We start from the raw sequence: 1153433 nt of genomic DNA on the forward strand, positions 1-1153433 counted from the left end.
CTCCAATTCCTTTGTTTGTATTTTGGGTATTTTTAGCATTTAAGCTCTTTGGGACAGGGATCTCCTTTTTTATATCTATCATACTGCCACTATCATACTTTGGGATGCTTTACAGAAATCGCTAGACACACAAGGTGTCCCCTTAGGGCACACATGCTTCTAAAGGAGTGGCTATTTATGTGAGGAATTGTGGAACTAATACATCTGAATTTTTCATGTATCTTTAACTCCCCTCAACTGCACTCTGCCTACTAATCCATTTCTTCATGGACTGCTTCTAACATTTCAAAACCAGAGCAGCTTCAACAGTCAGGTAATTCATTAAAAATACCACAAGTTAAACACATTCTCGGCTGACTCCAGTCAGATCAAGACTCACCTCTTTGCCAAAGCCTTCCCTTCACAATAGAGAGCATTGCCAGCATAATATGGGGGATATCAAAAGATGAGAGGAAGTAGAAAGAAGCAAAAAGCGAAAAAGAAAAAAGTGGATAAAAACTGGAAAAGGGGAGATATAGTGGGGAGAGATACTAAATATTAAGTACAGATATTTACAGTCCTAAGAGGAAAAAAAACAACTTTTCATTCTTTCATGCCAAACATATACAGTCGCATGGCTCATGACAGGCAATATTCAGTCCTGAACCAACAACAGGTATTACGTCTGGTAACAGGTGAGTTATTAGGGTTAGAAATATCAGAATACCAGAAAGATAAGGTTCCTCTCTTTCCAAGACAGCAAGACTTTTTGTTTAGCTCCAAGAACCCATGATATATGGGATTTTAAGAGCCGTAGATTAGTATGTACTGTTTAGAAAAGCTATGTCTGGTCATTTTGAATTGTTTCAATACTTCATTAGTTAGAATATTCCTCTTCCTCTGCATCATGAGCATTTGGCCTCATGATACTGAAGAAGCCTGGCTTTACAGGTAGAGAAATATGAAAAATGATTCCAATAAAAATTATAAAACACTCCATAAATACATTTAAAGTAGTCTACCTGTAAAATATGTGGCACATACCAAATACCTGACCATGGGATGTGGTATAATGGTCTTCATGGGATTCAGTTAGGATCATTTAAATAATTCACTTGTAGCTTCACTACTTGTGGGTAAGTTGGCCACGCCAAACTCATACTATTATGATAAAAACTATTTGTACTGCACCACACCATGTATTCTCTCCCTATAAGTAAAACATGTGACAAATCCCCAATTAAAAATCATCTTTTATATTAAGCAAGTCAAATTTGCACCTGTACTGAAATCAGTTGGATTCTCCAGTTGATAATAAAACGGATAATAAACACTTGAGTGGGCTGATCCTGACTCTCAGTCCTGATACTAGTACCATTCTTCCAGCAAATCCACAGCCCCAGAAGCAAATCACACATCAAAAACTATTCCTTCCCACTACTCACCTCTGTTCACACATGGGTCCTTCCACCCATACCTATTACTTCTCTCTCCGTCCCCTCCCTCCACCACATCCCCAGAACCTATTCACCCACTGCCTCCCCCAGCTCAGCCCTCTGTTCACCTCCATCCATGAGCCAAAGACTCTAAAGATAATCAATATCTGGATTTGAATCCATCAGTAATACTCACTATTTATCTACAGAATCCCAAAATTATGGGTTTGTCATATCCCTAGTACGTGGCATAATGATCACACTTTAAAAGTTTCTTCAATTTTGAAATATACTACTGGTTTGGGAGATAGTCTCTTTACTTAAAACAGAGAGTAGCAGTGGAACTAGCAATCTCTCAAATCGTAAAAATATTTTCACTACACTTTCACTGTGTACCTACACCAAGGAATTAAAATAATTCATATTAGTAATATATTACATGTAGTCAGATTTTATTTAAATGGCTGCTGTAATGTACAGTATGGCCTTTTAGCAGTTGTCTGATTTTGAGGGTTGAAAAGTCATGGAGACTGATTGCTTTCATTTACTTTCCTGTCATTCATGTACTGTCTGCAAGTGATGATAGGATTATATTAATTACACTGGAATCAACCTCATATATTAATAAGTTGCAAGACATAACATTTGAGTATGCATATGTATGTGCCTAATTCCATATGAAATACTCCCATTTTGGTCCTGTAAAATATTTCTTTTTAAAATTTGGGAAATGGAAGGGTTGATATGAAAAGGATCAGGAATTAATGCAAGTAATGGCAACAGTGGGGTTTCCAGTGTACTCTGGGTAACTTTAAACACAAAGCTTACAATTTAACTACACTGTGCCATGCTCCTTTGGAGTGATGGTACCCCGTTTTCCATTCTCAGCATTCACTAGAAGCTCAGCTGAGATTATTGTATTCTCCACCTTTTATCTGGCATCTGTTTGTAATTACAATGAGCTTTGTTTACTGTGGATAAGGACAGTCTCTAAGGAGGACCTCAAAGGTCAGTGACTAATCCAGTGAACCACGCTGCCTCTTCATGACTGCCAATTGTTCTCCTAAGTAGCTGCGTTCTCTACAGTGCAGGCGACTATTCATGAGACCTATTCTTGCCTCTTAAATGAGTGACTTGCTTTCATTTTCCCTTCATAATTTGTTCATAAAATGCACCTGCATTTCAGTGGTTACATAGTGATGGAATCAGTATCATGCTCAGAAACAGAAATCCAGTAAAAATTGCAATTTTCCCATGTTGCCTGGTGAATTTGGAGAGATCATAAAGGGGAAAGGCCTGGCACCAAAAAGCTAAATAACCAATGCCCATCATTTTAATAAAAATCACAGCCTGCCTTCACTATTCAAGTAACTAGCTTAAGAATTCCTCTCACTATAAAAATCTAAAGTACGAATTCAATCTCTTGTTACTGAACTCTGCATTTGATTGACCACAAGTATCTGTATAGGCCCGGTAAGCTATCACATTAAAATAATATTTCTGCAACCTCCAGTCTTCTCTAATCCATAACTTTCTGAAAATTTCCCTCTTTAGGTTGAAACTGTCCATGCTTGAACGCCACGATAAACTGGCTACATTTATTGAAGCCATTGAGTTTAAACGAGGGGAGATGTGCAACATTTGGTTGCACAACACTATTACGCTACAGTTTTACGAGTTAAGCTGCTCTTGCACTCTTGAGATCTTGACTCCATGAAGTCAATTGCAAAACTCCCATTGAATTTACTGAGGACAGGATTTCACCCTCCCTCTTGGTCATGACATCTCTTAATCACCAGTCTATCACCAGAACAATTTCTGTGGGACTGCTCCTTTCTGACAGGCCAACAATTCAATAGTTCATGTTCTTTTTCTCCATAACATCACCCAGAACTGAAGACAGATAAATCACACACTTTCATGAATGGCAACAATATGTATTTCCTCAAATAAAATTGACATATTCAATCCAAATGAGATAAGATAAAAAATGTATTAAAAAAAGGAGAAAACCACACATAAAACTCAAGAAATTGTCTAAATTATTCCTAAAAATGTCTGATATTAACCGAACTCATAGAACATTGGTTACAAAAGAAGAGTCTAAAAGGCTACCATATTACAGTCTCTATTTGACATATTACAGTCTCTGTGTCTCCTAAAGCTGCACTGTGAAGTTATACAACTCTCCCTCTCTATAGACAAGAACATTGGGCTGGCCGAGGCCAGACAAAAAACCTCAAACTACTTTCATTCAATAACTATATGTATGTTCTTAATATTTCCATGTCATGGAAGTGATTGTTTCTAAAATAGACCAATTAACCATGCATACTTAAAATGGAGAACTAGCAATCTGAGGTTAAGGCATTATAATTCTATTAATACAGATCAATCAAGTATGTAAAACACATAACTATGAGTTTTTCCCCCATTTTATCCTTTTTCCCCAACAAATGCACAAAATAAAATTAATGCAAGAAATTATATTAATGAAACATTTAAGTTGCAAATGAAAAGAAGCCAAGAAGAAGTCAGGAAATGAAAAGGTTACGGGTTTCAGAAAATGCTAACTTGTTCATGTTGCACATACTATATGCAGTATTTTAAAGTATTGGGTCAATTGTTAAGCACGTAACTGATCTGTATGGATCAGTTCACTATAGTAAAAAGTGAAGGTTGTATAGTATTTTCTGATTTGGGTATTTAATTTTACAACCTTAACATATTGCTTTTAATAAAGCATTGCTTATAACATTCTACCATATTTATTAACCTTTACATAGGAACAAAGATGTCAAAACATGCTAAAGTCCTATGGATATTATTTTACCCTTGGAAAAAGATCACAGTGGTTTCTTCTTCATCTCTCACAAAATGTTTCATTAAAACCTTTGTAATACTACAGTCTTCTACCAAGTGTAAGGGCTACTTTAGGCCTCAAAAACATGTTGATACAAGACCAAAAAATCATGTTTTTTTTCATGAAATAAATTAAAAACTCAAAGTTGTGGTTTCTGATGAAGCAATTGGTATGGAAGGCAGCAGAAAACTATTTGGTACTGAGGAGCTTAAGTGTATTAGTAGGAGAAGTTAATGAAATAATGATAATAATGTTATTAAGATTAGAGGGGGATTAAAATACTCTGGAAAACAAATAGTAAAAATGTATATGTTCTCAGCATGGAAAATGCCTTCTGAGACCCATGAGAAGACTATTCAGAATATCTAGACCTACAAGGGTCTCATGGGAAGTATTTAGAGCTAGATTCACAAAGAAAATTAGTTGCCTAGATAATAACTGGGATTCAGAAAGCCTGAGTTTGGCACCTAGGCTCCTTATACAATGAATTGGGAGAGACCAGAGCTTTAGAATGGAAATCACAAAAGCCAGCACATGCTAGGTGGCTCCTCATCTAAACTAGCCAGTGGGGGATGCCTAGCCAAAGCCCCACCCTTCTCTCAGAAATAGGTGCCTCCCTCTGCTTGAGAGCCTCAGCTGAAAACCCTCTCTTGGTGTTAGGCACCTGTGCCGTTTCTGCAAGAAGCCATGGAGTGAGGAGGAACTTATAATTTTTAGCTGAGTAGTCAGAGCACTCACATAGGATGTGAGAGACCCGCAGTTCAGTTCCCACCCCTCTGCTGAGCGAGGGGGGGCGGGATTTAAACAAGGGGTTTCCCATTTCTCAGCTGAATGCTCTAGCCACTGGGCTATTCAAATGTGGGGCTCCTTCAATCTCTCCTGCTGACACTGTTCCACTTTGAATGAATTATGAAAGAATCATTGGAGCAGGGGTGACCGGACCCTATGTCTCCCACCTGCTAGATGAGTGTTCTAATCACCAGGCTACAGCATCATTGTGATGGTTGTGCACAAGAGCTCTCTTCCCTAACCCCCCTCACCCTCAGTGGAGTCTCTCATTATTTAATCACAGTGCAACAGCTTCAGCATAGGACCAGAGATTTTAGGGACCTACAGGGTTTGGGGCAGCTAAGCAGCAGTTTTGTGAAAGTGGCGGTTAGGTGCCTACATCCTTTTAAGAATCCAGCTCTTACTTCTTAGACCTTAGGAATCTAGACAGCAGAACATTTCTCCAAGTCTTTATCAAAATCTGGGATCTCAACCACTAAGCCAGGCTGTAATTTGAATTTGTTTTACAGCCCTTTAGTCTTTCACGATTTCCGTAACTAGCCAGTAACTATGACCTTCCTTCAAAGCTTTACAAATATGTTAACTCCAGGGCTATTTAGAACGTTCTGCCTTTATTTGATCAGATAGGGAGCTAGCTATCTGAATGTCAAACTAATTAAGGTGGGATAAAGATCTTTGAGCTTGGAGGATGGAGGAAATTGTCATGTACGGAACAAAACATTATGGGTCAAATTATATTTGGCCCTGTGTGGGCAAACTGAGGGGTGAGTACCACAGCCCAGCACAATCCTGAAGGAGGCCAGCATCAGTTGGATGACTATACTAGAGAGCACATGGGTGGGTGAGAGCTAATGGTCCAAAGCAGATGTGCCTGAGAATGATAAGGGAAGGCCATGGTACCCTGAGCACCAGACAGCACTGGAGGGAAACTTGTTACACATTTTAACCTGCTCACCCACATCCCTCTGTGCTTCTGAAGGAAGCACTGCTCAGGCAACATGCTTCCTTCCCTTACTCACTGAACATCTCTGCCTTTTACAGACATAATTTAGCCCAAGCCTAATAAAAAGGAATAATGGATAAAAGATAGCCCCAAATTAAGATTAAATTAAAAATAAAATTCAAGTATCTATACACAAAAATAAAGAGCATGGGCAATAAATCCGAGGAATGTGGTCACGTATGTGAGAAAGTAGACAGAATGATGCCTGACACACATAAAACATGATAGGATAAATTGACAGAAATGGAATTTCATTATTTATGGATAAAATCTATGGGCCAATTCAGTGTTGGGGTGAATTTATATTTAAATTATCGGTACATTTAGTGACATAGAATTGCCTTTCAGGAGGAAAAGGCAACAGTAAATCTTTATGGATTAATGTAATGCAGGAAAAGCAAAGTGGATGGGTAACAATAGACTGCTACAAATCTGACTCAAAATATATAGGGGAGGGGATGAAGAGATCGTTCTAGAACACATAAATATAATGAATATATTTGCATAAAAATTGGATCTCTGTGGACTTCTTGAAATATTTGGAGAATAATTTCTTGTTCCAAAAAGAGAAAAACATACCAGGGACACTGCAGTTTTAGATTCAGCCTTGATACAACAAACAGTCAGTGGAAAAACTAATGCCATATGGAAAATATATACATTTAAATATTATACTTGAGAGTGGAGAGGTAACAATTCTTACATTCACATCACTGAAAAGGCCTCATTGAGGATAGCACGAAGCGCTTTGGGCATCTCAGTACAAACAGAAGTGATAAAGAGAGAAAGCAAAGAAGGGCAGTAACAGTAAGAAAGTTGGAAGGTACCACAGGAGGAACAAGGTGAAAAGGAGACATTGTTTAAACATACCAGAGAGTACATATGAACTGTTTTTCTGTTTTAAGGGAAACCAGGTGAAAGAGGGGGAAGACTTATTCAAAGTTGACCAAGGATACATTAAAAGAAGTAATGGTCTTCACCTAAAGAAGAACAAGTTAAGATTAGATACCAGGAAAAACTTCCTAATAAGAGCTATTAATCAATGGAACAGCCTGCCAAGAGAAGCCACAGAGACATCGTCAGAGGAAATACTTAGAGAGAGATTAGATAATACACTCAGACGAATAGCATAGCAGATAAACCTGCACTACAAGCACGGGGCTGGACTTGATAACCTCTTCCAGCCCTAACTTCTGAGTCTTTGCTTTATGCTACATATTAATATATGTAGCATAAATATTTCCATCACAATATTAATTAAAGGCCAGATACTGAAACATTCACCCATTCCAGGAATCCTTAGTCACATGAATATTCTCATTGAAATCAGTTTATCCCAAGTTGTTTCACATGATAGAAAAATCTCAGAAATGTTCAGAAAATTCTCTCAGAAAATGTCACAGTTAGAAAATCCTTCTGCCACTATCTGCCAGGTCCTAGTTTGAGACCAAAGTATGGGAGACATTTCAAATTAAGGTTTTAGATTCATCTATTCAACAGAGATGGGGGAAATTGCCTTCCCAGCTTTCCTTCTGCCTACACAAAAGTCATCCACTTCCCAAGGCTTGTTAGTGGATGGAAATTGTCGGGGGAGATTGGAGGACCCTGACAAACCTCCTAAGGCTTGGGATGATGAGCCTTCTAACACTTGTGGCATGTGTGAAGAGGGTCCCCCAACAAACCCCTTCAGGCTCATAGGGACATGATGTATCCATGTGGAGCCCTATTCTTGTGCACTTCCTAGCATCTGCAGAAATGGGTCCCTCCTATAGAGGAGATCCACAGGAAGAGAAGGAGAGTCCTCCCCACAATGACCTTGATCTCTCTATTCCCAGCTCTCACAGAGCTCCAGCAAGGAACCAGTGGATCCAGACAGATACACAAGAGTAGGGCTCTTTTTAGGAAGTCAGCAGGCAGCGGGACAATAGCCCTTCCAAGCTCCCTGCTCTCTCCTCAAGGGTTACTTAATATTTAGCTAATGTAATGAATGACCTTGCTGGTCTCTTGTAATGAAATATATCATTAAGCCACTCAAACTGTATTAGCTCTGCCTTGTAGCAACACCCTGAGCAAATTAGATATTCAGACTACCTCATCCTTCCATAATAAGCATCATTTTAGCAATCACCACAAAAATCAAGGTATTAAGCTTAACTATGCCGTGGTTGCACCAACTATGGGTTACTTTATGTTCATACGCCACCCAGAGAAAAGAAAATGCTTACTTTACAAATTCCCAATTGAACAAATAGCACACATCAGGCAATCATTCCCCAGTCCTCATTCAGGCCCTAATACTGGGAGCTGCAAAGGTACTTAGAACTTTGCTGCTGGGCCCTACAATTACATATTAGCCACTTATGCAAGTGTCATTAGGCACAGTAAGCTTGCCTGCATATATCAGCATCCTGGTCCAGATCATGAAATCAAAGCCCTTGCAATAAAAATACGGGTGTTAAATGGTGACAGAGCAACTCACTTAGTATTGGAGACTTACATATGAAACCAAATATAACCAAACATTCTATGTTGCCAGAACTCCTGCAGCAAAAAGAAGTGAGAGGCTGATATCTCTGCCGTGCCAGAATTAAGATAGCTTGGCTACCTTACTTGTGCATTCCATCCTTTTAAATATTTGGGTTTCTTTTTTAAATTTAGCCTTAGATTCTCTGAATTTGTGTATAGGCATGTGTGTTGTGTGAGCAGAGAGAAAATAGACCATAAGCTTGCTTAGGAAACTTGAGAACGATCTCTTACTCAGCGGTCCTTCACTTTATCAAGACGCTCATGCAACACATCCTGGTCCTCTCTAAGAATCTGAAGACCAATAACTCTATGATTTCAACTTAACTCCACAGATTTGATTATTTCTAGTAGTCAATTGGCCTACCCATGATGGACAAATTGTCACATGAGGAGTTTAAAGAATTGGGCACTGATGTGATATTTTGCCATAGGATATACTATTCACAGAAGCAGATATAAATGGCAAAGTATTGACAAACATGGAAGTTTAATTAACTCCAGTGTCTAAGAAAACTTTTCTGCTTTTAAACCGCTATCTAGGTACTGGAATGTATGCATTGTCCTGGGGGCTCCATTACTCAAGCTCCAATATTTGCTAACTTAAATGTTTATTTTCCTATATTGCTTGAACACCTCTCATTATTCTCTCTTTTCCAATAACGTTGGGAGTGTAACTGAAGGGAGAATTCGACAATTGCTCAGCCTCTTATGGTAATTGCTGTGACACTTATTTTCATGAATTTGGACAAACTACCAGCTGTCTTCAAAAGCAGAACATGATTGCCCTTTACTTTTAAGCAGGAATGTTTAGTTTAAAAACAGTCTTAGAATTACGCTGCTTGAAGAGGAAAATAAAAGTTTGTTTTTGGGGGGGAGAGTTATAAGGGATGGCTGCTTTTTTACTGCCTGATAGTACCAGGTTAATTTAAAAACATTAGCAGTCATGTAAAGAAAATCCAGGAAGTAAAAGGAACTTTTATTCTCTCAGAAACAGTCCCATTCCTCTCACCTTTCTATCGTAGCATATAAGCTTTCTGTATCAAGGAACTGATGGGCAGGATCCCCTGGGAGAATAACACGAGGGAGAAAGGAGTCCAGGAGAGCTGGCTGTATTTTAAAGAATCCTTATTGAGGTTACAGGGACAAACCATCCCGATGTGTAGAAAGAATAGTAAATACGGCAGGCGACCAGCTTGGCTTAACAGTGAAATCCTTGCTGATCTTAAACACAAAAAAGAAGCTTACAAGAAGTGGAAGATTGGACAAATGACCAGGGAAGAGTATAAAAATATTGCTCAGGCATGCAGGAGTGAAATCAGGAAGGCCAAATTACACCTGGAGTTGCAGCTAGCAAGAGATGTAAAGAGTAACAAGAAGGGTTTCTTCAGGTATGTTAGCAACAAGAAGAAAGTCAAGGAAAGTCTGGGCCCCTTACTGAACGAGGGAGGCAACCTAGTGACAGAGAATGTGGAAAAAGCTAATGTACTCCATGCTTTTTTTGCCTCTGTCTTCACGAACAAGGTCAGCTCCCAGACTGCTGCACTGGGCAGCACAGCATGGGGAGGAGGTGACCAGCCCTCTGTGGAGAAAGAAGTGGTTCGGGACTATTTAGAAAAGCTGGACGAGCACAAGTCCATGGGGCCGGACGCGCTGCATCCGAGAGTGCTAAAGGAGTTGGCGGATGTGATTGCAGAGCCATTGGCCATTATCTTTGAAAACTCATGGCGATCGGGGGAGGTTCTGAACGACTGGAAAAAGGCTAATGTAGTGCCCATCTTTAAAAAAGGGAAGGAGGAGGATCCCTGTGAACTACAGGCCAGTCAGTTTCACCTCAGTCCCTGGAAAAATCATGGAGCAGGTCCTCAAGGAATCAATTCTGAAGCACTTAGAGGAGAGGAAAGTGATCAGGAACAGTCAGCATGGATTCACCAAGGGCAAGTCATGCCTGACTAATCTAATCGCCTTCTATGACGAGATAATGGCTCTGTGGATGAGGGGAAAGCAGTGGACGTGTTGTTCCTTGACTTTAGCAAAATTTTTGACACGGTCTCCCACAGTATTCTTGCCAGTAAGTTAATGAAGTATGGGCTGGATGAATGGACTATAAGGTGGCTAGAAAGCTGGCTAGATTGTCGGGCTCAACGGGTAGGGGCATTGCCAGCAGCTAGAGGGACGTGATCGTTCCCCTCTATTCGACATTGGTGAGGCCTCATCTGGAATACTGTGTCCAATTTGGGGCCCCACACTACAAGAAGGATGTGGAAAAATTGGAAAACGTCTAGCAGAGGGCAACAAAAATTATTAGGGGACTGGAACACATGACTTATGAGGAGAGGCTGAGGGAACTGGGATTGTTTATTCTGCGGAAGAGAAGAATGAGGGGGGATTTGATAGCTGCTTTCAACTACCTGAAAGGGGGTTCCAAAGAGGATGGATCTAGACTGTTCTCAGTGGTAGCAGATGACAGAACGAGGAGTAATGGTCTCAAGTTGCAGCGGGGGAGGTTTAGGTTGGATATTAAGAAAAACTTTTTCACTAGGAGGGTGGTGAAACAATGGAATGCGTTACATAGGGAGGTGGTGGAATCTCCTTCCTTAGAAGTTTGTAAGGTCAGGTTTGACAAAGCCCTGGCTGGGATGATTTAGTTGGGGATTGGTCCTGCTTTGAGCAGAGGGTTGGACTAGATGACCTCCTGAGGTCCCTTCCAACCCTGATATTCTATGATTCTATGATTTTTTGGCACCAAAAAAGTACTTTTTTTCCTTCAAAGCACAGGAAATTTTCTCTCCTGGAATATACACTAAAAAATGAAGCATGAAAATTGACTTAAATCTTTAAACAGTTAATTTTATTTTACATAAACAACTGTTACTACTGTCAGAGGAAGCTTAATATACTGCAGGTGCCATAACAAAAAATGAAAATGAGTCAAATATGCCCTTGCTAAATACAAAGTGAGATGCATGTAAATGAAACCATGTCTCTTAAAGGCCTGCCTCCTCCCATATGGAAGGCAGGTGTTTAAAGGTGACTTGCACTATTTAAAAATAAATTAGCTCTAAATTATGTGCTGAATACCTGGGAAAGCAAGGGTAGAAGCACCTTATGCTGAGACTCCATCATCTGTCACAAGCTAAGCAGGCGTAAGATTAACGGGGTCTGTTCTATTGATCCTGACCAAACACCCAAGGGCTTCAGGACATAAATTTGAAGAAAGTACTCTTCTCCCTGAGTGCACAGAAAACCAATGGCCCAGCATGGTTCTGGACTAGAAGACCTTTCCAGCCATACATTTCTATGATGTTTCAGGGCATTGTAACACTGGAGAGAGAGTGTTTTAGATGAGACATGAAACCAAGGTCCTGTTTGCGGTTATTGATCCCATGACAATTTTCAGAAAGGTAGGCATATTATCCCTTGTCTCCTAGCTAAATTCAAATTCAGATCATTACATTCTGCTTTGGTATATTTCCCTTGCAATTTCAATCGTATGTGTTATTATTCACTTCTTTACTTGCATTCTGTGTAGCACAGCTAGATGAAGTTTAACACCTGCTGTGTTGCCTTACTGAGGGGCAGGTCTTTGCAAAAGAGACAACATTTTCAGAAGTGAAATTCAATGGGAGTTAAGACACTTAAGTCACTTACGTTCAGTCAAAGGTATTTAGCCACCTAGCTCCCATTTCAATGGGAGTTAGGTGCCTAAATACCTTTGAGGAGCTGGGCCTTAGGCACTTTAGAAAATTTTACCCTGCATCACCGCATCACCGTAACAAAATGCAAACCAGAGCCTGCTGTTCATTTCAACCTGCAGCTCACCCTCTGCAATTCAGAGCCACTTCTTCCATGACGGAGGATGAACTTTGGTCTCTGCGGCAATGTCTAATATTTTTCCACAACAATTATCGCTACTCAAACACACCTACCATGTTATACCCCACAGGCAGTTATGTTCCTTTGGTGGGTGAAGTGATTTCAGTATAAAAAAAGAAAAGGAGTACTTGTGGCACCTTAGAGGCTAACAAATTTATTTGAGCATAAGCTGTAGCTCACTTCACGAAAGCTTATGCTCAAATAAATTTGTTAGCCTCTAAGGTGCCACAAGTACTCCTTTTCTTTTTACGGATACAGACTAACATGGCTGCTACTCTGAAACCAGTATAAAAATGTACTTAAAAATTCTATAAAATGTTTTGATTCTTGCAAAAAGCTATACATAGCTTTATAAAATCCCTACATAATTCTAAATTTACTTTTTTCATTCTAGGACTTATGCAGTCATGGCTGGTCAGCTCACAATGCACTTTGACAAACCAACATGTACACATCAGTGTCAGCAAGGAAGACTGCTAGATCATGAAGCTGCTGATGTTCTGCCACTTTTTGGTTTCCCAGCCAGGATATTGGAGCTGAAGGAATGTTGTTTGTTTGTTTCTGTGGTATGGACTATGTATCCTTCCTGAGACACATGTCAACTTGAGGTTTTTTATTATTTCCAACAAATGAGAAGATAATTGAAACCCCTTCTGCACTACAACCATGTTTCCTGTCACAAGAGAGATTGACAGATCTAGTAACACAGAGGAAGCTGAAAATAAGGAATAGGGCCTACCTCATAACTATTCATATTGTTGCTGCAAAGACTATTCTACCTACCCATCATTTTGACATGGAGCACTTCTTTTTGAACCCCTCCATTGACTCCCTCTTCTGTACTGCATAAAACAAACTGCTTGTATTGACTTTCCCGACTCTTTACAGTCAATTTCTGCCCCCCACACCTACCCACCTATCTCTCTCATTTAGTGTCAAGCAGTCGATGCTTCCTCTGATCAGCCCCTCATGTCAGCCTTCACTACACTGCCCACAACAGCCTGTCATGGCAGCCATTATTGTCTCAGTGTTTCTTTGTATTCCACTCTCCCCTATTTATATCCATCCACTGTTTCTTGACTTATAGTTAGTGTAAGCTTGTCGAGCAAGGACTGTCTTATTGTTCTGTGTTTGTACAGCACCTAGCACAATGGGGTCCTGGGCCATGACTGGGGCTCCTAGGCACTACAGTAATATAAATAATAAATAAGAGCTCAAAATAATTAATAACAATGATAACACAGTGGTCTGCCAATGGTAGTGACAAGGTCTGTTTGTTCTGCAGACTTCTGTCTAGTGAAAACGAAACTGAGATCATCACCTTGGGAACTGGTTAGATTTCTGGCAGCTTTATGGCTGTCTAAAAAGATGGGGGGTTCTCTATGGGGCCCATCAGCTTTGGAATTCAGTCCCCAGCTTGGGCTTGAGGTAGCCTTACTATGTTGACCATCTGGATACACTGTGAAGTCCATCTGTAAGAGCTGGTTTTGAGGGAGGGCTGAGATAGGGGCGGGCTGCATATTTGTTTTGCATAATGGGACTGTCAGAGGGGCTTCTGATTTGTAGTATGTGTGCTGATGGTGATCATTATTAGAGCTGGTCAGGTATTTTTCATTTTTGGTCAGAAAACGTTCATTTGTCCAAACTGAAGTATGTCACGGAAACATATTGGTTTAGACAAACCTTGTGTCAGGAAATGTTTCTTAGGTCCAGGATAGAATTTCTGGTAAAAAAACACACACACACGCACAGAAACACACCCTAGAGTAGTTGATAGCCCGGTGGTTAGGGCACTGAGAGGGGATGCCCAACTTCAAGTCTCTTCCCTACCTGATTTAGAACCTGGGTCTAACTAAAAGCCCTACTAATCAGGCTATTAACTATTCTAGCATTTTCCTCTTCCTCCTCTCCCCGGCCCTCACAATCCTGGGCCTGAGAAACCTCCTGAGTGAAATTTTCATCAAAATCAGTATGTTTCCTTGAAACATCTGTTTTGATGAAATGGCATTTTTCAACAAAGTTTTCTAGAAAATTTTTCAACACACTATCTAGGACCAAATACAAACCACAACCTAAATGTAGCAATGACCATAGGACCTGCATTTCCTATCTCCAATTTTTTTATTCCATTATTAGATACATAGCCAAACTGGTAAAGATCTAAACTGACAACTCGTATCAAGCAAAATTGCAAACATTTATGAAAAACATAGAAGGATAGATTTTCAAAAACAGAAATGGCACTTGGGCACCTAATTCCCATTGGCTCTCAATGGCTAACGAAAGCCATTTGTGCTCTTGAAAATCAATCCCAAAAATCTATTTTGCAATCAAATGGAGAGAGAGGAGAAAAACTTTTTTTCTTTTCCTTTCCAATAATAACAAAGCACTTGGAGCAGTAGTCTGACATCAGTGAAGATAGCTTTCTGGGAAAAAAAAAAAAAAAAAGGTAAAGCAACACTGACTGTTTCTGAATGAACCTTTGGCCCTCAGCAAGCCCGGGGATGTTTGCAAGGCCATTTCCAGGCAGGACACAATAAATTAGAGAAACACTTTAAGGATCACTCAACAACAAGATATGTGTTCCCTAAGCATGCATAACAGAATCTGTCAACAGCAGAAGAGAGGCAGAAGATTTTCAGTGATGCTCCAGAATTGCGATTTCTATATCCTGTAATTACGCAAATAATATATAGTCTATCATCAAATGCTTTTGCCGAGATAGCTTTTTTTTGGTCTTTTCGAAAACAACAAATTGACTGATGTCAGAAACCACAGCAGGGTGAGGTTACTGAAGCTGAGCTGATGGTTGGCATTAACTACCAGAAACTCATGGGTCAGATTTCATTCATTTCAATACCATGGGTTGAAATTTGAAAGTAGTCTAAATCTTTGACCTCGAGTTTCCTCCCATTCCATGGCCCTTGCCAGAGTGAGTCAACCGCTCAGTTCCCGAAGTCAGTGCAGCATTGCAAAGCCTACAGAAGTGCAGGGTCCCAAGAACTAACTAAGAAGCCTCTTGCATTGCTTGTGCCTAAAGGCAACACAGAGTTTTAAATGATTTTTTTTGTTTCTCAAGCCATCTAGACTTTTAAAATGTCACCTCTTTATTTAGGTGCCCCAACTCCTAGCCTCTCAGGTCACAGCTCTGAAAGGGCATTAAACACAGAATGCATAGCCCAATCTGTTCTTTGCAAAGGATAGCCACCTTCCTACACAACACAAGAGCAGAACCACAGTCTCCTGTCAGCACAACAGCCATGTGCCACGATATGCTGGTTAATTTGCTTTACATATGGAAGATTTTATAAAGTTTAAAGTGTACTGAACACATTTCTGAGCTGCAGCTGAATTTTATGGCAAGATTTACCCAAAACATATGGCAAAATGATAAAACAATAGTGCTGTTCTCGAGGTATTCACAATGGACTTAAGGTTTGATAATTTTCTTTGCATAAATAAGAACAGAAATAAGCTTACATAGCGGCAGATGGCTGTGGGAATCAAATACAACCAACAGCAAAAATACCCATCTCGAGACTTTTGATGTGGTTTGCAAGCCCTGTTTTAAATGGTTACATATGCAATACTACAAACTAATGCTAAGTATTAAAGATACTTCTGTATACTAGAAGAACGAGGAGTACTTGTGGCACCTTAGAGACTAACAAATTTATTTGAGCATAAGTTTTTGAGGGCTAAAACTCACTTCATCGGATGCATGCAGTGGAAAATACAGTAGGAAGATAGATAGATAGATAGATATATACCCACATAGAGAACATGAAACAATGGGTGTTGCCATCCACACTATAAAGAGAGTGATTAATTAAGGTGAGCCATATCAGCAGGAGAAAAAAACCTTTTGTAATGATAATCAGGATGGCCCATTTCCAACAGCTGACAAGAAGGTGAGAGTAACAGTAGGGGGGGAAATAAGCATGGGGAAAATAGTTTTACTTTGTGTAATGACCCATCCACTCCCAGACTTTATTCAAGCCTAATTTAATGGAAAGAATCTCTGCAAGGTACTGGAAAAGTCTATCAATAAACACAATACTGCAACCCATATTATTGTCCACCGTCACTATCAGCCCCAGCTCCAACAAATGTGCTAAATAAATTTCCTAGAACAGAATGTGCACAATTTCCAGAAACAAATAAAAAGCATGTAGAGTGACATACTATCCTAAATCTATATGCAGAGCTTCCACTGATATTAATGGGAGTTGCATGTATAGAATGAATCCCTCCAGAAACAAACAGCCACAACTCTTACACATTAATAAAAAAAAACGACATTAAGGTGCTGAGTGCAACTTGAACGTATAGCTATCCTAGACTCTATCTCATTAAGCAAAAGTCAGGCAGTCCTATTCTCTAGTGTCTCTGCAGCAGAAGAATAGTTTTCATAATTCAAGCCTCTGGGTGAGAGAATTCTTTAGTGCATTGAGAACCGTAAAATCATTTGTAACCAGTTTTTGCAAAAAAAAAAAAAAGTTTCTCTTTGCTACCCGAGTTGCCCATCAGCCAGCGTTACTTAGAGCACTTTATAATTGCTAGTGGTATGGTGTCTTAACAAGCCAGTGGTGAGCACTTTAAGTTCTTCAAAAAGAAATTACTTCACAGATTCCACATCTGCTCTTGTAATTTATACCACAGTGAAAAAAGACTGTCTGGGAAGGTAGAGAGAAGGATTAGTGAACCAGTGTATTACACACCAGCAACTTCATTCTCCCCACTTTCATCAACCCACTCTCTTCCCTCTTTAAGTCCCTCAGTGTCCTTCTTCTTCTCAATCCCTCTTTTCCTTATTTTCATTCCCTCTCCCACCCCACCCCCACCCCCAGCTCACCTCTTTGTATCAAAGACATAAATTGTAATGGGACAGGAGGTAACCAGCTCACTAGATTCAAGTTTGCCCCACCCATTTCAAAGTTTAAAGAAGCTAAAGAACAGATCTTTCTCTTACTGCTCAGCTGTGTTTATTTTCCACTGCCTGCAGCACTACTATTGTCCTTCAGATCTGTTTATTTTCCATCTGCTGCTTTCCCAGCAGCAGCACAAACACAGCCGAGAAAGCTTTGCCCCTGTCCATCACAGCAGGAGCCATCCTCAGCGTCTATTGGGCTATGTCAACAGAGTTACAGGTGGGCAGGAAGCAGAAAAACTCCTATAAAAGGTTTAGGATTAAAACATACAAAGCAGACTCAGGCACAGAGAGGACTGGAGATGGCAGTCAGTTTAATTTGGTGGAAGAGGTTGGGAATATGGAAAGTACTAGAGAAGGGGGGAGAGTTGCAGAATTTGGGATGGGTTAACCATAATCTCTTATAGTTGCTTTTTCATTGTTGTTTTCACAGCTATTGTCATTCCTCTTTTTGATTCTTATGTATTCAATAATTACTGGAGAGTGGCTTTGGACTCTATGAGTCATTCTCATACAGTAAGATAGATTCATTGCCTGATATTTCTACTGAGATGTCTCTCAAAAAACTCTCCTTGGTGAGACTCCTGTCCCGAACTTTTTATGGATTCCAAACTTTTAGATCCAGATTGGAGAATCCCTGTTCACACGAGAAATGCCCATTTTCTGGATGACCAGGCTCTCCTCCCCATTTGGAGATAACAAGATTACGAGCTGCATTCTTCCTTTGAGCATATGGTTTCCATTGATGTCAACAGAAGACCCATTCATATTTCCACCAGTAGAATTTGTCCTTTAAAGGCTAAACATCAATTTGTTTTCAAAACTCTTAAAACTTTCCTCATTAGCAATGTAAAGCATTATTACAAACAACTACTTAGCTCACTGCTCCTGTAATAATACTTTCTTTGATATGCAGCACCAAAAGTTGGGAAAGGTGATGCTGGACTGGTCCTTTAATTTAAATCAATTCCAAATCTTGCTATACAGGCAAAATAGATCATCTTTACTGCCAAACATATTTTCATCTGGAAGTTTTAAAAAAAAATGTATATTTTAATTAAGTTGGCATTTTCACATCACACGTTTTTGGAAATTTCCATGTGATGTTTTCATATCGTGGGTCACTTGGACTGCATTTTCTGTGAGAAACCAAGCCATCAGTTTTCCAGTCACAACCCTCAAGATTTAATGATTGGCCAGATGTGACAAAGGGCACCAAAAGTATACAGCTAGCCTAAAAACACACCCAACGTCCCCCTGCTCCCAAAAAATAGAAATTAAAAGACAGATGTTGCACTTCTTTTCTTCTTTTAATTTACCAACACCTTTAACTGGACCACTTCTAATGAGGCAGATAACAGACAAAGAAACTAGTGGATGATTAGATACAAATGTAGTGTGTATACTCACTAACAATGTACAATTTGAGGAAGGTCTAAAAACCTTAAGCTATGTTCTCAGAATTGACAGTTCACAGCCTGTGTGTTCACCTGGACTCCTCACTGCTTCTGGAGATCCAAACAGGCATAGCCACATAAAAAACTGCTGCACCATTCCCTTCACTGATTCCTGATGGAATATGGGTTAAATTCAAAGTTCTGAACCCCATCTTCAAAGCCTTCTGTGGGACTGGCCAAATTTACCTGGGGGACCACCTCAGCCTGTGTGATCAAGGCCTCCCATGACAGCTACATTCCACTGAAACTGTGGAACTATCAACCTCAAAAGGTTAAGATGCACACACAAGAGACAGAGCATTTTGGTGTGTGGCCCACAGAATTGAAACTCCCACCTGGAATTGATCAGAATGACCGTGACCTTCAAAGCAATATGCAAAATCCACTTCTTACAGCTATTAAATAGATATTATATCTCATTCTGTGAAAACTCTGAGAATCTTTCTGTTCCATGTAAAATCTGATATCAGCTGTTTTAGAGAGAAAGAATATGTGAACATGTGCACACGTACTACACAAACCACATTAAAGTTGCAAAAGCTGAAAAGCCAGGAAATTTTAACTTAATCAACACTCCATCCATAGCTCACACCATTCCTATTAAAGAAAAGAAAAAATAAAAAGGCTTAACAGCTCTGGAGAATGAAATATTAGCCTTAAGCTTGAAGTCCCTGGATTGTGTCTGCTTGCGTCACCGCCTTAATTTCTATGGATTTAGTTTCACATACTGAATTTCACATTATTATATGCATGTTTGTGTTCTGAACGCCTTGCTTTTCTTTAAAATAAATGGTGGGGAGAATGAAAAGTAAACTACTCTTCAATTAATAACATTAGAGAGCTGAGTCCAGAACAATTACTCTGGTATTAGAAGGAAGCCTATGAGGAGAGAAAGAAGATTTACAAATACAGGCCAGAGAAGTGGTCAGATTTCTGCTATTGTTTTCAGGGTGGGTTTCATTCCATAAAATATAAAGTAGATTGCTTAATTAGGAAAAACCACACATAGTTGGGTGTGAGTACAACTCTGCCACCTCCCTTCCCATTAATTTCAGCCAGATAAACACTCCAGGTCAGATCCTCAGGTCGTTCAAGCTGGTGTAGTTTCACTGACTTAGCTAGAACTATGCTGATTTCTAACAGCTGAAAATTTGGCTCTCTAGATATAAATTCAATAGTTAAAGTCTTTTAACGACAACTTTTAACAGAGAATTATAAAGTGTACAGTTCACCACCTATCTGATGTGGTGTGACCCTCCACATAAAACATAGTGTCTGATTGCTTACAGGCACAGCTGTGCTTTCATAAAAATTGAGACACGATTACCTCTAAATTCAAGTTTTACATTCCAATAGGAGTGTCTCATTTCTGTGCTATCACTGAACTTGCATCCACTGATGATCAGCCATTTTGGCTATTCAGTCCAAGCTCCACCTACGAATCCTAGACAAAAATAATGTAACACTCTAGAGAGAGACTACTGACAAAATTCAAACAAACTTGAATGCCGCATAAATGCTTCCTTTGCCACACACTTAACAAATGTCCACCATATAGATGACAACACAACTTCCTGAAGGCCATCCACTAACAAATCCAACCTAAACAATACCCGTTATTATGTGGTGGACCAGAGAAGGCAAATAACATGTTACCTAGTGGAAGTTATATAGAAAGTGATACAGAGCAACTTTGCACCTGAACCAAGCAATATCCTTTCTTGAGCCAGACAAATATCCCCAAAATATTGGGTTTCATGCTCTCATAAAACCTGTCTGGTGAATGGAAAGGCCAGTAGGGCAATGAAGGAAGAGGAAGAAAAAGAGATGAGAATGAATGGCCAATGCATTCTAGGGGCAATCCAGAGAAAATGGGAAGTGGGGTGATAGCAAATATTGTTCTCTGAAATCCCCTTGTTTTACATTGTTCACATTTTGGAAAACAGCGGTTTTTGAATACTTTGAAAGAACTTGCACTCTGCTCTAGAATGAGTGAGCTTTACAGTTTTCACATTAGACGCTCCAATCAGGAGCAGGGCCCACTGTGCTACATAGTGTGTAAACATAGAATTAGAAATGTAAGATTGGAAGGGACCTCAAGAAGTCTACAAGTCCAGACCCCTGCACTGAGGCAAGACCAAGTAAACCAAGACCATCCCTAGACATACATAAAAAGACACTGAAGAGCTTACAATCTAAGATGGGCATCAATTAAGTGAATGGATCTAAAAATGTATTTTATTTATTCCTGACTGGTCGGGTCAAAGCTGACTGTCTCTGTGATGACAGAGCACAAGGGAACAGCCAAGGATTATACTGGACCCATTGGTTACATGAAGGTGGTCATCAATTGTAATATAGGTTTAGAGTAGCAGCTATGTTAGTCTGTATCCGCAAAAAGAACAGGAGGACTTGTGGCACCTTAGAGACTAACAAATTTATTAGAGCATAAGCTTTCGTGGGCTACAGCCCATTTCATTGGATGCACGGAATGGAACATATAGTAAGAAGATATATATATATATACATATATATAATGCCTCTTACAGTTTGTATGGCAACTTCCACCTTCTCTTTATGTATATATATTTCTTCTTACTATATGTTCCATTCTGTGCATCCGATGAAGTGGGCTGTAGCCCACGGAAGCTTATGCTCTAATAAATTTGTTAGTCGCTAAGGTGCCACAAGTCCTCCTGTTCTAATTGTAATATAGGTTCACAAGTATTAACTTTCCCCTTTAATTTTTAATTTGAAGGAGGGGGCGTGGAAAACCAAGCACCCTATTCCAAAGACCACCCTACCCTTCATTTTTAATTAGGGGAGGAGCAAGGTGATCCTGATCCCCTAATACCTGTTTGTGACTCCTACGTTGAAAATTCGTGTCACAAACCCTTCCCTGGAGAGAAGAGTTCAGAGAAAATGGATGCTGCTCAATGCAATATTCTGCAAGGGCAGAGCCACATTCAACAAGAAAAATCCCAGCCACTTCTATGAGCTCAAACATTTGATTTAAAACTGTGTCATACAAAAGGCCAACAAACCTTAGTGAGGAGAAGGAGCTGATGCTGAATGGCCCTTTCAGCATATAAAAAGATTGAAGAGGCATGCACTGGGCTTATCTTTATTAAGAGTTCACAATTTACAGCCTTGTCAAGAACCTTTTTCAGTTCCACTAGCATCCTCACCACAACAACATTTTCCCGTTCAACAGAAAATGATGTCCAAATGTCTCAGGGTGAAATACAGTCTAGTTGCAAGGCCACAGTGTCAACATCAATGAAATAGCAATACAGCCATACTAATCAACTCACGCTGCAAGAACTGGATTCTTAGAAAATTTCAAAAAAAATTCCTCTGTAGCATTAGATTAATAGATTTCAAGCCCAGAAGAGACCATTAAATCATCTAGTCTGTACTCCTGTATATAACACTGGCCAAAGAATTTCATCCAGTTATCTCTGTATTGAACCCAATAACTTGTGTTTGACTAAAGCATAACTTGTGTTTGGCTTCCAGAAAGGCATCCAGTCTTCATTTGAAGACATCAAGAGATGGATACTCTGTCAGTTCCCTTGGTAGTTTATTCCAATGGTTAATAACCCTCACTGTTAAAAATGTGTGTCTTATTTGTGAAGGAAATTTGTCTGGCTTCAGTTTACAGACACTGGTTCTTGTTATGTCTTTCTCTGCTAGATTAAAGAGCCCTTTAATACATGCTATTTTCTCTCTATGAAGGTACTTATCTATGCTAATCAATCACCCCTTGGTCTTCTTTTTGATAAGATAAACAGATTAAACTCTAAGTCTTCCACTGTAAGGCATTTTCTCTAACCCTAGTAACATTTGTGTGACTCTTTTCCGCACCTTCTCTAATTTTTCAACATTCATTTTAAATTGCAACACCAGAACTGTACACAGTATTCCAGTATCTGCCTGACCAATTAATTCCACATGTTGAAGTAAAATTCACCTCCCTACTCTTGATCACTACTCACCTTTCTATTTCGACATTTAAGAATCACATACACCCTTTTCGCCAGAGCAGTGGGTACTCATGTTGAGTTGCTTGTTCCTTCTGACCCCTAAATCCTTTACAGAATCATTGCTTTCCCACATACAGTCCTCCATTCTGTAGATATGGCCTGTCTTCTTTTTTCCTAGATATATAATCTTGCATCTGACTGTATTTAAACAAATTTTCTTTGAATAGATCCAGTTTACCATGAAATTCAGATTCCCCAGTCTGGCTCATCATCATTTACCGCTCCACCAACCTCTCTCTCATCTGAAAGTGCAGATTTTTTATTTACTTCTAGATACAAGATGAAAATGTTGAATAGTCTTAGGCCAAGCGCTGATCCCTGTGGATCCCCAGTAGAAACATATAGTGTTAATGTTAGCACATGGCATTTTGATTAAAAGTCAAATGCCTTTCAAAAGCCTAAGTCTATTGCAGTTACCCAGCTATATTTGTCAACCAAACTTGTAATCATACCAAAAAATGAAATCAGGCTTGTTTGGCCAGACATATTTTCATAAAACCACATTGACTGGCATTAATTATATTCCCACACTTCAATTCTTATAGATTGAATCCCATATCAGCGTTTCCATTATTTTACCTGGGATTGATGACAGGCTGATAGGTTGACAGGCCTATAATTCCCCAGGTCATCTCACTTGCCCTTGTTCAACACTGGCATGACTTCAACATTCTTTCAGTTTTATGGAATCTACTTACTGTCAGTGGACAGCCAGTCCTCCTGTCTGGGTCCTTCCCACCCATACTAGACAAATGTTATAAATTGGGCATTTGATATCTATCGTTTCATCCAGTTGTACTGAATAATGCTGGCTCTTCTGAACTCTTCTAGGCTGCGGCTAGAATCATAGAATATCAGGGTTGGAAGGGACCCCAGAAGGTCATCTAGTCCAACCCCCTGCTCAAAGCAGGACCGATCCCCAATTAAATCATCCCAGCCAGGGCTTTGTCAAGCCTGACCTTAAAAACTTCTAAGGAAGGAGATTCCACCACCTCCCTAGGTAACGCATTCCAGTGTTTCACCACCCTCCTAGTGAAAAAGATTTTTCCTAATATCCAACCTAAACCTCCCCCACTGCAACTTGAGACCATTACTCCTTGTCCTGTCATCTGCTACCACTAAGAATAGTCTAGATCCATCCTCTTTGGAACCCCCTTTCAGGTAGCTGAAAGCAGCTATCAAATCTCCCCTCATTCTTCTCTTCTGTAGACTAAACAATCCCAGTTCCCTCAGCCTCTCCTCGTAAGTCATGTGTTCCAGTCCCCTAATCATTTTTGTTGCCCTCCGCTGGACTCTCTCCAATTTTTCCACATCCTTCTTGTGGTGTGGGGCCCAAAACTGGACACAGTACTCCAGATGAGGCCTCACCAATGTCGAATAGAGGGGAACGATCACGTCCCTCGATCTGTGGCAATGCCCCTACTTATACATCCCAAAATGCCATTGGCCTTCTTGGCTACAAGGGCACACTGTTGACTCATATCCAGCTTCTCGTCCACTGTAACCCCTAGGTCCTTTTCTGCAGAACTGCTGCCTAGCCATTCGGTCCCTAGTCTGTAGCGGTGCATTGGATTCTTCCATCCTAAGTGCAGGACTCTGCACTTGTCCTTGTTGAACCTCATCAGATTTCTTTTGGCCCAATCCTCCAATTTGTCTAGGTCCCTCTGTATCCTATCCCTACCCTCCAGCGTATCTACCACTCCTCCCAGTTTAGTGTCGTCTGCAAACGTGCTGAGGGTGCAATCCACACCATCCTCCAGATCATTAATGAAGATATTGAACAAAACCGGCCCCAGAACCGACCCTTGGGGCACTCCACTTGATACCGGCTGCCAACTAGACATGGAGCCATTGATCACTACCCGTTCAGCCCGACAACCTAGCCAATTTTCTACCCACCTTATTTTGCATTCATCCAGCCCATACTTCTTTATCTTGCTGACAAGAATACTGTGGGAGACCGTGTCAAAAGCTTTGCTAAAGCTTTGTTCTGTTCCTGAACTTCTCCTGCCATAACATGAATTCATCAGCTGACTACATCATTAGAGAAGGGCATTGCTTTGACTTGACTGGCAGCAGCAGATCCTGACATAGCAATAATGACATTCATTCAAAACCTAGGCAAACTCAATGTTTCCTCAATTATAATGGGAATTGGCATCTTTCACTATTCACAGTTTCATGAAGTATGATGCATGGAGGGCTCCCCAGTCTACTGCATCATTACCATGAGTAAAACAGTCTTCTTATTTTGTAATCCCATATACTTTTGTTTGAAGACTTCAGTGGTTTTCTTTCATAAAGATGGATGGTTGTTCTCCAAATAACTCAGTGCTCCTTCATTTCAATGGCTGTATGCATGCCCCAGAATCCTTTCCTAGCTACTGCAACAACTCTTTTGAAGTATCATGGTACCAGACAAGCATTTTGGTTTGTGTTTGGTCTGAGTTCAGCAAAAAGGAAGAGGTGGATCTGCAGAAGGAAGAAAGAAAAGGAAGGTGGTTGATACCACTCTGTTACCTAGCTCCATAGAACACAACAAGGAGCAATCACTGAAATCAATTAATTTCCCTTTAAGGAGAAGGAGGAGCAGCTACAGGCAGGTCCTAGAAGAACAAGGAGACAAAAACATACTTGGTTGCTTGGCTATAGGAAATTGGCCATTTCCATGACATATATGTTCCATTTCTAAATGCTTTGTCTGACACTTTAGACTGGAAAGAGGAATAAAAAAAATAATCTTGGCAGGCATGTGTAAGCCTGGAAAGAAAATGTTCTGAAATTTATAAGAAACTTTTGTCAATAGATTTGACTAGAGCAGTAATGCAATGGTTAAATTTAGCTGACATAAATTTTAGTCACACATATAATCTGGCTTTAGCATTCTGAATTAACTGCAACCTATTCAAAATCTGGTATTTTCAATTAACTGAAGCTTATTCACATCTGGCAAGCTAGCAAACAGAGAGAGAGAGAGAGCTTAGCGGAAGCCTGCCATGAATACACATTTGGACAGCCTGGGAGAGCATCAGTGTCACTCTGGGAATGTTCCTGGCATAGTAAGAAGAAAACATCAAAGACATTGCAGATTTAAAACTGCCTCCAAGAGTGAATCTGTAGTGACAGGAAATGGAAAAATCATCCTCCAAAGAGACTGTGAAGGAAGAGGCTCTTCCAAGACGATACTGGGTTCTGCACATAAAGCTTGTATCGTGTCAGAATTCCACAAAAGCAAAATGTTGTACAGCTTTGGCCCTGGCTCAGAAGCATATCTTAATGACAGCCCAGAAACCATAGGAACTAAATCAACTTTGGAAGGCATAGTTCAGTAAGGATGCCTGGTCACCTGCATGGCACATCTAATATTTTAAAGGATAGGGTAATCAGGATACTAGCGTGCGACAACAAGGGGCTAATAAGGGTCTGAGATGGAATCCTGAAGAGCTATGAGAAAACAAAATCAACTTGAATAACTATCAGAGAGTCCTCTGAAACCATACCAAGCGTGCCAAAATAATACTCAGAGTAACCCAGCAGTGTCCCTTCAAAGTTTATGTTGCATAAGCATGATTGATGGAATCAAAAGCTGCCAATAAACACAAGAAAAGCAAGAGGATAGAACTTTGATCCCAACGTAGATAGAAAACCTTTATAGTCCATGCACGTACTGTGTGTGAAATGCTCATGCATAATGCACAAGTGAAATTTCTCACAGAGTGCGTGTTATTGAAGATTCATAGGAGGTATTAATTGACATAAGCTTTAGATATGACAAATTCTGTGCATAGGATGGATTTTTGTAAAGTAGGGAAATGGCTTCATAAGCAGATGCCTATTCAAAGCCTAGCTGCCTGGCTATTAGGAACATACCAAAATCAATCTATATTAAAATACTCAAAATTAAAAGATGCAGAGAGTACCAAAGCGAGAAAATTGCTAAGTAAATCTGTGACAGCAACCCTGCCTCACACACGTGGTCTATACATTTTGATACTGCAAAGAGGGCTCTAGTGAAATATAAATCCTAGATTATTATTATTAAACAATTGTATATTGCACCAGCAAAGTGTACTGAGAATGAGGACATGAGCTTTGATCCTTGTTTACATCTGAGCTGAACTTGGTGCAGCTCTGTTAAGGAGGCCAAAATTGCCAACTTTATGGCTCCCTTATGCTAAGGCCAGCCAAGGATTGATTTAGTCCCTGATGTAAATTAGAGCACACGCTGAGCTGCTCTAATTTACACACAGCTGTCTATGGCCCCAAGGGCCTGTTCCAGCTACAAGGGATCAGCATTAAACAGACACAAAGCAGCCATAGCAAGGCTGAGAATATGGCCCATTGTCACTGACCTCAGGATCTTACAACCTATTCCTATATAATATTTATATATAATATTTCCTAGGGCTTTCAAACAATTTTTAAAAATAATTACAATTAATCGCAAGATTTAAAAAAATCGTGATTAATCACATTTTTAATCACACAGTTGAACAATAATAAAATACCAATTTACATTTATCATCAATATTTTGGATTTTTTTGACATTTTGCAAATATATTCATTCCAATTACAATACAGAATACAAAGTATACAGTGCTTTCTTTGTATTGTTATTTTTATTACAAATATTTGCATTGTAAAAAGACAAACAAAAGAAACAGTATTTTTCAGTTCACCTCATACAAGTACTATAGTGCAAGCTCTGTTGTGTCAGTGTTCTAATATGGTCTGCACTGACTTGCACTGAAATAGTTGGTCTTAATCTGAGTGATTTGGTGCATTATCTTGGACAGCCTAGTAGTTTAGCAATGTAAAGCTTGTCTCTTTGGCCATTCACTAACCCCTACCATTACCATCATGTGGTCTCCACCAGAAAGGGACCTAAACCATATATCTAGATGTGAACATCCCCAATATTTGAGAAGTCTGGATGTGGTTCTATCTTTGCTGCTTCGTGCCATCTCTTCACCTTCAGAGACATTTACAGAGTTTTTCTGCTGTAACTTGCAATCTTTTTGAAAATGTTCTCCATAGACTTAAATGATAATGTGTTTATCTTGTGCATTTCAATATCATCATAGTGACCTTACTGACATTTTTATAACAATGCTAATTACTATTTAAATGAACATGTAAATGAATGACATTAATAAATTCTTAAAGTTACTGTAGCATCTGTAGTTCTTTTCGCACTGATGTTTTAGCCAGACAAAAACATTTTATAATAGTAAGTTATTAAATATAAATTGTTTTCTAAACACGTGAAGAAAAAAAGTTAGCAATATTAGAATATTACACAGCCAGAGGGACTCAGGCAAGGGATTGCAGGTGACCTTATGATATCAAATTTATGTTTTTCTTCATATTTCTGTCATTGTAGTTTGAAAAGAGGTCCGCTGCTACAGAATTTAAAGGGAACTAGTTCACATTAAATGGGATGACTTTATTATGTAATGTAACTCACTGTTAATTAGGGAGAACTTTTTTGAGGTGGCAAGGGACAAAGATACCCATTGGAACAAATTCAGAGGTAATATGTAAAGTTGTCTAAAACAATCTCCTCAGAGTCCCTTAGATATTGGTAATAGATTTAAGGTAATCTTAATTGATATGACTCATGTGCAGGAGTGCTCTAACAAGGAGTTAGGAGATATACACTGAAGTAGCATCCATGAGCATCTCTCTCCTGCCTCCTCAGCATGTAAGTGTCACCATCTCAGATTCCCTTATGCATTAAATCTAGGAGAGTTTGAAACAAATTTAAATGTGAATAGGAAAGTCTAGAGAGTGTGGTGCAACGTACAGTCTAAGGGCACAAGAAGAACCCATATCCTATACCAATTTAGACTCTCTCTAGACTTAGACTCTTTTACACTCAGATTTAATTTATTTAGACTCCTCTAGACACGCCAGGTCAATTTTCGAGGTAATGTGTAAATTAGACCCCACAAATACTAACTAGACTTCTTAAGGGCTGCTTTCATTCACTCTGTTTTAATGTACTCCTCCTTCTGGACCCTTCATGGGTAGGCTACACTAACTTAGACTCTCTAACACATCAGTAGAGTGGATGTAAGTAGGTCTAAGGGATTCTGAATGAAATGGAACTTAAGTTTTTGCAGAGGTGTAGAGATTACAAAGACCCAACATACTGTGCTTGGGATGAATGTCAGACAGTCTGTTTCCTGTTTATACAGACTTATTTCCTTGCTCTTTGCCCTCTGGTGGCCACTCTAAACATTCACAGCTAGCACCACATCCCTCCTTCTGGAAAGGAAAGGCTGATAAAACCTTTATCCAAACTTTACTTTAAACAACAACATACAACAGGAACAATATATCAAAACACAAACCAAGAATAAAAAGGTCTCTGACAGACAGGGTAGACTGCCTGACCTTTCAGCTTTACGTCAGGGATTTAGTCTGCCACTATAAGACATTCGGCCATTCGTCCTCTAAGCGCATGCTCTGGCAGGTCTCAGCAAGCCGAGCAGGTGTCAAGCTAGCATCCAAGGTAGTAGGGAGGCCAACTGTACCTCTATTATTCTAGGGCAACCTGGCCAAAGTGGAGCGGGCACCACAGTTACAGGGCACAAGGGCCAGCACCCCAAATCCACTGCTGCAAAATTCTTCTGCCAAACAAGCCACCCAAAGCAGAATAAACTGGGAAACTGAGCACAGACTCATGCGTCGGCCTGACCAATGCTAACAACCCGAGGTAGCATGATATTTTAAAAAGAACATCAGCAGCAGTGGACATGGAAAAGCCCGGATGGAGTCACATAATGATATTCATAATGGAATCATAATGATAATGGTATTGATGGATACCAGAAGAATCTTCAATGATGTAGCAATAATAGGAGAATGAATCATTTGCAGAGGCTCAGACCATCATATGTTGTGCTCAAAACTATGCACTGACAATATCTACAAAGACTGAGTCAAGAGAAGCCAGAAACTGAAGTGAAAATGGCACTTCAACAAAGAGGCATTTGCACAGGAAGTGAGTGAAATGGACCTTGAGTGTAAGGTCAACAAGAACATCGATGAGGACTATGAAGAGTTCATCTCACAGATAATCTCAGCAGCTAAAAAGGCAAAGGCATTGAAAACCCTTGGATGCAAGCAGAGGATTAGCAAGAAAACTGTGAATCTGATGGCAAGGAGGGCGTGCATGAAATTAGAAGGAAAAATGGGTGAAGAATACAGAACACTGTGCAAAGAAATTCACATGAAGATCAAAGAAGACTGTGAAGATTTTAGAAAGAAAAAATTGAGAGAGGCTGCTGAAAAGAAGGAGAGTCTGAAGAAGGTACAAAGAGACGTTAGGCTGAAACAGGTTATTCCGGCAGCACTGAAAGATGAAAATGGTGAAAGGACATTGGAAAGAAGCAAGATGAACAAAATATCTACAAAATTCTACAATGATCTCCACTCCATGCATTTCAATGCCCAGCATACACCATCAAGGCAGCAGTCTACAGAAGTTCCCAATGTTATGTGGGAAGAAATCAAATATGCAGTTCGTAACAAAAAAGAGCTTGGGAGTGGACGATATTTGGCCGGAGTATCTCAAAGCAGAAGAAGATTCTCTCTTCAAAGCATTGGCACAATAGTTCACCATCTACATCAATAGCAAGTGTGTTCCAGATGCATGGAAGAAATCAAAAACAATACTATTGATAAAGAAAGGTGATCTAGAAGAATTGAGCAACTAGCATCCAATCACACTCCTCTCACTAGTGTATAAAGTCTTCACCTGTGTCATACTCAATCGAATTAAGAAGGATCTTGGAATGTATGAGAGCAGAAAACAAACCTATTTCTGCTCAGAGTATTCGACAATTGATCACATCCATTCAGTTCGGCAGCTCATCAAAAAATGCAATATATACAAAGTACCATTGCGTATTGCATTTGTGGACTACAAAAAGGTCCATCTAGCCCAGTATCCTATCTTCCGACAGTGGCCAATGCCAGGTGCCCCAGAGGAATGAACAGAAGAGGTAATCATCAATTGATCCATCCGCTGTTGCTAATTCCCAACTTCTGGCAAACAGAGGCTAGGGACACCATCCCTGACCATGCTGGCTAATAGCCATTGATGGAACTATCCTCCAGGAATTTACCTAGTTCTTTTTTGAACCCTGTTATGGTCTTGGCCTTCACAACATTCTCTGGCAAAGAGTTCCACAGGTTGACTGTGCGTTGTGTGAAGAAATACTTCCTTGTGTGTGTTTTAAACCTGCTGCCTATTAATTTCATTTGGTGACCCCTAGTTCTTGTGTTACAAGAAGGAGTAAACAACACTTCCTTATCTACTTTCTCTACACCAGTCATGATTTTATAGACCTCTATCATACCCCCACTTAGTTGTCTCTTTTCCAAGCAGAACAGTCCCAGTTTTATTAATTTCTCCTCGTGCGGAAGCCGTTCCATACCCTAATAATTTTTGTTGCCCTTTCCTGAACCTTTTCCAATTCCAATCTACCTTTTCTGAGATGGGGTGACCATATCTGCACACAGTATTCAAGATGTGGGCATACCATGGATTCATATAGAGACAATATGATATTTTCTGTCTTCTTATCTATGCCTTTCTTAAGGATTCCCAGCATTCTGTTTGCTTTTTTGACTGCTGCTGCACATTGAGTGGATGTTTTCAGAGACCTATCCACAAAGACTCCAAGATCTCTTTCTTGAGTGGTAACAGCTAATTTAGACCCCATCATTTCATATGTATAGTTGGGATTATGTTTTCCAATGTGCATTACTTTGCATTTATCAACAGTGAATTTCATCTGCCATTTTGTTGCCCAGTCACCCAGTTTTGAGAGATCCTTTTGTAGCTCTTCACAGTCTGCCTGGGACTTAACTATCTTGAGTAGTTTTGTATCATCTGCAAATTTTGCCACCTCACTGTTTACCACTTTTTTCATATCATTTATGAATATGTTGAACAGCACTGGTCCCAGTACAGACCACCTGGGGGACACCACTATCTACCTCTCTCCATTCCGAAAACTGACCATTTATACCTACCCTTTGTTTCCTATCTTTTAACCAGTTACCAATCCATGAGAGGATCTTCCCTCTTATCTCATGATAGCTTACTTTGCTTAAGAGCCTTTGGTGAGGGACCTTGTCAAAGACATTCTGAAAATGTAAGCACACTATATCCACTGGATCCCCCTTGTCCACATGCTTGTTGACCCCAATGGGAGCTGCGGGGGCAGCGCCTGCAGGTTGAGGCAGCATGCAGAGCTGCCTGGCCGCACCTCCACCTAGGAGCAGCAGGGACATGTCGCTGCGTGCGGGGAGCCACCCAAGGTAAGCGCCGCCCAGATGCGGCACCCCAAAACTCCTCCAGCGCCCCAACCCTCTGCCCCTAGCTCCCTCCCACATGCAAACTCCCTCCCTCCATTGGTAAGTATAACTCTTAGTTAATCAGATCCTTTGTTCATATGCTTATGCCAATAATTTAATATTGCTTCATGATTTTACTGATATTAATAAACTCGATGATTAGGTAAAAAGTGCCATTATGCTTAAAGATATTATTGCCATGTCAATGGCAAGGCCCTCCCCTTTCTATCTCAATTAAGGAATTGTTATTGCATAGGAATGAAGTAGCCTCTTTAGATGCATTAATGCTTGGGAACATGTCAGTCATTTGGGAAGACTTCCTAGAAATAAGATAGGGCCTCATGTTTGACAAGGGTACAGCACAGTCATCCATTGTTTTCTTACTTCCACTTTTTTCTGTTTAATTTCCTAATACAAGCTCTTTTGTGCCATCTCTTCTTGTATCCAGTTGTTTTCATAAGGCTGAAGGAAAATGGAAAATAAGTATTTCTATTTCATATAGTATGTAAGCTATTCCTAAAATCTTACTGGAAAAGGCAGGGCTTTAAGGCGTTCTTTGGACTTTTCACTGAATCTGCTATATGTTGCTTTTACTTTGCTGCTTGGTGTTTTCTATATGCTGTACATTGTATATGTACAGAAATATTTCAGTATAAACTTGTACAGCCTTATTAGGCAAACTTTTTTAAAGAGACCACCTCAAAGTATCCTCAAGTGTATAGAGGATTTCAGGTCTGCTGTACCTTTATTAGAAGACCAGCTCCATTAAGCAATCAATTTTTGGTCAGTCCCTTGAGTATCGTTTAAGACATGTTTCAATATAGTTTGCAAAGTCTTCCAGCAAAAAGGTGCTACATTAATATAAGATTATTAACATCATTCCCTTTCTGCTACTCATGTAGCAAGCATTTGCACAGTTCCATCTTTGCAGGTGTCTAAAATAGCCTATCTAAAGTTTTAAACTGAATTAGTTTTAAACTATTTTCCTTCCAACTCTGCTTCGCATGAAAGGGATAGATATATAATATATAAAACTTAAGGCATCATCATCAGAACAATATCCAGATTCGTTTTCCATTTAGCTTTTATACTCTCAGAGGTGAAGGGGGATAGAGATCTTACATTTAAATCTATTATTTGATTATATTAATTGAAGTGGAAGTTAAATGAAGCAGAGACGTGATAAAATGGAGAACAGCTTGCACATCCACTATGATTATTATACACACCTGAGCAAAGTTTTTGAAGTTTTCAATGTTGATTTAGGTGCAGTGTGTATTTTTCTCAGAATTGTTGGAAAGAAAATATGAAATCCCATAGGTACCAACGTAAATTTCAGAAACTGACATCACATTATGTTATCCATTTGGAGAATATCCTTATGCCATCTGATCGGAGATAACATTTTGTAATTCTCCTCTCATGGGTTAGATATACAATAGAAACCAAAAAGCTTCAAGTTGAAAAAGGGTAATCCCAGTTTCATGCTGCCAAATGTCCAGGGCATACCAATTTATGAAGCCACAGATCTTCAAATCAAGTGCAATGAATGACAACTGTGGTAACTGGCTGACCTAGCCTTACACATTTTGTATTCATGCTTGCACCGGACTCTATTCAATAAGTAATAAGTTAATTATCTCAGAATGTATGCACATACGCCTATTGTGTTCCCATTGGTTACACAAGCCACAGGTCAAACAGAAGTGAAGGTGGTTTATTCTGCAGTTTGCCTGCATCTGTGTTTGCTGACAGACTATATAAAACAACATTTTAAGAGCTAATGCAGAAGTTTACCAAAATGTTCAGAGTGAACAACTGATCTCTAAAACTACTTGGATTTTTTTCCTTTTTAAAGTTTAAAAGAAAGTTTAAAATTTGTTAACAAAATCCAAGTGGAGTTGTTGGGACTCTCGAGTACCCAACCAACCTACTGTCTGTCTTAAGAATGAACAATACCTAATGATTTTAACTATACTTGATATTTTAGTGACCATACTGATAACACATATGTGAGAGATACCTCTCAAGGGGCTGCAAGTCGCTGAACTGAGGGAGAGAATGCTTCTAATCAAAAGGTACAACAAAGGATGTACTTCCACTTGGTTTCTCTGTACACTCTCTGAAGAGCTAGAAGCAGTTTATCTTTGAAGCATATGTAGAACTCCAACAGCTAGTCTCCTCACTGGCTTTATCCGAGTCCATGAAGTTGGGTGGTTTTCCCTATTTCCCCTAGAGCAATAGGTACTCCACTCTCACCATGTTTCTAGCCAATAAACATGGATTTACCAAGAAGCCCTGACAAATGCATCTGTAACCCCCAAAACACTAAACACATACTATGAATCCAATTGGCAAAGCACACTGGGCCAACATTGATACAACACCACTGACTGCTATTTTCCTTTGATTCAGTGGAGTTACATGGGAGATTATTTGGCTCATTATAACAACTGTGAATCTGTTCCACAATATCCCTAATCTTTGTTAGCAGATGTCTGCCTTTGGACCACATGCTGGGTATAATACTTCCATTGCTATTTCAAGTGCATGGTGAACAATTTAGCAACTGTCTCCTCCTGTCTGACATCTGGCATAGGCAAAACAAGGCAAACTGATCTTTTCTAACAAAGAATTGGGTATTTTTAATGAATTATGGATATCAAAGTATTTGCATTTAGAACATGATATCTCCTTTATCAATATTTGCATATTTGTTTCAAGATGTTTAGCTGCCTATATGCTTTATAGGAATTTTATAATATAAAGTAGATGTAACTGAATTTATATTGACATTAGAGAAAGAGCAGTTTCATAGTGTCAAGGTCTTTCTCAAAAAACCTCAATTTAGAGTGCAAGACTGCCTCATCCTCATCAACTAGATCAGTCACCCTGAAGCTCTCATCCTACAGTGATGTAGATTTTGTACTATCTCTGTGTCACCATGTATAGTTTGGAATAATATATCAGACTAAACCGGTCTCAGACCAATGCTACAATTACATTCCAGTCACTAGTCACACAAATACCTGAAAAGGAGAACAGTGGAAATGTGTACAGAAATTTAAAAAACAAGACTGAATTAATGACAAAGTTAATGTTATTAAAAACTTAAAAATGTACATATTGGAAGATTTGTATATTTTAAGTGAAGCTGATTAAACATATTCTTCTTTTGCAGTTCCTCCAATGATTTCCCACAGATTTTGGAACTGAATTTCTTTCAGCTTTTTCTTATGTGTGAAAATAAACTTAATTCAGCTTTACTCACATTACTTATTTGTTCTTCATTTTCCCCCTGTTGGATATTATTGAAGCTAAAATATTAAAGGGCCTGATCCTATGGTCATTTCTGTGGCAATAATAAATAATAACAGTCTTTTTAAAACTCAGATTAGAAGTTAAACTTGCCTAACCTGGGTCAAATTCTGATCTCTCTGGTACAATGATGTAACTCCAGAGTAATTCAAAGTTCCAGTGAAAAGCCAAAGATACTCCAAATTCCACAAACTTCAGTGGAATCACTTCACATTAAACACTGATATAAATCAGAACAGAATCTGGCCCTGTGCTTCAGATCCTTCCCTAAAGGATTAAATTTGAGAAATGCACAAACTATGGGCCAGATTCTACACAGCATGAGTATGTGTGTCATATCTTGGCCCAATGTGTTTAACAAAACTCAGTTGCCTGTACTTTAATCAATTGATGGTTCCAATTTAATTAACAAAATTAAAAATTCTAGATTGCCATTAATTTGTTCGTTTCTAATTAGTGTGCTGAGAGTAGGGGGAAAACAACCCATGGGGAAAGGAAGGTGACTGAGAAAGTGTCTCATGACCTTATTTCCTTAGCAATTTACACAGCAAAGTAAGGTAATCTGAAACTTACAATATTTACTTTATTGGACTTTAGTTTCTTTTTACTTGTTTCATATTAGGAAACTCAACACTAAAAAACTATAGTTTCTTTGCCTCTTTCAAATCCCTCTCTCTCTACACTCTTTGGCATATATTAGATTTTAAGTTTGCTCCTGATATTGTCCCACAGTTGGCATTTTACTGATCTAAGAAAACTACAATAAAAATACTATATATGACTTAATACTGAAACCCAATTATTGATTTTTAGGGCTTAATTTCCAAGCAAAAAGTGGCAGTATGTTTGAAATTCCTGCAACCAGAGCTCTCTCTGGCAGAGTACCAGCTAGTCAGAGGGACATACTGTTAAAACATCACATTTTCCCTTACCACTAATAGAGCCAGGAAATTATGTGTGTTTATATATACCTATATATATATATAAATATAAAATAGATGTCACTCAATCATCCCCCACCTCTCTAATTATTTTTATTGAGCTATTGCTTTTTCAAGACCAGAGAAGCCAAGGTTGAAAGCAGGACAATGGCTTCACCACGTTGACATCTGTTATGGTTTCAACCCTGACAGGCAGACCATTTTTCAACACCATGATTTGGTTTCTGGACCAAAGTGACATTTCTCTGGATTCCAGAACAACTTGGGATTTGAGGGTGAAATCAGTGAAGTAGCCCAAATTTACACAGGCGTAATGGATATCAGAATCTCTCTGGCCCTCTCTGTGCTATGATAGCGCCTGCACCATTTGTTGCTTCCATATATTAGATGGTTTGACAGCAATCCTGACATTCTGGATTCTTGGGTTCATCAGGGAGTTCATAATGTAGTCACGGTATTCTTAAAATAAAAAAAATAGGGGCTCGTCTATACTTTTCCATCAACATAATTAAACTTTGGATCAACCCCATAACATATAATTGTAGTATCGTTTATTAATGGGTTTTTTTGTAATATGTTATTTATTGAATATTTTTCTGTACATATACAATGTAAAGCATACAGAAAACACCAAACAGGAAAGTAAAAGCAACATATAGCAAATCCAGAGAAAAGTCCAAAGAATGCCTTAGAGCCCCATCTTTTCCAGTAAGATTTTAGGAATAGCTTATATTCTATATGAAATAGAAATACTTATTTTCCATTTTCCTTCAGCCTTATGAAAACAACTGGATATAAGAAGAGAGGCACAAAAGAGTTTGTATTAGGAAATTAAACAGAAAAAAGTGGAAGTAAGAAAACAATGGATGACTGTGCTGTATCCTTGTCAAACATGAGGCCCTATCTTATTTCTAGGAAGTCTTCCCAAATGACTGACACTTTCCCAAGCATTAATGCATCTAAAGAGGCTACTTCATTCCTATGCAATAATAATGCGGATGGAAGGGGGAGGGCTTTGCCATTGACATGGCAATAATATCTTTAAGCATAATGGCATTTTTACCTAATCATCGAGTTTATTAATATCAGTAAAATCATGCAACAATATTAAATTATTGGCATAAGCATATGAACAAAGGATCTTGAGGCAATATTTGAGATATTCAAAGCAAATTCAAAGCAAATTATTTAAAACTTTTCACAGATTTGTGTGAAGTACTGTTTTGTGTTACAGAAAGAAGATGGAGTAGATGTAAAATATTTTGCATGTAACCCCTAAGAAACCATTATCATATAATTATCTTGTAATTAGGTTATGTAGAATAGGCAACAAAAAAAACTATGCATGCTGCATTTGCATTTAACTATGCTGTTGGATCAATAATTGTGTGGAGGGCAGGGATGTCACATTGTGTCTTGCTACATGGGAAGACTCACCAAAATAAAGTTCCGAGGAAATATTATGTCTTGAAATAAGTATGCCAACTGTAGATACTCAAGAACAATAGAAAGCAACAAAGTATGACAGCTATTACCTATTATAGAATGGTACGTAAAACGTTGTTTGATCTTAACTCAGTTGCTATTTTCTATGTTTTATAAATTCAAGAGTGGCCTGCAAGTCTTTGGAAGAGATTTCCTTTGTGAACTTATACCACGTTGTGTGATCTTAAATACTTACCTTTTCTGCATTCTGAAGACTGTTTTCAGTTGACTGATTAATTTCCATCACTTGGAGAAAAAGTTTAAAGAAAATGGAATTATAATATCTCAAAAATCTGGTTCTCCCCCATTCAGGAAACAAACTACAAATCTTAACAATGAATTCCAAATATGAAAACTGCCATATAATTATTCTTATTAGGACAGATTCAGAAGGGTTGAAAAGAGACATTTAAGGGGGTGGGAATATTATAGAGGTCTATAAAGTCATGAATGGTGTGGAACAAATGTTATTTACCCTTTCCCACAAGACAAAATCAGGGTTCACACAATGAAATTAATTAGCAGCAGGTTGAAGAGGAAATACTTTTTTACACAACATACAGGTAACGTGTGGAACTAATTGCTATGGGATGTTGTGATAGCCAAAAGTATAAGTGGGTTCAAAAAAAGAACTAGATAAATTCATGAGGATAGGTCTATCCATGGCTATTAGCCATCATGGTCAGGGATGCAAATCCATGACCGGAAAACGCAAAACCTCTGACTTCCAGAAGCTGAGAGGGCAGGATGGGTGGATCTCTCCAAAGTTGCCCTGTTCTGTACTGGCTGCTGTCAGAGACAGAATACTGGGCTAGAGGACCATCGGTCTGACCCAGTATGGCCGTTCTTATGTTCTTATGAAATGGATTCTAACTGAAGGCTCTATTTATTGCTCAGCAGTATTCAAAGGGTTCTTCTGAATTTGAAAAAGAACATCTATAACCTGCTCACGATGGAAAAAGAGAGACCAGCAGGCTCTCTACTACATGCAACAATAATCCTAACCCATAAATTGTGAAGGTATCCAAAACAGCAAGAGCGATTTACCAGTATTTTGACTTTAGAAAGTGCCTCTTGAATTCAAGTAAGAAGACTGTGAATGCACTGTATAGTGCCATGCTAAGTAAGCAGTATAGATAACAAATATACAGTATCTCAGTTCTGATGATGAACCCCAACTGCACAGAGATAACACCATGTAGTCTCTCATAAAACTAAGAAAATTACAGATTGCAGCATGCAAGATTACACTTTGCTAAGCAGTGTCAAACTCCATTGGCAATTTTCACCTGTCAAATGTGTAATTACACAAGGATTATCGCTAGAAAAAGCACAAGTTCTGGATAATGTGATCTTACTACCAACTCAGTCAGCCATTCATCTGAAAACATGTAGCAGATGAATGTGCATTGGATTAAAATAAATTATATTTAGTACATTTTCCATTTTTCTCTTTTTGTGAGGTAGCATCACTACTGTCCTTGTTCACAGAGATTAATAAAGCCTCTGAGATACTCTTCCGATATGAAAGCTTAATCTAGCAACTGGTATGGATGAGAGAACACGCACAGCGAAGCTAAGTAGTTCTGGCACACTGTACCAACACCTGCCTGATAGCAAGACATAAAACAGCTCCCACTTCAAATTTCCTTGTAATGCTGTTTTTTAAATATGTTGTTTATATGTATTAATCTGATTACCTGAGTCTAGAAGAAGGAATGAATTATCTCATCAGTATTCAGAAATATTATCACAGCATGAAAAGGAAAACAAATACTCAGATGACTGGATTGAATGATTTATGGGATTGATAACAGGGCACAAAGCCTTTTCTACCTAGCCAATGGCTCAAATCTGGCAAAGGCCAGTAATATCAGAAACTCATTGCTCTCTGAAGGTCTGTAAAGCAACATGCGTATTTATGGTGCTGTATAAATAATTATGACTTTTCAGAGGCCTATGTGGTGATGGTCTCAGTCCAGTTTCTAAAAGTTAGTTGTCCATACCCAATTGCTGTTCCTTTCTTTGTCAAATTTATAAAAAAAAAAATATTATGGTAGCAAATCCAAATCATTTGTAATAAGTAACTGAAATTATATACATTGTTTGGTCAGTGACTGATGTCAATATTTGGTTGTAAAGAAACTAATAAAAATATCATGTCAATGAAAGCTATTACCAACCACAGAACCTGCATCCTTGCTGATATTCTTAAAAGAGAGACAAATAAAGTATCAGTAACAACTACTGAAGTGAATGACTACTCACCCTTATTTTGAGACAGGGGTAACAACTAGAACCACTCAAGAAATTTCAAGTTTTTTTTTTTTTTCAAAGTTTTGAATTTCAGTGAATAAAACAGATCAATCTTTTAGCAAAAATGTCAACCCATTTTTCAACTTGCTCTACATAGCATTAACCTGCGTTAATCCTTTTTTAATCCAAATGCCAAGAAGCAGAAAACAAAAGTTCACTCGGGTCCCAACACTCGTGTTTCACACCATTAAATCAAACTCAAGTCACATCATGTACAAGCCACATATAACACAATAAGAAGGTGAAGCATAAAAGAACAATGAAAATGAAAAGGTTTATCTGTGCTGTGGAGTTTTTCCTCTCTCAGTCCTCCTTAAATTAAAGAATGCACACATGGCATATCCCCTAGTACCTGTATACAGTATCTATATATAATCGCCTGATTGGGAGATTTCAAATGGTATTTGCTAGCTAACATGAAGCAAGACCAGACAGATGGGATCACCCACTTGTTTCAGAAAAAGGTTTTATTACTTTAGCCATTATTCTACCCTGCTGACATAGATGGTGTCATCTGTAGCCAGCTACTTTAGATCCTGCAGGATTATAATAGAAAAGCTGTTGGTCTTCATGTTTGTAAGTGTGACTTAGTCAGTAAAGTGATAATGTAATATAGCACCTTCTGCCTCCTTTTAATATGTGTCAGACCCATCACTGCTTACAGTGCTGAAAAAATAAAATTTAGTTGATGGTGCATAAAGCAGATTACAAAGCTTGTAAATAGATTTGAGTCTGATTTATGCATCATCATTAGTTTCATATTGCAGAATTATGTGTACTGTGATGATGCAAGAGGCAACATTTCTTAATACGGCTGGATTCAGAGATTCTACATTGAGTCTGCAGGGCAGATCTGAGGGGGAATCTTAACTTGTAAACTGAGAACATTTGCTATGGAATCATAAGAAATAAAAAGGTTACTTTCTCCAAGTCCAAAATAAGTTCTTGTTTGTCTGCTTGTTCAGACAATCTGACCTCCAGCAGATTATATTTCGGTAATATAAATACCCTCCATCCCTGATGGAGGAGGATAATACTATTTGTTAAACATAACCAAATCATTATGCTCTTTTAGCCCTGATCCAAAGCAAACTGAAGTCAATGGGAGTCTATCCTTTATGGCAGGGGGCCATAGATTGAGCCCATATATCACGTTTCAGTGTAGAAACTTAGAACATCTCAAGCTGCTAAACTCAATGCACATCATTAGTGGAAGTGAAAGGAACTTCCAAGGAGCTGTTGAGGCCTATGCTGGGTTATGTGTGCATTCTTCGTGTCCATAGCAAAGTCTTAATTCTGTTAAACTGACTATGGGCTTGTTTATACAGTAAATGGAAACAAAGTAACAATTTATTGTAATTCACACTTTTAGTTATTTCAGTTCAAGTCTGTGGGCTGATCTTCACTCCAGGGAGATTGATGCAGCAGGGATCAATTTAGCGGGTCTAGTGAAGACCCGCTAAATCAACGGCAGAGCACTCTCCGGTTGACCCCGGTACTCCAGCTCTCTGAAAAGAGTAAGGCAAGTCAACCGGAGAGCATCTCCCATTGACGCAGTGCAGCAGGGCCAGGTTATGACTGAGGCCCTAAGCTATGTCAAATGTAAGAGGCTCCATACCATAAAAAATGAATTTATTATTTTCACAGAAAGGACACTGAATATATAAACACGAAAGCTCTATATTGGCATCTATACAAAGGTGAAGTTGTAAAAATAGAATAATAATCTTCATTTTCAGCAGACCTCTCTGTAACTACAACATCATGACAGGAATATATTTTATACAAATTCTTTCAACTAATTGCATATGTAAGTAAATTAGAAGTAAACGGTACAAATATAAAAACTACAAAATAAAAAAATACAGTAAATAATACAATTTACTAGAAGAGTTCTCAGGAACTTTTTCTTCTCTGTTGGGGCATTTAAATTGTGGAATTCCTTGTCTGAATACGCAATGAGACTTTTAGAGGATATAAGATGGCAATAGAGGATATAGGATGTAGATAACCCACAAGCTTAAAGCTCATCTATAAGTTATATTGATATGAATTACACCCAGGTAATAAGCAAACCATTAGAAAATAGTATGCAGGTTGTATTTTTCCAGTACATTGATTTGTTTTGTTTTTATAGAAGGTTATGCTGCATTACCTAAAGTTGGTACTAAAATTATTAGCAGAAAGTTTTTATTTAAACAAGTAAAAAAATTTTATATAAATCTCAATATTTATAACACATCTATTCAACAATAAATCATATACATATACACCCACCAAAAATCTGTGTTATTTTACCAGGTTATTTCTGTGAACGTTAGTGCTATTTTGTCTATATTCTCATGGGAAAACAAGAGCAGATATATAATTTTTTTCACACCATGAATAAGGAAAATTATCCTTCTTTTCATATGAATAAATGAAAAATGTTTGATTAATTTTGTTAGGGAAAGACAAAGTTTATCCAGACTATATAAAAATACATTTACAAATGGTTTATTCAGATTTAATTTTCGCTATGAAAAAATGAATTGTTAGGATTTTTCTTTTGCCATACTATAAAAATAAAATGTGTTATGCATATGATATGTGATTTATAAGTCTATATAAGAATTTTTACATGGCATACTACCTATAATAAAATATTTTCTTGTGCTGTCCAAACCCGGCGAGCAGAAAATTCCAGTCTTTTCAGGCAGACATCTCTCTTCATATTCACTTCTCTATCCTCTGTCTCCCCAGGACCACCAATTAATCTCAAGTAAACACCTTGGACGCACAGAGTGACAACAAACTATATGCGCAAAAGAGAAAGAATTTAACAGAAAAAAGACTGCTAATCGCTAGACAGGCATTGAGAAAGTGAAAAAAACTAGCCTATATTCAAGCAAATATAATGAATATTATAGGCTTTAATAGCCTATAAATAATATATGCACATAGTGTGAAATAACTTGCTCACCAAGTACTCAGAATATTTTGATATATATGTATATCCTCCTTCACTTCTCTCAAAACCCTCTATTTATCCTTTTGTCAGCACTTTCCGATATTTACTGTGAAGGTTCCAGAGGTGAAAGTAAGCTGGTACGGTCCGGTACGGCATACAGGCAAGAGCCAGTATGCCGTGCCGGACCGGACCAGCTTCCCCAGCTGGCGCATTAAAGGGCCCAGGGCTCCCCCGAGTGGCCGGAGCCCCGGGCCCTTTAAAGCGCTCCCTGAGCCCTGCTGCCGGAGCCCCTGGGGTAGCAGCGGCAGGGCTCCGGCCGCGCTTTAAAAGGCCCAGGGCTCCGGCTGCTGTGGGGAGACGTGGGCCCTGTAAAGCACCAACTGAGCCCTGCTGCCAGAGCCACTGGGGTAGCAGCGGCAGGGCTCCGGTGGTGATTTAAAGGGCCAGGGGCTCCAGCCGCTGTGGGGAGCCCTGGGCCCTTTAAAGTGCCCCCCGAGCCCAGGGGCTCACCACAGCGGCTGGAGCCCTGGGGCTCCCTGCAGCGGCTGGAGCCCCAGGCCCTTTAAAGCACCTCCCAAGCCCCGCTGCTGGAGCCCCTGGGGTAGCAGCAGCAGGGCTCCGGCAGTGATTTAAAGGGCCCAGAGCTCTGCTGCGGTAGCAGCGGCAGGAGCCCCGGGGCCCTTTAAATTTTGATTTAAAGGGCCTGGGTATTTAAAGGCCCCTCCTCTTCTGGTCAAGGCCACTCCCTCCCCGCTCAAGACTCCAGAGTGCCGATAAGTCCTTTAAGTTACTTTCACCCCTGGAAGGTTCCCAAAACTGACGGAGGGAAGCCAACACACCTTTATCCTCCTCAGGATCCACTCAACCCAAGTCCATAAAATGATCACCTGCAAACTCAATCATGTGAAGCATGAATAGTGCATGAAGCAGAAAGCGGTGTGCACACTAAAATACACAATTGTATGTATGTACAGATCAAAAGAAGAAAGAACACTAACATGCGAGTGTGAGTTTGGCAGGATTGCTTCATGACACTGCTGTCTCCGACCTCACATCTGATTTTTTCGGCAGTGAGCTTATTTATTCATCTAAATAAGTTACGAACGCACAGTCAGAATTTTACCAGTAGCAGCTGGCCAACAAAACGCTGCCTTAGGAGACTGATAGCACACTTACTCGTAGAAATACTAATTTTACAAATGCAATTATAATTTTTTTCTCAGTCCTGGCCTCCTGCCTGTCAATAACGAACAATTAGTGAAGGGTAAGAGTAGAGTAAGGGTATTTGTGTAGCCAGATGTATATATTTTTGTTATATTTGAACGAAAATGTCTATATTTAGAGAGAATCTTCTTTTTCCCATATCTCCTTTATTTATCAACTGATTTTGATAAAATTTGAAATGGAGTCTGTTTTTTCTTTTTTAGAGGCCCTAAGTTGTATCTTAGTTAGCTTATGCCTTAATTAGGCCCTACAGCACAGGGAAGACACCGAGGTAAGTCGACCTAAGCTATGTCGACTCCAGCTACGTTATTCATGTAGCTGGAGTAGCGTAACTCAAGTCGACTTACCCCTGTAGCGAAGACAAGCCCTGTGTGTGAACAGTTATCCTGGAGTAAGAGTGCCCTGTTTCAATATAACTTGATTTGATTTTTATTACTGACTTAATGCTTAACATTTCTCTGTTCCATTTGCCATTTACACAGAGTCAGAGGTGCCCATGGTTTTTCACCATTCTTTCTGGTCTATGGCACAAGTTCATAGGTTTTGGAGCTCATCCTTTTCTCTGGATAGAGTCTTTTAATCATGTCCTCTGTCATCCACATCCTTTCCTGCTGTCCTCTTCCTCTCATGCTTTCTTTGCTGATCATTCTTCTCCCATTCTTTTCACATGTCCAGCCCACCTATCTATCACTGAGAGTCCCAAGTTCATCTTCCCCCTAATTTCTTCCAGGCATGTTCTGTCTACTCTCTGCTTGTCTGCCATTCTCTTCAGTATATTATTTTCTACTACCTGTAGCTTCTTGTCTTCCATCTCCATAAGACCCACTCTTCCCAAATCACAGAGCAGGCATGGGCATACACATGTAGGATATGCTTTTCCTTTCATCTTGTTACTTAATTGCCAATTCCATAGTACTCCTGACACCTTTTTCACAGTTGCCATGCACACTGGGTTCTTCTTTTGAGTTCTCCAGATCTCTCTCCTTTATACTTCCCAAATACACAAATACTTCTGATTCAGCTTCTCTTCTGAAACTTCCATCACACCTCTTCTGCCTTCCCTACTTGCATAACTTTAGTTTTCTTTATGTTTACCTTCAAACCATGGTCTTCAAACATGGATGTACACTCTGATACCATATTTACAAATTTCTCTTTGCTGTCAGCCAAAAGGGCCAGATTTCAGCATACATTAGTTTTTTCTGTGTCTCCTGCTAATTAACTCCATAACTAGGATGAAGAGAAGTGAACTCAGCACACTGCCTTGTCTCAATCCCATCGTCACATCAAAACTCTCCAAAATTCCACTTATTGGTATCACCTTAGCTCTTGATCCTTGAAACAGCTCCTCTAATATCTCCATGTCTTGAAGTCCCCCTCACATCTATCTCAATACTCCAAACAGCAGCTCCTAAGGAACCAAGTCAGATGCTTTCTCAATATCAATAAATGCTGCATAGCAGTTATGCCCTCCATTTATCATTCTTTCAAACTTGTGTCTCATTGCAAATATAGCATCTATATCACTCCTTCCCTTCATAAAGCCATGAGTTTTCACTGACTTAAGTTACATGGAAATGGAACACTCTTAGGGCTTGTCCACATACAAAAGTTATACCAGTTAAACTATACTTAAGGGGTACAACCCTCCAAGTGTGGATGGAATTATATTGATATAAAGGTGCTTTATACTGGCATACTAATTCCCATACGAGGAGGGGAATAAACTATGCCGGTATAAGTCACCTTTATATCAATATAACTGTGTACGCCCTAGGAGTTACTGTTTACACACTGGAATAACTATTTTTAATAAAATTTTATTAAAAATTTAAAGCAAACCATGCCCCTAGACAAAGTAATTATACCATTGCAAAACTGTGTAAACCAGAGTGTCTATGTCCACACCTGGAGAGAAATAATGAAAAGGTGTTAATTGCAACCAATTCAGTTTCATTTACTGCACAGTCTGATGCTCACAGTCCTGTGATTTACCTCACATTTGGTGCTGTGACTCAAATCCATGGCTGTTATCATAGAATCATAGAATATCAGGGTTGGAAGGGACCCCAGAAGGTCATCTAGTCCAACCCCCTGCTCGAAGCAGGACCAAGTCCCAGTTAAATCATCCCAGCCAGGGCTTTGTCAAGCCTGACCTTAAAAACCTCTAAGGAAGGAGATTCTACCACCTCCCTAGGTAACGCATTCCAGTGTTTCACCACCCTCTTAGTGAAAAAGTTTTTCCTAATATCCAATCTAAACCTCCCCCATTGCAACTTGAGACCATTACTCCTCGTTCTGTCATCTGCTACCATTGAGAACAGTCTAGAGCCATCCTCTTTGGAACCCCCTTTCAGGTAGTTGAAAGCAGCTATCAAATCCCCCCTCATTCTTCTCTTCTGCAGACTAAACAATCCCAGCTCCCTCAGCCTCTCCTCATAAGTCATGTGCTCTAGACCCCTAATCATTTTTGTTGCCCTTCGCTGGACTCTCTCCAATTTCTCCACATCCTTCTTGTAGTGTGGGGCCCAAAACTGGACACAGTACTCCAGATGAGGCCTCACCAGTGTCGAATAGAGGGGAACGATCACGTCCCTCGATCTGCTCGCTATGCCCCTACTTATACATCCCAAAATGCCATTGGCCTTCTTGGCAACAAGGGCACACTGCTGACTCATATCCAGCTTCTCGTCCACTGTCACCCCTAGGTCCTTTTCCGCAGAACTGCTGCCTAGCCATTCGGTCCCTAGTCTGTAGCGGTGCATTGGATTCTTCCATCCTAAGTGCAGGACCCTGCACTTATCCTTATTGAACCTCATCAGATTTCTTTTGGCCCAAACCTCCAATTTGTCTAGGTCCTTCTGTATCCTATCCCTCCCCTCCAGCGTATCTACCACTCCTCCCAGTTTAGTATCATCCGCAAATTTGCTGAGAGTGCAATCCACACCATCCTCCAGATCATTTATGAAGATATTGAACAAAACCGACCCCAGGACCGACCCCTGGGGCACTCCACTTGACACCGGCTGCCAACTAGACATGGAGCCATTGATCACTACCCGTTGAGCCCGACAATCTAGTCACCAGCAGCAGCACAGAAGTGAGGATGGCATGGTATGGTATTGCCACCCTTACTTCTGCACTGCTGCCTGCAGAGCTGGGCCATCAGTCAGCAGCCACCACTCTTCGGCCGCCCAGCTCTGAAGGCAGCGCAGAAGTAAGATGGCAATATCATGACCCCCCTAAAACAACCTTGCAACCCCCCTGCAATTCCCTTTTGGGTGAAGACCCCCACATTGAGACATGTTGGTCTCCCCCACAGTGAAATCTGCATCGTAGAGGGCAGTGGTTCCCAAACTTGTTCCACCGCCAGGCCAAGGGGCGTACTGGCCGCCGCTTCCAGCAGCTCCCATTGGCCTGGAGCAGCGAACGGCGGCCACTGGGAGCCACGATCGGCCAAACCTGTGGACGTAAACAGGTAAACAAACCAGCCCGGCCCGCCAGGGGCTTTCCCTGCACAAGTGGGGGAACAAGTTTGGGAACCACTGGTATAGGGTAAAAGCACACAAAAGACCAGATTTCACGGGGGGAGACCAGATTGCATGGTCCATTTTTCATGGCCATGAATTTGGCAGGGCCCTAGTTATAAATCTTTCATGTAAACTAATGCCATCACCAGATAAACTCACAAAAATGTCACACACCCCCGCAAAGAAACTTGTTTTTGATGTGTGAACTTTTCACAATTTTAATCAAAGGGAAGGATTTTGATAAGGGAAGTTTGTTTACATTTCTTTGGAGTGGGGGTTAAGCTACATAAAATGCTGGAATTGATAACAGTATGTCCTAGATTCAGCATTAAGAGTATTATGCGTCTATAAATTTTTACAAATAAAACTGGTGATGCAAAAAAACTGGTAATTTTGCCAACTTGAACAAAAGATTTTCCACCTTCACAGTTTTCAAGAATGGTAAGAGATATGGGCTGGCTCAGTTTGTGTGGAGAACAAGACTTACAATGATTATCTATTAACAGGTCTGACAGTCCAACTGGTCCACTGGAATTATTTGCTATTGAAGGGCTTCATCCTGCAATTACTCCATGCATCTAACTCTCACAGGGATTTGCACATCTGGAGTTGCTACAGGATAGGGCCTATATTTCCTGGGCCACTTTGGTTCACTTTGATTTTGAATCTTAGTTCCTCTCACAAAAACTCTTGCAGAAGCTGCTGTAGTTTCACAGGAACATATTGAAGTCCCTATTTCAAGAACTTTAGTTTCATATTTTTGCTTTTTGAAATCTACAAAACATTTAAAACAATTCTACTGTGTGTGGGGGGGAACAACTGGGGGAGTTTTAGCTGGGGTTCCCCCCCCCCCAACAATATTTAGCATTTTTCCTCCTGCTAGTAGCAATTAGATCTGAGTGAACTGAAAAATTTGAAAACAATTTTTTCGGCGGGGAGGGGTGAGGGGAAGACATGGGTCAATTTGGGTTATTTCCAGCTGTTTACACTTTAAAAAAAAAAAAAAAAAAAAAAAAAAAAAGTTAAATTGCTAAACAAAATGTCATTTCAAAACAAAGTCAAAAGGATTTGTTGCAAAACGGCCAAAATAAACCATTTTGACTTTCAGCTGAATCCACCCCAAGTTCATAAATGTTTAGGTGACACAATAAATGCTTATTTTAGTGAATATATATTTGCAATAAAAATGTTGCCCATCTCTAGTAGCAATCCCAGTGCAGTTTTGATTACTCCGACCACACTGATGTTACAAATAATACCCAAATTCAGCTAAGTTTGGTTTTGTTTTTAATAAATCATATCCTGGTAAAGCTACTGCTGTAATATAGCCTGTGTTTCTCTTTTAGAAAAGGAACTATTCCTAAATGCTGAAATCCACGGGATTTTTCAACTGTTGTGCTGAGATTCAGTGACAGAATTCTTCTCTAACAAATTTAAAAAAAAAAAAAAAGGTTTCTTCAAGCAGTTTCAGATAAACAGTAATTAGATGAGGTCGTTAGTGCTTTGGCAAATAACCTGTTGGGGCCTGACAGCAGCTCTTCTTAAGAGAGAATAAAACATTCTGATGGAGTGAAATAAGAAGGAGAAAAAAGAAAGACCATGTTTAATATTTACAACTTGTCTGCATGCCAGAAGAAAGATTGCAGGAGTTCTGGAAACGGGCTCTTTCTCTAAATGCCTTGCTGAGCCTTCAGATAGACTCTGTCAGCTGATTTCAACAGTTTTCTTTATGGAGTCTGTCTGGGCCTGGGGGGAGAAGTATTCGAGTTGTTCTATCCTGCATTGTATGAACAGCCTTTAAAAAAAAAAAAAAAGCACAGCATGCTATTACGTGCAATCATTTAGACAGCACTGCAAGTTTACACACCACATTCAGAGTAAGATGCTTTTCCTGTGCCAAAGACTTTACACACACAATTAAAAAAAAAGCCAAGCTAAAAAGCATGTCTATGGCACTTTGAAAAACGGAAGCAGCAACTGATGCCCCCACAACAGCAGTGACGGATAGTGGCTGGTGTCCCAAACACTGCTGCAGAGAGCCCATAGATGCTGAAACTAGAGGTGTGGGGGTGCTACAGCACCCCCTAGCTTGAAGTGGTTTCCATTATATCCAGGGTTTATAGTTTGGTTCAATGGCTCTCAACACCCGCACTTTAAAAACTGTTCCAGCGCCCCTGATAGAGTCTCTTTCAGCTGTGGCCCACCACTTGATTCATGTAGTTCAACTCTTTAATTCTATAAACTCTTTCAGGTACAAACTTTGAATCCCCTTATATTTCATTATTTAATTCCCAGCTTCAGTTTTCCCATGTCTCCAGCTTCCTGCAGTATCCGCAAGCTTCTCCTCTGCAATCTCTAGCTCCCGTCTTCCTTCCTAGCTACAAGTTTCCAAGTTCCTATCTTCTTTTCACACTCTCCCTGCACTCTGCTAGCATCTTTTCTAATGACTCCTAACACTCTTCTTCTAGCTGTTGTTACTATAATACCCCCCAAAAGTCAACAACCCTCCCAACTTCCAGCTTCTTCTGAAATCATATGTCCTATGACATTTGACCTAGGCCATAGATTAGTGAAGCTTGACTTATCTAGCAAGAAACTACAGTTGCTGACAAGGATTGGTTTCCATTCCCTCTTCAGAGAAAAGAGCTGACAGATGAGAAATCAGATTCATTTACTGGATGCTGTGAGACTTGGGGTTGAGCACAAAAGTCAGATCAAAACCTTTTGGTATTTGAAAAAAGCACAAACAGCAGTGAAACAAGAACAAAACACTGGAGGCAATTTACAGCACTGATTTTTTGAAAACAGAGGAAGTGGAAGATTTAGTAATTTGTTACACCTCTCTCAGAAGACAGTTCTTAGTCTCTTTTTCAGAATAATTAGATCTTTGTAGTCTAGCAAAATAATTCCTGTGAATTAGGGGTGGAGAAAAGGGTCTGGCCCACAGGAATGGGCGAATGAGTCTGGTATACCATAGTAAAATAACTGTAGTTTACCTGGGGACAGTCATAGGGGCAGACACAAGCAAAGCAACTACTTGTGCATTCCTGTGCTCCAAAGGCCTGTCTTCACTAGGAAATCTTATGTTTAGCTACTGTCACATTTCATGATGTCAGCTAATCATAGTTAAACAATTCTCAACTTGACTGATCCTTGTCTACCCTGGCCAGTCAGTCATAGGCAGCACTTTGTCACCTAAGTCTTCCCCTAACAATTATGCTTACACACAGGGTGTCCACTGCAACCTTCATGTTGGAGTCTTTGTGCAGCTAGCTGTGGGGGGAAAAGTTATTGCCCCTTTAGGGACTTCCTTACAATGGGTAGGGAAAAGGGAGAACATTTAAAGAGATAGACAGGAAAGGCAGGATGCAGCTGGGACCAGGTCAGGAGAAGGTTGCTGTCTTTGTGCTTAACGGAATTGGGGTGGCGGGGTGTAATTTATACCCCATGAAGCCCTAGAGAGGCCCTCTTTTACCTGGATCGGATGAGATATCCAATGTAGGCACTCAATATGGAAGGGATATGGTTAACAGATCAAATGGATTGGAAAAGGATGTAAAGGAAAGCAATCCTTAAGGGAGGTGAGGAAGAGCAGCTCCGGGCTCTTACATCTGGAACAGCTGTGAGTTGACACCTCTCTTCTCATAGACCCCTTTCACCTCATACAAGGTGAGGACAGCGGGGTCCCAGCAGCAAGAGGGCTGGGACCTGACTGGTGATTCTGTGGATTAAGGAATGATGACCTGCACTGTACAACTGTGTTGCTGGGTACTCCCAGATATTTTAAGTGAATAAAGTTGCAGGCTAATTAAACCACATCCGTTGCTTCTTGTCTTCTTCCAGTGTGGCCGATAATAATATTTCCTAGCAAAGACAAGCTCCAACAATTTGCAGCCCCATAAATTAAGGCTACTTCTGTGCTAATCTAATTATTTTGTTATTTTCTCTTCCCTGCTGCATTTCATAACAAATGAAAATAAATGTTCCCTCCACTCCTATATAGAGCTGTGTGATCTTCCCCCTCCCCCCCAACAAATAGCAAATTTACCAAAAATTGCAATTTGGGCGGGAACCTAAACTATTTGTGAATCTGAGTTAAATTTATGGAATAATTTCAACCCAAAAAATGGGGTTTTTTTGTGATTGAGGTGTCCGTGAATAAAATAGCCAGGAAAGGAGGAAGTAGTAGTAGGGCCTACTTCAGACGCTTTAGCTCAGTGGTTAGGGCACACACCTAAGGCAATTTCCCCCTCTTGCTGATGTGAAAAAGGGATCTCACACATTGCAGACTCACACTCTAACCCCTGAGCTATGGGATATTCTGATGTAGGAGTTTCTCCTCTTAAAGTTGTTCCACTGCTTATAAGTAATTAAACAGTTACTGGAGCTGGATCTCCCAACTCCCGGGTGAGTGCCTAATACGAATAGCGTCTCTCTCTCTGTCTCTGTCTCTCAATGACTAATTATTTATTCAAAGTGGAACAGCTTGAACAGGACAGACTGAGAAAAACCCACCCCAGACTACCCTATGACCTGGAGGATTAGGCCACTATCCTACTACAATTCACATCCCTTCTCTGCATCAGGCAAAGTGGGGAATTGAACCCAGATCCCAGCAGAGTGCCCTAAATCCTGGACGAAAACTTATCAAGGAGACACCATCACCTCCTCCCTGTGAATCTAGCCCTTTAAAAATTCCCAGAAACAAAATGTTTCCGGTACAACAAAACGTTCCCTCAACCCAAAGTGGACTTTGATTCAGCAAGCGTTTTTGGAATTTTCAAATTTGGTTCAACCTGAACTGAATTATTTTTTGAAAGTGCGACACTGAAAATGCATCATTCGCCCAGCTCTACTGCCATACGTCCCCCTTCTCTATAAAAAATACTTTCTGGTTGAAGCCACTGGAAAAATTCTTATTAACATAACTGGGAGCAAAACTCTGCCAACACCTTTCTAAAGTAAGCGTCCATGTTGATTTAAATGGAAAGCTTTCAACTGATTTATGAAGTACGTCACACAATGTCATTGAGCTTATCTTGTCCCATAATATTCTGCAGAAGTCCTTGTTTCGGTGATAGGCATTTCACATCAGTTACGGCAATTAGCAAAAGTGAAAAGGGACAACCTGGAGTTTCTGGCAATCTTAGAAAGCAGGTATCACACATCCACAGCACTGGTAGAGCTTCCTGTAGCTAGACATTAACCAGGGTGTTGTGTTTGGGGCCCACTTTCCTGTGCCCTATGTACTTTAAGCCTCCTGAGTCTAAACAGAGTCCATGCACCGCTCCTGGCAGAGGTTTCTAGGCACACACTCAGTGGGCAGATCCTTTGTCTAGCAGCCCCTTTCTGAGAGCTGAGACCCCCGTGATTTAACTGCCTAGCCCTAGTTATAGCTACAGCAGAACTCCCGGTAACTTAAGCAGACCCTCTCCCAGAACTCAAGCCGTACTCTGGGTTCACAGTTTAACTCTTCAGGGTCACTGTCATAAATATAAAGGGAAGGCTAACCACCTTTAAAATCCCTCCTGGCCAGAGGAAAAACCCTTTCACCTGTAAAGGATTAAGAAGCTAAGATACCCTCGCTGGCACCTGACCAAAATGACCAATGAGGAGACAAGATACTTTCAAAGCTGGGGGGGGTGGGGGGGGGGGGGACAAAGGTCCTGTCTGTGTGTGTGATGCTTTTGCCGGGACAAGAGCAGGAATGCAGGTCAGAACTCCTGTAAAGAGTTAATAAGCAATCTAGTTAGATATGCGTTAGATTCTGTTTTGTTTAAATGGCTGATAAAATAAGTTGTGCTGAATGGGATGTATATTCCTGTTTTTGTGTCTTTTTGTAACTTAAGGTTTTGCCTAGAGGGATTCTCTATGTTTTGAATCTGATTACCCTGTAAGGTATTTACCATCCTGATTTTACAGAGGTGATTCTTTTACTTTTTCTTTAATTAAAATTCTCTTTTAAAAACCTGCTTGCTTTTTCATTGTTCTTAAGATCCAAGGGTTTGGGTCTGTATTCACCTATGCAAATTGGTGAGGATTTTTATCAAGCCTTCCCCAGGAAAGGGGGTGTAGGGCTTGGGGGGAAGACGTCTCCAAAATGGGCTCTTTCCCTGTTCTTTGTTTAAAACGCTTGGTGGTGGCAGCATAAGGTCCAAGGACAAAGGTAAAAGTTTGTACACTGGGGAAGTTTTAACCTAAGCTGGTAAGAATAAGCTTAGGGGGTCTTTCATGCAGGTCCCCACATCTGTACCCTAGAGTTCAGAGTGGAGAAGGAACCTTGACAGTCACATGACAGGTAAAAACAAACATACACACAGGCAGACTTTGCACAGAATTCTGTTGCTCTCTACTTAGATAGAATGAGAAACACACACATCCAGACAAAAAAAATACATCTACCTGCATTTCACTGTCACAGTTTCCTCACCACTCTGAAACAGTCTTTGAGTCCAGAATCCTCTGAGAAGTCCAGGATCCTTCCTTTCCTCCATGCCCTCAGCTTGTCATCCAGAACATGGAGTCCTCTGGTCTGGTCTAGCTCTCTTTCACCCCTCCCCCCAACTTCTTCTGCTTCTGGTCTCTCTCCCAACACCTGGGGAGCAAGAAATCCTCTCTTTTATAATCTTCCATCCCCTTTCTCCGGTGATCTCTATTTAACATCATCAGGTGATCAAAGTGCTAAATTTCAGCTCATCTGGGCAGATTGGCTGCCACCCAGAAGAACCAATACTTTGTCCAAGGGTGCTTCTATCTGAATAGAGGGTCATCAAGATTTAACAACCCTCTCTTGTTAGCCCTGGGCCACCATCTCTTGGAATTTCAGTCCAACATGGAGATTAAAAGACAACAGAGAAGGCATCAAGCCCCGTATTCAAAATGAAGTCCGTGGTCTTACTTGTGTACACATAAAGAGCTCCCAGTATGAAACAGAACTAATAAACTATGTATAGACAGATTTCCCAAACCATCACAGCAGGAATAGGAAGTTGCTATGTATTTGTTTCTTTAAAAATACACAGAGAAAATGTAAATTTTACAGATAACCCTTTTTTGGTAAATATTTTTCTTCAGCTTTTCAGTCTTATAGAAAGATCAGAGTCTCTTATTAGTGTTAGTTTATTGAACAGAGGCATCCACTGGAGAGAAGATTTTAGCTGTATACTTCATGGCCATTGTTAACCCCAACTACTCCCAGTGCAGTAAATCTGATTCCACATTCCATTTTACGGAATTTTATTTGCTTTACCTCCTACCTAACAGAGGGTGAGGCAACAAGCCCTCCCATAAAAAAACCTAGTATTTTACTCTTGCATTCAACATTTTAATGGTTAAGCCCAGTGCAAATAGAAGGGCACTTCTGTTAGAAAAGCTGTTCCCCTTTCATGATTCCTACATTTATATTAGCAGACTAGAGACAAGTACATTGTTTAAATTTGCTGTTTTTCCTAAACCGTTCTTAATTAATTAGGTATCTAAAAGTCATAAAAACCTAACGCTATATATCACAATACAGACCCCTTGTAATTAACATTGCACTTTTAGTAAAAGTGAAAAGAGAGTGATGAGGTGCTAGTGTTTGGCTCATTTCAAATACAGTAAGTAAGGTTCAAGAGGAAAAAAAGAGTCTGTGTATCCTCAAAAATATAGTTAAACAATTACTAGGCTGTGCTCTTCCAACCAATTATATAATTCAGAATGTTAATGATCTCTCAAAGTAACTGTTGTTTTTTTAACTCAGTAATGTGTAATAAACACATACAAACAGCTTTGTCCAGTGCTGTGCCAGCTGATAAAAGGAACCATCATATGCATAACTGACCATAATACAACTGGCTGTTTGCTCCAACTCCTTCTGCCCCCTACTTCATGTTCTCCAACCTCTTTTCACCTCCTCTCTTCCTTAGTCTTTCAAACTAGCTAATCCTCTCCTAATATAGCCCCAAACCAGGATTTAAACAACAAAGCAAAAACAAAAATGTACATGACATTTGCTGATCATCACTCTGTTCAGTCTGCTTGTGTGTTATATCTCTTTCCCTTTGTCTGCCTTGTCTATTTAGATTGTAAGCACCTCTGGGCAGGAACTCTGTCTTATTCTGTGTTTATACAGTGCCTAGCACAATTGGGTTCAGTTCTCTCCTAGGTACTACCATAATAAACATTTAAAAAAAAAAAATAAAGAAACTACAGACAGTAGGTGTGTCTATCTTTGATAAATGTAGAGTTGGTAATTAGATATGGTGTAAACACCTATGATGCTAGCCATCTTGTATTGGTGAAAAATGTAATTCCACCTTAATTCTAGGCTGAATTTGTATTGTTTCAGCTTCTAAGGATCTTGTAATGCCTTTGTCTGGTAGATTAGAAAGCCTTCTCACAGACAAAAGTAAAACAAGATCTGATGGCTGGAGGCTAAAGCTAGACAAATTTAGACTAGAGATAAACTACATTGTTTTACTTGAGATGGTAATGCATAGATTCAGAGAGTTTAAGTTCACAAAGGTACATTAGGTCATCTAGTCTAACCTCCTGTGTATCACAGGCCATTACATTTCACCCAGTTACCCCTGTCTTAAACACGTCTTCCAGAAAGGCATCCAGTCTTGACTTAAAATAATTCACCACTTCTACTGATAGTTGATTCCAATGGTTAATCAACTTCACTGTTAAAAAATGTGCCTTATTTCTAATTTGAATTTGCCTGGCTTCAGCTTTCCACCATTGGTTCTTGATAGTCCTTACTCCACTGAGTTAAAAATCCCTTTAGTTACTGGTATTTTTTCGCCATGAAAGTACTTATACACCATAATCAAGTCACCTCTGAGTCTTTTTGATAACATAACAGACTGAGCTATTATGTCTGTTCTCCTTTGTCATTAATATTAATTGTGTGGGCTATCTGGTCACCATTAACCTTTTTATTGAAGACTGAAGCAAAGTAGGCTCTTGAAGCCATCAGTTATTAGCTCTCTCTCCCTGCTAAGTAGAGGATCTACACTTTCCTTCATCTTTCTCTTGCTCCTAATGTACTTATAGAACCTCTTCTCATTACCTTTTATGTCTCTTGCTAGCCTTAACATTTCTGACTTTGTCTCTACATGCTTGTGCTTTCCTTTGTATTCCTCCTCAGCAATTTGTCCATGTTTCCACTTTTTGTAGGATTCCCTTTTGATTTTCAGGTCATTAAATGGCTCCTGACAGAGCCACATTGGCCTCTTACTATTCTTCCTTTCTTTTCTTCATGTCAGAATAGCTGGCAGTTGTGTGATTAATATGGTCTCTTGAGAAACTGCCAGCTCTCCTCACCTCCTTTATCCCTTAGAATTTCTTTCCATGGGATCTTACCTACCAGTTCTCTCAGTTTGTTAAAGGCTGCTGTTTTGAAGTCTATTGTCCTTATTCTGTTGCTCGCACTCCTTCCTTTCTTTAGAACAGGGGTCTCCAAACTACGGCCCGCGAGCCGGATCTGGCCCGGGGCTTCCATTTGTCTGGCCCTCCAACCAACAGGGGAGAAGTGAACAGCGGAGTAGGCAGGCCGAACAGGCAGGGGGAGGGGCTGCCAGCAGCAGCTCACGCGGAGCAGCAGCACAGCAGAGCTGTGCAGAGGGGTGAGTGCCTCTGGGAGCCAGTGTCCCCCCAGAAGGGGAGCCAACTTAGGGGAGAGTCGTTGCTGCAGCTGAGCAGGTACAGGGAGAAGCAAACAGGCAGGCTGCAGAGGAGTAGGCAGGCCGAGCAGGCAGGGGGAGGGGCCGCCGGCAGCAGCTCACGCGGGTGGGGGTAGCTCAGCTGAGCTCTGTGGAGGGGTGAGTGCCCCCGGGAGCCAGTGTCCCCCCCAAAAGGGGAGGCAACTTAGGGGAGAGTCGCTGCTGCAGCTGAGCAGGCACGGACCCCTGCCTTAGAGTAAAAGTACAAGCCAAATGCTTAATTACATCTCCAATAAATGGAGTAAAGAAGATGGAAATTAACAATTTCATAATGGTTAAATTTTAACCACAGCACTAATAGAACCAAACAGTCCCAACCAGCAATGGGAACCTGGAGCTTCTCTTACTAAAGTACAGCCAAACTTTTAATCCTTTGTCATTTTCTTCAGCAGAGCAGGCATGCCTAGCAGGCACAGCGAGAAGGGAGCAGGCACCGGGCAGAGCAGACCCAAAAAGGGGAGCCAGATTTAGAATTTAATGCAATACTGACACAGTAGTGTTGTTTTTTAAACGATTTTGCATATATTTGCATATATTTAATTTATTTCACAGTCGCTTTGGCCCGCGAAGCCCCTTCAAAAATCTAATATGGCCCTTGTCTCATAAAGTTTGGAGAACCCTGCCTTAGAATAACGGAATCTGTCATTTCATGATCACTTTCACCCAAATTGCCTTCCACCTTCACCTGTTGGTCAGAATCAAGTCTAAAATGGCTGCCCCTCTGTTTAGTTCCTGCACTTTCTGAAACAAAAGGACCAGTTAAGTTCAGAATTGTTTAACCATGATTAGCTGACATCATGAAATGTGACAGTGGCTGAAACATAAGATTTCCTAGTGAAGACAAACCTTTGGAGCACAGGAACATGGGACGCCAAGTATATTCCTATGATTGTCTCCAAGTCAGGGCTGGCCCACAACATTTTGGCACCTGAGGCGGGGAGTTCAAATGACGCCCCCATGCCCCCTCGCTTGGGCCAAAACTTTGAAAGGTCTCAGTTCTGCCTTCTTCCTGTTCTACTCCTCTCATGGTACTGCTCTGCTACCTACCCCAATAAAGGAGAACTAACAACTTAAAATGCCTCGTTCAAAAATTTTAAGTAACACTTCACTTTCAAAAGCCTGAACAGCAAATGTAACTTTTCTTGTCTGCATAGTAAACACGGGCATTTTTATCTGTGTGGGTCTTCAGGTATAGTGAGGAGTTTTGGAATATCATACAACATCCCAAATATACTGCTGTGTTCCTTGAGCTGAAACGTTCTTCAACTGACTGTATTGCACAATGTAGCATGGGGTGGGCAAACTTTTTGGTCCGAGGGCCACTTCGGGGTTGCGAAACGGTAAAGAGCCAGATAGGGAAGGCTGTGCCTCCACAAACAGCCTGGCCCCTGCCCCCTATCCACCCCCTCCCACTTCCTGCCCCTACTGCCCCCCTGCTCCATATCCCCTGACTGCCCCGTCCCGGAACCCCATCCCCTATCCAACCCCCCCTGCTCCTTGTCCACTGACTGCCACGACCCCTATCCACACCCCCACCCCCCGACCCACCCAACCCCCCCCCCCACACTTCTTGTCCCTTGACCGCCACCTCCCGGGACCCCCATCCCTAACTGGCCCCCCAGGGCTCCACCCCCTGTCCAACCCCCCCGTTTCCTGTCGCCCCCCCTGTCCTGGGACCCCCCAGAACCCCACCCCCTATCCAACCCCCCATGCTCCCTGTCTCCTGACTGCCCCCCCGAACCTCTGCCCCATCCAACCGCCCCTTGACTACCCTCCGGGACCTCCTGTCCCTTATCCAACCTCCCCTCCCCCCACCTCCTTACCATGCCGCTCAGAGCAGCAGGACAGACTTATTGGAAAGCCTGGGAGGTGAGCAGGCGCAAGCTGTGCTGCCTGCATGGCTGCGGGGGAGGGGGGTCAGCAGGGGAGGAGCCAGGAGTTCAAGGGCCGGGCAGAATGGTCCCGCGGGCCGGATGTGGTCAGTGTGCTGTAGTTTGCCCACCTCTGATCTAGCACCTGGTTAAAGAATTCAACTTTGAATTGTTATTTGGGGTCTCTTATGGGATGATCCCGTGCCTCATAATCAAAATGTCTTCTTCAGTGACTCTTGAATTCTTGAATGGGTGAGAAAATTGCTTCAGTGTGAAGTTCCTCTGCCAACTTCTGTGCACTCTTCAGAATGTTTTGAAATCCCTCATCTGACTGGTAAGACTGTAGGTATGACTTTGCTTTGTCCAGTTGTTCCATTGCTCCAGATATATCAAGGTCAACACTTTGGAGACTCTTGCTTACAACATTTATTTCAAGCAGTATGTCATGCCACAACACTAAGCCACACAGAAATTTGAAGTTATGTATGTTTCTGGTGATTCCATTTCCCTCTGCCACTGTTCCCTCACGAACAGTTCCTGTCATAGCATTATCCTCCATAATGGCATCATCTAACTTCCCAGTTTGGTGTCTGATAGGCTTTATTGCCTCTACTTGACTTTCCCATTGTGTGGCACTCAGTGGTTTCAGTGTCAGAGAGGATGTTCCCAGATGTTCCTTCAAAATTTTCCATTGATGAGATGATACAGAGAAAAATACATAGATGCTTTGAATTACATTAAAAAATTCAGCAGCCTCACTAGAAGCAGATGCATTACTGACCACCAACTTCAATGAATGAGAACTGCATGGGACAAAAAAAGCTTGAGGGTCAGATCTGTGTCTTCACTTCTCTGTTCTTTCCTCTCATGTTGGCACCATTATGGTAGCCCTGGCCTCTCATGTCAGCTATCGCAATTCCCGTATCTTCCAGCTTTTTAAGAAGAATATTTGTCATACCAGCTCCTGTAGTATCATCAATGTCAATAAATTCCAGAAAATGCTGTCTGACAGTCACCATTGCAGGCACATTTTCACTAGGTTCTGTTGTTACAAAACACACCATTAAAGTCATTTGTTCATATGGCTGATATCAGGTGTGCAGTCCAGAATAACAGAGTAATATCTTGCTGACTTCAGATCTGCCACAATCTTCTGTTTGACTTTTGTTGCCAGTAACTGTATGATCTCATTTTGAATTGTTTTTTCAAGGCAGTGGTGTGTGTACATTTCTTGGGTGGTGACTCTTCTTAGATGCTCCTGGAGTACAGCATCAAACTAAGACATCAGCTCCACAATTTTAAGGAAGTTTCCATTGTTTGGCACATACAGCTGATCTGAAGTGCCATGCAGTGCTAGGTTTTGGGTAGCAAGCATTCTCACAATGGCAATCAGACTTTTCAGAACATTTGGCCAGTAAAGAGACTCTGATACAATCTTCTCTTGATGCTGATCATCTATGGTGGCCTTTAACCTTAGTCTCATCTCAAGCTCTTTCCACCTATGGAATGCTCTCTGGTGATTTGCTGCCTTCTCATGGCATGTCAGATTTCTAGCCAGATTTTTCCAGTCCTTTGTTCCTGTAGAACCCAATGTGGCTGAAACATTAGACTGGAAGAGTTTGCAACAAAAACAGTATGCAGCATTCTGGGTTTTTGAGTACATAAGCCATGGCCTCTCCACTTTGTCACCATTGGGGATTTCACCCCAGTGTTGGATGGAAACTTCTATTTTCATTGTCTTTGGGGAACAGGACATTTTTCACTTGCTGTGGCCCACGCAGTACAAGGAAGTCTCTCAGGCTACTGCTCAAATGGGTCCACAGTTCTGGATCATCTAGACTTAAGGAACTAAACTCAGCAGCAGCTGTTTCTTGCGCCTGCACCATACTCTTCTCTGATCTACGCTTTTCTGCAGGAATGTGCATGGTTACATCCATTTGAGATGGAGATATGGATGTTGCAGTAGGTGCCAGCTACTTTTGCACTCTGACTAACTGGAAGATCAGGCATCTCCTCACCACTCACATCCTCACTGGGGCTGGAAGGCTCACCATGAACATTTGTGTCTATGTATCTCAAGAGAGCTCCTTCCCGCTTAGATAGAAAAAGAAAGCAAAGGAAGCTTTTCTGAATGCTGCCCCAGAGGGGCGTTTTCTTCTTTCACTCATGACTGTTGTCCTGCGCCAGCTCTATTGGCTCTCAACACTCAGTTGAAGGGGACAAATAAAGAGGCTGGTAGCAGGGCCTGAGTGAGGGAAGATATCAGCATCTTAAGGGCCTAACTGGCTCCTACTACTTCAGTTGACTGCCTGTTCTCCTCAAGTGGGTTCAGGGAAGCAGCAGGAAACAGGAAGCTCCCTGAGAAGCTGGTGTTAATCAGTCCAGGCTCCTCGGGGTGCTAGAGGGGTACATAAGAGGCTCATCCTCCTCTCTCCCTGCAGCTCCTGCTGCTTTCTGTTATTCCCTCTCACCTTTTCTCCTGCCTGCCTGTTTTGTCTCTTGTGCTCCCCTTCCTCCAGCACAGCACTCCACCATCTCTGTGCATCTAGGGCAGAGAGAATACATGTGCGCCAGCGGCAGACACAATTTTCTACACTCTGGATCCTAGTGGCGCCCCCCCTGCCCCCCCCCCCCCCCCGTCTGGCACCTGAGGCAGCTGCCTCATGGTAAGGCCAGCCCTGCTCCAAGTAAACTGCAGTGCATTTTTCTATGGTATACTAGACTCATTTCCCCATTCCTATGGGCCAGACCCTTTTCTCCACCCCTAATTCACAAGAATTATTTTGCTAGACTATAAAGATCTAATTATTCTGAAAAAAAAAAAAAAGGCTAAGAACTGCCTGTGTGTGAGAGAGGTGTAACAAATTACTTAAATCTTCCACTTCCTCTGCTTTCAAAAATTAAGTGTCCTAAATTGCCTCCAGTGTTTTGTCCTTGTTTCACTGGTGTTTGTTCTTTCTTCAAATACCAAAAGTTTTAGATCTGACTATTGTGCTCAACCCAAAGTTACAGCATCCAGTAAACGAACTGGTTTCTTCTCTGTAGTTCCCTCCTCTGAAGAGGGAATGGAAACCAATGTCAGCAACTGTAGTTTCTTGCTAGATAAGTCAAGTTTTCATTAATGTATGGCCTAGGTCAAATGTTTCTTTCTGAAAATCTTTAAGATGTCTCATGTGGCCACCCTGAATTTTAGGCTATGAAATCACTACTAGCATTTGAAAATTTAGGCTGAATAAAAGTCAATCATAATTGTAAATCACATTTTCAAATTGTGTGTCACTGTGCTCATGCGGAAAATTGCTTCCCTTTGAACTTTCATACCGCTCAGCTTAGTACAGTAGGATAGCTTGCTATTAAAACGAGTGCTAGCTTGTTTTACAGATAACAGGGAAAACACACTTAGTACTATTCCAGACCTATGCTTGGAGGGCTGGCCCCCAGATTGGCAACTTCACCAGACAACAGGATTGTACTATCTGTGTAAAACAAGAGCAGGTCTGCCTCTATTAACCAAGGAGCGATTGCTGATATGCTGAGACTACTCTCACTGAGTGTTGGATGCTTCTTTTCTTCTCTTGCAGCCCTATTTGAGCTAGTTTTTGTTCCCATAATTGGCTACAATTATTCAGTGGCCAGTCTGAATGTAAATATCTGTCTTTACTGGAATATTTTCCAAATAAACAAATCTGCTTTTAGAATACTAATGTAAACAGCCATATTTCCCTCCTTTCTTATTCCAAGTACAGTGCAAGAAATTTGAAATTACATCTTTAAGAAACCAACACTTTTGACAAATGATATATTATTTTTTCATTAACATAAGTACTCATGCATATGGTAAATCTATAACAGAGTTAGCAGTTGTTTATGAATGGATATTTGCTTGTGGATATAGCGTTTATGTTTAAACATGAGAGCTGCTGAATTGATTATTTGTATATCTTCTCCTGGGTTTTTCATTTCATTTAGCAATGCAGAGATTATAGTCATGATTCTCCTCTTGCTTACACCGCTGTAGACTGGGAGCAACTCTTTTAAAGCCTATGCATTTACACCAATGTAAGATGGTATGACTGAGTGGAGAATAAAGGCCCGTTTTTCTAGTAACTGTACATATGTTCACAATGCATTACAGATGCTTAATATACTTAGTTCATTTTGTGAGTATATATATTTAGAGTCTTGTCATACAAAATGATATAAATGAATAATTCAACAAATCTCTTAACTATAATTTAGCTGAAAGCTGAAAGAATACATCATCAGCAGAGCTAAATTAACCAGGCTCTTATGACTTTTGAGATTAAATTACTGACATAAACAAGATCTGAAATTCCTCCACATAGCATCCCACATAAACATCAGCAGAGCAAGAGGTTGAATATTTTCTTATACGGATTGTATGTGAGTGTAGAGAAGATTTCTCAGCTATGGTCATGTCTCATTTTCATTCACAAGGATAATAAGATAATAATAAGGATAATAATACTGGTGTATAAAAATGGCCAATTAATTAAATTGCTGATCTTGAGATACTGGTGTGAATTGATATTAACAAGTTAGCTAAGTGTCTCACATAAAAAGGAAAACAGAAAAAGCAGTTTACTGAAGTTCTGCTAATGCCAGTTTCCAGCAAGAAGTCTGCAGCTCACAAAAGTTGTACTTTTATTGAACTTTACCTGTCTTGCTTTTAATTGGTCCTTGAGGAACAAGTTACCAAGCAATGGATCCAGTCACCCCACAGGTCCTGTAACCAGGAGTGCACGGTTCAGCCTTAATTCTATGCTTCATAATTAAGCAACCAAGATGAATACACATACACAGAGTGAAACACAAGATCCCTTTGCACTTTCACATATTTCCAAAGTATATTTTGTTGCTCAGTGATGTAGAGAGGGCCTTTTCTTTCCCTTCTATCACATGAAATAACAGACAGATATGGACATTTTGAAAGCCAATGTTCTGTTGTATGTGTACAACATGGAAAGTAAGTTAAATACCAAGTTTTTTAGAAGAGTCCTGTCGCACCTTATAGACCTACAGACGTATTGGAGCATAAGCTTTCGTGGGTGAATACCCACTTCCTCAGATGCATGTATTGGAAATTTCCAGAGGCAGGTATAAATATGCAAGCAAGAATCAGGCTAGGGATAACGAGGTTAGTTCAATCAGGGAGGATGAGGCCCTCTTCTAGTCTATAAGGTGCCACAGGACTCTGCTGCTTTTACAGATCCAGACTAACACGGCTACCCCTCTGAAGCTTTTTAGAGTTTACTACAGTATTTTTTAAAAAACAGGCTAAATCCTCGGTCAGTCACCTCAATGTGACAATCTGGAATAAACCCACTGCCATTTCTGGAGTCATTCCAGATTTTCACTAGTGTAACTGAGTAGAATGTGGTTTTACTGTGTGTCTTCCACTTCAGCGGTTTTCATTTTCATTGTGTTTTTACAGCATGCCCCTATTTATTTCCATAATTGTTTTCATTGTTCTAGCTCAATCCATAAATGTCAGGGCTAGATCTAGCCCGCAAACCCCATACAGTTGAGGCTGTTGGGATCTGGATCTGAGCTAGGCCAAATACATATAAAGAAATTGACCAACCACAAAATTGGATCTAGGTTCAAGTTCTGATTCCATAATGCTTCTCTTTGAAGTTTGTATTATTCAGGCCTGGAGTTCTAATTCACATCCATCTCTAGTTTAACTCCTTTAAAATATTTTTTTAGGTCCTTTTATTTTTCTTTTATGGTTTGTTCAGGAAGTTTATTTTTGTTAAATAGTGAGTTATAAATAAGAATTCCAAACTGATTATGGACTCAAAGATAATAAAAAATATCCAGGATGTATACCATCTATGTCTTGGTGATAACATGACAAACCCACTAGCTAAAAGTATAGGTGGGGAGCACATTTATGTACCTCTCATACAAATCGCAAGAGTAGCAATAGCACTAGCAGAAACAGAACACATTTAGTCTTCCAGTTCCCAACATAAATTTCACTTTTCAAAGGTTTCAGAATTAAAGGCAGGAAGAAAAGTTTACTCATCAAAAAATGTCCCATATTGTGTGTGTGTGTATAACATATATAGTATATGTTACACACATATATAAAATGTGTGTATATGACGGCACATAGCTACATATACACATGCACAGACACACACAATTTTAACCTTTAAACTGTAATTGTAAAAAAAGTCCTCTGGGAACAAAGAGGCTGGTCCTGTGAAACATGAATGGCAAACTTGTTTTCTCTTAAGCAATCTTTAACTTGCAATTCTGTAGTCTTTTCTTAAGAAAATAATGCCTAGCTCCAAACTATGTCTCTAATTTTACAACGATATAATAAAAAAGATTTAAAAAAATGAAATCAATAGCAATGGAACAGACATTAAGAAAGAGACAGAGACAAAGAATGTTTGCCTTACCTAATTAAAATTTTTGAAGGCTAAGCATGCATTTTGTGTAAACTTTAGCCATACTATTCTTACCATTTTGGTTTGGGTATGTTCCAGAGTTTTGCTAAAGGAGTTTATTGTTCTTACATTTGAAAGAGAAAAAATGGTCTTTAAAGCACAGATTTAAAATGAGAGGTCTGAGGCCAACATTCCTTTTTATTACATGCCCAAAAGACTGCCTCTTTGTTGCAAAGATGACAACACAAAAGTAGATTAGCAAGAGAGGCTAACTATGCACTGTGGAATAAACGATCTGTAAATCATTATTATTATTATTTGTATTACCATAGTACCTAGGATCAGTTGCTTCCTCATTTTCAGGGAATATTTTATGTTAAACTCTTCTAACTTAGATTATTTATATTCTTTTGTCCTTTAGGAAAACAGCAAACTTTGCTGACCATTGCTTTCAACCAATTTCATGTCTAAATGAAAAGCAACAATTAGAGAAACATGGTAATATCTTTTATTGAACCAACTTCTGTTTGTGAAAGAGACACACCTTCAAGATACACAGAGCTTCTTCTCCATGTCTCGGAAAGGTACTAGGCTATGTCAACACTGCAGCTTATGTCGATAGAATTTATGTTGCTCAGAGGTGTGAATTAACTACCCCCCGAGCGACATCAGTTACACCAACATAAGCGTTGATGTGGACAGTGCTAAGTTAGCAGGTGAGCTCTCTCCTGCCAGCATAGATTCTGCTGCTCATGGAGATGGTTTTATTATGCTGACAGGAGAGCTCTCTCCCATCACCATAGAACGTCTTCACCAGATGTGCTGCAGTGGCACACCACTGCAGCGCTGTGCATGTAGACATGCCCTCAGCCTGTCACAGCTAAATATAAGGTACAGCCAATTGTTTAGCATAAGTAGTTAACACATATTCTAAGGGAACATTCAAGGTGAAGTGGCCCTAACTTTGTAGGGGTTGACCAGGACCGAGGGCACGTTCTACACTACAAACTTTTGTCAATGCATAAAATCAGCATAAAGCTACTGTAGTTAGCCTATTGCTTGTGCATAGTTGGTTTCTTGCTCACCAGGCATGCTTGTTTCAATGCACACTGCGGTGCACCATGGGTAGGTATCTCAGCGTGCAACGCGCCACCACCCAGCACACTCTTTTTTGGAGAACTTTCGTCAATGCACGGTGGGGCGGAAATGAGTTGCACAAAAGTGACTGGGACTGCAGGGTCAAGTTCCCATCATGCAACTTTCTCTATCCCATAATTTTTGCGCCTATTTTGAAAATTCCACAAACCTGCATGAGACTTGCCACTGTCTGCCATTTCTGACAGAAGCATGGGAGCTGCACAGTTCAGTACTATTGTCATGAGTGTTGCAAGCACAGGATGCACGATCCTCCAGTATTTGCAGAGCTGCAAGAAGAGCTGGGGAAACATGATGGTTTCCTGGAGAGCAGATTAGTGTGGGACATAGAGAGGACCAAATCAAGATTGTTGGTGATGTTCATGGAGCAGCTGCAAATGGTAGAGTGCTGCTTCTTGGCCCAAGAAAAGAGCCCTGACCGGTAGGATTGCGTCGTAATGCAGGCTACAGATGACAAGCAACATCCTACTGCACTGTATTAAATAAGGCTGCCCTCCCTAGAAGCCTTCAGCTACTAGCCGTCACCTTCAGCCCCCAACTAAAACCTCTCCAGCGCATCATCAAGGATCTACAACCTATCTTGAAGGATGATCCCTCACTCTCACAGACCTTGGGAGACAGGCCAGTCCTTGCCTACAGACAGCCCCCCAACCTGAAGCAAATACTCACCAGCAACTACACACCACACAACAGAAACACTAACCCAGGAACCTATCCTTGCAACAAACCCCAGTGCCAACTCTGTCCATATATCTATTCAAGGGACACCATCATAGGACCTAACCACATCAGCCACACCATCAGGGGCTCGTTCACCTGCACATCTACAAATGTGATGTATGCCATCATGCCATTCACATCCATCCAGCAATGCCCCTCTGCGATGTACATTGGCCAAACTGGACAGTCTCTACGCAAAAGAATAAATGGACACAAATCAGACATCAAGAATTATAGCATTCAAAAACCAGTTGGAGAACACTTCAACCTCCCTGGACGCTCAATAACAGACTTAAAAGTGGCAATTCTTCAACAAAAAAACTTCAAAAACAGACTCCAATGAGAAATTGCAGAACTGGAATTAATTTGCAGACTGGACACCATCAAATTAGGCCTGAATAAAGACTGGGAGTGGATGGGTCACTCCAAGAACTAAAAACTAATTTCCCCATGCTAATTTTCCCCCTACTGTTACTCACACCTTCTTGTCAACTGTTTGACATGGGCCACCCTGATTACTACTACAAAAGTGATTTTTCTTCCTATTGATAATAGCCCACTTTAATTTAATGTCTCATTAGAATTGGTAAGGCAACTCCCATCTTTTCATGTACTATGTATATATATCTTCCTACTGTATTTTCCACTCCATGCATCTGATCAAGTGGGTTTTAGCCCACAAAAGCTTATGCCCAAATAAATTTGTTAGTCTCTAAGATGCCACAAATACTCCTCACTGTTTTTGCTGATACAGACTAACATGGCTACAGCTCTGAAACCTGTCACCTTGATGAAATAGTCTCTCTCCCTACTCACACTGTTGAACAAGACCTCCGATAAACCTCCACAGTGGCAAAGCTATTAGTTAAAGGAAATGTGAATTTCCACATCAGAAGATAGGCTGGAAAGGTAATCATGAAACATAATTTATACAAAGATCAATTGTTACCGTAAGACAGGTAAAGCGAAAATCAATCAAGAGATATCTATTGGACATTATTAGATTTTTATTTATGGGTGTTTCTTTGAAAGAATGATATCAAGCAAACTTTAAAAGATTAAGCTTCCCTAGAAAAAAAGTCATCCTAAGCCATGTGTCCTTAAAAGTTTAATTTACATTTCTTGGATATTAGTGCTAACAACCTTTAGTAGTGGAATCATATTTCTGTTTCACTAGATACTAGAATTTCAGAAACAAGATTGTCTTACTTACCTATGGCAACTGCAAGCACTTTATTAAAGAACAAAACTTTTATGTTTAACTCATTAATCTAAATCATTTCTAACTTTTTAAAAAAAGAGTCGTCTTCTTTGCATTCTTTATCTGGATTAGTGAAAGCAAACATGAATAATAGCAGAACACAATTACTACAGGTTTCCAACAGAGCTGCAAGCAGCCAAAAGCAATACAAAAGGAACAAGTACAGATCAAATTTCTGAAAAAAAATTCTAACCACAGTTGAAAAGCTAACGGTCTTTACCTGGATCAGATTTTACCACCATAACAGAAAAATTAGTAAAACAAATTAAGTTTGTACACCTGTACTTTAATATAGTAACAGCTGAAACCAAGAGTTATTTCTTTTTAAATTAAAAATATTTACAATTAAGTGTTACCTGCCATTCTGTAATGAAACTCTAATGAGACCTTGATAAACCTGGTTTTTAAGGTGGTAAATCAGTTATCTAACTTCACAGGGAGAAATTACTAACCTTTTTGGCCAATTGGTAAATCCATTTTGTCTCCTCATGTTTTAAACAGCATAGGCTAAATTCATGCCTAATAAAACTCCATTATGTCATAATGGTGTGTATATATTGTAAAAGTTACTTAATTCAGAAGAACCAATGCATTTCACAAGATTTGTTATTCGTTTAGGGAAAGATATCACCATCGATGAAACCCTAACTTGATTGAGATCAATGTCAAACTTCTCACTGATGTCTTTGGGGCCAAGGTTTCACCTCATGAGGTGTGATTCCAACTGACAGAATACGGCCTTTGATTTGGTGGATGTGTCTCCCTAATCCCACTGTTGGCTATTTTTTCTTAAGAGAAAAGCTTGCAACGACTAGTCAAATAGTTATACTGACTCTTTCATTAAAAGATAATTGGAATAGAGAAAGTCTAACACATATTTGGCACTGCAATTAATCTTTCTACTGGTGCACTTATTTTTCCATTGGTATTGCCAGGAAGGCATGAAAATGGTGAATGAAATTCTGTGTTGTATTGTGCAAGAGATTTAAGGCTGAAAGGCAACAAAGCTGTGGGTGTTTGTCATATTCTCAAACATATCGTAAACTCTTAATTGCAATACTGCTGAGGCTACTATACTCTACATTGGCACAGAGTTCCACTCTCATGGAAGAGTTAGTAAGATTGGGGCATATGACTGTAGTTTAATTTTTTAAAAGGCTCTAACTGGAGAAAAGTAATAATTCCTAATAATAATTACATGCAATATACAATGTATTAATATGCACTAGCCAAATATATGCACATTGCCAAGGTAAGGCACCCAAAATCCATATTTAGATAACATAACATTAGAATGGCCCTACTGGATCGGACCAAAGGTCCATTTAGCCCAGTATCATCTCTTCTAACAGTGGCCAGTGCCAGATGACCCAGAGGGAATGAACTGAACAAGTAACCGTTAAGTGATCCATCCCCTGTGGCTCATTCCCAGCTTCTGGCAAACAGAGGCTAGGGACAACATTTCTGCCCATCCTGGCTAATAGCCATTGATGGAACTATCCTCCAGGAATTTATCTAGCTCTTTTTTTAACCCTGTTATGGTCTTGGCCTTCACAACATCCTCTGGCAAGGAGTTCCACAGGTTGACTGTGCATTGTGTGAAGAAATACTTCCTTGTGTGTGTTTTAAACTTGCTGATTATTAATTTCATTTGGTGACCCCCTAGTTCTTGTGTTATGAGAAGGAGTAAATAACACTTCCTTGTTTACTTTCTCTACACCAGTCATGATTTTATAGACCTCTATCATATTTCCACTTAGTCGTCTCTTTTCCAAGCAGAACAGTCCCAGTCTTATTAATCTTTCCTCGTATGAAAGCCATTCCATACCCCTAATCATTTTTTTTTGCCCTTTTCTGAACCTTTTCCAATTCCAATATATCTTTTTTGAGATAGGGCAACCATATCTGCACACAGTATTCAAGATGTGGGCGTACCATGGATTTATATAGAGGCAACACGATATTTTCTGTTCTGTTATATATCCTTTTCTTAATTATTCCCAGGATTCTGTTCGCTTTTTTGACTGCCACTGTACACTGAGTGGATGTTTTCAGAGAACTATCCACGATGAATCCAAGATCTCTTTCTTGAGTGGTAACATCTAATTTAGAACCCATCATTTTATATGTATAGTTGGGATTATGCTTACCAATTGTAGGGGTAGGATTTTGGAATTGCACTGTAAGAATTAATGTATAATTTGATTTCATCCTGCTAGCCACCCATTTGAATAGCAGAAAGGAATGACCCTCTGGAACTATGAGATTCTGTTTTCCCATATGCATTACTAATTGGGCCCTCTTTAGTTCTTTGTTTTAAGGTTTAGTTAGTAAAAGACAGGATTCTGTATTGTGTCTATGTTAAGTAGATTAGAGGAACATTGAAGGCCTGGGTCTCAATGTAAATTGTCTTGGTTATTGATTGTAAAACTTAGCAAGGTTTAATTTGCAATGCCTTTTTGCTCGATATAAAATACTACTGTTTGTATTCTCAAAGTCCCTGTAAAAGACTGTTTGGTCTCTGTAAGAGACTGCTTGTGTGAATGAGGAGTGCATGCATCAGGAAAGATAAGGTGTGAAGGCCATTGTTCACCAGATGGTCAAGAAAGGAGGAGCAAAGACACTTATCAAGATTTGTTGATGCCAAAGAACCATCAACGCGTATCTATGATTGAAGAAGGGTAAATTGACAACCCTGAGGTGAAGGCTGGCACCCCTAAAGACAATTGATTAAATCAAAACCAAAACAGGATGACCTTCTCAGAGGCGTTTTGGAATGTTAATACCAATCAAGGAGTAACTGGTCAGAAACTAACACAGCAAAATCTATAGACTTCAACAGAGAAAGAGGACTATAAGAACAGGGTGCTTTGCTGTGGGACTCTGGGTTCGTCTTGCCACACTCCAGGAGCATCAGATCGCAACCGACAGAGCCCTGCTCCCCTCTGCGACCAATCTGGCTGGCCACTAGATTGATCCAGACTCTGGACTGGTAACTATAAACATCAACTGGCAAGACTGTGTGTGTGTGTGTGTGTGTGAGATTGAAAAGCATATGCTAACTGTATTCTCAATAAATGCAGCATGCTGCCTTCTTCCCTATAAAGATCCCGTGTGCTTCTTAAAAGTATAACACAAAGTGCATTACTTTGCATTTGTCAACGTTAAATTTCATCTGCTGTTTTGCTGCTCAGTCAAAAGAGATCCTTTTGTAGCTCTTCGCAGTCTCCCTGGGTCTTAACTATTTTTAGTAATTTTGTATCATCTGCAAATTTTGCCACCTCACTGTTTACCCCTTTTTCCAGATCATTTATGAATATGTTGAATACGACTCGTCCCAGAACAGACCCCTCTGGGACACCACTATTTACCTCTCTCCATTCTCAAAACTGACCATTTATACCTACCCTTTGTTTCCTATCTTTTAACCAGTTACCAATCCATGAGAGCACCTTCCCTCTTATCCTGTGGCAGCTTTTTGCATAAGAGCCTTTGGTGAGGGACCTTGTCAAAGGCTCTGAAAATCTAAGTACACTATATCCACTGGATCCCCTTGGTCCACATGCTTGTTGACCCCCTCAAAGAATTCTAGTAGATTGGTAAGGCATGATTTACTTTTACTAAAACCATGTTGACTCTTCCTCAACAAATTATGTTCATCTATGCGTCTGACAATATTGTTCTTTATTATAGTTTCAACCAGTTTGCCCGGTACTGAAGTCAGGCTTACAGGCCTGTAATTGCCAGGATCACCTCTGGAGCCCTTTTTAAAAATTGGTGTCACATTAGCTATCCTCCGGTCATCTGGTACAGAAGCTGATTTAAATGATAGGTTACAGACTACAGTTAGTAGTTCTGCAATTTCACATTTGAGTTCCTTCAGAACTCTTGGATGAATACCATCTGGTCCTGGTGACTTATTGCTGTTTAATTTATCAATTTGTTCCAAAACCTCCTCTAATGATACCTCAGTCTGGGACAGTTCCTCAGATCTGTCACCTAAAAAGAATTGCTCAGGTTTGGGAATCTCCCTCACATCCTCAACAGTGAAGACCAATGCAAAGAATTCATTTAGTTTCTCTGCAATGGCCTTATCGTCCTTGAGTGCTCCTTTAGCATCTCGATCATCCAGTGGCCCCACTGGTTGTTTAGCAGGCTTCCTGCTTCTGATGTACTTAAAAAAAAAATTGCTATTACTTTTTGAGTCTTTGGCTAACTGTTCCTCAAATTCTTTTTTGGCCTTCCCAATTGTATTTTTGTATTTCATTTGCCAGTGTTTATGCTTCTTTCTATTTTCCTCACTAAGATTTAATGTCCACTTTTTAAACTCTCACTTCTTCTTTTACTTTGTTGTTTAGCCGCCATGGCTCTTTTTTGGTTCTCTTACTATGTTTTTTAATTTGGGGTATACATTTAAATTGAGCCTCTATTATGGTGTCTTTATAAAGTTTCCACGCAACTTGCAGAGATTTCACTTTTGGCATTGTACCCTTTAATTTCTGTTTTAACTAACCTCATTTTTGTGTAGTTCCCCTTTCTGAAATTAAATGCTACAGTGCTGGGCCCCTGTGGTGTTTTTCCTGCCACAGGGATATTAAATTTAATTATATTATGGTCACTATTACCAAGCGGTCTAGCTATTATTCACCTCTTGGACCAGATCCTGTGCTCCACTTAGGACTAGATCAAGAATTGCCTGGTGGGTTCCAGGACCAGCTGCTCCAAGAAGCAGTCATTTAAGGTGTCAAGAAACTTTCTCTCTGCACCCGTCTTGAGGTGACATGTACCCAGTCAATATGGGGATAATTGAAATCCCCCATTATCATTACTGAGGTTTTTTTTTTAATAGCCTCTCTAATCTCCCTGAGCATTTCACAGTCACTATCATCATCCTGGTCAGGTGGTCAGTAATATATCCCTACCACTATATTCTTATTATTAGAGCATGGAATTACTATCCATAGAGATTCTATGGTAAGTTTGATTAATTTACGATTTTTACTTCATTTGATTCTACACTTTCTTTCACACATAATGCCACTCCCCCACCAGCATGACCTGTTCTGTCCTTCTGATATATTTTGTACCCTGGTATTACTGTATCCCATTGATTATCCTCATTCCACCAAGTTTCTGTGATGCCTATTATATCAATATCCTCATTTAATACAAGGCACTCTAGTTCACCCATCTTATTATTTGGACTTGCAGCCTTGGTATATAAGCACTTTAAAAACTTGTCTCCTTTTAGCTGTCTGCCATCACACAGTGTAATTGAATGGGACTCTTTCATTTGACTGTTTCTGATCAGACCTGCCTGTATTTTATCATTTTCCATCCTGACGTCCTCACTAGGACATAGAGATTCTCTATTAATAGATCCTCCCTAAGGGATGTGTCTCTCCAAACCATGTGCTCCTCTGCACCTGTCGGCTTTCCCCCAGCCCTTAGTTTAAAAACTGCTCTACAACCTTTTTAATGTTAAGTGCCAGCAATCTGGTTCCATTTTGGTTTAGGTGGAGCCCATCCTTCCTGTATAGGCTCCCCCTTTCCCAAAAGGTTTCCCCAGTTCCTAATAAATGTAAACCCCTCCTCCCTACACCATCATCTCATCCATGCATTGAGACTCTGCAATTCTGCCTGTCTAACTGGCCCTGCGCTTGGAACTGGGAGCATCTCAGAGAATGCTGCCATGGAGGTCCTGGACTTCAATCTCTGACCTAGCAGCCTAAATTTGGCTTGCAGGACCTCTCGCCTATCCTTCCCTAGCTAATAGGTGGCTTGAATTTCAGTTGGAATTGTAGGTGGCTCAGCACCTCTGAAGTTCTAGTGACCTCTCTAGTCGCTTATAGATGAGATTGGGTGCCTAAAGTTAGGCAGCCATTTTTGAAAATGTTAGCCAATGTTATTTCAAGATTTTTGAGCAATGCATAAACAGAGGGGTTCAAACAGTAGATACAATTACCGATCAGCTCAATGATATTTTTCAGTGTCAGAGTGATTTATTTATATGGGTTCTTATTCCATGAGACAGATTCTTCTTAAAAGAGAACAGTGGGAGGCTTAATGATTGTGGATAACTTTGCTACTGGTTAATGGGTCTCTCTAAATTATCCAATTCTTATCATGGAAATCAGTGTTTTGGAGAACGAAGCTGCACTGAAGGAAAACCCACACAGTATGAACATTTATTCTATCAAACATACTTCACTAGTCTACAAAATTCTCATTGCAAGTCTTCTCCAGTTTTTCATTTTTATTTATTTTTAGTTTTTACTCTCATCATGATATGTACTTCTCTAAATGCAACACAAGTTGTGTTGATTTAATTATTTTATCCTCTTTCTAATGTATTGTAGCTAGAGGCTGAACCTCTTAATCAGTGAAATTTAATATTAAAGAAAAATAGAGCTTCTCATAATTACCAAGTATAGTTATACAGGACTATACCACAATTTTGAATCCCCAGGATTTCCGGATTCCAAACCACAACAGTTTCAGCTTTCAAATCATAATATTGTTTCATTATGTTGGAATATTTTGGATGTTGGTCCACTTCATTATTACAGAGCTTTAATAAGAACAGGAGGGTGAAGGGGGAAGAGAAAAGGGCTTTGTCAGTCAGCACCATACTTCTAGATGATAAACAGTGACATCTGTGCTTAAAACCAGCCAATTACAACATGTATTAAGTGCTCAAATGTGACAGAGTGACACACCCACATATTTAAAATACCCTTTTTTGTCGTTTCACTTTTACTCTCTCTGCTTGCATACCACCTCGGATTGACATCAGTTAGATCAACTTGGAAATTACTAGTACTGTTCAGGAATTTTTTGATTAAACGGCTTTCATTGGAAAATGCTGATTCATCAAAAAAGTTCTCTGGTCCAGAATGGAATTTCTGGTCAAAATGAGAGAGTGACTGACCCCACCCAAAACATTTTAGTTTGCTTCTGTCTGCTGTAAGATCTGCCAGAGATGGCAGGGTTTGCCAGGTCCCCATCCAATACCTGGGAAAGGGAAGTACAGGGCCAGGGATTTGCAGCCAGATTACAGTCCCTTTATGCCGCTTTAGCGGCGCAAGGGGCTGGATCTCAGAAGATAATCTGTCTTTATGAATGGCACAATCTGTAAAACCGTCCATTAAAGAAGGCTTATCTCTGTTAACATATGGTAAAATAACTGACTTGTATTTACAGGTTGTTAAATCAAGATTTCCATCAGGTAATCGTTCAAAGGATGAAACACAAAAACCTAAAACTATCACAGATATGACTATCAAAGGATAAACTAAAGGCCATCATACTACCTGTGCTTTTTAGACTCATGAATGGTACTATGAAAGTCAAGCGGGATTAGCAAGGAGATATCCTGGATCGGCATTCCTCTTAGAGCAAACCACTAAGAACTCAGCTTTTCTTCAGTTCACCTGAGATAGGGAATTAAGACATCAACTCAGAACCTAGCCATTATAGCAATTTGGGTAAAGGGCTAAAATGATCTTGGCAGTCCTTTTCAATATTTGCCAAGAATAAGATCAAAAGGAATATGAATGATGTGGCTGCGTGATACCAAGGTGACTAGATAACACAACACAGTGGGAGATGAAAGTTGTATATATTTTCAACAGAAATATAGAGTTTCTCTCTCCTTATTTGTAGCAACCTACTATTTACAGTATCAAAGCGAGAACTCTAGGAGCAAAATAACAAGACTTTTCAGTTTCTGTATCTACTATTCTGTGCAATGCAATTACCCTGGCACTGCAGCTGATACACTTGGCTGATGTGCTTCTCACCACATTGCAACCAGTCTACAGTATCCTGCACGACATACAGGGGAAAACTAAGAATTGAAAGCTGCTTGCTTTTTCCTATCAGATTTGGTTAAGTAATCTAAAATAATAAACCCTGAGAGTGTCCATAGCCTTCTTTTAAGGTTTTCCCCATACATATCCAAAGCTCCCAACATTTTCCTTTCTTTTGTCTTTTAAACCTTATGCAAGTTGTAAAGAGTAACTCAAAATTCATGAAATGATGTGCTGCTTATAATCAATAACATTCGGACAACTCATCACAGTCACAGTAGTAACTTCTTGTAGTTGGCAGTATAGAAGTTCCCATTCCTCAATATAGAGGTTCCCATTCCTCCTCAGGAAGCTCCCACCACTTGCCTACTATTCTACCCTTCCAACCCTTTATTTATTTTTCTTTTTTTTAAATAATGATTCCTGCTGATTCCAGCCCCAGCAGTACTAAGGGGATGCCACTAGCGAGGAGGCACTAAGAACAACCACACTTCGTCCATGTCCCTAGGACTGCCTCTACACAGGGGCTTTATTAATGTCACATCAGCACTTACCACTGCTGTGCAGTACTTTAGTGTGCTCCAGACTACGGTCATTTCTAGTCCATTCCCCAAACCCTTTATGGCCAACCTTTGAATTTGTGAAAACAAACGAGTACCTGTCTTGCAGCTGGGGATTCTCAAATACCACAATTCATTTACTGCTCTTAAACATGGAACAGCGTTGGTGAAGCCACAGAACATGGTATGGGTCATGAGCATTAGGAAGGCGTGTACCTGCAGGAATCTGGAGCTTTGTGAAATTTATGAAACTATTTCCTGTAAATAAGGGTCCGCATCCCACCACTCCTGGGTGGAGTTTTTTTTCTCTAAAATGGTTTTCCGAGCCAAAGCAAAGCCTGTGCAATTTGTTACAGTTAGAAGGCCAAGCACTAAAAACAAGGCTACTATGTGCCCCATATAAAACAATATGCAGCATACACATTCCCTTTTCACCAAGAAGGGGACCCAGAGAGCTTCAATTCCCAGCAAACCACCTAGCCATTAGGTTTACACTATATTATCCATTTTTGCCATTAGCATCTCTAGTGTCCTTTTTATTTTACATTATAGCAGTCATTCTGCTATATTCTGCTCCATTTATATTCTGGTTTTCATTGGATGATTTTCTTTTCTGCCTTTACACTCCTGAGTTGAATGCAAACCCGATAACTTTCACCTTCCAATATAACTTTCAAAGCCAACATATTAATACAAGATGAATTTTCCTATTCCAAATAAACCTTTTCTGATTACAACCTTGCCCCCTGCTTGAAGTGTTTACAGCACTTATCTTCAAAGAATTCTACAAAAATAATCAATCCTTACAATACGCAGTTGACACGAGTATTATCCCTGTTTTTAAAAATCAAGAAGAAGAAACAACTTGCCTGAGGTCTCGGACGGGAATCCTTGTTAGAGCCCTTAAGGATTCTATTTCATAGATCTGAAGGCCAGAAGGGACCTCTGTGACTATCTAACCCGATCTCCTGTGTAACACAGGCAATAGGGCTTCCTTCAATTAAGTCTTGTTTGAACTAGAGCATATCTTTTAGAAAAACATCCAATCTTGATTTTAAAATGTCTAGTGATGAAGAATCTCTCACAGCTCTTGGTAAATTGTTCCAATGGTTAATTACCCTCTCTGTTAAAAAATTGCACCTTATTTCTTGAATTAATTTTTCCAGCTTCAGCTTCCAGCCATTGGATCTTATAGATTGAATTGTCCTCCATTATCAGATTTCTGTTCCCCATGTAGGCAGTGTTAGACTGTGGTCAAATCACTCCTTGACCTTCTCTTTTTTAAGCTTAGTAGACAAGATTCAAGGAACTCATTACTAGAAATCATATTTTCCAATCCTTTAATCGTTATTGTGGCTCTCTCCCTTCCTATCCAATCCAAGGGCTTGTCTACACTTACCGGTAGATCAGCACTGCTGCAATCGATGCAGCGAGTGTAGATTTAGCGGGTCAGGTGAAAACACACTAAATCGATGGGAGAGTACTCTCCTATCATTTGTGTACTTCACCTCCCTGAGAAGCGTAACAGAAGTCGACGGCAGACACTCTCCCGTCGACACAGCGCAGTGTAGCCACTGTGGTAAGTGGCTCTAAGTATGTGGACTTCAGTTATGTTATTCACATAACTGAAATTACGTAAGTTAGACTGATTAACCACGGTAGTGTAGATCAGCCCCAAGTATCAGAGGATTCTTGACTTCCAGTCCTCAGCAAATAGAACTAGGGAGCCCTTTTAGTCTATTTAATAAATACTGATATTATTACTGTATTTGTGGTGTACAGTATGCAATGGTAAGGCTTCTCTCTATAGACTGCATCTTTAGGAGTAGAATGGGCCCTCTGGTCAGTCTGTAGAGAAGTCACTTTGAGCTAATTCAGGATGGCTGTTGATAAAGAGGAGGCACACGCTCTCTGCTCTCTTATGGAGACTTCATTTTTCTTCAAATCTAAAATATCAACCAGCAGGGTTGTTGCTAGGGCACTAGACTGGGATTTTGAAAATCTGAGTTTAGTCACAAATGTGTTAAGTGACCTTGGGCAAGTCACTTCACCCCTGTGTCTGTTTCTTCTTCTTCCCTTTCTTTTTGTCTGTCATATAGACTAAGTTCTTTGGGACAGGGACTGTTCATGTCTTACTATGTGTTTGTATAGTGCCTAGCATAACTAAAGTTCTATACTGGGGTCTCTACGTGCTACTGTAATACAAATAAGGCAACTGAAAATATATATTTCCTCTGTGGAAATGTCTATGGAAAAACAATTATAATGTATATTGCACCCAGAAGAAAACCACACCACTTTATTACCATATGAAAAGATTGTCTGTGCAGCACAATTCATTTAGAAAAGAAAGTGAACATTACTGATAAAGCCATCCACTCCTCCTACAAATAATCACGCTACTTCCAGTTTGACAAGACCAGTCCATGACACTTAATACATCAAGGTTGATAAAGCCATTAGGTCCTTCTGGTTATGGCTACTGCTTCCAAGATGTACAGAGGCCAGGGTTTAGATATCTATTTTTTGCTGCCCTATTTCTCTCTTATTTTAAAATTCTTTATTGACTTTATCTCACCGTAGGCTCAAAAGATATAATACGAGATTACTTTCTAGGTGGTTTCCCTGAGCTCTACTAATTAGTTGAATTCTTTCTTTGAAGCACATGCAAGCCATCAGTTAAGCCATCAGCTGAATGAAAAACACCAGGCTAATTTATGTCAGTCTTATGATGCTGTTTATTACTTTCCATATTATCTCATTTAGAGATGAGGATTACCATGCATTTACAGGTAATCTATTTGGATCCTCGTTAAAGCAAATCAAGGTACATCAAGGTTGAAGGATGTTAATTAACCATTTTGGTTCTGATGTACGGGAATGCATGTGTTTAGGGAAATTACAGCACACAACAAAACTAACATGTCTTTATTCAACAAGTTCACTTGCAGGGGTTTATTTGCACCTCAGACACTTTAATACAGGAATGAAAGTTAGGATCTAGTCCTTGAGTGGGAATCAAAGGCATACTCAAGACTGCATTTCTCAAGAGGCATTCAGAGTAATGCAGAATCAGGGCCATAGTGTGCAGCTATCACGGGCTATTCAATTCAGGGGGATAAATATTCTTCTCTGATGAGAAAAAATCATTTTGTATGCACAATACCATTTGCCCATATCAGGCACCGTTTATTTTTGAATTCCTCTTTTTCGAATCTGATGCAAGGAAAGGATGGTAGAAGAAGTCTCATTAAGGCCTGAGCAGCTTTGGTTTCTTCAGTAGCCTAAGCTGACATTGCAGGCTTTCAAGCAGTACCACAACTAGTGGGTCCAGATGTTGACACATACGTTGACGCAACTTTTGCTAGCTCCCACGCACATTTTTATGCCCATAGATCATACATGACCTCCCATGTTGCTCACTCGGCAGTATTATTGCTTCACAGACATTATGGGATGTATGAGTCAAGCACCAGACACATCTGCTTAGTTCATACCCCAGATCACAGAAGAGTCAGATGCTGGGAAAGATAGCCTTACAGCTACTTCTGTGAGAAGAGCGGGTTCCACGCAAATCCCTAGAAAGCTAAAGTTTGATTTTGCAGAGAAGCAAGTAAACAAAAATCCAGCATATATGCATATATATATATATATATATATAATATATTATATATATATATACACACACACACACATACATATACACACAGTATAACGTTCTGAAAAATAATGAGCCACTTAAAAGGAAAAAAGAAAAAAATACTTTAGGTAATAAAACCCCTTCTCTCCTCCTTCCGGCATGGAAGAAATGCAACAGCCATTGGGTTATTTCCTACCTACAGTATTTCTTTCAGAAAAAAGTCATCGTTTTTCCTTTGATTCTTAGGATGGCTAAAGTATTCATGGAGTTCGTCAGAAAGCCCTCCCAGCACTAATTCAGCTTGCAGTCAAACGCGTTGTGACTGTTCAAAACTGCTGAACAGTTTTTACTGTGGACACTAAAAAAAGTGAGCCAACCCACCCACCCCCCCACAGTCCCCTTCAATCATCTCATAAAAAGGGTCAGAGAACAACTGCCTTGAAAAATCCAAACCGAGTCTAACACACATTCCTCACATTTGCAGCATTCCAGACACAATTAGAAGGAGACCAGAGAAGAGACCTGACCATGTGCAGTATAAACATCCATTACAAAACAACAGCCAAGTTTATATCCCATGAATACACATTTCCTTAAGTGACACGGTAATGATAAATAAGGCTGTGCCAGCTAAGCAAATCCATGTGAGGCAAACAAGTTCTTTCATGAGCTATGTTATCTCTATTAGAATGTTAAGAGGAGCAAGAGATTCCCTGAGCCTTAGGTCATCTGCAAGCTAAGGGAAGATAGTCATCATGGGAATAACACCTTTTTATCATCAGTTTCCAGCCAGAGAGTTTTATTCAGAATATCCATTAAAGAAAAACAAAAATCAAGACCCCCATTAATCAAGGAAGGGGAAAAAAATATTCTACAAGAATATAGATAAATGTCACGCTTAGTCCGAAAGCAGATCAAAGAATGACAACAATCCTGTTTACACTCAAAAAGAATTTCCAAGATCCTATGAAGGGAATGTTTCGAAATATGTTGAGAAGATCCTTTCAAGTATTTGATGTCTGTGTAAAATTACTTTTGCAATGGGCTAAAGTTGCTACCAGGCATTGTAAAAAGAGTGCTAGCTACATGTTTGCTGACAAAAGTCCCTTCCCTTCACATCAGGAGCTGGAAACTCCACTTGAAACTCTTTGGGTTTAGTCAGAGTATTCATAGCAAACATGTGCCAAAGAACTCCTTATGATTTCCTCCAATGTATTCATGAACATATTTCATTGACTAATTATTGGCCTGTAATTAATGAGCTATTTGTTGCAAGTATTCAGGGTCCAAAACTCTAACTCTCTGGATTGCTTGGTAACCTGGGCCAATTCAAACAAAATGTGCTTTAATACAGCCAAATATAATATTATGCATCCAGGAACAAGAAATGCAGACCATACCTCCAGAATGGGGGACTATAATCTGAAAAAGCAGCAACTCTGAAGAGGACCAAGGGGTCAGAATCAGGAGCAAGCACTGGAACCTCAGCAGAAAGGTGGGGAGGGGCATGAGCTCCCTCCCTTGCCCCATGGACCTACCCCTGCTTCTGCTCTCCCCACTGAGGCCCTGCCCTCCCCCCCCCGGCAGGCTGGAAGCTGGAGCTGGGCAGTGGTAATTGCCAACCATGGAGCCTGAGTCACCATGGGGTGCCCCGGACCCTCCACCTGCCCTGGGCAGGGGGGCTGGGTGCCCAAGAGCAGCCCCCAGCCCATGTGCCCACTCCCCGGGACACACCGCCCAGGATAGGTGAAGGGTCTGGGGCTCCTCACAGTGTCTCGGCGTCCCTTGGCAGCTCTTACCACAGCCCAGCTCCAACTTCTGGCCTGTCCAGGGGGTGGGGCCTTGAGGGGAAGAGGAGGAGCAGGGGCAAAGCCACAGAGAGGGGTGGGGCCTCTTGGTCGGTGGACTAATGCAATCTTTGGGTATATAAATAGAAGAGTAGACAGTTGATTTTACCTCTATGCAGTATGAGTGAGACTTGTACTGGAATACTGCATATAGTTCTGGTGTCCACATTTTGAAAAAGGATATTGAAAAACTGGAAAAGGTACACAAAAGAGCAAAAAAATGATTCAAGGGCTAGCAACGATGCCTTAGACTAGAGAGAATTAAAGAGCTCAGTCTGTTTAGTTTATCACAAAGAAGGTAGAAGTGATTTGGTTGTACTGTATGAGCATCTTCAAAGGAACTAAAAGGGATCTTTTTTCTGGTTGCAAAAACTAAAAACATAAATGAACCAATGGCTAGAAGGAGAAGCCAGGCAAATTCAGAATTAGAATTAAAGCACATGTTTTTAACAGTGGGGACAATTCATCATTGGAACAAACTACAAAGGGAACTGGTAGATTCTCTATCTCTTGCCCAGACCAGAGAGAACTAGCTAGCTCACTGCAAATCTAACTCAACAAGCTTAGCAAAAAATAAAGACATAAATCAACTGTGAACCCTGTGGCTCAGAACCTAAATTTTCAAGACACTCGTAAGATGGTAACATGAAAATCAATTTCCTCAGGAATGTACTTCTCAGTAAGGACTATTTCAATGCCAAATTTCAGCGTTCCAACTTCACTGGTTTTGGCAGTGGTGCTGTTAAAACAAAAAAAGTAGCAAAAAAAATTTTAAGAATGGGGAAAAAATATTTCCCTGATTCACCAAAGGGATCAAAAGTTTTTACTCACATTTTTAAAAATAACCATCTTTAAGAAACAAAGCCTACAACGTTATAAACTAAAAGGTGAATGTTTCAGAAAGTTGAGTTACTAAAAACAGAGATTAAGAGTATTAACGTAATAAAGTCTGGAACTACTCAAAAGAAGATCTATATGTTACAATTACACTTTTAAGTGTGATTCTAAAAAAGATCCTTCAGTTGGGTGAGGCCCCAGAAGCAATACAAGGGTTGAGAGTCTCACCCCCACTTTGACACCTTTGTGCTGGGCTAAAGGGCCAAAGCAGAGTACAAAGACTCAATCTGGCTCTGGAAGATAGCCTGCATCCGTCCTCCAAGGACCCCATCACAAGCCTTGGGGCATGGGGGGGTTGCCATGGGTGGGGACGCAATACACAGCACTGCAGAAATTCCTGGCACAGCTATGGCCAATTGGGCGGCAGAGTGATGCTGCCAACAGGCCATGCATAGCTGTCTAAATTATATCAGGGACAACTCCAGGATCAGGAGAGTTCAAGGATGGTTTAATGCTAGCTTAGATCCTCTCCCGTTGGGCCGCAAGTTCTGTGCCTCTGACGGTACATCTCCCTGGCTCACGTCTTTGGGCAGCGTCTAGCGTACATACCCACATAGGTCCCCTAGCACCAGTATAAATAGCAGCGTAGCCAGTGAGACACAGCTTAGGCAAGTAGAGTAAAGATAGGCCTGAAGGGTGCAGGTGTGTATGCAAGTACAGACCATACACGCTCTCTACTCACCCAAGCCCTGTCTCCCCATCTACACTGCTATTTTTAGCACCATAGTGTCCCACTGCAACCCAGCTGTTGGAGCCTTTCCCCTCTGCAGGAAAAGACTCTCCAAGCGGGGAAAGGCCCTGCTATGGATGCTTCCCCTACCAAAGGGAAAGGCTCTGGCAGCGGAGGTGTGGTGGGCAGGAGGGAAAGGTTCAGGCAGCTCCCTGCTGCTAGATTCTCCCCACTCACTGCCTCCCCATGCCAAACCCTTTCCTCACTGCAGTGAACGGCTCCAGCACAGTGGAGTTGCTGAAGCCTTTCCCTGTTGCCTCCCCTCTGCCAGAGCCCTTGACTGACGTGTTGCTATGCATGCCAGCGTGGACGCAGCCTGCTTGTCACTGCAGCATGCAGCTACATGCACATTAGACACCACCACCAGGAGTGTGTAGGGTAGACTTAGCCTTAGAGTCTGCAGCTAGTTGCCTGGGTACAAACCCACCCAGACCTCTTAGGTGCATACTCAGGCAGCCAACCTGAATGGCCACCCACATTACCCCATCAACCCTGCTATTTTAAGCAAGCAGAGCTAGTGCATATTCCTGGCTATGTGTTCCCAGCTGCTAATGCAGACATACCCAAAGAGGTGTGGTACTGATTCTCACCACCCCTGGTGAGAAACATCTTCTTTGCTTGTTTGGAGAGCAGGACAACAAAAGCAGCAAGGAAGGAAGTAAAAGAAAGCAAGTAAGAGGGAAAGCAAAGGGCAGACAGGTAGATTTCACAAAAATCCCATGATTTTTTACTGTTCCTTAGCCTAAAATTTTTCAACCCTGGAGATAAACTCAAAAAATTGACAGGACAGTTACAATTTATCACTCATATTTGGAAATGCCAGGCTGCCATTTCTAAGATTTACATAAAAACAAAGCTTTCCCCTGGTTTTAATTTCTGTTAGTTGCAAGTCATATTTCATTAGTAATCTATTTCTTTAAAAACAAACAGAAAAGTCGACTCTCAGAGGCCATATCCATTGCCTGAGGCAAATTTGGTTCATCCCATTCCAAATTATTCTAACAAACAAATCCATAAATCTATTTTGAGAGCGTCATCAGATTAAACAGTGGCCTTATGCATTTTTAGATCAAGAGCTGTCCTTAGAGGAACCATGGGAGTTTAAGTTAAAAAAAGGGGAAGAGGGAAAGAAGAGTTGAAATGTTTGAGAAAGCCACTGACATTGCTCCCCTAAAAGCAGCAGAGTTTAATCTGAGATGGTTACCACCTAGAGCAAGTTCTTCCTCATTTCGTATGGAAATATAAATTTCTTCCCAACTACATAACTCTAATGGGTTTTAGTGTACCTGCCCCTTCAGAGAAAGCCCTGCTGGCAGGGAGCTTCTCGTTTTCTCATACATACATGTATATGGGGGCAATCCCACAAATTACAGTTTCATCTCTGGGATCTGGTTAGAAGGGAACCTGGACCTCACACCATGGGGGTTTCCCATAATGACAGCTATAATTCACAGTGCACAGTGATGCTGCATTGAATATTCTGTGCACATGAGTACTACGTGGGCTGCAAAAACGACAATGATGTTTTATTATTTTGAGGGGAGCTGCCTAACACTTTCCATTCTAAAAGATTTGTGCAACTTTTGTTCCTGAGAGATTCCAGCACCTCCATTGTTTGCAGCAGCCCTTTGTGATGCAGCAGGGGAAAGTCCTTGGGCTAGAGAAGAGCTTTTTCTTTGTGCCATGAAATTCCGGTCAGATTTATGTGAGGTATGAACTTTTGACAATCTGTATTCCCTTTCTCTCGTTTGCTTTCCTTGGGAAACTTGTGGCAGCATGACAAAACACACTAACTAGAAACATTTTAAAGTGCTGTGCCCACACCACCACCAAAAAGGAGGAGATACTGCTGAACAATGCTAGGCACAACTGGACCACCCTCAGACCCTGCATATAGCCACAGGAGCTCCTTGAACTCCTGGAGAGAGAACGTGAGCAAGCACAGGCTGAGCTCCCCTCACTACTCCTTAGGGCCCCAGCTGTCCATCTTGCCCCCCCCCCCCCCCACTGCCACCCCCCAACCTTCTTTGCCCTCTACTGTAGTTATTCCTTTTACTCAGGTGGTAGAAGCTTCAGGTGGATGCTAAAGGTTCAGGGTTCCAATTCCACTAACAATACATGAAGGGGGAATTGTTACAGCTGTATAATAAAATTTGATTTTACCCTTTTCCTTTCAATAAAAAAAACCCTAGTTTTTGTACACAATTTCCTATGTTAAAAGAACATTATTTCACTTGTAGAGTGAATCGCTTGAGAGTTGCAGGATTTAAGGTTGCTGTGCAAATAATATTCTGTATTACAAACATAGACACTAAAACTTCTTTCTTAATCAGTCTCTCCTTCCCTCTTAGTTTTTTACTGCCAGATAAAGTTACTTCCCGCTGTATCTGTGGGAAGCAAATGGTGTTATGCAGTGGCTAGCTAAAAAGTACACAACCTGCCATAAACTTAAGAATATCTCAGAGGGGTGTATTGTATTCTGTTCCCAATTTACCATGAAAAGATACAATGAAAAAATGAATTGTGTGTCAACTACCAGATGTTTTCAAGCATCTCTAATTACATAAAAAAATTAAACAACTGCTATATTGTTTTTAATATATATTGTGCAGATGTGTAATTCACAAAAACATACAGAATCTGATTCCCATTTACTTTAGGGCCCCTTTACATTGCTTTGGCAGTATAAACGGGAACAAGTTACGTTTACACTCATTCCAAAGGGTCTTTTACACTGCCAGAACAGTCTAAAGCAGCCTTAGTGTAAGTGAGAATCATGCCCATAGTATTTTGAGGGAGACTCCTGTAAGGTATTGAGAACAATTTATTTGCTCTTGTTCAATAGAAGGAAAGGAAAAAGTCTTAATTTCCTTAAAGCAACATTTGCACTCTGCATAGAATAAGTCTGCAGATAACAGATTAGGTTCAGTTCATACAAACTATGCACCTTTAAGAATGTCATTGCATAGTTAAATTGTGAGTATGGTTCATTTGCTCATCTGGAATGCAAAGTATTCAGTGATGTGTTCCTTATCCAACTCCCCACCCCCCTGTCCCCACACACACACACTCTCTAACCCCCAACAGTGAAAGTTTGAGAAAAACAGAGAGTGTTTTCTCTACTCATAGCAGCTGTAGTGTCTCATCCTCTGTGATCAGAGAAAAATATAATGAAAATAAGCATTCATCTGTAAGAAGGTGGTACTCCAGTGAAGATAATTGGAAATGAAAATAGACAAAGGGCCTGATCCCGGTCCCAATAAAGTCAAGGGCCCCCAGGGCTTGATTCTCAGATCCACTTGCAGAAGCAAGCAGAGGGAAGCTGGCTTAGATGAATCTAGGAATCCTGCTTGCCTAAGGGGAATCTCTTGGTGGAAAAGGGATAAAACTGCCATAATGTGTTACTCCCCTCTTGGCCCCTGGTGGAGAGGGTGTTCTCAAGAAAAAGAATCAGGAGGCCTCAGCAACCCCATACCCAGTGGTCAACAGAACTGTGAGCATTCTGCATGGTACTTATGAAGAGCAGCAGAAAATGTATTTAAGATCTCTGTATGCCCTACCCAAGCAAACTCCTTGCTACTATAGATCTGCAGTGAAGCAACACCTGCCATGAATGCACAGTTCTAAGCCCAGTGAAATAGCATTTTCTAAAAGAAAGAATGTCAATTTTACAAAGGGTAATAACATGACATCAGTCCTGAAATCTGCCCACAAGCAAGACTGACCCAGACTTCTAGAGGATTAGGTCCAAATACATGTTTAAAATAAGCTATTCCTTTTACAGGGCCAGGACTGTCTTTTTACTGTGTGTTTGTACAGTGCCCACACAATGGGGCCTCAATCCTGATTAGAGCTTCCAAGTGCTACTTTATGACAAATAATATAGATGTACCCTGTGTTTAAAAAAGCTTGTACAAAAGATGGCGACAAATAGAATGAAGATTAGGTTTATGTCTAAAGATTTATAATTTCCATTTTCTCAAACACAGATCCATTTAAGTACTAATTACCATTCACTATTTTCCCCCAAAGTTTCAAAACTATTTTCTTTTCACCATCTGTACTAATTTTAGACTCTACTTGGAGAGGAGCAAGTCTACTGGGTTCTTGGGATAATCACTAATTTTAGTAAAGTTTGTTTATTAGCATAAATATTATCTGTTTGTTTATTAGCATAAATATTATACTGTAACAGTTGGTGGGGTTTGCCTGCCCCCCCCCATGTAAGCAAGTGATAAGCCATCTGGAAACAGTGGAGGGAGAAAAAGCAAACAATAATACTACAGTCTTCAGCAAATCAGTGGCAGAGTCAGGATTAGGATTCCGAAGGAGTTCCAATTCCCAAACTTGTATTTATTAATTAAGTGTAATATCTCATCATAACTAAACTAGGCTAAGCTAGGGGCTGTAGTGGCATTAATTCAAATATTCCTTGCTATGGTCGATTTGTTTCGTGCATAATGTCATGCAAAATAAGTTATATTTGTTTTACTTACAGCAGCTGAACTTGTATAGACATCCATTTTGCCATTATCTTGCCATCATAAAAGAGGTCTCCAGAGATCTGCACTGACAGCTTCATGGGCTGACTGCGATGATGCTCCGTGTCCTATGCAAGGGACTAGAGAAATGGTGAATTAACATTTTACAAGAAAGCTTATGAGGGGAAAAAAAGTGTCTTCCAGTTACTTTTGCAACTTAAATATCTCCACTGTTTGAAAATATTTTTCAGTTTGCCAGACGCACTAGTAAAACCAAGTGCCTAACATTAAATCTTTAGTGGGTTAGCTATTTCAGCTTTTTTCATCGTTTCTCTCATCCTTCTCCCACTTTGTTTTTAATTGTGGGAATTATTTTTAATAGACCGTGCGCAAGTTATATGTGGCATGAAAAGAATGTTGGTTAAAGACCTGTTTTTCTTTGCGCATGTTGGCTTGCATTATACTGAACTTTAATTTGCTGTATTTTTTTTTTTCAAAAAGAGAGAAGGCATCAGAAAAAAAGCCACTTTTTGGGTACACAATGATTTTACTAGAAAATGGCTTAATCATTACATTCAGTCCAGTGAATTATAGTTTAAACTAAGCTCTTACAAAGAAAAAAACAAATAAGGTATCCCTAGTAAATTCACAGACACAAAAAATTGTTAACTGAAATTAAAATGGCGAGACTACCATAGTTATAAAAAAAACATGCATAATAAACCCTGAGTTAAGACTAACATTTAAACAACTACTCTATGAAATAAAAATACACAATGAGGACACGCAAATAGCCTTAATTCTGACCTGCAACAATTCCAGATTATAGTTTTTCCTATGTCTTTCATACCAAGGTGTAGTGGGGCAGTTACCCTTCTCCTGGGGAAAAGGCCTAGGCTGATTGGGGAAGCGGCCACAGCTGTGGCCACACCCAGTCAGGCCACAGCTGGCCCTGATATAAGGGCTAAGGGGGGAGCTAAATCAGTCTCACTCCAGCTTGGAGTGGGAAGGACTTAACTGCCTGGGAGGATAGGGTACCTGAAGCAGAGCAGAGCAGTGCTGGGGAAGGGCAAGAGGAGCTGGGGAGCTCCAGCCTGGCAACTCCCCAGGTTGAGGCTTGTTAAAGGCCTACGGGGGCACTGGGGCTGCAGAGGTGCAGCCCAGGGATAGGCAGAGGCAGCTGGTCCAACCCCCTTGCCAATGATGAGTGGCCATTACAGACTGCAGTCTGCCCCAGGGAGAGGGATCTAGATGATGACTGGTAGTAGCCATTGAGGCAAGGTGGGTATAGAAGTTGGGGGTTCCCTGGGAGGGGAGACCCAGAGTGAGGGGTGCACTGCTGCAGGGCAGCACCCCAAGGAAAGGGGCACTGGGGTCTGGGAGGGATATGGGGCCTGGGGCAGGAGGGACACTGGCCAGCAGGAGGTGCTCTGAGACTGGAAAGAGCTAATTTCTGAGGTAACCAGCAGAAGGCGCTGCGCCTGTGAGTGCTCAACCTGCTACACAAGGGTTATATCTTGAAAACTCTTCTTCATGCAATTCACGGTTTGCATTCATGGTCCCTATATTGTTGGATGTGTTATTTGTGGCACAATGGATTTTTCTAGAAGTCTAGATCCATGAGTATAAACATTCTTGCCAAAAAAGTGTAAGACTCCGGGAAGGAATTTAAAACATAATATTTAAGAAGCAAGTAAACATCCTTATGTCCTGCACTTCCCAAATTATCAGGAAATTCTCCTCTACATTATTTGAAACTTCCCAATGTACAAACAGTTCGGTAATTCCACTCAGAAGTTTGGAGAAAGCAGTTGAAAATAGGGCTTAGAATGGAAATCCATACTCAACATGAGTTATGGAATCACAGCTGAATCTTCCATGGGATATTTTTCTACACCATGAATTCATTTATATTAGAATACAGTTGCTAGCTCTGGTGTATTAATGTTTAACTCTTATATTTTGAAGTAGGACACCTTCATTCTGAAATATGAGTGGTCACATAAAGATCTGCACCAAAACAACAAAAAAGGTGAATGAATTAATTCAATTTAGTTTTTTGATGCAAGCTCATGTGTAGACTAGCCCTTGCTTAATCTTTTAAAAGAGATTGTTAAGCAAGGTGCAGCATTTGATGACATCAGGTCAGTTTACTTTTGTTATACAGGATATAATTAACCTTTTTACAAAAATTGTGAGGTGTCCTGGCACTGAAAAAACAAAACGATTATTAAAAAAATAATCATGGTGGTATCCTATTGCGTGTCTACTGAATGCAGTAATGTGCACTATCAATAGTGTATACACAGACACACACCAAGTTTCCCCACGCTTACCTCTACAGGTAGGGCAACCTGAAAGTGATAGGTTAAGGGAGGTATGTGATGGGTTAGTTATAATTTTACCTTACCTTGCACATTTAAATGTTTAACCCTTTTCTATGAGATATTACCTCTTTGTTTAAGCTTGACATTATCTAATTATATATTACATTTTCTATTTAGAGTGCTCAATAACTGGACATAAGGAAGGCTCTTTGTATTGTCCGAGTGTTCTACGTGGGAACTAAGAGCAGCTGAAGGAGAGGGAAAGCCAAGAAAGCAAGAGGGGTGGCAGGCATTGGAGCCTGTGAGTTACAATAATATTGCCTGATTGCCTCTTAGAACAGCTTGTTCTGGAGCATCCACAAACAGAAACTAAAACCTGATGGTCCTGAATACCGGATAGGTTTTGGTCTACTCAAGAACAGTGACCACAACATAAATACGATTGACCCACTTTTCAGCAGTGTTCCCATGTACTTAAGTACCAATACACCAAAGTACACTCAAGTATTTCAAAGCCCTCTACACATCTGTACCTAAGCACTTTAAATATTCTGTACTTTGTATTTGAATTTAAGTACATTTTAAAAGGTACATAAAGTAAAATACCTTCAAGTAAAATAATTTCTTGAAACTATCACATCCCTCCCAACTCTCCCAGAACCCACTGTCCTGACTTGTCAGGGCTTCAGGCCCTAACTTCTGGCTTTGAGGGCTTTTTCTATTAGCCCTGCTGTTGCAGGACCTAGGCCATCTCCCCTTCACTGCTGATTGGTCACTGCAACCGTCAGCCAGGAGACTAACTCCAGTCTGGCCCAGCCAGGGGTGAGAGAGAGAGTGTTTATCTCTCTGACACACACACACACACAAAATGAAATTTATTTACAAGAGATTTGTTCATTGTTACTCCATGCCTATTTGTGTATATGAATAAAATGTCATTGTTGCTCTTTTTCTCTCTCTTCAAACATGGGCTTATATATTTACATAGTTGTCCGTATATTGACCAGACAATTGCATTGAATACTGGAGTTGAAAATACTTGTGCTTTTACTTATATATTTATAAGTACTATTTCCACATCATGTGTTTAAGTACTTCTGTCATAGTGTACTTGTCATTTATACTTCAGTCCTTTTTATCAGTATTTACGGGAACACAGCTTTTCAGGGAGTAATCATAGCAAGGATTAGTATTGTGAATATTTCATTAGAGTCAGAGGAGGGGCAAACCCCAGAAAAAACAAGGAAATAAAAAGGCAAGAAACTAGTGCAAGACAATTGGTGTGCTTAAGTAGTAAGGTATTAGTCCTCTTTGCTCCTTTGTGTGCTTACTACTGTAAAGTTAATTGTTGTTGATACTGGAAATATCAATCAAGATTTTGTGTACATTCATTATAAGAATCTAGCCATTCAACACATCAGTGGGTGGGGGAGGGCAATACAGACATTTTTATTAAACAAGTCTCAAAACTTCATAAACAAAAAAGTACATAGTCTAGCCACAGGGCTACAAACATTAACATAGACAGGAACCAGGGGTCAGGTGGAGAGCTGCAAACAGAGTGTTTGGCTTCTACAGCAAAAACATGAAGGAAAAAAATTTAATGGTACATTTCTCCTCATCTCATGAACCACTTAAAATGATAGCTGTGGTATTTAGTGAGAATAGGTCTGCACAAAAACACCAAAGGAATAACATTCAAAAGTCCTAGTTTCTCCTGTCAAGTTTTGTCTTGGGTAGATAAATTAAAGTCACTCACCCACCTCTCTAAACAAAGCAAGTTCAGAGTTGCAGTATTTTTTCTGAGTGACCAAAAAAACCACAATTTTCTCATTTAATTTTGAAGGGAGAGAAGGTCTAATGGTCCAAAGTAGTAGGAAATCAGGTTGAGGGGGTAGAACAGCATGAGAGGAAGGAGGAGGGGGTGGTTTTGAAGCCATTCATGTTATAAATAAAAATAAGCAAGTATATCATTCAAGACATTTCCTGGGGTTCTGGAGGGAATAGGAAACCACAGGTTGCACTCAAGTGGTTTGCCATCAGAACTCCTTAGCAGATGTCTGACTCTATAACGTATGGTTTATAGTAATAGAGTGCACTGTATAGAGACTTCAAATTGGATGTTCCCATGCAAATACTGAAACCCACAAAGACAACTCTGAATTGAAGGGTGGACACTATGAATTACAGAACTAGCTGGAACCAATTGATGATACCACCACTTCAGCAGACAGCACCAATTGTTTGCCAGTTTACTAAAGGGATTATGCCAGATACTCCAATCCAGCTGAACACTGGCAGGGGTGGAGGAAAGGTGTCTTTGTTACTCTCCAATCCTCAACCAGCATATGCCATTTAGGGCAGCAAGAAATTATTCCAGCAGGCAGGGTTGCTGTAGTTCTATGCCTGCTTTTCCTCACACATCCTGATTACTGGGACCAGGAGGGGTTGCGGTGTATAAGTTTTGCCAAGGGGACCTATCCAGGAAAAATACCTATTTAACAGGTGAATGCTGCTCCAGCTGCAGTGAAGAGAAGCATGGCAGGGTAGCAGCCAGTAGGTTACAGTAGTTGTTGAAATGCAGGAGGGGACAGAAATGAGCCAAACTTTTGGGAGACTAAGATTCAGTATGAACATCTACATGCAAATTCAGGACAGCAATCAATGTACGCGGCAACATGGACACACACAAAAACCCTGGCACATACTGAAATACAGGGTTATTCCAATATTATATGAACTCAAGTTTCATTCTTGTGATTTATAAGGCCTGAGCACTCTGTGGGAAACCAGACCTACCGTGGCAGCCCACTGGAAAATTCTGCAGTACTGTTCACGTTAGCTGGATTATGCCACTAAAATGATTACCAGTGAAACAATACTAGACATTTTATATTTAACATTTAATATGTCACCTAAGTTTCAGGCATCCGCAACACATTGAAATGAATGGAAAAGTTCACATCATCCCAAATGATTGTTTCAGGCTGTATAACGAAACTGAGGCTGATGTCACTTCATCAGTTAACCTTGAAATCAAACTGAATGCATCTTCACAACCTAAGGGCAAGGAGCCATTATTTTTCAAATGAAAGTGGAGATTCTGGAACACAATACCATGACAAATTCTGCAGCTGAGAAAACAAGAGATTCCTGTTTATAAAAAAGTAACTGAACTCAGATGAAGTACCACCATCATAATATTCACTGTTGTTTGTTTATTCTGTATGTTAAATAGGCTGCTTGCCTATTAAATATGTATTTTACTTTCCTCCTAAGAAAATATTTTAGCAATAGATTATTCTAGAAGGTATCACCCTTATGTTAAAGGGTTACAGGTATACTTTTTGCAGCCAAGAAGCCCCAATATTGATAGATTGTACAATTGGGGAAGACGGACTGTGGTTAGTGCACGAGCCTTGGCCTTGGGAGACCTGAGTGAAGGTCCCTGCTCCACCACAGACTTCCTGGGTGACCTTGAGCAAGTCACTTAGCTTCTCTGTGCCTCAGTTCCACATCCATAAAATGGGGATTAATGATACTTTCCTACCTCACGGGGGTATTGTGAGGATAAATACATTGAAGATTGTGAGGCACTCGGGTATTATGGTGATGGATGTCACCAGAGAGAGAGAGAGAACGGTAATAATCATGAATGTGGGGAGGTAAACATCATGAAATACTTTTCAAGTTCAGAATTTACAAAACTAGTTTAAGCTCATAGAAACCCTTCTCCGCCCCTTCATTCCCCTCCTCCCCAAAGGGGTTTCAACTTAAAAAGAAAATCTTTTTTCTAGTTGGACAGAAGACTGAGCTGTACATTAGACAGAGATTAATCATGTATATCATAGTTTGGGCCAGCCACTAGTGCCATGCTAGTTTTGGGGGGATTATATTCTATTTTTTCATTTTAACTTTTTCTCTCTCTCTCTCTCTGCCTGCTCAGTTTTTCAATTTTCCTTAAATAGAAATGAAAACACACTGCTAGAATTTTACTCAAACTTTTGGTGTTCAAGTGGATTCAAAATTAAGCAAATCAAGTTCATCCTCCTTTTTAACCCCAGCTTCCCCGCTGAGAAACTCAGTCAGACTCAGTCTGTTTGCCCCTCATCTAACTTGATTATTTGCCTCTGGCCAGGCTCCTTCTGGGCTGTCCATCCTTGCAATGTGCCTTCCATTTAACTCAGGCTGCCTGCCCTAGCAGCACACTTGATTGCAGCTCCACAGCTCCAGGAACACAGTTTCTACGTAATTCAGGCTCCCCAGCTAGGGAACACAGTGTCTGCCTAACTCCAGTGCTCAGTCTAGACCTTTTATTAAGGTTCCATAGACCTTTTATTAAGCCCAGGTGCTTCCTTGTTTAATTGACTAACAACCTGCTTCCTCCCTACCTGCTCCCAGGTGTAGTTTACAGAGTCATCATGGGCCAAGTGGACCCTTATTCTCCCTAAAGGACTACTAACCCCTTGAGAACCCCAAATATAGGATCTGATCAATACTCTTTGAGTACAGTGGGATTCTTTCCTTCAGTACTGGTCTTCTTGGTATCATCTGGTACTACTAACTTTTGTCTGCCAGAGGTGCTCTGACTTCATAGAATCTCACTTAGGATTGTTCCTGCTGAATGCGTATTGCCATCTAAAATGTGGAAGGAAGTAAAAGATCCATGCAAGAATAATTCAGCACCATTGAACCATAACATGCAGAAACTCCTGAACCTCTGGTATATACAAAAGACAGTCACAGAGTCTGAATCTTGTTGGGAAACTTCCAGCTAGGGAATACTTCCTTAGACCCAACTACTGTTTCCTGAAAGAAGAAACTCCATTAATCAACTCTAATAACTGACATCTTGTCAGCGAGGGAAACAAGAGGAAGGCACATGCTAAAGCAGAAATCTGTCCCTATATCTATATGAGCTATTTTCCTTTGCATGCCTAAAGGTTTACCACTAATACTGTAGTATTCGCAAGGGGCACATTAAATGTTATAAAATTAAAGTTGGAATTCTTGAAAACTAGATCTGAACAAAAGTCAGAATTTCCATCCTGTCGGAAATTCTGATATTCTGACATTTGTTTTAGTCCCAAATCAAGATGAAAAATATAAAACAATTTTATTTCATGGAATGAAAAGATTGACTCAATCTGACATTAAATTGCATCTGCCTAAGGTTCCATGGTGCCTCATGGGAGTAGTAGTTAGGGTACCTTTTGCACTCATTCTTCCCAATGAGTTGGGCTCTCTGGATAAACAATTCCCATGACTGATCTACATCTTGGATAATCTTTTTCTGGCTACCTAACTTACCCCTGCAATTTTAGGAATATCTTTCTCTGTCTTTTTTCTCTCCTAAACTATTGTGTTGCTATGTGCTGTTGAACAGGTACATCACACTGGAGTGTTAGGAAAGTAAAAAATTGATTGAATGACCCAGTAAGATCTAACTTCTATGACATAATTTGTCTGTCAGTCTGTTGAATGGGTAAAGAACTTTGGGATTCTCAGGATTAAAGGCACTATTACAGATGAAAGCTATACACTATTGAGTAACTGCTGTCAAGTCTGGCACCAGAATCTAAGAATCCAACACTGTAATTCACTCCCAGGTGAGGAGGGGCTATGATCTCTTTTCAATAACTTGGTAAGCCCCTGAGACAGCACGCCTCACATTTTTCTGTTGTTATCCCTCTGGCCATTGGAAGGCGGGCATGCAGTGAAAGGCCACAGAAAGTCACTGATCTAGCCCTCCTCAGTAGAAAGTTATCACATGTGGTATATGGACTTTGTGGATGGAAGGAAGGAAGTGAGAAAGTGGGAAGTAAGGTGGAAACTCTCTGAAAAGTAAATGGGGTAAAAAAAAAAGGAAAAAAAATCCAATGGAGAGGGAAAATCTATCTTAGTACAATTTCAACCATAATGGTTCAATATGAGGCCGTGGAGAAAGCAACGGAATCGAAAATCCACTCTTAAGATTCATTTTCAGATTTGAATAGAGAATTTTTCTATTTATTGCTCATTGATCTTCTGCATTTAGTTTAGTGGGCTTTCTTTTTTTCCATGACATCTGAGGTTTCAAGCCTTATTTAATAAAAAGTAAGAACCAAGTTTTCAGATGTCTAAAATAAATATCTTCTAGACAGACACTTTTTAAAAAAAAATCCCTGTTCATATTTTTTGCTGTTCTCATGCGAATGCTAAAGGTTACTGATTTAGTTTAAACATAACATTTTCATGGTTCATAAGAAAATCTGTATTATTTTACATTTTTGGCAACTTTCATTATTCCCCAGTGCTTCCTAGAAGTACTTATACTTTCCTGCTGGTGAGAGAGACTTTCCATAAAATAACATAGTATAAACATAGTAATTATTAATTGTGTTTTGTTTTGCTAATGTAGAGATAATATCCTAAAGGGAGTAAATCTATTCAACATGCAGCCCTGTGGCTATATTTTTCAATGTGAAATTGTTAAGTTACAAAGTGGAAATTTAAATAGGTATTAAAGGTCTGGCTTTATAAGAAAGAGTACTACTAGTTAACTGTAATGGCTCTTCATCTCTCACATCTGACAGAGAAGTCTGATTCAGCTACTTGGGAACTCCAAGGGAGGTTGTTCATTAGAGTGTGGTTATGCTTTGAAAAATAACTCAAAATGGAACTGTGAACTTGAAGGGCCAAGGCTATGCTTTAGAGTACCGTAAATATCAGTATTTACATGAAGTATGTAGAGAGTGACAGTCACTATATATCTAGGTTCTATACCTAAAGAGTTACAATGTTTAGTCTCTTTCATCCCAAAGTCTTTACAAAGCATAGACCCTAGTTTGCTAACTCCCACCCATGTGTGCAGTGCACTGTTTCAGGACTGGACCCTAAACACAGAGAGGGAGAAAACCACTCAAATGCAGCGTATCAGCTGTGCAGAACAACATCTCATTGACACAGAACATGTTGCACAACAGTGGAGTGAAGGGCAAACGATTACTCTGACAAGTACCACCAATGTTTTCAACTCATGGGAGAAGCTGTCATGACCTCCTTTTATGGTCTTGATTGAATGGATCACTACACTATAAAGGAATTATAGATATTTATTACTTCTCTATCTCAGAAGACTTGAATTGACCTCCTGAGATTTGAAGTGTGTAATGCAGGAAATCTAGAATTTAAAATGAATACTTTAGGCTTAATCTACTTAGCCATCTCCTATCACAAGTGCCAAAGAGGTCACACAATTTCTTGATCTCATATTTAAAATAAAGCCTAAATTCCATGGCCCTTCATTGAACAGGACTCCCATTGCCGCCAGTGTACGTTTTACTCAATTAAAGGGACCACAGAATTTGGCCCAAAGAAGCATTTAATATTTGCTCTAACAGTGGAGTAAAAGGTCTGCTCTATTCAGTAACTGGACTTTTGCAACAGTGCTTCCTCTGAAAATAGGAAGTTGCTCTTTTGACCAACAGCTCACCAAAACAGTCAGTTTTTAGAAAGATGCTGTCAGGTTAAGAAACATATTAAAACAAAAAACTAATTTCCTTGTTTATTTCATTCATTATTTGCCAGGAGACCTACTGAAGTCAATAGAGTCTGCCTGTGCCAATAATACTGCAAGATTGGGGCGTAACATTGTGCACCGTCTGTTTGTGTAAGGACGTGCATCAGAGTAATTTTGTGTGCCAGAATTTTGGGTGTTGGTGAGAAAGAGAATTGCATGTACAGCCAGATCTTTAGACAGGCCTCATCTCAACCACCATTTTTATCTGCACAAAAAATTACACCCACAGTTTATCACTAGCACACAATAGTACTTAGATGTAAAATTACCGTCTTTGCAGATATAAAATTAAATACCTGTTTATGACAACTAACATTTTTCTCTAATATTTATTGCTAGGGAAAAAATTGGGCGGGGGGGCACACTCCCTAGAAGGGGGGCCCATTTGAAAATAAGGGCTTTGAGTCTCAAAGCAAGGAAATGTATTTACATTTTAATTCTTGGTGTGTCTAAGGAAGTCTAGCTCAGTCACAGTGGTTACTCTAGGAAATGCTCTGGATGCTAGACATTTATATCCTGAAGTACAACATTCACACAATTTAGTAGTCTACTTTTAACTTATTTCACAACATTCTGAAAGCCAGGTAATTGAACTAGGACATACTAATGGGATTGTTTACAAGACAGGAGGGACACAAAAAAAATGGTATAGGGTATTAATATATAGAGATGGCCACTGGTGTGGCAGTGTGGCAATTCTTACGTTCCTTTTGCAAGCAGTGAAATCCACTGTCTTTGGGAAGGTATACAGAGTTCCACTTGCAACTAAGGGAGTGAAAGTCCATATAGAATAGGCCTCAGAACGTTTCACAGTGTGATTAGAAGTATAGAGAATAATCTGAAAGGAAGTTAACATTAGAAAAAGTTAGAAAAGCGTTAGCCATTTTTATGGCCAAGTTAAACAAGTCAGCTTGCTTTCCCACCCCAGAGTTCCCGGGGCTTATGAGTCCTGGAATCTGGGTGAGAGAAGTCAGCTCTGATTATATCTTATTTGTGTTGGCCATTTAAAATGACTATCACTTTTCAGATTGTTATAAAGCATAGCATTCACATCTTTACATAGTTGACCTTTTTTCTTCTTTGACATTTTTGTACATATTTTAAATATTTTATGGTTAGATATCACTTATTTCCCTGCCTCTTTCATGTCTACCCATATCACATGGAGAGAAACATTTTATTAATAAAAATATCTTAATGGAAACATGGGCAGTCTATATACAAATCAACTTTTTTTATTCATCCTCCTACATAGTGCTTAATCTAAAACAAGAGTAGTCAATTGTTGCAAGGGAACTCACGTGAAATTGTCATGAAACAAAGATGTAGAAGAAACAATTATGTCTAATTGATAAAAAAATTAAAAATTTCATATTTCCTGGGTTTTAGAAGTTTGAGTTTTTGCAGAGCCTGACATTCTGGAAGGGCATGAGCTATAACCGGGCAACCTTAACTCTGTATTAACAAAGTTTTTTTGCCATTCAATTTCTTAGGTTTTTTTTTAAACAGAAAGAAATGTTTATTGGTAGGAGTTAGTGGTCATTTAGATAGTTGTAATTCTCACCTAGGTTTGCAGCTGATATGCTAGTATGGCTAGGTAATAAACAAGAGACCTAGCTTTTATATAGTGCTTTTTAGAACTAGCTCTGCTATAATACAAGAACCTTATCACTGTACTCTCTTCTGAAATGGAGGCCTCAGTCACTTTTTAAAGTAGGTCTCAGTCCTTACAGTTATGAGCAGAACAATGCCTAAATACTTTTTAAAATCTGGGCCAAATGATTTACCCAAGTCCAAGATGGAAGTCATTCCATACATCTCCACTGGAATAAAAGACCCATGGCAGAGCCAGGTCAACTGACTCAGACTCATAGGGCTCGGAATGTAGGGCTAAAAATAGCCATATAGATGTTTGGGCCCAGGCTAGAGCCTGGGAGCCTGCAAGCCCACACTTCCACACAGCTATTTTTAGACCTACATCCTGAGCCCCATGAGTCTAAGTCAACTGACCCAGGCCAGCCACAAGTGTTTAACTGCTATGTAGATGCATGCACAGTTTAAGGCCTGAAAGGAACAACAGATTATCCAGTCTGACCTTGTGTATGTCAGAGGCCACTAAACATCAGCCAGCTACCCCTATGCCAACCCCAACAACCAGAAACAAACCAAATATTACAACTCTCAGGATACTAAATGATCATGTTCCACAGGGAAAGAACAAAAGGAAAGGAACTGAATCCAGGTTCCCCAGCTACCATTTGAGTGACCTACTCAAAATATTGTAAATATTGTAAATATTGTCCAAGGCTTTCTTCGGACAACTAACAGAAGTTTCCAGATCACAGGCCCTGGTTCTCATGGGGGACTTCTGCTGGGAGAGCAATACAGCAGTGCACAGACAATCTAGGAAGTTTTTGGAATGTGTTGGGGACAACTTCCTGGTGCAAGTGCTGGAGGAACCAACTAGGGGCTGTGCGCCTCTTGACCTGCTGCTCACAAACAGGAAGAATTGGTAGGGGAAGTAGAAGTGGGTTGTAACCTGGGAAGCAGTGACCATGAGATGGTTGAGTTCAGGATCCTGAAAAAAGGAAGAAAGGTGAGCAGCAGAATACGGACCCTGGGCTTCAGAAAAGCAGAGTTTGACTCCCTCAGGGAACTGATGGGCAGGATCCACTGGGAGGCTAGTATGAGGGGGAAAGAAGTCCAGGAGAGCTGGCTGTATTTTAAAGAAGCCTTATTGAGGGCACAGGAACAAACCATCCCAATGTGGAGAAAGAATAGTAAATATGGCAGGCAACCAGGTTGGCTTAACAGAGAAATCTTCAGTGAGCTTAAACACAAAAAGAAAGCTTACAAGAAGTGGAGACTTGGACAGATGACAAGGGAGGAGTATAAAAATATTGCTCAAGCATGCAGGGGTGTAATCAGGAAGGCCAAAGCTCAACTGGAGTTGCAGCTAGCAAGAGATGTGAAGGAAAAGTTTCTACAGGTATGTTAGCAACAAGAAGAAGGTCAGGGAAAGTGTAGGACCCTTACTGAATGGGGGAGGCAAGCTAGTGACAGATGATGTGGAAAAAGCAAAAGTACTTAATGTTTTTTTTGCTTTGGTCTTCACAGACAAGATCAACTCCCAGAATGCTGCGCTGGGCAGCACATTATGGGAAGAGGGTGAGCAGCCCTTAATGGTGAAAAAACAGGTTAAGGACTATTTAGAAAAGCTGGACATGCACAAGTCCATGGTCTGGATGCAATGCATCTGAGGGTGCTGAGGAGTTGGCTGATGTGAATTCAGAGCCATTGGCCATTACCTTTGAATATTCGTTGAGATTGGGGGAGGTCCCGGATGATTGGAAAAAGGCAAATATTGTGCCCATCTTTAAAAAGGGAAGAAGGAGAATCTGGAGAACTACAGACTGATCAGCCTCACCTCAGTCCCTGGAAAAATCATGGAGCAGGTCCTCAGGGAATTCATTTTGAAGCACTTGGAGGAGAGGAAAGTGATCAGGAACTGTCAACATGGATTCACCAAGGGCAAGTCATGCCTGACCAACCTGATTGCCTTCTATGATGAGATAACTGGCTCTGTGGATATGGGAAAAGCGGTGGACATGATATACCTTGACTTTAGCAAAGCTTTTGATACAGTCTCCCACAGTATTCTTGCCAGCAAGTTAAAAAAGTATGGATTGGATGAATGGACTAAAAGGTAGAGAGAAAGCTGGTTAGATCATCGGGTTCAACGGGTAGTGATCAACAGCTCGATGTCTAGTTGGCAGCCGGTATCAAGTAGAGTGCTCCAGGGGTCTGTCCTGGGGCCGGTTTTGTTCACCATCTTCATTAATGATCTGGATGATGGGATGGATTGCACCCTCAGCAAGTTCGTGGATAACACTAAGCTGGAGGGAGAGCTAGATACCCTGGAGGGTAGGGATAGGGTCCAGAGTGACTTAGACAAATTGGAGGATTGGACCAAAAGAAATCTGATGAGGTTCAACAAGGACAAGTGCAGAGTCCTGCACTTAGGACGGAAGAATCCCATGCACTGCTACCAGCTGGGGACTGACTGGCTAAACAGAAGTTCTGCAGAAAACGATCTTGGGATTACAGTGGATGAGAATCTGGATATGAGTCAACAGTGTGCCCTTGTTGCCAAGAAAGCTAACGGCATATTGGACTGCATTAGTAGGAGCATTGCCAGCAGATCAAGGGAAGTGATTATTCCCCTCTATTCGGCTCTGGTGAGGCCACACCTGGAGTACTGTGTCCAGTTTTGGGCCCCCGACTACAGAGGGGTTTTGGACAAATTGGCGAGAGTCCAGTGGAGGGCAACAAAAATGATTAAGGGGCTGGAGCACATGACTTATGAGGAGAGGCTGAGGGAACTGGGATTATTTAGTCTGCAGAAGAGGCGAGTGAGGGGGGATTTCATAGAAGCCTTCAACTACCTGAAGGGGGGTTCCAAAGAGGATGGAGCTCAGCTGTTCTCAGTGGTGGCAGATGACAGAACAAGGAGCAATGGTCTCAAGTTGCAATTGGGGAGGTCTAGGTTGGATAGTAGGAAATACTATTTCACTAGGAAGGTGGTGAAGCACTGGAATGGGTTATCTAGGGAAGTGGTGGAATCTCCATTCTTATTGGTTTTTAAAGCCCGGCTTGACAAAGCCCTGACTGGGATGATTTAGTTGGGGTTGGTCCTGCTTTGAGCAGGGGGTTGGACTAGATGACCTCCTGAGGTCTCTTCCAACGCTAATCTTCAATTATTCCATTATTCTAAATTGAAATAGAGAGCCTTCCTTCCTTCCTAAACTACAGTATGTCACATTGTTTAAATGTGCTTTAATGTTTTATGTTGACATGTTGAAGCAATGTTTCCTACTCATTAATACAAATAGGAGTTTTGACATTGACCTGTATTGGAACAAGAGCAGGCTTGAAGTATTTTTCATCTGGAATAATAAAAAGAATTAATGCAGACCCATTTCTCTGGTCAAAAAAGATGAAAGAAAAACTTATGGATCTATTGAGATGTTCCAGTACACTGTCTGTATTCCAGATTTCTGTTTGCTAGTTAAAATGTTTCCACTGCTCTTAATTTTCTATCGTTCCTTCTTTGGGGACCACTTTGTCAGGACATGTTGAACAAGTTATGCTTATTTATTGACTTTATTATTCATCCTATTAGGCAAATTCTGAATGTGCCAAAAAATTTCAAACAGATATTGTTAGATATTGTTCCTGCTTCAACATTTTTCAGTGGATTAAAATCTCTCACACATTGTGCTTTAATTTTTGAAACCTATTTGATTTAATATAGAATCTAAACTGAAAGTTCCACACCTCCCTCCAAAAATTATTTAATCTAATGATTGATCTTAATGTCAAATAGCTGGAGTGGAAAATCACTGTTGCACATATTTTATATCATATTACAATCAACTCCTTTGTCACTAGGGAGAAATAAGGAAAAATCTTGGAAATAAAACAATTCAGAAACCTTACATGTTACATTCATAGTGACTGCCGTAGCCTAGGTCATAGCACTGGTGAAAAGATAACCCTGTGTATTTAGCTTGAAATATGGTAAAAATGCAAAAGAACTATGAATCTGTTAAAAATCAATTAAGCAGAAAGTAGTAAACATGGAGGCCCCAAACATGCATGTTACACTGCACAAGTGGACACCCGCTGTAACCTTTTGTAACTTCTAGGTTGAAATGTTCCCAATTAATATTAAATTGTTAAAGATAAGTGTGCAATAAAACCCAATTTCGTTTTCAGGTTCAAGCCTCTAGGTCAAAAATTTCATTAGTAGAGGACCACTAGGCAACACTTTGAATGATGCGACCAAACTTTATTTTAAAAGAAAATGATTAGTTAAGCAAACCGGAATGCAACTTACCACTTATACTATCAGTCCACTGACAACAGACTGAAGTATAGTCCTATAATCATGAACCTAAACGTACCCTTCAGATGTTAATTGGAGGTCTCCCCCAATTTAGCAAGGCTACTTCTTTTACAGTCCATTTGTAATATTAGTTAATATTAAACTGTTCTATGGCATAATTATATTTTCACAACCTCCTTAGTGGTTCTTTACATTACACATTATTTAAATTAACATGTGCCCCAATGTCCTTCCCTACTGTCAATAAAGATAGAATTTTAATAAAACATTCACAATTCCTTAAAAACACTCAAAAACCACGCTCAAAACAGGTAAAACCAAAACGTAATAGTAGCTTATTCATTTTTTTCCTGACGGTCTGCTCATACTTCTGAGAAAGCTTTCTCTTTTTAATGCTATGAACATTGTTAGGAATGAAAGAAGATAATGGCATACATCAGCCTCAGCCCCCCTGAAGAATTCATCTTTGCTACACCTTTGTGTAGTGTTCCAGCTAAGGTCAGGTGAACTCCAGACATTGGAACCACCATGTTCATGCAATCTAAATGGAAATCAGACATGGAGAAATTGAACTGTGGTCCACTAGCACAAATTCTGCCCGTAAAGAGAAGCATTGCAAGGATTGAGAGGAGCCTCCATCTGAATACACCCATGTTACAATTCTTCCTTATCCTCCCCACTAAAAGGCACCTCAGCCTCTCCCAGAAGCTGATTCCTCTCACATATCCCTAGTAAGAAATAATCCAGTTTGAACCCTGCACCTGGAAATTCTTCCTCCCATTGGCCAGCTGCCACATAGTGTTGGTTTATTCACCCTTAAATAAGGTTTATTTACCCCACCCCTCTGGATTTCCCCCCGCCTCTGTAGGGAGAGACTAAAAGAATAAGTGCTTCAATAAGGAACTTATTACTGAAATTCTGGACTCTGAACCTGCATCTCTTAGGCTGCAGTTTCTGGTAAGATCATTCAAGCAACTGAATACTGTCCTTAACAGTCCAAGTCCCTGGAAGCTATAGCACAAATGCTAATGTTCAGCTAACAGACCATCTTAAGCTCCTGTAAACCTGTTAAGTTATAAATCTTTTCTCTGTATGCTGTTATAAAAAGTGGTAATATATAATTAGCATTACAGTTATAGAATTATTATGCTCCATAAATTTTAGAGCAGGCCCTCCGACACACATCGCTACAGGGTTCCAGGGCAGCCAGCAGTTCCTCATTTCTAAAGAAGCAGATGTCTCAGGGGAGATTAGAAAGTTTTGCCAAACACAAGATCTTGGGGGGTTTATTGTGTGCAGCCAAACTTGTTTTATCTTCTGAGACATCATCCACTGTAGAACGCACAAGTGGCGATAAGATTAAGGGGGTGAGTAAACGCAGCAAAGTTTAAGTGATGGGTGCAAAGTTCAGTGAGCCTGGACCTGGCTTGCATCTTGACGGGAGGATGTTTGTATTGACACAAGACCACAGAGCTTATCCCTAGAGTAAGAGCTTATCCCTAGAGTATGAGTATTAGAAAAAATGAGTGGCTGTGCAGGTTTCTGGGGTGGCTGCAGGCCAGACCCCGGCTTTTCTTCATGATCCAATAATAGAACCCCCAGAGAGCAGACTCTTCTTGCTCATCTACTTCTGCTTGATCAGCCCTGTGAGGCAGAGACAGAAGTGATGGGACTTGCCCATGGTCATTGCCACAGCTAAGAAGAGAGCCTCTTGTCCCCTGAACTGTACATATGTCATATCCTATCTACTGGACCACTCTGATTCTTCTAAGGCAAAGTGGTTACGTGATGTGCCCAAAGGGAATCAGCATCAAAGCCAGAATTAGAACTCTGTTTCCCCATCCCATAGGTAGGCAGGCCTCTTCTAGTAAAGTTTACTTATACCTTATAAATTCATTAAGTACCTGACAACAGTACATAATGAGCAACCACTTCTGATCTACACAGAGACACTGACACACACAGACAAAGTTTTAGAAACTAAATTTCCAGCAAAGCCAAACATGAGGGCATGGGTATACCTTATAGGGACTCTTCTGCAAAAATTGACTGAGAAAGGGATGAGTCATTAGAAAGGAATGGGGTTCACCTGAATAAATCCACAAACCTAATATAAAATCTGCCACTCAGCTATGAGCCCCTAAGTGCAACTTTAATGTAGCAGTATTTCAGAAACAGATCGCCTCTTACCCCCTTCCTCTCATCATGGTATCTGGGGGAAAAATAGAAATCCAATATTCCTTTTTATTTTTTGCCTTTACATTGTTAGGCAGCTGCTGAAATTCATTCTCTAATAATAGACAGTCACCACCGTGTTCTGTATTTTCCCACAGAAGCAACATAAAGGCAGACAACAGCTGCCACATCCCCAGCACATTCATAATTCTCCCTTTCCTGCCACAAAAGGTAACTTCTCCACACGTTAGTGTCACTATCAAGAAAAAAGGAGGCTGAACAAAATATATAATAATTTCTTACTAGAGTTCAGAAGAAATCAGGTTAAAATATAGAAGGAATGTTGCAGTGGATTATGGATTTACTTCTATCAGAAGACTCTGTCTCACAGCCTGGAATCAGTTTACCATATAACTTTATACTATAATTACTCAGAGCTATGCACTTATTTTAACAAGTAGCGAAACAACTGTTAGAGTTGCTTAACGCTCAGGTAAAATGTCAGCCCATAAATTATAGTGATAGTAGCTTGACTGTGCACTTATAGGTCTTAAAGAGCTTTCTTCACAATTTGTTAATTATTATAATTACATTATTTTGATAATTTTATATTACCCTTTTTACAAGAGTACAAATAATTTTTAACTGAAGGGTTTTACTAGAGTTTAGGCAAAAAAACCATTCAGCACTCGCACAGTAGCTTCCAGGGAGCATTACTATTAAGGACAGTAGTCAGTTGTTCGTTTGCTTGACTGGTCAGACCAGAAGCTGCAGTCTTGCAGAAAGATACATAGTCTTCCACACAAAACAAATGAAGATAAAAAAATAAATGAATAGAAATTCTGCAACAGCCCCTTTTTTAAAAGAATGTATTTCTCCTTGCCATTCTTTGGTATTCTACTGGAAAAGGTGGCTGCCTCAGGTGAACCATCCTAATCTTCCATCAATGTAGTGCTATTTCTCCCCTCACAGTAAATGCCAGTTATGGTGTAAGGGGTGAATGCTTCCCCATCAAATTATGAGTCTGACCATTGCCCACCCTGACACTGAAGTTTCCACTCTTTCCTCTGTTCTCCTAGGTAGATCCCAACCTCAGAGAGAGTTATATATGTAGTCCCAGGTAGGAAGGTAGACGGATTTCAGGGTCAACGATCTGCCATATAGCAATGATTACGGTGAGTTCAGCACAACTTCCCCTCTGAGGAGATTTCTTTAAACAAACCCTATCAGCATCCGTGTGCATGGCCTAGACACTTGTACTGAGACTTTCTATTTAGCCCTTATCAGCATTACCAGGGTCCCAAATAGAATACAGTGGGCATTACTAGTGCTAGCACTTTAGCACTTTGTGGTGTTGAGCAGCTACCCCCATTAGTAGTGACTGATCAAAGCAGCAACCCAAACTTTCCCCAGTGAACAAATCTAGATAAATTGCATACACACTTCTGACACCCTAAGGCAGACACTTGTTCTTGTTCTTTGCCTTTAAGGCACTCACAAGTTTGCCAAATTAATTTAAGATCGGTAGGATCCAGAGGTGAAAGTAAGCCACTACTCCCCAGTACGGCGTACCGGCAAGAGCTGGTGCACCGAACGGGGGCAGCCCGGCTTCCCCAAGGGGCAATTTAAAGGGCCTGCGGCTCCCAGCAGTGGCCGGAGCCCCAGCCCCTTTAAATTGCCTCCAGAGCCCTGCTGCTGGAGCCCGGGGGTAGGGGCTGCAGGGCTCTGGCAGCTATTTAAATGGCCTGGGACTCCCGTGCTTCTACCGCCCGGGCCCTTTAAATAGCCACTGGAGCCCCACTGCTGCTACTCCAGGGCTCCGGGGGCTATTTCAAGGACCGGGGCGGTAGAAGCAGGGGAGCCGCGGGCCCTTCAAATAGCACCCGGAGCCCTGGTGTTGCGGGGGCTCCAGGGGTTATTTAAAGAGCCAGGGCTCCAGCTGCCTCTGCCGCCCCGGTCCTTTAAATAGCCGCTGGAGCCCCACCGCTTCCCCAGGGCTCCGGCAGCTATTTAAAGGGCCAGGGCGGTAGAAGAGTGGAGCCCTGGGCCCTTTAAATAGCCCCCGGAGCCCCGGGCTGCTCCTGCTACCCCGGTGGGGGGGGCACTTACCTTACAGGGGCTGGCTCTGACCCCCTCAACCCCGCCCCTTCCGTCCTAGGCCCCACCTCTTCCGGGGGCCAGAGCTGGCCCCAGAGTACCGGTAAGTCACTCAACTTACTTTCACCCCTGGTAGGATCCAAGTATAACATTTAGCATCTAGAACAAAAATAAACCACATTGTTGTATGTGTACAGGGCAAACAATAACATAATTAGCTAATGCCTTCCTAATGAAACCACACCCAAAAGAAATTGTCGAACTAACCTGACATTTGCCCCACCACATTGTTCACTGCTCATATGTTTTATCACTTTCCTGTACCTTTGGATGTCTTATCTATTTAGCTCTTTGGGGCATGGACTGTCTACTACCCCCTAGCACAACAGGGTCCCAATCTTGGCTGGTGTCGAGTCATTACCATAAAAAAATATAAATAATAGTACTAACTGCTCAGTTCAGGCAACAAACACTTCTGTGCCAGGGATCTTTCCGGTACAACTGAATTTACATAGAGCCGTTCATTCACTGTATTCTCTGAAAGGTAATTAAGCCTCACAAGACCCATTGTGGAAGCAGATACCTATTATTATAACCCTTTTACAAAGTGGGTAAACACAGAGGGCTTATATAGGCCATACCCACAGAAAGGGTGGGTACAGAGGGACACTAACAGCAAAAGTTCCTGGAATCATTCCACCTTTGCTGAGGTGAGGCAGGAGGAATGTTTCCAGGATCCTTGGAGGAAACATGCTCAGGAACTCCTCCTTCTTTTTGGAGCTGCAGTGTCTGCAAAACAGAATAGGGTTCAGGACTCTATCTTGCTGGGGGTGTCTAGAGTTGTAGGATGCACTACAATTTCCCTAATAAGTGTGAGACTCTAGGTATGCAAGGTGGTGGCAAAGCAAAAAGGCTCACTCTGCCCTATGTCTCCTCTTGTGCAACCACAGTCTGGTGCAGAGGGGTTGAAAGACTTACCTGTGTCATATACTGGGTTAATTTCAGAGATCTCAGGAGTCCCGATTCCCCCTCCCGTAAAGTATAGTGATAACAGTACTAGGCACTGCATGTTGAATGCTTCCAATGAATATTTTTTTCTCTATTGGACTGCATGGATCAGAAGAAATTGTTCAAGGATCATGCAAGATGTTTCTTCTCCCACCCAATTCCCATCTACCATTTCCCTGTCAACCAAGTCTATTATTTTCCACTATGACAATGTGACTCCCAACTTAAGGGCTATTACTTCTGTTGTTCCCACTCATTAGAGAAAGAAAAACAAAGAAGAAAATTAATGAAGTCTGATTTTTCAAATCAGTTCTAAAGGACCTAAGCCTACATTTCTCACTCAGATGTATAGTCCCATTGATGCATCACATCAGAAGGGCTTGTAGAAGAGTGACTCACCAGCTGGCACACCCTCTGGTAGCTGGATGCAGCATTGAGACACCTTCCCATCTGGGAACTATTCAGGCCCTGTGATGGTCTGGTGCTTCTAATGACTCCACCGTCAGGATATGTCACATTCAGTCCCACCATTTTTTGAGTAACCCAATCCTCCAAAACAGTAATTCAGTAACCTTACACCAGGTCTTTGGCCTAACTTTGTGCTCAGTAGTCTTTACACCCCTTGTCTCAAGGTCTCTTTTATGCCGCCCTCCTCAGTGGCAGGTAGGGAAACCCAGGCCTTGCCTCTAGTCTCCGTTCCAATCCAGGGATCCTGTAGCATGCACCTAAGATCTGCTTCTTCAGACTCCTTCTTGCCTCGCTGGACTTACTTCTTATCTTGGGCTGTCTCTAGGCCCTTTTCCCGCCCGAGGCTCAGTCCTTCACAGGTGCTTTACTCCTCCCCAGGCTTTTCACAGTCTTTTCCTGATCTTATACTGAACAATAGAGGGCTTTCCCTTCACCTTCCCACCTCCCTGGTTCCTGTCACACAGACAGCAAGCAGCAAAAAACCATAAGTCCGAAATGCAGACAATGCGATGTTTATTGGGGTTAATTTCCAGCAAGCATGATTCCAATTTCCGACCCACTTCCTGTTTGAATAGTAATATATATAGTTTATATAGTAATATTCTCAGCTGTACCTTAACCAATCATTTTACTGAAATTGTACTAATCAGTCCTAACATATTGCAACATTATTCTCCAACCAATTATATTGCACTACCTTAATTAACTTACACCTAGCAAAATTAATTATACAGCAAACAGAAACAATTAGAGAACCAGACAGATTAACAAAAAAGTGGGGACCATAAAGTTAACACAATACAGAAATAAGGGTTTCACAGCCACAACCATTGATAAATGATTTCTTGCCAGACAGGATGGTATCTAACTAAGTTTTCTTTACCCATCTGAAGATCTGTTTGTTTATCTGGTGGTGACGGGCACTATCAGGACAGGATCGTTTTGCTAACAGCCCAATAGCACCTTATTTCAGTGTGACTGGTTTGGAATGTGAGGATGTGACCGTTCACTTCCCAGTTTATGGCTGCCCCTGCTGCATAGCCAAAGGCCTTAGCGTAAGAACAAGGCCTCAGACTATCCTATAAAGAGAAGGCCCATACACAGGTGGATTTGTGATTTTGATTCTTTGTTTTATACCTCTATAACTAGTTAAGTGATAAAAATACACCTAAGTTTTTAAAATATAGGCTGGCCTGAATATCTATATTCTAACAACACATTCCAGGACTTTCTCCCCAGGGCCCAGCTTCTGTCTGCAACTCCCAAGGCTCCATGTCTGTCCATGTCTCTTTCCTCCAGAAACCAAACCTCCAGGAACCCTCCCTGAGATCCTGTCCTCTGTCAAGTCTCACGTCACTCCTGTATTTCCCAGTCTCTCTCCTGGCTCTTTGCCAGAGTTCCCTTCTTGGGACAGAATCCTAAGGCCTGCTCTGCCCCAGGCCTCCTGCCTCCCTTCTACTGCCATAAAGTCCTTCTTTTATTAGCCCTAATAGCTGGGACTCATCCTTAATTCAGCCACACAGCTCCTTCCCAGCTGGGCCCAATCCTAAACGTCGCTGACCCAAAACCAGGTGCAATGATAATGTCCTGACTCTAGTTTTCTCTGCCAGTGTGGGGTTACTTATGAGTACAAGTTGCAAAATTGGACCCGCTATATGGGCAAATAATGCTTAAAGGGTTGTTGGTTTTTTTGGTGAGTGTATTTATTTGTCATGATTTTAAGAGCAAACTAAGCATCCATATCACCCCCTACAAACAGGGAAGAGATGACAAAAGTAATTAAAGGTGTGATATTTGGGAGGAGGAGATTTGATATGATATTAATGGACTCCACCCTCACAGGTACCACTGAACATTTCGGTAACAAAGCACATGAACACAATAGGACAAAAATCTAACACCTTCTCTTTGCTAAGGCAAAACTCAAATTTAGATCAAGAATTGCAAACTGAGCTACCTACACCTGGCCTCCCCTCAGACACACAGCCTACCCCACACAAACCAGCCCAAGTTTTCCAAATATTACCACTCCTTCATCCTTGCCCTGAGGGTTCTTTCACGTACACCTCACTAAGCCCCAAGAGAACATTGCCATATATGCCACCAGACTGCTGGCAATCCCCAGGGCCAGAAAACACCTTCCTGCACCTTTACTGACACAACCTACAAAGTACAGCACTGAAGTGAGGCATACTTGGATCCTTCAAATCATATATGCACCTTGTGAAGGGTGTCCCATCCCCCGGGGTGCCACCTGGAACTGGAGTACCACTGAGCCTTTGATCCACCACCCTGGGCTCCCTCTCTCACTGCACTGCTGTGACAAGTTGCAGACCTGCTCCCAATCCTCTTCCACCAGCATTCACACAGGTAGGGAGACACCCAGCTGCAGTTACATGCAGGCTGTCTGACTAGCCACTGCGTGAACTAACAGTAGAAAGGCTAAAGCCAAGGTAACTCCCCGCTCTCCTCTGGAGCATAAACCCAAAATTATACCATCTTGCTCTGCACAAGGAACTGTATAGTGTAAGCTCATAGAGTTTGTCTTTCCCTACCTCCACCCCCCACCCCCAATGTGGAGAGGAATATGCAACAGCCTTTGCCCTTTGAGCTACGATTTCCCATGCACGTCACTCCAACTCACTGGTTTAGATAAAGCAAAAACAAGTTTATTAACTACAAAAGATAGATTTTGAGTGATTATAACTGATAGCAAACAGATCAAAGCAGATTACCTAGCAAATAAACAAAAAACGCAAACTAAGTCTAAGATACGAGAAAGATAGGATCTGAATTAGCATATTCTCACCCTGGTTGATGATACAAGCAGGCTGCATATTCTTAAGGGGCAAACTGCACTTGCTTGACAGCTTGGAATCCCCAGATCTTTCATATACAGGCTAGAAATTCCTTTAGCCTGGGTCCAGCTCTTCCACCAGTTCAGTCTTTGTTCCTCAGGTGTTTCCAGGAGTTTCTTGTGTGGGGACTGAAGAACAACAGATGATGTCACTCCCTGCCTTATATAGCTTTAGCATATGGCAGGAACCCTTTGGTTTAAAACTTGGTTCCCAGTCCAGTCTGTGGAAAAATACTGACATCCCAAGATGGAGTCCAGAATCATGTGGCCTGGTCACATGTCCTTGTAGAGTCATAGCAGCCATTACTTACAGACTGTCTGGAGCGTTCTCAGAACGGCTCCCCAGGTGGGAAATAAGTAGGGGTGGCCAACCTGTGCCTCCGGAGCCACTTGCGGCTCTTCAGAAGTTAATATGCGGCTCCTTCTATAGGCACCGACTCCGGGGCTGGAGCTACAGGTGCCAACTTTCCAATGTGCTGGGGGGTGCTAACAGCTAAATCCCTGGCTCTGCCACAGGCCTTGCCCCCACTCCACCCCTTTTCATCCCCTCCCCTGAGCCTGCCATGCCCTTGCACTTCCCTCCTCCCCCTCAGAGCCTCCTGCATGCCACAAAACAGCTGATCGGGAGGTGCGGGGAGGGAGGGAGAGGCGCTGATTGGCAGGGCTGCTGGTGGGTGGGAGGCACTGGGAGCGGGGGGAGGGCTGCTGGGGGGCTGCTGACATATTACTGTGGCTCTTTGGCAATGTACATTGGTAAATTCTGGCTCCTTCTCAGGCTCAGGTTGGCCATCCCTGTCCTAAGGCCTATTGTTTTCCCTAATGGCTCATTTCCCTGAATAGGCCCTTCCCAACCAGCTATCTAGCCTAAAAGCATCTGGTCTAGTGGGCATTACCCAGGTGTAACTACATTTGAAATACAGATACATACTCAGTATTTATGACTTCAGATACAAAAATGATACATGCATAGAAATAGGATAATCATATTCAGCAAATCATAACTTTTTCAATTACACCTCAGATGACTTGTACAAAATGCATCATAATTATGCCATAATCATATCATAATAATAACACTATGAAGAATATGGGATGCAGTGTCACACAAGTCTTGTCATATCACGATGACAATTCTCCCAACTATACATGATGAGCAGACTGACAATTCTCCCAACTATACGTGATGAGCAGACTGGTGTCACCTCTGTTCATAATAAAGGGTAGTCTACGGCAATGGGGTAACAAAACTTCCTGCCACTCTCTGTAGCTGCAGCCTGTGACTTCCCTGTCCTGGGCTCTTTTGTTTTTGGCCCCAGCAGGAAGCATGTCCCAGGAAACTAAGGACTACATCTAGAGTGTAGAGGAAGTGTGACATCCTTACTCTATAGCAACCAACCTGCTCTAGTTAATTTTTTCACCATTTAATACAACTACCCCTAACACACTGAGTTTAGCTGGAGTGCATGCAGATAAATGCTGGATTTCAGAACTGTGGAACACACTACAAACAATGGCACATCCTTCTAGCCCTTCCTCAGACTTGCTTATTGTGGCACCACCTTTACTGAACCATTTCCCACTGGCTATTGCCAGGCTCCAGGGGGAAGAGTTAAGATTGCATTGCAGGAGTGGTGCACACTTTAACTTTGTACTTATTGGTTTTCAGAAATTTAGCAATTCTCCGCATCCTGGAAAGGTACAAGGCAGCACTGGGCAAGTTTAATTCTGCATTAACAAAGTTTTAGAGTAATTACTTTTAGTTTTCATTATAAAATAAAAATTGAGATACTTAATTTTCATTCTTTATTTAAGCAAACAATGGGGGAAAATGGATTTGTGTTTGGGGAAAACATGGCTAAGTAAAATAAACACAATAGGCTGTGCCAGAATTTCATTTAACAAAAAAGCCAAAAGACAGCAAGCTTTGTTTGAAGACACAATCATGCAATAATAAAATAATTGACCTGCAACATGAGATTTAAAAATCCAGTTCTCTTTGTTGTTCATTAATACCAAGTATAAACAAGAAAGAGACACTGAACACTCTTGTATTTACATTTTGTCAAAAGCATTTTGGAGTTAAAAGTTGATTTGGTTAGTGCTAAAGATGGGAGAACACGTTTGTACAAGAAACTCTTGAGCCCAAGATTTCACCGAAAACTTGAAACATATGTGAACAGAATTTTTATGAGGTTCAGAAGAGTTGGGTTTAAGTCTACATTTGTATATTACTAGTGCACCTTTTCACTAGGGATGGCTCTGAGTCAATATCCTAGATCCGAACTCCCCAACTTTCAGAAAGTGCAAATCCTGATCCAGACAAAGCTGCTGGCCCCTAGCTCTTTACTAAAGTAAAACCCTAGATGCAAACACCCTGAACTTCTGGAAGTTTTAGATCTGGATCTGAACTTGCAGTTTGGACCCATCTCAATATCACTGTCACCTCAAGGCAGAAGCAAGACGTATCAAAACAGCACACAAAAGACTGTTTTAATGAGATTTCCAGCCAAATTATCCACCTCAAAGACATTTGTTTAATTCCTATGAAGTCAGTGAGAGTAGGAATAACTGGCCACCACAAAAATCACTAATAACATTTGCTTAATTAAAACCTTTTTTAAAAAAATACAGCCAGAAAAAGAGTTAAAGGAGCTCATAGTATTCCAAAGGATGAAGGAATATATCTGAGCTAGTTTAGAACTAGAGGGAAACAGACAAAAGCCAACTGCACTGATGTGATTTTTTTTTTTAAGACTAGTAACCTGTGAAGAATTTGACAATTCCTCTCCAAATTTTGCATCGTCTTTCTCCTTTATCTTATAGTACCTCTGGCAATTTTCAGGCCAATTCAGTTTTCCAACTCAAATTTATAAGAGCACAAAAGCAGTCATACTGGGTCAGACCCATGGTCCATCTAGCCCAGCATCCTGTCTTCCGAAAGTGGCCAATACCAGGTACTTCAGAGGGAATGAACAGAACAGGTAATCACCTTGTTGCCCATTCCCAGCTTCTGACAAACAGAGGCTAGGGACGCTTCAGAGCATGGTTTTGCATCCTTGTCCAACCTGGCTAATAGTCATTGATAGACCTATCTTCCATGAACTTATCTAGTGCTTTTTTGAACCCTGTCATAATCTTGGCCTTCACAACATCCTCTGGCAAAGAGTTCCACAGGTTGACGAAATATTTCCTTTTGTTTGTTTTAAACCTGCTGCTTATTAATTTTATTTTTGGAGCCCTAGTTCTTATGTTATGAGGAGTAAATAACACTTTCATATTTACTTTCTCCACACCAGTCATGATTTTAGAGACCTCTAGCATATCCTTCCTTAGTCATCTGTTTTCTAAGATGAACAGTCCCAGTCTTTTTAATTTCTCCTCATATGGACTCTGTTCCATACCCCTAATTATTTTTGTTGCCCTTTTCTGAACCTTTTCCAATTCCAATATATCTTTTTTGAGATGGGGCGACCACATCTGTACACAGTAGTCAAGATGTGGGACTATCATGGATTTATATAGCGGCAATATGATATTTTCTGTCTTATTATCTATCTTTTTCCTAATGATTCACAATGTTGGACCCAATATATAGTTGACCATTGAAATCTGTAATATTAATGTTATGCAAGCCATGTGTTTTGATAAGAATGTGAGGCTCTGATGCTACAAAACATAGTGAATTTGGTTTGTTTGCTCTAAAATGACTCTCCATCTACTGTTAAACAGCATTTTGAGTGTGGCCAAATTTATGTACTTCAATTACATTAAAACATGCAAGCATAGATTTAGCACTAGCTGCTCCAATGCAATACATTCTTTTAAAATTGCAAATATATTCAACCTATTTTTCTAAGAGTAGCCTAAACAGAGATTTATTTTTGCAGCGCTGTTTTGTAAATACAAATAAATTGCAGTGAGAAAATAAACTAGTGCTTCCAGTCCTTAAAACAGAAAATGTAACAGTCACATCTGCTTTGATGTTGATGGGAAATTACTGTACTCTTTGAAAAATGGGGACCTAATAGACTGTGATTTGATTGGAATACTTATCATACTCTAAATGAGAAGGGAAAGCTTTGTATGATGAAAAGGGACGTGAAGAACAGCATACATGTGTCATATTCCTTGGGGTGCTGGCAGGCACCTCCCACTGCCCTGGTGCTGCAAAGTCCGTGGGGTACCTCAGTGTGCACAAACTGGGGTCCTCACAGTACTTGTCATAAATATAAAGGGAAGGGTAACCACCTTTCTGTATACAGTGCTATAAAATCCCTCCTGGCCAGAGGCAAAACCCTTTCATCTGTAAAGGGTTAAGAAGCTAAGGTAACCTTGCTGGCACCTGACCCAAAATGACCAGTGAGGGGACAAGATACTTTCAAATCTGGAGGTGGGGGGACAAAGGGTTTTGTCTGTCTGTGTGATACCTTTGCTGGAAACAGATCAAGGATGCAAGTTCTCCAACTCCTGTAAAGTTAGTAAGTAATCTAGCTAGAAAATGCGTTAGGTTTTCTTTGTTTAACGGCTTGTAAAAAATTCGCTGTGCTGGAGGGAATGTGTATTCCTGTTTTTGTGTCTTTTTGTAACTTAAGATTTTGCCTAGAGGGATTCTCTATGTTTTGAATCTGATTACCCTGTAAAGTATTTACCATCCTGATTTTACAGAGGTGATTCTTTTACCTTTTCTTTAATTAAAATTCTTCTTTTAAGACCCTGTTTGATTTTTCATTGTTCTTAAGATCCAAGGGTTTGGGTCTGTGTTCACCTGTACCAATCGGTGAGGATATTATTATCAAGCCTTCCCCAGGAAAGGAGGTGTAGGGCTTGGGGGAATATTTTGGGGGAATAGGACTCCAAGTGGTCCTTTCCTTATTCTTTGTCTAAAACACTTGGTGGTGGCAGCGTTTTACCTAATCCAAGGGCAAAGACTTTGTGCCTTAGGGAAGTTTTAACCTCAGCTGGTAGAAATAAGCTTAGGGGATCTTTCATGCAGATCCCCACATCTGTACCCTAGAGTTCAGAGTGGGGAAGGAACCTTGACAGTACTAAATTAGGGCTAACAGTCTGGCACCATTTGAGGGGGGTGGGGCTCCTGGCTCCCATTCCCCAAGTCCTTCTAGTATGGTCCCAGATTCACTACTTGGGAGGGGAGGAGGGTAACTTGCAGTACCAAATGCTTGGCAGCTCACCATGGAGCTTGCCTGCCCAGGCAGTATGCTGGAGTCTGCTGCCTCCTTACAGGGATATGAGATCAGTGAGTGTCCTTATGGAGAACATATTTCCTGAAGTTCTCCAGGGGTTCCTCATGCACTCTGTAGAGCTATTGTCTGCTCTCTCCCAGAGCTGCCTACCAGTTTCTGCTTTTAACCCCCTGACCTGCCCCTCACATAACTGACAGAGCCAGAAGAGATGAGTCAGACTTGCCAACAGCAGCTTTTTAACCCCTTTGTCACTGGTATGGGCTTTATACCCCCCATCACAAAAACATGCTAAACAGAGAACACACTAATATGTGAAAAGAAAATGGACAGCTAAGATTAAAACTATTTACTCATTGGATTTCATGTTATGTTCTATAAGGTACTTCGTAACGTTTATTTAAGGTTAATTTTTAAAAAAAAAAACCTCTGCTCTTTTAAAAGGACAGATCAAAAATGTGAGAGTGAAGTGGCACATTAAGACATGAAATTTTTGAAAAATGTTGCATAGTAAAGAGTCTTCTGTACTATCAAACATTTGAGAAAGATGCCCAATTAACTTAGGGCCAATTCTGTCATTGAATATTACCCATATGAAATAGTAACTTACTTCACAAGCACCCCCTTTCCAGTCAGCTGGACTATTTGCGGAGTAAGCTGCTATCAGAATCTGCCCCTTCATTACTGAAGCTATGTGGAAGCATAGCAATATCAGCTTGGGTAATCTGAGCCCTGTGGTAAATCAAGACAAACGGCAAATAGTTACCATGAAAAATGATTACAATCTACGCACAGGGAGCTCAGGGTTATTAATAACCTATCAACTAAATCTATCAGCAGCCTTCCACATGGTCAACCATGAAGTACTGCTGGCTAATCTAGGAGGCCTACCAAGACTGAAAGGGTTACAATAAAGGTTTACTCCCCACTAAACGCAATATGACTACCAACATGATCAAAGTTAAGCACATGCTTAAGCGCCTTGCTGGATCAGTGCTCAGCACTTGGCAGAATAGAACCTTAATTTATTTTTGCTCATTTCTCTTGATATATCTTAGGCACTTACATAGCCCCCATCACCCATATTATCTGTGTGCTTTATGATCTTTAATGTATTTATCCTCACAACGCCCTTTGATGTAGGGCAGTGCTATTATCCCCATTTTACAGATGGGGAATGAAGGCAGAGAGGCAAAATGACTTACCTAAGGTCAGGCAGGAAGTCTGTGGTAGAGCAAGGACTTGATAACAGGTGTCTCAATCTGGCTAATGCCCTAACCACTGGGCTATGCTTCCTTTCTTTAATAGGTCCTGAAGGATCGTGATGGGAAGCTCCCTCTTCACCCCAACAATCTGTTACTTGTTGCGTCCCCTCAAGGCCCACTCCTATTCAATGTAAACGAGAAAACTAGGAAAGACAGTGGGATACTACATGCCTCATTGCTACCAATACACCTATACCTTGTTCTTTCAGATGTCCCCAGTGTCTGAGAGAGGTAAGTACCTGGAAGAGACTCATATGGCTTCAGTCTAGATAAGTTCAGTCTAGATAATACTTCCTTGATAAGGAAGCATCAGCATCACTTGTGTATTTCAAGGATCTGAGATGAATTTGGAATTAGTAACCTACAGAATGACTGTCATCTGATGTTCTAAAGTAGTGTGCACTCTAGGGCTTTTTCTGAATACATAGATGATACTAAACAGGCAAATTGCAGTAGTGCCCAGAAGTGCCTTATTCACCTTTAGCTTGCTAGGAGACTGTGTCCTTTCCTATCAGATAAAAGCTCAGCCATGGCCATTCATGCCTTCATCACTTCTAAGCTAAAGCACATTGCATTGTTTAGCTAAGGACTGGCTGTGAAAGCCAGGCGGAAGCTTGTCCAGCATGTAGGACATGACTATTTGATTATACAGACCAATGAAAGTGCATCACCCAGTGCTTGACAATCTACATAACCTCCTCTCTAGTTCCAGAGCTGTTTCATGGTGCTGGCACTAATCTTTAAAGCCTGAAATAAGATAGCAGCCTTTGAGCAACCAGGACCTATATAACCCACCTCAATGGCTCCACTCAGCGCAGATGTTGCAGGGAAGAGGCTAACAGGGAAGAGGCTGGAACCCTCAGGAACCTAAGGCTGAGCAGGCCTTGGCATCTGACTTGATAATGCACAATTTCTCCCACCAGACATAAGGATGGGACAGAGCGCTACCACTGTCAGAGAGAAATGCAAGACAAACCTTTCCACAACCACCCTGACTACAGCACAGTCAACAAATAAGAAGCACCCTGCTTAGTAAGCAGACACATTATTGGAGGGAATAGAGCATATGAGTGTTTCTGAGGAAACTGTATTTATATGGAATCCATTGCTGAGCATCCTTCACACTCTTTGTCTTCAATAAAATTTGTGGGTACACAGCACCTCAACAGATGAGGCCTGTGATGCCACAGTGTTATCATAAATAGTGCATTAAATATATAGATATAATTATGACCCACTTTTCTGATAATGCATGCATACTGCAACATAAAAGGACACTTTCCAGTTCAAGCAATAGTTTTGTCTGACTCATTTCTAAGATATTTGAGTGACATTATACATCCTGGTTACATCATTTCTTAGATCACAAGCTTTCAAGGGTGTAAACAACATGTATTGTTCAGGTTTGTAAAGCATCATGAGAAGTGTATTAATGGTACGTTATACACTCACACGCGCGCGCGCCGATTTTTATTGCAACTGCCATCTTAAAAGGTCACTCAGTAGAGGGGTTTGAAGTTCACCATTCCACTTAGGTATTTAAAGTTCTAATCCATGCAATAGTGCCCAATCTCTGAACCAAACACACAGCCCAAAAAGCTGATCTGGGTGCTGAGTAGCTCCAAGGCAGGGAAGTGGGGTGGGGGAAGGAATCCAATAGCTGTGGACTATCACATCCTTGTGGAGAACTTTCATGGTCTGACCATAGCCACTATGATCCTAACACACCCTTTCCATGGGGAGGTGAGAATAGAAAGTATTAAGTCTCCCACTAAATCTTCCCTCCTCCCAGTGCAGCAGAACTACAAAGCTGCTCCTACCAGAGGACCCGAATGATTATGTAGGATCGGACAGGATTCACTGTGTATTAAATAACTAGAGGGATCCCAACAACTTAACTCTCTGTTTAAGACAAAAAAGGGCATTATATTTGGGCCCAATCCTGTAGAAAATCAAAATTTCTATTTATGTAAATGGGCACTATAATAATTCCGGGCAAATCACAGTATAATGCGTTCCCGTTTTCAAAGTAGAAAAAGCATTTCCAATCCATATCAACCCAGATTTTAAAAAAGTAAGTTGAGATGCATTAAGTTTACATTGAGACCAGTTTATTTACATGTATGGGAATAAGCATCAGCATTACAACATTAAAAACACTGTATATTGCTACAACTGCCATCGGAGAAAATTTGGGGGTTAGATAACATTTGGCCCTTATTATTCTAAATGCAAACTGAAAGAAGGTCAAGACAATGGTTAAAAAATGGGTTATTTTAATTTTTCTTTGGTATATCTCCCTCTGGAGAGTGAAGTGACGTATTTTATTTGTAGGTTTATCTTTGTACATTTACTTCAAGGATTATGTATATAGTTTGCTTTTGTTAAATTGTTCATAAATATAATTTATGAAGTGAAGACAATTTAAACAGGTATTTTTATGTATTGGAATTACAGAAATCCTGGTTAATATAAACAAGACCTTTGCCTTAAAGCAGGGCTGGTGGGGTGACAATTAAGCAATGTAAAATAAAATGTAGAGGTCCATTTAATATGCAGAACAGCATAATACGACATCTTCAGAGTCTAATCCTGAAAGGTGAAATGTACTCGTAATTTACTACTGTCAATGCTTCTCACCTCACAGAATCAAGACCCTCTGAGATTAGTATTTATCTCCTCACAACAATATGCTTTATAATGGTTTACTGTTTGAGTACCATTTTGATCAGCTAGAAATTGATTTTATTTTTTTTAAACCAGAAGAAGAGCTTTCTTTGGATTTACTGAGAAACTCTATTAACTGTCTTGGATTGACTTTTCATATGAGTGAGGTTATAGAAGCAATTTGAAAAAACTCTGTGCTGTCATCCCAAAAGCGTAGTAGTAGTTCATTAGATATACCATTGAGTACAGCTGCCTTTCCACATTTCAGGGTTTTCATGGCTATTGTCAGTTCCTCAATATTAAGTTGCTTGTTGTGGACTAGCTGTTTTAGGAGTGACCACAGATCCTTCTTGGTGTTGTTCTGTTTTCTAGGTTGTTTTCTAGGTTGTTTTAAGAGGAGGAGTTGGTATGTGACGTTGGGAGACAGTGTGTCTGGCCGCAGGAGTCTTGAAGCTGGGTCTGTGGGGTCCTGGGAATCATCATACTACAATCCTTCATCTGGCAGCTCTCAGACAGTAGCTGGGACTGGGATTCATGAAGCCCAAATGGGGCACAATCCTCACCCATACACGTTGATTGGGAACGCTCCAAGACTTCTGATTGGGCTGCCGCCCCTATTTGAGCCAGAGGAGGAAACAATGAAGTTGTCCATACACTTGGGCTTCACTCTGCCAGAGATCACTGGTCTGGTGTTTACCTGTTTCTGCCCTCTTATCCTGACCTTCTGACTCATCCCAACCCTTGGTAACTGACTCTTCATCCCTGCTCTCTGGTTTCTCTCTTGACTGAGGTTCTGGCATTCCAATCCAGCCTGATTCCTGGTAATTGGCACCTGGACCAGAGGCCAACCACTAGGCAGGTCACCTTTGCCTCAGCCCCGACAGACTGGAGCAATGCACTTTGGTTGTTGTCCATCAGGGTTCAGCTTACAAATGGTGCCCCATGCTTTTTTGCTGTTACGGCACAGGTTTGTTGTTTTAATCTGCTCTCTCCAGCAGTTGTGCTGCTCCCTTCCAATCTCTCTCACAAGCATTTTCCCCAAACCTAGTGGTTTCTTCACCAAAAGGGTCCAGGTCAAACAGTTGTAAATCTCTCTCATTGTTAGCTGTCTGTTCTGAAAGCCAGGGAAGTGCTTTTGGGCAGTCTTCCACACCAGGGATACAAATTCCCCCACAGGGCTCATGTGTTGGAGTGATAATACAGATGGATTCATCCAATTCAAAAGGTTAAATCTTCCCAGTCAGCCTTTCTAAAGTTGAATCTCTGCAGGTTCTTTGTTTTCCTGGCTTGTACTTCACTCTCTATTGGTACTTGCACTGGTCTATGCTGCGATCTTTGGGATCTCTGCCTTGACCTTCCTTCTCAAGTTGCCTGTATTTTCACAGCTGGCAAAGTGCTACCCCTTGACCCATTGTGCACTTTGGAAGGTACATTTGTCCGTGAAGTCATAAGGTCAAGTTGTTTATTGTTACCCATTCCTCAACTACTTCCTTATTGTTGCCTTTATTGAGACACCCCAGATGGTAGTATGACTGGTAAAGTCACACATGACTGGACATGGTTTTTCTGGCAGAGGAAAGTCAGTTGGTCAAACAAACTGTCGACACTACACTATATTATACATGACACTATAGCAGAAACTACTGCTATTTTGATCCAGTTCAAAGTTAGTAAGTTCCATTGTAGCATGTTTTACAGAAGTGTTTTTCACCAGCCTTATGTCATGCACAAGTATCACGCTGCCATAGATGTTGCTTTCAGTGTCTGCAGCAATATACATGACAGGGATGTTTGTGAGAGAGAGACACAACAGAACCAAACACATCTGCTTTCATGCCAGATATGTCAGCCTTCTGTGCAGAAAATCCCTCCATACTGAAACCGATGATTGAATGCCGTCTTTGTCTGAAGCCCTGAAAGGAGCTGTTTTCTGTCAACATCTATGTCTGTCTTCTATTGTAGTCTCAATGCATATGGTCAGATTTGGTCTCTCCCAAGGTTAGTTGCAATGGAAGACTAAGAGGAATGGCATTCTGCATGTATCTGACATGACCCATGAAAGTAACTTCCTATGAAAGAGCCTAGGCATTTGTTAGAAAGACTTCATCACCAAAGAGCAGCGTGTTTCCACCACAATCAGAAGGAAGCACTGGATATATCTGGTGCATGAATTCCAAATGCAAACACACAGACTTCCACGTGAAGCTATCAAATGGAAACCAACTCATGTGAGAAAATGGGGGCACCTAAGAGAAAGCTTAACCCTCTGAAGGCGGGGCAGAACAGTGAATCTCAACACCATAGAGCAAATAGAAGCAACATAGAGAGGAATGGAAGAATCTAGTTTTGTCCTTGTGCACCAACATGGGCGCAAGAAGGATGTAATGTCACTTCTCTATTGCTGAATTCTTGGATTGTCCTCATGGATTTTCTTTGAATCCGCTGCAATATAAAAAGGTTTGTTCAAGAAGATGGGAGAAAGTTAGCGTGTACCCATTGTTGAAGAGGACATGTTAGTTCCTAATGTGTCATGGTTAGTTCATCTTAACAAAAATATGAGCCCTGGCTAGTTGTGATGCAATGGCAGAGCCATTACCCATGGAACAAATGTGAAGTGTTTGTAGTCAACTGCATACCAATTGTTGAAAGAGGTGTATTCACGGGTAATTTTTTTAATATAAGTTATAAAAATGTAAGCTTGGATGTGGTGACAAATTAAGTCCATTAATAGTAAAGATGAACTTCATTTATTGTAACTAGCAGAGCCCATCTTACTAAAATGTCTTTATAACCAGTATATATTACCTGGAGAATGGAACAAATCACAGGGAAACAGTTGTGAATATAGGAATAATTTACAGTTTATTAACAAAGAACAAACCTATTTTCTGTCTCTTCAATGAATCATTCATTGTAAGTTATAGATTGCAATGCAAAATAAGTAGGAGCACCCCGACTAAATCTGCGAGCAATGGAATAACTACTATACACATAACAGATGGCCACTGTGACAAGGGGCACATTAGTTCCATGTTTATATTAAGAAAGAGGAGGAACTCAACTGTTTTATATGAGGGAGTTGTGGGAAAGATCTCAAGAAAGGGCTATGGAAAGGTGGGGGAATTGTAAATATTTGCAAGTGTTTATTCAGGTGCCAAGTACAGTACATTGGTAAAATGTGGTAGAAATGGAAAAGGAAGGGAGGGGAGGGAGAAACACCTGATGTAAGCATTACTGGGTTCATTTCACTAGTACAAGTATTGATTCAGTTCATCTGACTTGACCGATAACAGCACCAACCCAAAACTTGCACGTTCATTAGCATCAGTTGTACAGATGAGATTTCCTGATAAGAGGTCAGAGGAGGAAGATTACATATGCAATTCCATTCAAATTGTAAACAAAGGCGGCAGTTCATCCTCATAACAAGGATGACGAATTTCATGAATAATTGGGACTAGGGGAGAGGCTGTCAGCAATGTACTGTTACCTTTTACAATACATTTATATTTTTAAAATTCTGGCTATGTTTATACTGCAGAGTTAACCCAGGTGACTGGCACTCAGGTCTGACCACCTAGCTTACAGCTGAGCGTGGGTGAGCATCCCTACTGGAATGCCCCACCCAACTTAGTGTTGTTACTGTTTCTGCACTCACCCCTGTGGGCAAGGGAACTGGCACTGAAGATCGCTTACCTGCTGGGTAGACAGTAGATACCCCAGCCTGGCACGTCAAAGAAAAAGAAACTTCAAATAAGTCAAGGGTGAATGCTTAGTGCAGCCAGTAGACTCCCTCCTTTACATAAAATAAAAGGGGGAGAAACACTTCCCGTCTTTCATTTCTTTATTCAGCTTGTGACAAGTGGCCATCATATCTTTTTCAGGCATTAGCAGTCACTAAAATCTAAAATAAAATGTAAGTAATTACAACATGGTTTATCTTTATTTTTATCTTAACTATTGCTGAATATGACCCAGGCCAAGTTGCAGGGTATCAGATCAGGCCTGGCATATGAAATGAGTTTGACATCCCGTCCTACGACAAAAGGGAGGGAGACATTGGTATGGCATTTGCCCTGACTCGAATTAACTGCTGCAGGGATTTTATACAAGTTCTCGTCACAACTGCCCGGATCCTACCTGCATCCCAATGGATATGTGCAATTATTTCTGGTCCTACAGACATCTAAGTGGACAGCCAGAGGACACAAATTACAGGATTTTCACTCTAATGAGAGAGCCCCTATGTGAGACAAGATCACTGATTGGCAGGGATCCTAGAAATCTGTTTGCCAAGGGGGAAAAATGCATAATTTATGTTTTTACAGAGAATCTTTCATTTTTACATTTTGTGAAAAAAACAATATATTAACTACATTTTATTGAAAGTACCAGTATCATTTATTCAGTGTGCACAACCTCTCCCTCGTGTGGTTGATTTTTTAATGCCCTTTACTGGAGTATGTTTAGCTATGTCAATTTAAACTGCTTCTGGCATACAGAGATTGCTCAATGGCGTATAGGGGTGCATGTTTTAAGGCATCTCAAATTTCACTTCAGCCTCCAGAGGGAAGTAAATAAAGTTATGAAAATATGCTGAAAACTTTAAAAATCACCCCTCAAGACCATGTCACTAACTTTGGTGAGGACAAATTTCACGTTAATGGTAATGTGCTGTTCTGTATGCAGCAAGGCTGTAGAGTATGTTTGAAGACAGACAATTGAAGAACACATGGAAAGCGCTAAACACTGGTAGGCTTGGAACTTACTTAAAACTGTAAATATGTCAATATATATTGTGGCTAGAGAAACTAAATTTTAGTATTTCATTTTAATCACGGAAAAACAGATGTTTATGTTTTACTGGATAATTTGGGGGGGGGGTTAATCACAAAACTTGGATCCCTGCTGATCACATGCACCAATGTTATTGTCTGTTCAAATCAGACTCTCCTTTTTATTCCAAGTATATGCATCTGTTGACATCCAGGTGGACTGAAATTCTGGGGTTCCTCTCAAATGCATTCTTTAGCAACATCACATTAGAGCCGTGGTGTCTATTCTTTACAGGCTGAGGGCTGACCATATTTTAAAAAGTCAAGGAGTCACAGTCAATGCTTTGGGACAGTTCCTCTGCCCTATTTTGCTTTACACTGAGCTGCTCAGGTGGTAGAAAAAGGAGTGGAAATCATGAGTAGTTCCCTGCTGAGGATTTCCCTACTGTGAGGGTGTACACTGGCTGTATGCCCAGTGGGTAACAGTCCCTTGGGGGCCCACTACCAAATGGTGCAAATTAGAGCAGCCTGGGGATTGCTCTAACTTGCACCAGCACACAAAAAAACAAGTCAGAGAGCCATAATTGGTAGCCAGTTCTTAACTTGTCTCCCCCTGCCACCACCCCCTACCCCACCAGCATCACTCCTTCTATCTCCTGGATTGCTGGATGAAAAATGGGAGCCTTCCATTACTAGATGTCCCCCAAGGCTCATACAAAAAAAGTCAAGTTGTGATCCTACCTTTCCTGGTGCTCCTAGAGTAGACAGAACAATTTTCTCCTCTCTGTGTATTGCAGCAGACAGTGGGGGAGGGCTACAATTTACCGCCTCAAGGCTGACAAGTAGCCCCTAACCATATGTTGGTACCCACACACACTCTAATAGCACTGTCCATTACCTGTTTACTGGCTACAGATAGTTGATTAACTCTACTTTTCTTACCATAGGCAGTGGCACCTTCCAATTTCATTTTAAAACCACACATGGCTTACAGAAGAATTCACCAAGGAACTCTAAAATGTCACTGTCAGATGAATGAGACAGTAACATCCCAGCAGGGGGGAGAATTTTTGCTAAGAGTGTGTTGTCTGAGTGGCTCCAAATTAGGACAGCATAAATGTAAGTATAGCACAAATCTGAGTACAGAAAAAGATTTGTATGTGAAAAAACTCATTGACTCTGACAGGAACACGTTCAGGCTCTTTATATTTGACAGGCTAATTTCTAGCCCAAGTTACACCATTATAAACCAAGAGTAACTGCAGTCATTTCAAGGGTGTTACTGATATAAATCTGAAGAACAGTATTCAGCTCACTCTATATAAATGAAAACTGGACTAGACAATGTACACTTTGGACTTCCAGTAGTCACTGTTTGTCACTTCTCTCTTCCCTCTAAATATCCATGTCAACCAAAATCTGGAAGCTTTATGTACATGTAAGCAGTCTTAGATTATATGTGGTGGTGAAAGTGTATCAGAGTCAGAACAGAATGTATTAGTTTATTCCAAAACAGCAAAACAGCAGTTAAAGAATTCTAAAACAACATTTTCCCCTATAAAATCTGTGAAAGATAAATTTAAAATCTGAAGCTAATCACACCTCGGCTTTGGTCCTCCAATGTCACAAGAGCAAAAATTAAAACACATAATAATAATGATAATCATCAAAGGGAGAAGGAGGAGACATATGCAAGCAGGAAGCCATCTTGCTCCATGTCCAGACTCTACACTCACCTCTTCATTTGAAGTTAAAATAATTTAAATGGGGCTCAAAAATCCCATCATAAATGCTAACTAACCTAAGGACGGGCCTCTTTGCTTTGCACAAGAATCCAAGCCAGCTGACTCAACTAAGTCAGAGGCTGAAGCAGCTGCAGTTCTGCAGAACACATCACAACACTGAAAGAATTCCTGAGACTTGAGTGACCGGGGGATTGGATACAATTTCAATACAGATCAGTGGCCTTTCTCGGCATCTACCATGTTAAATTTCATTTAACAATTACAAAACTAATTACTAAACAAAACTCTCTTGAATCTAAGGAGTGAGGTTACCGCTCTGAAGAACAGAACGGACAAACGCAAAGAGACAATCTGTTGAAAAACTCGTATTGAGCTCAGACATACTGCTTCCACCATTACAGAAATTGGTCCAATAAAAAGATATTACTTCACCTACCTTGACCCTCAGATCCTGGGACCAACAAAGCTAAAGCAAACATTGCAAATACAAAGAGCAGCAAGATAATCTTGAAAACAGATTTAGGAGAAATGACTTTGGTACAAGAAACATCATGAAAATTCTTGTTGGGAAAAATACGACTACTTTTCTTCAGAAGTTCCCTTCTGACATACTACACCCTTAGCTCCCTTTACTTGATCTAGAAAGCTCAGATGGTGCTGGGCTGAAAAGGGTTGGAAAGGGACAAACCCAGATGCACTGGGCCTAGTTCTCCATCACACTGAATCTTACACAGCCATTTACACCCATGCACATAGAGGCTGGAACTAGGGGCACAGAGGGTGCTGCAGCACGCCCTGACTTGAAGTTGTTTCCATTATATACAAAATTTACAGTTTGGTTCAATGGCTTTCAGCCCCCCCCCCCCCCCCCCCCCCAAAATACAAATTGTTCCAGCTCCCCTGCCCATGCAAAGTGGGTGCAAAATGCTGTGAAACCAGAGCGGTTATGTTTTACATCTATTCTTCAGAGGTATAAATAACTACACAAGCCACAAACCAATGCAGATTAAGGTCTGTTAAATTTCAGCTGCTAAAATTAATGATAGAATTAAAAACAGTGCCAGGAAAGTAGGAGAAATTGCCATTAAATCTTGTATCTTCATTTTTCCTGTTTTTAATCTGAACTGTCTCCCCCATCCCAGAATGGAGGGAGGTGGGGAAAGGGATGTATTAAGGAGATAAAAGGAGATTCTCAGAGACACCAAAACTGGACACTGCCTCAAGTATCCAGCTATCATAGTTATGAACCAGGCAGGTTCTGCAAGGTATCAGGAGAAGTTGGGTGTTACTTGAAACCACAAAAACCAATTACACCATAAACAGTACATTTTTAAGTGACATTTAATATTCATCCACAATGCTCAATATCTAGAAAATACCAGTGTCCTCATTAAAACCAGAGGCCAAGATTTAAAAGAAAGCTTAAAATTTACCTCCCTATATATGTTTATTTAGCTAGCTGTAGGATTTTTGGAAGTGCGGAGCATGCATAAGGACACATTCACTTCAATGGGAGCTGCCGAACACTCAGAGATTTTAACAGGCATTTTGGTGCCCAACATCAAGGTCCTACAAATCTTAATCCTAGGTCACTAGAGCTGTGGCAGATTGAGGCATAACAGAAAGGCCATGCACTAAAAGCCACACACGTGTTGTACTCCACCATAAAAAATTGACAGTAGAGAAAGTCTGCTGCCTCTGGAACTGCTCCAACTCTAACCACCGCTAATGAGACAAGCCCCTCCCGCCTTCTCAAACAGGAAGGCATCTTGCCCAGATTGACCACCATTCATGACCATATTTTGGGGTTCATTAATGGTCAAAGATGGAAAGCGTACTGTCTTCCAGCACATCAAAAGTCAGTTGCATCCGAATCACCCCATCACACTTGCAGAAAATGGTAGCGCCCCATTTACTCCACTGTATTCAGAGAATAATGGCAGATTCTTAGTAAAAGTGAATTCACAGGACCAATATCCGCACCCTGCCTAAAGCAGGGATCCTGCAAATCATTTGCTTTAGTGTAGCTTTCAGGAGTTTGATTGGTCTGTGCTTCAAGATGTATTCTCAGTTTAATATTTGGGTATTTGTACAACCCCCATTATAATAAAATGGAGAGTGAGAATATTGCAACAGCAGACTAGACAAACTGCTAAAAGCAGTACCGAATCACAATTCCTAAGCAATAGAAAAGCTTACAAAAACTTTCCGAAATATATATTGCCAGACAATGGTTGACTATAGCCCAAGTGGTCCACACCCAGTTGTGAAATAAACATTAAGAAGTTTTAGCAGCCACTAGGACTTGGAAGCAAATAATGATTCCCCGCCTGGCCTCCCCCCCTGGGGGCAGTTTATTGAAAATACCCTTAATAGCAAAGGCTGGAGAACATAATGAGCTCAAGACTGGAGCTCACTTGCAGCTATAAAAAAAGTTGAAGCTGTAGTCAATGTGTTTTCTTCAAATTCTACTCCTAACTTCCTAGCTGAATTCTCTCTCTGTACCCACAGGCTTTATTCTGCAACCATACTTTTGTCACATCCAGAGAACCAGCTCAACACTTCAGAAAATATTTGCTACCCCATCCCATTTGTCTCAATACAATAATATTTTTGGCAAGAGCACAGACATGATTGTTTTCACTAGTCCTCCTTAAGAAGGTCTGTCCAACGGAGGAAAATGACTACAAGAACAAATCTTCACTTAACTGACAACATCTGTGCATTCTAATTTTGTGGTTACTTGTTCTAGCATGTTTCATAGCGCAGCTGAAAATGAAGGAGCTCAAGCTTATTGCAGCAGGACAACTTTTATATTTGCTATGCCTTAGAGTGGCAGCAATTCTTTGCATTCAAGTGCACAACGGGTGGTTTTTTGCATGGTTAATATTTTTATATTTAAACTTTAGGAGCACTTGACTTTTCACACACTGAGAATAGTATGTCATTTAACTAGAGTTCAGAATGCTAAAAGTAAAGGGTTTTTGCTGCAGCTGGTGATGACAATTTCAGGTAGTTAGACTGACAAGTATGAAGAACACCAATTAAATCTAAACCACCTAAGGGCACAGTCCTCTAGAGACTTTATCATGTCTTTTACAGTTTATGCAGGTGTGTCATTCTTTTCCCTGGGAGTCTTCTACACTGTAACATGAAGAATCAAATGTATTTTCTCTGTGGCATGCTGACAGTGAATGTCAAAAGTAGGGAAGGAACATACTCATGAGTGAACCTCAAAAGGTTCAGAAGTATTTTTGGTCTGGATAATCGTCCAAAAGTTTGGGGTCTTTATTCCCATATTGAGTCTATCTATGTGGCCTAAAAAGCTGCCAGATCAGACATGGAAGAGATGTCTGGCACTTTTAATTTCAGAGATGCATGAAAGTGCAGTTGAGGAGAGGAAAACATTTTATTTTTCAACCCTCAACATTTTTTGTGTAAGTTTTACCTGTTAATAAAGATATGGGATTTATTTTATCTAAACCCACTAACCTTTGCCTTCCATAGGTACTTGAGCATTTCAGATTTTTTTATTCCCATTCAGCCATAGCACAGTGGTCACTCCAGTGTGCAGAATGGATACCCTATCTAATGATAGAAAATACCTGTGTTTCAAGAAGTTCCTATAACCGTCTCCCACAGAAGCCAAATTCTGTCCTCAGTTATACAAGTACGACTCTATTCAGCAGTGTAAACAAGCGCAAGGTTTGTTTCATCATAAAGATATAGGAACTTGTTCTGTTACATAAAGAACCCTCTTCCTCCCCACAATCCTTATCCTCAATACTGAATCTGTCCCAAATTTCTTTGAGGTTCTGAAATGTTTGGATAAGTTAGTCACCCCAGATGTGTGCTTTTTGCTGAACATGCTCACCTCACCATTCTTTGTATTGGTAGGAGATATACACCACTGCAGTGTGCATCTCTTTTTTAAAAAAATTAATAAATAATGCACAAGCACTTAATAGGCCTGATCATGTTCCCATTGGCTTCAACAGCAAGATCTGGCCCAAAGATTTGATTTAAACACTGAGGGTGTAACAAACTGGCCTTCTCTTCAGCTTCCAAAGGACCCCCTGCCACACCTAGAGTCTCTCTGCAGACAATGTATTTCCCACAAGGGGGGTGGGGGGAACCACTGTCCCCTAACCCGTGGACTTGCAGTGTTTTTCCACCCTCTCGCTCAAAGCAATTGCCTCCTGCTCCATACAGCTCTCTGGCTCAGTTGCCCTCTTTAAAACCTAATTGGGATCAGCTGACCAGGCACAGCTGCTCTGGCCCTGTGCCCTTTTAAAGGGCCAGTGCCATCCTGTGATAGAAGGATACACCTCTACTTTACTTGGTGTGAAGAGAGAATAGGAGACTTAAATTGGCTTCAGTACACTGCAGGGATCAAATGGAAGCAACAGTGTAATTTACACCCCAACCAGTTAGAAGAGGTGGGCTGTAACAGGGAAAAAAATCAACCTGAACAAAGGGCAGTTTAATTATACATCATTGTACAGCCTCTTGGTAGTTATTTTTCCTACCAGCTTCACCCTTCTGACCCCACAGCATGTAAGTTAAACTTTTAGGTGATATAAAAGTATCTTAATTGGGTGAGAAACTATTTTCTGGGGGTAGTGGGGAGAGTTCGGAGAGATACTTCATATTCACCTCTTACAAGTGATCCAGAGAGAGGGAGAAAGAAAATGGAAGTTTGGTATTTTTCCCCCCCACTAAATTTGAGTCTAAGCTCTATTGCAGATGGACGCCAACATGAAGTTTGACTTCCTCATTCCCTGTATGTGTACAAAGGAGTACAAAACTATGTGGGACTTCAAAGCAGAAGTCATGCTACGTTTGTTTAACAAATTAAATATAGATACTTAAATGAAATGAAACGATCAGCTCTTTGTTATTGCAGTAAATCCAAACCGGTGTAAGAATCCATAGAATAAATAATCTATATAATCCTCTGGATAAAGTAATTCAGCAGAACAACTTGCATCAACTCCAAGAATTTGCCTATGCTTCTGTGCATAACTAAGTCCTCATCTTTAACTTGAATGGCAAATACACAGGACATGCTGCCTTCTTCCATAGAGCTATGCAATGTCTGGTCAGGATTGTAGACCCAGAGGTCCATGGCTTCTAAAGGGGTTGTTGCTGTCCCACAGTTCTGTTTACAGTTTCAGTTCCCATTTTCATAATTGATTTCTTTGCATTAATACATTTAGGCATTACTTAACCTTTATTCAGAACAGAATGTTTTCCTTGGTATTGTGGGTGCAATAAGTCCTATAAAGTCACATAGCAAATACGATTATTTGCTCCCCAGACATTTGTTAGTACTGGAGTTCAGCCCATTTAAAGCAATCCTGAGCCCCCCTCTTTTAAAAAGAAAGCTAACAACATTCCCCATTCACAGTTGTGTAGTTTGAGTTATGGACACTCAAATTAGTTGGAAAGTAACCTTTAAATACACAATTCTGAGAGATGCCAAACACCAGCAACTCCCACTAAGGTCAAAGCGAGATGCTGAGCAGGAATGGGCTGGATCATATTCCTCCTGAAATCAATTGATGTTTTACTATCTGCTTCAGGGAGAACAAAAGCATGGTCATAGAAAGTTCAGAAACAAAAATTGTTTTGCTTTCATCTCTATTGTGACCAAACTAGTTCCACCTCTCAACAGCCACCTCAACTGCTTGCGAAGAAAGGCAATAGGAACATGCCATTCCATGGATTAGCCATATATCTGAGCCAAGTAGTCTGACACCTAATTAAAAAAAACAACTACTGAACACTATGGGTCAGATTCCAGATCCTTTTCCATTTATACCACATGCAAGTGTCCTGCCTTCATTGGATATGCAGAGTGTAAACCAGCATAGAATTTAGCCTCATAAGTGCATGTTGACAGAGATGTACTAATTCTCTCCAGTTAGCTTGTGGCTATCCTTGCTCTTTTTTTTGTTACATGCAGATACCAGGAAATGCAGTACGTTTTAAGAAAAGTTGGCCTTGACTCTGGGGATTTTTTGTTTTGTTTTGTTTTTGAGGAGTGAGTCCATACAAGGTGCTAATTTCATTTTTTGAGTTGGTTTACCAAGCTAGTATTCTGTGCTTCCTTCGTATTTCTCCCCAGCTCAGTGTTTTCAAGTCAGTTACCGGCCTTTAATGCATAAACTTACCAGACAGCAGTTTTGCTTTAGCATTGACTTACCATTTGTGAGCTTTGACAGTCTCCTGGTGGACATATTGGGGCACTGACAGTTCTTAGTACTGTATGTACTACATACATAGTACAGTATGAAAGACAGAACACTTTAAATAAGGGACCCTTGTATATTCTCCCCTCAGCTTTGAAGCATTTTACACACACACACACACACACAGCATTCTGTGTACATGACAGCTCATTAACAAAGTCTGGGAAAGAGTAATTATGTATTTCCCTGATCATGTATTTCCCTCAGTTTGCTCCATTTGCTGTGTGGTAACTCTAAAACCCATCTTTAGAGTGTTTGTCCCAGCTAAACGGGCGGTTGTACCTGGCCCTGCAGAGTAGGAGAGGTTGATAGAGGGTACAAGGAACATTTCCTTTCCTTGTGTCTGTACAGGGGCCAGGCACAGTCCCAATCCTTGCCCACTCTGCCCCTCACCGAATTGAGGGGCAGAGGTGTGAGCATCCTCAAGTCTCACTGAATTGTAGTTCTGGGTGCTGATCTTTTAAGATGCTCAGGCAGCTTGAGCACAATCACCAAGGGTCTCTACCCACATTGCTAGAAACTCCAAGTTGTGTTGAGTGGTATAAGAAAAGGGGGACATGGCACAGCCACAGGAGCTAGCCCAAAGCAGATGGAGCTGACACCGCATTCTACAAAGTGTTATTAATGGGGTAACTAGTGCCTGCATTCCCTTGGGCACATACCACTTTTCTCAGCACTCCCCCAGCTCTGTGCTGTAAGCCACAATTTAGCCGTAAGCAGGTATAGCAACCATAGCAGAGCTTTCGTCTAACACTCAGGGCTTGTCTACATTACTGGCTGGATCGATGGGCAGCGATCGATCCAGCGGGGGTCGATTTATCGTGTCTAGTCTAGACGCGATAGATCAACCGCCGAGCGGTCTCCCATTGACTCCAGTACTCCACCAGGGCAAGAGGTGCAGGTGGAGTCAACGGGAGAGCGTCAGCCATCGACTTACCACAGTGAAGACACCGCGGTAAGTAGATCTAAGTACGTCGACTAAGTTGCGTAACTTAGATCGATCTCTCCCCCCTCCCAGTGTAGACCAGGCCTCAGTCTGCACAGCAGTTAAACACCCATGGTTGTCTCATGTCAGCTGACTCAGGCTTTTGGGGGGCAGGCTAAGGGGCTGTAATGTTGTGATGGGGGAGGGTCCCAAAACCCAGGCACCAGACTGACCCTGAATGTCTGCATCACTATTTAACAGCCCCACAGCATGAGCCCGGTGAGCTTGAGTCAGCTGATACGCATCAGCCACAGGTGTCTAATTGCTGGGTAGACATACCCTAAGTCAGTGGTTCTCAACCAGGTGTACGCATACCCCTGGGAGTACACAGAGGTTTTCCAGCGGGTACATCAACTCATCTAGATATTTGTCTAGTTTTACAACAGGCTATGGAAAAAGCACTAGTGAAGACAGCACAAACTAAAATTTCATACAAACAATGACTTGTTTATGCTATTTTATAACCTATATACTGAAATGTAAGTTCAATATTTATATTCCAGTTGATTCATTTTATAATTATATGGTAAAAATGAGAAAGTTAGCAAGTTTTCAGTAATAATGTGCTGTGACATTTTGTATTTTTATGTCTGATTTTGTAAGCAAGTAGTTTTTAAGTGAGGGGAAATTTGGGGGTATGCAAGACAAATCAGACTCCTGAAAGGGATACAGTAGTCTGGAAAGGTTGAGGGCCACTGCCCTAAGTGACTTCTATGTCATGGCCCCCTGTTCCAAAATCCTGACTACAGTAGAGAAAGGAAAAAATTCAAAGTTTTTACTAGCTTTAAAGTTTTTAAGAAGTTCAAAACTCTTCTCTAGTTTATGGAGCAAGTCCCGATTTGCTAGCGCATTTCCAGACATTTTGATAGAAGACCCAGACAATCAACTAGTGAGACGGAAAACTGAATTCTCTCTCTGTTTTACAGTAACTTGAATACAAACTCTTGCTTAAAGCTGTTCAGCCTATTTCCTACAATGTGTCCTTCACTTTAGAAGAGTTTTAAATCCACACAACAATAAGGAAAACTAAGGTGGGTGAGGTAATATCTTTTATTGGGCCAACTGTTGGTGAGAGAGATGAGCTTTCAAGTTCCACAGAACTGCAGAAGAGCTCTGTGTAAGCTCAAAGGCTTGTCCCTCTCACCAACAGAAGTTGGTCCAATACAAGATACTACCTCACCCACCTTAGTCTCTTTAATATCCTGGGGCCAACATCACTGCATATAAGGACACAAAAGGCAGACAAAGCTAAGTGCTTTCCTCGAAGTTCTAAAAATAAAGGGAGTACTTTAGAGAAATTGTGTAGTAAATAAACTAGAGAATTTCCTTTCTTTAGATTTATTCTATTAATTATGCATTGGTCTTATTTATTCACTAGAGTGAGCAAGTGAATTGTATTTAATAAAATTACTGTATAAAGAATATAGTATCCATTATATATGATCTATCTGCTTCACAGGCCAAATCCAGAGCCCCAGTCCACTCCAATTAGCCAAACCAGGAGGATGTGTGGTGGACACAGAGAAGGATTCCTCTTCCCCAGGACACACAGCAGCTGTGGAAGCTGCTATGACAACACTGCTTCAGCCCAGTGTCTGAAGTTTATGTAACAGGCTCAGTTCCTCACTGCCTTACCATTTTATGTAGTCACACCAATGCAGTGGGAATTCTGCATTAGTGGCATTCTCTGCTTCTTTACATTAGTGCAAGAAATTTACACTCCCTTTACAAAGGTATACTTGACTATACAAGTAGTAAGATACAAGGGCAAAGCTCCCAGTCTTACGAAAGGTGCCCATTCTGTTCAGCTAAGGGTTAGTTTTTAAAGGTGCCTAAGGATGCAGATAGGTGCTTTTGAAAAATCCTGCTGGGTGCCTATATGCATCATTAAGTACCTAAATACCTTTAAAATCTGGCACCAAGTGTTTCAGATGTCATCTGAAAGAGCCACAGAGCAAAACATAGCTACCTCAGAACAAAGAGCTGATTTGACACTGTAGGATTTGAACCTCTAGTTCCACTATAGCTATATATTTCAAACATCATCCTTAAGCTCTCTACATGATATTTTAGTCTATCATACTTGGAAGCTCCATTCTACAAATAGTAGCACTAACTACATATGACGGGATGCTCAACTCACTGCTAGGACAGTGCTTCCTTCTCACCATTCTGGGGATTAGCTTCATAAGGTCGACACATCTTCCCACAGTGTCTCACTGCTTCTCTTTTGATCTACAGCCTCTCTCTCACTCCACAAGCTGCTGCTGCCTCTTCATGACCATAGGTGCTAGAACTAAGGATGCTGGGGGGGACTGTCGAACCTCCTGGCTTGAAGTTGTTTCCATCATACACAGGGTTTACAGCTTGGCTCAATGGCTCTCAGCACCCATACTATACAGATTGTTCCAGCACCCCTGTTCATGAGTTGGCCCTCCAGCCAGGTTACTATGGGCATTTTCCCCTTCTGGGTACAAAAGTCTTAATTCAGCAATCCTAGGGACCCTTCCCATTTGCTGCACCATAGTGCCACTCCCTCAGTCACTGGCAGGAGAACCAGGAGCACCCTCTACTCTGGATTCTGCTCAAGGACACTCTAGTCAGCAGCCAAGGTCTGGTCCCTCCTAAAACTTGCAGTCTTTCCCTGAGCCTCTTCCCTACCTTCTGGCTCTAGAGTTGCCAACTGCCTAACTGCACAAAGCCAAACACCCTTCCCCTCACCCCCTCCTCCTTCCCTGAGGCCACACCCTTGCCCTGCCCCTCCTCTGCAGTCCCGCCCCCACTCACTCCATCCCCCTTCCCTCTGTTGCTAGCTCTCCCCCACCCTCCCTTACTATCACCAAGCTGGGTCAGGGGGGTTGGGTGCGGGCTCTGGGCTGGGGCTGAGAGGTCAGGGTGCAGGAAGAGGCTTTCAACTGAGCCTGGGGAAGAGGGTTGGGGTACAGAAGGGGGCCTGGATGCAGGCTCTAGGAGGGAGTTTGGGTGTGGAAAGGGTCAGATGGGAAGCAGGCAGCGCTGCAAGGCACCACAGGACAAACCAAGGGCCCTTGCGAAGGTCTCTGATATCCGGAGGCCAGTCTGCTACTTTTGGAAAACACAAGGCCGGCAAAAGGCAAGGCTCATAGTTGACTGGATTCTAACCTCCGTGGATTTCTACTCCCTTGCCTTCACCTCTCAGCCATGACTACACAAGGACAGCCGTTCTAGAGACCACATGCCAAAACCTGTGAGTACTGATCCCCTAACTAAGAAGCGCAGCTCTCCCTCCCTCTCTTGCAGCCTCATGGCTCAGTGTCTTTCCACATCCCTACAGTGGACGAGCACGCCTTGAGATGGCAGGAGAAGTCATCCCAAGACAAAGGACAGAGACTTAGAGCCCAGAAGAGCTAGTCATCGCCATGCCAGAAGTATGCCAAAGCTTGTAGAAAATGACCTGGCTCAGCTAGTCAATGAAAGAGCTTGTCTGCATGCGGAGCGGAGGGCCATACATGGGCTGACAGTGGCAGCATCCCGCAGTTGTTTTTGACCAAGGCCACAAAGGCTCTCTTCTTCTCTCTCATACTAAGGCAACTCTCTGTGGTAATATGTTAGCCCACGTCTCATCTGATCTCTTCCATAAAAGAGGAGTGTGGTATGGCTTTCACCCCAGTGGCCTAATGGCTAAGGCACTGGCATTCTAAGCAAAGGATTGTGGGTTCAAGTCCCACCTGGGGTGCTCTTTTCTTAGACACTTGCTTGTGCTTACAGCCCTTGGTTTGACAAGACAACAAAGTTGGCAACTCCTTTGGCTGCCATGGTTTGGTGGCTAATTGTCAGCCTATAGGAAAGTGGGTGGCTTCTTGAGACCCTGGCAGGCAAAGCAGGGCTCTCTTCACAGACATCGCTCTTTTCTCGCTCTCCTGCCTCCACAGACTGCAGACAAGTTGGACTTTCTGGCTCTCTTGAGTCTCAGGGAAAGATGGCCCCCAAGCACAGCATGACCAGCAGAAAGACGAAAGAGCGACTATCACCGTCTTCTACTGCAGGATGCCCTGCTAGGGAGGGCCAGATGGAACCGGGTAGGAGCACCAAAGGGCCCTTGCAAAGGTCTCTGATATCCGGAGGCCCGTCCGCTACTTTTGGAAAACACAAGGCCAGCAAAAGTCAAACCCACATAGGGGAAAGAATATAGTCAGCAAGATTCAAACCTGCACATGCAACAGCCAATGATTTCTACTCCATCGCCTTCACCTCATGGCCATGACTACACAAGTGCACTTGCACTACATCTTACCCAGGAGAATCTGGAAGGTCTGCCCCTTTGACCATGTTCTCTCTTGGGTATCTTCTCTGAGCTTCTCATTTGTTTTATGGCTCTTCCCTCAAGAAGACAAAGCAGCTTTCAAGCCCCAACTGCTGGCAACCTTTGACAGGCGCATGCTACCCCACTGGAAAGTTGTAACCTGTCTGTGTCCCTCACATACCCTTCCTCCCTGGACTCCACAGCCGAGCTGCAGAGAATTCCTTGTTGAGCACCCATTTGGAACGGTGATGGACTCCATGCTCAGGAGGAAGTGTTTAGACAAGAAATATGAAGAAGTCCTGGGCTGCTTGTGATTTACAGTGATTTACAGTGAGAGGGAGCTACAGTAGAAACAAAGATAGTAAACACTGTACAAGTAAAACATGCCTTTTTAGTCAACACTCAGCAGAAGTAAAACACACCCTGCTCCCTCCTTGAGCTGTGGTTTCCTGTTACTGTGATCTACCCTTACTTGTTGCTGCCCCAGCCTGATTCAATGGTTATTACAGAGAACAGAATAGGGAGCCTTCCTCTGATCCACTGCAATAATGCTCCATTCCCTGGCCAGCAAGGTGCACTCACACATCAGGGAACTGATACCTTTGGGGCAGATTGGCCCCAGATGCTGAACACACCGTGGCTTTTCTTTTAAAAGGCTTCTTATTCTGGGGTAGGTACAATTTTCAGTTGTGCCCAGACAGATAAAAATACAGGCCATTTACTGAACAGACGAAGAGACCAATAGGGAAATCTGCACTGGATGCAGATCTGGATTTGGGCTGCTGGTGAGATTTGCACTGGCGAGGAAATATGTTCCCTGTGACTTGTGCTTGTAGCATTCTGGGCTGTGACCCTGTTCCTGACACCCTTCTCTACGGTGAGATGTCCATCTAGCCACTGTAACCATGACATTGGCATTGTCTCACACTGAAGCACAGCATAATCTGATTTCACAATCACCACAGCCATATACTTTCTTCTGTCTCCACACTTAGGTGTGTGGGGCCTTGCCTGGCAAGAAGTCAAAGGTCATAGAACCATAGGGCTAGAAGGGACCACAAGGGTCATCTAGTCTAACCCCCTGCCAAGATGCAGGATGTGTCATGCCTCTTATCAGCTGTCATAACACAGCTTCCCCAACTGAATGATACTTCCCACATGGGTTTTTTTACAAACAAGCCATGCTGCTATAATCCTTCACCTTTAAAGGGGCATAATCACAATTTACTTGGCAGGATTCAGCAGGAGAAATGATCGGGTATAAGCCAACCATAATATTGTATCAGGAAGCAAACAATAATCAATACTTTTCTTAGAAAAATAAAAATCACAATGTAAAAGATAAAAAACAGAAATCTTACAATCCATCCACCCCACTCCACCCCCCCTCCCCACCCCAAAAATGGCTGTCTCCCTCATAGAAAGGCCAGAGAAAGAGTGATTTCTGCTTATACAGAGTCAAATGCTATTGGTAGTTCAACTGCTAGATAATCCACCTCCATGGTAAATTCATTCTTTGTTTATACTTGAGTCCTTTTATTCTACAACGTGTCAGTGAGAAAGGCAGCTGTTTATTCTAACCACAGTCTCACTGTGGAGTGATGGAAAAGCACCAGTATCACTTTATAAAAAAAACAGTAATCCAGTTTTATGTCTTTCTGAATATGTTTCATGCTATTAGGTCATTGCCATATCCATATTTATGTTACAATTATTTTCAGTCCATTTTTGTTAAGGACCTATCAATGAGTTTACTTAAAGGTTATATAGGAGGATACTATAGGGATGTTAAAGGATTGTGTGAAAATTAATATGGCACCTACAAGAATCATACAATAGCTTCTATTGTCTATGCAATACCTATAGGCAAAAATAAATGCATTATCATTACTCTGTAATATCATAACTCAAAGCAGCTAAAAAAAAGGGTAGGGGGTGGAAGTATGCTTGCTCACCCAGGGCGCTAAAATGCTCTGGTCAGAATGTGAAGACAACCAGTTCTTTAGAAGGGAACTGCCCTGTGCATCTCTGTGGTCTACTAACAAGCTCCACTGTTCTAGGGAGCCCCCATCACACCACCCCAGCACATGATAGTTAGAAAGCAGAGACAAATGCAGTGACCCTGCCCGACTCACCCACCCAAGATACACCCAGTATGTTGGTACTACTAAGATAAAGAGTTGGAGGGGAACCCCTGTATTGCCCCTGATGAAGAGAATCCGCTGCTGGCACTTGATGGAAAAAGGGGATCCCCATGCCACTGCCTTGCCTCTTTGGGACTGGGTGGGCTTCCTTGCCACTGCCACTCCAAGTTGGGAGAATGGCCCTTGTGTGGGGGCAAGGCCACAGGGCCCCCCATCCCCCCATTTCATAAAGTGCATAGGGCTTTGCTTGGTCTTGATCTGGCCCAGAGTGCAAAAACTATAACAAATGTAGTGCAGTCCGTGGCTGTGTTATTATTAATTATTATTCTTATTATTGCCTTCCCATGGAGCAGCCAGATTCCCTCAACACTGCACAGCACTCTCTGGTGAGTGGATCCAGAGGGAGGGAGGAAACTGTGCTGGGGAAGCAGCCAACTTTCCCCTCTATGTAGGTCCCCAAAATGTTGAGGGTTGTCCGTCCCCCCCACATTCCCCTCGTCCATACCCCTTTGCACACACACCCCCAGAGCCAGGGGCAGGAGCCGGGCCGCAGCTCCTGTGCGGGGGTGGACAGGGGAAAGGGGACTGAGGCTGGTGTCGCAGCTGGGGGTGGGACTGGGGCTGGGGACAGAGCCGTGGCCAGGCCACAATGTGGGCAGCTGCCGGGCCCAGGGTTGGCAACCAGGGCCCCAGCTGGGTGTGGAGCCATGCTGAGGCTGGGGACAGGGTCAGGCACAGGGCCCGGGACCACAGCTGGGGGCAGGGATGGAGCAGAGCTAGGGGCGGAGTGGGCTTAGGTGGTACCGTAGGGGGGCGTGCCCTACAGTTTAGAGACCTCTGGTGTAGGTCATGAAAGACCCACACTGTGTTCTTTCAATGCTAGTTTTAAAAACATAGTTGTTAGCATCTGAATAGTACAGGAAACCCTCTAAAAGTGTTAGGGACAAAATACATACATTTTCACTACTAACAGTTTCTCTTGCATGCTTATGAGTTTCTGTTGTAGGTGCTTTAAGTTATATCTAGGCACAATACAACCAAAGTCACCAGTGGCCAGTGGATAAATCTTGATCACCCTGTTTTATGGAAGGACATGTTGCCTAATGCCCCCAGAAAGTGATGTTTAAAATGAAGCAGCCCTACTGTAATTGAAACCATATGCTCTAAGGTATGAATAGGAGGATTCTCGTGCCCTAATCAGGAAGGTGAAGGTAGTTAGCCATTGTATAAACACGGACATGTATTTATTGCCTGAGGAATGAGCAGGCCATTGTGCACCACTGCTTGCAATATATACACTTGCTTTATCTGTTCCCTTCTGCAACCAGCAAGATTAAAAGTGATCAATATTCTGGCATTTGCTCAAGTGGCACTGTTAGAGGGCTTTCCCTCAACCCTCCCACTTCCCTGGTTCTTGTCACGCAGACAGCATGCAGCAAAAGACCAGAAGTCCGAAGCACAGACAATGAGATGTTTATTGGGGTTAGTTTCCAAGCAAGCATATTCCGAAGCCCTTCACACCAGTCAGGAACGATAGAGTCTGTTCCCCAGTGTTCCGTTTCCAGCTCTGACGCCGCAGAGCCTTTACCCCATGTCCCGGTTCCCCATTTCCTATTCCCTGTTCCCCGTTCCCTATTCCCTGTTCCCATTCTCCCCCTTAGCAAACATGATTCCACTTTCCCTTCCACTTCCTGTTTGACCGCAGTTTGTATAGTAATATTCTCAGCTATACCTTAACCAATCATTTTACTGAAATTTAACTAACCAATCCTAACATATTGTAACATAATTCTCTAACCAATTATATCCCACTACCCTACTTAACTTACACCTAGCAAAATTAATTATACAGCAGACAGAAACAATTAGAGAACCAGACAGATTAACAATAGAAAAGTGCGGGCCATAAAGATAAAACATACAGAAATAAGGGTTTCACAATCATTGACAAGTGATTTCTTGCCAGACAGGATGCTATCAAACTAAGTTTTCTTTAACCATCTTTAACTGGTGGTGATGGGCATTATCAGGACAGGATTGTATTCCTAACAGCCCAATAGCACCTTATTTCAATGTGACTGGTTTGGAATGTGAGGATGTGACCATTCGCTTCCCAGTTTATGGCTGCCCCTGCTGCTTAGCCAAAGGCCTTAGCTTAAGAACAAGGCCTCAACTATCCTAGTGAGAGAAGGCCCATACACAGGCAGACTTGTGATTTTGATTCTTTGTTTTATATCTCTATAACTAGCTAAGTGATAAAAATACACCTAAGTTTTTAAAGGATAGGCCTTTGCAGGCAGGCCTGAATATCTATTCCAACAGGCACGCTCTCTCACACTTAATAAAATGAAACAGTCAACTTTAAGTGGGTTTGATCCAGCTACCAGTGACTTTTTAACTGCACTGTTATGATGTGAATAGGAAGCACTGCACAAAATGGAGAGCCTTTGGTCACACAATTCTTCAGTTTTCACTTCAGAGCATAGGCACCGACTGTTTGGGTGCTCCGGGGCTAAAGCACCCACCCGGAAAAATTAGCGGGTGCTCAGCACCCACCGGCAGCCAAGCTCTCCCTGCCGCCGTCTCACCTCCTCCTCCCTCCCAAGTGCATGGCATCCCTGCTCTTCCCCCTCCCTCCCTCCTGGCGCTTCCCAATCCCCTGCTGCCTAACAGCTGTTTGGCAGTGCTTAGGACTTTCCCGGAGGGAGCGGGAGGAGCGGGGATGCAGCACATTCAGGGGAGGAGGCGGAGAAGGGGGTGAACAAAGAAAAGTTATTTATTTGTTCCCATAATATAAGAACTAGAGGCCACCAAATGAACTTAATGGGTAGCAGGTTTAAAACAAATAAAAGTAAGTTCTTCTTCACTCAGTGCACAGTCAACCTGTGGAACTCCTTGCCTGAGGAGGTTGTGATAGCTAGAACTATAACAGGGTTTAAAAGAGAACTGGATAAATTCAAAGAGTTTAAGTCCATTAATGGCTATTAGCCAGGATGGGTAAGGAATGGTGTCCCTAGCCTCTGTTTGTCAGAGGGTGGAGATGGATGGCAGGAGAGAGACCACTAGATCGTTACCTGTTAGGTTCACTCCCTCTGGCGTACCTGGCATTGGCCACTGTCGGTAGACAGGATACTGGGCTGGATGAACAGTATGGCCGTTCTTATGTAAGGAGGTGGAATGGGGGAGGGAACGGGGGAATAGGGGTAGGGCGAGGGCGGTGCAGGGGTGGGAAGAGGCGGGCCAGGGGCGGGGCCGGTGGGGGGGAGGGTCGAGCACCCACTGGGCAAAGGGGAAGTCAGTGCCTATGCTTCAGAGCAGTACATATTTTAAACATGTAAACATGATGTCAACAGGTAGGACAATATTATTTAAAGTACTGAACCACAGCCTTTAATGCCTCTTAAATAAATATATGTGTCGTCCCCCACCCCACAAAAGTCTAGTTTCACTCTTCTGTCTCTTCAAGAGCATTTTGTTCAAAGAACAAGAATGAAAGCTAAGCAACTAGATTCCCATGGACCTCTGGTCTATGAAACTTTTCATCTAGCAATCTCTTTGTTGGAGAATTCCCATACTTAAAAAAAAAAAAAGAGAGAGAGAGAGAAAGACTTCACAAGTACTGACATGCAGCAAATACTTGGATTTTAGATGACCTAGTTATGCAACCCGTGTCCTGTTTTACTGAAAGTAACAATATGCTCCCAATTTCAAAGTTGAAATTCTCAATAAAAAGTCCATCTGGATATATTTAAGAAACCCACATAAAACAGATGGGTGGGAAAGTTGGCAGTATTTTGATTTTAACCATATTTAAAGAGCCATGGCAATTTTTGTTTGTTTGTTCAATGTAATAATCAAGGCATTCAGCATAGTTCTCGATGATCCAATTGGAATGGATTTACATTAACTTAATTGTGCTGTAAGAAGAAAAGGAGTACTAGTGGCACCTTAGAGACTAACCAATTTATTTGAGCATAAGCTTTTGTGAGCTACAGCTCACTTCCATGCTAATCTTTGCTAGATAGGTAACTTTATACCGTATAATCGTATTTCTGTTCTAAATTAACTTCTGCAAGTACCAGACTGTGCCTCCAGATCTAAACCCTCCCATGTAGAAGTGGGTGGGAAGGGAGAAAGGTCAGCTGCCTCTGCAGCATTGTCCTTCTCTGCTTTCCAGGCCGCCACACGGGGTTGGGAAGTGTCTAGAGCTGAATTACCTTTCCACAGATCCCCCACTGCAGCAGGGAGCCTCCTTTTTGAGAGAAGTAACAGGGGTATCTGTGGCTCGGGGGGGGGTGTGCTTGGCGTTGCCATGGCATCAAGGGGAGGAGGAAAGCATGCTGAGGGGCCAGAGCTAGGTCTAAAGCATGGTGCCCCTGTGTGAAAGGCCTTCCCTCCCTATTGATCCCCTAGTCCGCTGTGGTGAACAAATATACTCCTTTCAGAGTAACAGCCGTGTTAGTCTGTATTCGCAAAAAGAAAAGGAGTACTTGTGGCACCTTAGAGACTAACCAATTTATTTGAGCATGAGCTTTCGTGAGCTACAGCTCACTTCATCGGATGCAACTCCTAATATACTCCAAATTCCTTATAAGATTTCTGAGGCACGAGACACAAATCAGAGGCCTACTGTGGGTTTGGTTTCAGACCTGAGCTCCAAACCCTAATCTAATTCTAACCTGGATCCAGGGCCGGCTCCAGCTTTTTGCCGCCCCAAGTGGTGAACAAAAAAAACCCGATTGAGCTGCTGCCGAATTGCTGCCAAAGAGGAAGAGAGGGAATGAAGGATTTGCCGCCGAAGACCTGGACATGCCGCCCCAATAACGCACAGAGTGCTGCCCCTTTCTATTGGCCGCCCCAGGCACCTGCTTCCTCAGCTGGTGCCTGGAGTCAGCCCTGCCTGGATCTGAAGAGGACCCCGTGGCCCATTTTTTAGTATAAATCACTGGAGGGACAAGCACCAGTTGCCATCGATTTAGTAGACTATCATACAAATGAAAGGTTTCAGAGTAACAGCCGTGTTAGTCTGTATTCGCAAAAAGAAAAGGAGTACTTGTGGCACCTTAGAGACTAACCAATTTATTTGAGCATGAGCTTTCGTGAGCTACAGCTCAGCTCACAAAAGCTCATGCTCAAATAAATTGGTTAGTCTCTAAGGTGCCACAAGTACTCCTTTTCTTTTTATCATACAAATGGTTATTTTTAAACTATGGACTTTTTCAGGCTACATATCTATCTGCAATGGTGTGACTCCCATCACCATAGTATCCCAGCACCTCACACTCTAATCTATTTATCCTATCAACCATGAAATAGGGAAGCATTATTATCCCCATTTTACAGATGGGAAACTGAGGCGAAGGGAGTTGCCCAAAGTCACACAGGACTTCTGGGGCAGAGCAGGGACTTGAATTTCCATCTCTCAAACCTTAAGTTGGTGTCCTGACCACTGGACCAAGGGGGTCCTTTGAGGCACCACATTTATACTCACTTTAGACCTCTGTCATTTCCCCTTTTATCAGGTACTAATCTGATTTGCTGGTGGTACCATCCCCATACTGGGGGGCAGGTGGATGCAGAGGATTTTTGGCTCTTACCATGAAACAAAGCTGGGGAATGTATTCAGTTTGTCTCCTCCTGCTCTCCCTTTTCCTTATGCATGCTGTCCCGCTGCCATCTCCATCCCCTAACATTCATTGGGCCTGAATTTAAAGTGATAATCCCCTCCCTCATAGTCTGACAGAAGTGACAATTACATCTCCTCCCTATGTACAGCCTAGGAGGAAAGGCAGGTAATTGTCTGAGGGGATTAAGATTTCTTCTGAACAGGAGGGCTGCCTGACTTCCTCAGCCTCCTCACATGGGCCCGTTAGACTCCTGCCACCTCTTCCTTGTGTGGCGCTGCTCTGAGCTGGAAGAGATACTGTATCAGTGTCAAGGCTGAGGACAAAATAAAGAAAGGTTTTGTTTTTAAAAAAGTCAAAAGGGCATCAAAGGCAAATCTGGCTGGAAAGTGCACATCAGTTAAAGCTGGAGTGACACTAGATGAAATTCTGCACTCATTCATACTAGTGTGAATCTGGCATAACTACTAGTGTCATATTAACCACAATGAGGTTATTCAGATTTGTACCAGTGTAACAGAGAGCAGAGCTTTGGGAAGGTCTAAGTACAGAGCTAGTGCAAAAGTCCAGAGGTGGGAGGCACTCATAAAAGCTGAAAACATGTGGGACGTTTAATGTTCAATTATCCTTTTAAAATACAGACCCTTAACAACGGGACGGGACTTCTGTTCATTGACACAGATACAGCCCCTTTGAGTGCAGTGGAAACTGCACGCCTCTACCCAGGTGAAGCATTTGATTCTGTGCCAGGATTTAAAAAAACAAAACAAAAAACACATTTTAAAGGCCCATCCCATCATTTTTATCTTCATGTATCTTATAAGACAGGAATGTTATTGATGTACCAGTATTTATACAAAAACTTCTACTAACATAGGAAGGGATTAAATTCTAGGTGTTATACTGGTACCTTGCTAGTGAGAATTATTCCAAGGAATAGCCTGCTGCCTTCAGCTCAGCTAGTGGTGAACTACTACTCTGTCCTTGCTTCAGTCTAACACAGGCAGCTATTCCCTGCCCAGTTGAAGTACTTGTCTACCCTTCCCTGTCAGTTATTCACAAAGTAATAGGCCAGGTTTGAACTTTGCTGCCCATTTCGCTGTGACCCGCTGTCTGGAGAGACACAAAGTTTACTTTATTTAAACAAGAGTTGTCTAGAACTAATAGGGCTGCACTGACGTTTCACGTGTCAAATGTGTGCACCTGACTCATTCGTTATTCAGGCTGTCTGGGGAGAGTTCTCCTTTTGTCCATGAAAGTGAATTTAGTGCTGGTGGAAGGTGCCAGATTGACAGCCTTACAGGCTGAAGACTCCAGTTCATGCACAGAACATACACTGCATGGGTGGCATCACTGCACGCTTTCCCACACTGCCATGTGCTTCAAGAGATTTATGTTCAAATGTCATGGTGACAAAGGCCATGTAAACCACTTGGCTGGGGAGTGACAACATCTGGGTGTGTGAAGCTAACTTACAGCAATCAGACCTATGATTCTCAAGTTACTCACCTCAAAGTATTCCAGCTGTTACTTTCATTACACAAAAGCCAAGATCATAGACTTCCAGTTGTCACATCAGGTGTCTGAGCAAGTTTTGCATCATGCCCACTGCTTTATCTAGCCAAATTCAATTCAAACCAGGGTAGAAATTATTCAAGACAATGAATAATTACTCTGGAAATCATTATTGTTTCCTTATTAGTGCGCGCGGTCACGGGGAGTCATTTAGCACTCAACAAAGATGTGTGGTCAACATCTCTGAAAATCAGGCACAAGGGCCAGGTTTTAAAGATATTTAGATGACTAGAGATGCTGCTAAGGTGCCTTGCGGGAAATGCTTTTGAAAGTCTCACTAGGTGCCTATCTGCATCTTTAGCCACTTAAATACCGTTTAAAAAATTTGACCTTAGGTAGCCCAAGTTGGGCACCCAGAAGTGAAAGCACCCCTAATTAGTGAACACTTTTGGAAAATGTAGCACCTCAACATCACTGGGCCCAAGTTGGCCCTTAGTAAAATGGAGGTCACATTCCTTCTACCTCACAAGGCCATTGTGAGGCTTTATGCATTAGTGTTTGTAAAGTACTTTGGCCCAGATCCCCAAAGGTAGGGGCCTAATTACCTTTGGGGATCTGGGCTGTTGGACAAAGAATGAGACGCGTAAATCATCTATTATCTTCCTGTCCTGACATAGCTTCCTTCTAGCTACCATATCCTAAATCCTCCTCTACAGTCCTTGTTTTGACACCATATTATGAACGTGAACTACATCTACCCCAACGTTTCATCTGGTGCATTTATAACCACATTGCAGCTGCTGTCTGCATTTGTACTTGTGCTTTCACTCTAGTGTGACCATAGCCTATTGTATTTATAGAATTCCACTACTATTTAAGTTAGATTTTTTATATTAAGGTGATGGGCATGGTGTAAGAACCTGGGTGAGACAGAGGACAAAAGAAGGTGGGTGGGGTTTTTTTGGTGCATTTGTTTTGTTTTGGTAATTTCATAATAGCTTAAATGTTTTGTCAAAGGTTGAAGTGAAATCTGTTGCTTTTGCACATGATCCTGTGAACTACCAGACAGGACTAACCTGCTACTACTTTCCACTTTGTAGTGATAACAACAGTAGGCTCTTATAAAGTGTTATTTATCAATAGAAAGTCCTAGCAGGATCAGGCCCAGTATTTCATAGCTCTGTTCTGTTTTTAACCTTACTTCGCTCTTTACGGCCTGCTAAGTTGCTGGTAGCGTTGGAGCCAGGACCATTAGGATATGGTGGAGGGTCCCAGAGTCAGGTTGCAGCCCAAGCCAGAACATCTACACTGCAATTAAACAGCACCTTAGCCCCAGCCCCGTGAGCACAAGCCATCTGGCATGGGCTAATGGCAGGTGTCTAATTGCAGTGTAGACATAGCCGTAGTCTTTACAAAGATTACAAGAACGTCTACTTACAGCTTTCCTCTGAGGTCCTGAACAGGCCCAGTTTTCCCTACTGTCAGGAAACTGAGCCAACAGCTACATTACGGAGGTATACTTTTGCCAGCTGTGGAACCTGGCTGCCTGAATAATGCCTTGCCTGGGTATTTATTACTGGCTATGAAGTAGCCTTTGGGTGTAAGGCAGACTTGTCCTGCAGTGAGCAGAGTGTTTTTGCATCAGTAACCCCACTTGGCAGACCATTGCACACATTTATTTTCTGCATGAAAAAGTGCTTTCCAATCCAAAATTATTTTCCCTTTACCTCTTTTGATGGAGTCTCCACTGCTCATCTCTGCTAAGTTTAAACTGGTAACTTGGGCTGAGATGGTCTTTCCCTTTGATGAACTAAGGACTTTTTAAGTTTAAATTAAAGCTTCTTTCAGGCATCTTTTTTTAGCAGCAGGAGGAATTTAGAATGTTATTAGCAAGACTTCCTACTTGCTGCTTTAAGTACTACAATAAGCTATGAAGGCTGGTACTCAGATAATTTGATAATAAATAAGTTAGGCAGGAAGCAATTTGCTGTTAGCAACTGGGAATCAAGACTTCTGGGTTCAGTTGCCAGCTCCATCAATAACTCACTGCACAGCCTCACCAAAGACACTTAGCTTGACTGTGTCTCAGTTTCCCCCTCTGTAAAGTGAGCATATTGCCTACCTAACTGGTAGGGTGTGGACAGATTTGGCAATTTCCTGTATAATCTTGGGAGACCTTATTGAATTAAGATTGGGATCCGTTATCTTAAATGCAAAGATGATGTATTATTACATTATTTGCATGTAACCTCTCTAGTGGGGAGATGTGATGTGAGGCCTGGGCGTTCAAAGGATGACACTGAAAATGTGCCAGACAAGAATGGACTTCTGGGACACCAGAAGTGTGAAGTGGATTTCCTGGAAAATACCTAGGGAGAGCTTAATGCAAATTCCCCCCCTCTGGTTATGCAAAACCCCAGCCTTTTTAAGCTACATTTTGGGAAGTATGTCATTGTCTCAGATTCAGACCCAGGGCATTTCAGTTGTTTCTTAATACAGCTCGGGCCTGTGATCTCATCTTCAGGAACAGGTAATCAGCAAACAAAGAATTTTTAACCATGAGGAGAACCCAACTGAGGATTTAGAAGGACTGACACCTACCACGAGCATTAAAATTGGGGTGACTGCTGGTAAGATTTTTAGCATGCCTGTATGTTCTTTTACTTTTAATATGTTTTCACTGTAAGAATGTTTCACCGTAAGAATAAATGTACTTGCTTAAGCCTTGTCTACACTACAGAGTTTTGTCAACAAAAGTTATGCCATTTTAATTAAACCACTGTTGCATGTCCACACTAGTACCCTGTGTTGGCAGAGTGCATCGAAACCAGCAACTCTTGCATCAACACAGAGAGCAGTGCACTGTGGGTAGCTATCACACTATAAAATGGCTTCAGGATGTTTTGGGAAGGGTTTGCAATGCCTCATGGGGCAGGCACAGTGTCACATGATGCAGGTTGCTCAATCCCATCATTCCATGGGCATCCTACTAGATGGCCACTTTTCAACTGAAGTGTGTGTGTGAGAGGGGAGGAAGTGTGTGACAGGGTGTGTGTGGGCGGGGGAGAGACAGAAACAGGGTGTGTGTTGGGGAAGTGTGTGTGTTGGGGGACAGTGTCTGTATGCTGTCTCTTTAAATTCAGCAACTAATCCTGAGGGAGGGGGAAAACCCCACACCCATCAGTCCCTGGTTCTGCACAGCACAGCAGTCCCTCTCCCCCACTCCTCCCCGCAGCAGCAGCCTGCTTAACCTGCCTGCCAATTCCACATTAATGGTTCTGTGATTCCCTCTGAGTTCTCCCACAGCCTCCACAGCTGCCCGGAGCAGCATCCTCAACAGCTCTGTGAGCTCTCTAGGCTGAGGAATGTCAACACTTCCCAGAGCTTTGAAAGGGGAGAGATGCATGCCTGCAGGGCAGCCAAGTTCAAAACCGTGAGCAGAGCGGTCACAGTGGACATTGTGGGATACTGGGGGAGGCCAGTTATGGCAACATAATGAATGGCAGCATCTACACTGATGCTTTGTTGCTTTAACTTTGCCGCAAAAAAGCTTTATGCCTCTTGTCGAGTTGGTTTTAGTTTGTCAGCAAAACAGCAGAGTTTTGCCACCAATAGTGGCATTGTAGTGTGTATACCTCCCCTGTTTTGTCAGCAAAAGCTGCCTTTTGCTGACAAAACCATATATTGTAGCCAAGGCCTTAGAAAGAGCTGGGTGGTAACTTATAACTGTGGACTACACACTGAACACAGGACCTTGGGATTATAGTGGACGAGAAGCTGGATATGAGTCAACAGTGAGCCCTTGTTGCCAAGAAGGCTAACGGCATATTGGGCTGCATTAGTAGGAGCACTGCCAGCAGATCGAGGGAAGTGATTATTCCCCTCTATTCAGCACTGGTGAGGCCACATCTGGAGTATTGCGTCCAGTTTTGGGCGCCCCACTACAGAAAGGATGTGGACAAATTGGAGAGAGTCCACTGGAGGGCAACGAAAATGATTAGGGGGCTGGGGCACATGACTTATGAGGAGAGGCTGAGGGAACTGGGCTTATTTAGTCTGCAGAAGAGAAGGGTGAGGGGGGATTTGATAGCAGCCTTCAACTATCTGAAGTGGGGTGAAAGAGGATGGAGCTTGCCTGTTCTCAGTGGTGGCAGATGACAGAACAAGGGGCGATGGTCTCAAGTAGCAGTAGGCTTAGGTTGGATATTCAGAAAAACTATTTCACTAGGAGGGTGGTGAAGCACTGGAATGGGTTACCTAGGGAAGTGGTGGAATCTCCATCCTTAGAGGTTTTTAAGGCCCGGCTTGACAAAGCCCTGGCTGGGATGATTTAGTTGGGGTTGGTCCTGCTTTGAGCAGGGGGTTGGACTAGATGACCTCCTGAGGTCCCTTCCAACCCTAATCTTCTATGATTCTTTGATTCTCCTTGGGGGTTTTGAGAGTGATAATCTGTCTGTGTTTACAAAGTGCTGTGGATAGAAGGTGCTAAACACAATTAACTTGTTAATGGCAGGCTTGAGGCCCCGTGCAATGTGGGAGGTCAGTGATACCATGATCCAGTGTTAAAACACCCTGTAGCAACACACACATTTTCCTTTCCTTTTCTTAATCACCACATATGCCAGGAAACATTCTTGTCAGCACAGCATGGCCTTCGTCAAATGGGAGAGGTGGAAGGGTGGTTCTCAGGCTGGCTGCACTCTGCCCTATTCTTTCATTCTGGAGTGCAAACCTGGCTTAGCTCAGTGTGACAGGGCTAGACTTTCTTGAGCGGTAACAGCTTATTTGGACTCCATCATTTTGTAGGTACAGTTGGGATTGTGTTTTCCAATGTGCATTACTTTGCATTTAGCATCACTGAATTTCGTCTGCCATTTTGTCACCCAGTTTTGTGAGATCCCTTTGTAAACCTTTGTAGTCAGCTTTGGACTTAAGTAGCCAGATCAGACCCACCTCTGGGAATCTCCCCCAGCTGCAGGAAGATCTGCACTCCCACCCCACTTCCTGCTCACATCACTACCCAGCCGCAAGGGGAAGGGTCACTGCACAGGGAGCAGCTGCGGAGTTTCTTGCAGCAGGGGGAGTTTTCCAGGGTGGGTCTGACCCGGCGCCGGGAGCAGTCCCTGCAGGAGAAGAGGAAGTCCTGTCTCTCCCCAGCCCAACCGAGACTAGTAGCTGGAGCTCAGCACACAGCAGGACCCCTCATCTGGGGCATCCCCACCAACTGCACTGGAACCGGGCAGGCCAGAGGGCCATACTCCCCGCCTTTTTAACATAGGCATAGTTATCAGCTCCCCCACTGCAAAGCACAGCCCCGGCTGGCACCATTCCGCACTTGCCCGAGGCTTGCAGTCTGGGGATTGGGGGGCAACACCTCCACAAAGTGCAGCCCTGCCAGCACCACTCCATGCCTGCCCGAGGATTGCAGTTTGGATGGGCAACGCCACCCCTTCATCCCCCCAACTATGCCCATGTTAAAAACTGGGGGGGCATGACTCCCAGCTCTCCCCTGTTCCCGTGCTGGTGGCCCCTCACTTTTATATAGGTTCTGGCGCCCTTGTCCCCAGCCCTGCCCCTCCCCAGCTCCAGGCCCAGCGCTTGGGGGTTAAAGGGGCCTTGGGTGGGCGGGCTGGCTGCGTGGGGAGGCGCGACCACAGTGCCCCCTGGCCGTGGGGCCCTGGCATCAGACTGACCCTGCCCTCACAAAATGATAATCCCCCCCATACCATCCAACCCTGCACTGCTGCTCTCTGACTGCCCAGCTCTGAAGGTAGCACCTCCGTCAGCAGCAGTGAAGTAAGGGTGGCAATACTGCAACCCCCCCCCCAATAGCCTTGCAACCCCCCCACTACCCTCTTTTGGGTTGGGACCCTCATGGTTATAACACCATGATATTTCAGATATCTGAAACCATGAACTTGACAATTTAAAAAATCCCATGACCATGAAATTGACCAAAATGAACCATGAATTTAGTAGAGCCCTATTTATGAATATGTTGAACAGCACAAGTCCAAGTACAGATCCTTGCCTGACCCTGCTATTTATCTCGCTCCATTGTGAAAACTGACCATTTATTCCTATTCTTTTTTTCTATCTTTTGACAATTACTGATCCATGAGAGGACTGTCCCTCTTAATCCATGACTACTTAGCTTGCTTACGAATAGTCAAAGGCTTTCTGAATGCCCAAGTACGCTATGTCAAGTGGATCACACTTGCCCACATGCTTGTGGACAGCCTCAAAGAATTCTAATAATAGAATCATAGGACTGGAAGGGACCTCAAGAAGGTCATCTAGTCCAGTCCCCTGCACTCAAGGCAAGACTAAGTATTATCTAAACCATTCCTGACAGGTGTTTGTCTAACCTGCTCTCCAATGATGGAGATTCCACAACCTCCCTAGGCAAGTTATTCCAGTGCTTAACCACCCTGACAGTTAGGAAGTTTTTCCTAATGTTCAACTGTAATGATTCTGCCTCTGGCAGGACAAAACTGAGAGTATCAATTCAGGATAAATTGCTTAGAGCAGGGCAGTTACAGCCCAAGGCTGGGGTTTCTCCACTTCTAAGGCACACCAAACCAGACAGACAGAGAGGACTTTGGTTTTACCCCACTGGCTAACCATAAGTCATATAAGCAATTCGCTTAGACACTCCAGTTTCTCAGTATCACCACCAGTGCCACTCATTATGGGGACAAATGGTTATGAAAACCAATGCCCCAGTAAAAGAATAAAGGTTCTCCCGATCCCAAAGGACCAAGCCCCAGACCCAGGTCAATATACAAGTCACATCTTACCCACAAATCACGCTGCTGCCAATCCTTTAGAATCTAAAATTTAAAGGTTTATTCATAAAAGGAAAAGGATATAGATGAGAACTAAAATTGGTTAAATGGAATCAATTACATACAGTAATGGCAAAGTTCTTGGTTCAGGCTTGCAGCAGTGATGGAATAAACTGCAGGTTCAAATCAAGTCTCCGGAGTACATCCACAGCCGGGATGGGTCATTCAGTCCTTTGTTCAGAGCTTTAGTATGTAGCAAGGTTCCTCCAGAAGTAAGAAGCAGGATTGAACACAAAATGTTTCCAGGGCCTTTTATATCCTCTTCCATGTACCATGTGGCTTGTGCTTCCTTTGTCTCAAATACAAGCTGCCCAGCCATGGCTTGAAAGCCTTAGAGTTCTGTCCATAGGCATGTCCCTGCATGCGTTCCTGAGTCACAAGGTCTATCCGCCTTCTCTCAATGGGTGAATTGTATAGCTGATGGTCTTTAATGGGCCATCAAGCAGGCTAGGCAGTATAGAGCCAATATTTATAACTTTAAATACAAAAATGATACATGCATACACATAGCATAATCATAACCAGCAAATCATAACCTCCTCATAGACACCTTACTTGTCTTCCTTTGTACAAGATTTGGTGCCACTACAGGATCTTGGTTGCAACAGTGGTCTATACGGTCACAGTTCATGTCAATAACGTCACACCAACCTAAACTGTTCTTGCCCAATTTAAGCCCATTGCTTCTTGTCCTATCCTCAGAGGTTAGGGAAAACAATTTTTCTCCCTCCCCCTTGTAACAACCTTTTATTTATTTGAAAACTGTTATCATGTCCCCTCTCAGTCTTCTCTTCTCCAGACTAAACAAACCCAGTTTTTTCAATCTTCCATCAGAGATCATGTTTTCTAGACCTTTAATCATTTTTGTTGCTCTTCTCTGGACTTTCTCCAATTTGTCCACATCTTTCCTGAAATATGGCACCCAGAACTGGACACAATACTCCAATTGAGGCCTAATTAGCACGGAGTAGAGCGGAAGAATTACTTCTCGTGTCCTGCTTACAATATGCCCGCTAATACAGCCCAGAATAATGTTTGCTTTTTTTGCAACAGTGTTACACTGTTGACTCATATTTTGCTTGTGATCCACTATGACCCCCAGGTCCCTTTCTGCAGTACTCCTTCCTAGGCAGACATTTCCCATTTTCTGTGTGTGCAACTGATTATTCCTTCCTAAATGGAGTACTTTTCATTTGTCCTTATTGAATTTCATCCTATTTACTTCAGACCATTTCTCCAGTTTGTCCAGATCATTTTGAATTTTAATCCTATCCTTCAAAGCACTTGCAACCCCTCCCTGCTTGATATCATCCACAAACTCTGTAAGTGTACTATCTGTGCCATTATCTAAATCACTGATGAAGATATTTAACAGAACCGGACCCAGAACTGATCCCTGCAGGACCCCACTCTATACGCCCTTCCAGCTTCACTGATTACTACTCTCTGGGAACAGCTCTCAGAACAGTTATGCACCCACCTTATAGAAGCTCCATCCAGATTGTATTTCCCTAGTTTGTTTATGAGAAGGTCATGCAAGACAGTATCAAAAACTTTACTAAAGTCAAGATATACCATATCTACTGCTTCCCCCCATCCACAAGGATTGTTACGCGGTCAAAAAACGCTATCTGGTTGGCTTGACATGATTTGTTCTTGACAAATCCATGATGTTACTTATCACCTTATTATCTTCTAGGTGTTCACAACTTGATTGCTTAATTATTTGCTCCATTATCTTTCCAGGTACTGATGTTAAGCTGACTGGTCTGTAATTCCCTGAGTTATCTTTATTTCCCTTTTTATATACTGGCACTATATTTGCCCTTTTTCATTGCTCTGGAATCTCCCCCGATTTTCATGACTTTTCAAAGATAATTACTAAGGTTGTGAGTTTGTTATGGCGGTCATGAAAGTCATGGATTCTGTGACTTTCTGGGACCGCCGTGACTTCTGCAGCAGCTGGTGCAGCTGGCCCACGGGCCGCCTGAGGAGCTTGGGCAGGCCCTGGGCCAACCACATCGGCCACTGCTGGGGCAGTCTCGGGCCACTGCCCCTGTCCCAGCAGCAGCAGGAGTTTTGGTGTGGGAGGGGGCTCAAGGCTGGGGATTGAGGCATGGAGTGGGTGAGAGCTCTGGGTGGTGCTTACCCTAAGGGGCTCCCGGAAGCGGCAATGTGTCCCTCCCTCTCAGCTATTAGCTCCACTTTCCCTCCTCCCACAGGCACCACCCCCGCAGCTCCCATTGGCCGTGGTTCCTGGCCAGTGGGAGCTGCGGAGCTGGCACTTGGGGTGGGGGAAGTATGTGGAGCCAGGAGCCAAGGGAGGAACATATCGCCGCTTCCGGGGATCTGCGAGGAGCCGGGTAGGGAGCCTGCCAGCCCCACCAACCCTGCCTTAGCACCAGCGGGGTCCTGGGCCATGTACCACCCCCCAGCCCTCTCCCAGCATGGGTCCGGGACTGCTCCCCTCTGAGCATCTGTGGTGCCCTTGGGCCACCACCCCCCATGAGCACCCACAGCACCCCCGGGCTGCCTCTTCCCCTACCTCCTCCCCCCCCCCCACCCCGCCAAGATTTAGTCTTGGACAGGTCACAGGCCTGGACAGGTCACAAGCCATGAATTTTTGTTTACTGCCCGTGACCTGTCCATGACTTTTACTAAAAATACCCATGACGAAAACATAGCGTTAATAATCGCTAACGGTTCAGCTATCTCTGCAGTCAGCTCCTTGAGTATTCTAGGATATATTTCATCAGGCCCTGGTGACTTGAAGACATCTAACTTGTCTAAGTAATTTTAACTTGTTCTTTCCCTATTTTAGCCTCTGATCCTACCTCATTTTCATTGGTATTCACTGTGTTAGACATCCAATCGCTACTAATCTTTTTGGTGGGAAACTGAAACAAAAAAGTCATTTAGCACCTCTGCCATGTCCACATTTTCTGTTATTGTTTTACCCCCTCATTGAGTAACAGGCCTACCCTGTCCTTGGTCTTTCTCATGTATTTGTAGAATGTTTTCTTGTCTCGGAAGTTAATATAATCTCTTTTTGTGCCTTGGTCTTTCTAATTTTGTCCCTACATTCTTGTGTTATTTGTTTATATTCACCCCCTATAATTTGACCTAGTTTCCACTTTTTGTAGGACTCTTTTTTTGCATTTCAGATCATTGAAGACCTCCTGGTTAAGCCAGGATGGTCTCTTGCAATACTTCCTGCTCAGTGGGTTTGTTTGCCCTTGTGCCCTTAATAATGTCTCTCTGAAAAACTGCCAACTCTCTTAAACTCGTTTTCCCCTTAGACTTGCTTCCCATGGGATCTTAACTACCAGCTCCCTGAATTTGCCTTCCCAAGCCTGCCTTCTTGAAATCCATAGATTGGTGAGGCATGATTTCCCTTTACAAAAGCCATGTTGACTCTTCCCCAACAAATCGCGTTCATCTATGTGTCTGACAATTCTGTTTTTTACTATAGTTTTCAATCAATTTGCCTGGCACTGAAGTTAGGCTTTCTGGCCTGCAATTGCCTGTATCGCCTCTGGAGCCTTTAAAAAAAAAATCAGTGTTACCCTCTAATCATCTGATACAGAGGCTAATTTAAGTGATATGTTATGTTCCACAGTTAATAGTTAATCAATATCATATGTGAGTTTCTTCAGAACTCCTGGGTGAATCTCATCTGGCCCTAGTGACGTCTTCCTGTTTAATTTATCAATTTATTCCAAAATCTCCTCTCCTGAAACCTCAATCTGGGACAGTTCCTCATATTTGTCATCTAGAAAGAATGACTTGGGTGTAGGGCTCTGACCCACATCCTCTGCAGGCAAGACTGATGCAAAGAATTCATTTAGTTTCTCTGCAACAGACTTGTCTTCCTTGAATGCTTCTTTAGCACCTCAATTATCCAGAGACTCCACTGGTTTTTTGGCAGATTTTCTGCTTCTGATGTACGTAAAAAAACCATGCTGCTAGTTTTTGTGTCTTTAGCTAATTTCTCTTCAAATTCTTTCTTTGCCTGCCTTATTTTACACTTGATATGCCAAAGTTTATGCTCCTTTCTATTTTCCTTGCTAGGATCTGACTTCCAATTTTTCAAGGATGCCTTTTTGCCTCTAACTGCCTCCTTTACTCTGCTGTTTAGCCATGAGGACATTTTTGATCCTCTTACTGGCTTTTTTTTGTTTTTGTTTTGGGAAACACATTTCGTTTGAGCCTCTATTTTGGTCTTTGTAAATAGTTTCCATGCAGTTTCCAGGCATTTCACCCTTGTGACTGTTCCTTTTAATTTGCATTTAACTCATCTCCTCATTTTTGTTTAGTTCTCCTTTTTAAGGTTAAATGCTACTGTGGCAGGTTTCTTTGGCATTTCCCCTGCCACAAGATCAGGCCAGCTTCTGTGCTCCACTTAGGACTCAATCAAGGAGTGCCTCTGCAGCTGTGGGTTCCAGGACTAGCTGCTCCAAGAAGCCGTCACTGACGGTGTCTAGAAATTTCATCTCTGTGTCACTTCATGAGGTTACATATTCCCAGTCGAGATGGGGTTAGTTGAAATCCTGTTATTGTTGTTTCCTGCCTTGTAGGCTCTCAAATCTCCCTGAGCATTTTACAATCACCATCATCATCCTGGTCAGGTGGTTGGTAGTATCTTCCTACCACTATATTCTGATAATTCAAGCAAGAAATTTCTAGCCCTGGAGGTACTCTGGTACAATTTGATTCATTTTAGATTTTTACTTTATTTGACTCTATGCTTTCCTTCACATATAGTGCCACTCCCCCACCAGTGTGACCTATTCTGGCATGCCGATGTATTTTATACCTTGTTTTTCCATGTCCCATTGATTATCTTCATTCCACCAAGTTATATCAATATCCTGTTTTAATGCCAGGCACCCATGTTCACCCATCTTAGCATTTAGACGTCTATGATTTGTGTATAAGGGCACGTTCATTTTGTCACTATTCCATTGCATGTATTATATTTAAATGGGACTCTTATGTTTGACTATTCCTCATTAGTTCTCACCTATAGTTTACCAATGTCTTTTCTATTCTTTTTCCTAAGATATAGAGTTTGCTCGTTAATAAATTCAGCCCTAAGGGATGTCTCCACTCAAACGGTGTGCTGCTCTGCACCTGTCAGTTCTTCCCCAGTGCTTAGTTTAAAAACTCCTCTACAACTGTCTCAATTTTACATGCCAGCAATTTGGTTCCATTTTTGGTTTAAGTGATGTCCAGATTTCCTGCATTGGCTCCTCCTTTCCCATAAGATTCCCCGTTTCTAATAAACCTGAAACTCTTCTCCCTATCCCATCATCTCACCCATGCATTGAGACCCTGCAGTTCTGCCTGTCTAAAGGGCCCTGTACGAGTAACTGGAAGCATATCAGATAAGGCTACCATGAAGGTTCTGGACTTTAATCTCTCACCTAGCAGCCTAAATTTGGCCTCCAGGACTCCTCTCCTATCTTTCCCTATGTCATTGGTACATACATGTACCATAACCATAGGCTCCTCCTCAGCATTGCACATAAATTGGTCTAGATGTCTCATGAGATCCTCAGCCTTCACACTGGCAGGCAATTTACCATGAGGTTCTCCAGGTCATCACCAACACATCGATCTATAGTCCTAATAATTGAGTCCCCCATTACTATTACCTTGCTCTAGGGTGACCAGACAGCAAATGTGAAAAATCGGGACAGGGGGTGGGGGATAATAGGAGCCTATATAAGAAAAAGACTGAAAAATGGGAACTGTCCCTATAAAATTGGGACATCTGGTCACCCTACCTTGCTCTTCCTTGTAACTGGGATTCCCTCCCCTGGAGAGGTGTCCTCAGTGTGATTCAGAGGATACCATGACATCATCTGGAAGGAGGGTCCCAACTATGGGATTGTTTCCCTCCACACCAGCTTAATGTTCTCCTTCCCTGAGATTTTCACCCTCCTCAACAGCACAGAGGCTGTCAGATGGAGGTTGGGACTGTTCTACTGAGTTCCTGAAAGGCTTGTCTGTGTATCTCTCTGTCTCCCTTAGCTCTTCCTGTTCAGTCACTCTGGTCTCAGGAGCCCCTACATGGTCTCAGAGGGCCATAAGCTGCTTACACCACACGTACACATAAGCTACCTTGCCCACAAGGCAGATTATCATACATGCTGTATTCCGTGCAATAAACTGGGTAGCTCCCACTCTCCTGCTGGCTTTCTGCCTGCATTAGTTTTACTCTTGCAGGCTTTTTTTTTTTTTTTGGTGCAGGAGTGCGGAGGGGGATGGAGAAGGAAGTGGATATTGGCCTAAGTTTAGAGTATGTTTGTTATCTGCCTCTCACACTCCCTCACTAAATTCCCCTGTTTGCTACTGCCTCTGGTCGCTGATGAGCTGGCTTTTTAAATTCCCCATTCTCCCTGAGTTAGCTCCCCCTTAGCTAAAAGGATCACTTCGGCCCAGATCTGCTTCTTAATCCCTTCCATCCCAGGGTGGGGATAATATACCCCATCACACTCAGACATACAGCCAGTTTGGTGGCCATAGTCCATCAGAAAAACAAAATACAACAGAATTCAGAATTGGGCTAGGAAAGCCCTTCTCCGTGCAAACTACAGGGACCCAGACAGCTCAGAACTGAGGTGTTCTAGCAGAGCTATAAGGGGAGATGTGCACTAGATCTGCCCTTTCTACAGTACTTTTGATTTTTGTCCTTCACTTTCCCCATGTCTTGAATTCAGTCATTACCAAGAAGAACAAGGTGTTAAGCTGGCTCCCAGTTGCAGCAGCCATGTAATGAACTGCTCTTCTACCAGCCCAGACAGCAGGAGTCCAACAGTCATTCAGAACCTGGGGCTACCACGTGATGGCTTACGCTACAATCACGACATCAGGCTGACTTTTCCTTTTCCAGTGAAATTCGTTGAAGGGTATGAGAGAGGGCGCCTTGCCTTCACTAGGAGCCTCTGCCTCTACTTCCCTTTCTCTTTTACTTGTCTCAGCTTGTAGTTACTTGTTGAAATGTTACAGTTACTTGTTGAAATGTTACAATGTAAACTTGGTTAGGCCAAGTTTCCCTATGGTCATCAACTACCGTTTTCCCATCTTCTATTTTACCAATGAATTAGTAGCCATACACTGGAGATGCCAATACTTTTGTAATGGATCCCTCTCTTTCAGGTGCCAATGCAGAGTGGAAGGTAGCCAACAGAGAAACAGATTCACTGTAGCATGGTCTGGATAAGAAACTATTTCCCTTCAAAGAATTTTGGCACACCAGGAATTTAATACTTCTCCACAGTGCCTGTAAAAGGGCTGTTTGATGCCAAGCTACAAAACAGTTACCCAACTTTTGTAACTGTTGTGCTTCGAGATGTGTTGCTCGTGTCCATCCCATTCTAGGTGTGTGCGCCCCCTTGAGTGCCGCACCCATGTGCTAGTATATCTGGTGCCGTCAGCCCTATGCCCTCTCAGTTCCTTCTTGCTGCCAACTCCGACAGAGGGGCAGGATGGCCGCTAAAGGGATGGACAGGAGCAACACATCTCAAAGAACAACAGTTACAAAAGGCGGGTAACCATTTTTTCTTCTTTGAGTGCTTGCACATTTTGATTCCATTCTAGGTGACTCACACGCAGAATCCTCAGAGGTGGGCTTGGAGTTGACCATCTTGCAGTTTGAAGAACTGCTCTGCCAAAGCCAGCATTGTCTCGAGCTTGCTGGGTCAGCGCATAATGCGATGTGAACATGTGGACAGACAACCAGGTTGCAGATTTCCTGGATCGGCACCTGCCCCAGAAAGGCTGCCGATGGCGCCTGTGCCCTAGTCGAGTGAGCTGTCACTGTGGCTGGTGGAGGCACTTTAGCCAGCTCATAGAAGTCGCAAATGCAGACTGTGATCCAGGATGAAATTCTCGGAGCAGAAACTGGGCGACCTTTCATATCTCCATCGGCCATGCACGTGGGGGTGCGCACACCTAGAATGGAATAGACAGCAGAAAGCACTCGAAGAAGAATATTTAATGTGATGGAATCATTCGCTGTGCTTCTATATTGCACAGCAGGATGAGAGTTAAGGCATTACATGGAAACAAAGTTAGTCTTTAGTTCAGTTATTCTTTAGCTCCCGTTACAAGAATGGCTTCTTGCAGCTTTATTGTAATCTCCTACATAGGCCTAGTTTTCTCTACTGGCAGGAAAGTGGGCCAATGGCTACATCATGGAGACAAAGGAGCACGGTGGGAGAGAGACTAGAATCACAAATACTGGTACATTTTCCAGAGGACAACAACAAACTACCAATCACACAATAAGCAGTTCTGGAGAGAAGAAAATCAGAAATTTTGGCTTGTCTTCACAAACTCAAGTGCCTAAAATTAGATGCCCACTGTTAGCCTTAGGCACCTAAATAAATATCATGATGCACCTGCAGCCTCTACTGATCTCAATCGAAGCTGGGTTTCTAACATTAAGCACCCAGGGTGACAAATTTGGCTTCCCTCAACTATTGTCAAAGGCAGGGAGCTGTGGCTCCATGACAGGCTCCCCTTTGCTCACAAGAATGTCCAAACTCCACATCCATGGGTTCAGTCTACAGATTAGATGAGACTATATCTGGATGGGAAGAATCAGGAAGCGGCTGTATTCTACATGCCCCCTCCAGGACCTGCATATATATGGAAACCCACAAAAGAATTAATGCTTCTCCAAGCAGTATTAGCCTGCAGAGAATCCCTTCCCTGTTTTATACTGCACAGCTATAAGCAAGATCTAAACAGAACCATGCAGCAGTGTGGGAAAAAGCTGTAGGGGATTGTGAAGAGCAGGTTGACCTTCAGAGGTCCTGGGAGCAGAGTTCTCCTCACATGCCTTTGGGGTCAAGTTCCATGCCCCTTCTGCAGCCTTCTGCTACTTCCAAGAGGAACATTCAGAGGAAATGCTTTGAGGTGACCCTCTGTCCCCATCCTGCAGACTTTGCCACAGGAGGGTATAGTAGCTTTAAGAAAGCTCAGAGCCTAGAAAGAAAACATGAAAGAAATCTAAAATATTAACAAAAAGATTTGGCAGATATTGATACGGTAGTTTTATCAAAGGATCTAAGGCAGAGCCAACACAGCTATGACTTTGACTTCCTATTGGGAAAGATACAAGAGACTAAAAGATAGAGATTGAGTCAGTATGGGAAAAATGAGATTTTTTTACTTATTTCAGGCTAAAATGGCAGCAACCATATCTGCTTCTCCATTGGGCTTTGCTAGTGCTGGACCCAAGAAACCTCTATGCCCCACACTCATTCACCTCTTCATATTGCTCCCTCCCACCATCTTTGATATGCATTATACATTTTAGGTATTAATGTTGAAATATAACAATTGGTTAGATAGTTAAAATTATTCTAGATTTTGCTACAATCCACAAAAGCTCTGAACAATAGACTCCCATGGGGTAGAATCTGCACTTTGAGTTAAATCAGGTGGATAACAATTGAGTCACTCTAGTTTATTTTTTTTCTAACATTGGAACAAGGCAACATGTTAAAGAAAACCAGTGTTTTAATGTTAGTTTTACTAGCTCCTGTAGGCACTTATGCTTTATAGTCCTATCGCCACACAGTCTGACCACTTGTTTTCAAGTTGTTGAGATGATTTAGTAGTACCTTATCTGTCCATCACGTGAAGGTAGCTCTGCCTCAGATTTTCCTTTTGGTTTGGTAGCTTAGTCCTGCAGCTGAAAATCTCCACCCCTTTCAGGGGTAATTACAGTCCATACTCTTTACCCAGTCTCTTTCCCTGGTTCTCACCCCGCTCCAAACACTTTGGCTAGAGAAACCTAGTCACTTTTACCCCTTTCCTAGTTCCCTTCCAAAGACTCAAAGCAGATCTTTCCCCTTCCCTGATCCCTCTTGGACTGAGAGGAAAGGAATTCTTTCTAGCCCTACCCTTTTCCCAGCAAGCATGTCTGTGAAGCCTACAGCTCCTAACCATCCCTGGGAACTAAAACACCCAGAACACATAGTGTGGGAACAGGATACTGTTGGATCTAGGTCTGCTTTTAAAGGGACCAGCACAACCTTTTACAGCTCTAAACTGGTCTCTGTTCATTTTATTCTGCTCCATCCAGCTGCAATTAATACACAGAAATGAGGTGATCTTGGGCAAGAGTGTTACTTTAAGTCAACAAAATTTGTTCTATATTTATTTTCTGCCAAACAACTGAGGACTGAACTATATGACACCAAGGATGTCTTCCAGATTTGGTTTGTGTTGCCATCAATTTACATCAATTCCAAACACACACATGCAGTCTGTGTGTGTGTGTGTGTAAATAAATATATATTTATACACACACACACACACAAAAGATGCAAAAGAAAAAATATTTTCATGTGCTTGAATAACCACTGAACATCTTTCTCTGAAAAATTGTGTAAATGTATCCGCTTCTGTATCTGGAAAGGGATTCAAAATGGAGGACTGGATTTCTATAACACAAGTCCCTCTCACAGGATAGATGATGCTATTATTGGACCTGAGCTGAGGTTTCATCTGTAGAATACAGCTGACAGCAGTAAAGTGTGGGGTGGCTTTGGGCTATCTAGAATTCTTGAATTGGCTGGTTGAAGCCATTTTCCTATTGTGTCTCTGCACCATATGTAGTCTCTTTTCATATTTCATTCTCTTTCCTATTATTTTTGGTTCACTTCTGCTCACAGTTCACATTTAACAACAAGCACGTTCCCTATAGCTGCACCCAGTCTATCAGCAGGAATCTGTCTCTATGACCACCCGCTCACAGTTGCAATGCAGTTCAACAGATTGATGTTGTTTCAGAAAGTCTAGTTACTGGAAACTCAGATTTTTTATTTAAATGTAGTGTTCGTGAGAGGAGACAGCCCGCCTGACAGCATCAGGGATTGCAGTCTTTTAGGTATCTCCATTGGATCAAATCTTGCTCACCTTTACTCTGGTAGGTATTCCTATTAATTTCATTGGGAATATGCACGTGAGTAAAGGCGGGCACTTTGAAAACTACTAATAAAAAGTGCTATACAAGAGCTGGGTATTATTAGGATCAACAGTACAGAGATAGCCCCACACTACCTACATGTCTTAACCCTGACCAGAACGGTTGCCCCTTTACAAGAGAGAAGACAGTTCATTGCTAAAGGTGAAGGTGGCTTCTCTGGGTCTGTTCACAAACTATCAACCCTTTTCCCAAAGAGCACCAACCCACCCATCAGATGATAACTTTGAGTTGCTAATGACCTGGGCTGGAGTCAAACTACTGACTCAGAAGTGAATATTACAGACACACTGGCGGCCTTGCTCCCTCACACATTCATAGTTTTGTGCCACGTGTACACTAGTTGAGCACCTGCTGAAATACAAGATTCTAGAACCAAAAAAAAAAAAAAGATCATGGTTATCTTTTGCAATTTCAGCATCACAGGGTGTGCTTTGATTGGTCACTTAGTTTTACGTACATGTGTAAGAAAAAGCCCAAAGTCAAGACCCAGTGAAGACAATGGATGTTTTCCCATTGACTTGACTTAGACTGGGAGTGAACCTCCCTTTATATTAATGGCTCAAAGCTTTCAAACTTGGGTGCCTAAAGTTAGTACCTTAAAACCATAGTTAGATCTGATCAACATTAGAAAAGTTGCACTGCTTTAATTCAATCTTTTTAAATTGATCTTGTTATAATTATATAAACCTCATATACGGATGTACTTGAACCAGCTTAAACCTTGCATAAATCCATTTAGTTACACTGAGTTAAGCCAGAGTTATGTGTCGGATTTAGGAGTCTCAAGGTATGTCTACATAGCAAAGAAAAACCCATGGCTGGCCCATGCTGGCCGACTCAGGCTCGCAGAGCTTGGGCTGTGGGGCTGTTTCACAGCTGTATAGACTTCTGGACTTGGGCTGGAGCCCGAGCTCTAGGATGTTCTCACTTCACAGGATCCTAGAGCTCAAGCTCCAGCCTAAGCCCAGGAGTCTTAGCAATGAAACAGTCCCACAGCCCGGGCACTGCGAGCCTGAGTCGGGCAGCATGGGCCAGCCACAGTGTCTAGTGGCTGTGCAGGCATCCAGGAACCAAGTCCTATTGATTTTCAATGAGACTAAGTCACTTTTGAAAATGCTTCTAAGTAACGTAGGTGCTTTTGAAATTTTTACCCAATAATGATAATAAAAATCACTGACATTTGTGGGGTTTTATTATAACCATTATTACAACAAAAGAGCAAAAAATACTGCAATGCTTTTGTTTAGCTTTTTATTCCATCGTTATGGCACAAGATAGAACTTCAAGACAACATCATTGAATAAGTCTTCAGCTTCATTAAAATTAAGACTAACATGTTTTATAAAAATCTTTTTATATGATACATTTTCCCTTATGTGAAAAAAAAATCCTCTTAAAATACTGAAGTACATTGCCACCTGCTGGTCATAAACATTTTTGCAGTTTAATAACACCAGAACATGTGTAACAGCGACATTTACCAATGTAACATATAGTTAGTTATTGAAGAAAAAAAAACATTTCCCCAAATTTTGGCACAATATTTATACACAAAGCTGTGAACTTCTCCAAATGTCATACTCATTTCTAAAACACTGCATGTGATTCCTTTATGAAAATACATTTAAATGCTTATTTTGATTGCTTTGTTTTTTTGTTGTTTAAAAGGAAAAGCCATATTTCTTTCTATTACATGCCTTATTTTGTTTTTTTTTTTTAATTTTGGATTCCAGTTCATTGTTTTAAAATATATAAAATCATACACTTATAAATATATATTATATATTATATACTGTATATATAAGATTGTAGTTGATCTAGAATGGGAGGGTGAATTTTTGCACTAAGTCTGTTAGTTTGGTTTAGGCACAACCTTACTCTTGATTGATTAGCTGAACTGCTTCCGAACAGAATCTAAAAAAATATTCTTTTATAACATTGTATCAAATTTTAATTTTGTTCACAAACTTACATTTATAAGAAAAAAATATTTGGTAAATAATGTCCCCCCTAGCTTACTACTCCCCTTATAAAATATATGGCTTTTCATGTTTCATTCTATTTTAGTGTTTTTTATAGGCAGTGAACAGAAGGACAATTCCCCCCATTAACAAGTTGTTTAAAAGCACAGAAACCAGCTTGTGCACTTTCTATAGAATTCCAATGCATATTATGGTAACATAAGTAAGTGCAGTGATTTGTTTTAAAAAAAGTCAGTCCTGATTGATTGTCATCTGTTTACGAAAACATACTATATGATTATCATACATAACCCAGACTATACAATCATCAAAACTGCAGACATATAAATACACCTTAGCAACACCAAAGCAATAGTTTTATCTTACACACGGTTTATGCATGCAGAGTTGTTAGACTGAAATGTTCATCTCATTTTTCTCTCTCAAAAGCTTGCTATGAAACAGGAACATACTGTATTTGTAAATGGACTGCTTGACAGTGCTATTAAAGATTTAAAGTGAACAAAGTTTTCTAAAAAATTAAATGAAATGTACTTGGTATAAAACAAAAAGTTTTCTAACGTCACTAGTCTTTCCCTATTCAAGAGACGCGTAGGCTTGGGTGGCAGTTCTCTGTAAGAGTCTGATCATACAAGGGTTTCAGGGAGAGCATCTGGGTTATCAGCTGATAAAAGCTCCCAAATTTGCCACCGCTCTCTTTGCCAATCGTGCCAGTCTGGCTCCGATACATTTTTATTGTTCTGATTATTGGCTGGAGTGGAATAGGTTTTACCCATTTTGTTCGGTGAGGGCTGCCACTGCTGACTGGAGGTGGATTGGTCAGTTGATTCAGCTGCTGGTCCTCCTGCTGCTACGGTCCCCAAACTTTTTTCTGGTCTTTGAAGTCTCCACAATGAATGCACTGTTGAAGAGACAGCTGGCCGCTGGGACAATGCAGAACTTTGGTTTTTTGGGCCAGGATAAGGGGGTGGTGGCCTCTCTTTTCTGTTTATATCTTCTTGTCTCAGGTACGAAGGTTTAGCTGTTCTTGGCAAACAACCCACATTTGAGTCACGCTCTGTAAGGTCCTCTGCGCTACTGAAAGTCAAATGCCGCTCAGACCTTGAATTGGACTGGTCTGAACTCCTCCTGCCACCTTCAATTTGTGGCGTACTGCAAACACGAGAAACTGGGGGATGAGGCCTACATTCAGGAATGGCAGCAGTAGTCTGACTCCTTCTGATTATTTGCTTTCCGTTGTCCAATTCTGTGGCACTACCCTGCCACCGAGGCCAATTCAATGATAGGTTCCCTTGGGAAAGAGAGCACCGTCCTGGTCGCAATGAGCTGCTTTCATAAATGTTTCCATATGAACCTGAGGACCAGAATAAGACAGAGAACATCAATATGACACACTGACATTTTACAAGTTACCACTGACTTGTTGCACTATATTGGCAAGGTCGATGTTAGACCTGTATTATCTGAACTGCACCTGTTATATAAAGCTGGTGACTTTAATACTTAGCACTGACATAATGCCATATAACTTCAAAGTGCTTTAAAAGCATGAATTATACAACATTCCTGTGAGGTAAGTAGGTGCAGATTGAAGAAAAACTGAGGACCGGGAGTTAAGTGATTTGCCCATGGTATACAGGGAGTTAGTGGAGTCAGGAGTAGAATTCAGGTCCTCTGCCTCCAAGGGCTGTGCTTAAGCCCCTAGCACGCACTGCCTTTCAATTCTATTGTTCTGCTTTAAAGGAGATGAATTTCTATTACCTTATCTTGTGGCTCACTTTTAAATGCTGCCATATTGTATAATTGTTGTGCCTCTCTTTACCTGATATATTTGTAAAATAATGAAGTAAAAAAACAAAATGGGAAGCGGAGGAATTGTTAAAAAAACCCTGAAGATGTGTCTAGAATGAAGATTCACCATTTAAAAATAAACAAATGAAAACTGTTGATCTTATAAACATGCATGCACATGTTTAATTTTATGTACCATGAATAGTCCTATTGCCTTCAGTTCATAGTGCATATGAAAGTGCTTAAGCCTTTGTCAGACTGGGGCCTAAAAAGTATCAAAGAAAGGTCACACCTGTCATTCCTGGATCTTTGGAGCCACATTTCAGTGTTGAATGCCAGGTGCCCCAGATATTGAAATGATCCTCTGGAACATCTACAGAAGAAGTAAAAGAACATGAAATGATCCCTTGTAAGCACTGAATGGAAACACATGAATGGAACAATAAATAAATTAAAGGTAAAACTTTATCCAGCAGCACAAGATGAGAGAGCAAACATAGTGATAAGGTGGATTTCCTGTACACCAGAGACAAAGAGCCAAATCTTGTTCTTAATCATTTAGGCTCAAATCTTTCAATGAGCTCCCTATGGAGAAGACCCATGAGCTTGCACTCTCGGACTGGGGCCTTGCTTAAGTGTGTAACAAAGCCCTCTCAGCAGCCAGGAGTTGGGGAGGCCTAAAGATGCAGACAGATGCCTAGTGGAATTTTTAAAAAGTACCTAAATGAATTAGGGGCATCAAACTCCCATTGATTTCAATGGGAGCTAGGCACCTAACCTGTTTAGGTGCATTTTGAAAATTCATCCGGCCACCTGTCTGCATTTTTAGGCGTCTAAAGACCTTTGAAAGTCATGCCCCAGATCGCTATATTTCCTCAATTTACCCATTAAGTACTCTGCAATTTTGATGTGAAGAGTCTTCTGGAGTGCTGGCAGCATACCACTACTGTAGCATGAACTGTAGACCTTCACAGAAATAATCAAGCAAATGGAATTTATAACTTGAAAGTATTTAATCGTTACAGCTGAGGGCACCATTTGGTTACAGAAACAAGCAGTGGGGCAAGGCCTGCACTGTAACAAAGTGTGGGGAACACCCCTGGGAAGATGGGAAGGACAGCGGCCGTGCAAGGTTCCCCCACGTTGTTCTGCTACCATGGCAGGATTGAAGAGTGATGTGTGATGTGTTTTACTTTCCTAAATGGTGGCTTTAGCTTTCAAGAGTTTGGGAAATGCGATACTCTAATGAGCACAAATGCAGCATAATGGTAGGGGCCGGCCAGCAGAGCTGACAACATGGGTTGAGGAGCAGAGTCTTATGGCCCAACCTGGAAGGGAAGATGCCAGCTGTTCATTATAAGAGCACTCTATTGCTCCATTATATTAATCTTGACGCATAGCACTCTTTACCATTCTAGCCGCACAAGTGCCATGCTCTCACATATCTAAAAGGCCAACCAACAGTGAATCCTCCATTATGTGGAGGGGAGGGATCCACAGGATCCTATATGGACCTATTTTTTATCACAGCTCAAGTACAGTGTGGAAAATCACACTGCTGGATAAGTAGGTCTGAAGAGGAGGAAGCGATTCTGCCACAAGGGGGAGAAACAATAAACAACACGTCCTTATAAACAGCATGTGAAACAGAATTCAGTGAGAAAAATAAACATGTGCAGGTCCTACTTTACCTTTCCCAGCCCATGATCCAGGCAAATGCTCTCTTGATTTAGATTGCAAATGGCCAACCAACATGTACTGTTCAGGCACCTTGTATAGCTTATCTGAACTGAGGGAAACATCTTCTTGCATTGCCATCAGCGACCGTTCAGACAATACCGGTGAGTTGTTGTCATAAGGGGAGACATCTCCGCTTGAGGCTTTGTTGGAGTCCGTGGAAGAATGTCTCCCTTCCATAGAGTAGGAACCTTCTGATCGCAGCATCTCAGGGCTTCTGACAGAATTTGATAAACAAACATTTGTTAATGTGCAGGGCTCTGAGTCCATTAGATAAAGTTGCATTTTGACAACATCAAGAAATGACGTGATCACAGCTGCTGAAATGAAAACACTTTACAAGCAATATGGAGGAGACTTTTCCACAAATTTAGGGGATTAAAACTTGCCACAAAATGGCCAGCAGAGGTCAATAAACTTCAATGGATGTTGCAATTTAAAATAAAAACAAAAAACTGTACAGCTCACCACTGGAAAAGAAACACACTGAATAGATTCCTTATGTTACCTTGACCGCTTTGCCTGTAGTGACAGTGAATTTTGAGGGTGACTGATCTGTTCGATATTAGGCAATATGTCACAATCCCCCGACCCCTACCACTCTTAAGAGAAACAAAGAGCTATGTCTTGGGTGATCTCTCTCATGGCATGAGAAGGATTCCATTCTAAACAAATTAAGAGAAAAATAACCTATGCAGAAACACACATGACAACTAGCTCTTCTGATAATTTTTAAAGTTTCTTTCACCATTTTATCTTAATATCATATTGATACATCTTGTAATTTAATTTTGAGAAAAAGGTAAAAAAGCACAGCTCAGACTCTCAGATAAACACCAATTTTACAAACATTTTGGGGACACTGGAACCCCAATTTTATGAAGGTTTTCAGTGTTATGATTTTTATTTGTGCTGTGGTAGCACCTGTGGGTCCCAATCAATATCAGTTACCCAACGGGTTAGGTACCACGCAAATATTTACCAAGTGGCAATCCTTTCCTCAAAATGAATTTTGAATATGAGATTTTGAGAGTAATTTAGAAAATCAGGATTTAGATGGACAGAAGGGTGACCAGATAGCAAGTGTGAAAAATCGGGACAGGGTAAGGGGTAACAGGTGCCTACATAAGACAAAGTCCCAAATATCGGCACTGTCCCCATAAAATTGGGACATCTGGTCACCCTAATGTACACAGGGGAGAGCCCCTGAAGCCTCAGAGAAAACTCCAAGATGACCTTGTATACATTTTTGCCTACATACCCTATTTTTTGTAGTTCCCTTTCCTAATTTTTATTACCAGTTACATTTACTTGAAAACTAGATCTTTATTCTTTAAAAGCTCATCTCTTGCTGTCTAGGGTTCTCTGTGTTACCCAAAATTGGGCCAGCTAGTAAGCTTAGGGAGGGCTAAGCTTACTAGAGTCTGCCACCAGAGTCTGGCAGAAAGCAGCACGTTTATTATACTGATAGCTAAGCTCAAAAGAAGGTGGTGGGGGCGGGGGAGGGTGTCACACACACACTCGCATACTCACGCTCCCAGGACAGGCACAGCACTGGAGATGTCAGGATCCTTCAAGGTAAGTGTCCCACAGCGCAGCGATGGATGGTGCGATGAAGGTAAGGCTTCCCGAGGCATGATGGAATGCAACGCAGTGAGCCACTGGCCAGGCAATCCGGGCGAAGGGCCTTCATGGGAGGTACAAGCTTGTGAGTGCACTCCTGAGCACATGGCCCCTTCCCCTTTTAAGGACCTGCTCCTCATGGCCTGCGACTAGAGATGACTTGGCCGCATCTGGTTGGTCACACTCCACCTCGGACAATGTCCATGCATTGGGTGTGTGAGCGCTGCCTAATCAGAGTGTCAGACACCTTGTCTACCTGGGAGCTCTTCTGATCTTCCAGCTGTTCAACCAGCCCATTCATCCCACAAGCATTCCAGGAGGGAGGGGGAGGGGGAAAGCCACTTCACAGGTATTCAAAGAGGGAGAGGAGAGGAGTGTAACAGACCTTTTGAGCATACAGGTTATACATAGCATAGTCATACAAAGCATACAGGTCACTGCTGCTCCTACAACACTCTGCCCCTTGAACTATGATCATTACAGTAGTAGTTGTTGTTGTAGGGCACAGGTGATCTGTTGCAAACAAACCAAACAATCATAACTGGGTGAATATAACTAAAACCATCACAATTGACTAAACACCAGACATAACAAACACAAATGCAAACAATCACAATCATAATAATTGGGAATACAATAAAAACGTGACCATTACAATAATTGGGTACATTGACAAACAAAATGAGGCCCAAGTTTGATGCTGCAATAGCCATCAAACAATAAAAGTTAACCCTAACCCTTAAATACACACAACAAATAAGATTTGTAGGATTATCACAGTTGTCATGCAAGGTTAAACTGATTTGGAAGATACATAATAACAGAGAACTTGGTGAAATTGCTGATACTTAAACTAACATTTAGTTGCAATACAAGAAAATGTAACTAACAATACAAATGTATCAATAACAAAAATCAACAACAAAATGATTATTAGAGAACCTAACAAAAAATAAACCTGATGCATTGGGACCAAAGTCTTTTGGACAGGGGTGGATGTGATTGATAATTTGGTTGGAGATGGGGGAAGTAGAGAAAGGAAAAGGCATTTACTCTGTCTAGTGTAGTATCCCCTCTCTCTGGACCCAGTGGTAGCACAGGACACCCACCAGAGACAGACACAGAACACGCAACACAGACTTTATCGCGACACTATAACCATGGTATTTCTATAACTCTTTAGCTGGTACCAGCTCTCCTGATGTTCCGGTTCGGAGGCTGAAAGATAGAAGCTTAGAAACAAATTAGCTGAGCGCTCCCACCACAGCAGACCATACTTGTTCGAGTTGTCTGCGGTATCTGGGGTCCGGCCATCTGGAGTCCAGATCCGGGGATCCGGATCGTACCAGATATCCCCGTCCCAATCACCAAATTGTCCTGCACTCCCCTGGGCTTTCACCCCAATGGCAGCAACCCGGGCTGAATAAGCCCCCTGGACCCTGTTCTCCTGGGCAGACCCCTTCAAGACCAGATCCTTCAGGCAGGTAACTGCCTGGCTCAGAGCAGCATTCTCTACTTCCACAGTCAGAACCTGCGCCTTCCACATATCCTGTTCCTTCTCCAACTCATGAATTGTACTCCCAGGTGGAACCGCCCCTGGCATCCAGGGGTCTACCCCTTTCTTCTGGAGCCATTCTAACAACACCCTGGCACCGCTCCCCGAGGTGGGGGTGTCTTCTTACTCGGGCTGCTTCGCCTTTTTCTTCCCCTTGCCCCACAGTGGCATACTTTGCAGTGGCATCCTTTTCTCCCTGCAGTGGGTTGCTAGCCTACCACTTTTTCATGGAGGCTCAAGCTGGACCCACTCAAGAGACTACTGGAGGACACCAGGGGAGCCCTACAAGCAGCCTGAGTGAGAACACCTCCCCCGCCTTGGGGAGAGGCACCACTCCCCGGGATGTTGTTAGAATGGCTCCAGAAGAAAGGGGCAGACCCCTGGATGCCAGGGGTGGTTCCACCTGGGAGTACAATTCACGAGTTGGAAAAGGAACGGGATATGTGGAAGGCGCAGGCTCGGACTGCTAGCGCCCAGGCGTCTTCCCTCTCTGTAGCCGCAGTAGAGGTGGCGGCAGCAGAGGAGGAGCGGGAGAATGCTGCTCTGAGCCAGGCAGTTACCCGCCTGAAGGATATGGTCCTGGAGGGGTCCACCCAGGAGAACAGGGTCCGGAGGGCTTATTCAGCCCAGGTCTCTGCCGTTGGGGTGAAAGCCCAGGGGGATGCGGGACCATATGATGATTGGGATGGGGATATCTGGTGTGATCCGGATCCCCTGGATCTGGACCCCAGATGGCTGGACCTCAGACACTGTGTTTCAGTAGTCTGGAGGATGGTCCGAAACTATGGGCCTGCGCCCGCAGGGGGCTGGTACCAGCTAAAGAGTTATAGAAATACTATGGTCATAGTTTCGAGATAAAGTCTGTGTTCAGTGTTCTGTGTTGCGTGTTCTGTGTCTGTCTCTGGTGGGTGTCCTGTGCTAGCATTGGGTCCAGAGAGAGAGGGGATACTACACTAGACAGGGTAAATGCCTTTTCCTCTCTCTAATTCCCCCATTTCCAACCAAATTATCAATCACATCCACCCCTGTCCAAAAGACTTTGGTCCCCAATGCATCAGGTTTATTTTTTGTTAGGTTCTCTAATAATCATTTTGTTGTTGATTTTTGTTATTGGTACATTTGTATTGTTAGCTACATTTTCTTGTATTGTTAACTCCACACTTTCCTCTATGTACCCTGGTTCTACTTCCTCAATCCCTGAAGGGTAGTTCATGGGCCCCCATAACCTGTAAGACCTTGGCCCATGATTGTAGGGCCCTGTCTTTCAGGTCTTGGATTTGTTCCCTCCCGCCCAGAGACCTCGAGAACAACTGTTAGTAATTGGGGATTCTGCAACATTTTAGCAACTAAATGTTAGTTTAAGTATCAGCAATTTCACCAAGTTCTCTGTTATTATGTATCTTCCAAATCAGTTTAACCTTGCATGACAACTGAGGTAATCCTACAAATCTTATTTGTTGTGTGTATTTAAGGATTAGGGTTAACTTTTATTGTTTGATGGCTATTGCAGCATCAAACTTGGGCCTCATTTTGTTTGTCAATGTACCCAATTATTGTAATGGTCACGTTTTTATTGTATTCCCAATTATTATGATTGTGATTGTTTGCATTTGTGTTTGTTATATCTGGTGTTTAGTCAATTGTAATGGTTTTAGTTATATTCACCCGGTTATGATTGTTTGGTTTGTTTGCAACAGATCACCTGTGCCCTATAACAACAACTACTACTGTAATGATCATAGTTCAAGGGACGGAGTGTTGTAGGAGCAGCAGTGACCTGTATGCTTTGTATGACTATGCTATGTATAACCTGTATGCTCAAAAGGTCTGTTACACTCCTCTCCTCTCCCTCTTTGAATACCTGTGAAGTGGCTTTCCCCCTCCCCCTCCCTCCTGGAATGCTTGTGGGATGAATGGGCTGGTTGAACAGCTGGAAGATCAGAAGAGCTCCCAGGTAGACAAGGTGTCTGACACTCTGATTAGGCAGCGCTCACACACCCAATGCATGGACATTGTCCGAGGTGGAGTGTGACCAACCAGATGCGGCCAAGTCATCTCTAGTCGCAGGCCATGAGGAGCAGGTCCTTAAAAGGGGAAGGGGCCATGTGCTCAGGAGTGCACTCACAAGCTTGTACCTCCCATGAAGGCCCTTTGCCCGGATTGCCTGGCCAGTGGCTCACTGCGTTGCATTCCATCGTGCCTCGGGAAGCCTTAACTTCATCGCACCATCCATTGCTGCGCTGTGGGACACTTACCTTGAAGGATCCTGACATCTCCAGTGCTGTGCCTGTCCTGGGAGCATGAGTATGCGAGTGTGAGTGTGACACCCTCCCCTGCCCCCACCACCTTCTTTTGAGCTTAGCTATCAGTATAATAAACGTTCTACCCAGACTCTGGTGGGTCATTAGTCCTCCCTAAGCTTACTAGCTGGCCCAATTTCGCGTAACACTCTGCTTGCTGCTTCTGTCTGGATCCCTTGTTTTGGCCATATGACCTTCACTCCCATCCCTGCTTTCTTATTTTTTGTCCTTCAAACTCAGTTGTGGCTTGGGGTTTGTGGTTCCTCCCCCCTTTGGTTGATGGCGAAGCCTTTAGTTTTGGGCAGGCTAGCCAGTATCTACAAAAGGTAGAAGCTCATCTGTCCCTGTTACTTTTTTTCCACCTGAGGTCAAACACTTTGTGACATCATATTCATCTCCCCTATAATTAAACATGACGTGACATCAGCTCAATCTTGTGAGGTGCCGAGTTCATTGAAAACGTTGAGCACCTCATAGGGTCATATCCAAAGAGAGGACCTTGGCTTCAACTGTATAGTAAGCATCAGGAGCACATTGTTTCCAATGAAACAACGATCCTCTTTCCAGACAAGTGACAAATGACAAACTGAAGAAGGAAAACAAAGAAAATACACAACACGCTTTTAGAGTGGAAAGACTGCCAGACCATTTGAGACTCTGGATTAACACACAACTGAACCTCTCCTATGTTCTGGGTTTATTTCAGGCGACCTGATCTACCAAAGTGATACAGACTTAGTAAAATTTCAGGCTGGATTCTTTTCATGCAGCTTTACAAGCACTAAACTCCAAAACACAAAATAGATACACTAAACAGAATAGCTCTTATGTTTTATTCTATGTCTTTCTCACTATGGAAGCATCCAGAGAATGCTGAGCTTAAATAAATTCAGCTGAATCTAGAAATACTTCCCTGAGCTGATTCTGAACTCTAACTGGGAATTAACTCACACCCAGCCAATAGGGCTGCCATTGGGCTTGGTAGAGTTATCTTAGCACTACTTAGGCAGGGTTCACCAAAAGATCTGTAAACCTTGCCACCGATAGTTTCTAGGAAAACACTTGTTGCAGATGTACTAAGGAATTATGGGATCTGGAGTACAACATCAGTGGATGCCAAATATTTTCCTTTTTCCTCTCTTTAAACTTTTCTTCCTTCCTTCCTCATGTCTACTTCTTTCTTTTTCAATTCTGAGAAACCTTTGGGGGTGGAGGTGGGAAACAGAATTAGAGAAGTAGCAGAGGATTAAGCAATGTCTAAATTTCAGAAGAGGAATCAAAAAAGCCTGAGGGAAATGGGGAACAGCTTGGCTATATTTCCTATCATTGACAGTCTTTTTCTTCCTGCTTCCAGATAGATGGAAGTATAAAATGTATTGTAAGCGATCTAAGGCCCTGATTCTGAAACACTTATGCTTATGCTTAACATGAAGCCTGTGAGTATTATCACTGAAGCCAGTGGGACTGTGCACATGTGTAAATGTTTGCTGGATCAGGGTCTGATTAAAGTAAGATATGGGAAAAGAGGGGTTATACATCAAGCTAGCTATGGCAAGGTAACACAAGAAACAGCGAGGGAAAAAGAAAGCAAAATGCTGTGAGAACATAACTTTAGTTATATGTAAGAGTCATATAATGTCTTACCTTGAATGATCTTTGTTATATTCTACCTCTTCTTGATAGTGTCCCTGATAAAGACTTACTTAAATGGAAACTGTCACATTTGGAAAGGTCCATATTTTCACTTCTTAAAAAAATCCTTTCTATAGTATCTGTTATTTACATTATGTAACTATTTACATGTGCTATTACTTTCCAAATTAGTTCTTAAAGGATTAGTTTTCAAAATTAAAAGAAAATGATTGTAGGCCAGAACAACCCTATACCAAACCAAAGGTATGGACCAATAGAGAATGTGGAACACTTTGGGGGTGGAAATTTAATTTTCAGCTTCCAATGATTTATAAAAACAGTTTAAAAATATGATTTGTAAAATACCTTAAACCATGTTCTACATACTATGCTATAAACAAATAGCAAACTACTGCATATTCTTAAAAACAAAACTTCCAGATCTGTTTCACCTAAAATGATTCCATTAGTAAGCTGATGTTTACTGCACTCCAGTATTTACTTTCACTTAGGTAGTTGTGGCATTCTCTATACTTAGATTGGGAAATTAGGTTATCTACCTGTAACTGGATGTTCTTTGAGATGTGTGGTCCCTATGTGTATTCTACTGAGGGTTTACACATGTACACCATGCATCTGGAACTGGAGATTTTCACAGTAGTAGTGTCTGTTGGTCCATGCATGCATCCTTTTCTTGCCTCCTGGTTTTGTCTGAGGTGATAAAGGGCGGGGCGAACCGACCCCATGTCTCCAGTTCCTTCTCCACCACGAATCAAAGAGTTCCGCAGCAGAGGGGATGGGGGGCAGGAAGTGGAATACAGATAGGGACCACACATCATGGTGGGTGGCCATGGTCAAAGGCTGGGCTCTCATGGAATGGGCCCTCACCTGGCGGGGGAAGCACTCCCGACAACTGATCGAGTGTAATACACCCTGAAATTCACTTGGAGATTCTCTGTGTAGAGACTGCTTGCCACTTAATACTCTCAGCTATTGCAATAGACAATTTAGAAAATTTCCTGATTGGTCTTGTTCTCTGCAGGTGGAAGGCCAAGGCCCGACAGATGTCGTGGGAGTGAAGTCGCCGTTACTCTTCCGAACTGTGAGGCTTCAGAAAGAAAGCAGGTAAGTGGATGGGTTGATTCAGATGAAACTGGGATACGACCTTTGACAGAAACTTGGGATGCAGGCACAGGGAGACTTTATCCTTATGGAAAGTAGTAAAAGGAGGGTCCACCATCTGGGCCTCAAGTTCACCTACCCTTCTCGCTGAAGTGATAGTCACATGGAAGGCGAATTTCATGGAAAGGAGGGACATAGAGCACAAAGCCAGTGGCTCAAAGGGAAGTTTCATTAGTATCAACAGAACTAGGTTAAGATCCCACTTCGGGGGGTGATAGGTTGTATGGGTGGGAAGGTTCTGATGAGGCCTTTCCAAAACCAAGCAGTCAATAGGTGTGTAAATACAGAGTGTCCTCCCACAGTGGGGTGGAAGGTGCTAATAGCTGCTGCTAGGTGGACCTTGAGAGACTTGAGGGTGAGACCTGATGCCTTCAAGGACAGGAGGTAATCCAAAAGAAGGGGAATCTCCACTTCTTCTGGGGAAAGCACTTTCTGTTGGGCCCAGAAGGTGAAGCAGTTCCACTTGGCATGGTAGGAACTAGGAACCTAATGGACTCTTTCCTGCTACTCGAGAGGATGACTTGCAATTTTGATGAAGTCTAGGGACCATGTGGGGTCCAAAGTTGATTTTTCAACGTTGATGCTGGAGCAGGGGTGAGTTCAAATGGCTGGACCCTGTTCTGAAAGTGCTGAGGGACTACCGTGAACTTCAGGAACTGTCTGTGGGCCAGATGGATGTCTATGTGAAAATAAGTGTCCTGCATATCGAAAGCTGTATACCACATGCTTTCTTCTAATGACAGGATGATGGCTACTAAGGTGACTATATGAAACTTGGGTTTGCGGATGAAGCAACTGAGATAATGGAGATCCTGGGTTGGTCTCCACCCACCCTTCTTTTTTTGGGTATCAGGAAGTAAGTTGAATAGAGCCCCCTTGATAGTCCGGAGGAACCCATGCTATTGCCCCTCTTTGTAATACGGAGTCCACCTCCAGGGTGAGGATGCTGTTGTGAGAGTGGTGCTTGAGGAGGGATTGGGGAAGGGGTTGTGGCAGCATAATGAACTTGATTGTATAGCCACAATGGATGACATTTAGCACCCACTTGTCCATTGTTATTGCTCTCAAAGCTGGTAAAAAGAGTGCTAGCCCATCCCTGAAGGAAGTGGTGTGGTGGTATGGCAGCAGGCAAGGTTGTTGATGGGTCTCTAGGGTTCCTCAGAAATATCTCTTCTGTGGGAGTTGCATCTGGGAGGAGGAAGACTGTGAGGGTGATCCTGGAGGATGAGACCTTTGAGTCTTTTGACTCTTCCTTGGTGGTTTGTAAGGCCATTGATGGAAAAACTGGGAAGTTCTGTAACGCTGTGCGGGCTGTGAGCAGTGGAACTTATGTTTTCGTGCTGGTGCGTAAATACCCAAGGAATGGAATGTAGCTCTCAAATTCTTGAGGCTGTGGAGGGAATTGTCCATTTTCTGGTTGAAAAGATGGGATTCATCAAAAGGGAAGTCTTCAGTGGTATTTTGTGAGTCCACTCCCTCCTCATGACAATGCCCATGGCCACTGAGCATGATGAGGTATCTGCCACATGTACTGCTGATTGGACCAACGTCCCCACTACCAGCTTCTCCTCTTCAATTACTGCCTAGAAACAGGCTTGGTTCTTTTGTGGGAGTTTCTCAGCAAAGTCCTCCAATTTGCTGTTGTTCAGGAAATTATATTTGACAAGTAATGCCAGATAATTCGAAATCCTGAATTGAAGGTTGGCTAAAGAGAAGACTTTGTGGCCTAAAAGGTCCAGTTGCTTGCCCTTCCGATCAGATGGGATGGAGCGTGGATGCTGATGCCTAGCCCATTCTATCACTGGCTGGACCACAAATGAATTGGCGGGGAGTGCGAGAACAGAAACTCAGACCCCTGGCCTGGTACACAGTATCTTTTTTTTTGCCCCCTTTGGGATAGGTGTACATATCGCCAGCGTATGCTAAATCATGCAAGCTGGCTCTAGGATGGCATCACTGATTGGTAGAGTGACTCTGCCTGGCACCGATGAGTGAAGTATACCCAGCAGCTTATGCTGAGTAACTTGGAGCTCCTCCAAGTCAGTGTGAATCTCTCCAGCCATTCTACGCAGGAGATCCTGGAATTGGCGGCAGTCAGTAGGAGATGGCGGGGACTTGAAGCCACTACCACATCAGGTCAGGACCACAGGAATCTTTCCTGTTCTTGTGCTCCTATTGGAGCCAGACTGGATGACTCATCTTCCATTACAGGACCCGAACGTCTACTTGAAGGCACCCCAGATGGTGAAACAGGCAAAGCCTTCCCTATGGAACAGGTGGGTTCCAAGGGAGAGTATTAGGGCCAGGATCCCCCATAGGGCCAGATTACGGATTACGGATCTGGAGGGTGCTGAGGAGGGTCCCATGGTGTAGGAAACCAGTGGCTCCATGGTGGCTGGAGTGAAGGATACTATCATGATGTAGAATGCCTCCATTGGTACTTGTAGTGGTGGGAAGGGATGGATAATCCCTGACTCTCGTCCGAGTCCACTGAAGACGTAACTTGGAGACCAGATCCATCGGCAGTACCACTGAAGCCAGCGGAAGCATGTACGCTGCCAAATCAGGGGGGTAAAGAGTGCCTCAGATGTAGCATGTCTTGTCCTGGAGATAACGTCTCCCTGAAAGTAGAGGCTCCGGAAGGCATGGGGATCTTGGCTCTCCCAGGGCAAATGCTTCCTGGGCTCTGGTGCTTTCCCCAACTTTCCGGAGTCAAGGGCACTTTTTCAGTCCCCGGAACCAGAATGGACGCAATGGTCTTCCCAGGAGCGGATGACTCTCTAGTTCTGAGGGATGCCAATGTTGACTGTGTGTGCAGGTCTACACTCAGTACCAGTGGATCCATCAATTTATGTGGCTTCTTTTTGTGTTTGTGAGCTTTAGGGTGCGCTCCGTCCCCATGACTGGAACTCATTGAAGGACTCTCTCCTTTCTTAGGCCATGTCTATACTACCCGCCGGATCGGCGGGTAGTGATCGATCTATCGGGGATTGATTTACCGTGTCTAGTGTAGACACGATAAATCGATCCCCAATCGCTCTGCTGTTGACTCTGGAACTCCACCAGGGTGAGAGGCGGAAGCGGAGTCAATGGGGGAGCAGAGGCCGTTGATCCCGTGCCGTGAGGACGCCAAGTAAGTGATTCTAAGTCGATCTAAGATACGTCAATTTCAGCTACGCTATTCTTGTACCTGAAGTTGCGTATCTTAGATCGATCCCCCCCGCAGCGTAGACCAGGCCTTAGGCTTAGAGGAAGACTTACTACAATGCTATATGCACGCTTCCTGACATCCTGACTAGGCCCCAGAATTGGGTCCATAGTGGTGGTACTGCTGGTGCTGACCTTGGATTCCGTAATTTAAGGGGGGTTCATAGGGAACAAAACTCCTCAAAAAGGAACTTCCATCCTAATCCTAAAATAGCAAACTATTACAACCTACAATAAAAACAGTAAAAACTTTAAAACAAACTGTACAATTGTATATTTTTAAAGTGTGTCACATGCAGAAGGACACTAATAGTTCCAGCCTAGACCATGCAGTGGTGAGAAGGAACTGGAGATGCAGTCGGTCTGCTCTGACCTTTATCATCTTGGATGAAACCATGAGGCAAGCCAAGAGCGCACTACTTTAAAAATCTCCGGCTCCAGACGCATGGTGCGCATGCGTAAACCCTCAGTGGAATACAATAGGGACCATCAGTTGAAGAAGAAACCATAAAATATTTTGATGAATTTAACTACTGCTAGTGGTAATTAGCAAAATTTTAATGGTCCCTGCTGTATTAGCTTCTCTCCAACATTACAATCCTGGATATATTACAGTTCCTAAAGTTAAATTAACAGGAAAAACACATTGTCACACACGATAAGTAATTAGACGATTATATGCTTTCATGCCTGATGTTTCAAAAATATTTTTTCTTTTCTTTGTTTCATTCTGAGGAAGGCTTTTAAAGAAAAACATGCAAAATAAGTACGACATAGGTACACTATATGAAAGAAAGGCAGCTTATGGGGTATTAAAGAGATAGTAAGAAGAATCTGTATCATTAAAGGAGGATGGGGTAATGGGAATCCCTGTAATAATATCCTCTACAGGTTATGAACTAGGTGAAGGAACGATTAAGAAAAATGAATCATAACAAACCTTGCCATAAAGCACAATGTAGAAAATGTGCTAAAACAATGACACTACAGGCATCAGATCCCAAGCTTTGAAAATCCACTAAGCTTATCTATTACAGACTAGTTCAAAAATACCATTTCAGGTTCCAGAGCAAACATGAAATGCCATTAAGGAGCCTTGTTCATTGCCTTGAGGGAACTGATGTCCTTCTACATTTATGTAATGCCACCCAGATACTGCTAGGATGGCTGCATTATAAATACTACTACTAATAATAATAAACCATTCTACTGAGAATCCATTCCTATCTTCCCACTGGAATCAAGGGCCATAAAAACATAAAAATCTAGACACCTTGCTGGTCTGAGCAAGGAGTCTTTCTCTCTCTCAATATTTTAAGGCTTCCAAAAAAGGATAATCATCATTCTTTCTTGCAAGAGGCAACTCTTATATAGTGCAATGGTGTAGCAGCATCTGAGACTGAAATGAAGTCCCCCAAGAACTAAGAATCATCACAAACCTCACCATCTTCTGTTGCAAATGCAAGGCTCAGTTCTTTGACCTTGTCTTTTCTAACATAAACACATAGCAACAGATATAAAGATAGATACACACTATGAAAACAAGACACTCCACTGCACATGCATCTTTCTTTGGGGAGAGGATGGCAGAAGAAACATCAGGCGACAGATGTGTAGTCACACGGCTTAGTATTGATTAAAAATTATGGCTGTCAAGCGATTAAAAAAATGAATCGCGATTAATCGTACTGTTAAGCAATAATAGAATACCATTTAAGTATTTTTGGATGTTTTCTACATTTTCAAATATATTGATTTCAATTATAATACAGAATACAAAATGTACAGTGCTCACTTTATATTTATTATTATTACAAATATTTGCACTGTAAAAAACAAAAGAAATAATATTTTTCAATTCACCTAATACAAGTACTGTAGTGCAATTTCTTTATCATGAAAGTCGAACTTACAAATGTAGAATTATGTACAAAAAAATAACTGCATTCAAAAATAAAACAAGGTAAAACTTTAGCGCCTGCAAGTCCACTCAGTCCTACTTCTTGTTCAGCCAATCACTCAGACAAACAAGTGTGTTTACATTTGCAGGAGATAATGCTGCCCGCTTCTTGTTCACAATGTCACCTGAAAGTGAGAACAGGCGTTCTCATGGCACTGTTGTAGCCGGCGTTGCAAGACATTTACATGTCAGATGCGCTAAAGAGTCATAAGTCACTTCATGCTTCAACCACCATTCCAGAGGACGTGTCCCCATGCTGACGGGTTCTGCTCGATAACAATCCAAAGCAGTGCGGACCGCCGCCTGTTCATTTTCATCATCTGAGTCAGATGCCACCAGCAGAAGGTTGATTTTCTTTTTTGGTGGTTCAGGTTCTGTAGTTTCCGCATTGGAGTGTTGCTCTTTTAAGACTTCTGAAAGCATGCTCCACACCTCGTCCCTCTCAGATTTTGGAAGGCACTTCAGATTCTTAAAGCTTGGGTCGAGTGCTGTAGCTATCTTTATAAATCTCACATTGGTACCTTCTCTGCGTTTTGTCAAATCTGCAGCGAAAGTGTTCTTAAAATGAACATGTGCTGTGTCATCATCCGAGACTACTGTAACATGAAATATATGGCAGAATGCAGGTAAAACAGAGCAGGAGACATACAATTCTCCCCCAAGGAGTTCAGTCACAAATTAAATTAATGCATTATTTTTTTAACGAGCATCATCAGCATGGAAGCATGTCCTCTGGAATGGTGGCTGAAGCATGAAGGGGCATACGAATTTTAGCATATCCGGCACGTAAATACCTTGCAATGCCAGCTACAAAAGTGCCATGCGAATGCCTATTCTCACTTTCTGGTGATATTGTAAAAAGAAGTGGGTAGCATTATCTTCCGTAAATGTAAACAAACTTGCTTGTCTTAGCAATTGGCTGAACTAGAAGTAGGACTGAGTGGACTTGTAGTCTCTAAAGTTGTGCATTGTTTTGTTTTTGAGTGCAGTTATGTAACAAAAAAAATCTACATTTGTAAGTTGCATTTTCATGATAAAGAGATTGCACATAGTATTTGTATGAGGTGAATTGAAAAATACTGTTTCTTTTGTTTAGAATTTTTCCTCTGCAAATATCTGTAATAAAAATAGTAATATAGAGTGAGCAGTGTACACTTTGTATTCTGTGTTGTAACTGACATCAATATACTTGAAAATGTAGAAAAACATCCAAAAATATTTAATAAATTTCAGTTGGTATTCTATTATTTAACAATGCGATTCAAACTGCGATTAATCACGATTAATTTTTTCAATCACGATTAATTTTTTTGAATTAATCGCATGAGTTAGCTGTGATTAATCAATAGCCCTATTAAAAACCATTATCTAAAGAGAACTTCAAACAAAAAATCTATCATTTTCAAATATTTTTACTCTATGATGATTACTTAAACATGATAAACCATAAATGGTCTTAAGGAACTATTTTTATTTAGAGGTAATTTAGATTTGTTTCACTTTGCAGCTGGAGACCCCAAAGTTTCATCATCTTTAATGCAAAGTACAAAAATGTCAGGAAAATTATCCACAACATCCAATGTAGTAAGTAGTGCAATGTTAATAGCAATTAGCAGTTCTCAGTGCCCAACCCTATTACCTTTCCCTGATGTTTCATACAAGATACTCAACTCTTAAGAGAAGTGGAAAATGAGGCAAACTCTGTTTTGTCTGCCTTTGAGGAGGAAAACAAAGAGATTGTTTTAGCCATAACATAGCAGAGTCAAGAAATTTTTCAGTGGCATTAAAAGCATAGATGTGGAAGGCTGGTCCAGTGCATGCACCAGTTGTAGTAGCCTCAGGATAATTTGCATGAGAATAAAATGTTGAAGTTGTTCTCACATACTATGCTATGAAACCAACTAATTTATTTGCAGATGAAGCTTGTCTATTTAATTATTGAGGGATGTGTAAAGTTTTCCATCCCACAGGTCCAAACTGAAATCCATACTCAAGTACATGGTCAGCAAAATCCATTAAGGAATGTGGTTATATTTTGGAGGCTCGTTTTGATTAAGTCTATATAGACATTTCCCTTGTTCTCTACTGCCTCCTCCTTCTCACAGGAAAAATAACCAAGATATATGTGGCCAAAAAAATGCCCCCACGTCTTTAAATGGAAATTATTTTCTGCAACATACCCATCTCTTAAGAACAGCATATCCCTTGCATTAACACTGGGCCAATATTCCTTCTAATCTCTTAGCTAAATTCTTACCCAAAAGTTTCCAATCACAGCTGAAAACATACGTGCATCAACATATATAGCAAAGAAAAGTGAGTCTTTCATAAATCAGTTGGTAGCCAGGTAAAAGAAAAATGACATCACATATTTCTATTCTCAGGGACATTTTAATATTCTATTTTTTAAAGTACAATAAACAGGTAGAACAGCACCTATTGGCTCCTAATGTCACTGAAAACCTTTCCTTGGGGGGTGGGTGGAGGAACTTGTCATTTGCACAAGATATCCACTGTTCCCTGCATGTGTGCATGTTGGCTGAAAAATAAGGAAGCTCAAGGAAAGATTAATAAGCTTTGAGAGTATTCGGAGAAGGATTTAAGAATAAACCTTCACGTGCACAACTTTTTGTGACTTTAAGTCTATGATAAATCATAACATGTATCCATATGTGAAACACAATCATACATCTCTATATACCATAGATGGTGAGGTCTAACATAAAGGTTTTTATTGGAATACATTTGAAATGATGTGACCGTACGATACCACGTCCTCATATAGCTTGTATATATCATGATTTTTAACAATTTTGGAAATGATTTTAGAGAGAGTTTTTTAAGAAGTGTTAATGATACTGTTTCCTTGCATACCTCTGTTTGTAAAGTCATGGATTCTTAGTACCATAAGTCCTGATGTAAAGGCCTTGGAGGGACAGGAGAATCATTCCCGCTGGATTTTAGAAAAAGATGGTTACTCACCTTTGTAACTGTTGTTCTTCGAGATGTGTTGCTCATATACATTCCAATTAGGTGTGTGCGCACCACGTGCACAATCGTCAGAAGATTTTTACCCCAGCAACACTTGGTGGGTCGGCTGAGGTGCACCCTGGAGTGGCGCCTTCATGGCGCCAGACATATGCCCCAGCCAACCCAGCGCCCCCTCAGTTCCTTCTTGCCGGCTACTCCGACAGAAGGCAAGGAGGGCAGGTTTGGAGTGGATATGAGCAACACATCTCGAAGAGCAACAGTTACAAAGGTGAGTAACCGTCTTTTCTTCTTCGAGTGCTTGCTCATATCGATTCCAATTAGGTGACTCCCAAGCGTCGTTGTAGAGAGCAGAACACTTGGCATTTCCGATTCTCGTGAGAAGCGAATAGATCTATCAGGGGAAAGCCCCACTTCAGGAAGACAGAGTGGATGACGTCCGGGTGAACCGACCACTCGTGAGTCTGAAATGATCTGCTGAGGTGGTCCGCTAAGGTGTTCTGGACTCCTGGGAGAAACGACGCCACCAGATGGATCGAGTGGGCTATACAGAATTCCCACAGACGAGTGGCTTCCTGACAGAGGGGGGACGACTGGGCTCCCCCTTGCTTATTGATGTAAAACATGGCCGTTGTGATGTCTGTGAGGACTGCAACACAACGGCCTTGAATGCGCTCTCGGAAAGCCTGACATGCCAGGCGCACAGCTCTGAGTTCCCCTGCGTTGATGTGCAGGGATAACTCTCCTGCCGACCATAGCCCCTGTGTACGGAGGACCCCGAGGTGGGCTCCCCATCCCAGGGATGACGCATCCGTGACTAGGGACACGGAGGGCTGCGGGGCGTGAAATGGCACCCCTTCGCACACTGATTTGGGGTCCAGCCACCAGTCTAGAGAGGCTAATATTCCTGGCAGGACTGTAACTACTGTGCTCAAGCTGTCCCGACCTGGGCGGTATACTGTTGATAGCCAGACTTGGAGTGGACGTAGCTGCAGCCTGGCGTGCATGGTCACGTATGTGCAAGAGGTGTGACAAAGTTCCTCCTCTACCTTGGTGGGTCTTGCGCTTATTGGCGGATTTGCTCGCCTTGGAGCTTCACGGTAGCCCTCAGTTTGGCCGTTTTCATGGACCCATAGTCCAGGTCAACTCCTCCTGTGTCTGACCAGGAGTTGGGAGGTTTGGGGAGGAACCCGGGCCCGCCTTCTACTCCGGGTTCCAGCCCAGGACCCTGTGGAATGCAGCTGTCTAGAGTGCCTCCTGGAACAGCTGTGCGACAGCTACAACTCCCTGGGCTACTTCCCCTTGGCCTCCTCCCAACACCTTCATAGAATCATAGAATATCAGGGTTGGAAGGGACCTCAGGAGGTCAACTAGTCCAACCCCCTGCTCAAAGCAGGACCAATTCCCAATTAAATCATCCCAGCCAGGGCTTTGTCAAGCCTGACCTTAAAAACTTCTAAGGAAGGAGATTCTACCACCTCCCTAGGTAACGCATTCCAGTGTTTCACCACCCTCCTAGTGAAAAAGTTTTTTGTAATATCCAACCTAAACATCCCCCACTGCAACTTGAGACCATTACTCCTTGTCCTGTCATCTTCTACCACTGAGAATAGTCTAGAACCATCCTCTTTGGAACCACCTCTCAGGTAGTTGAAAGCAGCTATCAAATCCCCCCTCACTCTTCTCTTCTGCAGACTAAACAATCCCAGTTCCCTCAGCCTCTCCTCATAAGTCATGTGTTCCAGACCCCTAATCAGACCCCTTCTTTATCCTCACCATAGGACCTTCCTCCTGGTGTCTGATAATGCTTGTACTCCTCAGTCCTCCAACAGTATGCGTTCTCACTCTCAGCTCCTAGTGCCTCTTGCTCCCAGCTCCTTACACGTGCACCACAAACTGAAGTGAGCTCCTTTTTTAAACCCAGGTGCCCTGATTACCCTGCCTTAATTTATTCTAGCAGCTTCTTGATTGGCTGCAGGTGTTCTAATCAGCCTGTCTGTCTTAATTTTCTCCAGAAGGTTCCTGATTGTTCTGGAACCTTCCCTGTTACCTTACCCAGGGAAAAGGGACCTACTTAACCTGGGGCTAATATATCTGCCTTCTATTACTCTCCTGTAGCCATCTGGGCCGACTCTGTCACAGGGGCCATATGTCCCAGGAGGCATAGGCATGTTTTCACGGTCGAGGTTGGGAAGTTTTGCTGGCTGTGGACAATGTTCACCAGGGATTGGAAGCGTGCTTCCGGCACAAGTGCTCGGGCTAGGCCTGAATCTAAGACTGCTCCTATGAATTCTATCCTCTGAGTTGGTACCAGAGTAGATTTCACGACACTGAGCAGGAGGCCCAGTCGATTGAACATGTTCATGGTGAACTGGACATGAGACTGCACCTGATCCCTGGAGCGGCCCCGAATAAGCCAGTCATTGAGGTATGGAAACACTTGGATCTGTTGTCAATGAAGGGAGGCAGCCACAACAGCCATGCACTTGGTAAACACCCTGGGGGCCGTAGATAGGCCAAAAGGAAGGACGGTGAATTGAAAGTACTGTTGATTGACCACAAAGCGAAGGAAGCGTCTGTGCGTTGGGTAGATTGCAATGTGGAAGCACACATCCTTCATGTCGAGGGTAGCGTACCAGTCTCCAGGATCTAAGGAAGGTATAATGGTCCCTAGAGAGACCATGCGGAACTTCAACTTTACCATCAATTTGTTGAGTCCGCATAGGTCCAGGTGGGCCGAAGCCCGCCCTTGGCCTTGGGGATTAGGAAGTAGCGGGAGTAAAAACCCCTGCCCCATGACTCTCTTGGAACCTCCTCTATCGCCCCCACAGCTAGGAGCGATTGAAGGGAGTAACCCCTTTCCACCATGCGAAGGACCCAACGGTCTGATGTTATGTGAGACCACGCACGGAGGAAATGGGAGAGACGATCTTGGAAAGGCGGGGAAGGATCCTGAATGGGGACTGATGCTCCATCCTCGGGTGCACCTTCAAAAGTTCTGCTTAGGCCCAGCCGATGGCTTGGGAGGGCTCTGGCCTTGGCTGGCTTGGTGGCCAGTTTGCCTTCTTCTACCACCTCGGCCACGTCTTCTAAAGAAGTCCTGTCTTGTCTGAGGGGGAGGGTAGGACCTCTGAGGCTGCGGTCTGAAGGGCCTTCTCTGCATTACGGGGGTATGCACTCCCAGAGCGCTCAGAATAGTTCTCGAGTCCTTCAGACTCTGCAGCTTTGAGTCTGTTTTGTCTGAGAATAGGTCCTGGCCATCAAAGGGTAGGTCCTGGAGGGTCTACTGCAACTCTGGTGGTAAGCCAGAGACCTGCAGCCACGAGATGTGGCGCATGGCTATGCCTGAGGCCAGGGTCCTAGCCGCCAAGTCCGCCGTGTCCAGAGAGGCTTGCAGGGAGCTTCTGGCCACCTTCTTAACCTCCTCCACTAGGGCCCCAAATTTCTCTCTGGACTCCTGTGGAACCAACTCTTTGAATTTCTCCATAGAGTGCCATGAATTATAATCGTATTTGCTCAGGAGTGCCTGCTGGTTGGCCACCCTGAGCTGCAAGCCTCCGGCTGAGTACACCTTGTGCCCAAACAAGTCTAGGCATCTAGCGTCCTTTGATTTGGGTGCCGGGGCCTGCTGACCGTGCCGTTCCTTCTCGTTGACCGAAGCCACGACAAGGGAACATGGTTGGGGGTGTGTGTAGAGGTACTCATACTCCTTTGAGGGGACAAAGTACTTCCTTTCCACCCCCTTGGCCGTGGGTGGAATAGAGGCAGGCGATTGCCAGATTGTCTTGGCATTGGCCTGAATAATCCGTATGACTGGGAAGGCCACCCTGGACGGTGCCTCCGCAGACCGAATGTCGACCACTGGGTCCTCTATCTCCACCACCTCCTCTATCTGGAGGTTCATATTGCGCGCCATCCTGCGGAGCAGCTCCTGGTGGGCGTGGAGGTCCATAGGAGGAGGGCCTGAAACCATAGTCCCTGCCATGCCTCATCAGGCGAGGATGAGGAAGATACCCCCGGGACTAAGGGATCCTGTGTGGGGTCCTCATGTGGAGGAACTTGTTGCCCAAGGTCTACAACGCTAGAGGCGTGGTCCTGTGTTGGCATTGGAGCAGCCCCCTCAAAACCCCCGGCGCGGGGGGGGGGGGAAAGGAGGGGAGACACAGTGGCCTCCGGTACTTGGGGCTCCGAAGGAACCCCTTGGGCCTGATGGTATGCCCAGGGGGTCCAAAAAGACCACTGTGGAGGTCCTTGGCCCGGGTCCTAGCCTTCGTCCAGCCACTGTTCTGCACCATCCTTGCCCTGGTCCTGGGAGTTGTGGTCATCTTGTGAGCATGAACAGGTGGAGGCGGAGCGAGATGGCCAAGGTGGTGCCGAACGTGTCAGCCCAGAGTCCCCCGGTGCTGTACGGTGCCGTGGACCGGTGGCGAGATGTAGAAAGGTACTGAGATGTCGATTGGTGCCTGTGGTCATATCGGTCCCAGGAGCCTGATCTGGATCTCGACGGTGACCTTCAATGAGACCGGCGCCAGGATTGACTCCACGTCGAGCGCCGCTCTGACCAGTACTGGGAGCAGTGCCGAGAGTCCGATCGCTACCGGCCATACCGCGATTCGGATCTTCACGAGCCGGAGCGGCGTTGCGAGCGTTACTGACGCCAAGAAGGGGATCGGTCCAGGACTGCGAGCGATGCCGTGAAAGCTGCCGGGACCAAGATCGGGACCGGGACCAGTGCTGCCCTGCTTCACTCGGCGACGGCAGTCATATCAGGGACAGTTTTCCCTTTGACGGCACCGCCCGCACTGGAGGTGCTGCTGGCTGTAGGGGAGTCGGCTCTGTGAGCGCGATCAAGTCCCGCGCTGTAGAGAAGGTCTCCGGCATGAAAGGCAGCCTTAACTTTACTGCGGTATGCACCGGGGAGCTAACATGCACCGGACTTGACGGCCCTTGTGGCGCTGGAGTCGATGGTGTAGGAGCCGTTACTTGTCCTGTGTGCTCCAGCAATGGACGTGGCTCCAGCTGAGGTGTGGGAAGTGTCATTGGCTGTCGAACCGACAAAGAAGAAGCAGTCGGCACCTGCTTGGGCTGCTTCTTCTTCTGGCCTGGAGACAGGGACCGGCGCCGCGGTGGTGGAGGTGCCGGGGGGGCATGACGCTGCGAGTCTTTAGCAGAGTCCAAACGCGGTGCCGGACCAGTAGGTGCTGCAGGGGCACTCCGCACCGAAGACGACGCCGAGTACCGGTGCGTGGAGGAAGGGACCGGGCTAAGTGCTGCCTCCGTAAGGAGCTGCTCGAGTCTGAAGTCCCGCTCCTTTTTGGTCCTTGGCTTGAAGACTTTGCAAATGCGGCACTTGTCCGCTTGGTGGGATTCCCCCAGACACCTCAGGCAAGAGTTGTGGGGGTCTCCCGTTGGCATCGGCTTCAGGCAAGCCGACCAGGGTTTGAAGTCCAGAGACCCCGGCATGGGCCCCGATACCGGGACAGGGGAGAGGGGAGAAGACCCCGCTCCACCCTACTAAGTACACTAATCTAACTACACTAACTATTAACAACTACTAACAACTATAAACAACTATTAACAGGTACTAAGAGAGGAAGCTAGGGAGAGTGGCGATCAGCTACGCTGTGCTCCACAGTTCCAACGACTGTCACGGGCGGTAAGAAGGAACTGACGGGGCGCTGGGTCATCTGGGGCATATATCTGGCACCATGAAGGCGCCACTCCAGGGGGCGCCTCAGCCGACCCACTGAGTGTTGCTGGGGTAAAAATCTTCCGATGATCATGCATGTGGCACACACGCACTTAACTGGAATCGACATGAGCAAGCACTCAAAGAACTTACTATTTATTCTGGAAGCAACCACAACGTGCTAGGCACTTTCCACACACACAGGAAGATACAGTCCAGCCTGTTCCAAATAATTTTCAATCTAGGAAACTCTTAAAAAATTATCTTAAATAGCTTTACCATAAATAACAATGGTATGATTTTAAGGTCTGATATCCTGGGACCTACGAGGGCTAGAAGGAATCCTATTAGAGAACAGGCAGTCTCACTATTCCAAATGTATAAAGTTATAGCATCAAGGCACATGGGTGTAGGTAGGCATAGATCATGTATTTAACAGAGAAGAATATGAATATTTTGCATACCACATTTGCTCTGCTGACTAGCAGGGTGTTTGTTTTTTTTCTTCCTCTTCATGCCTTTCATTAAACACACTGCTAGATCTGTCATCCGTTGTCAATATACTTTCCATTATAACAATCAGAGTGTTAGCAATGTCGTGTCTACTTTGGAAGCTTATGAATGTGTATGACAGGAAGAGGGCAACAGACTGGCCAAACTGCTAGCCATGATTAAGGCACTGCAGGTATGTATCAATGATAGTGTAATATATGTGTTGTATTACCAAAAGCACAAGACCACAACAAACACAAGGCATGTACCAGTGGATTACTAGGTTACAGTGCACTGAATATATTTATGTAAACCTAATGGTATGTTCTCTGCAGCAGTACACAAACCTTTCTCAGAAACAGTAAAAAAGTTTTGTCTTTAGAACAGAGATGGATTTACAGTGAAACACAGGGTGCCCTGGCACGGGGCCCCACAACGACGGGGGCCCCAGGTCTGGGCAGCTGCGGGGGCAGAAGCTTGGTCCTGCCGGCTCCTGGGGCTCCTGCGGCAGGCTCTGCATGAGCTGGCAGCCAAGCTCCCCCCCACCCCCGCCTCCTCCCCCGAGCGTGCCGCATTCCCGTCCCTCCCCCTCCCAGCGCTTCCCCTGCTGCCAAACAGCTGTTTACCGGCGCATCTGGAAGGAGGGGGAGGAGCGGGGCCGCAATGCACTTGGGGGAGGAGGCGGGGGCGGGGCCTTGGGGAAGGGGGTGGAATCAGGGCAGGGCTGAGCAAAGGCGGGGCCTCCGCAGTTCCCCTACACATACCACCCCCCGCCCCCAGCCCTCTGCTGTGAGCCGCTCAGGGCAGGGGGCTGGGAGCACCCCCATGACCCCAGCCCACACCCCCAGCCCTGACTTCTGCACCTCTCTCAAATCCCCCCACGACCCCAGCCCTGACTCCTGCACCCCCACAGATCCCCACCCCCACCCTGAGCCCCAAACGGGAGCTCCTGCCCCCCCCAACATTCCCACCTGCACCCCTCACACCAAACGGGAACTGCCCCAAGCGCTCCACACCCCAACCTCCTGCCCCAAGCCTGAGCCCGCTCCCTCACCCTAACTCCTGGCCAGACCCTGCACCCCAATCCCCAGCCGGCTCCCTCACCCTAACTCCCTCCCAGACCCTGCACCCCCAGCCCTGAGCCCCCTCCCGCACCCTACGTCCTGACCAGACCCCACACCCCAATGTTTTTTTACATTTTTTTTTATAAAGCGCTCTTATCCCAAGCGCTTTGCAATCATTAGCTAACGGTACAAACAATATTTGGAAAGATCATTAAGTGGTCCGCCGAGACCCCCAGTGATTTTCATGTGGTCTGTGGAAAAATAAGTTAGACTACAAAAACAATCAAGGTACCTCACTTTATTTTCATTTACTTGCTATTACTTATAGGAGGAGGATGAAGAAAAGAAAGCATGAAAAGTGGGGGTGGGAGGGAGATAAGAGAGAATGTTCTTTTTCTTGGCTGGGTCCCAAGGAGGGGCCCCAAAAATGAAGCTGAGCACAGGGCCCCACTAACTCTAAATCCGCCACCGCTTTAGAAAACAATGTTGAAGAGGCGTAATTTCTTTGGCAGAGTCAATGTCATAGGGAGCACTCTCTGACTCCTTCAGAGAATACACACAAGAACCTTTTGAACACTTCCAATGGAAAATGAAAATTCCCAGCAGGAACAGAGATGATGAAAAAACAGATTACTCACGATGACTGGGAAGCTTTCCTTCTCAGCAAATAGTCCACAACGTCTGGGTCAGTCTCTAACAAACTAATTAGCACTTCATTCTGAAGGTCAGGGGGAACCTACAATGAAAACAACATTAAGAAGTTAGTTGCAGAAGAATATCCTACAGTGTATTTTAATTTTTTATTATGCCCATTTTAAAACACTAGACTTGAGCATGAAAATAAAATTGTGCACAATTATGTAAAATACTGTGTATATATAAGTTGATATAATAACTATGCATACACACACTCATACATACCAGAAACATATGTACAACACAGATGTATATAGGACTAAAAACCACGTTGTATGTCAGTGTTAAGTGACCACTATCAAGTATCCCACTGGTTTCCAGTACAGGTCTGGACAACACCTAGGGATTTCAAAGGAACTACTTGTGGTAGTACAACTCCAAAGCTCTGATTTAAAGAACTCACATTTCCACTGAAAAAGCCAGTGGAGCTTATAAAATCCCAAACTAAATAACTGGATTTCTTTTCTTTTAGAACCTGGAAAACTAAATGTGAAATTCTACACTGAAAGGACAGAGTATTCTAGGGTGTTTTTCTTATACAGTTCCCAGTCCCCTTTTGTCTAGAAATTAGAATGTGGTTGTTGTATCTCCACACTTGTCCAGGCTCGCTCTCGCTTTCTTTCTCTCGCATGCATGCGTGCATGGCATCTACAGAGCAACATTCTCTAGCTGCAGTTCTAGGTCCATAAGTCATTTCAAGGCCTTCTCTGTGACATTGTGTATATGATCCAATTCACCTTAACGGGTAGAGCTTAACTACCCGTCCAGTTAGAAAGATTTTCCTAATATCTAATTTAAATCTCCCTTTCTGAAGCCCATTACTTCTTGTCCTACCTTCAGTGGACATGGGGAACAACTGATCACGGTCACCTTTATAACAGCTCTTAACATATCTGTTATCAGATCCGCGCCTCCCCGCTCCCCCCAGTCTTCTTTCCTCGAAACCAAGCATGCCCGGTATTTTTAACCGCTCCTCATAGGTCAGGGTTTCTAAATCTTTTATTACTTTTGTTGGTCTCCTCTGGACTCCCTCCACTTTATCCACATCTTTCCTAAAGGCTTTTTACCCTTTAAGGCTAGTTAAGAGGCTGTGCCATCTTCTTTTGGGCTTGGCCCTTGCCAGAGAGATCTATGACCTCCCCTCCCACCTGAATTACTGCAATGCACTCTACATGGAGCTAAACCTTAAAACCACTTGGCAACTTCAACTGCTGCAGAATAGGGCAACTTGTCTTGAGGAGGTAGCAAGGGGTCGCTCATTGGGAGCATATTGCACTAGTACTCAAGGATCTGCACTGGCTGCCAGTGTGTTTTCTAGGTGCAGTTTAACATACTGAAGTTTTATCTACCAAACCTTAAATGGGTTGGGTCCAAATTACATCAGAGAAGTCATCTCTCCCCAATGCTGTAACAGAGAAATCATCTGAGGAACCTGAACTAACCACGTCTGGTTTGTTTGTGATGGGTGGATCAGGAAGCAGAACGGTCTCGGGGGACGTCTACATTGCAATGAAAGACCGGTAGCTGGCCTGTGCTAGTGGACTTGGGCTCGCAGAGCTTGGGCTAAAAGGCTGTGAATTGTGGTGTAGACATTCAGGCTCAGGCTGGAGCCTTGGCTCTAGGACCCGGAGGGGGTTTGGGGTGTCCCAGAGTTCAGGTTGCACCCCATGCCTGAACATCTACCCCCCTATTAAACAGCCCCTTAGCCCGAGCCCTGCAAGCCCAAGTCAGCTGGCATGGGCCAGCTGTGGGTGTCTAATTGCAATGTAAACATATCCTCAGTAAATGATGCAATCTGTTTCTGGCCTCAGTTTGTCAGAGTTAAAAATCAAATGATGTTCAGGTCAAGCTGCACAGTTCATTTGTTCTCCCAGGCATTTACTGGGAAATACGAATAGGATTCCTAATAGATTCCTTGGGGATGAGGGGCTGTTTGGGGAAGTATTTGGAGAGACATAATTTGTATTTCTTTGGACTATGTAGTAATTGTCATAAAACTTTAATATTTACAAATGCACCCAAGGCACAAAATGGGCACAAGCTTGAATAACAAAGGAAATCATTGAAAATAAATAAATGCTCATTAATTAAAATAGATACAAAATCTTTATGATAATTGTGCATGTCCAATGCACAGTTTTCTCTTTTGCTTACATTTTGGGTATTTGTTTATCAGTCCTTAAATAATCAACCTTCTTTCTACAGGACTGCCTTTTTGGAATCCTACTACTATAACTAGCCTTGTGACCTCTCAATTTATGTGGCCTTTGTGAACAATGGATTTGGTTCTAAAGAAAATCTGAAGGGAAAGCAGAGTTTGCTTCCTCCTGCATACTACACTGAGTAAGTAACATCAAGTTGCTAATCATAAAAGTATTCAGTAAACAGGACTTTGGCCAAAATAAAAAAAAGTTTAAAGTGTCAACGTTTTCCCTTACAAATATAAAACTAAACAACTCCCTGAAAACTCTAATAGATTTAGGGGGGGGAAAAAATCAATAAAATGAAAACAGCCGGCTACATAATGTGTGCAGAATTTTTAATAGGGTGAATAAAGCAAATTAAGCCTTGATCCTGCAACTGGATTTAGGCTGGTGGACTTCTCATAACAGCCAAGTTTTGTTTTGCTTCTTGTATAACATTTTAGGTAAATGTAACTAATTTGCAAACAAGTGAATGATTTGCATACAACCTGCTGAGGGTAGGTCATGGAGCCGCACAAAACTTGGCAGTGGTAGGGTGGATGCACAGAGACGGAAGCTGTGGGGTTGCTGGGCCTGTGGAAAATGCTGGTGGCTGCTGGGAGGTAGGTGGGTGCTACAGTTCCAGGAGGGCAGGGGACTGTCAGAATAGAAGACACACGGTAGTAGGGGCCCTTCAGGTAACTAGGGATGGTGTAGCTGAGGACGCCTAGAGCTGTTATGAGGTCTCATCTTGTGCTGTCTCCTAGCTGCTGATTCCTGACTTACATCTAGCAGGAGGACCATGGAACAGTGTTTTTCAAACCATGGGAACTGGCCAGTGGGAACACGGCAGGGGGAAGGGGTGTGCGCCTGTAGGCGAGAGTCGTGCAAAGCCACTTGGGGGCCTCCACTTAGGAGCTGGACCTGCTGCTGGCCGCTTCAGGGGTGCAGCGTGGTCCATGGTGCCAGGACAGGTGGGAAGCCTGCCTCTGCATCCTGGCTGTGCCCCTGACCAGGAGCCGCCGGAGGTAAGTCCATGCCCCAACCCCGCATCCCAATCCCCTACCCCAGGCCTGAGTCCCCCCCCAACCTGGAACCCCTTTCTGCACCCCAAACCCCTCATCCCCGGCCCCACCCCAGAACCTGCATCCCCAGCCCAGAGCTCTGACCCCCTCCTGCATCCCAACCCCCTGCCCCAGGCCAGAGCCCCCTCCCACACCCTGAACCTCTCAGTCCCAGCCCCACTCTGCAGCCCTCACCCCCACTCCCAACCCTCTGCCCCAGCCCTGAGCCCCTCCCACACCCCAAACCCCTCCTCCCCAGCTCAGTTGAGTGATGGGCATCAACAATTTTCTTCAACTGGGTCCCCAGAAAAAAAGTTTGAAAACCACTGCCATGGAGAAATGGTGCCTGGCTGCTTGCTCAGTAAGTGCCGTAGTGGCCTCTAGCAATGGAAATGGGGAACTCCAGGCAAATGCCTGCTGCCTCACCGCAGCTGAGCTAGATGTGTGAGAATTCACCTGAGACGCAGGAATGTGTAAAAGCATAACACTTGGTAGCTTGGACTCCTGCACCCATGCGGAACTCCAATGGAGTCAATGGGGCATGATGTGGGTGTATGAGTCCACCTACTGGGATCCATTAACATGATGGGGGCCTTAGTTAGGGGTCTAGAGACCAGCAGTCTTTTATAGGACCCTATCCTATATAATTGCACCTCTAAATTCCATTGTAATCAAAGGGAATTTGGGAACCAAAATAAATGCACAGTTGAGCCCGAAATGGTGGTAAGAATATCTCTACTATAGTAAATTCACTTTAGATTGCTGGTATTAATCTGAATTGCTCGAATCTATTTTAGAAATCTACGCAGTTCATAATTATCTGGGTTCCTTCTGACAAACAGAATCTTTTTGACCTAGAAATAACTCAAAACCATTCTGAAGTCTGTGGTCTGGGCCAAATATCACATTGTTTCTATTAGATTTTATTTCACAAACCTTGCTCTACTCTCAACGCTGAAGCCAGTCATAGTGTTAAAAAAAACAAACCAAACCAAAAAAAATCACCCTGGCAGTAATGTACTGTATGTTAATACTGTGGCTGCATGCTCTAGTCCAGCTGTTTCTCAATTTGAAAGTAGTACAAATGTCAAACAATAACTATAAACAGCAGTCCTGGCGTTCCCCCACTCCCTGGGGTTTGGCTAACAATTTGCTGCTGCCTGATTGGGAATCATCAGAGTTCTGCTACAAATAAATGTTCAGCTCGGTTCCCAGCAACCCATCAACTTTGCAAAGGATGCAGTGTGCTAATTTCACAGAGAACAAAAAAACATTTAATTGAACCCCAATAGTGACATTAACAAGATGAATATAGACCCATGGTGCTCCTATGAAACAATAAATACAAGAAGTTTGACACTACTGTATTTAAAAACAACTACTGACATGAAACATAGTTTCATTCCTGAAAACAGGCAGAAGAAAACAACAACCCACTCTGTATGTTAAACCCTGGGAAGAGCAAAATCTCCAGAGATGCTTGTGTGCTGTACATTTCTGAATGTTTCAAACCAATATACTTTAGTCATAAAAAGAGCATTTGGGTAGATATAGTTTTCCCTTGCATCCAGCTATCCATTTAGTCTGGCATTCAGACGCACAGACTTTAATCTCACTCCAAAAACTGAAAAGCTACTCCAGAAAACAAAAGAAAATTATTTCTGTTTTCCCTGCACTGAGTTTAACCTTCAGATAAAAATGCTAGCACTGAAGAGATAAAGGAATAAAACTGTCACAATTAAAAGAGTCCATATGTAGGTTAGTCAATCCCTAAACCCCACCCTTTCCACATTAAAAATCTGAATGTGTGCCTAGAGTGTAATGTGCTGAGATGTGGCTGTTCCATAAAATGCTCATACAGTGAAACAAAAATAATAATACTTCAACATTTGTTTTATGTAAACCTGCTGTAACAAAATCATTATTGCCAGCAGTGCTCCAAGCAAGCAGCAGCTCTCACAGGAGCACAGTTCCATCATTTTTTTCCCTAGAAGGAAAAATATACCAGAAATGTTCCTGAACTGTAAAAGCAAAAGAAAAACAAATTGCTTAATGTTTCACTGGAACAAGAATAAAAAATAATGCCCAGGATGTAATGGAAGGAAATACAGTATGAAAGAAAGACAGAGCAGCTCATCTGATGCTGTTATTGGACCTGGCAGGCCACGTTCACTCTTCCTTTCTCATGTCCTCTCCCCAGCTATGTCCTGCACTGCAGTATGTTCCACATTGTGTTATGTTCCTCAAACCTATGTTACCACATTACAGATTTTCCTGTCTTCTCCCCAGCTCCCAACTATGCTCTATCATTGCAGTTCCCTTTCTTTTGTCTTCCTGTTTTGAGAACTGATCACCAATAATACAATGCATGCTGCTACTTAGTTACAATGGAAAACAAAACTGAACAGAACACACAACTATTCTTACCTTCCTAAGACTTAAACTTTTCTTTTTCTTCGAGACATTTGTGTGAATTAGTCTCCGTAAAACAAAGGAAAGATACCACTGACAATTCAGACCTGCACTATCCTGTTATTCCAGCCCAGAGGCTCTCTTAAGCCAAAATCATAAATCATACTAAACTGAGTGATAGTTTTGTAGACAATAGGAAGAAAGACAAGACACCAGGAATGTGATTTAACTAGGCCACAACTTCATTAAGTAACACATCTGGGAACTATGCAGCAATAACTTGTCCGGTGCAGGTTGTTCTTTCTTTGTAAACCAAGCTTTTCTTTACAGACCAGAATGGTGCCGTTGGGCAGAGAAAAGGGCTTATAACTAAGGCTACATTTTAGTCGTGGGTATTTTTAGTAAAAGTCACAGACAGATCTCGGGCAGTAAACGAAAACTCATGGCCCATGACCTGTCCATGACTTTTACTATATACTCCTGACTAAAACGGGGGGGGGGGGGGGGGGGGGGGGGGGGGGGGGGCGGGCTGTGCCCTGGGAGAGAGCAGCCCAAGTGCTGGGGGTGCTGGGGGCATGGCGGTGCACGGCCCGGGAACCCCATTGGTGCTGGGGGGAGGGGGGTTGGTGGGGCTGGCAGACTCCCTACCTGGCTCTGCGCCTCTCCCCCACACCCCCACAGCAGAGTTTGGGTGTGGGAGGGGGTAGGGGCATAGGATAGGGTGAGGCGGGCTCTGGGCAGTGCTTACCTGGGGGGCTCCCCGGAAGCTGCGACATCCCCCTCGCTCAGCTGCTAGGCGGAGGCGTGGCCAGGCAGCTCTGCATGCTGCCTCTGCCCAGAGTGCTGGCTTCGCAGCTCCCATTGCCTGGGAACCGCAGCCAATGGGAGCTGTGGGGGGTGTGGGGGGGTGCCTGCAGCCAGATGCGGCCAAGTCTCCACCTAGCAGCAGAGCAAGGGGGATGTCATCGCTTCTGGGGAGGCCCCCAGTTAAGCACTGCCCAGAGCCCACCTCGCCCTGTCTCATACCCCAACCCTGCTCCCTCCCATAGCCAAACTCTGCTGATGCTGGAGAGGCGGGGTGGGGTGGCCCGAGACTGCCTGAGCTGCCCCTGAGCCAGGCTCACCGGCTGCTGCAGAAGTCACGGAGGTCATGGAATCCGTGACTTCCATGACAAACCCGCAGCCTTCCTTATAACTTCTCTCTTTGGATGCCTAAGAACCAATAGGCTTATGCTGCATCCCTTCTGCCCAAACAGTCAGCCTACCAAGAGCACCTCCCACACCTGTCTCTCCTCAAGTCAACGTGGGGTGAGGGGCTGGTACCAATCCTTGAAGGGACTAAAGATTTCTCTTTTCCCTCCTGGTTCAGACAAAGTGGGGGATTTTCATTAATTGGATTAGAACAGGGGTCTTCTCTAACCATTGAGTTGCACTGTTTAACTCACAACTTAATAAATAATTCAATCACACAGAAGCAGAAAAAATCATCTAGGAAATAACTTAGCATCTTCCTCTAGATATATAAATATTTTTGTGCAGCTTAAACAAGGTTCCTTCCTAAATCTTTGAGAGGACATGATCAGTCAGGATATATTTGCCCTTATGTACAAGAAGTTTTTAATCTACCCATTTTTAATGCTTAACCCTCATTACAAAGCTCTTTTCCTAAAGTAAGAATATGTAGCCTGCTTACCAATTGCATTCAATCAATGCTAATCATTCCTTCGTATAACAATGTTTGCATAATTTATTTGAACATAGTTCAATTCAACTTCTTGGTAACACCATCTAGGATATCCTGACTTGAAGAGTCAAATGCAAAATCAGTTGGTGTAATATTAAGAAACATTCACCTACCATGAAAAGGGTTTCATAGTTTTCAATCATCTTTTGTACAACAGCAATGATTGCAGTACTCTCCTCAGCTCGAGCTGAACTCTGAACTGTGAATTCTTTGTCTGTAGACTTCTGCTTGTGCAACAGGTTAGGCCCAAATATGGTGGCCAGGTTCAGAGATGTCATTTTGTTCCCAATAACCTAGAAGAAAAAGAATATAAATTAGGGACACATTTTCTCTGGCTATCGATCATTAATTGGTACTCTCTCTCTCACCTTAAAGAAGTTCATTGCTTTCGCGACATTCTCCTCCCACAAAGCCCGGAAGTAGAAGAATAGGACCTAACATCTCCCCTCATAACCCCAGCAAAGTACTGCCACTTTAGGCCAATGAATTGGTCCCCAGTGCTGCTCCTTTCAACAGGCGATGGTGCTTCCAGGTGGATAGACTAAATACAAACCCTTATATCCCTCTGTACACAAGATCCTCAAGATACCTAAACAGCTGAGGATCATGCTAATTACTTTTATTAATCTTTCCCTTGTTTGGTTCTTGAACACGAAAATTCTTTTCACTTCTACCCCTGAAGTCACCTGATCTTGGCTAAACTAGTAGATACAAAATAATAACAAGAATAGACTAAAAATTCTCTGAAAAAATGTGGCATATGGATTACTAAGGACAATTTTCCAATGTCAAATTTGCAAGGAGCAGAGGTCATTCAGTTGATCTTCCTCTATGTGCCTCCACCTGGCTGCTATTTTGGGAATGCTGCAAAAGCTGTCAGGACTTCACTAAACAAGACTGCATGTAAATTCCAGATGTTGACCAACTGGGGTGGGGGAGGGGGAGATTTTGAGGTGTAAGAGGAGAAATGCACATATTCATTATTTTTTTCCCACATCTGAACTATATTCAACTAATTCATTAAAACAAGGGGGAAAGGTAAAAAATAGTCTGTAAAACTATTCCAGAAGGCTTCCAGAATATAATTATTCTTTCCAATACTATTTTGAGTTTGTCCAGTAGGTCACTTACTTTACGTACATGCTAAAGTTCTATCTTGTTGAGTAGAATTCTATTGCATGAACACCTTGGTTAAAAATAAGCATTTTCTTTTATAAATAAGGTATTTATGCTCCAATCTTGCAAAGACTTATGCACACAATTAACATTACGCATACAAGCAATCCTTTGGGACGAGTTGGTTGTATAAAATTAATCACCTGTATAAGTCTTTGCAGGACTCGGGCTTTAATTAACTTAAATAATTGTTAGCAGAATAATATATTATCTATAACAAATGCCCAATTACATACATTGTCCCTGACTCTTATAATACTGACAGGATGGTTTACATGAATTTGCTTTGTCAGAGTACCTGCAGCTGAGCAAATGCATTACTAAGGAGAATTCAGACCTTTACCACAGCTACTCTACCAACTCTCTTAAGCAGCTTTGGGCTCTAACCCTGCGATTAGTTTCACAAGGGCGGATTCCTCCACCAACACAGAACTCAGTGCAGGATCAGGGTCTCAGTGGTATAGCTCTACACCATTCTTAGCACAATAAATATTATTACAGGCCAATTCTTTTTTAAAAACCCTCCATTATTAGGGGTCTACTTAAATCACAGAAAAATTACACAATTTTAGTGGGCTGGTCACGGCATAAATAGCAAATTTTGTGGCTGTGTTACAAAACGTGTTACACACATCCACAAAATTTGCTACTTATGCCGTGACCAACCCATGAAAAATGTGTGATTTCTCTGCAGCGTTTCTCAAGCTAGGGTCCGGCACCCAAAAGGGCACCGCAATCCCATTGGGGGGTGGGGGGTGGCGCTGCTGGCGGTGGCGCTGCCTTCAGAGCTGGGTGCCCAGGCAGCAGCAGCCGCTCTCCACTCTACCTTCAGGGCCGGGCAGCTGGAGACCAGATTTCACAGGTAAGACCAGCTTTCGCAGTCTGTGACTCGATTTTCACAGCCGTGAATTTGGTAGATACCTAATTATTGTGTCTGTACTTTTCCACCAACTGCTAGCTGAGTGTGCAAATAGCAGTATTTTGGATGGGATTTTCAAAAATGCTTAAGTGCTGTAGTACTATTGACTTTCAATAGGATTTGTCCTCCTGAGTCATTTAAATGTTTTTGAAAATTTCACCCGCAGACATCCAAATATCTGACTGTATCAAAAATTGTTTAGGGTTCTTCAAGAGGTTATGGCTAGAAGCCATAAATAACTAACAATAAATAATTACTGTGTTTTTCACCCAAACACCTCAAAGTGCTTTACAAAAGTAAGTGTGTCACGGGGTGGGATCCGCGAAGGTACTTGGCACCTAACTACCAGACCTAGGTGCCTAAGTCCTGCTTTTTGCTCTACTTCGACGATCCACAAAATTCTCACCAAATGCTGTAGGCTCCTAAACTCACTCAGTACCAAAGTTTACAAAGTACAAGTTCTCTAGGCACCTACATTTCTGCCTCTGGACTTGTGCACAGCTGACTCCTTTTAGGTGTCTGGATCCCTATATCCCACATAAGTCCCAGAGCAATTCACGAACCAGGGAAAGACAGGCATTCGGTCATATAAGTTGCATGCTGGACCTGATTCAATAGGTGGCCTCTGAGCACACCTACTGGATTGGGTCTCATTCAAAATCTAGCTGGAGGAGGCACCCACTTTATAACATTTATCCTAGTGGTTAGAGCACTCTCCTGGGACGTGGGATACCTGGATTTAAATTTCCTCCTCTGACAGAGGGAGAGGAAGGATTAGAACAGGGCTCTCCTCTAACCATTGAGCTAAAAAAATCAGTGGAGGCCCTTACTCCTCGGGCCATTTAATGTGGCAAGCCTAACTCCAGGAGTGTGGTTCACATTCATCCATCACTAGCAGAGATAGACACCTAAGTTCAGACTGCAGGGAAGTGCTCATCTCTGAGAGAGAGGAGAGGCTTAGCATACACCCCTCTCCTCAGCATCTCCCATTGACTAGTTTAGGCAGCTCCCTGCATAGCATGCTGGCTTTTCTGGGTTGCATTCTTAGGCACCTATGTCTCCCCATTCATTGTATAAGGAGCCTGGGTGCTTAGCTCAGGCTTTTGGGATTGCAATGTTGCTCTGTGACTTTTCTAGGTACCGTGACACTCAGCATTCAACATTTAAATCCCTTCATGGATCCCACTCATTATCCCTATTTTACATATGACAAACATGAGGCAGAGAGAGGTGAACTGACTTGCCCAATGTCTCACTGCGAGTCAGTGGCAGAGTCAGGAATAAAAAGCAGGTCCTTTGACTCACAACCTTTTGTTCCATATTATATAATGGGATGAAACTAAACTAGGAAAAAAATAGGCTAGATTGAATTAGCTATTTCTTAACAGTGAAGTCTATTAGGCTCTGAATCTCCCACAGGAAGTGGTGGATGCCTCATTGATTGAGTCATTTAAAAAACTACAATACAAAACAGTCTCAGGAATATATGATTGTAAACAACTGGATGGCAAGAGGGATGGCAATATTAAGTCTATTTCATCTTTAATGCTTATGATTGTAGGCTCTCTGTTTCTCATCTTTATAAATATGTCCTTAGAGCAGGGAATAACGGAAGTGAAGGAACATGAATGATCTGAACATACCTCCTGGCCATCTTTGTCTGTGCTGTCTTCTGCATGGCTAGCCACCGTAAAGAGGAACTGCAGGAGTCTGTGTAGGGTGTCGCAGTTACAGGGAGGTAGAAGATAAATAAGAAGCTGTAAGGTGCTTAGTTGTTCATCTGGCTCTAATACTAAGAGGGAAAAAGAAAAATCTAAGAAAAACATTGAAACTAACCTAAAGCAATGCACATACACTCGGTAGTGCTCCAGCTAAAAGAATAATATAAGAAAAGAATTGTTTTCTTTTCTTTCTGATCACGTCTCCCATACATTTTCCAAGGTAGGTCGATACAACTTTAAATACATATCAGTTGCATAAAATATTTTTGTTTTATTCTGTGATCTTGTCTCAGCCAATAGTGTAGTTGTAGGATTAATAGTGTCTGCTAGCTCAGATTTAAACTCTGCTTACATTATTGGAAACAAACAAAAGTAAGGTTTGGCCTAATATGCCTTACCGTCACTTTATATATATATACACTGGATATTGGTGGCTGCATGTTCTGGAATCCAGGAGAATTTTAGTTTTAAAGTATTCTATTTGTATTTATGCTTTAACCATTTTTAATTAGTTTTCTTACAACTTTCTTTCCTAGAGCGTGACTAGGAAACCTAAAAAGCAGCAAGAAAGAGCACATAAACTCTGCACTGTCTGTAGCCAGTTCATACTTCTAAATGCAATGTTAGTCAACAGTAGAGATGAGCCTGAGACAGGATCTCAAATCTGAAACCCACAAATGGATCTGAGTACACATGAGTTTGCGGCTTGAACATCTTTCTTATATGGGCTAAATCTAAACACTCAGAAATCTGGCAGAGCTTTAATTCAGATTTTCAGCTTGACACCTCGACAGGCAGGAGTATTTTGAACCATGGTTCTGAGGCCCCATGAATTGCCATGAAGTTTGAATCTGGGTGTAAGATTTGGATCTTGGGTTTCGGCCTGTGTGATGGGGTGGTGTCCAGCGGTCAGCCCATCCAATCACGTGGCTTGGCTCTTTTAAGGTTTGAAAGCTCCTTATATAATAGGGGTTATTGATAGAGAGGAAGCATTCATGGGAATAAGTGGTGCTTGGGAGAAAATCTTAAGGAGCCTTGTGGAGGGGGAAAGGCAAGACTCCCCTCTCACTCAACCAACTGGGAATGAGCTAGGAGAAGGGGAGCATTAATGCAACCTCCTCCCTCACAGCAGGAGAAGGATGCCAAACTCTCTGACTCTGAGCATTAGGTGGGGCCAACTGTGGGAGAAACTGGCTAAGCTCGTACAGCAAGTTTAACTACCGCCTGCTCCAGGAGGACAGATGAGGATTCCTGGTTTAAGGAGAGAGTTGAAAACTGCCTGAATTACCCAGCTCCAGGAGGAGAGAGGAACAGGGCTGGCCTTACCATGAGGTGAACTGAGGCAGCCGCCTAAGGTGCCAGACTGGGCGGGAGGGGGCCACTGGGACCCAGAATGTAGAAAATTGTGTCTGCTGCTGGTGCATATGTATTCTCTCTTCTCTAGATGCACAGAGATGGTGGAGTGCTGTGCTGGAGGAAGGAGGGCACAAGAGACATAACAGGCAGGCAGAAGAAAAGGTGAGAGGGAATAACAGAAAGCAGCAGGAGCTGCAGGGAGAGAGAGGAGGAGGAGGAGCCTCTTATCTACCTCTCTAGCACCCCCACGAGCCTGGACTGATTAACACCAGCTTCTCAGGGTGCTTCCTGTTTCCTGCTGCTTCCCTGAACCTACTGAGAAGAACAGGAGCCAGTTAGGCCCTTAAGACGATGATATCTTCCCTCACTCAGGCCCTGCTACCAGCCTCCTTATTTGTCCCCTTCAATTCAGTGTTGAGATCCACTATAGCTGGCACAGAACAGCAGTCATGAGTGAAAGAAGAAAATGCCCTTCTGGGGCAACATTCAGAAAAAGAAAGAAAGCAAAGGAAGCTTTTCCATCTAAGCAGGAAGAAGCTCTCCTGAGATACATAAACACAAATGTTCACGGTGAGCCTTCCGGCCCCAGTGAGGATGTGAGTGGTGAGGAGATGCCTGATCTTCCAGTTAGTCAAAGTGCAGGTGACCTGGCAGCTACTGCAGCACCCATATCTCCACCTGAAATGTATGAAACCATGCGCATTCCTGAAGAAAAGTGTAGATCAGAAAAGAGTGTGGTGGAGGCGCAAGAAACAGCTGCTGCTGAGTTTAGTTCCTTAAGTCAAGATGATCCAGGACTGTGGACCCATTTGAGCAGTAGCCTGAGGGACTTCCTTGTACTGCATGGGCCACAGCAAGTGAAAAATGTCCTGTTCCCCAAAGACAATGAAAATAGAAGTTTCCATCCAACACATTACTGGCGTGAAATCCCCAATGGTGACGAAGTGGAGAGGTCATGGCTTATGTACTCAAAAACCCAGAATGCTGCATACTGTTTTTGTTGCAAACTCTTCCAGTCTAATGTTCCAGCCACATTGTGTTCTACAGGAACAAAGGACTGGAAAAATCTGGCTAGAAATCTGGCATGCCATGAGAAGGCAGCAAATCACCAGAGAGCATTCCATAGGTGGAAAGAGCTTGAGATAAGACTAAGGTTAAAGGCCACCATAGATGATCAGCAGCAAGAGATGATTGCATCAGAGTCTCTTTACTGGCAAAATGTTCTGAAAAGGCTCATTGCCATTGTGAGAATGCTTGCTACCCAAAATCTAGCACTGTGTGGCACTTCAGATCAGCTATATGTGCCACACAATGGAAACTTCCTTAAAATTGTGGCGCTGATGACTGAGTTTGATGCTGAACTCCAGGAGCATCCAAGAAGAGTCACCACCCAAGAAATGTACACACACCACTGCCTTGGTAAAACTATTCAAAATGAGATCATACAGTTACTGGCAACAAAAGTCAAACAGAAGATTGTGGCAGATCTGAAGTCAGCAAGATATTACTCTGTTATTCTGCACTGCACACCTGACATCAGCCATACGGAACAAATGACTTTAATGGTGCATTTTACAACAACAACAACAGAACCTAGTGAAAATGTCCCTGCAATGGTGACTGTCAGAGAGCATTTTCTAGAATTTATTGACATTGATGATACTACAGGAGCTGGTATGACAAATGTGCTTCTTAAAAAGCTGGAAGATACGGGAATTGCGATAGCTGACATGAATTTGCAACATATGAGAAAATTCACAAATACTTGTAATGAACTGGAAGTAGAGGGAGCGTTAAGGCTCTTAAATAAAATGTTATTAGTGGCCTTGTGGAGCATGTAGAACTGAGCTTGTGGAAAAACACTAAAAGAAGAGGTTGTAAAGCTCACAGAGTGTGTTGATGAAGGCAGTGTAAAGTTCTTTGGTGAGAAGTGGATCTGGCATATCTCGTAGAAATTCCTTTAATAAAGCAGCAACGTCATGGATGCTGTGTTCTTCTTCTAGCACAACATCTACACCACGGTCAAACTCTTCCCGTAACTGGAAAAAATCAGGACAAAAGAATAGTCACACCACAGCATACTCATTAGTATACTACATTACCTAAGAGAACATATTTTTAGATATGGATTTACCCACATTAACATTTCAAGTTTGCTGTTCCTGGGAAGGGCAGGCATACAACTCACATTTAGTTGCTGACTATTTCCATTATATACAGAATCCCTGGTATGTGCCAGATTCTTTTTTTTTTTAAAAAAAAGGGAGGGAGATATTTTTGTTTTTCAATTAATTTATGGTATTCTTTTATCAAAAATAGAGCACCAATGAATTTAATCGTCGTGAAAATAAGAGAATAATATACTTGCTGGAATCAGTTATAATAAGAGTATGTAGTAGACACGTTTCCCCATACAGCCTTGCTCCATTATTCCTACTATTCAGCTCCTGAGCCCTTCAGGAGCAAAGAGAGACTAAAAGTCATGCTGCATAGTGTAGCAATTTTCATAATAGGAATAAATAAATAAGAAGAGGCCAAAAGTCAAATTTCTCTCGTGACCGGAGATTGCATTGGAATCCAGGTTTCTAGAAGCAAGAAGCCAAGTTTGCGAACACATTGTGGCACCTTGCCCTGATATTTCCTGCTCCTCCTAACCATTTATTTATTTTCACAAAGTGATCACCATTAAAAAGTGAACAAACAGCCAAGTGACTTCATCACAGAATCTGAGTTCTACTGTTGTTTCTAGCCACAACTGCAGTCAAGAGCACAAGGAATGAGCAAGTCTAGGACTGTTAGCAGCAACAGACTTGCCAAAGGGGACATGGAGAGTCTAAGTCACTAGCCCTGCCTCCTACTTATACATTGCCAATTTTGCTTGGGGAATGCACACTGAACTGTGTAAAAGGTTGTCACAGTCCCCTTTACAGTATGTGTGCTACCCCAGCACCCATGGAAGTATTCTGCACATGCCTTCTTCAAACTGTTAGTCTTGTATTCAAAGTTGAAATAATAATTTATGAAATTATGTTTTCTAGGAGTACAGTACTTCAAACCTTTGCTAGTATGCAGGGGAATTTCAAATATTTAAATCACCCCAATGACTAATTATAGCTAAATGTGGCTCGGAATCAAAAATGAGCCCCGCCCCCCCACAACTTACTTGTAGTGGGACTGAGGTGTTTATAGGCAAATCACAGACACAAGAGCAGGCAAATCACCAGGAAAGTATATGCCTACATTGATCTTAGTCTTGAGCAATGGGAAATCATGTAAATGTAGATGAGTGTGGAAAATGCCACATTTTCTAATGCAAACTTGGTCCGAAGGGTTGACACTTTGGGAGTGTTTAAGGGCCTGGTGTAAAAACTGGGGTCCCCTTTTCACTGTGAGCCTTGCTATTAAGTGTGGGATTCCCACACTTGAGCATGAAGCCTAGATCAGCCAATTTGTTCTTACTCCATTATTACACTTCCCTGCCCATGAGACCCTGCTTTGTGGGTATTATTTTTCCAGCTGAGGACTTCCAGGGATTCCATTCACAACCCAGTGCCAATCCTCAGATTGGGTAGCAGAGTTACTGTGGAACATCATGAATAGAGCTGAGCGAATAACTGATTTTTTTGGTTTAATGGCCAAACCAAAAAAAAAAAAAAAAATTCAGCCTTGTTCTGGTTTATTTGAACTGACATTTTCAAAACAAAATATTGAATTGAAATGATATTTTCTAAATAAAATGGACCCCACATGGTGGGGCAAAGCATTACCACTACTTCTAATAACACCTAGCTCTTATATAATGCTTATGGATCTACAGATCACAAAAGGTCACCAGGATGGCCTCCAAAGGGATGTTGTAATTAATAGAATATCAGACATACTTTGTCCATGGAATTATTTCAGTTTGAGATATAATACAAGCAGTACAAAAAGGCAATATCTTTCCATTTCTCATTAAGAGATCTCTCAGACACACTGCTTTTAATTACAGTCTTTTCATCAGACTTTAGGAAGCATACCTGGTAAGCATTAAACAATGGCTTCCAATTGAGGTTTAGGAGTTTACAAGTAAAATGGTGTATATATTTGCAATTGCTCTAATGCTTCCTTCCCCGCTCAACAACCCAAACAAATCCACTGGCACACACATTTCTTTGTTCTTTGCAAAGAAATTCACCTGAAATAGAAAACTCTCACTTCAGAAAACCCTTGTCCATCTTGCATGCAGGAAAGCCTGTGAACAGCTGTAGAAGCACAACTAAAAAAGTGTTTTGCAAAGCCTTCTATGGTACAGAAAATGGACAGATTTTTAATTGAAATCAGACCTTACATATCCCGCACTCTATGTTCATGATGACAGCATTTATTATTGTTACTGCAAAAGGTCCAGACATTTCCATGTGGTTTAATACAATACATGAGTTAATTTAATTAAATACATTAGTTTAATTTAATACAAAAATACCAAACTGTTTTGCCTTGCTACGTTTTTGGAAGCTCGGTAAAAGGAAAAACAGGTAGTAAACGACTTTCAAAGTGGAGGTTAGCTCATTGCCTAGTTCATGACTGCCCAGCCTCTGGTTCTTTCCATGGGAATGATATGATTGTAGGTTTGCACTTGCCTTTGCTTAAACAACAGATATTTTGTAGTTAAAGCCCGTAGCTCAAATGGTAACTTATTTTTCCTTGATTTTCCCAATTTAGTGGGTGATCTGTAAGCTACCTTGGTAGAATAAAAATGTCTAACTTCTTGATACATAGCCCACGCAGTTGTCAGAACTGGCATACAGTAATCTACAACTCTAAGGGATATTGAATCCTGCCTTCCAGAATGCAGAGAGCAGAGCTAGATTACCCATCAGAGCTCACTTCCAAGAGGACCAGCCCTGTGTCATGCAGGACCTCTGGCTCATCCCGCTCCTTCTTTTTGCTCTTTTGTACCATATTGTTTACTCTGATACCTCCTTGTAACTACTGTACCTCCAAACTTAGTATAACTAGCAGATGTTACAAGGCTATCCTCTGTCACCCATCTTTTAGTGTGTGTGGCTGCTGGGAGGGAGTGTGAGCGTTAACTCCCAGCTCTGTCTTTATCATTGGATCCCCATGGTGCAGAATCTTTGCTTTCTCAATGTTCGGCTGAGACTGGGACTTGGATGGGAGAAAACTATTTGAAATTAATAGAGGTAAGAGAGGTGACGCTTAGGAGAAGGAATTCGGGGGTTGAAGAGGTTGATTTCTCCCTATATAATTTAACATCCCGCAACTTCTGTGTAAGAGATTTGTAATTTGGGTTTAATTTGTGATCATCAACTCTTTCTGGAATGTTAGATAGAATTGGCAGCCAAGAGTACACCTCCTCCATTCAGTCCAGGTATTTGTCAACTTTTCTTTCAAACCTAAACCTTGTCACTGAAGTCTACTCAAATCTCATGCTCTACACTGCTTCTTCAGTTGTGAGATGATCCAGACTATACTGAGATTGCTAACCTGCTGAGACCCTGATACGGATTTCACCAAAGGTGAAGGTGGGCAGTTAAAACTGGGCAGAGGGAGCACTTCTTATTTGACCATTTTTGAACTTGGAAAAATCAGCTTTAGTTCAAGATTTAGGTTAGAATTCTTGTTTTCTTTGAACTGTTTTGCTCCCTCCTGAGCGGAAGGGGACTGGAAACAGCCTACTCAGAGCTACCATAGATAATACCCAAATACCATAAAGTCACTTCCACAAAAAGCTCTACTTTCATCTACTGTGAGGTGGGGGAAATAATCACATTACTAGAAATTCTATAGGTGAACAGCCAAAAACAGTCAAGTTCATGTAACTAAATGTCTGCTCACCTGTCTGACTCTCTTTTTTGAGCTTCCAACTCTGAATATTCCAACTGTCTGGAGACCTGAAAGCACAGCATATTAGCAGACTGTTTCACTGTTTAAAACTCGGTCAGAAACTGCATTGAAACAAAAGCAATCTGAGCTATGTGCATTAGTACCACAGTGGAGAATAAAAGCATTTCTCTAAACACGTGTTTACCCAGCTCAGGAGACTTAAGGTGCCTTGGGACAAGGAGTTTCTCAATTTAATAAAACTTTTGGATTACTTGACCTGCCGAACTGCAGTTCAGTGCCACTTTTTGTGCCATCTTTTCAACGCTACATCAACAGGCAGGCAGACAGGTGGATGTTGTGGTGGCAATTTTGCTTTAAGGGGCAGCACATCTAGGAGTGATGTCACAGGAAGGAGAGAGGCAGGAGAAGTGTCCATAATTAACAGAGCTGGGACACTGGGTGGGGGCACAGGGGGTAGGCCTTTGGACACTTCTGGCAGTCTGGGGTTTTAGGATTCCCCCCCGGTTTTGTGTGTGTCTCTGAAAACAAGGCTGAGTGTTTTCCTGCCGTGGCAGGAGAAAGACGACATTTAGGTTGAGCAAGAGCTGTGAAGAACTTGAGCTGACAGGTAGACACAGCAGAGACTGGCTGCGGGGGAGGTTTTTATCAAAGGGGAAAATTAAAAGAAGTTGTATTTGTACTTTTGGCAGGTTGCTTGTTAGTTGTTAGTCAGTCTGGTCACTTAGACTGTAAGCACAATGGGTTGGGGGCCTTTATGTGCTACCAGAATACAAATAATTAATAATATTTCGCTGGTGTATGAATATTCATGAGATATTCACTTGCAAGCTAGCAAACATTAGTAATCAAAGAACTTGTCAACAGGTCTCACTTTACAAGCAGGTTGTTGTGGAGTGATAAGAAATTGAGGTCATAATAATAGTTGGTCAAATGCCTAGGTAAATAATGTTATTACCATGAAGTGGTTTAAAATATACTATAAATGGGTTAAAATGTATATCACACTAAACATGATAAGAACATGTATATATGTATGCTTCTCTGAGTATATAATGTTTAGTTCTACGTACATGAACCTTCATAAAAATGTATCTTTCTACCTAAAGCAAAACGAAATACACTTACCATGTTTTTCTAAATGCTGGCAGCAGCTATCTACAAGCCGGGGAACCTGTCTATAAATAGGGTTCAGACTTAGTTTCTTATCCCTTGCCTTTTCTTTCTTGCTTTGAGCTTCAGCTGGCAAAGAGAGTTGTAGAGCTTCTAGCAGTCGGGATTGATTGTCATCAAGATCTGTAATAGAGTCCACAGACATTGCGCCCTGTAAAGTACACATACACGCACAATCAGTAAGGATGGAATCAACTAAGCAGCTCCCTTCCCTTCAGAGCGTATCTAATGAGGTCTTTTGACCACTGATCTTATATATTAAACAACATACATACAAAGTGCCCCTGATTCTCCCCTTCTTGACACTGTTCTACTCCAATGGAGTTATACCAGTATAAAATCAGTGTTCCTGGAGTGGAGAATCAGGCCCACTATATAAAAGAAGCCCAATTCACTGTTATTCTGCCCTTTGTGTAATCACCTATACTAGTGCAAAGAGGGTATAAAACAGTACCAAATGTTTTACACCTACTTTGTGCTTATTTTTACAAGTGTAATTGCATAAAGTACAGGAAAGTTGTAAATCGGGCCGTGTGTGTGTGTGTGTGTACATTATCTATATAAACATACATATGCGTGTATGGGTATATTCACACTTTTTTATTGGGCCCACATCTTGTGTAATAACCCCAGTGAAAAGGAATGCAAAGTATATTATACACACACACACACACTTTATATACATAGACATATCTACAGTACCTCAGATAACTCTGCATAATCCTGCAATGTATTTTTACTTTTGAGTTGTGAAGGACCAGGGATAGGCTCTACATGGAGCTCTTTTTTGACAATCTGCCTTTTTTGTTCTAAATATTTTTAAAACATTCAACATTGTAATAAAATCTTTAAATACATTTTTGAACTAAAGGAAGGCACAACCTCCCATGCACTGAAAAAGGCATAAGAGGTAAAACACTTCCAAAATTTGACACCTAAAAATGAAGGCCAGCTATTCCCAAACACAAAAAAGATGAATATCCCTACACAGTGTTGCTGTAGCCACGTTGGTCCCGGGACATTAGAGAGAAAAGGTGGGTGAGGTAATATCTTTTAACTCAATGTTGGTTCAACAAAAGATATTACCTCACCCACCTTGCCTCACTAGTATTCCTATAACATTATTACATTCCATCGACTCATCCTGTTTAAATTCCTAGGCAAAAATCTTTTGTGGATACAGTTAAGCTTGTAGAACACAATTATATTAAAAAGATTTTTTTTAGTAAGTGTTTTAATTCCATTGACATTTATTGGCAAGCTAAACTGTTTCTTAATGAAGGTTGGCATAGTAATTTCCTTTTTTATTTACAGATTATTTAAAAAACCTTGATATAAAAACATCTACTGTAAATTGTTATATTTTCTTCTATTACAGAGAAAATATTTATTATAACTAAAGATGTGGTGTGAAAGAATTCAATACATGTTGTTCAAGGGAACATAAGCCACTGTAGAATTCAAATCCAATACTCTGCTGGAAACCTTGGTAACCTCTTTAAATGCAAGATGTTCTGCTGACAGAGTATACAAATTCCACAACCTGTGTTGGTGGAATATGTAAGCACATAGAACCTGAGCAGTTCAGATGACAGAAGTTACTAATTTTGCTGGTACAATTCTCTGTCAGCCCATGACTGAACTTTATAAATATTTCTAGCCCTTGGACAAACTTACAAAGTCCACTAGGAACTGACTGAAAATTAAAATCTTTCATTAATAACATCTAAAATAACCATATGACCTTATCAAAAATAGTCTTGTTTCCTGGATCTCATGGAAGACTTATGAATAAAACAACCTCAAAGTTGCTAGACCCATTCTTTTTCGAGATTCAGTTTTACAAAAATAATTACAAGACCTTTCACAAAGTCAGCTTCACCTCAATTTCAGTTTCATTCTCTCAAAAATGCTTTGTCTGACTCCCCTCAATTCCTCCCAAAGCAAAAAAAAAAAAAAAAGATACATTGGCTACATACCACATATGTAAAACTTCACGTGGAAATTACGTTTTTTTTGAGGATTTTGGACACAGGGGGTTTCAAAACTGGGCTTACAGTGGAGAGCTTCTTTTAAAACACCAGTGATGTAGGATGAGATTTTCAAAACATTCAGATTTGGCTTAACTCTGATCCTATTGAAGGGCATAATGGAATTCCCCTGGACTGCAATGGGAGCAGATTTCAGTTAATGCTGAGAGCTATTGAAAAACCCCACCCACAGTCACTACTGTAGTTCCAGAAATACTGCCATCTCAGGAGAAAGTTTATTCCCCTTACAAAACTTGGTTAATAAAAGAGATGGGACTGTGCTCACATTATTTCAGTGCATTTTGGCACAGATAATGTATTAACATAGGGCCAGAACCATCCCTGGCATAAGCAGGTGAAAATCTATTGAAGGCAATGGAGTTGCACCATCTAATGACAATAGCCCTTTTGGTCCACAGACATCTGTAGGATTCCATCACAAAGTCCACGACCCATCGCCACCACAACAGTCACTAATTGGTGCCCTTGTTAGGAGCCTGAGCTGAGAGACCAAGGATTGACTACATAAAATTAATCACCCTCTCATTCCTTGCGATAGTCCCTCCAGGTCAGGGTTGAAGCACAATAGCAGGTGGTGTTGACAGGTTTGCACTGCTGCTTTTACCTTCAATACACATTTGACCATTTTCTTTGATATATTTAATAGGAAAAGAAACTTTGGGACTCCCAGTATACACTGCCCAGGAGGTAAAATGTAAGAGGCAGAGTACCCAGAGTTGGTATTATGGAATGGGACAGTTTCCAATGCTTTCTCTTTTCATCTGTGATGCTGCTAAAATATCTTTTAGGAGAAAGAGTATGGGAGTAATAGGACAAGAACACCTCAAGTGCAAGTTTCCTTTTGCATCGGATCATGTATTTCAAAATCTGAAGTTGGGGGTGCAGTATGAAAACTACCATACTTATCTGAAGGCCCAAGGAATCTCCAGCCAGAAGTAATACACAATATGTGTCTCTTGGGATGACCAGAGAAAGGGAGCGGTAAGCTACTGCCAAATCTCAAGAAAGCAAAAGCACTTAACAAAATTTAAAATATGTCTGCAACGTAAATAGATATTTGGAAACTTATTCAGGACTTGGCTAAAATCCAATATATAAATCAATCTATCCCATTTTAAAGGAGATTGAATAAAGAAGAGACAACATAAGGCAGTGTCTTTAGAACACAATCTGAAATATGGTAAACAAGAATACAATCTCAGGAACTTCACAAAAAAAACCTCCCCAAATACTTCATAGGTTTCTTGATAGTATCTTTTTCATTTTAACTAAGCAGTGACTGAGAGAGGACACAATAGCCAACTGCAGATATCTGTAGACTGTTAACACCAAAGAGGGAAAGGAATTATTTATAATGAGATAAAACAGAGAGGGGAAATCTAGACTGAATATTAGGAAAAACTATCCGATAGCGGAAGGCCAGAATGTGGAATAGTCTCCCACAGGAAGAGATGGTAGCCCCATCGGTTGCAACATTTAAAAGTAGGTTAGAAAATGCGCTGGAGAATATCCTGTAAGGAACACTCCAAGAATGGCTGGGGAATGGACTAGACTGACCTAATAAAGTGTAGAAGTTAAAGACAGAAGAGAAATGTGAGGTTGTTATAGTTAATAATTCAAACACATTCTAAATAGAAAATTATGTCTTCTTCTACCTCAACTGCTTGCCTTCGGCTACACTTTTATTTATCTCTGAGGTGAACCATATGATATTATATCACCATGACTGTGTACTGAAACTTCAGCCACAATACCCTGCAAGTGGAAGTACTGACTTCCATCTCTCTTGTTCATACCAACAAGGTGTCAAAAACACAGACTGCTAGGAACTTAGCACTGGGGGGATTGGGGCACATCTTTAAATGAAAGATTAAACCTAGATTTCTTCTGCTCATCCCTGATGGCTGTCCAAATGGAAATTAAATATCTCACAGCACTTTTTGAAAAAGAATAGGGGATGGCTCCCATCTCCTGGTCAATAATTCTCTCTCTCACTAAAACAGATTCCTATACCTATGGCTACATATAACATACTACTGAATTACTGTACCATTTACTGTAATTGTTTTGTGCTACTGGAATCTAACTTATTGCTTGTGGTACTTTGGGATACACTGTATCAAATACTGCATAAAATCAATTTTTATTTTGTTAACGCTATACTTTACAGAGTCCCCCACAGTACTTCCCCATAAAAGCTTTGATGCAGGGGAGGTGGAGAAGAGTGAATGTCGCTGAGGATTCCTCGGGAACATTTCTTTTTTCCTTAGCTCCCCTGGTATCCCCAACACTTAGATTAGTTATCAAGGTTTAATTTTTCTCTCCATTTTTCCACATAAAAAGGCAACGTGAGTAGCATTCACGACAGCTTGTTCCAGTACCATCTGATTTTTTTTGTAAAGAGCTCAAACTGTGACATTACCTACTTTACTGCAGTGTTGCATCAGTTCAGAGCACGGCATCAAGTTATAAAACCCAAGGGATGAAACCAGGCAAACAAGAGGCTTATCAGATATCCGTATCATATGCAGGAGCAACATTCTATTTCAATTTAGGCACTAACAACTAGATCTGAGTCCCACTGACATCAGCACTAGTTGGGTCAGGTCCCAGTGCTCAAATTCTCTGACTAGCAGATGGCCTGAGGAGCTGGGCTGGGCATTACAGATGTGAGCAGTGGAGAGAGGAATCTTCCTTTGCAGATATCATCTTCTGCACAGCATGGTGATTGCAGACACCTGTGCTGCCTGTAGACTCCTGCCCCCACCTCATGCCACAGAGCCACACTTGTTCTGCTGCCAAGGGAGCCTCCACAAGCTGAGAGGCAGGGGCATGATTTGCCACCAAGGGCGTGATCTGGATCTCACACATGGTATATCCTACTGTTATTTTCACTAACTTTTATAGTGAATTTGATTTACTCTGAGGTATGTGACATCTAAATCAGGCCATAATGATTTTTACTAGTGGATGCTAATAATTAAATTAATTTCTGTTTTTTTTGGACTCTAAATTAGAATATGAAAACCTATGAACATCAGTCACATATGTGTAGTCCATCTACCATCACCAGTTGAAAAAAATACACATGGTCAGGGCCTGCAGAACTGGACAGGCCAATCTGAACCAAAGTGGAGGAAAACCGAAAGTCTCATATCCCTTATGGTGTTGTAATAATCATGCAGTGTCCATCTTGTTCTCTCCTATCTTGTTCCCAGTTGGGAAAGCAGGCTGACTATTAAGATTACAACTTCCACCATTAACAAGGGCTGGCTCGAACCACAGCCAGCTTTATTTAAATGTGGTCAGAAACCATCATGCACAAGTTTAATTTTTGGTGCTGACCAGAGCCTGAGGCCCCAGCAGGTTCCCCAGTGTGCATTAAGCTGTTACAGGTAAACTTACCCTTCTCCTGGCACGTGGTGCTGGCTCTGGTGTGTTAGGGGAAGTGGATTCATTTGGTGTTTCCGAGGTCGAGCTAAGAGATGAGTTACTGCTTGAGAGTTCTTTGTTCTGTCTTTTAGTTCCAAATGGTAAGAGAGAGGCTACAAAGTCTGACACATCTTTCTGCTCTTCTCTCTGAGAATCCTGCTTAAGTTTGTAGGCCCGGTCATTAGCAATCACTTGGGACAAGGGCATTCCAAAAGCCTGGGGCACGAATTCTGCAACAAGAACAGAATTATTTATTTATTAAATTTGTTTCACTTTATACCAAACTTGTAAAAATAGCGATCATCCCAAGACTCTTGATGTCTTTGACAACTTTCAACTATATAACAATCTCATTAAGGTAACTGCTCCCTCTCAGTAATAACTCCCAGATAACTATGTACTAGCTGCACAGTGTAGAGGAAGCACAGTCTGTGGTTAAGGCACTATAATAGGCTTGCTGGGAAACTGGATTCTGTTCCCAGCTCTGTCATGTACTCCCTAGGTGACCTTGGAAAAATCATTTCTGCCTAGTCTATACGCTTAACTATGCCGGTATAGATAAAGCAGTCTGACTGTCATGATGTGGACGCAGTTATACTAGTGTAATGGTACTTTATGTTGCTATCGCCATTTCTATATGGAAAGAGGAATAAGCGATACTAGTATAAGGCATCTTTATACTAACATAACTGCCTCTGCACTGTGGGCTTTAACAGTGTGTGAGGGGAAAATATCATCCCCCTAACAAACATAGTCATACTGGTAGAAAAATGGCATAGACCAGGCCTTAGCATGAAATTTTCAAAAGCACCTAAGATGTTTTGGCTAAAATGATCAGCAGTGAATTGGTTAATAACATTGTCTTTTAAAGTGTCATTATTAAGCTTTAGAGCTATGAGCCATTTGAGATTAATGGAGTCAGTTCATTTGTCTATTAGAGCTATTGGTTCAGTCTGGCTTCTTAAGTTATGTAAAACTGTGCATCTAAACAGAAAGCAAAATGTTTATTAAGTCTTTGAGACCAATTCATCCCTGGTGAAAGTGGATGCAACTCTAAACACTAAAGTCATTGGCTTTGAACCCATATATATCGGAGCTGAATTTGGCACACAGACAACACAAACAGGGATGCAGAGGAAGCAATTCCAGCTTCAGAAACAAAGGACAAGCAGAAATTCCTATAAATGCATTTTCTGTCACACTTTTTAGAAATACCCTTCCTCTACCAGACTTCCTGTTGGGATCGAATGCCCAGCTGTATTATGTAGAACACCTTTGTAAGTCTTAGCATTTTCACTGAGATTATAACAAGGCATTGGAAAAAAAAAAGTGTACTCCCTGAATCTTGAATTGAAGCATTATTGTATTATCAGACCTAAGGAGACAAGAGACTCTGTTTTGCTCCAGTTAGAGTCATCATCACTACACTTTAGAAGTAAAGCATGCTAGGACACAAACCAATTTAGTGGCCAGACTAAACCAAAATTGGGAAGCTGATTCACTCACATCAAGTGAGTTTGGAGGAGACCAGTACACTGAATGACATCTCAAAACAACTTGCTTTTAATTTAGAACAAGTAAAAATATCACAACAGAATATTTAAGTGTTAATCAAGCAGTAAGTAATGTTACTAATTCTAAGAGATCAAAGAACCATGAGTCAGTTCATCCTTCACCCCTAAATGAATAATAATAAGATTTTAAAAATAAACACACGGTATTGTTTTGGGTTGTCTTCTGATTTTTTCTCATTTAGGGACCCCAATTTGGAGGCAATTATTTCAGGTTGAAAGTTCAACTTTAAAATGCACACACACTAACATGGACCTCCCTTCTGCTGTTTAATGGAGGACTTCATTTAGCCAATCATAACACCTATGGTCGTGGAGCTGTCATTCATTCTTTTCCCGATTTCTATCTCTATCTCTCTCCTGTCTCCTCTTCATTTCCCCAACCCCTTTCCTGCCCCATCAGACTCCTGTCCCCCACATTCTCCTTCCTCTCAGTACTCTGTCCTCCTGACTTTGCCTCCATGCTGCCCGGGTTCCCTGCCTCCAAATTGTTCTCTCTGCTCCCACAGTGACCCTCACTCTGTGTCATTCTACTGTATCTACAGTGTCCTCCTCCACCTTCCAACTGCCTCCTATATTCAGCTGTCCCTTCACTTTTCTGGGGAAGATCATGGAGAAATTGGTGTTAGACCAACTCCAGCAGCAAATGACACCTTCCGATTTTGGGCTCCCAGTCAGTCACGCTTGGGATTTAGATGCGATATGGAAACAGCATTGATCTCTTGCCCAATGATCTCCTGGCTACGGAGGTCGATGATACTACTAGCTGTACCTCGACACTGTTGATCATGGAGTGCTACTAATATGAATTTGGGACCTTGGCTGGGCTGGAAAGAATTACCTTAAAATGGCTCCACTCTTTCCTGGTCACAAAAGACAAAAGGTACTCTGGGGCAACACTCTTCCTCCTCCAGGACTGTTGGTCGTTGAGTTTGATCGTGTCACCCCACCTGTTCAACATGTATGTGCAGCTACTAGGGGAGATTCTCAAGAGCTATGGCTATTGTGCCATCAATAAACTGATAGTAGTCTACTGTATGCCTTCCTCTCAGAAGATCTTAACCATTTATCTGATTTCTCAATGTGCGGCAGAGGTGGGGACCTGGATGAAAACCAGCTGGCTTGGGTTCAGGCTAGATAAGAGAAAAGTGATGCTGGCTGGCAACAGGAATCACTTTAAAGAACCGGCAAAACCAATAAGTTCACCCTCTTTTGAAGAAATTAATCTGCCTATTATCAAACTGGCTCACAAGCTCAAGGTCTTATTAGAGCAGCAGTAATCGGAATATATTTTTCTTTGCTAACCAAGAGATGGTGCCTATTACTCTCAGATGCAGACCCTGCAGTCATCCATGCCTGTGTTACATCAAGGCTAGACTAGTCTAGACTAGCCAGTCCTCACTTACAGACAGCCCCCCAACCTGAAGCAAAGACTCACCAGCAACCACACAACAAAAACACTAACCCAGGAACCTGTCCTTGCAACAAAGCTCGATGCCAACTCTGTCCACATATTTATTCAAGTGACACCATCATAGGACCTAATCACATTAGCCACACTACCAGAGGCTCATTCACCTGCACATCTACCAATGTGATATATGCCATCATGTGCCAGCAATGCCCCTCTACCATGTACATTGGCCAAACTGGACAGTCTCTATGCAAAAGAATAAATGGACACAAATCTGACATCAGGAATCATAACATTCCAAAACCGATAGGAGAACACTTCAACCTCTCTGGCCACTCAGTAAAAGATTTAAGGGTGGCAATTTCGCAACAGAAAAGCTTCAAAAACAGACTCCAAGGAGAAACTACTGAGCTTGAATTAATATGCAAACTAGATGCAATTAACTTGAGTTTGAATAGAGACTGGGAGTAGCTGGGTCATTACACATATTGAATCTATTTCCCTATGTTAAGTATCCTCACCTTTTTATCAACTGTCTAAATGGGCCATCTTGATTATCACTACAAAAGTTTTTTTCTCCTGCTCAAAATAGCTCATCTTAATTAATTAGTCTCCTACAGTTTGTCTGGCAACTTCTACCTTCTCTGTATGTGTATATATATATCTCTTCTTACTATATGTTCCATTCCATGCATCCGATGAAGTGGGCTGTAGCCCATGGAAGCTTATGCTCTGATAAATTTGTTAGTCTCTAAGGTGCCACAAATACTCCAGTTCCAAAAGTGCTGGTTTTGATCTAAGCAGCCCTATGGTTAAGATCTATTGAGATGCTTGAGCTATCAGATTTAAATACCAGGAATACAGGGCTCATAACAACATATGCTTAAAGATGAGCCTTCAGCTCAGTACTCACCACTCCAGCCAGTCAGCAATTGATATTAGCTAACGTACTGAGATTTGTGATTTGTGTACTGAGACATACTGTGGTTTGAGTTGCGATTTGGTGTATTGAGATTTCATGTACTCTGGATTGAATCAGCAGTACATTAATGCAAACTAGGGAACTTTTAGTGCACACTTGCAGGGTCCACCCAGACGCTTATTGCATGGCAGGCTGGAGCGCTGTAGATTCACTCCCTGGCTTTTTGCACAATATAGACGTGTCCTAAACTGCTTGAACTAAAACATGGCTATCTACTTTTCCGTAACTATTGTTCTTTGATATGTATTGCACATGTTCATATCACTAGAGGTATGTGTGCGCCTCGTGCACAGTTGGAAATTTTCCCATAAGTAGTACCCATCAGGGAAGCATGAGCGCCCGATAGTGCATTATGTCACTGCATGCAGGTATAAATGGCTATGCTGACCCTGACCCCCCTCAGTTCCTTCCTACTGGAAAAGACTCTAATATAGAGGGGAAGGAAGGCAGATCATGGAATGGACATGTGCAACACATCTTGAAGAACAACAGTTACGGAAAGGTAGATAACTATTTTTCTTCTCTGATGGCACATGTCCATTCCGCTATAGACGACTCACAAGCAGTTCAAACTGCAGGTGGGTTCAAATTTACTTGAACAGGAATTGTAGGACCACCTGCCGAAATCGGGCATCATCTCTAGATTGATGAGAGATGGCACAGTGAGAGTCAAATGACCAGTTTGCTGTCCTAGAAGTGTTTTCTAGGAGTAGATGAGCCAGAATGGCCACAGAAGTTGCCTGAGATCTGTGCAATATCAGCCAATCAGTAGCATAAATGAATACAGCAAGAAATCCAGGAAGAGATTCACTGTGTAGGTGGCCCTTTATTCTGTCTGAAACTGCAACAAAGAGCTAAGACAAAGACCTGAAAGGCCTAGTCCAATCCAGATAAAATGCCAAAGTTCTTCTAACATTTAGAGTATGGAGATTTTCTTCCCCTTTACTTGAATGAGGCTTTGGGAAGAAGTTGGTACTGCTTGATTAATATGCAAATTGGAAATCACTCTAGCAGGTATTTTGGATGAGGTCAAAGGAAAACCTTGTCCCTACAGAAAAGTATATAAGAATGCTCTGATACTGAAGTCTGCAGCTCCCCTACTTTCCTGGCTAAGGTTATAGCAACAAAGAAAGCCACCTTCATAGACATGCCTAACAGAGAACAAGTTGCTAGCAGCTCAAAGGGGAGACCCATCAACTTGGCTAGAACTAAATTTAAACACTGTGGTACCAGGCTGTGAACCTGGGGGTACGATCTGAGCAAGCCCTTTAGAAGTCTGATGGACACAGGATTTGAAAAAACTGACTGATTATCCATGGGAGGGTGGAAAGCTGAGATAGTTCCCTCAGAATCCATTTGGCAGCTAAGAGCTAACCCTTGTTGTTTCAGAAACAAAGATAGTGCAAGATATGGTAAATCAGAGCCATAGCTGGGAGGACGCCTCTTTGTATGGGCCAAATGGAGAAGCTCTTCCATTTAGCAAGGTAAGTAGACCTAGTTGAAGGCTTCCTACTATTTAGCCAAACTTCCTGCACTCCCTGAGACTCTAGAGCAAACTCATTCCGAAGTTGTCAGACTTGAAGCATCCACACTGTCAGATGGAGGGCCTAACAGTCAGGATGAAGGAAGCAGCCATGGTCCTGGGAGATCACATCCACATCTCTGAGGAGCAACAGCAGAGGTCTGACTAATAGTGCTGGCAGAGTTGAAAACCAACCTTGATAGATTCATGCAGGGGCTATCAGAATAAGATAAGCAGAATCTTGCTTGATCTTGGACAAGACTTTGAGCAGGAGCAGAACCTGCAGGAAAGCATACAGCAGACCTTTTGATCAGGATAGCAGGAAGGTATCTGTCAGTGAAACTGCACTATGACCGACTCAGGAATAAAAAATATTACTTTTTTTTTTGTTGCTTTTGTTGCAAATAGGTCTACCTGGGGAGTTCCCCACAGCTTTAAAATGGACCTGATCACATCTGGTTGAAGAGACCACTCGGGGTGACCTGCAACAACCTGCTCAGGAGATTTCCCAGTGTGTGTTCAAGGTACTGTGTATATAATGTCTTCTGCAGTTTCCACAGTATGCATCCGATGAAGTGAGCTGTAGCTCACGAAAGCTCATGCTCAAATAAATTGGTTAGTCTCTAAGGTGCCACAAGTACTCCTTTTCTTCCTGGAAGGTAAGCAACTCTCAGGTTGATAGACCTGGCAATGTAGGCATTCCAAAGGAGGATTGCCACTTGGCATAACTTTAACTAAAGCCCCACCTCCAGCCTCTTGTTTGTTTACACAGAACATGGCTGCTGTGCTGTCTGTGAGTAACAACAAATTCCATCCCTTGATATGTAGAAGGAACACCACACAAGCTGAACAAATGGCCTGAAGCTCCCTGCTATTTATTTAGAGACTTAGATCCTGAGAAGACCAAAGGCCCTGAGTGTGAAGCGGACCTAAGCGAGCTCCCCAACCTAGATCCAATACATCTGTGACTAGAGTGGGTGACTGTTGTGGTGGGGCAAAAACAACTCCCTCACAAACATTTGCAGGTTCTTTGAAGACACCAGTCCAGGGAGGACAAGACCTGAGCAGATGCCTGAACCACCATCTCCATGTGACGATGGGCCTGTGAGCACCCCGAGCTGAGCAACCTGTAGTTCTCTGAGGTGTAGCCTGGCATGCTGCACCACGTAAGTGCATGCTTCCATGTGCCCTAGACGTTTGAGGCAATTCCAAACCATAGTGACAGGGCGTGCCTTTACATCTTGAGCAATGACCCACATTGTTTGGAACCTCTGCTCCGGCAGGAAAGCCCTGGTCTGTGTAGAGTCCATGACTGCCCAAATGAATTCTATTCTTTGAACAGGTGTCAGAATAGATTCCTCTGTACTGATTAGGAGCCCCAGCATGTTGAAAGTGGACTGAATAGTGGCTATATTGGAGAGTTCCCGAGACCTGGACTAGTCTCTCACTAGCCAGTCATTCAGATAAGGGAACACATGGATTCCTGACCTTTGCAAGAAAGCTGCTACTACAGCCAGACATTTTGTGAATATGATAGGTCTGCTGACAGGTTGAAAGGCAGTACCGTGATCTGATAGTGGGATCCATTGACCATGAATCTGAGAAACTTTCAGTGGCTCTGGTGAATTGTCAAGTGAAAATAAACATCCTTTAAAGTTGAGAGTAGCATAGCAGTCCCTGGGACCTAGGGAAGGGATAATGCTAGAGTAACAATCTGGAATTTTGTTTTCTTTAGGAACTTGTTTAGCTGCCTTAGAAATAAAATGGGCCTGCGATCCCTCTCTGCCTTCAGGATTAGGAAGTAACATGAATAAAATCCTTTCCCTCTGAATGACATGGGAACTTCCTATATGGCCCCCATGAGAAGAGACTGGATCTCCAGAAGTAGCAGACTCTTGTGAGAGTGGTCCCTGAAGAGGGGGGATAGAAATAAATTGAAGGGTGTATCCCAGTTTCACCATGCTTTAAGACCCACTGATCTGTGGTGATACAGGTCCACACACTTAGGAAGTGGTATAGGTGATTGGCAAAAATTGAGGTGGAGAAAGATGGTTGTCTGGTAAGTGGTTGACTACTGTCAACCAACAGGTCAAAATGATTGTTTAGAGGACCCAGTTTGCCTGAACTGGCAGTTGCAGAAGAGGATGCCTCTTGTAACTTCTGCTCCTCCTTTTGGACAGATCTTGGGTATGCAGTGAGAAGGACTTAAATCATTGGGACTGCTTTTTTTATGTTGCCAGTGTATAAATACCCAGAGACACAAGGGTCATGCTTGAATCCTTAAGGTTATGAAGTCTCTTATTTGTCTTATCAGTAAAGAGTAGGGGGCCTTCAAATGGGATGTCTTGAATGATTTGTTACACCTCCTGGGGAATACCTGTCCACTGCAGCCAAGATGAACATCACATAGTGATGGCGGAAGCTATACCTTGAGCCACACAGTCCACCACCAGGCTCACTAGCAATGTTGGTTTGGCAACTCAGTTGCCCGCCTCCACCATTGCAATGAACTCCTGATTTGTCTCACCAAGAAGCTTGTCTTTGAACTTCAAGTTTTATCCCAAAGGCTGAAATCATATTGACCCAGCAGAGCCTCTTGGTTCGCAAACCTAAACTGTAAACCTCCTGTGAAATAAAGCTTCCTGACAAACAGGTCCAGCCTTTGTGCTTCTTTCCCTTTCAAGGTAGAGGCCTGATGTCCCTGTCTCTTTTTTTCATTGGCAGCAGCATCTACCAGGGAGTCTGGAGGAGGATGGTTATAGAAATGCTCAAAACCCTCTGAAGGGACATAGTATCTTCTCTCCACACTTTTAGCACTGGGAGGTAGGAAAGATGGAGTTTGCCATAAAAACTTGACAGGTTCCAGGATAGCCTCATTAATAGGGAGAGCTACCCTAGAATGTCCTGAACAAGCTAAAATGTCCATGAGCCTGTGTGATCTTTCCTGTACCTCTTCTGGTTGAACATCTCCAGCTACAGCCACCCTCATCAGCAATGCTTGATGAGCTCTGGAATGATCAGGAGCAGGACTAGTAGACTCAGTCACCATCCTCTCATCAGGCAATGAAGAAGAAGCTAAGCGTTGTTGAGGAGGTCCCTTCTCCAATTCCTCCACAGGAGAGTCCCTGAGCACACTGTTCCACCTGCACGGTGCCAGTATGGGGAAAGGGAACACAGTGACCTTGCTGCAGATGCTCCTGGCACCTAGACGATATAGAAGAGCGGGAAAGGAGTGGAGAGACTTTAGAATGTGGAAAGAAGAACCAGAGGGCCACTGATATGGAGGCAGGACCCGGCTATGTGCAGGCCATGGTCCTGGACACCACAGTGCAAATAAGCAATGGTCATATAAACACCATCCTATACCGGAAACCTACTGACCACTATACTTACCTACATGCCCCCAGCTTTCATCCAGACCACATCACACGATCCATTGTCTACAGCCAAGCCCTCAGATACAACCACATTTGCTCCAATCCCTCAGACAGAGACAAACACCTACAGGATCTCTATCAAGCGTTCTTAAAATTACAATACCCACCTGGGGAAGTGAAGAAACAGATTGACAGAGCCAGAAGAGTACCCAGAAGTCACCTGCTACAGGACAGGCCCAACAAAGAAAGTAACAGAACACCATGAGCCGTCACCTTCAGCCCTCAACTAAAACCTCTCCAGCGCATCATCAAGGATCTACAACCCATCCTGAAGGACGATTCCCCACTCTCACAGACCTTGGGAGACATGCCAGTCCTCGTTTACAGACAGCCCCACAACCTGAAGCAAATACTCACCAGCAACTACACACCATACAACAAAAACACTGACCCAGGAACCTATCCTTGAAACAAAACCCGTTGTCAACTCTGTCCACACATCTATTCAAGGGACACCATTATAGGACATAATCACATCAGCCACACCATCAGGGGCGCGTTCACCTACACATCTACCAATGTGAGATATCCCATCATGTGCCAGTAGTGCCCCTCTGCCATGTACATTGGCCAAACCGGACAGTCTCTACGTAAAAAAATAAATGGACACAAATCAGACGTCAAGAATTATAACATTCAAAAACCAGTCGGAGAACACTTCAACCTCCCTGGACACTCAATTACAGACTTAAAAGTGGCAATTCTTCAATAAAAAAAGTTCAAAAACAGACTCCAATGAGAAACTGTAGAACTGGAATTAATTTGCAAACTGGACACCATCAAATTAGGCCTGAATAAAGACTGGGAATGGATGGGTCATTACACAAACTAAAAACTATTTCCCTATGATAATTTTCCCCCTACTGTTACTCACACCTTCTTGTCAACTGTTTGAAATGGGCCACCCTGATTACCACTACAAAAGTGATTTTTCCCCTGCTGATAATAGCCCACTCTAATTGAATTGTCTTGTTAGAATTGGTAAAGCAACCCCCATCTTTTCATGTACTCTGTATATCTATCTTCACTGTATTTTCCACTCCATGCATCTGATGAAGTGGGTTTTAGACCATGAAAGCTTATGCTCAAATAAATTTGTTAGTCTCTAAGGTGCCACAAGTACTCCTCATTGTTTAAACAGCAGGGGAAGCCAGCACCATCAGGTTAAGCAACAATCTAGCTGCCTTGAAAGGCTTTGGTGTAGAGGACACCAGAAAGGGCTCTGGGGTCTGCGGTACCAAAAAATGCACTTCAGGGACTGGGCTCCACAGACCTTTCCTGGGCTCCAGAGTCAGTAATCCCTCTGGGTTACAGACTGTATCTGGGGATGTCTCCTCTTTGAACACACCTCCAAGTCCTTGCCTCCGCTTGTTGCCTTCACTGTAGACTTCAAAAGCCCTGGTACCAAGTCTTTGGGAGACTTATGCTGTCTCTTCTTAGGTACCGGTGATGAGGATCTGCCTCTAGGCTCAATTAGAAGAGGGAAAGCACTCTTAGCCAAATGATACTTACTCGGTTCCCATTCTGAGTGGGAAGGTTCCAACAGCGGGCAAAGCGCAGACTCCTTAAGGTGGTACTTTAGTCTGGCAGCACTGTTCTTTTTCAATTGGGCTTTGAACCCTCTACAAATGTCACTCACATGCACCTCTGCCAGACACGTAAGGAAGCTGGGGTGTGGGCAGCTTACTGGCATAGACTTATTACATGAGTGACAGTCTTTGAAGCCAGGAGAATGAGGTATTAGTCCAGAACCAACCCCGGTATCCAACTAGGAAACCACTCTAGAAAATTAATATCCTAAACTTATTCGTATATCTAAATATGTACAAACACACTACACGAGATCAAAAACTGATTCTACAGGTAATATATACATTATAAGAGGGAAGACTTGGAGGTACAAAGATCAGAGCTCCAACAACCGTCACTGGTGGTAGGAAGGAACTGAGGGAGATTGGGGTCAGCGCAGCCCTTTATACATGTGTGTTGTGGCGCCAGGGACCAGACGGCATTTATGCTGCCCGATGGATACTGCTCAGGGAAAAATCTCTGACAACTGTGCATGAGGTGCGCACACACCTACAGTGGAATGGGCATGTATCGATCACTCGAAGAAGAATTAAATTCAAGTGTCTGAGGACTGGAGGCAGGGTGAAACTCTGGCTTCACTGAAGTCAATGGCAAAACTCCTACTGACTTCAATGGAGTGAAGTGAAGATTTCACCCAAGGTTTTCACCCAAGTGAGGGATCTGCAACTGGAACTTTTCTTGCCGGTCTGAGATCATAAGGCCTTGATTTGATTTAGTCAGCCTTTTTCTGTGGGAAGGATTTTGATTTTTTTAAATGAAGAGTCCCTGAAGTTCTTAGTTGACATAAGTCCAAACATGACATAATGCGGTTTTTAAAATTGCTCAGATGCTTAGAGATCACAAGAGGCACGTTTTAGAAATGTAATAAAACAAAACGCAGTAGGGCACAGACAAGGCCTGAAACAAAAATACTATAATGAAAAAGAAACTTTTTGTATTTATTATGGAACTCTTCTCTCCTAAGAATATGCCAAGGCATACTGACAACATTAGAGTGAATTATTACTGAAGCAGCTTAAGTGTAAACAGTAAGAAAATACTTTTAAATTCACAGAAAATGGGTGGAAAACAAGCATGGAAGAAGGTTTCCAGAATTTCTGGCTGCAAAGACAAATCAAATATTTATTCACAGAAGTGCTTTTTCTCTAGAAATAACCAGCAATCCACCACAAACAGCCTCTTTGGGGTTCAGGAGGCTGAACTGCGCCCTAAATGTTTACATTCCACACAGAAACAAAGGCAAATTGGATAATTCTCAGTTGCTGAACAAACCAAGTTTAAAAGTTTCATGGTCCACCTCTAGAGTTTTCTGAAAGCATAAAATATTTAAAATAAAACAAAATGATCATACCATATTCCAAAGACTTAAACTCCCGCAATGATGTCACCATGCACGTACCTTCTGAATTTTATTATGTGGTTCTAGTTAGTGTTCAAGGAAAATACTTCACTATTTGTTTTTAAGAGGAGGCTGTGGGAGAGGGAGCGAGGAATCAGCTCACTGATAAAATCTTGCAGGAGAAATCCTTTCGAAGAGGCATCTATCTCTGGAATGCAAGGGTGTACAGTCAAAGAAGGGATGCTTAAACTAACACCCATATCACTGTCTAAAGACAGATGAACGGCTGTTTCTCCTGTCATCAAAATTAGAAGTGAATTTGTAAGGGAACAGGATCTCAGCTGTCAGCATGCCAGGCATCCCATTCAGACCAACACTGACATTTTATTACTCCCCCAGACTGAGCACTCTCACTGTCAGCAGCAAAACAGAATGCCTGGAAAATGCTTAGATGGCCAGAGTGACTATAAATACAAGAAGATGGAGAAGAGAAAGACGATGACACTGGTAGAAGCTGAAAACACTGACTACAATATTTGGGTGGGGTGCTTAGTTTTTCACATCCAGCAAGATTTGTTGTACCCTGCTGTGATGAGTCACTCAAACAGTAAAAACAAAGAAAAAAGGTACTTAAGTTTTTGAGCCTTTTCTCTTTTAATTAAATGATGACAGATGTAGCTATCAAAAATGACAAAACACTGATATAAATCTGACTAAAGAGCATTCTTTTGCTGCCTGTGATGACTTTAGAAAACACTGGGATTTATCTGGCTACTGATACTTTCACTCATGCAGAAGTGATAGATAGGTAGATAGATAGATAGATAGATAAATAGATAGATATAATCTGCTGTTAAGTGAGTAGAACAAGATCTGATCCTGAAATATCAGTGATTAAATCACACAATACCCCTGTACAATATGTATTATTATGCCCCTTTGATAGATGAAGCTAGACTGTACCTCTAGGGTATAGCAATTTGTTGAGGATAGTGCAGGGATGCACCATCTGGGAGAAATCAAGGAGAGGATGCACCTCTTGGAAAAACAATCCTTCCCTAGCCTGCTTCCCACAGTGTGCCTGCCCTGCCCTAATGGCTAGCTCAGAGGGAGAAGTACCTGAGGGCAGGGAGCAAGGCCCCACCTTCTCCCTTCCATTCGCTACTCCTTTTCAGGTACTGTTCATCCCTGGTCAAACACAGAGGCAACTGTCCTTGGGCACCTCAAAGCGCAGGGTCTGCAGCTGAGGCAGGATCTGCACAGGGGATGATCCAGGGAAGGGAAGGCTCTTTGCACTGACATAAAGGCCAGCCATAATCTAGCCCATAACGGGTATTCTGGAAACCTTGACACATTGCTCTACCTTTGTTATTTCCTTACTTGCCCTAACTTTGACCCCTTCTCAGCCCTGAAGAACCAATCTACTAGCCCAATCTCTTAGGCAAGCCAGCTGGGTCACTAGTCGCAGGAGAACTTGGGACAAGTAACCGTGAATGAGTGAGTGGTCGTGACCCGTTTGTGTGAGTATGCCCACATCCACAGAGCTGAGTGGATTTTTGTTTTGAATCAGTTGCCCGGTACTGGAAGACATTCTCTTTATAAAATAAATGGTAGAAAAGCCTGTTAAAAAAACATCATGCAAGAGATGGGGATGGCTATTGTTCTTGTAGGCTGGGGGGAGCTGCAGAGCAGTGCAGAGCAGAACACTTCTGTTCAGGTGAACACACTCCAGAGGTGGGTCCAGGATCCTTATGGTCTCCTGGCCCTTTGCTCCCTTTGTCTACATTATTGCCTACCTATCTGCCACCTCCATCAATCCAGCAGCCTCTGAAGGAAGAAGGGAAAATAGGAACTCTGTGGCTCATGTAGAACAGGATATTTTTCCCACACGTTTGTTCCCCTGTATGTTATTTTTTGCAGGAGTGGAACATATAGGCTTTTGATATTAAACTTCAAGATAAGAGTGTTTGGAAGGATAAAGGGGTGTTAGGAGAGACAAGTTTGAAACGTACGTGCATAAGAATGGTTATACTGGGTCAGACCAAAGGTCCATCCAGCCCAGTATCCTGTCTACCGACAGTGGCCAATGCCAGGTGCCCCATAGGGAGTGAACTTAACAGGTAATGAGCGAGTGATCTCTCTCCTGCCATCCATCTCCAACCTCTGACAAATAGAGGCTAGGGACACCATTCCTTACCCATCCTGGCTAATAGCCATTAATGGACTTAACCTCCATTAATTTATCCAGTTCTCTTTTAAACTCTGTTATAGTCCTAGCCTTCAGCCCAAAGGGAAAAAATAAGAAATTAAAATCCACAGAATCAGCACAGAAACAGGTAAAAATGTGTAGTTAAAGTTATTATAAGTATTACAGAATACCAGGAAGTAAGTAAAAACAAGAAGGAATAAGAGAAACAGTATGTTGCCCTTTGCTTATGGTAATGATTCAGCCCTACATAGCAAGATGCATTCAAAAAAACACGTCCAATAAAAAACAAAAATCCAGCCTAAGAGATGCTAACAGAATGGAAATTGTTGGCAGGTAACATGCTACAGCTAAAATAAAAATCTTAAGAACAAATACCTTATATATAGATAGATAGATAGATAGATAGATAGATAGATAGACAGAAAAAATATTCATAAGTATCTAAGCAGTACTGTAAGAGCCTGCCAGAGTCAGTGATTGGATGAAATAAACTTTTACACAATAAAGAAACATTTTAAAAGGCTAGAGTGATGCAAAGAAACAAAATGATATTGTTTAAATAATCTTTTTCATGGTGAAATATGGGGGAAAGAGTTATCCTAGGGTAAGCATTTACATGTAACAAAAGTGAGAAGCTATCTTTTCATAATAAACAGAAAGAAAGAAAGAAAGAAAGAAAGAAAGAAAGAAAGAAAGAAAGAAAGAAAGAAAGAAAGGAAGGAAGAAAGAAAGAAAGAAAGAAAGAAAGAAAGGAGGCACTGAAATAGTTCTGGAAGTAGAATTCTGGAAAACAAAAGTTTTTGATGGTACTATAGAAGTAATTGAACCATTATCAAAATAGATAATTCATATTTACGATCAGTTATTAAACTAGAGAATAGTACACCGACTAAAGGAGAACAAGTAGGTGCAATTTATTTAGGGCTTGTCTACATGGTGTGTTAATGTGCACTAATGTGTCACACTGCTGGTCTACACTAAAAGTTCCCTACTGCACATTGACATAGTACTGTGACCTATATCAACATACACTAGGGAACTTTTAGTGTGCACAGGCAGGGTCCACACAGAAGTGTGCAGTGGAATTTGCATCCCAGCTGGTGCACACTAATGTACTATACAGACGTAGACAAGTCCTTAGACTCTCAAAGAAGCTTGTAAATAAAGATTTTCTCAAGAGACTATTAAAGACGCTCAAAACCCTAGGATGGAAGATAAAATCCTACCACACATTCAAAACTGGTTAAGAGACAGAAGACAGAGTTTAGGAACAAGTGGTCAGTTCCTTGTGCATAAGGAGTTTATGGTAAAGCATGTCACAAATCAGTTCTAGAATCAGTGTTATTTACTATCTGCTTATTAACTATCTTGAAAATGGGATGAATAGCAAACAGAATTTTCTCAAAAAACTAAATTAGTTTACTCAAGACTAAAGAAGACTAGGGGAAAAAATTAGCAAGCTGAGCAACATGATGGATAATTAAATTTACTACAGTCAAGTGCAAGGTAGCACACACTGAAAGAAATAATTAAAAATATGGTTATTCTTTGTTCAAAAAGGAGTAAAGTATCAGCGTAAAATAAAATATAGGAGTAAAATATCAGAGTTATGAACACCTCAGGAATGGAGGTGTTCGTAACTCTGAAATGTTCGTAACTCTGAACAAAACATTATGGTTGTTCTTTAAAAAGCTTAAACTGAACATTGACTTAATACAGTTTTGAAACTTTACTACACAGAAGAAAAGTTCTGCTTTCCCTTTAATTTTTAGTAGTTTACATTTAACACAGTTCTCTACTGTATTTGATCCCGTCCCCCCGCCGCCTCTGTGTGTTCAATGTTACATCTGTTCCCTTAGTGACAAACGTAAGGTTTTACTAATCTTTCTTCTCTTATCACTCCAGAGCAACACAGCTGCAGGAGAGTAAGCTGGATTCTATTCTGCCAGATGAATCGTCAACAGAATTTTTTTTTAAACCGAGTTCCAATTACAAGTAGTTAACTCTCAAGAGCCTAAGGATGTTTGCAGGTAAGTAACCTAGTCTTAGGTTCATGCTGTTGAATGCAATAGTTTATAAAGCGTCAACTATCCATGATTCAGTGGAGTATGAGACCCCTCATTTTCCATGTACCACCTTGTTGGATGATAGTCTTTTGGCGCAACTGCCTCTACCTGGGTGCTGTATTTAGTGTGTGTGCAGACTGCTTCTATATGGTGCTGAATAGTTCAATGAATAGAAGAACTCCAAGTCTGTGAGGAAGTCATAAGAAAAATAAAACTGAAATAAATTAATACTTCACTCTATTGTAGCATGTAATAGTCTGCATTGCACTATAGTCTGTTCAATTGTATTTTAAAGCTGAATTTTGGTTTTAAGAAATTCCTGGAAAAGTATTGCAATTAAATATATGGGTAAATAAATAAGGCCAAAAGCTGGAAATTTGATGTGCGGTGAGGAAAATTAAGTGTATTTGTATTAACTTATTCAGCAAATAATGGTCATAATTTAGTTAGGCTATTGAATCACCTAAATCAACTGGAAAAACTATTACAAAAATCTTTAAAAATAAACATGACCACAGGCATTTCATTTTTTCCTGATCTGTATCAGCAATCTTAATGTGATAAAGCTTAATTATAACATTTATTCACACACGTTTCAGATCAACATGGAGCTTTATTGATGAATCATTAAAAAACGAACAAAACAAACTGAAACAAACGTGCCCTTTCTAGAAATGCACAAACAGTCAAAAAATTACACTGGCTCAGTAGCTATATTAGTTACAAAATGTCATTTCAAAACTCCATTCTTGCAGTTAATTAGTATATCAACATTGGTGTCAGAATGCTAAATGCCATTAATGCTCGTTCATAACTATAGTTTTTGATTCCAGGCCAACTTTTCTGCAGCCTCTTCTAAAACAGTGACTGCAATGTTAGACACACAATTATCTAAAAGCACAAAACTGTGGGTGCAACTTTAGAGTCTGGTTTGAGGTGTCCTCAAAAATTTGGCCATACATGTGTCACCCTGAACTTATTTGAAACTGACTGTATAGTAGCGATGATAGTTTGCCATGTTTTAAACAATAACAATAATTTCCATTTGCTAGGTAAAAAGGTTGCTTGCGTAAAAAAAGTTAATATTGCACAGTGCAGCTAGATTATGGCAGCGACAAAAAAAATACAATATAAAATATAGTATTTTTTCCATTGGAGAATAAATGACTAGGTAATGTATCAGTTTAGGTAACACAGTCCTATTGCAGAAGATACACATTTCAGAATACAAATCTCATAAAAAATGTACAGCTATTAGATAAATATGTACGTCTTTAATCTTCACTGTACCTTTATCTCTGTTTTTCTCCTTCCCTAATGAGTCCAGTTTCTTTCTTAAGGATTTTTTCCTCTTTTGTCCATCTATAAGAGAAAGAAAAAGAAATATGTGAGGAGAAAGAATAGTTAAAGTAGCATTATCCATAAACTAGAATATATAGGGTTAAATTGTCAATCGGACATGATTGGGCATACTGAGAAAGGAAAGGGTATAAGGAGGTGTGTGTGTGTGTGTGTGTGTGTGAGACAAATGCCAGGGACCGTCACAATCCTTGAGTTCAGGGGAGCACTGAGACTCTTTCCGTTCTGTGCTCCTAAGAGGGTCTATGGAGGAGGTGGGATCATAGTATGCACATCCACCGACACACCAGTTTGCACAATGGAAAGATCTCAAATGATACATAAGTATTAGGTTTCAGTGGGGTAGCCATGTTAGTCTGTATCAGTAAAAACAAAAAGGAATCCTTGTGGCACCTTAGAGGCTAACACATTTATTTGGGCATAAGCTTTCGTGGGATATAATCCACTTCATCAGATGCATGGAGTGAAAAAAAGTAGGCAGGTATAAATATACAGCACATGAAAAGATGGGAGTTGCCTCACCAAATTGGGGGAGGGGGGAGGTGTCAGTGCTAACAAGGCCAATTCAATGGATGTGGCCCATTCCCAATAGTTCCCTCACCCAAGAAGGGGTGAATATCAACAAAGGGAAAATTACTTTGTGTAGCGCTAAAAAGGCCAATTCAATCATAGTGGGTGTGGCCCACTCCCAGCAGTTGACAGGAAGGTGTGAGTATCAACCGAGGAAAAATTATTTTTTGCAGTGACCCAGCCACTTCCAGTCTTTATTCAGGCCTAATTTGATGGTGTCAAGTTTGCAAATTAATTCCAGCTCTGCAGTTTCTCGCTGAAGTTTGTTTTTGAAGTTTTTTTGTTGAAGAATGGCCACTTTTAAATCTGTTATTGAGTGTCCAGGGAGACTGAAGTGCTCTCCAATTGGTTTTTGAATGTTACAATTCTTGATATCTGATTTGTGTCCATTTATTCTTTTGCGTGGAGCAGGGATCTCAAACTCAAATCACCACGAGGGCCACATGAAGACTAGTATATTGGACCGAGGGCCACATCATTGACACCTTTTCAAACAAAGATACAAAAGCCCCCCCATCTGCCTCCAGCCCTGCCTCCACTCCACCCCTTCCATGAGGTCCCGCCCCTGCCCCACCTCTTCCCATCCCTTCCCGCCCCCATTCCAACCCCTTTCCCAAAGTCCCCACCCCAACTCCGCCCCTCCCTGTCCCTATTCCAACCCCTTCCCCAAATCTCCACCCCTGCCCCGCCTCTTCTCCGCCTCCTCCCCTGAGCACGCCGCATCCCCACTCCTCCCCCTTCCGTCCTGGAAAGTCCTAAGCACTACCAAACAGCTGTTTGGCTGCAGGAAGCGCTGAGAGGTAGGCGGAGGAGCAGGGACGTGGCACGCTTGGGGGGGGGGGGGGGGGGCAGGAGATGAGGGGAGCTACGGTGGGCCGCAGGAAATAATTCTGCGAGCTGCATGTCTGAGACCCCTGGTGTAGAGACTGTTCGGTTTGGCCAATGTACATGGCAGAGGGGCACTGCTGGCATATGACTGCATATATCACATTGGTAGATGTGCAGGTGAACAAGCCCCTGATGGCGTGGCTAATGTGATTAGGTCCTATGATGGTGTGATTTGAATAAATACGTGGACAGAGTTGGCATCGGGCTTTGTTGCAAGGATAGATTCCTGGGTTAGTGTTTTTGTTGTGTGATGTGTGGTTGCTGGTGAGTCTTTGCGTCAGGTTGGGGGGCTGTCTGTAAGCGAGGACTGGTCTGTCTCCCAAGATCTGGATGAAAGCTGGAGGTATGTAAGTAAGTATAGTGGTCAGTAGGTTTCCGGTATAAGGTGGTGTTTATGTGACCATCGCTTATTTGTACTGAGTGTCCAGGAAGTGGATCTCTTGTGTGGACTGGTCCAGGTTGAGGTTGATGGTGGGGTGGAAATTGTTGAAATCATGGTGGAATTCCTCAAGGGCCTCCTTCCCATGGGTCCAGATAATGAAGATGTCATCAATGTAGCGCAAGTAGAGTAGGGGCATTAGGGGACGAGAGCTGAAAACATAAACATGTTGGCATACTGTGGGGCCATGTGGGTACCCATAGCAGTGCCGCTGACTTGAAGGTATAAATCATCCCCAAATCTGAAATAGTTGTGGATGAGGACAAAGCCACAAAGCTCAGCCACCAGGTTTGCCGTGATATTATCAGGGATACTGTTTCTGACGGCTTGTAGTCCATCTTTGTGTGGAATGTTGGTGTAGTGAGCTTCTAGATCCATACTAGCTCGGATGGTGTTTTCTGGAAGATCACTAATGGATTGTAGTTTCCTCAGGAAGTCAGTGGTGTCTCGAAGATAGCTGGGTGTGCTGGTAGCGTAGGGCCTGAGGAGAAAGTTCACATAACCAGACAATCCTGCTATCAGGGTGCCAATGCCTGAGGTGACGGGGCGTCCAGGATTCCCAGGTTTATGGATCTTGGGTAGCAGATAGAATACCCCTGGTCAGGGCTCTAGGGGGTGTGTCTGTGTAGATTTGTTCCTGTGCTTTTCCAGGGAGTTTCTTGAGCAGATGGTGCAGTTTCTTTTGGTACCCCTCAGTGGGATCAGAGGTTAATGGCCTGTAGAATGTGGTGTCAGAGAGCTGCCTAGCAGAGAGTTGCCTAAGTATTAGGTGTTACTGTTAGACAAGTTGAAAGCAGATTCCACAATTCTACTACTTATGCTTCACCTGTAGTCATGGGGCTATATTTCAGTTACACTGATACACAGCTAATATCTTGGGGACAGGTGGGGAGAAAAACAAGACTCAAGTAAGAATTCTGATAGTCATGTCAGGTGGTTGCTAATTGACCAACTTAAAAAACCAGATTCCTCAGACAACAAGCTTTCCATCTGTGTATGGCATGTCCAGATCAGTTCAGATGGATAAGAATTTTAGAAGAACAATTGTTTCAACATAGTACATTAAAAAAAAAATTCTATGGGGTATTAGGCACTGAAGAGTTCACGTAGCAGGGTAGGCAGGTTTCTTCTTGACTCAACTATTTCAAACGGTTGGCTGCCATTATTTTCTTAAGAATATAATGAAAAGTCAACAAAAATGACATTATAACAGGTATAAACTCAATACTCTAGGTTAAGTTATGTGCCTACTTTAACATGTCACTTTTTGTTTTCTAATATCAAAGAAATATAATAGACCTATATTGAATGTACGCACTACTCTGCTTAGTGATTAATGCATGTTTACTCTTAACATGCTGTTTTTGTAATACACAAAAGAAAACTTATACTATATTTGTTTCATTGTAGCAAGAGCAACAAATATCGCCTCAGCATGTTTTCTTACACAAAGCAATTTCACAAACAGGCTTTATGATTAGGGTTATTCAGCAGTCATGTTACCATATAACAGTATTATTCATACTACCATTAGTTAGACAGAGCTATTTTTATACACTTGCCTGAATACTGTCCCTGTTAAGAACAAAAAAGTATAACATATTTTAGAATAAAATGTCAAATTCTACTCTCAATTACACTAGTATAAATCAGAAATAATTCAACTCAGGTTCAGAATTTGGCCCAGATTTGGAGATATCCCCCATGTGCATTTCTTTTTTCTTTTATAAATGTCCACAGTTTTTAGTATCTCTACATTTTAGACATTCTATAATAGCAGTGCAGACAACCAAAAGAGACACTCCCTGCCCAAATAACATTATGAAAAGGACCATGTTTAGAGCAATGCTGTTTTACTCCCAGTACACTCAACTGAAAGCAGTGTCAAGCATTGGCATAAGAAATATGGGCAAGATTCTAAAAAAATGCACGAGTAACACCTGCTGCACACAAAAAATCAGGATTGAACACATGCAAATGTATGTATGAATGCAAAGCCCCAATTTACACATGAGTGAGCCTTAGCATCTACATCTTTGTGCATGTCCCTTTGCAAGCTGGGACATAGTGCACAAGTTGTCAGGACCAGAGGAGGGGTTTGCAGCACAATAAAGGACCAGTATGGCGGGGGAAAGAGAATACAGAGCAGAGTCCTTAGAAGAGTGCATCCTTGGAGAACAGAAAGAAGCTTTAGAATACCAGGGGAAAGATACTCATCTGGTAGTGTTGGTCATAGGTCCATTCCTTTCCTTTGAACCTCAGCTTTGAATTGATGATGGACATAAAGGAAAACCCATGAAATGAAGAACAAGTGGTGGGAGATCAAAGTGAAGGAGATTCAACAACTTGCTCACATCCATGACATATGCGGATTCTTCAGTGCTACCAAAGCCCTCTACAGATGTCGCACCCACGAGCTCTCTCTCCAGGGATAGAGCCAACATTTTCAAGGACAACAAAATCGATCAATGGACGATGAAAGGAACACTTTGAAGACTTCCTGAATTGTAACTTCAATGTTGATGAAAACATCTTCGATTTAATCCCTCAACATCCCAGCAAGGAGAACCTTAGAACTCCATCAGCGCTGAACAAGATAAAGAAAGCCATCAAACAGATGAAAGGCATCTGGAGCTGACAGAATCCCTGCCGAAATCTTCAAAGGAGAAGAACTGGCTCGTCAGCTTCATGCCCTAATCCTCTAGATCTGGAATTTAGAAGCAATCCCAGCCAACTTTAGGGATGCCATGATTGTGACCATCTTCAAGAAAGCAGACAAATCAGAATGTGGAAACTACAGAGAAATCATCCTGTTGTCCACGTCCGGAAAGATCCTTGCCAAAATTCTCCTCAACTGACAGTTCCCCATTGCTGAGGAAATCAGCTTCCAGAACCACAATGTTGATTCAGACCATCTTGGAGTACCAGCAACATGATCTTCACTGCCCGCCAGCTTCAGGAAAAGTGCTGCAAACAACACTGTCCTCTATCCAGGGCCTTCATCAATCTCATGAAAGCATTTGATTCCACCAATCATGAGGTTCTGTGGAGAAGGCTCCTGAAATTTCGATGCCCGCCAAAATTTGTTGCCATCCCCCGACTCCTCCATGACAACATATCTGCAATGGTCATCAGCAATGGATCCAAAATGGACCCCTTCTTAGTCAAGACAGGAGTCAAGCAAGTCTGTGTCATCGCTCCAACCCTCCTTCTCATCACTGACTAGCTCCCCTGCAGACTTGACATCCAGTATAGAATGGATGGCAAGCTCTTCAACCTCAGTTGCCTCCAATCCTAGACAAAGATTTTCACTAAATCAGTCACTGAACTCCAATATGCAGATGACTGTGCTCTGTGCACCCACTCAGAAGATCTTCAAAAAAACAGTCAACATTCTCTCTGAGGCCTATAACCAATGAGGCCTCACACTCAATAAAACTAAAACAACAAGGAGTCCGGTGGCACATTAAAGACTAACAGATTTATTTGGCCATAAGCTTTCGTGGGTAAAAAACCCATTCTCACCGGACTCCTCGTTATTTGTGTGGATACAGACTAACACGGTTACCCCTCTGATACTTAACAAAACTAAAGTGCTCCACCAACAAGCTCCAAATCACCATCAATCCCTCCACTATATCTTCTGAATTAAGAGGGATGACGGATGCACCAACTGCAGCATTTTGTCCCAAGCTAAAATCTCCAACATTGAAGCTATGATCATTCGCCACCAACTCTGTTGGGCTGGTCATGTTCTTTGAATGCCAAACAATTGACTCTTGAAGCAGGTCATGTTCTCAAAACTGAGTCAAGGCCAATGGATGAGGAGAGGGCAAAAAAAGCACTTCAAAGACACCCTCAAAGCCAACATGAAGAAATGCAACATTGACATAAACTCATAGGAAACCCAAGCCTTCATCCGACAAAAATGAAGAAGGATCTTGAGGGAAGGACCCCAACATTTTGAGACCCAACAAAGAGAACAGGAAATGGAGAAATGGGAAAGGAAGAAAGAACACGCTGTAGCCCAATCTAGATCTTCAACAATCTAGATCTTCACCATCCACCAGGAAATGTCTGTTCCAACTTCGATAAGCTCTGTGGATCCAAGAATGGCTTCATTAGTTACCTGCAGTTCCACCAATCATAACTGGCTATCATTTTATGGAAGACAATCATCCTCAAATTTCGAGGGATCACTGACCATAGATCCATCATCGGACGTATGAACATGTACAATAGCTGAGGATCTGCCTCAAAGACAAGAAAATAAAGTGTGAAGGTTCAAGTGAGACAGATGGAAAAGACACTTGAGAATCTTATTGAAGAATCTGATGCTAGTCGCTCTGTGCAGCCAAGAGGACGGAGAATCAATTTTTTTCCCACCAGAACACATGATTAAATCAAATCTATTTAATATGTAAATATTTTTGGTAGCGATTTCTGCTGCATGCATTTTGGTTATGTCAGGCATAAGGCATTCTGGAAATATTTGTAACTACTTAAGGACTCAGCACATTTAGGCAGCTTTGGAAATCTTAACCTTAAAATTTTCCAATCCAAAAACAATAAATAATAATGTTTTGCATTTATATAGTACTTTGCTTATTTTATGTATAGTGCTTTGCGAATAGAATTAATCCTCAAAGCATTCCCGAGAAATAGGCAAGTATTATTATCCACAAGCAAAATTTACTCATTCTTCTCACTGTAGTGCTTTGAAGATTAATTAGCTAATATTTGCAAGTGTAGTGCTATCTACAATGAAATATCATTTAGTATTCTAACCTGTGGTTAGAAGGTGCTTAAACCACAAAGCTAACCCCACCCTCACCCAGCCTTCAGCATATTTTATTTATATGCTCCCTTTGTCAATGATATATTAATTTAAATTAATTTAAAAAGCTAAATTAAAAGAATACTAGAGTTGCAAGGTGAAGTACTTAAAAAAGTCAGGAAATGACAAAATAAAGGATGCCTGCTTAATTTTATTCCCATGTGCTCTTGCATTATGAGAGTCATTAATTATACCACCACTTTTTTGCAGAATTCCTACCTCAGTGAATGTGCAGGTCAGAAGGTGCACACAAATGAATCAATTGTTCAATATTTGTTATTTTTCATCTTTCTGCTTCATTCACTACCCAATTCTATGTTGTTCACTGTCCAACATACATGCTAAGGCCACCATTTTGAAAAATAAGAGACTAAGCCAGGCTGACTAGTCCATATTGAGACATCTAAATAAGTGACCTCTTTATCAAAAGTGCTTTATCAAAAGCAGCTGCAATTATAGCCAATGGTTGCTGTTGGGTTCTTGGCATTTTTGAAAATCAGGTCACCTATGGTTCTGAACCAAAGCCACTGCAGTGAACTGGAGTCTTTCCATTGAAGTCAATGGAATTTGGACTAGGCTGTAAATAAGGTTTTAGGAACCTAACTTCAGACTCCTATTTTTGGAAACATGGGAAATTTATGCCTAAAAAGTGAATGTTAGACAAAATTATAAGCATCTGAAAAAAATCTGTAGACTACAAAGTTGCTTAAACAACTTTATCTCTTGGTATCTGTGACAGAGTGTATCAGCCCCACACTGGCGAGGCAAGGGTTAAGGAGCTGCTCTGGACACAGGAAGCCACATCTCCTCAGCTCTGTTGGCAATGCTCCCACTAGAGGGAGCATTCAAAAGGGAGTGGCTCAGCTCAATCTGGGCTGATCAAGGAGGAGAAAGTTGTGTACAGCAGCCTCCTGTCGAGAAGCTGCCAGGACTCCAAACAGCCAGGACTGGGCCTCACAGCCAAGCCACTGAGAGCCGAGAGTGATGACTCGCTATTGTCAGGAGAAGGGGTTCCAGAGACAGACCAGAGAGGAACCCAGGAGGGATCCCAAGACCTATTTGTGGTGATGACAGAGACTGGAAAAAGGGTAGGAAGTGACCCAGGGAACAAGCATGAAAGTACCAGACCCTAGGCCATGCATAGATCTACTGTTTTGAATGGCCCTAGGTTGGAACCCAGTGAAATAGGGTGGGCCCGGGTTCCAGGATGTTTGGGCTGACACTGGCCAGCCATAGGTGTTTTATTACAATGTAGACATACCCTAACATTCAGATTCTGCTACTCTTACTCAAATTGAGTAGTACTTTACTCTTGTTAGGGAAATCAATAGGCCTTTTTGAGAAGAAAGATATTGTGGTTAGATGTGGATAGGTGTTTGGCTGTGTGCGTGTGTTCACTCTGTGTGCCGCCCCAGCCCTGCGCAGACAGCTGGCACGGCAGACCTTGAGCGAACCGCCCAATGACCACAAGATCTGTTAAGGGATAAAGGCACCCAGCCAGGTTTATTGTCAACAAAGCATGGTACTAGTATCCACAGACTCTGCTGGACCACTAAGACATGTATGCCCATAACAAGGGACCAACTCAGTGAACGGCGGGACTTTCCGTTCCTCCCTAAGGCCAGACAAAGTTACTCCCTCTGAGATACATCTTTATACCCCAACACAAACAAGTTAGTACTGCCCCTTTGACATAGTTACTGCTCCCTGACATCACTAGTTATCACCCATCATCTTGGACATGCTGGTTCAACCAAAACATCTCTATTATGTACTGTCATCCTGATCTTATCTTTTACGAAGGGTCAGTGCATTCCTGTTATCCTTGGGGAATGTTTTAGTACCATCCTTGATATCAGGATGTTCTGGTACCACTTGATATTGGGATGTGTTTGTGTGAGTACTCTGTCTCTAGCACTTCTTAGGAATGTGTATTTCTGCAATATCAGCCTTGTTCTTGCCAAATTTTGTGAGCAGGTCCTGTCTCATACCAGGCCTCTAATACAAGGGCTTATGTCTCAGGCTCTCTTCCTATTACAGATATTACTCAGTGTGAGGAAGGCTATCACAACCAAGCCTGAAGGGACTTGCCCAAGATCATACAGCAAGTCAGTAGCATAGCTGGGGTTAAAATCCAGGAGGGCTTGGCTATCTGGAGTTTAGGTCATTATACTATACAGCCTTAGCACAGCCCTCCATTATATGAAATTAATTTTTAATTAAAATAATATACAGTAAAATGATAACCGCATTAGTGCCTGCCATGTCATGTTACTGAGAAAACAAACTCACTACTATCGTATGATATTTCATATAATGGAATTATTCCCATCATAATAAGCTTCAAGAAATTCTAAAACAAGAATATGATCCTACAACTCCTATTATTTTTATGCAAGGTCTGTATGAATAAGCCATATGACAAGTCTTTCTCAGTAGGTCACATGCAAAGAAACCTACAGAAAAGGAAGAAGTGCATTTTTCTTTTATGCGCACAGAGTGCGACAGAGCCTTTCAATTATTTTAATTCTTAGCTGTTTTCAACAAAGGAAATATTCTCTGTTCCTTATGGGGTTACTGAGTGAAGAAATAAACTCATTTATTTGGCATCTTTCTTTTTCTGTAAGACGTGTGTTTCTTGTCCATTTATGGAAGAAAACAAGGTCTGTTCTACAACAAAGAGTTATTTTCATACAGTGCAGAGGGGACTTATCTGGGAGATAAATATCATACCCATGGCTTATTCAAAACAGAAGAAGATGATAAATCTGTAATTGAAGGATATGTGATTTTAAAAATATGGAAACTCAATTTAGTATTTCTCTATAGGAGCTGTAAGCATCATAATTTTCATTTAATGGAATATTACTAAACAAGTAAATTTATTTGTAAAAAAAAATAGGGTGGATTTACTTAAAGTGCAGTTCTACTCTGAAAAATGACTACAAATGGTTTCATGAAGCAAGTTTGTTCTCTTATGGATTTCCATACCAAATTTGCTCACTAAAAATCATTCTGTTTCCCTATGCCAGCCCTGAATACCCAGCCAGGGACCAAAAGTCTTGTGGTTTGTGCATCATCACCTAGAATAAAGATTCTGAAATCGAAAGTTAATTAACAATTCTGTTGACAATGCATGAAAGAGAACAGAGACTGCCACACTTTTCCATAGCTGTAGTGTTTTTGGAGTGAGAAACTTTTCTGTTGGTCACAAAAAAAAAAAGCAGATTTGCTTCTGGCTACACACATGGATCTAATCTGATGAGTAAAATGGTGCAATTTTTACATTGTCATTTTTCTGACCTTAACAGCACTTTAATAAATCCTCCTTGCAATGTTTATTTAGATTAATATTGCTGAAATGCAAAGTCCCCATGTAGTAGTTTTCAAACCTCTGCCAGCTGTAACACAGATGGAAGGTGAATAATTTCATCTAGAGGGCCCTGGGCTAAAGTTTTGGGGATGTGGGGCATAAAGTCAAGAAGAAAAATCGAAGCTCTGAGCCACAGATGTCCCCAGGCTGTTCCTCCTTCTTCCCTCCACCAACACAGCCTCAGAACCCGAACTCATTGCGTGGCCAACATAAATCTGCACACCCTTTTGGCCTACATTGTTCTATGTTTACTTTGTGTTGAGTCTAGTCCCCCTCCTCTGTGCCGATTAACCTGGGGCAAAGGGAAACTGGTCCTTGCAAACTTTCTTTTTACAGTGTAGAACAGCTGTTAAGCAGATAACTGTATTTAATGCCTTTTGCTATGCTCTTTCACAGGTTCTGTTGAAATATTTAAAAAATCCTATGAAATCAAGCACAGTGTTGAATACTGAAGGGCTGCATTAGGACCATGGGAGAGTCACAAGTGGATTTTCAGGGGAAGGGACAGCTCAGTGGTTTGAGCATTGGCTTGCTAAACCCAGGGTTGTGAGTTCAATCCTTGAGGAGCCATTTAGGGATCTGGGGCAAAAATTGGGGATTGGTCCTGCTTTGAGCAGTGGGTTGGACTAGATGACCTCCTGAGGTCCCTTCCAACCCTGATATTCTATGATTTTTAATGCTTTGTGCCAGTCACTAAAGTCTGAGTTTGCACTCTTTAAGCAAGCAAAACTCCCAAAGTCTTCACATGGAATTTGGCTCATTAAGTATTGTAGGACTGAATCCTAAATGATTAAAAAGTTCTACTAAATACTAATACTACTGGCAGAGTGACTAAATGCCAGATTTTTATACCTTTACTCATGCTTGTAGCACCTTATTCCACAAGTAGCCCTGATGTAGTACTGCATGGTGGGCAGTAAAGGTATGGACAGAGGACCAAGTGGCTGCTCAGCAAATGTCCTGCCACGGGATGTCTGCAAGGAAAGCCAACATGGAGCATGAACTTGCATGGAGTGTGCTGTGACCGGGGCAGAAGGGAGGGAGACCATATCTGTTCACAATACAAGAGATCCAGTGGGCTAGACGTTGCTAGGAGAGAGCGCGGCCTCGACAGCGGTCAGCGATAGCGAGGAAGAGACGAAGGGAAGCACAGAAGTCACAGGTACGCTGGAGGCAAAAGGCCAGTGCTCAGCAGACATTGAGGGAGTGCAGTGTGCACTCTCTGGAGGAGGTGTATCGTTTAGGGTAGAAGACGGGTAAGTGTATGCCCTAGTTGAGGTAGAACAAGGAGACCACTTTGGGAAAAAATTTGGGGTGAAGGCATAGGGAGACCTTGTCACGGTGGAAGACAGTGAAAGGCGGTTCCACCATCATGGCCACTAGTTCGCTGACCAACTGTGCACAGGTGATGGCCACCAAGAAGATCATCTTCATGGAGAGGTGGGTGAGAGAGCAGGTTGCCAGGGGTTCAAGGGGCAGCTTAGTGAGGGCAGAGAGGACAAGGTTGAGGTCCCAGGGGTGTGTAGGTTACCGCACAGAGGGGAAGGCATTGGGAAGACAGTGAAGGAAGCGGGCAGTAGTTGGGTGAATGCAGACGGAGAAACCATCCACAGACGAAGGTGGTCTGGGAACCAATACTGGCGAGGCCAACCAGGGGCCACGACAAGAATCATCACCCGATCCTTCCGGATTTTGTGCAGGACCTGGAGAAGCAGGGGAATGGACAAGAAGACATAACGGAGCTCACAGGTCCAGGCAATGAGAAAGACGGAATGGAGCATGAGATCATGGAGTTCCCACTCATGGCTGGTACGGAAGGAGAGACTGAGCTGATCCATGAGAGAATTGCTTGCCCCCGGGAGGTGTACAGTGTGGAGGATGATGCCATGCCAGAGGTACCAATTCCAAAGGAAGATGACCTCCGCACAGAAGTGGGGGGGGGACCAGGCCCTGCCCTGCTTGTTGACATAGACGACCACTGCCATGTTATCAGAGAGCACCTAGATGTGGCGGGAGCGGAAAAGAGACAGGAAGGCCAAGCAGTCAAGGCGAATGGCACATAGTTCCAAAATGTTGATGTGCATCCTTGCCTCCTGGGGTGACCAGAGGCCCTGGGCCATGCGGCTGTCCAAATGGTCTCCCCAGCCTGCAAGTCAGGCATCAGTGGTGAGAGTAGTGTGAGGCGCGAACAGGACACCTGTGAGGATCATGGAAAAGTTGTGCCACCAGGCCAGCGAGGTCAGGACGGATGGGGGAATGAGGACAGGCTTGGTGAGAGTGTCCCTTTGTGAGTTGTAGGCCGAGTGGAGCCACAGTTGGAGGTAATGCATATGCAAGCGAGCAAACAGTGTGACCACGGTGCAGGTATTCATATGGCCAGGAGGGAGTGGCACTGATAGACGTGCATGCATGGCTGGTGGCAAAGCTGCACGATAAGAGCACTGAGGGCAGCAAAGTGGTGCAAGGGAAGAAAGACACAGGCCACTACAGAATCCAGGCGTGTCCCAATGAAGGTGAGGGACGAGCATGTGGGGACAATCACCAATTTCTCCTCGTTGATACAGATACCTAGGTAGCCAAGGGGCATGCAGGGTCCGGATACTGGTGAGAAGGTAGGCACAGGGGTATGCAACAAGGAGAAGAGGGAACGCCCCAGCCAATGCATGCAAGCTGCCACAACCACAAAAACCTTCATGAAGACACAGCGAGGGGCAGTGGTGATCAAAAAGGGAGGACACGGAACTGGTAATGGGAGGTGCCCACCATGAACCGTAGGAATTTGTGATGAGCAGGGCGGATGTCTATGAAAGTAGGCATCTTTCATATCGAGAGCTGTGAACCAGGTGCCATGGGGAAGGCATGGAAGGATATGGAGAAGCATGACCATGCAAAAATGGAATTTGCAAATAAATTTGTTCAGGGACCGGAGGTCCAGAATGGGGCAGAAGCCACTCCCCTTCTTCGGCATGGAGAAATGTGGGCGGGAGGGTAGAAGCCATGGCCATGGTAGCACCGTGGGTTGTGTTCTATGGCACCCTTGTGGAGGAGGGCATCTGCTTCCTGTTGGAGAATATGATACTGGAAGGGCTCCCCAGAGCGGCCTGGGCAAGAGTGGTAAGGAGGGAAAGAGGAATTCGATAAAGTAGCCATGGTGCATGATGTCCAGTACCCAATGATCAGTGGTAATTTTGCCCCAGTGTGGGCGAACAGGGCAAGATGACCCCCAAAGGTGATGGGTAGCATAATGGGGAGAGTGGAGGAGGATTTGTAGTTCTCATGGAAGGAGTCAAAAGTTCTGCCTGGAGGTGCATTAACGGAAGGTAGAGGCAGATGAGGTGGAGACAATAGAATGCCACAGAGGTTGAGAACAAGGATGGCAGCGAGACAGCTCAGGTTGGCGTTGTGAGTAGGGCTGGTAGGTTGTGCAGGGACGGGGTCGGAAAGATGAGCGATGCTACCTGCGGGTTGGGACGGGGGTATAGAGGCCCAGCAACTGGAGGATAGTAAGAGAATCCTTAAGAGAATGGAGGGACTCATCAGCTTTGTCACTGAAGAGTTTCTGGTTATTGAAGGGGAGGTCCTCAAGCATGGTTTGGACTTCCTTTGGGAGCCCACTGGACTGCACCCAGGAGTCACGGTGGAGCACCAGCCTGGGAACCAGGGAGCCTGAGGTGGTGTCAGCAGCATCGTCCGCAACTTGAAGGGCCATCTTGACGAATAATTTGCCCTTGTCCATGAAGTGTTGAAAGTCCTGCTGCTTAATCAGAGGTCAGGACTGCCTAGAAATCAGTGAGCTCGGTGTAGGAGAGTCATATTTTGTGAGGATAATATGATAACTTGCCCCATGCATCACCACTGCTGTGGAAATGGAACTGGGTGTGGTATCGGCAGCATCCAGAGCTGCCTGAAGAGATGTCCTGGGCAGTAAAACTGCCACTCAGCGATGCTAGCCTGAAATTGCTCCCTTTGGTCTGGAGGAAGGTGTTTAATAAAAGAACCAAATTTTGCATGATTTGTAAAATTATATTTAGCAATCAGTGCCTGATAATTCACAATGTGGAATTGCAGGGTTGCCGATGAGTAAGATTTTCTCCATAGAAGATCTAGGCACTTCTGGTGTCTGTCATTCGGAGTGGACTTATATCATTATTGTTTGCCCTGTTCATTCACTGCATCAACTACCAGAGAGTTGGGTATATGGTGAGAAAATAGGAAGTCAGAGTCCCTGGTGGGAGCACAATACTTTTTACTGGCTCTCTTACATTTAGAAGTTACTGTGGCCAGGGCTTGGCAAATGGTTTTCACAGGTTTCATCAGAGCCTCATTGATTGGAAGGGTAACTTTGGATGGTGTCACAAAGTAAAGACGATCCAACAGTTTGTTGAGATTCTTTTACATCCTCAAGAGATATCTCTAGGGAGTTTGCCATCTGTTTAATGAGGTTTTCCAACTGCCAAAAATCCATTGCCCATAGATGGAAGAGGAGGCCTCATGCAGTGATGAGGATGACATGGTAGTCTGAGGGGTAGCTTTTGTCTGCCCTCATCTCCTGATCCTCAAATGTTTCCTCGTCTTGCTGGGGAGGAAAAGCTTGAGTCTCCCTAACATCTTGATGGAAGAGGATTGGGGCCCTGGAGAACTCTAGGTGAGGTTGTGGTACCAATGGACCGATAAATTTGTCCCTGCATGACAGTACTGAGGGTTTTGAGCATTTCACAGCCAGCGCTGATGTAGATGAAGGCTTACTCTTGCACAGTACTGAACAGCTAGACAGGGGTACTGCGAAAGGAGTTAAATACGATGGTACTGGTTTTCTCTGTTTGCTATGACCATTTCTGCAGGATGGTACTAGGGCCTTCTCACCTCACCACTACCGAAGGAGCTCTTCATCTCTATAGTACCGAGCCTCGTGGTCAAAGTCACTAGAGGCTGTTGACCTGCTCGGAGTGTATTTTTGAAGTGGATTCCTTATGAGGCGAGTAAAAAGTACCTCTTCTTGGACTCTTTAAAGGAGATCTCTGAGGCTTTCCTCTTTCTAGGAGAGTATTGCACCGAGGTGCTACAGAGTCTCAGACTGGTGTACAGGGAATTTGCCTGACCTGGTCCAAAATGGCCCAAAGGAAGTAATTCATTAACAGTCAGAGCTTGATTCTCCAGCTTTTCCATGCCCTGGATTTGAGGGCTAAACTCACTTCTGTGGGAATGCAACTCCCCTAAGCAGCAAATGCACTTAGTGTGTCCGTCGCTGAGCGGGATTGCCTGTCTATATGTGAAGCAAGTTTAAATCCCGGTGAATCGTGTATGGCCCTCCCAGGGGGGATTTCCCTGGAGGAAATAAAACTTCCAAATAGCCAGTAACTAACTACTACTAACTAAACACAAATAAACTAAGCTAGACTGAAGTCAGCATGCAGCCGAAGCACACACAACGTGGACCTGCTAAGTTCTGTCTCAGGCCGATGTGGTTGAGAAGGAACTGCAGGCAGTTTGTCTGTGCAGCCTGATATAGCCTCATTGTGGGGCATGAGGAAATCAGCCGCGCATGTGCAGGTCAAATGGACACCGCTAACGAAAATCTCCCTTCAAAAGAGTGTGAGGTGCACATGCACCTGAAGTGGAGCAGTCTAGGGACACTATTCAAAGAAGAACAGGCTTTTACAGATATTGAAATCAATGGGGGGATGTAATAAATGAAAGGGAGGGGGGGAGCTCCCTTTTATGGACCCAGCCAGCCAGTTAGCTATAAAATTTCTCTTAGTAACTGTTCTTTAATTGCTCTACCTGTAAAGGTTTAAAAGAAGTGAGTGGGCACCTGGCCAAAAGAGCCAATGGGAAGGCTAGAACTTTTTAAAATTGAAACAAGACTCCTCATTTGTCTGTCTGTGGTTGTTCTCGGAGAGCGGCAGACAGGGCTGCAGTTATGCTGTAGGAAACTTGGGGCCAGGTATGAAAAAATTATCTGTATCATACCTAGAAACTACTCATTTGAAATCCCAGATACGTAAGTAGATCAGGAAATGTCTAGGAAGATGCGATTAGGTCTATCTCTTTTTATTTCTTTATGGCTTGTGGACTCCCCTGTGCTAACCCCAAATGCTTTTGTTTTGCTTGTAACCTTTAAGCTGGACCTCAAGAACATTATTCTTGATGCTTAATTCTTGAAGGTGGTTTTTTTAAATCTAGCAATAGCCCTTTGATTCCAGATGTATTTTCTTTTTTTGTTTGTTTTTAATAAAATTTACCTTTTTTAAGAACAGGATTGGATTTTTGTGTCCTAAGAGGTTTGTGCACATGTTGTTTAATTAGCTGGTGGCAACAGCTGTTTTTCTTCTCAGCTCTTCCCGGGATGGGAGAGTTTGAGGGGGGGCTTGAGGGTACCCCAAAGGGAGGAATTCCCAAGTGTGCCTTCCTGGGTCCTCAAAGGAGTTTTGCATTTGGGTGGTGGCAGCATCTACCCATCCAAGGTCAGAGAAAAACTGTAACCTGGGAGTTTAATACAAGCCTGGAGTGGCCAGTATTAATTTTTAGAATCCTTGTGGGCCCCACCTTCTGCACTCAAAGTGCCAGAGTGGGGAATCACCCTTAACAGGGGCGAATTTTTTTAACTGAGGACAATAGTGGGACTAATGTTGTGAATTGTCACAGTGTACAGTAGTTGACAAAACAAGAGTAAGACTATAGTCACAGAATTATTATTTTTAGATTGCAGGAGTGTCCAAAGTGTGCTAGGAATTTTCCAGACTCAAAGGTGGACAAAGTTCCTGTCCCAAAGAGTCCATAACACATTAGGGACTTCCATATTGCCATTGATTTTAAGTGGAAGGCATTCAAATACTATGGTGATCAGTGGCAGTATAAAACACAGGGACAGATCGAATACCATCTTGTGCTCGCAGTGCTCTTGTAACCAGTAATATGAAATGTCAAAGCTGTGTACAGTACTGCATTAAGACAAATTGCTGTACAAGAAAATATTTCAGTTGTGTTCACAATAAGGAGGAGCCTTGCTGCTCCAGATGGATTTAACAGGAATACAAATTACAACTCTAAAACAGCTCTCAGCTCATTATAAACAAAAACTAAAACTCGTAATTGTCTGCTGGTCGCCAGTGACTGAATAATAATAAAAAAAAAGTTTCACAAATCCTATCGTGACTAGAAATTATATTATATTAAAATACAAATGAAAGCAGTGTTTAAAGTGACTCCCAGTTTGATCATAAGAAGGTACTTAGAATATACTGAACTGATGCAAACACTTATTATGTCTCCAAATTTCTTTCAGTTTTGTGGCTTCTAGAATGAGGCTGATCTGAATACAGTTTGCCCTCTCCCTTGGAAAATCCCACAGCAGAGGTTCAGGTGGAGAGGAAAACTCCATGAGGTTTTCCTTGCAGATTTTCCTCAAATACTTCTCTTCATGAACAGGGTTTCCTGTCAGAGTGTCTCCAAACTCTCTGGATCTTGGGGGATCTGCCTGAGGTTAAAGATTGTCTGCGTCCAAGAGCAGTTCCAATCCTCCCTTTTCCCCCTGCCTGTGGCTGCAGAGTTTCATTGGCAGAGACTCCTCATCTGCTGTTGCTTTTGGAATCTCCCCTTAAAGAAAGAACTCTATAGAAAAGATAATGCAGCCTCAGGCTTGTTCCCTGCTGATCTGATGTACATCCCACAAAACCCACCCTATTCGTTCACTAGGTACAGATTCCTTCAGAGCTCCCTTGGGCATGGGGCCCAGTGAGATGGTAGCACTTGCTGCAGGCAAGGCGGAGTCATGTACAGAAGGCCCCTTCTGTACACAGGTCTGGGGACACATTACAAACCCTGGCAATTTAGGTATTATTTTTAAGGATGCTTGTTGGCATTTATTCTTTTTATCAGCATTTAATTTCAGTCCACCGTAGCATCCATCATAATAAATAATGTGCCTGGAAGGGACCTCGAAAGATCATCTAGTCCAGTCCCCTGCACTCAAGTATTACCTAGACCATCCCTGACAGGTGTTTGTCCAACCTACTCTTAAAAATCCCCAATGGTAGAGATTCCACAACCTCCCTAGGCAATTTATTCCAGTGCTTAACCGCCCTGACAGGAAGTTTTTCCTAATGTCCATCCTAAACTGCCCCTGCTGCAATTTAAGCCAATTGTTTCTTGTCCTATCCTCAGAGGGTAAGAAGAACAATTTTTCTCCCTCCTCCTTGTAACAACCTTTTAAATACTTGAACACTGTTATGTCCCCTCTCAATCTTCTCTTCTCCAGACTAAACAAAGCCAATTTTTTCAGTCTTCCCTCATTGGTCATGTTTTCTAGACCTTTAATCATTTTTGTTGCTCTTCTCTGGACTTTCTCCAATTTGTCCACATCTTTCCTGAAATTGGACACAATACTCCAGTTGAGGCCTAATCAGCGCGGAGTAGAGAGGAAGACTTACTTCTCATGTCTTGCTTACAATACTCTTATTAGCTCTTATAATTCTCTCTTATGGGGCTTTTTTTGATACACAGAAATCTGTATATGGATCACACACACCTCATGAGAGCTTCCAAATCCTGATGCATTTGCTATTGGAATTGCTGTGGACCATTTTTATTCTGAGCCTTTCAACTGTACTTTCACTTTATAGTACTAAAATGATTGTTGCAAAAATGATGGCACAGAGGCAATGCTAATTTCTGATTAGTTTGATAATACTGAAAAGGTTAATTCACAGAGAATGTCACTGACATACATAATTCAAAAATATAAAGGAAAAAAGGTCTCTCTTCTACCAGATCTTTTCAATAAATAAATCCATCTGCAGTCATCTTATCTTCACTAATCAGCATTTACAGACTAAATTCAGACTTATGGCACCAACTAAATTAAAGCTCCTCCGCTAAAACTGTCCAATGAAGAAACTTCAAAAATTACTCATATACAAGGGATGCAAGAGAAATCCTCTCCAGGAATATTTAATGTATTTACTTTAAGACAGATGTTTAGAAGTCACATATAAAGATAACAGAAATAAAATTGGTATTTCAACTAAATTACACAGCATAATACGCACTTCAAAGCGGGAGACCTTGGCCATCAGTAAAGTAGAACATGTAGAAGAGTAGTCAAAACGCTTCTATAGATGGAGATACCAATGTTAATACAACTTCACAGTTAATACAACTTCACAGGTCTCCCATGTGTAGTATATTTATTTTTGTTTTATTCTTTGGCTTTGAAGATAAAGAAGAGAACTATAACAAACAATAGTAATTGAATAAGGAGGTCACTACAAAAATCACCACACGTATATGGATCACTCTGCAAGGACTGAGTCCACAGAGACTAACGTGTCTATGATTCTCAATCTTTTCTCAGATTGTTAACTTTATGTATGAGTAGTATCATTGACTACTGACAGACAGCATGTAAATATAAGCATGTGTGCAAATCTTTGCAGGATCAGGCCTACATCAAAAACAAAAGACATTTCCTCCGACTGCCTAAGTCTTGGAAGACAGGGAATGAAGAAACACAGATCTCTCATTTGCTGTACGGCCAACACCAAGGCTTTAAAAAATCACAAATCATGACTTAAAAAATAAATAAAAATCCCCAAACCATCCTTTGGAACCCTTGTAATTTGCCTTCTGCCTTTCGAATGCATTCAATTAATGTTTTCAAGCTTTTCTCCACAACCAAAGAAACTTTTTTTTAAAATGAAAGTTGAGATTCTCATGTAAAATTCTAATAATGAAATACTACATTTATTTTTGTTACCTTGTATAAAATGTAGATGTATAAAATCTACCTTAAGTGCATTATTAAGGAATGATGCTGGAGAGGATTTCCCGTGTTTACTACAAGAGAACATTTCTAAAGTCAGTGGGCTCCATGCAGTTATAAAAGCTTGGTGTCCAGGGATCACTTCGCAGGATTAGGATGTACATGTGCACTACTCCACAAAATCCAACCTCTAAATGAACAATAGGAAGATCCAAAATTCCCCTTGCCTCATGGTCATGATATAATCTCATGCAATTAGGTTTTACAAGATGGCAAAACTTGGATCATCATACATCTACATGTATATTTGGAGCATCAGTAAGATCTCTTCCTGCAGTAGCATGTCCACTGTGGGGTAGAAATATTTCATAAAAGTCATTTTTGAAAGCTGCCAGTCCCACTCTCACAGCATATCCTGTATTTTATCATCTACATGAATGTTCTCATGACCCTGTCAAAGAGGCCCTCTGATATCTCTATCCATTCTGTATTTGTACAGTGCCTAGTGCAATACGGTCCTGATCAATGACTGGTCCTCCTAGGCAATACCACAACACAAATAATAGATAATAATTAGAAAGACAAAGGTTCCCCTTCAGGTAATGAGGCAGAAGACATTTGTCATTTTGAATAGATAAACAGAAAGAGCTTTGGATCTAAAATGCTGAGTCTGTCTGTAAGGCCTGAAGGCTTGACCCTGTATAGTGCTGGGAATAGGGTTGCTTGCGTAAACACAAGGTTAAAAATAATTAGGGGGACGGGGAGAGCTGGGGAAGCCAATCTGATGAGCACGGCAGACAGTGCTCTGTCCAGCCTTCAAGTTAGACCTGCCTAGTAGTGGGAGTAAGACTTTAGCATGTAGCATTAGCATGATGAAGATAATGATGCCCATATCTCCTCAAACAAGCCCATGCTGCCCATCCCACCTTTAAAACACTGCACATTAGCAAGTAGAGCAGGCTGGAAAATGGAAATCTAAGTTTTCAAGGAAAGTAATTTCCAGGAAAATTCCAATTTAGCAGAACCAAAACTGAATTTTTAGCATTTCAGCCTGTCTGAAGGGCTCTTGTTCATTTCACCATTAGCAGAAAGTGAAATTCACAGCCTTACAGACAGGCTGCCAGAAGCTGAAAGCCCAAGCTCTCTGTGTCTCCCCAGACCAACTGCCAGAGAGACAGCCGGACATGTGGACAGCTAAGGCGCTCACCCTCCCTGCCTCCCCTCAAGCTCAGCTGCAGCTCCCCAACTGCCCACCTGTCAATTTTTCTCCCTCCTTAAAGGCAAAAAGGGAAGCTGACCCTTCCAGGTGGGCAGCAGTTTCCTGACAGAAAAAAAATCAAAATTTTTCATTGGAATTTAAATTTCCCCCCCAGAGAATTTAATTTTCTATCAAAAATAATTCTGACAGAAAATTCCCAACCAGCTCTGTTCACAAGTCTGACAAGTGAGGAGCAGATGTGAGCTAAATCTGGATGACTATGCTTAGTTCTTAGCCTTTTGTCTCCATGCATTGCTTCCATTAACACTTGCACTAGAGTGTAACAAGCTTACGTTCTGCACAAGGATTTACAGGACCATGGTGCAGATATTTTTATAGGATACAAATAGGGGCAGATGGTAGCATTGATGAAAAGGTGGTCATAAGCATCTGCATTTACAGTGCATTGGTTAAAGCGGTTTAAAGCTTTTCTTTAAAGCTGTTGTCAAATTTCAGAGTACAGTTTACTTAGATGCTTCCATTGTTTTAATATTTTAAAAATACATAATTCCGCAGTCAATGATTAGAACACAATGACCAAGTTGGAGCACTTACAAAAATGCAAGCAGAGATAAAAATCATGGTCACTCTCATGTTAAGGAAAATGTGTAATGAAATACAATGAACAGCAATGTAAACAAAAAACTGGTTCAAAAATTTACTCCCTGCCAAAATAAACAAAAAGCAGAGAACACATAATTCTGGATTCTCATTTTTATTCATAGCTGAACAGAAACATGCTGGACACAAAATGAAGCACAGCACAATAAAAGTTCTGAAAGCTAATCTACCTTTGCTCCCTTTTAATGACAGGGTCTTGCTTCAAAATTTATGTTTTATTCTTATAGTGCCTTTGATTCAAAGCAACCTAAAATACTCAGTCACTTCATAGCTGCCTAATTCCACCCTAATTAAAAATTCTATAAGACTCCATAGTACTGATTTTCTGTGAGCAGAGATGCAGCACCTCATAGCTTCTGAAATCAGTTAGCAAACATGCATGCAAAATTAGGGTTGTTTAATTTATAAGCTACTCAGCCATGTGCACCTGCACATACAAGAGCAGGATACGCTACCGTCTCCTTCTCAGAAACGCAGAGGGTTTTTTCCTTAGATCTCCAAGGCAACTTTAGATGCTTTCATTATGTCAAGATTAATTTTAATGATGATTAATTTGGTGATCTGCAGACTATATTTTTGTAGGCATTACTCAAAACATCAAACATGGTGAATTTTCATTAGCAACCAGGCTTGCTTCCCAATCTCCTTGCCCATGGTATACTACTACGGTATAATGAGAAATTTGCTCAAAAACCTGTCATTATTTGCTGTAATTACTGAAGCTATTATATGCTGCACTAATTTTTGATCAAGTACATAATTAATGATGTTGATAAATATGCTTATCCTATGCAGTGGTGATACTGCAAAAATATATTGGTTGAGACAGTTTGTATTTTTTGTCTTCTTGATGATATTGACAGATAGTTCGCAGTCAATTTTGGAAGCATAAGAAAATTCTACAGCTCACATTGGTACTATTCTTGCATTTTTGCCCAACACATTTAAGATACACTGAAATGAATCCACAAGTACAAAGTAAGCACATGGTACTATAAGTATAATGTAAATATACTTCGGAAAGCAGTGCATGTTAAAACACAAACATAACATGAAGGTTCTGACACAAGCCAACAGAAGCAAGAATATTCATTGCTGAGACTGACATTCTGGTCTTAACCCAACCTGTTGCATCCAGGTACAGAAAAATCCAAATATCCCAATACAAGGCTCAAAATTAAAAATTGGGTGTATCAATCTCATATTTGAGTGATCAGATTGGTCCTTACGTGTGCAACAGGTGGAATTAAACACCTAAATACTTGATTTGTTTGAAGAGTGGGCCCAAACATTTGCTGTAATGCTTCCCTTGTAAAAAGGAAATCTCCACATAATTATATAATAATAATAATTTTTGTTGGCTTGTAATCTTAGAATGATATTGGGTTGTTAATAATAATAAATAATAATGCATTTGAAATAATAACCTTCTGAAGGTCTTTTATTTTTATAACCTCTAAACTGAGTGAATCTAGTCCTTTAAAATACTACATAGTGCACAAAAACAAAATTGTTCTCAGGTAGATATCCTGTGTTCCAGGTGTTTTGTGCCAGAATGCATTTTATAAATGCCTCTGCATTTAAAAGAAGGGGTTTAATGAAAACACTGACACAAGATTAATGAAAACTGTGCCACCCAAAAAATACATTTCTGTAGCTGATCCAAATTTTGGACCGTTCAAGGTAAATGTATGTTTCCAAACAATCGGAAAAAATCAGGGGTCAGTAGCTGGGTTATGCATCACTTCCCTCAAACTCCTATTGGGGACTCTTTCCCCCTACCCTAGACCCCAGGATCCTCCTTACCCACTAGCCCTGGAAACCTTCATTACCTTAAAAATCTTCTAGGGGTTTTGCTTAGACGGCTGCAAATTGATTCCATACAGGTGACCATATTTCCCTATGCTGAATACAGGACGACCTGGTAAAATTACTCATATTCAAGTGAGTTCAACAGCAATCAATCAGAACTATGCAGTACAAACGTTCAAATTAACATCAAGTTGACTGAGCCCGTTAAAAAGAAATAATGCATAGTTGGATTATTTTTATTTACCTTCTTATCTTTAAGGCTTTAGGGTTCACACAGGGAGGGGTGACACACACACCCCTATCCTCCCACACACACACGGGGAAAGGTCACACACACACTCCTGTACACCTCTCTCACACGAGGGGGGAGGTGACTGATCGAGCCAACCTTCACTGCCCAGCGCTCTCCGCCCTCCATGCCTGGCTGGGCCCCTGGACAGATCCGCCTCTCCTGGTACCTGGCACCACGTATTCCCAAGGCAACATGTGGGAGCGGGGACCCATGCAGGGTCAGATGCCCCTCCTCCCCAGATTTCTGCCAGGGTTCACACCAGAATGTGGCCAGCAGCAGCCTTTTGGCACTGTGTGGGAGGGAAGGGATGGGACCTGCTTCCCGCAGCGGGGGGAGAAGGGGGAAGGGATGACCTGGCCTGTGTCTTTGCAGAGTTCATCTCTTCTTCTCTACTCCCCTCCCCTCCCAACCCCCTCGTGGCTGGAAGCAGCTTGTCCTTTCCTGCCCGCACAGTGTCAAAGGCAGCTAACACGTCCAGGCTACTGCTGGCCACCAACATAACCCAGCCACCTTCCATCCCACTGCTACAGCGTGGGCAGGAAGGGGTTAAGCCCTAAGGATGCATTGTGCACCAGGACACCTGACTGTGGGAGTTTCAGCAGCCTCAGAGCCTGGCCAGAGAGGTGGCTCAACAGGTGAGGATGCCCAGGGGCCAGAGCAGCCCCATGCTCCCTGGGGGCAGGACCCAGGGCAGGAGGGGGGGCAGGTGAAGAGGGTGCTAAGCCCCTGCCCTGGGGGCTACTGTGGAGCCTGCAGGCTCAGGGCTTGAACAGGTTGGGAATCACTTTGGCCCTGCCATTCCAGAGTTTAGCTGAGGGGTGGAGAGGCTTCCCCATGCCAGTGCTGTGCGGGACTTTGGCACATGCAGGGCTCAGCTCCTCCTGGTCAGCAGCCCCTGGCCGGAGGGTCTTGGGCTTTCCTGGGGCGCTAGCCCAGCCAGAGGCAGTGAGGGAAGGAAGGAGCCTGCCAGCCAGGCTGTTGGTGAGCTGATTGCTCAGACCAGGGGCTGGTTCTCCACACAGCTGTGGGAGTGGGATGCCCCCCGTGGGGGGTATATGGAGGAGTGACGCGTAACCAGCTCGCAGCCAGCGCCAGCCAGAAACGGAATGGGGGGCAGGGCCCTGCTGACCAGTCTTGCACACCCACCCCTACTGTTGACAAAGGACCCCTCCACTCCCCACTGATGGGCGGGCGGCTGGCGAGCAGGGATCAGGCCAGCAGCAGGACCCGCCGATACTGACGTGGCTGAGGCAGAATATACGGGACAATTTGTCTGTTTTTAAGAAAAAGTTGGGACACCTGCAGGAGGGCTTAAATATAGGACTGTTCCTTTAAAAATGGGACATCTGGTCACCCTCGTTCTATATGTTTTGGGGCCTTCTCTTCTCTGACCTCCAAGGTTCATCAGCTGGGTATGGATGACTTTTGTCCTGGGTGGCAGATACAATAGGCTGAGGGAGGCTGTGCCTCCCCAAGCAGCCTGGCACGGCCCCACTCATGCTCCACCCCCAGGCTCCCTCCTGCAGTTCCCAGTGCTCTGTCCTGGCCCAGGCTGGCTGGGGATGGCTGGCCTGCTGCGGGGACTCGGGGAGGCTGACACTGGGGCCACACTGCCCACCCAGCCCTCGGACCGCGCCCCGGACTCCCATAAAATCCATAAAACCACCACCCACCTTAAACTCTCCCTTCCTGTGACGCTTACAAAAACCTTGACAAAAGCCACTGGCTATTGTGCTAGTTGGTATTGTTTTCTTGTACTCTCCCCTCTGTGTGGCTGTGTCTATCTGTTGTCTCTTATATTTAGGTTGTAAAGTGCTTGGTGTTGGGACCATCTTTTTCGTAATTTATTTGTACAGTGCATAGCACAATGGGGCCTTCATCCATCATTGGGTCTCCAATGTGCTACTACAATATAAATAATAATAATCAGAAGAAAAAATTGCCTATAACAATATAAAGCTTTAAATTCATTTAGAGCACAGAAGAATAATGAGCCTATCTGCTTATATTTTACTATCAACCTACAGATTTCTAGGACAAAGGCATTGTCCTAGACTTTCAGCAAGGTCATTTCAGCTGTGCTGCTATGAAAGCACATCGTATTACCTGCACCTTCAGCTGCAGATTTAAAGCAACAACCACTCTCTAGGCATATATTAAAAGAGAACTTATTTTTCAGTCTCAATGCAATAATCAGAGGCTGCCTCAAACTGTCAAAACTAATCATAAATGAAACCAATATACAAAAAGCCATTAGCTTTTATGTTCATTGTTGTTTTATTCTCAAGTGAGTTTTCAGCTTATGAAATGTGCCAAACAGAACTGTAAAGCATGGACAAAAGCAGTATAAATGTCTCCACACTGGCCTGCTCATACAGCTAAGTCCCCACACAGAAGGGCCACCCTTACAAGTGACAAAGCCATGTGCTCTTCATGCTCATTCAAATCTCAGCCTTTCTGCTCTGATTGTCACAAAGCCAACGGTCTGCCCTGCCAGGGAGGGGTTGAAATACTAGTGTGATGCTTATTGATCATGTTCCAGTGCTGTGTGGCGTGGAGGAGTGCAAGCCGTTTCATGCTGCTGAAGAGATCTATGCTGATAGTCGCTTAAGCTGTCCCCGGGGAGATCTGGATATGTCATCCCTCTTTGCAGCACTCCCTTGAGCAGCTGCAAATTCCTCTCTGCTCTTCAAATGGAAAGTTCCCTTTGCTATTACCCTAACTTCCTCTGCACTCAATTGTGGACACAACCTCTATTTCCTCCCTCTGGCACTCCATCCAACCCCTCATGGGCAGGAACCTCTAGATCCATCTAGTTTGCACAGTAATTTGAAGACAAGGATTGGAAGAAGTCAGTCCTGGCTGCCATCAAGACTCCTAGATTCACAGAATTTAAATAAGACAAGACCATTAAATTGTCTAGTCTGACCACCTGGTTAACACAGGACATTAAATTTCACCAAGACACTCATGTACTGAGATCAATTAGCTGTGTTTGACTAAAGAATATCTTCCAGAAAGGCAACCAGTTGACATCAAAAGATGCAGAATCTACCACTTCCCTTGATAGTTTGATGATGATTAATCACCATGATTAATGGATGATTAATGGATGGTGGTTACCATTAATCATCATGATGATTAATCACCATACTGTTACTGTTAAAAATGTATGCCTTATTTCTAATTTTGAATTTATCTGGCTTCTGCTTCCTGCCATTGGTTCTTGTTTTCCCTGCTAGATTTCAAGAGTGCTTTATAGTACCTGGTATTATCTCCCCTCAATGGTGTCACCTCTCAGTCTTCCTTTATATAAGCTAAACAGACTGAGCTCTCTAAGTCTTTCACAGGAAGACATTTTCTCCAGCCCCTGAATAACTGTCGTGGCTCTCTCTTACACCTTCATTTTTTCAATATCGTTTTTAAAGGACAATAGAACAGTATGCAGTATTGGGGTCACCAATGCTGTATAGAGAGGTAAAATCACCTCCCGACTCCTACTCACTACTCCCCTGTTTATACATCCAAGGATTGCATTAGCTTTTTTTGCTACAGCATCGCACTGGGAGCTCAGGTTGAATTGCCTTTTCAGAGTTGCAACTTTCCAGGATATGGTCCCCCATTCTGTAGGTATGGCTGTGTTCCTTGTTCCAAGATGCATAACATTGCAACTGGCTATATTCAAACGTATTTTATTTGAAAAGACGCAGATTATCAAGAGATCCAGATCACTCTATATCTCCTTCAATCTTTATGTCATTCACAAAGCAACAGTGATTTTATATTTACTTCCAGATAGATACTGATTTACTTGATAAAAATACTGACTATTGATCCCTGCAGAACCCCACTAGAAACACTCACTAGAATCAACTATGATTCGCCCCGATAACAACTTTTTGAGATCTGTCAGTTAGCAAGTTCTTAATTCATTTACCGTGAGCTCTGTAGATATCGTATAGTGCTAATATTTTAAATCAGAAAGTGAAACACCTTACAAAAGCAGTCTCAGGACTTTTGGTGGTGCTGTAGCAGTAGGTACCATAGATGATACTTCCTTTGTGCAAAAGGAAAAGTGGTGTTGAAAGAGACTAGAGGAGCAAAAAGAGATGCGTCCTGTCCATATTCCTTTAAATAATGGTAAAGGAAGATGGTAACAGGACTGTCCAGAACTACTTGAACTGGCTCTAGTGATCACTGCTTTATTTCTACCGTGAAGCCCCTTGCTCTACGCTCTGCCTGGCAGAATCGTGGAATTCAAGGCCCTATTTGTATGCCACTGTTGATTTTTCAAACCACAAGCCAATAGTTGTATTAGTTCATCTCCAGAATACTGGAGGCAACGCTGTATGTGATGGAAAGTATGATACATGGTTTTTATTTTGGAGCACATACACACAGAGAGAGGGTGGTTTTTGTCTCCCAGGATGCCTCTTTCATTTTGTAACATGAAATTTCAAAACTGACTACAATCAGGTGGATTGTCATCATGGTAATAACACTATTTGCCTAACTGCAGTAAGCTGTTTACTGTGCTGTTATGTTGTCTACGTGATTATGGCATGCAGCCACATTACCAATAAGAAATATAATTGAGCAATTTTGGGGCAGGAAAGGGACTTTTCATCTGACTCTGCACACAATTCTGTGAAAACATCAACTATTTTTCATACCACAGTATTGTTTGGAGACTATAAACAAAACACTTCCTATTTGTGATGTCATAGATTTAGTTTAGGGGAGAATCAATGGCATAGAGGAAAAAAGTGTAAGATAAAATATTTTTGATACTATGCCATTCGCACATGACCATTTCTCCAAAAAAAGCCAGATCCAATGCCATTGAAGTCAATGGAAAGACTCTCACTCACTGCAATGGGCACTGGATCAGACCCAAAGATGACAAGTTTATGCCTGGCCCTGAGTGGTGCATATAAAAATAAAAATAAAAAACCCTAAGGCCTGAACCTACTAGTCTCCAATTCGACCCTTCCCCCAACTCAATATATTGCCATATAGCATAAGCCTTCATTTACAGGCCTTCAGCTGGCATTCAATCCATGTGACAATGCACACATCCAAGCCAAATGGAATTCTTTATGTGATTTTTATGTGACTGTCAAATGTTTGACTAAAATTCAGCTAAATCACATTCTCTTCAGTTTTGAACATTGTGACATGTCATTTTTTTCCATTCCTCTGGTAGGAATCTCCCCAATTCTCCATGACTTTTCACAAAAAAATTCAGAGTGTTTCAATACATTAAACAAACAATTTCCATAATGCCTCAGAATGCACATCATTCAGATTTGCTAGTGTGCACACAGTATTCCATTTTTCCAGGATTCTCTCAGCTAAGGATTTTCCAGCAGCTGTATTTATGCAAGCTTCATTGGTTCCTAATTGTCTATATATTTCCTCCTTACTTATCTTGTTAAAGACCAATTACAAAAAGTATTTCAATAGCTTAGCCATTTGTGCTCAGACTGCACACTGATGGGTGCTTTATAAATACATAGATAGTTTTTAGAATTAGCATCAATTTCATCTTCTTAATGTATTAATTGTCTTGCTTTCTCTCCATTAATTATTACATTGTATCCCTATTGCTTTAGCTCCCAGATTCCCCTTTAAGTTTGGAGCCCCTTTGTGCAAGGACTACACAGTCACTGCCACCAAAGAATTTACCATCTACCATAACATACTCCAGTGTTTCCATTCCCACTAATATTTATAAATGTCCTTTTTATTCTCCTTAATCCACTTGACTATCATTTAATCATGTTGCTGTCTTGATGTACTCTTTAGACTGCGAGCCTGAACCGTCTTTGTATATTCTTGGTTAGCTCCCTCTCTCTTCTCTATTTGTAGGTCAGGTTTGTTTGGTTTTTTTAACTCCACATTTGGCCAATGTCACATGAAGCCACATTAGCTGCTTCTTGTTTTTGCATTTTCCTTTTCACATCAATTGTTGATTACTGTGCTCCAATGATGGTTACTTTAAGACCATTCAAGATACCTTTCACACTCATGCACTTTAAAGTGATTTATGCTTGTCTTTCTTCCCCTCCCCCCTAAGCCCCCCATTGCATCCCTTCTCCCTCAGCATACAGGACATGGAGGGTCATTGCTCCCCACTGTGGCAATCAGACCATGGAGGTCCTTCACTGCCCCTCACATCTCAGGTATCTGTAAGGCCCCAGTTTAGGAAAACAGTTAATCACATGTTCAAGCCCATCCCTATTCACCAAAGCACTTATGGACAGGTTTAACTTTTACCACGTGTTAAGTGCATTGCTGAATAGAGATGATCTACTGCAGGCATAGTCAATTATTTTTTGTCAAAGTCCAAATTTCTTAGACAAGGTACAGTCAAGGTCCAGACTCCAGAGAAACATTTTTCAACCTGCAAGCGCCCCTGTTCAACAAACACATACAATGCTGTGTAATGTACCCAGGGCCTATTGCTTATATTTTTAGTGCATTAAACGAAAAATATAATCAAACCACTGTATAACCTAAAAATAACCTCCAAGAAAGATGTAATAAATTACATCTGAGACTTTGAGAAAGAACATATATAAACCATCAAATAGATAGAAATATTAATATTAAAACACTTTCCTACAACTGTTTAAGCTTTGCATTTGTTCTGAGTTTCCAAAAAGTATTAATTTTGATTTTGTCAAATAAAATTATTATAGGCACATTACCCCCCCATGCAACTAAGGGTTACTATGTTTCAAGTTCCCCAATAAAGGACACTGTCGGCCGGGGGGAGAGTTGGGGAGGAGGGGAAGAGCTGAAGGGGAGAGTACAGTTGGGGGAGGGGGGTGCTGGAGGGGATATTTGGGTGGTGCTGGAGGGGTGTGCATGTACTGGGAAGGGTATTTGGCGGATGCAGGAGAGGTGTGTGTGTACTGGGAGGGGGCATTTGGTGGGCGTTGGAAGGGTGTGTGTGTGTACTGGGAGGTGGCACTTGAGGGGTGCTGGTGGGAGTACATGCGGCCTCACTCTTGAGGTAGGGGGAAGTGTTGCTCCCTGTCATGGTGGCAAAGCGGTTGGTGCAGCCTGCCAGTCTGCACCTCCCAGCAGGCCTCTCCCCCTCCCCAGGGCAGGGAGCCAAAGCCTGGCTCTGTCACCCCTCCCAGCCAGGCTCTGAGGCCCTGCGGCAGGGCAGGCAGACTGGCCAAGAGGCATTTGGCAGCACTGCTTCCCTGATAGGCCAGGTGGCCCAGCTCCCCCAAAACCACCGATCGCCCACCAGCTTCCCGCCACCTCACCAGCACCTGCGTGTTTGCCCACATGGCCCACTTGCTCCATCCCTGTGCTGCAGCCTGCAGGCCAGCGGATGATGGAGCTGATGGGGATTACCCCTGAGGGCATTCTGCACCAAAAAATTAAAAAGTCTGTGCCAAAAAATTTAAAATTCTGCACAAAATTTTAAAATTCGGCAAATTTTATCTGTCAAATAAATGTGGAGACTCCAGCATGGCACTTGGGAGCACAGGCCACTGGATGCACAGAGGTGGGAGATCACTCTGCAGCTCCCTGAGGGTCACAGATTCAGCGGTGGGGCTGCACCCAACCCTGACATAGTGCAAGGATCGGGCCTGCCCCAGAAACACCCAAGGGCCCTGCCCCTCTGTGCCAGGTGCACCAGTGTGGGCAGGCAGGCTCAGCCCGGCAGGATCCAAGTGCGGAGGGGCTTAGTGTGGGAGGATCCAGGTATGGGTTGAGAGGGTTCTGTGTGGGGCACTCTGGGTGTGGGCAGCTCAGTGGGAGGATCTGGATGGACAGGGGTTTTTTTCGGGGAGGGGGTTCTGGGTGCAATGGTAATGGGACTTTGCAGGGGGCTCCGGGTGAAGGTGGTTGGAGGTCATGGGGAGAGGAGGTCTGTGGGGGGGGGGACAGAGCTCGGCAGGGTGGGTCTGGGTGTGGGGGGTTTACTGGGGGAGTCTAATTGCTGTGGGAGTGGGGCTCAGTGAGGTGGGGATCCAGATGCAGCTGGTTGGGGCTTGGTGAAGGGGTAGTAGGGCTCGGTGGGTTTTTTGTGGATACAGACTAACACGGCTACCCCTCTGATACTTGATAAACAAACTAGGAAAATAAAACCTAGATGGAGCTGGTGGGTGCATAACTGGTTGGAACACTGTTCCCAGAGAGTAGTTATCAGTGGTTCACAGTCATGCTGGAAGGGCATAATGAGTGGGGTCTCGCAGGGATCAGTTCTGGGTCTGGTTCTGTTCAATATCTTCATCAATGATTTAGATAATGGAATAGAGAGTACACTTATAAAGTTTGCGGATGATACCAAGCTTGGAGGGGTTGCAAGTGCTTTGGAGGAGAGGATTATAATGATCTGGACAAACTGGAGAAATGGTCTGAAGTAAACAGGATGAAATTCAATAAGGACAAATGCAAAGTACTCCACTAAGAAAGGAACAATCAGCTGCACACATACAATATGGGAAATGACTGCCTAGGAAGGAGTACTGCAGAAAGGGATCTGGGGGTAATAGCGGACCACAAGCTAAATATGAGTCAACAGTGTAACACGGTTGCAAAAAAGAAAACATAATTCTGGGATGTCTTAGCAGGAGTATTGTAAGCGAGACACGAGAAGTAATTCTTCCACTCTACTCTGTGCTGATTAGGCCTCAACTGGAGTATTGTGTCCAGTTCTGGGTGCCATATTTCAGGAAAGACGTGGAAAAATTGGAGAAAGTCCAGAGAAGTCCAACAAAAATGATTAAAGATCTAGAAAACATGATCTATAAGGGAAGATTAAAAAAATGGGTTTGTTTAGTCAGGAAAAGAGAAGACTGAGAGGGGACATAACAGTTTTCAAGTATATAAAAGCTTGTTACAAGAAGGAGGGATAAAAATTGTTCTTCTTAACCTCTGAGAATAGGACAAGAAGCAATGGGCGTGAAATGCAGCAAGGGAGGTTTAGGTTGGACATTAGGAAAAATTTCCTGTCAGGGCAGTAAAGCACTGGAATAAATTGCCTAAGGAGATTGTGGAATCTCCATCGTTGGAGATTTTTAAGAGCAGGTTACACAAACACTTGTCAGGGATGGTCAGACTCTAGATGGTCTAGTCCTGCCATGAGTGCACGGGACTGGACTCGATGACCCCTCAAGGTCCCTTCCAGTCCTATAATTCTGAAAACCAGGATCTTTTAAGGTCTCTCAGTTGGATATCCATAAACTGAGGCACTCAAAATCACTAGTTACTTTGAAAATCTTGATAATTTACAACAATTTTATGATGATCAAGGAAAAACATAATATATGATCATGCCAAGCAGTGATCAACAGACTGTATTTTTCTTCCCATGTTACTGTGACATGTAGTTTGTGGTTTACCAAACAGACGTTTAAACTTTCACCATTCTAAATAGAAATGATTGATGGAGCCTTACCTTTGGGAATAGTAATCTGACAACCTAGGTCACAGTCCTGCTGCAACTGATAAAAGGCCACTTCCTGTAGTCGGGCACGCTCCAACTCTGAAAGGCTTTGAACGGGAACTGACTTCAGCCGAACACTGCGCCCTGACATGCTGTTCCACGTGAAGTCACCCTACAGGAAATCAAGTGGAAAAACATGAAGCATCATATGCACAGTTTAAACAAACATACCCTTCTCTTTCATTGGTAAGCAAAACAACACAGGTCCCTTTCCTTAAAAATTCACTTCTTGGACAGTCCTGATCTTTGAAATGTCATCTTTGTTTTCACAGAATCAATCAATCTATGCAAAAAACTAGGGCTGTAAAGCAATTAAAAAAATTAATCTGTTAATAACAGAATACCATTTATTTAAATATTTTTGGATGTTTTCTATGTTTTCAAATATATTGATTTAAATTACAATACAGAATACAAAGTGTACAGTGGTCACTTTACAGTTATTTTTATTACAAGTATTTGCACTGTAAAAAACCAAAATAAATAGTATTTTTCAATTCACCTAATACAAGTACTGTAGTGCAATCTCTTTAACATGAAAGTTGAACTTATAAATGTAGAATTATGCACCAAAAAATCTGCATTCAAAAATAAAACCATGTAAAATTTAGAGCCTGCAAGTCCACTCACTCCTACTTCTTGTTCAGCCAGTCGCTCAGACAAACAAGGCTGTTTACATTTGCAGGAGATCATACTGCCCACTTGTTGTTGACAATGTCCCCTGAAAGTGAGAACAGGCGTTCTCATGGCACTGTTGTAGCGGCGTGGCAAGGTATTTATGTGCCAGATGCACTAAAGATTCATATGTCCCTTCATGCTTCAACCATCTTCCAGGGAACATGCTTCTCACTTTCTGGTGACATTGTAAATTAGAAGAGGGCAGCATTATCTCCAGTAAATTGAAACAAACTTGTTTGTCTTAGCGATTGGCTGAACAAGAAGTAGGACTGGATGGACTTGTAGGCTCTGAAGTTTTACATGTTTTGTTTTTGAGTGCAGCTATGTAACAAAAAAAAAATTTACATTTGTAAGTTACACTTTCACGATAAAGAGATTGCACTACAGTACTTGCATGAGGTGAATTGAAAAATACTGGTTTTTTTAATCATTTTTACAGTGCAAATAGTTGTAATAAAAAATAATATACACTTTGATTTCAATTACAACACAGAATACAATATATATGAAAATTTAGAAAATCATCCAAAATATTTAATAAATTTAAATTGGTATTTTAACAGTGTGATTAAAACTGCGATTAATCGTGATTAATTTTTTAAGTTAATTGTGTGAGTTAACTGCAATTAATCAACAGCCCTATAAAAAATCCAAAACAAAACAAAAACCCACCGCATCATTTCTACCCTGAAAACATTTACCTATTATTGTTGCAAAAACATTAGGATTTCTAAAGAACCAGGGGTGTTGGAGGGGGAAGGCTGATCTTCCCAAGTTTTGTTTCTTTGTGCATTTGACAGCATTTTTTGTATACTCAGTTTCACACCATTTTTCCTGTATAATCAATTTAACATACAGAGATTTTACTGGACTCTTTACAGTACACAGTTTATTTTCCATAAGTGCTGATCCCTTTATGTGGGTCTGAAGAGGTTGTACCAACAAAACCCCACCTCTTCCCTACGTATCCCCTCTCCTCCTCATGTATGTCATGCCTAGATTTATCCTAATTGAATGACAAGTTGCTAAACATTTGTCTAAACAGTCCTAATCAACATGTGTTAAAATAAATATAATACACAACATGAGATGCTATATATTCAATAAATACCCACTGAGTTAGGAAATCTAATCAACAGATCTAGCTATTCAGTCTCCCAGCTTTGGAGAGGAATATAAAATCTTACTCCGTAGGTCAATATTTCATTCTGATGAGTAAGTAATTTTTTCTGTCAATCAGTAACAGTGAAATATACATATTTGCTTCAGGGTTAGCCATGAAATTCAAACTAAGATTTCACAATGGAAAGTCTAAGTGGACATTTTTGTGGCATTGGGGCAGAAAGAATTCCTTTGGTTCTTGAACAAATTCTGACCAAATTAAAAATAATGGTCCAGTTGCTTGAGCTGAGACTAGATAATCACAATGGTAATTTCTGGTTTTATAGTCTCTAAATCTTAGCAGGCGTAATTTGAAGTACATCAAATTGGAGACAAAGGAGCTACACCAGCTGACATGTAAAACAAAAGATACTACGCAACCATATCTTGTCACAACACGCTGAAAATAGATCTGTCATTACACAATTTTATTCTCATCATAAGATATTTTGCCCATTTTTAACATGAACGTAAGCATCACCATCCTTTCTTCTCCTTCATTTGTTAATGAGTCACCTAGGATTCATCCACTTGGCTGTCCTTAAAAGTGAGATTCACAGACCAATAGTGAGATTCAAGGCCAAAGAGTAAGACTTTCCAGGTCGTGTGTTAGGTCATTGCTTAAGAGAGCGACTCTCATCTTTGGTCCTTGGCGACACCCAATAGTCCATGACTCATGCCTGAGGTCCCGGATGTATTGTTGTCTCTAGCAGTGCCTGAGTAAAAATAGTTTAAATCTTTATATATTTACTCAAAGTGAGTGAGATAAGCTTAGGAATGTGTATGAGAGTGAGATAGCATGCTAATGAGTGAGACTTGACATGTAAAAGACCTAAAGGATGCTCCGTGAATTCAGTAGACATTGGATCAAGTCCCTTATGTAAAATATACAGTAAAGTATACAGTATACTTTCTGCACTGTGTTAGTGAGATACACATATATATTACATACAGAAAACTACATGAAAAGAACATTACGGTTGCAGAGTCAAGCACCCAGAAGTTAGGAAATGCCAGAATTAAAGTAGCCCGTGCAAACATATTTCATCCCCCTTGTCTGTATGCATTATGAGACTTTTTTTTCATCACAAACTCTCATTTCCTTAGGACCCCTGACTCATTCAGTGCACAAGATAGACAGTGCTCACTGAATGCGCAGCTGTTCATTATTTGATTTTCTCCCCCTTGTTCAATGTGAGGTCCAATGCCTTATTTACTGCACACTGCAAACTCTGTTTTGAAGACAGAATCATTTATTTCCTCACCAGCTTTTCTAGAATGCTCAAAACTATAGCTTTTGAGTTGTTCACAACATTAATTAATGTATCTCCATAACATCCCTGTGAGGTGATGGAATACTATTACTCGCATTTTACAGATGGGCATCTTAGACAGAGATTAAAGTGAAGTTATAAGCAACTAAAAATAGGGTCTTATAACAGGAAGTGTTGAGCAACCTCAACAACAAACGGTGCTACCAAACACCACCTATTACACACATACACACAGCATGCTGGTACTTATAAAGTTTATCTGCTTTGCATTAAATGTGCATTCATGGTGCATAAAAATTACATAATATGTCAGAGCTTATCAAAAAGCACTTCTTTACAATAATCTTTTATAATGGAAAGTGTTAGGCAACCTGGATACAGGGGAAACCACAAGCTCAACCATATGCTAAATACACACCTTGTAATATATTCACATAAATTACACTGCACGTATACAGATTATATACCATAGAATTATGGAAATGTAGAGCTGGAAGGGACCTTAACAAGTCATCAAGTCTGACCCCCTGCGCTGAGGCAGAACCAAGTACACCTAGACCACAGCTGTCAGGATGGAGATTCCACAATCTCCCTTGGAAGCTTATTCCAAATGTAAATACCCTTAAGATTTTACTAATATCTAACCTAAATCTCCCTTCTGCAGATTATGTCTATTGCTTCTTGTCCTTAACTTCAGTGAACATGGAGAACAACTGATCACTGTCCTCTTTATAACAGCTCTTAATATATAAGACGACTTATGAGGTCCCCCTCGTTCTTCGTTTCTCAAGTCTAAACAGTTTTTTATGCTTTCCTCTTAGGTCAGGTCTTCTAAACCTTTTATCATTTTTGTTTCTTTCCACTGGACCTCTCCAATCTGTGAGTGTAGTGTGGTGCCCAGATTTGGACACAGTACTCCAGCTGAGGTGTCACCAGTGCCAACCAAGAGCGGGACAATTACCTCCATATCTTATATACATCACTCTTGCTAATACAGCCCAAAATGAGATTAAACTTTTTTGCAACTGCATCGTATTGACTCACATTCAATTTGTGATTCAGCAGTATTAGCACCTAGCCAGTTAATCCCCATTTTGTAGTTGTGCCTTTGATTTCTCCTTCTTAAGTGAAGTACTTTCCACCTGTTTTTACTGAATTTCATCTTATTGAATTCAGACCAATTCTCCAATTTGTCAAGGTTGTTTTGAATTCTAATCCTGGTCTCCAAAGTGCTTGCAACCCCTCCCAGATAGGTGTCATCCACAAATTTTATAACCATACTCTCCACTCCATTATCCAAGTCATTAATGAAAGTATTGACCAGTACCAGGCCCAGGACTGACCCTTGCACGACAGCACTAGATACGTCTTCTCAGTTTGACAGCGAGCCATTAATAACTGCTCTGATTATGATTTTTCTACCAGTTATGCACCCACCTTATACTAATTTCATTTAGATTACATTTCCCTATTTTGCTTAGAGAATGTCACGTGGGATTGTGTCAAAATCCTTACTAAATCAAGATAGATAATTTTTTACTTCTTCTTGCACTAATATGTGCCAGAGGTTCGCACATTCCTGAACAGGAGACGCAGATTGCTGCATGAAAGGGACTCCTGTCCGGTACTATGTGAGCTGCTTGAACACACTAGTGCGACCAGGGACAGCTGCCGGTGAGCTTGGTGCCCACCCCAGTTGGTAGGGCTGGGTGTGGTACAGACACGCCAGAGGAGCTGCCTGAGCTGGGCGCTGGCTCCTGTGAGCAGCGGCCTGACATGCCATTGCTTTCGCCAATGCAGTTCCTGGTAGATCCCTGCAACTCCACAGATATCCGCTTTATATCCATGGATATCCGCATCCACAGGTACACATTTTGTATCCATGTATTGATCACTGTCTTCTCAGACTTCCTACAAGTCTATCAAATGTAATGATCTCCTAGGACCAACTTCTGCCTCTGCAGAGACAGATCTTGGCAGGGGAACAAGAGCAGGTCTGCTGTGCAAGGAGGGGAATAAGATTCTTGGGATTCACACTGTGCAAGGCACAGCTCTGGAAGTACCTCCTGTGCTGCAGACAAGGGCCATGGAGGGGAGAGGCAATGGACAGACCAGACTGCACATATCGACCTATTTTACTCCCATCCATATGGGGAGGGCACACTTGAAGTGATCCAAGGTCTACTCTACCAATTGGGTGAAGTGCCTCCTTGGAGAGGCACCACAGCCAGCTACGGTGGACGATACCTCTCCCCTTACCCTGAGCATCTTCCAAGCACTTAGCTCAGTTACTCGCTGTTGAATATGTATACCTTACACACATATATGCATGCACACTTTACTTAATTTGTTATAAAGTGTTTGTCTACATGGAGATGTTACTGCACAGTAAGTTACGGTGTGAATTTAAAGCACACTAGCTACTCCATACTAATGCCCCAAGTGAACACTCTTCTGAACACTGACAGTGCCCTCAGATGGTTTCGCTTAGCACATTTCCAAGGTGCATTAAGCTGATACATACAATGGGCACTCTTAGGGTATGTCTACAGAGTTGCAGAATTTTTGCGCTGTAAGTTTCACCGGTGGTAGGGAACCGGTGAAAGTAAAGAGTTGGTTTTGTACTCATTTAACTCCTCAGGCGTCAGAGAGCGTTTACATTAGCAGCACTTACATCGCGGATGAAAGCAGCGCTCTAGGGCACCTATCCCACATGCAGCTCTCTCCATTTTGACGATGGGTCTTGTGGGAATGGGCGGGGGGTGATCGCGGGGCACCCTGGGTCCCTGCACAGCCTCCTCTCCCCAAACGCTGATCAGCTCCAGTAGCTCAGCAATGCTCCAAGCAGGGGATCGTTTGCTCCACGAAGCAGCCACTCTCACCTGGTCAGATAAGTGAGCACTTGCCAAGAAAACAGGAAGGGGAGTTTCAAAGTTCCCGGGGCTTTACAGCGGGAGGGGTGGATGTCTGTTTACCTGGCATCAGAGCAGCAGAGCGGCTGGCCAGAGTGGTCACCTAGGCATTGTGGGATATCCTCAGGAGGCTAAAAGCTCTATAAACAGGAAGAATATGTCTTTACTTGCACATCACCACAAAAGCATCACCAGTAAGAGCTGTACGCCTCTCGTAGAGGTGGTTTTCTTTTTGTGGTGAAACTTCTCAGTTTCACTGCAAAACGTCATTGGCAAGTGTAGACACTCCCATGATTTCTGTGCAAAAAAGGGACTTTTTCCGCTTTAAATGGCAAGTGTAGACATGCCCTTAGGAGTTATGTGAAGTAGCTAGTGCACACTAGGTACTGAGGACTTTTTCCTTGCATAGACAAGCCCAATTGTAGTATTGCCCGAAGTGTACTAGACATTTTCTAAATACAGAAGAGGACAAGCTTAAAAGGCAAAGGATACAACATAGAAGGAAAGTGATCAGGGTGATGATAGGACATATCTTGTTAGTTGTAAAGTTTTTCTGTTGATTTTTTTAAATCTTAAGCACACTGAAACCCCATCTCGAAATCCTCCATCTCCATTAATCCATTAATCACCTCCATCTCCCACATCTCCTACCAGTCCCCAGCTTCAATTATATTTTCCATTTTGGCCCTTCAACCAACATTCAACCCATTTTCTCCTCATAAATGAGCAATTTGTCAGATAAATCAATAAAAAAACCAGAGTAGATGACTTACTTAGCATAAGGAAGACGTGCCTAACTCCACTTTCTGCTTTTGAAAATCTGCCATCCTTCCCAAGTTCATTGTAAATATTATCCCAACCTCGAGCATAGCCTTTTAACAGGAAACCAGTTTCCATTTTGCAAAGATGTTTTGAACAAATTTCTATTATGGGTAAAATTTCTGAAAGCACTTAACTGAAAAATCAATGGGACTTAGGAGACTTGAGTGTCTACATTACTACTGAAAATTTTATCCTACATCTTTTAACCTCTCCTTCACAACCCCGGCCCTGTCCCCACAAGTCAATGTAGGCAATCAATAACCTAAGTCCCGATCCTTAGAGCCCTATGTGGATGAAAAATTTGTATCTGCAGCAGATCTGCAAACATGGTCCGTGGATGTGAAGTGAATATCCACAGATTTGCAAGGCTCTAGATATAAAATTTAGATCCACATCTATCCACGATCCGCAAACCTGGTCTGCGGATAGCTGCATCCACAGATGCGGATCTCTGCAGATATAAAGTGGATAGCTGCAGATTTGCAGGACTCTAGTGATCCTGTTCACTCTCACTGACAAATTCTTCAAGGGATCCAGGATCAGGATTTAGGTTACTAATTACCTACAGCGACGGATTGAGAGTTTAAAACATGTAGCAGGTGCAACCACCAGGAATTTGAGGTGTGCACAGAGTGCAGGATATGGCCCCTAGTCATATTAGAAACTGTAAATAATAATTTTGATATAAGATTGGAATGATGATTTTATACTACAGCATTATTTGTAATAGGGAATGGCTTTACTCCCTGCTATGTTTATGTTACAGGGTATACAACAAAGACTGTTACTATTAGCTGTACTTTTAATTAGTCATTTGTTCAAGTCCACTTGAGATACTTAAGATCAAAAGCCGTTATGCTGGTTTGGTTTTTCTCCTGAACTAGCAATGCTTAGCCAAACGTAGTAGTGTTTAGAAGTGTATTCACTGTAAAAGAATTAAATATTTTTTCACATTATAAAAATTATACTGTGGAAAACATGGCACATGCTAGTAGACATAGTGTTACATAGTTTTAACTTTCTTTGCTTAATTACTTCTATAAGCTTGGGAAACTAAGTATACAACTTTGTAAACCTTTCACTTACATTGGTAATTTATTTCAAATCCTTCTAAAATTGTTTCCAGGCCTCTCTCAACCATAGGAACTTTAGATTTTGACAGTTTATATCACTCCAACTCAGCTTTCACGCCTGAACATCTAATCCCTCTTTTCCTCACTTTCCAGTTGTTGCCATTTTTATGGACCAATAAAAATACGTTAAAAAAAAGCTATTAATTCCAGTACAACTTTAGTCCTACCACATAAAATCAATATAGAGAATACTAGATGTCAAATAGGAAGTGAATGAAGAATTAAGAAAAGGGAGGAGTAAATATCACTAAATATCCATTATAGGACGAAATGAACATTAAGGACCAAATCCTCTGTCCCACTAGGTACTCAAAGCTATCGTAATTTTTCCTTTTGGGATTCTCCAAGTGTGCAGGAATGACTGGGTGGTGTAAAGGTGGTGTTCTTTTTTTATATCACTCTCTCTTAGCTTCCCCCTGCATAGGGGTCAAGGAGGAATGCTCAGAACTCTTGGTATCCCCTGGGAGCTGTTACAAGCTGGTGCACCTTAGAGCACTGAGGCTGCTCTCAATTGCGCAGGGTACCAAACTGGCCCCAGCATAGCGGGAGATCAAGGAATGATGGAAACCCTTCTGAATGCTGAGACTGCACTATAATAATAAAATGTGGGAAACTAAGGGCTACTACATAGCCCAGAAACAGACCTGGTAAAAAGTCTGAAAACCAGTACACTAAGCACTGGGACGCTTAATTATTATTCAATATAAAAGTCTGACTTTACTAATGACTTCAACACACAGGGTGAAATCCTGACCCCGTTGAAGTCAATAGCAAAAATCCTATAGATTTGAATGGAGACAGTGTTTCACCCACAAAATTTAACATTGTGTTATAAACATCCTAGTACAGAGTCTCCCATTATGATCAGAGTCTTTGCAATCAATACCATTCTTAAGACATTATTACATTTTGAAGTTCTGTGTTGATATTGATTTATCTCACCCTATAGAGCTACATAAATACTTTACCTAAACACAATACACAGACTAATATTCTGTACATTCAGCTAGGGAAATCTATTAGATTTGGCAAAAGATCACACTTTACAAACTATTATTTTAGTTGTCAATAGTTTTCAAACAGTAATTAGTTTGAATGTGACAATTTTAAAATACACACACACACAGTTATCTTCCTCTCTTGCTAAATGCTCTGAACTGCCAACTGGAATCAGATGAACACAGGATACACGTTGCTAAGTTCTGCATAGCAAGACAACATGTGTAGAATACTGGAATGCTGACATCACCCACAGAGGAGAATGAATTCACACCCACACCAGAAATACATCACTAAGTAAGACGATATGACCCAGCCCCAGGGAAGATAAATATCATAGTTGTTGGCTTTCAGTCATCAGGAAAAAAGTGTCCTACTAACATTAGTATAAGGATAAAGAAGGGATTTGGGAGCATACTCCTAGAGGTTAGTATTAGTAGCCCAGTGGGGAAAGTGATTTGCCACCACCTTTGTCAATGATTTCCCGAAGTCATCAGACTGCCCCGAATTGTTTCTTCAAGTTTATAAGTAAGAGCATTTTTATCACAGAGGGCTAAATTATGGGCTAAATGCATAATGGAGAAGTCTTCTGATATGGTCCTTCCATTTCCAGACAAAACTGTTTATCATGTAAAATAGATTCAGCCTGTATCTACTACTTAGCATAAAGATCATTCAAGGCTTCTGAAGACCCCATCTGAACTGTCCAAATATTTGTGACCCTCTTGTTAGAGCTAATATTTGTTTGTAATAATAAATTTCAAAACAATGAGTCAAATTCAACGAAGCTGGCTCAGCCAAGAAAGCCCATTGCAGTAGATGGAAGAATTCATCTGTCCGTAGGACAGCCCCCTGTTATGAATGGTTATTTATCATTATTATCTGAGTCGCTCTTGTAACAACGGAATTGATGTTTTTCAATACATCAAAGCTGATACATTATCTGATGTCAATTTCTTATGCTTGAATCTTGTCCTATACAACTAAAGCACATGCTTTACTTTCAGAACAAGAGAGAGTGGTCACCATTATGAAAGTCAGTATTTACCTATCATCTCCAAACAGGGGTATCTGAGATACCATTGTTATGTCTTTATCTTTAAAACAGGAAAACAGCTGTAGTGTCTTAGGGAGAGTCTACATTACCACGGCACTCAGGGGTATGAAAAAACACCCCCCCAAGTGACATAAGTTACATTGACAGAAGCGCCAGTGTAGACAGCACTATATCAGCAGGAGAGTTTCTCCCGCTGACATAGCTACTGCTGTTCATGGAGGTGGTTGAGTTCTCTCCCATTGGCACAGAGCAGCTACATAAGCAATCTTACAGCAATACAGCTGCGCGCTGTACGCTCACTAGTTTAGACATGGCCTTAGATCCCCTCTGTTTAGAAGGTGTTGGGAAATGTTGAATTTTTAATGGCACTCTTTTGTCTATATATAATTGGGTAATAGTTCTTTATTAAATGTAAAAGTGGTGATGTTTCCATTTTAAAATGTTAGTAATGTGAACTCTTCAACCTCTGTGGGTCCTGGCTCACCATAAGAACAGCCCTACTGGGTCCATCTAGCTCAGTATCCTGTCTTCCAACAGTGGCCAGTGCCAGGTGCCCCAAATTACTTGTTCTGTTCATTCCATTCATCATCCAAAGGGAATGAACAGAACAAGTAATCATCAAGTGATCCATCCCGTCGCTCATTCCCAGGTTCTGGCAAACAGAGGCTAGGGACACCATTCCAGGTCGTCCTGGCTAATAGCCATTGATGGACCTATCCTCCATGAATTTATCCAGTACTTTTTTGAACCCTGTTATGGTCTTGGCCTTCACAACATCCTCTGGCAATGAGTTCCACAGGTTGACTGTGCATTGTGTGAAGAAATACTTCCTTTTATTTGTTTTAAACCTGCTGCCTATTAATTTCATTTGGTGACCCCTAGTTCTTGTGTTATGAGAAGTAGTAAACAACACTTCCTTATCTACTTTCTCTACACCAGTCATGATTTTATAGACCTCAATCATATCTCCCCTTAGCCATCTCTTTTCCAAGTGAAAAGCCCCAGTCTTATTAATCTCTCCTCATACTGAAGCTGTTCCATACCCCTAATAATTTTTGTTGCCCTTTTCTGAATCTTTTCCAATTCCAATATATCTTTTTCAAGATGGGGCGACCATATCTGCACATAGTATTCAAGAAGTGGGAGTACCATGGATTTATACAGAGGCAATATATTGATATTTTCTGTCCTATTATCTATCCCTTTCTTAATTATTCCAAGCATTCTGTTCACTTTTTTGACTGCCACTGCACATTGAGTGGATGTTTTCAGAGAACTATCCACAATGACTCCAAGATCTTTTTCTTGGAGCAAGAAGGTTAAGTATGATCTCCAATACTATTATATTCAGTGGGAAAGAATTGGCAACCCATACAAACAGGACCTAGCTAACCTGCTTTTATCATGTGTGTGCACAATATTGCCAAAATCAAGTTTTAAAAGTAATGAGATTTTAAAATTAGTACATTTCGAGTTCTTTATTTACTTTTAGGCTTTTGAGCCTAAGGGTTCTTGTTTTCAAGCTTTTATCTGCAATCACCTGGATTAGAAACTTAATTTAAAAAAAAAATGAAAGCTGAGATTCTCATGTAATCTCATGACTCCAACTGTTTGGCCTTTATAAGAAAAACATCAAATATCACAAGACTCACAATAAGATTGGATGAGTTAGCAATGTGTGTGTACTTATATACAGGGATATCTGTGCACTGTTCATGCATCTCTATTTAGCAGAATAAATTTATAAATGAAAACAATCCACATTTGCCAGTTTAATCCCTGCTATAACTCAGTTGCATTAAAAATAATTATATCTACACTATTCACATCCACTTTTTCTCTTACCTGATCCATTACAATAAAATGTTGGATCACTCAACTTTTTAGCAGCCTTTGAAGTCTGTAATTCAATGTAAACCACTCTTTGTAGTGTATCAGTGACAGCTCCCCTGATTCAAAACAATACTTTATGTAAAATCTGCCATTGCCTAAAGAAAAGACCTTTGGACTTAAAATAAAAATTAATTTGTTGGTCAAATGAAAAAGCTATAGTGCTAATCTATATGTTATGGCTGGCTGGAAAACAACAATTCTGTTTCATGGGGCGTGGGAAAAAACGAATTCCAAAATTTGTTTTTCTTCTAAGGCACAACAAAAATGAGACCTTCTGAAATTTTTCGCAAAAAAGCACAAGTGCAAGAGACCCACCCCAAGAGCTCGGTAGTTCAGGCACTTGCCTGGGATGTGGGGAACCCAGGTTCCTGCTATGATTCAGGAAGAATAGAGACTTGAACCTCCCACCTCTCAGGTGAGTGCCCTAGCAACCAGGCTATTCTGGTGTCTCTTGCATTCTCATCTGCAACCTGAGACGCCTTCCTGACGGCATGTTTGGCTGAAACCCGCATGTTTCACAAAACACATTGGTTTCAACAAAAGAGCATTTTTGGATGGGAAAAAGTTTCATCAATTTACTATACCCCAACATTACAGGTTATCCATTCCATTGAGGCTGGATTTCTGCAATGCCCTGTAAACCTGGCCAATTTTCAGGATAACTGGAAACTTCAGCTTGCACAGTACATGGCTACTCACTTACACTACTTCTCACAAGGAGCATATTATATCAGTTGCTCCACAGTTGACTAATTTCCAGTTTTGTTTCCAGCTGCAACTGAACTCCGCAATTCCTCTCTGAAAGATTTTAAGTTTTGCTGACCTTCAGTTCTGTTGCAAGGTCTATCTATTGCATCAGGCTTTTCTCTGAATTGTGGGAGTGGGGGTGCTGAATTTTGTGGGAGGTTTTTATGGTAAGGGGAGTTTTCTTTGAGTCATTTGAGTTTGTGTTGTTATTCACTCATGTTGCCATTATTTTACAACAGATGTACAGCACAGACACCTAGAACTGGTAACAGGCATCTTCTGTATTCCAATTCCCAACCACAACAAGCAGCTGCTTTAATGATTCCGCTGCTCAAAAAAACCCTGCACAGTTCACTCCAGAGCAGAACTTAAATTGAAAATCATAACAGTGGCCATTAGCTCAAATGTATGCAAGATAGAGTGAAGGCTGATGGGCACTCACAAGTGCTCCCATTTTATCAGTTTGCCCTTGTTTATGCATTGAATTAGCGCTGGCTCCTTTTGGGCTGATTTCTCCTGCATTTGGGGATCATGCAGCACATATGAAAGGTCACCACTTCCATGCTACTTGGTGAAAACATGTTTACAAAATTGTACCTGCTTATTTGCAGTTATGGACATATGATGCTAAAACTAGATTGATGGCTCACTATACAAATATTTGCTCTGACACCAAAGCCGATATAGTGTTCCTTGATTTTCTTTTCAGTAAATAGGTTATAGTTCCATAAAACAATATGGAAAAATTAAAAAAAAATAACATTTAAAACATTATACATCAGCAGGAAGTATCAAGAGAGGAATCTTTTATAAATTACCCTCTAATCTCAGGTACCCCAAACTGAGACTGTGTGCCTGCTAACTCGGCTGCAATTTCATTCTTTGCTTTAAGCCGCTCATTTATTTTGGACAGGAAGAGGGAAAACTAGCCCATAAGTTCCCAATGTTATGAAAAACAGAAACAATTGCTAGAGTTACAAGCTCCTCCAGGACTGATCCAACAGATGAACAGCTCTTATTCTACACTACAAATCATTGCAACTAACTGGAATTTAGAGAGACGTGAAGGCAGTTTAGCTAGTCTATAAAACACAAGGCTTACAGGATATAATGTTTTGCACAACTGAATCTATGCATTAATAATTGTATATTTTGGGGTTACACAGCCTTCACGCACACTAGAAAAACAATGAACTTACACAGATTTCAAAGCAACTCAACATCTGATTAAGCCATTTAAACAAAATCAACCGAAACGTACGCCACTGATCATTACATGGATTTTGTTCCTCTCAGGCTAGCTATGAAAACATGCAAGATCATGAAACTATCATGAAAAATAAAAGGTCTTTGAGAGCCTTTAGTTTGTTGAGGGAATACACTTCAGAGCCTGCTAAGTGGTAGGCACAAACTAAGTGCCAATTTTTTTCTTACTAAGCAAGAAGTGTTCGTTTTCTTAAAATTTAGCTACAGCAAATAAAAATTAAAATGCAGTTAAGTTAGAGTCATTGCACACACTCCATTACAGTTATCTCTAGCACACTACATATATACAGATTTTGTTTGCTTACCCATTAACTAAATTCTGCTGCCTCTCTGGTGTCTCTTCTAATTTGATCAAACCACACTTGGAACAAGAACTCGATTTAGAATTTTTGTAAAAAATAATGCAGTTTTCTTGAAACTATGTATCAAGTGTCTGAGAAATAGTCCAGCTGGAGCAACTATGACTCCCACAATACCTTTTGTTCCAGAGACTTCTACTATCATTAATCTTAAGAAACCAAAAATAAATTAAAATAAAATAAAATAAAACAATCTTTTCATTTGACTGCTTCAAAGTAAGCTCAGTAAGTTCAGGGAGTTATGTCATGAAGTGAGCGTGTGTGTGAGAGTGAGTGACATAGGGAGAGAAGCAGACAAATTGCAACTGGATTCCCTGCTTCTTATTTCAATGGGATTGTTTTGAAGAAGTACAAGCAGTGGTTAAGAAGGGGCGTCTCCCTCCTCTCCCTCCCCCATTAAAAAAAAATAAACCTTCTTCCACATGGCTGTACAAACTCATAACTGGACTGTAACTGTGCAAGCTTTCCTTATTAGGAATAGACCAAAGAATGTTGGACGCATCTGGTAAAATCACTTTGAGCATGTTAAGATGCATTTGATGTTTTCTCTGTCCTTCCAAAAAATGTTTTCTAAACCTCCTCTGCCCTAACAAGCAAAACCTCCACTCCAAACATCTTTTAAACAAAAGCAACACTGAGGCTAAGTATTTTATGGTTTGCTAGGGGAAAAATTCCTTGATAAAGATTTTGCTTCCTAAATAAAGTCTGTTGTATTCACAGTCTATGAGTACTATACTGCCATTTATAAAATGCAGGTGGGAGGAGGAGGAAGCCTAATTAAAAACAAACTCTGAATCACCAGTTATGTTAATTGCAGTTCTATTCCATGTGGTAACTTACCAAATCACCACGATAAATGACATCTTTGTTTCTCAGCTGATATGACTTTACCTCATAAAACTGCTCTCCCAACAAAAGGAAGACAAAGATTCCAGTTCACAGGGATTGACTGTATATCATCATCAAGTTCATTGGTATTGAAATAAAACGTTATTTGTATGGCTCCTAATCAAATTCAGAGCCCACCCTAGGCAAAGCCACACCGTTAAGACTGTTAATGCACATCAGCAATTTCAGGGAAAAGAGATTAAAATAACACTGAAGGATAAAATGACATTTTAAAATTGGAAACCCAGGATACTTTAAAGCTAAAGTAAAATATTTTAAAAATCAACAACATTGGAAAAGATGGAAATATACCCAAATGTGGTTAACCCTTTCCTCCAACACTGCCTTGAGAACACTAGAAATCACCTTATCCATACAGAAAAAATAGCTTCATATCATCAGTGAACTTGTAAAAATACATCCTTCTTTTTGCTGTAAAAGAACTATGCCCTCTCATGAAGGCAATTTGACAATCCAGATATTGAAAAGGCAGCGCAGCAGAGGCAATAATGCCTCACTGTTTGCTTAGGGTAAAATTCATCCCTGTGCAGCACCAGGCCTATGCACCACTCAGGTCTCACTTCAGTCCTGTGTCGTGAGGCCAAGGCACCAACATCCCACTCGAGCCCTTTGGGTATTATGCAACCAATGTTAAGCTGTCATTATGCATGCAGTCATAATTCATATAAAACCTCAGACTGAGAGTATAAATCATTACATTAGAGCTGGCTCAAAATCTTCCAACAGAATGTTTTTCTGTCAGAAAATATCAATTTATTGAAACTGAAATGCTCCAAAAATACCTAGCTGTAGTGCTAGCATCCTTTACACCTTAGTTCTTAACTGGTTGTGCATCTTACATATTGCTTTTGTTTAAAGGATATCAACATAAAGTTTGACTTAGGATAGGAGAGGAGGCTGCTTGAAAAATAATTAAGGAACTGACTACCTTAGAAGGATGCCTGACCTCTCTGCTCTACTATTAATGCCAGCTTCAATCACCTCATTCTCCACTTCTGCCCCAAGCATCTTCATGCATCCTTCCACGTTCCTCTGTATGTGTGGAACATTTCCCCCCAAACTTATCAATAAAGACCTGTCCTCCTTCAGAAGGCCCAAGCTAGGTCAACATTTTCAAATCTGCCATGTGCTTTCCACTATGAACTGCTTTCCAGTAAATTACCTTTCAACTTCACTAAGTATTCTATTGTAACAGCCTACAGAGTCAGTTAGGAGTGCATGGTTTTCACTATGCTGCATACTATGGTAACTAATTCATGCTCAGAAACATTAAAGAGAGAAACAGATCCTTCCCTCCAAGAGCATGATCCAAAGCTCGTTGAAGTTCTTTGACTTCAAGGGCTTTCAGGCAAGCCCCAAAAGGATATGGTCCTACAACTTGGTTTAAAGGAGACTCTACTATATCTATAGTTAAATGAAAGCCTTTGAAACACAGCTGAGCAGTTCTAAGACCATTCAGTAAAGGAGAATAGTATATGTGTACACAAACTAGCCAAGCAACGACTTAATTCCACTACAATTAAGGTTGAACACCGACCTTTTTGAAATATGCCCTAAAAGACTGTTTAAACCTCAAACTCAGCCAAAATCATGGAAGTTTCAACTAAACAATTTATCTCACTCCTTCAGATTATTGTAGTCAATGATCACAACCCCTGCTTGTAATCATTTAGCTAAGCTATATGTATTTAGTGTTTTAAATCTTTCCGAAAAAGCCTTCTCCATCTGATTCATCTTTTCTTGTTAGTCTTTGAATTTTCTCCAATTTCTATAATTCTGTTATTCAAATATCCAGAACTGGGCACAATATTCCAGCTAAGGTCATATATACTGGAACTATCATCTCTATGGTGCGTATCGTGGTGCCTCTGCATACAGAGCCCAATAATCACACAAGACTTTTATGCAATCAACTTTTCTACGTTGACTGCAGAAAGATAAAACAGACTTGCAGTGAAGCATTCAATTTAGCAACCCTTACTGAAGTGATTAACTACGAAAGCTATCATCTTCACCTTGAACCTGTAATCCACTTACTGGTAGCTTGAAATACATCTTAACAGCAAAAAACCAAACAAACAAAAAAAACCCTCCTTCCTAATCACTCACGGGTTCCAATGTATTAATATCTTTTGGCTTAAATAAGGATCCCATCACACTCAATCGCTAACAGTCTACATGTCGAGGCATTTTTTGGAGAATGTCACTATATCTAGATGAGTTTATCATTACATTCCTTGTTTTAGACATCATATAAGGTTCTTCCATTCAAACTGATTTTTTTTTTTTTTTTTTACAAGTGGCTCCTAGCTTTCTGAAAAAATTTTTCTTTGGGGTGAAATTTTACCAGCACAGTCTAGCCCTAAAGTTTGAGCAAAATCCAACCAGCCATTTATGAGTTCTGTGAACAAGAAAGAAAATGCACTTTCCCCACTATTTCGATTTGGTTCTTTTGCGCTCAGACTCAAAATTATTTACCCTTAAGACTGTAAACTGAATATGTGGTTAGACTTCAGTAAGTACGTAATATCACTTTAAAATTATTAAACCAGTCTCATTAAAGTTCTAAAAGTTGAAAACTTCATTTTTGTGAATGTGCTCTATATAATTTTTCACTAATTTTGAATTGTGCAAAATTCCAAGAACCAGTCCAGACCCCCACTGTGGTTGCCAACCCTCCAGGATTGGCCTGGAGTCTCCTAGAATCAGCATTGATCTCCTGGTGAGTATTGAAAGAAATCTGGGAGATTTTAATAGGATATTTTAAGAAAATGACATTATGTCACGTTGGGAGGGAAAAATCTCCCAGAATAGTTTCAGTCAGAGTTGGCACCCTAACCCCCTCAGCAGAGAAGTGAAGGGGGTTATGCAAAGGGCCAACGCACTCTCCAGTGGCCCTAGGGGAATAAAAGAACAGCTTTAGAGTAGTGCTGGTCTAAACATTTCCATCAAAGTTGTTTTACAATGGGAAACTGGGTTTGCAACTTAAAAAAAAGGGTGTGAAAAGTGCCTGATTTTCATGAAAAAAATTGGTATTTTGTTGAAGAAACAGACAGTTTTGGGTTGAAAACCAAATGTATTTTGATTCAAAATGGCTCTGCCATGCCTCATGGGACTTGAAGTTCAAACACCTGATGCTAGCATACTCCCGAATGAGCCTGGCTCTCTGACCAGACTACTATTCCCATGATGAACCACAGCCAGGGATTCCTAGGACGTATCCCCATCCTTGACCAACAGGTGAAAGAATGGTGCATCACTGAAGATGCAGCCTGGCCAGAAAGCCTGGCCCATAGGAAAGACCGGGAGCATAATGTACCCAAACTACAACTCCCATGAGGTATGACAGCACCATTTTGAATAAAAATATTTCTAATTGTGATTTAAAAAGCCACCATTTTCTGACCAGCTCTATTTTAGAGCCACCTTAGTGCTTAGTGAGTAGTGGTGCAGCTGAGGATCTGGCCTAAGGGTGCACAGGAAAACCATGATCACACTAAGTTATACACATTTAGTTCTGATGGAGCCCACAATTATTACATTCAGTCACTCATTCAAAAAAAAAAAAAAAAAGCATTATTTATGGGTGAAAATACAAGAGTGAAAGCAACCTGTGCATACAGCAGAAGCAATTTCAAATCCAGTTAATATAGCTAATCAGTTGAAATGTTTATTACTTGCTTTCGTAATATATACTGACAAATTTATGAAAACTGTTAAGTAGTATATTTACATATCTTTGTCAAAAAGAGAGCTTTTCTTTGAGTGTACCTCAATACACCTCAGTCAATTGATACAAAAAAGATGAATAATGTGTACAATGTTTGATTTAAACAAGTGCTGCAATGTCATCTTGGCATCAGTGAATATGCATATGGTAGGCTGGCTCACTCTACAAGATAAAAGAATAATTTACTGAGTCATATAACTGCATACATTGCATAATAAAGCACTCACTTGTTTGTTTCAAAATCAGCAGTTACTGGAAAATACCTACGACCCTAGATTAAATACGGAAAATTGTTTTCAGATTCTAGGACTAAGCTCAAAGTCAGTGGTTCGTCATTTACTTACTAAGATGCTTTAGCCTGGAATTTGCCTTCACTGTCTGCAAGAAGCACCATTATTTTTAACAGATGCCATTTTACCCCAACCTATTGTACACCCATTTTCACATTGTGGAGATGCATCACTGTATTTTTCATCTGTCCCAGGACACCTCTCAGTAGGAAATACTGTGATTCAGTTGATAATGTTTGGTAAAATATTTTAAATTAATAAGTGAATTTGAGAGAAGTCTTTATCTCTTAAGTAAACCTCTGCTACACTTCAGGTTGCTACCTTTCTAATTGCACAAAACTGAACACCCTTGCCCCAAGTTCCCACCCCTTCTCTGAGGCTCCGCCCCCCACTCACTCCATCGCTCACTCTCCCCCACCCTCACTCACTTTCACTGGGCTGGGGCAGGGGTATGGGAGGGGGTGCAGGCTCCGGTAAAAAAGTCACAAAAATTAGCAATTGCTTATGTAAGACTCACAGAAAGGCAAAGTTTTGTGCTCTTGTACTCCTTTTGTCACTTCAGCAGTAACTGAGTAACATGTGCTAAAGTGCCTAAAAAATACTTATACACAGTGTTGCCAGCTCTCATGATACCTGATTTGTTCCTTAAAGTTTTAGCTTCTGGAGTCATGTGATTATGTGAGACTCACAGCTTTGAATAAAGGCTATAACCTTCACGGTTGCTGAGAAAAATCTTGAAAACCTGACCCTGAAAGGCTCAAAAGAAAAGAAAAAAGAAAAAAGGGGGAAAAAGGCAAATTAACCACACAGCCCAACAAAAAAGCTAATAATTTCTAAAACGAAGATTGATTTTTTAACTTTTGTAGTTGGGAATAGTGAAGACATGAATGACAGTGATACAGGTGCAATATAGCACACTGAAAAGTAATTTAATTTCAAAATCTAATGGAGACAAAGTTTATGGGGTTGGGGGGGCGAAGGAGAGAAATCTGCCCTTGCTAATTAGGGAGAAACATTAATGTATGCATGGGTAACAGTGCTGCAGAAACCGGGGGGGGGAAATAGAATGGGATAACTGGAGAGTTAAAATTGAATAATCAGTTCTGTAATCAGTGAGCGTCTGGAGGAGGGGAGGTTCCAAAGAGGATGGAGCTAGGCTAGGGGTTCCCAAACTTGGTTCGCAGCTTGTTCAGGGTAAGCCCCTGGAGGGCTGCGAGACACTTTGTTTACCTGAGCGTCCGCATGTACGGCCGCTCGCAGCTCCTGGTGGCCGTGATTTGCCATTCCCGACTTATGGGAGCTGCGGGAAGCGGCAGGGAGAAGGGGTGGTTGCATGGGGGAGGTGTTCCAGGGGGGCAGTCAGGAATGAGGGGAGAGGTTGGATGGGGCAGCAAGGGGCAGTCAGGGGTGGGGGGTCAGGAGACAGAGAGCGAGGGGGGCGGGGTGGATGGGGCAGGGGTCCCGGGGGGCCGTTGGGGGCAAGAAGCAGGAGAGGTCAGATAAGGGGCGGGGGCTGTGCCACGCCTGGCTGTTTGAGGAGGCACAGACTCCCCTAACTGGCCTGCCATACAATTTCGGAAACCCGATGCGGCCCTCAGGCCAAAAAGTTTGCCCATCCCTGCCTTAAAGTCAACACTGCTGAATGAAAGGGTAAACAAATAGGATGGCCATATTCACAAAGCATTTGAAGCAGAAAAATTATAGTCTTTTATATGCTCCGAGCATTGACACCAACATAAACTCGGGGCAGACTGAAAATCTGTTTTTGCGTAAAACAACATGAAAGCTTTCTGATGTTCTCCTCTCTCCCTTCTACAATTTGCTGTTGCTGGTGTGCCCACTAAGTGCCCTCTGTTCCTATTTAAACTCTCTAATAGCGAACTAACAGCTTTCTTTAATCCAATTATTTTAATCTGTGTGAGGCAGACGCAGCAGCTGCTTTGCTCCTCTTGCCAATTTTATTAATACTCTAATTAAAACATGCATTCATCAGCTGAAAGACCCATTGAAACCTCTTTAAGTCTTATTTCCATTATGGCTTTATTAAGGAAAGAGCTTAGTAAAAAAGAAAAAAATCAACATCCGAGATTTTAAGAATTTGAGAGTGTCTTGGGGCTCAAAATAGGCATGCAAAGACAGGAAGCTGAAGAGGTTTGTTGCCATAGCCTTGTAACAATTAATTTTCTGGAAGAAGAATACAATTTGTCTCCATGTCCTGCTGTGAGGACAGTAGAACTGAACCCACGGCACAACAACACAGCAAAGTGTGAAAACTTCTGTTAACGCATAATTGCATCAAAAAATGTAACAGTTCAGTACAGCCCAATACTTCTCTTAAAATACAAGACTACAAAACGCTATCATTTTGGAGATTATAATAGCTATATATTTCTCATTTACTAAGGAGATTAATTTATACACTTAGTTGATGTAATATATTTTATTTAAGATAAACCAAGTTAGTAAAGTATTTAAAGTAGTATAATCATACTACTAGTATAATGCTGTCTATAGTTAAGTAAAGTCACCACTGCTACACGCCTATAGTGCACCAGGAATGGTTATGCTGGCGTAGACCCCATCTTGCAGCTATTCTGCATACACAGGACCACCATGGATTTCTGTGGGAGTTCCATGCGTTGGAAGGCTTGCATCATTTGGCCTTCTGTCTGTGTAAAGTATACTCATATTCCTTAGTGTGATTAGTATGCTAACATATGCAAAAAAGATCATTTAATTTCTGTCCAGAAATGTAGTTTCTGCAAAAACATATTGTTGGGCCAAATTCTCTGTTGGTGTAAATTGGCTTAGCTCCATTAGCTTTAATTGGCATAGCTCCATAGTTCCATTAGCTCCTCCTGGGGAGAGCGTGGTGGCCCCAGGCTGGGCAGGGGGGATAGATTGGTGGGCAGGGACACAAGACCACCCCCCCACCAATTGATGGGGGGGTCATGTGACATCCCCTTTAGATCATGCCTCCCCCCGCCCCCCCCCCCCAGTATGGGGAGGCACCAGTCATCTACGGCGAGGCGTGCTTGGGGAAGGGGGCAGAATGGGACAGGAAGAGGTAGAGTAGGGGGGGAAGGGGCGGGGTGGGACCTTGGGGAAGGGGTGGAGTGAGGGCAGGGCCTGAGATGGAGCAGTATGGAACACCCCCGGGAAATCGGAAAGTCGGTGCCTGTGGCCCTAAGTTTTATTTACTCACATTGTCCAAATCCTGCACTGAATAAAGAATGTTTGTTAAAAAAAAATTCTGTATCTCTTCTCACTGTAACATATGACAGGTTTCAGAGTAGCAGCCGTGTTAGACTGTATTCGCAAAAAGAAAAGGAGTACTTGTGGCACCTTAGAGACTAACCAATTTATTTGAGCATAAGCTTTCGTGAGCTACAGCTCACTTCATCGGATGCATAAAGTGGAAAATACAGTGAGGAGATTTATATACACACAGACCATGAAAAAATGGGTGTTTATCATACACATTGTAAGGAGAGTGATCACTTAAGATGAGCTATTACCAGCAGGAGAGTGGGGTGGGGGGAGAGAAAACCTTTTGAAGTGATAATCAAGGTGGGCCATTGCCAGCACATTTCCAGGAGTTAACAAGAACGTCTGAGGAACAGTGATTTCATGATCTGTGTGTATATAAATCTCCTCACTGTATTTTCCACTTTATGCATCCAACGAAGTGAGCTGTAGCTCATGAAAGCTTATGCTGCTATAATATATGAGTGCTTCAAAAAAGTTAATGAATTTTCCTCACAAAATCTCCATGAGGCTAGAAAGTTTTATTTCTTCCATTTAACAGAACCATGGCAGGGAGTAAGTAAGGTAAAGATTTGCAAGTGTCCAATAATTCTGAGCTTCTCAATTACTGGCTGACCAAATTGAGACATGGAGGGCTTGATTTTTTTAGAGCAGCTGAGCACCTATATTTCCCTATGGAACTCTGAACTTCTGAGGTGTCTCAAGCTGGGCACCAACAACGTGAGAAAAATGCAATTAGCGGCCACCTCCAAACATTTCAGTTTAAATTCATTGCACGACATTAAACAGGAACTCTGTGACAGAGCCAGAAACATAACCCATTTCTCCTGGATTCCAACCCAGCTCTTTAAACACATCCTCATTCTTTTTTGTTATTGTTGTTTGGTTGTTTTAAACAGACTCACACCTTTGTGCCTCATTCACACTTTTCAATTTGTGAAGCAAAGGCAGCAGAGATCCAACCAGTGCATTCAATGCCACAACTCTGTCTCATTCAGAGTCCATCCAGGAGACAGAGAAATAGCCCTGAACTTCCCCCCCCCCCCCCCCCCACAGGAATTTACTTAATTTTATTTCTGTTGCTGAAAATGTCAGCTGGAGAAGAATCTATCCTTGCTTCGTGCATCGCCTGGTGTAATTCCCTTAAATCTAACTGTCATCCATAGAAGTCAGCCTGGGTGGAGTCATGGACTCTATCCCTGAGAAGAAGGAAATTACAGACTGCATTCTTCAACTACTGCAGGATTATTCTCCCGTGACCACTGTGTGAAGACTCTACAGCTTCACATCCTAACAGACTCATAATTTCCAGAAGTGAGCAACTTTACAGGCTCATTTGGGCTGGATAAGCTTCTTAAATGATAAAGCAATATGCTAGGCTGTGTGTGTTTATCTCAATTTTTAATTATGCTAATACTTCTTCTCAACCTTGGTCTATTTTGGTGCCAACCTCTGTGAAAGTAGTTCACAGCACCATTGCAATTTAACCTTAAAACTGCTTCCTGGTGATCTCTGGTACTAGAAGCATACACTCGCTCCCACTGAAGTGAGTGGTATATTTGTCATTTATTTCAAGGTAGGAGGATCAACAACAAGAGCCTTTGAAGTAATAAGATGCAGCAAAAAATACTTTAACAAACATTAATAAGCTTCAGGCAGGGAACATGTGTTAATCTATTATTGTGAAGCACTGTGTTGTTAAACAAATGACATTATTTTCTTAAACTACTCTCTTGTCCTTTTCTGCCTTCCACTGTCCTCCCACCCAAAAATTATTCCTGAAGCAGAGCTTCTGTAACCCCAAATCGGAGAAGAGCCAGAGGCTTCTTTAAGTCCTCTAGGGAGTATGCTATTGCCAATATATATTTTGTGGAAGGGGCTTTGATACTATGGTGATGGGCAGCATACAATACAAAACAGAAACAGATACCCCCGACAGAATGCAAAAAATATGGTCAATATTGCCCCATCCCCAAACAGAACATAAAACAATAATAAGAATAGCATCCATTATTTCATACTTTCAGGAGCAAAATTAATGAATTTAAAAGAAATGCTTCTCAGGTCTTACTTACCATAATAAGTTCCATTTTTTTCTACTAGAAAACAGATTCTGCAGAATTTTCTCAGTTCATTGGCGATGAGAAAGAGAAACTCAGTTCTAGCCTTATTTTCTTGTAATAGAAAAGTGAAATAACACTTTTTCCAGATTGCCACAGAGAAGTAAAGTTTAGTGGAAAAGTGCCCAGTATCCAGAAACATTCTCTCTTTGGAAATCAGTTTTACTCTTTCCCTCCCAAATAGGGTCTTCTGTAAATGTGCAGAAAAGAATTGTTTGCTTTTAACAGTAGGGTGCACTCTTTTAAAATATTTATTAAAACATTCATTCCGAGGGTTTGAAATGTATATGTTTCAGGACAAAGTGTATTAATAATCCATTATACAATATACCAAGCTTGCATGAAAATCTCAATCAAATGAGAAAGTGTTTGGTTTTTGACTCTCATGAAAATTAGAATCAACAAGGTGCAGTCCTGCTTGGTCACATACTGGAAAAATAGAATGGATGAGTTCAGTATCATATTTTTATTATGTATTATTTGTATTGTCCTATATACAGATTGACTGTAAAGGTATCAGCTATGTGTAAACTTGCGTGTTCTAAGTATGAACGTTTGTCCCAAATTCCTGATTCTATTAAACTCTTCCAGCAATTACACAAGTACACCTAAGCTCTGTACATCATGTTTCATGCATACTTTCCCTCCAGGATCTCTCTGAAAATGTGCATACTTTTGTCATTCTACCATAAGTGTGAGGGTAAGAAGCAATTCAGTCTGCAAAACAAACGCTTTTTAAAAAAAACTTCAGATTGGCCTGTTCATAAAACATTCTTGCTATATTAAAAAAACACAAAAGCTACATAAAAGGAACTGATCCAGTTAATTTACCCTACCAGGAAAAAAAGAAAATTGAGTGGGTTACAGATTAGCGGGTCTAATGTTTAATACACAAATTGCATTGTTTTCTGCTCATTTGATCCAACAATCTGAACTAATTTAAGAGAAATGTTATTTAATTTAGCAGTGATCTCACCATCCTGTAAAACAAAATTCTAACATACTGTCAGTGTACCTTTAAGAAAGTGCCATTCCATAGATACAGGCCACTCTGACTGAAGTGAAGAGGTGAAAAAGGTCGCATTTCAGGCCAGAATGCTTAGTTCAGGGAAGGCCTTTTTCTTAAAGGAACAGCAGTTTCCCACGTACCATGTCCTGGCTCATGAAATTATCAGCCAAACTCTTTCTGCAACCCATGCAGATTCACAGCCATATGTAGAGGGCTCTCTACTTAAAAAACTCTCATATGAGAGATGAGCTGTAAATCATCGCTTCACGGGCTTGCTCTTAGCAGTACTGTGATTGTATGACCTCACTTCAACTGCTTGAGTTTGTTAAGTTAGCCTTCCCAAGAACATGGAGTGTGTTTAGATAATTTCCCCCTATCTTCCTGACCAAAATAGTTAATTTACTCATTCCCCATTTGCTAGTTACATTTTATATTCACTAGAGGCCTGCAATAATTCTGCTGAAATAAACATATGTGGGTGTACATAACTTCTGGGAGAAGAGGGTTATTTTTGTTTGCTTTTGAATACACTCCATGTGTTCTCCATTTTCTCCTCAACCTTTTATCCTAGGAACTCAGAAATAAAATAAGGGGAATGTATTGAAAAGTTATTATCAACCTGAAATTTCATCACCTTGCAGGTACCAACCTGCCCTGAGTACTCAATTTTTGAGATTTTAACATTTTCCTATTGTTTTAAAATATTTTTCTTTATTCCTGTTGCTGTGTGCAAAACCCAACACAAACAGAAAGGGAAACTGACTGAGCATCCACAGCAAACAGTAAAACTGATTATTTTCAAAGACCTGCCAAACACACAGAAAAAAACAAAAGGGAAAAATAGAAAAAAAGATTTTTTCTTTAAATATCGCAGTTACTTGAGATGTTTCTTGTAACAATAGTTGGTAAAGGATTTGAGAGAGCATTATGATTTTTAAAATGACAGGGTCCCTAGAAACAGTGCATGTTCTTTTTTGACTCTGCAAACTTAAATCATGCTGTCATCTCTTTGTAAGGTGATGGAGCATATTCTAGAGAATAAAACAGAAGTATTAATTTCCAAACCCCACAAACTAGGAATATTTCATTCTTTTTCATTACAAACAAAAGATGCTCAGATAGCCTTGATTGTCTGTTAATCACTTTAGGGCATACCTACAGCTGCTTCTGTTTACATTACCTTGGTATAAAATACACTCAGTTATTCTTGAAGTAAATATTGACTGAACAGCAAAGAGTTTTAAAAACAAAAAGCTTGAAAGGTCAGCTGATACATTACAGTTAAAGAGATCACGTTATTAATGAAGATGGTACTGAGCATTGCATTTGAGCATTTCATTCCGTATTTTAGATATATATTTCAAATTTACTATAAAAAATATACAGCTTTCATTTTCCATAATTCTTACCCCAGATTTGATCTCAGTTATACTGGTTTGAATCCAGTGTAATTCTATTTTAATAAATGGAACTATTCTGGATTTGTGCCTGTGTGGCTGAGGTCAGAATTTAGTCCATCTTCTGAGATACTGCAGAATATCTCAGAGCTGCCAGAATTGGTATAAACTCCACCAGGTAGACACCTACCTGGCCAAGAGCATTTATCTCAGGTTAGGCCCAGTTCAAAGAATTTACATACCCTGTTGACAAATACTACAGATTTTTAAGCTTCTAAAGCCAAACAACTTCTGCCTATATGTATATGTAAAACATCAGATACATTCCCGCCCTCCACAGATCACCATTGTGTCTGAGCTTTGGAATTCTATTTTGTAATTCTTGAGATTTTGTTTCCCCAATAAATTAGCCTTCTGGTTCCTGAGACTTTTGGATACATGCTTTCTGGCTTTTCTCCACAACCATGAGAGCTAAAGATTTTTTTTTTTAATGGAAGTTAGGATTCTCACTTAATGACTTCTCTACAGGAACTGGGGATTTAAGGGAAAAACCACCAAATACCAAGCTGGCAACCCTGTGTTAGTATAATGTAAAGTTTGAAATATCAAATAGTCCAAAAAATAAGGTTGTTCCTGCAAAATTAACTTGGCCACTGTGAAAGTCTGTATCATTTTCTATTTTTACATTCCTACTTAAATACAAACCTTGTTTATATTATTAATGTGTGTGATGGAAGTGGAGCTGCTCTGTAATTATTTATCAATATTATACACTGATGTGGTTATTGAGCAGTTTACTTTATGACTATATTGGTTTAGTTTAATAGTGGTCTGTAAGGAAAAATAAGCAGGACAGGAAGAACGGCTCAAAACAATCTTCCCCTTTGTAAACATTCAAGGGTTGTTATGGGACAATGGAAGACCCACGGACTCCAAAGACTCTGGTCTGGCTGCTGCTGATCCACCAAACTGGTTTTGACAAGCAGGACCAAAGCCCAGGAACTGACAATAACAAAGAAACTCTGTTTGGATTAAAAGGGTTTCACTCTCTCTCAAACAGTTGTTGGGGACCCGTTCAGGGAAGTCAGACTGATACACAGGCAGTTCATTGGCCAACTTGGAACAATTACTCTTCCACATATGCTTTATTTGCTCATACTGTGTAGTCAGGCCAATTAGCACCAAAGAGTGTTTCTCTTCTTGGCCTATTCCCTGCTACATCCTGGCTAAGTGTCTCTAAAAATCTGGGACCTCTGCACTCTTTCAACATCCTGTAAATTTTGGCTGGCCTGTCCATCTTTGTTCTCATAAGGGCAGACCCATCTTATGTGCCCTCACGTCCATAAATCCTGCATCCAATCAACTGGATCATAGATCTCCACCTGTTTTGATGCCCAGGCCTGTCCCATTGTTGCTGTGGCTGCCAAACATCATACCAAAACTCCTGAGTCATTGGTGCAACACCACGGACCAGCTTAGAAGGTCAGACGTATCATGATGGAGGCTCTGGTAGGCATCGCTCTGAATTGTCATCCCTCCATGATGGCAGAGGACATCTTAATTCCCACTTCTAGTACCGCATATTAATGCTTGCCTTCGGTCTGTGGCACTGCCCTGAAGTGAAACCAGGCAATGCAGTAAGCCTGCCTCTGAAGGATCACTCACAATCCAGCCCACCTGTTGGTCCTTTGTCACAACCATAGCCCTCTGGCTAGCTGTTGGACATCCTTTCCCCTTTCAGAGTGCTAAAAAGTCCATCCCCAGCTCAGGGTGTACAGTCACTGGCAGAACTTTGAGTTTAGTTCACTTGCTTAAGGCCTTAATGGACCCTCCTGTTGGGTTTGGTAGACCCAAGCCCACCCACTTCCTGGGTCCCAGTGGTTGGCGCCAATCTCTCAAGTCCCAGCCTGTTTCCTATTATGCTCCTCTTGCAGAGCATTTGTCAGGTTCACCCTGTGGTCCTCCAGAGGGTTTGGTTTCCTGGGCAACTTCTCACTGGTCTGTTTCTGAGCCCCTGCTTCCAGTAGCTCCTCAGCCTCTGTAGTTGTGGATCTGGTGGTTAAGTGTCCCCAGCTCTCCTCCGTGAAGCTGGGGTTGTGGTTTAAGCCAACCATATCTTGGCCTTCAGCTGGGCCCTTCCCTCCCCACCCCCAATTAGTCATCTAGCTTGGACAGTTCATCAGGCCAGCCTTCTGCTGATATCTGCCCAGTTGAATATCTCTTGAGGAACAGAAGCCGCTGCTAGAGACCCCTCTCTACCACCTGACGGGCAAAAAAGGATCAACCCGTCAAAACGATAAAATCTGAAAGTTCTGTATAAGTGATGCAGAATAGGCAGCTTGTGACATGTAAGGATTTTCTGAACTGTTTAGGAATGCTGGCCATTATTGCTGGTGATTTTGTCAGTTAATGCAGATGAGCATTTTTCACTCCATGCTTTTACCATAGCTAATTACCATCTAACCAAATGACCATCCATCTACATCTAGTCTCACTTGCTTACTGGAGAAAACTATCCTCAACATCTAATTAGTGAATTCTTACAAAACTTTGAAATTACAAGCTACACAAAACCTCTGGTTTCATTTACATTACTATTGCATTTTCCAATGGTAACATGCATCAACATCTAGGCTTCAGGAATCTTTATATGGTCTCTCTGAATGAAACTGCTCATATTGCACTTTCATATGGTGCACAATACTGTGTCAAACAGATACCTTTTTCTTCTGGTTTCCATATTTCCCTTCCCACCCGTAAAATTTGGCTCTGGCTCTGTGGGTGCCTGGTAGTGTTGCCAAGCACAGAACTCAACTGTGTCAGATGCTTGAAAATGGAAAGCTGTTTGACCATGGACTGATATGTTGGGCCATCTGCTCTGACCCTTCTGAACAGATTCCTTGGAACAATCTCCACTTGCGTAGCATACATACAGCTCAGCATATCCTCTTGTGCCATTTACAAGCAGAGTGGGTAAAATGGCTGACTGACAACTAGGACTGTTCCATTAATCAGTGGTGACTCACTGTGATTATACTTGGGAAAGTAACAATCTTAAACTGAAAGAAAAGGAGTACTTGTGGCACCTTAGGGACTAACCAATTTATTTGAGCATAAGCTTTTGTGAGCTACAGCTCACTTCATCGGATGTGAACTTATGCTCAAATAAATTGGTTAGTCTCTAAGAAGCCACAAGTACTCCTTTTCTTTTTGCTGCTACTCTGCTCACGGCTGCTACTCTGAAACCAATCTTAAACTGGAACACTTTTAGTCAACTTATTTGTTCAACAGAAATCCAATCCAGCTACCATTGAAGTCTATGGCAAAACTCATATGGACTTCAGCTGGAGTAGGATTGTCATGAAAACCCATCATGTTGGAGTCATATCTGCTCTCTTTTCGTAATCAAAGTCCACATACCATGATCACAATATTCAGTTTAATGATGTATTCTGACAGCTGAAATTTGATGACAGAAGAGATTTTTTTCTGAGCGCTGACTGGCTGCTTTAGTTGTGAAAATGGTTTAAATTGTGCAGACGTAGGAAGAGTTCTAAAGTATGAAGATCAGCGGAACCTGTACTGTACACAGAACGTATTCAGAGTATTCTAAAGGTAAGTTTGATCCATTCATATAATGTTATTTTATAGCAAATTTAAAACTTAAACCTTCTCATAGACCAATTTAAATCAGTTATCTCTTGTTCTGTATTTTTTCTGTGGACATACTGTTAAAACAGAGCAATAATAACAAAAGGAAAAATATTAGTGTGTTAGTTCAGTGACATTTTGGGAACAATACCAACCCTGGATTCTGGTGTCTGACAAATGTACCTTTTAGAAAGCACATGTCAATGTCTTTGATTAGTAAGAAGGCCTGTGGGACGTACCTAAAATACTTTACAATTGAAGATTATTATCCTTATATTTCAAAACAAATTTTTAACCTAAGATTGTACAGTTTAGTTTGGCAAAATGAATTATAATAATTATTCTCTTATGCATTTTTTATTTGCCCAACGCTGTAGTACATAACCTTTACATAACCTAAATTGGGTTATTTAATTATTTCAAATAAGAAGAGCGGAACACTGCTCCTCTGCAGCTATTAACTGTAAAGGCAAGAATGAAGAAAGACCTAACCATTTAGCTAAGTGTCCAAGATTTCACAGTGTAGCTCACAGTGAATGTACTCTGAGAAAGTAGATGCATCTTGCCATTCTTTTTAAATGCGGCCAAAATCATGCTTTAATGTATTTCATTCAGAACTGACTTTCATTGGTGTGAAATATCTTAACTGGGGAAGAAATATTTTAATTGAAATCCCTATTCTTAATGTATAAATAATGTATAAAACACATTCTAACATTGAAAACTTCTATCCTGGAAAAAAACAAAACTTTTCAGCATCTTAATTCTGCACAAGGAAATACTTTCAGCTCCTGGAATTCTGAACGGTTTGTGGTAGAGATGGCACAGAATCTAGTACAGGGGTCCCCAATGCGGTGCCCGCAGGCGCCATGACACCCGCTGCAGGACACCCCACCGCCGAAATGCTGCAGAGAAGCGTCGCCGTTTCTCAGCAGCAACGCTTCTTGTGAGAAGCAGCATTTCGGCGGCAGGGTGTCAGGTGCCCGCCACAGTGTTCTAGGAATAGCAATATGCTATTCCCACAAGAAAGGTTGGGGACCACTGATGTAGTACTAACAGTAGAAATTGGTTTTAGGATAAATGCACATCAACAAATTCTAAAGCAATGATTTGGCCAAAAGTTCTCTATTCTAGGATAAAAAATAAATGCCTCCTAGGTGCAACATTTGCTGTACTAGTGAGTATTAGATCAGCCTGTAATTCAGTGATCAATTCCAATAACGTTAACAGCAAGCAATATCTTGAACTTGCAAACAATAAGTACAACATTAACACAAGTATAATTACATACGTACAGGCTTTATACCGACAAACTTCACAGAACTAAGGATTATTTAGTTAATTTTTGTAAAACACTTTGAAAAAAGTCTAAAGCACATAAGTCATACATATTATTATTACTACTACCACTACTGCTACTACTACTTCTGGAAGAAAATCCTGCTTTCCAGGGAATTACTCTATCAGTCCTGATTGAACTGCTAGAAAGAGACTGACACTGTAATTAAAAGTCCATCCTCAGAACGCCTGAAATACAGCACGGCAGTATGGAGTGTCATGGAGGTATGCTGAGGGAATTGGCAGCCACTCCAGGCCAAAGATTTGGATTCCTTCCGCTTAAGCTCTCAAACCCCACTTCATGTGGTCTTTCCATGTGAACGAAGGAGAGGTGGCAGCACTGAATTAAACCCTAATAGCAGGAGGGCTTGATGTAAAAATAAGCCATCTGAACATGGTTGCAGATAGAAGGCAACTTTATAATTCAGCAAATCACTTACACACATGCTTAATGTGACTTGTTCCACTGATTTCCATGGGACAAGAAAGAAAGAAAGAAAGAAAGAAAGAAAGAAAGAAAGAAAGAAAGAAAGAAAGAAAGAAAGAAAGAAAGAAAGAAAGAAAGAAAGAAAGAAAGAAAGACTGTCCTAGTAGTACAGAGTCCTATTTTGCATGTCTGTGTATAGCAACATGTAAAAAATTACTGAATACTTGAAAAGGAAGATCTATTCAAGAGAAAATTTGATCATGGTATTAGGAAAAGAGAATCACAACTTTGCAGTTTCCTATCTCTTCTTTTTCTTAAAAGTATACAAACATTTGCAATTCCTCTGAGACTCACTGGCTTTAAGTTTTAACCACAGATTGCAGCATAAAAATAGGAAGGCTGGGGATGCAGACTTAAATGGTCTTCAGTATGCACAGTGTATTTAAATCTCTATCTGCAAGATGACCTCATCCTAAGTAATGGAACTAAACAGTGACACTACAGCATATTTAAGCGGAATTCTCAATGTTACTGTCTCTTGTTAGGTTTCAGAGCGGTAGCCGTGTTAATCTTTATCAGCAAAAACAACGAGGAGTCCTTGTGGCACCTTAGAGACTAACTCATTTATTTGGGCATAAGCTTTTGTGGGATATAACCCACTTCATCAGATGCATGCAGTGAAAAAAAGTAGGCAGGTATAAATATACAGCATGTGAAAAGATGGGAGTTGCCTTACCAAGTGGGGGGGCGGGTCAGTGCTTATACAAGTATAATTACATACTTTTGAATAATGGGCAGTAAATATAGCAAAAGACACAAACATAACACAGGGCTGGATTAATGTTTTGTGGGCCCTGGTGCCCGAACCATGGCTCTGCCCCCGATCAGCCTCCATGCTTCTCCTGCGAGGCCCAATTAGATTAGGGCGGATGTGGCCCATTCCCAACAGTTGACAAGAAGGGGTGAGTATCAACAGAGGGGAAATTATTTTTTCTAGTGACCCAGCCACTCCCAGTCTTTATTCAGGCCTAATTTGATGGTGTCAAGTTTGCAAATTAATTCCAGTTCTGCAGTTTCTCACTGAAGTCTGTTTTTCAAGTTTTTTTTGTTGAAGAATGGCAACTTTTAAGTCTGTTATTGAGTGTCCAGGGAGATTGAAGTGCTTTCCTACTGGCTTTTGTATGTTACCATTCCTGATGTCTGATTTGTGTCCACTTATACTTTACACAGAGACTGTCCAGTTTGGCCAATGTACATAGCAGAGGGGCATTGCTGGCACATGATGGCATATATCACATTGGTAGATGTGCAGGTGAACGAGCCCCTGATGGTGTGGCTGATGTGGTTAGGTCCTATGATGGTGCCACAAGAGATCCACTTCCTGGACACTACAGTGCAAATAAGCGATGGTCACATAAACACCACCCTATACCGGAAACCTACTGACTGCTATACTTACTACATGCCTCCAGCTTTCATCCAGACCACATCACATGATCCATTGTCTATTGTCTACAGCCAAGCCCTAAGATACATCTGCATTTGCTCCAATCCCTCAAACAGAGACCAACACCTACAGGATCTCTATCAAGCGTTCTTAAAACTACAATACCAACCTGGGGAAGTGAAGAAACAGATTGACAGACCCAGAAGGGTATCCAGAAGTCACCTCCTACAGGAAAGGCCCAACAAAGAAAGTAACAGAACGCCACTAGCCATCACCTAGAGCCCCCAACTAAAGCCTCTCCAGCGCATCATCAAGGATCTACAACCTATCCTGAAGGACAATCCCTCACTCTCACAGACCTTGGGAGACAGGCCAGTCCTCGCTTACAGACAGCCTCCCAACCTGAACCAAAGACTCACCAGCAACCACACACCACACAACAGAAACACTAACCCAGGAACCAATCCCTGCAACAAACCCTGTTGCCAGCTCTGTCCACATATCTATTCAAGGGTCACCATCATAGGACCTAACCACATCAGCCACACCATCAGGGGTTCGTTCACCTGCACATCAACCAATGTGATATATGCCATCGTGTGCCAGCAATGCCCCTTTGCCAAATTCAGAATGAGGTCGAGCCTGTGGAACATCATCTGCACCAGGCTCATGTGGTTCTCCACTTGGGCCTGGGAGTGGCCCTTGATTAGCCAGTCGTCTAGGTACGGGATACTTGTGGTTGCCGCTTCCGCAGGAAGGCTGCCATAACTGATATGCACTTGGTGAACACCTGAGGGGCCACCTAGAGGCCGAAGGGGAGGACCGTACACTGATAGTGGCTGTTGTTGACCATAAAGCAGAGGAACAGTCTGTGGGACGAGATTATGGACACGTGAAAGGATGAATCCTTCAAGTCGAGGGTGGCGTACCAGTCCCCCAGATTCAGGGAGGGAATAATGGAAGCCAGGGAGACCATGCTGAACTTCAACTTCCTCATTAATATGTTTAGCTTACGCAAGTCTAAAATAGGCCTCACCCAACCTTGGCCTCTGGGATTAGGAGATACCGGGAATAGAACCCCTTTCCCCTGAACTCCGGAGGAACCTCCTCTAACACCCTGAGTTGTAGGAGCGATTGAACTGCTGCATTAGAAGTTGCTTGTGAGAAGGTTCCCTGAAGAGGGACAGGGAAGGTGGGAGGGAACAGAACTGGAGAGATTATCCCAATTCTCCCATGCTCAAGACCCATTTGATAGATAAGTTCATGAAGGATAGGTCCATCAGTGGCTATTGATCAGGATGGGCAGGGATGGTTTCCCTGGCCTCTGTTTGCCAGAAGCTAGGAATGGGCAACAGGGGATGGATGACTGACGATTACCTGTTCTGTTCATTCCCTCTGCAGGAGTCCCAACACTTGAAGTCATGAACTCCTTCTCATGGCTACAGCTGCAGCCATAGTATGGGTTGCTAGTCCGCGGAGTCCTGGGAGGCCTGCAAGGAGGTCCTCGTGATGACCTTGTCTTCCTCAAGGACAGCAGCAAACTCCAAGTGGGAGTCCACCAGAAGCAGTTCCTGAAACTTGGACAGCATGTTCCAAGAATTAAAACTGTATCTGTTAAGGACTGCCTACTGGTTGGAAGGTGAAGCTGGAGCCCCCTGGTAGAATACACATTCCTACTGAAGAGATCCAGCTTCTTCGCCTCCTAGACTTCGGAGTTGGCCCTGGTTGGCCCTGCCTTTCTTTTTGGTTCGCAGCCTCCACCACCAGAGTGCCCAACTCAGGATGAGTAAACAGGAACTCATACCCCTTGGAGGGCTCAAAATTCTTCCTCTCCAACCCATTTGCCGTGGGTGGGGAGGAGGGAAGTGGGTGTTTGCCACAACACCTTAGTGGTGTTATGGATAGTCTTAATGAGGGGCAAAGCCACCCGCAAGGGACCTTCAGGGTCCAGAATGTCAACCATAGGGTGAGTCTCCTCCAACACTTCCTCTGCCTGCATACTCAAATTTTGAGCTACCTTCGTGAGCACCTCTTGGTGTGCTCTGTTGTCCATGGCAGACAGTGTGGTGGAGGTGCCTGCCACCGCTTCATCCGGGGAGCATGAAGAGGATACCGGGGGGATGGGGGATGGGGAGGGGGAGAATCCCGAGCTACCGATGTGGATGATGGAGGGTCCTGTGCCTCCAAAGCCACAGACAAGGATCTGGACCCCAGCCCTTGGGCTTGGTGGTAGGCCCATGGAGTCCAGAAAGGCCACTGAGCCGGCATCTGCCACTGAGGAGGCCAGGACATCATAGGTAGCGTCTGCCCTTCCTCTTCTCTAGATCGGTGCCAAGAGTGGTGCCAGCTTTGCCTACAGGCGTAAAACGCCGCCTCTGAGCCCGACGAGGACTCCGACCTCAGTGACCAAAGTGGTTTGGAGTGAGATGGTGCCAGGGAGTGGTGCGGAGGTGAGGGCAAATGGTGCATCATCATCGTCAGCTTGCCCCTACAGGGCACGGTGCGTCTTCACAGCGCTGGTGCGGGGGACTGCTCCTTCATCGCTATGAGGTCGCTAGCTGCCTCAAAGGTGTCCAGTGTAGGGGGAAGGTCTAGGTCCTCCTCCTGACACTCCCGCATCGGGGAGTCCATTAGAACCGGACTTGATGAACCTCCCTGTGAGGCCGGAGTCAATGGTGCCAGCTGAGTCGGAGCCGGGTGACCTGGCACAGGACATACCCCACTGGTGCCTCCTCACTCCACTGGCTTAGTGGGAGAGAGACCTCTGTCTGTCTGTCTTTCTTTTGTGTGGCACCGGCGAATGGGAGTAGTGCCAGGCAGTCGCACCAGAGGAGGTCTTCAGTGCCGGGGAATGGCAATGCAGAGGGTCCCTGGAGCCAGAATCCTTTCTCAGCGCCAATCTCTTACCAAGGCCGGCGCACTCCAGACCGAAGTGCTGGGCTTGGGGTCAGACACCTGTGCCGGCTGAAGACGAAGGACTGACTCCACGAGGAGTAGTTTCAACCTAAGTCCCTCTCCTTCTTGGTCCTTGGGCAGAAGCCTCTGTAGATTTTACACTTATCCATTTGATGGGCTTCCCCAAAGATCTTCAAACAGGAGTCATGTAGGTCTCCCATTGGCATAGGAGACCTCCCCTGCACGGTTTGAAACCCTGAGACCAAGGCATGCCCCGGTCCCCAGAAGGGGAAACGTGGCAGAGGGGTGGGGAGAACCCCCAACTGAAACTTATCTAAAACTGACTAAAATTACTTGAACTAAGTAACACTAAGTTTTTCAACTATTTACAGGTAACAATGAGAAAAGTCCACTAGGACTTGCTGTGAGATGAGCTGCTCCAATGACGGTCTCTGGCGGTAAGAAGGAACTGAAGAGGCAGCAGGTCGGCAGGGACCAATATACACCACCATGAAGGCGCAACTCGAGGGAGCTCCACAGCCAAAACCCGACTGGTACCGCTACGGGGAAAATATTCCGATGACTGTGCACACGGCGCACACACACCTAATGGAATTGATATGAGCAATCACTCAAAGAAGAAAAAAGGGTTATAATGGAAATAGCAATGTAACCCTAAATTATAGCAGACATTACTAGCTAAAATATTACATATTCTACTAAAGGTTAGTCATTACATCCTGACTGATCCTGTGAAGACATTTAATATTTTCATCTCCCCCTGATGCAAGTGGAAATTTTCCTTTAATTCCTGTTGTAACGGGTTCCTCCCCCCATCCCCTCCCCCGGGTACCACTTGGAACTGGGATACCACTGAGCCTGCCTGTCCCACCAGCCTGGATTCCCATTACTCTGCTGTTGGGACAGGTTCTCAAGCTCCTTTTCAGCACTCACACAGGTAGAGACATACCCAGCTGCAGCTACATTCACACAGATGCTGAGATCAGCTCTGCATGGGAAAGCTCAGCTAAAGAATTGCCCAGCACTCAAGTACACTCCCCCTCCGGAGAGTAAACCCAAAATTGTATTGTCTTGGGCGTAAGCTAATTGAAATTCACGCTCTCCCTCAATGTGGAGAGAGACATGTACAGCTGGCCCCCCCACCCCTGTTATGAACTACACAAATTAAATTAAAACAAAAACAAGTTTATTAAATACAAGAGGTAGATTTTAAGTGATTATAAGGGATAGCCAACAGATCAAAGCAGATTACTTTAGTAAACAAACAAAAACCGCAAACTGAGCTTAACACACTAGATAGGTAGGATATAAATTCTCAAATTCTCACCCTGAGTGAGAAACAGGCTGGCATATTCTTAAGACACAAGTTGCCACGGCTTTCCCAAGTTTTCATACACAGGCTAAAGATCCTTCTAGTCTGGGACCATCACTTCCCACAGTTCAGTCTTTGTTCCAAAGGTGTTTCCAGGTGTGTTGTTGCAAGGAGCGTGAGGTCCCTCCATAATGTCATTTTCCCCCCTTTTAATATCTTCTCCCCACTTGCTGGAAAGCCTTTTTGCTGTGACCTGGATCAAACAGTTCCCATTGTATAGTGCTATCTCTGAGAAGTTTCCATTGTACGCAGTTCCTGGGGTAGTAATTCTTGTGCTTGTGTGCATTTCCTCAATAAGTCATTAACATTATTTGGTCTTTTTACTGTCATACTTGAAAGGCTGCTTGTGGGTATTTTCAACCTCGGGACATGTTTCAGCAACACAAACATAGCCAAACTTCACATACGACGATAGCACATACAATCCAACAAGATATTATTGTCTAGCAGATCAATGCTTTTAGAATGACACCTCACAAGGCATACGTTGTATAAGACATATCCCAATTACATGACAGTGGCGAATATCGTGGTGTCAGGGTGTTATGCCTATTAAAGGAATTGTGAAGGGAAATCCCTTGTTAATGGACAGAAGAACTGACCCACCAGAATTCAAAAACTGTATGAGCTGAATGTCTGTATGGCCTGCAGTGAACCACAATAGACTCTAATGTAGAACACCGGCCTTATGTCTGAACAGAAGCTGCACTGGTTTAAAGAACTTTAATTAGTTATTTAAGCCAATAGAAACCTCTATGTGGTCACATATATCAGTTTACAACTTGTTTACATTTGTTTACCTTATATCAAGCTAGATCAGTGTCAGTTTCCAAATAAATTTTAAATTAAATGAAGGCAGTTTGTATGAAAGACCAGATCATAGTGCCATAAGACACGCCATACCAGATAAGGCCATTCATCTAGCCTGCCAATGGCTGGTGACATTAATTGGTATTTCAGAGGAAGACAATGAAATCCCATCGTACATCTACAAATTGTGCAATGCTGTACAAGGGGAAGAATATATTTTCCAGGACCTTGTATCTTGGATGAAAATGTAAACAAACTGACAACTCAACCTTTGTAACAGATACAGTTAATAACATGCTGTCCTAATATGTTTTAAAAGAAAAAAAATCATCAAATACAGTATACTGCTTCAGAAGGACAAAAGAAGAGAGCAGCCACAACTGAGTTGTTTACAAATCTATCTATAGATGATTGACATTCTAATTGTATAGCAGCGTTTTGCAATTTATACTTAGTTTAAAGTTGTATTAATTACTTTATTCCAAATGTGAGAGTTCCACTCTTGTCATGCCTTCGAACCATTTCTAATCACTAGCATTAAAAAAACCCCTAAAAATAAAACAAACAAAAAACACGCACACACATAACCTACGACTACTGTGTTTATGTATGAAGCTGGTTTTAATTTAGTTATTTTCCCTTTTCTTTCAGGATTAAAGAGACCAGGAAATAAGAAAAAAGCAAAAGTATTCTAGGCATTTTCACTTGCTTTCAAGAATCCATCATTCCACTGCAGTCAATGATGCGTGCTTCCATTAACTCTACTTCTTAGTGAAAGCTATAGCCCCCCAAAAAACAAAGAAAAAAGTACAACTAGCAAACAACAAAATGTTTAAAAAAATATTGAAGTGCTTCTGTGTCTTTTTGTTGAAGCTGGAGCTTAAAAAGATGAGGCTCTTGACACACACTTATATCAAGAATAATGTAATTATGGGATGTCACTTTCTACAATTTATATAAAAAAGAATGGAGTGCAGCATAAATATTAACACCTAGAAAAAAATCTACCTTTGTTTTGAAAAAATAAGATACAGCGCTCCAAGTTACATAGAATGATCTTGTAAAGGGTAACTTATAACTTCAAATAAGATGCAGTTAAAACAGGGGTGTGTATCATATACACAGTAAATGTCCTTTATATGAATTTGAATTGCACAGAGTAATTTTATACAGAGAGAATTCAACACACACTGCTATGAGGCAAACTGCTTAGAATGCAATTACGATAAATGCAGCATGAGGGTTGAATCTTTGGAGACTGTTTTCAAAGTTTTGTTTTTGCAAATGATTTTAACAACCAAGGCCAGATCACATGCATTCCCTTGAGAATAATATGCATTTCTGAATGCCTGTTCTCTGGAACAATCAAAACTGGAGGGACGTAAAATCAGTGGGTTAAAACCACTAGTTTCACTCACTCTTTTTCACAAGAGACTGTGATTCCCACTGTGGTGATCTAAAGCTTTACGTATAAGTTGAATATTAATGTAAAAGATGCAGTCACAAAATGGTTTAATGATTCTCCAAAAAGCCAATTAAGGTTCCTGCAGTATTGCCAACTCTTGTGATTTTATTGCGAGACTCATGATATTTGGTGAGTTTCTTTAAGCCACAGCTCATGTGGTTGCAGAGAAAAGCTTGAAAATGTGATTCCATCATACCCTTAAGGCTCAGAAATTAGAAGACAAATTAAAGGAATCCCAAATCAGTTATTTTGTTTTTAAATCTCTTGATTTTTAAACCAATCTTGTGATTTTTGGGACCTGACTTACTATTTTCAAAGGCTTGTGTTTGGCAATACTGTTTATTACCCTTTAGATATACATAATCACAGGTAGTTTTAAATGCTGGTGTTGTAAGTGCCTTTCACTAATCATACAAGGGTAGATTGTGGTCCTGTTTGCTAGCACAAGGGAGTAAGGAGACATAGCCCTTACCCCTTACCCCCCTAAATCAGCTACCATTACTGCTGTGCTCAATGCAGAAAGGGAAGAGCTGCTACATTCCCCCACAGAGGTGAATGGGGAAGTTCAGGGGATAGGAGGAGCCTTGGCTCTACCCCAACATGCCAAGCAGCATAACTGCTCAGCTGCTTTGATGCACTGGGCAACATATGCTAAGCCATGTATAGACCCATTAGAATTTACTCCCTCCCAACAGCAGCAGGAAAGCCAGGAGGAAGATTGCAACTCTGAAATTTAAAATCACCCATCCAGGCAACTCCTGAGCAGTGCAACATCACTTGTCTTTTTACTCTACGCTAGTAGCAAAATTATGACTGAGCTCTAAAGAGAGTGGACAACTAATGGGCAGCATCTGCCCTGACCAAGAGCTCTTTAGTTCTAATCCCAGCCCTGGCTTGGGCAGTCTTAACCTCACTATGCCTCAGATTCTCCTTTTGTCAAATGGGGATTAAAACATTTACCCACAATATGGGGGAGTTTATGAAGATTAGTTACTCAGTAACAAATATTTAAAAGTACTCTCCCAATGTTATTTAATACGATGAATGCATTACTTAAGTGCTATCTTTTCTCCATCTTGGGGTGGAGGGAGCCAGCATCCATCAAAGTGAATGGAAAGGCCCCTGTTGACTTCAGTAGGGATCAGGCCAACCCAACTTTCCATTCCTATTTGCTAAAGGTTAGAAATATTTGCCTTTCATGTCCAAACTAACCCTTAGTACTTGCTTTTTTACCTGAAAAATGCCATGACAATTTCAAAATAATAGTAATCACCCTGAAAAAGAGTTAACTGCACTTGCCTCAAAACAAGTCCTATTTTTCCTTATCTGACGAAGTGGACATGTGATCTTTTTGTATGTTTTGAGAAAAAACAAAACAAGCCCCCCCACCCATTATTTCTGGTACTCATGATGATTTTTCCCCTATACATTGAAAATGTCTATCTGCACTGCAAAAAAAAAAAAAAAAAAAAAAAAGAGCAAGAAAACGATGTTCAACTTTTTTTTAAAACAACTGCACCTATAATTACTCCTACTCATCAAGCTCAAAATTTACTAACAGAAGACAGCATACAGAGTCAAAGGTATTCTTTCAAAGCACAGCCGTACAAACAAAACAGAGTCAGCTCTGTAAAATGCCAACATGATGTAGGAGCCTACGGCCCTTTGGAAAAAGTGATTTTGGCCCAGATTTTTATACGTATTGCTCTACTTAGCATTGCAGCACCTAACTCTCATTTTCAAAAGTGACTTATGCACTTGAGAGTCTAAGCCTCACTGAAGGTCAGTGGGCCACAGGCTCTAACGTGCCATGTCACTTTTGAAAATGAGCAACGTTGCAATGCTGAGGAAACCAAAACCTAAATACCTTTAAAAATCTGGTCCTTAGGCTCTTAAGTCACTTCAGGACTTTTGGAAAATGTTACTTCGTATCTTTTAGGAGCCTATGCCCTCCCATAAAGTAATTAATATACATATTCAAGTCCTCAACATGCAATTCATACACAGTTATACAACCTAAGGTATGCAAGGTGCATATAGCACCATATTTGCCAACTGTGCCCTAATTTGGCCAGGTATGTCCTTGGTTTGGACATAACGAGGGAGCCAGAAAACAAAACAGCCAATTGTGGCCACCATCCGAAGTTTACTTTTTTTTAAAAAACTGTCCTGCTATCAGTAGGGAAGGTAAGTAAGAATCCAGAACTCTGCTTACTACCTCTACTGCTCTACACTCCTGCTGAAGTCTAAATACTGCACAAGGTGGATACTGGCAAAGACTGTGGGGAAAGAGGGTGGAATCAATCAGCCATTGCCCTGCCCTCTCAGTACAGTGCATGAAAAGTTAAAAAGCCTGAAATTTTCCTTTTGGTTGTCTCCAGGACACACTCTCCCCGCCCCCTTCCCCGCACTTTTAGAATGGGAAACAGAGGAAGACACAGAGGAACATAGGGTAGGGGTAGGGTGGGACAAAAAAGCCATGTCTTTCCCAGTTGGAGAAAAAGAGGGGGAAATCCCAGAGACTATCACTAAGAGAGGGAGGAAGTGCCTCCTGAAGGGAGCTGGAGAGGCACCTGACAGGAAATCTATCCTCTGTTGAAAGCCATCAGAGGGCAGAACAGGCCAGCTCAGTTGTCCTAGAGATGTGAGTGGGGTAACAAGCAGATCTGATGTCTTCTCTTACAGACACAATGAGGAACGGAGCCTGCAGTTGTCCATTGAACTATAGGGGTAGCAGGGTTGGCGCCTCTTTATAAAAGCAAACACAATAATGGGTGCTTTGGAAATGGGGGGTTGTGTGGCATTTCACGACTGTTGGGCTTTGTGATGAACACCCAAGCTTGAATGCTTTTCATCATATTGTATGAACTATACATCCTGGATGCTTCTCTGAGTCACAGTGTTTTTCGGACTCTTATTAAGGGATTCTTATTTATTAACAAAAAGCACTACTTACATGTCAATTGCAGAGACAACCTCCAGCAGCCAGGGACCTGTCCCCTCCTTCTCAACACAGCTTACTTGCAAAATTGTCCCTGAAACTTTTTTAAAATGTTGGCAACTATGCCTGACATTTTGTTTTGCTCAGGATGCCCCTGCTTCCTTTCATTCCCTGCTGTCCTCTTCCCTGCTGCTCTACTCTGTTCTGAGCCGCCTAGCAGGATGGTAAAAAACATCTAGAATCCTGATCCTGATTTGATCCTGTTTGGTGCCAGCATTCCAAGCTCATTTCTTTGGTTGAATTCATTCTGCTGCTGCTAGTCTACGCTGGGTCTGAGATAAAGCCAACTGAAGATGTGGGAGGAGGCTTCCATTGACTCTAAGGGAGAGAGCAAAACGTAAGAAAGTAAAAGGGAGGAGAATATATGTGGCATGTAGCACATTGTGCATAGAAGATACTTTGAATTTTCATAAGGACAGCTGCCAACTCCCAAGCAGAAAAAGTAGGGGCAGGTTTGTAGACTTCAAGTGCAAAATATTAAACTTAGTTTGTTTTCATAGTTTGACAAAGATATGCTCCAGTTCAAGACATGCCCTAGTAAGTTCAAAGAGCTGAAAATGACACATTCTGGGCTGGGCTGAATTCAGTTTACAATTTATTTAAATAACTCACTCAAAATCAATAAATCCTGGAAGATCTTTGAATCAAAAATAAATATCGGAGAGGTATGAGAATCATTATATCGATGGTCAGGAATTGATAACACAAATTGCAAACATGAAAGGAATTAGCTTTCTTGGAATTCAGGCTGGGTTAAATTGTGTAATGCAGAAAATTCAAATGATCAAGGTCTGGTTTAAAGGGACCGCTTCAGCTTAACTATTGTCTCTCTCCTCTTCCCTTCCTACTCCCTTGGTTTATCTGGGAGCCCCTGGAGCACACAGCCTTCATTCCCCTGGGTTGGTCACTGTGGAGTGGGGTGGAAGGAAGACCACAACTCTTTCATGTCCTGTTGGCAGAGGCTAGCACCACCATGTGGAACAAACCTGCAGAATCCTTGGACTCTCTGAGCACACAGAACCCCACTGTGCTGGCCCTCACTATAGGTCCCAAGGGAAAGGAGGTTACTTGCCTACAGAGCTATCCAACCCTTTCTTTTACTCACTACGCTAGTCTAATAACCAACACACTGAAATTTTCATGCCAGCCTTTTACTTTAAGCAGAATGACAAGTTGAATTTCACCTAGCACGAAATATACTGAATCATCTCCGTAGATGTTTTTGTCATCTAAAAATCACAGCAAGGCAAGGTCTGAGTACTCTCAACTCCAAACTCTTCTCTTACCTTTGGTCAACATCACCCAGATCAGTGAAATATGGCCAAAAAGCAGTGTGGATTATTTCTATATTTGTTTCAGAGCTTTCATTCTATAGTCAAAAAAATGTAAAACTGTATTCTTTAGTACTGGGAAAACAACTGACTTGAATATTTCTGTTAGCTCCAGATAGATTCCCAGTACTTCACATCTGGTTATGAAATACAACCACTGTGGGGTCCCTTCTTCGTTACAAAACAGGAATGTTATGATACTGATTGGCTACAGCTAAAGCAACATGATTCTTAAACTGCAAGAAGGGATCAGATTAATAGGGATGTAATCTACTGAACAGAATACCAAAACACATGGAACAGTTTAGCTACATCTAGACTTTATTAAAAGCTGCATTAAAGGAGAGTGAACATCTTCCATGGTGCTGTTAATAGAGTCTCCTGAAGCCAAAGAGCAGTTCCTACTTTACAATTAATCCTGCATTCCTTCCTCCTGAACTCTTACTAATCAAGGCCTCAACCCTGTGGGTTGGGCCCTATGCCTGCCTAGAACACCATGGAGGTCAGTGGCACTCCATGTAAGCTAAAAGGTCTCCCTGGGCAGAAATCAGGATCAGTGCCATGAAGACTTTTAGATTCAGAAGGCCAGCAAGATCAGCACTGTGTGCGTGTGTAAGATCATGCTTACATAATGTTCATTATTAAGGACCCTATCCTGCTCCCCCGTAGTCAATGAAAATTTATATAACCGAAGCAAAACCATGCCTGTTATTATCAAAACCACACTCTTTCTCCTAAGGGGATGGAGTCATCCATCTGCCAACAAGACCAGAAAACTCGAGAAGAGTGCTGCTTGTCCAGAGCTAGAATTCAGGATGTGACGGAAAGTCTGTCGAGACAGATCAAGCGCTCGGACCGCTACCCCTTCCTACTTCTCCATCTGGGCACCAATGAAACTACCAAGAATGACCTTGAATGGGTCACTGCAGACTATGTGGCTCTGAGAAGAAGGATAAAGGAGTTCGAGGTGCAAGTCGTCTTTTCATCCATCCTCCCTGTTGAAGGAAAAGGCCCAGGTAGGGACCACCGAACTGTGGAGGCTAAATGCGTGGTTACGCAGGTGGTGTCGACAAGAGGGCTTTGGAATAACAGAGACTTGGTGGGGTAACTCACAGGACTGGAGCACTGTCATGGATGGGTATAAACTGCTCAGGAAGGACAGGCAGGGGAGAAAAGGTGGAAAAGTTGCACTGTATGTAAGGGAGCAGTATGATTGCTCAGAGCTCCAGTATGAAACTGGAGAAAAGCCTGTTGAGAGTCTTTGGGTTAAGTTCAGAGGCGAGAGCAACAACGGTGATGTCATGGTGGGCATCTGCTATAGACCACCAGACCAGGACGATGAGGTAGACGAGGCTTTCTTCGGACAACCAACAGAAGTTTCCAGACCACAAGCCCTGATTCTTACGGTGGACTTTAATTACCCTGACATCTGCTGGGAGAGCAATACAGCAGTGCACAGACAATCCAGGAAGTTTTTGGAGAGTGTTGGGGACAACTTCCTGCTGGAGGAACCAATTAGGGGCCGTGCTCCTCTTGACCTGCTACTCACAAACAAGGAAGAATTGGTAAGGGAAGTGTAAGTGAGCGGCAACCTGGGCACCAGTGACCATGAAATGGTCGAGTTCAGGATCCTGACAAAAGGAAGAAAGGAGAGCAGCAAAATACGGACCCTAGACTTCAGAAAAGCAGGCTTGACTCCCTCAGGGAATATGAGGGGGAAAGGAGTTCAGGAAAGCTGGCTGTATTTTAGAGAAGCCTTATTGAAGGCGCAGGAACAAACCATCCCAATGTTCAGAAAGAATAGCAAATATGGGAGATGACCAGCTTGGCTTAACAGAGAAATCTTCGGTGAGCTTAAACACAAAAAGGAAGCTTACAAGAAGTGCAAACTTGGACAGATGACTAAGGAGGAGTATAAAAATATTGCTCGAGCATGCAGGGGTGTAATCAGGAAAGCCAAAACACAACTGGAGTTGCATCTATCAAGAGATGTGAAGGGTAACGAGAAGGGTTTCTACAGGTATGTCAGTAACAAGAAAAAGGCCAGGGAAAGTGCGGGACCCTTACTGAATGGGGGAGGCAACCTAGTGACAGACGATGTGGAAAAAGCTGAAGTACTCAATGCTTTTTTTGCCTCGGTCTTCACAGACAAGGTCAGCTCCCAGACTGCTGCACTGGGCAGCACAGTTTGGGGAGGAGGTGAGCAGACCTCAGTAGTGAAAGAACAGGTTAAGGACTATTTAAAAAAGCTGGATATGCACAAGTCTATGAGGCCAGATCTAATGCATCTGAGGGTGCTGAGAGAGTTGGCTGATGTGATTGCAGAGCCACTGGCCGTTATCTTTGAAAACTCGTGGCAATTGGGGGAAGTCCCAGATGATTGAAAAAAGGCCCATCTTTAAAAAAGGGAAGAAGGAGAATCCAGGGAACTACAGACTGGTCAGCCTAACTTCAATCCCTAGAAAAATCATGGAGCAGGTCCTCAAGGAATCCATTTTGAAGCACTTGGAGGAGAGGAAGGTGATCAGGAACAGTCGCCAAGGGGAAGTCATGCCTGATCAAACTGATTGCGTTCTATGATGAGATAACTGGCTCTGTGGATATGGGGAAAGTGGTGGACATGATATATCTTGACTTTAGCAAAGCTTTTGATACGGTCTCCCACAGTATTCTTGCCAGCAAGTTAAAAAAGTATGGATTGGATGAATGGACAATAAGTTGGATAGAAAGCCGGCTAGATTATCAGGCTCAACGGGTAGCAATCAACAGCTCGGTGTCTAGTTGGCAGCCGGTATCAAGTGGAGTACCCCAGGGGTCTGTCCTGGGGCCGGTTTAGTTCAACATCTTCATTAATGAAGTGGATGATGGGATGGAATTTAGTTAGCAAGCTCGCAGATGACACTAAGCTGGGGGGAGGGGAAGATATGCTGGAGGGTAGAGATAGGGTCCAGAATGACCTAGACAAATTGGAGGATTGGGCCAAAAGAAATCTGATGAGATTCAACAAGGACAAGTGCAGAATTCTGCACTTAGGATGGAAGAATCCCATGCACTGCTACAGGCTGGGGACCGACTGGCTAAGTGGCAGTTCTGCAGAAAAGGATCTCGGGATTACAGTGGAAGAGAAGCTGGATATGAGTCAACAGTGTGCCCTTGTTGCCAAGAAGGCTAATGGCATATTGGGCTGCATTATTAGGAGCACTGCCAGCAGATAGAGGGAAGTGATTATTCCCCTCTCTTTGGCATTGGTGAGGCCACATCTGAAGTATTGTGTCCAGTTTTGGGGCCCCCCCACTACAGAAAGGATGTGGACAAATTGGAGAGAGTCCAGCGGAGGGGAGGCAGGGGCACATGACTTATGAAGAGAGGCTGAGAAAACTGGGGTTATTCAGTCTGCAGAAGAGAGGAGTGTGGGGTGGGGGATTTGATAGCAGCCTTCAACTTTGGGATTCCAAAGAGGATGAAGCTAGGCTGTTCAAAGTAGTGGCAGATGACAGAACAAGGAGCAATGGTCTCAAGTTGCAGTGGGGGAGGTCTAGTTTGGATATTCGGAAAAACTATTTCACTAGGAGGGCGGTGAAGCACTGGAATGGGTTACCTAGGGAGGTGGTGGAATCTCCATCCTTAGAGGTTTTTAAGGTCCGGCTTGACAAAGCCCTGGCTGGGATGATTTAGTTGGGGTTGGTCCTGCTTTGAGCAGGGGATTGGACTAGATGACCTCCTGAGGTCTTTTCCAACCCTAATCTTCTATGATTCTATGGTTCACCAGAACTGGAGACAGAGATTTTAGGAAAAAGGTGGGGGGGAGAGGAAAGTCACCTCATACTAGAACTCACTGCCCAAGGGAGCAGGGTGAGTAAATATCTTAATTCTTCCAGAACATCGTGCAAAACTCATCTGTTAACACTCACAACTGACTGTCAACTTTTCCAAGCTTCATTGTTCTTGTGATAAATGTATATCTCTATTAGCAGAATACGTACAGATTGACCGTGAAATGTTTCCAGCAGTATATATTATATCAGTTAATCAAAAGAATTTACACAGCTTTGTCATCTTCAAAGCACTGTACAAGCATTAGCTAATCAACGGACAAAGAAAGAAGGAATGCTAATATAGGATTAATGTTTTCAGAATTATACAGGAAGTCAAAATGTGCATGGTAAGAGTTTAATCTATATGTTTGATTTTACCACTCAATAAAATGTTATCCCTAACTCATGTCATCTCTCTGGTTGAAGGTGATGTCGGGGGAGAATCAGGAAGCAGCCACTGACCCAGAGCCAGAATCTGCCTGACAGTGGAAAAAGCTGCTTCAAAAGTGCTTAGGGTATGCAGGCTGTTCCCAGAACTTCTTCTAGCTATAAACCCCATCAACAGGCAGACAATTCTCTGGAATCTATTCTGGGTAAAGCATGACACTGCTGTATTTCAGAGAGAAGTTGTTGCGTGCTTAACAGGCAAAGTAAGTCCAGGAACTGGGCATACAGCAGAATTAAATATAAAGCTTAAAAAAATGTGGACTCTGACCAAGTCTGTGTTATTTTAAAGCAACTCTGAAGTTCAGTCTGCCGCACCAGCCCCAAAGAATCCTTATACAGTAGAACCTCAGAGCTGGGAACACCTCGGGAACACCTCTGAAATGTTTGTAACTCTTAACAGAACATAATGGTTGTTCTTTCAAAAGTTTATAACTGAGCATTGACTAAATACAGCTTTGAAACTTTACTACGCAGAATGCTCTTTCTTTAATCTCTGCTGCTGCCTGTTGTGTACTTCCAGTTCCGAATGAGGTGTGTGGTTGACTGGTCAGTTTGTAACTCTGGTGTTCGTAACTCTGAGGTTCTACTGTATCAGGCAAGAGCGATATGACAGCACTTCAACCATCCCTCTCCAAAGTACACTAACTATCGTGTGGGATGGGAGGAGTAGAGCCACCTCTGGGTCAACCATGGAATCCCCTTACACTAGAGTACTTCTCAAAGCCAGTCAGTTATAGCCCCTTTATGCTGCCACAGTCATGTACATGAGCCATAATGGACTTGTAAACCAGGGACATAGACGTTGAGGGTTCACAGATCCAGGCTATGATAAGTATATGGCCCATATTATTGTCGTATCTGAGCACATAACAATCTTTATTTATTTTTACAACACTCCTGTGAGGCAGGTATTATCCCCCAAACTAAGTCCCCCAAGTCACACAGGAGCTCTGTGGCAGAGCAGGGAATTTAATCCAGGACGCCTGAGTCCCAAGCTGGTGTCCAAATCACTGGATCATACCTCCTTCCATTTATTATGAGGAAGCTCCAAATCAAGCAGCTCCACTTAAGCAATACTGCATGAGGAAAGAAGTGGTCTCTCAGATAACCAGGTCCCAAACCAGTAAGTGCTCTTTATATGCTAGCTCTTAAATTAACCTAACCTCTAAAATTTCACTTACAAGCTGATAGCCACATGAGATCACAGAGCACTGCTGTAATGAGCTCTGAATACAAAACTCCAATTAATAAGTGGACAACTGCCTTCTGCACTATTTACAGCTTCCCAATGGTCTTAAGCGTAGCTCTATGTAGAGCACATGGCATTAGTCTAGTTTCAAAAGTGACAACAGCAAAGATACCTGTAGACAGGCAAGCAAAAGAAAAGGACACCATTTTCTTAACAAATGCATATGGCAAAAAAGTGCCCTTGGCCACTGCAGCTACCTGATTATCCATAAGCACTCGTGTGTCTAAGAACATCATGTTCAGACAGCCAACCTGCATAGCAAGTGATGAGTACATTCCTTCAGTTGGGTTATCATCAAAGAATATCATCATCTTTTCTAGCTACTTTCCTCAACCCACCAATACTATGTCTTATCTGACTGAGCTGCAATTCACTCACCCACCTCTGAGGCCCCATCTCAATACAAAGGCTCTGTCTTCACTGATACAAAGGTGGCTTTTTACAGGAAGATCACTAACATGGGATAGTTATCTCACTGTAAAATCCTAGTGGAAATAAGACACCTGTAGTTTTTACCACAAGGTAAATAATACACTCCCCATGCATGTATGATCATGCCTGGTTTTTACGGATAACATAAAATAATCATTAAAATGGTACAAAATGAACTCAGTCAGCAAATCAAAGCAACAGAGAAGCTTCTTTCTACCACTCACTGCCTCTAGGAATATACCCTTAACCTTTCATATAAACCCTGTCAAATAAAGGGCATTTGCAATATCTCTTGCATTTCTTGGATTGTAAGCTTCTCAGGGCAGAGAAGGTTTGTAAGACACCATGTTAACTTTTTGTGCTATGCTTTATAAATAATCAGCCTTCATATTAAATTATTAACAGTAATAGCCCAGATACTTCTAAACTCTCCAAATGATTGTGAGGGCAGAGAGAGTCCTCTCCAAAAGCTTTAAGGAAGGGAAAGGTTCAGACAGGATGGCTGGTATAAAGAAAGTGCTACTTTCCATGTCATAGAAATCCAAAAGGAGTGGCAGAGACTCCCATCAGCAACTTAAACCATCATTTTAATTATTTTTCTGTTTACATCAGAGTAAGCCAAGGATGAGTTATTATTTATTTAACACAAACAGTGCTCTGTGCCACACAAAACTGTAAATATCTGAGGAAGGCAAAATTAAAAACAGAGACCACAGCTGGGGAGTTTTTAAAACAGGAAAACACCTTCTCCACCCTGTGATCCTTGTTTCAATTCACTGAACAAGGCAGTTCTTCATATCTACAATCCTTTTTTGGTTTTAGAAATTGATTCAGAACCTCCATAGAGGTTCTCTCCTCAAAACAGTTTTAAAGAAACCCAAAACTGTGTGTCCATACATAGATTTCATAAAATAACAGCAAGACCAGGTCCCTCCTCATCTGGGGAAAGGAGAACAGGATTTATATCTTCTCTTGTTTCTATACCCTCGCTGCTGGGAAAACTACATGTTCCAACAACTGTGCTCCCCTGGCTCCCAGAGAAGAGACAACCAGGAATGACTTTGAGCTAGCCTTGTCCCATACCAATGAGAGAAGGGGAGTTGCAATCAACATTGCTCATGGAACCCCAGCCCTGGGGGCCTAAAAGTAGAGTCAGCAGCAATGGTTTTCCGCCAACACCTTCCTGCCCCCGGGTATGTTTTAAGAAGCAAAATCTGAAATAGTGTAGTACTGGCCCACAGATGTTCCCTCACACACTTCAAAGAGCTGATATACTCCATTAAAATAGGTTTGATCCTTGCCTTGAAGAGCTTTCAACCTACTTCAGACATATTTAGTACAGTGGTATCAGTATAAGTTCATGGTGTGCAATAAAGTAGCAATGAACAGTTTTGAAAAGCTTCACAAAAGAGTATTTGGAAGTGAAGATTGATTGAACGCAGCTTTGTTAACACAGAAAGAGAGAGCAAGGAAACACAGGCTCCGTGGTATCTGAGAATGGCTGAGCTTATTATGGCTACATACTATTTCTCCCTACATGATTAACATTTTCACATGTGGGTAGCAGGACTTGGATTTGTTTATCAAGAGGTTTTCAAAGCGTAACTGTAGATTATCTTTTCCTGCCAATTCTGGTCATCTGGTTTTGCAGATGGAATTTCCAGTGAGTGTCAACCTCTCTGTAGCAAAGCTCTTTTTAAAAATAGGCATTGTGCTTTTTAAATAGTGAGAACTAAGAAAATTCTTTCATTCTGACTTTATGTGTGTTTAATCTGGAGAGCTGTCATACTATCTATGCTGTTCTTGGTGAGAGAGAAAACCTGCTGCCTAGCCCCTACCCACATTGAAAACAGAAGACAGTGAAGATAGAACTTAAATGATTTCCAGACCAATAAATGTAGTCTAGCAATGCATTTTAAAGACATAATAGACCACATAAAGCTCCTCTTACGAGATTCACGATTAAAAGTCTATCTTATTTTCAACGTTGTCTGTAACTTTGTCAGAATTCCCACCTATGATGTGGACTGAGTTGAAAAAGACTACGCCCCATTTAAAAATATTGCATATAGATATTAATTTAAAATCTTGAGCTGCAAGATTGGGCCTCTATATCTTATTCAGGCACTCAGACATTCATAGGTCTGAATTCTGCACATGCTGAGCATATTAACTTTAATCAGAATCAATGGAATTTGCGCGAACGGTAATTCTCAGGAGACATAGCATAGAATCATAGCAGATTAGGGTTGAAAGAGACCTCAGGAGGTCATCTACTCTGAACCCCTGCTCAAAGCAGGACCAACCCCAACTAAATCATCCCAGCCAGGGCTTTGTGAAGCTGGACCTTAAAAATCTCTAAGGATGGAGATTCCACAACTTCCCTAGGTAACCCATTCCAGTGCTTCACCACCCTCCTAGTGAAATAGTTTTTCTGAATATCCAACCTAGACCTCCCGCACTGCAACTTGAGATCTTTGCTCCTTGTTCTGTCATCTGCTACCACTGAGAACAGTCTAGCTCCATCCTCTTTGGAACCCCCTTTCAGGTAGTTAAAGGCTGCTATCAAATCCCCCCTCACTCTTCTCTTCTGCAGACTAAATAAACCTAGTTACCTCAGCCTCTCCTCATAAGTCATGTGCCCCAGCCCTCTAATAATTTCCGTTGCCCTCTGCTGCATTCTCTTCAATTTGTCCACATCCCTTCTGTAGTGGGGGGCCCAAAACTGAACACAATATTCCAGATGTGGCCTCACCAATGCCGAATAGAGAGGAATAATCACTTCCCTCGATCTGCTGGCAATGCTCCTACTAATGCAGTCCAATATGCTGTTAGCCTTCTTGGCAACAAGGGCACACTGTTGACTCATATCCAGCTTCTCATCCACCGTAGTCCCCAGGTCCTTTTCTGCAGAACTGCTGCTTAGCCAGTCGGTCTGCAGCCTGTAGCAGTGCATGGGATTCCTCCATCCTAAGTGCAGGGCTCTACACTTGTCCCTCATCAGATTTCTTTTGGCCCAATCCTCCAATTTGTCTAGGTCACTCTGGACCCTATCCCTCCCCTCCAGCATATCTACCTCTCTCCCCAGTTTAGTGTAATCTGCGAATTTGCTGAGCATGCAATCCATCTCATTATCCAGATCATTAATGAACATGTTGAACAAAACTGGCCCCAGCACCGACCCCTGGGACACGCCACTTGATACCAGCTGCCAACTAGACATCGAGCCATTGATCACTACCCGTTGAGCCTGATGATCTAGACAGCTTTCTATCCACTGTGACAGGGTCGGGCCAAATGGCTAAAGGAGAGTGACAGAAGGCAGATATATTAGCCCCAAGTTGAGTAGGTCCCTTTTCTCTGGGTAAGGCAACAGAGAAGGTTCCAGAACAATCAGGAACTTTCTGGAAAGAATTAAGACAGACAGGCTGATTAGAACACCTGCAGCCAATCAAGAAGCTGCTAGAATCAATTAAGGCAGGCTAATCAGGGCACCTGAGTTTAAAAAGGACCTCACTTCAGTTTGTGGCGTGCGTGTGAGGAGCTGGGAGCAAGAGGCACTAGGAGCTGAGAATGAGAACGTGTACTGTTGGAGGACTGAGGATTACAAGCTTTATCAGACACCAGGAGGAAGGTCCTATGGTGAGGATAAAGAAGGTGTTGGAAGGAGGCCATGGGGAAGTAGCCCAGGGAGTTGTAGCTGTCGCACAGCTGTTCCAGGAGGCACTCTAGACAGCTGCATTCCACAGGGCCCTGGGCTGGAACCCGGAGTAGAGGGTGGGCCTGGGATCCCCGCAAACCTCCCAACTCCTTGTCAGACACAGGAGGAGTTGACCTGGACTGTGGGTTCACGAAAATGGCCAAACTGAGGGCTTCCATGAATCTCCGAGGTGAGCAAATCCGCCAATAAGCGCAAGACCCACCAAGGTAGAGGAGGGACCACACCACCTTATCCAATCCATACTTTTTAAACTTGCTGGAAAGAACACTGTGGGAGACCATATAAAAAGCTTTGCTAAAGTCAAGATATATCACGTCCACCACTTTCCTCATATCCACAAAGCCAGTTATCGCATCATAGAAGGCAATCAGGTTGGTGGGGCATGACTTGCCCTCGGTGAATTCATGTTGACTGTTCCTGATCACCTTCTTCTCCTTCAAGGGCTTCAAAATGGATTCATTGAGGACCTGTTCTATGATTTTTTCAGGGACTGAGGTGAGGCTGACCAATCTATAGTTCCCCAGATTCTCCTTCTTCCCTTTTTTAAAGATAGGCACTATATTTGCCTTTTTCCAATCATCCGGGACCTCCCCCAATCCCCACGAGTTTTCAAAGATAATGGCCAATGATTCTGCAATCACATCAGCCAACTCCATCAGCACCCTTGGGTGCATTGCATCTGGCCCCATGGACTTGTGCATATCCAGCTTTCCTAAATAGTCCTTAACCTGTTCTTTCACCTCTGAGGGCTGCTCACCTCCTCCCCATACTGTGCTGCCCAGTGCAGCAGTCTAGCAGCTGACCTTATCTGTGAAGACCGAGGCAAAAAAAAAAAAAGAATTGAGTACTGCAGGTTTTTCCACATCATCTGTCACCAGGGTCCTTCCCCCATTCAGTAAGGGTCCCACACTTTCCCTTACCTTCTTGCTGCTAACGTACCTATAGAAACTCTTCTTGTTACCCTTCACACCTCTTACTAGCTGCAACTCCAATTGTGCTTTGGCCTTCCTGATTACACGCCTGCATACTTTTTTATTTTCCTCCCAAGTCATGCCCAGAGCAATATTTTTATTCTCCTCCCCAGTCATCTGTCCAAGTTTCCACTTCTTGTAAGCTTCCTTTTTGTGCTTAAGCTCACCAGAGATCTCTCTGTTAAGCCAAGCTGGTCACCTGCCATATTTGCTATTCTTTCTGCACATCGGGATGGTTTGTTCATGCGCCCTCAATAAGGCTGCTTTAAAATACAGCCAGCTCGCTTGGAATCCTTTCCCCCTCATATTGGCTTCCCAGGGGATCCCGCCCATCACATCCGTGACAGAGTCAAAGTCTGCTTTTCTGAAGTACAGGGTCCATATTCTGCTCTCCTTTCTTCCTTTTGTCAGGATCCTGAAATTGACCATTTCATGGTCACTGCTGCCCAGGTTGCCACCCACTTCTACTTCCCCTACCAATTCTTCCCTGTTTGTGAGCAGCAAGTCAAGAGGAGCACGGCCCCTAGTTGGTTTCTCCAGCACTTGCACCAGGAAGTTGTCCCCAATACTCTCCAAAGCTTCCTGGATTGTCTGTGCACTGCTGTATTGCTCTCCCAGCAGATGTCACTTGGTATCTGTAACAGGGTGCTGGCCAGGAGGTCCTGAGCCAGCCCTCTGTTAGCCCAGGTCCAATTAAGAAGCATTAATTGGGGCTGACTGAGTATGCCATGCCTAATTGCCAGAAGAGAAGCACCTGCGGGCCTCATTAGCCAGGGGGCTATATGAGGCTGGCAGGAAGGAAGTAAGGAAAGGAAAGAGCCAAGGGCTCTACCTCCCTGCTGTCTGGAGAAGCTCGCTGTCCCCTAGCTTGCTAGTTTGCAGCGGCCTGTAAATAGAAGGTGGTGGGAGCTGACACTGTAAATAAAAGGTACTGGTGATTGCACTCAGGAGAGGTCTCTGGCTGATTTGTTGCGAGGACAAGTGAACGCCTTGCTATGTTATCTTGCAGGTTATCAAATTCATAGGGCCTGATTCCCCACTGCCTTGTATCATATTCATCTGTGCAAAGCACATTTAAAATTCCACCACTCACCCACTTTGTATGTGAGTAAATGAGTACTGTACACCTACTGCAGGATACAGGAAAATAGGGCCCATTTTATCACAATTAGCAAGTGCACCTGAGTCCAGCTTCCCTTCGTATAGGCACAATGTTATACCTGCTAAAAATGGTGCTTGCAGAAATTGTGCCTACTGACCCTGCCATTAAGACAACTAAGCACACGGTTACACATGTAAATCAAATACTTGGCCATCTAGTGGTAGAATTTTGATTTGCAGAACACAGACGGGGGAGGCAACTTCTGAAAATGTGGGCCATAATCTGCTTTCATAAATAACATTTTCTCTGCCCTTAAAAATGCTGAAAAATAGAATGCTGCTTATTTATATCAAACATTAACATCAGCCTAGTAAATAAAGATTATTTACATTTTAAAATATGTAATTCAATCAGTATTAGAATAGTCAAACCCCTGTTTAGTACTATTTTGAAAATAGTCCTGCTGACTACATTAAGCCATTCAAGATGCATCAGTTTTTAAACACAACTGTACATTTCTGCAATAATTTTGATCTGGAAAAAGGAGAAGAGCACCTCTCTTTTATATTCCCTGTGACAACATGTGTATATAGTATTGATTATCTTAAATACTGTCAAGAGCTAGCCCTGGGTCACAAAGTGACTTGGGCAAGTCCAATCACTATATCCTGTGAGTGATGAGATTCCCCCATCTCCTGTAGAGAATGCAACGAAACCCAATTAAATTCCATGCTAATGGGGTGATTGACTGGCTGCCTCCCAGCCAGAGAAGGCAGAGCTGTGTGATGATCCATTAGACACCTGGGTCTTATAAGCAGGCTCAGGAGCTCAGGGAGGGGAGAGACAGCAGAGAAGGGAGGACACTTTTGCTAGGAATCACAGGAAGCAAGACAGGCTCTTGTGAGGAATGTCCTGAGGAAGGACCGAGAGCAAGCCAGACGTGTGAGGGAAGAATTGAGAGGGAAGTTGGTGATCTGGATATAGCCCTGCGAAGGGGCAGAGGACCTCCTTGTTTATAGTCACTCGAACTTATAAACATATTAGACTTTTGACACCCCGAAAGGGGATGGGGCTGGAAAAATAACCTAGCTGGAGGGTGAGGCCACAAAATGCAAATACAGCAGACAAGCTGGTGCACTGTATAGAAAGCAGCCAAAAGGGGGAGCCAGAGGTGCAGACCAGTGCAATGCCATATCCTGATTGAAGGAGGAGCTACACCTGAGCAGAAACAATGATAATCATCCTTTTTTAATCTCAGATTTCCACAATTATCACCAACATCAGTATTTCCATCTGCTTCATTTGACCAGCTGCAAGTAACTTCCCTTTTTTTTAAGATGTTGCAAGACTTCTTGACATGGACCTTCAAGCTAGAAGCCTCAGTGCATCCTGGGAGCAAAATAAAGTTGGACATGGATGGCTTAATTGGATACTGCAATATTAATAAGTTAAATAGTCTGCATTTTATTTATCTCAATGTTTGGCTATCCAGAATGTTTACAAACACATACCATATGCCTGTAACTTCCTTAAATGTTGCTGCCAGCACACTATCATATGTCCAGCTGGCTCAATATACGCTTTGTTCAACTGATTCAATCAATCCTTTGTAATTCCATACAGTAGGGGTCCCTGGACTTTTCATTATAATGAACATGTTGATATGATTGAAGCCCAAGAATCAAACCAAAGATTGGCATGGCTCATCAAACCCACCTTTGAAAGGGACCAAATATATCCCAAATTATCTAAAAGTTCTCCCCGATACGAGTATGCCCTACTTCAAAAACAGTATTAAAGATGTAGAAGGCTTTGTCTAAAAGACATGTCAGAGCAGTTGAGGAAAGTTTACATGCCTTCAAGGAAAAAAGTGCCCCTACTGTATTTGTAATCTTTATCTGATCATATTCCTTGCACAAATATTAGGGTAGCTCAAACTACCTATTCAAACAAGCTTTTAAATTATAATTAAAAGGAGGTTGGTTTCATAAACACCTTTTACATTCTAGGTACCCTAAATTGCTTTCCAGGCAACAAAATATTTACCCTTCACCTTTAACCCAAGGACTAAGACTATTAGTCAAGGAGAAAAAAATATATTTAATGCAACTTGCTATTAGGGCAGGTTGAACAACAGAAGAAATATTCATTGAATATATTCAGCAAATCCTACTGGTATTCCATCTAATAATACACTTGCCAAATAGTATTTGACTAATTATATGGCTGGTCAAATACTGCAAAGTAGTATTTGTCAGATGACTTACCTGATGACCTGTGAAGTTAATCAAAATGCTACATTCAATGACTGCTATTTGACAACTTCTATTTACACCCTTCCTGGTTTTATTACATACTTTCCCATTCTGGTTTGACTCCAGTTTTTCTTTTTCTTTCAGTTCGTGAAAACAGAATGATCTTCAGTGTTGTTTAATATCCTCTTTCCCTTCCCCTCTCTCTTGTAACACCCTTCCCCCTTTCTTTTTCTACCTATTCTCTTTCTCCCTTGTATTCTCTCCCTTTTCCTATTCTCCCACACAAAATGTATCTGTTCATATTTCCCTTTTCTAATATCACATCATCTCTTCCCTTTTCTCTTGCCTAAACACACACATCCACAGACCCACTCACACCTAGTGCTATGAAATTTTAACAGACACATAATAGTCAAATGAATAAATACACCAGCCACAGATGGATACGTAGGATTGGGGACTCTACTGTTTTCTCTCATTATGCAGTATGGATCCAATCCTGCTTCCCACTGAAGTCATAGCTTGACTTTAATGAGAGCAGGATAGGAAACATCATGGATAAAACTAAAAGGTTCTAATCTCGCCGGGGCCTGGGTAGAGGTCTCTGCCTAAGACTCTCCTTGCTGATGGCTCTTCACTCCTCCCTCAGTGACTCATCCCCCCTCTTCTTCTTACTATATGTTTCATTCTATGCATCTGATGAAGTGGGCAGTAGCCCACGAAAGCTTATGCTCAAATAAATTTGTTAGTCTCTAAGGTGCCACAAGTACTCCTGTTTGCAGATACAGACTAACATGGCTGCTACTCTGAAACCTCTCCTTTAATAGTTAATTAATGTATAAAAATCCATTAATCACTTCTAATTGCTTAATTTTTTCCCACTCACACATTATAAAAGACTTTTACTCACATGGGAAATTTGGAATTTTAAAGCACATTGGGCACCTTCATCATTTCTCCGTTTTATATATTTCTTCCTCTCTCCCTGCCCCAACAGGTCACCTAAATCTATAACAATGGAATTTTTCCTTTATATTTTACAAAACATCTCACTTTGTGGCTGAGCCCAAGCATAAATACTTTGAGCCCTAAAGGAGAATTCAAGAGAAGTCTCTCATAGAAGTTATCCTGCAGCTTTAACATACTCCCTTTTGCAGAATTTTGGGCAATAAAAGAACAAACACAGCCTGCTAAGTGAGGTCTCTGCTGCCTTAATCAATCTTTGGCAGATTAAATTATTTTACCAACACTTTTTAAAAAAATTTGCATTCAGATTTTAGGAAAAGTTACTATTATGGCCACAAAACACAAAGAATAAAATAGAGAATGGGGACTCAATTGAAAAGTAATCCCTCTCGACCAGACATATCTGGGACCCAAGCAAGGTTTTCAGTACCTCCCTTCAGAAGTTACGTTTATCTATAGAATAGTTCCACCTTACTGAATGTTGATGAAGTAAGTAGCTAGTCATCAGGAGTGAGGGAGCCTTAAAAATGCTTAAAATTGTAAATGAATGTTCCTGATTTTCTCATTCGTGAAAAAAAATTGTATGCTTCATGAACTGTTTCACAGAAACCTGAGTTGGGGGGACTTATTCTGGTCAAATACCAGTGTCCCTTACTTGAAAAGCTGGTCATATTTCAGCGATAATTGAAAGTTGGTCACTTTGGAATTGTTTATATATAAACCCCCAAAAGCATGCTAGCTGCTTTACACACATGTAAGGATGTAGGACCTGTCATGAAGAGCTTAGGCTGGGATTTTCAGAAGCACTCAGGGTTGGCCTAACTCTGCCCCACTGAAATCAATGGCAAAACTTCCACTGAAATCATTGGGAGCAGAGATAGCCCAATGCTGAACATGACTGAAGTCCCACCACTAAATTCTAAATACCCCACTATATGTCAGATATAGACAGACCTGGTATTCATGTGTTTATACTTAAAAAAATATAGTGGATTTACGTATATGGGACCTGATTCTGCAATTCCTACACTAGCAAAACTGCTGTGCCTGAATCATTGTAACAGTTTTCACTGAGCAAGGTCAGATGTCAATTCAAAACATAAGGCTTTCAGAATTTCTGTGCCTGTCCATCCATTCAAGCCAGTGCTGACATACAACTTTTGTGAGCACACGGAACTTGGAAGGGCTTGCAATGCTCTAGTCCCAACCCAACTCTCTTCAAGTGGGGTTTCATTACTCCTCATTTGCCACATGATGAACAACAAATGACACACAAAATGTTGTTTCACAGTAATAGAGAAGAGTTTCTAAAACTTGTGTAGAACACACACAAAGGGGAAAGGGAAAACAGGAAAAGGGAATCACATTTAAAAAAAACAAAAAACAAAAACAACCTTGGCCCACTTTCATTCAATTCTAACATAATTTACTCAGGCAGAGCAAGGAATGCATTTTTTCTTTGTAAAGTATGCTTTTTAGAGATGCCTGAATCCTAGCCTTTCGGTGTGTAAATAGATCCCTCTTTGCTATATCCATAAAGATCGCACAACCTCACTGATATGGCTGAGTTGAACAAAAGAAGAGCCATTTCTAGGTTGATCTCAAATTATTTATTGTATTTACAAAAATTGGAAAAGTGGCAAAAGGGGAAGGTGAACAACTTACATAGGCTTCTTACCATTATTTATCCTAGCATTCCATAAAAAGTGTAGTTGCCTTAGCAACTATTACATCATATTCTACATTCCCTATCTCTAAGACACAGAACTTTCTCCTAAACATACACACGCAGATGCAGCAATCAGCCATTTGAATCACATGAAATTTGGTTCTTTTACAATGTTTAAAAGGAAAGACGTGTTAGAATAAACTGACAAATCCTCCTCGGTGCTGTTGCTCAGTTTATATCTTCAGAGAGATATATTTATTAAACTGTACATTTCAAACAGAAACAAGTATCTGAAACCCTGGCAACATGCAATGTCAGAGTGACAGTACCTGGAAAACTGCACACACTTGCATTTTTATCAAACTAATTAAATTATATTTTACCGGTGCTTTTGAATACTCAAAAAGCACTCAGTTTCTTCTTGCCCTGGCTTTAAATTTCTTTCTCCATTACTCTTTTACTATCTTAGACTTTGTAGCAAGTTCTAGTCTATATAAGTTCTTCCACTGCATTCATAACTGTAGAATCTGAGCACCTTCCAGGAGTTCATTAAGTGCTATGCCTAACATCTGTCATGTGTTTGTTCCCTCATCCTTTTCCCATGAGAGAAGTGTGTGCAGTGGAGTATTTTGTTTTGAAATTTTATATCTATATACACACACATACATATATACTTATGGCCAGGTCAAAGAAATGTGCACTGCCCTTAGAGTAGAAGGCAGTGAAGTTTACAATGGTACCTAGCTCCTCTGGGTGTTCATTCCATAGTTTTAGGCTGGCTGCTGAGAAAGCTGAAAAAAAGCTATAGGGCAGATCCCATTCTCATGAAGCAAGTCTCATGAGAGGATTAAAAGATATTCTTCTCCACTGTGTGACCCTCCAATACCACAGATAACCTGAGATCCATTGGGAACTGTTACATATGCCAGGACAGCACTAAAGGCTGCAGCATCTATGTTAAAATTCTGATCCTGCTCAGTACTCTAAGTAACCACGATCTCACCCAAAATATTTTAGCATGTTCCCCACCCCACCCACCATGGAGCTGATCAGTAGTATTACATCTTACTTCGAAAAAAACAGAAGAGAAAAGCTGATAAGCTTCCTGTCTACGGAAATGGGTGAGACCATTTGGCCTGAAGGAAGGAGAAAAATTAAACTGTCTGAAGCTGGCAGATGGGCTATTTCTGGATACATATCAGGGCATAGCAAGTTCCTCCTCAGAAAGACAAAAAAAGAAAAATGTTATGTGTCATTTGCTCAGGCATAAGCTTACAGGCTATTCTCACTGGGTATTCTTTTAAATTGTTCCTGCAATAAGTGTGACAGCATTAAAAAAAGGGTTAATGACTTAGATCTGAAGCAAGGAAATGTAAGAAAACCTCCCAAAGAAAGTTTCCCCTTCATGGCCACCTGAGCATAATTCCATTTAAAAAGCAATGAAAGCCAACTGCTTTCTTTTTGTTCTGCTTCTTAAAATTTCAATTCCTCCAGTTTCATCAGAAGCAGCTGCTCCTCAAAGCTCATACACTGGAATTACACAAGTTCCTGATTCTCTGATAAGGTTCAGCTCTGAAGGAGACAAAAATATTGAAGGCACAACAGCAAACTATCCTGTTGCAAAGGAAAGATAGAAAGAATAGTAAGAGGCCAATATGGCTCCATCAGGAGCACTTGACTGACCCAAAAATCAAGAAGAAATCCTACAAATAGTGGAAACATGGATAAATTGCTACGGATGAGTATAAAAGAATAGCACAAGCATGTAGGGACAAAAATCAGAAAGGCTAAGGCACCAAATGAGTTAGACCTAGCAAGGGACATACAAGGCAATAAGAAGAGAGTCTATAAATACATTAAGAGCATGAGAAAGATGAAGGAAAATGTAGGTCTTCTACTTAGTGGCAAAGGACAGTTAATGGATGACATCAGGAAGGCTGAGGTGTTTAATGCCTATTTTGCTACAGTCATTACTGAAAAGCTTAATTGTTTCCAGATACTAAACACAATATTTACAACAAGGGGTAAGGAACACAATCAGAATAAGGAAAGAACAGTTAAAGAATATACGATTGCTCCAAGAATAAGTCTAAGATTGCTTTCATCAAGCCCTGCCGACTTGAATACATCTAACATGTTACAGCCAATATGGATTTGTTGAGAACAAACCATTCCTAACCAACACAATTTCTTTTTTGACAGGGTTACTGGCCAAGTGGATAGGGGAAACACAGCAGAAGTGACATCTTGATTTTAGTGAGGCTTTTGGCACAGTCCCACATGACATTCTCATAAGCGAACTAGGGAAATGTGATCTAGATCAATTACTATAAGCTCGGTGCACAACTGGTTGAAAGACTTACTCAAAGATTAATCATCAGTGGTTTCCTGTCAAACTGGGACGATGTTTCCAATGGGGTCCAGCAGGGCTCTACCAGGGTCCAGTACTATTCAATATATTCATTAATACTTGGATAGTGGAACGGAGAGTATGCTTTATAAATATGCAGATAACCTCAAGTTGGAAGGGGCTGCAAACCTTTTGGAGGACAGAATTAGAATTCAAACTAACCTTCACAAATTGGAGAATTGGTCTGAAATCAACAATTCAATACAGACATTAGAAAATGGGGAATAACTGGCTAGGCAGTAGTACTACAGAAGAGGATCTGAGGATTATAGCAGATCACAAACTGAATGAGTCAACAATGTCATGCAGTTGCAAAAAAAAAAAGGGGGGGGAGGCAAACATAATTCTGGAAGGTATTAACAGCAATGCCATATGTAAGACATGAGTGGTAATTGTCCTGCTATACTTGGCACTGGTGAGGCCTCAACTAGAATATTGTGTCCAGTTCTGGGTGCCACACTTCAGGAAACATATGTACAAATTGGAGAGAGTCCAGAGGAGAGAGACAAAAATGATAGGTTTAGCAACCCTAACCAATGAGGAAAAATTAAAAACTGGGTATATTTTGTCTTGAGAAAAGGCAACTGAGGGGGGACCTGATAATAGTCTTCATATATGTTAAGTATTGTTATACAGAGGAGGATCAATTGTTCTCCACTGAAGGTAGGACAAGGAATGATGGGCTTAATCTCCCTTGCTGAAGATTTAGGTTACATATTAAGAAAAAAAATTATATGGATAGTTAAGCATTGCAACAGGCTCCCAAGTAAGTCTGTGGAATCTGCATCATTGAAGGTTTTCAAGAACATATTGGACAAATCTGTCAGGGATGGTCTAGTTATACTTAGTCATTCTTCAGTGCATGGTAGCCGGATTAGATCACATCTCAAGGTCCCTTCCAGCCCTACATTTCTTGTAAAACTGCCTTCCCCAGATTGTAATGAAAAAGTTTACATTCAAACCAAAAAATTCTAATAATAAATACAATTTAGATTCAAAAGAGAGCACTTTTATAACTGAAAGCAAAGTAGAACATATTTTAAATTCTACAGATTTCCAGCTACAGGCATACATTGTCTACCAGAATATCTACAGAGTGTTCTAGGAGCCTTCAAAATAAAGAATTAACTCAAAGTAATATTATATAACTTGTATTTTTGTAATCAAAGAACATTATACTCATATTAATGGGAAAATGCACTAAAACCATTATGTGGTAAATTTTTGTATAGTTATTGTAGCAGTTAATACAAAAGAATATAAGCTTTCTTTGATCAAACTTTCTCTTCAAAAAATAAAAGGGGGTGTGGGGAAAATCTATTCTACTATCTATGAACAGAATAGAACCATAGCTTCACTTAGAATTAATAGTGAATTTCCCAAGAAACTCTACTATATGTTGATAGGAAAGCTGATGACTGTTGAGCACAGTGCATCATGGGATGCCAATGCAATGTTCCCATTCTCCCCTATGACAATGTTTTGGTCCCATGAGGCATTGCACAAACGTCCCAAAACACACCGCGGCAAGTTGTTTATAGGGATATCTACCCACGATGCACTGCTTTCTGCATCAATGCAGGCACTGCTAGTGAGGACGCACTCCATCGAGACAATGAGCATGCACAATTGACTAAATTAATTCAGAGGCTCAAGGTTGAATTAGATAAAGTCGACTTAATTTTGTAGTGTAGAAAAACCCTAAGTCTGGGCTGGAAGGAAGCACCTGTCTGTGTTTGGGATCCACAGCGGGAACCCTCTCCTGCAGTCAGGCACCTAAGCTGTTTATTGCAAGAATGGTGGCAGTGCATATCTAACTCTACTCGAAACAAGGGGGTGGGGGAAGAAAGGAAGCCAAAGTGTTTTCTTATTGCCACTAGCCTAGTAGCTAGGACAGTCACCTAAGAGAGGGGAAATCCCAGTTCAATTAACCTTCTGCCTGATGAGAAGAAATGGATTTTAACATAGATTTCCCACCTCTCAAGTGAGGGCCCTAACTACTGGACCATAGGAGTATATCACGCTCCCTGGCCCAACACATAATTAATTATTTATACATAATGGAACAGCTTCAACAGGAGTGGCTGAGAGCCCACACCCCCACCTCCATCAGAACATCCCTTACTCTAGTGGCTAGTGCACTAAGCAGAGATATAGTTGATCAAATCTCTTCTCCTCAGGCAGATGGGGAAACTGAACTGGGGTCTTCAATCTCCCAAGTGAGCTCCCTATAACCACTACACTAAAGGTTATAAGGGAGGCCAACTGCCCCCCAAGGTGGGACTATTTTTTCAACAGCAGGGAGGCAGAAGTAGGTATCCCCACGTGCTGTTCTTGTGGTCAGTGTGGTTCACAGCATGCAGCAGAAACATGGTGGAGCCACAGTTTAGGCAGCAGGGGAAAGACTCAGCAGCCAGTACACACTTCCACCTCCCCACTCAGGCTGTGGCTGTGTGGGTTCCAAGTGGCGGTAATACTATCTAACACTGAACCAGCCACCAAGTCCACAGCAGCTGAGTCAGAGTGGGAGGCAGGCAGGCATCTAGTGGGAGAAAGGAAGAGAAGGAAGAAAACATCTGCAGGCACTGGAGTAAACTGCAGCAGTTGGGGCGGGGGGAGGACCCTGGAAGCTGATTTTATGCAAGGCAGCATGACCACTGCTTGGACCTGCTGCTCCACATGACGCTGCCACACAGTACAAGCCACACTGAGCACGAGGCTGGGGCATGTGGACACCTCCCCACTGTTGGGGGACGGAGAAAAAAAATGTAGCAACGGAAAGGACCTTGAGAAATCATTTTGCTCTCCTCTAGACTCTCCCCAATTTGTCCATCTCTTTCCTAAAATGCAGCACCCAGAACTGAACACATTATTTCAGCTGAAGCCTCATCAGTGCGAAGTACAGTGGGACATTTTCCTCCAATGCCTTACATACAAGCACTCCTGTGAACACAACCCAGAATAATGATAGCCTTTTTTACAATTGCATCACATTGTTGACTCATATTCAATTTGTGTTCCACCATAATACCCCAATCCCTTCAGCCATACTACTGCCTAGCCAGTGATTCCCCATTTTGTAGTTTTGCATTTGACTATTTCTTTTATCATTTTTACAGTGCAAATATTTGTAATACAAAATATACACTGATTTCAATTACAACACAGAATACAATATATATATGAAAATGTAGAAAAACGTTGAAAATATTTAATTCATTTCAATTGATATTCTATTGTTTAACAGTGTGATTAAAACTGTGATTGTGATTAATTTTTTAATCAAGATTAATTTTTTTTTAGTCAATTGCATGGGTTAACTGCAATAAATCGACAGCCCTACTTCAACCAATTGTGCACCTCCTTACTGTAATTTCATCTAGACCACATTTCCGCAGTTTGCTTATGAGAATGTCATGTGGGACTGTGTCAAAAGTCTTATTAAAACCAAGGTCTATCATGTCTGCTCCTTCCCCCCATCCATCAAGCCAGTAACCCTGCCTAAGAAGGAAATTAGGTTGGTTTGGCATGATTTGTTCTTGACAAACCTATGCTGGCTATTCCTTATAACCCGATTATCCTCTAGGTGCTTACCAATTAATTGTTTAGTAATTTATTTCAGTATCTTCTCAGGTATCAAAGTTAAGTCGACTGGTCTATAATTTCCTGGGTCCTCTTTGTTCCCTTTTCTAAAAGATAGTATAGTCCCACTGAAGTTAATTGGACAACTCATATTGGGTAAAATTAGGCACATGCATATGTCTTTGCAGGATTGGGGGCCTATGTTTGCATAGTGTTTGAATGGGCTCTTATCTGGTTGGCCTCTAGGTACTACTGTAATCCATGTCTACTTTGTGTGACACTCTGTCCCCCTCTAGCAGCACCTTCACCACCTAGAGATTGATGAGTCTGCTGCAACCTTGCGTAAGAGCCAAGTATGACGAGTTGCTCCTCTCCCCACGGCGTACCACCCGATATACTGATGTCCCACTGAGCCCGCCCGGTCCACCCGCCTGGGCTTCCTCACCCTGTCCTGCCGTGCCAGGCCCTCAAGCCTCCTCTAGCACATACACAAGTAGAGACACACCCAGCTGCAAAGGCACACAGACACTGAGATCAGCTCTGTGCGGGAAGACTCAGCTCGGGGATTGCCCAGCATTCAAGTGCACTCCTCCTTTGGGATGCAAACCCCAAATTGTATGGTCTTGTGCTGCACAGAAAACTGTCTAGCATAAGCTCATGAAATTCGCTCCCTCCCTCAATGTGAAGGAAGATATGTGCAGCTTCTCCCCATCCCCCACCCTGTTATGAATTACATACACTGGTTTTAGAATGAACAAAAAACAAGGTTTATTAACTAAAAAAGGTAGATTTTAAGTGATTATAACAGATAGCAAACAGATCAAAGCAGATTAAATAAGCATGCAAATAAAACAAACATGCAAACTAAGATTAATACACTAAAGAAACTGGCTACAAATAATAATTTCTCACCCTAAATGTTGTTTTAAGAAGGTTGCAGAATTTCTTTGGGGACAGACAGCTCTTGCTTTCAGCTTAAAACTCCAGGTATATCCTTCATGGGCCAGACACCATTCCAAGCTCAGGTTCAGTACTTCCCTCTATTCCCTTTTGTCTTTGTTTCTTAGATGTCTCCAGCAGTCATCCTGGGTGAGGATTCAGTGAAGCTAATCCCTGGTTAACTCACTCCCTGGCCTTAAATAGGATTTACATATGGGGAAATCCTTTTTTTCCCCAGTTTGACCCAAATCCCCTTCCAGTGGAAAAATACCAGCAGTCTAAGGTGGTATCCAGAACCAGGTGACATTATCACATGACCCTGCAGTGCCAAAGCAGCATCCCAGGAAGCTTCTCATGAAAGTGGGAAATTTGTATCTTCAAAGTCCTATTGCCCTTCCTAATGGCCCCTCCATGCTGATTGCCTACTGTCTGGTGGGCGTTCCCCAGGTGCAAACACTTTTGTAATTGATACATAGTCCATATTCCTAACTTCAGTTACAGAAATGATACATCCATATAAATAGGATAATCACATTCAGTAAATCATAACCTTTCCAATGATATCTTACATGACCCATCTTACATAAAACTTATCTTAGTTATGCCATATTCACATCACAACAATAACACTATGAAGAGTATGGGGGTGTAGTGCCACACCAGGTCACTTTGAGCTCATGCAGTAGAGGCTCATACATTTAGCTCCAGAGGTCCCAGGTTCGATCCCACTCACCAGTGATAGGGGTCCGTCAGCATTACACTACCACAATACAAATGTTCAATGATAGTTTACACCTATTTATCTGAGAGCAAAATTTGGCTCATAGAATTAATTACTACTGAAGTTACTTGAGAAATTCAAATACCAATAGGATTTATTAAACATAAAAGAGGGAAAGAAAGGGAAAGGTACTACAGCTTGCTATAATATATTTAATATCAAGTTATGGTGTTGCTATAGCATCTCACTTGTGAGTGCATAGCAACATAACATTCTGCGATCTGGCTTGATAAGTTTTCTTTCACGGTTCAGAAAGGAAATGATCTCATCATAAGCCTTCCATAAATATTACTCAGACCGCCATAAATTCATTGTGAAACTGTGTGTGACAAATATTAATTCTTGTATATAAAAATCCACCTTCAGTGGGGAATATGCTGTAAATGAATTTCAAAGAAAACAGTCGATTAACAAGATATATGCATGTATGTATACTGCTGTGTAATTCCAACAACACACACAAGAATGTGTGCTTCTCCGTCCATTGGCACACACCAGAGGAATGAATGTTGGTAAAAAATAAATGAACTCATCTGTAGAGTTCTATAACTTTTTAACAAAAAGATTAAACAAAAATTGTATTTTAATAGCTTGCTTGTAATGAAGCGACTCCAGGTTTACACCAATGTAGCTCATAGCTGAATATCACCCTTTTTAAAAAGTCCTTTTTTAAACCATAGTAGTTTTCTACATGTTGTATGTTAGACAATAAGCCTGTGCATATTTAAAAAATATTGTGCTTCCCTGTTCTCCACTAGAGCCTCAAATACTGCTGATGCTACTGCTCCTTCCTCCTTTTTGGGGAGGAAAAGAAGTGTGTTTGAGTAGTCAGAAGCCCAACGCTGCTTCCATCTTCTGCTTTGACTACTGCAAATTGACACTTACAGTGCTCCCATTCTGGCTGGGCCTTCATTGCTAACTTATTTCAACCAGGTCGTTGAATAGCCAGAGATTTCAACTGGCAAGCTATTAGTGGCAAGGCTAAATGTCCCATTAGCAGCAGATCAGTGAGTCATTCAGTCCCCATTCAGTGGTTGTGTTGTAACATTAGCTTGCATTGTTTCCGTAGAATGTAACCTGTACCTCTAAAAACATCTTAAATTCTTTTCAAGAGTGAAGGGGAAGAGAAGTAAAACCAACTGTTGAAGGAGAACTGTGTGTGGAGTAAGCTGAAGCAGTATAACAACAGGAGCAGTGAGGGGAGGACAGAGAAGCAGTAGTAAGAAAAGCTGTGATAGCAGGAAAAGCCCTAAACCTAGTGTTAACAGCTGCATCTGTGCCAACAGAGGAGAGTTGTGGGTAGCTGCAAGTACTGTAGCTGCATCCTTTTGGCAGAGCTTCAGACACAAAGGCATGCTTTGAATCTTTAAATTCTTTGATCTACCAAGCAGCTCCCAATGTACCACTAAAGTGGAGAGGTTTCAGAGTAGCAGCCGTGTTAGTCTGTATTCGCAAAAAGAAAAGGAGTACTTGTGGCACCTTAGAGACTAACAAATTTATTTAAGATTGTGCTCAAATAAATTTCTTAGTCTCTAAGGTGCCACAAGTACTCCTTTTCTTAAAGTGGAGAGGCTGACCTAAAAGGCCTGGAAAATAAAAGAGCAAATGGACTGGAACATATTATTAATTGGAGCTTATTAGAAACTAAAAATTTCAAAGAGTTCAGCTATAATTGTTTTTATTTATCGGTGCCCATTTATAACAGTTCAACATTTTAGAAAACAGTTTTAGATTTCACTTAACTCAGACTTATAAAAAATGCAACATAAAAACCCATTTCCGGGTTGGCCTTCAAGTGTTAATTATGCCAAATTCAAATCATTTTGAAAATACATGGTCTGGATGGGATATATGCTTTTAGCAATATTATTTTTAAAAAGCTATTAGGGATCAGCATAAGAACGGATTCACAATGAATTTGATTACTCTGTTTATTCACTGTGACCAGTGCCCAGAAAAAAAGAAGAGACACATTTAGGAGGACTGTCTAGACAGTCAAAAAATAGCTCCAGTAAGTGACAGGTGCAGAGAAAACTGCAGAAATAGGAACAATTTTGTCATCATACTTAGTCAAAACAAAAGCCTCCTTTTACTATCTTCCTTACCCTGGAAAAGAAAACCTCAGCATAAGTACTCATTCCTAAACAGCCCCCAGATAGCCACAGTTCACACCAACTTTGTAGATCTCTACAATAATCTGGTTCCTATAACACATGAAGTTGCCTGATTGTTTTCATAAAGTTTGAAATCCTACAGATAAAGAGTATTCTCAATAAAAAGTGGTGAGATGTGTAAGAGCTAAGAAGAGGTCATCAGGGCTTAAAGTCCCTCTTCCCCCACATCCCAAATCAGCAAATAAACCTCTTAAAAAAAAAACACACACACCCTACATTTATCTTTTTGTTCAATGCTTGAGTTGAAAAAACCCAACCCTAGGTCTCTTTGCATGTTATGTAATGGGATACGTGCTCAGTCCCTTATTCCTCCAGTTCTCAGAGAATATGGTAAGGAAGGAATGCTTATTCTTTCAAGTCAAGCTGTGTGTGTGGCTATGCACTCAAAATGACATTCCCATGGCGGAGACGTGCACAATTTGACAATATTCAATTATGTTAAATAATCTTAAAATAGACAGAATGAGAAAAACATGCAGTGCTGTTTTTAGACTTGTTAGATAGTGCTTTTCCATAGTATGGCATTTTTGTTTTTTGTTTTTTCAGTGTGGGATGCATTAGTTCATGTTTTAATGGATCTGTGGTCATTTTTGGTTCCATAGCCAAGTTTACAAAAGAGTTGCAAACTCTATTCCCTGCCCCAGGGGTGGTCAGCTTCCCTTTAGCATCTGGGGCCGGCTGGGAGGCAGTGGTGACTGATGTGGTAGAAGATGTTTATAACCTCCACTCTGCTAGGGAGCCTTCACAACCCATAAAATGAGTGCCACTAGCTGGGTAGCCAAAAGAGGTACTACGAATCCCTCAACAACCTGCACTGCAATCTTAATAGAGCTGCTAAAAAAAATGTTTTCACACACAAAAGAAGGTCTGCAAGTTTCAAAAATGAACTTTTTTTTTTTTTTTTTTTTTAAACAAATGAAGAATAAATTCAGGTTTTGGTTTTTCCTGCCTTCACCCTTCTCTCTCCCCCGATACTTTCACTATTCTGCTTTCTCCTTGGGGGAAGCAAGAATGCAAAACCAAAATAAATAAAAAAATACTTAACATCGAAAAAAAATGTAATAAAAAATTAATTAAAAAAAAAAGAAATTAAATTTTCAGTGAAAAAAATCTGACACCCTTCTGCTCCAGTTAGTGTGAATCAGTCCCAATGACTATAAGTAGGCCATCAGAAAGTGAGTACCATACATTTTCAACAGCTAAACTGCCATTTATTTTTATAACAATGTGCTGAGTTATGGAACTCCAGATAGGAACATATACAAGCATATGTATATCAAGACTTCCTCACAGTATGTAAGCTGGTGAAAATGGATCCTTCTCAACCTTGCTCTACATGGATCATTCCCACATGCTACCCAGCACTCCCATCATCTTCCGCCTCATTCAGCTTCCACTCTCCCCCACCCCATCCACCCTTAAATATCTTGTGTATTTGGCAAACAGCATACAATAAAAAAATAAACATGGTGTGGAACAATATAGAGGATTAAAAGTATGTTTGAAACTGGTGATGTAATTGATCCAAGAGAAATTAAGAGGATTAAACTGGGTTGTTGACTTTCCTATTATAGTTCCCTATTTCAATATTTTTTTTTCTAATAAAGGAGGAGAAATTTAAGCACAATAGATGTAACTACCATTTCACTTACACAAGGGGGCCACGGATCCTTAGGGCTGCCAGGAACAAGTTTCGATCCTTGCATTTAGGATTGCATACTTCTGCTCATCACCTTAATATCGGAGCATCTGACTTCTACCACTGTATAAATACCCCCTCTTGGGCCTGTCCACCATCCTGAGATTGTTGAAACACAAAGAACTATGCCCATGCCATCTCTTGCCACCCACATGCTCCCTACGTTGGCTCTACATCAACTGTGCGTTCCAAAGGTTAGGATCTGGCTAAGTCCAAATAGTGCAAATCAGGCCTGTTTCAGATTACTGGAGGTGGAGACATAATGGCAGATGGATAGGGTTTTCAGACGGAAAGTCCGGTCAAAAAGGGGACCTGGCAGCGTCTGGTCAGCAATGCTGATAAACACTAAAAGTCTGATTACCGGACTAATCACAATCAGGAAGAGCAGCAGCTGCTGCTGGAGCCTGGAGGAGCTGCTTGCTCTGTTCAGCTGCTGAGGGAGAGAAGTGACGGACAGGCTCCTAGACCCAGCTCCAGCCTCTTCAGCAGAAAGGTAGGTACCAGCGCTGCCACCACCTGGAAGGGGAGATCCTGTCCGTCCCACCCTGCTGTGCCCCCACCTCAGCCCCTCATTCTGGGGATCAACCCCCATGACCCCACTGTGCCCCCGCCCCCTCGCTCTGGGGACCGACACCTCCCCCCCGCCTGCCTTGCTGTGCCCCCGTCTCAACCCCTCCAGGGACCAACTCCCTCCTCCACCCTGTGCCCCAATTTGGAAGGCAGGCAGGCAGGCTCTATCTCAGCTTCACCCAGCCCAGCTCTGCAGGTGAGTCCTGGGACAGGGAGGCGGTGAGTGATGGGGGTAGGGGGGAGTGATGGAGGGAGCTGGGGAGAGGAACAAGCAGGGGCAGGGCCTGGGAAAAGGGGCAGGGGCGTCCAGTGGTCAGCAATTAGAATGTTGGCAACCCTACAGATGGAGTGATGATAGTACCATAAAACGTCACTTCAATGCTCACCAAATTTCTTCATCTTTTAATGAAAAACAGTGATAAACAGGAACTACCTATGCTATTCAAGAGACTGGAAGGACTAACATATAATGCTAGAACATCGAGCGGATCCTCAGCTGGTGTAAATTGCCACACAATTTACATCAGCTGAAGATCTGCCTGCAACTGCTTTACTTTATATAATAATTTTGAGGCAACACGTGAAGTAGAAAAGGTTAATTAAATGCTATTGCCAAAGTGATTTGTTCTTTTCATGATTTGCTCAGTCATGAAGTCTTACATTTCTGCTGCTAAAATGTGATGCATTTAGCAAACAGCTGAAGAGGCTGCCCAAAAGGGAAGGAAACAGAATGATCAATTTAATCCATCTTCCTCTTTTCACCAAACCCCTCATAGGGTGGGGTGTAAATAGAGTGTCACGGCTATAAATATACCTGTTTTATAAAATGAAAACACTCTTTTACTGCTTATGATGAAATTCCAACAAGAAAAGAGTTAGAGAGAGAAACAAAGCAGCAACGGAAAATTATTTTAGTAACAAAATATGTTCTGGTTCCTTAAAACAATATAAGAAACTATGATCTTTTATTAAATTACAATTGTAGTTGTATAAAGGTAAATCCTGAGTTTTGATCTAATTAATGTAGTATTTTTATTCTCTCAATGTAAGGTTTTTATCAATTATATTTGCAAAAGGAAAGCAATATAATGAGTTTTCAGCTCAAGCTGACTTATCATCATAGCCGTCAGCTTGGCCAGATAAGTGGAAATAACTAACTTGCCAATTAATTTTTTCAAGTTGGCAACAAGCTATACAGCTAACTTTATTTTTAAATTACAAATCCTAGTATTGATAGAAGGTTTGTTCTTGAGATAAGGCGCTATGTCATGGAAACAGTTTGATCTGTTTAGCTCATAGAATGAAACCTGAGGCAACAGCATTTCCAGAAACAGAAACTTAGAGAACTTTAAAATAATGCGGCGAATTCTTTCCATAGCTAAAGTGAGGTAATAAAGTAAAGTAGTGTAATGTTGAAAGGACTGAAAGTTTTAACTAAAAGAACCCTTTTCAAGTCAGTAAAACCTTCCACTAGACCAGGGGTCCCCAATGTGGTGCCCGTGGGACACCCCACTGCTGAAATGCCGCCGAGAAGCGTTGCCATTTCTTGGCCGCATTTCGGCAGCGGTGCTTCCTCCCGCTGCTGCTTTTCGGCGGCGGCATTTCAGCGACGGGGTGTCCAGCGCCCGCCACAGTCTTCTGGGAATAGCAATATGCTATTCCCGCAAGAAAGGTTGGGGACCACTGCACTAGACTAACAATCTATTCCAGAAGCATTAAACTTTCTTGAAAGGCTGACATTCATCATCTAGAGCTCACTTAGGCCAGAGAGAAACATACACTGTAAAATGTAAATGCTCTGATGCCATTCCAGGAGAGAAAACAGTTTGTGTTTCTGAGACAAGAGAAATATATTGAAACAGTGATTTCCCCATGATCCAGTTTAGTTATTAATTTTGCAAGGCATGAAATACAAGGATCCTAACTATTGCTACTGTATTTCCACTGGTAATTATTAGAGAGAGGTTGGTTTTGGCACTCTGTATGGAGGACCACAACTGACATTCCTTTTTGCTTCACAGAATGAAAATGCCATTATGCAGGCTCTCGCTGCTTAAAGACAATACAGGCTCATTTGCAACCATAAACTGTTTTCCCTTCAGATATTATGCTGCAATACTAATTTGTAAGAATCACCAATGACAGAGGGCCTGATTTTACAACCCTTACTCACATAAATAATGCTTATGCAAGTAGTCAAGTTGACATTAGCAGGGCCACTCACACAAGCCAGAATTAGAACTGGGCCCTAAAAATCTAACTAGGAGATCTGACAATTTGATAGATCTTACTTCAGTGCAATACACAGAGTTAGAAGTCTTTGGCAATCCAACTGGTTCACTTTCAGTCAAGGTTAGCAGGCCACACTTGGGGGCGGGGGACGTGGAAAGGCACAAAAAAGCTCTATTCAATGCACAAATCAGTTTCTATGGAAGCAGCTGAAAAAGACCAGGAGTCATAAAAGTAAAACACATATGGGGGGGATGCTAGGAACAGAGAGAGCGTGCTCCTTTTTGGGGGGGAGGAAGGGATGGATTATTAAGCACTCAGATATCACTGTGATTACACTGTGGTGTAAAAATGTTGGAGGGCAGACAGAAGAAAAGGGACTATTCTGAAGGGACAGAATTCCTTTGCATCTCTATTACTCTGTTTCCTCTTTTCCTTTCTTGTTTCTTACTATCCGCATTGTGCTCATCTTTCCTCTGCTTTTTACAGAGCATTGTCTCTTGTTTCTGCCAGTCCTGATGTGTTATCATGAAGAAATGAAATACTTCAGTTGGAAACAGTGCCCCCTTGTACTGGAGGATGCACTGCATCCAAATGACTACATAACACAGAGAAAGTTATGAAAATTGCCTTTGTCATCATGCTTCACTTTTCTAAGAATGATCTGCTCATTAGAAGCTCTAGCAAGGCCGTTGGAAAAGAGGTTATTTCTGGATGTGGTCCTGTGGATCTTCTCCATCTTCCAGAAAAAGAAAATCCAACATATTGCAAGCATTATGCCTGAGGTTTTTTTCCTCCTTTAAAATACTTTAGCAAGAAGTTCTTGAGATTTCAAGACGCCCCAAGCTCCTGGCTCCCCCCACCAGCCCTTTAGATTTATTGCTGTTCTTCAGGTTTAGTTTTCTGCTCTCAAGGGCACATTTGCTGCAGGATACCAGGCTTTGGTAAGATATAAACTTTCCAGTATATGGACAGGTAGTTGATATTTTGTTTGATGTGCACTGCACGTTCTCAGGAACCATGTTGCACACACCTGACAGTGTATATAGCACACCCAAAATGTTTGATAATGCTGCCTAGCTGAATGTACTTAAACATTTGTGTTACACTGGTTCTACCTCCTTCCCTGTGTTTTTTTCAACCTCTTTTCTCTCTTCTTTTTCTTCTTATGTTTGTATATCTTCCTCCAGTCCTCTCCAATTCATAAATGACGTGAAGGTAAAACAAACACTACAAAATCTGACAGCACAGGGGGCCAGATTATGGCCCTTCCTGTGCAATGATACAAAAGAGTAAAAGAGGAGGCATCCCGTTATTCCACTGAGGGAATGTACTATACCACCACTTCTTCACAGAACTGCCATGTCCCCCACCATACAGGGAAGGGGCAGGAGATTGGAAGTGCGGGACATGACCCTGTCCCCATGAAGCTGGTGGCATAATTACACCAGTGCACTGGAAAGGGTATGCTGCAGCAGGTCTATACCAAATGTGGTTATTCTCTCCTCAGAGCAGCAGGAAGACTGGGAGGCTACTCTAGGACAGCATAACAACATACTACTTCTTACTCTAGGCTGCATCACAAACTAAAAACCTAGCCCTGAATTCTTAAACTGTGTGGCCAATTTTAGGATCTCAGCACTTAGTTTTTCTCTTATTGACACAGCGGCTTTGTCACCATATCCACTTAAGACTACAGTACAGTGAATATGTAAAGGAGCACTCATCTCTTGAGTTTCTCTCAGTGGCAGCATGTGATACCACTCTCCTTTTCTTGCCCTGGTGCCCCCTGCAGGCTGCTGGCCAACCTCGGTTGGTCTTCAGTGGCTTGGCCCTCCAGCCAACTCACAAAGTCCGAACAAACCCCTTCCAGGTATTAGAGTCCTATAACTAACAATCTATTTGCCTTTGCTGAGATCTTCTGTCCTGGCTCTGGACCCTTTAAACACAGCTCTTTGTTCAGGCTCCCAAATAAGTTCTGACTCCTTCTTGGGGGTTACACCACTTTGTCTATGGCTGGTGGGGGAACCCAGGCCCACACGCTACCTTGAGTTCCAACCAGGGTATCCTAGACACAGCACCCATGCACTGCTGACCCACTACCTGTTGCTGCTGGTTCCCTGGGCCCCTTCCTACTGGGCCCTTTTACCTCCAGCCCTATCTCAGGGTCAGCATCATCAGGTCTCCTCTCTCTGCAATCCCAGTGTAAGTTCAGACAGCCCATAAACTCAGGCTAATTTACAGGCTCCTCTGGCCAGAAAGGAGACTACCTCCTCCACACCCAGCCAGAAACTGTCCTGCTAGGCCCCTGCAACTCCTTTTATCTGAGGCTACTGAGCTCTGATTGGTTGTTACTAGGTCCTATAGTTGTTGGAGAACCAGATCTTTGTGGTTTTAAGATGGCTGCTCCAGCGAGTCCTCTCTAAGCAAGCTTGGCAGACCCATGTTTGTCGCTCTTTTCCCTTCAGCTCAGTGCTTCTTTGAGTGGGGTGTACTAGGATCACAGGTCCCCCACCAGGGAGCTGCAAAGGCTGAATACCCCTGTCGCAGCATTAAAATCTCTGTGATAGAAGAGGCCCAGACATTCCACTAACAATATTATGTAGCCAATTTTTTTACAATTGTTAATTACAAGAATTTTTTGAAGATTATCCCAGTGAAGCTTCCTGATGCTCAGTAGCTTTACAATGGGTGCCAGCCTAACATCAGCTTACTTGCATTTCATAAAGTTATAACACAGACATGGCACTACAACAATGCATTATATGATGGATCCGTGTGCTCTTGTTAATAGTTCACACGTTATTGGAAAGTACACATTTTGGCTGTAATACCTTTAATTATAGATTATGTACTATCCAAACATCACAATATATTCCATGTGTATGGAAACAGCTATGCCATGTTTGTCTTACTTTCATATCACATTTACCCCAATCACTAATTTTTTTTTTTTTTAAATAGAAACAGGTGTGTGTGTACAGGAATGTATCCTAGACCATAATCTTCCATCAGCTGTATGGTGTACAGGGTTGCCAACTCAATTTTATATTTTGTGTTTTCCTTCAAGACTCATCTCCTCGAATCCTGTGACTATATGTGAATCTCAGTTTCCATTTAAGGGGAAAAAAGGTTTCTAGCCCTCATAATTGTGGAGAAAAGCTGTGACCTGAGTGCACCCTACAGGCGCAGAAACCAAAGGACAAATAAAAATAACCCCAGAATGTTTTTAATCTCATGATCTTTATGTCAATCTCATGATTTTTTGAGGTCTGACTTGATTTTTGAACACTTGAGGTTGGCGTTCCTGGATATAGAGGTGAAAAGTTTATAGTAAATTACAACCAATAGATACTGCAGACCACCAGCATAGTTTAAGTGTACCTGAGTGCACACCTTCTGTTATTGCACTATGGATGCATTATGTTCCCTTTGGTTTGAAAGGCTGCTGGCCAGGGTCTTCTCCCTAAGGAATTGTTAGTGGTGAAATTCATTCCCTAGCTTGGTTTTCCATGTGTTCATCTTCTATGGATGCTACAAAGTCCATCTTTGCTACCAAACATTGAGCGAGAAAGAAATTGAGGTTGAAGGGCTTTTGTTATTATGATGCCTAATATGGAGTTCTACCATATTATGTCTGCAAGTGGATATTTATGTATAAAATTAATTAGATACATTTTTCTATGGATGTTACACAATGTAAAAGCAATCCAAACAATATGGGTTGGGTGCTTAGGTATTTTTTATAAACAGAAATACACATGTATGTATGTATGTATGTAAGTAATCGTCTTATTTGAACAAAAAACCATGCGCCTTTATCTACACATTTCTGAATGCTTATTAGGACTTGTTTACTCTAGAGACAGGATCTACAGTATACCTGTTTGAAGTAAGATACTAAGGTCCTGATCCTGAAAACATTTACATATATACATATATAAATAAATAACTTCACTCATATGAGTACTCATGTTGATTTCAATGGGACTACTCTTGCATGTTCCCAAGTTTCTCCAGGATGGGGGCCTACATTCCCCGTTATAGATTTCAGAATATTTGTATTACAGGCACAAGGGTGTAATATAAGCCATTTTTACTTCAGAGCATTGTATACCAAGGCAAAAAGTAGTAAAGAACTAAGAACATATTAATAAATTTTAAAATTCTGCATCTTCAGTTCTACACCACTTATATTTTGTAAACATTATAAGCTTTGCCACTTATATTTTGTAAACATTATTAACGGTGGGGAGCTAGGGGCAGTTCAGAATGCTTTAATACTTGCTCAAGTAGTTATTCATGAGTTCTGCTATGAATTACAATTATGTACCATGGCTGCATTTGAGGAAAATATTGTTAGGTTCATAATGTCTTTAACTCTTGCAGTCAGAAATACACAAACCTAGTATTATATACATATATAAAATAACAGCTAATTCTCTCAAATAACTGCACAAGAAGCTTTCCACTTCTTTTACTGACATGGGTTTCAGGATACCTGGAGGACCCTGATCCTCCTACACTTTCTCCCTAGGTGTGCACTCAAGGGTAACAGATGCTCTTTTAGATTTCCAGATGCTCAGATAATATGATAGTGTACCTGGCAGAAATGAATAGATGGGATAGATGCACTTAGGATGGGATTCAGGCAATGCTGGATTCCACCGCTGGTTTATATTATAGAAACTTCAAGCTTCAGGTCCCAAACAGAATTCTAGCTCAGGGTTCTCAAACTGTGGGTCATAACCCCAAAATGGGTTGCGACCCCGTTTTAATGGGGTCACCAGTGCAGGTGTTAGACTTGGTGGGGTCCTGGGGTCAAAGCCGAAGCGGGCCTCAGGCTTCGCTTCAGCCCTGGGCAGCAGGGCTCAGGTTAAAGGCCTCAGGCTTCAGTCAGCTATTTCATAGTAGCTAAAGCAAAATCTCCACATGTACTCTAAAAATTACATTAGCTAATGAGAATCAAACTTATTATATTTTTCTGACAAAGGTCTCTGTGGCATACAACCGCTTTAAGCATTTTAGTAAATGCATACAATTTCCATTTCTAGTTATCAAAACTATTCATGCATCTCATAAAACATTAAATGATATTTTATGACAGCAGATGGCATCATTTAGTTATTTTTAACTGTGATGTTTGGTCCGTTTACAGTTCAGCATAATTCGTTTTTGGAAGGTTGGCAGATGTGATGTCGGCAAACAGTATTCTGGCCCAATGAAAAAAATATGCATCAAAAAAAGAAGAAAACAGTGATTAAATCATCTCATTGGCTTGCCTTTGGTTTAACTTCACAAAATCCTTACAATCAATATTATTTATCTCAATCAACCTGACATTCCTTCATGCATCCTAATTTTCTGATCCTGTAAGTAAGCCCCCTAGAAGCCACCAGCTGATTACATTCATATCTTGACATGATCAGTTTGAGTAATGTCTGTTTTACCGACACATAGCAGACAAGACCACATCTCAGTGGTAATTTATGGTCTCCTTTTCCCAACTGTTCCCACTGGAATCATTAACTATTCGAACCACATCAATCTAAATTGCTTTATAATACTACATTTAAACTGCCAGTTTCTAGGTAATTCTCTTTAGAAATATTCACAACATTTGGTTTGGTTATACACGAAGCAGAGCAAATAATGTGCTATTAAGACATGTTTAAGAAATTTGTACGCCCCAGCTGGAATAAAAACTTTAATTTTTGGAAAAAAAACAAACAAAAAAAAAAAACCTTGTGAAACTTCGGGATTTAAAAATGACACTGATTCAGATTTAAAACAACAACTGCAATTCACATAATGGTAAGAAACTGTCTTTATTCTTTGTACTCATTCATCGTTAAGATGGAAAAACAACTTATGAAAATAGGGAACTGGAGATCACGGCAGCCTCACAAGTGGCTGAAAAACAAGATCTGTTATTCAACTTATCTTTTTGTAACTTCTCTCTTGGTATCTGACCACAGTGATGAGAAAAAAGGCAAAAAAGATAAACACATTTTTGTCTTTTCGAGGCTAAAAAACTTTAAAAGGGGGAGCAATAAAAACAGAGAAATCTCTGCACAGTCTCAGACCGTTTTGGAAGAAACAGGGATTGAGAGAAGGGAATGAACTGAGCTATTTTCCTTTTCAGAAGAATACTAAAAACATTATGATCCATCACATGGTGTCTCTAATGTGCCCATCACTGTGGTTTCCAGGATCTCTCTCTCTATACATAACATAAATAGTTATATTTTTCCAAAGGGTTCTGTTACCTTTTTCTGCATAGTTATACAACAAAATGAATAGAGTGGTTAGTGGGTGCTTTCAGCATAGCATTGTTTTCAGGTAGCCCTGCAAGATTTGTAAGAGTTCTGAGTTTGTAAGAGTCCTGAGACAACAGCCTTCGTAGGTGTTGCAGTGTAAGATTCCTCCCAGAAATTTCTGAATGTCTGGCTATGTAGTTTGGTGTTGGTGACTCTTAGGTCAGGTCTACACTACAGATCTATATCGGTATAACTATATCACATGGGGGTGTGAAGAATCCACACCCGTGAGTGACATAGTTATACCAACCTAACCCCCTGTGTAGACAGAGCTGTGTTGACGGGAGGGGCGGTGGACTAACTATGCCAACGGGAGAAGCTCTCTCTTCGACATAGTAGCATCTTCACTAAAGTGCAATAGTGGTCCAGCTGCATCACAGTACATGAAAAGACCTTAACCCTTGCTCACCAGGGATAGTTGGGATGTTACTGAAAATTTCTGCCTTCTTCAGCCTGCATGCTAACAACTTGTCTGGCTTTCTTTCCTAGCTCTACATAATTCTGCTTTCAACTCAAGAGCAAATTCTCTCTCAACTATCAATCCTACAAACAGATATGCCAGTACACACTCTGTGACCCACATGGAGTCCCAGTGAAATTAATAACGCTGCCTGATGAGTGACAATTCACACCAGTATAGCTGTATGTAGCAGAGGAGCCTTCATAAACTCAAATTTATGTAGGCCATGTCTACACTACGAAAGTACTCCAATTTACAGAAGTTGATTTTTGGGAACAGATTGTATAAAGTCGAGTGCATGCATCCACACTAAGCACATTAATTTGGCGGTGTGGGTCCACAGTACCGTGGCAAGTGTCAACATTCCGAGCGGTGCACTGTGGGTAGCTATCCCACAATTCCCACAGTCCCCGCTGCCCATTGGAATTCTGGGCTGAGCTCCCAATGCCTGATGGGGCCAAAAATTTGTCAGGTGGTTACGGGTAAATGTCATCAGCCAACCCTCTCTCCCTCCGTAAAAGCAACAGCAGACAATCATTTCGCGCCCTTTTCCCTGGATTGCCCAAGCAGATGCCATAGCACAGCAAGCATGGAGCCCGTTCAGCTCACCACAGCAGTTATGACCATTGTAAACACCATGCGCATTATCGTGCAGTTTATGTAGAACCAGCACCTGAAAAACCAGGCGAGGAGGCGACGGCAGCGCAGTGATGAGGACATGAACACAGATTTCTCTAAAACCGCGGTCCCCAGCAATTTGGAGATCATGGTGTTACTGGGGCAGGCTCATGCCGTGGAATGCCGATTCTGAGCCCCGGAAACAAGCACAGAGTGGTGGGACTGCATAGCGTTGCAGGTTTGGGATGATTCCCTGTGGCTCCAAAACTTTCACATGCGTAAGGGCACTTTCATGGAACTCTGACTGCCCTGAAGCGCAAAACCACCAAGATGAGAGCAGCCCTCACAGTTCACAAGCGAGTGGCAATAGCCCTGTGGAAGCTTGCAACGCCAGACAGCTACCGGTCGGTCGGTAATCAATTTGGAGTGGGCAAATCTACTGTAGGGGTTGCTGTGATGCAAGTACCCAACGCAATCATTGAGCTGCTGCTACTATCAAAGGTAGTGACTATGGGAAATGTGCAGGTCATAGCTTTGCTGCAATGGGATTCTCTAACTGTGGTGGGGCTATAGACGGAACGCATATCCCTATCTTGGGACCAGACCACCAGGGCAGCCAATACATAAACCGCAAGGGGTACTTTTCAATGGTGCTGCAAGCACTGGTGGATCACAAGGGATGTTTCACCAACATCAACGTGGGATGGCCGGGAAAGGTTCATGACACTCACGTCTTTAGGAACTCTGGTCTGTTTAAACGGCTGCAGGAAGGGATTTACTTCCCAGACTAGAAAATAACTGTTGGGGATGTGAAATGCCTATAGTTATCCTTGGGGACCCAGCCTACCCCTTAATGCCCTGGCTCATTAAGCCATACACAGGCACCCTGGACAGTAGTGAGGGGCTGTTCAACTATAGGCTGAGCAAGTGCAGAATGGTGGTAGAGTGTGCATTTGGACGTTTAAAGGGTCGCTGGCGCAGTTTACTGACTCACTCAGACCTCAGCGAAACCAATGTTCCCATTGTTATTGCTGCTTGCTGTGTGCTCCACAATTTCTGTGAGAGTAAGAGGGAGATGTTTATGGTGGGGTGGGAGGTTGATGCAAACCGCCTGGCCGCTGAGTACGCGCAGCCAGACACCAAGGCGGTTAGAAGAGCACAGCCGGAAGCACTGCACATCAGAGAAGCTTTGAAAACCAGTTTCATGACTGGGCCAGGGTACTGTGTAACACTTCTGTTTGTTTCTCCTTGATGAAAACCCAGCCCCTTGGTTGACTCTAAATTCCCTGTAAGCCACCCGCCCTCCCCCCTTCGATGACAGCTTGCTTGCAAAGGAAATAAAAAGTCACTATCATTTAAAAAACATGTATTCTTTATTATTTGATTATAAAAATAGGGAGATAACTCACACGGTAGCCCGGGTGGGATGTGGGAGGAGGATAGGAGGGAAGGAAAAGGCCACTTTAAAACTTCTTGAATGACAGCCTTCTGTTGCTTGGGTTGTCCACTGGGGTGGAGTGGTTGGCTGCCCGGAGCCTCCACCCCCCGCATTCTTGGGCGTCTGGGTGAGGAGACTATGGAACTTGGGGAGGAGGGAGGGCGGTTAAACAGGGGCTGCAGCAGCAGTCTGTGATCCTGCTGCTGTTCATGAATCTCCACCAGACGCCGGAGCGTGTCCGTTTGATCCCGCAGTAGCCCCAGCGTTGCCTCATGCCTCCTCTGATCTTCCTCCCACCACCTCTCCTCACATTCATCGGCCACTTTCCTGTCTCTGCTATTGTGTCCCTCCACACATTCTTCTGAGCTCTGTCAGTGCCGGACAACTGCATGAGCTCAGAGAACATGTTATTGCGCACGCATTTTTTCACCGCCTTATCTGAGATAGCCTTTGGGACGGAGGAGGGAGGCTTGAAATATTTGAAGCTGCTGGAGGAAAAAAAAGGGAGTGAAGTATTTTAAAAGATACGTTTTACAGAACAATGGCTATACTCTTTCACGGTGAACAACACTATTCACATTACATAGCACATGTGATTTTGGTACAAGGTTGCATTTTGCATCTTATATTGAGTGCCTGTGGCTTTGGTGTTAGAGATCACACACGTAGTGCCAGGCAACAGAATTCAGCTTGCAGGTGGCCATGGTAAGCCATAGTCTTTTGGCTTCTGCAACCTTCATAACAGCAGCGCCCTCCTCTCCCATACCAAGAAAAGCACGTTGAGTTGGCCATTTAGTGCTGTGGTTTTCCTGTTAACATGCGGCAGCAGAAACCAAACTAACCCCTCCCCCCCATCCAAGTCTCTGGGATGATTGCTTTACCCCTCACCCCACCAAACGGCTGGTAGCAGGGAAGATCCCTGCTAGCCAAATGCAAACAGCTCAGGGCCAATGCCCCCCATCTCCCACCACATGGCTAACTGAGGGGAGGATTTCTTTTCAGCCACAGGCAAACAGCCCAGTAGGAACGGCCACCTCTGAATGTCTCCTTAGTTAAATTGCCCTATTTCAACCAGGTTACCATGAAGGATATCACTCTCCTGAGGATAACACAGAGAAATAAAGAACGGATGTTGCTTGAATGCCAGCAAACACCGGGACCATACGCTGCCAGGCTTTGTCATGCGATGATACCAGATTACTTGCTACTAGCATGGCGTGGAAAAGTGTCCTACCACGGAGGCCGGAATAAGGCTGCTTTCCCCAGAAACCTTCTGCAAAGGCTTTTAGAGTACCTCCAGGAGAGCTTCATGGAGATGTCCCTGGAGGACTTCTGCTCCATCCCCAGACATGTTAACTGACTTTTCCAGTAGCTGTACTGGCCACGAATGCATCCCAAGTCCTCATGGCTACTTAATCATAGAATCATAGAATATCAGGGTTGGAAGGGACCTCAGGAGGTCATCTAGTCCAACGCCCTGCTCAAAGCAGGACCAATCCCCAATTAAATCATCCCAGCCAGGGCTTTGTCAAGCCTGACCTTAAAAAACTTCTAAGGAAGGAGATTCTACCACCTCCCTAGGTACTTGCTTTTATAACATATATTATATTTTAAAAGGTACACTCACCAGAGGTCCCTTCTCTGGCTTCGTTGGGTTGTGAGGGTATTTCAGTCAGGGTTATAAAAAGATCCTGACTGTTGGGGAGAATGATGTGCTGAGTGTTCTCCTCAAGCTCGTCCTCCTCCTCCTCATCATCTTCCCCATTCGCAAAATCCTCAGGCATGGTGGAGAGTACCCCATCATCGGAGTCCACGGACAAGGGTGGGGTAGTGGTGGCGGCCCCCCCTAGAATTGCATGCAGCTCAGCGTAGAAGTAGCATGTCTTGGGCTCTGTCCCGGAGCGTCCGTCTGATTCTTTGGTTTTCTGGTGTGCTTGTCTGAGCTCCTTAAGTTTCACGCAGCACTGTGTTGCGTACCTGCTGTAGCCTCTGTCCCTCATGGCCTCCGAGATTTTTTTAAATGTTTTGGCATTTCGTCTTTTGGAATGTAGTTCTGATAGCACGGATTCCTCTCCCCATACAGGAATCAGATCCAGTACCTCCAGTTCGGTCCATGCTGGAGCTCTTTTTCAATACTGGGACTGCATGGTCACCTGTGCTGATGAGCTTGCCTGGCCAAACAGGAAATGAGATTCAAAAGTTCCCGGGGCTTTTCCTGTACACCTGGCCAGTGCATCAGAGTTCAGAGTGTTGTCCAGAGCGGTCACAATGGTGCACCGTGGGATAGCTCCCGGAGGCCAATACCTTCGAATTGCGTCCACACTAACCCTAATTTGAAATGGCGATGTCGATTTCAGCGCTAATCCCCTCATTGGGAAGGAATACAGAAATCAGTTTTAAGAACCCTTTATGTCGAAAAAAATGGCTTCATTGTGTGGACAGATGCAGGGTTAATTCGATTTAACGCTGCTAAATCCGACACAAACTCATAGTGTAGATCAGGCCTTAGTTTCTGCTCTGTAGACTTATAATTTGTCTTTTCAAATGTGTTGCCCCTCAGAGCTTTAATCTCTTATTCCCATAATTGAACGCTTTAGATTTGTTTCTCTCCCTCTCCCACCCCCCAAAATGAAGAGAGGCTAATAATTTTTCCCCAATGTAGCTCCCATATCATGGCCCAAGAACAGTCAGATTATAACCTGTATTTGGTATTCTGATACCATCTGTATATACACAAGTGAAGACACTAGTTAAATGGTATGTACTTAATAGCAGCTGTATTCATTGGCTTACATATCTTCTGCCTGTTATCTGAGATCTTTAATAAAGATTTAATTATTAAAACTAACAAAGTAAAATAGCTTAGTTGCACAAGTCATGGATTTCAACAGGAGAGTGAAAATGACTGAAGAGAGTGTCAAATACAAATACCTGAATTAAGAAAAAAAATTTAAAACAAAATCAAAAATTGTCTTAATTTTTTTTTTTAAATCACAATGATAGCTTGAAGCTCACAACCAAAGCATTCATCCTTTATCTTCTCAGAGCTGGACAGGAAATGTGCTTTTTCAGCCATTCTCAGAGCATACTGTTTTACTTCTGAAAGACAAGCTAGGAAGTTTGAAAAAGAAAAAAAAAAAAAATCAATCTCTGGCATGTTTTATAGCCACATTAAATTACAGAACTCCCTTCTTTTTTTTTTCCTGTTCGGATTCATCATTTTAAAAGGAGTATCAGCACTTTCTGTTCCTAATATTTCTTATTTGCTGGTCTGGTGACATATTCAGATTTTTTCCCCAAACTGGCAGAAATGGGAAGTGAACTCCCCTATTTATCCACAGCTGAATGAATGGTACTTCCCCCCCCACCCCCGACCGTTATACCAACATGCCTGAACCCAAAATTGGAGGGACCATTTCTAAGGTACAAGGTAGTGTTCTTTACCCATTTAAACCATGTATTTTCTGCTGAGTCAACTTGAATGTGGCTACTGCTCCAAAAAATAATGGATAAAGATTATAAACTTAACTCACACAGCCAGTCCTCAGAGATCATCCACATTGGGTATCACTACAATCATAACTGTAACCAAGCTAGACAGTTGGCATAGACAACTGTATCACTTTTCAGCAGTTCTCAAACTGTGAGTTGGGACCCCAAAGTGGGTCACAACCCCATTTTAATGGGGTCACCAGGGCCAGTATTAGACTTGCTGGGTCCTGGGGCTGAAGCTGAAGCACGAGCTCTACTCAGACTCTGGCCCTCTCTCCCCCAACTTGTTGTCAGAATGGGGTCGCAGTGCAATGAAGTTTGAGAACCACTGACGTAGGTGCTTTGGAAATTTTTACTTTTTGTCTCTAAGTTCCATAGAGTTTCATTGAGATATATGCTTATCTCACACTCTTGCAGAGTCTTACTTCAACCTCTTATAGCTCGTTTATGGGGTGTCACTTGCAGCAACTCCAGAAAAACTAATTTTCTGCTCACCTCTTCTAGCACTTTGCCACAGTGACATTTTCTCCCTTCTCCCTGCCTTTATACCTGGTGTGAGGAAAGGTGGAATGTCTCAGTATCCAGCTGTATCCGTACAAGCCAGAATCCAAACCAAAACCAGACTCACTGACATTAACCATACAAATCAAACTAAAGGGCCCGAGAACCTTTTGGCTGGAGCCAACCGCCAATTAAGCAAATCAGAATAGAAAAGATGCTCAGTACAATCATATGTTTTTAGCTACTATACCTGTTCAACTTTCTAGTCTAAGGTCCCGATTTCCAGGACTAAACTTGTCTAGAGAAGTGCTTTGGAACTTTTGGTAAAAACAAACGGCTGAAACGACAGTTTTAATGCAACTAGTCTCATTTTAAATCCCTGCAAATGCACCTTAAGGATATTTGTATGAAAAACATACAGCTGTACTTACCACTTGATCTGTTTATGAGAGTTAGAGATTAATAAAATTCTTATTGCTTATAAAACAAACGGCATTTAAAATTCTTAGTAAACATATTACAGTACATTGCTATTTATAATAAGTGGGGTTGCTGTTTGCTTTTTACCACTGTACTTTTTACTAAATGGTACTAGTTCCAAGGACCAAAACCTAAAGGATATTATTACATTAAGACTAATCATGAAACCTCAACCTAAAAGAAAAAAATTTAAAAAAAATTTTGTACCTAAATCTGATCTTGTTAATGGTAATCTGGGAATTAGAAGAGATTTTTATTGGGAGTAGATGGCAGACTAAATTACAAAAAAAGTCATGTTTGAAAACAAAATCAGTGTTTTTCTAAGAGAATTTTCTCAGCCAGTTTACATATTCTATACTGTTCAATATTTGTCATATAAATATACACAGCTTTCTTGCTTTCCAATTTTCCTCATGATCTTCTTAACCTTATTTGACATTAATTTTACTGAATATTATAAACATATAGAGCAGAATATTTAATGTGGGGTTTTCCCTATTAGCAGTAAAAAAAACAACAACCCCACTTGAAAAATGTAATTGACCACCCTTTGGCGTCTTGGACAGCATCCTAATGTCCAAAGGCCAGATTGTGATTACAGTGCTGTAAATCCAATTTAAATTGATTTAATCTGGATTTAAATAGGTGTAACAGAAATCAGAATCAGGCCGCAAAGCTAAGTGTTGAGCATATAATGGTTTCTGGTCCATCTGTCTATATTTTATTTCCAGAAGCTGATCAATGTTTGTAAAACCAGTTGGGATACCTTGAGAAAAAAAAGCTGTTATACAGTGCACACATTTTATTCATATTGCAATTTAACTGACAGAAAACCTCTAAATGTGATACTGACTGACAAGGAAGCTTTGACTTTGGTTTTTAATTTAGCTAGTCATTTACCTACCAGAAAATACCCAACCCAGCAATCACTACTGTTGCTATAAACTGTGAAAATATAAACAAGTAAATCTTTTAGTATGTTTTGAAGTTAAAAGTGGAATAGTCCAACCATATCTTGGGTAGATATTTAAATACCAAAGCCATGGACGGTAGGTATCCATTAGCTATGCTTTCTCCATTCTCACCTTACATAATGAAAATGTTTATACAACTCCAAACTGTAGTCTGTTCTATTGCCTCTTCTCAAACATCAAAAGGCATGCTAGATTGTGTGTTGTATCTGACATTTTCCCGTTAAAGTTTTAATAATGACAACTCCAGTGTTCAAAAAAAAAAAAGTGATTAAAATGGCTCACTGTGATTAATGAGCCTAGCACATGGCTCCTGTACACATAACTCTTCTTCAGATATATAGTAGTCTATGTATAGAATTAGCTTTAAACTATTTGCACAATGAAGTTTATTTGAAATATATTATTCTGAGTTATTTAGAAATTACTGAGCATCCACACTCTAAAAATCAGGCCCCTTTAAAGTGAAGTGAAGTTGGGCACTCAAAAATGGAGGTGCCTGAAACCCCTAGACACTTCAAAAATTTAGCCTTAATGCATACCACCCTGGCATAGCTCCAGAGAGTAGAGAAACAGCCTGGCTATGGTACCACACTTTAAGGGTCCACCATCAGGTTTCCTGTGTGCCTGTAAAATTCTATGGCTGGTGTGGAGGGGTTGGGCAGGTTAGCCTCAATGCAGCCCTTGTGCTACCCAGCCATGAGATCCAGCTTCCACACACAGTGACATCTTATATTTTTTCTCCCCACTGTGAGAATTCTCCCCTTAGAGAATTCTGTGTATGCTACTTTCACTTAAAGGAAATGATGTTATCAGTGGCAGGACCAGCAGTACAACTCATTTGTTCTAGTTCCATGCTTTATTCACCACCAAGACTCATGGCCTTCTTAATTGGCTGGAGGGCTTGATGATGAGTGATGGGAAGAACTCCCTGCCAGAGCTAAACAGGCTTTCTTCAGGTTCACTGCTTTTCTTATATAGTCTGTGAAGGTATTTATATTGGATAATCAACCAGCACTTCATAATGCCTCAAAAGAGCAACACATTTCCAGATTGCCTGTGGTCAGCTTCCTGGGTCTTGGTGCATTTACTAGGGCTGTCAAGCAATTAAAAAAATTAATTGTACAGTTAAACAATAAGAGAAGACCATTTACTTAAATATATTTCCATGTTTTCTACATTTTCAAATATATTGATTTCAATTACAACACAGTGCTCACTTTATATTTATTTTTCTTACAAATATTTGCACTGTACAAAAACAAAAGAAATAGTCATACAAGTACTGCAGTTCAATCTCTTTATCATAAAAGTTGAACTTCAAATGTAGAATTACACCTCTACCCCAATATAACGCAGTCCTCAGGAGACAAAAAAAAAATCTCACCGCGTTATAGGCAAGACCGCATTATATCGAACTTGCTTTGGCCCCCCCTGTTCCTTGTTCCCTGACTGCCCCCTCCAGAAACCCCCTTCTCTAATCACCCCCAGGACCCCACCCCCTACCCAACCCCCCTGTTCCCTATCCCCTGACTGCTCCGACCCCTATCCACACACCCCGCCCCCTGACAGGCACTCACCGGCAGCAGCGGGAAGTGGAGCAACGCAGCCCCAGCCCGCTCCACTCCCCCACCTCCCAGCCGCGGCGCTCTGCTTCCCGCCCCTGGTGAGCACAGGGAGGTTGGGGAAAGGACGCCCCCCGTACTCACGTGAGACGGGAAGCGGAGCACCGTGGCTAGGAGCTGGAAGAGTGGAGCAGGCGGGGGCTGGGCTGCTCCGCTTCCTGCCGCCGGTGAGCGCGGGGAGGTTGGGGAAAGGAGGCCCTCTGCACTCACCAGTGGCGGGAAGCGGAGCAACGTGGCCCCAGCCCACTCCGTTTTCCTTACCCCGGCCCCAGCCATGTCGCTGGGGACGAGGGGGGTTGGGGAAAGGTCCCGCACTCACCTGTGGCAGGAAGCGGAGCACTGCGGCCGGGAGCTGGTGGAGTGGAGCGGGTTGGGGCCGGGCTGCTCCGCTTCCGCTGCTGCCAGTGAGTGCAGGGGGGAAGGGATCCCTTTCCCCAAGCCACCTCCTCCGAGTGACACGGCTGGGGCTGGGGCAAGGGAAGCGGACTGGCCCCCCGCTAATCCCCTGGGCCACTCTGGGACTGCGGGGCCCCCAAAAGTGCCCTCCCCCCACAGCTCCTGCCTCCCAGACCCTGGGTGGGGAGCCCCCGACTGCCCCCGAGACCCTCTGCCCCTTATCCAACCCCTCGGCCCAGCCCAGCATGCTCAACACGCTGCTCAGAGCTGTGTGTCAGAGCTTTCCCGCGTTGTATGCGAACCCACGTTATATCAGGTCACGTTATATTGGGGTAGAGATGTATGCACAAAAAAATAACAATGTTCAAAAATAAAACAATGTAAACTTTAAAGCCTACAGGTCCACGCAGTCCCTCTTCTTGTGGAGCCAATCGCATAGACAAACAAGTTTGCTTACAATTTGCAGGAGATAATGCTGCCCGTTTCTTGTTTACAGTGTCACCTGACAATGAGAACAGGTTTTTGCATGGCACTGTTCTACCAGCGTCACAAGATATTTACGTGCCACATTCATTAAAGATTCATGCTTCAACCACCATTCTAGAGGACATGTGTCCATGCTGATGATGGGTTCTGCTCGATAACAATGCAAAGCAGAGTGGACCGACGCATATTCATTTTCATCATCTCAGTCAGATGCCACCAGCAGAAGGTTGATTTTGTTTTTTGGTGGTTCAAGTTCTGTAGTTTCCACATTGCAGTCTTCTCTTTTAAGACATCTGAAAGCATGCTCCACACCTCATCCCTCTCAGATTTGGGACAGCACTTCAGATTCTTAAAGCTTGGGTCGAGTCCTGTAGCTACTTTTAGAAATCTCACATTGGTACCTTCTTTGCATTTTGTCATATCTACTGTGAAAGTATTCTTAAAACTAACATGTACTCGGTCATCATCCAAGACTGCTATAACATGAAATATATGGCAGAATGTGGGTCAAACAAAACAGGAGACATACAATTCTACCCCAAGAAGTTCAGTCACAAATTTAATTAACGCATTATTTTTTTAACGAGCAACATCAGCATGGAAGCATGTCCTCTGGAATTGTGGCCTAAGTATGAAGGGGCATACAAATATTTAGCATATCTAGCATGTAAATATCTTGCAATGTCAGCTACAAAAGTGCCATGCGTATGCCTCTTCTCACTTTCAGGTGACATTGTAAATAAGAATCAGGTAGCAGTATCTCCTGTAAATGTAAACAAACTTGTTTATCTCCGTGATTGGCTGAACAAGAAGTAGGTCTGAGTGGACTTGTAGGCTCTAAAGTTTTACATTGTTTTGTTTTTGAGCACAGTTATATAACAAAAAAAAAATCTACACTTGTAAGTTACACTTTCATGATAAAAAGATTGCGCTACAGTACTTGTATGAGGTGAATTGAAAAATACTATTTCTTTTATCATTTTTACAGTGAAAATATTTGTAATCAAAAATAATAATACAAAGCGAGCACTGTACACTTTGTGTTCTGTGTTGCAACAGAAATCAATATATTTGAAAATATAGAAAACAACATCCAAAAATATTTAATAAATTTCAATTGGTATTCTATTGTTTAACAGTGCAATTAATCGTGATTAATTCTTTTTATCGCGATTACTTTTTTTGAGTTAATCGCATGAGCCCTAGCATTTATCCTACAAAAGTGACTAGACTCTAAAAAATCCAGAACATTCAAAAAGGAGCACCAATCACAGGTGAGGGGGGATTATGAGCAATTCCAAGCAGGTATGGCCTCTTTTGGATAAAACCTTGAATTCTTATGATAAAGATAGTAATTACCATTGGCACACCGTAAGTACTAAATAACACGCACTATTCATGGGCCCAATGCCATTAAACTGTAGATGAGTCCACTGAAGAATGCAAGACCTTGAAAAGTCATATTAACAGTACAGAAAATAAGCTTAGACCAGGGGTGGGCAACCTACAGCCCGCGGGCCAGATTCAGCCCATCAGGGCTTTGGATCCAGTCCACGGGAGAAGCAGCCAGCACCACGTCCCTGCGGCGCCGGAGGGGTGGGGTGGGGTGGGGTGGGGGGTGTTTCAGAGGGCTTCACACACTGCCCTCGCCTGCAGGCACCGCCCCCCACAGCTCCCACTGGCTGGGATCAGGGAACCACAGCCGATGGGAGCTTCGGGGGAGGTACCCGCAGGCGAGGGCAGTGCATGGAGCACTCTGCCACCCGCCCCCACCTCCGCGGGGCCGGGGGACATGGTACCGGCCGCTTCTGGGAGTGGAGCGGGGTTACGGCAGGCAGGGAGCCTGCCTGAGCCCCGCTGTGCACCACTGCCACCCCAGAGCCACTCAAGGTAAACAGTGCCGGGCCAGAGCCTGCACTCCGAATCCCTGCCCTGAGCCCCACACCCCAACCCCCTGCCTTGAGTCCCTGCTGCACCTGTACCCCTTCTGCACCCCAACCCCCTGAGCCCCCTGCTGCACCCCACACCCCTCCTGCAACCCAACCCCCTGCCCTGAGCCACCTCCTGCACCCCACACCCCTCCTGCACCCCACACCGCTTGCTCTGAGCCCCTTCCTGCATACCACACCCCCTCCCACATCCCACACTCCCTCCCGCACCCCAACCCCATGCCCCAACCCTACATTCATGGCCCTAAATGCAATTTTCCTATGCAGATGTGGCCCTCGGGCCAAAAAGTTTGCCCACCCCTGGCTTAGACTAAGAAATGTCAATTTGGTTAGGAGAAGCTAAAACAATCTTTTCTGAATAGATTTTGAGGGTCTGGAGAATACATAGGTTTGATTTTCCTTTAACAATGCATTTCTGCTGCTATTTGTGTAGGCATTAGAACCTCTCAGCTTTTGTGACATGAAAACATGTCTTCCACGTCTACTTTGAAGGCCAAGTTAGTAGTATATTTAGCATTTTTTATCTTCAAAGTGCTAATAAGGTGTCACCTAATACACCAACCTGCCTACACACACCTGTGATGTAGCTTATTATTACCGTCAATTTACAGGTGAGAAAACTGAGGCAGAGAGGTTATGTAACTTGTTCAGTGTTCTAAAGAGGGTCAGTGTCAGAGCCAGGGCTAGAGGGCAGGAATCACTGACTACCAGTCCTATGCTCAGACAACACCTGCTTCTCGCTGCAGAAATGGGAATGTGGTTTTCAGAGTTCAAGACTACATTCCTATTCTGCTCCAAATGCTTTTAAGCAACTTTTCAGACTTGTTGGGGTGGACTACAATATGCTAGGATTTTGTATAGGTTTTTTATGTTAAGTTCAGGGTTCATTTAAGCGACCACATGATTATGATTCTTTCCCCCTTGGCTGCTTAGAGATGGACTGATGTTAGTAATGGCTACAATAAACAGAACAAAAAATTTGTTTGAAGGCTCAAATGCTCAGGAAGCCTTTTGCTGTTTGTGGTTCAATCTGTTTCCTCTTGAGATGCAGTCTAATATGCAGACTTCCTTGTTGTGAACTTGGGTGCACATGGAGTTTGATATTTTCAGTTAGCCCTACAAAGGTTTGGGGGGAAGGAGGAGAGGGAGAATATTTCCTTTCATGAAACGTGGAGTTTAATCAGTGGGCAAGTCATGAGCTGCTTAATGCATACGCACAATGCAAGAAAACAGGAGACGATGTAAATAGGAACGGCCAGAAATAATAAGGTTTTGATACTTTATTCTGTTTCGCCTATAAAAGAAGTCACTAGAAAACTAGGGTGGAACTTCATGCACAACTGAAGTCAATACAAGTTTTGCCATTGACTTTACTGGGACCATGATGGTATCCCTGTTATTTCTTAATAATTTCTGGCATGGTTTGCACATCACTGAAATGTATATACCTTTGCCTTCCTTCTGAATTAAACAAGGACCTTGGGGAATTACTCTGGTGAAAAAAAGTTGATTCCAATACAGCAGCATTTCTCAAATGGGTCCGCAGACCCCTGGGGGTCCCCGAGGGGACTCGATGGGGTCCGTAGGCCCCGCTGAAAAACTCCTACCCCTCCTTCCCAGGTGCACCTCCAACATGCTGGGGAACAGGCTTGTGTGTCCTGGCTCCCCGGTGCTCCCAGAAGCAACGGGCATGTAGCCTGGGGCCAGGGGATCTCCACACGCTGCCCCCGCCCCAAGCACTGACTCCACAGCTCCCAGTGGCCAGGAACTGCAACCAATGGGGGCTATAGGGGCGGTGCCTGGAGCAGGCACCCAGACTCCCTCCCAGAGCCCACACCCCACAACCTTTCTGCATCCCGACTTCCTCCCAGAGCCTGCACCCCACAACTCTCCTGCACCCGAACTCCCTCCCAGAGCCTGCTCCCCCTCCCACTCCCAAACTCACTCCCAGAGCCCGCTCCCCCTCCTGCCCCCAACCCCCTGCCCCAGCCTGGTGAAAGTGAGAGCGAGTGAGCAGTGGCAGGGCCTTGGAGAAGGAGCAGGGCACGGACATAGCCCCGGGTAAGGGGCAGGGAAGGGGGCAGGGCAAAGGCTGAGCAGGGAGGTTTGGGGGTTCCCGAAAAATTTTAAATCAAAATTGGGGTCCTCATATTGCTAGAGTTTGAGAACCATTGCAATATAAATTTGAAAGAACTAAAAGAAAAACCTTGGAGAAATGTAAAGTATGTGTGTGTTGGATGTATGCAGGAGGCCACAGAAATAACATAAGCAGACAGAAAATTAAAGAGGGAATATATAAAAGATAGGGAATGGAGGAACAGCAGAGAATGGACATGAGGTGTTAGCAGTGGAGAGAGAGGAAAAAACAGGAGTTGAACATTATAAAATAAGGAAGTGCTTCCACATAAGTGAATGACAACATAATATACAAACATCAATCCAAACTAGCCAAAATTTTATATATATGCTTTTTTTTTTGGTTTGCTGATTGGAATTAAAAATCTTTGGCAATCCCTAACTCTGTAACAGCCTTTAGATCATACCATATCATAATTTACCATAATTAGAGAAGCCCTGAAGCTGATAAAACTTCCACTGGGAGTTGAATTGGCCTTTGGCTGACTCCAGGGCAGGAGAAGTGCAAGGGTGGTATACCTTGACTTCTCTACCTACATCCATTTAAGTTATGCACAGAGTACTACCTCTCATAGAATCACAGTATATCAGGGTTGGAAGGGACCTCAGGAGGTCATCTAGTCCAACCCCCACTCAAAGCAGGACCAATCCCCAACTAAATCATCCCAGCCAGGGCTTTGTCAAGCCTGACCTTAAAAATATCTAAGGAAGGAGGTTCCACCAACTCCCTAGGTAACGCATTCCAGTGTTTCACCACCCTCCTAGTGAAAAAGTTTTTCCTAATATCCAACCTAAACCTCCCTCACTGCAGCTTGAGACCATTACTCCTTGTTCTGTCATCTGCTACCACTGAGAACAGTCTAGAGCCATCCTCTTTGGAACCCCCTTTCAGGTAGTTGAAAGCAACTATCAAATCCCCCCTCATTCTTCTCTTCCACAGACTAAGCAATCCCAGTTCCCTCAGCCTCTCCTCATAAGTCATGTATTCCTGTCCCCTAATCATTTTTGTTGCCCTCCGCTGGACTCTCTCCAATTTCTCCACATCCTTCTTGTAGTGTGGGGCCCAAAACTGGACACAGTATTCCAGATGAGGCCTCACCAATGTCGAATAGAGGGGAACGATCACGTCCCTCGATCTGCTGGCAATGCTCCTACTTATACATCCCAAAATGCCATTGGCCTTCTTGGCAACAAGGGCACACTGTTGACTCATATCCAGCTTCTCGTCCACTGTAACCCCCAGGTCCTTTTCTGCAGAACTGCTGCCTAGCCACTCGGTCCCTAGTCTGTAGTGGTGCATGGGATTCTTCCGTCCTAAGTTCAGGACTCTGCACTTGTCCTTGTTGAACCTCATCAGACTTCTTTTGGCCCAGTCCTCCAATTTGTCGAGGGCCCTCTGTATCCTATCCCTACCCTCCAGCGTATCTACCACTCCTCCCAGTTTAGTGTCATCTGCAAACTTGCTGAGGGTGCAATCCACACCATCCTCCAGATCATTTATGAAGATATTGAACAAAACCGGCCCGAGGACCGACCCTTGGGGCATTCCACTTGATACGAGCTGTCAACTAGACATGGAGCCATTGATCACTACCCGACAATTGAGCCCGACAATCTAGCCAACTTGGGGCATTCCACTTGACACGAGCTGTCAACTAGACATGGAGCCATTGATCACTACCCGACATTGAGCCCAACAATCTAGCCAACTTTCTATCCACCTTATAGTCCATCCATCCAGCCCATACTTCTTTAACTTGCTGGCAAGAATACTGTGGGAGACCGTGTCAAAAGCTTTGCTAAAGTCAAGGAACAACACGTCCACCGCTTTCCCCTCATCCACAGAGCCAGTTATCTCGTCATAGAAGGCAATTAGATTAGTCAGGCATGACTTGCCCTTGGTGAATCCATGCTGACTGTTCCTGATCACTTTCCTCTCCTCTAAGTGCTTCAGAATTGATTCCTTGAGGACCTGCTCCATGATTTTTCCAGGGACTGAGGTGAGGCTGACTGGCCTGTAGTTCCCAGGATCCTCCTTCTTCCCTTTTTTAAAAATGGGCACTACATTAGCCTCTGCGCTATGCAGAAGAAATCTTTCACCTCTGTGTTGTTTGTTATGGCTTTGAACTACACTCTGTGTGTTGGATTTCAAAGAGAAATAAAAAAACATACTTTTACCTATGAAAACATGAACTCATATTTCTATGAAACATCGCCCTCACTGAAATTACACTCACAGGCTGCTGATAATATTGGGTGAGATTCTAAAACCTTTATCCTCAAAATCAACAAGCATATTTGTGAAGTAAGGTACTATTCAATGTGAGCCATGGTGTCAGAATCTGGCCCACTGTAAATTCATGAATATCAAAGGGTCACAGAATGAGATTACAAATGCCTATTCTGGAGTAATTCTGGGAAGCATCTTCTCCATGCCCTATCCCCAACCTGATTGCTTGTTTTTACTCTTGTATGTACAAGCAAGTTCTCAGTGTAAAAAGAGTTCCTTTGAATGGTCTCAAAGCTTAATTAGGGAGGAAGGCAGTTTATCCAATTCCTTTACTGAACCCATCACTAAAAACAGAGGTCATTTCAGTACGGACATTGAATACTCTACAGCAGGGGTTCTCAACCTTTTCTTTCTGAGGCCCCCCCAACATGTTATAAAAATTCCATGGCCCAGCTGTGCCAGGCCCAGTGTTAGGAGGTAGCAAAGAGAGCAGTTGCCTGGGGCCCCATGCACCATGAAGCTGCACTACTCAGGCTTTGGCTTCAGCCCTGGGTGGTGGGCTCGAGGCCCCGGACTGCAGTCCCGCACGCTGGGGCTTCAGCTTTCTGCCCTGGGCCCCAGTGAGTCTAATGCCAGCCATGCTTGGCAGATCCCATGAAACCTGCTTATGGCCCTGCTGCAGGAGGCCCTGGACCCCTGGTTGAGAACCACTGCTCTTCAGGTAATTAACATTTGGTTGCAGATGGACCAAATTCTATGTCAATTACATTGATACGTTATCAAGATAATGTCACTGAAGTTAAATGAAGTTATTCCAGATTTACACCATTGTAACTGAGAACACTATTAATTGCTATTTATATTGCAGTAGTAGTACCCTTTGTGTGTGTACACTGCGATTTAAAAAAAAAAAAAAGGAGGCACCAAGTCTCAGAGACCAGGTCAGTTGAATAAGAGCTCACAGGGCTCTGGCTGCAGGGCTATAAAAATTGCAGTGTAGACTTTCAGGGTCCAGCCAGAGCCCAGGTTCTGAGACCCTGCGAGAGGAGAGGATCTCAGAGCCCAGGCCCCAGCTCAAATGACCCAAGCCAGCCACGGCTGTACCACAAAAGGCTTTTATTGCAACATAGATATATCCAAAATATTCTTGGAAACAAACACAGAAAAAGGCTCAGTCTCTTGCTCTGCAAAGCAGAGCCTAAAAAAAATGTTGATCGAGTGCTAACCACTAATAGGAGATTCTGGAGGAAAAATAAATAAATAAAAATCAGAATTTGCATCTATCTAATTTCCAATGAATACTAATAATAGTTCTGGAGCACCTGAACTTTTATTTGAAATAAGAGGAAGGTTCAAAGGAAGAACAATTTCCATTTCTGCAACAGTACAGAACACAGTGACAGAATTCATCTGGTGCATTAATCTTAACATTCCTTACAAGTGACTCAGGACTCCAGGAGAAAACATTCCCACTATCTGATCAGAGATACGTCATGTTTTTTAAACAGAATGGCCGACAAATGCGCTAGTTGCACAGTTTTACCCTTCTCACTCTCTTGATACCTCTGTTTGCAGACCTCCAGCTGTTCAGAATCTCAAACAGCCAAGGAAAATAACGTTCCATATACCAGGAAAATTAAACTAGCCTACAGACAATTATTATAAGCCAGAGAACTCAAACAATTATTTAATGATTTATAATCATAATCCTGAGTAAAAGCTTTTTAGAGCCACGAACAGCAGCAAAGTAACATAGAAAATATTTTTTCCATAGCAATATTGGTTTAGACACTGAAAATCCACAAACATATGTTATGTTGGGGCAGAGCTTGAAAGAGCCACTCAATAGAGAATAGGAAATTTCCCTGGTGTTTGGGGGAACACAGAAGGACAAGAAGCCATCAATTTCTGCAGCAATTGAGCTTTCACAATTACTTGCATAAATGCTAAGTATTTTTAATTAATGCTCAATTTTATAGAAGTGCTGAATATATGCAATTGTCATTAACTTTAATGGAAGCTGAAGGTGGGTATCAACTGTTAAAATAAGTTTCTAGCCCCTCTAAATACAAATGTAAGTTTGAAATATGAACAATGCAATACTACTTTTCCATGTGGCACTAAGACGAAACTGACAAAACTGGATCTGGTTTCACTGCAGCTAGTCACAACTCTAGGGGCAGCTCTGAAATTGACAGGAATCATATCAATTTCATGCTGAAGCTTGCAGAACCAATTAGCAGTAGTAAAGGGAAGGACTGGAGCTACATATGGTTCCTAAGAGCTCAAAAATTAGAGGCTGCGAGCAGGTTAAATATTCAGAGATCTTTCCCCAAGGCATTGCAGCAAAGAGAGGAGCTGCAACAGTCAAAAGGCTGTGGAATGGCAGGTAGAATGAGCCCTGTGGCTACGGCACTGAGTAGGTCTCAATCCTGACTTTGCCACTAGCTTCCTGCTGCCCATTCTGTAATATGGGGAGGAGATTTCCCTACTTCACAGGAGTGTTGTGAGAGTAAATCCACTGATGTCTGTACACAGGTTAAGAGAAGAGTGTCTATACATCTGGGTATAGTGCTTATATTATCCACAAATACCAAGTTTGTTTTAAAAGTCATAAGATACATATAGCACATAATCAGCAGTAAACCAAATCACAGGATGCAGATTACAAATGCCTATTCTGTAGTAATTCTGGGAAGCATCGTCTCCATGCCCTATCCCCAACCTGATTGCTTGTTTTTACTCTTGTATGTATAAGCAGGTTCTCAGTGTAAAAAGAGTTCCTTTGAATGGTCTCAAAGCTTAATTAGGGAGGAAGGCAGTTTATCCAATTCCTTTACTGAACCCATCACTAAAACAAAGGTCATTTCAGTATGGACACTGTAATACTCCACAGCAGGGGTTCTCGACCTTTTTCTTTCTGAGGCCCCCCCCCCAACATGTTATAAAAATTCCATGGCCCAGCTGTGCCAGGCCCAGCGTTAGGGCGTAGCAAAGAGGGCAATTGCCTGGGGACCCATGCCACAGGAGGCACCACAAAGCTGCATTACTCACGATTTTGCCTGGGGCCCCATGCCTATGAAGCTGCATTACTCAGGCTTTGGCTTCAGCCCTGGGTGGTGGGCTCGAGGCCCCAAGCTGCAGTCCCGCACACTGGGGCTTCAGCTTTCTGCCCTGGGCCTCACTGAGTCTAGTGCCAGCCATGCTTGGTGGATCCCCTGAAACCAGCAGTAACCCAAATTTATGTGCATAAATTTAACAATACAGTTTAGATATTGGCATCCAAGTATTCAGGTACATTTACTACAGTCAAAAGGCATCTAAGCAAGTAGTAATGGAACAGACAGTTTACAAAGCATGTTCCCTTTAATAACGAGTGTAATTTACCCTAGAAAAACCTGCAGAAGGATCACATATGATAGGTGCACTCACCTAGGAGTGATTAGGAGAACTTCCTGTGAGTGCTTGAGGGAAATGTGGGCATTACAATAGTTGGACTAAGATCCAAAAGGTCTCCATTCCTTTTCCTATGGGCCAGCTCTCCTCTTACCATCTGGCTCTCCCTGGTACTTGCAGTTTTTATGATTACTATTATGTATTATTTGTATTACAGTTGAACTAGGGGTCCCTAGTTTTGACAGGGGCCCCATTGTGAAGGGCACTGTACAAAAGCTCAGGCTGAAATTCTAGCCCTCATAAAGTCAATGATAAAACTTCCCTTCACTTCAGCTGGGCCAGGATTTCACTTTTAAACAGTGTCTCCTCCTCCTCATCCCCCGAGGTTTACAGTCTCACGGCAGAACACGTAGGTGTAGTACACAACAGAAAGGAGTACTTGTGGCACCTTAGAGACTAACCAATGAAGTGAGCTGTAGCTCACGAAAGCTTATGCTCAAATAAATTGGTTAGTCTCTAAGGTGCCACAAGTACTCCTTTTCTTTTTATAAAAACTAAAAATCTTAAGGATCATAAAGCCAGTTCCTTCTACTATCAACATTATTCTTCTCTTTTGTATATGTCTAAGCATTTTGCCACTTAAAACTGCAACAGAACAGAAATGTTTACAAGCACACAGTGTTCTTTAATTGTTTCCCTTGCCCCACACATCACACCAACAACTTCACTGCTCAAAATTTCTGCTAAAAATTTACACTCAGAAATCAAGACATACCAAATTGAAAACACAACTCCAAGATGTGACACATTTTGCTATTCCAAGGAAACTCACACAGCTCTCTTGTGCCTGTTTCTCACACTACAGCTAATGACCTAAGACAAAAGGATGAAATTTGAGCAACTAACAATGTTTTTCATTTATCTTCAATCTGTCATTTTGGTTCACTATGCCTTTAATCTTTTTTTTTTTTTTGGTTGTTGCTGTTGAGTTTGGCACAAGAAAAGATGAAGTATCCCCAAGCCATGGCTTATTATAAGCTTTCAAAGAAAACAAGAAAGCTGCCTTTAAAAAAAAAAAAAAAAAAAAGATATCTGAAGCAGACATTTAAATGAGAAAAGAAAATGTAGGTACCCAGCTGGTATTCATGTTAATAATCTCCCTGTCAACAGGTAAAAATGAGAGACAACATTATAAAGTACATCTGCATTAATTAGACTATGTAGTTGCCAAGGTGATTTTCAAAAAGGCTAATTAATGCCTGTTTTACACACAAATTATATCGATAAAAAAGCTAGTGAGTAGGTATGTGTTAATGAATTAGTTATGATGAAGTTATTCCCAGGTAGAATGAAACAAATCAAGTGTTGTCTAATGTTGTTCTAACAAAATTAAGGAAGATGAGGAGCAGAAACCTGAAGGCCTCACACACTTGCTCCTCTTCATGTTGTCTGTGTCCCCAACAATTTCACTGGAAAGAGAGGAGGAAGAGAGACTATCCTGCTCACTTTATTCATTCTACTGACCCTTTTCCTTCTCAGATCCACAAACAAACAAAAACACGACACTGATTCACTAGTATCCGGAATAAGGTAAGCCCTTATATAGAGGAAAAAAGTTCACAATTTCAGCACAAGGGAAATTTGACTGTCACATCACATCAATTTCAAGGAAAAGAAAGTATCTAACAAAATAAAGTGGTATTTATCCCTGATACAACTATTTTGTACTTTTAATTGCCTATCCTGAACACTGCTCATTAATCCATCCTACCCAGAGCTACTATTCATCTTTCAAACCTCTGAACAACTTTCATATATAGGATAGTAATGGTCAGACTTGGAGACCAATTAGATAGAAACTCCCACAAATAAGATTTACTTCTTTCACCAAGGGTATGGCTACACTAGAGAGCTTACAGTGGCACTGCTGTAAGCTCTCTAGTTTCGCCGCTCTAAGCTGAAGGGAGAGAGCTCTCCCATCAACTTAATTAATCCAACCCCAACAAGCAGTTCTGCCGCCAACACTGCAGTCTCAACACCGGTACCTAGGTTGACGTAACTTATGTCACTCAGAGGGGTCGCTTATTTGCACCCCTAAGCAACATAAGTTATACCAACATAAATGATAGTACAGACATAGCCCAAAACATCACACTGTTCAGTTATTCAGAAAAGACAATATTCAATCCTGGACAAGTAATCATTTTAAAGTCAGATTGTACATAACCCATCACGGTAGAAACACAAACTGTACATCAATATAATGTTTGGAGTTCCCACTTTTCTAATTGTCTAAAGAATCTGTACTGTATTCTGGTGGTTGGCAAAGATACCTGAACTTCAAGTCCTCCTAATGTATCATATAGAACAGTGGTCACCATCCCACTGATCGCGATCGACTGGTCAATCCTGGAGCCTCTGCCATTCAATTGCTATCTCCAGGCTGCTAAAAGTCCAGCGGTGCAGCAAGGCTGAAGCAGGCTGCCTAGCTGCCTACCTACCTGCCGTGGCTCCACACCGCTCTTGGAAGCGGCTAGCTGTTAGCACGTCTGTGCAGCCCGGGGGGGCGGGGAGGAGACGGCTCCAAGCACTGCCTGCGCCCCCAGCACCATCCCCGCAGCTCCCATTGGCCAGGAACCAATCGCTCCTGGAACCGGCCAATGGGAGCTGTGGGAGTGGTGCTTGTGGACGCAGGCAGCATACGGAGACCTGCTGGCCCCACCCCAGGGGCCATGAGATGCCAACAGCCAGCCGCTTCCAGGAGCGGCATGGGGCCACAGCAGGCACGCAGCCTGCCTGAGCCCTGCTGACCAGGGGCTGCCTGTGGTAAGCGCCTCCCAGCAGGAGCCTACACTTTGCACCCCCGCCCGCACCCCAACTCCCTACCCCTGCCCCCTCCTGCACCAAACTCCATCCCAGAGCCCACACCCCTCACCCTCTCCTGCACCCAGGGGTGAAAGTAACTCTAGGGACTTACTGGTACGGGGCTGGGCTGGGGCCGGCTCTGGCCCCCGGAAGGGACGGGGTCTCAGGAGGAAGGGGCGGGGCTGGGGATCAGAGCCAGCCCCAGCCCACCCTGTACCGGTGAGTGCCTCCCCCCGCCAGGGTAACAGCAGCAGCTGCGGGCTCTGGCAGCAGTTTAAAGGGCCACCGCTGCTTCTCCAGGGCTCCGGCAGCAGGGCTTCGGCTGCAGCGACCGCCCCGGGGCCCTTTAAAATCGACGCCCCAGCCCCGCCACCGCTACCCCAGGGCTCTGGCAGCAATTTAAAGGGCCGGGGGCTCCAGCCGCTGCTGGGAGCCACAGGCCCTTTAAATTGTGCCTGGGGAAGCCGACCCACCCCGGCATGGCGCACCAGCTCTTGCCGGTACGCTGTACCATGGCGTACCGGCTTACTTTCACCTCTGCCTGTACCCCAATCGCCTGCCCCAGCCCAGCGCCCCCTCCTGCACCCAAACCCCCTCCCAGAGCCCACACCCCTCACTCCTGCACCTCAACCCTGTGTCCCAGGCTCAATCCATGCACACCCCCATAGGGGAGAATGTTACACTGATTTGTGACAACCCCTGAAGGATTTTGGATCTATAAACCACAACTGACACTAATAAAAAGTAAAATTAATGAAATGTCCAGTGGATTCTATGAGGTTAGGTGCAGTGTGACGACATGACCTCTGAACCCAAAGTCCCTCCCAGAGCTTGCACCTCTCACTCTTGCACCCCAACCCCCTACCCCAGGCTCAGCCCAGAGCCCCCTCCCACACTCCGAACCCCTCAGCCCCAGGCAAGAGCCTGCATCCCCTCCCGCACCCCAAACTCCCACCCCAGCCTGGTGAAAGTGAGTCAAGGTGCGGGAGAGCGAGCGACGGAGGGGGGATGGAGTGAGCGGGGGCAGGGCCTCGATGAAGGGGAGGGGTAGATCCTGGGTTGATCTTAAATTCAAAAAGTGATCTTGTGCATAAAAAGGTTGCAGACCACTGATATAGAAGAATTGCTATAGATAATTTATCAAGATTTTTTTTAAATGTACTTTTTCCTGTCCCTCCAAGTCTTTTTCATAGAAAATACAGAAACATAGCTTTCATTGGCTGAAGAAAATGAAAAAAATATTCTCGTCCTTAATTTAAAAAATAGGGGAAATTTGCAGCACCGAAAATTAGATGTGCCCACAGAAAGTCTGGGACATTGCCAGAAAGAGAACTCTGGTCTCCTTACACCTCACCCTGGCTTCTCCACAAGACCCTCAGCCTTGAGCTGAAAGTAGTAAAACTTTGTATAGCTGCTACAGTTTTTTTCACTCTGAATTTAATTTTAAATTAACAGCTGTCAAGCTACTGTTACTTATACTGGAAAAGCTGCTTTTTCAATAAACAATTTATTGACTGAATTGGAGCCCTGAGAACTTTAAATCTAACTAACTGGCAGTAATACAGGTCTAGTCCTTCAAACATGACCTATTTTACATTCTCTCTCAAATCACAGCTCATCCAACATATATGCATTGTGCATGTTCCTATAATGGTAAAGAAGCTCAAACTGAGGGTGAAATCTTGGCCACACTGAAATGAATGGGACATTTGCTATTAACTTCAATGGGCCAGGATTTCACTCTTAAGATTCCCATTATACTCCAGATCACTTCTAGTTTGGGTTGTCCAGCATGATTACTTTCATGCAAAATAAATGGTATTGTCCTTTATCGCCTTCATTGGCTTCCTCATCTCTTTGACTCCATTCCAGACTGCCTTCCTGCTTTTCAAACTCCTCCAGTGACTCAGAGACCCCTGACCCTAAACCTACTTGCTCCACTGTTTGCTCACTGTGCTACCCTGGGCTTCTTCTCTGTCATCTCCCAGTGATACACTTGGACTGACCCATTGGTCTAGAATGCTCTTTCTTTCTTCCTCAACCCTTCTTCATTCAAACCAAGCTATCTGCCTGAATGCCTCTTTTGTGTCCTTTTCCCACACTAACTTCTGTATCTATCCTTTCCCTGGAACTCCCTTCCTAACCCTGTCCATGTCTGTCATACCATCTCCCATATGTCATATAGGCCCTTATTAAAACCCACTGGAGGGTTCTTAAAAACTATACCTTCTAATATATAGACAAAAACATGGTTAGTTTCAAGATGCCTGCATTGCCTCCCAATTGCCCTCACTGTTATATTGCCCGTGTCCTTCCCCTCTCCTAACCCAACATGTGTTTGTCATGTCCTCCGTTCTCATCTTAACCCAGAATGTAAACTCTTCTAGGCCTCGTTCTCATTTACGCTACGGACCCTTTTACACCACTCATGCAGTGAAAATTTTGTTCCTGTGGGAATTCTGTGACACTGCACATGTTCAGAATTTAGGACTCCTGCAGATTCCTCTGCTTCTCTGCAGAAAAACGATTTTCAGATGGGGAAGCAAAGGGAAGGCACAAGAGCAGTCATGCATCCCTCCCCAGCCAACAGAGATGTAACTCACTGTGGGACAGGGGGTAGGACTGTGGCAGATGCCGATGGTGGCTTCTACCCTGCGCCGGGCTCAGCTGCTAGTTCCGACTGGTCTGGTGAGGACAGGACTTCCTCTTCCCCTGCACAGCATCCGTGGCCATGTCAGACCCACTCCCAGATTTCTCCCCCAGCTGTAGGAAGCTCTGAAAATCCCCTGTGTGCCCATCACTCCTCAGCTGCAGAGGGAGGGAACCCTGTACAGGGAGCTGCTCCCCCATCCGCCCAACCCCATAGATCCAGACCCCATTGTACAGAGACCTTCCTGCCAAGCCTCACCCCCCCACACACCCAGATCTCCCCAACAAGCCCCACTCCCCCTGCACCTGAACCACCCCAATGAGCCACCTGCACCCTGATCCCCACTTTCCTGAGCCTCAACCAGCTGCACCTGGATCCCTACCCCACTGAGCCCCACTCGCCAGCATCTGGATCCCGCACACACACACAGACCCCCCCCTTCTGAGCTCTATCCCCCCGTCACCCAGACCCCCCCCATTGAGCCCCAACCACCTTCACCTGGATCCCCCTACAGAGTCCCAGATCCCTCCAACAAGCCCCTGTGCATCCAGATCCCTCCCACACCCAGATTCCCCCACTGAGTCACCTGCACTCTCTCACCCCACACCTGGATTCCCCCTGGATCTCCCTCCACATCTGGATCCTGCCTTGCTGAGCCTGCCTGCCCACACCTGGTGCACCTGGCATGGACGAGCAGGGCCCTGGGGTGTTTCTGGGGCAGGCCTGGTCCTTGTGCTGTGTCAGGGTTGGGTGCAGCCTTATCACAAAGTCCATGTTCCAGGATGGGGGAGCTGCATAGTGATCTCCCACCGCTTTGTAGCCAGTGGCCTGTGCTCCCCAATGCCATGTTGGCGCCTCCACATTTATATGACAAATGAAATGTACAGAATTTTCCATTTTAAATATTGTGCACAGAATTTTTTTTTTTTTTTGATGCAAAATTTTTAATTTTTTGGAGCAGAATGCCCTCAAGAGTAAAATTTACATTCACTTTAAGGTCACTTCACACTGCCAGAGCAGTGTACGTTGCGAAAGTAATGTAAAGGAACCTTAGTGTAAATGAGAATCAGGCCTTTTATATGTATTCTAAAATGCCACTCACTTATGTCACCACATAAGAAAATACATAAACAAACATCAATACTACTAATCTCCCCTCCCCCCGAGACAGATTACTTTCCTCCCTTTCCATCTCACATGAACACTTTTTTCCATTTAGCTTACAGCACCATTCTCGCTCTTTGTGAAGTATTCATTTTTGCTTTGTAGGAAGGAGGCTACAGAATACTCTTTGTCCTGTAATAAATGACAATGCACTCTGACATTTATATTTACTTTACTAAGAGTGTCAGAGCTGTTTCTCTCTTTCTAAAATTCTCCTTTAAATTAGGCTTTTAAAAGCGAGACAATGCTACAAGAACAATAAATCAGTTTGAAGGCAAACACACTGAACAATGAGGGGTAGAAAGCAGTTTCTGTGCTCCCAGTAATTGCATTGGGAGCTACATAGCCCTAAAGAACTTTTAATAGAAAAACATTACTACTATTGTTTATTATAAAGCAGACATTTCCACATGCAAATCCAGCCTCTGTCTGTCTTTGTAAAGAAGATAATAGCCTTCTTAGCAAGGAGATGCGAACAGAGCAAAAATGAGATTTCCCAAGGAACAAAGGCTCAGTCTTGCAAGGTGCTGAGTGCCCGAAGGCTCCGAGTGCTGTGGTTGCTGAGCACCCAGCAAAAATTCTCAGTACCTCCCAGGACCACGCCCCAAAATAACTTTCTTTAGTGCCAGCATTTTTAGCATAATACTGTCTACTTGATTATGTGTTTTCTGGGAAGTGAGTGTGGTGTTCTGTCTTCGAATAAATCTTGTACCTTTCCAGTTCAAATAAACCTTTTAAGTCATAAACCTGAAGATTGCTTTTCATGAATAAAATGTGACTTTACAGTAAAAGCTAACTTTTGAATATCAAAAATAATTGACTAGAGTTAAATAAACTCCTCAAAATGTAAAGCCCAGAATTATATGGAATCTCTCAGGGATTGCTCCATCTCACATTGGGACTGCGTCATTCTCAGAGCCCACCACAGCTGGTAATCCCTATCATTTTAAGAAACAAATGAGAAAATTCCAAGCAAATGACTAAAATATATTTTGAACATTATGTCCATATGGATGAATATAACAAAGATTTACACAATGATTGAGTGTATTAACATTGTAAAAATGTGTATGAGTCACCAAAATGAACATTTTGGGCTAGATTCACAAGGGGGACACTGGGACAGAGAAAAAAAGCACGTGTTAATTTCTCCATAGCCTGGTGGTTACAGCACTCATCTGGCAGATAGGAAACCCAAGTTCAAGTCCCTGAGTCAGTGACTTTTATACAAAGTGGAACAGTTTCAATAGGAGCAATTCAGAGCCACCCACCCTCGAATACCCCATAGCCTAAAGCAGAGGTGGGCAAAATACACCCCGCAGGCCAGATCCAGTACATATAACATTTCTGTCCGGCCTCCTCTGCTCCCTCATGATCTCCGAGCCCAAGCTGCTAAAGGTCCCACAGCACAGCAGGACACTCCTGCCGTGGCCCCATGCTGCTCGTGGAAGCGCCAGCTTCTGGCACATGTCTGCATGCCCCCCGGGGCGGGGGGGGGGCCTCCACAGAGAGGTAACAGGTAAATCTATGGAAACAGGCCAATGGGAGCTGCGGGGGGGGTGCTGGGGGCAGAGACCCGCTGCCTCCTCCCCACAAGGGACGCGCAGAGACGTGCCAGCAGCAGCCGGCCCCACAGCCGCTTCCAGGAGCGGCGTGGGGCTATGGCAGGCAGGCAGCCACCTGTGGTAAGCGCCTCCTAGCCAGAGCCTCCACCTCACAACCCCTCCCGCACCACAACCTCCTAACCCAGATCAGAACCCTCTCCTGCACCCAAACTCCCTCCCAGACCTTGCACCCCAATCCCCTGCCCAGAGCCTCCGCAGAGAGGTAACAGGTAAATTTCCACAGAGAGGTAACAGGTACCTCCTGTACCAAACTCCCTCCGAGAGCCCACACCCCTCACCCTCTCCTGTACCCAAACACTCTGTACCAGCTGGGAGCTCCCTCCTGCACCCAAACTCCCTCCCAGACCCCCTCCATTAATATAGCAGAAATGTGGGGCCTGTGACGACTTACCAAAATTCATGGAGTAGCCCCCCTGCAAAAATTATTGCCCACCCGTGGCCTAAGGAATAGGGCACTCACCTTGAAAGTGGAAAACCTGGGTTCCAGTCCCTGGTCCAAATCAGGCAGAGAAGGGTAATGTGAACCTGGATATCCCACATCCAGGTGAGTGCTCTAACCACAGGGCTACTAGGTATAAAAGGACCAAACACCATTGTTTTTTTATGGGTTATGGCATACTCTGAGCATACCTACCAGATACGCTGACGTAGGTGGGGAAATGCCTAGTTTGTGAATCCTGCTGGCATGAGTTAGGCACTGCTTGGCCCTGTCAGGCGGCTTGTGCATGCCCACCAGCAGAAATGGAGGTACCTAGGGACTGTAGAAGTCTACAGGGTTAGGCAGCAGCTGAAGCACGGGTTTTGTGAATGCCAGTGGCACTTAAATGTTGGACTTACGCTCCGTTACTGGTATATAGCCTAATTTCCACAAGAGCTCTTATTTTGAGGTGCACACAAAAATGGAAGTACGGGCAGTTCCTCAATACATCTGAAAACTTTGGCTAAATTAACTGACAGTTGTACCTCAGCTTTCCTCACGAACTGTATCAAAAGATGAAAATGTTTCTCTTGAGCAAGTGGAGCATCTTCAAACACCACCTCTCTCTCAATTCCTGCTTCCCATTTGTGTTCACTTTCCATATCGATGAGCTTTCCTTTTCCTCCTGCACCTCACGTGTGTGTAAATATGCCTTTCACACCATTTCCATCACATCTCATCTCTACCTATGCTGAAACCCTCATCCCCTCTCTCCTTTTGAAGTTAACTGCAGAGCCACCACAAGTCTAAGTTTTCTAGCCTCCAGCATGTACACAATAGTGCTTAGTAGCAGGAGAACTCATCTGCAGGATGGAAGGAGATCAAGGGTTTATAAGGAACAGTATCATCAGGGGACATTTGCAAGAGAAGATTCGGCAATGATCTCTCTCAGTATGCTGGGAAACCAGCATATCTCATCTGTGTAAGTATTTACCAAGTCCAGGGCAGATAGTAAAGAACCCCCATGGGGCAGAATTTCTCTTGGGCTGGAAGGACTGTCAGCAGAGGATTTAAATGCTGCACTTCCCTTTGGTGCTGGGAGTCTGCCAACACATAGGGCAGTCAGGATGTGACCTCACTATCTGAGCCTTAGGATTAGTTGAGCTTCTTAACTTTTTGTACAAATGTAATTGTTTTCATTGTGGTTTATCGTGGTGCTGGCCTTTAATAAAACTTAACTCCCCTCCCACCCCCGACCCCAAATCCATAGCATCATCATTCCAGTGTGTCTTGAGGCTGTGTCTACACTTTCCATGTTTGCTCTTGCTCTGCTGTGGCAGTTAACTAGCAAACAGACTTATTTTCTACCATGGAGAAACAACTAATATAGTGTTAGTGCACAGACAAGTTCCCTGAAGCATATACTTTCTTGCTGATACCATCCATGATGATGCATAGACAGAAACAATCAAAAAGACAGATATATTCTTATCCCACAAGAAAGTTCAGTACAATAAAAACTCAATCCCCTAGCCACACTAGGTTACATTTCAAAAGCACATAAGGGACTTAAGCTCCTAAGTCTTGTTTTCAAACACTCTTAAGGTTCCTAAAGTGACTTAGGGGCTTTTGAAACTGTTACCCAATATGCATAGAACTCTTCAATGAAGCCAATGACAGCTTCATGTGTGGAGTGAGCCAAGGGCTAGGCTCTAGCACTTTTGCCAAAGAGAAGACAAAGTAAACAAGTGAATGGTAGGGTGGGGAAAGCTACTTTCTAGTTTCAAAGGAGATTTTACACAGCAGATAGCAAAAACAGAATCGGAACCTGTAATGCAAAATCTTATGTGTTCCATCAGTTAGCATCTAAAGTAGTAATAGTTATCATAGCCAACCACTAACTCATTGTGTCCCTTTCACAGTTAACTGAAGTGTCTGGTCTGGGCCCACTGGGGGAAGTTCTCCCAAAGTTGCTGGCTGCAGGCCACACAAGCACTCCACTCCAGGTTATCACAAGCCCCACTCTTTGTCACTGCAGGTTAGCAGTTTACACATACCACCATCCAGTTACAATGAGTGCCCAGGCCCTTGTCCTCAAGACATCTGCAACGTACACCAATCTCCTGCCTCGGTGGAAGCAGTGCACCCATTTGCTGACTTCACCAGAGTTCAATATTCTCCTTAGCACAGGGCACTTAGATGTGTCAACAGTAAAACCAAATTGAAGTTTATTTAGCAAAGCTTGAGTTAAAGATTCAAATAAAAGGATCTGGCAACAAGTTTCCAGGTAAAAGAACCATAAAATGCAATCTATACCTACACTTAAGTTATTTTTCTGTCTAATAAGGTAATTCTCACCCAACTGTCAGTCTGAGTAGCGCTTGTCCAATCCAGAGAGCTCGGATTCACATTTCATGAGATACACTGGCAGAGTGTCCCCTCAATAATGGATAACGTCTTGTGCCCTTTTCCCTTCTTTTATATAGTCCCAGGACTAGCCCATCCTTCATCTGTTGAGTTGGGCATAATCCATGTTAAAGCAATTTGTGGCCAGAAAGCACCAGTTTGTTCACTAATCTGTAATGTTAATATTATTTAAATAGTGAGCTGTATTCTAATAAGACTTAGTATTTCAAAGCCTTTGGGTTTTTTGGAAATAAACCTCATTCTCAAGAAAATGTAGCTGCATATTTATAAGCACTAACAGATCACTTGGGAACTTCTCTATTTTATTCCTCATCTATTTAATACAATGAAGGACTCCCAATTGCTGTAGATGGAGAAGATGGACTAAATTTGATTCTCAGCTCCACTGAGAAATCTGGAATAAAACCTGTGTTTACACTCTGACTTTTCATCAAACATAACAGAGCCAAGTTTGGACCCACAAGTTCCCACCCAGTTCTTCAAAATTACACCATCACCCAGAGTCTAAAAGTGGCTAAACTTTTTAAATCCAGTACATCCTAATACAGAGGGCAAACTACAGCCCACGGGCCACATCCGGCCCACAGAACCATCCTGCCCGGCCCCTGAGCTCCTGGCCCAGGAGGCAAGCCTCCGGTCCCTCCCCTGCTGTTCCCCCTCCCTCTTACCATGCCACCACGCGGGCACCGCTCTGGGTGGTGGGGCTGCCCGCTCATGCAGTGTGGTGCAGCAGCATGCGTGGCTCCAGCCGGGCGGCGCGGTGGTCAGACATGCTGCTCTGAGCGGCATGGTAAGGGGATCGGGGGTTGGATAAGGGGCAGAGGATACCTGAGGAGCAGTCAGGGGACAGGGGGCGGTTGGATGGGGCGGAGGTTCTGGGGCGGGTGCCAAGGGATGGGGAACAGGGGGCAGTTAGACAGGGCAGAGGTTGGGGGGGCAGTCAGGGGATGGGGAGTGGGGGGGAGGGTCCCAGGAGGCAGTTAGGGGAAAAAGAGCGGGGGGGGGTTGGATGGATTGGGGGTTCTCAGAGGGGCAGTCAGGAGGCGGGAAGTGGGAAGGGGTGGATGGGGGCAGGGGCCAGGCTGTTTGGGGAGGCACAGCCTTCCCTACAGTTTTGCACCCCAATGTGGCCCTCAGGCCAAAAAGTTTGCCCACCCCTGTCCTGATAAGATACAAATATCTGCTGGCATCAAGTCAGGGAATAAAGTTTCATACTGGACTTTTTAATACAAGACTTCTAATTTATTTGGATCCTATACTGTTGTGCTATTAACCATTTTCATTATGACATGGGTATACATAAGGAAAATGGTATCAAATTTGGCTGTTCTCTTGGCATCTTCTGTCACTTCAAGCTTGGATTCAAGGTTTCAGTTTAGAAGTACTTTCATATTACAGTAATTAATTCTTTCATGTACTATCACTATATAAAAAACAAAAACAATTATTTCCTCATCAAAAGGATGAAATCCAAAATATTCAGTGCATTTTCTGGACAGCCATGATGTGATTGCGATAAATCTCTCCCCCGCCCATCTTTAGAAAAGATAGAACCACATCGTTCCATTTGACAAAAAGGGAATATTTAATGCTCTTCTAAAAGGATTTTGGTGTAAAGTTGAAAAGGAAATGTCACAGAGAGCCTTTGATTTATTTGGTTTTGTTGCAGAACATCATTCCAGTTTGATAAAGATTTCACAGACAGTCATCTTTTGCATCTGCATGTGGGATTTGGTAACCATGAAGCACGCTCAGCAAATATTTCAACTTTCTTTATTTCATAAACATGAAGTTCTTAAAGAAAATTGTTCTAAAACAACTTCTGTCCCCAAAGTGCAGTGTCTCGTAATACCATTTTAAAACAGGAGTTCTCAAACTGGGGTTGGGACCCCTCAGGAGGTTGCAAGTTTATTACATGGGGAGTCACGAACTGTCAGTCTCCACTCCAAACCCCACTTGGCATCCAGCATTTAGAATGGTGTTAAATACATTAAAAAGTGTTTTTAATTTATAAGGCTTGCTAGGTGAAAGGGATAACCAGTACAAAAGTTTGAGAACAACTGTGTCAAACTGAAATCGAAACTACTTCAAAAAATGAGTAAAAAATGCTCCTGAATGTTGTTAGTTTTCACGCTTTTACAGCCAAATTTTCGAGTTTTAAAATATATCTTCTCCCCTATTGTGTGACTGAGAGGCCCACACAAACAAGAAAAAAAAGACTTGGAGGTGACCTAGAGAGTGAAACGGACTATACACAAACTTCTGTCAAATGCAGATAGGAAAAAAAAAAAAAAAAAAAAGGATCCTCCAATCTCTTTCAATTATAAGTCATCTTAGATACTATATGTAAGAGTGGTAGGTATATTTTAATGCAAAATTGTGATTTTGAAGTTGTGCCCCTTATTGATGAGCTGTCCATTGCTTAATAGTAGAATATTATGCAAGTTATTACTTTTATTCTTCGCTCCTCTCGCCTGAAGGAAAATAAAATGCTTCATACCTTTTCCCCCCCAAATCAGGCAAAGAGAAGATTTCATCGATCACAGTTCACTAACAAGCACAGAAAATACAAGTAGCAACTTTTCTTCTCAAGAAATACATTAGTTTTTTATGCTACTTTTCCCAACTCTTCACCATTGTTGCTAGATTTTTAAAAGGGTATCAACATACAGAACAATGTATTTTTAAAATGAATGGTAAAACAATCATATCTTTATGATAAATAAGTGCCCTGAGGGACTATTAAGGAAACAACTTTGAGATGTTCCAAATGATAGCATCTTCTTTTTCATTAAGTGTTCCTGCACCACAACAAAATGCGCTGATCATTTTCAGCTATTATACCTCATTTGAGGTGTGGCCAATAAAAGATGCTGCCAAAAGCAAAAAGTTTCTTTCGGAGGGGTGAACAAAATATGAAATAAGACACTACATAATAAAAATGTTGGTCTGGGCTCTGAAATCAGCTAAATATACTATATAAATCATTAAGTCTTAAGAAACTGCTCCTTCATATATAGAATATTTTCTTCTAAAGTTGGGTCCAGCTCACAAAACTGGGACTCAGATCTGGATATGAAGTTCCCTTAAATGTGTGGATAGGAGAGGATCCAAAGCTTTAGTTCACTTGGGTAACTTATTTCAGAAGGAGGCCCAACACAAAGACTTTCAGCTATGGAATCTGGAATTCTGGTTCAGGACCAAACCTAAATTTATTTAAAAAAAAAAAAAAAAAAAGGAAGTGATTTTGGAAATACCAAAAGATCTTATACAATCATGAAATAAAAGTGAGCTAGACCCTGTCATTAATAGATTACCTCTGCATAGGTACAAAGAAATTACAGAAGATGGGGTTTGCTGTATTTCCTTGGAAACCTTCCACAGGGAGGCTGGGTTTGCCTTCTAGTCTCTCAGTATAACTTGTAGGAGGCTTCACGCCCTATTCCTGGGAGAATTCTGTGCCACTGTGTGCATGCAGAATTCTTTGCTTCCTTGCAGAAAAATGACTGACAGGGAAGTAAAGGAAAGTCACAAGAGAAGTCACGTGCCCTTCCCAGCAGCGTGAGCATGTCCTTTTGGGTGCCCGGAGTAGCCAGCAAAGAGGTAAATCACTGCAGGGGCAGAGGGCCTGGGGACGCCCCAGCCGGTGCCAGGTCACACCCATCCCCACATCTGCCCACTTCCTGTGCATCCAGACCCCCCGACAAACCTCCTTCCGCCACATCCAGAAACCCCTACCACCAATTTCCCTGAACCCCCACCCTGCCGAGCCTCACCCCCTACATCTTGAGCTGACCCCCCACCCCAGACTCCCCCACTGAGGTTCTCCCCCCCACACACACACACGGCCCTCCCCAGCCCCACTCTGGCACGTGGGTCCTACCCTGCGCCAGGCTTGGCTGCTAGTCCCGACTGGGCTAGGTTGGGCGGGGGGGAGGGGGGGAGGAGTGCACTTCCCCTGCACATAGCAGCCGGGAGGGGGAGGAGGAGGAGGGGGGGGGGGTCAGGTCAGACCCACTACCAGAAACCTCCCCGGCTCCACACCTTCCCACCCCACTTCCTGCCCCCATTGCTCCTAAGCAACAGGGGGAAGGGTCATTGCTCCTAAGCAACAGGGGGAAGGGTCACTGCTCCCCCATCCACCCAACCCCAAGACATATGGACCCCTCATATCCAGATTCCCCCCTCCGACCAAGCCTCACCCCTGTCGAGCCCCACCCCCTGCTTCCCGTGAGCCCTCCACAACTAGACCCCCTCCCAACTGAGCCCCAACCAGCTGCACCCAAGCCCCACCCGCCAAGTCCCACTCTCCCAGCACCTGGACCTCCCCGCCACCCGCACTGAGCCACCCAGCCCCAGCTCCCAGTTAAATGTAAAGGTTCCAGCATGGCAATTGGGAGCACAGGCCACTGGCTGCACGGAGGAGGTAGGAGATCACCCTGCAGCAGCCCATCCCATGGACCTCTGGGGAAGGCCTGGCCCTTAGATGCAGCCTCATCGCCAAGTCCTTGTCTCGGGCAGGGGCTGCAGGGTGATCTCCCACCTCCATGCAGCCAGTCACTTATGCTCTCCACTGCCATTGCTGGAGCCTCCACATTTATTGACAAAATGTGCAGAATTTAAAAATATTGTGCACAGAACTTTTATTTTTTGGGGCACAGCATTCCCTCAGGAGTAACCCCTAGAACTGCGGGTTTAAGGAATCTGTTCAGGCACAGGCAATCCATACAAAGGCCATATGCCTCTGCCCAAGTCAAGTCTCTTTTGGTTTCTTATCAATATGCTCCTATACAAGCTCTGCTACAAGGCGACTTTGGACTACCCTTTCCCCTAACTGGGGGTTCCAAGTTGCAGAAGGAAGAGTGGCTAAGCAAGAACTTACCTACAAATGATGCATAGATTTCAGTTATGATGCTACTACACAGAATGGTCAGAGATGAGCTTCTGCAGGGCTAGAGAAAGAAAAGCACCTGCCACAGTGGCTACTTTCCCACCTCCATTATCCCCAGGGCAGGATCTGTTGAATCCCAGTCTCCTTTGACCCATTGCCCTTTAAAGTTTAGCAAATATTTAATTATGATATGGTTAAGCCCCTATAGCCCGTAGGTATAGGTATTTACTAAGTGAGGCAAAGGTGCAAGTTAAAGCAATAATTCAATGAGCCTATAACCCTCAAGGCCTGTAAGACAATTAGTTTACCGATAATTAAGGCATATGACCCAAAAAGCCTTTGCATAAGTAGCTAACCAAGAGTAACCCTAGATCATAACACATCGTAAGATAGAATGCTGTAATGACTACACTGCTGATAAGTAATCACAAAAGATGATAGTTTCTACCAGCTTGGGATATGTTTAGCTATGGACATCAGCAAATGTCTGACCACAAGGATGCCAAGATAACCAATTGACATATATGCTAATAAACTTCAGGTAAAAGGATTAGTATATGGGAGAAGGGCACCCCAGCATTAGTAGGTGAGGAACTACAAATAAGGAAAAGGGGCTGAAACCCCTACTGAATACGCATTAGGCATAGTGGCATCAGCATAACAAATTATAAAAGCTGTATCCCAGCCTACATGATTTGGGAGGGAGAGATGTAGCTCTTAGGACATGCCTGGATGACGACCACTGGTGATGGTGAAGGAAAAGAGGAAGACGACAAGACTAGATTGGCTAGATTGTCAGGCTCAAATGGGTAGTGATCAATGGCTCTATGTCTAGTTGGCAGCCGGTATCTAGCGGAGTGCCCCAAGGGTCAGTCCCGGGGCCGGTTTTGTTCAATATCTTCATTAATGATCTGGAGGATGGTGTGTATTGCACCCTCAGCAAGTTTGCGGATGACACTAAACTGGGAGGAGTGGTAGATACGCTGGAGGGTAGGGATAGGATACAGAGGGACCTAGACAAATTGGAGGATTGGGCCAAAAGAAATCTGATGAGGTTCAACAAGGACAAGTGCAGAGTCCAATGCACCGCTACAGACTAGGGACCGAGTGGCTAGGCAGCAGTTCTGCAGAGAAGGATCTAGGGGTGACAGTGGATGAGAAGCTGGATATGAGTCAGCAGTGTGCCCTTGTTGCCAAGAAGGCCAATGGCATTTTGGGGTGTATAAGTAGGGGCATTGCCAGCAGATCGAGGGACGTGATCGTTCCCCTCTATTCGACATTGGTGAGGCCTCATCTGGAGTACTATGTCCAGTTTTGGGCCCCACACTACAAGAAGGATGTGGAGAAATTGGAGAGAGTCCAGCGAAGGGCAACAAAAATGATTAGGGGACTGGAACACATGACTTATGAGGAGAGGCTGAGGGAACTGGGATTGTTTAGTCTACGGAAGAGAAGAATGAGAGGGGATTTGATAGCTGCTTTTAACTACCTGAAAGGTGGATCCAGACTATTCTCAGTGATAGCAGATGACAGAACAAGGAGTAATGGTCTCAAGTTGCAGTGGGGGAGGTTTAGGTTGGATATTAGGAAAAACTTTTTCACTAGGAGGGTGGTGAAACACTGGAATGCGTTACCTAGGGAGGTCGTGGAATCCCCTTCCTTAGAAGTTTTTAAGGTCAGGCTTGATAAAGCCCTGGCTGGGATGATTTAGCTGGGATTGGTCCTGCTCTGGGCAGGGGGTTGGACTAGATGGCCTCCAGAGGTCCCTTCCAACTCTGTTATTCTAAGATTCTATGAACTAACATATCAGGGTTGTTTTGCAAGGCATGCTATAAGAATGTGGATGCTCAGCTCATTCTATATTATTTCTATCTACTTGCTGGGTGAGAGCTAATCAAATTATAGGTTTCAGAGTAGCAGCCGTGTTAGTCTGTATCTGCAAAAAGAAAAGGAGGACTTGTGGTCACAAAAGCCTATGCTCAGATAAATTTGTTAGTCTCTAAGGTGCCACAAGTCCTCCTTCTCTTTTTAATAAAATTATAGTTAGTTAATAAAACCATTATAAATACAGTATGATTTCAGAAGTGTGGTGTTATAACCGTGCATGTTGGTGCTCCCAATTTAACAGTGATTTTGATAATATTCTGCCTAATCTTGGGACAAGAACCTATCAATTTCAGCGTGCTAAACAGTAATGTAATAATAGACTATCAATAAATCAGGCAACCCCAAATCAAAAACTGTAGTGCAATGGGGCACATTCATGCTTGCCAGTAACTAAATAAAAGCATAGGGCCTTGTAAAATAAAGTTATTCTGCTCCCTGATCGTTTTCTGCAACTACAAACAAAGATAACGGAAATGGTTGCATAGTCACAGCTTTGGTCTTAGAAGATTAGCAATGAAGCCATCTTCAGCTGCAGAAACAGACAGTAACTAGACAATGTTTAAACTATGATGGATTTCCTGATATACTGTGAACCAGCAACATGAGTAAAGGAGGACTTCATATTTGATCCAGTTGCCATTGAAATCAGCAGTAAAAAACTTACTTCAGTGGGATAAGAACACAAGAACAGCCTTGCTGGATCAGATGAGTGGTTCATCTAGCTCAGTATCCTGTTTCTGACAGTGGCAAGCACCAGGTGCCTCAGAGTGAATGAACAGAACAGGTCAATTTAGAGTAATCCATCCCCTGTCATCCAGTGCCAGCTTTTAGCTTTCACCAGTTAGTCCTGGGGTTGCATACCTGAGCACCTTAGCTAACAGCCATTGATGGACCTATATTCCATGAATTTATACAATTCTTTTTTGAATCCAGTTATACTTTTGGCCTTTACAACATCCCACAGCGAAGAGTTCCACAGGCTGACTCTGTGCTGTGTGAAGAAATACTTCCTTTTTTCTGTTTTAAAGCTGCTGCCTATTAATTTCATTAGGTGACCTCTTGTTCTTGTGTTACATGAAAGGATAAAATCCTTTGTCCCTATTCACTTTCTCCACACCATTCATGATTTTATAGACCACGGTCATACCCCCCCAGACGGTCATACCCCCTCTTTTCTAAGCTGAAAAGTCACCGTCTTTTTTACTTTGTCATACGAAGCTGTTCCATACCCCTAATAATTTTTATTATCCTTCCTTGCACTTTTTCCAATTCTAATATATCTATTTTGAGATGAGGCGACCAGAACCACATGCAGTAATCAAGGTGTTCATGTACCACAGATTTATATAGTGACCTTATGCTATTTTCTGTCTTATTATCTATCTCTTTCCTAATGGTTCCTATTAGCAGCAATCAGAAAAGCTACATGCTGAGCAGATGTTTTCAGAGAACCATTAAGTCCAATATCTTTTTCCTGAGTGGTAACAGCTGATTTAGACCCCATCATTTTGTATATATAGTTGCCATGTGCATTACTTTGCATTTATAAACACTGAATTTCATCTGCAATTTTGTTGCCCAGGCACCCAGTTTTTTGAGATCCTTTTTTAACTTTTCGCAGTCAGCTTTGAATTTAACTATCTTGAGTAATTTTGTATTGTCTGAAAATTATGCCACTTCACTGTTTACCCCTTTTTCCAGATCACTGATGAATATGTTGAATAGAACTGGTCCCTGTAGAGATCCCTGTAGGGACCCTAGTATTCACCTCCTCCATTCTGAAAACTGACCATTTATTCCTACCCTTTGTTTCTTGCCTTTTAACCAGTTATGATCCATGAGAGGACCTTCCCTCTTATCCTACGACTGCCAATTTTGTGTAGGAGTCTTTGGTGAGGGACCCAGTCAAAGGCTTTCTGAAAGCCCAAGTACACTATATCACTGGATCACCCTTGTATACATGCTTACTGATTCCCTTAAAGAATTCTGATAGATTGGTGAGCCACGATTTTCCATTACAAAAATCATGTTGATTCTTCTCATATCATGTTCATCTATGTGTCTAATATTTTTGTTCTTTACTATAGTTTCAATCAATTTCCCTGGTACTGAAGTCAGGCTTACCGACTTCTAACTGCCAGGATGGTCTCTGGGGCCTTTTTTAAAAATAGGCGTTACATTAACTACCTTCCAGTTATCTGGTATAGAAGCTGATTTAAACAATAGATTATATACAACAGTTAGTAGTATTGCAATTTCATATTTGAGTTCCTTCAAAACTCTTGGGTGAATACCATTTAGTCCTGGTGGCTTAATACTGTTTCATTTATCAGTTTCAAAACTTCCTCTCTATTTACAACTTTGTCCACATATTTATTCAAGGGACACCATCATAGAACATAATCACATCAGCCACGCCATCAGGGGCTCATTCACCTGCCTGTCTACTAATGTTATATATGCCATCATGTGCCAGCAATGCCCCTCTGCCATGTACATTAGCCAAACCAGACAGTCTCTACACAAAAGAGTAAATGAAAACAAATCTGACATCAGGAATCATAACATTCCAAAACCGGTAGGAGAACACTTCAACCTCTCTGGCCACTCAGTAAAAGACTGAAGGGTGGCAATTTTGCAACAGAAAAGCTTCAAAATCAGACTCAAACGAGAAACTGCTGAACTGGAATTAATATGCAAAGTAGATACCATTAACTTGGGTTTGAATAGAGACTGGGAGTGGCTAGGTCATTACACAAATTGAATCTATTTCCTTAAGTTAAGTATCCTCACACCTTCTTGTGAACTGTCTAAATGGGCCCTCTTGATGATCACTACGAAAGTTTTTTTCTCCTGCTGATAACAGCTCATTTTAATTAATTAGCCTCTCACAGTTTGTATGGTAACTGCCAACTTATCTGTATGTATGTATTATCTATCTATATCTTCTTACTATATGTTCCATTCTATGCATCCGATGAAGTGGGCTGTAGCCCACAAAAGCCTATGCTCTAATAAATTTGTTAGTCTCTAAGGTGCCACAAGTACTCCTGTTTTTATGGTAGTTTGATTCATTTTTACTATATTTGACTATGCTTTCTTTCACATATAATGCCACTCCCCACCAGCACAACCTACTGTGTCATTCGTACATATTTTGTTTAAGACCAGGACGTTATATGTATGTAGGGAACACTGGTATCACTACATCAATGAAATGTGTTTTAAAGAATCCACATATAATAAGGGCAATGCTTGAAAATTTGTTTGAATAGATTATACCTGTATTATATGGCCAGATTTCAACTCACAGATTATCACTACTGGTGAAATCCAGCATAGGCCAAATAATTTGCCATTCCAGAATGGGTGGGCTGAGGAGAAAGAGAAGGCACCATGCATGTATCCGATGAAGTGAGCTGTAGCTCACGAAAGAGAGGCTAAAAAATTTGAGCATAAGCTTTCATGAGCTACAGCTCACTTCATCGGATGCATGTATCCGATGAAGTGAGCTGTAGCTCACGAAAGATTATGCTCAAATTTGTTAGCCTCTAAGGTGCCACAAGTACTCCTTTTTCTTTTTGCGGATACAGACTAACACGGCTGCTACTCTGAAATCAGCGAAAGGGAAGACTGCCTGGGACAAGTGGGTCCTGTGAGACTTTGACAAACGCACCCCCACATAAGAGGGAAATTACAGTGAACTGGCCAGAGGTTCGAGCCACAAAGTGGGAGCAGCTGAGTTCTAAAAGAGTGAAACAGAGAGACGGAGTGAGCAACCGCAGGAGGGGACATCAGAGTGGCAGAGCTAATCCCAGATGCAACCAGAAGGAGGCATTCCAGGAGTCAGTAGAGCACCCCATGACAATCATGCTTTTCAAAATCCACAGAAAACGTCGAAAAGAATAAAATCCTTAATATCATATGTAGATTGGAAAAAAAAAAACCCACCATTATTTTTATAACATGGTCTGCTGTTCCAAGGCTTGATCCTGCAAGGTACCCTGTGCTACAGCCCCAGTCTGGCAAAGTAAAACACATGCTTGCTGCTCTGTAACAAAGCCAAATGAACAGGAACGGTGCTAAACCCAGGCGATTCATTCTAGTTTTCCAATTCTTAAACCGATAGCTTGCACTTAGTTTTCCTTCTGTTCTGTTGCCTACCGTACGGTCAAATGTCACAACTAGTGATGCAAATAATTGGCCGCTGGAAGGAGAGCTAAATGCAGGAGGGATAGGAAAGACAGGCTTGTAAAGCACAGAGAAAAAAATTCAGCACATGCAAAAGCAACAGCCAAACTTTTCAGTTTGTTCACTAGCCCAGACAATTTCACTGCTACAAAATAGCTGGGAGCTAAGAGAGCATTCTGTGTAATGACAGGCAAATGAGCATTATACTATGCTACACAATTATCAGTTATCAAATCATACAAACAAATCTAAATAGCGTTAATGATTACTTTCCAGTTAATAATTCATGGTAGCCCACTACTGCCTATAAAACACATTCAGGTCTTTCTCTAAGTGACCTCCCCAGCCTTGCACAAATGGGAATATATTCCACTGCTACTAGAACCCATTTTGAGGCAAAGAAACTATAATATGCCTCAATTTTTCTGGCTGCTTTCCATGGCGCTGTGCTTCTCTGCTCCCTTTCTGTTCTCCATTCCCCTCCAGTCCCTCTTGCATTATTCCATTTATGTATTTAATTATTTAAATAGTACCTATAGCCTTAGCAATTAGTTATACTGCTTATATCGCCTTAAAAGGACGTGTTTACATTTGTGTTTTTTTCCCCGTGCTCACTATGTCAAGGTTGTAAGAAGCCAGCATTTCTTTCCCACCTGTTTTTTAAATATGAATGATTTAAAAAAAAAAAAACAATCCAAATGCAGTTTCTTATTTAATTCAGATTTTATTATATTTGAAGTTGTGACACAGAATACGAATTTTGGTAAGACACAGCATGTGAACTATTCTATAATCTTCACTTAAAAGGATTTGGGGGAGGGGAGGGGAGGATTCGCTGGCTCCTTACAAACTTGACATATTCAGCACACACACATACAAAAATTTAAACAAGTCCTTTTAAGGCTACATAGCTTCTGTCTTTAAAAAAAAAAAAAAAACTTGACATATTTGCTAAACTGGGTTGCTAGCTCTCTCCAGCGCTCCTCATCAAGAGTCAGGCTGTACTCAACACTCCCATCCATGGGGACAGAAATGCTCCACTCATTCTTCAGCCAGGGTGCCAGGGATGGCTCTCTGCTCGACTGACAATCCCTCTGCTCAGCAGGAGCCCTAAAACAAAATAAGTATGCTTTCAAACCACCATTTAAAAAACAGAAGAGGAAAGAGCGTGAACTGGATTAATTACAACAATGAAGGAAGACTATTTTCAGCCCATTTTCTTTTTAGTGCCAGTGACTCTCAAACTAAATTGTCTGGTGACCATCTCTCTTTTCTTTACACACATTGACTACCATCTAGTGGCAATCTAACCCCTGGATTGCCAGCATATATAGTACTCACTAAAACCCAGGACCCTGACTATAACATGCCTTGGTATTCTGTAAAGGAAACCACCCTTAATGTGAACAAGCATGTAACAATTGCTGGAGGTGAAATACACTTCCCCATTTTCCCTTCCTTGCCACGTTTTTGTCTCCAAGGGACACAGAAGGTTTTACTTTCATGGCGTTCCCACTGATTCAAAGTGTACACAGAACTCAGGGTACTTACACAGCACAACACAAAGCCTCCGCAAAGTCTATAAATATACCATACTTCTTGAACTACTTAAACGCAAGACCAATTCTTTAGCATTTGTGTTTTTTCACAGCTTGTAAGCACTCATCACTTTTCAGTGTATGGTTGCTTTTATAAAGGAAGTTTTCAAAAATAATCTCTTTCCAGTATCTATCCCCAACCTATATATGGTCTCACTGCATAATGGGTAGCTATTGAAATGCAAATCCTTTCTAAGAATGAAGTCCAGTTTATCCTTTCTAAATTACCATGGACTCAAAAATAAATAAAATAAAACATATTGTATTATATTCTAGCACAACTGCCAGAATGGCACTATTCTTGTATAATTACACTGACTACATTAGGCTACCATTACAGTACAAGACCAAAAAAAAAAAGCATCTAATGCTCTGAAAATGAGCAACAGTCTTGCAATTTGACAGAGTATTGCAAATCTAGTAAGTGCTGTAGAGATCAAATATGCAGCTAATTCGCTCTTCCTTTTGGCAGGTGAAGTCTGGCACCCTGCTAGAAGGTATGGAAAAAATGAAAAACAAAAGAAAAAAAATACACAAATTGCATGTTCCCTACAAAGGGAGTGCTGCCGTTTGCTTTGTATGTTTCACTCAAAGAGGTGATGATGCCATCCTGCAACAAAGAATATTATGACTTCACGAGAGAAACAAACAGGAGCAGATGAATTCAAACAAAATGCTCCCCTCTCCTCACCATACTCCCCTTTCCTCTTGCAAATATTTTTAGTACGAGAAGTTTTTAATCAAAGTTTTCCATGAGATTTCAGACATTTAAGTATCTACAAAATGTTACAATGTCTCTCTGAAGTTCAAGGATGAAATTCTGGTCCTGTTGAAGTTTTGCCATTGGCTTCCACTGAATTCAGTGGAGCTACAATTTCACCTCAAATCCTCACCAATCCCAGTAAGCATTAGCCACATTTTAGAGACATGGAAATTGAGATAGATATATGTACCAGAATGGTCCCTTGTGACAGCTCTGGACAACACTCAACTCCGATGCACTAGCCAGGTAGGCAGTAAAAGCCCCAGGCACTTTTGAATTTCATTTCCTGTTTGGTCACCATCAGCACAGTCCACCATCGCAAGTGACCACGCAGTCCCAGATTACCAGATTACCTACAACATGGTCCAAACGGGAGGTACTGGATCTCATCGCACGTTGGGGAGATGAACCCAGCAACCATACAACAAAAACATTAACCCAGGAACCTGTCCTTGAAACAAAACCCAATGCCAACTCTGTCCATATATATATTCAAGTGACACCATCATAGGACCTAATCACATCAGCCACATCATCAGGGGCTCATTCACCTGCACATCTACCAATGTGATATATGCCATTATGTGCCAGCAATGCCCCTCTGCCATGTACATTGGCCAAACCAGACAGTCACTACGCAAAAGAATAAATGAACACAAATCTGACGTCAGGAATCATAACATTCAAAAACTGGTAGGAGAACATTTCAACCTCTCTGGTCACTCAGTAAAAGATTTAAGGGTGGCAATTTTGCAACAGAAAAGCTTCAAAACCCGACTCCAACAAGAAACTGCTAAACTGGAATTAATTTGCAAACTAGATACCATTAACATGGGCTTGAATAGAGACTGGGAGTGGCTGGGTCATTACACAAATTGAATCTATTTCCCCATGTTAAGTATCCTCATACCTTCTTGTCAACTGTCTGAAATGGGCCATCTTGATTATCACTAAAGTTTTTTTTTCTCCTGTGATAATAGCTCATCTTAATTAATTAGCCTCTTAGAGTTGGCAACTTCCATCTTTTCATGTTCTGTGTGTGTGCGTGCATGTGTGTGTAATACATATACATATCTTCTTACTATATGTTCCACTTTATGCATCTGATGAAGTGGGCTGTAGCCCACAAAAGCTTATGCTCTAATAAATTTGTTAGTCTCTAAGGTGCCACAAGTACTCCTGTTTTTTGCAGATACAGACTAAGAGGGCTGCTACTCAAAAACACAAGTAGTAATTCTTCCACTCTCCTCAGCACTGAAGGCCTTAGTTGGAGTATCACATCCAGTTCTGGGTGCCACATTTCAGGAAAGATGTGGACAAACTGGAGAAAGTCCAGAGAAGAGCAACAAAAATGATTAAAGGTCTAGAAAACATGACTTGTGAGGAAAGATTGGAAAAAATTGCGTTTTCTTAGTCTGGAGAAGAAAAGACGAAGAGGGGGACATAAGTCTTCAAGTACGTAAAAGGTTATTATAAGGAGGAGGGTGATAAATTGTTCTCCTTAACCACTGAAGACAAAAGAAGCAATGGGCTTAAATTTCAGCAAGGGAGATTTAGGTTGAACATTAGGCAAAACTTCCTGGCTCTAAGGGTAGTTAAGCACTGGTACAAAATAACCTGGGGTTGGGATGGAATCTCCATCACTGGAGGTTTAAGAGCAGGTTAGACAAATACTTGTCAGAGAAGGTCATAATAGTTAGTCCTGCCTCAGTACAGGGGACTCAACTAAATGACCTGTTGAGGTCCCTTCCAGTTCTTCATTTCTGTGATTTCTATGATTTAAAGAGAGCTCTATCAGAAAATGGATTAATTTTAAAAAGTCATTAAAATATAAATTAATAGTGTCCTTTTAACATATACATCTGATATTAAGACATACAAATTATCACCATTACACTGTACAGTAATAGTGCTATGTACACACAAGAGGGATAAGTTTCAGTTGCTGTGGGAACCATAACCTGCACATGTAAAATATCAAGTATGATATTGTTTAATATAATCTTATGCTTTTAATGAATCCAAACTGGAAAACCAGGAACAGACCTATGCCTTATTGTTTAGAGTATTAGTATATCTCTCTGCTATACTCTCTTCCCTTGGGCATTGGTTTTAGTACCGCTTAGCATTTATTTCCTTTGCACATTTTGCTAATATGATTTCTGGATACAACATTGTAAGTATAGCATGAGCTATTTTGAAACAGTGACTCTTGCAAAGTGTTAAACTTGTACGAAAATTGCTTGAAACTACTTTAGTTGAATTACAAAAGTGAAGGAAATTTCTTAAACGCTGGTTCCATTCAAATCAAGATTAAGTGGGTCTGTAAACAACTTATTCATTTGTAAAAATCTCTCTTAAATAGCAATATACCTTCTATTAGGCCAGATTACCTGGTTGTGTGTCAGTTTTCTGATGGCACAAACTACAAAAGACTCAGAGTTTAACGATGAGTGCCAAGAGACCTGAGTGCAATTCCTTGCTCTGTCAGATTTCCTGCATGATATCAGGCAACCCGCTCAGGCCTAATGTACAAAAATTTCCCACTATTTTTGGAAAAAAGAAAAGGAGTACTTGTGGCACCTTAGAGACTAACAAATTTATCTGAGCATCCGATGAAGTGAGCTGTAGCTCACGAAAGCTTATGCTCAAATAAATTGGTTAGTCTCTAAGGTGCCACAAGTACTCCTTTTCTTTTTGCGAATACAGACTAACACGGCTGCTACTCTGAAACCTGTCACTATTTTTGGGTGCCTCTATTCATTAAGATGCCTTGAGCCTGATTTTGAGAGGTGCTGAACAGTCACAGTTCCCATTAACTTCATTTATAATTGAGGGCACTCAACACCTCTCACATCAGGCCCAATGTGCCTGAAGTCGGGTGACCAAAGCTAGAGGCACCCAGAATTCTTTCCCGCCTCGTTTGGTAATGGGCCTATCCTGTCCCTTGTCTTCCTTTTGCTTCTCATGTATCTGTAAAATGCTCTCATTACCTTTTATATCTCTAGCTAATTTAACCTCATTTTGTGCCTTGGCCTTTCTAATTTTGTCCCTATATGCTTGTGTTGTTTTTTTTAAATTATATATATTTTCATCCTTTGTAATTTGACCTAGTTTCCACTATTTGTATTACTCTTTTTTGACAGGTTTCAGGAGTAACAGCCGTGTTAGTCTGTATTCGCAAAAAGAAAAGGAATACTTGTGGCACCTTAGAGACTAACCGTAGCTAACTTTCGTAGCTCACGAAAGCTTATGCTCAAATAAATTGGTTAGTCTCTAAGGTGCCACAAGTACTCTTTTTTGGAGTTTCAGATCACTGAAGATCTCCTGGTAAAGCCAGGGTGGCCTCTTAACATACTTCCAACCTTTTCTATGCTTTGATATAGTTTGCTCTTGGGCCCTTAATGTCTCTTTTAAAAACTGCCAACTCTCCTGTACTCTTTTTTTCCCTTAGACTTGCTTCCCATTGCATTTTGTATACCAATGCTGACTTGCTAAAGTTTGCCTTCTTTAAGTCCTTTTTTTTTTTTTTAATCAGGGTGGCTAAAAATCAATCATTTAAAAAAAAAATCAGATTTTTTTGATAAAATGCTTTGAGGAAAAATCCTATCTAAAGATTGTACAAAAATGTATCTTAATTAAAACAAAGATATCTCATCATGGAATAGAGATTATAAATTCTAAAGTATGAGACAATATATTCATGTAATGTTTAAAAAATGTAAATGAGTTCCAACAGTTCATGGATTAGGGACTCAATCTTATGGGGTTCCAGAGACTTGTGTACAGATTTAGGTTATTTAATCTTTCTACCTACCCAATGGGACTCAGTGCTCAGTCTAGAAGATACCATCAGAGATGCTTAGTTTTGCAGTTCTCAAACTGTGAATTTGTGTCTCCAGAGATAACATGCTTATTAACAGCAAAAATGTTTTTAAATAAATTAGCTAGATCGATAGATAGATGTATGTGAGAAACAGACCTCAACCGTATTTTCCCTCTGCAAATTTGTGTATACAGAGCCAATCCCTTACCTCTCTTTAAGAGTGAAAAGTTTCAAAGAGTTCTATGAATAAAAGATTGTTGGGGAGAGGGGCAAAACAGATCTGGACAAGGAGAAGTCTGGAGATAAATATGAGAAGGGAGGGACAGGCAGTAGAAACAAAAGTAAAACTGTTTGAGCAGCATATTCCAGAAGTCTTGTAGTCTTTCTGCATGTAGCCTTCATTGATTTGAGATCTACCATACCATTCTCTCACTAGAAGGGAAAACCTCTGACAACAGGCTGTAAAAGAGATCCAGTTTGGGAATAAGAACCATTCAAGAAATATATGTTTGCTGATGATATTTTAAAGAAAGTAAAGTTACACCAGTGTACTGGTGCAAGTCACCTAAGCACATGGATTCAGAGACTGTTAAAGTGATAATCTCACTTAACAGCAGTAGCTTCTTCTGCCAGTGTAGAAAGAATATTTTCTTCCTTTGGACTATTCATTCCAAACTGAGAAATTGTTTTGGGACCTGAAAAAGCAGGAAAGCCAGATTATGAACAAACAGGAAAAGGAAGGTGAAGACGACTGAGTTAGCTGCAAAAGCCAATATTTTAAGTTTTTCATGCTGATCTGGTTGACATAGTCTATTTAATTTCATTTAACTATTTTAGTAAAAACAATTTTAACAAAAACAAACCTGATTTAAAAAAACTTGAATGTCTAAATTCAAAAATTCATATGCTTCTTTTGTTATAATATTATATGTTTGCTGTTGAAGAAAAAAATCCAGAACATAATGTTGTTGTTTTAGTTAAATAAAACAATTTAAGTGTCTGTTTGGTGATGTTCTCCTCCTCACACAGCATGGCAAGAAAATCCTCCAAATATTAATGATTAACCTGTTGAATTGGAGATGGTTCACCTCCCAATGACTTCATAAATATCTGCTTTGATACCTTTGGTAAATGAAATAACCAAACAATCATTCATTTTCTGATATAGCTGTAAAACTGATCTGAAAAGTTTTCAAAATGAAACCTATATCTATTTCTGAGTTGTGAAGAATATGTATTAAGGTTATAACAATCAAAAAAATGCACTTTTATGTAGAAATCCATGATTAAATTGAGTCTTCCTGACAAATTGATTTAAATCATTATTTAAATCACTAGATTTAAATCAGATCCACCCTGGTTTTTATTCTGTTGTTTCCCCTTCTGCAATTCCTTAGAATGATGAACTCGAATAATTTCATGATCACTTTCACCCATGTTGTCTTCCACCCTCAGATTCTCAACTAGTTCCTCTCAGTTTGTCAGAATCAAATACAAAATAGCCTCTCACCTAGCTCCTTTCTCCACCTTCTGTAATAAAAACCTCTCTCTAATACATTCCCAAAAACTTGGATAATCTGTGCCCTGCTATATTATTTTCCCAACAGATGTCTGGGTAGTTGAAGTCTCCCACCACCAAGTCCTGTGTTTTGGATGATTTCATTAGTAGTTTTAAAAAAGTCTCATCTACCCCCTTCTTCCTAGTTAGGTGGTCTACAGTGCACCCCTACCATGATATCACCCTTGTTTTTTACCCCTTTTTTTCTTTACTCAGGCTTTCAAAAGGTCTGCCCTCCCACTTCTATCTCAATCTCAGTGCAAGTGTATACATCTTTAATATACAAGGCAACCCTCCTCCCTCTTCCCCTGCCTGTTCTTCCTGGACAAGCTGTACCCTTCTATACCAATATTCCAGTAGTGTGACAAGTCCGTATTCGTATGTTTACCTCCAGGATGGGTGTGTCTGCCTGGACCAGAAGATTCAATGAGCTCACTACCTGCACACAACTCCTTTATCCTTACTCACAAAGCCCTGTAATCATTTTTGATCTGCTCAGGGTCATACCTTGCAGCATCATGAGTGCCCACACGGATGAGCATTGTCAGCAGATCGAGGGAAGTGATTATTCCCCTCTATTTGGCACTGGTGAGGCCACACATGGAGTATTGAGTCCAGTTTTGGTCCCCCCACTACAGAAAGGATGTGGACAAATTGAAAAGAATCCAGAAGAGGGCAATGAAAATGGTTAGGGGGCTGGGGCACATGACTTACGAGGAGAGGCTGAGGGAACTGGGGTTATTTCATCTGCAGAAGAGAAGAGTGGGGGGAGGGGGGAGGAATTTGATAGCAGCCTTCAACTACCTGAAAGGAGTCCCAAAGAGGATGGAGCTAGGCTGTTCTCAGTGGTGGCAGATGACAGAACAAGAAGCAATGGTCTCAAGTTGCAGTGGGGTAGGTCTACCTTGGATATTAGGTAACACTATTTCACAAGGAGGGTGGTGAAGCACTGGAATGGGTTACGTAGGGAAGTGGTGAAATCTCCATCCTTAGAGGTTTTTAAGGCCTGGCTTGACAAAGCCCTGGTTGGGATGATTTAGTTGGTGTTGGTCCTGCTTTGAGTAGGGGATTGGACTAGATAACCTCCTGAGTTCTCTTCCATCCCTAATATTCTATGAGCAGCATGGAATAGCAGTCACGAGCACCAGCTGATCCTCTGCAATTCTTCTGTAATATCTCAGATATGAGTCCCTGACAGGCAATACACCTCTCAGGATGCCAGGTCAGGCCTGCAGATGCATGCCTCCATCCCCCTTAGGTGGGAGCCACTGACTTCCAAGAAGAAATGAAGGTTGGTGGGAGTGCTGGATGCGATTCTCCCAGCCTTAGGGGGTACATGGCTGCTTCTCGTCCTCCACCTTTTGGGGGAGATTCCTCATCCCTCATTGCCTGGGCAGCACACCAGATTTTTCTCTCTATGGATGGTGGTGCAAAGGTAGAGCACTGCCTGCTGCCAGAGGAAACCAGCAGCCAGGTTCCTCCCAGTGAAGGAGCAGTTTCCTTCTTTCCTGGTGGTGCTACCACAATCCTCTCCAGCTGGATTTCTTCCTTAAACGTGGAGGTCTGCATATGCATATTTTCAATTAATCCCTCATATGCATGCTCTTCAGCCTAGCCACCTCCTCCTTTAGCTCTTCCACCTGCCTCCTGAGAGATTCTACCAGTACGCACTTCTCACACTGCATGATCTCCCCCAACCCAGCTTCCTATGACAGGGAAATGCAGGCCACAGTTTCTGCAAATCCATATCAGGACCTGGGTAGAGAACCCACGGGTGGGTTTTCTGTCTGGACATAGGAGAAGGAGCCAGGAGCAAATTGACATTGGTGATGCAGCCTTTCTGAACCATTCTGATTTTATTCTGTCTCCCTCCTTCAAACTGTTAGGTAGTATGTCCTGATTTAAAAATAAATAAATAAATAAATAAATAAATGCTAATTTTTTCTGCTCCACTGCCTATGTTTATAAGGGATGGTAAAGGGGAAACCTTGAAACTGACAAAACAAACAAATGGCAGTGAAAGAGCAGTGAAGTTTATGTAATTTCTTCCAGTTACAGTCTTCTTAGGTGGTACTTGTAAGTATGATGGGTACAAAACATCAGCCAGAAGAGTGATTTTTATGTTGAACATGTTCCTTCTACAGTTGCTGAGGAAATTTAAAAATTCCTGACTTTCATACATACAACGTGCAGGACTTTACTTCAATTTTTGTTTGCTACAGGGCAAAGAAGATGGGGGGAAAAATCTCTCCCACATGAGTGGAAGATTCCAAAATGTTAGAGTGTTGTTTTAAATTATTAAACAACATTTTTATTTCATAGCTCCCAGAGGCTCCTTCCAGAATTGCTGTATGAAGCACATGGAAACTAGGGGTGAGATCCCTGGCCAATGGGAATTTTATCCCCATCTCCAGGCTCTGATCTCTCATAAATATTGGTCACCTGGAATTTTGCTAACCTTTTCAAGGGAATAAACAACTGACTTCCATCCTTAGACCCAGTATGAAAAATTCCAGCTCAATGTTTTTTCCTCAAAAAAAGGCAGAAAAACTTTGAGACATAACAGAAGCGCCTTCCGAAATCACTGGGAGCAGGACAGGCCCACTAATCTGCAAAACACATGAGTAATAATTGCACTAGTTTGTTTCCAGAGTATTATATTACTGTGTGCTACGGCCATTCTTCCCAAAGAGGAAAGAGATTCCCAGGAGAAATAATAAATACATCCAGTCAAGAGGTCACTTCCCCTGGTCTAAAGAGCCCTGCTAATAGCTGTAAACCTCCAAGAAATAGAGTAAGCTGCTAAGTATGCTCCTGCACAGAGGTGCTTAAACTTTATTAACAAAATTCAGATAGGATGTGTAAAAAGGTGTAATTTCAATCTACATACACCTACTTACATCGACTCACCAACATGCAAGCAAGACAGCAGTTTAAACTAGTATCAGTAAGAGTGGGATGAAGATGTATATTAAAGTAAGGGGTGACCTACAGGAGAGTAATATGTTAATTGATTTTCTTGCTGTGCTTCACTCTGTGTCTGAGTTACACCAATTTAGACTCTAAGGGTACGTCTACACTTTGAGCTGGAGCTGTAAATTCCGACTCGAAGGAGACATCCACCTTAACTCTGACAGAGCTAGCATGCTACAAATAGCATCCACCTGCGGCACAGTGAGCAGCAGAAAGGGGCTAGCCACCCCAAGTACATAGCCAGTGTCTTGAAGAGGATCATACTCAGGTGTCTAGTGCTTCCTGCTGCTTGCGCCTATGTGGATACACTCTAGTCTTAGCATGCTGGCTCAACGAAAGCTAGTGCAGATACATCTCCTTGAGCTGGGAATTACAACCCAAGCCAAAATGGAGACATCCCTTAGAATCAATGGGCCAGATTCAAGGTGGTTTGGGAAAGACTGTAAATTCCATACTGGCAAGTGGGTATAAACCTGTGTAAGCGTAGGGGAGCCAATGAACCATACAATGTTTGATATCCAAACATGCAGGTCCCTATGAAAGAGAGAAACAAAGAGAAAGGGAGAAACTAGGAATTAACAGGGATGAAATCCATGGGGTTGCAAATTACTGTAAAACCTACATTTAGTACACAGATTGATGTTTTTGTAGAGTTTTGAGCCATCCTTCAGAATTCTATTGCAAAGATGTGATTATCTATTAAATTACATATACTAATTGATGGGGGGGCATACAGAAAGATTATTGCTTGCTATTACATTTTATAGGAATTTTCCTTACGGGCTAGCAAACATTGTACAACCAATTCTGTCCTCACTAACATTTTTGTAGAACTGATTGTAATGAAGTTGAATAATGCTGAGAACCCAACGTATAGTGAGTATTATGATTATTATTATTTACGATTTGTATTACTGTAGCACCTAGGATCCCTAGTCATGGACCTGTCCCGCATTGTGTTAAGTGCTGTACATGCAATGGAGCTGACGGTTGATTTGATGCTTTGGGACCTAAAATAAGGCAATGTGCATCCATTCACCAGTGGAACAGTTGACACAAGTATACTTAATTATAATATAACAACTACTGTACCCCTACCAGTACATCTTAGGTATAAGTGTTTTCTCCTGGGTGATTTACTTTGTCTACTGAAAATAGACAACTATGTGTCCTTTTTAGCTTAACTACTTCTGCAGCAAGCACCATTTTTTAATGGGTTAAATACACTATAAATGAGGTACTTGTTCTTAAAGGAAGAAGGATTTTAGGGGAAAGAATTTCTCAAAACCCAGAGCTGAGTTAAAGTATTACATGTACTGAGTGTAGCATAACACTTAGAAATTACATCAGGCATCATACTGACAAATCTAGTTTTGTCTGAGCACATCACAAGCTTCTATATTGTCAAAAAGATAATATAAGTAACTTAAGATAAACAGTAATTTCTCCCTCCATTGTCCTTTACAAGTTGTGATACAGGAGGGCCAGGGAGCAGTGTTAGAGGGGAAATATATAAGCCGACGGCTAATTAAGTTGTGGTTCCCTGTAGACTAGAGAGGGTGGCTACAGGTTAATTGGAGCACCTGCAGTCAATTAAGACCCTGTCAGGAATCTAATAAAACCCCCCTGCTTCAGGCAGACAAGGAGAAGGAGGCTGGAGATGTGCTGTGAGACTGGAAAGATCAGAAAACTGAAGTAAGGGAGACCCTACCCCAACATCTAAGGACTGAAGGTACCCCACTCAAGGGGGAATAGGGTAAGACCCCACAGGGGTTGAGAGGGGCTGAGGCTTAGAGTAAGGAGCAAACCCAGACCCCTCCCCTGCTTCCCACCTTTACCACCTTCCCGGGGCACTAGCGGGGCCCTCGATGCCCGCAAAAGCAGGGGCAAGGGGTAGCATCTTAGCCCTTGCCAAGAAAAGCGCAGGATCCCCCATACTAACATCAGCCATTTTGTCACAAAGTAGAATGCTACAAAATTACACAATTTGCTCTCAAGAGAATTTAAATACCTTCTAACCGGAAAGAGCTTTTGAACTGTTATACAGCCAAGGAACCATTCAGCCCCATCTCTCTCTCTCTCTCTCTCTCTCTCAGATGTGGTGGTAGCTATGCAACTGCCATTTCTTACAGACCAATCCTAATGTGGTCACTGGGTAATCTTGTGGATAACCTCAAGAGAAATATTTCCAACAAACAAGAAATAAAGGCACAGCACATAAACATGCATCAAAATGAATACAAATATGTATTACAGTGCATTACATATGTACATAAGCTGTAAAAAAAAAAAAAAAAAAAAACACACAATTGTAAGTTTCTCTTTTCCTAAATCAACTTCTTAGCATGGATCCTAACTAGCAAGAAATTTGTAATCACATAGAAGACAACAGGGATATAAGAAATAGCCAGCATGCATTCGTCACAAACTACTCATACCAAACCAATCTAATCTCCTTCTTTGACAGTGTTATTGTAGATGTGATAGATCTTGATTCCAGGAAGGCTTTTGACATAGTCCCATATGACATTCTCATAAGGAAAACTAGGGAAGTGTCTAAATGAAACTACTATAGGTGGGTGCACGATCTGTTTAAAGATCATACACAAAGAAATTTATCAATGATTCACTGTCATACTGGGTAGATGCACCTAGTGGGGTCTTAGTGGTCTGTATGGGGTCCAGTGCTACTCAATATTTTCATTATTGAAGTACAGAGTATACTTATGAAATTTGTGGATGACATCAAGCTGGAAGGGGTTTCAATCGTTTTGGAGGATAGGATTAGAATTCAAAATGACATTGACAAATTGGAGAATTGGTCTGAAATCAACAAAGTTAAATTCAGTAAAGACAAATGCAAATTACTACACTGAGAAAGGAAAAAAAATGAAACTAACTACAAAATGGGGAATAACTGTCCCTCAGACGTTCTTGTCAACAGCTGGAAATGGCCCACCTTGATTATCACTACAAAAGGTTCCCCCCCCCCCGCACCCCGCTCTCCTGCTGGTAATAGCTCACCTTAAGTGATCACTCTTGTTACAGCATGTGTGGTAATATCCATTGTTTCATGTTCTCTATGTGTATAAATCTCCCCACAGTATTTTCCACTGAATGCATCCGATGAAGTGAGCTGTAGCTCACGAAAGCTTATGCTCAAATAAATTTGTTCGTCTCTAAGGTGCCACAAGTACTTCTTTTCTTTTTGTGAATACAGACTAACACCGCTGCTACTCTGAAACCTAATCAGTCTAATCAGTAGTATTGTTGAAAAGGATCTGGGAATTTTGGTGGATCACAAATTGAATACAAGACAACAATGTGATACAGTTGTGAAAAAGGCTAATGTTATTCTGTGGCATATTAACAGCAGTGTCATAAGTAAGACATAGGAGGTAATTGTCCTACTCTACTTGGCACTGTGGGGCCTCAGCTGAAAATGATAGAAGGTTCAGAAAACATGACCTATGAGGAAAGGTGGGGGAGGGGGGAGAACTGGGCTTGTTTAATCTTTAGAAAAGACGACTGAGAAGGGACCTGATAATAGTCTTCAAATAGGTTAAGGGTTGTTATAAAAAGAACGGTGATAAACTGTTCTCTATATCCACTGAAGGTAGGACAAGTAGTAATGGGCTTACTCCACAATAAGGGACATTAGATATTAGGAAAAAACTTTCTAACTATAAGGATAGCTGAGTTCTGGAATAGGCTTCCAAGAAAGGCTATGGAGTCCCTATTATTGGAGTTTAAGAACAGGTTGGCCAAACACCTGTCAGAGATGGTCTAGGTTTACTTGGTCCTGCCTCAGCTCAGGGAACGGGATTTAATGACCTCTCAAGGTCCCTTTCAGCCCTACATTTCTATGATACCATGATGCTACGAAGGTAGGCCTACGTTCTGGCCTGGCATCCCTTCAGGGCAGATTGTAACTTCCATGAGGCTTTTCTTTATGAGTCATGCAATATAGGCCAATACAAATCAACATATGGGATCTGGATTTTAAGAACTGCCCAAAGTGTGTGTGTGTGTGTGTGTGGCCAATGCAAAGTACAAGTGTTGCATGGCCCTAAATTCTGTACTAACAGAAGCTTCCAGGTGGTTTTTGTGGGTAGGCCCGAGAAGGCAGCACTGCAGCAATTTAGCCTTGAGATTACAAGGGCATAGATCGATGTAGAAAGGAATGGTTGCTGCTTCTAAGCCAAAAAGTGGAAAGATGGACTGCATGACTCAGCTCTGATAAGAATCTAGGAGCAGGAATTAATCCAAAATTATCCTGATACTGCAAACTAGGTTGACAAATATGCCTTCATTGAAGTGGTATACCTGGTAGCCACATACTTCTGTGTTCTCCGTATCTGAGCAGGTCAAAACCCTTGTTCAGTCTTTTAGAATAGCTTCCTTCTTATTTGGCTTGAACCTAAGCCTATTTTTTGCTAGGCACGGGGAAGGGCACAAGAACTGTGATATTCATAAATTGTAACTCTGACATATATACATACTGGTGACAGTGCAGGCCAAATCACATCAGTCTCCCCTAGCATCTATTTGTATTCACTTAACAGGGGTGATGACAAGCTGGAATCCTATGGAAGCCTGATACAAAAGCCCTCAATGAGAAAAAATACACAATACCACACTTTGGCATGTCAGAGAAGAAGGAACATAACTAGTGAAGGGGCTTCCCCAACCACTCACACCAAACTCTGCTGGCAAACATACAAAACTTCATTAATTATGTGGCCACTTCCCCAGTACTTACACTTTTTAATCTAAAATAAAATCATTCATTCGTTATTTAAACCTAGTTTTTGCAGAAAAGCTTCCAAAGCTCAAAATGAAGTATCCATTAAAGGGAAATTTAATTGTACAAATACTAATGCCAGTGTGACATGATATAGGAGGTGAACCATTTACCACAGAGAAAACAAGAAAACATCTACGGTCATGGTATAAATGAAAGGCAAGAAGTCAGGTTGTTTCACCCAGAGGGTCACTGGACATGAGATAATTTGCCAAAAGGAAGAGGGAGCGGCTAGCATTACAGAATTTAAAAGTTGGCCTGAATATCCATTTGAAGACCTACAACATATCTTGGCAAGACAAGGGATGGACTCAATGGGGCTATAGTTCAAGGTCCCAATGGGTTGTTTTTCCATGTACATGCATGAACATATCCCCAGTGCTTTAATCAGCTTAATATTTATCTCTCAACTTTTCATCTTCAGATTCTGTTTTCAGTTTAAAATGTGTTTAAATATGAAATTACTATGCACAATTTACAAAATGGACTGGAAACAAAAACAAAAAAGAGGACTGATCTGTTCAGGTAAAAAAGGGTCCGGCCTGCATTGACATGGAGATGTACAATACAGACTTTATACTCTCATCCCTGAGTACGTGATCAGGGATTTGTATACACTGACAGGGGAAAGAAGAAATCTTAGACTCTATTCAGTTTTATTCAGGCTTAACAATGTATCCTGACAACTCTTCACAATGTGCTTTTTAAATAGAAACTTGAATAATATTACATTTCCATGTATTGCAAAATAATACATGTCAGGGTTTGTGGTGTTCTGCAAGAATACTGCATGCTTCCAGAAATGTAGACATTCAAGCCAAAATTTTCAAACTTGGGTGCCAGAAGTTTGATGCCTCAATCCATATTTAGACGACATTTATTAAAGTGCTTAATTTCAGACGTTCTAATCAACTGCCACTGATGTCAATATTGATGATAGTTTGTATTACAAGTTGATCAGTAAAATTATACTCGATTGAGATGTTATGCCTATGTAAAAATCAGTCCTGCAGTATATCATCAACTATGACATTTACAGAATTCAGGCACCTGAAGTTATGTGCCGGAATCCATATTTAGGCACCAACTGAACCAGCCTGCTTTTCAGAGATACTGAAGTCAGAGCTAATCTGGTTTTACACCAAAGTAACTGACATCATAATCAGGCTCAGACTCTACAAAGTTAGCACATTCCAAAACAAACAAAGCAATACACAAAATCTTTGACAAACAAATCAAGGTGGTCATGAAGTGGCAGATACCATAGGCTCCTGGTATCACTTCTAAGTAGGACTCAGACATGTATTACAAAAATGCAGAGACCACACTTTCGGAGGTTTCAGAGTAACAGCCTGTATGCATCCGATGAAGTGAGCTGTAGCTCACGAAAGCTTATGCTCAAATAAATTGGTTAGTCTCTAAGGTGCCACAAGTACTCCTTTTCTTTTTACACTTTTGGAGCAACACCAAACTCCACTTTGTATAGTTATGACACTCACACTTCTCATACAACTGCAATAAACTTAATTCACATTGCAGTACTGTAGAATTGTTACAGGCAATCTATAAAAAAAAACTACTTCTTTAGTATCCATTTTCACATCAGCACTTTCTAACACCCTCTTTTTTGATTTAGTACAAAATATATGCAGGAAATCCTTTACTTTGTAGAGTCGATAAAGTTTTACATAGCAATCATTACTAAGGAAAACAGTTCTTATTTTTCTTTTTTAAACCAGTTAATCCTGATAAGGCACAAGCTATTCCCCAAGGAAGCTTTTGGAGGAGACACTCCCATACAGCTAGTGAACACGAACATGGATGTGTCAGCCTGACTTCACTTTATAAAGGATTTTTTATTCCTTATGTGTTGAGTACATTGCATGTGCACCTTCTGTATTCCCTGGATAGATTAAGCACTTTTATTTCCATTCTTGTGTCCTTAAATACCTTTAGAAAATGATGAACATGACGAAACATGAACTCTAAATGTACCTCATCGACCCATTAAAAGTTCAGCTGGGCCATCACTATGGAAACAGGTATTGCATTTAAACACAAGAAGAGAACTGTATTTCCACAGAGGACACTAAGCAATGAACAACCAGAGGTGTATACTCGTAGTCAAAACTGAGGAAACAAACTATGAAATTAAAGTCTTCAAGAGACTTAGCTAAGCATATCAAATAGAATTGGTTTGTTTCTTAAGGGGATAGTATCAGGTCAATTTTGAGTCAAAATTAAGATTTTGTATCAATAAGCTTTTTCAAAAGCTGCAATAAAAGAAATACATCCTGACTTTACATATGTTTCTGTTGGAATTTATAAAAATATTCCCCTGCAGTCTATGCATTGCAGTATTGTGTTAATAAAGCATGAGACTAGGAGCTTGTCTACATTTAGGTTGTGCTTACACCGGCACTTTCATCACTAAAACTTTTGTCGCTCAGGGGTGTGGGGGAAAAAAAAAAAAAAACACACACCCCTGAACGACAAAAGTTTTAGTGGCGAAAAGCACCAGTGTGGACAGTGTCTTGTCGGTGGGAGCCATGCTCCCAGGGAAGAAGCTACCGCCCCTCACTGGAGGTGGTTTTATTTTGTCACCAGGAGAGCTCTCTCCTTGCAATAAAGCGTGGCTACACACAGCGCACTTTACAATGGCGCAGCTGCAGGGGCACAGCCGTGCTGTTGTAAGGTGCACAGTGCAGATGTAGCCTTACAAAGCTGCAACAGCATAGCTGCACTGCAGTGCTTAGTGAAGATGCTACCTATGCCGACAACAGGAGAGCTTCTCCCATTGCCGTAAAGTGTAGGTTCTCTACCTCCCCGAGAGGTGGTAGACATGTCTACATGGGGGATTAGGTCAGTATATCTACGTCGCTCAGGTGTGTGGAGTTTCCACACTCCTAAGAGACCTAATTATACCAACATTAAAGCGTAGAGTAGACCAGGGATCAGAAACTGAAAATAACCAGCAACTAAAAGAAAAATTGCACTGACTATCTAAATACTTCTATGGCACTGATAATCGTAAGAGTGAATAACTTCATTCTCCAGGCTGAAAGAAATGTAAAAACTAAACAAAAAAGTCGCAGCTCACGCTGACCCAGATGCAGATTTAGAAAGTTGTTGAGTTCCAGCGGGAAAAAACCTGAAACACAGGACCATCAAATCATTAGATAAAAAACACCAACCCCACAGATTCTATTTTTATTTCTGTTACATCACCTTAGTATCTGAGCACCTCCCAAGCATTAATGAGTTAATCCACAAAAACAATTCCCTGAGACAGGGAAGTATGTTCACGGGAAAACTGAGGCACAGAAAGGTGAAGTGACTTGTCCAGAGTTACATGCGGAATGTGTGGCAGAGCCTGGAATAGAACCCAGATTTCTCAGCTACCAAGCCTGTGCATTATCTACAAGGCAAACTTTCCTTCCAGGACTAAGCCTGCTACTGACCAACTGCGTGAGAATCTGCTACTTGCACAGACTTCCACAATACTGTGCTATAAAGTTCATTCACAGAGCAGCTGTGTTAATGCAGGTTGGTCAAATCTCCTATTAGAGATGAACTATACTGAGTTTCCTTATCACACTGTCTGGAGTGGCCCATGACTGAGCTAGAGTGACCAGAAAGCAAGTATGAAAAATCAGGACAGAGAATGGGGGTGTAATAAGCACCTGTATAAGAAAAAGCCCTGGATATCAGGACTGTCCCTACAAAAATAGGACACCTGGTCACCCTACTGTAAGTGCCCACCTCAGGGCAGACTGCCAGAAAACAGAGCAGATATCCCAAACAGGTGGTGTGTTCCATAATCAGATTTCACTAACTAACTCACAGATCACTGTACCAGTCCCACCACGGAGGCACAAACAATCACCCTCGACTCTCCAGTCCATCCTATCACCCAGACAAACTGGACCTCACAATAAAAGGTCATTCAAACCAAACATCACACCACACCAGGCTGCTCCCAGTCCCAAGAAACCAGTCACTCACCCCAGATTAACTGGCACTCTAGATCCCACACCAAAGACAACGCTGGTGGCCAACTGCACAGTAAACCAACCAAAAGTTCGCTAGCCAAGAAAAGGATACAAGAGTCACTGAGAGGTTAAAGCAGGCAAAACACATGCACAGATGAGTCACAGTTTACAATTCCGAATGGTGGCAGCGATGCAACAAACAGCCAGTTTCCCAAAAGTCCCCTCTGAGTACCCAGATTGTCTCTGGGGAACTTCACCTTGCATCTGGTACACTTCCTTATAAGAGTCCAAACAGTCCAGAGATGCCAAATCTTTCCTTGAATCCATACTTATAGCTTCTCACAGAGAACAAGTCGACAACACCACTACCCACCTGGGCATTTCCTTTGATGACAGAGAGTGAGGAATGCATTTTGAGTCTTTGACCTCCAATCATCACACACAATGACCACTTGTTTTGAAATTAGCACTTTCTGTTAAAGTTCTTCATTTGCATTACACAAGGCTTCTTTCTCACTTGATGGGTTATTTAGTTACAGGGGTTTACACAGTGTAAATGTTTGCTATTACTTTATAACAGGATACAGATAAGTGAAAACAAAGCAAACATCCCATTCGTTTTCATGAAATTTAAACACCAAATATACTCTTAAACATTTTTTAAAAAATTACTTTGACCTATACAGTCAAACCTCAGAGTTACAAACTCCAGATTTATGAACTGACTGGTCAACCACACACCATTTAGAACCAGAAGTATGCAATCAGGCAGCAGAGACAAAAACATACAGTACAGCACCGTGTTTAAGCATAAACTACTAAAAAAATAAACAAAGGTTAAAGATTTGACAAGGGAAGGAACACTTTCTGTGCTCGTTTCATTTAAATTAAGATGGTTAAAAGCAGCATTTTTCTTCAGCATAGTAAAGTTCCAAAGCTGTATTAAGTCAATGTTTAGTTGTAAACTTTTGAAAGAACAACCATAACGTTTTTGTAGTTATGAACAACCTCCATTCCTGAGCAGTTTGTAACTCAGGTTCTACTGTGCTAATACACAAGTGAATTGACTTGGGGCTTCAGTATTTTACTAGAGTCCTAGATGGTTGCATTAAACTCCTGTGCCTATTTGAATTAATAACCTCAAGCTCAGCTCAGAAACAGATTTATTAAGCAGTACCTCAGTAAGGACAATTCTTCAATCACAAAGATTATAAATCCCACTGCAATGATAAATTATCCAATATAAGGGCAAGAAAAATCAGTGAGTTGTGTCTCATAATATCTACACCACCAAGAGGTACAAAATTCATATACATAGGCATGTGCAGAGCCAAGACTACTTAATATTTGTACCATGCGGTGAAAATGCTAACTAATTAATTTGAACTGAATTGTACTTTCACTCTGCAACTTTCTAAGAGCTTGTGACATAGTAGAATAAAATCTTGTATCTTTACAATAGAGGAGACCTCTTCTTCTTTCAACCTGGGTTCTCAATGGTCAGAGTCACTGAAACTTTCCATGGTTGATGAAACATGAATAGACTCCAGTGTCCATAAATATCATTCTAAGCTTGACAGAGGGTTCATTGCCGAGTGGGACAAAGTGCTCATTTCCTCACTTTAAAAAAAAAAAAAAAAAAAACACACACACACACACACACCCCATAAAGTTTAGCAGAAAAGCCACTTCCCATTGACAGCAGCGATGCACAAAATAAAATCATAAGAATTTGGGAATTCTGCCCCCAAGTAAAGAATGCAAGAGTGGGCTCAATCTCAAATCATGATCTATCATTTTTCTCCAGAAAAAACAACCCACACTTTTGCAGACAATAAGATGTTAATCTGTAAAAACTAGAAACTCAGGCCCAGAAAAACTGTTGCTAATTGGGCTAGCTAATTTGCTCATGCAATGTAGCTGAAAATATTCCTTGTATCCTGAAATTCTATTAATTTGAAACAGCAACATGAAAACAGTTGAATAGGCCTTTGATTATTTGAGTAATTGAAAAAACTGTTATTATCTTTTTTAAAAAAAAGGTTATCATTCCACTAAAATAAATTACACTTGAGACCTACCATAACCTTTGAAATAAAAGGGAGATGTTTGTAGCACACAGTTCTATTGTTTCAATCTGTGAAGGGCTTCAGACACACGACATCAGATAGCATACCTTCAAACCAGAAGTACAAGCAACTCTGTTTAAAAAATAAGTCTAGGATTCTGCAAAAAAATTCTTAAGTACTTCGATTTACCTCAACCATGGATTTTTACTGTCCTAGCTCTTAGTTTTAAAGGACCCCTCTAACTTAAATATCACACTTTTTTTTGGAAAGCACTATGTGCATAGTCATTCTCCCCTGTGCACAGCAACAGGAGAGAGAAATATTTAAAAAGCACAAAAGTTAGAGAGTCTGTGAAGGTGCCACAGCAGTTGAGTGTCAATTGACCAAAGACTGAGCCAGAAAGAAGGACATGTCCCTGACTATTGCTGGGGGAATCACCTTCTTTTCCTCAAAAAAATGCAATGAAATAACTAGACCTTCTCTTTTCCTCAGGTTGAGAGAGTATGCTCGCTCGCTCTCTCCCTCCTAGCTAGTTGAACAGTGAGAGTTTTGCTGATCAGGGCAGCCACCTCCAAGGCCTGCCTTCCCCTTTTATCTCTTGTCCCTCCTGATAACTCCAGCCTCTCCCTCCAGGCTGGCCACTTCTGGCATATGTCTCAGGGCAGGGCTGATTTAAGTCACTATCTTCAGGCTAGACCCTGACCCATTGGAGGGATTTATGCCCCCCCCCACCACCACCACCACAGGAACTTAAAATCAGGTGTATTGCCTAAGACTACTTTTAAATCTTTAATTGACTCGATTTCAAGTTAGCAATGACCTTTTAAAAATAATGTAAATATTATAATACTGCTTAATAAGTATTTAAGATAAAAAACATGAAGCTGTAGCATTTTTTTAAATTGCTATTAAAGATTTCAAAAGTGAATATAAATTTAAAGAATGAATAGGCAGAGGCTTCCCATCGCAGATCAGGGAGGTGACAATCCCCCTTTATTCAGCTCTTGTGAAACAGCACCTGGAACACTGTATTCAGCTCTAGAACCCCTCAATACCAGAAAGAAATGACTAAATAAAAGGCATCCGCAGAGAATAAAGAAGATAATTAACAGGCTAATGGGACTGGCTTGGGAGGAAAGATTAAAGCATCCTACTTGGCTAGATAGCAACTGGCAAAGCGAAATAAGCATCTTCAAGTATTTACAATACTGCAATGATGTAAACACCAACTAGGGAGAGGAATTATTTGGGGTGGTCCAAATCATATAGTTAGGAGTAATAATGGAATTAAGTTAAAACAAGAAAACAGGCTGAAAGAACAATTGTGAAGAAAAACCATTTTAATTGAATCACCAAAATTTCCCATTAGCTGACTTTTAAAAAATAGATTTCAAAATGGAAAGATGTTCCAACTAGTTGACAGGAATAAACTGTTCACCAGTTGAAGTGTTTTTTCAGTGATAAGGCTCCACCAAAGCATAGCTGTGAAATAAGAAAATAGTTGGCAATCTTGCTCCCACTGAAATCAATAGCAAAATTCCCACCAACGTCAAAAGGAGAAGGATCAAACCCAATGACAGTCATGTGATCCCAGAAGGCAATCCCACTTTCCATATTATAATATTAGTTTCAACTAAATACAGTAGTTACACCTGATTCTTTATGGACAACAGCACTTAGCACTTTTTATACCTAGCACATCTTTAGAAATATATCATGAACTTTGTGAGTTACAATGATATTCTATATGTTATTTCATTCCCTTTTATTTTTTAAAGAATGGCACATAAGTAAACAGTCCTAATAAAAAACAGAAATATTATTATATAGTCCCAATACAAATATTCGTGGCTAAATACTGTAAGAGCACAATTTTTATTTCGGATCATCATTAAGACAGTCCAAGAACTTTTTTTTTTATTTAGTCCACACAACTATTTAAAATTAAAAGGAATATCAGTAAGTGACATTCAAATAGTAGTGTCTGAGGCCTCAATCCAACAAAATACTTAAGCTTGTGCTTAAATGTTAAACTCCCGAAGTCAACTACTATTCACAGGCTTAAAGTTAAGCACATGCATATGTGCTTTGCTGGATCAGGATCTAAATCTTGCTATCAAACGGTTATCCCGCCTTTGCATTTTTCATATAAACAATATAGCTCAATTAGGTCAATACAGCTCAATTAGGTCTTTTAAAGTGAAATCAGATTTATTGATAACTTTATTTTTATAATGACATTTTCTCCTCTACCATGATGCAGAATAATTCAAACAAAACACCACAATTACAACAGTTGTCGTTCTTGCCACTTTTCTGATGTAGCTGATCCTGGAGCCTGATTCTTTGCAGGACAGCAGACCTGAACTTCATGGCAGCAGTCCGCTGACATAAAAATGAACTAGTGGCAAACCAAGAGAAACAACAACATGGTTGTAGCTGGTAGCTTCACGGTGGGCTTACAAACACGATCACAGGAAGCAATAGAAGTTCTAGTATGTGACAAATTTTATGCATACAGTGTTGTTGTAGCTGTGTTAGTTCCAGGATATCAGAGAGACAAGGTGGGCTGAGCTAATCTCTTATTTTATACAGAAGTTGGCCCAATACAAAATATTAGCTCACCCACCTAGTCTCTATAAATTGTGTCGGTTTGAGAAACTTCTCAATATTAGTGGGGCTATTGTCCTACCAAACCAATAGGATTCTGTATGTATCATGGTAAACAGATACTGTATATACAGTTATCTCAACCAAAGATGGAAAAGCAAAAAAGAGAGTGGAATATCAGATTTTCAAAGGGACTCCTCATTTACTGACAGTAACGAATAGTTCAGCAGATTTATTACCACTACAGAGAGCCAGGATAGATTTAAAGTATCCCTATAGAAGCAACCAGCTTTTAGAATCTTCTTCATTAGCTGAGTCTACTAAGTACTATCTGTGGCGGAGCAATACTGTGGTTGAGTGGGTATGAAAATATTTTCAGAACCCCACACTCCGTATAAAAGTACGTACTGGAGAAAGCTGCAAACACTACTTCACTCCTGAATGTTCACTTAAACAACTGTGCAACATAAAAGTTGTATAACGACAACCGCTGAAATAACGTGGGGGTTGAGCCCTAGTAGTTCAAGTTGCCACATTCTGTCTCACGATTGGACATCAGACTACATGGAAGAGGGTGTCCTTAGTTTTCCTAGCAGCTGAATTCCAATACTGAAAAAAAAGTTACAGGCCCAATGCTGCTGTCACTCATACATGATTTACATCTATGTGACACTACTGACTGCAACAGAATTATTCCTGATTTACACCAGTGTAAATGTGAGCAGGTTCTTAATTCTAACTTTTACATATGGCTTCAGGCAATAAACAGTGGAGACAGTAGCTTTTTTCACCCAAACAGAGAAAGTGCTCCTAATAAGGCTAGTAAAAAAGGAAGTGGTTTCTCAAGAGCTCAGCTCTTGTGAAGTAAATGATACAATATGGTCTTATCCCATAAAATGCCGGAGAAGCAGCAAACGAATCAGTAACTGAAAATGACTTCAAGTACTGGCAATTCATTCTTCCATTCAACTTGTTAGGAAAAAAGGACAAAATGCCAGTGTAACTGTGATGAAGAGTCGCATCACTTCTTTAAAGTACATTATATAAGAACAGCCCAGTTCTAAAAGTTGCCTTACAAAAAGAAATGAACTGGTTATGGCTTGTATTATACTAACAGATTGTACTAACACAGCTAGCTTTTAAAAATTTCCTTGTGTTAATTTTAAAAATAACCACATCTCACCCTCTCCTCAAAAAAGGCAGCGTTATCCCTCCTACAAAGAAAAATCTCCAGTATTTTAACCTATTTACAAAAGGAGGACTTGTGCCACCTTAGAGACTAACCAATTTATTTGAGCATAAGCTTTCGTGAGCTACAGCTCACTTCATCGGATGCATGTAGCTCACGAAAGCTTATGCTCAAATAAATTGGTTAGTCTCTAAGGTTCCATAAGTCCTCCTTTTCTTTTTGCGAAATACAGACTAACACGGCTGCTACTCTGAAACTTAACCTATTTAAGTTCTTATACTGTACCCCATCATCATGCTATCTGAGTGCATGTTATGGTACAGCATACTTACATAATTCTCACAACCAAATCCCTTAGTAAGTAATGCTTTCTGCTGGTTTCCTTTCTATGAGCCACAATAGTTTTAAGAAAGAAAAGGAGTACTTGTGGCACCTTAGAGACTAACCAATTTATTTGAGCATAAGCTTTCAAATAAATTGGTTAGTCTCTAAGGTGCCACAAGTACTCCTTTTCTTTTTGCGAATACAGACTAACACGGCTGCTACTCTGAAATAGTTCTAAGGAGATGCATCCTCCTTCCCCTGCACTTTATTCTTGGCAGACAGGAGAGCTGACAAACTCCAGTCCTGTTACACACAGTGCCGGCCTCTCACCGGGGAGGAAAGAAAGAGGAAACCTTGAGGGATCCCATGGAATCCCACACCCAGATGCAACCACCACAACCCCCTTTTTAAGTGCATTCATATGAAAAGAAATGCCTTAAAAAAAAAAAAAACACAGACACACACACTCCCTGACTACCCACTGTCCAAGCAAACACTGGCCCCACTTCCTGAGCCCTCGCAGATCATTAGAAACTGGAGAGTTTTGTTCCTGTTCTTCCAGCCTGCCTGCCCCCAGGGAGCCAGCGGACTGCGGAGGAAAAGGGACCGGTCCCCCACGCGCAGCCCCTGGGCACTCAGCCGAGGAGCCTCATCCCCACTCTCGCTCCAGCCGCCGCAGCCCCGTCCCTGCCCGCCTGCAGCCGCGTGGGCAAGTTCGCGGCGCTGCTCGGGCCACGGGGGGCCCCTGCAGAGAGAGCCCCACGGGGGGGCACCGGCGGGCCGGCTCGGCGGGGCCGGGACCGAGCAGGGTGCCTGGCTGCTCCGTGACCGCTGTCACCGGCGGGGGAGTCGGTGCCTTCCTCTTCCCCCGCCCGCAGCTGCGCCGGCGTGAGGGGCAGGTCCCCCAGCCAGGCGCTCTGCAGCCCAGGCAGCGCCCGGCGCGAAGCGGGCCACGTCCCTGCCAGAGGGGGGCCGGCGCCCTAAGTGCGGGAGCCCCTCCGCGCACCCCCGGAACAGGCCCTGCCAGCCCCTGTGCCCCCGCCCGGCTGCAGCCCCGGGCACGCACTCACCGCGCAGCAAAGCGCCGGCTTCTCGCTGAACACCGAGTCTCCCATGGCCGGGGGCAGTCACCCCCGCGGCGGCGGCGGCAGGGGAGCGCGGCTGTGGCCCTCGCCGCCCCTTCACAGCGCCCCGGCGGCAGCAGCAGCAGCAGCGCCCGCGGGCTCCAACCCCGCAGCCTCTGGCACCATCCTACGCCCAGAGCCGCCCGCAACTTCTCGCCCCGCCCCCGCCCCGCCCCGCTCGATGCCAGCGCCGCCGGAGCGGGGCGGGGGTTGGCTCCTTCCGCGCGCAGCGCGAGCCGGGCTCGGCCCGAAAGCGGCTCGCCCGGCCGGAGCCGGCCGCCGGGCCTGCCCCCGGTGCTCGGCGGGAGCGGGCGGGGCTGCGCCCGCCTACACCTGAGAAGGGGGGCAAGAGAAAGGGTTTGGCGATGCAGGATTCAGCAGACCCAAGAAAAGGCACGCTAGAAGGGGGGGAAACCAGCCAGGTGAGACCCAACTCAGACAGTCCCCAGCCAGACACCAAAAGCATCTGCTCTCAGTTCCACTTACATTTGCATGAGGCCACATCTGCCCTGAACTCCATCCAGCGAGCAGTGTTTAAAGGGGAGTGACAATCAGACTTTCTGCTAGAAATCCGCACTCTGGAAATCCCAACTGGGGGCCTACTCTCAAACTCTGGGAGTATTAGTTTTAAGAGCAACTCACCCACAATTTTCAGAGCATTAGCTGTGTTAATCTGTACCAGTAAAAACAAGGAGGAGTCCTTGTGGCACCTTAGAGACTAACAAATTTATTTGGGCATAAGCTTTTGTGGGCTATAACCCTCATCAGGTTGCATCTGATGAAGTGGGTTATAGCCCACAAAAGCTTATGCCCAAATACCCTAACAAATGTATGTCTACACTGCCCATGTTACAGTGTAGCCGCAGCTGTGCTGTGACGTGGGCAGTGTAGTCACACTTTATCGCTGGGAGAGAGCTCTCAATTTAAAAAACCCACCCCAAACCAGCGGTGGTAGTTTTATCGCTGAGAGCGATAAAGGACTCCTCATTGTTTTTGCTGATGCAGACTAACAGTGCTACCGCTCTGAAAGCTTAGAAAGAGCTCTTCTTCAGGTCTGGGAAAGGTAGATACCCAGTGTCATTGTTCAATATAAGAGGGAAAGGATTGTTTAACATAAGTAATTCACATATTTCAATAGACAATTCAAGGTGAAATAGCCAGTTAACAGTCTTGCAGTCATAGGGAGGAAAGGATGAGGGTGCAGCTACTGAGAGATTGTTAGTGGGTTACAAGTTGTTGTAATAAGCCATAATGTCTCTTCAGACCATGATTTTTAGCATCCAGCAAAATTTCAAATTTAAGCTCACAGGCTTGTCTTTTGAAAGTGTTGTGCAGATTTTGACACACAAGGCCAGCTTGCTCCAGGACACAATCTACTTTCTCCACAAACATTCTTGCCATGTCACCTCCCTCTACAGCAATCCTCACAATGACAGCTTAGCTGCCTGCCTCAAATATTTGCAATACAATGGACAACCATCAGATATCCACCCCAAACACATTGCCAAACTCAGCCATTTCATCCTCACCCATAACAATTTTACATTCAACAACACACACTTTGTCCAAACCATGGGTACTAGGATGGCTCCTCAATATGCCAACCTCTTCATGGACCACTTGCAGGAGAATTTCTGGACAAATGCACCATGGAAACCAGTGAGATACCTGAGATACATAGAGTATATTTTAATCCTCTGGACAGACTACTTAAAACTCCTTCAGACTGCCACCACAACTTCAACCACCACCACCCATCCATTAAACTCCCTATAAAACACTCCCACACCAGCATCAACTTTCTGGACACCACAATCAGCTTCAACAATGGAGCCCTACAGGCAACTATATACAGGAAACCTATGGATCACCATACATACCTTCACAGATCCAGTAACCACCCCAAACACACCAAGAAATCTTATCTACAGCCAGGCACTCAGATACCACAGAATATGCTCTGAGGAGAAAGTCTGGGATATATACCTTAACACACACAAAACCACTATCACTTTACCAGAGAAGTAGATCATATCCAGGAATGGGCCACCCAAATACCCTGAGAGACCCTGTTTCAATACAGAAACCACCTACCCCTCCTTGTCATAGAATCATAGAAGGGACCTCAGGAAGGTTGGAAGGGACCTCAGGAGGTCATCTAGTCCAACCCCCTGCTCAAAGCAGGACCAATCCCCAATTTTTGCCCCACATCCCTAAATGGCCCCCTCAAGGATTGAACTCACAACTCTAGGTTTAGCAGGCCAATGCTCACACCACTGAGCTATCCCTCCCCCCCTACATCCCATATTGGAAACCATATGGGGTATCAAACAACTAAAACCTATACTCAATTAGGGTTGCCACCCATCCGAGTTTTACCCAGTCAGTCTGTGTCCAGGTGCCATTTAGGGTTGCCAGATTCCCATTTTTTTGACACCAAGAGTCCGTTACTGTGGGGCAGGGGGAGGCATGGGATCATTAACCTTTGCCAGCCCCTGCTCAGCTGGGGCTTCCTCCTACCTGCTCCTACTTGGCTACAGCAGCTCCTGTCCCAGCCCCAGAGCAGAGGGAGCCCAGCTGGAAGAGGAGGGGGAAACTATCCAGCAAGTGGCAGGGAGGGAGAGGAGCGAGTGATGGGGGTGGGGCCTTGGGAAGAAGAGGCTAAGCAAGAGCAGGGCCTCATGGGAAGAGGTGGAGAAGGGGTGGGGCCTTGGGGGAAGCAGGGTACAGGGCAGGGCCTCAGGGGTTCAGCTAATAGCAATTAGAAAGGTGGCAACCCAATATTCAATGGGGACCCTATCCTAAAAGAAATATTTCCTGAACCTCCTCTTCTGGCCTTACATCAACCCTCACCTGTCCAAGCTCCTCATCAGAAGCAAGCTCCCCACAGACCAGGACACACCAACTCAAAGCAGCACCAGACCCTTCCAGAACAACAGATACAAAACCTGCAGACATCTCCACTGCTATAATGAGCAACAACCTCCACAACACACCTTTCAAGATCCGTGGGTCCTACACATGCCTATCCAACACATGGTGTACCTCATCCAGTGCACTAAATACCACAATAGCCACTATGTGGGTGAAACCAGACAATCACTATGCTCTCTAATGAACTCAGACAGAAAAATGATAAAAGACAAAAACACCCCGTCACCTGTGGGGGAACACTTTTCACAAAGTGATCACTCTACATCTGACTTCTCAGCCCTCATCCTCAAAGGAAACCTGCACGCCACCTTCAAAAGATGAGTTTGGGAGCTTAAATTCATAACTTTGCTAGACACTAAAAATCATGGACTGAATAGAGACACTGGATTTATGGCTTATTACAACAATCTGTAACCCATTAACAACTCCTCACAGCTGCTCCTCCCTCCCTGCTTCCTTCCCATGACTGCAGAGGTGTTAATGGGCCACTTCACCTTGAATGGTCCCTTGAAATGTGTTAACTACTTATCCTAAACAATCTGTTCCACCTTGTATTTAGCTGTGACACCTGAGTACATCTCCCAGACCTGAAGAAGAGCTCTTTGTAAACTCACAAGTTTGTCTCTCTCATCAACAGAAGCTGGTCCAATAAAAGATATTACTTCATCCACCTTGTCTCTCTAATATCCTGGGACCAACACAGCTACAACAAGACTGCAAACTTCTGGCACTTCTTGAGGCTCTTCACTCTTAATTATAAAAAACTACTCATAACTATCACTGACTGCATCAGACATTTTCACATTACAGGCTAGGGCAGGGGTGGGCAAACTTTTTGGCCCGAAGACCACATCTGGGTGGGTAACTTGCATGCACGGCCATGAATGTAGGGCTAGGGCAGGGGACTGGGGTGTAGGAGGGGGTGCAGTGTGCAGGAAGGGGCTCAGGGCAAGGGTTTGGGGCACAGGAGGGGTGCAGGGTGTACAAGGGGGCTCAGGGCAGGGGTTGGGTGTGGCAGGGGGCTCAAGGCAGGAGGTTAGGGGGCTTGGGGTAGGGAATTGGGGGGCCGAAGGGGGTGGGGAGTGCGGGAGGGGGCTCAGAGCAGGGGGTCGAGGTGCAGGAGGGGTAGGGAGGGTGGGAGGGGGCTCAGGGCAGGGGGTTGAGGTGCAGGAGGGGTGCAGAGTGCAGGAGGGGGCTCAGGGCAGGGGGTTGGGGTGCAGGAGGGGTGTGGCAGGGGGCTCAGGGCAGGGAGTTGGGGTGTGGGTTACTGCACAGGGCTGGGGTGCAGGAGGGGTTCGGAGTGCAGCTCTGGGGTGGCAGTGGTGCGCAGCAGAGCTAAGACAGGCTCCCTGCCTGCCCTGGCCCTGCACCGCTCCCAGAAGCGGCCAGCACTACATCCCTGCAGCCCCAAGGGCTTGAGGGCAGAGGGCTCCGCACGCTGCCCTCGCCCGTGGGTACCTCCCCCGAAGCTCCCATTGGCCGTGGTTCCCCGTTCCTGGCCAATGGGAGCTGCGGGAGGCGATGCCTGCAGGTGAGGGCAGTGCGCCGAGCCCTCTGCCCTCCCTCCCCCACGGGCCACAGGGACTTGGTGCTGGCCACTTCCAGCAGCGGCTCGGGGTCCGTAGTGCCATGGGGGTGGCAATCCTGCAGGCTGGATCCAAGGCCCTGACGGGCCAGATCCAGCCTGTGGGCTGTAGTTTGTCCACCCCTGGGCTAGGGTTTAAAATAATGGTTTTCTAGATTTCCAGCGCAAAGTCATTATTGTGGGATACCCCTGCAGTTGTTTCCTTGGACCACGCTGTTAAGCAGCTCCACTGTTTGCTTGGTGACTGAAAACATATGAGCACATCAGTAGAACTTTCACCTCTCCTCTCCCACCCACTACTATACTGTTGACAACAGCAGTGAAGGCTGAACAGAATTTAACTGAGTCTTGTTTGCTTCAAGATAGCACTTTTGAAGTTATTAGGTAATTCAAACCACTAATTGAGTTTTTACAGTGCCGAGCATTAGTGATACTGGGTTGTTTAATATTTAACTGTCACCCTAATTCTATCTCACAACACTACATAACACTACCCCTCGTGGAGGTGGATTACCAGGAGAGCTCTCTACTCGCACTTTGCTCCCGCAACAGCTCTTTGAACTTTCCAGTGTAGCCATGCCCTGGCAGTGAGCAACAGTTGTGAAATTGTGGAGGTGTGACTGAGCCACTTAGACATAATCAACTCTCCGTCCTTCATTGTCCTTCTGACTAAGGTGCATACCTCCTCTAGGCAGTGAGAGGCTCCGGGCTTAAGAGGCCATACTAAATGAGGTCAGAGGGTAGTTCTCAGACCAACTCTATCTTTCTATTGTGGAGGTGATGTGGTTTAGGTGATGTGGTCCTCAGAGCAGTAAATAGGGCTCAGAACTTCTTGCTTTTTCTCCCAGCTCTCACTGTGTGACTTTGAGCAAATCTGTTAGGCTTACTCAATGACTTTTTTTGCTCCATCTGTAAAATATGGGCTGTAACACTCAGTAGTGGGATCCTCAGGTGAAAGGCACCCAGGAAGCGTAAAGCATTGTATGTAATTTTCTCCTTGTACAATCCCTTCGCTTCGCTAGCTATATACCTCTCCTGTGTCATCAAAAAACTAACTCCATATCTTGGAGGGTGAGCAGAAGCTTCCTTTTTGCCTGCTGGACAGTGCTCAAGAGCGATATTGTCTGCCTATTCCTTCCTCAGGGCATTGGCACATTTCTCTTCTAACCAAACTTTCATACTGTGAAAGCGGAATGAATTATATTGAAATTATAATTCATTAAAGAAATGCTACTTGAAGGGTTTGTTGAAATATAGTTGTCAGGAAGAGAAACATTAAGGCGTGTGAGACAATGGGTCCTCAAACTAATTAACTTAGAGCTCCTACTGAGCTAGGAGATTGGTAAACGTTAATATGCAAATAAGATATGTATGTTTCTGCTTCCTTTTGTCTCTTATGTTAAATTGGCTTTGGCTTAGCTGTATAAATAAGTTATCTTTAGCCTCAGAGAGGGGCTCACATCTGGTTTCATTGGCAAAGCGCTTTGCTAATAAACAGAGTGGTCTGACAAATTATGAGGAGGAGTACTTGTGGCACCTTAGAGACTAACCAATTTATTTGAGCATGAGCTTTCGTGAGCTACAGCTCACTTCAAGTGAGCTGTAGCTCACGAAAGCTCATGCTCAAATAAATTGGTTAGTCGCTAAGGTGCCACAAGTACTCCGTTTCTTTTTGCGAATACAGACTAACACAGCTGTTACTCTGAAACCTGACAAATTATGTGAGTCCTGAATCTGACTTTGACAATTTGGAGGTTCCACCGAGATGGCAACCGTCTTCACTGGGGCCGTGTGACTCCTGACTGTTCTTAGGACGGCCGTGGCAAGCTAGCACCTGGGCATTTGGCCCGAGCGGTCCTCCGCCAGAACGGAAGGGTGCATGACCACAGTGAAGTCTACGCCATCAAACCTGTTGGTTCCCACTCTGTTCTGGTAGGGATCCCGGGATCTGACATCAGGAATCTGGTCAGGTAATTATTTCTGTGTTTTGTCCGGACTGAGGACTGTCTTGTCTCTGTGTCTATCCGTCCTCCCTGTGGTGTGTTTGAGTCTGGGCGCCGTCTCCGTCCGGGGATCGGCTGACCAAAGGGTTCCTCTTCCCATGGTCTGAGTGAGTGAAATCTGCACAATCGCAGCCGCAACGTGCCTTGGGTAAAACCCTTAGTGTGAAAGCAAGGGCGATTGGGGCAGTAGCCTGTGGGCTCCTTTTGTGTGTTGCACCGAGCATCGCTCTGACGAACCCGACTTTCCTTCTTGTGTGATTGGTGTGTAAAGTCCTCCTGTATGGGTAACCAGACGTCTAAGTCAGGACAGTTCCCTAAAGGAACGCCGGCTCAGTTTATGTATTTTAGGAAGAGTCCGGACTCCTGTAAATTTCTGGAAAAATGGTCTAGGCGAAGGGGGTCAGGTAGAGTGACTACTACCAGCACTATGCTTCTGTCCCCAGAAGCCTTTACAGCTATTCTGAGGGAAAATGGGCCCTTTTCCCACAGAAATGGTCTACAAGGGACTGCTGCAGGCAGCAGGCAGAGAGAGAATCTGATCAAAATTATTTGACTATTGGGTAATGTAATCAAAATCACTAAAGGATGTAAGGGGTTTCTATTGGAACTTAACTTGGCTGCTCCTGGTTGTGTCTAGTACAAGATGGAAGTGTAATCGGGGTACAGTTGTGTAAAAGAGTAATCACAGCGCAAGGGATGTTAGGCAAAAGAGAATTTTGGGTGTATGAATAGTGCTAAAATCTGAAGCTGTGTCTCCGCTATTACCTGAGAATAAACTTATAGCTTGGTACAGCAGAGAAACTATTGCAAACATGGTCTGTTGCACAAGAGGGGAAACTGAGGTACACCACCTCATGAATTTCATAAATGACCAGTGAGTGGGGTAATTCACTAGCCTGACTATAGAACAGCCTGACTATAGAACAAAATAAGGACAGCCTGGAGGCAATTCTTCTGGTTTTCCTGCAATTAGCAAGGAAATTTGTAAAAAAAAGTGGTATAATTATAAAGCAACAATCTGTCCCCACCAGAGGGGTGGAAATTGTTTCTTTTGTTTTCAGACTCTACAAGCAAGCTGGCGCCAGCGGAAGAATAACTCAGAATACCATGGATCTATGTTTTGTGTTGTTTGTCTTGTTGCTAGCATTGCTGTGTTTTAATGAACAGAAAACCTCATGACATGGGTGGGGGATGGCTTCAAAAGGCTGACCTTGGCCGGGGAGGGGGATGTGTATGGGAATGCAAAGGCTAACTCAGGAGAATCCCAAAATTCAGTGGTCACTGTTAGGATCTTAGGACAAAGACCAAGTAGACGTCTTAAAAGACAAACTCGGCCAACCTACAACTAAACTGGCAAAAGGAGAGGTTGATTGTTTCATGCAGTGGTGGGAAGAGGCAAATCATAGGTGGACAGAATCAAAACTTGCCTCTCTCAAAGATTCTGGCTTCTATCCCACCAATGCAACTCATTTTACTGTTGTTGATTTGTGCTTTGCTTTTTTTTCTCTCCCGGTTCACCCTGACTCCCAGTTCCTGTTTGCCTTTTCTTACAAGGGGCAACAGTACACATGGACCACACTGCCCCAGGGGTATACTGAAAGCCCATCATATTTTTCCCAAGCATTAGCCCGAGACCTTGCTGACCTTGTTTTCCCGTCCAGGTCCACACGAGTCCAATATGTAGATGATCTACTCCTCTGCTCCCCTTCATTGTCTGCCTCTGATACTGATTCTTTAGTGTTCCTTACTGCCCTAGCAAATAAGAGTCACAAAGCTTCTTGCTCTAAACTACAACTCTGTCAAGCTTCTGTCACATACCTCGGCTTTCTCCTCTCCCAGGGTTCCCGTGCACTTTCTCCCACCCTTGTCCAAGCTATCCTTAGCTTTCCACGACCCCGCTCCCCAAGCCAGGTCCAGAAGTTTTTAGGCATGGCTGGATTTTGCAGACAATGGATTCCCCAGTATGCCTCCCTTACAAAACCTCTCCAGGAACTCACTCGATTCTCTGTGCCTGACCCCATGCCGTGGCCCCCTGAGGCCAATTCTGCCTTTGTTTCCCTCAAACAGGATTTGGCTTCTGCCCCTACCTTAGGGCTGCCTGACTATTCTAAGCCTTTTACCCTTTTCTGCCACGAACAATCTGGGTGTGCGCTTGGAGTTCTCACTCAGATGCACGGAGAAAAGAACCACCCAGTGGCTTATTTCTCTGCCACTTTAGACCCTGTTGCCCAAGGCTTACCCCCCTGCCTGCGTGCTGTGGCTGCTGCAGTGCGCCTAGTCGAAATGTCTGATTCCCTTGTTCTCCGCTCTCCTCTTACCCTCCTGGTCCCTCACTGACCTCACCCTGCTCAAAGACTCTGCCCCAGAAACCGAGAAAGAATCCTGGGTTGCCCAAGGTTGCTCTCTACATCCCAATTCCTTTTGGCACTCACCTACTGGCGCCTTTGTAGCCCCCTTTTCACTCTACCCGTCTCTGGCCGCCCTGCTACACGATGTTTCGCATGTCGGAAAGGAGGGGATGGTCTCTGCTGTAACTAAGACAGGATGGTGGGCCCCCCCATTTTAGCTCTTTTGCAGCCCGCCACTGTGCAGCCTGTACCACAAAGCCATAATATTGGTAAACCTGTAAAAGTGGCCCAGGGGTTCCAGGGCCTGCCTCAAGCACCGTTCTTGCACAAATGCCTAAGTGTCAACAATATGAATTTGTATTGGTTATGGTATGTTTATTCTCTGGTTGGATTGAAGCCTTTCCTTGTCGCAAGGCTGACCCACTGTCTGTTGCCAAATATTTGTTAAATCATATTATGCCTGCCAAGGGAATTCCTGCTACTCTGTCCAGTGATCGGGGTACACATTTTATTGGACAACTTCTTCAACACCTGGACCGTATATTGCATATCAAACACCTGTTGCACTGTCCCTACCACCCACAGAGTGCAGGTGCAGTTGAAAGATGAAATGGTGTACTTAAGCCTATGCGAGCTATGACTCCCGTTCCAGATTTGAACTTGACTCACAGTGCACTCCTTCAGTATTGCAAGGGACTAATGCAAGCTGTAAGTCACTTCCATTCACAGGTTCGAGCTGCCTGGCCCACGGAACCCACCTCCAACGCTTGCCACAACCTTGAGCCAGGTGATTGGGTCTACGTACGGCGCCATCATCGAAAGCACGCCTTGGAGCCCCGGTGGAAGGGTCCTCATCAGGTACTGCTTACTACACAGACGGCTGTTAGACTATCTGGCATTGCAGCGTGGATACATGCTTCACAGTGTAAAAAGGCACCATCCCCAGAGAACCAATCACCATCTCAGGACAACGCAGAGTCAATTTTGACTCCAGAAGAAGACGTAGAGGAACAGTCTGCAATACCTTACAATCTACGCTCTCGTAAGGGTTGCCAGAAGCAGACGCTGTTCCTCGACTGCTGGTATCTTACGGTCTGGGGAGACCACGATGACAATTCTTTTATCCAGCAGCAGGTGTGGATAGCTCAGACCCTTAATATTTCTAATTGCTGGGTCTGCAGCCACATCCCAGCCCACTCTCAAACTGGTGTTCCTGTCCTGGCTATCCCACTCAAGTCCCCAGACCTCACTGGAGGGCCCCGTCCGTTTAACAAAATATGGATCAGCAATGACACTTGGGAAGCGGTGGGAATAAATGCAACTAAATGGATAAGTGTGGTGGAGGGAAAAGGTCATTGGTGTTGGGTGTGTAATGGGACAGGGCTGGATCTGGGGAATAAGCTGTTGCCTTCAGCATATTGTGGCCAATGGTGTATGGGATTATTCAAACAAAACTAAAAAGTGGCAGTCCGGGTATGGAGATATGAATTTTTTCTCAACCTGGGATCAAACAGAGAAATCAATCTCATGTTCCCCCTACAGTAACCTTAGTGAAAACAATACAATCTTTCAATGTCATGCAAATAACACCACTCCTCGTAAGGAGAATTACCCTGTACCCTTTGGGGGATACTACTCCTCCTTTGCAAACACCTATATGACAAATGGGTGCAACCGACCCTTCTTGGCCTTAATAGGCCATCACTGGGTGTGTGGGACCAGAGCTTATACCGAACTAACAGCTAATTGGTCAGGAATCTGTTATCCTGCCCGACTCTTCCCACAATTCCAAGTGCTAGGAACCTTCCCTTGAGAACGCCTCCGCAATTTCAGGTGAAAAAGAAGGGACTTAACAGATGCCCAACGGCACGTAAATAACATAAGCCCCTTAACCTGGGAAGAGGCCATTGGCAGTTCCTTAATACCATTAGGGGGAGTAATACACCATACAAAAAGGCTCCTAAGGTTACAAGCAGTAGTTGAAATAATGGCAAATGAAACCGGAGAACGTTTAAGAGCCCTGGCCAAAGAAACAAGGGCAATCCAACAGATGGCCCTCCAAAACCGTCAGGCATTGGACATAGTGCTGGCGGCAAAAGGAGCAACTTGTGCTCTCATTGGAAAAGACTGCTGAGCTAGGAGATTGGTAAACGTTAGTATGCAAATAAGATATGTATGTATATTTGTCAGTTTCTACTTCCTTTTGTCTCTTATGTTAAATTGGCTTTGGCTTAGCTGTATAAATAAGTTATCTTTAGCCTCAGAGAGGGGCTCACATCTGGGTGCATTGGCAAAGCGCTTTGCTAATAAACAGAGTGGTCTGACAAATTATGTGAGTCCTGAATCTGACTTTGACAATTCTCTTAGTTACAGTGTATGTACATTCCACAAAAGGAAGAGAGCTCAAAGATAATGGTTATGTAACTCAAAAACAAAGAGTTAAAATGCAATTTTAGCAAGTTAGAGATCAATATTTATGGGTAATGCTGCAGAAATCCTTTGTTTTTAACAATCTTTCTTTTTGAAAAATTACAGTTTATGTGCTGGCCGTTGTGAAATGCATTGGTGGTCTCCATCTCGTTCTTAATAAACATATACCTACATCACCGAATCCACCAATACTATGCAGACGTCAAGGACTCAACAATTATGGAGAGTAAAGCATCATCTCATCCCCGGAGGTGCTCTCTCAATCACAGCGTTGAGGAACATTTTATTAGTGAAATAAAACTCCCCCATGAAAAGCAAGTTCCTGCCCCTGGTAGTTCCCCTACAAAAGTATAGAAGTCCTTGCTACTTGATCTGGTGCACAGGGAGAGAATAGCATTGCCACACATAGGCATCGCATGAGTCTTTCAAGATCACTAGAAGTGGGGTGGCCCACCAGTATCCAAACTGTGGCCCCCCATCACAAGGCCCCACCCCCGCTTGGCTTCTTTCCCCAAGACCCCGCCCTTGCTCCACCTCTTCCCAGCCCTGCTCCACCTCTTCCCCCGAAGCTCTGCCCACCACTCACTCCTCTCTGCCCCCTCCCCTCACCTTAAGGCAGGAAAAAAGTGGGAGGGTATAGTGTGTGTGTAGGTGGGTTGTGCATCAGGGTATAGTATGTGTGTGTGTGTGTGTAGTTGTGCAGGGGGTATAGTGTGCGTGTGTGTAGGTAGGTTGGTGGGTTGTGTAGGGGGGCATAGTGTGGGGGAGTGAGTGCTAGTTAGACAGTCACTTAACCTGATACCCTCTTCAACCCGCCTCCATTTATGTCCCTGCAGAGTCTGGCTTGGGGAAGTGCAGCCCGACCCCCAGCTGACTGGAAATTCAGCCCCCCACAGCCTGGCAGGTGCCCATCCAAGCGTGCTGCACTGGGGCACAGAACAAAGGCTGCCATTCTCCCCACCCCCCACGGCACTGCACGGGGGGAACACTCCACTGGCTTGTTGGGTTCACGTTGCCTAGGGGCTGTGGCTTATGCATCCCAAACATGCCCAGTGCCCCTGTTCTGTGCAGCGCCCAAACATGCCCAGCCTCCCCATTCTGTGCAGCCTGCCCAAACCTGGGCCTTGGGGAAAGAGGCGGAGTGAGGGCAGGGCCTCAGGGCTAACCGAGGGCAGAGCGCAGGCAGGGGTAAAGTCTGGGCACCGGTGGTCCCCACCACGTCGAGGGAGTTTCCAGTGCTCCTACACAGGTGCAAAGGTGGCAGGCTGGTACACCTCCAAAGGAAGCTGCCCCAGGCCTCATCCAGCATTTGCCCCCTGCATGGCCAGTCTCCCCAAGCCTCTTATACATGCTGCCCATGTTGCCGCACCATCTGAGGGAGTACAGTTTATTTCAGCAGTGCACAGGTTCTGGAGCAGTGCACAGAAGGGCAGCACCGAGCTTCCCCAGGTAAACAGAATTGGAATTAATTTGCAAACTGGATACAATTAACTTAGGCTTGAATAAAGACTGGGAATGGATGTGTCATTACACAAAGTAAAACTATTTCCCCATGTTTATTTCCCCCCCTACTGTTCCTCACACGTTCTTGTCAACTGCTGGAAATGGCCCACCTTGATTATCACTACAAAAGGTCCTCTCCCCCCCCCGCCCCCCCGCTCTCCTGCTGGTAATAGCTCACCATACTTGATCACTCTTGTTACAGTGTGTATGGTAACACCCATTGTTTCATGTTCTCTGTGTATATAACATCTCCCTACTGTATTTTCCACTGCATGCATCTGATGAAGTGAGCTGTAGCTCACAAAAGCTTATGCTCAAAATAAATTTGTTAGTCTCTAAGGTGCCACAAGTACTCCTTTTCTTTTTGAGAAATGGAGCAAGCTCTATGCATCCTCAAATACAGACACAGATATTGTAACTCGGTCATTACTTGGTCCATGTACAAAGTGCAGGAGGAAAGGCACTTCGCACCCTTTGCACACCCGTATAAGGTACACATATAAAGGCCAAGCACTCTGGTCATATGTGAGCAAAGTGTGCAAGATAAGACCCCAAATTGCGAATTTAAGTCTACAACCATTCAGCATAAAGAACAGTCAACATATGAGAACACCACAGGTAAAATCCTAGCCCTAATATAGTGAATGGGAGTGTTCCCATTGAGTTCAATAGCATTAAAATTTCACCCCCATATATGTACATTCAGTAACTACATCCCTATTTTTCCATCTTACAAATACAAGAGTTTTATGGTCTGTTAGTCAGTGTATGTTGCCCTCTGTGTGATGATAAAAATTGTCATCAGTAGGTTTGGCAAAGAAATTTAATTTTGCAGACTTGTATTCCAAAATAAAGTTAAATTACTTCACATTCCTATTTGTTTGCATAATGTTCCCTGTCTCCCGAATCTGTTAAATGTCACTATAAAAATCTTTAAACTCAAACTTCTAAATATCTGAGTCAAGAAATCACACTACCACATATTTTGTGCATTGCATTCTAATTTAAATTTAGCTTTTATCTTGTAAGTCACTATAAATTTTTCATTTTTGAAAACTGAAAAGAAACACAGATTAACATGAAAATTAAGCAGGGTTGATGTACACGCATGTGTGTACTTCAATTCCTTTTTGTTTCTGGAATAATCAAGGAATTGATTTTCAGTAATTTACAGTCTACTTGCAAAGATCCAGGGTTTGGTGAGCGTTTTTTGTCTTGTTTTGTGTTTTGCCTTCTAGTGGCTTTTTTTTTTTTTTTTTTTAGTTTTTAACTCTTTGAATAATAACTTCTCAATGAAAATTTGTGAAATATTTCAGATTCATTTTGACAATATGACAAAGGTTGCCAGTCAAAATTCTCTCTCTCATATTTTCAATTACAGTTCCAAACCATCCTTGATTATACCAAGGATAGATGTTATGAGTAGAGCTAAAGGCATTTTCTTAGAGTGCTAATTACATTAGCCAAGTTTCATTTGATAAGAAAAAAAAAATCTTGAATACAGCAATGCAAATATTAAGCCTGAATTTGCCATCTTTGCATTGAGGCATACTTTACTCCACAAAAGGTCCCATTGAAATTAATGAGACTACTCATGGAGGAAAGTACTGCTCCATATGAGTATGAATGTCAGAATCAGGCCCTCAGCTTTTTCCTTTTAGGTTTTCCTTTTGGATTCTTTACTTCAGGTTGCATTCAGTTTGGTCACTGAGGGAATCAATCTAAAATGCAACATTTATGTCAGGAAGAAGCTGAGAACAACGAACAAATAAATAATAAACTAACAATGCATGAAGTATATGGAAGCAAAATAGCAGCTGAGGCCAAGAAGTAACTTCCAGACTGAGACTTTCAAAGCTGCCTAGGGGATATGGACACACATTCAAATATCCTAGATAGCTTTGAAAATCTCAGCCCTACTTCATTTGCAGAAGTGAGATTTAATTGTGAAAAAGCAACTCTTCCAAGGGTTTACTCTAGAGCCCTAAGGGGTCAGAGCTCTGTCATGTATTTCCTTTCCTGATTTCCACCTTTGCTATTACCTTATTCTAATGCAATGCCTAAGTACCTTATTCTGCCAACACTGGTACATGTGCAGGCTGTAAATAAATACTGTCTGATCTTTTTTGTGTTAAATCTCCAAATTGTCCCCACTTTGGAAACCATTCAATGACTTTCCTAACAGAAAGGGGAAACCCTGTTATAAATTCAAGGGATGTGTAGGAGCCTTCCATGTGTAAACAAATATAACAATAATACTGTTTCCAGGTGAAGAGTGTACAAACAGATTTCCCAAGGAGAAAATATTGAGATAAATATCACCTGTAGTTAGGAGCGCTGTGAATAGAATGCCAAATAAGGTCTTTCCAATTCAGAGAAACAAATCACACTTTCTGATGTGAAGATTACAGCAAATTTAGGCCCCACCCTGAAAAGAACAATGGGCGGGTGGGACTACTGCACTCACAAAGTGCCCCTTCAACAGCAACCTGGCTCCATGCAGCCAAAGAACTCCACCCAAGTGCTGTTAACTGTAGGATGAGAGCCTTATTACCAATTACTTTATTACTTAAAATAAGGTTTGGGGAGGTGAGGAGAGAACGACAATTTTGTTTCACTCAACTGATACTGAAAGAAATAACAGATGCATAACAAGCAATACAACCCTAAAATGAAACCTTCAATTGGCTACAGAAATGTGATTTGTAATCCTTTCTGAATAGGAGAATGCCTACCTAAATAGAAGGTCTGCATGATCAACAGCTAATTGATGTCTTGAACTATTGACAATATTTGGACCAGCATCTTAACCTACTATGTGGATGTTTAACAAGAACTTGTTTTTGGTTTTTTATTTATTTAATGTTAATCAAGATTAACACTACTGTAACAATACTATGTCGTTCAGAAAATAAACTGTTGTATCATCAGAGAACAAGATAAGTAATGAATGTTTTCATGCAATGTTGCAATTCATATTCCATTTTGTATAAAGTAATTAAGTAATGAACAGGGTAAAGTATGTGGTGACCAATAGTAGTCTTATTCCTATGTAAATAACTCACAAATGATGTCATTTTTAATCAGTTATGGCTTGTGTAGGCAGTAGCTGTAAATGTATAGTTCTCATAAGATTTGGGATAATGTAAAACAACTGAAACATTGTCCTTGTATTCTAGAAGTTAGGTTCAGAATGTTACTCTTGCTATTCATGGCAATTAAAACTTCCACCCTTATTTTATTTTAAAAAACAGATTCACGTGTCAACAATTGCATATATTCCTCATGAGCTGTCTTACATTTCTCAGTCTTTGCCACTTGTCCATTCCAAGAGCTATATATTGGCCTTCCTGCCACTGGAAGTTGTGTGCACGGATCTAGGGCAATGTCCAATTACTGAGCATTTGCCTGTTTTACTTCCTTGTCGTGTTACACTAGTGAAACAGTAGATTCTTGGCCATGTTTTGCCCTCGGACTACAACGCCAATTGCTAACAGTTAGACTTGCACAAGTAGACTGAGGGAATGATATGACTCTCTTTTTGTAATTTGGAAACTAAAGGGACATTGTATGTAATTATATACTTTTTGGTATTTTACAGTATATGTGCACTGTTAAGTACTAAGATTCACGTGACTGGGTCCGACACAAATGCCTGAGATGTCTGGCTTTATTCACTCAGGTAGTCCCACTGAACTTAGTGGGACTACTTTTGTGAGGAAGGAAAATTTCCATGAGCGAGGGTTGCAGGACTGGCTACTATATTTACTATATTATTAGTAAATTATTAAAGGACAAAATTTCCTCCCATGGCAATTGTGAGTGGGGTTACATTATTATAAGTGATGGCATACACTATGTCACTTACAATAAGTATACACTATGTCACTTACAATAATTTTCTTTCTGCAAGTCATGTTATACTATTTACCCAGCAAAGCAGGATGTCAAAGAAGTGAATCATATGGAAAGAAATGCTATTTTTTTTAACCTACTGGATTATCCTGTAGGGCCCCTAAAACAGGAGGATAGTGGGTTTGAGTCTCTATTCTCCTCACACAGACATAATACTTAGTTACTGATGTGAACAGGAACCAAGCCATCAGGAATCAAGCCCTAATATTCCTTGGAGGGATTTCACATTATATCAGTTAGGGATTCAAGTTATATATGGATTAATTTATAACACTGTGTCTATTGTAACCTTTAAGCACATGAGCAATAAAACCCTGTAAAACTACATTTACGTCAAAAAGGCAAAGGAGTTCAATTCCTACAAATACAAGGAGCAATTCTTTTTCTTATGTGCTCCAACAGCAGAACCTGAAAATCTGCCAAATCATATGTCCAGCAGCTTCTTTAGATTAATATATTAATTCACAAAACTTGTGTATGACCCAATACTGCTTTTATTAAAACATTGGTAAACATAATGAAAAGAAAATACATTTGCACAACTCTTGTTGTCTCCTACAAAAGTCATGGTAACAGTCCCTGAAAACTGCATCAGCCCTGACTAATGCTCAATACCGACGGCTGTGACAGATATGGCAATTTCCTGCAATATCCTGGGGAGACCTTATTGAATTAAATGTAATTATCTTTGGAGTTCATTGTATTAAATGCAAAGTTTCTGTATTATTGTGGGCTGGGATTGCATATTATCTTTTAAGGGGCGAGATGTGGTGGTTTGAAGGAATATATTGAATAATGTGACAGTCAGGAATGGACTTTTGGAACAAAGAATGTGACATGGTTTTCCTGTGGAATATCTAGGAGGAGGTGAACACAAATGCCCCACCTCAAGTTATGCAAAAATACAGCCTTTTGAAACTACACCAAGAGGAATGATGAGCTATTGTCCGCTGATCACCTGTTACAGGCGTCCCAAACTGTATAAAGGAAAGACTCAACTATTTGTGGTTGTTCTGGTTCTGAATCTGAGTCAGTTATGAACTTGTAACCATGGGGGAAACCCAGTGATAAGTTTTGAAGGACTGACACCCACAAGAGCCCAAGGTTGGAGTTGAGGTGGCCTGTGGTAAGCTTTTTATTATGTATATAGGTTCCTTTATTGGTTTTGATAGGTTTTATCTGTAATGCTTTCATCTTAAGAATAAATGTACTTGCTTACAAAGAGCTGTGTGGTAAATTTACTGCTGGCAATTACAATGTTCATAATCTCTGGAGAGAAAGTAAAGTGCTGATCTTTTAAATGGTCTGGTTTGCTGAGGATATCACAGTGTGGGCAGGGAACAGTGCAGCCTGGAAAGCCCCTGGTCCAGAGGGAGAGAGATGTGAGTCTCTGCCCAAGCATAAAAGTTGGTGCCCTGGGTGAACTAGGGAGAGGGAATGCAGGTGCAGTTGCCCTGAACTGTGACAATGGCCACTTCACTCCCACAGATTTTGGCCAGTGCCAATGGGGGATGAGGGATTTGGGGTGCAGGAGGGTGCTCCAGACTGGAATCGAGGGGTTCAGAGGCTGGAAGGGGGAATCAGGGCTGGGGCAGGGGGTTGGGGTGTGGGGAGAGGCTCAGGGGTACAGGCTCTGGGTGGTGCTTACCTCAAGCGCCTCCCAGAAGCAGCAGCATGTCCCTTCTCTGGCTTGTACAGAGAGGCGTAGCCAGGCGGCTCTGCATGCTGCCCCGTCTGCAGGCATCACCCCTGCAGCTCCCATTGGAGCACTAGAGGGGATAATTGGAGCAGGGCTATTGGAGCGTGTAGGAGCTGAAGGGGGGCCATGCCGCTGCTTCCGGGAGCTTCAGGGAACAGCCCCCGACCCTGCTCCCTGGCTGGAGTGCCGGAGGGGGGCCATGCCATGGTTTCTGGGAGCCACATGGAGTGGCCCCTGACCCTGCACCCCTGCTGGAGCTCCAGAGTGGGGCAAGCCCCAGACCCTGCTCTCCAGCAGAGCTCAGGGGCTGGCTTAAAATAGCTGGCAGGCCAGATCTCACCCGCAGGCCATAGTTTGCCCACCCCTGCTCTAAATTTACATATAAACTTAAAACATGGCTTTAACTGGTGTTTGTATATTTTTTTCTTTATATATATGCACTAGATACAGTGCCCCTGTCAGCTAATTTCTAAGTTATCTGCAAAAAACCTAGAGGTTTCAGGTGCCTAAGAATCATGGTTAGAGCCTCCCCTCCCCCACCACCACCCATAAATCTGAAATGGCACCTCTGGTGTAATTCCATTGATTTCAGTGAATTTATACAAGCATAAAGCTGGTAGAATGCAGTGGTGAATTAGGCCTCTTCTGTCTTTTTTCTTTTTCATCCTTCTCCCTGGTGTGACAAAGCTCTGTCCTTCTCTCCATGGGTCCCACATTTCCTGGCAGATTTCACTAGCCTCAGAAGCTCACTGTGACCCTCCACGTAACCCTTCTTTCTCTACAGACAAGGGTCACAGTCTACTGAGCCATTTTCATCATAAGCTAGCGAGGAAAGTGAGGAGAGGCTATCCTCCCTTGCACAGTCTCTCTTGTCTCCCAGTCTCAGAGATTAACTGGGGGGGGGGGCAAAAGGGGGAGCCAGGCCCACCCTCTACTCCAGGCTCCAGCCCAGGAACCCTAATAGTATCAGCTATGGTAGCTGACCTTTTAGAAACATGACATGTTCAATTCCCTGGGCTACTTCCCCCACAGCAGCCCTCACTTCCTCAAGCTCCACTTCACCCTTACCTCAGAGCCTCCTTCCTTGTGCCTGATACACTGTGTACTGCTTAGTCTCTCCAACAGCACAACTTCCTCCCACAGCTCCTGACATCTACACCCACCTGACTAACTGGGAGGCTTTTAACTAGTTTCAGCAAGCCCCTGATTGGCTTCAGGTGTCCCAATCAACCTAGCCTTCTCCCTGCCTTCTGGAAAGTTCTTAATTGGCCCCAGGTGTCTTAATTGACGTGGAGCAGCTGCCATTTCACTTATCCTGGTACCAGGGATTTGTTTAGCCTGGAGCTAATATATCTATCTCCCACTATTTTTCTATAGCCGTCTGGCCTTGCCCCGTCACACTGGATTGAAAAGTTAAGGGGACAAGTCTTGGAAATGGCTCTGTGTATAATTTGTGTCCACAAGCAAAGTCAGAATGCAGACAGCAGAGTGCCAGAATCTTGATAGTTGTACTGTTTATACTGAAGCCTGTATTCTCTGGCTGCAGCATTTCGGGACTGCTGTTCCACACAACAGCTGTAAAGTATCAAGGCTCTTGCCAGCTATTCACCTATTCATCTCCAGTTAGACCAACTAGCTACAAATGCTGAAACACCACAAGGCGTTCAGGGAAGACTTTCTTCATGTTAGTGCAAAGAATGCAAGCTGTTTACAAGTTTCTGGTCTTAGGCTGCTACTGCCTAGCAGTACTGCTCCCATCCTTGGTATCTTGGTGATAGAGTTAATGAAAAATCCAAGAAGCATTCCAAAGATAGCCATCCAGAAGGAGAGTAACCTTAGCATTGTTTTCTTAAAATCTCAACTTGCCAATGAGGCAAAATGAAGTAATGCACTCTGTCAACATGTAGCAAGCAGCATAAATGGGATCACTTGTCCATCTGTTAGTGAAATGTGTAAAAAGCAGCTATTTGATCAGTGTTAGATAAAATACAATTCAGGCACAATCAGCTTGACTTTTTTTTAATATAGTTCTTTACAGTTATTTCAACCAAGAAACTATTTTGAGATTACTGATGAAAAAAATCCAAGTGAGTAAAAATTGCAATTTAATGTAACTCATTTACATATCACCATCTCTTTACATAGTCCGTCTTGGATTAATGTCACTCTTGATGGAATTAAAATACTGGTGAGCTAACGTTTTGAATGGTGAAAAAAAATCATTTCCATATGCTACTTCTTGTTTCAGTCAATAATATATTCTTTTTCTTTTATAGTCAGAGGTGTCTGGATTAGCTAACCTGGTACAGATCAGACAGGTGGTCACAAATTTACTGACAGCTTCCAAATTGAATTTTGTTGATCCGGACTTCTTAGACAAAGTTTATGGAGCCAGACTGGTTATATGAGTTACTGCTACAAGCCAGACTGGTTATATGAGTTACTTCGACAGGTAAATATTCACAGGATTCACTTTGTTTGACAAAGTGCTTTTCCTTTTCTAAACAATTTTAAATTAATCTTGAACAAAAACAAACGTTCTTTCAGCACATTTCACGTTTGTTGTTTCTGATCCCTTTTGGGAAGCATTTTCCTTCCACTGGTCTGCACTGCCCCTCCCTCTTCTCAACCATCTCATCTCCTTTTTTCCACGCTCTTCTTCAAGCCTTCTATATATACTGTCTCCTGTACCCGTAACAGTCCCTCTTTTCTTGTCCTCTAGGGACCATCTCCCTTTCAAATCTCTCCTTAAAACCCAACTCTTCGAGCATTTTGCCTCCCTTCCTCCCATCAGTATTAATCCTCACACCTTTCCTCTGTTATCCTATATTTGGTGTTGTGACTATCTAATTTAGGCCTGGTTTACACTTAAAATTTGTACCAAAATAATAACTACATCAATTAAGGATGTGTGGGGTTTTTTGTTTTGTTTTACTGAAATAATTTTATAATGGATGCAGTTGTACTTATTTCTCCTTCCTGTATGGGAACAGCCATAGCTGTATAAGGCACCTTTATAACACTATAACTGCATCAACAGTAGGATCTTTGTACTGCGTTAACTATTAAAAACCTATAACTTTCTAGTGTAAACTGTAAATTCCTCAGGACAAGGAATCTCTCTTATTTAAGGGCTTGTCTACACTACCGGCTGGATCGACAGGCAGCGATCGGTCCAGCGGGAGTCGATTTATTGTGTCTAGTATAGATGTGATAAATTCACCGCCAATCGCTCTAGCATTGACTCCAGTACTGCACCTCCTCAAAGAAAAGTGCAAGGAGAATTGATGGGAGAGCGTCTCCTGTCGACACACCACAGTGAAGACACTGCGATAAGTGGATCTAAATAAGTCAACTTCAGCTATGTTATTCAAGTAGCTGAAGCTGCGTAACTTAGATCGATCCCCTCCCCTTCTCCCTGTAATGTAGACCAGCCCATAGGCTTAACCATACCCCAGTCTTCAGCACAGTGAACATAGAGGTCTGCCTGTGCAAATCAGGTTGCAGGATTGACACCTATGTTTGTAAAGCACTATAAACATTTCCAGATTATCACAGGTGTCAGAGTAGCAGCCGTGTTAGTCTGTATCCGCAAAAAGAAAAGGAGTACCTGTGGCACCTTAGAGACTCATATTTACATGTAAATGTTTGTTACTAATGGCACTATACAGTACAAAAACATCTTTATTTTGCATAGCATCTTTCAAACAAGAATAACAAAGCTTTACACAGTTAAACAGCAACAAAATAAAAACAATAGCAGGGAGAGAAGTTAAAATATATTCAAGGAAATAGTAAGATGTTTTCAGATGAGAGTTGAAAACTGATGGCGATTGGAAAGGGAGAAAGATGCAGCTGAGCTGATCCAAATGCCAGGAGAAACAGGAAAGACAGCTGTTGTTGCAGTGGTGGTCAGAATGTTTGAACAGACAGATAAAAAGCCAGTGTGGATAAATAAAGGGGAGTGGGGCGCAAAGAGTAATATAAGGTCTAGGAGACTGACTGTAACAAGTTCGTAGAAAGCTTGTGTGCCCCTGATTTAAGAGAAGGATCAAGCCCTGAATGTACCAGTTGTCTTGTAATATCATAGTGTCCATTTACTAAATGTTAAAACAAGCATTGTTTGTTCTTTGTTTGCCTCCAATCTCTCACCTATAAAGCTAGACAAAATTACTAAAAATAGCCATTGGGTATCTGTCATAGACTCTTGGAAAAGCAATTCAAGTTTACTAGTCTAAGGTCTTGTCCACACGCAGTTGTACCAATAAAACTGAATGTACAATTTTATACTGACTTAGTTAAACTGACAATTGGGGACAGGGGGGAGAGGGAAGGCAGAGTAGACATGGCCAAAGTGTGTGTTACTGGATTTTTTCCCAGTCTGGTCCTTTGTGGAATACTAGGGCACAGTGGTTAGTCTCGCACTGAGAAGTGAAAATGGTGATACTAGGACTCCTTCTGCTCTCGTATCTCCCCAGAGCCTTGCGCTGAGAAAGCTCTACATCTCTCTGTTCCTCAGAGCTATACCTGCATGCTTTAAATAGTGTTTTGCCAGATAGTCCCAGCTGCAGTTGTGGGTCCTGGAAGAAGAGGCAGCCGCTGAGATGGTGTAGGCACATCCCATATTCTTTGTATTGTAAATCTTTCTCTTTATCTCTGTGTAATGTCCCTTTTATCAGTTACTCCCAGTTCAGTCCCTATTATTTCAGCACTGAAGTACCATCCAAGGGCAAAGTGCTTTGCTCCTTCTCCATGCACTGCATAATTACACTGCATTTGTGCAACATCAGATGTTACAGCGAGTGACAACAGTAGCATGAAGCAAGATAACCACTTAATACAGGGGTCAGCAACGTTTCAGAAGTGGTGTGTCGAGTCTTCATTTATTCACTCTAGTTTAAGGTTTCACGTGCCAGTAATACATTTTAACATTTTTAGAAGGTCTCTTTCTATAAGTCTATAATATATAACTAAACTATTGTTGTATGTAAAGTAAATAAGGTTTTTAAAATGTTTAAGAAGCTTCATTTAAAATTAAATTAAAATGAAGAGCCCCCCGGCCCGGTGGCCAGGACCTGGGCAGTGTGAGTGCCACTGAAAATCAGCTCGCATGCCCCCTTTGGCATGCGTGCCATAGGTTGCTGTCATAAATATAAAGGGAAGGGTAAACCCCTGTAAAATCCCTCCTGGCCAGAGGAAATCTCCTCTCACCTGTAAAGAAGAAGCTAAAGGTAACCTCGCTGGCACCTGACCAAAATGACCAATGAGGAGACAAGATAATTTCAAAAGCTGGGAGGAGGGAGAGAAACAAAGGGTATGTGTGTCTGTCTATATTTTGTCTTTGCCGGGGATAGACCAGGAATGAAGCCTTAGAACTTTTAGTAAGTAATCTAGCTAGGTACGTGTTAGATTATGATTTCTTTAAATGGCTGAGAAAAGAATTGTGCTGAATAGAATAACTATTTCTGTCTGTGTATCTTTTTTGTAACTTAAGGTTTTGCCTAGAGGGGTTCTCTATGTTTTGAATCTAATTGCCCTGTAAGGTATCTACCATCCTGATTTTACAGGGGGATTTCTTATTTCTAATTACTTCTATTTCTATTAAAAGTCTTCTTGTAAGAAAACTGAATGCTTTTTCATTGTTCTCAGATCCAAGGGTTTGGGTCTGTGGTCACCTATGCAAATTGGTGAAGTTTTTTATCCAACATTTCCCTGGAAAGGGGGGGGTGCAAGTGTTGGGAGGATTGTTCATTGTTTTTAAGATCCAAGGGTCTGGGTCTGTAGTCACCTAGGCAAATTGGTGAGGCTTTTTTACCAAACCTTGTCCAGGAAGTGGGGTGCAAGGTTTTGGGAAGTATTTTGGGGGGAAAGACGTGTCCAAACAGCTCTTCCCCAGTAACCAGTATTTGTTTGGTGGTGGTAGCGGCCAATCCAAGGACAAAGGGTGGAATATTTTGTACCTTGGGGAAGTTTTGACCTAAGCTGATAAAGATAAGCTTAGGAGGTTTTTCATGCAGGTCCCCACATCTGTACCCTAGAGTTCAGAGTGGGGGAGGAACCTTGACAGTTGCCTACCTCTGACTTAATATAATCTAACAGTAACTTGGCAGCTGTGCTCCTGAAGGGTGTTAGTGACACACAGACCTACACTCCTGCATGTTTGATAGGAAACTAACCAAAACAAAGGAGGGATTCTAGGATGAAGGGAGGAGAGTGATCTCTGCACAATGTAAACAAACAACTGGAGCCATCAGTGTCCTCTTACAGCTTAGATTGTAGCTAGACCATAACATTCCACAGGAGTATATGCATTACTCAGACCATTTTCTGTTTATTTTCTTAACAAAGGTTAGAAGGTTTTTAAGAACTTTTATAATGTTCTGGTAGGGAAGTGGAGGCAGGTCAGATCTCTAGTTATTAATCTTTCTAGTTTTAAAATGCTACAATATGATGTTGTAAACAGAATAATTAAAAATCTCTATTCAGAACATGTCCATTTCTTTATGTATTGAGTTTTTAATTATTTAAAACACTATTCAGAAGCTTTAACTTTTCTTAACCTTTTGGCGCTGGTAACATTTTAGTTAAATATTATCATAGAATCATAGAAGGTTAGAGTTGGAAGAGACCTTAGGAGAGGAGTTCTCAAACTGGGGGTCGGGACCCCTCAGGGGGTCGTGAGGTTATTATGTGGGGGGGTCACAAGCTGTCAGCTTCCACCCCAAACCGCGCTTTGCCTCGAGCATTTATAATGGTGTTAAATATATAAAAAAGTGTTTTTAATTCATGGGGGGGGGCGGGAACTCAGAGGCTTGCTATGTGAAAGGGGTCACTACCAGTACAAAAGTTTGAGAATCACTGCCTTTGGAGGTCATCTAGTTCAACCCACTGCTCAAAGCAGGACCGACCCAACTAAATCACCCTAGCCAGGGCTTTTTCAAGTTGGGTCTTAGAAACCTCTAAGGATGGAGATTCCACCACTTCCCTAGGTAACCCATTCCAGTGCTTCACCACCCTCCTAGTGAAATAGTGTTTCCTAAAATCCAACGTAGACCTCCCCCACTGCAACTTGAGACCATTGCTCATTGCTCTTTCATCTGCCTAGCTCCATCCTCTTTGGAAACCCCCTTCAGGTAGTTGAAGGCTGCTATCAAATCCCCCCACACTCTTCTCTTCTGCAGACTAAATAAGCCCATTTCCCTCAGCCTCTCCTCGTAAATCATGTGCCCCAGACCGCTAAGCATTTTCAATCAATTCATATAAATTAATTCAATCAATTAATTCAATTGATTTAATTAAGTAATATCAATTAATTTTCAATCAATTATATCAATTCATTACATATTATCAAATGTGAAAAATATGCCACAAAGGAAATATTCTGAAGCATGTGCTGTTTTGCTTTACATTCGGAGGCTAATTCTTGTTTCTGAATCAAGTTGACAGTAGCTGCCACCTCATTTGTAAGTAAAATCTTATTTCTTTTTCAATACTGAAACATGGTTTGTTAGTCTCTCAGGTGCCACAAGTACTCCTTTTCTTATAACAATGCTGGTATCACACACGTAAGGGCTCTGCACTGTACATCAGAGCAAAACATCAGTACATCTGTGCCTTTCCTACTGGTGTAATGGAAAATCTAGATCAAGGAGACGAGCAGAGGTAGGAAAGGGGGGGAAAAGTGCAGCTACTGCTTATGACGCGCTCTCTCTCGCTCGCTCTTCTTTCCACTGAGGTCAGGACCAGGCATTGAACAAACAAATGTCTACTCACGAAGATCCATTCTACTATCCACGGGCAGGGAGATTTATGCCCATAACTCTCATGAGTGTTACTAGTGCCCCTAAAATTAGACTAATCAAACATGCCACTTAGTATTTTAATCCCATACTTTAAACCCACGTCTCCAGGGATGAAAGGTGAGTTGCTGCACAGTTTTTAACCCATATAGCTGCCTCATTTCTAAAAGCCATGAAGCTGAACTAAAAATCTTGCCCTTTTTCTTTAATGCTAGGTTTGTTCTGCCGAAGGACTAAGATACAAAGATGACTTACCATTGCATTACTACAGCTTTTTGCCTTATTGTCCTCTTACCCCGCTCCCAACTTCCCAAAAACCCAGAGCAGGAGAGTGAGAGTTTGCACAGATTTCCTGCAAGCAGGCCTTCTGGTAAGAGGGACGTAGGAGACCATGTATTCTGGAGATTGCTCCCTAACTGTGTGAATACCTGAAGAATAAAGCTCCCTTTCATGTGGGGAGAAGGGATAACTGCTGTTCTGCTGGCTTTATTCCCTCCCGGCGCCATGACTGGTCAGGCATCAGCAACACTGTCTGTGGCTAAGTGCCCCTGCAGTGAAAGCCACAGATGAAACCCAGAGGGAGATAATCAGCTCCAGAGAGTACTACCTCCCAGCTGAAATCAGAGGGTTCTGCAGAGCACTGTGCCCCAAAGACAGGCACCTCCCCACTCCAGTCTACCCATCTCCAAATTCCATGGAGCTCTATCCAGGTCAAGCGCCAGAGAACCATTATCCATGTTGCACAGTGCAGGGGAGATGGCACCGTAGCACCGTCCCCAGCTGTGTCAGCAGGTGGGGAACCATGCACAGAAACCATACTTGAAATGATCATTGGGGGACAAATTCAGGCAACAGATTTTTAGGACTAGAGGGCATTGGGTCTGATACTCAGTTACTCTACTCTTACACCTGGGGCAGATATTGGTGGTGGCAGTGTGATTCAAAAGTGGCTTTAAGCCACCTTGGCCCTCCCTGAATTCTAGAGCGCTTCGTGGCCCTGCCAGCTCTTGGTGTAAGTTAAAGCAACCTCAGGTCTGCTCTAATTTCTGCTTTGTTTCCCATGGACCCCTACTAGCTATAGAGTAGTGTATTCTGGCTATGCCCCTGAGCTGCCCTATATATTGGGGAATAACCCTTAATACACCCTTAATGCCAGCTCTATACCATCCAAGGAGACCCTTTGCGAAAGAATTATTCTCAAGGGGACATTTCTATCCATTTCAAGGATCTTCTGCTGCCAGAGTAGCATAAAGGGTCTTAGCATAACTGACAACTGGGCCAATCAATTTTTTTTCTTGCTTGTGTAAGTAAGTAGAACTGGTTGGAAAATGGGTTTTTGATTTTTTGTTTTGTTTTGTTTTCAGGAGGTTTTGGCCTAAAACAGAAAAAAAATTGCCCAGAAAACAGCAACAAAAAAATTTTAATTAAAAAAAATGTTTAGTATTCACGATTTTAGTTTTCTGACCAAAAAACAACAACAAACCACTAAATTTTCGAGGAAAGCAGGCATTTTGAGAACTTTATTTGTTTCCACCAAAAACCAGTTGCCAGGGTTCCCTCCCCACTCTGAACTCTCGGGTTCAGATGTGGGAACCTGCATGAAAGACCCCCTAAGCTTATTTCTACCAGCTTAGGTTAAAAACTTCCCCAAGGCACAAATCCTTCCTGCTCCTTGGATGGGTACTGCCACCACCACCAAGTGAGTTAGACAAAGATTCAGGAAAAGGACCACTTGGAGTTCCTGTTCCCTAAAATATCCCCCCAAGTCCCTTCACTCCCTTTTCTGGGGAGGCTTGAGAATAATATACCAACCAATTAGGTAAACCAGATTCTTAAAAAACAGAACTTTATTATAAAGAAAAAAAAGTAAAAGAAGCACCTCTGTAAAATCAGGATGGAAGGTAACTTTACAGGGTAATCAGATTCAAAACACAGAGGATTCCCCTCTAGGCAAAACTTTAAAGTTACAAAAAACAGGGATAAACCTCCCTCTTAGCACAGGGAAAATTCACAAGCTAAAAAAAAAAGATAATCTAATGCGCCTTGCCTTATTTACTTACTCTTTTTGCAATAGTGACTCATTTTAGGATGATTTTAGGAGAAGGAGTTTTCTGATTTGATGCTTCTCTGCTTCCCCAGAGAACACACAAACAAAGAGCACAAACAAAGCCTTCCCCTCCCTCCACAGATTTGAAAGTATCTTCTTTCCCCATTGATCCTTTTGGTCAGGTGCCAACCAGGTTATTTGAGCTTCTTAACCCCTTACAGGTAAGGAGGAATTCTAGGCTACCCTTAGCTGTATGGTTATGACACCCCCCACCCCCGCAAATCACAGATGGTACTGGACAGCCTGTACCACACTGGCTGTGATTTCTTCCTGGAGCTCTAGGAGAAAACAGAGTTAATAAGACACATGCACCTCTAGATATACTACTGATTATATAAAAACTAACAATAATTTCAAGGATGATTTTGACCAGTTGATTCTGGGAAACTTTCACGGGAGAGTGCATCAGCCACTTTGTTAGAAATGTGTTGTATTTCAAAATCAAAATCTTGGAGAGCTAAACTCCACCGAATAAGTTTTTTGTTATTGTCCTTGACGGTATGAAGCCACTTCAGTGCAGCATGGTCGGTTTGCAGGTGGAAACGCCATCCCCAAATGTATGGGCGTAGCTTTTCCAGAGCGTAGACAATGGCGTAACATTCCTTTTCGCTGATTGACCAGTGGTTTCCCTCTCAGGCAGTTTTTTTGCTGAGAAACATGACAGGATGGAATTCTTGATCCAGTCCTTCCTGCATTAAAACTACTCCCACACCACGCTCGGACGCATCTGTGGTTACTAGGAAAGGTTTGTCAAAGTCTGAGGCCCCTAGCACAGGGTCAGACATGAGTGTCGCTTTAAGCTAGTTAAAGGTCTTCTGACACTTTTCGGTCCACTGAACGGCATTTGGCTGTTTCTTTTTGGTTAGGTCTGTCAGTGGGGCGGCGATTTGGCTGTATTGCAGTACAAATCGCCTGTAATATCCGGCCAAGCCTAAGAAGGATTGGACCTGTTTCTTTGACTTTGGGACAGGCCACTTTTGGATAGCATTCAGTTTGGCCTGTAGGGGGTTGACAGTTCCTTGACCCACCTGGTGTCCAAGGTAAGTCACTCTGTTTAGGCCTATTTGACACTTTTTAGCCTTAACAGTTAGTCCTGCCTCCCTTATGCGCTTGAAGACTTTTTGCAGATGCTCCAGGTGTTCTGCCCATGAATCAAAAAAGCTGGCCACATCGTCAAGGTAGGCATCTGCAGAGTCTCCCAATCCCACTAGGAGACTGTCTACAAGTTTCTAGAAGGTGGCGGGTGCATTTTGCAGCCCGAAAGGGAGCACATTAAATTCATACAGCCCTACATGGGTGATGAAGGCTGACCTTTCCTTGGAGGATTCATCCAGTGGTACTTGCCAGTACCCCTTGGTTAAGTCCAAGGTAGAGATGAACTGGGCACGTCCCAGTTTCTCCAATAGCTCATCTGTGCGAGACATTGGATAGTTATCTGGGAGAATTACAGCATTTAACTTATGGTAGTCCACACAAAAGCGTATTTCCCTATCTGGTTTGGGAACTAGAACCACTGGAGATGCCCATGCGCTGTTAGAGGGGCAGATTACACCCATCTGTAGCATGTCCTGGATCTCCCATTCTATAGCAGTTTTGGCTTGAGAAGACACCCAGTAAGATTCGGCTCTAATTGGGCGAGCATTACCTGTGTCAATGGAATTATATGCCCGTTCAGTCCATCCTAGGGTGGCTGAGAACATCGGTGTGAAGCTAGTGCACAGCTCCTTGATCTGCTGTCGCTGCATACTTCCAAGGGTCATTGAGAGGTTCACCTCTTCCACGCCACCGTCACTTTTTGCTTCGTAGCAGACACCTTCAGGCCACTCAGCGTCATCTCCTCCCTGGGCTGTAAACTGACAAACCTTTAATTCTCTGGAATAAAAGGGCTTTAGAGCATTAATATGGTACATCTTAGGCTTTAGGTTTGAGGTGGGGGATGCTATGAAATAGTTAACAGTTCCCAGGCGCTCTTGGACCGTGAATGGCCCTTCCCACGATGCTTCCATCTTATGGGCCTGGAGCGCCTTCAAGACCATGACCTGGTCCCCTACTTTGAAGGAATGCTCTCTGGCATGTTTATCATACCAGGCTTTTTGCTCTTCCTGAGCATCTTTTAGGTTTTCTTTAGCAAGAGCTAAAGAGGTTCGGAGGGTGTTTTGTAGGTTGTTGACAAAGTCCAGAATGTTAGTTCCTGGAGAAGGCGTAAAACACTCCCATTGGTGTTTCACCAACGGCAATGGCCCTTTAACCTCGCGAACATACACAAGTTCAAATGGTGAAAACCCTAAACTGGGATGTGGTACAGCTCTGTAGGCAAAGAGCAACTGCTGCAACACTAGGTCCCAATCATTGGAGTGCTCATTTACGAATTTATGTATCATGGCCCCCAAAGTTCCATTAAACTTCTCCTCCAGGCCATTTGTTTGATGGTGGTAAGGGGTGGCAACCAAGTGGTTCACCCCATGAGCTTCCCACAGGCTTTTCACGGTCCCTGTCAGGAAATTAGTTTCCGAATCTGTAAGGATGTCGGAGGGCCAACCTACCCTGGCAAAAATGTCTGTTAATGCCTGGCACACACTTTTAGCCCTGGTGTTGCTTAGAGCTACTGCTTCCAGCCATCGGGTGGCAAAATCCACGAAAGTCAGTATGTACTGATTTCCTCTGGGTGTCTTTTTCAGAAAAGGACCCAGAATATCCACAGCTACTCACTGAAAGGGAACCTCAATGATGGGGAGTGGCTGGAGAGGGGCTTTAACCTGGTCTTGGGGTATTCCCGCTCGTTGGCATACCTCACAAGACCGGACATAAGTAAAAACGTCCTTGCCCATTCCCTCCCAGTGGTATGACTTCCCCAAACGGTCTTTGGTCCTGTTTACCCCAGCATGGCCACTAGGATGATCATGGGCTAAGCTCAAGAGCTTTACCCAGTACTTAATTGGAACTACCCACTGTCTTTGAGGATGCCAGTCCTCCTGGTGCCCACCAGAAAGAGTTTCCTTGTATAAAAGTCCTCTTTCTGCGACAAACCGGGATCGATTAGAAGAGCTGAGAGGTGGTGCATTGCTTCGTGCCACCGTCCAAGCTCCCTGGAGGCTTTCATCTGCTTCCTGCTCGGTCTGGGACTGTTCCCTTGATGCTGGAGATATCAGTTCCTCATTAGATTGTGGACTTGGGCTTGGTCCCTCTGGAAGCGATGAAGGTGATGGGATTGTTTCCATTGACTGTGAACTGCTCTTTGCTGGTGCACTATGGGGTACTTCAGGCTCTGGCTGAGCCTCTTGTGTAAGGTCATCTGCTGCTGCTGCCAGTGCAGACTCGGTGGTGCCCTCTGGTGTTGGGGTTGCAGATGGGGTTGAGCGTTGGACTCAGTGCTGGCAATGGTTCTGGTGTTGGTTGCTCTGCCAGTTCCAGTTCTGGGCCTGGCTCTGGCTGGGTCTCTGCGACTGGATCCACTACTGCTGTTGCAGACGTTGGGATGGGGTCCAGTTCCACCACCTCAGTCTGGGTCTCTGGTAACACAGACGGGGCCCTTGTAGAAGACTCATGGACAGAGCTAGGTGTGAAGGCTTGCTTAGCCTGGCTGCGGGTGACCGTTCCCACCCTCTTGGCTAGCTTCACATGGTTGGCCAAGTCTTTCCCCAGCAGCATGGGAATGGGATAATCATCATAGATTGCAAAAGTCCACATTCCTGACCAGCCCTTGTACTGGACAGGCAACTTGGCTGTAGGCAAGTCAAAAGAGTTTGACTTGAAGGGTTGAATTGTCACTTGGACCTCTGGGCTGATTAAGTTGGGGTCCACTAAGGATTGATGGATAGCCGACACTTGTGCTCCAGTGTCCCTCCATGCAATAACCTTCTTCCTGCCCACACTCACACTTTCCCTTTGCTCTGAGGGTATCTGTGAGGCATCTGGGCCTGAGGACCTTTGGTGTGACCCCGGTGCAATGAATTGTAATCTATTGGGGTTTTGGGGGCAGCTGGCCTTTACATGCCCCAGCTCATTACATTTAAAACATCAACATTTTAGGATGATTTTAGGAGAAGGAGTTTTCTGACCTGAAGCTTCTCTGCTTCCCCAGAGAACACACAAACAAAGAGCACAAACAAAGCCTTATCCCCCACCCCTCCCAGATTTGAAAGTATCTTCTTTCCCCATTGGTCCTTTTGGTCAGGTGCCAACCAGGTTATTTGGGCTTCTTAACCCCTTACAGGTAAGGAGGAATTCTAGGCTACCCTTAGCTGTATGGTTATGACACGAGTTTTCTGTTGGGGGGGGAAAAACGTTGACGGAAACATTTTGACCAGCCCTAGTGCTAAATCCAGTTTTCTCTGCCCATATCTTGAGGAGGGGCTCAACAACTTCCCTAGGTACTGTAGATTATTGCATTTCCTGACTGGTCCCATATAATTTTCCTAATATGCAGCTAGACTTTCTCTGTTTCTCTTGACTAGTTTTCATTGACTACCCTTAGCAAGTCCCTCCCTTTCGTTTTTGTTACTATCTTAAAAAATATGATACAATGATAATATTTTTAAAGTGTATTTGTGGCCCTTCTCCAAACCTGTAAATACCCCTTCTACCTGTCTTTCCTATTAGAACATGATTGCTTTAGGCTCTTTGAGTTATCTTCATCCTTTCAGAACTATGGAGCACAAAACAGAATGCAGTATTCATGGTCTTATTAATGCTGTGTAAATAGGAATTATCACCTTCCTGGTTTTACAAGGGGTATAAACCTATCAATATACCTCAGAATCATACGTGCCTCCCTCTGAATGTGAATCCATGAAACAGGAAAACTAATAGCGCACACAACTTAAAACAACATGTGATTACTTTAACCCACATTATTTATAACATGCTTCTGCATTCCTAATGTAAATAATAGACAATAATATTAGAGTAGGTCCCTCTGGAACAGAATTTGAGGTAATCCTGGATCAAAAATGAGGAAAAGTTGGGGACCAGGCCCAGAATGGCATTTTCTATTTTTGCAGATGCATCACTCTGAGTTGCTGATATTTATCTATTACTGTCCAGATCCTGCTCCACACTGCTGCTATCTAACCATTCTTCTCTGGGTTTTGATTGATGTTAGTTTGGCTTGGGATTTATTTTCCTCTCGATTTTATTACCTTATATTTAATGACATTGAATTTCCTCTTGGACATCGCACAACTTGCTAGAACTCTTCATGTCCTTTGGCAGTTTTGCTGCACCATAGTCACAATCTTCCGTAATTTGGAATCATCGTCTAGTTTAAAATTCCAAATCATCCATGAAAAGAGATAAAATATAGGATTGTCCTTCATACATATATTTGCATAAACATTGCTTGATACCTCAGCACTGAACCAATTTGATCTTGATGGGAATCAACTCTGAACTTCACTCCATTTTTTGTTTGTTTTTTGTTTTGACAAAAAATGTGTCAATGTATCAACAGAAAAGATTTGCCTGGCATGGTCGATTTTCTAACAACCCACACCTCTCACAGAACATCAACCAGATATCATCTGAATGTTTACAAAACAATTTCTTTATTTGCCATTGAATTGTACAAGATTTTGAAGTTAGGCAAACAGGTCAGCAGCTCCTTGAGTTATCTATTTTATCATTTATGAAGAATGGAGCTCCATTCACTTTTCTCCAGCCCTCTGAAATTTCTTTTTATCATAGCAGTTTAATGGCTCCCCATCTCTTTACAGAACCCCTGAGTGCAAATCAGTTATTAGGTGTAGCTGATTTAAATGTTTTGCTTATTCAAACATTCTGTAGCTTACTTCTTTATTAATAATAATAACTACATGAAATATAGTGCTTTACCTCTTGAAAACACTGTACAAACACTAGCTTGATTTGAACTTTGGGGAATGGAAGCAGAGCGTGTTTCCAGTTGGGTGTCGATCAGGGAACTGATTTCCCTATTGTCCAGCCAAAGCCTAATTTTATTGACTTCAGGGCTCACTGCAAGGCCCCCGTATGCACATCAACCCCTCCTGAGTAAGTGGTGAGAGAAAAACAATTCTTTAGTGAGTTGGATGTGTGTGTGTTCTATTTTCAGTTGACTTTTGTCCATTTTTTCATTTTTATTGTATGGTTTGAATACTGTCAAACATGCCCAGAAATTACTGAGCACATTGTTTACAAATAACATACAGTAAAATCTGTGTTAAGTAGCTACTCAAGGACAGACATAATTGTTTAATGTAGGTGGCCTTTTAATAAAGGTGGAACAGAATTGAATATGTTTGGGGACATAATCTGGGGCAGTCTCGCAAAACAGAAAGTTATCTAACAGTGATGTTCTCTTCTACAGGCTTCATTATAAATACATCATTTTATTTAGTGTTAGATCAGCTTTATGCCTCATCTATGCCACTCAGTTCTCTGTGCTCGCTCATTAGAGACTGAGGAAACATATTTGTTAAATAATTCAGCCACCATAAACTTCTTTTTAAGTAATAAAAATACTAATAATTTGCATTTATGCAGTACCTATTCTACTAGGTTCTCAAAGCACTTTACAAACATTACTTAAGCTTCACGACATCCCTGGGATGTAGGTAATCCTAGTTAGATATTAGAAGTGGTATTATTGAGTCCGGTATGTCTTCACAGCAAAGTTAACTCAAGTTAGCGACATTCAATTTACTCTAACCAGTTTAGCCTAGTTCAAGTGAGTGGCCACACTACAAAATAACACTGGAGCTTCTGTGTCCACACTGGTGCTGCATTCATTCATGTATGGTGCTAAGGCTTATAAGGGACATACCCCACGATTTATTCATTGTGCTGCAGTAAGATGAGCCCGCTCTATGACTTCTTTCCCAGTGAATTGTGGAGAACTTGTCTCTCCTTTCTGAGCACGCTGGGGGAATTTTGGAAAGGCATTGGAGGACTAGCACCACACCTAGATCCACAATGCAGAGTGGTCACATCAGGAGCTGACAAGTTGTGCTAACTTGAGGTTTAGCCGATAGTCCCTGACGGGCAAGCCAACCCAACATAAAAGCACTACCACACTTGAGGCAAGGAGTTTTGCATGTGGATAGGACTCAAGTTAGGGACAACAGAGTTAATCCACATTACCATTTGCAATGAGAACAAACCCACAGTATTGGGAATACAACTTCTGACTCCCTGTTCTAACCATTATACCATATTTTCTCAGGGGCCCTTTCTACTTCTGGGATGGCCTGACCTTCCATCCTAGTTTTCTTCTTGAAATGTTCTTTCACAGGCAAGACAATTTAGTGCAGCTATTGAAAAATGCCCAACACTTCAACCCAGTTCTTAAGACTCTCAGGAGAGTCAATTGTTAAACTGGAACAGGATTAACAAATGAGCGTTCTTTGTCAATAAAGCAGATTATTTTTGTGTGTACACAGTAAGGGAACAAAGCAAACAGTCATCATGCAAATTTCCCCTCTCCCTTGACAGTGAGATTGAATGTAGGGTCAATAATTCTTTGCCATTTCCAAGGGGCAAAAAAATGATTGCATTTGGAAGCTACTCTGACTTCCTTAAAACACGAACAATAGAACGGAGTTTCTTTTAACACTTTTCATATTCAAGCTATCCCAAAGCACTTTACAAAGCACAGTAGGCTAGATACTAGTTGGGCAGTGATTGCATGGGCAAATGCAACAGCCATTGTACACTAAGCATATGCTCGGCCACAGCCTTGGAGATTAGTTTTAAGGGGACTTTAGCCAAGACCACTGAGCAACACTGAGGGCTCTGGGCAGGGCATTAGAGCCCTGCACCTTTGTAAGTCTCTGCCTGTCCGTTGTCTGTAATAGCTCATTTGTTAATGTCCCGGATGCCTCCTCCCACTGTACACCCCAGCCCTTTCTTGCATTAACCCTGCTGTCCTCCCCAAGGGAATGTGGGACAGTGAGTCACATATAGGCCGAATTAGTGACCTTTGTTGCTTCTGCCTGGCACCCATAGAAAATAAAACTGAACTATTAAAGTAAGAAAACACACTTCAGGATACCTAAGCCCCAGACCATCGTGTTCCTTGGACCTACACATTAAGGTCCTTTTCATCAGGGGATATCTGGCCTTCCTCCACAAACCAGAAAAAACAGTCCCAACAGCTTCATCATAATTCGGTCCGAGGGTGGAAGCAGCCCCAAATGCAAGAAGAGAAGAAGCAGGTACTGATGTAAAACTTCTACATTTTGGAAGATGGTGGGAACTCACCACCCATTCTATTTTTCTACAGCCTACTCTCCTATCTCCAGGGCCTTTTGCCAGTTCCAACTCCCTGTCACGTCCCCCTTTACAGAAGTCCAACCCTAATATTTTAAGCTTCCTCTCTTCCACCGCCTTCTGCAGTCTTTGTAAACAGGGAAAGGCTGGTCCACCCTACCCAGCCTGCCACATTACCTTGCTCTTCTGAAAGTTGAATTGGACCCCCCTGCCCTTGAGGCTCTCTCAATAAGTGTGTAAGCAGAAGCAAAGTCTCTCATTGTCTTCTGCAATTTGATGATCCCTGAAATAAGAAAAGAAGGACTTGTGGTACCTTAGAGACTAACAAATTTATTTGAGCATAAGCTTTCATGAGCTCCAGCTCACTTCATTGGATGCATTCAGTGGAAAATACAGTGGGGAGATCCCTGAAATGTCATCCACAAAAGCCATTACACAGGGGAAGAGTTCACTGTTACTGATGGCCAGAAGATGGGGCTCTTCAGTCTGAAAGGACTCCCCATTGTCACCTGAGCCCAAGTTAGCATTCTAGCAAACAGGTTTGGAAAGGACTGGTACAGCTCACTTGTTGGACCACATATCCTTGGAGAAACTCCTTTCTTCAAAGATAAATTGCCTCCACTACTTCTGCGCATGTGATTGGGGCCCTCAGACTGTTCTCCTGATCTGGAGTGACCCTTGACAGTAGTAGAGACTCTAAAATAAAGTTAGTCTCTCCTCATCTGTTTTGCCTACTTTCTCGCCCTTAGAACCCCTTTGACCCTCCTCCCCACCCCCACGTTCCCTTGAGGGCCTCCTTCGAGTTCTGAAAAAGATCTGAGTAATACTAGAAAATGACTTTGAACATCCCTTCAGGGTCTGTCCTTAAGTGCCCCTTTTAATCTCTCAAACCCAGCATATCTCGGGCTACCAGACTTTCCTTAGTGTAGACAAAAAGGTCATGCCTAGCAACCCTCCACCACTTTTCCCTGTTCAGCCACTGATGTTCCATATTTGCCAGCCCGCCTCCCATAACGCAGACTCTGTCCCTTTGTCACTGGACTTTCTCACATATTTTCTTATCTGTTTTCTCAGCAGCCTTTGGATCATCTGTTGAATGCTTCCATTCTTTTCAGCTGACACCAATTTTAGTTAATTTTCCAAAGAATAAAGTAGTAGACATTTGACTACAAATAACATTTCAACTGTTAGCTCCTCCATTGTCTGTTTTCATAAGGAATTCTGTTCTCTAATTCAGATTAGTGATACTTTATTAAATCTAGGTGGCAAAAGAAAATAAGGAGTTTTAAATTCAGCTAAAGATGTTTCTTGGAAGCATGATTAGAAACATGGTTTATTCTTTGCCGCACTGTTCAAGTTGATATTTCTTTTCTTCCACACAAATTATAATACCAATCTGTGGAGGAGAGGGGGAAATAAAAAAAGTTCATAAAATAGAGAACATGTTTTGTTGAAAATAGGGGGGGAATGTTTGTCTTTGTAAGACTGGACAAACATTGATGACTTACACAGCCCATACCATCTGTATATTAGGATGCGGAACTTCAACAACTAAATTAACCTTTTGATTCCAATACAAAACAGACTTTATAGGGGAATAGGTGAGGAAACAACGGTCACTGAGGTGGCTCCATTCCAGCTGACCCCAGATTTGCTTTAGCTAACAATATATCCCTTACACAGAGATTGGAGGCCTTGCCATTATCAGAGTTTAAAGACTGAAAGATGACAGTTCTGATTTGAGACATGTCATTAAAAGATTACCACTGCTGTACAGGAGCAACATGTTCTTAAGAGTCTTTAGTCTCTTGCTTTTCTTAGATGTCCTACCTATATATGTGACCCCAATCATAGCAGTATGTGAAGACCTCCTAAGTATTTACAGATAGACATAACAGCAGCACTTCTATATATGCAGGGAAAGAAATGGGGTGGGGAAAAGAAATAGCTTAATTAGATAATAAGGGTTTTTTTATTTGGTTGTTTGGTGGTTTTTGTTGTGTTTGTGTGTAAGAGAGAAAGTGCATGAGTATGTCAATTTATGAGGCTATGCTAAATCAAATAAATAAACTTTGCATTAGTTCTGAAACTGGTGAGGACTGTGGTCATTCTTCTCTCTTTTGGAAGTGAGTTTAATGGTCTAGGTCCAACTCCCCTGAAGTAGTGTTTTTATACTCATCAGGCTCCCCTTACTGAAAACATCAAATAAAGTTTTATGTCATTATGGAGTTGTTCCTCCTTTTTCTTTCTGGGTTAAGCACACCAAGTGGATAGCATTTTCTGTTCCTTTTCTGCAAAGGCCCCTGAGACATCCTGGAATAGTTGCAACTTCCATCCTTCAATTCAGAATTGGCCAAAAGCAATTTGTAATCAACCTTAATTTTTGCCTAAGGTTGAAATTGCAGGACTTTAGCAATCCCTGATTGCAAAAATAAAGAATGATGTTCTCTCTATTCTTTACAGCTCCATTCACAGCATCAAACCCAAGAACCCACTTTTGAAAGAAACAGATCAAAACTTGCTTTTCCTTCCCTCAGTATGGCATAGATATTCTTCCAGGGCTTTCTATTTGTCAACTAGCTGAAACCAATCCGTTTGAACATTGAGTTCAGTCACAACCATGCTCACCCCACACATGCTCTGTATTTAAAGAACCTATCTTCTATTATTGGCAAATAGATAACATAATCATGGGGCCTATTAGTAAATGTTTGTTTTATTAAATTTCACCTCCATATATAAAGCGATTAGCGATACTTACATTATTTTGGCAGTATTGACGTCAACTTCATTTTCTTTACTGAGAAGTTTGCTTCACGTGCCCTTTTTCTGTCTCCTCTGGGCTTAATGAAGTTGACCAGTCTGACTTCAATGGCACTACTCTGCACTTACACTGATGCCACAGAAAGAGAAAAATGGCACCTTGTCTCACTATTTTTGTTATTTGTATTGCAGTAGTGCTTAGTGGCTCCAACTGAGATTCCTTTGTGTCACGGTGCTGTACAAAACACATAAGAGAGCTTACAGTCTAACCAGACCAGACAAAGGAAAAGAGAGGCACTCAGATGAGAAGTAATTGTCCACGGTGACCATGACACAGTAGGTCAGTGGCAGAGGGAGAAACAGAACCCAAATCTCTTGACTCCCAGTCCAGTGCCCTATCTGCTACCCCAGTGGTTTTCAAACTTTTTTTCTCGCGACCCAGTGGAAGAAACACTTATCCCCACAACCCAAAACAATAATCTCTTCTGACTAGAGAGTTTTCATAAAATCACAATAAAGGGCAATACATGCTAGCTTTAACCACTGCAAGTCATAACTAAAATAAGACATCGACATGTCTTGTAAAACATTTTTAAATACAGTATAAATACAGTAAAAAAGACTATCGGGTTGAGCTTCACTTATTTAATGTGATGGGTGGGTCTGCCTGTTGTTCATGATTTCATTCCAATCTAGATCACAAGATGAAAGCACTACCTGCATATCAGGTGTGCTGTTGAGTCGGTTTCTTTCTTTTGTTTTTAACCTTGTCGAAGTTGAAAATCCCAGTTCACACATGTAAGTTGTTGTGAACCGTAGCAACAAGGGAGCACTAATCTTACTTAACAGTGGATATTCTTTGAAAACGCTTATCCAAAATGATGACAAATTTAATTACTTATGCCATGTTTTGAGTGTGCAACAGGTGAGTTGGAGCTGCTCTTTTTCTTGCTCAGGCATCAAGTTTAGCTCCATTATTGATTCCGGATTTTCAAAAGCAAAAGAATCTTTTACCCAACACTTTTCCTTCAAATTTTCAAACCCCCCTGCAGGGAAGCAGTGACTAAAATTGTCAGAGAGAGTAGTGAGATGTAACTGTAGGATACTTTTCATTTCATTCACTTTTTCTTCACTGATGCTGTTCTCCTCAGTGTGTAGTAATAGAGTTGGGAACACATAGTAGCACGGACGATTACTTTTTAGTCACGCTTGTCACAGTGCTAATGACTTTTGCTATGCTTGTATCTGTTCACAGTGTTGAAACAAATCATTGCCTCTTCCTTGTAATTTCAAATTCAGTTAGTTTAAAATTGGGAAAGTGTCAGCTAGAGATGACAACTTTACTAACCAACTGTCATCGTCAAACAAATTTGCCAAGTTAGACTGTTTCTCTACCAGAAAAATTTGAATCTCATTCCTGAGTTCGTACACCACTGTAAGCACCCTGCCCCATGACAGCTACCAGACTTCAGTGTGAAACAGTAAATGAGTGTGCTCCGCTCCCTTCAGAAAGCCTGCTGTTCAGTGAGCTTCCTTTAATGAAATTAACCATTTTCACTATCTCCTTCAGTACTGCTGTAAGATCAGGGGAAATACCCTTGGAGTCCAGAGCTTCACAGTGAATGAAACAGTGATTCCAAACAACATCATTACCAGCTTCCTCAGATATTTTTTTCACAATTCTTCTATTTCTACCTGTCATAATTGCTGCACCATCATTTGTAATTTCTTTGCAATTAGCCCAGTCCAATTTGTATTTTCCAACTACGCAGTCACACAGTGCTTCTGTTGTATTTGTTGACAAAGTCAGATAACACAGCAAATCTCCCACAAAGTCATCTTGCCATACATACCTCACGTAAACTACCATTATTGCACAATTTGAAATATCAGTAGTCTTGTCAAGTTGGATAGCAAATCCCTGGCTGACTGTAACCGAGTAATAAGCTGGGCTTCCAAATGCTCTGCAATATCATATATTCACCAAGACACTGTGTTATCGCTGAGAGGAATATGTCTCAATTTTTCAGCAGACTTCTCATCAAAAATTGCACATACTCATGTCCAGAGATGCTGGAAGAATAATTTTTTCAGCAACTGTATGGGCCATTTTCTCTTTTGCCACATGGTATGGAACCAAATATGATGCTACTTGTGCCTTATCATTCAAAGTCGTTGACTGACTAAAAACTTGCACTGATAACTAATTCCCATTGCTTCCTTTGAAAATATTCAATAGTCTTATCAATGAGTTCCTCGTGTTTTGTTTCTAAATGTCTTTTTAACTATGACATTTTTAAACTCTTGTTTTGCAAGCACTTCACTGCAAACACCACACTGGGGCTTTGGATCTTGGTTTGTGTTAGCACAATTGATGAAACCATATTTCAAAAAAGCACCATTACACTGTCTTGTCCATAATTTGGTTTTCTTTTTAGTAGGTGGTTCAAGCAAGGTGGACATGGCAAAAGTCTGTCTGTTATTACTAGAACTTTCTGTTGCAGATGCCGTACCTATATTTGTATTTTCATTTTCAGATGTAGATGGATTTGATGACTCTTTCTGAACTTCTTATTTTTATTACAAAACTGTCCATTTTTCAGGATGAAGGTTTGTTGATTAAGCCTCGCAACTCAAGTCTCCTCAGCATTAACAAAACGGACTATGTGGAAAGCAGTCTAGTTAGGTTATTATATTCAAAATAAACTATCTTATGTACATGTCTAGTGCATAAGAAACTCTCTGCAAACGAATACGTCTTACTGAAAATAAGTAAAATGTCCAAATTTAAATGATTGTACTGTTATTTTAAAACTGTAATGACAGACATTTTCAGAGATCATGACACTTTAAATTTGCAAGCAACCCAATGCCTAATATTCCACAACCTAGTACTGGGTCGTGGCCTGTACTTTGAAAACCATTGCACTAGACCAGGGGTCTCAAACTCAGTTTACCTTCAGGCCAGTGCCAGTTCTCAAATCCTCCCAGCCGGCCAATAATGTCACTGAAGCAGGTGTTCAGAAAAGAAAACGTTTATATTATATTTTTTATTTTGAATTTCTTAGAAATAATAAAACTGTCATACAACTGTATACAATTCTTCGCCTGCCAGAGAGTTTTTAGTGTTTGCCAGACACCTGGCAATGCTTCAGTTCTGTCAGTTTGTTGATGTTTGACCTCAGTGTCTGAGCAGTTGAAACCTTCAGGATTGCAGCACGGTGCGCATCAGATAGTTGTGTTCGGTATTTTGACTTGTTTATATTCATTGTGGAAAAAAGTGACGCTGATGCTACGGTTGACTCTGTCCAGCAACTAATGACGTTGCCTCCATGGCTGACTCTGCCCGGCGACTAGTGATGATATCTCTGCCCCTCTCCCCCAGCCAATAGGAGCTCTGGGGGGTGGCGCCTGCAGCAGATATTGCCGGCTGCGTGGCTGCTTGCGTCTCTCCTCCGCGGGCTGCAGTGAGGAGGTTCTTGGGTCGCAGATGGCCCGTGGGCCGGGACTTTGAGACCCCTGCACTAGAGCATGTTGCAGACATTTTACTAAAGGAAGTAGAAGACATGGATATAATGAGATGCACATTTCCATAAATCTTCATTTTAGGAAAAGACTTATTTAGTGGGGGGGAAATCTGCTTGGATCACAGAATGGCAACATGTTAACAGAATATAGCACTGCATCACCTACATCCCAGTTACTTTTTAAAAGAAGATTAGTCTTCTCTTTACGGTTAAATTAAAACATCATAATAATACTTGCATTTCTGTAGCATCCTTCATCCTAGGATCTCAAAGTCCTTCACAGACATTAAGACCCAACACACCTCTGAAAGAGGTAAATGCATATCAGGTTGGTGGGAGGGCTGGAAACAGAACCCTAAATTTGTGGCTTCCATTCCTCTGTTTTGCTCTGATCACTAGCCCACAGACCCTGTCTATATAGCTGTTACATCACAGCACCTAAACTATCCCATTCAGTGCCCTGCATAACACAGGGAATATCTTATGCACCCATTGCTCTGTGTATATAAATTACACTGGTGGTCTCAAACTGACTACAGACGGGGTTCACAGAAGACATAAAGAAGCTTCCGAAGAAGCCCATTAACATGGTTACACAGCTGCAATTATTCACTGATACTACACTGAATTGTCCAGAAAACTGCATTAACCATACCACCACTGTGGTTACCCCCAACAGACAAATAAAATGCAACGTCTGTTAAACCTCTAATAAATAGGATTTTATTCTAAATTGGGCTGCTGTCTAACAAACATTGTTCCAAAGGGACATAACGTATAGCATGACCAGGGACACAGTGATATTCAGAGTGGCTCCTGAGCAAAAATCCAAGGAGTTGAGGGGGTGATACAACACTGAACCCTAACCTTCCACTATCCCTTTTGAAACCAATGCAAGATATTTATATCCCCACCTACCCCAGTCTCTGGTGAGTCTGTCCCTCTCCTTGGTTCCCCTTGCCAGTCCACTCCTTAGTGGCTCTGAGTCTTTCCTCTCTTTCCTCTTCTCATCTCAGTCATTGGTGGCTCTGCCTGAATCCTCACTTCTTCCCACTCACAAGTTCTACCTATCTTCCCAGAGGGCCAGCAGGGATCATCCAACTAGTCTCCCTACTGCACAGGTTCTCTGCTCTCCCTCCTGCTTCTCCCCGGAGAAGTAGAAAAGGGAGGTAGGGCACCTCCTGAAGCCTGACTCCTACCCCTGAGACAGCAGTAGCTCCTGCAGGACTTAGCCCTGGTCTACACTAGGACTTTAGGTCGAATTTAGCAGCGTTAAATCGATGTAAACCTGCACCCGTCCACACGATGAAGCCCTTTTTTTCGACTTAAAGGACTCTTAAAATCGATTTCCTTACTCCACCCCTGACAAGTGGATTAGCGCTTAAATCGGCCTTGCCGGGTCGAATTTGGGGTACTGTGGACACAATTCAACGGTACTGGCCTCCGGGAGCTATCCCAGAGTGCTCCATTGTGACCGCTCTGGACAGCACTCTCAACTCAGATGCACTGGCCAGGTAGACAGGAAAAGAACCGCGAACTTTTGAATCTCATTTCCTGTTTGGCCAGCGTGGCAAGCTGCAGGTGACCATGCAGAGCTCATCAGCAGAGGTGACTATGCAGAGCTCATCGGCAGAGGTGACCATGATGGAGTCCCAGAATTGCAAAAGAGCTCCACCATGGACCAAACGGGAGGTACGGGATCTGATCGCTGTATGGGGAGAGGAATCCGTGCTATCAGAACTCTGTTCCAGTTTTCGAAATGCCAAAACCTTTGCCAAAATCTCCCAGGGCATGAAGGACAGAGGCCATAACAGGGACCCGAAGCAGTGCCGCGTGAAACTTAAGGAGCTGAGGCAAGCCTACCAGAAAACCAGAGAGGCGAACGGCCGCTCCGGGTCAGAGCCCCAAACATGCCACTTCTATGATGAGCTGCATGCCATTTTAGGGGGTTCAGCCACCACTACCCCAGCCGTGTTGTTTGACTCTTTCAATGGAGATGGAGGCAACATGGAAGCAGGTTCTGGGGATGAAGAAGATGATGATGATGATGAGGTTGTAGATAGCTCACAGCAAGCAAGAGGAGAAACCGGTTTTCCCGACAGCCAGGACCTGTTTCTCACCCTGGACCTGGAGCCAGTACTCCCCGAACCCACCCAAGGCTGCCTCCTGGACCCGGCAGGTGGAGAAGGGACCTCCGATGAGTGTACCTTTTAAAATACTATACATGGTTTAAAAGCAAGCATGTGAAAGGATTAATTTGCCCTGGCATTCGCGGCTCTCCTGGATGTACTCCCAAAGCCTTTGCAAAAGGTTTCTGGGGAGGGCAGCTTTATTGCGTCCTCCATGGTAGGAAACTTTACCACTCCAGGCCAGTAGCACGTACTCGGGAATCATTGTACAACAAAGCATTGCAGTGTATGTTTGCTGGCGTTCAAACAACATCCGTTCTTTATCTCTCTGTGTTATCCTCAGGAGAGTAAGATATCATTCATGGTCACCTGGTTGAAATAGGGTGCTTTTCTTCAGGGGACACTCAGAGGAGCCCGTTCCTGCTGGGCTGTTTGCCCGTGGCTGAACAGAAACGTTCCCCACTGTTAGCCACGGGGAAGGGGGAGGGTTGAGGGGGTAGCCACGCGGTGGGGGGAGGCAAAATGCGACCTTGTAACGAAAGCACATGTGCTATGTATGTAATGTTAACAGCAAGGTTTACCCTGAAAGAGTGTAGCCATTGTTTTATAAAATGTGTCTTTTTAAATACCGCTGTCCCTTTTTTTTTCTCCACCAGCTGCATGTGTTTCAATGATCACAGGATCTTCTCCTTCTCAGAGGCTAGTGAAGATTAGAAAGAAAAAAAAACGCACTCGTGATGAAATGTTCTCTGAGCTCATGCTGTCCTCACACACTGACAGAGTACAGATGAATGCGTGGAGGCAAATAATGTCAGAGTGCAGGAAAGCACAAAATGACCAGGAGGAGAGGTTGCGGGCTGAAGAGAGTAAGTGGCGGGCTGAAGAGAGTAAGTGGCGGGCTGAAGACAGGGCTGAAGCTCAAATGTGGCGGCAGCATGATGAGAGGAGGCAGGATTCAATGCTGAGGCTGCTGGAGGATCAAACCAATGTGCTCCAGTGTATGGTTGAGCTGCAGCAAAGGCAGCTGGAGCACAGGCTGCCACTACAGCCCCTGTGTAACCAACCACCCTCCTCCCCAAGTTCCATAGCCTCCTCACCCAGACGCCCAAGAATGCGGTGAGGGGGCCTCCGGCCAACCAGCCACTCCACCACAGAGGATTGCCCAAAAACCAGAAGGCTGGCATTCAATAAATTTTAAAGTTGTAAACTTTTAAAGTGCTGTGTGACATTTTCCTTCCCTCCTCCACCACCCCTCCTGGGCTACCTTGCTAGTCATCCCCCTATTTGTGTGATGAATGAATAAAGAATGCATGAATGTGAAGCAACAATGACTTTATTGCCACTGCAAGCGGTGACCGAAGGGAGGAGGGGAGGGTGGTTAGCTTACAGGGAAGTAGAGTGAACCAAGGGGCAGGGGGTTTCATCAAGGAGAAACAAACAGAACTTTCACACCGTAGCCTGTTCAGTCATGAAACTGGTTTTCAAAGCTTCTCTGATGCGTACCACGCCCTCCTGTGCTCTTCTAACCGCCCTGGTGTCTGGCTGCTCATAACCAGCAGCCAGGCAATTTGCCTCAACCTCCCACCCCGCCATAAACGTCTCCCCCTTACTCTCACAGATATTGTGGAGCGCACAGTAAGCAGTAATAACAGTGGGAATATTGGTTTCGCTGAGGTCTAAGCGAGTCAGTAAACTGCGCCAGCGCGCCTTTAAACATCCAAATGCACATACTACCACCATTCTGTACTTGCTCAGCCTGTAGTTGAACAGCTCCTGACTACTGTCCAGGTTGCCTCTGTACGGCTTCATGAGCCAGGACATTAAGGGGTAGGCTGGGTCCCCAAGGATAACTATAGGCATTTCAACATCCCCAACAGTTATTTTCTGGTCTGGGAATAAAGTCCCTTCCTGCAGCTTTTGAAACAGACAAGAGTTCCTGAAGATGCGAGCGTCATGTACCTCTCCCGGCCATCCCACGTTGATGTTGGTGAAACGTCCCTTGTGATCCACCAGAGCTTGCAGCACTACCGAAAAGTACCCCTTGTGGTTTATGTACTCGCCGGCTTGGTGCTCCGGTGCCAAGATAGGGATATGAGTTCCGTCCATGGCCCCACCACAGTTAGGGAATCCCATTGCAGCAAAGCCATCCACTATGACCTGCACATTTCCCAGGGTAACTACCCTTGATATCAGCAGATCTTTGATTGCGTGGGCTACTTGCATCACAGCAGCCCCCACAGTAGATTTGCCCACTCCAAATTGATTCCCAACTGACCGGTAGCTGTCTGGCGTTGCAAGCTTCCACAGGGCTATCGCCACTCGCTTCTCAACTGTGAGGGCTGCTCTCATCTCAGTATTCATGCGCTTCAGGGCAGGGGAAAGCAAGTCAGAAAGTTCCATGGAAGTGCCCTTACGCATGCGAAAGTTTCGCAGCCACTGGGAATCGTCCCAGACCTGCAACACTATGCGGTCCCACCAGTCTGTGCTTGTTTCCCGAGCCCAGAATCAGCGTTCCACCGCATGAACCTGCCCCATTAGCACCATGATGCATGCATTGCCAGGGCCCATGCTTTCAGAGAAATCTGTGTCCATGTCCTGATCACTCACGTGACTGCGCTGACGTCGCCTTCTCGCCCGGTATCACTCTGCCAGGTTCTGGTGCTGCATATACTGCTGGATAATGCGTGTGGTGTTTAATGTGCTCCTAATTGCCAAAGTGAGCTGAACGGCCTCCATGTTTGCCTTGGTATGGCGTCCGCACAGAAAAAAGGAGCGGAACGATTGTCTGCCGTTGCTCTGACGGAGGGAGGGGTGACTGACGACATGGCTTACAGGGTTGGCTTACAGGGAATTAATATCAACAAAGGGGGTGGCTTTACATCAAGGAGTATTTCAGGCAGGACTTCACGGAGGGTTCCAATAAGAAATGGTGCACCTAAGTAATAGTTCTTATTGGAACAAGCAGGTTGGTCTGGCCTCTGATTGATACATGGCTAGATTTACCTCGCTGCACCTTCTCTGTGAGTGACTGCAGTGTGACCCAGAGGAATGAGTCCCCTTTGGGGCGGGGGGAAAGCAAATGAGTACAAAACAAATCTGGTCTATTTCTTGTTTTGATCCACTCCATCTATCTTTTACATCTTTGGCTGGCAGCAGATGGTGCAGAAGGACTGCAAGCCATCCACATCTCATGGCTGCTTGGCAGAAGATGGTACAATAGGACTGCTAGCAATCCGTATCGCCTGCCTGTTCACCATAAGATGGTTCAATAGGACTGACTGCAGGACTAAAGAGAATGACCTGATCAAGTCACTCCAAATTTAGTCCCTGCGCACGTCTGGCCAGGAGCACCTCGGACATGACGATGACGGCTACCAGTCGTACTGTACCGTCTGCTGCCACAAGGCAAGGGGTTGCTGCTGCTGTGTAGCAATGCAGTACCACGTCTGCCAGCACCCAGGAGACATACGGTGACGGTTACCTGAGCGGGCTCCATGCTTGCCGTGGTATGGCGTCTGCGCAGGTAACTCAAGAAAAAAGGCGCGAAACGATTGTCTGCTGCTGCTTTCACGGAGGGAGGGAGGGAACGGGGGCCTGACGATATGTACCCAGAACCACCTGCGACAATGTTTTAGCCCCGTCAGGCATTGGGATCTCAACCCAGAATTCCAATGGGCAGCGGAGACTGCGGGAACTATGGGATAGCTACCCACAGTGCAACACTCCGGAAGTCGACGCTTGCCTCGGTACTGTGGAAGCACTCCGCCGAGTTAATGCACTTAATGCACTTAGAGCATTTTCTGTGGGGACACACACACTCGAATATATAAAACCGATTTCTAAAAAACTGACTTCTATAAATTCGACCTAATTTCGTAGTGTAGACATACCCTTACTGTAAGCCTCATGGGTCCCTGGCACTGCTGAGATAGCATCTAAAGTAATCCCATGAATATTACCAAGGAGCTGAGTTTTATTCCCTTGCAGTTATTGCCATCTCTTGAAACAGCCACAGATTCAAAACACTAATCATGCTTTGTTTTCTACTCATTTTATAAACTTTTTAAGTAATGACAAACTCAGCTTGAATGAGCACAACTCGGTCTATTCAGCTTACTGAAGGGGATGGATTCTCCATGTAGACTAAGTGTGTGCGTTTATACACAGACACACACACAATTGAAAGAGAGAGTGCATGCACGTGTGGGATTTTTTACGTTAGTTTCTTCCTAGCTTGCTACTTTGTTCTAATGTCACAGCAGTGAGCTTCCATGGAATCCAGCCCCTTTTGAAGACCGTAGACAAAATTATTACTAAAATATAACAAAACAGCCTTTAGCAAGCACAAAGGGATTTGCTTTATCAAAGCTGATATAAACTAAACACCTAGGTTACAGGACAGGTCAGCGTGTGGCAAAATAAGGGGTAAGCATTCTGTGTTCTCAATGTGTTGTTGACAGAGCCAACTGATGTCATTTAAGTTTAGGCTTCCTGCTAGCAGTGAAATTTCAAAGCTGGAGGCTCCTTCAGACTGGAGCCAGGGGCTTCTGGAAAAGAGAAACAAAACCTCCTCAGCCTCAGCAACTAGTCAGCCAACAAAGGCTTATGAAGCCACGACCTTGATGACTGACAGCAAAAAATGAAGAAAAAGTCTAGCGCATTAGACAATAGGGCCCTGGGAATTACCAAGACAAGGATAAATATTTTCTTTTATAGGGTTGCCAAGTTTTGTTGAAGCAAATTACAGGAAAACAGCTCTGGGATTTTAATATTAGACATCAATATTTTCCATGTTTTATAGTTTCTCACTCTGATATAGAACATAAAATTGAGATGGATATAAACGATCTCAGTAAAACACATATTAGCAGTGTTTTAAAAATAAAAATATCAGAATTTCTTTGCTTTTTTTATTGTTAATTTAAAAGCCACCAGGGCAGGCCTCATCTATATTATAAGTTGCACCAGTTTAACTAGAGGTATGTTTTTAAATTGATGTAGTTAAAACAGTGCAAATCCTTTTGTGAAAGCTCTTTAAATGATTTCAACTAACTCCTTACCAATTTAAGCTAAAACGATATAAACCAGGTTTAAATCAGTTTGAGTGTCCATGAAATGTGTTGCACTGGTCTAACTAAATCCATTTAAAACCGATTTTAGTTTAAGCAGTGCAAAGCATAAAATATCTTTTAAATCATCCCTTCTGGAAAGGTCTCTCTCAGATACATAGTTCTGGCTTGCAGATGGTTCAGTTGGACCACACCACTCCTAATGCTCACCTCAGAGCTATTAATGTAGCACAAGCTTAAAGTGCAGTTCTTCTATGAGAAGCTTACTAACAGTGGCATCTTGGGATCCCATGTTTATTGACTCTCAGTGCCTGCCATATCAAAGGTGTTTACTTTACGAAGCAAAATATGGTTTTACTAATTGCCAGCCCCAGAATTCAATCTGGGATCTGACACTCAAGCTGGGTTCACGCATCATCATGTCCTGTAAAAGGTTCTGCTAGTCAGATTATGTTGCTATGTCTTTTGCAACCCTATTATCTTCAAATTATGCTCTGATATCTGTGCTACCTCACTGCTTCCAATGTCCTTTCACAGCTATGAGTGACTGGAATTTAGTAATCAATTCTGTTTATGATGTCCAAGAAGGAACAGACTCTTGTTCAGATTATCCTAGCTTTGCTGGATCAGCATGGCCAACAGAAATAAAAAGCATTAAAAACTTATTTTTTTGTCATTAAGACAAGCAGTGACTAGAAGCAAGTAGCAACCACTAAAAAGTAATTCTGAACACAAGATACAAGAATTAGATCTGTTGAGAAGGTGACATCTTTACACAGTGACTTTTCAAAGAACAGTACTGTGAAATGCTATGGAAAAACTGCTCCCGTTTTCTTTAGTGCAATGGAGCACCACGTTGTTTTGTTTCTTGTTCCACCAACTCTCCTACAATGGTTTCCAAATTTATTTCAGCACTGATCTGATGGAATAATGGGTACATTTCAATAGCCAACATGACAGGATTTCTGCCATTGTATTGACTGTGCACCCTGCTTACATGTTCTATTTTTCATATCACCTCAGAGACTAGCATGGATCCCATAAACTTGACTCTTTTCATAAGGATTATCAGTGGTGTTGGCAGGGAGGGGCTGTGAAGGGAACCAGCCTGGGTGGCAGTGCTCTATCCTAGAGCCAAAGAGAGTCTCAAAGATAGCCCAGGAAGAGGCTGAGAACAGGGTCCAAAGGATGGGCTGAAGAAAAGCCCACAGAGGACAGCAGAATCTTTTTGTTTGGGACTTTTAGTTGGACACTACGCTATCCCAAAAGGGGTAGTGTTTGTTTGTGACATAGATGGAGGGCTAAACCACATCTCCAGAACACAACAGTGTCTGGAAAACCAAGGACTTCCAACCCAGGGAGGGAAACTGAGGCAGATAATGCCTCAAGAGCTGCACTCCACCAGTAAAGAGCACTATGTAGTGGTCGCCCGAGGGTTGCCAACTGTTTAATCGCAAAAACCTAAACACCCTTGCCCCACCCTGTCCCACCCCTTCCCAAGCCATGCCCCTGCACCGCCCCTTCTCTGAGGCCCTGCCCCCTGCTCACCCCCTCCCCCTCCCTCCATCTCTCACTCTCCCCTACCCTCACTCACTTTCACCAGGCTGGGGCAGGGAGTTGGAGTGTGGGAGGGGATGCGGGTTCTGGGCTAGGGGTGGGGCAGAGGGGTTCAGAGTGTGGGACGGGGCCCTGGGCTGAACCTGGGGCAGGAGGTTGGGGTGCCTGAGGGGATGGGGGATGTGGGGTGTGGACTCTGGGAAGGAGTTTGGATGCGGAAGGGAGCTTAGGGCTGGGGCAGAGGGGTTGGGGTGTGGGAGGGGGTGAGGGGTGCAATCTCTGGGCAGTGCTTATCTCGGGTGGCTTCCGGAAGTGGCCGGCATGTCCCTCTGGCTCCTAGGCTCAGGGGCAGCCAGGTGGCACCGCGCACTGCTCCTGCCTACAGGCACCATCCCCACAGCTCCCATTGGCCCCAATTCCCAGCCAATGGGAGATGCGGAGTCGGTGCTCGGGGGCATGGGGGCAGCATGCGGAGACACCCTGGCCACCCCTGCGCCTAGGAGCCAGACATGCCAGGCACTTCCAGGAACTGCGCAAAGCCAAGGCAGTCTGGGAGCCTGCCTTAGCCCTGCTGCGCTGCCATCCGGACTTTTGGCCTATTAAAATCTCCCAAATTGCTTTTAATAGTCACTGAGCTATTGAGGCCGATTCCGGTAGACTCCCAGCCAATCCATGAGGGTTGGCAACCATATGTCACCCCCATGACAGCTTTCTAAATGACTCTTACTACATCGCTCTGACTTTTCCTGTACAAGATAGTAGTGACTAGCTCAAAATTACCATAGACAGGGCTTCTGAATAAGGCAGGAATCTTGTGAAAAAGTAGCATGTGATCATGTAATTTAAGACTGTATCAGAATGCATATGCACAGAAGAGCACCAAATTAAAATTGGAAATATATTTTCCAAGGGCCGCTCTGCACACAGTTTTTGTATCAATTTAACTATATCAGTAAATCTATGGACATGAGCTATACTGACATAAGCACCTTTATAGCAGTGTAACTGCATCCCACAGAGGGGTGGCACCATTTTAACTGTTTTTAAACTGATATATAGCTAAACCAGTGCAGACACTGTATTGATAAACCCTCACTTTTGATGCTGCAACCTTTGCATTATTTTAGAATAGATATTTAATGTCAGTTCATATTATAAAACCATATGATTTCTTTTTAAAACGTAAAAAAACCCACAACACTCTATAAACAAAGAACAAACATGATGGGTGGTACAGAGGGTACCAATGGGAAAAGAGGGGGTGGGAGGGCACCATTGTGTTAGATTCTCAGCAGCTCTTGGGCTGATCTAATTTTTAGCAGTTTGCCCACTGCTGACAATGGCTGGAGGACTTTGACCACTCCACCCCCACCCTTAACAGATGCCCATAATTTCAGGGGCTGCAGGGCCATGTACACTGCCCTCACACCATGTCTGCACTAGGGGAATTCTTTGTGGACCAGCTGCACCCTCTTACATCACCAAAGTAGCATTAAAGAGACACAGTGGGTGACAGAATCTGCCCTTGTGACTTTCACTGAGCCTTATTGCTTCAAGACTTGGTACAAGCTTTATAGGATAAATATTGGTGTTATTGTCTGTCCAATTATAAAAGAAGAAATAAAATTACTGGGCAGGCAGTTTGACACTCAGAATTAGGTCAGATTGCTTCCCAAAACACAGTGCGCTGGACAGCGTGAGTTACACAATGGGATACCTACCCATGGTGTATCGCACTCTGCTTTAGTACAAGGGCTCCTAGTAGGTATGCATTTCACAAATACAAAGACCCAAGTATGCATGAACACAAATGATGTACTAACTGCGGCGGATGTATGCCAATGTAACTTGAGTCGACAGAAATTTGTTGTGTAGACGTGGTCTGGGATTAAGCTGCTTGGGAAGATAGACTAATTATGAAATACCATTTAGAGCTCCTCCACTGTAATTGTTTTATAAGGTCACCAGAGAACAGTTTCATTGCAGAAGAACAACTTTGCATCAAGTTTCAGAACTTCCCCTATCTTTTTCATGGATTCATAGATTCCAAGTTCAAAAGGGACCATTCTGATCACCTACTCTGACTTCCTAAATAACACAGGCTATAGAACTTCCCCAGAATAATTCCCGGAGTATATCTTTTAGAAATAACATCCAATCCTGATTTTAAAATAATCATTGATGGAGAATCACTTCCAAGTACAAGTACCACCTACTATTAAAAATTAACCTGCCATTTCACCGGAGATTACTTTAAGAATGTCAGCATAAAATGGGGGAAATTATAATTAATATGGATTCTATTAAAATATCATAAAATTATATCTTTGACAGTTTCTAAATGCATTTTTGTGGATCTGATTTGTTTACATACTAGGCTTTTAAAAGAAATATTTAAAATATACATTTTAAAAAATCAAATTTTTAATAATATTTGCTTATATGTTTTTAAGCTATGCAGTGGCTCCTCTTCCCTCTCACTCTGTTAAGATAAGGGCTTGATCCTGCATGCCTTACTCATTAAGTTACTGAACTACTGACATGAGTAAAACATGCAGGGTTTGTCCCAAAGATTTTATTAATTAGGGACCCACTCCTATAATCTTATCCGTAAGAGTAATTTATGAGTAGCCCCAATGATGTCTGATGTTACTGCCTGAGCAAGGAGTACTCACGTTGGTTAGTTTTTAGATTGAGGTATGAGGTAGGAGAATCTAGTATATGACAGAAGCTTCTGAATTCTGACACTGGCTTTGAATACTGAGGCCTGGTTTACATGCAAAACTTAGGTCAACCAAGCTACATCACTGAGGACTGTGAAAAATTTCACGACCTGCAGACACAGCTAGCTCTCACCTCTCCAGGCTGTGGATTTACCCCTTCCATCCCTGTAATAAGTGTCTACACTACAGAGGCACAGCTGTAACGCCTGTAGCGTACAGATATCCTGCCTTTCTTGGCCGTCTTGTTGGTAGTGACTTATTTTCATTTTATAGAAAGAGATAGAGGTTAATATTTGTCTACATCACAGGAGAACAAGTTTAATGCTCTGAAGGCACCTTTACCAGTATTGCTAAGTCTTATAAACAATTATCTGTATTTCATTTTAAAACAAAACAAAGGTTACTGAATTTTTACAGTTTAAATGGTTGATATCATGGTTTTAAGTAACTGTCTTTGACCACGGTCCCATCTAGGAGATTCTTCATTCTTTAATCCACAGGGATTATTTTACATTTGTGCAGAACCCAGACCAAGCCTGAATGACCACACTGCAAATTTACAGTCCAGCAGTCCAAGCCCCATGAGCCTTAGTCAGCCCACACAGGCCAGCCATGGTTGTTTTTACTGCAGTGTAGACATACTCTTAGAGACCAAGATAAGACCTAGAGTGACCAGGTGTCTGGTTTTCTATTGGAATGCCTGGTCGAAAAGGGATCCTGGCATCTCTGGTCAGCACCGCTGATTGGGCCATTGACTGTCCGGTTGGTGGCACCGCACACAGCTCCCAGGAAACAGCAGGCATATCTCTCCTCCAGCACCTGCGGATGGGGCAGCATGCGGAGCCACCTGGTTGCGCCTCCGTATAGGAGCTGGAGACTGGATATGCCACTGCTTCCGGGAGCTGCTTGAGGTAAACGCCACCCAGAGCCTGCATCCCTGACACCCTCCTGGGCCTGAACCCCCTGCCCCAGCCCTGATCCCCCTCCCATTCTCTGAACCCCTTGGTCCCAGGCCACAGCACCCTTCCACAACACAAACCCATCATCCCCAGCCCCACCCCAGAGCCCACACCCCCAGCCGGATCCCTCGCCCCCTCTTGCATCTCAACCCATTGCCTCAGCCTGGAGCCCTCTCCCACACTCTGAACTCCTCATTTCTGGCCCCACCCCCAAAGCTGCACCCCCAGCCGGAGACCTCACCGCCTCCCACACCCCAGCTCCCTGAGCCAGCCTGGTGAAAATAATCCAGTGCATGAAGGTGGGGAGAGCACCCGGCAGGTGTGTGTGTGTGTGTGGGGGGGGGGATGGAATGAGTTGGGGCAGGGCCTGGGAGAAGGGGCGGGGTAGGAGCGGGACATGGGTGTTTGATTTTGTGTGAGTATACAGTTGGCAACCCTACTAAGACCTAGTGTGTGGGGTGTGGGAGGAGGCACAGATTACCCACATCTGCAGGGTTCTTACACATTCATTTGAAGCATCTAGTGATGGCGAGTGTAAGAGACACAATACTGGACTAGACGGACCTTGGATCTGATCCAGTTTGGCAATTCCTGTGTGCACTCCTCGAAGTAAGCCAATTTCTGAGGCCCCAAAACCTTGACTGTCGCTCTGAATCTCACCCACAATAGAAAGTTTATGTTTATCCTGGACATACAGCAGATAAAACAGGAATTAAAACCACAAATCCACTGACAGTTCAATAAACTATTAGCAAGTAGAACAGGGTGGGCAAACTTTTTGGCCCGAGGACCACATCTGGGTGGGGAAATTGTATGCAGGGCCATAAATTTAGGGCTGGGGCAGGGGGTTGGAGTGCAGGAGGGGGTGCGGAGTATGGGAGGCAAGGGGTTGGGGTGCAGGAGGGGGCTCAGGGCAGGGGGTTGGGATGCAGAGTGAAGGAGGGGTACGGGGTGTGGCGGGGGCTCAGGGCAGAGGGTTCGGGGCTCAGGGCAGGGGGTTGGGGTACGGGAGGGGGTGCGGAGTATGGGAGGCCAGGGGTTGGGGTGCAGGAGGGGGCTCAGGGCAGGGGGTTGGGGTGCGGGGTGAAGGAGAGGTGTGGGGTGTGGCAGGGGGCTCAGAGCAGGGGGTTTGGGGCTCAGGGCAGGGGGTTGGGGTGCAGGAGGGGTGCAGCAGGGGGCTCAAGGCAGGGGGTTAGGGTGCGGGGTGCAGGAGGGGTTCAGGGTGCGGGCTCTGGCCCGGCGCCGCTTACCTCGAGTGGCTCCAAGGTGGCAGTGGCACGCAGAGGGGCTAAGGCAGGCTGCCTGCCTGCCCTGGCCCCGCGCCACTCCTGGAAGTGGCCAGCATGTCCAGCAGTGGCTCCTGGGGTTGGGGTGGGTCAGGTGGCTCCGCCGCACACTGCCCTCACCTGTGGGTACCACCCCTGAAGCTCCCATTGGCCGCGGTTCCCTGTTCCCGGCCAATGGGAGCAGTGGGAGGCAGTGCCTGCAAATGGGGGCTGTGCACAGAGCCCTCTGCTCCTCCTCTCCCCCAGGGGCTGCAGGGACATGGTGCCAGCCGCTTCTGGGAGCAGCGCAGGGCCAGGGCAGGCAGGGAGCATTGGGGGTGGCAATCCTGCGGGCCAGACTGAAAGCCCTGATGGGCTGGATCCAGCCCGCAGGCCGTAGTTTGCCCTCCCCTGAAGTAAAATAAGCCTCACTCTTTTTATTACTTCAGAAAGATAAATATGTTGCTATAGTATTAGTATTTTTGTCCCTCCTGCATCAATTAATGAGGCCAGATATTTATTTTGCACAAACAGCCCCACTTCTGTCTTCTGAGAGCAGTGTCACAAACAGTTTATTTTGAAGAGTTTAAAAGTTGCAGAAAAAAATAATAAAAGAAAGCCAAAGCAATTTAATAAGCTTGTAACTATAGCAACTGTGAAGGGGACACAAGAAAAGCCTAAGGCTGTCCCAACTAAGCCCTTTCTTCACTGAAAATGAAGAGCTCAAGGGAGGTCACTTCCTTTGAACAAAGTGTTTCTTCTGTGATAAGGTCACTGATCAATAAAAACACCACTAAAACACAAACAATGTCTGTTAAACTAATGGACCCATCCTGGCCCCATAAAGTCTGAATAGTGGCTATTATACCCAACGGGGTCACACTTTGTCTCCTCTGAGATTTACTTCACATCTTGGAAGGATGATGGAAGAACGTGATTCCTCAATAGCCCAGAGGAAAAGACCATAATAAAACAGATCATGCAGGCAGGAAGGGGTGCAAAAATTTCTTGAATGATTACTGCAATAACTGACTGGATATACCAGTTGGTTTTACCTGTAAAATGAAGATAGTTGCTGACAGACAATGTAAAGTAGTAGAATGTTGCAGAAAATTTCAGAATTTCCAGAAACATTCCATTAGGGACGAGGTCCTGCTGGTTTTATTCCATTGAGTAGCCTACTCCATAAATGGACCCACTGATACAAATGGGATGATTGTAGAGAAAGATATTGCTCAGCATAAGTAAGGGTACCAGTATTGGGACCTATATATGGCTGCATGGAGCCAAAAACAGCATGGAATGAAGCTGGATCAAATAAAACCAGTTGGCTACAGCAGACTGGGGCGGGTAGGGTGGGAGGAAGAAGTTTCAGACTAATCCAAAAATATACATTTTAAATAAAAAAAAGAAACTTTTAAAAAACCCCTATATTTTTCACTGTTCTATGACCTTTTCATTCTGACCACAATTTTATTTCAGACCACATCATCTTCATATACTTTTTTTCATGTTAATCCCAAAATTAGAGAAGAAAAAAATCTGTACATTTACCTAAACCATATTATATTTGCATGGGATTTTGATACATTAACTGTTTTTCATAAAATGCATTAGTATTACACATCAGATACACATAAAATGCATTAATAAATATTACACAATAACCCAGCTGAGTCTAGAAACTGAGCTGGTTAGGTACATGTTAGACGGGTTTTGATTTCCTGGGCTCAGCAAAATCTTACCCAATACAGTACTTTCCTCTTCAATATATATATTTTCAAAAGATCACAAGAAAAATGTTCTTCATCCAGTTAAGAGCCGTGTGGTCATCAGAATTTCTATCCTGCAGAAAGTTTCACGTTTCTGATTGTTTTTTCCCATTCCAGAATGGAACAAAATGTTAAAAATGAAAATTTTTCTGTGGAATGGAAATTTTGGAAAAATTCTGGGCTAGATAGCAGGAACCAGCCTGATTTGCATCTGAAGTTCTGACAGTATTGACATATTTGTGTGTAACATCAATGTGTCAATTTGAATCTGTCAATTCCATGGAATCTGTATTTTCCAACAGAAAACTGTTCCATCAGAAATTTTTTATGAGTTTTAACCTATGTTTCTTTCACACATGCCACTATTTAACCAAACAGAGGTTTTGAGGGGCTTTTTTGGCAGGTGGAGAGTAGGAGAGGAAGCATTTCTACATGTTGCAGATGAGAGGAGCAGACCATATAAATGTGAAGCTTTTTCCAAGGGGGACGTGTTTAAGATAGGAATCTCTTCAGAAGGAGACTTTTACTGAAGACACTGAGGCTATGTCTATATTGCACTTTTGTCGGTAAAACTTTTGTTGGTCAGGGGTGTGAAAAAAACACCGACAAAAGTTTTACTGATGAAAAGCACCAGTGTGGACAGAGCTTTGTTGGCAAAGGGGATGCATATGTGAAGGCATCTGCAAAAGGAAATTGTGGTTGATTCGTGATATACAGAAGATTCTGGAAAGCCCTAGGGATCCTGCTAAGCCAAAGATCTAGGACTCACGAAGCCTTACATGGGAAACTATGACTGCAGCAAGGAGTGCGTCAACAGGCTCAGCAGGAGCAGAATGGCCATTGAATGTGCCTTTGGCAGATTAAAGGGTCGCTGGTGCTGCCCTTTTGGCAGGTTGGACCTCAAGGAGGAAAATATTCCCATGGTCATAGTAGTGTGCTCTGCTGTGCATAACATTTGTGAAGCTAAGGGGGGAAAGTTTCTGCAGGGGTGAAGCATTGAGGTGGATCGGCTGGTCGCTGCTTTTGAGCAGCCAGATAAGAGGGCAGTTAGAAGGTCTCAAAAGGGGGCTATTCCAATCAGGAAGGCTTTAAAGGAGCATTTTGACAGTGAGCCCCAGTAATATGTCTTCCTGTAATGCACCGAGACAGGCATTGTTTTCCAGCACGTTGAATGACCCTTGTAATGACTGTTGTGTGAGTGTTAGTTTTACTTTGCAGGTGTACTGATTACCATTGTGTATGAATTTCAGTAGCACCGTGAGTAGGAGAGCATAACAATTTACTTATAGAAATAAAATGAATCTTTATTTAACAGCTATACAATCATTACTATTTCCTACAAGGGACATACCAATGAAGAACACTTTTCAAAATGAGGCTCTGACAGCTGGTTGTATCTCCAGCTGTCATTGTGAAACATGTCCCTAAGGGTGGAATGCATGGGGTACTGCGACGGCCCGGGAACATGTGAGGAATCTGTGGGGGGAGTTTGGGGAGGCCATGGCAGGCATTTCTCTATGGGCTGCAGAGGGAGGCAAGCACAGATGTGTTCCTTCTGCAGCGTAATCAGGGACCTCAGCATGTCAGTTTGGTCCTTGAGAAGCTGTATCATCTGCTCCTGCCCTGTTTCCTCTCCTGGCTCTCCATTCTCAGTTTTTCATTGATTGTCTCTCTGCTCACAATCAGCTGCATCAGATGATTGCTGCACCTCCCTAAACATATCTTCCTTATTCTTCCTGGTTCGTCTCCTTATCAGACTGAGCTGCTCAGCCGACGTGCAGGAGACCCTCAAGGGCACAGCTGCAGAAGCTAAAGAAACAATAGACATAGGCAGCATCGTGAGTGCACTCACAGCCTTGATTCATACAAGTTAGGCACACCACTTTCTCACTTTCCTTTGGCAGGCACACCACATGGTGAGAGCCCTAAGCATGGTGATTTTAGCCAGGGGGGAATGGGCAAGATGGGACAAATAGTGGGGTGGTTTCCTAGGGGGATTGCTACAAGTGCCTATGGACACTATTCTGAATACTGGCACAATTTTTGGCAAGCGGAGGTGATAGAAATGGATATCTTGTTCCTGAGGGTAACCAAGAATGCAAGGGTGCAGCTCCTGTATGCATTCAGTTTCACACTGGGTCTGTATGCTGGTTGACTGCAGAAGTAATTGCAGACTGGGGGAAGAAACAAGGCAGCCCTCCCAAGGAACCTTTGGCGGAGGATTGCAGAGTACAGGAAACTTTCCTAGAGATATCTATGGAAGATTCCCGGGATATTCCAATGTGCATTAACAAACTTTTCCACAAGGGCCCCTCTGCCTAGCTGCACAGAGGAATGAGATGCAGATGCAAACAGTGCTAGTCTTGGTCATTTCTATCCCTTATCCCTCTTCTACCCTGTTTTAAAAAAAAAAAACGGCCTCATATCTCCTTGCAGTATAGAACCACAAGTACTTACTGGAGCTCCCCTCTCCTTCATCAATTTGACCTCCTCATCCACCACTTCATCCTTAGGGTTCACTCTGCTGGCTGCTGCCTCCAGCCCCCCTGAAGTATCCACCATAGGGCACTTGGTGGTGAAGGTTGGGTTGCCACTTAGGATGATGTGCAGCTCCTTGTAGAAGCGGCATGTCTTTGGTGATGAAACAGACCAATGATTGGTCTTCCTTGCCTTCTGGTATGCCTGCCTCAGCTCCTCGATTTTAGCATGGCTGTGCTTCGTGTCCCTTTTGTGCCCCTTCTCCTCCATGCCACAAGCAATCTGCTCGTAGATATCTAAGTTCCTATGGCTGGAGTGGAGCTGCGATTACACAGCCTCCTCTCCCCACAGAAACAGCTCTGGTGTACTCCATGCAGGACTGTGTTTGCTGCAGGGAACCAGCATAGCCAGCTGGATAGATGCTATGTGAGCTGTCCACATGGAGCGAACAGGAAGAGGAATTTCAAATGTTTCAGAGTAGCAGCCGTGTTAGTCTGTATTCGGATGCAAGATGAAGTGAGCTGTAGCTCACGAAAGCTTATGCTCAAATAAATTGGTTAGTCTCTAAGGTGCCACAAGTACTCTTTTCTTTTTAGGAATTTCAAAAGTTTCCAGGGCTTTAAATGGGGAGAGGTGCATGACTGTGTACCTGGCTGCAGGGCAGCAGGAGTTCAAACTGGCGACCAGAGCAGTCGTGAAGGGCATTGTGGAACACCTCCTGGAGGCCACTTAGGGTACAGTGACTACACTGACACTGAATCGCTTTAACTTTGTTGCAAAAAGCTCTATGCCTCTCGTCAAGGTGGTTTTATTATGTCAGCGTAGCAGGAGAATTAAATCAGTGGGAGGAGCATAGCAGTGTGTAAACCTCCTCTGTTTGGTCAATGAATGCTGCCTTTTGTTGACAAAACTGTGTAGCTTAGACATGGCCTACTTCAGAAACTAAAGTTAACATTAACCACCCAATTCAGAAACACTGGTGAAGTTCTTTGGCTGAGACAGCTTAAACAAATTTCCAGCTATTTTTTCCCCATCTATCAGTTTGATCATTAATTTCCTCACCACTGCAGTAGTTTAGTATGATTTCATTTGTGTTTTGAGGATGACATTATTCCTTTATAAAGTGTTAAAAAAATTAGGGTCAGATTCTGACACTCAGTCGTTTATTTCCCTAGTAGTCCCATTTGCAATCAGTGGGACCACTCACAGGGTAAGGTTCTAATCAACAGGCATCAGGTTGGCAGAAACTGGTCCTAAATAAGCAAAAGGCAAATGTTATCCTCTCCAGCAGCCACTGTGTACTAAGGCAAGCACATTACCAGCATGCAAATTTGTGATCGTTCTGTTGGAAGCACCTCAGAACAAACATGCTGTTTTGTTTGAGTTTCAGCAAAGAAATTAAGACTGAGCTAATCCAAATGTTATTTTAGCTCTAGCTATTCTCCTATTTCACTATAATTGATAGCACCCTGTTCAGTTTGAATAGCTTTGGACTTAATTTCACAAATCTCTATGAGTTAACAACTACAGTCGGAAAATTTCAGCCGTGATCTTGTCAACTCTGACAAGCTAAGCACTTGGGGTCAAATTGGACGAGTCACATTACTTCTGGCACTTCGTTCCTGGAGGCTGCTATCTTGAGGGCAAACTTCTAATTTTTTTTTTTTTTTTTTTTTTTGGAGGAGAGGGAGGGAGAGGTGACATGCTGTTGTTTTTTTTATTTTTTAATATAAGTGTCTAGCCTTCATGGCTGCACAGAAAATCTTAACAATGTGATCTCCTGTAAACTGCTGGTGCAGTGATGTTCTGAACACAACCTGAAACAATACCTCAGAGAGGTGTGACCTTCCTTTGGTCTTAACAAAGAGTTATTAACTTGTAAGTCAGATGATGTTAATTTGAAAACACTGGTAGCTCTAGCTGGGTCCGTGGATACTGTTGCATCCACAGAAATCAGATCCAGGTCCAGAAATCAGGTCCACGTATCTCACTTGGCTGAGAGTGCAGCTGGCACCTAAGACCACTCCGCCTGCCAGAACCCACAGCAGCCTCTCTGAGCACCAGGGAGAGACAACAAGCTTTTGTGCTAGCTGGGAGGAGTAAGGAATTAGATGGGGGGTGGGGGTATGGGAAGGGGGATGTAAGATTGGCAGGGAGCTGTGACACAGTGGGAGGGATGCAGGAGGATTGCCTGGACCTCCTCTTCTTGAATGGGGTTGCCTGATCTGTGAACTCCTGCTCACTCCAGACTGCAGTGACAACATCATCCTGAGGAATCCTGCAGAGGGAAGGCATCCAGCAAGGCTGGATGTGGGGCCCAGAGTGAGAGGAAAGGAACAGTGCTGGACACGGGGCAGAGAGAGAGAGCAGAGGGGAGTAGTGTTGGACATGGGGCAGAGAGGGGAAGACCCTAGAATTCCTACTCCACAAAAGCCTTGGACTAGTAGGGAGGAGTAAGGAGAGATGGGGGGAGGCAGGGGCTGCTGGGAGGGGAACATAGTGGAGCTCGGGGGGTGGGGGGTGGGCAGACACTCCCACTTTCCTGGGTTTCACCATCATAATAATCGTAAGTCTTCTGACACTGCACTAACTTGCTGCTGTGCTGCTACAACTGAAGAATGGCATAATCAGTCTTTTGTACAGTATATGGTTATAGCAGAGACTTAGTTTAGTCAGTGTAAGAAGAACTTAAGTATGATTGTTATTAAAGTCTCTACCTGACTACTAAGGTGGCCACTGGCACATCCCCAGAACGTTGGCCAGGGGCCACCTGCGTCATCACGCCACATGGAGGCGCTTCCCTCACCTGTGCCCCTGCTGGTATCCTTCTGCATCCAGAGTCTTGCTCATTTTCACTGGACAAAGCCATATCCGGGTCCTACTGATCCACAAAAGGAGAACTGTCTGGCCTTGAACTGGATGAATGCCCCCACTACTGACTTCACAGTAAAAATGTCATAGCTGCTTTAAGTGCTCTTAACTAATGCGAATTTATGGTGATTACCTGCTGGAAATACCCTGGGGGTACCAGCCTGGGCCCTCTCTGACCCCCATCCCTTCTGGGAAGGCAGTGACCCCACTGACTGAAACTTTCTCTCCCTTCTCCCCATCTCTCTCAATTGTTCATTAAGAAGATAGACCTACATTACAGAATCTGCATGTCATTATCCAGTGGTATGTAACTTTGAAGTGCCATATCTTAAATAACAGGAGATGAAGAACTCTTTGCTCATGAAGGCAGAGTCCTCTTCCTTACTAAATAAAGTTGGGACATACAATGGACTTTGAAGCCAACTTACCCTCCCCATCATATCCTCTATGCTGGATTAGCAGTCATCAAGTAATAGCGTTCATACCTAGACTTTACAGGAAGTGAGTGTATACATGATGGACCCTTGGAGGAGGGATTGGAATAGAGTCTCACTCACAGTTATGACCTCAGGCATTAGGATCTTGGTATAAAGGCAGAGCTCATGATAGCTGAGGGGAGAGAGAAAGAGAAAGAGAGACACTGTAATCACCAATTTACCAGAACTATAAATATTAGATTTAACCTACCTAGATCGGCTGTTGTGCACCCCATATACTAGATATGATGTTATTTCATTTACCTTGGATTTAGTTGATCTAGTAATACATTTTGTTTTAAGATTTTTTTCTTTTATTCTGTACAGTGTCCAAGTATGCTGGGATAGTCACTGTGGACCATTCTTGAAAGCAAACTTCTGACCTCTAGCAAGACACAAGAGGAGGTTAACAGGAACCTGGCCTGCAGCATTCACTACAAGACAAAGGGCAAAAGACCACTCCATCCCCAAGAAGTTGTGTAAACAGACTGACTGCAGTCAGTAAGGAATATGGGGAAAGACTAGTGACAAAGTAGAGCAGGGAAATGCAATTATATTAGTATACATAAAAAGAAAAGGAGGACTTGTGGCACCTTAGAGACTAACAAATTTATTTGAGCATAAGCTTTCGTGAGCTACAGCTCACTTCATCGGATGCATTCCTATTAACCAAGATTTTCCCCTCAAAGCATTTGGGTTGTTTCCCTGGCAGAGTGAATTGATCACCATGGCTTCCAAATGGTCAGGAAGATTTGGACTCCTAAGAGTTAACTATTTACTATAAAGTTACACATCAGTACTAGACTATACCTCAAAATCATGTCCAAGATTACATCTAATTTCTCTGGGAAGTGAAAAGTTCCTGAGGATGATCTACCACCTACTACTCAGCTTGAGAAGCGTTTAAGAGAATGTGAAGAACCACAAGGAAACATTCCAGGGACATCTACTGCTGCAATTCTGTCAATTGTTTCACAAATCTCAACTCTTATTGAGTGGATCTATCTGCTGGTAAGGATGAGAAAAAATGTCAACCAATACTTCAAAATGATCCACAGAAAATGATCAGAAAAGCGAACCATCATTTTAATCTGGTGATGGACAAACAATTCCCTTTCATTTTATATTCGGTCCAGGCTAGTGCTGTCTTCTGTTTCTGTTGTTGACACTTCACTCCATCCACAATAAATAAGGGCTCTGGTAGGAATGGCACTGAGTTATTCACTACAACTGGATTTGATAGATAGGAAAAGGCACATGAATATATACAAAGGCATGCTCTTTCTCCTGCTCAAAGTTAGTTTTTCAACAATGGGCTGCCTATCTCTCACACAAAATCAGTAACAACGTCATTGACCGTATCGACTCAGGGAGCAAAAAACACAAGTGAAACAGAATTGATTGTTCTTCCAGCATATTGTTGACTGCACCCTGACTCTTGATTGTGAAGAAATGGCATTATGGGGGTATAACAAGAGAGTGAAAAGTCAATCAAAAGAGGAAACACTCTTGCAACCCTTGATTTACTTCAACAATAGGATGGAACATTCCACAAATTGGCGTGGAATAAAGATAGAAACAAATATACTTCAAAAACATTCCAAAATTAAATACTAGAGATGGCTGCATCTTGTGTCAGTAATGTCATTGTCACGCTGTCCTGAGTGGTCCACAACTGTGAGTTGCAACCTCAGGACAGACTGTCAAGAAGCAGGGAAGAGACCCCATACTGGTTGTATGTTCTATAATTAAATTTCACCAACCCAGTAACAAGTGTGAATTCTCAAAGCACTGTAAGTCTTACCATGTAGTCACAGATCATTCCAGTCTATCTTGCCATCCAGGCAAACTGGACTTAGTGACAGTTCGTTGCTATACACCAAAGATCACAAAAGATTCAGGTTGTTTCCAGTCCCAAGAGACCAATCACTTACCCCAGGTCAATTTGTACCTTAGATCTCTCACCAAAAACAATACTTGTAGCCAATCCCATAATAAACTAACTAAAGATTTATCAACTAGAAAAAGAAATGAGCTATTACAAGGTTAAAGCAGGCAAGCATATATGCACAAATGAGTTGCAGTCTAAGGTTTTAAAAGGTGACAGAGTTGTAGTAATCTGTCAGCTCTGAATGTCTTTTAGGGCTAATCCACGTTGACCCTGGAGAACTCTGCTTTTGTTTCCTAGCTCCAGCCCTGTCAGAGTACAAACAGCACAAGAGAGATGAAAAATTTTCATGTCAACTATTTTTATTTCTTTCTTTCAGAATTCAAACTGACGGGATGAGCTCTTTGTATTGTGATGTCCCACAATGGTCCATTTAGTTTTGATAAGCCTTCTTGATGAGCGGGAGATGATTCCTCCTGTCAGGTGATAACTGCAAAATGTTTGCTGTGAAAGCAAAAACTTACATATTACCTTACAGCATGTGATAAACAAATTATAAGTGAGATTAATGCATTCAGCAATTTACAAGCATTTTATAAAGTCATTGTTATAAATTTGATATCCATCTTAACACATACGTGAAACAGACTGATTTCCAGCAATGAATTTGTGAGTGCTCAGCTGAGGCCTAAAGCCTTGGCAAGAGCTGGCACTTGTTTTGCCAGCATCACAATCATAAAAGAAGAAGTCTTGTGGGCAGGCAAGTTTGTTCTAATGGCCAATGAATCTGAGGACCTCTCACACAGATAGAACGCTGCTCAATGTAGATTTCATATAGATAAAGTAAAAGAAAGGTTTTGCTGGGCTTTCTATAGCAAAAGAAATGTTGGATGAAATTAATAAGGGCTCTCGATCAAAAATTGCATAGCACAATGTTACTTTGATGCCAACGTGATGTCTGCCAAAATGAATGATATCCAAACTTATGAGAAGGCAGCCAGAATCTATGCCCTTACATTCACTACATGACACATACTTGTTGAATCTGGTTGCTGTTTACCTAGCATGAGGGATCTGTCAGATCAACAAAGTGTTTAGATTTATAGAGCCAGTACATTCCTTTTTCAGCATCTCTTCAAAGAGAGTAACAATGTATTCATGAGGGTCCAGGAACTTCATGGAGTACGCAAACAGGAGATTGCTCTCATGGGTGATATTCGTTGGATATGTCTTTTTGGATACATTTGTGAACTGATTTATTGCATCCCAAAGACACTGGAGATACTGGGTGAGTGATTGACATGCTGGCTGATTCAAGTACTGGGAAAGACACAGATGGGTTGCTAGCAGGGATTTCATCCTTAACACCATTGCACTTGATTATGATTATGTTAAGCATCTTGCAAGAAAGACAACCAATCTCCGAAAGCCTACAGAAGAACAGAATGCTTGATAGGGCACTGTCACACAGGGAAAGTATTCTAGTGAATCTGGTGGAATTGCGATCACCTGGATGGTTTGCTAAGATTTGGATGGTTGTTACTGGTATAGCATGTAAGGCTCATGTACAGGAAGAAACACCAAGGCGATGGAAGAAGGCATCCACAGTATCAGGCCAACTAAATTCCAGCTATATAATGTCTGAAGCAGCAAGAAGGCAAGCAGATGTGCATCAATGATGATGTTCAGTTATATTATCACAGAATCGTATTTGCGGAGATTGTCTTATCAATCAACTCAATGAGAGATTTACAGACAATCGTGGCTATCTCTGCACCGGATCCCTTTTGTGAGATGTTCCTCAATATGCACACAGAGTTACTTCCCTAGCTGATGTTTCTGGAATTTGTACTGATTTTTTACAGCACCTCCGTATACACACTGAATGCTTACTTGCAAGATCATCTCTGACAATGTCACAAGTGATCTAAGAACTGAGTGACAGAGGAGTTCCACAAGTGTGAGATTTACTTAAGATGGCAATAACCTTCCCTGTGAATTTGTCTAATTTTGATCTCATTCCACACAATGAACAGAATCAAGAACTATACACTCAACAATGTCACAGGAAAGACTGAATCACCTGGCCGTGATTGCAATAGAGCTGGATCAGTCTTACAAAATAGATTTGAATAGACTGACAGATGTATGCACTCAAATGCACCCAAGATGACTAATGTTATAACAGGCTGTTAAAAAGATGGAAAATGACATCTGAAAAAAAGCTGTGAATACAGAGCATTTATTGTATTATGCAATGTTATGCATCATAACTTTGTTATTACTAGTTGAGTATCATAACTAATAAGATTAAACTTGTTGAAATAATAAATTTTAACAATAAATGTTGATAAATGACACATGCTCTTTGTATTTTTTGTTGGTTAAGCTCATTCCTAAAATATCTGATACTTTCTGTTTTCGACAACGACAAAAACACTTTCAGAAAAGCCTTGCTACCAATATTCTGCTACTTCAGCTTCCAGCCAGCATCATAAAACTGAAACCACAGGGGTAAAAGATATTAGCTAATCAAACATTACTCCAAAAAAAGTTTTGAGTTTGCATTTTCATCTTGATTCTTACTGATTTTGAATGGTCTTACCCACCACACTCAGTTTTCTGAACATTTAAAAGATATAGTGTGTCAATGGTAGTAATTCATTACCTATGACAAAAATGCTCAGTACAGAGAGAACTTTTGCAGCATGTGACCTTGTATTTCTTCTCTGAGACATGTGCTCCAAAAAACCCAACAGGATTCTGAACATCTTGGAGACTCAAACCTTTGAACCTTCAAGACGAAAAAATTCTAAATTAGGAATCAAAACATTTTCTGTTTCCTAGCAGAACTTTAAAAGCACACAAAACACTCCACGCAATCAGTGAGCTAGCTGAAAACTGGATTTTATCATCCAAGATGTCATAAAATGCCATTCCAAATGAGATATATTAACATTTTAAATTTATGGAGCGTTGTCCTAAAGATACTTTTAAGAGCAAAATGTGAACACTGTTGCCATAATAAGGCTGACTTGTGGCATGTTTTGGGGGGATTTTTATATGTCTTTGGATGAGTGAATTTAACCACCCAAGAAGCATAATAATCCCCCAGTATGCATTCATTGTGCAGCATTTTATTGATACAATGAAATAGAAGTTACGTAAAAAAAAGACTACATGAGGAAGGTCAGACCTGTGCATTTAGCGTGTATTCTTGATACCATTATGAGATAACAGACAGGCAATCAGGAAGTTCCACTTACAATACATTCAAAGACATTTTCAACAAACTTGATACAGTAAATCCCGATTGACTGCAATCTCTCTCCTCTTCTGCAATGAATCACACTCCTATGATATGTACTAGAGACCCAACAAAATTGTCCCCCTCAGCTCTTGCAAATCATTTAACGCTGAATAGTCTGGAACTGTACACAACAAATGGAAATTAGGAGATGTTAATCACAACACAGATTTATCTTAATACAAACTGTTAGAAACAACTGTCATATTTAGCATACCTAGTGCATGAACCATTTAGCAGCTCTTCATCTTACTGCAGCTAATACAAACCAGATTTATTTCCCTCATTCGGTTTGCAAGTTCACCAGATGGGTACCGCACTAGGTCTGTTTATATATTTTTGGCTTTATATCAAACAGGGATTTGGAAGGGGAATGTTTGGTGTTGGTAACATGTATTTCATGGGCCTTCTGTTTACACAGCCAGCAGGGCAGTGAACATTCAGGAAGGTTCTTAACATAGGAAGTCAGATTACAAAACACTCTAAATGTTTCTCTTTAGCCAGCCAGTACTGTTGATATGGAAATGGAGGGTGACCAGACAGCAAGTGTGAAAAATCGGGACGGGGTGGCGGTGGAGGTGGGGATGGGGGTAATAGGTGCCTATATAAGACAAAGCCCCAAATATTGGGACTGTCCCTATAAAATCGGGACGTCTGGTCACCCTATGGAAATGCTGAATACACAAAATGCCAATGGCTCCAGAATAGAAATGGGGAGGAGGGGACAAATATAGAGTTGCAAGACAGCAACAGGACCACGGCAGTAGCCACTGAATGACAATATCTGAAAATAATAAGAAACAGAACTTTACATTTATACAGATAACAAGTTACACTTGTAATGAACCTCCACGGTGGGCTTGTCTGCACTTACAGCCATGGGTGGCGTGTATATGAGGCTGGGGGAGGGTAAGCCTCCACAAAAAAGGCTGACCATGCATATGGTTGCCAACTTTCTACTCGCACAAAACCAAACACCCTTGCCCCGCCCCTCCTCCGAGGCCACTCCCCTTCTCCGAGGCCCTACCCCCGCTCACTCCATCCCCCTCTCCCTCTGTTGCTCGCTCTCCCAACACTCACTCACTCACTCATTTTCACCGGACTAGCTCAGGGGGTTGGAGTGTGGGAGGGGGTGAGGGCTCCGCCTGGGGGTGCAGGCTATGGAGTGGGGCCAGAGATGAGAGGTTTGGAGTGTAGGAGGGGGCTCTGGGCTGGAGGGGTGGAGCCAAGGGGTTCAGAGTATGGGAGGAGGCTCTGGGCTGAGACAGGAGTGTAGGAAAGGGTTTGGAGGGCAGGAAGGGGATCAGGGCTGTGGCAGGGGGCGTGAGGGCTCCAGCTGGGGATGCAGGCTCTGGGGTGGGCTCGAGGATGAGGGGTTTGGGGTGCAGGAGGGGGCTCCAGGTTTGGGGGAGGCTCAGGGCTGGGGCAGAGGATTGGGGCTCAGGTTTGAGGTGCGGACTTACCTCAGGCGGCTCCTGGTTAGCGGCGCAACAGGGCTAAGGCAGGCTCCCTGCCTGTCCTGGCTCCGCACTGCGCCCCGGCCAGCAAGTCCAGCTCTTAGGTGCGGGGGGGGTGGTGCCAGGAGGCTCTGCGTGCTGCTCTCCCCCGCAGGTACCCTCCCCAGCTCCCATTGGCCACGGTTCCCGGCCAATGGGAGTGCGGAGCCGGTGATCGGCGCAGGGGCAGCACGTGGAGCCCCATGGGCCCCCCCGTCAAGGAGCTGGATCTGCTGGCCGCTTCCAGGGCGCAGCATGTGCCAGGATAGGTAGGGACTAGCCTGCCTTAGGCCCACAGCACCGCTAACTGGGAGCCACCTTCGGTAAGCATCATATGCCCTATTCATGAACAATGTTGCCTCCAGGTTTTTTGGTGTGGGGTGGGGTTTTTTTTTGAGATAATCAGTCACGCTTACACATTGCAGTAGTGTCCTACTTTAGAATTTTCTTTACATTTCTAAATGGAATAATGCAGCTTTCCTTTAAGCCATTACAATACATCTGCCATACCCATTATTTTACAGTGCTCGAGAACACTAGATGCCTTACAATAAGGGTAAATTTAACGAGGTCCCTTCCTTAAAACATTTACAATCTAGAGGGGTAACAAACTGGGAGTTCACAGGTTTCTCCTCCTCCTTTTGCACCTGATCCAAAGCCTATTGGTCCTCAGTGGGCTTTTGGTACTCAGACTGGTGAACACTGGCATGTTTTGATAGATGAGAGAAGCAAAATTAGCTAAGGGTCATAAGCCATGTGGTGTTAGAAACCTTTCCAGTAGCAGAGGTTTATGTGAAATTATTTTTTGGGAAGAAATTTAAAGGATTATTGTTGTATGTTTGATCCTTGTGGTATGTGGATTGGGGGTCCTGCATTTTTGTTAGAAACAGATTGAAGCATGTGGAAACTTCGTGATGAGTGGAGATGTTATTTTTGTATTGAGAAATTTACCCAGTAGAAGAAGGGTAATATGAATTTTGTGCATGGTTGATTTACTCTAATGTATACAATCTATTCGTTCATTTTGTGCTGTTAATGAAACTCTGGATTTTCACACTAACTACAGTGTTGGGTCAAAGGGAGGGGGAGAAAACAAGCCAATGGAACATGCTTTTTACACAGCGGAGGGGAGGGGAGGATTTTGAGTGTTTTCCACTCCTGGGGCACTCCAGTAACTCTTTGAATAATTGTGTTGCCAACTAAAATGCTTCTGACATTCCTGTGTGAGGTCACTTAATGAAAACTGTATGTTAGGAATTTATTGCTAAAAGAGCAGTCATCAGCTCCCTATCACAGAGCACTCACTCCTCTCTCACCTGCCCCTCCCACTACCTCTCCAAAACTCCTGGACTGCATACTTGGAGGTAGTAATCCTCAAGTACCTTCTCTTCTAGATAAACATGAGTCCACAAACTGTGATCTCAAACAATACTTCACATAGGTAGCCCATATAACCATGTGTGCTTAGTTTGCAGAAAGAATGTAATGATAAATAACTGTATCCATGGGTTTGCACATCTCTCATTGATGCTAGGGCCCCAACTACGCCATGCAGTTACAACCAAGTCAGGGGCCCAGGGTACACCATGCTCACCACCTGACCCAGTTACAATACAGTTAAAAGCTTTTATTGTAGACAGGATCCTCATAACTGAGTTTAAAGCCCACGCACACTAAGGTTCTAATCCATCTGCAGGGATAATGTTACACTTCAAATTTCACCTGTATTGTGAATAGGTCACAAAATGTCCTGACTCTGTTATAGTTGCGGTATAAACTGAGCCTACTTCCTGATTTTAGAATTAAATTCATGGTATCTGTGTCACATTATGTTGACATGGTTTCATTACCTCAGAACACATCGAGTCAGATATTTATAAGATTTAAGAGCTCATTCCTTTTTACTTAGATGGTCACAACAGCAAACATCCTATTGCAAATAGAAAAGTCACTTATGCATGCAAAGCAAAGGAATTTGAACTTAACTTGCAGATGTTTGTGCATCCCTGATCATTCACACATCATTGTGTTTTTATTTGGGATTTGAAATGGCTTCCTCTACCATTGCTACAGTTTTCACACAACTGTATTATTCTATATATTTAGAAGTAGCCAACCTCGCAGAAAACCATCTTCTTGTTAACTGCTGTCCAAAAGGGCACAATGTAGACATAATTATTAACATCTAGCTTCAGTTATCACATTCACCCATAACAATTTTGACCGATGCTTGTGTGCTTCTGTCTAGTTTAGCCAGGACTGAGAGATATGACCACGATAATAAAATTATAAACTTCATGGGACTTAAAGCACAAGGAAAACAACCATAAAAAGCACTCATGGAGAATCACTATATGTATGTTGACAGGTTTTAGAGTAACAGCCGTGTTAGTCTGTATTCGCAAAAAGAAAAGGAGTACTTGTGGCACCTTAGAAACTAACCAATTTATTTGAGCATGAGCTTTCATGAGCTGTAGCTGACAAAAGCTCATGCTCAAATAAATTGGTTAGTCTCTAAGGTGCCACAAGTACTCCTTTTCTTTATATGTATGTTGTGCTGTATAAGAGATCACACTACAGCCAAAGGAAGTTAGTGAGTGTTGTGTGTCATATCTTTTTGTCAGAGGAAAAAAAGGTAAAAAACAGGTGATGGCCACTTAACACTGCTTAAATAGAATCAATGAGGTGACAATCAAAAGGAAATTCTGTTGCCAAAGGCTTTATTCTTACTTCAATTTGTAGAAAATGGGAGGGTGGGGAGTGGAGTAGCAAATTGGTTGTCTTTGACCTGGAAATGATTTTGGCTCTTCACCAACAAAGGGCCTGATCCAGCCAGGTGATGAGTGCTCCCTGGAAGAAGCTGAGTGGAGGATTTAATTCCATTGACTTAACTTTGTGTTCAGGTACTCAACACCTGCTAAAAAGCCCTTGGCACCTCAGAGGCTCATAGCTGCTCCCCAACAGAAACTGGTGTGCAGTAGTGTCTCCTCAGAAGACCAGGGATAAAAACTAAGCTAAAATCACGAGCCAAATTCAATCTGGTGCCCATTTGTGTACATCATAAAACTACCACGCACCTTGCAATTTATACTCCATAATCTTTGAGGATATAACTGCACACCAGCATAAACACATACTGGCAAAATACTTTGGGCAAGTTTTGCCTTGAGCCTGCTTACATTAGGCCAGTTTACACTATTAGTTCCTAGTTTCTTGAACTCTAAGGCCATGTCTACACTACCCACCGGATCGGCGGGTAGTGATCGATCTATCAGGGATCGATTTATCGCTTCTAGTGTAGACGTGATAAATCGATCCCCGATTGCTCTCCGGAACTCCACCATGGCAAGAGGCGGAAGGGGAGTCAACGGGGGAGCAGCGGCTGTTGATCCCGTGCCGCGAAGACGCAAAGTAAATGATTCTAAGTCGATCTAAGATACGTTGACTTCAGCTACGCTATTCTCATAGCTGAAGTTGCGTATCTTAGATCAATCCCCCCCATAGTGTAGACCAGGCCTTAGTTTACTCCCACAAATTTTAATAAAAAAGAACTGTGGTTTACCTTTAAGCAGTGAGTATTTATTACAAAGACATTTTTAAAAAATCTGGATGCAGTTTTTAATTAAGTGAATTACAATCATTTTACACACACACTACCCAATTTACTTGAAAAATATTGCACTCAGAACAATAATGATATTAACTGGTAGCCAGTTAATGTACACCTAGAATTAGCCTATCTTCAGTGTTTGCCTTCTACAGTTCATGCAGTCAGTGGCCTCTGTTTTAAAAGCATAATATTCTTATATCTCTTGTAAGTACCAATTAACAATGGCTAAAATACTTTCATAGATGCATTTTTATTAGTGTAATAACCTGTTTACAAAATTGTTTTAAATTTAAAAGTTCCTTTATTTTGTCTTTCTGTTGTTCATAGATTTTAAGGGCAGAGGGGATCATTATGATCATCTCATCTGACTTCTTGCATAAACTGGTCATTGGGAAGTTTAGACTTGAAATTAGACGAAGGTTTCTAACCATCAGAGGAGTGAAGTTATGGAATAGCCTTCCAAGGGAAGCAGTGGGGGCAAAAGATCTATCTGGCTTTAAGATTAAACTCGATAAGTTTATGGAGGAGATGGTATGATGGGATAACATGATTTTGGTAATTAATTGATCTTTAAATATTCATGGTAAATAGGCCTAATGGCCTGTGATGGGATGTTAGATGGGGTGGGATCTGAGTTACCCAGGAAAGAATTTTCTGTAGTATCTGGCTGGTGAAGCTTGCCCATATGCTCAGGGTTTAGCTGATCGCCATATTTGGGGTCAGGAAGGAATTTTCCTCCAGGGCAGATTGGCAGAGGCCCTGGAGGTTTTTCGCCTTCCTCTGTAGCATGGGGCACGGGTCACTTGCTGGAGGATTCTCTGCTCCTTGAAGTCTTTAAACCACGATTTGAGGACTTCAATAGCTCAGACATAGGTGAGAGGTTTTTCGCAGGAGGGGTGGGTGAGATTCTGTGGCCTGCGTTGTTCAGGAGGTCGGACTAGATGATCATAATGGTCCCTTCTGACCTTAGTGTCTATGAATCCATGAAAACTTTGGTGATATTTTTTTCATCCAGTTATTCAACTATGTGTTGTTGGATTTGGTGCAGGAAGTACAAGATGTCTCAGGCCTGGTCTACAAAGAAAACGTAAGTCAACCTAGATATGTTGCTCAGGGGTATGAAAAATTCTTCTGTCCACCTAGTTACTGCCTCAAGAGGGTGGATTTACTACAGAAAAACGATTCCATCACTGTAACAGGTGTCTACAGTTCAAGGCTACAGCACCATAGCCGCAGCGCTACAGCTGTAGTACTTGTAATGTAGACTAGTGTCTATCTTTTCTTGGTACCTTGTTTTCTATGTTCTACCGGTCTAATTTTTATTGTCTGCTCCTCAAGGCCTGGACTGTCTTCTTACATTTTTGTAAAATCCCATGCATGCAAGTGAAACTACGTGAATAAGAAATAGGAATAAAATAACCGCTACAGACTAGGGACCGAATGGCTAGGCAGCAGTTCTGCAGAAAAGGACCTAGGGGTGACAGTGGACGAGAAGCTGGACGTGAGTCAACAGTGTGCCCTTGTTGCCAAGAAGGCCAATGGCATTTTGGGATGTATAAGTAGGGGCATAGCGAGCAGATCGAGGGACGTGATCGTTCCCCTCTGTTCGACATTGGTGAGGCCTCATCTGGAGTACTGTGTCCAGTTTTGGGCCCCACACTACAAGAAGGATGTGGAAAAATTGGAGAGAGCCCAGCGAAGGGCAACAAAAATGATTAGGGGTCTGTAACACATGACTTATGAGGAGAGGCTGAGGGAACTGGGATTGTTTAGTCTGCAGAAGAGAAGAATGAGGGGGGATTTGATAGCTGCTTTCAGCTACCTGAGAGGTGGTTCCAGAGAGGATGGTTCTAGACTATTCTCAGTGGTAGAAGAGAACAGGACAAGGAGTAATGGTCTCAAGTTGCAGTGGGGGAGGTTTAGGTTGGATATTAGGAAAAACTTTTTCACTAGGAGGGTGGTGAAACACTGGAATGAGTTACATAGGGAGGTGGTGGAATCTCCTTCCCTAGAAGTTTTTAAGGTCAAGCTTGACAAAGCCCTGGCTGGGATGATTTAATTGGGGATTGGTCCTGCTTTGAGCAGGGGGTTGGACTAGATGACCTCCTGAGGTCCCTTCCAACCCTGATATTCTATGATTCTATGATTCTATGAATTTGGCCAAATTTAGCCTGTTCTAATGCCAGCAGTTACAGGGAGACAAAAGATGTGAACTCCAGTAACATAGCTTGCTCCTTACTTTTCCATGGTTTAGCCTTGATGACTTTTAATCTACATTCTCACAAAAAAAAAAAAAAAAAAAAAAAGATCAACAGTGTTAACTTAAGTAAAAAGGCAGAAAAAACTTGTTTGGCCACTAAAATCAGAAGAAATGATTCTGAGTACACCCTGGGAGCAGATTTATTGAGTTAAGATGCCACTTTTATACTCACTTTTCAAATTAAAACTGCACTTTGGCCTCAAATTAATTCATGTCTGTCCGACTTCAGTGCACAAAAAGGTTTGCCCTAGACAGGCAGTCAATCATAATTTTTCTTTAGCTTCTAGTTATTAAAAACAGACAAGGTCAAGTGCAATAGAGGTCAAGTTATTTTAATAGATGTCAATCTTTCTCCATCTCCTCTCTAAAGAAGGAAAACTGATAATAGAATATTATTGGCAAATTGTTTTTGTTCTTCTTTCTGAAAATATGTATAAGAGCCCTGTGCTGAATTAGAAAGAGGTTTTAATTAGGGTTGTCAATAAATTTTAAAAATTAATTGCGATTAATCGCGTGATTAAAAAAATTAGTTGCAGTTAATCGCACTGTTAAATAATAACAGAGTTCCATTTATTTAAATATTTTTGGATGTTTTCTACATTTTTACATATATTGATTTCAATTACAACACAGAATACAAAGTGTACAGTGCTCGCTGTATATTATTTTTATTACAAATATTCTACTGTAAAAATGATAAAATAGTATTTTTCAGTGAGAACAGACATTTGTGTGGCACTTTTGTATCTGGCATTGCTGTAGCTATCTTTAGAAATCTCACGTTGGTACCTTCTTTGCATTTTGTCAAATATGCAGTGAAAGTGTTCTTAAAACAAACAACATGTGCTGGGTCATCATCCGAGACTGCTATAACATGAAATATTTGGTAGAAGGTGGGTAAAACACAGAGCAAGAGACACACAATTCTTCCCCAAAAAGTTCAGTCACAAATTTAATTAACACATTATTATTTTAACGAGCATCATCAGCATGGAAGCATGTCCTCTGGAATGTTGGCAGAAGCATGAAGGAGTATACAAATGTTTAGCATATCTAGCACATAAATACTTTGCAATGCCGGCTACAAAAGAGTGAACACCGGTTCTCACTTTCAGGCGACATTGTAAATAATAAGCAGGCAGCATTGTGTCCCATAAATATAAACAAACTTGTTTGTCTTCACAACTGGCTGAACAAGAAGTAGGACTGAGTGGATTTGTAGGCTCTAAAATTTTACATTGTTTGTTTTTGACTGCAGTTATGTAACAAAAAAAAATCTACATTTGTAAGTTGCACTTTCACCATAAAGAGACTGCACTGCAGTACTTGTGTGAGGTAAATTGAAAAATACTTTTTCTTTTGTATATCATTTTAGAATGCAAATATTAGTAATCAATAATAATAATATAAAGTGAGCACTGTACCCTTTGTATTCTGTGTTGTAACTGAAATAAATATATTTGAAAAAGTAGAAAAACATCCCAAAATATTTAATAAATTTCATTTGGTATTCTATTGCTTAACAGTGCAATTAAAACTGTGTTTGTGATTAATATTTTTTAAGCACAATTAATTTTTTTGAGTTAATCACGTGAGTTAACTGTGATTAATTGACAGCCCTAGTTTTGATTTTATCATCCTGAAGGCTCCATATACATGTATCTGCACACATACATAAAAAGCCTTGCATTTTTTAAGATGCAGCTCTTCCTGAGCCTCATTTATTCAGTATGGCCAACCTTGAAAAGCAATTTAAATTCTGTATCTCAGCAAATGCATTACTGTCAAACTGAGAAGCAGAAGTGATACATTTCATTTTCTTCTATTATATTAATCTTTGGCAAGAAACTGGAATAAAACTACTTCCAGAAAAATCTGCTACCATTCAGATACAACATAAAACAATTCATAGTAGGTGCCAAGAAGGCCATTTATGTTGTGATGGGTTTGAAAGAGCTTTTTCCAGTAAGTTAAAGAAGCTATTGGTGCATGATGAACTCCAATATGCATTTTCTCCTTGGTCTTTGCTGCATTCACCTCACTTCATTTTTAAAATGATTGTCAAGCTAGCAATTTATTTACATTGTCATGTAGAGAAATCAACTGTAACAATGGAATAGCTAGTTTACTATCTGATTAACAAATACTAAACTTTCCAGTGACCTGGATAATGCACCTTCTTAACTTTATGTATCTAAGTAGTTCGATTGATTTCGCTAGGAATACTCGTGTATAAAGTTAAGCTGGTGCATAAATGTTTATAGGACTGAGGCATAAAGCGGTAAATTGAATCTCTTTAAAACATACTTTGGACTGAAGTCTGAAAGGTTAAAGAAAATAATTTGTTCTGAACTACTTATTTCAACAACAAACCTTAAGAGGAAAGAATGAGACCAAAGACAGAAAAGCTATATTAAACAGTTTTCAGCTAATGACGTGGGTTCAATCTAAAACAGGAGAGTTTATTAATTTTACAGGCCTCCTTTCTAGTAATACACCCACTCACCTTCCTAAGTACTTAACCAAAGTCAGTCTAGAGTACCTCTTTTGTTACATAGAACCATATAGTTCCAAACAGGGTGTCATTCACAGACAACTACTGGACTGGACTGTTTTCTTAGGAAACATCGAATTGGTGCCAACATTTTCAGTTCCATCTTTGTTACACATCCATTAGAAAATGGAGAATATCCAGGGTTTGAGTAATACAAGATACCAACACTGGGCTAACCTGGTGCCTAATGACAAAGTTCTCTACTTCCTTAGGGAAACCTTGGTTAGATACCTAGTCCCCATCTCTCATTCTTCAGGTTGGAAGGGGGTAAGGGTGCTGTCTTATACTGTTCAATAGTAACTCCTCTAACCACCTAAGAAGTAGCACTGATAAACTTCTAAAGGAAAGTCTGCTTCAGCTAACAAAAATAGTAGCTATGATGTGGGATTTTGAGAGTGGAAGATGTAAAACAGGTGAGGTGTCCCCAGTAGTTTTGAAAAGAACATGGAGGTTTCCCAGGGAAATCAAACTGAGGTTGGCAATTGCGTCTGGATTTTGTCAATAAAAAATGCTAACTAATGCCTTCATAGGAAAGTAGGTAGATTTTAAGTTTTAAATTATCACTGATTTAGGATCCCAGTATTTTTCAGCCGCCACTTTGCAGTTGTGATGATTTTAAAAACTCTGCTCTCAGCGCTCACACTATTTGTGCAAGTCTCATGATTTTGAGCTTGACTATAGGCCTCTCACGGGACATTTGCAATAGGTCAGGATTTCTGCCTGAGCTCTACTTGAGCTGCACTCCCCGGCTCCAGAACTGCAGGTGTTGTGCTGTGTGATGGTGCAGAACGGCCCCGCACTGGGACTGAGAGTCCTTCCTTCCTAGCAGAGAAAGCCACGCCCCTGAGGCTCTGCTGGGCATGCTCCAACTGGAAGTCAGATATAAAAGCCTGTGGAGCTGCTCAGTCAGGGCTGGTGGCTGATGAGGAAGGATGCTCAGCAGAGGCTCCAGCCCAGGAGCAGTTACAAACCTTACCGGGGACAGCTGAGGAGCCAGGAACCGGGACAAGAACCAGAGACTCGCAGCTATTGGAACCCCAGGGAGTGTCGTGTGCTGAGGAACCTGGAGACCCGGATGCCACAGGGACTATGGCAACTGGAAGACTGGTGGAAAGTGACCCAGGGAAGGTAAGGGAGTGCTACCTCCCACCACTGTGAGGTCAGTGTGTTTTGGTAGGATTCCCTGCTGACCCAGTGGCAGATCCACCCCCGCCACTGATAGGGCCCTGGGTCGGAGCCTGGTGAAGGCGGGTGGGCCTGGGCTCCCCGACCAGGGGTCATTAACTGCCCCCCCCCTTTTGCAATGACATAGTCACTTGACCCCTCTCTTACCCCAGAGGAGATGGTATATGGACTCCAGCCACTAGGCTGCGCTATCCCACTCAGGGAAGAGGATTTAGAGGGACTCTGGCCATTAGGCCACAGGATACTGACTACCGGAGGGGTAGCAGAACTGACATAGATGCAGATACCCCTGGCCCCTCCAACCAAAGGGGTTGAAGAGGTACAAAACCTGCCACAGGCAGCCACCAGCAGAAGTCACCGCTCTGTTTACTGTGGCGTCTCTGCTTGTACAGCTAATCCAGGGCACGAAGACCTCTGCTATTTCTCACCCCTACTTCTGTTATACTGGACTCAGGTAAAAGAGCCAAGGTGAGCAATGTGCGCCAGAGGAGCTGGGAAGGAGAAAGAGTCCCAGAAGTGTATGCTTCATCTTCTCCAGCCTACAGGGAACCAGCTCCAGGATGGTTGCACTTTGCCCATCATGCCCCACTGCTGCTGAGCTGTAGAGAGGGGAACTGGGCACAGATACAGTCAGGCAACAACTGAAGGAGTAGGGCAGGGTCATGTAGGAAGAGTAGAGGCCGTTGAATAGAAGAACTGCAGGGGGCAGGGCACATAGGCTAGAGATGAGGACAGTGCTTGGTTACGGTAAAGCTGAACAAGTGGAATTTTATTAAACCATATGCATGGCTGTGTCCATGTGGCTGAGTTGCTTCCACCCTAACTCTTCACAGTCCCTATTCTACTGGTGTTCCCGAAATACAGTAAGTCTCTGAGATCTCTGACTCCAGTTTCACGGATTATACATCTTCCCTATTTTAATACAAACAACATAGAACACAAATAATTGACACCCAGACCCTGCATTTGTACAAGTCTGACAATCTTTCTGAGAACTTCCTCTGCTCTTCCACACACCTCTCAAATGTGGATCAGCTTGCTACATTCCTTGCAAAATGCTATCCTAGAGCGGGGCACTTCTCCTTTACCCACTTACACTCACTATGGGTATGGAACCCTGGTCACCTGCTCTCCTTTGCTGTCGTCTCACTGCACATACTACTGGGGGTGTTGTGCCTCCTAGGGCTTCCATCCCTTCTCTTGAGTCTTCAGCAGCACGCCCCAGTCTAAGCATCTGTCTGTGAGATTGCCTTCCCAGAGCAGCTGCAGGTTGTGATCCCAAGTGCCACAGACTATCATGTTGCAAATCAGGAAATCTGTCATGTCCCCAAAACTGCATGTAGCAGCCAGTGTATGTAAGGCAGTTACACAGGAGTCTATCTTCCCCGCAACCCTTTGGATTGGTCTCTAGTAAAAAACCTGTGTCACTCCACAGTTTCTTCTGCTTTGGGGAGCAATAGTTCTCCAGGGCTCCTAGGACTGCTGTTAGGCATGGGGTGGTGGAAAGCTTCAGAGTGCTCCAGACTCCTCTGCCTTGTTCCCCAATAAGGTACAGTAACCATAGGCGCCGACTCCCTGGGTGCTCCGGGGTTCAAGCACCCACCAAAAAAAGCCACAGCTGTTTGGCAGGGCTGCCGATCAGCTGTTTGACAGCTGGTGGGAGGCACTGTGGGAGGGCGGAGAGCAGCAAGTGGGAGGTGGGCAGGGTGCCTTGAGGGAGGGAAGGAGCAGGGGCGGGAAGAGGTGGAGCGAGGGCATGGTCTCAGGGGAAGGGGCAGAGTGGGGGCAGGGTCTCAGGGCAGAGCAGGGATGGAGCACCCACCAGGAAAAATAAGTCAGAGCTTGTGAAAGTAACAGTTTTACTTTCCTGCTGTTGTCCTCCTACTGCATGGCCAGGTGTGTATACAGCTCAAACTCCTCTTTCCACCAGGTCCATCGCTGGGCTAGGTTTGTGTCTGCAATATCCAGGGCTCTAGGGGGCTTTAGACTGAGTTCCATGGGTCACACTGCCAGAGAACTCGGAGATCAGATGCTGTTTCATTTGAAAAGAGTGATGCTCAACGCAGGTTAAGTTGAACTAGTGGAACATGTCCATGTGGCTGAGCTAACTCCCAGTATTCCCTTTTCTACAGTTCTACATTGTACTATTTTACATCTGTAACAGTCCCTCAGGGAACATGGGCCTTCTGACACCAGTTCCACTGACCATAATACAAGATGGGGTCCACGGAAGGTGCTGAAGTGGGGTGGGTGGTGGGCGTTTATTGCTTTCTCGCATTTCCTGTGGAGTTTCCTGAAATAGTGCACAAAAAGGGGTGATTTTCCCTAGGAGTTCAAAAAGCAGAAGACAGACCAAAGAGAAGAGTGAGTTTAAAAATAAAAATAAATCCAAGATTTTTACGCCACTCATGATTTTCAAACTCATGGGGCTGGCAGTAACGTAAAACATCTATTTTCTTTTATGGAGTAAGAAATTGATTATATTGTCTGTGCTTGATTCTATATCACATGCTTGAGTATGGTGGTAGAAATACACTACATCTAGCATCAGCCATAACTTCCTGCTTTGAAATTTGGTCTCCTAGATTCTTTCAGCTTTGAACTCTCAGTGACCTACATATTGTATTGTATCCTCATTTACCTTGCAAAATATGTGCTTCCCAAACATGAAACCACAAAGAGCTGTAAGTAGCATTCAGTAAAACTTCCTTCTGTGGATTAAATCTTCAAGCCAAGTCTGTTGAAGATGCTGTGAAAAAGCACTCACACAAAGTGGTTCTAGACTTCCCTTGCCTCCCATCTGCCTCCTTGTCCCATATGTTATTATATTTGTACTGGAGACTGCAAGAAGGAAACACACATGGAGTTACAACATTCAAAGGAGTCATGGTTTAATCCTATGAAAAGTGAATTTCTGCTTCTGAAATTACACCACATACACCCAAGTGCATCCAGTTCTATGGCAGCTAACATTAAGGCGTTTGCATTTTTAAAACATCTTCTCATCTAAGGGCCCCAGGCCTAGATTTTCCAAAGGTGACTAATAATTTTAGGTGAATAACTTGAGATCTCTTAAAGAGGCCAGATTTTCAGATGGTGTTGAGTACCCACTCTTTGAAATTCAAGCCTCTTTAAAGGGGTTTCAAGTCAGATACCCAAAGCTTGAGGCGCCCAAAATCACTAGTTACTTTTACAAAATGTAGACCTTGAAGCACTTATCTAACTCACAAAGAGTTTGTATTTCTATATGTATTAGCCCCATTTTACAGATGGGGAAACTGAGGCACAAAGTAATTAACTGTACCCAGGTTTTTCTAACAACAAAAAAGAATTTCTCACAAGCGGTAGCAATCTTGAGACTTAATGTGGACAAGGTGCTGGTGGCCACCAGAGTTTTAACTGCTAAGTCATCTAGATGTGCTCCTACCTTCTGCTCTGTCTACACAGATTTGAAGATCTTCAGTTAGACACCCCAGTACAGTTTATTTACAGTTTCAGTTTCTCTTCAGTTCTCTGCTGAGGAGAGGAGAGGGAAGAGATCTCTCTACAAGGACACCCTTCCTGGTTCTGGCTCTGCTAGCTTGTCTCTGCACTTCTTTCTTGTGCTTCTTATACCTCCTGAATTAATGGGCCAATTTGCTCACTCGTCCTCCCCCAGCTCATTCAAATCCATTAATCAGGCCTCATCAGGTCAACCCTGGAAGGGAATTAATTGGTGTTTAAGTGACCAGAGTACTGGCCCAGCTGTTGGTTCACAGCACTTTGTCACAATACTCCAGAATTATATTAGCCTTTTTTGTGACTGCATCACATTGCTGACTCATTCAATTTGGGATCCACTATAACCCCCAGATAATTTTCAGCAGGGTTACTGCTTCTCCTCTAGCAGGGTCCCAGAGTTCAGGCTACAGCCTGAGCCTGAACGTCTACACGGCGATTTTATAGCCCTCAGTCTGAGCCTCGCAAGCCAGAGTCCGCTCACGTGGGCCAGATGCCGGTGTTTTACTGCATCATAGACATACCCTTGGAGAAACTGACAACTCTCCTGAACGTTTTTCCTCAGATTTTCTTCCCAAGGATTATTACCTACTAGTTCTGAGTTTGTTAAAGTCTGCTTTTTTGAAGTCCTTCATCCTTATTCTGTTTTTCACACTCCTTCCATTCCTTATAATCATGTAATCTATCAGTGGCAGATTAGCCACTGGGCCAACAGGGCCCATGCCCAGTGACCCCAGCCAAGTGGGGGTCCTGGAAAAATGGGTGCCCCCACACCTCAACCCTGCTCCCCAGCTGGAGCACCAGGCTGGCAGAGTGGGACGAGCCCCTTTGCCCCGACCCCACTCCCTGGCAGGAACGCCAAGAGGGCAGAGGGGGAGAGACTGCAGGCAGAAGGGCTGAGGAGGGGCCCCCCTCTTGTCCTGGTCCAGGGCCCTACAAAACCATAATCCACCTCTGTAATCTATCACTTCCTGATCACTTTCACCCAAATTGCCTTCAACATTCAGATTCACAACTAATTTTCTCTGTTAGTCAGAATCAAGTCTAAAATGACTTTCCTTGGCTACTTCCTCCACCTTCTGAAACAAAACTGTCCCGAGTGCATTCCAAGAACTTACTGGACTTTCTGTGTTGTGCCATATTACTATTCCAACAGTTGTCTGGATAGTTAAAGTCCCTCAGTACTACCAAGTCTTGTGTTTTGGATATTTCTGTAATTTGATCCAGAAATGCCTCTTCCACCTCCTCTTCCTGATTTGTTCGTTTATAGTAGACCCATAGCATGACAGTACCCCTGTTTTTCTCCCCCTTTATCTTCACCCAAAGATTTTCAACTGGTCTGCCTCACCTCCTTCTGGACGTTGGAACCTTTTTTTCCCCTGCCATTTCACACCTACAAATAAAATTATAAATATTGAACTTCTTTAAAAATAAGAAGGGCCAACCTGTCAAACATGATTTGAGCAGCATTTTTATCAAAGTGAGGAAATCTACAGAAAAGTTGTTTTCATGTCATTTGTATTAATGTGACTGAACTGATGCAAGTTTCATGGATGCAGAGCATCCATACTAGTTACCAAGTTTCAGATGTACACAACCCCCCCTTACAAGCATTGCAGGGCCTGTGGATAAGTGTGCCTGTCCCACAATTCCTGGTACATCTCCTTGGTGCCAATACACAATGTCTACAGAATAGGGTGTCTATCTGCTAGGCCCTCAGACTATTCATGCTGATGGCTTGTGGGAAAGTGACCAGTCTCTCCTTGAGCTGTTGCCAGATCCACTCTGGGCCTACCAGCTCAGTGTTTATAGTGATGAGCGCCCTTATCTTAGGTGTCAGTGAACGAGCAGATAGGGAACTTTATTATATTCTTTTCTTTATATGTCCGGTAAGTATGTTTAATTGCATTTGTTCATTTTCTCTTTTCTTGTTTTGTATCTGAATTAAGGGCTTCCCTCACATTTGGGTTTTTACCTTGGATAGCAAAACACAAGTTGTCTGGGCCCTGAGGATGCAGTGGTGGTAGGATTAACTCAAAGCAAGTGCAGTGACAGTGTTGTTGGGAACACCTTTGCACTATGACAAGAAGTTCTGTGTGGAGCTGGGAGATGTTTTATGGTTCGCTAAGGGGTTGCCATGGTGGTTGCATCATTAAAATGCTCTTGCATAAGCAAGACTAGACAGAGGGAAAGGACGGGTTAAACGAGGCCAAGTTAAACTGAGCTGCCGAATCAATAGGGTTTTTTGCTTTAAGCATGGATACCAAAATATACTCAGGTTTCATGGTGACAGGCATGGTATAAGAACCTCATTAGATAAAACAGACTGTGCTTCCTTGGATTGTATTTAAACTGCTATTTATTTATACCTTTTGTTTTGTTTGGTGTTCTCTAATCATCTTAAAAACAATAGTTTATATGGGTCCTTAATGCTACTCTGCCTTCTCATAAAAAGACAACTAGCTAACTTTCTATCTAAAAGATTTTCATGACAGAGGAAAGAAGCGAGGAAGAAGATGTAGAACGAGAAAATTGCTCCAGTATATTTAAAAACCTTTCAGTGTTTTATTTACACATAGAGAAAAGAAAAGAAAAGAGAAGAAAAGAAGACATATAGAAAGTCAGCAGCAGCATCATTAATTGAACATGTGCCATATTTACAGCTGTTGTTAGTAACCACTTGGGCCTCTCTACCCCGGCTGACGTTAACCTGGCTCAATGTCTTTTCTTACAAAAGCACTTCATTCTGCAGCTTCTCAAAGAAAGGTGTGGAACACTTGTTCATTTTGAAGGGATTTAGCACTAAATCTTAGCAACCCTTCCTTCCTTGGAAGTTCTGAAGATTTCTCCCTCTGCTACCCCAACCACACACTCACTCCCCACTTCCTGACCCCATGTAACCGCCAGTCTTATGAACATGACATCCTATGAGCCACAATCCTTTAACGATCTGCAAAAGTCATTACTGAACATGTTATAATGAATCTTCAGACTAGAAAGATGAGGTCCCTTTAAGGAAGCCAGAAATTTTAAACTCTACCCCATTTACTTAGTATGTAGATTTAGGGTGACTGCTGTTGGTGGGTAGAATTCTCTGGATGTATGTGCATGTTAGAACTAGGCTCTGCATCTCTTAACCTAAAGACACCGTGTGATAAGGGACAAGGCAAGTTGGAAAAAAAGCTAGAGCCATTGTACTATATTGTTAACAATAAAATAATACTTTGCATACACCTATCAACTTTCATCCAAAATCTTGATGCATTTTACCCACACTACTAAAGTCTTATAATATCACTGTGAAATAGGTAGTAAGCCCATTTTACAAATGGGGGAAGAAAGGAACACAGAGCTTAAGTTACTTGCCCAAGGTCACGTAACAAGTCAGTGGCAGAGGTAAGACTAGGATCTAAGAGTCCTGCCTTCCAGGCCTGTACTTAGTCCACTAGATGACATTTCTTTACTTTATCCTAGTGCTGCAGTGAATAAAGTGGAATAAAATCTGCTAATCTATCTCAGTAGTGTTAGTCCCTGGGAGCCTGCTACTACAGTATATACTTCATGCTTGCTTTCCAGGGGCACGTCTCCCAGCAGAATCACATCCACTATTAATATACAATGACCCAAAATGTACGCATCTGATTTCTTCCACCACTCTTTTAAGCATTCAACTTTGCTAATAATTCTGCAAGGGTGTGGAATGAAAATTCTCATGGACACAGAAGTAGGAAGTAAAGGGACTATTATTATAGAAGGGCATTAGTCCTTCTCTAGTGAGGTCTGAAACTATCTTGCATTATAGACCCAATATCCAGCCTTGCCAACTTTCTCCATTAACAAACCAAACCCTCTGAAATTTCAGACACCACATCTCATCCCATGTTAAAATTTTTCCAAGAACTTTGGAATACATATGTTCATATAAATACACCTCTCTAAATACACCTCTTTTACAACATGTAAAACAAAACAAGAAGTCTAAAGATTCCTCTATGGTGTGAATGTTTTTAATCCTCTTCAAAATACATGCAAGCCATTATTACAATCAGGTTAGGTTTTGTTAATTGAGTTTTAATTATGATGCTAAAAATAAATTTTGTATGTGTGCTCCTAAGGGATGGATGGATCTTTTAGAGTTTTATTAAGGGGTTTTACACAGAGCCCATTGAATAGCTTTTGTGGAAGTTACATTGAGCCAAAGCTTTACTATTATTTTTGCCATGTAACCACCTTATCTAGTGAGTTCACACATTCAGTACTGATTTCTGTGTGTTATAATTCAATGAGTAGAGAAAGCATCAGCAGCTTTAGACTATCTTATATTTATAACACATACCAGCATTTTGTTTTGTTGAACCATAGACTTCACTGTAGAGATGGGTGAATCCAAATAAAGTATGAAGCATGAAGAAATGTAGCCAGAAATGAAAAAAGAGAACCTGAAACTTCCTTGAGATTTAAAAAAAGACAAATCAAAAGACAAATCACTGTTTTACTTCTCCCACTATTCTCCACATACTTTGTGGTTTTGATTCCCATCAGAAGCAGAAAACACCAAAATATCTCACTTGTGTGGCATCTCCATGCTAGCCAGGACCACAAAGTGCAGGGAATTTTATGAGAAAGCTGATTATAGTGGGTCTGAATTTTAAGTTAGAGGTTCAGGTAAATTCAGATATAGTTGGGATAAGAATACGAACCTATCCCAAATGACCAACCAAACCACTGAGGGTTACCAAAAGAAACTACATCATCTGCTCAAGAAACTCCCTGAAAAAGCACAAGAGCAAATCCGCACAGACACACCCCTAGAACTCTGAGCAGGGGTATTCTATCTGCTACCCAAGATCCATAAACCTGGAACTCCTGGATGCCCCATCATCTCAGGCATTGGCACCCTGACAGCAGGATTGTCTGGCTATGTAGACTCCCTCCTCAGACCCAATGCTACCAGCACTCCCAGCTATCTTAGAGACACCACTGACTTCCTGAGGAAACTACAATCCGTTGGTGATCTTCCTGAAAACACCATCCTGGCCACTATGGATGCAGAAGCCCTCTACACCAATTCCACACAAAGATGGACTACAAGCCGTCCAGAACAGTATCCCTGATAATGTCACAGCAAACCTGGTGGCTGAACTTTGACTTTGTCCTCACCCATAACTATTTCACATTTGGGGACAATGAATACCTTCAAATCAGCGGCACTGCTATGGATACCCGCATGGCCCCACAGTATGCCAACATTTTTATGGCTGACTTAGAACAACGCTTCCTCAGCTCTCTTCCCTTAATACCCCTACTCTACTTGCGCTACATTGATGGTCATCATCTGGACCCATGGAAAAGAAGCCCTTGAGGAATTCCACCATGATTTCAACAATTTCCATCCCACCATCAACCTCAGCCTGGACCAGTCCACACAAGAGATCCACTTCCTGGACACTACGATGCTAATAAGTGATGGTCACATAAACATCACCCTAAACCGGAAACCTACTGACCGCTATACTTATCTATATGTCTCCAGCTTTCATCCAGACCACACCACATGATCCATTGTCTACAGCCAAGCTCTACGATACAACTGCATTTGCTCCAACCCCTCAGACAGAGACAAACACCTACAAGATCTCTATCAAGCATTCTTACAACTACAATACCCACCTGCTGAAGTGAAGAAACAGATTGACAGAGCCAGAAGAGTACCCAGAAGTCACCTACTACAGGACAGGCCCAACAAAGAAAGTAACAGAACGCCACTAGCGATCACCTTCAGTCCCCAACTAAAACATCTCCAGCGCATCATCAAGGATCTACAACCTATCCTGAAGGATGATTCCCCACTCTCACAGACCTTGGGAGACAGGCCAGTCCTCGCTTACAGACAGCCCCCCAACCTGAAGCAAAGACTCACCAGCAACCACACAACAAAAACACTGAGCCAGGAACCTATCCTTGAAACAAAGCCCGTTGCCAACTGTGCCCACATATCTATTCAGGGGACACCATCATAGGGCCTAATAACATCAGCCACACTATCAGAGGCTCGTTCACCTGCACATCTACCAATGTGATGTATGCCATCATGTGCCAGCAATGCCCCTCTGCCATGTACATTGGCCAAACCGGACAGTCTCTACATAAAAGAATAAATGGACACAAATCAGACATCAAGAATTATAACATTCAAAAAGCAGTCGGAGAACACTTCAATCTCCCTGGTCACTCAATTACAGACCTAAAAGTCGCAATATTACAACAAAAAAGCTTCAAAAACAGACTCCAACGAGAGACTGCTGAATTGGAATTAATTTGCAAACTGGACACCATTAAATTAGTCTTGAATAAAGATTGGGAGTGGATGTGTCATTACACAAAGTAAAACTATTTCCCCATGTTCCCCCCCCCCCCACCCCTATTGTTCCTCACACATTCTTGTCAACTGCTGGAAATGGCCTTTCTTGATTATCACTACAAAAGGTTTTTTTTTTTCTCTCCTGCTGGTAGTAGGTCACCTTAACTGATCGCTCTTGATATAGTGTGTATGATAACACCCATTGTTTCATGTTCTCTCTGTGTCTGTGTGTGTGTGTGTATATATATTTTCCTGTATTTTCCACTGCATGCATCCGATGAAGTGGGTTTTAGCCCATGAAAGTTTATGCTCAAATTTGTTAGTCTCTAAGGTGCCACAAGTACTCCATTTCTTTTTGCGGATACAGAATAACACGGCTGCTACTCTGAAATCAGTTTCTTGAGACGCTATTTGATACTGGACAAATAGCAAACTGATAAGAAAAATTGTTTTGTTTTTAAGGGTGGAAATGAAAACCCAAAATGTTCTATGTTAGCAAGTAATCTGCTTGCAGCTAGATAATGGAACAAGACTCCCTCAAGTGGTCCTTGAGATATAGCTCTCATCTACTCAATAGTTAGATCAGACCCCCTGCCACTAAACCAGAAACTAGGTACAAATCTATTTTTCATCCAACTAAAAACATCAAACAATGGAAATGGGGAACCACTGAATATTAACACATAACAGATTCTCATGGTTCTCTCATGAGAAACAGGTACTAAAAGAGATACCATTTCTCTGTGACTAATGCCCAATTTGCCTTTCTCTATATAAAGCAGAGAGGCACAAAGTGAGCTACAATGCAGTTCCAAGACAGCTTTCTGTTAGTCTCCATCAGTTTCTGCAGAAGCTGTTCATTGTAGGTTTATAAATACCCTGCATTTCACTAAATACTGCTTTTTAGCTCTTGTATTGTGTGTTTCATTTTTGCTTAAAAATGAAAGTTTTCTCCTCCACCCTCCCCCAGTGCAGTTAATCTCTTGAAATCCATAAATATAGCAAATTGGATTCATTCAGTCGGTTGAGAGGCAGAATATAAAATGAATTGTTTGACATTGGCAAGTTGGGTGGACAATTGGAATAGTGACTATATGGAGTCCTATGTATACGTGTGTGTGTGTGTGTGTTTTGGGGAGTATAATAATTTGTAATCAGTGACAAACAGAAAATGGAACTAGTGTAATTGTTTTTTATTAGATTAGTTGAAGGCTTGTTTTTGTTTTTATTAGGAAGGGAGGTTTAGTGAGTGACAATTGTTCTCCCCCAACTGCCACATCAGAAATCTGCTTTTACACATGTCGGTACTTAAAGAGAAGCAAATTGTTGTGTTACATCAAATAATCTGCTTCCGGTTATTATTGAAAGTGATTTGAAATGTGTTACCATCAAAACATCATGGTACAATTTGTTTTACAAACATGAAATGTACATTTGTCTTGTCCAAGGTACAGAATGAATGAAGAGGAAGTTTGGGTATTTTAGGAATGATTAGTCCTGTAGTGTTTGTTTGAGTATTGTTTAACAAATGGAAAGAGGGCTGTATAAATAATTCCATTGTAGTACAGTATACTTTGAGAAGAGCTTTATCAAAACATTTTCCGTTTCTCACATAGAAAAATCTTACTTTACATCCTTAGATATTTTAGGTTTTTTGTTTTTATATATAACAAAAAAGTTTAAGAGGATTTGATTATACCCTTTTTGTCAAGTAATATTTATACGGGCTGCTTTGAGATGGCTAGTTCTATTTAAAATAATTTGAAACTGAAAGACAAACACTTTTTAATAGGGAGAGAAGTGCTTCAGAAGGATCTTAAAATTAGAAAAATGACTTCGTATGGAGGGGGAAAAACTCAATACCTCTCTGCAGTGTTGTTCAGGAGGATGAATTCTATATATATATACAAAAAAAAAAGGGGGGGGAAACTATTTTCTAACACAAAGTTTGGAACCCTAGCCTAGAGTGAGGCTGCAGTACACATATGTAGAGGCAGAAACAAAGATACCTAGAGAACTTATACTGCAAAAATTTAGGTGCAGAGAGTGTTTAGGCACCCACAGGTTTTGTGGCAGCTGAGCAGGGATTCTGTGAATCCCAATGGGGCCTGATTTAGGAGTTAGTCACTTAATGTCCTTTTGATTCTAGCCTGAGTCTTTAGCTAAGGTGTTATAATTGCAAAGAAAACCTTCAAAATATGACTTGAGTAAAACTGATGCAGAGATACCTGATGCAATAGCTCTGAAATTTTATGTGCTCCATTCATTTCAATGGGTGTTAACTCAGGTGCCAATGATGTTCCTTTAAATATCAACATTGTTATTTAATAAGTCACTGTCAATTAATCGGTTACTAGGAAAAAGTAAGCTGACCAGAGCCCCACAAAAAAACTTTTATAACAAGACTTTACAGTGAACAGAGATGGAGTTACGGGATTGGGTGGAAACCATGCAAAAGTGGGTGGTTTCACATGGCTTGCACCCAAAACCAAGTAAAATCTGAAAATTCTGAATTAGTTTCACTTTGAGCTTTGGGTGCAGCCAAACCTGAAAGTCAAAGCAAACCTCAGCAGGTATGAATCCATTTGAACAGAAATGGAGAAAAGGTTCCAATGAACAGGGCTGGATTAACTTTTTGTGGGTCCAGCCCCAAACATATTTGTGGGCCCCCCCGGGGAATGAAGGGGCCAGGGGCAAGAGCACAGCGGGCAGGGTGGATTTGACTTAAATCATAATTTAAATCACTAGTCAGGAAGACTCGATTTAATCATGATTTTCTACATAAAAGTGCATTCTTGTCGGTTGTTATAACTTTAATACATATTCTTCACAACTCAGAGATAGATGTACGTTTCATTTTTAGAAGGTACACACTACATTTCTAAATAGTAATTTATTTTGAAAACTTTTCCGATTAGTTTTACAGCTATATCAGAAAATGAATGATTGCTTGGTTTGGAGGACTTTCTTGCCAGGCTGTATTAGGAGGAGAACATCAGCAGATAGACATTTAAATTGTTTTATTTAACTAAAACAACAATGTTAAGTACTCTGGATTTTTTTCTGCAACAGCAAACATAATACTTTAACAAAAAAAACATATTCCCTTGATTCTCATATTTATCTCCAGACTTCTTCTCCTTGTCCAGATCTATTCTGCCCCCAACAATCTTCTATTCATTGAACTTTTTGAAACTTTTCACTCTTAAAGAGAGGTAAGGGATTGACTCTGTGTACACAAATTTTCAGAGAGACAATAGGGTTGAGGTCTTATTTCTCACCTCTATATATTTATTTATTTTAAACATTTTTGCTGTTAACAAGCATGTTACCTCTGGAGACACAAATCCACAGTTTGAGAGCTGCAAAACTAAGCATCTCTGATGGTATCTTCTAGACTGAGCACTGAATCCCATTGGGTAGATAGAAAGATTAACCTAAATAATCTATACAGAAGCCTGTGGAACCCCATGAAATTGGGTCCCTAATCCATGAACTATTAGAACTCATTTATAAAACTCTTTTTAAATGTTACATGAATATATTGTCTCACACTATTGGATTAGAATTTATAATCCTTATTCCATGATGAGAGAGTTTTAATTAAGATACATTATATCTTTAGATAGGTTTTTTCCTCAAAAATCTGATTTAAATAAAAAACAATTTTTTAAAATTTTTTTTAGGAAGTCATTGATTTTTATCCACCTGACAGCGGGGCATGGTCAGGGGGAAGGATTGGTCCCCAGCTGGAGTGAGGCAGGGGCCAGGGGCAAGATGAGCACAGTGGGGCATGGTCGGGGGGAAGGATTGGTCTCTAGCTGGAGCGAGGCAGGGGCCAGGGGCAAGAGCACAGTGGTGCATGGGGGGAGGATTAGTCCCTGCTGACTGGAGCAAGGCAGGGGCCAGGGGCAAAAGCACAGCGGGGCAGGAGCTAGGGTTCCTCCCTGGAGCAAGGGAGGGGCTGGGGGTAAACTGCAAGCGCAGCAGGGCTGGGGAGGGGGTAAGGGTACCTACCTTCAGGTTCTAGTCCATTCTCTTCGTCTCTCTGTGCACTGAGATGAGGGTGGGGGTGCACTGAGCACAGAGTTGGGGGTGCAGGGTCTGGGAGGAATTTAGGGTGCAGGAGCAGGCTGGGGGCTGGTGCAGGGTCTGGCCAGGAGCTAGGGTGAGGGAGAGGGCTCAGGGTTGGGGCAGGAGGTTGGGGTGCAGAGCTCCTATCTGGGGCAGCTCCCATTTGGTGCGAGGGGTGCAGGTGGGAATGTGGGGTGTGTGTGCAGGAGCTCCCGTTTGGTGCTCAGGGTGGAAGTGAGGATGTGGGGGGGTGCAGGAGTCAGGGCAGAGGGCTGGGGTCATGGGGGTGCCCCCAGCCCCCTTCCCTGAGTGGCTTATGGCAGGGGGCTGGAGGGGGTATGCCCTGATTCCACCACCTTCCCCAAGGCCCCGCCCCGCCTCCTCCCCCAGGCGGCGAGCACGCTGCGGCTCCGCTCCTCCCCCTCCCTTGTGCCGGCAAATAGCTGTTCTGCGGTGGGGCAAGCACTGGGAGGGAGAGGGGCAGGAACGCAGCACACTCGCGGGACGGGGGAACTTGGCTGCTGGTGGAGCCTGCCCTGCAGCAGGAGCCGACACAACCAAGCTTCTGCCCACTGCCCCCGCAGGAGAGAGTGGTGGGTGGGAGGCAGAGAAGAGCGGTCCAGGCGGGGGCCCCTTTGAAGCATGGGCCCGGTGCCATGGTAAATCCAGTACTGCCAATGAATGTGTAAATTGAAGCCACTAATTTCAGCACAGCCCTCTCTGTCAGTTACTAAGGGCTTGTCTACACTACAGGTTATTCTGGTGTAATTTACGTTGCTCAGCGGTGTGAATAAGTCACTCCCCGAGTGACATAAATTACACCGACCTAAGCACTGGTGTGGACAGTGCTAAGTCAGTGGGGGGGCTTCCTCCCGCCGACTTAGCTACCGCCTCTCAGGGAGGTGGTTTTAATCTTCCCCAGACATGCCACAAGGGTACAGTGTAGACCAGCCATAAGCTTCTGTTTCAAGAGCCCTCACTGTAACAAGTGACAGTTTCATTTTGCTATCTAACAGACACCCTACAGTAATAACTTACATCTTCATGGACTGTGTACCGCTCCCAGGAACATTTTAAATCCTGCGTCATCAGTGCTGCTGGTGGAATTTTACCGTGATCTGGGCTGATGAGCTTTTTCAAAATGTATTTTTATCATTAGAGTGTGGTTATGAAATTTCAGAAACAACAATATTTTTACATAAATACTACTGAGCAAAAATAGCTCATTTTGTTATAATTACAGGGCAATAATTGTTCTGCTGATTTTAAATCATATGCCCTCCTCACTGAAATTACCTTAAAAACTATTAGCTAGATCTGGCTTGAAAAATTTCAATCTGAGAATTTTTCATCAGAAAATACTGTTGTTTTTTTTTCTTTCAAAAATGAAACTTTCTGTGAGCACTGTTGACTTTGATACAATTATGTTTAGGAACAAAAATCAAAATGAAATGTTTTAACAACATCAAAATGGCATTTGGAACAGGACATTTTGATTTTTTTTATTTTGAAATGAATTTGTTTCTAAATGTTATAGTTATAATAAAAAATTAACAAGTCAAAAATTAAACAGTTTGATTTTATCAAAAACAAAACACTTTGACTCCACATTAATTCATTTTTCAAAAATTTTGTTGTGGGAAATTTTGAAAGTCTGTTTTTTTCCAAAAACAAATTGTGGAATTCCCTGTGAAACAGAAATTCCAGTTCTTGCACAGCCCTACTGATGGTATATTATCACTCTGACTATTTGTCTATGTTGTATTATAGACAAAATCATAAGATTGAGGAAAAAACAAAAAAATAAATTTAAGTTCAGATTCTCTTTTGGAATAGTAAGTCCAGTACGTGAGAGGACTACTGAATATTTTCCTTACTAGCAAAAAGTTTCTACATCCACTTGTCTTTTCTTTTTCTCTTTTTATTTATTTTTCAGGTGCAGTCTGAGGCTCTGCCATACTCCTCATCTCCACATGGTGGCATTTCAGACCTGCTGGCTATTTAACTACAGTAGCTGGTGTGAAAAAATAAAGTTCTCATTCCACATATTATTTTTGAATTACAGAACTATATCAAATCAAATTTCCTGAAAGATTCACCTAAACAATGCAAGCTTTATTCTGGCTGTTGTCATATAATACTGCCACTTTTGTTATCTAGATCATTTTTATCTAACATACGTTTTCAGGATGAATACCTTTACCCTGAAATACTCTTACCTTTCAACGCATGTTAATGTTGTGTTAATATTAATGAACATCATACACACAGACTCAGAAACAGGCTTCGCAGAATTAATTTTTTTTTAATTTCAGTGTATAATATCAATGCTTATTTTAAAGCACTTTTAAAATTTGTAGCTATTTAAATTTTCCCAGTTGTGCAAAATTATGGGTTTTAAGCATTTTTTCCTGATTTTTATCTATTTAAATTCTCACAGTTACAGGAAATTACAGGGGAGGTTCAGATGATAATTATTTAATGACAGTAGATATTGAGATTCAAAAAGTTAAAGCTTTATAACCACTTAAACACAAACTGTCAACATTACTCTTCAGAATATACAGAGTAAATATCCTTAAACTCTAGTAAGTTCTCAAGCAGCATTTTTCTTATTTTGCCTGTCTGTACATTTCAGTTATTATTGATGGAAATATTTTTCATTGGTTTATGTATTTACGGTGAAATCTACGTTTACTGATAACAATCTAATCCTTCCAAGCCTACTCATAAAGTGGAAAGATTAAAAGAACTAAAGCGTGAAACAGGGGGATCCCAAACAAAATTCAGTATGAAAACTCACTCAAACTTTCAGATCTGACTCTGAACCAGATAAAGCGAGGTACTTTAGCACATGAGTAGTCCCACTAAAGTTAGGCACACACTTAATACCTTCTTGAATCAGTATCTGTGACTTGAGGTTACCTCTAGCATGAAACACAAGAGGATATTTACATTTTTTTCCTTTTAAAAAAGAGACGAGGTTCAAAAATAGAAATAGGATTTTTCTTTTTATAAAGAGGTAAAGACCAAAATCATTAAAAATATATATAAACAGGCAGAGAGTTAAAATATCAAAATGATTTTACTATATGCTTAAACTTTCACTTCCAACTGGCATTGGTTAGGCAAGTGGTGAGCTGAGACATTTTCCTGCTAAGGCCTTTTTGTTCTCATCCTCATGCTCACCTGTGGCATCCTGTCTGAGACCTTCACTGGAAGCTCTCGGGGTTGACACTGTCTTTGTTATTTTTCTGCACAGTGCCAAACACAAGTGGGCATTGATCCTTGAGGGGAGTCCTTAGGCACTACTGCAGTACAATGAGTAACTTTCAAGTTGTTCCACAGCTAAACTATTTAATTGTATAATTTTATTCTCCTCCCCTCTCCATTATGCTCACATGTTGCCTCCTGTTTTCAAGTAGATCGTAAGAGCTTCAGGGTTCCTGATTCTGACTGTACCCTCTAGAATACTAGAATAAAAATAATTTCATATTTCCAAGAAATGTTGTAAGACTAAACTTCTCAGGTCATAGGCTCTGTCTGCCTTGTACAGTATAGAGGACGATGTCACCTGTCAATTAATAAGATTGGTCCAATCTCGCCTAAGGTTATGGCCTCTGATTTTAATGTACTTATTGCTTTCTACTTCGACTTCTGCTCCAGCCTTAAGCAAAATCAGTTCGAAAGAGTTTTTTATAGATTTAAAGACAGGCCCAGTCAGGAGCAGCCCGAGCCATTTTCCTGGCCCAGGCAGAAGAAAACGTTTTTACCCCACTTCCCTTCCTACGTGGCTGAGCCCAAAAAACTCCATATACACCATCTAGAAAAAGCTGAGCACCACAGCAGTTCAGTACCCCCTAGAACTTGGCACCCAGGGCCATCGCCCTGCTCGTCCAGCCCTAGTACCAGCCCTGGACCCAATCTTAATTAAGCTCCTGACTTGCACATGCAAAATGCCCAGCGTGTGCACCAGTCCTAGCTTGGGTGTGAGCATGAGTGGCAGGACTGCACATGGTACGTCTCTGAGCACGTACTGCTGAAGATTTAGGTCACAAGTTACAGTTCTCTAAATTTCCTAACTATGTAAACATTTATAAAGAGCAAATTCTCTCTCCAATGTTAGTCAGCAACGCTAACCCTCTCTTCCTGCTACTTGCTTTGCTCTGGTATTATCTGCATTAGCACATTCATTTCAAGAAAGAACTTTATTTAAAAACCCTCTATGTCTCACTTGACTGACTTGTGCTTAAAACCCACTTATATGGACAGAATCATTCCTTCTCCTTTTCTACCTTTCAGCTGCTGCATTTTTAATTACAACAGGTTTCAGCATGATAGTTTTTGTCCCTTACTCAGTCAGAATTCTCCACTCTTCCCGTGAGCTGAGCTCTACGTACGGGCTCTTCTTTGTCCTCTGAGGTGCTGGAATGGGGTGGAATTAGAGCATTCCATCCACAAGCGCTGTCCATTTAGCGCTCAGCAAGCAAAACATTTTGCTGATGCCATTGAAGTGAAGTCCTGGCCTCTTTCATGGTGTGAGTGACTGGGCTTTCAGTGATGGCCAGTAAATCACTAAGGTCCTGATCCAAAGCCAATTTAAGCAACTTTCTGTGTATTTAAATGAGCTTTCATTCCGGCCCCGGGGCAAACACTTCCATTGTGTCTACCCTACAAACTAGGGGTGCGATTCCCAGTTTGCACAGACATACTCGCACAGGCTCTCATCTGAGCTAACATGCTAAAAATAGTAGTGTAACCATAGGGAGTGGCCATGGCACCGTGGGCTAGCTGCCCTGAGTACAAACTCACTTGTACCCCATGGATGTACACGCAGGGTGGCTAGCCTGTGCCACCGCTGCCCAGGCTACCACAACTACACTACTATTATTAGCATTCTAGTTCAGATGAGAGCTAGCACAGGTATGTCTATGCAAGCCCCAGCTCATAACGTAGGCAAATCTGTACGGGTAAGATTTAATTTACACACACAAGTAGTCATATTGCAGTCCATAGGGCTACTCACGTGAGGAAAGTTAAACATGTCCATAAATGTTTGCTGGATTGGGACCTATAATGTTTTTATCTTTATTTTTACCTCTCAGAGGGCATCAGCAACCCACAACAATAGTGGCATAATAAAATAAAGAGTAGCATCTGGAACTCCAGCATCTGTTATCGCAACTCAGAGGTGGTTAATTCAGGATCCAGGGATTCTTTCCATGGTAGCAATCAATGGTATGTTTAAGTGCATTTTGCTTTTCAGTTATGTCACTTGTCCAGTTGTCTTGGGCTGTGCGTGGTGTACACACATATAAAACATATAGAAAATACCAGACATGTTTATGAGGTTGTAGGTTTGTATTTTGTTTGTTCCTGTAAATCAGATTATACTATTTTGGCAGTGGAAGCAAGAAGCAGTTGGTTCAATGCTACCCAGTCTGCTTAGCTTTGTCATTTTGGGTTTCATTTTTGCTGATCAGTATTGTCTCATTGTTTCCTTGTACTGTCCTGTCTGTCTATATCTATCTGTTTGTCTCATCTTATGCTTATATTGTCACCTCTCTTGGGCAAGGACTTTTTGCTCTGTATTTATAGAGCACCTAGCACAACAGGGACCTAGTTCATGACTGAGGCTCCTAGGTACAACCGTAATAATTTAATAATAATTTAAAAATATCAAGTACAATGATGGCGTCTCTACTGCAGGGCTCAGGGAAAGTGCTTCTTTCACAGCCAAACTGTACCAAATATAAGGAATTTTAAAACAGTCTAAAATATAAATAAATGACAGGTTTCAGAGTAACAGCCATGTTAGTCTGTATTCGCAAAAAGAAAAGGAGTACTTGTGGCACCTTAGAGACTAATTAATAAATTGGTTAGTCTCTTAAGGTGCCACAAGTACTCCTTTTCTTTTTATAAATAAATGCACACTGCCAGCTATTTGGGCCACAGTGACTTCAGTGAGGCTACTCCTGCGCTTAAAATTAAACACATGTTTAAGCACCTTGCTGAATTAGGCTCTGTATGCTCTCACTTTTCTCTGTGACTTCCCATTCTTCTTCCAAGGGAAGGGCAGCAGTTTGTAGACCTCATGTTGGAGTATTTCACAAGGCATTCAGGGCCACCCGCCAAGAAAACTCAACTGTTAACCCCTCCTTATCTTCAGTACATCTCTACAGTTGACAGAGGGGTAGTTTTCTCTCTTCCCAGACCCTCACCCGAATCAGTTTGGGCTAGGATGCTTTCACCAGAGATGAATTGTGTGAACCCAAAGGGTTAGCACACTCGCCAACAATGATATATTTGCAGAAGACAGTATTTCTGGCCACATGAATGCTAAGATTCTCTCCCATGCCTGGTAAGATGTCATTAATCATTTTAATAAGAACACAGAGTAAGCTATTTAGAATTCCCTGTCTCACAGTGTATACAAATTAGCAAATGCAAAAAAAAAAAAAAATTCCTAATATGTCCTCCAATGCCTTCTCATAATTCCGCCCCAAGAGCCCAGGACAGAAATTCTCCCACAATTCACTGGGAAAGAATCAGAGCAGTTTTGCTTACTGCAGCACAGAGCACCATGGGGCCTGCCCCCAGAAAGCCGAGTGACACATAGGGGAGTGCAGCACCCTACTAGTGAGGACACAGTAACTCTGAGGCAGCTTTGCAGTGTGGTTGCTCCTAATGGGGCTAGTCTAACCTGGGTGCTGACACCAGATGCAATACACCCAGGCTAACTCTTCAGCAAAGACATTACCTTAGAGGTAGATCCTGCATTCCTTGCATGTCAATGGGAACTTTTGGTGCACATGCAGTGTCGTACCAGGCCCAACAAAACTTAAGGGAAAATACTATCCAGTAATGAAGTTGACAAGATTTTTTTTCTTTTGTGGTTTCATGTGAGAGTCTGCCAGATTCTGTTCAGCCACATTTGAGTATAAATGCAACACAATTCCATTAGTTGAGGGTGAGTGCTTGATATTCATCAGTGTTTTTCCTTAAAAAAATGTGTGAACACAGTTATGGTAAAATCTGAGGGCAAAGACAACTGTTTGAAAATACATTTCTTAAGGGCAAGATTTGATCAACCTTTTATTTCATAGTGGTCCCTCTGATTTCATTGGGGCTACCTATGTGGACCAAAGTACTACTAGCTTAGAAAGGGTAGCAGATTTGGGCCCCAACATTCCTACTGAAATATCAATTGTCATGTTATGTCTGAACAATCAAGTCAATGTTGCACTGCTGTAAGTGAGAAGAACTGGGCCCTACTGACCAAATTGGAACCAGTGCATCAGTTACACTAGCACAGGGGTCGTCAACCTTTGGCACGCGGCCTATCAGGGTCATCCACTGGCGGGCCGCGAGACATTTTGGCCAGCAGATTACCCTGATGGGGAGCATGTCCAGCAGTGGCTCCTGGGTGTGGGGTGGGGCAGGTGGCTCTGCTGCGCGCTGCCCTCGCCTGCAGGTACCACTCCTGAAGCTCCAGTTGGCCACGGTTCCCTGTTCCCAGCCAATGGGAGCTGCGGAGGGCGGTGCCAGCAGGCGAGGATACCTCACGGAGCCCTCTGCCCCACCCCTCCCACAGGGGCTCCAGGGCCTTGGTGCTGGCTGCTTCCGGGAGCAGGACCAGGGCAGGCAGGGCGCATGACTTAGCCCCACTGTGCCAGGGGCTGGCAATCCCGCGGGCCAGACTGAATGCCCCAATGGGCCAGATCCGGCTCTTGGGCCGTAGTTTGCCCTCACCGGCTCTAGCCCTTAGTGGGTTTCCATAAACACTCACATACATTACTAGAGCTGCCAGAAACTAAAAGATACAATTACCCTAGGCACAAAGATTAAGTTACAACCACAATTAAGATCAAAACAATGGTTCCAAACCCAGCCCTACTGGACAACCCACTATTGGGGCAGGAAGACGAAAGAATGTCATTGGAGTTTTCATTGTCTTCATTGTCATCTAGCTACGCACTTGCAGTTGCTCCCATGACTCCTGCTTGCCACCTACTACACTCTACCATCCTGCTGTGTCTACTGCTGGCACTGGCCAGCACCAGACTACTTTCCTACCCTACTCTCAGCTTTTCAGTCCCAACTCAGAGGCTACCAGCCAGCTGGCCGCCCCTTCACAGCCAGGAAGCAGGCTGCTGCCTCCAGCCCTGCTCATATGCAACTACTATTTTCCCTGGAGCCTGGGCCCTTCTGAATCTGACCTCAGAACTAAAAATGGTCAAAAGCTGGAATTTCCATTGCACAAGAAATTCCAAAATTCTGGGGAAAATTTTTCTTCCATTTCAGAAGCAGAATTTTCTAAATTTCTCACAGAAGGGAAAATTTAAAAAAATCATTTTGAAATAATCACAACATTTTGCTTCAAAAACTGCAAAACCAAAATTCAGTCTGGGAGCTGAAGTGCCAAGGCTCCTGGTTCAGCTTTGATATTTCCAGGGCGTCTCGGTGCCCAGCCCCAAGTCAGTTGAACTGATGGAGAGCCAGGAGCCTAGAAGATCTTGGATCCGGAGTTCCTAGGCTCCCAGCTCTGTGGCAAGGAGCCTGTAAGTCCTGAGAGCCTTGGCTTAAGCCAGGATTCTCAGGGCTTCCAAGCCTCCTGCTGCAGAACCAGAAGCCAAGCCCTGGCTAGAACCAGGGCTCCCAGGCTCCAAGTTCCACAGCAGGGGGCCTGGGAGCCCTGAGATCATCCAGGGCTTTCAGACTTCTGGCTCTGTAGCAAGGAGACCTGGAAACACAGGGGTCCGTGCTCCTGGGGTGGTTTATATGTCAGGGCTGCCTGGGAACCAGGCAGGTTTCCAATGAAAACCTGTTTGTGGTTCGTTGAAAGTTCATCAAACCTGATAAGTTTCCATGAAGGTTCAACAAATAGGCATTTTCCTGACCAGCTCTGCTCAGGATGTTACTTGATTTCCTTTCCTTTATGATGTGGATTATTCTCTTCTTGCTAAGAGTGCCTTCCAGTGGCTAGATCCTTCCTCTCCAGCTCAGTTAGGGTACAGAGAAGGTACCCCGTAATGAGGCAGCAGGTTCACAGCTATACTTTATTAGCATGGCACAACTGTGTTTTGAATAAAGTGAGTCTTAATTCACTCACTCCTCAAATGGTCGTGAGCAAGAAAGAATGGAATATTAGAATAAAATATTTTACCATAAATTGCACATTTGCTACGAGCTTCACTTCTTATTAATTAATCTCAGTGCCTATAAGCCAGCATTAGGCACTGAGATTAATTTCAAGAAGATATCTGGCTCCTCCGAGTAATGCTGTTCTCGTCTCCCATGTGAGAATGCCTCATGTACGGGATGTGAAAGTTAGGGAATTTTAACTGACAAGGTTTCCATGGCATTCTCCTGTCATTGGCAAGGTCCCAGAAATTTCAGCACCCAAAAAACCACAGCTCAGGAAATGTATTCCCACCAACCTACTACAGCCTATGGACCGCAGCCGCTGCATAAGAGGAGAGGCAGCATGGTCCTGTAGACAAGAACAATGACTGGGACTCAAGAAACTTGGGTTTATTCTAGCTCGTCCACAGAGCTGCTGTGTAACCCTGGACAAGTCAAGTCACCACTTTTTTTCCTGTTTCCCTTCCACCCTTTATATTCTCTATTCAAATTGCAAACTTTCCAAGGCAGGGATGGTCTCCTACTCTGTCTAATGTACAGTCCCTAGCACAATGGCACTCCAATCTCAGTGGGGGCCTTTAGGCACTACTGTAGTATAAATGATAAACAGCATGAGCCATAAAGTACCTCAGGATCCCTGCCAGCCCTTGAAATAGTCCAGTCCTCACGATAGGCATAAAGCTGTATTAGACACACTGACTTTACTCATTTGTGGGTGTATGGCAGGGACTGGGGAGGTAATCCAGCAGAGGCCTTGGGGCTTCACCAAATTTGCAAAACTCTAAACCTGTGAGGTTGGAGGAACCGTAAGAGCCATGCTGTGGAGGCAGCACTCGCCCTCCCTTCGTCATCGGCAGGGTCCTTTGTTGATAGCTTTTAAGTAGTAATAACAAAAAAATTACGTTAAGTATTGAAATTTTTCTAAAATTACAAGTATTAAGAAGCCTTGGATACATTTTGAAACATAGAACTTAAAATCGGTAAGTGATTTTAAGAGTTCACCCTTCTCTTCTAAGGCTTCTTCTGAAGCTATGTAAGAATTCCGGAGTTTGCAATTCTATTTTTGGAAATTACCCACTTGGGATCATTTTCAAGATATAAAGGAATCTCCTGTAAGCGCTGAGTCTCACCCTTCACACAACCTCCTCATTCTGTCAAAGTCCCTTTCTCAAAGCAGATAAGGAAACACCGCAAAGGAATCCCCCAAGAGCCTTTGTGACTCTTCAGTCTGAAATGCCTTCTCTGTGAGACAGTTCTACTGCAAAATATCTCCATTTCAAGGAAATGTGCAACCTGAAAAACAGATTCTTCTCTTTGTCCTCAATATTTGCCTTTTTGGCTCTCCCTGGAAGTACGATTTGTCTCTTTGCCATTGCTATAAATTATTGAGCTATTGAGGATGTTATCTTTAAAGTATATATTCCAGGATGCTGGAAAACATACTCCCTTACCCTGTCCACTTACCCAAGACATTAAGGTTTTTTTTTAAATGCCCCTAGTACTGTGGCATCTATACACTGATAATACAAACACATGTGCTCTAAATGGCAGTATCTTTACTCCCCATTGCTCACGGTATGCTTCCCCCGTCTCTGCCCTGCTTTTCTCTTCTTTCCAGTATTCTATTTTCTCTCCCACAATCTCTAGAACTATGGTCTGGTATTGAGACTGTGACGGGTTGGACCCCCCTGTGGGAATGCACTGGATGTGCTGGGGTCCCACTGATCCCCCCAGTCCTACCAGCCTGGGTTTCCCTTGCAGTGGGTTGCTGGGCCAGGCTCTCAAGCCCCTTTCCAGCACACATCCAGGCAAGGCCACACCCAGCTGCACGCACAGACTGAAATCATCTCTGTGTAGGAGGATTCAGCGAGGGGAATGGCCAGCACTCCGGTGCACACACCATCTGAGTGTAAACCTCAAAATAATATTGTCTTGCACTGTATAGAGAGATCTGTACAATGCAAGCTCATAAAAATCGACTCCTCCCTCAATATGGAGGGAGATATGCACAGCTTTTTGCCCCTCCCCAGGTATGAACTGCACCAACTGGGTTTTGAAATAAACAAGAAATAAGTTTATTAACTACAAAAGGTAAATTTTAAGTGATTATAAGGGATAGCAAACAGAACAAAGCAGATTACTGAGCAAATAAAACAAAACAGGCAACCTAAGCTTAATTCACTAAAGAAACAGGTCACAAAATGTACTTTTTCACCCTAAATGTTGTTTTTGGCAGGTTGCAGAGTTCCTGCAGCTTAGAGTTCCACTTATGTCTCTTTACAGACTCCAGGCTGAGAGAGTGGTCTACTCAGCCCTTGTCTTTCCCCGGCTTAGTTCCTTTGTCTCCTCAAGTGCTTTCAGCAGTCTTCCTTCTTCAGCAGGGAGGCAACAGAGAAGAGCTCTGATTGACTTACTTCTCAGCCTTAAGTAGGATTTACATGAGGAGGGAATCCTTTGTTTCCAGTGGAAAAATACCAGTAGTGTCCAATGTGGTACTCCGTACCAGGTGACATCATCAGATGGCCCTGCAGTGTCAAAACAACATCTCAGGAAGCTCCTTAGGAAGGTGGGAGATTAATATCTTTGAAGTCTTATTATTCCTCCTAAGAGCCCATTGATGCTGATTGCCTACTGTCTGGTAGGTGTTCCCCCAAGTACACACACAGTTGTAATTGTTACATAGTCAATATTCCTAACTTTAGATACAGAAATGATACATGCATACAAATTGGATAAACACATTCAGTAGATCATAACCTTTTCAATGATATCTCACATGATGCATCTTGTGTAAAACATATCTTAGTTATGCTATATTCATATCATAACAATATTTATATGATGAATATGGGATGTAATGCCACAGAGAATACTCCATTTCTAAGAGGTGGGGTTTGTATTTGACCATTGTCAGGGCTGGATAAGGTGCTCCACAGCTTGAATCTGATGTACCAGAAAATCTTATTCTCAACCAGTCTAGCTGAAACAGCACTGTGGAGCATAGCTGCCTTTGAAGATTATGAATGGAGATAGTTCAGAGTGAGTCAATTTATACACCTTGTTGATCAGGACCAGGACTTTAAAGTTAGTCTAAGAAAGACTGGGCAGCCAGTGGAGCTCATGGATTATTGGTGTCATGTGTCTATACCCTGTTTGGCTCATAGGCATTCCTGGAGGAATAACACTCTTTGTAGGAGCTTCAGTTTCCTGGTGGCAACTACCTTCCCCCCTCCAGACAGCGTGAGACACAGCATTCTAAACTGGAGGTGACAAATACTTTGTCAACATGGCAAAGATCCTCATGAGAGAGGAAAAACTTTAGTCTTATGGTCAACAGGAGATGTGTTCCTTGCCACCAATTAATTCAATATGTCCCAGAATGGTGAAGATTCAAACAAGACCCCAAGAGCTTCCCATTACCGTGACAATCAGAAGTCACAGGCCTTCCATTGCGGGTAGTTGCACTCTATCCAACTGGGAAGAATACAGTAATTGCATTTTTTAAAACGTGAATTACATTGTTTTATTCAGGGGAATTGAGAAAATGTATAAACAGATTTTGATGTAGAGATCATGCGTTTACAAGACTTTCTACTCGTATTATTTATTTAGATTAATGCCCAAACTAGGATAGGTGCTTGGACAAGATCCAATGATGGCCAACTTGTAGCTAGTCTACAAGGAAAGGGAAACAATACAAGACTCCCTATGCCTCTCTACAGAGGAGCCAGCCAACTCTGCAAGGACTGAGAGAAAGTACTAGGTAAGTGCCCTGTTCCTTCTCACACAATACAGAGGAGTACTTGAACTCCTGAAGGTGTGTGTAAGGCGGTCAGAACTGTCCCTCCATCCATCTGGGAGGGAGGCCACACCCCCTCGCTACAAGTCCTCTGGAAGAGCACAGTTCACGGGGCAAATTAGCATCAGGGTCTCCACCACTCGACCGGGTAACCCACTACTGAGTCTAGGAACCCCAGTCCCCCGACCGGACAGGGCACTAAACAGTTAGGGGGCTCTACCCTACAGTCAGTGTAGAGTAGCAGTGTCCATAAGTCCCAGCCCTCTGGCAGGGGGAGGCAGCAAGCAGTTAGGCGGCTCGGGCCTGTATTCAGGACAGAGCAATAAGGAGTCTCTCAGGTCAGGCCCTCAAACAGGGCAGGGCAGCAAACAGTCAGGGGTTCTGGCTCCATCAGACCACCAACAAACGCAGGCCTCTTGGCCTATGGATGGGAGGCTGCCACCTCAGGGGTGAGGTGGCAGGGGTAGGGGAACGCAGGCCCACTCGACTCCACTGCATCCCAGCCCAGTGCCCTAACAGGGGCAGAGTGGTCTGCCACTGGGTCAGTGCGGAAATCCGTCCGCAACATGCTGGCCAGTCAGTCAGCAACACAGCCAAATGATATTTGGCTCCCCTGAGCTACTTCCTACGCTCCAGGTCGAGGGGGTTCCTGGGTCCCGAGGCCGTCATCAGTCTCACTGGGGTAAACAGCTAATGGCAGCCCCAGCAACTCCTTGATGTCTCCGGCAATCGGCAGCTCTGGCAGTCCCTCCAGATCTCAGGTGCTGCAGTGGTTGCTGTCAGGGTCCGAGCTCCAGCAGCAGGTGAGAGACATCCTTCTCCTCCTGGCTCCTTTCCAACAGAGCTGAGGACGGAGGCGCTGCACGCCGGCCTCTAATACTTCCGGTTCCTGTCCTGACCCTAGGCTTTCAGCAGGACAGGCCTGGGTGTCCCAGTTTTGCTCACGGAGGGGCGGGGGGGGGGGGGGTCCATCTCTGAGGGAGGCCACACACTCCTGAAACAGTATGGTAGATGCCACATGTGGACCAGTTCCTTAAGGCACAATTGAGTCCTATGGAAAACATCTGGGCATGCACATTGGAGTGAAGTACTTATCACCAGTGCTGAAGATGTTTTGCTACCTTCTCTCCTATTCAAATGTGACTTATGGGAGGTAATAAACTTTTAAGCAACTCATCCTTTGATGTGTGGCTCACAGTTTCCCAGAGGAATCATACATACTATGGAAACTAAGACAGATAATCTGTTTTTAAAAAGTGCATCTGTTTCTTACACAAAGTTTCTGGCACAAAACCTAGCTTGCAGTTAACAGATGGATCCTTCTCGTATGGGATCATTTTGTAGATAACTTCCCTCCCAGAAGGCCTCAAATGCTTTTTAATTTTCCATGAGAAAACCACTATTTACATTCATGCTTGCCCACGTTAATGTGATTCTTATTAGGAGCCAAAAAGTGCAAAATTTAGATGTTTGATAAGTAATGTGTGGAAATGCAGTTTTCCAAGGGGTCAGTGACACCACCATCTGCAGTCAAATGAATGCCAATTCACCTGGGAGTGTGACAGAAAAATTAAGATCTGCTACTCAGCAGGGAGAGTACCATTTTGGGCAATGCTTATTTTTAAATGTGGTATCCTGGGGTATAGCTCCGATCATGCTAACCTGGCCTTTTAACAGTAACATAAGAAGGAGGAAGTTGACCAGACTGTCATTACAGCTGAGTTTGAATCAATGTCAGATCCTCTCTGTCTTTTTCAGGCACTCACTTGAGCAAAGTATTGCTTGCCAGATGCCTTGAAATCCTATTTACATGGACTACGTGGGAAGCTCATCCTCCCAAGTCTTGTCCATTTCAATGAAAGAAACACATCTAAACCTGGAAATCTTCCAAATAGGTCTCTCTGATATCCTTTCAATTCCTTCCTTTGATATACACAAAAATGATCTATTTCCAATCCAATGAATGAAATAAATTAATAGCATCCTGCACTAGCCTGGCTCAGTAGATCAATGAGAATTAATCACTTCTGGCACAAAGTTAATGTGAGGTCAGTGTTTTCAGTTGGCATCCTGCCATCATTACGGTAATGACATACGTTATTCTCCTGGTAAGTAGTTGAACTTATAAAATACACAATGACAAAAGAACAGAACTTGCTCTTAAGCTTTCAACATTTTCAATTCCTAAAAATATAGGGACTGTATCAGGTGTTTGTCTTTTAAAAGAACCAGTTTTCCTATAAATACTTGGTTCCCGCTATGGTGACTGGGAGGGAAGAGGTGATCCTCTATTTGGTAGAGTGTTTTATATTGTCAGCTACTTTGGGGCAGTTCAGCCTCATGGTCATCTAAAACACTATTAATAACAAATTTTCCAAGCTGAAAAACTTGAGCCATGTGAGAAAAGATCCATTTCTGATCATAATGGCAATGGCATGATTGTTATATGATCAACTGGACTAAGCAGAGTCATACAACCCCATCTGGAAAAAGGCCAGTGCAGAAGTTGTAATGTGCTATTCCATGATTGTCAAAGGGGAGGGAAGGATTTCAAAATGTATCTCTGGAAATTCTGTAGGATTGTTTGGTTTTTAAATCAACTAGTCTTAAGACAATAAAAGCAAGTGTGCCCGCTTAGCAAGGAATAAAGGATCAGGCAGTAGTTTTAAATGTTAGTTCTATGAATCAATTCAATGGTACAATGACATCAAAAGATGAAAATGGCTTATTTATTGGTCCAATCGTTTCAACATCTCAAACAACCAGCTACACTGCGTTTTTTGACTTTACTATCAAAAAGTCAACACTTAGTGTTTACTTTAGAAACACAAAATAAGGAATCTAAAAACAGTTTCAGATTTGTGGGATTCTATTTTTTTTTAAAAAGCTTCATTTTGATTAAGAAGTTCAGGCTACCACACTGTCTAAAAAGTTATCAGAGCAGGATTATTATTATTAAAAAAAAAAGTCAGGGCACACTAACTTGGTGCTCTAATATCTAAATGATTGCCCAGAAGTCCTGTGATGAAATACAAAGGAGGAGAAAATTACAAGCAACAGATGGCCAACTCTAAATTAATGCACTGTAATGCTGTATGATTATGAAGAGAAATCAAATACACAGGGTTTAGAAAATGCCTCTTGTACAAATAGCAGCTCAAAAGATGGAATTTACACAGGGTCTAAGGGTTTACTTAGTTTCATTTTGCATTTTTGCTGCTGAGGGGGTTGCATGCACCTGATCTGGACTTTCTTTAAGTCCTTCCACAGACCATATGCCAATGGGGATCTCCCTCCTCCAAGCCCCAGGAAATACTAAGCCCATTTAAAGGGGATGTGAGAGAAGAAAGCAGTAAGGCTTTCAAACCACCTTCCATCAGGACTATCTTAACAACCCCGTCTGAGCACACAAGCACTATTTCATCCTGTTTCTCCATTACTCAAGCCCTTGAAACCTTGACCAAGGGTTTGTAACCCATTTCTATCTCCAACACCCCAAAATGAACAGTAGTTCCTTGGGCAATTTTGCAGTTTTTGCTGTCCTTTCTTTCTAGAAACACCCTTGCCACATATCCAGCGTAACAAGGAAGGCATTACAATTCTTCTCTGAGAGAAGGCATAAAAACTTGCCTTGCTACCAAGCCTGGCAGGATAGCCCTCACAATGAGAGCTTGCATACATATATTGCTTTAGTGCACACCAGCAGGGATGTAAGTTCTGATGCATACTAGCATGTTGTACACTAACTGGCCTGTGTGGACTCTGCTGGCAGGCGCTAAAAGTTCCCCAGTGCACATTAGTACTGTTTGAAATGGGGCCATGTTAACACGCACTAGGAAACTTTTAAATGAGCACGAGCAGGGTCAACACAGGCCAGTTGGTACACAACACATCAGTGTGCACTAAAATTTACACCCTGGCTGATAATCAAGGCACAATGTAGGCAAGCCAAGAGAGTAAGAAAACGTGGCTTTAAGATAGCTATCTTCTGGAGAAAGACAAGGATCTCTTTACTGACCTAGAGATGGCTCAGTGTGTCGGGCCTGAATCCAAGGGTCAGATCACAACCTGTACCTATCGCAGGTGAAATAGTTTATTTATTCATCCTAGCCTGACTATGGACCAACTTTGTTGATCTTCTCCCAGAGAAGAGGGACAGCTCTGTATATATTCCAAAATAAAGGGACAAGCTTTATTTATTTTTGCCACTCTACAGGAAGAGTTTATTTTATTAGCCCAAAGCTTGGGGACTAAGCTAAAGTTTCTGTACCAGAGACAGGACAAAGGTTTGTTCAACAATCTAAGGATAGAGAAAAAACGGTCTATGGTGACCTTTTCCCAATCTGTTAACCTAAAGTTACCATACGTCCGTATTTTCCCAGACGTGTCTGGCTTTTTGGTTCTCAAATCACCGTCCAAGAGGAATTTTTAAATAACTAAAAATGTCCGGGATTTTGCCATTATTATTTTTCCCCAAAGAAGAGTTGATCATTCAAGAAAGAAAGTGAATGTTGATCACTCGAGAGAGTGCCCGCTTTTTTCCCCTAGCTCCCAGTGCTTGCGCCACAAAACAGCTGTTTCGCGTGGCTGGGAGGGAGGGGGGAAGAGAGGGAATGCGGCGCGCTCAGGAGAGGAGGCAGGGCTGGGGCGGGGATTTGGGGAAGGGGTCCAATGAGGCAGGGAGGGGGCAGAGTTGGGGCGGGGACTTTGGGGAAGGGGTTGGAATGGGGTCGTGGAAGGGGCGGGGCTGGGGGGGCACGAGCAAATCTCTCCCCTCCCCCCCCCCCCCCCCCCGCATGGAGTGTCCTCTTTTTTGAATGTTCAAATATGGTAATCCTAGTTAACCCTGTTTACTCTCTGGTATTCAGCTGTTTCTTGGGACACAAAGCCAGCCAGAATCAGATAGCACCAGTTGACACATCCACACCCTACTTCGTTTCATAATAATAGTCTAGAATAAAACCAGAGAGAATGAGCAATTCACTTTTTATTTTAAATCAAAACCTAGCTTTATAACAATCTAAATTCCAAATCTTTGATGTAATTAGTGGAAACAGAAACAGGTGTGTATCTTATGTCCCGCTTATATGTCAAACATTTTTTCTGGCCATATCCATCAGTTATTTCATAGGATTTCAAATAAATAAAATAGTTATCTCCATGCTTAATAAGGAAAGCATGTCCTAAATTCCTCATGATCTATGTGCCCCCCGCTCAAAATTTTTTTAAAATGTGGGAATAAGTCTCCATTCAAAAGTGCATTGGAGCCAAAACTTTTACCACTCTTTAGGCAACACTGGCAATGTTAATAGAAATATATCTTTTGAATATATTGTCCAGTGGGGAAATGTTTTACTTTGTAGTATTGTAGTGTATAGTCCAGTGTTGCCTACCTCAGCAGATCTCAGATGTGGCTGAAAAGTATTAAAAGTGATTAATGGAACTTTACTAACACCATAAAAATGTGTTTGTGACCTACCATTGTGGAAAAAATGCTTGTTTAACTTTTGCTTCTGAAAGATAAGATTATAATAAAGTTACTATTGAACATTAGGCTCCTGTTCTAGACAAATTTTACCTTTTTCTGCATTTGTAATATGTTTCCTGTAAAATAAAATTTATATAATTGAGAGACACCGTCTCTCACTGATGCTTCTAAATGTTCTACAGTCTTGTATCATATATAGTGTATCCTGACAACTTTAATGTGGATCATTGATGCATTACAAAGATATCGGAGACAAAGAAAGGACTGAGATATCCAACGTAGAGGAGAGGGGAAGAGAAATAACCAACAAGGGGGGAGTGGGGAACCTCTAGCATTAACAAAAACAAAAAAACAAACAAAGAGACACAACCCAAGTCTTCCAACTCCCTTAGACTCATGTCTGAAACCTTTCCTATACATAGTTCATCCATACATCTTCTTTGCCTCCTTGTTCTGGATCCCTTTCACATAGGTCTGCAATTTCCCCAGTACTCTTAACTTTTCCCCATATAGGAGAGAGATAAGTTGCTCCATTTGTCCAGCCACACTGCTGAGGCTAAATAGGAGATACCATTTCTATAGCCTTTCTTTCTGACAAGCACAGCAAGGTACATAATTAGGTCTTCAGCTTTCAGGCAAAGATGATTGAATGTAACAGGGATCCTTCAGGCCTTGTCTATATATACACAATATAGGCAGGGCCTCAGACATGGGGTCTGGCACACTAAGAACTACACTGTATTCTAGCAGTGGAAATACTAGGGCATGACAGTCAGAAAGGCAACTTAAGATCCTTGGGTGGAAAACAAACAAAAAAAACCCCCATTGAATTCATGATGGGATAGCTTTATGCCTTGCCTGTCTGAAAAGGGCCCGAAAAGGAGAAATCATTAAAAATGAAAGCACTGTCTTAAACGAATTCAGAGTTCAAATACTTCCTCAGAAGCCTTTTCCTACTGCAAATCATGGAAAAGGGATAGGCTTTCTGAAAAGATCTGAACTACATTTCCACTAATGAATGTATTAATTCTGTCTCCTTTTGGAACTACTGCATAGCAGTATACTAAGGACAATCAACTGTGAAAACAGTATATATTATTGCATAAATGGAACGATTACTTGGACACATACAGGTGCAAACAAACATGAAAAAAAATCAGCAATTGACCCCAACAGAACTTGTAGTGGTGTGAGCACTGCCACCTAGTGTCTACTGTGTAGAAGACAAAGAAGTTAGTAGACTGGGATAAAGGAAGTGCGTGGATGTGATCAGCTCCTGAATGAAGAACAGCTGGCTGAACCTGAACCCAAGCAAGACACAGTGTTGCTGGTGGGTAGAGAAAAATATTCTGAAGAGGCTTCAACCATGGTGCAGTCTTGTTTGGTTGAAGATACACACCCACAATCGGTCAATTCATTCCACAGCACTTACGGAACTCCAACGAGTACAGAATAGTGCAGTGAGTCTCCTCAACAACACAGACTACTGCAAGCACATCAGACTTGTCCTCCACTCTCTATGCAGATTACCATAGAATTTCAAATCCAGTTCAAGGTCTCAGTCCTTCTCTTCAAGGCACTCCATGGCTTAGGCTGAGGTGATACAAAAGGTCATCTAAAATTCCAGGATGAAGACTGTGGTCCCCAACTTTGCTCCTCTGGCACAGTGGAACTCTCAACAATGAGAGTAAAGCTTGTCTGTGCAGGAGATAGACCTTACTTAAGAGGTGATCAGTGACTGTGGAATGAACTCTCCTCAGGAGCTAAGGCCCATCATAAACTTCACCTCTTTTCACTCCAAATGTGACCTTGCCTTTTCTAACAGACACATAGCAACAGGTGTATTTATATTTAAAACAAAACAAACAAACAACCAAAAAACCCATGCATTACCAAACCAAGACACTCCATTGCACACGCTTCTCCCTCTAGGGGAGAATGAGAGAACAAACACCAGACAACAGATGGGTAGTCACACAGCTTAATGCACTACTGCAAGGTACTTAGATACTACAACAGTAAGTGCTGTATAAGATCCTATATAGAACAGAAGTGCTTGGGGGTTGGAGATGGGAATTGAAGGATAGAAGCAGCACACACCACAGTGTTAACAGTTGGGAAAAGCTACTTGCACAGAGAGAGACCTGAGTGATTATTCCTGGGTGGAGCCATCAAAGTTTGATGTGTCAAATGTAAGGAGCCACACTGCTTTCCCTGTATGCAGCCAATGAGAGAACAGTAGTACTGGTTTGGCTGCAAAACCCTAAATTTAGCTATTTGCTCCAAAAAAAGAGCATCAGTTTTGACTGTCTGCTCGGACACCATGGAACAATTCACTCTTTTCTATGGAAACAAAGATTTTATTCCCAAGAACTGCTGACCCTCTTGGTGGGTTGGTCACGAAAAGTCTCTCAACTGTGCTGTCTTCACCAAGGGAAAGCTTGATATGGGATTCCACCAGAAGCTTTGATTTTTAACGAGAGTGGGAGCCAAACTCCCTGGAGATTTCCCACCTCCAACCCTCCTTTCCTCTCCTCAGATTAAGAACTGGATTCAATCAACTGGATATTTTCACAGGCATTTAATCATAATGAAAAGTAAACAAAGATTTGGCAATGGGATACAAGCTCTGCATTCAGACTTCACAGTTAACCTACAACTCGTTACCAGCCCATTTAACTGGACTGTGAGGATGTGGACTTCTACCCTACTACAATACAGAAAATTGCTAGTTACTCCCAGATGACAATGGAAAAGTCACAAACCAGAGAATACTATACAATTAAAAAAATGAAGTCGTCCAATATTACTATAGCTCTTTGAATTGCGTATTACTTTAGGGCCTAATTCTGAATGTGTATTTTTATTAAAAATTATTGAAAGGCCATTACTTGGACACAAAACATTTTGTTCTAGTAAATGAGTCTTGATCAAGTCTAGGTCACGAGTCAATATCTTTGCACTGTTGTCTGCTAGTCTCTTTGAAGGTGGACAGAATGCCAAGCCAAGGACAAACCACACTGGTCATGAAGGGGGAGGAGGGGAGGGAGAGGAAGTAGAAGCATCAGAGACATAGTGGCAAAGCAGCATTGTACCATAGCATACCGAGGAGCAGATTCAAGATCAGGACTGTGTGGTTTCTGTACTGGGAGTTTTTTGAAAATCTCTAAACTCAATCTTCAAATTTGACTAATTTATAATAAAATAAATAATAATAAATAGCTTTAATCACAAAACGAGCCATCTGGTTTTACCAGTTGGTTAATGGTAATATTCAGATAAATAATAATCTATGTGTTCTCCCCCTGCACCCCAATAATCCCAAAAATAATTTGGCATTATCTGAAATTTCTAATGTAGCTTTAAATTCAGTTGAAGTTTGAAAGCATTGGAAGGGATTGGAAGAGAGGAGGAGAAACTTTAAAATGTGTTTTCACTGAAAGAAAATTAACTGAATCTGTGTGAAGCAAACAGATTTAAACCATAGCACAAGAGATACAAAAGACAGAATAAGTATTTTATTGCTTATTGTATTAAACTACAAATAAAACATACAAGTATCTGACAAAATGAGAACAGAAAGTTCACCCAGTCAGAGATAAGGCCCACTGAGCCTTGGACAGTAAAAAACCACCCACTCCTTGCTGATCTCTGCAAGGCATATAAAGGGTACGTCTCGATTGCAATCACAGGGTGATACTGAAGCTTGATCTGATGTACCTGAGCCATCTTTAATCTAACTAGCTTGGGTCCTGGAGCAGTGAAACCACAACAGTGAGAGCTTCAGCATGGGCTGTACAAACCTGCCTAAAGCCCTGGGTAATTACCTGCAGAGCTCGCCTGCACTGAAGCCCACGCTGCCACGGCTTCACTATTCCAGGACCCAAGAGAGTTAGATTAAAGCTAGCTGGGGTATGGTAGCTCAGTCACACCCCGCAATTACAGCGTGGACACACATTAAGAAGTGAAGTAATTGGAGTGGGAAGTTGCCCATTGGGAAGCTGGTGTAAGCCAAAGTAAGCTCGAATCTTATCTCACCCCCACGATACAAGGCAGTGAAAACTGCACCCTCCTGCCTCAGGAAGAAGTGCTGTGCCTTTGAGAGGGCCGCTAGAGTTTGCATTACTGCCCTCCCTCAGGAGTTCTGCTTGGGGAGGCTGCTTAATGCTGAGACTCAAGCTCAGTTAGAGCTTCTAGTGGACACCGATGTACTCAGTGAACACTGCCTCCCTGGCCAGCGCCACACAGAGTGGGGACTACTTTGCCTGTCTGCAGGCCACAGGCAGAGAAGAAACTGCAGGCACCTTGTGTCACTCTGTAACCCACTTCTGAGCAAACTTCCTGCAGCTGGGTGCTCTCTGCCCTTCATTGTACCAGCAAAGGCAGGCATACAACAAAGGCTGACTCTAAAATTGTCTTATCAACATGTCACTTATACCAAGTATGTTACTTCTGACTTTAGCCCGGCATCTCTACTTTGACTCTCAATCTCATTGGTTTGGTAGGTCATTTAAATCATAACTATTAGAAAATGTTTGTGTTGTAATATTTTTTTATTTAGATATAGAAAGACCGAGCAACATCATGGGTTAATACAGTCTCCTCTGGATGCAGAGTGCAACTTCAAACCTCACTTGGGTCACAAAAATTAGTTTGATGGTTTCACTCAACCCTCCTGAAACTTCAGATCATAAAAGCCAACACCAGCCTGTACTACTCTATGCAGTGATAATGGTTTCTGTTTCTTGTGCATCAAAATCCTGTGTAGAACTGAGTGGAAATTTTTTAGTTTTTTTTTTTCTTCGCAGCAAAGGACAAACTTTTCATGAAAATTTTCACTCACAAAAAGTCCTGCTTCCCAATCAGCTCTAAGCATATCTGTGCCAATAGGGATGAAGTTAAGCACATGCTTAACTGCCTTGAGGAATCAGGGCCACAGGGAGGAACTTTTGAATAAATGAGCAGTCAGAGTCTGATCCTTTACAATGTTGAGTGCCCTCAGTTTCCACTGATATTAATGGGATCAAAGGAATGCAGAATCTTAGGAGACCAAGCCCCCAATTTGTGTCAGTGAGAATATTTTTGTTTTGCTACTGGACGTTTGTTGCTTAGAGCACCCATCTTTGTTAACATGTATTTAACATCATTTCGGCCCCAGCTGTAACCAAAGTCATGTAAACAAAGACTGGATTAAAACTGTACTGAAAAGAGGCTCCAAAGAACTTATAACTCAACTTACGGGGCTCAATATAGAAGTGGCTGAGTGCAATTTAATGGCCTGTGCTATAAAGGAAGTCAGACTAGATGAGATAATGGTCCATTCTGGCCTTAAACTAGATGAAACTATAATGTCCTTTTAGTGCAAGAGCTCTGCTTCCCCTCATTTTCTAGTTCCTTTTGCCTGAAATCTGTCCTCTCAAGTGAATGAATTTCTGGCTGGAAGCTGATCAAAATATCTGAAATTAAACATTCAGGACTTTTATGGGAGTCTAAGAATAGCATACAGAACTAAAGCCAGCCTGTCCTCAATGAAAAGTGAGAACGTATGGTGCGACAGAAATGAAAGACCTGTCCAGGATCACAGCCTCAAAGGACTGTAAAGCACAAGCACTGAAACCACTAAGTTCTTTTAACTGTTTCTTCCTGACAACAAGGGCGTTATTAAAAAATTTAAAAAGCTAACAGCAGCCAAAACTGGGAGGAAGGACAGTCTAGGAATAGGGTATTGGGCTAAAAGCCAAGATTCTTGAGTCTGATTTCTGCCAGAAGTAGTGTGAGGATAAAATACATTAATAACTCTGAGGCACTCAGGTTATATAGTGGCCATATAGGTACCTGGATTGATAAATCTGCAACGACACAAGCAAAGTGTGTGTGTGTGAGGTGGGGGAGGGTTAATTCTAAAAAGCAAATGGAGATGACAATGGAGATGATTTGTATTGTGGTAACACTTAGGAGCCACAGTCATGAACCAGAATCCCATTGTGCTAGGTGCTGTACAAATACAGAACAAAAAGTTGGTCCAGTTTCCTTGTCTGGGAAGCATGGTACTGTGGCTACTGCTCCAAATTAGGATTTATGAGACTTGTATTCTATTACTCACTCCTCCAATGCCTTGTTGGCTGACCCTTACCTTCTGTGCCTCAGTTTCCCAACTGTGTAAAATGGAGCTTTATGTAAGAAAAGCACTATGCATTATTAACCTTGAAATTCTACCTTCTCCAGACAAGCCCTTCTCTGTTCAGTTGCCTTCTTGAAGGGACAGAGAAATACCTTTCAGAAGGCCTCTCTATGGTTCGGTGTCAATCCCTGGCCTAGCATGCTACATTACTAAAGTTTACTTTTCTATGGAACTTTCTACCTAGGAATGCTTTGACTGTTTTTATTCATTTCTTTACCTAGAAAAGGTCAGATAGATGCTGCATCTGTTCTTCTTTCATTGACCTCTGCTTGTGCTTGATGCTACTGCTGAATAGGACAAATTAAAGCACTTAACCAGTATTGGAACATTTTAATTATTTGACAGAATGGCACCCTGTCTTTCAAATAAAAACCCTTTAGAACGTACAATGGAAGTCTGATTTGTGTTTTCCTTCTCAAGGATTATTCGCTATCTTTTGAAAATAAAATCCTGAAGCATGCTTCTGCTACGGCCCTGAAAAGTTCACTATCTTTTAGAAAAATATTGCTGATATGTTTTTAACTAACAACATTCAGCAGTTAAGGAAAAAGGTTTACTACAACTATAAGTGGTTGAGTAGTAAAAATGTTAGCACACTTCATTATTGCTTAATTTAAACAAAATATATGTTCCTTTATCCTTTTTTTAAAAACGTACATGCCTAGGGCATGAACAATGAAAGAACACTCACATATCCCAGAATATTCATTTACACGTCTTCAGTCTTGCCCCATTTTGTACTTAGTTAATCTGATGATCAAAATCACTTAAAGGTAAATAATTCAAGAAGATACCCACACATGCAGTAAGTTGCAAAGCTTTCCCATCAACAAGATGTCAGCATTCAGATCAACTGTCCATATGTTTCCCAGCATAAGCTTAGCCATGCATACAAATTCATATTTTATTCCCAGTGCTCATGACCAGAGAGAAAAAACTATTAAAATAAAGAGAAAATCTGAATGTCTCACACAGTTACTTGCCTCAGATACTTGTGGTTTGTGGAGAAGGATTAAGGCAGAGGTGGGCAAACTACGGCCCGCAGGCCACATCTGGCCCACGGGACTGTCCTGTCTGGCCCTTAAGCTCCCGGACGGGGAGGAGAGGCAGGATAGCCAGTGAAGTGAGCCACACGGATGGAAGGTGGGGTGGGATGAGACAGAGCCATGTGCCCCAATGGAGTGGGGGGCAACATGCCTCCAGCAATGAAACCCTTACTACAGGATCAACGGTGGAGCTAGCTTGATTTTGGTTCCCCTTTACTCCTTCCCCTGGCTTGGCCTGGGGTTAGTTGCCCAGCTGTTTTCAGAGATGAAACCCCGGAAGCAGGTGGGGAGAGAGCAGAAGGGGTCTGGCTAGCAGATTTTTGTTTTTAAATCTACTGGGCCCCCTGCAGCGCCAAGCTCAGGTCAAGTGAATGCCCTCTTCCCCCTGTTGCTGGGCTCTCCTTTTCACGAACCTGTCGGCTCAAATCCAGGCTGGCAAGAAAGGGAGGCTCAGCTGAAATTAACCAACCCCAGCCAACCTGGGCTGCAGCGTACAGCGTGCCCTTCCCAATGAGCAGAGGGCAGTGTTGACATTCTCCAAGTATAAGGAACAGAGCTGCTGAGTCCAGGGGGCCTGTTAGGTGCACATCCAGTGCTGAGGAGGATTAGTTTTATTTAACATTGTAATATTTATATACTACTGTGCTAAAAATCGTAAGTATCATCATTAATAAAATGATACTGACAGCCCACTAAAAACTTGGCTGTTAGAGGTCTCCAAGCCCTTGCACCACTGCGCTGTTCCTCCTGGTGTCTGACAGTCTGACATGAGCCTGTTTTTCACACACACGGAGCACCCAGAGTGCCAAGCAGAGCCAATGGGAGATGCGGGCGTCAGCACCTCTGAAAACTCCGGCTGCTACTATTCATGAAGTAGCACCTATTTTCTACTCAAGACAGATATCAAACTACTCACAAAAGGGACGTTTTAGTAAATAACCATGCTGAGGAGCAGGTTGGGGGTGTCCAGCCTCTCACTGGAGAACTGTTAGGTCTCAAATTTATTTAAATGTATGATTTTGCTGCTTGATGTCTATTTCAGTTTATTCTAGTTAGACTAACATTTATTCTTCCCTAGTTAGCAACACGTTTGGCTGTGAGAGCTGAATCTGACAAGGGGCATTGTGTCAAACTTGCAGGTCCAGAAGCATTGACCACCATGACAATTCTCCCACATTTACAGATGTTACCTCAAGAATCCAGCACAATTTTAGTTTTTATGATGAAACAGCATGAAAGTTTCTTAATTTTGTAATCTCAGGAAAGAATAAATAAAAATTATTATGTTCTTGTCCCTCTTTTATTTTATTTTAAAGTTACAGGCACTTCAATTTACAAATTAAGGTTCAGATCCTGCAAGCAAGTAGACAAGTGTGTAACTTTACTCCCATGAGTAATTCCATTGACTTCAATGGAGTTGTACATGAATAAAGTAAAGCACAAATGTAACTTTTTGCAGGATCGGGGCCTTAATACATACTCCAGGATTGAAATAATAGGGTTGCTGCAGGTCATGATTTGGGTTAATTGGCAGAGCAGCAGTCTGGGGAAGGAGACTGTAAATTACATAACCTGCCTGCACTACAGACAGCTATACCAGTGCTATTTAGTCCCTCACCTCCATGAGCACCAAGATACACTACTAGAGAATGAAGCAACTAAAGACTGTCTTGTCAAAATGCAGCTCCTACTTGCACACGAACACACTGACACACACACGCTACTACAGCAGCAGTAACAAATTCCACACTAGAGTGGTTGACGTTGTTGAACATTTTTCCCTCCAAATTTGGTGCTAACATTTTCATCCTATCATTTTTCATGGGTTTTGAGTCCTCCCGCAATTTGGCTTTCTGAGAAATTTTGAGGCCTCCCACATTTTTCCTCAGACGTATTTACATGCCCTGTTTTATACCTTCACAAGTAGCATAGGGATCTGTTCCACATTTTGCATCCTCATTACACTGAGCTGACCAGGCAGAGAAGTAATGTGACCAAGGCAACAACAGCCCCACAGAGGGAAGTTAAGGGGAGGTGGGGGTGACATTACAGCCAGACCATTTTTAGAGAGGGAGCAGGGCAGTGGTGAAAATTCTCTTTCCCATTGCTTTGGGGCTGTTCTTACTTAACAAGACAGGGACCTGAAAAGTCAGGATTCAGCCTTGGATGACAGACAGAAAGTACTGAAATCTCTACAATGGACACTGAACCACCCCACCACCATACAGCCAGCGACATATATTTCAGAGTTGGTGCAGACAGCCAGAGTGCCTATGAAGGTGCAGGCTGTCAATGCAGGCACTTTCTCAACTGAAGCAAAAAATCAGACCTCTCCTCAGCATGATGTACTGAAAACTGTAAAAATTACAGGCAGTCACTCTAAATCCTGTCATGCTTACAGGATAGGGGGCTCTAGAGGGAAACCTGTGATTCCGGCCTAGCAGAGTCATTTTGCAGTCAGCCAGGTAGACCAAGGCAGGGGCAGGATGGTGGTGTGTGTGAGTTGTTCATCTGTTTTAGGGAGCAGCCTGTTTTGTTTCTCTGTTTTGGGGTTCTTGTGTGTTTCTGAATTTTAAGAAATAAAGAGATGTTAGGTTGCAACCTCCCTGCCAAAAATTTACACACCTTATGTCCAGTTTGAATTTGTCTAGCTTTAACTTCTAGCCCTTGGATTGTGTTATACTTTTGTCTACTAGATTGAAAATCCCATTTGTTCTCCAGTAGGTAGACTGTGATCAAGACACCGATTAAACTCTCTCTCTGCTAAGCTAAATAGATTGAGCTCCTTGAATCTATCAAGGCGGCTAGTTTTCTAAACTTTTAATCATTCTCAAGGCTCTTCTCTGAACTCTCTCCAATTTATCAACATCTTTCTTGCAGTGTGGACACCAGAACTGGACACAGTATTCCAGCAGCAGTTGCACCAGTGCAGAATACAGAGGTAATATAACCTCTCCAGTCCTACTCAAGATTTCCATTTATGCATCCAAGGATCACTTTGGGAGCTCATGTTTAGCTGATTATCCACCAGGACCCTTTTTTTTTTTTTTTTTTAAAGACACTGCTTCCTAGGACAAAGTCCCTCAGCTTGTAATTATGACTTACAGTCTTTATTCCTAGATGTATACATTTACATTTAGCCGTAGTAAAACACATACTGTTTGCTTGCGCCCATTTTACCAAGCAATCATGATTGCTCTGCATCAGGTACCTGTCCTCTTCATTATTTACCAGTCCGCCAATGTTTGGGTCATCTGCAAACTTTATCAATGGATTATTTTATTATTAGTTTATTAGATTATTATTAGATTATTAGTTTTCTTCCAGGTCCACAAAGGGGGGGCCAGTTGAGGAAGCATTTGACTTTAAACCAGAATTTTGGGTAGCAGGAACCAGGTGAGTGAGCTAAGACTGAGGCACAGTGGTTACTGTTGTTATGGTCTGCCCAGGACCGCCCAGAAGGGGGGGGCAAGTGGGGCAATTTGCCCTAGGCCCCAGGCCCCACAGGGGCCCCCACGAGAGTTTTCAGGGGCCCCCACGAGAGTTTTCAGGGGCACTTCGGCGGCGGGGGGTCCTTCTGCTTCATGTCTTCGGTGAAGAGCCCCAAAGACCCGGAGCGGAAGGACTCCCACCACCAAAGATCCCAGGCCCCCTGAATCCTCTGGCAGCCCTGGGTCTGCCAGCAGATAATCCACCCCTCTCCTACCAGGACCCCACAGAATACCAAAAGCATTACTGAATCTGGTCAACTGCACACTGACAACCCCAGCAAGAACGCAGCAACTATGTATCAACACATGTTATAAGCCAGTCTGACTGTGGCCACTTGCACGTAAAACATGCTATATGCCAGCCTCAACATAGCCAATAGCATAATGGCAGAACCTAAAAAATTTCAGAGTTCAGATGCTCATGTGATTATCTGGAGGACCCATATGATGGGGGCCTCTACTCACTACTGGGCAGTGGTGTCTCCTGGAGGTTCTGGGGATTAGCTCTCCCCACTCCTCTGGTTTGCCAGCCCCAAACTCCCTCCTCTCAGGGAGTAGCTACAGGCTACCTACCTCTGTTACCCCAACCACACCTCCCTTCTCCCAGGAGTGACTGCAGACGACTTCCATGCAGCTTCCTTCTGTTTCGAGCTTCCTAGCTTTATAAACCCAGCCCAGCTCCTCCCACAGAGGGCTTCATCAGCCAATTAGGCCTGAGTACTCCCTGGCTTTCCTCCAGGGGCAGCCTATAGGTTAAATTGACTAATTTACGCCTTAAGGCCTCATGTGAGGTGGTCAGCCCACCACAGACCCTTAGCCCTGACACAATTCCCCACCAACCCAACAGGATGTTTTTTTTCTCCAGGCAGGGAGGCAGGAACAAGCAGGCAACTTGCTACTCTCTGCAGTATCTTTGGTGGGTAGATGTCTCTCCTTGTTGATGTTTTCACATGGCTGCCAGGGAAATCCTTTGACCTCCTAACGAGGTCTTTTTGTGAGGGCCAATAAGCCCCGTTGCCGTTACCACCTGTTTCTGGCTGGAATAAAAATAGAGCCAAAAATTATGTCCCCTGCCCCCCTTTGAGAAAATGTGTCAATGAGTTCTGACCATGTAGAGTTGTCTTTGCCATCCATGGAACCAATACCACGTGTCTTTTGGGATAAGTCACAACAAACCTAACATGAAATTCAAAAAAGTTATGCCAAAAGTTCCACACAAACACTGCATCAGTCTTTCCATTTTTAATACAATTGCTGCTATTCTGCAGACATTTTGCAAAATAATAATGAGCAATTTCAATTTCTGATGCAAAAATATTACAAGTAACTCATCCAGCTCTATTCTGTACTGCTATAAAAAGACATTCTGACTGACTTCATATTTGTTATTAAGATGTCAGCGTGCAGGCAGAGAAAAAATTGGACAAATAAATGATCATAATCATTGAGGAAATGATATTTTATTTTCAGGCTTCTTTGGGATTATCACAAACAATGGAGAGTAACCAGAAACTCTATGAAGAGCAGTTCACTCTGAAAGCAGTTCTTCCAAAAAAGAACCTAACTAGCTTGGAAAGCAAGGAGGACAGGGAATAACCTTGTAATTCTGGTCTTTTTATGTATTTATTTTTACTGTTTTCACAGCTCAGCAAAATAATTTAATTGATACCAGTCCTGGCCTTTCAGTCAGTCATCTCCCAGTGAGGGAAGTCCAGGCTGATAGTGCTGCTCTGCTGTAATGGGATTCCTCTTCAAAGGATTCACTTTGACCAGGCCAGAGGCTCATATTGAACTGACCTTCTCCATCACTCTTCACTGGCAGCATTAGGAGCTGTGTCAACATCTGGAGCAGCAGCAGAAGCAGTATCTTGAAAATGAAAAGTTCTCATTGTTTGCTTTCTTTAAGATGTGAGTTCTACATTCAACATGCTGAGATTTATTTCTTCTTCAGTATCACTTCCAGCTGATGCATTTTGACTAACCAGCCAGAGGACAATGTACATCTGCAATGATGTCTGTGAAGTGTTCAGTGCATGCTTTTCCAGAGCCCAGTGTATATACAGAGATTCTCCGATCACTGCTAGTGGTTTACTTCCCTCTCATCTTTCATAAAGGTTTCTGCCACAGAAAAAGCTGGCATGTTTTTATCATTTGTGCAAAATTACCCTACTTATTTAAAATCTCAAAGGGACATGTACAAGAATCAAAAGATAAAAGATGCAATTTCTTTGTTCTACAAATAATTAACAAAGTAAAAAGGACTTTCCCAAAAAATCAAACCAAATGCCAGTCACTTGCCTAATCTCTTCAGGTAAAAGCTGAGAGAGGAGCTGGGTCCTGCATCATATTCTAAGATTCAATCAACTCACTTAGGCTCCAGAGAAAAAAGCAATTTTTCTCCATTTATTATGAATATACAAAAATAGTACCTAGTGTATCAACTACGGTGGGTCTACATATAACATATCCAATAAAAAAACATAAAACAAGGAAATGAAAAGTTTATCAAACATTACAACCTTTCTCCTCTACACAGAAACACACACCTCACCATTGGATCAATCACCATATGTTATAGACAATTCACTACAATTTTAAGTCTGTCCCAGTAAGAACGCTCACCTTCCAGCCTCCTCTGTTTCCAAGTGGACCAGACTTCCTCTCTACTGTCCTTTCTACACAGTTCTGGGGGGAAAATTGTACTGGTTCTAGTTTAGGAAAATGTGCTGGAAGGCCACCATCCATACTGGGGCAGAGTTATGATCTCTAATATAGTAAACTACTTGCACAAAACCCCAAACCTTTATAAAAGTGCACACCCAGCTCAGCAATGCTACTGTCATGATTTCACAAAGATCCTGTTTTTTGTGAAAGGAGCACATTGTTTTGTTGAAGATCTTTCTTTATGAAGAAACACAAATGCTACTGGGACTGGAAAAACCCATTCCCCTTCAACATGTGAGCCCCTAATTTCAAACAGACAGACATGGAGCACATTCCTGAGGGCACATGACAATAGCCAACGTTGCACTTCTCTCCTGAAGTGTTAAAAAATAAAGCTGGTTCAAGAGAATTTTATGTTTTTTTAAACAAACTAACTTTTTTTCAAAAGTGAAATTTTTAAAGAAAATATTTTGATTTTTCCCACCAAGTATTTTAGTTTTTGACCAAAAAAAATCATTCTCCAATTTTTTTTTGTTTTCCAGGTTTTGTTTTTTTCCTACTGAAATTCTGAAGCTACATGGTGAGGATTTCAAAATCAAAAGTTGTTTTTGAAAGTTCCTAGTTTTGATTCAAAAGTCTTCCAGATGCTGTATTGCAGAATGAAAGCATTATCCATCAGCTACTCGTTATGCATAAATTTTCATGCTGTATTTTTTCATTAGTTAATAAAAAGCATAATTTTCAATGAAGCAACAACTGCTAGTATCTTTGTGAGACGTCCTTTGGTCACCCTGATTAATGTGAGATATAATGAAATACATAGGTATGTGTCTCCAACGGAAAAGCAGTTCCTCTACCCTCTTTCCTCCTAAGGGCCTAAATCCAGCAAAGCACTTAAGCACATGCTTAACTTTAAATACAGATTTAAGTCCTACATGCTTAAGTGCTTTGCTGAATCAGAGCCCAGGAATCTAGCCTTTCCCCAGCTGGTCAGAGATACAGATATGAAATGTAAAAGGTCATATTACACTGTGGAAAGAAAAGGAGTACTTGTGGCACCTTAGAGACTAACAAATTTATTTGAGCATAAGCTTTCATGAGCTACAGCTCACTTCATTGGATGCATGTAATGGAAAATACAGTGGGGAGATTTTATATACACAGAGAACATGAAACAATGGGTGTTACCATACTCACTGTAACAAGAAAAGGAGTACTTGTGGCACCTTAGAGACTAACAAATTTATTTGAGCATAAGCTTTCGTGAGCTACAGCTCACTTCATCGGATGCATTCACTGTAACGAGAGTGACTGTTCCTCACATGTTCTTGTCAACTGCCAGAAATGGCCCACCTTGATTACCACTACAAAAGGTTTTTTTTTCTTTCCTGCTGGTAATAGCTCACCTCACCTGATCACTCTCCTTACAGTGTGTATGGTAACACCCATTGTTTCATGTTCTCTGTGTATATAAAATCTCCCCACTGTATTTTCCATTGCATGCATCCGATGAAGTGAGCTGTAGCTCACAAAAGCTTATGCTCAAATAAATGTGTTAGTCTCTAAGGTGCCACAAGTCCTCCTTTTCTTTTTGCGGATACAGACTAACACGGTTGCTACTCTGAAACCCATTACACTGTGGGTTTCACCACTGATTTCAGTGGGATGTCCTGCTTTTCAAAAATAAATAAATATGGTTCATTAATCCTAAGAAGATAAAACATTCAAAATGCAATTATCTTCTCTTCTCAGTGTCTTTCATGTTTCTTATGAAAAAGGATATAATATTCACTCTATAAACTGAAGTCACCATCTGTATGTACTTTTCTACTATTCTCGCAATCTTTCACTGCACAGTTATAATCCTGGATTGAACACCATTTTTAAAAGTAGGGTGACCAGACAGCAAATGTGAAAAATCGGGACGGAGGTGGGAAGTAATAGGTACCTTATAAGAAAAAGTCACAAATATTGGGACTGTCCCTATAAAATCGGGACATCTGGTCACCCTATTCAAAAGGAACCTGTTGTTCTCCCTGTAAAATGTCAGGCATACTTGTGTTACATACAAATGTTAAGCAATGAAAACTATCCCTTATCCCTCCCCCATGATGGGTACTTTGAAAAGTTAGTGCTATGAAAGAAAGGCAATTTAGCACATACTGAAAAAGCATTTTCCCATTCATAGATTTTAAAGCCAGGTGGGACCAGGAGTTAGGGGGTGCAGGTGGTATTCTCGCCCATCTTTCCAGTGGAGGGTAAGGGCACGTGCATCCTGGAGATGAATGTATGGTTGTGCAGCTGGTGTCGATGGGAGGGCTTTGGTTTCCCCAACCATGGGATGCTGTTCTGGGAAGGAGGACTGCTGGGAAAGAGATGGGGTCCACCTAACGAAGAAGTTACTGATACATACTCTCAACCTTAATTCCAGTTTAACTCAATTTATTTTATGGCTATTCGATAATATTTAATGTCTATACCAAAACAAACTGCAATATCACCAAGGACATTTTCAATGCTAGGGAACTGTCTGACTGTAAATAAGGAAATCTCATTATAAAGAGCTGTTGCAAACGCATACCAGCCAGACAATGACACGAAAGTCATGGCTTTCATGCTAATTTGATTCGTATTCTATTTGTAGAGTGTATTAGCCCCATAAAATACTCCAGTTACCATGATTTTATTCTTGTATATGCTGTACTCTAGAAAAAGGCTTAGGAAGGCTTTAAACTTGCTTCTAAGCAACAAATGATGCAGAATGGGAAAGAAGGGAATGACATATGTTGAGATTATTAAAGCAAAACTACCCTTAAGTGCCAGAGGTAACTGCCAAAAAACAACAATGTAGTTTGAAAGCTGGTTTTAAAGGCTACATTCACCACCCCATTATGAAACTGAATATTTTCCTTTCTGATGGATAAAGGGATAGCTGTAAGAAAGTTATGTTACTTGTACATTAGAGCATGTCAGTCAAGCATGAAGTGTTGGTACCCCTACAAGCCTGGACAAAGCACACATGCCAAAGTTATTTAAACAACAACTTGCTTGCCCATCAGCAAATACACACATACGTTACATCTGCACAATTCTGTTGTCTCCTTGAAGACTATAACTGCATAAGAGGCAAAACTATAGGGAAAAGCAGTCCACTCCAACAGACACAGCAGATTTCTGTTGCATATTTTGCATTTAATTCATACTATGCACAGAATTTCCATTGACAGAAATGGAAGTTCAGCACATGAATATTCACTAGAAATCGTCACTGTCAGATTTGTTGCCAACACTCATTTTTATACCAAGTCTCACAATATTTGGTGTTATTCTTAGCCCTCCCACTCCAGCCACCCCTACCCCATCATTCCTGGAGTGATGTGAATGCTTGAGAATCTTAGCGTTTCATTAAAAAAAAAAAAAAAAGGTTTTAGCCCTTATTATTCGATTGTAAAGTTTGAAGAAAAATGCACCCTAAAGGCTCAAAAATCAGAAGGCAAAGAAAAAACACAAAATGTATTATTTAAAAAAAACTTGATTTTTTTAAGCCTGATTCATGATGTTTAAATAATTGAGGTTGGCAATGTGTTGAGAAGCTATAATGCCTCCATGCTTTGGAGCAGGGACTTGCAATTTGACAGGGTGGGTAGTGGTGCTAGGAATGTGCCTTTTACTGGTCCCATGAAAATTCACCCAAATTTGGCCAATTTCTGAGCCGCTGAAAATCTCAAGTTCACACGTGCTCAACAAAGACTTCTTAGAGTTTGCCAGCTACAGTCTCTGAACAGCCTGTCTGCATGCTGACAAGATTGTACATGTGCCCCCCACAGAGCAACTGAGTATGCTCCATCCTGGGGGTGCAAAGGCTGAGCAGGACCCTTCCTGCAATTGCTCCTCGTGTCTGTCAGGAGGCCACTGTAGCATTGGGTGCCTGAACTGAGAGCTCAGAGACTCTCCTATACTCTCAGTGTGCTCACTGCTAGTACACATGCAGAGTGGTGGAAGAGTAAACAAGCAGCTTAATTTGAATGCAAAAGGTTGAGGAAGTAGGTGCCAATTGGGCGGGGTCACATGTGGAGAGGGTGAAATGGTGCCAGGACCACAGGTGGAAGGGGTGGGGAGGGTCCCCTACTTCCTCTGGCCCAGGGCCCAAGGAAACCTTAAATCTGTCTCTGACAGTAATACACAGAACTTGTGTGACTCTTCCAGTGGCTACACAGGAGATCCAATCAGCAAGAAAATCTGTAATGTAACAGCATTGTTGTGGTTCAGGATATGTTAACACTTCTTAGGAGCTAAATATAAGAGCCCATGTCTGTGAGTCTATAAAACACATTTTATATGTAAGATTAAAAATGCCATTTTTAGACTGGTTTCAGAATAGCAGCCGTGTTAGTCTGTATTCGCAAAAAGAAAAGGAGTACTTGTGGCAACTTAGAGACTAACCAATTTATTTGAGCATAAGCTTTCGTGAGCTACAGCTCACTTCATCAGATGCATTCCACTGAATGCATCTGATGAAGTGAGCTGTAGCTCACGAAAGCTTATGCTCAAATAAATTGGTTAGTCTCTAAGGTGACACAAGTGCTCCTTTTCTTTTTGCATTTTTAGACTGCACACCTATTAGCAAATGCATTATATTCATAAAAAGTTATGAAAAAAAAATCTCATGAAGTAACCAAAACATGTCCTTACTCTAATAATAGAAGATAAAACTACAGCTGGCAAATTTAGAGACAATTAAGTCAGTTTTACAGAACTCCAAATCACTGCCAAAATAAATATTCAGACAAAAGAACCCAGCTTCTACTCCTTGCTTCCTTAATTGTGTTTTCTTTATTTGCTTATTACAAATAATTTTGAAAAACAGATTACAAAAAAAAATCTACAAATGTTTCTGTTGTATATTTGCACTTGATCACTCTTTTAGAGGTGGCTACAAATTGCCAATGAAAAGACTCCAGCATTCTTCTTCCACAAGCAGTGTGTTAAAAATAAAGGCCACTGTATGCACAGGTCACATGAGGAAAAGGTGGTGAATTCCACGATATATGAGACTACCAGGCTCACAAGCTGCCTTCCAAATGCCTGATATTTACAAAGTTCTATCGACTGATTAACAAGATGTATGGCAATTCACCACAGTTATCAGTGTCCTTTTATTTTCACTTGTTGCTTACACACCTATGCCATATGAAGACATTACTTTGTGGCTGAAGAGTAAATCATCTTCCCACGTGTACAGGGATATAAGCCACACTGGGCCACATTAGATCCTGACTCTGTCCAGATGCATGAGAGTGGGTAAGGGAAATGAGAGAGAAGAGGCACAAGCAGCCTCTCCCACCCAGGCTCCATGGAAGCCAGGTCTAGTTGCAGTCCTGGTGCTCTCTTGGGGTATATATACACTGCTGCTGGGAGCATGCCTCCTGCCTAGGGTTGCCAACCCTCTAGGATTGCCCTGGAATCTCCAGGAATTAAAAATTAATCTTTCATTAAAGATTATGTCATGTGATGAAACCTCCAGGAATAAGGATAGCTCAGTGGCTTGAGCATTGGCCTGCTAAACCCAGGGTTGTGAGTTCAGCCCTTGAGAGGGCCATTTAGGGATCTGGAGCAAAAAATTGGAGATGGGTCCTGCTTTGAGCAGGGGGTTGGACTAGATGACCTCCAGAGGTCCCTTCCAACCCTGATATTCTATGATTCTAATATGTCCACCCAAAATTGGCAACCCTATGAGTCTCGCCTGGGTAGACAAACTCACGCTATCGCTGCTCGAGCTAGCACACTAACAACAGCAGCGTGGACATAGCGGCACGTGTGCAGCTCAGGTAGGCCACCCAAGCGTAGACCCAGGAGTCAGACAGGCTTAGACTTGGACAGCTAGCCCAAGCCATGACCTATGCTGCAACATCCACACAGCTATTTCCAGTGAGCTAGCTCATGCAGCGATAGCATGAGTCTGTCTACCCAGGCTGGGAGGCATGGTCCCACCTGCAGTGTAGACATACCCTTGACCACAAGGGATGTGACTCTAGAGCCCACACTGGTACTAGCCTTCCAGAAGGTGGCTGGAGGGGCCATGAGAGCTGGGGGCCTCTGCAAAGCTTGTGAACACAGCACCCTCTGACAAGCTAGTTCAGGAACTATACTCCCCAGAGCACTCGTAGGCACTGTGCCTCCTGAGCTTTTAGCACAGCATCTCTAATTATCTAGGTTTTATAGGATTCCCACCGCTGAGCATCTGTATTCCAGAGGATTCAATATACAATAACTTTGCAGAGACCCCGCCAGACTATATTACATATATATATATAAACACTTGCTAACACCCCTGTCTTCCCCTTCTCAGGCTACAGAAGTCAATTGGTTTATTACTTTATAGCAGGGTGGATTAATTTAAATCAAAGCTTTTTAAATCACCAATTTTAATAATGATTTAAATCAGCAAGCAGGAAACCTTGATTTAAATAATCAGTTTTAACTGTGTTTGCATTTTTAGTTATTCTCCTAAAGACAGGCTGACTCTTATCAGTCAGTAAACAGCAAAACATGCTGATTTGCAACTAAATATAGTTTAAAGGCTAAATTTGGTGCTCTTTTTGCTAATGAGGAGGATACACTATATCTATACACTTATTTAAGCAATTATATAGCTTAACTTACATTTATTCAGATTCTTAATTTTTACATTTTTATTATGGTAGAAAATGGTGAATGATGCATTTCTTATTTACTAAATGATTTTTTTCCTTGTAATTATTGTGTCAAGCTCTATTTAGACAGAAATTCAAATTCAATTAAAATGCATAAAAACAGCATTTAATTATTTCCCCATGTTTATTTTCCCCCTGTACTGTTCCTCACACGTTCTTGTCAACTGCTGGAAATGGCCCACCTTGATTATCACTACAAAAGGTTTTTTTTTTCTCTCGTGCTGGCAATAGCTCACCTTACCTGATCACTTTCGTTACAGTGTGCATGGTAACATCCATTGTTTCATGTTCTCTGTGTATATAAAATCTCCCCACTGTATTTTCCACTGCATGCATCGGATGAAGTGAGTTGTAGCTCACGAAAGCTTATGCTCAAATAAATTTGTTAGTCTCTAAAGTGACACAAGTATTCCTTTTCTTTTTGCGGAGACAGACTAACATGGCTGCTACTCTGAAACCTAGAGTTTTTAAAGTTATTATTAAATAAAATTATCTTAGATGTGCTGTATATATAAGAAAAAAAGTTTATCAAAACATGTTTTGCATTTAAAACTAACTGATTTATTAAATAAAGGAAGTATATCTGTACTTAGTGAGTTGAACAACTGATTGTTTTTGATCACCACGCTCTTCAAGATTTTAGAACTAGTATATCTCACCCTCTCACACCTAGTTTTTCTTCATAGATTGGAAGAGGAAAAATCCCAATTGTCTTTTTAACTTTGAATAAACTGGCTGAATAAACAGAAATGTAGAAAATATACTCTCTGCTCCTACAGAAAAGGCTACTGCCGTCAAAAGCTGGTTTAGCCCTTCAAACAGTTAGATGTTTAGCCAGTGACTTCCCCCAGTTCAGTGGTTTTGCTTTCTTTAAAACTTGGCAGCAAAAATGTCCAGCTTAATATTGTTTTTTGTACTTAATTTAAATGATTTTAATAGATTATAAGAAGTTTATGCCTAAACACAGGTTGTCGGTTTCAAATTTAATTTTAAATAGATTTTTTTAAAATAAACCCATAGTTGAATTTAAATAAAAAAACCTTGATTTTTGTTTTTAAATCATTGATTTTTATCCACCCTGCTTTAATTTGTGTATGAAAAAAGAGTTTGGCATTTAATCCAGAATACAGTGAAGTCTGTGGCCAGTCTTACCTTTTACAGGAGTGAGATCCATAGTCTAGACTGAGCTCCCATGAAAGTTCTGTCTCCTATGCTCCCAAGGCTCTCTGTTTTGGTCCACAGTTTCTTTGTCCTGGTCACATGGAAAATACCTGTCATGACAGGTCATGCTCACAGAGGGAGAGGGGATCTCTCAGGAAGCTAGGCCCACTCCTGTGGGGGCCTGTGAATATCAGCACAGAGACCTTGCACTGGGCTCTGTATTCAAAGAGTAGCCATTGCAGAAAATAAAGTGTTGGGGTGATGTGACCACGACAACATGTGTTGCTAAGCAGATGGGCTGCTGTATTCTATATTGGACAAAGCTTTTTCAGAGTGCATGTCTTTAGTCCTAAATATCAGTTGAAATATTCAAGCCTGAAGGTAATAAATGCATATGTTGCAGTGACCAAGTCTGAGCTCAGTAGGAAAGGGTGCAGTGTCCCGGCTAGCTGCAGATAGGAGCATGAATTCTTTCTATTGGGGCATTCAATTTGTAGCATGGAGGTTCTTTTGGAATATTTAATGCTACTGAACAACATGAGGGCTAAACCATATGCCTTTGGGGAATGTTATAGAGAAGGTAATTTCTTCAGAGTGCTTCCTTCTTCTGCCATACTCACTTTCATTCCAGTTGGACCCAGCTCCAGCCAGTTGCCCTTCTCTTGGCTAGGCACTGAGAAAACTGGGAAATAGTGCCATTGATGTTTGATGTAAAGGACTGCAGAGCTGGATGTCATCCACATAGTGACAGGTTATCTCAGCAGCTCCCCTAATAGAGGGAATGGCCTTAACTACCTGGGAGATCCCCTCTCCCTCTGCGAGCATGAACTCTCATGACAGCTACTTATGATGTTAAATAAGATGGGGGAAGAGGATGAAGTCTTGTGGGACTCCACAGGTGATGACTCTGAAAAGGTATAAACCGTTGCCCTTCCAGATTTGGTCTGAGGGGAAGGATTCAAGTCATTACAGGGCAGATCTGTCCACTCAAGGCCCGTTTGAGTCCATTAACACCAACATCAACTTCCAGTTAACAATTAAACTTAAAGCTAAGTTTTATGCTAACTTAGTTTAAAAAGAATTTCTCAACTGACCTGCACATTACGTGTCATTTCACCAAACACAATTCATTATTGCATATCCTGTGTGCCATTTATGGGTCTTCAGTGGTTATTTATATTAATCTATTTAACTATATGTTATGTGTTAATGTCAATACTGTGCAGTGTTTAATGGCTCCTTTCTTATATGTCAAATCAACATTAAAAATGAATGGATAGTAATGTGAAAGATGCATGTGGAGTAATTTACACAAAGCAAACAGATTGGTGGAATTTTACAAGAAATGTTATCTGATTCTGTGATATCTGATACTAAATAAGAGGGGAAATAACTGAAGCCAACAGGAAACAGCACTAACAACAATTCTCAAACATAAAATCTCATTTACTTAGCACTGGCCTGTGTTGGACTATTTTCTCAACATAAAGATCAAAATGACCTTTTCCACAGTAATTAATAGAGTAAAGGAAGCAATCAGAGGAGCAGAAAATAATAAGCGAAGTGGATAGATGTGTGTGAAACTGAACAGTTATTCCACATTGACATTTTTGGAATATAAGAAAAAAATGTCATCCTGTTGCTAGCTTTATCTGTTATTGTGTCTTCCTGAGGAAGAAGGGTGGGGGGCATACAGTGTCTCCAGGGAAAAGGGAAACATTTTTTTCCAGTGAGAATCACAACATTCTTTATTTCAGTTTCTAGGCAATTCCTGCAATTTCCATCATTTCTTTTTGACCTAAATATTAATTTATTTTCAGCACCTCCATTCTACATAGTAGATGAAGCTAGTTCAATGAGACTCTTGGGAGCACAAATTGCTTCTTGTTGACAACCCCTTAAAACAGGGATGGGCAAACTACGGTCTGACCCTTCAGACATTTTAATCTGGCCCTCAAGCTCCAGTCGGGGAGCGGGGTGTGGGGCTTGCCCCGCTCCGCGCTTGTCAGGGCTCCATGCAGATCCCGGAAGCAGCAGCATGTCCCCTCTGTGCCTCCTCCACATAGGGGCAGCCAGGGGGCTCCGCACATTGCCCTTTCAGTTCCCACTGGCCAGCAAGCATGAGTCAGGCTCCCGAATCAGGACATTTTAAGAACTAAACAAACTTTGGATTCTTTTGTCTTGTAGTTTCTGAGCCTTTAGGGTGCACTTGAGTCATGTTTTCGAGCATTTATTTGCAATCATGAGGACTAGAAACTTACTTTTTATACATGGATGACAGCTGCTATTCCCACATGACTCCGAGAGCTGGAGCTTTAAGACAAACAACAAGTACTGCAAGACTCATGATAAAATCATGACTGGTGGCAACACCGGTGGAAAGGAGAAGGAGGAGAACACCACTTTTGGATGCCCTATGTCAGTTGCAAAAGTTTGGGGTGGGGAATATGTGCGTGTCTACTGTAGCATTAAATGTATAGCAGAGGAGGCAATAGAAAATGCTACCCTGTGCAAGACAGCTCATCTGTTTTGGTCTACTGGTAGATTTGGAGTAAAAGTGGGAGGTACTTTCACACCCAAAACCTCCCACAGATCAACATTCTGAACTGTAACAAAACCACCAGACGGAGCCCAGGTTGACTTTGCCAGTTTAAGTGACATTTGTATGATGTGACATTGTTTCTGAATACTCAGGAATGGGCACAAGTATGCAAACCACTCAAAATAATAAACACAGAGGGAAACCTAAATATATTTTACAGCAAGTGTCAGCCAAAAGTAGAAAAAGCAAATTTGTAAAGGGCTTAATGACAAAGAGGCATAGGCCAAGGGGAGATGGATAGCAGTATTTTCTAAGTCAAGCTGAGCGTAGTGAAAAATGAATTACTACCCCTTATAGCAAATTGAATGGATCTGCACTCAGAGCCAGATCCTCCTCACGTACATCAGTGAGAATCAGGAGTAACTCTACTAAAGTCAATAGAGTTCCAGTACTCTGAGGAGAATCAGTTCCCCAGTCTGAGATGGTCCAGCACAAAGTTCTGTAATTGTTTATCTAATGCTCATAAATTATCTGGAATTTGTTTCTCCAATGGGCCAGAGACAGGCCAACCTAAAAATAAATTCTGTGAACAAAGCTACATAATTATATAGAGATCTCAGGAACTTGACAGCTTTTAGGTTGTGTTCCAAAGAGATCTTTTTCTCCTACATAAAAAAGTAATAAAATATTTTCCAAGGCTGTTTAGTAGAACTATGTGCATATTCCTACATGTATATGTCTTGCTGTCCTACATTACCAAGACTTCACCACTTTCTTATTTCCTGAAAATGCTCACACGAGTGTCTGCACAGCGGTGGAAGCAGAGGAGAAAGTAAAGGCTGCACCAAGCCAGTGAGAACTGAAAACTAAACAGTGATAATTTAACATTAGGTTTTAAGCCATGTTTGGAATAACAACAGAATGCATCATTTTCAAAACAAATCCTAAATGAAGTGGCAAAACATCATTACTCATAGTCCAAGATTTCTTCTCCTCACTCCGCCCCTTAACTTAAGCAAATATATTTAGTTTTACCTTCCTACAGAGTGCGATAAAAATCAAAAAGCAGTAGAAAAAAGTCTATTTTCTGTCAATGCAGAAGTCAACCTAAACCATATATTTTTAATGCATATTGTTTTCTTAACACTTTCTAAAACAGAATGTAGCCATCCTATACAATAATTTTTATGTAGCACTGGGAATCTGGTACTGTGGCTCAGAATGCTTGCTGTTACGCCCTTTAAGTTATAGTAGAGAAACTATTTTTTGTTTGCTGGAATTGCTATTCTGAATCTTTAAATCATAAGCGACCAGAAAAATTTCTAAACTTTAATGCCACTGGTTATAAGATTACTCAATGAACAACTTACCCTTTAAGAACCCAACTCCATCTGCCATTCCCACCCCCCAGCCCTGTTATTATTATTACATCCCAAAGGGTGCTAGGCACAACACAAATACATAAGACTTGTCTTAGCCCCACAGAGTTTACAGCCTTAAACTAGACAAGATACAAAGATTTGGGAGAAGAGAGAATTTGTGCTGAATCCCAAGTTTTTCCTCTTTTTTATTTTTATTATTATTACCAATGACTTAGCCTTATCTTCTTAATCTTTGCCTCTAAAATTCAGTTTACTGTAAATGTTTAGCTTATTAAAACACCACATGGCCATTAAAAAAAAAAGCATATGTAAACGTACCCTTATACATGATGTAATCCTGGCTCCACTCAAATCAATGGGAATTTTACCATTGACTTTATGGGGACAGGATTTTGCCATTTGTGTGTCACACGTACACCCAGAGATTACATATGTAGTTTGGACCCAGTAAGTGGAAAATAGCTGTATACCCCTTCCATTTGACAACTGCCTCCCTTCATGACCTCTAAACCCCGCTACAAACATCTTCCTCTTACTCCACACTGACACAAACTCCAGTTTGACTCCCAATCTGAGTTACGAACACCCTCTCCCATGTCACCCTGAATGAGGGCACCGTATTTTAGTTTATAAAACACCATATTTGAAAGGGTTATTTTTAGGGCTGTCGATTAATCGCAGTTAACTCATGTGATTAATTTATTTGAGTTAATCGCGATTAAAAAATTAATTGCAATTAATCACACTGTTAAACAATAGAATACCAGTTGAAATGTATTAAATATTTTTGGATGTTTTTCTACATTTTCAAATATGTTGATTTCTATTACAACACAGAATACAAAGGGTACAGTGCTCACTTTCTATTATTACTTTTGATTACAAATATTTGCACTGTAAATATGATAAATAAAAGAAATAGTATTATTCAATTCACCTCATACAAGTTCTGTAGTGCAATCTCTTTATCGTGAAAGTGTAACTTACAAATGTAGATTTTTTTTGTTACATAACTGCACTCAAAACTAAACAATGTCAAACTTTAGAGCCTACAAGTCCACTCAGTCCTACTTTTTGTTCAGCCAACCGCTAAGACAAACAAGTTTGTTCACATTGACGGGAGATACTGCTGCCTGCTTCTTATTTACAATGTCACCTGAAAGTGAGAACAGGTGTTCACATGGCACTATTTAGCCTGCATTGCAAGATATGTTAAACATTTGTATACCCCTTCATGCTTCAGCCACCATTCCAGAGATCATGCTTCCATGCTGATTATGCATGTTAATTAAATTTGTGACTGAGCTCCTTGGGGGAGAATTGTATGTCTCCTGTTCTGTTTTACCCACATTCTCCCATATATTTCATGTTATAGTAGTCTCAGATGATGACCCAGAACATGTTCATTTTAAGAACACTTTTACAGCAGATTTGACAAAACGCAAAGAACGTACCAATGTGAGATTTCTAAAGATAGCTACAGCACTCGCCCCAAGGTTTAAGAATCTGAAGTGCCTTCCAAAATCTGAGAGGAACGAGGTGTGGAACATGCTTTCAGAAGTCTTAAAAGAGCAACACTCAGATACAGAAACTACAAAACCTGAACTACCAAAAAAGAAAATCAACCTTCTGCTGGTGTCATCTGACTCAGATGATGAAAATGAACCTGTGTCGGTCCGCACTGCTTTGGATCGTTATCGAGCAGAACCAGTCATCCGCACGGACACATGTCCTCTGGAATGGTGGTTGAAGCATGAAGGGACATATGAATCTTTAGTGCATCTGGCATGTAAATATCGTGAATCGCCGGCTACAACAGTGCCATGTGAACGCCTGTTGTCACTTTCAGGTGACATTGTAAACAAGAAGCAGGCAGCATTATCTCCTACAAATTGTAACCAAACTTGTTTGTGGGAGCAATTGGCTGAAGTAGGACTGAGTGCACTGGTAGGCTCTAAAGTTTTACATTGTTTTATTTTTGAATGCAGTTAGTTTTTGTATAAAATTCTACATTTGTCAGTTCGACTTTCATGATAAAGAGATTGCACTCCAGTACTTGTATTAGGTGAAGTGAAATATACTATTTCTTTTGTTTTTTACAGTGCAAATATTTGTAATAAAAATAAATATAAAGTGAGCATTGTACACTTAGTATTCTGTGTTATACTGATTTCAATTACATTTGAAAATGTAGAAAACATCCAAAAATATTTAAATAAATGGTCCTCTATTATTGTTTAACAGTGCGATTAACTGCAACTAATTTTTTTAATCGCTTGACAGCTCTGAGTTATTTTGGACTAAGGTAACTTCTGAAACCTGCTGGAACAATCAAATGCCTGAGCACAATTAGCCAAAGAACATTTGTTCTAAAGAAGAGCCCTTGCTTATTTGGCATTTCACTGACTGTGAGTGTTCTCTCACTCAGTATTGTGCTCAAGAGTTCGAGGGCGGACTTCTGTAAAAGCTTAGAAGATTCCCTCCATCCCATGCAGACCAGTTAACTTTTTTTAAAATCAAACAATGTCTTTTTGACTTGCCTCTGGACTCTGTTATTGCTCCAAACAACAAAAAAAACTATTGCTCTTAAAATTACCCTTCCTGATTACTGCAGGGGAGCAGAAGTGCCTACTTTTGTATGTAAATGAAGCCTTTAGAAAGAGAGTAACCTCTTCTTTCAGACAGCACACAAGTAAACCATGCTCTTGTAGGAGCAAAATGTTTCATCAAAGGAATTTTACAGATGTAAAATAAACAGAATTAATGAACAAAGAGGCTAAATACCTCAATGTTTATGAATAAATTAAAGTGCTAAAGCCTTCTGTCACACAGAGATAAGAGGAGAATCCCCATGTTACATGCCAAGGTACGTGAAGCAACTATGATTTTAGCCAAATTGAAAATGAACAAGAACCTCTCAGATGTATCCAAAGAAACAAACCAAACCAAAAGATCAGTATTTATGACATTTCAAGGTAATTTATGGAGCTATATTACTATAAGGTACTAACACTAATGTGCATTTGTAGCTAATAGGATAATTTAATGGAGTAATTAAGTTATTAATTCAGCTCATTTACTGAAAGAATGAGAGCTCTATGTCAGACATATCTGTAAACCATATCCGTGCTTTTTGTTTTGCGGTTGTGGCATTTTTGTACTTCTTTAATTTAATATTGTACAATAGTATCATCGTAGTAGTACACCCATAAATATTGAAGCATCATTTTCATTCTAAAATCTCTTGTTGCTGAAAATTCTCACATCTGCTCTCAGTCCAAAATTGATTATTTTTAAAGTAAATAAAAAAATATATTGTTGGAGTTACCTGAATGTGAAAATAAAAAGTGCTTATGTGACTGGGGTCTCAGTGGGGGCTAGCTGTGGTCACTCAATTAGGGTGAACTGCAAAGAATCGGGCAATCCCCCAAAAGTGGGTGGATATTCCAATGCTTAGATTTACCAAACCAGCATAAAACAGCTTCTTTATTACCCTCCTGGTTACTCAGAAGTCCAAACAACACAGTTCCCTTAAAGTGATCCAGTCTCAGGCCCCCATCCAGGTACCCAAGTCAAATATGAGGATTTTTTTCAGAGTAGCAGCCGTGTTAGTCTGTATTCGCAAAAAGAAAAGGAGTACTTGTGGCACCTTAGAGACTAACCAATTTATTTGAGCATAAGCTTTCGTGATGCATCGATGAAGTGAGCTGTAGCTCACGAAAGCTTATGCTCAAATAAATTGGTTAGTCTCTAAGGTGCCACAAGTACTCCTTTTCTTTTTATGATGATTTTTGAAAATCTTATTTCACCATATAAAAGAGACGGTTCTACCAATCCCAAAGGATCGGACACATTACCTTCCAGGTTATTGAATATTTCAGATCTTACCCAAATACACACTACAGCCAATTCTTTTTAATTAAACTAAAATTTATTAAAAAAAATAAAAGAGAGAGAGTATGGTTAGAAGATCAATATACATATAGACATGAGTTCAATCCATTGAGGTTCAGATTCATAGCAGAGATGGTGAGCTTTGTAGTTGCAAAGAGTTCCTTTAGAATTTAGTTCAGAGGTTATGGTCTAATGTCCAATACCATTTCAGGGCGTTCCAGCTTAGGACTGGGATCTCAGTCCTTATGGCTTTAACTCCCCACGATGAAGCTTAAGCAGATCTGAGATGATAGAATCAGGACCTGAGGGTCTTTTTTACAGTGTTCTAGCAACCACTTGACCTGGGTAAACAATATGCTTTTGATGTAACCTTCTGTTTTCTAAACACCACCAGTAATTAGTTACACAAATTTAAACAGGGCAATTTATCCATTAGGCAGTCTATCACAAACTTTAAAGAGACATACAGACAATGATATTACTTCACCCAAGATTCATCTAAATGTTAATTTCAGAGTAACAGCCGTGTTAGTCTGTATTCGCAAAAAGAAAAGGAGTACTTGTGGCACCTTAGAGACTAACCAATTTATTTGAGCATAAGCTTTCGTGAGCTACAGTTCACTTCATCGGATGCATACTGTGGAAACTGCAGAAGACATTATATACACAGAGACCATGAAACAATACCTCCTCCCATCCCACTCTCCTGCTGGTAATAGCTTATCTAAAGTGATCACTCTCCTTACAATGTGTATGATAATCAAGTTGGGCCATTTCCAGCACAAATCCAGGTTTCCCCCCCCACCTCCCCCAAAAACACACACACACAAACTCACTCTCCTGCTGTTATTACCCGCAGGAGAGTGAGTTTGTGTGTGTGTGTTTTTGGGGGGGTAGGGCGGGAAACCTGGATTTGTGCTGGAAATGGCCCACCTTGATTTTCATACACATTGTAAGGAGAGTGGTCACTTTGGATAAGCTATTACCAGCAGTAGAGTGAGTTTGTGTGTGTGATTTTTGGAAAAAGGAGGGGGTGGGGGTGAGAAAACCTGGATTTGTGCTGGAAATGGCCCACCTTGATTATCATACACATTGTAAAGAGAGTGGTCACTTTGGATGGGCTATTACCAGCAGGAGAGTGAGTTTGTGGGGGGGGGGGGGGGCGGAGGGTGAGAAAACCTGGATTTGTGCTGGAAATGGCCCAACTTGATTATCATACACATTGTAAGGAGAGTGATCACTTTAGATAAGCTATTACCAGCTGGAGAGTGGGATGGGAGGAGGTATTGTTTCATGGTCTCTGTGTATATAATGTCTTCTGCAGTTTCCACAGTATGCATCCGATGAAGTGAGCTGTAGCTCACGAAAGCTTATGCTCAAATAAATTGGTTAGTCTCTAAGGTGCCACAAGTACTCCTTTTCTTTTTGCTAAATGTTAATATTCCCTTTTGATCTCTGAATTAATAGCTATAGTAACAGACAGGAACTGTCTGTTTACATGCTAGCATCCAAGATACACACAATTAGTATCATTTCTAACAATACAGGTTTGCATTTCAAAGTTCTAGCCTCTCTAGCCATAGAATGGCCCCTAATTACCATTTCTAACATGTCTTTAAAGGTCGGCTTTGGGTCATCCAGCCTGCAAGCTGTTTAACCCTTTCTGGCCATGAGTTATATTTTGTATAAGATTTGCTGCAATTATATAGCTGTGGTAGCAATAATGATTTGCATGGTTATATTTTAATTAGACAACATCACAGCTTAGTTTAGTTGCCTTTGTGTGCTTAGACTAATGAAAACAAGCTATGATATGTATAGTATGTATGTTAGAGGAGACGGGGTACTGTGTGAGAAATTTTTTGGAGAAATTTGGTTTTGAAATAAACTTTTGGGGGCTTAAAAATAGCTCACTGAATATAAACGGTTTCAGAGTAACAGCCATGTTAGTCTGTATTCGTAAAAAGAAAAGGAGTACTTGTGGCACCTTAGAGACTAACCAGTTTATTTGAGCATGAGCTTTCGTGAGCTACAGCTCACTTCATCGGATGCATAGCATATCGTGGAAACAGCAGAAGACATTATATACACACAGAGACCATGAAACAAAACTTCCTCACACCCCACTCTCCTGCTGGTAACAGCTTATCTAAAGTGATCATCAAGTAGGGCCATTTCCAGCACAAATCCAGGTTTTCTCACCCTTCCCCCCCCCCCCCCCCCACACACACATACAAACTCACTCTCCTGCTGGTAATAGCCCATCCCTCTTTGAAACCTCTCTTTATAATGCGCATGATAATCAAGGTGGGTCATTTCCAGCACTAATCCAGGTTTTCTCACCCCCCCCCACACCCCCCTCCAAAAACCACACACACAAACTCACTCTCCTGCTGGCAATAGCTCATCTTACAATGTGCACAGCAATAATCCAAGTTTAACCAGAACGTCTTGGGGGGGGGTTTGTAGGAAAAAAACAAGGGGAGATAGGCTACCTTGCATAATGACTTAGCCACTCCCAGTCTCTATTCAAGCCCAAATTAATAGTATCCAATTTGCAAATGAATTCCAATTCAGCAGTTTCTCGCTGGAGTCTGGATTTGAAGTTTTTTTGCTTTAAGATAGCGACCCTCATGTCTGTGATTGCGTGACCAGAGAGATTGAAGTGTTCTCCGACTGGTTTATGAATGTTATAATTCTTGACATCTGATTTGTGTCCATTTATTCTTTTACGTAGAGACTGTCCAGTTTGACCAATGTACATGGCAGAGGGGCATTGCTGGCACATGATGGCATATATCACATTGGTGGATGTGCAGGTGAACGAGCCTCTGATAGTGTGGCTGATGTTGTTAGGCCCTGTGATGGTGTCCCCTGAATAGATATGTGGGCACAGTTGGCAACGGGCTTTGTTGCAAGGATAGGTTCCTGGGTTAGTGGTTCTGTTGTGTGGTATGTGGTTGTTGGTGAGTATTCGCTTCAGGTTGGGGGGCTGTCTGTAGGCAAGGACTGGCCTTTCTCCCAAGATTTGTGAGAGTGTTGGGTCATCCTTCAGGATAGGTTGTAGATCCTTAATAATGCGTTGGAGGGGTTTTAGTTGGGGGCTGAAGGTGACGGCTAGTGGCGTTCTGTTATTTTCTTTGTTAGGCCTGTCCTGTAGTAGGTGACTTCTGGGAACTCTTCTGGCTCTATCAATCTGTTTCTTCACTTCCGCAGGTGGGTATTGTAGTTGTAAGAATGCTTGATAGAGATCTTGTAGGTGTTTGTCTCTGTCTGAGGGGTTGAAGCAAATGCGGTTGTATCGCAGAGCTTGGCTGTAGACGATGGATCGTGTGGTGTGGTCAGGGTGAAAGTTGGAGGCATGTAGGTAGGAATAGCGGTCAGTAGGTTTCCAGTATAGGGTGGTGTTGATGTGACCATCGTTTATTAGCACTGTAGTGTCCAGGAAGTGGATCTCTTGTGTGGACTGGACCAGGCTGAGGTTGATGGTGGGATGGAAATTGTTGAAATCATGGTGGAATTCCTCAAGGGCTTTTTTTCCATGGGTCCAGATGATGAAGATGTCATCAATATAGCGCAAGTAAAGTAGGGGCGTTAGGGGACGAGAGCTGAGGAAGCGTTGTTCTAAATCAGCCATAAAAATGTTGGCATACTGTGGGGCCATGCGGGTACCCATAGCAGTGCCGCTGATCTGAAGGTATACATTGTCCCCAAATGTAAAATAGTTATGGGTAAGGACAAAGTCACAAAGTTCAGCCACCAGGTTAGCCGTGACATTATCGGGGATAGTGTTCTTGATGGCTTGTAGTCCATCTTTGTGTGGAATGTTGGTGTAGAGGGCTTCTACATCCATAGTGGCCAGGATGGTGTTATCAGGAAGATCACCAATGGATTGTAGTTTCCTCAGGAAGTCAGTGGTGTCTTGAAGGTAGCAGGGAGTGCTGGTAGCGTAGGGCTTGAGGAGTGAGTCTACATAGCCGGACAATCCTGCTGTCAGGGTGCCAATGCCTGAGATGATGGGGCGCCCAGGATTTCCAGGTTTATGGATCTTGGGTAGTAGATAGAATATCCCAGGTCGGGGTTCCAGGGGTGTGTCTGTGCAGATTTGATCTTGTGCTTTTTCAGGAAGTTTCTTGAGCAAATGCTGTAGATGCTTTTGGTAACTCTCAGTGGGATCAGAGGGTAATGGCTTGTAGAAAGTGGTGTTGGAGAGCTGCCGAGCAGCCTCTTGTTCATATTCCGACCTATTCATGATGACAACAGCACCTCCTTTGTCAGCCTTTTTGATTATGATGTCAGAGTTGTTTCTGAGGCTGTGGATGGCATTGTGTTCTGCACGGCTGAGGTTATGGGGCAAGTGATGCTGCTTTTCCACAATTTCAGCCCGTGCACGTCGGCGGAAGCACTCTATGTAGAAGTCCAGTCTGCTGTTTCGACCTTCAGGAGGAGTCCACCTAGAATCCTTCTTTTTGTAATGTTGGTAGGCAGGCCTCTGTGGATCATTATGTTGTTCAGAGGTATTTTGGAAATATTCCTTGAGTCGGAGACGTCGAAAATAGGATTCTGGGTCACCACAGAACTGTATCATGTTCGAGGGGGTGGAGGGGCAGAAGGAGAGACCCCGAGATAGGACAGCTGCTTCTGCTGGGCTGAGAGTATAGTTGGATAGGTTAACAATATTGCTGGGTGGGTTGAGGGAACCATTGCTGTGGCCCCTTGTAGCCTGTAGTAGTTTAGAAAGTTTAGTGTCCTTTTTCTTTTGTAGAGAAGTAAAGTGTGCGTTGTAAATGGCTTGTCTAGTTTTAGTAAAATCCAGCCACGAGGAAGTTTGTGTGGAAGGTTGGTTTTTTATGAGAGTATCCATTTTTGAGAGCTCATTCTTAATCTTTCCCTGTTTGCTGTAGAGGATGTTGATCAGGTGATTCCGCAGTTTCTTTGAGAGCGTGTGGCACAAGCTCTCAGCATAGTCTGTGTGGTATGTAGATTGTAATGGATTTTTTACCTTCAGTCCTTTTGGTACGATGTCCATCTGTTTGCATTTGGAAAGGAAGATGATGTCTGTCTGTATCTGTACAAATTTTTTCATGCAGTTGATAGATTTCCACTCCATGCGGCTAAATGCAGTGCCTTGCATAATGACAGGTTTCAGAGTAACAGCCGTGTTAGTCTGTATTCGTAAAAAGAAAAGGAGTACTTGTGGCACCTTAGAGACTAACCAGTTTATTTGAGCATGAGCTTTCGTGAGCTACAGCTCACTTCATCGGATGCATAGCATATCGTGGAAACTGCAGAAGACATTATATACACACAGAGACCATGAAACAAAACTTCCTCCCACCCCACTCTCCTGCTGGTAACAGCTTATCTAAAGTGATCATCAAGTAGGGCCATTTCCAGCACTAATCCAGGTTTTCTCACCCCCCCCCACACCCCCCTCCAAAAACCACACACACAAACTCACTCTCCTGCTGGCAATAGCTCATCTTACAATGTGCACAGCAATAATCCAAGTTTAACCAGAACGTCTTGAGGGGGGGTTTGTAGGAAAAAAACAAGGGGAGATAGGCTACCTTGCATAATGACTTAGCCACTCCCAGTCTCTATTCAAGCCCAAATTAATAGTATCCAATTTGCAAATGAATTCCAATTCAGCAGTTTCTCGCTGGAGTCTGGATTTGAAGTTTTTTTGCTTTAAGATAGCGACCCTCATGTCTGTGATTGCGTGACCAGAGAGATTGAAGTGTTCTCCGACTGGTTTATGAATGTTATAATTCTTAACATCTGATTTGTGTCCATTTATTCTTTTACGTAGTATAAACGGTATGTCACAATAACCTCAAATGGTATGCTGAGATTTGCATGGATGGCTATTTGAATTTGCGATCATTCAAATGCAGGAAAAGGTGAAAGTAGTGGGGAGGGAGACCAAGGCCAATGAAATTACATAAACTCTACTGAGTTTGGATTGTCTGCTCTTCTCCCTTTTCCTACAAGCATTAGCCATATTTTTCCCCCCAATTTATCTCCTACACACTGGTTTATAAAATGTTAACATGAAATTTAAAGTAGGAAAAAAACCAACGAAACCTCAGATAGTGACAAAGCAATTGAGCAACCGCATCGTGAAATAAACTTCAGTCATAATAATTTGCAACTGTGTGTGGGGGGGGGGTATGCAGTTCATGTGCTCTTTGGTGCATAAATATGTCTAATTATTCTACTCCATCACTATGGTATCCGAGGACTATAAAGTCTATGAACCAGATTCTCAAGTGTGGTGCAGCCACTTTGCATAAACCACAAATGTAATCTAACCCTAAACACAATTTAACTGATGCACAAAGTAAGGGAAAACATATGGTGGTGTAGAGCTAATGTAGCAGCACTTACACCACACTCTTTTCCTAGTGCAGGAGGGGAAAGGGATCCCACTGTCCTTAGCTGCATTTTCACTTTGTGGTGGTACTTCTGTGTGTTGTATCTGCAGCTGCTACCATTGTGGCCTTCAGGGTATCCCCCTCCACGCCCACAGAACACCTGAGCCAGAGGAGAAGAAAGAAGAGGATTTGGGATGACACGCTCCAGGAGATCCTACAAGCCTGTGCTGCATTAGAGAATGAGACCAGGGCCTGAGGATCACCCCTGCACAAAGGAGAAGGAAAGAGTCGAGAGGAGAAAGGCCCAGGAGTCCCAGCAGGAAAAGGAGAGGGAGATGCAACAGCACATAATGGGGCTTCTCAGGCAGGAAACAAAGATGCTGCAAACTCTGGTAGACCTGCAGGTTCAACAATCCCATGCTCACCTTCCTCTGCAGCCCATCGAGAACTTAATACAGGGTCTTCCCTACACCACCCCTCAACATTCCACGTGGCATCAGGGGTCACTGCACTGCCCCTGCCACTCCACCCCAGGAGACATTAAAGACAGTCACAGCTGCACGTATACTGACCTGTGAAAACCGCGGTTGGCGTATATGTACATGAAAAGGAAATGTGTGTTCTTTTCCCTTTATAAGTTCTGTTCCATTAATTTATTAAGTTTTAAATGTTTTTTTTTTAATTTCCCCGTTTATGTTACCCAATAAAATTCTATTTTTTTGGATCAAAATTCATTTTTATTAGTTCACAACACATGCTGTCTAGTGCTGAGCAGCACTGACACAGCAATTTCCTGCAACTTCATTTTGTCACAGAACCCATAACATCATTCATAGACAATATTAATTGGTGCATTGACAATTCTTACGTTCACAGCAAATCACTACAAGAATCATATCGAGCTGCACAGGAGCAAAGCTGGTAATGCACACTACAGCAACACACACTATTGAAATGTTCTTTCACAGCCTCCCTGAGCCATATAGCTCTGCGCTGAGCTCTTCTGATAGCCCTTGTATCTGGCTATTCAAATTCAGCAAAGAGCTGTTCCATCAGTGTCCTCCACCCTGGTAGAAATTTTTCCCTCTTTCCTTCACAGATATTATGCAGGGTACAGTAGGCAGCTATAACCATTGGGATATTTTTTTTTCACTGAGATCCAAGATATTTCACTGAGATCTCGTAAGTAAATGCCAGCATCCCTTCGAAGGGCCAAAGGCACATTTAACTGTCATTCTCCACCTTCTGATCCTGTAATTGAAGTGCTCTTTGGTGCTGTTGAGGCAGCTGGTGTACGGCTTCATAAGCCCGGGGAGCTAGCGGCAGCTTGGTCTCCCAGGATCACTACTGGCATTGCAACATTCCCAATGGCAATCTGCTGGGCAAGAAAGAAAGTTCCTGCTTGTAGCTTTCTGAACAGTCCTGTGTTCTTAAACATGCACGTGTCACGCACCTTCCCTGACCAGCCCACACTGATTTCGGTAAAGCGTCCTCCGTGATCCACCATCGCTTGCATTACGATAGAAAAGTAGCCCATTCTGTTGATGTTCTCTGTGACAAGGTGGTCTGGTGCTAAAATAGGGATATGTGTGCCATCGATTGCCCCACCGCAGTTCGAGTACCCCATTGCTGCAAAACTATCCACGTCTTGAACATTGCCCAGAGTCACAGTCTTGCATAGGAGGAAGCAATTTAGGGTGACCAGATGTCCCGATTTTATAGGGACAGTCTTGATTTTTGGGTCTTTTTCTTATATAGGCTCCTATTACCCCCCCACCCCGTCATGATTTTTCATACTTGTTGTCTGGTCACCCTAAGGCAATTAGTGGCTCTGCACACTTGCTACACAATGGCCCCTGCAGTGGATTTTCTGACTCCAAATTGATATATGACTGACCAGTAACAATCTGGTGTTGCAAGTTTCTACAGTGCAATCACCACTCGCTTCTGAACTGTCAGTAGGGCTCTGATTTTTGCGTCCCTGTACCGGAGGACTGGGGCCAGTTCGGCACACAGATCCAGCCATGTGGCCTTGCTCCTTCAAAAGTTCTGCAGCCACGGCTCATCATCCCAAACCAGCATGACAATGCGATCTCTCTAGTCAGTGCTTGCTTCCTGAGCCCAGCATCCGCCCTCCACCATCTCCAGCTGCTCTGTGAATGCCACCAACAACTTGAATTGTTTCTTTCTATGTCCCACAGCAATTTAGTCTCCAAGGAATCACCATGTTCCCCACCTTGCAGCTCTACTAACACTGCAGGGTCATGCACCCTGTGCCTGCAACATTCATGACAATAGTGCAGAGCTGTGCAGACTCTATGTTTCCGTCAGACAGCGGACAGCGAGGAGGAATGTGCGAGTTGGTGGGGATTTTTGAAAAGTAGGCATGAAATATTATGGGATGCAGGTGAAATTATGGGATGGAGAACACTGTATTATGGGAAATTGACCCCATGCTTCCAGTCCCCACTGTGCAACTCGTTCCAGTCCCAGGAGGCATTGCAAAAACTTCCCAAAACACCCTGTCCTGGATGGTGGTGAGTTGCACAGTGGAATACCTATCTACGGTGCACTGCTTTCTGCATCCATAGAAGCGCTCCTGGTGAGGGTGCACACCACCAACACAAGGAGCGTAGCGTGCACAAGCACAAGTGATGTAATAACTGTGGTGGCTCTATGCAGGCATAACTTAGGTTGACATAATTTTGTAGTGTAGACATGGCCTATCATAGGCACTGACTTCTAATGGCACCAGTGGGTGCTCAACCCCCCTCTGCCCCCGCCCTGACTCCACCCCTGCCCCACCCCCATTCCAACCCCTTCCCCAAAGTCCCCGCCCCAACTCCAACCCCTCCCTGCCCCTATTCGACTCCTTCCCCAAATCCCCGCCCTGGCCCCGCCTCTTCCCTGCCTCCTCCCCTGAGCATGCCGCGTTCCCGCTCCTCCCCCCTCTCTCCCAGAGCTTGCTACAGCTGTTTGGCAGTGGCAAGCGCTGGGAGGGAGGGTGGAGGAACGGGGATGTGGCATGCTCGCGGAGGAGGAGGTGAGGTGGGGCAGGGGAGCAGGGTGGGGGGGGCGGAGAGCTTGGCTGCTGGTGGGTGCAGAGCACCCACTAATTTTTCCCCTTGGGTGCTCTAGCCCCGGAGCACCCACAGAGTCGGCGCCTAAGTGGCCTATGTTCAACAGGCTATTTTGTTCAAGGAACAGCAAGAAAGCTCACCTCATAGAATGATGGTTTACAAATTGTTATGGCTTGTTAAGTCAGCTCTAGCTCTAATAAATTGTCTGTAAGAGGACAAGCTATAATTTATGCAAAGGATGACTCTGTGGGTTTAAATATTTTACTGTAAAAGGTGCTAGTTACACATTTTCAACTGTTTCCTCTAAACTAGGTCATGATGAATAAAATGTTACATTGGGAGGGAAACAAAGCTGACAAATCCAAATGACCTCGTACTAACCATGTCTGAAGGCCAGAAGGCGACATACCGTAGGTTATGTTTTGCATTCTAATGTGGAGCCAACTAAGCATATTAACATCTGCAAGTCACACCACTGATGCCTGTACCCATACATTAACTACTGTTAAAACTTGTTAGAGTCATAAACAGCTGCTTATCAGAAATAAACCGATTTGTCAAGAATGGTTGAAATGCATGTCTGAGCAGCTGAGTTAGACAGAATGGTTTCTGGTGGGGAGAGTTACTTTGCAACGGAAAAATCCTTTTGTGAAACCAACTCCCTACCTACCACCTCCTATTTCTCCCTCTCTTCTGAAGCTGTTCCTATAAAAGTGATAAATAAAGCATTTGGCACTCATTTCTGCATCTAATCTGCTGCTGCTTTCCCCCCCTCTTTTTTAAAATGGGCCTAGTCAAGTTAATTTTTTAAACCCAGAGATGGTGATGGTAGAACTGGATATTTTGGAAACAAACACAAGACAAAAAGGAAGTTGCTTTTGTAAAGAGACAGAGAATGTGATAGTGCTTGCAGTAGTAAACACAGCATGATATTAATTGGCAGAAGCCTTTCACGAAACAAAAATAATGTGTTCTCCAAGAAATACTTAATTTGCTGTGTAGAGTGCCAGATACGTGAGAATCTCAAAGCTTTTAGTTATTCACCCGTAGGGTGACCAGATGTCCCAATAAAATCGGGACTGTCCTGATATTTTGTTGTTTGTCCCGCATCCTGACCCATGTCCAGTTGGGACACCATTTGTCCCGATATTTTGCTTTGGCAGCACTCCGCCTTTTTTTTCTTTTTTTTTGCTTGGGGCAGCAAAAAACCTAGAGCCGGCCCTGGTTGGGGGGTGAGCCTGTGGCTGCCCCCGATGTGTCCCAATATTTTGTTCTTGTCATCTGGTCACCCTATTCATCCATGAAGTCTCCTCTATTGCATTTCCTGCTTGCCCAGTTATGGAAACCTCCCTTAGAACACATGTATTCGAATGTCCCAGATTTTGAATCAAACATATTTCAGGATTAGGAGCCAACTTTAAAAAAAGAATTTTTTAAAAAAAGAACTCTAATCCTTTTTTAAAAAAATAATCAATTTCTAAACTGAGAAATTTGGACATGGCTGCCACCGAACAAAGAACAAAATATGAAATGCCAATATTCTTCTTTCCCAGCAAATTGCCTCCTAAGAAACAGTGGGTTCCAGTTGTGTTTCTTTTTAAGTAGCATCTTATATCTATGAAGGAAGAAGTAGCAAGGAGATTTGTTCCTCTCTTTGGGGGAATCTTAATAGCTTTTTAAAAAAATTTTACTGTCACCCAGATACTATGATGACCACCTTTTTATGTATATGAAAATAATTTCACAAAGTCATGTTTTAAAAAGCCACAATCCAAACGAAACAATAACTAGCCTGCCATCTAGATTTATATTCTGTTCTGTTCCTTTACTAGGAATGTGGCTGAACTTTATGCAAACATTGCCAAAGCAAGGTTTACATTCCTGTTCTACATAGCTGGATGCCCATGTGGCTGCTGCCAGGATTGAGAAAGGGGAAAACCAACAAAAGCTTGGGTTGCCGTCCGTGCAGCGGTCAGCATAACTCAATGGCATCAGTTCATGAGAGGAATGCTAATGAGCATAACTGGCAGCATAAACCTGTTCCTAGGAAGCAAACTAACAACAGGCAAGGAGAAGGACTGAATGCTCACCCTTGAAGTCTTTATTGAGTGTGAACAGCAATGGCTAGGGTTGATTTTTAATACCCAAATATAGTTAAATTCAAAGTGGAATAACATGAGCACTTTAAGGAATCTTAATATTACAGACAAACAAAAATGCCATCACCCTTACTGTATGGCCTTGCTTTGCTCGGCCAAACAAAACAGCGAGAAATGGTGGGATTGTCTATGCTACAGATGCTTCAGTGGTATAGCTACGGTGCTGCAGCTGTGCCACTGTAACACCATAGTGTAGACACTTGCTAAAGGGGTTTTTCCCGTCACTGTAGTTAATCCACCCATTGAGAGGGCATAGATCAGCTTAACTTTGTCTCTCAGGGATGCAAATTTTTCCACACCCCTGAGTAACGTAGCTAGATTGACCTAAGTTTTAGGTGTAAACAAGGCCTGTGTGAATGAATGAGTGAGTCGGCAAGGTGATCTTGCAATCAGACCCACGTGTCCACAGTGAAGCTCACCAGAGTTCAAGTACAGGGACAAGTGCCTACACAGATCTGAATGCAGAATTCCAGTTCTATGTAAGTTCTCTTGGCAGAACAGAGCTAGGAAACTCCCCAAGGTACTGTGCTAAGATCTGAGCAGCAAGGTGGCAAAGCCCAGCACTGCTGGGACAATCATCCCAGACAGGAAAGACCTGCAACCAGGAGATGAATTTACTTCCCAGCTGTGACTCAGATTTACTGTGTCGCTTTGGTCAAGTCACTTAGGGCCAGATATTTAAAAAGGTATTTAAGGCACCTAAAGATAAGGATAAGAACTTTTGCAATCCTAGCAGGTGCCTAGGTGTCTAACCCTCAATGATTGTTAGGCACTTTTGAAAAATCTAGTTTCCCATCTGTAAAGTTGAGATAATAGTTCTTTTGACTATCTTATCTATTTGACTACAAATTATTCAGGGCAGGAACTGTCTTTTGTCATGCGTTCAGAAGACACCTAGTACAGTCTCAATTGGGTCCTAATAAGTGCTACCATAATACAAATAGATAATAATGGGACACTAGCCCTGAATGGATAGTAGGGTTGGCAGGTTGGCAGGTTCTAGCAGAAACTGTAAACAGTCATGGCAATGGTGGGTTCTCTCTTAATATGTAATCTTTCAACCAATCTAGAATAAATATGGTATGATTCTGATGACACTACATTACGTATGCACTTAACTTTACACAATATGAGAAGTGTCATGGAAGTTGCTGGGGCTAATGTTAGTTAAGTTATGCATGTACATAAGTCCATATTAGATTGTATCCTAACTTTCTAAAGAAAAAAATGACACACATTCCGTTATGGAGCGGAATATAAAAATGAAACCTAGATATTAAACATATGAAATAATTTCTCTTTATACTTAAGGAATAACAATTATTTTTACAATACATATGAAGTTCTACACTTGTGTACCTAAGATAGTATAAAATGGTATGATTCTAATATTATATTGTGTTATTTAAGAACCAGTATATGATCATGTGAAAACACTGGTTGCTAATGCACGTGCAAAAGAGGGCCCAGTTAAGGTTGTACAATCTACCTTGACTTGTCATTTCCACATTTTTGATTCTTTGCTTTGAAACCTTCGTGTTCTTTTACACAGTTTGTGCAAAAGAATAAATAAAGACACCGTTTAACTCATGACAAGTGCAGAACTATGTCCAGAATTACTACCTTATATGCAGGCATCATCCCCCATCAAGTTGAGGGCTGTGAAAGGGAAAATAAATGAAGATTATGTTTAAAAATAATAATAAAAGGGAGCAACAAATAAGGTGTCTGATACTGGAAAAGAGCAAAAACCACCTAGAGACTGTAAAGTTATGGAAATAGTCAAATGAAACTAGACTTGAGTTATATGTTTGCTGTACAAGCTATTCTAGTTATGGCAAGCACTTCCCTTCCCCACCTATGGACCCGGTCTGCAGCCAGACATGTGCAGGAGCTGTTCCCTTTCAGCCTCTATTACTCTCAGAAGAGAGAGATCAGCTAAAATCACCAGCGCCTGTGGAAAATGGTTCCAGTATTCAGTTCAGTTGCCCTATCTGCATACAATCATGCCTGTGAGCTACTCCCCACAAACTTATTATCCCAACTTAGCCCATCTCCCCGCCTCTCCCTTCCCCGAGCCATACTCATGTCTGGGACTGCTACCCTGCTCCATAAATCCCCAGGAGAAGTGAGAATGTAGTGCTTGCAACTTGTGTGGCTCAAGGGGAGTGAGTTCAGTATACCAAGTTTCCATTTATCTTGTGAAAACACTCACAAGAGTACCACTGTGCATTGTATCTTTTGCAACTGGAAATGTGGCCTTGAGGGTCTCTCCATCCACACCAGTGGAGCGGCTCAGCAAGATAAGGAGGAGAAGAAAGAGGACACAGGATGACATGTTTCAAGAGATCCTGCAAGCCTCTGGTGCTTCGGATACCGAGCACAGGGCTTGGAGGATTACCCTCGCGACAGAATGGACAGGGATAGAATGAAGAGGCGAAAGGCACAGGAGAGAGAGATGTGCAGCAGGAGATGCTAGCACTTCTCAAGCAGCAAAAAAACATGCTGGAGACTCTTGTTGACCTTCAGGTTCAACAGACCCGTGATCGCCTCCCTCTGCAGTCCATAGAGAACTGCATTCCAGGACCTCCCCTATTCACCCTGCCAACTAACTTTCCACGTGGAGGCCGGGGCCACTGCACTAACCTAAGCACTGCACTCCAGAGGACTGTACGGGCAATCACAGATGCACACCTGTGGGAGGCACAGTTGGTGTATGTGTTTGTGAAATTAAAATGACTGTTCTGTCCCCGTAAAAGGTGCTTTTCCCTTTATTTATAAAGATTCATTCAGTTATAAATATGTCTATTTGCATGGGTTTGAAATAAAAGTTTATTTATTGAAACTTAATTCATCTTTATTAGTTCACATCATATGCTGGCTGAGTCTGATATCATTCACAGATAATAACAATAGGTAAGACTACCTTTTAGTCATGGGTATTTTTAGTAAAAGTCATGGACAGGTCATAGGCAGTAAACAAAAATTCACGGCCCATGGCCTGTCCATGACTAGTACTATATACTCCTAACTAAAACTTGGGCCAGGGGGCCACGGGTGCTCTGTGGGGTCGGCTCAGGGGCACGCCGTGGGTGCTGGGGGAAGGGGGCCAGGGGGAGAAGGGGGCGCTGCGGGTCCTGGAGGAGGGCGCGGGCCGGTGCGCAGCTTAGAACTCCCGTAGGTGCTGGGTGGGGAGGTTTGGCGGGGCTGGCCCACCTAGCTCTGCGCAGCTCCCCAGAAACAGCCAGCATGTCCCTGCAGCTCCTATGGGGAGGGAAGGCCAGGGAGGCTCTGCACACTGCCCCTGCCACAAGCACCAGCTCTGCAGCTCCCATTGGCTGTGGTTCCTGGTCTGCAGGCAGGGGCAGCACACAAAGCCCCCCTGCCCCTTCTGCATAGGAGCTGCAGGGACATGCCAGCCCCTTCCCCGAGGTAAGCGCCGCCCCGCACCCCAACCCCCAGCTCTGAGCCCCCTCCCACACCTAAACTACTCCTGCTGCTGGAGGGGGAGCGCATGGTGGCCCGAGTCTGCCCCAGCAGCGGCTGATGCGGCTGGCCCGGGGCTGCCCAAGCTGCTCAGGCAGCACCAGAGCCAGCCACACCGGCTGCTGCAGAAGTCATGGAGGTCACGGAAAGCCACGGAATCCATGACCTCCGTGACAAGCACACAGCCTTAACAATAGGTGTATTTGCAATGTTATATTACTACACATATGGCACTCATTGCAAGGTTCATACTGGAATGCAAAACAACTATGGCAGACAGACCACACTATAGCAACACACTTTACTGGGGCTCACTATTAAAAAGTTCTTTCCAAGCCTCCCTGAGCCGTATAGCTCCCCATTAAGTTCTTCTTATAGTCCTGGTATCTGGCTGCTCAAAATCAGCAGACAGCCATTCCGTCTCCACTCCGGTGGAAACTTTCCCCCCTGTGCTTCACAGATATTATGAAGCACACAGCAGGCAGCTATAGCCATTGGGATATTTTTTTCACTGAGGTCTAATCATGTGAGTAGACAGTGCCAGCGGCCTTTCAAACGGCCAAAGGTACATTCAACTGCCATTCAGCACTCGCTGAGCCTGTAACTGAATCTCTCCTTGCTGGTGTCAAAGTAGCAGGTGTATAGCTTCATGAGCCAGGGGAATAAGGCTGGGTCTCCCAGGATGACTACTGGCATTTCAATATCACCAATGGTAATCCTCTGATCTGGAAAGAAAGTCCCTGCTTGCAGGGACTTGAACTGGCCTGTGTCTTAAAGATGGGTGCATCATGCACCTTTCCTGGCCATCCTACACTGATGTCAGTAACAGCTGTTCCATTAATGTACTCTGTGGCAAGATGGTATGATGCTAAAATAGGGATATGTATGCGTGCCATCTATCACCACACCGTAGTCCAGGAACCCCATTGCTGCAACACCATCCACTATGTCTTGCACATTGCCCAAGTCACAGTCCTTTGCAGCAGGATGCTATTAATGGCTCTGCACACTTGCATGATAGCAACCCCAACAATGGATTCTCCATTTCCAAATTGATTCCCGGTTGATCGGAAGCAATCTTCCATTTCAAGTTTTCACACAGTGGTTGCCACTTGCTTCTCCACTCTCAGTGCAGCTCTCATTTTGGTGTTGCTGCGCTGGACGGTTGAGGCAAGCTCCACACACACTTCCAGGAATGTGGTGTTACACAGCCAAAAGTTCTGCAGCCACTGCTCATCATCCCAAACCGACATAAGGATGTGATCCCACCCATCAGTGCTTGTTTCTTGGGCCCAGAACCGGCGCTCCACCATCTGCAGCTCCTCCAAGAATGCCAACAACTACGTTGAATTGTTTCTTTCTACGTCGCCCAGCAAGCCAGCTTCCAAGGAATCATCTTGTTCCCCGCAGCTCTGCAAATACTACAAGATCAGGCGCATTGTGCTTGCAACTCTCATCACAATTGTGCAGAGCTGGGCAGGATCCATTCTTCTCACAGAGATGGTGGACACACAGGTTTGTGAGGTTTTTGAAAAGAGATGCAAAGCATTATGGCATACAGATAAAATTATGGGATGGAGAAAATTGCATCATGGGATGTTGAAACTATGTTCCCAGTCACTCCTGTGCAACTCATTTGTCCCCAGGAGGCATTGCAAACCCTTCCCAAAACACTAGCTACCCACATAGCTACCCAATGCACTGCCCTCTGCATTGATGCAAGCGCTGCTAGTGAGGATGCACACCGCCAACACAAGGAGCATAATGTGGACATGCAAAAGCGATTTAATTACTGTGGTGGCTGTATGTCAATGTAATTTAGGTCAACTTAATTTTGTAGTAAGAAAAAGAGTACTTGTGGCACCTTAGAGACTAACAAATTTATTTGAGCATAAGCTTTCGTGAGCTACAGCTCACTTCATCAGATGTTGTAGCTCACGAAAGCTTATGCTCAAATAAATTGGTTAGTCTCTAAGGTGCCACAAGTACTCCTTTTCTTTTTGCGAATACAGACTAACACAGCTGCTACTCTGAAACCTTAATTTTGTAGTGTAGACTTGCCCCAAGACTCTAAACTAGAACCTAATTAAATAATTAGCATAATTGTTTGGGAAAAAACAGCATCTCTATTTGCATTGATAAAAGAGAAATTCATATCTCTTCTTCACAACAAATGCCAAGACCTCACAAGTAGGAAAAACAATATCTCAAGTTGAGTCCCCCTGAGAGTATGTGCAAGGTCAAAGCCTTAATGTTCTTCAGCTCTTGAATCCAGTTCTTCACTTTTACATAAGAAAAGTTAGACCCTTCACTCTAGTCCTTCTGTTGTAACTACATCTCAGTTTGATACTTGTTAGTCTTTTCTGAGACATATAAATAATGAATTCTGCAAGCTTCCTGTACTTATCCATGAGAGGCTTTTTCTTTTACCTCTATTTCTCCTTTTTCGTTTACTGTTGGGGTTTTTTTGTTTTTCATTTGGTCAGTTTTCTGAAGATCAAGTGGGAGAGGCAGTGCTTCATTACAGTTGTACTGTCTTCCTTTTAAACTTTATTTAAAAAAAAATTAGAAATGAGAGACATTTACATTCCCAATTATCCACTTGCATTAGATATTCCACTCTCTCTGTATCCGTAAGTCCTTATGATCCTGGAGTGTTACAGGTCTTAAAACTATGTTTTTATAGTAAGTGTAATTATAATGGGGATTTGTGTAGTTGGGAGTTAGGTCACAATAGCCTTCCACCAGAAATAAAGCAGGAAGCGAAAGAGCAAGTAGGAATTTTTGGAAACCAATTATTTTAGGCCTACTCAAGAAGATGTACTATTACTAAAAGAGCATATTAAGAACTATTCACAGTAATTCACTATGTAAGGCTTTTTTCTCCCCCATGGCATTTCTGAAAGCCATTTTGACCTTGGAATTTGAGCTTTGTCTTGGCTTTGCATGGCTATGCTACAGAAATGCTATTATGAAAAGTACTGAATTTGAATTCACAAGTGATCTCAAAGAACTTCTACAGTTACTCCGAATAGGAAATTCAAAATATGGGATGATATTAATACCTAGTACTACTATAACTATCAGATTAATGAACTTCAAACCTCCACAGGAGTCAGAATCAGTATTAATGTAGTATCTCAGAACAAAGTTGTAGTTTTCCCCTCTACTGCTAGCCTTTAGCTACCAGTCTGACCTGTCACACACAGGCCAATTGCCTTTTTCCTCATGCCATAATAAGAGCTGTCAGCTAGTGCTGGCACATTCCCATTTCATTCTTCCACATAAAGATGGTTTCAGAGTAACAGCCATGTTAGTCTGTATTCGCAAAAAGAAAAGGAGTACTTGTGGCACCTTAAGAGACTAACCAATTTATTTGAGTATGAGCTTTCGTGAGCTACAGCTCACTTCATCGGATGCATACTGTGGAAACTGTCTGCATCCGATGAAGAGAGCTGTAGCTCATGAAAGCTCATGCTCAAATAAATTGGTTAGTCTCTAAGGTGCCACAAGTACTCCTTTTCTTTTCACATAAAGATGGTATATTATTTGTAAGAACAACTGCTTGCCTAGAACTGTAACAGGGCTGGAGTAAAACTTCTAAAGAGAAAATTCACTCACATTAAAGACACATTTGAACTCTCTCTGTATTGGGTTTTATTGCAGTGGTTCTGGTTTAATCCATATTGACACTCATATGTCAAGAGTCTCTGGCTGCACTTCCTTCCAGACAATTCTACTAGGAGTAATCTCAAATACACTAGAACAAAAAAAGTGCAAGTCATACAAGTAGCTCCTCTAATTCCCCAGAGCATCCCTTCCTTGGCTTCTGGTCAACACATTCCCTTCTCTCTCCTTTTAGGTGAGGATCCTAAATAGGCTCCATGGCACTTAATTACTGACAAGCTAGTAATCCTCCCTTAGCTACCTCTCATTCCTGGCTGGGAATCAATGCTCACAAGCCTCAGGCCCTGGTCTGGCTTGGTGGGACATTTCCCTAGGGATGCCATTGGGACAGGACTTCAGAGTGTGTAGAGATTATGGGGGTTACCCTGTCACAGAATGCTTAAACATGATGTGAACATGTTGATCCCAGATGTTCTCTCTGTCGAGGATGACAGGAATATTGAACTATTTCGCCACAGCATAATATACTGGAAAATCAGTTTTGTGATGCAAGATAAGAGAAGTGTGAAGCAGCAGCCACATGTTTGCTACATTCCAATTCTGATGAACTCAACATCTGGATTAAACCATGCAGTAGTTTGCCCCTGGGGATGGTGGCTCACTTTCACATCTGAAACCATAAGGGTCTGTCTTTGCAACGGGCTGCCCTATTCTGAATAATAGCAATTTCAGATCAATCTTTCCTTTTCAGAGGTACAATATTTGGAAAATAAAATGAGCTATAGTAGCACATATTTTTCAGTTTCTGGACTCTTAGTTAGCTTTGATGCCCAACAACGTCAAATAAAAAACCTTTTGCAAAATTATAAATCAATAATTTTAAAAATGCATTTTCCCCCGAGTGTTAATGTGACCTACAAGTCTAAAGAATTTTCCTTCTTTAAGATTTACTGACAAATTACTATATGTTGATACCAAATGTTTAAGCCTGACCAGGGAAAAGCAGTTGAAGGGTTTGTACCTCACTGTAAATGACACATGTTTTAGTCCATGTTATGAGCTGCAAAGAGAACACTGCAGTGTTCTCAGTTGAGGTCTATGGGGTAACGATTAATACAAGAGTTCAAACAAATAATGACTCACAGGGTTAGACAGCGGTCCTGGGAACAATCTCCATGAAGTGAAGAATGACGGTAGTATTTTCTTGCTACTTCCTGAAGTACGCATACAAAGAAAGTTAAAATGTAAAATGAATGGATGTGTTCTGTTCAAAATGAGCAGCCAGGTTATTTATGAGTTTCACCATGTACTACAATTCTTACAGTTTAAATTACGATTATTATATATTGGGAAGCACTATCATGAGGAAGTGCTTAAAGAAGTCAGTTGTTCTGCTTTTCCAATTTTTTTTAAGATAACAACTCTTATTGCATTATTGTGTACACATTCAGTGAACTCTAAAGGGTTCCTAACTTTCTCTGGCTGCATGCACAGTACCACTCTTGTCAAATTCACATTCAACTATGCCAAATTCAGCCACCTACTAATGCAAGAATCAGCCTACCCCCGGGAAAATGAGGTGCTGTCAAGATGGATTAAACCAGGGCTTCTCGAACTGGGGGTCACGAGGTTATTACATGGGGGGGTTGCAAACTGTCAGCCTCCACCCCAAACCCTGCTTTTCATCCAGCATTTATAATGTTATAATGTTAAATATATAAAAAAAAGTGTTTTTAATTTATAAGGGGGGGGGTCGCACTCAGAGGCTTGCTATGTGAAAGGGGTCACCAGTACAAAAATTTAAGAACTAATGGATTAAACAGTAGCAGATTCAAGCTAGTTATCCTAGAACGCTCTGTTAACACCTTTCACTGTGAAAACCTGGGCTGCTCACTAACGCTGTTCATGGCAGGGCAGGTATCGGCTAATATAATTGTTTTTAAAAACAAAAGAAAACACATTTTGAAATAAAATGTTACTGAATTTTCAGGGTGAAATCCTGGTCCCATTAAAGTTATTGGGAAAACTCTCACTGATTTCAAAGGAGCCAAGATTTCACCCACACAATTTTAGCAAAACAAAACTCCCAGTGTGATGAATTTACAGGCAGTACGGGGCTCACAATGGTAGGGGCTGTCAACTTGGCCACACAACACTTAACAGCCCCCATCTCCTCCACTAACCATGTAAATGGTGCAGGGAGGTTTTCACGGTAGTGTAGCACAGGGTAAATGCAGATAAAGCTTACTCACTTCTCATTTCCAGAATATGGAGTTTAGGTTAGGTTACTTTACCCCTCCCTTAAAAAAAACCACCACAACCGTCTTCAGACCTTCAGACCAGAAAGTCACCTGCTTTTCTCAGGGGTCCTGTGGAGGAGATTTGTTTAAAATTGGTGTTACTTCCTAGGAGGAGTGGGGAGGAGAGATTTCTGCTTTTGCTGAGGGAAAGCAGCTTTCAAGCCTCCTTAAAATCCTAGCAAGTGAAACATATAAAAAGGGTCATCTGTCTTTAGATAAAGATAGGGCCAGAAAAACTGCTCTCAGGAGACTCTTCGGGTATGCATACACTGAAAAAAAAAAAATTAAAAAACCCCCCGCAGCAGCAAGTCTCAGAACTTGGATCAGCTATGGGGCTTAAAATAGCAATGCAGACATTTGCACTCCACTCTGGCTGGAGTTCAGGCTCTGAGATCCATCCATCTCAATGGGTTTCAGAGCCCAGGCTTCAGTCCGAATGGGAATGTCTACACTGCTATTTTGATCCCCATAGCGTGAGCCCCACAAGCCTGAATCAGTTGACCCGGGCTTTGAGACTCATTGCTGTGGGGGTTGCAGTATTGATGTACCCTTCCTGAACAGAAGTCTAAACAGGAAGCTTGTGAGAGAAGAGAGTGGTTATATTTGTTTTACTTTTGAGTCAAAATGTTGTTAAACCATATGACAGGGAATAAAGCCTGTGATTCAGCCACCTTGATCTTTAGTTTTCTATAGCACTGTGAAAGCTGTAAGCAAACCTGAAACCCCAGATTAGGTATTTCTTCACTTGGATTTTTGGTTAGTGTTTGTTGAACTGTCCCTGAGCTGCAACATTATAGAATACCTATATGAACACTGTTAAACTGGAGCTAAGGTTAAGTATATGGCAGTCACTTAAGGGTAGGAACATTACAGTGGCATTGTAATTATCCCAAAAACAAGCACTACAAACACAGGAAATTCAGAGTTAAACTTACACTTAAAAGAAACCCAAACATATTAAAGTACAGAACTCCATAATTAAGGAACCCAATCTTTATGGCATCCGGTAATGACACCATGCAATAACCATACTTTAGTGCCCCATAGTTTTTGTGGTGACAGACTACACCGAGACTGCTGTTTAAAGCCACAATACACTTTCTCTTTTCTTCTTTTTCCCTCGTGGGCCCTATTTTGATGAGAAGAAAGTATGTGTTTTTCAATCATGTTAATTTAATGTGACAAAAAGACTGGTTAAAATGCAGACTATAATGTGTTAGCAGACAGCATTGCAGTCTAGAGGAAAGACTAGACTAGAACATAGCCAACTAACATGGCTTCAAACCTCAGATACATCCATGTCCACACTGGGCTTTATGAAATCCATAGGTGGATCCCGGGACAGCACCCTGGAAAGAATCTCAGCATCTTCCCCAATCCCAGCAGCAGGGCAGGAACTACGCTTTTCATCAGAGTTTCTAGGAACCTCACTAGTGAGTGTTTGCACACTTTTTTCACCATTGGGTAGTAGACCTTGAGTAGAATGTATAAAGTGCAATTAAAAAGAAGACAATGCCTATAGGAAGATTATGATGATGGACAGAAAAAGGGATCACACTAGCACAACAATATCATGGAGGTGGTAACAGTCATACACCAAGTAAGGTTATAGATTCTATTACAAGCCCAATTCCTGCCTCACCTCCCCCCACCATTAAAATCTCGCAAAAAGATAAAAAGCGAATGTTGGTTAAAAAATTGGTAGGTAAAGGTCTGTGGCAGCAAATATCTTTTCCACTGATTCAGAGATTAATCAGACAAGCTCTTTTTAAAATGACACATTTAAAAAATGACATTTTAAAAGAAGTTAACTTCATAAAACTTGAAAAATTATCTTTTTTTTATTGCTATCACATAGGTGAAATCCAGGTAGATGTAACTTTATTTGCCTGCCCGTTCCTGTTTTCAAGCTATTATAGTTGTGTTGCAGTCTACTGTACCACATTTCTGAAATTTAGTCAAAATTATAAGTCACCAAAGGATGAATTAGGAACATCATGATGACATGACAACTTTTACAAGGTGGTTCAGACCCATGTATAAATTTACCATGGTACGGATGTGCTTTAACAAGATTGGCAAAACAGTCTCACCTGCGGATTGTACCGCAACTAATATTATAGGCAATACATCTGAACTTCAGGAATTAACTTATTCAGCATGCAAAGGATTCCTTAGTAGTTACAGATTCATACCAGTCACCTAGATACCCAAGTCACATTCCTCTATTGACGAATGGGGGTAACTCCATGCTGAATATAGCTATGCTGGGAGGAGCTATCATTGCACTAGCCAGCAAATGGCATGTATGACTAAGTTGCAACCCTAGTTAGTTCTATTCTGTATGCTAAATAGATTTTAGTTGGAGTTCCTTCATGAATCCTAAAAAAGGTAGCCAATTTAACTAGATGAAGTGGTTAGATTAGCAGGTAGTTGGATCTTAAGAAATTATTTGCTTTATTATTATTATATTTGGTACTTTAGAAGGCAATGAAGAAGAGTGTTTACTGCAAACTCTACTTTAGTGACTTTTTAGTTCTACCTTGTGATTATCTACTACACCATTGCACTTTTTCTAACACACAATCAGTATAGAAGTTGTTCTACTGAATCAAGTGAAAGTTACAAGGGAAGTGTCTAATAAACGTCAGTGAAACTTGCCCTCACATCAGAAGTGACCTTTCCCTATATCAAGATTGGCAGCAAGAGCCCATATTACTTATATAGTACTATTAAAAGACACAAGACCAACAGTAGAACAAGCTGCCAACAGGATTTGTGGAATTACCAATTCAAGAGTAGCTGGACAATTCACTATTATGGATGCTTCAAAGAAACAACAAATATTGCAGGCTAGTTGACATCCAAATACACTTTCCATGGATAGAATGACTATGGATAGAAGCTCTCAAGTATCAGTTTTCAATTTTGTTATTTTGGGAGCAAGAAGAGTTCCATTAAACATTTACTCCAGTGAAATTTTGTCTGATAAAATCTTTAAATTTTCTTCACAGAAGAGGCATTCTATAAAGCCACTAATATGTACATTATAATAAGCTATATACAGCCTGACTTGGATTTAGTCAGAAGTTTTATGAAAGAATGTTATTAAAATCTGCTTGCAAAACAATTCCACTACAAGAAGTCCAGTAGCGCACACCCTTTGAAAAGCCTGTTGGTCGGAGAGGCAAGTTACAAGGCAAGTGACCCATCTTCTCACATGTGTGTGAAACGCCATGCACTCTTATGATCCAATAAAAATATTAAAGCTTGTTTGCTTGAAAAGGCGAATATTCAAAATGGACTCCATTTCAATGAAATGGAGAAGAGAGTAATAGCACTATAGCAACACAGCTTTTCAATAGAGCCTTATCATGCAAGTACTCAGGATGAGGATAACAGGAATCTGCCTCTAGTGTGGAGATGATATACAATCAGATCTCAGGGCACTCTCCTCCAGAACTTTTAAAAATACATATAGTATGTCGACTAGCAAGAATCTGTACTGGCACCTGAGAAACCCTGATCCTGCAACTTCATTCATATTAATTCTTGGTTCCATTCGTATCAACGGGACTATGCATGTTAGTAAAGTTAAACACATGCATGAAAGTTTGTAGGAAGAAAGTGGGGGTAAATTGACCCCTTCCTGCAAAGGGATCTGCAAGTCATTAGAACTCTTTGCAGAGTAAGGGTCTGTGCTCGCAGATTCCTTTGCAAAATCAGGCCCAATGTGTGTAAGCTCTGGTCCTTGTTAAGACGGGGCGGAAGGCACGCGGGCAGGCGCTGGGGGAGGAAGAGGAAATGGATAGTGATCAGGTAGGTAATATGATCTTTCCGGACAAAAGATTTTGCTTTCTAGGTTGTTTGCTGCTTCATTTATATGTTTGCTGCTGCTACCTTTCTTTCTTTTTTTTTTTAAACACCTAAAAGTGTGCTACCACTGCTCTTTACAAAGCTGTGCGTTTCAGATAAAGGTTCAAAGTCTTGGTTATTTTGCTTAACCTGTGAATATCATTTGAGAAGGTTCCATGACGGGAATTATTCAGATTTTATTTTATTTTGTAAAGGACGAAGAGTAAAAGCAGTGAAAATGAGAAAAGGTGTTAAACAAGAGGGTGTATTTATTCATTCTGTTCTTATAACCACGTCTGCTGTTCTGAAGTTGCTTAAGAATAGAGCTCAGAATGTCACAGGGAAATGCTGCATCAATAGGAAGAAACAAAATAATTATTTAATATTTATATTATTGTAGTACCCAGAAGTCCCATTGTGCTTTCTGCTATTCAAACTCATACACTAGATTCAAGACCAGTCTGCTCACAGTTATTCCAGATTTACTGGTGTGACTCAAGCTAAAAGGGATCAGAATTTGGCACCTTGGCCTTAAAGAGACTAAGCAGGTGGGACAGTTATGTGATTAGGAAGAGTGAAAGTCACAGTTCCAAAATCTTTTTTTCTGGGTTACTGTAAGCTAACACCCTGTCCTAGAGTACTATGTTTCAGTATGTGATAAAAATAACTAAAAATGTTTTAGTCCACCAATGGCATTTTGGAATGATAGGACATGGGCAGCTTCTATTTCCATATGCAATGGAATGTCTTCATAAGATCTGAAATTGTGAGTCATAAAGGTAAAAATGTCAGTTTCTTTTTAATTAATTTGCAGAAGACAGAGAGAAGCACACAAGCAAAAGAAATTAAGTAATCCAGAAATGCTCTCCATTGCAAAAACTCAATTCCGTTAAGAATTTAAGGAACAAATCATTTTTAGCTGCTTGGCAGATTCTTCTAAGTATCTGTTCAGAAGCAAAGTTTCTCCAGATACCACTGAAGGTTAACTGGAGTCTAGTGAGAGCTAGTTTTCTATAGCTCTTTGTGAAATATAAAGGTGAATTATATTTTCAACAATGATTTTGTATGTGTTGCATTTTACTACTGTCTTTCTGAGGTCTAGAGGGCAGAGTAACAAAAACCCACAATACCCAACCGCACCCATGAATATATTCCAGTTTCACAAAAGGAGCAGCATTCATTTCTACCACAAACAGCTCTTCAAAGGCCATTTAGACCCCGCTATGGAAAATTACTGTTGCAGGCCCAGGAAACTCTGCTAGATCCAGCAGCAGAGTTTTCTCCTGATTGTCCCATGGGAATTGGTAGGAAGGACTTTTCCTTCCCCTTATAATTGCAAGGGCAGCAATGCCCTCTTCACCCGCAGATGGATCAGATCTGTGGTGAAATCCTGTGGATCTCACGATACCAGCAGAGTGCAATGCAGAGCCATGCCTCAACTTCCACCACAGCACAATGCCTCCTAGCCAATTACTCTGTGTAGCTCATAAGTTTCTCTCTTTCACCAACAGAAGTTGGTCGAATAAAATATATTATCTCACTCGTCTTGTCTGTCTTTTACCACCCAAGATAGTTCAAATGTGTGGAGGGGGAAGAAATTTAATATAATGTTGACAAGATCTCTATAGCTCTGAGAGCAGATAGTGCTGCAAACAGCAGCCTAGTCCTGGCATATACCCCAAACTGCTTATCCTTGACCCCTGCAATGCAACTGAACAGGGGTTACCCTGTGATTGTGACTGGTGAGGATGCCCCTATTCCCTCTATTTGCATGCTTTATGCAACAGGCAAGTTACTAATCAGCAGTTAACCAGCATTTTAAGCACAATCAAAAGGACACAAAATAGATATTACTGACTTTTCCATCTGATGTTCTGCTTTTAATCTGAACCTAATTTTAAAAATTCATCCTTCATTCCCATTTGTCACATCAATACATGTATTCCAATATTACAAATATTCAATTCTTTTGCCCTTCCCAGGATGAACCCAGCCTCTGTGGTAAAGCTAAGAGAAGGCTGATTTTTTTTGTTTTTGTTTCAGAATACTGGCATCCTTAAGTAATGGCATCCTATTTGCTACTTTTCTAACTGCCACCGCAATTTGTAATGTAATGGTTCAGGATTATTTTGCCAGGGATTGTGTATCATATGCTGTATAACCCCCAATAAGAAGCTATTATTAAACACATATAAAAAGTAAAATGAAACAGTCAAAGCATTTAAAATTTTGTTTTAAAAAAAATCAACTAAATCTTTTAACTAATTTCCTTTATTCCGGTCTCTGTCTGTTACGAGAGGATCTTTTGAGAGATAAAACCCCCTGCACTGAAATTCTTAAAATGAGTCAGTTTAAGTGTTAGCTCAGCTCCCAGATTCTCTTACAAACGCACTAAGGGGTGAAGAAAATAACAGCATAACCTAGGAAAATACATCTTCTGTCTCTGCTGCTTGCAGCTTAGTTACTGGAGGTGAAATCCTGATCCCACTATGTGGATGGCAAAACTCCCATTGACTTCAGTGAAGCCAGGATTTCACCCTGGAAGTCCTCAGACATGGCACACAATCCAATTAACCACTCCTGGACCCCCGTTTCACCCTTCCGGCACATACTCGGGAATTGTTTTTGTTTTTCAAGCTGATCAGCCAGGAAAAATATAACCTTGCATCATCTGGCTGTGGCCAGACTTTTAAACAGAAGAGAAAAACCAAGATAGACAAGAAGTAGAAACTGATACACTGGGAGGGGGAAAAGAGAGAAGGGAAAGAGTATAACAGAAACATTATGTTCACAATTCAAGAGTTGATCATGGACACTCAGGGTGAGGAGTCATCTGCCTCCCTCTTATCTTCTGGTTGGGTTAGATCATATTCCAGAAAAAGAAGGCCCAACTACGTGTTAGTAAATCCCTGGATTTCAGCATATGGTGTTGGTGCCCATGACAGCAACACTGATCAGGATGGTGAATATGCTGCTTCCGGAACACCCTTCCACACTGAGTAAATTCTCAAGTGTCCAACACACTGACAACCTTGTCCCATCAAAACAATTATCCAGCTATCTATATGGATAGTTCCTCTCATTGTGAGAAGAGTCTGTTCTGTTGCTATTAATAACCGCACCAAAAGTCTTGAAGACCCCTTGTCAATATTTCGTGCAGTCCAGACAAACTCAGTAGCCACGATTTCTTTGACTTCCTTCCATACGGCCTTTTAACAACTTTACATAATACACATATTATAATAGCTTTTCCTGATATCTTTCATGCACTTTGGACAATATGTATGTCAGTTAAGGGAAGAGGATTAGCACAAGATTGCCTGCTACAAAATGTGAATTAATGTAGCGTTTCTCAGGAGTGTGAAATACAGTCTCAGGGTTACTAATTTACCAGGTAACATCAGGAAAGCCTTAACAACAGTAAACTCCTACTAGTATATTAACATATTGTACTGGAATGCAGTACAGGCTCAAAGAAACAATTTGAAATCAATAAATGCACCTGCTTTCCATCCCAAATGAGTCTATTTCTTCTTTTATGGGAACATCTGCTGAGGGAAGGAGGATTTGGCCTTTCATAGTGGTTCTTTTAGTCAGTGCAAACACTTCTTACTTGGCACACGCTGGAATAATATTAACTGTTGACTGCCTTACAAATAGAAATGGAAAGGAAATGAAAAATGAAATAACTCATGATTATGAAGCAATTTATTTAATCACAGTAATGAAAAATTAGCTATTTGTGATATTTCAATTCCAACACTGAAAAGGTATAGAGAGAGAAAAAAGTTGGGCAGATTTTCACCCCATGTAAGTGCTACATTTACACTGAGCTATTGAAAGCTGAAATATTATTATTTTACAGATAAAGTTGTTCAGGTGTGATTTTCCAACACTTGTATTTAGTTTGGAAATAATAGACACTTTCACAAAAAGTGATAAAGAAAGAAATATTTAAGATTGCGCTGTTTTCATTTTAATTTATTTTCAAATCAACAACATATAAATTTAAACCGTAAATCGGTAAGCTGGAAGTATTCCTGAATTACTGATCAAGAAGCAGTAATAGCTTACAATTTCATTCTTTTCATCCATAATAAAGTGATACGAAACACTAAAGTCAATTATATATTTATTTCCTTTTTGACGCGTTTTATTTATGCTAATGGAAGTTACACACCAAGCACATGTCAAGAAGATAATACACCCCAATTAACCACCCTTGCTCGTACCTCTTCATTTTTAAAGCAATCCAGATGGCATGCATCTGTTTTTTAAAAGTTCCTAGCCCTGGCAGATGGGAAGATTATACTCTGGTTACATTTTGAAGACAATTGATGCAGTGATGTCTGCCTGAGTCTGCAGACAGCCTGAAACAATAAATATTGTTCAGAGAGGGGTGAACTGCCCCTACTCATTTCAGTAGGTTAATTGTGAAGTCTATTAAGGGACAAATTAAATTTCAACTTTGAAATTTCACTCGGATGAAAGCATACAAAGAGAGAAAATTTATGAAGAGGCCAATCTTGCTTTGGCATCTTAAATGGATGGGACTTGTGAAAATAACATTTTTTTTTCAGTTTGACTTCTAGGTCTGCAAGATTAAATCATATGACTGTCCCCTGGATGTGACCTGACCAGCTACATGCTGTGTGCAGTGCAAAGCAGATAGCGCAGACTTCTTTAATTAGAAAGGTGTGAAGAGTGTTCCTGAACTCTTTTGCAAGAAATCAAATTTTGCAACTACTCACTTAAGAAGAGGAAAAAGCCAATTAGTTGGGAAGTAATCTTGTCTAGGCAAAACTATTAAAGAGGTTTACAGAAGGTGTGCGCAAAATCTGTATTTCTTACAATCAGCGATCAGTGTACTTGACAAATACTCCATGAGATAGGAACGATTTAGTTAGAAAACACGTACATTTTTTATTTCAGAAATATTGCTACTGTGAAGCAACTTATAAAGATGAAATTTGGAGTTGGAAGAGGAGGAAGAAGAGGGAGGACTTATCACAATCATCCAAGTTCCTATCATGCTTGTTCTCAATCCTCTCAGGCAAAACACTCATCTCCATTTAGAAAAAAATGTTTTTTCTGTAAAACAAATTGAGATTTTTGCCTAATTAGGGCAAGTCTACACTTATAATGCTGCAGCCACTACTTCTCCCATCAGCGTAGTTATTCCACCTCCACAAGAGGTGGTAGTTGTCGATGGAAGAAGCCCTCCTGTCGACATAGCGCTATTTACATTGGGGGTTTCACTCGGGGTGGATTTCACACCCCTGAGCAACGTAGTTACACCGATGTATGTTTATAGTGTAGACCTGGCCTAAGAGTATGGAAGAAGATCTTGTGAAGTACTTCTAACATCTCAAAAAGGCAATGGTATAAGGATATAGTAATCCATAGAATGAGGGTAAGTTTAAAGACACAGCTATTGGACTGTTGCCTATGTCCAGTCATACTTATCTTCGGTTTAAAGTCTATGTCCCTGCTAAAAGGGCTAAAAATAGTGCTATAACTAGGGACAAAGATGCTGTAAAGGTAAACAATTTATAAATTGGTGTTATTTCGTAACAGCTATGCATCTTCAGCATAGGGACTTATACACAATGGAATGTTAGTGCCATGCAGAAGCTCCATGTGAACTGTAGGACATAGTTCCATAGACTCCTTCCTTAGTTTGCTTAATTACTCCAGAAAGAGGGGAGATATTGTTTCTGTTATTCCTTTCTGTGTCTAAAGTACCATCAGATTGCTTTCTGGATAATTTCCAGGAATTTAAACTCCCCTTTATGAGCAAATATATATTTTCTTAGGGTGGAACTAGAGTAAGGACAATGCGGAGTGCTTCTAAATATCCTAACTTTAAACGATAAACAATGAACTACAAGTAAGGGTATGTCTACACTGCAATTAAAAACCTATGGCTGGCCCATGCCAGCTGACTCAGGCTCCTGGGGCTCAGGCTAAGGGCCTGTTTAAATGCAGTGTAGACATTCAGGTTTGGGCTAGAGCCCAGACTCTAGCCCCCTACAAGGCATCTACACCACAATTAAACAGCCCCTAAGCCTGAGCCTGAATCAGCTGTCATAAGCCAGCCGCAGGTGTCTAACTGCAGTGTAGACATACTTTAAGAGACCCGTCACGGTTTCTTCCCAGAAGTGTATAACAGCGATGCTTGGAGTAGCAGCGAAGATAAGTAGAACTGACTGACAGACTGGTTTTTGTGACATAGTCTAACCCACAAGAAAGGAGATTCAAGTTTCAAATTCACAGAATGCCTAACAACCTCAACTTTTTGGTCAGTCTTCCAGCTTGTCATAACTAGATTAGGGACATATAAACATCATTTATAAAGAGTGGTCAACTAGTCTCTGCAAGCAGTAAAGCAAAAGAAATGTATGGTTTGTGGTTTTTGTCTATGTCACATCTGAGACATTTTAAATCCACAACTAAAACCCAATTTGGTTAGATCAAATTACCAATGTAAAACCAGTCAGAGAAATGATAGCTTGTGTGCATGCATGAAAAGTCCTGCAAACTTTCCCTCCACCCCACCCACATCCACACACAATATAAAATCCAACACTACATTGTGGGCAAATGTCTGTCTTATTATGGATAGGTGTGTTGTTTTCTCATCCAAGTGTTGCTCTTTTGAAAGTTTTGAATTAATCAGACTGAGCTTTCAATTGGGCCCATCACCATTCTGATTCTAACCCATTTCTAGGTAACAGGTTAAATGGCATGATACAGTGACCCTATGACTGTCAGGGGACAAATATTAATCCTAGTGAATAAGAGGGATATTTTCAAAAGCACATGGGGCAGTTTGGCATGCAACTCCCACTAAAAACTGATGGGAATTGGGAACCTAACTCCCATTTATGCTTCTTAAAATCTCTTAATTCACCGTGACATTCTGTTTAGCCATGAGATAAAATGTGTGGAATAACTGTTCTCAAAGATCATACTACATTCTGGAGCCAAAGGTAAATGCGGGGAATTAAAAGTAGGATTATATCAATGTGTCTACTTCCAGGAAAATTATATTTATTAGTGTATATTACAGAGGAGAAATTATTAAAGATGGATTGACGCAGAGGCTCACATATGAAAGCAAAGGCTGTTTTTATTTATTCTTAAACTTGAATTATTTGAATATCATATCAATTATCCTGTTAATCTTTTAGATTTTTACTTTTTTTAAAAAACAGCAAAATTAGGCCCAATTCTGCCCTCATTGACATTGGTGCAACTCACATATATATGTCCTTGTATCTGAAGGTATGATTTGGACCTTGCTTTTTGTGAAACATTATATTGGCAGCTGCAAGAGACTAAGCATATTATTTTGTGCAATGATTGGGTCAGATGCCACCAGTTTACTAGGCTCAGACCTGGTCAGTATCTGTATGGGAGACCTCTAAAAAACCCTCAGGTGCTACCGGAGGGAGTGTTAGTGGTTCAGTAGGTAGCTCTTCTTTTTAAGTAAATACAAACAATACTCCAGTGTAATGTTTAAAGGGCACTGTGCTGCTTGAGTGCAGCCTTTCAGATAAAATGTAAAACGACTTGGTGACTAATGACTCCACGCTAGTGATATACTTTTAACAATATGAAAGTGTGTGTGTGTGTGTGTGTGTGTGTGTGTGTGTGTAAAAAAAATGCTGCTATTCTATTATATTCTGCTTACTTAAGTCCGATCGCATTACAACTGGTTATGGTTTTTAATTTAATTTTGTCAAGGTCCAAATTTCTTGGTCAAGGTATAGTCAAGGTTCAGACTCCAGAGAAAATAATACAAAATAATACCTATTATGGTAATAAATAAAAAAAAGATATTGGGGTTTGTTCAAAAGCATCTGGCAGTTCGGATTTGGCCTGTGGTGTGCCTATTGACTACCCCGAACCTTTATGTTGCTGTGGGCTGTTCCACAGTTGCTATTTTTACCAAGCAGTGACAAAGGCATTCTGTTTAGCCACAGCACATACATAGAGGCAACGCATGCTTCACTGTCAGTGCACCTCATTCCTGACCTGAAGGACTCACATTTACGAGTGTGAGGATAATTTTACTGTGAGCGTTCTTCAATGTGGACACACATACCCATTATGAATTGGACTGAGACCACCAATTGGTTTCTCATAGGCTCATTTTTAAATTATTTTGACATAATTACTTTCAACCTGTCTTGTCAAACCTTACTAATTCCCTTCTGGGTGCTGATGTTCCCTGACAGCACAGAACAGCTGCAGTTCCATTCTACAGGTTGGAGGAGGATAGTGGGAGCAGATTTCAGGAGACTGCATGTTGTGCAATCTAGTTCTCTAGGGTTTTATACACTGCTGGGTACAGAGGTTTTTATGGGAGTGGAACAGAGCTAGTGGATCCCCTGCTATATGACTGGATTCAGGACCAGGGGTCGTAATGCTGCGGAGCCTACAGTGCTAAGGCTGAAGTAGTAGCGACTGACTTAATCAATCGCTGCTTGTGGCCTGGGAAACACAGAAGATGGCTTCCGTCCCCACTCCCATTCCAGAAGATTTCCCTGTGCATTTCCTCTGGCTGGGTGGTGGAACCAAAATTTGTCCCATAACATAGCACTGGCTTAAACACAACCAGATAGCTGTATAGCATTACTGCTTACAAGAGAATGTCCAACTTCAGTTCCTCAACCACAAAGAAAATTAGGTAAAAGTGGGAGCAAAGGAAAGAACCACATTTCCAAAGGTTACAGAAAGGAATGATTTCTAAACTTCTAGCGATATCATATGGCATCATCAGTCAACTACCTTCCAAGTGTCACTCATTTTGAGTGACAGTCACTCTTTCTCCTGCTGTCACTCTCTCACACCAGCTGAAGTGTCACTCACAAGAAAGGCTGCAGGCAGTGAGCAAGCTTTCCCCTTCAGTTCCTTCTCCCTGCTACTAGAACCTACCAAGCAGACATCCAAGGCTTCATCCTTTACCACTTCCACTTCTCCTTACTGTTTCTGGTGGCTCCCTCATACCCACTCTGCTCGTCAGTGCAACACACTGACGCAGCAAGTAGGGAGCAACAGACTGGCAGCACTGCTGCTTTCTGGCCTGGACCAGAAGCATTTTCCACCTGCAGGAGACAGTCATGGTGTGAGACAGGGCCACAATGTCATAGACAAATTCAGAGAGCAAAGGACTGCAGCAAAGGATGAAGAAACAGGGCCAATAGAGGAAAAAGACCAGTGGCATGGCAGGGAAGGGACATGGCCAGGTGTGGACAAAGAGAGAACCAATCTCAAAAACAGAAGGGAGATTGGAACGGAGAGACGGAAAGGGAGGAAATGAGACACTGAAGGGATAAATTAGGGAATGATGGTCTTGTGGCTCATGCACAGGACTGAGAGTTCATTCCCAGCACCTTGATCGTATCACCTCTTACAGCTTTAGTTGACTCCTCTGTAAAGTGAAGATAATACTGATGAAGCCCAGAGTTAGGTAAGAGCACATTAAGTAAGAGAGCTAATTCAAACACTTCAGTACAAAACATTCTGAGTTCTGTTCAGGGAACACATTTTCATTTCATAATCAAACACCTTTCCCCCCTGCCCCACCCTCCCGAATACAATTGCTCTCAGAGGTCAAAAGTGGCCTGCAGGCCATAGCCTGGTCATCACTGAGATCGGGGAAGATGTGGCCAATAAAAAAAAGTTACTCAAGAAGCTACTTATGGCTTGGCAGCTGTGCAGAGAAAATCTGAAAGAGATGTCCTTTCTTTTTTTTTTACATTTTTTTTTTTTTTTTTACATTTTCTTTCCTGACTTATCTAGCAACTAAGTCTCCTAATTTGGTAGCAAACTTCTCATTGTGTTTGTTTCTTTGATTACAATCCAAACAAACTGCTGTCATGCAAGGAACTGTGTCAGCACAGTAGAGCCACCATCTGCATATTTCTGAGACGATGCAACCTGCATCCCAGATGTCTTCGATGTGTGCACTGTAACAGAAGATTACACAAGCAGAAAAAGGCAAAGGATTAGGGGCTGGCCAGCAAACAAGAATTCTGTTTCATGAAAATATTTGAGGTTTTGAAATTTGTTTTTGTTCTGCATTGAAACAAAAACAAGGCCTTTTGACAATTTTCATGAAAAAAACATGAGAGGGAGAAAAAACCCAGATTCAGAGCAGGGACTTGATCCTGGGTCCTCCACACTGCACATGAGTGTCCTAACTACAGTATCAAGCTATTATTTATTTTTGCTTTCTCTGCTTTTGAACAGAAATTCCATCCTAGACCTAAGAACCTTTCCCAACTGAAGTTTCATTGACACAGACATATTTCCACAAAATTGTTTTAGTTTCAATGAATTGGCATTTTCTGATGGAAAAACCTTCAATCAAAAAATTCTTGACCAGCTCTACAAAGGATAGTCACTTTGGATTCACAGTCACAATGCACACACAGTAAGTGCAGCTGGCATCAATATCAGGATGTGGGTTGATTTCAGGCCAGGGCACTGACTACTACAGGGAACACACACACACACACACACACTCTCTTTCCTTCTTTTAGCTGTGAAGATCCTCTACACAGATATTGAGAAGTGACTGAAGAGAATCTTATGACCCCAGGAGATAGAAATATAGAAATTTCAAAGAACCCAAGACGAACCAAAGGAAAATCGCATCCAAAGAGATGAAAAGTTCCAGCTGCCTGCTGACCACATGAGAAATCCAGAACAGCTCCAAAGGTGCCAAAACAACTGTTCAAAGGAGTGTGCCAAGCATCCAGATGCTGCTGCTGGCAGAGCAAACATATCTTCCACAGTCCGATAGCATATGGGCCTGGGGGCAGATATCCAAGAGCTTAAGTGTAAGGGAATAACTGGCTGCTCATCACCCAATTTGTATCCTTTCCTATAAATAGGCATTTAGAAATGATTTTTAAAAGCTTTAAATTATTTTGGAAATGGCACTTTTTAAACATTAAAATAAAAAGATGTTTGAACTCATGATTTCATTGCAATTGATAAAGGTCTCCATGGCAGAGACTAATCGTGCCAGTGCCTGCAAAACCTCACTCGTGTCAGCAAGCCCACTGCAGGGAGATGATCCTTTAAAAAATAATTATTTTGATGTGCTGGTGACACAGGAATGAGTTTTCCCCTTGTCCTCTCTGACTGGTGGAGCCTTCAGTGCCTTGAGACAGGAACTCAAAAACAGGATCCCATCCCAGTGTTAGTTATGAGCTCTGCACCCATCTGCCTTCACTCTAAACAGTTTTCTATGCTCTGCCTGTTCCCAATACCCTCCCTTCCATAAGTCACAGCAGGCCCTGCTCTAGAAGGGAGCTGGTACAATTTAAGCAGAGTAATGCCACGAAGTATCAAGAGAGAGAAGGAACTCATAATGCAATTATATATTAATTAACTAAAGATTGTTAAGAACTTTAGAGACATTTAATATGACAAGTCTCCATCCCAAAGGGGTCAGATTTTCTCCTCTGGGGCAAGGCGTTATGAGGGTGCAATGGAATCATACTAACAGACGGTTTCGCTCAGCTATGTATACCTATAATTTATAATCGGTAATATAATTGATTGAGTTGAGCTGGAGCATCATTCAGAGGCAGGAACTAAGATCTGAGAGAGTTTCTGGAGGGAAAACCCTAGGAATAGCCAAGCAAGGGGAGAAAGTTCAGGCTAAGGTTTATATTTTTCTTTCTCTTATTTGAATTGCAGTACCAGTAAACAGGGCACCGGCGGGGGATGGGGGTGGAGGGTGGGAGTGGGGCAATTTGCCCCAGGCCCCATAGGGGCCCCCATGAGAGTTTTCAGGGGCCCCCACGATAGTTTTCGGCGGCCCTTCAGCGGCGGGCGGGTCCTTCAGTGCCGCCGAACACACCCGGAGTGAAGGACCCGCCGACGCTTCTTCCGCTCCGGGTCTTTGGCGGCAATTCGGCGGCAGGGGGGGGTCCTTCCGCTCCACGTCTTCAGCAAAGTGCCACGAAGATCCGGAGCGGAAGGACCCCTGCCGCCTGAATTGCCCCCAGGCCCCCTGAATCCTCCGGGCGGCCCTCCCAGTAAAGCCAAATCTCAGGACAGAGATATTGTAGCAGGAAGGTCCAGTGACCAGCTGGCCTAGTGGTCAAGTCATGGCCTTACAGTGTCTGCCAACCTAGTCACTCCAGAGGGGGCCTCTGTTGTGGCCTCAATCATCCCCATGTGTTCCGACTGTTTTTCCAGAGGTTTGTCATTACAAGGGAGAAGCAGGCAACACAAGTTAAGAAGAACCTGGCCCAGCCACTCCACTAGGTCCCAATCCAAGGCCTAGTAGTTTGTCAAAGCATCCAGCCCAGTTACTGAGCTACCCCAAATTATGTTTTCCCCTGAATCACTTCCTATCTGTCTGGATCTCCTCAATTTGGGGCATGGTCACTGACTTAGCAGACTCTCCTTGGTCGCATAGTGTCCTGCTCAATCAATCTCTTCTAGGGCTTTCAGCTCATAAAGCGTGGAAAGGAGGAATCCAAGTCCCTGCTACTTGAGCAGCCTTCACAAAGCTGTTGCCACTCCTGACATCTCTTAGCATCACCCTTGCTTCCTAGCGCTACATGCAGCTCATTCCTCCCTTTTCCTGGGCTGTCAATGTTTTTAAACTGTTCCTTACTGACAACATGCCTTGCACCTGTTGAGGGGCAGGGCCTCCCTTGCCCAGTACTGCTCTACTCCCAGCCACGGTTTAGTGTGAGGCCTGTAGACCCCATCACAGATATATTTGGACTATATGTAAGGGGACTGTTGCCCCCTTACTAACATTCAGTGGGGGTGTTTTAGTTGCTAGCTCCCAGTACTAAAAAGGGGGAAGGGTCGATAGGGAATCAGGACCCTGAGACTGACAGCCCCCAGGAACAATGGGGAGAGGCCAATGCTCCAGGTCAGCTTGAATGACAGGGTGGGCAGGCTAATCAGGGAGTCAGGAGGCCAGGGAGGTCCCGTCCTCCCTGTGAGCTGGAATTGCCTGGGTCAGACAGAGTGGGGCCGAGCTAAGGAGAAAGCAGGGCCCCAAGCTGAGCTGGGGACCAGAGCTGGGCCAGATCCAGAGGGACCAGAAAAGCAGCCCAGAGAGAGCAGACCCTGTCCTGCGAGCAGAGCTGCAGCCCCAAAACCAGAGGCACAGCCCAGAGAGAGCAGACTTGCCCTGGGAGCAGAGCTGCAGCAACCAGAGCCAGAGGGGCCAGAAAAGCAGCCCAGGAAGCGGGTCAGTGTTGGGAGCAGAGTCACAGAAGCAGCCTGCAGAGCAGACCTATCCTGGGAGCAGAGCTGCAGCAACCAGAGGGGCCAAGCAGAGCAGCAGCAGCAGCAGCGCAGAGACCGAGTGGTGGTGCTGGGGCTGGAGCAGTCCGGAGCTGGGTGCGGTGAGCAGCTGGGGAAACCGAGGGGGACCCTGGGCAGCAGGCCCAGCACAGGGAGACGCCTCAGCCAAGGGGCTCTGCAGGCCAGGCTTGGATCATAACCCCGGCAGGGTGGGGGCGACCCTGGGAAGAAGGGTCCTACCACTTAGAGCCTGAGAGCGTGTGGCCACCACCAGAGCAAGTGTCTGACCCCCAGCATCCCTGCAGCACAGCCAGGGCCTGAGAAGAAGGCCTGGGACTTACAAGGAACAGACTGTGAACTGCCCTGACATTCCAGAGACACTGTTTGTGATGTTCCCTGCCACAGAGCAGGTTGATGTGTTTCCTTTAACCTTTCCCATTTTTCCTTATTCTTTTTAAAATTAATTGTTGATTAAATAAACTTGCATTTGCTTTAAATTGTATGTAATGGTCAGTGGGTCAGACAAGTGCCCAGTGCAGAGACAGTACCCTGGAGTGGGGACACCCTAGTCCCTGTCCTAGGTGACCACAGCAGGGTTGGGGGTTGAGCCCCCCAGGAATCCTGGGCCCAGCCTTGTTGGGGTTACAAGGACTCTGCCAGACAGGAGAGTGGAAGGGGACTCCTCAAGGGCAGGGAGGCCACTGGGTAAAGGAAGTGGGAGCGAGGACTCAGATCCTTTCGCTAGCCCACTTCACCGGGGTAGTACAGAAGCCAGGAAAGTTCCCCACAATAGCGGGACTATTCCCCTGCTTACATATACACAAGAATGTCTAACTGTATTAGGAGCAGGATGGGCACGCCTTCTGCTTACGCCACACAGAAAGGGATACAATCAGTGTATTTTTCTTTATAAACTCCTCATCTGCCCACTAATCCCTCTCACTGGGATTTATTCGTAAAACATTCCAGATCCCCAGGCAGCTTCCAATAGCCACTTTTAAAATCAACCCATGTCAGAGAAAGATTTCTTCCTCTGTCCCTTCACAAAAGAAAAAAAATATATACCTGGTGAAGGCGCAGGATAGATTAGATTCAGCCCTAGGGCAGTAACAGCTTTGCTATAAATAAATGTCACAAAATTAAAAGTATGACATCTGGCAGCTTTGCCAGATTAGAAGTTAGAAGCAGGAGCTTTTTATCCCACAGGAAAAAAAGATTTCCAACTTCAAAATGAGGCTGAACAATCCAGCCTTGGAAGGGCTTAAGATATTGGTCCTTCAAAATAATGGCTTCAGATGTTTTCATGGCTGTCACTGAGCCCTTAGTGAATTCATGGGATCAAAGCTACCTGGCTCTACCTGGAAGGATATGAAAAATAGTCCCAGTAGAATATTAAAATTCTCTAAGATATTCCTAAAAATAGTTTGTGACCTATGGGACGCATACATTACAGGGAAACATTTTATAATAATTCTTACTCTCATTTACAATGTCTTGCATAAGTCATTCATGTCCTTTACCCATAAGCAATGCAGCTATCTCAAGGTAATGCTGCTAAAATCTTTCACCATGCCATCTTGTGTTTCATTTTTTTCCTCTCACACTCAAGAGACACAGACAAAGAAGTTTTTAAAAAAGGCTAAATGAAGGAACTAAGATTAAGTTTAGAAGTGTGAGCAACAAGGGTGATGTCATGCTGGGAGTCTGCTAGAGACCACTGGACCAGGGGGATGAGGTGGAAGAGGCTTTCTTCCGGCAACTCACGGAAGTTATTAGATCGCAGGCCCTGGTTCTCATGGGAGACTTCAATCACCCTGATATCTGCTGGGAGAGCAATACAGGAGTGCACAGACAATCCAGGAAGTTTTTGGAGAGTGTAGGGGACAATTTCCTGGTGCAAGTGCTGGAGGAACCAACTAGGGGCAGAGCTCTTCTTGACCTGCTGCTTACAAACCGGGAAGAATTAGTAGGGGAAGCTAAAGTGGATGGGAACCTGGGAGGCAGTGACCATGAGATGGTTGAGTTCAGGATCCTGACACAGGGAAGAAAGGAAAGCAGCAGAATACGGACCCTGGACTTCAGAAAAGCAGACTTTGACTCCCTCTGGGAACTGATGGGCAGGATCCCCTGGGAGAATAACATGAGGGGGAAAGGAGTCCAGGAGAGCTGGCTGTATTTTAAAGAATCCTTATTGAGGTTACAGGGACAAACCATCCCGATGTGTAGAAAGAATAGTAAATATGGCAGGTGACCAGCTTGGCTTAACTGTGAAATCCTTGCTGATCTTGAACACAAAAAAGAAGCTTACAAGAAGTGGAAGATTGGACAAATGACCAGGGAAGAGTATAAAAATATTGCTCGGGGATGCAGGAGTGAAATCAGGAAGGCCAAATCACACCTGGAGTTGCAGCTAGCAAGAGATGTTAAGAGTAACAAGAAGGGTTTCTTCAGGTATGTTAGCAACAAGAAGAAAGTCAAGGAAAGTGTGGGCCCCTTACTGAATGAGGGAGGCAACTTAGTGACAGAGGATGTGGAAAAAGCTAATGTACTCAATGCTTTTTTTGCCTCTGTCTTCACAAACAAGGTTATCTCCCAGACTACTGCACTGGCAGCACAGCATGGGGAGGAGGTGACCAGCCCTCTGTGGAGAAAGAAGTGGTTCGGGACTATTTAGAAAAGCTGGACGAGCACAAGTCCATGGGGCCGGATGCGCTGCATCCGAGAGTGCGAAAGGAGTTGGCGGAGGTGATTGCAGAGCCATTGGCCATTATCTTTGAAAACTCATGGCAATTGGGGGAAGTCCCGGACGACTGGAAAAAGGCTAATGTAGTGCCCATCTTTAAAAAAGGGAAGGACGAGGATCCTGGGAACTACAGGCCAGTCAGCCTCACCTCAGTCCCTGGAAAAATCATGGAGCAGGTCCTCAAGGAATCAATTCTGAAGCACTTAGAGGAGAGGAAAGTGATCAGGAACAGTCAGCATTGATTCACCAAGGGAAAGTCATGCCTGACTAATCTAATTGCCTTCTGTGACGAGATAACTGGCTCTGTGGATGAGGGGAAAGCAGTGGATGTGTTGTTCCTTGACTTTAGCAAAGCTTTTGACATGGTCTCCCACAGTATTCTTGCCAGCAAGTTAAAGAACCATGGGCTGGATGAATGGACCATAAGGTGGATAGAAAGTTTGCTAGATTGTCGGGCTCAATGGGTAGTGATCAATGGCTCCATGTCTAGCTGGTATCAAGTGCAGTGCCCCAGGGGTCGGTCCTTGGGCCGGTTTTGTTCAATATCTTCATAAATGATCTGGAGGATGGTGTGGATTGCACCCTCAGCAAGTTTTCAGATGATACTAAACTGGGAGGAGAGGTAGGTACCCTGGAGGGTAGGGATAGGATCCAAAGGGACCTAGACAAATTAGAGGATTGGGCCAAAAGAAATCTGATGAGGTTCAACAAGGACAAGTGCAGAGTCCTGAACTTAGGACGGAAGAACACCATGCACCGCTACAGACTAGGAACCGAATGGCTCGGCAGCAGTTCTGCAGAAAAGGACCTAGGTGTTACAGTGGATGAGAAGCTGGATATGAGTCAACAGTGTGCCCTTGTTGCCAAGAAGGCCAATGGCATTTTGGGATGTATAAGTAGAGGCATTGCCAGCAGATCGAAGGACGTGATCGTTCCCCTCTATTCGACATTGGTGAGGCCTCATCTGGAGTACTGTGTCCAGTTTTGGGCCCCACACTACAAGAAGGATGTGGAAAAATTGGAAAGAGTCCAGCGGAGGGCAACAAAAATGGTTAGGGGGCTGGAGCACATGACTTATGAGGAGAGGCTGAGGGAACTGGGATTATTTAGTCTGCGGAAGAGAAGAATGAGGGGGGATTTGATAGCTGCTTTCAACTACCTGAAAGGGGGTTCCAAAGAGGATGGCTCTAGACTGTTCTCAGTGGTAGCAGATGACAGAACAAGGATTAATGGTCTCAAGTTGCAGTGGGGGAGGTTTAGGTTGGATATTAGGAAAAACTTTTTCACTAGGAGGGTGGTGAAGCACTGGAATGCGTTACGTAGGGAGGTGGTGGAATCTCCTTCTTTTGAGGTTTTTAAGGCCAGGCTTGACAAAGCCCTGGCTGGGATGATTTAGTTGGGGATTGGTCCTGCTTTGAGCAGGGGGTTGGACTAGATCCTGAGGTCCCTTCCATTTCTGATATTCTGTGATTCTATGATTCTATGAAACAGGAAATGGGTTTTCTGCAACTTTTAATAATAGAAACAAATATGCTGTCATAAATATAAAGGGAAGGGTAACAACCTTCCTGTATACAGTACTATAAAATCCCTCCTGGCCAGAGGCACAAAATCCTTTTACCTGTAAAGGGTTAAGAAGCTCAGGTAATCTGGCTGGCACCTGACCAATAAAGGGACAAGATACTTTAAAATCTGAGGGGTGGGGGAAAAGGTTTTGGTCTGTCTGTTCTGTGTGCTTGCCGGACACAGATCAAGGAAGCAAGCAATCCAACTCCATTAGAATTAGTAAGTACTAGCAAGGGAATGCATTAGCTTATTTTTGTTTTGGCTTGTGATTTTCTCTGTGCTGAGAGGAAGGTGTATTCCTGGTTTTCTTTTTGTAACTTTAAAGTTTGGCCCAGAGGGAAATTCTCTGTTTTTTAATCTGATTGCCCTGTAAGATTATCTTCCATTCTAATTTTACAGAGGTGCTTCTTTTACGTTTTTTGTTTACAATAAAGTTCTGTTTCTTTCAGAATCTGAATGGGTTTTTTTTTAGTGTCCTAAAAAACCCCAAGGTTGGTCTGTGCTCATCTTGTTTATGCGCAAGCCTCCCCAGGAAAGAGGGTGTGGGGGCTTGGGGGGATATTAGGGGGGAGTAGGAACTCCAAGTGGTCCTTTCCCTGAGTTTGTCTAAATCACTTGGTGGTGCCAGCATTACGTAATCCAAGGTACAAGGGAGAATTTGTGCCTTGGGGAGTTTTTAACCTAAGCTGGTAGAAATAAGCTTAGGGGGTCTCTCATTCAGGTCCCCACGTTTGTACCCTAGAGTTCAGAGTGGGGAGGGAACCCTGACATATGCTAACATCTAAGCAGGGTCCAGAGCAAAAAAAAAAGAGGGTCAGAGAAGCCTTATATATATGTGTGTGTAAATTCAACTGTACATAAGAAGTTCAGATTCCATCTAGGGGTCAAGACTTAAATGAGGTGTCAGAGGAGGGCCCATGAAACTTCTAAAGCCCAATGAGGGTGAAGGGTGGCTATTAATGCAAATTAAAAGCACATAGTGTAATCTCTGGAGTATAAAGAGTATACCAAAGATTTCTGAATGAACCCTACTTTCAGCAGGAAATATCTACAGAAACAGACCAGAGACAATTAGAAGTTTTGATGAACTGGTATATATCTGTATATGTTTATATCAATCATCATTAGTCCATTCCATTTTGTGAACACCATTTTGATAGTAAATTGCCATGTGCTCTTCAGTTTTGCACTGTAACCTTCATCTTGGGTTAAGACACCTAGGAGATGTTAGGATAAATCCTTATATCGAGCAGAGGATCTAACAATGGGAAAGCCATCAAGAGTCCTCAGTCCTGAGGATCCTTCATTCAAAAGGGTCCACCCTAGAACCATAGTCCAGGGGAAATATTTTTCCCAGTTTAGACCCCTGGATAGGAGGCTGGAGTTAAGTAATGATTACCTGACAAGGGATTTTGAATCTACTTGAAGGGTCACCTAACTGAAGGGCCAGAACTCTATTTAAGGGATGGATCTTGTGAGCAAAAGTGCTCTCTCACCAGTCAGTCGTTGGTGGCCAACAGGAAGACTGAGCAGGAGGACTCTGAAAGGACATAAACCAAAACCCAAAAAAGCATTGGAGTGGTGAGGACATTAGAGGGAGGGGTTTTGCATGCACATTTGTTATTTTTCCCTATAGTTATAACTCTTGTGCTCTGACTATGAGTAAAGTGTGTCTGGTTTAGAAGTTCCTTTTGCATAATCTCTGTGTTCCCTTGTTTAACTGTCACACGGTCCCCAAAGGATTAAACAGTAAACCAGAGTACCTACAAGCATGGAGATGTCAGGAGGATGTGCTTAAACTATTGGAGGCTTAGGTCAGCCGGACCAGGGGATCCCGTATCCCAGGAAAGGATGTGTTGTCCAAGAGTATGTCAAAGAGGCAGACTAAGACAGTATCTGGATGGTGTTCAGACCCAGTAGACTTAAAGGCACATGGGATCCAACGGTTGAGAACATTGCAGCAGCCTAGTGTCCAACCATAAGGGGAGCTCAACCAGGGCTGTAACAGAAATAAAAATTATTTTGAAATGTCTTAATATTCCAGATACAATCACAATTATTCATGAGTGTATGCTCTTTGGTTAGAGTCCTGATTGTCATATATGACATGAGGAAGATAATTTCAGTGAGCACAAGTTCATCATATCTTAAACCCTTCTGCAAACATAGGCTCAATAATTATACATATGTTCCTAACCAGATGATAGGAAAATGTGTATAAAAAGTAAATCACTAAAACACACAGATGTCCTGAGCCTCTTTCAATAAAGAAGCAGTCTGATGATGTTTCCCAGATTTTGACTCTACTCTTTTTTTAGTCCTATGTTCTGTTACAAGTAGCCATTTGCTACATGTTAAATGATGTCACCTCATGTTCCATAAGTAATTTTTGTTCACATTGGTACATCTCCTTTCACTTCAGAGGCTGAAAGTCCAGGCAGACAAAAATGGAGCCAATCCTAGGACAAGCAGGTGATTTTTCTCAATTCACACTACTTCACAATGGTAGCATTCCCTACCCGTATAACCTTTGATACCATTCAAAGTTTGAACAAAAGAAAACAGAATGAAGATATTACCTGATACTATTTATTTTTACAATTAAGGCAGTACTTGTTTAATTTCAAGGGCCAAATGGGTTTGAACAGGATAGGCAATCAGGAGTATGGGATTTATTAATCAGTTTGTCATTAATACTGGCTTAAAAGTCATGGGAGTGTTACTATTTAAATATTTAAGCCAACTGTGTTATTTTTAACAGTGAGCCTTCTGATTACATTTTGATATGTTTCACTGCCAAATTTTCAAAATTTGTTTTCTATATTGCACCTGTTAAGTACTCAGAGGAGCAAATCAGTAATTCTGTATGGAAATTGTGCACATGAAGTGTAATTTGCATTTGCAATTAAATATTTGCATATGTACACTTATACTTTAGGGAGCAACACAGAGGTATAGTTTTGAAAAAGATTAAGATTTCAAACTAAACTATGTAATTTTCACCAGTTGAGGATCTGGCTCCATGTGTTCAAAGGAAGACAGAGTAAACTGATGTGTTAACTTTACATTTGCTATTAATACATTTTATTTTTGTGCTTGAAAACAAGACTCGCAAATTGCTCTAAATTAACCACAAGTGGTTGGGCTAGACCTGGGAATCACTTGGTGAAATTATATGTCTCTGCTATGCAGGAGGTCAGACGAGATGGCCATAAAGGTCCCTTCTGATCTCAAATTCTATTATTTTGTCATAGAACACAGATGAACTAGAAAAACACATAGGGAAGGTTTCATTGTGATCTATGTTGGAAAATGATAAATGGTCTAAAAATCTGAAATACTTGCTACCGGAACAATAAAATGCTTGTTTTAAATGTTCACTTTAGTTTTCAGTAGTCTCATAACAGCAGATCCGAGCCAGGACGGGTACTGGCATAAATCTGTGAATTTATTTAGTGGTTAAGGACTTGATGTCTCCATTGTGCTTTTAGTATGTACTGTTGACATGCATTGTAAAAATAGTTTTATTTTCTTTGGCTATAAACTCTATGTATGATGAAGACCAAGCTACAGATAATGTCACAGCTAAATTTCCTCCCATTACTACCTCAATGTTAAATTCCCAAAAGGATGTGGTGAAACACAAATTAAAACTATCAGATATTTTAAATGAATGAACAAAATTGGAAGGAGAGGGGAGGCAAGGGAGAGGGGATTCCAGCATAGGCACTGTTTTCACCACACATTCTGGCAAAAACTTTCACCTGTTTCCATATTCCAGTCGTCCCTGTAGGAACTGCCCCCATTACTTTCAAACAGCCACAAACAAATACTGCCTGCCCCTTACGTTTGTTGTTCTCATTACAAGCCCAGCTATTCAGAAAGCCTGCCTACTGCGGTCCAAAATACAGCTTTAATAAAATCCACTCTCTTAGGAAAAAATGTTGCTTTCTAGGGGATACATAGCAACAGAGCATACAAAGGTTTAACACATCAGCAGAGAAACTATCAGAGCTGTTGAATTCCAGCAGGTCAGTTGTTCATTAAAAATGGCTCTTGCTGGTGATAGTCTTAGAGATAGTGGAACGGAAAATAGAGTACTCCCCTCATCTCCCCCACAGAACAACTCTTGACTGAAGTAAGAATGCCATCACCTGTTATCGGATTATCAATGGTCTGAGATGAGAGTGGTCCATTTCATTGGAGAGAGGCAGCCCAAGTGCTACTGGAGTGTTGAAGGGACAGAAACTACACATCAGAAAGATCAAAAGATCAAAAGCTTCAAAAAATTCAGATTCAAGATAGGAATGATCTGCAAACCAGAAAATAATCCAGTTTGCTATCTCATAGCTGTTAGCTCTGCAGTGCCAGCACAGAAGTAAAAGCCAGCAGAGATTTGTTTTCATATCTAATGTCAGCAGATATCCCTGTGAATACAGACATAGGGACCAGATTTGCTGAGTAAGAAGATGTTATCTACATAGTGCTTTTTGGAACCACCCTCTAAAAACCCATTGTTCTCACTACAGTCTTGCTTTTTCCTCCTGCCCTTCTCAATTCCAGCATTATTGTAGAGCCCAGTATTCTCAGCAACATCTAGAGTTAAATATTAATACATTACCCCATGTGACGTTATCTCATTAAAATGTGACCATGCAAACCATCTGTTATATAATTGCAACGGATCTTATACAAAGTATGACACATGGCCAAAAAGGGTTAAGCAGCTTGCAGGCTAAATAACCCAAAGCCAACCTTTAGAGACATGTTAGAAGAGTATGCAAATTGTAATTAGGGCCATTCCATGCTAGATAGGCTAGAACTTTGAAATGCAAACCTATGTTGTTAGAAATTAAAGGTGATACTAATTGTAGGTGTTTACTTATATCTTGTATGTTAGCCATGTAAACAGACAGTTCCTGTCTATCACTATAGCTATTGATTCAGAGATCAAAAGGGAATATTAACATTTAGATAAATCTGGCGTGAAATAATATCATTGTCTATATGTCACTTTAAAGTTTGTGATAGGCTGCCTAATGGGTACATTGCCTTATGTAAATCCGTGTAGCTAATTACCGGTGATGCTTAGGAAATAGGTCCACTTCAAAGTATCCGTGATTGCCTATCGTTCGCCTAAGGACTCTGAACTGTAAAAAGATGCATTGGGTCCCAATCCTTTTTACCTCAGATCTGCTTGATGCTTCACGCAGGGGAAGCTTAAGACACAAAGATGAGATCCAAGCCCTGACTGGAGCAGCCTGAATATAAACATTACACTATAACCTATGAACTAATTCTGAAAGAACTCTTTGCAACTACAAAGCTCACTACCTCTGCTATGTTTCAGAGTGCTAGCCGTGTTAGTCTGTATCAGCAAAAAGAAGGAGGAGTACTTGTGGCACCTTAAAGACTTAGGGCATAAGCTTTCGTGGGCTAAAACCCACTTCATCGGATGCATGCAGTGGAAAATACAGTAGGAAGATATATATACACACAGAGAACATGAAAAAATGGGGGTTGCCATACCAACTCAAACGAGAGTAATCGATTAAGGTGGGCTATTATCAGCAGGAGAAAAAAAATTTTGTAGTGATAATCATGATGGCCCATTTCAAACAGTTGACAAGAAGGTGTGAGTAACAGTAGGGGAAAAATTAGCATGGGGAAATAGTTTTTAGTTTGTGTAATGACTCATCCATTCCCAGTCTTTATTCAAGCCTAATTTAATGGTGCCCAGTTTGCAAATTAATTCCAGTTCTGCAGTTTCTTGTTGGAGTCTGTTTTTGACGTTTTTTTTGTTGAAGGATTGAGACTTTTAGGTCTGTAATTGAGTGTCCAGGGAGGTTGAAGTGTTCTCCGACTGGTTTTTGATTGTTATAAATTCTTGACGTCCGATTTGTGTCCATTTATTCTTTTGTGTAGAGACTGTCCAGTTTGGCCAATGTACATGGCAGAGGGGCACTGCTGGCACATGATGGCATATATCACATTGGTAGATGTGCAGGTGAACGAGCTCCTGATGATGTGGCTGATGTGATTAGGTCCTATAATTGTGTCCCTTGAATAGATATGTGGACAGAGTTGGCAATGGGCTTTGTTGCAAGGATAGGTTCCTGGGTTAGTGTTTTGGTTGTGTGGTGTGTGGTTGCTGGTGAGTATTTGCTTCAGGTTGGGGGGCTGTCTGTAAGCAAGGACTGGCCTATCTCCCAAGATCTGTGAGAGTGAGGGATTATACTTCAGGATAGGTTGTAGATCCTTGATGATGCGTTGGAGAGGTTTTAGTTGAGGGCTCAAGGTGATGGCTAGTGGCATTCTGTTACTTTCTTTGTTGGGCCTGTCCTGTAGTAGTGTCTTCTGGGTAGTCTTCTGGCTCTGTCAATCAGTTTCTTCACTTCAGTAGGTGGGTATTGTAGTTGTAAGAATGATATGTGCCATCATGTGCCACCAATGCCCCTCTGCCATGTACATTGGCCAAACCGGACAGTCTCTACGTAAAAGAATAAATGGACACAAATCAGACGGCAAGAATTATAACATTCAAAAACCAGTTGGAGAACACTTCAACATCCCTGGACACTCAATTACAGACTGGAATTAATTTGCAAACTGGACACCATTAAATTAGGCTTGAATAAAGACTGGGAGTGGATGAGTCATTACACAAACTAAAAACTATTTCCCCATGCTAATTTTTCTCCTATTGTTACTCACACCTTCTTGTCAACTGTTTGAAATGGGCCACCCTGATTATCACTACAAAAGTTTTTTTTCTCCGGCTGATAATAGCCCACCTTAATTGATGAGTCTCGTTAGATTTGGTATGGCAACACCCATTTTCTCATGTTCTCGGTGTATATATATATATATATCTTCCTACTGTATTTTCCACTGCATGCATCCGATGAAGTGGGTTTTAGCCCACAAAAACTTATGACCTAATAAAGTTGTTAGTCTTTAAGATGCCACAACTCCTCGTTCATCTCTGCTATGAATCTGAATCTCAGGAATTGTACTCATGTTTGTATGTATACTGATCTTTTAACCAATACTCACTCTCTCTTTTCTTTTTTAATAAATTTTAGTTGAGTTAAATAAGAATTGGCTGTAGCGCGTATTTAGGTAAGATCTGGGATATTCATTAACCTGGGAGGTAATGTGTCCGATCCTTTGGGATTGGTAAAGCTTTCCTATATGACGAATAAGATTTTCAGTAATCCTCTTCATATTTTACTTGAGTGTCTGGGTGGAGGCCTGAGGCTGGGTTACTTTAAGGGAACTATGTTGTTGGCTTCTGGATAACCAGTGAGGTATTATAGAAGCTGTTTTGTGCTGGCTTGGTAAATCTAAGTATTGGAATATCCACCAGCTTTGGGTATTGTCTGCCCCATTCTTTGCAGTTCACCCTAATTGAGTGACCTCAGTTGGCTCCCCTGGGACTCCGGTCACACCCAATTTAAAAGTGGAGGTTCCAAGCTTTCAGTTAGCATACAGCATTTTAGTTCTAGCTCTAGCAACCCTAAAATAGTCTCAGAATTGAAGCTGAACTGACCCATACTTACACAGTGTAGTACTATGTCCACCTCAAGTGGCTGGGCCACATAAAGGATTATCACTCTGCACAGTCATTCTGCTAACAAACCCAGGCCTCTAAGTTCAGGTGATAGATGCTCATTCTCTTGATCCAGAGGTTTGATCCTCATCATCAATGACCCATCCAAGGGCCCGATGTAACAAAAATATTGCGTTAATCAGATCACAAGATGCTGGCCATTGAAATGGTTACTCATCCTTCAGATCAGCTATGCTAGGTTGGCACTTTCCATCGCTCAAAATACCAGGTAGGTCCTCATAACCCTAGTTTGCAGCTTCAGTGTTATTTGACTCCTTCTTCCACTTACCACCACACAACCAGGCAGTCACCATGTCCTGCTGCCTTGTTCTCTGTCTCTTTTTACCACCTCAAAACTCCATCCCTTCCTTTCTGATCTCATGGCTAAAACGTCTGTCCTGAGTATCTTTCACCTGTATCACTGCAACCTCTCCCACCTCCTCAATTCCTATTTTGTTCCCTTCTAGCCCGCTTAAACATCAGCTAAACTTCTCCCTCCCCATTTGGGCAATGTTTCTTCATTCACTGGTGCCCTCTACTCCCTCACTTATAAAGGTCAAGCTTAATTACTCATCCTTGTCGGTAAGTCTCTGCATAACTCTAATGCCTACATCTATGCTCCCATTTCAGAGCACTTCCAACTCTCCCCTGATCCTAATTAATTCCACCTCACTTCTCCCTTTGCTTCTGTTACTTGAAGTTCTCTCCCTCATACTGCAAGCACGCTTCTTTGAGATCCCTCATCAAAACACGTCTTTCACAGAGCCCACATATACTAAACCATCTCAGTGAAAGATGCTCTCATCTTTTCATAGCTGAAAAACCAAAACCACACATTACCCTATGAATCCTACTTCTCTAGCAATAGTTTTCTAGTTGATTTGTCAGTACTGCAAGGATTTTAGAATCAAGGCTAAAGAGGAAAATTAACCTGCAATTACCACAAATTCCTTCCAGAAGAAGGGAAATTGACCTCCATTATTCCTTTTTATAGATTTTTGATTCAGTTTAACAGAGATTTCTGGAAATTGGACTGTTTATTATTGATTATTTGTGTTGCAGTAGCAACTAGGAGCCTCAGCCGTGGACCAGCACCTTCCTGTGCTAGGCGCTCTACAACTGGAACAAAAACAGTCTCCGCCCCTAAAGAACTTACAGCATCTCTTGAAATAAGCCATGTAATTTTTTTTTCATAAAACTATTGGAATTATTCCGGTCCTAGTGCCTGGTTGGACTTCAGTCAGTGTGTTGCATCAAGAATTTCCTGATACATTTGGAAGACTGTCTTTTTGGGAAGTTTTTCAAGGGGTCAGTAGTATCTACAGAAGGTCTTTGCTAAGTATCCTTTACAATAGTGAATTTTAGGACTTCTTATTCTTCACAATTTGTAATATTCTTAAGTTTTAAAATATTATTTGTGTTTCTAATTATTTTGAATTGTGTGTATATGTGTATGTTTGGGAAGCTATTGATTTCCATCCCGTTATCAAAGCATGACTATAAAGCATGTCAACAAGTCTACAAATTGACACTGTGCTCCAGGGGTGAAAGTAACTTAAAGGATGTACCGGTACTCCGGAGTCCTGAGCAGGGGGGGCATGGCCTCAACTGGAAGAGGTAGGGCCAGGCCCTTTAAATCAAGATTTAAAAGCCCCAGGGCTCCGGCTGCGGCTGGGAGCCCCAGGGCCTTTAAATCACCCCCAGAGCTACCAGCTGCAGTGGCGGCTGGGAGCCCTGGGGCTCAGGGGTGATTTAAAGGGCCCCGGGCTTCGGCTGCTGCTACTGCAGCGGAGCTCCGATCCCTTTAAATCACTGCCGGAGCCCTGCCGCCGCTACCCCGGGCTTCGGGGGGCACTTTAAAGCGCCAGCCTGGGGAAGCCGGTCCGATCCTGGCACGGCATACTGGCTCTTGCTGGTACGCCGGATCGGACCGGCTTACTTTCACCTCTGCTGTGATACCTTCTAGTGGCTGACTCGTACTTGGAGCTGTAAGGATGCTGCCTCTGGGGGGACTCAACTGAGAGCATCAATTCAGGAAAAATTGCTTGGAGCAGGGTAGTTGCAGCCCAAGGCTGGGTTTCCTTTACTATTAAGGCACACCAAACCAGCTAAACAGAGAGGACTTTGGTCTCACCCCACTAGCTAATCATAAGTCATACAAGCAATTCCCTTAGTTTCCCAGTATCACCACCAGTGCCGCTCATTATGGGGACAAATGGTTATGAAAACCAATACCTCAGTAAAAGAAAAAAGGTTCTCCTGATCCCAAAAGACCAAGTCCCAGACCCAAGTCAATATACAAGTCAGATCTTACCCACAAATCACGCTGTTGCCAATCCTTTAGAATCTAAAATCTAAAGGTTTATTCATAAAAAGAAAGAAATATAGATGAGAGTTAAAATTGGTTAAATGGAATCAATTACATACAGTAATGGCAAAGTTCTTGGTTCAGGCTTGTATCCGTGATGGAATAAACTGCAGGTTCAAATCAAGTCTCTGGAGTACATCCACAGTTTGGATGGGTCATTCAGTCCTTTGTTCAGAGCTTCTGTGAAGCAAAGTCCCTCCAGAGGTAAGAAGCAGTATTGAAGACAAAATAGAGTGGTTTCCAGGGCCTTTTATATTCTTTCTTTTGTGGGCGGAAACTCCTTTGTTCTCCTGTGCAAAATCACAGCAACAAGATGGAGTTTGTAGCCACCTGGGCAAGTCACACGTTCATGCATGACTCAGTTTGCAGGCGGCAGCCATTGCTCACATGCTACCTTGAACGTCCCAGGAAGACTTTTTATGTGGATTGGAGTCTCCCAAGGTTAAGTGTTTCTTGATTGGGCACTTACTCTGCAAATTCCTTTCTCAAGAAGCTGACCAAATGTTTCAGTAATGCTACTTAGAATCAAACACATTGAGATACGAGTACATAGCCAATACTCATAACTTCAACTACAAAAATGATACACAAATACAGATAGCATAATCATAACCAGCAAATAATAACCTTTTCATAGACACCTCACATGACAACTTTTGTACAATATTTGCTGCAAATATATAACAGTGGTTGCAACAATGATCTATACGGTCACAGTTTATGTCAATAACGTCACAGGAGCAACAGAAGAAAAAATATTGTAGGGTCATTTAAAACAAACAAACGGTCTTTTAATATCAGCAGCAAAGCATGGGGTTTATTTAATATTCAGAAAATGGAAAAATCCCTGCTACATAACAAAATTACAGTTTAAAGGCAGGTTAAATGTCAGGTTTTCAGTGCACTGTTCGGCAGTGTCCTTTTAATTCTGTCCATTTATGATCCTGTAATAATACTGCATTTTTCTGCTTGTCTATTTAGACTGTAAGCTCTTTGGGGCAGTGACTGCTGTAGCCTAAAGTTACCTGATCTGGGAGTATATCCAGGACAATTAAAAGCTGGGGTGTGAGCTCCTCTTGAAGGTCTAGCAACTTTTCCTGTGACAGGGTCTCAGTTAATAAAAGCTGATTCCTGTAGCATATGAGTCTTGAGAAAGCTAAATATACCAGATAGTGTGTGGTATACACAACAACCTTCTGAGATGAGATAAAAGTATTTACAGCTTTCATATCTAATTTCCTTTTATTAAATTGGGTATTTTACTTAGAAACCAAAAACATTACTAAGTACAGTATTTGTAAAGTAGTAAAAAATACTGCTGTGTTTGGAAAGCACTCTAACCACAGAGTGGTTTAAAGATTAATTACCATTGTACAGAGAACATTTTTCACCTCTCCTATTGTTCAACCAAAAATATCCTCTTCAATTAAAACCTTTTAAAGTAACGTTTAACATCCTTTTTTAAATTAGTTGTTTATTTATGAGAGACATTTGTGTATATGAAGTCATTACATTTGTTATCCCTTCTTGGAATTACTTTGCTTTGATCCTATCTCTCATAGCATTATTACCATCCAAGTTAGTGTATGCTCATTGAGAGAGGGAATGAGACTTGACTTTAGGTTTTTCTAGATCACCACCAGGAACTACGCTTAATAAATTGTAATATTGCAAATTAGATACATTTAAGGGATTAATCACCTCTACATGCATTATTTTCAATGATGTGACAAAAACAGAAGAATGCATAGTATAACCAAAGGATCATGTAAGACCTTTTTTCAAGAGATTTCAAAGGCAGAGATTTCAAAGGCAACTAGGAAAGTTTATGTAGATTTCCTCCATTTATGGCATCTTACTATATTGTAAGGATAAAAGAAAAGGGAAAAGTTTTGGAAGGAAAATAAACCCTCAAGCTAAGTTTAGGTAACCTCTAACTTAACTTTTCCTTTGGGCAGGTTATTCAGTTAATCACCGTCTGCAAAGTTTCTTTCTTCATCCTCTGAAACATGGTGTTGACCACTGTTAGAGACAGTATTCTGGACTAGATGGAACACAGGTCTGATCTAGCCATTGTGACACTGAGCCAGAAAGGGTTAAGCAACCAGCAGGCTAAAGTGACCCCATTGCAACCTTTAAGAACATATTAGAGAAGTACTGAAATGATAAGCAGGACCATTTCTTGTAGATCGTTATCAGAGCCATGTTAAATGGTTGAGGGTCCTGTACTCTTAGAGAATTATAAGTAAATACTAATTGTGTTTGCCTGTGTTTACCTATATCTTGTTAGATGTTAACAATGTGATCTAATCAGCTTGTGAATGCTAAATTTCTTTTCCTGTCTGTTACTATGTTCTATTTATTCAAAAGGGGATATTAGCCATTAGGTGAAACGTGTGGTGTAATAACATCATTGTCTTTATTTCTCTCTGAAGTTTGTAGTAAATTACCTGTGAACCTTTGAATGGTGAATTCCCTTATGCTAATCAATGCAACTAATTACCTGGGTATACATAGGAAACAGGAAGTGAATTCTTTGCTTCAGTCTTCATGGCTGAAGATGTTAGGGAGATTCCCAAACCTGAGCCATCTTTTGTAGGTGACAAATCTGAGGAATTGTCACAGATTGAAGTGTCGCTAAAGGAGGTTTTGGAATTAATTGAAAAACTTAACAGTAATAAGTCACCGGGACCAGATGGCATTCACCCAAGAGTTCTGAAAGAACTCAAACGTGAAATTGCGGAACTATTAACTATGGTTTGTAACCTGTCCTTTAAATCAGCTACTGTACCCAATGACTGGAAGATAGCTAATGTAACGCCAATATTTAAGAAGGGCTCTAGAGGTGATCCTGGCAATTACAGACTGATAAGTCTAACGTCCGTACCGGGCAAATTATTTGAAACAATAGTAAAGAATAAAATTGTCAGGCAGACAGAAGAACATAAATTGTTGCGCAAAAGTCAACATGGTTTCTGTAACGGGAGATCATGTCTTACTAATCTATTAGAGTTCTTTGAGGGGGTCAACAAACATGTGGACAAGGGGGATCCAGTGGACATAGTGTACTTAGATTTCCAGAAAGCCTTTGACAAGGTCCCTCACCAAAGGCTCTTACGTAAATTAAGTTGTCATGGATAGGAGGGGAGAGCCTTTCATGGATTGAGAACTGGTTAAAAGACAGGGAACAAAGGGTAGAATAAATGGTAAATTTTCAGAATGGAAAGGGGTAACCAGTGGTAAGCTGGAGCCGGTTCGCACTGGTTCGCGCGAACTGGTTGTTAAATTCTGAAGCAGTTTTAGAACCGGTTGTTAACCCGCTTCCCTGCAGGGGGCGCTGAGGCTTTGATGGGCTCCGGCCAAGAAGTGATGAAATTCCTCCTCCAACCGCTGGGGGCGCTGCGCTGTGGGAGCCATGTGGGCTGCCGCCCGGTCCTGGCCACGAGCCCTGTTGCTGCTGCTGCTCCCCTGGCCCTGGGGCTCCCGCTGCTGCCTGGTGGGTCCCCAGCTGCTCTGCTGGGCCTGGGCTGCGTCCTGCTGCTTGGGCTGCTCCTAGCCACTCTCCCCGTGAGCACCTACCACCCTGTCTCCAGCCAGCCCCTGCCGCCAGCCACCCCCGCACCTCCTGCCCTGCCTGCAACCAGCCCTGCCCTGCCTGCACCAGCCCCTGCCGCACCCCCTGCCCTGCCCACAGCCAGCCCCTGCTGCACCCCCTGCCCTGCCTGCAGCCAGCCCATCTCCAGCCAATCCTGCACCCCCTGCCTGCAGCCAGCCCCTGCTGCACCCCCTGCCCTGCCCGCAGCCAGCCCATCTCCAGCCAATCCTGCACCCCCTGCCTGCAGCCAGCTCCTGCTGCACCCCCTGCCCTGTCCGCACCAGCCGGTCTCCAGCCACCCTCGCACCCCGTGCCTGCAGCCAGCCCCTGTCTCCAGCCACCCCCGCACCTCCTGTCCTGCCCGCACCAGCCCCTGCCGCACCCCCTGCCCTGCCTGCAGCCAGCCCCTGCCGCACCCCCTGCCCTGCCCGCAGCCAGCCCATCTCCAGCCAATCCTGCACCCCCTGCCTGCAGCCAGCCCCTGCTGCACCCCCTGCCCTGCCCACAGCCAGCCCATCTCCAGCCAATCCTGCACCCCCTGCCTGCAGCCAGCCCCTGCTGCACCCCCTGCCCTGTCCGCACCAGCCGGTCTCCAGCCACCCTCGCACCCCGTGCCTGCAGCCAGCCCCTGTCTCCAGCCACCCCCGCACCTCCTGTCCTGCCCGCACCAGCCCCTGCCGCACCCCCTGCCCTGCCCGCAGCCAGCCCTACACCCCCTGCGCTGCCCGCAGCCAGCCCATCTCCAGCCAATCCTGCACCCCCTGCCTGCAGCCAGCCCCTGCTGCACCCCCTGCCCTGTCCGCACCAGCCCGTCTCCAGCCACCCTCGCACCCCGTGCCTGCAGCCAGCCCGTCTCCAGCCACCCCCGCACCTCCTGTCCTGCCCGCACCAGCCCCTGCCGCACCCCCTGCCCTGCCCACAGCCAGCCCCTGCTGCACCCCCTGCCCTGCCCGCAGCCAGCCCATCTCCAGCCAATCCTGCACCCCCTGCCTGCAGCCAGCCCCTGCTGCACCCCCTGCCCTGCCCACAGCCAGCCCAACTCCAGCCAATCCTGCACCCCCTGCCTGCAGCCAGCCCCTGCTGCACCCCCTGCCCTGCCCGCAGCCAGCCCATCTCCAGCCAATCCTGCACCCCCTGCCTGCAGCCAGCCCCTGTTGCACCCCCTGCCCTGTCCGCACCAGCCCGTCTACAGCCACTCTCGCACCCCGTGCCTGCAGCCAGCCCCTGTCTCCAGCCACCCCCGCACCCCCTGCCCTGCCCGCAGCCAGCCCCTGCCGCACCCCCTGCCCTGCCCGCAGCCAGCCCCTGCCGCACCCCCTGCCCTGCCCGCAGCCAGCCCCTGCCGCACCCCCTGCCCTGCCCGCAGCCAGCCTGTCTCCAGCATCCCCGCACCCCCTGCCCTGCCCACACCAGCCCCGCACCCCCTGCCCTGTATCCAGCCAACCCCTGCCGCACGCACCCCCTGCCCTGTCTCCAGCCAGCTCCACACCCTCTGCCCTGCCCGCATCCAGCCCCGCACCCCCTGCCTCCAGCTAGCCCTGCCCCACGCCCCTGTCTGCAGCTGGCCCCACGTCCACTGTTGCCCTGCAGTTCCCAGGGCAGTAACCCTGCACACCTGCTTCAATGAGGGGGCAGGGAGCAGCTGGGACCCACACATGTGCACACCCTAGGGTGACCAGACAGCAAGTGTGAAAAATCAGGACAGCTGGTGGGGGGTAATAGGAGCCTATATAAGAAAAAGACCCCAAAATTGGGACTGTCCTTATAAAATCGGGACATCTGGTCAACCTAGCACACCCCCAAGGAGTGGCAGGGACCTACACATGTGAAACGGAGCTCATTTCTAGTTCAGACCCATCTTTGTAAAAAATAACTTTAGGTAGGGTTAACATACAGCCGTATTTTCCCAGACATGTCAGGCTTTTTGGTTCTTAAATCACCATCTGGGAGGAATTTTTGAATTTTAAAAATTCCTCCCGGGAAAATACGGACATATGGTAACCCTGTTGGTACAAAAAATATATACTGTGGCACATCCCTTAAATCAGAACTTTTTATAGGGAACCGGTTGTTAAGATTTTGGCAGCTCATCACTGGGGGTAGCTAGTGGTGTTCCCCAAGAGTCAGTCCTAGGACCAGTCCTATTCAACTTATTCATAAATGATCCGGAGAAAGGGGTAAACAGTGAGGTGGCAAAGTTTGCAGACAATACTAAACTGCTCGAGATAGTTAAGACCAAAGCAGACTGTGAAGAGCTTCAAAAAGATCTCACAAAACTAAGTCATTGGGCAACAAAATGACAAATGAAATTTAATGTGGATAAATGTAAAGTAAAGCACATTGGAAAAAATAACCCCAACTATACATACAATATGATGGGGGCTAATTTAGCTACAACTAATCAAGAGAAAGATCTTGGAGTCATCGTGGATAGTTCTCTGAAGACGCCCACGCAGTGTGCAGCGGCAGTCAAAAAAGCAAACGGGATGTTAGGAATCATTAAAAAAGGGATAGAGAATAAGACGGAGAGTATCTTATTGCCCTTATATAAATCCGTGGTATGCCCACATCTTGAATACTGCGTACAGATGTGGTCCCCTAATCTCAAAAAAGATATACTGGCATTAGAAAAGGTTCAGAAAAGGGCAACTAAAATGATTAGGGGTTTGGAACGGGGCCCAGATGAGGAGACATTAAAGAGGCTACAACTTTTTCAGCTTGGAAAAGAGGAGACTAAGGGGGGATATGATAGAGGTCTATAAAATCATGAATGGTGTGGAGAAAGTGAATAAGGAAAAGTTATTTACTTGTTCCCATAATATAAGAACTAGGGGCCACCAAATGAAATTAATGAGTAGCAGGTTTAAAACAAATAAAAGGAAGTTCTTCTTCACTCAGCGCACAGTCAACCTGTGGAACTCCTTGCCTGAGGAGGTTGTGAAGGCTAGGACTATAACAGGATTTAAAGAGAACTGGATAAATTCATGGAGGTTAAGTCCATTAATGGCTATTAGCCAGGATGGGTAAGGAATGGTATCCCTAGCCTCTGTTTGTCAGAGGGTGGAGATGGAAGGCAGGAGAGAGATCACTTGATCATTACCTGTTAGGTTCACTCCCTCTGGCGCACCTGGCATTGGCCACTGTCGGTAGACAGGATACTGGGCTGGATGGACCTTTGGTCTGACCCAGTATGGCCATTCTTATGTTCTTATGAAGTGGCTTCAAAGCAACAATGTATATTACCTGTTCTTCATCGAAGGAATGCCCACTGTGTTATCTGTGTCAAGAGCCTACTGTAGCCTGCCAGAGATCTATAAAAGAACTCTAGGGCCTGATCCTGTCATCTCAAGTCTGCTTGAACCTTGTCAGGGGAGGTTTGAATCGCAAGACTGTGGTCTCCAGCTCTAGTCTGGATTACCCTGCTACTTTTAATGGAACAATTTAAATACTTTGCACATGGACTGTCTATTTGGACTATAACTTAATGAACTGATTCTGGAAGGATTTTTTTACAACTCAGCAGCACACCATCTCCGCTATGAAACTGACCTAAGCACTTTATGCATATCTGTATGTAGATCATTTTACCACAGTACTCTCTTTCTTCTCTTTTTTAATAAATCTTAGATTAGTTAATAAGAACTGGCTGTAAGCATGTATTTGGATAAAATCTGAAATATTCATTGACCTGATGGGCAATGTGTCTGATCTCTTAGGATTGGAAGAACTTTATATATAGTGAATAAGATTTTAAGTAATCCTTACCATATTTGACTTGGCTGTCTAGTTGGGAGCCCAGGGCTGGATTGCTTTTGAGGGAGCTGTATTTTTGGCTTCTGGATAACCAGTAAGGTACAGTATTGTAGAAGCTGTTTTGTTGCTGCCTTGGTGAATCTAATTATTAGAATAAACCACCTGTTTCGGGGATTGTCTACCCCATTCTTTGCAGTTTGCTCTGATTGCGCAATCTCACTGTGGCCCCTCCAGTAACCGCAGTCATGGCCATAATTTAGATTATGCAGTTATACATTTTGAATCACTAGAAGTAATTTTCCCATTGGAAATCTGGGAATGTTTTGGTTTCCAGTGTTATAACACTTCCTTTCATAGCCTTATTAATTCACGGGGCCTTAAACCTGTCATTCTTCTAGGCCTGTATTTTGCCTATTCTGCACCTCAAGCCAACATAATTTTTCAGTCCTGGGTGTGTAATTCCCCATTTGGAAGAAAAAGGAACATTTTTCCTGAACAAAGGGTAAAAAGGATTTTTTTCAGTAATTAAACAGAGTCTTTGTTAAAAAAAAAGAGTGTCATTTGACAGATAAGAAATATCCACTGGTTTCTTTCACAGTAAGTGTATCCTGTAGCATTTGCTGTAAATATTTATGCACACTTGACCATAAAAATAAGGGAGAAGGAAAAAAATGTACGAGATAGTTATTTAACATATTGTTACTTCTTTTAGCCCAAGTGGCTAGCCAAAAATTCAGAGTCTTACTGGTTGTTCCAGTTAGAAGAAATGTGGTCAGATACCTTTGATACAAATATGTTTATTTACAAGGAATGTATAAAGTCCTGTTTCCCTGAACACAAAAAGAATCAAACAACAGAAGCCAGTTTCCTAGCTTGCAGCCCCAAACCTCTTTTAGCCAGAACCTCTCAAAAGCCTATGTCTGTCACTTCCCTTACACACACTCTCACAAAGCTCTCTGTCCACATAGTTCTAATTCCTGGGCAGACTTGCATATGCTTTTTATTTTAGGTGGGAGTTGTTATAATGTATCTGAGATGTTTCTTACAACTATCTTAAATGAAGGGTGGCAGTTACACCCAACAGCTTCAATGACATTTTGACCAACCCACATCAATATTTTGTGAATCCTTGGTGGTCCTCAAATTTTTATGAAATGTCTGATTTTTGAAAGGAGCAATTATTTTGTTTTATATTTATTATTTCTTTGTTAATTTGTGTAATATGCCTCTTTTACTGCCCCATTTGTCTTTTTTTTTTTTTTAATGTACGGATTTTATGTTTAATATACCATGGTAAAAGAAAGGTAAGTAAAATAGGCATAATATCCAAAGTGAAGTTTGCTAGATTTTTAGTGTGATCTGCATTCTGTCTATGGAAATGCTTTGGAAAACTTCAAATAACTGAAGAGTAACTCATTAAAGAATCAGCTTCTTCCCTCTCTTCAGTCCCAGGATAAAGTTTACTTAGTATGACCATTTCAAAATTCAGCAACTCCTGTCTCCTCTACATTCATGTGGGAGAAAAGTCAAGACTCAAAGGCACTTTAGAAAGGAATAGGAAACATACAGAACATTTTTTTAAAAACATGGAAAATGAGGGGAACTGTTGTTCCTTTCAATGTCCTAGAGTTCCAAACATATGTTCTTGTGAAATTATGTTTCCTTAAATCATTTATAACCTAAAGTAGTACTATTATCTCTTCCAAACAGAGGAATGGTTGCTATGATCAACCCCCCCAGAACCCTTGGCATAATGGAGAATCAAGACCTAAAAGTGTAATCATAGGATCCATTCCTCTGTTTGGAAGAGATTGGGCCCTCAAAAAGCAGAGATTGAAGAGGCCAAGGCTGAGATAGAGCAGATCCACATCTTGAGTTTGGAGTTGTCTTACAATCCATGCCAAATATAACAATGTTTTAACTCCAAACAAAAGCTAATAATAGTTTCTGATCTTAATTTACAAATCAGTGTTTTTAAACACATTTTTGAAACCTTACCAGGTTTGAAAGATTTATCTACAGAACCTAATCATTGACCACAAGTCTGTACAAATAAATTCTTCTGCTACTTACACCAAAATGGATTTAGCAGGTACTGTCCCAAGAAAAGAATCACCCTGCAGTCCTGTAAAGAGTAACAACAATGTTCAAGCAGCAAAGAGTCCTGTGGCACCTTATAGACTAACAGACGTATTGGAGCATAAGCTCTCGCATCCAACAAAGTGGGTATTCACCCACGAAAGCTTATGCTCCAATATGTCTGTTAGTTTATAAGGTGGCACAGGACTCTTTGCTGCTTTTACAGATCCAGACTAACAAGGCTACCCCTCTGATACTTAACAATGTTCAAGAGGTCCTAACTATTAACTACCAGCTGCCAGCAGCCTTGTTTGTATATATAGGAAGAAATCAATAAACGGCCTCTGAAAAGGGCAAGTTAGCCCCCCCCCCACACACACACACCGCTATTTTCTATGGTTTAAAACACACACACGCACACACACACACACACACACACACACACACACAAAGAATTTTGCTGAACTTGTATATAGGATTTTTGAAAGCACTCAGCATTGAAATCAATGGTAAAACTCCCTTTGACTTTAATGGGAGCACTGAATGTTTTTAAAAACCCCACCTGGGCATCAGAGCTTATGGTTCACTTTGATAATGGGTGGCTACAACTTGACTCTAAGGGTATGTCTATACTACCCGTCGAATCGGGGGGCAGCGATCAATCCAGCGGGGATTGATTTATCACGTCTAGTCTAGACACGATAAATCAACCCCCGAGCGCTCTCCTGTCGACTTCTGTACTCCACCAGCGTGCACGGCGCAGGCGGAGTCGACGGGGGAGCAGCAGCAGTTGACTCACCACAGTGAAGACACTGGTGAGTAGATCTAAGTACGTCGACTTCAGCTATGTTATTCATGTAGATGAAGTTGCGTAACTTAGATCGATACCCCCCACATACACACAGTGTAGACCAGGCCTAAGGGTGACAAAAAGAATTCCTGAGTAAAATGCCTCCACCCAAGAGCCTGATTCTGATCTCACTAGTGGAACTCCAATGTCAATGGTCTTCCAGTTTACACCTGTATAGGTGATCAGAATCAGACTCCAAATTGTTTTTAGCATATGAACAGAGAATTCTTTTAAAAAATAATTTAGCACCAAGTTAACCCAGCAATTGATGGACAAATATACCAGCAGTATGCCATTGTTAGGTCCTCCTTATATAAATAGCTACAACATGAGATCCTGATGGATCAACCTATTAGAATCCAGTAAACATTCCTCAGTAGATTGCCATTAACTTTTAAATAGGTTAAATTTGAGGGCTAAACTTAGTGTCATGTACTTAAAGGGACACTATCAGTGCAGTAGAGTTTTGTTATTTCAGGGATAAATGCATATTTATATGCACTCCCACATTACATCATGAAAGCTATTTAAATTTCAGTATCATTTCACTATTTTAGGCTGTCTGCAGATATTGAATATCATTCAGTTTAACGATTCCCATTTCAAGATAATTATTTGTGGACTGGGTGAAACATCATTGAAGCTGGTGTGTGTAACTGCCACCCTTCATTTTAAATAGCTATAAAACAGTTAAGGTTCCTTTATAGTAGTCCCCCCCCTCACACAAAAGGCATGTGCAGGTCCACACAAGAATTAAAACTGTGTGGGCAAAGGGCTTTGCTGGGTATTATTTTGGGTAAGGGTGTGGGTGAGGTGGGGAGAACACAAAGGAAAAAGCCAGGCGCAGCCTGGAGAAGCACCTTGTGGGTCTGGCTAAAAGAGGGTTGAGGCTGTAAGCAAAGAAACAGTCTCCTGCATTTTCAATTCCTCCTGTGGCCAAGGATGCAGGACTTTCTGTATTCTTTGCAAATAAACAACAGTGCCTCAGGAGTACATGGTTATTGTTAATTAAATGGTGGGATGGAGTACATATTAAAAACGACTTGAACTTGTTTTCAGAATTAGAAATGCTTTTTACTAGAATCAGTCCATTTCTTTACTTTCTCTCCTAAGCTCTCTAGGGCTATGTCTACACTGGCAACTGAACAAAACTTTTGTCTTTCAGCGGTGTTAAAGAAACACATCCCCAAAAGACAAAAGTTTTGCCAACAACAAGCACCGGTGTGAATAGTGCATTGTCGGCAGGAGCTAACACCGCTTGTTTGGGGTGGAAGTTTTTTGTCGGCAAGAGAGCCGACAAACAGTGGCTACACTGCATGCCTTTTGCAGCATGGCTGTGGTGACACAGTTGTAGCGTAGACGTAGCCTAGAACCCGACAGTTACATACATCAAATGTGTGCAGGGTAAAACTGTATTTGCACAGAAAAATTTTTTGAAAGAAATCAAATACGATTCTGTTAGCTTTGTGTGGGCATCCAAAAGAGTGGAGTGCAAGGCTTCCAAAACTTTCTAGATCGATAAAATAAACCAGCATATTCTTCAGGTCTACAAATTGTTTAGTAAAGAAACCCATACACTCGTTCACTCCCCTAAGCAATTAGGTCTTGCTCAACCAGGCACAGGGCGACTTCATAGTCAGAGCAGAACAGAACATTTTAGGATGAAATTTGCCATATAGCAACTTGGTCTTTAGTAGAGCTGGCTGGAAATTTTCTGACTGAATGTTTCTGATCCATGAAAAATGCAGTGTTTGGAAATTTAAACATTTTGTGGAAGTGTGTGGATTTCAACAAAATTTCATTTAGAAAAATTAACTGATATGGAGCATGGTTTCACTGGAACACAGCTGTGGATATGTCAGTCACAGACAGAGAGATGATCTTGGAAATGGCCCAGAACACTTCCATGGAGGGCTTTGAATATTAAAATGGAGACCACAGTTGGACTGCATTTGAATGAAAGACCATTCAAAGAGCAGAGCATTAGAATGATATGTTCACAGCTACATGCGGTACTGAGAAGGCAGCTGCAGCGCTCTGTACCTCTTGGAGCTGTTTCAGGATGTGAGACCTTAATTCCTAGATAAGAGCTGGACACTGAAACAGTAATCCAAGAATTCAGGATTCCAATAACTAGACCAGTTTCTGATAGGATGAAGCACAGTCTAGTGGAAGTGGGTATTTTTCACAGCTGCAGATATTTGGGCATCCAAATATACTGAGAAGTGTAATTTAAGGCAGAAATTATACAGTTAGGCTAAAGAAACACAACCAGAAGAGCTGAGGCTATTTCAAAATCCTAGAGTGAAGATATCAGAGGGGTAGCCGTGTATCCACAAAAACGATTAGCAGTCCGATGGCACCTTAAAGACTAACAGATTTATTTGGGCATAAGCTTTCGTGTGTTTTTGTAGAGTGAAGATGTTCACTTGTTTGGCAGCTCTGCAACCTTTGGCCTTGTTGAATCCCTGGATGTTTCCAGATGTTCAGGTACCACCAAGTGGCCAGGTGAGCTCCCGTCCTTGTAACCTGTACTTGGCAAGGGGGTTATCAATTTTTCTTCCAGAAGCAGACTTCTCTACAGTTATTGCCACTTCCAAATCAGATTACTATGATGTAGACTGTATGAAGCTATATCTGAAGACAATTTGGAAACTGGCCAGTGCAAAAAAGTTCATCAGTTCACTTGCCTAATAGTGCTTCACGCAAGAAGCATATTACATCTGGTTTAACACAGCCCAACTCTGTTCTTCTTGACAGCGCACTGCAAACCATACCCATTCTCCCAGCCCTTCAGAAAGAAGAGATGGGTTAAGGAGGATATAAGTGCCTTTCAAGGAGGTGGACTTTATTAGCTCTGAGGGAGTAGGTGGACAAAGAAGAGTTTGTTATTGGTATTGGTTTGTTTTGTATGTGTATTTTATAAGTGTATAAAATTTGTAATTTCAAGATTAATCCAATGTCTCTGTTTTTTCACCAACACCTTAGCCTGTACTGAGAAACAGACATATAGATAGCATGAGGCATTGGTGTTCCGTTTTAACAACTAATCCCTCTGCAAAAAGGGAACAATTGCATTCTGCATTAGGAGAAGCTTATAGATGCATTCTGAGGGTTGTCCCAAGAATAATGATCTGCAGTAGTTTAGTTTTGGAAGTTAAAAATAAAAGCTAAGATTTTCACCATTTATGGTGTGTGGATGTCTGTCTATACTGCACTCTACTTTTGCAGAAATTAGTCTAATCGGTTTCAATGTTCCCGTTGTTGTACACTAGCGCAGGTTTCCAGTCCTACAAGGAAGTTTTGTATCTAAAACAAAACAGTTCTAACTGAAATTAGGAAAGAGAATTTAAGTTCACAGTAGGGTCTAGACCCTGTTTTAAATAAAAGAACATACATCTAAATTTGCACCTTAAACTACATGATACCATCCCTTTAAGTAAGTTTTGCTTGACAAATGCTATAGCAAATGTAAACAAAAGCACACATTGTCTCTATTAGCTACATTTTGACAGTTTTAATGGTAAAAATGTAAAACCTTATGCTGTTCAACAGCAAATGATTAACTTTTCACACTTTCAAAACATCTATTCTTTGTTGTACTCCTTGCTAATGTACTTCAGGAAAGTTAGGTGGTGTGATACCTGCAAACTGAACTGTCATTTGATTTTGATTTTAAATATTTGTGTTGTGGCTTAGCCCTCCAAACAAAACAAAACAATTCTTTTGCCCTTCAGGGGCTTCTCTTCAGCCCAGCCTCTGTGTCCTGTTTTCAGCACCTTTCTGTGCTCATAATATCTATGAATCTATGAATCTAAGGTCAGAAGGGACCATTATGATCATCTAGTCCGACCTCCTGTACAATGCAGAATCTCACCCATCCATTCCTGCGATAAACCTCTCACCTATGTCTGAGCTATTGAAGTCCTCTATTGAAGAATGGTTTAAAGACTTCAAGGAGCAGAGAATCCTCCAGCAAGTGACCCGTGCCCCATACTACAGAGGAAGGCGAAAAACCTCCAGGGCCTCTTCCAATCTGCCCTGGAGGAAAATTCCTTCCCGACCCCAAATATGGCGATCAGCTGAACCCTGAGCGTATGGGCAAGATTCACCAGCCAGATACCAAGGAAAGAATTCTCTGTAGTAACTCAGATCCTACCCCCATTTAACATCCCATCACAGGCCATTGGGCCTATTTATCATGAATATTTAAAGATCAATTAGTTGCCGAAATCATGTTATCCCATCATACAATCTCCTCCATAAATTTATCGAGTTTAATCTTAAAGCCAGATAGGTCTTTTGGCCCCACTGCTTCCCTTGGAAGGCTATTCCAAAACTTCACTCCTCTGATGGTTTGAAACGTTCATCTAATTTCAAGTCTAAACTTCCCGATGACCAGTTTATATCCATTTGTTCTTATGTCCACATTGGCACTAAGCTTAAATAATTCCTCTCCCTCTCTGGTATTTATCCCTCTGATATATTTATAGAGAGCAATCATATCTCCCCTCAACCTTCTTTTGGTTAGGCTAAACAAGCCAAGCTCCTTGAGTCTCCTTTCATAAGACAGGTTTTCCATTCCTCGGATCATCCTAGTAGCCCTTCTCTGTACCGGTTCCAGTTTGAATTCATCCTTCTTAAACATGGGAGACCAGAACTGCACACAGTATTCTAGGTGAGGTCTCACCAGAGCCTTGTATAACGGTACTAGAACCTCCTTATCTCTACTGGAATCTTGGAGAGTCTTTCCCCTGCTCCTGTAAATAGCACTCACCCCCCGGGCTGGTTCCCCTGAGTACATAGCCTCCTGCAGGCCCTGGCTCAGGGCCTCCGACAGGAGCCTACCCACTCCCTATGGTTGCACTCCCCAGACTGATCTCTCTCAGCCCTTCTGTGAAGCCCAGATGACCATTAAGCTATCACCTGACATGCTTAGTTCTACCCCCTTAGGTTGGGAGGCAGCTATTAATTATGGTACAGGTGGGGCTGGCCCATTTTCCCTTTGTAGGGGCCACTCACCTTGTGACAGGTCAGCGAACCAGCCTCTGTTAAATCAATCTAAATAGTGGTGGTTTCTTTTACCTGTGAGAAATAGTCTCTTTCCCATCTCCAGATTGCCACAGAAAAGTAATTACAATTTTTTTGAAGTATCTGGTGTGATTACAACTGTTCAATTGTACAAAACAGCTGACTGGGACACTCAAAATGCAAATAATTGCCTCTCTTTTGATCAATGGCTGGATGAAAATTAACAAATCATTCAGATAACTATAAATTAAGATTTTTAGAAGGCCAATGGCCAGACTGTGGCACATTTCCCTACACACTTTCAGGATCTGAAATATCTAATAGACACCTAGCAGCCACTAGGCAGAGGACTAAAACCTACTAGCCTACCTCCCAGAACCCACTTCCAGCTGCTGGGAATGGAGTGAGTGCCAAGATTCTTATCAGGGCTCTGCCCTATATTCTGTTGGGAGGATTCATCTTTCATGCCCGCCTCTGTCTAGTGGGTGGGATAAGTATGAAACTCTCTTAACCGCATCTGGCTGCAGGAAAGAAAAAAGATCTCGCTCTCTACACCCACAACCTGTGAGCCTCCTAGCTCATGTGGGATGATGGGTCTCTACTACTCTACCTGGGCCTTTCATTTTTCTGGTGTTCCTCCCCCATGAATACTTCAGTACTAGCTTTCACTTCTGCTCCTGCCCGCTCAGAGGGGACAACAAAGTTAAAATTGACAAGATTTTTGACTGCTGTCATAGGGCTCTAAATAGTAGCAGGGAATTACAGGGTAAATCTACTGCTCATATCTTTCCCAAGCAGCAGAAGACCCTGGAGTTGTCTGACTGCAGAAATAAGAAGACAACACTGCCTCAGTTCACACTTGGATTATCATTGCAATCAAAAGGGCTAGAAACTATTGTTTTTAAATGAACACTTAAAATTCTTCCAAAAACTGGTGGTGTAATCTCTTCACTCATTGGGGGAAAGCATACAATCAAATCTTTTTTTTAATCTTGGTTACATTTTTTCCAAATAACAGACTGAAAAACATCAGAATAACATTGATTAATAATGGAACAATGTGAAAAGAAGGAATCCTCCCATTTTGCTCAGCAGCAGTGAAGATAACCAGATTTAATCTAAGGATATTTAAGCACTGCTACAAGCTATATATGACTCATAACATGCCTGTCATCGAAAACTGTTTAAAATACAGCCTGGGTTAAATAAACAAAGACTGATCATGACTGTAAGCAGCAGTGTTCAGCTGGGTTCGGTTGCTGCATGGCCAAAGGTCTTGTTGGATGAATATTTAAACAATGCATTTAGCCCCATGACCTTGGACTCTGTTAAAGAAAATTCCATGAGACCTCAGAGGTCTGATCTTCCACAACTTCCCTGGAAGGGAAGTTTGAGAACAATTTTTTGAAAGAACAATATGAATAGACAGTAAGGGAAACTGAAAATTTTTAAAGCCAGGTTGAAGAAAAGTTGTAAAATTAATAAAACTGGAAAACATTGAGGGAGAAACGTCAATAAACAGTGAAATCGCAGTATGCTTATGGGGTGGGGGGGAAGAAACAATGGCAGAATCAAGATAAAGCCCATTATGTGTGCCCATTAGGAAAACTTGTAAAACCTAGATGTAAAATGCCATGCAGATGATGTAGACTCGTGCTGCAGTAACCTAAATGGAGACCAATGTATACTACTACTATACTTCTATTTAGGATATATGTTTCACAGGGGGCTTGTGAGAAAATGAATGTTTTAAACTCAATTGTGATCCTAAAATAAAAGGTGCTACAGAAATGCAAGATGAGAACAGGCACAATTTCCTTCACTGCTATAAAGCTCAAACTGTGACAAGTCTTTGTTAAGAACAATGACAGAAGCAAATCCTGCGAGTGCTTAAAGTACATCGAGCACAGAGAAACACTAGCAAGGGAGAAGTCCCCTTGACGCTGCACCTACCTTTTTTTTTATAACCATGGATTCAATCATTGCAAACATCAATACTGGGGATCTGGTGACCACAGGAACCGTTCATTGATTGGCCTCTTGAGTATGAAGATTTTGGCTCTCACAGGAAATCTAGGCAAACTTCAAGAGAGTGATGAGGAGCTGTCTGTGGTCATATTCATATTAATAATACAGAGGAGGTGTAATGCAGAAAAAAGGGAGAAATTGAGGCTGAGGACACAGAAAGCTAAATGACTGCTTTGCATCAAGTCTTCACTACAGGGGATCTTGGCAAGGAGAACTGTGACAAAACTACTCTTTTTAGACAATAAAGATAGTGTACTGTTGCAGGCTCCTGGAACAAATATGTAACATTGGGTACTACACTGCAATTAACAACCTGCAGCTGGCCCGTGACAGCTGACTTGGGCTCCCGGGGCCTAGGCTAAGGGGCTGTTTAATTGCAGTGTAGACGTTCAGACTCAGGCTGGTGCTCAGGCTCTAGGACCCTGTAAGGTAGGAAGGTTCCAGAGATCAGGCTGCAGCCCAAACCAAAACATCTACACTGCAATTAAACAGCCCCATGGCCTGAGCCCCACGAGCCCGTGTCAGCTGGCAGAGCCAGCTGTGGGTTTTTAATTGCAGTGTAGACATGCCCTTAAAGAACAGGACCGGAAGGTATGCAATCAAGAGTTCTGAAGAATTTAGGAAGAAGTGACTGAGCTGCAAACACAGATATGATTAAAACAAAACTACTGTATTGGAGAACTGGAGCGCAGTAAGTGCACCTATCTTCTGAAGGCGCTGGTTAGATCTTGGAAATAAATGGCCAATGTAAGACTTCCTTCAGTTTCTGGAGTATTGGCTGAAGCCAATTCATAACTGAATAATAAAACAATCAAATGAATGCAATACAAAGTGGACAAACTAACACAGCATTAACAGAAAATCACGCTTCTAATTTACTAGAATTCCTTCTTAGGTTTTTGAGCAGCATCCTTCACTTCAGTATGTAGGCACTTCCCAGGTAAATTATATCTGCATAGTGAGATCCCTAGAGGACTTCATGAAGTTTTCTGCTCTTCTTCCTCTGGTTACAGGAAGCTCTGCTTTGTTTGGGAGGGTGCTGAGGAAATTTTTGCTATTTTTTGTTCTCTATCCAGTATTGGTGAAAGAGCTTTCCAGCAGCATACTCTAGAAGTCAGCAGCTGCAGAGCACCATTAAAGTGGGGGGTCATATATTTATCACTCCACCACCTGTGCTTCCCTTCTCAGGAACCACCACCATCAGCAGTAGGGTAACCAGGTGTCCAGTTTTGGACTGGAACACGCAGTCAAAAACGAATCCTGATGGCTCCGGTCAGCACTGCTAACTGGGCTGTTGAATGACTGATTTTCGGCGCCACAGCAGAGCTGGCAGGGTCCCTGCTAGTGCCGCGCAGTGGCCTGCGTGGCTCCCAGGTCCGGAAGCAGCCGATAGGTCCAGCTCCTAGCCTTAGGGGCTGCCAGGGGGTTCTGCGTGCTGCCCCCCGCCTGCAGGCACAGCTCCCATGGGCTGGGTCAGGGCAGGGGAGGAACTCGTGCCACTCACGAGTGCTCAGCAGGCGGCTGTTGAGGGGTCGTGTGGCATGTGCCTCTCCCGCTGCTGCCCGGCCCTCTTTTCCTTATGTGGCTGGGCTGGAGCTGTGGCCCGTGCCCTGCTGCGAACCACGGTCTGTCGCCCCATTGTCAGCACCAGGAGTTGGAGGTATGTGTATCCCCATCTCCGAGTGCTGGGAATGGGGCTCCATCCCCCTCACTGCATCCCTCCACGCCCCAACCCCCCGCACTCCCATCCCCCCCATCACTGCATCCCTCCCCGTCCCAACTCCCCCACACCTCCATCCCTCCATCACTGCATCCCTCCCCGTCCTAACCCCCCTGCACCCCATTCCCCCCATCACTGCAACCCTCCCCCGTCCCATCCCATCCTGCCCCCTGCACCTACCCATCCCAGCCCTGTACCCCTTACAGTGCTCTCCCACACATCCTCTCCACCTCCCAGAGCCGCCAACCCATGTCCCTCACCCCCCACACTCCTGCACCCCATTCACCTCCACAAACTGCTGCACTCCCATTATGTCCCTATACACCCCTGTCCCCCCCACATCCTGAAGCACCTGTAGCCTTCTGCCTCCCCCTGCATCCCCATCCATCCCACATACCCCCACACCCCCTCCTCTCTCCTTCACTGACCCCTCTCACCCTCACCCTGTTCTCGTCCTTGGCCTCTTTCCCTCTGCATCCTCTCTCCTTCACCCCCACTCTCCCATCTTTTCCCCTCCTCCCTTCATGGCTGGGTGATTTAGGCAGCCCCTGGAAAAGTGTATGAAAACATGTCTCTATGTAGGCAAGTGTGTGCATGCATCATCGTATGTGCGTAAGAGACTGTGTGTCTTTGTGTAGGAAGGTGCGTGTATTGCTGCATGTGTGTATATCTGCGTGAATAAAATTTGCAGCCTAACTCTTTGACTTTTATTCCTTTTGCTGGCTTGCACACAAAAAAATTGATGACCAAAAATATGTGTGTATTCATTTCATAACAAGTTTTTAAAAGAGAAGGGAACTCTAAAAGAAATGTATTATTTTTTTAAAAGTGAATGTTATTGACTAGTAACTGCAGAAGAGCCAACGTATCATACAATTCTTCCCACCTTTGTCTCTACATTATAAACTCTTTGTTGCAGACTCTGTCTTTTTATTTGTATGTCCAGCACCTACACCCTAGAGCCCTGATCTTAGTTCGGGTCTCTAGGCACTAAGCAACAATTGTAATAATAAATAATGTGGAAGTATATGTGTTAGCACATGCTAGATGTGTACACTTGAATACACGTGTGTATCTGCATGTAGGCGTGGGAGTCAGTTTCTACAGATTTATTTTTACAGGTATCTGGACAGGTATGCATTTCTGTGGTTGTGCTCTATGGATTTGTATCTGGGCTTCGGGAGTGGGCCTTTAATGGATCCATTGCAGCAGTGATAACGTGTGGTCCTAATTTCACATACAAAATTACAATAACTTTAGTGAACAAAAAACATATATCTGGTTATGAAAAACGGGAAGAGGGGAGGGAAAGAATCATGAAAACCTTTGTGAAATTTCATTTTTTTTTAAAATTACCCTTTGTGAATATTTTGCTGCCAGCTCTAGCATCCTGTAACAAATATCGTCTGAATTTAGCATAATACATCTGTCAAAACAATAAATATGCTTGTTTGGGCCTTGCAGTGTAAATGAACATGAGAGAGAGGGTGGGGAAGAGCAAGCGACGGAGGGAGGGGGGATGGAGTGAGTGGGGGGCAGGGGCTCAGGCAGGGGCGGAGCCTCAGGGAAGGGGTGGGGCAGTGGGCAGGGCAAGGGTGTTCAGGTTTCTGGAATTAGAAAGTTGGCAACCCTAACCAGCAGCCTGCCTCCATGGCCCATGAGTCCTTACATCCATTCCCTTCCAGGAGCCTCAGTCCTCAAGGGAGCCCCCCTAACAACCCTTCCCAGGAGGGAGCCCCTACCTACCCCGTCCTGCTCCTTATGCACATTGGGTGACAGAGTCCATCCTGCTTCCTAGCCAGTCCCCAGTGCTGAGAGGAGCCACCACAGTTTCTGCAGCCAGCGAGTAAGGCCTGGCCCATAGCACAGTCCACGCTATGCATGCAGAGTGGGATCCAGTTACTGGCCACGGTGCACTCCCACCTGCAACATGCGTGGCTGCTAGTTACAAGAATATTGTGCACACGGCCAAATGCTTGTGCGGCAAAACACCTGGCAATTTACAATTCTTGACCAGCAACTGACAAGACAGTAGAGAAAAACCCAGCCAAGCTGGTCAAAAATTCGCCAGACAGCAGCCCTATTTTCTATGTACGTGCTTAGAAGTGGTCAAGCCATGGCTCAGGTGGCTCCCCCAGCTCTGCAACTTATGCTAGAAGTGCCTAAAGAAGTTAGTCCATGTCTCTCTGGGAGATCACTCCATAACCAGTGAGTTAAGAACACTATTTCCAGCTCTCAGTATAAAGTGTATTTTATCCTAGAGAAGTGAAGCTGTGTTCGAGATTCATTGAAGAAAGGATAGCCAAAAATACAGCTGGGCCCTGATTCACTGATGGTCTCAAACTGGTGCTGGAAGCCAACTGAGAGCCTAGCAGGAAACTGAGGACAAGGAATAATCTGCATATTATATCTGACCTACCCTAATAGTTGTCTCTGTGCTTCCCTGGAATACTGTGCGTCACCAGTTTGTTATATTCTGGACCACCATATTAGAACAGAAGCCAGTGATCAGAACCAGCTGAAAGTATCATGTTCTGAAGGCAAATGGGGAAGAAGACACTAGAAGGAAGCTAGTTTAAACTAAGCCCTTGCTGAATGCCCCCTCGAAGCCTGACCAAAGAAATATAGCTCCCACAACTGTATGAAGAAATAAGGTAAACTGCTTTAAAAAAAATTAAAAAACAAAACAACATACTTAAAACAAGTGTTCATAATTCACACAGTCAAATGGAAACCATATCAGAGTCCTAATCTACATCATTGCATTGTCTAGCTAGCTTCTTATTTGATTGGTCAGTTACTTTGTTTTAACTTTTTTAAATAAAAAAGCTCAGTAAAAATATTATCCTTTGTATTTTAGAATAAATAAAATGTATTGTTTATATTATGGTCCTCCTTAATGATAAAATATATTGCTATTCGTATTCCTTGTATTTCTGTCGACCCCCCCTTCCCCCGAGTCCCAGTCACGGACCAGGACCCATTGTGCTAGGTACTGTACAAACACAGAAAAAAAGATGGTCCCTGCCTCAGTGATCTCACAATCTTGTTTTATAGAACCCCAAAGGGTTTATACTCTTTATTGAAGTTGCTACACAAAACACAAAAGAAGACACAATCCTTGCTCTTAGAACCTGCAGTTGAAGATCCCATTCCTGCAAACACTTCAGTGAATGCTTAGCTTTACTCATGGGAGGAATGTTATGCACATGTTGAAAAGTTTGCAGATCAGGGTCTAAATAAAAACAAGTCATAACAAATGGATAAAAGAAAAGGGATGGGAATGGTGAAAGAAGGACAAGAGTTACAAGATTTGTGTGGCTGCTTAAAGAGTAATGTAACCATCTTACTAAGTTTGTAAACTGTGATTTTTGGAAAGGGATTGTTTTGTTTAAGCTAATGTTTATTTATATTATCAAAACTTAAAATATTGTTTTGTGGACACACACTAGTATTGGAATGGGGGAGGAAAAGAAAGAGGGATGGGTAAAGGCAGTAGGGAGCTGATGGGAGATAGGAATAAATGTAGGGAAAGGATAGGGCAGGAGGAAGAGTTGAGGTCAGGGAGATGAAATGTGCAGTGGTAAGAGAAGGCAGGATGAAGACAATATAATCAAATATTTATTCCTCGTCCATCCTCCCCGTGGAAGGAAAAGGCCTGGGTAGAGACCGTCGAATCATGGAAGTCAACGAATGGCTACGCAGGTGGTGTCGGAGAGAAGGCTTTGGATTCTTTGACCATGGAATGGTATTCCAAGGAGGAGTGCTAGGCAGAGATGGGCTCCACCTAACGAAGAGAGGGAAGAGCATCTTCGCAAGCAGGCTGGCTAACCTAGCGAGGAGGGCTTTAAACTAGGTTCACCGGGGGAAGGAGACCAAAGCCCTGAGGTAAGTGGGGAAGTGGGATACCGGGAGGAAGCACGAGCAGGAGTGCATGAGAGGGGAGGGCTCCTGCCTCATACTGAGAAAGAGGGACGATCAGCGGGTTATCTCAAGTGCCTATACACAAATGCACAAAGCCTGGGAAACAAGCAGGGAGAACTGGAAGTCCTGGCAAAGTCAAGGAATTATGATGTGATTGGAATAACAGAGACTTGGTGGGATAACTCACATGACTGGAGTACTGTCATGGATGGATATAAGCTGTTCAGGAAGGACAGGCAGAGCAGAAAAGGTGGGGGAGTTGCACTATAAGTAAGAAAGCAATATGACTGCTCAGAGCTCAAGTAAGAAACTGCAGAAAAACCTGAGAGTCTCTGGATTAAGTTTAGAAGTGTGAGCAACAAGGGTGATGTCGTGGTGGGAGTCTACTATAGACCACCGGACCAGGGGGATGAGGTGGAAGAGGCTTTCTTCCGGCAACTCGCAGAAGTTACTAGATCGCAGGCCCTGGTTCTCATGGGAGACTTCAATCACCCTGATATCTGCTGGGAGAGCAATACAGCAGTGCACAGACAATCCAGGAAGTTTTTGGAAAATGTAGGGGACAATTTCCTGATGCAAGTGCTGGAGGAACCAACTAGGGGCAGAGCTCTTCTTGACTTGCTGCTCACAAACTGGGATGAATTAGTAGGGGAAGCTAAAGTGGATGGGAACCTGGGAGGCAGTGACCATGAGATGGTCGAGTTCAGGATCCTGACACAAGGAAGAAAGGAAAGCAGCAGAATACGGACCCTGGACTTCAGAAAAGCAGACTTTGACTCCCTCAGGGAACTAATGGGCAAGATCCCCTGGGAGAATAACAAGAGGGGAAAAGGAGTCCAGGAGAGCTGGCTGTATTTTAAAGAATCCTTATTGAGGTTACAGGGACAAACCATCCTGACGTGTAGAGGGAATAGTAAATATGGCAGGCGACCAGCTTGGCTTAACAGTGAAATCCTTGCTGATCTGAAATACAAAAAAGAAGCTTACAAGAAGTGGAAGATTGGACAAATGACCAGGGATGAGTATAAAAATATTGCTTGGGCATGCAGGAGTGAAATCAGGAAGGCCAAATCACACCTGGAGTTGCAGCTAGCAAGAGATGTTAAGAGTAACAAGAAGGGTTTCTTCAGGTATGTTAGCAACAAGAAGAAAGTCAAGGAAAGTGTGGGCCCCTTAACTGAATGAGGGAGGCAACCTAGTGACAGAGGATGTGGAAAAAGCTAATGTACTCAATGCTTTTTTTGCCTCTGTCTTCACGAACAAGGTCAGCTCCCAGACTACTGCACTGGGCAGCACAGCATGGGGAGGAGGTGACCAGCCCTCTGTGGAGAAAGAAGTGGTTCGGAACTATTTAGAAAAGCTGGACGAGCACAAGTCAATGGGGCCGGATGCGTTGCATCCGAGAGTGCAAAAGGAGTTGGCGGAGGTGATTGCAGAGCCATTGGCCATTATCTTTGAAAACTCATGGCAATCCGGGGAAGTCCCTGACGACTGGAAAAAGGCTAATGTAGTGCCCATCTTTAAAAAAGGGAAGAAGGAGGATCCTGGGAACTACAGGCCAGTCAGCCTCACCTCAGTCCCTGGAAAAATCATGGAGCAGGTCCTCAATCTGAAGCACTTAGAGGAGAGGAAAGTGATCAGGAACAGTCAGCATGGATTCACCAAGGGAAGGTCATGCCTGACTAATCTAATTGCCTTCTATGACGAGATAACTGGTTCTGTGGATGAAGGGAAAGCAGTGGACGTGTTGTTCCTTGACTTTAGCAAAGCTTTTGACACTGTCTCCCACAGTATTCTTGCCAGCAAGTTAAAGAAGTATGGGCTGGATGAATGGACTATAAGTTGGATAGAAAGCTGGCTAGATTGTCGGGCTCAACGGGTAGTGATCGATGGCTCCATGTCTAGTTGGCAGCCGGTATCAAGTGGAGTGCCCCAGGGGTCGGTCCTTGGGCCGGTTTTGTTCAATATCTTCATAAATGATCTGGAGGATGGTGTGGATGGCACCCTCAGCAAGTTTTCAGATGATACTAAACTGGGAGGAGAGGTAGATACCCTGGAGGGTAGGGATAGGATACAGAGGGCCCTCGACAAATTGGAGGACTGGGCCAAAAGAAGTCTGATGAGGTTCAATAAGGACAAGTGCAGAGTCCTGAACTTAGGACGGAAGAATCCCATGCACCGCTACAGACTAGGGACCGAATGGCTCGGCAGCAGTTCTGCAGAAAAGGACCTAGGGGTTACAGTGGACGAGAAGCTGGATATGAGTCAACAGTGTGCCCTTGTTGCCAAGAAGGCCAATGGCATTTTGGGATGTATAAGTAGGGGCATTGCCAGCAGATCGAGGGACTTGATCGTTCCCCTCTATTCGACACTGGTGAGGCCTCATCTGGAGTACTGTGTCCAGTTTTGGGCCCCACACTACAAGAAGGATGTGGAAAAATTGGAAAGAGTCCAGCGGAGGGCAACAAAAATGATTAGGGGACTGGAACACATGAGTTATGAGGAGAGACTGAGGGAACTGGGATTATTTAGTCTGCGGAAGAGAAGAATGAGGGGGGATTTGATAGCTGCTTTCAACCACCTGAAAGGGGGTTCCAAAGAGGATGGCTCTAGACTGTTCTCAGTGGTAGCAGATGACAGAACAAGGAGTAATGGTCTCAAGTTGCAGTGGGGGAGATTTAGGTTGGATATTAGGAAAACCTTTTCACTAGGAGGGTGGTGAAACACTGGAATACGTTACCTAGGGAGGTGGTGAAATCACCTTCCTTAGAAGTTTTTAAGGTCAGGCTTGACAAAGCCCTGGCTGGGATGATTTAATTGGGGATCCGTCCTGCTTTGAGCAGGGGGTTGGACTAGATGACCTCCTGAGGTCCCTTCCAACCCTGATATTCTATGATTCTATGAAATGTAGTACAAAAACGATAGAGTATCCAGATTCCAAATTTTAGGACTGAGTGGACTGATTCCATAAGACTGCCAAAGGTCCCTCTGAATCTTGGAAGTAAAAGAGGAGGAGCAGAAACACCGTGATTTACCCTCACAAGCTCATCTGTATCTCGTGCTGCCTGGTGCAAAGAAAGAGCCTTCAGGGTCTGAAGCAATCAACTGGGAACTCAGACACACCAAAAAAAAAAAAAAAAGAGCGAAGGGGAACGTGGTGATTGTGAAGGGGAATCCTGAGTCAAACAACCAGGCCAGACTCGATCTACTACTCGTATGTTACTAGGGTGGCCAGGTGCCTGGTTTTCAACTGGAAAGTCTGGTTGAAAAAGGGACCTGACAGTGTCCAGTCAGATCTACTGACCAGACACCCAAAGTCCTGTTACTGTGGGTGGGGAAGGCGGAGAGGCACCAGATCGTCACGTATGCCAGCCCCTAATAAGCCGGTGCCACCTTCTACCTGTATTGCGTGGTTGCAGCTCTCAGCCCTGGCTCCGCAGGTGAGTCCTTCCTGCCCCGGGCAGAGGGAAGGTGGGGGGAGAGGGGAAAAGCAGCAAGCAACAGGGGGTAGGGGGAAGAGGAGTGAACAGTGGTCAGGGCCTGGGAGGAAGGGACAAGCCAGGGGTGGGACCTCGGGGAAGGCACAGGGCCTTGGGAAAGAGGCGGGGTAGGGCCTCGTAAAGGAAAAGGCAGGGCGAGGGAAGTTCCAGCACTCCTGGTGGAGTATTCAGGTTCTAAGTATTACAAAATTGGCAACCCTATATGTTACCCCTTCTGTTTAAGGTGTTAATAAAGTCAAAAGGAGGGTTGGGAAGGACACATGGGCTGTGATGTCTTCAGTGTGCTTATTAATTATCATCGCTAGTACAGTTGTACGTAGAAGCTCCAACCAAGTTCAGGCCCCCTTATGCTAGGCACTGTACATATACATAGTAAGAGAGAGTCCCTGCCCAAAGCAGCTTACAGTCTAAATAAACAAGACAGTCAGTGCGTGAGAGATAGGAAGTATTGTTTCTATTTTTCAGAAGGGAACTGAGGAATGGAGAAATTAGATCTCTTGTCCAAGATCACCTAGATTTCTGTGAGAGACCAAGAAGCTGAATCCAGGTCTCCTGGGTCCCATTCTCATGCCTTTACCATATTCCATCCATGATCTCCACATGTTAACCTTTTGAGCACATTTGAAAGCGCTTTCTCCCCCTCCTGGGCATCAAATCAAGAGATAGAGGACAGTCCTATGTTGGCTTCATTATCACCTTTTTTCTCTGATGGGTAATAGCACTCAAAAGGAAAAGGACTTCAAGAAGAACACTGTGCCATCAGCCTCCTAGCTCAAACCAAGGGAGATCTACCTCAGCCACTTCCACTGATCTCATTATGGCATAGCATGGGAAAAGAGGCATTCTTTCAGTAGTAAGGCCCCAAGCCATTACGGCTTTACTGGTTATACTAAGAAACAAAAACCAAACACTTAAATACCTCCCAGAAGCCAATAGACAGGCAGTGTGGATCCCAGATCACTGGTGTCACACGTTCACAACAAGACACCTCACCTAACAGGGTACATTCTGCACTAGCCTCACGTTCTGAATGGATTTAAGGTTTAGTCCAATGTAGAGCACGCTGCAGTGATCCAACCTAGCAATAACAAAGGCATGAGCCACAGTGACAAAGTCTGCATCTGAAAGAAAAGGCTGCAGCCTCATGACTTGATACAGATGTTAAAAAGAAGCAGCCATGGTCACGGCTGTTATTTGACCATCCAAAGGCAGCTGAGAGGGTAACTGTACCATTCTCAAATGTTGGAAATACAGAGGGGCAGATGTAGCTTGCCAGTTCAGTGGGTACACTTTGATTCTCCATCACTTGTTTGACAGAGACAGACTGACATGGAAATGCATACACAGTGACAGACAGACAAATACGCAGACGCTGTATGCTAGGACTTTGGGTGGAATCTCAGCCCCTCCCCTGACCTGCCAGGGTGGATCCCAAATCTGAGGAGATGGTCCAGTGAGGTGGCAGCCCCAGTTACTCATGGAGGTGGGAGAGACCCTACCCTGGACACAGTGTGGGAGGCAGCTCTGCTCAGCATCCAGACCTGGCTACTCAGAGCAGACCCTGCCATGAGTGCAGAACCGTGCCCCTGAGTCCATGCTGCCTGGAGTCTGGGACACAGTGGTATCCCACCCGCCCACCCCAGTGTCACCTCTGGCAGATTTTGCCCTTCGGATCTCTGTGGCAGCACATGACTCTGACATCATCATGCAGTGATGTGGCCGGGAGTGGCACAACCATGTGCTGCAAGTGGAATTGCACACAACGTGTTCTTGCACCTTTGGTTTAATTATATCTGTGGGTGCAACTAAACCCATGCACACCCACTAGAGCTGCCCCGGACATAAATCCTTAGCAGCAAGATGTTCTATCACCCCTCTAACTCTTTTACTTGCTTTCCCCAGAGCATCGTCACCACTTCAGTCTTCCAAGGATTCCGTTTGAACATACTCACTCTCATCTGCATCCAGTCACACCCAGTGTGACACTTTGGGGCTCAAATGAGCCCAGTGAGGGCTTATGCCATCACTTGCCCTGCAACTCTGGGTGTCTTAAATGTTATACTGCTGTGGCTCACAGCCCTGACACCAACAGCCAGCAAACAAGCATGCAGGTCACCTCTGGCTTCCACCACCCAGTTTGCAGAGTGACCCCAAAACCTTCCCAGTCTCAAATTTCCCCAAAGCCATCTGCCAATGTCACAATCTGCTGAGGTTCCCAGAATTGCAAGTTACTGTGTTACCCCGCTCAGCCTGAGCAAGTGAGAGTTTTGCTATTGTGAAGCTGTGTGGCAGTTCCCTGACACACCAGGTTGTCTACTTTGCCAGCAAACTCTTTGGGACTTTGCCAGTCCAAACTATGCCTTGCAGGTAACAAACAGTGAACCCCAACTACTGAGTTCCCCAGAGACATATCTCTGTAGTGTCCAGCCCTCTCCTAGAGCATTCAAAGAAGTTAAGTTTGTAGCTCTTTTAAAGGGACAATACATTGCAGATGATTAATGTAACTGGAGTCTGACAAACACTCTTATTTCAATCACAGCACTGATTTGGTTTACAGTAAAAGTAAAACAAGTTTATTTAACAAAAGGAGATATATTTGACATGACTTAGTCCTAAGGAATAAGGATAGAAATGATTACAAAACAGCCAAAAATAAAAACACGCTTCTAACACTAAAACTTAGTTTCCGCAAATTACAATCTTTGCCTAAGCAGGTTTCTCAGCTATAGTCAGTTCCTACGACTTCAGCCCCTTTAGTTGAAGGACCCAACAGCCTGTGATTTCAAGAGCTCTGGCCCCTTGAATCCCCTTTGAGATGTATTTTTTGAAAAATAAGCCCAGACAAAGTTTCTGTCTCCTGTTGGGGTGTAGATGCCATGATGTCTTGCCCCCCGCTTGTTAACTTTATAGCTTTGTTTACCTTCCATGATAGTGTACCTACATTGTCTTTGCCTGACCCCATGCTGGTCAGACAAGCAAATACACATTCCTTTGTCTAGGGCAGACTGGGCTTATGCATTGCTTGCCAAACACATTTTAAGAACATAATCCTATCACATATTTATAACTCTTAGTACACACCCCGTACATACCTACACAAGAATATTCATGATCAGTGAGTTATTAATTTTCCAATGATGTGTATTACACACCACCTTTTCGGTATATATCATGGCAACAGTGTATTAGGTGCAGTGAGTACATCAGGCGTCAAAAGAGTTGCTGACACAGAGTAGTAACCCACCAATGGCCTCTGTGTAACACCCCTGGTTTCATTTGGCCTCCAACTGATTGATTTCCTAGCAGAATGTGTATGTGTCTCCAGGCCATCTTCCTTGTTCTAGAATTCCCCACTCACAAGTATCTAGGGAATTCAGCAGTGATATCCGATTCTACCTGAATTGTGTGTCAAGCTCACAATGTGATTATGGAGTTAGCATGGTATTTGCTCATTTCTGAATAGGAAGTTATGTTACAGTGGATTTGCTACACTGAAAACTTAGAAGTTAAGATATTTGCAAGGAAGCTGAACGTCACCCATTTTTGGCCAATTCAATTGTGCTTCATTTCTCTTTTGAAACAGATTGGCACTTTTTATGTTGCAGGAAACACCTCTTTCTCTTCTGCTTTGAGAGATAACTTGACACAGGAGATAGCCAAAGACAGACAAGAAGATCAAACCTTACTGGTAAACAAGTACCTTACTAGGAAAAAAAAAGCATATTATGCAGATTTTTTCCTGGCATGGTGCATGGAAATTTTATAAACATGATGTAACTTTTTAATAACTTGGACTTCACCTTTATTTAGATTGTTGCTAAACATTTAAGGTGACATTTTTCTACATAGAAATGCTTCAAAGAAAAGAAAACCCCCAGAACTGACTCTATTAAATTATTCAAGCAATGAATAAGATGTCCAACATAGTTTACATTAAGTTTTAAAACGTTCTTATTGGTTTCTCAAAGAATGAAAAGACATTTTGTCACACAGATCAACTATCTCTGTTGGAGCTATATGGTTATATGCCTTCATCTGAAACAAAAGAGCACATTTTATAATCCCTGAGGGAAGCCAAAAATAATCTTACTATCTGCAGAAGACTATCGCTTTCAATAATTTTAACTCAGAGTGGCAAATTATCTGAGATTGCTGGAACCACTGTCCTCAGTTCCAGATAAATGTATAGGGCTAAATCCCATTCCATGTGCCAAGCCACACTAGGCAGACTTAGTCCAGAGCATTCGGCAGGAGCCCACGGATAGGGGAAAGGAATCCAATCCCCTCAGGCCATGGAAAGGCAGTGTAGCCACGGCAACTGCCATTGTAACCCTGGAAATGGAATGATGTAGTCCCACTGCTCTTGTGTCTCTGTCTCCATTCAGCAGTGGATTTAGCCAGCCACCTCCAAAGCCTTCTGCACATGAAGCACCATAAATACTAGATCGTACTGTGCAAATAGTCCACTCTATATGAGGTCCCAACTTCTGCCTCTCTCTCGTGTAGTGGAAATTCTCTGTTTCTGCTGCGTCTGGAGCCCTCTACAGCTGTGGAGGGGCAGGCAAGCTCTCCCCAGAAGAAAGCAAGACAATATTGTGGTTTGAAGCGAGTTTTCATTTTGAAGCCCTCTTTATCAGGATTCCAAATGAGCCACCCTTCATGCTCAGCTCAATGTCACATTCCACATTGCTTGGTTTTCAAAATATTTTATTCTATAGACAACCAGTAATGGCTCTACGAAACAGTCTGAAAAACATAGAACTACAGCATAACACATCATTGAGCTGTAACATCACACTGAGTTACCATAAACAGAATGAGATTTCAAAGAACAGAGCTAGAAAGACAAACAATTGCTTTTTTGGACAGAATTACAAAATTAGGCCAGGCACTGCACTCTTCACTCAGTCAAAATTCTCATTCACCTTCAGGGATAGAGTATGTGACTCTTAGTGGGTAAAACGAATACAGTAGATATATTTAGAATTTAGTACTACATTAATACTGTCTCAGGAAGTATTTCTTGAAAAATAATTTCCTATTGGCTCAGATAGGAACATTGTGAGAAACTGAAAACCGACTGAAAATAAATAGTGATGATAAAGAGCAATTTAATGTAACAAGTTGTGGTAAAATTTCTCATGCCACAAGAATGACTGTTAGACCCAGCCTTAACATTCTCAATAATAATCAGCAAGAGGGAGCAAACAATACATTATTGACATCTGCAAAGGATTCAAAACAAGAAGAAGATGAAGTCAGAACAATGCAAAAGGAACTAGGAATTATGGGCAAAAAATAAGATTCTTCTGGGAAAAATGAAAATGAATACACCCAATAATAAATAAATAACTTAAAACAATGCTACTTTCCAGGCTGATTGGAATTTCTGTAAGGTTGTAAGAGACCTAAAGTAAGATATTCAAAAGTGACTTAGGAGCCTAAGTTCCATTTTCAAAAGTGACCTAAGAGCTTATGTTATTTACGTGCTTTTGGAAATCTTACCCCTAGATATGACTGTGACAGATATAAAGCCAGGATGATTAAAGGATTGTGTAATAATGTGCCAGTCAAGAATGGACTTTTGGGAAAATAAGTGTGAAGTGGTTTTCCTGAGGAATATCTAGGAGGAGGTAAATGCAAATTCCCCACCTCTGCTTATCCAAAAATCCAGTCTTTTGAAGCTATGCCCTGAGGGGACCTTTGCCTGCTGATCACCTGTTACATGAGGCCAAGAGCAGGGACCCAAGCTGTATAGAGAAGAGACTGAGCTGCCTAGCTGGTTGCTCTGGTTCTGAATTTGAGAGAATCATGAATTTGTAAGCATAGGGAAAACCCAGTTGTGGGTTTTGACGGACTGATCCTTCCAAAGCCTGATGATGGAGTTGGAGTGATCTCTGATAAGCTTTTTAGCATGCATGTAGGTTCTTTTATTGTTTTAATATTTTCTCTGTAATACTTTCTCCTTAAGAATAAGCGTGCTTGCTTAGAAAGGACTATGTGGTAACTTATAACTGCTGGCAATTACACTGTTTATACCTTCTAAAGAGAAAGAAAAGTAAAGACCCTGGCCTGTTTAGGCAGTCTGGCTTGCTGAGGATATCACAGTGTAGACAGGGAACTGTGCAGCTGAAAAAAACTACAGTCAGGTCTGTTTGCAGCAGTAAGCTGGGATCTGCCTGATTGTACAGACAGCCTTTGGGTGTATCCCCTAAGCCTTAAATAGCATGCCTGGGGCAATCAGGGAATGTGGTAGGCTCTGCCAGCAGGGGCCTCTGTGGGTGTGACATACAGCAGTGCTTGAACCTGTAGAACTTGCAGGCTGCTGGTCCACACTTCACCAGAGCTGCCTGGTGGCGGTTGGACAAAGCAGCTGCCCAGGAGCCAGCAGACCTGGGTCCCACAAATTCTCACAAAAAGAGGAGATGGAGAAACTGAGTAATAAGGACTGAAGAACTCAGGCTTGGGAACTTCTCTCTACAAATACTTGAAGGGTGTCAACACCAAGCAGGCAGAGGGGTTGTTTAATATGGTATTAAGAGTAATGGAATAAAATTGGGATCAGGAAAATGTAAACTAGATGGTCAGAAAAATTGCCTTACAGCAAAACATATTAAAAGTATGGTACATTGTCTCAAGAACCTGATGGAAACCTCATCAAATGAGACATTTAGAACTAGATAGGAGAAGACACTAGAAATTTACTGTAGGGAACATGCTTAAATTTGCAGAGAAAGAGATAGGATGACTTAATAGATCTTTTCCATCTCTAACTTTAGGATTTCATGAATGGATACAAAAGCAAGCAGAGAGGAACAGAGGCCTATACACCATGACTGTATAGCTAAGATGAAAGGAAATGGAGAGAAGGAAAAAACAAAACAGGAAATAAGCAGCTAAGCAAAGTAATCCTAAGGTTGAGAAATATAAATGTCTAATGATCCTGGCAATTAAGATTTTGCTTTAATATAGGCAAGATCTTTTGTCAGATCAATTTCATACACTATGTTAGAAGCCATACTTAACTCATTTTATAGAACTTTTCCAGAAGAATGCAGACTTGCTGAGATCATTACTGAAGAGGGGGGAAAGGCCTGGAAAACCCCGTTGTCTACAAAACATATTTTGGAAGCTCAAAACAAAACAGTGGTAAATCATGAACAGTGCTACTTTTAAATAGAACTGTGAAAGCACATACTTCAGCAAGTCAATTTGGTTCTTGTTCTCTCTAGGCTGTGTGACCCATATCTCCCAAATTCTATTTAGTTTAACTTTAGCGGTTCCCAATTACGTAACTGTCCCCATTAGCTTCTAAATTTCAAGGTCAATCTGAGGTTAAATGTTGCTGTGTAATATAAAATAGACACCTCTATGCATTGTCATATTATCACACCTTTTCCCCCCTTTATACCTGCTGAAATTCTCAGTTCAATCTCAGCTGAAGAGATCTTTTCTCCCTTTCACACACCTTTGAATTTCTTTTCCCCTCCCTGTGCTGTTTCTCTCCAATTATATTTTTTGCCTCTCTAAAACATTTTGGATGACGGTTTGAAAGAAAGTCACACAAAATGAAGCTGCCATTATACACCCAGAGTATAGTTACATTGGGTGTTTAGGAACACTCCATCCAAATAATACTTTGTACCTCTTGAAAAAAGGTAGTTTTGGCACTTTGTTGATTAGACCTGCCCTGAGCACAAGGAGACAAGGTAACCAAACAAACAAACAAAAAACACAAGAGCTGCGTGGAGAACGGTAATTCCATTTTGTGGTGCATTTCAATATTTGGTTTAGTTCTGGTGAGAAACAAACTCCAACAATTTGAAGATTCTCTGACAAAGGAAATGGAGTCCTGGCTCCAAGGCAGGCTGCCCTAGAATCGTGGACCCTGGATGCCCTAGGGTCCCTGACTCTGATGCAGTCTAGTAGGTGGGCTGCTGAGGAGCCAGGCAAGTGAGCTAGCAGGAAACCAGGCAGATTTTGAAACCTCCCAGCAGGCAGAGTTCAATCAGACCCCTGCCTGGGTTCCATCAGAACTTTGCTTAAATTGAATAGTCTCCATAAAATATTTCAATTTTGACAAATCAGAAAATGTGGAAGAAGAAAAAAAGGAGTCATCAGAATTTTTCCAGCCAGCTCTAAAAACACCCATATTCTTTTTACATTTGTGCTACCACCAGTGCAGTTGCAAAGCAACAGTGGGAGATTTCCCAAAAAAATGCTAGCACAGAAACAGCCTCTGAGAACAATGAGATGAGAGACATCTCTCAACATAGGCCTTCCTCAGATAAGCATAATTTCTCCTGCACTGCAGTCATTCAGACATATGCTGTTTGAGACGTGACTGAAATGAGGGGAGAGTTGTAATCCCACAGTGGCCGAAATGAGGTTTCCTTTTATTTATACACAAATTATGTATATTTCACCATTCATTATTATGTCTAGCTGCCAAATATGAGGGACCTGATTTTCTAGTGCCCTGTACCTTCTGGAGTCATTTATTCTGGTGCAACTTGGGTGTAAAAAATTACCAAATTAGCATTTGTGTGTAAGCTTTTTATACCCATTTTACTCAAACAATGGGCAATTCAGGGAGAATAAAGACCAAGGATGATTAAAATCAATACCATCCTAGTCAGATTACATTCTCTATAGCACTCTCAGAGGGACTGTCTTTCACTAGTGTCTCTCCATTTCTCTGCCCCCATGGGGAGTTATCTATGGGAGTGTCTAAGATAGAAAAACCTGTTTTCAAACACTAGTGTAGCTGCACCTATATTAACACTACTATAGATCAAGCTTTAGGCATTCTGGTCTTTACAATGTAGAGCTGAAAATGCCTGAGCCTGGATACTAATGTCAGTGTAATTGCACTGGTGATGGAAAACAGATAGGAAGTTCTGTTGTGCAGGCCATCATTAGAAAGGAGAGGAAGCTCATCAGCCAGATTGTCACTGTTGAGAGAAGATTTGATGAGAGAAGATTTGTGCAAACAGAGGAGTCTTACATTGTGCTTTGAAGGAATCAAAACATGGTCTTCATGCTGACCTTCTCCAGCAGAGTTACACAACAAGGTACCCTTCAACATGAACACATTGTCACCAGCAAGCCTCATCTTCAGCCCTGCCAGATACATCCTGCCTGTTGGTCCCCATATATTTGAACTTGAGGAAAAGGAGAAGAAGCACTGAGGTAGTCAAGCCTCAGCTCATTAAGAACTTTGAAGATGAGTGCCAGGACCTTGTATTAGATTCAGTATTCAGTTGGAAACCAGTGCATAGCATCATAACATCTGTACAGGATCCCAGACACTTTGCGTTGCCAGCTATAAGAATTAAGGAATAATGATAGTACAATACACATCTTCATGATTTTGTATTAAAATTATAGATAAAGCACTTGCTGATGTTTTGCTAGTTGTATCAATTTACCTTAGGGAATATACAATATTACAAAACATTAGCTAAGCTGAGTCATATTCAGGAAAAAAAAAATCAGACCAAGGAGCAAAGTGGTTGGTTCCTTAGCAACACAGGGTGACAGTGGAAAGAAGGGCACAATTTTCCCCATTTTTTGATGGGGAAGAAATTTGTAGGGGAAAAGTTACCTAAACTGTACCTACAATATCTGTATAGAAATGTGGTTGTCATCATAATTCCATTCTTATTTACTTATCATCTGGTGTTATTATGATAAGGATATTATAATAGAGACCCATGCCCCCTGATTATGCACAAGGCTAAAAACTGCATCGCTTCCTGCTCTCTGAAAACTATTTTTAGGCCCTGTCTGCGCTACTATTTTCACCAAGTGCGTAACCAGTTCCTGGCATGGTTAAATCTGTTATATTGGAGGGTGTTGGTGGCTGCCACCAAGCAGTCTTTGATCTATGAGCAATCACAGACCTCGTTGAAGCTTCTAGATGCACTAGCCACCTTTCAATAAGGCTAAATGAGGGAGAAATTAAATGTCCCTTTGTTTAGAGACAGCTGAAACAACAGAAGCCACCGCATAAGTCACTGGACCCTATGGGAAGTTCAGAACAAGAACTAAATTAGGGATAATAAGAAGGGTTTCCCTGGGTGAGTGCAAATGCAGGGGTTGGGGCACTGATTGGTGAAGTTGTCTGTGTGTCCATTTGGTGCTCCCCTGAGCAGGGATGGAGCATCCCCAGAAAAGCTGAAAGTTGGCAGCTGTGTGTGTGTGTCAGAAGGAGGCAGGAGAAAGCCAGAGAACTGTGAGTGTGGCCATTGAAGGAAGCCAAGAAAGATTCTTTGGGGCATGAAATAAGTTGGAAAGCAGGCTTGGATTTCTGAACAAAGAAACTATCTCCCGATGTTTGATTCTTATTGTGTTCAGAAAAACAGTAATTTGTGTACGTTCGTTGTAAATCAACAGGACTGCACCAAAGAAATATCTGACTCAAATCAATTTCTCCTTTTAAAAGAAACAACCCAGCAAGGCTCCAGATATTGGCTAACCACTCAGACCAATGGGCAGCAATACACAGTAAGCATGGTAACCTTAGCTTTTCACCTGAGGTTGGCAAATGGTTGCGTGCCTGTAACTAGTTCAAAACTCTTTTTTTCCCCTCTTTGTGCAATGTAGATGGGATTTCCCAGCGAGTTGTGGGCAACCAGACCTCGTAGTCAGAGCCAGAGTTCACAGTCACGAGACAGGAGTCAAAAGTTGGCTGGGTCAGGATACCAGAAGGTCAGAAGCGGGAGACAAACTGGAGATCAGAACCATGAGTCAGGAACCTGAGTCAGGCTGGTCAGGATACCAGAGGGTCAGAGGTGGGAGACAAAGAGGTTGGGAACCGCAAGGCAGATGCTGTGAGTCAAGCCAAGGAAGCAGGAATAGAAGCTTCTAGTCTAACCACACCTATGAAATCCATTTGGCCAGGTTTCCTTCCTCCTAGCTGTGAGAGTGCATTATTAGGACATCACAGAGTGCAGGTGCAGGTCTGTGCCTGTTCTCCAGGTACCCTACCCCATGCTGAGAAGGTGAGAGAGAGTTGTCTAAATATTCCCATAACGTACTGGTACAAAGCCTGGTTAAGCAGCATGTTAGACCTTACCTACACTTGCTGTGGCATGGAGGGCACATGAAGCTACACATGGCAGTGAAAGGCATTGGCAGGAGGGGAAGCAGAGGGAAAGGCTCAGGCAGTGGGGAGCTGCCAGAGCATTCCTCTCGCCAGAGTTTTTCCCAGCTGCCAGAGCCTTTCCCTGTGCTAAGGAATGGCTCCAGCAGCTCCCTGTGGCAGAGACAGGCTCTTGGAGTTGGGAGCTGCCAGAGCTTTTCCCTGCTGCCTTCCCTTTGCCAGAGCCTTTCCCCGCTGTTGCAGTCTTTCACTGTGGTAGGGAAAGGCTCTGGCAGGCAACACTACACTATTAAAAATAGCAGAGTAGATACGGGAGGCACTGCTTGGGTGCATAGAGAGCCATGTGGATTATATACACTAAGGTTCTAGCGCAGGGGTGGCAAACTTTTTGACCCGAGGGCAACATCTGGGTGGGGAAATTGCATACAGGGCCATGGATGTAGGGCTGGGGCAGGGGGTTGGGGTGCAGGAGGGAGTGCGGGGTGTGGGAGGGGTACGGTGTGCAGGAAGGGGCTCAGGGCAAGGGGTTGGGGCAGAGGAGGGGTGTGGGGTGTACGAGGGGGCTATGGGCAGGGTTGGTGTGCAGGGTTGAGGTGCAGGAGGGGATGCGGAGTGTGGGAGGGGGCTCAGGGCAGGGGGTTGGTGGCTCAGTTCAGGGGGTTGGGGGTGCAGGGTGTGGCAGGGGGCTCAGGGCAAGGGGTTGAGGTGCAGGAGCGGTGTGGGAGAGGGCTCAGGGAAGTGGGTTGGGGGCTGAGGATAGGGGGTTGGGGTGCGGGGTGCAGGAGGGGTTGGGGATACTGGCTCCGGCCCGGTGCTGCTTACCTGGAGCGGCTCCGGGGTGGCAGCGGCATGCGGCGGTGCTCAGGCAGGCTGCCTGCCTGCCCTGACCCCGCGCTGCTCCCGGAAGCGGCCGGCACCACATCCCCGTGGCCCCGGGGGTGGGGGGGCAGAGGGCTCTGTGCGCTGCCCTCGCCTGCAGGTACTTCCCCTGAAGCTCCCATTGGCTGCGGTTCCCCGTTCCCAGCCAATGGGAGCTGTGGGGGGCAGTGCCTGCAGGCAAGGGCAATAGTTTGCCCACCACTGTTCTAGCGTGTCTGTACCCTACTCATCTACGCAGTGTCTCACGGTCTACACCGGTATTTATATCCACGCTAGGGGTGTATGCAGTGTCTATTGTGTACACATCACCGTAAGTGTAGACATATCCTAAGATGCAAACACACAAACATGGTCAAACCATGTATTTTGTCAGATAAAAATCACAAAATTAACCTGTAATAATTGCACAGTTGTACCATAGTGTAGTGTAGTGTAGAATAGGGTCTTTCTTTGAGTCATAAGAATGTCAACCCCAAGACACACATACACCCACACACACTCTCATATTAAAACAACCAAACATACTTAACTTCCAAACAGGATGTTATTATGAGGGTTAAATCTTTCCATATTTACATACATAACTGCTTTCAAAAGAAATTACATTAATTAGATTATGGTCCAAAACTTGGCCAGAATTCATTTAAAACAGTAAAAATAAATAAATAAATAAATAAAAAAATCTCTTCTTCATGGTGTAGGAAAGAACAAAAACGTACCACCAAAAATATTATGAAATTTAAGAAATTACTGAAGATTTGTTAATATTCAAGGAACCATACACAATTTGATTTTCCTTGTGATCTTTAAACTTTCATATATCCTGTGAGCATCACCTTTTCCCAATCCTTAAAGTCACTGTAAAACGGATTGCATCTCTTCTAAAAACAAGTGAAGGTGAGATATCTTGGATCGCACATCCAAAAAAGTCTATAGTGAATAAGCTCTTATGAGAACACAATTCCGAAAGATTTATTCAATAAATTAGAAGTACTACCTCCTATGGGAAACAAAAGACGTAACAGAATGACAAACATTTCCTGTAAGAGAAATATTTTTAGCTCTTTCAGAGAGAGAGAAAGACAGGCAAATAAAAACTGAGGAGAACACTGCCAACTCGTTTCTCACCAAATTACTCTCAAAAAGAGGCAACTAAATTGAAATAATCTTTCAGAGACATAGAAGGCCAGTGTTGCAAACCACTGTTTAATACAATAATGGCTGAACACACACTGATAACTAGAAATTAAAAACTGAAAATAGCATAGGAACAGTGGTTTGAAACGTTGCAACCTCTCTCTTTTACAGCAATGTTTATGAAGGTTCAGTTATTGTGAAATCACTGTGGACCACATTCAACAAATCAGATACATGTTTTGGAGTTGCGTGATCTTTGTATGCAAATTCAAGATTATATTGTTTTAAATCAAATTTAACCCATATTTACAAACGTACTTTACACCTTTGGCATATATTCTCAACTTCTCTACAAATGTGCATCAATGAGTTGCTCACTTAAATCCTCACACACTGAGCTGATGTTCAAATGTACCCCTTTGTGACAGTCTAGGAAATCTGTCTATGTAAAACTTAATAGACAAGGTGGGTGAGGTAATATCTTTTATTGGGCCAACTTCTGTTAGAGAGAGAGATACACACTTTCAAGCTCCACAGAGCTTTCCCAGACCTGAAAAAGAGCTCTATGGAGCTTGAAAGCCTGTCTCTTTCACCAACAGAAGTTAGTCCAATAGAAAATATTACTTCACCTAGTTTGTCTATCTCATATCCTGAAGTCAACACAGCTACAAAACTTAAAAACATATGTAAAACTTACAAATTTTGATTGATTTTATTATTTACTCCCTGAATCATGTACATTGAACAAGCCATTTGCTAACACATGTGACGCTAACACATGTAACCCTATCTTGACAGATGTTACAGGAACATCAAGACTCATTAACATTTGACTGGGTCTACGTTCACCATACAACGAGTTGGCTACAGAAGGTAGCAGAGCTAAAATAAACTATTTTTTTCATTCTGAACTTCAGGTGTGTGATAACCAAGAAACAGATCACCTGATGGGGGACCCTGATCACCTGAAAGGGCTTGTAGGCTGGCCAGGAGGATCACATGGAGAGAACTGGGAAAAACTAGTTTCAGGTTCTAGGCAATAGGACTGCAGGTTCCCAGGGTTGAGCAGTGTCAGACATGAGTCAGCACCTTGAGCATGTGCCTACGTGCCTAAACTTTGCTCTGCCCTAGGAAGCCAAGAGCCCATGGGGATTCACTATTTGGGTCCAGTACAACCATCCAGTGGATGTCCAGCAGGGGAAGCTCAGCAGAGTTCCAACATCTCTCAAAGGCACCATTATCTGTCCAATTATTTAATCCTGCTTGCTCTCAACCACAATGAAATATACACCTACCTTGCAGTAGATGTTGTAGGTAATGCAAGGAAAGGTTAAAGTCAAATGAAAAAGCAGGCCAGGTATTTGTATAGACATTAATCATTGTTAAGGGGAAAAAATAGACAGAAGACCAATAATAATGGCTTTAAAGATCTATGATTGAAAGAAATTAACAAAAAAACCCATGTATTTTTCCAAATATCTTTGTCTTCAGTGGGACTTCTCACTTAAAGTAAAGCATATCCTTAAATGTTTTGCTAGTTTAAGATCAGAGTGCTCTATGTCTTGCAGGATTGAGCCCTGAATATCGGCTTCTGGCTAATAAGCGTCTTGTAATTTGAATCCCAGTTTAACTCCCTGCCCCTCCTTTAGTTGCTGTTAAGCAGGAGTAGCATTTGGCTTCTTCTCCTCCCATCCCAACCTCTTGGTTCAGTTAAAAAAGAATGTAATTCAGGAAGTGCACGAGTTACTTTTCAAAATAGCAGCGTTGTTCCAACCACAACACACATCCTTTATGTTCTAGGATATTACACTACACATTAAAGGGAACCTGGCAAAGTAAAAAAAAAAAATGTGAGCTTGTGCTTTTTTTGTACCAACTTTTTAATAAATAAGAGGAAAATCTGAAAAACTTGTGACAAAAGTGTTTGGTTTTTTCAGGTTTTTTTACAATAGGAATTCAAGTCTTCTAAACTGTGGCAACAGGAGAATAATTAATACTGTGACACCACAAGAGACTGAAAGCTGAGGAGCTGGGGAAGGTCTCTTCAAATTGTTTAAATGTATTCATTGTTAATGTAATTCACTGGTGTGCACAGACGCTGACTCCATGGAGCACCCACACAAAAAAATAGTGGGTGCTCAGCACCCACCGGCAGCCCTGTGGATCAGCTCCTCCCCCTTCCCTCCACCCCTCCCACCCGCCAGTGGGGCTGCCAATCAACTCCTTCCCCTCCCTCCCAGTGCCTCCAGCCCGCTGCGATCAGCTGTTCAGCAGCATGCAGGAGGTGTTGGGGGGGCGGGGGTGGATGAGGAACAGGGGCGGAAGAGGCAGGGCAGGAGGGCGGCTTGGGGGAAGGGGTGGAGCACCCCCCCTGTAACTGGGGAAGTCAGCGCCTCTGCTGGTGAGCATGTCGTGTGTTTCAGATTTCCTTCTGTGGTAACCTACAGAAGATATAAATTGCTACAGCAGCCACCTAGGGAGCATTGCCTCTTCAGCTCCAGCTGTAGCCATCTATGCTTGTAGCTCTGGAGATCCCCAGTTCAATCCTCAATGTGGCTACCAAGAGGGAAGCTGTCACATTAACACCTTTCTAATTCTAATGCCTAAAGAAAACTTTAGAGAAAGAATGCCTTTGCTACAGATTCAATACCCATCTTTGATTTTTCAAAATAAGGAAGCTACAGAATATTTAAGACACAAACATATCCCTTTCAGGCCTTCTTTATAAATGACCAAAGAATACAAAACAAGAATTCTCCATGCTTCTGTTTTTGCAGATAAACTATAAAAGAGAAGCTTCTTTATTTAGAAATTTTGCACAGAAGCTGCAGTGTGACAGGAGGTAGAAAAACTATTGCAGAAAAACCTTCCCCAGTCTAAACATTTTTTTTTTGAACAGTCTAAACATCAAGTGCAATGTAATCACTGATGCTTAAGGATCTCATCCTGCAAACTCATATTCATGTGAACAGCCCTTACTCACTTGAGTTGTCCCATTGACTTCAGAGATACTATCCACACGAGGCACCATGGAAATGTACACCTGTAGCATAAAAGTACCCCTCAATCCAATTACCAATAGCATTAAGTTCTAGAAAGCTTTCTAATGAAGTATGATTTGCTCTTTTTCTATCTTGATATTTCTGTGCCCCATCCCAGTCAGTGTAGTTTTTTAACTTCTGAGCACTAAGCTTAAAAATACCATTTGCCTACCCAGCAAGGTGAGTAAGAAACGCTGGCAAGTGAGGGGGCAGATAGGGGCTGATGTTATCAGTGTCTACAGACTTAAGCTTTTAAAATATTAAGGGATTGATTTTCAATTGTGCAGCGCTCCCACTAACGTCTTCTGAAAATCATGCCTTAAGTTACCAGCCCTTATGATTTCAAAGATGAATTGTGAAATAATTAAACTAAAGCAGCGTTGTCCTCCCAAATGTATAGGCAGGCAGCTCCAGTGCCCCTGCTTTTGTTCATAGTTTTGCCAACCAGCAACTTAGAGTGACATTAATGAGCCCCTAGTTTATTGCTCTGCTTCTTTTCAGAACCCTACCCAGGCAGTAGGGAAACTGACAAAAATAATGCCAGCTTTCACTTTGTTGCAGCTTGGAAAAGCTCTAAGCAGCAGTAGAGTGCACTGGAGCTATTCATGACGGAGGGCCATCCAAACTGAGCAAGAGTGTCGAATGAAGTGTTTCTCACAACACCCAGGAGGAAGGGTAGGGGAGCTAACTCCCCAGCTTGCTACAGTACTCCAGAGCACTTGGAAATGGAGTGGGAAAAAGAATTCCTTTTCCTTCGCAACATCCAGAAGGGAAAATGGAAGGGCATCAGATGTAAGAAGCATGCACTGATGTGTTGCCATTACTTTAACAAGAGCTTTTACAAAACAGTGCGTTGGCTTAGGATGTGTACACTGTTTATTCCTGAGCAATAGACACAGTACGTTAGCAGAAAGAACAGGAGTACATGTGCCTTGCATAATGACAGGTTTCAGAGTAACAGCCGTGTTAGTCTGTATTTGCAAAAAGAAAAGGAGTACTTGTGGCACCTTAGAGACTAACCAATTTATTTGAGCATAAGCTTTCGTGAGCTCGTACAGCTCACGAAAGCTTATGCTCAAATAAATTGGTTAGTCTCTAAGGTGCCACAAGTACTCCTTTTCTTTTTAGGAGTACTTGTGGCACCTTAGAGACTAAAATTTATTAGAGCATAAGCTTTTGTGGGCTACAGCCCACTTCGTCAGATGCATAGAATGGAACATATAGTAAGAAGATATATATATATATACATACAGAGAAGGTGGAATTTTCCATACAAACTGTAAGAGGCTAATTAATTAAGATGAGCTATTATCAACAGGAGAAAAAAACTTTTGGAGTGATAATCAAGATGGCCCATTTAGACAGTTGACAAGAAGGTGTGAGGATTCTTAACTTAAGGAAATAGATTCAATATGTGTAATGACCCAGCCACTCCCAGTCTCTATTCAAACCCAAGTTAATGGTATCTAGTTTGCATATTAATTCAAGCTCAGCAGTTTCTTGTTGGAGTCTGTTTTTGAAGCTTTTCTGTTGCAAAATTGCCACCCTTAAATCTTTTACTGAGTGGCCAGAGAGGTTGAAGTGTTCTCCTACTGGTTTTGATCAGGCTGTAATTTGAATTGTGTAGATCTTTTAGGAGAATCCTGGGCTATCCTCCCATCCAGCTCATCACAGGAAACATACACACTAGAAAGACATAGGTATGAAAAATGGAAGCTTCTCCACCACAGCATAACAAAACAGATACCTTTCACACTGTGGTTTTCTATTCTAATGTCAAGTGCAGAAGAATAAGCAGCAGACTTTACATAAGTTGACAGTTAAAACTAATATTTCAGTTCTGAATTCTGCTAGACTTTTCAGTTTGCAAATGTATTTCAGTCATTAAAAAGATATATACCTTCTTAAGTCATGATCTAGCAAACACATACATCCTTAACTTCTATGGGACTATTCACATGTTTAAAGTAAAGTTTTTGCGGAATTGGGGCGTAATCATCCAAGTATTTATACAACCTTTTCAAAAATGTTCAGTTTACTTAAAAACAAACATAATTTATATGTAAAATATTTAATAAATAGAAAAAAATAATTAAAAACAAGACTTTTTTTGGCAAGTGAAAGACAGGATTTTTTCTTGAAGAAAATTTCTTAAAAGCAGAGCTGACATCTGAAAGGAAACTGAGGAACACATCTGGAGTTTTTCCACTGTCTTCAGTACAACCAGGATGAAGCCCTTACTTAAATAGGTCACATATGAGCAAGGAAAGACTTCTTGTTGCGGTTTTACAGTAATACAAATAATACATAATAAATGCACTACTTAAAAATATTCTCTTAATTATAAAACTTTCTTATTCATACAGTTACCATCAATGCACCTGAAAAGCAAGAGTTGAGAAGTAAAAACAGATAAAGCACCTAGAGCCGAGGTGGGCAAACTACAGTGGCCCGCGGGACCCTCCTGCCTGGCCCCTGAGCTCCTGGCCCGGGAGGCTAGCCCTTCTGTTCCTCCTCCCCTGTTTCCCTGCTGTTCCTCCTCCCCCACAGCTTCAGCTCACTGTGCCACCAGCGCAAAGCTCTAGGCGGCGGGGCTGCGAGCTCTTGCCGGGCAGCACAGCTGCAGAGCCGCGGCCTGACCCTGTGCTCTGTGCTGCGCAGTGGCGTGGCTGGCTCTAGCTGGGCAGCATGGCTGCCTGTCCTGGTGCTCTGGGCGGCGCGGCTGTAGCGCCGCCAGCCACCGGTGCTCCAGGCAGCGCGGTAAGGGGGCAGGGAGCAGGGCGGGTTGGATAGAGGGCAGGGGAGTTTGGGGTGATGGTCAGGGGGTGGGGGTGTCGGGGCAGTCAGAGGGCGGGAAACAGGGGGGTTGAATTGGGGCAGGGATCCTGGGGGGGGGGGATTCAGGAAGGAGGGGGAATTGGATGGGGCTGCGGGGGGCAGTCAGGGACTGGGGGTCTGGGGACAGTCAGGGGACAGGGAGGGATGGATGGGGTAGGGGTCCCGGGGGGGGGCCGCGTCAGGGGACAGGGAACGGGGGATTGGATGGGGCAGGAGCCCCGGGGGGGGCTATCGGGGGCGAGAAGCCAGGGGGGTCAGATAGGGGGCAGGGGCCGGGCCACCCTTGGCCGTTTGGTGAGGCACAGCCTCCTCTAATTGGCCCTCCATACAATTTTGGAAACCCAATGTGGCTCTCAGGCCAAAACGTTTGCCCATTGCTGCCCTAGAGAGTTGCAGGAATCGTCTTTACACCATTCCTTCAGGTCCATTAGAATCTTGTAACAGAATAAAGACCATTTAAAGCCTAATAACTTTACATGATTTGGTTAGCATGGTTTACTATTGAAACTTGCAATCCCACACGTAACTTTGATTTTTAAAGTCATTAGTGAATGTCAAATTGTGCAGAGCTACATGTCAACCTTCAGAAATCATTCCAAAGAATGTCTATTTATAAAATGCCAAAGCCAAATAACTGAAATAAAAAAGTAACACTATCCTTAGCTCGGCCTCACATGCATAATTATGACAGAGATCTTTGAACAGTGGGTGATTCACATATAGCACGTTCTGTAAAGTCTGAATAGAATTGGGCAAGTCATTCTTATCCAGCTGTTCAAGTGACAGGAGGATATGAAATTCTGACATGTTTCCACACATACTATATACCATGGCAGCCTAGTTCCACGGGGGCTCTCTGCATATAAGTACACAGCTGGGATTTGGGGCAGATACAGAGTACCCTTCTCCAGGTTATTTTTTTTTAATACCTACCATTTGATTTGAAGACAGATCTTCTAATTGCCCATCTACTTCTCTTTCCCCATCTGGCAGCAAGCGTCATGGAAACTGGAGCAAACAGCTATAGGAACTGCTTGGCCAAAGATAGGAAGAAAAGAGATTCTACCTACATATTTCTCCTCCGGGGCAGCGCTGGGGGTGGGGGAGTGGGGCTTGCGGAGCTATGGCCACCCCATAATTTGTCTTAGCCCCCCTGTAGCAGCCACCACTCTCCTGCCACCCAGCTCTGAAGGCAGAGAGGAGAGAGAGTGGGCTCCTGGCCGGGTACCTAGCTGTGAAGATGGCAGCGCTGACGCCAGCAGCAGCACAGGAATAAGCCCAAGCGAGAGGCGGGGGGCCCGAGAGCAGCTTCCTGGCCCAGGTCCCTGCCCATTGGGGCACACCACCCAGGGCAGGTAGAGGGACTGGGGCTCCTCACAGCTGCCCAGATTGACCCGTTCTGGCCCGGATGCCTGGCCCCATCCCCCACGGTCACTGCTCCCCAAGGGCTCTGCTGGCCCTGGAGACAGCCCTTCCCCCCCTCCCCGCAACAGTTACTAACTGTGAGCCGTTGAAAGGCAACAGGGAGCTGAGGAGCAGCTACAGCCCCAGCCAGGGTGCTGGAACAATTTTTATAGTGGGGATACTGATGATGGAAACCATGTATTTGGTTTTTGTTATTACTGCTTCAAGCCAGTGGGTACAGCAGCACTTCCAGCACCCTAGTTCCAGCACCACTGGCCCTGGCCGGGGGGATGGGGCCTCGGGGAGAAGAGAGGAGGAGACAAGGCCAGAACTTAGCAAGAGCAGGGGCAGGACCATGGAGAGGGGCAGGACCTCATGGCAAGGGGGGGCACAGCCCCCCAATTTTTTGTCTAGCCACCTCAGCCTCCCCACCAGGAAGAGGCTGGCACCACCTCTGCTTCTCCTCTAGAAATGCTTCAGTGTGGAGCCCAGCTGTTTTCACTGTGCACATGGGGAAATATTTGGACCTCTACCTCAGGTACTTACATGGCCCTCATCATCATAGTATCAGAGCACTTCACCATCTTTAATGTCTTTGTCCTTACAACTCTCATGCGAGGTAGGGCAGTGTTGGTAGCCTTACTTTACAGATGGGAAACTGAGGCACAGAGAGGCTAAGTGACTTGCTCAACCGCCACACAGGAAATCTGTAGAGGTGGAGGAGGTCTTCCAAGTCCCAGGTTACTGCCCAACCACTAGACCATTATTTCCCTCTGACCACTTATCAGTAAGTATAATTATATCAAAAGATGTAGGAGTAAAATTAATATAAGAAGTATTTGTAATTCATTTTATAATTCTAAAACTAATAAATTGGAAGTTATATGTATATGTAAAGCTGTTTATGGATATATATATAAAAAGCCTCCATGTACAGTTTTAGCCTATAGCAGAGTTTTTAACAGCTGAGTAAACTCTTATCCATTATGGACTTCCTTTTTCCATCTGACATAACTATAGATGTGCTACACGGGATGTGATAATTTAGATTTTGTACCTTTTAAAGTTACAGTATTATAAATAATTACCTCATGTTCACTCATTCAGATCATTCTACTCTAACACGTCAACCAACTCATTTTGCCACAATGATGGTGTTGCACTGTAAAAGCAGAATTCTTTATTCCCCAGCCTAGGGATAAGGCTTTAATTAATAAAGAATGGATATGAAATAATTAAATAGGTTGTTTATAAACATGATTTTCTGATGGTACTAGGTCAAATACCCATTACAAGAGCTGAAATAGAATTAATGCTTGTAAATAGAAGTTTTACTAATGTATTCAATGGGAAGACTGCTTGCATACATTTTTTAAAGATTAGTTATTTATATTTGTAATGATTGCTGACTATATGGGTGAGTAATTAACGTTTGCACAGCACCTTGCCAATATGAAGTGTTCTATAACTGCCAAGTACAGTATTACTATTGTATGGGAAGGATCTTCACATAACCCTGCCACCTTATTCACTTCAGTTTTCACATTCAAACTCCAAGCCAACTTGCTTATTAGAGACAACATATCATATCTCTACATTTCCAGCATTCATCTGTAGCAAATGCTATGGCTATGGTTGAAAAGAAACTTTCATTCAAAGTCATGCAAGGGGCTTCACATAGACTAACCCTTGCAGTCTCACAGAGCTGTAGTAAGCCTCAGAAGATTCTGCTCAGGGGGCCGGATACATGTATTTAAAAGGGCTGGGGCCTAAACTTGTATTTTGAACTGCTGTTCAAAAGTTTCCTCAAATCTCTTCCTTTGCACTGAAATTTCAGCCTTAAGGTGAATTAAATAAAAAAAGCATATAAAGTGTATCATTAAACACATATGTATCTGTTTCTCTAAAAATCTGTCCTTGCCAAAATGACTTCCTCAAAGTGTAAGAGATTACTTATTAACATACTCATTTTCTTAACCTTATAAATGATAGTTATAAATACAAACTATTCAAATTTCATGGAATAAAATAAAAACCTTGAAAAAGAACAGCATTGAAACGAACAACATATGAAACCATACTGAGTTTAAATTCAACTAAGGGTCCCATGTTGTAAAATTCCACGTGGTAAAGAGCTATAAGACAACTAATGAATGAAAAAAAGATTATTTACCTAAGAATGCTAGATACACACCAACACTGTCAATCCCCCTTGCTCTTTAGTTTGCAGACTGAGGAACACATCCAGTGCTGTACAGTTTCACCACACATTGCTTCGATCCTGCAAAGAACTCCATACAGACATCCCTCCAGCCACACACACTGATTTCACTAGGGGTTGGTGGGGAAGGATGCAAGGATCTACCTATGTAGAGGTCCTTGCAGGATGGAGGACCATGGGCTGCCTAAATCCTGGACTAGATTAAGCAATCACCGAATGAAAACCACACACCTTAATTATCCTAGAAAGTGTTATTTACCAGTTCTGAACTCATCATGACTGGGCACATGCATTCCTACCCTTAATTTATGCTGACATTAAATTCCAGATTACCTTGTCCAGTGTTTCACTATGCGTGTCTTTGCTACTAAAGCTGCTACTCCCATAAATTTTCTTTGACATCTACTTAATATAACTCCTAAATTATTTAAAATGTGTTTACATCTAGAAAATTCTGAATAACTTCTGACCAAAACTTTCAATGTTTCTATTTTCCGAACCATGTATAAAATCTCCAGTCTCCTTTACATCCTAGTACACAGCTCTTTGTCACCATACAGCATTGATAGATGTTGAGAGCTTTTATGTTTAGTGTTATATTTTGCTCTTACAATTATCTTCTATTCCTCTATCATGATAGTTTTCAGCTTCATTTTGAACCACAAATCATACTCATATTAAGCATTTTACTTAAGAATTCTACATCAATACTGGAATGATGGATGAGATTTCATTAACTGCTATAGAAATGGTTATAGATAATGGAAGAATGTTTATTAGAGAGACAAGGTGAATGAGGTAGTATCTTTTATTGGACTAACTTCTGTTGGTGACAGAGACAAGCTTTCCATCTTACACAAAGCTCTTCTTAAGGAGTGGGAAATGTATCTTATATCTCTACCTTATTGTCCTTATGAAAGAAAGTTACCTTCTAATTGCAGTTTGAATGCATCAAAAATATTGAAGAAAATAGTTAACAAAATAAAAACTATGTACCAAAAATAGAAGAGAGAACTTGTGCCACATCTAAATTTAAGTAGTTTACAGCTACACTTTATCTTCAAACCAATAACAATCAACTAACAATGTCACATTATTTTAATAGCTTTGTCAACCAGCTATGATAAGCACATAAGATATAAAGTACACCAATAAATATTTGCATTGTAAAATTAGATTAGTTTTGGAATGCAGTGGCTCCAACACATCTATGTGGTCAGATAAACTGAGATCACTGGGTGTGCACATTAAAAATAATGTCTCTATCTTGTTAGAAGCCATTACATATTCAAGTTTATGAGGTGTTAGAGTGGGAGGGGAGTGTTTTACATGCCCAATACAACTATATATGGAATTAATCTTGGAAACATAACATACAAAAGTTTACCCTGCCAACAAAACAGATCAACGAGTTTAACTTTAAAACCCCTGTATATTCTTTAAAGAAATATCTGTGAAAAAGTGTATGTGTTTTTTTGAAGAGTGCACAACCGTTAATATCTACAGTTATCCATAAACATTTATAATTCTGTGTGAGTGTGTATGCTTGATTCTTGCTTGTTTCTACTACAAACACGAAGAATAAAAGAATTTCTAGGAACAGACTTCAGACATTGTGACGGATCACATATACCAATTCTTAACGAACATACAGCAAGACCCACGTACAGGTCAGTCCCCCCCACCCCCCGTCGAGCTTTCCCGGACTCAGCCCAGGATGGAAACGCAGCGTACAAACACTCAAAACTCTCCTTAAGTCCTCTAGGTGCACTCTATCGGCCAAACCTGTCAAGTGCTCTCCCATCCTTACTGACAGATCAAGGCACCTGCTAGAGCCATGGGATTCTCCTCATTCACACAACTCCTCCTTTCACCTCCAACAACAGCAGCTGCAGAAGCCAACTGCCCCTATTATCTGACTAACGCAACCCAGGAGCTCGTGGATAGCTTAGCAACTTGGGAAGAGAGAGATGAGCAGGGACCCTTTCTCAATACGTAGAAGGGGGGAGACCCACCCCCGTAGGACCAAGGGAGCCTGTCCTCAGGGCAGAAGGAACCTGAGGAAGTTGGGGATTTCCGGGAGCCCTATCCCGGGGGGAGGGTCCATCCTGCCACCTCTCTGGGCCCAGCTGGCCTGGGGAAGGGGAGGGGGGGAAGACTCTCGCGCTGAAGGGGAGTCCTACCTCGGATTTCCACACAATGTAGGGGGAGGGGTGGCTGCTGGGCGCCTGCTGCCCCTTCCTCTGCTGGAGCCACTTCCTCGGGGAGGAGAAGATGCTGTTGGTGCCGGTGCCGCCGCCGGGGGCGCTGAGGGCGGAGGCGGAGGGCGTGCGCGCCAGGAAGGGCAGCTCCCAGGCCGTGTTCCTCTTGCCCCGGGGACTAGCCTCGTACTCGAAGTGGAAGCTGCCCGAGGGAGACTTCTCCAGCGGGGTGCTGGGAGTGGAGAGCGAGCCGCAGAGCGGGCCGCCCCCCGGGCGCAGCAGGGCGCGGGAGGAGAAGGCGGCCAGGCACTCGGCCGAGGGGCCGCCGGCCGCCCTGGCCCGGGGCGCCTTGGCCGGGCCGTCCCCCTCCTCCCGGCTGTAGCTGCCGATGATGGCTGGGTCCAGGCTGCGGGTCTGGCGGAGCCTCCGCTTGGAGAGGCTCTTGGAGGAGGCGGCGGCCGGGGAGGAGCAGGAGAAGACGCTGTTCAGCAGGCTCTGGGCGGACATGGTGGCGGCCGCCCCGGGGAATGTGTGTGTGTGTGTCCCCGGGTAGGAGGGTGGGCGTCCTCCCCTCTCAGCCGCCCCGCGGAGCCAGCGACGACTCCGGCTCCCGGAGCGGGGCGGTCAGCGGGTGCCCGCGCCGCGCGGGGCGGCTGCTGCTGCAGAGGTGGAGCCCGCAGGGGCCGGTCCCGGCGCGGGCAGCCGGAGGCTCATGCTGGCCGCAGGGCGCCCTGTGTGCGCGCTGGGGCTTCGCAGCCGCCGCGGTCACTGCGCCGGGCGGGGTGCGGGGTTAGCCGAGAAAAGGGGAGGGAAGGAGGCAGCCGCCGCGGGAGTTTTTATCGCAGCGCTCTGGAGCCTGCCAGAGTCACTCCCCCCGCGGCAGCGATGCGCACGGGGTCTGCCCAGTCCCCTCCGTACGCGGCGGGCGGGGAGGGCAGCCGGGTGCCCTGGGGCTGCCTCCCCCAGCCGGCCGCGCCCCGCATCCCCAAGCGCCGCTCCCAGCGCAGCCGGGTGAACAACTGGCGGGCGAAACGGGGGCGAGGGGGATAGCCAAAGGCGGCTGAAACTTCCCCAGGCATGTGACCACCAGAGAAGTACATGGCCACATGAAGGGGCCCCCTCCCCCAATGGCTGCCTGTCTGAGACGGGGAAGGAGGTGTTAATAATGGGCCACCCTCGCCCGGGGGGCAAGAGCCCCTCCCGGGGTGTTGTTTCGCTGGTTTTAGTCCCTTGTCAGCTATCCCACAGCTATTGGGTTTCATGGCAGGATGTTTACGCATATTGGTGCAGGGCTTGAGCCGACCCAGGATTTCATTACACATGTTACGTGTTTTCCCTCTTCGGGATAACCACAGCTTGCGTTACACCTTCGCCCGTTATGCAGGTGTATGAATGATGGTTCTTGCTCCCGAGACTCGGGGACAAACTCAATGGCGGGGCCAGGTCTGACAGAGCGGCAGGTGCTCTGCAAACTTGCACGGCGTCCCGCCGCTCGCCCCACAGCTGTTCCCTCCCGAGAGCAGGGTCTGCCCGGAGAACCGGGTGGATCTCGGGTGTGGGATGCCCACGGGCTGGCGCAGAATGACGTTTGTGGTGTTGGATTTGTCACTTGTCGTCCGCTGAAGCTGTTGCTACCTAGGGGGAGTAAAATGAAGTCTCTGTAAACAGCACTCGATTTTAAATTTATTTCCCAGTATTTTGCTAGAATTATTTTTATAGTGGAAAGTGCATTTGCTTCAAAAAGGTTTTGGTGGATGTTCAAAAACTTTTTTTTTTTTTTGGCCTTATTGTCTCAAATGCCTGGTTGTATAAAGCCCAGTAAATCATCCATATCAAATCACTTGGCGCATTCCGATCTGATTATAATCTGTCGTAAATACTATAGAGCATAATTTTGCAGAGTAAGTGGGATATCTGCCCTCTGTTCCCCTTGCTTGTATAACTATACATTTCCGTTATAGTGCTGTTCCTTCAGCCTGATGTTTTCAGAGAAAGCCAATGGCCTCAGAGAATGGCTACAGTAATAGGCAAATTGCCTTCTATTTATATGGGTCAGATCCTCAAGTGGTGTAAATTAGTGTAAATCCTCTGCTTTTTTTCCCCATCCTGTACCAGCTGAGAAGATTCCTCTGTTTTGTTTAACCAATAAGAAAAAAATACTATATTGAGTTCAGACTCTGCTTCTTCTCGCTGACAACGTCCAGCGGAATAACAGCACTTAGAAGAGGCATCTGACAAGAGTCCATGGAGTGGCATGGGTAACAGCAATAAAACTGAAAGCATTATTATAGTAATCAAAAATAAAGAATAAAGACATATATGTGTTTTACCACGTGGTTAATAGCAGCAAAAAAAAAAAAAAAAAAAAGCCGTGTTCAATATATCTAGGGTCACTCTTGACAAATAACTAATCCAAACAAATAACTGACCCCACCCAAAACCCTAGGAAAACCAAACACTCCTTTCACAGGCAGGACTTCTCCACTCCCAGACACGCTCCCAGACTGTGTACAAACAAGGACATCTTTATTAAGGGAAAGAGAACACAGTCATAAGCTTGGGAAAACATATCAACATAACATAAATAGATAGATACACACGCACACAGGTATGCAAATAAAGAGTAAAATAAACTTCCCCTTCCAGCAATCCATCTAACGCCCATCCCACCCACCAGTGACAATGTTTCACAGGTATTAAAAGTGCCTGACCATACCACCTCACTCATCCACCAAACCCCACTCATAGCTGGGATCAGGGATTAGTAGTAGAGTGTCTGAATATTTCTCTCCAGTCCTAAGAAAGCTGCTTGTCCCGAATCACAACTGCCTACCCCAGCTTAGTGATTCAGCTTTATTAAGGTGCTGGAAAAGCAGGACCTCATGGTAGTACACTCATTTCTTCTGCTGTTCTCTACATCTTCTCTCAACATTGTAATTAGCCTGCATTGCCTCTTTCAGCAAGCCCCCAAAAGCGGGGAGTCAAGAGCACTTAGGACCTCAGCGTAGAATCCTGACTGCTTGAAAATCAGCTCTTTGCCCTTTCAAGCTTCTCTGGGAGCCCACATCCTATGAAATCTAAGTTCATGTATAATTATGCTGTATAATTATGGTGACCAGAGGAATTTTTTCCTTTTCAGCAATAGAGGGAGCAGAGAGCTCTTTCCCCTCTGAAGCTTTTGGCCATTGGACTTACAGAGAGAAGAGGCATATTCAGCCATCCACCTTCAAATTAAGGATTCTCTCCACACTGACAGGTTTCAGAGTAGCAGCCGTGTTAGTCGGTATCCTCAAAAAGAAAAGTAATATTTGTGGCACCTTAGAGACTAACAAATTTATTTGAGCATAAGGTTTTGGAGCATAACGTCTCCCACTTCTCACGAGAGACTGTTCCACTGCTTAATTACTGGATTATGCTAGTTACCCCCAGTTGACATTGCAGTTAAGGTTCTATTTAAAGCTAAATTTTGCATTCTAATACTTTCAGTGAGGTCTCATGCAGGTACAAGCCAACATCTGAATGAGCTCTCCCTTGCCACCTAGTGATGAACTGGGGTGTGGCAGACTGACAATTTCCTGCAATATACTACTACTAAAAGAAGTTTACTGAATTATACTTGATTGAATTATATTAATAGATTTGGAGTCCATTGTATTAAAATGCAATTGTATATGTATTATTGTATGTATTTTCATGGGAAGGGTAAATAGGAGAACAGCAACCAGTGATTAGGCAAATTCACTCAGGTTGTAACCTCTCCAGAGAAACCACCCCCATGGAAATGTATACATGTACTTGTTCAAACTGGTTTCTCCAGGGACCAACAAAAAAAGCAAAGACTTTTTGGATAAATAACTTAGTTTTAAACTGGCTCATAGCCTTCTTCCTGATGCAGCAAACAGACAGACCCTCAATCCTTAAAGTAGGGGAGTTGGAAGGACTGGGCTTGCCAGAATCCCTATTAGGGTTGGGGTTAATTCTGGTAAGCTTATTGGCATAGGGGTAAGTTCTTTTATTGTTTTTCATATGTTTTCTCTGTAACGTTTTTTACCTTAATAATAAATTAGGCTTGCATAGAAAGAGCTGTGTTGTAACCTATAACTGTAGCAATTCTCCGTTAACCATCTCTGAGGAGAAAACAACCAGGTGTCCTTGGGCAAAATGTTTGTGCTGGGAAATACACAGTGAAGCTAGGGAACTGTGCAGCTTGGAAATACCCTGGTCAAAATGGAGAGAGGTGTGGGTCTCTCTGCCCAAGAGAGGTGATAGCCAGGGGAGCTGGAAGCCTGAGAATGGGGGCCCTTGCTGTATCACAGAGGGAAAATACACAGTGATTAATTTGTAATGAAAGAGTGCCAGGGCTCAAGCAATTGTTTTACTTTCATAATTCATGCGGCAAGCCCAGAGGTGCTGGGTCTCTGAACTGCCAAGCCTGGAGCTTCTGGAGCTCAGTGTTGGCAAGCCCTGGCACAAAGTAAGCATTGGAAATACAGGTGCAGTTGCCTTGCACTGTGACATGGGAGAAAAGACTTCAAGAGCATATCTTATTTGCATAGACACACCTACCTTGCCTAGGTGATCATCAGACAGACCTGCTTTGTCAAAGTGATCTATTTTGGCTGTTTTGGGTTAAAATTCACTTTGGTCTTGAACATATGGTTAATTAAATGTTGTTATCCTTATTTAATGAGAAAAGGATAGCAGAACTGTACTTAATATGCCCTAGTTTGGTGGGGAGAGTCACCCTAACTTTAACCTCACTCACTAAGCACAGGGTAGTGAGGGTAGTGATGACAAATTCACGTGAAAGTCAAAAGGGGTAAGTACCTGGTGTTAAAGTCTTTGTTTAAAGAACTCTAGTAACAAAGATTTGAATTCTTTTCCTTCCTATGTTTAAAGACAGATGATCAGATTCAATTTAGAGTCCTTGTATCTGCTCAGTGGTCATTAGAGCTGAAATCAGTGATGAGCTGTGGGGATAGTTTTGCGATGAAAGACAACATGGAGGATGTAGTAGTGAGCTTCCTCACTACCTGCTGAAATCACTAAGAACTGGGCTAAGTGAAGGAACCTCAGAACATGATACTGCAGCTAGAGGCAAAGGTAGCAGAGACAGCAGTGAGCAGTGGCAAATGCAGCAACGAGTGGCAGCAGAGACAGCAATGAGAAGCGATAAAGTTTGTGGCAACAAGCAGTGACAAAGACAATGGTGACACTGGTGAGCAGCAGCAAAGGTGTTAGTTAATCCCCCCTTCATGGGTGGGACGTGAACCCATGCAAATGTACCACTGAATTCTCTGACTTTACTGACTGCTAATAGCTAGCTGCGCAATGGCGCAAAAGGGAGTCGTGTATTAAAAGGACATTCGTCCATCAGACATGGGTGCTCTGGGGCTGGAGTACCCACAGGGAAAAATTAGTAGGTGCTCTGCACCCATTGGCAGCCAAGCTCCACTCAGCCCCTGCCCCACCTCCTCCTCCGCCTGAATATGCCGCATCCATGCTCCTCCACCTACCTCCCAGTGCTTCCCACACAGCGGCCGCCAAACAGCTGTTTGGTGGCATTAGCAAGCCCTGGTAGGGAGCGGGAGGAGGCAGGGCCGGGACGGGGATTTGGGGAAGGAGTTGGAATAGGGGAGGGGAGGGGAGGGGCAGAGTGGGGGCGGGGACTTTGGGGAAGAGGTTAGAATGGGGACAGGGGTGGGAAGAGGCAGGGCAGGTGCGGGGCCTCATGGAAGGGGTGGAGTGGGGGCGGGGCTGGAGGCAGATGGAGGGTCGAGCACCCAGGGGAAAGTGGGGAAGTTGGCGTCTATATATCTGGGTGAAGGGTGGTGCTGGTTATGTTTTGTAATGTTGAGAGGAACCCTTAGATATTGAACCCAGCCCTTGTTGCTGTCAGCGTAACCTGGCTGAAGGGCTACACATGGTACCAAAAAGAAGGTATAAAATGTAAAATATGAATAGTTATTTGACCTTGGGTTTGAAGCTACATGACAGAGTGTTAGCAATATTGGAACCCATGTGCGATGCGCAAACTTTTTTGCAGAGCTGTTAGCTGCATGCCTGATAGAGCTGCAGCTATCAGCTCTCTTCCTCTCCTCCTCCTCCAGACTTATCAAGGAACATTATGGGGACAAGAAAAGTGTGAGAAGATGCTGAGAACTGAAGCTGCGTCATGCTTGCTCCGGTTATCCTGCGGGAAATGCACCTGGACATCATCATCCAGAGAATCCAGTTGTAAAATGCAGCCTGAATGCCCTCTCATACCCTCCCTAATACTCCATCACTGGGGAAGGGCTGCCTAGGTTAATGGTCCAGGGGGGAGAGGGAGGCACAAGTTGTTTCCCTTTGCACTTGTCCACAAAGTGGGGAAGGGGTCCTATGGCTCCACTTCCCCTATTCAAGGCTGCCCTGTATACTATCTGCCTATATTCAGCAAGTGATCCAACTCTGGATCGCCAGTCACAAGTGCTGATTTAGCAATTCACAGATGGATCATCAGACTCATAGGCCATGTCTACTCTACAAAATGATATTGACTTGACTTATGTTGGCATATAGCCACCACAGTTATTAAATCACTTGTGTGTGTTCACACTTGACTCCTTTTGTCAGTGGTGCGCATTCTCACCAGGAGCAATTGTATCAATTGTATTGTCAGTGAAGCCAAATTATGACATTCTGAGGCCCTAAACTATGTCAAGGGTAAGAGAACCCATACCATTAAAAAAATATATATATATATTATTTTCACAGAAAGGACACTGAATATATAAACACAAAAGCTTTATTTTTGCATATATACAAAGGTGAAGTAAAAAGAGAATAACAATCTAAAACACATATCTTACTATATGCCTATTTGCATTATAAAATAATTCCAAATTAACATATTTTGTCTATGATTTCTTAATTAGTAGATATGAAAAGTTTATTTCTACAGCAACACAAAAGCAGTTACAGTTACACAGACCAGCTTAGTTAATGGAAGCAGTACAACCTGCAGTATATCTGTTTGCACATCACATTAATTTTAACACTGAAATGTAAAACATTTTCTTTCATGATTTTTGGAGAGCAAAGTCATTGATGATGTCCTCAAATGATAAGCTACGGAGTTTGTCACTTTCGATGCACAGAATACTTAGGGCAGATAGCTTTTCTTGCAGCATTTTCTAGGCAGAATTCTCTCTTTGCGTTCACTTTTCTATCCTTTATCTCCCCCAGGACCACTAATTAATCTCAAGTAAACACCTCAGACACAAAGAGTGACAACAAGCTATATGCGTGAAAGAGAAAGAAAGAATTTACCAGAGATATATATATATATATATACACACACAGAGAACATGAAAAAATGGGGGTTGCCATACCAACTCGAACGAGAGTAATCGATTAAGGTGGGCTATTATCAGCAGGAGAAAAAAATGTTTGTAGTGATAATCAGGATGGCCCATTTCAAACAGTTGAAAAGAAGGTGTGAGTAACAATAGGGGGAAAATTAGCATAGGGAAATAATTTTTAGTTTGTGTAATGACTCATCCACTCCCAGTCCTTATTCAAGCCTAATTTAATGGTGTTCAGTTTGCAAATTAATTCCAGTTCTGCAGTTTCTCATTGGAGTCTGTTTTTGAAGTTATTTTGTTGAATAATTGCGACTTTTAGGTCTGTAATTGAGTGTCCAGGGAGGTTGAAGTGTTCTCCGACTGGCCAGGATGGCGTTTTCTGGAAGATCACCAATGGATTGTAGTTTCCTCAGGAAGTCAGTGGTGTCTCTACCATCTCCGACCTCACATTTTTCCCGATTTTATTGGCAGTGAGATTATTTATTTATTTAAATAAGTTACGAAGGCGTGGTCAAAATTTGACTAGTAGCAGCTGGCCAACAAAACGCTGCTTTAGAAGACAGATAGCAGAGTTACTCATAGAAATACTAAGTTTACAAGTGAAATTATCATTTTTTTTCTCAGCTCTGGCCTCCCACCTGTCAATAATGAACAATTAATGAAGGATAAGGGTAGGGTAAGGGTATTTGTGTAACCAGATGTGTATATTTTTGTCATAGTTGAACAAAAATGTCTATATTTAGAGAGAATCTTCTTTTTCCCACATCTCCTTTATCAACTGATTTTGATCAACTGTCAATAATGAACAATTAATGAAGGATAAGGGTAGGGTAAGGGTATTTGTGTAACCAGATGTGTATATTTTTGTCATAGTTGAACAAAAATGTCTATATTTAGAGAGAATCTTCTTTTTCCCACATCTCCTTTATCAACTGATTTTGATAAAATTTGAAATTGAGTCAGTTTTTTCTTTTTTAGAGGCCCCTCATATAGCGAGGCCCTAAACTGTGGCTTAGTTAGCTTATGCCTTAATCCAACACTGATTGTCAGTGTGGGGCTTTTGGGATGGCTCCTGAAAGCCAGTAACAGTTGATATAAGCAACACAGTGTCTACACTGATATTGCATCTAATTATGTTGACCATGGCTCTGTGTTGCTCAGGGACGTGGTGTTACCAAATCAGCGTAAAGAGGCACTTACATTGGCAGGAGTCAAATTTATGTGAAGACACTTCCACAACTAGGCCAACGCAAGGCAGTTTACATCGACCAAACCCTGTAGTGCAGACCAGGCCATAGTTGCAACCAGTGCTTTAAACTCAGCTCAGCAAGTAAGGTATAAACACAATTAGCTACCACAAAGCTGAACATGATTCATCCTGATCTATGTTGACTGCTACATCATGTCCAGCATTTTATCATCACAAATGTTCACAACTGTGTTCAGATGACAACGTTTTGTAATGGAGACAAAGCCTGAGACTTCAGCTGACGTGCATGCCTCTCTCCAATCTGATACAAATTGCACTGCATGTATCCTTCATTGTCTTCAATCGTAAACAGGAATCTTGTATGTTTCACATCCAGACTCCTTGGATCTTTCATTAGCCACTCTTTATTTCAGTTTTTGCTTCGTTCTTTAGCCCATCTCCTCACTCGTTACAACCTGCTAATGTCATGACATTACAGCACCCAAAATTTCCCTTTTTGCTGTCTGCTGTTTACTGCATGACTAAAATTTTGAATGTGCTGTACTTATTAACTCCTTCCTCTGCTAGCTACTCTTTGAGTTTACCACTCAGCGCTAACCTCCATTCAGCTCATACTCCATTACTGCAGAGTATGAAAAATTTACCAGACACCTACTAGTTGATAACCGTTTTTTTCCCCCAGTAGCACTTGTAAGTTGCTGAGAAGTCCAGCTGGAAAGGTACTGAGATTCCTATGAGGTTGCTGTTTCTGGCCACTGCTCTTTTGCATGACTGTCTTGTAGTAGATATCTGATAAATTTGAAGACCAGCTCCCTTTTACCTGCTTGGTGAATGAGCTATTTTCTTTTCTTTTCATTCCACCCAGACCCTCCTGGTAGTTGAATGCCATTACTGAATGTCAATCCTTTCCCTAGCCCATTGGCAAATAAGGCAGGTTTCTCTGATATTCTACCTTTCTCTCACTTCCAGTATATTTATCCTTCTGCACCATTATTATTAATTATATTATTATTTATTATTTATGTTGCACTAGTGCACAGAGCCCCAATCAGGATCAGAGCCCTGTTGTGCTAGGTGCTGAATAAACATACACAAGGATGCATTTCTTGCTCAGAAGAGCTTGCATTCTTAGGCCCAGACCCTGACACTGCTTCCATAGGGGCAAAGCCCTGCATGCATGAGGAGCTACCTTGACTTCAACACTGGTGTCCACCCACACAGAAGCAGTTGCGGAATCAGGGCCTTAGACAATGGACATATGAAGCATGTGGAAAGAGACACACTCAAATAAATACAATGATATGGTCTGTGTTGTTGTTTTTTTTTAAAGGCTATAAATGAAGTAGATGCCAAGTGTCCACATTTCCTCCCCCCGCCAACCTAACCGTTGTTAGGTAGCTGATATCTGATAGGCTTCATGACAGATGTGGGTTTTGAGGAGGGATTTGAAGGAGGAGACGGTAGGGATTTACAGATTACTTTAGAAAAGGGGTTCCATGAGTAAAGGGCAGTGTGCGAAAAGATGCATGGAGGTTTGCGTGAGAAGCTGATAAACAAGCAGATAAGGCTGGTATTGTCAGAACAGAGGGTCTGGAGGCAACACAATAAAAGACCAATGCGAACAGTTTTAGTGTCTGTCTTTGCTGCTGCTTATAGCTTTCTCAAAAAACAGTAATATGACAGTGATTGCTGGTTATGCTGATAATATGGCATGATTGCTGGTTATGTTGCTGCCCACAGGGTTTTTCAGGGGCAGCCTAGGACTATGTCTGCACTGGGGGTTTTGTTGGCATAACTATGATGCTAGGGGGTATGTTTTTCACACCTCTGACCAACATAGCTATGCCACTATAAATGTAGAGTAGGCCTAAGTCTACCATCTTTAGTAAATTATTAACAGTAGCACAGGCAATGGAGCTCCAATTAACATTTGGAAGGATATCTTAACATTTGTAAAATGAAAGCTTAAATTCTGCAAGAACTATTACTTGGGACCCCTGCTCCAGAAGGAATGTTTACTATTTGCCCTATCTTAATCTTAATGTCTGAACTCATCCTGTTCCTATCTCATTCAATAATTGACCAGCCGCTCTGAGTCTGAAGATACTGCCTTCAAGTTTTAAAAAGTATATTTAAAAAAAAAATAGTAGTAGAATTAATATGGATTAATAAAGCAATGAGATCACGGAGAGAGAAATTCTGAGGAACGAATGAAGTTGATTGTTACGCCTTCTTCCTTTCCACTCATCAGTTTCATTCTGAATCAGCTTCAGTCCCCACAAATGGAGTTTTGCCCTGAGCCATGCTGCGGACAGACCTAAGAAACCACCGTCCTCCTGCTTAACTAAAGATATATTTTCTCAAGGCCCTTTGTCTACCATAATTCCAGCCTGCATGTGCTACTGGATCCCAGAATTTGCCAATTGTTATTTTTTCAAGTCAAAGCCATATTTGAGTTCTGTCAACACAAAATGATATCTTAAACCAGTTAATTACTATTTTTTAAAACTCATGTAACCCAGAGCCAGCCAAACCTAACATATAATGTATTACTTTAAAAATGTATTACTTAAAGCTGTCAGAACTGAAAAATCTTTACTGTGTATTGGCACATGAATGACATTTGCAAAAGGAGTTAACCAAATATGAATGAGAAAAGATCTAGACTAAAGCTAAGAAAACCTCAATCTCTGGAAACCTTTAAAGAGTCAGTATAAATATTGTATAGATTCTACTACACTCTCTGTTGTGCTAGCAGGCTGCTCAGGCAAGTTTTAGAGGAATTATTGTACTGTACAAAACCTTCAACAAATTTTGATACAACTAATGGCCCAGTTTGATGAATTCAGAGTTAGTAAGAGGTTGAGTTTTTAGGATTTTTTTTAAAGTTACTTGAGAGGAATTTCAAAACAAAATCTTTAAAAACTCATCAATAGAAATGCACTTACTTATGCCAGCAGTAGTCACTATAGAAGTCATAGTCACTACAGAAAATGAATGAAAAGTTGCTACAAAATATGAATTTTTCCATTTCACAAATTGAACACAGAGCCTCCTGCTACTGTGACTAAAACCTTGTTAAACTTAAGTTCATGCATCCGATGAAGTGAGCTGTAGCTCACGAAAGCTTATGCTCAAATAAATTTGTTAGTCTCTAAGGTGCCACAAGTCCTCCTTTTCTTTTTGCGAATACAGACTAACACGGCTGCTACTCTGAAACCTGTCATTAAGTTAAAAGTGAATTGGAAAGAAAAAGAAAAAGGGTTTGTATCCTTTCATTACTGCTGTACTATGTATAAAAATGGGCTCAAGTATAATTAAAAATATGTAGTTAACTTATTTTTTCCTGCTTCTTTCTTACATTAGACACTCCATGTCTTGAATTAATGTGTTTTGTTAGAGGACCAATTGGAGGACTAGAGATTTTAAATAAAACCGTGATGTCACAATAGGCTGATACCTAAGATGCAGCTTTCCTAGTCCTCAGTTGAAGAAGGAAGGGTTGTTAAGTCGTAACAGAGGCCTTATCTACACCATGGTGTAAGTGGTAGCATACACCACCAGCATAGCAGTGTTTTTACCACCTGTCATAAATATAAAGGGAAGAGTAAACCCCTTTAAAATCCCTCCTGGCCAGAGGAAAAATCCTCTCACCTGTAAAGGGTTAAGAAGCTAAAGGTAACCTCGCTGACACCTGACCAAAATGACCAATGAGGAGACAAGATACTTTCAAAAGCTGGGAGGAGGGAGAGAAACAAAGGGTCTGTGTCTGTCTATACGCTGCTTTTGCCGGGGATAGAACAGGAATGGAGTCTTAGAACTTTTAGTAAGTAATCTAGCTAGGTATGTGTTAGATTATGATTTCTTTAAATGGCTGAGAAAAGAACTGTGCTGAATAGAATGACTATCCCTGTCTGTGTGTCTTTTTTGTAACTTAAGGTTTTGCCTAGAGGGATTCTCTATGTTTTGAATCTAATTACCCTGTAAGGTATCTACCATCCTGATTTTACAGCGGTGATTCCTTTACTTCTATTAAAAGTCTTCTTGTAAGACAACTGAATGCTTTTTCATTGTTCTAAGATCCAAGGGTTTGGGTCTGTGGTCACCTATGCAAATTGGTGACGATTTTTACCAAACCTTCCCCAGGAAGTGGGGTGCAAGGGTTTGGGAGGATTTTGGGGGGAAAGACGTGTCCAAACTACGTTTCCCAGTAAACCCAGTTAAAGTTTGGTGGTGGCAGTGGAAATCCAGGGGCAAAGGATAAAATTAAGTTGTACCTTGGGGAAGTTTTAACCTAAGCTGGTGAAAGTAAGCTTAGGAGGTTTTCATGCAGGTCCCCACATCTGTACCCTAGAGTTCAGAGTGGGGGAGGAACCCTGACACCACCATATTGTCTAACCTTGCCGGTTCAGAGCTGCTACTCGACAGGGGTGTGCTCTGAAAGCAAGACCGCAGAATTCTGTTCCAGCTGGCAAGTGGGTGAACATAATGTCCATGCAGGGTAGTAACCATGTCCCAGGCCTCAAAGGTGTTCAGGCTTCTCACTCCTATTGAAATCAACGGAGTTATATGTCTAAATACCTTTGAGCATCTAGGCTCAAATATCTTTCAGTTTTGTTAATGACCTCAATGGGAACAAGACTGGGCCATCCCAATACCAAAAGGCCTGGCTATGATTGGAACTGAAGCTGATTGCAGGACCCTGGCTCCCTCCATAGTCCTTGCATTTACTCACTTCTGACCTGGCTCAGAACTCCACAGGTAAGTAGCTATGGCACCTCCTAATGTCAGCAGACTTCACTCAGACGAGCAGCTCCTTATCTACTTGAGCCTGATCCATAAGGACATTACATTTAAAAACATAAATTAATTATAAATATAGATACACCCTAATTAATATTTAAATGAGATAAATAAGGAGCTGGAATGGTTCTGGGCCCCCACATAATATTTTTTATTATAGATTAGATATAGCCTTTCAGTAATCTGCTTTATGCTCCAAATCAAACACTCCCAACATATTACATTATTCAGTCAAGAGGTTTAGATGAACACATAACTCCAACAGGAAATGAAGTCTTACTAACCAAAGAAAAGAGCTAAATACAAACTCATAACAATGTTTCTCTCAAAGGCCGTTTACTGTGATGTGTTCCCTGAATCACTGGCAGCACATGCCAAAACCATGGGGAAAGTACAGAAATTGGGCTTGTTTTTGCCTTATGAGCTGCTTGTTGGCTAGTTTTTGCTTGTAGCTTGTTTGCCTTGTAGCTTATTGCAAGCAGGGTGAAGGGGTTAAGCTGGGGGGTGGGGAGAGAGTCAGGGGTGCACAGCGGGCCCACCACAGTCCCAGACTGCACACCGGGGGATCTAGTCACATAGAGTGTTGGGATTCTTAGGGATTGGCTTGTTTTGAAATGGGATTAGCTTGATTTTTGGTTTATTGTGAAAGTCGGGGTGATTTACCACGTGAAAATTGGCAACAGTAACACACACACTTGTGTATCACACACATGAAACTGTTTGGCTATAAGCCACCATGTCATGGGGTGAATGGTCCCCTTGCAGGATCTGTTTCCACAGCCCCTCTCCTTAAACTGCCAATGTTGTCTCAGTAGAACGGAGCTGCCTGTCACTAAGGCCCGATCTAAACCTGGTCCTAGTTTTTAGCTAAATTAGACCCTTGCCTATACAGAGCAAGCAACTATGTTTAACAACTGTATTTAGTTATAACAGAATTTGCTGGATAGTGTGGCAGGAGGAGCCAAACTGTGTTATTGCCCGGTTTTAAAAAGATGTATTAGCCCAGGTACACACGTAGCTGGCACTGGCCATATCCACCCTGACTAACCAAACCATGCTTTTGCCCAGATTAGCCACAATCATAAACTGAGGTTTCAGAGTAACAGCCGTGTTAGTCTGTATTCGCAAAAAGAAAAGGAGTATTTGTGGCACCTTAGAGACTAACCAATTTATTTGAGCATGAGCTTTCGTATGCTACAGCTCATGGTTGGTCTCTAAGGTGCCACAAGTCCTCCTTTCCTTTAATCATAAACTATGTTATCACATAGCTGCTTTGCGTACCCCCTGGGACCTTAGCTTGTGACATGATTTGGGAATCAGAACAGTCTGCCCATAGCTATATTGACAGGTTTCAGAGTAACAGCCGTGTTAGTCTGTATTTTGCAAAAAGAAAAGGAGGACTTGTGGCACCTTAGAGACTAACCAGTTTATTTGAGCATAAGCTTTCGTGAGCTACAGCTCACCTCATGGGATGCATTATATTGTGTTTAAACTGAGTTCAACTAACACGTGCTTCCCTAAGTGGGGCCTGAGAGACAGTCCCTGACTGCAACAAGAGCCTTGGGGACCGGCTTACCCAGCCAGTGCAACGCCGGAGCGGCGGCCCCGCTCTCTGTTCCGGGTTACAGAAAGCGATGGGCATGAACCGGGGGACCGCATACAGGGCAACTGCATTGCGACGGGACACGGGTGTGGGTGCGGGTGTGTGGGCGGGCGGGTTGTCTCGGGTGTGTGTGTAAAACTGGGGCAGGGCGAATCCCAGCTCGGCCAGGAGGGCGGCGGCGAGTCCCGGTCTCGGGGGCGGGGCCGGCCGGCGGGGCCCGTGTTCCGGGGAGCAGAGACGGAGCGCGCTGGCCTGTAGGGCGGCTGTAGGGCCCTGGAAGCACCGACCCGCCCCACCTCGGCGGCCCTGCGCGGGGCTGTGGGCTGGCTCCTGCCGCCCCGCCTCCCCACTGGGGCTGGAGCCGCCGCCGCCGCCTCCCGCGGCGCGTCCGCCCCAGCCGCGCCGATGCCACGTGGGAGGCGGAGGAGCCGCCGCCGGCGCCGGCCGGGAGCCCCGGGGCCCCCCCAGGCGCAGGGGGCGCCGCTGGCCGGGCGGCGAGAGGCGGGGGGCTCCCGGGAGCGGGCGGGGGCCGGCCTGCCCCGCTGGGCCCCGCGGGAGGAGGTGCTCGGCGGCGCCCAGGGAGAGCTGGGCCTAGCGGGGCTGCTCCCGGCCCCGCCCGGTAGCGCGGCGGGGCCTGCCGGGGTCTCCCACCCGTGGGCCGCCCCCGTCCCGCTCCTGGCCCCGCTCCTGGCCCCGCCGGCCCCCCGAGCGCAGGGCAGCGGCCTGCCCGCCGCGCTGGGCATCTTCCGGGAGCTGGCCGGGCTGGCGCGGGAGCCGGGGCCCGGAGCTAGCAGGGCGGGGGCGGCGCCGCGGCTGAGGACCGTGTACGTGAACCCCAGGTGGCTGGAGCGGCAGGCGGCCTTGGCGGCGGCCCCGGAAGGCCCGGTCGGGCCGCAGGGCCCGGAGGCTGCGAGCGGCTCGCCGGGGCCTCCGCCCGCCACCCAGGGGGAGGCCTGCCCGGAGGCAGCGAGTCCCTACGTGGGGCTGCGGAGACCCCTGGGCTACCAGCTGGCGAAGGCCACCAAGGAGCGGATCTGGAGGGGGGAGTTCATTGACCTGTTCTCCTTGCTCCACACAGAGCTGGCCCCGGAGCACGAGCCTGGCCAGGGGCTGGGGGACACGCTGGACCAGTGGGTCTCCGCCTTCCTGGTGTACGCCAGCGTGCTGTGCGAGAAGCACCCCCAGAGGTGTGGGGCCATGTTCAAATACCTGGATGTCATCCGCAAATTCCATGCCACCTACGGCGGCACTTCTTGGCTGCACTATGACGAGGACTTCAGGCGGCTGGCGGCCAAGGACCCCACCATGGCCTGGGGGGATGTGGACTTGAATCTCTGGATGAAGTGGATGGCCCCGTTGAAGCCATCCACAACCAGGCAGCTGCAGGCTGCGGGTGACCAGCAGGCTCCACTGCGGCCTCAAAATCCCAGGACGGATGATAAAAGTCAGGTGTGCCGGGCTTGCAACAGTGGCACATGCTCCCACACTGTCTGTGCATTAAAGCAGAAATGTACAAGGTGCCAGGGGCATCAGGGTGCTGCCCATGTATGCTGTGCATCCAAAGGGGAAGAGGAAGGAGGGCAGATTGAAAGACCACGGAAAGCAGAAGAGCAGCAATGCTCAGAATGTCACTCGAGTTGAGACAGGGCCTCACTCCTAATAGTCTAGAGATTTTCACACAGATACAGATTTTTTTGGCTAAAAAAGTCAACTAAGAATCTGTAGTTGACTGATACACCATGGTTTAGGGTGTAAACAAAGCTCCAGCGGGTTAGAACAGAACACTTATTAGAAAATGTGTTCCTTACTTGTATCTTTTTTTTGGACATTCTACTGCCCAACAGAAATTAGTTATTGATACTGTTGTAATGTTAAGGCCCCCCAGCAATCTGTTTTTCCTCTTTGTAAAGAATATGTTGCTTTCCAAGAAATCGCAGGTGGGTGGGAAAGAAAACCAGGAGAATTGACCTCTAATTGTCTTAAATATGTTCCTAATGGTAGTTATTCATATACAAAACAGAATGTGCATGAGATTTTGCTGTTGTGATTTTGGGAGGATTTGGCATCTGCAGGCGAAGTGAAAGATAAAAGCTGGACAAAGATGCACATCAATGCAAGTGAGATAAACCAGAGTTTTGGTGGGCACAGTTTGCACCACTTCTAACGAATAGAGGATTCAAGTCAAACTCAGGATTCAGTAGATTAAATCCACAAGAGTTTTAGCCTGCCTTGTGCAAAAGGACAAGAAGAAGGCCTTGTCTACATTAAGGATTTGCCATTATTACAGTCTTCAGTGTAACTGGACTGGTGCAACCGCGAAGGTACACCTGGTGGAGCTTATTCCATTTGAAGCAGGGAGGAGCTCTTCCACCAGTACAAATAGCAGCTCTGTCTGTACATGAGGGGTAGCATCTGTCCAGTTATAATAATAATGACTATAATAAAAGCAAATTCCCACATATATACAAGATCAGAGACTGAATATTGAGTCTCGGGTCAAATGTATGCTAGTTGAAAGGCTTTGTTAATGCATTCGCTATTCTTATTTTTTTTTTTAATTGTTTTGAGGACCCTAGGAGGCAAACTAATTTTTGATGCATCCTTTTGGATTCTTGCTATTCTATATTTTATAGTGACTAGCACAGAGCTGTTAAAGGATTGGACTGTACTAGCATGATCTGGAAATAGATAACTTTTCTAGGAGAATTGCAAGTATTTAATAAGTCACACTAAGTCCTCAGTTTTGTACCACATCAAAACTGGTTTGTCTGAGCCAACTGCAAAAACAGTGGAAATGAGTGCCATAGAATGTGTACCAAATAACACATACTGTAATAGCTCCCAGTGCAGCTCTTGTGGCATTAGTACATTTTTGTAATGATAATACTCTATGCTTATGCAATTTGTTCTGACATCTCTCTTTAGACTTCTCATTTCTGAGATGTAGCAGATCAGTTTTTACTTCACTGCAGATCTTACCATGTGAGTACTCTAAATATAACATGTTAGACATATTTTTCATCCTGTTAGAGATTGGATTTGCAGTTTGTAATCTTAATCAGACTTTTAATTCTGTTGTTCTAATTATTAGTACTGGCTATGGAACAGCTGTTACGTTTAGCACCAGAGGGCTTGATCCTCTTCCTATTGAAGTCAGTGGCAAAACTCCCTCTGATTTCAACAGGAATAGGATTGGGCTCAAATTTGCAGAGTTTTCCTAAGAATTTGAGGAAGCTGTCAGAACTTACTAGCATATACAGAAGTGTTAAATGTGTGTGGGAGGGTTCTCTTAAATGGGTTCAGATAAATAGTTTGTATTTTACAGTAAGGGCTTGTCTAAAATAAAAATTGTATCCACCTTAACTATAATGGTGGTTGACTCTACCAGTGCAGTTAAAGCAGTATAGCTGCCCTAGCATGGTTGCAGTTGTATTGGTATAAAAGCTTATACCAGTGTAGCTTCCCCTATGCAAATAATCTCTCACACTGCTATAACTGCATCCAGACTGGAGCACATACAGGTATAACTATTTCAGTTTATTTAAAAAAAAAAAAAATAGCATTCCTAACCGAAATAGCTATGCCAGGATATCTGTTATAGACCAGACTTAAGTTAAAGTGTGAGGCTTCCATGGCAGGGCGCTGATGGAGACACAAAAGTGTGGTGGTGTTGCTTTCCTTATGGGTGACCTGCAAAGGAAAACATTTCTTTTCCTGAGCTATTTATTGCTCCTTTATGATGTATAAAGACGGTCTCCAAGAAATAAAAGTTGTATTGTCTGTTCGTGCTGGAAGACTATAGAACTAAATGGAATAGTAACATCACATTAAGCTTAAGTCTTTTTCATTCTTGAATGAGAGAAGGGGATGCTGTCTTCACACAGGGAGCTTTTCTCCCAGCTGTTTGAATATTGAATATTTCTTTGTTTGAATATCTTTTCATTTTTTTGTTTCATAAAAACAAAACAATAAAAAATTCAGTTTTAAGCAGTGTGACTAAACATTCTTTCCTTTTACAATCAAAGGTTGTGAAAACTACATCTTAGATTTCAGTCTCTTGTAATGTTTTATCCCCCTCTCCCCCCCGTTCTCCTGTTCTACAGACTGTTGATCACAGCTAGAACAAAATCAAGACTTGTTCTTCTAATTTTTACATTAGAAATATCTTTTAAAAAACAAAAAACAACCCACTTGAGGCACTCCTTTACTTCATAAAGAAGCAATCAAGAAACAATTTTTAAGGGCTGGGGTGAGAAATGATAATTTGGTTTTGGACTTGATAGTTGGCATCAGTGTGTCATCTGAGACAAATTCTTGAAACTTATGTCTAGATAAATTTTAGGTAATTCTCAATTTTTTTATACCACATTCAAGGAGAAAGCTAGTTAGAAGGGCAGTCCAACTAAATTGGTGAGTTACATGCTATAACTGACTAACTCTAAATTTTAAATGCGTGTGTGTGCATTTGTTAAAGACAGAATTTTTTATAGGTACCAACAGCCTGACTCCATTGTTGTCTAAGTGGAGTTCAGGTATTGTAATGCATCCATTTACCTCTGCTTTTGCTGCATTGCATGCTCTGCTAAAGAAGACATAGGAGACTCATTTTACCCAACCAGCAGTTGTAGCAATGGACTACAATCAAGCCAGTTTGTTGGACAATAGGAATACTTGCAGTGCAGCATTTGGCACAGACTATCCAAAGAGGGCAAAGATTCAGGAGGGTGAATGAGTTGAACCACCTTTGAATGAAGTCTGAAACAACTTCCAGAAGGGGAACGCTACTCTAAAATACTACATAGAAAATATAAGTTAAAGTGAATATTGTAATTACCAGATTGTCCCTTCTCATTCAAACAAACTATTTTGTGCTGTTCTGGGTCCTTAAAAGATCACACCTAAATATTTCAAAATCTATGTACTAATTTAAAACAGATTTCAAATCTTTGTTTTTATTAACTTTTCTATTTCATGAAGAATATCTGCAACAACATGTACTGAGTTGAAATATATCCTACATTCAGTAGATCAGAGGCTGTTGACAGTTGTCTTACAAGATTCACACATTTCCTCTCTTTCCTCTGGGGGGAAAAAGCATTAACTTCCATTGGCACCTTCAAAAAAGCCATAGGGCAGTCATACATACCTATCTTCTTCACCATACATAGAGATTACAAATTATTCTTCCATTTATCCCGATAGCATATCTAGCATTGTAAATATCAGGTTATGAATGGTTATTGTCTGGTGCCAATGAAAGTTAGATTAGATGGATCATGGCTTAATTTTTTTTTTTTTTTTTCCCCCAGTGTTCTGTTTTCTCTCCCCCTCACCTCACACACTAGGGCATATGATCAAGGTGATAGTATTAGGTATCAGAAAATCAAGTATTATCTGTTCTGTTTTCCCATTCTTGGTTGTCACAATATTGTGCACTAACTTGAGATGTTTGTAAATTCATATTAAAAATGTTTGAGACCTCATCTAAATAAATTTTTTTTTTTTAAATGTTGTGCTTAGCTTTTAGCCTTAGACTCATTTTTTGTTCTCCCTTGCGCTGCCACGTCCCCTTTAATTACCTTCTTGCTTCCATGTCCCTTTACCTGGTCTTGCATTGTGCCTCTTGGACCCTTTGTGTCTTTGGTTTTTAATTGTGATGGCGCAGCAGAACCTTTTTGTGTGTGGAAGGAAATTTTACTAGGATCATCTACAGAAAATACTTTGGGCATGGAGCTATTTGTTTCCTTGGAAATTGGCTGTGTTTTACAAGGGTTACCTGAGTGCAGTAACTGTTCTGGGGACAGATTCTTAGCTGGGGTAAATTGATTTAGTGGAGCTGTGATAGTTTATACCACCTGCTGATCTACCTCTTGTTGTCCAGAAGTTGGTATGGCTTATAGTTGTGCTTGGATAAATTCATGCTGTTTTTGAGACAGTAATGCTTTGAAAGTCCCAAAACAGGGCCTCCCCAAGTACTCCAGTAGTCAGTGGACCACCTAGTACTGTAAAATGCAATTGGTAATTTTATAGCTCAGACTGAAAAGGCTTGTTTTAATTAAATGCATTGTCCAGGTGCTGAGGATTGCTATATTTGAATGTCATATTTTCCTGTTCTTTACCCTCCGTTTCTTCCCGCTTGTTTAAAATTCCTCTATTTAGCAATCATGTTGTCTCCTACCCATTGCTACTGCTGTAGGTGCTGACTGGGGAAATGGTTGTTAACATTATGATGGAATCCCTGCGGTGCAGCCTGGGATTGTGGGACTGTGCCCCCTTAACTCTCCCACCTGGGCTGTCTCTCAGTGCCTTGCTAGTGACCAGCAGCTAACCCCGCCAAGCACTGTGATCACTCAGCACAACAGCATGTGGAGCCCTACACCCAGCTATATTGCACGAATGCCCCCAGAGCCACTCATGAATCACACACAGAAGGCATCAGAGCCAAATCCCTCCCAGCACTGTACACCAGGAATATACCGTCTTGCTCAAGATGAGTAGTGCAAATTTATTAATTCGTTTACCACTTCATCAATGGAAAGTGGATATACACCAGCCTTTGCAAAATCTGAGCAGATTTGCCACACACTTCGTAAAAACTCACTGGTAGAGATAAACAGTTAAATTTATTGACTATAAAAGATAGATTTTAATTGATAGGCAAAAAGTCAGTTTGTTACCAAAAGAAAATATAAGTGCACAGTCTAAACTCTCAACCCTATTAGACTGGGCAGCAACTAGAGAAGCAGTTTTTCTCGCCCCACTGGATATTGCAGTCCTTAATATACAGATGTATCCCTTAAATCTGGGCCTGTCTCCTCCATTGGAGTAAAAAGAAAAGGAGTACTTGTGGCACCTTAAAGACTAACCAATTTATTTGAGCATGAGCCTTCGTGAGCTACAGCTCACTTCATCGGATGCATACTGTGGAAATTGCAGAAGACATTATTATATACACAGACATCATGAAACAATACCTCCTCCCACCCCACTCTTCTGCTGGTCATAGCTTATCTAAAGTGATCATCAAGATGGGCCATTTCCAGCACAAATCCAGGTTTTCTCACCCTCCGCCCCCCCACAGACAAACTCACTCTCTTGCTGATAATAGCCCATCCAAAGTGACCACTCTCTTCACAATGTGTATGATAATCAAGGTGGGCCATTTCCTGCAGGAATCCAGGTTCTCTCACCCCCCTCCAAAAACCACACACACAGACTCACTCTCCTGCTGGTAATAGCCTATCCAAAGTGACCACTCTCCTTACAACGTGCACGAAAATCAAGGTGGGCCATTTCCAGCACAAATACAGGTTTTCTCACCCCCCCACCCCCATACACACAGAAACTCACTCTTCTGCCGGTAATAGCCTATCCAAAGTGACCACTCTCCTTACAACGTGCATGAAAATCAAGGTGGGCCATTTCCAGCACAAATCCAGGTTTTTTAACCCCCCCCCCCCCACACACACACACACACAAACTCACTCTCCTGCTGGCAATAGCTCATCCAAACTGACCACTCTCCCCACAATGCGCATGACAATCAAGGTGGGCCACTTCCAGCATAAATCCAAGTTTAACCAGAAGGCCGGGGGGGGGCGGGTAGGAAAAAACAAGGGGAAATAGGCTACCTTGCATAATGACTTAGCCACTCCCAGTCTCTATTTAAGCCTAAATTAATAGTATCCAATTTGCAAATGAATTCCAATTCATCAGTTTCTCGCTGGACTCTGGATTTGAAGTTTTTTTGTTGTAAGATAGCGACCTTCATGTCTCTGACTGCGTGACCAGAGAGATTGAAGTGTTCTCCGACTGGCTTATGAATGTTATAATTCTTGACATCTGATTTGTGTCCATTTATTCTTTTACGTAGAGACTGTCCAGTTTGACCAATGTACATGGCAGAGGGGCATTGCTGGCACATGATGGCATATATCACATTGGTGGATGTGCAGGTGAACGAGCCTCTGATAGTGTGGCTGATGTTATTAGGCCCTGTGATGGTGTCCCCTGAATAGATATGTGGGCACAATTGGCAACGGGCTTTGTTGCAAGGATAGGTTCCTGGGTTAGTGGTTCTGTTATGTGGTTGTTGGTGAGTATTCGCTTCAGGTTGGGGGGCTGTCTGTAGGCAAGGACTGGCCTGTCTCCCAAGATTTGTGAGAGAGTTGGGTCATCCTTCAGGTTAGGTTGTAGATCCTTAATAATGCGTTGGAGGGGTTTTAGTTGGGGGCTGAAGGTGACGGCTAGTGGCGTTCTGTTATTTTCTTTGTTAGGCCTGTCCTGTAGTAGGTGACTTCTGGGCACTCTTCTGGCTCTGTCAATCTGTTTCTTCACTTCCGCAGGTGGGTATTGTAGTTGGAGGGGGTGAGAGAGCCTGGATTCCTGCAGGAAATGGCCCACCTTGATTATCATACACATTGTGAAGAGAGTGGTCACTTTGGATGGGCTATTACCAGCAAGAGAGTGAGTTTGTCTGTGGGGGGGCGGAGGGTGAGAAAACCTGGATTTGTGCTGGAAATGGCCCATCTTGATGATCACTTTAGATAAGCTATTACCAGCAGGAGAGTGGGGTGGGAGGAGGTATTGTTTCATGGTGTCTGTGTATATAATAATGTCTTCTGCAATTTCCACAGTATGCATCCGATGAAGTGAGCTGTAGCTCACGAAAGCTCATGCTCAAATAAATTGGTTAGTCTCTAAGGTGCCACAAGTACTCCTTTTCTTTTTGCGAATACACACTAACACGGCTGTTACTCTGAAACCCATCCATTGGAGTCTTCAGTCTTCTCAGTGTCTTTGTTGCTTGCAGCATAGGTGGGGGCAGGAGAAAAAGCCAAGCATGTGGCCACTGTGTCCGTTTTTATACCCTCAGTCTATGTGCTTGGACAACACAAGTTAAGGCATGTCTGTGTGGCATTGCTGAGTCTCCAGGCAAGGTTGAGCAATTCCCCTGGTGTGGCCTCATGTGGGTGAGTCATTGAATTGTAGGTCCCTTGCCGGACAATGGCTGTTGATGGGTTGTTTCACACCCCGCCTGGATGTTGGTTACTTTCTGTGTTGTTGCCTCTGGGGAGCTAATAACTGGCTGAATCCCCAACTTACAGTATGTTTTAGTGACAGCCATACAAAATTCTCATAACTTCATATGTATTAATGATATGGATAAATGACTTTCAGCAGATTATAACCTTTCCCCTGATACCTTACAAGGCATGCTTTATATGCAAGATCACAATCTTTTATAAATGAGAAATGTGTGGGTGACTGGGTGCTCCCCCAAGATATAGAATGTCACAGCTATCGTCAGTGGCACTTTTCTTCTGCTGGAGAAGCACTGTGTAAGAGCAGCCCAGGTGTTCCTCCAGGGGTTACGGAAAACACATAGCCTTACTACTACCTCTGAACTTAACTGTCTCCAGTATTTGTTTTCCCCTGAACTTGCTTAACTCAGCCCTCACGGCCTCCTACTATCCTCAACAGTTAGTTACTTATATTGCTCACCTTGAGGAGCCTGGTCAGCTATTCTTTGGTGGACAGGCAGGTAAGGACAGGCACTTCTCTAGTAACTCCCATTCTGTTCATGGGAATGACTGGTCTTTTCCCTTGTGAACACTGAAGTCACCATGCCTTTGGTTAGGAATCGTCATCTCCCCCGCCCCCCTTCCCCCAGTTGTGTGCACAGCATTTTTTTTTTCTTTGCCAAGTTTCACCAGATATGATGGAATCTCTCGTTGGAAATACTTTAAAATGCTCGGGACCTGAGTTTGCAGTAACTGACTGACTTGGGAGAATCAGCACCGTTACAGCGTTATGGGATTCTGAAGTAGTCAAGCAGGCCCAAGGGTCTGTACTACTTGAGATAACTACAAATAGTTTTTCTGATTTTTAGCAAGATAGAGAACTTGTTTTCACAGATGTGCTTTTCAGGGTCCTGGTGTGATACTGATTGTTGTTGCAAAGGGCAAATTAAAAACACTGAAAATAGCAAAAGTGCCAGATGCAACATGACTGTGACAACACCAAGCCTCTTGTGTGTCTTCTGCAGAGGAGAATTAAGATAGCCTAAGAGATTTTTCTTCAAGCTAGCTGATAGTGTCAATTGGCTAAAAGAGTGAGGTTACAGTAAAGGCAGCTCAATTTAATGGAGTTTCTTCACTGTAAAAACACCTCTAGTCACTTCTACCCCAAGTATTTTAAATTAATTTTGAGCATTTGAAAAATGAAATAATATTGGCATCCTGACGTGACCGATAAGGTGACTTGTCTTATCATCCTCTCTTTAGCTGAATGACCCATATCTGGAGAAACCTCTGTTCGCCAAACACTTGACTCTAGCAAAGTGATAACCTTTGAGCTCTAATATGCGGGGGTGGCGAGAGGACCATATATGATATGGGTTCTACTGCTACTCTAAAGTGATTTTTGTTTGTTTGTTTGTTTTTTTTTCTTTCACACTGGAGCACTTGGCTTGTTTTGTGCCAGGGCCAGCAGTTCAGATGTCAACTGAAAAGGTGACAAGTCTAAGCTTCGCTATCCCTGCTTTTGCGCAACTAGTACTTTGAGATAGCTCAACTGTGAGTGATGTTTTATGGTGCCCTTCTTTCCTGTAAGGGATCTAGACCTTGCATTATATGTTTTTGCCAGTCAGGGCAGAAAAATATATATAGGGCTAGATTCTATTCCTCCTCGCATGAGTAAGCGTTTATAGGTTTGGACCTTAGGAAAGCAAAGCATCACAAAGCCTGAAAAGCATTAGTCAAGCCAAATAAAACATCCATCTTTAGTGTATGCACTGGCATCAGACTAATCTTCTTTTGGAGCATAACATATTTCCATTTGGTATTCATTTTTTTTCTTCCTGGAAAATACTGTTTATCACAGAACTAAGAGCATCTTGCTGTCCTGCATGTTAGTGGGCATTTAGCAAAGGCACAGATGAGATTTTTAGAAATGGGACTTCTTTAATAATTAAAACTGAATATTTTTAAAATTGGGCTGTTTTCTATTTTTGATCTTTGTTTAATAAACACTTTCTGCATTTCATGCCCCAGTACAATATTGCCGTGTTAGGGTTTCTAGTATAGCAGGGGACTGTTTACATCCAAACAGAATCTGTCTTTTTTTTTTTTTTTTTAATTGCAAACAGGTGCACTGCAGGCATTCCCCGCTTCGGTTTCATTCCCCAAAGTAGGTCTACTTTATTCTCCACCCACCTGTGTGTTGGAGATGTGCTTGAGCCCTAGGGCCAAGTCACAAACAAAACTTAACCTCTTCTACAGTAGCAAAAATCCAAACAAGCAAAAGATTTCCCCCTTTCTAGGATCTATTAAGAGTCTCTGACTCTGGGCTAGAGAATTCAGCCCCCAGGCTGGTTTCCCTGTTGCACTCTGTTCCTTGTCACCTTCCTTGCTCTAGTAAAGGGCATTGGGCCCCAAGCTGATTCCCCGGAGTACCCTCCTGCAGGCCATAGCTCAGTATCTCCCACAAGAGCCTACCCACACCCTCTGCTGCTAACCCCTGCCTGAGCGCGCTCTCCTGTTTTAAGGCCTAGTTTTCCATTGAACTATCACCTGGCCACCTTAGCTCTACCTCTCAGGCTGGGAAGGAGTAACTAATTAATTATAGAACAGGAGTGCCTGGCCTCTTCTCCCCTTAAAGGGACTGGTCACCCTGAGACAATGTTATGCGTTCTAACCATCAGCTATTCCTGCTGTGAGATGCACCAGCTGCTCATGAACAAAACATGGTTAATTTTGTATTTTAATCAAAAGTTCACCTAGTAGTGAAATCTTGGGGGTAAACTTCCAAGGACCCGCTGGAGGAATTCATCCCTTACCGATCTCTCTGTAGAAAAAGCCATAGGGCCTGTCCCAAATTTGGAGGGCTCCATGGATCTGTGTGGAGGCTTACTGTCTTTGCACTAGATGTAGGCCATGGTACTCTAGCTTCGTGGCAGTGTGTCTACATTGGACTTCACTGTCTCTTGCCTATAGTTACCCTTGGGGAGGAGAAGCCTTCATGGAATGGATAATACAGTCCAAGCCTACTTGTAAGAGCATAAACATAAGAATGTAAGAATGGCCATATTGAGTTAAACCAAATGGTCCATATAGCCCAGTATCCTGTCTTCTGAGAGTGTCTGATTCCAAAGGCTTCACAGGGAATGAGTAGAAAAGGGCATTTATTAAGTGATCTGATCCCCATCATCAAGTCCCAGCTTCTGGTAGTCAAAGATTTAGAGACGCCAAGAGCATGGGGTTGCAACCCTGACCACCGTGGCTAATAACATTGATGGATTTATCCTCCATGAATTTATCTAAGCCTTATGTCTACACTACAGACCTTACAGCGGCACAGCTGTAACACTGCAACTGCGCCACTGTAAGGGCTCATGTGTAGCCGCTCTGTGCCGGTGGGAGAGAGGTCTCCTGCCAGCATAATTAAACCACCCCCAATGAGCAGCAGTAGCTATGTTGGCAGGAGAGTGTTTCCTGCGTTGACACGAAACTGGGAGGAGTGGTAGATATGCTGGAGGGTAGGATACAGAGGGACCTAGACAAATTAGAGGATTGGGCCAAAAGAAATCTGATGAGGTTCAACAAGGACAAGTGCAGAGTCCTGCACTTAGGACGGAAGAATCCCATGCACCGCTAAAGACTAGGGACCGAGTGGCTAGGCAGCAGTTCTGCAGAAAAGGACCTGGGGGTTACAGTGGACGAGAAGCTGGATATGAGTCAACAGTGTGCCCTTGTTGCCAAGAAGGCTAATGGCATTTTGGGCTGAATAAGTAGGAGCATTGCCAGCAGATCGAGGGACGTGATCGTTCCCCTCTATTCGACATTGGTGAGGCCTCATCTGGAGTACTGTGTCCAGTTTTGGGCCCCACACTACAAGAAGGATGTGGAAAAATTGGAAAGCTTCCAGCGGAGGGCAACAAAAATTATTAGGGGACTGGAACACATGACTTATGAGGAGAGGCTGAGGGAACTGGGATTGTTTAGTCTGCGGAAGAAAAGAATGAGGGGGGATTTGATAGCTGCTTTCAACTACCTGAAAGGGGGTTCCAAAGAGGATGGCTCTAGACTGATCTCAGTGGTAGCAGATGACAGAACAAGGAGTAATGGTCTCCAGTTGCAGTGGAGGAGGTTTTTAGGTTGGATATTAGGAAAAACTTTTTCACTAGGAGGGTGGTGAAGCACTGGAATGCGTTACGTAGGGAGGTGGTGGAATCTCCTTCTTTTGAGGTTTTTAAGGCCAGGCTTGACAAAGCCCTGGCTGGGATGATTTAGCTGGGGATTGGTCCTGCTTTGAGCAGTGGGTTGGACTAGATGACCTCCTGAGGTCTCTTCCAACCTTAACCTTCTATGATTCTATGATAGCGCTGTGCATACCAGCACTTTTGTTGGGGAAATTTATGTCTGTCAGGGGTGTACTTTTTTCACACCCCTGACAGACAAAAGTTTTACCGACAAAAGTACTAGTTTAGACAAAGCCTAATTCTTTTTCAAATCCGGTTCTACTTTTGGCCTTTGCAACATCCCCTGGCAATGAGTTCCACAGGTTGACCATACGTTGTGTGAAGAAGTACTTCCTTATCTTTGTTTTTCACCTGATCCCTATACATTTCATTGGGTAACCGCCTAGTTCCGGTGTTATGTGAATGGGTAAGAAATTTTTTTCTCATGATTTTATAGACTTCTCTCATATGCTCCTTCGTTGTCTCTTTTCTAAGATGAATAGTCCCAGTTTTAATCTCTCCTCATATGGAAGTTCTTTCATACCCCTAATCTTTTTTTTTTTCCTCCCCCTTCTCTGTATCTTTTCCAATTCTGGTGTGTCCTTAAGGCCCTGATCCTGCAAATACCCACATGCATAACTTTATGCACTGAGAGTCCAGTTGGCTTTGGTGGATAAAATTAAGAGCATGCATAAGTCTTTGCAGGATCGGGACCTAAATGTTACCAGCCTCCTATGCTGCTAAGAGCATTATTGAAAGCGTTTGATAAAGGAGTTGGGAAGTTTTGGGAATAAAGTTGTAAGAGGTTGTCAGGAAGTATGGGATCCATCGCCTATAATATGTCATCGAATTAAACGTACAACATCTAAACCCGTGGAATGACAGAGCAGAAACAAAACAGCAACAGGCAGCAAGGTCTCTTAAGCAGGAGAGGGTCTTTATAAAGACTCTTTCCTGCTTTTGTGTTTATAAACACAGAATAACATCATAAAAAAGAATAACAAACAACTGGGAGACCAATCCAGCCTTCATGTCTCCAGGCATAGAAACACAGGAATGCCATACTGGGTTAGACCTGTGCTCCATCTAGTCAGTATCCTGTTTCCAGCAGAGGTTCAGTACCGGGTACTTCAAAAGAAGGGGCAAGAAACCATGCAACAGGCAGATATGGGGTTATCAACTCCCCATTATACTCTTGTACTAACTCTAAATATGCAGATATTGATTTAAAACCTAAAGTGGGAATTTTTATCCCTTTCAAAACTTTATTCTTATTGTGCAATTGTAAATATCCAATTTGTCTTTGAAGCTTATTAGGTTCTTGGCCTTAACAACATCCTGTGGCAGTGAGTTCCACTGTCTAGCTATGTGTTGTGTGAAGGTAAAAATGCAAAAAGTTTTGTTTTTTTGTTGCTGATATTTTTTTTCCATAGAGATGTTTTTAATCCTTGGAAGGAAAATCGATTAATTTAGAAATTGTCAGCAGAAAGTTCAAAAAGTAACTATGACATTCCCAGTTACAATCCAGACCAGTGAGGGGTTGTGTCGCCACTTGCCCTTTAAACTGGGGATGCCTCACAATGCTTTGCAGCTGTAGCTCCCACCTGGCCTCCTCACAAAAAGCATGCAGGTCACATGGGTGAATAGCGCACACATGGACTAAGGGAAGGCTGATCCTGTGGGTAAAATACAGGCTGGGGAATCAGGAGATCTGAAGTCTGCTCCTGACTCTGCTTCAAACCTTCCTGTGTGGCCTCCAGGAAGTCATTTAAGTCTCAGTGTTGTGGTCAGCAAACACCAGGCACACTGTGGCTTCCAGCCTCGGTTACTACTTGCAGAGTGACCCCAACACACTCCCAGTCCTGGATTTTTTTCCAAAAAACGTGTGTTCTGCACTGTCCAGCCCTCTCCCAGACAGTCCAGATACAATAGGTTTGTTGCCCCTCTGAGGGGATCAACATACAACAGTCTGCTACCTTATATGAAGTTATTCAAACAATTCACAACACTGGATAGTTTCAATTAAAGAATAAAGTAAGTTTATTTAACTACAAAAGGAGATTTTAAGTGAGTACAAGTAATGAGGCATTAAAGACAGAAATAGTTACAAGAATAATAAACTTGAAACACTTTCTAAACTTAATAAACTAGACTTGGTTTAAGGTGAAGTTCTTACCACATGTTTTCAGTACATTACTGACCAAACTCTCAGGCCGGGATCTGCAACCAAAGTTCAAAGGCTGTTTCCCTTGTCGTCTTAGGTGAAAAGAGAAAGATGGATAGGGAGAGATAACTTGGGGTGTTTTTGCCCCTCATTTTTATAGTTCAGTCACCCTTTGAAAAGCATTTTCCTGAGTGTGACCTCTAGTTAAAGTTCTTTCCAGATGAGAGCAAGGAAACATGGACTCTGGTGGAGGATGGAGGTTTGCAAAGTTGTTTGCTTAGATGCAGCTCTGCTTGTTCATGCCCCCCTTCTTTGCCAAAAAATGGTCACTTGATAGGGAATGGCCCATCAGCTTTGATGACACATGGCTAGAGGTGTCAACTTGTCCTTTGTTTAAGACCTGCTTAACCAGTTATGCCTAATCTGGGCTACATGGTTTTAAACATGTGCCACCAACATCATCCCAGGGGGAATGCATAACTTTTCATATAATGTTGCTACATACACTTTACTATGATACTATTGACCAGCAAGTTATTAGTTTTCAAATGATACCTCACAAGCCATATTTTGTGTAAAGATTACTACGCTAGTGTGTAGGGTGTGAATACAGGGGTACATTCCATCACAGTGACATTTTGCACATTTTACAATGCACAGGAAAATATATTAGGGCTTGTGTACGCTTACAGCGCTGCACTGGTGCAGCTGTGTCACTGTAGCACAGGGCTTCTCCTTTCGGCGTAGGAACCCTGCCCACCCGAGAGGCGGTTGCTTTGTTGATGGGAGAAGCCGTCCGGTCAACACAGCACTGTCTACATTAGGAGTTAGGTTGTTATAACTATCTCGCTCAGGGGTGTGGATTTTCCAGACCCCTGAGTGATGTAGTTATACTGACATAAGTTGGTAGTGTAGACCAGGGCTTAGTGTTGTTCTCTGAAAGTTACTCAAACCTTCTTTCCTTTATTAACTCTGTGTAAATAGTATATGCATGTGCTATATGTGTAATAGCAAGGTGCTTGAAAATAAATAGGCTTTTACGTTAACTACTAAGATGATACAACTAGGATTTTTTTAAATTGTGTTAAATCAGAAGTCAAAATCATTCCTTCATCTTCGTTTGTTACTGGATAACCACAAGAATATGAACTGATTTAACTGACTATGTTCTTAGCACTCTTTAATTTCTATTTTGATGGCCCCATTGGAGCCAGACTTCCTTCTGTTAAATTAAAGCTTTTTTGGCACAGTGCAGAATGGCTTTGGTTTATTATTTATTTATTAATTTTGTAAAGTCTCCCTTCTAAGCAGACATTTGTCAGTTAACCAATGCTCATGCAATCCTTTAGTGTTTCTTACAAACCATGGCAGTTGGTAGCTGGATTTGCAAATCTTGAGTTCTGCCTTAAGTTTGAATGTTATCAGGTTTTAAAACAGGGAAACTCTTGCCTCAGGTTTCTTTTGGGTCATTTTTCCATTCCTAGCAACCCCAAACCTCCAGCTGTTGTCAAGGAGAGTTTGAGGTGCGAATGGAATGCAGGCTCTGGCAGTTAGGGGTTAGAAACAAAGACCCCAATGCTGCAGGTGATTCCCTTTGGGCTCGATTTTTACTGAGCAAGAGGTGGGGTGAAGTCCTAACCCTATTGAAATAAATGGGAGCTCTCTAAAATGACTTCAATAAAATCAGGATTTCACCCACGGTATGTAAACTGCACCTCACCATGAATAGCATCAGGAGACATTGTGGCTATGGCTATGTCTACGCTACACAGCTTTTAGCGATATGGCTGTCAGCACAACAGTGTCACTAAAAGTCACGCAGGGTAGCCGCTGTTTGTTGGCTCTCGTGCCGACAAAAAACTTCCACCCCCAATGAGCGGCTTTGCATTGTCAGCAGGAGCTTTATCCTGCTGACAATGTGCTGTTCACACTGGTACTTGTCATGGCAAAACTTTTGTCTTTTGGAGGGGGCGGGGGGTTAGCATCTCTGAAAGACAAAAGTTTTGTCGTTCAATTACCAGTGTAGACATAGCCTCAGAGAGACACTGCTCTGAGTCACAGTTCCTCCCGTTCCCTGCCAGGGTGAGGGGGTGTGGTTGTAAATTACTTACAGGGTAAGCTCTTTGGGGTAGGAACAGGCTTTTTGTGCTATGTTTTCACAGCACTTAGCATAGTGGAGTCCTGGTCCATGACTTGGGCTCCTAGGCACTACGGTAACTGAACAGACTGAAACGTTAAGGAGAATTTTTGTTGCAGGAAAAGGGTGCGGCTCATTCTGAATAAGAACACATAGCATTTTAGGCCCGAGTCTTGCAGTTTACAACATGCAGGCATACTACTGTATCCGTGCACAGCCCTTTTGGGGTTTTCCATTGTAAATTGCAGGAGTGGGCTCTTATTGTCTGATATCCAGGAATCTGTCTCGATATGAAAGATCAGTGGGTTTAACTCACCCTTGCCTTAACTGTGATGATGACTAAAATCACTGGTGGCTGTGAGAAATTACTGTCTGTAGTTGTGAGGAGTTGAGAACATTCCGTTTTGGTATGTTCCTTTCCCTCTCACAAATATATAGGACTATACATGAAGTTTAAATAAATGTTTTTTCAATTATCTGAGCAAAAAAAAAAGGTCTTAATGTCCAAATAACTGTTTTTCATGTGTATGTAATTTAGAAATGTTCCACTGGAGTTTCCTCATGTTTCCTCATACTTTATTTCTACAGTAATATCAGAGATAAATGCCATTTAGAAGTTCTGTCCAAAAGGCAGCCTCCCTTGATGTCAGACTCTTAGTGGACCAGGATGTGTTGCGTGTGCTGGTTGCATCGCTAGTGACAGGTCTTCACAGTCTTAAATTACATTTTGGGCAAGTGCCAACCGAACTGCATTGTGTGCCATGGATTTAGCATCACTACTGTAGATACGTGTGCCCTAAATTGCTTAAGCTTCTGGGATTTGTTATGCTAAACTAGATAATTTGAAAGTGGATGACAAAATAGATCATAGACAGTTTCTAAGAGTGGGAATCATTTGAATACTCTCTTGCTGCACATCATCCTAGTATCCTAGAAAGACTTTCCACTGCCAGAAAAATTTTTATTGCATTTTAAAACAGGATACATCTTTCTAACTGTTTGTGTTCACGTTGGTATCAATTAGTTTTCTACATACTAAATATAAACCTTTCTCACCTGGGTAGCAAAAGTCATCATATCCTATGAAATGTCAGTATAAATGTCAGTATCCTGCTGAGACGATAATGTAGCTTCCCTTTGCCACTGTTAGATCTCATAATGCACTGTAGCTCAAAATTAATACTGAGTGCTTTTATTGTGCAGAATTGTAATAGATAATTTTTGTGTTAGGAAAACCTATCAGCATGTTAAATAGATTGTAGTTCTAGGCAAAAAAATTAGTTGGAACTTGCTGCAGTTTTGAATTGTGAGAATTCTATCTGAGAATAGCCATCTCCGCTGGGAAAAAGACAGGAAGGGATAAATGAAATAAATAAGAGAATTGGAATGGAAATCATGAGTTATCAGCAACCCAAAGTGGAATGCAGCTGTTTATCTTAGAATGCGAGCAGGCAGTAGACATACCCTTCAAATCTAGAGCGAGCATACGTACAATCTGTCCATTCTTTCCATCAACTTCCTTTATGCCATTATCTAGCTAAAACAATTAACATTTGTATTTTCAGATAGCACAAATACTTTAATAGGATGATATATTTTGTACTGTATAACTAATGTGAGATAAACTGTAGTGATATATTTAGGTGGTTAAATTTGATGGATTGCTAATTTTGATCCCCCGCCTTAAATTACACCTTGTATGCTGACTAGCTGATTATTTTGTTGTCTAGTGGAAAATATACAAACTTGGTAATTTTGCTGTTTGATTTATTCTCTAATTTAATAAACTCACTGTTATAGTTAATCAATACATGGACAGCTTCTGATACTTGTGAAAAATAGGCATAAGAGATTCTAAGTGTAAGCGAAGAAGAGTTAGATATTTAGGACCAGATCCTGGTCCAAGAAAAGTCTCCTTTGTGCTGTTCAGAGGTTGGATAAAGATTAATTTAGGGCTTGTCTACACTTACAGCACTGCACTGGTGCAGCTGCGCCACTGTAGTGCTTAGTGAAGACGCTGCCTACACCGATGGGAGAGCGTCTGCCATTGACATTGGCACTCCACCTCCCTGAGAGGCGGTAGCTGCATCGAGGAGAGCAGCCCTCCCGTTGACACAGCGCGATCTACCCTGGGAGTTAGGTTGGTATAACTGCATCGCTCAGGGGGGTGGATTTTCCACTCCCCTGAGCAGCACAGTTATACCAACATAAGTGTGTAGTGTAGTCCAGGTCTTAGTGTGGGAGACATCTTGGTTGGTGTGAGTCATTGCACCTGGCTCTACACAGTTCTCTCATGGTTCCTCTCCAACATAAGCAATATGCTAGAGTGAAGATAACATGGCGAGAGCGCAATCTAATGATCACTTTTGGCATAAAGGCCTAGTTTCAAGCTAGCATAATTTAGAACAGCCCTGAGGATCAGGGTGGGGTCAGAAATTTGGCATGTCATTCTTTCCCAGGTGTACTGAGCTCAGCTAAAGTACACTTGTAGCTTTCTGTAGACTTTTGCCTCTTAGAGCCACACAGTGGAGAAGGAGGGGAGATATGCTACAACGGTCGTGCCTGGAGACCTTACACTTTTGATGGCCAAAAGGAGTTGCAGTGACTACTTCTGACATGCTTTGGGGGAAGGTACTCAGCAGCAGCCCTTGTACAGCTTTGGAAAAAGCATGGCATGCACTTCCCAAGCACAGCCCTCTAGCTGCAAACTGCCACATGAGATAGGTGGAGACATTGCCACATACCTACACTATCAAAGCAAGCCCTCTCTGGGATAGCACTGCAGTCACTGGAACTACCTCACCCCCACTCCACACCCAAGAACAGAAGTGCAGGTATTATAGAGCAGGGAGCCACACACTTTTTTACTTCTGTAGGCTGAGCTTACTCCACATGCCAGGGGCTCCTTCCATCCCACCTCACTAGATCCCTTTGTTGCTCCTCCTGTCCCCCTCTATTTCAGGGACTCACTGCAACCCCACCAACTTCCTCCTTCATGCCAAGGGCTCTTAATACCCTCCTTATCCCCCCTTTCACCAAAATCAATAGGGTTCTGCCCACTGATACCTTGAACATTCCCTGAAATTTTGGAATTGATCAGATGCGGCATTCAAAAGTAATACTACGAACAGACAGACAGAACAAAGAGAGAAATGCGGACCTATGAGTTGAATGTAGGACCTCACTTCACTCAGCCAAGTATTAGAGCTGGATGAAAAACTGGACAACATTTTGGCAAAAAAATTGACCTTTTTTTGGGTCAAAATTCCAGATTTTGGAAATTTTCAACCAGTCCAATATATTGTAGCTGCTCCCTGCACAAGAGAATCAGCCATAATTTAGCTCTTGGACATGGGCTTCACAGAAATCTCAAAGGTAAGGTGAATAAACAGGAGTGAAGATGGTCAGATGACGCTAAAGGTATTTAATATTGTAGCCAGTCTTTGTTTCCTCAGCCAGGACTAACAAATCATTAAATAAGCTCCTTGCCCAGCTCTGACTGTGTGTTACAATTGCTGAGAACCATCCCAATTTTGCCAACCTGCACACACTCTTACACTTTACGGACCTTGGCTTGAAGGCTACCTAGGCCTTGTGGCCAAGGACAAATAGACAGGATTCCCTTTTTGAGCAAATCAGTCGTGCTCCATTGCTGTGGCTGCTGTTGAGTAATATGAGGAATGCCTTCTTTCAACAGCTGGGCTCGTTCTTCTACAGTGCTGAAGGTTGATACAATGGTCTCATCTACCCTAGAGAAATGTGGCGTGTGATATTACTGTTTGGTCCCTTAGCCTGCTTGTAACACCACAGGCCCACATGCAGAAGTGCTTTCTGTGGTGCACAGTGTCAGGATCACACCTTTGGATTCAATTGCTTTGAGCAAAGCTAGCCCCTATGTGGTCCTTCACCAGGCTAATCTCAGCCAGTGCAGTGGCTGGGTACAGGGGAATGAATTATTGTCACAATAATCCCACTTGCACAAACAGTCCTCCCATTACCTATCCATAGTGCATTGGTCACTGCTTAGCTACTACTGCCAAAGAGCTTCAGACATGGACCAGGACCCCACAGTGCTAGGCACTGTACAAACAGAGAACAAAAAGTCAGCCCCCGGCTCAAAGAGTTTACAGTCTAATCTTAGACAGCCTATGGGATCTTGTGTCTGCATTGTACCACAGAGGGCCAGCGCTTGCTCTGACCCATTTACTTGTACAAATAGCGCTTGCAAACCTTTGCCTGATATTTTATCAGCATCAGTTTCTTCCACAATAATTTTCTAATAAATTTGTAGTAGCTTAACCATGTCTCAGAGGAATACTTCCTATGAGTTTATTGCCAGGAGCATGTGTGTGGGCACTGGTGACTATATGGAATGATGAGGTAATGCAATCTCATCTGAACGTTCTCATATGGAACACCCTGGTCTACATGAGCACCTTGATAAGTAGGGCCCCACCTGGTCTGGCAAGCTCTTACATTTCAGAAGGCAATCTAGAGAAACTCACACCAAGAGCAACAAGAAGAACAAAAGAAGCATACAGCAACTTTGTGAAAGGTTTTATTTTTTGTTTTAAATGCACATCGTCAGATATGAATCTCTGAAGTACATCACTGAGATGCAAAGTAAGACAATATTCAGATCTGAAACTAGACAAAAAAGTCTATGATGGTGGGTCCAACATGTCACAGTAATGAGAGGGGGACAAAACAAAACCCAGCTGCAAACCCCCCCCCCCCCCCCATATTTTGAGGAATTTGATATCCATAATCTAGGAATCATCTCTACCAACAATGTATTTACTTTACACCGGGCTCTCCTTAGGGGCTAGGTGTTGGTCCGATTAAAGGTATCACATCACATCTTTCCTCTGTATTCTTTCAAGAACTAATACAGGAACAAAAGCACAATCCTGTTGAATTGCTCTTTATAAAGAAAGCATTATTAAAGAAATCTCATTTTAAGGTTCATTTAAAATCTGACACTTTTAAAATCCCAGTCCTAATGTCTGATTTATGATGTTTCATTGCAGGATCAGTTAGTTACATAACATTTTACTTGTGAAAATAAAGTTAATATAGTTCGGTTAATAAATGCTGAAGCACTTCACTATTTGTACTTTAAAAGCTACTTAAATTACCAAATCTATTGCTGAATAGTTTTAAACTACAACTATTTTTTAAATAAAATGGGCAGCTCTTCAGATGAGGTATGATCCAAAGCCCAGTGAAGTTAATGGGAGTTTTTCCATTGACTTTAGTGTGCATTGGATCAGGTCCTTGGTATAAACTGGCATAGCTCCATTGCCTGAGTATCTGGCCTTTTGTCTTTAGCAACTAATGCAATAAACAGCACATTTCCAAGGACCCAGAGGGTGAGTTCATCAACCTTGTCAGTACCAGGTTACGGTCACATGATTAAAAGGGTTATTTGATCATTGGGAAGATGTTAACCAGACCTTTCAGGAACCTTTGGTTGGTGGGATAACTGAAAAAAATAAAACTATTCACTAGCAAATACTGAAATGGCAGACAGATGCATCTTGAAAGAATAAGAGGAGAGACTGAAATTCTCTTAGTCCAAATAATTAGTCCAAAACAGATGATAAGAGAACAAGATTAGAGACAGATAGAAAATGTATGGTCAGCATATAACTATTTCTGAAGGTAATCATAAGCCAGTGAGTTAGTATATCAGCCCATGCGCCAAAGAACATGCTCCAGCAATAGAATGTCAGTCTCCTTTGTTTCGGGGCTTCAGTTTTAGTTCTTCAAAGTAAAAGTATTTAACACAAGTTCAAAATCTCAGTCATGTCCTTTCCCACCTGACCCAGGGTCTTTTACAGGACCTTATTTACTCCCTGCAGCTTTTGCACTCCTTCCTAAACTACTCCAAGGCCATCTAGATTTAAGCTAGGAGTTAAGGTAAGCCTCTCTGCGCCCTTCTTCTCTCTAGCCTGGTTCTTACACCAACCAAGCTATCCACCTGGGAGGTACATACGAACTGAATTCTTTCTTCTGATCCATGGAAAAACCTGCAAAAACCTTGCTACTTCCTCCAGTTCAAATGAGCTACTTGCTGGCTTTTATGAGGACCAGATGATATGCAAGCTATCACCTGATCCCTTGCCTCACAGTATGAGATGGAAGGCTGATGGTGTGGGAATGCCAGGTTAGATCCAACTACCTTAAAGGGCCAGTCACCCTACAACAGTAACATTGCAGCATAGATGGCTTTCTATACTACAGCATAAACTTCTGTACTTCTTCAGCACTTGAATGTCAGAAGTAGTTACTGTCACATAAATGGGAAGCATGTCAACCTTCACTAACATGGATGGGCATGGTTCACACCACTTAAATGGGTCCTTCTTATCTTATCTTTGGTAGCTTGATTGGCCCTGACCAAAAAGGTTAGAGAACTTGGTCCAGATAAAAATTAAGTGTGGAATGGCTCAAACTACCCAACGCTTACTAAATAAGGCATTGTTGCTCCTGCAAACACTTAGATAGATGCTTATCCTTAAACATGTGAGTAGTCCCTTTGAAGCCATAGGAACTACTTGTGTACTTAAGGTTAAGAAGTTACTTAAGTGTTTGCAGAAGAGGTGTATAATTAATTAGCAATATAACACAATCTAACTATAAAAACTAGAGTGATGGACAGTTGCATATAATCTCTGAAATCACCCGAGGCATGGAAAGAAGGTCCTTACATCTTTAACTAGCTATGGAAACAGCTGACATGGATGAGGCCACAACTCCCTTTTATAATCAGGACTCCAAATATTCAGGCATCTCTCCACTACAAACTTTGGTCGACACAAGTTATGTCAGCGTAAAGCTGTCACAGTTAGTGTGTTGCTTGTGTGCAAGCATACTTGACTGCTTCCATGTGCTTTGCATACTCACTAGGAGGAGTGCTTGTGTTGATGCAAAGTGCAGTCACCATGGGTAGGTGTCCCAACGTGTCACATGCCACCCTTCAGCTCAATGCCTTGTGGGGAATTTTTGCAATGTGTTGCAGGGCACACACAAGTCTGGCAGAGGGGGCTGGGAGCAAGGGGTCAATATCTCCATCCCATACTGCCATCCATGCCTCCATGATACTCACATCTTTAAGAACACAGGACTGTTCAGAAAGCTGCAAGCCAGTACATTTTTTTCTGATTGTCAGATTACCATTGGTGATGTTGAAATGCCAAGAGTGATCCTGGGGTACCCAGCCTACCCTTCCTCTCCTGTTTTATGAAGCTGTTCACCGGCCACCTTGACAACACTAAGGAAAGATTCAATTACCAGGTCAGCAGGTGAAGAATGACAGTTAAATATGCTTTCAGCAGACTGAATGAATGTTGTTAGTGTTTCCTCACTAGATTGGATCCCAGTGAGAAAAATATCCTAGTTGTTATAGCTGCCTGTTGAGTGCTGCATAATATCTGTGAGGCAAAAGTTGCCATGGGGATGGAGAGCAGAGGTGGAGTGGCTCTCTGCTGAGTTTGAACAGCCAGACACAAGGGCCATTAGAAGATCTCAGTGTGGAACTATGTGACTGAGGGAGGCCTTTAAATAGCACTTTAATGGTCAGCAAGAACAATGTGCTGTGCTGGACTGTGCTCTGTCTAGCCTTGAAGTTTTGGGGGCTGTGAGGAATTGTGTAGTGCTTGGTGTACATGTATGAATATCACACTGTCTTTTAATGAACCCATGAATTATGTGGTGCTTGCTGTACATGTATAATTAATACACTGTGTCTTTCACTGAACCTATGAGCTCTGAGATCCTGTTCTACTACAAGTAAAGTGTACTGTAAGGAATGCTAGGTAAATTTAGTTCCAAAAAATAAAAATTTATTGTGTACCAAAAAGAGTGCAAAATTGTGCAGTTAAAAAAACACAGTGCAACTCAAACGCAGTTACCAGAACAGAACTTTAAAATAGTAGGGTAGAAAATGTTCCTGTCCATTTCACTCCATTGCTGCCTAACATACACCAGTTATGGTTCTCATAGGTCAGTGTATGTGAAGCTGTGGTTGTCCTGACTGTCCCCCAATGGTAGAGGTAGGGATGTGACCCATGATGCCTCATTAAATGTTGCATTGGAGGGTGGAGGAAGCTGCTGAAATGGTATTCTCCATGGACTGCAAAGTGAGGTGAGCCCATTCCTGTTGAACCGGTAGGTCAAGAAGAGTCAGCAGCATTTGTGTTTGCGGCCTGGGAATCCCCATCCTGTTGTATCTCCCTCTTCTTTTTCTGCTGGGACTCCTGGGTCTTTCTTTTGTCTGCTCTTTGCTTCTCCAGGCTGTCTGCTGTATTCACCCTCCATATCTCCATCACGGTCCAGTGCAGCCCTTGCTTGCAGGATCTCGGTGAACATGTCCTCCCTAGTCCACTTCTTTCTCCTCCTCATCAGGGTCAGGCATCTGCAGGTGTGGGGAGGGTAACCCTCAAGGTCTCAATGGCAGCAGCTACAAATAAAACAGACAGATGTATTATTGTATGTACAGTCACAATGGAAAGTGCAAAATAAGTTTCAGAACCTCCCTTCTTTTATTCCCATATGAGTTTTGAATAAGACATGTTTACTGACACTTCAGCAAAATACCACTCTCCCCGCCCGATGGTGAGTATGGCCTGCCCGGGGCAAGATGGGAGCGGTAATGAGCGGGGAATTGTTCAGTGTGTAAATCAATAACATTTCGGCCCCTGTTTCCATGGATATGAACAGGGCAATGGCACTGAGCACTGGCACTGTTTTCCACAGGTGGTGGTGATTTTAGCAGATATCTCACTCCTGAGGGTCACAAAGGCACAGAGTACACAACTGCTGCTGGCATCCTGAAGCTGCCTGGGCCCGTATGTCACTAGCCTGTTCAAGGCAATGGTGCCTGCTGAAGTCATTGCAGAGTGGCGTGGGAAAGGGTCAGAAGAAATAAGACAGCTCTCTCTAGAAATCTTAGGGAGAAGATTGCAGAGGGTCTCTCCGGAGGACACAAAGGACATCCCTGTGTACATATACAAACTGCTCTACATGACACTCTGTGCCTAACCCTACAGGGTTATGAAAAGCGGATAACAATTCTACCTCTGTTTGTTGTACTGTTGCCTCTTCTCATACTAGTAAAACAATAAACAGTTGATACCTGTGTTCTGCTAACCTGGGGTTGAGCCGGGTGCCATCTTCACATTTAAACACTGTAAGGTAGAATGCATGCACACACACTTACTTGAAGTTCCTTCCCTTGCATCGAGCTCATCCATGCTCAGCTGGTGGGACTGGCTAGACTGCAGTGAAGTCTAGAAAAGATCCTGGCTCACAGCATAGTAGGCCTCCCCCACCCCTGCACTGCATCAACAGTATATCAACCATGGCTTAACGCTGTTTGGAGAGGTGGTGTTACTGTGCTGCCATAAATAGGCACTTACATCAGTGGGAGACAAATCTGAGTGTCGACAGGTGCACAAATAGGTTGATACAATGCAACTTACGTCAAACTAACTTTGTAGCGTAGACCAGGCCTCTGTGTCATGTGATCATACTTGTACAGCTCCAATGGGCACCACTTCCTGCAGCTCAGTAGCATCAGAGGCATACTTGGAAATATACAGAGGCCATCATATAGAAGAACATTCTTTGTTGTGAAAAAAAGATCCACCGTCAATTCCTCTATCAGGTCTTTTAATGTAAGAAGCCAAATGTCAGGAATAATGTTGGTTGGCAGATGCTCCTACAAAATAAAGGTCTCCTTGCAAATTATTTTCACAAGAAATCAAATACTGGCAAAACAAATGCTATCTTAGTTACAATAACATCAGTTATTCAGAGACAGTCTCAGTTTCTGGGAACCTTATTGCATGTTTACATGGCACCCTGAAAGCAACCCAGTGCATTGTATGAGGGTGAATATATATACTGGCAAATTATAATTGTGGCAGATGTTGTGCTCACCGCTGAAAAGTAAGTGGGCTAATTAGTGCCTTATAGGTAGTTTGATTATCCTTCTACACTCATTTGAAACAGCTTCAAAGGAAACACAGGGCAATGATTCAGCCACGACAACTCAGGCTGTAAATCAGATATTAAAACTCTCTGAAAAAGTCAAGGAATCCTGAAGATGAGGAGAGACTCATTTTCATAACAGTGGCAGAATACTTGCCTGTCAGATCCTGGAAAGGATTTAGAACAAATGTTCTGCAATCAGTTTATACTCACATTGAAGCAGGAGAGGAAAGCATCCACTGCTAGACAGGCAATCTGGGTCCACTGCTTGTTTCTGCCACAGCCTTCTTTCCTGATCTTGGAGAAGCTACCTCTCACGTAATAATTCTGGGTGAGAACCTCATTGCTGCTCTGGCCCCTGTACACCAGGTAGAAATGCCAGAGCAGTGAAAAAGGGCTCTTAAAGTCTTGGATCTGGCCAGGAGAGGATTCCCCTGGCACAGAAACTGAGCAAGACACATAAGGCTGCCTTCTGAGAATCCCCTTTCAAGCCTTGGAATAGAGGCAGGGCTGGTGGTAGGTAGCGGATGTCAGGTGTGAGGCCACATCATGTAATGCTGTGTAGATTCTTGGCAATCCTACTCCCCATAGCCAGCTAGGTACAGGTTGCTGTGACTTAAATAGGCCCATAGGGTTGTCCATGGTATGCTGAGTGCCACAGAGCAGTCCAGAATTGGGAGTGCGCAAAGCTGGCTTAATGCTGCTGTAGTTTGTCCCTCATCCCTGGGATGCGAAGTCAGTGCTGTGCTTCTAACTTCACTCTTTGGGTGCATTTATACTAGAGGGAAAAAAAAGGTATGTTCTTACCTCATGTTAGGTAACACACGTGGTAGCTAACATGATTAAAATCCTAATGAAGACAAGGCAGTTTGTAGTTTTCACATGTGTCACCTCCAGTTGAGGTAACTGTTATGGGGGAGCTTTTATGTGAGCAAAAGAATATTCTCAGGACAACAAAACAGCTGCAGAGAAGAGCCTTTAAAAAGAGGAAAAAGTTGTTAATTCTCATAAATCTTATTTCCCAAGTTGTCTGTTTAGTATGCCTAACTTGCAGTGTATGAAGTAAATAATTGAGGACAGTGTTATGCTGCTGCTGAATGGATTAAGTAGCCAGACCACCTAGAGGAAAATGAAGGCAATAACAGCCTTTACTGACTGTACTTTGTGAAAGGGAGATTGAATGTAGTATGACAGGTTTCAGAGTAACAGCCATGTTAGTCTGTATTCGCAAAAAGAAAAGGAGTACTAGTGGCACCTTAGAGACTAACCAATTTATTTGAGCATAAGCTTTCGTGAGCTACAGCTCACTTCATCCGTACTCCTTTTCTTTTTGTGAATGTAGTATGTACCCAAGTAATCGGATTCTAATATCTAAACTGTATTGTTAAATCTATTCACCTAAATGTGGGTTATTGCTGATTATGTACTCTATGTATTATATGACTTTTACAAACTAACTTTTATATTTGTGGATAATCTAAGCACTATACCCAGATGTACAGACACTCTTTTCCCAACCTATGTATTATATAATTTTTTTTTTTATCATTTCGCTGTGTGTTACTGTTCCTTTGTTCTACCAAAATTCAGGTTCATTTACCATGTGTTATATTTTTTATCAGCAGAGAATGTTAGCACACTGTAGCCTAATCAACTGCTACATTCTCTACTTCAGGTTAGTGCCATCTTGGAGAACACTTTCAGACAAAATCCACATTCTGAATCCTGTTATAATTCAGGCCAGCTGGCAGCCTTCTTTGTGAAGAAGTAAGGAAGAAGACCATATTGAGGAGGAAGCTGCAGTATGACCTAACAATGGTTTGGTTGTAGCTATGGTAACTGAGAGGGCAGTAGAAGGAAGCTCCCTCACTTTACCCATTTATAGATGAGCCGGCTTCAATGTCTACAGTTCTGAAGACCAAACCTTCAGACCCACAAAGCAGTTAATAAAAGAAACCCTAATAAATCATAATAGCCCCTGTTATTTCCTATGTTAAAAACAAAGTTTAAAGTTTTCTTAAATCACGCTAAGCAGATTTATCAATAAACATGTTAGAGATGAGGGTATGAAATAATTAAAGTGTTTGGCCGGCCTCAGGCCATTCTCAGTGTTTGAAATCACACATTAGGTTATGTGGCTGTGAGATGTTGATTGGCTTTGGTAATTCATTGGTAAGTGTTCAGAGACTGGTGGTATTTCTGTTCAGTTTCCAACTTTTAAATCTTCACAGAAATCATATATTTGCCCCTCATTTGGTTTTCCTAGACTCTAGCTACTGGCAAACTTCAGTCTTCTTTTCAAGCATGTTCCTGCCCTGCTAATGGAAGTGAAGCAGTGCCAGGTTTTGTAAATATCCTTCTCAAAAGTGTGACAAAGTCAGACCTGATAGCTATAAGAGAGTGATAGAAGCCAGATAGATCAATCCTAGAAAGTCCTTTTCTATGAACTGAAAAGAGTTTACTTCAGATTAATTGGAGACACCTGAGTCCAATTAAGGGCTGCCAATGACCTTTAACTCCTCCATCCCCTTCTCCTGAGAGGAAGGGGGGATAAGAAACAAGCTGTAGCAGTAAGAAGAGGGTCCTCTTAGGTGGACAGCTGTTCTTTTCCCTATAAGGAAACAATCAACCTTACTTCTGTTTGGGGAAGGGCTGGCAACCAGAAGCCAGCATAATAAGTTGAGGCCCCAGGGCGGGAGCAAGAAAATGTATTTCTTATGTGTTGTGAGTTTGGTTTTTTTGCTTAAGAGAACTACTTGGGCCTACCTGGAGGCCTACCATGTAAATATCTGGGAAAAATACCAAAGCCAAAGTGACGAATTGATTTACTCCAGCTCCCCACTGCCAGAGGGGAGAAACTCTGAGACTGACAAGGCCAAAGAGATGCCTTGTCACAATGAGTATTTTAATCTCTTCTTCAGACCCCTTGTTTTTATTCTTTGTTATTTCTGGATATGTACAATACATAAATCCAGTCCTTGTACTCAATAGCCAAGCCTAGTTTACTGAAGAACAGCGTGGTCTATATGGGCCAAACAAACCTGAACACCTTTAGGCTATTTGTCTGACATAAACAACTGACTTCAATAAATAAAACTGACAATATAAACAAAATGTTATGGTTAAATATTTTTTTAACATAAAAATTAGTAAAATATAAATGCTAAGGCCATCATTTGGATACCAGCTATAGTTTTAATATGCATGAGGAACTAACCACTTAGCTTCTACTAACATCACTGATCACATAGCCCACCTTCCCAGTATATAGGTTAGAAAAATATTTTCTGGGAGTGTAGAAAATGATCTACATTTTTTCTAGAAAATCCTTGTTGATTTTTCAGATCTGATCCCATATAACAGAAAGACAATTTTTCCTAGTGAAAGCATAATAATAATAGTAGTAAACAAGGAATATGCACTCTTCTAGCAACTGCTAATTATGGATTTCTATGCGCTTTACAGACATTAAGCAATTAAACCTCAGAATAACTGTGTGAGGTATTTAGGTATTATCAATATTTTACAGATGGGGAAATGGAGACAGAAATGTAGGTTGGTTTGCTCAAGTTTGATGCAGAAACCAGACTAGTAAACAGAGGTGAAATCCTGATCTTACTGATATTAACAGAAGTTTTGCTCTTCACTGGCATTGGGATTTCACCCATATTTCTTGATGCTAAGTTCTCTGTCTGATGGGTTCCCCGGGGTGCAACTTAGAACTGGGGTACCAACTAAGCCTTCTGTCTTGCCAACTTGGGCTCCCTCTCACACTGTGATGCTGTGACAAGCTGCAAACCTCTCTAGGTCCTGCACTTACACAACCATCCACAAGCAGGGACACACCCAGCTGAGTTACACGAATGCTTCTCCTAGCCACTCATGAACTAACAATAGAGAGGCTCCAGCCAATTACCCCAGCTCCCCAGACTTGGACCCCCAGAGCTGTACTGTCGTGCCCTGGTCAGAAGCCTGACCTGTATACATTTATTACCCAGTCTGCCACTTCTACAAAGGAAAGTAGATGTGTACCAGCTTTTGTACACTGAGCAGACTCACCAATAACTTGAAGCAAAACACACGGTTTTAGGTAAAATATAAAACAGACTTATTAACTACAGAAAGATAGATCTTAAGTGATTATAAGTAATAAGTGTACAGATCAAAGTTAGTTACTTAAGAAATACAACAAATTTGCAGTCTTAGTTTTATAAACTAAACAGTGTTTTAATCAAGCAGTGTTTCATCCTAATGGTATCATTCCTTAATACACAGGCTGGGATTCTCCTTTCCATCCTGGGACCACCTCCTCGTTCAAAGACTTTGTCCTTCATACTTGTTTCCAGGTGTTGAGTTGTGTGGGGAGTGAGGCCAAATTTCACTTCCCCTCCTTTATAGGTTCCTCCAGTTTGCTGGAAAGATCATTTGCTATGATACAAGACAAGCAGTCTCCATTGTCTATGTGCTCTCTCTGAGAGGTCTCTGTTGTATACAGTTTCTGGGGTAGTCCTTGTGAGTGTGTATTCCCCTTAATGGGCCATCATCAGTGTCTGGTTGCCCCATTGTTGTACCTGAAAGGCTGGTTGTGGGTATTTTCAGCTTCATAACGTATTTCAGTAACACACACACAGCAAAACTTCATAACTCCACATACAAGGATAGCACACACAATTCAACAGGATATTAATGTTTATCAGAACAAGACTTTAAAAATAATACTTTACAAGGCATACTTTGTACAATACATATCACAATTATATGACAGTAGTGAATATGGGGCTGCCAGGGTGTTGCTTTGGGGTACAGAGTGTCACACTGTGCTTTAACAACTAGTAATTCTCTAACTTCTTCATTTATTTATTGGACAAGTTTAAAAAAGAAAGATCCTCTCTCCGCCCACCTTCCCTCCCTACCTCCAATCCCTCACTGCTTGGTTTTCATGATATTTTTGTCTGTGGACTACCAGGGAGGGTTTCATAATTTATTGGTAAGCAGCCATGGCAATCTGATGGAAGAAGCCTGTCTTTCAAACAAAGACCAGTTTGAACAGCATTTGAGAGAGAACCAGAGAAACAATCTGTCCCACACTAGAGATCAGGTTTCAGATGCAGTTTTCTCCCATGTCCACATCATGTACTACATCATTGCAGTTGCACTGCTTTTTGTGCACTTATCCTATGGTTCCCAGCACATATCTCCTGTGGGAGATTTCAGAAGGCCTGGGAACCAAAAGGAAATATGGAAGAAGAAGTCCAATTCCCATAATTGTCTGAGAAACTCCCATAATTCCCCAGAAGCCAGCACCTTTTCCAAGTCTTTTTCTCAACATGGAAGCTAGGATGAATGCCTCACCAGTCGTTGTTCAGCAAGAAAGGCTGTCGCTTTTGAATAGTAGTCACAAGGTATCTTTGTGGCTCCAACGAGGTAGTGGGGTTTATTCCAGCAGTACCTGCAAAGAGCAGATACCAAGACCAGCACAGAGTTATTGCTGCAACTATCATGCCAACCTCAATCTCTGGCATAGCTGCATATGGGCATTTTTAAATGATGATGTTCATTAGGTAGAGTGCTGCTTTTGGGTTAGGGTCCCAACCAGAAACTGATAGACCAAATGCTTTGAGACCCAGGATGAACATTAGTATCTGCATAACTACTGACTGAGGAAGGAGACATTGACAATTGCCCTTAGAACTGGCTATCTTGCATAGTTACTAGTCTGTAGGGCACTAGTATGGGGCTGGAGAGCCCAAATATTATGCAAAAATAATCACTTGCATGAATGTTTGTAAATAGTGAATAAAACACTATATTTGCGGTATTCAGTCTGTTCTACTATCAACCATTATTGTGTATTTGGAGTATATCTTCAGTGCAGCTGGTTGCATAGTTACAGGACTCCGTATAGGGTAATCAGTGCACAGTGCTTAACTGTTTGAAATGAATCTGGAAAATTTCCCAGGGTATGCATTTGCCTTTCTAATACACCTCAGATGATGAGAATGAACCGGGAGGCACTCAGGACAATAAACAACTGAGCTGGACTATTTTATTTCTGTAGAATAACTTTCTCCTGCATATACGTGTGAGCACCTCCCCCCCAATCTGGCATATTCTGAATCAAGCATCTGTATGCAACATATACACAGATGAGTTTGAGTTGCTGGTAAACCATCTGCAGAACACACCACAAGCTAGTTGTTTGACTTGGGGTGAATCAGGAGAAGAGATTACTCAGAGGGAGTGGGAGGAATGGGGGGAAAGAAAGTTCACAGCTCAGTTAAGAAATCTTTGAGTGAAAATTCTTTTCACTGCTCTTATCTCCCTCCTTCTCAAGTTTCTGTGTTTTTTCCCCAGATTTAACATAAAAGTTGTGCCAAATGGTAATGAGAAGACTTGGTTGCAATCCCAGACAGTCATTTTTCAAGCAATTTTTCTTGTTTTTAGTTTCACATCACCTCATACTTATATTTTAAAGGTTGATTACTTTGGAGTATTTTGATGGATCAGGTATTTAAATCCTAGCACATTTTTAGAGGTCTATACAGATAATATTTACAGATAGAAATATGATTTAAAGTGGAAGTTGTCCCTTTAAACCTCCTGGCCAGATTTTATGCTGATTTATTCTAACCCACTGATTTGAATGGGATTGCAGGAGTTTGTAAATCAGTGCAAGCTTAATAGTTATAGTTCAGCTTTCTCTTTCTAGTTCATAGCCATTAATATAAGCAAAATAAAAGCGCAGGTAAAAGGACCGAGCTGTACAGGGACACTATTCAGTGGTTCTCTCTCCACTATGTTGGGCAAAACTCCATATTCTCTGTTTTGTTCTGTTGCCAATTTTTTACTCTTTCCCATGGTCCAAGCAGGATCCCTGCTGCCTTTAATTTAACTGGTCCATTAAATGGAACCGTATCAAAGCCTTCCTGAAAACCTAGATCAGCCATGTTGTATGCATTTCCCGTTACCCAATTCATCTATAAATTCCTCCAAAATATACATATGCATTTAAAGACAAGGAGATTAGTTAGATTGGCTCTATTTAATTTGCATATTTTCCCTAATATTAAGGCTTTAGGCTCTGATTAAGTAATGCACTTAAGCAGATGCTAAACTTTCAGGATGTGCTTAAGTGCTTTGGTGAATAGGGATGGAGTTAAGCATATGTTTAACTTTAAAAAAAAGTTAACTTAAACATGCTCAAGTACTTTGCTGAATTTTTGGGGCCTTATCGTCTTCCAGCAAAGCAACTCTTGGAAGTCTCTGAATCTGTCTTTAAATGAAGTCTTATCACTTTCTGTTTACAGGGTCCATTAGCCTTCTTAGTAGTAGTTGCAAATGGTAAAACAAATGCTTTGCATGGTGTTTCCTTTTCTTAAGCTAAGGAGTAACAGTAGTACTCTTACATTGGTTTAAGGCCCTGCACTAGAGAGGATGCAGAGATTTAACTAAATCATTTTCTACACCTGTTTAGTTAAATTGGTACACAAATTGAGTGTACACAAGGCTTTCGAGCAGGGATGTCAAACTCATTTGGAGGAGAGGCCGAGAGGCCATATTTAAATGCAATCCAGGGAATGAGATGTAATTTCTGGACTTCAGAGTTCCCTCACTCCACAGTAAATCTCCCACTCATATCAATAAATTTGCTCTGAGATTAAGGGGACAATACAGTTTTTATGAAGTAACTAAACTTTTCTTTATGATTTTTTCAACGACATTGCATTCAGTGTCACTCTCTAAAATAAAATAAAATCTCACTTTTAGGCCACTACTGCTTCTGCCTTTTGTTTCTTTCCCCTTTTGTTTTTGTTAATAGGGGTACCGGGGGTGGGGAGAGAGGGAGTGGTATGGGAGAATGAGGAAAGGCAGCTGGGAGAAGAAAAGGAGTAGTTTGAGGTGAAAATGTCACATTTTGAAACAGTCCCTTCCCCTGCCAAGTGCCAAGCCACAAAGTGAGGACCTGAAACATTTTTTAAACCCACTTTTTATGGTATAAGCCATGCTGGAAACTGCAATATTTTTGGCATTTTTTCTGCAATAGCAATTGAGTTGAAAGTGAATGGTGGATCCACAGATTGGCCTTTCCAGTCCCTTTCTAATTCTCTGTCAGAAGGACAAAGCGGGAGGGCTCCACTGTGCAAACTTGTAGCTTCTTGCTCTCTGTGAACACAGAGTATCTTCCACATGGGGTCTGCTATTCACCACATCAGCTTCTTGCCTCCCTTGGGTAGCATGGCCCTTGCAGGAACCATGGTGCCAGGGCTACCCTGACTCATGTCTGCCCCAGAATCACCTTCACATTGTGGGGTTCTATGGTCTAGGAGGCTGAAGTAAGTGTTAAGATATTAATGACTCTTTGTCTGCAGTAACTTGCCCCAGCTTCTCCCACAGCTTTGGATGGAGTTGAAGAGAAAGTGGTGCTCCTGGAAGATTTGAAACCAATTATATTAAGCCTATGATGTTGCCTACGAATGCTGCTATTAATTTAATACCTTTATTTTTAATTTATTTATACCAGTAATTAAGGTTGTGGCCTGCCCTAAAGAAGGTTCTAGGGGATGCCGTGGCTAGCTAACTTTCCCTTGAAATGATATGGATACAGCCCGCCGATCAAAAATAGACAGTCAAGCAGTAAATCTTTGAAAACAAAAGTAATATTTATTTTATTATATTTTATTTAAAACCATAAAATCAGAATCCCCTGGGGTCCCAGTGGAGGGGCTTTCTGTGGATTTGTGGGGAGGAGGGTATTTGCCAAGGAAGTGGCACTCTCATTCCAAGCTTGGATCCATGGACACTGGATCCCTTCTGCACTTATGTGATGGGGACTACAGGGTGACGGCCTTTGTTATTTCAAAACCAAATTTTTATTGACCAATTAAAGGAGCATTTTCCCATTCACAACTAAGTGCATGCCAAGTTTCAGTGTTTAAAACCAAAATTAGTGTGGGGTTAACCAAGACAGAAAGAGGGGAGTAAATCTGAAAACAAACAAACAAAAGAGTTTTTTTTAATGTTTAGACAACTCAGAAGAGGCCTAGCAGGCATTTGTGAAACTTTCCAAAAGGAAAAAAAAAATCACTTAATCATGTATGGGCTAAATCAAGCATGCAAAATGCCACACCCTTTAGGAGAAAATTATAAGCCACTGAAAATGGGGATTTAGAATGAGAGTGTCATCTTAACCTTAACTATAACATTGCTTCTCCAATGCTGTAATAAAAATAGATGAAGTTAAAGAATAGTCTCCTCAGTGTGAGCTTTTGCCCATTCAATTTGTGTAGAAGTGATTCAGAGTTAATCACATCATGTGAGAAGAAAGATTATCAAGAGTACTGCTTGAAAAGATATCTTCATTACATCTGGCATTGCAAGGGATTTTTCGCTAAGGTTTGCTTTGATAGCCCTGTTACATAGTCTTCCCAGAGATTGCACAAGTCAAGGACCCCCTGTATTGAAGACATCCAAACTTTCTTTTTAAAATTCTAAAGTATATTTCAGTGGCACTGTATATCATGATTTTTTTGGAGCCTCATTTTGTCTGATTTGTTCAGTATACATGTGTTGAAGCCAAAAGAAGAATGGAATGTACTGATTGGGTGACCCTACAACGTAAAAGTAAATATACAATAAAATACATTATTTTAAAACGATCTTTGGATGGTCTTTTCTACTCTGGATTAAGCAGTTGGCTATGTGGTGTGGAGCCCACGGTCTCAGTAGGAATAAGACAACAAATAAGTCCCAGGCTCAGTGTCTAAGTTAAAGCTGCCCAGTGATGATTTGATCATATGCCTCCCAGCAGAAATGTAGGTGACTTTACCAGCGGACACTTGGGTGCCTTGGGACTTCAGGTGCCTACAGAGTTAGGCAGCAGCTGAACAGGGGTTTTGTGAATGTCAGTGGCACCAGTATGTGGGACTTTGATGCCTAAAGGGGCAGCTAGGTGCCTATGTCCCCATTGTGAATCCAGCCCTCAGACACTAAAAATAATAATAATACTGGTACCTAGCTCTTATATAGCACGTTTCATAGGTAGATCTCAAAGTTCCTTACAAAGGGAGTTAAGTATTGCCCCATTTTACAGAGAACTGGTACACAAGGGTGAAGTGCCTTGCCTAAGGTTAACAGTTCTGAGGGTGTCCAGGACTGTAAGTCATCTTGTTAGTTCCCCTGCCACCAGTGTGAGTGAGACTCAAGATCAGTACTTTGTTTAATACTGCAACATTAAGATATAATTATAGTGAAAACAAGAATAAGTTTATTATCAAAGATTCAAGAGATAGTGAGTAAGGATAATGAAAACAAAGGGGTTACATATAAGACAAAATCATATCATGCCTTCTAGAGACTGAATTTAACTGAACAGGCTAACCTATTAGCAGTATATCTCACCCCAGATGTCTTCTGCTGCGTTTACAACCAAGCCTAGTTGAGATCCCATTTTCATTAATGTAAATGTACTGCCCGTTTACTTTTTAGGGCCAGGATGAAGGGGTATCTTCCTTGCATTCTACTTATAACCCCCAAAATTCATTGTCTGTACTCAAAGACAGTATAACCCCTGGGGCTTGCTTTCATGTGTGCCGCTGCCTCATTGACTTCACATTCCTTTGATAATTTAGTATGTAAATGTGCAACCCTTGTGTTAGTTTATAGTTCTTAATTTACATCCAACAAAGAGGTGGGTGAATAAACATCCCTTGTCTGACAGGAAACCTGTTTCTCCACCTCTCTTGTGATACAGAATCTAAGAACATATTTTTAGTATACATACGTAACTCCTAACATAGTATCAGTACATACATTTCACAATGATATCAATGTCCAGTGTGACCCTGGCTTTCATTTAGGATCTCACATGGTTTTCTTTGGCAAACCCCAGTCATGATATTCTTGTAGCCCACTTGACAGTTAGCACTGAGGGCTTCTTAGGGTCGTACAAGTTCTGTTCCCAATAGAGCTGGGAACAGAACTCAGGCCTCCTAAATCCCAGTCTGGTGCTTGGTCCTTTTAGCCACACTAGCTTCCTCAGTGATGAGTGCCATAGAAAAGCCTATGAGGAAATTAATACTTCTGTCTTCAGAGCAGGGTTTGAATAGTGTGCAGTAAATAAGGCCTGGGGCCATACACTGAACAATGAGGAGGAAACAAAATATTGAATAGCTGCTCATTAATGCAGCACCATCTGTCTTGTGCACTGAGTGAAGCAGAGGTCTGGTAGGGAAAAAAATAGTATGTAGTTAGAGACCGCAGCATAATACATACATATATGGGGGTTAAATTAAGATTGCACAGGCAAGCTTAATTCTGGCATTTCCTGACTTTTGAGTGCTTGACTTTGCAACCTTAATAAAGTTCTTTTAGGATTTTTGTGTTCAATTTCCCTGTTTTTTAGAAAAGCAAAATGAAAAAACAGAAATTCTGTCATGGGGCATCACATGGGTCATTAGCAAGGTTAGAACCTTCAGCTCCACCACAAAGACCTCTACAACTTGATAACAACTTATTACTGCTTATCAGTTAGCGTCTCTTTGTGGACTAGCACTAGAAGGAGAAAGGACACTTTGCCAGTGGGTTTCACAGATATTTGCTGACAACAGAGGAATGGTGAGACTCAGGAATCTTGGGTTCTATTGGCTCTGGTGTGCTCTACTGGGCACAGACTCTTCTGCCCTTTCCACTCAGGCTTCACCCCTTCAGCCCGGACCCTTCCAACCTGTCCCAGTCCTGTCTCTTCTCCTTGTTCCAGTCCCTTTCTCCTTGCCTACTCAGTCCCAGTCTCTACTCCTCAGGCTTCTCATCCTAGGCCAAGTCTCCTTGCCCAGCCAATCCTAGTCTCCCTCTTCAGGTTTTTCTGTCTGAGTCCCAATCTCCCCCATCCCCATTCTCAGTTTCCCCTTCTCCCCACTCTCCCCAGTCTCACTCTTTTTGCCCAGCTAGTTCCAGTTCTCCCCCCCAACCACTCATATGACTGGTGTCTCCGCCCACTGGCTCCCAGTCCCAGTCTCCATCCCAGGCTCCTCATCCAATCTCATCCTCCCCCTGTGCCCCAACCCTGGACCTTTGGCCCAGCCAGTTCCAGTTCTTTCTCTGCACCTCAGCCACTTGTCAGATACATCTCCCTCCCAACCCTCCTTCTTCCCCATACTGCTTGCTAGTCTCAATCTTATTGTCCAGCCTGTACCAATTTCAACCCTCCCCTCAGGTCTTCACCCAATCTCAGTGTCCTGTCCTCACCTCCAGTCAATTGGCTACCAGTCTTTCCCCCAACTCCACTTCGCTCACTAGCTTCCAGTCTCCTCTGGGTCGCAGTCTTCTTGTCCACCCAGTCCCAGTCTTCCCCCAATTCTGAGTCACAGTTTTTCTCCCTCAGGGTCCCAGTCTCACCAGACTGCTTGTCCGAACCTACTCCTTTCCATCTCCCTCTGGTATGGGTTTTCTTCTGGTTTTCTTCTGCATTCAAGTCAGGCAGCTTCCTCCACCATGCAGCCTGGATCCCAGAAGGGGGGTTACTGAGAACACAGGAGACACAGGGTCCTTGTTCCCAGTTCTAGTGTCCTGCCTTACCCTCAGAAACAGCAATTACAGGGAATAGTCCTATTAGCCTTGGGCTGGAGCATGCTCAGTCACTCAGTTTGGATTGTGAATGAGTAGGCCAGTCAGCACCAGGAGCTGTAAGAGGCTTGAACATGCACACTGAAGATGGAATCTTCAGACATTTTACCTGCTAAAATGAAGACGTCTCTACTGAATATGTGCACACTGCAATTTTTCAAATGCTTATAACTTGGCCAAATGTGGGCAGATGTTTTCACAGGGATGGCAAAAGGCACATCCCTGACACAACAGTCACCCCCTTGCTGCCAAATTTCAAGTCCCTGCTCTAAACCATGGGTGCACTAGAGCAGTTGTTGAAAGAAAATGTCACCCAATCCTAGCCTTCTTCTCAGAAGCAGCTGAACCATTTTGTCTGAAATTTTCCAAAACAATTCAACCTGAGGCAGACACCCAGAATGTAAAATTTCAGACCAAATTGTTCAAGTTTGGCAAAGTTATATGTAACTGAAAACAGGGTCTTATAATGGGAAGTGTCAGGAAATCTTAAAACAGGCAGAGATACCATACACACTCCTGTTACCTCACCCCATTATAATAAATGGAAATAGAGCCCTTACTTCCAGAGTTTCCCATGACTTTATGTATGGTAGAATAGTAACTGTCCTTTTCATATCTCTTAAATAAATTATGGAAAAGCAAGAAGTACACTTTGTATAAGTAATGTCAGGATCTCTCTGTAGAGCTGTATCCTGAAAAGAATAACTGCCTCTCCTTCTTGGGTAAAGTTTTATGGAGCCATTGTAAACAGATGAAATGAGTGTAATTACCAGGGTTTACCCTGAAGGAGATTTGAAAAGAGCAAATTTCCCCTTAATAAAATGAATTAGTTTTTATGTAGTCAAGGGAGATTGCAGAAGCAAAAAAGAGTTTCCCCTATTAAATGTTTACTGTCTGAGCCTTGCTAATGATCATCTCAAAGAATTTAGAAGTTGATTCTCTCCTCCCATTCAAGTTAATGGCAAAATCTTATTGGCTTCAGTGGGAGCAAGATTAGCCCTTTATTTGCTTATACATGGGGATATAATTTTCTCATATATGATATTGCAAATCAGCACAATATTAAATAGTACCAATCATGTAATATTTCTGAAAAACTGTAAAATATTGTCAAAGGGAAGTTTTTTATGAGTTGTGCTTTGATTCTCTCTATGAAGTCTGCTGCTCTGACAGCGTGATGCCTCTGTCCAGTTCCTTCCAGTGACCTAACTGAGCGGGGACATAAGTATTGAAAGCATGAGCTATTATACTAGTGGGAAGACTTGCATGATTGGAATGTTAAAATCACTGGTTATAACTTATTTATGAAGGATTAAGGGGGCGAAAAGAGCTGGGGAATGCGACTCTGTCAAAAATGGTATACCTGTTTTTGAGTCACTGATGGAAGCAAATGATCTTGATTTCTTATGGATAAAATCTCTAACAGGTAAAGCACAAGATGAGGTAGTAGTTGATGTCTGCTACAGACCACTAAATCACACCAGAGAACAGGATGAACAGATCTGTAAGCACTTATCATTAAGGGGAAGGGAAAAAAACCTCTGTAATATTGGAGGACTTCAATCTGAGCAATATGCCAGAGATCTTCCAGTACTACATAGTCCCTGGAATTATCATGGACAATTCAGCCATTCCCATCAAGTAGTGGATCAACACCATTGCTCTAGTTCCTTTGCTCCTGATGTACTTAAAGAACTCTTTATTGTCTTTAATTTGGTGGGCCATGGAGGGCTCCTTTTGTCCTTCGACTTCCCTTATCAATTTTCTACAATTCCTATCTTCTAATTTATATTCATTGCTATCAACCTCCCACTTTTTTTCCATCTGTTATACATTGCATTTATTTTTTACAGCTGCTTTCACTTCCCTACTAAGCCAAACTGTTTTTGTTTGTTTGGTTTGGTTTGGTTTTTTAAACCATTGTAGTCTTCTTTCTTGATTATAGGATTGTGGCTTCTTGGGCATCTAGTAAATTGTTCTTAAACCATTCCCAATTATCCTCACTTTTTTCAGTTTAAATTCTATTTCTCAGTGGATTTGGCTCATAATTGTTTCAGCTTTGTGAATTGGCCCCTTTAAAGCACAAAGTATTTATATTACTGCTTGGCACTTTATTATGTTTGCACATAACAGATATAATCAGGCAATGGTCATTTTCCCCCAAGCAACCACTAATTTTAGTTCTGTGATCAGTTTTTCTTGATCTGTCTCCGGCAAAAGGAGGCAATGGAAGAATCCTGCTGGGGAAGAAGCAGAGGTAAGAGAAGCTTTGCAGGGTCCAGGAAAAGGAGCCCAGAAGCAGATGACAAGAGGCAAAGCATAAGAAGTTATTAGTTGGAAATTTATTATTGAACTTTCATTTGGATGTTTCTGTTGCCCTGGCAGGGCATGAATGTTATGTGACTTGGCTGGAGGGCTGAGCCACAAAAGACATAGTGAGAAGCAGTTGGCTTGCAACAGGCACGGGAGCCGAGGATAATGGCAACCTCAAGCACTGACACAAGGGGGAATTATGGTGAAAAGCCCAACCTATCACAACCTATTTTAAATCGATTAAAAGCTGGATTACTGATAGGCCTCAAAATGTGATTGTAACTGGGGAATCATTAAGTGGCTGTGTTTCTAGTGGGGTCCTCCAGGGATTGGTTCATGGCCCTATATGAACCATTTAATATTTTTAGCAATGATCTGCACAAAAATATAAAATCATGCTGATAAATATAGATGAAGCAGCGATTTTGGGAGTGATAAATAATGAAGAGGACAGGTCACTAATACAGCGTGATCGGGATCACTTTGTAAGCTGGGTATAAGCAAACAATATGTGTTTCAATAAGGATAAATTCAAATGTATGCATCTAGGAACAAAGAAAGTAGGCCATACTTACATGATGGGAGACACTGTCCTAGGAAACAGTGACTACAAAAGACTTGGCTATCATGGTGCATAATCAGCTGAACCTGAGCTCCCAGTGCAATGCTGTAGCTAAAATGGCTAAAGTGATCCTTGGATGCATAAACAGGGAATACTGAATAGGAGAAGAGAAAGCATAAGAGCATAAGAATTCTCCAGACAGCCTGTAAGTAATGGCTGCTATTACTCAGCCGGGCATGTGACCAGACCACATGACACTGATCTCCATTTTGGGTACCTGTATTTTTCCTGTATTTTTCCATAAACTGTGCCATATGTTAAAGCTACCCAAGGTGGGTTGTGACATCATCAAGGGGCCTCACTCCCCACAGACGAGAACTCCTGAAAACACCCGAGGAACACAGATTGGAGAACTGGGGTAAGTGCTGGTCCCAGGCTAAAAGGATTTCTAACCTGTGTATGGAAACCTGGTCAACTGCTTGTACCATCAACCAGGGTGAGAAATTGCTAATTCATAGCCAATCTATCGAGTATTTTAAGTTTGGTTTGCGGTTTTGTTTATTTGCTCGGTAATCTGCTTTGATCTGTTTGCTATCACTTATACTCACTTAAAATCTATCTTTTTTGTAGTTCATAAACTTGTCTTATATTTTAATCTAAACCAGAGTGCCTTTGATGGAAGTGTCTGGGGAAATCTCAGCTTGGTTTAAAACAAGCGTACTGTGCATATTCCTCTCCACATTGAGGGAGAGGTGAACTGGGTAATAAATTCATACTGGTCAGGGTTTTAATCAGGGCAGGATGGTACAGCTCTGGGGTCCTAGGCTGCGGGACTGGGGGTTATTTTGGCTTCAGCCTCTCTATTGTTGGTTCATGCAGTGGCTGGCCCAAGCCTGCATACAACTGCAGCTGGGTGTGTCCCTGCCTGTGTGAATGCTGGTAGGAGTGTGGGAGCGGTCTATAGCCTGTCACAGAAGCACAGTGCTGAGAGGGGTCCCAGGCTTGTGAGTCAGAGGGCTCAGAGGTAACCCAGTTCCAGGTGGCACACCGGGGGAAACCAGTGGGGCTCTCTCTCCACGCTTCTCCCAGAATCCCATCAATGATAGCTTGATTTTCCCTTTTGTTGCTTACATTCTTCCCAAACCCTTTACTCTCTGTCTCTTCCCATTATGTATGCAGTGTTGATGTAGCCATGTTGGTTCCAGGATATTAGAGAGGCCCAGGTGGGTGAGGTAATATCTTTTATTGAGACAACTGGGGAGAGAGACATACAGAGCTCTTCTTTTTCCTTTCCCTGGTCTGAAGAAGAGCTCACTGTCGCTCGAAAGCTTTCCTTTTCTCATTATTGGCTTTATTAATTCCATTGTTACTATCACACCGAGTACTGTGACCCTGTGCCTGAAATAGTGTCACTGGTCTCATTTACCAGCCTCTCTTTCCTCTGTTAAATTCCTCTTTAAAACCCTGTTCTCTGAACAATTCCTCCTCCCTCACATCTTCAATAATCCCCCTGTAGTGGGGTGGTCACCCCGCTCTGGCCCTGAAGGGGTTAAAACAGCCCTGGGAGATGGCTTCCTTGGGGAGCCAATAGTAAAAGCAGCCCTGCAGAGGGCTGCGGAAAAGGAGTGAAAGCAGCAAACCTAGGCTGATTGGGGGAAGTGGCCACAGTGGGGGCTATGCCCCAATCAGATCACAGCTGGCCCTATAAGAGGGCTGTGGGCCAGAGGCAGGGGAGTCTCACTCTAGTCCTGGAGTGGGAAGGGCTAGCTGCCTGGGAGCAAGGTACCTGAAGTGGGGCAGTGCTGGTGAAGGGAAAAGGGAGCTGGAAAGCTCCAGCCTAGTAAACGCCCAGGCTGCAGACCTTGTTTATGGCCAAAAGGTACTGGGGCTGTAGAGGTGCAGCCTGGGGATAGGCAGAGGCAGCTGGTCCTACCCCCTTGCCAGTGATGAGTGGCCATTACAGACTGAAGTCCGCTCCAGTGAGCGGGGACTAGCTGATGACTGGCAGTAGCCAGTGAGGCAAGGTGGGTTTAGATGGTTGTGGGTTCCCCTGGGAAGGGAGACCCAGAGTGTGGGGGTACTGCAGGGGGCAGGACCCCAAGGTAAAAGGCACGGGGGTTTGTGAGGGACACGGGGCCAGTGACAGGCAAGACAGCGGCCTGCAGAGGGTGCTCTGGGCTGGAAGAGCTAATTCCCAGGATGACCAGCAGGAGGTGCCATGCTGGTGAGTTGTCGCTTTGCTACGCCCCTAATTGTAGTCCTATTTTATTTGTGAAATCCCTTCAACTGGGAAGTGAAGTAAAATAAAAGTAAATAATGTCATCAACAGAGGCCCAAAGAACAACCTCAATTCTTTAAATATCAGTTATTTAAATATCATTTGATAATCTAGGTTTCAGATAAATTAGGGAATTGAACTCACAGAAGACATGGGACAAGACACTCTTTCAGATAAGAGGGAGCTTCAAATGATTGGGGCTAAGGATAATTAAAGTTGCATTTGAAAAAACCAGGAGAAAAATTGAACAAGCTGTGGAAGGAGAGATGGAGATTATTTTCAGGAGTGGCTTCAAATCTTCTGTTTAGAATAGTTCTAAATGAAAAATAAACATGATTTACAAGTAACTTAGGCATCATGGGAGAAATTCTGGTCCTACTGAAGTAAGTGGGGGCCAGGCTATTGTCCTATGTTTCTAAAGTTTACGTTCATGATATAATGCAGTCCTCGGGAACCAAAAAATCTTACCATCTTATAGGTGAGAACCGCATAATATTGGGGTAGGGAGAGGAACCGCTCCCTGCCCCAGCTCACCTCCGCTCTGTCTCCTCCCTGAGCACGCCGCTGCCGCTCCGCTTCTCTTCCCCCCTCCCTTCCTTCAGGCTTGCTGCGCCAATCAGCTGATTGGCGCAGGAAGCCTGGAAGGAAGGGAGGCGGGGGTGAGGAGCGGAGCAGCGGCGGCGTGCTCAGGGGAGGATGCGGAGTGGAGGTGAGCTGGGGCAGGGAGTGGTTCCTCTGGCCCCCCCCCCCCCAGTTACTTGCTTGCAGCCCTCCCTGGCCCCCCACTCCCCTAGCCCGCCGCCGCTGCTTTGCTTCTCTCTCCCTCCAAGGCTTGCCGTGAATCAGCCTGTTTGGCGCAGCAAGCCTGGGAGCAAGAGAGGGAGAAGCAGAGCGGTGGCGTGCTCGTGGGAGAAGACGGAGCGGAGGTGAGCTGGGGCAGGGGGGCCATAGCAAGGAAGCGGGGGAGCGCAAAGGAACCGCTTGTGGTAACATGAATTTGGATATAACAAGATAAAGCAGCCCTGCTCCGTGGAGCACTGCTTTACCGCGTTATATCCGAATTCGCATTATATCAGACCGCATTATATCGGGGGTAGAGGAGTATTTGCACTGTAAAAAAACAAAAGAAATAGTATTTTTCAATTCACTTAATACAAGTACTGTAGTGCAATCTCTTTATCATGGAAGTTGAACTTACAAACTTAGAAGTGTGTACAAAAAACTGCATTCAAAAATAAAACAATGTAAAACTTTAGAGCCTGCAAGTCCACTCAGTCCTACTTTTGTTCAGCCAATTGCTCAGGTAAACAAACTTGTTTGTATTTGCAGGAGATAATATTGCCCGTTTCTTGTTGACGATGTCACCTGAAAGTAAGAACAGGGTTCTCATTGCGAGACATTTACGTTGCCAGATGTGCTAAGATTCATATGTCCCTTCATGCATCAACCACCATTCTAGGGGACATGTGTCCATGCTGATGACAAGTTCTGCTCGATAATAATCCAAAGCAGTGCAGATCGACACATGTTCATTTTCATCATCTGAGTCAGATGCCACCAGCAGAAGGTTGATTTTCTTTTTTGGTGGTTTGTGTTCTGTAGTTTCTGCATCTGAGTGTTTCTCTTTTAAGACTTCTGAAAACATGCTCCACACCTTATCCCTCTCAGATTTTGGAAGGCACTTCAGATTCTTAAACCTTGGATCGAATGCTGTAGCTATCTTTAGAAATCTCACATTTGTACCTTCTTTGCATTTTGTTAAATCTGTAGTGAAAGTGTTGTTAAAATGAACAACATGTGCTGGGTCATCATCCAAGACTGCTGTAACAAGAAATATATGGCAGAATGCGGGTAAAACAGAGGAAGGGACATACAATTCTCCCCCAAGGAGTTCAGTCACAAATTTTATTAACACGTTATTTTTTTAACAAGCATCATCAGCATGGAAGCATGTCCTCAGGAATGGTGGCTGAAGCATGAAGGGGCATATGAATGTTTAGCGTATCTGGCAATGCCAGCTACAAAAGGGCCATGCAAATGCCTGTTCTCACTTTCTGGTGACATTGTAAATAAGAAGCGGGCAGCATTATCTCCTGTAAATGTAAACAAACTTGTTTGAGTGTCTGACTGAACAAGAAGTAGGACTGAGTGGACTTGTAGGCTCTAAAGTTCTACATTGTTTTGTTTTTGAGTGAAGTTACGTAAGAACAACAAAAGTCTACATTTGTAAATTGCACTTTCATGACAGATTGCACTACAGTACTTGTGTGAGGTCAGTTGAAAAATACTATTTCTTTTATCAACTTTACAGTGCAAATATTTGTAATAAAAAATATACACTTTCATTTCAATTACAACACAGGCTACTATATATTTGAAAATGTAGAAAAACATCCAAAATACTTAATACATTTCAATTGGCATTCTATTGTTTAACAGTGTGATTAAACCTGCCATTAGTCCATGATTTTTGTTTTAATGGTGATTAATTTTAAGTTACTTGTGTAAGTTAACTGATTAATCAACAGCCCAAGTTCATTTATAAATATGTTCTTTAAGTCACTGCCTCACACATTTGTTTTCTCTTTGTGGGGTATTTTAGTGCAATATCTAGAGGGACAAACATTCATCTCAGGCTTATGCTGTGCAGAGTGAAACTAGCCACATAGTGAGGGGGAAGCTTTGCCAGGATTGGCATCCATGTTTCTTGTTAGGTTCATGAAGGGATTAGATAGATATACTGAGCAATCCACATTGTGCACACACAAACATATACCTTTGTTTTCATGTATCTCAGATGATTTTGACCTTGCTAACCATGGGGAATCTCAGCAGGGGAAAACATTTTTCCAAATGATTGAGACACAGATCACGAATCACTGACTGGCATATGAGCACTTTCCTAGTTCAGGAAAAAAGCCATTTTCAGAATGAGGTTAACAACAAAATGTGTGCTACAGGGGAACAGTGCTTCATAGTAAGGAACGAGCAAATGTATGATCAAGGTTTTTATGAAGTGCTTACTACTTACAGCACAATGTGTTACTATCAGATCAATTGAGGTAAAAAGACATGATGTGCAACTGTGCAAGTTATGGGGAGACTGTGCTGCAGAAGCTCCAAAATTGCAAACTGGAACACATACGTGTAATAAAATGCTAATGTAAAGATTTCAATAACATTAATTTGGTCCCGTTTCACATGAGTAGAACTTTCAGTTGTTGGATAGAGTGTTAAATGTTAAATTTACTGTAAATTATACGCAGTGTCTCTAGTTAATGGACATTAAATTCTGGAAATTTAATTTTGTGGGTTTGGATGTTTTTGTGTTTATATAGTATTAAATTTGTTCAGGTTTTCTTTATGGAGTTATTTGTAAGACTGTTGTCTTTGGTCATATACCATTATTATATATTTCTTGAAAGTTTATTATTTTAACTTATTATCTTAACATAATTGTTTTCATTTTTGTTTAGGGTTGTGGATTCCTCTATGATGATCTTCACATTACAGGTGCAATTTGGATAATTAGATGCTGATTTGTTTGAATTTTTTACACTACAGATGAAAACGACTAAATTGCCTAAGAACTGCAGATACAACAGTGAAGTTAGCACTAGCGTCACAGGCTGGCTGGCCTTTTAAGGACAGCTAGGTTCAGCTATACCCCCGCGGGATTAAGGGCCTGTTTCCCCAATTCCTGATCAGCTGGGTGATTTGTGTACGAAGGGCTGAGCCCCTGTTTGAAGGAAGCCCCACAAAGGCAGACCGAGGTAGCTGGGGGATCTGCAGGAGACTGAGGGGACTCCAGGGACGGAGTCAGGGGCTGAAAGGCAGCCCAGGAGGGACTGGGACCGAAGGGGGAACAGGGGAGCAACTGGGCCATAACCTCCCCTGGCTGCTGATTGGCACATTATAGGCAAAAAAGCTCCCTCAGTAATTTGCACCACACGTCAATCATGCAGCCCCATAGCACAGGGGAGCTACAGCCGCTCCTTGGCCCCACCCCTCCTGCCCACGGCCGGGGGAGGAGGGGGGGTTCCCTCCTCCGGGAGGTCTCCGCGGCTCGGATCCCCGCCCCGCATCCAGGTCCCCGGCCCGGGGGGGCGGGGCGAGCTCAGGCCCCACCCCTCGCAGGGGGCGGGGTTTTCTCCACTCTTCGCCATGACGAACAAATGACCGCGCGGGGAATGAGATTGAAGTTCCAGCGAGGCGAGCGCGTTCTCTGCTTCGAGCCCGACCCCACCAAGGCCCAAGTGCTCTATGATGCCAAGGTGACCCACCGGCCGCGCGCGCGCGCGCGCCGCGCCCCTAGCTCCGCCCCCCCCCCCTCCCCCGCCGCGCCGCGGCCTCCTCGCGCCGGGCCCCGCAGTCGGCGGAAGCGGCAGCTCCGCCCGGCCGCGGGGTGGGTGGTGTGACGGAGAGAGAACAGGCCCCGCCCCCCCTTTCCCGCTGTCTCCAGCCGGGCGCCCCGGTCTCTGCCGCCGCCTCCTCCTCCTCCTCAGGCCGGGCAGGCTCCGCTGTCGCGTCCGCCCCGCCACTGGCGCAGCCTCACACCGGGGCCTGGCGGCGGCGGCTGCCGCGGCCCGAACCCCGCCAGGGGGCAGCCGCCGCGCCCAGCCCCCGGTCCTGCTGGGGCCCGTTCCCCGCCTGCATCCCGCGCGGGAGTCCGCGGCCCACGGTCCGGAGCCTCGGGGGGGGCGTGCGGGCGCCCAGTTCCCCGGGGCCTCAGTCGGGGTCAGGCGCCGAGGCACCTTGGAGCCACCGGGCCTGAGGCCGCCCGCGAAGCGCTGCGCCCGCTCCGGGCCGTTGCCCCGGCTTGGTTCCCCCGGCGGCTTTGTGCTCGGCGTGGGAGGCGGTGGCCGCTGTGTGTGGGCTGCCAGTCATCGGAGCAGGGCTCTGCATATCCTAGAGACAGGAGCGGTGTGAACGGGGCTGGGCCAGACACATGCCCGCCCTCGATTCCCTGTGCACCTGCCAAATAGGCTCCCCTGTGGAGTTCGGTCCTGTGCGCCTTTAACAGGCACAGGACCGTGAGGGAGCCCTCCCCGGTAAAAGCCTATTAAATTGGTGACTTCAAGTCAAAGGTACCGTGGATGAAGCAGAAGCAGAGCGGGCAAAGTGGCAGTGTGTGATGAAATTACATAGTGTTGGCTAAGTGGTTAATTTCTAGGCATTCGGACTTTTTAAAAAAGTGTAGAGTTTTTAGAAAAAGAAATGTTAATATTGGTTTTGGGTGTTCACTAAATAACAGTGAAACACCCTTTAAATTAGGCTGTGTAATGGTGCAGATGGTTGTCTTTCCAGTTTCAGGGATTTCAGCAACTTTGTTTTTTTTTTTTTTTTTTTTCATCACACCCAATGGATAGTCTGAAATATCTAAGTCCAGTTTTTCTGTGATCAAGGAACTTAGCAGTTTCTATCTTTGAAGACTGCCCTTTTAGTTGCTATAAGAACATCCAGGCTTGTATTGCTGACCTGCTCCCTTTAGTGTTCCACAGTGATAGTTGCCTGTAGGAGCTCCTTAAAATGGGTGTTGCAGAGTTGCGTATTATTTTGTTAATGCCCCCAAATGTGTTTCCAAAAGATATAGAAAAACAAAAAGATCCATTCTCTTCTGTGGTCCTGGCTCCTTAGCTGGATCACAACTCCTACGATGGACTGCATTGAGTCAACTGGTGAGAAGACTGCAGTGCATTACAGGAGATGTTATAGGTGTAAGTGAGGGAGCCAGGCCCATGGAAGAGAATGTGGGCATGAAGCATCTGAAGTACATGAGGCACTGCAACAGCACAGGTGGATACAAATTAATGTTGACCCGAAAAAAAATGTTTTGGTTCAGTTCTGCAAACCAAAATATTTCAAGGAAATTGAATATTTAGTTTCTATTTTCCAACTGGACAATAGAAAAAATCAGTAACATTGAAATTGTGGAAGCTGCATTTTGTGCCAAACCCCCCAACGGAAAATTTCAGGCCATCTCTAGTTAATATGATTGACTTGATTTTTGTGAGCATTGTGGAAGAGATGAGGTTTCTAAAGGGATTTTCCTAAGAGGCACTATATAACACTCCTGATATGTGTGGTGTGTATGTTGAGTGCGTATATTAAGTTTTTATGTGTGGCACAGTTGTCCAGACTAGATTTTAAGTTATTTGGCAAGATTTAAGGCTATCCTTCAATCTTCTAGATTGTTGTTTAGTTTTTTTGGGAGATATCAAAGTGGAAAGTACTTTGAATTCAGGTCTGTTTATATGAGTAGGTGGACTTGTTGTACTAGATGGAATAAAAACACACTCTGTGAGCAGCTGGCAGTATTAGCACAACAGATTTTGAGAATAGCTATCTTACTTGGAGTTCAGTTCAGACATTCGCAAATAATTGTTCTCTTAATTCTGCAGTTTGGCCAGGGGTGAAAGTAATTTAAAGGATTTAACGGTATGCCGAAGTCCTGAGCGGGGGCGTGGCCTCAACCAGAAGAGGCGGGGCCTTTAATCTTTAAAGGCCCGGGGCTCTGGCCTTGCAGCTGGGAGCCCCGGGGCCTTTAAATCACCCCCAGAGCTCCCAGCTGCAGAGGCTGGGATTTAAAGGGCCCGGGGCTCCAGCTACCACAGCAGAGCTCCAGGCCCTTTAAATCGCTGCCGGAGCCCCAGGGTAGCGGTGGCAGGGCTCCAGCGGTGATTTAAAGGCCCGGGGCTCTGGCCACTGTGGGGAACCCTGGGCCCTTTAAATCACCGCCGGAGCCCTGCCACTGCTACCCTGGGGCTCCGGCAGCCGGGCTCAGGCAGCGATTTAAAGGGCCCGGAGCTCCGCTGCTGCAGGGAGCCCCGGGCCCTTTAAATGGCCATCCTGGGGAAGCTGTACCGGCTTACTTTCACCTCTGCGTTTAGCCCTACATGCTGTTAACAAGAAGAGTGTTCAATAGTTTTTAACTAAGCATTTGGTCTTCCTTCTGTATCATGATGTTACTGGTTAGTCTCCTGTATTGAGGGTCTGCAGAAGCAACTCATAAAGGAGATAGAAGGCTACTTGTCCAAATGTGATACCTCTGCAAATCCACACGGTTCCATCCCTCTTCGTTGGAGCACTTTTTGGGATGGATAGGAAATGAGGGACAGGCAGGACCTAATAGTAGTCCTCTTCAATATTTAGATCTCAGATCAGTCACAAAACATTTTCTGTCATCTTTGCCGCTCTTAGTAGTTCCATGGGCTTAGGAGAAGGTGCATGATTTCCTACAGTATGGGCTGTTCAAGGCAGTTCATTAGGTTTCCATTTACTCATAAGTATCCATTCCTTTCTTGCACCACAAACCCATTCTCTAAACACTCATTTCTGTAGAAAGTGCACTGTAATCTTTGTATTAGGCCACATTCTTTGTTTTCTTTTTCAGATTGTTGATATTATTGTTGGAAAAGATGAGAAGGGCAGAAAGATTCCAGAATATCTGATCCATTTTAATGGTTGGAACAGAAGGTGAGGACTATACAGTGCACCATTTTTATTTAAAAAGTTTTTGTATTTACAAAATCTTTTCAGTGGCGTGCTGTAGCCTACAGGATGGTGTAGGGTAAGAGATAAGTAGAAGTTAGGTTTTGGCCTAAATTAGCCTGAGGGTAGAGGAGTATGGGAAATGGAAGTTGCTAGAGTAAGGAAAGTTGGAAATAGTGTTATGGGTAGGGCCCTACCAGTTGCACGTCTGTGAAAACACGTCACAGACTGTGAAATAAGCCCTTCCCTGTGGAATGTGATCTCCCCAAAATCAGCTGGGCTGGGGAGGGACAGGACATGGGCTCTGAAGGCGACACAGAAGTGAGTATGGCAGTCCTGCAACCCCCCTACAACAGCTTTTGGCCCCCCCGATCCCCTTTTGGATCAGGGCCCCCAGGGTTACAACATAGTGAAATTTCAGATGCAAACATCTGAAATTGTGAAATTGACCAACCTTAAGACCCTGCCCGCAATGAAATTGACCAAAGGGAATTTTTGAATTTGGTAGGACCTTAGTTATCGGAAAGTAAGAGTTAGGAAGGACATGGCCCAGTGTTATGTTACCATTATGTTTTGGTTATAACTGGTTTGAGCAAGGTTTTTAATGAGTACTTTTAAAAGTTGTGAATGGTTTATTAAAATGCTATCTATATTGGTAGTATGGAAAGATGTTGACACAGATGTTAATTTAAATTATGCGTAATATAAAGTGCAGTAAGAAGGTAGTGGGAATATAATTATGGAAAAGGGCAGTTTAAAGTTACTTAGTATTATAATTGACTATAAAAGGAGTAGCCTTGCTAAATTTCAGGAGATCTCCAATTAACATAAAAAGGGTACTGTTAGGTTCCAGAATTATAAGGCTGTTTTTCTCTCCTGTTGTTTGCACTGATTACCCATTGATAATTTGTGTAATTATAATTGTAGTATTGTGTAAATGGTAATGGCATGCCTGTTTGCTTAACTAATCATTTCTTTTAAATTTTGGTTTTTATCATTCAAAATGTCATCTAGTAGTCCTCTGCTAAATAAATGTTCTGGAGCTGATCTAGAGGCTCGAACCTGAAAACAAAGTTGGGTTTTATTGCATGCTTCTCTTCAACAATTTTATATTAATTGGGAACATTTCAACATAAAGATTACTATACCTTCATAGGAAGAAATAATACTATAATGAAAAAGGAGGACCTTCAGTAATCTTTATTTTGTGAATACCTTTAATAAATGCTTTTTTATGGGACTAATTCATTTATGTTGATATATTGGTTTATGGCCCTCTGTATTGGTGGAAACTCAGACTGTATCTCTGTCATAATCTGATTGCTTGATGGTGAAGTCTGGAAACATTCTAATGTTGACCTGACATTCCTTAACATTATCTTATTGCTTCAAGTACTTTAACTTGTAAAGTTAAGGAAAAAGTGTCTGGTTTTTTTTTTTAAGGAAAAATAAAGCCAAAGGATGGTGCAAAAAGATGCAAGTCTACATCATAGTACCACTTAATTCCAGATTTTGTTTCTAAAGAGCACTAAAATTTTACTTTGTAGATGACTGTAAATCTACATTTGTCATTCAGTATTTATTGGTAAAGTCAGTTTCTATTTATTAACATTTTTTTCTTTTGCCCCATATTTAGCTGGGATAGATGGGCAGCTGAAGATCATGTTCTTCGTGATACAGACGAAAACCGCAGATTACAACGTAAATTGGCAAGAAAAGCTGTAGCTCGCATGTAAGGAATATGTTTATCTCTTGACTTCATATGGCTTTCATTCAAAATCTCTTTAAAAACTGGTATATAGTTAAGACTTGTTATAAAATTCCTATGTACTGGATCCACATCCTTTGAAGAAACATCACTGACAAGTACCTTGGGGAGACTTGAAGCAGGACTCTTTCCCCCAAAACAAATATCTGTCTGTAATACTTGCTAGCCTTTTATGGCTGCAGAGAAAGAACAGGGTGGCGGGAGTATAGTAAAGTGTAAAAACATTGATGTGTCCACCACCAAATATTGTCCCTCAAGTAAATTATTTTTGAAATAGTAAATACAATCACAAACATTCATTGCCTATGCATATTTTATTCGTGCTTTTGCATATAGCACTGCTTCCTATGCTTTGACAGCAGTAGTAAACAAGTGGAGTAATGACAGATTGAACAATTCACTCAAATTCTTCTTTAGGAGAAGAAAGGGAAGGAAAGAAGAGATGTTGTCGATTGCCTGGTGTTGACTCTGTGTTAAAAAGCCTTCCTGCTGAGGAAATGATGAGAGTAGTGAAAATTGTAAGTTGTCTTCTCTTTGATTTGATGACTACACTTGCATTGTGCTATTTACAAAATTGTTAACTTATTAAACTACTGTGGCATCTCAATTTTACAAACTCCAATCTTATGAACAACCAGTTATATGAACAATTTTTCCTGAGTAGATCGGGGGGGGAGAACATAACAAAAGCAATGTTGATGACGAACAAGTTGACATCCCTTCACATTCTGATGCCTTCATTGTGTTGGTAATCACTTTGCACTGATTTGAAGGACAAGAAGAAAATGATACACGGCACCATCCTGCAACATATCCTGTATCTACTGTAAATTGATATACTCAGTTTTATGAACTCCATCCTCCATTCATTCATAAAACAAGTTTTACTGTAATTGTGCAAATTCAACAGTCTGAGTTGCTACTGGGTTTGGTGTTATAGGCATGTAATAGCACTGGCTAGAATGTTAATATAACTATATGAAATATATTAATATGTTTTGTATAAAAATGAGCAGATGTTACACCAAGATATCCTTCTTCTCTCCCTACCCTTGAGGCAGACAATACTCTTTGCTTTACCCTCATTCAGCTCTTCTGGGCACTCTGGCCCAGATTTTTAAAGCTATTTTGTGTTGCTGCTCTCACCGTGTCAACACCTAACTGATTTAGGAGCTTAAATATCATATTCAAAAGGGGATTTTAGGCATGTAGTTGTTGCAATGCTGAGAACAGCAACACTTAAATATCTTTAAAAATCTGGCCTGTACACTACTCTCAGATCAAAGGGTTACTCTGTCTGGCCCCAGCCTCCCCCAAGGACTCTGATGCCTGCCTCAGTTACCATTTTGGCTTGTCCTGATCTTTTGGGCAACAGGATTTTTCCCTACCTGCATGGTAAAGAGATCTGTTCCTTGCCTCCAGCATGCTGGTGGTTGTTCCTGGCCTCTTTCTTCTATCAGCCATCTATCCAAGGGCATTTTTCTAGTAACTTTAAGGTCTTGTTTGTATTGTTTTGCAGTGTCAACACTTCATTAGCATGCTGACCATTGTCATTCCTCTGATTCAGACATCTTACACCATTAGTATTTACCACTTTTTCATTTCAACATTTGGTATAATTTGCTCACAACTTGCATTTGGGCATATCATGTGATATTTATTTAAAAGCTTTTTCTTCTTTTTGCCTTTTTAAGCTGAATACGCTAACCTTTGCTTACAACTAGAGTCCAGTGAAAATTAAAAAGAGCTACTGTTTGTTGAAAAATTTTAGTGAATTTGCATATATTGGTGAATGTTCGTGAATTAAGTGATATATGAGCATTGTTTGTTTTGAGCTTCCTAACTATTGCATGCTAAAATACTTAAAATATTTCTTCAGCATTTCTAGTTTATACCTCATTACAAAAAACAACAAACCAAACAAGCCTTGAATTAAATGTTACAAAGTGAAAAATTGTTGGATATGAATCTGTCCAATGTGATATGCAGAATAAATTTGTGAAATATCAAAATAACTCATTTCTCTCTTAAACAGCTATAAGTAGTTCTTCTGATGGACAGTGATGAAGGAACAGATGAAGAAATAAAAAGTGAAGAAAGTGACATTGAAGAGAGGACAGACATGGTATATTCCTATGAGCTCCCTTAATTTAATAATACTTAATACTTTACATGGTTGAACCTGTCTCAGTTTTTCCCAGTTAAGTGAATTAATTGCTTCAAGGCCATGCAGCATGTAGTTATAGGGCCAGGACTAGAACTCATGATTGTTGACCTCTTAATAGAGGTCTTATTTGTGGTAGAGTTATTCAAACCCATAGAAGATGTTTACTCCCTTAGATGGCATTGATCTCAATATAAAATGTATTAAATTAGACTTGTTCCTTCTCATTCTATTTCCACTCTTAAGGTCTGCAAGCAAACAGCACTACCCAGATTTATAGTTCCTTGTAAAATGTTACTAGTCTCTGCAGGTGAAGCAGATTCTAATGTCATCAGGATTTTAATGGCTGATATACACAGTGTCTTTAAAGAGGGTCTGCCAACTCAAATTAGTTTAAAATTTAGACCTATTTGTAAGAATCTAAGACCAGTAGAAATATTTCCACTGTACAAAAACATCAGTGGAAAACAGGTGCATGAAAGCTTGTTTATAATCTAAACACTGCAGGAGAGATCATTTGAAAGTGAAATTGTTTAAAAACAAATGGAAAAAGTGACCCAATTGATTTAATTATTATTAAATTAAATGTAATGTGAGGGAGCAAAAAGCAAACAGGAAAACCAGTGAAAAAATGAATAGAATTTTAAAAGAGGACTTTTAAATACATTGAAGGTATTACTGGAAAGAAACTACATTGTGTACTGTCCATCTACATTCAAAAACTATATTCTTACATGTATTTTATCATACAAGTAATTAGATTCAGTTTTCTGTTTCGCAGAAATTTTAATATTTGATCGAGTTTAGCCTAACATACTGCAGTAATTAACTAGAACACTAACTAATCATTTTTTCTTACCTTGATTTGTGCTGTTGTAGAAAGAAGAACAAGAGATTCACACTAAAAGGGATATGGAAAGAAAAGAGCAATAAGCATAGAAATTCCTGAAGTTTTGACAAAAAAGCTTGAAGAAGACTGTTATTATATTAACAGGAGAAAACGGGTTATGATTGGTTAAATGAGGGAGAGTATATAAAAAAATACCTGAAGGTAGTCAAAAGTCGCACTTGCATGTAGAGCTTACTTGCTTTTATAGCAAAACTTCTAAAATTTCAGGGGATAAGGCTTCTAAATGACTAGAGTTCTGAATTACCAATATATTAATCTGTAAAATTGGGGTTCACGTCTATATCTGGTTTTGTTTTAAGAAACTTGGAATACAACACTGAGCTAATCCCTTCTGCTATGATATTTATATGTTCCCCAAAACTGGACACACAAGGGATTCAGCAAAAGTATAATTTAAGGAGCAAATTTGAAATAAATATATATTAAAATAGACTAGTTAGTTAGGCTAGCCTGTGGGTCAAAAATTAATGTTGTGGCTCATTGCTTAAATCCATAATTGTATTATTTGACAGTCATCAAATTGTCTCTTCAGCTAGTGAAACTGCCTTGTCAGAGAAATATAATAACTATCTTGGAGTCGTATGTGAAGCATTTTGCCATAAATGCAGCATTTTCAGCTAATGAACGATCTCGGCACCATCAAATGACTTCACATGTCAACATGAACCTTCATTACGTCCCACCAGAAAAGAAGTAAGTAATGTCTACCATTTGTTTGGGTGTAGAGGAAGTGCAGGTTTGAATTTCAAGCCCAGGTTTTAGATGATGTGTTCTTTTTGTGCCCATCCATATACCATGGACTGATACCCCGATGTGTAAGACAGCACAACAATATCAGGACAACTTTATGTTTAGAGATGAGAAAATTACTATTATCCAAAGAGGTGACGTTGGAATTGCTCATAATAATGCAGGAATATTACCACAATACTAATTTAACCATAAATTCCTTTATTAAGTCTAAAGGCCAAATGGTATTTTATACAATTGCTCTAAACATGCCTAACAGCCCAACGAATGAGTGGTCACTACACCCAATACAGCAACAACGCATTCATAAGCATGTGATCAGTATACTTAAGAATAGTTTCCCCTACATTTGGTTTCAGAGTAACAGCCGTGTAAGTCTGTATTCGCAAAAAGAAAAGGAGTACTTGTGGCACCTTAGAGACTAACAAATACAGCTCACGAAAGCTTATGCTCAAATAAATTGGTTAGTCTCTAAGGTGCCACAAGTACTCCCTACATTTGGCCTTCTCATCCTGGCGTTCTCCAGCATGATCAGATAAGGTCTGACAAAGAACCTTCAGATTCATAACTCTTTTTATACCCTTCAACAAACAGATGATGTAATAGCTATTACTACTTTAGCTACCAAACAATGTGAGACCGTTCACCCTTATTTACAGTCTTAATTCAGGCAAGATTTACAACCTCCTTTTTCCCCAAGGCCTCATCATTCTTGCTGACTTAATAGCTTTTTTTTTGTTGCCCCTGAGTTCACATGGGGCGTTACTTTTTAAAATAATACTGGTATGTGGGATGGGAAGCTCCATCCTGGCTCCTTTTTGGACAGATTCTCTCATTTAAAACTATCTTCAGTTACCTCTTTTGGTCAGAGGCCCCCTTTTTAGAGACTTCACCTTCACCTTATTAGTTATTCTTTGAGCCAACATCTTCCCTAGTTAATTTCTTTTGGCCTTAGATTATTACTTTCAAGACCTTCTTTCTGCTTGCCAGTTAAGGCCTTTCTTTACAACACATTTCCTTAACTGAATTTAAGGATAACTAATTCTTTAATTTCATATTTATTCTACACTTGCATTACAATAAAGAGTCACTCTCTCCTTCTGTCACATAAGTCGAGGCTTCTATTTTAGCCATCTTTTGTTAAGAATTCTGTATATATGGGACATTTTCACCTTTGCATGACAGGGAATCTAATTTTGAGCTCTAAGATGGTACCTATCTTCCACTGCAGGGGCTGGTGTGAGACACCCCCTGCTAAAGTAAAGTTAAACTTTGAGCTTGTCAGGTTATAGTAGCACAAACTCCAAAAGTCCAGGTGTATCACAAAATGCCTTCAGAGGACACCAGTTACAGGCAAGTCACTTTCTTGTGTGATTAGGCTGCCGAATGCTCTTGATCTCAAGCATCACTATGCAGTGAAGATAAATGTGTGTAGTGATAAAACCATCCATACATGGCATATTTGTGATTTTTTTTTTTTTTTTTTTTTTTTTTTTGAAGCATATTATCCCTTCTGCTCAGGAGTTACTTAAGAGAAGTTAAACAGTCTAAATGGATGGACTGTCCTATTTCAGGTTAACATTGGGATGGAGTCTTTCTTTTTCTTTTTTTTTTTTTAAAGGATTAAACTTTAATTTTGTCTTGTCACATTCTGTTTCAGCGATTCAGAATTGTCTTATTCCCTGCAGTTTCTCAGTTTGTACTATGATGTATTATTCACTATTTTGACAAGATAATGATACTTAGGTTCTTTTTGCATTACAATATCCCAAACCAATGCTTATCATGAGACATCAGAAATAGGAATAGAGAACTTAATGTACTTTTTTATTAATTTAAACTAGTGTATGTGTACTAATTGAGACTATAAAAAAGCTAAAAATCTACTTAGATTTTTAAATGTTGATTAAAATAAAACAAATTACAGCCAATGGGAAGCGGTGAGCCCGTACGTCCCTGTGGCCTGGCACTTCCCACAACTCTCATTGGCCATGAACTGGGAGCTGCGGAGGGCCTTGCCTGCGGACGGTCAATGTCAGCAAAATGTGTCACAGCCCGCAATCAGATTACCCTGGTGGGCAACAGGTTGCCCACCACAGCTGTAAGTGGTAACTTCAAAGCAACAATTCCAGGACTCTTTGTCACTTAGAAGCCAATTAAGGTCAAGGGATTATCTGCCACCTAAATTAGAGAAATTTCATCCTCCTCACTGTTCACAAAGAGTCAACTAAATAATGAAATGGTCTGTCTCTTTGAAAAACAATGCTTTCCCAAAAGCTGTATTCCTTTGTCCTTTTCTCTCCATACTTTTGCACACCATTCTGTGGTCTGTTTTATGTGAATTACAGGTATTTCCTTTGGTGTTTTATTAATGGGGGTGTCCCAGCTTTTCACCCATATTAACAGCACCCATGTGAGATAAGAGTTGCCCTGTTTTGTAGATGGAGAAGGGTAAATGGATGCGTAGCGGGAAATTAATGCACAGAGGTAAAGACACTTGCCCACAGTGTCTCAGAAAATTGTTGGCATGGCTAGGAATAGAACTTATGTTTGATTCCTAACCCCTTAGAATCATAGAAATGTAGGGGGGCCGGAAGGGACCTTGAGAAATCAAAGGCCAGTTCCCTATATGCTGTGGCAGGACCAAGTAAACCTAGATTATTCGTGACAAATGTTTGTCCAACCTGACTTTATAAACCTTCAATGATGGGAATTCCAGTCTCCCATGGAAGCCTATTCCAGAGCTTAACTATCCATATATCAAAGCTAAATCTTCCTTGCTGCAAATTAAGCCCATTTCTAGTGTCCTACCTTTGCTGCATATGTATGGAGTACAATTAATCATTGTCCTTTTTTATAACAGCCCTTAACATATTTGAAGACTGTTATCAAGTCCCCTTTTGAGTCCCTAATAGATATGCCCTCCCAGTTTGACAGTGAACCATTGATAGCTACTCTGAGTACAGTCTTTCAACCAGTTGTGCACCCACCTTATAGTAATTTCATATAGACCTCATTTACTTCTGAGACTGTCATGTGGGACTGTGTCAAACGCCTTACTAAAATAAGGATATATCATGTTTATGACTTTTCCCCTTTCTGCTAGGCCAGTAACCCTGTTGAGGAAGTAAATTAGGTTAGTTTGGCATGATTTGTTCTTGTCAAATCCATGCTGGCTATTCTTTATAATCCTATGATCATCAGAGTGCTCACAAATTGTTTTAATAATTTGTTTCAGTATCTGTCTAGGTATCAAAGTTAGGCTGACTGTTCTGTAATTCCCCAGGTTCTCTTTGTTCCTATTCAGGTGCTATGTTTACCCTTCTCCAGTCTTCTGGGACCTCACCTGTCTTCCATGAGTTCTCAAAGATAATTGCTAACAGTTTCAAGATTGCTTCAGCTAGTTCCTTAAGTACACTCGGATGAATCTCATCAGGCTTTGCTGACTTGAATACATCTAACTTTGTTAAATAATCTTTAAGCTGTTCTTTCCCTATTTTGGCTTGCATTCCTTCCCCCTTATTGTTGATATTACTTGTGTTGAGTGTCCATCACCATTAACATTTGTAATGAAGATTGAAGCAAAATAGGCATTAAATACCTCACTTTTCTTGATGTCATCTGTTATTGGCTCTCCTTCCTTGCTAAGTAGAGGACCTACACTTTCCTTTCTCTTTCTCTTTTGGTCCGAATATATTAAATAACCTTTTCTTACTGCATTTTTAGGTCCCTTGCTAAGTGTAACTCATTATGTGCCTTAGCCTTTTTGATTTTGTTCCTATACACTTGTGCTATTCTGTGTGTACAGATTACTATGGAGAAATACATTTCCACTTCTTGTCGGATTCCGTTTAAATTTTCAGGTCATTAAGGGGCTCCTAATGGAGCTGTATTGGCCTCTTACAATTTTTCCTATCTGTCCTTTACAACAGGATAGTTTGCAGTTGTGACTTGAATATTGTCTCCTTGAGAAACTGCCAGCTTTTCTGAACTCATTTTTTCCCTTGGATTTTCTTTCCATAGGACCTTTACCTACCAGTTCTCTGAGTTTGTTAGTCTGCTATTTTGAAGTCCATTGTCCTTATTCTGCTTCTTTCATTCATTTCTTTCCTTAGACTCATGAAATCTGTCATTTCAGGGTCACTGTCATCCACATTGCCTTCCCCCTTCACATTTGCTATCAATTTCTCCCTATCGGTCAAAATCAAGTCTAAAATGACTGTCCCCTTGGTTACTTCCTCTACTTTCTGGAACAAAAAGTTATCCCCAATGCATTCTAAGAACTTATTGGAAATGTTATGTTTGCTATATTACTTTTCAACAGATGTCTAGGTAGTTAAAGTCCCCCAATACTACCAGCTTTTGGATGTTTCTTTTATATGTTCTAGAAATGCCTCACCCACCTCCTCTTCCTGATTTGGTGGTTTGTAGTAGACCCCACCATCATGTCAGTCCTATTTTTTTTTAACCTTTTTATCTTTACCCAGAGACTCTTACCTAGTCTGTCTCCCACCTCCTTCTGGACTTCAGAACAAGCGTGTATATTGTTATATAATGCAACACCTCCTCTGTTTTTACCCTGCTTGTCCTTCCTGAACAAGTTATAGCCCTCTATAAAAATATTCGTTGTCTTTATTAATGCCTGTAAAGTGGAATGGTCATTCATGACAGTGTATTAAAAAAAATAAAAATAAAAAATAAACAGCTCTGGACTCAGTAGTTGTTAATTTCTTCTTTCTCTCATACCAAAAACCCTTTGCTCTCCTGATTTAACTTTCTCAAGAACTTCTACCATACTAAAGTAAATAATTTTAATCTAATTTCCCTGCCACTCAATCAACATGATTGTGTAACTCTTCTATACAGATCTTGGAGACCAGGCCAGTCCTTGCTTAGAGACAGCCCCCCAACCTGAAGCAAATACTCACCAGCAACCACACACCGCACAACAGAACCACTAACCCAGGAACTATCCTGGCAACAAAGCATGTTGCCAACTGTGTCCACATATCTATTCAGGGGACACCATCATAGGGCCCTAATCACATCAGCCACACTATCAGAGGCTCGTACACCAGCACATCTACCAATGTGATATATGCCATCATGTGCCAGCAATGCCCCTCTGCCATGTACATTGGTCAAACTGGACAGTCTCTACATAAAAGAATAAATGGACACAAATCAGATGTCAAGAATTATAACATTCAAAACCAGATGGAGAACACTTCAGTCTCTCGGGTCACTCGATTACAGACCTAAAAGTTGCAGTTCTTCAACAAAAAAACTTCAAAAAACAGACTCCAACGAGAGACTGCTGAATTGGAATTAATTTGCAAACTGGATACAATTAAACTTAGGCTTGAATAAAGACTGGGAATGGATGGGTCATTACACAAAGTAAAACTATTTCTCCATGTTTATTCCCCACCCCCCACTGTTCCACAGACGTTCTTGTCAACTGCTGGAAATGGCCCACCTTGATTATCACTACAAAAGGTCCCCTCCGCCCCTCCCCCGGCTCTCCTGCTGGTAATAGCTTACCTTAAGTGATCACTCTTGTTACAGTGTGTATGGTAACACCCATTGTTTCATGTTCTCTATGTTTATAAATCTCCTCACTGTATTTTCCACTGAATGCATCTGATGAAGTGAGCTGTAGCTCACGAAAGCTTATGCTCAAATAAATTGACTAGTCTCTAAGGTGCCACAAGTACTCCTTTTCTTTTTGCGGATACAGACTAACACGACTGCTACTCTGAAACCTCTTCTATAGCTGTCTCTCGAGTATTTATAAGAGATCTTTTTAAGCAGAAGTAAAAATGGGTGAATTTTTTCCATAGTGGGGGTTTTTATGACACAAACACCATTCTGTACGGACTATAGAGAGAGCTTGCACCAGGAACTTTGAAAGTAATTACGAAGTAGGTTCTCTTTTCATCTGGCAAGCATGTAATCTTGTTTCTTATGGAGTTATTTTGTTTACTACTCTGCTTGGTCACAAACATAATCTTTAAACTGAATGGGATTTTCAAAAGGACTGACTGCTGTCATAATTCTCTTCTCATTGAACTCAATGGTAAAACTCCCATTGACTTCAGTGATAACAGTTCAGGCCATTGCTGAGCACTGCTGAAATCCCGCCAACCCCATGTGCAGTGTATAATTGCTGAGGCAGAGTCCTCTCTGGTGGTATTGTGCTCCTGTTTCAGGAAATGCTGACTAAAGTTAGTTTGTATTTTAACTTATCAGCAACAATTGTTGGTTTAAACTTTAAAATTGAGATGTCACTTTTACCTTTGTGACAAAATAGATTGAATTTTGGCATGTATACTAGTTGAGTCTCTTCATGGTCTGTTTTTAAAGGGGATTTCCTATAATTACATCAAGAAATCTTAATAACATGCAACTTCAGGGTGCATAACCTAGAACTGAATCCTTCTCTCCCTCCTTTTCAATCTTTTCTCTAGTGTTGAGTTATGTAAAGAAATGGTGGATGGACTGAGGATAACTTTTGACTTCATTCTTCCATTGATCTTGCTCTATCCCTATGAGCAAGCACAGTTTAAGAAGGTGACTTCATCCAAATTCTTTCTTCCAATCAAAGAAAATACAGCAAACACTAACAGGTAAGTTGGATAGACTCTGAATTGTGTCACTTCCTCATGATACAGCAAAACACATTTTGTTGGAGCACTGAAATACATTTTGAAATAGGGTGAATAATCATAACATGTTGCTTTTGTATTTCAAAAGTTGCTTTTATAAAAATCTATGAACTCTTTCTTCCAACAATTGTTTTTGTGGGCTTTTTTTGTTCTGGGTTTGGAATTTTTGTTGCAACCAGAAGGTTAACTTAACCTTTGAAAGAAATTAAGGTAGAACTAAGTGGTATAGAAGGAAACTGAAATTTTGGGAATAAAGTAAGATTTACATTTCTGTTTAATTGGTGTAAAGGGCTTCAACATTTGAAAAATAAATACTTCTATTTGGGGATTGCAGCTTTTTAAATAAACCACTTGTCCCCCAGTTTTCATAAGGAGACTTCAACCCTAATTTGAACAATTATTTAGCTAGATCCATGAAGACAGGAATTTTTTTTTTTTAAATCTGGAAAGCTGTTCTCTTTTATAATTATATGAGAGGCTTTCTCCTCATTTCCTAGAAATCAGGAGGAGCTATCCCCGAGTCCACCTCTGCTGAATCCACCAACTCCTCAATCCACAGACAGTCAGCCTACAACAGGAGAGCCAGCAACACCCAAGAGGCGAAAAGCTGAGCCTGAAATGCTACAGTCTCTGAGGCGTTCTACACGTCATACATCGAACTGTGACAGGTTGTCAGAAAGTAGTGCATCTCCACAACCTAAACGGCGGCATCTCGATACGCCTGCTTCAATGCCAAAACTGTTTTTGCATCTGGAAAAGAGTAGGTTGCAGTTTTATGATATTAGTGTAGCTCACCTTTGTGGGCTGCAGAACAAATGTTTGTCTTGAGTACTTCCTTATTGTCCTATTAACCTTTTGCCTCTAATTTTTTATGCAAAAAGGGGAAATCTGTAGCGACTGTGGGGGAGTTTTAAGCAAATAATGGAAACTGGGCAGAGGATGGCTTCCGGGAGAATCATGGGAAAGACTTGGAAGTAGGTAGGACCAGTAGTGGAGAGGTGAGATTTGTGGTAAAGGGAGAGCCAACTAAGTGAGAGGACCCTGAGTGGTGACTGGCCTACTGTCACACAGAAGCTGCAGCTGTGACACATGGCAGAGGAGAGGAGATGGAGCTGCATGCTGGGGTTGTGAAGAGGTAACTTTTTAGGGAGTGAAGGGAGAAGAGCTGGTCAGGATGTTCCATTTGTTTAGTTAAGGGGTAAAGCACTCCTGAAGAACTGGAATGTTTTTGTTAGCCAGCTGTTTCCAGTGTGCTGAATTACACCTACTCTTTCCAGTATAACTGCTTTATTCACAGAATAGTTTCTGTTCTGAAACTTCTTAAATTTCCAACACATTATACAAAATTCATTGCCCTGTATGAAGGATCCTGCCTTACTCTTGTCCCTCCCAGCCTCCCCTTTAAAAATAAAAAAAAAAAATATCCATGATGCTTTGGTGTCAGAAATAGGAATTGTAAATTGAGTTGGAAGAAAAACTTTTTATTCCCCCTCCCCCCCCCCCGTCCTGTTCACTCATAAATTTTGTCCTTTTTAGCTAACATCTTCTTCTATATTCTTTATGGCTTCTAAACTAATAGTAGGCACACTCATTTGTTGCCCACAAAGGGGCATAAAATGTAAACTTTTTACTTATTCACACTTGCACTAGTAGAGGCCATCTCATTACACTTGATAGACGTATTACTGTTCTTGTAGGCTGTCCCAGGTGATTGCTCATCCCAGTGATATGTGTGGGGCCACTGGGACCCAGTGTTCTTGGCAGATTTTGACTAGTTTGGGTACTTTAGGATAAAAGAGTTGCAGAACAATACTTGCTCAGAGTTCTGGCGTTTCTGCTGGCTGGCTGTAGGGTGAGGTGGTCTGGGATCTGTAATAGGCAGCTACAAATGGCTCTGTGCCCACCAGATGGGAGGTCACTAGGATTGTTCTATAAGACATTCCGGGTGAATAGGTTTACAAGGATTTGTCTGAAGTGGTTGGATTAAAAACTGGTTGCCAGGCTTTCACTTGATGATCAGCATCTCTGAAAATCAGGCCAAAGGTTTTCAGTTGAGCTTTCTGATGGTTGAGTGGCATTCACAGAATCAGCTCTTTTTAGCTCAAGTCTGCACAAACTGTCTCATTCACATTGTCCACAAGCATGTGTGACTTTTCTGACCTTGTAATTCATTTAATTCAGACATTTTAAGTGAGATTTCATCATCTGGAAAAATTACTCTAAAAATGGATTCCATGTTGTTGTCTGTCCCAAAGCAAAATCAGGGAACAGGGTCATAAAGTCATAGTTTTTCAGAAGAAAAATAATGTGGTTTTAAAAAAAAAAAATTAAAGGAGCAGATTTGCAGAGTTCTTGTAGATATTCAGTCATATAGGTAGGGCTCTACCAAATTCCCAGCCGTGAAAAATGTGTAATGGACCATGAAATCTGGTCTTTGTGTGCTTTTACCCGATACTATACCAATTGCATGGGGGAGACTAGAGTTTCTCAAATTGAGGGTCCTGACCCAAAAGGGAGTTAGAGGGCGGTCAAAAGGTTATTTTAGTGGGGGATCGTGGTATTGCCACCCTTACTTCTGCACTGCCTTCAGAGCTGGGTGGCCGGAAAGTGATGGCTATCAACTGGGTGCCCTGCTCTGAGGGCAGCATCCCGCCAGCAGCAGCACATAAGTAAGAGTGGCAATGCCATACCATGCCACCTTACTTCTGCGCTGCTGTCTTCAGAGCTGAGTGGCTGAAGAGTGGCGGCTGCTGACTGAGGGCCTACCTCCGCAGGGAGCAGCGCAGAAGTAAGGGTGGCAATACAATACCATGCCATCCTTACTTCTGCGCTGCTGCTGGTGGCGGACTGCCTTCAGAGCAGGGCTCCTGTCAAGCAGTCGCTGCTCTTTGGCCACCCAGTTCTGAAGGCAGCGCCGCCACCTGCAGCAGTGCAGAAGTAAAGGTAGCAGTACAGCAACACCGCCTCCCTTCCCCAACCAATAAACTTGCAAACCCCCGCCCTCCCGGCAACTCCTTTTGGGTCCAGACCCCTACGATTAGAACACCATGAAATTTCAGATTTATATAGCTGAAATCATGAAATTTACTATTTTAAAAAATCCTATGACACTGAAATTGACCAAAATGGACCATGAATTTGGTAGGGCCCTACATATAGGCATACTTTATTTTTATCCCTGGTGAATCAACACAGCTGCGGGAGTGAACTGGATACTTTTCTGGTTCGTACATAACCAGAATTGTTAATAGTTCCAGTGATAGGATGATCTGTGCAAAAGCCGTTGTCTTCGAATTATTTCTCCTGTTAGACCACTGCCTCTCCAGTAAAGGCAACTAAAGACAGCTTTTTAGTCTTTTAGCAGTGATAATGTATGAACCAGAGAGAAGACATCTGGACTTTAACATCTCGATTGAATTTGCAGTGCTGTCTGTTAGAAAACACGTGTAAACCTGAACAAATTTGATCTGGAAATTTATTTGGACACAATGCTTTCACAACTCTCCAATATCAGTTTTACAAAGTAATTTGTTTTTCTAGCAGTGACCCTCTTCTAAAGTGTTGCAAGAGTGTTTCAGGGCTGAGGGCTGAAAAGCCAATGGGTGGGCTGGGGGATTGAACCAAGCCCAAGAAATCCTCTCGCTTAAACCCCACTTGCCCTCCCCCTTGATAACTTTACACAAAAGCTGCAGACTTCACTGATAGGTGCAGGTCAGAACTGAAGGGGCAATGGTGTTTTTTTTGTTTTTGTTTTTTTTGTGGGCAGATTTGATAAACTCGTGACAGGTACGTTGGATATTCAGTTTGTTCCTATGTTTAAAGTTTTAAAGGTTTTAGCAGCAGGCTTTGACTCTGTTTAATAGCTGCATAAGAAAACTGACCTTTCTAGCTGAATGAAATAAACGCCACATTTAATGGATCTTTGTGTAAAGTATTTTTCTGTGTACTTTTTGAAGAAACGCCGGTCCATAGTGGGTCGTCATCACCTATCACTCTGACCCCTAGCAAAGAAGGGAGTGCAGTATTTGCTGGCTTTGAAGGTAGAAGAAATAACGAATTGAATGAGGTAACAGCTATGCTGAAGAGTCATCTCCACAATTGGTGCTCCAAACTGATGTTAGATTTATGTGGCAAAACCTAAGACCCTGTAAAATGCAACTTTTTTTTTTAAGAAGGGCAGTAGCATCTCTATAGTTCAGAGTAAAATAGTAATTTCATTACTTATTGGTTTGTATGCTTCGTTTCCAGTCCACCCATCACCCTGAAGACTTCTTTTCCGTTCTGTGGCCAAATGGCTTTTTTGTCTGTCCAACACTTATTTTAAAAATGAAGGCACTTTGAAACGTTTGTGTATAAACACAGTAAAACCTTTAAGCAAAATACTTAGTTTAAAATTACTACTCTGAGAAATTAGCGTGACTGGGAAAAATGGAGCTACTGTACTCCCCCCAGGTTCTGATGAAAAAACAGTATTCTGTGTTTCCACTGTTAATTCTGTAGGACTAGTTATATAACAAAATGCTTATTCATAGAACTGTGCTGGCATTGGTTGGATAGGCTAATTGACAGTCAGGAGTGCATTTGCGTTTAGGAGGCACAGACTCTGCGTTTAACACAGTATTGTAGTGTGTACAGCGAAGCTTTGAATGGTGTTAAACAGCCTTTTTAATATCAAACAAGGAAGTTAAATAAAAGGCGGAATGTAAGAAAATATTTTAAAAAATTTGATTGTCCTCTTATCCAGATCTCTGTGTGAATTAAGTCAGGCTAAAGGCTATACTGTTCTTGATCATACTTTGATATATTTTTCTAACCAGAATGTTGTATTTAGGTGTTGTCTTGGAAACTGATGCCAGAGAACTATCCCCAAAGCGATCAGCCACCTCCTCCTTCTTACATCTATGGATCTCAGCATTTGCTACGGATGTTTGGTAAAACACAATCTTGTATGCTGTACATCTAAATTAATGGTTTTACATTCGTGTTTTAATTTTTTTCCAATAGCGGCCTCAGGTAAATTTGGCTCATAATTTAAAACTATTAGGTTCCAGTTGCACTTACAGAACAGCCATTTAAAAAAAACTTGGTGTACGTCAAACTGGTATCACAGCATTGCAAAATGGAAATTTTTATGTTTAATGCAGTTGTCTAGTTGCAGTAAAATATTTTGAAAAATGTGCATTAGATTTTAAATACATTTTAAAAAGAGTGTTCTTTAGATGAGCATTTACAATCTGCCTGTTGGGTGCTGAAGCCACAGACAGAGTTCTGAGCTCACTTTGCTGGCTCTGTAGCAGTTATATATCGAGAGAGATATCCAGTGCATGTCAAGAAACCGAAGTAACAGTATTAACTTCCTCATTCTATTTCTAATGGACATTAAGTGCTTGGTGGTGGTGATTATATAAATACTTTATAAAGAGAAGAGAAGCTGCTCGGGGAAAGATTTTTATATGCCTCTTCTATGAGTATTAAGTCAAATACTGGGTAAAAGCAATTAAACTGTAGACTAAGTATTTTTGTTTATTTCTCTGTTTATTTACAGTTAAACTTCCAGAGATACTGGGGAAGATGTGCTTTCCTGACAAAAATCTAAAAGCTTTGGTAAAACATTTTGAATTGTTCTTGAGGTAATTTGACATCATATACTACATGTAAAAATGATGGGGTAATATTGGCCTAAACTTTCAAGGGTAATTAGTGATTCTGGATGCCTTGATTTTTTGGGTGCCTGATGCAATATCCTAAAAGGCCTGAACTTTTTTTTTTTTTTTTTTTTCCTTTTTTTCCCCAGGAAGCTCTGAGTGCCATTGAAAATCAGACTCTTGTAAGGCATGTGATTGGGAATGCAAAAATCACTAGTCATTCTTGACAATTTAGGTCACTGAGTCCATCTGGTGTAACTGCCAGAGCAAATTATCGTCCTTAAACTTTGTCATAACTTTTGTTAAGGTGCTTCCATAATTGATTGGCTCAAGGGGGAAGCAGAACTTTCATCTATAGTCTGTGGTGGGCATACAGTGGTTCAGAATTATAGCACATAAAACTTTTATTGTTGACCACCAGACATCTATCATCCCATCTGTCTTGGCCTGGAGATAAATTTTATAAATTAACATTAATGTGCATATGCACAGCTTGCACTGAGGTCATAACCTGAAGACAGTGAAGTTACACAGAGAGAACTGAGGGAAGAAATTTGGTCCCCAGAACCTTTGATAAAGATATTAACTTAATAAAAGGAAAGAACCAGCCTGTATTTTAGGTCCCAACACAAGTTTCCCAAGGTTGAAGCTATAAAAATCTTGTAAACTGAATGTACTTGGTCAGGAACACATTGAAAGAACATGAATAAACCTCTTTTAATGTCACTTCGTGTGTGTCTTCAAAGTAGTCACACACTGAAAAGTGGTTATGTGGAACTAATGTATCAGAAGGTGTGTAAGATTATTATGTCTGTATAGTTTATGAAAATATGAAATGACTTGCTGTGTTGATTATTGAAAACAAAACAAATCCTAATTGTTACAGTATACCACAGTATAACTTTAAAACGTATAACTTTACAGTTGTGGTGAGAACGGTACAGGTTTTTGATCACTTATTTTTTATTTTTTTTTTGATAACTCCTTCCAATAGTAGTCAACATTTACTCACCCTAATATGCTTGTAACAGGATCACCATTATTCAGCAGTTGGATATTGTTTTTGCTTGGATTGACTATTATCACCTTGCTGTACCTCAGTTACCAGTGTCTGGATGACAACTCCTCACTTCCATAATATGTACAATCTACATTTTGTTAGATAGTAGCCTTGAAAGATTATCACAAATACTTATCAGGCAAGGCACAATATCTCTTTGCATATCCTTGCCATTGGGCAAAAAATTTAAAGGTATTTTACAAACAAGTTACAGAGAGGGGAAAAAATTGCCTTTTACAAGTGGCTGTCTAGAATTTTGCCAGACACTTCAGTCCATATCTGTCTTACTTCCATCAGATTATCATGCTGAAATTTCTACTCTTAATCACTAACATACCACCTAATTATGGATGTTGCTGAACTATTTCAAGTTTTAACTTATAAAAATAAACTTTTTGTTGGTTTGTAGTGATGGTTGAGCAGAGCTTCTAGCGTAGTGTTTCTTTGATCTCTTTCTCTCTCTCGTATATTGCATAGTTTCAGTGCCTCTGTTCCACTGTTTTCCGTATATGGTCTCAGTCATGGAAGTATCTAAGCACCTCCTGACTGTTTTTAAAGATAAAAATAATGTCTTTGACCCTATGCCCTTATTTGAAAAGTTTGGGTACTATATTGATACCAAACGTGTATTTGTGTCTTGTAGTGAGAGCGTCTTTCTGCCATCCCTAGGCTACTGGTAGCCTGAAACATTTGCCTTAACAAACGTGGCATCACTAAAAAGTGCTTTCATTTTTCAAGGCTTACCTACTATCATTCTGCTTTTAAAGGCACTCCCAATTTTATATATTGAGGGTGCAGTAGCCTATATTTTTAAAGCTATTCATTTGACTTAATACATTGCTCCTGGAAATCCTTTCATTTGACTCTCAATCCAACTCCATTTTAACTTGTTTTATTATATTTTAAGGCACAAAATGGCCTTCGTATGTGGTGGAGCTTTTATCACAATATATCTTAGTCTCTGTGTTGAGGTTAGAATCAGCAAGTCGCTGGCACATTCAAATTGTAACTCAAAATCTTAGAAAAAGGCCTCCAACTATCTTTCTATGAAACTCTATTCTTATTACTGTAGTCTGTACTCTGTTAATTAGTTTTCTTTAGAAACTTGTGTTTCATGGTGCTTCCTAAACAATTTTTGTGAAGTGCTTTCCAAACGAAGGAGACTGATGCCTTTTTAATTCTCTCCCTCTCTTATGCTGAATTACTATTTTTATAATCTGTAGACCGTTGGAAATATTGGCTTTTAATTTGTGGACCCCTCTAAAGGAAATGTAGCTCTTGCTAAATGTAGCTCTTGCTATAGGAGGTTCTTACACCTGTTTTATGTGAATTTCTGACAATTTTTGTAAAATAGATTCTGAATTTTTGCTGTAATTGTCCCACTAGGAAGGACCTTTATCTTTATTAGCCAGCCATTAAACTGCTTTTCTTAGCAGGTATACTAGCATCTATTCAGCAAGGATATTTAGAATCCAAACTAGTTTAATGGATTTTTCTCCCTAGAGCAGTGGTCACCAACCGATCAATTGTGATCTACAGGTCGATCCTAGAGGATTTCCCAGTCGATCGCAATCTCCGGTGGTGCAGTGGGGCTGCAGCTAGGGCAGAGGTCCCACGCTGCTCCTGGAATCGGCCAGTGTGCCCCCAGGGGTGGGAGGTCAGGGGTCTCCTTCCACGTGCTGCTCCTGCCTGAAAGCACCAGCCCTGAGCCCCCTCCCAGAGCCATCACCCCATATCCCCTCCTGCTCCCGGAACCCACTCCTATACCCCAAGCCTCAGCCCTGACCCCCCTCTCGGGGTGCAAGAGGTGGTACAGGGTGGTGGCTCTAACACTCAGCCCCAGCCAGGAGCCCCTCCTGCACCCACGCTTCCTCCCAGAACTTGCACCCCTCACCCCCTCCTGCACCCCTGCCCCAGGCTCAACCCAGAGCTCCCTCCTACACTGTGAACCCCTTGGCCCCAGCCCAGAGCCAGCACCCCCTCCCGAACCCCAACCCCATACCCCAGCCTGGTGAAAGTGAGCGAGGGTGGGAGAGAGCGAGTGGCGGGGGGAAAGGGGAGAGGAGTGAGCGGGGCAGGGGCCTCGGGGAAGGGGCAGAGGCAGAGTAGATCCTAGGTTGCCCTTAAAAGTGATCTTGGGCATAAAAAGATTGGAGACCACTGCCCTAGGGAATATAATTTTGCAAAAACTCAGAACTTCAGAACCTTAATTTTAAAGGTAAAAATAACTATTTTTAAAATTGTCAAATTAGTCCTTAACAAAGGAGAAATTGAGTGAAGAGAACTTAACTCTTCATGTTGGCTTTCTCCTCATATTGCATATGCTAGCAGTCTTCCACATTTGGAGAGGAAGATGACTAGTGAATGTTCAGTATAGAGTCTCTTTTCCCTCTCCCCTGCACTTTGAGTGAGATTTATTTCCCCTTTAATAAATAGGAGCTGAGTTTGTTAGAGACAAGCAGCCTGCTCACCTGAGGACAGTTCTCGGTGAACGTCTCGGTGAGAAGTTGGACAGTTCAGAATGGCAGGCTGAAGATCTCTCATTTTTTCTTTAACTTGTGGCTGATCGAAGGGAAGAGATCTACGCTGTCCATATCAGTATAACAGTGTTCCTAAACCCCTTTTTAACTAACCAGTATAGATCAGGCATAAGTAGTTTGCTATTACACTATTGGCATGAACCATGTTTAAATTTTATTTAAGAAAAAAATCAGTTAAGCATTTTGATCTCTAGTGTAGACAGGGATTTAATCTCTGAACTTTAGAGAGATGAATTTAGTGTTTAAATTTATAGTTTCACTTAAGTCTTTGGGCTATTGCAGTCTATCCTGAATTGAGAAACTTTCTTTGATATACCACTTTTGTCTGGAAGCTCATTTTACACTACATTTGCTCACAGCCTGGTGGATGTTATAAATGAGATACTGCTCTGTAATACTTCTCAGTCAAATGTCAGATTGTTTCTGGACATGATTGATTTCAATTTTCCAGAATAAATATGTTGTAGTAAGAAATATAGAAAATATACACTGTTTGTTTTTTCATTAAATGAACAGTGTACCCATTGTGCTCAGCAGAGCAGTCTTATAGACTATAGTGAGCATTTCTTCATGTACTGTTGAGAAATCAATTTTAAGTACAGAACACTTTTTGCAAATTAAAACTGGCACTTGAGAGAACACTGACCCTGAGTCCTAAACAGCTCAAAACACTTGCTGTAAGAAGGTAAAACTGGGTTGCCATTGAGGCTAGTGCCTAAGTTGCCATTTCTTGGTTGTGATAATAGAGAGAGTATTCTATCAGTATTCCCTTCCAGTCCTACACTTCTGTGATTCTAGGCAGCTTGGGTTAAAGTGATCATGAAACGGTAGAGTTCATGATCCTAAGGACTGGTAGGAGGGAAAACAGCACAACAAAGATAACATATTTCAAGAAGGCAGACTTTAACAAACTCAGGGATTTGGTGGGTCAGATCCCAAGGGAAACAAGTATAAGGGGAAAAGCAGTTGGAGAAAGTTTGGCAGTTTTTCAAAGAGACATTATTACTGACACATGAGCAAACTATCCCACTCCATAGGAAAGATAGGAAGTATGGTGAGAGAGCCCCTTGGCTTATCAAGGAGATCTTCAATAATTTGAAACTCAAAAACAGGTCCTTCAAAAAGTGGAAACTAGGTCAAATTATGAAGAATGAATATGGGAAAAAAAACAATACAAGCATGTAGGGACAAAAGTAGAAAGGCCAAGCCACAGAATGAGATTATACTAGCTAGAGAGATAAAGGCTAACGAGAAAACATTCTACAAATACATTAGAAGCAAGAGGAAGACCAAAGGCAAGGTAGGCACATTACTCAATGAGGGGGGGAAAGACAATAACAGAAAATGTGGAAATGGCGGAAGTGCTAAATACCTTTTTTTTTTTTTTTTTTGTTAGTAGCAATTGGACATCTAATATAGTGAATGCCAGTGAAAATTAAGTAGGATCTGAGGTTAAAATAGGCAAAAACAAGTTAAAAATTACTTAGACAAGTTAGATGTCTTCAGGTCACCCAGGCCTGATGAATTACATCCTAGAATACTCAAGGAGCTCACTGAGGAGATATCTGACCTGTTAACAGTTATCTTAGAAAAGTCATGGTGGATGGGGGAGATTCCAGAGGACTGGAAGAGGGCAAATATAGTGCCAATCTATAAAAAGGGGAATAAGAAAAACCCAGGGAGTTACAGACCAGTCAGCTTAACTTCAGTACCAAGAAAGATAATGGAGCAAATAATTAACCAATCAATTTTGCAGACACCTACAAGATAATAAGGTGATAAGTATCAGTTTGGAATTGTCAAGAACAAACCGTGTCAAACCAGCCTAATAGCTTTCTTTGACAGGGTAACAAGCCTTGTCGATGCGGGGAAGTGGTAGATGTGGTATATTTTGACTTTACTAAAGCTTTTGATACTGTCTTGCATGACCTCATGAACAAACTAGGGAAATATAGCTTAGCTACAGCTACTATAAGGTGGATGCATGACTGGTTGGAAAATCATTCCCAGAGAGTAGTTTTCAGTGGTTATCAGTTAAGCTGGAAGAGCATATAGTATGGGGTCCCGCAGAGATCTGTCCTAGGTCTGGTTCTGTTCAATATTTTCATAAATGATTTAGATAATGGCATAGAGAGTACAGTTATAAAGTCTGAGAACGATACTGAGCTGGGAGGGGTTGCAAGTGCTGTGGAGGATAGGATTGTAGTTCAAAATGATCTGGACAAACTGGAGAAATGGTCTGGAGTAAATAGGATGAAATTCAATAAGGACAAATGCTAAGTATTCCACTTAGGAACAGTCAGGTGTACACATATAAAATGGGAAATGACTGCCTGGGATACAGTACTGCAGAAAGGTATCTGGAGGTCATAGTGGATCACAAACTAAATAGGAGTCAACACTGTTGCGCAAAAAGAAAAGGCAAACATCATTATGGGATGTGTCTGCAGGAGTGTTGAAAGCAAGATATAAGAAATAATTCTTCCACTTTACTCTGTGCTGATAAGGCCTCAGTTGGAGTATCATGTCCAGTTCTCGGCGCCACATTTCAGGAAAGATGTGGACAAATTGGAGAAAGTCCAGAGAGCAACAAGAATGATTAAAGGCATAGAAAACATGACTTGTGAGGGAGGACTGAAAAAGATGGGTTTGTTTAGTCTTGAGAAGAGAAGACTGAGGGGGAGGGACAAGTTTTCAAGTACATAAAAGGTTGTTACAAGGAGGAGGGTGAAAAATTGATCTTAACCTCTGAGGATAGGACAAGAAACAATGGGCTTAAATTGCAGCAGTTGAAGCTGAGGTGGTATATTAGGAAAAACTTTCTAACTGTCAGGGTAGTTAAGCATTGAAAAAAATTGTCTAGGGAGGCTATGGAATTTCCATCATTGGAGGTTTTTAAGAACAGGTTAGACAAACACCTGTAAGAAATAGTCTAGTTATTACTTAGTTCTGCCTTAAATGCAGGGGACTGGACCAGATTACGTTTTGAGGTCCCGTTGAGTCCTGTAATTGTATGATTTTACCACTAGGCTCATAGAGGTACATGCATATTTGGTGACACTGAAATTAGGTCTGTAAGATTGGTCGTGTCATACATAGCACCAGGAGAAGAGGTGACTTGAGAGAGATGAGATTTAATATAAGACTTTATTTTTCCATAATCATCTGAAGGGTAGCATAACCTATGACAGGCAGATATTATGGGATTATTTTGCTTAACATTATTCTGACATGTGAAGGCTGTTGCCACAAAAGTACAATTAATGAGGGGAAATTTTAATTTCTCTAGTAGATCCATGTGTCTAGGAATTCTCACTCTTGGGACTTTGGTAGTTCTGGAATGGCACTGGGTGTAACTCCCCCAGCTCAAAGCTTTTCTGACGTAATGAGTTTAAGATAGTAGGTGCTGTTACAAGAACTCCTTTTACTCACAGTGTACAATAGGACGAACCACCTACGACAGTTGCCTCAAACCTTCCTGCCAGATACCACGGGTACAGTGTAAGAATTTGTTTTTCCCCAATTATGTAATTTGTCTATTTTTAATAAAATGTGCTATTGGGCTGTAAACTCTTTGGAGCAGGTGTCACAGATTTCTGTGTCATATGAGGCACCTAGTATACCTCGATCTGCTGCTTAAATAATAAAAGATGGTACTGTATTAGTGTGAATTACCACACCCATTTGCCTTAATTCTGATCGAGCGCAGCCACCTCTCAATAAAAAGGGTAAGTTCACGTTCTTTCCTCCTACATCCTTGGTATCTGTCAGCCAAGGGTACCAGTTGTAATTAGTCTTCCATGTTGTGGACCCCTCTCTAGTGGAAATGGTCTTTCAGTCAAATCTGTTTGTTTCATGTAGGTCCTTGAACAGCTTCCAGAAGGCTACAGCTATTCACCATTTCTCTTATTCACTACTTTTCTTCTATTTATTCATTAGGATTTAGAGAAAATTATGTTAGTTCCTAAAATGACACTTCTAAAAAATTTATCTTTGCGAGTCCAACATGTGGCTTTTCAGATTATAGGAAAGTGCTTTCCTAGTAGTCAATAGCTTTTTCCGTTAGAAGCTAATATTCTTATTAAAACTCAGACAATCCTGTAGGCAGCTATTTCATTGCATCCTGTAAAACTTTCTTTTAAAAATATTTTAAAGCAGCCCACCTCCTGTACTTCTGGTCTCAAGCCTTTTGCATTATGGCAGTAAAGAATTTTATTTCTTTTCATACTTTGGGTATTTTCCGTAGGGAGTCAGATCAGTATTTGACAGAAGTATACAGGAGTTTAATCTGATGAGACAATGAGAAAAGTCTTGAGTGGTTATTTTCTGTTGAAAATCAAAGTTGTTGCAGAAGATGTGAATTTACGAAAAAATGTCCACTGGATTCTGCAGCCATACTGTTTCTGCGAGTAATAAGTAATTTTGTTACTCATTGTAGTAGTCAAGTGTGTCCACTAGTCTGTGCTAATGTGCAATTAATGTTAAGCGGTTGTGCTACTAGAAGCTTCATGCAAGTGTGATAAGGTTACAGATTTTAGATACTCAGTTGATAAATGTTTAACAGAATATTTTATATATTTTAAGAAAAGACGTTTGCTACTGAGCTGGGAAGATGAGGTGAGTTGAAACATTCTGAGATAAGAGCTGGTTAAAAGTTGTTATCTAACAAATGTGAACCCTGTCAGGAGCCTGGTTCTGTTGTCATTTCTCATGTTGAGTAGTGCTTTATTCTCGTGAATAATCTCTCTGATTCAGGAAAGTTTACCTATTTAGGACAGTAATTAATCACATGCTTAAGAGCTTTCCTGAATCAGGACCTAAATGTGGCAGAATCAGTTATTCACGTAGCTGGAGTTGCGTAGCATAGGTTGACTTACCGCGGTAGTGTAGACAGGCTAAGTTTTACCCTCTGGAATATTTCAACCAAACTGATGCCCATCACAGATGCTCCCATTTTATTAATGTAATTTAAAATTACTTCATCCTAGGATCCACCTGTTGGTGCTGGGATCAAAGAGAATGTCACTTACATTAGAAATTTGTTCACATGTTTTGTTTGTGGACTGCAAACTTAATTGCTCTTTCATAAGAGTTAATGAGGGACTCTTATTAGCTCAGTTCTGCTTAAGTGCTTCATTCCAACTCTTTATTCAACCCACCTATCCCAGGGACAGAGACAAAGCGTAGCCAAGTCCAATAGTATTTTATCGTTCAGCATTCCTTGTTTTAAAAAAAACCCTACTATATTTATGGTAGGCTTTTTGTAGTGTTTTCTTAAAGTAAAACAGGTGCATACTACATATGACAGTTTCTGTGGGAGCAGGGAGAGTTTTTCGTTGACTCTTCAAATAGGTTTTTTTTTTTTTTTAAAGGAGTGCCATCATATGTCCTCTGTTACGTGTTGCATAAAGTCTTTGACTGGTTGTGCAGCCAGGTAAACTTAGCAGAGTGGCACTACATTGTCTAGTGATCAACTAAGGTGTGTGGTGGAGACAGATTACTCAAATTTTGATTACTGCATCGAATTCTGGTTCTGTATTAGTTTTTATTCAGCAATAAAAGTTTTCCCACTCTTTTTATTCGTCTTGGCAACTGCCAAAATACTGTACTATAAAACACTTTATAGTGAATATAAATGGATCTTCAGTTTCTTTGATTGTGAAGTCGCCTTTTATTCTTTTAGGACCAGATACATAGGGAACCATTGTCATTTCTGTGAACAGAAAGCTGTAATAATACATCTATAACTATGCTGAACCACTAAATATTTTTTAACCTCAGTTGAGGGTAATTTTCATAGAAGTCTTCAATCCTATCTATCTGCCCCCTAATTATATGTGCCTTTCTGCTTTGTGCTAGCCTGTTAGGTACTGAGCAAAATCTCCTGATAGCTTTTGCAGGAACCAGTGTAAACCAGTAGAATGTGCATAATATATTGCATATAAAAAGCTAAGTTAAAAACAGAGTGCACAGTATTCATAAGTTAGGAAATGTCAGAATGAAGATTGCCCTTCAGTTTGACCTTTATACACCTGCATTATGATAGTCTTGCTCAGCATCAGAATCTGTGACAGAGCCTATGGAATCCTTGCTTTAAACACAAAGGAACATCCTTTCCCCCTCGCCCCCCTGTAATCCTCTTGCTCAAATACATAATGCCAGAATTAAGTTAACTTGGTAGTTTGAGTTCTTCTAATGTAGTTTTTCTGTATGTAGCTTCCTAAGCAACTCCATTCCCCCCTCTACCTGTCCCAAAGGCACAATTCTATCACATGGAAACATATTGTCCCCCCTGCCCGCTGTCTTGGCCCATCAACAAGATTTAAAATTGGGACCTTTTTTGCCAAATATAGAGGTCTGCCAGCCTACACTGTTGACTTTCTATAATTAACACCTGTGAGACTGAATGAAATTTCATAGGATGGCAGAGCCCACTCTAAACAAATAATGATGAATCAAAGAGATGTTCAGTAGATAAAATGTCTGTATCTTTTATTGCTTCCATTATTTTATTTTTATAAATATTGAAGTAGTGGTCTTGCTTAAGCAAAACCAGAGAAATAACATGTTTGATACCCTGGTCTGAATAAAGTTTTAAGTAGAGACAAGTGTTGTAGAGAACACCTTTCCATGGTTGTTGTATTCTGTTTCTATTTAAAGTGAAAGATAAGCGTCTGAGCTTTTAGTAATTAATGTATTCCTGTTTACATTTAGATTGCCTTATGTGTAGAATATTCTTTTTCAGTATTCTTTGCTGCTTCAGATTTCTTAATATATAAGATCAAAAGAAATTACTTATTTAAGGGAGCTTAGTGAGGAATAAGGTTGGAGAAATGTACAGTTTTTTTGATACATTATATGCTGAACATCATTGATACCACTTATATCTAGATCGTATATACTGAAGTATTTATTATACTAAATTTACTGCCTGGAATTCTGGCTTCTAACAGATAACTCCCGTCCAACAGCCAAGCACAATGGGACCAAATTTCCATTCCTTACCTACCAGTGCACAAATGTGCAAAGTATGGCTAATAGTTGAAAATACTAAGTGATATAAAACTTATTTATTTTCTACAGGGATTATTTTTGAGGAGGAGGGTTTTTTTTTTTTTTGTTTTTTTTTTAAACTAAACTCCTCCGTTCCCAAACCCTGGTTTCACATGTATGTGTCCCAGAGAAGGGAGAGTGTGTCAGTTTTAGCAGCCCTCTCCCCAAGCGTTGGTGGCTGCATCATTGCTTCTTGGGCTCAGCTCTCCAGCCTACACTGCTTGGGCTTCCCTAATGTTTCTGTATCAAAGCTGGGCTCCAGCTGTGGCTCCCAACCCCCTTTTTTGCATGGCTTCATGGAAGAGTGAAGGGACTGTGCACTGTAAGCCAGTTAACTTCCCCTTATGGGGAAAGCTGGAGAACAAGAGGCAGGTTGCAGCAGAACAAGGAGACAACAAAATGTCACCCCATGCAACAAAATGATGCATTTTGTGGCATCTTGGAAAAATGCCAAATTATGTGGCTGTGGAACTGCAGTGTCTACAAAGGAACAAGTGTGTGTGGAATCAGGGCCTGCCCTAGACCAAATGACACCCCAAGCAAGGAACATCTTTGGTGCCTCCCTCTTTTGTTCAACTTTTGAGTACCTTATTTGCTGTTGCAGTTGTAGCCCATTTCACGACTTTGATGCACTGTTTGCATGCATGATTTATTTCTATCATTTAAGATGATAAAATTGCATGCTAAGATCTGTAAATCTGTATTTAATCATGCAATATATAAGCAAATAAAAAAAATTGTTTCCTCTAAGCTTATAGAAACTTCTAAATTTTAAGAATAACTGAAATGTACTAACGTCAAGAAATTGAACAGTGCACCAACATTGGGTGGACCCCAGTATTAAATAGTGTTACGGTGGGCCTTAGAATGTTAACCCTAGTCCTTTAGTTCAAAAGGTTGTTTTTTCACCTTTGCCCTCACAAACTGAAGCACAGTTTCGGAGAGATCCAAAGATTGGCAAGTGGCATTTTCAAGTGGTAAAATAGCAAACGATGTCAGTCTCTCGTCAGCAATCGTCTATCAAAGATATGTTTTAATGAACATGAGTTTGAAAAAGCTGCGCTCACCACTTGCGACTGTCCAGTTTGGCCAGCAATGCCCCTCTGCCATGTACATTGGCCAAACTGGACAGTCTCTACGTAAAAGAATAAATGGATACAAATCAGACGTCAAGAATTAGAACATTCAAAAACCAGTCGGTCACTCGATTACAGCCCTAAAAGTTGCAATTCTTCAACAAAAGAACTTCAAAAACAGACTCCAACGAGAGACTGCTGAATTGGAATTAATTTGCAAACCGGATACAATTAACTTAGGCTTGAATAAAGACTGGGAGTGGATGTGTCATTACACAAAGTAAAACTATTTCCCCTTGTTTATTTCCCCTCCTACTGTTCTTGTAAAGTGCTGGAAATGGCCCACCTTGGTTATCACTACGAAAGGTCCCCCCCCGCTCTTCTGCTGGTAGTAGCTCACCTTTCCTGATCACTCTGGTTACAGTGTGTATGGTAACACCCATTGTTTCATGTTCTCTGTGTATATAAAATCTCCCCACTATATTTTCCACTGTATGCATCCGATAAAGTGAGCTGTAGCTCACGAAAGCTTATGCTCGAATAAATTGGTTAGTCTCTAAGGTGCCACAAGTCCTCCTTTTCTTTTTACGGATACAGACTAACACGGCTGCTACTCTGAAACCTAACATTGTCTGTGAGGATCTTCCACCTGATAGTCGACGCTGAAAACAGGATGTTTATCCTTTTGCAGTACTCTGAAGAGAGATACTGAATAGGTGATGATGCTACATCTGACGCAACCAGGTTGAGAGAATGGCAGCCACAAGGCACGAAAGCTCTTGGATTCAGCACAAGGATCCTTGCCTTGACGCTAGTGTTTCTTCCTTTCACGTTCATGCCATTGTTGTAACCTTGGCCACGGCAGTCCTGAAGCTTTTATTTTCTCATTCAAAACATTCATAAACAGTTCTGCTAGGTCTTTTCCAGTAGAGTCATCCACACACCGGAAACAGATAAAGCATTCATTTACTTGGCTACAGCCTTCCTCATCAACAAATCTTATTGTAAACATCTTTTCACTGGGTCTAATATCAGGAATGCAGACCATTTTTATGGCGTAGTACTTCGTTTTGCTGAGCTGCATCAATATGTTATCAAACACCTTCCTTTCCATAAGGTCAATCAATTTGTTTTGAATAATTTTGCTGCAGTAATGGTCCATAGCTTCTTTACAAACACTCTAGGTATGTGCTCACGCATGACATCATCGTATTTCCCCAGGAGCTCTATGAAACTGAGGAAATTACCATTATGCTCAGTGAACAATTTATCTGGCGAGCCCTGGAAAGCCAGATTATTCTTTGCCAGGAAGAGGATAATTGAGATCAGATGCTTGAGCACATTCCTCCAGTGCTGGGTTTCTGCATTAATGTTGCACTGTTTTTCTTCATATGTGCATTTATTCAGCTTGAGTCTGGACTCGACCTCCATCCATTTGGAGTAAGCTGTAAAATGGCCGGGTGACTTTTCATGTTGCTTCAGAGAATCCGCTAAATTATGGCAGTGATTGTAACCGGGAAAGTGCAAGCAGTGACTTGGCATTCTTGTCAATTATTTTGTAACAAAAACAGAATGTGTTGTCCATTGATTTTGAGTAGCTAACACCGATTCAGTTTCTCACCATTCTCAAGCACTCTTTCGCAGTGTGACTTAGAGAAGTGTTGCTTCTGCTCATTTGCTGGAAATGTTATATTCTCGATTTTTCCTGGCCCGTTCAAAATTGTACTAATCATTATCAGCAGAGTTTAAGATCACTGGCCATAAAGCAGGATCTGATGTATTGATTTGTGGTGTGCATGTTTTTTCTCACTGCTCTTTCTGTCATCACTGAGACTGATTCATTATTGTTTCTCTCCTTTTCATGTAAACCAGATTTTTCTTTATCATCACTCTCCTTTACAGTGCCAGGAAAACTGGACGATTCTCCATCACTTTCCTCATCTTTCATTTCTTATTTTCAGGTAAATCTGTTAATTCCTTAGTAATAGGACTTCCATTATTTATGCTTTGCTCCTCAATTTCTTCTGCACTGGGACAATCGGTATTGCCTAAAGCCTGGTCTGTGTTCTGCTTCAGATGTTTTCCCATCAAATTTGCCCCTTGCTGCAAACTGGATTGCAGTTGAGCTTTTCCCTTCCTATACTGAGCTCCTCAAGGCTTCTTCGGGGGCATCTTTCATTTCCTACAAGGGAAAATAAACAATATTAGGGAGAGCAAAAGTCTATGTTCTCCAGTCTTAGAAAGTCCTCAAACATTACGTATTAAGCATGACAAAAGAAGTAACAGTATTTCTGTTATGTTGTTGCATAGATAGGGGTTTGATAGATATCTCTGGCATCTCATTAAATATGTCCTTTATTAATCGCTACTTACACTCTTCAAGTCTTAAAACACAAGTACACTTTCACAATTATACAACAAAACAAGGTTTGCAGTATTGCAGTTGGGCTCTCACTTCACTTCAGTTCGTTCTTTATATCTCACTGACTGACTGGCGAATCCCCACCCTTTTATACTCACAAGGGCCTGGCTGACCACTTTGTAGGAGGTTTGAGGAAAATGTAGTTCTCAAAGTCTGGAAGGTTCCATGAGATTCTACAAAGGTCCAGAACATTGTAAAAATTGAATTCACATATGGAATACCTGAAATGTTTTACTTCAAATATCCTGTTTTCCCTTTGTCACTAACAACAAAAACTGCACCCCTAGCCCGGCACCCCAGGTGATTGCCTGGCTTGCTTGGCCCTAAATACATTCCTGTGTGGGATTGGTGGGACTTGTGAATGAGTGTGTGTGTGAATTAAGAATCCATGAAAGAAGGAGGGCACTGAATGCTCACAGGAGGACAGAAATAGGATTATACTTACTTTCAAGGGTATAAGCTGACTGTTATCTCTGTAGAGCTACAGATTCCATTTTAAATAAATATGGGTGAGACTACATAGTAGGCTCATATGGTGTCTGCTACAGGTAAAGTTGCAAAAACATTTCTGCAGTATCCCCTCGTTTTCATATGCTTATTTCCTGAAACTTTTGTTTTGCACTGAAATTTTCCATACATAGCCTCTATCCCAGCTTTTTTTTTTTTTTTTTGGTGTGTGTGATGCTTGAGCAAACTCCTTCCATCTCCTTTAGATTTGGAAGTATGAGGGGAAAAGCTATGTTCTTCACTGTGTGTGTAAGACTTTAGCACCATTTACACTTTGAAACTTGTGCAGGAAGGACTATGTACGTCAGCATATGCTACGTTAAGCTTAAAAAACGCTTTGAGAATTGTACAGCCTATTTTACTGCATCTTTAAACCTAAGTATTTTTGTTTTTTGTCTGATTTTAATCTATTGTGTGCTTTCTTCTCAGGTTTCTAGCAGAATACCATGATGACTTCTTCCCAGAGTCTGCTTATGTAGCTGCATGTGAAGCTTACTATAGCACCAAGAATCCTCGGGCAATCTACTGAAGCTTTTAGTGAACAATAAATCCTACTGTACGTAGCCCACGGTTATTGCTGCTTTGCCACATAGCTACGAGATGAAGATGAAAGGGAATTTGAATGGCCTTTTTCAGATACGAAGAAAGGAGTTGCTTCTATGACTACTGGATTCGTTAGCAGAGATGGAGCACGTCTTGTTTCAGAGCCGTGCAAAGATTACATTCTGAATTGCTCCAAGTGTTGCATGTAAGCTGCACTGCTAGAAGAAACCCTGCACTGATTTCTAATGCATAGGACTGCATATAGTTCTTATTAAGAAGGGTGGGGGGGAAAGCAGGTGCATTAGCAGTGGGACATTTTCATGAAAACAAATACCACATGCCGTCTTTCATTTTAACGTGAACTGTTTTCAGCATGAAAAGTAGAACTGGCTTCACTCTCGTGTAAGGAGAATGCATAACTGGCATCCAGTGGATTTCGTTTCACACACAGAACCCATACTTCATTTTGTGCAACGGTCACGGCAGGAAAGAGTGCTGCATATAGAGGAAGAATTGCATAGCTATTTTATTGTCCTGGTCTCTGAGTCAAGGAAGTAGTTTTCTGCGGCTTAAGTGAAAAATGTTGCTTGCTTTTTCTTTTAAAAAGGTATCTGTTTTTTACTCATAGTAGGTTGCCACTGTTACGAGTGCAGACCTCACCCGTGATTCATCTTATCCATGTCTGAATGATTCCTAAAGGCATCAAAAAACAGGATGTTCTAACAGGTTCTCACAGAGGAAGCATAGAGTGAATAAAGTGACAGCAATTACTTTTGACAAACTTTTTTCTTAATAAAGAAACTGGTTGGTAATTGAAGGTGTGATATTTGGGTGGATGATCTCAAAAATGAAGTTTTGTTTGGGTTTTCCTAGTATATTTTCACTGAATATTACTATGTAGAGAATGAGGGGTGGACTGTAAAAATGGCACCTTTTTATTGTACAATTCTGCTGTCTGTCATTTAAACCAGAGGCACATCTTAGATTTATACTGACAAATTTTACTCTCTTTAGCACTGCAAAACTCATGTAGCTGTGTGAGAATGAGCTGGATTCTGTTATCCCTCTGACAATACATATTTGGCAGAATTAACTAAACCAATTCTGTTTATCTTGGGTACTTCTGTTACTGTGAGTGCCTCACAATCATTAACGTATTTATCCTTACAACACCCCTGTGAGGTAGAGAAGTGCTGTTATCCCCATCTTGGAGATGGGGAATCTGAAGCACAGAGAGGCAAGTGACTTGCCCCAAAACACAAGAAACCTGAGCACAAAATTGACCCAAGGTCTCCCAAGTCCTGGGCTAGTGCACCAATCACTGGTCAGTCCTTATTCCCTTGAAGTACCTCAATTACAGAACAATTGCCTGTGATTCTGGAGCCAAAAAGAACCCACTTGAACTTGCAGGTCTTGGAGTAAGTAAAACCATCTCTTTACATGTAAGTCACAAATATATTCTGTAAGGAGTAACCCAGGTCTGAAGAAAGAGCTTGGTGTAAGCTTGAAAGCTTCTTTCTCACCCCAACAGAAGTTGGGTCAATTAAAGATATTACCTCACCCACCTTGTATGTCCAATATCCTGGGATGAACACAGTTACAACAGCACTGCATTACCAATTAATGTCACTTGTCAAGAGTGGAATGGCATGTTAAAGCCTTTGAACTGAAAAGCTAGAGATGACCTTGGTTTTAGTGAAGGAGACTCTGCAAAAGGAAAAACTTCTACAGAGACTTAACGTCAGCGTAGCTGCACTCATTTTGGATCCATACCAAAATGAGATTTGGAGACCCTTATTTCTAAAGGTTCATTTAGTGGTGCGATTTTTTAATTGTATTCCTGTACTACCCAGGCTATAGTCTCCATTCCAAAACTGTAGAGATTCTGAATCTGTAGTACAAGCTGAGACGCTCACAATCCTCTTTAATATGGGACACTCCTGTCATAAACGTGATACAGCAGGTAAAAAATACCATTCAAATATTAATGTCGAACAAGATATTAAGCTTAGAATATTGCTGAAACTCCATCCTTAATCCTTTCCATTGTGGCAGAGTATTGCAGTGCATATGATAGGTCAAATCTTTTTTCCCTATCAATGCCTAAGAATAAGAGGGCAGATTGAGATAGAATTTAAATCTTATTGCATGGTTATGTTTTAACTGTAACAGTGACATTTTGTGCATGCCATAATTATTTATTAATGTCTGTATTCAGTTATATCAGTGATTTGAGAAGCAGCATAGGTAGTATCTGCATGCATTGTGCTTGGTTCAAACCAGTTGTATGAGCAACTCATTTTCATGAGTAGCCACTTCTTTTGCATCCTATAAATCTGCTGCAACATGTGAGAGCCTGGTCAAAGTATTCGTTGATTTGTGTTGAGTATAATACTAAAGGCAACCTGCAAATCTTCCTACAAAATGTCTTCATCTGGAGCAATATGTGACTTGTCCATTTATGAGGACTATTTGCCACATTACCAGATTCCTCAAAGGGAGCAGAGAGACTTGCAGGCTATCTTCTCATACCTATGGTTTGATTATAGTGGTACTGAAGAAGCTGCTATAGGTGAAGGTTAGAGAGCATTTTGGTTACTTGTAATATGTTTTGTAGGCTGCTTGTTTTTAAAAAGAAAATCCTCCCAACAGAAATACTTTGGTTATGCGTAGATCTCACGCGTGTGGCTGAGTAGGAGGTAGTTTTTACTAATTGTTTTTAATCAAAGTTTAATATGGATTTTTATACTTTTTACTGTGAGTAAGTCACTAGTGCACAGTTATCTAATTACTCTGGCATTAAATATCTGCTGTTTTTAATAAAATTTTTTGAAATGTACAGTTGATATAAACAGCAACTAATTGGATTTTTTGTAAGGATTTTACTCACTGACGGATGATATGACACACACAGTATATATGCAGTATTGCCAACCCCAATCATTCTGAAATCATGAGTTATGCCCCCAAAAGTCATGAGATTAGCTTACAAATCATGTTTACCTTCTGTTTTTGGGTCTCTAAGGCATACATGGGTCAAGTTTTTATGCTTTTCACTGCAACTATGAGTGTTAGAAAACTCCCCCCCCCTTTTTTTTTTTAAATAAGAGCTGAGATTTTCAGCTAATCACAGGCCTCCAAGAGCTGGGACTTTAGGAAAGCATCAGAAGATTGGCAATAAAATTGTGAGTTGTCAACACTGCATTGTTGCAGGATGCCATTACATTCAACACACACTTTGCAGTTTTTCTGATGCAAACAGATGTGAGACATAACTCCGCTTCCAATAGGAGTGTTTTTCAGGTAAGAAGTAGTTGCTTAAACAAAATTGTACTTTATAAAATGGCCTACCTATGCCAAAAGGATATATCTATAGTTTATGGAGCAAATAATACATTTTTATGACTTTAAGTTTGCTTGCAATGAATATTAATGTCTAGGTAAATAGTGTATCAGCATGAAATTACACTTCTTTAGAAAGAAAGAAAGAAACAAGATGACATTGTGACACTCTTGAATTACTGATATAGTGGTGACGTTGTTCATATTGCTCCTGACCCCCTCCTGAATGTTTCAATTTCTTTTGCTCATCATAAGAATAAGGGGAAAAAAGTTACCAACTGATATTGTCTTAATCCTCTTTATTACTGAACCCAGAAGAGACAGGAACTAACTTGTTCTTTCTATCACGGATCAAGCACACACTATGTATTAGCAACAGTGCAAGCTGACTTGAAGCACTATGGTTGCTTGTGGCTAATGATATTTGGATCCTCTGTTAGTTAGAGCCCCATTAATTATAAATCCCTCCTCTGCCCTTGCACCAAACTTGTTATTACAGATGTCCATGTGCATCACCATATTACTAAACAAGAACAACCAAAAAGATGACGTCTCTAAATGGAGGACAAAGGCTAAAAAGAAAAAAAAAAATGCCCAGAACATGGAAGAAGCATAATATTTGCTAATTTTGTCTATGCAAATAACTGGGTAATTTATTTGGGTAATTTATTGTCCGCAGGAAGAAGCGGCTCTGTGTGGCTTGAAAGCTTGTCTGGAAGCATTTTGGCCAGATGGCAAGTATAAATGTCTTCAAAGATGCTGGGTTGAGGAGCATGCTGTATGGCAGCTCCTTCCAAACCATTAGGAAAGATGTAGTTAGTAATTCCTGCCCCACAACCAGTTTCATTGTTCTTGCCAATGTGGGAGATTCGATGTCTCCAGCCAGTCCAGATCCACCTTCTGTGGCACTGCTAAGCGCTGGCAGTAGTATCCCCTTGTGCTTAGGGAGCGCACACAGCCACATTGCCTTCCATGCAAAAACATTGGAGGATGGGAAAGGGGCTACTCTGCTGTCTTTTTTTACCCACATGCCCCTATACACCAATAATAGAGTGGCCCTAATTTTAGCACAAAAGGGATGAAAGCCAACTATTGGACCCAATATAGCCAACAGCACTAACTTCAGACAAATAAATGTATTAAATGCTAATCAGTGAGTAATGGAAAGGGTTAAGATGCTAGTGAGAAAAATACCAAGACTATTATTTTATTATCAGCTGGGATAGAAGATACAGCCAAGGGTTCATATGATTCAAAAACTATTGAAGACTGCTGTACAACAAATGGGCATTTTTATTATTAAGCACAGATAACATCAGTGATTTGGGGAAGGACAAACGTAGTTCCAGTCTTTATGAAGGTGAAAAGGAACTCATCACCATATTCACATTGTGCTGAAATTCATGTGAAATTTACACTTTGTACCAAAGATCTTGACTGCCCCCCCCCCTTTTTTTTTAAGATGGTCCCTGTCCCTAAATAATGCTTTCTGGCTGTTTAAAGATTTTTTTTTAAATTGGGGTTGAAACTGCTGCAAGTAACAGTAAGAAGTAGTCAGTGCCAGCAAAGGTCAAAACACCAGTACAGCTTTCTTAGGGTATGTCTACATTGCAGCTGGGAGAAGCCTCCCAGCCCTGGTAGGTTGACTTGCGCTAGCAGGGTTCAAGCTAGCATGCTTAAAAATAGTAGTGTGGACATTATGACTTGGGCTGTGAAGCCTGGGGAAGAGGTGGGCTTGGGAGCCCAAGCTCTGGCCCAAGCTGCAACATTGAAGCACCATTTACACAGCTATTTACATAAGCTGCTGATCTGGACTGGACATAAGCTGCTGATCTGGGGGCTTCCTCCCAGATGCAGTGTAGACATGCCCGTAGAAGCCAAGTTCATTCAGGGCTTGTATGTCAGCTGGAGAAGATGAGGAAATCGTGGCAGCCAAGATGAGGAAACTGAACAAGTGAGTCAAAAGGAAGTGTAAATTATATCTACATGTGAGGGGGAAGAAAGATTGATGAAGACTTCACTAACTATGCCTGCAAAAATGCTGGGGAAGGGGCCCTGCACTGTTCAGTAATGCAGTGACCACATCTGCAAACCTCACACGTAAAAGATTTGGAGATGCTGGAGGTATCCCTGCTGCTTCTGGCAAAATGTAAGAATCACCCATTAGAACAAGATATTTTTCTGGGATGGGGAAAACTGCTGTTGTTCTAACAAAAGTGCAGAGGGAGATTAGAGTTTCCGCCTGAGATTTGGGCTTCTAAATAGAGGATTAAATTGAACACCAAATGGTGTTCGATCTCTGTGCTTGTGTCAATAATTAAAGAGTACTTCCTCTTTCATAGGTAATAATCAGTTTGGGGTTCAGTAAAGGGAAGTGAATTCCAAGTCCCATCAAACTGGTAGATGTTTTTATTACTGTGAAAATGGAGATGAAGGATTCAAACTGTAAATGAAGGAAGATTGTTTCCAAAGGGGCTGTTCAAGCATTGAAAAGGAAATGGTTTAACCTAGTTTTTTAAACAATAATAGTTTAACATAGGGGTTCTCAAACTTCATTGAATCACAACCCCCTTGTGTCAACAAAATTACCACATGACCCCCCGGGTTGGGGGGAGGGGGCTGGAGCCTGAGCCCTGGGTCGGGGTGGAGCTCAGGCTTCAGCTTCAGCCCTGGGTCCCATTAAGTAATGCTGGCCCTGGCAACCCCATTAAAATGGGGTCATGACCACTTTGTAGTCCCGACCCACAATTTGAGAACCAAAACAACTTTTGGACCTCTCTTATTTCCTTGTCTTTGTTTTAAGACAGAATTGGGAGGGAGCTCAGATTCTCCATATGTATTGTAACACCACAAGCCATGCTAATTTCTAGAGTGGGAAGCATAAGAGAGAGTCTGGAAATCCGGTCAAGGTTATAAAACAATTTCCCTCTCACCAGTATGAGAACCCCATTTTCATGAATTTTGGGGTAGTTATTTTTTTCAAGTCACATAACATGAAGTGTTTTTTTCTGCTTTAGTTGAAGAATGTAAGGGTGTAGTGATCAACGGCTCGATGTCTAGTTGGCAGCCAGTATCAAGCGGAGTACCCCAGGGGTCGGTCTTGTTCAACATCTTTATTAATGATCTGGATGATGGGATGAATTGCACCCTCAGCAAATTTGCAGATGACTCTAAGCTGAGGGGAGAGGTAGATACACTGGAGGGTAGGGATAGGGTCCACAGTGACCTAGACAAATTGGAGGATTGGGCCAAAAGAAGTCTGATGAGGACAAGTGCAGAGTCCTGCACTTAGGACGGAAGAATCTCATGCACTGCTACAGGCTGGGGACCGACGGGCTAAGCAGCAGTTCTGCAGAAAAGGACCTGGGGATTACAGTGGATGAGAAACTGGATATGAGTCATTGTGCCCTTGTTGCCAAGAAGGCTAATGGCATATTGGAGAGTGTCCAGTGGAGGGTAACAAAAATGATCAGGGGCCTGGAGCACACGACTTATGAGGAGAGGCTGAGGGAACTGGGCTTATTTAGTCTGCAGAAGAAAAGAGTGAGGGGAGATTTGATAGCAGCCTTGAACTACTTGAAGGGGGGTTCCAAAGAGGATGGAGCTTGGCTGTTCTCAGTGGTGGCAGATGACAGAACAAGGAGCAATGGTCTCAAGTTGCAGTGGGGGGAGGTCTAGGTTGGATCTTAGGAAACACTATTTCACTGGGAGGGTGGTGAAGCCCTGGAATAGGTTACCCAGGGAGGTGGTGGAAGCTCCATCTTTAGAGGTTTTTAAGGCCCGGCTTGACAAAGCCCTGGCTGGGATGATTTAGTTGGGGATTGGTCCTGCTTTGAGCAGGGGGTTGGACTAGATGACATCCTGAGGTCTCTTCCAACCTTAATCTTCTATGATTCTATGAAGTTGACTAGGCCAAGCCTACATTAAAAACATAGGTTGACTTAGCTGTGTCGCTGAGGGCTGTGCTATATCCACACTGCTGACTCAGATAGTTAAGCTGATCTAACCTCTGGTGTAGGTTGATGGAAGAATTCTGTCAGCCTAGCTACCACCTGCTAGCTAGGTGCATTAACTCTAGCAATGGGAGGACCTCCCCCTGTGCTGTAGGGAGTACTGAAGCACTACAGCCGGCAGTGTTTTGTTGCTGGCAAGGAGCTTGAGAGTTATGAGTACAGGAGTCATTTGGACAAGAGAAAATGCAGTAGCCAATCAGAAAAGAAATACTTGCAAAATGTGCAAATCCAAGTATTCTGGCTGTAATGGTTATCCAGTTAGAGTACAGAGATTTACATACTGTGTGGTTATTGAGAAATAACAGCATAATGATGAACAGAAATAGACTAGTTGTATTATCAGATATTGCCTAATTGATTTGTGCAGTCACACATTAGTAATTATACAGCATCCCTCCACCTTGACAGAGACCAAAATTCTATTTTGATATAATAATATTTGAATGGAAAAAAGATATCTGGTCAACCTATGGTGTACAGCTTAATGTTGATATCTTAATGTCTGTCAGTGCTATGATAGGAATACTTTTTATGTTTAGAATAACTGAGGGCGGATGTCTGGCCAGAAGCTTTGAGGTGAAGTGAATTTGTTTTATTACTTAATCTTAAGAGCTGTCGATAAGTTACTGCTTCTGTTTCAAGCTTTTATAATATATCACGAACATGCAGATGCTGACATTTCTCTCTCCTTCCTAATTTGGAAACAGATAAGATGAGAAACAAAGTACAAGACTTCTTCTGTTAGTAAAATTGATCTGTGTGCATATGTTTAAATATGCAAAAGCATGCAGTTGTCATTATCGTGAGTCAATAATTAACACATGTTGTCATGCTGTACCTGAGCTCTGTGTCATTGTTTTTAAGACTAATTTGTTTTTAAGACTAATTTGGGAGCTCAAAAATATTTCCAACCAATGAGACTAAGCTCTCATTACTGTGTCAAATGCTTAAATAAGTAGAAAGGTAGTCATGGTATAGGTACTTGGAGGCACATAAGTTGATGAGTTGTAGGCAACATGAGTTCATAAACAGTATGTGCCAAACTGAATTGCTTTCTTTACAATTTTAGTAGATAATGGACATAACCTAGCTAGATTTCTGTAAAGGTTCAATGGGTTACCACATGAGTCTAATTAATTAAGTTAAATGATATTGTTTGAATAAACATAATTTTGGTGTTAATACAAAATTGGCTGAACAACAATAAATAGAGAACAACTATAAATGGTAAAATAGCAAAGTGGGGCTCAGCAGGGATTTGTATTGGAACTAGTATTGTTACATTTCTTCTTACGTGATCTAGAATAATAACAGAAGTAAAAACCTGTACATTAATCAGATTCACAGATGCTACCATATAGCAAGTGATTTCAAAGGAAGTGCTTGTCAGAGACAAACTACGGAATGTGTTAATCCAACTTAGAGAAATGAGAAACACGGAGATTTTTGAGAAATGCAAGGCAATTTTGTAAGCTAAGATAACACTAATGTAAGTAGCCACTGGCGTCGATAGATTACTGCTTTTGCCAGCTGACAAGAATACGTTTTCTATAACTCTGCCTCATGTCATATAATAGGCCAGACAATTCAGCTCAGGCTTTAACAGCAATCTTGTGTGTCACACTCTTTTTTTCCTCAGAAGTAGAGCTGGCTGGAGGACAACAATTAAAGTAAGTGACAACTTTTGTAATTTGTTTCCATGCTATGTTGGCGTGAAAGACAAATCTTTTCAATATTTTCACAAAACAGAATTGTGTTGAAATGTCCATTTTCATATGGCCATGTCAGGTTTTCAATTTGTGTCTTGGCGTTCCTCTCTCTCTCTCTCTGGAAGTGACCAAGGAGACTATACCTCAAACCTTTCCGTTGAAAAGTGCATCAAAATCAATGCAACTCTGGCAAAAGGAGTAAATGGAACAACCTGAATCCCTCATTGTGGGAAAGGACTTTGCACAAAACCAGAGGAGAAGGTTGTTGTGCTTCCAAATTTTCTGAAAACAAGTGATATTGCAGATAAATATGAGAAGGAGAAATCCTCCTCATTGGTGTATGTGGCAGATGTTAGGGGCTTAGGAATGTACAATAGATTGTGCACAAAGAGTAGATCAAGCTGCTAAACAAAGCCATCTAAAGCTTTTGAGATTATTGTGATCCATGAAATATTGTCACTTTACAAGAAACCAGCTGACAGGGAAAACCACTGACTATTACTTGTGCCCTTGGGCAAGTCACTCAATCTCTCTCTGTGCCTCAGTCCATCTGTAAACGGGGGATAACTACACTTCCCTACCTCACAGGGGTATTTCTAAAAATTGTGAAGTGCTTGGTCACTGTGATGTGGGTGTGTGGAGGGTGACGTGGGTACAATAGATATTTTTCCAAATGAAACTGGTAGCAACCAGTGAAAGAACTGAAGTGCACGTACAAAACTGTGGCAAGGCATTAAGACCAAAAAAATAGCACCCTTCCCCTCCCCCCCACCCTACTTGACAGTCCAAGCATGGAGGCCAAGAACTGATTTGGCACAGAATGAGTTACCCCCTGAAAGTGGTCCCTTTCAGTGCTGGGGTGGGAACATATTGATGGATGAGACAAAGGAGCTTGCGGTGTCTTTCTTTAAAGACATGGAGGGTGTTATAATATGAAATAAAAATTGCTCCTGCAGCACACCCCTCTATTTTCAGAGGGGAAAACAGGTGCGTGCGCACACACGGCTGCTCCAGCTGACACGGCAGTTGCATTATACGGGTTGGGGTGCTATTGCATAATGTGCCATGGACACACATTCAAAAGGTTCTCCTTGAACACCTTAAACCCGAACTATTAAAACATGATCGCTGTTTATTTTTTATGCAAAGCACTGTTTTGGGGAGATTTTGTTCTGTCTCTCATTAGCATAATATTTTCTTTTCCACTTCCTGTTTGTATGTTGTGGTCATTTTTTACATGTTTTCCCCATGGCTTTCTAATCCTTTCCTAATGAGGAAAACCACTGGGATCAGAGGAAAGCTATATCACTTTAGAAGTCCACGTAAGTTTTCAAAACGACTGAGCAGTTTTCTGTTTAAGACCATTGGCTTGTTTCACATCTCTTGGTGAATGTGGCATGCAAATTAACCATGCTGCACCTGGGGTAGGGAACTCACTCAGGATCCCTGGGGAAGAAGCAGTTTGCTGGGTACGCAAAACTTCTGAAAATCAGGCTCTTTCTTTAAGGTTTCTAAATGCAGAGTTAGAGGCCAAATTTAGCTCCCTCCCCTTCCCGTTTTTGAAAATGTCTCCCAATAAACTTATATGTAGTTTTGCTTATTATTGAATGCACAACCCACAATATAATGGTAGAATACTCTTTAATCAGTAGCATGTAAAAATTAAAGAAAAATGTTAGATGGAAAATGTTACATTGGCATGTGCAGTTGTATTTGTTCTCTTTGTTCTATGCAGGAGCGTAGCCATGGGTGGGCCTGGGTTGGCTGTGAGCACGCATGACTACCTAAATCTGAGCAGGGTGTTGTACTACTAGGTGTAGCTATTACTAATAGTTAAGCAGCAGTGATTTTCAACAAAGTGGATGACCAGCTGTCTACCGTGGAGAAAGAATGGACTTTATTTTGGGATTCTACCACAGAGATTCCTGGAGAACAACTGGGACTAAAGAGAATTTAAAAAATGCTGGATTACAGATGATAATTTCAAATTATGGGGGAGGGGAAAAAAAGGTGTAGTGCTGATGGGAAGGCCAGAGGCAAGTCAATGAAGGGAGGAGGAAATGGGTAGTAGAGGCAAAGAAGCTTGTTGAAAAAGCAGTCAAGAAGTCTGGTAAAATGATCATAATCAATAGTGAAATAATATGGCACTGTGCATTGAGGAAGCCTTTGAAAGACATGACCAGAAATGTGAATCTGAGACTTTAAAGGCCTCAGTTGGACATCTGTTCTCATGGCTTCTGCCAGTTAAGGACAAAAACAGAGAACACTGCCAGGATATTGATGCACAACTTAAGCATTGGGGTGAGCATTTTTGTAAAGTAATGAATGGATACCTACCAGAATGTAAACTACCACTTCATCCAAAATGAACCCCACAGAAAGAAGCTTGGTGTCACTGTCCACAGCATCACTTCCTCTAAACATTTTCTGAAATAACAACTCACCCGGTCTTCACAATATTTCATCTGAACTGCTTAAGAGTGGAGATCTGGACTTGGCTCAATGGCTTCATAGAGTTGTCTTAAAAGTTTGAGAAACGGGTCACATTTTAGAAGATTGGGAAAGGGGGGGCTGCGTCTTCCCTTTTTTTAAAAAATGAGAGAGAGCAGCTTGCTCAGATCATAGGGAATTAATGCTGCTGACAGTCTCAGGGACGGTGTTTATGATCATACCGTTGAGCCAACTGAAATATTGTCTCAACTCAAAAACGAGAGACAACCCGTGTGGTTTCTGCACAGGTTGATCTACAATCCATGCAATCTATGTTGTATGGAATGTTACTGAAAAACAAGTATAGCAACAAAAGGGAGTTAATAGACTTTGTTTATAGGCTTTGCAGCTGCTTTTGACTTACTGCGTCAAACAATACTACAAATACTTCCACACCAGTATGGGGTGTCTGAGCACTTAGTGTGCCTAGTGCGGGAAAGGTACCACAGTATATTTAGCTGTAGGCAGGCCAATGGATGAATTAGGCTGGTGTTCAGTATCAGCAGGAGTACACAAGGGATGTTTCTCTCACCTACCTTAGTTAATAGTTTCATAGACTATCTGATGACAAAGCTGATGGAGGCCAAAGTAGGAGATGTGAAATTTTGAGATTTGTCTTTAGAGGATCTCAAGTATTTGGATGATATTACCCGATTCTGAGAGGCTACTGACCAAGTACAGCTAATGCTGAAAGAGCTGTGAAAAACTGCAGAATCTATGGGACTTAAAATCAGTAGTGATAAAACCCGTCTTCCATAAAACAGAAATCAATGATCTGCCAGCACTGCATTTGGATGGTAATGACACTGAATGGATGAATAGTTGTATCTATCTGGGTAGTCAGTTGACAGAAGGAGGTTCTATAACTGAAGTAATCATGTCAGATTGGTCTTGCATCAGTGGCATTTCAGCATCTTCAAAGGCCTCTATTTAGATGGTGGGATGTCTGTGTGACAACTAAGATATAAGTATTCAACACGGTAGTAATGACAGCTCTGTTACATGGAGCAGAAACGTAGCTGTAAAAATAGCTGAGGAGAGAGAACTAAACAGTTTTCACTGTCCAAAGTTATGGTGTATTTTTAACATCCATTGGTTTGATTTCTTCACAAATGAAGAGCTTCTTAGACACTTCCAGCAAGTTGCAGTCTTGCATCAGTTGAGAACAAGATGACTGCAATGATAGGGTTATGTCCAATGTGCAGAAGAAGGTACGCTTTGACAGAAGGCTTATAGAGCTGAAACTGAAGGAAGTAGAGCATGAGCCAACCAGAAATGAGGTTGGAAGATGCAATTTTGAGGAATTTAAGAATCCTAAATCTTCCCATACTGACTCTTGCTGAAGGAAGAAAACTCTCAAGGGATCGTTCAAGCTGATAGTCAATTCTACGTGCCACCATGGCTACATGGTAGCAACATGAATATGCTGCTGCTGTAGTACTACCAGGTACTCCTGAGCATTACTCAGGCACCTGAAATCCAGGACGGACTGACACTTTGGCACATCAGAAAGCTATGCTCCAGCAGCTCTGCCGTGTCATTTTGAGCCACCCTGTGCATGTGCCTAGTTTGGCAAGTGAAGCCTCACATCCAACGGCACCATGGCCAGAAAGAGGGCAGGGTGCGGTGTCATGGCCCCACCTGTGTGCAGAAAGACAAGTCACGTGCTGCTGTGGTGGGCTCCTCCAACTTGGTGAGTGGTGAGAGCCAATGGGCTGGAGCCGTGAGCTAGGCGCAGCCCCTGGGGACAGAAGTACTGCTACTGGGTGAATGCCTGGTGCTTGCTGTCCAATTCCCCTCCCCCCAGGACCTTCCTTCCACAATGGCCTCACATTCTCTCTTCCCCCTCCCCAGAGAGAGGGCTTGTCCTCACGCACACAGGGGAGGGGGGAGGTGCCTATCCACCCTGTGCACCTGGAGAGCCCTTCCCCGCAGAGCTGGGATCCTGGTCGCTCCCCCCACCCTGCTACAGAACCACCCTCCCTAGAGAGCTGACACAGACCCTCCTCCTCCCTGTGTGGGTGTTGGGGCAGTTCCTCTGCCTCATGGGGCCCACACCTTATTTCGCACTCCCAGAAGCCATAGCTGTGTGTACCAGGGGCAGGCATCTCCTCCAGTCAGATAAATTTCTCTTGCTTCTTCCCTACCTTAGATCCAGGGAGTTGGGCAGGCTTGGACTCAGGTGGCTAGTCTGTGCTGCAGCATCCACACCGCTATTTTTAGTGTGCTAGTCTGAGCAGGGCTAGTGCGAGTCTGTCATTTACCATCCACCATATGTTAGGGCCCACCCAAGTTTCCATTCCTCACTACACCACTGGTTCTGTGTGGTTTGTATTATTTTACAGCCCATTTTAAAAAGGAATCCAAAGTAATCACTATATTTTTGGCCTGCCACAAAATATATTAACATTTTTCACCCCGTCTATATATTTCTTAAAAGTATGTGTAACAGGACCATGTATTTTGTTTCCATTAGAACAAAGCTGGTTTGTTTGGTGGTGGTTTTTTAAAAATATTTAGGCTTGAGTGAACTGAAAGGGGAAAGGGACAACTAAGATATAAGTATTCAACATGGTATTAACGACAGCTCTGTTACATGGAGCAGAAACGTTGTAGGAGTTGTAGACCAAGCTGGATGAGCAAGCATCTCAGAGAGGTGATTAAGAAAAAGCAGAATACCTACAAGGAGTGGAAGATGGGAGGGATCAGCAAGGAAGCTACCTTATTGAAGTCAGAACATGTAGGGATAAAGTGAGAAAGGCCAAAAGCCATATAGAGTTGGACCTTGCAAAGGGAATTAAAACCAACAGTAAAAGGTTCTATAAATAAGAAAAAAACAAAGAAAGAAGTGGGACCGCGAAATACTGAGGATGGAGTGAAGGTTAAGGATAATCTAGGCATGGCCCAATATCTAAACAAATACTTTGCCTCAGTCTTTAATGAAGCTAATGAGGAGCTTAGGGATAATGGTAGCATGACAAATGGGAATGAGGATATGGAGGCAGATATTACCATATCTGAGGTAGAAGCCAAACTTGAACAGCTTAATGGGACTAAATCGGGGGGCCCAGATAATCTTCATCCAAGAATATTAAAGGAACTGGAACATGAAATTGCAAGCTCATTAGCAAGAATTTTTAATGAATCTGTAAACTCAGGGGTTGTACTGTATGCCTGGAGAATTACTAACATAGTTCCTATTTTTAAGAAAGGGGAAAAAAGTGATCCGGATAACTACAGGCCTGTTAGTTTGACATCTGTAGTATGCAAGGTCTTGGAAAAAATTTTGAAGGCGAAAGTAGTTAAGGACATTGAGGTCAATGGTAATTGGGACAAAATACAACATGGTTTTACAAAAGGTAGATCGTGCCAAACCAACCTGATCTCCTTCTTTGAGAAGGTAACAGGTTTTTTAGACAAAGGAAATGCAGTGGATCTAATTTTACCTCGATTTCAGTAAGGCATTTGATACGGTTCCACATGGGGAATTATTAACTAAATTGGAAAAGATGGGGATCAACATGAAAATTGATCGGTGGATAAGGAACTGGTTAAAGGGGAGACTACAACGGGTCACACTGAAAGGTGAACTGTCAGGCTGGAAGGAAGTTATTAGTGGAGTTCCTCATGGATCGGTTTTGGGACAAATCTTATTTAATCTTTTTATTACTGACCTTGGCCCAAAAAATGGGAATGTGCTAATAAAGTTTGCGGATGACACAAAGCTGGGAGGAATTGCCAATACAGAGAAGGACCAGGATATCATATGGGAAGATCTGGATGACCTTGTAAACTGGAGCAATAGTAATAGGATGAAATTTAATAGTAAAAAGTGCAAAGTCATGCATTTAGGGATTGTCATAAATATAAAGGGAAGGGTAAACACCTTTAAAATCCCACCTGGCCAGAGGAAAAATCCTTTCACCTGTAAAGGGTTAAGAAGCTAGGATAACCTCGCTGGCACCTGACCAAAATGACCAACGAGGAGACAATATATTTTCAAAGCTGGAGATGGGGGGAGAAACAAAGGCTCTCTCTGTCTGTGTGATGCTTTTGCCGGGAACAGAAAAGGAATGGAGTCTTAGAACTTAGTAAGCAATTTAGCTAGATATGCGTTAGATTCTGTTTTGTTTAAATGGCTGATAAAATAGCTGTACTGAATGGAATGTATATTCCTGTCTGTGTGTCTTTTTGTAACTTAAGGTTTTGCCTAGAGGGATTCTCTGTTTTGAATCTGATTATCTTGTAAGGTATTTACCATCCTGATTTTAACAGAGGTGATTCTTTTACTATTTTTCTTCAATTAAAATTCTTCTTTTAAGAACCTGATTGCTTTTTCATTGTTCTTAAGATCCAAGGGTTTGGGTCTGTGTTCACCTATGCAAATTGGTGAGGATTTTTATCAAGCCTTCCCCAGGAAAGGGGGTGTAGGGTTTAGGGAGGATTTTGGGGGGGAAAGACATTTCAAGCAGGTTCTTTCCCTTTTATATATATGTTAGACGCTTGGTGGTGGCAGCAATAAAGTCCAAGGGCAAAAGGTAAAATAGTTTGTACCTTGGGGAAGTTTTAACCTAAGCTGGTAAAAATAAGCTTAGAGGGTTTTCATGCAGGTCCCCACATCTGTACCCTAGAGTTCAGAGTGGGGAAGGAACCTTGACAGGGATTAATAACAAGAATTTTTGTTATAAACTGGAGACACATCACTTGGAAGTAACAAAGGAGGAGAAGGACCTCGGAGTATTGGTTGATCACAGGATGACTATGAGCCACCAACGTGATTTGGCCGTGAAAAAAGCTAATGTGGTCTTGGGATGCATCAGGCGAGGTATTTCCAGTAGAGATAAGGAGGTTTTAGTACCATTATACAAGGCACTGGTGAGACTCATCTGGAATATTGTGTGCAGTTCTGATCTCCCATGTTTAAGAAGGATGAATTCAAACTGGAACAAGTACAGAGAAGGGCTACTAGGATGATCCGAGGAATGGAAAGCATGTCTTATGAAAGGAGATTCAAAGAGCTTGGCTTGTTTAGCCTAACCAAAAGAAGGCTAAGGGGAGATATGATTGCTCTCTATAAATATATCAGAGGGATAAATACAAGGGAGGGAGAGGAATTATTTAAGCTCAGTACCAATGTGGACACAAGAACAAATGGATATAAACTGACCATCAGGAAGTTTAGACTTGAAATTAGACAAAGGTTTCTAACCATCAGAGGAGTGAAGTTCTGGAACAGCCTTCCAAGGGGAGTAGTGGGGGCAAAAGACATATCTGGCTTCAAGACTAAGCCTGATAAGTTTATGGAGGGGATGGTATGATGGGATAGCCTAATTGTGGCAATTAATTGATCTTTGACTATTAGCAGTAAATATGCCCAGTGGCCTGTGATGGGTTGTTAGATGGGGTGGGATCTGAGTTACTACAGAGAATTCTTTCCTGGGTGTCTGGCTGGTGAGTCTTGCCCACGTGCTCAGGGTTTAGCTGATCATATTTGGGGTCAGGACGGAATTTTCCTCCAGGGCAGATTGGCAGAGGTCCTGGGGTTTTTTTGCCTTCCTCTGCAGTGTGGGGCCCGGGTCACTTGCTGGAGGATTCTCTGCCCCTTGAAGTCTTTAAACCATGATTTGAGGACTTCAATAGCTCAGACATAGGTTACGGGTTTGTTACAGGAGTGGTGGGTGAGATTCTGTGGCCTGCGTTGTGCAGGAGGTCAGACTAGACTATCATAATGGTCCCTTCTGACTTTAAAGCCTATGATTCTATGAACTGTGTTTAAGATAGCTTGTTAATGTTATAGAAAAGCTTTGGTGCTGACTAACTGCAGTCAATAAGGATCTTTTAATGTAACTTCTGGTGTCTTGCTTGAATTGCAGTTTCACCTCTAGTTATAAAAGATTGCTGCTGGGACTGTCAGTTTGAGTAATTCCACATGCTTTTTAGGCCTGCAACTGTTAATGGACTTCAAGAGCACCAATTTGATAAATAATTTAGCCTTGAGCCATTTTTATTGTAGCTTCATTTTTCATATTTTGCTTCTCTGTACTGATTGTATCAAATCTAAGTCTGCTTTAAATTTAATTAAGTGTCTGGGTTTGGCAGGGGAACATGGTTTCCTAACCTATAGGAGTCTTACAATACAGCAAAGAAGCTTAATTCATACACTTGCTCTGAAAAATCAGATTTCTTTAAGTTGATATGACAGGCTTTTCACATTTAAGACAAGTTTTAAATGGTTGACTTAAAAGTTTAACCATATTGTGTGAATAAGGAAACTATAAGTGTCCAATTACTTTATCAGCACTGTGAAATGTACTTCACATTTTGTAAATCATTTTGCTAACTTATTGGATTCTCATCTAAAATAGCAGTTAAAATGGGATGATGACCAGATGAATGCTTAATACATTTTAGTTAATATGATCTGTATTCTTCAAAAGAACTACAGTATTACATTTTTTTAAATGATAAATTGTGGCCTAAACTTCAGACAACCACATCCTTCCATTCCAAGCCCTCCCATCTTGCCATAACTCTTGAACCATATTGTGAAAGTGGGCCTTTTATTTTTCACATAGACTGCATTGGTGTTGGCGTTTCTAATTACATTGCTGCATTAAACCACTTGAAGCCAAAAATTGTGTATAATTTAGACGTAACTCGTGTCTACACTACAGAGTTAAGTCGATGTAAGTTATGCTGAGGACCATAAACTGCTGTAATTACATTGCTTATGCATGTCTACACAACACTTCTTGTGTCGGTAGAGTGTGTCCACAGTTGGTGCTGTAGCACTGACAGAGAGACCAGTGCACCGTGGGTAGCTATGCCACTGTGCAAATTGCCACCTTCTCCTTCTAGGAGTTCTGGGAATGGATTGCAGTGTATCATGGAGGTGGGATCACAACCCCAACATGTAGTTTTCTCCATCCTATAATTCCAAGGGCTTCCAACTACGTTTCATGTCATTTTTCAACTGCTCCTGTAAACTTTGTGCACGCCATCTCTGCCTGAAAGTATGGATCCTGCACTGCTCACCAGTCTTGTGATAAGTGTTATGAACACAACGTGGATGATCCTGCAGTATTTCATGAGCTGGGAATCTGAACAGGAATCCATGGTGCCTGCCTTTCTGTGCACCATGGAAAGAAACAATTCAAGATTGATGTTGGCATTCATAGAGCAGCTGCACATGGTGGACCATTGCTATTAGACTCAGCAAACAAGCACTGAGTGATGGGATTGGATTGTGATGCAGGTATGGGATGATGAGAAATAGCTGCAGTACTTTCGTATCCACAAAGCCACCTTCCTTGAACTGTGTGCGGAGTTCACCCCTGCTCTCCAGTGCAAGGACACCAACATGAGAGCTGTCCTCACAGTGGAAAAACATGTGGCCATCGCTGTGTGGAAGCTGCAGCTCCAGACTGCTACCAGTCGGTCGCGAATCAGTTTGGAATTGGAAAGTCCACTGTGGGGGTTGCAGTGATGCAAGTATGCAGGGCCATTAACCGCCTCCTGCTATGAAGAACTGTGACTCTGGGCAATGTGCACACATCTTTAGGAACACTGGCCTGTATAGAAAGCAGCCTGCAGGGACTTTCTTTCCAGACCAGAAATGCCCATGGTGATCCTGGGAGACCCAGTGTAACACTTACTCCCATAGCTCATGAAGCCTTATACTGGAAACTTTGCCAGCAGCAAGGAGCACTTCAACCACAGGCTCAGCAGGTGCAGAATGTGCATTTGACAGATTAAAGGATCAGTGGTGCTGCCTTTTTGTCAGGTTAGACCTCAATGAGGAAGAGATTCCCATGATTGAGGCAGTCTGCTGTGGTCTGCATAATATTTGTGAAGCCAAGCGGGAAAAGTTTCCCCAGGGGTGGAGCGTTGAGGTGGATTGCCTGGTAGCTGATTTTGAGCAGGCAGATACCAGGGCTATTAGGGAGCTATTTAAATCAGGGAGGCTTTAAAGCAGCATTTTGACAATGAGCCACAGTAATGTTTTTCTGTAACGCATTCAGGCAGGCATTGTTTACTTGCCCCCTTGAATGACACTTGTAATGATTCCTTCCTGAATGTTAATTGTAGTATGCAAACATGCTGATTGCCACTGTGTATGAATTTCTGCTGCAACTACCCTGTATAGGTCACAAATAAAGAATCATTATCTTCGTAAGACTAAAGTTTTATTAAACAGCAATACACAGAGTAACATTTCTTACAAGGCATATGATTTTGAGCAGCACTCTCTGAAATGAGGCTCTCACAGCTGTGTGTAAATGCAGCTGTCATTATGGAAGATGTCTCTGGGGTACTGTGATGGGCTGGGAACGTTCGGGGAATGTCTGTGGGGAGTTTGGGGAGGGCATGGAACACAGGAGGAGTTGAGCACGGATGTGTTCCGACTGCAGCGCAATCAGGGACCTGAGCATCTCTCATTGGTCCTCCCAGGAGCTTTATCATCTACTTCTGACCCTCTATTATTCACTCCTGTCTCCTCTCCTGGCTATCCATTTCTAGTTTTTCATTTATTGTCTCTCTCCATGCTGAAGTGATGATCAGACGATTGCCGCACTTCTCAAAACATGTCCTCCTTGTTCCTCCTCATTCCCCTCTTTATCTGCCAGAGGTGATCTGCTGGTGTGTAGGAGCTGGCCCGCAAGGGCTCATCTAAAGAAGCAAGAGAAATAATACACAGAATCAATATTATGTGTGCATTCACAGTCTTGAATCATAAAAGTTACATACACCTCTTTCCCACTTTCCCTTGGCAAGCATGAAGCACATCCAGAGCACTAAGCATGGTGAGTTTGGCCTGAAGGTTGGGGCAGAGGGGTGCAAGATGGGACAAAGGGTCTGGGTGGTTTCAGAAGGGCATCATTACAAGCGCGTAGGGCACTATTCTGAATCCTGGCACGGTTTTCCACAGGAGGGGGTGATCTAAGCTGGTATCTCACTATTGAGGGTAACCGAGGATGCAAGGCTGCATCTCCTGCATGCATGTGGCTTCAGACTGGGTCCGTATGCTGCTAGCCTGTGTGCTTGTGTGGTTCCTGCAGAAGTAACTGCCAATTGATGCAGCAAAGTTTCCTATAGCGGGGGAAGAAACAAAGCAGCTTTGCCAAGGAAAGTTTCCTAGAGATCTCTATGAAGGATTTCCAGGAGATCTTGGTGTGCATTAACAAACTTTTCCACAGGGTCTTCACTGCATAGCTGTACAGGGGAATGAGAAACAGATGCAAACATTACCGAGTGTTGTTAATTTCAGACCCTTCTTCCATGAGCACAATGTAACCAAATAAAGGACACCTCTACCTCACCTAGCACTACAGTATCAAAGCAAAATAATTAGTTTCCAGAGCTCCTCGCTTCTGCTTTAGGCACACCAGAGCCACCATGCTGGGACTTGCTAAACCACTCTGGGATCCAAAAGAGGTGCTGGCTCACTGGGCCACCGGATGAGCCTCTCGCCTGTCCCATATCCACCTCCAACTCGACCTCTGTGTCCACTACTTCATCCTCTGGGTTGACTCTGCTGGCCGCTGCCTCCAGTCCCCCCGAAGTATCCGTAGAGCTCTTGCCTGTGGAGGTGGAGTCACCACCAAGGATGGCACGCAGCTCCTTGTGGAAGCGGCATGTTTTCAGCACTGCACCAGAGTAACAGTTGGTCTCCGTTGCCTTCTGGTATCGCTGCCTGCCTCAGCTCCTTGAATTTAGCACAGCACTGCTGTGTGTACCTTTTGTGCCCCTTCTGATCAATGCCACATGCAATCTGCCTCCTCTCCCAACAGATCCAAGAACTCCAGTGTACTACAGGCAGGACACGTTTGCTGTGGAAAGCTGGCATGGTCAGCTGGGAAGATCAATGTGAGCTGTCCACCCCAAGCAAACAGGAAGTGGAATTTCAAAAATTCTGGGGCTTTAAAGTGAGAGGGGCTCATACCTGTGTACCTGGCTGCAGGGCAGCGGAGTAGAAACTGCTTACCGGAGCAGTCACAATGGGCATTGTGGGACACATCCTGGAGGCCACTTAGGGTGACACAAAGCAAGTGCACCGTTTACGCTGACACTGCGTTGCTCTAACTTTGTCCCAAAAAGCTCTATGCTGTTCACCAAGGTAGTTTTATTATGTCAGCTGAGCAGGATTGTTAAATTGGCCTGAGGAGCATTGTTGTGTGTACACTTCCACTGGTTTGTCGATGAAACTTGACTTTTTTTGACAAAACTGGGTAGTGTAGGTAATGCTTTACAGTCATGATTGCCCAAGTACGAGCCCTACTTCCTTTCCATTTAAGAAATTTTTTTCCACTTTTTAGTTATCTCACAAACACTACTAACAAGAATGTATGATCAGAAATGAAACACCAAGCATGTGCATAAAAAATACAAGTCTGTCCTATCTCATCTTTATCCTTTTAGCCCCAGCAAGATGAAAGTTACATAGCAGCACTGTTAGCATCATTCTCTTGGACTAAACATAGTCACAGATGTCATGTCAAGACACCTAGCTTTGTCTCTTTGCTTTAGTAACAAACACAGTAAGATTTGTTAATCACCATTGGTTTCTATTCTATGATGGTTATTGGCCTTTCTTCTTCTTTTGCTATACTGATAGCACGTTGACTCTTCATCTTCCTTAAAGTCATCAAGATGCCATATATTTGTTTTTCTCTCTCCTTGAAAGATCCAATATATGGGTATGTTTTTACGGTAGACTTAACTCTAGTTATCTACACTCAGATTACTCTTCTTGAGTTAGCCTAGCATGAGTGAGAGCACAGGGCAGCCACAGCCACACTGTGAAATAACACTTGTTGGTGCGTCAGCTCTGGCTCTGTTTTCAGTTGTTTGTGCATTGCTAAACATATTCCATGGCATATTCCATGGTTCTTACTGCTGCAGAAACTGAATTCTACGAATTCTCTTGCCGTGTATTGTGGAAGAATTTGTATTGGGCAGGGGTGGAGGAAGTTGTGGGCAGGGATGAAAGTACTAGCAGAACTTTAATGGTGCTAGCCTGCATCCGTTAGCAGCTAACAAGTTGTGCTCGTTAAAGTTTTAGCCTATGCCCCTTGATGGGCTAGCCAACTTTAGCTAAAAGCACCAGTGCACTTGAATTAAGGGATTTTGTGTGTGGATGGGAGTTGAGTTAGTGGCAACACTTAAATTATAACTTGTTAACTTTGCAGTGAAGACAAGCTTTATACCTTCCTATGTCGCATTCTTGCTGGCTTTTGGGAGTGAGGGGCAAACCTCAGAAGGCTTGGAGGTTCTGTCTGTTTCAGCATCCAAAGGTTTGGCTACTTATCCAAATGTATTTTTCTCTTTTTCTGGAAATCTCACATGATTGGGTTTCTTTCAAATACTTCCTTGTTTTAGTTGGGCTGAAAATATGTATGTGAGGGTGGTGTCCAATATTTTGGTACTTCAGGTTCTGAGCCATAAGGGAAAGTGTCTTAGTGTGATAAGAAACGCATATGTTTGGAAGCCGTTCTACTTCAGAAGTGACTGTGTGTTTGTTTCGGAGCTATAAAGTGTGTTAGTATGTTTGGGAGTGTTGATGTTTGGATGGTATTGCGTGGGTCAAGATTTGGCTGGATGCTAACAGCACAGTAACAATTCAAACAATAAACTTCACTTGGATACTATATTGAGGGCATCATCGAGGTGACTAAAACAAATGTAGATACAATTGTATTTCTGCATAAACTAATCTTGTAAAATGTGTTTTGTCATAAGGTCAGAGAGTGATTCAAGATCCAACCTCTATGTAAATTTTCGTGAGAGAGAATTCAGCTCCTAAGGCATTAGTGTCTCCTTTAATGCTACCGCAATTGTGCCGAATATAGTTGCACATTAAGATCATAACCATTAGACCCCTGTAGGGAAAATAGTCTCATTGAGTGCCTCAGTTTTAATTTAAACACATGCCTCTTTTTGATCCTGTATGTGTTTAACCGGGAATTTTAGTTCTATGACTTATTATATTAAAGATGAACAGCCAAATAATCTGTAGATGCCACCAGCTCATCTGAGACTGTGAGATCTATTACAGAGAAATATAAAAGATTGGCCAGAAGAACACAGTGGGTTGACATTGTCTCTTTCTTGTAGTAGAATGGTTTGCCATTCAAACGTGTGGGAGAATGGAATGGTGCCAAAGTGGTATCTTTGGCACAAGCAACAAGTTTTTAACAAACTTTCATACTATGGAGGCACAGTAAGCATTTTCTCTTTTGATGGAACTGTAGGCACGGATTTCCAGCTTCCACTAACTGCAAATGCTGAACAAAAAGATAATTCCAAACAATGCAGTCATGCACAAAGATGTGCTTCTAAATTTAAATCCATAAATACTCATTTATAAGAACAAGACACATAAGACAGGAAGAAATTGATCTGAAAGATGGGAATTGGCAGAGCTGTTCTGTAAAGTGCCATAATGAATAAGAACAGCCACTCAAAACAGAGAGTGAGCAACCACATATTTCTGATTTTTTAAGTCCGGTGGGCAGGAGCTTTGCTTTTCACTTCCACACAATGCTAAAATGTTTAATACCACATGTTAAGTGCTTTCCCCAGATGCTATGGTGACTCCTAAGAAGTGAAAAGAATTTGTACTCTTTGCAGAACTTGGCTTACACACTTGCGTCTCTGGGAAATCATTTTGTACATACACGGTTATGTAAAAGGAAGTTATGCAGGGTCAGAGTTTAGTTTAGCTACAAGAAAGGGGAGTTGTATTTGTGAGAGTTTATCTACGTGCTCTCAGCCATCTTCACTGCAAGCAAAAGCGTTTATTTTAGACCCACATTTGCATAATATAATTGTGATGGGCTCAGTCACAGAGACCCCCCTCAAGACTGTCACTCAATGAGCTGGGATACCACTGAGAACAACCCTCCTGCCGGAACAGGAGCCCCTCCACTCCTGTCTTGCTGAGTTAGACACTCCAGTCAGCTCCAGCACAGACCCAGAGGTTGGACCACACCTCTCTGCAGTTCACTTAAACTGAGATTCACTTAGCCCAGGGGCTTCTCAGTTAACAAGGACTTTCTCAGCACCCAGTGTTCAGCCTAACCTCTAATAAATCTGTTTTACTCTGTATAAAGCTTATACAGGGTAAATTAATAAATTGTCTGCACTCTATAACACTGATACAAAGATATGCACAGTTATTTGCTCCCCCAGGTATTAATCACTTACTCTGGGTTTATGAACAAACAAAGTGATTTTGTTAAGTATAAAAAGTAGGATTTAAGTGGTTTCAAGTAATAACAGACAGCACAAAACAAAACATGCAAGTCTAAACCTAATACATTAAGAAACTGATTACAGGTAATATCTCACCCTCAGAGATGTTCCAATAAGCTTCTTTCACAGACTGGACTCCTTCCTAGTCCGGGCCCAATCCTTTCTCCTGATACAGTCCTTGTTAGTTCCAGCAGACATCTCAGGTGGTAAGCAGGGGTTTTCTCATGACGGGCAGCCCCTTTTGTCCTGCTCCCCCTTTTATAGCTTTGGCACAAGGTGGGAATCTTTTGTCTCTCTTGGTCCCCACCCCTCCTTTTAAATAGAAAAGTACCAGATTTAAGATGGATTTCATTATCCGGTGACATGGTCACATGTCGCTGTAAGATCCTTAGTCTCCATTCTTCATGGCCTGGCCCACATGTACACAGGAAGGCTTTCAAGTAACTAAGGCCATTTACAACTGATTGTTTCTGGAGCACCGTTAATGGCCTCCACTTAATATGTTTACATCAGTGATATAAGTTTATATCTTATTCTCCTAACTTCAGACATATAAATAATACATGCAAACAAATAGGATGAACACACTTAGTAGATTATAAGCTTTGTAATGATAGACCTTTTGCATAACAAGAGACGTTTTGCATAAAGTATATTCCAGTTACATCATATTCACAAGCATATTTTCATAAAGCATATGGAGTGAAAATCACAATAATAATCTATGTATTGTTGCATCCTGTTGTCATTCCATTTTTATTTATGTAATATTTTCACCTTAGAAAATGCCACATCATGAAAGGTAAGCTAGAAAGAAATGATCTCAACATCATAGCAAAATCCTTCTGCCTGTGTCTTTTGCTTGATCGTACATTTCCAAGGCCTGTGTTTTGCAATTAAATTCATGGGAAGTTGAGAGCTTCAGATTTTATTTTTAAATGTGTTTTGTTTCATCCTTTTGTATTTGTGTGTGTGACCTACAAAGTGGTTTGAAGCTCTCTTGCCTGCCTTTATTTAAAAAAAAAAAAGCCAGGAACAAGCTTTATCACCACATTTTTATTTCCTTTGTGACTCCAAGTCTTGGGCTGTGTATACATTGACCATTTTGGTGAAATCTCCCATTGTTGCATTATACCAGTGCAGTTACACTGGTGACTGGAATGTTGGGAACACTAGTGTGAATAGGGATTGGGCATTCTTGCCACTTGATCTATGAGTCTGGCTTTGACTAGGGTTAGACAATACAGTAATAACATCTGACTCCTGTCCACTCTAATGCACCTGCTGTTGCTACTGCCAGTGGAGCTGTACAAGTGGTAATGCAATGGTGGGAGATTTATCAGAATATGCCAGTGTAGTGGCAGCCTCACAGGCCTACATGATGGCTCTCAGGGTTCCCAGCACCATGAGACACCTTGTTACCACCTGCCTGCAATATGAGGGAGTCTTGCCTATGCCTGGAGGGTGTCAGCTCCCTAACAGGACCAGCCTTTCAGCCACTCAAGCACTCTCCTCTGGGCTATGCCAGCCCAGCCCCTGACACTGGCTTCTCAGAAATCCCAGATCCTCTGCTCCCAAAGAAGCAGTGTGCCCCAGTTTACCAGATTTACGTTAAATCACCACACCTGTAAACCGCACAACACTTGTGAGCACTTATAATAAAACAAAAATAGATTAATTTAAGAAAGGTTAAAGGTATAATTAGAAATGAGATAAACTGGTGGAAACAAAGAATTACAATACAAACCAAAATTACAAAACACAAACCTGGGTCTCCGCTTATGAATAATTGCCTTTCCTATCTAATAAAGTAGGTCCCCCCCAGACAAGTTCAGTCTGTTGCAGGGTTGGCTGGTTTCACAAAAACCAGGATCCAAATCTTTATGAAAAGATCTCTGCTCCACAAGGGTTTCCTCAGTGAATGGATTCAGAGGACCTCTCCTCTGTGTTATACTGAAACAGTCTTTTGTGACTATTTGTATAGAGGGGGAACCTGTCTATGTTCCTTTCTTCCCTTTAAGTGGTTTCAGTTGTTTGCAGTTGCCTTTGATGGTTTTCCATGGGAAATCTTAGTATTATGCAAGGCTAAACAATTGAGCACTACATTGCCACACTGGCTAAACAGGGTGAGATGACAACTTGCTCTTGTCTCAGTGGGCTATTACTGAGAAACAGTATCCCTGGTGACTGACCTTTTCTCCAGTTCCATAAAACATACTTTTAATATAAACACATTTATTCCTTAAATAGTACCCATACATGCATCTTACAATGACTATGCATCTTGACAAGCTATGAGCTTCCCATAGATACTTGATGTAAGCCGAGTCTGAATGAGCTCTCCCCCGACATCTAATGGTGAGCTGTGGAAAAAGACTTCAGAAGCTGATTTTGTTTGCATAGACACACCCACCCTGCCCAGCATGATGTGATTGCTTACCCAAATGATCACTTGTGGCTGGTGTTGGATCCCCAGTCTCCTTGTTATTGGGGGTAGGAGTAATAAAGCGTTATTATCCTTGTTGTGTGAACTGAGGGCACCAGAACTATGTCTGCCATACCCCAATAGAGGGACTCATCCTCAACTAAACGGCACTTGCTAGGCAGGGGACATGGATTCCAAAGCCCAAAGAGTAAAGAGAGGTACTTGTACCTGGTGGTGTGAGCCCTAGACAGCATTTGACCTTTCCCCTTTCTATGGGTATAATAAAAGAGTTAATTTAGACTCAAGTGAGAGTCTTGTTACATGCTGCAGCGCTGAAATCACTGCTACCTAGATCTAAGTATTAGACCTACTTTGGGATAATGTCTCTAGTGCAAGAGACTGCCCGGTATGCACCAGCAGTGCGGCTCCCCCACTAACAGCTGAAATCACTGAGAGCTGTGTTAAGTGTGTGGTGAGGCCCTGAAGACATCTTGGTGAGTGTGGGCAGCTGGTGGAGAGGCGGGGCAAGCGGCCTGCAGAGAAGCCGGTGGAGAGGGCCAGAGCAGAGCCCTGCAGAGGCGTGGCAATTGGCTGTTGGGGTGATGAGCAAGTGCCCGAGCAGTGCAGTGTGTAAGGTGCCTCCTTACCCCCCTCCCCCTTCCACATGTGGTTGAAGGTGAATTTTGCAGATGAACCTCTGAACTCTGGGACTGCAGTGGCCAAGGACAGCAACTGTGAGTGGGGTACAGAGAAGGGATGGGCACGTGAAAGGGACTTTTGGGTTGATAGACTAAGACCCTGAGGGGAAAAGGACACTGCCCAACTTACTTGGGGGTGGGTCTTTTGCTCATGGTTCATGTTTATGAACCCTAGTTGCGGTGTTTTCCCAAATTAATGCTGAGTTAATTCCCTCCTTTTATTAAAAGTTTTTGCTACGCTCAGACTCTGTGCTTGCGAGAGGGGAAGTGGTGCTCAGGGGATAGTGTGTAATTGTCCCAGGTCACTAGGTGGGGGCTCGAGCTGCTTTTGTGTTGTATTGTTGAAAGGGAACCCCTAGATACTGAATCCAGCCCTTGTTGCTGCTGGCTCCACCTGGCAGAAGGGTTACATTTAGGGGGGAGGGACAGCTCAGTGGTTTGAGCATTGGCCTGCTAAACCCAGGGTTGTGAGTTCAATCCTTGAGGGGGCCATTTAGGGATCTGGGTCAAAAATTGGGGATTGGTCCTGCTTTGAGCAAGGGGTTGGACTAGATGATCTCCTGAGGTCCCTTCCAACCCTGATATTCTATGACTTACATGTTACTCTTTATGGATAAATATCCTCTAAGATGAGTTTGGTGTAGTGAGTTTGTCAGGTCTGAGATAAGAGTTGTTCGCAAAGAACAGCAGACCCTTTGCTAAGGAGCTTTTGTGTCCCAGCCTATCATTTTCTCCTACCTTGAGAGGTGTTCAGGAATTTCAATCACAAGCTATCCAGATCCAAAGGACAGGAGGGGAATGATTGTCTTTGTTTGCTTGATGGGAACAAAGGAACAGCAAATTGGAATTGTTTCTGGAAGGCCAAGCAGTATGGGTAGCAAATTACATCAATAGTTTCTCCTATCTCATATGATGGAACATGGCTCATCTAATTTACAACTAGAGACATTAAAAATAAAAGGTAGGTTTGTGACAATTACTATTATGACTTGAGTTTTATGATAGTGCCTGGTAGACTCCTGTTAGGTTTAGGATCCCATTGTGCTACACAAAGACACAGGAAGGCAGGGACCTGAGTCTAAAAGATAATGGGCTACTGGTCTGATTGACTGGTATGGCAATTCCTATGCTTCTGTAGAACTTTTTTAGGAAGTTCAGGTCAGCAGAGTTTGAAAGTGACTATAAAATATCAGTTTTAGAAAAACAGGGACTGAGAAAATGGATTGTGCCTATTTTTACCCTTTTATGCCATCTTCAGTACAGAGACCTGTTTTATTGCATTTGTTGCAATGGAGCCTTTGTGTAACTTTTTATATAGGTTTGGGGGGCAGTTGGCACACATGGCATAGTACTGGTTAATAATGACATGGTTTTTCTTCAACATTAATTGTCCCAGTCCCAACAGACACCCTGTTTGGATCAAATGCACAGCGTTTGAGAGTTTGAATATAACTTCAATATATTCCATTTTACGCCCCCGACTGCTGCGAGAAGTACACCTTGAGGCCTAAACAGGCTAACAGGGCCCCTTTAGCCTGTCAGGTCAGTACACATACAAATAATTCTTCCCAAAGTTTTTGTGAACAAATGGAAAAAAGTATTGGGAAGTTGAGTTTTAGAGAAGCCAGGAAGCTGTATTCCAGTTTGTTTGGCCTTCTGCTAGATTCCTAATGTAGTCAGTGCTTTATCTGTGAAATTCCCAGTGTGTCAAGAGGAGAGCTATATGCATCATGGAGATATCAGCCAAGGTAAATGACTTGTCACATTAACAAATGGATCATGAAAACTACAGAAAAACGTACAGAGCAAGGGAAAGTACATTCTGTGGCTGGGAAGTTATTGAAGATTTAGTGTCATGGAACAAGTAGCTTAGAAAAGAGATTTCCCAGGCTTTGTCACACACAAAAAAAGGTCAGTGCTTTAGGTTTTATTTTAAGGGGTTACCAGTATTTGTTTCTTGATTCTTTATGTCCATTCTCCATGGTGGAAAGGCTAAGAAGTGTGTCCTCCTTCCTTTCAGCTGGGACGGCACAGGGTTTTTCCTTTGAAACCAGGTACTTCCCATGATCTAAGTCAAATACAATCCTTGAGTTAATGAAAATGATTTTTTCCCCTTCTAATTAGTTTACTAAGACCAATATTTTCCAAAGTTTTGCAGTGCCAAAATGAAAAACCCTAAAGGGAGCTATTAAGAAAGAGAGAAAGAAAAAGAAAAGCTGGGTACCTGAAAATCAGCTTGGGTAGTGTCTCAGTTTGGGCAACCAAAAATGGAGGCACTCAAAATCACTGTTGCTTTTTGAAAATCTTGGTAAGTACTTCTGGAGTTCTGTAGGAATATTGCAACCAGAGCCAAGGAGTGGAAGAATTAAACCATCTGCTACACAATGTAGCTTCAAATGACAATGAAAAGTCTCTCTTTAACTGTGTTTCTTTCTCTGGCCTTCTTAAGATTTAAAAAAAAGAAGAGTTGCATTGGCTGTAAAATGCTTTGCTACTGTAACTCCATCATGACAGAGGTTAGACCCGGGTATGTTTAGAAATGTAAAAGCCTCAGTTTGGGTAAATGCTGCACTTACACACACTAATGCTTACAACAATAATGCTATTTGAAAATGATAGCAAACACTGAGGGAAAGATACAGTTTTATGAAGTGTATGAATCATTGGTCTTCTGGGGAGCTAGCTTGTAGCTTCCTTCTGCTGGTTCTGTTCTAATATACTGATTTTAATTTCTGACCCATCCTCTGGAGAGAGGGCTTAATAATCACAACCTTGAGAAAGCAGTGTCAGTGTTTCAAAAGGCCACACAGGCCTAGAGCAACCAGAGTTCTGGAGGGGAGAACAGACTTTGGAAAGGTTCTTGGCACACAATTCTGTCTGTATATGGATGAGAGAGCACACATTTTTGGATGTAATCTATTTGGCTAAAGGTCCCTTACGTACTTCATGATATTATGAATAGAGTACCTTCTGACTGCTACAACTATCCTAACAATTGATTTTCATCTGTAGACGGGTTAGTACTGCCAAAGAACTTTCTTGGCCCAGTTGAAATTTTGTCAGCTGGTTCTTAGTCAGGCTTATCTACATCTCTTTGGTCCATCTATCTCTTGGTGTGACATCTGTTTAGATCACTGTGATTAGATTTCTTATGGGTTTTTTGGTACTCTGCTTTCATTCCTGACTGCAAGCAGGCCACGTTGAATTCTCTCTGAGGTTGAATCATATTTAAAGACATATCTGTTTCTTTCCCAATGATGTTGTAAAAACAGCCAATTTGATATTAAAAGTTATTTCATATTTTATCACTTACATATACTGTTTGTTTACCATTTTGCTTAGTTTCGACAATGAAAACTGCTCAATTGCTTTCACTTTCTGGTTCACAAGTCCTGCAATGTTTGGCCAGCACATGCTGGGGCGGGAATAATTAAATCTTAACATTGCTGGCACTTTGAAAAATAAAATTAAGGAATGCAATAAAAACATCTCTTGATAAACTTTATAAATGTTTTAAAATAAAATTTTAAATGTGGGGTTTCAGATTTCAGAAGACATTTGGATTTACTTTGAATTTTTAGGCCCTTATCCAAAGTTTAAAATCAATAGTAGTCTTTACCTTGACTTCAGTGGGCTTTGAATAAGGCACTTCATGGAGATTTTTGGTTATTTTTGTTTGAGCATAACACGTCTTTATTTACTTAATCTCCCTATATCCAGTTTTCTGTCCTCGTCTGTCTGGTGCCTCTCTTCACTTCCTTTCTAAACAACTTTAGCTATTTAAGAAGCTTTTCCCTCTTAGAGAAGGGAAGAACCAAAAGTGAGCAATTGTGCGTCTATCATCCTGTTGAGATGCAAGGAAAAGAGACGGAATTCTAAAATCTGCTGATGAAAGCCTAAGGGCTGGTCTACACTGAAAAGCTATCCCAGCATAGCTATATTTTTCAGGAGCATAAAAAATCCACATCCATGAGTGACGTCATTAAGCTGACCTAACCCCAGGTGTAGTTAGCACTAAGCTGATGGAAGAATTCTTCTAAATACTGTCTCTCGGGGAGGTGGATACCTACAGTGACAGGAGAGCCCTTCTTGTTGCTGGAGTAAATATGTACACTGAAGCACTATAGGTCTGGAGAAGGAAACCGGAGTGTTTAAGCTAAATACAAGGTGGGACAGATTGTTAAGCAGAATGGATTCACACATGCTGAAGTGGGCAATAAACAACCCAACAGTGGTGGGACAATGGAGGATTAGTAGGCAGCAGGGTGTGTTACAGGTTGTTGGAATTAACCATAAAACCAGTGTCTCTGTTAAGTTCATAGTTGTTACTGTCCAGCGGAGTTAGGAATGTAAGCTGTCTTTTGAAGGTGTTGTGCAGGTTTTCTTTGAGAACAAGGACTAATAGGTCAGATATAGAGTGATCATTCCATGAAAAGTATTCACCCACAGGTAATAGTGTTTGGGGCTTTTTTAATATCATTGTTCTGTATGAGTTCATTCAAGAGGGTTTATTCTTCTGGCCTTCAGATCCTGCCCCCCCTCCCCCCCAGTCTCACCAAGCTCATCCTCAGAAGCAAGCTCCCCATAGACCAGGACACACCAACTCAAAGTGGCACCAGACCCTGCCAAAATAACAGATGCCAAACCTGTAGACACATCTCCACTGCTACAATGATCAATATCCCACCCAACACTCCTTTCCAAGGATCCTACACATGCCTGTCGCAACATGTGATGTACCTCATCCAGTGCACCAGATACCCCAATAACAACTGTGTGGATGAAACTTGACAATCACTATGCTCTGCAAGGGGAACTACATCTACAAAGAGAGTTTCATTTGTGTAAGCTTTCTTCTCGAATTCCTCCAGTGACGCTTTAGGAGACACGATAATTAAATACAATCTCAGAATTGGTTGCGTAGTGGAACCTGAACTGAGAGAAGAAAAAGGGCTCCCATCTGGTAGCAAAGAGTGCATTCCCAGGGGCAAGGACTCTCTTTAGGGTCCTATAGGCTATCAGTTCCCCTCCAGTGAAGAACCTGCACCAGTGGCAGGGCTTTTTGCTGAAGCCAAAGAAGACAGCAGCAAATCCGAGCAAACTCTCTGGTGCGGCTCCTTCTAGCCAGCTGCTAAATAAAGCTGAAATCACCATGGCTGCCTAGGTGGTGAAGATCGAGGACGGGACCAGGCAGCACTCTCCAAGGGACTGGAACCAGACCTCCCCAGTGCACCTCTGGACTCTAGGAATACACTACCCACTGACATCCATTGACGTGAGTTGGGTTTAGTGCATGGCAAAGGGAGAAGAGAAGTGGGAAAGGGACGGTTGCATGTTGGAAGCAGAGTTAATGGACTACTGCCAAAGTCACCATGGGAAATGATTTGTCGTTCAAATACATATATTGTTGCTGTGTTCAATTTCCCTGTAATAAAATGTTCATAAGAACAGCCATACTGGGATGGACCAAAGGTCCATCTAGCCCAGTATCCTGTCTTCTGACAGTGGCCAGTGCCAGATGCTCCAGAGGGAATGAAAGGAATGAGTAATCATCAAGTGATCCATCCCCTGTTGCCCATTCTCAGCTTCTGGCAAACAAGCTAGGGACACCATCCTGCCTAATAGCCATTGATGGACCTACCCTCCATGACTTTATCTAGTTCTTTTTTGAACACTGTTATAGTCTTGGCCTTCACAACATCCTCTGGCAAAGATTTCCACAGGCTGACTGCGTTGTGTGAAGAAATACTTCCTTTCTTTTGTTTTTAAAACTGCTGCCTATTAATTTCGTTTGGTGATCCCTACTTCTTTTGTGATGGGAAGGAGTAAATAACACGTCCTTATTTACTTTCTCCACACCAGTCATGAATTTACAGACCTCTGTCATATCCCCCCTTAGTCCTCTCTTTTCCAAGCTGAAAAGTCCCAATCTTATTTTTCTCTCCTCATACGGAAGCTGTTCCATACCCAAATCATTTTTGTTGCCCTTTTCAGTACCTTTTCCAGTTCCAGTATATCTTTTTTGAGATGGGGTGACCAGATCTACACGCAGTATTCAAGATGTGGGGGTACCAGGGATGTATAGAGAGGCAATATGATATTTTCTGTTGTATTATGTATCCCTTTCCTAATGATTCCCAATGTTCTGTTAGCTTTTTTTGGCTGCTGCTGCACAACTATCCATGACTCCAAGATCTTTCTTCAGTGGTAAAACCTAATTTAGATCCCATCATTTTATATGTATACTTGGGATTGTTTTCTAATGTGCATTATTTTGTAGTTATCAACATTGAATTTCATCTGCCATTTTGTTGCCTTGTCACTCAGTTTTGTGAGACCTCTTAGTTACGTCCAAAGCAGACTGAGAGGAGTTACAAAACTATTCAAGATTGTATCATCTACAAATTTTGCCGCCTCACTGTTACCCCTTTTTCCAGATCATTTATAAATATGTTGAATAGGACTGGTCCTAGTACAGATCCCTGGGGATCACCACTGTTTACCGCTCTTCATTCTGAGAACTGACCATTTATTCCTACCCTTTGTTTCCTATTTTTTAACCAGTTACTGATCCATGAGAGGACCTTCCCTCTTATCCCATGACAGCTCACTTTGCTTAAGAGCCTTTGGTGAGGGAACTTGTCAAAGGCTTCCTGAAAATCTAAGAACACTATATTCACTGGATCACCCTTGTCCACATGCTTGTTGACCCTTTCAAAGAAATCTAGTAGTTTGGTAAGGCATGATTTCCTTTTACAAAAACCATGCTGACTCTTCCCCAACAAATCATTTTCATCTATGTGTCTGATAATTCTGGTCTTTAGTATAGTTTCAACCAATTTTCCCAGTACTGAAGTTAGGCCTGTAATTGCCTGGATCACCTCTGGAGCCTCTTAAAAAAAAATTGGGGTCACATTAGCTATCCTCTAGTCATCTGGTACAGAAGCTGATTTAAATGATAGGTTACATACGACAGTTGGTGGTTGCACAATTTCACATTTGAGTTCCTTCAGAACTCTTGGGTGTATGACTTATTACTGTTTTATCAATTTGTTCCAAAACCTCCTCTAATGACACCTTAATCTGGGACAGTTCCTCAGAATTGTCACCTAATGGTTCAGGTTTGGGAATCTCCCTCATCCTCAATTGTGAAGACTGATGCAAAGAATTCATTTTGGTTCTCTGCAATGGCCTTATTCTCCTTGAGTGCTCCTTTAGCATCTTGATCGTCTAGCGGCCCTGCTGGTTGTTTAGCAGGCTTTCTGCTTCTGATGTACTTGTGACACTACACCCCATATTTGTCATAGTGATATTATTATGATATGATTATGGCATAATTATGATGCATTTTGTACTAAATGGGTAATGTAAGGTGTCATAGCAAATCATAACTTTTCCAGAATATGATTATCCTATTTGTATGCATGTATCATTTTTGTATCTGAAGGTATGAATATTGACTATGTATTTGTATTTCAAATGTGCTTACTCTGGAAAACACCCTCAGCTAGCCTTTCAGATACAACAATGAAGAAGCTAGAAAGTGCTGATGGCCCCATCAGCAAAGACAATGGACCATGGAAGAGTTTAGCCTTCCTGAGAATGCTCCATCCAGCCTGTAAGTAATGGTTGCTATGACTCAGCAGGGCATGCAAAGGCATGTGACCAGATCACATGATACCGCACTCCATTTGGATACCTGCATTTTCCACAAACTGGTCTGGAAACTGAGTTTGGAACAAAGGGTTCCTGCCATATGGTAAAGCTATATAAGGTGGGGTGTGACATCATCTCGTGGCCTCACTCCCCACGCAAGGATACTCCTGGAAACACCTGAGGAACAAAGACTGAACTGGGGAAGTGCTGGTCCCAGGCTAAAAGGATTTATAGCCTGTATATGAAAACATGGGGGACAGCTTGTATCATCAGTCAGACTGGATATGAATTAGCAGTTTCTCACCCTATCTAGTATATTAGGCTTAGTTTACATTTTTGTTTGCTAGGTAATCTGCTCTGATTTGTTTGCTATCACTTAAAATCTATCTTTCTATCGTTAATAAACTTTTTTTTGCTTTATGTAAACCACTTTGCCTTTGAATGAAGTGTGTGGGGGGGAAAAAATCTCAGCTTGGTTAACACAGGCTTGTTGCATATCCTTCCCACATCAAGGGGAAGGTGAACTTTATTAATGAGCTTACCTTGTCAGATCCCTGTGCAGTGTAAAATGGTATAATTTGGGGTTTAAACTCCAGTGGGGGATACGAGCCTCGGGAACTGGGAAATTGGCTGGCTGTCTTTGAGTAGCTTAGGTAAGCACTCAGGTAGCTCAGTTTGGGTGTGTGGCCCACCTGCCAGAGTTTATGCTCCTTTCTATTTTCCTCAATAGGATTTAACTTCTACTTTTTAAAGGATGCCTTTTTGCCTCTAACTGCTTCTTTTACTTTGTTTAGCCCCAGTGGTATACTTTTGGTTCTCTTACTATTTTTTTTTTTAATTTGGGGTATACATTTAAGTTGAGCCTCTATGGTTTCTTTAAACAGTTTCCGTGTAGCTTGCAGGAATTTCGCTTTTGGCACTGTACCTTTTTAATTTCTGTTTTTGTGTAGCGTCCCCTTTCTGAAATTAAATGCTATTGTGGTGGGCTGCTGTGGTGTCCCCCTGCCCCAACAGGATACTATATCTTATTATGTTATGGTCACTATTACCAAGCAGTCCAGCTATATTCACCTCTTGGACCAGATTCTGTGCTCCACTTAGGACTAAATCAAGAATTGCCTCTCCTCTTGTGGGTTCCAGGACTAGTTGCTCCAAGATGCAGTCATTTAAGATGTCAAGAAACTTTCTCTGCATCCTGTCCTGAGGTGCATATGGAGATAGTTGAAATCCCTCATTATTACTGAGTTGTCTATTTTTATAGCCTCTCTAATCTCCCAGAGCATTTCACAGTCACTGTCACCATCCTGGTCAGGTGGTTTGTAGTACAGTAACTGCTTGCTTAATGAAAAGGAGTACTAGTGGCACCTTAGAGACTAACCAATTTATTTGAGCATAAGCTTTTGTGAGCTACAGCTCACTTCATTGGATGCACAAAAGCTTATGCTCAAATAAATTGGTTAGTCTCTAAGGTGCCACTAGTACTCCTTTTCTTTTTGTGAATACAGACTAACATGACTGCTACTCTGAATCCTTGCTTAATGTTATAGTTATGTTCCTGAAAAATGGATTCGCTTAACATTGTTTCACTTAAAGTTGCAATTTCCTATATATATATATATCTATACACACACTGTATAAGTTTTAGACAAACAATTTAATACTGTACACAGCAATGATGATTGTGAAGCTTGGTTGAGGTGGTGAAGTTAGAGAGTGGGATATTTCCCAGGGAATGCCTTACTGTTAAATGATGAACTAGCATTCGGCTGAGCCCTCGAGGGTTAACACATTGTTAATTTAGAGTGTGAGGCTACAAGGCAGCACGAATGGAGGGAGGGGAGACAGCATGGCAGACAGAGACACACATCCTGTGTGTGAGAAAGAGATGTGCATTGCCCCTTTACGCTGACACCACTCTAAGAACATTGCCTTTTTAAGTAGATCAGGAAGTTGAGACAGCAGCTGCAGCCAGCAAGTTCCCTCTGTCCTGAGCCCTGTCCTATCCCCACCCTGCTCTATATGGAGAAGGGGTAAGAAGGGGGCAAGAGTAGTGGGGAGGAGGACACCCTGACATTAGCCTCCCTCTCCCCCACCCCCCGCACAGCAAGCAGGAGGCTCCCAGGAGCAGCTCCAAGGCAGGGGGCAGGAGCAGCACATGGCCGGGGGGGAGGGACAGCTGAACTGCCAGCAATTGGTAGCCTGTTGGGCGGCTGCCACACAGGGAACTTAGGGGAGCGGGGAGCTGATGTGGGGGCTGCCAGTCCACCCTGGTTCCAAGCCCCCACCAGATAGCAGCAACAGGCTGCTCTTCCTGAAAGCAGTGGACAAAGCGGGCGGCTGTGAAACAACATTATAAGGGAGCATTGTGCAACTTTAAAAAAGCATGTTCCCTAATTGATCAGCAATGTAACAATGAAACAACATTAACCAGCACGACTTTAAGTGAGGAGTTACTGTATATCCCAAGTGCTATATACTTATTATTCAAGCACGGAATTTCTATCCATAGAGATTCCGTGGTAGAGTTTTTGATTCATTTAAGATTTTTACTTCATTTGTGTCTATGCTTTTTTTCACATGTAGTACCACTCCCGCATCAACACAACCTATTCTGTCCTTCTGATATATTGTACCCTGGTATTATTGTCTGTCTCATTTTGATATCCTCATTCCACCAAGTTTCTGTGATGCCTATTATATCAATATTCTCATTTATTATGAGGCACTCAAGTTCACCTATCTTATTATTTAGACTTCTAACATTTGTATATAAGTACTTAAAAAATTCATGCACACTCAGACAATATTTCCCTACTGCAAGTGCTATTTCGGAGTCTGATGGAATATACTCCTGTATTCACACCCTACAGACTATTGTAATCTTTGTACAAGATATGCCTTGTAAGGTATCATTTGAAAACTCATAATTTGCTAGTCAGTGTTGTCCTGATAAAATGTCTGGCACCACTGTATATCAAGTTATAAGATTCCTTGTATGATGATGATTGCATGTACAAAACTCACGTAGCATCAAACTGATCAAACAGGCTTGTCTTGAACAAAGGAGTGTATGTTTGCCTTCGTTTGCATTTAACAGAGTCATCAAGCAGGAAAGGAAAACAATGGAGTCTCAAACAGGTGGGAAAACACAGCAGGGAATATCCTTCCACACGGACTCTGTCTCCTAGTCCCCAGCTGGAAATGTTTTTTTCAAAAAGGGGACTGAAACTATGAAAAGAAAGGGAAACATCCCAGGAAACCCTCTGCCCCCCGGTCTGTCTCTGGCTTCACACCTAAAGAATACGGGGGGTGGGGGAGACATTGCATTTTTGGAGGAAAGGTTCTGACCTGAAGATGTTTGGTCAGTAGCCTTACTGGAAAAATGTGATCAGAATTTTTGCTTGAATCTGATATAGTTTGTTAGGCACTAGTAAACATTTTACCTTTATTTTTGTTGTAACCATTTCTGACTTTTGTGTCTTGTTATTTATACTCCCTTAACATCTGTCTCTTTGTAGTTAATAAACTTGTTTTATTGTTTTATCTAATCCAGTATGTTCAAATTGAACTGTCTGGGTAACTCCATTTAAAATAATCCTGGCATATTATTCTCTTAAAGGAATAATGGACTTAATATATTTGCACTGTCCTAGAGAGGGCTCGTCAGTACAGGACATACATTTTTGGAGGAAAATCTGGGACTGGAGTTGTGTTGGAGTCTCCCTGCAGTATAACAAAGGCTGGTGAGAGCTAGGATGTGACTGGCAGGCTGCAGTTACACACAGACAGAGTGTGGCTTGCATGCTGGAAGTCTGTTTGTGAGCGGCCCAGGTGGGAGCTACTTCAGCACAGCATCGTAAGACACTCAAGGTTGCAGGGCTGGGATGACACAGCCCCATACTAGTCTGGATTGTACCACAGTTTGTCAAATTTAGGGAAAGTATTTGGCCATCTCAGAAGTTCTGGGTGAGGTTTAAACCATTTGTTTTAATTTTAAAGCAAGTCCTAGCTCTTTGAACCTGGCCTCCTTTGTTGCCAGCATCCCCTTGCAGAAGGATTACATTTATGTCAGGTATTACATCTTCAAAATGCCATACAAATATGAATGAATCTAACTTTTCCCCACCTGTAGAGGGACGTTGTGAGGACTATATGTTTTGCCCAAGGTAGAGAATGAGCCAGTGGCAGAGGCAGGGGTTATTTTTTGGGAGTGCTTGGATCTCAGTCTGTGTGTCCAATCTACCAGAGCCACACTGCCTGTTATATGCAAGATTCTTTTACTAACAAAGCTGGCAGATTTACCTTGGCAGGAGAGGACAAAAAAGGCCTTTATCAATTCATTCTTTCTGCAATAACAAAGGAAGTTGTGGATTCCATCAACTGAATCATTCCACAAAGAAAAATCGGTCTCTTCGTTCCTGCCAGCTACTTACTAAAAATAAACTATTCATAGTTGTTTATTAAAATGCAATCATGAAGTGCTGCCTTCTGTTCTGTTCCACATTAATAAGCAAGATATTTACTAAATCATCAACTGCCTTTCTACATTGTGAGAGCTTGCTAATAAATGTGAAATTCCCTTTACAACAAAATGTGGAAGATTATCAAAAATAATGAATACCATTAGAGAACAATGGAACAAAGCTGTTTATTCCAGCATTTCGTTAGCACAGATGTAGTTTGCAATTTGTAAAAATTCTTTATCAGCTCTTCGTCTTTGGAAATGGGTTCTTTAGAAATCTGCTCAAGGGCTTGCACACAGAGTGTAGTAATTTCTTTTTTTTTTTTAAATGATGTTACATAATTTTGTTTAAGTAGAATTCACACTCCATAACATGTCAATGGGTGTTTTAGAAACGTCTAAGTAGATTGAGGTCCCAAATCAGGAAAGCATCCAATGAACTGCATCTTCAAACCTCCCCACACTTCTTCTGCCTTTATGCCCTGTCTCTGGGAGATCTCATTCATAAATATAACTTGAACCATCATCTTCGTGGTAATAACTTGCAGATTTATCTCCCTTGGAGATTTACCTCTGGACATGTCTCCTGCCGCTCAAACTAAAATCTCAGCTTGCCTTCTCAACATCTCCTCATGGATGTCCAGCCATCAGGTAAGCTAGACATGGCCAGAACAGAATTCTTAATATTTCCATGCTCCATACTTTGTCAGTCACTGTAGACAACACCACCATCCTCACTCTCATTGGGCTCATAACCTGGATATCTCTCTTGATTCAGTTTTTTCTCTAGATTCTCACATCCAGTCTATGTCTACATCTTGCTGCTATTTTCTGTGTAACGTTTCTGAGACTGGCCTTTCTTCCCCATCTACACAGCTAAATCTTTTGTACAGGTCTACTCATCTTGTATCTCACCTACTGCAACCTCCTCCTCTTTGATCTTGACAAATAGTCCATTTTTATACTATTTATATCCATTCAAAGTGCAGCAACAAAGATCATTTTTATAAATTCCAAGGCCAGAAGGGACTGCTGTGATGATTTAGTTTGACTTCTCGTATAACACAGGCCATAGGACTTGACTGAAATAATTTCTAGAGCACAGCTTTCAGGAAATCATCCAATCCTGATTTAAAAACAGTAATGGAGAATCCACCACGACTCTTAGTAAATTGTTCCAAAGGTTAATTACCCTCACCATTATATAATTATACCTTATTTCCAATCTGAATTTGTCTAGCTTCAACTTAAAGCCATTGGATTATGTTATATCTGACATGTTGAAGAGCCCATTATTAAATATTTGTTCCCCATGTAGATATTTAAAGACTGTAATCAAGTCATCCCCTAATCTTCTCTTTAAACTAAATAGATTGAGTTCCTTGAGTCTATCACTGTAAGGCATGTTTTCTTAGTCTTTAATTCTCATGGCTCTTTTCTGAACCGTCTCCAGTTTATCAACATCCTTGAATTGAGGGATTCCAAAACAGGACACAATATTCCAGCAGCAGTTGCACCAGTGCCAAATACAGAAGTAAAATAACTTCTCTTCTGCTCCTCAAGATTCCCTTGTTTATACATCCCAGGATCACATTCGCTCTTTTGGTCACAGAGTCTAATTGGGAGCTCATGTTCTGCTGATTATCCACCATTACCCCCATGTTTTTTTCAGAATCCCTGCTTCCTGGTATAGAACTCACCATCCTATATGTGTGGCCTACATTCTTTGTTCCTAGATGTATATATTTACATTTAGCCATGTTAAAACACACACTGTTTGCCTGTGCCCAGTTTACCAGATCTAGATCGCTCTGTATCCGTGACCTGTCCTCTTCATTATTTACCATGCCCCAAATTTGTGTAATCTACAAACTTGATCAGGGATGATTTTGTTTTCTTCCAAGTCATTGATAAAAATGTTAAATGCCAGAGGGCCAAGAACCAATTCCCATGGGACCCCGCTGCAAACACACCCGCTCAATGACAATTCCCCATTTACAGTTACATTTTGAGACCTATCAGTTAGCCAGTTTTACATCCATTTAATACATGCCATGTTAATTTTATATCATTCCAGTTTTTTAATCAAAATGTTGTGCGGTACCAAGTCAAACGCCTTACAGAAGTCTAAGTATATTATGTCAACACTATTACCTTTATCAACCAAACTTGTAATCTCATCAAAAACAGATACAAGTTAGTTTGACAGGATCTATTTTCCATTAAACCCAACTTTATTTGCATTAATTATATTACCCTCCTTTAATTCTTTATTAATTGAGTACCGTACCAACCACTCCATTATCTTGCCCAGGATCTATGTTAGGCTGACAGACCTATAATTATCTGGATCATCCCGTTTATGCTTTTTAAATATTGAAATATTAACTTTCTTCCAGTCGTCTGGAACTTCCCCAGTACTCCAAGACCTACTAAAAATAAACATTAATAGTCCAGATTGGACCACTTCATCTTCTCTTTGCATCCCTCCATGGACTACCCATTCTCTACTGAATCAATAACAAATGACTTGTCTTGACCTTTCAGGTTCTTTCATGGTCTATCCCTGTGCTAGCTATCATCTCTTATACAGTAGCGAGATGCTGAGTCTGTCTGTGTTCTGCGTATGATGCCAGTTTTGCTTGCCTATTTAAATATTTTTCCAACAAGCACCTCTGCATTTTCTCTCCAGCTGCCCCTTTTTGTCTGGCAGAAATGTCGATTAAATAGCTGCAAGGCCACCTCATTCTCCTCTCTTAAATCTTTCTTTTAAACTCTTCCCTTCCATGATGCCTGTGGGGAAAAAAATCTCAACAATGGGTAAGCAGCTGGTGTGCTGTGACCACTTCTTATCATGCTGACCTGCATTGACTCCTAGTTCCCTTGTGCTGCTTCTCCCCCACCTCCCACCAAATTTGTTTGTTTGCATCCACCTATTGCACGTAGTCTTATCCTCAGATTCTACACTCTGTAGGGCAGGCACTGTTTCTTTGTTTTGTGTTTGTACAGCACCTAGCACAGTGGGGCGCTGGCCTCTAGTGGCTACCAGAATGCAATAGTCATTAATCCCTGTTCAGGAAAGCATTCAAACACATCCTTAACCTTTAAACATGTGTTTAATTCCCACTGAAGTCAATGGTACTTAAGCACATACTTAAAGCTAAGCATGTGCTTTCCTGACTCTGGGCCTTAGATTGTAGCCTCACAATCTAACAAGCTGATCAGATGATGAATATCTGTGTGTGCATCAGGACAGCATAGATTACACAATATAATCTAGAGTATTACTATTCGATTACTATTGACATTTCTATGGCACCTGTTGTTGTGATTACCCACAATAATTCCTTTCATTTCTATAGCATCTTCTATCCTACAATCTCAAAGTGCTTTACAGATATAAAAGGCCACGTTCTATGAGAGGCTGAGAATTTTGGGAGCTGCAGGATTAAGCTCTAAATAATTGCTTACCTTTTTTTTTTAAAAAAAGTCTTTGCTTGCCTGTTAACAGAGTTAAATTTGAGATGGGAACAGGTTTCAGGTTTGTTCCATTTATGCAATTTATGATCATTTTTGTTCCTCATTTCTGAAAATAGCGGTAGGTTGGTTAGCATCCTGATACTGCCTGGGTCACGTACCCCAGCACTGTGACTTCATGACACGGAGGCACTGCTTTGGAAGCTCATTCCTTCTCATTTGTGAACAGCACTTGATACAGAGAGAGCAACATTATCTCACTGTTATGTAACTGTACTGCAGTAGTTCTAAGGCTACAGTGATAGGTGCCATGCAGATGCACAGTAACAAACCGTTCTTGCTCTTCTACAAATAGACAAGACAGACAAAGGAAGTATATCTCTGTTTTATAGTTGAGGAACTGAGACCCAGAGACTTAGGCTGTGTCTACCCTGCCCCACTGTTTGCACTACAGGTGTGTCAATAGTGTGCACCAAAAGGCTGCACTGTAACTCCCCCTTGTGGACACTGCAGATGTGAACTAAAAGGGTCTTGGACTAGTTCACATTAACATGGCCCTATTTGAAGGGGATTACGTGGATGCAAACTAGGAACTTTTAGTTCATGCCTGCACAGGGAAGTTACAGCACCACACTTTAGGGTGCACTGCTATTCACACCCCTGTAGTCTGACCTGTGGGGCAGTGTACACAAGCCCGAAGTAACTTGCCCAATGTCTCATAGGAGTTCTGCAGCACAGCTGATGATTGAACCTAGATCTCCCGAGTCCTAATGCAGTGCTTTAGCCACAAGATGATTCTTTTTCTCAAATTTGTTCCCTTTCCCTCCCAGCCTTGATAATTAAGCATTTTCAGTGGAGAAAATGTTGGGGAACCCAGTATCAACACTCACCCCGCCCTTTTCTTTTGTTCAGCAATCTGTATTTGGGAGAATCTAGAAGTAGTCTCCTTATGGTGACAATAACGATAGGTTGAGAATTCTACCTGATGATATTCCTTTGTATTGAAGATGTTTTCACCACAACCATATTCAGGCAACAGAGCCAGAAGGAGAGTGGCCGCATAGTCTGAATCTTTACTGCTGGAGCACCTAGATCATCCATCTCATTCAGGCTCTTATGCAGCAAAGTACTTCAGTGCACATTTTTAAGTTTGTACCTCCAACTGACATCAGTGGGACTAATCATATGACTAAAATTGGGCCAATACCTTGCTGAATCATGACCTAAAGCAGGAGTAGAAGAAGTCAGTGTGGCCACTTGTGTACTCAAAGGTATCTTATTTGAGACATTGAGTATGCAGAGATTGATTTAAGAATCTGGAAAGAATTGTCTTGTTAAAAATGTCATTCATATCTTTTTTTTTTTTTTTTTTTTTTTTTTTTTTTTTTAAAGGGTGGTAACTGTTGGCAATGAAAACTATTCTATTCTTTCCACAGGGACCAATCAATTCCACAATTTATATTTTAAAATGCTTGTCAATTTCTTTGAGGCGATTAGCAGACTTTCCAATTGGCCTTTAAAACCTTTCACAATTGGAAGGCTATGCAATGCAGGTATTGATACAACCTGTGAAAGTGACATCCTGGGCTTCCTGATGCACAGTTTGTGGAATAAACATATTTTGCTTTTGAATGGAAGAACTTTTATCCTTCTAAAGAAGCCAACACCAGAATTAGAATGTCTTTGGTTTAATTTTTTAAAATTCATACCTTGTATAATTTCTCCAAAGGGAAATGTACTGCAGTGTATGTTCTACTGCATTAGAGGGGGGACAGGACACTTACAGTATGAAAGAAAATGAAAGGAAAGTTATTGGCTAAGCAGTTTATCCCCTATCCATCAATTCTTTTAGTTGTGAAATGTTTTCAGATCTGTTCATTTGTTCTGTGCTTCAATACCAATTTCTATCATTTTTCAGTGTGGCTCGAATAGTTTGTGAATTACCCATTTACATGTGCTAACTTTACACTGAGAAAAAGCAGTTTAATAAATGTTCCTTAGATATAGATTTTGTTTAACCTTTATCTTAAGAAAAGGTGAAAAATCAATGTTAGAGGGAAAAGGACAGCAGTCATCTAACTTTCATTTGAAAAAATCTTTTTTATCTCAAAAGGCATATGGAGCTTTGATAGATTAATTAGAGGTTGAAATGTGTTTGTTACCTCCTTTTTGCTTGATCAGACTACCTTGATCTGCTTATCTCCTCTTTTAGATCAATTTCTTCATGAACAGATGAAATGCTTGAAAAGATTTACTATGTGAGTTGAAATAACTTTGTAAAACACTTTATTTAGGAACTGCTTTCTATATATTGTGGTGAAGAGAAGGGGCATTGCTGCTGATTAAGGGTCAGATTCGGGACTCCTTATTTACTTTGAGTAATACGTTGATCGAATAGTCATATTTTTTTTCAATAGGGCTACATAAGGAGTAAATTATTACTCAAGTGAGGGGAGCTCAATCTGTCCTTTGTAGGGACACTTTTTATACAAACTAGCTTTGTTATTTAGGAATCCATCTTTTCACTCCTCACCTGAACATGTTGCATACTGCATAGTATTAGGTTGCATACTCTTTATCTGTATGAAACCTAATAATTATCTCAATAACAATCAAAGGTGTTATAAGCAGAGGATAACAACTTCAGCTGAGGAGTAAGTGTCAGTCCGATAAACTCTTCTGAAACTAAGATCTAGTTTCATGAGTGTCCATATTCATACAAAATTCGGTGAAGAGATACAGAAAATACAATGTAGTAACAGGAATTAGAGTAAAATCTCACTAATTACCACTTTGCTACACCTGAACACTTCATAACATGCACAAAAGGGCTAGTGACCTATCCTCACTTCTCAAAGATTTAGTAGAACATGCTCTAATGAGGTCCTGTGTTACTAAGATCCCATTATTGTTACAAAATATACTACGTTACATTTACTGGTAAACTATTATTCAAACTAAACTAAGTTGAGCAAAGTACACTTATGATGTATCGATGCTTAGCCAGTGAGGGGCGCAGTTCTGCCCCCATTATATGAAGTGTGGTGCATTCCTTTCAGAGTAATCAACCTGAGTGAGGATGACCGAGCTAGGCATTGAGTCGCGAATTCACTACTTGGCAATGGGTCTGCCAGTCTGTCATTATTGCAAATTAGCCAGGTGCTTTGGTATTTCTAAAAATAAGAGTCTAGGTTTTCCACTGTGTTTTAGTGAATCATTATGGAAAAAGTACTCTTCTGCTTTATTGACCCAAAGATGCTAATTTAGGGCTAGGCTGGGACTTTGCCACAAGCCCTGAGTGGGGGCAGCATGCTGCTGTGCTATCCCATGAACAGGTTAGGAACGAGACCATGACTCAGACAACCATCTGGTCTCTGCTCCCCCGTTTGTTCTGGGATTAGGAAGGAGCTGAGACAGGGGCTAGAATATACCACATCTGGCACAGATTACCTCCTCCTCCAACCAGCTAACCTACATATGCGGTGCAGAGTCAAGGCTTTATCCACTTCTTGCTCAACTGCTTGGGAGGTCGGGAACAGCCACCACACAGGTGCTGCTTTTTCCACAGCATTGTGATCCATGATATGAGTCGCCCATGAAGAGGAATGAAAGGTAACACTTGTGAATGTCCACATTTTAAATATCACAGTGTGCTGTCCATGGTGCTATAGCTAAAGGTGTGCTAATATTTCCATGATAAACTCTGGTTTATGCTTGTTCAGGCTTGGCTCTCTCATACTATTCATAGACTTGGCATGCAAAGTCTTAATCTGTCATGCAGATTTTTTTTAATGCTAGATGTGGGAATTGTCTTTTAAAATTATGAAATTGTCAAATATAAGTGCTGGATTTTTTTCCCCCACTCACAAAATTCAAAGTAAGGGAAGGACTAAAACCACCATACTCTCATGGATGTCATTTGACCATGTAGTTCAATAAGAGAAATTTAACCTCAATTCCAGCACAGTTCTATGTAAAATTTGTGTGCAGAGTCAATGGAATCATGTATCCCTTAGTTACTTCATTGATTTTCCTCAACATTGTGTACTCTATAGCCTCTCCTGGATCAGGAAAATTAGTGTCTTCTGTCAACAATGCTATTGAGAAACTCAGGCAGTAGTTCAAACTGGAGGAACACTGTTTAGTTCCTTGGAGGTGTCCTGTGAGATTTGCAACTGACCTCATGTAAACTGTAAGTGATTGGTGTTGTGGTTTTTTTTTTTTTTTTACTGATGAGATAAGAGCGATCTGGATTCTAGTTCTGGGCCTTGCTTTGTGACTTTGGGCAAATCATTGCTCCCCTCTGTCTCATTTCTCTTCCCACCCTTTCTCTCTGGTCCATTTAGATAGCAGTCTCTTTGGGGCATAGACTGTCTCTTAATGTTTGTACAGTGTCTACCCCAGTAGGGCCCCAATAGCAGTACTGTAATTTAAATGCAAAACAATAGGAGAGAACTCAAAAGGCATTGGACAACTTTTTTTTTTTCACCAGACTAGCAGAGTTAAAAAGATGGAAATACGAACATGTATATCACTAGCATAATGATGATGCTCTGACCTGCACCTGGTCAGTAACTCCCCTGAGAACCCATGTATATGAGGAACAGGATGGGTGACTGTGACCCTAAGAACCCCTAAATGCCAACTGGCAAAAGGTCACTGTTCTGCAACAGCAACTCCTACCAGGCCTGACAAAGTCACAATTGCACAAACACACTGCTTTCATAATATTTACCCTAAAGGTTCATGTGGGTGTCTAATGAAAGCTTAAGTCATACCAATCCTCCTAATTATTGCATGATAGATGTACACGTGATATTTAAGAAGGTGTGTGTGTGTGTTCTGGAAATGTGTTTAGGATCTGTATCCCAGGCAGATTTGGCAAGCTGGTTTTGCCAAACAAAGGGATGTGGGATCACCTGCCTTGGTTAATGTGTAAACTAAGCATTATAAAGCCAGCACAAAGAGAACTCCCATTTACATGTGAAAGTCAACAGGAAAAACAGATTGATGGGGGGATGTGAAACAGAGGAGTATGGGAGACATTTTGGATACAGATCCCCAGGAAAGAAACCTCAGGGGTCATCCTGACTGGGAACAAAAACATCACAGGCTGAAATGTAAGCAGAGAAGACCCAGGGCACAAGAATGTGCTTTCTGGAAAATGCTTTATTGATCTCTCTCAATTTAGAAAGAGAGAACTTTATTTTCCACTTTTTTAATAACCACGCACAATACAGCCACTTTCTTAAGTTCTCTGCAACCAAGCTTTTGAAGGCTACCTGTGAATTAAAAACTCATTAATTTAATGGTGACCTTGTAAATCCTGACTATTGTCAGGAAAGCATTTCAATGCATAAAAATAATTTCTTTGAGAAACATTTCCCATTTGATTTATATTTTTAAAAGAAAATTGTAAAACCAATTTGACTAATTTAAAAAGGTATTTTCTTTTCTTTATCTGAGAGGAAAAGATAAGGATTCTTTCTGTGTTTTGTTCCATGTTGTTGCATAATATGAAAGCTACAAGGTTATTCTGATGTCACGTATATGATACCTTTTGTTTCCCCCTTTCATTCACAAAGTGTATTCTTCTTTTGTTCACAAAAGATAACAGAAATATAGATAAGAGCGCAGATAAAGGAAATTGCACCAGAAGTAACTTCAAATTTATTCTTTTAAAGACTGTATCCACTGACACCAACTTTAATTTTCTTAAAATAAAAGAAATCTCGACACTACATAGTTATCTGAGTTAATTGACATTTCTGTGGGGCACATTACCTTAGTGTTTGTGATGCTCAGTATTAAAAGTACTTCATTCACCTCTTGATACAACTCTTCTGTCTTTTTTTGAAAGTGATCTCTGACCTTGGAAGGGTGTTGATGGATGATGTCATTAATGCAGTTTAGACAGGAGTATTTGTTTCCACAGTTCCTTCTATTGGTGAAGAGGTGAGTTCAGTCTGATATCCTGGAGGATTTGTTCCATAGGTGTGTACTCTGACTTTGGTTATAATGAAACCTTGTTTCTGTCCCTACTGAGTGCACTGGTAGGGAGAAGAGAATGTCATGGAGATAATTAGTCTTTAGTCCTTCTGGGGCTTTGAAGAAAAGGCTTAAGATTTTGAAATGGCTCCAGAATTTGAATGGTAGCCAATACAGAATAAGAAGCTCTGGCCCATGTGTCAGTCCCAAGGATAGTGAATTCTTGTAGTCTAGTCTGGAGGTGAAAAGTATATGAATTGGTGTTGCTGGGTTAAGAAGAAAAAGCAAAAGAAATAATTTCTAGTATGTCATCACAACTTCCTGATTATCCAGGAGTACTGTAAAAACTCTCACCAGTGGTGGGATGAGAAATCTTCTATGAATGGTGAAGTCAAGTTTTCATCTCATTCTTCAGTGCCGTTTGCCTCCCAGCCGGTATCACTTTTGTCTGATACGAAAGCTACAAAGTTATTCTGGTGTGTCAGGTGTATATGATACCTTTTTGTTTCCCCCTTTCATTCACAAGCTGTACTCTTCTTCTTTTGTTCACAAAGGATAATGGGTTGAGCCAGGCGGCACTTCATCCACTCCCTACTACGCTCAGATGTTCTGTCATTAGAGGAATCACATTGTCCACGCTGATTAAGGTGATGCAAAGGTGAATGTTGTCCATGTGCTATTAGCACCCAGGGCAGTAGTTGCACCACATAATGTGCCTTAGGGTATGTCTACTCTACAATTGGGAGATGATTCCAGCACACTAGGCATATCCAAACTAGCTTTGATCAAGCTAGTGCACTAAAAATAGCAGTAAAACCTCAGCAGCAGCATAGGCTAGGTCCCCAAGTACACACCCAGGTTCCCAGATAGGATTATATTCTTGGCGGGTAGCCAGTGCTGTTATCTGTGTTGCTGTGGCTTCAGTGAACTAGCTCAAGCAAGCAAGCTCAGGTGTCCTCTCTATGTGCTGCAGTCACACCTACTGACTGCAGTGTGGACATACCCTCAAAGACCTCATTTAGATGCTGAAGAGAAAAGCTTATAGGACTGACCCATGCAGGACTCCAAGGGCTCTTGGAGTGGATTGGCCATGGGTATTGTATTTTCTCCACTGTAATTAGTTTACATACATGATATTGCTGCAGTTGCAAACAGCAGAGATGCTTGACTTGGTGCTTAAATGAAAAGAAGGCTTTGTCAGGGTATGATTTAATTGGGGATCGGTCCTGCTTTGAGCAGGGGGTTGGACTAGATGACCTCCTGAGGTCCCTTCCAACCCTGATATTCTATGATTCTATGATCCTGTGAGAGCCCTGAAACTCCATCCTTCCCAGTCTGAAATAGCCTGAAGTTGTTGACCTTATAGACATCCTGCAAAGCCAAAATTTTATCAAGCTTCTTGGGAAGAGAAGGGCTATGGGTGAGGGTTGGTAGGCTCAGGGAGGATGGAGTATTTTACTGCCTCTTTTGGTTGGATATTTTGCTATGTGGTAGGGCAGGAGGGATGAATAATGAGCTGAACTGGGATTTATTGTGTTATGTAAGGTTTTGCAAAAGGTTTCTATAATGTAGAAGAGATATATTTTTCTTGTCAGTTATTCATCAAAATACATAAATCATTTGTTTGCCGTTGTTTTTCTTGTATCAGCACAACGTATGAAAAATACACAAAGGATCGGATCTGATAGCCACTCTGCATGCAGAAATCCCAGTAACTTTAATTGGAAATTCACAAAGAATACAGCTGCAGGAGAAGGCCCCCACCCCTCCATGAATGCTGGCCAATTAAAATATATGCAGATTTACAAAGAATGGGCCCAGTTTCACAAACACTGAAGCATGTGTGTAACTTTACTCTTATGAGTACTCCCATGGATTTCAGTGGGATTACTCATGTAAGTAAAATCATACACACGCATGCTTTTTCAAGATTGGCTCTTGTGTATATTTCACAGCAGTTATTAGGTGTCATGACTATATTAGGGAAATTGCTCATTACCTAAAATCATTTGTACTAGATTGTTAACAATCTACTATATTTGTAAGTAGGGGAGAGATTTTGTAAGGCACAAAGGGGAGGTAGGCACCAACTCTTTTTTGTGCCTTTGAAAATTTTCTAAGTCATCTAACATAAATCTGCTGCTTCTTTCCTTGTGCAGAAAAATCCAAACTCCACTAAATAAAGAACCCAATCCTACTCCAGTTAAAGTTAATGGGAGTTTCATTATTTATCTCCGTGGAGGTAGGACTGGCTCAAAAGGAAAAGTACATCTGAGAAATGTGTAGAGAAATCATGTTTTCTCATAAATTTCAAACTAAATGGGCTTTATCTAGAGACTTACATGTGTGTGTGCCACCAGACCTCATTTAAGTAAGTTCTTTCCAAAATGGTATGGTCTTATTTTATATCATTTATCCAAATACATAAGACCCTAAGCGGGAGGGAGGTTTAAGTGCATTGAAAATGGAATGAATTCTTTGTTTTTCCTTTGGCTTCTTCCATTTGTAATACAGATAGGCAAGTACAGCTTTTCATACGTTAGTCAGACTCTGGTGTTCACCAGTCACTTATTAAAGACCGAAAACACCGGTCACTTAAATGGCTGACCATGCAATACCATGCATCCTGAATTATTCCCAATTCAATGGGAGTTTTGGGTACTGTGGAAGTGCCTCATTAGCACTAGACGTGAGACAGAGTAGGTTGGTTGCACTCTTGGTGCCCTAAGATCCCGTCAGTGACCTGCTGCAATTAACTCCAGTTCTCAATGGGATAATTGATCATTTGAATAATGTATGGAGCTTGTAACAAGCTGGCCTTCTCCCCAGCTCACAGAGGACCCACTGCCACACCCAGAATCTCTTTCCAGGCAGTTTTATTTCTGAAAACATAGGCAAACAAAACAGTTTTTCTGCCCATCCTGGGCTACAGCTTCAGAGTTTTTCCATCTTTATCTTTCAGTCCTTCCATGCTCTGTTCACTGAGCACTGCCACCCAGGGCTTTTCTCCCTGGAGGTCCTTTTTTCTCCAGCTGGTTCCCACTGTCACCCCTCCCAGAGGACTCTGGCGGTCACTCCCAGGGAATTTCCTACTTTTGACCTGTTTCCCTATTCCCAGGGAGCCAGCACTGAGAACCCCATGTCTGCTTTCTCTGCCTCTTTCCTGACTAACTCTCAGGTGTGATTCATCCAGGCTTCTTCCCCCTAGAACCCAGGGGGCTTTTTCTTATAGCCCAATTGGGTGTGACCAGACACAGATATACTGGCCCTGTTGTCTCTTAAAAGCCCAGTGCCACCCTGTGACAGAGCTTCTTGTTCCTAGCTAAATTAAACAGATAGTGTAAGAAACGGCTCTTGATAAGAGGCTCAATTAAATGAGACAACTAGTGGATGTTTTACTCCAGATAATTTTTCTAAATTGGCTTTGCCAACTTGAATCTATCCAAGATAGGGTTTTCTGTAGGATCTATCACTGTAGATTGAAGTATTCCATGAATGGAATGACTACATCTTTAAGGGGGAGGTGTGGAGTTTGGATAGGGGTAGAATTATTAAAAGTAAGTCTGAATATTGTATTCCCATCTGTTCCTGCTTGATACTATTTATATTAAAGCAAAGCTGGATGTATAATATTTTCATAAATAATAGAAGAGCCATAATTCCTTAAAGTGTTTTCTGAAATGCACTCATATTTATTTTGACTTTCAATATAAAAAATGTCAAAATTGATGCAGTGTGCTTATTTTAGATGTGGTCTGAAGAGAGAACACCAAGTGCAGTCCAGCTAGAGAGTGAGAGAGAGGAATTTCTTCAGACAGCAGAGAATCTGGGACACTTTCATTTTAGGCTGAAGTGGTGAAGGACAGGACCTTAGATCAGGAATGGGGGAATAGGAAGGAGGATAAAGATGACTTTACATCATTTTTATATATCCGGACTCTGGGGATGAGAACAGCCTTCAGTGTAATTTATAGTAGGCCCTGTGGCTTCTGTAATTTACACTCTGCTGCAAGAGTTCTCTGTCAGCATAGAATAGCCGGAGCACAGTGGTCACTGATTGCTCCCTTATTATTTGTGTCCTAGGTGCTATGGTAGCCAAGTCATGGATTGGGACCCCACAAAAAGGCAGTAGCTACCCCCAGGAGTTTACAGTCTGAGTTTAAGACTAGAAACAACAGCTGGATATAAACAGGCTGATAGGGAGTACAGGGAAACAATGAGCCACCAGTCAGCATGATAGGCTTTGCACTACTTTGGGTAACGTACAGAGCCCCTTACTCCTGGATAGTCAGATTACAAAAGAAAAGGCTTTGCAGCAGGTCATTTTCCATCTGGGAAAGAAATATTGATGAGACAGACCTAGGATAATTTCCAGTGTAATTTATTTACAAAATATACACAAGGCCTGTTTACCTTGGAGGGCAGGTTACACTTTCATTTGCAGAAACCCCAGCTGAAGCACTACTGAGTCATGCCCTGTTGGCCAAGAAGCAGATCTCCCATGATCTCCGCCTCCTTTCTTTCTTTTTGCACACTCTATTCCTTTCTCCTGCCTGTGCTCTACTGTCCTGAGAAACCACTTAGATGATCTGGTGGTTCCTTATGCTTTAAGTTCTGTCTCTATGACACTTAGCTCCAAGTCACTAGCCATGGATCACATGGACTACTGTTGGTAGGCCTGGTACTACCCTTCTTTTTACAACTGCTCTGTAACACACAGAAATCTGAGAGGTTTTACTATACCCAGTGCCCACTGGTTCATCTGCTAGGACCCATCTAGACAACAGAGGATGCATAACCCACACAATTTGCGTAACATCTGCCCCTTGCCATTGTTTTGCATGGGAGAGGTGAGAGACTCTGTTTGTTTGTTTTTTTTCCCCCCCAGAAGGACTGGACATTTCCATTTCCCTCTCTCTATTTATTCATGGACCTCATTTTCTCAGGCCCTGGAAAAGTAGGTTGTCCTCCCTCTCCCCACAACTGGCAGTCCCGTGCCTACTGTCATGCATTATGGTCTCAGCAGCATCGAGTGCTCTTTATATTTTCCCTCAAGCTCTAAAGGAGATGGTTTCATAGTTTACATCCTGTCTGTCTTTTTTTCTTTTTTTTTTTTAAATAGATGTACTCTGCCACAGTCAGAGGCCTTGTCCATATATTGAATATAACCATTTATCTTTTCTACTTTAGAAGTCATCTGTATCTTCACATTGTTGTTACCAATGACACAGTATCTGAAGATAAACCTTCCCTGAAAAACATTTCATCTTCTTTGAAAGAAGTAAAATGAATGTTTTGTGACTGACAGAATGTCTTTTTTTTAAAAAAAGCATGCATATCTCTGACCTGTCTTAAAAATCTCCTCCTGTTCTCCACAGTGCTGAGTCAGACCTGTTTGAAGGTGCACTTCTTTGTGTTTTCTTGTAGGTGGTATGGCCTACTTGTATTGCAAGTGTATTGTATTTGAATGTTAATGCTCATGACAATGAAAGACTGATAGCAGTAGCTAAGTGTAAGTACTGTGTGGTCTAACATTGTGCAATACTTTCTGATTGGATCTCCTACAATCTCATTTCTACCCTGCTGTTCTAATCTTTGGGATTTTCTGAACAGAGGCTGGCAATCTTTGGCAAACTGTTCAGTAGTCCTGTGATGTGATCAAACCCAGCAGGTGCTTGGCTGAAGCCATCAAATTCATTTCACTAGTTTCAGTTAAAAAAACAAGGCACGTATTCTGCAATGGTGTTAAGTGACCTTGCGTGTGTTAGCACAGAAGGCACAGCCCTGGAATAATGACACTGGTACAAGATGAGTAAATCAAATAAACATTTCTTTTTATTTCTGGAAAAGGAGACAGAGGCAGGTCCCTTCCTGCTGTTACAAAACTTTTCCCTTCCCACGACAGGTAAGATGAATAGACCCCTCTGAAACATGGGAGTTACTTTCTGAGACACGGGAGTATCCATACCCTTTAGGGGCTGTCTGTGTTTGCGCCAAGAAACACCCAAAAACAACAAGGAGTCCAGTGGCACCTTAAAGACTAACAGGTTAATTCAGGCACAAGCTTTCATGGATAAAAAACCACATTATATACTGAAACATGTCTGCGTCTTGAATTTTCACTCCATGCATCTGAAGAAGTGGTTTTTTACCCACAAAAGCTTATGTCCAAATAAATCTGTTAGTCTTTAAGGTGCCACCGGACTCCTGGTTGTTTTTGTGGATACAGACTAACACAGCTACCCCCTGATACAAGAAACACCTAACCATTCCACCAGTTCAGTAATTCTGTTTCATGCATATGGCTTCTTTTTAGTGTAAGCAAAGCCTAAAGACAAAGACTGTGCAGAAAACAATTGATAGAAAGGATAGCCCAGTGGTTAGGGCATTAGTTTGGGACTCCAGAGGCCTGGGTTCAATTCTCTGTTCTACACCAGACTTTAAGCATGACCTTGGAAAAGTCCCTTAGGCTATATCAACACTGTGAGCTGGGGCTGTGATTCCCCTGTTGGTATAGAGATGGTAGCATGAGTACAAAGAGCAGTATAGCTACAGTAGCATGGGTAGTGGCAGTGGAGGCATGGCTGACTGGTGCGGTGTATAAACCTGCCTGAAACTGGTGGGTATGTTCTCAGCACAGCTCAGTCATGCCTCTACTTGGCTATTTATACTCATGATTAGGGCTGTGTGTCTGTCATGGAAGTCACAGATTCGGTGACCTCCATGACTTGTGGCTGACCCCAGGGCTGCCCAAGCAGCTGCTCAAATGGCCCCTGGGATAGCCGCACCTTGAAAGAATCACACTCAAAGTATGAGGTTACATATATCCTGACTTCTGTAAACGGAGACTCCTCTCCATATTACTTACATACATACATACATACATACATACATACTGCTAGCTTCTTCCACTGCTGAATTACATAAAGAAATATATGTTTGCTGTGTTGTATCCGTGTTAGTCCCAGGCTATTAGAAAGAGAAGCTGAGTGTGGTAATATCTTTTATTGGACCAACTTCTGTTGGTGAAAGAGACAAGCTTTCGAGCTACACAAAGCTCTTCTTCAGGTCTCAGAAAGGTACTTGGAATGTCCCAGCTAAATAAAAGGTGTGACAGTTTATTTAGCATAACTAATTATCACATATTCTAAAAAAGGAGTACTTGTGGCACCTTAGAGACTAACAAATTTATTTGAGCATAAGCTTTTGTGAGCTACAGCTCACTTCATCGGATGCACGTAGTGGAAAATACAGTGGTGAGATTTTATATACACAGGTAAAGTGAGCTATTACCAGCAGGAGAGTGGGGGGGGGGAGGGAAACCTTTTGTAGAGATAACCAAGGTGGGCCATTTCCAGCAGTTGACAAGAACGTGTGAGGAACAGTGGGCGGGGCGCGGGGGAATAAACATGGGGAAATAGTTTTACTTTGTGTAATGACACATCCACTCCCAGTCTCTATTCAAGCCTAAGTTAATTGTATCTAGTTTGCAAATTAATTCCAATTCAGCAGTCTCTTGTTGGAGTCTGTTTTTGAAGATTTTGGTTGAAGAATTGCCACTTTTAGATCTGTAATCGAGTGACCAAAGAGATTGAAGTGTTCTCCAACTGGTTTTTGAATATTTCCCCATGTTTATTCCCCCCCACCACCACTGTTCCTCACACGTTCTTGTCAACTGCTGGAAATGGCCCACCTTGATTATCACTACAAAAGGTTGCCCCTCCACCCCCCACTCTCCTGCTGGTAATAGCTCACTTTACCTGACCACTCTTGTTACAGTCTGAATGGTAACACCCATTGTTTCATGTTCTGTGTATATAAAATCTCCCCACTGTATTTTCCACTACATGCATCCGATGAAGTGAGCTGTAGCTCATGAAAGCTTATGCTCAAATAAATTGGTTAGTCTCTAAGGTGCCACAAGTACTCCTTTTCTTTTTGAGAACATAGTGATTGGATGGGCTATTACCAGCAAGAGAGTGAGTTTGTTTGTGGGAGGGCGGAGGGTGAGAAAACCTGGATTTGTGCTGGAAATGGCCCAACTTGATGATCACTTTAGATAAGCTATTACCAGCAGGAGAGTGGGGTGGGAGGAGGTATTGTTTCATGGTGTCTGTGTACATAATGTCTTCTGTGATTTCCACAGTATGCATCCGATGAAGTGAGCTGTAGCTCACGAAAGCTCATGCTCAAATAAATTGGTTAGTCTCTAAGGTGCCACAAGTACTCCTTTTCTTTTTGCGAATACAGACTAACACGGCTGTTACTCTGAAACCTGTCATAGTGATTGTCTGGTTTCATCCACAGTTTTTCTTGGGACATTTAGTGCACTGGATGAGGTACACCACATATTGTGCTAGGCCTGTGTAGGACCCATAGATCTTGAAAGGCGTGTTTCAGTGGGTGTTGATTGCCATAGCAGTAGTGATGTATGTGCAGGTTTCACACCTGTTGTTATGACAAAGGTCTGTTATCGCTTTGGTATGTCTTGGTGTGTGGGGAGCTTGCTTCTGATGATGAGCTTGGTGAGTTAGGGGGTTGCTTGAAGGCCAGAAGAGGGGGTTCAGGAAAGATTTCTTTTAGCATGTGGTCCCCATTGAGTATGGGTTATAATTGTGTAATGATACCCTGTATGGTTTCCAATGGTAGGTGTCAACTAGGAGTTTCTGTATTGAAGCAGGTTCTGTTTGGGTATTGGGCTGATGCATTCCATGACGTGATCTACTTCTCTGGTGGAGTGCCCTTGTTTGGTCCATTTCCTGGACACTACTGTGCTAATAAGCGATGGTCACACAAACACCACCCTATACCGGAAACCTATTGACCTACATGCCTCCAGCTTCCATCCAGGACACATCACACAATCCATTGTCTACAGCCAAACTGATTCAGGACTCTCTCAGTACAGAATAGCTAACAGCATATATTTAATGCATTGCTGGTCTATTTTCTATATTGGCCAGTCCTCGCTTACAGACAGCCCCCCAATCTGAAGCAAATACTCACCAGCAACCAAACAAAAAAAACACTAACCCAGGAACCTATCCTTGCAACAAAGCCCGATGCCAACTCTGTCCGCATATTTATTCAAGTGACACCATCATAGGACCTAATCACATTAGCCATGCCATCGGGGTTCGTTCACCTGCACATCTACCAATGTGATATATGCCATCATGTGCCAGCAATGCCCCTCTGCCATGTACATTAGCCAAACCGGACAGTCTCTACGCAAAAGAATAAATGGACACAAATCTGACATCAGGAATCATAACATTCAAAAACCGATAGGAGAAGACTTCAACCTCTCTGGTCACTCAGTAAAAGATTTAAGGGTGGCAATTTTGCAATAGAAAAGTTTCAAAAACAGACTCCAAGGAGAAACTGCTGAGCTTGAATTAATATGCAAACTAGATACCATTAATTTGGGTTTGAATAGAGACTGGGAATGGCTGAGTCATTACACATATTGAATCTATTTCCCTAAGTTAAGTATCCTCACACCTTCTTGTCAACTGTCTAAATGGGCCATCTTGATTAGCACTACAAAAGTTTTTTTCTCCTGCTGATAATAGCTCATCTTAACTAACTAGTCTCTTACAGTTTGTATGGCAACTTCCACCTTCTGTGTGTGTGTGTGTGTGTGTATGTATGTATGTATGTATGTATGTATAATATATATAAATAAAAAATCTTCTTACTATATGTTCCATTCTATGCATCCAATGAAGTGGGCTGTAGCCCATGAAAGCTTATGCTCTAATAAATTTGTTAGTCTCTAAGGTGCCACAAGTACTCCTGTTCTTTTTGTGGATACAGACTAACACGGCTGCTACTTTGAAACTTGTTTGGTGAAAGAGGCTTTAAGTATGTTAATGTGTGTATTCTGGACTTTCTTAGAGCATATTTAGCTGAGACACCCTGAGTACCTTTCCCAGACTGAGAGAAGAGCTCAGTGTAGCTCGAAAGCTTGTCTCTTTCACCAACAGAAACTTGTCCAGTAAAAGATATTACCTCACCCACTTTGTCTTTGTAAAGAAATATATATGTTTTGTTTCCTATGTTGTGTAATATTTCCCCAGTGTGATGTGCAGTTGAACTCCACATAGAGCTGAAGGCTGCTACTGCTGTTGCACCTTTTCTGGGAGGAGACTCTTGAAAATTCAACATATAAATGCCATGTGCCCTTTCCTTATCCTGTAGTAAGTTGGTCTTGCCCAGAAAAGAGAGTATTTTCCTTATCTGGTATGAGTATTAGACTGGGGTTCTACTAACTGCTTTGGAGATGCTTCAAGGATGCTACAGAAAGAGAGAAATCCTAAGCTTTGCTAACAGATTTGGAAAAAAAGTAACCTCTTGTGGCTTTTAAAAATATGTTTATATATATTTACGTTGCTCAACATTTTTGATACTGTCCTGGATATTTGATGGGAAGTCTATAAGCCTGAATGTCAGGCTGAATATCAATACAGATCCTGCTTCTGTTAAAGAGAGAACCTCATACAGCTTCTCTGATAGTCATTGCCTCTGTAAATCACTCAGGGCACATGACCTCTTAAGCATATCTTGTTTCTAACTAGCAGAATGATAAAATGTGATTGGCCTCCAAGCACTTACTGCCACTCTCCTCCCAGTCTCTTACACAAACACACAATCCCTTTTCTAGCTCCCCCCCGCCCCTCCTGCTGTTGCACTGACAAAGTAACTCTAGCTTGCACCATCATTCTCCTTCTGAAAAGAACCAAAAGCAGGACTGCATTCTTGGGAAGAGCAAGAATAGTTCTACCCTTAGAAAGAACAAGTTTATTCCTGTTCTTTATCATGGAGAGGGACTTCGGTGAAGAGAGAAATCAGCAGACCCTCTGCATTTCCTGGGACATCAGCAAGGTCAGATATGAAGAAGAAGAGGAGCAGTTTTGCCCGTGAGTAATAACAATGAATTCTGTAGCTTCCTTTTTGATTTTCACAGGATTCACAACATACTGGAGACATGTTAGCAGATCTGAGACCCATTCCTGAGCTACATAAGGGAGCAACAAAGCACATTTGACATTTTGCATTCATATATGTAAGTGTATTAAATGGTCAAGAGCACAGTTAGAGGATGATCTAGGCAGAGGAGAACAATGGACCATGTATATCTCTGATGGTTCCTTCATTTGTACACATGCAGACTTTCCAAAGAAATATAAAATGTTTAAAAGTAATTTAGAATGAAGGCAGATAAAGCTAGTTACTACAGCTATTAAAATAGCAGATAGAGCCGCTACAGGCTATGTTATTGTCTGAATACAGATTTTTTTTTTTAAAGGATTGGATGAAAGTCTATATTTTCGAAAGATCCACACACTCCTGCAGTATAGGCTAGTTGAGAATAATTATTATCTAAATATTGTATCTTTCAATATTAAAGACCAGAATATGAATTTATTTGTGTGTGTGTGTGTGTGTGTGTGTGTGTGAGAGAGAGAGAGAGAACAGTATGATATCTTAGCCTGATGCAATGGCAAAGTCAAGTGTTTTCTCATGTTTTAATCTTGATAAAAAGAGCAATCTTAGCAGACTTTCAGTTGTAATTGGTGATGTCTCTTTTGATCAGTATTGGACTCTAGCAAACTCTTCTAAAGCTGCGTGACAGTACACAATCATATTCAAATGCTCTTTAAAATCAATAATACATATATTAATGGATGCAATTTTTAAATAAAGTGGACATCTTTCCGATATAGAAGTTGTCCCATGAAATCGGATATTTCACAGCTCTGCTAACGGTGCCGTCTATTTTCTAGAGGTATGTCCAGCCCTCCCTCACCCCTGATGGGCACTGGAGGCCTGGAACAAAGCAGAACTACTGCAGCTTCACTTAGAGTGATGAGGTTTGGGAAGCAGGGAACTTGTGCAAGGGACTGCTTTATCTGTAGGATCTGGGACAGAGCTTGGTGTAGGGTCTCTCTGTGACTTAGAGGGAGTGATTGGGCTGGCTGATCTCCTGTTATGCATATCCAGCAGCCAATGCCCTCACCATTTCAGAGGAGGCTTCAGCATTCTCTGCAAAGCAGCACTGTGATGATTCAACCATCTTTGTGGAAGAGATATTTTTCTTCTGTCATTCAGTGCGGTCCCTTGTGACAAGATTGTGTATGCAAGCTGGACATTAGAATGAGAATGTACCCTTCTGCATTTATGACTGTAAAGGATCAGTCCCCTGATCCTTGGCACTGATTTGGTCCCAATTTGCTCTTAGAGCAGCTGCAGAGTTCTAAATTGCACCAATTGCAAGGAAACTTTCCAGTAACTGATCACCAGAGCTTGAGTTCTTCAGCCATGCCCCTTTCCCCCACCACACCCTCTATGCAAGGAGCTGTGAGAGAGGGTGGTATGGACCTGCCAGATTTCTGCCCCTCTTCCCCCACCCCACAGGAGGAATTCTCAACTGGCTGGATAAGATGACTCTAAGGGTATGTCTACACTACGAAATTAGGTCAAATTTATAGAAGTCGGTTTTTTAGAAATCGGTTTTATATAGTCGAGTGTGTGTGTCCCCACAGAAAATGCTTTAAGTGCATTAAGTGCATTAACTCGGCGGAGTGCTTCCACAGTACCGAGGCTAGAGTCGACTTCCGGAGTGTTGCACTGTGGGTAGCTATCCCACAGTTCCCGCAGTCTCCGCTGTCCATTGGAATTCTGGGTTGAGATCCCAATGCCTGATGGGACTAAAACATTGTCGCGGGTAGTTCTGGGTACATATCGTCAGGCTCCCGTTCCCTCCCTCCCTCCGTGAAAGCAAGGTCAGACAATCGTTTCGCGCCTTTTTTCCTGAGTTACCTGTGCAGACGCCATACCACGGCAAGCATGGAGCCCACTCAGGTAACCGTCACCGTATGTCTCCTGGGTGCTGGCAGACGCGGTACTGCATTGCTACACAGCAGCAGCAACCCATTGCCTTGTGGCAGCAGATGGTACAGTACGACTGGTAGCCGTCATCGTCATGTCCGAGGTGCTCCTGGCCACGTCGGCCAGGAGCGCCTGGGCAGACATGGGCGCAGGGACTAAATTTGGAGTGACTTGATCAGGTCATTCTCTTTAGTCCTGCAGTCAGTCCTATTGAACCATCTTATGGTGAGCAGGCAGGCAATACGGATTGCTAGCAGTCCTACTGTACCATCTTCTGCCAGGCAGGCAAGAGATGAGGATGACTAGCAGTCCTACGGCACCGTCTTCTGCCGAGCAGCCATGAGATGTGGATGGCTTGCAGTCCTTCTGCACCATCTGCTGCCAGCCAAAGATGTAAAAGATAGATGGAGTGGATCAAAACAAGAAATAGACCAGATTTGTTTTGTACTCATTTGCTCTCCCCCCCCCCCCCCCCCCCCCCCCCCCCCCCCCCCCCCCCCCCGTCAAGGGGACTCATTCCTCTAGGTCACACTGCAGTCACTCACAGAGAAGGTGCAGCGAGGTAAATCTAGCCATGTATCAATCAGAGGCCAGACCAACCTGCTTGTTCCAATAAGAACAATTACTTAGGTGCACCATTTCTTATTGGAACCCTCCGTGAAGTCCTGCCTGAAATACTCCTTGATGTAAAGCCACCCCCTTTGTTGATTTTAATTCCCTGTAAGCCAACCCTGTAAGCCATGTCATCAGTCGCCCCTCCCTCCGTCAGAGCAACGGCAGACAATCGTTCTGTGCCTTTTTTCTGTGCAGACGGCATACCAAGGCAAGCATGGAGGCCGCTTAGCTCACTTTGGCAATTAGGAGCACATTAAACACCACACGCATTATCCAGCAGTATATGCAGCACCAGAACCTGGCAGAGTGATACCGGGCGAGGAGGCGATGTCAGCACGGTCACGTGAGTGATCAGGACATGGACACAGATTTCTCTGAAAGCATGGGCCCTGCCAATGCATGCATCATGGTGCTAATGGGGCAGGTTCATGCGGTGGAACGCCGATTCTGGGCTCGGGAAACAAGCACAGACTGGTGGGACCGCATAGTGGTGCAGGTCTGGGACGATTCCCAGTGGCTGCGAAACTTTCGCATGCGTAAGGGCACTTTCATGGAACTTTGTGACTTGCTTTCCCCTGCCCTGAAGCGCATGAATACCAAGATGAGAGCAGCCCTCACAGTTGAGAAGCGAGTGGCGATAGCCCTGTGGAAGCTTGCAACCCCAGACAGCTACCGGTCAGTTGGGAATCAATTTGGAGTGGGCAAATCTACTGTTGGGGCTGCTGTGATGCAAGTAGCCCACGCAATCAAAGATCTGCTGATATCAAGGGTAGTTACCCTGGAAAATCTGCAGGTCATAGTGGATGGTTTTGCTGCAATGGGATTCCCTAACTGTGGTGGGGCCATAGACGGAGCCCATATCCCTATCTTGGCACCGGAGCACCAAGCCGGCGAGTACATAAACCGCAAGGGGTACTTTTCAATAGTGCTGCAAGCTCTGGTGGATCACAAGGGACGTTTCACCAACATCAGCGTGGGATGGCCGGGAAAGGTACATGACTCTCGCATCTTCAGGAACTCTGGTCTGTTTCAAAAGCTGCAGGAAGGGACTTTATTCCCAGACCAGAAAATAACTGTTGGGGATGTTGAAATGCCTATAGTTATCCTTGGGGACCCAGCCTACCCCTTAATGCCATGGCTCATGAAGCCGTACACAGGCAGCCTGGACAGTAGTCAGGAGCTGTTCAACTACAGGCTGAGCAAGTGCAGAATGGTGGTAGAATGTGCATTTGGACGTTTAAAGGCGCGCTGGTGCAGTTTACTGACTCGCTTAGACCTCAGCGAAACCAATATTCCCACTGTTATTACTGCTTGCTGTGTGCTCCACAATATCTGTGAGAGTAAAGGGGAGACGTTTATGGTGGGGTGGGAGGTTGAGGCAAATCGCCTGGCTGCTGGTTATGCGCAGCCAGACACCAGGGCGGTTAGAAGAGCACAGGAGGGCGTGGTAAGCATCAGAGAAGCTTTGAAAACCAGTGTCATGACTGGCCAGGCTACGGTGTGAAAGTTCTCTTTGTTTCTCCTTGATGAAACCCCCTGCCCCTTGGTTCACTCTACTTCCCTGTAAGCTAACCACCCTCCCCTCCTCCCTTCGATCACGGCTTGCAGAGGCAATAAAGTCATTGTTGCTTCACATTCATGCATTCTTTATTCATTCATCACACAAATAGGGGGACGACTACCAAGGTAGCCCAGGAGGGGTGGTGGAGGAGGGAAGGAAAATGCTACACAGCACTTTAAAAGTTTACAACTTTAAAATTTATTGAATGCCAGCCTTCTTTTTTTGGGCAATCCTCTGTGGCGGAGTGGCTGGTTGGCCGGTGGCCCCCCCACCACGTTCTTGGGCGTCTGGGTGTGGAGGCTATGAAACTTGGGGAGGAGGGTGGTTGGTTACACAGGGGCTGTAGTGGCAGTCTGTGCTCCAGCTGCCTTTGCTGCAGCTCAACCATACACTGGAGCATACTGGTTTGATCCTCCAGCAGCCTCAGCATTGAATCCTGCCTCCTCTCATCACGCTGCCACCACATTTGAGCTTCAGCCCTGTCTTCAGCCCGCCACTTATTCTCTTCAGCCCGCCACCTCTCCTCCCGGTCATTTTGTGCTTTCCTGCACTCTGACATTATTTGCCTCCACGCATTCGTCTGTGCTCTGTCAGTGTGGGAGGACAGCATGAGCTCAGAGAACATTTCATCACGAGTGCGTTTTTTTTTCTTTCTAATCTTCACTAGCCTCTGGGAAGGAGAAGATCCTGTGATCATTGAAACACATGCAGCTGGTGGAGGAAAAAAAGGGACAGCGGTATTTAAAAAGACACATTTTATAAAACAGTGGCTACACTCTTTCAGGGTAAACCTTGCTGTTAATATTACATACATAACACATGTGCTTTCGTTACAAGGTCGCATTTTGCCTCCCCCCACCGTGTGGCTAACAGCGGGGAACATTTCTGTTCAGCCACAGGCAAACAGCCCAGCAGGAACGGGCTCCTCTGAGTGTCCCCTGAAGAAAAGCACCCTATTTCAACCAGGTGACCATGAATGATATCTCACTCTCCTGAGGATAACACAGAGAAATAAAGAACGGATGTTGTTTGAACGCCAGCAAACATACACTGCAATGCTTTGTTGTACAGTGATTCCCGAGTATGTGTTACTGGCCTGGAGTGGTAAAGCGTCCTACCATGGAGGATGCAATAAGGCTGCCCTCCCCAGAAACCTTTTGCAAAGGCTTTGGGAGTACATCCAGGAGAGCCGCGAATGCCAGGGCAAATTAATCCTTTCACATGCTTGCTTTTAAACCATGTATAGTATTTTAAAAGGTACACTCACCGGAGGTCCCTTCTCCGCCTGCCGGGTCCAGGAGGCAGCCTTGGGTGGGTTCGGGGGGTACTGGCTCCAGGTCCAGGGTGAGAAACAGTTCCTGGCTGTCAGGAAAACCGGTTTCTCTGCTTGCTTGCTGTGAGCTATCTACAACCTCATCATCATCATCTTCTTCTTCTTCTTCGTCCCCAAAACCTGCTTCCGTGTTGCCTCCATCTCCATTGAAGGAGTCAAACAACACGGCTAGGGTAGTGGTGGCTGAACCCCCTAAAATGGCATGCAGCTCATCATAGAAGTGGCATGTTTGGGGCTCTGACCCGGAGCGGCCGTTCGCCTCTCTGGTTTTCTGGTAGGCTTGCTTCAGCTCCTTAAGTTTCACGCGGCACTGGTTCGGGTCCCTGTTATGGCCTCTGTCCTTCATGCCCTGGGAGATTTTGACAAAGGTTTTGGCATTTCAAAAACTGGAACGGAGTTCTGATAGCACGGATTCCTCTCCCGATACAGCGATCAGATCCCGTACCTCCCGTTCAGTCCATGCTGGAGCTCTTTTGCGATTCTGGGACTCCATCATGGTCACCTCTGCTGCTGAGCTCTGCATGGTCACCTGCAGCTTGCCACGCTGGCCAAACAGGAAATGAGATTCAAAAGTTCGCGGTTCTTTTCCTGTCTACCTGGCCAGTGCATCTGAGTTGAGCGCTGTCCAGAGCGGTCACAATGGAGCACTCTGGGATAGCTCCCGGAGGCCAGTACCGTCGAATTGTGTCCACAGTACCCCAAATTCGACCCGGCAAGGCCGATTTAAGCGCTAATCCACTTGTCAGGGGTGGAGTAAGGAAATCGATTTTAAGAGCCCTTTAAGTCGAAATAAAGGGTTTCATCGTGTGGATGGGTGCAGGTTTATATCGATTTAACGCTGCTAAATTCGACCTAAAGTCCTAGTGTAGACCAGGGCTAAGGCAGCTTTTCATTGTTCAACAGGGCTAAGTCTCTGTCCCTTTGGATTAAGAATATTGAGTGCTGAAAGCTCACAGAAAACCAGTCATGATCAACCCATATTGTATATTTAAAAAAATAATTTGAGAACATCATTCTTTGCTGTGGACATTATACCAGCAGAAAAAGAAGCTGAACTCACTGAGTGAATAATTTGTTCAAATTATTCACTCAGGTGTCTCATACTGTTTATGTATATTGTTTAGTCATTTACTTTAGAAGAAAGAGAAGGGGAAGTAATAACAGAAACGGGAGTAAATTTCAAATTCAAACAATCATAATACAGTAAAAGCTTTTTTATCTGGCATGTTGGGGGAATCGGGGGTGCTGGTAATGAAAAATTCCAGTTAACAAAGAGGGAAGGATTTTGGGTGCGGGGTTCGGGGCTGGGGCACGGGAGGGGGTGCAGGGCATGGACTCTGGGAGGGAGTTTAAGTGCAGGAGAGGGCTCTGTGCAGGGGGTTGAGGCACAGGAGAGGTGCAGGGTGCCGGATCCAGGCAGCGCTCACCTCGGGTGGCTCCCTGTAAGCGGCTGTGACCTGTCCCTGCTGCTCCTAGGTGGAGGTGCGGCTAGGCAGCTCTGAGCGCTACCTCCGCCAACAGGTGCCACCCCCGCAGCTCCCATTGACCGGGGAGGGGGGGCAGCGTGCAGAGCCTCCTAGCCAGGCCTCTGCCTAGGAGCAGCAGGGACAGGTCACCACTTTATATGAAATGCAGGTTTATAGAGCTTTCCGGTTGGTAAAGTGCCAATGACACCGCTTTTACTCTACCAAATTTCTGTCTCATTCTATTTTTTCTAAACATAGAGCAAAACACGGACCTTCCATCTAGATGATTTTAGATGTAGGAAAAGACAGGACAGCAAAAAAAGGAAGAGAAAATGTAAAATCTCAAGCAGTGTCTCTTACTCCATAAGATCCTCTATCTCAAATATTTTTACAGCCCAGCAGGAACACTTTGTAAATTTAGAAGGTGTATTACACATGCACCCATACACACGTATCATAGCCACAGAGACCACACTTCCCTCCAAGGTTCTTCAAAACAGTTACTAATAATCTAATGAGGTAAAGGACCTTCATGGGTTATGTAATAACCCATTAATGCACCTGGCACATAAGTGTGAAATGTGCTAATGTATATGTTGTTGAAGTGGGGTTCTCCTTTGATTTTAGAATTATAGGTCTACCCATATTGGGTCAACCTTATCATGTTTAGAAGCCCAGATTAGAAAGGGCCACAAAAGTTGAGCTTAGAAAGGATTTAGTAGATCATTAGCACAGACCTCCTCTTAAAGTGAGCTTTTATATGGTGCACCTGAATTACCTAGGATGGAGTTTTTGTCCCCCTATTCCACAGAATCTGCACCTTACAAGATAAATAACTTAATGTTTTAAAGGAGATTTTTATGCTTCCTTTTACTCTATTGTATTTTTGAGGTGAATTTTTGACATGAATATTTCCATGACTTAGTGAGGACACTACTTGTAAGATTAATTCCAGTCGTTTTGTGGGGCTTTGTGTTTTCCAACGAATCTTGATTTGACTCACTTTGTACATGGATGGAAATTCAGTAGCTGCCTGAGCTTCACATGATTATTTATACACAATTTGTTAACTAATCAGACTGATTATAAGTGATTTGTGTACATGGTAAAGATGTAATTTTTGCTTCACACATGTTTATAGTTTCCCATAAATATATTCTATTTAGAAACATTGTAGGTTGCTTTCATCTTGTTTTTGATGTAGGTATCTACTTTATTGAAGGGATGGGCCTTAGGTGCATTGGGCCAAATCTGAAGAAGTGCAAAGCACCTTCAACTTCCACTGAAATGAATGGGAATTGAAGGTACCCTGCACATTTCAGTATCTAGCCTATAGTTTGAATCCGGATATGACCTCTCCCAGAGTTCATTAAGGTGTTTGTTCCATATGTTTGCATTTGGGCTAATTTCTATTATGAAGCAATTTCAAAATAAAAGTATCCTAATTGAATGTCTTCAAAATGTGATCACCTCTCCTATATAGTCATGTTCACAATATGGAATTACTAAGAAGCATTTAAAAAGACTTTACCTCTCTTTAGGGGCAAGGACTGTCATTTTACTACAAGTTTGTACAGTGATGAAGAAAAATGGGGCCTGATGGATTCCTCTACTATTATAGTTAATAACAATAGATTAGACAAAAATAATAATTGATTAAAAGTATGTTTACAGGCAATAATCATTCAAAAGATGCTTTTGTACAGTGAAGACAACATTGTACAAAAGAACATTGTGCTGGTGTTGCATTATACCTCAAGGATAAATACACTTATTCTGAGGTCCACAAGGAGATGAGATGCAGACTAGTTGAAAGTCTCTGTTTAAAGATAATAGGGATGACATCATGGTACGGGTTGTGACGGGTTTGGTCACAGAGACCCCCTTGGGACTGTTACCTGATGTGCTGAAACTACCTCTGAGCCCATTTTCCACAGTCAGCTTGGGATTCCAGAACCCTGCCTTGTTGAGCCAGACAGGCTAGTCTGTTGCAACCCAGACCCAGGTCCCAAAGCTGCAGACTTTAACCAAAAACTGCTCAGCAAGTCACCTATCTCCAGCACCCAGACACCCAGCTCCCAATGGAATCCAAACCCCAAATAAATCCAGCATAAACTATATACAGCATAAACTTATAAATTGTTCGCCCTCTATAACACTGATAGAGAGAGATGCACAGCTGTTTGCTCCCCCAAGTATTAATCACTTACTCTGGGTTAATTAATAAACACAAGTGATTTTATTAAGTATAAAAAGTAGGATTTGAGTGGTTTCCAGTAATAACAAACAGAACAAAGTAAGTCACCAAGCAAAAAGAAGCAAAACCATGCAAGTTTAAGCCTAATACATTAAGAAACTGAATACAGGTAAATCTCACCCTTGGAGATGTTCCAATAAACTTCTTTCACAGACTAGACTCCTTCTTAGTCTGGGCCCAATCCTTTCCCCAGTACAGTTCTTGTTAATTCCAGCTCAGGTGGTAACTAGGGGATTTCTCATGACTGGTAGCCCCCTTTGTTCTGTTCCACCCCCCTTATAGCTTTGGCACAAGGCAGGAATCTTTTGTCTTTCTGGGTCCCCACCCCTCTTCCTAAATGGAAAAGCACCAGGTTTAAGATGGATTCCAGTACCAGGTGGCATGGCCAGATGTCCTGTGAGACCCCAAATTTGGAGAGAATCCAGAGAGCAGAAAAATATATATAAAAGAGAACCTGACTAATGAGGAAAGGTTAAAAAACCTGGCATGTTTAGTCTTGACAAAAGAAGATTCGGGGGTGACCTGATAATAATCTTAATATATGTTAAGTGTTATAAAGAGGCTGGTGATCCGTTGTTCTTCATGTCCACTGAAGATAGGGCATGAAGTAATGGGCTTAATCTGCAGCAAGAGAGATTTAGGTTAGGTATGAGGGAAAACTTCTAATTATAAGTGTAGCTAAACTCTGGGATAGGCTTCCAAAGGATGTAGTGGAATCCCCAACATTGGATGTTCTAAAGAATAGGTTGGACAAATACCTGTCAGGGATGGTCTAAGTTTACTTGCTCCTTCCTCAGTGCAGGGGGCTGAACTTTGACTTCTTGAGGTTCCTTCCAACCCTTTCTGTGATTCTATGATTTTCAAGACTGCTGTCCCCTTAAAAATAAGGTTTGATCACTATTTGTCATAGGGTTGTCTTTTCTTTCCTTAAAATGTGGTTGGTTGCCTTATTCACCACACTGGTTTTGTCTGACAAATTAAATTTTGCTACAAGTCTGTGCTTGATCCTGAGGGGTATTGTGCACACTGTGAAATCAGTGGGAGTAAAGGGCTCTCAGAAACTTTCAGGATTGGGGTTCTGGTACAAAATTTGTTTTGAAGACCAGCTCAGCCACAAAACATAGCCTTTGTCTGCTTTTGTTTATCCAAAAAAGTGATTGCTACTTAATTTTTGTTTAAACTTTGCTTCTGAAAGGTGTCAGATTAACAGTAAGAGTGAAGTCCTTTATAGATCAACAGAACACATACAGTGGAAGGGAGATCATCTTTAGGAGGGAAGAGTATGCTTATAAAATTAATTTAATCCAGCACTTGTTCTCTGTAATGAGACCGTCATTTGTGATTGGGGGCAAGGTGGTTTAAGGAACTTCTGATGTGGTTATTCACTAGGAGCAGCGTTGAGATAATTTTTGGTACAGTTTAAGAATGAGAATTTGTGTAAGTCACCAAGAAATTTTCATTCTCTTAGGGAGATGGGTCCATGTATTCAGTAGCACAGAAGTTGTTTGTCTTGTCATTAGAGCCAGATGTGAAGAGATCCTAGATTCGTTTCCCAAAAGTCCAGACTATGCCGTCAAACACCCTCTGATGGAGACACACCACCTCCTGATCCACACTTTAGCGGCTAAGCCAAACTGTGTGGTATTCAGTTTCCCTTTGATATGCATGGATTGAACTGACATAACATTTATTGTGATCCACCTGAACAAGATTGTGGCTTCCACTTGTTATGAGCTCAACTGTGTGCCCCCTTGTCTGTGTGTGTATTTCATGGCAGTAGTGTTGTCTGTGAACACAAGTATGTGTCTGGCATTTAAGGTAAGGAGGAGTGCCTGAAGGGCTAGGCAAATTGCTCTTAGGTTCAAAATGATTTATAGTGTAGTAAGATTCCATCCATGACCACTGAATTTGTATCATGTATCCAAGTGTGAGCTCCCTGTCCCTCCAAACCAGAATCTGTCATTATGGTGTCTCTGTGGCTGTGTCAATTGTATATGCATGAAACGAACATGCCTAGGAGACCCAGTAAGTCCTTCATGCAGGAGTGTGGATGGTGAAGGATCTTGTATATTTGCTCCAGAATCCATGCCTGCCAGTCTCTGGAGAGAGAGGCCCTGTGGAGTGTGGTGTCCAGCTAACCCCACACATTTTCTATTGCCTATGTAGGGACCAGCTGGCTATTCTTGAGACTGATTTATATACCCATATTATTGAAGGGTGTGTACTGTCAGTTGTGTGTCCCTGACTGAAGGGGCTGTTTGTCAGAATGTCGTAAAGAAAAGGGTACAGATGTTCCTGTTTCTTGCATAGGAATGTCACTCTTGCCATCAAGACGTTTGTGAATACAACTGCAGAAAGTGGCAATGCCAAAAGGGAGGGCTTTGTACTGCATAGGATGAGTGCTGTATGCAAACTTCAGGTACTGTCTGTGGGCCGGAAGGAGAAGGATATAGAAACATGCCTCCTTTAGGTCCACTGAAGTTAGGAAATCTCCCTGGGTGGGACTTGAACTTGTGGGAGTGAATCGACTTGTTGAGTGTCTTTAAACCCATGACTCAGCCCTGATAGCTATCCTCGTCTGGGACAGGCAGTTTGGAGGAGGTGATCAATTTGCCTGAACTTAGCCTTCCTCTTGGATGGGTTGAGGGAGAGGGAAGACATCTGGGGCATGCAATCCTTTTGAATTCTAGGGCATAGCCCTAGCAAATGATGTCTCACCCATTTGTTCATAGTGGTGGTAAATCAGGTGTGAATAAATAAGAGACATGTGCTGCCTCAGGGGAAAGTTGGAAGGAGGGTGGCAGAAGTTGCTTTTAGGGGCGATCCTGGACGAGGAGTCACCTCTGGATTTGTTGTACCTGACTTTACCTCATGTATTCTTAGAGAATCTGTCACCTCTCTTATTAAATCTGTATGAAGCTCCATACACCTGAAAGGGCTCCTAGGGCAGAAAGACAGCTTCAAAACTCTCTTCTGAGTTTTGTTTATCATTAACAGAGGAGAGAGATTTTTTGGTTTTGTTTCGTGCCTCAGAAGTGGCTTTTTCTCTTAGTCCCCAAAAAGTTTCTTTCCCAAATATGGATTGCTACCAAAACCTGTTTGGCAGAAATATCTGCCTTCCATCCCCACAGCCATAATATCTACTTGTTACAGCACTGGACACCATCCATCTGACCTGAAAGCATCAAGGCAGGCATCGGAAACTAGAGCAGATCTTTGGGAAATTTTCTTTAAGGAGGACCCCAACCCCTCGGCTTTTTTTACCTTTGTGGGGATGTCAGAGAGCAGGGACTTTGCCTCAGCCTCAGCAAATACTGCTCTGGTGAAAAAAGTGGCCACTGTTGAAGTTCTGAGGGCTGCTGTGGCCACTTCATAGCCTCTGTGGAGGGCTGAGTCCACCCTTTCATCACTGATAACTTTGGCTAGGAAGTCCCCTTCGATGACTGTGTCCTCAGTGAGGACTGACAAGACTGCATCCATTTTAGGTAGAGCTATCAAGAATGCTTTCAACTGGTGGACATTATAGAATTTTTGCTCAGATGCTTTGCCTTCACTGGATTTTCCCATTCCACATTTGCAACCTTAAGCAGGGCAGCTGGGATGGAAATGTAAGGGCCAGGTTTATAGTCTGTTTGAAAATATTTTCAAGTATTTTCAGTGTCTTTGACCTTCGTCTCATACTTGTCCTTTCTTGCCAAATACTCAGGGAAGATACCAAGAAAAACAATTGCCTCTCTCAGAATAGATTTAAAAAAATGTGCAGGGAACAAGAGTTCCTGGGGATCTTCTTGGGTTTCCTCTGAAAGTTTATCCTCTTCTGAGAAGGAGTGACTAGACTTAGAGGATTTTGTTGCTTTGTCTGTGTTTGTGAGCTTTACTCTGCTTAGAGGGAAGACTTACCAGGAGAGAGGGCTGAGGATTTGTAGTTATAAGAGTCCAAGGAAGAATACCTATGCCTGTACTTTATACCCTTATGTCTTCTGGTGCATATGATCTCCTCCTGGGGCTTGGGGGAAGGAGGAAGAGACAGGTCCTTGGATAAGCAGTCTCTCCTATGACCCCTAAGGGATCTGTTCCTGCACTTTTTGGATCCTTTTTTTTCTCCCACCTGAGCTACAGGGAGAAGGGGAAAGTGGATGAGGAATGGCTTCCTGTACCCCATTTTTTCCACTGGATGCCGCTGGGCTGGGATGACTCCAATATGGCCACTGAGGAGGCAGAACCAGGAGCCTGTTCTAAAATGGCTACCTGTGGAATGTGAGCTCCTTATGCCAAAATAGCTTCTGTAACCCTGCTGCAAAAGGAAGAGAGGGCACTGATGGGAAACTGAAGAATGGAGAGGGTGACCTGACTGCAGCACACCCAGGGTGTGTGTCCCCCCTGGCAACATATGTAGGCCCCTGTCATGGTACTTTGGCTGGTAGAGGGGAGGAGGGAAGGGAAGGTAACCAAGGCCCCTGGGGATTTACCCTGCACTGGATCTACTGACAGGAGCTACTGGGGCCTCCACGTTACACCTTCCTGGGGTGGGACACCCAGTGATGGGGTCTAGTCCATGTCAGTGGCCAGGGATTGAGCCCTCCAGGCCCTTTCTTCAGCACCTTGCCTTTCTGGGACTCTTCCTTTGTCTATAACTGCTGCTGTGCTGTGCTGTCCTGTTGGGGCATGCTGGCAGCCTGGTATGGTAGCAAGACTGGAGAAGCAGAAGGAATACTTTTCCCACTTCAATACACTTTTGCCAAGGTGCTGAGCACAGGCTACAGACCCTGCCCTTTCTCTTCTTTTTCAGCCATTATCAGATACTAGTTTGGGGGGAGAGCATGGTAAAAGGCCTCACAATTGCCTACAACTCAATAGGGTATATTGAAATGGCCAATAACCCCAACCTTAAAAAAATAAATGGAGAGCTGAGGAAAACAGGACCTGGAAAAAGAAGAAAAAAGTAATTGGGTGATGGACAGCAGAACAGTTTATTAGCCTGCTTCACCTTTGGTGGCAGAGAAAATTCTGGAGAGGCTCTTCAGCTGTAGCAGGTATCTGGCAAGTCCACCTAGCCAATCAAAAGCATTTGACTGTACCTCCTATGGTATGGGAGAACAGAAGAACCTATCACTATTGAAATTTTGGACCCATCCTCCACAGTGAGAATCTGTTTAACAATAAAAATAATTAAATATATACATATCTTTCTTGATGCTAAAGGTGTTGGCGGATGTGATTGTAGAGCCATTGGGCATAATCTTTGAAAACTCATGGCAATCCGGGGAAGTCCTGGATGACTGAAAAAAGGCTAATGTAGTGCCCATCCTTAAAAAAGGGAAGGAGGAGGATCTGGGGAACTACAGGCCAGTCAATCTCACCTCAGTCCCTGGAAAAATCATGGAGTAGATCTTCAAGGAATCAATTCTGAAGCACGTAGAGGAGAGGAAAGTGATCAGGAACAGTCAGCATGGATTCACCAAGGGCAGATCATGCCTAACTAACCTAATTACCTTCTATGACAAGATAACTGGCTCTGTGAATGAGGGGAAAGCAGTGGACGTGTTGTTCCTTGACTTTAGCAAGGCTTTCGACATGGGCTCCCACAGTATTCTTGCCAGCAAGTTAAAGAAGTATGGGCTGGATGGACTATAAGGTGGATAGAAAGCTGGCCAGATCTCGGGCTCCGCAAGTAGTGATAAATGGCACCATGTCTAGTTGGCAGCCGGTATCAAGCGGAGTGCTCCAAGGGTCGGTCCTGGGGCTGGTTTTGTTCAATATCTTCATTAATGATCTGGAAGATGCAATGAGAGTGCAATCCACGCCAAGTCTGTAGATGACACTAAACTGGGAGGAGAGGTAGATACGCTGGAGGGTAAGGATAGGATACAGAGGGCCCTAGACAAATTAGAGGATTGGGCCAAAAGAAATCTGATGAGGTTCAACAAAGACAAGTGCAGAGTCCTGCACTTAGGACAGAAGAAACCCATGCACTGCTACAGACTAGGGACTGAGCAGCTTGGCAGCAGTTCTGCAGAAAAGGACCTAGGGGTTATAGTGGACGAGAACCTGGATATGAGTCAACAGTGTGCCCTTGTTGCCAAGAAGGCTGCTGGCATTTTGGGCTGTGTAAGTAGGAGCATTGCCAGCAGATCGAGGGACGTGATCGTTCCCCTCTATTCGGCATTGGTGAGGCCTCATCTGGAGTACTGTGTCTAGTTTTGGGCTCCACACTACAAGAAGGATGTGGAGAAACTGGAGAGAGTCCAGCGGAGGGCAACAAAAATGGTTAGGGGGCTGGAGCACATGACTTATGAGGAGAGGCTGAGGGAACTGGGATTATTTAGTCTGCAGAAGAGAAGAACGAGGAGGGATTTGATAGCTGCTTTCAGCTACCTGAAAGGGGGTTCCAAAGAGGATGGATCTAGACTGTTCTCAGTGGTAGCAGATGACAGAACAAGGAGTAATGGTCTCAAGTTGCAGTGGGGGAGGTTTAGGTTGGATATTAAGAAAAACTTTTTCACTAGGAGGGTGGTGAAGCACTGGAATGCGTTACCTAGGGAGGTGGTGGAATCTCCTTCCTTAGAGGTTTTTAAGGTCAGGCTTGACAAAGTCCTGGCTGGGATGATTTAGTTGGGGATTGGTCTTGCTTTGAGCAGGGGGTTGGACTAGATGACCTCCTGAGGTCCCTTCCAGCCCTGGTATTCTATGATTCTCTGAACTTCTTGAGGATCCATGGCGCAAATATGGCATCAACTATGCTCCTCCCCGGCTTGAATCCATACTGACCATTCCAAACTTCAGCCATTCCAAGTAGATACTTTTCAATAATCTTCCCCCATACTTTCATAGCCTGTGACATCAGCTTTTTTGAGCAAAAATTAGCACACACTGTAACATCTGCTTTGTTTAAAAATAGGCAAACTTTTATGCCATTCATCTGGCATTTTCTCTTGTTTAAGAATATCGTTGAACAAACTTGTCAGATACTTGATGCCTTCACTTTCCAATGACTTCACCCCGCTCACTGATACTTCATTTTTCCTTTTCCTTAGTGCCTCCGCAACCTCTTCCTCCTGTATGGAACCTCTCCCATCCCAGATAGGTTTACATATATTTAGTTCCTCCCTTGCAATCTTCTCATTCATTAGCCTTTCAAAATAATCACTCTAAACTATGTTGGTTGATTCACCACTTCTGTGCAGAATATTATATTCCATTCTAATATAAACAAACTCATTCATATCCCTTGCCATTTTATCTCTTTCCTTGGCGAGTCTACAGCTAATCTGTTCTTCCTGCCTTTGTAATCCAATTATATAAATCATCATAAGCCATACTTTTAGCTGTTGCAACACTTCTTTTGGCCTCTGTATATGCCATCTATCACTGTTCAAGCCACTGGCCTGTTTTTTTCAGGTTACCTCTTTTTCCTCAGCAGATTCTTTAACTTGAGGATTTCAGCATCAAGTCTCCTTTCTTATGCTTTTTGGCATGGTTTCCTCATTCCTAGGATTTCATGTGCCGTTTCCAGCAACATTAACTTTAACTTTGAACCAGTAGTCCTCCACACATCCCTGTCTACACATTATTCCTTGTTTGACAGTTTTTGCATTCCCATCTTTAAGTTTCCATCACTTAGGCTTTTCCAGTGTCTAGGGATTCAAATGCTTTGGCAGTCTCTGCGTTCTGAAGTCCATAAGAAGAAATCTGTGCTAGCTCACAAAGCACTTACAAGTACGACTTTCCAATTCACTATTTGTGCCTGATGGCAGTTGATCGCTCCTACACAGGTACATATATGCATGTCTAATTCTCTTAAACAGCTTTTTTTTCTGTTTCATTTCACAGAGCTTACAATTTGCAATAAATAAACTGTTGAGATGCCTGCTAGTATCATCCATCAGGAATGTGTTTCATCCAGAGATTAACTTATTCTTTTGGTATGAGAATAAAGTTCTGCTAATGAATTTTACCTGCCAACTCTTTCTTCAAAATCCAGTGAGAAGATTTTGATTAACCAAACATAAATTCAATCTTATTAATGCAATTAGAGCCATTTCATTTCCAAAGTTGAAGCAGCAAATGAGATGTTTGTAAATCCAATGGCCTTAAAAAAAAAAAAAAAAAGTGACATTTTGAATGGTCTAACTTTGGAAAAGATATATCCTGAGGGATAGAACAAGAGTTTGTATTTTTTGGCCTGGTCTCATCCAGATCTAGCAAAAACAATCAAAGTATGGTGAAGCTGCCAACCCCCCCCCCAAACTGTTCTACTCTGACTATGGATTTTCTGCTTACCTGATTCCTCTTCTGAAAAGCTAACTCCTGTCTCACCAGAATCATGTGAGCTTCTGGGAGTAGTCATGTGAGAGCTGGAATCCTTCCTGTCTGCCACCTTGGAGAATTGCTCTAGGACATGAATTCTAGGATGTATTTGGGAATGAATGCCAAACACAACTGAGCTAAAAATGGGGGCACCCTTTAGAAGAAGAGTTGGCATATAGGACTGAGTTGGATGTTGAGCTCTGTGGATCAGTTGGCTTAAAGCAGAAGGGGACAATTCTGCAAACGGGCATGAAATTCCATCTGAGTGTAAGGTGCCAGTGCTCCTGGGCCCAGCCCTAATCATGGCACAACAACTACAATCTGAATATATTTTAAATTAGAAGTGTTCTTGACTCTCGCGTGCAGTTTGAATTGCCCACTGACTTACTGGCATGATTTCCCATTTCTCCCTGTTGTGTTTTGCACTCTTGTGCTTGATCATACAAGGCCATGATAAAGATGGAATTTACCAGGCGATGAATAATGGTAAACTCCTATTAAAACAAATATTGAGGGTCTTGGTCACTGCTGTATCCATAACTCTGCCAGATAAACTGATAGAACAATATGGTTTTATAGTTTACACTCCACTTCTGTGGCTGCCTTTCAGTTATATTACTTTACCCCAACTGCCTAACATACATTAAAAAGACCCCTCAGCTACAGTGATTATATTCTGACCTTTTAAAGCTTACTTTCAGAGTAAAGATTTTTATCCTATATTACACATAATTGCTGACTGAGCTTAATACAATCCTCCCAGTGCACTGAAACTGAAGGGTCTGTGATTTCTGTGATTTAATAGATCAAATATCTTGACTGGTAAAAGCGGGGGGGGGGGGGGGGAAGCCTATGGTAACTGGATCTTTGCTATTTGGTGGATTTTAGGTTTCCTACCTAGGTGCAGTTTGTAGTCTCTGCTCACAAGCCTCGATAGACTGGTTTGGATTGTAGCTGTGTCTGTAATGTATGCTAAGAGACCAGAATCCAAGGGCCGATTTAGGATTTTAGGGACAAAAAGGCTGTCTGCTTCTAAGCTTCTCAATCAATGAGGTTAGAGAAGGAATAGAAGGTGCATTAACCCCATGCACCAACCTCCATCTAATAACCTATTTTCCAGTAGCCATATCATGTATATGGCTCAGCAGTGTTTCAAATGGAAAAGAAATTTGATAGAAACCATGGCACATTGATCTGTCTACTGCAAGTCTATTGGATCAGCGTAAGGTAGTGTACTCACCACCCGCAGTACCCCCTTCTTGAACCTTCCTTTTTCTTTTACACTCTTGGCTTAAACAGCTTTTCCACTGCCACCCCCTCCAACTATAAGCTTAGGGTCTCCTTGTTCCCCTGCCTAGTATCCTATAACATTCCCCAATCTACCTGAGTGTTTATGACTTGAACCCAGAGGCCATCTCCCTCCATAGCCACCCTCTGTTGGGGTCTCCATTCAGGAACTTATCTCCCTTATTACAGCACTGCCCACTGTCTCCTAGACCTTATGTCACCCACTGTTTCACCATGGAAGGAGAGTGCCCCCCCAGTTGTGAGGGGAGTCCTCTTTTATCAGGGTTTTTCTTTCAAGATCCCTGTTACCTGACAGGCACCCTCCTGTTCCTTAACCAGATTGTACAAGGAGGTACTCCCTCCTGGGTTTCTTCTTTCATCCAGCTTGCATAGTCATTGTAGCTCCTTACACTGACCTGAAAAGTCATGATGGGGAGACCACATCTGCATGTTCTGGAGCTCTTGCTAAATTCTGTCATCTCAGTCATCAACAGTAGGTCAGCCATGGTATCCACCTCCCTCATGGTTATCGCCTTCTGCTGCTCTAATGTCACTGCTCTTGTTACAGGATCTGCATGACTTCCTCCATGTCCAAATTGCTCCCCCATTCCAACTCCCAGGGGACAATCCTGTCTCTCATCGCTTTCTCTTTCTCAATGCATGATGGGAAACCCTGTCCTCCTTCATTGTTGGGCTGGGACCCAGATCTCACTACTGGTACCACTTTGTCACAAGCCCATGCCTTGGGCCATGCCTCAGTTACCCTTTTGGCTATATAAATAAGTCTTGATTCAGACTTTACCTTCAAAAACCCCTTGTTTGGGGGGAGTTTATTCATTAATAACCAATAAACTAGCAAAAGAAATTGTCCCAGGCATCAGTTTCCTCTTCACAGGAGTCATCATTGTCTTGTTGTCTTCTCTCATAGGTAAATTGCCAGCAGCCCCCACTTATCTGCCATAGCTACTCTGCTTCCATCCACACTGGGGTTCGGTCTCTGGTTTGCTATTCCTCACTGGAGAGCTAGCCTCTTAGTTAACTGCTCCCTCTCCCGGGGGTGTGTCTCTTTGTCAACACGCTTCACCCTCCTACTCTCTTTACAAGAGTCAGGATCAAACTGTAGGCTTTCTGGTCTAGAGACAGATATCCGCTCTCTTCTTGGAGCTTACTGACAGGAGCTCCCCGCTGTCTCCTTTCCTCGGGGACACTGACAGTTTTCTTGGGCCTCTCACTGTTCCTACAGAGGCCTACTCCTCCTCCTGTGGGTTCCTCCAGCCAGCAACAGCCATAGGGTTTCTTTAGAGAGCACTTCTCCCCTCCACTGGGCAACTTCCTCTTTATACTGTTCTAGCAGTCTCCTAACTCAGCTTCTCCATTTCTAATTAGCCAAAGAGGCACCACCTCGAGCATCTGATTGCTCCCAGGTATTATGTACAGGGGCAGTTAGATCCTGATCCTTCCTGAAGGGGCACTGGCCCCATGACAAGCACATATCCTGTTTGTACTAGTGTTGGGCAGTGCTACCATCCAATGATCATTTAGTACTGGGATGAGGGTTGGTGGGATGGACAATGGTAAGGGACAAGGGACGTATAAATACTATTCCAGAGTCAAAATTAGAGCATCTGGGGCCTAAACAACAGTGTTCTTCATCTTTTGCCACCATTTCCTCTTAACCTATTACATTTCATTAGCTCAAACGATTAACTCAAAACACTTGCATTTTTAGTATTTGTTTTTATTCCTATAGCGCCCAAAGGTTGCAACTATGATCGCAGCCCCATTGTGCTATGAGCTGCATAAACTTATAGTAAGAGGCAGTTCCGGCTGCAAAGACCTAGCATTCTGAACAGAAGAGGCAGAGAAAGGAAGTAGTATTACCATCTCCATTTTCAGATGAGGAGCTAAGGCACAGAGAAATTGTTACCTTCCCAAGGTCACACAGGAAGTCAATGGCTGAGGCTGGAACTGAATGCAGATCTTCCAAATCCCAATCCAGGGCCTTCCCCATGAGACTAACCTTCTCTTAAAAAAGGAAAAGAAGGACTTGTGACACCTTAGAGACTAACAAATTTATTTGAGCATAAGTCCTCCTTTTCTTTTTGCGGATACAGACTAACATGGCTGCTACTCTGAAACCTTCTCTTAGTTTTAATATTCAAATGCTAATGATATAGCACATACCGAGAGCGCACTCACTTTTACTGACAGACTACATAAATTCAAGGGATATAAAACATGTAGCAACCAAAATGTTAGTTATCCTTTTATTATGAGCAAAATCCACACTAGAAGCCAGTTGAGTATTTAGAAGCCTAATTTCTCAAACTGCTATTCCCAAATACCAGATGGCGTATGGTAACACAGGCTTTGCATACCCAGACCTTGTAAACACCATTGTAGTGGCTACTTTTGAAAACCTGATACAAAATGAATGGGGTTAAAAAGCATGTGAATTAGTGTATACCAACAAAAGCCAGCAAACTCAGAGTTAAAATCTGAGATAGCAAGGTTGTGAAACATAGATTTTTAGATCCTGTCTTGTTTATTTCCTTTCCACTTTATTACAAAGGGCTTCTGCATAAAAATATTCTTGATAAATCATCTGCTTGGGCCGATGATTCCTGTCCCTGCCAGCCAAGGAAGGGGAACAGAGATGTTAATTGATTTATTCTCTCTACAGAAATCCGGCCGGTATTGCTCAGAGGGGCTGATAAGGGAGGCACATTCTGGAGCACACCGTGCTGGTACTCTGAACAGGAAGAATGTGCACCTTGGCTATTGACTGGAATATACTTACTGGTTGGCTAGGAGTCAGGAAAGCTCCTTTCTCCCACATGCCCACACACAAAACCACAGTCCAGGCTCCATTTGACATGTGGGTCTTAAGCACTATGTAGTGATCCTTTCTTGGTGCTTATGCAGGGGGAAAATGGCTTCTATAGCTTCTCTCCCTTTGTAGTGCCCTAGCACAAAAGGATTTATCCCTGTGACATCACATGAGGAATAAGTAGATGAATTTAAAAAAAATTGTGATTTCATGCTAGTGTTGCTGGTAACTAGGCTGAGCCAGATCAGCTGAATTATAAAATACAAACCTTCAGCCAAGACAAACTGATCCCAACATTTTTGAAATTCAATGATTTTGATTTTTTTTTTTGTTTCTTTAATTTTTGCATTTCTTGAGCAAGGGGAGAGCAAAATGGGATGAGCATGAAGAGGCAGGGAAGTCAGTTTCTCAGTAAATTTTAGTGCTCAGGGAAAGTGCTGTATTGAAAGCCCTTGAGAGGGAAGCCCTCTGTTACTCTGCGGCTGTTGCTGTTCAGTGGATTAAGTGTCTCTGCACCATCCCATCAACACACCTGTCCTGTGTCCAAGTACCCACCTCAAGGAATCAGGTGGTAGTTTGGTTTCTTTGCCCACACTTTGCTGGGATTACTACTATGCACAATTTTGAAATGTGGACCTGTGACTAGGCAGACAGCTGATTTCATAGGATCACCAACTAGCCATCACATGGTAACAACCCTTATTCACTACCAGCCTGGACTGGATTTGTACTAACAACCGAGAGTTGAAAGGCTGTGTATCCTGTGCCTCGCCAGTCCCCTGAGCCACTCAGTTCCTGGGCAATCTTTATTTTTTCACTGGATGGCTTGAGTCAGACCCTCAATATTTGTTTTAATAATTTTCTGTCTTTAATTTACATTTCGGTCCTGGCATCCATCCTTCCCATGTAGTCTCTAAAAGAACACTAGCCAGCTGAATGTTAAAAGCAAACATTTTAGTGGCACACCCCCACGGTTTTCAGAGGCTGAACTTTTGTTTCAGCTGTGATGTTCTACAACCCCTATTTCCATGGCAAATGTACAGCCACAGGCTTTTCAAAATGCATGGTCTATTTAGCAAAGTTGTTGAGACACACAAATGGCATATGCAATCTCCTATACTCTATAAAAATGTTTTAAAAACTGTGTTTTCCTGCTCTCATTAGGTCTGTCTTTTGGGCACTTCAATGGATGTATTCGGCATCAAAGACTGATTCCAGCCTGGCTCTCCATAAATAAGAATACATAATTCAAAAACAATCACTGTACCCTTTTATGATTTTTCCCTATCTTTTATAATCCTCCATTATATATGGTATTTGTTCCCTTCCCACCCACCCACACTTATTTATCATGTATGCAGAAGCTTTTTCTAGTGGAATGTATAAGGTGCCTGTGATTCACACACCTGTTTGCACTTGAAGGTAGAATAATAATAATTTGAATCTCTAACACATTTTATCAATGGGTCTCAAGTAGCTGTGTAACCATCAGCTACCAAAGCCCCTCAACTCTGCAGTAGCCAATTTGACAGGCAAGTGCCCACATAGTCATTGTACAGGTGGGGTGACAGAAACAGAGGGATGTGCCTAAGGGAAGGAGACCACCTCCCTGATGAAGAAGTGGCAGAGAGTCAAGAGAAGGCATGTACAGATGAAGTGTCTGCCCCATCCCTAGGACTCGAAAGGAGCTCCCTTTATCATCAGGGAGGGGAAGGGAGAAAGACAGCAGCAGACAAGGATGGATTAGGCATAGGTACCCCAGGCCCATGCCTAGGATCCCAGCTCTGAGTCAAATGATGAGTAGAGCTGATCAAAAAATGGTTTGTTTTTTCCCTGTGGAAAACTTCAACTTTTGGCAGAAATTCAAATACTGAAATATTTTGTCTGAAAACAAATATTTCAATGTGGAAATACTGCCACTTCAGCAGTCACAGGCCCCTGGCCTCTATGCCTGTCAGTGGTGGCGTTAGGCACCTGCAACCCCTGCAATCAAGGGGGCCTGAGGCAATGACAGGCCCCCATGACAGCCAGATCTGGCCCACAAAGGCCTTCCTTTTGGCCCGCCACATGTCAGTTGCTCCATCCTGCTCCCCGCCTCCCCAGTGGGGGCTCTGCTATATGGATGGCCCTGCTACCTGGCTCCTGCTTCACCCCAGCCTCCTGGCGGCTCCAGCACCTCCGCTTCCCTGCCTGTCCAGGCTGCAGTGGTTCCATGCAGACTTGCCTCTGAGCACCTCCCCACCCCCTGCCCATTTGAGAGACACTCTGCAGCTGAGAGGAAAAGGGGCCACCAGGCAGCCCTGGAGCACAAGGACCAGAGCTGCCAGGAGCTTGGAGCCGGGGAGCAGAAGCCCCCAGTGGGGACCAGGAATGAACAGCTGGCATCCACCAGGCCAAGCAGAAGGCCCTAGGCAGCAGCCCCCAAGCCTTTAGCCCCGTAGACCATTGTCCAAGCCAGCAGGTGCCAGTGCCAGGCCTGGGAGGGAGAGGGGGCTGCTCAGAGGTGGGTCTCCACAAGCTGTTGCACGCGGGGACTGGGCAGGGGAGTGCAAGTGCTGGAGCTACTCGAAGCCCAGACCAGGGTGGATTCAGTGACAGAGCTGGAGTAGCACAGCTGCCCAGACAGCAGAGCCCCTATCTGGGAGCAAGAGCTGGGTGCAAGCATGGGGAGGTGGGAATGGGATGAGCTCTGGGCGGGGAGGGGGCATCATTCCCTGCTTCCCTGGGCCTCTCCCATTGCCCCCATCTTCTTCCCAGTCCTGTCTCTCCCCCATTCCATCGCAGTGCCTTAGCCCAGTGAACCCTGCCCTCCCCAGTGCCGCATCCCAGCTTCTTCACTCGGCTCCTTGTTCCAGTCTCCTTGCCCAGTCAGTCCCAGTCCCACCTACGGTCTCAGTCATTTTCCCTGGCCCATAGTCCACCTCTGTGCCCATTTACGCCCCACAACTAGCTTCCAGTCATAGTCTCCTTGCCCAGCCAGTTCCAGTCTTCGTCTGCCATCCTGACTTCTCATTTGATGTCAGTCTTACCCCCTGCCCTGCAATGGTGCCACATCCCCACCCATTTCTACCAGTCTCCCCTCCTCACATTTCTTATCCTAATGTGCTCCCTTCACAACCCACTCCTTCCTCCAGTCTAGCTCTTGTCTCCTCTGCTTTCAGGTCAAGTGACCAGGCCTCTTCCCCACTGCCTGGGCGCCTGACCTGTGAATGTGAGGAAATTTCCACTTAGAACCAGAGCCAAACTTCACCGCTTGGGCCTTTCTCTAGCAAAATAAAAAATTAGCTGGCTGACGTCGGAACATGCACAAAGCCAGGGCAGAAAATATATAAAGAAAAATCTAAGAGCAAGTGGCAATTAAAGTAGAACAGGGAGGCAGGAAAGTTTCTTAATATTGCCATTAGTATAGACTTTCTGGGTAATAATCTTCCTCTTAACTTACCAGAAGTGGAGCTACTGGCATGCGGTGCTCTGCAGATGGCTACACTGCAGTGGCATTCATACAGCTGTACACATTGTAAGGGGTAGGCAGCTGTTCAAGGTACTGTTTTGCCAGCTAGCTAGACATCTTTGGGGAATCTCCAACTGTTGTTATGCAGAGAGAGGGAGAGAAAATAGTTTAATTGTCCTCACTTCTTCCCTGCTAAGCCTTGTTCTCTGAGACAGTCAACCAATGATCTTTATGTACCCTTCGTTATCTGCTCCAATAGGCAGTCCTCAAACATTGCCTGAATCATGAGGGCTGCATGAATACTGGGGGGAGAAAGAAGCTGGGAAAATGTCACAAATACTTCATGAATTCTAACATGCCATTTGATGTGATCATGTTTTATATAAAATTCCTTTTTATTTATGTTCCCACAAGCTTTTGTATAGTATAGCTTTATTTGTATGAATGTTTCTGGAAAATGAATTTAGGGTGCATAACTGACCCGAAAATATTAGATTTGCTTTGCAGACTGTCTGTTCCAGACTGGTGGATCTGTGTGTGAGCATACATACAGACACACATAACTAATTGAAATCAAATGGTTTTTGGAAAAGGATAACCTATGTCCTTTCTGGAAATAAATCAGTGATGGACAATCAAGTTACAGAGAAGAAACATATTAGTTCTCAAAGAATTCATCCATATTATGTTCCTCCTCCAGCTCTGTGTCCTGTTCTTTGCCATGTGTTCTGGCATTTGGTAATCAAGGAGGAGTTAATTTATTTAAATGAAAAGCATCCTCCCAGAATCATATCATATATATAGAGAGAGAGAGGCAGATAAGTCTGATGGTAGAAACCCTAATGTATAATTTCAAACTCTGCCTGAAGATTTAGTAGTGTGACTCCCTATTAACATTAATGGGACTGAAATCTCTCATAAGCTTTTCAAAATGTAGAGATCTGTATTCACCTCCATACTGAAGCCCTTTGTGGAGTAGGATATGTGTAAGAAATGGCCATTGTGTACAGTAACTCCTCACTTAACGTTGTAGTTATGTTCCTGAAAAGTGCAACTTTAAGTGGAACAATGTTAAAAGAATCCAATTTTCCCATAAGATTAATGTAAATAGGGGGAGTTAGGTTCCAAGGAAATTTTTTTGGGGAAGACAAAAGGCATTATGTACTGTACAATACTGTACTGTATTGTGGTTGGGAAGTGCCCCTGGCTTACTCCACACAGGCACAGCCTGCTGCAGGCAAGGGTGCTAGGAAGCACCTTCGCAGCAGCAGTGGCAGCTTACCTGGAGAAGAACAGGCACCGACTTTGCTGGGGGATGCTCCAGGCCCGCCTCTTCCTGTCCCCGCTCCACTCTAGGCCACCTCTTCCCACCCCCACTCCACCTCCTCTCCGGAGCACGCCGCATCCCCGTTCCTTCCCCGCTCCCAGAAAGTCCTAAGCACTGCCAAACAGCTGTTTGGCTACGCTTAGGACTTTCTGGGAGGGAGGGGGAGGAGTGGAGTGGGGGAAGCACTGGGAGGGAGGGGGAGGAGGCGGAGAAGAGGAACTTGTGCAATGCTCCCTTGTAAAGTTGCTGCTCTTCCACAAAATCTTACATGCAGTGTACAGACCAGGCAGCCAAATGACATTATAAAGGAGCATTGCATAACTTTAAATGAGCATGTTCCCTAATTGAGCAGTGATGTAACTTTGAAACAATGTTAAGAGGGAGCATGTTAAGTGAGGAATTACTGTACTGCCTTCCTCACATTTTGACTGTTGCCTTAGGCCATAACTGGGGAAGAAATAAGAACTCCAAGTTCCAGCACTTATGCCTTGGGGAGAGGGTCAGCAAACTGGTTTCAGGGGGTCTGCAGCTGAATCCCGCAGCCCCAAGCCCTGGCACACCCCGCAGGCTCCAGTAGGGCTCAAGTCCCACGCCTTAGCATGCCCTGTGGGGCTCAAGCCCTGAGCCTAGGTGCCCCTCCTATACAGCCCCACCTCACACCTGAAGCCCGGAGCCCTGAATGGGGGGAGGTAATTGTGGGGGGAGGCTTCAGAAAATACACTATGAGAATCTAGTTCAGCCACTATGTTGCTGTCTTGCTTCCTGCTCTTGCTTCCTTCTCTCATCATTCGAGACCGCTATAACAGAATGCGGGTAAAACAGAGCCGGAGACACACAATTCTCCCCCAAGGAGTTCAGTCACAAATTTAATTAATGCATTATTTTTTTAACGAGCATCATCAGCATGGAAGCACGTCCTCTGGAATGGTGGCCAAAGCATGAAGGGGCATACGAATGGTTACCATATCTGGCACATAAATACCTTGCGATGCCGGCTACAAACGTGCGATGCAAATGCCTGTTCTCACTTTCAAGTGATATTGTAAATAAGAAACGGGCAGCATTATCTCCTGCAAATGTGAACAAACTTGTTTGTCTGAGTGACTGACTGAACAAGTAGGACTGAGTGGACTTGTAGGCTCTAAAGTTTTACATTATTTTGTTTTTGAGTGCAGTTGTGTAACAAAAAAACTCTACATTTGTAAGTTGCACTTTCACAACAGAGAGATTGCACTACAATATATTATGAGGTTCATTGAAAAATACTGTTTCTTTTGTTTATCATTTTTACAGTGCAAATATTTGTAATAAAAATAATAAAGTGAGCACTGTACACTTTGTATTCTGTGTTGTAGTTGAAATCAATATATTTGAAAATGTAGAAAAACATCCAAAATTAATAAATTTCAATTGGTATTCTATTGTTTAACAGTGCGATTAAAACTGCGATTAATTGCAATTAATTTTTTTAATCATGATTTATTTTTTAAAGTTAATTGTTTGAGTTAACTGTGCTTAATTGACAGCCCTAGTAATAATGGATATTTCCTATGAGGAAACAATTTAGTTTTTCTAAAATTTATAAGAACTTGTGGCCATTTTCAAGAACAGGTGCCAAAAGTTGGGGTCCAAAATCCTTACTTATGTGGGTAAATAAGTGGCCTAGTTTTCAAAAGGGCTGGGCAGCCAGTAACTCCCACTGAAGTGAGAGCTCAGCACTTCTGAAAATCAGGCCACTGTGAAAATCTTGACTTTGATATTCAGGACAGTAGCACACAACTATGGTTTTGTTAATCCAGTGGAGGACTGAGAACAGAGTTAAGTTAGCTGATTTATCTGGAAGACTCCCTGCTACAGGATTTATAGAGGCAAACAGCTTAGGAAGGTGTGTGCTACACACAAAGTTGCCATGGTTTCACTGTAGGTATTGTAATAGAGTCCTTGGTGGGTTAGCCCACTGTTTAGCACACCTAGCACTCCCTCATGGTTGGTCAGGCTTACAGTCATGATCCTTCTCTACTCAGAGGTACAGTGAAGAGTACAGGTGGTTCAAGTCTCTCCTGTAGTGGGGGCAGAGGTAGGGGAGTGTGGGCCCACTAAGCCAAGGGCCCTAGGAGGGTCAACAGTGTCAGGCCCCCAAAGATGCCTTCTGAGTTACCCTCCCTGGGTCACTTCCTACCACTGTATTCCTCTCCCAGCTTTCAGCCACAGCTATGGTGAATAGAAAAGGTAAACAAACCATCAGCCCATACCAGGCTCAGCATACAGTCTTTTTCCTCACAGAGGCTTCTCCAGCACTCTTGTCAGGCCCCTTCAGGGTAAGGCTGTCCTCCTTCCCATCCTCTCCTTTCTGAGCTGGGCTGCTCCCTTTACAGCCCCTTCTCCAGTTGGAGCATGCTCTGTAGGGCTGGAGGAGCTGGGCTACCTGGTCCCAGTACCATCCTTTAACCCCTTCCAGCCCTGTGTGAGGTCTGTGCACCCCAACACAGGTGTGATTTTAAACTAATTTAATTAAACCAAAGCAACTCTGTGTGAACACCCTTACACCGATTTAAACTTGACTTGTACTGGTTTGGCTGGCACCTGCACATTTATCAGTGCAAGATAAACTAATAAATATAAAGCCTATATATAACACCCAAAACAGTACCAATTTAACTAAATCAGTTTTTAATCTGATTCAAGTTAAATCAGTGCAACTTGTATGTGTAGACATGGCCTATGTTTCAAAAAAGGAGATATATATATATACACATGCACAAGAATAGCACATGTAGTTTTAAATTATTTTAGCTAATGTAAAGGCTATCAGTCTTAATGCTGCAGGGTATAAACTAATCACCTGCTATTGTAAGGAAGTACTCTTTCCACATTTAGGTCTATTATAGGTGTTTAATGCCTTCTAAAATAGCCTGTATCACCAAATGCCAAAGAGAGGCTACTGAATTAAATGAATCATTGGTCTCTTTCAATATGACAATTATGGTCTTATGTAAAACATAACAATATTACCATGATACTGGGACCAAAACAAAACTAATGGAAAGAGAAGAACAAGTAATCCCATTCCACCTGACCAGATTCTTTTCTTGTCATTAATGGAATGGGGGGGTCACCAGTAGAGCTAGGGTGGTTAGCTAAATGAATTGTATCACAGAAGTTTCTTATGTCATATGTGCCAAATCTTGATTTAATCAGTCTGATTTATAAAGGATCTAAAAGATAATTTTTAATCCCCAAAGTCAGAATTTTAGTAAGGATTTCTGAATCTAAATCCATCAAAGAAATCTGATGATACTTACAACAGGAGATCAGGTCATGTTCAGCTTTGGAATCATAACATCAAGAAAACATCCTTGTGAGCTGTTACTGGATTCTTACTGAAATAAGAACTTACATTTGGGAACTAGGATGACTTTATAGTTTTTTTTTTTTTTTTTTTAAATGAGGCAGCAAAATCCAGCTGTCCCATATACTTTTTAGGATTTATTGAATTAAACTGCCTATATTGCTTTATTTGGCCTGGTCTACACTACCGCTTAAGTCAATGTAATTTATGTCACTCAGGGTGTGAAAAAATACTCTCCTTCCCGCTCCCCCCGCCGAGCGACTTAAGTTACATTGACTCAAATGCTGTCCACACCACTGACATAACTTCCACCTCTCACCGTGGTGGAGTAATTATGCCAGTGGGAGAGCGCTCTCCTGTTGGCATAGCACGTCTTCACCAGACATGCTACAGTGGCACCAGTGCAACTGTGCCAATGTAGCATGGTAATCTGGACTTGCTCTTTGTTTGTGAGTAGCAAATTCATGGATGGAACCAGAGATTTTGAATTTCCCGATTGCCATGTATTTAAAGTCTCATCCATAAAGCTGCATTCATTCTGAATTTTAGTGCTGAATTATAAAGTGTAGCTTAATGAATTAGTCCTGAGAACCCCTGTGGCACCTAAACTGAGAAATGGGAGCCAAGTCCTGTTATAAATGCTCCTTGCTTCTCCACATCATGTGCTGTAGTAAACTGGTCATCATGGGGTTAACTGGATTACCCGGAGAATTAGGGATGGAGCCATCTTCCTTCCACTCTCCCCTTCTTCTGGTTTGTCAGTGGGTGTTCTCTCTCCCACCACCCTCCCCCAGTTGTCCATGAGGCTGTTGAATAAAGCAAGAATTTGCAGCTTGTAATCCTGTGGGTACAGTGTTGTTTTGGTTGCACTGAATGATCCTTTGACAATATGAGCTAACCTTCACCGCACTGCTGCCTGTTTCCCAAGCCCCAGCAAGGCCCCTACCACCACCTTAACTCTTCCTGGCTCTTCTGAGCGGGCAGGAGGCCTTATGCTCCCCTCCCACCTTGAATGAACTGCAGGCTACTATTCTGTTGCTCCCCCCACCAGGGGCATGAGATGCTTGCACGTTACTTGCTAGCAATGCATTAATGTTTATAAGGCAATCAGAGGTGTGACTGAAGCATGTGTCCACATATGCAAGATAGCCAGCTCAGACAACAATACCAGGGAAGCTACAGCAGCACCAGCCCATGACCCTGGGTATGTACTTGAGTGGCTAGCCTGTGCTGCTGCCCATGCTGCCATAGCTTTAATGCTATCATTATTCCAGCTAGCTTGATCAAAACTGGCTCAGCTACGTCACCACTTGCTGCAGTCGCACCTCGGATTGCCGTGTCGACATACCCTAAAATGAATCATAGAATATCAGGGTTGGAAGGGACCTCAGGAGGTCATCTAGTCCAACCCCCTGCTCAAAGCAGGACCGATCCCCGACTAAATCATCACAGCCAGGGCTTTGTCAAGCCTGACTTTAAAAACTTCTAGGGAAGGAGATTCCACCACCTCCCTAGGTAACGCATTCCAGTGTTTCACCACCCTCGTCGTGAAAAAGTTTTTCCTAATATCCAACCTAAATCTCCCCCACTGCAACTTGAGACCATTACTCCTTGTTCTGTCATCTGCTACCACTGAGAACAGTCTAGAGCCATCCTCTTTGGAACCCCCTTTCAGGTAGTTGAAAGCAACTATCAAATCCCCCCTCATTCTTCTCTTCTGAAGACTAAACAATCGCAGTTCCCTCAGCCTCTCCTCATAAGTCATGTGTTCCAGTCCTCTAATCATTTTTGTTTCCCTCCACTGGACTCTTTCCAATTTTTCCACATCCTTCTTGTAGTGTGGGGCCCAAAACTGGACACAGTACTCCAGATGAGGCCTCACCAACGTCGAATAGAGGGAAACGATCACGTCCCTCGATCTGCTGGCAATGCCCCAACTTATACATCCCAAAATGCCATTGGCCTTCTTGGCAACAAGGGCACACTGACTCATATCCAACTTCTTGTCCACTGTAACCCCTAGGTCCTTTTCTGCAGAACTGCTGCCGAGCCATTCGGTCCCTAGTCTGTAGCGGTGCATTGGATTCTTCCGTCCTAAGTGCAGGACTCTGCACTTGTCCTTGTTGAACCTCATCAGATTTCTTTTGGCCCAATCCTCCAATTTGTCTAGGTCCCTCTGGATCCTATCCCTACCCTCCAGCGTATCTACCACTCCTCCCAGTTTAATGTCATCTGCAAACTTGCTGAGGGTGCAATCCACACCACCCTCCAGATCATTTATGAAGATATTGAACAAAACCGGCCCCAGGACCGACCCCTGGGGCACTCCACTTGATACCGGCTGCCAACTAGACATGGACCCATTGATCACTACCCGTTGAGCCCGACAATGTAGCCAGCTTTCTATTCACCTTATAGTCCATTCATCCAGCCCATACTTCTTTAACTTGCTGGCAAGAACACTGTGGGAGACCGTGTCAAAAGCTTTGCTAAAGTCAAGGAACAACACGTCCACTACCTTCCCTTCATCCACAGAGCCAGTTATCTCATCATAGAAGGCAATTAGATTAGTCAGGCATGACTTGCCCTTGGTGAATCCATGCTGACTGTTCCTGATCACTTTCCTCTCCTCTAAGTGCTTCAGAATTGATTCCTTGAGGACCTGCTCCATGATTTTTCCAGGGACTAAGGTGAGGCTGACTGGCCTGTAGTTCCCAGGATCCTCCTTCTTCCCTTTTTTAAAGATGGGCACTACATTAGCCTTTTTCCAGTCATCTGGGACCTCCCCCGATCGCCATGAGTTTTGAAAGATAATGGCCAATGGCTCGGCAATCACATCCGCCAACTCCTTTAGCACTCTTGAATGCAACGCATCCGGCCCCATGGACTTGTGCTTGTCCAGCTTTTCTAAATAGTCCCGAACCACTTCTTTCTGCACAGAGGGCTGGTCACCTCCTCCCCATGCTGTGCTGCCCAGTGCAGTAGTCTGGGAGCTGACCTTGTATAGCAAGTAAGAAGGGCAAACATCTCTACATCAAATTAAGTGAATAGTACTAGGGTTAGTTCCTCTTCCACTCAGCAACTGCTGTGTGCCAATTCCTCTACATGTTTTATGGGAAGGGTTGGGTCATAACAGACATGCATCTAGTGGGGGGTGGGGTCAGGTTATAAATCCTAACAGCCCTTCCTCCATACCCTCACTCCCTCTTCCTCACCAAAACTTCTTAGAATCCAGTTCTAGTGCCCCAAACTAGTTTGTGTTTAAAGTGTGTAATCTAAGATGAAAAGCAAATTTTACTACCAGATGATTGTTTTGAGCTCCCTTTCACTAACCAGAGATACACCTCAGGGGAAAATTATTATTTTGCACTACAGCATTAGTCCCACAACTCGTCACTGGTTTCTTCCTCTATTTCTCACATATTTCATTATTTTAGCCAGAAGCATTCCTCACTCCCAAAATCTGACCAAACCAACCTAAGCCCTATGTACTGAAGCTCACAAGCTTTGCAGGGCCAGTTTAGTTCTGCTTGCCAACAGGGAAAGTGATTAATTGGAGCTCTGCAATGCAGTTACAGCTGATTGGACTTTACTTGTCATAATATCCCAGACATTTAAGTAAAAAATGTTAACATTAATCATCAGTTGCCAGACTCATTAGACTATATAAAAATGTTAGTGTCTAGGGTTTTGTTTTTTTTTTTTTGTATTGGTTGAATTACCTCCACCTGTATAAAGTAAGTCTATATTCCAGTAGCGCTTGCGGACCTAGGGCCAGAGTTATTTTATTAGAAACTAAACGGGTGCATTCAGACTTCTTTTAATCATATTGAGAAAGAAACATTTCTTTTATTCAAGCATTATATTGCACAGAAGGAATATATATCCCTAATAAACTTCTCCTTTCTTTATTTCTCATTTCCTTCTTTTTCTCAGTACTAATAGATGAAAAGTAGTTTAATAGTTCCCCAAATGAGTGTTCTTTCCCAAGCCGAAAAGGAGTACTTGTGGCACCTTAGAGACTAACCAATTTATTTGAGCATAAGCTTTCGTGAGCTACAGCTCACTTCATCGGATGCATACTGTGGAAACTGCAGAAGACATTATATACACAGAGACCATGAAACAATACCTCCTCCCACCCCACTCTCCTGCTGGTAATAGCTTATCTAAAGTGATCACTCTCTTTACAATGTGCATGATAATCAAGGTGGGCCATTTCCAGCACAAATCCAGGTTTTCTCAAACCCCCCCCCCACACACACACAAACACAAACACAAACTCACTCTCCTGCTGGTTATAGCTCATCCAAACTGACCACTCTCCTTACAATGTGTATGATAATCAAGGTGGGCCATTTCCAGCATAAATCCAAGTTTAACCAGAACGTCTGGGGGGGAGGGTAGGAAAAAACAAGGGGAAATAGGCTACCTTGCATAATGACTTAGCCACTCCCAGTCTCTATTTAAGCCTAAATTAATAGTATCCAATTTGCAAATGAATTCCAATTCAGCAGTTTCTCGCTGGAGTCTGGATTTGAAGTTTTTTTGTTGTAAAATAGCAACCTTCATGTCTGTAATTGCGTGACCAGAGAGATTGAAGTGTTCTCCGACTGGTTTATGAATGTTATAATTCTTGACATCTGATTTGTGTCCATTTATTCTTTTACGTAGAGACTGTCCAGTTTGACCAATGTACATGGCAGAGGGGCATTGCTGGCACATGATGGCATATATCACATTGATGGATGTGCAGGTGAACGAGCCTCTGATAGTGTAGCTGATGTTATTAGCACATTGTAGGGAGAGTGGTCACTTTGGATGAGCTATTATCAGCAGGAGAGTGAGTTTGTGTGTGTATGGGAGTGGGGGGGTGAGAAAACCTGGATTTGTGCTGGAAATGGCCCACCTTGATTATCATGCACATTGTAAGGAGAGTGGTCACTTTGGATGGGCTATTACGAGCAGGAGAGTGAGTTTGTGGGGGGGGGGGGGGGGGCGGAGGGTGAGAAGACCTGGATTTGTGCTGGAAATGGCCCACCTTGATTATCATACACATTGTAAGGAGAGTGATCACTTTAGATAAGCTATTACCAGCAGGAGAGTGGGGTGGGAGGAGGTATTGTTTCATGGTCTCTGTGTATATAATGTCTTCTGCAGTTTCCACAGTATGCATCCGATGAAGTGAGCTGTAGCTCACGAAAGCTTATGCTCAAATAAATTGGTTAGTCTCTAAGGTGCCACAAGTACTCCTTTTCTTTTTGTGAATATAGACTAACACGGCTGTTACTCTGAAACCTTTCCCAAGCTGTTTGCTGTGTATAAACTGAAATCTTTGGAAAGGGAAATATGCTTTCAGATCATTAAAAATGGTTATGTTATTGCTTTTTCAGTAACCAAGAGACCACTCTGTTAAGATATATGTATATCTGAATATATTTAAAGTCTGATGGTGGAATACTAGAGATCATTCCAAAACAAAACCAGTCAGGAAACAAGATGAGGAGCTCTCTGACACACTGATGTGAATTTTTATCAAATCTGGGAAATTCTAAAAGATTGGAAGACCGCCAGTATAGTTCCTACATTTAAAAGGGTAAAGGTGAGATCACTCAGGGAACTATAGACAGATTAGCCTGAAGCTGAGCCCAGGTAAAATAATGGAATAGTTAGTTCAGAACTCTGCCAACAAAAATATACTTAGTGTCAGTCAGCATGGTTTCACAGAAGGTAGTTCATGTCAAACAAACCTGTTCTCTTCTTTTTATTGACAAGATTACAGATCTGGTTGCTAAAGGCAAATGTGTTGATATAATGTACTTGGATTTCTCCAAGGCTTTTGCCTTTGTACCACATGACACTTTGATTTAAAAACTTGCTTTATATGGAATTAACAGGGCACTCTAGCTCACTGGCAGCTCTCCAAATGTAGCTATTAATGGGGAGATATCACTGAGTGGGGCCATTTCTAGCCAGATAGTGCAGGGCTTGGTTCTTGGTCCAATGCTATTTAATATTTTTATCAACGATCTAAATGATGATATAAAATCTTTACTTGTAAAGTTTACAGGTGACACAAAGATTGGTGGTATAGTAAATAATGGTCAGGGCAGGTTACCATTACAGAGTGATCTGAATCACCTGGTTAAATGGTCACACTCCAACAAAGTGCATTTTAATATAGCCACATGCAAAGTAATACACCTGGAAAAAAAAGACTGCAGATTATACCTACATGCTGGGAGATTATGCTTTGGAAATCAGTGGCTCAAAGAAGGATTTAGGGGGCATTGTAGATAAGCATCTCAACAGGAGCTCTCAATGTAATAAAGCATAAAGGGCTCATCCAGGGATGTATAAATAGGGAACTGTCAGTGATCTTGCCTTTGAATGCAGCATTGGTAAGATTGCTACTAGAATATCATGTCTAGTTCTGGTGTCTGCACTTCAAGAAAGGAAGTGGAAGTACTGGAAAGAGTTCAGAGGAGGCCACAGAAACGATCCAGGGGTTGGAAAACAAGGCTTATGATGTGAGGTGTTCGATAAGGTGGAGAGGTGACTCGATCACTGTGTCTAGGTGCTTACACATGGAGAAGATAGCTGATAGTGGGGGAGGTTTTCAGCTTTGCTGACACAGGCATAACAAGATCCAGTGTCTGGAAGTTGAAGCTATATAAATTCAACCTTAGAATAAGCTGGAATTTCCTAGCTGTGAGAGTAATTCACACTGGAACAGTTTAGCAGCAGAGGCACTGGGCTCGCAATCATTTGGAGCCTTTAAAATAAGATTATATGTTTTTCTAGAAGACATGCTTTAATTTAGCTTCTGGGAGAATTTCTGTGTGCGGGGGAGGGTGGTAGTAGCGTGTTACTAGAGGGTGTTAGGCTGGATGGTCGTGGTGGTCCCTTTTGGTTTTGTAATCTGTGAATCTGAGTCTCCCTGTTCATTCCCTTCCTTCATGGGCCTTGGGGAGAACAGGGTGCCTGCTTTGCCCTCACTATTCTCAAAATGCATGCAGGGCCGCATTAAGACAATGACTAACATCAAATCCCATGCTTCAGGGCTGTAACTGGTTGCCTGCAGGGATCAGCAAGGATTTCCCCACCACCACCCCATGCACAATTACCCAGATGTATTCTGGGTTTGTGGGAGGGGATTGTTTGTTTCATTTGTTTTTTTGCCTTCCTCTGGAGCAACAGAGATTTGGCCATAGCTGGAGATGGGACACAAGATGGGGAAGACCAGCACGCAGCGGGAATCGATTTATCGCATCTAGTCTAGACACGATAAATCGATCCCTGAGCACTCTCCCGTTGACTCCTGTACTCCAGCGCCCCAAGCGGCACAGGTGGAGTCGGCACAGGTGGAGTGAAGACACCACGGTAAGTCGATCTGAGTGCGTCGACTTCAGCTACGTTATTCACACAGCTGAAGTTGCGTAACTTAGATCGATTCCCCCCCCCCGGCCCAGTGTAGACCAGGGCTTAGTATAAGTAATCCCCTTTCTTCGCTGCCTGCCTGGTGTGTCTTCCTCACGTGCTCTGGATCAAACCGATCACCAGATTTGGTGTCAGGAAGGAATTTTTCCCCAGGTCAGATTGACAGGGACACTGGGGTGTTTTGCCTTCTTCTGAAGCACAGGGCATGGATTGCTTGTTGGGATCATCTGGGCATGTCTCACCTCGTTAATTCCCTGCCAGTGCGGCAGCCCCAGGCGTTGGTGAATCCTTCGTCTCTCCTGTTCTCTTCCTGTGATATACCGAACAGTTTAGTCTCCTGAGGACTGAAAAGCTTTAGTCTAACTAAAGTTATTGGGCTCAGTATCATGGTGCCTGGGTGGAATGTAATGGCCTGTGTTATACAGGAGTTCAGACTACACGATCCAGCGGTGCCTTCTGGCCTTAAACTCTATGAAGTCTATGAAAAGCTCAAGATGAGAGCACTCCTTTGGGAAAGTCCCGCTCCTGAATACACATTATGAGGGTAATTAACCACTGGAATACACTACCCAGCAGATGTGGTAGATTCTTCATCATTTGGAATCTTTATATCAGAATTGGCAGTTTTGCCACTGACTTTAGTTAGATTAGGAGTTCACCCAGGCTGTTTTCTGAAAGATATGCTCTAGTTCATCTACAAGTTATTGGATCCTAGGCAGGAACTACTAAGTGTAGTTTTATGGCCTTTTTTATGCAGGAAGTCAGACTAAATGAGCACGATCAACCGTCTGCACCCTTAAAATCTCTAACCTCTTAACACTGCAGTTTGGGGCTATTCTGCAGTGTTTTTTTGCGCTTTCATCTGAGGAGATCAGCGTGGCTTACAAACAATGAAATTAGTTTCAACAACGGTGTAAGCTCAGTAGGCATCCGCATTATACAGATGGGGAAACTGAGGTACAGAAAGGTTAAGTGACTTTCCATAGGTCACACAGAGACTGTGGCACAACAAAGAACAGAAATTAGGGCCAGATTCTCTGATGTGTTGTGACCAGTGCAAGCCTACCCTATAACTGGCATATCCATTTGACCGTATTCATTTGACAACAATTAGGCCACTGGTGTGCTACCACTGCCTGTCATGCTGACCAAAATTGTCATCTTGTTGCTTTGTGTGATGGTGTATCCACCCCACACAAGGCAGAGGAGGTTGAATTAGGTCAGTTAACCGGATAGGCTGCACCTGGGGGAGTGTGAGATATTGAAAGGCTAACTGATGATCAAGCCCATCTGGGCAAAGGCAGGCTGAGCTTGTGTGACATTGTCTGATTAAAATATAACCATGAAATCATTATTGCTACCACTGTTATATAATTGCAATAAATCTTATACAAAATATAACTCATGGCCAGAAAGCTTGCAGGATGGATAACCCAAAGCCAACCTTTAAAGTCATGTTGAAAAGGTATGTGAATGGTAATTAGGGCCATTCATGCTAAATAGGTTAGAACTTTGAAATGCAAACCTATGTTGTTAAAAGTTAGAGGTAATATTAATTATGTGTATCTTAGATGCTACCTATCTCGCTAGTAATTCAGAGATCAAGGGGGATAATTACTAATTATAGCTAGTAATTCAGAGATCAAAAGGGTAAATTAATATTTAGATGAATCTTGGGTGAAGTAATGTCATTGTCTATATGCCTCTTTGAAGTTTGTGATAGATTGCCTAATGGATAAATTGCCCTGTGTTAATTTGTGTAATACTGGTGGTGGTTGAAAAACAGAAGGTTACATCAAAAGCATATTGTTTACCCAGGACTGTGTGGTCAAGTGGATGCTAGAACACTGTATAAAAGACCCTCGGGTCCTGATTCTGTCATCTCAGATCTGCTTAAGCTTCATTGGGGGGAAGTTTAAGCCAGAAAGACTGAGATCCCAGTCCTAAACTGGAACGCCCTGAAATGGTATTGGACATTGCACCATAACCTATGAACTAAATTCTAAAAGAACTCTTTGCAACTACAAGGCTCACCATCTCTGCTATGAATCTGAACCTTAAGAATCGAACTCATGTCTGTATGTATATTGATCTTTTAACAATACTCTCGCGCTCATTTATTAATAAAGTTTAGTTAATAAGAATTGGCTATATGTGTGTATTTGGGTAAAATCTGGAATATTCATTAATCGGTGAGGTAATGTGTCCGATCCTTTGGGATTGGTAGAATCTTTTCTTTTATATGATGAAATAAGATTTTTAGAAATCTTCATTATATTTGTCTTGGGTACCTGGATGGAGGCCTGAGGCTGGGTACTTTAAGGGAACTGTGTTACTGACTCCTGATTAACCAGTGATGTAATTAAGAAGTCGTTTTGCACTGGCTTGGTAAATCTAAGTATTGAAATATCCACCAGCTTTGGGGATTGCCTGTGATATCCTTTTGCAGTTCACCCTAATTGAGTGACCTCAGCTGGCCCCCACTGGGACCCTGGTCACAGCTTGTCTAAAGCCAGCAAGCTGAGAACAGCAGGGGCAGTAGTCTGCAGTCACTTCCTGTGAGGAGGGACTTTGGGCCGGTAAACCCAGGGGGCAGAAGATTGTGCAGAGAAGTAGGAAAGAGTCCAGAGAAATAGCAATAGGGTGTGGGAGCAAGTAGACTGGAGTTGCTAGACATAGGGTCCCTGGACTGGAACTCAGAGCAGTGTGGAGGCCCAGGTTCCCCTACCAGCTGCGGGAAAAGCAACAAGGACCTGCCCTTGGCTTGGAAGATAGTCTGGCAGAGATGAGGACAGCTGATCCAGTGGGACTTTGATACCCCGGAAGGGGAAAAAGCTATAGTGACCTGGTTGGAGGGCCAAGGCATGAAGATGGAGCAACCGAGTCACAAAGAGAGAGTGCGCACCCTGAGTCACAGAGAGAGAGAGAGGATAGGGGATGTGTGAACGAGAGTGGAAGGGGAGTCAGATTGGGTGGAGCTAATCTCCAGAGCAGCCCATGACACCTTGCCACTGCAATACAAATAACTAATAAAATAATAATAAAGGAATGCTCCACTGCTGTAAATTGTTTCACAATGGCAGGATTCGGTTACTGGCTCACCACAGTATGTAACTCCCCAGTCACACAGTCCCCTGTTCTTTAGAGAAGCCTGTCCACTTTCCCTAATCTTTGCTGTATCAACTGTTCATATCAAAAAGGTTCAACAGCGGGGGGCAGACCCTTAGTTGGTGTAAATAGCCAAAGCTCCATTAACCAGCTGAGGGTCTGCCCCCAGATTAACAAATCACTGTTGGGCAAGGCAGTAGGGAAAGGACAAAAATAGGCCTACAAGCAATGCTATTTTGGCAGATAGAGAATAGGCTAGAGGGGATGATATTTGAGAACAGTGTTTAAGCAAAAGCTCCTATCACAAGAAAGGAGTTAACACAATAATGTAATTATGTTGGAGAGGCTGCATTGGTGTCACTTTCCATAGCCAGACTTCAGAAAGAAAGAGAGAGGAAGGTGTTGCCGGAAAAAAGTGTGAAAATGGCTCTGAAACATAAGCTATGAATTGATCTTTAGCAATATTTTAAAACTAAAATGGACATGCTCAAGTTCCATAAAGATGCATTAATTCAAACAGAACAGCAATTTATTGCTTTATATTTTTCCTTTCCTTATCAGTACACATGGAACCACCTGGCCCCAGAGATCTATTTCATAGTCATATGCTTGACTTGATGCACAATTAATATATATATAGAGTGTGTTCTGCAGCTAACCTGCATAATCTTCTTGCTAAGGACTCATAGGTCAGGATGACCTTCTGAATTGCCGGTTTATGTAACACCACTGACTGGGGCTCTGAAAGGCTTTTAAAATTCATTTACAGTTTAGGAATGAGTCATATTGCTTCTTCATTTAATGTGGAGAAAAAAATGCCTAATGACTTCCTTTGGGATATTATGTTCCGAGGGAGGAACTCTAAAATGTATTCATGCTGATGGCGCATATGTGTTTTCTGATCTTCTTACTTTGGGGTAAACATAAAATCCCACTGGAGGGCAGTGAATATTCTTCCATACCCACAGCAGCCATGGGAGAGCCATTCCTCTAAAACTGTTACTAGAAAAGGAAACCTCCAATCTGTTAGAAAAAGAAGACCCTGACATATATAGCCTTGTATATAACAATACTGCTCCAAACAAACATTTCTATTAGAGTAGACATTGGTATGGCAAACACCCATAAATGTTAAACCAATTACTTGTGTACATGTACAAATATAACAGTGCTAAGCCAATTTCTGTGTATTTATTGGCACAACATTACTACACCAGAAACACTGATGTTACCTGCTATTGGGTAACCATTCCTTTTCTTCGACTCCTAGACTTTAAAGTCAGAAGGGACCATCATGATCATCTAGTCTGACCTCCTGCATATTGCAGGCCACAGAACGTTACCCACCCGCTCCTGTAATAGACCCCTAACCTCTGCCTGAGTTTCTGAAATCTTCAAATCATGATTTAAAGACTTCAAGTTACAGAGAATTCAACATTTATACTTCTTTAAACCTGCAAATGACCCATGCTGCAGAAGAAGGTGAAAACCCCGCACGGTCTCCCAATCTGACCCAGGGGAAACTTCCTTCCTGTCCCCACATATAGCAATCAGCTACACCCTGAGCATGTGGGCAAGAGCTCAACATCCAAGTTTCGTAAACTCTGCATCAAGGGAGACGAGGCATTGCAAACTGCCCTCCAGATGTCTAATTAGGCACTCTTCCAGCATGAGTTATTGTCTGCAATGCTGCCCCACAGTCGCAGTGTGGAGAAGAAACCAGGTCAAGCTGGTGCTTAGTGGCAGCAATTCTGGACAAGCCAGAGAGTCACCTGATGAGTCAGGTCTGTTACCCGGGGTTCTTTCAACCCAAAGCTCTTGGTAACTTTTACTCTGTGCAAGGTGGTGTCAGGAAATAAATCAGCAGAGACACGGCCATCTGACCGGTAGATGGCTGGCACAAACAGGACAACACAAGAGTGCTTTCACTTAAAGCTAAACTTTACTTAGTCTCAAGCACTTACACATGTAGGATGCACTACATGGTGGGTAGAAAATTGGCTAGATTGTCGGGCTCAACTGGTAGTGATCAATGGATCCATGTCTAGTTGGCAGCTGGTATCTAGCAGAGTGCCCCAAGGGTCGGTCCTGGGGCCGGTTTTGTTCAATATCTTCATTAATGATCTGGAGGATGGTGTGAATTGCACCCTCAGCAAGTTTGCGGATGACACTAAACTGGGAGGAGTGATAGGTACGCTGGAGGGTAGGGATGGGATACAGAGGGACCTAGACAAATTGGAGGATTGGGCCAAAAGAAATCTGATGAGGTTCAACAAGGACAAGTGCAGAGTCCTGCACTTAGGACGGAAAAATCCAATGCACCGCTACAGACTAGGGACCGAATGGCTAGGCAACAGTTCTGCAGAGAAGGACCTAGGGGTGACAGTGGACGAGAAGCTGGATATGAGTCAACAGTGTGCCCTTGTTGCCAAGAAGGCCAATGGCATTTTGGGATGTATAAGTAGGGGCATTGCCAGCAGATCGAGGGACGTGATCTTTCCCCTCTATTTGACATTGGTGAGGCCTCATCTGGAGTACTGTGTCCAGTTTTGGGCCCCACACTACAAGAAGGATGTGGAGAAACTGGAGAGAGTTCAGCGGAGGGCAACAAAAATGATTAGGGGTCTGGAACACATGACTTATGAGGAGAGGCTGAGGGAACTGGGATTGTTTAGTCTACGGAAGAGAAGAATGAGGGCGGATTTGATAGCTGCTTTTAACTACCTGAAAGGTGGATCCAAAGAGGATGGATCTAGACTATTCTCAGTGATAGCAGATGACAGGACAAGGAGTAATGGTCTCAAGTTGCAGTGGGGGAGATTTAGGTTGGATATTAGGAAAAACTTTTTCACTAGGAGGGTGGTGAAACACTGGAATGCGTTACCTAGGGAGGTGGTGGAATCCCCTTCCTTAGAAGTTTTTAAGGTCAGGCTTGACAAAGTCCTGCCTGGGATGATTTAGTTGGGATTGGTCCTGCTCTGGGCGGGGGTTGGACTAGATGACCTCCAGAGGTCCCTTCCAACTCTGATATTCTATGATTCTATGTCCACAACAGGTTAGTAAAACTTCCCCAACCCTTAATAATTACCAAAGCTGAGTGTGGCTCGTGAGTGGCCCAGCGGCAGCCCATCTGCCGGTGGGGAACACAAGATGCATCCAGAGGGAGAGTCCAGTCCTGAAGAGTCCCACTACCTCAAACTTTTCCCCCTTATTTATACATTACATTTAGTAATAGAATGACATGTCCCTTAAAGAAAACTGTTAAGCAAGCAGTTCCAATGGTGAAGCAAGCAGTTCCTTCTGATTATCTATTAACCAGGTGTGGGTTTTTCCAGAGTTTGCAGCCTTGAGACCCCAATAGACATTCCTGGAGCACATCCTGCTCTTCTAAAATGCATGTATCAGCAACTTCAACACAATTCTTATCAGGAAGGACGCAGGGTCAAGCTGCCCTTTCTATGGCACTCAAAACCCTCTCCCCTCCTGCCTTGGTCAAGCTGTGTTTGCTACATGGCCACTTTATGGCCTGCTGACTTGGCTGCTTTTAGCAATAAGCCACAGTGGTTTCAGGCACTTTACTGGTTTGCTGACATCTCCCCATACTGGTCCAGTGGGACAAGTAGCAGGTGCAGCAATGGACGCCAGAATGTAGTTAGCTTGTGAGATTTTCTTTCCCACAAATGCTTCTACTCTATAAGAATATAGTTTTCAGCTCCCTGGTGGTGCTGATCATCCATTTTAATGCAAAGGCCAGTAGCATTCTTTGCTATGGGAGCTCATGCTCTTCTGGACAAGGGGTGTTGAGAGATCAGCCATGGTGTTACACCCCTGTCTGCAGAAGGGATCCTTCTCCTGAATACAAGCAGACCTTCAAACTGGTGCTGAGTATTGTTTCCTGGGGAAAATGGTGCATAGGTCAACCAGCGATGTAATAGCTTGGTAGATGTAACAGTACTGGCATCTTGTCAAAGCTCAGGCACATACAAACTGGAGGTTGGTATCTAATTCAAGCAGCCACTAATAATACAAATAGCTGAGTTCAATAAGCTAAGTGTGGCAGCTGCGGCCCCCATACTGCAAAGCAGTAGTCAGCTGGAGCAAACACCAGGACCAATATAGCTGTATAAAGGACTCAAGGATCTGCTTCCCAGGAGGCTCCCAATAGTTTGCATATCAAGGCAATACGGGAAGAGATCTTCATTTTCAGGTGCTCTAGCTGAGATCGATATGCCAGGCTATGATGAAGTTTTACTCTCAAATATGTGCCAACTGGTTGAAGTAGCAATAATGGTCCTTGTGCACAGATCGAGATGGGTCGATTTAGCAAGGCAGTCGTTTAGATGGAAAGTAGTTGTCACCGTCTTGATTTCATTAAGAATTAGTCTCCATTGCGGTAAGTAAGTGGTGAAAATGTCCACAGCTTGGCTGAGATTAGGGTGACCAGATGTCCCGATTTTATAGGGACAGTCCCAATATTTGGGGCTTTTTCTTATATAGGCACCTATTACCCCCCCACCCCCCAGTAGCGTAGCCGGGGAGGGAGCAGGGGGGAGCGGCCGCTCCCCCTCTGAGCCCAAATGGCGCCTTTTTAATTTATAGGTGCCTTTTTAAATTTTTACTCACCCGGCAGTGCTCCGGGTCTTTGGTGGCGGGGGCCTTCACGCGCTCCGGGTCCTCGGCAGCATTGCGGCGGCAGGGGCCTTCAGTGCTGCCAAGGACCCAGGGTGCCGCTGGTGAGTACAAGCGGGTGGCACCTTTATGTCCGCTGCCCCTGTTTGCTCCACCTAGCTACGCCATTGCCACCCCTGTCCCGATTTTTCACACTTGCTATCTGGTCACCCTAGCTGAGATTCTCTTCAATCCTATGGATATCATTTCCAAAGTCAGCAGTGCAGATATCAGCGTACACATACTTCTCAGCCTGTTTCAAGAAGGTCATATGTGTGTATATTGAACAAAACAGGAGCTAAGACTGACCCCAGTGAAAGGCCATTGAGGAGATGTTTAAGCCAACTAATTTTTCTCCTGGACTTGCAGGATGAGGCTTTGGTTGCCAATCATTCCTTGGATGAACTGCACCATCAACCTACAAGGGATAACTTGCAGCAGGTTGGCATAAGCCTGACATGCAACACACTGTCGTAGTCTGCTGTCAGATCAATAAGGACAGCACCAACTTTCTTTCCTGACTCATGTGGTTTTTTTTAATATTTTGAGTCAGACAAAGTATCTGATCTTGGGTGCATCATTCCCCCATCCTGAATCCAGCCTAAGGCAGCTGGGGAACATTAATCCACATCAGGATTCATCTCTCCGTCAGCTTATAAGTAACACTCAGCAGAGAGATCCACGGGTAGCTCTTTGGTCTCTCAACAGTTTCCCTGGCTTGGGAACAGCTATGCTTGCTCTGTGCCAGGCTTTTGGGATGCTGCAATCCTGGGTACAATGATTCAGAAATCAAAGCAGCCAGCTTTTGGTGACTGGCCCAAAGTGAGAGAAAAACTGATTGTCGATGTTGTTTAGAACTGGAGTCTTGTTATGCTGCAATTGATGTATAACCACTTTGAGCCCCTGATCAGTAAAGGAGCCATCAGGTTCGTGTCCCCACTTGGAGCCTGCCATCTCTCAGAAGCCATTATTTTAACTACATGACTGAAAACTTTACCTGGACTAGGACCCCTGCCATTGGCCACCAGCAGGGATGCAGTGGAGTTTGCTGTGACTGGGTATGCCCTCTTGTCCAGACTAGAATCTCCTCTGTCTATTAATATCTTGCCAGGTATTGTGGCTGGATTGTATGAAGTTCAATTTGGAAACAGATTCTTTCAGTTTCTCTTGAGTGGTTTGATGTAGAAGGTAGAAATGGTCTCTACTGCTGACAAAAACCTCCTGTTTGTTCTTGGTGGATATGAAGACCTCCTGACAACCATGAAGAAGCGCAAGTTGAAGTGGTGTGGCCATGTAACAAGATAATCTGGCCTATCCAAGATCATCCTCCAAGGGACAGTACAGGGGAAGAGAAGAAGAGGGAGGCAGAAGAAGAGATAGATTGACAACATAAAAGAGTGGACAGGAATGGACTTCGCGGAGACTCAAACACTGACACGCAATTGTCAGGGGTTGAGACAACCGGTTGATTGCTCATCAATAATGGTGCCCCAACGACCAATGTGGTTATGGGAGTGATGATGATGATAGTCTGGTTGTATCGGGTGATCACCCAGAAATTAGTTAAAAAGAAAAGGAGTACTTGTGGCACCTTAGAGACTAACAAATTTATTTGAGCTTAAGCTTTCGTGAGCTACAGCTCACTTCATCGGATGCATTGACTGAATGTGTTTCCTGAAGCAGGAAGATGTGTGCTTCATGGTCTATGGCCAACGGGAAGAAGATATGGAGGAAGTGGCCCTCTTGGCCACTGCGGGCAGGTCTACACTGGAAGTGCTACTTCGGCACAGCTGCACTGACGCAGCTGTAGCGCCTCTGGTGAAGACGTTGTATGCCAACAGGACAGCGCTCTCCTGTTGGCATAATTACTCCATCGCTGTGCTGCGGGGGGGCGGTATCTTTTTCACACCCCTGACAGATGTAAGTTAAATCAACTTAAGCGGTAGTGTAGACCTGCCCTGAGATTCCCTCAATATTGAGATGCAACACTTTGAGAGCAGACCCCAGTGATAGGTTTGTCATGCTAATGGGACCGATTGGATGATGATTCCGTCAGGCTGTATTTGTCTTTCACCTTTTACAATGAGAACTTGAGCTTATGTTTTGCATTTAATTTACTTTAGCTTTGCTTTTCGCTGCTTGCAGGGGATCTCATGTGAAGGCAGTAGATTTCCAATTGATGTACTACAACAAAGAGACCCTGTGCAGCACTTGCGTGTAAATAACCTATACTTGCTGTTTGGAACACAAACTAATTATTATTTTTTAAATAGGGGTATTTAAAGGGGTAAACAACAAAGGAAGAAAAACTGTGATGTATGCGTTTCTTGATTCAACTCCTTACCTCACATTTATTTTTATTTTTTAAAGAAAAAGATTTAAATAGAGATGGGTCTAATATCAAAGTGCTATAGCCGCAATCTAAAAATTTTGAAAGTTCAGTATAAAGCTAAACTACCTGGAAGCTAGATGGTTTTGTGGTAAAGGTACTAGTTCGAGATGCAGGAGGACTGGCTTCTATTCTTGACTCTGCCACAGACTTCCTGCATGACCTCGGGCAAGTTACTTAATCTCGCTCTCGCTCCCCCCCCCCCTGCATTCCCCATCTGTAAAACGGGGATCATGATTTTGTCTTGTCTACGTACATTGTAAGCACTTTATGGCAGGAAGAGGTTTTCTTTCCATGTGCCTGCAAAATCACAATGATCCCCAAATTTGTTTGAAACCTCTACACAATAGTGCAATATGAATTAAAAATAATAATTCAGAATTGTTTGAAGTAGTAGCAGGTTTTGAGCATACAGCTTTTAAAATGCTATATCCATATTCCAAATTCATACCACGCTAGTGAGATGCTTACTGAGGTAATGATCAAAAACCAGTAACCAAAAGTATATTTTGTACTTGCAATCTTGAGGAAAAATATTTACACATAATCATCATCTGTGTTTATAACTATTGTATGAGAGATTTTATTACCCTCCATGCCCAAGAAAAAAGCTTGAGAAGAGACCACATTATTAGGGCAGAGTTGTAAATTATTTGACCCCATGTGAAACAAGATGCCATGTCTGCTTATACTGGGACTGGAGGTAGAATTGGGGGTATACTATATTCTTTGCTTTGGAAAAAAATGCAGTGTGAAAGTGACCATATTAAGCATAAGGACACAGCAGGTTATCCAAGCTGTTCTCACTGAAACTATGCTTTATTATTTGCAATCAAAGAAACGGCATTTTCCAGCTTTTTATAGTTAGAGCCAATTTTTTTCTTCTATGATCTCATATTTTGCAGCCACTGTGTGTCTGTTTTTTCCACATGCAGGTATTTGCAATTGAAAATTACGTAGCTGAGTGTGCAGATATCCAAACTATGTTTTCAGCTTTGGGGTTTTGTAGAGTCAAATGGACACTCAGGAAAAATTAGAAACTGGTTTGAATTATTGATTATTACATTCTGGAAGTGTATGAAGTCAGCTGTCTCTGCCTTAAACCACAATAAGTACCATTAGATGCATCCGATGAAGTGAGCTGTAGCTCACGAAAGCTTATGCTCAAATAAATTGGTTAGTCTCTAAGATGCCACAAGTACTCCTTTTCTTTTTGCGAATACAGACTAACACGGCTGTTACTCTGAAACCAACCATTAGAAACTATATAACACGGAGCCTAATGAACTTTAAAGTAGAACATACTAAGGCCATTTTATTGCTGGAGTTGCAATACCAATTTGGAGAGTGTCTTTCTGAAGACTACTTAAGTTTTAGATTAATTTTATCAATGGTGATAGCATAGTTCTTGCACTCAGGGATGCTGGTTGCACACAAATACTATGGGTTAAACAGTTGTATCATCAGTAATTTCCTTCATGATAGGAATACAATCAAACCAAATTTTGGAAAGAGGCATAGACCATAAACTGGGCTGAGTTATTCTGGTACAAAATAAGGCAGTCATTTAGACTGTTGTGTTCAAGAATGATGATCAAAAGGGCAGAAGGGGCAACTAAATTATTCAGGGCTTTGGGAGTAACTCAAAAGTGACATCTCAGTTGCTTCAAAAAACAAACAAACAACAACAAAAAAACCGGATGGAGTTGCTCAAACTAGGGTGACCAGATGTCCTGATTGCATAAGGACAGTCCTGATATTTGAGGCTTTGTTTTATATAGGTGCCTATTACCACCTATCCCCATCCTGATTTTTCAACATTTCTATCTGGTCACCCTGTCTCAAACTCATATGGAGGATACAGCAAGGGACTGGAGCCAGATCCTCAGAAGCCTAACTACCTTTGAGAATCTGATCCTTAGTTCATACAGATAAAGATAATGGGCCTTATTCTCTCTTGCCCTGCACCATATGTAGTCGTCACTTATTCCAGTGCATTGTGGGTAGGAAACACTATCATTCTGACTTTGTCCTGGTGTAATTGATTGCACAAGGTGCGGGGCAATGGAGATTCAGGCACAATATATGCAATTTATTACTAATCCAAATTCAAGAGGAAAGGACTGGTGCTGAACAGAGCACTGCCACACATTACAGACTGAACAATTTAATATTATGGAAGGTTGCTGGAATACAAAACAAATAGCCAAATTAAACAAAAGGGGGAAAAATAAGGTCAACCAGAGGGATTTAGACAGCACTTCAAATAAATAATTCAAATATAATGCTGCCAATAAGTATATCAGTATTAAAGTGTCCTTAAATCTATGACTAAGCAATTCTGACAAAGTTTGAAAAACTCTGACCTACCAGCAGAAAAACTTCTTTAAACTAAAATTCTATATGTTACATGAATGAAAGCCTTCTGGAAACAATAAAGCATGCTGGACATGAATATGTTAGGCAGCAGGATGTTGGCAAATATAAGATGGAATGGAAAAAGTCTTCACTGGAATCTTATTACCAGTTTGGTTAGTATCTCTTGTCCCCTTGAATAAAATATTTTTGAAAGTTAATGTGCTATTAAAAGATTGGGAGGCTGACACTAAATACGTGTGTCTTGTTTAAATACTGCGTACAAAGAATGAACTTTAAAGCAAGGAAAAGAGTAAACTGATCTATGTTTCTTTTAGTGGAAGGCTATACCAATGCTTAAAGTCTGTAAGTATCCCAGAAGAGCATTTGATTTATTCTAAGATTAAGAAACTTGATTTGGCAAATATTTCTGGTTTTTATCCAACTTACCTATCCTCTAGTATGTATTACTAATGAATCAAGCCCCAGCTACATCAAAGACTACATTTCAATCTGTGAACCACACAACAGCTGCGAGCCTCTGGGATGACGCAGATCACAAAGCCCAGGCTGAAGCATGTGAGAGCTAGGGACAAAGCATTCTCTGTCAAGGGGATCCAGCTATGGAACAATCTCCCAGACAAGTTCAAGCAAATCCGGAGTCTGACCATCTTTCGGAGACATTGCAAAGCCTTCCTTTTTGAGAAAGCCTTCCCCTCATCGGTGACACTCATAACACCCTTTTATTCCCACACTCCTTACTACTCTCCTCTATCCCCCCAAACAAGAAAGAGAACTTACCCAAAGCAGAATTTTCACCCTGAAAAGGGAGACGTGCCAGAGGCTCCATGAAGTTCGCTAGGGAGTTTGCTATTACTTTTGATTTTTATATGGAATGCTCTCAGATACTATGGTGATGGGTGTTAGTATAAAACCCTAAGATAGCCAGATGTATTAAACATGCTAATGGTGGCATGGGGAAAAGTCAAAGTTCTCCACCTAATGCAGGCAGTGTTTGCGGGGGCAGGGGATGTAAAGCTGGCAACATGCTCAAATTTGACATCTGCCACTCTGATTTACATGTTACAAGAGCAGCACTCGGTTTTCAGCACATGCAAAGCCTCTTTCGCCTGAGAGAGTCACAAAACAATCTCATAAAGAATCATACTGAAATGTCATGACAATGCTTGAATTGTGACATTGCTTCATTATTTGATGTGGCATTGTCACCCCTTCTTGAGTCAACATCATGCACTGCTGATAGTCTTTCTTCCCTATACTGGTAGCTGAGAGAAGAAGTCTCTCCTGAGACCTCTTTGAAGGAGAGGAGAAAGCTCCCCTTCTCCTGGCTTCTGGGAGAGAAGGAAGAAAGCCAGCAACATAATGGCTGAACTAGATTCTCATAGTGTATTTCCTGAAGCCAGATGATAACCCAGAACATGTTTGTTTTAAGAACACTTTCACTGCAGATTTGACAAAATGCAAAGAAGGTACCGATGTGAGATTTCTAAAGATAGCTATAGCACTCGACCCAAGGTTTAAGAATCTGAAGTGCCTTCCAAAAATCTGAGAGGGACGAGATGTGGAGCATGCTTTCAGAAGTCTTAAAAGAGCAACACTCCAATGAAACTACATTGCAAACACTACAGAACCCGAACCAGCAAAAAAGAAAATCAACCTTCTGCTGGTGGCATATGACTCAGATGATGAAAGTGAACATGCATCGGTCTGCACTGCTTTGGATCATTATCGGGCAGAACCCGTCATTAGTGTGGATACATGGCCTCTGGAATGGTGGCTGAAGCATGAAGGGACATATGAATCTTTAACGCATCTGGCACATAAATATCTTGCGACGCCAGCTACAACAGTGCCATGTGACCACCTATTCTTACTTTCAGGTGACATTGTAAACAAGAAACGGGCAGCATTATCTCCTGCAAATGTAAACAAACTTGTTTGTCTGAGTGACTGACTGAACAAGAAGTAAGACTGAGTGGATTGTAGGCTCTCTAGTTTTACATTGTTTTATTTTTGAATACAGTTTTTTTAACATAATTCTGCATCTGTAAGTTCAACTTTCATGATAAAGAGATTGCGCTACATTACTTGTGTGAGGTGAAGTGAAAAAATACTATTTTGTTTTTTACAGCACAAATATTCATAATCAAAAATATAAAGTAAGCACGGTACACTTTATGTTCTGTGTTGTAATTGAAATCAATATATTTGAAAATGTAGAAAACATCCACAAATATTTAAATAAATAGTATTCTATTATTATTTAAGAGGGTGATTAATCGCACGATTAATCAAAATTAATTTTTTTAATCACTTGACAGCCCTAATTAGTACCTCTAAATTACTGCCTTCCAGTGTCTAAGAAAATGGTCAACAAAACTGGCATCACAGTCTAACCCTTATAATTAGGACCCTTCCAAACTCACGGCCATGAAATGTTGTCTCCACCTGTGAAATCTGGTCTTGTGTGCTTTTACCCTATACTATACAGATTTCACGGAAGAAACCAACATTTCTCAAATTGGTGGTCCTTATCCAAAAGGGTGTTGCAGGGTTATTTTAGGGGGGATTGTGATATTGCCACCCTTAGTTCTGTGCTGCCTTCAGAGCTGGGGGGGCAGAGATGGCCAGGTCCTCAGCTCTGAAGGCAGCACCCGCCCCCCCAGCAGCAGCGTAGAAGTAAGGGTGGCAATACCATATCTTCAAAGCTGAGCTCTTGGCCAGCAGCCACTGCTCTCTGGCCATCCCGTTCTGAAGGCAGCGCCACCACCTGCAGCAGCACAGAAGTAAGGGTAGCAGTACTGCAACCCGCCCCCCCCCCACAATAACTGTGACACCCCCCCCAACTCCTTTTTGGGTCAGGACCCCCTACAATTACAACAGCATGAAATTTCAGATTTAAATAGCTGAAATCATGAAATTTACTATTTTTGAAATCCTAGGACCGTGAAATTGACCAAAATAGACCATGAATTTGGTAGGACCCTACTTATAATAAATGGAAATAGTTATCTTGAAGCACAACCACCAGCCAGTTTCCCTTGTGCCCCAATGGCAGATGATCCACTGCATCTACTGCACCAGCTTATTTAATCAGGTATCAGTTGTACCATCATTAGAAAGATTAAATGAATATTCCATTGAAAAAATGAGGTTTATAGTGTTTACCTATCACAATTATGTAAACACTTAATTTCTGCTTTATTTTTATGCTATTTTTTTAAAGACCCAATCCTTGCATTTTTTTCCCCATAACCCATTTGGCTGTGGAACACGAGGAAAAAAATATGCCCATCTCTTTCTCTCTTTGCAATGAATTAGTGACTAATTTATTCATCTTTAAGGCCTATTTGCACACCTATGCCATATTTCATATGTGTACAATGAGATAAAGCGTATTGTTTTCTGAATTTGTGGTTTAATTAAACGCACTGAATTTCAGCTTGTAGGTTACAGGGAGAGTCACAGGATCACTCACTTCTGTGGGTTGTGTCTTGTTGTTAAAAACTCTGAACAATTTCAACAGTTGTTTTTGAAATTAACATCTAACCTTTGAAAACAGAGGTTACTTACTGCATCAGTCTGGTAATATACTCCATAGAAAGTAAATTGTTTCCTTTCAGTTTTTTCCTTCAGTCATACAGACAGGCTTCACAGCTGAGTATTATGACAAATACCATATGTTCACCTTCAGGCCACTGCGTTATTTGCCGGTAACTGCATTTCCTGATGCTGTAGTTATGCTGTGAAATGTAGATATGCTATTCCACTTTCTCTGTACAGTGGGCTACCTTATGTCAGTTTATATTTACAGGCAACTTTCTAAAGTCAATGCCCCATGACGTGGGTAGAAATGCATGTAGATACATTGTTCAAAATAGCAAAACATGAGGAATATTTGAATTGTTTAAAGAAATGACAAATAGCTAATACAGAAAATTGCCTGCTAAAAATTCAATACCTCTGTCATTATTCATTCATTTCAGACTGTAGTGCTTATGAGGCTAGTGTACCACTAGGCAAGAGTTTCATGTCAGTATGAAATGGATCACTGGAATGGCCCACATGTCCAACATCATGAGAAATTTATAGCAATGCCATAGAGGATGTTGCTTGATTTGTTCATCCATTGGTCTGTAATGTACACATATTGTGGATGAATTATATTTTGAGTCTGGGAGGATAGAAAGTTTGCTATGGACATTCATGCAAATGTACTGTTCTAAATTTTCAGTTTTTAGATGCTCATCCTACCTCCCCCCTTCCCCCCCTTGGACTTATTGGGTCTGACTGCTTTTATGTCCTCATTTGTTAATGATATTTGTTGTGTTCTGTTTCTGATATCGGAATACTATAGTGCACATTATATGATAGCTATGGACCTTAGTCCTTTATTGCCCACACACCACAGTTGATTCCAATAGGAGTTTAGCATGCAACAGAATTGGGCCTTACACTTGCTCTTCCTCATTCTGACAGTACAATCTATAGAGCCCTGATCTTCTTGGGGAAAGATGCCATCCAGAAAGAGTTGATGAGAATTTCATGGCTCACATTACTAAGTACACTGGATTGCAGAAGGGTACCTTTACTAAAGATTTGGAGGAAGTCTTATAGCTCCTTCCCACCTTTAATTTTTTAATAGATTGTGTGGGCCGTTGCTCTACACAAACTCTGAGCTTTCTTTTTGATTACTGAATTATACTTTGTCATGTGCCAAATGGGCCTTTCACTTGCCCTAGTGTCTGCAGTCAGGATTATGGTCTGGTCCTTGTTCTACCATGGAAGGCTTTAGCTCCCTTGTCTTATCTTCCTCCACTGCTGCTGACTCAGTTCTCTCCTGTATTGCTATCCTTTAGAGGCTACAGCATCCTAAGGTGTGCTCACTTACAGACACCTGGAGGAAGTGGCTTGCTAGTTAACAGATGGCTCTAGAATTGCCATATTAGCATGAAGTTTTCTTGGGGTGCCCAGAACCAAGGATGAACTTGTTATTTTTATGGCTTAGAAAAAGAGAGTCTTTCCAAGGCTAAGTAGGTGACAGCTCCCAGTTACCCCAGTCTGATAGCTACCCTAGGACTGCCAGCCTTTACTTTGCCTTGCAGGTAACATTCGGTGCACCCCAGTCCTCAAACGTCCTTGAAGAGTGTTCCCTTGTGGTATCCATCCCCTGTCATTGGATGTTCTCAGTAATTGCAGAATATATTTTAAATTTTATTAAAGCTAATGTTAAAATTATCTAATACACAGGTTAAGGAAAGAGTGTCTATACATCTGGGTATAATGCATAAATTATCCAAAAGTATAAAGTTTAAAAGTCATAACATTCATATAGTACATAATCTGCAATAGTCCAAATTAAGGTTAATAAATTTAACAATATGGTTAAAATATTAGCATCCAAATATCCACATAGCATCACTCAAAGTTAATATAGCTTTTGGTAAGTAAATAGCAATTATTGTAGATTATCCCTCAGTAATTGAGAATTTAGGATAGATTGTCCTTCAGTAAATACAATCCATCAGAGAAGTATTTCAGTTACTTTCCCAACTTCGCTTCTCAATGGCACTCCAGCTCATAACTCCTGGTATTGCCGATATCTGGTGATATGTTCTAAATAGATGTCCCTTGACCACCTGAAGGCGTCTGACACCTTGAGGTGGCGCATCAGCTGAGCGCAGCACTGACCAGTTAAACTTTTCCGCAGCACTCGCTTGTTACTGGGGTCTCATGCGCCCAGGACTCTGACAATCAGTGTGTGTGTTTGAACCTCATAACACTAGCTCACAAGGCATCAGCTAAAGGGGCATATTCCTCCACCTTTTGAGCTCGAGCGTTGCGGAAGGCCGGGGTCCTGTTCTCAAAAGGAACTGTGACATCCACCCCATGATGATCTTATTCTGTTCCTCTTTAGTGATGTCGTCTGGTCACAGTTGGCTGTCTGTTCCAGAGTTCAAGGCAAGCTTCCCTGTAGGTGATGGGATGGCTTTGAGTAGGTGATCTTGATTGGCATTGTGGCAGTTGCCAGGCTCTGGAGTGGGGCTTGCAGCTGCACAAGATGTGGGGTACTGTCTCATTGGCATAGCCACACTTTCTGCATCGCTTGTCCCGATTTCCATGGCAGACAGCTCTGTTCAGTGGGACGCAACTGAGCCAAGGTCTCTGGATGAATCTCCAGTCAGCAAATCAGGTGAAACTGCCCCTGGGGAGGAAGTGATTGATGGTGTCTCAATTGCACATCACTTTGAAGACCTTGCCCTGGTCGGGCTTGTGTCTCAGGTTTTCCATGTACTGCCAATGGATGGCATCCGTCAGCGTCCTCTCCAGCTCTCAGAGTGATGACTGTAGGCTCTGTATTCTTGACCTGTGGCAAGACTCCTAGTTCCTGACATTTCTTGCACCATGTCCAATGGCAGCCGATAAGCTTCTCCAGGTGTAATGTAGCATTGCAGGCATGAGTCCAAAGTGAAGCAAAGACTCCCCCGTCTCTTCCAAATTCGCCTTCCAAGGAGCCTCTGAAGTAGGTGGTGACATCTTGGTTGGAGGGGATCCTGGTGATTTGCTTCCTGATATCATGCATAGCACTCACTGCGATGTTCCTCACTATGGTGTCCGGGCATGTCAGAAGGCAGAAAGCGTGAGTGATCACCGCAGCATCATACAGATCATGCATTCAAGGGACATTGGCGCCACCCTGCCTGTGTGAGATGTACACCAGCTCATTACTGGCCCATCCACTTCTTCACTAACTGCCTTATGATGTTGTCCACCTTGTTGAGGGGTACCTTTGCCACAGCAGATCCCCTCAGGCAAATCAAATACAGGGGATCAAAGTTGTTCAAGGTGTTGATCTTCTGCCCTGGTGCCAGCAGGGAGGAGTCGATCTTGGCCACAACCTGTAGGATCTCAGCAATGGTATCCTCAGGTATCTGTTGGACACGAAAACCTGTGAGCACGCTGAGATGTTGGTAGTCTTGCCCATCCTCAAGTAAGATCATGGATTCACCCTGGATCTGAAACAGGGTCACCTGGACCAAGTCCCTTCTACTGCCATCAATATGCAGGGATGCGCACTTCCTAGCATTGAAACTGAGTCCCATCCAGTTGTCAGCTTGGCTGGTGACATCAAGCATTTGTTGGAGACACTCACAGTTGTCTGCTCTGCATGTCCCTAAACCTGTGACTAATGGAAGCTAGGAATGGAGGACAGGGGATGGATCACTCAATTTCCCTGCTTTGGTCATTCCCTCTGAATCATCTGGCACCACCCACTGTTGGAAGACAGGATACTGGGTTAGAAAGACCATTGGTTTGATCAGATATGACTAGTCTTATGTTCTAATTGCCAAGTCTGCTGCCTCCAAAGAGGTAGTATACACACCAACTTACTTGATTCAACTAAGAATTCACAGTTATGATAAAACAAAGATGTTTATTAACAAAGAGAGATTCAAGTGATATTGAATAAAGGTAGTAGAAACAGACATGGTTACAAATGAAATAGATGTGTAACACACTGCTAAGACACTAAACATAATCTTAATACGCTAAAATCTTTGTCTCAGATAAGTATCTCACCTACAGTGACTTCTCAGCATCACCAATCCTCTGAGCCAGGAGCCAGCTTTCATAGACACATTCCCCTTTGTTCCCTCAGTGAAGGCCCCCAAAGGGGTTCTCTTGCTTCCTTTTTGTAGTCCAGAAAACCTTTGCAATGTATTCTTTAGAAGCATACCACCAGACAAAGTTGTCCCTTGCTGATTGCAGACGCCAGGCTGTCCATGCTGTTTTTCCTCACCCTTCTGTTAATTTGCTTTTCCTGTTGACAATATGCAAATGAAGCTTGCTTTGTGTTTGTTTTTCCCATGCTCTAGTTGCATCAGAGACCAGGGCAGACAGGTAAATCAACATTTCTTTGTCAAGGAAAACCTTGTTCCTCAGTTCTGCCTGGTTTACATATATTTTCAGTATAAACATACAACTTCTTAATTGTTACCTGTACGTATATCACACAATGATTATGACGACCCGTATGATATAAGTTTTCATTTGATACCTTAAATGACATTCTTCATAGATAAATACTGTGACATCAAAGTGTTAGGTGTAGTGAGTTTGTCAGGCCTTATAGGAGCTGCTGTTCGGCACTGAGGAGTTCTTAGGGTCACAATTAGGCATGCACACTTCCAGCTCAGCATAGACCGCTTTCAACAAAGTCAAAATATATTCATGCCCAGCAAAAAAGACTGAAAAGAAAAAATGTGCATCGCGGATGCGAAGGAAAAAAAAACCCATCTTGATTTATAATCGTCCTGGGATTGTGTGTGATCTGGGGGTGTGGGGGGGGGTAGCTAAAGAGGTATAGCTGGGTGAAGTCCAAAAGTCTACATACTATTCAATGGTGCTGTCTGCCTTTATACAGTGTCTGGAAGTCCCTGGAGTAATTTCAATATTGTTCCCTCTCACAGAAGAACATGCTGTAGGAGGTACACATTCAGCATTGTGCTTTTGAGGAGTGACAGTGGCACGGTATGCATTCCCGGGCAGTTGTAAGTTAACGTTTCCAGCAACAGAAACTGAAGTGCATCAAGCATACACCCTTAAAGACGACTAAGTCTGCTACCTGTACTCTTGCTAAATACCACCTTACTCCACACGTAATTCCATTACTTTTCAATAGGGCAAGTCATGGAGTAAGTTACTGCTCAACACGAGTAAGACTGGCAGAAATCCAGCCCAAGAAATAAACTTGGGCTGAAATCCTAGCGCTATTGAACTCTCTTGGAGTTTTGCTATTGACTTCAGTGAGGCCAGGATTTCAGACACTTCTTTATATTGCTGTTTATTGAAGGTACTCTACAGCCCTGAAAACCTTGAAATCCTGGCTTTATTGAAGTCAGTGAAAAATTTCCCATTGACTTCAATAGGGCCAGAATTTCACCCTTGATGTTTGAATCAACTGGCATCTTTTAAAGGAATGCTCATCTTATTCCTTAGCCTTTTTTTTTGTTTGTCTGTACCATGTGCTCTGCTGTGTCTTAAGATACTTTACATCCCTCATCACCTGAGCTACAGGGGGAAAAAATTTAAAAAGCTAATATTTGAAAGGCTTGTAATTAGGTTCATTTTGATGCCTGGCAACGTTGGAAGTATCCAAGGTTATCTATCTAAGGTACTTACCTGGCCCTCATTACCATAGGACCTGTACACCTCCATTTTTTAAATGTATCTGTCCACAAAGCAGCCTTTTGAGGAAGGGAAGTGCTATTATCCTATTTTACACATGGGAAACAGAGAGACTGAGTGACTTGCCCAAGGTCAACAGTGACAAGTGATTTTAGATGGCTCAATTTTTCAAGTCTTTGACTTGAGGCAACTAAAAAAGGCCTGATTTTCAGATGGTGCTGAGCACTCCCCCTCTGAAAAATCAGACTGCTTTAAGGTGTTAGGCAGGCACCCAAAATCACTAGCCACTTCTGAAAATTATGTCCTAAGGGACTTGCCCAAGGTCACACAGGAAGTCTGTGGGAGAGGAAGGAACTGAACACAGATTTCCCATATCCTAGGCTCAAATACCAGCCACTGAACCGTTCTATTTTTCAAGCAAACTTTTACCTAATGACAAGAACCCTTAAAATTAATTGGACTCCAGCCTAAATGAAACCAATGGCAATGAACATAAACTATAGCAAGTAAAATGTAAGCTGGAGGGCTGAAATATTTGAAGAGCAGATAGAAAAAATTATTAAAAATTTTCTATTTTAGGCTAAGTGTATCAAAAGTGGTACCTGTGATAGAATCAGTGGGGTTGCTCAACCATTAGAGAGTCAAGGGAACAAAAAGGGAGGCTAAAGACATTGCAGAGAAGCTAAATTATTTCTTTGCATTAATTTTCACCAGAGACTATGTTGGGAGATGGCTCATTTTTCCTGCTAATAAAGATGAATCACTGTGAGATTGAAGTGTCCAAAGATGACATGCTGGAACCAATTGCTATATTAAGCAATAATAAATTTAAAAGGAAGACTGGATAGTATTCACTCAAGAGTGTTTTAAATCCTTACTTCTTCCATCCTAGTACTAGAACACGTCCATCCCTGAACTGGCTCCAACCTCTACTTACCCGTACAGCAAGGTTTTTTAGGAACTTTGACATGAAGTCGATGAGTTACTAACAAAAACATACAATATTATTAAGTCAGTTGACTGTACAGTAGCAAATATAGGATATCTGTAAGAGAAGTGCTGGAGCGTGATTGTGAAAATTATAGACTAGCAAGTCTTACTTCAGTCCCAGGTAAATAGGTTGAAATGATAATTAAAGGCCATTATAAAAACATCTACAAGAAGATGAAGACATGACAGGCACAAATCAGCACGACCTCTGTAAAGGAAAATCATGCCTCCAATCTACTAACATTTTTTTGAATGTGTCAAAGAATTGGCTGACATAATTTATTTGGACTTTTAAAAACACCTTTGACAAGTCCCGTACATGAGGCTATTAAGGAAATTAAGTATTCACAGGGGGAGAGTTAAAATCACTGCAAAGGATTGGAAACTAGCCAAGGGTTAGAAAACAAGGAGTAGAAATAAATGCTCAATTTTCATTATGGCAAAAGGTGGGATGATTCAAGGATCCATAGGAAGAATGGTGGTTCATACATTTATTATGGCTGGCAAAATTTGCAGATGACAGAAAATTACTTAAATTAGTCCAAACTGGAATATCGTCAATTAATGGTATACCTTCACCTTGAATAATTGTACCCAAAATTTGTGGGTGGGTGTGGGGTGACAGTGGCAGCAAGGGATCTCTTTTGTTGCCTCAGCATTTCTCCCTCCAGGGTGGGGATGGGAGAAAGGTGCTCGAGTAAATCAGTCTGATTTACAAGGTGGATGTCAGGGTAGGCTCAAGTAGTTCTTTTAAGAAAAAAAAAAAACACCCCCTTCCCCCAGGGAGGTACATCTACTTGTCCACAGTGTAGCACTGACTTACTATGCTGGCTTCCAGTTACCAGCGTTTCCCCAACAGAAGAAAACTTAATGTCTCCCCTATAGGGAAGCGAACAGCCTGCCACCTGGAAGAAGCCTTTTCTCCTTGCTGCCCTGGGTGGGAGGCGGGGAGGTCCAAAAGCAGCCCCTAGACTCTGTCCCTGCCCCCTGGGGCACGCTATCTAGGGTAGGTGGAAGGTCCAGGGCTCCCCACAGCAGCCAGGGCTCCCTGGGTGGCTCTTACTATGGCCTGGCTCCAGCTTCTGGCCTGGCCAGAGGGCAGGGCCATGCAGGGTAGGGGGAGAGAAATAGAGCAGGGGGCAGGGCCCCATGGCAAAGGCAGCTAAGGCTCACCTCAGCCCTGCACCGGGAAGAGGCTGGTGCCACTAGCAGGGCCTGCGCTTTGCGACAGGAGAGCTGATCACCTTATCACCTCCCTGCTGAGAAGCACAGCCCCCGTTGCTGCTGCTCCGCACCTGCCCAAGGCTACTTTGCCCATGTTAAAAAGTGGCGGGGGGGGGCAAATGTTTTTGTGCCTAGGACCCCAATAAATCTTAATCTGCCTCTGGAAGTGCTATTATCCTCATTTTACATACAGGAAACTGAAGCACAGCGACCCAGATCCACAAAGGTATTTAGGCTCCTCACTTACATTGATTTCAATGTAAGTGAGGAGCCTAAATACCTTTGAGGATCTGGACCAGAGAAGCTAAGGCCCAGATCCACAAAGGGACTTAAGTGTAGTGACACTGGGCATTGCAATGCCTAACCTTCAGGCACCTAGATAATCACAGGAACAACACCGCAATCCACAAAGCCCAAGGGAGGTGCCTTGGTTCCTAGACAATGCACAGAGAGAGAGGCACCTAAGAATGGGATCCTCAAAAGCCAGCATGCTAAATGGAGAGCTGCTTAAGCTAGCCAATGGGAGATGAGGAGGATGTGTGTCCTATGTGTGTCCTCATAGAGAGAGGTGCCTAAGTGTAGGCTGCAGTGAGGCACCTATGTCTGCTAGTGATCCATGACTGAGAACCTTCTCCTGTAGTCAGGTGGCTTAGACAACTAAGCCATTTCTTGTGAGAATAAGTTAGGTGCCTGCCTCAGTCCTCCCAAAACACCTGGAGGAGGAGCTGCTCACCTTAAAATTTTTAGTCTACTAGAGCACTCACTTGGGATGCAGGAGACTGAGATTCAATCCCCCCCTCTACTTGAGTGGGGTACAGGATTTGAACAAGAGTCTCATCTTTTAGCAGCTTGCTCGAACCACTGATCTACGGGATAATCTGACATAGGGAGTCCCTTAATTTTTTCCTGTTGAAGCTGTTCCACTTTGAATTAAAGAATGATTAGGCCAGCGAGAAACAGAGTGAGACTGACTCTGTAGCCTGGTAGTTTGGGCACCTATTTAGGAGTTGGGAGAATCAGGCTCTAGTCCCCCTGCTCCAATGATTAACTTGCAATGAAAGGGGTGCTGGGGCTCAAGCAATATTGTACATTCACATCTGATTCAGCAAGCCCAGAAGTGCTGGGGCTATGAACTGTCAGGTGCCAGCGCTCAGCCCTGGAAAGCCCCGGCACAAATTAAGCACTGCCTTGCTCTAATGGCTCTTTAATTATTTAGACCCAATGGAAGGGCTTCAACAGGAGAGACCAGAGGAGCCCCCACATCAGAATATCCCATACCTCATTGGTTTGAGTATGCTCTTGAGAGGGATGAGAGCTCTAACGATGGGCTAAAAGTTTAAGGTGGGCAGTGGCATGACTGCTGGCCAGATTTTGAATATGAAGTTGTCCAGCAAATGGCCTCTGGATACACCTACTGGATTGGGTGCAACAGGCAAGACAGGCACTCTTTTGCTGCCTCTCTCCTCCAGTTAATAGATTGCTCTGGGAGACAGTCATCTGGATGCCTAGAGTGAAGCAGCAGTGCACATGCCCAGAGATAGAAACGTAGGTGCCTAGGGAGCTTGTACAGCAAAAATTTAGGTGCTGAGTGAATTCAGCCACCTACATTGCTAGATTGCAGCTGAGTGAGGGTTTTGTGGATCACAGTGGAGCCTAGACCTGGACTGCCTAAGTCTGATATTTGGCACCTAAGTCCCTTTGTGTCAGGTCAGAATTGAAAACCTGCTACTGTTATGACTATAAGCGGTACAACCTGTAGAGGTTAATGCCGAGTTCTGGGCAGTGATTAATTAATCCAGAAACCTCAGGAAGTGCCAATGGCTTCAGGCAGATGAGTGCCTGAGGAGGGCAGTAGAATCCTTGATGGAGGAAATGCCATCAAAAGTCTGATGAGCAAATTCACTCAGTGTTTTTGCCAATGACATCCACACAGGACAGATTGGTCCCTTCAGCTGTAGCTGATAACCAATCTAGGATTGGAGCCCCAAAGGCAGGCAGATGAAAGATCTGGTTCCAAATGTATCAACGGGCATCCTTCCTTTGGTCCAAACCAGTGAAGTCAAGAGGGGGATGTTGACTCATGGGCAAAACGGTGCCTCCATATCAACCACCCAGTCTATTGCAGCCACGTCACATGGAGAGGACACTCCATCCTTGCTGGTAACATGGACGCAACACAGAAGGTGGCAGTTACAGGTTATAAATTCACTTGTTTGGCATAGAGGAGGGCGCCATGGGTCATCTTCAATGGTGGGAGGAATCACTGCATTCCATTAGTCAGCCACCCCCCGCCAGAAAGCTGGGCAGCTCCCAGACAATTAGGTGCTGACCTGCCACAGTTGTGTGCCTCATGGGGTGCATGGAGCTAGACCAAAAGTTGAAAGGCAGACAGAAACCTCTCACCTGGCAAAAATAAGAAACCAAGAACTTTCTGGCTTGGAAGCTAGTATGTCAGGACCATGTGTCCAGGATTGACAGACGCTTTGATAGACTGTCAGCTCTACAAACTCAGTGTTGATATTGCAGCACTTCAGGAAACAAGACTTGCAGATGCTGGTTCTGTCCAAGAGGCCAATGACTCCTTCTTTTGGCAAGGTAAAAACAGTGAAAAAATTCTGCAGAGTTTCAGTTTTGCTGTGAGAGACAAGTGGGTAAAGTTCCTAGAAACACCGATTGGGAAGTCAGAGAGTATCATCTCACTTAACCTTCAGATAGCCATTGGCTCTGTGAACATTAGTGCTTATGCACCAACACTCAATCTAGCCCCGAGGAGAAGGATATACTTTACAACTCTTTGCACCAAGTCATCCACCTGAGCAACTTTTCCTCCTCGGTGACTTCAATGCAGACAACAACTCATGGTTAGATTGCCTAGGACATTTTGGCACTGGCAAGATGAATGGCCAAGGACTTCTTGAATTTTGCGTCCAAAACCAAGTGCACATTACCAATTCATATTTTACAGGAAAAGATTGTCAAAGTGTCATGGAGGCATCCATGATCAAGCCACTGGCACCAATTAAATGTTGTCGTCAGGAGGAAAGACCTACCCTTAGTGCAGAACACTTGCATGTTTCACAGTGCTGATCGTGAAACTGGCCACTCCTTGATTATTAACAAAGTGAAGATTACAGCCAAGAAACAGAGCATAACCCAAGAGCAAGCAGTACTATTAACACCAAAAACCAGAATGACAGACTGACAATGTCCTGGAGAAACCTTATGGAATTAAGATAAACTTTACTGAATTAAGTTAAATCTCATTGCATTAGGTTAATAACTTTGGGATCCACAGTGTTAAAATGCAGTTACATGAAATTTCACAAGAACATACATGCAACTTCTCTAGGAGGAAGTGGGTTCTAATGTAATTTGTTTGGTTATCAGCCCTTTCAAGTCATTCCCCGGTGCGGTCTACATATACCAGGTCAAACTGGATTCTCCAGGCACAAACAGCTAGAAAGAGAGTTCTGAATAAATAGCCTGGTTTTAAACTGGCTCAGGGCCTTCTTCCTGATTCAGCAAACAGACAGGACCCCTGATCCCTGGAGGGCCCAATCCTTAGGGAAAGGTTGGAAAGATTGGGCCTACTGAGGCCCCATAAAAGTAGGTGCTTGTTCTGAGGTGAAACTCCGATGAACTTGACACCACAAGGAAAATCCTTAGAGGGGTGTTGATGGACTGCTCCTGCCAGAGCCCAAGTTAGGGTTGAGGTGATGTCTGGTCTGCTTATTAGCAAGTGTGTATATCCTTTTATTGTTTTGAATATGTTTTCTCTGTAGTGCTTTTGCCTTAAGAATAAAATAGGTTTGCAAAAAAAGCTGTGTGGTAACTATACCTGAGGGCAGTCACACTGTTAGTGTTAACCATCTCTGAAGAGAAAGTAAGTGGGCCTGCTTGGGCAGCCTGTCTCAGCTGGAAATAACATAGCGAAGGCTGGAAGCTGTTCAGCCTGGAGATAGGTGTCTCTCTCCCTTCTGACTGGGGGGTCTCCTCTCCAGAGAGATGATGGCGGGGGGAGCTGGAAGCCTGAGGGCGGGTGCCCTGGCTGGCACACTGAGGGGAAATACAGGTGCAGACGCCTTGAACTATGATAGACAAAAAAGGTCATACACCACAGTGCATGTTATAAGAGTTGACTGCTTTGCCTGCTTCCTACTAGAGTATGAATTGATTCCACCAAATGGCTTCTACTTTGTAAACTCTGGTTAGGCTCTGATAATGGTGCCAAAAAGGAAACGTCAGTGATTTGAATTGACCAACCTCCCCCAGACCATTAGTGAGGGAGATATAAAGCCATTCTCCTCTCTAACTGGGAGAGCAAAGAGCACTAGTCTTGAACGCTTCAGTAAAGCGATACAAAGGGAGCTGTGGGGTTCCTGAGGCCTTTTTCTGCTGAAACCTATAGCTGTGCCTACATTATGATTTCCCACTCTTGCCACCACAGGCTCAGCTCCACCTGTTGTAGCAATTGTGGAAGTGTTAGCGTGGGATTTGTTTTTTAGGAACACAAATCCCAGTGGAGGCAAGGATTGTCAGCATATTTTAATCAGGGGCGGGAGAACTAATTTTAATATATTTCAGCTTTAAAAAAATATTTTACAAAAAGTATTTTGGGGCCAGGTTAAGGAATTACAGCGTGCTGGATCCAGGTGGATTTAAAGACCTCTAAAGGCCATGATGAAACAACCAGTGTGTGACATTGCTATTTCAGATGATAATAGGAGAAGTTAGTCCACCTGCTGCTTGCAGATTGGTTCTGCTATAACCCAAATCCTGCAAAAAACCCACACAGAGCTTAGTAAAGTAAGAACTCTGCTTTTGTATTGGTTTGTTTTTGAATGATGCAACTGTATTTGAAGTTTTACCAAGTGCAGGTGATGGTGTTGGTATTCAGCAACACAGAGTTAGATGCACATGGGACTTAGTTTTTAGAAAAGTATAAGGTCAATTAACTATTTCACTACTGAACAAAACATACAAGGAAGTAGAAGGACGATCATTTTCTGTTCTGCACACTACCGTGGGCTGGTCTATGTTACAAAATGTCCTCATGTTCAAACATAATCATGAAGAGTTGAGTTAGCTGACATGTACTGGCCACAACAGCTGGCACCATGTAGAACAGGGCAAAATATTGACAGGCTCCCATCAGCTAACTTGATTCTTATCAATTGTATTTGGTCATGATAAAAATCCCTAGTGGAGACGAGCCCACAGTTGCCATCTCATTTTGTTGTCATGAGTGGGTGGCACTAAGCACTACCTATTCCCCTCCCTCCCCCCCCAAAATCTGCCTGTTGAGGACAGGAGACCCACAACTGAGCCATTTGATGGCTTCTCCAAGCATTTTAGCTTGCTTGTTTCCCCTTCTGAGAAAGGGGAGCTCAGACTGATTTACCTTCCCTATATCAAGGGACTGGATTTTTGCTTTCCCTTCACAAAGGTAGTACTGAATCAGACCATACTGATTCAGCTGGATGTTAGTACTACAAGCAAGAGAGTGCAGGCCTGAGAACTATGGTCTGGAGACCTTGCAACTCCAGGTCAGAAACTTATGCCCAGGGGTTGAACAAGGGGCAGAGCTGCCCCAGTAAATATCTATTTAATCCTTAAAATGGGTCTCCAGGCTTTGGGGAGTAGACCAGATCCTATTAACGGTCATGCAGCTCATACATTTTTCACAAAGATTTGCTGGTTTCATTTCCATGTTTGAACCCCAAACTAGGAGAGCTTTGCCTGTTTGGGGGCTTCAATGCAAAAGGTTCATAGAACTCTATTTTCTGAATAATTGCTTCTTCCAAATCCTGGGACAAATTCTTCCCTGGTGCAACTTCTTTGTACTAAGTGGAGTTGTACCAGGGAAGAAGTCAGACCTTTTAAATTACAACAAAGGCCCATGGCAGAATGTTACAATTTATCTTTAATTTTCATTACAAAGCACTTTGAGATTTTCAAACAATTAAATCAATGGCCGCATTGCACATACAATTTAGGGCATGAAAATGAATACCATATTAATACAGACTACTAGAGATGTGCAAGGGGGCCAAGTTACAGTTGCTATGGGAACCATAACTTTGAATTACATTACTTTTGTGCAGTTGAAATCTTAGTATTAACATTGCATTATGGTTTCTTGCTCTGAATGCAGAATTTATTTTAAAGATACCCCACTAGCCTTTTTGGTGAGCATTTTGGTCAGAAAAGTGCTGTAGATGTGTATATTTGCAAACAGAAGCTTTTAATAGTCTTTGAATTTTTCATAGTAAAATTTTTTTCTAATTTCTTTCCCCTAGCAACAGTAACCTTCCCAAAATGACCTTTATTGTTAACAGTAAGAACATATGACTTTCATGGGTGGTGGTCATTCAATGGCAGAAAATCATGTAAAATACTAATATAGAAGGTGTCACCAGATTATTCTCCTCAGTTTGCAAGTAAATGGTCAATCTTAGGAAGACATTCTGTATTGTTAGTTTTTGCTTATGCACGGTCCTGGTAGAAGCAGATTGTGGGTTGAGGGGGCTTTGTGAGCAGCAGAAGAGCTTGTTCTCTGCCTTGGTCTCTGACTGGAGTCAGTTTTTGAGGAAGCGTTGCTCTTTGGGAACCATGCATTGGGTGAGTTGAAACGTCTGAAAGAAAGGATTGCCTGCATATTGTTTCAGCTGCTCAGTCCCAGGACTGCATTTTACATGTAACCAAAATAAGTTACTTAGAATATACCACCAATATACCATGTCACGGATTTCTGCTCCACTGGGAAGCTGACCTGCAAGGCCTTAAATGTGCTACCATTCAGCAGAAGGGTAATGCTGGCTTCAGACTGAGACATTGCTGTCCGAAGAAGGGGTAACCATGTGATGCACTGGTAGGCAACATAATCTAGTGCAGGAGACCAAAAGTTAGGAAACATTCTGGTTTTGGTTGTACTGACTCACTGAGTGACCTTGGGCAAGTAATTTCCTCTTTGCTTCCATTTCCCCATCTTTCTGTGTATGTATAATATTTATGTATGTCACAGCACTGGGATGTTAAAAATGTGGGCTATTCTGCTATGTTGCCTACTCTTCACTCTCTCGCATCTGTAGTTCATAGTGAGTTGGATAGTGTTGTGGGACTGAATGGTCAGATAGTGGCCATCCAATTGTCTGGAGTTACAGTAGATGGCATGTTATGGTTTCCTAGGAGTGTGCTATTGGAGAGATGTAGACTCTGCTGCTGGAAATCAACAGGTACAAAGTTATGTACTTTGCTCACATCAGGCGTAGAGAGGGAAGTAACCTTGAGAAAGTTATCGTGGAAAGAATGGTGGTGGGTCATTGTAGCAGGAACAACTAGTGAGGAAATGGGTGGGTGGTGGTGTGTAGCAGATCACTGGGAGGTCATCTGCTGAGTGCTCGAGACGAGTGAGAAGGCGTCTGAAAATTCTGCTGTGATGTCACCAATATTCAGACAGGAATAAATGGATTTTACTTAGGATAGTGCTATGCTAAAGTAAATGGTCACTTTGTATCTTTTAAACCCAATAAGGGTAGTCACTCCCCTCCCCTTGCTGTTACAGAGGTATGTCTAATGAACATTAACATGCATAAATTGACCTTATGTGAGTACTGCCACATGTGGCAGGCTGAAAAAGTAGGGTGAGACCTGCCCAAACGATCAATATGGCGTCCTCTGCTGCTAGTGGCTGTGCTGACCCTACTGGCCAGAAGGGGGTCATTCCCGAAGGAAAACCCAGGCTCTCCAGTGAAGTAGTGACTCCAGACACAGTCTTGATTTACAAGCCAAAGCTCTTGGGTGGCCACTCCCTTGAGAAGATGTGGGAAGGATCAATACTGAGTGGAGAACAACTGTGGATGGAATAGTGTGAACACAAAATACAAGCTGGCAACCAAACAGGTGGGTAGAGAAAGACCATCTCATTGCACCTGATTTCAGGAGATGTGGGCAGCTCAGTCCCTCTTGTTTGAAATGAGAATGGCTATCCGGACACCATTTTGATGAAGTGCCAGTGGCATGCTAAGTGAACATGCAGCTTATGTACAAACATGCCTCAACTTCTGTTTCTTATCTTCTGCTCTCTTGGGAGTCCACCAGTATTAGTACCTCTTGGCTTGCACCTGCCAGATCCTTGGTAAGATTGTGGGTCCCCTAAAGTTGCCCACACCAGCCCGAGTTGCCCACACCAAATCTGAAAATAGGCTGTGGATGCTGATCCTTCATGCCACTCCCATGCCCCATCCTTTTCTGTGTGCTCCCTTCCTTTAGTACTTACACTCTGCACTCATCCAACCCAACTCATCTGAAAATCTCGTGCACACCTTACTCAAATCTCACTTCTACCCTGGAACAAGCACTCAAGCTTATTTCCCCACATACAAGCTATAGAAAACAGAGCCCTCTGTGTCCAAATCAACTTATATTATTGTTGGCTGTAAGTAAGGTTTCAATACTGTAATATTTATGGATGCCAGAAGCTGGAATACACTCTTTTCCACGCAAAGATGCAGTTTTCAAGGAGAATTCAACATCTAAAAGTTTTCCAATGATAGTATGTAAAGTCAAAGGAGTCATTTCAAAGAGTATCATTTGATCCACTATGCTTTTTCCGTGAAGGTATGATCAAGTTAACTGGTTGCATGAATTGTTACTCATTGTAGGAAGAGGTACTAAAAACTTCTGCCTATCAATTCATGCAGATATACAGCATAATCTAAAAAACCATGTGCAGTAACTGACAGCAATACTGAATACTGAAACAGATGAAAATCATGAATAATTCAATAAAGTGAGAAAATCACAGCTGAGAGTTAGTTCACAGGTTGTCCTATTCACACTTCCTATAAAGGAGGAGAATTAATTAAAGCTGGAACTTCTGTGAGCTTCCACTTAATTAGGGAAAAGCAAAGGATGATGGTGAGATCACAAATGCCTAAGAGCAATTGTACTTTTGAAATCTTTAAATATAAAATCCAGTGACTGGGAAGGAAAACCCACTAAAATGACATCTCTGTAACTGAAAGGCAACTATTTGTTTTCTCTGAAGTATAAAGTAAACTTGACAGAAGGATTGGTTTGCTACAGAAGCTGAAATGCAAAACAGATGCTACTGCACAGCCTAAACAGTCTGGTTAGCTCAGCAAGGGCCTGGTGCAAAGGTAACTAAAGTCCAGTGTAGAGAGTCCCAGTAATTTCATATCATGCTACAGCCTTGTTCTTTATGCATTTCTTATTACTGGTAATATTATGGAGGGGAAAGATCCACTCCATAATTCAGGTTGAAGCCAACTTCCATAATATAGCCCTATATTAGTCCCTTTATCACTTTGGCTTGGAAAATCAATTTGGCCAGAAAGTCATTCTATTAGTTTGTATAAAGCTTGAAGAGAATTTGTCAAATTGGTTTTGAATTGCAGGTTATCAAAAATTTACCCTGATTTGAATTTTTCATGTGTGTAATTTCTGTCTCTCAAGCATACAAACAGCTACTCAGTCCCTTCAAACTTTTCAAATAGTAAAATCGCCTTGAAAACGTAGGTACCAGCTATAGATGTGAAAGCAGGTTTCAAAATTAATCTTGTATTTTTGCTCTGGATAGGCTGGGGCCCAATCCTGCTCTTATTGATATCAGTGAGTTTGGGGCTAGTTACTTCAGGGTTTTCAGGCTCTGGCACTGTGTGTGTGAATGCACATGTTGTCCTTTGTCACCTGGTTGCAATTTAGGAACAGGTCAGAGAACTGACAACACTGCCTGCAGCTCCCTCCACTTCAACTTTTCTGGGGCAGGAGTCATTAAAGAAGTGTGCTGGCAGAGGTCTGTACCCGACAGAGACAAGTGCAAGTCTGACATATCAGCCCAATCTCCTAGCCATCCTGTCTTCCATAAGACCTGGTCAGATTCAGAAACCCAGCTTTTAAATCAGACAGGAAAATAAAATGAACAAAATGAGCTTGGAACTAGCGTCATGTGAAGTAATGGCCAAAGCTTTGGAAACACCCACTGTAGCTTTAATTAGGAAAGAGGTGTCAGATTCTGCAATCCTTACTCCTACAAGCAGTCCTCCTTTATTTATCTGAGTAGTTCCAGTGGTTTCAGTGGGACGTGTCCAATGAGGAGGGACAACTTGCCTGAGAAAAGGGTGGAGGAGTCCTGGCAGTGTAGATTACTTTGCTGGGAGATGCGATCAATGATAGAATATGATGACCCAAAGAATGCTACAACTGTACTTATTTCAGAGAGATTTTCATACAGTAATTGGTCTCAGTTTCACCCTACTTAATACTGAAAGGGAACAAATTACTATTGTATAAAATTGTAGGCTGCTAAGATAAGGCTGGTGTGACTATCTGAGGGCCATATTGATATACTTACTCATACAGAACAGTACCTTACTCCTAAACTACCACCACTGACATCAATAAGACTGCTCACTCTCAGCCTGAGTAAGAAGTCTCATAATCTAGTCCCCAGAGCCAGTACTAGACATAAGCAGCCTAAGCAAATACTTAAGGCCCCATGCAGCTCCAGGCCCCCTCCCCGCCATTAATTATTAATATGTGCTGGGGGGAATATTCCTGCTTTGGGCCCCCAATGGGTTAGCACTGCCCTGCTAATCCCTAATATTTTGGCACGAACTGAACGGGACACTTTTAGTGGGTTCCTTAATGGAAAAAAACAGAAGAATCTTCATTTTGGAAAGAGTAATTGTGCAACTCTTTTGAGGTGACTTTTTAACATGAAGTAAGAGCTGAAATGTAACCAAGGGAATAAATAAGATGGTGACCAATAAGAACACAATAGATGGTTGGAACAGGGTCTTGCTGCTCAGCCCACCAGTGTCAGTTTCAAAGAACAAAGATATTGCCTTTGGCAGCTGATGAATTGACACTATTGTGACTCTCTGTACCTTGGAGGAACACCCTACACCCCCCATGTTCATCTTTATAAAATGATTGTGTGGTATCCAATGCAAAGTTTGTCATGTTGGCTGTCTTCGGAAGGTTCATGATGCACTGAGCATGGTTGTTATAGTGATGTTATGGGTTATAAATTTCATTTATATAGTTATGAGGCTGAAAATGTATCCTCATGGCTTAAAATAAGCCCAGGCAAAAACTCTCCAACAGCAGTTCACTCCTCATTAGGACAGGTATGGGACAAACCCAGCCCAGCCTCATAGGAAAAAAGGATGCTGGCCTAGGCAGCAACAAAAGAATCTGTTGGACTCTTGAGGGAGTCACCCCCCTTCCTTTGGTCAGTTTGGGACTGGGATGAGGTAATGCTCACCTGACTATGAAGGGGGTGAGGACTAAGCCAAGAGGGAATAAAGGACATGATAAAAGGGAGAGACATTTGCCATGCTCTTCCTCTCTCTTCCACCTACATCTACAGGCACCACACCAAGCGACTGAAGCACTGATGAAAGGGGAGAGCCTGGCTGAAGAGCAACTAGCCAGCCTGTGTTGAGAAGCATCTAAGTTTGTAAGGACACTGGAAGTGTTAAGATCAGCTTAGAATGCATTTTACTTTTATTTCCTTTGACCAAATCTGACTTATCACTTAAAATCTATCTTTATAGTTAATAAATCTGTTCGTTTATTCTACTTGAAGCAGTGCGTTTGGTCTGAAGCATGTCAGACTCCCCTTGGGATAACAAACCTGATACATATCAATTTCTTTGTTAAATCAATTAACTCATATAAGCTTGAAGCATAACTGGACACTGCAAGATGGAGGTTCCTAAGGTTGTGTCTGGGACCGGAGATATTGGCTAGTGTCATTCGATTGCACAATCCAAAGAACAATTTACATGCCAGAGGCTATGCATGAACAGCCCAGGAATGGGGGTTCTCACAGCAGACCAGAGTAAGGCTGGCTCCCAGAGCCAAGAATTGGAGTGACCTAGCAGATCACCGGTCCAGATAACACCAGAGGGGAACATCACAACTATGAATGGTGCAACTGAGGTAGGCAAAGGGGTCGATCATGCTGGAGCTCCAGTTTATGAGGAAGCTGTAGATAATCTTCAGTGATTTCAGACTGAGGCTTCTTTTAAGATTTTTTTTCAGCCACTAGCTGAAGATTAATTAGAGGTGTTCTTATAATACAGTTTCCATTTCCTGATATGCAGTCTTGACTGTACTTGGCCTAAATGGTACAAATTATCCATTTAACATGAGAGATTTTGCCCATAAAATGTACTTTCTACAAGCACTTGTTAACCAAATGAGCTATTTCACAGACCTAGAAAAACACCTGATTGACACACACTCTACAGTTGAAAGACTCATCCTGGGAAGCTTTCAGTAATGCGGTATTGAACACTGCGCTGTAGAAAGTTCAAGGAACAGAAATAATAGGCTTCATTAGAAGAATACAGAGTACCTTGATCATTGCAATGAAACAAACAGCTCAAGATATCTAGATGGAGTGATGATTTTTTCCTCGTTCCCATAGCACTGCTGGCATTTGTGTTCTAGGCTTCAGAGGTATTGCCTCCATAATGTAACAGGAAAACAAGCTTTAAAAGGCTGACACTGAGATACTGCCCATGAAGGCTCTCTAGATATTGCCCTACCTCCCTCCACTTCCCTCACAACCACTCTCAGTAGACCCCTTCTCCAACTGACCTTGCTTGTGCAAATTCACATGTTAATGCGTGAAAGAGCTGCTGTGCTGCCTCTAGCTTTGTTGCAGCAACGTACTGCCTCCTTCGCTAATGTGTGTCATTGAGTATGCGCTGTCATGGAACAGGCTATGACTCACTGCTGTGAAGAGAATAGAAGTGGCACTCTAATATTATGGTGCACTGAGCTAGAGCAAGGAGTTCTCTTTTTAATTAAAATTCAGCACATCATGATTAACATAATTACCTAAGCATCTCCACATCCATGATTTTTTTTGGGGGGCTCTTCCATATATTCATAGATCTTTGTGTAACTTCTAATTCTGAGGCTATCAAAGGTTTTTAAATATATATATTTATAATCCTTTCTGAGCACAAATAAGTTAATGCTCTGTAAACCCAAAGGGAATGCAGCCTAACAAGATATGTAGGGTAGGATTTGTTTCAGAATAGTTTTCAACCAGTGAATCTGCACTTTCATTTCAGTAGAGAAAGAGAAGCTGTTATTTTGGAAAAACTACTAACATAAGCAAATGAATGCTGGAAACGCTCTTCTAGAGGTTCAATCATTTTCTGGATACAAACTAAAAAAAAAAAAAACACCACATACAACTATTGCTGACTGTAATTCACTTTAAAGTCAGTTGCTCCAGATAACTCACCCTTTTAAGTACTTTCATTCCATTTATTTCTATATACAAATCTGGTACATTTACTTAGTGTAGCTGAATTTTAGATGATTGGACAATATCTCCCCTAATTAGCCCCTTTCAAAATTACTGTTCTATTATAAAAGAAGTTTCATCTTCTATAAAATAAATCACTACAGTTTTCTTAGTGTGACAAAGCTCTGTCCTTGTCTCTGTAGATCCCACATTTCCTGGTGGATTTCACTAGCCTCAGAGGCTCACTGTGACCCTCCCCATAACCCTTCTCTCTCTAGAGACAAGGGTCAGTCTATTGAGCCATTTTCATCATCAGCCAGCAAGGGAGGTGAGGCTATCTTCCCTTGCACAGTCTCTGTTGTCTCTCAGAGAGAGTGATTAATCAGGGAGAGGGGGCAAAGAGGGGGAGCCCAGGCCCACCCTCTACTCCAGGCTGCAGGGACCCTAATAGTATCAGCTATGGTAGCTGACCTTTTAGAAGCATGACACGTACAATTCCCTGGGCTACTTCCCCACAGCAGCCCCCACTTCCTCAAGCTCCACTTCACCCTTACTTCAGGCCTCCTTCCTTCCTTGTGCCTGATACACTGTGTACTGCTCAGTCTCTCCAACAGCACAACTTCCTCCCACAGCTCTTAACATCCACACCTACCTGACTAACTGGGAGGCTTTTAACTAGTTTCAGCCAGCCCCTGATTGGCTTCAGGTGTCCCAATCAACCTAGCCTTCTCCCTGCCTTCTGGAAAGTTCTTAATTGGCCCCAGGTGTCTCAATTGACCTGGAGCAACTGCCATTTCACTTATCCTGGTACCAGGGATTTGTTTAGCCTGGAGCTAATATATCTATCTCCCACTACTTTTCTATAGCCATCTGGCCTTGCCCCGTCATATTAGTTACAGTACATCTAATGGTTTACAGTTTAAAAAAAACATTAGTTTATGCTGCCAGGATTCCCTTGAGTTATAAGGAGAAAAAGGACATTACAAAATAATTTTACTGTGTTATCTGCTAGATATGCATCTTATTTAGCAGTTAGCGCTTTAGCTTTTTTCCCTCCCCACTCATTGTTTGACCTCTTAGCCAGCCTCTGGTTTTTCCATCTTAAGTTTGAGAGCTAGTGACAAATTTAAAAGAATCTGAAAATGCTAAGTGATTTCCATTTTAGTAATTTTAAATTTAGAAAATTAATTGAAATTTTTTTGTATCGCTAGACCCTTTATACTTCTTAGATAAGCTAGAAATGTTAACATGTCCCATTTTTCCTACCCTCCAAGAATCTGATCAGTAGCTTTTCCATCTCTGCATCTGGGATCTTTAGAGATTTCCCTCCACCCTGTCATTTTGCAGTAGTCATTTAAGTACAGTTTCCTCCCACTCTTTTGATTTGAAGTACATGAAACATTCCAGTATCCATTGAAAGGTTATTACTGTAACTCTGTACAAGTTCTCTTCCTCCTCCTGTAAAACACAATTGATGTTGCTCTGTGAAATGCCTGGCAGATGTGTCATCTCTCTCACACATCTTGTCTATTTTGAACCATAACTTCCATGATTAATCAGAAAGAGGCCCAGAGCAGAAAACAGCAAGGGAGACCAGTCTGCCAGTGTTCTCTTGTTAGTCATAAGGACATACGTTTTTTTTTTTTTGGATGGAAATGAATGCGATTGGCTTAGATGTAATTCCTTGGATATATAAAAATATATATATACAAAGCTGGGAGGTATTGCTAATTTAGAGAAGGATAGGGATACCATACAGGAGGATCTGGATGACCTTGTAAACTGGAGTAATAGGAATAGGATGAAATTTAATAGTGAGAAGTGTAAGGTCATGCATTTAGGGATTAATAACAAGAATTTTAGTTATAAGCTAGGGACGCATCAACTAGAAGTAACGGAGGAGGAAAAGGACCTTGGAGTATTGGTTGATCATAGGATGACTATGAGCTGCCAATGTGATATGGCTGTGAAAAAAGCTAATGTCGTCTTGGGATGCATCAGGAGAGGTATTTCCAGTAGGGATAAGGAGGTCTTAGTACCGTTATATAAGGCACTGGTGAGACCTCACCTGGAGTACTGTGTGCAGTTCTGGTCTCCCATGTTTAAGAAGGATGAATTCAAACTGGAACAGGTACAGAGAAGGGCTACTAGGATGATCCGAGGAATGGAAAACTTGTCTTATGAAAGGAGACTCAGGGAGCTTGGCTTGTTTAGCCTAACTAAAAGAAGGTTGAGGGGAGATATGATTGCTCTCTATAAATATATCAGAGGGATAAATACCAGAGAGGGAGAGGAATTATTTAAACTCAGTACCAATGTGGACACAAGAACAAATGGATATAAACTGGCCACTAGGAAATTTAGATTAGAAATTAGACGAAGGTTTCTAACCATCAGAGGAGTGAAGTTTTGGAATAGCCTTCCGAGGGAAGTAGTGGGGGCAAAAGATCTATCTTGCTTTAAGATTAAACTCGATAAGTTTATGGAGGAGATGGTATGATGGGATAACATGGCTTTGGTAATTAAATATTCATGGTAAATAGGCCCAATGGCCTGTGATGGGTTTTAGATGGGGTAAGATCCAAGTTACCCGGGAAAGAATTTTCTGTAGTATCTGGCTGATGAATCTTGCCCATATGCTCAGGGTTTAGCTGATCGCCATATTTGGGGTCGGGAAGGAATTTTCCTCCTGGGCAGATTGGAAGGCCCTGGAGGTTTTTCGCCTTCCTCTGTAGCATGGGGCACGGATCACTTGCTGGAGGATTCTCTGCTCCTTGAGGTCTTTAAACTACAATTTGAGGACTTCAATAGCACAGATATAGGTGTGAGGTTTTTTTGTGGGAGTGGTGGGTGAAATTCTGTGGCCTGCGTTGTGCAGGAGGTCAGACTAGATGATCATAATGGTCCCTTCTGACCTAAATATCTATGAATCTATGAATCTATTATTTTAAACAGTGGGCAGTTCATCTAAGACACTTGCATGGACTTTAGAAACTCCATCCAAAGAAAAAAATGTATGTCCTTATGACTGACAAGAGGACTGGTGGGGTTGGTGGGGTTACAGCAAGAGAAAGGGGTTAGGGTTCTAATCATGACTTTGGCTATGCCACTATTTTCAGACGTGGTCTATGACTTTGGGTGCCTCATTTTGAGGCACCTGGAGCCTTATTTTTCAGAGGTGCTGAGCACCTGCATGTCCCATTGATATGGACTTTGTGGTTGGCCTCTTAACACTAGGCTCTACTTGCCTCAAGCTAGCCATCCAAAATCAGAGATTATTTTAGGTAGGATGGTCATATTTTCTCAAAGGGAAAATGGGACAGCCACAGGCTGGCCCGATCCCGCCACGCTCAAGCCCTCCCTGCCTCTCACTGGTGCAGGGCTGGGCTGAGGTCCCCCCGCACCTGGGGCTGGGCCGAGCCCCTGCTCCCCGTTCACAGGGCCGCCCAAGTCCTTCCTGCATCCCACCCATGAAGGGCCAACCTGAGGTCCCTCTCCCCACTGGTGCCCAGGGCCAGCCCAAGTCTCCCCGCCACCCAACCTCAACCTGCCTTCCCCCTATGTCGGGGGCTTGTCCTCCGAGCTTCCCATGCACAGGGCTGGTCCTCTGAGCCCTCTGCCGCCCACTCACATCTCCCCCTCCCACTGCCCCCTTCCTCCCTTGCGTGGGGCTGGTCCTCCAAGCCTCCCACTGCCTGCTTGCGAGCGGGGCTAGTCCTCCGAGCTCCCCCACTGCAAGCCTACACGCAGCACTGTCTGAGGCCCCCCTCTAACCCTTTTGTGCGGTGCCACCTGAGGCCCCCCTCTTCCTCCATGCATGCAGTGTGGACTGGTGGGCCCAAGCCACTCTCCCTAGCCCTCCCCCCCAGTGCAGTGCTAGCATTGCCTCTCCCCCCACCCCCCGGGCACATTTCTCCTCCATCAGTTGGCAACAGCAAATGGGACAAATGCCCAGTTTTGTCAAAGAAGTTGGGATGGCCAGGACAGGACCTAAGAAAGGGACTGATCTGGCCAAAACTGAACATATGGTCACCCTAATTTTAGAAAAATTTGACTTAAACCTTTCTGTACCACCTTTACCCATCTATAAAAGGAGTATGACAATCCTAACCTCACAGAGGTCTTGTGTGTCTTCAATGTATAGGTAGTACTCTTCAGATTTGGAATTATTGTTAGACTGTTTAAGGTAGAAACATTGTTACGTTCTGCAGTGTGAACAGCCTCAGACCATGTGCACATAACTTTTCAGAACATGGGGGAATTGGGGAAATGCTCTCCTCCGGAAATGTTTGTGATTTTTCATGAAAATGTATTCATGGTATGTACTATATATTCACGGTGTGTAGACATTCTACAGAAGCTTATACATGATGGGTGTCAAAAGATGTCCTTAGGTTCTAAAAGGACACCTGTGTTCCATTTTCTCTGGCTCCAACGATGTTCTCTGTGTGAGTAGTATTATACCTCCCCTAATTACAGATGTCGACAACCTCCACCCTTCAAATCACTTCCCAGTGCACAGAGTGAAAAAGAAGTCGTCGTCAGTGGTTTCTGCTGGCTGTACTGATTTGCAACCTGTGTGAAAACTCTTGGGTATTTTTTTTAGAACCCTGAACCAACATTCTACTGTTGAGGACTGTAGATTCAACTCCATGGAGCAGAGGTGAAAAACAGCAAAGAGTTTTTAGGCTAATAGTACAAAATATAAAGGACCAGAGAAAGTGAAAGCCATTTGGGACCTCGGAGGGGATACAGAGGAAAGAGAGGATATATTGGGTATGGAAGTGAAGGCAGCATAGGGAGCAGAAGCCATCCAGAAGATTCTCTCCAGAGGAAACATGGCAATGAAGGGAGTGGATTGAGGGCGTCTGATCCATTATTATAAAAAAGACAGGTACATAATTGTCCACCTTGGGGATTTTACATCTTCCTGGCCACCATCAGAGACAGGACACTGGACTAGATTGATCATTAGTCTGATCCAGTGTGACAGTACATATTGTACATTCTTCTGTTCCTATTTTGAAATCAGGCTTCTAATTCCTTCTCAGAATTTTGGTACTCATGTAAGCAAACCTAACTTTCTTCTGATGCTTTATTAGATCACCAGAGCCCATCAAAGGGATTATACTGCCATAGTTCAGATACCATTATTTTATGCAGTACCAGCTGTAGGCCTTGGTGGAGCCCTAATCGTAACTAAGAGTATGAAGCAGAATAGGCCTTGGCAGAACCGCTTCGGTGGTACCTGAACACTCCAACCCCTTCTAAAGATAAGGAGGGGATTACAGGGTAATGGATGAGGAGGTTTTGTGTTAACTAGCAGGTACAAAATAACAAAAAGCCTACGGAATGTAATACATAACTTAATTGTATCAATGTATACAGGGAGAGTGGAAGGAGGGGCATCTTTGTACTGGTCTAGGGGACAGTATCATGTTATGTTGATTGAGCTGGTACCTTGTCGCAGGCATACATGGTTTAGTGTACCTGCAGCTCCTATGGGGCACAAGTACATGCTTTGTCAACAATACACCTGGCCAAGTGCCTTCTTCACCAAACTGAGCCTGTAGTCTTCCTTTACGAATAACATAATGAATCAGCAATCTGTGCTCTCTGCTGCGGCCGAGTAAGCAGGAGCTCCTGAAACCAGCAGCACTCGAAGCATGAACAACACATTTCTCTATCTCCGTATGTCTGGAACCCAAGTTACTGAATGAAAATACAGTAAGATAAGGAACTTGCACCAGACATCAAAAAGACACTCAAGAAGAACTCTATTTACAGTGTGATTTTGAATCTTTAAGTAATATCAGGAATTAGACTAATCAATGGCATCTAACTTTTTTAGAGAGAGAGATTTTTAATGAAACATGGAGAAAGCAGAAAGGAGGTGTTATGAGCTAACTGATTTAAAACGAATCCTACAGAAGCTGATAACCAATTTAAATGTTACTGTAACTCTTTGTTTTCAAAGCTGTGATAGATATCGGTCAGCTTTGGTGCACCCATTAACAAAAGTAGAATTTTGTTTTCAAGAGAAGAGTCTCTAATAAGAAGGTCTCTTTCACATTTCATATCTTAAGGAAATCTCAGAATTTTAATTAAAATTTTTAAACAGGTAAAGTAACTAATTAATTCCTCCTAACAATCCTACTTTCCTTTCCAGTAAATGGTAGAATATCCACTAGCAGACTGAATTCCACGGAGGTTTTTATACCATCCTTTTCACCATAGTATCTAAACGCTGTCCATAAGAACATAAAGCAACACGACTATGAAATCTGTTACATGTGGTTCTTTCCCCCCCTCTCCCCCCTCATTCTCACAGCTGGAAATTTTGTAGGATTTAAAAATATACACATATATATGCCATGTGTTTATATTAGGGAAAGCAAGGTCAAACAAGTGAGCCTTTTAATAGAATTAAAGGTGGTGAGGATTGTGGTTCTTCATTCTGCAGCCTAGGACTGGGTCTCAAGAAAATTCAATTTCTTGTACCATTGAACAGTACCCTTACAGTGGACAGTTCCATTGTGCCTGAGGACTGTTTTCATCCTGGAGGTTTAGGTGAGCTTTTAGGTGCCCTGAGTCCATTGAGGATCTTGAAGTTAAGGATTAAGACCTTGAACTTGAGTTGCTATTTTATGGGAAGCCAGTATAAGGAGCAGAGGACTGTTATGTGCTTGCTGTACCCTTGTTCCTGAGGAGACATGCTGCAGCATTCCGTACTAGTTGGTGTTTGCTTAGGGTTGATGGCTTCATGCCCAGTAGATAGCATTGTTGTTGTATGGCCAAGAGGTGATGAAGGTATGTATTAGTGAAGCCAGGACATCATCCACCAGTATGGGAGGGCATTTCTTTCTCAGCTGTAGATGATAGTAGTGCCTAGAAATAATATGTGCAATGTGACATCTTAGCAGCACCAAGGAGCTGAGGGGCATTCAGAGATTGTGGATTGACATGACCAGTTGTTACCTGCATGCATCTTCAGCCAAACAAGGTTGCAATCTGACTGCAAGCTCCTCAAAGTGCTTTCCTCTGCCAACCAGCATAATCTGTATTTTACTCAGGGTCTGATTAAATCAGCTGTTCTTCATCTATGAGCTGAACTAGCCCAACCACTAAGGGTATGTCTACAATGGAGCTGGAAGGTATAAATTCTAGCTCAACAAGAAATACTCATACTAGGTCTGATCAAATGAGCGCACTAAAAATAGAAGTGTAGCTGTGGCAGCAAGACCAGCGAAAGAGGCTAGCTGCTTAGGATGGAATGTATACCTTCCAACTCTAGTGCTGACATACTCCATGGCAGATTAGTGATAGGGGTAATGTACGATGTGAATAACTATGAGTTGCCACAATGAACGGCAATGAATAATCACTGGGGCAGGAAAAGAGTGTGAGAATGACTCTACAAACTGGTGGTTAGAGCCCGCATCTAGGATGTGGAAGGTCAAATTTGTGAATAGTTTCTAGTCAACTGAAACTGCGTATTCAGCAGATAAACTATCTGCAAAGTTTTGCTCACCTCTATTCACAAATCTTTGGTGGACTGTCCTTTAGTGTCCAATACTTCTTTAGATGTGTATGAGATGAACTCAAGGAAAGACGGTTGCCTGTTTGCTGGCCAGCTTATGGAGATTGGATCCATATAGCCTGAAAAGTATTTCCATATGTGGCTGCTTAGGCCCCAAGCCTAGAAGTTATCATGCGTGCAGCAGTCCACCTGTGAACTCAGTATAAATGGCAGGATTAAAGGCTTTATTAGCTACCTAATTTGAAAAAAATGCTTTAAAAATGGTAGATGTAGTAAATTATAAATTACAATGAAAATGTTTAGATAACACATCCCAGTTAATATCTAGTATGTTCATATCTTCCTCATTAAACAATCACTAATAACTGACCATTTAATTAAAAATGTTAACCCTGTGTAATGGAACCTAAAAATAGCTGGGTCTGATTGCCATCAGTAGCATTGTTCTTAGTGATTCACCCACATCGAATGCAGTTATTTCTGGGGTGAGATTCATATTGTTAAATGATCTTCCTTACACATATTAATCAGGGTTTTCTTTATTCAGTGCAGTATGGCTTTACTTAAAAAAACAAAACCTAAAAACAACCATATTAGTATGTGTCTTTGTGAGCAAAGGTGACCACTAAGCAAATCCCTACTCACTTCTTATGATAAGAAAAGAAAGCAAAGTTAGCAATTAAGGTAATGAGCAATACTATTACTGTCATTAAAACCTGCTGCAGTGTAATTTAAACAGACCTAACAAAATGGCTGCTATTTCATTTTTTTGGTAAATATGATACGGTGCCTTTTGTATCACTTAAAAGGAACTACAGTTGACAAAACTTATTATTTTCTGCACTTATGTGGCATTTAGTGAGCATCTAGAATACAGTGTTGTTTGAAAAGTGCTGACTGGAAATGAGAGAAGTTTTTAAATATCTGATCTCCTGTGTGCTTTGCTTTTCTTGTAATATACAGCACTGCATTTTTGAGACTTCTTTTAAAATACCAATACTAGTAAAAAACTTTTCGTTTCAGACTAGATACAGTGTTGATATATATAAAATAAGATAAAAGACAAGTGTCTTTTTTGTGGAAAGAAGCTGAAAAAGTCCCCATTTCCCAATGGTGAAAATATCTCACTTCATGGCACTTTGCCAGAGATGTAGGGTAACGGCTGGGACAACCGTCATCCTTCACCCACATAAGCCTCCTAGTCTTTCTGATATTTTAGAAAAACAGTTGATCTTCAGACATTTATGAATGTGATTAATAAGGGAGAAGGCATTCCCTGGGATTGTGACCTTACATTCCTGTAAATAGATGTCAGTACATGCTGATAAATATTTGCCTGAAACCATCATTCACAGAAGGTCAGCTCTTTGGCTCTGGCTTCAGGGGAGGAGCCACTGGACCCAACCATCAACTAATCACAGGGACTACCAATGAAAAAACAGGGATGACAGTGAAGGCACAGGGATAAAATCAGGGATCCAGTAGCACACACTAAGCAGAGAATCCCAGACAGTGCCCGCTGCTCCTCGAAGGCATTCAGAGAGGCAGTAGACACAGCCCAGAGGAACTCTGCCTGGAGATATGACTTCAGGAGGGATCAGAAATAGGCCCCACAGTCACAGAGCACCCCCTCCATCCAACTTCCTACTCCTGGTATGGTGGATGGCCAGCTTGGCCAGAGGCTTGGCCAGCACCAGGAGGAGACTGACAAGGAGGTCTCGCAACTTAGTGGGGCCATGGACGGGGTGTGAATAAATCATGAGATGTGGGGAAAAGTACAACCAGAATCTCAGGAGGAGGTTCTGGAGGAGCCAGAAGAGGGGCTGCAATCTGGATCACCCAATATCAATGTGTGCCAGGGTCTCCCTCTTGCCACAAAAGGGGTAGGTGTTGGGGAAGGTGGTGAACCACGCCAGGTACACACCCGTGCTCACAGATCCATGAAGGAGCTTCTAACTAATATCGCCAGTGGGCCGTGGGACTAGAGTGGAATATGGACTGGCCCACTGTGGTTTCTTGCCCTCCTAGGGTGGTAGGATGTCCTGCCACTTGGAGTCAGGGCATGACACAAGGGCGAGGAAATGAACAATGTGGAGCACAAGCATATACAGATGTTTCCTGGGCACAGTTTGGAGATGTCATGCAGCCAGCTCAGTTATGTGTCAGGAATGGCTGGGGAGGCTCGTGGGCAGGGGCCCAATGGCAAGGTTCAGAAGGCGAGGGATGATGGGTGGGCAGGGACCACCCTCCCTCAGGACTCCGTTGGCAGGGCAGGTGAACAAGCAGCCCTGGTTTGACTGTGGGTTTGCCTCACAGATTCAAACAAAACAAAGGTTCAGCTAAATTTTCACTAGAAACTCAAACTAAACCCAAACTAATTCTTCAAGAGTAAAAAAAAAAAAAAGAGGGGGTGTGACCTTGACCTTATTTTGATGAAAGGTGGAGCTTGGAGCTCAAGGGCTAGATCTGATATGGCTCCTTTGTGCTAAATAGAGGATGTGCCGGGGCATATTATGGGCCGAAGAATTAGTCAAAGCATTTTGGCCTCTGATCTTTGACTGCATAATGGCCTCTTGTAGGGAAATTATCAACCCCCAAACTTCCCCCAAACTTATGACAATTATATTATTTAATATGCAATTATTAAGTAACAAAATAATGAGTCATTCTTATTGCAATGTAACCAATAGGAATGCTAGGAAATGTGTAGATGCCTTCATAACAGGAAGCTATTTTTACAAAAGTGGAAAAGCCTTTGTCAGCTACATATTGATCACTCACTACATGTCATCCTTAGGGTGTACATATTTGAGGGGATTTATTCTTCCAAACATAACAGCATGGAACCTTTCCCTGCTATTGGAAGCTTAGCAAATACTTTAGTTTAAATGAATAGTGAATGTTTGGTAGTGTACACACAGCATGCAATAACTTCAGGTATATACTTCCTTATAACATGCGTGATTTTGCTTTTAATGATAAAGTTATCCTCATCTGTAAACAGTAATGACCTTTCCAACCAGCAGCCAGTCTTTAAGGATCCTTATAATAATGGTTCAGATTGAGATATGCCACATGGAAACCACATTAATCATGGTGTTCTACAATCTTCCCAGGACAACGAATAGATGCCAACCTGATATTAATATCCATGCTGATATTACTGGATCTGTCTGCAGTAGAACTGGTTTCATTGAAAATTTGATTGTTTTTTCATTGGGGGAACCACAGAAATTTTAAACAGAAATTTAGGTGGAGTGTGAGGAGGTACAAGCTTCAGTCAGCAATATGCTCTACATCTCATTTTTAACAAACCCAGACAGAGCTGTTTCCCAGTGCCTGGCAGAGGTAGGGATCTGGATGAAAGCCAGCTGGCTCAGTCCTGGAAAACAGATATGATTCTGCTTGGAAGAGGAAAGCAGAGTGAAGACTGTCAAAGGCAAAGTCTGCTCCATCATTTGAAGATGTCTACCCTTCTGTCATCAAAGGAGTTTGCAACATTGAAGTTTATTGGACTACCCACTGCTCCTGGGTCACCAAGACTACAGTAGTGGATAGCAATGCCTTCTTTCATCTCTCACTTGCCAGAAGGTTGGGAAAATTCCTTTTAGATGTAGAGTCCTAATGTGAAAATCCACAGCTCTGTCACCTCAAGACTGGACTATTCCATTGTACAGTATCTGAGGCTAACCTTGACAGCCATTCAGAAGTTTCATCTGGTATAGCATGTGACTGCCCACCTTTTGGGCTTAACTTTAAGCATATGCTTAAGTGATTTTCTGAACAGGAATCCCTTCTGAACCGAGGCTTTGGTAGGCTGCATTCTTCTGAATGAGGGTTGCTCCAATGTCCAAGTATGGTGTTGGGGCACATTGCAGCCTCTTTTCGGATGAGAAATTTAAAAATCAAGACGCTGATCACTTGCCGGTGGCAGTGTTTTTGGAAGACATAGGGGTGGCATTCTGGCCACATTACTATTTGGCTAACTGTTGTGTGTTGCTAGCTGCTGTCACTCTCCAAAAGAGGCTGCTCTTTGTGACTGAGTGAAGTGATTCCTGATTGTAAAGCACTTAGGGCTCCTTCAGAATGAAAGGAGTTATTATTATTGCAGACATTGTTATAAAGGAAATGGACATAAAATGCTGCAGGCAAAATTGAGGTTGAACTAGGACTTTGATTGTTCTAGACACTTTTCATTGATGATTTTATCTTGTTTGCATTTAGCAGTGCTATAGTGGACTAGACTCATATAAACCTCTTTAAGGCCTGATCCTAGTCCCAATGATATCAATGACAAAACTTGACTTTAATTAATGAAAGTAGGATCAGGCCTTAGTGACTGTCAGGTAGCAAAACCCTCTTTGGCTAAAGAAATGATTTCCACTGAGGTGACTGTAAATATAATATTGCTTATAAAGCATTGGCTCACCGTGGGGAGATAGGCAGCCATTGCCAATAAGAAAACTTGAATCTTTCCTGCCTGCTGGAAAATGTGGTATACTCTTCCCTAAACTCACTTATTTAGTGCTGCTGTTAGAAATTACAGTGCCCCTTGTAGCTCTGCTTTGGGCAGATATACGTAGTGAGTGTTTCAATAGTCAGCACACACACACAGGTCTAGTTAAATCAAAGATTCTGCAAATAGAGGGTCCGATCAGCCCGCCCACAGGTTCCCCTTGTGGACTTTTCTGTAAATTGTCCCTTCATGGATAAGGGAGTTGGCAAGCTATGGTATTGGAGGCAAGGCTGATATCACCCAACACCACAGAGCCTTGAGGCCCACAGGAGGATTCCCCTTCCCTTCCTCCAACAGAGAAAGAGCTGTCCCCAGATGGATAGCCTCAGCATTTCCAGTGCATCATGCAGCCCTGCTCCTATGTTAGCAGCATGGCTTTTGTAGAAACTGCACTGCCATTGGGTGGAACCCTTCTTTGAAGCTTGTTAATGGAGATTACCCAGACAAGGTTAATACAGTGCCATATATTTTATATTCAGATTCAATACAGATTGTAACTTAAGATTCCTTCTACTCTTAGTTTATAAAGCAGGGTTTTTCTGATGATATTGGAAAGTCTGTATGAGACTTCATAGCTTACATCCAGATTCCTAATTAAGGAAAAAACTCCCTTTTTAAAATAAACTGGGAATAATCAAAAATACCGTTTTGATTCTCATAAATATTGTATGAGCAACAGTGAAATTTTATCAATCTTGTGCTCTTTTCCAAAAGAATCATGTCGGAAACTACTTAACAGCTCAGAGAACCAGAAGGATTGAAGCTTAACATTCTTACCTAGCAGATAAAATCACAGCATTTTTGTTTCACTTTTATACAGTCAGAGAAGTAAGTGCCCCTCCAATAACTAATGAGGGATACGCACAAATAATCACATTATTTTTCTAAACTCTCTGTCTGTTGGGTTAGTTATGCACCCAAGTAACTTTACTTATGTGAGTAGTTCGAGAGAACTTGGTGCATATGTGTTTGCAGAATATGGCTTCTAGGCAGTTACCAAACAGGGATCACCCTGCTGAAGTCCACATTGTTATCAACAAGAACACTCTAGCCTTATATACTCATTGGTACTATAGTCGTTAATCTGGTAAAACTCCTCTGATTTTTTTCCTTCATTATGAGTCTCAAAACAATTGTACCCAGACTTGCCGTACTAACCTAAAGAGATAGACCAAAGTTTTAAAGCCTGGGTGCCTAAAGATAGGGTCCCATTTACTAGGTGTCTAAAATAAATTTAAGAGTTTAACTCTAGTCACTCTTGTTCAAACGTTTTGGCCATAAAGAACACATCTCTTCAAAGAATAATAGTAGGTTTCAGAGAAAAGGTGAAGGTTTAATTCAAACATGGCCTTCGTTTGCAAGAACCCAATAAACTGTACTCACAGTTTTGCATCTGCAGTGACTTGTCAGGAAAAACCATGACTGAGTTGCTTTTACAAAATTGTGCCTACAAAAATGGAGGACCAGTCTGAATATTGGTTCCTGAATTCCAATAATAAGAGCTACTGAGAAGAGTAATCTAGTTAGAGGCAGGGGTAGATGTATCTATTTTTAGATTTTAAGATTTTAAAAATAAAGACACCTATCCAAAGTTTTAGGTGACCAACTATAATTAATAATCATAGAATCATAGGACTGGTTGGACATACAGAGGGACCTAGACAAATTAGAGGATTGGGCCAAAAGAAATCTGATGAGGTTCAACAAGGACAAGTGCGGAGTCCTGCACTTAGGACGGAAGAATCCCATGCACCGCTACAGACTAGGGACCGAATGGCTTGGCAGCAGTTCTGCAGAAAAGGACCTAGGGGTTACAGTGGACGAGAAGCTGGATATGAGTCAACAGTGTTCCCTTGTTGCCAAGAAGGCCAATGGCATTTTGGGATGTATACATAGGGGCATTGCCAGCAGATCGAGGGACGTGATCGTTTCCCTCTATTCAACATTGGTGAGGCCTCATCTGGAGTACTGTGTCCAGTTTTGGGCCCCACACTACAAGAAGGATGTGGAAAAATTGGAAAACATCCAGCGGAGGGCAACAAAAATGGTTAGGGGACTGGAACACATGACTTATGAGGAGAGGCTGAGGGAACTGGGATTGTTTAGTCTGCGGAAGAGAAGAATGAGGGGGGATTTGATAGCTGCTTTCAGCTACCTGAAAGGGGGTTCCAAAGAGGATGGATCTAGACTGTTCTCAGTGGTAGCTGATGACAGAACAAAGAGTAATGGTCTCAAGTTGCAGTGGGGGAGGTTTAGATTGGATATTAGGAAAAACTTTTTCACTAGGAGGGTGGTGAAACACTGGAATGCGTTACCTAGGGAGGTGGTGGAATCTCCTTCCTTAGATATTTTTAAGGTCAGGCTTGACAAAGCCCTGGCTGGGATGATTTAGTTGAGGATTGGTCCTGTTTTGAGCAGGGGGTTGGACTAGATGACCTCCTGAGGTCCCTTCCAACCCTGATATTCTATGATTCTATGATCAAGAGTTCTTCTAGTCCAATCCCCTGCATTCAAGGCAGGACTAAGTATTATCTAGACCATCCCTGACAGGTGTTTGTCTATCCTGCTCTTAAAAATCTCCAGTGATGGAGATTCCACAACCTCCCTAGGCAATTTATTTCAGTGCTTAACCACCCTGACAGTTAGGAAGTTATTCCTAATATCTAACTTAAACTGACTTTGCTGCAATTTAAGCCCACTGCTTCTTGTTGTATACTCCAGTTGAGGACTTATCAGGGCAGAGTAGAAGGGAAGAATTACTTCTCGTGTCTTGCTTACAACACACCCGCTAATACATCCCAGAATGATTGCTCTTTTTTTTTTTTTTTGCAACTGTGTTACATTGTTGACTCATATTTAGATTTTGATCCACTATGACCTCTCAGATCTCTTTCTGCAGTACTCCTTCTTAGGCAGTCATTTCCATTTAGTATGTGTGCAATTGATTGTTCTTTCCTAAGTGTAGTACTTTGCATTTGTCCTTATTGAATTTTATCTTGTTTACTTCAGACCATTTCTCCAGTTTGTCCAAATCATTCTGAATTTTAATCCTATCCTCTAAAACACTTGCAATCCCTCCCAGCAAACTTTACATGTGTGCTCTCTATGCCATTATCTAAATCACTGACGAAGATATTGAACAGAACCAGACCCAGAACAGATCCCTATGAGACCCCACTTGATATGCCCTTCCAGCATGACTGTTAACCACTGATAACTACTCTCTGGGAATGGTTTTCCAATAAGTTATGCACTCACCTTATAGTAGCTCCATCTAAATTGTATTTCCCTAGTTTGTTTATGAGAAGATAATGTGAGATTGTATCAAAAGCCTTACTAAAGTCAAGATATACCAAATGTACCACTTCCCCCCATTCAAATATCTTGTTATCCTGTCAAAGAAAACTATTAGGTTGGTTTGACATTATTTGTTTCTGACAAATCCATGCTGATTGTTACTTATCACCTTATTATCTTCTAGGTGTTTTCAAATTGATTGCTTAATTATTTGCTCCTTCCGGGTACTGAAGTTAAGCTGACTGGTCTGTAATTCCTGGGATGTCCTTATTCCCCTTTTTTATAGATTGGCACTATATTTGCCCTTTTCCAGTCCTCTGGAATCTCTCCTGTCTTCCATGATTTTTTGAAGATAATCGCTAATGGCTCAGATACCTACTCAGTCAGCTCTTTGAGAATTCTAGGATGTATTTCATCAGGTCCTGGTGACTTGAAGACATCTAACTTGTCTAAGGCTTGTCTATACTACAGGGGAAATTTGATCTAAGCTACACAATTTGAGTTACGTTAATTGTGTAATTCAAATTAACATAGCTTAGATATTTCCTATCTTTCCTATGCGGTGGGATTGTTTGCTCTTATGCCTTTAATAATGTCTCCTTGAAAAACTGCCAAATCTCTTGAACTATTTATCCTCTTAGACTTGGGATCTTACCTACCAACTCCCTGAGTTTGCTAAAGTCTGCCTTCTTGAAATGCATTATCCTTATTGTGCTGTTTTCCTACCTACCATTCCTTAGAATCAAGAACTCTATCATTTCATGATCACTTTCACCCACGCTGCCTTTCATAGAATCATAGAATATCAGGGTTGGAAGGGACCTCAGGAGGTCATCTAGACCAACCCCCTGCTCACAGCAGGACCAATCCCAAACTAAATCATCCCAGCCAGGGCTTTCCCTTTCAAATTTTCAACCATTTCCTCCCTATTTGTCAAAATCAAATCTAGAACAGCCTCTCCCTTAGTAGCTTTCTCCACTGTCTGAAATAAATACGTTCCAAGAACTTGTTGGATAATCTGTGCCCTGGCTGTATTATTTTCCCAACAGATGTCTGGCTAGTTTAAGTCCTCCATCACCACCATGTCCCGTGTGTTGGATGATTTTGTTAGTTGTTTAAAAAAAACCTCATCCCCCTCTTCTTTCTGGTTAGGTGATCTGTACTAAACTCCTACCATGACATCACCCTTGTTTACCCCTTTTATCCTTAATGCAATAAATAAAAACCCAGAAGTATTAAAGTAATCACTTCAATAGGAACTCAGTCAGACAGCCACATATAGATACTCCTGAAGGATATATGAAGATGTAAAATAAGATATATTGTTCATCCTCTAAAGACCTGTAAAATCTGCTTTCAAAATGGTATATGGCTCCCATTTCTAGTCCTCATGAATAGAAAGATACTGTACCAGCTATATAAATCCATTACTGCTGCAAGATTGAACATTGCCTGGCCCAATCTATAGACCAGTGTTACTCTGGATGGCAAAGAGTGAAGAATTCTGCATTTGGGTAGGAAAAGAGAATGCATTCTCAGGCAGGATGAATTTTTTTAAAACTGTGTGATTGAAGGTAAAGGGTTTGTGGTGCAGAGTTTATGGAATGCTAGAGTAAGGCCCAATGGAGATGAACCAGTGGGCAGATGCTTTCAAAGGGACATAGTATATGCCATTGTTGATGTATATGGATGGTACATTCATATGATGACTTGCATTTATTATATACTTTTTCATGTGTGTGTAAATATATATGGAGTTAGACACAGGCTACTGTTCCAGATGTACATGTAATGTAATATATATATAATATAAAGAACATATTTAACATATTAATGGCTCATCTGGTACAGTATCCTGTATCCAGAGTGAGCTAGTGCTGAATACTTCAGAAGGAAGATGTCAACTCCATACACAGTTAGCTGTGCAGTGCTGTACCGGGGGGAAAATTCTACCTCAGCACAGTTGGTGATCGATGTATGTCATTAAATGTGGTCTAATGTAGTTTACAGTTACCAGACAAAACATTCAATTTTTCAGTTATTTTGCCATTTAGTTCCACATAGCCACTTACAGGAAAACAGAACGTAAACAAAACTGTTGTTCTCAGTTGTCTATGTAACAAAAATCCAAATGCAAAGGCTTTTGGTTTGTTTTTTACAAAATATTTATAAAGAAACCTCTGAGTTAATGGAAGGAAATGGATACAGCTATGAAATAATTATCAAGACTATAACACAAAATCTAAACCTTTTGACAAGTTTCTTTTTACAAGGGAAAACCCCGAACATACATATTTTAATAGGTTTTTTTTAAACTTATACAAAACTAATAGACAAAGCCTTTGTGGGAAAACAGTTTTTGCATTGTAATTCTCCATTCATCTTACTCTGTACGCCCACTCAGACATTAATTAAACTGTTATAGCCATTCAAACTAACATCTAAACATCCCAAGCCCAGAGTGGCTTAAGTACAGCCTCAGGCTTTATCTGGCGCAAATCCATGAGAATGGCTCTATGCCTAATCTTCTGTTCCAGCTATTGACAGTTCTCAACCCCTTTTTCCTTCACTTTTATCATCCATTATCCTATGTGAACTTACTGAGTTTGTCCCACTTCAGTTTTGTCCATTGATGCAACTGATATTTTTTGTTTACGTTCTGTTTTCCTGTAGTCAACTTTACTAGTTATTTCAAGAGTAACGTTTTCAAGCAACTTGCTGCATCTAGACAGTTAGACTTCAGTGCAGGTACACTAGCAATGAGTTTGGCCCTTTGACTTGTGGTTCCATGTGACCTGTGATCAACGGATGGGTTGTGAACATGTAGCCGACCTTTGAAGCTAGATGTTGTCGTTACCTTCAAAGGGGTTGCAAATCCTATTTATTTTGACTTATGCGCTCTAAAAATGTATGCTAGTATCCAGACAGGAACAGATACAAACCTTCAGAAGAGAGGAAGTTCTGAGCTAAGACTGCTATTGCATGCTTAAAGGCATGTGGGATCCAAGGGTTGGGTCCATTACATCGGCCTGGCGTCTGACACAAGGGGGAGCTTAGCCAGTGCTGAAACAATTTATATTTTTAAAAAATATATTTTAAACTTCCATTTATCTGAATGAGTCTTATGGTAGTGAAATGTTATACAGGGGTTAGCGATATTAAATAAAACTTTGCGACCTGAATTCAGTTTGATCATTTTGAGTCACAGGGTGAGATAAGGCAAATAGTTTCAAATGCAGATAAGAAATGAAACAGACAGTTAACAAACCCTTGATTGGCAGATACTCTACATCACTTTAATATAGTTAACTGTAATTATTATATATTATATATACACATTTCAGAGTAAGCTTATTCAATCATTAACACTCTTTTGTTATTCAGCCATAGTAAAGCTGTACTGCTAATAGCTGACAATAATAATGCTGGTGGTCAGCGTACATTATTCATGATGAAAAACTTTTATGCTCTATTCTTTGCAGAATGTCATTAGCCCTACCATCTATTTTAAACTGAACTTTTTACTAATAGTAGCTTTAGAGCCAAAAAACTTCAGATTTACTGTTTTGCAGTTATAGACTAACTACAAGAAGTGTCAAGTGATTCCAAATTATGTTTTTAATATGATACAGCAAAATCTTTATACATAAACTTTATCATCAATATTAGTTTTATCTTTCAATCTGTGCTTAGCAAAATTTGGAGAAAAGAAGAGAGTGAGTATTGGGAGACCTATTAGCCAAAAGCTATTAGCAGCCGTATTTTAAAAACTTGTTATTGAATCCTATTTCCTAATCAAGAACATAACATTAAATTTACACAGTAAGTGTCCTGAAACATAAACAGCTGATTATTTTGATCTGCTCTGTTTGGAGTGGGGGAGAAATCAGATGGTGTACCTAGAAAATTCAATATTTATGACAGAGTGGGCATTAATTCTGGAATCTGACACACTGCAGTTTTGATATATTACAAAGGCAGTTGTATAAATCTGGTGGTTGACACAGCAAGTTAATGAAGAAAGCAAATTTATAATATTTTGCTTACTTCTGGTAAGCTGCATGAAGTTATAAATAGCAGAATGTGGATGGATATTTTCCCCTCTTGTCCTCATTCATTTTTGTAAAGATTAACGATGAAGGATTTAACAGAGCCTCATGAAGTGCCAAAAGGAATGACATATATGTTAACATCCTTTTGGGATCTGTGGCTTTGACTCCAAGAAATTAATTTATAACTCATTTTAATATGTTTGAGACTCCTTAATGCTTTTTCTTGCACGTTCAAGAAGGGTACTAGATATAAAATCTTGCAAAGAAATATAATAAATATCAAACTGTTGCCTGCATCCTATAGTACAGATGCTTTGGTTTTTTTCTTCTCTTGTTTCTTCTGTCACTTTCATCTTGCTTAAAATACACAGCAACAGGCTTTGCCAATTCGGGTATACAATGCCCTCTTGATTGTAGTATATAATTAAAACTGGATTTCTGTTGTTTCTCCACACTAATTTATAAAGTATTTCTTCGAATTTGGGGAGGAAAAAAGACATCTGGCTTCTATGGCTTTGTGTGGGCTACTGCAACACAGAAACTAGTTATTTTTTTAACTGAATCAAGTCTAAAATAATTAGCGTTTCTTATTCACTATCATATTATGCCTTATGTGAAGAAGGTCACAAAAATCATACAATGACACCTCTCCACCAAACACTGCAGTATCATAATTGTACATTGTACTATTCAGGTCCATTCCTGAGGACCCAAATAGCAATTTTTTATTAAAAGGAGAAGCTTTTTTTTTTCCATTCCAGTTTGTATGACTTTAATTAAAAAACAAAACAACATAATGACTGCCACGTTCAGTATACGTGGGAGACACATTTTATAATAAAACCCTGTCTGACTTTCCTAGACTATGCAGGATCTATCTATCTATCTATCTATATATATAAGAACTGAAGACATTTGTGCTGGGTCAACATCACCACCACAATGCATTTATACAGTGTCCTTGACCAGATCCACAAGGGTGTTTTACAATAAAACTCATTAAAAATTATCAATATTTAAGAACTGTTAAAAGCAGTCACAAGTTTATTTCTTTAATGTAGTTCTAAATGGTGAAACAGACTGAGCAGTTTTAAAATAGAGATAGAAAGTAAGTTTAACAATTGACCAGCATAATTAGAAAAAGCGCTGGCTCTCAATATCACAAGGTTATAAGTAGGACAAACTAAGAAGCCATCTGATTCTGACCTCGCTGAGCAGCTGCAAAACACATGCTAGTAAGCAGTTGGTCAGGTAAATGGGTCTATATCAATTAAAGATCAAATCCTCATTTCAATGCACAGCTGAGTAAAACAGATTGTCTGCAGGTAGAAATGAAGAAGTCCTCTCTCTCAGGTTGAGGAGCAGTGATGTAGCTGCACTGTGGCTACCGTGCAACTTCCCCTGTCCTGATCTCAAAAAGCTCCTGCAGAACACAACTCTAGTGCACAGTGGTCGTGGACCTGCCTCCCACAGTTTGCCCTGCCCCAACACACACCCAAACAATGTGTTTCACCATACAGTGAAACAGCAGCACCAGGTTACTGCATTGAAGGCCTTCTGTGGTTGAGAGATTCATGGGATTTACCCCTAAGCGTCTTGTAGGTTAATAAAATATTGTCTAAATCCACAAGAAATTTTACAGGACGCTAATGTACAAGTTTGGAAGTGGGAGTAATATGATGGGCCAAAAATAAGCATCAGGGGACAAATTGTTGGTTGAGGCTGGGATCCATTCAGTGTTCTTAGGCAGCACTAAGTCACACCAGCTGGCAATGGTCATCAAGGAACCATCTACCATTCGGAGAAATCTGGGGAGTGATGTGCTCCAATGCCCCCTATGCTGGAGCTGCAGTGGGGGAGTGGTGTAGGAGCTGAGCATGATGACTCTGCTCACTGGGAGCTCCCCCATATTGGGAGAAATCATCTTCTCCGGAGATGAGGAGGGATTTCTGTCTTTGCACCACCAGAGCCCCATGATGAGTTTTTTCGCTTAATGCAGAGATGGGTTAGATTAGGGGCCTGTTATTAGTTGGTATCCACAGACACTGGATAAATACATATTTAAATTTCAGCACTTGCAACAGTTAGTTATGGCATGACTTCAGTGTCCCAGAGCATGCAATGATGTCTGTCTCTGATTAGTGAAGTATGCAGAAATGAGCCTAGAGTCTCAGCCCTCTGTATTTTTGGTACTACGATGTGATTCCAAAGTTCATCACATTCAAGGGGCAGTATTAATTCCTTTGATAGATTCCCACATAGGGCAGAAACTTTTATTTCCCAGAGGGCAAGCCAGTATGCAGTCCTGTCCAGGTCCTTTGTAAACACACAGCTTCAGAGCTCATTCTTAGTTAGCCCTCATCTCATTATATTGCCTAAAAACAAATAATAGAAAAGTAACACATGTTCATTACAGCTGTAAAACATAACCCTTTGTCACCTGGAAGAGAGAAACATGCAGACGAGAGAAAAGGTTGCCCTTTTCTAATGAGTAAACTAAATTGAAAGACCCAGAGAATGCATCTTCTAGAGTACAGTTATTCTGAATGGCAGAAAGTAAATCCCAAAGAATTATGAGTGAATGTTGATATTTGAGTCCTTCTGTACAGTAACAGCACACATGCTAACCTCAACTTCAGTAAAGACAGGGAGTACAAATATGAAAAGAATATTTTTTAAAAATGCCTCCTGAACCTGTTGAAAATGCCTTAGGTCAGTGGTTCTCAACCAAGGGTATGTGTATCACAGGGGTATGCAGAGGTCTTTCAGGGGTACCTCAACTGATCTAAATATTGGCCTAGTTTTAAAACAGGCTACGTAAAAAGCATTAGCGAAGTCAGTAGAAACTAAAATTTCATACAGACAATGACTTGTTTATACTGCTCTATATACTATACACTGAAATGTAAGTACAATATTTATATTCCAATGGTTTTCTTTTATAATTATATGGTAAAAATGAGAAAGGACGCAGTTTTTCAGTAATAGTGTGCTGTGACACTTTTGTATTTTTATGTCTGATTTTGTAAGCAAGCAGTTTTTAAGTGAGGTGAAACTTGGGGGTACATAAGACAAATCAGACTCTGGAACGGGGTACAGTAGCCTGGAAAGTTTGAGAGCCACTGCCTTAGGTGCATGTTGTCAAAGGATACCTTGGGCGGGTTATTTTCAGTCCTTAGAGTTTGCCACATACAGTACAGCTATAAATATTCTGTGCCAGCTACAGTTTTCAGGGATACAAAATTATCTCATTTTTTACAGAGGTTTGGGCCTTTTCCAAACACATGCTACTATCAGATGGGAATTCAGTGTGTAAAAGCTGAGATACTTTTGGGGAAGATTTGAAAAGACAGTTTTTTTCAGGCCTGTTATCCAGCAGTTCTGACTGCTGTATCCTGCAGTGTGACTGACAGTTTGTGTATGGCAGGGAGCAGATGGAGTGGGAAAGGTGCACAGGAGTCCTATTATCAATTTCAGTATATGTACACGTGTGTATGTCTTTTCTGCAAACAGTGGGAAGTGGATATATACTTGATGTGTAAGTGGCTACATTTGCAGAGTGTTTCTATTTGAAAAGTAAATATATAAAAATATACCCTCTTTCTAAACAAATCTGCTCCCTATGTGTATTCAGTCCTGCTCCTTTTCATGGCAAGCAGAAGTTTTAATATAGTGAGAGAAAGAACGCATGCGTGTGCACACTGGCCAGAAAACAACACTTCCATTTAATGAAAAAATTCAGTTTAGAAATTTTGTTTTCATTCTGCATCGGACAGAAAATGAGACTTTGAGAGAGCAAGAGAGAAATTCCGACCCCATAATAGTCAGTAGCCCAGTAGTTAGAGCCTCGCCTGGGACATGAGGCCGAAGCTCAAGTCCCTGCACTCCCTGATTCTCTCTTGTTTTGACCAGAAATTGCATCCTGGATCTAAGAAACTTTCCCAACCAAATTGTCATGGAACATATTTAGATTTTGATAAAATAGTATTTTTCAATGGAAAAAAGTTTGTCAATTTTTAACTCCTCCTAGTCCTGCAGAATAAACAGAGCTGAGAGTGAGCATGGGTATCATCAGGAGAACTGTTTACTAAGTTCTAGAGCTGGTCAAAATTGATTTTTTTTTATTCTGAACTTTTTTTTGAGCTTTTGGTGAAAAATCAAAACCCAAATATTCCAAAATCAAAATACATTGATTCTGAAATGCTGCTGCAGTGCGTTATGGGTGTTTTAGTTAGAGTGTCTCTTGCTTCAATTCTCCTCTGTAGAGCAGGTTCCCTGATCATGATACATTTTCCATGATGTACTATAGGTGATGGGAGGCAGCACGGTGGAGATTAAATCTTATTGGGGAATCTGGCATTTCAGAATCAAAATGGTTTGATTTTCAGCATTCTGTTTCAGTGTTCAGTTTTTTGATGAAAATGGAATTTTTCTGCAGAAATCTGACTTTTAAAAAAAATGTGTTTAGTCAAAAACCCAATTTTTTGTTGAAAAACAGTTTTAACTGAAAATTTGACCGGCCCTACTAAGTTCCCGTCAGCTGTGGAAACCTATTGAAGAGAGGGAGCATGGTCGTGTGATTAAGTCACTGGACTGGGACTTATGAGATGTGAATTTTATTCCACAAACTTTCCCTTTGAGTCATTTACTTATTCTCACTGTGTTTCTGCCACACTTACTCATATTGATTGGGCCAATGCCCTCCAATGGGACTGCTCATGTGGATAAATAACTACTTACTGTCATTCATGTGTGTGAATAACTATTCCATTTAAGGAGGCTTCAACACTGCCCGCATGTCAGGAATCAGGCCCTGCAGCAAAGCCAATCTCCAAACAACCTAGTGAGCACAGCTGGTCTGTTGTACGCAGCCTGATTGGCTACACTGACTGATTGGCTGGAAGAGTCAGCAACTAGCTGTTAGGCCCGGCATCAGCCGTAGTTTGGTGGCTGCTCAAAGCGTTTGCCCATAGCTGTGATAGCTTCCATGTATGCTTGTTCCCAGCCTTGCTCCTGCCTTGTTCAAGCCCTGCTCCTGCCTTGGCCCCAGCCTTCTCTCGCTCCAGGTAACCTAGTCCTGACTCTCAGCTCTGATTCCTGTCTTCAGGCTTTGGCTCTGACCCTTGGCTCTAGCACCTGGCCCAGGACCCTGGGCTTCAATCCCTGGCTTTCTACTTCTGCTCAACAAATGAGGCCTAACCCCTGCTTTAACCACGAGGCACAACGGCCCATATCCTGGTCACTGACACCACATCCCCTAGCCCTACAGAGCAGGGAAGGGATAGGAATCCCAGTCATATTGTGCAATCTTCTTGTATGGTCTGCACCATGGATCCACCCCTGTGGTCCTCTCTTAATTCCTACCCCAGTCTGCGCAGTGGCTCATTATCCCAAGAAGAAGGAAACTCAGGCACGCACTTGTTCAATGCTGGCCATGCCCATGTGCCCAGTGTCATTAGTGTTCATTGTTTAGTGTTTATTGAAGACAGTCAGTGGAATTACCTCATGGATGAATCTGGCCCATTGTATCCCAAAGGGACTGTAACCCTGGGATCTTGGTACAATCCCTTTTCTAATTTGTGGGCTACAGAAGGGTAGATGATAACATCTGGAGAAGTGTTCCTGTTGAACTCTAACAGCTCTAAACTTAAAGATAGGTCATATAATAGCCATACAACGGTGACTTTTTTTGTTTTTTAAATTAACTCTGATTTCTTTGTATTCCAGGTTATTGGTTTGTTATGCACTAGCAATTTATGGGGTTTGTTAAAGCACAATTAAAACAAGACTAAAAAGAGAAGCTAGAAGAATAAACAAGGAGAAATCATTTACTCTCTGATCCAACAAAATAAATCTATTTTACACCCTGGAAGTAGTTTCTTTATGCTCTTGTGTTATCATTTGCATACTTGCCATATCACATTGCATACAGACACTCTCCTAAACAAAAAAATATGAACAAAGATCTAAGTACTAATCTGTCCTGAATACTGAATGAGTCCAAGTTTCTGCCAAATTTCTGGCCATCAAGCACAGAAAGAATTGCAAAGATGACTTAGTTTATAACTAAATATAAAGACTCTTGAGGCCACTACTTTCCTGTTCACTTCAGTAGGAACAAGATCAGATTCAGGATTAATGCATAACACAGTAATTCATTATGAGTCACTCTGGTCCTGATCCAAAGATGGTAGAAATCAGTAGAAAGACAGCCATTGACTTTCAATGGACTTTGGATCAAACCCACTTTTCAGAAAAAATGCATTGTGCGAGTGAAAAAAGTGAACACTACATTTGCATCATCTATTCATCAGCTGTTAAAAAGTAAATCACTTTACAAATGATGTACCAGAAAGGAAGGCTATTGTTATGTATATGCCTGGGTACTTCTGCTTTCATGATTGTTCCTCTGTTTTTATTAAAATCATGAATGTGAATCTTTTGCAAGTGGTTTTGTCATTCACTCTCTAATATTGTAGGTGATATACTTTAACTGCTCTTTTATGTGACACTATTGATGTTATCTAAATTATATTGAGGACCTCAGTGGCGACAACTGTGCTTCTTGTTCCCATAATTTTGGCAATGTCCTTGCTAAAAGAAAAGTTAATACAGTGTGCATCACTTTTAACAAACATTTGATAAAACCTAGTTTGTCATTGAACCTTTATAGATTGCAAGCATTTAGGGCCTTATTCAAAGCCCATTTAAGTCATTTTAAACTTTTCCATTACCTTTAATGGTTTTTGGATCAGACAATTACAATAACACACCTGCAATTTGAAAAATAGTTGCAATATTTGCATTTATCTGCATTGATATGGAGAATTTTGAAGAGATGACAAATACTTTTCAGTTACATGCACCGTTTAACAAACGTCTTCAAAGAGCTTTGCAAATAATTTACTAAGCTATAAAATGCCTTTGTGCTATACAGTAGGTGAATATTATTTCCATTTTACAGATAAGTAAGCTAATGCTCAGAGAGAATCTGAGGAGTCCCAAATTCACACAGAGCATCACTGGGAGAGCCGAGACTAGAAACCAGCCGTCCATCTGGTCTAATTCACTAGACAACAACATCCTTCTTGACAGTGTTATATCATTCTGGTGCTGAGTTGTTTGAGGAACCTACATAGAAGGTTTTCTATCTGTATTATTTGATAATTATCTGTGATTTTTTAAAACATACAGATAATTCATGTGATTTTTATGTTTGAAAAATATATAATGAGAGGGCTGAAAAGATTAGTTTTAAAAAATGGTAAAAAAATTACAGTATTCAAGTATATTGATATTTTGATTTAAAATGTTAGTCAGGTGCTGAGACAGATGTAGAAGAGGAAACATGCAATCTTGTATTGTATATACAAACCTAAATTTTTAAAAGATCCATGATAATGCCACTTGACTGAAGGTTTCTGCCCACATTACAGTAGGTGCTAGGAGAAATGCAATGCAACAAATTAAAAAGATGATAAATAACTTTAAAAACATGATTCACCTGCAAGAGAGCTTTGTCACACTTAGTTGAAATATTAAGTGAAATCCCATTTACTGTTGGTCAGCACTTGAATCTGTGATGTTCCTAATTTATATGAATGACTCCAAGGAAAGCACTAACTGCGAACTGGTTCAACTTGCTGACAGCACAGAAACAAGAGGACTAATGAGCTTCAGGTAGAATGCAAAGAGATTTAAAGCAGACATATAACCAGGCTGACATATATCCCCTGTCATTTAACACTTACAGATTGGAAGTGATAAAAATATTGGTCCATAGAAAATTGCAAGTGCTGTATAAAATGGGTTCAAATGAAAACTGGAAGGTTTTGCGACAGACCTTGCAATAGAATACACAATATGTCTTAAAAAACAAAAAGTCCTGTGCCTTCTCCCTCCCACCTAAAGCATTAGCTTTTCCTGAGCTCAAACTAGAGCATCTTGGATGCACTAGAATGCAAACCAACAATCCGATGTCAGACTGAAATAATCTATTCTTAACTTATGTGCACAACACAGTGAGATGAGGCAATGAGGTCTGTGGTTTACTAGATGGATTTAATTATTTCTGGTTTGTTTTTTGCCCTAGGGGCTACTTTTTGGTGGAAGAAATTCAATATTAGTACTTGGATGACTTGCAATATACAAACAACACTGCTGAGAGCATACCAAAAGCTATGTTCAATTTAGCTCAGCTAAGACTGTAAGGACAATGAGGTTACATCTGTTATTCACAACCTTCAGCAGAGAAAACTAGGTTACACATAAACTAGGAATAATGAAGATGTTGAGATTAAGTATACTTACATGGCTCTTTGGAGACCCACAACCTAGGAGTGGTGTTCTCATAGAATCACCCTAGGAAAAGGTTAAAGGCTTACATTTTCGAAAGAGACTAGTAGTGATTTTAAAAAGTCAGACCCAAAAATTAAAGTTCCCCAAAGTACTGGTCAGTTCTGCAAATTTACCTTGAAAAATTACTGGCATGATAAGCATGCAATGGAGTCACTATAAGGTTTTGGGTCTAGCTCAGTAGCTCAGACAGGGAAGCAAAGTAAGAATTCCTGTGACCAGTCTTTTTACCCAAGAGTCATTGTGCTATATTTCTTTTTACCATAAAACTATTAGAGGAAGACAGCAAAATTAATACAGACTGATTCTGTCAAGTAAGTTATCCCTCAGTGTAAGTGGAGGATTTTCCCCACAGTAGGAGGGGAATTTCTCTATGTACGCAGTACCCCAACTGAACTGAGTGATGAAAGGATCACAGTCCCTGCTCCAATTCACTTCACCCCAGTACCAGTCCGTCTTGACTTTCCTTCCAGGCCCCGGGGAAACAGGACATGCACCACATAGGGAGGACTGAGCCCAGGGGCTCCTGGATGCTTACATCAGTCTCTCCATGGCAACTCTGGGCAGGGCCGAGGGTGCCCCAACTCCAGGATACTCCTAACGCCCTTGTTACTGTTTTAACCCATGATCACTGCCATTCATTCTGACTTACACTATTTGTTTACATTCTAAACTGTTTCCTTGGGGACTGAGGGGCACAGCGTGGCACGGGGAGGGTCAATGCAGCCGTCTCTAAAGCCCAATAAACTCTCCAGCTATCACAAATTGACAAGGGTCATATCAGGCCTACATGTGGTGCTGCAGGGGGCTCTCCCCCAGGAGGCGTTCGGCTCTGTGCACCGGGACCTCTTCTCCACCTGCGGTTCTGGCCTCCCATCAGGCCATGTCCACCTCTGGGGCCAGCACTTGATGCCCTCCCTGGCTGCTTGGGGAGTGGGATCCATCTCTCCCTAGGCCAACAAGTGTAGCCCCTCTGGCTGTCCCTGGGCGGGGACCCAGCTGAGCTGTGCCATTCAGTGGGGGTGGGGGAGGAGGACAGAGGGACTCAGGCAGCTGGAGGGGGCCTGTGGCAGAGGGACCACTCTGCTGCGGGCAAGGGGCGGGGGGCTGTGGCAGCTGGAGGGGCCATTGGGCCACACACAGAGATGAATGGTTAGAAGGGGAGCTCGTCTGAACTCACCTTAGGCTTTCCCTGCACCTTTAAGTCATTACATTGTCACTCAGGTGTCTGTGCCCAGCTCTGCACATATACTTCTGACCCAGGGTCCAATTTTAAAAAGTTTCAGTTTTTATCAGATGTGCTCGCCCACTCCCAGCCCACAGGAAAATAACTAAATAAAAACATAGCGTTTTCAGCAGTTCACACCCAGGGAGACTTGCCTTTGGGAAGTGTGCATGCTGCTTGAAATTGTTACTTGTTTTTCCACCATTTGCACTGGAGGTGTGATGCTTGTCACTGCTGATGTAGCACCTCAGCATTCAAGCACCACAAGCAACATTTAACAAGGTGTATCCTCTTCCTGTGTGATGCTGCTGTGTGACAGCAGCCTTTCACCTCCACAATGCAGTGACTCTTTATATTGCATTGTAGATGCTTCTACAGCTCAATCCTCAAAAGAAATCAGTGTCCACTGAAAATGACAGATTGAGTGAATGATTGCCCCCCACTCTTTATTCTGAAGGAATTTGGCTTGCCACTCACTAGCAAACTGTGTGAGCAGTTTAACCTTGACCATAATTTGTTTCTCTTGGTTGCCAGGGCATCTCTGTGTCAGAGTGACAAGTTAGAACTGATATCAATCTGCAGTTGGCACAAGTCTTCCTGTGTCACAGTTCTATGAACCCATAGCCTTCACCCACAATAAGCATCACTTTCTATTTGGTAGATGAAGTGAGGACTACGATCCTGCTAATTTTGCTTGAGCATTTGCATACATCTTATTTAATAAGAGAGAAAAGCAGTGTTTACTCGTGCTTAGAGTTTTTTCTCTGGGTACATCGGCACTGCAGCTGGGAATTGTTTATGTAGACATACACATGCTAGCTTTGATCAAGCTAGTACTCTAAAAATAGCAGTTTGGTCGCAGTGGCATGAGTGGTGGTTTATACTGCCTAAGTACAATCCCATCTAAGATCTTAGGTGCATACTCAGCTCAAGCCACCTTGGTCACGCTGCTATTTTTTGCCTGCTAGCTTGATCAAAGCTACCAAGTGTATATCCACCCAAACTGCGAATTACACCTCCCAGCTGCAGTGTAGACATACCATTCTGTCTATTATTCATTCCACTAATTAAGGAGCAGATTCTCCCACCTTTACTCACTGTGAGTATTACCTTACTCTGGGAGTAGTCCCAGAATGTTAGTACTTAGCATGAGGAAGGGTGGAAGAATATGATTCTTAATGTTTGAAGGAAAATTGCTATACCTATTTTCCATTGCCCACGAATCTAAAAATGCATGTGGTAATAACCCCTGTTACAAATGTGCAATATATCTGAAAATCAGGGTTATTTTTTAAATATTCTATTTATTGATTTTAAGATAACAGATGGTAACATATGCATATTTCTAAGCATGTCAAATGTTTTACATAACTTTGCAGTGGTAAAATCAGTAGATGGATATATATATTACCATAAACTTCAATAAACAGGAAGTTAAACATAAGCTTAATTCTAAATAAATACAGCCAATACTAATCAAAGCTAACGGAGGCTCCACTGGGAGAGAGCTTGGGCTATGCTACAGACCCCACTGGATATGGATAGAGACCTCTTTTATATTTTTAATGAAATAAATACTACTGGGAATTGTGTGATTATGGGATATTTTAATTTCCCAGCAATAGATTGGAAGACAAGTGCTACCGATAACGATAGGACCCAGATATTCCTGGATATGATAGCTGATAGATTTCTTCACCAAATGATCACTGAACCAACAACACTTAATGCCATTTTACACTTAGCATTGGTAGGTAGTGAGGACCTCATAGAAGAACTGGTTGTAGAGGACAATCTTGGGTCAAGCAATCATGAGCTAATTCAGTTTAAACTAAATGGAGGGATAAACAAATTTTCTAATATAACGCCATGTATTGTAGCATTCTTTGCATCAAGCCGTAGATCCATGATTTAACATTTAGTGTGTCTGTGTGTGAGGGTCTTTTGGGGGTTGGTTGTTTATTTGTTTTGCTCAGATCCATTGATTGTCAATGTAACTTTTTTGGCATTGCTGCTAAGAATATAAACACTAATAACAAAAGGTCCCCATTTTGTTAGCAGGACGACTCACAACAGTAAGCATTACTTTCACTAGTGTTTCCATAAATTGTAGTACTGACAGCAGGGAAGGCCAGTGTAAGACTGTAAACCAATGTCCATCTTGCTTTAATGGTAGTTTAACATAATAGCACAAGTGAGGTTCCCAGAGGTACAGCTACATTTGAAGGTATAAAGTTCAACATAAAACTCTAGACAGAGTGGACATTGTCTGGAGGCATTATTTATAAACTTCATCTATGTACTGTACCATACACTGGATACTCTGTCATCCATATAACACAAATGATAAACACATTAACTCTCTGAACTGATAGTACATCCCTAAGAAATGCGGAGATCAAATACAGTTTGTAAATTGTGACTCGGTTTAGATAAACTGCTGTACAGCAACATGCAGCCATTCACTGTTCTCCTAACTAGCTTTGACTATAGCAGCATGATGTTATTTTTCTAAACAGTGTTTTCCCAACAAACTGCTTAATAATTGCCCTAGCTACCATACATGATCAAACTATTTCTGAAAGGAAATGACTGTCTATGGGAATGCTCGATGGTCTGTGTCATTAATACTGTAAGCTAAAGCTTTGTTCCCTTATTATTTTCTATAAAGCAGTGGTGTGCATGCTTTACAGCTCCAAAGGCCACACTGGCAACTTACCAGCAGCCAGAGGGATGCAACTAATTTTCATACAACTTTAATCAGCGCTCACTTCTGCTACTATTTTATTTACTTTTATTCATACAGAGTTCTGTAAGTGTACACATTGCTTTCCAAAATTATAGGGAATCCTTATCCTTAGAAGCTTTATTGAAGCCAGTGGAGTCAAACTGGTGTAAAACTTGTGCAAGTGAAAAGAGGATCAAGCCCACAGTTCATGGGAATTAAACACCACTCGGCCTGAGCAAAGGAAACTTAAAGCTGCCCTAAAAGGGTGCCTGAGGAAGGCCCTAGGCTGGTGTAGGGCTAGTATAGATGGGCCTGCACCATCCCTTGCCAGCTTTCTCAGGGTAGGGATTGGGAGAAGCCATGTCAGGTGCAGGAGGGGGCATGGCCAGTGCGTGCTGTACTCTGGTGATTCCTGCCAGCGTAAACTAACCTAGAGGGTCATGACAAGCCAGTACAATTTAGAGCAGCTCTGACACTATTCTAATTGAATTAAGGATGAGCCAGCCTCTAACTGCCCCCAGGATCAGTAGAAGGATAAAGTGGCAGAAAACCACTTATTTCCTCTCTCTCTCCAGGATAGGGTGACCAGATAGCAAGGGTGAAAAATTAGGACGGGGGGGGGGGGAATGGGAAATAGGATCCTATGGAAGACAAAGCCCCTAATATTGGGACAGTCCTGATAAAATTGGGATGTCTGGTCACCCTACTGCAGGTGTGCCAATCATTGAGTGAGCAGATGTGAGGATTTAGCATATGGAATGCATCCGCAAGTCAGGTACATAAAAAGCTAAAGGACCTGGTTTTCCTCTCTTTGACACTGGTTTTACACCATTGTAACTGCTTTGGCTCCAGCAGAGTTAATTGCAATGTATTCTAGCATAAGTGAGAGAGCCTAGTATTAGCCTGTTGTGTGGAACTGAGAAAACCTGAAGTCAGGAGAAGGCAAGAGTCTAGCTGGAGAAATATGATAGGGAGAAGACCTGAAAGTTTAGATAATCAGAATATTCAGGGCTTAATTGAAGGGGACTTTGTGTGGCTCAGGAGACTGTATGGGATAATAATATTCAGCATCTTTCAAACCATTGTACAAATGTTACCTAATTAATCTTTGAGGTAGGCAAGTGTTATCCCTATTTTGCAGATGACGAAACTGAAACACAGAAAGGTTAAAACCTAAACGACTGAACCAATGTCTACTGAAGTCAGTGGAAAGATACTGTTTGCTGTCAATGGTCTTTAAATAAAGCCCTAAGTTTTCAGATGTGGTCAGTGATTTCAGGTGTCTAACTTGAGATATATTGTGTCTGATTTTTAAAGGTTCTGAGCATCCACATCTCCCCTTATCTTCACTGCTCTGCCCTTTTAAAAATCCAGCCCAACGTTTCTCAAGTTGAGCTCCAAAAATCAGTAGCCACTCTTGAATAACTATCTGTTAATGATTTGCCCAAGGCCACACATCACGTCGGTATAAGAGCTAGGATTAGAATTCAGGTATTGCTGTTGTCCAGTCTCATATTTAGTCCATACTGTCTCTCTCATGTGGAATCATTCACTCTTACATCACTGGTTCAAATCAAACTCAGGTGGATAGCAACTGAAATGGTGACAGGATATTTAGCCTATATGCAATGAATTGTTCCTAGTGGAGGGCTGTCTCTATGAAAAAAATACCACTCGTATTTGCATCAACACTTTTGTGGCAGTCTCAACAGAGAGGCAAAGAACTAAACTGGTACAGAGACCAAACTACCTCCGCATGCCATGATGGTCCCTCCAGGCCATGGCATTTTGAGGAAACTTTCACTGCTGAAGCTTGCACACATGTCCTATAAATTAAGTCTCTAGTGCTCTTAGTCTGGCATTAGATTTACATTTTTAAAGAATCCAGACCATTCTGGATCTTTACTTTCTCCATTTAGGGAATTTATGAGATTCTTAATATAATACCAATCCAGCAGGATGTCAACATGGCATTTTTAATGAGCCTTCCTTATAGTGGTTGCATAGATTTTTCCATTAATTTTCCCTCACTTTTCCAGCCACATACTCCTTCTTCCGTTGTGCTGCTCCCACTTGGGGTCTGTGTCAATAAAGTTTCTTTGGCCTGGTCCACAATTCTTTTGTTGAATTAAGCTTTACTAAAGCTTATTTTCAACATTTGTAGCACAACAGTAATTACACTACAGCTATTTGCAGCAATCTGGTTCCATTATTGGGATAAATGACTCAGACTTGTAGTTTAGACACTCAATTTCATGATTATACTTCCTCGTAAAACAGCATGGTGGTATTTCTTTTCAGGAGCATTTGATTCCCTGATATATTCTGTTATCAGAGTTGTTTCATGGGAGTTCACTTTTTATATGGCATCACCAAGGGAATGACTGGCTATTCTTTCAGCAGTATTACTCTTATTGCAGTATGTTTTAAAGTGAATATCACTGTATCAATTCAATCAGATAGGAAATAGATGCAAGTTTTAAATTTGATCTATTTCGCCTAGGTAATTGTAAATGTTACTCACTATGTAGGCCAAGATTTTAAAAACTGACTAGTGATTTTGGGTCAGCACCCATGCTCTGAAAATCAAGCCTCTTTACGGACAGAGGCACCCCAAAGCACTAATATCTTTTGAAAATCTTGCTAATTCCTGAGCACTGGTTCATTTGTCAAAGATTGCATGTCTTACAGTGTGGCCTGTTTTGTACAATCACGGAAAACACTTTTCTTCGATGAATACAGAGGGTAACGTTTTATTATATGTAACCATTAATCCAATCAGAAGGAGGGAAAATCCCCCAAAATTACATTGTTCCATTATTACGACCACCAGACACCAATAGTGCCTCATTAATATTAGTCTGAAAGCACAATGAAAATGACTATTGCTGTTTTATCATAAAGTGTTGCCTTATATACTGTGCTCATAGTAATGCATATTATAACTACATTTATTCAGGTTAATCTCAGGGCATGTTTCAAGGTTAAGCTCCAAAACAGTTTTTAAATTGTCACTAAATCATTATGGCATGCGACAGCGGTTTTCACATTGATCCCCCTATGTCTGGTTGATCGACATGGGATGTAATGTGTGTGTGTCGCCCTACTAGAAAAAGCAGTTGTAGCTTTGACTCTTCAGTAACAAACGCAACAGTCACAGTTCAGTTGTTAATGTGGTTTGTCGCGCTGAACAGGGTAAATCCTGAGCGAGAGATACCCCACAGGATTCTGTGAGACAGAGAGAGACAAAAGACAAAGATTTCCAGCCCAGGACTGCTGAGTTCCCGGGGCAATTCTCTTTGCTGACAGCTTCAATCTACTTTAAATACAATGGACACTTACGATAATCCATTGGGAATCTTTACTGTGATTCAGTGAGTAATCTAATACATTTGTACTTCATATTTTAAGTTAATGAGAACATAAATATTTAAATATATGCATACTTTGCAAGGGCAATATGTTTTAAAATATCTACACTTCTGTGCACTTAATGATAAAACATGTTTTGAAATGAGCTAGTTAAACATTGAGAAAGGTTTGACCTTTGAATTGAGCTAATCTAAGCAGAGCTTCACCAAAATTGTAGTATGGACAGACTGGCTAACTTGCTGAAAATGTTGTAGCACTGCAGAAAACTTCTGAGTTTCTTTTTTCACTGTGCATATATTAGAAATTTGTTCTGATGCTACTCTTGGTGTGCACTATGTTTCTCTTTCTTAATAAATCTGACCCAAAAAGAAGTATTCTTGAGCTATTCTATCAATATATTTCAATTTTGTACCTGGAAAATTCATTTGAAAAATCTGTTCCTTTAAAAAATGATTTCCTATGCACTAGGAGATTTATTTGTGTGAAGGGGTAAATAAATAAATAAATTCTCTATTCACTTTCTCCATACCACTGATGATTTTATAGACCTCTATATCATATTCCTTCTCTGTCATCTCTTTTCTAAAATGAACAGTGCCAGTCTTTTTAATCTCTCCTCTTGTGGAAGTTGTTCCATCCCCCTAATCATTTTTGTTGCCCTTCTCTGTACCGTACCATGGATTTATATATGGCATTGTATGTTCTGTTTTATTATTTATTCCTTTCCTAATGGTTCCTAACATTCTGTTCGCTTTTTTGACTGCCGCTGCACATTGGATGAATGTTTTCAGAGAACTATCCACAATGACTCTAAGATTTCTCTCTTGAGTGATAACAACTAACTTAAACCCAATCATTTTATATGTATAGTTGGAATTATGTTTTCCAATGTGCATTACTTTGCATTTATCAACGTTGAATTTCATCTGCCATTTTGTTGCCCAGTCGTCCAGCTTTGTGAGATCTCTTTGTAACCCTTCGCAGTCAGCTTTGGACTTAATTATCTTGAGCAATTTTGTATCATCTTCAAACTACGCCTCCTCACTGTTTACTTCTTTTTCTAGATCATTTATGAATATGTTCAACAGCACTGGTCCCAGTACAGATCCTTTCAGGACCCCACTATTTAACTGACTCCATGTGAAAACTGACCATTTATTCTTATCCTTTGTTTCCGATTTTTTAACCCACTACTGATCCATGAGAGGACCTTCCCTCTAATCCCATTACTACTTAATGTTTACGTTACCCTGTTCCACTCTGGAGCAGTTGTAAGACTACTGAGTCTTCAAAATGGCTCTGTGCTCCAAAGATTATTTCCCTGTTGGACTGAACGGCAGCCAATACATTTTTTGAGTCTTTTATTAATGTTTTTATTCATTACTTAACCATTTTTGTGCATCAGTTTACCCATCCATAAAATAGTTATTAAACAGCAAGCAGTGCAATATGTATATGCCTTCACTGAGTAACTGTATGATCACAAATTTTGAGTAACTTTGTCCTTCCACAACCTATCCCCTCCCTATTGTTTGTCACCTCCACTTGTCAAGCCATGTCTTAAATTTAGATTGTAAACTCTTTGGGCACGGCCTTGTCTTTCTAGGTCTTCTTTGAAGTGTCTTGCATATTTTAGGTACATTAAAGTAATAAACAGTATAGGACTGAATTGTCATTTTTTCAACCCAGACCCATCTTCTAAGGGCAGATCTCCCCACTCTCAGATAGAAGTGGCCAGTCCCCCTCTCCTGTTTCATCATCTCTCTTCTTTTGGATCCTTCAGAGGATAATCCAGGGCTAGGAGGAGGAGTGGCAGGATAGGGATAAGAAGGGGAACCATTCATAGATTCATATCTGCCCCTGGTCCCAGAAAAATCCTGAAATAAATAACAGAGCTGGTGACTCCTCCATTCTCCCGGCGTGGTGAGCGGGAGGGGCTGCTGCAGCCAAAGGGAGTAACTGATCATGTGGCTCTGGTGAGGGAAGGCAGCCTGTTGAGGTGACGATGGCCATGGCCTCCCATAGATCACTAGGGATCTCCTAGGTTTGGGGACCCCGTGGTCTGTTACGCAAAGCAAGGCAAACCTTGCCCCTGTGAGGGAACAATGTGATGGAAACTCTATAAGGAGATCCCTGCAGAAATGTATTGTGGGAGGGGATGATCCGAATCTTACACATTTACACATCACAGTGATATTAAGTGTAAGTCTTTTTTAATGACTATTTTGTAAAATGTTTTGAGACATCCCTCCCCCCAGATGATAAGCACTATATACAATAAGGGTAGGTTATTATTACACTCTTTGTCCTAAGGTGTAGGTATGACAGGGCAAGAAATGTTTGTTAAATGTCTTTTTAGGTGTCATTCTTTTAATGCAGAACAAAAGATGCACAGACTCCCTAAGCATTGGTTATAGGGGCTCGCAGTGCAGGTGGGACTGTGCCGGAAAGCATGCTTATCATGCAAGTTCTTCTCCAGACACTAAATAAACTTGCAAACCTTGCACAAGCTTAATTGAAGCCAACGAGGAATTTAAGAGAGACACGGCACATGAGACTGGAAAGAAATGCATTATTCAGAAATAATATCTTGAAGCCATATAAGTTGCTGGAGGGACATGACACTTGTGATCAGTGGTCAGGAAATGGGGCATGCCAAGGATAGAGAATGGGTAGGGAAATGAGGCCTCTTTAGAGGACAGGATGTCCTTGTGCCACTTACTGTACAGAACTGAGTCATTAGAGATGTTGGATGAGATTTTCAAAAGCTCTCAGCACTGGCCTAACTCTGTTCCCACTGAAGCCAGTGTCAATATCAGCATCCAACTCTGCATCAGCATGTTGTTCAGGTTTCATTTTGGCACACTCTTCACTGTGTGCTCAACAGGCTGGCTGTGAAGTGAGTTTACAGGGGAGGTTGAAGTCTGTTTCACTAAAAAATAACACTTGTGGCTTCTGGGTAGCCATTAACATCACCCCTGCCCAGTCACAAAGTGCTGTTTCAAGTGTTTCAAGTGTTCCACTCCTAACTCTTCCAGCATCATAAAAGCACCATTCCCCCAACCGTCATGCAAGGACTTCAAACTTCAATGATGATGGACAGCACTGAATGTGCCTTGGGAGCCAGTTAGTATCCCTGTGTGGCAAGAAAGGCTCTCCAAAACAAGCCAGCTTCGGAGGGAGTTAAAAATCAACTATTGGTTCTGCTAATTTTTTAACTTTTGAAAAATTCAAAGAAGCAAGTTGCCCACATTAAACTAAGAAAGACCTATCTGACAGGCCTGGCACTGTAGCAAAAAGGGGGTGTATTTTTCTTATAGTTCACAACACAAATGGGAAACAAACATACAAAAGACCTTATCACTATGATTCAATGGGTCAGGGGCTCCGTCCTCAGTTTGACATGTTGTAATGAAACTCTCTAGGTAGGAGTAAAATGGTAAAGAGTTAATGATGTGCTGGTTAATTCCACAATCAAAAACTTGTTCCCAGCAAAGCTTCAATGACTTGCTAGGGCCAAGGCCAGCCATGAAACAGTGAAAGGCACTCCAACTTACAAAAGGGGAGTCAAAGCTAGGCTGGTTTTGAGCAAGTTCAGCAATTTACTTGCCAGTCTTTGTTTAACTTGCATTGTGTTTACTGTGCTCAGGTGCCTACCTGGCAAGCTGTGATGGCAGTACAGAAACACGTTTAATGCAGGTTTTGCCCAGTTTACTACTAGGTTTCCAAAAATGTGCCCTGCTGGTCACAGAGCCTATTTTTGCTGCTAGTTAATATTTCACCTATTTAGGCTTTTATATTGTGCTCATCACCATTATGTGGAAGGCAGTGCAGAAGGTGGAATGACATTGGCTCTAATAGACGCAGTTCAGCTCTCCGTCACAGGCCATACACATAGATGTGGTTGCACAGCTGGCACAAGGACTAAAAGTGCTCTGCCGGAGAGTTCATTTAGGTGATGTAGTTGGATCTGTGACCTTCTCAAACTTGTGAATCTTGTCTCCTCAACAGGCAACTTAAATAGCTGACATCTGTCTAGCATTAAATAAGCCACCTGTAAGTAATTTTGTCATGTTTATTGGGACTAATTGATTGATTCTGTCACCAGTATTAAAAATCTTCTCAGGCCTTTAATTCAATGTGTGGTCACTGTTCTTAAACTTTGATCTCTGCTGTTTTGTCATCTCTTCTATGTCTATGTTAACTAAACATTTGAAATCATTATTTTTCTAAAATCTACACAAATTGTCAAAAGGAAACTTGGAAAACAGGCAAGCAAGTCAGGTCTGAACAACTCTAGCAAATTGTGCTACAAGGAAAAAACGTGGGTAAGACAACAGCAGGTGAGAATTTGAGATTCAGATTGAATTTGCTACAAACATTAGGCTGTAAAATGAACTGGTGATTTTAAACATACGCCACCAAACTCCTGTTAGATGGTAACATCATGGTGACCTTTGAATTGGTGACCTGGATGTGAAAGTCTCAAAGTGGACACAAAAAGACTATTACAGTTGGTACTAATCTCAACAGAGGCCAAGGAGTGAATAGCCTATGGTGAAGCCCTTCCATCATTAGAGGTAGTTCCTCCAGGTGTCTGGGTTGAGACATACTGGCAGGGTAATGGAGGGTAAGTATTCTCTACATCTCCTGTGGACAAAAAGATTTGTAGTATCCTTACCTGTCAAATCTAGCAACTTTCGGAAGCGTTAAGTTAATTTGAATATATTTCTAAAATGCAAAGATAAGGTTGACTAAATATTAGACTGATTCACCAATTCATTGAAATAAGCTGAATTACACCATTGAAAAAGTTCAGTATTATGATAGTGAATCAGGCCCCTTGTTAGATTGGCAAACACTTTCTATCACACTCTTTCCATCTAGAGTGTCTTCCTCCCTGCTCTTTCCCCAGTCCTCAGCACTGGCCATAAGACAAGCATAGAGAATCTAATTGGCAACATCAGTCTTGAAACTATTTGAACTCAATACTAACAGGGGCATAAAAACCCCAAGTGGGGGTTTTGTTTTGTTTTTCAAAAAGGGCCACTGATTTTGGGTGTCTCAAATTAGGTGCCCAAATTCAGACACTTTGGACCTATTTTCAATGGTATTTAGATACCTAAAGAAGCAGGTAGGCACCTAGTAAGATTTTCAAGAGCATCTATGCAGGTTAGGTGCCTAACTCCAATCTAACCTGTTTAGGTGCTTTTGAAAATCCCACAGGGTGCCTATCGGCATCTTTAGGCACCCAAAATCAGAGGCCATTTTTGAAAATGTTGGCCTATGTTTCTCTGACTTTGTGAATGTTTTCAGTGGCTAGGAGGAAAAGCATTCTTTTGGTCTGCTGCACTGGCAAAGACAAGGAGCCAGTCCTATGCTGTTACAGTATCTGATCTCTGTAAGGTAAGCATCCTTCTGAAAGGAACTAATGTTACTGCCTAGTCTACTTTGTGTTCAACACTTTCTTTACTCAGATACAGGGGGAAAGATATTTAACTGTGGTTTCTCTCCTTCCTCTGATTTTCTTCCCAGGATTAAGTGAAGAAATTACTGCCTTGTGTTAAATTCTCTCTTTTTTTTTTTTGGTTTACATAAATTTTCTGTTATTTTTGCTACCAGTGTCTTGAGTCTCAAGTATTTCAATAAATTTCATGTTGCAGTTGTCGGTTTCTTGCAGTGAAAGACACTCATGTTGCATAAGATATAGTGTACCAGACGCTGCACGTGTTGTAAAGTGAACCACTGTATAATGAAATATTCACATAAATACACAGTACCAGAGGTCTTTGCTTCTCAGGTAACACTTAAGCAATATTATAAAGAGGAGTGTACAAAAAAATCATGAGTTTTATTATGAATTTTACCTTTTCCTCTGTTTATGAAGACCATAATATTAAATGTATCCATTATTTGAATTCTGTCAATAATTCTTGGTTTATAGCTCATATGCAAGCTATTAATTGTAAGCATTTGATCATTGAAATTCAAGCTTTGTTTGGATTCACAAGTCATATGGTATTGTTTCTGTTTTCTGAGTGGAGGCTTCTGGTATGAACACAAATTTGAAATTAATTCTCCATAAATATTGTGCAATATTCAATTCAAATGTACTGTTGTATGGACTTTCCTGCCAATAAATTCAATTGATAGAAAATTCCTAAAAAGCAAGCACTGTGGAACAAATTAATTTAAAAATGTAATCACTTCTCGAAAATACTTTTCAGTATTTGCCCAGCTGTAATGATTAAAAGAAATCTGGCATTTATTTGTACATATGCTAATGGTTATCACAGTCTGCTTATGGTTTTCTCTAAGATAGCTGTTAGCCTCTGCAGCTGTAGTGACCTTGAGGTCCACCTAGCTTCCCAGATGGACAGAAACAGAGGCTAATTATCCTTGAACTGATCTTCGGGTTAAAGCCTTGGTAGCAGTTTAGAGACACAGTACAACACTTCCCCCATTTAAATTGACCTCTGTTTAAGCAAAACACCTAGTTCGCTGATGTGCTGATAACTTCCACTGATTGATGCATATTATATATTTCTCCTCCATTTAAATGAACCTATTTATCCAAAGGCTTTGGGTTACAGCTGTGAAATATGTGCATAGTGTGATTCAAATGCATTGCTTGATTTGGGCTTTTATTATGAATTTGGACAGGTTTGCAGGTGTTCTTCAGCAACTCTGGCTGCATTTGGACAAACCCAGGCAGAGTTTAAAATAAAATGCTGCTCTGTCTTGGGATACCCCCTTCCTTCCAAAGGATCCCTCAGTCCTCCCTGCAGGGTTAAGGGCCCTTCTTACCCTCACCCACATAGGTCAGCTAGCAATACTTAGAGGAGTTTTCCCCATTCCTCACTTAGCATACTTTTGGTGACAGCTGGCTAGCTCTTTTTCTTGGCTCTTAAGGAGGAGGCTATGTTACCAGCTCCTCTATGTACAGGGCCGGCTCTAGGTTTTTTGCCGCCCCAAGCAAAACATTTTTTGGCCCGCCCCCCCCACTTTTTGGCCGGAACGCTGCCCCTGGAAATGTGCCACTCCAAGCACGTGCTTGCTTTGCTGATGCCTAGAGCCGGTCCTGCTCTTATATAATCTTCAGTGGAACACCATGGAGGTGGGCAGCCTGCCTGCCTCAGTTCCGCAGTAACTGGACACAGAAGTTTCCACTTGGTCCAGCTGCTGCTATAGGGCCGGTTTACTTCATTCTGGGGCCTGATGTGCCCAATGCTACACTATTACCAGTGCACTCCATCTGTGGTAGCTTCAGTCAAAGTGCTATTATAGACTACACAAGCATTTACAACTATGTCATCTAGTTCCTGCTTGAAGTAAGTCTAGACGGCAGGGACTTTAAAACATCAGGGGTTGGTCCTACTCCTCCTGTTATCACCAGTCAGATATGCACTCGTGCTTGGGAAGCAGGAAGAGATTTTTTTTTAAAATGCCAATGTAGACAAGGCCTTAGTGAGAGTGGGAGTGAAGTTTCTCTTAATGTTGTAAGTATATAGCCAGGAAGACACATAGGGCCAAATGGAGCTATACTTATTTACACCTGCTGGGGATCTGGCCAGTGGTGGCTTGAACTGAGAGATAGCTGCAGGCATGGGGAGAAAGATAAACTTAAATATGTTGTATTTGATAGAAACAGTTATTTAGAAGGAAGAAATACAAAATGAGCTTGGAGAGATTTGTTTGGATTGTATTTGTATTTGGAAGGATGAGGAAAATGTATTTTAGTATATTTCAAAATATTTCTGTCCCCCAAATGGCATTTTGGCCTTAACTGTATGGGTGAGATTCAGTGCTGCACTGAAAAACCCTATGTTATTTTTTTCTTAACACACATGCTGAATCTGGAGCATCACAGCTTAATAGATGCTGATGACCTATGGAGAAAAAGGACGGGAACAACAGATGTCTGCCCCACCTACTCACTTCCTCCTGCTGTTGCAGAAAGAAGTGGGATACATCTACCAGATGCTAATAGGTGATCCCCGACCAGTAATCTAGAGCAAGAAAACACACTGATTACCCTGCTAAGAACCCTGCTTATCTGAGACAGAAAAAAATTCCCTCAAAGGCCAATGTTTCAAACCTTTAGCATCAGAAAAAAATGCTACAGTGTATTGTCATAATGATGACACATTATTAGTTTAATAGTATCTAAGTGCCCTTTACAAACAAATCATTAATTTGAATAGATATATGTAATCTGTTGAAGTGGATAAATTGGATGCTACGAGGAATTTGGTAACCTTATTCTGTATAAGGGAAATGTTATGCAGTTTGGCACTGCCACTAGGAAGAGGAATATCATGTGTGTTTTGTATTAGTTGCTACCTCTTACACTAATCCAAATACCTAAATTCTGAACAGGCCTGTCTTTTTTGTTTGTTTTGTTTTGTTTTATTTGTTTATTTTAAGGACAATAATTAAGGAATCAATTGATTCAAAAAGAGCTATGGTTCTCATTGCTGAAGGTCATGCATTTTGACTCTGCACCCAGTTGACCTAGTCAGTGGAAGCCTTTTAAAAAAATTCTTTAGTAGGTGTATCCCTGAACATTCATACAGAAGTGAAGGCTTCATATAAATTAATTTCCCTTGTCCCTGAGAAGCTTTCTTTCTGATTCATAAGGGTCAAAAAAGATTCCTCTCATGAAAACAATTTAGAAAATTCAAAGGTAATCCAATTCTAGGCTCTGTGCCATCCAAATGCCTGTACCCAGCAGGAAAAAAAAAATCTCCTTAATCCTTTATTGTTTTTATAAGTACCTGTTTGCCAGGGGCCCTCCTCTTTTTTACTGAAGGCACTGCATCTTATTTAAACTTTTTATTTTCCCCTTACTTTGAAAATGTTCACTTCTCTCAGGTATCTCTTAATTGTAAAGTTCACTTGATTAATCTCTGAGATTTTTCCTCATCCCCAGCAATGGCAGCCATGGATTTTGCCATAAGGTATCATATTCTTTATATATCTTTTGCCCCTAGACAAATGTATCTGAGGGCAGTGGGAAATGGGGCAGGGTGGGCCACATGAATACCAATTTTAGTGTGGTAAATGTTATAGCATTTTAGAGACAGGATTACTTGCATGTTCTGAATCAGGAAGCTTTCCAAGCTGGACTTCTCATGAGCAAGTTCCCAGAACATCACTTCTTTTGCAACAGTGGCTGATAGGGAAGGCATATCTTAGCAGTTAATAACCAGCTGGTCATTGACCCAGCTGGCCAGTCAGTAACTGGAAATATCTGACCCGAAAGTCATTTCTTCTTATACAATCTTCTGTTTAATTAATTATCATTTTTATTTACTCTCTGTGTGGCATCTCAATTTATTGCAATTTATTTTACTATATTATATAGGACCTTTTGCTAGATAGTACCTGGCTGGTATTGAAACCAATGGGAAAGCAGAATTATTACATTTATAGTATCTTAATGGTTGCTTTTGTCCTTGTTTACTTGTCCTGGCGGTGTTAGAATGGGCAGAATTTGTTCCATAGAATGTAAACTTAGACAAACAAGAGACATCAGATAAACTAACTGATAACAGAAAGCACTTCCATAAGTAGGTTTTAATTTTTCCAGTTCACCCTTTAGTACCACATTCTCAGATAACCCAAGTGTATTGAGCTAAATCCTAGCTGAAAAGAACACTTGGGAAAGTTAATATTTTCATATGCACTAATCTCTTAATGAAACATAGCTTTTCATTCCCATTGGGTACAGAATCTATGTATTCTGCTCATGTGTGACACTTCAGACAGAGTTATAGGTAGGTATTATTTCATCATTGCCACACTTCAGTGCTTCATTACATTAGTGCTTATTATCATTGACAATCCAAGATTTCTGAGGTACACAATATTTTTCCATATTTAGACTAGGACAATACTGCTGTCTCCCAGGACCATTCAATAACTGCTAATAAACAGGTAGCTATAAATAAGGCTTTCTTCATAATATCACCCAATTTGGCCATCAGAATTACAAAAAGAATGGTAAAGAGACAGTGAATTAATTTGAATCTTGTAATGCACTAATTGTGAAGAAAGTATAAACATAAATTTACATGAGGCTGCTAATACCATCTGTAAGCAACCTGCTAGCTTGCTCTTTTACTAACAGAGGCTGTATCAACATGGGTGGGTGGTTTGAGTTTATTAATATTTAATCACACTTTTAAAGTGACCTTTTCTGGTTACATGGATCAGAATTGCTATTATCACTTCTTTGCTAATATATTATACCACCTTCCTGCTAAATGGTCAAAGACAGTTTAGTCTTTTGTGAGCATCGTGTCAGGATTTTTACAAATTTTATATTTAGATGTTTCTCCCTCTGCTATGGGGGCAGAAGGAAAGACTGAACAAACAGGCAGAAATGTACCGGTCTCTAGACACATAAAAGTTGTGTTTATTGCAATGCTGACTACTGCATTTTATGTCTCTTTTTGTAACACTTGTAATTTTTTTCTTTTAATATTGGGAATCAGTTTTAAAAAATTGACTCACCCTTCGGCTGACCTCTGACTTGCCCATGAGTCTTGGATCCTTCTGAACCATTTACACTCAAATCACAATCCCTACTGCTGTATATTCCATATATTGGACTGGTGATGCAATGGATGCCCACAGCTGGGGCACTGTAAAGACAATGCTAATGTGTAGAAAAGCTTATATGCATATATTCTTAGTATGGTAAGTAACACGTGCACATATATTCTTATGTGACTAATAGCAGTATTTTTAACAAAATCTGTACTGCAGATTGTACCTAAGTGTGTTTAGAATAAAAAAGTTAAATATATAAGGTAATGTATGTTACAATAGGGTTGTTGATAGTCGTTGATAGTTTTATCAAATCATACTTTCTGAACATTAGTATGCTTTACCCAGGCTGTTTTAAAAATAAGACTCAATATAATACAGGAGGAGTACGGCGTTTATGGAGTGGAAGAAGATGGATCGCCATGAACAAAAAGGTTGTGGAGGGAGGATTATGGCTGTGTTACAGTAACTAAAGAACTACGCCATAGGACAAAGCAAATTACAATTTACTAGAAATAAGGGTAGTGTTCAAGAGGGATTAGATAGATGGAGAATTGGTAATGGGATAAAAAGCATTTCACCTCAAGGTCACCTTTTGAATTCAACTCAAATCAGCACTGACAAAAGCTGTTACCATCTGATGGCTTTTGGGTGGGGTGTTATGGTATAGCCACCCCCCCTCAAGCCCTGAGTGGGTTAATGTGTGCCAGAGGGGACACATTACATGCTGCACCTGGAGGGGAACCAGAGCTTGATAAGGCAGATGAAGCCCAGATGGAATAGGATTATAAATCAGGAAGTGAGAGGAGGCTGGCATTCATTCCTTAATGGGAGTGAGAGGAGATCCAGGGGAGACAGTAAGCCCTGGGGTCCTGACACAGACTGGGGAGTTTAGTAAGAGGCCAAGAAGGATGAAGTAGCTATGGGGAGTAGAGGAATCTCTGGTGGCAAACCCAGAGATAGGCCAGGAGATAGAGGTGGGGTAGAAAGGAGGCAGAGAAACAGCAAAACGAGCTGAAACTGAGCAGATTTAGATTGCTAGCCATAGAGTCTATAGGCTGGAACTTGGAGTAGGGGGTAGGCCTGCGTTCCCCTACAAGCCACTGGAAAAGTGGCATAGGACCTGGAGACTTGGAATGGAAGACAGTTTGAGACAGTGTCTGGACAGCTTGTCCAGTGGGACTTTGTCACCCTGGAATTGGGGGGGGCGCAGGGGGGGACGGGACTATATAGTCCTGGGGACCTGGCTGGAGAGCTGAGTCACAAAGAGGGAGCATGCTATTAGCAACTGATGGAGGAGGGTGTCAGGTGGGTTAGGGCTGATTCCTACCTGCAGAAAATGGCCCCCTTCACAAGGGATTTATGAGAAATTAATCGGTCTTTACTCAATGTATGGATATTTACATTGTAAAACCCACTACTGTATCTGGCATTTGTTACTCACCCTGTTAGCAATCTCGGGAGGCCCAGGAGAGAATGGGCATGGGAACTGAGACCAGCCATGAAACTGGTTTCCATGGAAGGGCAGAGGAAGAAAGAGGACAAGGTGGCTGATAATGGCCATAAAAGAGTCATTGGCCAATCTCCTCCTAAATAAAGAAAAAGTGAACCCTTGGATCTACATTATAATTAAACCAAATACTGTCCAGGCTTTGAAAAGTCAAGCAAACAGTTAACATTGCTTATCCAGTGTCATCCAATTATAAATAAACATTTTCAAATCTGGGTGCTTAAAGTTAGGTATCTGGATCTGTATTTAGGAATCTAAATTAAAGCGGCTTAGTGTTCAGAGAATCTTGCAGCTCCCATTGATGTTACTGGTGGGTTGAAGTTGATGGAACCCGTGGCTGAGCAAGACCTTGGAACATCGAGCCACTTCTGGAGGTGCCTAACTTCAGGCAGACGAGTTTGAAAATGGTTTCAGAGTAGCAGCCATGTTAGTCTGTATCCGCAAAAAGAAAAGGAGGACTTGTGGCACCTTAGAGACTAACAAATTTATTTGAGCATAAGCTTTCGTGAGCTACAGCTCACTTCATGAAAATGTTAGTTAAAGTAAGGAGTAAAGAGGATCAAATGAACTGTAAAATAGGCCCAGATCCAGCAAAGCAATTAGGCATCTGTTTAAATTTAAGCTTGTGAGCAGTTTGTTTCCCAACAACTCAACAAAACACTTGCCTGTATAAGTGTTTTACTGGATTTGAGCCTTAGGGTATAGTTTTCAAAATGGGCTTAAGTCCCATTAAATGCCAGTGGAATTTGTGCTCCTAAGTCATGTAGGCTCTCTTGAAAATATCCCTATTACCTTCCAACCAGCAGTCCTTATTCACGTAAAACTTCTGATTGGACTCAATGGGAAGCTTAGTCCAAGTTTTGTCCACTGTGATGTAATGGCAGATTTTTTTAAAAAAATTCATCCTGAAGGAAGTTTAGCTAGTGGACTAGAAAACACTACGGCAGTTTCAGCAGCGAAAGCAAGAGAAGCTAGTAATCAAAAAGAAGTGATATAAATTATACAGAAATGTGCTTGGGTTCTCTTAATTCCTATTATTTAGGCAGTATTGCTGAGCGGATGGTGCACTGGACTGGGAATCAGAGCAGCTGGGTTCTGTTCCTGATGCTGCTGATGACCTTGGGTAAGTGATTTTCCTTTTCTGTGCCTCCATTTCATCATCTGTAAAATGGGGATAATGACACTGACCTCCTTTGTAAAACTTTTTAAGATCTATGGATGAAATGCTCTATACAAGGTATTATTACTATTATTTTCATAATTGCCTTTACACTACTGCAAGTGGGTAGGATATCTCCAGGGAGAGAGGAATACTGTGATAGTAGGGAGCAAAAAGGACTTGACAAATCATCTAATTAAACGTTAATACAAAAATTCTTTCAGAAAAAGAGCTTGCTTCACACTTGTTAGGGCGTGATCCATTTTGTAAATGTTTATATTCCCCATTTTAGCTCTTTAATGTAATTATTCAGTTTTCTAGCCTTGCTAATATAAGTGATGATAACATGTAAAGGGTTCAAAAAGAAAGTCTCTGAATAGTATTTTGGCACTCTGTTAGGAGATGAAATATGTATATATTATCCCGTAAATCTAAATTATTTGCATGTGCGAAAGATTATTTCCATTTATTTTGTTTTGTTGTATAATATGTTGTGGTGAAGGCAACAATAGTGTTAACTTGTGATGGTTCTAAAGTTCAGTAGATGATTAGATCATTTGCTTTATACATTTCTAGGGTCAAATCCTAGGAGGTACTAAGCATCTCAGATTCCCACTGAAGTCCAGAGTGGTCTCAGATGCCCAGCATCTCCTAGGATTTTACACCTGTATTCTTGGATAACACCCTCCCCCCCTACACACACACACACTTTATTTTATTTCATTATTGGAAACATTAACTGGAATTTATTTTTCTACGTAAGTGTTATAATAGAGGAAAGATGTATGAATGTATATCTACCACATAAGATAGTTTTGCACATAAACCTAATTCATACCAAGAATTTAATGGTGGGAAGAAACCCTCTGGATATAAAAGTAATCCATTCACTTTATAGATGCTGTTTGGATCTCTTGGAATTAAAATGGGTTATCTTTATTAAAGTTAATTCACTGCAGTTTTATGATTTTAGCCATTTGTGTGCCTATTTAAAAATGTAGCTCTGTTAGCATGATAACTAGGTTGTGGTGGCTGGATGGTCTTGTGATTTGAGACAGGGATGGAATTCAAGAAATATGGTCTTGCAGTTCATCCTCAGGCAAGTCAAAACAGGCTTTGTCTGCATTAGTCCCTTTGAGGGGTGTGAATTCTAGCGCACACTAGGGTGTTGCATGCGAACTAATTTGTGTGGACCCTCCTGGTGCTCATTAAAATTCCCTAGCATCGTTTTAATGTAGTACTGTTTGAAATGGGATTACATTTATGTGCACTAGGGAACACCTAGTGCATGCCAGCAGGGTCCATATGGGCCAATTAGTGCATGACATTCTAGTGTGCACTAGAAATTACACCCCTCTAGTGCAGACTAATACACAATGTAGACAAACCCTCAAATAAGTTTCCCATCTGTAAGAGCAAATGACATGTATTGCGCAGGGTGCTCAAGTAGGGTTTTTTTAATCTCTGCTTTAATGGGAGTTAAAAGATTCTGAGTTGCATGATTTTTTAAAAATCCTTACATTTCTGCCATTTGATTATGTTGCTTGTCAGTGAATGTGAGTGTGGATGGTTGAACAGACTTCACTGAGAGGATTGAAAGCTGCAAAGTCTAATCCTGGGCTCCATGGTGGGTGAGGGGAGAGAGGGAACAAGTAGGAGTTCAACTATAGGCCATGAAGATGCTTGTTGAATAGGTTGAACATGGCTGATTAATATAAATTGTACATCTATACTATCTTCCATCCAAGGATCTCAGTCTTTTGTACATATCTGTGTGAGGGAGGTGAGGATTATTGTTTCCATTTTACAGGTGGGAAAATGGAAGCACGGAGTGTGGGTAATAATATTTTCAATTACTTACTGCATGGGGTGTGGTTAAGATAAACTTAACATTTTAATAGGAGCTTTGAGACTATAAAGAGCCACAACATCTATACATTAAGTTATTGACATAAATTCTCTCAAAGTCGGTGGCAGTGCTGAATTAGAACCCAGAATTCCTGGCTCCCATTCCTATATTTAAGCACAAGACCGAGCATTCTCCCCAAAAGAAGCATCACAGAATACAGCTAAACTGTTTTTTCTTGCTGTTTATTGTCTATTTTGGGTTCTTTTAATCTATTTTGGGTGTCCTGGACCATTAGTTTGTTTTTCAAAAGGTTTGACTGATATTTGCATAATTACTTATAAAACTGAATTAAAATGGTTATTTAGAAAAATAAGTAAATAAAGCACCAGACCAGTAGACTGCCATCAGGAGTTTTAATTCCTTGAGGCTCTCTACTAACTTGTTTTCAAAATGGGTGGTGGGAGTGCTCAGCAGCTCTTCTCTGTCTGCTAGGGAGGGCTTCGTGAATTTAATGAACACGGGCAGTGATTTGCATGAAAATTTAAATAGCAGTTACAGATGAGATTTGAACTACTTATCTCTGCTTTCCCCTAGGCAGTATGGGTATTTAAGAAGATAGTCTCTCTCCCGAAGTGAGTAATCATATTCATTCTGTTTTGGCAAGTTTGTTTTCAGATTACAATTCACTGGGCTCACCTTGGTGTGCACATTCTCCAGTATGTGAGAATGAACAGTTACAGAGTAAGAGTTACAAAATGCTTTATAGACAAACACTCCCTACGTATGACTGAGATTTCAGGAATCAGCACACGAGGAGTCACTGTGGCCAAAGGAGAGGGCCCAGAGTGTTTTAGATTTCTTGCAAAAGGGGCACAGAGAAAAGTAAGGCAATCCAGTGAAAAATTGCCAATAGTGATTTTTAGATTCTTATTATTCTCTCTGTATCCATTTTTTTAAATCAAATCTCGTGAAAAATTCAAATACAACCCAAAATTTAGTTCTGTGTTTTGGTTTTTGCCACTTCAATGAGATTTTTACAAAGTAAAGTTTTAAGGCTTCTGTTAAAACAGAACTCTGTTACACAACCTTATCTATGGACCTGTTATTTTACCACAATATCCCAAAGCACACCAACTTCAGCAATATTAAATGTACAAAGTTCTTCATAGGATTAGTTAGTTAGTTTAACTAACATTTTTCGTGGAAGCTATTGCTTCTGTGCATCTTCCTCAAGTACAGTTAATCTCTCTTTTCTGGCCCACAACTAACAAAAGTGATTCGTGATTTTAGTTTTCCCAGTTTTTGGGTGTCCGATATGAGACACTTAGAAGGGGCCTGACTCTTAGAAGATGGGTGCTTAGCACAAGCCCTCAAACCACAAGTCACTTTTGAAAATCTTGGCCAGTGTTTTGGGTTTTTTTAAACCTTTCTTTCTTTTCCTTCTGGTAAGAATATTCTTAATGGCTGCTTGCAAGAAAATTAGCCAAAGGAGACCTTTGATTGCTGGCATTGTTGCTCATTAGCACACATTCTCTCTTATACTTAATCTCCTTATGGAATAGTGTGGTTGTTGTTAATAGTGAGAACACTTAACTCAGCTACACTCTCACCATTAGGCTAATGGTGAGAGATGTTCATCTAATTTGTTCTAGATGGTGAATGTAGGAGGACAACTGTATAGTTGCAGCATCTTGTCTTTTATAGGAGACCTATAATATCTTTAACTCTTTGGGAAAAGTTTTTTGGGGGAGGAGGTGTGAAAAAATTATGTATTTAGGTGTTGTGATTTATAGCTCTGTAGCAGAAGAGCTCACTTCTTTGATTTCCTTTCTCATTCTGATTTATACTTCTTGAATGCCCCTTATACACATCATACAAACTGGCATCTGTGTGGCCTTCTGGCTGCATGATTCACAGCCTTGTGTTCTAGCCAAATGCACCAGCACAGCTCATGACTATGCATTGTTGGCCAGCGTTGTAACAGCGGCTTTCTGTGCACTTGGACATACCATTTTACTCATTTCTGTAGGGAAGGGGTGCTCTGAATATTATGTTTCAAGTCTCTACTTTGACTAATTGTGCAACCAGAAAAGACCCATAACCTATTTTCACATCCCTCTGAATTCCTTGATTTTCTTAGAGATAAGGTAGGAGAGGTATCTTTTATTTCACCAATTTCTGTCGGTGAAAGAGACACGCTTTCGAGCTACATAGAGCTCTTCAGGTCTTGCTGATTTTTTTACAGAGACATCAAAGGCTTAAGTGTCTTAATATTGCATTAACACTTTCCACAGGGGACTGCATAAGACTGGGAATTTATCTTGTACTTCCCATTTTCCCCCAGCTAGAAACAAACCAAATTTCTCTCTCGGGATTTGGAACACTGCGTTTGGCATTCAGACATCATGGTGCAATATAAGAATTTAAATAAGAAAAAAAAGGTAGTATTTTGGCAGAAGGCCAGATGCAGAATCATGATCAATTATTTAGAAACAGAAGGATTTTAGATTAGTCATGTCGTCTCTTTTTTATTGTTTAGTTTAGTATCGGAGGGTGGCTCTCAGGAGTGGCAGAAGTGCCCTAAAAGTGAGGGGGGCCCACAGGCTCCTGAACCATGGCTTCACCCTCCCACCACCCCTTCCCACCGAGGCTCCGCTCCTGCACCACCTCTCAAGACCCCACCCACTGCTCCACTTTTCAAAGTGGGGGAGACTGCCCCCCCTTATTCTGGCACCCCTGGTGGCTCTCCTTTTAAGAGGTGATAGGCTCCAGTCCACATGTGACAAGGGGACTGTTGCCCCCTTACTAACATTCAGTGGGGGTGTTTTAGTTGGAGCTCCCAGTACTAAAAAGGGGGAAGGGTCGATGGGGAATCAGGACCTTGAGACTGACAGCCCCCAGGAACAATGGGGAGAGGCCAATGCTCCAGGTCAGCCTGAATGACAGGGCGGGCAGGCTAATCAGGGAGTCAGGAGGCCAGGGAGGTCCCGTCCTCCCTGTGAGCTGGAATTGCCTGGGTCAGACAGAGTGGGGCCGAGCTAAGGAGAAAGCAGGGCCCCAAGCTGAGCTGGGGACCAGAGCTGGGCCAGATCCAGAGGGACCAGAAAAGCTGCCCAGAGAGAGCAGACCCTGTCCTGCGAGCAGAGCTGCAGCCCCAAAGCCAGAGGCACAGCCCAGAGAGAGCAGACTTGCCCTGGGAGCAGAGCTGCAGCAACCAGAGCCAGAGGGGCCAGGAAAGCAGCCCAGGAAGCAGGTCAGTGCTGGGAGCAGAGTCACAGAAGCAGCCTGCAGAGCAGACCTGTCCTGGGAGCAGAGCTGCAGCAACCAGAGGAGCCAAGGAAGCAGCCCAGGGAGCTGGAGGCAGAGCAGCAGCAGCAGCAGTGCTGAGACCGAGTGGTGGAGCTGGGGCTGGAGCAGTCCGGAGCTGGGTGCGGTGAGCAGCTGGGGAGAGCGAGGGGGACCCTGGGCAGCAGGCCCAGCACAGGGAGACGCCTCAGCCAAGGGGCTCTGCAGGCCAGGCTTGGATCATAACCCCGACAGGGTGGGGGCGACCCTGGGAAGAAGGGTCCTACCACTTGGAGCCTGAGAGCGTGTGGCCACCACCAGAGCAAGTGTCTGACCCCCAGCATCCCTGCAAAACAGCCAGGGCCTGAGAAGGAGGCCTGGGACCTACAAGGAACAGACTGTGAACTGCCCAGACATTCCAGAGACACTGTTTGTGATGTTCCCTGATACAGAGCAGGGTGATGTGTTTTCCTTTAACCTTTCCCATTTTTCCTTATTTTTTTTTATATTAATTGTTAATTAAACAACTTGTATGTTTAAATTGTATGAAATGATCAGTGGGTCAGGGAAGTGCCCAGTGCAGAGAGAGTACCCCGGAGTGGGGACACTCTAGCCCCTGTCCTAGGTGACCACAGCAGGGTTGGGGGTTGAGCCCCCCAGGAATCCTGGGCCCAGCCTTCTCGGGGTTACGAGGACTCTGGCAGACAGGAGAGTGGAAGGGGAGTCCTCAAGGGCAGGGAGGCCACTGGGTAAAGGAAGTGGGAGCGAGGACTCAGATCCTTTCGCTAGCCCACTTCACCGGGGTAGTGCAGAAGCCAGGAAAGTTCCCCACAATAGCGGGACTATTCCCCCGCTTACACAAGCTTAACTTGCTGCCTCAGGTGGGAAAATGATTAGTCACATGACCTTCCTGTCATATGACAAAACAGGCCAAACTGAGGGCTAAAAGGAAGAGGACTGAGGGCAACTAAAGAGCTGCTGAAGCTAGCTGCTGGAGGAGTTTCTGGGGAAAGAAGGAAACCGGTCACAGGAAGGAGAACTGTGAGACCCTAGGCTTGAAGGGCAAGCTATGGGCCAGGGAGCCTGGGAAAATGATATTGAATAAATTAGACACCAAGAAAAGGGGAGTATTGTTTTTAAAGACCTGGCTGTTGCTGAATTATTCTGGGAGGTTTCAGAATGAAATTGAGGTAGGGTGCTTGCAAGGCTACCCCAGGCCATGAATGGGGTGCCCTGGGAAAGCTCCTGTTCTACATTTAGTTATTTTCGAAGAGTCATTTTTAAAATGGTCTAACTGTATCATAGTACTAAGCAGGTTAAGGTATTGGAAATGTTAATTTCTTGCTTGTGAATACACACCTAAAATACTCCTTTATCAGAACCAAGACTGCATTCTCACATGGACAAGTACTGTAAATGAAGATTGACAGACCTTAAAAAAAAAAAGGGACAAAAAATGAATTCAGCATAGGGAAACCTTCACATAGCAGGATGCTTAATATAATAAGCCAGTATCATTCATCAAAGCATACTCAGTGCTCTTCAAAATACAGTTTGTATGGTTTGATGGGGTCTTTCTTATGCTGTCACATCAGCAGCTTTCTTAAGAAAAGCCAAGTGAGAACATGAAAACATTTTTACAGAGCAAGAGACCCCAGTGGATGCAGGTGTTATATAACCTACATTTACAATACTACCACATTGGGTTGTAATCTTTGTCAGATCTCATAAAATAAGATAAGCTGGGCCTCATTGGTACTTGGATGGCAATCCTCCAAGGAACACCTAGATGCTGTAAGTAACAGTGATGATTAGAGAGGTGCCCCTCTTGCCCTCTGAGTCAGTACAATGCTAATGTGTAATGCCCCCGAATTATGCTGTGCTAATGGAGGGGTCAGTTTATGAGCAGAATAGAAGTCCTGTCCACATGTGGTTGTTAAAGAGCCCTTGAAAATCTTGGAGAAAGTAGTGCTATAACCCCATTGTCCTGGAGAATTCTAGTTTGGATCATTACATTCTGCCTTCCTACATTCTCTCTGTAGTTTCAACTGAATCTGGTATTACTGTTCACTGTGGACTGCATGTCCACAGCTGTTGTGCCGTGCTGAACAGCAAACATGTTCCATCTCATATATAACTGTGTTTCAAGGTCAAGTTGTGTATCCATATTATTATCATAGCAGTGTGCATGTAAGAAAGGATGCATAATAATGTAGCATGGGTTACAGACTTAGCCTCATTATTAGAGTGGCCATCCCAAACTTATGCCTATGAAAATGTCATGCCACTCCACCCCATAATGTGCTCACCATTTGCTACGCTTTACAGAATAATTATTTTAGTAATGTTTCAGAGAATTTATTAAACATTTTGAAGCTAATTCTCCACTGCCCTACCCCTTGTGTAGTTATTTACATCAGTGCAAAATGGGTATAAAATGCTACACATCAGAATGGTAATGCTATACACTTGCTTTCACTGGTGCAAATAACTACACAAGGTGCAGAGTAATAGAGAATCAAATCTTTTGTATCCCTTTGTCTGCAAAGCTACAAAGCTATAGGTAGAGCTGGCCAAAACTTGGGTTTTCTGTTTAATGAGAGATTTTGATATTTTAAAATTTGGTTTCGTTATAACTCAGACAAACCATATTTTCCTAAATTTCTTGTGAATTGGAAAGCCTGGAAAAAAAATTGGAACCACCAATACACGGTGTTTCCAGAACAAAATATGTTCCCCAGGACAAGCAGCTGCTAACAGAAATTAACACAGTTTCACCACTGCTACTGTCAATTTCAATCAACAGCTGCTGGGACTCCAAGGGTTTTGGCTCTCAGGCAGTCCTGCCATGTGGACTGCCTCTCGGCTGAGGACCCTCCAGGTCAGTTCAGGAATCAGCAGCATGGTGAGCCAGCTGGCCTGAGAGTCTGGAAGCCAGACCCTGGAAACCCATCCCAGGACATCCCAGCTCCACGGCAAGGAGCCTGGAAGCCCTGGCATGGCAGGATTGAACCAGAGCCACAGACACTGGTTTGACTGGCCCCCAGGAAGTCCATGTGGCAGGACTGGTAAGTCCATGTGGCAGGACTGGCTGCTGGTAAGCCCAGAGCAATAGGCTTTGGACGTCTGGGCTTACCAGCAGCCCACCAGCCTGGCAGAGGTTCCACTGGAATCCTGGCCGCCAGGATTTGGTCAGAGCCCTGCTTACAATTTGACAAAAGTTTGTCAAATCTTGCTTGCTTTCACAAGAAATTTTAGGTTCAATGCACCTGGCATTTTCCAGCGAAATTCTGTTTTACTGGAAAGTTTCCAACCGGTTTAAGTACTTTAATCATATAAGCCCAATTGTATAGGTCTTGAATAGGGGGAAACATTATAACTGATAAATGTTTGAACCTCTAAAAATGTCGTAAAATAGCCCTTCCATATGTTATAATGTCATCATTATGTGTCATCATTATAATGTCATCGTTATGACATCATGGAACCTACGGACACGCACAAAAAAGCACTATGTATCCCATTGGAAAACTGGGACTCACCCATTTTCAATGCAATAAAACCCTTATTTCTGGCCCTGCTGGGTTGTGAGATAAGACAATCAACCTGTCATTAATCCAGGCATATATATATTACCCATTCCGACTCTGAGGTCAGTGTACTTCAGGGAGAACAAAATAAAACTTTTTGGACAGGCTGTACTTGAAAAAAAAATCTTTAAAATAGAAGCACTTGCAAGCCGCACAAGTGTCTGGAATGTTACAATAAATTATGATGGAGATGGAGCAGGGGGAGAGTGCAGCTGAAATGGTCAAAGGTGCACAAAAAATTCACTTTATCACCTGGATATGCAATATATCAAATAGATACCACCATATATGTGGCGTGTAGCAGCTCCAGGAGTGAAGCGCTGAATAAAAACGTTCAGTGAAGGCTTGGGTTTGAACACAAATAACCTTCTGTAACTAACATTTTATTGCAGAGGTTAACTTGGCAAAAATCCCCAGACGCATTGCTTGTAAGACTGCATGGAATGAAATGAACTCAAAAATAGAAAAACAAAATACAAACTAAGCAGGATAGAGCCTTTGTTACCAGAGCTTGCTGCCCTGGATCCTGGTGATTATAAGTTTGATTTCTCTAAACTCTAGGAGTAAACCCACTTCTCTTACATATCCTCATTCTGTGTGTACTCTGTTTCACAACTTTAATGTTGCATTACCAACATTTCTGCAATATAGAGAGAGTCAGGAAATGTAGAGTGAAGGCTAAAAGCTCAACATTTATCCTTTCCCCTTTTGATTTGTGATTTAAAATAGTCTCTCTTTATAACAAATTATTTATCAGCTAATAAAATATATTACGCACACTGTAATTTCATAGCATTGAATGCAATACAGTACAATGAAAGTATTAATTGGACATGTGATAGTGTGATCTATGAAACAAGTTAAGTTTGAAGAAAAAATATTTTTTTCTGTTTTCAGTATACTAGAGATGCTGAAGTACTATAAGAGGAGCTATTCTGACTATATTTCCAACCTTGATTGAAAGCAAAAATATCTGAAATAATGAAAAACACTGCACTTGTCAAGTTTTCAGTTCTGTTCGAGAAATTCAAAAGTGTTTGTGGAGTCCACAGACATTTCTGAGAATCTATGCTTATCCAAACTGAATCCAAATTTGAGCTTTGTGAGATTCATCTGTCACTGATGATAACACTATGAATCACAATTCAAAAGAAAAATGCCTAAGTATTCTGCTACAGATGAAATGTTGAGGGGAAATGTGTTATAAGAATTTACTGAAGTCCAAGATGTGAGCTAGCAGAAAGGTGAACAAAGATTTTAGAGTACCTTTCCCATTATTCTTCTATGCTTCTTACTGAAAATACATCCCTTTTGTACTGTATGCAGAAAGAAAGGCAGATACTGCTCACCCCCAAACAATTGTGTATCAGTTCAAATTATTCGTAGAATAGCGATACCTCATTTCATGCTTCTTATCCCTTTCTCTCCATCACTCTTTTGTTGTGACCCTTTCTGTCAGATGTTGGCTTTATAGCCAGCATGGGATTAACCATATAATACTCCCCTTTCACGCTTGCCTTCTCTTTATATACATACAGCCAAACTCAACACCAGAACTCTCCAACCCTCCATGGTCGATGGGCATATGCTCACTGTGACCTGGTTATGTAAGAGTTCACTTCTCCCAATTCTGACTCAAAGTAATAAGAAGAGGGGAAACGTTGTTTCCAGAAATAAAACAGATTACTTTAATCCCAATCCCACTGCAATGTCAATCATAATTCTTTTTTATTATTATATGTTTAACCATTTCTGAAGGGAAACTAAAACAGCTAGTCATTTGTTTAAATACAATTACTGTTTAACCTTAGAGAACAATCCTCCATTGTGTGTGTTTGTTTCTCCCGTGCCCTGCCCATTTTCTATTTGAAACTCATACGTTCAGATACAGCATGAGACCTCCCGCAACTACTTACTATACATATTAAAATGTTTGTCTTATAGCTAAGTCTTGTCTATATGTAACTAATCTAGACAGCTGTTACTGCAAGGTAAATCTGCCTTCTTGCACAAATTTATGATTATTGCACTTTTCCAGGAAGATCTGTATTTTCTTCCTCTTTTTCCCCCTTCTCAGTATCAGGCTAATTAAGTGTCATGCTAAAGGAAAACTTTTTTCCATTATGTATATATTTTATTTTTATTCTCTGCTTAGTACAGTGTCTCAGTCACATCTCATATTTCTTTCTTTGAACTACACTGTAATACAACTCTAGAGTATCACTTCATTAAAATAAAACAAGATTCAATCACAGTTGCTATTGACATGCTGTCCACCTCACGCAAGGCCTGAAGGGGTAAATTAGGCCAATTAAAGTATCAGCTGCACCTGTAGGAAAGCCAATGAATGCTAAGGCCTAATTTGCTGATGAAGTCCAGCAGGGGGAGGAGCTGGGCCACGTTTATTTAAACCCAGGAAGCTGCCAACAGAAAGGGGCTGCAGGGAATTAGTCTGCAGTCACTCTCTGGAAGAAGAGAGGTGTGTCAGGGCTAAAGAGAGCAGCCTACAGTTACTCCCGGCAAGGAGGGAGTTTGAGCTGGTACACCCAGGGAAGGGGGGAAGCAGAAGCTGTAGGAAGAAATACAGGGAAGGAACAACAAGGGTTGAGGGAAAGCAACCATAGTTGCCATGTACAGGATCCCAGAATAATGGGTGGGCCCAGGTTTCTTTACTGGCTGCTGGGGAAGCGGCAACATCAGGGCACTGCCAGAGAAGACTGCCTGAGACTGTTTGTGTGGAAGGATTTTAGGTAACCCCTGCACGGGGAAACCATGTAGTGACCTGGCCGGAGGGGCTGAATCACAGACAGGAGGCTGCGGTTCCTGGAGTGAAAGGGGTCTGCAGAGCAAGAGGACCATGGGAGGGACGCTGCCAGAGGAGAGTGCAACATCCGGCAGAGCTAATCCCCAGAGCAATCAGAAGGAGGCACCACCTGTGGTGAGTGGACCCTGTCACAAGACTAAATATTAAGATCCTGCACTCTAAAAACTACTACCCCGGTGTGATTACTTCCAATAATTTTTAAATGCAATGAGGAGTGTCAGTAGAGATTTTCATATTTTTAAATGGTTATTTTAGTATTAATACATATAAAGGTAGTCAAATAATAAGATCCCAATACTTACAAAATTCTGCTGGCATTTTTGATGTCCACTTGGCAAAACAGCTGGTCAAACACTGTAAGGCTTGTTGTTAGTAGTAGCTTTGACCTGATGACACAATTCATCCCACAACAATAAATGATTTATGGTGGTGAAGCAATGGCACTAGGTGGCACAAGTTTCCGCGTCATGGACTCTCTTGACCATCAGAGGAGTCTGGCATAGTTCTCATCCCCAGGAACCAGGATGAATAAAATCATGGATAAGTGTTTTTATGAAAATCCAACTTTTTACATACATTTTCATTTTTCCAGAATTCATATTTAAAAAATACTTTTCTGAAAGACAATAACCATAAGCATTTGATGACAGATGTATCACCTGATATATGTATCAGAGTAGCAGCCGTGTTAGTCTATATATGTATAAATCTCAAAATGCTTGACCAATATTAATTAATCTCATCACACTCTCTGAAGGATTAATACATCTGTTACAGATGGAAGAACTAAGTGACACAGGGAAGATAAGTGACTTGCCTTCATTTGCAACATCCAATTAATGACTGAGCCTGGAATAAAACCCAAGAATGACTCTCATGCTCTAGTTCTAGCCATAAGACTACACTCCAATACTGTTATAACAGGCAATATTTTCTTAAAAGAAACATGGGAAATCAGTGCTCTATAACTTTGTTGCACTTAGTCCCCTTATCTAAAGCAAACTAAGTACTGATCTAACTATCTTGGTTCTTATCAGGTGTTTTTCACCACAGTATCTCAATGCCTCACACAAACAGAACTAATGTACTATAGTGCACTTAGGTCCAACACATGCATTATATTTCCCCCTCTTCCTTAGAGGCTGGAACACTCCCCCCACCATTTTTTTCCTAATATATGTGTGAGAAAGAGTTCTCCTCTTCTCCCTTTTATCTTCTTTTCCGTAGTAGTAGAAGGTGTTACTGGTTTTTGGGACATCTAAGCTAAAGAAGTGTCTTGCATTTAGTTCTGAAGGCAGTAAGATCTGTGTGTGTTCTTACCTGCCTTTGGAAGGGAGTCCCATCCTCTTAGGCCAGTTGCAGAAAGAGCCCTTTCCCCCCATTTGCATGGGTTTGATCCTTGAGTTTGATAGTCTCATTGTTCCTGTGGTACATAACTGCTGAGGAAGCTTTTGCTTCTCTAGTGAGAGGAGCTGTTTTAGGTAACTTGCCCAATAACATGCATGGATGGTCTTAAAGATGAGGAAATCTATCTTGAAATTAACTTGGTGTTCTATGGGGAGCCAATGTAGAAGCCCAAGGGTGATGTGCACCTATTGTTTCTCAAGAACCAGCTTCTGCATTTTGGACAAGTGGCTGCTCTTTTTAAGGTCAGCACACTCGCCCCCCGTACAATGAATAGCAGTAACTCAGCTTGGAAGTCATAAAGGCATAGATCATGTGGCCAGGTCATTATCCAAGAGTAAAGCTCAGACTTTCTGCCAGTTACAGATGAAGGAGAGCATCTGTTTCTGTGTGCGTGACCAGAAACCATGAGAAATAAGAACACAGACTGACTTGCTTATGTTGAAAACAGTCCCTTAACAGTAGATGCTATGGTGGTGCAGCTACTCTTCCAGATGTTTTGTGTTTCCATTAGCATTGCTTCTGTCTTGGTTAGGCTTAGTTGCAGTCATCTGCCTTTCACCCATGTTCTGACCTTGGTCAGAAATGGAGATTGTTGGGTAACAATGCTATTAGCCTTGGACGTGAGTGAACAAGAATGCCTACTGTTGGTACTTGAGAGCATGATGTCTTGTGATTTCCTCTAATGTCTTTAAATGGATGTCGAACAGGATGAGTGATGGTATAGAGCCTTCACAGGCCTGGTAGCAAAGGAGAAGCTGACCACCAACACTCTCTGATTGCAAGCCACAGGGGAGGATCTCTTCCAGCTCAGTGCTTAACCATTAACTCCTGCTGCTCTTTCAAGGCAAGATAATAGTATACTGTAGTGATTGGTACTGAATGCTGCAGAAAAGTCTAATAATCTGTTGATGGACAAGAGGAGGTCATCCATCAGTGCAACCAATGTTGTTTCTCATCCATGTTCTATACCCTCAAGGCTCTACACAATCACTCATCTTGTTTGACATCTGTTTAAAGATATTGGGGGAATCGTGGGACATCATGGTCTCATATGAACTGTATGCTGGGGAAAAGCCCACAGGTGCAGAGGAGCACGTGGTTTGGGTGGAGACATCCCTTACGGATGAGTTTATTAAAAGGGAAACTCTATATCCTAGTAAACAGGATAGGAAAGAAATTGGTAAAGTACAGGCAGGAACTAATGAGAAACAGTCATGGAAAAGAGTGCCATTTAAATATAATACATGAAGGCAAGCAACTGAATATTGACAAAATGTACATGGGCTTATATACAAATGCTAAAAGTATAAATCCTAAAATAGGTGAACTAGACTGCCTGGAATTAAATGTGGATATAGTGATATAATAGGCATCACGGAAACTTTGTGAATGAGGCTAATCAATTATACACAGTAATACCAGAGTACAAATATATAGGAATGACAGAGTAGGTTACGCTGGTGGGGAAGTGGCACTATGAGCATAGAGTCAAAGTAAAAATCCTAAATGAATCAAACTGTACCATAGAATCTGTATGGATAGAAATGTCATGCTTGAACAATAAGAGTATAGCAGTAGGAATATACTACCAACCACCTGACCAGGATGGTGATTATGAAATGCTCAGAGAGATTAGAGAGGCTACAAAGGCAGAAAATCCAATAATATTGGGAGATTTCAACTATCGTCCTATTTACTGGGTGTATGTCACCTCAGGAAGGAATGTAGAAATACAATTTCTAGACACCATGAATGACTACTGCTGGGAGCAGCTTGTCTTAGAACCCATAAGGGGAGAGGCAATTCTAGATTTAGTCTTAAGTGGGGCACAAGATCTGGTCCAAGAGGTAAATATTGCTGAACCACTCAGTGACCATAATATAATTAAATTTAACATCCTCATGCGGGGGGGGGGGGAAATGCTAAAAACCCCCTACTATGGTAGCATTTCAAAAAGGGGAACTGAACAAAAATGAGGAAGCTAGTTAAACAGAAATTAAAAGGAACAATCACAAGGGTGAAATGCCTGAAAACTGCATGGCGACTACTTAAAGACACCATAATAAAGGCTCAGACTAAATGTATACCACCAAAAAAATGCCACAATGGCTAACCAGCAGATAAAAGAGGTGGTTAGAGGCAAAAAGGCATCCTTTAGAAATTGGAAGTCAAATCCTAGTGAGGAAAATAGAAAGGAACATAAACTCTGGCAAGACAAGAGTACAAGTATAACACGGCAGGCCAAGAAACAATTTGTAGAGCAACAACCTAAAGACACACAAACTAACAGCAACACTTTTTTAAAAGTACATCAGAAGCAGGAAGCCTGCCAAACAGTCAGTGGGGCCATTTGCTAAAGGAAGACAGGGCTGTTGCAGAGATGCTAAATGAAATCTTTGCATCAATCTTCACTGCAGAGGACGTGAGGGAGATCCCCACACACAAGTCATTCTTTTTAGGTAACACATCTGAGTAACTGTCTCAGATTGAGATGTCTGTAGAGGAGATTTTGGAACAAACTGATTAATTAAACAGTAGTAAGTCACCAGGACCAGATGGTATTCGCCCAAGAGTTCCGAGGGAACTCACATATGAAATTGCAGAACTAATAACCGTGGAATGTAATTTATAGCTTAAATCAGACTCTGTACCAGATGACTAGAAGATATCTAATGTAACACCAATTTTTAAAAAAGGCTCCAGAGGCAATCCTGGTAATTACAGGTAAATCTAACTTCAGTGCCAGGCAAATTGGTTGAAACTATAGTAAAGAACAGAATTATCAGATATATAGATGAATATGCTATGTTGGGGAAGAGTCAACATAGCTCTTGGAAAAGGAAATCATGCCTCACCTATGTGTTAGAATTCCTTCAGGAGGTCAACAAACATATGGAGAAAGATGATCTACTGGATATAGTGTACTTGGACTTTCAGAAAACCTTTGACGAGATCCCTCAACAAAGACTCCTAAGCAAACTAAGCAGTCACAGGATAAGAGGGGAGATGCTCTCATGGATTGGTAACTGGTTAAAAGATAGGAAACAAAAGGTAGGAATAAATGGTCAGTTTTCACAGTGGAGAGAGGAAAATAGTGGGGTCTTCCAAAGATCTGTACTGGGGCCTGTGCTGTTCAGCATATTCATAAATGATCTTGAAAAACAGAGTGAACAGTGAGGTGGCTAAATTTGGAGACCATACAAAATTACTCAAGGTAGTTAAGTCCACAGCTGACTGCGAAGAGTTACAAAGGGATAGCACTAAACTGGGTGACAAAATGGCAGATGAAATTCAAATGCTGCTAAATGCAAAGTAATGCACAGTGGAAAAAATAATCTCAATTATACATACAAAATGATGGGGTGTTAATTAGCTGTTACCACTCAAGAAAGAGTTATTGGAGTCATTGTGAATAGGTCTCTGAAAAGAAATGCTCAGTGTGCAATGGCAGTCAAATTAAGCTAGCAGATTGTTTGGAACCATTAGGAAAGTGATGGATAATTAGACAGAAAATATCACAATGCCACTATAAAAATCTATGGTATGCCCAGACCTTGAATACTGCATGCAGTTCTGGTCACCCCATCTCAAAAAAAGATATTAAAATTGGAAAAAGTACAGAGAAGGGCAACAAAAATTATTAGGGATATGGAAGAGCTTCCATATGAGGAGAGATTAAAAATACTGGACTGTTCAGTTTATAAAGAGATGACTAACAGGGGATATATAGAGGTCTATAAAATCATGAACGGTGTGGAGAGAGTAAATAAGGAATTGTTAATTACGCCTTCACATAACACAGAACTAGGGGTCACCAAAGAAATTAATAGGCAGCAGGTATAAAACAAATATAGGGAAGTACTCCTTCACACAGTGCACAGCCAATTTGTGGAATTCATTGCCATGTTGTGAAGGCCAAACATATAACTGAGTTCAAAAAAGGATTAGATAAATTCATGGAGGATATGTCTATCAATGGCTATTAGCTAAGCTAGTTAGGGATGCTACCTTTGCTCCAGGTGTCCCTAAACCTCCAACTGCCAGAAGCTAAGACTGGAAGCTAGGGATGCCCTGTTCTGTGTATTCCCTCTGAAGCATCTGGCACTGGCCACTGTCAGAAGACAGGATACTGTGGTAGGCGGACCATTGGTCTGACCCACTATGGCCAAGCTAATGTTCTCATGTCCTGGCCTGAAATTTGATTGGGAAGGGTCCGTGATTTTTGTGCTTGACAGACACAAATCAAAATTTGAGGAAATGGAATTTTCTAGATCACATTTAAAATCTCCGCTAAAGAAAAGTAAAACAGTTCTACATCCCCAAACTGTCTGGTTCCTTTAATATGCTTCATAGTATACCAAATGGTCCATTCTTGGAGCCAGTTAATGGAACTACATTGACTCGCACCAGCTGAGGATCTGGTTCCCGGGATTTAAGAAAGATATATATCTTGGTTTCACAAATTTCCAAATAGACACAGCAGTAAATAACAAATATCTAATCCCAAATAAATGCAGTAGCGTCATACTGGCCCACACGAGGATTTGAGCAGTTGTGCATATGAAGGGTGTCTGAGGCCTATTTTGATTCATATAGACCTACAAAGTGGGTGTGTATAAGTTTGATTATTTGCTGTAATGGTAATCCTTCCTGATGCATATGGGTCCACAAAGAGACTTTCTGAAGGCGCGACCGTTGGGAGGAGCAGTGACCAACTTTGCACCGTAAGGGGCTACAAGGGTACTTTATTGTGAGTTGATTTCTTGTTAATAGAAAAGCAAATTGCAGTTCAATATAGCTAGTCAGTCAGGCTGGTATTTCAATTTGTTATATTAATACAGTACTAATGCAAGGCAAAAATGATGCAAAATGTTCAGTAAATGGTACTTAGAGTGTAAGCTTCTTGGATCAGGGACCGTCTATTTAGTCTGATTGTACAGCACCTAGCCTGACTTTGCTCTAGTGTAGGTATAACAGTGCAGCTACTCCAGTGATTCAGGCTACCACTGGTACATTGTGATTTGCACTACTACAGCTTATCTAGATTTGAAACACACAACCTTATAGTACAAAAAAAAAATCTTAAACAAGTATTTTTCTGTTCTTTTAACCAGTGCATCATATTCCTGGAAGACATATTTATTTAAGGAGTTGCATAATCAATATGGAGGGAAAGAACTTATTCAAGACGTTCACAATATATATTCTCCTATAATACAACCATCTTTTAATGTCTGTCATCATTTGGTGCATTTCACATTTCTTGTTAATATTATTGTAATAGTATTTCTTTAATACGCTTTGCCTTGTTATCATTTAGTTAAAATTCTCTCAGTATTGTAATTCTGAACAGCTATGTCGTGCAGGGTATTATATTTTGGGTATTTTTAAATTACGTTGATCTGAAACAAATCTGCAATGAAACATCTGTCTAGTCATTTTCTTGTTAGAGAGGAAAAATAAAAACAATCCCCATGGTTTCAATTGCTTTTCTAACAAGATGTCACAAATGAAAATTTAAAATAATTAAACTTTAAAGGCAGTCTTTAATGGGAACTACTTGCTTTTTATATTTTGTTTTCATTACTGGTTAAAACACTTGACTTTCAAAGGCAGCTGCTGAACATGTGCACTAGTTACTGTTCAGAAAGTTTATTTTTCATTTACATCTTCTCAGTGAAGAGATATGGACAAACATCAACTATGGAAAAAATTTTTCAGTGCAAGTCTATGGGGATGCTATTACAAAGTCAAAACAAAATATTTTCCCTGCAAATTATACTGCCATGAAAATAATGATTATGATTAAAAAGTGAACTGAAATTCTACCAGTGTAGACCAGAGTCCAGGGTTCTCTGCTTCTGTTGTAACATTTCATGACCGCAGCATCAGCTATGTCATCCCTTTGATCAGCATGCAAGTCTTATAGAGCCCTGTGCAATTACAGGTTACCCACCAAAGCACCAGATAGTCATCTGTGGTACTTGCGGTCTAGGCAGACCTATTTAGGAGGCAAGTTGGCTTGGATGATAAGGTACAAAAGGTTCAAGGAAGAATAAAGCTGGACACTAGGGAGACAGAGAGACAGAGAGGAGGTATGGCAGTTTCTAACCACCAGAGACAATAGGTCATGGAAGCATGCTACATGTCTGGATATAGATGAGGATGGGTAGGCTATTGCCACTAGAAAGAAGAGGATCTGAAGGGATTCCTCACAGCTAGAAGTTTCCAGTCAAGACCAGATCCTCAACATGGAAACTGTGGAAGATCTCTCTTCAGATCCAGCTGATCCAAGGGAACAGAGAGATATATGGGACACACCTGTGGATGGCAGACTGGCAAAACTTTAAGAAAATCAAGCTTGCCCACAAAGAGTTCTCCAATCATCCAAGGAAGACAGACAATCGTTTGCTGGGGAGTTAATACTCAGAAGAATTGAAAGAACATTCTACAAGAGACAGGTGGACGACAGGACATTGTGCTGCCTTGCCAGAGCCAAGACATGAGACATCACTCTTAGATTGGGTAGGCTTTTGGAGTAAATGGGAAAGGATCCATTGGTGATGGTTCATATTGGCACTAATGACACTGTGTCACAGAATATATCACAGATAATAGATGACTTCAGCAAACTTGAAAGCATGCTGAAGAAGGAGGATGAACAAGTGATCTTCTGAGATCCTTCCAGTTCCACAAATGAAGAAAGACAGAAGGCAGAAGATTTTGGAATTGAACTGCTGGCTAAGTTTTGTGGAACAATAGTCCATTTTATAGAGGGAGCAGGAGAGGTATAACTTGTACTGCCTCCATTTCAGTAGAAAGGGGACCAATCTTCTTAGGGACAGGGTGGCTAAAGTAGTCAAGAAAACATTAAGTTAATAACAGAAGGAGAAGGTAAAAAGAGGAAAGATAGGAGAATTCAGCACACAATTGAGATCTTGAGAACAAAATTATTCAAGGAACCAAAAAACATGAAGAGAAGAAATTCTTTTATGGCTTACACACCAATGCTAGGACCCTGGGTAACAACCAGGAGCAACTGGAATTGCTCATTTATGAGCATGAATTTGATCTAGTTGGTAGTACTGAAACCTGGTGGGATGATTCCCATGATAGGAATCTTATAACCTATTTAGGAAGGATCAAGTGGGTAAAAGGAGAGGGGGAGTGGCATTCTATGTCAAAAACGGCATTACCTGTTTCTGAGTCTTTGATAAGCATTCAAGATTACTTTCTTTCAAGTTATGGATCAATCTTCTAATAGATAAAGCACAAGATGGGGGTATTAGATGTCTGCTACAGACCACCAAATCACACTGGAGAACAGGATGACCACCTCCTTATGTACCTATCTATAGTGTCTCGGAAAAAGCTGTGTAATCATGGGGGGCTTCAATTTGAGAGACATGCTGCCAATACTAAAACATCCTTTGAATTTCTACTTATTAGAAATGACAAATTCCTAACACACAATCTTGCCTCCAACATGGGGGAATTCTGTATTAGACCTCATCTTGGCAGATATAGAGGAACTGATCACAGAACTAACAATTAAAATGATCATGACACAATTGCATTTATAATGTGCAAACAGAATAAAGTCCAGACCAGTGAACTACATACCTGGTGCCTTAAAAGGGCCAATTTCACAAATTGCAGGAAGGGATGGCTCAGTGGTTTGAGCATTGGCCTGCTAAACTTAGGGTTGTGAGTTCAATCCTTGAGGGGGCCATTTAGGGATTGGTCCTGCAGCAGGTTGGACTAGATGACCTCCTGAGGTCCCTTCCAAGCCTGATATTCTATTAATTATGAGCCAAATCATCTAGGAAAAAGTGTCTAATCATAAAAATGTGAACAATAATTGAGTTGTTTAAGAACACTTTACTAGATGCCCCAAAAGCAGTTGAGGAAGGAGACAATATTGGTTAAAAAACCAACCTGATTTAGACAGGAAGAGCAGGCAGGTATAAAAATTATATGTATAACAAATGAAAGAAAGAGGAAGTTGATAGTAATGAATACAAATCAGAAGCTAGGAATTGTACAAAATTGAAAAGGAAAGCAAAGCAAAGCAACACAAGAAGTAATCTATGGCCAGCACAGTTAAGGACAATAAAGAGAAGGTTTTTTAAATATAGTGGGAACAAAAAGAATCCTAACAATGGTATGCGTCCATTACTAGATGGAAATGGAAGACTTATCAATAATGCAAAAAAGGCAGAAATGTCCAATAAATATTTCTTTTCTGTATTTGGAACAATATAGATAATGTAGCCGTATTATATGATAGCACTAATATCTCAGAAGGATATTAAACAGCAGCTACTAAATTTAGACATTTTTAAATCGGCAGGTCTGGATAACTTGTATCCAAGAGTTTTAAAACAGGTAGCTGAGGGCACATTGGATCGTTAATATTGACTTTCAATAAGTCTTGAAATTTGAGAAGACTGGAAGAAATCTAATGTGTCAGTATTTAAAAAGGGTAGACTGGCTGACCAGGATAATTATAGATCTGTCAGTATGACATCAATCCTGGACAAGATAATGGCATAGCTGATATGGAATTTGATTAATAAAGAATTAAAGGTGGGTAACATAATGAATGTCAATCAATATGGGTATATGGAAAATAGAACCTGTCTAACTTGATATCTTTTTATGTTGAAATTACAAGTTTGGTTGATAAAGATAATGGTGTTAATGTAATATACTTAGACTTCTGCAAGGCATTTTACTTGGTACAGCATGTCATTTTGATTAAAAAATTGCAAAGATATAAAATTAGCATGGCACATTAAATGAATTAAAAGCTGGCTAACTGGTAGTGTAAATGGAGAATGATCACAGAATGGGTGTATTTCCAGTGAGGTACCGCGGGATCAGTTCTTTGCACTACTCTTTTTAACATTTTTATTCATGATCTGGAAGAAAACGTAAAATAATCACTGATAAAGTTGGAAGGTGACCCAAAAATTGGGCAACTGGTAAATAACAAAGAGAACAGGGCACTGATACAGACCAATTGAGATTGCTTGCTAAGCTGGGCGCAAGCAAATAATACACATTTTAATATGGCAAAATGTATACATTTAGGAACACAACATGTAGGCCATATTTACACAATAGGGGACTCTTTCCTGGGAATAGTGACTCTGAAAAAAGTTTGGGGGTTGTGGTGGATAATTAGCTGAACTTCCTGGACGCTACAGTGCTAATAAACAATGGTCACATAAACACCACCCTATACCGGAAACCTACTGACCGCTATTCCTACCTACATGCCTCCAGCTTTCACCCTGACCACACCACACGATCCATCGTCTACAGCCAAGCTCTGCGATACAACCGCATTTGCTCCAACCCCTCAGACAGAGACAAACACCTACAAGATCTCTATCAAGCATTCTTACAACTACAATACCCACCTGCGGAAGTGAAGAAACAGATTGATAGAGCCAGAAGAGTTCCCAGAAGTCACCTACTACAGGACAGGCCTAACAAAGAAAATAACAGAACGCCACTAGCCGTCACCTTCAGCCCCCAACTAAAACCCCTCCAACGCATTATTAAGGATCTACAACCTATCCTGAAGGGTGACCCAACACTCTCACAAATCTTGGGAGACAGGCCAGTCCTTGCCTACAGACAGCCCCGCAACCTGAAGCAAATACAAACCAACAACCACATACCACACAACAGAACCACTAACCCAGGAACCTATCCTTGCAACAAAGCCCGTTGCCAACTGTGCCCACATATCTATTCAGGGACACCATCACAGGGCCTAATCACATCAGCCACACTATCAGAGGCTCGTTCACCTGCACATCCACCAATGTGATATAGGCCATCATGTGCCAGCAATGCCCCTCTGCCATGCACATTGGTCAAACTGGACAGTCTCTATGTAAAAGAATAAATGGACACAAATCAGATGTCAAGAATTATAACATTCATAAACCAGTCGGAGAACACTTCAATCTCTCTGGTCACGCAATTACAGACATGAAGGTCGCTATCTTACAACAAAAAAACTTCAAATCCAGACTCCAGCGAGAAACTGCTGAATTGGAATTCATTTGCAAATTGGATACTATTAATTTAGGCTTAAATAGAGACTGGGAGTGGCTAAGTCATTATGCAAGGTAGCCTATTTCCCCTTGTTTTTTCCTCCCCCCCCGACGTTCTGGTTAAACTTGGATTTATGCTGGAAATGGCTCACCTTGATTATCATGCACATTGTAGGGAGAGTGGTCACTTTGGATAAGCTATTACCAGCAGGAGAGTGAGTTTGTGTGTGTGTGAGTTTTGTGGGGGGGATGAATAAATGCGGGAATCTCAAGTAGGAGTAGAAATGATATTTCACCTCTCTATTTGGCACTGGTGCAACTGCTGCTGGAATACTGTATCCAGTTCTGGTGCCCACAATTCAAGCAAAATGTTGATAAATTGGAGAGGGTTCAGAGAAGAGTCACGAGAACGATTAAAAGATTAGAAAACATGCCTGACAGTCAGAGGCGCCGACTTTCATTTTTCCTTGTGGATGCTCCACCCTCACTCTGCCCCGAGGCCCCGCTCTCACTCAGCCTCTTCCTGCCCCTGCTCCACCTCCTCCCCCAGCAGCTGCCACCCACTGCCAAACAGCTGATCGGCAAGGCCCAATGAACAGGTGATCAGTGGGTGGCTGGTGGGTGCTGAGCACCCTCTATTTTTTTTTCTGTGGCTGCTCCAGCCCCAAAGCACTTATAGAGTTGTCACCTATGCTTCTAGTGATACACTCAAGGAGCTGAATCTATTTAGCTTAACAAAGAGAATATTAAAGGGTGACTTGGTTAGTCTACAAGTACTGACATTGGGAACAAATATTTTATAATGGGCTCTTTCATCTAACAGAGAAAGGTGTAAGACCATCCAGTGGCTGGAAGTTGAAGCTGGACAAATTCAAATTGGAAATCAGGCATACATTTTTAACAGTGAGGGTAATTAACCATTGGAACAGCTTAGTAAGGGTCATGGTGGATTCTCCATCACTGACCATTTTTAAATAAAGATTGGATGTTTTTTCGAAAAGATGTGCTCTAGAAAATATTTTGGAGAAGTTCTATGGCCTGTGTTATACAAGAGGTCAGATTGAATGATCACAACGGTCCCGTCTAGCCTTGGAACATATGAAAAAATACACAAAAAGCCATTTTACACTTGCAACTTGCAGAGCAATTCACTAGGTACGGAGTCAAGATAAATGACTGGTTTTCCTAAATATTTCTACTACCTATTTGTAGTCTCGGCTACGTAAGAAGTGTTTTAAAGTTACAAGGTTTTTCTTCTTTAATTGAAAAGCCAAAGATGTCCAATTTGACTATGACATTGCATCGCAGCATATGGTCCTGATGGTAATCTCAGGTATGCCATTTATGTATTTACTTATTTCTATTGTTCACATAGAATAAATTTCCTAATTTGGGTAGCCATAAAATAAGCTGCGAACCATAAAATAAATAACTTGTCCCCACTTTTGACTTCCTCACCTGCAAGCTGTCTGCTCAGCTGGGGCTCATTCGTACAGTCCAAACTTAGCAGCAGCTTTCTAACAGCAACCATATTTAATAATAATAATAAAAAATAATCTCCCAAAACCAGTTTCCTTGAATGTTCAATTTTCTGTTCAGGTTACAGTGACCTGAAATCCATGACTGATCAGTTTCAGACTATGACCAGTAGAAGTTTAAAGTCTGATATAACATGAATCATTTAGTGCTAGAAGCAGATGCCACATTCCAAATGAGGTGTAGAATAATGTAAAACATTTGTTTCTAGCTCTGGTAAATCATGAGATATCAGACTATAAGCCTGAATCACCCTGATTTATAGAAAACCTATTGTAGATATTTTTAGCGGTTTTAAAAATTTATAAACACTACTTTTTCTGTCATTTCAAGGGTAACTAAGGCAACCAGCGTTGAAGAAATAGTCCCAATAAAAATCTTTAAAACTTCTGCCCAAAAATTTTAGAATAGTTATTCTGTAAAGGATTGGTGTTCAAATGTTTCCAATCATGCCCCCACCCCCTTTCCCAGTAATGGAATCTCTCAGACCCCACCCCCCCTTCATTACTGCACAGTCAAGGCTTCCGCAGCAGCAGAGCTGGGGCTGAAGGCAGAGCTGGGAGTGAAACTGGGAATGGAAATGGAGCTGGGGCTAGAGCAGAATGCAGAGCAGAGCTGCGACTGGGGTCAGAGCTGATATGGGGGTGGAGAAGGCAGAGCTGGGCCTGGAGGCGGAGCAGGACTAGGAGTGGAGAGGGAGGGAGGGCGGGCGGGCGGAACTGGGCCTGGAGGCGGAGCAGACTAGGAGTGGAGAGGGAGGGAGGGTGGAGCTGGGCCTGGAGGCGGAGCAGTATTGAGGGCTGAATGGCGTTGGAGGTGGAGCTCGTCTGGGGGCAGAAGTGTAGAACTCCTTTCCTGCCCCCTGTGGAGGCTGGCCCAGCCTCACTGTGTGCCCTGTAAATGTACGTATGCACTCCCATAGAGGGCATGCCCACACTTTGACAACCACTGTTCTAAAGGGTAGCATAAAGAAACTACTTAATGGTTTGTGCATTTGGTATAAGGGACTTATTTACACTTGTTTTGCATTACCTGCATAACTCACTTATGCCTTCAATACTCAGGAATTAGCAGCAATCCCTTTTTTCCTTCTGGGAATTGATCCAATGAAGAACAGCAGTGGGTGATTGCTCTTCTGCCCTAATGATTCTCTTGCATGGGGTACTGCGAAGTTCTGTTCTGTCATCACACCTGTTTCATTGTGTAGGTGTGAGTGTTCATGGGGCAATTTGGGTTGTAGTGTCATCACTTGGTTGATGACACTCAGCTCTCTGTCTTCTTTTCATCTGATCTAGACACTGTTGTCTTTCAGCACTGGCCAAGATTAGGGCTGGGATGAGGACTAGCTATGTCAAACTCATTGCAAACAAGAGGGAGGAGAGGATATTGGCAGGCTGTTGGAAGCTCTCAGAGGGGATGGCAGAACTGATATCTGCCCCCTTGATCGGCCTTACAAATTTCACAATATAGTGGTCAAATAAGATTCCCAAATACTTTTTAATGATGATGAGCTGCTGCAGCCAAGTGGTTTTGTTTGGCTGGTTGGTTTTAGTCTGTGTTTGGTGAGGAGTTTAATGGTCTCAAGTTGCAGTGGGGGAGGTTTAGGTTGGATATTAGGAAACACTATTTCTCTAGGAGGGTGGTGAAGCACTGGACTGGGTTACCTAGGGAGGTAGTGGAATCTCCTTCTTTAGAGGTATTTAAGGTCAGGCTTGACAAAGCCCTGGCTGGGATGATTTAGTTGGGGATTAGGTCCTGCTTGGAGCAGGGGGTTGGACTAGATAACCTCTTGAGGTCCCTTCCAACCCAGATATTCTATGATTCTAGGAGATTGCAGTGCAAAGTCAATGAGAACCCCTTTATAGTTACCTTTGATTTTGTCACCTCTAGTTTGGAGTACTGGAAGATGTAGTTCCTAGAGATACACCTGTTGTCCACCCAGAAACTTCAGCTGGTGCAGAATTTAGCTGGCTGCATACCTACTTCAGTGGCGTGACAGTGAGCATAGGACACCTCTGCTCTGCACTATGCATCCAGTTCATTCCTAGATTAAATTTAAGGTGTTGGCTTTGACCTAGAAAGTTCTGCTACCTTAAGCTTTGTATTCACTCAACTTTTTATTCTGTATGACTGGCTGTTGAGAACATTCAGATTTATCATAGTTGATGACAACAAAAATGTTGGAAGGGATATTAAACCTTGTGCTTCTGGGTTTAAGACAATCTAACTATTAGAGACCATGATGAGGATGACCTATAGGGGGAACAGATTATCTGCCTACTGTGGGGTTCTTACACCTTCCTCTGAAGCATCTGGGACTGGCCACTGTCTCAGACAAAATGCTGGACTAGAGGGTCCATAGGTCTGATCTTATGTGGCAACTTCAATGTTTTTAAAGCAGGAATAGTAGGCAATGGTGGGAGTGTCAGTATGAATGGGACACTAATGTTTTTACCACCATGTTTTCTAATTTTGCTCAGCGCAGATTTAGATAGCATGGTGGTAAAAATTCTGATGGCTATCTGACTTTGGTCTCTGCTAAATTTTCCAACATTGCTACCACTGGTAGAGCTGTCCAATTTGCAGTATTAGTGGACAATTTTTGTTTAAGTCTAGTGTAGACCAGGCTTTAAAGACCACTTTTTTTTTTTGGTCTTTTACCCATTACACAATAATAATAATGTGAGGAAACCACATGAGCACAGTGGGGTCCAAACAGCCATATTTACTAAATATGCAGAGCACACAAGGCCTAGTCACATATACAGACTGCTGCTTTTGCCTTTGGTTTCTAAAACATAGAACACAGTGAGACCCCTAGAGGGCTCCTAAACTATTTAAAGAGATATTATCCACTTCCTATACATTACAACCTCTTCTCCTTTGTGTCTATCCTGACAGTAGCCATCAGCTGGGAGCCCCCAGATTTATATGTCATGGGGTTGATGAAAGTGTTTGGTAAAGAGTCTATAACTATGCAGTTCACTCCCCACACTGGTCCCACAGAGGCAGAGGGTCTGATTTTCATTTAGATGAAGGCTCCTTTGCACCACTCTGGAAGTATAAAAGGGCCTTAAAGCGATTGTAAATATAACTAACACCCACAGTGACGTTTACACCCAGCTTAAGGCCCCTTTACAGTGCCCCAGAAATATACAGGGGGGGGGTTAATGTGAATGAGGTTGAGGCTCAGAATCTGTTAATCTTCAGGCAAAATTTTGTGCAAATAGGTAGAGTGGAGGGAGGGTGTGCGCGTGTATGAGTGTGTGTGAAGTTTTACTGAATGCATTAACTGGATTTGTTCGAGCTGTTTAACTGAGATTTTTTAGGGCTGTTTAATGTGGCTTCCATTTAAAATTTGCACTTAAAGATGTGTTGTAAGTGCATTTTATAAAATTAAAAAATAGCCCATTGTATCAGTTCCCCCAGAAAAGGGGAATGATGTTAATACTTACTTCCTAACCCTAGAAGAGTGTTCTGAAAATTAATTAGTTAATATTTGTCAAGCACTTGACAAATGTGAAGTCAGATATATTGCTAAATCTAAGGTTGCCGTCTTTGATTTTATTTTGAGTCACACAATATTAGGTGTCTTTTCTTTAAGATCCCAACTCCTAGATTAATGTGTTTACATGAGAATCTCACTTTCTTTAAATGGAAGCAAAGTTCCTAGACTTTTTGGTTGCAGAGTAGGGTGACCAGACAGCAAGTGTGAAAAATCGGGATGGGAGTGGGGGTAACTAGGCACCTATATAAGATAAAGCCCCAAATATTGGGCCTGTCCCTATAAAATCGGGACATCTGGTCACCCTATTGCACAGAGAGGCTTGACAACATGATCCAAGCGCACTCTAAATGCTCAAAAAACAAAAGGCAAAGAAATACAACCCAGAGTGAGTACATTTTAAAAATCTCATTATTTTATACCAATCTCATGGCATTTGGGGGTCCGTCTCACAATTTGTAAATCCTGGGGCTGGCAAATACTTGCTACGATGTCTTGGCACAAAAAAATCTGAACTAGTGCTGTCTGCCTAAGTTTGGGCTTTACCTTACAGTCTTTATTCCTACAAAACTCCTATTGATTTCAGTGGTCTGGCTCTTAGATTGTAAATACTTCAAGTCAGGTTCTTTAAAGGGCCCTGTACTCCTTAAAGGACCATGCACATTTACTGCTGCATAAGTAATAATGAAAATAGTAACCTTAACCTTGCTGAAGCAGTTATGGATCTCTATGACCTTTAATTTGTATTTAGCTTTTTATTTAAACCTATGCCTCCATTATAATAAAGCAAGATGATTTGATTTTAAATTCTGTGGCACTCCATTCCATTTTGCCTAGATAAGCCTTGACTTCATATGATTGCAGACTCAGTGCTATGGTACAGTTTATCTCCTTTGCAAACAGGGAGCTTATTTAAATGCTATAAGAAAGAATGAAAGTGAAAAGAAAAATATATCAATCCATGGAGGATTGGAGCCAAATTGATATAAGGCAGTCTAAGCTATATACTATACCAAGTGGAAAACTAGATATAAGTGTAATGTAGAGCAACTCTGGGGGACTAAAACTCCTTTTCAGCAACACAGATTTGTATCAAATTGTATTGAAGAATGTGAATAACATTATACATCAATGTTACAGCTGCAGTGGTATGGATTCAAGTATTCAGGGTACTACAAAGGCAGCCAATTGTTCAAAGTTTGATTATATAATGCTTGCTATAAATAAGGCAATTTACAACAGGGTGATCAATGCCACTTTTTCTCCTGTCCTCCTATTTGCACCTGAACTTGAGTGACATTATGACAGTCTCAACAACTAGGGAGCAAATAGTTTAGGCAGGAATTAAGTGGCGTGGTAGTTATGACACCTGCTGTAAATTTTAATTCATGTTCACACTTTAACAGCGTTTTGGCTATTAAACAATTTGTTTAGGGGAAAGGAAAGGGAATGGATATTAGACCTTGATCCATGGATTTCCACTGACGAATAACCATAATAAATGCATGGTGTGGAGATGGTGATGAGCTAAATTGATATTTATATTTGTTTTCAAAGACTATTTAGCAAGGTTTGAAACAATATTTAAACAAGTTTAGTTTGAAGTCGATTGAAACTATGTTTAACACTATTTAAAGAAACACTGTTTCTTGAGCAGAAATGAGTCCAAGCTATACAGTTGGGATCTAGGTCTAAGTCCACATTTTGTACTCTCACGGTTAGGGGTTATTTTGATTTGATGGGTTCTTTACTAATTCCTGGCTCAATTAGTTTAGGCACCTAAATGGAGTGGTCAGACTTTCAATAGTGCTCAGCATCAACTAGCAGCACAATAACCACTTATTTAGCTTACCATTTTGTGTGTTGGTTGGATTCTTTTAAAACTCCATTGGCCCAGCAGCATGTTACTTCCATTTCCAGTATCTTGCATTAAATAAAGCAATCTAAAGATAGTAAAATACTTGGCCATGTCATAAGGGTATCACTCACAATGCACTGAGATCCAACCTTTTCTAGCTCATTTTTATGAATTGCTTTGTTTTGTTTTGCTTCATCATAGAGGTTATGCTGTAGATTATATGTACAACTTCAAAACGAGAATAGTTATAATGGACAGAACATCAAAGTTAAGTTAGAAATATAGCAATTGCCTTACAGGATCAGATACCGGTTAAAAGTTGGCTTAAGCCCTGAAACGTAAGGGCTTATAACTTTTCCAAAAGTCAAGGTTACTTAGCATTTAATATTTATAGTATAACCTTGGATTTTCTCATTAGCCATTTAATTAGGTAATGGACAAATATATGGACAAATACCCAAAAGCTGTGTACAGTTTAGGGGTCTGTTCACATAAATTAGGAAAGTACAAATATATACACATACCTAACTTTGAACGACTAACCTTGAAAAAAATAACAGCACATTGCTGGTATAGTACTCACACAAATAACTGTACTCGTCTCTGTACAGAAAGTGAAGAAGACATTTATAACATCTTATAACCATTTATACTGCACTCTTGGGGTTGATTCAAACCCACAGTCTCTGTAATGTATTCCATTCACTGTACAGGGAAAATAAGAGAATAGCTCCCTTTTTCCTTACCCTTTGCCCTTCTGCAGGAGAAGAGAAAAATCTCATTTAGAACCATGTTCTCTACTGCAAGTAGCAGTGACCTTCTTGGCAGCTTCAGTGATATATTTTGGCTGATAAACTTGAAAGAGCCCTGAACCTCAGTCATTTTTGAAAACTAGAAGTGAACTGAAAATACCAACGCTCACAGACTGCCAAAGCCAAGTACTGACCTCTTGGACTCTACTGAAAACCTTCTCTCTTTTAACCATTGGAATATGCCAGACACAATGCAGTCATGGCCTCAGTGGTTGATGTTACACCATCTATTCCAAACCATTACAGTGGTGTAATAAGGTAAAAAAAATTTTCCGGTTTGGACTCAGGTTATGGAGTATTTCAGTGTCAGTTGCAATGGATTCACTAGAATTGTGAATACTTTTTCCAAGAAGATTGTGTTTGCCTTGATTTCCATTTGTGGTTTTGGGCTCCCATCAGTCTTTCCATACACCCCGTGGGTGCAGTGCTCCATCTGCTTTTTTGTTCCACATTATAGTGCTTGATTTCTCCTCGAAGCATTGCATTAGCCCAATTGAAATTAAAATCCCCAGTGCATCTTACCAGTGGTCACCTGAATAATCAGAAATGCCTCGAGCTGCAATCCGCTGAGGACTCCTTATCGTATTACTCAGTATGCTGAACAAGTAACTATCTTACTGTATTTATTACTGCATTGAGATTTGTAGTCCAGTCCTACACCTGGAAGAAACAACATTCTTGATGCAGGTGCTATAACACATTGCACACCATTTACACACAATGTTCGAGCCAAAACTGGACCCTGATTCACAGAACTGACTTTTCAGATTGTTACATGGGCAAGAATAGCACCTAAAGCACAATATTACTTTCCCAAGCTAAAAATAACTGTCAATCTTTGAGAGACCTCATATATAATTCATGTTTAGAGATTTATTAATCTGGCTATTGAGAACAAGATTGGCATTTTTAGCGGACAAAAAACTGACTTGCATTATCCTTAGAGATGTGAGCCAAAATTTTCAAATGTAGGTTCCTAAAGTTAGACTCTTAAATCCATATTTAGGCAGATAAATAGAAGTGGCCTGACTTTTTTTCAAAAGTTGCTGAACACCCAGCAGTTTCTTTCAACACAAGTGGAATTTGTGGGTGCTTAACACTTCTGAGACTCTGGTCACTTATATTTAAGTACCTAAATATGGATTGAGGAGCCTAGCTTTAAGCACTCAGGTTTGAAAACAATGGCTGTGAGATTTTTAATTTTGGAAAACCTCGGGGGGGAGGGGTGTGTGTATGCATGCACATATTTTTTACCTTGGGTCATTGGTGGTTATTTTTGTTCTTTATCATGAAATCCTTACCCATTCCTTATGCCCTCGCCTCAGACCTGACATATATCTCTTATTAAGTTTACAAAGAGCAAAAAGCTTACAGCATTTCTTGTATACCATGGTAGTGTCCTATTATGACAGTGAAAATGAAAAACCATACATTCGTTAGATTGACAAAGAATTTACAAGCCACAGCTAAATGTGTGGTATGATGCTGGTAGGGAATAAACAGTACTGAATATTCCTGGAGATATTTAAAATTAGTAATAAACAACCCCCCTTTTTCCAGTAACTGGAAAATCTCCCTTGTCATCTTTCCCCTCAAATGGTCTCCTACTCCAAAGTAGAATATCCCTTTTTATTTTAAAATCTCTCCTTGGATTTGATCATTTTAGAAGAAACATCGACCCATTGTGCCTGTTCCACAATCCTGAGTCCTCTCCCATGCCTTCCAGTGAACCAAAAATTCCAGCTAACCTTTAGTCATTTGCCAATATGTCTAGCTTCCCTACTGGACAACGTTTATAGTGTGGTTAAACATTGGCAGTGTAAGAATCTGAGGCACAATGAAAATGGAGGGCCATAGTAAAACAACAGAAATTAAATACTAAAATAAAGATGACAAGGATGTACCGATGGTGGTATTCTTTTTCATACTTAATTAGTAAAAAAACAAAAAACAAACAAAAAAAAAAGACGTGTTTTCTTTTTTTTATATTACCTGATGCTGCCACAGAACTTTCAAGCTGCCACATAGAATCATAGAATATCAGGGTTGGAAGGGACCTCAGGATGTCATCTAGTCCAACCCCCTCCTCAAAGCAGGACCAATCCCCAATCAAATCATCCCAGCCATGGCTTTGTCAAGCCTGACCTTAAAAACTTCTAAGGAAGGAGATTCTACCACCTCCCTAGGTAACGCATTCCAGTGTTTCACCACCCTCCTAGTGAAAAAGTTTTTTTCCTAATATCCAACCTAAACCTCCCCCACTGCAACTTGAGACCATTACTCCTTGTCCTGTCCTCTTCTACCACTGAGAATAGTCTAGAACCATCCTCTCTGGAACCACCTCTCAGGTAGTTGAAAGCAGCTATCAAATCTCCCCTCATTCTTCTCTTCTGCAGACTAAACAATCCCAGTTCCCTCAGCCTCTCCTCATAAGTCATGTGTTCCAGTCCCCTAATCATTTTTGTTGCGCTTCGCTGGACTCTCTCCAATTTATCCATGTCCTTCTTGTAGTGTGGGGCCCAAAACTGGACAGAGTACTCCAGATGACGCCTCACCAATGTCGAATAGAGGGGAAGGATCACCTCCCTCGATCTGCTCGCTATGCCCCTACTTATACATCCCAAAATGCCATTGGCCTTCTTGGCAACAAGGGCACACTGCTGACTCATATCCAGCTTCTCGTCCACTGTAACCCCTAGGTCCTTTTCCGCAGAACTGCTGCCTAGCCATTCGGTCCCTAGTCTGTAGCTGTGCATTGGGTTCTTCCATCCTAAGTGCAGGACCCTGCACTTATCCTTATTGAACCTCATCAGATTTCTTTTGGCCCAATCCTCCAATTTGTCTAGGTCCCTCTGTATCCTATCCCTGCCCTCCAGCGTATCTACCACTCCTCCCAGTTTAGTATCCTCCGCAAATTTGCTGAGAGTGCAATCCACACCATCCTCCAGATCATTTATGAAGATATTGAACAAAACCGGCCCCAGGACCGACCCCTGGGGCACTCCACTTGACACCGGCTGACAACTAGACATGGAGCCATTGATCACTACCCGTTGAGCCCGACAATCTAGCCAACTTTCTACCCACCTTATAGTGCATTCATCCAGCCCATACTTCTTTAACTTGCTGACAAGAATACTGTGGGAGACCGTGTCAAAAGCTTTGCTAAAGTCAAGAAACAATACATCCACTGCTTTCCCTTCATCCACAGAACCAGTAATCTCATCATAGAAGGCGATTAGATTAGTCAGGCATGACCTACCCTTGGTGAATCCATGCTGACTGTTCCTGATCACTTTCCTCTCGTGTAAGTGCTTCAGGATTGATTCCTTGAGGACCTGCTCCATGATTCTTCCGGGGACATCACATTATTGTGATGAAGAAACCATAGGATCAGGTTACAAGATCTGTGTCGTTTTTCAAGCAGAATATATGGAGCCCTGCCTATTATTGCATCTTTCCGTTTTTCTCTTTGTGACTAAAAAATAAAACAATGTAAAACTTTAGAGCCTAGAAAGTTCACTCAGTCCTACTTCTTGTTCAGTCAATTGCTCAGACAAACAAGTTCGTTTACGTGTGCAGGAGATAATGCCACTCGTTTCTTATTTACAACATCACCTGAAAGTGAGAACAGGCATTCACATGGCACTTTTGTAGCCAGCATTGCAAGGTATTTATGTGCCAGATATGCTAAACATTAATATGCCACGTCATGTTTCAACCACCATTCCAGAGGACATGCTTCCATGCTGCTGATGCTTGTTAAAAAAAAATAATGCGTTAATTAAATTTGTAAATTTCATGACTGAACTCCTGTAGGAGCATTGTATGTCTCCTGCTGTATTTTACCCACATTCTCCCATATAGTTCATGTTATAGCAATGTCAGATGATGACCCAGCACATGTTGTTCATTTTAAGAACACTTTCACTGGAGATTTGACAAAAAACACAATGTGAGATTTCTAAAGATAGCTACAACACTTGACCCAAGCTTTAAGGATCTGAAGTGCCTTCCAAATCTGATTGGGATGGGGAGCATGCTTTCAGATGTCTTAAAAGAGCAACTCTCTGATGTGGAAAGTACAGAACCTGAACCACCAAAAAAGAAAATCAACCTTCTGCTGGTGGCATCTGACTCAGATGATGAAAATGAACATGCATCGTTCGGTGATGCTTTGGATTATTATCAAGCAGAAGCCATCATCAGCATGGACACATGCCCTCTGGAATGGTGATCAAAGCATGAAGGGACATATGAATCTTTATCATATCTGGCATGTAAATGTCTTGCTACGTCAGCTACAACAGTGCCATGTGAATGCCTATTCTAACTTTCAGGGGACATTGTAAACAAGAAGCGGGTAGCATTATCTCCCACAAATGTAAGCACACTTGTTTGTCTGAGCAACTGAACAAGAAGTAGGACTGCGTAGATTTTCTAGGTGCTAAAGTTTTACATTGTTTTATTTTTGAGTGCAGTTTTTTTTGGACATAATTCTACATTTGTAAGTTCAACTTTCATGATAAGGAGATTGCACTCCAGTACGTGTATTAGATGAAGTGAAATACTATTTATTTTGTTTCTTTTCTACAGTGCAAATATTTGTAAACAAAAATAATAACGTTAGCACCGTACACTTTGTATTCTGAGTTGTAATTGAAATCAATATATTTTAAAATGTGGAAAACATCCAAAAATATTTAAATAAATTGTATTCTATTATTTTTTTAACAGCACAATTAATCACTTAATTTTTTTAAAATTTCTTGACAGCCCTATTTATATATATTACTGTAGTGCCTAGGAGCCTTAATCAGGGGTAAGCAGGGGAATGGTCCCGCTATTGTGGGGAACTTTCCTGGCTTCTGCACTATCCCAGTGAAGTGGGCTAGCGAAAGGATCTGAGTCCTCACTCCCACTTCCTTTACCTCGAGGCCTCCCTGTCCTTGAGGACTCCCATTCCACTCTCCTGTCTGCCAGAGTCCTCGTAACCCCGAGAGGGCTCGGCCCAGGATTGCTAGGGGGCTCGACCCCCCCAACCCATGTGTGGTCACCTAGGACAGGGGCTAGAGTGTCCCCACTCCGGGGTACTCTCTCTGCATTGGGCACTTCCCTGACCCACTGATCATTTCATACAATTTAAACATACAAGTTGTTTAATTAACAATTAATATAAAAAAAATAGGGAAAAATGGGAAAGGTTAAAGGAAAACACATCACCGTGCTCTGTATCAGGGAACACTTTAAACAGTGTCTCTGGAATGTCAGGGCAATTCAGTCTGTTCCTTGTAGGTCCCAGGCCTTCTTCTCAGGCCCTGGCTGTGTTGCAGGGATGCTGTGGGTTGGACACTCACAATGGTGGTGGCCACACCCCTCCAGGCTTTGGGTGGTGGGACCCTTCTTCCCAGCGTCAGCCCCCCATTGGGTTAAGATCCCCCTCCCAGTCTGGCCTGCAAGGACCCTTGGCTGGGGGTGTCTTTCTGCACTGGGCCCTTTGCCCAAGGTCCCACCTTGGCTGGCCCCAGTTGCTCACCACATCTGGCTCTGTGGCTGCAGCTCTGCTCCCAGCACAGGATCTGCTCTCCCTGGGCTGCTTCGGTGACTGCTCCCAACTCTGACCTTCTTCCTGGGCTACTTTTCTGGCCCCTCTGGATCTGGCACGGCTCTGCTCCCCAGCTCAGCTTGCGCCCCTGCTTTTTCCTTAGCTCGGCCCCGCTTTGTCTGACCCAGGCAATTCCAGCTCACACGGAGGACAGGACCTCCCTGGCCTCCTGACTCCCTGATTAGCCTGCCCACCCTGTCATTCAGGCTGACCTGGAGCACTAGCGTCTCCCCATTGTTCCTGGGGACTGTCAGTCTCAGGGTCCTGATTTCCCATCTACCTTTCCCCTTTTAGGACTGGGAGCTAGCCAACCAAAACACCCCTGCTGAATGTTAGTAAGGGGGCAACAGTCCCCTTACGCATGGACAAGGACCACATTATGCCAGGCACTGCACACGGAACCAAAGACTGTCCCTGCCCCAAGGAACCTACACGAAGACAAGAGACAACACTTGGGTCCAGACAGGGGAGTACATGGGGACAATGAGACGATATTGGTGATAGGCAATGGTCACAGCACAACAGCAGCATACAGGGCTGTCCATGCCCTAAGCAATGTACGCAGCTGCATAGGGCACCAGGAAATTTGGGGCACCAAATTTCCTGGTGCCCTGCACAGCTGCGTGCTGCTCCAGCCCCTGCCCCACCTCTTCCCCATGGCCACACCCCCGCTCTACCCCCAGCTCCGCCTCTTCCCTCCCCTGCTCTGCCCCAGGCCTGCCCCCACTCCACCCCTTCCCCAAAGACCCTGCCCTGCTCTGCCCCTTCCCTGCCTCTTCCTGCCCCTGCTCTGACCCGACCCCACTCCCGAGGACTGCAGCAGGGTTGGGCCTGCACTCACCAGTGATGGGAAGTGCAGTGGCCTGGCCCCAGCCGCTCCGCCGCTGAGTCCTGGGGGGTGGTTCCCCCCATTCCCCCAAGCCCGCCCCCCCTACCCCCTGCGGAGGCCTGGCGCCCCCCCTCCCCCATGGGGGGACTGCATAGGGCCCCAGAATAGCTAGGGACGGCCCTGGCAGCATAGGTGCTAGAACTAGGGGTGCTGGGGTTGCTGCAGCACCCTGTGGCTTGAAGTGGATTCCATTATATACAGGGTTTACTGTTTGGTTCAATGGCTCTCAGCACCCCCACTATAAAAATTGTTCCAGCACCCCTGAACAGTGGCCTCACTCTTGTCAGGCCTTTCGTAGGCATCACATCAAAGGAGAGTTTTTAGGAGGGATTTGAACGTGGATAATGAAGTAGCTTTGGAGATGTTTACATGCTAAATGCTTTCCTGAATCAGGGCCTTTGCCACTAAGAGAGCTATTGGCTCTAATAATTATTCTTTTTTCCACCTCTCTCTATTGTGTGCTGTTAATATTTCATACATATACACTATAAAAATGTAATTCTACCTTAAGTAGAAGATCATCTTATATTAAAAAGAACAAATGCATCATAGATTTCTCATACTTCCTTGCCATTTCTTTGTAAACATCACTGCTTAGCACTATAGTACCTTATTTATTGCAAGATTTTATCATACTTTGTGACTGAGTTCCTGCTCATTATCTCCATCTCATCTGTCTGTCTGCTCCAACCTGTGACCTTTTTTTTTTAATGTAAGACTCATACAGCTTATGAATTTTCAGTTCATAAAAGTAACCTATATCTTCTGTGCACCATTTCTTTTAATCAACCAGCTTGTATCGCATCTAATTATGAAACTGGCTTCAGCAAAATTGTTGCACTTATTAAGGAGTGCCTGCTTACAGTGGGCAATCTAATACTGCATGCTTTTAGGGCTGTTCATCAACCAGAGTAAAATTAAAATGTGTGAACATATCCCTGTCTGGATTTCTTGGTTTCATAACTCACCCTAGTTTTTTTTCTTGGATCTGTGCTTACTCAATTCTGTACCACTCTTGGCTTAATTTTGGGTGTTATGTGCCACGTCACTTCCACCCAGTTTGAAATCTCTTAGATTGTGTGGCAGAACTGAAACATCATTTCTTGTTAGTGATTTAAGAGTTTGCAGGGGCCAAAGACCAACTCATGCCTGTTTAAAAATTCTGTTCAAGATGTAGTATTTAAAAAGACATATGTACTAGCTGTTTAGCTTCAAGGAGTGTGAAGGAATTTCTTGACAACATTGGTCAATTTCTTCACCAAGGACAGGGTAGGCCCGTTACTTAATGAGGGGGGGAATAATAACAGACACTGGGGAAATGACAGAGGTGCTTCATGACTTATTTGTTTCGGTTTTCACCAAGAAGGTTCGTGGTGATTGGACGTCTAACATAGTGAATGCCAGTGAAAATGAGGTAGGCTCAGAGGCTAAAATACAAAAAGAACAAGTTAAAAATTACTTAGACAAATTCAGTGTCTTCAAGTCACCAGGGCTTGATGAAATGCATCCTAGAATACTCAAGGAGCTGACTGAGGAGATATCTGAGCCATTAGTGATTATCTTTGAAAAGTCATGGAAGACCGGAGAGATTCCAGAAGACTGGAAAAGGGCAAATATAGTGCCAATCTATAAAAAAGGGATATAAGGACAACCCAGGGAATTACAGACCAGTCAGTTTAACTTCTGTACCTGGAAAGATAACGGAGCAAATAATTAAGCAATCAATTTGCAAATATCTAGAAGATAATAAGGTGATAAGTAACAGTCAGCATGGATTTGTCAAAAACAAATAGTGTCAAACCAACCTGATAGCTTTCTTTGACAGGATAACAAGCCTTGTGGATAGCGGGGAAGTGGTAGATATGGTGTATCTTGACTTTAGTAAAGCTTTTGATACTGTCTCGCACGACCTTCTCATAAAAAAACTAGGGAAACGCAACCTAGATGGAGCTACTATAAGGTGGGTGCAAAGCTGTTTGGAAAACTGTTCCCAGAGTAGTTATCAATGGTTCACAGTCATCCTGGAAGGGCATAATGAGTGGGGTCTCACAGGGATCAGTTCTGGGTCCAGTTCTATTCAATATCTTCATCAATGATTTAGATAATGGCATAGAGAGTACACTTATAAAGTTTGCAGACGATACCAAGCTGGGAGGAGTTGCAAGTGCTTTGGAGAAGAAGATTAAAATTCAGAATGATCTGGACAAACTGGAGACATGGTCTGAACTAAATAGGATGAAATTCAATAAGGACAAATGCAAAGTACTCCATTTAGGAAGGAACAATCAGTTGCACACATACAAAATGGGAAATGACTGCCTAGGAAGGAGTACTGCGGAAAGGGATTTGGGAGTCATAGTGGACCATAAGCTAAGTATGAGTCAACAGTGTAACACTGTTGCAAAAAGCGATCATCATTCTAGGATGTATTAGCAGGAGTGTTTAAGCAAGACACAAGAAGTAATTCTTCCACTCTACTCCATGTTGATTAGGCCTCAACTGGAGTATTTTGTCCAGTTCTGTGCGCCACATTTCAGGAAAGATGTGGACAAATTGGAGAAAGTCCAGAGAAGAACAACAAAAATGATTAAAGGTCTAGAAAAGATGACCTACGAGGTAAGATTGAAAAAATTGGGTTTCTTTAGTCTGGAGAAGAGAAAACTGAGAGGGGACATGATAACAGTTTTCAAATACATAAAAGGTTGTTACAAGAGGGAGGTAGAAGAATTGTTCTTCTTACCCTCAGAGGATAGGACAAGAAGCAATGGGCTTAAATTGCAGCATGGGAGGGTTAGGTTGGACATTAGGAAAAACTTCCTGTCATTGTAACTAAGCACTGGAATAAATTGCCTTAGGGAGGTTGTGGAATCTCCATCATTGGAGATTTTTAAGAGCATGTTAGACAAACACCTGTCAGGAATGGTCTAGATAATACTTTGTCCTCCCATGAGTGCAGGGGACTAGACTAGATGACCTCTCGAGGTCCCTTCCATTCCTATGATTCTATGATTGTATATACATGGACATGGAGGAAATCTCTAACTGTTATAACACTTCACATAGTTATGTGTTTTGAGAGGGATAAACAAATGTATTCTCAAACACGTGCACAGTCCACTCTAAAGATTCAAGGCTAACTAAAATGAATATAAAGGGTTGAAATATAAGAAGTGCTAGATAATTCTTGCTGAGTTAAGATACTATAAAAGCATGGTCAACCATCACTGCCTGTGAACTTGGTAAGAACAACATTCTTCTGATGAAATTGTATCCTTGGCTGCCATTTTGAGATTGCCATCCATGCAGCAATATCATATTGGTTTATTGGCTTTAATACCTCTCTTGTCTAAATACACAATCACCATAAGAGCCTTTATATTAGTGATATCATCGCCTATTGTAGGAGAAGCACAGAACCTTTAAGCTCCCCTGCATTTCAATTTTAAAAATCTCTCATTGTAATTTTTACAGACTATGCATGTTTTCCTTTAATGATTTAGAATTTCAAACAATTTACTTAAAACAATTGCAGTTCACTTTTAAGATGGTTTTCAACTCATCTGCTGAAAAAATCGGAAGTGAGACTTAAAAATTACAATGGAAATTGATGGTACCCTGGATCACAGCCCCTTCAAGAGGTTTCAAATAGTATCTTTGCAATGGGGCAGGAATTCACCTGACTTAAAATAAATTGTCTGGGACAAAGTTGTATTCATTATGTAGATAAAATAATGAATATAATGGTCCATTTGCAATGCTGATATAACTTGTACCTAGTCTCCCTCGCAGTCCAACTCATGTAATACTTCCGCTCACTGTTTCTAGCTTAGGCTCACCGTGCCTCAAAAGAAAAAACACGCACAAAAGTATTTTGATAGCAACAAATAAAAAAAGCTCATTTATAAAGATAATTACACTGCACCTTCACATCAGCATCCCTGGAACCAGTGCAATATAGATGTTATGAAGAGGTAGTATTATTTATAGAAATTTAATTTAGTTTTCATTTACTCTTAAGTTAAGGTGCAGAAGCATTATTACATGCTGTGTCTGTTACAACAACATGCTTTGTAATGAGGTTGAACTGTTGAGTCTCGTCTCTTTACAAATACATCTAAAACCAGGACACAGATATAGTCTCTGAAATTAGGGTTTTTAAAAACCACATATAGGACATTTCACTGTAGAATAATACAAAACATTGGAACACAGTGTTATGGTTAAAATTATTATATAAACAACTTGTCTTTTTAAAAGTAGCATACACCAAAAACAAATTCTTAAAAGAATATTCTTTGCTATTCTGTTATATAAAGAAAAATACAGAGAGAAATGCAGTCAATGAGTGATGTCGACTTCCTAAACAATTAGAAATTTTGTCTTTGGCTGATTATTTTTGTTACATAAGTATTATGTATATTATGCTACTTTTGGTTGTCTGTTCTTATGCAATATTTACATGAACCTTTACCTCAAATGACTAAAATACCAGGTGTGTATATGTGAGTTCAATCATGTCATATTCCGGTGACTACAACTTGTAAATGATAACGCCATTGGATGAATTGGTATCTCTATGAGATTTTCAAGAGTGTCTGTATCTGACAATAGGTGGGCTATTTAGTGTAATTATTCCCAAAACTCTTATGGTTTGTGGCCCTTTGCTATAGCATAATCTGTCAAGGACTATTTTTCATGCATTAATTAAAAAAAAGTTGGCATGGAATGTGATTGCAATTACACTAGAGCAGCATGTTACTTAGGTGCCTGTGGCTGGCACACGGACCAGTGATAAAATGTAAAGTAAATCAAATGCTTTGGCCAGAGCGCCTAATATGGAATTCCTTGCAATACAATTGTTTTAATTTGATGCTTTTTACATTGTGGTTACCTCTCCCCTGGCACTTATCTGCCATTTCAGTCCAGCCATGTGGTGTGACTCAGTCACTCACAGTGCACTCTGATCTGGAAACTTCACCCTAACCAAGAATAGCGGTCTGTGTTGCAGGTCTGGGGACGACAACACTGGGGACACATGGGGAAACCAAATGGGGTGAGCAGTGATGAGCTGCCAAAATCTTAACGGGTTCCCTTCTCACCCCACGAGGGGGTCGTTGCCCACCCCCGCTCCCCGGGACTCCTGCCCCATCCAAGCCCCCCGCATTCCTTGATGCCTCCCCCACCGGACCCCTGCCCCATCCACCTCCCTCCCCTGTCCTTTGACTGTCAGAACCGGGCAGGAGGGTCTCGTGGGCCACTGTAGTGGATGCCCACCCCGCCCCGCCCCTAACAGCCAGAGGCACCTGCCGGGGGCCGAGGTGCGGAGTCCCGGAGGTGCTTACCTGGGGCAGCTCCCAGGAAGCATCTGGCGGGTCCCTCTGGCTCTTAGGGGCAGGGTGGGGTGGGTGCTCCCCCACTGATCACATCAAAAGTGGTGCCTTAGACGCCGACTCCCTGGGTGCTCCGGGGCTTGAGGAGACACTGGGAAAATTTGGTGGGTGCAGAGCACCCACCGGCAGCTCCCCACCTTGCGCCTGGCCCCAGATCACCTCCCCTCCGCTCCGCCTCCTCCGCTGAATGCGCTGCCCCACTCTGCTTCTCTGCGCCCCCACCCGCCCCGGCTTTTTCGCGAATCAGCTGTTCGGCGGGAAGCCTGGGAGGGCTGAGAAGCAGGCCACGGCTTCCCGCTCAGGCCGAGGGTGGCAGAGGTGAGCTGGGGTGCGGAGCGGTTCCCCTGTGTGCCCCCCCTCCCGGGTTACCTTCTGAGGTGTGGGTGGCCCTTCTCGCGCCCCGGCTCACCTCCGTCTCCCTGGGCCTGAGTGGGAAGCCGCGGCCTGCTTCTCAGCCTGCCCCAGCTTCCTGCACGAACAGCTGATTTGCAGGAAGCTGGGGGCGGAGGGGGGAGCGGAGAAGCAGAGCGGGGTGGCGCCTTCAGGGGAGGAGGCGGAGCAGAGGTGCGGTGATCTGGGGCCGGGTGCGAGGTGGGGAGCTGCCGGTGGGTGCTCTGCACCCACCAAATTTTCCCTTTGGGTGCTCCAGCCCTGGAGCACCCATGGAGTCGGTGCTTAAGGTGCCACTTTTGGCCAGTTAAATTTAGAAGCCCTTTTAGAACCGGGTCCCTCCCTTCTAAATTTAACAACTGGTTCTAGCGAACCGGTGCGAACTGGCTCCAGCTCACCACTGGGGGTGAGTGACATAAGGACTTGACAGCTGCCACTTAGGCTGTAGAAAAGGGAAAGGAGTGAAAGGAGGAGCCAGGGTGAACACTTTCACCTCCTTTGAATCTATAAAAACGTATCAATTAGGGCTACTGAAATAGCTTTCCTGGCCATAAGCCTGCAAAATCAGTCCCCATCAATACTTGTAACAATAAGAAGCTGCATAACTGGTGTAGATGGCTCCTTATCAGATGATTCCTCCTCCTGACCAGTTTGTTAATCTGCCATCTCCCCTATAGCATCTACATCCTGGTTCCTCACAAGCAGATCATGAGACACCAGGCATTTCACTACATCCATCTGACGAAGTGGGTATTCACCCACGCAAGCTTATGCTCCAATACGTCTGTTAGTCTATAAGGTGCCACAGGACTCTTTGCCGCTTTTACAGATCCAGACCAACACGGCTACCCCTCTGATACCAGGCATTTCAGTATCTGGTTCTTCATCCCTGGCTCTGCCTGGTTCATGGTTCTCTTTGGCCCTCACCACTATGCTGTAAAAGCCCCCTTTGTGTTAGGCTTCAGATTGTAAAATAGACATTTGATTTGGCTCTGATCCTGAAAAAAATGTATGCATGTGCTTAACTTTACATACTGTGAGTAGTTCCATCAGCTTCATTAGGACTATTTGGGACTTGCAGTGTGTAAAGTTAAGCACATACTTAAGCCTTGCAAGATCTGGGCCTTTGTTTGTAATACCTTGCTCCTTACCTTTTGCCTAGCATGCTTTGAGGTTATATAAATACCTTTAAAAACTGTTTTCTAACCAGCTGAAATTGCATTATCTTTGTAACATTTGCCAATCAATAGAGCAGTGTGACTGGCAGGCACAGATTCTTCAATTACTAAAGTTTGGTATAATTCTAAATGGATGTAAGTAGCATGCTGGAAACCAATAAATGTTTTGATATGCTTAGCATAAAATACTTCATTACACATTTTAAAATGTGGAGATATCATGCACACATATGGTAGATAAGCAAGATTTTGTGCCAGTTGTTCAGTGTTCTCACAATGTAAACAGACAATCAATCATTCTTTGTTTCTGTTTTAAAAGAAAAGAATAGTTTGAAACCTGAGTCACATTGCGTGTTCGTACTGCCTGTTCCTTTTTGTACTAGTACCAGTAAAAGTTAATACAAAAAATTGTGTCCTGTTTTTTTCTGGCTTTTAGAGTCTACCTATTGTGCTTTTTGTCATTTGTGAAATGCCTGGTCAGTGTGGGTGTTGAGGGAAAGCTGCCCAAAAAGACTTGGACTCTGTGGGGTAAAGAGCATATCAGTCTATTTAACAATTGAAATTGTGAAGCAGAGAAAAATACAGAGGAGGAGAAAACAAATTCCCATGGTGGGAAATTATCGAAATATGGAGCTAGGAAGCATGGCTTTATTTGTGGGTGAATTTTCCAAGTTCCCTGTTCTGCTCCCTCACTAGAAGTCAAGGCCTTGATCCTGCAAATGACTCTGAGAGGTTGGACCCTTACACCCATTGGAAGCCACCTGCCGGACCAAGGATCAAGGCTGTCTCTCTTCTATGTGGGCTTCTGATATGCCTTAACACAAGAATCAGTTGTCCCATTTCCCAAATGCTTTAACAGGGAATTTAATTTAATTTAAACTAAATCCCCATGAAACTGCTTTGCAATGTTTTATCTTAACCAGCGTGACCCCTTTTCTTAAATTGTCATTTGTGTGGCGGATGCAAAAAGCATATCACAGTAGTGTGTGAGCAACTGATTACTGCCCATGTGCACCCCTTATTCCCCCTAGCATCAGAATGGGAGGGCCATGCTCTTGAGCATACTAAAGAATACAAGAACAGCCATACTGGGTCAGACCTAAGGTCCATCTAGCCCAGTATTCTGTCTTCTGACAGCAGCCAATGCCAGGGGCCCCAGAGGGAATGAACAAAACAGGCAATCACCAAGTGATTCATCCCCTGCTGCCCACTCCCACCCTCTGGCAAACAGAGGCTAATAGCCATTGGTGGACCTATCCTTCATGAATGTATCTAGTTCTTTTTTTTAACACTGTTATAGTCTTGACCTTCACAACATCCTCTCGCAAAGCATTCCATAGGTAGAATTCCATAGGTTGAAGTGTTGTGTAAAGAAATACTTCCTTTTGTTTGTTTTAAACCTGCTGCCTATTAATTTCATTTGGTGACCTCTAGTTTTTGTGTTATGAGGAGTAAATAACACTTCCTTATTTATTTTCTCCACATCTCTCTATGATTTTATAGACCTCAATCATAGCCCTCCTTAGTTGTCTCTTTTCCAAGCTGAAAAGTCCCAGTCTTATTAATCTCTCCTCATATGGAAGCTGTTAAATACCCCTAATCATTTTTATTGCCCTTTTCTGTAACTTTTCCAATTCCAATACATCTTTTTTGAGATGGGGTGACTACATCTGCACGCAGTATTCTAGATGTGGGTGTACCATGGGTTTATATAGAGGCAATATGATATTGTCTTATTATCTATCCCGTTCTTAATGATTCCCAACATTGTTAGCATTATTGACTGCCACTGCACACTGAGCGGATGTTGTCAGACAACTATCCACAATGACTCCAAGATCTCTTTCTTGAGTGGTAACAGCTAATTTAGACCCCATCATTTTATATGTATAGTTGGGATTATGTTTTTTAATGTGCATTACTTTGCATTTATCAACATTGAATTTCATCTGCCATTTTGTTACCCAATCCCCCAGTTTTGTGAGATCCTTTTGTAACTCTTTGCAGTCTGCTTGGGACTTAATTATCTTGAGTAGTTTTGTATCATCTGCAAATTTTGCTATGATACTGTTTACCCCTTTTTCCAGATCATTTATGAATATGTTGAATAGCACTGGTCCCAGTACAGACCCCTGCGGGACACCACTATTTAACTCTCTCCATACTTACAATTTCCTATACCAGATTGGGTCAACAGTCCAAGTTCAGCATGTGGTCTGGTGCTTCATATGATGGCCAAGGCGGCCACCAGGTCCCTCCCCTACCACAAAGGGAGAAAGGTCAGTACTGTGGCAGAGGGGTGACCGGTGAGCAGGAGTCCTTTGGGGAGGGGGGGGGGGTAGGATCCCCCTCCTCTCTCCTGCCTGCCAGATGGATTCTGAGCTGGGCTTCTCATCTTCCCCCTGCCCCAACTCATGAAATGGGTCCCTTCAAGAGGGTGCTTCTCTCTTCGGCCTAGTCTACAGTGGCAACGCTAAAGCACATTAACGTAGCTTGTGTGGTTGCGGGGCAAGGCTGGGCGAGTGCTCTCTAAAAAAACCCACCTCCACGAGGGGCGTAGCTGGTGCACTGCCTACACTGCTGTTTTACAGCGCTGAAACTTGCTGCGCTGGGGTGGGGGTGTTTCGCACCCCTGAGCCAGAAAGTTGCAGCGCCATAAATTGCCAGCGTCGACAAGCCCTTAGTGTAGGGCACAAGTGCGCCTCTTCCCCATGGATGTGTGTTCTCCCTCATCTCCCCCTCCCTCCATGCAAGTAAGTGCTCCCCGGGCGGGGGTGTGTGTGCTCGCCTCCCTCCCCACTGCCTCCACGCGGGCTCCCGCTGTCTCCCCCGGGCGGCGTTGCCGGAGGCTCTGTTGCGCGGGCCAGCTCCAGGCAGCTGGCGGCGGGGTGGGGAGCAGGCAGCCGCCGGCTGCGGAGGGAGCCAGCGTGCGGCGCTCGCTTCTCCTGCTGCTGCCGCCGCCCTCTCCGGCTGCGCCCACCCACAGGCGGGGGAGACACCGGCGGAGAGGCTCCCCCTCCCCTCCTTGCTCTGGGGGCATCGCAAGCACCAGCGGGCTCCTGAGCGCTGCCGCCTCCCGGGCGCGCAGAGCGGCGGGGGCCTGAGCTGCAGCGTCTCCTCCCCCGCCGCTCAGCCCCGGAGTTTCCCCGGGCGGGGGCGCGGAGGGGGGCTGCCCACAGCTCAATGCTGCTGCTCCGAGATGCTGCACGCCCAGCTCCCGGCCGGAGGGGGGTAGCAGCTTCTGCCGCCAGCTCCTTCCTCCGCAAGGGCTGCTGCTGCTGGAGACTCGGGCACCACCTCCTCCCCACCATGGGGCTGCTGCCGCTGGAGTGAGCGAGCGGAGGGCACGGCTCGCTGCCTGCATGGATGGATGTGTTCAGCTTTGTGAAGATTGCAAAGCTCTCGGGGTAGGTTGCTGCTTCCTTTCCATTAGCAGCCAGCTCCCCCCCCCCCCCCCCCCGCCCTTGTGCGCGCCCCGCTGCAGTGCTGGCCCCTGGCTGCTGACCCCCGGGGGCGGGAGACATACCCGGGGGTGGGGGGAGACCATGCCGGGGGGCTTTAGCAAAGCCCGCTGCCAGAGCTGCTGCAGCAGCGTTCCACTTACCTGACACTGAGGTCTGGGGTTTGGCTGGTGATGGCTCATGGCGTTTTCCCCCTGGCACCCTGCTGTGGGATAGTGTGGGGGGGAAAAATGTGTCCCAAGGCTGCTGCGAAGATAAAGCTGGTGGGGTTCTGAGTCTTGGGCTGTGACGAGATGTTGTTGTTAATGGGCGATCAGTGGTTCAAACTGTTTGAAAATGTGAAGCCGGCACCCTGCCTTTAGTTTCCTTTCGGGTTGCAAACAGCTGTGAGGGTGCTCTAGCCGGGGAAGTAGCTGGAGGCAACAGTTAACCCTGGTGGGGGTTGACGTGGAACTTCGGATAGGCTGGACAGATAGCAGAGCAGCATTTTCAAAAAATACCCCATGATTGGCAACCCCCCCCAAACCAAATGCAATGTATTTAAGACTTCTTGACTTTTGTGCTATGGTGCTCTGCTTATTGCGAACCACTCTCTGTAGCTCATGAAAGCTTATGCTCAAATAAATTTGTTAGTCTCTAAGGTGCCACAAGTACTCTTTCTTTTTGCGGATACAGACTAACACGGCTGCTACTCTGAAACCTCTCATGCTCTACAAAATCTCAGACACAATAGGGGTGATTTTTTAAGAGAAGCTGTGAAATCATAATCAGACTGGAAGTGCTGTCTTGTACCATCGCACATAAATCCCAGGGAATAAGTGAATGTGGTCTTTTTTTTTTTTTAAGCTCTTTCTTGTGAGGTGCACACAACCTGGTTGCTTGAGCTGGTGTCTGATTTAAATATTTTTCCTTCCAAAGAATTTTTCTCTCACTATCAACTGAATGCTGGCCTCTAGGTGTGGAAGGAACTGCCTCTAGATAGTCCTTAGGCCCAGGGCTACAGAGACACATGCACAATCTGAATTGCCCCCCCACTTGAAAATGTTTTCCCCATGGTTAAAAATAATGTATAGTATTATTGAGAAAAGAGTTATGGGAAACCAAATTGTTTCTCAAAGATGGAGTATAAAGGTGCTGTAGTTGAGGGATTTTCCTGATTTTGGTGCAGATAATCTTCCTAAAGGATTTAGCTTTGAATCAGAGTAGCTATGAATGTTTTGAATTCTCATGGTTTCGTGGTTAGCGCTGGCCTTTGCCATTTCTGAAGCATTCACTGAAGTGGAATGCCATTCGAGGAGGAGAGGGCTTGTTGTAGAAATGAAGCATATATGTTATTTCTGTGGCATACACGTACAATACTTGTCAAAATAATTGTTCTATAAAATGTTGTTAAATGATTTTTATAGAAAGCACTGGGTGGACTGAAGTTGTAAAATCCCGCAGGCGTGTGATGTTATAATCTGTGTCTACTCAAGCCCTTTGCCCTAAAATTTACCACTGTTGCTACCATGATCAAAGCTCTACTGAAGGGAGTGCTAGTACAGAGCAACCGCTACTACTCGAACTACATGGCTGTCTAACTTTTCTCAGAACAAGTTTACCTGGCATGATGGTTAAAACACCAACGGTCTCCTGAACCTGGTCTACACCACCATTCCCACTGTTACTACCACTGGAGAAACTGCATCAATGGTAACAATTGTGGAAAATTTTAGAGGAAATTTTATTTGGTATAGATAAGACCCTAAGGAGTAGGTAATATGGCATCTGATTTTTGTTTCAAGATATATTTAATTATTTAGCTTTTTTGTTCAGGATCCGGGGTTAACAAACCCTTTCTTGCAGTAAATGTCACACTTGAGTTCAAATCAAATGGAAAGAGCAGGCACTGGTTAAGGATCAGACGTAGCTCAAGACAATCTGCCAACCTAGGCAAAACTTCAGTGTGCACCCCCAACCTGCTTAGAAATTTGCGGCAGATCTCCCAGCTGCTGCAACCCCAACTCTGGGTCAGAGGCTCACAGGGCAGACCCCAGCTTGGGGTTTCAGAGGCCACTAGGCCTGTTGTCGGCTCCTGTGGGATGGGAATATTCTGACACCTGAGTGGACTGAGCTGGGCCAGGCCATGGCGAAAGTCCCCTAGGCCTTGCAAGCAGCTGAGACCCGCTCCCTGGGTGGGTGATGCTCCCAGATGGGGCTGCCTTCCTAATGGCCTTTTGTGAGCGGGTTGGCACCAGCTGCCTAGGGCTCAAGAGAGGAGCAAACCCCAGCTCTGCACCTCTGAACAGCGAGCCACTCAGCCCAACCACAGTGGGACCTGGGCACCAGCAGGGGGCAGCTCCCAGCCGATAAGGCTCTAGTTAAGGGGCAGCATAACCCCCACAGAATGAAGCCGTCCGGGCTGGAGGTGCTGATCCCACTTGCACAGTGGGCTCCTTCCCACTGGACAGAGTGGGGTTCTCTGCCACCTGGCCCTGCACCTTGGCCCCTGCACTGCCAGTCCCCTGCCTGGCCCCCACACCCTATCCCATCCCACTCCACCTGGCCCCAGCAATCTGCACACTCCCTAGTGTGCTCCCGCCTGCACCTTTCCAGTGAGCTCCTCTTTGTTGGGCTCATAAATTGCGGGATGGCAGCACCTTCAGAACCTGGACATGGTGGTGATGAAGCGGTGGCCCCAACTGGGGCAGGAGTCAGGGGCTGCCTGGGCAGCAGGGCCTGTGGGGACCAGACACGGAGCAGCAGGTGAAAGCTGGGTGCAGACATGGAGCCAGGTGGGTTGCCGCACTTGTGGCCAATGCTCTGACAGCATTCACCAGCACCAATCCTGAGCTGTGTCTGAGCTGTGACCGTGATATTACCCACAATGGGGATGGGGAGCAGCTGGGGATGAGGCGGGAGCGCTTCCCTGGCAGCCTGGCTGGGGGCCACTTTCTGCTCCTCAGAGCCCTGGCTAGTAATCATCCCCCCCCCCAGGTCATCTCCTGCCACCACCGATGGAGAGAACCTGGGCAACTTTACACTCCCAGAAATCTGCTGCCCTAGGCAACTGCCTAGTCTGCTCTAGGTAGAGCTGCCTCTGTTAAGGATGCTGCACAGAAGACAGTATCATTAAATCAATAAACTAGGAATGATTCTTCTACATTTTAAGAGTCAGTTTACCTTCAAATATCTCTTTCTTCCCTAACTGCGACCTGTAGTTGACTAACAACATCCCTATTGCCATTACCCGGACAAAGCTCTCCAGCGTATTACTCTTCAGGCAAACCAAAGTTCTTTCTGCAATTGAATGACAGGTTTCAAAGCTCAAATCCAGCTTCATTTGATATAAGGACTTTAAAGTTCAGATACTGGACTGAGTTAATGCTGTGCTTTGCAATAAATCAGTTTTATGTGGAGTTGCTTTTTACTCTTATTTTCTGGTTATTAAACTACTTAATAGTGTACACAGGACTTAACTTTGCTGTTTCCTTGGTAACTGTTAGATATATCTTCCCATTTCTCTTTGTAGAAGAGAGTCTTATGGAGCAACCAGTTTCTACTGTAAGCCCTATTTTTAGCTCCTTCTGTATCTTGGACAGAAAAAACTGTTTGGGCCTGAAAACTGCACGTTTTTGCCTAAAGGCAAAGGAGGGTTTTTCTGAAAAGTCTGGGGGGGAAAAAGGGGTCAGACGGTTTTTGATTTAGAGTCTGATCCTGCAGGGGCACCTCACTTGGCACAAGGGTTGTCAGGATCTTGGCTATTACATAATGTTTCTTTGAGTTCCTGTAGGTTAAAAAAAATAGCTTTATCACTCATTCAAACTTTCCATCTAGGTAAATCTCCTTGAAAACTAATGCATAGGCTCTGTCTACTTGTAAGTAAACTGTTATAATAATTGCTGTCTTTAGCCTTGACCCTGCAACAAGCACACGGATAAGTAACTTTACCCACGTGAATAATCCCATTGACTGTTGGAATTTATAATTGTAGTAGTCAAGGTGAGTATTTAAGGTTTGTGATGGCCCCATTTGTATATTATGGAGGTGCCTGCTAGGACTTTATAGTTGCAGTAGGCATAAAATGGGACATAAACTCTGTGTTTTCTCTAGAAGTAGGCAACCAGTTGATGTGAAATTATCCGCACAATTCTTATCATGTCCTTCAAACTTTCTGTGTAATTTTTACTCCCAGGATACTATCCATCTGTCACCCCCTTTAATTACCTTTCTGCGTACAGCCCTTTAAAGACTACCTTCTCACAGCAGAACCAACTGTTACATCAAACATCTACAGCTACTAGTTTTGGTGGGTGGAATAATCTGGTGAAGGGGTATGTGCAGAAGGACAAAAGGGGGCAGCCCTAGATGCTTCACCACAAATGTTCTGTTCGTTAACTTAGAAAAATGTGTGATGACTGACCTCAAATGAAAATCACAATATTCTGCAGATATGTTACCTTCTCTCTCTCCCTCTTAAATAAGGACTTGACTAGACTTGGAAACTTACCAAAATAGCTATTCCATGGAGAGAGTTATTTCTAAGTATAGAGTAGCCTAGATGGGGTACTGTGTGGTCTACACTGTACGCATGTTCAAAGGCCTGGGTAAACGTGAATGCATTGTCCATCTGGAGAGTGAGGTTTTTGACCTGTACTGGGAGGATAAGAAGGAAAGATAATGAGATTGACAGTATGTGTGTAGAGGGAGGATGGTGTAGATAGTTTTGAGCCTTATAGTAGTAATAGTGAAAGAGATCATGATATGAAGTGGGAAGTTTTGGTTGCGGGAGGGTTAAGGTGGTGGTCTGTATATGGAAGGTGAGAGGCAAAATATTTGTGTCTTCAATAATAATAATAATAATAGGCAGTGAACTCTAAGAGTGATAAGTGGTGGTTTGGAGGATGTTTAGTTCCCATTCAAGGTCTATATTATCAGGATTTGAAAATCTACTCACTGATGAATAGGAAGCTTTTACTGATGACTGTGGGGATCTAACCTATTCGCCGCAAATATGAGCTTGCGTATTTACAAAGCTAGCCTTCCAAATATTGTGTGAATGTGATTCAGTGCAGTGTTGTCCTCCAGAATCTGCTGGCAAATAGCTCTAGTGCCTCTGCTGCTGTTCATAGCTTTGCAGAGCAGCAACATAGTGAAAGTAATTAGAGACCAGTCACTTACATTGTTGCTGTTCATTATCCTGTGGGCAAGATTGACTGAGACAAGACTTGAGTCAGTTTCATGCAGCTGTTGCTTGTTGGGAAAACTGAGCAACGACAGGCTTTGGAGTTTATCATAGGGAAAGAAGATCCACAAAATGGAGGTTGTAGGAAAAGAATGAGGTAGTGGAGACTTGTTCCATCTCACAGCAGCTAGGAGTTGTGGGAGAAGCAGAGAAATAAGGTACGTCTACACTGCAATAGTAGACTTATGGCATGGCTGAAGCTGGCCTGGTCAACTGACTTGGGCTCAGGGCACTTGGGCTGTGGGGCTAAGAATGTCAGTGTAGCTGTTTGGGCTGAGGCTAGAGCATGAGGTCTGAAATCCTGTGATGGGGGTGGGTCTCAGAGCCTAGGCTCCAGTGTGAGCCTGAATGTCTATGCTGCAATTTTTAGCCCTGCAGCCTGAGATCCACAAGTCTGAGTCAATTGACCCAGGTTCTAAGACTTGGTGATGTGGTCTTTTTATTGCAGTGTAGATGTATTCATAGAGACACTACTCCTTGCAGAAACCAGGAAGTTCTGGATAGGGGAAAAAGAAACCATGTTTCTGATCTTTCAACAGCTTTAGTGCTAGGAAGGAGAGCTTCAGATTTAGAGATGTCTGTCTTAAGGTTTTATACTACCACCAATCACTGTAACCATGAAAATGGGCTGAGACTAGCTAAGTCTCAAGTGGACTTCCAGAAGTCAGATTTTTAAAAATAAAGGCCTGCTGCATGCAGGATGGCACCCTGGCATAAACTCTAGCACTCAGCCTTTCTTCCCAGGTGCTGTGGTGGGCCTGGGGCTGCGCTTCTTACTGTGATTCATGGACATCACTGGTAGAGCGTCTCTTGACTTTCATATTTACCTCTGCCTAGTTAGACATTTGTTAATTTTCCAAGCCGTATATGTAATTTAGGTTGTGCGAGAGTTTCCAGACTTGGAACCTGGTGGGCTAATCCAGCAGCTGAGGAAGGTGAAATTTCACTCCAAGCAATAGCACAGATCCAGTTCTCTTCTCAGGGATTTCATTTATTAAATGATTCAAAACAAAGTAACCCAAAACACTGTCACTGCCCCTGTCTTGTCTTAATCTTTGTCTCTGGGGCTTCATGGTTCTTACAGCCCTCCACAGCTGGCTCCTGCTCCCTGTAAGTGTCCTTCTCGGGCTTTCTGCCTGATTGATGAGGAGAGTCCCTCCCAGGGTGGATAAAAATCAATGATTTTTTAAAAAAAAATTTTAAAAATCAGATTTAATTTAAATCATATTTTTTAATTTAAATTAGATTTTTTTCCTCAAAAATCATTTTATAAAAAAAAAAATCCATCTGAAGATACATTATAGCTCAAAGATATCTCATCATGGAATAGGGATTATAAATTCTAATTCTATAGTATGAGACAATATATTCATGTAATGTTTAAGAAAAGTTTTGTAAATGAGTTCCAATAGTTCATGGATTAGGGACCCAATCTAATGGGGTTCCAGAGGCTCTTGTATATCTTATTTAGGTTAATCTTTCTACCTACCCAATGGGACTCAGTGCTCAGTCTAGAAGATGCCATCAGAGATGCTTAGTTTTGCAGTTCTCAGACTGCGGATTTGTCTCTCCAGAGGTAGCATGCTTGTTAACAGCAAAAACGTTTTTAAATAAATAATATATAGAGGTGAGAAATAACAGACCTCAACTCTATTGTCCCTCTGCAAATTTGTGTACACAGTCAATCCCTTACCTCTCTCTAAAAGTGCAAAGTTTCAAAAAGTTCAATAAATAGAAGATTGTTGGGGACGGAATAGATCTGGGCAAGGAGAAGAAGTCTGGAGATAAATATGAGAATCAAGGGACATATTTTTTTTGTTAAAATATTATGTTGCTGTTGCAGAAAAAAAATCCAGAATACTTAACGTTGTTGTTTTAGTTAAATAAAACAATTTAAATATCTGTCTGGTGATGTTCTCTTCCTAATACAGCTTGTCAAGAAAATCCTCCAAATATTAATGTTTAACCTGTTGAATTGGAGATAGTTCACCTTTCAATGACTTCATAAATATCTGCTTCAATTAACTTTGGTAAATGAAATAACCAAACAATCATTCATTTTCTGATATAGTTGTAAAACTAATCTGAAAAGTTTTCAAAATAAATCACTGTTTAAAAACGTATAGTGTGTTCCTTCTAAAAATGAAAGCTACATCTCTCTCTGAGTTGTGAAGAATATGTATTAAGGTTATAATAACCAACAAGAATGCACTTTTATGTAGAAAACTGATTAAATCGAATCTTCCTGACTAGTGATTTAAATCATGAGTTAAATCAATTTGATTTAAATCAAATCCATCTGGGTCCCTCCCATGGCCTTCCTCTGTCTAAGAGGCAGGAAGCCTTGTATGCTGTTTCTTGTAGGAAATGGGGCTATGAGCAAGCATGTGACCTGCAATTATGGCTCCTACTTTTAAAGGAGCCAAGGGCCATAACAGGTGCAGTGGGCTGCAGGCATACACCCCTAGACCCAAAGCCCTTTTACTATAGTTTGTGGCTGAGCAGGTATATAGTTGGCAGAGTTAAGGTTGTTTTTGGAATCCGCAGTGGGATATTTTATTGTGTGTGTTTTTCTTTAAGCAGTTGGTGAAGATATCTGAATATTTATCTCTCTTCTCTGTAAACCATTTCAATACATTTCAATGTTAAGGTGTTTTTAATTGTGACTTGCTTTGGCATGTTTATTTTTCAATTTCAGTGTTAACTAGCAACCTTCATTAAAAGATAAAGAAGATTTTTATCTGTCAGTAAAATGTAGGCTATATCATCCGCATACTATTTTTATTATAAGTACTCTTTTCAATGACTATATCTCATAGCATGTGAGTTGTTTCTACTGTTTACTGAAAAATGTGTCAGTAATAAAGCATATGATTATCCTTATGCTCAAGGGAGGTAATTTAAATCTTGAAAATATTTTATCACTCTAGATGATAATCCAAAGACTATGAATTCATCTTCCCTTTCTCCTTTGAGAGGACATGGCACTTTGTTCAATGAAAGATTTGACTATATGCATTTTCCCTTATGTTTTATTATCTGCTATATAGTGGTGTTCTATTTTATCAAGTGTCATATATTATAAAGACATATGTCTGTAGTGACAACATTGTTATTACCATGGTATGTAATAATAAATCTCTGGTCTGGCAAAGGCTGGTAATTATTGAATTCTTGTATTATAGGCTGTCATGAACTTGTAGAATGGTCAGTGCATAAAGGTTTAACTTTCCAAAATATATTTTAAAAATTACATTACCACTTAGTGATATAGCACTAGAAGATCTGAGAGTGAATTAGTACAGTGTAATTGATCCAGAATAAGGATTTAACAAAAATCTTGTCTAGACTTTCACTGCTCAGTCACAATCACTGCATGATTTTTTTAAAAATGATTGTTTAAGGAGCCAGAATGATAGCCCTGAAATAGGTCTGCCACCTATTTAATAGCTGGTAACCGGACCACCAAGGTACCACCCCTTGTTCCACCTCTTCCCCTGAGGCTTGCCCCCTTCTCCATCTTTTCACTTGAGGCCCCTGCCCTGCCTCTTCCCCTTAAGGCCCTGCCCCTGCTCCGCCTCTTCCTCCCGATTAAAAAAAACCTTGTAAAATGGCACCCGGACACACAAGCCGAAACCTGGACTGTCCAGGTGAAAACAAGACAGGTAGCAACCCTACCCTGAAAACTGAAATGTTCTGTCTTCAGACTAAGTAGAGTGTGTGCAGGAACAAAGTAAATTTCCACCCAGCTAATGTGCCGTTCTGGGAGGATGAGAAAGGAGCTCAGTTTCCATTCCCATGCAAGCCTTGTCCTGTTTTCTTTTTTCTTTTAAATGTACAGTGGCATGAACTGTGATATGGCTTTTGTGGTGTAGACACTTGTCCCCAAAGAACAGGACAGACACACCATTTCATTCTTTACAGTACATCAGATGAGAGTTTATTTTTGCCACTACTGAAATTGTGCTAGATGATTGAACCAAGAACCTTGAGATAATGACGTAACAAACCATTCTGCAATCACCTGAGCCATTTGGTCATTGTATTCAGTGATTTTTTTTTAATTATCTGATTAATAAACTATTTATGAAAAAAGAAAAGGAGTACTTGTGGCACCTTAGAGACTAACCAATTTATTTGAGCATAAGCTTTCGTGAGCTACAGCTCACTTCATCTCATGAATGTATATAGCTCATGAAAGCTTATGCTCAAATAAATTGGTTAGTCTCTAAGGTGCCACAAGTACTCCTTTTCTTTTTGCGAATACAGACTAACACGGCTGTTACTCTGAAAACTATTTATGCTGATTGAGAGAGAGTTAAATAGACATGGTTGGCTTTCTACAATGTGTACAAATACTGAGGAGGACATCAGTTTCTATGGGATGAATTTAGCCTCTACTTCTTGTTGTCTGTCTGAATGGTAGGTTGGCCAGGAAAATTGTTGTGAAACTGAAAAACTTACTTACCTATAACAGTAATGCACACTGAGAGTATATTTCCTTACTTTATAGCATTTTAGGTCATTATGTAAGCTCATCAGATTGTCTGTAGGAAGTTTAAGCCTCAATCTGAGATAATGGATGGACAATAGATGTTCTTAGATCTGCTGGCCATGTGGGGGAGAGAAGCTGTCTAACTGTGCTTTCAACAGTTTTCTCAAATAGGTATTACAGTATGCCACAGCTTAGCATCTGATTTATATAAAAAATAATTGAGTGAAGTCATGTATGAACTAACAACTCTTGCTGTGTAGATTCTCTCTTGATCTTCCTCGTTCACAGGTCATTTTGATTTGTAATGGAACACAAATGAGTGCACAAGCTCAAATGCCAAAGTGAAAAAGATGAACTCATAAGCCCCAGCCCTGCAAACACTCACATGTGTGAGTAGTCCCACGAAACAGAATGAAAACCAGTCAGATGTATGAAGCTACTCACATGCATGAGTGCTTGCAGGATCAGGGCTGTATCTTCAGTTTTGATATTGGGTATATGGTGGAACAGCCCCATACTGATAAAGAATTCACTTTTAGTTACTGTAGGGAACTGTGCTGGAACTCAGCTATTTTTAGTGTTAAGAGGAAATATCTCTTAAAATATCAATTTGCAAACAGGGAGAATTTCACAGACAAAAATAATAGGAAGAAACAAATATTCTGAAACATTTCAGAGGTTTGTGAACTTATGCTTATTTGTTATTTACTTTTCCTTTGATCCACCCAGAATAGATTTTTGTGTGAGAACGAAAATCTTGTAAACAGTTCTCCAACTGCAAATCTTCAGTAAATCTACAAAGTAATTATTCCACGAATATAAGAAATGAAATAACAACATCCATGTAAAAATATACAAGTCTTGAGGAAACCTGATTTAGGAAAGCACCTTTTTTCAGAAAGCTGACTTAAGCACATGTTTAACTTTAAGCACATGCCTAAATCCTCTTGACTTCAATAGGACTTAAGCTCTACTGAAGAGGGATGTGATTAAGCATGTATGGAAGTGGTTTTCTGAATTGGGGCCTATAATTGCAGTAGGAGTCTCTGAAACTCTTTCTTTATGTGGAAAGTCTATATAGAACTCTTTTTTAGAGGTTGATTATTACAAACATGCAAGAAAGACACTTTGGGAAGCTCTTAATAACACAGATCAAAAGTATTGCAGGAAAAAGTTGCTAAAATAAAGATATTGTAAAGAGGTGTAATGAACACACATAGAATGCAACTTGGTAGGTCAGACAAGTTACGAGTCCAGACTGTATGAAATTGTTCTGCATTAACTAATGATTTAAAGGAGGAGTGGGATGAAGTAAAAACAGGAGGAGCTTTTCCTGCTAAGCAAAGGGATTTGTGAGGCTTCTTTCCAAGAGCAGGTGATGATAATCATTCTATTGACTGTAAAGGAAATTGCTACAGGACAATTTGGGGGTTTCCACAGCAGAGGTAAAAATGGTTTGGGGAAAAAGAAGCAAGTATTTCAGGTAAGGAATTATTTTATCATAAAAATATTTTCAGTGATTACCTGAGTGCAAGCTATTCAATTTTCATGTTAGTAGCGAAGGTATTAAAGGGGATCAATAGCTGTTAGTGTTAATTTTTACTAACTACAAGGGGTTTGGGGGTATAAGGCACAGTGGTCTTAGAAGAACAAGGGGTACTGGATTAGAATAATATGGGAGCTAAAAGAGACTTACACAGAATAAGAAGGAAGGCAAAAGTGAGAAGGTAACTACAGTGTGTATGACTGTGTGTCAAAATCACATGGTAATGTTAGGGAATCAATCCTGTTTTGATTTTTTATGTCTCTTCAAGAAATTATTCTTTTTACAGTCCTGCATAAAATGTTGTGAAACTTTCTGTGAATGAGACTCAAGGAAGTGTTTTGAATATATGAAGACAGTTTTCACATATTCCTTTATAATGGATCATATTGTGACTGGAATAGTGATATTGAGAATGGAGTATTCCCTTCTAATTCAGTATAGGCATATTAATCACTTATCTTCATGATCAATATTTCTTGTAATTTTTAATGATATAGGTCTTTGTTATCCAGAGGGTCTGCTAATCCTATATATAATAAGAGGAAACAGGTTACATCATAATTTTTCTGTGCTATACAGCCTAAATAAAGTAGATGGTCTATAAAGTCTTGCATGTTTTGCTTATGGATTTCCTGATTTCACTGGCTTTGGTTTTTGTTTGTTGTTCTTTTAAATCTCAAATTTGTGTTTATAGTAATCTGCTTACTAAAAAGGCCTGTACTGCCAAGTCGAAAGTATTATTCTATGGCAGTAAACTCTGACAGAACTACTAACAGCTGCCCCAATGGTGGAGGTCAAATTATGCATGTTATACATCTTACATCTGTTTATTTCCTTTTATTACAGTATGTTCCATATCTGAAAATGGTCCATATCTAATAAAGTCACTGGGCCCAATTCAGATCAAATGAGACACTACTTTCATTTACTCCAATTCCCGAGTAACGTTATTGACTTCAACTTGCTCAAAGTAGAAACTTCTAAAGTTTGTTTTTCTCCAAATTATCTACTGCTATAACATAAGCCACTTATTTATAGTCCTAGTATTCAGGGCTAATAGTAACTAACTTGCTTACAATGCATTCCTTTTCCTCATGGATTTGTGTGGTGCAGCAATGGAATTGCAGACTGTGTAATACATATCATGAAGAATATCCAAAATATACACTACAATGACCTTTCAAGGACTGTGCAAGAACCAGGAGTAGGTTAATTCCTTAGCCAGTAAGGAACCTCGTTTGACAAGCCAGGAAATGGTTATGCATCTTCAGAAGACCTCTGCACACCTATATTACCTGTTGTTCTGTGGCATTAGAATCTTGAGGAAAGATTCTGTAGATGAAGATGGAGGTGGAGGGAAGGGTTAAAATATAGAATGATCTAAACTAGAGATGGAAAAAGTCATTAGATCGTCTAGTTCTTCCTGATTCTGAGTGAAATATATATTCATATTCAGCTTAAATATTCTTGCTCTGTGATCCTATTAATGATCTTGGACCCTTTTCTGTGCTAGGGAAAATATGTGCTTTTTAAATGTGATATATAACATGTTGTAAAGTTCTAATGCAGATAGGACAAACTGTAACTTTACCTCGATTTAGCTGGTCGAGATGAAGGTTCACCTCAACTAGTTAAATCAAGATACAAATGTAACTTTCCCTTTCCAGTAGAGCTGGTCAAAGATTTTCCATCAAAACTATTTTTCAAGAGAAAATTGGGTTGTCGATTTAAACAAAATTTTTAACAGAGACTATCTGCTTTCCTCAGATTATCCACTTTTTTGTTGGAAAAAGCAAAGTGTTTTTGGCTCAAAAATCTTTGGTTTTCATTTTTTGGCAAAAAAAAATCAAATATTTTCCATGGGGGGAAAAATACAATTTTCCAACCATCTCTGCTGCATACATGTGATTTTTACGTGTTGGGTATCATCTGTTATGTTTAAAAAACACACCTTCTTCCTTGTGTAGACATACCTTAAAGAGAGACATAGAGTGACTGCTTTATAAAAGGTTTCAGAGTAGCAGCCGTATTAGTCTGTATTCGCAATAAAAAGTACTCTCTCTCTCTTCCTTGTACTGGCAGTGGGTTGGTGTTGCAGGGTCCGTGGAAAAGGAGCAGGGAAAAGCAAGTTAGTGAATGTGCTGTTTAACACAATCTTATTTTCATTGAGTGAATTTGAAGCAATGGTTCAAGAATAGCTGATCTTTATGTAAAGATTAGCTTGTTCTTTGTTCTAAGTCTTTGTATTTAGATCTCCTCCTTTCCTTTTTCACAAAAGGTGATGGTAAATACCTGTTTCACTAAACTTACCCATGATGGGGCATCAAGTGTTATCCCCCCATTCCTGTTCTGTGTCCTGTGAGAAAATTAGTTTTCTAAGGTTCTTTTCTTTTAACATTTTACCTCATTGAGGCTAGAAGCACATGCGCGCACACACACACAGAGTGAGAGAGAGAGAAAACGAACTTTCAAAGGATTATTGTACATTGCTTGTACAGTATGAAATTTCCAGTTGGCAAAAAAGTCAGAGCTTAAAATCTCATAATTTTCAGCTTTATAATATGAACCAAATGCTCTGACCTGTAACTAACTTAAAGAACATGTATTCCCTCATAACAATAAGTTTCTGGTTATATAGGTTGTCGTAGTTATATCCGCTAAGTTCTGGAAACATTCTAATGAGAAAATAGTGTCTGAACTGGAAAAAGGATATTTTATGGATATTACTATAGTTATACTTGTCATGATTATATGTTTCTGAAAACAGAAAATAACCAGCGACTATTAATGGCTTGTTTTCTTATGTTGTCAGTTTCGAAGCTGAAAACGGATGTTTTGTGGCTTCATTAATTAACTTAAAATATTTTTTAATCCTTTTTGAACAATGTTTTTTTTAATCACTTAAGCAAGAAGCATAAACATTTTGTAAACCCCAAGGAATGTTTAGGCAGACAGTTTTTCTATTCTGTCTAACCTGTTTCCTATATCAAATGGTAAATTATTCCAAAGTTTCAAATGATAGGCAGTAAAAAGGTTGATATATTTATCAACTAGTTTTGATAAATGTAAATACTGTAAAACAAACAAACAAAAAAACCCAAACAACTCCTCTGTGGAAAAGGTTTTAAAAAGAGCTCGTCCCTGAATTGTTCAGTAAAATGAATTTCTCTTTCTGCTTTATTTTCATTTAGCTTTACAAATATTTGTGGAGAATGACCTGTCAGGAGATAGAATTAAGCAGGTGGTGAAAAATACGCCAAATGTCTAGATTCTTATCCAATAGTCAGATTTGCAGTATAAGTTTCATAGAGAAGATAAGTTTGTATGCAGTAATTATAGAACAAAAATCAGTAGGAACAAGTGCCTTTTTTGCTCCTTGCTCAGAGCTTGATACAAAAAGATTTACAAGGTCAGAATCTTGGAAGTTAATATTCTACTTACAACAGATACCAACTATCACATGTGGTTATTAAACACATCACATTCAATACATCTCTATTTGGTAACTTTCTGGTCTCTTGCAGACATAAATATATAGCATTTTGATACCAAGGCTTTGGTTCTGAAAGGCAGTGGAGGTGGTGGTATGGGGATTGGGCAGGTATGGCAATATAAAGTGAGAGTTGCGGATGTTTAACTAAGGAGTACAGGATTTGCCATAGTGGATGATTCACTCATTCATCAAATCTGAGTATCCCACCTCTGCCAGTGGCCGTTACTTCAGAGGAAATGCATACACTTAGTAGTTTATTGTGTGAAAGGGGAAAGAGGAAAAAAGTTCCCTCCTTACCCTTATGGATGATATGTTTATGCTTTGAAGCAAGAGACATTACCACACTTACTTAGCATGAATAGCTATGTGTCATTAATGATAAACTAATCAGCTCTTTTAACAATTCATCTCCACCTCATGACCTCCTCTACTGGTGAATTGCATAGGCTATGTGTACATGGTGGGAAGTATTTCCTTTTTCATTTGTTTTAAACTCAACAGGCATTAATGACATTGAGTTGATCTCTTGTTTTCAGATTATATTATAGTTCCCAGAAAAGGAACTAATCTGTGTGTGGGGTGTTGAAATGTTTTTTTACACAAGACTAAATAAAACCGTGTTAGTCAATTCAGTTTTTAAAATGACTCATTCACTGACATAACCATTAGCAGTCTAATTAAAGACACAGTACCTGCCTTTACGGATTCTGGAGTTGATCCTATTATATATATAGTATCAACCAAAAATAGCTTGTGTTTACCAAATGATATTAGTTATTACTGAACAGTCTTTCCCCCAGTTTCTTATTTCAGCTGTTTAAGCTCACCTACCCCCAAATATACACTGTTTCCTTCTCTTCATTGCCTTCTGATTTTCTAATACACTTTGCGACTTCCATTCTGCTCCATTTTATTTGCCCTTCATTTGGTTTTCACTCGGGAAGATTTATTCTGTTAAATCCCCCATTTCAATAATGTTATGTAATTGGGACAGCTTGTGAGTCAAGATTGCTTGGCAATCTTGGCTATGATTTAAGTTTGTCTGGTTTATCCAGCCTTCAAAGCCGCATCCACTGACAATGCTCTGCCCTTGCATCCTAGAAAACAGTGATCCCTCTAGAGCACCAACTAGCCCCGTTAAGACACGTGTTACATGGAAGTTGTTAGATAACTGGAATCACAGCAAATAACTTAATGTTAGTTTTGTTTTGCCCATTTATGAAGAAAGGGAGACATTTTGGCCTTTTCTCCTTGTATAGTAGTTTTTATATCAGTCTCCTGCTTCATTTTCTAAGAGCCCAGATTCACTGCTCGCTTTGCCGTAGTAGAAGGGTGGTGGTAAGGTTTAATTAATGTTTACACAGTTTTTTGGTATCCTTGAATGAAGGTAACTTCACTATTGAATTTCCATGTGATCTTTGAAAAAGTTTGGTACATAATGACAAAATTAAAATAGCTGCTGCTGGAGCCAAAAGTCTGCACAGATTTATTTCTAACTCTTCCCCTCATCTTCTCATTTATTTATTTATTTATTTAGGTGAACTAACAGATGCCAAAATTTATGTGAAATGGTCTTAGGTTCAGGTGGTGATCTTACCCTCCTCCAACCAAACTTTGCTCACATTTCATATAGGCAAAATCACGTCCTTCTTGGGGTTTCTTAATTAATAAGGTAAATAATACCTCTGATTCACCTGGCACTGGCCACTGTGGGAAGACAGGCGACTGGGCTGGATGGACCTTTGGTCTGACCCAGTATGGCCATTCTTATGTTCTTAATAGTGTAACTGAAATCCCAGCCAAAGCTTTCTCCCTAAGTTGACTGTGGCTGTGGTTCTGCCTGTAGGAACTCTGTCTCAGTGTGTAGCTTCTTTGGCCTACAGGGCCCCTACCACCTCCCCATATCCAGAATGGATTTAATGAGATGCATTTGGTACAAATTTTCAGTGGACAGCAGTCAGCAACTTTATGTAAGGGTCTAACATCTGCTGTCAGGGTGGTTCAACAGAAGAGCCATGCCCCATGATTTTGCATCTGCTTTCCAGTTTTGGTGGAATGCTTCTGATTGTGACAGCTCCACGGTTGGCAGCCTTCTCTCTCAGCCTTCTCTCCTGGGAATGTAAAATTTGCATTACATATGTAGATAACGTGATCTGTTTTCTAAGCTGACAAGCTTAGTTTGACAGTTGATTTGATTCATTTACTGAATATGCTGCATTAAAAAACTTGATTTTTTTTTATATGTATATAATGTACAATAGAACCCCTTTTATCAGGCCCTCCCTTAGTTGGCTCTCCGCATTTACCGAACAACCAGGGCTCCCGGGCCAGACACGGGTGATTTCTCCTGTGGCGGCTAGCTGGCGCTGCAGCGTCGCATTTTCCCATTCCCTGGTTTACCCAGAGTTTTGATTATCTGAGCTGGCCCTGGTCCCAATTAGACCAGGTCAACCAGGTTCTGCTGTATATAAAATTATAGCCCTTGAAAATAAACGTAAATTAATCTACGTTGAACAAATGGAACATGTCATCTGTGCAGGGTGATTGTGTTTCTTTCACTCTTGGGTAAGGTCATCATAACTCATGCTTACAGTGTCAAAAGTTAAGGTTTTTTGATTATGTGAATAAACCTAATAAATCACCCTCCATGGTGGGATTCCTTATGTTCTGGTACACAGTGACTTATGTCTCATGTATGGTAGCAAATGCTATAAAATATGACACAAATATTCAAACAGTGATCATGGTAACAATCAACTGAATGGAAAACTCATGTGTGTAACTGTCAGTAACTGACTTGGTTTGTGGATTTGCTTTTGTGATTGATAATTTTACTGGAAAAGAATTTCGCTGCTAAATACCCAGGACATGGTTTTCAAAAGCAGAGAGTAATTTTGGATGCCCCACTTGAGAGATCATCATAAAGGGGCTGGATTTTTATTTATTTATTTATTTATTTTTCAGAAAGGGCTGAGCATGTGTCGTCTGAAAATCAGGCCCTTTTAAGGTGGCTGACGTTGACCACGAAATCCCTAGTCAGTTTTGGAAATCTTGGCCCTACATTATAAATTTCTTGTTTGCCCTGATTTGTTATTCCAGATAATTATCAGATCTTATTTCAGTTTTTTTTTGCAAAGGCATAACATTCCCACCCTGAAACACCTTGAAAATATGTACCATTTCCTTTATACCTCTGGTATTTAGACAGATGACTTGACTGTCCCATGTGTCCCTGTAGTAATGCTGATTGATTGCAGTGATACTTGGTGGTGACAGAAGAACTGATCACCTGCAGCTTGCCCAGCTTATTTCTGAATTTATCCAGGAATCTGCACCACTGGATGGGAACCACATAAACATGCACTGGCCCTTCTTTCTTTCATTCCATCTTAAAATGCCAGCAAAGCTTTAGAAGCACTTTGTCTGGAGTGTTTTGTTTGAAGTCTCCTTGTCAGTTATTTGGAAGGAATAATTCGAACAACTCATACACACTGCTAGGTTATAATTTAACTATAACCACTTGGACATCAATGTGGAAAGCTCAATGAAAGCTTCCTGTCAATGTAGAGTGGTGACCAAAAAAGTAAACAAAATATTCTGATGTGTTAGGAATGGGATAGAAACTAATCCTGAAAATATTACAGTGCCATTATGTAAAATGCTTTTATACCCTCACTTGGAATGTTGTATTCAGTCTGGTCACCATGTTGCAAAAAAGATTTAGAAGAAATAGAAGGGTGACAAGTTCCAAAAATTAGAGGCATGGAAAGACTTGCATATGATATGGGACTGAAAAGATAACGGCTGTTCAGTTTAGAGAGGACATGAATAAGAGAGGACAGAGTAAATGAATAAAGGAGGTAAATGGGGAACTCTTATTTACACTTTCTAATAATAAAGAATGAGGGACATTCATTGAAATTGAAAGGCAACATATTTAACACGGATAGAAGGAAATAGCCTTACACAACTCACATATAACCTGTAGAACTCTTTGCCACAAGATACTAAGATAAGAGCTTAGTAGAAGTAAAAAATAAATAGATATTTATATTGATAATGGGAATATCCACAGTTACATTGGATAGGATAAAATGTGCAAGGGATATACATCCATACATAAATCCGTATGCTTCAGGCCATAAGACAACCACTCACTGATCAGATTTAGGCAAAAACTTCCTCTGGGCAAAGACTATTTCATCCATCATGATTTCAGTTGTGATTGGCCATATTGTATGTGTTAGAGACAAAGGGGTTGGAATAAGAATTGTTGAAGACATTTGCATTTTTTATTAATTACTTTATTCATTAGTTCATCATATTAATCAGTGCAAGGAGTTTGTAAGCCAACAACTGCTATCTAGGTAGGTTGAAGGTTTTTTTAAATTACATTTTTCTGTATGCTGAGTGGTGCAGTATTTTATTTTTTAAAATATAAACTATAATCAAAGGTTTATAAAAGTCTATAGACTGACACACTGTGTGTGTGTGTGTGTGTGTCTAAACTTTGGTGACTAGTTTGAAAATTAAATTGAGATTTTTAAAAAATATCTCTATGGATTTTTGTATTTTTCTTTAGTGAACAAATGCTATAAAATTTTGAGAATCTGAAACTGGCACTCTCAGTTGGTTGACAGGTGTTTGCTAATTGTTTAAAACAAAGAAACGGAAAACCTTTTGGTTAAATACCTGCAGGATTTTTCTTACTGTAATGCAGACTTGCTTTTAATTTGGGAACTGTAAGAAATTTTATATCAGATGAGGACATTCTAAAAATCACTCTGTCCATTCAAGGAAATTTTTTTTTTTAAATTCTTGCTTTGTAAACTCTTATCTGTTGTCCAGAGATTTGTATGTCCCCTCCCTTTCCCCACCTCTCTCAAATGCCCAGTAATCCAGTATCTCCAAAGATGTTTTTAATAGTCTGGGCAGTTAACAGTTTCCCTAAAATAAAACCAGACAAAATATTTCTAATTCCAAATTTGACAGTGCTCCAAAGAACATAGCTGTCATAATATTTGACATCTTTTACCAAAACGAGTTAAGAAGGCTACGCTGCTGGAAAATACGCCTCTTGGAAAATAGATTCCTAGTGCAGCACAACATTGTAATTGGAAAGTAAGCTACTATAGAGTTATGTTTTTCTTCCCTCTCTGATTCTTTGATGCTAAAATCAGTACAAATAAATAATCCAGTTTCTTATTGCTCTAGAAGGCATTCTTAATTAAAAACAACCACCATAAAACTGATTTATTATTTTATAAACCATGAACATTTAGATCTTTTTGTTGATAAACAGATTTACCCAAATATGAGATTATTTTGATTTTATTGCTATTTTTTGTCTTTAGAAGTGATAGTGTTTGTAACATCAGCATGTGTCTACTGCTTGATGGAACAATACTATAATTTGCATTAGGCCAGTTGTAAAATATGAACTTGGAGTTATTTGTCCATGTTCTTTCAAATTTGACATTAAGTCTGTCATACAGTAGTGAGATTAGAAATGTCTCTTGCATGACCACTGGTGCCACTGCTAAAGGCTCACAAGGCTGCTGAGCTGTGATCGTGTAAGTCAGTCACTTCAAAAATGAAATACTTAATGTCCCTGTCATGGGGTGGCCACCACTCAAGTGCCCCCTTGTGGCCAGGGTGCCTCTCCAGTGCCCCATCCATATTTCCCCCTTCTTCAGGGCTTTTTAAAGAAAGCTCACTGTCTTTCTCTTTCAGTAACAGCCCTTCTTTGGGTCTGGTTTTCTTTATTTACAAAGTTCTAGAAAGCAAACACAAAAAGGAATTTCCCCAATCACTCAGAGTCCCCAAAAATCTGTCCCAGGGCATGGCTCCTACCTCAGATCCTGGGGGAACAGGAAAAGTTTCCTTCACAGAACCTCTCTTACCAGTCTGTAGCTTCCCTGCCCAAGCTGACTCCCTTGTGGCTTTTGCTTTCAGTTCTCTTATAAGGAACTAGCTGCTGGAGGTTCCTTTCCTGTGCCAGGTGTTTCTGGTTGGCTCATTGAGCAAGCCTGCTCCAGGCTTCAGGTCTCCTGCAGGCAGCTCCCTCACCCCCTCTGCTCTCTCACCATTCCATTAAAGGATATTGCAAGTTCTTTTGCTGGAAAGAAACACTTAAAACCCATCTGTCAAGTACTCTATTTAAAACCCAGCAACCAATTTACCTTCATAAAACACGGTGAGAAGTGTTCTGTGGGTTATAAATATTTATTCTTCCTGCTGTTTTTTCACTTTGTCATAGAATGTTTTAAAACAAAAACTGTTAGCTACTCTGTCTGTCTGTCTAGGCTCTGCATGGTTACGTACTGTGTTTTTGCTAAAACAGTGGAGGCAACACAAATTAACAAATCTTATTGGTGAAGGTGTGAGAATGATACCAAGAAGACTGATAGGCAATCACGGAAGTTAAACAAGTAAAGTCAGAATTGCTTGGACTCTTAGAAGCATGGGTGTCTGAAGCGTAAGAGGGAATGAGATTAGTGTTTGCCAAGGGAAAAGGACACTGTGTCTAAGGAGGAATTACAGTCAAAACTAGAAAAAGTAGTATACAGTACAATTCCAGTTCTCTGAATTCCCGTTATCTGAAACTAGTAGTTATTGAAATCCACAGTGCGTCCCCCATGCAGCCCTATGTTAGTTAATCACTTGCTAATAACTATAATAATGACTGAATCAGTTATTATAATAACAAACTTGAAAACCTGTCTCTTTCATCAACAGAAGGTGATCCAATAAAAGATATTAACTCACCCACCTTGTCTCCAATATCCTGGGACCAACATGGCTACAACAACACTGCAAATGTTAATAGCTTCTCAGTTAGCCTCTTTGTGCCTGTTAGTGCTAAGCAATGGCTTAGTATTTGTGTAGCAGTTTCGAAATTACCTTCAATTGGGGTTTGTCTATACTATTGGGGCTACAGCATCATAGCTGCAGTGCCCCAGCAGTCCTGCAGTGACAGAAGAGGGTTTTCTGTTGCTGTAGGAACTCTACCTCCCTGAGCAATGGTAGCTAGGTTGACGGAAGCAATCTTCTGTCAACCTAGCCGTGTCTACCCCAAGAGTAACGTCAGCATAGCTGCAGTGCTCATGGGCAAGAATTTTTCATACCCCTGAGTGATGGTAGCTATGTCAATCAAGACTTAATCTTACTGAGGACTATATCAATGAACCTACAGCTCAAAATAGCACTTCTGTTTATCTGAACAGCCAGTTGTCTGAAAGGTTTGGCTATCCCTCAGGCCATTGGGATAAATGGGAGTGTACTGTACTTGGCATTCTGCCTTTGAAATGAGACCAGGAGACTGAATCTCACCACAAATAATTGAAATTTAGTTTAAACTGGATTTAAACTTAGTCTTGTTTAGCTGCGATAGTGTCCTTGTGTTATTGGGTCTGCATATTGTACCACCCTCGATTCATGAGCAGGACTCCCACTGATACCTGTGTGCAGATCAAGAACAGTGAACAATCCTTTAAAGTGGAACTTAAATTTACTGCAGGTTTTTCAAATGTAATTTATTTAAAGTAGAAGTTAGATTATATTTTAGGCCATGTAGTATTTTTGCTAAGACTTTCATTTTGATGAGGTACCAGCTTTGTGGAGAGCTTATTGTAAAACGAGCACTTGATTTGATTTGTATTCTTACATAAGTTCTGTGCATTATCTTAGTACATTCACTTCGAAGAACCATAGGCAGTAATTCAACCTAACTTTATCTGGCAAATATTCTCTAGCAAGGGCATTGGTGTTAATATCTCTTACTTTGTAAATCAATCACTCACAACTGTGGTCTGTGTTTTGGGAGAAATACAAACCATTTCCTACCCAAACTAACCAGAATGTCAAGAATACAGTCTTCCCCTAGCAGTGTCTCTTGCATTTCAATATTGGCCTCATTAGTTTATCCTAGGAGTACACTATATCAGAATGATATTTTGCACAGGATGGCTAATCAAAAAACAAACCCACAATCCTATTAGTCATTTGGATGTTTTGTTTTGCAGTTCTTTCTGTTTGTCGAGGTAGAAATCCAGAAATGTATGTCGGTACCTATTTGCTTTCTTACCCTAGATGTGCAGGTTATGATATTATACTCATAGGCGTAACACGCTTTTCTAGGAGAGTAAAGCAGAAATGTCATTTTGAAGTTACTCAGTTGAAGGCTCTTTGAAATAAGTTTAGAAGGCTCCAAGACTATTTTTGTGCTCTCTTTAATTTTTAAGGAAATGTATTGACGTGATCCTCTGATGGTGTTATTTATTAGTTGGAGGGAAGCAATAAGAAAATTGCCCCACAAGCCTGACACTACTTTAGGTGCAGAGATGTACCTGCCAAGGCACCAGAGCCCTGATAGACATTTTTTTAATTTGAGAACTGTGCCAATCAGAAGCCTCGTCCCCAGAGATAAAAGGCAAGTGACTTAACCCATTGCTTATGAATAGCTTTCCCTTTCTCAGAGACTTTTTATTTCCTGGATAATTTCATAAGGCTGAATTTGGAAAAGGTGTGCTTTCATTCCTGAGTCAGATTAACTTCCTGAGGGTGGGGAGATATGTTTCCCCAGAGCTGTGATCAGTGCAGGCATTGAATTGAAAGGTGCTACGCAAGGATAGCATTACAGTAGGGGTGACTCAGGTATGATGTGGGAGCCACATGTTTTCCAGTAGTACTCCTAAAATGGTCCAGCACAATTCTCAAAGACTTTAGAATATTCCCATGTGCTGTCCTCTATAATTACTGCTCTCCTACAGTGTGAAAATCTCCTTCTGTCTGCTTCTTTTGCCATGTCCAGGCCTGAAGGAGGAGATGACTAAAGCACAAATCGGAAATAACAGCATGGGTTTTTTTTTCCGTAGAAGGGACTTTGGCTCTGGGAGACTTGCAATGAGCTGGCAAGCAAAATTTCAGTGGCTTGAGGAAGTGTGATGTGTCAGTGAGACAGAACAACACTCCCGGAATACCTGTGCCCCAAAGCCTCAATTCTGTACACACCCCGTCCACATGTCCAGAAAAGTTTGACCATTCCTGTATTATGGCAGTGTTACATTAATGAGGACAAATGGTGGTGACACCGGTTAAGTTCAGGTCCTTTGGCAGTAAAATGCAGTGTGTCCTGCATGCAATATCATTGTGATGATGGGCATGCCTCAGAATAGATGAAATTTAGTGTTATATGTTTATACCAAATTATGATACTTCTGTGCAAGTAATTTGATATTGAGTGTATTAAAGTAATAAAACACATTTTGTCTTATGAGGATTTATTGCTGTCAAGCTCAGTTGGATTAGAGAGAATGACTGATGGCCCGCAGTTTGGAGGATAATATTTACTACTGTTCATTACTTCACATATAAGAGACGGTTAAGTGATTGATTTTAATACTGCTTATGTGAAATCTGTAAAGGAAATCTGTAAAGGGAGTTGCATGGGACTGTAACATAAACATTCCCCAGTAGATGAGTAAGTTTACCTCATCACAGTGCTGTACACATGTTTTCTTCAGCCACTGCCATTTTTTACTTGCCTGCTGTGCTGTTTGGGGTAGAAATGGGCAAATATATTCTTGCAAATAAAACTCAAATTTCCTTCTCTGATCTGCACCTTTTATTCACTTTTCCACTAACATTTGGCTGAAAGAACTGTGTATTCACCAGAATGTTCTCAGAAAGCAAAAAGCGTTGCAAGTGCTCGCATATGCATAACATGAATAAATATGCACTCACATCCGAAATGAACCCACAGCCTTTTAGAATGCTCTTTGCAAATTGGAATGGGGAAGAGGGAGATTTTGGGAGAGGAGCAGGAGGGAAAAATAAATGAAATGTTCAGCAAAGGGTTAGGATGGGTTGTATAGAGCGCTGTCATCTCCAGGAGAATTGGCAGAAGGGTCCCTTCCTTGGCAGGGATATTCCTGGACACCTGGCTGTGTTCCTGTAGTGCAGCCAGGCAATGAGGTGGGTGAAGCACTGCCCTGGTGCCTATTCCCTTTGAACCCTCTTTCAAGATGGCATCAAGAGATTTTTGCTCTGCTGCATCTTTATTATATTATGTAGATTCTTTTTCTGTGCCTTCCAGTCGTGCATTAAGCAACATGACTAACGTCTGTCACATGTTTGTTTTCTCACCCTTTTCACATGGCAAGAAGTGTGTGCAGTGCAGTTGGGTATTTTGGGGTTTTACGCACACACATGCACACATGTTGTCATGGGTCTATGTTAGAGAAGGCAAGGTCAAAGAAATGTGCCTTGCAGTGGGAGGGGAAGGTGGTGAGTTTTGTGATGGTCTATAGTTCCTGTGGAAGTTCATTTCAGAGTCTCAGATTGGCACCTGAGAAAGCTGTCTTCTGTACAGAGAAGTTTTACCCCTATTTTAGAGAGTTCCATTGTGCCAGAGGAGCAAAGCTGTTGACCACAGTCTTCGTCCTGGAGCTTTAGTTGATCTTTTAGATATCCTTGGCCAGGCCCAAGCCAAGTCCAAGACTTTGAATTTGATATGAAATTCTGTGGGAAGCCAGTGAAGAGAGGGGAGGAAAAGTTTGAAGTGCTCACCCTAGCCCATAATAAATAAATAAAAAACTGGCATATCTGAAAATGGAAGTTTATGCTCCGAGAAGGCCCAATTTACTGTACACAGGATCATGATAAAAAACAATGGGGAAAGGGCACCAACGACAGAGGAAGACACCAGAAAGGATATGCGGGGGGCCAGTGTAATATATGCACAAAACTCACAGGTTTATGTGGATTGGTGATCAGAGCACAAGTAGCAATATCTCTTTGACATGTATGGTGGCTACCAGCGTGAAAAGGTAGAAACTTGGGGTCAGGACTGAAGGATTAAGACAGGTGGAGAAGAAACAGCAAAGAGAGTGCAAGTGATGAGAGATGGAAGAAAATGACAGAGGGAGAGAAAATTTAAATAATTTATTCCTTACGAAGAATGCATTGCTTTTGTCTTATTTATAGTCACACCAGCCGCTCTTTTAAGCTAATTACTGTAAATCACATCAGTTGCACCATAACATACCAAATTGCTTCAACTTTTCCAAACTTTTTCTGGGAGATCTTGCCTTAGTAGTATTCTTCAGAAGAACAATGGGGTGAGGTAGCTTGTTCATACAAATTCTTTTATTGCCACTTTAAAAATGAAATGTTGGCAACTTGGAGGTAGGAAGAGTAATTATGTCTTTATAATTCTGGGTGACATCAACTTTTTATGCTGGAGAAAAAAATTGAAATTAGCATGAAACAGCAAAGCAGGGAAGTGTGGACTGTGCTGTGGTGATCAGAGTCTTCTGTATCACTACCTCATGACTGTTTCTTTGTGGATGCGGTGGCAGTGCAGGGCTATTCCAGATGGATACAAACAATTAAGCAATGTGAAACAGATGGGTTGCGAGGAAAAGTGTGTGTGTGTATGTGTGTGTGTGTAAGGGGGTGGGTTGAATGAGGAAGATGAGACTCATTTTGCACTTAAAAATAAAAGCAACCCTCAGTTTATGGGGCCTAGATGGCCCCTAGAGCTTTGCTTAAATTGTTCTTTTGAATCCAGGAATGGGCTTCTCAAGAGTAACCTGGACGGAGAGCAGGGGGACCCTGAGGAGAGAGGGTCAAGGTCCACAAGCATGAGCAAAGGCTTCAATCCTGGTAGATCTGTTCGCTCATGGGGGCTGTAAGTCAGAGATTTTTACTTTAATCATGTGTATGTATATGTAAGTGCTTTGTGTGTCTGTGCATAGTATATATGTAGATATATATGCAGTCAATACACAGGATGGTAAACAGATCTATTTAATTATTTTGCCATGTTTTTATCATATTCTTGGTAAATTCCTTTGAACTAAAACATTTCTATAAACTGTACTGAAGTATTTTGTGAATACTTTTGACATGTAGTGTAAATGTCTTGGGAGGCTGTCTGCACTAGTGACTTACCATGAGTTAACTGATGGTCAGTTATCTCAAGGGAGCTAACACGTTTGTAAAGGCTATCATGGACGCTCTCCAAATGTTTGTTCCAGGATACAAATGTTTGTGGTTTACTAGGAGAAACAATATATGTTTGTCTTCTGGCACAAAGATTTGGGGAGTGTTCATAGCCTTTGTTCGTAGCCTTTGCAGCGGTGTTCCCTCCCTCGAGATATTTGGCAATCTGGGGCACACAAGCTGGTATTGGCTTCTCAAGCGCTTGATCCTCCTTTTTAGAGTGTTTTCACCTTTCTTTGTCGGCACATTTTCCCTCCCTCCTCCCATCACCATGACTTAGCAGCACATTTTTGTGACATTCTCTATTATATCATGACATTAAGCAAATAAACACATAACATTGGTGGGTGGGTGTGTGTGTGTGTGGGGGGTGGTGGTGGTAGTGGTGGTGGTGGAGGAATGAAGACAAATTTCTCTTGTCCTACTGTCTCTTTCTTTGTATTTTTTTATCCTGTGTTGAAATGATGAGGAACAACAAGGAATTTCTGTGGAAAGTCTATTGTAGTTTCAGTTCCATCAGCCATTACTTGAGTGACCTTCTATCATGTTTAATTTCTTACTGAATTGTAAGATTTGTTTTTTCATATACAGCTAAAATAATCAATAAAATACTATAAATTTGCTACTGTTTATGTTCTAGCAGATCATATTCGTGTAAAAATATTGCTTGGCTTTGCAATTAAAACACAAATGTCACATCCTCTCATGTTAGCCAATTTTCTTTTAAGATTTATTTATGCTAAAGTGATATGAAGTATAAAAGCCTTGTTGAAAGTTACTAGCAGACTAACAGTAGCTGGGTCTTAGCAGAAATAAACGTTTCTATGGCGTTAATGTAATATTACAGATCATTTCTAACAAAACAACATTTGTGTAATACCATCAGCGACCTTTGTATCTAATTTAAAGAAAATTTGTATGGCTACGAAATGGAAGCTCTCATATTATTTAATACAATGAAACATAATTTTGTTCTTTTTCTGTCGTTTCATCCAGAGACCATGTGCGTTTGGCATGGATCGTGAAAATAAGAGAAATTAGAAGATTGTCAGTGTGTTATTTCATAGGTTAATTTTGCCCATCTCCCTACCTCATTCTGTGTTAAAACTGAGGCTCTTGAAAACACTTGGTGCCTCATCCACTGAACTCAGTAGGCCTTTCACCAGGCCTTTAAAATGGGAAAAGAGGGTAAACCTGGAAATCAAATAATGGTAGCTGCAAGATTTTCAGATGTACATTATGCTGGGAGAGAGGTCAGAATTAAAATGGATGCCTCTTCCTTCAGTAACACAGCTACTAGGGGATGGATTTTCTTTTAAGCATTGCCAATTACATGAAAAACACACATTCAATATTCCACAGTTCTGTTCAATTAAAACTTGAATTCTGATTAATGGACACTGGACTATTTCCACACACAATGTAGTATTCTGGAGCAAAGATTTTGTACAAATAATTCTTCTGAATCGAACAACTTTGCAATTTAGCAGTTTCATATTGATTATGTGCTAGATTTTATTGCATAATATTTGAATATAGTGTATGGATGGTAGAATTTTTCCTTCTACAAAGAGTCACTGGAACATTTAAGCACACTTTTTAAAGACCTAGCTTCTATTTAACTGTTACACACTGTATTTTTTTTTCTTTCCCTGTATTTTAGAGTTCCATGATACATGCATGTAATTAAAAAGTTTTGTGTTCTATCATCATTCTCTTTTTTCTTGATTCGTTCAGTGATGCTCCCATGCATTGGTTTACTTATCAAAGCCCCTGTTTATCAAAATACTTAGTCGTGTGCTTGAGTGCTTCACTGAACTGGGGCTGAAATATTGTGTGTGTGTGTGTGTGTAGGAATGGGGCATGATGAGTAATAGGCTGATCCTGCAACCACACAGATGCTCAACTTCATCATCATTATGGCAAATCCCAAAGGGTTGTGGTCTCTTTGCAGATTGAGCACCACCTGGATTGACCTTTGGCTAGATCCTTAAGGTGGTCTGTTTCCATATATTCACTTTATGTCCATCACTGGCAATCTTGTCATGCCACCAAAGCTTTTGGCACCCTTGTGATTGCTGGCTGTGCAGCTTCATTCCTTGGTACATTAGCTTTGGAATTTGTTGGTCCTCCATTCTAATAATATATCCATACCAAGAAAGCCACCAACTCTGAATACATGCTGATTGTTGCTTGATTTTATGGGCAATTAATAATATTGTTTAGATAATATGGGTCATAGACTCGCCAGTTAATCTGATTGGAAGAGAAGGTTTTTGACCCAGAATCAGGGTACTACAGAATTTTCAGGGACCTTTTGGATGTCTGACAAAGAAACTCACACTGAGAACAAAAGGCAGCTTTAAGCCTTTTATTGAGATAAATGAGCAGTAATGGAATAGCTATCAAATAATCAATTACAAAAGCAGTAATAATGTTCTAGCAGTACAGGTGGTATTATATGCTATAAGGTTTCTCAATTAATGTATTCTCACCCTTCCTTGATAACCTGGTGATCAGAGAAAGGACCAGCCTTGCCTTTGGCCTGCCAAGAGACTTCGATGGTCCAGATTCCTCAAGTCTTGAGTGAGAGGTGAAGAACTCAGAAGAAGCTAGAGCTAAAAGCTATAGAAAGACTATAGAAGCTAACTTAGAGTTTACTTAAAAAACTAACAATTAAGAACTAACAATGAACTAGCTAAAACTACCCAATATGGTGAGTTTCCCCTATTATAGGGCCTGAGCCCTAAGTGCCCTCCTTCCATGTCCAAACAACTTCCTGACCCATGAAAATGTTAGGGTACGCTTACTCTGTAGGCTGGCATGTTCGTGCATATGAATGACATATTTGTAACTATTAGAGACTATTAGCTCATCCTCGCCTCTGTTATTTCTGTTCTAACGGGTTGTTTCCATGTTCTTTGTGGTGTACCTGCTAAGTCTGAAAAAGGCCATGAACTTGGGTGGCCTTCACCACCACCGTGTTTTAATTTGCCCACTTATCTATGTGAAAGGTCACACACATATATACTGTATACTTAAGCTCATCACCACCTATCTAGGGTAAAGCTCTCAATCATATATATGTTAACTTGCTTTAGCTTAACAAACAGGATGTTGCCTGTAGGTACTTTGCATTACAGTTAAAATACTCTAATATAAATTGATAAACCTATTATAATAACAAATAACAAACCTATAGTGTAACAAATGATCAGACTCATAAGAAAAGATATCTATGCAAGCAAGCAGGATAGCCCGATAGGCTACATGATGGTGGTTGCTGAGTTCAGCTTTGAATATCCTCATTTCTGATCTTGTCCAGCCACTTGATATGGGGCAGCTGACAAAGATGATGAGAATCAAAAATGTCAGTCTGTCGCTCTTCAGCATTCCTCAGTGCCCACGTTTCACTTCCGTACAATAGAGTTGGTATAACCGTGGTTCTGTAGACCCACAGCTTTGTGGCAGGTTTGATGTCACAGTATCTCCACAGAGGCCACTGAAGGGTCCGAAACATAGCAGTAACTGCTAATATATGTGTCCACATCTTTCAGACACCCTCCAACGCAGTCTGTGATGCTGCTGAAGTATTTGACCGTTGTCATGTGCTCAGTGTCCCATCCAGACAGATTAATACTGAGCTGATTGTAATCTGGAGCTGGAGGCTGCTAGATGATAATGACCAGAGGTGTAATTTTATCTGGATTAATAACCAGACCAATGCACGCTGCTTCTTGTCTGACCAGATAGCCTATCAGTTGCAGCAATTTACCAAACTGAGCCAACAACACAATATCATCGGCGTATGCAAGATCTCGAAGCAGAATGTTGTCCAGCTCCGTGCCACTGAGAGCTGCCTTTTCAAGTTTATCCATCAAGCAGTCAATGTCAGTATTAAGCAGTGATGGTGATAGAACAGTCTTGCCAAGCTCCTGTGGAAATAGGAAACCATGTTGTGTATCTGCCATTGATTTGAACCTAGCTAAACTTCATGCACATGAGTAATTACTCTGAACTCAAAGGAATGCTGCACTTACATAAATGTTTGCAGGATTGTGGCCTAAAAAGGAAAGCTTTTACTGTATTAAAACCCAAACATCTTAGTAGTCATCAGAACTGAAAATATGAAAAAAGTACATGGTTTTTGCAAAGTATTGCAAGCAGTTCCATTGGCTTCTGTTGCCTTTGGTGTGCAGGGTTTTTTGTCTCCTCTGACTTTATGCCGCTTGTTTACTTGTTGCATTTCTCTCAGTATTTTCATTGTCCAAACTAGGTATTTTCAGTTTATTTCTAATCTCTTGTACTTTTTTTACTGTCACAATTTTGCACTACTTGGATTGAGTTTTATTTTTATTTTTAATTCTTTAAAAACTTTGTTTCCCCACTGGAAATTTTTAAACCTGTAATTGGATTTAGGTTTTGTTATAGCTTACTTTAACTAAAGCTACATTTTTGGTCCTAATTTGAGGTGCCGTTGTCACTTTAAAAATGCCTGCGTCTGAAATCAGTCCAGGTAATCAGCCATACCTTTCAACAGTGTTATGTTACAGCTGTGATTGCTTTTTGCTTCAAATTTTGTATAAGAAATTGGTAATTTATAATGGTCTTGAATTTATTTTAATGAAAAAAACTAAGTTGCAAACATGGGATCTGCTCCTACAAATAGTTATTAATTATCAGAGTGCTTACTACCAGGATTAATCATATCTCAAGGGAAATACAGCTCAATAGTAGCCTGGTTATCTTATTTTACTAATATATTTTTATATAGATCATGTAAAAAACCAGCCAAACAAAAAAATAAATACATAAACCCAACCCTAAATTAAAATAACATTAAAATTGAAAAGTTAGGAACTGTTTGAACTAACATGCCCCTACACCATTAATTCAGCTCCCTTGTGTGTATACATTATGATATAGTCCTTAATTACGTGATCCTGTACTTCACTCAGTGCAGGTTGGATGGTGCTCACTGAATGAGCAACTGTTCAATATTTTCTTTTCTTCTCATTGTTCAGTGTGTGGACAGTTGACTGTACACTATCCAAACCCTGCACTGAATACAGAATAATTAATGTCTTCATGGCTGTTTCTGTGGTGTTCTCACCATGCTATCTGAGTGCTTCACAAACACTTATCGATTTATCTTCACTCCTCTGTGATACTTGGGGAGGGTATTATTATCCTTATTTTACAGATGAGGAACTGAGAGATGAGAGAAATTAAAGCCAAGATTGTAATGAGTCTATTAATTTTTGGTGTCCAACTTGAAACAGTTAGGACCTGATTTTTTTCCGAGAGCTCAGCATTTTTTATAGCATTTTATACATTCAACGTGCATCTCCCATTGACTTCGTTTGCAGTTGTGAGCACTGAGTACTTCTGCAAATCTGGCCCCAGGTGTTTCAAGTCAGACACCTAGAAAATGAGGAACACACAATTAGTGACCACCTGTGAACATTTTGGTTTAAGTGACTTGCCCAGAATCACATAAGAACTCCGGGGCAGAGACTGGGATAAAATCCAGTTCTCCAGACCAGCATTCAGCTGCTACACTACAAAACCATCCTTTCTCTCCCTGCAGTTCCCTTCCTCATTCATTACAAGCCTCCTAACTTCTGCAACAAATGAGGCTGTGGTCCTGCAAACAACAGCATCCTTTATTACAAGGTCTTGATTCATGCCCTGAGCACTATCCATTCTGTGCTCTAAATGAAGCAGGATGGTGAGTATGTAGTATCTGATCATAATGTATATGTACAGTGGGGTCACGGTGAAGTTGCACTGGCAATCTTAATTCTGGATTTTTCTAACTTTTGAGCACTTGTTTTGGCCACCTTGATTTTGCATAAAAAATGTTCTTTTAATGTTCTTCTTTTTTATGTAATTTCCTAATATTTAAAAAACAAACAAACAAAATCCTGAAAGAACAAATTCCATCACATAGAACAACTACACTGATCCCCACATTAGTCATCAGCAGCACTGGGACCAATAGGTTTACTGCACAGACCCTAACTACTTGAGCTAATGGAGTAACTGACAGCAGTAGCAGGCTCTTAGCTTCTGGATGAACCGCTGTAGGGGGATGAGACACACACTTTGCCAGTGTGTTTCACACATATTTTCTGACAGCTGAGGAATGTTGGGTTCAGTTCCAGTTTCTGGAGAAGAATGTGTTTAGTGGTTATAGATCCTTATGCACCATTATCCTCTGCCCTTATCTATCCCCTCTCTCCTCCACTACTCCCCTCCATTCTGCTCCCTACCCCTCTGCATTTGAGTTAGGCCGCTTCCTCCATCTTCTCCTCACTCTCTTGGTCCTATGCTTTCAATATCCCTGCTCTTAATTCCAATGCTTGGCACCACAGCAGCCTTTAGCAGACAGGAGGGGCAATTACAAGTAAACTCTCTGATCAGCCCCTGCAACCTTGGGATGGAACGTGCTCAGTTGTTCCATAGGGATGCACATGGTTAATTTGTTGGTATATAGCAGATATGTGGGGATGGAGCATGCTTTGCACAGACAGAATCACTGGAGAATAATACTGATAACTTGTAACAAACCTAACATGGGCTACAGCATTTTTTTTTAATAATTTTTTTTGTAGGGGTTATGACTTGACCAAATCTGGGTGGATTTTCATAGGGATGGCAAAAGGCACATACCTGACACTAGGATGTCAACATCCTTGTCAAACTCCCAAGTCCCTGCTGCGAAGCATGGAAGTGCTCAAGCTTCTCAGTGAAATGATTAACCCACACTAAAAAATTCTTCCAAACAACATAATTTTACCTCTCCTCGTTCTCACAAATGGCCCAGAAATGTTTTAGCTGACACTTTCCATAACAATTCAGTTTGAGACAAACACATAGCATGGAAAATTTCAGACCGAACTCTTAAAAGTTTGGCAAAGATTTGAGAACAATCTCATAATGGGAAGCATTATGGAATAGCCAAATCAACGTCACCTTTAATTAATCTAACAAATTAGTGGGACATCTGTCTCTTGGATTTTGATGTTAAAATAGCATCACTCAACTTTCAGGACCTGTAGAATCTCTGCATGTCAATGTTTGAACTCTGACATTTCATCCTTAGGTGATACTGCATTATTATATAGTGCATTGTCGTGCCTTCTGGAGCCACCTGTGTGAATAGATGATATTCTGTATACCAGTTTCATCCATAATGAGGTGTGTTTTTTTTAAATAACAGTGACCATATCCTTCCCCAGAGAGAGAAATAAATAAATAAATATGTGGCAAATAGATTCTGTAAAGTGGAACTAATATGATCCATGCTGAACTTTACTGTGACATCTCAGATGTTGTTGTCCATTCATATTCAGATTATAAACTCCTCGTAGTAATGTGAGTTATAAAACCAACCTGTAGAACAAAGATGCTTGTAAACTAACATTGGGTTCTAGTGATGTTGCAAATGTCTTGGACTTAGTGTTTCTGATATATAATGCTGGCATGCCAAACATCATCATAATAAATAGTGTCATACAGATAGTATAACAGTTTTGTTATGGGTGGGCCCTCAAATCTGCAGCAAGCTCCCTGCTCCTCTTCTCCCCTTGGTCTGATATAGCCCTGGTTCGTTGGTCCTTAGGGCATGCTGGAAGATGTGTCTGTTTGGACAGGCTGCTATGGAGAGCAGATTCGGGTGGGGTTAGATCTGGAGGGACTAGGAAGGGAGATCTGTTGCCCATTTAATTTTGTTTTTGTAATTTTCAGGCAGGGGCATTTCGTTTTTACAACTCTAAAGAAATATAAATCCATTGTTGAGCTGGAGCCAAATTCTCTCCTTGCATGTATGTGCTATGTGAAGTCAATGGGAACCTTATGTGTTTTATCTCATGCCAGCATTTTGGGCCTAGCTATTCACCATTCCTTTGGTTCAATTGGGTGCAAGTGACAATTTGTAGAAAAACTGAGTTTGGACGAATAAAAGAGATGGTGAGAGTTGTTACTGGAGTAACCTGTCAAGCAAAGAGGACTGGTATCATATATGAATCCAGTCCAGGTCATGCAATTGACTTACCACAGATAGGATTTAAATACCAACATTGAAGCTAGTGGCACCTTTACTACAGTGCAGTACGGATAAATCTGAAGTGGGGCTGTGGAAAGGGGAAAAGGAGCCTCCACATCCCCTCCTCTCCCCCCGCACAGAAATATTTGCTGCCTCCACACGCAATAACCTCACCTATTGGCAGAGTTGGAAAATGGGCCATGGTGGGGATGGAGGAGCAGATCTAATCGCATCCTTTCTCAGCTGACCTGAACGTAGTCCCTGGAACCAGTACTGACCCTTCCAGACTCGCCTACAGCTTAAATATACCCTCTCCCAGAACTCCATCGCTGTGGGTGTTCTGGGTTCACAGGTTAACTCTTTAAGGGCATGTGATAGGTGTAACACACACAATGAATTTTAACACACCATTGCTTTTAACTGCATATGAAATACACAGATATAAACAAAACTAAAAAATCCCACACACATTTTTACCACTCTAAGGCTTCTTTGGGCTGGGGTTAGAGTCCTTCTGCTGTAACACATAGCTTGTCTTAATCATGGAGCCTCTCTCTCCTTCAGGTCAGCTTGCTTTGAGCATGGTCAGCTTGCTCCTTCAACTAATCTGAGCATTCTCTGCTAGAAAAGCATGTTTCTTTCCTTGTCTCCTGCCCAAAGCTTCCCGAGTCTCTCTGAGTTTGTTCCACTACCAACACCTGATTCCTTTGACCTGCTGCTGGTAATTCTCCGGTCTCCAAACCCCAGCCTCCTGCAGACTAGATGGAGGAAGTGGCTTCTCCCAACTCCAGCCAGCCTCCTTAGTAAACCAATTAATTGGCCAGAGTAGCTGCTAAGGTTAACTACTGTCAATTGTATCTAGTCTAGGAGAGAGATGCTTACAGACTTGTCAGCAAAGGTGAAAGAACATAGACATAGAGACATTCCACGATACAGCAGTTTTCCTAAAAGCAACTTCACAATGTCACTGAGAATTCATAAGTTCCTCTACCTCACACAGTAACAGAAATAGTGAACTGTTTTTTCTCTTTCTCTCTCACCCTGGTCACACAGCCGCATTAATCCTGAATTTTACCTAATGCCAAAAATTAAAGCTTAACATTTTTTCCTGCATAATGCTTTCTTATTTTATATATACCTTTGCTCATTTGAATTGCGCCTGGAAATCCCCTGGAAACATTCTTTTCCAAATTGCTAATACTTTGACAGAGACAGTTTTTGTCTGAGAGAACAGTCTTGCATTAAAGTCTCAATTAGCAACCAGATTCCATTGTGAAATACATCAGTATAAATTAATGTCATATTGTGCTAAGCTATGTTTGCCACCTGTTCAGAGCTTGCTATCTCTGGTTCCTAACCTAGACCACTGTGTTTTAGGAGTGCAAGCTTCACAGCTTCCTATGCAAATAGGTTTGTTCCAGACACACAGTATAACAATGTCATTTTAAGCCACTGGGAAAAAAGAGAAAAACGAGTGAAGGAAGGCAAATGTCAGAGTAACTTGAGGCCAAAAAATGAGCTTTGAAACTGTTATTGAGGTAATTCTGCAAAGAAAAGTCTGTCTCTTTTGAACTCCTGTATTCTGATCCTGTCATGTTGCACCAGTACTTGAGATATGAATATGCAATTGAGACACTTGCTTCATCATTAACAGTCTTGATGCAGACTTCAATAGCATTAGGCCTTAGGTGAATTAAGTCAGTAGAATATTTATTATTCATTTCAAGGCTGCAGAATCAGGTCCCAAACCAGTGACATATTTAGCTGTTCCACAGAGCATTAAAAAAGGCTGTTTAGTCCATACCAGAAGCAGCAACCTCCCTGTTCTCAGTCCCTCAGCCCTGCTTACATGCACAAGAAAATTAAATAAATCAGATTTAGTTAATCTGAATCAATTTGTCAACTCTTTATGTACTCAGATTTGAAAGCTCTGGATTAACATACCAAGGGAACAAATATATCAAAAAAATAGTTACCACTTCATTCTTTTCTACACCTACTGACATACATTCCAACACATGTACTCTACTAGATAGCAGTTGTATGTATAAGGTCTTGCTGTACATGTAATGAACACACGATAGAATCTGATTCATTAAGAAACAGATGGTGCACATTTTTTCTAGAGATCTTTAATACATCAGTCAGGATGTGGATTACACACAGAAAATATATTGGCACAGAAGAGAAGAGGCAATTTGGCAGGGTCGACACAAATGCAGATTAAAGTGTGCAAGCTCTACTGCATATGAGAACCAGAATAAATAACTCATTCATGTTCACCGAACAGACCCCAAGACCTATAACTGGAATGTATGTGGATCCTTACATAATACATGGTAGCACCCATCTTTTGGCAGGAGGCTGATTAGTTATACCCTTCATTTTCAAATAATTATCTTTTTTTGTGACAAAATACTGGGATGAGGAGAAGAGTAGGAGGAAGTCTTATAGATTTTAAAAGTTGAAAGAAAATGTGAAATCTCAGTGCTGGGCAATATCTATTTTCCCTTAAACCACTAGAAAAAGGGGCATGTGTCTCCTTGTCTGTAGGAGAAAACAGAGCAATCGTCATGATTAGTGAGCACATTTATAGACTGGAGTAAAAAGACACACATGGCCTGAGTAAATTTTTGGCATCTACTTCACAGGATATAAAAGTTAGACTATCTCCTGCTTTGGAGTTCCCCTTTCTTGTATTTCAGAGCAGTGTATGATTAAGGTCTGTCACTTTACCCAGGCAGAGATAAGGAACAATATACCACAACAACAAATCATTTGCGTAGTAAAAGAATGTGCCTGAGCTCTCAAAGTAAGATTCACACCAGAATCCTGAAACAATTGGAACGTTTTCATGCTGCACGAAGGCTGTAATTAAAAATAAAGCCTTTTCCTTAAACCCTTTACTCCTCTCAATTAATTCTAGCAGTGCCCTTCTGCCCAGAAACTAATGCACACTCAGTAGCTCTGTGACAATTTGGGGAATCGGTCTGTACAACACGATTACACTGGAATGCTGAAAATGACTTTGTAATGAACTATTCACGTTTTGAGGGAGATCAATCCTAGAGATGACCATAGAAACCTTTTAGGGAACAAAGGTATCCTCATTCCAGAGTGGGCTTGTTTCATGGTAGAGGTGAGCCCAAAATGAAACGTTGCCTCTGCATTACCTTTGAAAAAATTTAACAGCCAAACTGCAGGTTGTGCCGATCTCTTTTCCTTATGATTTATTTTCCAGTGTTCTGTCCAGTCTTGATTTGAATGTCCCAAGCCCTTGCACTACAGCCACTTTCCTTTGGATGCTATTATACCATCTAATTTAGATCTCACTGTCCCCCCTTTATGTCCTCCCATTTCTCTTCATATTGTGGGATTTACACACTTCAGATAATTTTAGTCTAATTGCTGCATTCTTTGTATGAAAGGAGTTGATGTATACCTAATGGAACAATTTCCTGCAAAGCAATCAGGAAACAGTTTAGATTCAGAGGTCAGTTCTGTTTTCTTCTGCCTAATCTCTTGGCTGATGTACGCACATGGTACAGGTGGTGGTAAGAATGAATATCTGGACATGTCAACCTAGGGACATAAGACATTTTATTTCAGTTTGGGAAGCATAGGTAATATGGATGAGCAGTGTCAAGCTAACAGCTGTACTAGGAGGTATGGGTATAATGTAAAAGCCTGAAGTGCCAGAATGAGGGCGAAATATGAGATGAACCTTCTCTTTGGCCCAAAATAATTATTGTTGTCAGTTAGTGTTAGGTTCAGACATCAGACAATTTGAGTGTATTTGTATTAAAACAATATTAAGACTAATATTACAGAAAGTTATTAGCAAAGTTAAATTTTAGCCACATTTAGTATTGACCAAAACTCATATTGCATCCAAGCCACACTTGTTCAAATTTATAATATTTGAAGCAATGAAAAAGTTAAAATGTGGATTTGCTATAATGTGCATGTGAGAACTAAAACCTGAATAAAAGCTTGCCTTCTGAGGAATAATTTTACTCCTATCCCCCATTATATAAAATCAAGTGAGATAATATCAGTGGAATAGCATGTTGGCACAGGATAGTGGTCTCCTGCTGCTACATAGAAAGGCTGAAATACTTAGGGGAATTATGTGTCATGGAGAAGCCAAGATATTTATTTCCAGTGGAGCAGTCACTGGTCCTGTGTGAATTTATTAGTACTACTTTATTTGTCTTATCAGTACCAAATGATTCATAGAGTTTAAGGCCAAAAGAGACGATTTAGGTCATTTAGTCTGACCTCCAGTATTTCGCAGGCCATTACATTTCACGCTGTTAAGCCTGCATTGAGCCCAATAGCTTGTGTTTAAATAAAAGCATATCCTCCAGAGAGTTTTCCAATCTTGATATGAAAACTGATGGAGAATCCACCATTTTCCTTGGAAGTTTGTTCCAGTGGTCAATCAACTTCACTGTTAAGGCACAAGTCTTATTTATTTTAATTTTAATTTGTCTGGCTTCAGCTTCTAGCCATTGGTTCTTGTTATGCCCTTCTCCACTACATTAAAGAGTCCTTCAGTAACTGGAATTTTCTCCCTGTTGAGGGTACTTATACACTGTAATCAGGTCACCTCTCAGTCTTCTTTTTGATAAACTACACAGATTGAGATTTTTAAGTCTCTCATAAGACATTTTCTGCAGCCCTCAATGTTTTTGTGGCTATTTTCTGCAACTTCTCCACTTTTTCAACATCCTTTTTAAAATGTGGATGCCAGAACTGTTCACAATATTCTAGTATGAGTCTTACCAATGCTGAGGTAAACTCACCTCCTTATTTCTACTCACTATTCCTTGCTGTCCTCCTCATTATTTATCACTCTGCAAATCTTTGTGCCATCCACAAATTTTATTAGTAGTGATTTTATATTTACTTCCAGATCATTGATGAAATATTGAATAGTGTCAGGCCTAGGACTGATCCCTGTGGAATGCCACATGCACCCTATTAAATGATTTCCCATTGACAACCGTTTTTTGAGATCTATCAGCTAGTTTTAATCCATTTCATGTGTTTTTTACGGATATTGTTTAGGGCTAATTTTTTAATCACTGTCCTCTGATACTAAGTCAAATGTCTTACAAAAGTTTAAATATATTACATGTATGCAATTAACTTTATCAACCAAACTTGTAATTTCCTTGAAGTAAGTCAGGCCTGTCAATCAAATCTACTCTTTGTAAAACCATGTTGACAACCTTAATTATTAGAGCTGGTTGGAATTTTTCCAATGGAATATTTTTCCATTGGAAAATGCTGATCTGTCAAAAGCAAAATGTTTAGTGAACCCAATTTTTTTTTACTTTTGAGTCACTGAAATTTTTGGAATATTTCATTTTGGTTTGACCCAAACAGAACTTTTTCACCACGTTTTCTGAGAAAACCAAAAAAATCAGCTCTTTTCCCATCTCTGCTCCCTTCATTATACCTTGACTGTTTTGTCTGATCTAACTTTTAAAGTTTCACATGCTAACTGAATGAAAAGGCTAAAGATAAAATTTTCAAAAGCACCTAAGTGACTTAGAAGCCTAAGCTCTAAATCACAGATGTGGCTATTCAGTAAATACACTTAATGTACATGGGGTAATGCTGAAGCAAACTACTAACATGCTGTACAAAGAAAAAATTGGTGACAACATTATAATTTTAGCAAAACAATGAATCTAAACATCTAGTGCAATTGTAGGGAGATTTTTAAAACCAGTGTACAATCTACAATAAGTTGGTATCACTTTGAAATATAAAAAGATCCCATAAAGGGCATTGGATAGGTATACCATATTGTTAACTTCATGGATAGTAGAACCTAAAGCTAGTGGAGTCCATATAATATCCTCTATTCCAGGGGTTCTCAAACTGGGGGGGGGTCGAGACCCCGCAGGGGGGCCTGAGGTTATTACGGGGGGTGGGGGGGTCACGAGCTGTCAGCCTCTACCCTAAACCCCACTTTGCCGCCAGCATTTATAATGGTGTTAAATATATAAAAAAGTGTTTGTAATTTATAAGGTGGGTCACACTCAGAGGCTTGTTATGTGAAAGGGGTCACCAGTACAAAAGTTTGAGAACCACTGCTCTGTTCAATACATATCTCACTGTAACACTTTTTTTTTTTGTGCTTTGTACAGGCTATTTTATATTTTGTTTTCAATAGATTGTCACTTTTTGAAACATTTTCGCTTTGAAATCTTTAAAAATGAAAAGTTCAGTGATTATTATTCTGATCCAGTACTACTTACTGAGTAATGACCGTGATTACAGAGCTAAACAGATCTTGCAGAGAATAGCTGATACAGACTAACATGGCTACCACTCTGTAACATGTTTTGGTTTCACATTTCCTCATCATTTTGAATCACATCAACATTTTTTGTCATTCAGTATAAAAATAGAAATTGGTAATTCTGGCAGTAAGATTTCAAAGGAGCAAATACAGTATCTAATACACCTCAGTTAAAATGGAGTCCTTTTGACCCAACATTAGTTTGTTTATCGTGTACTTCTACTTTGAAAAATGTCTGAAAATGACACCATCAGAGTCTGTTTGTTGTGTCTCGGTGGTTTTCAGAACAAATTTGCACAAATTATTTAAGTAAAATGTTGTTTTTTCTAACTGTCCTACTTGCAAACTGAAGCTGAACTGAAAGTCACAGTGTATTATTGCTGATTTATACATCATCATCATCCCTGTAAAAAAGATTCTCCCAGGCCATATTTTGCTACCAAATCTTCAAAGAAGTGGCACAGGTGTAAGGGAGGGCGAAAGGCAGCATTGCAGTTGGAACTTAACCATTGTATTTATGGAGTGAACTGGATTGCATTCCTGGTCATGCACTATCTCCACAACTGTGTTTACTCTAGAGGAGGAAAGTCAGCCTAATGAAGACCTAGTAAGGGTTAATGGAACACCACAAGGTAGGAGTATTTTCAGCAAGTGGAAAGAAAGTAAAAATATTGATTAGAATTGTAGGTAGGTGTTAGTTAGTGAAAGAACTATACCTAATCTGGACTGAAAACTGCATGAGATCTGAGGCACACAACTAAAATTCTTGTACGTGAATTCAAGGAGTCTGGAAAATAAAAAAGAGGACCTGGAACTACTGGTGCAGGAGGTCAAACAGCATATTACAGGGATTACAGAAACATGGGGGAATAGCACTCATGACTGAAATATAGATATTGAAGGGTATGTGCTGTTTAGGTGAGATAGGAATAAAGGTAAAGCATTTGGGGTAGCATTGTACATCAACAAAGCAGTTAACTCTAAAGAAATAAGTGATCATTTGGACAAAAGAGCCTGTTTGGGTCAATGTCACTGCAGAAGGATTCTAAAAGAAGTTCTATTAGGATAGAGACTGGAGAATAAATGCTACTAATACTGGTAGCTCCGGTTATTCCTCGATGCGATCGACGAAGGTTTTCTTCATCACTGGACCATCACGAGGTGATACAGTTTTAGACTAGGTTGTGGTAAGTTGTAAGGAGTCATAGAAGAGCTGGTCATAGGAAATACCCTTGGATCGAGTGATCAAAACTTGATTCAGTTTAAATTAAATGGAAGGATAATCAAAACCAGGAAATGAACTGTGCCTTTTTATTTCAAAAGGGAAGATTTTTGGGAATTAGTTAATGAAATCAACTGGCTTGAAAAGCTCAAGGACTTAAATGTGGAGGAGGCTTGGAAAATCTTCAAATCAGCTATACAAAAAACTGTCTGAAATTTGCATCCCAACTGGATGAACCCCTTCAAAAAGGTTATTAGGTGTAAGCAGAGAGCCTGGGAGGGAATGGAAAAAGGGATTGATAAGCAAAGAAAGTAGTATCTTGAAGGTTAGAGAATGTAGGAATAAAGTGAGAATTGCTTAAAAAAATCAAGCTGCATTCGCTCTTGCCAAGAAATTTAAAATAAATAAGAGGGTTTTTTAAGCTGTATAATAAAGAAGAATAGCAGTAAGCCACTTTGGAGAGTGGATGGGAAGGAGATTAAAGATCATCTACATATAGCCCAAACACTAAATGAATACTTGGTTTCAGAAAGGGTGGTGATATGGAACATGGTCATGAAGGCAGGATGGCTGATGGAAATGGTGTATAGAAATAGAAATTCCACATCTGAGGTGGAAGAAAAAGAGTTTAATGTGCTCAGATTGTGCAGACCAGATAATTTCCATCCCAGAATACTGAAAGAACTGGGACATGAAATTGCTAGTCCAGTAGCAAGAATTTTAAATACATCTGTTCATTCTGGGGTAGTACCATATCACTGGAGAATAACTAATGTCCTACCTGTATTTTAAAAAAGGGGAAAAAATGGGATCTAGACAATTAAAAGACCTGTTACTCTGTCCTCAGTATTATGAAAGGCTCTAGAACAAATTGTGAAGGAAAGGATAATTCAGTTAATAGAGGTAAAAGGTAAACGGGATGTTACGCAACATGGGTTTACCTCAGGTATATCATGCAAGACTACCTCAGTTTCTTTCTTTGAGAAAACTGATTTTTTAGATAAGGGAAATAATTAGATCTAATATACTTGGACTTCAGTAAAACATTTGATACAGTACCACATGGGAAATTATTAGTTAAATTAGAGATAATGTGGATTAGTACCAGAATTGTAAGGTGGATAAAGAACTGGCTAAAGGGGAGAAGCTCTAAAAGGTGGATTGTTGGATTAGAGGGAGGTTACTAGTTGAGTTCCTTGAGGATTGGTCTTGGGACAAATCCGATTCAATATTTTATTGATAACCTTAGCGCATAAAGCGGGAGTGTGCACATGAAATTTACTGGTGATAGAAAGTTGGGATGCTTTGTCAATACTGAGGAGGATCAGAATATTGTACAGGAAGATCTGGATGACCTTGAAGACTGGAGTGACAAATGGGATGAAATTCAATAGTACAAAGTGCAATGTCATGCACTTAGAGTCTAATAGTAATTTCTGCTACCAGCTTGGGGGCTTATCGGTTGGAAGCTACAGGAGAGGACAGAGACCTGGGTGTGTGGGTCAATCATGGGATGACTAAGAGCCACCAATGTGATCCTAGGATGTAGTAGGCAAGGCATTTGCTGTAGAGATAGAGAAGTATTAATGGCATTGTACAAGGCACTGGTAAGACCTCATTTGGAATACTGTGTACAATTCTGATCACCCATATGCAAGAAAGATGAATTCAGACTGGAGCAAGTGCAGATAAGAGCCGCTAGAATGATCAGGGGAATGGAGGGCCTATGTTATGAAAGGAGACTGGAAGAGTTGGCTAGTTTAGCCTAGCAAAAAGAAGACTGAGGGGGGATATGGTTGCTCTGTATAAGTACATTGGGGGTGGAGGAGGGGTAAACGGCAGGAGGAGAAAGAGCTATTTAAGCTAAAGGACAGTGTTGGCAAAAGAACAAATAGATATAAACTAGCCATGAACAAATTCAGACTGGAAATTAGGAGAAGGTTTCTGCAGTGTAATTGTAGCTTTGTTGGTCCCAGGATATTGGAGAGACAAGGTGGGTGAAAGTGATATCTTTTATTGGACCAACTTCTGTTGGTGAGATTGTCTCTCTCATCAACAGAAGTTAGTACAATAAATGATATTACTTGACCCACCTTGTGTCTCTAAGAAAGTTTCTAACCATCAGAGGAGTGAGGTTCTGGAACAGCCTCCCAAATAGTAGTTGTGGGGGCATAGAACTGAACTAGTTTTAAGAGAGATGGACAAATTTACTAGTGTGATTGTGTGATGGGGGTGGCTTCTGATGGTAGGGGGCAGGGCTCAGTAGCCCAGGGGCTTGCTTTCAGTTTGTCTTATGTTCCTAAAAGCTCATGCTTCACGTGTCATGAAGGGAATTCTCCACCTCCCCCCCGCAACTTCTTTTTGTGTGTGTGTCTAGTCTTCCATGGGCTGTAATACTTTTGGCCTAATTTAGGTTGTTGGGTTTAGCGTGTGGGTGCTGGGTGGTGTTCGTGGCGTGTGATATACAGGAGGTCAGACTAGATGATCTGATGATGCCTTATGGCTTCAGACTCTGACTCTGGTGGTAAGAGGAGTGAAAGCTTATTTCTCACCAGTGGAAAGAGAGGAGCAAAGTTAAGTGTTTTATTTTCCACCTTTTACAAACAGATCATGAAATCATATGCAAATAGCTAGCATAAAAAAATAGATAGCAAAATGCCTCCTAAAATGTATTTTAGTTGATTAATGATAAAAGAAAAATGCAGCATTATCATACTGGTATTGCATTGCAATAAATGTGATCATAATCACATTTAAAATGCAGTAATTTATTATGGACTGTCACAGGGGCCTGAGTGTGTCAAGGGGGGCCAGCTTTCTTAGCCCAGTACAGGACTGGTACACCCCATCACACAATCATCTGGATTCCCTGTTGGGTCAAGCAGTTGCGATGTGGAGTGAGGTGGGGTTCAGGGCTCCTGGTGGGGCTGAGCAACTAAGAAGTCTGTAGCCCCTGGGGCAGGAAAGAACAAACACTCAGTCTCTAGAGTCCTGAGACTCCTAGCTGGGGGCAAACAATAGCAGTTGGGGGCTCTGAAACTGAAACTCTAGACCGCGCAGAGCAAAACAAACAGTCTGCAGCCCCTGGGGTGGGAAAGAGCAAACACTCAGTCTCTAGTGAGGGCCCCGGTAGCGATGCCTAATGGTAAGAGCAGGAAGGTTTATGGGAACCCGGACCCACCCTACTCCACTGGGTTCTGATCTAGGGCCTTAAGAAGCTAGAAAATTCCCTGTTAAGGGGTCAGGTACTAGCTTCCAATACATTCCCTGGGTCATTTCCTACCATTTCCTACCATCTCCTCAGCTAGCAGTGGCTCGCTGTCCCAGTCAATCTGGGCGGACATTGGGTCATCTGCAGTGTAGTCTGGGTCCACAATCCCAACAGCCTGGAGAGACGCCAGTTCCTCAGGATTTGGCTTTTGCCTCAGGGTTTAGCTCAAGTTTGCAGCATGGTATATGGGGCCTTGATACTGATTTTTAGTATCATTCTCCACAGCACTGGAAAAATCATGGGTGCGAATAAATTTTGGGCTTTCACTATGTGTCATCTTTGAACAATTTTTCTGTTTTCTGCAAAACTCTAAACATTTTTTTTTTTAAATCCTAGTTTTTCTGTACACCGTGTTACTTTGTAGTCCCCTTTCTTGTGGTAAACAGTTTCTAGCCAAAGATGGTAGCAAAGGTGTGACCCACTCTTCTCTTTGTTTGAATGAGAGGTTCATTACAAATTATTAATGGTAATCCAAATCCTGAAGAGTTTTTGGCACATGCATAGCTTTAGTCATGTGAATGTTCCCATTGACTACTCATGTGAGTAATCCCACTGAAGACTCATCATGTGCCAGAAGTGTTTGAAAACGAGCAGAGTTATAATTGCTCACATTACCAAATTATGGTAATGCCAAAAACAAACAAGCTGGAGTCAATGCACACTCACAACTGTTGGGAAATATGACACTGTTGATCCCTGCATCGAAATCCCATTGCTAAATGTGTTAGCTGCATTATGTTCCTGGCCAGTAATGGTAACTGCCTTCATGCTTTATTCTTTCCTTTTTCCAGGATGGTCTCTTTGCATGTTATTCAGAAAGGGACTTTGAGGTTCTCTTATTATCTGTGGGATTGTTCCTTTTCTATTTTCCAACCTCAGGAGCATCTGGAAGATGGACAAACTCTTTTCTTTTTCTTTTCACTGTCACCTGCTGAGAAAATGGTCTTGTACATACTGTGTGATATAAACCTTGAGTCTTGCAGATAATCCTGCACTATCCAATTTCTTATACTTTATTGATACTGCCATTGGAACCTTGGTCTTGGGGCCCCATCTAGCTCAACAGTATGAGAACTGAGCTTTAAAGGAACATGGAGTTCAGAATCTAGTTTCTCAACAATTTATTTTTCATGCACAGTGCGTGTGTGCATCCATACTTTTATATAATATAAAATTATTACTTTGTTCTAACACATTGTTAACTTCCCAGGCTAATGTGCCCCCCCCCCCAAAAAAAAAAAAAAAAAAAGCCCTCCACCAGGCTGAAAGTAAGCATAGTCTTGGGCGTGTTCCTAAGGAGGGTGATGCAGGCTTGTGGAACTTTTTTTGCTAGTCACTGGGCTTCCCTGGAGGAGAAGGTGCTGCAGCAGAAAACATGAAAAGATGAAAGAAGGCAGATCCTAGTCGTTCTCTTTCTCCCCCCGTTTCCTCCTCTCCTCTCCTGGTGAGGTGTTTCAGGTACTGGTATTGGCTTTCTACATCATGGGTAGTGATGAGGTCATTCTGGTGGGCCCCATCCTCTCTACAGTAGGTAGGTGAAGGGGATGGTGCCAGTGTGCCCTGAAGGAAGTGAGAGAGAACCATGCTAAGGTAAGTACATGTGCTCTTGAAATAAATTCTGTAATAAATAAAAAGGCAATATACTTCTAAAATGTTTTATTAAGTAATATGTCAAAATATCATTTCTGAAATATCCATAATTATATTTGCATCTAACTATACACATTGTGAAATTCCCTATTTATTGTGTCTTAACGACTTGTAGAACAAATGTGCAAGAGAAAGTTTTGTTTTGTTTAACCTTTGTACCTTGCAAACTCATCCTGGGATCTGAGAGTCAAAATATATTTTCACTTACATACATGCAGCCCTCCTGAAGGCTAATAGAGTTGTACAGGTATTAGCAAGGACATAATTTGGCTACAGTATTTTTATTTTTGGTGATGTGTGAGAAGGATGGAACTCAGCTTGACACTGATTCCACAGTGAATTTGCTTGGCTAATCATTAGAAAACCATCACTCTTTTTGTGAACCAGGCCATTTGATCTTAGTCAGTGAAACAGAATAAACCTCAAACCCATTAATGTCTTTTGAATTGTCAGTGGTAAGAGTGAAGCTGCACTTTACACATGGTTCCAGCAATATAAATTTTTAAAAATGGAAATCACTAAAAAGAATAAGAAATAGGTACTGTCCTGCTTATTTATTCTCCCCCAAAAATTAAAACAGAAATTGATAAGAATAAAATTTGTTTTTAAAAGTGTCTTGAGAATCAAAAGGCACAAAGTATATAGAAGACTGTTTTTAAAAATAAAGCCAGCATTGTAAGAGGTAAATTAGCTGAGGTAGAAATCTTACCCTATTTTTGCAAAGCACTGCATTAAAATTAAATTGTTTCCCTATCATTGAGGCAAGAGGGAACAAACATTTAAGGGGCAGTAAGACATCTTAAAAAGCTGTCTCTAGCAACCGGCTTGATCTTATTAATTGATAAATTAAATGTGCAGTTATAGTTCATCTCGGGATTCATGTGAGGTTTCATTAACTATTTTTGCATAAACATGTCTAGTGAGTTTTAACACAGCATACATTATCACTTGTAAATATTTTAAGATTACTTTTTTCTTAATGTGGTGTAGTGCAATGAATCCCATGGTATGCCCCTCCTTCCCTCCTCCAGCCTTAGCTTCTACTGAATTATGTATTCAGCAACAATGAAGTGTCAAGGAAAAACCAAAGAATCTCTCAAGTTTTTTACTTTATTTCTTAGGGCTCAGAAAACAGGCCATAAATGTGTGTGTTTTCACCATCAGCAGTCACGATTTCTGTTATGGCAGAGAGGCTACTTATGTTTCTTTTAACTTAGGGTTCTTAAAAGAAGTATAGGAGAAAGGAGATCAGAATGCAAACCCAAAAGGTATTCAACTCAGATTCTATTAACAGGAAAATTAGGATTAATACCATATTAAATACATCAAAATCTACTTAAGCATTCATTTAACACATTTATTGAAAAGAACACTTTCAGAGAGTACCAATCATTAATGTCTGGGCAAATAATAGTAGAACCCCCATTAAACTAGTAATTGATAAGGAAATATCGCAAATGAATATGGATGGAAATATGATGAATATTCAAGCAGTTGAAAGAGAGGTAAATGAATGAAATTGTTTGTGCAGCAGTTTATATTCGTTCTTTATGCAGCGAACTTCTTATGTAAATATTTGATGGAAGGAATAAATTTTAACCTGTTAATAAAAAAAGGTTTAAGTGCAGGAAAGTGATGTGCATAAGAGCGCTAAATGTACCCAAGACAAAGTAAGGTAGAATGGGCTATTTAAAACAAATAGGATGTCTGTCACAGAGCTGTTTGAGATGTGCCAAATACTGGTGAAACAAGCTGCTCAAACGAAGAATAAGGAAAGGTCATCCGCCAAAGGAATTTAGATGAGGCTGTTTACAATGAGATAAGTTCATGCAAGGAATAGACTTCTGAAGGCAGCTATAGGCAAAACTAGTGTAAAATACGTAAAGGAGGAGCTAAACAAATATTTGGAAGGGAAAATTATGTATGACACAGCTGCTCATTTAAACAAATGGACAGTCTTGGATTAACTAATTGTTTCTCTTCTCAGCTCTAGAGCTGTCTAAAGGTAAAATATGTTAATGACTTTTACAGATATGGTTTGCAGTACAAACTTTCAAACAACTTTGGGAAACTGGCAGTATTTTTGTGAGTGTTAGTCAATGTAATTTCAAAAATTGTCTATCTTTCTATTTGCTTGTACTTTGAAAATTGTACATGTGAAATGATTTCTTTGAGAACCTGATAAAAAGCCAAAAAACCTAGGTTATGGTGCAAGTCTTTTTGTTAAGCTGTGTCAATGGTATGTCTAGATTAGGATAAAACACAGAACATGCTAGCTAGCACATTCTAAAACTGTAGTGTAGACTTGCCAAGTTGTACTTTAGCACGTGGTAGTTGGTCATGGTGAAGTCTTGTCAAGTCTACACTAGAGTTATACAGTATATTAGGTAGAACATGCAAGCTAACATGTTCTAACTCTCTTCCCCCTCTCCCACTGTATCTTTTATCCTAGTTTAGACAAACCCTAGATGTGTACTGGGAGTGCCAAAGTAAAATCCTGATTTTCTTGACAGAGTGTTGGGGCAATGATATTCCTGCCATGACAATACTTTCCCCCCTAGATGATCAAATGCAATGTGGTCTGCTTGCCTAAACAGATGACGTGGCTCTTTGCTATCCACTATAAAGAATGAATTAAGATTAACACCAGACATTTCATCATTAGATCTAATTGAAATTAACATTGCTTTGGGTATATAATGCTGGATATATTGTATCACTCTCCTTTATACCAATAAAGTATAGGAAGCTCCAGTGGGCTAGTATAATTGATTTTGAAACTTTTGACTCCTGACAAATGACTCTCCCTACCTGCTGTTTTTGTGTGGTGGAGTGGGAGTGGAGGATCATATGTAAGGGCAGCCTTTTGTATCATGACCATATATAGGTGATGCCCAGGCTGCTTGGTTCATTATTTACTCCTGGGGAATTCTGTGCCACTGCACATGTGCAGGACAGCCAGCTGACTGGCAATAACAGCTAGCAACCTTCCTGTGGAACCAAGTTAAGAGGCAGTGTGGGGCACACAGGGCTGCTGGGGATGGTCACAGACTGGGGTTCAGAAGAGCTAGTGGGGGGGACAGACTGGGGCATGGGCTCAGGAGCTAGTGAGGTGACAGCATTGAGCCAGAGGCTGGATGGAAGGAGGGATCCAGGGCCACATAGGGACAAGGGGGTAGGAAGGCTCCAGGGCCACATGGGGACGTGGGCAGATGTGCCTGATTGAATGGAAGAGGGTCAGCATCAGCCAGGGTTTGCATGGGGAAGGTTTTCCAACTCTTTAACAGTCCCTCCCCTGCCAAAAGAAAGTGTTCCATACTTCTTCCACCCACACCCAACAACCTACCAGGTTCACTCCCAATCTACTTCCTTTTCCCTCAGCTCATCTATTACCCCCAACTCCCACAAACTTTTGCATGGCTTCTGAGGGGTGCGGGAAATACATTTCTGTATTGTAGTTTAAATAAATTACTCAAAGTTCTGTATTAATATTGAGGCAATAGATTCCTTACTAGGCATCTTTCTTTTGCTGACAGGCATTTTGAAATAAATTCTCAAAATAATTGAAACTGGCATGATTATATTGTGTTATGTTGGCAAATAAAATATGCAAAATTTTGCAATATTTTAAAATATTGTGTGCAGAATTTTTAACTTTGGCACAGAATTCCCCGACGAGTAATGATTGCTCTTTGTGTTTAATCGATCTTTCCAGGCATTTATACAATGTTTATTGCCATGGTATTTGAATGCCACATACCCGTTTGTTTTGAGTAGCTTTTATTTATTTATTTATTTATTTATTTACTTATTTACTTATTTAGTCTGTAACATTATGAACAAAGTGCCATAAATGGCGACCATCTTCTGTCTTGTTGGCCCTGGAATGTTATCTTTCACATGATGCTGTTTTATGAACTGTTGATATAAAATATGTCAAGTCATTTCTGAGTTTTGACAAATGGGTTGTTATCATGGGTCGCAGGTGGAGCTCCCCTTCCCCTTTGGGAAGTCTAGCCCCCAGCTCTACCCCTTCTGCCTGTGCCCCCACTTGGGCTGGACCCCTGACACCCCTTGCCCCCCCCCACCCCCCCGCCTGGGGGAGCCATGAGCAGCCCTCCTTGGCCGGAGGTGCCCTGGGCTGGCCAAAGCCCGGAGGAGCCCCGACCCACCTTCGCTTGCCTGGAAGAGCCCCAGGCCAGCTGCAGCTGCGCAGCGCCTCCCCTCCCCAGACCTCAAGCCACCCGGGAAAAGCCACAGCATTTCTTCCGGAAGACAGATCTGAGCTTTTGATATGCCTGGCCCATGCAGGTTCTGAGGCAGCTGAGGCAGTGGTATCAGCAACTCAGCTTTCTGGGTTCGTCAGTAATCTCTCTGGAGTCAGGGAGATTACTGATGAACCCAGGAAGCTGAATAGCACATACTGCCTCCTCAGCTGCCCTGGAACCTGCATGGGCATAATAAAGCAAAAACTTCCCCACCCAAACCCGCAACTGGGCTCCGGTGGCAACATCAGTGCCAGGGGAGTCAGAGCCTCCCCTGGCTTATTATATCCGCCACACATGGTTGTTGTTTAAAGCTTTATATTATACTTATTGACTGATGCACTCACACTGTCATCCTGCAGTTTTGCTTGTTTCTGGGAGGATAAATGATGAAAAACTTGTCTCTTTCACCAACAGAAGTTGGTCCAATAAAGGATATTACCTCACTCACCTAGTCTCTAATATCCTGGGATAGGTTATTTAGGTGCATTTTTAGTTAGTTAACTGTGATAATAGTAACAGTGAATATCACCAACATTTGGTCAACACTCAAACTAGAATTTGCAGATAACCATAGCAACAGAAGAATGTTAGGTACTGTAGATTTCAGAGTAACAGCCGTGTTAGTCTGTATTCGCAAAAAGAAAAGGAGTACTTGTGGCACCTTAGAGACTAATTTATTTGAGCGTAAGCTTTTGTGAGCTACAGCATCCGATGTCGTGAGCTGTAGCTCACGAAAGCTTATGCTCAAATAAACTTGTTAGTCTCTAAGGTGCCACAAGTACTCCTTTTCTTTTTGCGAGGTACTGTAGAGTGCATGTGTATACAACTTTTGTTCATACTATGCAAACTTCAAAGGAAAGTGTTCTTTAGAGAAGCAAGTGGAAACAAAACCCCCAGTTTTTTGTGAAGAGGGAGGAAAATTATCAGAATAACTGATACCTTTTTGAATATTTTTTCATGTAGGTATTTCATCCTCATTAGATATAAACGTTGGTGTGTGTGTGTGGGGTAATCTCCTCTATTCTGGGAATCCAGAACAAGAAGTGAAATATGATAGATGATGAAACACTGGTGATTTGTTTAACCTTTCATGAAGTATGGGATTAGGATCATATGTAATGGTTTTCATATTGTTTATTTCATACATTTTCCTGAAGACAAGTGATTGTTAGGTTTCACTGTGAAATATGATTATATTTTCTTCCATATACATTTGGAATTATTTGTAAATGAGAGCAAATACATTCAGAGAAGTTTACTGAACTTTTTTCTCTCCTGGTAATATTACAGATGCTGCCTTAATTGCTTGAGGAGGTTAAATATAGACGAATGAACAGAAAAGAATGTTTGTATTTAAGGTTATAGAATAAAATGGAAATCTAAGTACAAACATTTTGCTGAGGTATTATCTTATTATTATGTAATGTCTTTTTGATTCTACTTATCAATGCAATTGCTAAACCTATCCCCAAGGCTGATGGATGCTAATTGGCAAGAGAGGATTAGGGCACAAAATTGGCAGAAAGTATGTCTTAAACAAGAAAAGAAGCAAATGTTTTTAAAAGGATATTTTCTGTACCTGCTGAGCAAACAAACTGACTTAGCTTACAGTTTGCAATGTTTTTGAGATAACAGTATTATTATTCCCTTGTTCTGAATTATTGAGCTTGATGCAAAAATTACTGAGTAAAATTTTTACCTTTGTATGTTAAGCAAGATGATTAGATTAGATAATTGTAATGGTTCCTTCTGGCCTTATTATCTATTCATCTATATCATAGGTGAAACAGTTTTTACTTCTAGGCCAAGATGTTCAAAATTTATTAGTGATCTTGAATTATTCAAATTTTGGATGCCCAATTTGAGTGTCCTTAAATCAATTCCATTTTCAGAAAATCAAGCTCCATTAAGGTTACCCAGATTCTGAAAATCTTGTCTCTTAACTGTAAGTGTGTTATGCAATGCCATTTTCTGTACCTAAACATTTCTGGTTTTTACTCCTTAATAGCCCCTTTAAAGTGAGTAAACCGATACAGTAGAACCTCAGAGTTAAGAATACCAGAGTTACGAATCAACCAGTCAACCACACACCTCATTTGGAACTGGAAGTACGCAGTAAGGCAGCAGCAGAGACCAAAAAAAAAAGAAGCAAATACATGATAGTACTGTGTTAAACATAAACTACTAAAAATCAAAGGAAAGCCGCATTTTTTTCTTCATAATAAGTTCTATTAAGTCAATGGTCAGTTGTAAACTTTTGAAAGAAGAACCATAACGTTTTGTTCAGAGTTATGAACAACCTCCATTCCTGAGGTATTTGTAACTCTGAGGTTCTACTGTACTGTATAACACCTGCTTCAAAATTATAGAATATGAAACGTTATGATTACTGTACTGAGTTTTCATTTTCTTTAGGTAGTTGAACAATAATAATAGGGAGAATACTCCTTCCTTTATTTGGAAGGAGTACTCTCCCTATTATATGGTCTCTGCTTTGTTGTGCAGATGTGAATTAGAGTTGTACGTGGGACAGTACCATCAATTGTGCACACCAAATGCACTGCAAAGAATGAAATTGTTCTATTCTTCCTTTGGAGTCCTTCTGTTTCTGTACCATAGCACCGGCTATGTGGAAATCAGTGATCAGGAATGTTTCTGTTCTTTGGAACTTAACCCATTGGGATATCCTTAGCTGATGACAAATTTAAAGATCATAGAATCATAGAATCATAGAATATCAGGGTTGGAAGGGACCCCAGAAGGTCATCTAGTCCAACCCCCTGCTCGAAGCAGGACCAAGTCCCAGTTAAATCATCCCAGCCAGGGCTTTGTCAAGCCTGACCTTAAAAACCTCTAAGGAAGGAGATTCTACCACCTCCCTAGGTAACGCATTCCAGTGTTTCACCACCCTCTTAGTGAAAAAGTTTTTCCTAATATCCAATCTAAACCTCCCCCATTGCAACTTGAGACCATTACTCCTCGTTCTGTCATCTGCTACCATTGAGAACAGTCTAGAGCCATCCTCTTTGGAACCCCCTTTCAGGTAGTTGAAAGCAGCTATCAAATCCCCCCTCATTCTTCTCTTCTGCAGACTAAACAATCCCAGCTCCCTCAGCCTCTCCTCATAAGTCATGTGCTCTAGACCCCTAATCATTTTTGTTGCCCTTCGCTGGACTCTCTCCAATTTCTCCACATCCTTCTTGTAGTGTGGGGCCCAAAACTGGACACAGTACTCCAGATGAGGCCTCACCAGTGTCGAATAGAGGGGAACGATCACGTCCCTCGATCTGCTCGCTATGCCCCTACTTATACATCCCAAAATGCCATTGGCCTTCTTGGCAACAAGGGCACACTGCTGACTCATATCCAGCTTCTCGTCCACTGTCACCCCTAGGTCCTTTTCCGCAGAACTGCTGCCTAGCCATTCGGTCCCTAGTCTGTAGCGGTGCATTGGATTCTTCCATCCTAAGTGCAGGACCCTGCACTTATCCTTATTGAGCCTCATCAGATTTCTTTTGGCCCAAACCTCCAATTTGTCTAGGTCCTTCTGTATCCTATCCCTCCCCTCCAGCGTATCTACCACTCCTCCCAGTTTAGTATCATCCGCAAATTTGCTGAGAGTGCAATCCACACCATCCTCCAGATCATTTATGAAGATATTGAACAAAACCGGCCCCAGGACCGACCCCTGGGGCACTCCACTTGACACCGGCTGCCATCTAGACATGGAGCCATTGATCACTACCCGTTGAGCCCGACAATCTAGCCAGCTTTCTACCCACCTTATAGTGCATTCATCCAGCCCATACTTCCTTAACTTGCTGACAAGAATACTGTGGGAGACCGTGTCAAAAGCTTTGCTAAAGTCAAGAAACAATACATCCACTGCTTTCCCTTCATCCACAGAACCAGTAATCTCATCATTAAAGGCGATTAGATTAGTCAGGCATGACCTTCCCTTGGTGAATCCATGCTGACTGTTCCTGATCACTTTCCTCTCATGTAAGTGCTTCAGGATTGATTCTTTGAGGACCTGCTCCATGATTTTTCCAGGGACTGAGGTGAGGCTGATAATGATGATCTCCTCCTTAATATACTCCTAAATAAGACTGTAAACTCAAGCTAAATCTGAATGCTTATAGAACCCTTCTGCCACGTGCCTTTAGCAGTAGCAAGGACCAGGTTCAAATGACATCTACGGGTTTGTTCTGTTTAAAATAACAATGGGTTCAGGACCCCTCCTAAGACCTTATCCACTCCCAATTTTTATGAACTTAATATTTAATATTTAAATCTCCTGATCACTCTTACAATGTTTCTTCCCCACTTGCAAACAGTCAGAAGTCCTTGAGAATATGAAACCATCAATACTCCTTATTTGGAAAAATAAGATAAACATTATCTTCATAATAAAATGACGAAAACCCCAGCAATGTATCAGAGATATGGCCAACCCTAGGGCCTCCGTTATTCATCCCGCCACCCCCCAACTCATTTGTGAATCCAAATAGTCACTGTAGTAGAAAGAGAGAGCCGACGTCAGATGTTCGGCTGGTGTGTGTGTTCTTTCTGTATGCTGCACTGGCTCTGTCCAGATAGCCCGTACAGCAGGCTGCAATGGAACTGCCCAATCAGACCACAAGACTTGGTTTAGTAGCGCAGGCAGCTGGCCAGGTTTATTGCTGACAAAGCACAGTGCTAATGCCCCGGCTCAATGGTTACAGGTCACACTAACACATGGATGCCCGTGACCATGCACTTAGCTCAGTCAGTGGCGGAACTTTCCATTGCCCCCTTGGCTGGGCAAAGGGTTAAAGCGAGGTATCTCAACATTTATAGACTGAGACAAACAATCTGAGATAAACAACTTACATATCACCGTACATGTTTCATGACATGTTGGTTACCTCCCCTTGTACTTTCCTCCTGATATTTCAGACAAAATATCACTATTCATCACTTCTGTCAAACCACTTTATCGTGTGCTAGAATGGGGTGTTCTTGTGCTGGCCTGCTGGAATGTGTTTACATATTCAGTGTGTTTTAGCAATTCTAGCAATACTGGTGCCGAGTTGGTGTACCAGACACTGACTTTCAGGCAAGCACCTGCTTTTAGCAGCGCCTGACTCTTGCTCATAGCATAACTTTTGCCGACTTTGGTTCCGGCTTCAGGTCTTGCACCAGACCCATGCTTCAGGCTAAGGTCTTGGGAGGGGTCCTGAACCAAGTTCAGGTGAGGGCAAATGGGCCCGAGGAGGTGGCTTTCCTCAGCCTCATTCTGTGTGAAGTCTGCACCACCATCATGCTTTCTGATCTACAGCTGCCAAGACCTGCTCAGGGAATTCAGATCTGCCAGGCCTGCTACTGCCTAGTCCACTTCTGTGAAGTCAGCTCTACCTGCTCAGTTACAGCTTGGCCAGGTTCCATAAAGTCAGCTCCACTGAGAACTCTTCACAGGTTCCAGAGAATCTTTGGGTGGGAGACTCAGTGCAAAGAAAAGATTTCTTCAGAGGATCTCTACTCGCTGGCAGAATCCTGATTTCTGTTGCTGAATTTGCGGTCAGTGTTCACTGTCAGCTCAGAGTGAGCCATTTTCCCCATTTCCTGTTTTAAAAAAAAAAGTATCCAATATGTAGTCTGAGTGCCCTTCCAATATTGAAAGTTACAAAACCAAATGCTCCACTTAGTAAGCTCACCCCCTCTGCCATGCAACAGCTCTTAATCAAATAGGATTAAGACCCCCATACACTGGTTTATACTTCAGTTCCCATACAAGAGGTGAGTGAAATTTTTTGGTTGATTTTTTTTTTTTGTGCCAGAAAATGCAGATTCAGGTTGACAGAAATATTTTGTGAATTTGTATCAAATTCACCAGATTTTGATACAAAAATATCCCCAGAAAGTCTAAATGTTTCATTTAAACACTTTCAAAACAAAATGCTTCATCTTTTGAAATGTTTTGTTTCAAATATTACTTGAATTTTGTTCAGTGAGCAGGGATCAGAGTAATCGCTAGAGCTGGGTCTCAAAGCAAGTCAGAGTCAGCCTGGAGTCAGAGACCAGAGGTAGCACCAGATTGGAATCAGGAGGCAGGGTCAGAGGCAGGTTGGGGTCAGACACTGAAGATCAGACGCAAGGAGTAGTCTGGAGTCACAATAGGTCCGAAATCTGGGTGGTTGCCCAGACAACTTCCTGGACAACCCCCTCAGGGTTAAATAGTGAGTGTGGGTCAATCAGAGGGCCATAGGATGCTGTCACTCTAGACCAGTGTTTCTCAAACTTATTTGACTGGACACACCTTCTTTGTGTCTATAGTGATTTGCGCCCCCCCGCCCCGCCCCAGTATGTATATCGCCACCCAGCTCTGAAGGCAGAGAGCAGTGGCTGCAGGCTGGGCACCCTTCTCTGAATGCAGCACCACACCAGCAGCAGCATGGAAATACGGGAGGCAATGTGAACAGTGATATATTGTCAATATCACTTTTCACAGTACACTTAGTGCCCCATTGCCACCCTTATTCTGGGCTGCTGCTGTCACTTTGGGGCTGATAGCCAGAGCCCTGCCACCTCCAGGTGAAGGATTGGGGGCGGGGAGGAGAACTTGAGCCCAGGCTGCCTTCCGGTGAGGGAATGTGGGTGGGGAAGGAGAACCCAAGCCCGGGTTGCTTTATCCAGCTGTCTCCTTTATCCCCACCTCCTGGGTGTGCACGGCCGTTCTGCATGAGCCCCAGCCACCTGGGGCCACCAGCCAGAGCTCTTAAAAATCCCCAAACCCACACAGCTTGCATCCCTTGACACATTCCTGCGCCTCCCTTGGGAAGCCTGCCCCACAGTTTGAGAACCACTGCTCTAGACCCTTTAGGCAGTACTTCCTGTGGCACCTAATTTCCACTGTGCTCTTGGGAGGTGGCTCTGCATTTCCTCCTAGTGGCAACGTTGGAATGTCAGTTGTCCTATGCTGTGCAGAGCTGAGTTCTGGTCTCATGGATCCTTACACAAACAAAATGCAATGTTTTGTTTGCCCCTGTTACCTCTCTTAAGAAGCCCAGGTGATACAAACAAGCTCAGCGGAGTGCAGGTCTAATTCATCTCCAAATTATTCTTTGTAAGCCATGAAGTAGTTTTTTTTGAAATTGGCAAATATGAGAACATATCATACCTAAGTAGTGGACTCATATTGATCTCCAAGGAATGAAATCATACTGATCTCCTAAAATCAAGGAGGCTGGTCAATTTCCAGTGTCAGTGGAAGGGTTGTCACTGGGTGCCGAGTCATGTTTGCCACCAACGTCTTGTTTTTGTGTACTATTCCGTTCCTAAATTCTACATGAGCTGTCTTTAGCCTGTTTTTTCACATGCTCTTCTTCTTCCCCATGTAAAGTCATGGGATGAAAGTCTGATTTGATTACTAGTAAAAGTGCATATAAGTTACTATATGCATGTGGCAGAATTATTCAATACAGTAGTTGGGTTCACTCTGGCAAAGCCGTTTGTTTATCAGACTTGTACTCCCTTTCTGGCTGCTCTTTCTTTAAGTTTGACTTGCATGTGTTGTGGTGTTTATGCTGTCTCAAACAATCATCTTTCTGAAGAGTAATGTGTGTAAATTACATAGCGTGTAGCAGAGGAAGTACCAGGGGGAAGTACCTATAAATTCAAAGATCATGAGCTGTCAGATCTAGCTTTCAAGGCAAGGAGTTAGAGCCAAATATCAAAGATTTAGATATCGAGGATTTTGTTACAGTGCAGAAAGAAGCCGACCATAGTGTAAATTTAGTTTCAGAACAGCAACTGCAGCTCTTGATTTTTTTTTTTCCCCAGGAGTTTCCATTGCTTCAGTGATCTGTGAGAAACTAGTTTTTCAATGGCTTTTCGAATTTTTCTCCTGCTTTAATTTCCTTTTTTCACAAAACATGAGGTTAGGAGCTTGAAGGATTTTTTTTAATCCTTATTGTTAGGCCTGGGAATATGTAGCGGAAGCATGGTAAGATTTTCTGTGGGCTGAAAACTGTTTATAGTACATTAGCCAGAATAGAATGTGTTGAGGAAGTAAACAACCATTGTTGCTGAACATTGATGGAAAGAGATTCAGTTTATATGTGTATTTTATTTCCTGTTCCTCCCCTCCTTGGGTTTGTGCTGAACGTTTAGTACGTCCAAGGACTTCTCAGTCAGGACAACCTTATGTGGGTGTCTCCAGAGTCTCAGAACAACTGGCAGTGGACGTCCTACTATAGGACTGTGTCTTACCTTATCCTGTTGTACACCAGTGACACAAACAGTGTTGTCTTCTTCCCAGGAGGAAGGCAAACAGATGCTATTTCAGCTAGATCGTCTCTATAATTCAGTTAACTAGCGCATTTGAGGATTCTTCCAACCTCACAAGTTCTGAAAGCTGCTTCATGTGTGCATGTCCTGAGTCCATTAGGTTTTTGGGACCACAATGTTTCCATCACTGAAAAATATAATCAGCATTTTTGTGCTGTTTTCTACCACTCTCTCTGCTAAAATAATACGAAGGGCCTAATGTAAACTGGCAAACTGGAATTCTTTCCTTTTTCCGACCCATTGTCTTTAAGTTGTCCGTCTTGCGAAAACAAGGTGTTAATTATTTACCATATCATTACCTATTTCTCCATTGCTTTGAACACTTCTGCTTGTTAAGTGAATGAAGCTTATAATAATTGGCAACTAGCTCAACACCTGCTGTAAGAGTATGCATTATTCTGAGATCTTCTGATTTATCTCAAACTTGAACTATTTAGAAGTTGCCTAGTACAGAAAGACCAAAGCCACTTCTCTGCTAAGATGCCATAAAAGTTTGGCCTGAAACTTTACTACATGTGGAGAAACTTCAGACCTGGTGATTCTTCGTCAATACTTCGAAAAACATTCTTTTTAGCAATAACTTTCCATCTACATATATTTTCTGTATTTCTTTGTTGCATGAGCTGTATGACAAAAGGATTTATGTTTCTCAAAGTACAGTTTGATTCTGAAATGGGGCCAGAGGTGACTAGGAAAAAAAGCATATTCTTATTCACAAATCTTTCTGAGAGTTCAGAGTCAGATCTCCTGACTTTAGTGACAAAAATCCAGTTTTATCTCTACTTTTTGTAAGCTGTTAAGAGCCAAACCAACTAATGTACACCTATAGCTAATAGACATTATTTACTCACCAACAGTATCTGGGCTCAGCTCAGATTTATCTATTCAGTGTGTGTTTGATAAGAAAAATATCTTCTAACCTTTTTATTTTCCAGTGTCCTATAAGATTTTTACAATGAATTTATGTTTGTGCAAATATGTCTTGATTTGCAGAACCACTGGGGGCCCTCTTAGGACTCTACAGTAAAAGTACTGCAACACTGGCTCATGGTTTATGATTTATAAGTTGTTTATGAATATTTGTCAAGTGCATATTTTTATTGCATTGAACACGCCATATCTTATTTGCAAATGTATAGTCCTATTACCATGTATTGCCATTGTCCATTAACACATTTTTTCAGTTCAGACTACTTAAATCCTATTTGCCATGATACTACCCCAAAATTTACTGCATTTTTCATATAATTATGCCTTAAATTAAAACACATCCAAATTATTGTTGGGCTGACCTGTCTGAGTTTATAAAACACTCTTTGTGGTGATGCAGTTACTTCCCCTGAGTGAGAGTTTACACAAGGAAGCAGGGAAACTTACAGTAGTGATTTGGTTAAGAGAGTACAGCAATAGTATTAATGGCTTGAACATTTTCAAGATGCGCTTCTTCAGAATGCAATGTCTGAAAAGTGTTCTCTAGAGACAAAAACACCTGCTTTTGTTCAACTCTGTCTCTTTACACTGGCATGCTCACTGCTGATGCATAAAGCTAGAGAAGTCAGTGTCACACAGTTACTTGCGGGAAAGGGAGTTTGACAGTGGAGGGATCTGCGATTATGAAACAAAGAAGCTGATAGATATATGTGCACCGTTTACTGACTGAGCACAAGTTACTCCTCATTATTTCATTGACTGTAAATGATGCAGAAAGGTCACATCATATTTGCTGAAAGGAGCATATTATAGACATTTCTTTAAATCAGCATATTTCCATGTCATACTCAAACTACCATGCTGGAGAAAGATGATGCCACCCTGATAGCTTTTTTAACCATGTCAGCAATTTTCTTAAAGTTCTGGCTAGTTGCTAGTTTACCATGAACTTTCAGTCTCTCTGGGTAGAAGCAGCACCTGTGGAATAGTTGAATAGGAAGTTTTATTGTGGTTTGAGAGGCAGTTTGTCAAGCAACAGCAACAGGAGACTAGATCAAAGAAAGATTCTGAAAACCAAAAATATTACACTATTAAAAATGGAGGGAAGGGGCCATTTTAAAAAAAAAATTGAACCAGGTTAGCTGCCATTGGCAATTCACTCTGTTTTAACCAGTTCTCCTCATGTTTAATAATAAAAAAAAAAGACTGTTAACAACAAGACTGTTAATAAAAATATGCTGAGAATGGAGTTGAGAATGATCAAAGAATCTGATGTGGAATCTGTTCAGAGTGCAGTTGTCCCTGAGATAAAACTCAAATGTTTTTTTACCTGCAAAGCCACCTGAATCTCCATTCATAATACTGACTTGCTTCAGAGTTTATATACTTAGAGGGTAACTTCATCCAATAAATCATCAGTGCAGTATGTGTATGTTGAACAGCTATTGAACGTCAAGCAAGGAAAATGTTAAGGCCTTGTAGAGTCGTGGTAACGTAATAAGGCTGTTTTGAAATAGAGAGTGCCTGTTAGGTAGCATTATTAAATCATTCATTATAACTTATGATAGGCAAGGGATCTGCGCCACTGCTGATGTAGAGAATTCTAATAGAATGTCACTGCTTTAATAACAGGGGCTCTCAGTAGCTACTGTCCTTGCTCAGTCTGCTGGTCAGGCTTGCTAATAACAGCATTTTATTGCTGGGAGGAAGCACTGCCTCCAGGAAAGCGAAATCACCTTCACTTCATCTGTGTTAAGAAATGGTTAGAGGGCAGAGTACATTTCTGAGCAAATCTTGGCATGTAGACTTTGTGCTTGAATTTTTCATTTCTTTTTTATATTAAGTAAAAAGATAATAATTGTGTTGCTGCATGCAATAGAATACTGAAATGTTAACTGCAAAATTTTAACCTCTGCATGCACGTTTTTTGGTTGTGCTTTAAACTCCATACTGTAGTTGTTTTCCTTTCCCAAATGTGGCTTCCCAACAGTCTTATTATTTTGTTTAAAATGATAACAGGTAATAAATGGAATTCTTATTCCTCCCTTCCTCAATTTACTATTTGCAAAAATAGAATTCCATGAAAATTACAGTAGCGTGACGAGCTATTGACACGTGCATTTTAGTATGTAATTTAATAACGCCAAAAATTCAGTAGTTCCCTTTTTCCCTGTCAGACATGTTGTCATAAATAATATAACGTGTAGCGAAAGACATTCCCTATCCCAAAGGGTATCCAATCTAAATAGACAAGACAGACAAAGGGTGAGTGGGGAAATGGATGTACAGAAAGGTAAAGATACCCAAAGTCACAGAACGAATCAGTGACAGAGTTGTGATGATAACACAGAGCTGCTGTTTTAAGCCCTATTGACTAGGACGTGAGCTTGAAGGCATTACTTCTGGATGTGTGTGTGTGTGTGTGTGTGTGTATACACACCACCTCAATGACGACAACAAATCAGATTCACTAGGTCTATCATCATTTATGTTAGTGTAAGACAGTGGTCTGAATGAGCTCTCCTGTCCATCTATTGATGAAGTGAAGAAAAAGACCTCATAAGCAGACTGTATTTGCATAGATACACCTACTTTCCCAGGGTGATCAACTTTGGTTGTATTGTGTTAAAATTCATTTAAGTCTTGAATGAAGGGGTAATGAATTGTTGTTACCCTTACTGTATGATTAAAGGGTAGCAGAACTTTACTAATATGCCCTGTTTGAGAGGTCATTATAACTGTACCTCAGTCACTAAGTGTGCGGTAGTGAGTGAAATCTAAGCAAAAGAGACAACGGGGTGGGGACAGGCGTTCCTAGCTGGTGGTGAGGACTTTGTTTAAGAGTTCATTTAATCCTTCTCTTCTAGTGTTTAAAGACATACCTTAATAGCCTCAGTTGAGAGTCCTCTTTTCTCAGGGGTCACTACAGGTGAAATCCCTGTTAAGCTTGTTTAGGGGTTGAGCCCTATACATGGTACGGAGAAGTGTACTGGTGTAAGGCAGTGTGGGAAAAAGCAGTGGCAGTGAGGATCCACGTTACTCAGTGAAATCATTAGAGCTGAAATAACTAAGAAATGGGCTAGGTGGTTGCGGTGCTGTGGGAGTGGACAAGAGAAAGGAGATAGCAGTACAGCAGCGGAAGCATCATTCACCCTGCCCCCTCCCCTAGGGCTGGTGAACCCACCTGAATGCACCTGTGGCCTCAGGGACTTCATTGGCCTTAGACAACACACTGCAATGTTAAAGGGACCTTTGTGCACTGGACTTTCACACCACAAGGTGGGAAACTGAGGCTGCTGCCCAAGATACTGTAGGATCAGTATCTATTTATTGTTTGCATACTTTTGAGTCATTGTTGCTGTGTTTTTTCTAAACTAGTGCTGTGTTCCCTGTTCCTTAATAAAATGTTTTCTCTGTTTCATAAACAAACTCCGTGCTTGTCAGAGAGGATGTATTGCCTATTAGAGGTGCCCATTAGTTTCCCCAGACTCCTGGGTGGGGGGTTGAGCCGGTTTTGTTTTCCAATTTTAAGAACATTTTCTGGATATTGAACCCAGCCCTTCTTACTGCTGATACTACCTGGGAGAAGGGTTACGTAAGCATGGCCTTCTGTGTTCATGTTGTCTGGGAATAATGTGACAGTGAGGGAGCTGAGCAGATAAGAGGATAGATACAAGAAGGACCAATTTATTGATTTCCCCTTATGGAAATCTGCACTCTCAAACTTGCCCCCCCCCCCCCCCCCCCCCCCAAGCAAGTGCATGGATCTTCAGTAGTCTTGATAAAGAAACTCAAAAATTCAAGATCCTTTTCTAAGAAATATAGAATTGTTGTATCATGTCCACAGAGGGGTAATTTTCCTCCTCCCTCCCATGAATTCAGCCTGTAATTTTCACAGTTAAAACCACAATAAACAACCCGTAAGACTGAAGAAAAGCAAACATACAGTACCAGTCTATTTTGCCTTTGAAATCTTGTAAGAAGTGTAGGAGTTCTCACTGCATATTGATTTTGCTGGTATGTGTTTTGAAAAGGTGGGCTATATCCTGAGGTCGTATCCTCCTCACTTCATTTATACTCCCAGCCTTTGGGATAAGGTTGAGGGGAACTAGAAATAATTCATTTATGTTTCTGTAAAAGTGAACTCATGTTGTTTGAACAGTACATTACAGATACAACTACCTCTTGGTCTAACTCCTTACCCTTTTTAGTTTCTGCTGCAGTGAAGTATTTAATGCTGAAGTTGCTGCCTAGAAGTAGTGGGGAGGAGGAAGAGATCTATTGATTTAAAAAAAAGTGTATGTTTACCATACAACTGACCTAAGCTTCTGCAGTGCATGTGATACTTTTTCAGAAAATCCCTGTGACCCATCCCTCATTGCCAATGATGTGATTAACTTTGGTGAATTACAGGTCGTGCTTGCCACTGTAGGAAGGACTGCATATCAGTTAAATGATTGGCTGAACTAAAGAGCAACCTCTTAGGTTGTAGCAGTGATTGGTATAGCTGTGAAGTAGTAGGAGAGCACCTTGGAGACCAGAAAGCTACAGATTTTGTTCATACGTTCATTGTTTTGAAGCACAAACCAGAGCACTCTATCTACCAATGTACAAATAGAGACACATGAGAACAGTGACAGAGAAGAGAAAAGAATTGAAGGAAGGAAACTTGCATCCAGAATATATATAGTCACCAGTGAGTTCCATGGAGATGGTGACAAAGCTGCCATTTTCCAGCTTCTTTGTTAGTGATTTAGGACAGGGCTATGCCTTTCGATTGGAAAAAAAAATGCTTTTGACACTGAAATTGAAAAGGCAATTAATATTGTGCCTGAAGTGACATACATTACATGCTCTTCATGATGGTTTAAATACATTAGGCGTGTAGTCAGTGAAAGAATGGATGGATTTTTAATGTGAACAGTCATTGTATTATGGATCTAAAAATCTTTAAGAGTCTGTGATGGATTTTTGCTAGCCCCTAAAGTAAGTCCTGGAGCCCTGCTCCCTGCCATAGTGTTGTCCAAATAAGGCACTAGCAAGCAGCATGATTTGTTTTTTCTTTCCAGGTGGTTTGGGGTGGCTAAATTTTAGCAAGAGTTTTCAGAGTGTCTGCCTGTTCTGAAACAGTCTCATGTAGCTTGGTCAATTTAAGGTCAGATGCTTAAAAAGTGACTGGGCTCCTCTTGTGAGAGGGAAAGATTGGAATGGCTGACTAGAAACCAGGATAGAGAGGTTTTCAGATAAACTAGCTAGCTGGTTCTTATATGTTTTTAGATCAGATGTACACTATAAGTGTGAAGTTTAAACCACATGAAATGGAGGGGAAATATGAATGTAGGCTTTGCCAGTTTGGGTTCTTCTGAGAGAACAATAACCCTGTAAATAACAGGAAATGCCACTAAGTGCTTTTAAGTCCTTCACCTGGGCCTCCTGTGAACTTTCTCTCCATCCATTCAGCCCCTGCCACAGAGACATAAATTACTTGGGAAGGAACTGAAATGCACTGACCTAAAATGGAACAGTATAGCAGTAACAAGAAGATGGAAATGCTGTTTTCAATTTGTATGTTATGTTGATTTATTTATAATGTGTCCATCTAAAGCTCTGGGCACATGTACAAAATGTTTTAATAAAGCACTGTGATGGGGCATCTGCCCCACACTGGCAGAAAAGGGGGTTAAAAGGAGCCCTAGGGAGGCTGTGCAGGAGGCAGCCAGTCACAGAAGGGCTTACAGGAGTAGCGAATCAGGGTTGGGCTGGCCCGTATAAGAAGGTCTGCAGAACAGAGCAGGGGTAATCACTCCCTGGAGCTTGAGAAGGGAGGAGGACAGGCTGCCTTGCAGGTGGAGAGCAGCAAGCACCCTGGACCATGCAGTGCTGCAGGCAGAGACCCAGGGAGCTAAAGGCAGCTCCTGGCAGGCTGCAGGGATCTGCAGACTGAGATCCTGATGCAAGGGTAAAGAGGGTGCTGGAGCCACTGAAAGAAGTGGCTAGACAGTGGACTGCAAGTCCCCGCAGAAGGGGGATATATGGAGTGTGGCACAGCCGAAGGGCAGTGTCCCTGAAGAGGACGCTGCGGTCCTGGGAGTGACATGGGTCCAGGAACAGAGGTGACAGCGGGCGAGACCCCACCAGAAGAGGGTGCAGTGCTAATTCCCTGGACAGCCAGCAGGGGGCGCTGCAGTGGTGAGTCACGCCACATCACAAGCACATACAAAATACAAGTGGGAAAAACAAAGCTCTCCCCGACTCACCTGCAATATGAGCAATCGAAGGCCACGTGAGGCACTGACAGAGTGAATACAGGTGAGTTCAGAGTGAAGGCAATAAAGTCATAGGTAAAACCAGCTGATTATCTCTTGTGCAGTGATTGCTTTGGCTGTAAATGGGACCCTTATGTTTTGTGCTGGGAAAGTGTAAATTCAGAGCTTACTAGAGAGATTCCTTTCTCAGGTGCAGTGAGGGCTTGTTCAGCCTGAGCATAGGAGAGTGTGAAGTGCATGGGACCTGTAAAATATTTCCTTGCTTTATCATTGCATTAGCATAGATTTTTTTTTGCTTTTTATACAGTGCAGATTGATGTGTGTTACACTGTGTTTGTGTGTGTGTGTGTGTGTGTGTGTATGTGTATATATATATATATATATATATATATATATATATATATATATATATATATATAAAATTACACACACACATACACTAGACAAGACACAGGATGAACTTTAGCCTTGCAGTTTAAAAAGCTACCCAAAGAAACTGAATTTGGACAGCGTGTACATGTTTTTTATTTATTTTCTGATGGCCAAAACCTTGGATTTGTTTTTATATTTGGAGCTTGATCCTCTGGTCTGATGCTTATTGTGTCATTGTGCATTGCTTTTAATAATTTCTCAGTGATTTCAGATAGATGAATGCAGAGGTGGTGGTGGTAACTTTATTTAGAATATTTTGCAGCAGGAAAAGGCTGTTCATTGGCTTACAAAAATATTCCTTAACCTGCTCTTTAAAGCCAGTTTTTGATCTCCTAGTTGCCCTAACTTCTCTTTTATACACAATCTCAATATTTCTCATTTGCTGAACAGGTGAGTTACATTTATATTATTTATGTTGCCTTAGTTTGGTCATGCGATTGCACTGTTACGTTAATGTTGAGGACTTGTTATTATGACAGTAATTTAGAAACATCCATGTGTTTTGTGGACAGCCTTGCCTTCGCTTTACTGTCTCAGGTTTTGCCCCACGTGTGTATGTGTAATATATGTAATTAATATTGTTGTCTTCCCTTCCCTATTTATTTTTTGCATGTTCTATTGATTTGTGCCACATAAGAGACACGTTTCATTTGTCAGACTTCCCATCCATTGTTTGAGGCTAGAGCTTTCCAAGGAGGGGGATCAGGGCTGTGGCAGGGGATTGGGGCATGGTACGGGGGGCTCAAGGGTGCAGGCTACTGGTGGCGCTTACCGCAAGCAGCTCCCAGAAGCATGTCCCTGCTCCAGCTCTGAGGTGCAGCCAGATGGCTCTGCGTGCTGCCCCATCCTCAGGTGCCACCTCTGCAGCTCCCATTGGTCGGAAACCGTGGCCAATGGGAGCTGCGGGGGCGGTGCCTGTGGACGGGGCAGCATGCAGAGCCACCTGGCCATGCCTCCGCATAGTAGGAGCTGGAGCGGGGCCATGCCGGTTGCTGTTTGGGAGCCGCGCGGAGCGGGGCAAGCCCCACGATCCCGCTCCCCAGCTCGGGCGCCAAAGCGGGGCAAACCTCCGACCCTGCTCCCTGGCGGGAGCTGAGGGCCAGATTAAATGTGGCCCATGGGTCTAACACTTGGAGTAAACTGTGTGAAGTCACAGTATTGCCAACCCCAAGCATTGAAAAACAAAAAACAAAAATCATGAATCAGTCCCTTCCCTTCTCCTTTCCGCCACCCCCCAAAAAAAGCCTCAGGATCATATGTTTGATAATATCATGAGATTAAACAAAAAGTTAGGATTCTTTTTATTTGCCTTCTGTTTTTTTAGATTTGTAAGGTTTACGTTTTTTTCAAGCTTTTCTTCACAGCCATGAGATCTAGAAGCTTACTGCTTTAACAAAAGCAAACCAAACCACAAACAAAAAGCCAAACACCCGCTCCAAGGTTCTCCCAGGATTCCAGGAGCTGGGGCTTAAAGAAAAACACCTAATATCTCCAGGCTTATGATAATATCATGAGGATTGGCAATCTTGAAATCAATCTGTAGAATTAAACAAACCACCACGTACCCGCACTAAAAAAACCCAAACACAGAACACCTCCCCACCACAATCAACCAACACAACAGTTTCCCCCCCCCCCCCCCCAAAATCTTTGTGTTTGAATTTGGAATACTGCTTAATTAAATTTTTAATTTCTGCTGCTCTATCCACAAAGATTCTTGGAATACAATGCAGTTTGCTCTTATCTACGTCCTTTTATCTGGTGCATCCTTAAGGCATTTTTTGGTTCATAAATAAATCTGCATCAAAAGCAAAACCCTACTGAACTGCAGAAACCATAGAAAACAAATATCTTCAATTTAGGGTTTTAAAAAAGCACAGCTTATATTTGCCCTTCCAAGAAGACAAAACATGCCACATTTTAAACATCTTCCTTTATCTAGGACATCCCAGGCGTTCTCCAGAGCAACTGTGCTAGATGCCATGCAGAGCTCAGAATAAAAGAGATACTCAGGATCTATGTAATGGTTCCATGCTACTTATGGCTATTTACTTAATCAATATTTTATTTCTGTTTGATTTTTATTTCTTGAGATTTGCCAAGAAATATCTCAATATTTCAGTTGCATCCAGACATAGCTGCAGATGACAACTAGCAGGTAGTTTTTTTCCTGGGAAAGCTGTCCAACTAGAGAAGCTCTTTTTGGCAGAAAAAACCAAGTACTTGGCTCCAGCAGTCAATGGGATGACATTTAAATTGCCCCCTCCCCCCAAGGAATGGGAATGGGAATGCCAACCTTTGCTTTCTGTCACTATTGCAGTGTATCGCTTCTAGGCAGCAAATGCTACCCTAAATGACCCTACTTCAAAGTCATTATATACATTTTTACAAATTTTACAGTGATTTCAGTGAAATGTCATATTCAGTATTTAACATAGACTTTTCTAGACCTGAGTGAGCATTTGCTTTCTTTAATCCATTGGCTTGTAGTGCAGATAGTAATAGGCAAATTTGGGATATATTTTCAGTGTTTAGGTTTTTCTTTGTAAAGTTGTGTGAGTTGCCAAACCCTAAACATGTATCTTAAAAGAATTGTTATGTCATGTGACTGGTACAGCCTGAAAAGAGCTGTCATATATAATGTGTATAAATTACATTTATCATCCTTCTTTAGCTGGTAAAGTTCAATTTTTCAGGGTTGGATTTTAAGCTGTAGGCAGAAATGCTAGAAAATACCCCCCCACCCCCCAGATATGCTTTACCATTTCAGTTTTCCCCTAGAGATGAGGCTGAATGTGGATTCTTTCTCAATTTACATGCTTCATTTAGGTCTCTTCCCCTTCCCCCACCCCCATACTAGCTTAGAAGTGGAAAAGCTCTATTAGGGCATCTAGCCCTTTCCCTTGCCAATGTGGGAATGTTCCCTATAATCCAGTTTCAAATGAGACAAAGCCAGGATACCCTCAGCTCCTCTCTCTCTTTTACCCCCTTTATGACTGATTAGAGTTTATAGCAGTTCCTTTTGTTATTTCACATGACACACATCCTGTTTGGAACGGTACAGAACTTGTGGCTAGTCATAACTGGACTACATGTGTAGGTTTGACTCTGGGTAGAAAGGTTTTTGATATGACATTCACAGAGTCAGTGTAGTGAGACATGAGAGAAAGATGTTATGATTTCTTGTTGCTGAAGTCTTTGTTTCAGACTGAGTCTGCAAAATCTTCTGTTTTTGTACCTTTTAGAAATCTTCTTTGATGTGTTTGTGTTCCAGATGCAGAAAATATTTCTCAAATATTTATCTTTTTTTTCCCTTTTAAATTCTACATTATATGGCATGATAGTGGTGAGAGCAAAATTTCCGTTGACTTCAGTGGGACCAGGATTCAGCTGTAGTTGCCAGAGTGTCTGCCTTATGGGTATGGGAATCATTTCTCCCTCCCTATGCAAGAGTGGAGGATGAAGGGAATTTCAGAACTGCTGGTAGGGGAAGCCCTAAATGCAACGGATTGTTGTGTGGAGGGAAGCTGAAAGGCACAAGTGTTCAGGGCGGTGAAGGGTGCTGACTGCTGCAAAACTAGAAGAGTGAGCTGGGAATGTTTTTGGAATGCAGCAAAATAATCAGAGATCCCATTGTTCTATCTACAGTTCCCTCTAAAATCCACAGTTTCATCCTCCCAGCCCAGCTACTCTTTTCTCCCTTTCCTCCTATTCCTCTACCTTCCCACTCTGTTGATAACTGTGAATGATTCAGTTAAATAGGACTTCCCAAACGGCTGTTTAATTTTCTCTTCTGACCCCCTGTAGCTTTTGTAGGCAGCTGATCTGTGGCAGCCCGTGCACCATATTTTTCTCTCTCTCTCTCCACACACACATGCGCACACACACACACTCCTGCTCCCATTACTTGTCTTGCAATTCTTCCCCAGCTAATTGCAGCAGCCACTTGTGCTACCTGCTCACCCCTGTTACTTCCCATATTGTAGATTTAGATGGACAGAGAAGGGGGATATGCCCCTGTTCCATGGGCAGTGTGCCCTCATATAATAAGAAATCTGAATGTTCTGTGTTTTCAGTCACACAACCCCCAGATGCTGTGTAGAAAAATGACACAGTGACTCAACAATACTATCAACAACCATCACTCTGTATTTTCAAATAACCTGTAAGAAAAATAACTCTATCCATCCACCCCAGGCACAGCACACAGAGGTGGGGGATCCCTGTTGCTCAAGTAAATACAAAAGTCGAGGGAGCTTCCTAGCTAACTTTTCTAAATTGCAGCCATCGTGTCCCTAATCTGTGCAGGTTTCAGAGTAGCGGCCGTGTTAGTCTGTATTCGCAAAAAGAAAAGGAGTACTTGTGGCACCTTAGAGACTAACCAATTCATTTGAGCATAAGCTTTCATGAGCTACAGCTCACTTCATCAGATGCATTCAGTGGAAAATACAGTGGGGAGATTTATATACATAGAGAACATGAAACAATGGGTGTTACCATACACACTGTAACCAGAGGGATCACTTAAGGTGAGCTATTACCTTGCATTCTTACAACTACAATACCCACCTGTTGAAGTGAAGAAACAGATTGAGAGAGCCAGAAGAGTACCCAGAAGTCACCTACTACAGGACAGGCCCAACAAAGAAAATAACAGAACGCCACTAGCCATCACCTTCAGCCCCCAACTAAAACCTCTCCAATGCATCATCAAGGATCTACAACCTATCCTGAAGGACGACCCATCACTCTCACAAATCTTAGGAGACAGGCCAGTCCTTGCTTACAGACAGCCCCCCAACCTGAAGCAAATACTCACCAGCAACCACACCCCACACAACAGAACCACTAACCCAGGAACCTATCCTTGCAACAAAGCCCGTTGCCAATTGTGCCCACATATCTATTCAGGGGACAGCATCATAGGGCCTAATCTCATCAGCCATACTAGCAGAGGCTCGTTCACCTGCACATTTACCAATGTGATATATGCCATCATGTGCCAGCAATGCCCCTCGGCCATGTACATTGGTTAAACTGGACAGTCTCTACATAAAAGAATAAATAGACACAAATCAGACGTCAAGAATTATAACATTCAAAAACCAGTCGGAGAACACTTCAGTATCTCTGGTCACTCGATTACAGACCTAAAAGTTGCAATTCTTCAACGAAAACACTTCAAAAACAGACTCCAAGGAGAGACTGCTGAATTGGAATTAATTTGCAAACTGGATACAATTAACTTAGGCTTGAATAGAGACTGGGAGTGGATGAGTCATTACACAAAGTAAAACTGTTTCCCCATGTCCCCCCCCCCCCCCCCCCCCGCCCTGCTGTTCCTCAGACGTTCTTGTCAACTGCTGGAAATGGCCCACCTTGATTATCACTGCAAAAGGTTTTCTGCCCTCCACCCCCGCCCCTTGCTGAAAATAGCTCACCTTAAGTGATCACTCTGGTTACAGTGTGTATGGTAACACCCATTTTTTCATGTTCTGTGTGTATATAAATCTCCCCACTGTATTTTCCACTGCATGCATCCGATGAAGTGAGCTGTAGCTCATGAATAAATAAATTGGTTAGTCTCTAAGATACACAAGTACTCCTTTTCTTTTTGCTAATCTATGCAGCTACTCAACAGGCTGAAAGCACTGAAGATGGAACTCGAGAGAAACTGTGTGTGGCACAAACTAATTCGTAAAATTTTATTTTGTCCTATACACTGATGGGGTGTCGGTTTACAGGATCCTCTGAGGAAAAGATTTAGGAAACATTGTGGATAGCACGATTGATAATGTGCAGTGGCAATTAAAAGATCAAAATTGATGTTGGGGTACACTAATGTCAGAGAAAAACACAGTTCTCACTCAGGTTGGGTGCAGCAAATCAGATACACTTTATTGTCTCAAGCAATTTCACAGAGGGAGAGAGTGCACTAGGACACAGGGTTTCCCCCACCTAGGCAGGTCTCTCCCAGATAAACAATTAGAGCAAGTATTTATACCTTTATTACAGACAATAATAAGCAACAACTGCATGTTGTATACACATATGCGTTCCTCATATCTTATTTTTCTTACCATTTCTCTTATAGTCTGCATTCTATTCTTCTCTAATGCAAGGTCACAACAGCCTCTTTCACAGTTGTTTTCCACTCGCTTTGCACTATCCCTGCTTCTACAAATCTCGCGTTATTAAAGCTAGAGTTAGCCTGACTCCTGCTCATTTCAGAAGCCTGCATCCAAATTCCCTTTATCTACTTCCACACTAATAAAGGAATAGAATATAGACCAGAACACATGGTGAAAACGGGGTTCTCTCATTTGTGTTCTGTTTCGTTTGGTGACCCTTAAAATATAGCCGACATTGAAGAGATCCATGAAGGGCAATGCAATAGTTACAAGAAGAAATTTTAGATATGAGGTGAGAATTGCACAAACTAGGATGATTTAGCCTTGAAAGGAGAAGCGTAATGGAGATTTATGTGAGGTGTTTAAGACTGGAAGGAATATAGTAAAAATAGATCATTCCTCCCTTTTCTGCTGCAGTTTATCTTCTCTGGTCAGGTCCCTAACCCGTGAAGGAATCTAAGAGAGGAGCCATGACAACATTCGGTACCAGGTTCAAATCCTGTGTTGGAACCAGAGAATTAGCTACCAGTCCCAACTTTATCAACTGGCTGTAGGAAGCAGGAAGCATTAGAGTACAGGCTTTTCAAGACGACACCCATTGAGCCTGTCAGCTGATACTTGAACTCAAATGTGACAAGCTTTCAGGCCCAAGGCTAGACTAACTTGCTGGAAATCCAGTATGATTGGCATCCTGGCTTCATTGTGCTCTGTCCTCGCTCTGTCCCATGAACTCACACAGGATCTCCAAACCCTACAGTGCGACTTGGCTGTCGATGGCTTCTTTGGCTGTATCAAAATAGAAAGTTTTCTTTGAAGGTCTCTTTAGGTTTGTGCACTTAACAGCAAGGCCAAGACTGCAAGCTTTGCTGCATCCTTATGAAGTACTGAATCTCCTGATGTATAAATATAGAGAAGAGTAAAGAGTAAGATCAAACTATTAAGTCAAGGATTATTCAGTACCAGTGGTGCCCCAGGAACTCAGAATCTCTGTCCAGATTATCATTATTTCATTCTTTTTGGTCAGGATTTTTCTCTCAAGACTCGATGATGATTTGTTTGTAAACACAAACTGGTGAATATTGCAGCATACCATGTGGTCCATCTGGCATTTGGGGGAATTGAATTGCCCATATGCTACTTCCCTCCCCGCCCCAATGTAACAGGTTTTGTATTTTAATAATTGTGAAAGATTTGATCCTGAAACATTTTTAAGGATGTCTTTCCCACCCCGCCCCCAGGAAAAATGCAGTGTCCGTGGAGGATGGGGTAGTCCCTGAGAGTATATGACGAGTTTGTTCTGCACAGTACAGTAGTTCTTAGTCAGGTGATCTAGGTGAGATAGGCTGAAAATAGTAGAACACAGTTCATTATCTATCTCGCTATGTTTTCCCTAGCAAGGTACAGTTGCGGAAAACACACATGTGCATGAAATGAAGAGTCATATGAAACAACTTGCTCTAGCTAAGGCAGTTTACATAGCAGGGCATATAGGAATCATCTCCATTTGGCCAGCATTTGGATCATTAAATATCAGGCAGAGTAATGCTGTAAATTTGATCAAATTTAAAAATAAACATATGTGCATAACAAGAAAAAATATGCAACAGTACTGTGACATGCAGATGGCAATCTCTCTGATGGTACTGATACAGTCTGTCACCATAGTATCTAAGTGCTGTTCTCCCTTAACATCCAGTAATACCAGACCTTTTTAGGGTTTTTCCAAGAGTAAAAATGAATGGGTGCAGGTTTGTCATCCAATTCACTAGGTCATTTTTGAAGGTTCTCTGCTCTAGCAAATACAGTATTGTGCTTGGAAGGGATGTGTTGACATGCTTGGTTTATTAATCCAAGTTTAATACAGTACCAGATACAATTGCCTTTAAAGGGCTCTAGACAGTTGACGGAGATTGTATATACAAAGAGGCAAAATCTGACCCTCAGGAAGGAAGAGAGCCATTCTGGAACACATTTCTTGAGATAATCAAATACCTTCTGATTGAGGGTAATCAGTTATATGGAAGACAGAACAAAAAATCCCCAGTACCACTTCATTTTAATACACATGTTTAGGAAAGTGTGTAAATTAGAGTAGGTCATGTTATACTTGTGCGTGTGTGTGTGTAGCCTGTAATTATAAAAGTATTTTGAAAATTGCAAAAACAAACAACCCCCTTCCCCAGTCCTACATCAATCTATTAATAATGTATTCATATGCTTAAAAAGGCATATATTCCTTATGTTCCATATGATAAACCAAATAATATCAAAATATATCACAAAAATTGAAATAATATACAAAAATCAGACTAGGGTGGATGCCTACCAGTGCGTAGCACTCTGCACAACATTTATAATGGGAAATTTTTTGACCAATGACCCCAGAGAAGATCATTTCTCTTTTTATATATAAAAAGTAAATATATGGGATATGTAAGGTCCACACAAAGCAAATGAGACTTCTGTTTTTCAGGAGTTATATAAAAGGCACCCTCCAAATGCCATAGGTCAAGAAACCATTTGTTCCAGTGATCCATCATTTTCTTAAGAAAGCTCTTGCAGCTCTTTTATTGAAATTCAAAGATGAGGTTGTCTTGCACTATTTTGGCAAGAGGAGATATCCATGTCCCTCTTGCTTCTCAACTCTAACAAGAAATGTGGGTATTTGGAACAGCTTGCTGTACTACATCACTGTTCTGGGATTCTTTGAGGGGCATAAGCCTTAAGAATTCATTGAGTCTGCTCTAGCATTGCCTATTACAAATGTGTTTTTATGTACAAATAACTGAGAAATGGAAACAATAGATTGGCTTGTCTAATGCTAATGGTGTGTGTGTTTGTGCCTTATTCATTGGAGAGATTGTTCAATGGTTGCACCATAAGGATTCTGAAGCTGGTGCCTGCAGGGCCGTTCTGTCATCTGTTGTGTAAGGACTGAGGGCAGCTTTCATCTGGTCAGTTGACTCCTTTGGAAGCTTTGCTGAGTTTTTCTTTGGTGAATTTGTGAGGCGTATTCTTTTGGATTTTCCATTTTGGCGGGGAGGGGCGCAGTTTGGGTGTGAACATTTCTCCCTTTTTGCAGCTCCCGAGTGTGTCTCAGAGGTGTATTGCTGTACTACTGTAGGTATAGCCTAAACCCTAGGAGCTGAGCCCTATAAATGGGGAACTGTATGCCACTGAACTGTGCAAAATACAGATTGACACAGAATGCAAATGCAGCAAGATACGAGTCCTTTCTGTGCAGAATGTTTACATTGTTTCATACAGTCTATTTAAACTAGAGGGGTTATAGAATTGTTTAGGTATGTAGCGGGAATGTTTTGATTTTAGTTTGACTTTGAGCACTGACAAATTTTATTTGAATTTTCAATTACTCAATAGCTTTCCTCACCACATTTCCTTCCTTACCAAATGCAGTGTTCCAAGTGGCTCACTCTATTTCATTGGACAGAAGCGATACTTGAAAGTAAAATCTTAAAGTACAGCTATTCGTATGTTCTGAGAAAACTAATAACTGTTCAACTGGTGCTTGGATTACTGGGTAATGGTAGACTCCATAATCAGTCATTTTTTCTTTGTATGGTGGTTGTGCAAGAATGTGGAAATCTGTGTTCAGTTGTCATGGCAATTTGCTTATTTACCTGCCCTTATCCATCATAACTGCTCTCTCTCTGTCTTAAGGAGAAAAGAATGTCTGGTTTAGCAGAATCACACTTTTAGTGAGATACTTGAATTAAATTTTTGAATTTGTATCATTGTTGCATCTAGGCATCGCAGTCATGGACCAAGACCCCACTGTTAGGTGCTTGTACAAACAAGTACAAAAAGTGTCCCCTGCCCCAAAGAGCTTACAATTCTAAGTATAAAATGAGACAGATATAAAAGGGAGTATAGGCAAAAAATGAGGCAGTATTGGTCAGCATGGTAGGCAGGGGTCTTTGCACATGAGCAATCTCGCTGATGTCAAGTTTTCTTTAGGCTTCACGTCAAAGGAGGGTTTTGAAAGAGGATACTGAGTTAGTTTTGAAGATATTTATGGGGAGCTTCTCCTAATTAGGAGGGGGCAGCATGAGGGTAAGCACATGGTGCTTATATGAAAATTTAACGTGGATGATGAAGGCTATGACTTCATTTTAAATGCCTACTTCTCTATGTTCCTTTCCCTCTTAACCCACCTACTAGTTTCCCAGTCCTGTGATTTAGTTTAAGATATTTATATGGACAAGTTGCTTCAGATTTGTCTTCATACATCAAGCCAGACTTTTCACTTTGGGATGGACTTCTAAAATCAATGTATGTTCTTCCCCCCCCCCCCTCCAAATTTAATTTATTGCTGATCTGGCTTGAATGCTCTGCTATCACAAGTCTGGCCTAAGGATTTAGGGATGGGTTAGTGAGAGAATTATTTGAGATATACCTCAAACTATGATAGACTGACTCATTTTACATAAACAAAGTATGTGTTTGGGGGCTCTTTTTAGGCCCACTTAGCCTCCTGCTGTAGAGATGGAGGCCCAGCTGCTTCTTTCTTTCAGGGTTAGCAATCAGTAGACCCTTAGATCAATTTACATTTTTATGGCTGTCTTCACAAGAAATGTACAGTAGAACCTCAAAGTTATGAACGCCTCAGGAATGGAGGTTGTTCGTAACTCTGAAATGTTCATAACTCTGAACAAAATGTTATGGTGGTTCTTTCAAAAGTTTTACAACTGAACATGGACTTAATACAGCTTTGGAATTTTAGTATTCAGCAGAAAAATGCTGCTTTCCCTTTATTTGTTCAGTAGTTTACATTTACCAGAGTACTGTACTATATTTGCTTTTTTTTTGGTCTCTGCTGCTGCCTGATTGCATACTTCCGGTTCCAAATGAGGTGTGTGGTTGACCAGTCAGTTCGTAACTCTGAGGTACTGCTGCACTTTTTATTTTAAAATGAGAGCTGAAATTCTCCTTACTTTTATAATTCTCTCAAATCAGGGAGCTTCACTGCTATGAACCCCATGATGAACTCTTATCGTACTTCACTGGCATTGTATTTGTATTCCCTTCTCCCCCTCTCTGCCATTTACCTAATTGTGCTAAATGTCACCATCTCAGAGATATAGCCTGGTGCTCTTCCTGATCCCAGATGTAGTGTTCTACAACAGCACTGCTTTTTTAGACTTATAAAATATAGTAATCCACAATCAGTGCATAAACAGAAAATTGAAGCAGAACATTTCAGAATGACAATAAAAGACTCTAATGGATTCCAAAGTTGAGGATCTCTTCCTAGGGATGTCTTGCCAGCAGTCCCCCCTCCCTTTTAATCAGAGGACTGGTGCACTGAGCAACTTGTCATGGAACCACAAAGAGAGATGTGATCTCTAAGTTATAAAAGGCCCAAACTGTTGAGGGTTTTACAAATCAAACCCTCTACTCTAAGCTACTTGCAGAAATTGGGATTGGTAGATTTTCCTCTAAAATCACTGTTTTGTAACTTGAAAATCTCAGCATTGGTGGGGTTTTTAATCCAAGGCCCAAGCTCTTTGAATGTGTAGCACGTAGCTGGAGTGCTGCTAAAACAAGAATATTCATTCCATATCTTTGAGTGTGCTGGGAAATACTTCCACAAGATACTACAGAAGCCAGAACAGATTTTGGGTAATCAGGGCAACTTTCCTTGAGGAAAATACTGCTTAGTGGGTAGGCAGCCATGTTCTGTCCTAGCTATAATTTCCAGATGATCTTAAGGTGTAGCCCCATGGAAAATCCTTTTTTCCCCCCCTCTTAAAGGAGGTCCTTCGAAAGAGAGCTGAACCGACTGTCCTGAGACCAAGGTCACTTTATTCACAGAACAGGGCAGCAGTAGTGCAAGTTCATCAGAATTGTCCTATCAGTCTGTGCCTCATCTAAACCTGCTGCTTCCAGGAGTGAGAAGAGTTTGGTCCATATGTCCCTTTAATCCTTGTTCCCTCTGTTTTGAACACACACACGGGTCCCAATTGTATGTTGTTTGAGTGGATTGTTTTTGTGGTGATCAGTGGGCAGATATGTATACTGGTCTGAGCTTTTCTGCTCAGCTGCTATGGGTCAGCAGAGATCATTCCTGTGGTAGAGTGTGTAGCAAAAGTTACTAAGCCATCCAGTCTCTTCATCAATAAGAAAATATTGGACATTTGATAGTGGTGTTCCATCTGTGAATGTTTGTCCTGTGAAGAAGTGGTGGGTTTCCTCCTTATCCATGTAGCAGTGGCCAAACTCTCCCCCTTTGCCTCCAGCTCTTTTTTTGTGCAGAGGGACTGTGAGAAAGTAAGTTATGCACTCAACTACCTTTCCAAGTCATAAGTGTAACAGCAAACAAATAAATGGACAATAACTTCTTATTTTCCTAGTAATGTCAGCATTACATCTCTGTTGTAAGAGAGCTAAATATAGCTGACTTTTGATGTTACTTTGAGAGGGATATTTTTAAAGGACTCTTGGTTTTTAAGCATCTTTTATTGTTTGATCAGTCTTAGCCGAAAATGTCTCATGAAGGCATGTATCAGTTACTTCAAAATCTTCATGAAACGATCTCCTTTGACCATCTGGTTTGCGTATTGCTACATAAGGCTTAATGCGTTCCTTTGTTATCATTGTGAGTATGTTTTGTGGAGGTGTTGATTGCTCACAGTAATGCTTTCTGGTCCTCCAGGCTGCTGATTGGGTTATGGAAACCTCTCCCACTCTCATTCTCTCTCACCTGCCTATTGAATGGAAGGCTAGCTTGTTTATTTTGAATGCTCAGAAGAAAGACCACTTTCTGCCCAAAGTATGGCTCTCTTTGGCCCTCTGTTTACCTCTTTATGATATATTTCTTTTGTCTGTAGATGTGCCTACCCTTGTATGAATAATTTCATAACACTTAAATAACAATAAGGTAAGAGTTATGATGCATCTCTTCACTTGATTGGCATAGATGTTCCTTCTGTGGAATGCTTGTGCCATATTGCTAAGCAACCCTTAACTGCTACCCACATTCTGTTTGTACTTGTTAGGTATTTCTAACATTTAATTTCATCTTTATGAGTGAGTTGTTAGCTATATTGTTGCTGTCATATTAAGTATGGCTCATTCAGAGGAGTATGGGCATTTTAATGGCACATCCTACATGACTGGCATTGGACATAAGTTCTTTTTATGTCCAAGGCCTGACATAGCATTTGCTTGGAAGTCAGTTCATGTTAATGCTACCCAAAACAGATTTGCTGTTGAAGAATATGCCAGATGATGGTCCATGTCTAAAGGCCAATTTCTATAGTTTAGCCAGGAATTTGAATTTCTTAAACCCCATTTTTTCATTCACCACAGTGGTGACTGTGCATAATAAAGTCAGTGTTAAACTGTAGACAGCAACTTATCTCTTCTTTTTCTTCCCCTTATCCCATCAGCTGGGGTTGAGTTGTCATGCAAACATACGCCATCTTTGTCTGCCCAAGGCGGCACTAAGGTCCACCTACGTATCTTTCTTTGATGCAATCCATCCATTGCTTTGCTCGGGGTCTCACCCTCTACTACCGTACTACCTTTGTCAGATTACCTTCATTCATCCTCGTCATGTGTCCGAACCACTAAGTTGTGTCAGTGTTTGCTTGAGCCCTGGCACCTCTTTCATTACAAATTAATTAGGTGCTGGGGCTCAAGCAATTTTTTTACATTCATAACTGATGCAGCAAACCCATAGGTGCTGGGGCTCAGTCCTAGCAAGCCCTGGCACAAATTAAGCACTGAGTTGTGATTCCTGGAGGTTGTCAGCCACATCAGACTTTGACTTCCGTTCTGATATTTTCATTTTGAAATCTGTTTTTCCATGTAACTCTTCTTATGGTGCGAAGACATCTCCTCTTGAACACCTGTAGGCATTGAACCTGACCTCTCTTTATTGCCTGTGCTTTTACACCATACAGTATTGTGGAGCACACCATTGTTCTATAGAGTTGGGCATTTACTTTCAGTGGCATACACTTGTCAGATAGAACACTTGAAATGTTATTCCACACACTTCCAGCACTCCTAAGTCTGGACTGTGCCTCGTGTTCAAGCTCACCATCTTCTGTGACCCAGCTGTCAAGGTATTTAAACTGATCAGTCTGGTTTAGTCTCACTGCATTAATCTCGATGTCCAATTTCCCTGTGGCACCTCTGCTGACCCCTATGCTCATTTTCATCCCATGGGTAGTTAGGTGGTCATGCCACTGGTTTTCTGTTTTCTCTAGAGCCTTCTTTTGAGGATGCCCTTATTACTATATTACCAATATATAATAGCCTTCTCACATTTTTCCATTGGGATCTTCCTGCTGATATAGTCCATCAATATGATAAATAGCACTGAACTGAGTGCCAACACTTGGCACATGCTTTCACTTCAAAGGGACCTGTCATTCCAAAACATGTTGAGATCACTTTTTTAGGTGGTCTATATAAGGCATTCACCGGAGTTATAAAATCCTCAGACACTACAGGTACTCATTTCCTCAGCAGTGGTGTAAGCATCCTTCTGTCCACTTTCTTGTACGTCTTTTCTAGGTCTATAAAAGCTATCCTGTTGGTGCTCTAGCCACTTCTCTATCCCTTGCCAAATTACAAACATGGCAACTGTGCTACCTCGTCCTTCCTTAATGCCAAACTATTCTTGTTTGAGGAGGGGTTCCACCATTCTCCTAATTCTAGCATCCAGGGTAGGTTCCAGTTCCAGGATCTTATCATTCAAGTATTTTATTTCATGCTCCACAAATCGAGAAGAACTCTTTTGATTGATTTCTGCCCCCCCCCCCCCCCCCCCCCGCCGACATGTAGATATGTCACTCACTAACTGTCTTAAGTTATCAACCCATAACTAATGCTCATCTTGCAAAGAATTTTGCAAAAGACTGTTATTTAAAGAGTGACTGAGGAAAATTTATTTTGCCGTGGTTGCTCAATAAGACCAGTAATGGTTAAAAAGGAAAGCCAAGTCTCCAGCAGAAGAGAATATTACTGACAGAGAATACTTATTAGGTGTGCAGAAAAACACAGATGTAGTATACTCAGGGTGGATAAAAATCAATGATTTAAAAAAAAACTTCCTGCATAGGCATGCCATTGCATAACTGTCCATTATAAATTTATAGTCTGCAGAACTGACCACTTTCAGAGACTTGTTACTCGAATAGAAGGGGCTAGAAGTAGGCAAACCCTACTTTTTCTTGTTCCCCATGTGTTAGAACATGAGGTGACTCTTTAACATTCATTAAGTGACCATAAGATTCCTATGCAATAGAGTGAATATATTAAGAGATTTATATTTCTAACAATCTGTATGGCCAGACTGTATAATCAGGGACATTGATATTGGTTTGCATAATAGGCATTAGTTAAAATTACATAAAATGGTTCTGAAATAGGAATGGGGGAGGGGGAAGAGGGGAAGACACACTGTGTGCTTCTAATCCTGCAGGGCTGAAACATGAAGGACTAAAACTGTCATTTTTAGGTCACTTTTACAAGATTTTATAGCTCTCTTAGTTTTACACATGGGATTCATGGTACAGATCGTTAGCCCTAGGATAGCTAGGGCACTTAGCTTTAAGGTGCAGATAATTACCTGTTGAAAGGCTACTATTCATTTCACAATTATCTGATTCACTTGTAGCTCCCCCCACCCCCCAAAAGGAAACACTAAGGCCTCATCTACACCTAAATCTACATCTAAAGCTACATCCCTCGGGGTGAAAAATTCACACCTCTAGGAGACATAGTTAAGATGACCTAAGCCCTGGTATTGACACCGCTAGCTTGACTGAAGAATTCTTCCATCGACCTACCTACAGCTTCTTGGAGAGATGAGTCACTACAGCAGCGGAAAACCCCCTTCTAGCAGTGTAGGAAGCGTCTACACTACAATGCTACAGCAGAATAGCTGCAGCGCTGCAGCTGTGCCACTGTAGTTCTTGTAGTGTAGACATAACTTAATCTTTCAGTAATAGAACCCAGACTCTGATCTTGTCAAATCCTGCAAGGTAAGCAGTGTGAGCCTGGTCAGTGTTTGGATGAGAAACGTCTGGGGAAAACCCAAGGCTGTGCAAGAAGTGATGCTGGTGGATTAGTGGCTGATACCTCCCTCAGCTACCACTGAACCAGTGCCACAGCATGATGTGCATTGTGTGGTTGGAGGGGCAGTCTTTCTAGTGAGGTATAAAGCGGCTTGACCACTTTTGCCATACTAATGGTCATTAGGGTTGCCAGTTTTGGTTGGACATATCCCTGGAGTTTTCGCCACATGACATCTTTAATTAAGATTAATCCTGGAGGGTTGGCAACCCTTATGGTCATAGGAAACTTTTTTTGCTATAGAACAATTTTTAGTTCAAGTATGCAGGTCAAAAATGACTTTGCTAATTACATCCTGCCTGTGTAGACTATACTGGCAAGTTCAGTTCTCCTGTAGAAAGAGAAAAGGTGGGGGAGGATGGAGCATAATGGGCAAGGAGGGTGAGGTTTGGCAGTTGAATGGCTGCAGTGGTAGGAAAGGGTGGGATGAAAGTAGACCAACAACCAGCGGTAATCAAACAAACAAGAAAAGAAAAAAATGTCCAGATTCAAAGTTTCAGAGTTGGAAAAATAGGACAGTAATTTAATCCATTCCATGATGATAATATGAGATTAATTAGTATTGATGCATGGATATGCAGAAGTGCGAAAGATGTGACATCAACTAGATTCAGATCTAAGATATGAGTAGGCACCATAAGGGAATATGCAAGTTGAGAACTGGGAGAAATTGGAGGGAGGGGGAGAGGAGAAAGAGGCTACATATCAAATAACAGTTTTATATTTAATATTAAATATGTCAGAAGACTCTTTGCAATATAAACTACACATCAGTTGAGTCATAAATTTTGAGATCATTTTAGTTTTTCCCCTTTGTAGGACTTAGACATTAGGATAAATTCCAAAGTATAACTTGTGTGTTGTTTTAGCTAGGCAGACTCCACTGTGACTCTTTAAAGTGATTGTACAGGGCTTTAGCTCATCTCCAATGTGTTATTTATACTTCACTATTCACAGGAGGGTGCTTTTTGATTCAATATTTTGGACATAATTCAAACTCGCACTTTAGTTGTCGTTAAGTTCATAGTTTTAGGGAAAAACAGGATCCGAAGACTTCATTTTACGTACATTGTTTCTTTTTCTGTTACAATAATAAGTGTATGCGCAACTGACTTTCCCAATACTCTTTTATGTAATAATAAAAAGACAAGGAGAACAAGCTTGTTTGGAAGTGAATATTAGTCTGCTGAAGTCTGAAATGTGGAGTTAAATGTAGCCCATCGCCTCATTCTGAACTATTGCAACATTTGTTGTGATCCTTCCTTATGATCAGTTTAAAAATGCTCCTTTATCTTCAATTGGGCACCAAAATAACCTGAAACAATGGGACACTTAGGATCAGATTCTAGGCAATTTTTTTCTGGATTTATAGATCAGAATCTGGCCCTAAAACAAACTGTTACTTCACAGCAGAAGTGTAATTACTTCAAGAGGAAGTCAGCTCTGCACTGCATAGCTTTTTATTGGTAAAATGGGTTGCTGCCTGAAAAAGGTGAAGTGTTTGAAACCAAAACCTGTCAGACACAGCAGAGAATAAATATTTAAATTTTGATCCTCTTTGAAGTGATGGGTTTCAGAGTAACAGCCGTGTTAGTCTGTATTCGCAAAAAGAAAAGGAGTACTTGTGGCACCTTAGAGACTAACCAATTTATTTGAGCATAAGCTTTCGTGAGCTACAGCTCACTTCATCGGATGCATACTGTGGAAAGTGTAGAACATCTTTTTATACACACAAAGCATGAAAAAATACCTCCCCCCACCCCACTCTGCTGCTGGTAATAGCTTATCTAAAGTGATCACTCTCCTTACAATGTGTATGATAATCAAGTTGGGCCATTTCCAGCACAAATCCAGGTTTTCTCACCCCCCCCCCCCCCACAAACCCACTCTCCTGCTGGTAATAGCTTATCTAAAGGGACCACTCTCCTTACAATGTGTATGATAATCAAGGTGGGCCATTTCCAGCACAAATCCAGGGTTTAACAAGAACGTCTGGGGCGGGGTAGGAAAAAACAAGGGGAAATAGGTTACCTTGCATAATGACTTAGCCACTCCCAGTCTCTATTCAAGCCTAAGTTAATTGTATCCAATTTGCAAATGAATTCCAATTCAACAGTTTCTCGCTGGAGTCTGGATTTGAAGTTTTTTTGTTGTAATATCGCAACTTTCATGTCTGTAATCGCGTGACCAGAGAGATTGAAGTGTTCTCCGACTGGTTTATGAATGTTACAATTCTCTCAGCCCAACAGAAGCAGCTTTCCTATCTCGGGGCCTCTCCTTCTGCCCTCCACCCCCACGAACATGATACAGTTCTGTGGTGACCTAGAATCCTATTTTCGACGTCTCCGACTCAAGGAATATTTCCAACATACCTCTGAACAACATACTAATCCACAGAGACCTCCCTATCAACACTACAAAAAGAAGGATTCTAGGTGGACTCCTCCTGAAGGTCGAAACAGCAGACTGGACTTCTACATAGAGTGCTTCCGCCGACGTGCACGGGCTGAAATTGTGGAAAAGCAGCATCACTTGCCCCATAACCTCAGCCGTGCGGAACACAATGCCATCCACAGCCTCAGAAACAGCTCTGACATCATAATCAAAAAGGCTGACAAAGGAGGTGCTGTCGTCATCATGAATAGGTCGGAATATGAACAAGAGGCTGCTCGGCAGCTCTCCAACACCACTTTCTACAAGCCATTACCCTCTGATCCCACTGAGAGTTACCAAAAGAAACTACAGCATTTGCTCAAGAAACTCCCTGAAAAAGCACAAGATCAAATCCGCACAGACACACCCCTGGAACCCCGACCTGGGACATTCTATCTACTACCCAAGATCCATAAACCTGGAAATCCTGGATGCCCCATCATCTCAGGCATTGGCACCCTGACAGCAGGATTGTCTGGCTATGTAGACTCCCTCCTCAGGCCCTACGCTACCAGCACTCCCAGCTACCTTTGAGACACCACTGACTTCCTGAGGAAACTACAATCCATTGGTGATCTTCCTGATAACACCATCCTAGCCACTATGGATGTAGAAGCCCTCTCCACCAACATTCCACACAAAGATGGACTACAAGCCGTCAAGAACACTATCCCCGATAATATCACGGCTAACCTGGTGGCTGAACTTTGTGACTTTGTCCTTACCCATAACTATTTTACATTTGGGGACAATGTATACCTTCAGATCAGCGGCACTGCTATGGGTACCCGCATGGCCCCACAGTATGCCAACATTTTGATGGCTGACTTAGAACAACGCTTCCTCAGCTCTCGTCCCCTAACGCCCCTACTCTACTTGCGCTATATTGATGACATCTTCATCATCTGGACCCATGGAAAAGAAGCCCTTGAGGAATTCCACCATGATTTCAACAATTTCCATCCCATCATCAACCTCAGCCTGGTCCAGTCCACACAAGAGATCCACTTCCTGGACACTACAGTGCTAAGAAACGATGGTCACATAAACACCACCCTATACCGGAAACCTACTGACCGCTATTCCTACCTACATGCCTCCAGCTTTCACCCTGACCACACCACACGATCCATCGTCTACAGCCAAGCTCTGCGATTCAACCACATTTGCTCCAACCCCTCAGACAGAGACAAACACTTAGAAGATCTCTATCAAGCATTCTTACAACTACAGTACCCACCTGCGGAAGTGAAGAAACAGATTGATAGAGCCAGAAGAGTTCCCAGAAGTCACCTACTCCAGGACAGGCCCAACAAAGAAAATAACAGAACGCCACTAGCCATCACCTTCAGCCCGTAACTAAAACCTCTCCAACGCATCATCAAGGATCTACAACCTATCCTGAAGGATGACGCAACACTCTCTCAAATCTTGGGAGACAGGCCAGTCCTTGCCTACAGACAGCCCCCCAACCTGAAGCAAATACTCACCAGCAACCACATACCACACAACAGAACCACTAACCCAGGAACCTATCCTTGCAACAAAGCCCGTTGCCAACTGTGCCCACATATCTATTCAGGGGACACCATCACAGGGCCTAATAACATCAGCCACACTATCAGAGGCTCGTTCACCTGCACATCCACCAATGTGATATATGCCATCATGTGCCAGCAATGCCCCTCTGCCATGTACATTGGTCAAACTGGACAGTCTCTAAGTAAAAGAATAAATGGACACAAATCAGATGTCAAGAGTTATAACATTCATAAACCAGTCGGAGAACACTTCAATCTCTCTGGTCACGCGATTACAGACATGAAAGTTGCGATATTACAACAAAAAAACTTCAAATCCAGACTCCAGCGAGAAACTGTTGAATTGGAATTCATTTGCAAACTGGATACAATTAACTTAGGCTTGAATAGAGACTGGGAGTGGCTAAGTCATTATGCAAGGTAACCTGTTTCCCCTTTTTTTTTTTCCTACACCCCCCCCCCCCGCCCCAGACGTTCTTGTTAAACCCTGGATTTGTGCTGGAAATGGCCCACTTTGATTATCATACACATTGTAAGGAGAGTGATCACCTTAGATAAGCTATTACCAGCAGGAGAGTGGGGTTGGGGGAGGTATTTTTTCATGCTTTGTGTGTATAAAAAGATCTTCTACACTTTCCACAGTATGCATCCGATGAAGTGAGCTGTAGCTCACGAAAGCTTATGCTCAAATAAATTGGTTAGTCTCTAAGGTGCCACAAGTACTCCTTTTCTTTTTTTGAAATGATGAGGAGCTATGCCTTACTTCAGTCTTCCTGTCGTTTTTATCGATTTTTTTCCTTTGCTGGAGTTGCCCCTGTTTGAATATCAAAAGCAGATTTACATTCACTTTGAATATTTTAATTTTTTTCTTTTACTACCAAACTTTAGCTTTTAGCTTGTGTCTGTTGTAGTAGGTCCCCCATGGACATTACAAAACATGTAAGACAATACATTAATATTGACTGTACTACGTTTTATATATCTATATCTATCTATCTATATCCCAAAGCGACAGATTGCTAAATTGGACATTTCGTTAACATTTTACTGTAAGATTACTATTATTATGATTTCTGGAGTGCTCTCACTTTTTCATGATTCTCACTCTATAATAATAATAATAATTAATAATTTGAGAGTGCTTCCTGTTTATGAGATAATAAATGTGTTAGATGAATAAACTCTGAGCCAGGGTCTACATTAGAAAAACTACCATTTGCTAAGAATGAGTTCAGCATGGGTTCAGCTGCATGGGATTTAAATGCAAGCATAGACCAGGACAAACTACTTTCAGCAGTTTCAGAAAAATGCGGCTAAGATTTGTTCTTGGTTTTAAATAGGGCTGGACTAAAATATTCAATTAACCTGATTTTCTATCAAAAATTTCTTTCATCAGAATAAAATTTACAAAAACTGCATCTTTTCTTTAGAAAATTTTGATTTTCATTGAAAAACAGAATGCTTTAAAACCAAAATATTTCCACCAAGAACAGACATATTTTGATGTGCTGTAGTGCCTGTTGGGAATTACAGTTTGTTTACCTCATGGTCCCTATTTCCCTTTATGGGCTGAGTTACCCAGCAGCACTACTGTATCACATGATGCTCCGTGGTCAAGGACTCCAAAGATGTATTGACTCCTGTTTCCAGGAGGAGAAACTCTAGAGCATCGTGGGAGAGGGAGACTGCCCGACAGAGGAGAATGGAAGCATGAGGCTTCTGAACTACAACTCCTATGAAGCATCACAGCAGCATTTTGAAATCAAAATATTTTCATGTTTGTCCAAAATTTTTCAGTGTTTGAATTGTTGCCAAAAATATAACTAGATCTTCTCGTGAAACCCATATAATAAAACATATACACAGTTTGTGTAAACTCCCTGACCTTCCCCTGACAGAGTGGGATACAAAACTGTATTCTACACTCCCTCTGGAACGATGTACAGAGCATGAAGGGACATATGTATCTTTAGCACATGTAGCATATAAAAATCTTGCAACACCAGCTAGAACAGTGCAATGTGAATGCCTGTTCAGGTGGGCAGCATTATCTCCTATAAATGTAAACACACTTGTTTCTCTTAGCGATTGGCTGAACAAGAAATAGGACTGAGTGGACTTGTGGGCGCTAACGTTTTACATTGGTTTTTTTGAGTGAAGTTATGTAATAAAAAACCCTACATTTGTAAGTTGCACTTTCATGATCAAGAGATTGCACTACAGTACTTGTATGAGGTGAATTGAAAAATACTTCCTTTTGTTTATCATTTTTACAGTGCAAATATTTGTAATAAAAAATAATATAAAGTAAGCACTGTACACTTTGTATTCTGTGTAGTAACTGAAATTGATATATTTAAAAATGTAGAAAACATCCAAAAATATTTAATAAATTTCAATTGGTATTCTGTTGATTAATGGTGCGATTAATGCGATTAATTTTTTTTGAGTTAATCGCGTGAGTTAACTGCGATGAATCGGTAGCCCTAGTATTTTGTGTTTGTGTAGATGAAATACATCTAATATTACTGTTCTGGCAAAGACGTTAATAGACTGCATGTTATGATTTATTGAAGTATGCGGTGTTGTAGCTGTGTTGGTCTGAGACTATTAGAGAGAAGGCGGGTGAGGTCACATCTCTTATTGGACCAATTTCTGTTGGTGAGAGAGACAAGCTTTCGAGGTATCTGAAGAAGAGCGCTGTGTAAGCTCTAAAGCTTGTCTCTCTCACCAACAGAAGTGGGTCCAATAAGAGCTATCACCTCACCTACCTTACGTCTCTAAAGATTTATTGAAGTAAGGACTAACCAAGAAGAGAGCTTGGCCTAAGGGAGCCCATGAGGTTTGGCTACCGCAACCATGGTGTAAGGTTGTTAAGGGGATTGTGTGAATTATATACTCTTTGGACTGCGTGGGGACTAGCAGAGGATTCAGCTTCAGAGGCTGTTGTTGTAGTCAGGCCTCTTTTGAGGTTCGGTTGTGTTACAGAGCAGCTTCACCAAAGAAGGATTAATGGCCAAACCTTCTGAAGGAAAAGCCTTAATTCTGGCAACACAAACTCCATGCTGGTGACAAGGACTTGGCCTAATGGGTTTACTGAGTGGAAAGAATAAGGCACAATCAGCAGAGAGGAACAGATGAAGATCTGAAACAGGCAAAGACCAAAGGTGAGAGAGTTTGGAACTGTTTCTTGGTGGCAACTTTCCTAAAGTTTCTGCAAGTGGGATTGCCTGCGTATGACTGTGTGTGTGCCTGTGTTGGAGGTAAATAGGGCTTGTGTTCATCTTCTGAATAAACAAATTGAGCTAGAAGAGACAATGCTGTCACCAATTTCTCTCCCACTGGGAAACCTTACTCACTGCAAAGCTCCAAAATCTGTTATTTCTTGGTAAAGGACAACAGTACTAAAGGTTTCAGAGTAGCAGCCGTGTTAGTCTGTATCCGTAAAAAGAAAAGGCGTACTTGTGGCACCTCCACGAAAGCTTATGCTCTAATAAATTTGTTAGTCTCTAAGGTGCCACAAGTACTAAAGGTGTTGGGTTTTTTGTTTTTTGTTTTTGTTTTGTTTTGAAGGATCTCAGATAACAGTTCCCAGATCTGTGCACAGTTGCCATAATTACATGTGAAAAATCAGGTAAATGTGCACATGAATGGGTCATATCTTGCCAGGTGCAAAGTGTTTCCTGCTGGATAGTGAGAGCCCTTGATCAGCATAAAAGTAAATGGGACCTCAGGGCACTCAACACTCAGAGGGTTGCGCCCCTAAATTATCTGTCTAAATAGGACACCTATCACCATTAGCCAAACAAATAGTCTTTTTTGTGTGTATTTAACTGATCTGTTTACTCACTTAGGCCATTTCTACTCTTACAAGCTTACCGCGGCAAGGTTGTGCCGATACAGCTGTGCCACTGGAGGATCGCTTGTGTAGCCGCGTTATGCCGACAGGCGAGAGCTCTCCCATCGACATAATAAAACCAGCTCCGTGCATGGTGATAGTGAGAACGTCTCCCGCTGACATAGCACTGTGCATATGAGCACTTATGCCAGCAAAACTTATGTCGCTCAGAGGTGTGAAGGAAGTTTTGCTGACATAAGTGCTAGTGTGAACCTGGTCTGAGTTATCTCAAGTGCATAGACATTTGCCCTTTGGTACATGCTACTTTGTGTGTGCAGACTTGGGCCTCTGATTTCTGAAAATCTGGCCATCTATTTAATCTGTAGAGACTGAAAAGACACCAACACGCAGCTCTTCTCACAAGCTCTGGATGTCCCGTGTAACTGACAAGTAGCAGAGTGAAGCAGGTCATATTTAGTGCTGAATTCTAATTTGCAACAGAACCTGCATCTGTAAAGGCAGCAACATCTGCTGTTTCTTGCTAAATACAATTCCTGTAGGGAAAAAAATATAAATATTCATTTAAACATGCATCTGAAAGGATCACGTACGGAATCACAGCTGGTCTGATGCCTTCAGGAACAAAAATGTATCGCCATTAGTTTCTGTGCATATTTTTTAGCTGACTTTTTTTAAAAGTTGCCTTAATATGCAACCATTTGTTTAAATAGTGTTTCAACTGTTGCTGTCGTCAACATTTTTGCATATCATTTTTATTATACTATGTGATTGCTGACAGCTTGTTTCTTTAGATAACTCCAGTTGGCTTTTTAACTAAGGCTTACTTGCTTAATAGACACTTTTTTCTTTTTCTCTTGGTTGATTAAACTGTCATTTTAACTCCTTCAGTTAGTCACTAGACAGGGCTGAGGGGACAACAAGCCTCTATTTCTTTCTCCTTGTATATATTTTCCGGTGTGTGTGTGTGTTTTTAACACCTCTCCTTCGAGATGATAAAGCTGTTCTTTCTCTTTGTTTTTACCATGGTGAGTTTTTCGTCATTTAGGCTAAATATTGGATGAGTCATTTGCTCCCCTGAATACATCCAAACATGATTCAAGCCAAACGTTGACCCAAAATTGATTTATTCACATTTGTGTGTTATCATATTTTGGCATTTGCAATTCTTGTCTACACTGAACAAATTAAAAATGAAACCCTGGGAAATATAAAATTATAGAAGTCCTTGAAACTAGTAACATTAGAAGTAGCAATTATCAATAGTATTAGATGATTAGATGATAACTTGCTCATGAGAATTTCTACATTCTGGAAACTTAAAATTCCATCTCTGTGTAGGACATTTTCTGCTATACTGTATGAAATCCATTGAATAGAATTGACAAAAAAAACCACACGCTTTCTGCAGAACAAGAAAAATTACAAGGTTCCAAAATTGGACGTTAGAGATGGTTGAAAAAGAAACAAAACTTTCTCAAAGAAGTGTCTTGTTTTTTAGTCAAACCTTCAAGAATTTGAAATTTTGGTGATTAAATGTACTGAAATTTTAACTTTGTTGTCTCAGTGAAAATTTGACATTTTGACAAGAACAAAAAGAAATTTTCATACATACTTTTGAAAATTTGTTTTTGTGGCTAGCCCCACTGCTATTTGGTGTTATAGGCAACTGGCAATAGGTGACTGGGCAACAAAAATGGCAGATGAAATTTAATGTTGATAAATGCAAAGTAATGCACATTGAAAAACATAATCCGAGCTATACATATAAAATGATGGGGTCTAAATTAGCTGGTAGCGTGCAAGAAAGAGATCTTGAAGTCCTTGTGGATAGTTCTTTGAAAACATCCACTCAGTGTGCAGCGGCAGTCAGAAAAAGCAAACCGAAAGTTGGGATCATTGAGAAAGGGATAGATAATAAGACATAAAAGATCATATTGCCCCTATATAAATCCATGGTATGCCCATATCTTGAATCCTGCGTGCATATGTGGTCTCCCCATCTCAAAAAAGATATATTGGAATTGGAAAAGGTTCAGAAAAGGGCAACAAAAATGATTTGGGGTATGGAACAGCTTTCATATGAGGAGAGATTAATAAGACTGGGACTTCTCACCTTGGAAAAGAGATGACTAAGGGGGGATGTGATAGACTTCTGTAAAATCATGAGTGGTGTGGAAAAAGTAAATAAAGTGTTGTTTACTTCTTCTCGTAACACAAGAACTAGGGGGTCACCAAATGAAATTAATAGGCAGCAGGTTTAAAACAAACAAAAGGAAGTATTTCTTCACACACTGCACAGTCAACCTGTCGAACTCCTTGCCAGAGGATGTTGTGAAGGCCAAGACTATAACAGGGTTCAAAAAAGAACTTGGTAAGTTCATGGAGGATAGGTCCATCAATGGCTATTAGCTGGGTTGGGTAGGGATGGTGTCCCTAGCCTTTGTTTGCCAGAAGCTGGGAATGGGTGACAGGAGATGGATCACTTGATGATTACCTGTTCTGTTCATTTCTTCTGAAGCACCTGGTATTGGACACTGTTGGAAGACCGGATACTGGGTTAGATGGACCTTTGTTCTGACCCAGAATGGCCGTTCTTATGGCACATGCTACATTTTGCCAGGGTAACTTTGTCAGTTTGAGTTTCAATAAACATGCCTATAGGACTTTTATTTTTGGAAATGCTGTTTTATTACCTGAATCAGTCTTGGGGCTGCTGTGTTTATCATTTGTGAGCCTTCCTCCTGATTGACTGGTATCTTGTTTGCTATGACAAGGTAATTGCTAAAGCAGTGGTTCCCAAATTGTGGATCACGACCCCAAATCAGGAGCTGGCAATCCCTTTTGCTCTGCAAAATGGCATCCTCCACACACACTGTGACCTCATATGTATGGTGCGCATGAGGCCATGCTGTGTGGAGGAAGCCATTTTGCTTTCCATTCTATCCCAGCAGCAAATCCTTCATTAAAATAGGATTGTGCCAGCAAAAAATTAGGGAACCCTGTGCCCGAGGATTCTTGAAGTTCTTTTTATTATTTAGCCAAGATCAGGTCTGACGGAATTGAAATGATTACATTTCATGATATTCTGTTTATTACTGGGACCTCAGATTTATTAGACATGAAGCGACCTCAGATTTATTAGACATGAAGCGACATTCTGCTGCAATGTCACTTTGCTCTGATAAACAGTGTTTGATACAGCAAAGATAATATTTTGTTTCAGCAGTCCTCCTGGGAACAGATAGCATAAAGCAGAAAGACTAGATAAACTTAACCCAGTTAAGAGTGGAAAATAAACGTACTGTATGAACAAAAAAATTGGCAGATCATTCTTAATTTAAAATTTTTGGTTGTTTTAGTTATTTGTGTACATGATTTGCAAAGTATTTCATGGCTCCATTATTAGCCCATATAATTAGTGGGGTTTAGTGCTTTATTTTACATTTCTACAAAAGTATAAATTGAGATGCCAACTACACACTAACCATTGGTTCTGCTCTGCAGGGGTCCTCACGATCAGACCCAGGGAAATAACTGATTTTTGAGTTCACTGACAGTTCTGAAAAATTGGGGAGGGAAAAAAAAATCAGTTTGACCTGAACTGAAACCAAAATTTTTCAGAATTTTGGGTGAATTGAAAAAGTCAGAAAAAATTTTGGTTTGGTTTGAACAAAAAGTTTCACTCAACTTAAAATGTTTGTTTTTGATTTTGGGCATGATTTAAAAAAAAAGGGAAATTAAATACTAGATTCACAAATGGAGGCGGTGGGGGTACCCCCCATATACATAAAAGCCCCCAATGCGTGAGCCTCAGGTTCAAATCTCCCCTTTGGAGTAGGGACTTGACCCTTGATCTCCTTTCCTCCCTCCCCCCAGGTGAGTACCCTAATCATCAGGCTTTGGATTATTTCTAGGGTGAATCTCTCTGCCTGCCCAATTGAAGCTGTTCCACTTTGTATAAAATATTTGAATAGTCATTGGGCCAGAGAGCAAGTGAATACCACTCTATAGCCTAGTGGACCTAGGAGGGGAGTTTGAACCTGGTTCTCCCATATCACAGGTGAATGCCCTTAATCACTGGGTTATTGGGTATAAGAGGCACTATAGCCCCACTTCCCCATCGTTGTCCTGTTATGTGAATGGTACCTGAATCATCTAGCATAAAAAAGCCAAATGTTTGATTTGATGTTTCTAAATTTTTTTCATTTCAACCTAAACAATTTGCTGAAATCAGTACGAATTCATAAAATGCTTCAGTTGACCTGAATCTGCATTTGTCGGTGGAAAAAAGTTTTGGTCAAAAAAATTTGCGCAGCTGTAGTTGAGATTCTGTTAGAAGTTAACCATGTGTCTGGGGTAGAGTGTGGAGGGGAAATGGGATGGTTTAAACTCTCTCAATTCTTGGTAGCACTTTTGATTGTTGCCACTGGTACTCACAATAATGTCACATGAACTAGGGATGTGCAAAGGAATTGCTGAAGCCCTTGAAGAAAACGAGTTGCACTTAATACTAAATCATGCTGATTGCAGCTGCTGTTGCAGTGAAATCACACAAAGATGAAGGAGGGCAGTTAAGACAGGAAATTCTGAGATTGTGGTGACAATACCAGTCCATTATGTTTAGTAGATGTTCCTTCTTTTCAATATACTAATGCTGTGTATTTTTAATAGTAGCTGTAACTCTAGCTGACTCATACCTTATCATCCTCCTACTAGAGCAACTTACTAGCAATTCTATAGTTAGAAATTTAAAGTTGTTTTCTATAGAAATGTTTTGGGTTTTTTTGCATTATCATAACACTGGTACAAAAGGTCCTTTCTAAATGAAATTTCTCATGTTTCGGTCTTGATGTGAGATGTAATTTATTTTCTGCCAAGTCTGGCAATATTTTGTTTAGCCACTTTTAAATTATTAGAATGCTAAAAATGAAAAATGTTACGTTTGCTGTATTTTTGCTCTTAAATAACTTTTTTTTTTTTAAAGTGAGAATCTGAAACCCTTGCATGTCATAGGTCTTTAGGGTGTGTCTAAACAGCAACTAGACACTTGTGGCTGGTCTGCCCTAGCTGACTCAGGCTGCAGGGCTGGGGCAGAGTGTTGGGGTACAGGAGGGGGTACAGGGTGCTGGCTGGGGGGCTCAGGGCTGGGGCAGAATGTTCGGGTTCAGGAGGAGGTTCGGGGTGCTGGCTCCCAGAGGGGGCTAAGGGTTGGGGTGCAGACTCCTGCCAGGTGGCACTTACCGTAGGCAGCTCCCGGTCGGCGGCACAGAGAGGCTAATGCAGGCTCCCTGCCTGCCCTGGCCCCACACCGCTCCCAGAAGGGGCCAACGTGCCCCTGAGCCCCTGGGGGGAGGGCGGGGGCCTTGTAGCTCCGTGCGCTGCCCCTCTCTGCAAGCACCACCCCCACAGCTCCCATTGGCCACAGCTCCCTGTTCCTGGCCAACGGGAGCTGCGGGGGCAGTACTTGCAGGCAGGAGCAGTGTGCGGAGGGGGACCCCTGCCTCCCACCCCGGGGCCATGCTGGCCACTTCCGGGAGCGGCGCGGGGCTGTGGCAGGTACGGAGCCTGTCTTGGTGGCAGCCCCGTTGTGCCGCTGGAGCTCGCGATCGACTGGGAGATCCTCTAGGATCAACCGCTTGATTGCAATTGACCGGTTGGTGACCACTGACTTAAAGAGATTTTAATGAGGCTGCTCTACAGCCTTAGCTAATGGCCAGCTGGCTTTTAGCTCATGCAGTAAAGGCTCATGCGCTAAGCTCCAGAGTTCCCAGGTTCAATCCTGCCCCCTGACGACCAGGGTCTGTCGGTGTTACACATGCAACTGTCCTCTTAAGGGCCTGGGAGTGGTAGCCTTGTTCTGCAACATGGAGCAGAGTTCCCCACTGTAATGGTTTGCCTCCCCCACCCCCTTAGGTTGCTACCTGATATGCTGAGATATCACTGAGCCTGCCTGTTCTGCCAGCCTGGGCGCCCTTCTTACCTGTCTTGCTGAGCCAGGCTATTAAGCTCCTCCAGCACACACATGGGCAGGGCCACACCCAACTGGAGAATGACACAGAAACTGAGATCAGCTCTGGGAAGACTCAGCTTAAGGGACTTGCCCCAGCACTTAGGTATCTACGCCCCTTGGGGTGCAGATCCAAAGGTACGTTATGAAATCCACCCCCTATCTCAGTGTGGAGGAAGGTATGCACAGCCTCTTACCCTCCTCTCCAATTACGAATTACTCAAATGGTGTTATATTATAAACAAGAAATAAGTTTATTAACTACAAAAGGTGAATTTTAAGTGGCTAAAGAGATAGCAAACAGAACAAAGCAGATTACTAAGCAAATAAAACAGAACACGTAAATTAAGCTTGTTTCCCTAAAGAAATTGGTTACAAATAGTATTTCTCACCCTAGATATTGTTGCAGGCAGAAGGGCAGCTGCACTGTTCTCCCTCTTTGAGACCTTAGGTATTCTTACTCACAAGCTAGACACCCTTCCAGCTTGGGCTCAACCTGTCTCCCGAGAAGTTCAGTTCTTGCTTCCAGGTGTTCTTCAGTGATCTTAGGGTGGGGAGGTAGAGGAGAGCACCATGATGATGTTACTCCCCTACATTATATACTCTTGTGTATGGCAGGAACCTTTGTCTCCCAGTGGAAGAACACTGACATTTCAAGGGGTGGGTCCTGTATCAAGTGACTCAGACCCATGTCTTCAGGGCTGTGGCAGCCATTACTTCTAGGCTGTCTGGAGCATCCACAGGAAGACTAAGCCCTTTCACAGTTCATTGTCTTTGCTAATGGGACACTAGCCCTGTCTGGCTTTTCTATTGTTGTACCCCAAGGGCTAGTTGAGGGTGAAACCCAAAGTAACACATTTGAAATACAGATACATAGTCAATATTTCTAACTTCAGATACAGAAATGATACAGGCATACAAATTGGATAATCACATTCAGTAAATCACAACCTTTCCAATGATATCTCACATGAGCCATCTTTCATAAAGTATATCTCAGTTATGTCATATCCATATCATAAACATATTTTCATAAAGAATTTGAAGTGAAATGTCATACCCTCTTTCCCAGCTAATTGAGATGAGCTCTCTGAAGGAGAGCTGCCTTCTTCCACAGAATAGGGAAGATGCTGACAAGAGAAGGAAGCCAGAGCCAGAAAGCGGAGCTCCCACTAAGAAGGGCTAGGAATGGTGGCTAGCTGAGGATAGAAGAGGAGCTCTGTGTGTGGCCAAAGAGCCAGAGCTGCGTATGAACTTTTGGGTGGTGGTGATGGACTTTATTTTGAGGACCATGAGGATTGTCTTGACCTTTTCCTATTATTTAACCAACTTCAGGAAGTGAGGAGGACCACGAGAGAGACTGTGAGGAGTTCTTAAGGGGCCCTGAGAAGGGAAAGCGGAGGTGGGCCACAATTGAGCCTCGGGTGGCCGGTGGTGGGGGATCAGAAGGCGGCTGCCGTAGTATAGGGGAACTGAAAACCGGATCACCTGCATCCCAGGTGAGGTGCCCTTAACCATTGGGCTAAAAATTTTAAAGGAGGTTGTGCTTCCTCCTCTAATATTTAGTAAATCTATCCTGAAAAATCAAAAGAAACTATTTTGGAAATGTAAAAAGAGTGTTTCAAATTTGATTTTTTTTTTTTAGTTCAACTGAATATATTCACCAAAATTGACACAATATTCACAAGTAGTTTCAGTTAACCCAAAATTGCATTTTTTTTTTGGCAAATAAACAATTTTTCCAAAGAATGTCACCCAGCTCTATCTCTTGGTATGCATAACTACAAGGGTTAGAGTTAATGTTCTCATTCATTTTCTTGCTTTTGAGGATAAAGCCATCGAATATTGCTTTTTTTTTTTTTGGTGCATTTAATTGATGTAGTATTTGTAGTTTTGCAATGTAGTATCCAACTGTGACCTATGAGGCTACTAAAGGAAATACCTACTTTCATATGAAGTCCTTCATAAACAATCAAGGATTTCTGAGAATGACAGGATATAACCAAGAAAGTAAATGTCAAGTTGTCTGTCTGTTTTAAATCATGCTCGCCGTTCTAGTCTGAGAGCACCTTGTGGTAGTAGCACATCCAAGAGGTGTCTAGCTTTGTTTACCTTTCCCCCTCCCCTGTGTTGTATCTTATATATCTGAAGCCAAAAGCAAAAAGTTAGCAATAAAAACATTTAATTAAAACCATGTACAAAATGTATTCCTGCTGATTCATTTTTGCAAGAGTCTGTCCCTTATTATGCACAAGGAGAGCATAAGAGTGGGAGAACAACACTGGTGGTTATTTTAACATTACAATTTAATTTCAAGATTGTTCTGGAGAGCCTAGTGGGGTGATTGACAACATAGGTAATTCAACTAGCTGTAATACACTTCACTATATTAGCATAGTGAATTTCTGCCATTTTAAAAGGAGTTATTCACTTCATTAATCCAAATGTAATGATTATGATGTCGTAGTCATGAATATAGCCCTTGGATGACATTAATCACCATGATCTTTGTCTTTTTTGCAGTTGCAGGTGAGGGCTAAGAGGAAGGGTGAGGTGGACAGGCTAGCTAGCCATGGGATTTTTCACCTGTGATAGAAATAACTGAAGATGTTGCATTCTGAAAAGTAAGGAGACCTGATTCCTTGTGCTTAGAAAATGGATATATGGCAAAGGAAGCCTTATCTGGGTCTCCTGCTTATTCATTGTTGGGTGCCTGCTGTACCTAACCTCTGCAAATATAAAAGAGAAGTGAAATTGATTTAGTGCTTTGGATGCCCTTTGATTTATCCAAACTATAAAGCAGCACCACAAGGGACTCATTTACCTAGTTATATAAAACAAAATTAAAATAAACAGAGTTCTCACTTAATCTGCAAAGACCAGGAAAATTAGTATGAGTGCTAAAAGTTTGTTCTTAACTTTCTCTTGTTCTCCCTTGTACTCATGTGTTAACGATCTGCTAAGAGTATCCATAATAGAAAAACATTCCCTCTTAAACATTAGCTTTCTGGCATCTTGTTCTTCTAAAGGGAGGAATTGACAGTCTCCACCACTCACAGACCTAATGTCTCACTTCCTAGACCAGCCAAGATAGGCATGGATCTAAATCGGGGCATATAATCTAACAACCTTAGAACTTCTAGAGCCTTGGTGGGCAAAACTGGTTGAAAGCTTGGTAGAAAAGATGGATTTGTCCCTTACTGTCAAGAATCTGTCAGCACAGAAGCTAATAATTTTTGAATCTGAGCAAACTTACCTGTGAAATAAATGGAAAACTCCTCAAAATGACTAAGTCAAGTCTATATAATCAAATGTAAAAAGTTCCTCAGGTCATCTTTGCAGAAGTACCTTGGTACCAGTGCCTACACTCTACAGTGATTGGCATGTTGGAAATGCATATAGATTAAAAAAGTCATCTTTGGCTATCTCTCAATGCGAGGATGTCTGCCAGTGGGGTTCATTGGTGGGTTTTTAAGTGGCTGAGGAGCCCAATTCGTGCCCTGCAGTTTTTCCCACAGAAGTGAGAGATGTAATTTTAGAGGAGAAATAGTTGTTGGCGGGACTGTTGTGCCGTTTATTTCCTCCTTTGTCACTTCTCTGTCTCATGAGCACGTCTGCTCTCCTCAGAGTGAGCTGTGACTTAGTGTATGGTGTGGTGCCACTGTTCTGTTCTGCGCCAAGTCCTCCCTGTTCGTTGGGTTGATGCCTCTCTTTTTAAGGTGTACTTTCAGTATGTCTTTGAAACACTTCCGCTGCTCTCCACGTGCCCTTCTTCCCTGAATTAACTGAGAAGAGTACTTGCTTCGGGAGGCGAGTGTCAGGTGTACAGTGGCTAGCGCAGAGGAGTTACTGTTTCATGGCCTGCACTTCTGTACTGCTGATGCTGGCTGCAGAAAGAACGCTGATGTTAGCGCGTCGGTCTTGCCAACTGATCCTGAGAATCCTCCTGAGGCAACACTGCTGGAACCACTCCAGCTGCTTGAGATGTCGTCTGTAGGTTACCCAGGTCTCACACCCACAGAGAAGGGTGGGGATGACAACTGTCTTATAAACCAAGATCTTTGTGCCTGTTTGCAGATCCCTATCATTGATGACTAGTTTGATTAGTCTTCCAAAGGATCTTCTGGCGCAGTGGATCCTGTATTCAATTTCTGTGTCAATGCTGGTTGTTTGGGAGAGGTGGCTGCCAAGGTATAGAAAATGGTCCACATTTTCCAGGGGTTCTCCACTGATGGTGATTTGTGGAGTACGAAGAGGAGTTTGTGCAGGTGAGGGCTGGTGGAGTATGTTGGTTTTCCCAATCGTTGAGCGAGAGAGATCTAGGCTGTGATAGGCATCTGCAAAAAGATTTAGGGTGCTTTGCAGGTCGGCCTCTGTGTGTGCAAGAATGACGCGGTCATCTGCAGACTGATCAGTGATGCTAATTCTTGTAATCTTTTAGTAGATGACTAAAAAAGATTCTGAAACCAATGAGGGTTTTCCCCTTACTGTAAGTTTTAATGTACACTGAACCCACTCTGAGGCTGAAGCTTTGAATGCTAAAAATATTTTTAAAGCACAGTGGAAAACAGTGGATTATAATGCAAACATTGATGCAGTTTTAACTATGAATCAGAGTGGATAGTGAAGACAACTTGTCACTTATTTGTAGGACTTCTGCTTCATTTGTAGCGGGAGTTGTAAAATGTGTAAGAGGAATGCCAGGAAGTGACAAGTTGTTACAAGTTGTCTTCACTACCTGCCCTGATTCATCCCCAGAACAGCTCCAGTTTCCAATCCTTAGGCTTCTTTTTCCAGTCTCGTGGAATCCAGTCCCCTCCTCATCTGATCTCTCTCCCCCACCCTGGCAGGGAAAGTCCTGCTCAGCTTTGGATTGGAGCATGCTGAGTGCAGATGGAGTCTTCGAGAATTTAGCTGTTAAAATCTAACGTCTTTACTGATCATGTGCTAATGGTGCTTTCAAAGACTTATAACTTAACCAATTTTGGGTGGATTTTCATAGGGATAATGAAAAAACACATCCCTGACACACAGACCTCCTCTTGTCAAATTGCAAGTTCCTGCTGCAAAGAATGGGGGCACTAGAAGTTTTGAAAGAAATGTAATCCAGAGTTTAATATGGAAAAAACTTACTTTTCCTTAGTCTTGAGCTCAGAAATTGCTGAACCATTTTGGCTAAAATTTGCCATAAAATCAGCCTGGGGCAGATGCTTGCATTCTATTATGTGGCATAGAAAATTTCAGCCTAAATGGCTGAAATTTGGCAAACTTATAAGCAACTGAAAACAGGTCTTATAATGGGAAGTGTCAGGCAAACTTAATAATAGGTAATGCTACCACGTCTTCCTATAATAAATTGGTAACAGACCTGAGGCCAAATTTGACTCAACCCAATATGTTGGATTTTCATTCATTTTACTAGTATTAAATTAATACATCACTTGAGATAAATGCTCACTGTTAAAGTCCAATAGTGTGTTATCTCTCACTTTAACCAAAAGGAAGGGTCAACTATATACAGTACTGTCCATCAGCCTCCTATTTCCCCTGTGTTCCTCTAATAGGAATCTGGGAAAATAAGATTTACATGTTACCCAAAAGATGTTTCAAGAAAATACAGCACCAAAAGGCAGCCAATTAGAAACTGCTAAAACTTCTAAGGATTTTGGGCATTTGATTAAAATTAATTTTAAGGTAATAAAGGAAGCCCTTCTAAAGGACTTGTCTGCTTTTGCTCATAAACTATGGCTTCTTTTATTTAGTGCTATCAGGAATGACTAAAACTGCTTGATGGCACTAACACTAGCGATTGTATGGCTATAAACTAAGTTTGGTAGCCATGTAGTGACTGTGGCTACTGTGGAGCCATGTTACTAATGATAGTGAAATGCATTTATTTAGAAGGAATTAAATAGTGTTATAAGCACACACATCCCTGTTTGACATTGTTTTCAGGCCAACTAATGAGACTGTACTTAAAACCATAACTGAGCATTCATCAAAATCTGAGGCACTGAAATGTACGTGACAAAGTCAGATATAGTGTATGAGAACAGGTTTCAGAGGGGTAGCCGTGTTCGTCTGTATCAGCAAAAACAATGAGGAGTCCTTGTGGCACCTTAGAGACCAACAAATTTAACTAATTTGTTTACTTTAACAAATTTAAAGTAAATGCTAGGGCAACTCCCATCTTTTCATGTACTTTGTGTGTGTATATCTCCTGTATTTTCCACTCCATGCATATGATGAAGTGGGTTTTAGCCCACGAAAGCTTATGTCCAAATAAATTAGTTAGTCTCTGAGGTGCCACAAATACTCCTCATTGTTTTTGTATGAGAACAGTGATGCCAAAGAATGTAAAGATTAACACACTATAAAGAACACTTCCCTGAAACAAGAGTGATGGTGATTAGTCTGTTGTAGTCCCTTATTATAAGTAATAACTACTGAAGAAACCTCTGTTCATAAATGAATCTAGTATTTTGTTGACCCAAAGGAATAGCATAATAGTCAGCCAATGTGCATGTACTGCTGCAGGTTACTCTTCAAATGATAGTACATAGGAGACATAATTAACAAAATATTGCAAAGTCACTCTTTCTTTGCTTTCAGGACAGGTTGTCAGGTCACTGACTGAAGTACGAATTGGTTTTAATACTTAGTAGCCTGCTTTATTAACAGGAGAGAGTGAGTGGGGGGGTGGAGGAGGGGCAGTTAGGGTTGGAGAGAGAAGGCCAAACAGGAATTCATATGAAAACGCTGCACTGAGAGCAAGAGCCACAAAAGAAAATATATTTTGATTTTCTTTTAAGACCTCAGGCCAAGTGAAATAATTAGATTTCAGAAGGAGCATGTGGAGTGCTTTATAGGTTCATTGAATTTTGTTTGGGAAGCAATATTCATGGCACATGGGTCTGTAGAGCTGGTCTGTGAGGAGCAGGGTTTTCCCAAGCCTTGGTAATAGCTGGTTTTAAAAAAAAAAGTGAAATAAAAACCAGCTGCTTTGATTTAAACCAAAATGTAAGTTGCAGCTATGTAGCATTGTTTATTGATGTCTTCGCTCACTAAGATATTAAACAGTCTGTCCCTATTTTGAAGATATCTATTTGTGCTTCTGAACCATAACTTCCTGGCAGCTCCAAATGGAGCACTAAATTGCAACTTGCATGGTAAGCACCATCAGCGCTCCTGAGAACCTCACTCCTGGTTTATCTGTATTCTAAGATAAGATGCAACTATTTATCTTTGATGTTTGCTTCCAAGTTGTGTCCTTAAGAGCTTTTCTGTACTGAACACAAATCCTTCTCTTGTGCCTCAAAAATTAAAGGCCTGTTCACCCTCCAGAATGTAGCCAGAAGGAGCAAAATTCTGAGGATTACTCTGCAGAGTTTCTTGTGAAGCCCCTCCTTTGAGCTGCAGCGTAAGCCTCTTCCCTTGTATTTGCTCTTTGGAGTGGTTTCTCTCCTCCCCTCACATGGGTTGGGTTTTCTTTTTGTGCTGCCTGGTGTTTCTACCAAGGTGATTCCTGGAGTATTAATTTAGATGGAATATATAGGCTGTCAAGGTTCCTTCCCCCACTCTGAACTCTAGCGTACAGATGTGGGGGCCTGCATGAAAAACCTCCTAAGCTTACTTTCACCAGCTTAGGTTAAAACTTCCCCAAGGTACAAATTAATTTTATCCTTTGACCCTAGATTTCCACTGCCACCACCAACCTTTAACTGGGTTTACTGGGAAACGTAGTTTGGACACGTCTTTCCCCCCCAAATCCTCCCAACCCTTGCACCCCACTTCCTGGGGAAGGTTTGGTAAAAATCCTCACCAATTTGCATAGGTGACCACAGACCCAAACCCTTGGATCTGAGAACAATGAAAAAGCATTCAGTTTTCTTACAAGAAGACTTTTAATAGAAGTAAAGGAATCACCTCTGTAAAATCAGGATGGTAGATACCTTACAGGGTAATTAGATTCAAAACATAGAGAATCCCTCTAGGCAAAATCTTAAGTTACAAAAAAGGTACACAGACAGGAATAGTCATTCTATTCAGCACAGTTCTTTTCTCAGCCATTTAAAGAAATCATAATCTAACACATAACTAGCTAGATTACTTACTAAAAGTTCTAAGACTCCATTCCTGTTCTGGCCCCGGCAACAACAGCATACAGACAGACACAGACCCTTTGTTTCTCTCCCTCCTCCCAGCTTTTGAAAGTATCTTGTCTCCTCATTGGTCATTTTGGTCAGGTGCCAGCGAGGTTACCTTTAGCTTCTTAACCCTTTACAGGTGAGAGGATTTTTCCTCTGGCCAGGAGGGATTTTAAAGGGGTTTACCCTTCCCTTTATATTTATGACATAGGCCAAAGGTGTTAACATAACCCAGTCACTCTCCAACAAGGTTTGGGGTTTAGTAACAAAGATTTCAGCCTGTTTAGTACCATGGCAAACACACCATTAAAAATCCTTATAACCTGTTAAAGATACAGAAAAGAAGGAAAAACAATTGAAACATTTGAAATGTGTAGTATTAAATAAGGCATTTATTTTAACAACATCCCTTGTTCCGTCTCCCTTTTATTGGAAAGGATTTTTAGAAAGGGAAAAAAACATCCTTGTTTGACTTTTTTTTTTTTTTTTTTTTTTTAGGTGGTAATAAGCGTCCTTTTTGGGGGAAATGAGAAGAAGTTAGTTAAGATGAGCTGGAGCGGTTAGTCTGATTCCATTTCCTAGAAGACAAAACAAGACAAACCCACACAAAAGGAGGAGAGAAGAGAATAGCAAAAATAGAAAAGGTAGTTTCTGTCATTGGTGTTGACTTTCACTTGCACCCTCAGTGCTGGAGAAACACAGGCATAGCATACAGTTTTATCAGCTACTCCAAGACTAGGCAAACTTGTACCAGCATCAGGCTGTGTACGGCATTGTGGGGAGTGGGAATTCATCAGAGACTCCATGAGCTGTTCCGCTTCTCATTCAGCTCCCAGCCTCAAAAGCTCAAAACTGAAACCAGTCTTTTGGTCTCTGAGTTGGGCAGTGGCTCATCATTGGGCCAGCAAATTGCGTGTCCAGATCACCCCATGCAGAAGCCTCCATATTGGCCTCAGCATGAGTTTCTAGTCTCATTCTGTCTGAACCACTGACTTCAAGCATGCAGGGAAATGGTATCAGAGGGCATTAATAGCCATTATCGTTGTATTTCAGTAATTGTAGAACCTTCTAGAGGCTCAGTCTAGAGTTCCAAGAGCTGGCAAACTACAAATGGGGGTTACAGCCGCAAAGCCACTCCTCAAAGGAGAGGGGTTGTGGGTAGCAGTGGAGTGTGAGGGTGGTGAGCCTTCTCAATGTCACAGAGCCTGGGTTGATCCATGAGAGAGGCACCATTTAGATCAGTGAACGCAGAAGACTCCCACGTGGATAGCTTCCTCTTTCTGGCATTCACTGGTGCACCTCTGGTATGATCCATTTTACCATTAGCTAGGTTTTCCTATATGTGCTCAGAAGCAGCTATGGAGGGTCAATACAGATTGTAAATGTTTTAAATCCGAACACAGGTTTTTTGTGGGTAATTTAGCAGGTGTTCTGAGGATTGTGTCACAGAGAGCAGATGTTTTCTTGGTGCTCCTGTGCCTCATCCTTTAAACCTGAAGGCATCTCAATGGTTGGATTTTCCATTAATTGCTAGGTAAGGAGGACACAGCAACCTGTGGGGAGCACACAGAACTTTCAGGTGTTCTGGTCTTATGGTACTGAGCTACTGTATATGTATTCCACAAAGTACCATTTTTTTTCTCAAGGGGATTAACCCAAGTATGGTGTTGTCCCCAGGGATGACTAAAACTGCTTGATGGCACTAACATTAGTAATTGTATCACTATAAAACTAAGTAAGCGTGTTATGTAAGTTACCTTATGATGTGGTAGGAGTCCTCACAGTCCTTAGCTATGAGAAGAACTATCATTCTTTGTTAGTGAAATCAGTGAGGTGTGAAACAAAACGAGGTGTGTGTGTGTGTGTGATTTATTGGTTAGAAAGGAGGCTTTCCAAGGGGTAAACAATGTTGTGGCTGTAAACTGGTTATATGCCATTTCCAGTGGGTTTCCTTGTTTCACTTCCGTGGTCAGTATTCTAAGACCCACAAGAAAAAAGAAAGGTTTCAGAGTAACAGCTGTGTTAGTCTGTATTCGCAAAAAGAAAAGGAGTACTTGTGGCACCTTAGAGACTAACCAATTTATTTGAGCATGAGCTTTCGTGAGCTAAAGCTCACTTCATCGGATGCATACTGTGGAAACTGCAGAAGACATTATTATATACACAGAGACCATGAGACAATACCTCCTCCCACCCCACTCTCCTGGTGGTAATAGCTTATCTAAAGTGATCATCAAGATGGGCCATTTCCAGCACAAATCCAGGTTTTCTCACCCTCCGCCCCCCCACAGACAAACTCACTCTCTTGCTGGTAATAGCCCATCCAAAGTGAGCACTCTCTTCACAATGTGTATGATAATCAAGGTGGGCCATTTCCAGCACAAATCCAGGTTTTTTAACCACCCCCCCCCCGCCCTCCAAAAACCACACACACAAACTCTCCTTACAACGTGCATGAAAATCAAGGTGGGCCATTTCCAGCACAAATCCAGGTTTTTTAACCACCACCCCCCGCCCTCCCCGGGGCCGGCCACACACACACACAAACTCACTCTCCTGCTGGCAGTAGCTCGTCCAAACTCACCACCACACACACAAACTCACTCTCCTGCTGGCAATAGCTCATCCAAACTGACCACCAGTGGTCAGTTTGGATGAGCTATTGCCAGCAGGAGAGTGAGTTTGTGTGTGTGTGTGGCCGGCCCCGGGGGGGCGGGGTTAAAAAACCTGGATTTGTGCTGGAAATGGCCCACCTGATTTTCATGCACGTTGTAAGGAGAGTGGTCACTTTGGATAGGCTATTACCAGCAGGAGAGTGAGTTTGTGTGTGGGGGTTTTTGGGGGGGGGGGGGTGAGAAAACCTGCATTTGTGCTGGAAATGGCCCACCTTGATTTTCATGCACGTTGTAAGGAGAGTTTGTGTGTGTGGTTTTTGGAGGGGGATGAGGGGGTGAGAGAACCTGGATTCCTGCAGGAAATGGCCCACCTTGATTATCATACACATTGTGAAGAGAGTGCTCACTTTGGATGGGCTATTACCAGCAAGAGAGTGAGTTTGTCTGTGGGGGGGCGGAGGGTGAGAAAACCTGGATTTGTGCTGGAAATGGCCCATCTTGATGATCACTTTAGATAAGCTATTACCAGCAGGAGAGTGGGGTGGGAGGAGGTATTGTCTCATGGTCTCTGTGTATATAATAATGTATTCTGCAATTTCCACAGTATGCATCCGATGAAGTGAGCTGTAGCTCACGAAAGCTCATGCTCAAATAAATTGGTTAGTCTCTAAGGTGCCACAAGTACTCCTTTTCTTTTTAAGAAAAAAGAAATAAAAATAAGCCAGAAGAGAAAACCATTTTAAATAAATTCAGTCTTTCCCATTTTTATTCTTACAGACTTCTCAGCTGGCATGGATTAACCTGTGAGACCTCAGGTTCCTTATTCAAAGCAGACTGAAAGTTTTTCTCCACCTGACAAATAATCAAACCATTTCTATTGATTATGAGTTGTATCCTCTTGAACTGTGGACACCAGAAGTGCACACAGTATTCCAGCAGAGATCTATCCAATGCCAAATACACCTCTCTACTCCCACTCAAGACTGCCCTGTCTATACATGGAAGATCACATTAGCCCTTTTGGCCACAGCATTGCACTGGGAGCTCTTGCTCATCTGATTATCCACCCCATCACCCCAAAATCTCTTTCAGAGTCACTGCTTCCCAGGTTAGGAAGTATCCTTCCCTGTAAGTATGGTCTAGATTCTTTGTTCCTAGATGAATACATTTACATTTATCCATATTAAAATATATACTGTTTGCTTGTGCCAAGCTTACGCACCGATCCTGGTTCAAAAGACACCATAATAGAGGCTCAACTTAAATGTATACCCCAAATTAAAAAACACAGTAAAAGAGCCACTGTGGCTTAACAACCATGTAAAAGAAGCAGTGAGAGATAAAAAGGCATCTTTTAAAAAGTAGAAGTCAAATCCCAGTGAGGTAAATAGAAAGGAGCATAAACACTGCCAGATTAAATGTAAAAATGTAATAAGAAAAGCCAAAAAGGAATTTGAAGAACAGCTAGCCAAAAATTCAAAAGGTATTAACAAAATGGTTTTTAAGTACATCAGAAGCAGGAAGCCTGCTAAACAATCAGTGGGGCCCCTGGATGATCGAGATACAAAAGGAGCACTTAAAGATGATAAAGTCATCGCAGAGAAACTAAATGAATTCTTTGCTTCAGTCTTCACAGCTGAGGTTGTTAGGGAGATTCCCAAACCTGAGCCGTCTTTTGTAGGTGACAAATCTGAGGAATTTTCACAGATTGAAGTATCACTAGAGGAGGTTTTAGAATTAATTGAGAAACCTAACAGTAACAAGTCACCAGGACCAGATGGCATTCACCCAAGAGTTCTGAAAGAACTCAAATGCGAAATTGTGGAACTATTAACTATGGTTTGTAACCTGTCCTTTAAATCAGCTACTGTACCCAGTGACTGGAAGATAGCTAATGTAATGCCAATATTTAAGAAGGGCTCTAGAGGTGATCCTGGCAATTACAGACCGGTAAGTCTAACGTCAGTACCAGGCAAATTAGTTGAAGCAATAGTAAAGAATAGAATTGTCAGACACAAAGAAGAATATAAATTGTTGCACAAAAGTCAACATGATTTCTGTAAAGGGAGATCATTTTACTAATCTATTAGAGTTCTTTGAGGGGGTCAACAAACGTGGACAAGGGGGATCCAGTGGACATAGTGTACTTAGATTTCCAGAAAGCCTGTGACAAGGTCCCTCACCAAAGGCTCTTACGTAAATTAAGTTGTCATGGGATAAGAGGGAAGATCCTTTCATGGACTGAGAACTAGTTAAAAGACAGGGAACAAAGGGTAGGAATAAATGGTAAATTTTCAGAATGGAGAGGGGTAACTAGTGGTGTTCCCCAAGGGTCAGTCCTAGGACCAATTCTATTCAACTTATTCATAAATGGTCTGGAGAAAGGGGTAAACAGTGAGATGGCAAAGTTTGCAGACGATACTAAACTGCTCAAGATAGTTAAGACCAAAGCAGACTGTGAAGAACTTCGAAAAGATCTCACAAAACTAAGTGGGCAACAAAGTGACAAATAAAATGTAATGTGGATAAATGTAAAGTAATGCACATTGGAAAAAAATAACCCCAACTATACATACAATATGATGGGGGCTTATTTAGCTACAACTAATGAGGAGAAAGATCTTGGAGTCATCGTGGATAGTTCTCTGAAGACGACCATGCCGTGTGCAGCGGCAGTCAAAAAAGCAAACAGGATGTTAGGAATTATTAAAAAAGGATAAAGAATAAGACGGAGAATATCTTATTGCCCTTATATAAATCCATGGTACACCAACATCTTGAATACTGCGTACAGATGTGGTCCTCTCGTCTCAAAAAAGATATACTGGCATTAGAAAAGGTTCAGAAAAGGGCAACTAAAATGAATAGGGGTTTGGAACGGGTCCCATATGAGAAGAGATTAAAGAGGCTAGGACTTTTCAGCTTGGAAAAGAGGAGACTAAGAGGGGATATGATAGAGGTGTATAAAATCATGAATGGTATGGAGAAAGTGAATAAGGAAAAGTTATTTACTTGTTCCCATAATATAAGAACTAGGGGCCACCAAATGAAATTAATGGGTAGCAGGTTTAAAACAAACAAAAGGAAGTTCTTCTTCACTCAGCGCACAGTCAACCTGTGGAACTCCTTGCCTGAGGAGGTTGTGAAGGCTAGGACTATAACATGGTTTAAAAGAGAACTGGATAAATTCGTGGAGGTTAAGTCCATTAATGGCTATTAGCCAGGATGGGTAAGGAATGGTGTCCCTAGCCTCTGTTTGTCAGAGGGTGGAGATGGATGGCAGAAGGGAGATCACTAGATCATTACCTGTTAGGTTCACTCCCTCTGGCGTACCTGGCATTGGCCACTGTCGGTAGACAGGATACTGGGCTGGATGGACCTTTGGTCTGACCCAGTATGGCCATTCTTATGTTCTTATGATTACTCTGTATCAGTGACCATTTAACATATGCCAATTTTTGTGTCATCTGGAAACTTTATCAGTACTGATTTTATGTTTCTGCAAGAATTTCTCACTGTCCGAAGCAGTGTATGTTGTTGCCCTTTGCAAATGGATAACTTTATTGAATAATGGGGGGTTGCATGCATGTACATCAAAGGGACAATATAACTATAAAGAAGAATGAAAAGAAGCTTTCTGTGATGTGCCTCATTTTTTCAGCATCTCTGCACCTGAACATATGCACAGTAGTGCATAAAGACCAGGGACATATCATAAGTACAGCAGTGGAAGAGCTTAAAATAAAGCACTTAATAACGTATCCAAAAATTTTAAAAAAAGGATAATTGTAAAAATATAACCTCACTTAGGAAGAAGAACAAACAATGACAAACAATCAAAGGAGTGTTGTGAACTGAAAAATAACAAACTTCTGTCTGCAAATTTTGTGCTTGCTCTTGTTACAAGTCACATTAAAATTACTATAATTGAAAGAATTTAGAGAAAAATACTTCTATTTTCCATTTGTTTACTTTGTTCATTTGCAGCACTTTGTTGCCAATCACTTTTACCCCTGTACAATCATCCAGTTATCTCTGTTTGTGTGGGATTTTCCATTCGGCAGCATTAGAGAGTAAAAGGTTTGGGGGAAACAGGAAAATGTGAACGTAAAACCACAAAAATCAGGGAGTGGACTTGGGTGTGTTTAGTATCTTGAGACTGTTTTTATTTTTTTTAAATTGATGGTATTTTAAGATGATTTAGATAGTCAAGGTTTGCCTGTTTACTGAAATATCAGCAAGTATAGATGAATGTGGGAAAGTGGGAATCTTGAGTTCTCCTGAGCATTTAAGCTCCATAAAACTGAATTTTCTAAAGGCTCCTTCAGTCTGAAGCTAAACTCCTGTAATTTAGGATTGCTATAGGAATGAATCCTGAAAAATCCCACTCTAACGAACTGCTGAGTATCTGAACTGAACTGGTTCCACTAATGGAAGCAGTTCAAGTAATCTGGGTTCTACAATATTTGCAGGCACCTCTGTTTGCATGTGCAGAACAGATAAATACAGGTACAAATTTTGAATTACCTATGTAACAACCTGTCTTGTGGTAACAAATGCCAGGTTTAACACATCCCTAGAAAGAAAGAGTGGCCTTGTAGTTAAGGCATTGCCTTAGGATTCAGGTATCTTGGTTCAGTTCTTTGCCTTGCGGGAGACTTTCTGTGTGGTATTGGGCAAAGTACTTAACCTCTCTGTGCTACAGTTCCTCAACAGTAAAATGAGGATAATAATAGTTTTCCTTCTCCTACCTTTTTGTCTTGTATATTTAGATTGCGAGCCCTTCAGAGTAGGGACTATATATGTTTATACAGCTTTCACCAGTATGTGTGCCCCAATTTAATTTGGGGCCTGAGCATCTCCTAGAATACAAGTAATAAACATGATAACAAAAGCAGTTCAGTAAAAAAGAACGAATGGGTAGGAAACACTTAAAATTGCATATCCAGTACACTTCCCTGTAAAGAGAGCAGAGGATCTTAGCAGCAGCAGCAAGTGTGTGAAAAATGAAACTCTTCTTATTTTTTAAAAAACAATACATTACATATTTTAACAACTTTTTTACAGCTTGGATATTTTTCTTGAGTAATTGTGTCCAACCCTACGTGGCAAATATTAATTTCCATCCTTTTTCCTACCCACCTTGTCTGTTGTGTGTACCAAAGCAAACTGATAACTGGGGCAGGTTACATTCCTTCAGGGGTCATGAACCAGAGGGGAAAGTCCATGTGTCTGGTTTCAGAGTAGCAGCCGTGTTAGTCTGTATTCGCAAAAAGAAAAGGAGTACTTGTGGCACCTTAGAGACTAACCAATTTATTTGAGCATAAGCTTTCGTGAGCTTGGTTACGAATAAATTGGTTAGTCTCTAAGGTGCCACAAGTACTCCTTTTCTTCATGTGTCTGGTAGTTAAGAACTCGGTGTAGATGGATTTGGGGAGACTTGGGACCAGAAGGGCTGTTGAGGTCACCCTTCAAGGAGTAGGTAGGCTGGTGGCAGCTGGGGTGAGACTTTATTCTTACAGGATGGTGTAACAGGGTGCTGGCCAGGAGGTCCTGAGCCAGGCCCCTGTTAGCCCAGCTCAATTAAGAAGTATTAATTGGGGCTGGCTGAGTATGCCATGCCTAATTGCTGGAAGGGAAGCACCTGTGGGCCTTATTAGCCAGGGGACTATATAAAGCTGGCAGGGACAGGGTGAGGGGAAGGGAGAAGAGAAAGGAAAGGGAGGAGACAAAGGTTGTGTATCCCTGCTGGCTGGAGAAGCTAGCTATCCTCCAGGTTGCTAATTTGGAGCACACTGTAATTAGAAGGTGGTGGGAGCTGACACTGAAAATAAAAAGCACTGGTGATTGCACTCAGAAGGGGTCTCTGGCTGATTTGTTGCGAGGGCAAGCGAAGGCCTTGTTACAGATGGCTATTGTTATCAAGGCTCTGAGCCATAGCAGCATATCATTAAGGCACCCGAAGTTACAAGGCAGGCAGTGACAGAAACTCTTACTGGTCAGTGTGAAAAATGCCACCATCCCATCAGCTTTGTTATGGCACTAATAAAATTCACCTCAGTAGCCATTAATGATGCTCACCAGGATGGAGAGTACCATTTTAGTAAGTTCAGAGTAATGACTGTAAACACTGAGTGATCTGAAGCCACTTAATTTCTTTCTGCGGTTCTCAACTGGAAGGCAAACAAGCTTGTCAAAATGAAAATGTCTTCAGTGCCTAACCGAGGTTTTAGCTCTGAATTAGGCTCTGTGCAGAGAGCCAGAGGATTGGCCTGTGATCTTCCTGGGGGACATCTTTCTTTAGAAGTCTGCTGCTTTGAATTCTGACACATAATTGACAATGTAAAAGAGGAGTTATGAAGCTTGAAATCTGAAGGAACCGTGTCTGCTGAAAGGTCGGTTGAACTGAAGGTGAGTTTGGGAATAAACATGTATTTTGCTAATGCCTTTTTTAAAATTACGAGATAATTATTGAAGATATCAGTAAAGAACATTAAAGAAGGGTGATGTATACTCTAGGGTGACTCATTCTGACTATTTTACAGATAGAAAGGTAGTGGAAAGAAATGGTGCTCCTTGGCTTGTTTTAAAATTCTGAAGACTAAATGGTGGCAAAATGGTTTAAAACGTGGGATAGCACTCTTGGTTAGAGCAAAACATTTTAAGATCCATTTCCTTTAGCTGACTGGAAAGATGTTTGTGGAGAGTTTGGCACATTTGCTAGGATTATAAGTGATATCAGAGATAACTTCCAAATGCATCACATAGTTTTCATAGACACTATAATATTTCAAATTAGAGATGGAAGATCTGTTATCTAGTCATCTAGTTGACACTTCGGGTAGTGTTTGTTCTAGTCTAGTGCAGCATATTTTCTAGTTCATTTTTCAGTTTAATTTTAAATGGCAGAAGCAGTGGGGCCTCATCCACTTATAAACATGTCACGCAGTTTTTCATGATACTCAGAGTGAAGTATCTTTAAGCTTACCCCCTTGTACTAGCTTAACGTGTGAACAGTCACATTCCGGGTAGTGAGGAGGTGAGGGTTAGCAGCAGCAAAAAACCCAGTCAGCTGCAGATGGTCTGTCAGGCTCAAATCAATCACCGCCCCCTCAGATTGTATGTCTCACTGCAACTTAAAAACCCATGACTGGCCGTACCAGTTGACTCAGGTTCTTGGGGCTCGGGCTCAGGGGCTGTATAATTGTGGTGTAGATGTTGGGCTCAGGCTGGCTCAGTCTCTAGGACCCTGCAACATGGGAGTCTCCCAGAGTTTGGGCTGCAGCCCAAATGTATATACTGCAATTAAATAGCCCCTCTAACCTGAGCACCCATAGGCTAATCATGGGTGTCTAATTTCTGTGTAGACATACCCAGAGACTGCTAGGAGTGGAAGGAGTCTGGGGCCTATATAAGGTAGATCCCGCTCATTCCAGAGGGGGCAGGGCTAGAGTCAACTTCAGGAATGGTGTTCTGTTGCTGAAAGTGGGAGCTGGTAAAAATATAGGTTGCCAACCCTCCAGGATTGTCCTGCAGTCTCCAGGAATTAAAGATTATTTTTTAATTAAAGATTATGTGATTTGATGAAACCTCTAGGAATACATCCAACCAAAATTGGCAACCCAATAAAAATTGGATATGTGGAGATTGACAAGTAACCCAGGAAGGCTAGGGCAGAGCCAGAAGCAGAGTATTGGAGAACATGACAGACGCTTGGAAAAGAAGGTACTGAATCAGGGGGAATTTGGGCACTGGTGGGGCCTGCCTCCCTTTAAAGACTGGAACTTTGGGAAGGAAGGAAAGAAAAAGGAAAAAGAATTCAATTGGATTTGAATAAGCTGGTGACACCTAATTAACATCTCTTGATCCTTGGTATTTATACTAGTCAAAAAATTTAGACAGTTATCCTGCTTCCTCTGACTCCATTAATCTTTGGTTGACCAAGCTACAGCATTCACCATTTAAAATGCGTAATGAATGTAATATTTATAATATTTGTGCTTGTAAGTGTAGGAAATACTGGATTAAATATAACTTCTTCAAGTGGTACATGGCAGTTTTGGATGTTTGATTATAGAGTTTTCAGTCTTTACTTAACGGTCGAAACCATTCAGCCTCTTATTATTTTTCTTACTTGTCTTTGAACTCTCTCCAGTTTGTCTGCATTTTCTGGAACTGAGGTGTCCAGAACAGAAAATGGTGTTATCCCTATTTTATAAGATGGAAAACTGAAGCACACATAGGTTAAGCTAGTTGTCTAGATCTTGCAGTTTTTAGCAGAGCAAGGCATAGAACCCAAATCCAATCCCCTGATTCAAATCTTTTCCCTTAAACACATTATTTTTATCTCTATATAACCATTAAGATGTCTTACATTTACTGCCTTCCTCATCCTCTGATTTTGTAATTCTATCTTTCCAATCTAACTATTGTAGTTTAGAAAAAAACCACATTTCCCCTCCTCTCTTCATGCTCCCCCGAACTGGCTGTCAGATGTGTTTGCATAGTTAGATATGACTGAGCTAGTAAAGAGATTACTGTACAAGTGATGTATTTGTTTATCATATTTGAAGACTTAGAATTAGTCCATTTCCCTATATGGGCTTCACAAATACCCAGTTTTACCTACTAGACCATGTTTCTGTTCAAAGCTGATGATTAGCCCTGACAGGGAATGTACACTTCTGTTGTTGCCAACCTGGCTGAATAAAAAACCTAGTCTAGTTTAAAAAAATGTGTTCAGGCTTTATTGGATGTGGGAATCTCAGAAGCAGAGTGGGTTGCATGGGATGCTCACATGCATGCCAATATTCAGAATGCTTTCACAAACTGTTACCGTTTCTTAGTAATACTGGAGCGTAAGGTTGACTACGTGTTGACTGTGTAGTGTGTGCGTGTGTGTGCGTGCACACATGCACACACGCCCACTGATTTCTTAGCTATGGCGTGCTGTATAAGAAAACTGTGAAAAGAATTCCTCCATACCTCGTTGCATTACAGAAATCAATAAATTGCTACACTTTGCCATCCTTTCCTGTTACAGTAGGCTAAAGGACAGGATTTATATGCTTCTTCTCCTTAAAAGAAGGCATGAACTGTCATTTTGTCTTAGAACTGTGTTCCAGTCAGAATGTTCTTGTGCTTAAGATCTGATATAAAATATGATAGAAATAATATATAGGGATGGATCTTTAATTTGTGTAAATCATCATATCTCAGTTGAAGTAAATGGAGCAATGACCATCTATACCAGTTAAGAAGCTGGCCCAGTATCTGCACTTCCTGTTTTACCTAAATCATATAAAATCCGGCAAATTAATTTACTTCATTAACAGGCTCATCTTCTAGCCGGGATGGACTAGCTATTCCTTCAGGTCTTGAACAGGAAACCTCTTAGAGTAAGCTAGAAGCCTTTTGCGTACTATCATCTAGTCAAGATACTTATATATAGTGCCCATCACCCTGGTATCTAATTGTTTATCTAGGTGAAGGTCACTCATTATTGTTGTCTGTTTAAGTACAGAATAGGTTTGCACTTTTAAGTGTCCCAGTTGGTCATGTTCAAGAGCCTGCAAATTTAGTTTGTCTCACAAGTACAAAATTTCATGTTTTCCCGATGGATCACATCTTTTTGAAAATGCTTTAAGTCAAAGAGTAAATATAAATTAAAAAAATCCAGAGAAGAAAACTTTAATTAAAATACCATGTTTTCCTCTTTCTCTGTGAAGTGTACATAGCTCACATGTGAAGGAAGATGCACTGTTTCCACAATTAGCATATGTAAAGTTTGATTGCCGTATACATCTGATATTAAGCCTCAATTTTAGATACTTAAAGTTACATTAGAACTTGTGGGCAGACAAGTTACTGCTTCCCTCAGGGATGAATGTTTTAGCGTGTTCATCTTTACTAGTCTTTTTTTACTGTAATTATTTCACTTTTTTTCTTTTTTCTTGAACTCCATTAGATTAGCATCTTTCAGATACTTAAATGAATGGTGCCAGGCCCCAACCTTTCTATGGGAATAGTAATTTCCTATTCCCAGAAGACCGTGGCGGATGCCAGGCACCCCGCCGCAGAAATGCTGCCGAGAAGTGGCAGCGGCAGGAAGCATCGCCGCTGAAATACTGCCGAGAAACGGCAACGCTTCTTGGCGGCATTTTGGCGGCCCGGTCTCCTGCGGGCGCACTGGGGACCCCTCAAATAATGTATCTGGCGTTGTATCTGACAATGTATCATTATGTCAGTTATCTTGAAAATATGTACAATGATCTAATAATGTTTGGTCTTACCTCATTTTCATAGATCATTACAGATGCCCAAAGGTGCACTGGCAATTTTGTAAGTGACTCTGCCTATCATTATGTAAAATATACTGGAAAATAGCTGGCCATGAACCAAATTTATGGTTGCCATTTGGTTGCCATCTTCATCTGTTTCTCTGCTACCTTAATCACACATCCATTGCAGTGTTACAAAATTAAATCAACTCATCGTGATATGCTATCATGCTGTATCACCTCAACTCAATGATGTGTCACACACCCTAAAATTTATTTCAGGATTAATAATAAAAAATCTTGTAAAATTTGAGGCTGGTAGCAGGTGTGAATACACTTCAGAAATTGTTATCCTTAATTTTATGAGTCTGCTGTGGAGTGCCTGTTTTAATCTGCCAGAAGAATTGATAAATCTCTCATGCCTAGTAGACTCAGCCTCTAAAAAGATTACATATAGCAGATTAACCATGAAATTTGCCCCAGTGGTTACCTCTGTGTTGTAGTTGATTTTCTCTTGGGGATCACAGGGTAGATGGATGATATGGTACTGCATGTCTCTCAATTTTTTTATTTGGGGCGCATAGGGTGCGGGCTGGGCCTCTGGGATTTCACTTGGGAACTTAAGATGTAGGTGGGGAAGAGCTTCTGGATACCTAGTTGCACTCAGATAAGGGTACTCATGCTCCCTACCTGTAGCAGTTTTGTTTATTTTAAATTGACTCTGAGATAAGGTATCTGGGCTTTCAATCCTTTTTTGAGGGGGATAAGGTGGAGGGGGAAATTTCACAAGTAGTTATTTGTATTGTTTTATGAATAGTGGCCCTCTTTGAACATACCTTTCTTTCTCTGTTGACAAATTTTTGTTAAAACTGACACACATGAACCAACTGTTGACTGAAGAAGCTGCCTTTCACAGCTCCACACGTTTCAAGCTGCTGTGGGCTGAGATGCTCAGACTTACAAGTCTGACATGATTGGCTCAAAACAACTGCTCAAACTTTAATTTTAAAGAAAAAAATCCTCCATTTCCTGATCTAGACTACTTGATGTGTAGTCCTACAGAGGTTTTTGCTAATATGGAGAGGCAGGAGAGCATTGTAGAGCATTACTGTCATAGTTGACATGGATACAGGTAATGTGTGAATGTGTAGGACGTAGGGGCATGATATCCAAACACTCTGATACATGTATGCCTGGGGCAAAGTATTGGGTGTGTTGCCTGAGCTGTGATACCATTGCTAGTATGATATCTGATGGATTCATTATCTGCAAAATTACCATGCTTCTAGCACTTATTATTTAAACAGTGCTTATCATCCAGATAGACACAACTTCATCAAATATGCCTCACTTAGTGCTTGGCTAAGTAATAAGTAAGATGTTTTGTTTTGAGAACATCTGTTTTCTTATGCCAGTCGTGGTTTACAAGCATGGACGCTTCCAGCCAATTGTCCCATCTGGAGCATAAAAGATTTGATTTGTGTTTTTTGTTTTTTTAAATCATAAACTGCAGTAGGGATCCAACATCAAGTTTTGCCAAAAGAATTGTGTGGCATCTAAATAATTTTGTCACTAGCTTACAGAGTAGTAACATTCAAGATGCCAAGAATGTGAGCTTATTTCTACATGTAAAATAAAAATAGGATATTCTTGGTATATTAATTTCACTGCAACCCTGAAAACAGAACATATTGGTTTTGATTGGTAGAAAATCAATTATAATATAAACCCTCATGAAACAGCTGCGTTTAACAAATTGGATAATGAGTAGAATCTCCTTTTTTACTGTTGTTGTTTTGGACACTATCTGGTACTCCTACAGCGTGCAGTGTCAGTCTCTGTTTAAACCCTGACATTCAGTACCCTTACCTGCTAAAAGCAATAAATACCCTTTAATGACTTGCACTTTTCTCATTGTTTGCGTGAGTTTTAAGCCTGTGTAAAAGGATACTGTCAGCACTACAGAGTGGTCAGGAACCTTTGGCCTTAAGTCAGTTGGTTATTTCCCCTGCAAGGGAGAAATGAAAGGATTTTCATATAATTATAGATACACAAGTATTCCTAGTATATACTTTACTCACATGTAGCTTTGAACAGACTGCCTGTACTACCAGGCAACATTTGCACAGAACTATCCCTTACAACTCCACAAGGCATTGTGTGGGTCAGGAAGTAGAGTGTGCCCTGTGGGCCTGTCAGGATGCGTTCTGAGAATTCAAAGGAGTTTAAATGTTTCCCTGAGGCGAGTTCCTTCACTGTGCTCTTGTTAATTGCAAATGACAGCATTCCAAGAAAGATCTTGCCCTTTGATGAGGGTAAGTGACTGTCACAGAAACCATGTGCACTTAATGTTTGAAAATTCAGGACAGGGCCTTGGAGGCTGTGTTCAGATATATATAATGACTGTGCAGGCCTGGGGAGGTTGCTGAGCCTGCTCTGCAGGAGACTGACTGGTTCAACAGAAAGCTTGGGAAGCGCATTACAAAACAAAATCTAGTACCTCACAGGCTAAAAGTTGCAGCCCCAGATAGCGAGTACATGTTCTCCTTTCATAAACCATGAAGTCTTTATTTTAAATATCTTATCTCCTCCTGCTCCATTGGTGGGCTTAGATTTAGATGCTCAACTTCAGGGGGTCATGGATGCTTATTACATCTTCAGCCTGTGGTTTTCCTTGTTTTAAAGAGGAAAATTAAATTAAAACAGAACACTTCAGAAACGTCATTGAATAAGTATGTGTTGTATCAGAACTAGTGAGAGGACAATCCTAATGCTCCATCTGGAATTAAAAGAATAAAATTGTCTATGTCAAAGAAATAACCGTAGACTATTGGAAGTAGGACATGGCACTATTCTCACTTAATTAGTCGATTAAATATTTTAAGCTCTTCCCTAGTCCCTTTACGACTTTTCTTTGGCTGTCAGCAGTGGAAGAGAAATAACCAAGTGCCTGGCATGTATGGCTCTCCTTGGGTCATGTTAGGACCAGATGTGTCACCAGAGAAGACCTCAAGTTCAAATTCAGGCCATAGCACTTTTGTGTCACTAGGTGATCCTATATTTATCTTGTGAAAAGAGACAACCAGGACTAGAGCTGGGAGAATAGTTGATTTTTCCATTTGCTAGCAGTTCTGTGGGGAGGGAGGGAGTGTTTTTGGGTTGAACCATGTTTGAAAGTTCTGCTAATTTGAAAAAGCCAGTTTCAGGTGAATAAAACATATTGTTCCACCTGAAACATTTTGTTTCTGGGAGTTTTTAAAGGGCTAGATTTGAGGAGGAGGAGGAGGAGATGGTGCCACCACTGCCTGCCTTATAAGCCATTAAATCTGTCTGACGTGGAGAAGGGATTTGAACACAGTGAGTACCCTAACCACAAAGCTCTAGGGTACTCTGGGGTTGGACTCTCTCCAGCTGAAGCTGTTCCACTTTGTAGAAAATACTTGAATAGTCATTGGGCCAGAGAGGGCATGAAAATGACTCTATAGCCTGGTGTTATGGCATTCATCTGGGAGGTGGGATACCGAAGGTCAAGTCTCTGCTCCAGTGACCATTAATTTATTTTTACAGAGTGGAACGGCTTCAACAGGAGAGGCCCGCATCAGAATATTCCATAGTCCCTTTAAATCTGTTCTCCATATCAGACAGAGGGGAGAATTGAATGAGTGTCTCCCACATCCCAGCTGAGTGCCCTAACCACTGGGCTAAAGGTTATAAGGGAGGTGGTGGCACCATCTCCTCCGGCTGTTTAATGAATGGCACCACAGTCTTGAAAAAAAAATAGTTTTTGGCCATAACTGGTGAATTCATGTCAAATCTGCAAATAGTTTTGATTTGCTGAAAAATGCAATTTTTGGCAAATTTCCTCTTCTCTGAAAAAAGTTGCCCAGTTTTAGCCAGCACTCCTAATATTTATCTTGCTAATCCTGCTGTGTTGATACTTTGTGTTCAGAAGATAAGATGAAGCTCTCCTGCTGATGCTTGTGCTTGGAGGAGGCATGAGAGCGACAGACACTTGCTTTATTTTTGACCTATTACTACAGTAGATTAACTGTGTTAAATTGGTGTTCGTTAAATTGGTCTGTATCTATAGTTCATTATTTTTCTGCTATATACAAAATAAGGTTGGATTATATTTGCCCTGACTTTGCTCCTTCCTTATTTTTCCAGGTCATTAGGAATAAAACTTAACAGCTATTAAGAAAATATGTTCTCCTTCGGGTTCCTGTCCTCATATTGGCTAAATGATGTCCATTCTCCACAGCAATTGGGGAGGAATCTTCCTCTGTATTAAGGTGCCTGGAGTACTCTGTGTATAGTACCAGTTATCTTCCCCAACGTGAATCTCAGGAACCCAACAGCCACAAATGGCAGTTAGATTGGGCAAAGTCCACCAGAGAGAGAGCACGAGCAAACAGAACATTTTCAATTAAAAACACCCCAAATCCTCTTTATCCCTGTGTCTGTGAAGGGACCTTTTTGCAGTCTCCAGGGACAAGCAGCTGGGGATGTTGCTTTTTGCTGAACTGAGTCCCTTGGGGGTCAAATACTGCAGACATAAATCTTGTGAAACTCCGTTGACTTCTGCAGAGCCTTACAGAATGTCTATCAATGCAGTTTGGCTTTCACTATTTCAGGTTAATTCTGAAAAGCTTAACGTTATTGTAGCTACCTTCTGAATAGATGGAAATTGTACGCCCCCATTTATTTTGACTAGGTATATCTATCTAAGCTATTTCTATAGCTTCCCTCACTGTAGAATTGAAGCACTGTATTGTTTTATTGCCATATGTTTAATGTGGAAATTTAAGGTTTTCTTCTTGCAGGCCATTATTCGTTAAGATGCATTTGCTGTATATTCATTCAGTTGTTCAGCCGCCAATTATTGTTTTTGAATTAAAACGGGGGAAAAGTGTTTTTCTCCAAATGCTCCTTTGCTCAGAAACACTGTGCTGTGTGGAACCATTAAAAAGCTAATATGGGGAATGCAGAAAATTAAAAAGATGTACAGTAAAATCTGTTTTACCTGGCACTTCACCAGCCGGAAAGATCTATAAACCAGAATTTCTGATCTTCATCAAAATGCCAGTTTATAGTCCGGTTGGCACGGGGCCAGCAGGGGGTTGAGGCGTGGGAGGGGGTCTGGAGCGTGGGTTCTGGCAGGGGGTTTGGGTACAAGAGGGGACTTGGGGCGCGGGAGGGGGTGCCGGATCCAGGGGCCACTCACCTCGGGTGGCTCCCTGCAGGTGGTGACCTGCCCGGCTGATCCTAGGGGGAGATGCGGCAGGGGGCTCTGCATGCTGCCCCTGTCCCGCCCTGAGCGCTGGCTCCGCAGCCAATGGAATCTGCGGGGGTGGCACCTATGGGTGGAGGCAGTGCACAGAGCCATGTGCCGTGCTTCCGCCGAGGAGCAGCCAGGGAGGTTGCCACTTGTGGGGAGCCGCCCACGGTGAGTGGCCCCTGGATCCAGCACCCCGAAACCCCTCCCACACCCCAACCCGCTGCCCCGAGCCCCCTTCCACACCCAGACTCCCTCCCAGAGTCCACGCCACGCACCCAAACTCACTCCCTCTTAATTAACCGGCATTTTTCACTTACTGGCACCCACTATTCCCCCAACATGCTGGATAAAACAGCTTTTGCTGTATTATTGGTGGCTTGAATAATGACTATCTTTCAGTACTTTTTTTAGTCACTTCCCTCATTACAAAAACCTCAACACCCAGTATTCAATTCCAGGAATTTAAAATTTAAAAGTTTAGGATTCACATTTGCATGCTGATATAATTATTTAAAGACCATACAGTTGTTGGGAATCTTTTATACTGTGAAAGGTTAAAATTCCAATTTTGCAAACATTTCAAGGTTATACTCTAACATTTTAGAAAACAAAAAATAATCAGTGGAAGCAATAGTTGGCAGTACAAGCTTTCAGTTGAGGATACAGCAAAATGACTTGTGGTTATATGGACGGACTAAAAGGGGTCTGTGTGTGTGTATATGTATATAAAATATGGGTATAGTGTGCAGGAAGGTCAGTTACTTTTCCTCATCTTAGAGCAGACAATAGACATAACAGTGGCTATTAGCAAATGCTATGTAAAAATATATTTTTAATTTCTGTATAGTATCTCCACTAACTTTTTTTTCAATAACGTAACAAAAATCACTGACCTTCACCATGACAAATTATTCCTATATTAAAAAAATAATGCTAAGCCCCTTTCCTTCCAAAATCTTGAAATGAAACTCCCTGGAACTAAAGAACAATTATGTCATTTCCAGTAGTCTGGTGATTTTTTTTAAAGTAACTTTAAAATATACAGAATCAGAAACATTTTGACAAATAGCGTAAGCATTAGTTGTGTACAAAGGAAGAGGGGAGTAAAGTGTATGACCTAAGGCACACTACTTTGCGTACAACAGACCCTTTTACAGAGCACTTCAAGCACTTGAAAACCAAAAGGAAGATATAAAAAAGGATCAACAGGGAGAGCATATGAAAGAAGTGAAGAGGCTTAGTTGAGGAAGTGATACCAAAATATACGAATACATTCAGCACTGTGCGTCCCTATAGGTAGTACTGAGCCACAGCATTTTAGCTGTAAAGTATGTGTTCTAATGTTGTTTGACTATAAAGAACTACAAAATTGTATAATGTACATATACCGTTCATAGTTTAAACCAGCCATTTGTCTGATAGTTTTCTGTGGAGGGAGAAGGGTATTGGTGGGAGTAAAAAAAAATTAATGGCGTTTTCATTTGTATTGTCTGCTGGCTGTGGGAAATTATCTCTGTTTTTTGATTATTGAAGACCATGGGCGAGCGGAGTTAGTTTAGTTGATTTATGCTGCTGGGAGCTCTTTGGGTCAGGGGCTGTCTTTTTTTTTAAGGGATTAATAGCTTTTAAATTGAGAAAAGCTACCATTATATTCATCTAGTCTGACCTATAAAATACAAGCCTCGGATTCCACCAAGTGGTTCCTGCATCGAGCCCATAACTTCTGACTGAGCGAGGGCTTTTCTTTTACAAAGACTTCCTATCTTGATTCAACGATTCCAAGTGAGGGAGAATCCATCACATCCCAGGTAACTTCTTACATGATTTAATATCCTCACTGTAAAACAAAAATTACACCATATTTCTGTTCAGTTTCTATGGTGGTTCTTTGTTTGTACAGCACCTAGCACAATGGGGCCCTGATCCATGCCTGGGGTTCATAGGCATTCCTGCACTATAAATAATAATAATGATAATCACATACTTAATTATCATTGGGGTGCTCAGAGCTTTGTATGGGCATTTTTTAATGTCAAATCAAAATAAATATATGTACTGGCAGTGGTGTGTGGGTCTCTGCCTTCTGCTGGATGGGATCTCTGGCCTTCTCAAATATGTGTCATGAGCCTGAAAGCTACAGGCGCTAATGGAGATTCACCTTTAGTTCAAATATTAGTGGTTTTTGTTTTGGAGTATAAGGATGAGACTTCTCTCTGGCTAAAACTACAAATTCCTTTGTGTCCACAGTGTGTAGCCCTTGATATCCATGGAACTTTTATACTACATATGATAAATATCAGTTTTAAAGAGTTTTGTGTATACAATTGTTTGTTTGCTTTAATTTACATATTAATATTTGAAACTCTATTCCCCAGTTCAAAAGAATGAAAAAAGGGAATTGCCATGTCTGACTTTGTCTTGACCTGAAAACTCACCTACGTTCTCTGTCTCCTTTCCATTCTGGAGCCACCATTTACCATCCACATTTTTCAGACTTTTCCCCCAATCCACAGACATGCATACAGCCATTATTACTTAGCCTTCAGGTGCACACCATCCTGCACTACCGCTTTCGATGCCTTACATCAACCTGGCCAGCAGGGACTCAGCTCACATCCTTCAAGTCTGAATGTGTCACCTGGGTGGCTTGGCTCCCAGGGCTTTTGTGCCCCTTTTAACTATAAGTCAGTCCTAGCCCATGGCAGTAGTAGGCGTGTATGTATTGCAGTGTTGTTGGAGCCGTGTCAGTCCCAGGATATTAGAGAGACAAATAGGATGACATAATATCTTTTATTGGACCAACTTACATTGGTGAGAGAGATAAACTTTTGAGCTACATAGAGCTCTTCTTCGATTGTGGGAAAGGTTTTCAGAGCGTCACAGCTAAATAGAAGGTCAAACTGATAGTTTTGCATAAGTAGTTAGCACATATTCCAAGGTGTCATTGAAGGTGAAGTGGCCCATTACAATCCCTCTAGTCCTAGGATAAAAAGTGGGGTTTAGTGGGTTACAGATAGTTGTCATAAGCCATAAATCCAGTGTCTTTATTAAGACCATGATTTTTAGTATCTAGCAAAGTGATGAATTTAAGCCCCCAGATTCATTTTTTGAAGGTGTTGTGCAGGTTTCCTTTCAGGGTGAGGAATGATAGGTCAGACATAGAATGATAGCATTGTGAAAAGTGTTCACCCATAGGGTGTTTGTCTTTTATCATTTTCCTATGTGAGTTCATTTGAGCATAGTGATTGTCTGGTTTCACCCACATGGTTGTTATCTGGGCATTTAGTGCACTGGATGAGGTACCCCAGATGTTGATAGGCATGTGTAGGACCCCTGGATCTGGAAAGGTGTGTTGTGGGGGTGTTGATCATTGTAGCAGTCAAGTTGTGTCGACAGGTTTTTCATCTGTTGTTCCAGCAGGGTCTGGTGCTAGTTTGAGTTGGTGGGTCCTGGTCTGTGGGGAGCTTGGAGAGGTGGTGGTGGTTGGGGCGGGGGAGTTTGTTTGAAGGCCAGAAGAGGGGGTTCAGGAAAGACTTCTTTCAGGATGGGGTCACCATTGAGTATGGGTTGCAGTTGTTTGATACCCTGGATGGGTTCCAGTGTGGGGTGGTAAGTGACAACTAGGGGTGTGAAGTTGGAGTGGGTTTTATTTCTGGATTGAAGCAGGTTCTCTTGGGATATCTGGGTGGACCATTCCATGATGCAATGTACTTCTCTGGTGGAGTGTCCTTGTTCGGTGAATGCAATTTTATGTGTGTTAAGGTGTATATCCTGGACATTCTCCTATGTATGTAATTTGTCCTGTCAGAAGCATGGGACAAATTCAGGCCATTTCGCCTTAGCTGTAGAAGTATTACCATTAAATGATGATCAAAAGATAATGAAATCATAATGAAATATTGTTCAGTTCTAATTACAAGTCTGCTGCTTCCTGCTCTATGTCTGAGTTTACTGGCTCCAGCGAAAACCACTGAATGTCTGTATGCACTGTGTAAGTGCTTATCGTCAGTCTAATGTCAATATTCTCGAAGTTCCTATAGATCTTGGTATTAAAGAATGTGGCAAAAATGGTCATGTGCAACATTCAACAACTCTAATAGGAGTCTTGTATTTTAACTCCGCAAAATTGTTGAGAGTTCTGAAAACAGAGCAAACAAATAATTCCTTTTGTCACTATGTCATCATAGACATTTCAGTTTTTTATTCCTAATTATATATATCAGAGCGTCACTAATTCCCTAACTCTCCCACTTAGGAATTTTTAAGAATAATAGAATAAAACTGGTCATCTTTCTCTTTCACAACAGGAATGCAACAGCAGGTGCTACAATGAAGTCTTATGTTTTTACATAACATACTACTTAACTTATGAAGCACTATAAATAATTACAGCTAAATCACAGCTGTCAGCACAAATGAGCAAAGTATACTTTGTGACTAGAATCCTTACATTTCTATGCTTTCTATCACACATTCTCCAAATTCAGTAATTCACGTTGGGTCTTCACAGCTATCCATTGCGTAGATAACATATTTACCTATCAAAAGCTTAGAAACGGGTGTACCTCTGTTTCTCTGTGTCACCATGTACATCATACAGTATGCAATAGTAACATTTATTTTAAATCTTATTTATACCTATGTTTTAATTAAAGCCATTTGTGCTGAGCTAAAAGAATGAACTATATAATTTATTTTAAAAAGCAACATGTCAGAACTTACAAGGTCAATAACAACTGTTCAATTAAGTTAAGACTTTTTGTATGTGTGTTTTTGTTTAAGAAAAGATGCAGTACTTTGGTACATCCTTTTGATAGCATTTTAGAAGCAAAACTGTAAATCCTTCCTAGCCTACAAAGGCACTCAATGGCCATCCACAGTAGTCAGCAGTGGCGCACTGGCATGTTGACTACAGAGGCCCCTTATCTACTGTAACCTCTTGGGGTATGTCTACTCTGCAATTAAAACCTGCAGCTGGCCTGTGCCAGCTGATTGAGGCTCACAGGGCTTGGGCTAAGGCTAGAGTTGCCAACTGTCTAATCACACAAACCCAAACACCCTTGCCCCACCCCTGCCATGCCCCTTCTCTGAGGCCCCACCCTGCTCACTCCATCCCCCCTCCCTCCTTTGCTCACTCTCCCCAACCCTCACTCACTTTCTCTGGGCAGGGGGTTGGGGTGCAGGAGTAGGTGTGGGATGCAAGCTCTGGGAGAGAGTTTGGGTGCAGGAAGGGGCTCTGGGCTGGGCTAGGGAGTTGGGGTGCAGAAGGGGATATGGGGTGCAGGTTCTGGGGGGGAGTTTGGGTATGGGAGGGGCCTCTGGGCTGGGGTAAGGGGTGTGGGTGAGGGGTATGGGCTCCGGCACTTAACTCGGGCGGCTCGTGGTCAGTGGGACTAAGGCAGGCTCCCTGCCTGCCCTGGTCTCGCACCACTCCCGGAAGCGGCCAGCATGTCCCTGCGGCCCCTCTTGGGGGGAGCAGGGGGCCCCGTGCACTGCCCCCCGCAGCTCCAATTGGTCGCAGTTCCTGGCCTGCCTTAGCCCCACTGTGCTGCCAGACTTCTAGCGCCTAAAATCTCCCAGTTTGGCTTCAGTAGCCTCTGGGAGTTAGAGCCCAATTCTGGGAGACTCCTGGCAAAACCAGGAAGGTTGGCAACCCTAGCTAAGGTGCTGTTTAATTGTGGTGTAGATGTTTGGGCTTAGGCTGGAGCCTGGGTTCTAGGGGCCTGCCTGGGGGAAGGTCCCACAGCCAGGCTCCACCCCGAGCCCAGACATCTACTCTGCAAGTATACAGCTCCTTGGTTCGAGCCCTCCGAGCTGAGAGTGCACAGACCAGCCATGCATGTCTAATTTGCTGATCCCTTGCCTTGCATCAGCAGGGTCTGCTGCAGTAGCTGGTGAATGCCGCATTGGTGCCACTTCTTCCCTGTGCTGTGAGCGCACACAGACATGTGGTCTGAGTGCAATTTGTGTCAGTACCTCCTTGAGGGAGGAGGAAGAGAGAATGCGGACTCAGTGAGAGAAAGGGGATGTTGGAAAGGTAGAGGGAGATAGTGGGGACCCAAGAAAAGGAGGGGGAGAAGGGAGATTCAGGAGGAAGTAGAGAAGGTAGATTGGGGAGTCCAGAAAGGAGACATCAGGGCAGACGTGGAGGAAGGAAGATAAATCACATTTTGGGAGAGAGGGAAATAGATGGGTATTTGGGAACAAGGAGAGGAGGAAAAACATTTCATGGCAGATAGCGAGATAAAAGGGGGAGAGGGTTGAGTGAGCATTAGGGTTAGGCTGAGAACTAGAGAAAGGAGGAAAAAGATGTAGTTGCAAATCCCAGGCTTAGGCAAGGAAAGTTGCAATTTTGCACCTGTGGAGCGTACCGCTGCACGGACCCTGGAAAAACTTCTCCAGGGCTAATCACTGCTTCCCTGAGCTGCTTTCAGAATTTGCACCAGAACTACTACACTGATGGCTGGCCATCGATTGCTGAAATTGGGGCCAAAGCCATGGACTGAAAGGATTTAGAAGAGAGGGAACCGGCAGAGGAAAAGAAAATGAGAGAGAGAGAAGATCACAATCACAGAAAATTGAGGAAAAAATAAAACAGAAGCAGCAGGAGTAAGACAAAGTCTTGTCGAAGACAGCAAGGTGATGTGGTAAAAGTTGTTTTCTTCTATCCTGCCTGTTAGTATAATTTTTTTTAAATGAAGCTGAATTGAAGGTAGGCTGGAGGGGGTAGTGGGAAAGTTTGTTGGGGGTGGAAGTGGCTCAGTCCCTGTGTGGCTGTGCTGATGCATCCATAATCTAGCGTAGCTTCTAGAGGAGAAGATTGATAGCTTCCCAGCCCAATTCCTTGCTTCATTGCAAATGGTGAAGGGTAAACAAATATGCAAATACTTTTCACACACATTGTTCTTTAGCATGTCTCAGCCTACAGCTGGATGCAGCCCGTATTGCTGAAGAGTGGCCATTTGTGATGGAAACAATACGGGAACCTAATGGAAAAGACTATGAAACCAGTTTCCAAAGTACTTTAATGTTGCTCGAAGGGTCGAAAGCAAAACCTTTTGTTTTAATGTTTAAAAATTTTAAAAGATTTTAAAAATAATTAAATACTAACAGCAGTTTGGGAGCTAGTTTACCATCTTTATCTATTATTTTATTTTATTTATCATCATTATTTGTTATGCTCATGCTCTCAGGGTGTTAGTATCACAAATGATTTCACTCTTGTTTTTGATGACAATTATGCCTTATCTTGTGGACTGTCATGTAGGGTTGCTGAGCTGAGCAAAATGAGTGCAATTTTACAACAAAAATGAGGAAAATGTCTAAAAATGGAAACAATTTTTAGCATACTATTGACTTTGTATAAAGCATCTTTGTTCTTTTTTTTGTTTGTTTTTTTAACTTCAAGGACTATTAAAATATGTGTTCTACATATTTATGATCAAAAGCCAGTGTGGGGTTACTTACTGAAATTTAATTATAAGTGCAATTACTATACAGTTATGAAATAGGATATCAGCAGTTTTGTGCTTTAGTATGGTGCATTATACTTCGGAGGGCTTCAGCATTTCTATTTTAGCACATTGGAGATTGTAACTTCTGTACTAGTGAAATGATGGTGGGGGCACTGTATGGTTGAAGGTAAAGCCAGCTCTAGGAGTTCTAGAAGGGGTCAAAGAGATGATTCCTCTCCCTTTTCATTTTTCCCAACACCCTTCAAAAATTAATGGGCTCATTTTAATTTTGTTTAAAGAGGCATGGCGGGAAGGGCACGGGGAAGATATTAGGCAACCATATAGTCATTCCATGGCTACCCGGTAGAGGGGTTTCTCCATTCAGGATTCAAATAGTGCTCTGTAGGTATAGAGTTAGACTAAGGTGTGGAGCCCAGGCCATACCTACATTATAGAGGGCTTTTAAAACTAAATCTCACTATGGGGATCAAGGCAGAGAACTGTTTTTAAGCTCACCAAAAACTAAAATGAAGTCTCTTCTGAGGTGAAAGATGGCATCTATTAACATTTCACCACATCATAAGGATTTGAAGAGCTAATCCAGCTGCGATAAGGGGAATTTTAAGAGGGCAGAATATTACTGGCCCAAATTAGAAATGGACTTTGCACCACTACTGCTGGGGAAAAATTTAATGGGCTCCTGAATGATCACAAGTCTTCAGACTTCTGATTTATGCCTCAGAGGGAGTACACTATCTCCTAACACCATGGTGAGTTATTGGTTCCGTACAGACTCATAGGATTGCTGATTGTAGTTGCAGAAGTAATCAGCTTTGTTCGGTTAAAGGAGACAGAGGAGTGAGCTATTTATATAAAAAGGGCAAAAGGAATTGTATTCATTTTTCTCGACTCTAAAAAGTTAGGAGTTTCTTGTGAAACTGAAAATCTTACTTTTCAAATAAATGAGACCTCGAAGGTACTATATAGAAGCACAGAATCTACAACAGCCAACTTTTTTTAAGCGTTAGAGGTTGGATTTCCTGTTTTAGTTCCCAATTAAAATAAAATTAGTTTAAAAAAACCAGTGTAGTGCTGCATTAGAAAACACATAGAATGCAACATGCATAATCTGTAGTTTTCTAGGAAGGTGCTGTCAGCTCCATTTTACTTTTAAACTGCATATGCATTTAGACTTTCCATAAGGAAAATAGCACAATAACTATTGTCTTTTAAAAATGACTTTCAGATTGAATTTGCCTGCAACCATGTGTGAGACTTGGAAGTGCTGTTACATTACAAGGTGATAAATCTTCAGATGTAATAGAATTTGATTTAATTGTACCTATATATCTGACAATTAATTTAGAATATTCTTAAATTATTATTTCATCTTGTTTTTTAATTGGTACCCACATGTATGTATGCCCTTGAAGTTACAGAAATCCTAAAGCTCCAGAAAAGGGTGTCTTGGCTTTCTTAGGGAGAAGAGGGGGAAGGAATGATAAAAAGGCCACCATATTTAAAAAAAAAAAACTCCACTTGCATCATGATGATTACAATAATCATTGTTTTAAACTTATATTCATTCATACATTACTATTTTATATTTTAAAAATCTATAAGTGACACATCATCTGCTCTGGGCACCTATTCCGTTAATTAAAACACACAGTTTACAAAAGAGTTGCTCCTCTTTTTGCTCCCAAATGTCAGTCCACCCCTCTTTAAAAGTTTGAGAGAAAAATAGATATTAAACACATAGGTGGCACAATGGCTTATGTGTGTTAACTTTTCCTGGGTTCAGATGACGATCAGGTCACAATAAACCATGCATTTGTTTTTTAAATCTAATCTCCATTTATGTTATTACCATACTATCCAATGTTTTACTCTCTTTGGTCAAGAGAGGCCAGTGTTTAGGATGTTGTGGGTCAAGATCAAAAGACATTGGCAGTGCCATGGGGAGCAATTTCTTGGTGTCTCTCTGCAGTGTGCCGGGCCCAAACTACTGCTACTTGCTTTTCATCGCTAACTCGCAACACTTTCGAAAGTTGAAATAAAATAAGCCTCTGTTGGCAGATTTTATTAAATTGGCTGTAACAGTTTGGTATGGGCTAAAACATGATATGCTGGGCTCCCAACTGGCTTTTCTTGTAAGCAATCTTAAAAGAATCAGTTTAGTCACTTATTACGTCATGAAAGTGCTAAAAAGGAGTTAAAATAGGGGGGATTCTGATAATGTTGGTTTTCTTATCACTCAAAAACTGTTAGTTTTTCAAAGCTGAAATCACAGGGTTTCAGCTCCATGACCCTGGATCAGTACCTCTGACAGTATATGCTGGCTTTTGGAACCAGCCAGTGGCTCATCTGTGTCAACAGCTCCTCACCCCCTAGGAGTAATAGGGTTACACAAGTGGAGTAGCCCATGTTATCCCGCCAACTAACCTGCCAGACAGTATATAACACATCCTTGGTAAGAGCACCTGGGGGCACTGAGCCAAGCCACTGAGCCAACAGTCCCGTCTGTAGCCCAGACGGTTGGAAGAGGTGATTTTCTCCATGATGCAGACATGTTTCTCTAAAGAAATAAATAACATGTTGCTCAAAGACAGTTACAGAAGAAACTAATCTAGGCCCCTGTGGAGGTAGGGCTGTGGTGTGTGTTATATTTTGTTGTTCTATTAGGACCTAAATAAATAGATCATCCCCATTGTAACTCAGGGTGAAACTTGGCCTTGTATTTTGAAGATTGTCGTTCTGCTGCTGATTCATGTTTCAGAAAATATCCCAGCTCAGTCTTCATAACTGTTAGCTTTGCCGTGCTCACATGAGTAAAAAGTACTAAAATGTTATTTCAGTTACTAAAGAGAGTATCAATGTCTTATCTCATATAGGCACCAGATCTGATGAGCAAGAGACCTTAGATTTTATATCGTTACATTGCCAGTCATTTGATTTTTTGGGGAGGTTTATTTGGTTTTATTTATTTATTTTATTGGGGGTGTCCGGAGATTTTTCTAGGATTTTGGAATGTAGAAAAGTTAAAATGTTATGATCAGAAGCTATTGTGTATATGCAAGACATATCCTAGACCTAGATGCTTTGTATTTTATCATATTTGTATTTTAAATGATTTAATGGAAATTCCTTTAAACAGACATTCCAGAAGACTTATAAGAATAATATTATCAAAATCAAGAAAATGCTTAATGACATATTGAACAAATGAAGTTCTTACCTTCAGTCTCAAAATGTGACAGGAGCAAAAACATATATCCTGTTCCAAAGTTTTACTTATCAACTTGGAGGTCAACTAAAGATATGTAAACTTGAATTTGATGTAGTTTCCTTGGTAAACATTACTTCCTTTATTAGAACATCTTGAATTCTTTATAGGATTGTTGTCTGAGTCTCCTGATTGGAAATATTGCTAGTTATATGTTAATATGTTAGATTTAGATGTTAATATATTTTGTAAGGTAGATATTTTTGAATGTTATTTGAAATCTCTTATCTTTATTTTTTTAAAAAAATCCTTGTGTTATAGTCCTTGACAATGAAGTAGTAATCTGATAGTAAGCACAACTAGAGTTTAGTAAAATATTGCTTTTAAAATACTTCTTTGAAGTCTGTTGTCTAGCTTTATGTCAAATATGTATCTGAGGTCACCCATAAGTTAGTGAGAGAAGAGCAGTGATGCATGTTTTTCCTATGGCTATAACAAAACCAAAGCATTGCTTGGAGGTCTTCTGCCTTACATTCATTTATAACCAGTGCCAGAGTTGATATGTTGTCACTGAAGCAAAGAGATTGATTTTGCTAAATGAAGAGTGAGCATATGTGTTCTAACCATGATGTTGATGCAGTATTAATCAGTAATCTGCATGTTGATATACAGAAGTATTGCAAGGAAGTTACATTATGTTTACAAGAAGTGTAGAATAATTTTAATCCTTTAAAATCCCTGACAAAAAGATTATCTTTTGGATGTATCACGACAGGACACTGGATACATCTTTTTACATCTCGAAACACCAAAAGTCATTCTGTAGTGGTTGGGATTTATTAAATTTTGATTTTTAATTTAGTGTAACTTTGATTTGTGATAATTGTCAGATTAATTTTCTCAGTAACCTTGTATAGTCTATAAAAGTGCTATTAATTGCCATGGAATTTCTGTGGAGGTATACAGAGTATGACTTCTCCCTGATTATTGAAAGCATTTCTTATGATTAATGTAATTACAATGTATGCTCAAGGATTTGATAACAGTTAGCTACTTAACTAGTATTACTGAAGTGCATCTGAATAGAGCTCAGTGGGAAATGGTTTTCCTGTCCCATGAAAATTGTGAAGATTTTAGGAATTTGTATTTGTCGTCAGAACAGCTTGAGACCTTTTGAATTATTTTGTGAAAAGTGAGAGTGAGAGACTCACCCTAGAATAGCCGATAGGTGGTTAGGGCATTCTGAGAGATGGGAGACTCAGGTTCAAGATCCTGCTCTGGCTGACTTGAAGGAGGGACTTGAGCCTGGGTCTCCCACATCCTAGCTGAGTGCTCTACCCTCTGAGCTGTAGAGTCAGTCAGTCTCTTGCTGGGCCAGTGAATATTTAATTATTTATACGAAGTGGAAGAGCTACAACAGGAAAGGTTGAGAAAGCTCCATCCCAGAATAGCGAATAGGCTGGTGGTTGGGGCACCGATATGGGTTCAAGGAGCCCCCTGCAAATTGGGCAGAGCAGGGGATCTGAGTCTGAGGTGAGTGTTATGGTTACTGGGTTGTTGGCTATTCTGGGGTGGGACACACCCACCCACCCTGGATCTGAGAAACCTTTCCTGGGAAAAGTTTCTGTTTTGACAAATCACATTTTCCAATGAAAAGCAGTTCTGTTAAAAAAAAATTCCCAATCAGCTCTACATCTGAATTCCCCGTCCCCCGTCCCGCCCCGCCCATCCACTTATTTAATATAACCCTGGGTGTTAGACCATTTTAAAGGAAGTTTTAAAGCTCATATGTATCTAGATTTGACCCTGTCATTTTGTCTAATGTGAATCTGGTTCGTTATCCTAAATGGATTGGAGCTGAATGCTCCTCATAACAAAGACTTTCTGTTTTCCAAGAGTTCTGAGCCAGAAAATTGTTCTGTAGTTTTGGTATTTGGATGAACTTTTGATTAAAGTCTGGCATAATTACTTGATTAAAGTCACAGAAGATATGTGTAAAGTTATGGGCAGTCCATGTGTGGCCCAATGTGGTGCTGTGAGTGTGCACAACCTTAATTTACTCTGACTGGGCAGCAGTTTGTTAGCTTTAACAGCCTGGGGCAAGGAGAAGCCAACACACGTTAGCAAAGTAGCATGCCCCCGTTTTAATAAGTCTTCAGGGCAGGAACAGGTACAACAAATAGTTCATAAAGTCTTCACCTCAGAGTCCTGGGTCAGCTCCAAAACTTAATATTAACAGTGTCTCCAGTTAGTCTGGTCTTCTAGAGCGGTGGTTTTCAACCTGTGGTCTGCGGACCCCTGGGGGGTTCACAGACTGTCTAAGATTTCCAAAGAGGTCAGCACCTCCATTCGAAATTTTTCTAGGGGTCCAGAAATGAAAAGAGGTTGAAAACCACTGTTCTAGAGTACATGTAAACAGCTTGCATCAGCAAGCCTCCCAGCCTGGGCCAGTGGGGCTTGCGCTAGTGCTCTAAAAATATATGTATAGTCAGCACTTTGAAGTTGCAGTTCAGACTGGAGCTCGGGATCTGAAACCTATGGAGGGTGCTCACAGTTTTCATCTTTTGTTCTCGGGTGGGCCAACTCTGCCCCTGTTTTATGACTTGAGCCAAGACATGGATGCTGCAGGGGAGTGCATCTTTTCTAGCTCCCACAAGTCCTCTGCTTTGTGTCTGTAGGCTGTTTGTCTGTGCAAGGACTTCAACCCTGATCCTCTCAGATGCAGTAACCTTCTCTTACAATTCCTTCTAATTTATTAGTGGATGGGTTTGCTGGGGAGCTGTAGTGGGTATCCCTGTTAGCGCAGCTTCATTTGTAGACACAACCTCCATATTTATGCATGTCAATATCCAGTTTTCTAAAGTGTGTTCAACTCCTCTCTTTGAATAGTCCTCTAGAACGTCAGAGTCATCACTCCACTTGCCTGTATAGACACCAACCTCCTGGTAAGTTATCGCCTTGCTTTCTGCCATATCACATGTACTAGTGCTCTTGTGATATAGCTGTTCTCTCCAGAGTTGTCCTCTTTAGTCCTTCCTAACTTGTTCCAGCAGCTGAGTCTGTTCCTGCCTGAGGTTTCAAAGCTTCTCAGTTACTTTCTTTTAACCAGAGATACAGGTTTGATGGTCTTGGTAGACACTCTTCTAGTCTTTAAACTGCCCTGCTTGTGTCCTGCAGCTCATTCTGGGGTTGCTCCTTCTTGAGCTATAGGACTAGTTTGAGCCCTTCCAGTTCCAACTTCTGGGTGGTTTTCCCTTGGGTAACTCCTTTCCCACTTCAGCTACCTGGTGGCTGGCAGTCAGGCATTTCTTGGTCTCTGAGTCCCTTGGCTTTTCCAACTGGGCTATCTTTGTTTCTACAGCCGTGAGGAAAGACTGGTACTTGGCGGTCATTGTGCTTTCCAGATCCTGCAAGTTGGACTTCAAGTTCATATTACCTGGCTGACCTTCAGATTTAATTTTCTTGAGCTGGTTGTTCACCATCTCTTTGTTACTCTTCTCCTTCTCCAGCTGAGGCTGGCATTGCTTTTTCTCTAGGATCAGTGCTTCCTGATCCTGGGAAAGGGCAATCCCTGCAATCAGACCATCCTGTTGTGTCATGCTGGGCACTTGGCGCATTTAGAAGTTGCCAGTTTCTCTTGCTTTTGGACCGTCTCTGCCTTCATCTACTCCTGCAGATGCTGGAACTTCCTCCTTAACTGCAGGGCTTCCGGGAGGCTAACGCAGATCTTCCTCTGAAGAATACCCTATTCATTTTCTAGTGTGTTGGTTCAATCCTTCAGTGTAACCACAACCAAGTGGCTTCTCTCCTTCTCTGCACCCAGCTCTTTCTGCTTGTTTCCTATTTGCAGAATTTGGTCCGTTTAGTCTGTTTCAGTAAGAGAGACTGCATCTGGGCCTGCAAGTTAGCTAACCGATTTTCAGAAATTGCTCAGTTTTATGAGTTCTTCCAGACACACATTGATTCCTTAACAGGAAAATTTGACATTTCATATGCTCCTCAGTCAATCCATTTTCCAATTTTGAGTTCAAGGGAGTGTGTGTGTGTGTGTGTGGGGGGGGGGACGACTAAGTTGGGAGCCTTCTTCCATTTCCCCCCTGAATTATGGTATATTGGGGCCCAGTGGCTCCGCTTGGAATCAGGGTGGCACAGTGTGCCAAACAGGGGCTTTTTGTTCCACTCCTGCCCACGTCACCTTCTTTCTCACCTTCCCTGGTGGTAGTGGTCCCCTCTACCCTCTTCCTGACCCAGTGGCATTGTAGGGATGAAGCACTCTGCCTGTGAGGTCTGTGAATGCTTCCTGTCCTCCCCACTGGGTGGCTGCTACAAATTACCGGCTTTTCTAAACCAGCACTTAGTTCATGGCAAGGTGAGGTGATACCCTGCTTTGAAAGTAGATTAAAGCTCACCAGGGAGCTTTTCAGTGTCCGGTAGCAGGGTCCACATGGACACTTACTGCATGGCAGGCTAGTACATCTCAGCTTTCTACGAACTAAGTGTTCGTTTAGAGTAGATAAGCCCAGCCTCTCTCAAGCTCCCTGTTGGTTACCATAGACACAGGGACAGAATCTCTGAATTTACTGGTTATGTGTTAAGAACCAAGAGTGCTTTATCTTGAACCACATTTTTGAACACTCCCTCCCCCACAGGAATATGCTGGAAGATTCCTTCTCCTTGAATCAAAAATAAGTTAAACTCCTGCATAAGGGTGTAATGAGAGTCACCAAAGATGCGAAGGAAATTGCAGAGAAGCTAAATGATTTCTTGCATCATTAAACACCACAAAGAATGATGGGGAAATATCTACCCTAGAGCTACGCTTTGCAGGTGGTGTCATGCAGACAGAAGTATTGAAAAAAGGAGATGCAACAACGAGAGTAATTATATTTGGATAAATACCATGTGGGCCTGGTGATTTATTGCAGAGTTCTGAAGGAACTAAAGGCCAAAATAAATGAGCTGCTTACTTTTTAGTGATAAAATACATATTATAGTTACTAGTATACTGAGGACTGGAGCTTCTTACAGGGAACAGGACACTAGGAGGTCTTATTTTAATGTCAGGAAAAATATTTGTTAAAATAACAGGAAATAGTTATAAATGATCTAGAAAATAATGGGGAGAGACGGGCAAGCCTTCTTTAAGGGTAAATAGCACCTCTTTAACTTGCCATTTAAAGATTGAACAAAATAGCTGATAGAAAAGATCAAGAGAATATAATATTTTAGACTTATAATTTCTTGATTAGTGAAGATTAGAGATGAACTGATAGATTCAGAATTATTTGTGACCACTGAAGAAAAATGATCTAAGTGGAGGATCAAAAAGAGAATAAGGCCTTTGATTGTGTTAAAAAAGGAATAGAGAAGAAGGCAAAACATGTTATATAAATAAATGGTGGGTCCTTAACTAAAATACTGTTGTTTTTTTATTGGCTTATCTCAAAAAAGATGTAGCAAAAACAGAAATTGTTCCAAAATGGTCAACAAAAATTATTAGTAACCTGAGATATGAGGTAAGAGATATGAAATAATAAAGCTATGTGAGATATTTGCAGTGAAATCTAAAACCACACAAAGTTCATGTGATTTAGGATTTCATTACAAACTTGAGACTTGGTCCTAGCTTGATGATAGATTTGCAAACATTTCAACTGAACATGATCTGACTTATGGATTTGAACCATATAAAATTAATGATTTTACAGGGTTGCAGTGTGAAACCAGATAAAATTAAGACATTTCAAGTAATTTCCATGGTATGGTTTTGGATTTGATTAAAACCCTAATCTTTAGGGGAAGAGGGGAAATGTGTCCACCTGAAACCGTGAACAATGTTTACAGGTATCCCTGCTATGTGAAGCTTTTTATGTTCATGGATCTTTCCTGGGGGATATTCCTCTTTTAAAAGGGAGATCTTAGGTTTTCATACAGAATTCTGTGTCTCATATTCCTGAAATCATTATAAGCTACAAAATTAATGAATGTGTGTATTTCGTGATTCTACTTAATTGGCAATGTATATCAAACTTAAAGATAATTAAATGAAATTAGAGGAATCCTCTATATCTGCCTAGGTGGAACTAAATTAATCATTTGAGAGCTACAATGACCATATGGATAATGAGTGCAATGACTTGTGTGTTAATGAATAATAATTGTATTTGTTCTATCTCAGTCTTTCCTAGGATATTAAGTGGCTCTTTTTGTTGGTTTACAGTCTTCCTTGATTCCCCACCCCCTTTCTCCAGGCCTCCACACACACATTAAGGAACTTGCACCAAGAGACTCATTTTCACTTTGGTTTTTTTTTTTAAAGTGTCTTTTTTTGTCTTCTGCTTTGTGGTAATATTTGTAATACTTTCTAAAATGATTCATTTTTCATGTTCTTATGTATGATGTAAAACTGCAAAATAAAAAGCCCAAACAAGAATACGAAGGTACTCAATTAAAAAGCATCCGATTTAAGCAGATGCAAAAGTACCCCAAAAAACCCAAAGTATTTTTTAACATGTAATTAACCGTTGAAACTAAATTGACACAGGAGGTTGTTGGGTTAAATATCTTAGTGAGATCCAAACAGGGATTTAACGTTTATATGCATCTATGGTTACAATAGCAAAGGTGAAAATTATGAGGGCTGTCCATCCTTTCCAGTGCACATAAATTGATCACCAGGTGGGTCATGATGAGGAAAATTCCTCCTTTCCCATCTCCCTGGTATACGTTTGCTGATTTGAGGGTGTTTATGGAGAGTTTTATAGATTATTTTTCAGATCCTGCAGTCGCATTTTTGGATGCAGGATGGTGGAAGTAGATGAACCACTGATCTGTTCTATTCTGGCAACTCCTAGAATCCAATCACGAGTCAGTTTTTCCTGATGTAAAGATTTACATTTTGGTCACTGGAGCTCTTTAGTTAAAAGCTTTATTCTGAGCTAGGGAACTAGTTATAGACCCTATAGAAATCTTATCACAATGGGCTGCTTGTGTTCATTGTATAAAAGGGACCATAGAACACACTGAGTAAATTACAGTAGATTCATATGTGTTTATTTTGGTTTCTTTAATGTACTGTCCACAACACTAGGCCCCTTGTACACCATTTTAACTTCCAAAGTCAGGAATAAAATTAAAAAATCTATGGCTTAATGTAATCTGTGCTTACTTTGAACTAATAGGTGTTTTTTAGTATTGAATGCAGTGTGAGTTGAGGTAAGAAGTACCGTTAACTTGTACATAAAAATCTTCATAACATTAATTTTTTTCATATTCGTCTCTCACTGAATCCAGCTGCCCCAGCTCCAGGCTGTTTCCCTGTTCTCATTCCAGAGGTGGACTTTTCCAAAGGGGAAGGAGCACAGAAAGAGAAATTCTCTACCTAAAACAAAGACTGGAGATTTACCCAAGAAAAAAAAAATGGGTCCATATATTGTCCTCACGCAGAAATCCCACTGATGTTCATGGAAATTCTGAATAAGACTGAGGCCAGTATATGGCCATTAAATATTAAGAGTCGAATTATTGTTGTTAACAATGACTGTGTAGTCTTCGGTTAAGGCTGCATTGCCCTTACATATTTTATTTAAAGTGCCTTTTTTCAATGTAAGACATAATCTGAGAAAATTTGTGTTCGCTCTTTCCTGACGTTTATGGAAGCTTGTTTCTAGATTTCGCCCAGGGTGCGCACATGCCTGTGCTGTTTTGTTTTTCTTTCACCTCAGCGCTATATAAATGATGATTGTGAAATAAAAATCTGTCTGAGCAGTGAACATTAACAATTACAAAGGAATCCTTCCTAGCAATGTAACAGTCCATCCAATGAAGTCGGACTTTGTCAGGTGGTGATGGAAAGAGATGCTTTTGAAACCAGTGGGATTATAATAGGATTGAGTGTACTGGGGAGGAATAATAACTAGCCTTATTTCAGTTCGTGGAATCTTCAGATATGTCAGGTTTCCAGATACAGTGTTATCTGGGCACAGCATAGCAGAATTTTAAGTATACGTTTCAACTGCTGTAGTCTGTATTTTCAAATCCTTTTTTCTTATAGACAACAGGCCGTGTTCAGATCTCAGCATATAAACTGTGACTGAAGGTACAGTGCGCCATTATCCCTGAGCTGCTCCCTAGGGAAAGATCGAAGTAACTTGGCTTTCATTAGTGCTGGGAGTGAAAGTTTGGCTATGTGGAGGCCTGGTGTAAATTGTAATGCGAGATGCTAAATTGATATATAATTCCCACTCAATCTTCTGTGGAAAATTAGTGTTGATATGGCAGAAAGGGAGGCAACCAAGGACAGAGAGGATATGAGGGCAAGTAGCAGAGACTGAGTGAATCAAGTGATATTAGACCTAGCTGGTTAGCTCTCTGAACAGTAAGTAGTACAGTGAATAGTAAATGGAATAAATAGATATATTTAGTTGATATGTCCTTGCATTGCTAGGCTGTGGACCCAGTACTGCTAACACAAAGCTTTCAAAAACTATAAATCAGGCCATCAAAAATCATAAGATTGGCCTAAAGATTGTGACATTTTAAAAAACAATACTGTTATAATCCTGGCTGTCATCCCATTTCAGTCCCCCCTCTTGTGGGGGGGTCACTGATCTGCTGTATTGGGTAAATTTTTGGATCCCATGTACTTCCAAGCCAGCTGGGTCTGAGCAGTGTCTCTCTCTGGCCTTTCAGGTATACTCCTTGGTTGCACATTTCCTACATGGCACCCTTCCTTGGGTAAAGGGGCCCTGCAGACCGACTGCCCTCAGCCCTGAGACCAGTGCTTAAGACCCCAAGTACCTAATGCGCACACTTCCTGCTGCTGCACTCTAGAGTGCAGTTTAACTCTTTGGGGATAACATGACAGGTATAGGAAGGAATAGAAAGGATTTGCTAAAGAAATTCTTAAACACACACACACTTTACTCTTAGAAAGCAGTCAAGAGACTTGCAGATCTGTATACTTGAACACAATTCCCTCCCTCAGTGTCCTCACCACTGTTGAGAATGTTTTCGGTTCTGGTTAGTGTCTTTAAGAGAGTCCAATTTTTTCCTGCTCCCTCTTCCTCCACTCCTCCTTGCTGAGTCTTCTGGTTCTGGCAATACTCTCCCCTGTTGTTAGAGAGGCTATCTCTTTCTAAAAGCCATCTGTCACCTCTTGTGAAGTGGTCAACTGGAGAAAAACTGTAGCTCTTCCAGTCGTGCTCGGGCTAGGGAGGATTTCAGCACCCAACCTTTCCCCTAAACGTGTTTCTGTGAAGAGATAGTGCATTCAAAGGCAAATGCCCTTTCTGGCAGAAACTCCATTGTTCAAGACAGAGAGACCCAGTTACTGCTGATATCTCCTTGATAGCCCTATCACATTTTTCAAGACATATTCTACTCACTATGTGACAGGATCCTGCTAGCAAATAGATAATCCAATTCACAAACATTGCTACAACCACACATATTTCACAAAACAAATAGGAATTAATAAATAGACACAGATCTGTTTTGGGATTTGCATTCTGGTTTTGAGTCTTTAGGGTTCTAATTTTCATGCTTTTTGCAACTATTATGATTCCTAGAAGCTTACTTTTTGAAACCGTGACAGCTGAGATACGTGTTAGGGTGGCCAGGTGTCCTGTTTTCGACCAGAAAGTCCTGTCGAAAAGGGGACCTGATGGTGTTTGCTCAGATCTACCGACCGGGCACCCAAAGTCCAGTTACTGCAAGCAGGGGAGGCACCGAGTCATCACCCATACCAGCCCCTACTCATCCAGGACCATCACCTACCTGCATCGGGTGGCTGCAGTTCCCAGCCCCAGCTCTGAAGGCGAGTCCCTCCTGACCTGGGCAGAGGTGGGGGAGAGAGCCGGAGACCAGTGAGTGACAGAGGGACGAGGAAAAAGGAGCGAATGGGGGGTGTGGGAAGGGCTGGAGAAGGGGCAGGGCAGGGGTGAGGCCTGTGGGGAAGGGAGGGCAGCGGAGAGTCCTAAGGGGAAAGGGATGGGGCATGAGAGGTTCTGGCACTCTTGCTGGAGTGTCTGATTTTTAAATATTACAAAGTTGGCAACCCTAGATACGTAATCTGATTACAGAAGCTGGGGCTTTAAGAAAACACCAAATATTTTGAGAGTTGCCACACGATTTCTTGTCTGATAAAAGGGATAGATACATGGTACACAATCCTGTGTAGCATCCATGAGCACAGGACTATGGTTTCTTACCCTGGACAATAATATAAATAGTTCATTTAACCATAGGCAACAACTCTGAAAATCTAGACAGCTCTGTAATGGAATAAATTGGTGGGCAGATGTGCAGTGTAAGCTTGTTATATTTGCTTGTCCAACAGCACAGCAACAATTGGTAGTCAAAAGGCAATCAGGCAATAACATTGAAATTAGACGAAGGTTTCTAACCATCAGAGGAGTGAAGTTCTGGAATAGCCTTCCAAGGGAAGCAGTGCAGGCAAAAGACCTATCTGGCTTCAAGATTAAACTCGGTAAATTTATGGAGGAGATGGTAGGATGGGATAACATGATTTGGGGAATTAATTGATCTTTAACTATTCATGGTAAATAGGCCTAATGGCCTGTGATGGGATGTTAGATGGGGTGGGGGATCTGAGTTACCCAGGAAAGAATTTTCTGTAATATCTGGCTGGTGAATCTTGCCCACTTGCTCAGGGTTCAGCTGATCACCATATTTGGGGTTGGGAAGGAATTTTCCTCCAGGGCAGATTGGCAGAGGCCCTGGGGGTTTTTCACCTTCCTCTGTAGCATGGGACACGGGTCACTTGCTGGAGGATTCTCTGCACCTTGAAGTCTTTAAACCATGATTTGAGGACTTCAATAGCTCAGACATAGGTGAGAGGTTTATTGCAAGAGTGGCTGGGTGAGATTCTGTGGCCTGCATTGTGCAGAAGGTCAGACTAGATGATCATAATGGTCCCTTCTGACCTTAATATCTATGAGTCTATTCCCCAGCAACTCCTCTTAATGCTGTGAAAGAGGCAGAAACACTTTACCCCACCAGTATGAGATCTGTGTTCTATTTTCCACCAATACTGCTGATATCCCAGATGTCAGGGTATTCAAAGTTTCAAGTAATTGTGCTCTTTTAAAATTCATCCTTCTCATCACCTCCTCATTTGTAGTTTTGGTTATCCAGCTAATTTTTAACTTTCCTCTGTAACACCAAAACTTAAATGCCCTGTGTCCTCTTTAAGTGTCCAGCTCTTACATCCATACAAGAGGATCGACCATATGTAGCACTTCAGCAATCTGATCTGGATGTGTAGTTTTAACTTTAACACAGGAGTCTTTGGCTGTTTCTGAATGCATTTTTTGAAAGCTTAATCCTTTTGATTTCTTCATTGCATATTCCATCTGATATTAGACTCCCCAAATAGGGGAAACTCCGGGACTACAACTCCTATGTGGCACCATAGTGCCATTTTAAATAAAAATATTTCAGTTTTCAGTTGAAATATTTTGTTTTTATATTTTGCCATAACATCTAAATTTTCCACATTAAATTTTTTAAAAAATAAGTGTTTTGTCCAAATTTCTTTATGAAAAGAATGCTATTTTCTGACAAGTTCTAATTTTCATGGAGTTCAAGTGTCAGAAATGCTATGCTAGAATGCTATCCTAGAATCACCTATAAAAGTTCAGTGTACAATTTCCCCTACAGGGTGGAGTTTGCAGGGAAGGAAATAGTCTTTCTGCTCTATCAGAAAGAAAAAAACTAGCTGTATACTGTACTATGTGCAATACTAGCTAGATATTCTTTGGATTTGGTTGGGTAAGACCTGTGTCCTACCATAATATAAGATATTTTCAAGCAGTGTATCTTTTTAAATGCATTGCATATCTGTCCCAGAATCACGTCAGTGGTCTTGTTGTGAATCAAGTGAAAACCTAATGAATCTCAAGATCAGACACGTCTGTAAAATCAAAATGATTTGCCACCATACAGGTTGCAGATTAATGTCACTGACTTTAATTTAATTCCTTTTCACTTTTTGAGTTTACTCATGTTGCACTCCGAATCTTAAATAACACCCACAACAACAACATTCTTGTTTAGCTATCGTGAGTTCCAGGCTTTGACAGTATTTACCAGAAGCTTTTTTTAGTGGCTCTAATAAGTAATTTCAAGCAACTGAAATAAAACAAAAACATCTTGAAGAAAGAAGAGAGGATTGTAGAGGTTCCTTTTTTCCCCACTGAGCCTTCGGATTTCTGCAGAATTTACCTCATGGACATGATGATGCTGAGCAAATTATCTCTACCATTGTGAAAGAGGATTTTGATTAAAACACAAGAATAGCTGATGTAACCATTCTGTTTCATATTGATGTTTTATTCTGCCCATCACCTGCTTTCTGTTAACATTTTTATATTTGCATCTGTTCTTATTGTGGTGGAAGTTTTCTGGGTTCAATACAGATATTGTTTTAAAGTAAACCAGTCACAATGGTAAAGAAAATAGCTATGTGATCACATTTAGTTATTGTTGTTACTTGCTATTATTTGGGGGCGTAAAGTGTGCAAGGACGACCACTTGCCTGAAGAGCTTAAACCAGAGGTCCCTAACTGTGGGGTACAGAGGAATGTTGGAGGGAGTGCAGCGGGGCCTGGGCCAGCCCCCACAGGAGGCAGGGAGGGAGCATCACCCAGCCCAAACCTGTACCTGGCCCAGCTGCCAGCCCCCACTGGCAAGGGGAGAGGTAAGGGGGGGCACGACTCTGAAAAGTTTGGGGGAAACCTAAATTCAGACATGGAACAATATTTTGCCTTTTGGTGTCAAGTGCAGTGATCTGGGAGGCTACTGTTCACACAAGAGCAGACAACTGTTGTCATTGCTCTCATGCCTTGCTCTGCACTCTAAAATGCGGAAAAAATCAGCCAGAGCCTTACAAGGGTAGGCAGAGCAGCTAGAAGTAAGTCCCATGGAGGTGACAGCAAAGGCCTTTACCTCCATTATAAAGCAGGGAGAGGAACTGGGGAGAGTAGAGGAAAGAACACTTCCCAGCCCTTCAACCCCTTCTCTTGGGTGTGCTGCTGGAGCCTGCTGGGAGGGTGTGACATATCCCTGAGGTACAACCTGAAACTGTGGGACTACTGTGCCCCCTTAACTCTCCAGCCTGAGCTGTCTCGTGATGCTTTGCTAGTGACAAGCAGCAGCAAACCTGTCCAGGTGCTGTGATCACTCGTCAACAACATGCAGGGACACACGGAGCTAAGTTGCATGAATGCTCTCTAAGCCACTCATGAAATATACACGGGGAGACACCAGCAAATCCCCCCAACCTTGCACTGTCTTACACTGCTCAAGACCTTTTCTTGAACAATACAAGCTCATTTAATCAGTTCACCACTTCATAGCCACCAGCCTTTGTAATCTGAGCAGATTCCCCAAGCAGTTTAGACAACCTCACTGTAAGGATAAATCATTAAAATAAGTTTATTAACTACTGAAGGGTAGATTTTAAATGATTATAAGTGTTAAGCATAGAGGTCAGAGTTGGTTACACAAGAAATAAAAGGTAAAATCGCAGTCTAAATCCTAAACTTTATCAGACTAAGCAAGATTTGGATCATGCAGTTTTCCTTACTCTGCTAGATGTGTAAATAATTCTTAATACACACGCTGAATTCTCTGTTCAGCCTAGGACCAAACTCCTGAGTTCAAAGTTTTTTCTTCCAAATGTTCTTATTGTCTTCAGAATAGGTGGGGGAGGAGAGAGGTAGACCCATGATGCCATTGTCCCTTATTTTATATGCTCAGTTCACGTGCTTGGAAAAATACTGGTTCAAACATGGAGTCAAGCATCAGGTGTCTTGAGGTGCCTTGATGAGTCAGAGAGTTGAGCAGTCCCTATTGTGTGGAACTTGAGCAACAGTCTCTCATTGAATTGTAAGTCTCTTATTTACAATTCCCTGTTGGTCAGTGTCTGGGGATGGTCACTTAAAACCCGTCTGGGTATGAGCCACCTCCCTTGTTGCCACTGGAGAGCTAGCTGTGGGCATCTCCCAGACTCATCACATAGTTAAATAACAATCATATAGCAAAATATCATAATTTCATGTACAATAATGATATACATGTTTTGACAGAACAATGAGTTTGAGCAAATCATGACTTTTTATATGATGCCTTACAAGGCATTCTTTGTACCAAATATGATAACCACATAACCCTGGTGAATATGTGGGTACAGACTGCTATTTTGAGGTACAGTATATCACACAGGGTTGTGAACAAAACTAGGCAGGAAAGGTATGGGCTGTAAAGTGCTGGGGAGTGGGTTCAAGACTCAGGGGTGCTGGGACTGGACCATCCATAAGAGTAATCAAGGGAAGAACTGGTGTGTGGTGAGGGAGTGGAACTACCTTGTACCTGGAGAAGTTGTTGGAGAGTGCTTGGGAGAGGAGTAGTAGAGGGTCAGGGACGGAAAGGCTGTTATCCCTGATGTGAAGGCAGGGGAAAATGTTAGTCTTGGTAAGCAGGAAGAGGGGAAGGCTCCTCCATTTTTGTGTGTGTCAGAGCTTCTAATCTTCACAAGTGTCAGTGTGTGGCACCAGCAATCAGAATATGACAAATGACCAAAAGCTGGAATCCCTATGTTTCACTTGGTGTCCTACCTAATTGATGGATAAAGGGTTTTGGCTGTATCAATAAAACTCATTTTGAAGGATGTTTTCTCACTCTGTGAATTGAATAATTTTTTTAAAAAGAAGATGGGAAAAGATTGTAGTATGTGCAATTGTAACTCCCCCCCCCACCTTCTGGGTGTGGTGTTCTGTCCCATCTAGTGGCACCGAGACCACTTAGAGAGAGTTAAATGAGTTTGTTCTACAGCCTTAGCTAAAAGCCAGCTGGCTTTTAGCTCATGCAGTAGAGAGGCTCATGCACTAAGCTCCAGAGGTCTCAGGTTTGATCCCGCCTGCCAACGACCAGCGTCTGTTGGTATTACACAATCGTAAGGTCCCCCCACATCTATTGTCAGGAGAGTTTGAATCCTGGATCGTCAATCCTCAGCACAACCTCTGCCACTTGATGTACAGGAGTAATTGTTATCTGCTCAGCCATTAGACGGGGATTTGATGCACACTTTGCCAGTGGATTAAAAACTGTTTTCTAGACAGCAGTAGATAGTGGAGATAAGAAATTATGGATTCTATACCCGGCTTTGGAATGGGAGGAGAGTCTGGTTAGTTAGAGCAATGGTTAGAGCTAGGATAGCCAAAGAAAAATGATGTCGCATAATCAGCTTGAAAGAGAATGTGTCTGAGATTTGGGTCTGGCATATTAGAGACTGGAATGAGTTTGTGCTGCCTCAGCCCATTACTTGCAAAATTGGATGGTTAATATTTGGCTGCCTTCTGTGGGGCTCTGTGTGGTCTTGGTCAGTAATAAAAGGATCTGCAGTGTACAGAAATATAAATGGCAGAGGTGAGACCAGAACTTACGGATCCCACTTAGTGCACCTGACTCTAGGTTACAAGGTTTTTGGGTGGGAATCTCTCTCTCTCTCGTCTGCAGAACGTTGCACAGTTTAGTGGAATGGATAGCCTGATCCAACTTGAATGTGGAATTTTCAGCAAAATCCAGTACACATGAGAAGCAGAGTGTGTGCAATCATTTTTTATCCTGAGGCGTGCACACAAAAATGGGGGTCAGTGGGCTTTTTTTTCAAAGTGTTCAAATATCGGAATGCAGAGCCAAAATATCATGCTGTATATATTTCTATATACACAAATTTATTTCAGTCTATGTCATGATTTTGTAAGTAGTGAGGTTGGCAGTGCTGCAAAACAAGAAAATTCATAATAAAGGAGGGGAGAAAAGAGGTAGGACAAGGGTTAGAATAACATCCTGCAGTTACTCATCAAGACATGTACACGTGATGGTTGTGGTTTGATTTCAATTAATTCATGATTTATTCAGTGAATAGTTACAGATCTGGGATAGATGAACAGACCTTGGCAGCATGTCTCACATTTTGAATCCCCTTTTTTCAGGAGTGAGAACTTGTTTTCCTCTTAAGCAGCCATTTTGTCTGCCAAGTTGACGTTTTCTTCCTTGGCATATTTAGAAGAAAGCCCCGAGGAAAGAATTAATGCTAAGCACCTCCTGAACCATAATGCAGCTGATATACTATGCTGTGTATAAAACATTGAAGGTTTGCTCATTTTCACAATATTCCAAAACTACCAAGCAAGAGTTTGATTTTTAGAAATAAAAATACATTTTTTATTCATGGTACAAACTACAGCTATAGAATTTTTGAGGGGGGGGATTACTATTTATGAACATTGCATTTGAAAAACAGATTGTACTTAATAAATTATGCCTGACTAACCCTGATCCTGATGATTAAATATGTACCAGCTGACTTTTGATTTGCTAACCTTTTGATCTCGAAAGATTTGTTTTAAATCCGAGGTCACACTTTCTAGAAGAAATGCCTCTCTCCCTGATCCTGTAGTTATATTTATACTATTATACACAATTGGGGTAGTTAATCTTTTAGACAAGGAGATTATTTTTTCTCTTTTGGCCCTGCACGGTTTTGCTTTCAAAGGCTCAGGAGGAGACTCTGTGTTGGAAGCAGAGCACAGCTCC

General features: G+C 42.1%; 4 protein-coding genes and 2 long non-coding RNA genes across 20 annotated transcripts in view; 3 read left to right on the forward strand and 3 right to left on the reverse strand.

The window, feature by feature from the left end:
* Positions 1-169086: 169086 nt before the first annotated feature.
* Positions 169087-671346, reverse strand: ARHGAP6 (Rho GTPase activating protein 6). Of its 4 annotated transcripts, XM_043537809.1 has the most exons (14): positions 424956-425099; positions 424827-424891; positions 273595-273754; positions 240249-240320; positions 222802-223058; positions 217301-217496; positions 216167-216222; positions 212214-212364; positions 208892-209040; positions 205267-205446; positions 197693-197790; positions 173317-173579; positions 171918-171998; positions 169087-171188 (listed from the first exon to the last, which is right to left on the reverse strand). In XM_043537809.1, exons 2-14 carry the CDS (start codon positions 424869-424871, stop codon positions 170461-170463), a joined length of 2436 nt encoding a protein of 811 aa, XP_043393744.1. In that variant the 5' UTR covers positions 424872-424891; positions 424956-425099; the 3' UTR covers positions 169087-170460. The 4 variants fall into 4 exon arrangements, with proteins under 4 accessions (XP_043393744.1, XP_043393743.1, XP_037755992.1 ...); XM_043537808.1 differs by lacking the exons at positions 424827-424891; positions 424956-425099 and adding an exon at positions 670513-671346; XM_037900064.2 differs by having other exon boundaries at positions 424827-425101.
* On the reverse strand, positions 358183-365766 carry LOC119566416. 2 transcript variants are annotated; one of them, XR_006287839.1, is made up of 3 exons: positions 365659-365766; positions 359898-364810; positions 358183-358755 (listed from the first exon to the last, which is right to left on the reverse strand). It is a non-coding gene; the product is annotated as an uncharacterized LOC119566416 (long non-coding RNA). The 2 variants fall into 2 exon arrangements; XR_006287840.1 differs by having other exon boundaries at positions 358190-358758.
* On the reverse strand, positions 491248-493699 carry LOC122464011. The gene is made up of 2 exons (XR_006287841.1): positions 493572-493699; positions 491248-491407 (listed from the first exon to the last, which is right to left on the reverse strand). It is a non-coding gene; the product is annotated as an uncharacterized LOC122464011 (long non-coding RNA).
* A 14323-nt stretch (positions 671347-685669) lies between the features above and the next one.
* LOC119566417 (collagen alpha-1(II) chain-like) lies at positions 685670-691004 on the forward strand. Of its 8 annotated transcripts, XR_005225474.2 has the most exons (4): positions 685671-686941; positions 688418-688474; positions 689867-689902; positions 689983-691004. XR_005225474.2 is itself a non-coding variant. In XM_037900123.2 (3 exons), exons 1-2 carry the CDS (start codon positions 685898-685900, stop codon positions 688430-688432), a joined length of 1059 nt encoding a protein of 352 aa, XP_037756051.1. In that variant the 5' UTR covers positions 685670-685897; the 3' UTR covers positions 688433-688474; positions 689867-691004. The 8 variants fall into 8 exon arrangements, 3 of the variants coding, with proteins under 3 accessions (XP_037756051.1, XP_037756041.1, XP_037756058.1); XM_037900123.2 differs by having other exon boundaries at positions 685670-686941; positions 689867-691004; XM_037900130.2 differs by lacking the exon at positions 689867-689902 and having other exon boundaries at positions 685672-686941.
* Positions 691005-734917: 43913 nt separating this feature from the next.
* On the forward strand, positions 734918-772212 carry MSL3 (MSL complex subunit 3). Its single transcript, XM_043537810.1, is given in 18 exon segments — positions 734918-735077; positions 738197-738279; positions 739931-740026; positions 740480-740495; positions 740497-740554; positions 740557-740580; positions 742098-742117; positions 742119-742187; positions 743106-743144; positions 743147-743230; positions 743669-743829; positions 750357-750515; positions 751052-751314; positions 754511-754620; positions 755386-755485; positions 756100-756158; positions 769831-769889; positions 771287-772212. Coding segments are annotated over 18 exon segments (1599 nt in total). The 5' UTR covers positions 734918-734978; the 3' UTR covers positions 771387-772212.
* Positions 772213-1001616: 229404 nt separating this feature from the next.
* The window catches only part of FRMPD4 (FERM and PDZ domain containing 4), a 437407-nt gene continuing 285590 nt past the window's right edge, over positions 1001617-1153433 (forward strand). Inside the window, exons 1-2 of one of the 4 annotated variants that reach the window (XM_043537815.1) lie at positions 1001726-1002175; positions 1028560-1028679. In XM_043537815.1, the coding sequence (XP_043393750.1) occupies positions 1002135-1002175; positions 1028560-1028679 (161 nt within the window). In that variant the 5' untranslated portion in view covers positions 1001726-1002134. Of the gene's footprint in view, positions 1002176-1028559; positions 1028680-1153433 lie in introns of all 4 variants that reach the window. The other 3 variants (XM_037900261.2, XM_043537816.1, XM_043537811.1) reach the window with 3 other exon arrangements.

The sequence above is a fragment of the Chelonia mydas genome, chromosome 1, assembly GCF_015237465.2.
Source record: "Chelonia mydas isolate rCheMyd1 chromosome 1, rCheMyd1.pri.v2, whole genome shotgun sequence".
In the NCBI taxonomy this organism is placed as follows: Eukaryota; Metazoa; Chordata; order Testudines; family Cheloniidae; genus Chelonia; species Chelonia mydas.

Bases quoted from the DNA above. Each gene is read 5' to 3' on its own strand.
- ARHGAP6 (XM_043537808.1), bottom strand. From the start codon at position 671,037: ATGTCCGCCCAGAGCCTGCTGAACAGCGTCTTCTCCTGCTCCTCCCCG. The intron at 216,223-217,300 runs GTAAGTGTATTT...CTGTGCTTTCAG, and splicing joins CCAGCATTTAGAAAAACATG to GTCTCCAGACAGTTGGAATA. The intron at 205,447-208,891 runs GTATGTTCAGAT...TTTTTCTTCTAG, and splicing joins CAGACAAAGATGGCCAGGAG to GTTATTGGGAACAAAATGAC.
- LOC119566417 (XM_037900123.2), top strand. From the start codon at position 685,898: ATGCCACGTGGGAGGCGGAGGAGCCGCCGCCGGCGCCGGCCGGGAGCC.